The sequence below is a fragment of the Pristis pectinata genome, chromosome 3 (assembly GCF_009764475.1).
Source record: "Pristis pectinata isolate sPriPec2 chromosome 3, sPriPec2.1.pri, whole genome shotgun sequence".
Taxonomy (NCBI): domain Eukaryota; kingdom Metazoa; phylum Chordata; class Chondrichthyes; order Rhinopristiformes; family Pristidae; genus Pristis; species Pristis pectinata.
Window position 1 is genome coordinate 118,636,012 of NC_067407.1, and position 1,080,373 is coordinate 119,716,384.

At 40.4% G+C, this 1,080,373-nt stretch overlaps 7 protein-coding genes across 18 annotated transcripts; 2 read left to right on the plus strand and 5 right to left on the minus strand.

The window, feature by feature from the left end:
- Positions 1-71,238: 71,238 nt before the first annotated feature.
- On the plus strand, positions 71,239-84,255 carry six2a (SIX homeobox 2a). 2 transcript variants are annotated; one of them, XM_052013220.1, is made up of 3 exons: positions 71,239-71,360; positions 81,816-82,647; positions 83,445-84,255. In XM_052013220.1, the coding sequence occupies exons 2-3, from the start codon at positions 82,082-82,084 to the stop codon at positions 83,773-83,775; spliced, it is 897 nt and encodes a 298-aa protein (XP_051869180.1). In that variant the 5' UTR covers positions 71,239-71,360; positions 81,816-82,081; the 3' UTR covers positions 83,776-84,255. The 2 variants fall into 2 exon arrangements, with proteins under 2 accessions (XP_051869180.1, XP_051869181.1); XM_052013221.1 differs by having other exon boundaries at positions 81,816-82,641.
- A 113,605-nt stretch (positions 84,256-197,860) lies between these two features.
- On the minus strand, positions 197,861-200,463 carry six3a (SIX homeobox 3a). The gene is made up of 2 exons (XM_052013222.1): positions 199,781-200,463; positions 197,861-198,053 (listed from the first exon to the last, which is right to left on the minus strand). The coding sequence occupies exons 1-2, from the start codon at positions 200,461-200,463 to the stop codon at positions 197,861-197,863; spliced, it is 876 nt and encodes a 291-aa protein (XP_051869182.1).
- A 216,100-nt stretch (positions 200,464-416,563) lies between these two features.
- camkmt (calmodulin-lysine N-methyltransferase) lies at positions 416,564-703,577 on the minus strand. Its single transcript, XM_052013219.1, has 11 exons — positions 703,231-703,577; positions 687,905-688,080; positions 686,639-686,703; positions 493,333-493,393; positions 490,486-490,540; positions 487,290-487,353; positions 468,918-468,984; positions 443,126-443,200; positions 441,297-441,360; positions 435,531-435,662; positions 416,564-417,521 (listed from the first exon to the last, which is right to left on the minus strand). Exons 1-11 carry the CDS (start codon positions 703,348-703,350, stop codon positions 417,420-417,422), a joined length of 981 nt encoding a protein of 326 aa, XP_051869179.1. The 5' UTR covers positions 703,351-703,577; the 3' UTR covers positions 416,564-417,419.
- A 155-nt stretch (positions 703,578-703,732) lies between these two features.
- prepl (prolyl endopeptidase like) lies at positions 703,733-746,617 on the plus strand. Of its 3 annotated transcripts, none has more exons than XM_052013216.1 (14): positions 703,733-704,182; positions 711,966-712,094; positions 715,327-715,390; positions 718,375-718,578; positions 719,808-719,934; positions 720,392-720,608; positions 729,279-729,467; positions 731,669-731,803; positions 732,677-732,852; positions 733,460-733,676; positions 735,618-735,767; positions 738,610-738,730; positions 741,741-741,829; positions 744,108-746,617. In XM_052013216.1, exons 1-14 carry the CDS (start codon positions 703,988-703,990, stop codon positions 744,156-744,158), a joined length of 2,064 nt encoding a protein of 687 aa, XP_051869176.1. In that variant the 5' UTR covers positions 703,733-703,987; the 3' UTR covers positions 744,159-746,617. The 3 variants fall into 3 exon arrangements, with proteins under 3 accessions (XP_051869176.1, XP_051869175.1, XP_051869178.1); XM_052013215.1 differs by having other exon boundaries at positions 703,745-704,182; positions 731,597-731,803; XM_052013218.1 differs by lacking the exon at positions 711,966-712,094 and having other exon boundaries at positions 703,791-704,182; positions 731,597-731,803.
- Positions 746,618-748,958: 2,341 nt separating this feature from the next.
- slc3a1 (solute carrier family 3 member 1) lies at positions 748,959-779,342 on the minus strand. The gene is made up of 10 exons (XM_052013223.1): positions 779,098-779,342; positions 773,013-773,192; positions 765,199-765,353; positions 763,389-763,514; positions 761,926-762,045; positions 760,664-760,788; positions 753,518-753,719; positions 751,745-751,927; positions 749,670-749,792; positions 748,959-749,399 (listed from the first exon to the last, which is right to left on the minus strand). Exons 1-10 carry the CDS (start codon positions 779,324-779,326, stop codon positions 748,959-748,961), a joined length of 1,884 nt encoding a protein of 627 aa, XP_051869183.1. The 5' UTR covers positions 779,327-779,342.
- A 7,065-nt stretch (positions 779,343-786,407) lies between these two features.
- LOC127568517 (4F2 cell-surface antigen heavy chain-like) lies at positions 786,408-845,807 on the minus strand. 2 transcript variants are annotated; one of them, XM_052012370.1, is made up of 9 exons: positions 845,239-845,807; positions 822,236-822,409; positions 822,048-822,151; positions 821,868-821,948; positions 804,350-804,414; positions 801,922-802,108; positions 800,966-801,106; positions 800,758-800,865; positions 786,408-788,579 (listed from the first exon to the last, which is right to left on the minus strand). In XM_052012370.1, the coding sequence occupies exons 1-9, from the start codon at positions 845,759-845,761 to the stop codon at positions 788,244-788,246; spliced, it is 1,719 nt and encodes a 572-aa protein (XP_051868330.1). In that variant the 5' UTR covers positions 845,762-845,807; the 3' UTR covers positions 786,408-788,243. The 2 variants fall into 2 exon arrangements, with proteins under 2 accessions (XP_051868330.1, XP_051868331.1); XM_052012371.1 differs by lacking the exon at positions 845,239-845,807 and adding an exon at positions 822,811-822,876.
- Positions 845,808-858,160: 12,353 nt separating this feature from the next.
- Positions 858,161-967,743, minus strand: ppm1ba (protein phosphatase, Mg2+/Mn2+ dependent, 1Ba). 8 transcript variants are annotated; one of them, XM_052012120.1, is made up of 6 exons: positions 967,368-967,743; positions 911,744-912,600; positions 887,848-887,965; positions 878,473-878,584; positions 871,249-871,306; positions 858,161-860,063 (listed from the first exon to the last, which is right to left on the minus strand). In XM_052012120.1, the coding sequence occupies exons 2-6, from the start codon at positions 912,587-912,589 to the stop codon at positions 860,034-860,036; spliced, it is 1,164 nt and encodes a 387-aa protein (XP_051868080.1). In that variant the 5' UTR covers positions 912,590-912,600; positions 967,368-967,743; the 3' UTR covers positions 858,161-860,033. The 8 variants fall into 8 exon arrangements, with proteins under 8 accessions (XP_051868080.1, XP_051868081.1, XP_051868075.1 ...); XM_052012121.1 differs by lacking the exon at positions 967,368-967,743 and adding an exon at positions 919,289-919,462; XM_052012115.1 differs by lacking the exons at positions 858,161-860,063; positions 967,368-967,743 and adding exons at positions 860,907-862,487; positions 965,298-965,405.
- Positions 967,744-1,080,373: the final 112,630 nt, after the last annotated feature.

Below are 1,080,373 nucleotides of genomic sequence, written 5' to 3' on the forward strand. Positions count from 1 at the left end.
GTGCCATTCACTCTCCCTTATTCTCCAACCAATCCCAGATATGCCCTTTCTTCTCTCCAAACCTTATACATCTCTGTGACTTGAAACATTTGATTTCTAACTTTTTTCTAGCTCTGGTGAAAGGTCATCAATCTGAAGCATTAACTGTTTCCCTCTCTGCAGATGCTGCCTGACCCACTGAGCATCTCCAGCAGTTTAACTGCCATTGATATTGTTGCTTTTAAAAGGAAATTCGTGTGTTTCTATTCCTGCAGGTAGCAAAAAACCCTCTTGTCAATCATCAATAGCCTAAATCTATGGAAATACAATAAATGATAAATGGAAAGGATATTTAAAAATGAAAAGGTTGGGCTAGGTTATGATTGACTTGACCTGCCATTTCAGAAGGTTATTTGTCTTTGGAACGCTCTTCCTCTGAGAGCTATGGAAACAGACACTTTGAATATTTTTAAGGTAAAGGTAGGTAGTACTTGAAAAGCATGAAAGTGAAAGATTACAATAGACAGGAATATAAAGTTGAAGGAATAATTATATCAGCCATGATTGTATTATGTAGTAGAGCAGGCTCAAGAAACTGGGTGGACAACTCCTTCTCCTAATTTATACATTTGCATGTATGTTCATATGTTTGCATATGAGCTTTCCATGTACCTCATGGCCACACTAGCCACAGGTCTCATTGAAATGGAGGCTTCAGTTCCATGACCACCGCACAAGACAGAGTGGTCTGTGAGTGGCCTTAGTTGAAGTTCTCAGGTTACCCCGATAACCCTTTGGAATTTCTATCAAAGGCCTTTTCAGCTGTTTTAATATGTTTTTTGAAAATCAGTTGCTTTTTAAAACAGATCCAGATACTTCTTTTCAAAAAAGCATTAAAATAATGAATTCATTTACAACTAAATTATGTAAAATTAATGGAATATCAATAATTAGAAAAAAATTATCTTGACTAGACTTATCTGTGAAGTCATACATGATAGTTGAGAGGTCCAATGCAAATTTTATGCAGCTCTTTGGCTCAGCACAACTGCATTCCACTAGAGTATAGTCCAGCAGCAGAGTGGAAGGTCAGGTGCACACCATTCTTTCACTTGTGAAAGTGAAGGACTTGAAAACAATGAAGGGCAGATTGGTTGTAGTTCCCTATGGTGCATAATTTGGCCCATTCTATACATAAAATAATGCTTAACTGGAACGTTGAAGTATCACAGCAGCGTTGATAATTCATTTTCATTTTCTTTACAGAACACTGCATGTAGGGAACTCAGAAGGGGACCAACATTGTATGTGGCTAGCAAATTAAAAGCTAGTCCAATTTATTCAAAGTCAGCCTGCACCTTCCAAAGAGGAGGTGCATTGTGACTGCAGCAGCTTGTGCAAGTCAGTCTGCAACTCATTCTGATATGGAGAAAGACATAATAAAGACTCAGCAGGGGAGAATGTGGGCTCCAAAATTTTCTGGTATATCACTGGAGGCACTATTGGTGGTGGAGAGAAAGAGAGATGTAATGTAGAGAACCCGAAGACCCACCAGACAGGCTCTCAGAAACCAGATGGCTGTGGCTGTTAATACTAGGAGATAAGCCCCAGGGACCTGGAAGAGATGCTGCAACATGTTCAAAGATATTTGGCTCAGTTCAATGAGTACATCATCAATTACCATTTCCAATCAACCACTTCATACACCACACTGACATTGCTCACCTACCTCACAGCTACATCCTTCAGCTTGCACACTCCACCAACTATTTAACAACCAGGACACGTAAATGACTCAGATTATCATTTCAATGGGGTAGGCTCTAGAAGATAGGTACATCTTCTATCCCACTGATATAAGACTATTGAACGGTTCCCTTATACGATGAAATAGACTCGTGACCTCACAATCTAACTTGTTATGACCTTGCACCTTATTGTCTACCTGCAATGCACTTCCTCTGTAGCTGTGACATTTTACTCTGTATTCTGTTATTGTTTATACCCCCGTACTACCTCAATGCACTGTGCAATGAATTGATATGTATGAACGGTATTCAAGACAAGTTTTCACTGTAACCTCAGTACAAGTGACAATAATAAACCAAAACCAAAACCAAAGATACAAGAAAATGTGTTATGCATTGGCAGGGCCAACCAGAAAAAACTGTTGACAATGACAAGTGCCATAGAAAAGATGAGCACATATTTTGCACTGGGGTTTGTGAAGAGCTTGCAGGATAGAAATGATGGGTACCTCTTCACAACCTGAATTAATCATGATGTTGTATTAAACAGCTAATATCTCACCCTCCATTGCAGCCCATGCAGAAGCCATCCAAAGTCTAGATGTTGTATCAGAAGTTAGCATTTCTGTTATTAAAGTAGTCAGACTTCTCAGGCTCAAGCTCACCAAGCTGCCATGAAAACTCAGACTGAGGTCATCATGAATGCAGACAATGGGAGCTTAACAGAGCAAAGGGGGATATTACTCAGCATCACAGCATTCTCGTAATTCATCCTCCAATTGACTACTAGTACCGCTGATGCCCTGTCTTGGGGTAGTTTCATTTGCTGTCCTTACTCAGAATTACACCATTCATCCTCCCATCACCACCATTCTCCCACTACTGTGATTGTCTTCAAAATAGTGGTCTAAAAGTTGAGGTCACGTGATCCCAAGCTGGGCTTTCTATGTACAAATTTGTTTAAAGTCATCTTCCAAGGCCTTTGGCAGCCACCTCCACTGGGAACTTGCAGCGTTTCAAGTTGTTGCAACATTGAATAAGTAGAACAGTCCTGTTTCACTCCTTTTCAGGTCCCATCCCTCAACTCTTTTTCCGTTACATTGATGGCTGCATCAACATCAACATCAGCATTGATGACTGCTCAACACTGCTTCTGGAGTTGTATGGAACTCAAAAATGTCACTCCCTTTGCTGCCATATCCACCCTGCTCTCATAGTTGCATTGGCCATATCTGTCTCTCCTTCTGAACATCGCTTTCTCTACCTTGGGGATAGCTGAGCCCACCGACTCCCACAGCCATCTCAGCTATACCTCCTCCCACCCTCCTCCCTTTGAGAACTCCATTGTATTCTCCCAGTTTGTCCATCTCCAGTGCATCTGCTCTGATGATGAGACTTTTCACACCGGTGTCTCTAAGATGTCCTTCTTTTTCCTTAATTGTGACTTTACCACATTTGAAAGGCTCTTAACCATGTTTCCTCTATTTCCTGCACTCCGTTCTCAACCCCCTCTCATCCCAGCCTGAACATGGATAGGGTTCCCTTGTCTTTCCTCTTCACCCCAGCAGCCTCTGCATTTAACAGATCATCCTCTGTAACTTCTGCCACCTCCAATGGGTGGTCACCATCAGAAGTGTTCTCCCCAGACCCCTCTTTCAGCATTCCAAAAAGGCCGTTCCCTCTGTAACTCCATGCTGAACTCTATATCCACCAACCTCTCTTGTTCTGATGGCATCTCTCCATAGAACTGCAAGAGATGCAACACCAGTCCTTTCATCACTTTCCTTCCCACCCAAACAGTCTTACCAGATGAAGCAGCAATTCGTGTGTACTTCTTCCAATTTACTGTATTGCATTCAGTGCTCACAATGTGGAACTCCTCTACAACCAAACACAGATTGGGTGACCACCTTGAAGAACTTCTCCATTCAGCTCACATGGATGACCCTGAGTTTTCAGTCACTTGTCACTTTAATTCTCAACCTCATTCCCAGGCTGATCTCTCAGTATATGTCCTCCTACACCGCTCCAACAATACCCAATCTACAGCGCATCATCTTCTGACTAGGTGCATTGAAGTCCTTGGGATTCAATGTGAATTTAACAGTTTCAGTTAACTGCGCCTTTATTTATCTATCCACAGATGTGGCTACATCATCTTGTTTCAATTAGCTACTTCTTTCTTTTCTGTCTCCAACTGTAGCTTTTAAAGTGATTGTTACCAAAACACTTTGGTCTGCACTCTATCATAGACATTACCTTTGTTCTTTCCACCCTTTCCCCTCCTCAATGATCACTTTCTCACTTTTCCTTTTCTGATTAAGGGCCTTGACCCAAAATGTTGACTCTGTTTCTCTCATCACTGATATTGCATGGCCAGCTGAGAGCTTCCAGCATTTTCTGTTTTTGTAAAAGTATAGCCAGCATTGGTTTGACAGTGAAATCATCAAAATAAGTAAAAACACACTTGGGATGCTGTCTGCATTGTGATGGATGGAGAGAGATTCAAAGGTCTTTGCTATCTTTGTGCTCATTTTCAAGCTCTATCAAATTTAGCACCAATTCCCCAACCATATCTCCTGCTGACTGATAATTAGCATGTTTAATGATAATTACTCAGATAATGTAACTCTCCCAGCTAGATAAGGAGACATGGTGGTAAAATAATTCTTTAGGGATAAAAATGGGAATGTAAATGTTAATGTTGACCTTTGCAATGTTCCAGCACTTTTACAGAGTTCATTGATGACCTGGAAAGTTATGTTGAAAAAAACAGAGGTCATGTCACTCTTCTGAATTATTCAAATCTGCAAGTCAATGTAAAATCACTTGTAATTAAAGAGCATTTTAGCAGGATACAATGAAACATCCCAGAGCCAATAGACACTTCAAAAAAACTTTCTAAGGCTATATATTTTCCATGATAACTACAAGTTAACAAATAACATGTTTGAATCCCTTGCTAATTGTAGTCAAAAGCACTCAGATGTGGATTATTCATTATCAATTTGTTTGCTTAGCTGCACTAATGGGTACACTCGGACCATCCTTCATGGATGCTGACTCTATCATTGTTAATTCTTATATTTCTTGCTGCCTGCCTCATAGTTTGATGTATGTCTCAATGGAGAATGAAAGCCTAGAAATCGGACACCAGGCATTTGTACAGCATTCTTTTAAATCACTTTTTATATTTCAATGATAGCATCTAAGATGTTAACAAAACAGCTGCGCCAGGAAATTGTGTCCCAGCTAACTGAATACCAATTTCATAAAGGACTACTGCTCATATATAGAATTATCAACTGTGATTTTTAGCCATACATTTTATCAAAAGGGAAGGTGCAACCTAGTGATCGCAGAGGCAAAATATGGAATTCTACAATAAAGGCAGCAAACATTTTAAATTTAACTTTAGTGATTTAGTTACCATAAAAATGTATATTTATTTTATAAACATTCATTTATTTTCATTTACAAGCTTCAGTAATATTATTTCCACCCCTATTTCTGACCTCAGAACTGTTTGAAGCTGTCCTGGTCCTGAGGCCAAACTCCATACAGGTCCTGACCTTTCTTGCTCAATTGGCCTCAAGGCTATTTGTTTCAGAAAGACATTAAGTCATCCAGATTCATTGCAAATATGCTTTTCGGTTTGTTCAATTTATTTTCAGTTGGACTGAGAATCATTCAAATTCATCAAGCCCAGCAAATGCTTTTGAGGATATTTATTAGCATGAGCTATTCACTCTATTAGCATGGGTGATAAAGACTTCTTAATTACAGCTCATCTGCCTGAAGGAGATCCAAATATAAGGTCAATGAGAAAAGGAAATGCTAGAACTGTGAGATGCAAAACACTCCAAATGCTGGAAATCTGAAGTAAGACAAAGAATTCTGGAAATATTTAGCAGGTCAGACAGAACTGTAGGAAGAGAGAAACTAAGTTAACCTTGCAGGTTGATGAGTATTCTTCACAAATGGCCAATTCTGATGAGTGATTGGCTATCTGAAATTTCACTTGGTCTCTGCCTTGCCATAGACATTCCCTTTATTCTCTTCACACTTGCCTCTTCTCTGCAATTTAAAACATACATAAAATACAAGATATTTTTATTAGTCACATGTACATTGAAACACACAGTGAAATGCATCTTTTGCGTAAAGTGTTCTGGGGCCAGCCCACAAGTGTCACCACACTTCTGGCGCCAACATAGCATGCCCATAACTTCCTAACCTGTACGTCTTTGGAATGTGGGAGGAAACCAGAGCACCCGGAGGAAGCCCACGCAGACATGGGGAGAACATACAAACTCCTTACAGACAGCGGCCGGAACTGAACCCGGGTCACTGGCGCTGTAATAGTGTTGTGCCATCTCCTAGTTCTGATGCAAGGTCATCAACCTGAGAAGTTAATTTTGTTTTTTCTCCACAGATCTGCCTGACTTGCTGAGTATTTCTGGTATTTTCTGTTTATATTTTAGATTTCCAACATCTGGAGTTCTTTGCTTTTTGATTACTTGCATAGGTGTCCTATCATTCCTTAGGCCAAAAAAATAACTGGTGTGTGTATTGATAGAGAGATTGCAAACTATGTATTACTTTTCTTGTACAAGGACTTAGCATGGTATACTCTCTGCAGTCAATATATTACCACAAAATTGGTATAAAAATGCATTAATCAGGAATTTTTTTTAAAAATGCTCAAAAAACAAAGTCTGTCTTCATTGCCTTTTATTATGAACAAGGCAAAATGATGAAACATCTCAAATTCAGTTTTTATGCTGACCATATTATTAATTTGCACCCATTTTAACTTCTGGTAAACAATCCAACATGTTGATTACAATTACTGTGGATAAAAAGAGGAACCATATTACTCTTTGATTTATAGTTCTCATGACTGTAAAGATATACAGTACCTGTCAGTAAAAAGCAAAATTAATTTGGCAATATATCTTACACTTAGTTAAGAATTACTCCAAATGGCAAATAATTCATTACTCCAGTTAGATAATCCAGTGTAATCTTGAGTGCATTTGTGCCTCAAACCAATTGAGACCACAAGGCATTCCTAATACCAGGATCATTCCCTTCCAGTCTTTCCCTAAATGAAATCAAATTGTTTGTTGTGTGTCTTTCTTCATAGTTTATGGTAGTAAAGTATTTTATGCCAATCTTGAACTTTTTCAATTGTGATAATCTTTCAAGGACAATGGCCAAAACTGCTCCACTGTTTCTTAAATTGAAATTAGTCTCTATGTAACCAAACTGGACTGGACAGAGTAGATGTGGTTAAGCTGTTTCCCCTGGTGGGTGAGTCCAGGACTAGAAGGCACAATCTTAGAATTAGAAGGGTACTGGTTTAAAACAGAAATGAGGAGAAATTTCTTTAGCCAGAGGGTAGTGAATTTATGGAATTCTTTGCCACGTACAGCTCTGGAGGCCTGATCATTGGGGGTGTTTAAGGAGGAGATTGATAGGTATCTAATTAGTCAAAGTATCAAGGGATATGGGGATAAGACCGGAAATTGGGGCTAGATAGGAATAGTATTAGTTTAGCTCATGGAGCAGACTCGATGGTCTGAATTGCTCCTTTGTCTTGTGATCTTGTGATCTTGTGAAATTTCCTTGACAATTTATTTTGGTACTGTATTCGTACTGTTGATAATTGGCCCATAATTTGCTCAGAAAGTAATATGTACTTGTGAATATGTAAATAATCTATGAATTTATGCCAAGAAAAATTAATTGCAAATCATTTAATTTGTGGGTTAGACAAACTGCTCCCAAGTTAGGCACACTAAAACATGATCTCCCTGTCATCCTCCCAAGGAGGTTTCAAGAAACTCCTGCATTTGCATTGCTAAAATGAATTAAACTCATTGCACAAATTTTGGGTTGATGCTTAGTGATGGATGGACCCTTTTGATAATAATATATCTGCAAAGTTAATTAATGTCACCAAGATAGCAAGGGAATAATCAAAACTCCATGGTCTCAATATGTTTCTAGAATTTGAAATTCTTAATTATTGAACATGTACTTGCAATCACTTTCCATTCTGCTTTAGTCCAGTTTTTATTTCTCTCTTTATTTCTTCCTAAATCTGTTTTGACTCTAATTCACCCTTTTCGTTTCCATTGTTTACTGTTTCTTTCTCCTTCAATCTTCGAGATAATTGATGCTTCATTGACCTCCCTAAGGTCAACATTTCTATCAATTTTGTGGCACAGAATTGTTTCAGGGGACTGAATGGTGAGGAACATATAACAATACATGGGTTACACTGAAGTGTTCTGCTGCAGTAAAACCTGAGACAATAATTTCACTGACAGGAAATAAGTGTTGATTAATTATGTTGCAATATTTCTTCCTTCTCTGCTTTGTTTTACAGTCATTTTCATCTGCTAATATGTTAATACTCCTTTAAGGGTGATTACTATTCCATTTCTACATTTGTCCAGGAAACAGTAACCCTAACACACCTGGAAAATTACAGGAATTGAGGTAGGAATGTACTGCCGGTTCTTAACTAAATTAAAAGCAGTAAACCTGGAAAATTCACATTATGAACTGGCAACATAATCTGATGTGTAGTAGCACTGCTACCCAGCAAGAGCGTTCACTTAATCAAGACACATACATTAAAAAAAAGACATACATGAATGAATAAACATACGAAGAGTACACTTAATGGGTCAAACAAACTTCCAACCCTAAAACTCTAGTTGAGCAGCATTTGGAGTATTGTATTCAATTCTGATCATCCCATTATAGAAGGATGTGGAGGCTTTGGAGAGAGAGCAGAAGAGGTTTACCAGGATGCTGCCTGGGTTAGAGAGCAGGTGCTAAGAGGGGAGGTAAGACAAACTTGGGTTGTTCTCTCTGGAGCGCCAGAGGCTGAGGGGAGATCTGATAGAGGTTTATAAGATTATGAGAGGCATTGATAGAGTAGACAAGCCTGTATCTTTTCCCCAGGGTCAAAATGTCTAATTCTAGAGGGCATGCATTTAAGGTGAAAGGGGGTAAGTTCAAAGAAGATGTGTGGGACAAGTTTTTTTACAGAGAGTGGTGGGTGCCTGGAATGCACTGCCAGGGATAGTGGTGGAGACAAATACAATAGAGGCATTTAAGAGGCTCTTAGATAGTTACATGAATGTACAGAGAATGAAGGGATATGCTATTGCGTAGGCAGCAGGGATTAGTTTAGTTAGGCATTTAATTACTAGTTTAATTAGACTGGCACAACATCATGGGCTGAAGAGCCTGTTCCTGTGCTGTACTGTTCTATGTTCTATGTTCTAAACCCTCTGGACTTTATGCTGTTAAGTGCACAGAATGACCTGCCAAGGGTGAATCATTTGTGCTTGAGACTGACATACTTACTAAGTCGAACTTAGCTTCAGTGGATTTCTCTGGCACCAAATTTCCTGTGAAGTGCTAGAAGATCGTTAAAGATGAAGCATTGTACATCAGCAGAACTTAGTGCGCATAAATGATACCATGTGTTAGTGAGGGGGGCAGGCAGAACAAGATATAAAATATTTCAGAGCCCCGTTTCCCCCAACTCTGACATATTAGCCATATTCTCCATTTCTTCACCATTTACAGCTTCATCCTCGGTAGACTCTGGAACTCCCATTCCCAACCACTCCACTTCTCTACCTCCTTGCCCTTTACAACATGGCTTAAGTCCTCCATGTTGATCAAGCTTTTACTCATTCTTCCCAATGTGGTTTCTTTATCTTGGCATGGTTACTGCAGATATCTTACTGTGAGGGTGAGCTTGAAGAGTCAGATGATCATTGCCTTCATATCAATTTATATATTGAGCATTCACTTTTGGCAAAAGATCTTAGCCTATTTTGGTGAGCAAAATGTTGTTCTGTTTAATGCTGTTCCAAATTCAGTCTACCAGAAAAAAAAGCACAATATTTTTCCAGAGTAATGCACTCTTCAAAAATAATTTTTGCAGTTGCATTAGGATGGTTTACACCCAGAGAGAAACGTTAAAACAGGATCTCATGTGATTCCTAATAGGACCAGTCACCTGAGTTCAGCTGCTGATATTTTGCTGTGTAGCATTTACAGTAGGTATTAACCCATAAAGGCACACTGCACCAGCACTCATTATGGGCTGCCATGGAGGAGAGAGAAGCTATAGGGAAAGGAAGAGAACTCCCAGAAAGGGATATTGAAATCCATGATATGGGTGATTCATGCTATGAAGTCTGGGAGAAGGGAGGGTGTTAAATTATCAATTGTACAATTTGTTAAAATGAACCTCATTTAGTCCTTCACTTAGGTATTTCTCAATGATGGAGTGTGGACTTCATTAGCTTTAAGTGTTAGCCCTCAATGTATCAGCCTAAGCACTGCATGTGAAACTCATCAATAAATTTTGAGGTACAGTATTTTCAAATGAAGGACTACAGTGCAGACTGACCATAATCAATGTCCAGCAGCAGCACAAAGTGTCTGAATCCTGTTTAAATCTGCATATACCACCAGTGGTCTACCACTTTTACAAGAATTTAGCAGCAACTAATATGACAACAAATATTACTATTGCTCTAAATGCAGACACTGAATTTTATACCTTTTCCTATAGCTAGCACAATATCTTATCTGATTTAATACTTTGCCTTCAGCTCCTGTTTACTGATAATTAGCTTTAATCGCCTTCAATATTTTTTAAAATTGGAGAAAATAGGCCTGGCATGATCTGGCAATGGCATTGATTTCCGGTATGCTGAAACTTACCTTTCATAACATTTTTCACCCTTAAAGGCATATATATCAACATTTTAGTCATGGAATGATACGTTGTGAATTACATAATGGAAAAAAACAAAAAACAAATTCTCTTCATTAGCACCAATCTAGAGGGACCTATTAGTACTTATTGTCTATTTATACAAAGCTTTGGTTTTTATTATTTCTTTCTGTGTTAGTGATGAACAGTTTGACTTCTTATCTTGATGTCTGAAGGTATTAATCCTGACAATCTTACATGTCATTATTAACTCACAGCCTGTCTGTCAAGTCTCCTACATGTACTTACTGATTCCTTTTCTAACCAGGACCAAAGATTTTGATTTTATAATGAGTTTATACATTTGAGGTAAATAGTATGATTTAGACCTTCTGGAGCAGAAAGTCAAGTGATGCAACTATATTTTGGATATTTGGTACAAAGGTCAACATGCACAATTTGCGGGCTGATGGAAAATTATGTGGGCTGCAAATTGAGTATACTGACCACCGCAACCAAGTTCCTGACAGGCACTCCTATCTGCACCAAAGCACTAAATCCTAAAATTTACTTGCTAATTTATTAGATATTCTGATTTATAAACCAACTACTTGCAATCTCAGAAGACGGAGATAGGAAATTGTGGAAGACATGTTTAACAATGGGTAGAAGACAGAAAGAGTGAGACAAATAGAGATGGTCACATGAAGAGGACAAATAATTTTTTGTTTCTATGGCCCATGGGTAATATGACAAATAATCTGCTATATTTTCAGTGTTTCAATGATTTTACTTGTAACATCCTGCACTTAATGCACAAATCTAATCTGCATTGGTTGAAAGAAATTAAACATCAGTGTAATTCCCCAAAGCATGTCACAGTTGGGAGAACAGAAGAACAGCTAAGATGAGTGGCCAAAACTCAGTTGAAAAGACTGACTTTAAAAGAGGCTTTGAAGATTGGGGAAGATATAGCAAGGAAGGGGGTGAGTTCTGCAGTGCAAGAGCAAGATGACTGTCAAGTGCAGCAGGTACTGCTGCTGCTTCTCTGCTCCAGTACCCTGAGCTTCAACGTTGTCTGTGTGGAGATTGCATCTTCTCCTTGTTTCCATGGGTGCTTCAGTTTGCTCCCATACCCCAAAGATATGCTTGTGGGGAGGTTAATTGGCCACTGTAAATTCCCTCTGGTGTAGTGGGTGGTAGAAGAATCAGAAGGAAGTTAATAGGCATGTGAGGGAGAATGGGTTACAAGGAAATAAGTGGTAGACTGGGATTGATCAGATTGCTCTGAGAGCCAGCAGAGATTTGAGGGGTCAAATGGTCTCCTTTTATGTCATAGGGAAATATGAGAACCATCTGACACTGGCACTAAAGTGAATGAACAGGGAAGCAAACTGAAATTTAAAACTGTATAGGCATATGATAGAAGTAAATAGCATTTGTAAAGGAACTCACACATTCTCAGGAGGTCCCAAAATTCTTCACAAAACTATGCAGCACAATATAGAGTAGCCTTTTATATGTCGACATACAGTAACCATTTACTGAACAGCAAATAGCAATTGAATAAATGACCAGTTAATTAGTGTTGGCTGAAGGATAATTGTTAGCCAAGATGCCAAGAAGTCCCTAACCTTCTTTTGAATAGTGTAACTGGATCTTTTACATACACATAGGGCCTTGGCTTAGGCTCAAAGACAGCATTCCCTTTCTATTCTACTGAAGTGTCAGCCTAGATTATGTGCTGAACTCTCTGGGGTGGTACTTAAATGAGCCAAGCTGACATGAGGTTGTGTTGTAGCCATGGAGAAACTTGGAGATCCAAGTCCAGAATCTTAAAGTGGATGCACTGAGGAACTACTGGCAGCCAATGGAGGTCAGCAAGGAAAAGGAAGATAAATGACTTTAAGCTTAGGAGGGCTGGGGGATGGTAAACAAGGAGCTTTGTGGTCCAGTTATGGTCTTATGAGATCAATGTTGTAAAACCATAATGGAGGGTCTGCATACACTGAGGATGTTTTAAAATCATACAAATTTTATTTTGTCTATCTTGGTACTTAGTTTTCAGTCATATGATTGCATTAGTTTTCTCCTTTGGTACTAATTTGTCAATGTTATCTTCTAATAAATAGGTATGTGAACAACCTTCTTCTGGTGAAGGTACTCCCACATTGCTGATTGGGTGGGAAATGCAGGATTTTGACTCCGTGACATTGAAGGAACAGAGATACATTTCCAAGTCAGGAAGATAGGTGACGTGGGGGGGTGGGGGGGGGGGGGGGGGGAACCTGGGCAGTTTTTCCATGCATTTGCTCCCCTTTTTTTCTTGGTCATAGAAATAGCCTGGGTGAGTAATTGCAGTGCATTTGTAGATAGTGCACACAGCTGTCACAGTACACCACTTGTGAAAGGAATGAATATTTTGGGTGGTTGGTGAGGTGTTTAAACAAGTGCCTTGCTTTCTCCTGGATAGTGTCAAGCTTGTTGAGAGTTGTTGACGCTGTATTCATCCAGGCAAGTGTAGTGTATTCCACCACACTCCTGATCCGTGCTTGGAGATGGTGGAAAGGCCTTGGGGTGTCAGAAGGTGGCTATCCCTTGCCATAAGATATCAACCCCTGAACTGCTCTTGTAACCTGCTATTACAGCGCCAGCAACCCGGGTTCAATTCCAGCCACTGTCTGTAAGGAGTTTGTACGTTCTCCCTGTGTCTGCATGGTTTCCTCCGGGTGCTCCGGTTTCCTCCCACATTCCAAAGACGTACGGGTTAGGAAGTTGTGGACATGTTATGTTGGCGCCGGAAGCATGGCGACACTGTGGGCTGCCCCCAGAATACCCTGTGCAAAGATGCATTTCACTGTGTGTTCAATGTACATGTGACTAATAAAGATATCTAACCACTATAGTTATGTGGCTAGTCCACTTCAGTATATGATCAATGATGGTGAAATTTGGTATCGGTAATGTCTTTGAATGTCAAGAGTAAATGCTCAGATTCTTATGAGAGGTGGTCATTGCTTGGCACTTTTGTGGCACAAATGTCACTTGTCACTTTTCAGCCCATGTCTGACTGTTGTTACCATTTTGCTGTATGTAAGCAAGGGCCACTTCATTTGTTGACAAATTGCAAATGGAATTGAATATTGTGCAATCATCAGTGAATAACTCAGTTTCTGACTTATGATGAAGAAAAAGTCATTGATAAAGCAGATGTAGATGGTTGGCCTAGGTGGCAGCCCTGAGGAAGAACTGCAATGATGTCTCGGGCTGGGATAAAAGATCACCAACAACCACAACCATCTTCCTTGTCTGAGGTATGACTACAACCATTGGAGTGTCTTCACTTGATGCCCAGTGACTTCAGTTTTATCCAGGCTCTTTGGGTTAGGAGCTGTGGGCATCCCATGTTGGCGCCGGAAGAGTGGCAACACTTGTGAGCTGCCCCAGCACATTCTCAGTAATGCAAAAAGATGCATTTCACTATGTGTTTCAATGTACATGTGACTAATAAATAAATATCTATATCTATGCGTCACTTGGTCAAATGTTTCCTTTACATCAAGGACAGTCACTTTTGCCTCATCTCTGGAATTCAGCTGTATGGGCCATGCTTCACCAGGACCACATCACATGAGCACTGGTGAATAAGTTATTGGTGAGTTAGTGTTGCTTGAGAGCTCTGTGAACAACAACGCCACCACTTTGCTGTGTATTCAGAATAAGCTGATTGGGCAGTAATTAGTCACATTGGACGTCCTGCTTTTTGAAAACAGGAAGTACCTGGGCAACTTTCAGTATCATTGGGTAGATACCAGTACATTGTATCTGAACTGGAACAGCTTGGCTGAAGTTGTAGGCGATTCTTGAACATAGGTCCACAGTGTTACAACTGGGAAGTTACCTGGTAGCACAGCGTGTGCTATATGCAGTGTTCATGAATGTTTCTTGATGTCAGATGGATGAATTGAATTGGATGGGAACTGGATTCTGTGATGATGGGAATTTCAGCAGGAAGTGAGGATAGATACAAATGCCACAGCCTTTTCTTTAGCACAAATATGCTGGCCCCTACAATTGTTGAAGACAATGATGTTCCTGAAGCCTCCTCCTCCTGTTAAGTGTTTAATTGTCCATCACCATTCACAACTAAATGTGGTAAGCCTGCAGAGCTTTGGTCTGATCTATTGATAGAGGTCACTAACCATGGCTATAGCATGCTGCTTCTACAAAGCAACCTTAAGTAAAAATATGCTGAAGACTATCTGCAAGTAGGTTGTCGTATTAAGGCGTCAAAATTAAATTCCCTCCAGGTAAAGTCCAAAATAAATACATGAGAAAGGGTTAGGCAATAAACAGTTATGTTGCAGGAGTTTTATTTCATGAACTGAAGTTTTCTTAATGGCTTTTTAAGTGAATAAAAATATTATTAATCATCTTAAAATTGTAAAAGGTTGGGAAAATGTGGATGTATCATGCATGACAGTAATGCAGGAAACATTCGAGGTACGATGTAATGTGAAAATATTGTTTTTACTCTTTTAAAATTAAACATATATTTACATTAACATACTCTCATGTTTCCATTTGATACAAAATACTCTGAGAAATAACTGTTTTTTTTCCAATATTTATGAAAACAATCTGAAAAATGACAGTTCTAACTTTCAATCAAGGGCTTATGTTACTTTCGTCAAAACGTGTCATCATTGTTGGAATTAGTCATCTATTATTCATCAGCTTCAATTCATGTTTTTGTAACAGATGATAATAATGGATGTATCAAGAAGGGTGGTGCATAATGTATTAACAGAAACCACGGATTTGCAGTGATTGACTAAAATAAATTTTCTCTTCTGGAATGTTTATTGATGCTTTGGGAGTTATAGAATCCACTATTATATTAAACAATTCAACTAGATCACTACTCAATCCTCTAAACTCAATGCACTATAAATCAAGTTTATTACACTCATCCTTAAATTTTGAGCCTTTGAACTCCATATCAGCCTGATGAATGTGCACTGTATTTCCTTCGAGGCTAATATATCTTTCCTGAGTTATGGTGCCAAAAACTGAGTGCAAACTGGAAAAGAAAAAAAATCAGTGGGACTGCATCTAGTCTGTCCAATTCTTAGTTGAAAAAAGAGTCACTGTGGAAACTAATTAATAAATGAAGCAGCTGTGACGAGAGAGAGAAGAGGGCTTGTGCTGAGAGTTGCAGCAGAGTGGGTTTGGGTCAGAGGTCACAGAGAATGAGTAAAAATGGAACCAGGACCGAAATTTTAAAACTTAGAAGTGAGCAAGCAGTCCTTACGGGAGCAAGCATGGTTCTGCCCAGGGCTGGATCATCTACAAAAAGGAACATATGGGACAGAACAATGTGAGCCACTAGAACAAAGAATAAAATTATACAATAAATCAATAGCAAGGGTTAAAATAATGGATTGGGCAAACATGTAACAGAGTTGTTTACCACTATGGGCCTCAAAACATGGAAGCAAAATAAAACGACCTTGAACAGCACTCAAAGAGTGCTAAAAATTTTTTAAAAAACATGGTTTTGAAATGTAGATGCATTTTGTAAGCATTGAAGTATGAGCTGTGCCAGATGAATATAGAGGAATGACCTGGACGTATGAAAAAGAGTGGAAGTTTGCCAGGTTCTTTAATATGCAAACACTTCAGGAAAGAAATCCTTTACAGATAAAATCTTCATTGTAAATGTTTAAGTATGTTGCTTTGATTATAAAATTTTAACATAAAAAATTGTTACTAAAATTCTTAATCCACAATTTCAGAAATCATGATCACATTCTGAGATTGTTGGACTACAAATTAAGTTTTGGGCAGGAAGTACATGCCATTCACCAGCATTTATTCAGCTGCCAAGGCCTTGGCTCTGTAATCCCCTTCACTTACCTTTCCTATTTCCTTAAAATGTTCCTAAAGCCCCATCTCTTTAACCAAGCATTTGCTCATCTGGCCTGATATCTTTTCATGTGGCTTGGTGTTAATATTCTTTGATAAATTTCTTATAAAGTGGCTTGGGATGTTTTGTTTCGTTAACATTACGTAAGTACAACTGTGTTTTTTGTTGAGATGAGAAACAAGGTGAACTCTGATGGTACTGATTACAGCGGGATTGAGCTTTCGTTATTGCAAAACAAAACAGAAAGGGAAGGACTGTACATTTTCATTAAAATGATTCAGAAGAAATTCAGGGCAATGATTTTAAACAGTAAAACAATAAATTTTATAATATTGCCTGAAAAATTAAGAAGCTATTCCTTATTATTTGCAGGTGGATATGATAAGTAAATTTGGCTCTTCAAATGCCACCGATACAAATTAATAGGAAAGGGTAGCTCAGAGCTGAGGGAAGGAGAAAGATTGATTCAGATAAAGTGGTTATGTAATTACTGGATGTATGACACAGAAGAAAATGGTATTGTAGGAACAAGTTCATTTCCTGGAAGCAACAAAATAAAACAAACCAAAATAGTGCTCCTGAGAATGTATAAAGGAAAGTGAATGAAAGAAGTCTGCTTATGGAAAAATATTTTTTTAAAAGTCTGCTTTGATCAATGTAAATTGCTTTAATAACTTCTTGTACATAAATTTATACATCCTTCTACTCGGCTAAAATTCAGAAGTTTTGATCTTTGATGAAGGCAAAAATGTAGTTCAAAGTTTATCTTCTATTCATCATTAAATTGGAAGGAACAGGGTGGGGATTATCAGGAGTATACTTTATGCTCTGAATTTAAAAGATAATGATTCAATCATTAAAAATCAAATTGTATGTTTTATTCCATGAAAGCTCTGAAATATTAGGATCAATCAGGGAGTGAACTTTAATTGTATCTTGGAGTCAAAATGAAGCAGAAGTAATTTCAAGCATGGAGTCCAATTGGGACCTATAACAAGGTATTTGTCCCTGTCATTATTCCAGCATTAAAACTGTGTTGGCAATCTTTTTTATTGGTGTTTCTAAAGACTAAAAGAACTGCAAAATTTGTTAGCACCAGTTCCAAATAGCACTGGTGAGCCCCTTCATGTAACGCTGCTGTGCATCAAGAACACTGGGCATTAGTGGTTGAATTTCCCACATTGATAGCATCTTTCTCCAAAACTCAGATCCCAGGAGCTAGTCTTTAAAAGGTTACAACTCTATAGCAGCAAAACTCATTCATCCACTGGGAGTGTTGGCAAAGAATGAATGCAAAGTTACAATAAGGAGAGGGATGTGGAAGCATCTTCCCAGAGGGGTGGAGGAACTTAAAAGGCACAAGAAGCAGTCTTCTTCTTCAAGGATAATCAGGGCAGGAAGTTGCCTGGAAGGTGCTTGTAAACCCATGAGTACTTTCGCTAAATGCCTGTACTTTGAGGATCCTTGAACTAGGGCCAAATGACCTTTCCAGGTGTGAATGCAAAAGTCACATTTATCAAAAGTAGAAATCCACCACTTTGTAGGTAAAGTTAATTCTTGTTCTGCAAAGTGTCATATGTGCCATTTCTCAGCAAAGGCAGCAAGTGAGGTTCCTAAAGCAAGGCTTCTGAGAGTGAGAGTAACCTTGCTTTGACATTGAGAACAGTGAAGGCTCCTGTACTTGTTTGCTAGTCAAACCCCAAGCAGAGGGTTGCATTGATATCAAGTGAGGAAATGGCAACTCACTGCTGTTACGGGACTCAGTGAAAGTCCCTTTAAATAGAGAGTGTGTGTGTATGTGTGTGTGGGGCGTGCTTACGTCAATAGAAGATAAAGGACGTAATGACGTAGTTAGAAGAAGAAGAAGAGAGAGAGAGAGAGAGAGAAGGGAGAGAGACACCAGCCTGCTAGTTTTCTCTATCGATGGATGAGAAACATATAACTGTGTCTGCCACTGAAATCCATGTATGGAAGTTGGAAGTAATCCGGTGGAGTTCACTTTGTTGCTGACCTGTAGAAGGAAACAGGTATTTGTGTGTGGACGACCACGATTCGGATGCTTTTCGGGGTGAGGAAGTCACTACCGAGTAACACTGAAGTGTCGTTTGGGTTCCATTGTGGAACATTTGGATTTCGTATCTACTCTCTCTGTTTTCTACATCTACGTCTTATCTTCAGATAACGGTGGTTGTTGAAGAAGACCTTGCTCATGTTTCACCTTATGGCTTGCGGAACTGAACTTTAAGAACCATTCCGGAACTGGGAGTTTTGGACTTTGCCACACACACACACACACGAAGAGTTTAGTTTTGGGGTTAACGTTCGAAGGTTTAACATTTTTGAATTCTAACATACTAACATTTTTACTTTTATTTTACGTATTATCATAAGTAGTGATTAATAAAATAGTTTTTAACACTGAATCATGCTCAGTGTGGTTCTTTTGTTGCTGGTTCGTGACACTGCCATGGGATCTCCTCAGTTCACCAGAGAAGGCAGACTAACTTCCCATGCAATAGGGCAGTGCTCCATCAGTGATGCACTGGAATACAAGCTTAGGTCATGGTCTTAGGTTTCTGCAGTGGATTTTGCAAAGGGCAATTTGGCATTGGTGGTCGCAGGAGTGAAAAAGAAATTAAAGTAGTATTCCTAGAAAGTTATAAAAGAGAGTAACTAAGAGCAGTCTGTTTGCAAAACATCTGTTTTGATTGTTAATAATTTGTATATTTTAGTACATCAAACACTTTTGATCTTTATTAAAATAAAACATAGATAGCTTAATGGTTATGTCTGTTTCATCACTCTTTTAGAAGGAAATAATTGCTTAATGGATTTATGATATATATAAAGATTATGCTATATATTTCCATATAGATGTAAGGTTCATGATGGCTGCTCAAACAGATTTCACAATAAAAGACGTACGGGTAGGTTAATTGGGTTTAAAATGGGCGGCGTGGACTCGTTGGGCCGGAAGGGCCTATTACCACCCTGTAAATAAAACTTTAAACATTTTTTTAAAAATATAGAAATTTTTAAAAAATTTATTTGGCTGCCTGCATATTGTAACTTGACATTTTGAAGTCATAAATTTGAAAAAAAAATAAGCTATATCATCTTTCATTTTTCTGCTTCCCATTCTGAAGCAAACTGTTGTTGATTTATCTCCATTTACTTAAAATAAATCAGTGATTCATTAATTTAGTCAAAATTCATTTGTGTGATCAATGATTATTGCAGTATGAACTTTTGGCATTCGATATCTACTAAGGTTATACATTTATTTTTAATTAATATTATCTGCAGATTTTGATTACTCATTGTGCACAAAACCTAGGCCGATAGTTCAGTGCAGTACTGAAGGAGTACTGCATTGTCTCAGGTGCCAAATTTCTCATGAGCTTTAAAGAGGGGCCTAGAAAATGCTTCATACTCTTTGTTTTTGGTGCAGAAACGGTATCATGGATCAAATATCAGTGTTTGTAAACTTTGCATAAAGATCAAGAACTTGGATCCTGAGATTTACAGAACATCAGGCTTATCTGCAAAACCTTGCACTGAAACAGATATTTTCAATTTCAGCATGGTGTTCCCAATTCATATGCTGCAAGTTCTCACAAATCTCAGTATATAGCATTATAGGGTCAATCTTGGCAGCCACAATACAAACAAAACTCTGCCAACTTCTGTAGTGTCTTATAACCAACTAAGAACATGCTCCAATGAGCAAGAAAGGGAACTGTAAGGCTGGTGAAAACAGTACCTGCAGAAGGCATGTTCTTTTTGCAGGCAGAACCACAGACACCATTTAGGGCTACAACAAGACACTCAATTGGCGGGAAGTTGCCAAAGAGGCCTCAGGTCTCAGTCTCTGAATGCAGCCAAATTTTAGTTATGAGGAGAGACTAGAGCAGTAGATCTGCTTTCTCTGTAGTGGAGGAGGTTAAGAGGGTACAAGATATATAAAATTATGAGGGTTATAGGGAGGGTAGACTACAGAAAACTATTCCCAATAAAACAAGAGGGCATAGATTTACGGTAAGGTGTAGGAGATCTAGCAGGGATCACAGGAGGACTTTTTCACCCAGGAGAGTGGTGAGTACCTGGAATACACTGCTGGAGAGTGTGATGACAGAGTCGCTGACAGCATTAAAAAGCACTTGAACCACTTGAATTGCCCAGGTATAGAAGATTACTGGCCAAGTGCTAGAAGATGGGATTGATCTGGATGGGTGTGTGGACATGGTGGGCTGAATGGCTTTTTCCATACCACATGACTCTATGGCTCTATGAAATGCTCGTGCCCTACTCATCAGTGAAGGAAAATTAGATTAGGTCTCCTGCCCTTGGGTAGGGATTTTCTGATGCAACAGTGATCAGGAAACTGAGAGATGTGATGTAGATCAGTAGCAGCAGCCTGAGATGATCTTTGCCAAGGAAGCAAAGAGTGACAGTGACCCTGGCCTCTGTGAGCAAAGCAGTTAAGATACACTTGAGGTTATATTTGAGTTTGTAAGGGGTTAAAGGACACAATTCATTTTGGGAAAGCATGGTTAGTAAGAGCTGGATGTTCTATGAGTAAATATGACCATTACTTTTCCGACCAGTGAAGTAGAAAATCTCACTGCAGGTGAACTGTCCATGTTGCAATACTGTTACTTTTACCATGAAAAATAAGTGCCAGGGAGAATAGCTATCCCATTGATAAATGAAAACATGAAATTCCCAATAAGTGTTAAGGCAACTAGAAATGTATGTAAAATCGGCCTGTTCTGGTTTGACCTGAATTTAAACTTTTTCCTGAAGTTCTGTGAATGAATTTCTTGTCCCATGTGGACTGCCACAGGTGGTTGTGAACAATCCCTGAGCCTTGTTTAAAAGAACAGCAAGGGAATATCTTTGATGCTATGGTCAATATTAATTCTTCAATCAACATCACTATGATACAGATTAACTGCTCATTATCACATTGCTTTTTATGAAAGTTTCATATGTGCAAATTACCTGTCACATCACAACAGTGACTACACTTCAGAAGTATTTCATTGGCTATAAAGTGGCGTAAAACACTGAGGTCCTTGTAAGTGCTACAGGACTGCAAGATTTACCTTTAACTGAATTCTTTTAACCATCCTACGGTACAATTTTTTGTCTAAAGTCACATGGCTGGTTCTCATCCTTTTAGCAGCTGACATAATACCTAGGTCTTCAATAAAAGAAAAAATTATTTCCTCTCAGTGGAGGTCCAGATTTACTCATATTACTACAGGTTAAGATAAAATAGATCCAGGTGTTATCTATTTGGATGTGATTTTATCTAATAATGTGTGTCTCACATAACATTCAATCACTGTATGCAAGATTCATCAAAGTATTTCTATTGACAAGAGTACATATTTTAGCAGAAATAAGAATGAGATTAACTAACTTAATAACGTACATGTCCAAAAAGTTGAAAAGAAGCCAAAATGGGAAAACTCACGGGGGAAAATGTATTCATGTACTGGGTGCAACAGAAGTATGGGTAAATATTTCCAATTCAGTGCTGCACTTAACCTTGTACTGGGTTTTGTAAAGGAATTCTGTTCCTAATCAAAGGAATATGACAAAACCTGTCCAAAAGTTTATGTTGTATATTTTAATTAGTAGCAAATTGAAATCTTATGTGGAAATATCAAGATATCATTGCAAAGTTGATAGGACCTCCCAAACCCTTTCCCCAGACGTATTTGATAGAATTACTGTTTCTGCATGGATTTCTAAAAATAAACTATATACACAAGAAACCAATTTAGTCATACATTCATTTATATCATAAACACATATAATGAAGAAAGGGAGTTATTGAAGCACTCAAGCTCGCCTTGAAATATGAAACAGTGAATTTGCTAGTACAGTGGAATCTTGTTACATTTAATAGTTTGGGGCAGACAAAAATGTTGCATATAACCACACTCATATATGACAGGGCAGTGTAATGCCGAGATGGGTGGTTATTTAAGAATATTTAATCACTGAGAATTAAAACTCAGCATTGCTCAATTAAGGAGTATAAAGAGTTAATGTTTTAAGTAGTGAAGAGGGAATGGAGATTGAAACAGAATATCTATGAGCAATTGGTTGGAGACATCATGTCTGGGAGAGGTGTGAAGTTGCATAAAGAGTCTGCTTCTAAGATTTTATTATTGTTCTGATCAGAGGTTCCTGCACTCCAAAAGACTGATGAAAATTACTGTAGGTTTAAAATGCAAATAGTGGATATATATGTGTACAAGGTATGGGTTATAAGAGGTTGTGTTACGGCAACCCTTTCAGCACCTCAGTTCACTTTTGCAATTATCAAGTGAAAATCAGAAACTATTGAGTCAGCAGGAGGTGTTTTAAATCAAAAATTCACAAGTATGATATTCACAATATTTAAATACACATTCATTATTATATTTATTGAATTTCATCGTGAAATTTCGCTACATATTTAAATCGTTCAATAATGAAGATGTAGTTAACTACAACACCAATGTTAATAATAAGATATAGCATAAATGGCTTAAAAATTAAGTCAAATAGCTCATATTTTGAAGCACTCTGAGTTAGAACTGCTTCATGAAATTGATTGTGAACTGCAATCAATAGATCATGGTGTATCCCACAAACTGTAAAGATTTGCTTTTCTGTGCACATCGCATGCATATACCCAAGGCATACAGCCTATGTGGAATACACATTTAGTGCCTGTCTTATCATATTTGTTCAATTAGGTGCAGCCGTCACATATGAAAGTTCATATTTATATTGCACTTTTCATGTCCCCTTCAGGATGTTTGAAGATGCTTTACACCCTTTAGTTCTGTCATCACTACTGTTGTGCAGGAAAAGAAGCAGCCTATTTATTCGCAGAAAGTTCTTGCAAATAGCAACTTGACAAAATTCATTAATGAATGCTTGTCTAGTCTGAAACTCCAGATCACACACCATTGTGACTTGGAAATATATGTTCATGTTTCGATGAGCACAAAATGCGATAATTGTACAGGACATCAGTGAGGCTACACCTGAAGTACTATACACAGTTTAGGTCTCCTTACCCAGGAAAAAAATATAGTAGCATTGGAGGCAATCCAAAAGGGATTCACTGGGCTATTTTCTGGGATAAGAGGGTTGTCCTACTGAGACAGGCTGTGAATGTATTCTTTGGAGTTCAGAAGAATGAGGGGTGATGTTATTGAAACGTAAGATCCTAACGGAGCATGACGGGACAGACGTCAAGATGTTTTAACTGGTGGGAGGGGACATAACTACAAACTAAGAGGCCATTCATTCAAAACCAAGGTACATTGAGGGTAGTGAATCTTTGGAATTCTCTGACCCAGGGAGTTGTGGAGGCTCGCTCATTGGAAGTATTTAAAGTGGAGGTGGACACACTTTTGGAAGATCTGGGGACTGAGGTCTATGGGGAAGAAGTTGAGGTCTGGGGTGGATCAACTATGATCATATTGAATGGTGGGGCAGGCTTTAGGGCCAAATGACCTACTCCAGCTCCTTATTGCATTCTTGTGTTCACTTCATCATTTGATTTGGAGTTGCACAAATAATAGCAGTGCTGGAATTTTAACACCGAAAGTGTTGCATAAGTCAGGGAGTTGGCTCAACAGCAATTGAGGCTGATCAATAAACTCTAAGCTCTTGGTATTGTTCATCAGTAAAGAGTAATAACAAATGAAAAGAAACTCAATTCCCCATTGTGACATAAGAATTCCAAAGCTGCCAAACCTCCATCATTGAACATCCGTATGTTTCCTTCAACAAAAACCATGAAAGCCTGAACCTAGTAGGTCAATATGCCAAGCATGCTGGTATGCCTAATCAAAACCAAAACTATTCAATAGTTGACTAATTAACCTTGTGCATTTCCTTCATTCTTGTCTTCCTTGTGTTTCTGGGATTCGTGCATGAGGACAGCCAAATCTCTTTGGACACCAACATTTAATAGTTGCTCGTCATCTAAGCAATATTCTGCTTTTCTGTTCTTCTTACCAAAGTGAATGGCTTGATACTTATCCACCTGGTATTCCTTTGCCATCCTATTGTCTACCCACTTCACTTGTCTTTAACTATCTGCACCTTGCTCACAGCTATCCTTCCCCGCCCACCACACCCCTGAAGACCTAGCTGCACTCCACTCATGTTTAGTGACCCATTACATTGGCTTCTATTATTAGGTGAAAATGTTCAAAGTCTCTGTAATTCCTCTACAACATAAGTCAGACTAACAGATATGTAATTCCCTGATTTTCCTCCATCACCTATCTTAAAGAGCAAATTAACATGCTCTATTTTCCAGTCTGATAAAATAGTTGGTGAATCTACATTTCTTCCATCTTTTTTATGAGGGCATCTACATTCATCTTTACAATCTTTTTTAAACTATGGGATAGAAAGCATCTAATAGCTGGATCTTCAGTGCCATTACTATTATTTCGTTCATGTTAATTTTGATGAGGATACATCCCTGTTTTTATTTTAATTTTTTTTGGGATGTCAGCAAGTTATATTCTTTCTTGTCTATAAATACTGATACTAAGTAAGTCCCCAATATGTCAGCCATTTCTCTCTTTCCATTTGCAATGGTAAATTGGTAAATAAGTTTATTATTGTTACAGGTACTGAGGTACAGTGAAAAACTTTGTTTTGCATGCCATCCTTACAGATCACTTCATTACATCAGCGGTGGAAAGGGTGAGTAGCTTCAAGTTCCCGAGCATCAACATCTCAGAGGATCTATCCTGGGCCCAACACATTGATGCAATCATGAACAAGGTACATTTGGTATATCACCAAAGACTCTTGCAAATTTCTACAGATGTACAGTGGAAAGCATTCTGACTGGTTGCATCACCACCTGGTATCCAATGCGCTGGATTGAAAGAGGATGCAGAGGGTTTTGGACTCAGCCAGATCCATCACGGGCACAACCCTCCCTGCCATCGAGGACGTCTTCAAGAGGCGGTACCTCAAGAAGGCAGAATCCATCATTAAGGACCCTCACCACCTGGGACCTGCCCTTTTCATGCTACTACCATTGCCGAGGAAGTATAGGAGCCTGAAGATCCACACTCAGTGATTCAGGAACAGCTTTTTCCCTTTGTCATCAGATTTCTGAACGGTCCATGAATGCATGAACACTACCTCGTTATTCCTCTTTTGCACTAGTTATTTATTTTTGTAACTTATAATAAATATTATGTCTTGCACTGTACTGCTGCCGCAGAACAACAAATCTCACCACGTATGCCAGTGATTATGAACCCGAATCTGATGGTACAAGGGAAAACAATAACAGAATGCAGAATAAAGTGTTACAGTTACAGAGAAAGTGCAGTGCAGGTAGACAGTAAGGTGCAAGGTCACAATGAGGTAGATTGTAAGGTCAAGAGTCCATTTTATCATCCTGGGGGCCATTCAATAGTCTTATAACAGCGGGATAGAAGTTGTCCTTGAGCCTGGTGGTATGTGCTTTCAGGCTTTTGTATCTTCTGCCCGATGTCCAGGGTTGGTGGGGTCTTTAGTGATGTTGGCTGCTTGAAGGCAGCGAGAAGTGTAGACAGAGTTCGTGGAGGGAAGGCTGGTTGCCGATGTGCTGAGCTATGTCCACAACTCTCTGCAATTTCCTGCAGTCTTGGGCAGAGCAGTTGCCAAATCAAGCTGTGATGCATCCAGATAGGATGCTTTCTATGGTACATCAATAAAAACTGGTGAGGGTCAAAGGGAACATGCCAAATTTTTTTAGCCTCCTGAGGAAGTAGAGGCGCTGGTGAGCTTTCTTGGCTGTGGCGTCTATGTGGTTGGACTAGGACAGGCTATTGTTGATGTTCACTCCTGGGAACTTGAAGCTTTCAACCCTCTTGACCTCAGCACTGTTGATGTAGGCAGGAGCATGTGCACCGCCCCCCCTTCCTGAAGTCAATGACCAGCTCTTTTGTTTTGCTGACACTGAGGAAAAGGTTATTGTCGTGACACCATGCCACAAATTATTTTGTGTTAATTTTGTTATCCATTGCAAGCCTCTTTTCATGCTGGCTTCTTGTAGCTCTTGCTATATATTTAACCTTTATTTCTTATTCTTTGTAGTTCTCATAGTTTCCAGAATCAATGATACTTGTGGCATTTAAATGTATTCTCTACAATCTACTTTGTGCCTTACTCTTTTAGTCATTGATGGCATTATTTGGTCAAGTAGAACTTTTGTCTGTTAGGTTATAACTTTCTTACACCATAAATTCTTTTATTGAACATCTCCCACTGAACTTCTGTTATTTTAACTTTTAAAAGATTTACCCAGTTTACCATGGACAAGCTCTGTGTCATGGCATGGAAGGCAGCCTACCTAATCAAAAACCTTACTTATTCCTCCAGTTCAAACACTGTGTTGTATTTCATTGTATGTTGGCGCTGGAAACGTGGCAACACTTGCGGGCTGCCCCCAGAACACTCTACGTAAAAGATGTATTTTGCTCTGTGTTTCGATGCACATGTGACTAATAAAGAAATCTATCTATCTGTTTATCTACATGTTCACTTACAGGTAAGCAGTTAACTAAAACTTGCTCATTAATAAATCCAATAAGGCATGCCTCCTTGTTAATTCTGGAACATATTACTACTAAAATGTTTACTGATAAAGCTCAAGAAATTCCCTACTTTTCTGACTTGTGTTATTCTGCAATCCCAATCTATATAATAGTTATAATCCCCTGTTTAAAGCACACTGCCTTTGCTACCTGCCTGCTTAATCTCTGCATGAAACATTTTACAACTTCCCAACTGCCTGCACACAATGTAGTCTTTATCAATGGTTCATCTTATACCTCTCAACTGAAGATCTCCTACGGTTTCTCCTTGGCTCTCTTACATTATCTATATGCTCCCATTCAGTGACATCGTCTGAAAACTCATCAGGTTTTATATGGCTGTTGCCATCATCCAGCTTTGCCTCAGTAGCACCACCACTCTCTCTAATTTGTCACTCTGCTTTTCTGACACTGCACCAGATGACAAGAAATTTCCTCAAACCAAATATTGAAATGATTGAAGCTATTTTCTTTGGCCCACAACACAGAATCCATTCCTCTCCCAGGTGTGATAAACCTTTGAACCCAAGATGAACATTGACCACATACAGGTTCTGAAATTAAAACCATTTACTTCTACCACAGTAATATTTCCTGCCCCTACCCTTGCACTAACCCATCTGCTGCCGAAACTCTTCTGTCACTGTTATGAGAAAGGTTCTTTTGGATCTCAAAGATAGAGGTATCTGGACACAGTCTTTGTACTTTAAAAAGGAGAATTTTATTTACAAAGACAGACAAGGGAACAGAATGGGAAGGAACAAATGCACACTCACACTCAGGTGATCACGAAACGTGAGGGGAGTCGCAACAGGGGTGAACTGCGCGCACACACACACACACACACACACACACACACACACGCGCGTGCAACAAACTAGTACAAATGATCAGGGAACGGACAAATATGTTGCCTGAACCCCCTGAATCTGGACAAACAATGGCTCCACGCTACTGGGAATCTACTTAGGATGCTCCTAGACCCCTGTGGAAGTGCACCCTCTCACCTGTGGTCTTGACCCCGGCAGCAATCGGAAAAGAGAAAGAGTTGCCCACGTGTACCATCTTTTATAGTGCTGGAGAGCTGGGTGGAGCCTGCTCAGGTAATTCAAACAAGCCAATGATTCAGGGTCAAGAGCAAAGGTGTGTTACAAAGCCAATCCTTTGATGTGCTCTTGATGGGTGGGGCGGAGCCGAACCCTTGATTGACAGTGGTGTCACTTCCGACCCTATGGGCAATGCTATCATCCGACCATGGGGGTCAGTAGTGTTGTCACTGTCATCTGACAGCCATGGCCTTTCATACTACAGTCACCCCTAAACTTAACTATTCTAACACTCTGCCTGGATGGTAACTCACACTACGTTCCATTCCATGGCCTTTTTGACCTTTAACTAAACATTACTTTCCAGTTTGGCAATGGCATGATGTTAAGATTCTCATCCTTGTTTTCAAACCTCTCCAGGGCATCAGTGCTTTATGACTTTTTTACCTTTTCAACCATGATGTTCCATAATGACCACTGTGCTCCTTCAGTTCTCTTGTATTAGGAGATCGTGGGAGAGTGGGATTAGCCAGATTGCTCTTGCAAAGATCTGGCATAGGCTTGATGAGCCAAGTGGCCTTCTTCCATGATGTAAACCTGTTAAAACTCCAAATTCTAGCCTCTCCACCACCTGTGGTTGTGCCTTAGCCACCAAGGTCCTAAACTGTAGAATTTTCTCTCTGTTCTCTACTTCTCTATCTCTTTTCTCATCATTAATGCATTCCTTAAATTTATCTCTTTAACCAAGCTTTTGTATTAACCACCTCCTTATATGGCTTAATGGAACATGTTTCTTTGATTAGGCTTATGTGATATGCCTTGGGATATTTTACTTTGTTAAAGGTATATTTTAGATAAAGTCCCAAAATTCCTCATATCTAGTGTTTCCTATGCCTAGCATCTTCTTAGAGAAATACGATGTAGATGCAGTATGGTTTTAATGATCTTATATCTGTCATAAAAATGGAAATTTGGCATGATGGATTAACTCCAAGGCAAACAGTTCTCCTAACAATAATTGACCTCTAGCAAAGCTATCCCCTGATGCAAATTTCCTGTTCAAATATGTTTCCCTTCTCAATCTGCTCACAGAAGACTCACAAAATATATAGTTGTGCCTATAGAGTGATTAACTTAGCTTAGACTCTTTATGAGGTGGGAATGCTGGAAATTCTGTGTCTGTGGGTAACGTAGTGAGAACTGTGAAACTGACGTAGATCTTTTTAGAAATTGCAGCTATGGAGAAGAAAGAACTTCTATTTTCCAATATATAACCTCCAATCATTCCAAAGTGCTTTGCAGCAATGAAATACTTCTAAAGTCTATCTGCTGTTGGAAACAAGGAAAATATATAGCTAATTTGGTTCCACAAACAGCAATACAATTAATGGCCAATTTTCAGCATGATTGACCAGGTCTCATGGCACACTGAACAGTGGCAGAATTGTTCAAGCACAGAGATCATAGCATGGGGCTAGCACCACAGTAACATAACAAACACAGTCTCTCAACAAACTTACTAAGTACCTGATGCACAGATTTCAAGTCCAATCATTCCTATTATATCATGGAAAGCTACCTGTAACATTGGCATCAACGTCGAAAATATATGTGTGTGTATATATAAAACTTTGAGTGCCATATTGCATTGCTTCTAATATGCAAATACCAATACAAGTGCTTCTAAGTGTCAATGACCCATTTATATCTCGAGATTAACAGAAGTTTCCTCAATTATGAGGTACTTCAGATGTAAAGCAGGCTGAAGTCAAGTCTAATTTTGCAAGTTTGAACAAATTAACAAGACATTGATAAACTGATCAAATATAGTGAAAGAATTTTGCTATTGTATTATTGTTGTAAAACTCAGCATGGAAGCAATTTTAAAAATTGGCAGGGTAATACCACAATAACACAACTATTATAAATTCAAGCCTGTAATTGATAATCCAAAGGCACAAAAATGACATTGTCATGATTTGAACAAGGTCCTCACAGAATTTTTCAATCATGCTGAAAATGGTTCACATTAATATTAGGTAAAACAAATGAGTATTGCCTTGAATAATTAAATTCCTTTATTCCATAGAAATGTGAATTTACAGAGTAATAGTGATGATCACATTTTCTTAGTTAAATTAATGAACTCAACTCAAAACCCACAAATTCCTCCCTATTTTAACTTTTTAACCGTGAGTGTTTCCTGCCTCAAAAGCTAATATGTTACAAGCAATAGATCACTTTTGAGCATCTCTCTCTTTGGTTTTTAAAGAGCAGTCAGAAAATAATCAGAAAGCTTTCCAATAAAAAGCTGTTCAACTCCAACAACAAGCTACTGAATTGCTTTTACTAGACAATCTATGATGATATACTAACAAAGTTATCGCCTTGGTCTCTAAATCCCTCTGAGAATCATTGCCCGAGGGGTTTGCATGTTCCAGTGGCACCAAGATCAATGCCAACTGGAGCTTATGTTCCTCAGAGGGCCATCTGTGGCAGTAAGATTGAGGGAGAGGTTCCAGACAAAGAATGATCCATAGCATCCCCAATAGCGGCAGAGAAAGGCTGAGGCCCCCATGACTGCAAAGCTGAAAGAAGGATGCAATGGGAAAGTGGTCCCAGTCATTGTGGTCTGCCATGCCATTGATCCCAGCCACTGACTGCAATGAACGTGTGGACCCAAATTCTCACCAGTTCTCCACGCTGAACATGATATGTGTAAGGCTTCCATCACATCCAAAAGCACTGTGATAACTGTCGGCCACCAGCCAAAATCCTGCACACAGGCAGTAAATGTGTAATGGCCATCGGACACCTGTGTTGGGACAGGGGTGTTCTTCAACAATGGCATCCATGACTGAGCAGAGCTCTTCAGAATACTTTCTACTTACTCCAAGTGGGAGGGTGCTGGGAAAGTACCCCAAACCTGGGCTGCCCCATGATTCCTGCCTGGGAAATCACAGCCAGCTGGTTCACCATTACCATTTCATTCCAAACATGAGAAACTTCAGTAGCTGGGACGTGAGACCGCCTCATCGACAACCTAAAGAGCGATTGCCCAGAAAGACAAACAGCTATTGTGGCCCAGGTTCACACCCTTTGGGTTGTCAATGGCTCCAGACTGGCATGGCTGTACTCATTGAAACCTGGTCTGCAAGAGAACAGTGGAGACTGCGGATGCTGGAATTTGGATCAAAAAGCAAACAGATGGAGGAACTCAGCGGGTCAGGCAGTATCTGTGGAGGGAAATGGACAGTCGGCATTTCCGGTCGAGACCCTTCATCAGGACTGGAAAGAATGAGTGCAGATAACCAGTATAAAAAGGTGGTGGAAGGGGTGGAGCAAGATTTGTGGATGATAGATAGATTCAGGTGAGAGGGGTGATAGGTGAGGGAGGGGAAATGATGTAAGAATCTGGGAGGTGATAGGTAGAAGTAACAAAGGGCTGAAGAAGATGGAATCTGTTAGGTCGACTATCCATTTCCCTCCATAGATGCTGCCTGACCCACTGAGTTCCTCTAGCTCCTTTGCGTGTTGTTATAAGATTATCATCGTGGGAGCAGTTTATATTACAGCAAAGAAATTGATTAAGAGAGTGAAGATAGGATATGAGGGTAAATTTGCAAGGAACATAAAAGTGGACTGTGAAGCCTTCAACAGATAAATAAAAAGAAAAAAATGTAGGTTCCTTATAGTCAGAGACTAGAAAACTTATAACAGAGAATGAGGAAATGCAGAGTGACTAAACAAATCTTTGGTTCTATCTTTACCGAAGAGGACACAAGTAAGTTTCACAAAATGTCAGGGAATCAGGAAGTTGAAGAACTAAAGTGAACTGATATTAGTAAGAAAATAGTTCTGGAGAAATGAATGTCACTGAAAGCTGAGAAATCCCAAGGCCTGATAATTTGCATCATAGAAGACTAAGGCAGGTAGCCAAGTACATAGTAGATGTATTGGTTATCATTTACCAGAATCCTGCAGATTATTGGATTAGTTCCTGCAAATGAGAGGGTGGAAAATATAACCCCACTATTTAAAGAGGGAGGGAGAGGATACATAGATTGGTTAGCTTAATATCAGTAGTAGGGGAAATGCTCGAGGATACAATAAAGCCTGAGAAGTAGACACTTGAAAAGTATCAACAGGATTAAGCAAAGCCAACATGGATTTCTGGAAGGCAAATCATGCTTGACAAACCTGCTGGATTTTTTTTTTGCAAGTGTTACTGACGGAACATGTCAGGGAAAATTAATAGACGTGGATCCTTGATTTTCAGAAAGCTTTTGATTAAGTCCCACATAAAATGTCAGTGTGTAAAACTAAATCACATTGTGTTGGAGGTAATGTATTGGTGTGAATTGAAAATTAATTGTCAGACAGGAAGCAAAGAGGGAATAAATGGGTTTCTCTCAGGGTGGCAGGTGGTACCTGATGGGTTACTGCAGGGATCAGTGCTTGGGCCTCAGCAATTCATAACTCCGGGAATCAGGTAACAAAATGTAATTATTCAGAGTTTTCCAAGGGCACTAAACTTGGTGGGATTGTGAATTGTGAGAAGGATGCAAAGGGGCTTCAAGGAACAGAGATTGAGCAAGTGGGCAGAAACTTGGTGGTTACATTATATTGTGAACAACTGTGAAGCCCCATGAATCAAAACCCACTTCTCCCAACCAATTTCAGACCCAGGGTGCATAAGGAAGAACTCTACAATCTGATTGGTTTCCCTGATGACACAGAGTTGAGATCCACTGCAGTGAGCACATTGCTGCATCAAATATTTGATCGTAGGATGCTATACAGAAGTCCATAAAAAGGTTGTAGGCAGCTACAGGTGTACTGAATTGAGAGCACCATTGAAGATTGTGAAATATGGGCCTCTTAGGCACTTAGTAGCAAATGATCTCAGGTGATCTAGAGCCAAGTATTCATTTACTGCCCATGCTTTTTATTACACCTGGATCCTCAAGGACAGCACTGCAGGGGTTCTTCAGAGCAGCATCCTACCTCCAGCTTCTGCCCACAAGCCATGCACTATCCTGACTTGAAATAGTAACTTATTATCTCATATCATCTTTGTACCCTTCATCATCTCTGGGTCTAACTCCTCACCTAATAGCGCTGTGTGTGTATCTTGATCAGATTGATTTCAGTGGTGCAAGAAGCTAGCTTAACACCACCTTTTCACATGCAACTAGAAGTGAGAAATAACTGCTGGCTTTGCCAGCACTTCACCACAACCCGTAAATAAATATAAACAGCATTTTATACCAGTATCAAATTAACTTTCTTTTTCAGTCTCTGTGCAAAACTTTTAAAACTGTAGCCTCTAAACAGCCCAACCCCATGGATATCAATGGTGTAAGTCTTACAGAAGATTTTCTCACTTTAATCTGATTTTTTTCTCATTTTCTCACTTGAATCTGTCTGCTCCAATAAAATCGATCAGTACAAAACTCTACAAATGAACGAGGCATTTATGGTTGCTATCTATGTAAGTACAGATTTGATGCTGTACCGAGATTAGAAACACCTGCGTTACGTTCACTGTTGTCTTGCAAAGATATGTGAAATCCCATTTGCTGCTGTCTAAATAACTACTAATATTAGTTTTATTTAATTTTATTGCAGTAGTAATAGTAATGCAGTTAGTTCATTGCCAACCATAAAAACATTAAAAGATATATTTTTTAAAATTTCTTAGGCAGACCAACAAAGCACTTCAGAAGATTTTAAAGTTTGTTTTGCAGTTATGCAGCAGCTGATGCAAATGATGTTTTGAAATAGTGTGAAATTACCACCTTGAAGTGGTCTCACAATCACTTGAATCGAGTCCATTCTGGATGACTTCATTCTCAAGTTACATACATAGTTTGTACTGATGCAAAGTCAAAATTGTTTTCTGATGACACAAGCAATGCAATAAAATTGGCCTTTAAAGTAGCAATTTTTGAGAAAATCAATTTACCGAGACTGATCTCTTAATTTTCAGGAGTTCTTGTTCCCCATTGCTGATAAAATTAGGTACCCGACCAAATGAAATATATGATAATATTGTGATTGCATTAGTTTTTCCATAAGCAAAATATTTGCTGAATGAAGAATCTAAAAAAACAATATGCCCAGTTTATAAATTAAGACAATTAAGCCATTCCAATAGATCCAAAAAGTTTTCTTCTTTAAAATTTTAATGTGTACATGATACACAATCACCAACACAGAATTCTGTCAGTCACTATCTACTTTTCCCAAAAACTCAGTTGATACTCTTCTGTTCAGGTAATTTTCTGTGCCTTCCTTTTCTGAGCCGGAATGTAGAATAGAAGATGGGCATTAAAGCTGCCTTGCATCATAGCTGATGAAATTCATTGATCATTTACACTTTTCACTGGCTTACCCTTTGTTTGGGAGATAAGGATTAAGCTTTAGTCTACAACTTGGAAAGTAGATAACCATTAAAGAAATACGCAGACTCATTACTCCAAATACCTTTTGTACCTCACAACTATTATCCCAAAAATTACATCCACAGCAATTTCATGGATTTATCATCCCTTCAAGTACCAGTCAAGTGCCATGGTACATGTAAAGGTACTTGATTAATAATAATGAGTTCAGATTCCACTAAAACAATTCCTCAACTTGCAAACCTAAATATGATCAGTATGAGAATTTACTTGATGGTGGGTCCTGAAGTTAGCTTACTAAAGGGAATGGGTTTCAAAGCCCATTTTCTCAATGAAAATCACACTAATTTTTATTTTACCTTTTAAAATGCATCTAAAGTTATGAGAACAAAGCCCAACCAGCAGACACTGCAAAATGGCACTGAAGATACTACTAGCTGTATTTTGTATCTTTAAGTCATGATCAAAACAACTTAATAATTTTATATACACCATATTTAACCAAAGCATTTTTAACTCAGCTTCACAATCCAAAGGAAGCTTGTTAGTTCTAAATTATTGAATCTTGAAAGTATTCTCTGGTACTCTCAAAAATTACAAATCCTATCAATTGACATATTCCATTGTGAAAATAAAATCAATGGATAAATTGGTTGCTTATCTTGTTACTATAAAAACCTTTCACCATTTGAATATTAACAAAATATCAATATTTATCTATAAATAGAAATATCCCAATATACTCTCTACGACAAGGAATGGAGAAAATACCTCAATGGCGTGTTATCCAACAAACTGGAGAGCCATTCAATGTGGTAGTTGGTTGGTGAGACTGACGTCTATATATTATAAGAGATTTGTGATTATATAATATAATCACGGCACAGTAGCGTAGTGGTTAGCGCGACGCTACTACAGCGTCAGCGATCAGGGTTCGATTCCCGTCGCTGTCTGTAAGGAGTTTGTACGTTCTCCCATGTCTGTGTGGGTTTCCTCCGGGTGCTCTGGTTTCCTCCCACATTCCAAAGACGTACGGGTAGGTTAATATGGGTTTAAAATGGGCAGCGCGGACTCGTTGGGCCGGAAGGGCCTGTTACCATGCTGTAAATAAAATTTTAAAAAAATAATTTGGATCTCACATAGAGCACAGCTGAAGAAACTATGTATGGGACTGTGATTCTCCAACTGTGATTTTCTTGAATGAATAATAGTTGGTAAATGCAGCAACAGTTTTACACAGATTACAGTAAAGTGAACTCAGCAGTGTTTGGTAATGTGGTTGACAACTGAGCAGGATACCACGAAAATTTTCAGCTCATCTTCACAAAGTGATCAGGACTTTTAATGTCCAGACGAACCTTTGGCTTAATAACCTCAATGGAACAATAACACCTTTGATAATACAACATTTCCTCAATACCATAGTGAACTATCTACCTAGATTATGAGCTTAAATCCTGCAGTGGGATTTGAACCTATGGCCTTCTGATTCTATGCCAAGCTGACAGAGAAATAAATAACTGTAAAGGAATTGTAGGGTGTAACCTAATCTAGAGGATCCAATGCTTTAATAAAACACAACAATAAATCTTGACTGGTTTATGTTCATTGTGAAATGCCCTGATATTGGATTATTGTCATTAAATTCACTTACAGGTATCTGTTATCACAGATAATATGTACCAGATAGAGAATTTTAATTTCAAATATTTTTTTCTTACTACTATGGTGGTCAGTTTATTTGATGTGGAGGTTTTCTTATGTTGTTTAAATTTGAAAGTGCCATTTGATGTAAGACAAAGGGTATCATTTTACAACATAAGACTTGAAGGTATATTGGATTTCATGACCTGACCTGCAGTAGTGCCATTTTTTTTCCACAGTAAATTGCAGAAAAATTTACGATCTGGTATTTATTATATGTCCTTAACAGTTTATTAAGTTGTGATAATCTTGTTGCAAACCAGAACCAGTTAAACATAGGGCATCAAGCAGCTGCAGAAAGTCTGAAGAAAACAAGTGAGCTTGCAATGTTCACAAATTATGGGTATATCCACATACTATATTGTTGGCCAGAATTTAGCAGGGAAATGCCAATATTTCCTTGTAAAACCATTGGCACTTCCCTGCATGAGCCCCTCCAACTTTGGGATTCCTGTGTGTGCATGCACAGAGGTGGAATTCCCAAACTTTCTGGCCCTTCTTCACCAGAGTTTTCCCAACTGTGCTCTGACTTTGAACTCCTCCAGCACCATTGGCCAAGGTTGCAGTTACGCTGGAGAATCCTCCTACAAGGAAGCAGCAAGAGTAGGAAAGACTGTAACAGGCATGGCAATTATTATGTCATTTACATTTTTTGATGTTAATTGAATTTAGTTAAAGGTTGTAATGGTGCTTAAGTGTTCTTTAACATTTCCTTAAGTGATTCTACATTTTATTTTTATAAAACTGCTTATGGGTGCACAATTTTTAATTGCTGGATTGATTTTTAATAGCTTTTGAATGTTCCTGGATGTCAGAGACATTCAAAGGGAGCTTAGTCACTGTCAAATATTTTTTCAGCTGTTTCATGCCTGGGGGTTGGTCCAGGAAACCACACGTGATGCCTCATTTATATCATCGGGCCCCTCTTTGATTAGTGGCTATGTGCTAAGGATCTTGGTGTTTTCATCCATTGTTCAATTTGATGGATGCAAATTGGTGTGTATTTAGTCCATATGTGATGAGCGGCTCACTACTAACCTGAAAGCTAGACTATTTTCATGGTCATTCACTATACCAGTTCAGACTATACTCTTACACTTTTAACCTTGTAAATTAATATTATGGATAACAGGAAAATTAGAAAGTGTAGATTTACATTCTCAAATAACTGACCAGTGAGTGAGTGGGACTATGATCTGATCCTGCTGGTGGGAGACACAATCTATATGAAGGGCTGATTCTCTGACACAGATGGTGAACTGAACGGCAACCTACTACATTGTGCCAGCTGCATCCAATGCAATATCACGTAGCCCACAATCTTTGCAGGCTGACAGGTGCAGTGAAGCCAGTAGATTCAGAGGCCCACGTTATTCTTGCAATGGCCACAAAGGAAAGTGGAAATTATGGTTATATGTTTTACACTGTTGCTTTTGCCACACTATCTTTTCTGGGACTATTGCCTCACCATTAACCTTGTTGAAAGCCGTCAGACAGTTACTATCAGAGCTCTTGTCCTATGCTTTTGAAGATAACAATGATTTCATTGCAGTTTGCATGTCAATCACACTAAGACTTAAAATAATGTCTGTGATTTACTAACTTCAAATACATTCTGTGCTTGAATTTAAATGTGGTATCAGTGTGTTTCCAGGTAGAGACTTGTTGAAAGATGGTGGTTTTGACTATTATTGTTATAATAAAACATGTGTTATGAACTAGCAACAAAAGAAACACACTGAGTCATGATTCAGTGTTAAAAACTACTTTATTAATAACTACTTATGATGATAAGAAAAATAAAAGTAAAAGTGTTAGAACGTTAGAAGTAAAAATGTTAGATCTTAAACATCAACCCCAAAACTAAACTCAAAGTGTGTGTGTGGCAAAGTCCCAAACTCCAAGTCCAGGAATGGTTCTTAAAGTTCAGTTCAGCAAGCCGTAAGGTGAAACATGAGCAAAGGCTTCTTCAACAACCACCGTTGTCTGAAGATAAAACGTAGATGTAGAGAACATAGAGAGAGTGATTACGAAATCCAAATGTTCCACGATGGAGCCCAAATGACACCTCAGTGTTTACTCGGTAGTGACTTCCTCACCCCAAAAAGCATCCAAATCGTGGTCGTCCACACACATACCTGTTTCCCTCTGCAGGTCAGCAACAAAGTGAACTCCACTGGATTTCTCCCAATTTCCATACGTGGATTGTAGTAACAGACACAGTTATTGTTTCTCATCCATCGATAGAGAAAACTAGCAGGCTGGTGTCTCTCTCTTTTCTCTCTCTCTCTCTCTCCTTTCTCTCTCTCTCTCCTCTCCTCTGACTGACTTTGACTGACTTCTTCAAAAACGTCATTATGTCCTTTATCTTCTGTTGACATAAGCATGCCACACACACACACACACCACTATGCTCTTAAAGGGACATTCACCTAGTCCGTAACACCTCCCACCTAGAAAGAAATTTTTTCCCAAGAAAAAATTTAACCGCGCATAGAGTTAGTAATGTTAATAATTATCATTCTACACAATTACAGAATATCAGACTAGTAAAGATACATGTTTCCCATTTAACATCGAGAAAGACAATCAGCGATCACGTTATCTTTGCCTTTAATGTGAGTTATCATGAGATCAAACTCTTGCAAAATTAAACTCCAATTTAACAGCCTTCTGTTCTTGTTTTTGACTCGGCTCAGAAACACCTATGGGTTATGATCTGTATACACAGTCAATGGTTTCTGACCGGTGCAAACATATACACCGAAATGTTGCAAGGCTAAAACAAGCAATAGTAATTCTTTCTCTATGGTGGAATAATCCTTTTGATGCTCATTAAATTTCTTTGAAAAGTAAGCTACAGGATGGTCAATATCATCAAGGTCACCCTTCTACAACTACATAGCTCCTGCAGCTTCATCACTCGCATCTACTGCTAATGAAAATGGCTTTTCAAAGTCAGGTGATTTGAGCACAGGATGGTAGCATAAAATGGCTTTCAGCTTCTCAAATGCTTCTTGACAAGAATCTGTCCAAACAAACTTCACTCCCTTCTTCAGAAGATTAGTGAGGGGAAAAGCAATATCAGCAAAATTTTTACAAAATTTACAATAATATCCAACCATTCCCAAAAATCTTCTAACAGTTCTCATACCTGTGGGAACAGGGAACAGATATTGCTTGAACTTTTGCCTGAACAGGAGCTTGCTTGCCTTGACCTACAACATAACCAAGATATGTCACAGTGGCATGGCCAAATTCACTTTCAGCCAAGTTAACTGTAAGGTTAGCTTCGGAAAGTCTTTCAAACAACGTTTCTAACGCAGAGATGTGATCCTCCCATGTATCATTCCCTGTCACTAAGTCATCAATGTAGGCACCTGCATAAATCACCGAATTAATCATTCTTTGAAATGTTGCCGGAGCATTTTTCATTCCAAATGGCAAAACATTATATTCATACAATTCAGAAGGGGTTGCAAAGGCAGAAATCTCCCTTCCTCTATCTGTTAATGGAACACACCAGTACCCTTTTAATAAGTCAATCTTTGTAAGAAATTTTGCCTTTCCCCCACTCTGTCTATGCAATCATCCACCCTAGGAATAGGGTAAGCATCTGACTTTGTTACGGCATTCATTTTCCTGTAATCTGTACAAAATCTAACAGTTCCACCAGACTTAGGCACAATAACACAGGGCGAACTCCAGTTTGAAGTAGAACGTCTAATAATATCATTTTCTAACATATATTCAATTTCCTGGTCAACAAGTTTACTTTTTTCCACATTCATCTGATATGGGTGATGTTTGATTGGTTTTGCATCCCCAACATCAACATCATGAGTAATTATCGACATTCTGTTTGGAACATCTGGGAACAGATTTTTAAATTTTAAAATTAATTCTCTCATCTGTTGTTTTTGTGAAACTTGTAAATGGTCCAACTTCGTTTCAAGGTTCTCCAGGATATTTTGGTTTTTTAGTTTTGATGGAACAATATTTGATCTAAATTGACCTTCCTCAATATCAACATCAGGCATTCTAGAAACAACCTTCATATCACATGGTATTGCCTCTGGAAATCTAGAAGTTGCACACATGATAGTTAATAAGTACTGATTTCCGGCTTTAGACTTTGGTAATGGGCCAACACAGTCCACAATCACCTTCAAAAAGGGTTCACCAAAAGCAGGAATTGGCTTCAACGGAGCCACAAGGGGTCTTTGATTTGGCTTACCTACCATCTGACATGTGTGACAGGTTCGACAAAACATCACCACATCTTTTCTCAAACCAGGCCAATAGAATTGTTTCAAAATCTTCCCTACAGTTTTATTCACACCAAAATGACCACCTAAAGGCATACTATGGACCAGGTTTAAAATCTCATTCCTATAAACTTTTGGAACAACAACCTGATGAATAACTTCCCATCCTCATTAACAGGAACATGAGGAGGTCCCCATTTCCTCATTAACACTCCACTTTTGACATAATATCCAATTGGCACTTTCTCAATCTCATCATATGAGAGTGCTTTTTCTCTCAATTCAGTAAGCTCAGGGTCTTTCATGTGTTCCACCATAAAATCTCTCCTTGACAAAGACAAATCTTTAAATTCAGGCTCAATACAAGGATTTTGATCCTCCAGTGAAGACAGAAAAGTCTCAGACAAGGCATCATAATTTTCTTTCTGTTTAGGGCTGTCACAGGGAACAACATCAGGCTGCACAGGACCGTCTGCCTTGGCTAATTCTTTAGCTCTAGCTCAAGTCACCGCACAGGATGGGTAAGCATCTGGATCATTCTCAGACTCATCAATCCTTGGTTTGGCCGTTAACCGTACCACAGGGACAAATTCTCCATCTGCAAGGTCATTCCCCAATAACAAAGAAACTCCTTCCACTGGTAAATTAGGTCGTATCCCTATCTCGACAGGTCCTTCTACGAACTTTGACTTTAAAATCACCTTGTGCAAAGGGACAGACATAGTGTCACCTGTAACGCCTCGCACTACATTTACCTCACCAGTGTCAGTTTCTTCACCAAAATTTAAAACACTGTCCAGCAGGAGAGATTGGCAAGCCCCAGTATCTCTAAGGATTTTCACTGGCACCTGGGGTGACCCATCATCAGTGAAACAAAACCGTCTGATACATAAGAATGGAATTCCTTCCTCACCTCCTCCAACTTTTCAGCCTTTATCTATGGCAAGGACTGGTCTTTAACAACATCCCCTAAACCTTTTTGATTTTTAATTACCTGAAAACAAGCACTGGGCACAGCTTCCTTCCTTTTCTTCAAAAGGGCACAATTAGCTATTACATGGCCAGGTTTCTTACAGTAATAACAAGTACGCTCAACAGGTGTCTCCAGCACTGGCTTCTTTTCATCCTTCCTTTTTTGATTACTTCCCAATTTAATCTCCTGTCTACCTGGATTGTCCTTATAACTCTTTTGAAAGGTTTTAGGTTGTCCCCATTTGGATTTATGGGTTAAAGCATAATCATCTGCCAACCTAGCAGTTTCTTGTAAAGTTTCTGCCTCCTTTTCATTTAAATATGTTGTTATTTCATCTGGAACACATCTTTTAAAGTCTTCCACTAACATCAATTCTGTCAATTTATCATAATCCCCAACTACATTTTTAGCCACACACCATCGTTCAAAACATATTCTCTTTCCATTGACAAACTCCATGTACGCCTGATCTGCAGATTTCTTCACGTCTCTAAATTTTTGTCTATAAGCTTCAGGTACCAATTCGTAGGCCTTCAACACAGCTTGTTTTACCTTTGTATAATCAGCTGAATCCTCAACAGACAAAGCAGAATAAGCTTTCTGAGCTTTACCTTTAATTACACTCTGTAACATAAGAGCCCATCCTTCCTTTGGCCAGTTTGAACTCACAGCAACCTTTTCAAAATGTTGGAAATACTGATCAACCTGATCTTCCTCAAAAGGAGGGACTAATCGAACCTCCCTACTGGCGAAAAAACCATCATCAGAATCAGATTCCAAACTCTTTCGCTTCATTTTTAACTCATGCTGCCGCTGTTTTTCCTTCTCCTCCCTATCCAACTCCATCCTCCTCAATTCCATCTGGGCCTTCCTTTCCTCTGCCTCTGCCTCAAACTTTAACCTAATTATTTCCCCTTCCCGTTCAGCCTCTAACTTCAACCGAGTTGGCTCTCATTCTGCCTCTAGTTTCTTTTGTCCCAACTTGAACTTCATTCGTGTTTGTTCTAACTCCATCTTTGCTAACTGCACCTGGCTATAAGGAATCTCTGACCCACTCTCAGGAAACTCTTCTAACTCTTCCTCCTCCAAGTCCTCCAACTCCTCTGGTTGAGAAGTCACATCAGAAATCACTGGTTTAATCTCAGGAAACTCGGCTACCTCACTCACCTCAAACACTTACTTCTCTAAGTAATAGTCAACTATCATTCTATGAATAACAGCTTTTTTCATAGACCGCTTTACTGCTTTAAGGTTTAGCCTTGTAGCAATTTTTACCAAATCATCCTTTTTTGCCACCTCCAATCCCTTTAGGGTTGGTGACACCAAAAATGCCTTAATATCCATTGCTGCTGGTTTCCACACACACAATCCAATTAAGAAGAATTTATCAGACTGACCACAATCAGTCGTTCACTAAGACCCCAATTTGTTCAAACTCAAACCTCCAGTACCAGTCTTGAGTTCAACTTCAGACCACCCTTGTCAATCTTTGGATTCGATCCCGGACGACACTCGATAATCTGGGGAACGATCCCGGACGACACTGCCAATTTTGTTACGAACCAGCAACGAAAGAAACACACTGAGTCATGATTCAGTGTTAAAAATTACTTTATTAATAACTACTTATGATAATAAGAAAAATAAAAGTAAAAATGTTAGAATGTTAGAAGTAAAAATATTAAACCTTGAACATTAACCCCAAAACTAAACTCGTCGTGTGTGTGTGGCAAAGTCCCAAACTCCAAGTCCAGGAATGGTTCTTAAAGTTCAGTTCAGCAAGCCGTAAGGCGAAACATGAGCAAAGGCTTCTTCAACAACCACCGTTGTCTGAAGATAAAACGTAGATGTAGAGAACATAGAGAGAGTGATTACGAAATCCAAATGTTCCACGATGGAACCCAAACAACACCTCAGTGTTTACTTGATAGTGACTTCCTCACCCCGAAAAGCATCCGAATCATGGTCGTCCACACACATACCTGTTTCCCTCTACAGGTCAGCAACAAAGTGAACTCCACCGGATTTCTCCCAATTTGCATACGTGGATTGTAGTAACAGACACAGTTATTGTTTCTCATCCATCGATAGAGAAAACTAGCAGGTTGGTGTCTCTCTCTCTTTTCTCTCTCTCTCTCCTTTCCTCTGACTGAATTCGACTGGCTTCTTCAACAACATCATTACATCCTTTATCTTCTGTTGACATAAGCACTCCACACACACACACACACACACACACACACACACACACACACACACACACACACACACACATACACACACATGCTCTATCTTAAAGGGACATTCACCTAGTCCGTAACACATGTTATTAATTACTAATTTCTCCTTTGTATTTCAATTACATAATTTTAAGCACTATGAAGATTATTGTTCTGAACCAATTATAGAAACAGTTCCTCAAATAAGATAAGATACCTTTATGAGTCACAAGTACATCGAAACACACAGTAAAATGCATCTTTTGCGTAGAGTGTTCTGGGGGCAGCCTGCAAGTGTTGCCTTGCTTCCGGCACCAACATAGCACGCCCACAACTTCATAACCCATACGTCTTTGGAATGTGGGAGGAAACCGGAGCACCCAGAGGAAACCCACGCAGACACAGGGAGAATGTACAAACTCCTTACAGACAGTAGCGGGAATTGAGCCTGGGTCGCTAGAGCTGTAATAGTGTTACGCTAACTGCTACACTACCGTACCTGCCATCTACAAAATAGTATTAGTCTCTGGAATCATAAAGTTCATTCTTTGCTTACTCAGCATTTTTGCTCATGAAATTTCCCCAATGTGTTTCCTTTGTGTGACATTCACTGCTGAATGAATTAAGTCATTCTTTACTAATTCTTTCAGGTAAGTTAAATACAAAATCAGACAGACTTTTCAAATTACCAACAACAATTAAAAAAACAACAATAATTAAAACAATCAGTTAGGGAAGTAGGCCAAGGAATGGTGAATGGATTTCAATACAGATAAGCGTGAGGTGATGCATTTTGGAAAGTCAAACCAGCGTAGGACTTAGAATTGGAACTGGTTTATTATTGTCACATGTACCGAGGTACAGTGAAAAACCTGTCTTGCATACCATTCATACAGATCAATTCATTGCACAGTTCATTGAGGTAGTACAATGTAAAACAATACAGAATTCAGAGTTAAGTGTCACAGCTACAGAGAAAGTGCAGTGCAGGAGGGGAGGGGAGGCTGGTTTCCATGATGTGCTGAGCTGCATCCACAACTCTCTGCAGTTTCTTACAGTCCCAGACAGAGCAGTTGCCATATCAAGAAAGATAGGATGCTTTCTATGGTTCTACAATAGAAGTTGATGAGTGCCAAAGGGAACATGCCAAATATCTTTAGCCTCTTGAAGAAGTAGAGGTGTCTACATGGTTAGATCAGGACAAGTTATTGGTGAGGACTTATATTATGAATGGTAGGGCACCAGGGAGTGAAATGGAACAAAGGGACCTAGGAGTACAAGTGCATAGTTTGTTGAAAATAGGGTGGTGACAAAGGCATTTTGCACATTGGCCTTCATTGGTCAGGGCATTGAGTACAGGAGTTGGGATGTTATGTTGCAGTTGTATACGTCATTGGTGACACTGCACTGGGAGTACTGTGTACAATTTTGGTCATGCTGTTATAGGAAAGATGTGGTTAAACTGGAAAGAGTGCAGAAATAATTTACGAGGATGTTGCCAGGACTAGAGGGCCTGAGTTACATGGAGAGGTTGGCCAGGCTAGGTCTTTATTCCTTCGAACGTAGGAGGATGAGGGGTAACCTTATAGAAGTGTCTAAAATTATGAGAGGCTTGATGAAGTGGATGGTAACAGGCTTTTCCCCAGGGAAGGGGAGTCCAAAACCAGGGTCATAGGTTTAGGGTGAGTGGGAAAAGATTTAAAAGGGACCTGAGGGGCAACTTTTCCACGCAGAGGGTGGTGAGTATATGGAATGAGCTGCCAGAGGAAGTGGTTGAGGCAGGTACAATAGTATCATTTAAGAAGCACTTGGATAGGTACATGGAGGGGTGGGGCTTAGAGAGATATGGGCAAAATGCAGGAAATTGGGACAAGCTGCGTGGGCATTGTGGTCAGCATTGGCTGGTTGGGCTGAAGGGCCTGTATCCGTATTGCTCTAGGACTCCATGACTCTAATAAAAATCCTTTTGCTCTTGCTAGCATACACCTTGCCAGCGCAAAACACTGACAATGGTCTGTTACACTGAAAATGCATGATTTATATTCTTCGTGTTATATCTTAAAATAGACAATTTAATTAAAAGCTATGGAAAAGTTGATCACAAAATAATTATGTGCTGAAGCTCTATTTGCACATGCACCTATTTTACAGAATTATATTTGTACTTGAAGTAATGTGAAGCCAAAGACATCTGAATTTATGGTTGTCCCTGGCCTGAAACTTATAATCATTGGATGTAATCCAGGTCAGAGTAGTCAAGTGCAAAAAGATGCAGTTAAGAATTTTTGCCTACAAACAGAATTCTACCCATTTTTGGTGCACTAAAATGTGACTTTGGTTTGTACTAAGATCCATTAGGTTCCCCCTGCAAAAAAAACACGACATTAGCCAAAATCCAGTTAGTGTGGTTTACATACAGAAATAAGAGGTAAAACAGAATTTCTAATGGGACCTCATCCAATTTTGCGAATCTTCTAATACTTTGCTGTATAGCATTCAGGGAAGGGTATCAGACCTTAAAAGCGCACTGCCATTGTAACAGGACGAGAAAGAGGCGGCGGGAAGAGGGTAAACAGCCCACATAATCATTCAAGGGACATTCAAACCAGAGTCAACAAAATACATGGTGGGAGCAAAGTCCTCTGTGCCTTGGGGCCAGGAGACCACCAGGTCCACAATAACAAGAACTGGCATGTGACAGCTGAAGTAGTTGTCTCCAGGACTGAGAATCCACACATGGAGTAATATTAAATGAAATTTCATGTTCTCATAAGATATGTCAGTGTGATTTCACACACAGTTGCAGAATGACGATCCAAATCATTGACTTGTGTGAAGGGCGGCATTGATTAAGCATGGTGCCACTCAACAGGGAATGCAGAGATGTTATTGTGAGCCGTTAAAATAACTGGAGTGGGTATTCATTCATTCGTGTATTACATTCATTGCAGGTGGTTCATCTAAACCCCCTTGGCTTATCATTGCTGTACAATCTTGGCATCAGAGATTGGAGATTGGAGAGGGTCAGTTGGTTTGCAATGAGGAATTTTATTTCACTGATTTCTATTAGGGATATCCTGTGTGGCTAATGCCTGTCTCCTCTGCTCAGCTGAGATCTGAAGCTGTGAATATGGTCCTTGAAGACTTCTCCTTTCTTCTGCTCCTCTTACTCTCACTCTCCAGGTACCATCAAATCACCCTCTGTCTCCAGATCTCCTGGCTAATCCTCCTCTCACCTGAACTCACCTATCACCTGCCTGCATGCACTCGTCCCCCTCCCCTGACCTTCCTATTCCAGCTTCTGCCCTCTTCCTTTCCAGTCCTGATGAGGGGTCTCGACTCGAAACATCAACTGGTTATTTCTCTCCGTAGATGCTGCCTGACCTGCTGAGTTTTGTGTGTGTTGCTCCAGATTCCAGCATCTGCAGAATCTGTCTTCAGCTTGCTGCATGTTGCACAGTGAAGTCCCTGGATCTGCTTGCTGTGCATTGCAAGGTATCCCTGGATTAATGCAGGCAACAATATCTCATCTTGAGGTGATCTACTGCATTTTCCAGCTCATTGCACGGCTCTCATTGCTTCTGTGTCCAGTCACTGCAGATGGACAGCACACTAATGTGTGATGCCATGGAACTGCAGTGTAGCACCTGTCCCTCTCATCAGTACCAAGCACTGAAAATGTCAGTCAATGTGGATCCCTATAGGATGAAAGAGTCCTGTGTGTCATCCAGAGATATTGCATTCATCATGAAGATACCCCTCTCATTATCTACAATGTCCTGTTTCTGTTCATAAAAAGGTCAGGGGTGTTAACAGGAGTCCATTTGGGCATATGACTACAGTCAATGACTGGCCTGTACAAATGCCTGAAGATCTCTTACTGAAATCAAAGTGGATTAAATCATTTCCTTATGAACGTAGTTCCTGGGTGACTTGTCTAATGTAACTGTGAGCAAGAAATTGGGAGAGATGGCAAAGATCTTATAAGGCCTCTTGGAAAATTCCTGAAGAAAGAACAGTTCAGATATAAGACTGTGGCTTAAAGTCTTCCCACAAATCTCAGTGATGGCAGCTTTGGAAAATCTGAACCTGTGAATTCATTGTTCATTAGAGAGTTCCAGAGTGCTTCTGACAACTGTCTGGCTCTCTACTGCTGGGGTTGTCCTTGTCTCTTGCCCAACTCGTCCTGAACAGCAGGCCTTAGCCGTAACGAAATCTCCACTAATTCAATGAGTATCTTAGCAGCACTTCCTGTTACTTCCAGCACACTATGGAGACTTTGGAAGATGCTTGAGCAGCCTGTCATCACTTGTGAAGATACCCAATCCATATTCTTGATTTTAGCAGAGAGTTTGATCAAATTGCTTAGATATGATTATCATTAAAATCATGAAATATGATCAGGGACAAAGCAAGGGGCTCAGTTCAAGAGAGAACACTAATGAAAATTTACACTCAGAGGAGTGTATAAATGTCGATAACATGTTGCACTATACAAGATATAAATAATTCAAAGAGCAAAGAGGCAAACCATTCTACATTTAACAAACACATCTTCCTTGTGATATGCCATCATATCCAAGTGCTGAGTCTTGCTTATATTTCACTTTTGTACATGTTCAACTCCAAAAGTGATATCTCACTGAGTGGAAGACATCTTAGCATTGCAAAATGATACAGTAGGCTATCATAATGCTTTGTGTCCCAAGATTCTGTTATATAATGGTCCTTGCTTTGATCAATGCTTATTGAGAAAATAGTTTAAATTTAACCTGACGCACTCAACAGGAAACCTAACGTTTGGGTGGAAAGTTGCTTCAGCACCCCACTCAACAATATAGTTCTTAGGAGAATAAAATAGGGAAAGATTTAAGGATTGCATTCACAATCTGCATCAGAGGTTTAAATTAAAATTAGTTAAATTGCTTCAGTATGGGAAGACTTACTAAAAGAATAAGCCATAGTGGCACAGTTTAACTCTTATCATCCATAAGCCACCAGCAATCTCTATCTCTACTGAAAGCAGGAGTTCATCAAGAAATTCAGGTGTCAAATTAATTTTTGGAGAATTACAGGGAATGGGATACTTAAATCAATTTGGTCACTTTGTTCATTGTTGCATTAATATGTTATAGCTACACTTATAAATATCTTAGCAAGCATTCCAAGTTTTTAGTAGTGCAGTGGCACTTTATTAAAATTGTAACATGTGGCTTGTACTCTAGTTTCAAGTTGTTGAAACTCCAGTAACTTTCCTTGAAATCTCAAATATTTCATCATCTCCTTTGAACAGCCAGTGCAAGATATCCAGACCAATTAATTAATCTCCTTGAACTGAGGTTTGTTCCAGTACATTTGTTCAATTTCAGCTGTTAAATATCAAGTCAAGTCATAACTTGTCTACGCTGCTTGTCAACAAAGCTAAAGAATTTTGCATGACATCTTGTGAGTTTACAGAACTTTTACAAGAATTTTCAAATATCATTGTAATGTTAAAATATAAAGGTGTAATGTAAACATCCAGAACCTGAATTTGCTTACAACTTACTTTCTACAAAAGCTTACTTACTCTGTATACAAAAAATAGACAGCTTCTATCCCGCCGTTATAAGTATTGAACAGTTCCCTAGTATGATAAGACAGACTCTTGACCTCACAATCTACCTTGTTATGACCTTGCACTTTATTATCTACCTGCACTGCACTTTCTCTGTAATTGTAACACTTTATTCTGCATTCTGTATTGTTTTCCCTTGTACTTCCTCAATGCACTGTTGTAATGAATTGATCTGTGTGAACGGTATGCAAGACAAGTTTTTCACTGTTCCTTGGTACGTGTGACAATAATAAACCAATTTACCAATCTAGTTCAACATTTCCCAGCTGTGTACAACTTTCAACACTAGGAATTGATCAGACTGATCAGGAATGGAATTTCTACTGCACTGTTCAGCAGTAATACACAAAACTTCTGGGCCAGCAATGAATCAGCTCAATTACAATTTTCCAACAAATCTCAAGACATTTACTCCTAATCTATATAGAAAACTGAGTTCCACAACAAATCATAGTTTAAGTCTAACATCCCTGTACTAAACTACCAAATAGGGACAGTTTTAGTTCTGCAAATTTCTGTCTTGCCAGTTTTGGGGGTTAATACCTAAAATCTTCATGTGCAAACTTGCCACAGTTTCATAAAGATTTTCAGACTGAGGAACAGAATACCCAGGAATTAAGTGGAAAATATACTTGTTTAAAAATTTCGATACTTAAACAATAATTGGATAAAGATTTTGCATGCACATTCTTGCCAAATTGTGCATAAAATTATATTTAGTATTCTGTCTGAGACAGGACAGCAACAATCTTACATGGGTCTGTACTTCTGACCTTCTTGTACATTCAATCTCTGCACCATTAATAGCATGTTATTATTACTTCTTTGTGATTGGTGGAAACCTGTGTACACTCCAGGGTTGCAAAAAAAATATCTAAAGTTGAACCCTGCTGTTTTATGACTAGTCTTAATAAAAAGAAACAAAGGTGAAATTTGATTTAGTGTCTTATCCAGTGTATAGTATAAAGCCACAGGAGTCTAAAGGCACAGTAATATGGACTATGAGGAAAGCATAAATATTAGTAATAGTTTGCATTTCAATTTCTTCTAAAGTACTGGCATTGCCAGACCATGATTTTCTAGCTCTCAGATTTCATTAAAATTGCTGCAGCTCATTATTATCAAACAAGATTTGAATAGAAACAACCTAGAAACTGGGATTATATTTTTGGTTAAAGTGTTAAAAGTTTTTTTATGAACTGAAATGATATTTTCAGCTTCACTTGACCACACCTGAAGGCTGAGGTCTGACAGAAAAGCCATGACCTATACAACAGATGATGGGTAGAAAAAGCACAAAAGGTGCAGCAACCCACAGACAACACGACATGCACAGGTTCTTCTGTCCAGGCTGGCAATAGCACAAACACCCTCGGCTTCACCCTCCTAAGAGCCAAGAAAGGAGGTGAACTTGTCAAGGTTAGAAAAGCAGTCAGTGCCCAATGAAAAGAATACCTTGAAGATCTCCTTAAACATGACATTGTCCTCCATGTGAGTGCCATTGTCTCCATCGACACGGAGTTGAAAAAGCCATGTGCTAACTGAAGATCAACAAAACCTTGGGAGCAGAAGGTGTTCCTGCTGATGTTCTAAAACCTGGTGGATAGGACTTCAGTTAAACTTTACCATCCTATTTACCATATTTTGTACAAGGACATGGCAGGGGACCTCAGAGATGCTGTCATCATAACTGTCTTCAATAAAAAAGACAATTCTGAATGCAATAACTACAGAGGGGTCTCCCTGGTGCTGTGGAAAAACTCAATACCAGGATTCTCCTCAATCATCTCTACCCATTGGCTGAAAAGTTGTTCCCTAAATTGCAGTGTGGATTCCAGCCTTCTAGAGGCCCAAAGGAAAGGATTTTCACCGCCAGTCCATTCCAAGAGAAATGCAGAGATCACAATCAACCATTATATATGGCTTTTTTTAAATCTCACATTAGCCCTTGGCTCCATCATTTGAGAGGGACAATGGAGCACCCTTCTCAAACTCGGCTGCCTGCAGAAATTCTTCTCCATTTTACATTAGTTGCATGATGGCATGCAAATAGTGATCTTAACTACAATAGACCCAGTCTCAGTCCAGACTGTGGTCATGCAGGCTGAGTTAATACCCCAACATATTTCTTGATTTTTCTTTCTGAAAGTTGGTCCTCACCACCAACAAGTTTCCTGCTGGAAGGGAGATAATTTACAGCACAAATAGACAACTGTGCAAACTATGTCGCCTCCATTCAACCCCAGCTTTAGCCATTAAGCTGTAGTATGCAAAAGAAGGCTGTGTATGCGCACATTTGGAGGCTCAGCTCTAAGTCATCACCAATTTGTTCAATGACCTATGAAGGCAAATGTGCCAAATGTCTTCTGCACCGCCCAATCTATCTGCATTGCCACTTTCATGGAACTATGGACTTGAACCCTAAAGTCTTGCTGTTCATCAACATTCTTTAGTGCCCTACCAGTTACTATATAAGTCCTACTCCTATTTGACTTCCCAAAAGGCATCACCTCACACTTGTCAGGATTAAGTTCCACCTGCCAATGCTCCACCAAATTTTCCATCCATAGCCTTAGACAACCTTCTTTGCTATCCACAATACCACCAACTTTCATGGTATCTGCACACTTACTCATCATATCTCTTACATTCACATCCAAAACATTGAGCTATATCCCAAACAACAAGGGTGCCAGCATCAATCCCTGTGGTACACTACTAGTCACAGACTTCCAATCAGTAAAACATTCTTACACCACTACCCTCTGCCTCCTACCACCAAGCCAAGCTTGGATCCAATTAGCCAGCTTGCTTTGGATCCCATATGCTTCTGGACCAGCCTACCATACGGGACCTAGTCAATGCCTTGCTAAAGTCCATATTGACAGTGTCTACAGCTCTGCCTTCATCAGTTGTCTCAGTTGTTGTCTCAATCAAATCAGTGAGGCAGGATTTCCCCTGCACAAAGCCACGCAGACTATCCCCGAACAGCCCCTGCTTTTCCAAATGTACATCAGTCCTATCCCTTAGGATTTTCTCCAATAATTTCCCTACCACTGACATGAGGCTCACCAGCCTGCAGCTACCTTGCTTACCCCACTGCTCTTCTTAGATAAAGGAACAACATTAGCTGTCCTCCATTCTTCTGGCATTTCACCTGCCATCTTGTCAACTGATGGCATAACTACCAACAGTGGAATGATTATAATCAGGAATGAAGGTGAACATGCTGGAAATACTCACCAGGTTAATCTGCATCTGTGGAGAGTGGAACAAAAATAACACTTCAGGCTGAGGAATTTTCATCAGAACTACTTCATCAGAATTCTGATGATGTCAACAACCTGAACAGTAACTCCATTTCTCTCTCTACAGATGTTGCTTAAACTGTTGAGCATTTCCAGTATTTTCTGTTTTAATTCAGATCCCCAGCATTTGCAGTATTTTGCTTTTGGTTGTTGTTAGAGATGGTTTAGGGATCAGAAGCGCACAGATATTGGAGAGTTGTGCCTGGAGAAAAATACAGAGATGGGATGGGACCAGACCAAAGTGGGAAATGAAAACAAGATTAAGAATTTTAAGATCAAGGCTTTCCTTTACCATGAGCCAATATAGGTCAGCCAACATCAGAGTGTTATGTGAATGGGACCCTGGGCAATCTAGGGCATAGGATAACTTGAAGACATATAAAGTGGGCCACCAGCCAGGACTGAGTTGGAATTGTCAGGTCTAGAAATAACAAGAGTGTGGATGGGTTTCAGGAGCAGGTGAGAGGGAACAATGTGAATTTGACAGAGAATAAGGCATCATCGGCATGAGGTTAATGAGAAGGAGAGAGACTGGGGAGAAACTAGACTGTGAACACTAGGTATAAACAAGTGTATGAATGTCATTTGCCATTTGAGTACAACAAAATCAAACCTTCAGAAATGAGCACAATCAAAAGTTGATACTCTGGCATACATTTAGTGCTGACCACCAGAGATGAATTTCTCATCCATTGAGAGAGCATGACGATAGCAGGAGGGTGAAAAAGCATTGTCGCATTTTCAAAACAGATAATGAAACATACATCATCCGCAGATTTGTGTCATGGGATTCAGGATTCCTAACTAAAAATGTTATTGTTGATGAGAGTACAGCTTAAGCTGGGTATTTGAATAGTTATCCAGTCACTATGTGGTGCAAAGTAAATGGGGCAGCCTGCTAAGTGAAAAAGCAGGTAGGCAAAAAAGCTGATCATTAGATGATAAGATATCTTTATTAGTCACATGTACATCAAAACTGGAGAGGCTGGACAAACTTGGGCTCTTATCTCTGGAGCGGCGAAAGCTAAGGGGTGATATATTGATAGTGTATAAAATTATGAGGGGCACAGATAGGGTGGACAAGCAATATCTTTTTCCCATTATTGAGCGTCCAATACCAGAGGGCATGCATTTAAGGTGAGGGGGAGTAGGTTCAGAACAGACGTGAGGGGTACGCTTTTTACTGAGTGGTGGATGCCTGGAATGCGTTGCCTGATAGGGTAGTGGAGGCAAACTCATTGGGGGTTTTTAAGAGGGGCTCGGATGGGCACATGAATAAGAGGAAAATAAAGGTATATGGGCATTCTGTCGGTAGGAGGGAATAGCAATGTCGGCGCAACATTGTGGGCTGAAGGGCCTGTTCTATGTTGTACTGTTCTATGTTCTATTTTCTATATTCTATGTTCTATGAAACACACAGTGAAACACACCTTTTTGTGTAGCATGTTCTGGGGGCAGCCCGCAAGTGTCGCCACGCTTCCGGCGCCAACATAGCATGCCCACAACTTTCTAACCCATACGCCTTTGGAATGTGGGAGGAAACTGGAGCACGCGGAGGAAACCCACGCAGGTTCAGGGAAAACATACAAACTCCTTACAGACAGTGGCCAGAATTGAACCCAGGTCACTGGCGCTGTAATAGCATTACGCTAACCACTACACTACCGTGCCTACCTCTATTCACGTGTTAAGGACGGTCTTGAGCGCGTAGGAGATCAGAAGCTAGACATTCATTTAGACAACTCCAAAGAAAGAGTGCTGTGAGTTGAAACATCAGGTTAACCCTAAGTAAACAATTTGGCACACATTTCTGGGTGACTTATTTACTCACAGAACAGCCAACTTCTACTAACGCAACTCTCCTAACGCCACAATTTTTCAAGGGCCAGTACTCAAACTACATTCTTCGTCCATACTGAGATCAGCAACTTCCACAACTTCAAATACAACCTCTCACACCTGTCCATAGAGATTATGATTACTTGCAGCTCCCTGGCTTCAATGTCATTCAAGCTGCCGCTCACCTCTGTCACATCTCAGTTCGTAGCTCATGACTGCATTTGGGTTTGAAAATCCATTATCGAAGAGAAAAGGTTTCATTTACTTTTCCTTCAAGCCACAGGAACAGAATGGGCGTTTCCCCAAAGTTCAGGCATTCATAAACTGCACTTGTGTCCTCCTGACAACTTCCCCTCAGGAGCCCCAGGCTATGATGCTGGAGGGTCTCTGTGGCTCCCTTGCACAAAGGATACACTTCCGATGGCCACTGTTCTTCAACAGCCTGTCCAGGCTCCTCCTATCATCTGGTTGCACCTCCATCTTCTTCCCATCACTGCAGTGTCCATTCATTTTTGGCAATACTTCCCCATAGTTAGGAAACCATTGCAAGAAGTGCCATATAGCCCTTTTATAACTGATAAAAACATTGCACCTGCTGTTGAATTGTAACAGCTGCAGGAATGTGCAACACATCGACAGGAATGTGGTCAGTTTTATTATGGTGTCATAAGGCAAACCTGACCACTGCTCTCTAAACCACACAATTGAAATTCTCACTCTTTATGTGGCTTTCACTGACAGCATTAGGGTGACTCACAATGCTTTAATGACAAGAAAAAAGTGTGAAGCTATTTCAAAACTGAGATGCTTTACATCTTTTCACGGATGAACTGTTCAGCAAAACAGCTGCTCAGCCTCCCTGGACTCTGGTCTGGATTCGAACACAAAATGGTAAAATATGGATACAGTATCAATTTGGCTATTTTGGTTAGAATGATGTAAAAAGGGGCTGAAGATGCTGAGGGTAATTGCAACTAATCCTTAATGTGTTCTCACACCTGTGGTATAGTTGATCTGAGATCAGGGTCCCCAGCCTCAGGTAAGAACAGGCATCCACTACAGTCAAAGATCTCTTCCTCGTAATATTACCAGCAGTGCTACACCATCTCCTCTCATAAATTGGGCATAGGGCCAAACCTGTCAGCCATAATATGGGGCAAATCAATGGGGTGGCTCAATAGTTTAATTGTACTTCCAGTGGTATACTGGTGTCCCTGTCCTGGCCTTGCCTTTCTTTACCAAGTTTCAGCGTCAGCTTAAATTGAAGATTACTGCCCAGCAACAACTTTTCATTCTCTTGAGCCATTAGTATCCTTGCAATTCCAGTCTAATTTCTGTGGCTGTTCAATAGCCGCGTCACTCTTATTGGTATTTCTTGAGAAACAGAAGGTCTGTGAAAGTGAGCCTTAGTGGTTAATCAGTCCTGTGCCTCATGGTGAACCCTAAAGGGCTTTACTCCTTCTATTCCACACCCTGCCCACCCCAAGACAGATGTATCTGTTCTCATTCAACTCTTTAGAATTTGAATACATCTTGTCATGTGAAACTGACATCTACATTGGGATCCTAGGCAATAGTTGAAAAGAGTTTTCTTATCAATTCGTGGAAAATCTCCACAACCTCACACAGGGGAATGGCTGTATAAGTAGTGGAAGGAGCACACCACGCCTCAGACACCTGCTGCCCTTTCTGTGGGAGAGTCTATGGTTCTCATTTTGGCCTCATTAGTTACCTCAAAACCCACAAGACCAGTGTGGAAGCAAATTAAGTTCAATTCTAAAGGACTGCCTAAGGAGAGGAAGAGGACTCATCAATTATTCCTTTATTCGCCATTAAAGAACAAACGTCTTAAAAATTGGGAAGCTTATTTCAAAACTTGCCCAAAAATATTCTTGAAAGCTCATTAAAAAGAAATAATTATTTCCAAAATAGCATCACAATATTAATGACTGAGGCCTCTGGAGCAGTCAGATCATTGGGATTTACAGTATAAACACTGAGACTGACCCCTCCTATGGTTTATGCCCTAAAGACTGAAGTATGTGTGCAAATTGCACACTTCTTCTCTTGAAAATACAGTGAAATGGAAAGTTACATTCTAATTGGTGTAGGACTTCCATGAAGAAAGATATTTGGAAAGGAGTAATTGGATTTTTGAAATATCATTAATTAATGAGGCATTTAGCGATCTTGTGATTGAATCATTGGTATAATTGATGGTCAAACAATGTATACAATAGTTAGGGAAGGAATAATAAATAGAAGGTTCAAACAAATATTAACCATATTTGAGTTTTAACCACACACACACACACATGAAAACCTTAGTTTTCCAATATTATGGTTTTGCCAAATATCATGCTTTTACATTTTTAAGGTAAACCACTGCCAAGAAAAAGCTTTTTTCATCCCTAAGTACTTCAAAATCAACATTGTTTCTTTGGTGTGTTCATTATGATTTTGTGGGCAAACCCAGCAGCCAATTTGCCCACAGCAAGAACTCACAAAAAGTAAGATAAATGCCTAATAAATGCAGGAAAACAAGCTTCCTTTCCTTCAAGTAATACCAAAAGGTATTTTACATGCATGTAAATAGAAAAACGTAGCTTAACTTAGCATTTCATATAAAAGACAGCTTTCTCTTCCTCCAGAGCCCATACATTATTCTACTTAGGTCCCTGTCTAGATTATGTCCTAAAGTCCCTTGAATAAGCTTGAACCTATAACCTTCTGATTTGGAAGCAAGAGCACCACAGCTGACATTTAAATCGGAGGGTAAGAACAGCATATTTTATTCACTGTAGCTTCATGGTAGTATCACTGTGCAAAACCAGTGTCTGCTGCAATGAATGTGCCAAAATCCAATCCCACCACAGTAATTTCAGTGTCCGAAGCCACCTGAAAATAAAAGTTTGGAGAATCTCTCCGGTAACTTTAAAAGACCATCTGCTATAGGATGGTCTTTTCCCTATAGGAAAAGAAACCTGATATGCTTTCCTGGTTGGCTTGAAGGTGACCCAAACGTCTGCCAACATGGTTGACCCTTAATCATCTTCTTGTAAGTAACTCAGTTAGAAAAGAAAATACCATCAATAACTGCTGATTTTATCAATTATTCCCACATACAGAAATTAACTGCTGATTTAATACTCCAGTTATGCATTTCCTGATAAGATCATGTATGTGTTTTTTTTTTCTAGTCAGCCCAATTGGCTGCTGGAAATCCTCTGGTGAGAATATTACTCCTATTCTGAAGAGTTCCCTTAATAATGGTTTAGCTTTTAGTGTACTTTTCACATTTAGATTAATTGTGAAATATTTTAACATTCTGCTTTCAATAATTTATTCCAATATCAGCATCAATATTTTTTACATTTTTATGCATGAGAATAATTTTATGACAAAGCAATCAACATATATGTCTTTGTAACTGAAATTACTAGTCAAGAATATATCACAGTAAAATTAAAATATGGAGTTTATTTTAGAGAGACCAAAGTTAAATTCAGAGAAGTAACAACATAAAAACAGTTCACTTACCAAATTGTGTACACAGGCCATTTTAACAAATAGTTCTAATCATGTTTACTTGTTATGTTTCCATATTCTTTCACTTTGATTTCTTTCCTGTGAAGGGACTTGGGACATTTTACAACATAAAAGGTAGTGCAAAAAGCAGGCTATTGTTATCCATTTACTAATCCAATTTATCTGATATAATATAATTTTTGCTCCAAATATGCTTACTGCCTCAATCACCAAATTGGGAAGTGAATTCTACTACCTAATAAATTAGTGTTAAGATGTTGATTGTGCAATCTGTTGTAGGTGATCTTGTATTTATTCTCATTCAATCTTGATCACTTGATCTGCATTATTTGGCTCCGTTATCCCCATTGTTTAGCAGCACTTCAGCAATTCAAGTTATCTACTGGGGTCTTAATGCTGGCTACATGTGACACTCAGCAAGTCTCTTTGATTTAAAGTCATAAGTGTATCAGCTTGAGCTTCCACTGCAGCAGACAGTCCTTGAATGTTTTCCGTTTGTGCAAAGATATCAATGGTTTTTACCTACATGAAGCTTGAGTTTACAAGTGTGAACTGAGCCATCCATCACCTCTGTACTGGTAATGGTAATGGTGGGCTCCAAGATCTGGTCATCTTGGTGTCAGTTTCCATTCATCTGTCATATTGCATACCTGCCAATGCAATATTACAATGTACCAACCCTCTAGCTTTTTTGCTTCAGGCTACCCATTGAAGTTGTCATCTGATTCTCTACATAGAAGTCATGTCTCCCCCATGAGCCAAAAGCTACACTATTCTATCCCTTTGGATGCAGTGAGTTATCAGTCTTTAGAGCATGGAAAGGATCAGATTCTAGACTGGTTGCTGTAAATATTACATAAGGTTGCTTCATCTGCAAGAAGGAATGTGGCAAACCCCTACCCCAGCTTTGCAGTTTGTCATGCTATCAAGGTATGTCTAGGGCTTTAAGAAAGCAAACTAACAAAAATAACAATTAAAAGATATTTTAAGTAACTTAAAATAATTAAGTCTTGAAAGGAAACAAAAATAATTTTAAAAGTGTGCCTGCAAACAGTGGGATTTGAGTATAACACTTGAAGCAGTGCTCTGTGTGTGAGAATTTTTTTCATGTTATCTTTCTTTATGACAAAGAAAGAAGCCATTTGGCCAATCAAGCTGACAGCTCTCAAAGCAATCCATTCCCCCAGTTACTGTGGTGGAGCATATCAGGTCTGGTACGAGTTTGATTGTTGGTGACAGAGATTGATAGAAAAGTCACTGTATGGCACCTGAGGCTGGTTGTACCACTTGAGGGATGCATGGCATTTGAAAATGCATTCACTGACCTTGACCACACATAGGATTTCACTGAACTTCAAGTGGCACTGTGTCCAAGTCCTCACAACTTGCCTGCTGGCTTTTCCCACCTCAGTCAGGTCCTCCAACTACCTTAAAAGTATTTGGCTGGAGGACTTTCTGACCTCTTGGGGAAACTAATCTCTTTCCATCTCTCCAACTTGCAGCAAGAACATCAGTACTGAGTTGGAAAGCCATGGAACTACTCCCTCTCAAATTAAGCCATTCTCAAATGTCTTCCAGGTCAGCTTCAGTTGCGGGTAGAATCACTCACACCTGCTGCAGCCACCATGTATCTTCCACGACCTGGTGCAAGCTAGCTTTAAGCAATGAAAGCTAACTTTAATTAGTGCTAGTCATTCATGTAATTGCACTCCCAATCCCTGAGGTGACAAATCGTTGAAAAGTGAGGTTAGAGCTACCTGCTGATTGAATTCACTCCAATAATTTGGTTTGTTGCCTGAATCAGAAACAACAGGCTCAGGTGAAAAATGCATCACTATCCCTGCACTCATTTCAGAGACTATCCATTTAGCCTCTGGTTTCTCCTTTTATCATTCTTATGTAATTACAGATTATTTCAGACTGTAATCTCCACTAAACAATTCTAATGCAAAAAAAATCCCATTTTCTTTGGTCTGATAATTCCTCACAGCAGACAGCAACCTAATTAATTTTCATAATATCCTTCCTATTGTGTGGAGTCCAATATTGTACACAGTATTCCAAATGAAGCTTTATTAATATTTTAGAACACAAGAAATATGAACAAGAATACTACATGTGGCCCTGGAGCCTGCACCACCATTCGAAAAGATCACAGCCGATCTGGTCCAGATTTCGACACCACTTTCTTCTCTATTCCTGAGAATCCTTGATTTCCCTGCTATCCAAATATCTATTTTAGCCCTGAATAAACTCAATGACTCAGCCTACATATTACTTTGATTTTTATATTTGGTAGCCTGGAGATTCATTGGTACTGGGGGGAGGTGCACTCCAGGGTCATTGTGTGGAATGCCAATGATGAGCATGGCTGTGTTCACAACAAAACAAAATTCCACAGTACCTGAAGCAAAAGGTGTCAGGTGTTATGGAATGGCCTTCTACACACTGTACACTGCACCACCAAGAAGTGCACAGAAGAAAGTATCAGGTAAATTTGGGTCTCAGGAGCAATCACAAAGTTAGGAAGGGCCAGGGAGAGGAGGGTGCAAAAACCAAGATGTGATCAAAGTCAGGGGTCAGATTGGGAAGTTGACATTGGGGCAGAATTAGAAGCTGATTAAGAGGATTATGGTTGGTGGGTTGTGGATATAAAACACGGTGAAGGCATCAAACAAGAGGAAGGGTTAAGCAGGACATCCAACAAATGTGTGGTGCCCATTCCAAGACTGAGATCTGCTCAGTGAACAGCATTATTACAGCATGGTTGCTCTGAGAATCCTTACTGACAGGCACAATTCACAACAGCATGGCCTAATTTTTTGGTCACGTGCGAAAAGAAGGCAGTGCACAATGTTTTGTCATTCCATGTGGAATCTGACATGGAAATGGCATCAGTGGCCTATCAAATTTCTGGAGTGACATGATTCAACCCAAATGTAGTCATAATTGCCTTCTGTTACAGAAATAACCAATTTACGTATGCATTGCATTGAAAGAAACAGTGCTATGTGTATAGATTTCGAGGTCATATATTTCATTTACTGCCTTATAAACCCATGCTGCAGCCTGGATAATCCTTTGAACTTGTATCAGGAAGTGCCTCTGGTTTTCACAGAGCTGAGCCTATTTCCATTCATGGTAAATTACTTCTGTTTCTTTTCTAAAATACATCACCTCACATTTACAGACATTGAATTCCATCCAACATATTTTAATTTTAACCCATTCTGCATCATATACAATTTTTCAACCCTTCAGTTTCTTTTGGATTACTAAAAAATTGATATAAGAAAAGTTTCCATTGACATTCAAACATATTCATGAAGTATTGTCATAAACAAAATGTTCGTAATCAAGTGGAAAATTTAAAAATCGAAACCTGACTAGAAAGCATTAGGTTAGAGTAATTTAAAAGATAGTCAGGTTAAATGAAAGACAAAACATCACTTAACAATGCAGAGTATTTGAAAATTAGATGGAAAGAGTTCAAATCATAATATTCCAATGAGAAAAATGGCTCTGGATTAAAAACTACAATTTCGCAGACGAAAAGGAAAGTTAAGTTAAATATAAAACTAAAATAAGCAGCATTTTCTGCTTTCAGTGCAGTGAAAGAAGGAACTGAAAGAGAGAGAGGCAAAGAGAGAAAGAGAGACAGAGCAAAGACCAAGGAGAAAAACAGAATAGCCTGCTTTTATATTACACCTTCCATTACCTCAAAGTGTCCCAACTGTTGTATGGCTAACAAAGTACTTCTGAAGTATATATAGGTGTCAATATCTGCAAGCAAGTCTCTACAGTGAGCAATGTGATAATAGTTGAATAATCTGTTTTTAGTTATATTGACTGAGGGATAAATACTGACCTGGACAATGGAGATAAGCCCTTTACTTTGTTTCAAGATGGTGCATGGGGTCTTTCATGTTCTTCTGAAAGAAAAGACATAGCCTTGGTTTAATACTTCACCTAAAAAATAGCACCACCAACAATGCAGCACTCCCTTGGTTCTGTCCTGAAGGTTTCTGCTCAAATCTCTGAAGTGTGACAAACCAATAATTTTCAAAACAGAAAGCTGGGCAAATACAAGCAATGCTCAAATACTACAAAAAAAAGATTGTGATCATTAATAAACTGGAAATGAAGAAATTTTACAGTAATACTTACGGCAATAAGATTGTTGTATATGAACTTACCAGTAGTAAAACGATGGTTATGGTAGGGAGGAGAAGTTCTAAGAGATTAGGGACCCAAGCTTCTAGTAAAGAATGAAGAAAAGTTGGAGAAGCGGACAGAACTATTAATAAAAGTTATTATTCAGTGGCATGGTACTAATAAAACGACTCAAATTTCAGACAGACTGATCAGATTAGGTAGCTTACATTTGAGGATTCTAATGGGAAACAAGGGAAGAAATAAACAGAGACTCTGACTATAATTTTCCAGAATTCTGTGGAAATGGATATTTTGCCAGAGGATTGGGAATTGCCTATTGTGGCTTCTCTCTTCAAGAAAGGAAGCCAAGGATAAGCCAAAAAATTATGAGCCAGTTAAACTTACTTCAATGGTAGTTAAACTACTAAAGTTTATATTACGGGATGAAATTACTAAATTCTTGATGTAATATGATTTAATCAGGGCCAGTCATCATGGATTGCTGAAGGGCAGGTCATGCTTAACTAACTTTAAAGAAGTCTTTAAAAAAATAGAAAAGATAGTTGAAGAAAATCCCAACAGATACAGTTTAAATGGATTTTCAAGAATCATTTGATTAGATACCACAGAAGATACTTATGGTACATTAAATTCTGGGGAATGTGGTACAGCTCTGATGATAGGACACCATTACAAATGAGAATAACATTTTTTTAAGAAGTGGACTGCATCCTCCTGAAAGTCTTCATGGAGGAGCTGGAAGAGGGATACTAGTATTCTTGAGAGCCAGCTGAGCGTATTACTCATGAGTCTAGGAGGGTTATGTCAATAATATTGTTTGCAAACTCCCTCACACAGAAAAATGTTGAAAAATTGTGCAAGAAATTCAGTAACTTGTTCAGAGTTCCATTGGATCAGAATACATTTTGCTTGCCCATTAAACTAATCAAACTCTTAAAATGACAATGACCCACCAATTTTTCATATTTCATCCAGTGTAGATCCTCCCCACACTCAGCATAGTTTTTGAACAACTCTTTTAACAACAGATGGATAACCGTCAGATTCCAGATGAAAAACACAATGACGCTGGAGGAACTCAGCAGGCCAGGCAGCATCCATGGAGAAAAGCAGGTGGTCAATGTTTTGGGTCAGGACCCTTCTTTAGGGGTCAGGGTTCAGATTCCAACTCCTACGCTCTGCAGGGTGTATAGTGACACAGTGGGTAGCGCTGCTGCCTCACAACTCCAGGGACGTGGTTTTCGATCCTTACTTTAGATGCTGTCTGTGTGGATTTGCATGTTTTCCCACTGACCAATATGGCTAATTTAGAGATGACAACCAATGTCTGGCAATGCATGTTGTCATTGTGAAACCACAATAAAGACACTGTTTTCAGGCATTTATATTTCCTTAGAGGTATCAACGCCAACAAGTCTCCCAGAGAAAAGTAATTATTTGCTAATAACATTGAAAATTGTCACCTGTCTTTGAAATGATTTTTATGTGAAACTGGCACAGCAGAACTATTCTCAGAGCCAAGATATTTGTTTGGATGGAAAATAGAGGATAATGAAACTAATTCAAATGTTAGGAGCCGGAAAATGAAGACAGATTTCTTCCCAAATAGAAACATACACTGACATTTAAATTTAGAAAGTTTTGACTTAAGGTCTCTTTTTCACTGTACCCATCAGGAAGATCACAAAAACTTACAGAAAGAGCACAAAAATGTAACATTGCATACATACAGTAGATATAGGAGCAACAGAAGTAAAATAATGGAGCTCAGGTTAAGAAATGGATTCAACTTTTAAAAAAACCTTTTCTTATCACAGTGTTTACTTGTATATGTTTTGTTTGCTTGAAGTTGTAGCATCTCAGAATTGTAGTTGTTTAGGAGCAAGATTAAGATTCCAATTCATATAGATCAACCTTTTGTTTTGTGTGCATATACAACATGAATTCTCCAATAGGAATTAACATTCCAAGATCCTGTTCTTACCTGTCATTAAATATGGATGATGGTTGTTCACTCTAGATATATTTCTACTTGTCGATGAAAATGAAATTTCCAAATCTGGGTAAAATTTTGAAAGACGAGTCCTAGCCCCCACTCAGAAGGACAGACTTACTCTTAGAAAACTTATTGTAGTTTTCTCAAGGGCTGGAAGTATAATTTCAACATTCATGCCAATCTGAATCAGATTGGCTAGCCATTATACACAGCATCTGTTATTTCACTGAAACCTCAGACCCATGCCATTCTGGCACCCAATCTGATAATGCCAATACACAAGGCATAATTCAACCCTTTACTAATTACTTCAAGTGATACCTCTTTTCAAAATTATTGGGTTGTTCATTACAGTTATTTTCAATTATATACTTGGAGGCAAGTGAAGAAGAACATATGGCTGGATTGGGCTTTAAAATAAATGTTTGACTAATGAATTGATTTGAGGGATACTTTTGAATTGATCATTACTAATACTTTTAGCCATATTTTGATTTGTGGATAAAGGATTATCTGGACCAATCTAGATTTATTACTGATATATTACATCTTGTGTGGTGTTATATTATTTCCACAAGCTATTGGTTCTTTAAATAAAATGGACTTTGTCATATTATGTGGCTTCTTGCTTCGTCATATTGTAAAATTATGCCTGAGTGACTCACTGCAATGTGGCCATTCTCCAACTCAAGAATACCCTCTGACCTGAAAATGCTTGATGTTTTCATGAAGTGCCATTAGACCTTTTACATCTTTCCTTTTATGCACATTTAAGAATGTTCTGATTTCAATGTTCAGCGCAAACTGCAAATGTTCCAATAAATCTGAATGAATGTGCATGTATTAGTGTTCATGAGGTTAAACTACTACATAATGTAAACCACAATGCTGTCAGCTTAAAATTTTAAAACAATTTTCAATCCAACGATATTTTTGGAACATGAAATCCACCTGATGTTGCAGTAGTGCTATCCATTTTGGCTTGGTTGAACAGTGGTGTTCCTGTTCAGTGACAGAAGTTGTGGTGGAACCTGTTAGGTCATCGTCACCTTCAGGCTCCCACTCCCTCTTCTGCAGGCTTCCTCATATGACACCTGTACTTAATATGTAACATTTTCCTCAATATTTCTCAATCTTCTTATTCCTGTTGACATTTTGCACTTTAGCAACTTGGAGCTATTGGCAGTGTTTTCCTGGTTTGGTGCCTCATCAGTGTCTGGGCTGGGTATGAGGTGAACACTGGCATTGGAATATTATTGTATGCCAAGACACTGAGATGTGCATCTGTGTGTGCTTCTTTTCCCTTTCACGTAATCAGCTTGGTTGTTTTGACTACATTCTCCACCTTTCCATTGGATTGTAAATAGTATGGTGATGAAGTTGTGTGAGTGAATTTCTACTTAGTTGCAAAGTTTGCAAATTCAACTAAATAAACTATGGGCCATCAAATGTTACAACCTCATCTGAAATTATGTATCTGGCAACCTGAACCTTCCAGCTGTCAATGACAACTGAAGATGTGGTTGAACTGAAGTGAATTATTTCCAGGAAGCTGGAAAAGATAATCAATTGTCACCATGTTTTTGACTTCAACCATGAAAAGACCCACTGTTACTTTAGCCCAAGGTCTATCCAGCACCTTATGTGAAAGCAGAGACTCCTGTTACCTTGGTTTCCATAGATATGCACACCCCATGTTGTCACGTGAAGTCTGTCACTTCTACGTTCATACCTGGCCAAAGCAGTGATTCATGAGCTCTCCCCAAAAGTTGCTCTCTCCCAAATGTAATGAGTGCATTTGGTCTAACATTTCTATCCTCATAGAACTCTTCCACCTGTGTAAAACAACCCTTCAAAGTACTGAGCTCATCCAAAACACAGAAGTATGGAAACTGTATGGAACCTCTCTGCCTGTCTTCTCATAAAAGCTGCATGCAATTCTTGTAGCACTGTGTTACTTGATGTGTCTTCCTGTAGCTTCTTCATTGCTGGTGGACATTTCAAGTTCCTAAGTAAAAATATCACCAACAATTTGTCCTGGTCCAGCCACATTGGCACGAGAGCCAAGAAAGCATATCAATGCCTGCACTTCCTCAGAAGGCTAAGGAAATTTGGCATGTCTCCAATGATTCTTACCAATTTTGATAGATACACCATAGAAAGCATCTTATCCAGATGCATCACAGCTTGGTATGGCAACTGCTCTGTCCAACACTCCAAGAAATTGCAGAGAGTTATGAACACAGCCCAGTCCATCATGAAAACCAGCCTCCCTTCCATTCACAAGATCACAAGACAAGGGAGCAGAAGCAGGCCATTCGGCCCATCGAGTCTGCTCCAAGGAAAGGGAAATAGAAATGAGAAATGGGGAATGGGGGAAGAAGAAGAAGAAAAAAAAACTATTCTAATCCCAATTGCCGGCCTTATCCCCATATCCCTTGATATCCTGACTATTTAGATATCTATCTATCTCTTCCTTGAACGCCCCCACTGACCTGGCCTCCACTGCTGTACGTGGCAAGGAGTTCCACAAATTCACCACCCTCTGGCTAAAGAAATTTTTCCTCATCTCTGTTTTGAAACTGTACCCTCTAATTCTAAGATTGTCTCCTCTGGTCCTGGACTCACCCACCAAGGGAAACAGCCTAGCCACATTTACTCTGTCCTTTCCTATCAATATTTTAAATGTCGCTATGAGGTCCCCTCTCATTCTTCTGTACTCCAGCGAGTTCAGTCCAAGAGCCGACAAACGCTCCTCATACGTAAGCCCTTTCATTCCTGGAATCATCCTCGTAAATCTCCTCTGAACCCTCTCCAACATCAACACATCCTTCCTAAGATGTGGGGCCCAAAACGGCGCACAATATTCCAAATGAGGCCTCACTAGTGCCCCGTAGAGTCTCATCAACACTTCCTTACTTTTATACACTATACCTCTCGAAATGAATGCCAACATAGCATTCGCTTTCTTTACCACCGATCTGACCTGGTGGTTAACCTTTAAGGTATCCTGCACGAGTACCCCCAAGTCCCTTTGTACTTCCGTGCTTTGGATTTTCTCTCCTCCTAGATAATAATCTGCCCGCTTATTTCTGCTTCCAAAGTGTACAACTGCACATTTCCCTACATTGAATCTCATCTGCCATTTCCTTGCCCATTCTCCTAAACTGTCTAGGTCCCTCTGCAACCTTCCTATCTCTTCAATACTCCCTACTCCTCCCCCTATCTTGGTGTCATCCACAAACTTAGCCACGAAACCATTTATTCCATCATCCAAATCGTTAATGTACAAGGTAAAAAGGAGTGGTCCCAACACCGACCCCTGCAGCACACCACTAGTAACCGGTAACCAACCAGAACGAGATCCTTTTATTTCCACTCTTTGCTTCCTGTCAACCAGCCAATGCTCCACCCATTCTGTTATCCTACCCGTAATTCCATGACCTCTCATCTTATTAATCAGTCTCTTGTGAGGCACCTTATCAAAGGCCTTTTGAAAGTCTAAATACACAACATCTACCGCCTCTCCCTTATCCACCTTACCTGTGATTTCTTCAAAAAAACTCCAATAGGTTAGTCAGGCAGGATCTTCCCTTCACAAAACCATGTTGGCTAGGACCTATCCTGCCCTGCGCCTCTAGGTATTCCGTAACCCCGTCTTTGAGGATAGATTCCAATAACTTACCTCAGGAAAGCAGCTAACATAATCAAGGACCCCTCCCGCCCCATTCATTCCCTCTTCTTTCCTCTTCTGTCAGGCAGAAAATACTAAGTTTGAGAACATGTACCATCAGAGTCAAGGACAGTTTCTATCTCACTTCATTGGACTCTTGAATGGACCTCTCATATGCTAAAAGATGAACTCTTGGTCTCCCAGTCTACCTCATCATGGTTCTTGCACTTTATTTATTCTGCGTTCTGTTTTCCTTTTTACTACCTTAATGTACTTATGCTGGATGACATGCAAACAAAAGCTTTTCATTGTATTTCAGTACGTGACAATAACAAACCAATTTTCAACTTTCAGTGACAGACTGTTGCACACATTCACTTGTTCCAATTTTGTCTACAATCTCTCTTTCTTTCAGGAAGATACAGTGTGGGCAGTGAAGAGGATACAGACAGGGTAGGTGAATGACAAGGACATGGCAGATGAAGTCTAATGTGGAACAGTGTGAGGTCATTCACCTTTGTGGGGGAAATAGTGAGGCAAAGAATTTTATAAATGGTAAGAGATTGAATGGCGTTGGTGTTTAGAGGCAAGTTCAGCAACCAATTATGAAGGCAAACAGTATGTTGACTTTCAGTGTAAGAGGATTTGAGTACAAGAGTGGACAAGAGAAGCCAGACAGTCTGGGACTGTATTCCTTGAAGTTTAGAAGAATAAGGGGTGACCTGATTCAAACATATAAGATCCTAAAGGGGCTTGACAGGGTAGATGTTCAGGTATTTTCACTATTGGGAGAGTAATGAACAAGGGGCATAATTGCAAGAAAAGGGGCCAGACAATTTAAAGCTGAGGTGCATAGAAATTTCATCTCTCAGAGGGAAGTGAATCTTTGAAATTCTCTATCCCAGAGTTTGATGGAGGCCAGATCATTAGATATATTTAAGGTGAAAATAGATAAATATTTGATAGGTTGGCAAATTGAGGGATGTGGGGAACTGGCACAGTCGAGAGTTGAGGCCATCACAGATTAGTTCTGATCATATTGAAAGGCAGGGTCGGCTTGAGGGGTCTCCTGCTCCTATTTATTGTGTTCTTGCATTCCTTTGCACGAAGAGTACAAATATCCTTGGGGAGACTGCAGCTGGAATATTGTGTACAGGTCTGGTCTCCATACCAAAGGTAAGATACATTTTCAACAGAGGGAGTGCCACAAAGGTTCACCAGATTGATTCCGGGGATAGTGAGTTTGTCACATGAGGAGAGATAAAGCAGGCTAGGCCGGTACTCCCTTGAGTTCACAAGAATGGGAGGTGACCTCATTGAAATATACAATACACAACAGTATTCTATTTACTTAGTATCCAGTCACATAGCTATTGGCTTAATCTACATGCCCGTGATGCTGCTGTAAGCAAGTTTTTCATCATACCTGTACCTCACTATACTTGTGTATATAACAATAAACTCAATTTAACTTGGAATTCAGTTTAGCAGGTGAATACAAAATCCTTATCATGATACACCCTCTGTCTCCTACAGCAATCAATGTAGCATTTTTCAACAGCAATTTTGGGTTCCAAGAAAACTGCATGTAAATCTGATATACCACGATCAAAACAATTTCTGACACCAGGTTGAATGGTGCTGTCTCCTGTTGTAGCTGTGACACTTTACTCTGCATTCTGTATTGTTTTAACTTGTGCTACGTCAATGCACTGTGTAACGAATTATCTGTATGAACGGTATGCAAGACAAGTTTTTCACTGTACCTCAAAACAAGTAACAATAATAAACCAATTCCAATTTATACAGAGGACTCCTTGTCATACTCAGCACTTCCTTGTGAGTCATGTAGTATGATTATTTCTGGCCACTCACAAGCCATCATTGTGGTCACTCTCCATCTTGGCAATGCCCATTGAGCCAGAAATATTTGATACTTGCAGCTGCTGTATTATCATGAGATGGTGCTACAAGGCACAACATCTCTTTCACTTTGCTGTCTGGAAATTAGATGCATTGGGTCCTGGATTTTATGCACAAATTGACCTGGAAGTGATTTTCCTACAGTTACATGATGCCAGTGATTACTTCTGGGTGAAATTGCATACAGTGAGAAATTGGACCAAGGACCTCCATGTGCAATTCGCCTGAGTGTGTTTGATAGTTTTCCGGTATCAGTCAAACACTTCATGATGGCATTAGTCACACAGAGCATGTTTCCTCTTTGCTAGCATAGATTGTGAATTGTGAATGTAGCCCAGAACTTTTGTTGAACACTCCCAGTGCAAGTCAGAGTACAGTATACTACTTTTTCACAGGTGTGGCAGCCTCACAACTCATTACAGGCTGCTCAATCAACTTCCAAAATCAACCAAATGCACTTAAACTAATAAGGAGTGTTTCTTCAGCATTTAGTTGCCTCAGTGGTAACACCAATCGCTGTAATCCATTAGGTGCACTTATGGCCATGGCTGGCCAATTAGGGTGGGTCGGGGATCTCAAAGACCTCAGGGATCTGGGATGCTCATACTCCTGGACAGTCTTCACAGAGACTACATCCTATCTAAAGCTGTCTGATAAGCAATGTATTCTCAGGCTCGTTTTCCAAAACTGTCGTCGCTGAGATACGGGAAGACCTTTGGCCACAGTTTCATCCTGCATGAAGGTCAAGGTCACCATGGTTCTCCATGTCCCTGACCACATGATCTTTCCAAGCTGCAGCATCAGATCTCTGCAATCTCTCCCAATTCGCTGCATGCTGCCAAGGGGAATGTGCCTTTAAGAGATGGCACACTCTTCACATTGCCAGTCAGCAAGAGTTCCAGGTAGGATAAATAGTGTGGCCGCGTGGTCCCGTCTGGTGCTGTGTCGTGGTACATAATTCTCGACGGCAGCCGTTCTACCGCTGTTGCTAATGTATTGTTGAACAATATCACTATTCTTTGGGGGGGTTGGGGGTAGCGATCCTATTGTGTGTTAGGGCGATCTGCAGAGCATGCTTACCGCACCGAAACTGAGTGAAACCCAATTTCTAGGGCACGGATTATCAATAACCTGACACTATGCAACTGTGATCCTCTAAAATCACCCTTTCTTATCTGAGACCCTCCCCGCTGCCGCCCATTAGACTGGGAATTTTCAAAGCATGAATTGGTGGCCCTTTTGGCTGTTCTCAAAACTCAGACGAAAGGCAAAAGTTCATAGCACCTTGGCTTTATGCAAAAAAAAAGTATCAATTAAGTGAGCAGATTTTTTAAAACGCTGATGACACTTCCGAAAGTTGCAAAGAAGAAACTCCACCGCCCTTCTGTTTTGCATAGGGGGCGGGGGAAGGAATAACCTGCGAAGTGCTAATTCTGCTCACCGATGCTGGGCGTGGTGGTGTTGTCAGCGCCAGTTTGTGCCGGGACCTTGCTCTGTCCGCCGCTGCAGCAGCGGCCCCGGGGACACAATGGCTCGCGCGCCCTGCTCTTGCCCACACGCGCAGCCCCGGGTCGGGCCACAGTGACCGGGGGGCGTATGCCAAGCCCAACTGTTACTAAGGTAAACTTAATGTGTTTTTCATATTAAAAATCGAATGCAATGCAAGCAGTTTTTGGAGATACCAACCACCATCAAGCAATCGGCATGAGGTGCTCTTTCTGCCTCAAACTAACGCATGGTTTTGGCTGGGAATGTGGCAGTGTCTGGCGCAGACTAATACAGAGCAGTCAGGCTGAATATTGACATCCGTCGCGCTGTCAGGGCTATAAGAGCTCTCGAGCTGTGCAAACTTAACAAAAAAGTAACTTGAATTGGTCATTCCAATTGCTCGCTAATTTTCCTAAAGTGTCTGGGGGAAACCTTCATTTCAGTTTATTTTAACAGAAGTTTTGTTTGTGTAACTCACCGGAATATTGGGCGTAAGGTGAAAATGAACTTTTTATCCAGGTCTGTCATGCCCCGACTTGAGCGCCAAAGAGCATCATGATGCTTCACATGCTTAAATCAGTCTGATCGCATCGGAATCACAGTTTGATATTTTAGCAAAGGATCTACCCACATTTTGTGGCTGCCTCATGCGCGGAGAAGAAACATAATAAAAGGTGAGCCAAGAAAATAAAGGTAACTGAAAAGCTGCTAAATATGTCGCGCCCGTTCTTAAATCCTACACTTTTCTGAAAAGAAAATTTGCTGAGCAATCAGATATTCCAAAAGAATTACAACTTTGATGTGCATTAGTATTAGCATTCTGCTCAAGTTTAGTCATAGTTAAGATAATTAAATTGGTTAGGATTTAATTTTCTTCATAAAACTCATACGTTTCTGTTGATCATATAATGGACTAAATTACAGATGTGTAGGGCTGTTTGGATTTACAAGGCATTTGCGACTGAGGTTGTTTGGAAGTTTGAAGAGTAATAAAGTCAATAACAGACATAGATGGCATTATTCTACTGACTGGAGGTTTGAATTACTTAGCATAGCAGAAGCTATTCAGTTCTACATAGTTGAAACTTTAATTCCTAATTTTCATTTCCAAACTGTTGACTATTTATGTGGCATCAGGTTCAAGCCATATCATCATTGAGAAATTCAATTATTTGTAAAGCGTCGATTTGCAATATTGCAATAAGCCGTTTGTCAAGAAAATTGTAGTCCATTCATGACAAGGAAAAATAAGTAAACAATTCCGATTAAATGTCATGTAAAATTAAAGGTTCTCTGCTGGCAAGTTAATTTAGTAAAGTTGGAAAAATAGTAATTCCTGTATTTCACAGCATATATGCATCTAAGTTATGTGCGTAACCTTTATGTATTGTTAGTTAGTGTGTTCAAATTAAGTCCTGATTTTACTTACGTTGATGACATAAGTTATTTGCAGCACTGTTAAACATTAAAGGTTTAAAACTTAAAAGGTTTTTAATAAAGCATCCTTATGACAAAAATATTAGAAATCCATGAATACAAACACCTATAACTAAAACTGGATGGTAATTTGCAAAAAAAAATACACAAAATAAAACCCAGAAAATATTACAAAAGCATGCTTTAAATGATCAAAAAGAATATTGAATTTATACTTCTCCATGAGATAAATCCAGCTCTTGGCACACAATCAACCTTTCAACCTGACTTTCAACCTGGTTTGAATGGCAAACCCAATTCACATGACTCTATTAAAATGCGTAACATAGTTCTACAAGGCTTATGGATATCACTTTATATGATTTTTCCAATAACCATCCGAAAGACTTTGCATCACAAAATTAAGATCATTTCACTATTTAAACCATATGCAATATGGATGATTTCATGTACTTTGTGCATATATTTACAGTTTGTGGCATTTATGAGCAAGTACGTGTATATGCCCTCCTTGTAAAACATTCATTTTCAAGAGTTATTGACTGATGACAATCATGAAGTGAATTCACATAACGCCACGTCAAATTATGAGATTTAAAATGATAGAATGATTCACAGTTGTTTTTCGTTTTGACATAACTAAACTTTATAATTTTTTTTAAAAACTAGTTATTTTTTATTTTATCTGTAATTGTGCCTTCATTCTTCTGATCCAGTGGTTGTGTTTTCCTCCAAATCAACTGGAGCTGGGTCACCAAGGCAGCAGTTGCCTATGGTCGACACACAACATGATTTTTTTCCTGCTTAACTCGACTAATTGAGAAAGTATTTGGCAGGTCAGCAGGATTATTGTTTTGCTTAATGTTATTTCTCTTACTTATCTACTTCATAATGATAAATTGCAACTGGTAGAATTACAATGTTTTTCATTGTGCTGTGAATAAATTCAATCCAAAAATGTCATTTCCTTAGTATCACACAAGTATATATATATATATATACTTGTGTATATATATATATATGTATACTTGTATATATATATATATATATATTAACCAATATATATATATATTGGTTAAAAAGTTAGACTTTTCATTAGATTTAATGTTGCTTTCATGGTTATCATTTATTATTCAATAATGAATGTTATCATGGATTTAAGTGTAATTTTTGTTATAGTTAAGTGTAACAAAAATGATCACACCAATTATGATGTTGGATTCATACTAGCAATACCTTTAAGCACTGGCATTTGTTGTGAATGAATGGATACAGATTTTTTTCCCTGAATACTGAAAACAAGAAAAATAGATAAGTTGTTTCTCTATGATTAGTCCTCCTATTCCTCCGGCTATGTATTTTCTGCTATCAATCCTTTTGTCAAATTGTGTCTCCCTTTCCTCCAAACTCTTTTTCTACAATGACAGCAGAAAATACTGGAAATCATAAAACTGGGTATACTCAGCAGGTTAGGCAGCATTTGTGGAAAGAGTATCATTTCTGGTCCATGGCCTATCTCTACTCTTAAAGACTCATATACCACAGACAAGACAAACAGACAGGCAAACAGCACATCACATCCAGCGCTAACATTATGAAAGGACAATTTACTTTGTCATTTTCCCTGTTGTTCACCTCACTTCTTACAACATGCATTTGCAAATACTCATTTCCCTTTCAATCGCCATCAAGGTTCTATTTCTACCATTGCTTCTGGTAGCAGTTGGTGTAACAAACCACTGTCTAAAAGATCTTCTAATCTCTCATATTTTTGGAAGAATTTTAATTTGTACTTTATGGCCAGCAACTCAATGAGTAATGATTTTTTTCTTTTTTCTCAATTACAAATGAATGAAAGCCCTTACTCTCCATTGATTTCTTTATTATAATCACAATATATAACATGGAAACCTTTTTATCATGTTCTTAAACTTCCTAGAATTTCTTAAGTGGCCTCCCCGATTTTCTTTGCTTCTTTATTTTGATTTCAATCAATATTACAGATTCTTGGTTTCTCTCTGAAAGTTTACAGTAAAGAATAACCATGACATTTATATAATGGGGTATACTGTGAACAGCAGTCTGTTCAAATGCAGACTGAGGCCCCAGTATCCTACTTCCAGCACTGACAGAATTCCACCACCATGTAGCAATGTACTACTATATGACAGCCATAGAACAAAGCACCATAAATTCATATCCTCATTATTTAAACTGCATTTGAATTACAGTATATGGCATGCATCCTAAAAAATAAACTAAATGCTGAGTCGACTGGCCTAGTCTATCACCTAAGTTATAATGATTTGTGCCACTTGGTAATTTCTTTCTTTCCAATTTTATATCCTATAGATTCTGAGCCAATATCAGCAAAAATGGATTTCAGTAGTGTTAAGCAAATAAAAAAGTTGTACTTTAAATATTGGACCAATTGCACTTTGGATTGACTGGATAGTTCTGCAAAGAACAAATATTGACTTGATGGGCCAAGACATCTTCTACTGCATAATAAATGATTCTATGATTCTGTGAATTTATTTATTCAAGTACAACAAAGACTGAAGATTCAGATTTTCTCAACATACTGAGGACAACTGATTATTCCTGTTGAAAAGTAATAACCTCATTGTTGTGCTGTGATATTAATTTAGATTCAAGATCATACAGCAGAAAATACCATTCAAGTAATTGATTTCTAATCATTGTTTTTTAAAATACACTGGAAAATCAGGGTATAATCATTTCAGAATTCTTACTTTATAGAATATACTAGACAGCTGGGTGTGATTAGAGAATATCATGCACAATATGCAGAGGCCAATAACTGAATCTAAAGATGAGAATCCTGCCCTGAAACTACATCTATTATTTTACTTAATATTTACCATGATATTAGTGTTTATCTTACTTTCCTAACTATTTGTGCCTTTTTTGTTGGTGATGATATTATGATTAATATCTTTGTGTGACTAGATTTTTTTGTTTATGTGTTAGGACCTTTGCAAATAATTTGTATGTAATCACCACAGCCTCAATTTGCTCACTGATTACTATAAAATAATGTATCCATTATATCGCAATAGACACACCTACACATACTGTATTTCCACATTGAGGTTAAAAAACAAGGCTGATTGTTTGCACTTTGAGCAGATCCTTCAGTCATTTAGTCTCTTCTACCCTCCATTTCCCCCAACAGTAAACATACTGTTGCTTAAGGCTACTCAGCCACTCAATGTGATGTCTTTAATTTTTAAACCAAGGTGGCCTTTTAATTATAGACCTTTTGCTAATTATTTTCTTGGTATATTTAATATGATTTACATTAGGCTGGCTAGGACAGAACAATATTATATTTCATAAATTTAGAACCATTAATGTCCATTTTAATTATTTCCCCTCAGAAAACACTTTTATTTGTTTTACTTTGCTGAATGTCTTGTTTCTTTTTTTTCACTTTTAATTATAATTGAAAAAATCTGTGCAGGAATTAATCAAATTCGGTTAAGCATAAGCTGATAATAACCTTCAACTCATAAAGCTTGATGTGATCAGCAATATATGCATAAATTCGTATTCCAACAATGTAGGGTCAGCTGTTTTATATTAGGAAGTATGGAATCAATTGAATATAACAACCAAACCAATAATATTAATAGCATTAACAATAGGTGAATCTGCTAGCCATTTTGCATTGCGGAATGTGTCGTTTTAAATTGTATCTGAAGAATTTCATTATTTATCACAAATGTCCATTATCTTTGAAAATATAAATGTTTCACCACCTTTTTGAAGTATATTTTAAATAATGCCAAAACCTTTAGGAATTAAAGAAAAAAGGCCATTCATAAAAGATAAGTTAAAATAATATACCCTCTTCACATAGCTAGCAATTGAGCAAGAATGATTGTGGGGCATTTGTGATGAATCCTAAGATACAAGACAGAAAGGGAATGCATTCAATGCACATAATTTATATAATAGAGTATATATTTTATCAATTATCAAAGGAATCCTGCATAATTGAACAGAAATTGAAGTTTTAAGGAAAAAAATTCATTTAATAGAAGAAAGAATACTCCAGCATTTGGCAAACTATTTATTCAAGCAAATTTAAGCATAAGGGAGAAATATTTTAACTCTGAAAAATCCCAATTTATAGAAATCAACCACAGAGAAAGGTAGGGCAAGAAGTGCAACTGTAAGAATACTTCCATGCTTCACATTAAATTTGTAAAATATATCGCATCCTACTACTTTGTGACTCTTATGAATCATTCAACAAAGCATGAACATTAATCAACTGTTAGAATCTTCTTTTGATTACAAAAAGAAATGGTAGCAATATCTTTAATTACTAAGTAACTTTTTTTGCTATGTACTAAGCCATTATACAAAAGAACGCATAATCTTTGGGTTTGTGAGTACTAAAGGTTTGTGCTGAATATTCATAAACCAACAGGTCATAATAGAAGATTTCTTGGTGATACTTGACAAAAGAAAATCAACATTTAGAAAAGTATACAATAAAAACATAATTGCAACAGTAATGCCATTGAGGCATTAAATTAGCAGCACTAGTTCCAAAGTAAATATCTAAATATCAAGTAATTGTACTTTTCCAGTGCTTCAAAGATGTGAACATTAGCGGTCTGACTTTCATTCATTCTTAAATCATTCATGTGTTTCGTGTCTGTGAAAGTTTGCAATGTTCAGATGGATGAGTCATTTGATTTTCAACTCCTAACATACTGCTTCTTTTCTACATGTCCCCTCACCATCACCACTGCACGAACATATGCCCTTTGTCTTGCACTGGTCCGTCACAAACTTGTTTTACATCTTGCTTATTTTGTTATGCAACTAATCAACCGTTCTGCTACAGCGGAAAATTGAATATAGCAAATGTTAATTATTTCAAAAATGTTATCAAATAGAGAGTAATCTCTGTAGATCTTATACTTAAAACTTGAGCTCCGCGGACAAGCACCATCATTCCTATCGATCTTTTAAAGGGAGACTCGGATTGGATCTGTATGTAGTATCTTAAATAAACCAGATTTACAAATCGTTTTAATCAACAGCTTTCCATGGCGCATCTTTACCCACTTTAGCAGAAAGTTCCTAATTGTCAGGACATTCTGTTGGATTTTTAGCTCATTCCGCGTATGTCATAGTTAAAAGGGGACTGAACAGAGATCATTAAAGTGGAGTTTCACAGATCGGAGGTCGGAGCGATATGGTTCGGTCAGATCTGAAAAGCTTATCAAAACAGCTTGACTTACCCGAGATAGAATGGTATATGTGTGTTCCCAGGAGAGCTTACGTTATTTGAAGAATGATAGAATTTACTTCTTTTTGCAGAAGTATCAAAACAAGGGGATTTGAATATTCTTCATAACAAATTAAGACTTGAGTGACATGCGACGCTAGGAAGAATATTTTCGGCAAAGAACTGAATTTTTCAAAGTATCTTTCACTCCAGAATTGATAATAACAGAAAAGTTAGACAGGCAAATTCCACGTGTAGAATTCGAACTCTCCACGCCAGATTACATCTTTATACTTCACGTCTAATCCTGCCTAATAGACGGTCATATTAGTAGAAAGATACATGATGGACAAATTAAAAGGTTGAATATTCTGTTTATTTTGAGAATAATTGACAAAATATTGAACATTGCAAGGGAGATACCACGAACAGTTATAAAGCAACAGGAGGTTCTACTGTCCGCAATAACTAGGAACATTCGCAGCTACATCAATCGCATTCGTTAGTTAAAGTTTTAAAAATTAAATATGCTAAAACTGTAGGTTAGTAATTGTACTACTTTAATTAGTGATGATTTTGTTTTGAAGGCTTAAAATATATAAATATGTTTTGCTTAAATTATGAAACATCCTGAAATGAAAATATTACACTGCATAATAGGTTTGTAATTTTCCAATATCAATAGGAAGGAGCTTCTATCACTTTAGTTTTCTTCGACATCTTGGAGCAATCAAGCAAATTAAGGCCGGTCGACCTACCAGCTTCTCGGGTTAGTAGTAGGAGGTTGTCAAAATACGGGGCAGCCATTAGTAGAAACGTGATATCCATTCATCAGCAAGTCTAATCACTGGTCAGGCTGAGCCGAACCCTCCAGCCTTCCATTCTCAGATATGCAGCCCCGGCAAGAAGGAGTTTACAAATATTGTCAAATTGATTCTGGTACCGTCATTGAGTCTGTCATTCGCTGCTTGCCCCACGGAAGCCTTCCGTTCTCTCCGACTGTAGTTTGTTAGCTACAATTTTGCTACTTAGTTCACTCTCCGCTAAAAGAGCGGGATTTACTTTCAATCATAATTAAACAGTTGGAATGCCGATGAGATTTCCCATGTTTCTTTTTTACAAGTATAATTTTCTATATTTTTGATAAACAGTGCGTTGTAGCTATAATTACCATTTTAAATACCCTGTATTTTGAGATTTTTTTGGAAGTCCAGGAATCCACTTCCCAGTTGCTAATAATAGACATCTGCTATTTCTATTAAGTCTATTATTTTATTGTCAATAGTTTTTGGTTCTTCAGCGTTTCTCACTGCGCTAGTAATATGTCACTATTGGTGAAACAAGCAATCCGGCGTATGGAGTGAATTAGGGTGAATATGCCTCAGTGTTGTTGTTTTAAGATCTAAACTCGTGATAAGCAAACCTAATTGGTCTAAGTGACAGAGCTAATGCGGAAATAGCCGTATTGTTATTCTCTCGCTCTTTCCTTTTCTCCCTCTCTTCCGGATTAAAAATATGTTGACTTCCATTTATGATAGATCTCGCCACGAATAAAACATTAGCACGTCGCTAACCTTAAAAATAACCATCTAAACTCTTTAAACAATGCATTACATTATTTGCGTATGTGTAAACATTATGTATGAAAAGTATTCTGCATTTGAACTTGTGTAAAGGTGCAAGTTTTGATTCTCCCCTCAGGTTCCCTATAATATTAATAACGGAATTAATCTCCGATATTGTCCGTGCAAATTCACAACAGACCAGATACACCTCCGTGCAACAAAATTGCACACAAGTTGTAGCTTATAGTAGTTAGGGAAGGATGAATGAATATTTGAATTATAACAAAAATGCAAATTTTTGGAGATTGATAATATTATCCAGAATCGCATCAAATTAAGAGACCTGACCATTCGCGCTTTTTTTTGTGGAAAATATAGTGAAATCCTTCCGCAAAGCCTTTAAAAAAACAATTCAGTTAAACACAAACCAAAAGCAAATAATTTGGAATAAGACGAAAGGAGTTTCCTAATTTAGTGAAGATGAATGAACAGGATGTGCTGCATCAGTTGAAAGTGAGGAAACCGTGGTGGAAACATAAATGAGGCCCATTTTATACTACTCAGAAGTTAAATAAATATGGACAATTAAGCTGTAACCACAGCGTAGAATTTATTTGTTGTGCTCTCTAAATATAATATAAATGTTATTTTTTCAGTAATGGTTTACCCTTCTAAATGCTGAAAATGAAATGCTGGTCCGATAAAGCAATAACAGTTTTAACTTCTTTATTGAAACGCATTATTTCCTATATTATCAAAGATCCCAAGCTGGGGGTGTAATGAAAACTGGCAACTCGCTAGTAGCTATTAAAGGCTTTGTTTCTTAATAAACTCGTCTGTGAGACTTGCCCTATTTACTAAAGGGCGGGAAAACGGAAGGTTTCCCATCTAGTCTTCGATAAAGAGAATATTATGAACGTTATGTCGCAACAAATGACTGCCGCGTGGGAACTGTGCGGAAGCTGGAATGTGAGCTTTAGTTGCGGCTTTGAAAGTAAACCTTGTCGGAATAAGGATCCACACTTTGTTTTGTTAATTTGATAGGTACATTCTAGCCTTGTTTATGATTCAAAGTGCTGCTGACGAACACGTTGGAAGAGTTCATTACTTGTATGGAGAAGCACTTGGTCGATCCAATTTTCTGGTCTTTACTGAAGTTGTGACTGGTTACCGCAGATTTGCAACATTGCTCCCGGCAAAAAAAAGGCAGCTGTTTGCTTATTCCGGCCATCGCCCCCACCCCACCCCCCTCAAAAAACACAGACGCGCACACACCATCACCTCATCGCCATTCTTTCCTCCCCTCGATTACTAAATGTCATGAAACGAAAGCTCGTTTAAGGATAAATCAGGAGCAGGTTATAGTAATCTGCTCTGGCCTTTAATCTCCTTTCCCACACACGCAAAAAAGCCATGCAACACCTTGCGAATTTCTCAGTAAGTTTGCTGGGAAAAAAACATCGCGTTTCTATTTTGTTGAAATCTTAATACTCCGAAAAAGTAGCTCGGCCCTTAACGATTCATATAGGTTCTTGTAAATAAAATAGTATTTCCATTCTGTGAGTTGTTGGTTACACTTTAAATATATTCGCGTCCTTCCAATACTGCACCAACTAGCGATTATCATGCATGTTATTCTGGTGAAAATTTACATGTTCAAAATCTATTCGGTTTATTTAAATGTTGCCTTATGATACTTTATGTTCCTCTATGAAATAATGAGTCGAGGTCTATATTATCAATGCAATAGTTCTGCCCAACCTCAATTCAATGAAAAATAGATTCCCTCGACGCCCTCCCTGTCAGAGAAGCATTATGGGAGATGTATTTCAACTACAAAGGTCAAAGTATTGCGGAATATCAAAGATGTAACTACAGATACCAGAGCCCACCGCGATCACGTCCCCGCGTTATTTCCAGATCACTGGCGCCACCCTTGTGTTCTTCTGCATCGTTGCCACGAAAAACCGCTTTCCTGTGCGTCTTACTGCGATGTCAATCATCCAAGGGGCTCCATGAGGTCCTTGTCAAAGCAGCTGAAACAAACAAATAGGCAGCAAAAGAACAGGAAGAAAGATAAGTTTGTAATAAGACTAATAAAGCGGATCTTGTTCTCCGTGTAGCCGATTCGATTGTCAGGCCGGAATCGTATAACGCAGTGCAGTGTTACAAGGTAGGTTTTGAGTAGAGCTGGAGCTGCAATCTGTTAGCTCAGCGAGGGAGACACCTCAAAGGGGATCGGGTTACTTTGAGTGACAGCGTCTCCATGGCAAATAATTTGACTAACTATTGTCTTATCCTCACTATCCGTAGGTCAGATAACCAACCAATCAAATCCTACATAATGACTATTCATGCCAACTTAGAATAATATTATTAAAAACGAAGGGAGAGCCCTCTGGACGTCTTCAAATGCAGTATGTTGGGACTTCTGTGAAAGAAAGATTTTTATACGTCTACAACTAAAAAGTACTGGTAGAGACTATAACCTTCAAGTGAAGGAGAGGCACAGAGAATACTTTTTTCCCCCCACTGAGGACCTGGATGTGTTTTTTAGACTATCTCAAGGCGGGGGAGATATGTCGATGCTTCCAACTTTTGGTTTTACTCAAGAGCAAGTGGCGTGTGTGTGCGAAGTCCTCCAGCAAGGAGGTAACATCGAGCGGCTCGGCCGCTTCCTGTGGTCATTACCAGCCTGTGAACATCTGCATAAAAACGAGAGCGTTCTCAAAGCCAAGGCCGTGGTGGCTTTCCACAGGGGCAATTTCCGCGAACTCTACAAGATCCTGGAGAGTCACCAGTTCTCTCCGCACAACCACCCCAAGCTGCAGCAGCTGTGGTTAAAGGCTCACTACATCGAAGCCGAAAAGTTGCGGGGGCGGCCGCTGGGGGCCGTGGGCAAATACCGCGTCCGGCGCAAGTTCCCATTGCCGCGCTCGATCTGGGACGGCGAGGAGACGAGCTACTGCTTCAAAGAGAAATCGCGCAGCGTCCTGCGGGAATGGTATGCACACAACCCGTACCCTTCGCCTCGGGAAAAGAGGGAGTTGGCCGAGGCCACCGGCCTCACCACTACACAGGTCAGCAACTGGTTCAAGAACAGGAGGCAGAGGGACCGGGCCGCCGAAGCCAAAGAAAGGTACGAGTAAGTAAAGTAAAAGAAACTTTTTTACTCATCTCACTTGCTGCAAACCGCAACATTTCTTGCTTGCAGCATTCCGATCAACCCGTGTGCTTCCTCCGCGATTACTTCAGGTTTCTTTTATACCTACGTCTCTTTTATTTAAAAAAAACGAAGTACGACCGACCTGGCAGTGCATTGGAAACCAGAGCACAGCGTAAGACTCTTGCTTGTGTTCAACAGAAATCTCCGCGCTGCTCGCGAAAGGCAGATGATGCGGCTGCAAACAAAAAAAAAGTTTTGTACAACTTTTCTCGAGAACCGTTAAATGAGGACGAAAAGATTACCAAATGCACGGCGTGTTATTTTGCCGTTTCTGATACACGTATGCATTATAGATTTCTCTCGTCGCAGGTCACAATGGCACATACAGGTTTTTTAAATTGCCGTTCATTATGTGGTTGGCTGCAGAACGAAGTCTCCGTGTTTTGGCCCGGTGATTTCAGAGAATATTTTCTGAAATAAAGCAGTTTAGAAATCTGATTTCTGCGACGAGTAACTTTCTTAGCCACTCCAACGTCATTCACCCACCAACTATTGCTAATAAATCAGAAAACTGAGGAAACTGATATGTAATTTAAGATTACAACCTCTTGTTCCTGGCGCGTAGTCTATCAAGCCAGCTAATGGACATTTTGGGGTATTTTGACGTAATGGGTTCCACGTTTTAATAGATTTGATTCTTTAGCAGTTTTGCACTTTTGCGATTGGGAATAAAACAGTTTCTCTTTATTGTTTCATTTGTTTCTTTCCCCGCGCAGAGAGAACAGCGAGAACTCGAATTCCAACGTCACAGCCGGCGGCCACAACCAAATGAATCCTTCAATGAATGGGAACAAAAACATGCTAGCGAGCTCGGACGAGGAAAAGACTCCATCCCAAACGCCAGATCACACTTCGGGCAGTCCCGCACTGCTGTTGGGATCTCTGGGCCAAAGCTCCAACTCCAGCATGCAGCCACTGCACTCTTTGGCCGCGCCCCCGGGTCCTAGTGCCGTTGCGGTACCCAACTCAGATGTTATACACCATCATGCTTTACAGGACTCTATGCTCAATCCCATGTCATCCAATTTAGTTGACCTTGGCTCGTAAAAAAAATCGCAATTTCCTTTTATCTTCGAACAAGTAAAGACACTCTCAAGATTATCCTTTATATATTTTACTTGACATTTAAGCGATGTGCATAAAAAAAACTAGCGGATATTTTGTCAACCATGGGAAAGAATGATGGATATAGCAATTCGAGTTTTAAGGTACTGTATTAGATCACATAAGAGATTGGTGCAGCAAAGTCTTAAGGTTTTTATATAACAGAGGATGATTTCTTTAGACAGACACTTTTTTTTTAATTTTACTGGTCAATAATTCACGATCTCGAATTCTTGCTCCCACTTAAAATTACACTACATATCTATATATCCAAATTAACAAGAGTGAATAGGTTTGTAATCGCGTGCAAAGCGAACATTTTAAATTTTGATAAAAATAAAAAAAAACACGCTGTAGGAAGATCATTTACCTGTAGGTGAAACCTGTACAGAAAGCTGGCTTTCCTGTAGTAGAATGCGTGGAACGTGTAATCGCAGCTATATTGGACTGAAACAAATCAGTAAAAATAAGCAAGCATTATGAATTATATCGGTCTACAAGAAGGAATACTCGCGCTGGATAAGAATTGTTTTATTACTGTTTATATTACGTGACTACAATCTTGGGGGGGGGGGGGAAATCCTGCTTATTTTATAATAAAAACAAGACACATCTAACGTCTGAAACGTTTACTTTCTTCCCTCCCGCCCATCCAAATATTAAGCTGCAATTTAATTATGTATATTTTAATATCGACTTCAAAGTGGTTTTATATTTCAAGATAACTGCTAGACTGCTTATGCGATGAATGGCAACCTTTTAGCTGTCGCCTTTCCTGTAACTAAGTTTCACGCTAATAATACATGTTAGGTATAAGCTAACGTTGCCACTGCATTTGTACGAATGTTCCAGGGAATCATTTTTTAATCTAATTATGACGTTGTAATTTTAACATTCACAAAGTAGAGGGATTGGAGAAAAAAAGTCAAATGAATAATGACCCTTTAAAATATTACAACTGAAAAGTCGACATGAGCTAAATTCCATACAAAGTGCAGATCGTTATTGTAGCCGCAAATGTTTTCATGTAATTGTTTCTATGCTTCTTCACAGCAGTGTAACCCACTTAAAACTATATTTAATACTTTGTTTTTAAATTACAAAACAGAAAGATGCGCTTAATAGTTGCAACTGTGGGTTGGGCATACAGAGTGTTTCTGGGATTTTCACTTTCAGTTTAATTTAGTTTATTGCAAACACGCGTTCGCTCCGACTGGTATATGATTGTATTTAGTTTCATTTTATTCCTCGAAGTGTGAGTAATTAAAGTTACTTTCATAGCCTTTTGCAGCAACTAAAGCGATATGCATAATCGTATATGCGTGGGGCAAAGCAACATGCCAGATTTGGGATTTCTTATGCTCCAAGTGCTGGAATTATATTGTACTGGTGAATGCGCGATCGGTGATAAAGAGATGCGTGTTCCTGAAGGTAGGCGCTATGTGCATGGTGCATTTGGAGGTTTCTATTTTACGTCTAAAGTTTTCGAGCCAGCAATGTTTTCACTGCAGTAAAACCTAGTGGCGAATGAAGCTAATTGTACGTTTATATCTGCACTGGGCAAATAAAGCATACAGCGAATGTGACTCGTGGGATAACAAAAACTATAAATGTTAGCGTAAGTAACAGCAGCCATTTGTTCTCAGGTCCTTACATTGCGTTTATTGAGACTTGGTATCTTTAGGGGTTTCTGTGTCTGGTCGCAATTATAAATCTTATCGCCCAACAATATGTGTCCCTCCATCTGTCTCCCTGACTTGGAAAGGTTGTTGTGCTTCTGTGGTGTCTTGGCATTCTGTCTTCATATTGTTATAGGTTGATCTTTACTGCTTTTTATAATAAAGCATCGGAAACGTACAATACTCACTAGGCATCCCCGGTGACCAGAATTTTGTTTACATTTTGCGGTGTATCTTTTCTGATTGTTGTGGAACACTATTATTTTAGTTTCACGCAGTTACCAGTCGTCATAGGATCATTTCCCAATTGCTTCTGGGGCGATTTTGTCAATAAATAGATCACTGCAATAAAGCAAGAAAACGTGCTTTTAAAAAAAGTTACGGTGACGTAGTTATAGATAGGAATCGCGGGTGGATTGGTTACTAGCAGGCTTCAAATGAATATTACAACTTGAATATCGTCTGCACAATATATCACATAACTGTAACCCAATATACGGGATACGTTTTTTTTAAAAAAAGGTTACCTTGAAATAGCAGACAAGTGTGATGCCATTTATTGACTAACAGTCGCCGTTCATGGTAGCCTAAAGCCTAATTTGCGTCACTGGCTCATTCATGCTAGAGGTACTGCTCTTTTTAATGTTTATATACTCTTCAACTGCCGTACACTAAGACTCCCGTCCTGTATTCCAACATGGGCAATGGAGCAACAAATTCATAAATATACAATGTCCCTGTGGTTAAGTAAACATATTAAATTACCTGATCCTCGAATTCAGCGAAGTTTCCCACTTACAATTCTATTAAATTTTATTTCCTTTTATTTTTAAATCTGCATTAGTTGAGGAAGAAGGAGCGAAAAGTGGAGGAATTACTGCTTTGCGTTTAAGAACGAGTCGTGTTTAATTGTGCGTGCTCAGTCGGATGTAATTATAGTTGAAGTGGTCGTGAACTCTCGTTTGCCGTCCTCAACAGGCGTTGCGAAGTTTATTAGATCATTTCCTTAATTGCTAATGCTTGGCCTAATGCGGAATAATACTTACTCTAAAATAGTCTTGCTTAATACCACAGAAAACATGTTTTAGTGTACAGAAGAATGAAATGCAGTTTATTCTATTCCTTCCTTTTATATAAGCAATATAGTTATTCTTTATGTGAATGTACAGAAAAGATTAATGAATATTAAATATATTTAATCCCACCAGTCTGATTATATTTAAATATCCAATTGATTATGTTGTGGATGGGCAATATATCATGTGAAGTGAACGCAAGGTGCAAATTAGTTGAAATTAATTCTAGTTTGAAATTTTTAAGCAAGACATTTTCATGCGCAAATATCGCACATAAATGTACTTTAAAATCCCCAGCACTTTGACGTGAGTTTCATGTATTACCTGCTTTGGATTGAAATAAACGTAGCACATAGGCCGCCAACCAAATAGTGTCCATCAATAAATTAGTGTATAAATTAATCTATTTAACGAGATTGTCATACTATCACGGATATAAAGCATCTAAGAATATTAATTATGCATCATACGCAATTAAACCTTTTAGTTACGTTGATTACACATGAAAAGTAATTTTTCAAATTTGGATTAACAGTAGGCCAATCTGGAATTTCAATTAAAGTATTCTTCATACACTAACAAGAAAAATACGTTATTATAAATACTCAGAACCTATCTTTTCATGTTATTTAATAATGTTTTAGACTTACAATGAAATAGAAGGACAGTCCTCACATTTACATCTCAGACCAAATTAGAAGGTAATACGGATTTGAGTATGCAATATTTAATAACGATTTGGCTTCACTTCTTCTTCCCTTTCTCCTCCCCTTATTGTAGACGAAGAAAGATGTACATGCGTTGTTTACTTGACAACCGACACGCACAAGTTAAAAGCAACGATGTATTGTGTATGTGGAGGTTACAGATTTACGCAAGCAGAGTCTGGATTCAACACTACACGAAACATAAACTACTTAAATACAAGTGGGGGGATGGGTGGGGGGGGGGAAGAAAGATGCAGAAGAGCACAAAACTCTGAGGAGAACTGGACCACTAAATGTTACTACGCATTTTCCGTGCAAGAAGAAAGCAGGCCATTTATGTGGAGAAACAGAATTCTGTCCAAATTGATATGCCCCACTTTCGAAAACAGCCAGAGCCCCCTGTAGGTCTACAGTGTTATTAGTTTACACAAGTATTTGAACGATCTCCTTTTAGTTCCATTTTTATTCGTTTGATTGATTTCATTACTCACCAAAGAGTAGCTATCTGCACTACATAACTCAGATTCGCTTGATTTAAAATGGACTGCACTTTGAAAATATGTATAAACTCGATCAAGCAAAGATGTCTTCAGGTAGAGATGCGCATATGTCAGTAAAATAGCCCATGGTTTTAAGAATCAGAGATTTAAAAAATCATTTTGACAAGGTGTATTTGCAAAATTACGTCCCTGCAACAGCTTTGATACAGCTTGTACTTATTGACAAAAGTGATAGGTTTACAGGTGGGCCAAAATGTTTTTGGTAATTCCCTTGCCTTTACTAAATTGTACCAGGGGATGTCGCTCCTCTTATTCAAATACGCGCAGAGCTGCCCAAGTTTCTTTTAATGATGCGTAAGTCAGAGAGTTACTGGGTTAACAGTAGAAATACCATTCACAGGTTGTTGAATCTATTATCGTTCGAATGAATACTGCTTAAATATCAAATATAAATGTAGGCTCTTCCAAAGCCCGTCATTGTAATCCATTTCAGATAAAAAAAAGTTTCAAATAACTAGAGCATCCCCATAAATAAAGATTAAAAAATGCAATGCGATTTATGTGATCACTTAAAATGTCCGCGTGAGTTGAGCGTGGTTTGGCGCTGCGTTTAGAGTCTTACTTGGTTTTTATTTGATTTTGAGAGAGCACAAAATAAGCTGGTTCGTCATATTAAAGAAATCTTTGAGCTTGATGTAATATTATATGCTACTTCCGACCAACGTTGCATCCGATACAAAACTGTTTATCATAAATATAATTAAATAATATGCCGCCGACAGTACATAATCAAAATTATTTTTTTCTTGCAACGCCGAAATAACGTCGTTTTGACTTTATTCGAAATAAATCTTCATTTTTGGGTTTGGACCTAAACTCCATTTTAATAGGAATTAAACTGAATTTTACACGTTAAACTTGGCTTGACTTATCAACAAGAAAGCTTGATCGTGTCACAGACACCAGTTAGTAAGAAGTACCTCTGCGCTGTTCCCTCCCTGGTAAATCTCCCAATAAATTCCCGGGACTAAATCAGCACTTGCAAAGTCTTTCTACAAGGGTAATCTCATCACGCTATTAAATCTGCTCTTTCCCAAACATCTACCCAATAATTATAGCTCGGACCCATAAATTGGAAATGATTGCCTGTACACTTGTGCTACAAAAAAGAACGTGTGTTAGAGAAAAGTCAGCAATGCTTAAAATTATATCCATATTTTCTGTACGGATTCTGATGTAGGTCTCCATTAGATGGAACGAGGATTTCCATGCAATTATGCATAATTAAACCTAGGAAAAACAGTTTTTCCTTTAAAGTTGAACTTGATGTGCAAAATTGACCTGTGAATTGATTCATAGGAAGAGCTGATTCATAGCAATTTCTGCGAAAGGCCGGATCAAAATTATCTGTGCTTTCCGCACCGGAGTTGACTGTTACCTTTGTACAAATTTACCAGTTTAACTTTTCCAGGAGTCACTAATGCCAGTGCCGCCTGGTTTAAGTCGGAGTAAGGAAAGCAAATATGATTATTTAAAACAAATTTAAAGGTCAGAAATAAAATGAAGAAGCAGTGGTACATAGCAGATGAGAGGATTTTTTGGAAATCTGGGTGTTACATTAAGCACACGTGTGATTAAATGCGAATGCTGGAAACTCTCAGAAACACGGACCGTGTTTAAGTGCCTGGACTTTAGCGGGGGATTAAAGCGAATGGACAGAGGACCAAACCTAAGGGTCAGGCAGCAAGTAACTCATATGACAACTTTTACAATGGGAATTTAAAGTAGAGACTGCTATAATAGCCGCTGGTTTCAATTAGATATGAGAATATTACGAAAAATTGGTGAAGCTGTAATAAATATTGTAAATAATAATAGGGTAGAACAATGGTTTAAAATGTAATGATATAAACGGTACTTAGCAAATGGAAAGTTCGCCCCTTGCGTGGTAGCACGACTATTGAGGTTTCGGCCATTTTCAGCCATCCGTGATATATTACTGAAAACAACAACTATCATATACTCTATTTTGATGTAGTAAAACGTGCAAAGGCGCTTCGCAGGAGAGTTGATAAGCAACATTTGACACCGAGCCGCAAATAGAGATATTAAGGCAAATAATCTAATGGTTTGTCAGACATAAAGACGTGCGTAGTATTTTATTTTTGACCACTTTTGGACGGACAAGTTAACGCTTCGTGTTATATGGAAATGCTCGTTGATGATTATCAAGGAGGGCAGCGTGCTTTCTTGCACCTCCACTGCTCCCGTAGAGGGATGTGAGGCTGGAGGACATTACAGAGATAGGCAGATAAAGCCATGGAGAAAAGAAGGATGAGCATTTAAAACTTGAAGTGTTGCTTCGATGAGAACCAGCATAGGTCAGCAAACAGAGCGACGATGGTGCAGGTTAGATCAACATCAGAATTTCAGAGGATGGAAGAAGAGAGTTTGATCAGCAGTGAATCAGAATAGTAAAACTGGATGTAACACCGGGGTGACTGAGGTTTCAGCCGATCTTACTGATAATACAAATATGTAATTCTAAGCTTATCCTGGGAGGAAATATAATATTACATTATGCACAGTCCATCTCTGTTTCAGACAGATAGCAGATGAGGAGATCAGTGTATAACAAGGGAACTGAATTTGTGGTGGGATTGAAAGATAATAATTTTGGCATTTCCATTCTTTAGTTTGAGTAAGTATGGTGCTGGAGGTTGAACAAGCAACCGGGTAATGTAGAGACAGAAAGGAGAGGAAAGAGGTGGTGATGTTGTCAGATCTGTCAACAAAGGTGTGGAAACCGACGCTATGTTTTCATATGGGGCACCGCGCAGACCAGAAACAGGAGAAAGTCAAGGATTGATCTTTTACATGATTTGTTCACCTATCTGGTAATCTGTTAATAAATTATAATGCGTTTATTGAGATTTTAAAGTCCAGTTTGAAAATAGAAAACATATTATTACAATTAGGGTAGGATCATCACCTCTATTGATGAAATCTGCGAGAGAAAAAAAACAAAATCCTGATCAGATCTGGTGACTATTTATTTTCTACACAACTTTTTTTTTAGTCTAATCGTTGACTGTTCTTAATAATCTCGAGTAAAGACATGCTGGCAGGTTAATTAGCCACTATAAATGACCCTTAGTGCTGGGATTTAGCGTGGTGTTAACTGGCACGTGCAAGAGGATCTGATGTGGAGGAATGGGATTGGTGGGATTGCTCTGATATCTAGTATAGACTTGGTGGGCTAGATGGCTTCCTTCTATGTCTTAACAAAATATAATGTAATGTTTACGTAATTATGATAATTTAGTGAGTATTAATTAGTTCAATAATTGCAAGATTTTGTTTTAGGAATAGCTCTAAAATATTACGTGCTGCTGGTCAATTTTGACGAAAAAAAATTGGTGAATTCCACAGTAACTGGTAATTGATAATTGGTTCATTGTTGTCACATGCACAGTGAAAAGATTTGTTTTGCATGCCATCCACACAGATCAACACTTAACTGCGTTCGGTGTACGTAAAGTGAATGTGTATTATAAACTATTCAATGCCCCTGCTAAATAATAGTTGAAGTGTAGAAAAGCATACCTAATAATGGGCAGCGACATTTAGATCTCTGGGGAAAGTACACAGGTGGAAGGTACCGTAAAAGATTTTTAAAGCAGTTCAAAGAAGAGAAATTGGAGGATGCATTAACGCTACATAATTAATGTGGAAAGAAGTATTTTCCACTCACTTAAGCTTTCATCCAAGTATGCATTTATAGTGGTGATGTTAAAAGTAAAGCAACCAAACAAAGGGAATACAATAAGTAATCATGACAAAACCAGACTCTAATGAGAGTGGTGGATGGAGGTGAATAACTTCATTGGCCTTAGTCTGAAAGGAATACATTACCAATCTCATGGAGTGCAAACCTTACATTTTTGAGAAATAGAGCTTCTTTTGTTCATACTTTTAAAGTATTTCTGATTCTGGCGGAAAAGTAGGTAGCTGTACATAATTCCCTTCCCATTCTCTCTATCTGTAGTTTATTTTTCATTATCGGGATCTGGCGAGTCTTTATTGCTCGCCCCTAATTGCCTTTGAGAGGGAACCTCCACCTTGAATCGTTGCAGCACTTCTGTTGAATGTACTTCCACTGTGCCGTTGGGTTCCAGGATTTAGACCCAGTGACGAAGAAGGACTGGCAGTATATTTCCAAGTCAGGAAAGTATGCGATTTGAAGGTGAACCTGCAGGTGGTGGTGTTCCCGTGATGCTACCTGAAAAACAAGCAGAAATGTTAGACGTACAGAACAGAATCTAAAAGCCCTTTGTTACGTCCACCTATCACCTCCCAGCTTCTTACATCATTCCCACTGTCCCTCTCCCCTACCTGTCTATCACCCCCTCACCTGGATCCAACCATCACCCGCCAGCTCTTGCTCCACCCTTCCCCCCCCCCAACCTTTTTATACTGGCTATCTCCCCTCTTTCTTTCGATTCCTGATGACTGTTCATTTTCCTCCATGGATGCTGCCTGTTCCTCCAGCTCCTTTGTGCATTGATCCAGATTTCCAGTATCTGCAGGCTCTAATGTTCTACGAATTACTTGTAGGTTTTTTTTCTCGTCCTCACCACGCCACCCACAACCCCATATGTAACCTTCCACCAAGCGCTCAACGTACACACATAAATACAATTACACAATTGGCAAATTCTTAAATTGCATAATTTTAAAATCTAGTCTTTTCTCTCAATAAGTCCCTCATTTAGAAGAATATAATTCTAAATATCTTGTTGTATTTTATAGCACCAAGATTGGTCTAAGATCGGCTTTAATGAAATATTATTCTTTTGTTGCATATCTATTCGTTTAATATCTGTATAATTTAACAGTTATTGCTCCATGACGGATATTTGCCGCATTGCAGATCTATTTGTATGCTTCACAGAGTAAATGAAAACAGAGTGCGAGGTGGCTCTTGTGGGGTACAAACTTCCGGCTAGGTCAGTTGGGCCGAACGACATTTATTCTGTCTTCTAAATTACATGTCAGTTTGCAAGTAATGCATCCACTGGAGCACAACATTGAAACCCAACCCAATTATACAACTTCTTTATTATTTTAGTAATTATACTTCAAATTCATGTGTTTATCTGATCATTTCGCTTTTCTATCATGACGTTATTGGTAAGTATCAGAATAGTTAGTATGAACGTATTACATGGCATTCGTTGTAAATGACCTATTGTTACTCGATTCCTATTGGGTTCATTCGCCGATATTTAGTTTAGGTTCAAACCCTCCTTGACTGCTGAAAGGCCGTTATCTGAAACAGAAGAAAAATATTTCAAGTAGCCTGACATGTTCTTGGGTGCACAGCACAGGCCTGTTCACTAAATGCACTGAATGGATCGGATCAAACTTGTACTGTTGGGTGTTAAACATGGATTTACACTGCAGCCTGCAAATGAGACTGCAAGCTGCGGTTGAGATTTTAGCCATGTAGAACCCTGTTTACGTTCCTTGGATCCTGCCTGCCTGGAATATTCGCCGTCCCAGTTTGGAAAATGCTGCGGTCCAATATTTACAGAGTGGTCAGGGCAGAAGCCCTGCCTCTGAGCCTGTTCGTCAAATCCGACAGATTGAAATGTGCCGCAGGGTCTAAAACACGTCACGAATATTTCACAAATCAGGCTAGATATTACCCTGGATTAGCACACTTGGCCGGGCCCAACCAAAACAACACACTCCACGAGTTCTCACGCCGTTCCCCCACGGATTTAGATTGGGACCTGATTCCCAATTTACATCCCATGTTTAGCTTTGAGCAGAAGTCGATGGGTTTTGCAATGTAATTGCCCAATCCTGAATCCATAATTTGACCTTCCACTGACCTTCCTTGTGCTTGACTAGGGGAGCCTGCTAATACTAAGAACAGGAAAGTACTCAATTCCCAACAAAGAAATTCTTTGGTAGGCGAATTCACTAAGATCTGCAAACTATAAATTGGTATTTTGGAGCATGTGTTCACTTACCTGAATTAAGATGGTATGTTTCATAAAATAGCAGTTGCACAGTCTAAGAGATGGCCTGGCACATAGGGTCGTGCAGACTTTCTGAAGGAGCCATCGAACCTGTCCCATCAACTCGTCCTTTCCTAACCCCACATTTGTCTTCCTTATTGCTTGAAGATGTGTCTGCACTTTAACTAAATAGACATTATGTGTGAGTTTAGATCATTTGTTGTGCGCACTGCCCACATACGCTGGTATGCTCTACTGTCCCAGTTGTCCATGCCCATGCCAGCCTCTTCTCACCTTACCGCATCTATGGCAATCAGTATTACCCTGCCCCATGTACTTATCCAGATACCCCCAAGTGCATCGATGCTATTTTCCTCAATTCTAGACGTCGTGGCATGATCCAAACTCTCCTCGTTTTTGGTTAAATGTGTTTCCCTAAATTCCCTTTTGGAATTATCACTTACATTTTAATTAAAATAATAAGGACCATTTGTTTGGAGATCTTACGTCATATATGAAAAGGATCTTCTTTCACTGCAGTAATTATGAAACAGTGTTAGTCAGAATATTTTTTTATAGATCAGTGGCTGCACTACGCCGATTGGGTTCGTTTCCCCTGGGCTGCGAGGTTCGGTTTATTTCACCAAAAAAAAGCCTGTTAACGTGTAAAATAAAACGTTAGTAATAACATATGTTGATCACTCACCTAAGAATTCCAATGTCCTAAATAATCCACTGCGCCGTGTTTAATCAAAACTGGACTGTTTTCTTAAAACCCATGTTGCTGACTTTTCAACATATGCTAAGTAATATGGGTGAAAGGTGAAAGTAATCAGCATTGTTGATTCTGGATTAAAATCCATTTTATAAAAATAGTTTATATAAACGTTTTCGAGCATTCCGAAACCCAGTTATTGGAATAATGGCAACAATAACAATATAGTTGAATATATTACAAGAGAACATTCTATGTAACCTTCATTTGCTTGCTGTGTAAACAGGAATGCATTTTCAATCAGAATGGATTTATTCTGAGTTTACTTAATATAGGAAGAGACGATTAGCCATAGTTGCACATCCTTAATTTTGCAACTTATCTCTAACAATAAATAATTTAGCTAATTTACTTAGCTGAGAATAAATTAATAATTAGGATAAACCGCAGATGTAATAACTATATTCTTATAAATCCCTACAGCTAGTTGACCCCTTATTAAAACACAAATGGAGAAGCCATGTAAGTTTGACAGTACAATCGAAGTAAAAAAAAGATACAAATGTGCTGAAGCATGTAACTGGCGAATGTATTATAGTCTCATTTCAGACGATCCGCGCTTCTGTTGATCAACAAATAACAAAAAGATAAAATTCAAAGCATCAATTTCAAAATTCTATATGAGATTGTTAATTTGAGTTCTTACATCAGTATTGAAATAATTGTTAACTCTACCAATATGGACATTTGAATTATTCAACGTGTTATTTCCTGGTCCGTCATACCGTAATTACATTTGTGACTGTGGCTCCTTGTGAAACATAGAAAAGAACACCAGTGCAATTTACACTTCTCATTTATTACATCTGTGCTTTGGAAAAGTTTTACAAAACAAGGCAATGGAGGAGTTTTAATACACTGGCAAAATGTTAAAATATTTTTAAAATACGTTGAGATTCTTAGCGTCCGCAACATATGAACTGATTGATCACTTAGATCAAGGCTTCCTGTATCCAATACAGAGCAACAGAGATGAGATCGAAGATCTAATTTAGCAAGTAAATTTTAGAGATTGAAGATAGGTCCGGGCTGTAGCTTTACAAGAACCATGCGCATCCGAGGCGCCGGATATAGCCATTTTCAGACATTGTGATATTTTATATATGTATGTATATATAAATAACCTTGATCTTCTATAGGCTTCGGTAACTAAAAAATAGAAATAGATAGAAAGCTGAAACCATTTTATCTGGAGGTAGTTTTGTAACTGTTTTTGGTGGAGTCGTCTTGGTTTAGACAAAGAGAGAAGCAATGGTTCCAGGCACGAGTGGAAATGATCGGGTCTCCGTGCCCTTTTTTTTGTAATTTGAATCAGACGCGGAACTGGAGATTATTTTCAGGGTCCACAGCAAGAAAGTTGGATTTTCGAATCTCATCTGAGTTGCTCTGCATTGGATACAGGAAGCATTGATGTCAGAGATCAACCAGTTCATCTGTCGAGGACGCTGCTCCTGTTGTCAGCAGAGTAGTGAAAAAACCATACCGGTGCTCGGAGGAGTCTCGTAGTGAAGTCACAGGCCAATTGTTCACCTTCATTTACCGCAGTCTCTTACTCAAGCCAAGAGGGAATGAATTATCGTTGGGTTACTTAAATCCAATTAATTTATTAGGCACGCCATATTATTAGACTCTTGTGACTTCACAACTTACCATGTCGCACAAATCGATATCCACGGACTGTAAGAGGATGAAAATGAAAGTTGAATGGATTATTTTCTGGGCAATACTGTATATATTTTATCTCGCCTTTTCCTCGTTAAGGATCGGGTACGTTTAATTATTTGTGGAGTATGATACTGTGCCTTTTTATTCTAGTAACAGTTGTATATATCAAGCACAAGGTCTTTAATGTGCGTTTCACTTCTCGTTGTCCTTATCGATCATTTATTTCATTGACTGGAGTGTAATTAAATGACGCGGCTCGCTCTTCAGAGAGAAGTATGCAGAGTTTCTCCCTTTTTTCTGAATAAAGACCATTTCTTATAGTGTGGACGTAATGTAAGGAAGAGTCTCAAATAAAAGTGGAAGTACTAGATATTGCCATCTGCTGGCATTGCGCGAGTATAGCACGCGAAATGAAGGGAAATTGGATGTTTATGACGTGACCTCTGGTTCATCAGCAACATATTACTTGCCATTACAAATGTGATTCTGTATTTTTAAACAAGCAAAAAATATAAATACTAAAGCACTAATTCCTGCATATCAGTGATTTTAAATAAACTGAACAAAAGTAATAAAACAGATGTACAGAAAAAAAACGCTGTGGATGCTGGAAACTCGAAAGTTACAAAAATGCTGGAAATAGTCAGCGAGTCGGGCAGCATCCGAAAAGAGAGAGGGCGGGGGGGGGGGTGGTTAATGCTTCAGCTTAACCACAGCTGATCGGAACCTGTGCTGCCTGATTTAGTGAGTGTTTCCGACAATTTCTTCTTACACAAAATAAAAACACAGGGAAGGATTCCCCTCTGGTGCCAACGAGGATTGTCTCATTTGGTTTGGTACTTGCCAATTTAATGTTAATAATGTTTCGCAGGGCAGCACCTGGATCTCGGATAAGCATTTAACTCGAGGATAAGGAGGGTAGTTTTATTTTCCGTTTGTTTTTTGTTTGCTCCAAAATTTCCTAATTCAGAAATGCTAGGAATATTCAGCAGGTAACGCAATATATTTGTAGCCTTTCGTTTTTTTTATTCCAGACTCCCAGCAATAATTCGGTCGCCTTACATACAACCTCCCCTTCCTTTGACCCACGCAATAAAGGAACATTTAAAAACACAGGCAGTTCCTTCTTAATGGTCAATACCTAGACGTTCATTTGTTTGCACAGATATACCCACATGTAGTCCTTTTACGTGCGCAGTTGCTTTAACCCCTATTTACTTGGCGATTAACAATATATTTATTAAGGCACAGAGCAACCATTCCAACTGGTTAAGGTGGGAACCACTACGTACTCTTGTTTCTTTTCATCCTACTACATATCCCTCTATTCCTTCCTCGTGTGTTTGCCCAGCTTTTTCTTGAATGCAACTCTTCCATTCCCCTAAACCCATTCACCTATATGGTGGGTAAGATCAATTAAATAGAACGGGACACCTAGCTGCTTATTGTTTTAAGTATCTTGGACTGTTATTCATGAAGACGGGAATTACCAGTTTGTAACTGGCGATAGGTGTTTCCATAATTCTTCGTTTAAAATATAAATCGTTTAACATGATAGGTAAGATATCTTTTTGTAACCTGCACCATAAGTTCACTGTTCCTGGTAAAATCGCAAAAAAAGGTGAACATTAATATTTCTTCTAGAAATAAATATCAAATGTTGCTAACATAGAGACTAGATGTTACTTTTCCTAAATCTTGCCATCGTATATTTTTCACTTCGGTGCTTCAAATCACTCTTGTGGGATGCCCGACATTATCTGGCAAATGAACGAAGTCGATTCTGCAAATTGAATTTCTTTTATGCAGAAGCAGTGGGAATCGCTGTATAACCAATGGGCTTTGCTGCACATTTCATGCTGCAGCTTTACTCAAAATACTGAACTTCTAAAATGATGCAGGTCTGGTTGACAGGACTTCACGTCCCTCAACAACTGAGAACATCGCACTTTCCATTCGTTGCCCCGTTATGAGCATCATGGTCATTGTTTTTGTGACATCTCATAACAAGGACTTCACGCACCCTGGCAGTCTCCAGCAGTTTCGGTTGAAGCAAGGTTACATGACAATGCACATAACAGACACATTGACATCTACAAACATGCGCTTCCGAAAAGCAAAAACGATTTAGGCGCCGAAGAATGCAGTAGTTCTAATTTATGGATAATTGGGCGAAGAGATACACCCATCTGCTAAGGGAACTTCCCCGGAGATCGAACAAGAACTCGGGAACGCACCTTTCACCTTCGGGCTTGTGAAAACAAGCTCTGCTACCAAGCTTTTGCAAATGGTTACATGAACAGAATATAGACAATATTATGCGCCTTTCTTCATTAAACCATGACAAATAGTTTGATATTATACACCAATTTAATGCTTTCCCGAGGTATAACTGTACATTTGATTTATGACAGAGCTTGTTATACAAAAATACATAAAATCTATAGGAAATAAAATCTGTCTCTATATAACACTTCACTTGTGGAATCAGACTTTTGCATCCGAACAGGGCACTGATGTTTTACATACTGTGTGCCAGAACAATCTGTTCAATACGCCTGCCCAAACATTTGCTATTATTTGCGATCTTTCTCTTCTTTTTAAAGTCTAAGTTCTACTATCGACCACTGTACTGGTAGGGGTTTCCTCCTCTCAGCAGTATAATACACAAGTGCACAACCGGATTCTAAAAAGCTCTCTGGTCACTGCGTCGAACACAGACCCAGTGTGAGATCAAAGTGTGTAGGCCAGGCTCAGCTATGTTTTAAATGTTCGTCTGATTTTCGTTATTGCAGCGTACCAATAGAAAAAAAATGTAAATTACCCACCTTTTGGAAATGAATAAACATTTTTACTGGCATTACATTTTTAAATTTGAAATATAATTGGATCATGCCATTGATTTCATCTTATAATACCCAGTCACTTTCTTTGGGCACTGGGAGGACCATTGACTGAATAGTCGCTAATTCTTCTACAAATGCTCCTAGAGCCCTCCATGCTGGTCAAGAAACAGCTACCTGGTCCAATCCCAGCTCTCAGTGCTGGGTCCACAGCCTTGCAGGTCAAGGCTCTTCAAGTACCTGTCCAAGTACTTTATAAATGTTATATGGGCTTTTGCCTCCACCACTTTCTAGGCAGTGTGTTCCAGAACTCACCATCCTCAGGCTGAATAAAAACTCATGTCCCTTCTAATCCTTCTATCAATTACCTTAATTGAACACTGTGGTACACCACAGGTCATGGGCTTCAAGTGTAAAAACAAAATCAACTGTAATCCTTTTGAGTCCAGTTTGACACTCTTTTATCCCAAAGGGATGCAACATTTGCACAAGACTGCTGTTATTGACCTTTTCAAAAGCATTGCTAAAATACTTACTCCATATTTGACTACATGATTTTAATGTCATTCACAAAGTCAGAAAAAAAGATAGAACTCTACTGTCAGAGATTTAAGGCCCTTGCAGCTACTTCTTTGCCTGTTATTGCTTACCATTGGCTATAACCAGCTGGTTTCAAAGTCTATCTCCTTTTTAAGAGGTTCAGGCGGTGTTTAAATTCCATCTACAATGTACGTTGATGGCAGTGTTCATGAATTCTGGCTATGAACAGTATAATCACAGCTGATGTTCCATCTTCTTTATTTAAGTTAATAAAGGGGATGACCTTGGATACATAGTTACATGGGTATGATCAGAACAGTACAGCACAGGAACAGGTCCTTCAGCCCACGATGAAAGTGTGCTCTGAAAGTAGCTTTCAGCTACTGTAAACATGCTTACAATCACTTCTGCCTTTTTTTTCCGAATATGCAGCAATAATACACAAGAAATTCAAAGCAGGATCAAGTCATTTACCCTTTTAAGAACATATTCACATTATTTTCCATTTGAGCACCAATTCTGAGTTAACTATTAGTGTGCACAGCGCAGTTTGCAGAATAATCCTGTAGTGTCTAGACTAGAACTTCTAAATAATTAAAGCAATTAAATATTAATTGCAACACTCTGTTTATCAATGGCAACTCTTTATCTTCTTCTGTTCCAAAGGTTTATCCATTTTTCTCTTGAAAGATGTTATACTCCTCAATGGTTCTGATCCATTAAATCAGTCAACTGTGTGAACATTGGAAAGGTCTTTGAAAAAGTACCACACTGTAAACTCATAACAAATGTTCGGGATTGTGTAGACGGTAGAATAAAAAAGGGATAGAAAGTAAATCATTTAAAGGTTATTTATTTGTATTGGAGGAAATTGGAAAGCAATGTTCTTCAAGGATCATTACTAATTTGTGTTAATGATTTGGAGTAAGGAACAAACACTCAATATAAACATTTGCAGATGATAACGCTAAGAAAGAATGAAATATAGTAAAGAAGACACTAAAACTGCAAGCTGACCAGTTCAGTGTCAAATAAACTTCAACAGAGATAAATGTGAGATGATGCATTTTGGTTCAAAATAGAAACATTACCATACTTCAGATAATTTAAGAACTAAATGGACCACAAAGAAGAAAGGGCTCTAGTGATTATAAACCAAATGGCAAATTTACAAAGCAATTACAAATATTAACAATGTACTGGGATACTTCTGGGATAGTTCAAGATCAGTTAAAATTAATAAGTTGATGTTAAACTTGTATCAGAACCTGGATAACCTGTACCTAGAGTACTGTTAGCATTTCTGGTCTCTATGCACTATGAAGAACATAAAAGCACTGGAGAAAGTTATAAATTTATAAGAATGGTACCAGAACTGGGAGATTACAATGAACAGGAGGATTGAACAGCTTGTGGTTTCTTTCTTTAGGAAGAAGACTTGGTAGTAACCTGATGGAGGTATCTAAAATTATGAATGTGATGTAGGGTGAATATTTCCACTTGTAGGAGAATCCAAATCTAGCAGGCATGATTATGAGATATTTATGAACACAATCTAATGGGGACATATGTGAAATTCCTTGACTCAGAAAGTGGTTTGAAAGTGGAACTTCATGAAACTGTGTGTATAAAAAGGAAAACAATTATTTATGGATAAAAATCCCACCTCCTTTCTAAGCTCTGTTGAAATATATTTTACTAGCACTTTCAAACTTTTTGTGGTTGTCTTAAAACTCCTAATACAGTCTTGCTGGCCATGTGGAATGATCATTCACAATTTATCTTTAAACTCATCATAAACACCAGAGCCTATCAGATTATTTTTTAACTTTTTCAGATTGAATGAAAATATCTTAACTTCTTGTACCTTTGTAACTTTAACTACTCTTTCCTTGTGTCATCATTAATAGACATCATGCTTTTCTCTACTTCTGTATACTTCTTAGTGCTCAAAACAATACACAATACACACAAATAGCACTCTAAGGGCTCTTTTGTACTTGTACGGTTGACAGAGTGGGAGTAACTTGGAAAAAATCCTTCTTTTTGTTTAGGTATTTGAGTTTTGGCATTTGATTTTTCCATGAATAAAAATTTATACCAACATTTTTTCACCGAAGCAAATTTCATTCACATTTATATTCATGAAACAACGTATATATTTTTGTGGGAAAGGGTAATAATTATGAATCAAAATTTGTTACAATTGGCATTATGACCATTTTGGGAAATATTTTTGTCATATGTTCATTGTGGTTCATGACATCATAACATGAAAAGAGAATGACTTCAGGGGATGAAAATATCAAAGAAGTACTAAATGTAAACAGTCCGCAGATTTTATGATATTTTGCTCATATGTAGTGCACTTGTATCTAACGCCATAGCATTCCCCTAATTCTGATCATCAGGGATGCTCCTAATTGCTTCTTATTATCTAGAGAAGAAAAAGAAATATTACTTCAAATCTATTGATCAATAAAACAATAAAGAGAATGACAAAACCATTTATCCACCTCTCATGATATGACAAATGCATTGCAATCAATTAAGTACTTCCAGAAATGTAATAATTTATTTTATTTAATACGTGCAGTAATTAACATCACCCCATTGTTCCCAACCACTATCATCCCACCAGCAGCAGCAAGATCTCACAAAGAGCAATATGAAAATGTTCACTTAATCCTTGGATAATTGTAATTAAGTCATTCCCATCACATCAAAGCAATACATGGCCTTGTAATTCATCAATTTTTTTAACACTGCATTGGTTTCAATCAGCACAAATTGCTAGATCAATAATATATCTCTCTATTATCTATCTATCTGTCTGTCTTTCTGCCTATCTATCTATCTATCTATCTATCTATCTATCTATCTATCTATCTATCTATCTATCTATCTATCTATCTATCTATCTATCTATCTATCTATCTATCTATCTATCTATCTATTTACCTATATCTCTTCTCATCCCTTGGTATCTGTCACTGCATCAGCAACCATCCCCTCTACCCCCATCCCCTTCCTTTCACACATAATAACTCTGCTTTTCAATTTAATGTAAATGTTGTCAACCAAATGGCTTTTAAGGAAGGAATTTTACCATAGTTTCCCCAGGGTTTGACAATTTCACTTCGGGAAGAGGTAACAGGGACTGCTGGTGCAATAAATAGCACACTGAGGCAGATAAATGTGCACTTTAAAACTAAAACAAAGACACAGAGTGGAATGTAGCTGTAAGTGTGTATATCTATAACTGTTCTGTTGTTTATTACCTGATAAAATATAAAATGAATGCTAGGTATCTGAAGCTGGACAATATTCAATTCAATTGGGCTAACTTTCCTCACCACCATGCAGATAATATAAAAGAAAATTATATTGAAAACTCATATGGCTGCCTTAAATCTCTCCATGGCACTAACCTACAATCTCTTTCCTTATACCCTTGACTTTAGCACTTAATGTTCACTGTTTTCCCTCTCAGTAACTGATGGGTCTTCTACCTCTCACTCTGCTCTCTGGAATTACTCTTTAACTTTTCTCCTTCCTCCATCCCTAATCCCACCCATCCCCCCCCCCCCCCCCCACACACACACACCTCCCCCTCCCCACCCCCATATCCCAATTCTCTTGCTTCTGTCTTGGCCTTAAAATTGTTCTCGAAACCCATTTGCTCATTTCTCTGTGTATTTCTTTTTCTGTATTTTTTTCTGTGTTTCTTGCGTTTTAGGAAAGCGGACCAGAAATGCACAATAGGTGTAATAAATGGCACATCGTTGGAGCCCACATTTAAAGCGAAATTCCTAGCTTCAGACAACTCCTCCAATATTTCATTAGTTGCAATGATTATCTTTTATCGTATCATCCATACAGGAAAACAAGTTTGGAAAGATTGTTATCAACCTTTTGTCGCCGGAAATAATGTTGCTGTTAGCTAAAGTACATAAGGAAACAATAAATGTCAACGTAGGAGCTTTTTTTTAAATTAGGAGACTTCATTAAAAACATGTGTTTAAGTCGTATTTAAACACATAATGTGTTAATGTGTATGTTTGGGAGGTGCGCGGTAATGATTGTGCTGCGCGCCAATGATAGCAAAAACATGACCATACAGGATTCCAAGAGCTTCAAGTAATTAGACCTAGCAGGAAACAGTGAGGCCATCAATGCCGAGTGACAACAAACTTATTAACATTGGGCTTTCTTTTATGTCGACACGATGATAGCAGAAGACTGCCTGCTGCTAGCTACAATGCGAAACAAACAAGAAATATCAATATATGATGTTTCTCATTAAGACGGTTTTGTTAACAAATGGAGATTTGCTGTTGGCGAAACAACTGGAGAGTTTATTTGTGTGTTAATAGCTAACCTCCATAAACTGGCTGAATTAAATTAGCATATGTTAAAAGCAAACAGCTCGGTAATTTCCTTCCAGCAGGTCCCTTCCTTGCGGAGAAGAAGCAATGTATATGCCCCTTACGTTTTAGTCATTACGTTGAAATGATACTTGTCACGGTGCATGGTCATAATAAAATATCCCCAAGCAAACAAAGCTAAAGACTCTCTACCCTGCGCAAGATCTATTTCTATAGCGAAGACAAAGTGCTGCAGGCCACTGTTCTTACCCTTGGACATCATCAGAGCGTTGTAATCAGCAGCCTTGTTCTGAGTCCATGTAAGCAACAATATTTTTCCTCTTCCGAGCTGCAGTCTTGCGAACTTGTTTTCCTCAGACTGGCAAAAAGAACCGAGTGAAAGTCCCACCACCGCCGTTTCAGAAAGTAGTACTTGTTAGGAAAATGCACTGCCCTCTAACTACAGCGAATGCGGCGAAATCCAAACCATAGGAGAAGTGTATGTTTCTACTTCATAACTACTTTCTTTTTTACCTGCACTTTCTCTTTCTGCTGGGTCATCACCTAAAGCTTATCACGTCACATGTCCGCCACATCCAGTGACATCTGACGAAGTCACATCTTATCACAGCGAAATATCAAAAATATCTTGTATGTGGTCTCTGTGTATAATAACTGCGCCCTTGCACTGTTTTCATTTACTTCGAACGAAAAAAAATGTATACCTTATATAGGTCAAACTTAAGGTGTTCCTTTAAGGTTTCACAGATTTTGTTTCATGAATATGCATCAATATTGATCAGAAAGACCTCGGCTACATTTAACTGGGTGCAGTGCAAGTTTAAATAACACCCAGACACATCAAACTACTCAAGAATAATTAGAACTTAAATAATCTTAGACAACGTATATAATGTCCAATGACTCACAGAGAGTTGGTGACTGCTTCTTACATTCATTTCAGCAAATATTGCAATAACTCAACGCAATCCTGGTTCCGTGTTCAGAGTTGATTCTGCTGAGATGTGAGCCAGATATAAGACGGTTATGTCTGAAAAATCGAAGACCTCTTCTTTGACCTCTGGTCCCACATTGGTATTCCCCAGCTCTTCCATGCTGAAAATAAGCTACAACAGCAGTCACTGGGTCAACTTTTACTTGTTAATAGGATGCTACAATAATATGGTATGATTATATTACCAATATGATCGGTAATATTATCTTGTGTGATAAAATCGTTTTATAATACAACTACAGCAGTGTTAACCAGCATTGCCTGTATAATGGATAAACGGTGTGTCATTGCCTTTGTTATCTAATACTGTATCCGTCAACACATTCTTTTGCAACAATTTAGTGTCTGTTCTTTATCCAATAATTTTTACCTCCCCATCCACGCCCAAATAAAGTAGACTAATTTCACTGAAGTGCAGATGTCAAATGTCAGGTATCAGACTACAAACGAATCCTTTTGAAAAGAGCGAAATTTACATGGCGGAATGTATCCGTCCCCACCTGGTTTCCCGTGAATAGCTGCACAGGGTCGGTGACCCTTGAATATTTTGCTGAGAGTGACAGCAGATTTCTAAAAACACACTGCAAATCTGCCATGAAAATGCGCCTCAGCGCAGTACCTCATAAGTTCTGGGTCCCAGAATGACGTCTTACTGTTGAGAAGGAAACAGTTGGATAAACGTCCTCCCACACCATTGCGAGTCAGGAATAGCTCAAGGGATTGAGATTCATAAATTTCACCGACAATTTCAGGATCTATAAATATTCAGTTTATTAATCATTAGAACGTTACGATTTAATTAAGATAACTCTGGTCAGAATTCAACAAGTATCACTCGCTGCGGTAATTTATGAGAAAATGTATTAATATGTAATAACGACTGTGATGAAGCGAGAGTAAACAGATTGTGGGTTCATTGTTCAACTTCCGTGCGACTTATAGTTTAAAGCTTATAGCTAATTATACAACTTTATATTGAAATGAACTCGCTGGCTACATGAGAAGTGTATTTTGTTCCAATGTAACTTGAAACAATTACCATTCAAAAACAAGCAGTCATTTGACGGGAAATAAATTCCAAGTACTTATTTTCTATTCTTCATAGCACCCTATGATTAAAGAGGCAATATTTGAATAGACACCAAATTGGCTAAGAGAGAGCAAATAGTGTTGTGATGAATGGCTGCTTCGTGGATGCAGGGAAATTTCTGAGATTTTTTTAGCAGGATTTAGGCATTCTGAGTATAATTCCAAGGTTTGCATTTCACAGTGAAGGTGGTAACAACAGATCTCACGAGGACTTAGACAAATATACAGCTGAAATTTAATATAAAGAAGTGTGAACTGATTTACTTTGATAGAATAAGGAGAGGCAACATGAACTAAATAGTACAATTTTATCCATATAGCTGTCATTTCTTCATATACATTAATACCTTTGGTTAACAGAAATCAATCAGCCTCAGATTTGAAATTAACAATTCACAGAATGATATGAAGCTTTGGTAAATAAAGGTATCCATTCAATCAAAGAAGTAGCATTTTAGATGTATCAAGTTTCCCAGCCTTCTTTAGTCTTGTCAGTTTCAATTCTCCAAACATTCATCCACGTATTTTTAGATGTGTTGAAAGTTTCTGCTTCCACCACCCTTTCAGTCAGAGAACTCCAGACTCCCACCACTCTGGATGAAAAAGGTTTCCTTTAGTCTCTCCTTTTCTTTTTGCCAATACCTTTAATCTATGTCCTGTGGTTATCAACTACTCTGCTAAGGGTGACAGGTCCTTCCTATTCACCTTGTAAAGGACTCCCATAATTGTCTACACATCAGCCAAATCTTATCCTATCTCCTTTGTTCCAACTAAGACTGTCTTTGCTCATACCTAAACCTTCCAGCCCTGGCAGCAGTATAAGACAGTGTAAAACTCCTCTGCGTCTTTTGTAATGTTTTAGTATCCTTTCTGTAGTGTAGTGATCAGAACTATATACAGCATTTCAACTGTTAGTGTTTTATATAAATAGAATATGGTGGAAATATTCAGTAGGTCAGACAGCATCTGTGAAGAGCAAAACAGAATCAAGCACCTCAGGTTGACAACCTTTCATCAGAACTGAAACTTTAAATCTGTCTCCACACATGCTGCCTGACCCATTTTGTTTTTATTTCACATCTCTAGTACCTGCAGTATTTTGTTTTCAGATTAGTATTTTATGCAGTTTTGTCTCTACTATACTTTCTCATACCTGCCTGTTTTGTAACTTAAAATTGCAGATATTGGAAATCTGAAATAAAAACAGAAATTGCTGATGATGGGTCATAAACCTGAATGTTAACTCTGTTTCTCTTGCCACTGATGCTGCCTGGTCTGCCGAGTGTTTGCAGCAACTTCTATTTTTATTTCTTGTCTACATTGAAATACATTTGTTACATTATTCTCAATCACTAAATCTATTAATATAAAAACAGAAACAGCTCAGAATAAACAGGAAACACTCAGTAGATCAGGCAGCATCCACTGAATAAGAAGAGTTAATATTTCAGGTTGAAGACCTTTCATCACAGTAATTCTGACAAAGTATCTTTGACCTGACAGATTGATTCTGCTTTTCTTTCCACAGATTTGGCCTGACCTGCTGAGTATTTCCAGAATTTTCTGTTTTAATGACTTTTCAAGTTGATGAGCTTTCATCAGAGTGCTCATTAATATCTTTTTGTAATTTTGTGCTTTCATCTTCTCTCTTAACAGAGGAGCTAATATTTGTGTCATCATTAAACTTACATTACTGGCTTTCTATCCCATTATGTGAGCCTTTGATATCTCCAGCGAATACTCAAGGCCAGGACACAATCTTCTTTGGAATGCCATCTGTCACCCTGCCAAATAGTTTAGCTACCCATTATCCCTGACTCTGTCTCTCAGATAATTTCCTAATCAGATCAATAATTTCCCTCAGTTCCATGAATTGTGAATTTAGCTAACAGTTTGCTATGATGGACTTTATCACGTATCTTATGGAAGTCTATATGAATTAAATCCACAGACATTCTCCTGACAACTCCTTTATTCAACTCTCTAAAGAACTTCTAATATTCTTATTAAGTATGACCTACCCATGCTGACTCTCCCTGGTCAGCTGAATATTTTCAAGATGTTCTGTCACTCCATCCTTGATACATTTGGTGTCAGACTAACTGGTTTATAATTTTCTCACCCACTGTCTTTAAACCCCAGGGGTGCAAACCATCTGGTCCTGGGAATTTGCCACCCTTGGTTTCGTTATCTCCCTCATTACTGTTAATTTGCTTACATAGTTTATTGGATCCCTGTACCTGATTCAGTATCAGTTTCCTTCTGATGTCCAGCATGCAATCCTCCTCTTCTAGTGTGACAGCTGGTACAAAATAATTATTTAGCACATCCACTGTTTCCTTATTTCATTCCATAATATCTCCATAGCTAGTTTTAATAAAAACAAGTATCACTTCTAATCACTCTATTTTCTCCAATAGAATGGGTAATGGTTTTCGTGTAGCATTTGATGTCGTTTCTATAGTTCTTTTCATTTCCCACCTTTATAGCTTTGACTATCCACTTTCTCATCCTGCTTTTTGCAACAGCAAAAGCAGCATGAAATGGTTTTCAAGGGTAAGGCAAAAGCTACAAGTTGCTACAGGAGCAATTAATTACCTAAAAGTTGCCTTTGCTGCTTTCTGTACTCTACCATTCTCTAGGACCTGTACTATAATTTTGCATTTTTGCAAGATGAGGAACTCTAGCGACAATGCTCTCCTCACACCACACTTCAGCATTTATTTGCCATTCCATGCCTCCCTATTTTGTATGCATTTAGCCATGTTCCCCCTCTGGGCTTTTGCTCAATAAGCAGAAACCTCACATCAGTGTATTCTCTTCAACAGATATGCACTAACCTTTCTTTCTTCAGGAAAAGCCAGCACTTACCAAAAGTTCTGTTGCTGAAAGATGCAGAAGGAACACTTCTCACCAAGGTCATCCCCAATCTTCAGTTGCAGACTCTCAAGAGCAGTATTTATTTTTCACCAGCCAGGCCAGCATTTATTGCCCATCTCTAACTGCCCTTTAAGAAGGCAGTGGTGAGCTGCCTTCCTAAATTGCTGCAGTCATTCTGGTAAAAGTATTCCCACCACGCTATTTGGTCCAGAGTTCCAGTATTTAGACCCAGTGAAGATGAAGAACTGGCAATATACTTTCAAGTCAGGATAGTCCATGATTTAGGGAGGAACCTGCAGACGGTGGTGTTCTGATGTGTCTCCTGCCCTCATCCTTCTTGGTAGGGGTCATAGGTTTGGGAAGTTCTGTCATGGTAACCCACCAAGTAACAGCAGTACAGTTTGTTGATGGTTCACACTGTGGTCAGTGTGCCATTAGTGGTGGGAACGTATGTTTAGAGTGGTTGATGGATTGCCCATCAAGCAAGCTGTTTGTCCTGAGTGGTGTCAAGCTTCTTGCTGGAGCTGCACTCATCCAGGCAGGTGAAGAATATTCCATCACACTGATTTGTGCCTTGTGGATCATTTTGATGATTTTGAGATTAGGGTGTAATCTGACAATTGCTTGCATGTCCTCATGCCAATCTGTGTTTCTGTATCCTGTCAATGCCTACATTTCTCTTTCCTTTTGAACTCCTGACCATGCAGCTGTCATGGTTCTTGAAACATCCACTAATGGGAGCAACTTCTTTCTACTAATCCTATCTATACCAGACATGATCTTGCATATCGCTAGCAAGTCTTCATTCAGCCTTATTTGTTCCAAGAAGAACAACTCCAGCTTCTCCAGTATACCACACCTGAAATCCCTTATCCCTTAAGCATTTCTGCATGGTCTTAGTAGCTTCTGAGGGTGTCCAGCATCAGACAATATACTGCCATTGTGGTTTAACCAATATTTTATGCAGGTTCCAAATAACCGCTTTGCTTTGTACTCTCTACCTCTGTTGATGAATCCCAGAATCTCATGCAATTTACCATGCACTCTGAACATGCCTGCCACTCTCAAGGATTTATGCATATTTATACCTGTACATCAATCAGAACTGTCAGTTAGTCTATATTGTTTCTTCTTTTTCATTTTGCCAATATGCATCACTTCACGCTTCTGTGTGTTAAATTTCACCTACTACTTCTTTACCCATTCAACAGTCCTATCCATTTCCTTTTGAAGTCTATTTATACCCTTTTCACCATTTACCATACCTCCAAGCTTTGCATCATCTGCAATTTTTACCCTGCCCACCCATGTCTAAGTCATAAACATATATCAAATCAGAAAAGAGTAGACCAAGCACCAATCACAGGTAAATACCAGTCTACCATTCCATAATCTGATGAACAACTGTTTATCACTTCTCGTTCTCTCTCTCTCTTTAACATATTCCTATCCACGCAACAGTTTTGAAGGACAAAGTAAAAGTTAGAAGTTGCTACATGAGCAATTAATTACCTAAAATATGTGAATGATGGCATAGATTTATGGGGTTATTCAAGTAAACTTGCGGCAGTGATTAAACAGGCAATTCAGTGGATTGCCATAAATCAGCACCAATGAATGTTGATTGTTAATGATAGTGGTGACTGAACTCCAGAGATATAAATTATTGAGATTACTTTAACAACTGAGAAGTTAACAGCTTTGAATAACCCATCTATCAAGTAGCTCATACTTATAAGTGTGGCTAATTATTTTCAAACATTACACAATGTCATTGCTATGGATGAATCAATCTCCACTTCCCAGGCCTCAGGTGCTAACTTGTGGTATTTTCTAATGAATTCAAAGACAATCCTTTGGGCAATTTTAGTGGTGCCATTACTGTGCCTGATAAAAAGATGGCCATTCAGCTTTCTTTAACGATGTTAGGCCAAGCCGGTTATTCTCTTTCTCCTGCATCATTTTCAGCAATCAAGAGCCTTTGGTTGAAGAACAAGCTGGAGGAGGACAATCCTTTCAAAGAGGTAAAGTTCTGTATTCCAACCTTCTGAAGTATTAGCAAATAAAATGATACATTGGTGGATTAGAGAATGAGTTACAAATAGCTGCAAGGAGTGAATTACACAGCCTGAGTTAGCAGTATGGGAAGGAGGCAGAAGCAGCCCTGCCAGATTTGTGAAGGAAGACAGAATGTAGATTTCAGGAATCCAATGATGAAAAATGAGTTGCTCTTCTTACCCCACCAGGTGTTGGAAGGGTAGCCAAGGTGTTCAAGTACTGTGGCTGAAAGTATGGAGGAATCAAACGTTGGATGCGTTTTTGGATGGCATCACCACTCTGCAGCCTGCTGACCAGGAATAGGCCAGGGAATTATAGACCGGTGAGTCTCACGTCTGTGGTGGGTAAGCTGTTAGAAAGGATTCTAAGGGATAGGATTTATGAACACCTTGCGAATCATGGACTGATTAGGGACAGCCAGCATGGCTTTGTGAAGGGAAGATCTTGCCTCACAAGCCTGATAGAGTTCTTTGAGGAGGTGACCAGGAAGATTGATGAGGGTAGTGCGGTGGATGTGGTTTACATGGATTTTAGTAAGGCATTTGATAAGGTTCCTCATGGTAGGCTTCTTCAGAAGGTCAGAGGCCAAGGGATCCAAGGAAGCTTGGCTGTGTGGATTAGGAATTGGCAGAGGGTTGTGGTGGAAGGAGTGTCCTCGGATTGGAAGGCAGTGACTAGTGGTGTCCCGCGGGGATCGGTTCTGGGACCTCTACTTTTTGTGATATTTATAGATGACTTAGATGAGGGGGTGGAGGGCTGGGTTAGTAAGTTTGAAGACGACACTAAGATAGGCAGTGTTGTGGATAGTGTGGAGGGCTGTCGGAGCTTACAGAGGCATATTGATAGGATGCAGAGCTGGGCTGACAAGTGGCAGATGGAGTTCAATCCGGAGAAGTGTGAGGTGGTACACTTTGGAAGGACAAACTCCAGGGCAGAGTACTGGGTGAATGGCAAGGTACTTGGCAGTGTGGAGGAGCAGAGGGATCTGGGGGTTCATATTCACAGTTCATTGAAAGTTGCCTCACAGGTGGAAAGAGCAGTTAAGAAGGCCAATGGGATGTTGGCTTTCATAAGTCGCGGGATTGAGTTTAAGAGCCGCGAGGTGATGATGCAGCTTTACAAAACTCTGGTTAGGCCACACTTAGAGTACTGTGTTCAGTTCTGGTCGCCTCATTATAGAAGGATGTGGAGGCATTGGAGAGGGTGCAGAGGAGATTTACCAGGATGCTGCCTGGATTGGAGAGTATTGAATATGAGGAGAGGCTTAAGGTGCTAGGGCTTTATTCACTGGAAAGGAGGAGGATGAGAGGAGACATGATAGAGGTATATAAAATATTGAGAGGAATAGATAGAGTAGACAGTCAGCGTCTCCTTCCCAGGGCACCAATGCTCAAGACGAGAGGACATGGCTTTAAGGTTATGGGTGGGAGGTTCAGGGGAGATGTCAGAGGGAGGTTTTTCACCCAGAGAGTGGTTGGTGCATGGAATGCACTGCCTGGGGTGGTGGTGGAGGCAGATACATTGAACAGGTTCAAGAGCTTGTTGGATAGGCATATGGAGGAATGTGAGACAGAGGGATATGCGGGAGGAAGGGGTTAGGTAGTGTGAGGGTGGTCTGATGGACGGCACAACATGGTGGGCCGAAGGGCCTGTTTTGTGCTGTACGGTTCTATGGTTCTATGGTTAAATCCAAGGGTGTGTTCATCCAATCCTTCTCAACTCTTGTTTAATATCCATCTTCAGATTCTCACTAAGATGCCTTTTGCAATCTCATTGATATAAATCTCCATTTTAACTCATTATGCTCTCTTTCCATCGAGTTCTCTGCCCTCTTGTCCTCCCTACTGTCTCTCTCCAATCAAACATCTCATTTCTCAGGCATTCCGTTTACTCTGTTATCTCTGTGAGATGCTACTGGTCACATGACAATTACAGATAAAGCCATCACAGATTTATTTTATTTTCCAGTCATAATCTTCCTTTCTTTTCCTAATCTTTCATCCTTCCATAAATACACTCGAAAAAACTCTCTCGCTGTTCACTTGCAGTTTTATTATCAAGATCATAGTGGTCTCATCTTTGCCCCTTTCATTCAACTAGGGAAAGTATACAATACAGAAAAAGGTCACTTGGTCGATCATGTCTGACCCAGATCCAAAAGAATTAATCTAATTCTACCTTCCCACACTAGTCCATAGACCTCCAGGTCACAGTGCTTCAAGGTCACATCCAAGCACTTACTAACCCTGATGAGGGTTTCTGCCTTCACCATTCTTTCTAGCTCCAGATCCCTACCAACGTCTGGGTAATTGTTTTTTCTCCTAACCTCCTCTCTAACCTTTCTATCAATCACTTTAAATCCATGCTTTTGTTTTTTGACCACTCTGCTATGGAAAATGAGACCTTTCTATTTACTCTATCCAGCCCCCACCCCTCATCATTTCAAGCATCTGAATTAATTCTCCCCTCATCCTCATCATGAGGAAGCAATCCTGGCTTATCCAGTCTTTCAGATGGTTCACACTTCCCAGTCCTGACAACACCCTTGTAAATCTTGTCTGCACCCTTTCCATTTCAATCGAATCTTTCCCATAATGTGGTGACCAGAAATGCATGCAGTGCTCAAGCTGTTTTTGTTTTCAATTCTAGCATAATCTCCTTGCTTTTATATGCTGTGCTTCTCTGGTAAAGGAAGTGTGATTCACTGACACTTCTTCCAATCTAGTGTACCGTGTGCATTCTCCTCTGCAATAGAACATAGAACAGAACATTCTTTAGTCGGGGTATTGAGTTCAAGAGCCATGAGCTGATGTTGCAGCTCTATAAAACTCTGGTCAGACCACACTTGGAGTATTGTGTTCAGTTATGGTTGCCTCATTATAGGAAGGATGTGGAAGCTTTAGAGAGGGTGCAGGAGAGATTTACCAGGATGCTGCCTAGATTGGAAAGCATGTCTCATAGGTTGAGCATTCTAGGGCTTTTCTCTTTGGAGAGAAGGAGGATGAGAGGTGACTTGATAGAGGTGTACAAGATGATAAGAGGCATAGATTGAGTGGACAGTCAGAGACTTTTTCCCAGGATGAAAATGGCTAACATGAGGGTACATAATTTTAAGGTGATTGGAGGAAGGTATCAAGGGGATGTCAGAGGTAAGTTTTTTATACAGAGAGTGGAGGGTGCATGGAATCCACTGCCAGCAGAGGTTGTTGGGGCAGATACATTAGGGACATTTAAGAGACTCTTAGATAGCCACATGAATGATAGAGAAATGGAGGGCCATGTGGGAGGGAAGGGTTAGATAGATATTAGAGCAGGATAAAATTTCGGCACCACATTGTGGGCCAAAGGGCCTGTACTGTGCTGTAGGGTTCTATGTTCTATGTTCTGGAACAGTACAGCACAGGAATAGACACTTTTGCCCATGATGTCCACATCACCATAATGGCAATCTAAATTAATCCTATCTACCTGCACATGATCTGTATCCCTCAATTCCCTGCCTGTTCATGTGTCTGTCTAAATGCCTCTTAAACATTACTATCATATCTGCTTCTACCACCTCCCCTGGCAGTGCGTTCCAGGCACCTACCACTCTCTGTGTGAAAAACTTGCCTCACTAATCTTCTTTAACCTTTCTACCTCTCACTATGCTCTCTAGTATTTGGCATTTCCACCCTAGGAAGAAGACGCTCACTAACTACACTTTATATGCGTCTCATAAGTGTATATATTTCTATCAGGTCACCCTCAGCCTGCAACACTTCAGAGAAAATAATCCAGGTTTGGAGAAACCAAATGTAGGTTGGGCGACCGCTTTGTGGAGCACCTGTATTCAGTCCTCAGGGATGACCCTGAACTTCCTTCTGCCTGCCACTTTAATTCTCCATCCCCTTCCCACCCTGACCTATCAGTCTGTGGCCTCATGTACTGTTACAATGAGGTCCAATGCAAGTTTGAGGAACAGAGCCTCATCTTCCATCTGGGCAGGTTGCAGACTTCTGGACACAATATTGAATTCTACAACTTCAGGAAACTAGATTTCTCTGTCTGTACTCATCAGTCATCTGTGATATTGGCTCAGCTTGTTTGTTTTCATTTTTCCTTTTTATCTCTGGAAATGGAGGACATGCCTAGCCTGACATCCCAGGCATGTCTTCCAGCTTTGCATTTTGTGACGCCTACATTCCTTTGGCTATGTTCTCTCTCTCTCTCCCCCCCCCCTCTCTCTCTCTCTCTCACACACACACACACACACGTGCGTACCCACACACACAAACACACACACACACACACACACACACACACACACACACACACACACAATGCAGCCATTCACTGATTGGCCAGCTAACCTTGTTTCCAGCTTATCCCCTGGTTTTACCCTATCAGAGACATCCCCCTTTTCCCAATCTCCCTGTAGGTTAACAAGCTCCTTTTCCCTCCTCCCCAGTTCTGACAAAAGATATTCAACCTGAAACATTAATTCTATTACTCTTCCCATGGATGTGGCCTGATCCGCTGAGTACTTCCAGTATTTTCTGTTGTATTTCAGGTCAATGAATTTCATCAAGCTTCTGGTCAGAACTATATTGTTGAAAAGGTCATTGACCTGAAATGCTAACACTGCTTCTCTCTCCACAGTTGCTGTCTGACCTGCTGAGTCTTTCCAGCATTTTCTGTTTTTATTTCATGTCACAACATCTGCATTTTATTGCTTTTGGTTATCTATTGATGCTGAGTTATAAATAAATTTAAGGCAATTATTTTGTTTGGCATTAACTTAATCATTTTTAACACATTTGGCAATATATGCTTTTTCAGATCAGGTTAAAAGCCTGCATTTTTAGTCTGTTTTTCAAAGAAAAATTGGCTGAATTATTTTAGCATTCTTTAGTGTGGAGCTAAGGGAATGGTCTTTTAGTATAAAGAGTTATGTTTCAGCTTTCAGAGAAGGGGATTGAACTCGTCATGGAAAATGATGTTGCATTAGTTGATCTTTGTCCTTTCTGGCTACAAAGCATTGTGCTCTAATTTGTTCTGCTTCTCCATCACTTCCCTCCCCATAAGGCCTCTTCTGCCTCCAACTGTAATCTTTGCTACATTTCCATGTAGAACAATATGCAGCAGAGTTCTGTGGCCAACTTAGGCTGTGTGGGTCATTGCAACAAAGATCCAGACCTAACCAAACAGCTGAGCTCTTGTTTCAGTGACCCAAGAGTAATCCTATTGCTTGATTTGCTCCACATCCTTTGATACTTCACCTAACAAAAATTAGACTATTTTGAATATTTTATTGGCTTAACATTTCCAGATTTTGTGGGATAGACATCCATTTTTATTTATTAGACTTCCAACTTTGTAATTTCACTTCTACATGGCCTGTCCCTAATTGTCAGATTGTGCCTCTTTTGTTTTGGGTTCCCACAAAATAGAGAAATTTCTAAATTGCAAGTTCGGCTTCAACAGTGATCTCAGAAAAAGTTAGGACAGAGATGTAGAAACAGAGTGAAAAAAAATCTGGAGTGAAAATACTGATTGGTTGCTGAAGCTCAAGATACACAAAGTTCCTTTAATTCCAAGATTCTGAAGAAATTGTCTCAAGTTATTGTAAATCCTCTTATAAATGTGTTTTTGGAATTCACTGGACTCTTGTCAAATTGCAAAGGATTGGGAAATAGAAAATGTAACTCCAATCTTTAAAAAGGGTCATTAAATTATAAACATTAGCCTTACTAAAGCTACCTGGATAGTGTTTGAAAAAAAAGTGAAGGCCAAAATAAAAGAGTCAAAAAATATAACTTGCAGATGTTGGAAAACTGAAATTAAAAAAAAACAGAACATGATGAATACTTAGCCAATCAATCAGCATTTGCGGAGATAGAAACAAATGCTCCAAGTACACACAGCTGCCATATTGGGATTTGGACTCAGATTTCTGAGTTGTACCCCTGCCTTAGCTGCTGCACCACCACTGTGTAAATACAATTGGAGCAGATCAAAGATCTTTGGATTCAGTTGACTGCTCACCAAATCCACCCACACACTGATCCTAGACTGTTAAAAATGGAACAGAATGTTGAGATGCATAGGGAAAGACAAACATATGGAGGCAAAGAGTTCATTTTGAAACATTAGTTGGCCCTGACAGGACAACATCTGGAATATTGCAATTCAGTTTTGATCTTCCTTATTCAAAAAGCATATTTGGTTATTGAATGGGGTATTGAGGCATAGTTGATCCCAGAATTTAAGGGAATGATGCAAGAGGTAAGACTGACTACCCATTGGAAATGGGACTGAAGGAAAGTGAAATGGAGGGAGTGAGAAATAAGCAGATGTGTTTAAAATCATAACTGGTCTGGACAAGTTAGATCCCAAGAATTTTCTTCCGCCATATAAGCACAAATGATCATATTAACAAACTGAGGATAATGGAAGAAGATAGAAAGTTCAGGAGAATTTTTTATATATAAAAAGCAGATTCCTGCTAATTGATTAAGAAACCTTGACGGATTTCAAAAGTGTTGACAAATGAGATTCAGTAATGTCAAAAGTGAGTCATAACCACAACTTTGCCTCGCTGGTTAGATTGACTGAAGCAACTATTTTACTAATTCTTACTACTTCTGGCTTATACATCCAGTGTTACCTTATCACACATGCTTAAGTATTCCCCTACATGTACTTACGGCGCTCCAAATTCCTCGCGCAATCACCACTCTCTCACACAACCAAGCTGATTCGTTTTCATACCAGCAGTTTATTTCACGCACAGTTTTCTCTCACACGCATACATTCGGATGCATTCTCATGGATATTTCACTCTTTCAACATTCTCTCACACGTATATTTCTTAAAATACACTTTCTCGCGTTTATCTTCCACACACTCCCCTTCGCGTTCTCTCACACATAGTTCCCCTTTCTCAATCACAGGTTGTCACACTCACACACATTCTACCTCATGCAAACACACGCCGCCGCCAATGTAATCCTGCTCACATACGTGCATGTATTCTTTTTCATTTCGCTTTCGAAGATACCCTTGAGGCAAAATGATATTTTTGAATCCAGACAATGATTTCATTGCGGTGGCATGACAAATTTATAACAGCAACTGACAGAATGAGACGCTTGTTATTTTAATAAAGAAAACGGGGACTCGTCCAAAATAGCGAGCGAAGAATCCACCCTTGAAACGCACTCTGGCCATAAAGAATACAACATAAACCGCACCTTTCAGTGTTTTTTTTTGGTATGCATTCAACAGATTAACAAACCAGATGTAAAACGTTTATTCTGTAGCATCACACTCCAATCATTTCCGGAGTCTGCTTTGTGAAATTTTTGACACTTTTCACCTGCTAAAGTCCTTGCAGCCGTAACCTTAAACTGTTGCTGGCAACTCCTAAAAACACTTCTGGATATTTTAGCAGAACAGATTATGGTGAGCGGCGAGAAGTCCCGGTAATTGATAAAACATACTCGACGGATAACAAGAGTATATTTCTCTGTCGGAAATTAGCCATCGTGTAAACGATCTCCATACACACATTTGAAAAGAAGGCGAACTATAAATCCTGGCATTTCATGATGTAATAATGAAGAAGACCTAACCCCTCTCAGCACACACTCAGGTCTGCAGAAGAGCAACATATTCACTGGGCACGCTGCCTCCCTGGTCCTTGGTCGCCTCCAGAAAGTGGACTTTGTTTCAAAAGAATCAGCCCCTGTCAGGAAGTTCTTACTAAATCTCATAGCAGAAGTTCCTGAAAGTGATATTAGAAGCACTTCCTCCCCCTTCCATCCGCTTGAGTGTCTATTTTATGTAAAATGCTACTTAAACTCGCACGCCTGTGCGTTCCTCGGACCAGACGTCACTAAAGCGTGAGTTTTCGACAAAGTGACAATTAAAATAAAAGGCTCTGTAAAGGTGACCAGTAAAGTGCGCATTAAAGACAACAAAGCGATATTCTAATGGTTTGGCTGGCTTTGGACTTCTCTATTTGCATTGATGAGGCTCAGTTGCATTTTGTGGGTCCTTTTGTTGCACCTTCGAGTGCCAGAGTCAAGGCATTTTGAAGTTCTCCTTTTCCCAGAAAGATCAGGTCACCTCTTGAGTCATGCTTGGAAAAGGCAGTTACTTCTACTCTCACACAATTTAGGGCAAGAACAAAGAACTCTCCCTGTTCTCTCTGAGGGGTGGGGGAAACTTTCATTTGTTTCAATTCAAGCTAAACAGGTAGAACGAGCTCTGTAAGTGCTGTTTGGTCTCCAGGAATTCAGCTGGTTCAGAGGCAAATATCTATTACAGACAAACTCGTGTAACTCTACCTCTCCACATTGTATGCTCGCCTGAAAACAGACAAAAGAGAAGCAGCTTCTGGGCTTGCTCTGAAAGGTGCCCGTGGGAAAAGGTGTTACAAACGGGGAAGGGCGATACAATCAGCTCCTCGCTGAGCAAACCAGCCGAGAGTCGGGACCCCAGACCTCGCTCCATCAACGACAGTTTCAACTTCAAATAAATATCCCAATGCATCCGAACTCATTCTGCCACTCGTCCTTAGCTGGGAAACAAAATGTAATTTAATGCAGTGAGCCGCTGAGTGCAAGGAGCGAAAGGCGTTGTTTAACCTGTGGCTAGCTCGTACTTTGAGGATCTGAAATGAAGTTATCCATTGTAAAAAAAAACTTCACGTTACAGTATTTGGAAAGCCATCAGGCAAGCAAGTGAATATTATTAGAACGGTACACTTGTTTATTTACTGAAGACTAAAGTTGAGTAGAAAGTCATTCACGCAGGAGTGGGGAGGGGTAGGGGAGAAGTAGTCTTGCATTTTATAAAACGTCGTTCAGGCGACCAAAAGCTCCAGAGAACGATACAGCCACTGATATTATGTGCAATATAGGAAATAAAATATGAATGCGTGTGTGTTCGGGTGGGGATTCGTGCTTGCAAACTAAAAAACTTTTCAGTCAATTTAACACCTACGCATCCATTCTGAGAAATTAAAGATCGCTAAGAATTTCACCTTGTGAATCCAGAGCGGGACTAGTTAACACGCGCGCTTCCCACCAGCTGCATTTACCTCTCATTTGCAGATGTTGTATTAGTAATTATGACAAGTGTGTTTAATACGGTCCCTGTATTGAGTTTAGTTCTGTTGCAACTGAGTGCTTTCAGCAGTGGGTATGTATTCTGATGCAGAAGGATGGCTCCATTATATTAAACTACCATCTTTTTATTGTAAGGTTCAATTGACAATAAAACCGACGTAACCTTGGAGACGTCTGTATCTTGGGTGGATGTGGGTTCTGATGAAAAATAATATTTGTCGTATAATCGTAGTTTGAATCATTATGAGTCAGTGCAATTAACATCATCTCTTTATGGCCTCCAAATGCCGATTAAAATACTCGGTAGTTTCTGCTGGGGAACCATTCTGTTTTCCCAGTGTTTCCATGTTATGTTCCTGCAGAGAAAGGAAAGGGAATGTTAAAAAAAAAGACAGTAACAGATATGAAAAACTGTACTCAGAAATAGCATTGAATGAACGACCTCGCCAGCTTCTAAAACCGCACAGAGACAGAAAGTGCCGCCGTAATGTTATTTTGCAGTAACCCGTGTGAAATACCTTGCCTAAAGATAACCCGACTGACCGCGATGACAGATATTACTTCTCATATTCTAAGTCTATTTGTCCATCTTTCATGTTCAAAGGCCCCTTGGCTATATCACCAAAGTACATGTTGAAACAGCTTTCAACCATGAATTAAACCGTTGTCAAATTAAAGACGGGTGAAAGAGTTTAGCTTTTAACTCATTGGAAAGTATATATGCTTTAAATGAAAGCATTTCCTTGTGCTGAGTGCTTTGTTTTTCGTTAATAGCTGGGGTTCTGGAAAGTTATCTGGCTTTAGAAAATAGGAACATGCCTGGTGGCGCAATCCAAACCAGATTTATTGCCGTTTTCGAAACAGAAGAATCGACAGTTTCGTGTGTTGCCTCACAATTCCTGACACTTACAGCAGTGTACTGACATTTAAAATAGCTGCACCGGACCATACTTAACCTTTTTCATATTTACTAGATCAATAATAATTCATAACCGAACCACAAAATTGTGCTTTGATTATGGGACGGGAATAATTAGTATCATTATCACAACTTCCTGCCGTAATCTGGGCAACTGGTGGAGTGTGTGTGTGTTTTGGTGGGTAGGAATGGGGAATGTGTTGTCAAGAAATCCAGTGCAAGATGTAGACCTACTTTGCTTTTTATGTATCTGAACTGAAGCTGCGGTGATTTGTGACTAGATTCTCTCAAAGTACAACCCGAAAAAAAATAAATTGCCATTGTACTTCCATGTCAGGTAGATTCTTCGGGAATTTGCACCTTCAAGACGTTAGCCGTGTCAAACCTGATTTTACAGAATCGATGTCGGCATCAAGCTTGCATGATATGTAACGTCCCCAAACCCTCTTAACAATGTGATTGCAGCAAAAGCACCTCATATCTAGATACTTGGAAGCAATTCGCATTCAGATCTGTGGTACAGCGGACCGGATGCCGAACAGCCTGACGAAGTTCTGACGAAGTGTCACAGATCAGAACGTTGACTGTTTCTTCTTTCCACGGATGCTGCCTGACCTGCCGAGTGTTACAAGCATTTTCCGTTTTTGTTTCAGATTTACAACATCGGCAGTTCCGTTTTATCATTTTTCATTCGAGGCCTAATAATGCCCAGGTAATATGGGACAAAGATTCATTTTATATTGTTTTTGGGTTCATGTTCCAAAGACACCCCCCCCCCGCCCCCAATTGAATTAATAATAGGTTTTTAGTGTCCTGTGACAAACCATTGACACGTAAAATTAAAATGGAAACTGTTGGAAATACTCACCAGGCTAGGCAGCATCTGTGGAGAGCGAACAGGGTTTATTGCAGACTTCTAACACATGTAGTTTCTTTCTATTTTTCGAGCAAGAATTTAAAATTCAGTTCAAATTTTCTCAACCACATCTCTGGGCGGCTGGGTGGCTTTGAGCAGGCGTATTAGTCCTTGCTTCATTAAACAGGAAATGGATGGGATAACCTTTGAAGATGAGAGTTACCGACCAAGTAGAGCTGTATCAGGTAGGAGATTTATCTGTATGGTCAATTATCATAAGGAATGGGAACTGTTTTGAAAAATACAAACTGCAACAGTAAGCATGTCACGCCATTCACCATGCCATTTGCGATGGACTTTATCTCATCTGAGCTGAAATGCTTTCTTGTAACGAATGTGCGATGTAATAAATCAGATGTCGTATTCCTAGTTTAATAAGTGCAATATAACCTTACAACCCCACCCACCCCCAACTTCCATTGGAAGATCCTTTGCCAATAGCACTTTTGATAACATCAAGTTATCAATAGATTTTGCCATTTAGGTCAAACTTTGTGTTAATTCTTGAGTACACTCCAATGTTTCCAATTGTGCTGGTTATAATCTGATTTTTATGCACAAGAACAATATTCAGAAGATCAGATTTATAGTAATTCTATTACAAATTATGACGCAAAGCGCTTTAAAATTTATGCATGGAGTCGTTCCCAGATAACAGACATTTAAGTGTTTGTTTGTTTGTTTAACAAGGGCTCAACGACTTGCACAAATCACTGCCTGTCGATTCAAGTTGGTAAATCCATCCTTCTTCAGGGTTATCTGGAGATCACAAGAACACTCTCTACTGACATTTAAGTCCCACATTTTTGGAACATTTTCGCAAACTACGGTTGTAACATTATCGTAAGATAATCGTAAAATGTAACTTCATCTCTCCTCCCTTTTCCGATCGATACTGTATCTGGGAACATAAGATTTGGCTCTATCTTTAGATTTCACTTCATATAAGATATAAAAGGAAACTATAAGAAATACTGATCATAAATACAGCATGTAATACATCACGAAATACGAAAAGGTGCTGAAAATCTCACACTAATTGCAATCCATTATAACTTTGAATTATAATTATTCAAAGTCACAGTAACACCTTGTTCTATGAAATCAACTTTTCCCACGTGGAAGCGTATACAACTGCGCAATAAAGTACCATTTTCAAATAATGGTGCCGCCGATCCAATTTTATTTAATACGATGTCATTAATTTGACACAGGGACCACTTGGGAATAGATTAATGCTTAATTTCAATCGCAACAGAAACTACTCCGGGTGCTCCGGTTTCCTCCCACATTCCAAAGACGTACGGGTTAGGAAGTTGTGGGCATGCTGTGTTGGCGCCGGAAGCGTGGCAACACTTGCGGGCTGCCCCCAGCACGTTATCAGTAACGCAAAAAGACGCATTTTACTGTGTTTCGATGTACATGTGACTAATAAATGAATATCTTAAATCATTTCTTGATTTAAAAACACGCTTAAAATTTAGATTTAAAATATGTTTCATAATGAGATTTCAGTAGAAACTCCCTGTTAACATGGTGGCTTATTATATAGATTTTTCCTCGCCGGAAGCAGATGGCAACATTCTGAATTAGATCTGTGAATAAGCCACGGTGGGATCAGACTGTAAATAAGATGCCCATCGATATCACATGATCTGGGTACAATTAAGAAGGCCTCTGCGAGTCGGGTCTGAATGCCAATCCATTAAATGCGTGACAGCGACATGGAGAGAACATGATCGGATCCGTGCAGTAAAGGTTTTGGGCGCTTCAGGTAACACGATTGCCAGATCTGTCATTTTAAGTGCTATTAACAGCAATCGTCAAGTAAATCCAGCGTTTGCAATTGCTCAATAATTTGTGAATAGAAAGACAGAGTAGGAAATAAATGTGGAAGCTAGTTTTTCCCCCAAATAAGTTTATTTTGGAATTTCATCTACTTCTGATTAGTGCCAATAAAATCACGATCAGAAGGAAACATTGTACTTCCTTGTCTGCCAATCAATAAATTATTTTTAAAAAACTGTTTTGGAGGTCTCTTGTCAGTGTGGGGGATTTTAGTAGTTAATTGTACGAGTAAGATGAAAAGCAACTCTTTCCTACTGTGTTGCGTGGACTTGATGGGACCGGTGCTTCCGAAGCTGCAGTCAGTGTGTGTGTGTGTGTGTGTGTGTGTGTGTGTGTGTTCAAGGGCCAGAGCATATATATTATAAACAATGGCCTCACAGAAGTATATCCAGTGGTGAATAATTCGGATTGTTCGGACTTGGGACTCCGCTCAACTGCGTCAATAAAAGTGAAACGACAAAAGACACTTTGAAAAAATTAGTGTTGGTGAATGCACAGAGATTGAAACGTTTCCCACTGTGGAGCAGAGAATTCGGGAAGTTGCCCTGTTGAAGTATCACATGCGGAGATCCGCGAGAATCTGACGGTTTTTTTTGGGGGGGGGGGGGCTGGAATGGAGAGCAACTTGGTGAAACAAAGTCGATGGAGATCCAGCAATGCTAACCGAGGCGAACAGGATTAATTTTTTAAACCTATCCAGTTATTCTGAACAAGATATTATGATTCAGCGGATTTTGTCTCCACCTTCACACATTAAGATGCTCCTTAAACATCTGCCCCAATTTCTTTGTGCGTATGTGTGTGCATGCATCAGACTGCGCTCCTTTGGATACATTATTCTGCTGAAGGTGCTGTATAAATGCAGTGGTTGTTATAGGAAAGAACGCCATCCTGCAATTGTGCCATATAATACTGTTAATCTTCTTTTGACAAAGCAAAAAAGATTTGCCATGAATAATACTTTCGTTCTGTTAACTCATGTCCAATTATCATTCAGAAGTGCATCCCTATAATTTAAGCGTCTACAAATAAATGTACGGGAGTACGGGAGAATAATGGAGGTAGGGTTAAGAAATATTCGGCAATTCATCAGTGATCATCCATAGAAAATTAAGATATGTCGCACAGGGGCGATCTGAACGAGGAATCGTTTGGTAGAACCTGCTTGAGGGAATTTATTTCTCGTCCCAAAGGGAAAAAACCATTCGGTGTTGCCAAGGCGAAACCCAGTCACTGCTGGTTTTAGTTCATCCCAATTGGCAAATACCATGCATCAGAAATTTAGAACAATTGCGGAACGTTTATCACTAAAGCTGGATCACAGAAAGGTAGACATCTTTGGAACAGCTACTTCTTGACAAGATAAGGCAACTAATATATAGCGTCTAAACAACGGAGTGTTGCAGAATATTTTGCACTTTGCACGTCATTAACCTTGGTGGTATTTGCAGGGACGTAAGATAGCAGTTAAACTTCTATTCTGTCATTATTTAGTTATACGAGTTGCGTCAAAGCGGTAGAAAATTAAATTGGAAATAATGATAGCAAATAATCTGCTGGAAGAACTCAGCAGCATCTGTGGGAGGAGAGGAATTGTCGTCGTTTCGGGTTGGAATCCTTTCTCGCCATTCCCCTCCTCCTCTATATTGGTCAGCTGGCCTCTCCACTCTCAGTCCTGATGCAGGGTTTCATCCCCAAACGTCGACAATTCCTTTCCTCTCACAGTTGCTGCTTGTCCCGCTGAGTTCTTCCAGCAGATCGTTTATTGCTCCAGATTCCAGAAACTGCAGTCTCTTGTGTCTCCATTGAAAATAATGATAGCTTACACCATGGCGGTAAAATTAATTCAGTTATACCCCACAAAGAGAATAAGCCATTATTAGGAGAATGGGGGAATCATTTTAATAAGAAAATTTCAAAAATACTTTTCATTGAACTGTATTTTATCAATAAAATGTAGCTTTATCAACAAAATAGATATTTTAAATAATAAATAACGTGCATCTGCAATATTTATGATATGTATAATTTGCAGTACCTGCATGTGTTACAGATTAAAATGTGCTTTCTAGGGATTAATATTGTGCTTAAGTTTAATATTGAAGTTTACAAATGCCTGGCTAATATAACATGCGAAAGGATTAATTTGTTGTTACCAGTCAGAATTATTCCACCCCATTTATTGATCATTTTTCTGCAGTTGAGGTAGATACCAATTTACTTCAAGTTCGGGGTTTGGAGATTCAGACCTTATTTTAAATAAAAGCAGAAATTGCTGAAAACTGAATGTTTCAAGTCAATGAGCTTTTTCTCAGAAATAGAAAAACATTGGAGGTTAAACAAAATTTAAGGCACAGAGACAGTGGGTGGGATGAAAACAACACATATCAGTGATAAGGTGGAAGGGAAAAGAGATTTAATGGTCAGAGACATCTAGGTGCAAGGCAAACTGTGCTAAAGGCACAACAGAGACACAAAGAGAGAGACAATGGGTCTCAAGGAAAAGTAAATGGGAGTAGCAGAATTACTACCTCAAGCCATTGAACTCACTGTTGCATCCCAAAGGCTGCAACCCAGCTATATGCTGCTTATTCAGCATATTTCACGCTTGATTGGAGGAGAGTATGAGGCCAAGGACAGAGATCTCAGAGTAGGAGTAAGGAAAAATTATACCGCCAGGTGACCTAAGGCTTGGAGTCAAGCTGAGTTAAGTTCTTCTGCGACATATGTTGTTTCCACCAATGAACAGCAGTATTATGAGTTGAAAATATAGTACACAATGTTAAAAGCAATGCACGTAAATTTGTGTGAAGTATACTTAGGTGCTGGGCAGTGGGAAGGGATGAAGTAAAAGGGCAGGTATTATATCTTCAGTTGCATAGGAAGGGGGAAGGGTGTTAGGGAGAAGGCTGTTGAATGAGGATTCAACCAGAGTATCTCAGAGTCCCATTGGAATGCTGAAAGGTGGAGGGTTTGAAGGTTGGGGAAGATGTGCCTGACTGGGCTTCTTCCTGTAAATTCTAGAAACAGCAGATTATGATCTTTGGACATGGTGGGTGAAAGGAAAAGATGGAGAGTCCCACTAATCTCTGTAAAATTTAATCCAAACAAGTGTGATGTGATTCATCCTGGGGCTTCAAATAAGGGTAGGACATATGCAGTACATGGTAGGGCCCTAAAGAATGTTAGGGTTCAAGTCCATAGTTCCCCAAAAGAGGCAACACAGGTAGGTAGGGTGGTGAAGGTGGCATGTGGGAGGCTTGCTTTCATAGGTTAGGGCACAGAAGATAAGAGTTGGGATATGATGTTACAACTTTACAAAACACTGGTAAGGCCACACTTGGAATATTGTGTGCAGTTCTGTTCACAAACTGTGCCAAGGATAAGATAAGACAAAATATCTTTATTCGTCACACAGTGAAATGCATCTTTTGTGTAGGGTGTTCTGGGAGCAGCCCACAAGTGTTGCCACACTTCCGGCACCAACATAGCATGCCCACAACTTCCTAACCCGTACGTCTTTGGAATGTGGGAGGAAACCAGAGCACCCGGAGGAAACCCACGCAGACGCGGGGAGAATGTACAAACTCCTTACAGACAGTGGCTGGAATTGAACCTGGGTCTCTAGCACTGTAATAGCGTTACGCTAACTGCTACACTACTTTGCCTGCAAATAAGTTCTGGAAACAGCAGATTATGATCTTTGGACATGGTGGGTGAAAGGAAAAGATGGAGAGTCCCACTAATCTCTGTAAAATTTAATCCTAACAAGTGTGATGTGATTCATCCTGGGAAGTCAAATAAGGGTAGGACATATGCAGTACATGGTAGGGCCCTAAAGAACGTCCATAGTTCCCCAAAAGAGGCAACACAGGTAGGTAGGGTGGTGAAGGTGGCATGTGGTCAGGGCATAGAATATAGAGTTGGGATATGATGTTACAACTTTATAAAACACTGGTTAGGCCACACTTGGAATATTGTGTGCAGTTCTGGTCACCACACTGCGCCAAGGATGTCATTGTACTGAAGAGGCTGCAAAAGAGGTTCATGAGGATTTTGCCTGGATTGGAGGACTTTAGTTTTGGGGGAGATTGGACAGGCTGGGCTTGGTTTTCCATGGAGTGAAGGAAGCTGACGGTGACTTGACGGAGGTATATAAAATTATGAGAGGTATAGATAGAAATGATAGTCAGAATCTTTTCCCTTGGTAGTGGCATCAAAGACAAGAGGACGTGGGGGTAAGGTGAAAAGAAGGAATTTTGAAGGGAATCGGACAGAAAGTTTTTTTGACAGTGAGTGGTTGATATCAGGAACTTGGTGGCAGAGGTGGAGTCAGACACAATCACTACATTTAAGAGGCATTTGGACAAGCATTTGAACAAAACAAGGCATGGAAGCATATGGTCCTTATGTGGGCAAATGGGATTAGTGTTGATGGGCAAAATAATAGGCATGTATGTGGTGGACTGTTTCCATGCTGTGTGACTTGTGACTCTAAAATACAGCAATGGAGATTGGATATCAATGAGTCCATCCACCATAAAAGTTTAATGACATATTTGAGCAAGTAAGATTTTGTAAGGAGGAGTATGTAAAGAGGCTTCAAGGTGGGTATATAATAAACTAAGTTTATTGGTCAGATGGAATATCAGCTAGGAAATCCATTTCCATGCACAGAACAGAAAAGCAGTTTTTTTTAAAAGTTGAGAAATGTTGATGCTTAAAGACACTAGTTTTCCTTGTACACAAGTCACTGAAAGCTAACATACTGGTGCAGCAAAGTAGTATATTAGCCTTCATTATTTGAGTGAAGGAAGAAAATGTTTTATTGCAATTATGCTGGGTCTTGATCAGACTGCACCTGGAGTATTTGGTTTCCTAACTTAGAAAGGATATATTTGCCACAGGTGGAGTATAGCAAAGATTCACCAGACTGCTGTCTGAAATGGTAAGTTTAGCATATGAGAAGATATTGAGTAGACTAGGCCTGTATTCTCCAAAGTTTAAAAGAATGAGAGGTAATCTCATTGAAACTTATGTAATTCTTACAGGTTGGAAGTGGGGGGGGGGGGGGGGATATTTCCTCTGGCTGAGGAGTCTAGGACCAGGGTCACAGTCTCAGGTAGGCCATGAAGGACTGAGGTGAAGAGAAATTTATTCACCCAGAGGGTGCTGAATCTTTGGAATTCTCTCCCCTAGAGAGCTGTGGAGCTTCAGTCAATGAGGTCATTCAAAACAGAGGCTGCTGGATTCCTGGATATGGATGGAATCAAGGGATAGTGTGAGAGAATGGATGAGGTAGAAGATCAGCCATGACCTTGGTAAATGGTGAAGCAGGTTTGAACAGCTAGCTGGCCTACCCCTGCTCCTAATTCTTATGTTCTTAAGTAATCCCTACAGTACATTTTCCACTTAATATTTGTATTCAGTACCAAAATTGTACATTCAGTTAAGTCATAAGTGATATAAACTATATAGAAAGAAGTAGAGGGAGTGGATGTTTCACCTGGAAAGTACTTTGCATGCAGATACAAGAAGAGATTGTTATTTTTTATTGGTTCCTGCACAATATTAACCCATGAAGCAGTGTGCAGGATATAATTATAAAACAGAATTGTGCATAATATATAATTGGTTATATGCAACTGAAGAAAAGTGTGATTTATCCTTTCATGTGTTAATAACTCTTATTTTTGGCTCTTATTCTTAGCCATTTACAGTTTGTATATTTTTTAATGATGTGACTTCATAGCATGACAACACCATGATAACGTCCTTTCTTCACTCCTTCTGCTCTTTATTTGGATTTGTTTCATTGTTCCTCTTTCTTACACCTTTCCAGAAATAAAAACGTAGGAAAGGAGTGAAACAGCAGCTCCACCTACTGTTTGTCAGAGAGATTTCAACATCAAACAAGCACCAATTCATGTTTTTGATTTCAAATGCTTGAAAGAGGAACAGACACAAAAAATGAAAATGAATGGTTTGATGAATTAGTGTCTTGAAATACATCTTATCAGAAGCTTCCTGTGGAATCAATAAAATTAGTCTTTGCCTATCTTTATTTTATACTGAATGTTATTGAACAAGGATTAAGTTTCCTGTGGATATTACACATATGAACAATACTTCAGGAGTTTTCTCATAATTTAAAAAAAAGTTCATCACTTCTTAAAGACATTAGCACATCAAAAGGGAACACATTCCCATATTTACCACACCTACTTTTAGATAATGTACTTCCAGGTTGCCTGGAGTTAGATCAAAAGTGGAAGTGCTTGTTCCAAATTATGTTAGTTTTTAATCAATTCCTTCTTGGTGAAAAAAATGAGTCTCTTAAAAACCCCATACCTTCTGCTCTACTGAAGCAATTTTGTAAAAATTTCTTTCAAATTTTGGAATAAGGGTATAGCCAGCAAGACAAGCCTTTATTGTCTATCATTCATTGCCCTCAGAAACAATCTTCCTTTTTGTATGGTATGACTCAAATCATTGGAGTGTTGATGCCTATTAACCAGATTTAGAGTTAGTGCCATTTAACCAGAACAAGAGCTCCTAGATGCCATGCTTGCTCAAATTCCTTAATGTCAAGGGCATTCACTCTCATCTCTGGAATTCAACATAACTCTAAATTCCCAATGTACCCTCTCTCTACCCTCATTTTCATCCACTTCTGAAGAAATTTTATCAACCTGAGATGCCTTCCATGGATGCTGCTTGATCTGCCGAGTGTTTCCAACATTTTCTGTTTTTTTTATTTCTGGAATCTAGCTCTTTAGTCCATATTTGGACCCAGGGTGTAATAAGATCTGGATTGGCCCTGGTAAAAGCCAAAATTGGCATCAGTGATCAGATTATTGATGAATATGTGCCTTTTAATATCAGTGTTAACAACATCTTCTTTCTGATGATTGAGAGTAAACTGATTGGGCAGTGTTTAGTTGGACTGGATCTGTCTTGCCTTTTGACGAGAGGACTTACTTGGGCAATTTTCCACATTGTCCAGTGGATGCCAGTGTTGTAACTGCAATGGAACAGCTTGGCTAGAGGCAGAGTTAGTTCTGGAGCTCAAATCTTCAGTATTCCAGCTGGGATATTGCTTTTAGTGTATACAGTGCTGGCTGCCATTGCTCAGATCATGCAAAGTGAATTAGATTGGCTAAAAATTGACTTTTGTGTTGGTGGGGATCTCAGTTAGTACACTGTTGGGATTGAATCACACTTAAAAATGTTACTAAGTTGTCTGTGTAAGTACAGCTAGAGAACACTAAGCTCTAACATGGCTACAGGAGCAAACTCTGATCCAAATAAAACAGAGACAGGAGTGCATTTTTGGGATTAAGCACAAATGTTCATCTATGGGAAGGATCCATTCACAATGAAAATAAGTAGTTATTAATTTTTGTCCCTCACCCATTATTTTTGCATTGCAGGCAAATTAAACTCATTAACTTCCCCAGAGCATTCATATGCAGAAGAGTCTGTGGTATCATAAACAAATGTGTGTTAATGAACATCATGTCAGTCAAAGTCTCCTTTCCCTGTTTTTAAAGATTCCTAAGCCTACCATCAATATACAGACAGTTCCGCACAACCTATCACATCCCTTTCCTTTGCCTCCATCTGTGCCTTCATTCACAATCTTGAATAAATGGATACACCAAAAGCTTTGCATAATTTCTTGTCCCATGGACAGGATGTCCTCTCTCCAGCCATAATGCTCCCTGCCAAATACATTCAGTTCAGCTTTCAAGGAAATCAGAGAAGAATCATTTGGCTTAATTCCTTTTTAAAGGAGAAGGCATCTTATAACCTAGATCAGAGAACTGAAACAAGAAAGGATTTCTTCAGAACCCACTTTCTGATTGTACCTATGGAAGCCTTTGAACCGTTGACAATTTTATGGAAGATGGGTTGATGACAAGTGTATTGGTATTGGTAATGGTATTGTTATTGGTTTATTATTGTCACTTGTACCGAGGTACAGTGAAAAACCTATCTTGCATACTGATCATACAGGTCAATTCATTACACGGTGCAGTTACATTGAGTTAGTACAGAGTTCATTGAGGTAGTACAAGTAAAAGAACATTATTAGTAATAGTAAATGACATAAAATTTAAGTTTAAAAGTGTAGAACGATTATAGTAAGGGTAATGAGTAGATATGCAGAGAGCAACTTGCAACAAGTCACCATTTAATGCTCTTAATTTAATTTTAATCTTACTTACAGGGAGGTAACGGGCCCTTCCGGCCCAACGAGTCCGTGCCGCCCATTTTAAACCCAAATTAACCTACCCGTACGTCTTTGCAATGTGGGAGGAAACCAGAGCACCCGGAGGAAACCCACGCAGACACGGGGAGAACGTACAAACTCCTTACAGACAGCGACAGGAATCGAACCCCGATCGCTGGCGCTGTAATAGCGTCACACTAACCGCTACGCTACCGTGCCGCCTATTAGTTTTACCCTATTAGTTTTATGCAGCACAAATAAATTGTCATTCAAACACATAAATAAAGCTTCATATCGTTCCTTCTGGTGACAATTCAGCAGAAATTGTACTGCATGCCCATCAATGCTCACCTCTGAGCTGCCTGACCTTCCCAACTGTTTATGCAGCAAGAAACAGAGACAGGAGCCTGAAGCTTTTCTTTCACACACTGTTAGCACTTCCAGCACAGGTGTTAATCACCCTATCACCCTAAGTATCAGTCTAAAGAAACCCAGCAGCATTCTTAGATCTGACACGGGTGCTCAGATGGCAACGATTAATGCTTGGGATGGCAGATTAACAAGGACTGTCTCTAGAAGCTTTAAAGCTTTGCAGAAAATCAGCCCTCAAGCTTCAGTAATGTGATTACCACAATTTACTTTTCTCTCCTTCGGATCAGTGACGAAACTGAGCCAGGCACCAGCATTAATAGAAATACAGGGGAGTGATTGCATGATGTTGCTGCTGTCTCTCAGGCTACCAGTACTAGAGTGCCAAGCGCGTGGGGTATCCACACATAGGTCATAAAAATGGTATGGTGGGACACTCTATCTTGGATACAGATTGTGTTTGCCTCATCATAGTCATAGAGTTATATAGTTTGGAAACAGGCCCTACAACCTAACTCGTTCATGCCGACCAAGACATCTATCTGAGTTAATCCCATTTACCCGCATTAGCCCATATCCCTCTAGGCTATTTCTATCCATGTATCTGTCCAAATGTCTTTTAAACATTGTAATTGTACCTGCCTGTACAACTTCCTCTAGCAGCTCGTTCCATATAACCACCACCCTCTGTGTGAAAAGTTCCCCCCTCAGGACCCTTTTAAATCTTTTCCCTCTCGCCCTTAATCTGTGCCCTCTAGTTTTAGACTCCTGTGTCCTGGGAAAAAGATAAGGTAAAATAAGATATCTTTATTAGTCACACGTATATCAAAACACACAGTGAACTGCATCTTTTGCGTAGAGTGTTCTGGGGGCAGCCCACCAGTGTCGCCACGCTTCCGGCGCCAACATAGCATGCCCACAACTTCCTAAACCGTACGTCTTTGGAACGTGGGAGGAAACTGCACCCGGAGGAAACCCACGCAGACATGGGGAGAACGTACAAACTCCTTACAGAAAGCAGCCGGAATTGAACCTGGGTCTCTGGCGCTGTAATGGCGTTATGCTAACCGCTACACTACAGTGCCTGCCCCCTGTACCATTCACCTTATATACTCGCCTCATACTTTTATATACCTCCATAAAGTCACCCCTTAACCTCCTATCTTCCAGGGAAAAATGTCCCAGCCTATTGAGACTTTCCTTATAACTCAAGCCCTCTCGTCCCGGTAACATCCTCGTGAAGCTTTTCTGCATCCTTTCCAGTTTATAATAATTTCCTTAAAATTCTGGAAGTTCCTATCTGACAATACCACGGAAGCTGTTTTGCTGCATGAAATGGATTGGATTAAGAAGTTGACCCAAACTCTTACAGTAACTAGGAATGGGCAATAAATGTTGGGATATGGGGATTGCTAAAATGTTAAAAATATCTGCTTGAACCAGAGAAGTTGCATCTGAAAGCTTGACAGGGTTGCTAGTGGTTGCACCAGTGGAAATCAAAGTAACATTTAGCCTAACAAGCATTAATTTTAAAAAAATGTAATTTTTCAGGTGGGGGCATGAGTAGGTCACCAGAAACAATACACATCAATTGACTCCACCTCTGTCTTTACTCTCTTATTCCTTCGCTTCCTCTTTTGTTTTCTCTTCCTATTGTTCTGCCTGTTTTAATACCAATACAGTCCACCCTGCATTATGGAGGGATTGTGCACCTAGGAAACCGTACATATCATGATTTTCCATAACACAGAACCTTGACGAAATTTGTCGTTTCTTTCACATGTTGCAATTATTTCGTTATTTATTTTCTCACATAAATTTTGTAAACGTGTATTTTTATTCCCCATCTCAGTTTTTGGATTTGTGAATTCCATAAGGGCAAATTTCCATTACCCGAGCTGCCATAACACAGGAGTATACTGCATAGACTCACCATATTTTGTTGTCCAGCATGCGCTATGTTAGACAGAATGTAGGGAGTTCCCACATCTATCTCACAATCTGAAGTATTGCTCAGGAGTCTAATGGTAACTGGAATGCTGTGTTTTTTTTTAAAAGAGTGCTCAAAGATGTTCCTGATGACCACAATTGTACCCAAGCTGTTTATACATGATGAGATTGCACTGTGGTGGCATTAGCCATGCTTGATAAGTGCTGTCACGTGCCAAGCAGCCAAACTTTTCTCTTCTTTGTAGGATAAAATAGAGGAGGCACTGGATGTGGATCGCAAGTTAATGGATTTATGACAGCAGCCTGCAAAGTTGGCACAAAGATTTTGCAGTGATTGCATAACAGTCAGTAATGAAATGAGTTCCAGCCATTTATTTCTGCTAATTGTCTTCTTGTGCCTTGCTGACAACATGAGGGCCGTCAGTAATGTCCTAAACACTGGAGAATTCAGCCACTGCTGCAACTCCCAGAGATCATTGGCTCTGAGCTCTTGCCTCCCTGGGAATTGCTGGCTATGACATATTAGGATTGGCTATTGCTGCACACTGCTGACTGGGAAATGCAGCTTGATGTGCCCTGTAGCAGCAGGTAAAGAGTACTACCTCACAGAGCAGTGACATCCAATCCAGTGAGCCACAGCCTCCTCATGCAGTGCTCTTCAGTCATATCAAGGATAATAACTTGTGGTCTTCAGGCGTACAGAACCTTTGGGCTGAGCAAAGCCTTCCTAGAGTAACCACATCATCTGCTGCTCACCCTGGTTCCTGAGGGTCTACCATCTTTGATTCTGATCTTCTTGTTCCAAGGAAGCAAAGAATTGTAAAAGTAAAGAGGATGCCATGTCCATGCCTGAAGCTGACTTCTACTTTCAATGTTGCTTCTTGTCAGTCAGGGGATAACTTTAACACTTAAAACTCGGTACATTTGAGTTGGATCAAATGTAAAAGTTTAAGGTGACTCAGACCCAACCCTAACCTGCTCCAACCCATGCATCACCATGTCAAGTTAACCCAGGCCTGGGAGGTGCAGCACTACAGTTAATACCACCAGCAATCCAGAGGCCTGGACCAACAATCCAGGAACTGAGATCAAATCTCACCATGGCAGCTGTAGCCTTTCAACTCAGATTAATAAACCAGAATTTTAAGGATAAAGAGGGTGGTGGGGGGTGGGGGGGCGTTGGTGGGGAGAGAAAAAATTTAGTCATTAATTATGATGACCACAAAGCTAATGAATCATTGTAAAAAAAAATATCTGGTTCACTCTTCAAAGGAGGAAATCTGCCATCCTTACCTGGACTGTTTTATATGTGATTCCAAACCCATCGATGTGGTTGACTTTGAATTGGCCCAGCAAGCCAGTCAGTTCTACCACAACCATTATGATAAAACCGAGAAAGAACATAACCCAATGGGTCACCTGGTATCAGCATGGCAGAGTCCTCCTCACATACATCTAGTGTCTAAGTTGGAAGAGTTGTCCCATAGACTAGTCAAGTAACAGACTGACATAGTCAGACTTATGGACAATGTGACAGACTTCATTGCAATCACTGTGTACATCCTGTCCAACTGGCAGGATAGACCCACCAGAGATGGTGGCAGAGTGGTATGCAAATGAAAGAGAGTACACGCAGTCCTCAACGTGGACTCCAGATCCCATAGTGATTCCTTTCTCCTCCCTCAGCTATTGAATCAGTGCTTCCCCAAAATGAATAACACTTTAGGTAAAAGATGCGAGAGCTGCAAAGGCACAGAATATATTTTGGGTGGGAGACTTCAATGCCTATCACCATTGACTTGAGTCTTGATTGAGATGGTGAGTGAACCAGCATAAGGATAAGCATTAGGGACAGGCACAGTAGTGTAGCGGTTAGCATAACGCTATTGCAGCGCCAGCGACCCGGGTTCAATTCCGGCCACTGTCTGTAAGGAGTTTGTACGTTCTCCCCGTGTCTGCGTGGGTTTCCTCTGGGTGCTCTGGTTTCCTCCCGCATTCCAAAGATGTATGGATTAGGAGGTTGTGGGCATGCTATGTTGGCGCCGGAAGCGTGGCGACACTTGCGGGCTGCCCCCAGAACACCTTATGCAAAAAGACGCATTTCACTGTGTGTTTCGATGTACATGCGACTAATAAAGAAATCTTATCTTATCATCTTATCTTATAAACCTACTGGGTCCCTCATTCTCACCCATCTGTCCATTGGTAGAATTGCCCATTCTATTGTCCATGGAGACAAAGTGCCATCTTCACACCGAGAAAACCTTCCATCATACTGGGTGGGACTACAATTAAAATAAATGTGGTAGACTTAGAACAGATCCGGCAGTTCCAAATTAGGTAGCTAAGAGGCAGTATGAACTACCAGCAGCAGCAGTAGAAATGCAAATGACCACAATCTGTAACCTCAGGGCCCAGAACATCCCTCATTCTACCATTACTATCAAACCAGGGGATTGACGCTTGTTCAATTATCACTGAAGAAGGGCATAACAGGAGCGTCACCAGGCATACCTGAAAAGGAGCTGCCAACCTGGTGAAGCTGCAACTATTGGGACCACATACATACTAAACAACAAAAACAGAATATAACAAGCAAAGCTACGCAATCTTGCAACCAACAGATCTGCAGTCCTATCACATCCAGTCACTAATGGTGGTGGACAATAAACAGCTCACAGGAGAAGGTTCCAGGGACAACCCCACTTATGGTGTTGATGAGAGTGCTAAAGACAAGGTTAAAGCTTTTGCAAGCACATTCAGCCAGTAGTGCAAATTAAATGAACCATCTCTGCTTCCTCCTGAGATCCCCACCATCAGAAAAGTCAGCCGTCAGCCAATTTGGTACACTCCAGGTTGAGAGCACTGAATACAGCAAAGGTTTTTGGATCAGCAGCAGTAATGAAGAACTGCATTCCAGAACTAACCATGCCTCTGGACAAGCTGTTCCAGTACAATTACAATGTTGGCACCCACCAGATAATGTGGACAGTTGCCCAAGAATGTGCCACTCACAAAAAAAAAGAAGTGCAATCTGGCTAATGACTACTCCTCTCAATCATCAGCAAAGTGATGAAATGTGTCATCGATTTGCTATCAAGAGGCACTTACTCTCCAACAGTCCACTCACTGATGGTTAGTTTAGGTTTCACCGGGACACCACTTGGCTCCAGACCTCATCATAGCCTCGGACCAAAGAGCTGAGTTCCAGAGCTGGAGAGTGTCTTGTTGAGGTAGTATCTGACCAAATGTGGCATTAAGAGCACTGGTAAAACTGAAGTCAGTGAGAACTGAGGGAAAACACTGCAATAATTGGAGTCATAACTCACACAAAAGAAAATGTCGTGTTTTTTAAGAGATCAATAATCTTAACCTCAGGACATCATAGCAGGAATTCCTCAGGGCAGTGTCTGAGACTCAGTCATCTTCACCTTCATCCCCCTTCCAACATAAGGTCAGAAATGACAATATTTGCTGATGATTGAACAATGCTCAATTTCATTCGTAGCTCCTCAGAAAATGAAGCCTACATACAACAAGATCTAGACAACGAATAGGCATGGACTGACAAGTAATAAATAACATTTGCTCTACAGAAGTGCCAAGCAATAGCCATCTCCATCAAGAGAGTGTTCAACCAGCAACACCTGACCTTCAATGGCATTATCATTGCCAAGTCTCCCACCAGCAATACCCTCAGATCACCATTGACCAGAAACTCAATTAGACCAGGCACATAAATACAGTGGCTACAAAATCAGATCATAGGCTGGGTATCTTGTGATGAATGACCTTTATCCTGATATTCTAAAGCCTTTCCACCATCTACAAGGCACATCAGGAATGTGATGGAATTTTCTTCTCTTCTTCAGATGAGTGCAGCTCCAAAAACACACTTAAGAAGTTCGACACAATCCAGGACAAAGCAGCCCACTTGACTGGCATCTTGTTCATCACCCTAAACATTCAGGCACAGAGTGGCTTCAATGTGTACTATCTACAAAATGCACCACGTTTACCCACCCAGGCCTCTCCAGCTGCACTTCCCAAACCCGTGATCACTTTTCATGTGCAATTAAGCGCGGCTAATAAATTTCAGCATGGCCTGCAATGCCCAGTATCAAAACACAAATAAATGCAAGTTATTATGATAAGGCTGCATGATTCATATTTAAGCTATTTTCCAAATTTAACAATAGTAGGCAGGCCTTCTCAGCCTTCACGATAAATGCTAACTATCCTTCCAATACCACCTTTGGTACAAGAGGAGTAGGAGTGCTTTATTCCACCTGCATCCACCATCCCTCCACCACAGCCAAGCTAACATCAGCACCACATTCAACCAGCCCCTGCCAAGATCCCAATCCTGCCCAGTTGTGTTTTGCATGTATACAATGCCTAAGAACTATGGCTCTAACATCTATGCAAATACAATGGTTTCAACAGCAAGTCAGAGTCTTGGTGTACTGCAGGGAGTGACTCAACCACTGACACCCATTTCTTTTCAACCATCTACAAGTCCGAAGTCAAGAGAGTGATGGAATATTCTCCACTGTCCTGGCTGGGTGCAAGAATCTCAATTCCATCCATGGCATAGCAGCTGGCTTGGTTGGCACCCCGTCCACCACTGTAAGTATTCACCTTGTCCAACCTTGGAGCACTGTGGCTGCATTGCATACTGTCCAAAAATAACTGCACTTACCCACCTTTCTAAATTTTGGATTCTCTTCCCAATAGAATTGTGGAGGTACCTTCACCAGAAAGGCTGAGCAGCTGTTTCTTGAGGGGAATTAGGGATGGACAATAAATAATTGCCTCGGCCTCTCTGACTGCAAAAAAAACTTGCAACCTCGACTACCCAGATGGACAAGGTTAGCAGACATATGGGAATGCCACTGACAACAGTCTCCTCTGTAAATCACACACCATCCTGATTTGGAAATGTTTTGCCAGGCCTTCACTGTAGCTGGGTCCCTGGAGCTCCCTATCCAATAGCACTGTAGCTGTACCTTCACCAGGAGAATTGCAGCAAGACAAGAAGGTGGCTCACTATCACCTTCTCAAGGACAATTTGGAGTGGTGAATAAATCCTGGCCTAGTTAGTGACAGCCACATCCCATAAATGAATTTAAAAAGCTTTCTACTGGCTGTCAAGGGCAAATTGACACAATGGGTCTAATCTGTCCTGTAGAATTGGATGATTCTTTGACTGTAAATTAGAAAATCAGCGAAAATATTGCATCAGCTAAAACTCAATGCTTTACTGTAAGATTTTGTTTTGAATCACAGCATGCTGAAGAGGTTACAAGTAAAGTTCATTCTTCCCCAGAGATTAAATCCTGGCTGTAATTTTGTTACATGTCATTGCTTTTGACAGTAATACTATTTTTGCCTTGGGCAATGTCAAAGTAGTTGCTGATATCAGTTCTGCTCATATTTCAAAAGTAGTTATACAACCTGTCTCATATTACCGGAACTAAAGAGTGACCTCCATTTGACATTTTGGCCTTTGTCTTCCAGTTTGCCTCCTTCCATTCCACACCATTCTGTAAAAGAGGAGATAGCCATAGAACCCACTGCCAATCATGCACTTGCATCAGATAATAGGAGTTCATAAGGGAAACATGCATTAATTTACATGCATTTCCCTCCTGTAACACAAGACAAGCTGCTTTCTTCAGGTGCCTTATCCAGCTCGGACTGAGATCTCTTCATGAGCAGACCCTAGTACTGCCGTTCTGCCAGAAAGCATTCTAACACACCACATTGCTAGGCTGCCTCGGTATCATGTTTTCTTCACCAAGTGGAGGCTTGCCAACTAAACAAACAAGGTCATTCAAAGCTCGGTGATGCAGCAATTCAATTTCTATAAATAGGCATATCTACAAACAATATAACCTACAGAAAAGCCTACCAGCTGCAACATGAAAACTTTCAATTAAAAGGTGACTTCAGGATTCAGCCAATTTCCTGTGTTTTGCTTTTCAGTTCATTGTGAGGTGTGACAAGGGGATATAGTTTGAAGTGAGGAGGGAAGGCACAGAGGATGCTGGTCAACAAACACTGCTCTAATCTGGAAAATGAATCCCTGGAAGCTGCTATGAGCTGAGCTGTTCTGCAAGGCAATGATTAAGAGGGCAAATAGTATGTCAGCCTTTAGTACAAGAGGACTTGAAGTCTTATTGCAATAGTATAGGGCCTTGGTGAGATGAACCCAGGGCATTGTGTGCAATTTAGATCTCCCCACTAAAGAAGGATGTACTTGCCATAGAAAGAGCACAGCAAGGATTCACTGGACTGGTTACAAGGACTGTATTCTCTAGAGCTTAGAAAATGCAAAGGTATATTGTTGAAACATATACAATTCTAAGAGGACTTGACAGGCTAAATCAACACACAAAGCAATTGAGGAACTCAGCGGATCAGGCAGCATCAACGGAGGGAAATGGACAGTCATCATTTCAGGTTGAGACCCTTCATTTGGACTGAAAGAAAGAAAGGAGATAGCCAGTATAAAAAGGTGGAGAGTAGGGGTGGAGCAAGAGCTGGCTGGTGATAGGTGGATCCAGGTGAGGGATGGGCAGAAGAGGGAGGGGGAGAATGGGAATGATGTCAGAAGCTGGGAGGTGATGGAAGTGATAAAGGGCTGAAGATGATGGAATCTGATAGGAGAGGAAGGTGGAGCATGAAATGAAGGGAGGGAGGTGGGGAGGGGAACCAGTGGGAGGAGTGTGAGTGAGATGAGCAGATGGACGGGGTCAAAGCAGATAACAGGCTAGATGTTTCCATTGGCTGTGAGAGTAGGAGGGGACACAGCTTCAGAATTAAGAGTTGACTGTTTAGGATTGAGCTGAGGAGAAATTTCTTCATTGAAGAGAAACCTTTGGAATTCTTTACCTTGGAAGGCTTGGATTCATTGTGTTCATTCAAAAAACAGCTCAATAGATTTCTGGAGATTAAGGCAATCAAGAGGCTTAGGGATAATTCTAGAAAGTTAGTTCTGGATGGACTCTTGACCTCACAATCTACCTCGTCATAGCCTTACAATTCCTTTTCTGCCTTCACTGCACTTTCTCTGTAAATGTAACACTTTATTCTGCATTCTGTTATTGCTTTTCCCTTGTACTACCTCAATGTTGTGATGAAATGATCTATATGGATTGCATGCAGAACAAAGTTTTTCACTATACCTCGGTACACATGACAATAATAAACCAACTTACCGATTTACCAAAATAACACTGAGGTAGATTATCACCCATGATCTTAATGAATGATGGGGCAGGCTCGAAGGACTGGATGGCTTACTCCTATGCCAATTTCTTATGCTCTTACAATAATGCAGATCTAATATTCCAAAGATGTAAAATTATACTCATTATTGATGATTGATGTTGCATCCAAGTTTGGTGCTTTTCAGAAGAGTAGATGAACAGAGCTTTACTTCTTAAATATTTGCCAAGGCATTACAAAGTGCAAAAGAACTTCAAAAACTATAGTTTCCATAATCCCATAACTCGTTTATTGTCCTCTGTACACACTGAATGTCCCACCTGCGTAAGTCAGCATGTAATGGTAGATCTTACAACCTTTGTCAGTGTCAGAGGGATCAGGTTTCATTAACTCTGCTAATATCCTTGACAACTGGACAGTACTTTCATTTTAGTTTATTGCCAAACAAGATTATCTAATGGTAAACTGGTGTGGTGAAGCTCTGAGAATTACAGAGGTAATTGAGAGTATTTTGTGGGCCTAAAGCCAAATGACTGAGGTTCTTATTGCACACTCAAGGTTACTTTTCTAATTGTCTGCTCAGATTTTAAGAATTATAGCCAGACAAATTCAGTCAATATTTCATTATGCCTTACCCTTTGGCTATAATCACCAACCAGCATCTCAATTGTATGGCATCAGTTCAGTAAGTACTTCAGAAGCAGTCTTTGTTTTTGACATGCAAGGTCAAAGGTCATTCCCTCTAACACACAGCAAAGGGATAATTTTCAGGTTGTTAGACTCCATATTTTCTTTCCTGAAATGCTTATTGCAGGAATACATCAGTCCATTAGTAATACACGGCTACCAAATAAAATGGGGCATTAAAATGGCTGGTAACAGGAAACTTATTGGTGTTTCGAAAAGCAATCACTTAATCTATGTTTGGTTTCTCCAATGAAGAGGAGACCTAATTGTGAACACTGAATGAGGTGCCCAAACAGTCCTTCCAGGTGAATCAGCAATTCACTTGTACTTCTTCCAATCTAATGTACTTCATTCAGTGTTCACAACATGGTCTCCTCTTCACAAGAGAGACCAAACGCAAATTGGATGATCGCTTTCCTGAACACCTGCATTCAGTCTGCAGGAGCAACCCTGAGCTTTTCATTGCCTGCCACTTTAATTCCCCGTCCCACTCCAACTCTGAACCATCAGTCTGTAGCCTCCCGTACTGTGACAGTGAGGCCCAGCACAAGCTTGAGAAGCAGCACCTCATTATCCGTTTGGAGATATTGCAGCCTTCAATACTGAATTCTACAACTTCAGGTAACTTGATTTCTGGTCTGTATGAGTCATCAGTCTGTGATATCAACTTAGTTTGCTTTCTTTTTTCTCACTGGGAGTGAAGGACATACCCAGCCTGACCTGCCAGGTCTATCATACTGCTATATATTTTACAACTCCAAGATTCTTTTGTCTATATTCTTTTCTCTATGTTCTCACTCTTGAACTACTCCTTTTTGTTAAAATAATGAATGAAGAATTTAAGATCACAAATTAATTGCTAGTTTGACGGATTTGATTGGACTTGTTCCAGTTATGGACGAGCTTCTGCCCAGACTGGTTGCTTGTGTCTTTTTTGCCAGACAATCCCTTGTGTGCCCCTTGTGATCTCACCAGAACAGTGATTACTGCTGCAGGAGTCCATTCTACAAGATGTTTGACTGTGATATCTGGGATTGATTTTCTCAAGAGAACACTCAAAATGGAGGCAAATTCCTACTTCTACCACATCCAAGCGATCGGCCGTAGAATATTTCTCAAAAAGACTTCCACGAATAGCATCACAATTGCTAATTCTTCAGTGCTGATATCATCAGAAGACAGGAATTTACAAATCTTTCTCACAGAGGTATTGTTAAAACAATAAAAATTCTAAAAAGAAAGAAATTCACTCCAAAATAAATAATTTTTTTTTGAATATAACAATATAAGCAACAAAAGGCTGTTCAGAACCTCATGCCTGCCAGACCATTCATTAAGTTCATGGTTTACCCTTTACCTCAGTGCCATTTTCCCGTAAAAGTGCAACATCCCCAACAGAATCCTTGGACCATGGCCAATCAAAATGGAGAAGGAAGATTTGTGGTGGCATTGAGAAACTCATGAGCCTTCATCAGGAGCACAGAAGCCTAGTGTAATGAAGGAAGAATGCATCACCTCCCAAGTTACCCATCATGTGTCTCCTCCCCAGAGGCACTGTCTGTGGATTCCAAATTGACATCATCAGCTAACTCAGAATCCACAGAACAGAAGTTGAATTAAGTCATCCTTGATCCTGAGGCAACCGCTAACAAGGAGAACTCAGCTTTCTAGTAGTACTACTTTAATCAGGGCAGCAAATGCCATCAATTCACCACCCCTGGATGAAGACAATTCTTCTCATCTCACCTCTGGGTTCTAGAAACCCCATCCTGCAGAAACACCATCTCTGCACCTACTCAGCCATGCTCTGCTGGAACTTTTTGCCTCTCAAATAGCAGGTTTTTTTAAAAAGCAAAACTGGTATTATAATTTCCAGGTTCAGAGCATAGTTGCTATCTAGTCCTTTATGAAGCCACATGAATTAAAAGTTATCACCAGTGAAATTATTGTATAAAAGACATACATCATATTTTTCTATCCACTATTTTTATGGAATCCTTCACTGGTTGAAGATAACCAGAAAATGTTATTCACAGCACAAAGCTTTAAAGGAATTAATGTCACCAACAATCCTTTCCATTCAAGGCCCCAATTATTTATATGTATTTATAATGTGCCAACTATAAATTCCTTAGCTATTCATTTCTGATCAGTGCCCATTTTCTCATTATGTTCAATAAATAATGAATATGGATGCTCACCGTACAGATCCACTGCCATCTTGTGGAAAACAGAATATATTACAGTCTACAGCTTCCATGATTTTAAACTTCCTTCAATAAATTCAACTCTTCAAACAATTTACCTTATAACCCATATCTTGTATTAGTATCTGCCTACAATGCAATGTCAGATTCAATTTACCAAAACTGATGGCCAAAGTTTTGAATAAGTTTACTGGATGCACAATGGAATAGAAAAAGATAAAAAGGAACTGGACAAAGGTAAAGGCCAAGCAGTGTTCAATCTACACTTTTGATTAAACATATTAAAAATGCAGAAAGTGTATTTTATTTTTTTGTTCCAGGTCTGCATTTACTGGTATTACATTAATTAGTTAAAATGGATATCTAATGTAATGTCACACTAATATCTGACCCATCTGTGTACTGCAGGATCATGTCAATATCTGATATGAAAGCACAATAACATTGTATTGATCGTGCATGGATATTATGCAACACAAGTATTTGATTAACGTGTATACTATAGTACTGATCTCATGAGTATTGTGCAAATTCAGAGGTAGTAGAGCTCCTAGCTAACAACTCTGGTGAGCTGGGTTCAACCCAAACCTTTGGTGCTGTCTGTGTGGAGTTTGCACATTTTACCTGTAACCACATGTGATTCCTCCAGGTGCTCGGGTTTTCTCCCATTTTCCAAAGAAGTGTGGGTTGGTTGGTTAATTGTCCACTGTAAATCACCCCCAGTGTGTAGGTGAGTGGTACAGTGTGGGTGGAGTTAATGGGAAAGTGAGGTGAATAAAATGGGATCAGTGTAAATGGGTATCTGATGGTCAGTGTGGACTTGCTGGGCCAAAAGGCCTGTTTCCATGCTGTATGGTTCTATGATTCTAAATGTGTATTGTAAGATCACACTATCATTATGTAGCATTATGTATGTATGCAAGTACTTTAAGATTTGATGTAAGTAGGTCGAATACAAATGCAAGTGTACTGTAAAATAACACTAATTGCAGTTCTAACCTTGTTCTGCAAGATCACACAGCTATCTGATATAAATGGAACCGGACACAAAATATTATGGCTCTTCAATAATTAGATGGGCTGTAAAACCATTTGGATATTTTTTTTCTGTGTACTGTAAAATAACACTGATAGCTGACTTAACCCTGTGTATTGTAGGATTACATGGATATTTTGCAGATATATGATATGTTGAATACTGTAAGATCACACTATTAGCTGAAGTAATTGGGTGGACTGTAAGATCACATTGATATTCGTTAAAACTTCAACTGTATTGTATGAAAACATTGCTACCTTATATAATATTTACAGTAATATCGTACTTAAATTTGATATAATTGCTTGTATGGTCACAGGGTTATTCGATTGTAAATATATGTCATCTGAGAGATCAGATTGATACCTTCGGTATTCATTCAAAGATCATAATTAAATTACAGTAAGACTAAACTGATTGATGAAACAATGCAGGAATACTGTGTCATCACATGGATATCAGACAGAGCTGTACCTGGACTGTAAAGTTGTATTGATACCAAATAGAAGCAAGTGAACTAGAAAAGCACTCTAATATTCAATTGAGTAAAGATCAATGCAATTTTTTGATCATGCTTTAAACATTCATAATTATCTCTGGCCTTAGCCTAACTCCCTTTGTTAATAGTTATTAATTGTTAGCTCTCTTTATTAACTGTTGTGAATAATTTGTTATATAGAATTATAGAGTCATAGAGTTATACAGCAGGGAAACAGGCCCTTCAGCTCATCTGGTCCATGCCGACGAAGATGCCCAATCCAAGTTAGTCCTATTTGCCGGTGTTTGGCCCATAACCTTCAAAACTTTTCCAATCCATCTACCTGTCCAACTGTCTTTTACAAGTTGTTATTGTACCTGCCTCAGTCACTTCCTCTGGCAGCTGATTTCACACAGATACAACCCTTTGTGTAAAACAGTTGCGCCTCAATTTCTTACTGGAATTTTTCCCCTCTAATCATAAGCCTATGCCCTCTAGTTCTTGATTTCCCAACCCCAGGAAAAAGACTGAATGCATTCACCCTTTCTATGCCCCTCATGATTTTATACACCTCTATAAGATCACCTCCTACTCTCCAAGGAAAAATGTCCCAGCCTGTCCAGCCTCTCCCTATAACTCAGTCCCTCAAGTCCTGGCAACATCTTTATAAATCTCTTCTGCACTCTTTCTAGTTTAATAACATCCTTCCTAGAGCATGGCGACCAAAACTGAACACTATATGTCTTCACAATGATGTTTCTTGACTTTTTCTCCGCACACTACCTCAGCTTTTCTTATTCCATAGAACCTGTCAGTTTTATATTTTCTTCAATATTTTCATTATTATTCTTTTGATCGTCATGGGCTATCATCTTCAATGCCAAAAATGTCCCATCATTCCTCAGCTATATACCAATTTCCCACTTCACATCAACTTAGCCACATCACTCCTTATCTTTCCAGAATTTCACTCTGGTGTTCCAATTCTTAAGTTGACTTTTTAACCCTTTTCAATTGGATTGTTCATATCTATATGCACCTTATCCAAGATGCTCACTAACAGTTAACCCACCTACCACGTTTAAGGATTTCAGTTCCCCTTTCTAAATTCACTCATATTCTATCCCTGCCAATCAGTGGATAATTAAAATCTGCTGGAATAATAATTTTATTATTCCTACTCATCTCTCTGCAGATTGCCTCTTTGATTTCTTTCTGCAATGCAGAAACCTGATGTTCAGCCTTGTCAATGCAACAAGCCCTTCATTTTATCTTTGAATTCTAACCATATTGACTCTCTCTGTACCCATTGTTAATTATTTCACTTGCTGCTGGCTGATTTACAAAAAAAGAGACATCAAAGACTGAGTTGTCTCCTCCCATTGCTATGAAGGTCAATATGGTGTTAAGCTTCCTTGCAACAAGATCCTGTCAAATCTCAGCTAGGAACTCCTGTCAGATCAGCTCATCAGTCACTCATTCTTGTTTTAAAAAAAGGTGATTGACATTTTATTTGCTAGGGGAAACATTTTTATTCTAGCCAAAGGGAAAGAAGATACTAGATGGTGAAATCATAGAGCTTCTCCTCCCTGACAGACTGCCCTGGCATCCTCATCTTTACAGAAGGAACTCTTGTGTTTTCAGGGGTTTCATAAATCAGGACTTGAGCAGGAAGAAATACTTTCAAATCAGAGAAAAATGGGTCCCAAAAATCTAGGGCCCTTCTTTCTTGGTGTGAGTGCCAGGATACTTCTGCTGAGAAACTCAATCACTGTCCCTACCAGATTAACAGCCATGTCCCAGAGTCAGAGTTGTGGTTTGAAGGTCTGCTCCACAGAGCTCAGCACAGAAAGTGAGACACAACAGTGCTCTACTGAGGGATAATGCACTGTTAGAGGTGGATGAAACCTTACACTGAGGTATTATGGGATCCCGAGGGTGCCATATGGAGATTCTTAGTAATAATAAAGAAAGTTGCATTATCAGACACTTGTATTTCAGGTAGGGAGATAAGCCATTGCCTGCCTTCCCATTCTGGTGGGTGGAAAGGTTTCCTGTGCTACATTGAGTATTGCATGTCAAACACCTTAGAAGGCACAATGTCACAGAAGTGTTGCTGTCTCAGAGCTCCAGAGACCTGGATTCAGTTCTGACTTCTGCTGCTGTCTATGTGGAGTTTGCATGTCACTCTGTGACTGGGTGGGTTTCTCTGAGGTCGTCCGTTTTTTTCTGCTTTGCAAAAATGTGCAGGTCAGTAGTGTAAATGGCCATTGAAAATTATCCTTAGTATGGGTGGATGGTAGGAGAATTAGGGAAGAGTTGTTGGGCATGTGAAAGAGACTAGGAGGCTGTGGAGGACGAGTCATTAACATGTTCACAGCTGAGATATATGTTTGGAGTAGAGGGTGAGTCAAGGATTATGGAGAATAGACAGGAGAATGGAGCTGAGACCAAGATGAGATCAGCCAAGATAAGCTGAATGAAGCATAAAACTTTCCACCGCTCTTCTTCTTCACAGGCAGTCACTTGGGATCGAGGGATTGACTTGCTTCCATTCAGATTTATGGGTTCTGAGGTGGCTAATGAGGCCAATTTGGGAACCTCAGACTCTTCCACAGATGAGGCAGATGACAACTAACAGAGCAGACAGATGGGTTTTTTGGAGGTAGTGCACTACTTCTGCCATTTACACAGGCCTCCCATGTGCTTCCGATAAATGGAGTGATGGTTCCCAATACCATCCCAAATGCTCCTTTCCATTTGAGTGGACATGGGTCAGAGATACTCAGGAGTCAGTAAGGATGTTGCAGTTCTTCATCGAGGCTTTGAGCACAATCTTTTGCTCCATCTATCTGGTATTCTCCTCACATGACAGCACTTGGACAAGGTCTGTTTTGGAAGTCTGGTGTCAGGCATGCAAGTGAAGTGGCCAGCCCAATGTAACCAACTGAGAGCAAATAGGGCCTCAGTGCTGGGAATATTGTCTTGGGAGAGTATGCTGAAATTGGTTTGCTTATCTTTCCACTGAATTTGAAGGATTTTGCAGAGATAGATTTTGCAAGTATTTTTCCAGTGCCATCAGAATTTGATCTATCTCCCTCTTCCTCCATCAGCAAACACAATAACAGAATGGTCCTTAACCTCTTTGAGGCCAAGTTGTACCCTTTTTAAAACAACGCATTTTACACTTCCCAAACAAGTGCACTGCTGGGCAATCATTCTGTCACAGCAGCCCAATGACTTTCAGGTGAAGGACATCCCTACCCTTCTGAACGCCAGCACCACACCATGGTCCAACTCAACCCTTTTCTTCAATATCAGAGCTTTGTTCTCTTTCACATCATTGCCTGGCTAAATGATATTAAAAATGCTAATAAGTAGGATACTCATGTGTCACAGTTCCTTCTGTGCTGAAGCTTATGGCTTTATTGCCTCTGATAGCATCCATGGAAGTGGCTCTGGATGGGAAACTGGAGAAGGAAGAACGTGGTAAGAGTCTCTGCTGCCTCTATTATTTCCAGAGTACTGCCTGCAAAAATAGAAGCAATTTGCAAAAACTCTTCAACAATTGATCTGAGCCAACTGTCATTAAATCCAAGTACTGAGTTGTTAATACTTTTCATAACTTGATTTCTGAGGAAAAAGTACAAAGCTCTGCAGCAGGTTGTGTTCAAAAACTGATCATTTTCATTTTTATCACAGTCTCTTTCAGAAGAGAACTAACTGGGGTGGATTTCAGTTGGACACATAGGATGAAGGAGCAAGACTGCTGGACTGACCCATTCTGACTTCCAAAGAATCTGAAGAATATTATGTACTGTATGCAATAAATGCACGTTCAGCACCCAGAATAGCAGGGGCTAATACTTACAACCTCTCTGCTGACAAAGAGCTGAGACAAATATTATGCTCCTTTGAAAAATGTCTTTAAAAATCCAATCATACAATGTTCACTTAATCTCTCATATGGTGAGCATAATGCATGGTTGAACTGTAATCTTTTCATTCACTTAGCACTTGAGAGCTTTTTCACATACAAGTGCAAAGGAAGAAACTTAGAGCACCATCTGCCAGATAAGGAGGATTTGTCACAAAGGAGTTGAGACAAATGTCCTGCCCCAGTAAAATAATTAGTAACATCCTGATAATGATACATGGCACCTGTTATTGTTTATTCCCTATTTCACAATCCTAGCCCAGTATAATTGTCACAGTGATATGGCCTCGAGCTCTTACCTGCATAACGGTGACTGCAGTTCAGTGATATTGGCTGCAAAGTACTCTAGGACATCTTGAGATTGTCAGAACCTTTATATAAATACAAGCCTGTTTCTGCACTGAATCTGCTATTTTTTATTTGGTTATGAAGGACGCATAAGAGAATTACTGTGAAAATCCATCTCTGTCATTTATTCCTGTAATCATATGTTGCATAAAATGTATTTACTGCAATTGTGCATTTACTATTTCACATTGATCAATAAGTTGTGAAAACATGGTACGGGTCAGCTCAGTGTTATGGTCATTCAGGGAATAGAAATTCACCCTTACAAAATTCACAAATCACTACCTCTAAATTTAAGATATGGAATAAAATTTGCACTCATGGAATTTATGTGAAAAAAAGTAAATAAATGAATGTGTTTTTCTCAACTCGCATTTTTTGATGCACACACAGGTGATGCAGCCATGTGTTACGGAAAATCATAATATGGACCAGTTTCTTGGAACACAACCCATTTCCATAACACGGGGGTTGAATGTAATTCTATGTTTTGATGTAAGACTTGGATTTCTATGAGATCAAATATATTTAAAAATATTTAATTTAATCTAATAATATGCACTAACATATAAAGCTTGTTCCATTCCGACCACATGACTGTTCTGTGGCCTACCTTAAATATCATCTGTCCCTCACAGTTCATCGGATCAATGTGAGTTCAAAGCCAATTTCTTCTTACTGTACCTGAGCTCACAGTTCATCCTTTCGTTGCCCATTCCTTCATCTTCAGTATTGCTTCTTAAGTTCACACAGTAACATCACTGGAACTTCTGCAAGCACCAACACCTTTCTGGCAAAGGCTTCTCTGGAGGTCTATTTGTGTATAATAGTATCCTTGGTCACCATCTACTGTCACCATCAGCACAGTCAGGAGAACCATAAACACTCATAATGAAGAACAGAAAGCGTAATACACTTCAAGAAAGCCTTTGAATTGTTTAATCTGTAAGGGCTTTCATCCAATCTCTTGCTTTTTCATGGTCAACCTTGCCAGTACGCTGAAGGATTTACTTTTGCAACAAGCAGTACAGGCACTCCCGTGATGGCTTCAGTAAGAGTTTATCTCCAAGCATTTTCCGTAGCATTACGCTAAAGGCATACTTTCCATTAGTTTACAGACCACAGATTACTTGTATCACTTTCCCACAAAGGTTAGCTTTATATCACTCTCCACTTCTAGTAGGACCATGATTTGAAGATAGCAAAGGCAGTTCCCAAAATTTTCTTCCCTCTCATACCTTCCCTTGTTTCCTTCCTTCCCTTCCCACTTCCTGCGTTGGTTGAAGTGTTTCAATCCATGAAGTATCCGGCATGGTGTGGTCAAGTACCTTCAGTAAGTACCTCATTTAACTCCTTATGGGGCAACATTGACCAAAATTGACCAAAAACACCATCCTTGCATGCCATGAGAAATCATGGGACAACTTTTCAAAGCAATGTTTTAAAACAATAACAGGCTGCAAACTGAAGGATCCGAAAGAAAAGTTGTCTTTCTCACAAACAAGGTTGACCTAGGTCAGTGGCACAGCAGTCAGTGCTGCTGCCTCACAGTCCCCCGGGATCCAGGATCAATCCTGACCTTGACTGTGGTTTGTGTAGAGTCTGCATGGTGCTCCCATTTCCTCCCATATTCAAAAGTTGTGCTGGTAGGTTAGTTAACTACTGTCAATTGCCCCTAGGTTAATATCAAAAGGTGTGCTAAAGGGCATGTCTGGGAGAGAATGAGTGACAGAGGTAAGGGTAAATAGGGAGAAGGGGACTAATGAGATTGTTCCCTGTGGGCTGGCCTGGATCCATCTTTGTTATTATAAGTATGGTAACACAGGGACACAGATACTACACAGTAGAATTTTTTGAAGAATTTCTATAAGGTAAAGAAGCAACTTCTCCTGATACTTATAAGCTAAGAACATTTCATCATCAAAACAACTTTTCAGTTAAAATTGATGACCTTGGACTAATTGGATTAAGATGTGTGGATTTGTAAGGAACAAACTGGGCAAACAAGGGACAATCACAAAGAGAGGGTTTATGTCAACTAATTGTCATTGGCATGATTCTTGGGGTGTTTGGAGATGAATCTTTGCAATTTGCAAAGAACATGTGGACAGGTCCAATCAATCTGTACCGACAAGGTCCAACTACTTTGTTTGATCACTGGGGTAAGTTGCATCCAGAATTGGAGTAAGAGCTCATTATATGGGAGTTGTTGCAGTTACAGTTAAAAACTTTGTAAGATCATTAGAGTACAGAGGCTGTGACTGTACTTGGTGTTTATTGTTTGTCGTATTTCCTATCATATCCTGATCCCATATCATATCATTTTTTTGTAGTTTTTTGTAATACAACATAGAACAGTACAGCACAGGAACAGCTATGTAGTAATACAGTAATGAGCTATGTTATATTATTTCTGTTGTTATATTAGCTATAGTGTTATTACTGTCAATAATCTTTTAAGAAGAGTTTTGAGTTGTGCTGCTGTGTGAGTGTGAGTTTGTCCAGTTTTACCCACCAAGATGGGTTGAGGCCAAATACAGATAATAGATATTAGGGAGGACAATCCACAATGCAGATTGTCTGAGAATAATTCTTGCAGATTTAGGCAATTTGCTATAATCAACTTAATATAAAATAAAACAACAAAAGTACACTAAATCTATCAAATAGATTTAGCTTCAATGGATCTTAAGTGCTGTCCTTTAACTTTTAATATGCAGCAAATTTCCAAACACTGTTAGTGAAAGCCAGAAGGTTTCCCTAATTTCTCATGTTGTTACCTAAGGAATAGGAGTAACATAGATAGAGTCTGTAAACTGTACAAGCAAAAGAGTTCCAGAATTGAAGAACTTGGATGTACAGGAAAGTTAAATCCATTAAGATAATGACTTGATTGATTACATTATCACCACCATATTTCTGTAAACCTGTGTCACAGGTTTTAGAGAGGATTGAACCTCAATATCTTCATCCCTTTGAAAAGAAAAGTGCAGATTGATTTTCCATTTTGAAATTTAAAGAAAGAAAAGATACAGGTAATGATGTATTGATAAATACAGTGGAAGAACGGACTTCATTTAGTTAGCCAGACATGGGACACATAGCCCACAATGACAGATTAGGAGATGCCAGCCAGTGCTGATTGGTCAGAGATGCTACTTTTTCAAATGAATATTAAAGTTCCATGGCACTGTTTGAAAATGATCATGTAGTCTATTAGTTAGATAAAAATAAGGTGTGACCTGCCTTTAACATCATTCATTTCAACTTCCTATTGTTTTTTTAAAAGGATTCAGGTCTTTCTACTGCCTTTTTTTTATGTTACCTCATAAAAAACTCCTGGCTTCAATCCTGAATCTACTTTTTTCTTTGTTTGAATCTATGCCCCTTATTTTATTTAACTTTAAGCTCCATGTTAATTATTTTATACATTCTAGTAAATCACATTTCAATCATCTCCTGAAAATAAGAAAATATGAAGATGGGCCGAAGGGCCTATTACTGTGCTGTAGTGCTCTCTGACTCTCCGACTCTATGACTCTCTGACTCTATGACTCTATGCTCTACGTTTTCCTCAATTTGCAGGTCCTTAACATTCAGCATCCTCTGGATAAAACCTCTTCCATTTTAGTGTCTTGTCTGACCAGAACTGGACAGAGAACTCGAGATGCCATTTGACCAGAACCTGTAAATTTTGATTGCAACCACCTCTGGTATGCTATTGTGCTGGCATGTGACCCCATATTCCTTTGGCTTTGCTGCCATGCATTGGTTGGGTATGTTAAGTGTCAAATCTACTAAAATTCTGAGGGCACTTTCACATTCAGCTTTAACTATATCAACACCGTCCAAGGAGCACAAGTGTCAACTTCATTCTGTGTCCAGTACTATTCATTGAACTGGATTGTTTATCTGCTTATGCTCATATTTTATCCAACTCATTCTTTAATTTCTGAACTACATTGCCAGAAGCCATCACCCCTTTCAGAATGATCATCTATTTTGTCAGTTTTGTCAGCAATTTTGTCAGTTTACATTGAGTTTTTGAAGGCAGATTGTTTATGTAAATGAAAAATGTTGGTTTTCCCAACATCAAGCCCTCTAACATAACATAAATCTGAAGTGTGCTTGTTGGTTTCTACTCTTCAGACAATTTCTTCTCCTTTTCTAAGGTTTATGCTTGTTTTCTAATCTTTACCAACCGACTTTTGTGTTGAATCATGTGGAAAAAGACTTGGAAGTCCGGGTTAATGATGTTATAAGGTGTCTGATAGCCCACATGATGGAAAAAGTGCAAATGACACCTGTTTCAAATGGATGATCCAGATACCTCAAAGTGAACAGTTTTATTATAATATTTGGCGCACTTCCAGAGAAGACCATAACCCAAAGATTGTCTCCTAGATTTCATTTTAGTCCTAAAGAATGGGTGAAGCAATGTCAAATGTCATCCCCACTTCACCTGGCAAAGTACTGCACACAAGTTTGCAATACTTCATCCATTATTTCGCTGAAAGGAGTTTGGAAATGTCAGAATTAATTTATGTCCATGCAGAACCATGTTAATTGTAAAATCAGAGTTAACCATGTGATAAACCCAAGATAAGTTATAGCTCCAGTTTTACAGGATGAGCTTTTACTCGTTTCCCCTGGAAGCAAACAATGTCATGGGCTCTTGCCATCACTCCAATGGTCACCAAGAGGCTGAACTCTCAGCAACGCATTTTTGGCGCCACCACTTATTCATATGTTCTGAGGATACAGAAGGTGGCCATTCAGCCCATCAAGTCTATGCTGACTCTCGGAGGAATCCCATTCCTCCACTTGTTTCCCTGTATGCTATTCTCTTTCACACACCTGTCAATTTCCCCAGTACTCCTGCTGCTCACCTACACTAATGGTAATTTACAGTGACCAATTAACCTACCAAACCACAAGTCTTTGGGATGTGGGAGGAAACCAGAGCATGCACAGGATATCCATGCTGTCAGAGGGAGAACATGCAAACTCCACACAAACAGCACTGGAAGTTAGGATAAAACCAGGTTGCTGGACTATGAAGGAGAAGAATTATCTGTGGCTCCACTATGTTGCCATTATGTCTTATCAGCTACTGCATAGCATTCAAGACAGGTGTTCGAGACCAACCAGCTGTATAAACAAATTGTTTAGTGTGCCATGGTAACAGTTCATGCTGCAGACTGGCAAATGGAATTACTCCACAACATATAATTTGCAGCATTGCATCTTCCTAGAACCCAAATAGATTTTTTTAGATTTCATTTACAGTGTGGTAACAGGCCCTTCCGGCCCAACGAGTCCACGTTCAGATTCTGAGTATACTATTTATGAATAAATTGATTCCATTTTGCAGTAAGCTGCATTTTACATTTGACTTTAAACAGCTTTCGGTGAACCGCAAACTATAATCAAACTGTGCTTGATTGGTATGCCATCCACCACCCTGAACATTCATTCCCCACATCACCAGCACACAGTGGCTACAGTGTCTATTATCTACAAAGTGCACTGCAGCTGCTCACCGAGGCTACTCCAGCAACACCTCCCAAACCCACAGTCTTTACCGTCAGGAAAGGCAGTAGGTACTTAGGAAAACCACCAACTGCAGGTTCCTCTCCAAGTGACCATCATCCTGGCTTGAAAATCTATTGCCATTCCTTCATCACCACTCGGTCTAAATGCTGGAAATCCCTTGCAACAGCACTGCAGGAGTGTCTTCACTAGAAGGATTGCAGTGATTCAAGAAGATGGCTCACCAGCACCTTCTCAAGCGGTGGACAATAAATGCTAGTCAATATCCAGATCTTGAAAATGAATATATGAAACAACTGCTGGAAATTTGACATAACCAAAGGAAATGCTATCAGTAACAATGGTTCAGTGTTGTGTTTCTGCTCCTTCATATCATTCGTAGCCGACACTGTAGGTTCTTTAAATAAAAAGCTGTTTGGTTGTTGGGGAACAATGGGAATATTAATCAGTAAAAGTTTGTATTGGTGTAATTATGAATACCCACAAAAGACCATTATAACAGTGTGCTTTAAAAAGAAGTAAACAAGAAGAACAAACCTGGGGACCTCAAGGTGGATTTTGCGTTTTTTAATGATTTTATCACATTTCTAAGAGAATGCTATCAACAATAGAATTGACCTTAATGGGTGCACTATGATATTGATAGATTGCAGACAAAATTTCTAGAAGAACGGTAGCACTAGCATCAAAAGCCTATGGTTGTCATACAGCATGAGCTACTGTCTGCTATCAATTTTCTGGACTCATTTGGTCCTAGTGATTGGTTGCCTTGCTGGGCCTTGCTTGACACAGGGAGTCAATAGTAGTACTGTGGAAAGAGATCAGCTCATAACCAGAATCCTGAAACCAAGTCTGAGACCAATCACAGAAAATACAACAGTAGAATGTCTTTAGAGAACTAGCTAAGATTTTTGTCTCCGAGTGTAAAATTGGCAGTGTGAGCAATGGCCACCCAGGTAAACTTGTTTCAGTTTCCACATTACCCTAATTTGCTTGCCTAAGGTCAGTTGCCAGTGAATAATGCAGTTTTACAGCAGCTCACCATCTCTGAAGTGGGAGTTTGACTTTTATGCAGCCCACAGCAGCTTAAAGAAGGAGATGTATTTTTGTGATCATTTTTGGAAGCAGATCTGCAGGAAAGTGGCAGAGCATAAACCGCCAAACAAATAGCATGTAGTATAATGCAAGAAATGAATATCTGTTTCCTTGTTTTTCTTCAGTTTACCATGGCCATAATGATCATTGTTCCAACAAATTTCCTTTTTACTCTGTTTTGCATGCCATTCCTCTCCATTGTATTTTCACTGTGAAAGTGACATTGTATCCTACTCTAACTCAGTCTTTCTCAGAACTTTAAACAAATTCCTCAGGACTTACTTCCCTAAATTTCCTTTACCATATATAATGTAATGGCTTTTAAAATCCAACATGAGAAACCTGACCCTAACTTGGTGGTAGCACTCTTATCTCCTGGATCAAAATCCAAAATTTGCTGCACTAAATCTAGATTTGACCTGCAACATCACAAAACAAGACCTCCTCCTGACTCAACACTTGATCTTAATTTTGCCCATTAGTCACTGGTATTGGTATTGATTTATTTTTGAGATACAACGAAAAATATTTGTTTGCATGTCACCAGACAAACCATAAGTGTATTGAGGTAGTAAGAACAAAACAGCATGCAGAGTATAGTGTTGCAGCTACAGAGAAAGTACAGTGCAGGTAGACAAATAAAATGCAAGGGCCACAATAAGGTAGATTGAGAGATCAAGAATTCATCTTTAGCGAATGAGAGGTCTGTTCAAGAGTCTGATAACAGCAGGACAGAAGCTGTCCTTGAGTCAGATGGTATGTGCTTTCAAGCTTTTGTATCTTCTGTCCGATGGGAAAAGGGAGAAGAGAGATGACTGGGGAGGGAGGGGTCTTTGATTACGTTGGCTGCTTTCCTGAGGCAGCGGGAAGTGTAGACAGAATCAATGGACTGGACTGCGTTCACAATTCTCTGCAACTTCTTGCAGCCTTGGACAGAGCAGTTGCTATACCAAGCTATGCTACATCTAGATAGGGTGATTTCTATGGTGCCTCTGTAAAAATTGGTAAGAGTCATTAGGCACATGCCAAATTTCCTTAGCCTTCTAAGGAAGTAGAGGCATTACTGTGCTTTCTTGGTGAATGAGTCAATGTGGCTGGACCAGGACAAATTGTTGGCGATACAGTATTTACACCTTGGAACTTGATACCCTTTTAAATGGATGTCCTCTGATCCTTCAATCAGGGAGACATTGTTACCTACTTTTTCAACCTTGATGTGACTTTGCATTATGACTTTTCACCAATGTTTCTCAGCAAAGCAAACTTTAAAAACATGGAATAATTGACCTACTGAATAGCCTATGTGGGCTGTGGAGCTTTCACCTCAAGCCTGTGTGGGACAGCTGTAATTTGTTTGTATGCATAGATATTGGACTGTGGTATTTACTGCCAAGCATTTCAGCAGACTGGATAAGACAGTAAGGAGGAGATCAGATTATTTTGAGCTAACTTCAAAATGCATCTAATCCTTCTCTGTGTGATATTACACAAAAATATCAGGTGTGCATCTCCTGGGATGAGGAGCTGTTGTGAACCCACCTATGCTGTGGGTAAAGTATGTATGCTCCTGTGCTCAGGGTTGTGAGAGCACACTCCTGGCAAAATGCGGAAGTATGAATTTCCTTATGTAAAGGGCTGGGTGTGAACTCTCCTATGTTATGAGTGGAGGATGCATCCTCCTGCACCAAGTATAGGGTATGAACTCTCCAATGCAAAGGCTTGAGAAGCCCCATTGTCTGCTGAGGACCTTATATACACCATTCAGTGCTAACAATAGTCAGGATATGTAAGTCAGGATGTGTAATTCTTGTGCTAAGAGTGGGGTGGGACCGTCCTTTACAGTCATTTGCATCCCAGTGCTATTGGTATCATGTGAACAATCTAGCACAAAGTGTCTCATCACTACCTTGATTTCCTAAGGGTTTAATTTTCACGCTCCCATGTCAAGGGCTGGGTATGTGCCCACCCTGTAACAAGTGTGCACCTTCTTTGTTAAGGGCCAGTACACTCTCCCCTGTGCCAAGCACTGAGTACGTGCCCTTGGACAGCATGTCCTAAGGGTTGGTGTGCAACCCTTGTGCACACCATCCTGTGCTGAGGAAAAGGTGCACACTATCCCGTGCTGAGGAACAGGTGCACACTATCCTGTGCTGAGGGCTGAGTGAGTACCCTTTGTTCCTATAGACAGTGTGTACTCTCCTACTCTTCTGAGCCTAGGCTCTGTGATCTCCCTGCTGTGCTCATGGTGGGGCTGTGCACATCACTTTGCTGAGGGCGGACTGTACAACCTCTGTCGGTATATGGGTGCATATCCTGATTTACTAAAGGCCGTGGGCTCCCTCTTGTGCTCAACCTGAGTCTGTACACTCCTGTATTAATGTCTGTGTGTGCAGACAATGGGAGTGGAGCTAATCCACAGAATTAATGGGAAGCTATTCAATCTATGCCGACTACGCCCCCAGAACCAAAATTACCCAAACCTCAGTGGCTGAACTGCACTATGCAGAAATTGTTTATATTTTCACACACTCAGAGGCCAGGCTCCAAGCCCTCATCAACACTTTCATTGAAACGTACGATCAATATCTGCGAAACAAGTCCTCTGCCAACCTGCCTCTGTGGCACCACACTGCTCTCTAATGTACCCTGGAAAACATGCTATATCTTGGGAGCCACCTGTCGGTGAAGACAGACATTGATGATGAATTCACCACTGCCTTCAATGTTCCAGCATAGCCTTTGGTCAATTAAGGAAAAAAGTACTTGAGTATCAAGATCTCAGACCTGGCACAAAACTCGTGATCTGCTGGGCAACAGCAATCCCTGCTCTCATACGTGCTCAGAGACCTGGATGACTACAGTAGGCAACTCAAGCCAAATTCCACCAAATTCACTGGAAGGATCAACAAACCAATGTCAGGGTCCTCTTGCAAGCCACCAAACCCAGTACTGAGGCCCTAGCTCCTTTGGGCAGACCTTGGCATTCACATGTCCAACATGGTCACAGTCTTTTTCCCATGGTAGGGGCATCTAAAACTAGAGGGCACAGTTTAAAGTTGAGAGGAGAAAAATTTAAAGGAGGCTTGAGGGGTAAGTTTTCACACAGAAGGTGTGGGCACATGGAATGATCTGCCAGAGGAAGTGGTAGAAGTGAGAACAAATTTAAAAATAATTTAGACAGCTACACAGATAAAAAAGGTTTAGAGGGATAGGGGCCAAACACAGGCAAATGCGACTAGCTCAGGTAGGCAACTTGGCCGGCATGGACAAATTGGGCCGAAGGGTCTGTTTCTACGTTGTGTGACTCTATGTCTCCATGACTCAAGGACCCTAACATCAAACTCCCAAAACAGACACTCTACTCCAAGCTCAGTCATGAGAGGAGATTACCAGGGAACAGAGAGGAAAAGATTCAAGACGTGCTCAAAGCTTCCTTGAAGAAATGCAATAGTCCCACCGACTCCTTGGAACTTCTGGCCCATGATGCCTCAGAATGGAAAAGGAGCATTCAAAATGGTAAAGAGAACCTCAGGGATCATTAGGCGCACCCAGAGACCCTGCATAGGCAATGGAAGGACGGCACAACCTCACATTCCGAGGGATTGTCTGAGACATGTGCTCCCTCCTCTGCGAAGCGCTTATGTGTACTCACTCATGTAAAGCTGCACTGTGCACCCTTCTGCACCTAGTAAGGTGTTCAGCATCCTTTGCTGAGAGCCATGTGCATACCTTTTTTATCAGGCTGCACATCTTGGAGTACTAAAGCAAGGGTGGGAACCTCTTCTGCTAAGGGCTGTGAGTAGACCTTCCTGTACTAGGAGCTGGGTGTGCACCCTCCTATGTTAAAGACCCTCCATTGTAAACTCTGATTGTGCACCTTCCTCTGCTAAGATGGATCTGCTCCATAATAAAAACAGAAAATGCTGGAAATATTCAGCAGTTCAGGAAGCATCAGAGACAGAGTTAACATTTCAGGTTGGAGACCCTTCATCAGAACAGTGAAAGCGAATCTGATCCTATGATATGCTCAAGGCTGCTGTCTCCCCTCCTGTTTTTAAAGAGCGGAACCATATGTTCTAAGGACCAACGTGCACACAGTATGCAACTCCTGTGTTAAAAGCGAGTGTGCATACCACTCGTGTTAAAAGCCACTGTACATCCCCTATATTTAAAGTCAGTGTACATCCCTGTATTAAATGCCAGTGTGCACTCCCCATGTTAAAAGCCAGTGTGCACCCCTCTTGTGTTAGAAGCAATGTTTATCCTCTGAGGTAAGATCCAGTATGTACCCTTGAGCAATAAAAACGAGTTAGAAGCACTGTGTCCACCCTCCTGTGCTGTGTTCACTATGTCCTACTAAGGACCATGTGATCCTCTGTTTGCAATATTCTGAATTAAGGGTAGATTGTTCATCTTTTTATCCTAAGCACTGGGTAGGCACCTTGCTCTGCTAAGACTAAGGCTGCTCTACAATGTGTTAAAAATCATCTTCCTGTTTCTAGGGTCAGAATATAACCATCTGTGCTAAGGTCTAATGTGCATTGACCTGTGCTACATGTATGTGTGCACCCTCCTGTACTAAGGCCCAGATAGGTACCATCCTTTACTGAGGTCCAAGTCTGCACCCTCCTGTATTAAGGGCTGAATGAACACCTTCCTTTTCCAAGAGAAAATTTATCCATCCTGCTGGTTGTGAGCCTGCACCCTCTTGCAGGAAGAGCTGTGTGTACACACTCCTGTGTTGAGGGTACGTGGTGCAACCACTTGTGCTGGGGCCGAGATGCACTGTCAGGTGCAATGGGGAAGATGTGCACTCTGCATTACCAAAGGATGTGTGTCCACCTTCCAGTGCTCTGCTCAGGGTTGGGTATGTGCTATTCCAAGCTAAGGCTGGGAATGCTCTATTCTCGACCAAGCGCTGGTGTGAAAGGAGCTGTGTGTTAACCGTATTTTATTGGGGACTGTATAATCCCTCTTTTGCTAAGGCTGCATCTTCCTGTATTATAAGCTGGATGCTCACCTCTCCGTGTTAAGACCTGCATGCACTCTTCAGTGTTTAGAGTCAGTCTGCAGCCTCCTTTCCTGATGGCTTTGTATGCCTACTCCTGCCCTAAGGACCACCTGCGCACACTTCTGAGCCTTGGGCTCTGTGAGCTTCCTCCTGTGCAAAGGGCTGAGTGTGCTCCCTCTTGTGTTCAGCCTGAGTTGTGTACACCTGTATTAATGTCTGAGTGTTCACCGTTCTATACCGTGAATGTACCGCGCATCCTTCTCCGCTAATGGTTTCTGTGCACCCACACATGAAAAGGTGTGTGTATACCCTCCTCTGTCAAGTGCAGGTTGAAAACCCTCCTGTACTGGGGCTGTGTGTGCACTAATCATTAATAAGGATCATGTGCGCCCTCATGTACAAAGGCTGAGTCTGCACCTCCTGTCGGAAGGGCCAGGTGTGCACCTCCTGAGGTAAAGACTGGTTATGCACTCTACTGAACTAAGTGTCAGTGAGCATCCTATTATAATAGAGCTGATTTTGTACCTTCCTGTATTAATGATTGGATGTGCACCCTCCTGTGGTAAAAGCTGAGTCTCTCTCTGTTTTACAATGGACAACAAGATCAGTTTTGTGCTAAAGCTGTATCTGTACTGTTCTGAATAAAGGGCAGACTGTTCACCTTATTGTCCTAAGCACTGGGTTGGCACCTTGCTGTGCCTATAGCTGACAAGCTCTCTGAACTAAGGCATGAATATGCACTTTCCTGTGCCGGTTAGAGTGTGTATACCCTCCTGCTCTCTGGCCCAAGATGCACCTTCCAGTATGAAGGGTAGAGCATGCACCTTCCAGTGCACCATCTAAGGACAGGGCGTTCACCATCCTGGGTTAGGGTGTGGATTTCTACTTTGCTCTGCTGGGTGTTAAACATGCACCTCCATTGCTGAGGACCAGCACACACCCTTCTGTGCTAAAGACACGGTGTTCACCTTCCTGTATTTAGAATTGGATGTGCACCATCTGTACTAAAGGTATGAGGTGCACTGTTCTGTACTACTGCTGACATGTGCATCTTCCTATGCTATAAGTATCAAGTGCACACTCTGGTGCTAAGACCAGGTATCAACTTTTCTGTGCTAACTCTACACGTGGGTGCACACCAGCTCTGAGACCCGACCATTAATACTGAAGGGTGCAAATTCAGCCTGAGTGACCTGTGTGTCCATTCCCCTGTCCTAAGAGCCAGTTGCAAACCCTCTTGCACTAAGGGGTGTTGTGCAAAGCCCTGTCCTAATTGCGAATGTGCTAGGCCTGTGCTAAGGGCGAATGTACAGCATCCTATACTAAGAGCCAGGTGTGCACCCTTCTGTAGTAGGAGGAAGTATGTATCTTCTTGTGCCAAGGGATGAGATGCTCCCCCCTGTGCTAAAGGTAGGGTATACGCACCCAGCTGTGCAAAGTTACGGGCAGGATGTGCATCCATATGTTCTCAAGCCAGGTGTGATAAGAGTAAATAAAGTGAGCACCCTGCTGTAGTGAGGGTCATTGTATACTCTCATGTGGTAAGGGAGAGATGTGCACCTTCCAGTCCAAACAGTAGGGTCTGCGGCCTAAGGGTTATTGTACTGTCAAAATGGCTAGCTGTGCATCTCACGCTCTCAGGGACATGTGTGCTTTATCCTTTGTTCATGCGAGCATGCACCCTACTACATTAAGAGCTACTTCCTCCTGTATTAGAAGTAAGCTGCTTAGAATAAGGTGTGCACTCCCCATTGTTTAGGGTAGGTTGTACACCCTCCTCTGCTAAAGACCAGGAGCTTACCTTCTTTTGCTTGGGGCCAGGTGTGTACACTACTGTATCAGTATGCATCCTCTTATTTCTAAGGGCTGTGTATGTATTTTCCTGTGCAAGGTGTTAAGTGTGCAATATCCTGTGCTAAGCGCTGGGTGTGCACTGACACGTGCTAAGGGGACATGAGGGTGCACACTAGTTATTGATACAAGAACCCTGAGACTGAGCACACTCAGTTGTGCAGTGGTTCATGTGAAGATCCAGTGTGCACCCTCCTTTATTAAGTAGTAAATGTGCAACAGCCTGTTCTAAGGGCTATGTATGCACCCTCCTTATAGTAAGTGCCAGCTGTGCACCCTCCTGTGCTAGGTATCCCCTGCTAAGAGCCAGTGTGTACAGTCCATTGCAATGAACTATATGTTCATCCTCCTGTGCAAAGGCCCAGTGTGTACCATACTGTTGAAAAAAATAGATATGCATCCTCATAAGCTAAGAGCCAGTAAGTATTTACATGTACTTAGGGCCAGTTTGTGCCCTCTAGTACTAAGAACTTGGTGTGTTCTTTCCTATGCAAAGGATCATTGTGCATACATCTGTACTGAGGGCTGGGTATTCATCCTTCTTTACTTGGAACAGGATGCACTCTCTAATGCTTCGGCACCTTTGTGCACCTTTACTATTTTTATGGCTGAGAGCCAGCCAAGAGCGTGCTAAGAGCCTGTGCTCATGTACCAAGGCCTGGCTGTGTGCCCTCTTGTACCATGGATAGGATATTTAGCTAACTCTGCTAAGGGCCTGGTCCGCACCTTCCTGTACTAACAGCTAGGTATGCACGTCACTGTCCTGAGGGCAGGCATTGACCCACCTGTGCACAAGGTCGGGTGTGCACCTCCTGTTTTAAAGCTGCTGTGCGCCCACATATATGCAGAGTGTGCTCCATCCTGTGTCTAGGTGGGGTGTGTCTCCACCTGTACACATGTTTAGGTCTATACCCTCCTGTGCTAAGGACTGATGTGCATCCTCCTTTGCTACGTGTGAAGCCTGCTGCTGCACCCTCCTGTACTTAGCGCTGAGAATATACCCTTCCTGCTGAGGACCAGGAGACCACCCAAATTCAGACGGGAGCATGGCATATATAATAAAGTCTGTGAATCAGTCACATCTAATGTGAAGAAGATGGAGCTGCATTTTGTGACAATCTAGATTCTTGATGCACAAGACAGAGATGACAACACACAGTCAGCAAGGGAATGAAAGGCAGTGATTTTACTCACAAAAGTTGGCTCCAAAGTGCATTGCACAAACATTATATTTAATGATTCCACAGAAAGCCAAATATATCTTGTTTGGAGAAGTAGTTCAGAAGTTAGGCGAGTACTTGACCCTATAATTATTCTTTAGAAGTGACCATGCTACTGATGCTGAAGAAAGAGCACACAGCAGCAACTTGTGAACAGAAACAAAATACAAGCTGCTGGAGGAACTCAGCAGGTCAGGCAGCGCCTGTGGAGGGAAATGGATAGATGATGTTACGGGTCAAGACCCTCCATCTGCACTGCAAGCATAGAGGAGAGATATCCAGTATAAAGCGGTGAGGAGGAGGGGTAGGGCAAGAGCTGGCATGTGATAGGTGGATCCAGGTGAGGAGGGGTTGATTGGCAGATGGAGTCGGGTGGGGGAGTGAAGGGTGGAGATAGCAAACAGAGGCTAGGAATGGAGGCCACAATGAGCTGCAGGTTATGGAATCTGATAAGAAAGTAAGGTGAAGAGTGGGAACAGTGGGGGGAAAGTTCCCATCTACCCACCATCCCTCCTTTATTTGGTTCCACTCTTCACCTTCCTTCCTTATCAGAATCTTCCAGCAGTTTGTTTTTTTGCTCCAGATTCCAGCAACTGCATTGTAAATAGAAACACAAGGAACAGCTGAGAGTGTTGTTACTAATGTAATGTCACAGCGACAATCATTTGTACTTAAAAACAGGGAACCTGCACAACATCATGACCCTTGCTGATGACCACAGAATTTAGTTTTTGCATCATCTATATGCTACAGGCAATTGCAGTGTAAGACTCAGAACTTCAATGTCACCCTCATCAATGGCAAATGATTAAGGATTCAGGTTGACACGGCTGCAGTTTGTTTCATTACAGGGAAGGATATTTATAACAAACTATTCCAATACCTACCTTAACCTTGAGCACAATCATTCCTAAGAGTATTCAGGAGAAAGTATTCAGGAGACATTTGGAGATACTATTGTCCGAATTTCATTATATCTTCAAAGATGCCAACACAGAAATCACTCTATACAAAGCAGATACCTGGATTAAACCTGATGCCATGCCAGTGACTACAAAGCAAAGTCGTTTCCTTACTTCTTAAAGAACCAAGTGGAAAAAGAACTTGAGAAGTTGAAAAGAAATGGAGTTTTGGTCAAACGACCTCATAGTAATTGGGAAATTCTGATAATGGTGGGACCTAATGGAGTTAAAACAGTAAAGTCATGCAGTGGCTACAAGTTAACATCAATTGGACAGGTGACATGAGCAATATCCTTTACCATTTTCCCAAGACATGTATGCACTATTGGCAGGATCCAAGATTTTTATTAAACTTGATTAATGGCACACTTATGCACTGCTTGTTGTGGATAAGGACAGTTAGAAGGACCTCACTATCAACACACATAAAGGGCTATACCCCTGCACTGAGTACAGAGACAAATCGTTTCCAAATCTGTTAGTCCCCCATGAAAAACATTTTGAAAGATAAAGTTACAATCAGAACAATCTATTTTTTGCAACAGTTAGGGCAAAGGAAATTCTACATATTTTGTAGAATTCTGTAGAAAATCTACATAAAGGAAATACTACAGCAGGTCTAGCATTGTGATATTGTGATATAAAAGATGTGTGTGTATGTATATAGAGATATATATAAAAAGATCTACCATTTTGGTATAAGTACAGTCAAAGGTGTGTACCTCAGTCTGATGGTAGGTACTGATGGAGTGAAACCTGTTAAAGACAAGATTGATGCTATTGTGAAACCCAGGTAGCCAGGAAACATTACAGAAGTTTGTTCTTTTCTGGGAATATTTAAATATCATTCCACATGGTTGCCTGATCTTGCAATGATGCTTACATCATTGTACCAAATTATTAAGAATGAGAAATGGAATTGGACTGACGTGCAACAGAAAGCATTTGATCAATGTAAGCACATTTTGAGTAGCAAATATCTTCTGGCTCACTACACGACAATGAGAACCCTAAAGCTTGCCTGTGTTGCTTCAAGTGAGGGCGTAGGTGCTGTCATCGACTATGTAATGGATGATGGGCAGGAGCAGCCCATACATTTGCTTCACATATTCTTGACAAAAGCAAATGAAACTAAGCTCACATTGAGAAGGAAGTGGTAGCAATTATCTTCGGTGTGAATAAGTTTCATTAGTTCTTACGGGAATGACCCTTTGTCCTCATTACAGATCACAAACCATTATTAACAATCCTAAAGTAGCAATTCCAACAATCACAGCTTCCAGGATACAGGGGTGGACAGCTTCACTGTTACAGTGTGATTACAACATTTGATTTATGATTTTTCACAAAAAAAATCATTGACTCTTTGAGGTACATATGTTCAATTTACAAAGCTTTTTTCTGCTATAATGAATAGCACACAACTTTCCACCTATAGAAATACACTAAATACCCCTAACATATTTTGCCCAGCATTTTCAGTTCACAAAATTCAGCATAACAAGCTGTCTTCCAAGAACACGTCCCTTCTGTAAATCAAGGAATGGCTGTAAACAATTGAATTTCAATCAACAAAGCAAAATCTGATTTAGCTAGTAAAAGTATGGTTTTAATACAGCAACTTGTAGAAATGATTTCCTGGTTGCTGAAGTGAGATTCATCAAGTGGCTCAGCAAGATAGTCCTCTGAAGCAAACCTAAGAACACATTCAGAGAGTGGACCAGACTGCAAAAGTGTCCAAATAAAAACTTACTTCCTAATTTGGAGAGGAGAGACAAGAGGTTGCAACTGAAGCAATGGATAATGATTGGAAACAAAGATAAGAAATTTTGATTAAGTGAAAGAGCTGAAGTATGAGACTCAGCAATGGTACTGCAATGAAGCTGTCCAAGTCAATGTTCATTGATCAGATGGTAACAGCAAGAGACATGCTTGAAGGTACAGAAGTGATGTTTGATAATGAATCCTTTTCTGGCAGTGACATAGAATCACCCACTGTTGAAGAGACACTGAACAATGAAGTGATTAAGCCAAGAGGTTACATGTGTGCCAGATCAAGGAACTCAAACAATGTCAGAGGCAAGCACATAGCTGAGACAGAACCAAAAAAAAAGGAAACTAAACAGTCTGCATCCATAATGGCTGTTTACATGTGTAAAGAGTGTTCACACATTGGTTTTCAAAGAGGTGCATTTATATGAAAATCGTGAACGTAATAATAATATCATGTGCATATATGATATAAGACGCATATGTCAGTTTGTCTTGCTGTTGGAAAATAGTTAAAGGCCTGGTCCTAGCAGAGATTATTGTGACTACAGTACAACAGCATAGCCCAAGTGACACCCCCAAATATATTACATGTACCCTCCTGTAGTATGGGCCAGGTGTGCACATTCCTGTGCTAATGGGATGAGCAGGGATCCACTGTGCTAAGGCCTGCTGTGCACTTGATATTATATGTTAAGGGCATGATGACAATTCTCCTGTATTAGGTGTCAGGTGTCAAACCTCCTGTGCATAAGGTTGGGTGTGCACACTCCTGTTCCAAGGTAGGATGTAAACTCTCCTGTACAAAGGCACAGCTGTGCACTCTCCTGTATCAAGACCTGGGTGTACCCAACTGTACCATGAGTTGGGGAAATGGATTACCCACAGCACAGGAGAGTGCATACCCTACAGTTACATCTGACCTTCTCTGACTCCTCCTCCTTTGCAATTGGCACAGAATGTCTGCAAGTTCATGGCACTTAGCTCCACATTGCATGGAAAGTGAAAATCATGATTTAAGTATTTCCTTCATCTTAAAGTAATCATTTATCTGAGAGAATGAGAAATTCCACTTTAGATTTTAAGGGCAATACAAGCCCAGGTTTCCTGAAAGCTGAACCTGCCTTGGATGTTTGTGCAGTCAGTCGATCCTGTATGTGGGAAGACTCTGAGCAAATTCTCCAATGATCCAAACTTAAATCTATGTCATTACTGTCAAGATCTAATCATATATTCATTAATTTCTTATGTTAATAAAATGCTGCAACATGTAATATAAAGATGTAAAGACAGGCATGTGATTGTATTTTAGTAGCAAGTGCTATTAGACAATGATACATGTCTCAATTACCTTGATGGAGATAATTAAAGCTTGATGGATCGTTAAAGGGTAATAAAGTAAATTGTTAATCTTACCCACCCTGCTGGCATAAATGTTTCTGACACCCACACCTGAAAAACACAACTGGTAATTAACTTACAGAAAATCTTGTATCCTCGAATATTTTTATATTCATTTCTGGAATGCGAATGTTACCAACAAGATGACTTTTGTTTTCCATCCCTAATTGAGAAAGTGGCAGTAAAGTGACTTCTTGAACCACATCAGTCCGTACAATGAATGTTTAGGTGATTCGTGAGTGCCAATCAATTGGGTTGCTCACTCCTTGAAGTTCTACTCATCCAGGCAAGTGGAGATCATTCAAATATACTCCAGATATACACCTTGCAACTGGAGTAAAGGCTTTGAGATGCCATTTGCTGCAGCATATCCATCCATTGAACTGCTCTAGTAATCTCAATATTCCTGTGGCTAGTCCAGTTAACATTCTTATCTACGGTGACCTATAGATATTGATGATGGGGAACTCATTGATAGTCATGCTGTTGAACAGAAAGGGACACGATCTGGCTCACTGGTATTGGAAATGGTCATGTTACTTGCCATTTATCTGCCCAAGCCTAAATGTTATCCAGGTCTTGCTGTATGCTGGAACGGATGATTTCATTTTCTGAGAAGCTGCGAATGGAAGTGAACACTGTGTAATCATTTGCAATATCGCCACTTCCAGCATTAGGATGCAAAGAATTGATGGAAGAAGATTGGAGGGAATTATGATTGCAGGAGTTACATTTACTTGAAGTACTCGGGAAAATGTAATTAGTGCAGAACTACATAAATTCTTTTAACATGTAACAACCACAACGGTTTTATTGACATTCTTCCAGCCACGTTTATATGCCAAGAATTTATTTCTCAAACAGTATAAACCACCGAATTGCGCTTTGAGGTTTTTTATATATTTGGTTATTATTCTCAGAAATACGTAGAAAGTACTTCGAACTCTCTTTCAAACAATCTTGCTTACTTTTACTTGTGTTTGACCCCAGCAGGTAAGTGATTCAGCAAGGATGGACACCTTTGAAATGAAGACCTTTGATGTCTGGGCGCTCGGTGGCGCTGCAACACCGCCAGAGCCTCCAGAACAGAGCTTGTGACTGTTTTAAATGATTGTACCACTTCTCGCACGAAGCAGGGACAGAACAAAAGTACTTTGTGCCATTGTAGTGTCTCTTGGAAACATTAGTCAGAAGTAATGTAGAACCGTTCCCTGCTGGAGATTTTGTGTCCTAACTCCATATCTAATTATACATATAAATAGGCGCGTGTATGCAAATATGCAAATTAATTTTAGATAATTTGCGCGCGAATGCGCATTATAATTAAGTACGTTGTTTATATTATGCAGAGTTAAGAGCTATATATTAGTGTATGATACATAACCATCCATAATGCTCGAGCGTGCATATCCATGTTAGATATGTAAATACGTCTATGACATTTGTATGTATGCATCATGTGTATATGCATTAAATGTGTGAATACCATACATATATCTGCATGTACGTCAGTGTGCGTGTGTGTATTTAAATACAGATTGGTATGTTGCGTGCAAATCCCCAACTGTAAACACTCTCCGTTCAGCAGGCCGATGGATAGGCTCTTTCAGAGACGGTTTTTCCTCCATCAACCTTCCCCAAGCAAGGAGACTGAGCAAGATGTGAGAAGTGAGAAATTAAACTGCTGTAACGACAGGCGGTGATCTGCAGGGCGAGGAGAAGCACTGGGACTGTTAGTCACGGTGCAGTATCTGTGAGATCCACACGCGGCGCTGAGAAACTGACAACAGTTTAACGCGGCGTTTTTTCAATGACCTCATGGATTTGGTTTTTAACCAAGTGACCATTTTTACTGTTGAAAGTTTTAGTTACCCGATGTTGTCTTCACCCGGAGGTCCTGGCAGGCCGGTTGTAAAACATCTTCAGCGCTGACAGGCTGACGACTGTGTAACTTCCTTAAACCTGTTCGCTCTTTTTTTCGATGTGTAAAGTCTCGGCGGATTTTAGCTTTCTGCCGCCTGTGGAACTGATCGGCATGTGTTAATTCGAAGCATGTCCCCCAAGGAGCGAGACCCAGTCCCGGGGAGCCCGCTCGACACACTTTCAGACACAACAGAAATTTTCACCAAATTATAAAGAAACTCCTTCGCTTCAGTTTAGAAAACCCTTTCTCCACACCCGATTTGAGAAGTTTTGATTAGATGTTCTGTCCTTTAAATCTTCTCTGGGCATAGTCTCACGTGCATTCACGTCCATATATTAATCTATTTATTTGGGTTTCTAGAGAATACCCGCATCTGTGGAGAAACTTAATCTTCAGAAAGCTGGATTTTCTGCATCCACTGCTTAACGTAGCTTATTTCGATCTTATGGCTGAGAGCGGCTGAAGCGAGGTGAGCAGAGTCCCACAGTTAACGTTGCTCCGAGACTGTCAAAGATCTCCGCACTTATTCCGCACTTCGTTTATCCCGCATCCCACAGCCAACCCTTATCCCTTCGGGCACATCCATAACAGGGATATTTAATTCCGCAAACCACAAACTCATCTTATTTTTAAAATCTAATTATTATAATTATACGAATTTGGAATATTCACTATGCACTCCGCGCCAGATAATATGTGGTGTGGAGAAAGTACCCCGATTGTCCTGGTATTATTCTGTAATTTTTCAGTTGAATGTTGTCTTTGGGTCCAGTTTTGCATCCTCTGAATGCCCATTATTGTCTTCAATCAAAAAGATTATGGTAGATGAGCGGTGACAGATCTGTCTGTATCTATATTTTTCTACAGCAGGAAAAAAGATAAGATAATAGATCTCGAATAACATGTTCATTGCAGATGCGTTATAGATGGTTGTTAGAAACTAATGGAAGCAAACGGTAGATGGGTCGCTGCAGTAAACTCTCGTCATTGTCGGGTCACCTTTACTGGGACAAGCCTGAATAAGTGGGTTTCGGTCTAATTTTTGTTTAGGGAACTATACACCCAATAATTTAGATCCTTTCTGACAGGACGCCGTTTACCCAAATGTATTTCTCGCCGAGAATACCCGAGTGTGCATTTAACACATCAGGCGCACGCATACTATTCTTGCCTTTTTCGAGACTGTCTTCTGTTTTGTGGCCATCTAGAGTGTCGGAAGCAACATATTCACTGGTTTTATATGTAAGATGAACTCTTTACATTCACAGGTCTCCTTTCTGTAGAACTCATCACTTTTCTGTCTATTCTGACAGACCTGAGTGCCCAGTCATGTCACACAGACCGTATGGTCCGAACCAAGCCCGGCTATTCTTTCCTCCTGAGTACACAGAAATTCAACTAAAGGAGATACGTTATCGTGACCCTTCGGCCTCGAAGAGGAAATAATTAGAATGCATACTACAGAACAAAAAATATCACGGGCTTCAATCAAAGTCGATCTGGGGTTATGGCATGTGGTTAAGAAATATGATATATATGAAAATAATCATTTGATATGGGTTTGGCATGCTGGGTTAAAAATTGGAACGCCAATGTGTTTTTTTTTAAATGTCTGGCATTTATTCCGAGACTATAAATCTTCCCAGGAAAATTGCAAACAGGTGGAAAGCAATTTCCTTGAAAATTTAACAATATCTTTCCTTCTGAATATTAAATTATATCACAATATTTTCATTGTCGAATCGAACGTATCTGCAGCAAATGAAATATCAGTTACACAACCATGAATGGAAATTAATCCAAATTATCGCGATCTTGACCAAAACCCAAGCAACAAACAATCTACTGGAAGAACTCAGCGGGTCGGGCAGCGTCTGCGGGAGGAGAACAATTGTCCACGTTTCGGGTCGAAACCCTGCATCACGACCTGGATGATGCTGCCCGACCCGCTGGGTTCTTCCAGCAGATTGTTTGTTGCTCCGGATTCCAGCATCTGCAACCTCCTGTGTCTCTGTTGACTGAAACCCGTCTGCCTTCGTTTTACTGTGATCTGAGATCAGCTCTCTCTGCATTTCCCTGCATTGCTTTTCGTATTTCCTGATGATCTTAACTTCCTGTCCTGCCCATGGTCATGCAAAACGGTACAGAGTGAATTTCCTGGTTGGTTTGGTTGCGGGACATGCACATCGCAGGAATTATCCACTCCAGGACACGGCCGAACCTAACTTAATCGGAATTTCAGACAATGATTTTTTTTTCTCGCTCTAACATTGTGTAGTAACTTAGTTGCAAATGGTGCGGACTCAGAAGCAATGTGCTTTGGGATTAACAGATTATAGATTTGGTACACCCGGGTTGGTTAGGAATGCGTGCAAAGGAACTCATTCTGTTTTGTGAGCTCCCTTAAAGTTGAACAATGGGCCGGGTGTTTACTGACTGAGCACCAGACAATCGGCAATTCATTCTTGGAGATGTGTCACCAAACCCCAAAGAAAAGCTAACATGACATCTGTTTTAATGGTTTCTTGCTAATAAACTCTTATCCAATGGCGTCTTTGTTGAGACGTCAAAGATTATTTACAGAATCACTCAGTTTCTTTAATTGTTTCCTGATTGTTCCCTTCATTCCCGGTAGGTGGTGCCGAGAAACATCGCGGACATAAGGGGCGAGCGCTCCTTCACAGCGGGAGGGCAGCAGAAGGAGCGCTAATTGTGAAGCCGGAGGGCCAAATCGGGCGGATTAGAGTCTGCGGATTGGGGCTCAGTCAAAATCTGCCTCCCCCCGCCCCCCCCCCCCCGACCTCTCTTTCTTTCTCTCTCTCTCTCTCTCTCTCTCTCTCACACACACACACACATACACACACACACACACACACACAGTCAAAAATCAAACTTCAGTGCAGATTCCTGTAAAAATGTTACACTCCTAACACTCCATCTACATCCGATGCACAGCTACCCCAAACTCACAAAATCCAAATGCACTCTTGCTTAAACCTAACATGAACACATTCAGATTTGCACAGACATCAAAACAAACTCAGGTACAAACACTAATATTCATATTATCAACTGAAACAAATATTTATATGGTTTGCATACATCAAGAAGTTTATGCAAGTAATCACATTCTGGTACTTACAAATAAAGCTCACACATACCTCATGGAGGACCACAAGTTCATAAATGCAGTCCCATATTTGTCTGCAGACTCAGAAATACAATTTCATAATGACCATAAATTTGTAAACATGTTTATAAATTCATACTTACAATTTCATTATTAGTCCCAAATTTACAGATAACATTTCAGATATGATCACAGACTCACATTTGCTTTCATATATGATCTCAAACCTAGCTGTGTTGTCTTATATAGGATACAAATGTATATGTAGAAATGTAAACATACAATCCAACAAATAGTCACAAACTAAAACTCCAATAAAAATCTGTACACACATTTTTATGTTCAGATATTCCAGCAGAAACTTACTGATTGTCATTTATTAATATAATTAAAACATAAAATGGCATAATGATGCACCAAGGGATGTGCTGAAATGTACAACACAAACTCTTATAATTACACTTCTTTGTATATTGAAAATATCATACATTCAGATTCAGAAGTACAACACAAATTCAATGGCACTTGTAAGGTTGACTTCTAAATGCACCAATTCAAACCAAAAAAATTAAATCATGCACTGATAATGGACCAATGCAAACTCTTACACACCTTACTAATTTCAGAAATGATTAGATAAAAACAAATGCTTTCCCAGCCACAACATAAACTTGATAAGGTCTCCTGTACAATAGTGCAAATTCATGAACATTAGCAAATTTTTGCATTGCTCTGTATAAATGTATAGATCTAATCATACATTCATGTACACCAAGCTAAACTCATGGACGTAATCATAATCTCAAATACACCATCACAACCTCCTAGACAGAATCACACTGTCACAAATATCAATAAAAGTTCATGGAAACAATTACTTTCTTAGCTATACCAATACAGACTCATGTATGTGACAATACAAACTTGTGAGCATGATCACTCGTACATCAATGTAAACCTAGGCATAAACTCGCCGTTATAAACAGCCATACAGACGGTCAGACCACTTCACACTCTCATAAAGAGCAATACAAATTCATGGGTGCCTTCACACACTGATACAATCCAATACAATTTATGCAGTTCCGTTCCAAATGTAACCACCATAACATCGACACAATTGAATTCATCTTTTCTAGGCAGCATTATACAAAACCTACAATAAGCATTATTAACTATAACATTGACAAAATATGACATGAACAAATGACTTATTTTGATCTGATAGCATGTTAAAATATATATAAAACCTTTAAAGTATGATTCTGAGCTTTTTCCGGCAGAGATAAACAATTGATCCATCTTCTCACTGGAATCCTTCAGAATAGTCATGAAATATTGCATTTTTGATTGTGATGTGTGCAGCTTTGATTTGTTATCTCTTCTAATTTTGAGAGGATTACAGTATTTTGTTTTGGTATCATACTGTTCTCCCATTTGGTTGAGTTAATGTGAAGATACATTCAAAAATCTTCTCCGTGGATTGTCACCTTGTCATGGTGGAGAAGCTTGTGTGGTCCTGAGATCCCGAGGGCGATGCCATCTGGAGCTATGCTCCTGGTAGGGTCACCCATGGCGGTAAGGTCAATGGTGAGGTCCCTGACAAAGAACAATCCAACCGAGACCTCAACGGTGGAACAGGCAGATGAAGTTATTTCAAACTCAATGGCTGTGAAAGCGGATGAAGGCTGCAACAAATCCATCAGCTCCAATCATCGTGGTTTCTACGCCATTGGAATCAGTTGGTTGATTTGTGAAGTATCGTGTGCTTTTTGCAGTGCAACATCAAGTACACACTAAACAAACACACGCACAGGCGTCTTCGCTCTGTGGGCTACTTCTGATCAATGGAACGAAGACCATCATCCTCAACCTCGAGGGATAGCCACGACCACGATGACATTCAAAAATAGAAGGTGAAAGCTTCATGCTATAAATGCTGCCTCCAAAATGCAGTTCTTTGCTCAGTCTCATATGGTAAACACAGGGTGTAATTGAGCTATACAAATCAGAAGCTGATCTCAGCTGGAGTGTCAGCAGAGGACTACTGGCCCAGGCACCACTGCCCGCAGAAGGTGAAAATTAATATCCATGACTCTTGGTCCTGATCTGTATCCAATGCCTCCTGTAGATCATGCACATGTATGGATGTCACATGGGGACCGTTTTTGCCTCACATGTGACAAATGGACATTCATGGCAATCAAACCCCTCGAAGGATATAATGCCTTTGGGAAAGAATGAACATCTTAAAAGGAGAAAAATGGCAAGAGGACCTTTTTACAGAATAAGTATATACTGAGGCATCCACTTGGTGTACCTTTTCTGCACATTTACAAATTCCAAGTCAAGACAAACTCTTGTTTCTTCTTTGTCATGTTGTATTTTATACAACACATGTGGCATTCACCAATGCTAATTCTGAAACAGTTTACCAGGTAGGTTTTTTGGGTCAGTAAAATTTCCCATTAAAATAAATTAACTGAACTTTTAACTTCCTCCTTTCTCTTTGGACATTCTGGCTCACACGTGAATATGGCCACACAAAATCAGACATGTTTAGATGAAGAGACATAAACATCATTTATATAAAGGAAGTGACAAACTGCTGAACTGATGCATACATACTCAGTCACATAAACTGGCTGATGCAAGCATACACGATGAATTTTAGACGTACAAAGTCTCAGGCTATTGTGCACACTGGCAGAATTATTCATTGCAATAAGAATAAAAATGTAATTATAAACTAATGCTCATACAAAGACAAAAATGAGCTCAGATGGAAAGTTTCAGCTTTCATAATCCTGAACTTGGGTGCTGTCTATCTGGAGTTTGCACATTTTCCCTGTGAATGAATGTGTTTGTTTCCTCCCACATCTCAAGAACGTGTAGATTGGTGGGTTAATCGGCCACTGTAAATTGCCCCCAGTATGCAAGTGAGTCGTAGAATCTGGGGGGAATTAATGGCAATGCAGGGTGAATAAAATGGTATTAATGTAGGATTGGTGTAAAATAGGTGCTTGATGGTCAGGGGGGACTTAGTGGGCCAAAAAGCCTGTTTCCATGCTATATGATTCCAAGACTCTAATAATGTCTAGAAATTATATTGCACAATAGATTGCAGTGAAAATCTACATGCATAATCGAAAGAGGCCATTGGCCCACCCAGTCCTTTCCTGCAAACCAACACATGCCATTCAAAACTCACTAGTAATACGATTATCATTCTCACTCAAAATGTATTGATATTTAATTTAAAATGCAGTTTTTGGAAGTCAAGATGATATAAAAACAAACTGTTATGAAGGAGAAGGTATAGTCCAAGCAGATTTGAAATTGTTATTTTCAGGCATATTTGCATTTCCAAAATAATCTCATATTGTCAGAAACATACTTCAAGCTTCTGAGATTTATCTGTATCACTCACCAACACAGTCAACGATCAAGTATTTAGATGTATTCTAGCAGAGTAGTATACTGTCAGACTTGAAAATGCACCCACCGACTCTTAATCACATCCTTTCATATCTTCTCAAGCATAAACTTGGAGGCTTGGATGATTTACTGTATATCTCCAACAGAGTGGCTATTCTTGACTAGGCAGAAAACATACCATGATTTAAATCGTGGACAATATACTGTCCTGGACTCTTTAATTGTCTAGTGGGATAAGAGATGATTTCTTTTCTTTCTTTTACCACTTGCACTTCTAATAGGAGCTTCAGCTTGCCATAGAGAGGAGTCTCTGGACTTGATGCATGAGGCAATACATCAGTATGGAGGGATCTAAATGGATCAGCTAGTCTTTTCCTGTTCCATACTTCAATGGGTTCATAAACAGACATGAACTCATAACTCCATAAGGATAAACAGAAGAGTCTGCCTGATTCACATCCATGGACAAAATAATCTCCAGCCTTTGCACAGCCCCAAATGTCCTAAGTGTGCTTTCCAATATGTCTACTTAGAGTCAGAAGACACTATTTCATTTTTGAAATTAAAAGTTTGCAGCATGAGAGTGTTTAACAAAAGTTCCTTAACTTCATTGGGTTGCACTGAGCACATATACAAGAAAATTTAGAATTTATTACCAGCCATCTCCCCAAGGGGACTCTGAGAGACAGTATCCATGTGCATCTGGAAAGATAAGAACTGATAAGGGACAGTCAGCATGGCTTTGCGAGTGGGAACTCATGACTGAGTTTTTTGAAGAGGTGACCAAGAGAATTGACAAGGCCAAGGTGGTACACATTGTCTATGTGGACTTGAGGTCCCACATGGTAGACAGGTCTGGAAGGTTAGATCACATGGGAACCAGGGTGAGCAAGCCAATTGGATACAAAATTGACTTGGTGGCAAGGGTCAGAGGGTGGTGGCGGAGGCTTGTTTTTCAGATTGGAGGCCTGTGACAAGTGGTGCGCCACACAGATCAGTGCTGGGTCCTCTTTTGTTTGTCATATACTGTATATTAATGATTTGGATGAGAATGTAGGTGGCATGATTAGGAAATTTTCTGATGACACCAAAATTGGTGGTATAGTGGGAAGTGAAGAAGATTGTCTGAAGTTACATCAGAATCTAGATCAATTGAGAAAATGGGCAAAGGAATGGCAGCTGGAATTCAACTCAGGCAAGTGCGAAGTGATGTATATTTTTGAAGTTAACTCAGGCAAGGACAAACACGGTGAATGACAGAGCCCCAGGGAGTGCTGCAGAACAAAGAGACCTAGGGGTACAAGTACATAATTCCCTGAATGTGGTGACACAGGTAGACAAGGTAATGAAGAAGGGGTTTGGCACGCTTGCCTTCATCGGCCAGGGCATTGAGTACCAGAGTTGGGACATCATGTTATAGCTGTACAAGATGTTGGTGAGACCACTCTTGGAGTATTATGTGCAGTTCTGGTTACCATGCTATAGAAAGGATGTGATTAAGCTAGAGAGGGTGTGGAAAAGATTCACTCAGATGTTGCTGGGACTGAAGGTTTTGAATTATAAGGAGAGACTGGATAGGCTGGGACTGTTTTCCCTGGAGCAAAGGAGGCTGAGGGATGACCTTAGAGAGGTCTATAAAATCATGAGGGACATTGACAAGGTGGATTTTCACAGGCTTGTTCCCAGGGTAGGGGATTCTAAAACTGGAGGGCACAGGGAAAGATTTAAAGATGATCTGAGGGGCAAGTTTTAAACACAGAATGTAGTGGGTATATAGAATGAGGTGCCAGAGGAAGTGGTAGAGGTGGGTACAATTACAATGTTGAAAAGACATTTGAACAGGTGTGTGATAGGAAAGGTTTAGAGGGATATGGGCCAAACACAGGCAAATGGAACTTGCTTAGGTAGGCACCTTGGTTAGCATGGAGGAGTTGAGCCAAAGGACCTATTTCCATGACTCTATGAAATAATTTCCAATGAACTCAAGGCAGACTTAATGAAGTATTGTTCAGGAACCAGGGATTGAACATGATACTTTGTTTGCACAACTCCGTGTTCACCTTTGGGAGATATTGCACTGTTGCACAGATCATTCTCCAACAAGTTCCAAATGATAGGTGCTTTGGACAGTAATAGGAAGCCTCTTTCAAAATGTGTCCAGCTACTTCATCGAAGTTAGTGGTGGAATTAACATAACATTTTGAGACTGTCTCCATCTCATCAACAGCAGGCAGAATAAGTAGGGATTGATCACAATGCATGAAAAGAAATCAAAGCAGACACATGAGACTGCAAATGCAGGAGTCTGGCGTGAAAAAAAAAGACTGCTGGGGGAACTCAGAGGGTTGAGCAGCATCTGTGGAGGCAAAGGGATGGCCGATGTTTTGGGTTGAGACCCTGAAGTGGGACTGAGAGTGTGGAGGGAAGATAGCCAGTATAAAGAGGTGAGAGGGAGGGATGAGATGGGCTGGTAGGTGATGGATAGAACCAGGTGAGTTGGGGGATGATGGGCAGATGGAGCTAGGTGGGGAAGGGGAGGAGGGAGTTTTAAGACCAAGGCTGGTGGGCGATAGGTGGAAACAGATAAGATAGAGAAGAAACAATGGGGAGATAGAGCCAGGTGGCGGAGGGGAAGGAGGAAGGAAGAGGCAAGGGCTGGAAGGTGATAAGTGGAACCAGATAAGGGAGGAATGCTGGGCAGATGGGACCAGATAGGGGAGGGGGTAGGGAGGGCAGGCCAGGAGACAAGAAACCCTGTGAATAGGTGTGTGGGTGATGAGCAGCTGCAAATGAAAAAGATGAACAAAAGGAGAGAGAATGAGGTGGATGGGTAGGAGTGGGAAAGAAACAGGTGGAGTGGGTTACCTAAAATTGGAAAGTTCAATGTTCACACCATTGGGCTGTAGGCAACCCAGGCGGAATGTGAGATGTTGTTCTTCCAGTTTGCATTTGGCATCACCTTAGCAGTGGAGGTCATCCAGGACAGACAGGTCAGTGTGACAGTGGGATGTGGAGTTGAGGTACACGCAATCGAAAGCTCAAGATGGCTGTTGGGGACAAATCATAGGTGCTCTACAAAATGGTCACCTAGTCTACACCTGGTCTTACCAATGTAGAGGAGGACACATGGAAAGCACTGAATGCAATAGACAAGGTTGGAGGAGGTGTATGTGAACCTCTGCCTCACCTGCAAGGGCTGTTTAGGTCCCTGGATGGTGGTGAGGGAGGAAGTGTAGGAACAGATGTTGCAGGGGAAAGTACCAGGGGACGGGGAGGGGTTGGTGAGGAGGGATGAGCGGAGGAGGGAGTGGTCCCTGCGGAAAGCAGAAAGGGGGGTGGGAGTGAGAGGGAGGATGTGACTAGTGGTGGGATCGTGTTGTAGCTGGTGGAAAGGGCAAAGGATGATGTGTTGAATGTGGATGCTAGTGGAGTGAAAGGTGAGGACCAAGGGAATTCTATCTCTGTTCCTGTCTTGGGGGTATCAGCAGGGTCCCATATCATTTCAGCAAGATGTTATTGCTCTTGCATTCAATTGTGTGCGTAAATGAGCCCACTGTGTCAGTGAGCATGTGAATGAGAATGTGACAATGTGTAATGAGAGCAATGTAACGTGTGAATGAGCTCAACACAATCAGGAGAGTGCACATCATCTGTGTGACAGAGTCTGTGTTTGAGCTCAGTTTGACACTGAGTGCACAAACGATTACAATGTAACTGTGAGTGTGTAAAAATGGTTCGTGAGACAATACATGCACTGGGAAAAATCAAAGTATTGCACCTAGATTGTATCCAGGGCAAATGTTGCCTTAGTTTAACCTTATCCGCTCACCTGAGTTTTATTGGGCACCTTCCTAATACAATGTTAGACTTAGTGCTTGAATTTCTGGAATGGGTCTTCAATTTATGTCCTTCTGACCAGAGGGTTACACCTAGTCTGGCTCACTTGCACATTTGAACTCATTTGAGCACTCATTGTTTATTCATGCATTCATTATCACTGATCTTTTCTGCACACTCAATACCACACTAAGCTCATTTCTTCACGCTGTTATACTGAAGTTATTCACACGCAATGTTACACTGACCTAATTTACATAATTTCAGTTAAATTTTACTCATTCACAGGTCACACAGAATTCATTTATGTGTTGTCTGTCTCACTGGGCTCTTAATATATGTCACAATGAGCTTTTTACACACTCACAGTGTAATAATTCACACACAGTGTCAAACTGAGCTCCTTCACAGACACTGTCACACAGATCACGTGCTCTCATGATCTTGTTGAGCTCACTCTCACACAGTTACACCACTCTCGTTACATATTGTTACACTTGCATTTACATGCTCACTAACACAGTGGGCTCATTTACACACTCAACTGAATACAAGAGTAGAAACATCTTGCTGCAACTATATAGGGCCCTGCTGATACACCATCTGCAATATTGTGCACACACCTGGTCTCTCTACTAAGGAAGAATATACTTGTGATAGAAGGAGTCCAACTAAAGTTCACCAGATTGATTCCCTGGTTGGAGTGTTTGTTCTTTGAGGAGTGATTAAACAAACTGGGCCTTAACTCACTTGAGAAGAGTGAGGGAACTCACTGAAACATGCAAATTTCTTATGGAGCTTGACGAAGCAGATGGAGTCTGGGGTATCCAGAACCAGAAGTCACAGTCTCAAAGTAAGGGATCAGATATTATGGTCTGAGGTTAGAAGATGTTTCCTCACCTAGTGGAGAGTGAATTTTTGGAATTCTTTACCCAAGGGGGGGGTGTGGGGGTTCATTTACTGAGTATATTCAAGACAGACATCAATAGATGTTTGGATGTTAAGGGATGTGGGGAAAGAAGGGCTGAGGTAAAAGATTAGCCATGGTCTTATTGAATGGTGGAACAGGTACAAGGGGCTGAATAGCCTATTCCTGCTTCTGTTTTTGATGGTATATTGATAGTGACCACACCTACATGCCTGAAATCAAACAGAATCATTTGTACACAAACAGAATGAGCATATTTTCACTCCATTTTCACCACTGAGCACATTTATACATTCACTATTCCACTGTTATAATTCACACGCTCACAATCATGCTGAGCTCATCACACATTCACAGACAAATTGGTCTTATTTACACACACTGCCTTCATCCATGTACCCACTATCACATTGAGATCATTTATACGTTCAATGTCACATTGAAACCATGCGCATACTTGCTGTCACACTGAGCTCATTGGCATGCTTCCCATCACAAAGTTCTTTAACATAAACAGGCAACTAAGCTCGTTTGCACAGTCAAAATTAAGCTGATTTTATTTATACACTCACTGCCATAGTGAACTCATTGAAATGTTTACAATCACACTGAGCTCATTCACTCTTTTATACATACATCATCCTTTTGGGACCATCCATGTGCTCACTATCATGCATAATTCATGCAAATATACACAACTGCACTGAGATCTTTTACAGCTTTACTTTTACACATTTTTGCTGAGTTCATTCATTCATGCAGTCACACTGAGTTCACTCATACTCAGTCACAATGAGCTCCCTCATGGTCAAATTGAACTTCATGGACTCACTATCATGCTAAACTTATTTTTGCACTCACCATCACACTGAAGTTATCTGTGCAATCACTGTCACTCTGAGCCCATATATACACTCACTAACATTCACAGCTTATTTACACATTGTGGTTACAATGAACTCATTAACACACAGTGCAACAATGAGCAGACACATACTATCCATTCACAGTTATGTTGGATTCATTAACAGATATACAATCAACTCATTCATACACCAACTGTTACACTGATCACATTCAAAGATAATCACACTTCACTCACACACTCATTATTACTGTAAGCTTATTTGCATTACCAGTGTCATGTTGAGCTCATTCACAATCACAGTGTCTCCGACACACTTGTTGCAACACTGAACTCATTGACAGACTCATAATAACAGAGCCTATTTATATGCACTGATGTAATAAATATCTATTAGAAATAGACTGAATTAATTGTTACACTAGACTTGCTTTGTGCACTGACTGTCACACCAAGAACATTCTCATCCTTTTAGTCATTCTGTTCAGTTACACATTTGCTGTTAGACTGAGCTCATATACACTGAAGTCATTTAACCAAACAAAGTCAACATCAAGCTCATTCACACCACAATCACATTATGCACATTCTCACAATCCCAGTCAAATTGAGCTCAATTACTTGCACACTTACTATCACACTGCTTATTTATACATTCATAGACTCACTCAGCTCACTTCCCCCTACTGTCATATTGAACACCCATTTGCACTTGGCTTTTTTGCACAGCCCCAGTTATATGCTGACATGTTCTCACACTCATTGCCACACTTAATTCATTTACATGTGCTGGCACAGTGAGGTTTATTTTGCTCACTCAGTTATGCTGAGCTCATTTATACACCTTATTATAGCGAGCTCACTTATACACAATGTAACCCTGAGCTGACACCCACATTCCATTTGCATTGGGCTCAGTCACAGTTACACTAAACTAATTAACACACAGTAGCCCCTAGTTCATTCACACATCACTCCAAATTCATTCATTGACCTTGTTTACACAGTCATATACATCTGCCTATTTTCTATGGGCAAGTAAACAATAAATGGTTTTTGAGTGGAGAAGTGACCAAAATGGAAATGTATTCACAGTGACAGTTGGCATGTTTGAGGTACTAAATGATTGTATCATTCTTCACCATGTAACAGAAAGGACCAATAAGGGAACTGTAGTTGATGTGGTATATATAGTCTTCCAACAGGCACCTGATAAAGTGGCACACAATCAGCTACTCATCAATATTAAAAGCCATGGAATAAAAAGAACTGATGCAGTATGGATGGAAAATATGTGATGCAACAAGAAACAAAGGAGTAGGGAAATATTGTTTTTATATTGGGGGGAAATGTACAAGAGAGATATCCCCAGAGTTTCTCAGTGATTTGGTCATGGGTCCAACTGTGAGGAGCATAATAATTGACTACAAGGACTTAAATGTAAATCAATCTGCAGATGATGGAAATCTGAAATAAAAAATAGAAAGCTGGCAACACTGAGAAAGTCAGGCAGCATCCATGGAAAAAGAAACAGATAATGTTTCAGGTCTGGCTCCCTTCATCAGAACTGGAAAAGAAGAAAACACAAGTTAGTTTACAGTAGCAGAAACGGTGGGGTAGAGATGGTAGAAGAAACTGAATATCTCTGATGGAGTGAGTCAGAAAGGGTTAATGAGGGCAGGAACAAGCACATTTTTGCTTCTTTGTCCATGTAATATGTTGTTAACAGTGAGGCCATAGTACATGCTCAGCAGGCAGACTATACAAATCGAATAAGAAAAACTGAGCCAAAATAATAACAGGCAGAAAATGTCAGGTCTGATACAGGCTGAAAGAGTGAGTTACCTGAAGTTGGAAAATTCAATATTGGTATGTTTACATGGAAAATCAAGTGTTGCTTCTCAAGTTTGCATTGGGACTCATTGTAACAATGCAGGAAGCCATAGACTGAAATGTCAGAGTGGGATTGAGAATTAAAGTGGCAACAGGAAGCTCAGTGTCTCTCCTGTGGACTTGTTTTCTTCTCTATTCCAGTTCTGATGAAGGGTCCTAGACCTGAAACATTAACTCTTTCTTTTTCCACAGATGCTGCCTGACCTGCTGAAAGTTTCCAGCATTTTCTCTTTTTATTTAAGGAGATAAAAACAGGCTGGTGGATTGAGCTTATATGTGGCAGCTGAAATTTAATGCTGAGAAAAGTGAAGTGTCTCATTTTGGTAAGAGGATGAGAAGAGGCAGTTTGAACTAGAGGGAAAAATTCTCAAAAATTAATAAGAACAGGAAGGTTGGGGGTGGTATTTGTACACATTCTTATCCATTTTGTTCAGCAAACCTGTCATTGAAAGTGATAAGGTTGGGTTTAGAAAATGGTTAAAATATGTAAGGAATTCCAGGGTTTATAGACAGAGGCACAGAGCCCAAGTGCAAGGAAGCCATGATGACCTTGTTTCTGCCACAACTAGAGTATTGTGTCCAGTTCTAAGTACTTCACTTCAGAAAAGATGTGAAGGCTTTGGATAAGGTGCCGAGAAAACTTACCAAAATTATTCTAGGGATGGGAGTCTTCAGTTTTGTGAATAGACTGGAGAAGATGGAAATGTTCTCCATGGAGCAGAAGAGATTACAAGGATATATAATAAAGGTATCTAATATCATGAAGGGTAGAGGCAGAGAAGATAGAGAGAAAGTAAAGTCAGGTCAAGTTATTGTCAGACGCACAAGTATGGTGAGAGATACAGGTACAATGAAAAGCTTACTTGCAGCAACATCACAGGCACAAGCATCATGAAAGCTGGTTAAAAGCACAGGGATACAGAATGTAGAAAATTTGGTAAATGAACCAAAATTGACATGAGAAAAAGTTTTTTTACATAGCATGTGGTCAGAGTCTGGATTGCACTGTCAGGGGTAAGAGTAGAGGCAGATTTAATGGTAGCTTTTGAAAGAAAGTTGGATAACTATCTGAAGTGAAAGAACTTTAAGGGCTGTGGGGACAGTATGGGAACAGAACTGGCTGCATCACTCTTACATAGAGTTGGTGCAGACAGAATGAACCAAATTGCCTCCTTCACTACTGTAACTATTCTGTAATTTCTACAAAGCTCATTTAATGCTCCCTGTAACACTAAACTCATGCACACACTGTCACACTGAGGTTATTTACACAATAACTTACATGGAATTCATTTAGATTTACATCAGCCTTATCTACATACTCATGGCCACACAGAGCTTGATTTGTTAATCCACAGTAACACCAAATTTACTGTAACACAGCATTCACACAGATTCGCAGAAGTCACTTTCAGTTACACTGAACTTATTTACTCACTCAGTGTCACTCTTGTGGACTTGTTTTACTCTCTTTCCCACTTCTGATGAAGGGTCCCAGACCTAAAACATTAACTGCTTCGCTTTGACTTTAGATACCTCTGTCAGCTGGAGTTAAAACAAATTCAGTCAATACCTCACAGTTACACTCATTTACATACTCATATTTAAACACTCAAAGCCACATTGAGCTCATTTACACATAGAGTCAAACAGAAGTCTTTTGTGAATTCAGGAACATGCTGATCTCATTTACACATTCATACTCACTCTGAGCTCATTTGCACACTTGCTGTCACACTGACCTCATTCTTATACTCACAACCTACTGCCACTGACCGAATTTACATAATCATAGTTAATTCACACACTCACACACACACACAAACACACACACACGCTATATAGATAATTGAGCTCATCCACACACTTCAATCAGTGATTTAGGGCTTAATTACACACACAATCACACTGAACACATCCTCCTGCTCACAATACAATGAGTTAATTTGCACTGTTACACCAGCCTCAGCTATACAGTCACTGTTAGCCTGAGTTCAGTCATGTCCTCACAGTTGAACTGACTCATTTATACCTGCAGTTACAGTTAATTCATTTGCATATTCACTGTCACAGCAAGCTCACACAGTCTTAGAGTCATAGAGCTATACAGCCCGGAAACAGGCCCTTCAGCCCAATTCATCCATGCCAACCATTTGCACTCCCCGATTACAGTTACAGTAGGTTAACTTACACACTCACAGACCATGAACATTAACAAATTCACAGTACCATTAAGCTCATTCAGACAGTGACAATCACATTGAAATTCATAGACTTGCCATTATACCGACACATCTATAGATTCACTATCGCACTGATTTCATTCACCCACTCAGTTAAATTTTACTCATTACTATACTTGCCATTATGGCAAGTTATCTACACATTGCCACATCTCCACTCCTCTTTGACAGTTTCCAGGGGCTAATATACAAACTTCATTCACACACTCATAGTTGTACTGAATTCATTTACACACTTACACCTATACTTGGCACACTTACACTAAGCTCTTCATATTTTCTGTTACAGTGAGCTAGATTGAATATTCAATATCACTGAGCACATTCTCACCCTCAGAGCCATGCTGAGCTCATTCACATACAGCCACACAGACCTTGTTTACACAAAGTTAGATTGAGTTCACACCTTTTGCATGACAGTGATCTTATTTACATGCAGTGAGTCACAGGCATATTCCCTTTACAGTTATATTCGGCACACTTACACACTAACACAGAGATGAAAGAACTCATTCACATACCCATGGTTACAATGAACATTCATACATTGTCACACTGAGCTCTTTTTATGCACTGTTACACAGACCACATTTACACTGACCCAATGTATACACTCATAGCTACTCTGAGCTCATTTGCATCTCACGGCAACAGTAAATTCACATGTTTTGTCAGCTGAATTCATTCACACACTATTACACAGAAGTTATTTATACTCCACGATTTCTCACAGTGATACAGGCCCATTTACACACTCGCAGATACAGTAGTCATTTACACACTGTCACACTGGGCTCTATACATGCACACACTAATACCAGGTTTATTTGCATACCGATAGTCAGACTGCGCTCATTCATGCACCCACTGTCACATTCTCATCCAGACACTCTGAGCTCATTTTCACACTGCACTGTCAGACACATGGAACTCACTTGCATTTGGACTGGGCTGATTCACACACTCACAATTATAGCGAGCTAATTCAGTCATTGACACACTGAGCTCATTTATATATTTCGAATCACAGACATTTTATCGTTTCACATTAATGTTAAGATGAGCTATTTCACACTTACTTGCCTTTCCTTAACTTACATTACATTACACTTAAATCTAAGCGTAACCCCAGCTGCGGTAAAATATCTTCTCACGGTTACACCAAGCTTATTACATAGAGTTGAAGTCGGCTCATATGCGCATATTCCCACCTGAGTCGCTATTGACATTCACGGACGCACTTGGTATATTCGTTCATAAATGTAGTTGCTCACAATTACACTGCTCTCATTCTCACAAGCTTCCATGCATCATTACACGATGAGTCACACATACTCCCATATAGACTGTGATCATTGACTCACACTGAAGCAATTGAATAACGGTGCAATCTCAGTATAAATTCCGCCTTGTGGGACTGTGGCGGTTACTTCCAATGATTCAGACAAATTTTGTGTCAACGTTTAAAATTAGTTTGGATACGTGGACGGAAAGGAATTGGAAAGAGGAACATGGGAACAGGGCAGAACAATAACTAGCTGGCGCGGGGGGCGGTTGGGTAGACCGACTGTAGTCTCATTTTAACTCAGAGCTAGGCTTGGCGAGGCGGAAGATAATTGAAATTCCTTAGAGGAGATATTGACACACGGCTTCCAAAGTTAGACAACAGTTCATATCTGATTTATAGAGCACACGTTTAGTTTTGATGCAAAGCCCAAAATACTTTGAACTGAAGTTAAACTTCTTATACTCATGGTTTGGTGCAGACTGGAACTGTTTTGGTTTCTCTTGGGTTACAATGGACTCACTGACAATCCTCCCGACCTCCCTCAAACCTCCTCATTAAGTCTTGATCGTCAAAGTGGTTGAGGTGTGGATTTGTCCATAGACCTGTACTGCTGCATCGGTGCTAGTGTCTGCTTCATCGGCGTGGTTAGCAGCAGATACTTGTGGAGACTAACCTGTCTATACCGAGTCAAACATGCAGGATCTCAAACCAGGAAGTAGTTGGCACTAAATATTCCTGGTCGGAAACATGTGCGGTCAAGAGGAGATGCTGGACAGCTGACTCATTGAGTCAAAGAAGCAGGCTTTTCGGCCCATCATGTCCATTCCGACTACATTACACACTTCTATGCCTTGGCGATTCAAGTGCTTTTCTAAATACTATTTATAAGTCGTGACAGTACCTGCCTCCACCAGCTCCTCAAGCAGAGCAGTCCCGGTTCCAACCACGCTTTATGTGATTAAAAAATCCCCTTCTAACCTCCTACCTCCCACCCGCCCTTTTCTTTTAGACACCACACCAAAGGCAAACAAAACACCTTCTAACCATCTACCTTCAAGGAGGAAAGATTCTAACAATCTATCTGATCGATCCTCCTGGTATTTTTGCATTAAAGTTAACATTATCCACCAGTGACCCGGACTCGAGGACGGATGTTGCCTTTCTCTCCCCCTTCCTGTCAAGACGAGTGTGTGCAAATTTTAAGATAACAATTCGAGAACCGACGTTTCAAAAGTCTTCGTAACCCGCCTGCTGTGGCCGCCCAGCTCGAAGGCGTAAATGCTGGCTGGGTTTAACACAACGCGCAGGATTTGATGAAAATGGGGGCCAGGGAGAGGTTTTTGAACGATGTTCCCCCACCGCCCCTTCCCACCACCCCTAATAAAAATGAGACTAAGGGCCGCATGCAGGCAAGACACAGACACTTTATAAATACCTACCTAAAGGACAAAACCTATTGCCTAAAACAAAGTGCACTTACAAAACATACCTGCAGTCCCGGAGGAGCACTAATAGTGTGCATTATTTTGTATAAGTACATTAACAGGAAAAATCAATGTTACATAAAACTGACAGATGTCCAAAATGAGTACTAGGTATACAGAAAGAGCGTAATTATTCGCCCAGACAAGGGGGTCAGCAACAGGCCTTCCAATTAAGTGATTAATCAAGTGAGGGTATACTCTGGTCAAATTGTCAAGTGTGCACGGGCAGCCTAACTGAGAAGCAGGATGTAGGGACACACAAGTCACAGCATCATACGCGGTTTTTTGAAAGTGCTAATCAGTTTTACCCGCCTGCACTTTCTTGATAATTCAGCATTTTTTCGCGTGGAAAAGACGCATAAATGGCCTATATTCATCTGTTCGGCGCAGTCATTCAAATCGAGAAAAGAATGCATGGGTTTACCGATTTTCCACACACTCGCGTAAAGTGGGCATGGTCTCATATACAGCGTTCAAGCGCAAGTATACTCAATCCCACGCTTACACGGGTACATTACCATACGCACAACTGAAGGCATATTTAGTCATAGTCCAGCTAACCAGGCAGCTGCCCTGCGCCACTGAGTAAGATATAAATTTCCAGTTTGTAAAATAACAGGAAATAGGGGAAGAATAATTGGAAACTTGTCTATTGAGTGCTTCCAATTGGCTTCCCGGAGCAAGCGCTAACGCGGAAATATTGGAGTAACTTACTCTGCCCGTTTTGACCCATAAGATGGGAGGTTCACGAACTGTAGGTCATCAGACATCCACCTGCATGCTCGTGTTTACAAAGAAGCAACTAAAAACGGATTGAAGGGCAGTGTTTCGGTACACAAATGGTTAAAGCGATTTGCTAAGGGAAACCGAAGTATTGGAGTTAAGATAACGAACTCTTTTTTTCGGAAGAGTATATATCATATGAGGTTTATTCAAAGACATTCCCTGACCTAAAGGAACAGTTGAATGGGCAAAACTTGGGAGCTAAGAAGAAAAGGAATTGGTCATCCGTACATTAAGCAGAGAGAGCGAGAGTACTCAAATTGGACATTGCAGAAAAATCTAAACGATTAATGGACGCACACTTTTTGACAATGACGTGTAACTTTCTAAAAACGTGTATCACTTCCTTAGTTCTAAGGACTTATTGTATCATGCACCTATATGTCCACATTATTATTGAGTAATGCATGTTTCTATTTGCACATCCCAGCACCGATCGAAATGACATAGCTAATGTGTGCCTTAGACCTGACAAAGTAGGTAGTATTTCAAACCACAGCTAGATAAAATGGACCTATTAGAGCCCTGAACCCAATACACTAGCAACATAAGTGCTGAAATGTGCTGTAATGTTTAACACTTCAATTTGTTGATGTATTATGCATTATCTAACATGACTCCTATAACAGCGACCTCGTCGTTTCTGTACAGGCAGCTCGGAGTTCCCGTTTGATACCTGATTTAAATACGTAACTGCAAACTAATGTGAATTTGTTCTTTCCGAAACGTGATGGATTTTCGTAATTATGGTTAATTAACATTTACCGTAAAAAGGCAGCATCGTCACATTCTGAACGAATGTCACCATGTAGTTAAGACTCGCTGAGAAACGGCTTATAACTTTTAACCTTATTTGAAGAAAATAGTTTGAATGTATATTCGTAGAGACGGAATTCTAATGCGAAAAAAGCAAGGCTTATAATTTATTTTAAACATTGCATCAGATTTTTCATACGTGCAAAATAAAATTAGATCACTTCATATTTGAAATATTCAAATTTGAAACAGTAACTTTCTGTCCATTTGTTAAAACAAGCGCACGCCTTCACACACCTGCCCGTCCAAAGCTAAAGACAAACATGGGCTTGGGACTTTGAAAATCAAGAATATTTTGTGTTCGAAAGTTCAGGTATATTTACTTCATAATTTAAATACTGCGTCGATAGAACCTTGTACTGTTTCAAATTAATTTATATATTTTAGGTAACTATGCTTATAAAATTGAAATTTTATATGGAGATATAGTTCATCTATTTTAATTATCTTTCATCAGAAGCTTATAGCTTAATGCTTGTATAACTCGTATTAGGTTAATATCTGGATTCGAAGCCACAACCATCTAATCAAAACAATCAATGAACTTCGTAATTAATAATAAACCAACCTACGAATCAGTTTATGATCCTCCTGAGAGTACCAATGTAATGATGATGCTATGTCGGATATGGCGATAACTATGGGTCTGACAATAACATTTATAGCCGCCACTTGGAAATGGTCCAGAACACACAAATTAATCTTCAGCTACAAACAAACGAAATGAATTCAACGACAAATGGTCTGTCTTTGAGAAGGAATAGCAGTTACAGACATACGAATCCCACCATTTAAACTACAATCCACAAGAAAAGTGTTTAATTCCATCTAATCCACAAAAGGAATGGCAAGGTTAAAAACGTTCTGAAATTGTCTTGAAACAGATGGAATATTCTATCAAATTTCTTCGTTTAAATGAAGATAAATTAATTAAACTGTTGTTGCAGCCTTCCCATGTCTGGGCTTCACACTCAGCCTGGAAAGGCCGTGATCTCATCTGCGTATGACAACAAATCAAAGTTCAAACAGGAGGCTTATGTGGCAGTTGATCCTGTATCATATCCTTCAATTACTATTTAATAGAATTACAGTTTTAAATCCAAATAGTCTTAAAGAATTTTTTTTATCAGTAAAGAAAGAGCAGAACAGTGAAACAAGAATCGAATGCGTCGTGCAGTGGAGTGAAAGAAATCTACTGACAGGTCACACTGTTCCTGACGTACAGTGCTCAAATTCACCACCACACGTTTCACGATATTAATTACTTAGATTCAACCGAAGCAAATTATATGAAAAAAAACATTCCGCTTCTTAAGTAAAAGTAATTATTTTCGATTAAAATGTCTCAGCGATTTGCAGTGAGCCGAAACAGTGCGTGTGAACATAGAAACAAATTCTTAGATTCTTGGAGTGCGTGTGCTTAAATGGTTTTAATTTTCACTCGAAGAACTTTCCCTCAACTCTCACCACCACGCATATTCCACGCCCTCCCCTCCAAACAAAACAAAAAAAAAGTGAAATATAAATCAGACTCTGGAAATCCTGGGACAAGATCGCGTACATTAATTAACAATAATTATAAACACTGATCTGGAAGTTAGAAAAGAAAATGACTGTAAATAGAAATAAGGAAGCGACAAGTCATTCGGCAAATACAGAATAATATTTCTTATTAAATTATACATCCTATTAATTAAAATCGTTTTTTAAATGCTGATATAAAGTCGCAGAGTGTTGTGGAACCTTGAAATTTCGTTTTAAGTTTAGGTACCAACGTCTCCGCGCATGCTTTAACGTAAAAAAAATAAATGGCTCGACATCGGCAATGTAATGCAAACATAAAGTGTACAAATATGATCGATTAAAGTGACTTTCAATCTGTATTTAATGACAATTTAAAATTACATTAAATAGCTTATTCCAATAATTTGTGATAATCTATTTCTTAATTAAAACAAACTAAAAGTTAATCATAGATTTCCTTAGACATTGCCCACACTTCGATTCCTTAATGTGAGTATCTATATTTCACTAAAATACCAAATTTCTTGTGTCCGCCGGGAGGACACGACGTATATGTGCGGTTTTTATGGTGCTACGGGGCAAAAGAAAAAGACTGTGGAATTCTTTGGACTTACAGCTATCGGACTATATCTTACCTTTACGTTTCTCCCTGTTCTTCAGGACTGCAATGTCTCCGGCTGCCTGCATTTCCCGAAACCACTCCGAGTGCAGCATAGTGCTGGAGTAAGAACTGCATGACTACACACGAATAAAAAAAATCTGCTCTGCTAAACCGCCAAATCAGCGCAAGATCAGAACAGACCACGTCCACAGCTCAACTATTTTTTTCTTGCAGTCACCGCAAAGCAACCAGTCTGAATCCAAGCTGAAAACACCTCAGTAAATAAATGAATAATCGACATGATCACGCGATAGCAACATAATTTGCATGTATGTATTTGTTTGGCAATAAGACTGTTCAAATGAGTGGGTGGGTGCACTATTGTCGGGTTCAGTGCTCTAAACAGAACTGGAGACACTGCAAATAGACCCAGAGTTAGGTGCGCCTCATGTAAATGGAAAATGCCCACGTTGCTGTGAATGTGGAGTGGCCTTTCAGGTGGCATGCTATGTTTAAGGTTTCAGGGTCCAAACTCCTGCACTAAGGCGCAGAGAGGCAGCAGCTGTAGTCCCCTTGCTGCGCTACTTGAGTGACTTGGTGCATTTGGCATATAAGCGGCCGAGTGGAATATCAAAGTCAAATGCAGCCCATGCCATCTGCTTGACTTGTATCTCACGCCGAAGGCTTGAGCATAGATGAATAGAAGCTCATCGGCTTTAGATTAATTTCATCTTAATCAACAGCTCGACTCGTCATGGATAATAAACCAATGGCGGTCTGAAGAAGGCCCATCGATAATAATCGGTATTGGGCAAGCAGAAGGAAGCTGCCCTAGCTCGGCACATGCGATAGGCCATATCTTTCCGGGGCAGAAGGATTTAGCAAGTCAGAAAGCTTAAATTCGGATTTTCATTGATTTACGTCTCAATTGTCTACCCAAGAACAAACGAATCCAAAATCAGTAGACTTCCTCTACTCTTAAATAAAGCGTCCTAAGATCTCCATTGAAAAGCATTCTTTAAAGGTATATATTGCCAGCGTTACCACTTTCAAACTACAGGCCATTATTTCAAGGAGATTTCACCAATAAGTGGATGTTATCTCTCCTTGCCTGACACGATTTGTTCTGGCAGCTGAGCTCAGCGCACTTTGAAAGTAACACGGTGAGAGCGCGCATGCTCGCGGCCTCTCCGCGGAGCGGCGCGCTGCTTCCTTCCTGCAAACCCGGCTCCAGAAGGATTCCGGTTCCGTGTTTTGCTCTTTCTCTCTCCGTGCCCCCAATCAACACAACCTCCCCGACGTTGGTGCAGGATTCCAAGCAGAAGCTGCAGTCACTTTTGTGTGGCGGGCTTTCATTTGGGCTCCCTTTCTCCCCGGTGTGGTATATTCAATGGAAAAAAATAAACCCACCGCACGTTCAAATCTAAATCAATTAACAAAGAGTTTGCAACAATTTCTGAGTTGTATGTCATGAATAATCTTTACACCTCTGTATATTATCATTTCAATCTATTAAACAATAATGTTTGACCAGCCCAGTTATTACTACAGTGTAATAGTGTACACTGTAAAATGATACCCTTATCTATACTGCAGTCATTTAAATTATAGTTTCGACATGACCCAATGTTTTTAACACTGACTTTCAAATACCCAAACACTGTATTGCCTTGGTAAATTGTAGCTTGATTTCTTCAAAAATCGAAAAGAAAAGAAACAATTTAGCCGAATAGGGAAGGTGGTATAAAAATCCCACTTTAAAACCACATTTTTTAGCATTTTCATTATATCATCAAAACATTTTTTCACTTATTAAGAGTTTTTCTACTCAGATGGGTTTCAATAGCAATAGAAATCCGCGGCAGAAAGATTACGTTCTCACATAAAAACAGTTCAAAAAGATTCAATTGTCACCAACCAGCGCGTAGTGAAACACGTCGTTGCCAAGTAGTTAAAAAGACTGGCGTAAACACAAACTTTACAGGGGGAAAAAAACAAATAATCGCTCATCAGTGATAAACGTTCTTTGTTCGTGGTTATAGCTATAATGATAAAATGAATAATAATTACATTTATTGCAACATAAGGAAACAGGAATCACTTCATTCATTGCTAAAGTAACACAAAATCAATTTCTCCCTAATAAGCATTCATAACTTTGGAAAGTTTGGAAAGCTTATCCCCATGACATCCATACATTTATGTCTATGAGATTTATTACAATTCTCTCCTCCTGTTTACACAATATATATGTATGTGCATACCTTGGTGTAAGCAAGATTAATCAATGTTTATAAATCAAATTGTAAAACCGTCAGTCGTTTAGACGTGCATGCTAGTTTCTTCAGTTAACCGTTGGGCCTCATTTAAATCTCGTTTTAGTTGCCAGAAAACTCGTCACGGAAATTCTCAATCAGTTATCCAAAGCACACAGGGATAGATTTCAAAAACTTCACAAGTGAAAACAAGTTCAGGGCTCAGTTCTATTTTTAATTCACGCTTGAATTAACAGCCCGGGGCAATGAACAACATTAGTGCAAAGGTGCTGGTGGTGGACTGTTAGTCATGCAAATAAAGACTTCTTTCAACACTTCACAATGAACTTAAGATTCACGGGGAGGAGCTGTAATATGATTAGCTGATTAAATGGCGAGTCCCCGTATTTACTGTTTTCATTTGCCGCCATAAATAGGAGGAAGTTAGTGTCTCAAACCCCATTTCTTGTATAATTAGTCTATATCAATTGCTGCAAACATGTTCCTCGGATGTGGTTACTGTGTGAAACAGTCTACCTAGAGAAAAAACACGTGTAGATTTTTTCCCCCGGTATGTTCGAAATCATGTTCGTAAATGTGTGATGTTTAGCGTTCACAACTTTAAAAACTTTTTTTTCAAAACCCAGCATTAAAAGACAAAAGACATTCTTTTTCCACATTGGCAGATTCAGCGAACACCATACGTCGTTTTCTAAATTTCTATGGATAAGTATCTCGAGGCATTCAAATACTTTGAAGAGAAAGACACAACAAGCCAGCAGGTATAAGAAAACGGAATACTATATTTTGAGTTAGAAAGGTTTTTTTTACATATAGATAAACACGCAGTTGAAGAAACAGTGACTAATAAGCGCCCAACATGAACTGGAGTGATATAATATTAGTTCATTCTGACTGAAAATACCCAAAATAGCACTTTGCATAAAGTTACATCGCACTAGATATATCCAGCTGGGCATCACCCTACCCTCCCATTTTGTTTAGAACCTAGCACTTTCGTCAGACGCTTAACACAATATGCAAAAACACTGAGTCTGTGATCCAGATAGATAGAGAAAGAAGGAAAAACAAGAGCATTTCATATACAGGCATTTCTACACATATATTACAAACTGGGAGAATGATCGCGTCATTAGATATACATAATTCATATAAAATTTTGAAATAAAAATAAAAATCTGTTACAGTCATAACTATTCTTTCACATAACCAGTACCCACATAGGCAGTAACAGAAGTGTAGAAAAAGGTGCTTACGAAAAATGATTGTCTGCGGAACAGAAAAACGATTGCAGCTTGGCTTCGGGGGTCTGACCAGCACTCGGACTATAGAGAGCAACAAAGGCAACGAAAATTCTCTCATTCCCTCTTCATTGCAGTTCCTTGTAAAAAATATTAATGTAGATTATTATTTCCTCAGATATAAAATACATCATGCAAGACGGGTGCCTCCATGGAAAGCGCTGGATCAGACGTACTCGTCCTAGAACTGTTTTGTCACTTTTTTTCTTCTCGAATGTTTTTTTTCTGTCTTTTAAAAATTGTCATTATATGTCTTTTTTTAAATTTTTGTCTTACATCTCAGGTCCATATTCCTTTGTGAATGTATTACGAATTTGTCTTTTTTGTATCATACATCACATTCACTGTCGCTGGAGGTTACCGAGAGGATGGATGTGGCCGTCTCGGCTCGCTCTGTCATGCTCGACACACTGGTAGTCGGGCTGGCGGCTGTGGACGGAGATTCCGCCGCGCTGTGAGCAGTGCAGCCCGGCTCCGATAGCGTACAAACCCCACTCTGTCCTACTGCCTGATGCTGCAGCCTGTCCGGGACAAACAAAAAAAAAGTAGGAGAGTGGGAGAAAGGCAAATAGGAACATAATTAGGCAATAACACATACTTCCACAGGACAAGAAATCCAAGGGATTTAATTATTTACAAAATCACTTTGAATATGGTGTTGCTGTAAAACTAAACAGTCTAGCGTTTTAAAATTACATTCACTGGACGTTCTAAGCAATATGTTTTTCTTTACAAAAATACATTGGACTGAAATCTTATTTTGAAGTTGTTAAAAACTTACATTTGTGATCATTAAATTATTATATTACAATTTGCTTGCCAGTTTCAGCTAACATAATGCTCACAAACGAAATACACTTAGTTGTAAAGAATTGCACTCCATTGTGCTTTAAAAGTTATCCTTAATCTCATTGCCATGCTGCCTGTGAAAGTGTTTCTCGAAATCTAAATTTTAAAGTTGTTTTGTTTGTTTTCATTATGGAAAAGCACATGCTTAAATTATGTTTCAAGATATACCTAAATCCTGTGTTTAAGATGCACCCTTTCAGTAATTAATATTTATAATGTCAACTGGAAGTGCTTAGAAGGACATTGAAGGTTAGCAAGGCAACTATAATTGAGTTTATTTTGGATAAAAATATTGCTATAGTTATCAAAGCAAATAATGTCCTATGTTGATTTGAATGCCCGCCAAGTACGCATTCTTTATTGTGCCGAAAAAGTTAATATATGTTTATAATATTGAGATGAGTTCCCAATAATTGCTCAGAAGCAGAAAGTAGTATTACCCAGTCATTGGCCTATATTTCCGTGAAATTATCCAAAACAAGGGAGTCGGTTGTGCAGCTTTGGGATGACAACATATTGGTGGGATTTCGCATTTCACGTTATAAAACGCATTGTGTTTTTATCTTTCTGTATCTGTTTGCCCTTTATTTTATCTCACTTCAGTTATGTTTATCTTAGGTCCGAAATCAGCAATCGGTTGGTTTGTGTATCCGCTCATTTAAATTAGAAAGTACCGTATTCTCCCGGAAGCTACAATTCCACATTCTCTTATAGTTCCATCTCTCCTTACTCTAAATTCAATTTCTGCACAAAACCGAATGGATGAGGGGTTATTGCCTGCCCACTGCTATCAGTCGCGACTTCTGTTGTGTTTCTGAATCAAAAGAATCTAATTTATTTTTTAATCGGGTTTAGTCCAAATGCCTGTATTATATTTTACAACAGCGACATTAGTATGTTTTTTTTAAAAAAATGTTAACTCTGAATTTCATAACAAATTGCGACTGTCCTACCCTACAGCCCTTACTCAAATAAACATATTTTTTAACTAAAACCTCAAATACTTTTATTTTCATTAAAAAATACACATTTGGCTTTTGTTGATTTATTTATGTTGCCAACACCGAGGTATCAGTGTTGTGTGCCTGTTGTATAAATGCTAATTTATTATTGCTCCAAAAACATCCAGTAACTTCTTCCTAAATCAATTTGGAAGTTTCTTTATTGACTGAACTGTTTCAAAAGTTTAGCTGTGATCCCATTTTGCTTCGGCTATTACCCGAGGTGAACATATGTTATTTTGTTAATGAGGTAGCAAACTGGCTGGTACTTTAAAAATACGGTGTGTCTTATGACGTTATTTACCGTGATTTACTGACGACTTGCTGGGTCCCCGAAACATTATTTAAATGTTAATTTGACGCGCTGGAGAGGAGTAACCCAGAATGAAACAACGAACCTGTTTTTGGCGGCTGCTGCCCTGTCTCTCTGCCTACGGTTTTTAAACCAGTTCCCCACTTGCGTCGGGGTGAGGCCGGTTGCCTGGGCCAGTTCCCTTTTTTTGGAAGGGTTTGGGTACGGGTCCTGCAAGTACCACTCTCGTAACAAGCTGCGTGTCCTCTCTTTGAAACAGTGCGTTTTTTGCTCGCCGTCCCAGATGGTCCGGGGAAGGGGGAACTTCTTGCGGACGCGGTACTTATCGACCGGCCCCAGAGGGCGACCCCTCAACTTCTCGGCCTCCTGGTAGTGCGCTTCGAGCCACATCGCCTGCAGTTTGCCGTGGGATTCCTTGGTGAACTTGTGGTTCTCCAGGATGTGGTATAAGTCTCGGAAGTTGCCCGTGTGGAAGGCGACTACCGCCCGGGCTCTGAGGATCGATTCGTGTTTGTTGATCGCCTCGCATGCCCCCGGTGCTACAGGTAAAGACCAGAGAAAACGTCCCAATCTTTCGATATCGCCCGTCTCCTCCAGCGTCTCGCAAACGCTGGCCACTTGCTCCGGAGTGAAATTGATGGTCGGTAGCTGGAACATTGACAACTCTTCTCGGGGCTGGGAGCTGGCTAGGAAGAGGAAAGCGCGCTCGGTTGAGTTTGGCAGGAGAGGAAGAGAACTGCAAAGCTCTAGCTGGGACCTGAACACCATGGACTGACCTGATGATTTGAAAAAACACAAAAACGTGTCAGATGCAACGAAATCGACTAATGTCACACTCCCTCATATTATATCCCCAAAATACTGTGTGGAGCGCCGATTTTTTTTTCGCTTTTTCTATTGGTCTTGGCGGTGTCGTTGTACCGTTGCCATGGAGCCGCTGTCAATCACTGTCAAGCGTGCCAATCAACCAGCAGAACGTAGAGGCATTCACCACTCTGGGGCTGCGTGGGGGTTATCTGAAATAAATCTCAACATCGCCCACCTACCTCTCGAAAAGTTCAGATGTGAAAGCCTCGGCGCACATATTTGCTGAATGGGATGAGTAATTAGAGGGCGAAAATATTACTGCGATCTTAACGATTCTCGTTAAGTCTGGAAGATAGGGGGAAAGTAAATGGGAGAGCCTGTAATACTCGTTGGAATAGAGGGTTCCTAACTGAGACAGTTTACACATGATTTGCACGTAGTTTCATTCTGCTGGTATGAGCATTAATAGTACTGGGGAATAAAAGAAAAATGAGATCATTAGACACATCTTTATGTCATGACTATATATCTAGAAGGGGAATGTTTTAATCTGCCTTTAGCACTGCGCTTTCTTCGTGCTCGTAACTCCTCTTAATTAATAGCGTAACTGCCAACCCGAAGCCGGTTTTCTTGGATTCTGCAATAATGATACTGTACATTGTTATGGCATTGAGTATGGATCATTGAAGCTTGTGTTAAGGACTTCGCGCAGATAGGGCTATGTGGGAGTCCATGGAACGGATGTGGATAGTCCGCAGGTAGATGTTACACGCTGTATTAGAGAAAAAAAGTCTTTAATTTTAAATCATTGGCTTGAAGTTGCTGAAATCATGGTTTATGTTTTGATGCTATTATTCGATCGGTACCAACGCCAGGCGTTCTATTGGTCATCGGTGCCGTGCAACTATATTTTATGATTAGGTATGTTTGCCTTTAAGAAGGGTTTAATCAGCATCTTGAGCTGTTGGCTCTTTTGTTTGGCTTCTGTAACTATGGAAGTGTGATTTACAAAGATTTGTACGGGTCATGGATGTCTTTCCAGCCTTACTGTGTATATTTAGACAGGACTTTACTTGGTGTTAAAAAGTGTATATTTTGAATGGGTTCACACACAGTAGCGAACAATACGGACATTGTACCGGATTGTACAACGCGTATTGAAACGCAGCATCCAGACTTCAACTAATCTGCTTTCAATAAAGCTGAAATAATTATCCTAAGCCGCCTTTCTACGGGGGAAAAATCATTGAGGAATTCAAAATTTTTTTTTAGTTTTCTTCCACATTCCAATGCAGATCGGAGGAAACGAGAGGTGTACGGTAACGGCCCAATCTGCTTTCCAAACTCAGATGAAAAAAGATATTGCAATTTTAAAAAGGGAACAGAGAGCGAATTTGCCTTGCACAAAGATAATAACGCTAATGGGTGGTATGGGTTCTGTAGTGGACTGCAAACTGTTTGCGCTCCTGTCATAGCGCACTCCGCATGAAGTAATTCCAAGTGGCACATGAATAGATCCAGTTGGGAAGGTTGTTCAACTGGAAACAGCGATGCTGTATTACACATTCGCTGTGGATTTCTATTAAAAAGTATCATCAACGCCCATTTAAATACTCTAAATTGTTTCATTCAGGAACAACACAAGAGGATAGGAAGCTCCTAGCAGCATAATCTCTATTTGTATAATCATTTTAATTTTCGTTCATTGCTTCACAAAACAAAGGGTGGGGAAAGAATGTTTGGCGAAATGTTTCTAAAATGTTGAATTATTATCCCTGTAGATTAACCCTATGAGGCGCGCGGTAATCCGCATTTACTTATTTATTTATTTATTTCAGGCACATGGGAAGCCTCCGTTTTCCCGCTCGCTAAAGGAGAGCGCCTTAAAAAGGCAAAGGTTTCGTTGTACAATGTGTCGCGCAGTCTTATGAACAACCGGGAACGCATCTCAACATAAATCAGTTCAAATGGTAGGTGGCATCAATATTTATTTTCTGCTCTATGCAACGATGTGGAAAAGTAAAAATGTATATTTTTTCCTCTCTGCATATATATATTTATAATGTATACGTTTGCAGGTGTTAAGAATAAAAGCAGAGAACGACTAGGTTGTCAGAGCCTATTCGAGACACATTCATAAAGCTACAAGCACATAATTATTCGCCCAATCTTTGTGTGAAGAGTACTGGGTGTAAATGGCTTTTTAATGACGGCAGCTGGCCGCTTCTGTTTGTAGCAGCGACCGTCAATGAAACGGCTTCATTCAAAGCTCCGAGTCCTGTCCGGCTCAAGTAACTGTAACCCCTCAAATAGAAAGAAACATTAAAGTTTCACAGATATTAAGAAATTCAGCAATTAGACAAAGTGACAGACCAGCATCCGAAAGCGGTGAATATATCCAGGACTCTTTCCCCGGAGAAACCTTTCATTAATTCCCTGTAAGTTTCTGTTTCATTAGAATTGTTTCAAGTTCTCCTAACCGCGACTAGGTCCTACCGTTTTGCACTTTCACAACATGGAACATAGAACAGTAAAGCACATGATTAAAGTTGAATTGACAGTGTTCACAAACTATTAAAGCCTGGTTAACACGGACATTAAAAGTCCAGCGGAGCTTGATCAACCATAAAAGTTTACACAGCTGAAGGAGCGGAAGTGTGGGTACTTCTAAATAACGTTGAATCCATGTGTATTTAAGAACAATATTATGAACAGAATTAGTTCAGTCTGTTGGCATAACCTAGAATGTGTCGAATAATAATAACAGAATGATAAAGATTGAACTTTCTATTGTGTTTCTTTTATTAACCCAATGTACAATGCACTGCCTTGAGATTTGTTACCTATTTCATGGAGTGGGATGGGCGCATTGATTATTTAATATTTTTGGTATTGTCATGCCACCTTGTCGGTACTAATGTCGCAACTACAATTAGACCCATTAATTTGGCTTTTGTTCTGTTTTGTTTTGTGTTGCTTGTTCAATTTCCAAATTGTTTTCTATCCTCTACAAATGTTTCCTTTATTCTTTCCTCTTGCATTGACCTTGTCTCCTTAAGGTGGCTGGTTAAATATGAGCTCCACTGGGCCTGTGTCTCCTGACGCTATTTTCAATACCAAGACGGGGTGCAAACAGCTCAGATCCATGTATTGCCTGCACAGTGCGCCTTTAATCCTCGGTGCTGAAACATTTTACTTGTATGATTCATTTTCAGTTTTGAATGCATTATTAATTGCATTTTCCCTGATATGTTCGCATTGGATCGTGGATAAACTACTTAAATATGATTTCTATTCGCTATTTTTTTTTGGTATGCATGTACATGTAAAGCTACAGCGACTGCCTTTCATCTGGTTTTATCGCAGATAAAGCAGGGTAACGTTTGCACTTTAAATCATTTAAATGCAAGCGGCTACAACTCAATGAAGGACAAATGTGGAAATAAACATCTAAATAATAATGGAAAATCTAACTCCCTCCAAAAATGAATTTCAGTACGCCTGAAATATAATGCTGAAAACAATAAGACAATTTGCAGACACACTAAAGCCAACAACATAGGTTATATTGATTAATTTATTCTCTTACAAATTACATTAGTGGAATGTTTAAAGATACAATATTTCGTTTTAGATTTGCATAACCCTCAGGTGCACCATCCAATGAAATATAGTCCATAAAGTTGCTTTTCCAGTGATTTTAATTTAAGGCGGTAAATGTAAAAAAGTTAAATAGGGCAGGGTGACTCATAGGATGACAATGAACACCTTCATAAAAAAACGAGCTCTAATTCAGCAATTTATTATCAAATATAGACCATTCTCCCTTCTCAACCTGTACGCCGGTAACATTGTGATTACAGTAAGATTCAACAGATAAACAGCTTACGTTAGGACCTGAGCGTAATAAGTTTCAATTTGAAGTGGCGCTCACGGATCTGGACTGACGAGAGAGCATTTAAGTTTTAACCCTATAGCTGCAGCACGATCCAAAGCCGACTAACCAATCTTCTCTCATCAAGAACAATCATCAAACCAACCTGCTTTTATACAGCTCCTTAAACGTAACACAATGCAACCAACAAAACTTAACCTCGAGACACATAAAGGGATATTCGGACAAATGGCCCAAAGGCTGATCAAGCAGCTCCTCCGGGGAGGAAAGGGACGGAGAAGTTTTTTGGGGGGAGGTAGGGCGATTCCGGAGCTTAAGTCCTGGAAGTGGAAGAGGCACAACTTCCAGAGATGCAGCGATTAACATCGGGAATACTCAATAAACCAGAAATGCAGGAACGCAGATATGTCGAGAGTCCGAGTCAAGATAACAGAGATGGGGAGGGGTGAGCTCACGGAGTGATTTCAAAATAAGGATGAGACGTTTAATATCGAAGCGTAATCTGGAGCAGTAGCCGATGACCGATGTTTAATTTTTTTTTAAAAATCACCGACCTTTTAAAGTTTGTCATTAGGATTACAATAATTGAAACAATTATCGGGCCGCTTCAATAATCAGGCGGCCTGGGAAGGAATAGCTTTCTCTGTAAACTTTTATTTTAAAAAAGCACCGATTGCCAAGCTGAAGATTTTAATATGTTGAAATCATTTAAGAATGTAGACAATAAGATTCTCATAGATTAGAAGGAACCGTTTTGCTTTTCCAATCGTGTTTGCCATCAACCTCTCTGTTCAGCAGAAATGAATGCGCAGTTTGTGGTGATAGTGGAAACAGGTATCAAATGATACGGTTGAAAAACTTACACTCTTTTACTTGGGGCATTTGCAAATTCTTGCCCGTCACTTTTCTTGTGGCCTTCATTAAGTGTATATCCTGCAAGGGGCAGAGCGTTACACGACGTCTGTCCAATCAGGAGATTTGCACGCCTTGTTAGCGATATTTAATGAGGTCACCCTATAGACAAGAAATAAAGGCGCCTTACCGTAGATTTACCTTATGTCAACTCGTTACTTCTAATGAATTGAACAAAGATGTGAGTCCAAGCCCAGGAAATTTAGCAGCGTTTTTTTGTGGTGATGGATGGTGGGGGCGGGGATAGGGATGGTGGTGAAGTTGCTGGGAGGAGGAGAGGGTGAAGGGTGAATGCCGGGCTTCCTGCTACCGGGTTATGTGTGTATGTGTCAAAACGAATTAGTTACATGAATAAAAGCACTGAATCCAGTTCAACACAATATAATATCATATGGTGCTATCATGGCTCATTGGTCAGTCGGCTTGACATTTCAATCTGCTTTAGTCAAAAAAAGTTGACTTAACTGCCTCTACATAATCGGTCCCTCGAGCGGCCCAAAGCAGATGCCCATCTTGAGTTCTCCCGAATAAAACCGCTCGATTGCTATGAAATTCAGGTAACCTTTCGATTGCCAATTGCTTGCTTTTGGCGTATGGCATTGTGCTTTTCCCCCCACTGAGTTAGCACTTAAAAATCAATTAGTCTTTTGAAATCTTAAAGTAAATTATTCGAAACAAATGTATAGTGCTCCCCGAGGGAGAGCGGAGCGAGGATAAAAGGTTTCTTTTAATGTTGTTTTATTCCAAAAAGCCTCTGACAGATGATGAAAGAACAATTTGCCAAATCAGTTCCCGTTTCACTAGCTGAGCGCCTTCATTAATTTGTGCGTGTGAGAACTACCTCCTTACAGTAAGAAAATAATGCTGCCGGAACTTTTCACGCTGGTGATGATTACTTTATTTGGATTACGGACAGCTTGTTATAGATAAACGGGAGCTACACAATCCCGGCTCAAGAATCACCATCCCCCATGCTATCGAACACTCTACACTATAGACTAATTCTAATCCATTAGCCTAGCCTGCAGCAGATACATTGATTTCCATCGCCTGCATTGCACTCAACAGATGAGTCAGTCAAGCGCAAGGTTTTAACGTTAGAGGATTATCGTGCCACTTCACTAAATAATAATATTAATACTAATAAATGAATGAGAAAACAGGATCTTCATTTTTCGTAGGCTTTTGGCAATATACTATTCTTCTCTAAAAGATCTATGTGCTAATGTAGTAATATGTTCAAAGTCAAAGCGCATGGTTCCGCTGCAATAGCATAATATATTTTGTTTAACCAATAAGTGGTATATTCACCCCACATCTAGGGGTGACTACCTTACAGGGCTTTTACCATGTAAGAAATGAGTGTCTAAATATACGGCCATGTATATGACAATTTCCGACTACAGATAATAATCAGTCTTACCATAATTTTCCTTTACTTATGAACATCTTCAAAATTATTACCGAACCTGTATATTTCCGACTATAAAGGAAAAAGTGCACTTTACTGTAGTTATTGCACAGCTTATTCCTTTTGACAAAGTTTTCTCGCAAACTTCGAACTGTAGTGCGGCAGCGGTCTCAGTTACTCTGGGGGAAAGGAAGGGCCTCTGAATACAACTGAAGTGGTTAACTGTTATTATTTGAATATGAGCAGATCGATGCATAATGCGTTATTGTTATGGTTACAACTATTGTTTAGTTACATATGCCAGTTAGGAATCAAAAGTCTGGGTGACAGCATAGAATTAAAATCATAACAACAGTCTTTTCAATTTGTTTTCCGATGCATGGGCTGGATTTCATTCAACAGATAGAGAGGACGATTTTTGTGGCAGAAAAACGTGTGGAATGAATACCTAATTTCATCTAAAATCCAAATAAAACATATGTGAGCTTAGTCAGCTTCGGGAATCTATCCCCATGATTAGTGTTCGCCTGAACACCAGTATTAAGCAAAATTCACCGTGCTGTATGAAATTAGAAAATAGAAACGTCCTGTAAAAGTAGTGACAGAAATTGAGAAATGATAACCTATCCTCTCACTGTTTTTTCTATCTATTTAACTGTTTTTAAAACTAAACAATAGATCATTGAAACTGCATGTTTTGTTTACAATAGTTGCCAAGTATTTGTGTGATGAATTATGACAAGTATCGAGCTAATTATATTCCACTTTATACAACAACAGTATTCTGATAACAATCGTTTGTAGCATGCCATTGCATTCTTGTGTAAATTAGTGCTCTATATCGCGACGTGTTAAAAGATTTGAATGGACTGTTGATTTGTCCAACGATCACTTAATCAGTTACACGATGAGGCAGACTATTCTTTTTCTCGCTGCTGACTGATTTGACTATTAATGCCATATAGCCTTTGTTGTAATAGCCGACAATAATAAACGATGGATCTGATAATCAGTTGAATTAGCCGTTACTTTTGATTATTTGCACTATAGTTAGATTAAAGATTTGATTAAATTCAGCAGTGGTGGGTAATTTCCAGAGGGGGGAAAAGATAAAGATTATCTTTATCGGACAACTTTTGGGATGGGACCGACTTCACTTTGTGAACTCATATTCTAGTGTGTGAGCTGTCATTCATCCAGGATTCTGCGTGATTTAAGTTCATTGTGTTTTATTCAATGTACACGATATGTCAGCATCCAACGCTTTCCAAATTAGATTTTAAAAAAGCTGAGGGTCACAGGGAAGCCATGTTTAGCATCCATCAGTAATATCGCAAGGAGATGATAATGCGGGCAATATATTTTCCTCTTCCTTCATTTCCCATTTTTCATCACAAATTTTACACAATGTACTTGAAAGTAAATTGGCGCATGATCAACAAGTTGCACAGATTTTGCTTTATACTGATTTTTTTGTTTGAAATACAAATGCCTCGATTATTTAACAGCATATGATCAGTATTAAATACAAACCTGGTGCCGAGTCTCTGTCGGGCACATTAAGTGTAGCGAGTTGCTTCAGGTTTGAACTTTCAGACTGTTATATGAAGTGCGAAAATGTGCTTGTTCTAATTAGTGGATGAAAGAATCAGATTTTTTTTCTGCCCTATCACTCATCCTCACTCTTTACACAAAAGGATTCTGAGTATCAATAATCCTTTTTGCTAATTTCTTCAAAGTCTTCGCCATTTAGGACTCGAAATTGAAACGATTTAAAAATAATTTTGCACCTGTAAAAAGAGTGGACTGTACCTTAAATCACCGGGTCTCCAGTGTGCCCGTGCATTGGCAGTAGATATACAACCACATTGGGACATATATTCCACACTGCAATGCGAACAGAACAACGTGATATAGGTTCGGTAATAATTTCACTGAGCGCGCCTTCCTTTTACATAATTGTCAGCTGAAGTCAAATGGTGAAAATCGTTTACAGACGGGTTTGTTAAAAGGTTGTGTGTTTATGTGAACCACTCCGTGCACTTTAATTTGTTCTCAATTGGATAAAGTACGTTTGCTATTGTGCTCACTGACTTGTGCATCTATTTGTCTATCTTAACCATCACTCTTTCAATTATAACACCAGTTATGGAAGCATTGAAACATTGAAAAAATCACGACACTGAAGGGGGACCATTCGGTCCATCATCTTCATGTTGGTCGGAAAAGAGTTACCCAGTCTGATTGCAACTTCCAGTGCTAGGGCTTTGGGACTGCAGGTCACGGCTCCGAGTAAACTTTCAAGTTCCCTTCAAATGCAATGAGTATTTTTGCCTTTACCATCGCTTCAGGCAGCGAGTTCCAGACCCAACCACCTTCTAGGAAAATAAAAGGTTATTCGTCTCCCTGATAAATCTTCTATTAATTACTTCAAATCCATAATTTTGAAGCCTCTACTTTGGGAAATAGGTCCTTCCTATTTACTCTATCTGGGCGTCTCATGGATTTTTACAGCTCAATTAAGTTTCGCCTCAGCCTTCTCTGTTCCAAGGCAATCAATCCAAGCGTTTCTGATAATTGCATATTTTCAGTCCTCTCAAGATCCCTGTGAATATTCTCCGTACTTCCTTACTGGAATGTGGTAACCAGAACTCAGAATGTAGTCAGTTGTAGATAATTCTAGCATTACATCCCCTCCTCTATCCTATGGGTCGGCTAATAAAGAAAAACATCCTGCATGCCCCTTTAACCATCTCATGGACCTGTCCTGTTAACATCGAGCAAAGCGTAGGAAGAAAGCGACCTCGACACGTGTGGTCAATATTCTTTACTCAATATTCTGTCGTTAATTGTGTTTTCCCTTGCTATATTGCATCTCACCATTCACTACCTCACTTCTCTTGATTAAATTCTACTTGCCATTTTCTACCATCAGCTAAAGTTCTTTATAAACACGACAAAATCCCCATTAATAACCACTATGAACATTTATTACCCCACCTTTCATAGATTTATATGCAGTATACAACACTGAAATAGAAGCACAGACCTACTCGACTGCAGGGTATTTACACTTCACGAGACCCTTTCCCTGTTTGGTATAATTCATGGCAGTGTCCAACTGTTCCCCTTTCTCTCATAGACTTCCCTGGTTTTCATTTAAAACATGCAAAGTACTTCTACCAACCAATTGCTGTGACAGTGAGGTCTCTGATCAAAAATCCATTTCGGATTAGATGTAACTATCCTCTATCGACGGCCGATGCTTTGGTTTCTCCTACTGTGGGAATGTTCTCTCCTTTTATAACGCCAACGAGTTTTTTTTTTCATCAGGTTATTTCTAATTCTTCCCTTTTCTGAAGTTCTGATCACTCATCTGCTGCTTCCCTAGTATGTCCTCGAGTGCCTTTAAGTCCTTTTCTTTATGGTGACCAAAGGTGGGTGCAAATCTGGTTAGGTTCCTGCATAAGTAATTTCACTAATTTTGTATTCTCCTTATGGGAAAGAAATTCCACATCGTATTCGCATTTTACATTGCTTTGCTAATCTGCCTTGCTGTTAATTATTTTTATTCACAGGTATCCCTTTGCTCTTGTTCTCCATTTTGTTTCTTATTTTTCAAAGTTTAGGTTATGTTTCTACTTTTTATAATCACCAACGCCCTTAACTTCATTTTATCTGTTAAAGTTCATTGCCAACTTAAGTGCCTAGATTGTAAGTTTCCTAAAATCCTCTTGTTTTATCCTGCATTCTTTCTTCGTATTATCTATACCCCACTGATACAATCGACAGATGCTAGGGCACAGTGAGTGCAAATGCCATTTGGGTCGCATGATATGAAAATCAAAGACTTACCAACACAATTTGCACAAACATAAACTTTAGAAGAGAATAACCAGAGCCAATCGCTCTACTGAGCGTATTCGTTATGTTTTGGCGTCAGAACGTGCACGATAATAATTGTCCATTTCTTGCATCATTGTCGTCATTGCTCAGCTATGCAAAGCATTCCCTTAGAGTTCTGTGGGTTTTTGTGATTGGTGGATGTGTGCATTAAGTGTGATTCTCTACGCATGACTGCCTCCGCTGCCATTCGAATGTACCGTTTTGGTTTTATATACGCTTCCTGGGTAGCCTGATTTCTGTTCCATGCGTTATTCCCAATGTCCAAATTGTGCATTCCCCATTCTTTAGTTTGCAAAACAAAACGCTCACATATTTTGTAACAAAGTAGTAACACGCCAAGTCTTGGCCTCGCGGTAGAATTTCCCAAATGTTTCCTACTGTCCTGCAAACTACATATCATTCTTCATCGCAAAACATTTTTTTTAAGATATGCGGTTTATTCAACAACAAGCAACTTGGCTAATTTTTAAAAGTATTTGTCTTTATTATGAAAAAATAAAGAAGATATGCACTGCTAAATTAAACTTTCTGTCGTCAACCCTGCAGTTTCAAATGTTGAGTTTTTTTTACCGATTTATCTCCATTAGTGATACCAGAGTAAAGCACCGATAGTCTATTAAATATCTTTACCAGCTTTGAACCTGGTGCCAAATTTATGCGAAATTAATTTAGAAAAGAGTGCTCCAATTGTAACGATAGAGCAACAGAACAAGAGAACATTACAGCACAGGAACATTCCCTTTGGCCCACGATGCCTGCGTTGACCATGACGCCAATCTAAACTAATCCCATCTGCCTGCACAAGATCCATTGCTCTCTATTCCCTGCCTGTTCCTGTGTCTGTCTAAATGCTTCTAAACTGTTATTACTTTATCTGAATCCAACACTTCCCCTGGCAGCGTGTTCCAGGCACCGACGGTCTCCGTGTAAACAAATTGCTTGTAAATCCCCTTTAAACTTTCCCCCTCTTACCTTAAAGCTTTGCCCTCTAGTATTTGACATTTCTATGCTGGAAAAAACATTCCCACTATCTACCCTATCTACGACTTTCATAAATTTATGTACTTCTATCAGTCCGCCCCTCAGCCTCTGACGCTCCAGAGAAAACAATCCAGATTTGAAAAAAAAACTTCTCCTTATAGTTAATACTCTCTAATCCAGGCAGCATCCTGGTGAATCTCTTTTGCACCGTCTCCAATGCCTCCACATCCTCCCTGTAATGTGGAGACTATAATACACCAAATGTAGCCTAAGCAAAGTTTTATACAGCTGCAGCATGACTTACCAGCCTTTATACTCAAAGCCCCCACTGATGAAGGCAAGTATGCATTATGTATCTACCACCCTATCCACGTGTTGCAATGTTTATGATTTTTCAAAGTATAATTCACTGTATATTGCACTTCAACACCGATCCACTCCCCACACCAACCTCATCCCCTCCAATTTTATACACTGCACTTTCTCTGTACTGCAATACTTCTGCACTCTGATATTGTTTTACCTTGTACTACCTCAATGCATTGTTGTAATGAATTGATCTGTATGATCGGTATGCAAGACAAGTTTTTCACTGTACCTCGGTACATGTGACAATAATAAACCAATTTACCAATTACTGATTTATATGTGTGCTTCTTAAAGCACGGTCAATTTATTTAATCATAATAATTCACAATTGCACAATCTTTTAATAACAAATGGTAAGAACTTCAACATACAGTATGTAGGCAAATATACAGTCAATCTCTTTCAAGTGTGAAAAGTCAATTGCGGGAAAATGGGAAAGATCCACAAATTTGTCTGGACAGTTACAGCTGTGATTGTGTCATTGATGCCTACAACGGTTGGATGGACAGATCCGCAGGCAGATGGACAAAACATAGATAGATAGATAGATAGATAGATAGATAGATAGATAGATAGATAGATAGATAGATAGATAGATAGATAGATAGATAGATAGATAGATAGATAGATAGATAGATAGATAAACAATTATGTGAATAATTTATTCATATCGAAACAATCTTCTACTTCAGCTACAGCGTCGAGAGATTGATGTTTGTGGAAATATTGGCCTGTTTTTCACAGGCTGTTTGAAGTTACTTTGGCCAATTCACTAAAAGTAACCTCTTCTCTCCAGTTATGTCTGTGGCATTAATCCAGGACGGCCGCAATCTCCAATCTCCATGTACACACACGTATCAACGGCAATGTCTAAACCGCTTGGATTACGACCTGCGGAGAGTCACTTCACGACCAGGGTGGCGAATGAGTTGGTGCTGGGGAGGGTGGCGCTGAAGAAGTGTTGCAATTTTGCATTGGTGGCACAAAGTGTGTTCTATTTCATATTGTATCTAATAAGCCACCCAGGCCTTGTTCAGCTCAATGCACGTTGTTATCTTTGTTTTAAAAGCAATCAGGTCTTTACAATAAATGTAAGTACATGTATTTGAGGTACAACACGCTTTGTACCACCAATAAAACGATTTTTAAATATCATTCTTCAGCGCCACCTCCTCGCCACTCTTTGACCATCCTGGTCGCGAATTAACTCGTCGTAGCTGATAGTCCTCAGTGGAGCTTTAGTTCTTCAGCACTTGGGATCGCTGAAGAAAGATCACTTTCCTTCCTTTCAGAACGAGCAGTCTGAGGCAACACATAATATTTTTATATACAAATGGGATCAATGGGTATGGGGAGAGAGTGAGAATATGGTGTTGAGGTAGGGGGTCTGCCATGATCGCATTGAAAGGCAGGGCAGACTCTAAGGGGTGAATGGCTTTCTCCTGCTCCCCTTTTTATGTTCCTATGTTTCTAAAACAACTATGTTATAGTTGGAAAGATCATAACTAAAGTATTCAAGCGCCAACAGATAATTGACACATGTTGCCGTAGTTGTTGATTGAAAGGAAGCTTTTTATATTGACACTTTCTCATTCCGGTAGTTTATTCGATGCATACCTTCTGGGAATAATTAAACCAGGCCCCGTGTATTCACATAATACAACGTCAGCAAACAAAAAAGGGAAGAAAAAATGCAATTGTATTTTCATAGTGTCTTTCTTGTCCCCGGGACGTTACAATATACTTTATGATCTGGAAGTATTTTGGATATCGTTTAAAAGTAGGACCCAATAGACTAACACAATCCATCTCTACAAGTGCCCAACCACTACTGAAAATCAAAAACAAAACCGACAAGGGTAGTACCACAAAACAACTCTGGAAAAGATGTGCATCAAACAACAATAATGTACATTCATAGATTAATATTATGCGGTAAAAGGATGGAATAATTTTTCTGGAATATAGTTCAACTTCCAACTCTCCAGTTATATTTTCCATTCCTGGCCACCCCAGAAAAAAATACAGAAACAGACACGCCAACAGCAATAACAGCACACTCCAGCATCAAAACATTCACAATAGGACCATATACAAAGATCACTGAGACGAGAACAGTTTCATGCACATACGTATAGTGAAAGACGTCAATGACGTGTAAGCACAAATGTATGGTAAATATTGAAGACACATCAAAATGGACCAAGACCCTCTTTCAGTGCCACACGGTCCTGCTTAACAAAATAATGCTCACAAATAAAACATACAATTTACCAAAATATACGCCACATAGTATTTAAGTTACATTCATGCACACAATATATTTACATGCAAAGTGCAGTGACTCTGGAAGGAAGAGGTTATAAGGAATATTTATACATGGCTGACTGTAATGAGGTGAAACGCCTTATCTGAAATAGCGGGTGGAATGATAATCCAAAATATGCTTCAAAGGAAGATTAGAAAAATACGTGGAATGGCAATATGGAAAAGGTTAAACGTATAGGGACTGGGAATAACGCTTCAGAGGAGAGGCAATGACATTGGGCAGAATGGCCTCTTTAAAAAAAGCTCAGCACGAAACGAGAAATACAGCAGCGGACATAGGCAACACACAAAATGCACATTGGACAGAACGTAATTATACATATAACTAACAAATGATGTCATTCTGAACACAACAAACAACAGACATGAAATGAGAACATGGCACACGTTCGTAAACAAACACACAAACAATCATCATAACCCTCGGATGACTTGCTGTATCTCTAAACTGCTATCAGTTTTGAAGTTGACGAACCGTTATTAATAAGGTCTATTAGTCCTCCTGAAATACTGACCTTGAAATGCAACACAACTACTTATTGAATGGCACCGAACAGCACTCTCTACCATCAGTAATTGTTGGGAATACATTTAACTTTTAAGCATTACCCGTTTAATGAATCATGCTAACCACTCTTTCACTGGTCTAATAAACCTACAGTGACGTTTACTCGGGTGGTTATGCTGGAAGATTTATGTAAGAGTTTCCCTTGCTATCTGGATTAGAACTACCCGAGTACTTACTGGTAATGGTATATTAATGTTATAGTATTTCGACTAAACTAATGGTCACATGCCGCGGAGAAGCAAGCAATAAAACTGTATGCCTCAACTACACAGCACCACACATTTTATCATTGGTTTTAAATCCAATCAACTACCTGCATCTGAGAATTTATCGCAGAAGACGTTTTGGCATGAGATAGACTTTGCTCAACGGTTTTTGGAATTTAGCATACCCGTTTTAGTTTACATGCCTTCGCTCCTCTCATTTTTGAAGAAATTTGGGTGGTAATGTCGAGAGGTGAACTGTGGATGAGGGGCAAGCACTTTCGCTCATAGAAGTGTATTGTGGTATCTTAGTACGACAACGTCAGTAAAACTGATAGCTGAAATCATAAAACTTTGTTTCGCATAGCAATCGACTAGGATCTTATTTATGCTGATAGAGGAAAGCTATACCTATCCAGATAATTGCAATTTAAAGTACTAGAAGCAATGCACTGACACGGCCTATTTACGATCCAGGAACCTTGCTACTTTACTGATGATACTGTATAATTTAATTTCCTTTGGCTGGAGTTGGGTTCATCAGGAAAGATATGCCCTTAGTCCCCTGCAGAGGACGCTGTCCTTACCATGGGAGTTCTGAAGCCCAGTCTCCTCAAGGCACCAGCCCCCTGCCCGCACCCTCCCCCACCTTCCAACCCCCAGAAAATGAACACCTGTAAATCATGCTCCAGTGCGAGTCAGCCCAGGTTTCAGAGCTAATGTCCGTCAAATTTCGTATCATCAGAGGGCGACATTTATGATCAGCAAAAAGGAACAAAGGCTTCAAGTAAACTTGAATTTATGGATTTTGGACTATTTTATGAATCACATCCATCAATGAAATCACAATTTTAAACAAAACCATTCCCTGATATGTCCAACGAATGGCATTTGAAGGTTTGAAGTTTTGAAGCCTCTCTCTTCACCTTTCGACATTAATTGGCCCAAGGGCACTACGAGCACTCGGATAATCTAATACAGGCATAATTAATTAATATTCAAAACCCCAAAGCATAATCACGAACATATTACGGCACTAGACATATAGGCGCATATAAAGTAGCATAAATTACCAGCAATCTCTGTGAATATCATCGACAAAGATCTAATCCACGTTATAAGAAACAAATAGAAAAAGCTAAATTCGGAGAACGTACACAGGGCGACACGGCATTATATGATAATAAAGCTATTAACTTCATGTAGTTCCAGGTAGTCTTTCATAATTTAAGATGTTAACACTCTGTAAATTTCTGGCGACAAGTTAAAGTTCAGTTTGTACAATTTAATTTTATACTGTTATCCACTAATGATCGGTGTAGAATGTTTGATTCAGACATAATAGTCAGGTGTATAAAATGCTTAACATTTCCAAAGTTCGTAAACAAGTTAAAGAACTGAGAACAACCGAGTTGATGCAATAAGGCAACCATTCAGTAAAGAACTGGGACTATCGATGTTATCACCCTGTTAAAAATCTTCAACTGATAACTTACTTCTCACCAAAGTGAAATCAGGTTTATTGAAAATGTATCATCTTAATGTTTTTTTACTCTCAATTGTTAATTCTCTTTACGATACATAATCTGGCGGTTTGTTACACAACAGCGGGTTCAGATGAGAGTGCAGACTATTATCCGTTAAGTTAACTAATTCTTTCTCTCTCCCTTTCTGACTTCCTCGCTCTTAAACAGACAAACACATGGACAACCCCTGTCCCACTGTTCCCTTGCTTGCCCTCTTTCTTCCTTTTCCTGCTGTTTTTTTTTCTTTCACACACAAGCTCGCATTGTTTTCCGCTGACACTTTTGTTCTTCAGCTTACACACCATCTGAATTCTGTTTCACACACTCAATCATTTTCACATCCCCTCCCTTATAACACTCAACCTTACTGACACGTTGCTAACTCTCGCATGTTCATTCCTCTCGGTCCTTTTCTAAGACACAATTTTCACTCACGCTCATTCACAACGTCTGGCTTCCTCGCCTGTTGCATGGTCTCTTCTCATTTAAGAATCCTAGCGTAAAACAAAAGGATGAAAGTAAGAAAAAATGCACAACAGCGACTTTATGGGATGTGCTATTTTGAATTCACCGACTTCCACCGCCCTCAACACCGTGCGAGGATCACAACACGCTTATAAGTTCCCCTCAAAATTCGATTCCTTTCTCCAAATGTTTATCATCTTAACGTTAATAATCCACATCTCTTTATTCTTAATTACGCTGCATTGTAATGAATCTAGAATCCCTCGCCCGTCCTCACTTCATACTACGCGCATATACAATGTAATTGGTATATTTTGGTAATAACAACCGTTGATTAAATTGCATCATTGATTTTAATAGAGGGCTACATTACATTCGATTCTAAACCAGCCCTCATTACTGTTATTCACTTGTTTAAAGAATTTGTCTAAAAAACAGTTCAACGAATTCCTTTCAAATACATTTTTTTCTGCAGTTTTTAAATAAAAGATAGTCGTTACGTTTTGAAGTTTTGCAAAGTGCATCCTGATGGGTGGGCGCATGCCACGTTTACAGTTCAAGTTGTGGCCGACCTGATCTATAAACTCCATCCATCCAATAGACAAACTACCTGAGATAATCTTTTAGTTATTCATTGATATTGAATATGACACAAACCGAGCAACAGATTGCACATTACTGAACTGTTGATAGGAACTCATACACATTGAACATCATTAACGGTTATATTGGCGTTTTCTTTAAATCGAATAATCTGTCCTTTGAGAATGTTGGACTACACAACAAAGAATCAGATACAAGGAGAATAATAGGACAGAACAAGTTCTGCCTTGAATGTGTAAAATTAATTCCACATTGATAAGCAAATAGCGATGCCATTCACTCACCGGACTGATAAGTTCAGCTATTTGTTATCTTATTTCGCAAAAATAGCTCAGATGTGATGTCAAGATTATATTGTATTGTGGACAGCCCATGATGTGCTTCCCAACAGGCTGTTATTGAATGTGTTAGTGGCGTAATTCTGTTTAAAATTGATAGGTTGCTCTTCTATAATGGATTTAGTCAAGCAGGTCTAGTTGGTTGCATAACTGCAATCTTTGTGGAACGGTGTTTCCTCTGTATAACTTTATTCTTGCATCTGCGAAGTATTAGTAGTTGGGTTTAAATATACGCGTTGATAAATGGAAGAGAAATACACACTGTGTCAATCATACAGACACCAAGAAGGAGGTGGTCATAAACACACAGAGGAACACACACACACACACACACACACACACACACACACACACACACACACACACACACACACTCGGACGCATACATTCAGATACTGAGACATAAACAGATATACATGGCTCATGTACTCAAGCACTGAATTCGACACACTTTGTCACTGATGCACACACTAAAGCACATGCACATACGCGCACGCACGCACGCACACACACACACGCACACACACACACACACACACACACACACACAGACGTGCACTCAAATGCCCAAACACTGAGACGATATTGGGATACACAGATAGACAAATGCTGGCGCACAAATACAGACACACACACACGCACAGACATGCACAAACTTACATACAGATACATAAACACACGGTCACACACACACACACACACACACACACACACACACACACACACACACACACACACACACACACACACCTACAAATGAAAGGTGTCCACCGATCGAGGCTGCAAGAATTGAAGGTCAGACACACATATATAGCGGTTGTATCCTATAAATAGATTTTGATATTTAAGAAGATATATTTTACTCTATTAACTTACAGGATAATGGCACAAATACATCATTCACTGAACTTGTTATTCACGAATGAGCAACGTCTGTCGAATATCATATTCATCTTTCTCCCGGTTTGTCTGCCACAATCGATACCGATAAGGGCGTCTGAAGCCCGAGAGGAGAGACAGTCAGTAACCTGTGAACAGCAGCACCGTGACAAGAACAATATACAGTATTCCCCTGATCAGTGCCAATGGCATCTTTAAAGCAACTGCATCTCTGCCAACAACTTGTTGGCAATTACGGTGTAGAGTCGTTATTGAAAAATGTTTAGATCAAATCACAGTTATCACCAGTCTACAGTGAGGCAACGGAGGAGAGACTGCTTGTTTAAAACATGTTTAATTACTTATTTTCTCTGCGTTGGTTAAATCTCTCTTACAGTATCGCAAGGTCAACAAACTACAGCAAATATTTTTTGTCTCATGCAGAATGACATAACCAAAGTTCACAACCGCAAAAGGTCCACTCGCATTAATTTGCAGTAGCAATCCGCAAAAGAATACGGGCCACATTTTACCCAAGAAATTATGCCATTGGAGTGGTGATGGCTGGGATTTCTCTCAGTAGTTTCAAGGAAAGAAGCAATTCAGATAACCGAACTGGTCATGACGGCTGTGCTTGAATTATTAACATCAGAGAATTTTATTTCCTGCTATGTAATTACTGACAGCGAACAACTACTTTAAAATTCCCCCCCTTTTCAAAAATGGGCCCTGAAGCCTTTATATTTCACCAGAATGCTTTGCATTTGTAAAATTCATCAACTGAATGCATGCTATTTGTAAGATATTGTAAGTAAAAGTGGCGGACAATGAACATTGCACAACTATATTGTCTCAGGGAAGGTTTGAATAAATTTGTACAAGTAGAACCAGCTTTGAATTCACAACCAATGGAAAGATATAATACATTTGAAACATTGCAGCAAAGACCGCTGCTGTTATTGGATTGCTTATGCTTTCATTAAATTAATTTATTCAGATTATTTAACTTCGTGTAACTGCCTGTTAAACTAGTAATCGCACCAGTGCAGAACAACATTATGTTCAAGCCCAATTTCATGAGTGCATTGTTAATACTATTTTTCCAACAGAGTGGTCTATAATTTCTATCTTGTTCCATCCACGTGAGCTAAAATATAAGCAAAGTTTTAATGAATCCCAATTATTAATATTTTATATAACACAATTTAGACTGTTATCCATTAGAAATGCTCCCCAAATTATCCTCCTATAATATTCTACAGCTTACATTAATGCAAAATAGACATTTTCCTCTGCATTAGTATCCCACAGATAATGCCTGATGGGTTATGTTATTGTCTTGCAGGTTATGTGCCTGATTTTAACATGCGAGAGATCATGGCATACGCAATATACTAATGTGTTGCGGGCAAGTGATCCATATTTCTAAATTGTTGGGCTGGCTTAAATTGTTGACAGAAAAGAAAAACTTCGCAGAAAACTTTTAGTTACATTTGTGATTAAATATTATAAATATGCAAAGCATCCGGGAACAATGACAAAACGGACATCACAATTAACATTGTTGCTCTAGTGTAAATCGTGGAAGAGTTTCCAGGTTTTTGGAAATTAAAATACTGCAGATGCTGAAAATCTGAAATAAAAACTGAAAGTGCTGCACTCAGTCGGCTGAAACAATTGCAATGATATTAACATAATCTCATGTATCCACTGTTCCTGTTGTTATCAATCAATCTATCTATCTATCTATCTAGTTAGCTACCTTGATGAATAGATAACTAGCTAGATGAATAGATAGCTAGTTATCGATAGATCCGTCTGTTCTGACTAAAAATGGATAGAAAGGATAAATAAATAGATCACATTCACGGAGCATTATGATGTGAGTTTTGCTGAGTGACATTCCGAATAACCTATTTGACTTTTTCATATTTGCTGAACAATAGAAACTATACGCTTGTTGAATATTGAAATATTTACGTTTGTTGAGTGCTGTAGATCTGCATTTTAAAACTTCACAGCTAGATGTTCATAGCCAAAAAAAGCAAATGTAGATGTTTTTTGCTTGCTTTTACGTAGAATTGGTAAAGGCTATGAAATGTTTTTTTGACGTTGCTATGTATTTTATTGAATTGTTTCCTTCTATTTGAACATAGCGTGGTTTAATTTAGATACTCAAAGCAATAGGAAAATATATAAACAATAGCAATTGTCACAAATAAAAGCGATGCTGCTAGTTAAACCTTTCATTCATTATATTAGCGAATTCATCTTTGCACCTCGGCAGTTATCCAATTTACATCTTACCAAGTGTTTTGGGGGCAACACTTTTGAGTTAAAGGGCTTTATCTTTAAAAAAAATCCTGTATGTTTTCCTGGATGTGAAGAGTTGTTAGGCTCAGAACAAGTGGGTTGGGGTGGCTGTGTGGTAGGGCTGGGGGAGGTGTGCTAGGTAAGATTCCAGACTGCAAGTTCAACAAAAATCAGCTAAAATAGGCTCAAGTTGTTTTATTTTTTTCTTGAACTTATCAAATATGATATACACTCCGTAACTCTTTTGAACTGTACTTTCTTAAACGTTTTAAGGCTCTTATATCTTTATTCGGTTTTGTTCTTAAGAATATACATTTCAATGCATAAAGAACAGCGCAAGAAGAGGGACGAAATTGTTTGGATTTTGCTTGATGGCCGCATGAGAGAAAGTAAAATAAATTCAACAAAAACAAAGGGAATATCGATAGAATATTTTTCTCCTGAAGTTGATCAAAAGATTTTTTTCTCATTATTTTTGATTCACTAAAAGCTAATAAGACACGCAACGTCTTTTCAATTGTCGAATGTCTTTATTCCAGAAAAGGGATTACCGCCAGGAAACACAGGAACAAAAGAAAAAATGGCTGAAGTTTTGATTCCAAACTCACGAAAGCCGGAAGGTCTCGACTTTTTGACGTTATTATCGCGTTTGTGCAAGCCTGACTTTATATTGTAGACTAACCCCGGGTCTCAGGCTGATTCCTGGACTGCCACCTACACCACAAACTTCCAATGCCCATCCCATACTGCCGAGTGCTAAATAGATAGATAGATAGATAGATAGATAGATAGATAGATAGATAGATAGATAGATAGATAGATAGATAGATAGATAGATAGATAGATAGATAGATAGATAGATAGATAGATAGATAGATAGATAGATAGATAGATAGATAGATAGATAGATAGATAGATAGATATCTACACGAGTTCGTATTAAATTGCAGTGTTTGAAGGGCTTACTTGCTGGCAGAAAGCACGTCATGTTCAGTATCTGGATACATTCAGAAAGTAAAAATGCCTGGTGCGGCCTGACTTGCTGAAAATTTCCATTATGTTCTGTTTTTATTTTAGATTTCCAGCATTCGCAGTTCTTTTGTTTTATTTCCACTAGAATCATGAAGTATTATTTTAGGATTTTAAGAACACATAAATGTGCTTTTCATCGACCATATCCGATTTAAACGATATGTTGGATTCATAATTAATCTGCACGGACACCAATTAACCTCCTGCTTCTTTCACTTCAATAAGATACAATAGAAAATAGGAACAGAGTAACATAGTTTTCATAGCTTCGAGTTACTTCCAAGTTGATTTAAATTTGAATTTAAAACATGTAACTTTCTGATTAATTAATCAACTTCGGACACAATTCTAATATTTATCGTAATGTTTTAATTGATTAAAAATGAAGTCATGCAATATATCAAAATACTATGCTTTTTTAAATTAATGCTCATTTTTAAACATTGAATAAATCTGAAATGTTTCGGGTGGTTATTGCAAACATAGAACGATCAAATATGTTTATTTCTATCATTTATCCATCTACCAAGCTAAGACGTGAGCTTGTTAAATCAAATTTTATTCAAAAGCTTTGCAAAGGGGCTGTGAGAATTAAAGTCTCCAACGTTTGGTCTGTCTTCCTATTACTGCATTAATTTGTTTTAAGTTGACTTATTTGGTAACTCATTGTCTACTATGAAATATGCTCGGAGAAATAGTGTATAATTAAAATTCACTCGAATTCTATTGAAATCCAAATAATTCCTATTGTTAAATACATTGCATAGGAAATTAAAATTGTCAATAGAAACATTTACAGTACGCGTTAAACGAACATACAAAAACAACCAAGAAGCAAATTAGCATTTAAAGGGGAAACGAGATTTGAAATAAAATGTTATCAGGCATGTCATTCTGGAAGTTTAATTTTGTAATACATACATCAAAATACTGCAAGAGTAAGATTTAAGTGTTTTGCTTTCTAAACTAATGATAGTTAATCGCGTATTCTGAAATGTTTACTTTTAAATAATTAAATGGCGCATAGATGCTTTATCTGATTGCGATATAAAATATGTATAGAGAACAGCTGTTTGCAATAGCCTCTCCTTTCGTTCATCAACAAGCAGGGTTGTTTTTATCAATTTTAATGAAGTTAGTGAGTTCCTAATGCCTGATTTAAATAATTATTTATTGATGTCCCGTAGTGATGGTGTATCAGGACAAGAGTTTGGGAACAACTGCTGTCCCGTTGGGTATCTATGCCGGGCTATAACTTAGTGCATTATATAGTCAACAGTTCGTAGTTTTAAAGAATTTTTTTTCAGAAACTATCTCGTTTTGTACTATGTGATTTCGGAAACAGTTCAGGCAATTCCGTCTTTTTTAAATGTATATAGGCTCTATTGTCCTGTTGCAAATGCCACATCTTACCTCGTATCAGTGACAGTTCAATAAAATTTATCTCACATTTTGATTAAACTGATCCCATTTCCAAGCAATTTATCCTTGATTATCCTCATCTTGTTTTATACGGGCAAATGTAAACAGAACATGGTACGACCTGGTTCTGATATCCATGTTGTGTTGTATAATAAGTTTCATATAAGCATAGGCACCCATTGAGTACTTTGATAGTGCGGTGACAACTTGATCAAGTTTGATTTCTTTTGTAAACAATAAAACAAGTCGCCCAGAGGCCGCTCATGATTCGAAGCATTGTGTTAACAACTGAAGCTACTGTTTTAAATATGTGGTCCGGACAGCAGAAGCGGTTTACTTTGCTCCCCCCGCCCTGCACAAAGAACTACAAGCCTACAATGCTCATTAGTTCGCTACATTTCCAAATGTTTCACCAAACAGTGTCGCCGTGTAAAGAGCCGACTGCAATAAAACTGAAGGATTTTGCTTTACAATGTTTTGGATTTCCGTGCTCCTGCTTGCGCTGGAAATACACAGCCATCGTGGGGCTCAGGGAGGGAAAAAAAGAAGAAAGCGGCCAATGCGACTACATAACGGGTCCAATCACAAAAGATCGTCTTATTGAATGGTTGTGGGGAGCGTAGTCTTAAAAAACATTTACGCATAAGTTACATGAGAGATGAGTCTAGGTTGAATTGGTATTTATGTTTTAATTAAGTGAACAAATTGGCGTTTGCTATTGAAAGAGGAGGGTAAAGTGTCATGGAAAGGTAATGGGAAGTTGCTGGGAAGCAGCTGGTGGCGATGAGGTCTGGTTCAAGCAGCGGTCAGAGAGGCTGCCATCTTTTGTTTTCCTTCTCCAGAATCCACTTCCTTCCTGCAGGGGATGTACTCAGCGTCTTCGCTGCGGCTTTCTCCCGACTATGCCATCAGCCACCCCGAATGTTTGTTTTCCTTTTGTGAGCTCTTGCCAAACAGGAAAACAACCAATATCATTGCATCATCTGGCAAGATAGAACTTCATTCCGATGTCTTTCATCTTCTGGTAATTTCAGGCTTGATGAAACATCAGCAATACCACGTTTTAATTGGTGCTTCTCTTTTATTAAGAATGTAAGAAGTTAAAAGGAGTCCGTCTAATTACTCTAAATGTCACCCCAGCCCCACCATCTAAACTTGACTAACCCCTCCCCCCGGTAGGGGCAAATAAGCGGCTGCATTTTTTTTACCACCACAAATATCATTGGCTTCACACAAAGTGTGCCATTGTCCCACCTGAAAAAAAAGCATATCTTTAAAAAGAAGGAAGAACAACATGTCTAAACGTTGACAACTCTGCCTGGAATGACAACATCGACGTGAATGATTTTGGCCAGTGACGGGCCATCAAACTCTCGCACTTTTATGTCTTATTTACCAATATGTCACCAAGGTGAAACGTGGCAGTATGTTGCTTTCATGGTTTAGTGCATAGAGCCAAACTCAGCAAAGTAAACTGTTTTGTCATCAAGTAAAATTGCTTGGCAGTATATATTATCATGTAACATAGTGAAATACAATATCTGTGACATTTTGCTCATATTTCAACAAACGGTGCATTAAAATACAAAGGAGATGGTTAGGTAAGACAACAGAGCCTATATCTTACCACCGAGATACAGCATTCTTGAATGTGGTAGAACATACTGCTATAATGTCCAGTAATTGATCTTAATAGTGTGATAAATATACTTACCCTTTACAATGCACAGGTTCCTGACATTATTTATGAAATGTGAAATTAAAAATGAAATATATGTCTTATTCAGTTGGCAGTGTGTTATCAAAGCATAACAATGTAAAATATGCACTATAATACAAAAATCTGAAAATACATATTCTGTGAGCCAGTGATGTAGGTTGTAATACCCAGAAATGTGATGCCAAACTGTGACAGGGCATAAGTTTAATTCCCCAGCAATCTTGCCATTGTGTGATGCTGTATGTGGGTTATTATCAAGAATGTCAAAAAAGCATGACAAAGTACACCTGTTATCTCTACTAACATGCCAGCAATCTATGATAAAATATTATGCTATCATACAGTAATATGTCATTAAAGTGTGGTAAAGGATAATTTTATACCAAAAAAATCATCAAAGAAAGAAGTACTTGATACTTTTGTTTTCTAGCAATGTATTATTGCAAACTAACTGAATATGTCCATTATTACCTGGTGATATGTTAACAAGTGTGACAAGCTATAATTGTGACTATAAATTAATATACTTTATATAAGAATACTACATGAAAATATAGAAAACTGTGTGTCATCTTTCTGTAACACATGGCAGAAATTTGTATTTCTATCCAGTAATTCTTAAAAGGTAATAATTAATTGGTATTGCTAATTGGTTCATTATTGTCACATGTATCAAGATACAGTGAAAAACTTTGTTTTGCATGCTAACCATACAGATCATTCCAAAACATAAATATATCAAGGTAGTACAAAGGAAAAGGCAATATTAGAATGCAGAATTTAGTGTTACAGTTACAGAGAAAGTGCAGTGCAGGGAGACAGATAAGGTGCAAAGGCCATGATGAGGTTGATTGAGAGATCACGAGTTCATCTTTATTGTGAAAGAGGCCTGTTCAAGAGTCTTATAACAGAAGGATAGAAGCTGTCCTTGAGCGTGGTGGGCATGTTTTCAAGCTTTTGTATCTTCTGTTCAATGGAAGGAGGGAGAAGAGAGAATGACTGAGATGGGAGGGGTCTTTGATTACATTGGTCACTCTCTTGTGCCAACAGTTCAGTAGAATATTAGTCCCCAAATATTGAAATGATAAGTAGTGGGCTAATTGTATCAGTTTAAAGTCACCACTTGTCCAGTAGCGATATTCCTGACTCTGAGCCAGAAAGTAATGAGCCTGAAACTCTCTCCAGGCAACTTTGATAGTGAAGACTGGAATATGTTCTTTACATATTGGACTGGCATTACATAATCATTTGCACCTAGATGGAATAATCTCTATGTCACAGCAAGGATTTCTGCCCCAGATTCCAAAGATAAATGATATGACCCCCATTCTAGAATGTCCTGATGAGTGGATGTTGTAATATAGTCCCTAATTACTGAGCCAATAACCTGTGAGATACCTGCATCCAGAATGCATTACCAATTACTCAGTGGTGGTAATCCTGTTTCACAGTGAAAAAGAGTTTCACTCCATCCTACCCTAGGCAGCAAAAGCTGGTATACTGCCTTTAAATACTGGATCTCCACTAGGGCTACTTGCAACCATTTGATGTCTGGTCCTCACCATCGTAAAGAGGAAATATCCTTCTAACCTAGGCCACTGTCCATCGATGAGAATATAAGGCAAAGATAAAACAAAATACTGCTCTTCCTCCAGTAAATGGATTAATAATTTCATGCTCAAGATTTAAGCTGGAATGCACCAAGGAGAAAACACAATGAACAAATGAAATGCATCATGAATATAAACCAGGAATTAGACCTGGTTATGCATCAAACTGGAATATAGTACAATCGTACTTAGTAATATACAGTCAAGGTGCAGCAATGCTTTTACCATATTCAAATATGAGAAATGATTGTTTGGATTCATTAATATTTATACATATATGATCACAATAAAACAGAAACAATGGTTAAAGCAGAGAAAGTGTAGACATTTGGAACAGGAATATAGAAATAGGAGTAAGACATTCAGCCCCTCACATCTCTGGCACTGAATGAGATCATGGCTGATGTGTACCTTGTTAATCTACCTGAATTGTCTCCACATCCTTTCATTTACAAAAATAGCAATTGACTTTAGATTATAAAATTGTGGCTTTTATAGGAAAGCGTTCTACACTTCTGCCATCTTGATGGAAAATATGTTTTGTAACTTCTCTTCTGGTTGCTTGGTTCTGATCTTATAATTATGTTCATTGCTTCAATTCCACATCATGGAAAAACTTTCTGTTTATAAATTTCTTCCAAAATCTTAAAATCCCCATTCAGGTCATTCCTTGTTTTCTTATATTCTATGGAATTCAGTCCCTGTTTTTGTACCCAAGAGTATGCTTGTCAAATTGGCTCAGAGCCAAGTATTGACGGCCACCATTCCATTATCCTAACCCCAGTAAGAACCATTGTTATTGGTTCAGTCCTGCATTCTCACTCCATGTCAATAGGTTGTGAAATCAAGACCTATTTCAACAATTTGCATTAATCATCATCATTGGCAACTCTGTACAATGCAGAGGGAGTTTATACTGTGGAATGTGCCAGCTTTCTGGTGAGATATTAAACGGGTGTCCTGAAGACCTTCCCAGGTTGAAATGAAAGATCCTTAGGGCATCACCGGAAGATGAACTGGAGATTTCTCTGTTTTCCTGATGAATGTGTGAAATCCTGGGCCTCTGGTCATTTGTCTCATTGTTGTTTGGGGACCTCGCTGATAACAATTGGCTATGTTTTTCTTCATTCAAATAGTAGCTGTCCTTCAAAAGTATTTCATTGTCTGTAAAGGCTTTGGGAGGTCTGGAGATCGTGCAAGTTCCTTTCCAGTGGAAACCCATCTCCGAGCTCACTATCTAATTTTGTTTTGTTTTATTCTTTTGTGGAATAAGGATCTTGCTGGAAAAGGCCAGACGTTTCGTGAACCACTACATTCTTTCTGGTGAAGATACTCCCACAGAGCCGTTGGCTGGTAGCTTCACAATTATGAAGGAATGGCAATATACTCCCAGGTTAGTATTACGTGCGGAGTGGAACTTGCTGATTGTGATGTTTCCATGCATTTAATGTCTTGGTCCAGGGTTTGGGAGACACTGTCGAAATAGATGTAGTTATTGAGATGGCTTTACAATTCTTGGGGTGATATTTGGAATAAGTAATAATTGGTGCGATCGAAGTGCGGCAGTAATATCAAATGAAAAATATCATTGCTGCAAAATTTACTGTAATGCAGTTCACCATTCACAACGACCTTACGCTAAACGCGATCAAAGCGTGGACTACTGCCCTGGAACATGCTTTCAAAGTGGGTTGAGTACCACTCCACAGTTTCTGGAAAGAAAAAACACAAAGTTACTTTTGAATTATATCTACTACAGAATTTATGAGTATTCAAATTATCACGCAGATGGCAAGAACCAAGGGCGCTTAATTATTCTATGGGTAAAATAAAACGAAGAAAATCTCCTTTCAGTGTAAATGTGAATTTTTGCATTTCGTATTTCTATCTCAAAAATTTCACACTTACAGACGTTGGCTGCTATAAACCTTAGTTTGCAAACACAATACGCAGTCTAACGTTTGCACATGGTAATTCTTTGAAATACAGCCGTAACACATTAATGATGCGCTGATCATTATCCAGATGTCCAGATCTTCTCTTTCTAAGCTTAATGTATTTGCATTTACAGTGAATGCTTTGTCGACCAAACAGTCTTTTAATTAAATGATGAAATTATCAATACTAAAATGCGCATGGTCTTAATATAGTTACGATCCCAGTCCGTTGCGTGAGTATTCTATAACTTACGAATTCGGTGTAAATAATGTCACCATTATACAAAAGGGTAAAAGCTCTGACTAATGGGTTAATGCAGAGTATGAAGGTAAATGGTTTGCTTTGGTCTGAACCTATCATCACTTTCACAGCAAGAATCTGAATGCGCGAAAATACAGAGTCCCCTCGAAATTAAAATATCCGAATATGCGTTTCGTCCGCAGCGAACACCAAGAAATAACAATATTCGTATAACCAGAATTACTGGGAGTGCAGAAGCCATGCGACCCAACCTACCTGCGATTTATGCTCCAGTCTCCAGTCCAGCCCCCTCTAATTCTGAACGCACGTCCCCCGCTTCCTTTCTCCCTCCCGTACTTAAATAAGACAGGAATTCAGAATGGATGGACGTATGTTAAATATCTGGCGATGAAAACGAGTGCATGCAGGATCGGGATAAGTATGATGGAAGACCGAGGTGATGGGAAGGATTCCTCTGCTTCAGAAGGCCCGAGGACCTGGAATCCACTTGTCCAATAACCACTGAGAAATGGGACTTCGACCTGCTGTCACTGAGCACTGTATATGCTTATGGGTGGTTATTGAATATAGCTGCAAACGATAAAAGTGGTTAACACAATGACAGCGAGTAACAAAACTGAACCCCTCATGTTTCAACATATTTTAAATTATGCCCGAGAACCAAGCGGCACAAGGGCACGTCTCCCGCCTTTTACCATCTCACTGAAGTGCACCCATGATGATCCATGGGCCTGAGCCGCACAGAGGGATGCATTTGCAGGATAAGTCTTTCTGCCGGGGTTGTGTCAGAGCTATTCGATTGGAAGGTCCGAAAGCTCAGTGTGCAAGCAAGCTGTATAAATAAATAGGTGGTGCTGTTCAGAACGTCCATTTATACTTGGCCAGAGACAGGGGAGGGAGGGATTACGTTTACGTTATCACCTCCCTGAGCCCACCCACCCCTCCCCTCTTTTGTCCACCGATCACTGCTTTGCTTTTCCCTCCTATATATTGGGCTTCCCCTTTTCCTATCTTCAGTCCTGAGGACGGGTCTTGACCCGAAACGTTGACTGCCTGCTTTTCTCCACGGATGCTGCCTGGCCTGCTGAGTTCTTCCAGCATCATCGTGTTTTTCATCTAGATTCCAGAATCTACAGTCCTTTATTTCTCAGAGCTTAAATTGAGTCTAGCTCCCGGGGCACATGGGTCTTCCCCTCATTCGGCCGAGAGCAATGGGCGAAATCAGATTACTTTAACGCACATGAATCTGGGGATGGAAGGGGGGAGGGTGGGTCTTGCTACGTTTTTACAGTATATCTAGAGGGCAAATGTAAGATATTTTCTCTTTTGGCGAGCAGCAACGTGAGTAACCAATGCCAATGAGTTACAATTTTCACGCTATTGACGGGAACTGATAGGGTGGATGAGAGTTAGTATAGAGTCAGAGACATAGAGGATGGAAACAGGCCCTTCGACTCACCATGTCTGCAACGACTATCAAGTACCTATCTCTGCTGATTCCAATTTCCAGCATTCGGGTCACAGCCTTCCATGCCATGGTATTTAAAGTACTCATCTAAATACTTCTTACATTCAAATCAAACAAAATGCACATGTAGGAAAATGGAAATATAAACAGAAATTGCTGGTTAACTGTGTATTTCCATTGATGCTGCCTGACCCCCTGAAGGTTTTCAACATTTTCTGTTTTCATTACTTCTGGACTGTTGTGAGAGCACCTCCATCACCACCCCCAGATTTCAACCACCCTCCAACTGAAACATTTCTTCCTTATATCCCTTATAAACCTCCAACCTCTTGCCTTAAACTTCTGCCCACTGTTCAGAGATACTCAGGCTAAGAGGAAAAGCTTCTCATTATCTCCTCTGTCTATGCTCCTCATAATTTTGTCCACTTCCTCAGGTCTTGTCTCAGCTTTCTCTGCTCCAAACAAATCAATCTTATCCAGTCTCTTCTCAAAGCTGAAATGCTCCAACTCAGACCATGTCCCAGTGAGTATCCTCTGCATTGTCTCCAGTGCAATCACATTCTTTCTATTGTGCGACGATGAGATCTGCAGACACTTCTCCAGCTGTAGCCTAATGGGGGGAATAAAATTATTGGAAGCATTGATCTGGTGGATCATAAAGACTTTTTCCCCATAATGGAGACTTCGAAAACCAGAGTGTGTCTGTGTAAGGTGTGGAATACGAGGTTTAAAGTCAGAGCAGCACAGCACTTAAACAGGCCCTTCAGCCCACTACATCCATGCCAACCTCTTTGCCCATCTACACTAACCTCATTTGCCCACATTAGGTCCACAGAGGGGATCTGAGGAGAAACCTTTTCACCCAGGAAGTAGTTGTAATCTGGAAGGCACTGCTTGAGGAGGTGGTGGTGGCAGGTACGTTCACAACATTTAAAAAGTATCTGGACAAATACTTGTATCACCAAGTCATAGAAGGCTATGGACCAAGTGCTGTAAAAAGGGATTAGGTTAGATGGGTACTTAATGTTCGGCATGGACGTGGTGGAATGAAGGGACTTTTTCTGTGCTACGTGACTCTATGACTTTCAAAAATTAGCTTCTGTTGAGTCTTGCCCAGATACTTTCCCTAAGGGGAGGTCTAGCACCACTTCTCCGGTCAGACTATCTACGTTCTGGCTCAAAAGACTCTCCTGGTTGTACTTTAAAAATTCTGCCCCCCTAAGCCTTTCACGTTAAGGTGATCCCTGTTAATATTGGGGAATTTGAAATCTCCTACTATCATACCCTATCATAGGTTGTTTTGGCAGGTTGGGGAGTCTAGGAGCAGGGACCATAGCATAAGACCTTTTAACAGCAAAAATAAGGAGTTTCTGCACAGTGACAGAAACTTCAAAACTGCTATTGATATCAAGTCAATTGTTAATTTTAAACATGAGATTCATATATCTTTGTTAACCAAAGGTATTCGGAAATATTCTGCAAAATCCTTACATGGGTCGGTCAAAGATCTGCCATGAATTTACTGAAGGGCTTAGCCTCAAGTGGATAAATGGTCCATACCTGCTCCTATGAACCCTACCCATTCCAATGGTGGTTGGAAGATTCAGTATCACAGCATGTGACAGAGATAGGTGTGGAAATGCAGAAAGAAGAGACATGACTTAAAAGAAAAAGAGCACACAGGGGGAACACACAATAAATCTTTGAAAGATGCCAAAACTGAACAACAAACAGGCAAAATGGATTTAAGTTGAAAATTACACATTTGTTCAAATGAGTATTTTGAAAGGGTTCAAGTAACTTTCAAGTGTGCATAATTCCAGATTAATCCTCTGTTAGATGATATCATATGCGACTATATTCTTGGTATTGTTATCTGATTTTTACAAGAGCTGTTATAACACAGCAAAAACACACTTGATATTTTTGCCTTCAATTGCAGTGATGTATAACTGGCTAGGGAGCCATTTTCTCTAGTCATGTGTTCGAACTAAATAAGTTAAGTGTGTTATCTCTTGCATTGGATGTGCTGTAAACATATGTACATAAAAAATTCAGTTCACCTGAAGGTGTTGACACAGCAGATTTCAGCAACCTATGATGATAACTAACATATTCTTAATGGTTAAGTAGTTATTGGCAGCTATTTGATTATCCCAGTCCTGTTATTCTATCCCAGTCTGATCCTTTTCATCCTGATTCTTTAGCCTTGATAATAAAATGGGCTTAATAGAGCACTTGAGAACCAGGGAGCACACCAGCAATAGAGTTCATAGTCTTAATGTTTAGATTAGTAATGGTGAAGCATGACGGGCAAAGTAGAATAAACGTACTTCAATGAAGAAAGGCAAACTTCAATGAGATCCAGTGGATCTGATCTAAGTAAATTAGAGCTAAAGACTGGAATGAAGAAATGCATTGAAATAATGAGCAGACTTTATGGAGGAAGTGTTTCAGCTGCAGCTCAGTTACATCCCAACAAGGGGAATGGAGAGAGCAACCACAGTCAGAGCTTCTTTGATTATGACATATAAGGAGGTAGCTGGGTCACTGGATGAGATAAAAGTGGATAAGAGCCTAATAGTAGAAAGGGAGTCAGTACTTAAAGTTGGTGAGCCATTTTGTTTGGATTGGTTTTATCCTAAGTTGCTGAGGGATGTAATAGTGTGTAAATTGCAGAAATAGAGTCATAGCGCCCTACAGCACAGAAACAGGACCTTTGGCCCATCTAGTCCATGCCGACCTGATCTTCTGCCTAGTCCCATCTACCTGCATCCTCACCATATCCCTCCAAACCCCTCCCATCCATGTACCTATCCAAACCTCTCCTAAATGTTACAATTGAACCCACATCTACCACTTCCACTGGCAGCTTGTTCCACACTCACACCAGCCTTTGAGTGAAGACGTTTTTCCCTCAGATTCCCCTTATATGTTTCACCTTTCACCCTAAACCTATGTTCTCCAGTTCTAGTCTCACCCAATCTTAAGGGGGAAAGCCTGCATGCATTCACCCTACCTACACCCTTCATAACTTTGTATACCTCTATAAGATCTCCTCTCATTCTCAAGCGCTCCAGGGAATAAAGTCCTAACCTACTCAACCTATGCCTGTAACTCAGGTCCTCAAGTCCCAGCAACATCTGTATAAATTTTCTCTGCAGTCCTTCAAGCTTATTGATATCTTTCCTGTAGGTAGGTGACCAGAACTACACACAAATTCGGCCTCACCAATGTCTTGTACAACTTCAACAAAACATTCCCAACTCCTGTACTCAATGCCGTGATTTATGAAGGCCAAAGTGCCAAAAGCTCTCTTTATGACCCTATCTACCTGTGACGCCATTTTCCAGGAACTATGGATCTGTATTCCCAGGTCCCTTTGTTCTACAGCACACCTCAGAGCCCAACCATTCACTGTATAAGTCCTACCCTGGTTTGTCCTCCCAAAGTGCATCACCTCACACTTGTCTGCATTAAAGTCCAGCTGCCATTTTTCAGCCCATTTCCCTAGCTGGTCAAGATCACACTGCAAGCTTTGATAACCTTCCTCGGTGTCCACTATGCCCCCAATCTTGGTGTCACCCACAAACTTGCTGATCCAGTTTACCACATTACCATCTAAAATATTAACATAGATGATAATGTGGCAAACTGGATCAGCAAATTTGGTCACAATCTTCTAATCGTCTTTATTTCTTGGGTGATACCAAAGAACTAGAGATTTTACATCATTCAGAAAAAAGGGGGAGAAGCACAAACCTACCAATTACAGAGCATTCAGTTTAATGCTGATGGTCGGGAAGCTTCTAGAAACAATTCTTTACAACCACCTTGGTAAATGACAGACTGATAAAGAGGAGCCTGTATAGATTTGTTAAGGGTAAATCAGGTTGGGCTAACTTGATTGTGTTTTTTGGTGTGGTAACTGAGAGGGTGTATAAAGACTGGACGGTTGTTGAATTTCAAAAGGTATTTGATAAGGTACCACATATTAAGATTGTTTACAAAATTGAAGCCCATCGGGTAAAAGAAACAATAAGAGCAGGAATACAAAACTAGTTCAGGGTTAGATAGCAGCGGTTCTAGATAAAAGAGAGTTTGTGGTAAATGTTTGGATGGAAATATACAAAGGCTTCGCCAAAGTTAAATAGCAGGAACATCACTATTTTTGATATATATTGAGGACTTGGGGGAACTGGAGACTTTCTGATCATACAAAACTTCAAGGTATAATAAGTAGTGAGGAAGATGTCAATGGACTTCAAGAAGATAAAATTCAAAACTAAATTACTGCAGATGGTGGAAAGCTGAAATAAAAACAGAAAATGTTGGAATACTCAGCAAGCCAGGCAGCATACAGCATATGTTGGAAAGATATCAACCTGAAAGATGAACTCTGCTTTTCTCCCCACAAATGCTACTCCACCTGGTGAGAAATTACAAGATTTTCTATTTTTAGTTCAAGAAGACATAGAGGCCCCCAGAATAGACAGACACACGAAGTTCAATGCCAAAATTTGTTAGATGATACTTTTTATGCAGAAGAATGAGGAGGGATAACTCACGTTAAGTGGCATAATGTTAAAAGGAGTGCAAGGAGAGAGAGACCTGGGGGAATTTGTGCATGCATCTTTGAAGGTGGCATGACAGGTTAACAAAGCAGTTGATAAAATATATAGGACGCTGGGCTATATAATTATTGGTTTAGAGAACAGAAGCTGGAAATTTATGCTAAACCTATATGAAAGTCTGATTCAGTCCCAGCTGGTGTTGAACTGTCTTGGTAGAACAAGAAGCACAACATGCTAGTGTGTTGCATTTTTGCTCTTTAAAGGGATACGATGCTGACTTAGGGATACCGAAAGAGTGTCTTCAGAGCTGACTGCAGGCCTCTTATAGAACTTCCAAAGGCTACAGAATGTGCTAAGGGCAACAAGGAGCATTTTTTTCTGCTGACAGAAGTCCATTAATCATGGCATTGTTATGGCCATAACAGGATGGTTTGGGGACAGAAGACAAAGACATGGCCATCGGCAAAGAAACTGCTTCTAGAGACGCCATGCCCTTCCTGGATCTTTCTAATGAGAAATGTGTTTGCAAGCCACGCCATCCAGCAAACCATAGACAGCCACTGATGCCAGAGGAAGTGCAGTCTGCAGACCCAGAGTGTGAGGTCCATGAGGCAGGAGCAAGAGGAGCAGGAGGAAGGAGGAGATACCATGGTTTGTCCCAGTTCTATATCCACAGCCTCATCTCCTAGATGAGTGGAGGAGGCAGACTTTGGCTGCACAAGATATAAGGGACTTGCCAACATAGAGATGACTTCCATGGCAAAACTGCAAAATAAAATTTCCTAAACAAAAACCAGGCGCCCCCCCCCCCCCCACTTCACACTACAGTTTTTAACCCTAACATTATTAGTCAGCTGGGAGAAGTCAGATGAAGCATAAAATCATTCACATCCTGCTGTACAGGCCCTCCTGCACTGCACATAACATATGAATGAATGAGTCTCAGTTCCATTTACTACTTCCTGATGAGTGGCATAAGGAAGACTTCTGCATTAACATTTTTTGTGGGGGGCTGGGGGTGGGGGGGGTGCAGATTCCTACTCTGAGTTTCCAGTTCTGGTGATAAGTCTTCAATCTGAAACATTAACTCTGTTTCCCTTCTCACAAATGCTGCCTGAACTGCTGAGTTTCCAGCATTTTCTGTTTTTATTTCAGATTTCCAGCATCTGCATTTTTTTGAATGTCATCATCCTGAAGCATTAGATTAAATGTTCCTCCACTTGACATCTAACAGATATAAATTAATTGAAAGTATTAATATAAAAGAGAAAGCCATTAACCTGAAATGACCAGGTCAGAAGACCACTGATGTGTGGTGCAACCAAGGGGAGGTACAATGATTATTCAGGCCCTCAAATGAGTACAGCTGAACTCCATCCTTGGACATATTGCTGTGTCCAGTAGAAGATTAGACGTACTGGCATTTCTCAGCATGTCCCTCACTTTCATGCTGTAACACACAGAAGCAGTAGTCAGGGATGCATTGACCCACATAAAGTTGTTGGCTGGCAAATCTCGCAGAAACTGAAGAAGAATACAGCCCTGGCCATTTCCACTGTGTCTTTTTGGACTGGGGAGTACTTCCAGCATTTTCTGATTTTAGCCCACAAACAATGGGCAATATTTGTCTGATAGTGTAGGATAAGAAACAGTGCTCACCAGAACTCAAAGAGAACTTCCCATTTTTAATCAGGTAGTGCCAATGGATATTTAACCCAAATCACTGGGTTAAATTATCAATGACTTTCTTTGATATCTGAATTGATTCACAGTGATTTTAACAATGTGCAATTTTAAGATATGGTGGTTAATGTGAATTAATTGATCTTGAACTTACAACCTACTGACTTAGAGATGAATAAGCTAGAAAGTGAGAAATGCTTGGTGTGCTAAATCACCTTCCTTCACGCAATGGTTTAAAATCAAATGAAATATTCTGGTGTTTCCCAAATGCCATATAATTAATGCTTTCAATCCAGAAATATGTGAGATGAATCATGTGTGAGGGGATATCAAGTGTACAACGTAGTCTCAAGAGTTTTCCATTGTCATGTTAGATGACCCTGGTCGGCATGGACAAGTTGGGCCAAAGGGCCTGTTTCCATGCTGTAGTATTCAATGACTCTGTAACTCTATGACAATTATTACAATTGGTCAATGGATCACTCAATTCATCACCAGTCCAAAGTAATAATTTAAGAATGTGAAAGTCTGTACATCACTAAAGTAATGTGTGTGTAATCTATAAATACAAACAGTAAAGGCCTTCAGGATGGAGTTAATATTTAAGAATAGACAAATGAATTCTCTTTCTCAGAGGGCTGTGGATACCCAGTCATTGAGTATATTCATCATATTCACCAGTTACAGAATTAAGACAATAATGATGTTGTCGTGAGGTGACGTTGCAGCTTTATGGAACTCTGGTCAGACCACGCTTGGAGAATTGTGTTCAGTTCTGGTCACCTCATTATAGAAAGGATGTGGAAGCTTTAGAGAGGGTGCAGAGGAGATTTACCAGGATGTTGCCTGGATTGGAGAGCATTTCTTATGAGGATAGGTTGAGCGAGCTAGGGCTTTTCTCTTTAGAGAGAAGGAGGATGAGAGGTGACTTGATAGAGGTGTACAAGATGATAAGAGGCATAGATCGAGTGGACATTCAGAGACTTTTTCCCAGGGCAACAATGGCTAACATGAGGGGACATAATTTTAAGGTGATTGGAAGAAGATATAAGGGTAATGTCAGGGGTAACTACTTTACACAGAGCGTGGTGGGTGCATGGAACACACTGCCCGCAGAGGTTGTGAGGGCAGATACATTAGGGACATTTAAGGGACCCTTAGATAGACACATGAATGATAGAAAAATAGGGGGCTATATGGGAGGGAAGGGTTAGATAGATCTTAGAGCAGGATAAAATGTTGGCACAACATTGTGGGCCGAAAGGCCTGTACTGTGCTGTAGTGTTCTATGTTCTATGTTCTATGATTTTTCACATAAAAATACAATAAAAGACAAAAAAATGTTTTGGGTGATACATTATCTTTGAGTAACATTCCACCACATTGCTAATATTTGATCTTTAATGCAAATTGCAGTTATTCAGAGTCAATAACCATATGAGCCAATACCATATGGTCCAATACTGTCAAAACTACAGATGCTGGAATCTGGAGCAACAATATTCTGGCTATCTCCCTCCTCCACTCTTAGACCTGAAATGTTGATAATTCCTTCCCCTCATGGATGCTGTTTGACTTGTTGATTTCCTCCATCAGATTGTTTCTTGTTCTCAAAGGGAAACTTGTTGGGAAAATTACTAATTGCAACTTGACTAAATTAGTACAAAGATGAAGACACAGAAAATAATCAGAGTGACTCTACAGCATCAGTGGTCTCAGACTATTATTTGTAGGTTTATATACATTTATTAAAGTGCAGTCAAAGACATACATATGGTTTTTCCTGACCTAACTACATGGGATTGAAACTTTGCATTTGGATCACAACCACAATTTAACCTTAGTAAATGGGGGAGCTGTTTCTGTGTGTTTAATTTTCAGTCTCCTTTTAGGAATACTGTTAGGTAATGTTCCATGGAACTAGCTCCCTGATACAGACTGCAACTGGTAGTAGGATGTGCAGAGGGCAATAAAGTGCCTTATATGGTGCATAGAGCAACTGGCCAATCCAGGTTATGCTGTGAGCTGTACTCTGCACTGAATTTTAGTAACTAAAGAAAATAAGTAAGATCCAATCCCAGGTGGGCAGTTTTTAATGTTAAGAGAACACAGGCAGCAGCTTTGCTTCTCCTCTAACATTAAAATGATTCCATACTGCTTAAAAAGTCCCAGGAGATCCCATGGATTATCTGAACACTGTTAAAACATGGCTTTTACTGCACCATTTTGAAAGCAAAGTAATATGATATTATTTATCAGACGTTTTCTCACTTTAATTGCACAAGAGTGAGGGCACCAATCTGATTCCCAAATAAGCACTTTTGTTTTGATAACATTCAAAAATGGCACCTTAAGACAAAAGCTATGATGTAATGATATGGTTGGAGAATAAATGGAAAGTAAACTTGTTGAACAAATTTTAAATAATGAACTCTAATGATAAGTCATTGACCTGAAATGTTAATTCTATTTTTCTCTCCATAGATACTGTCTGATCTGCTGTATTTCCAGTATTTTCCATTTTAATTTTAAATAATTGATTGCTTCTTTCTAATTAAATGGAATTATAAACCAGCATGCAAATTATAAATATCATAACTGAAGATATTTATGATTGCTTATTTCTTGTAAACAAATGTGTACAATGCAACAATATGTTGTTCAGACACCCTAGATACAATGTGTTGGTTTTAATATTTATTCATTTTTCAAGATGTGGGCATCACCAATATGGCCAGCATTGATTATCCATCTCACATTGCCCTTGAAAATGTGGTGGTGAGTCACCTTCTTAAAGCACTGCAGTCCTTCAGGGAAAGGCAGTCTCACTAAGCTGCAGTTCTGAGCGGCATATAGTTTTGAAAAGTAAATTTATTTCTTGCTTTCATCCAAATATCACAAAACAACAACAGGTGAGAAAGGCCATTCAGGTAATCTTCCAGATGGAACAGGGAATCCAGGTGACTCCTAACAGTTTTACATCTTTCTACTCTCCTGCTCTGTTTGCAAGTCATGAGATGAATATTCTTGTTTTAACAACAAATTCTTGATGGCTTTTTCCTACATTCACATTCCCAGTGTGATTTCTGATATCATTATCATATATCAAAAGACTGAATGCATTTCAATAGGCAATCTCAAAAGACTCTAAGTACTTCTTTGTCAGGATTTGTCAAAGGGAAAACCGATTTTAGAAGTGCCAATATTCACTTGCAGTATCAGTTATGCCTGTAGGCAGTTATAGTCTTGGTCTGTCACTTTAGCTGGAAGAGCAATGTAGCATTGCAATATATTGAGAATATTTTCCTAGATGATAGAAGTAACTTGCACTTGTACTACTGTGATCCATTCCCAGTGTTTCACTTTCAACTAGGAACTCATCAGAAGCCTCTTCTTGGCACCTACCTCAACGGTATTTTTACCCAATTCACCCTCCAAGCAAATGGCTTCCAATTTTGGTCTGACTAGACAGCAGATGCTTTACCCCACGTCCAAGCCAATATCATATCCAACTACCGTTCCCACATCACTTTGACCCAATGGGCCCCTCTCAGTTCCACAGCTCCTTCATTCTTCTGCATGATATAGAAAATATCTCCACCTTCCCCAGGAGCAGATGCCTTTCCTGTCTTACTATGTCTCTCTCCCACCCTTTCCCCCATGAACTTCATTATCTTCTGTTGAATAAGGGAAGCAAAGTGTCATTGAATGGAAAGTTCTAGAGGGCAGAAGACTACAGACTGAAAGGCTTGACCCCAGTAGCTGGGCAGAAAGGATGAGAAATGAACAAGAAATTTTAGATCAGGCAAAAACAGGATATGAATTGGGATGAAGAAGCTTAGAAGACAGTATAAACAGAATCAGAAAAGAAGCTGTAATGGGACTTCAAAATAAGAGTGAGGTGTAGATCTTTCAGTCAATTCATTGAGGCACAAAGATTCTGGGAAATAATGTAAATAGGATGGTAATACTTATACAGGCATTATGCAGAAGAAACTAAACAGTCAAGCCTTGAATTCACTGAAGTTTTCAAAGTAAAAGAGTATTCGAAAGAGCAGTTACAGGTTTTGGCAGCTGATTAGTTAACAGAAGGAAACTCACTGGAGTATTCTAGAGGTTGGAGTCAGGGGCATGTCACTTGGAGGTTAAGAGCATAATTTGGGTGAGGATAGAATGGTGAGATCGTCCATAATTACTAATTGAACAAGTACCCAGATTGATGGAGTCAGCGACTGGGCACGTAGGGTCCCTGGATAATTAACGAGTTGTTAAAAGATGGAATTCTTTAGGAGCTGGATAATACAATGTTTCTGGAGTTAGTTGTGGTGACTAAGCAGTAGAGTTGAATTTTATCTGCATAAATGAAGGTAATGATTTATTAAAATATAGGCATAATGTTGTTTCCAAATTAAGCTTGGAATTACATTGATTATTTATTTAAAACAGACAATCTTAATATAGAAATTACTGAATAAATAAAGAGAAACAATTGTCATCCGCATGCAATGTTCACGTTTGCATGGAAGACTGTTTTTCCAATTGAAAGTAGTGCAAGGAGGCAGTCTATCCACCTCTGTGCATTCAGCACCCAAATTAGCCCAGATGTAGCATTGTTTGATGGCATTAAATCAGACGTTAATTATATTCTGTAGTAGTTTATGTGCTTATCCTGACGTGTGGTTGCTCATTCCACAATCTGTTGTACTACTAGGTCAATTCAAATGATAATACTGTAACAAGAGTGGGTCACAGATGTCCCTGACAAATAATGAATAGTTAACGAGAAATCGTAAGCTTTTTAGGCAAGAAACAGTCACCATTTTTTAAGGTTAAGTAACTAATATTAAACAGATTCATGTTTTATTCTGCAGCCCTCGCTAAACTACTCTGGCATTGTTAGTTCATTTTGATGTGTGCAGTTAATCCAAGAATTGTTTGTGATACACTTTGAGATGAATTGGTAATTAAAGAGACATTTTCTTCAAGTAATGGTTCTCCAATCAATTAACTAACGGGGGTGGGGGAAGGGATTAGTAGTGGCCTCATTATTATTCAAAAAGGAACAGAAGTACTGGAACCAATTCATTTGGAGGTGTTAATGTGTAAACAAAGTCAAGACTTTTTAGGCCCACTTTTATTAAATACAGTAGATTATTCCATTTTATCTTCTCAGGTTCTAGTCGTTATTTACTGTGATGCTGATGGGAGTAAAATAGGATTAGAAATAGGGAGACAGAAAGAGGTTGTTCAATGGCCGTGCTGTTTTAGTTATAGGTATTGTTGACTTGGAGTGGCCATCAATTTTTGTCATGTCAATTTGGTGTTTGAGTGTGTGTAGTTATTTGAACTAAATTTCTAATTCTAAATTTTAAAATCTTTTCCATTTCTTATTAAATAGTGACATGATTTTTTGAAGCTATGATTCTATGCTTCTTTGGAGCATTTATTGTTGTGCTCTGCTCTACATGCTTGGGAGTGTCACTGGCATCCACTGCCATGATGGGGAGTAGTGAAAGACTCTCAGGGGCAAGGCTGAGTGAGGGATTACACCAAGGATTTGGCTGAAGATGAGGGAAGTGACAAAAAATAAACCGATGCTTCCACTGGGAGCCTTGGGAGATCATAGTGTTTGAAGATTGGGGGCTGATATCTCAGCCTTGAGGAATCCTGGGTTCATGGCTTCAGGAAATTTGGACTTCAGCAATCATGATCATGATCAGCGAGGGAATGTCAATGCAATAAGGGAAGCCTCGAAGTTTGATAAATAAATTGGTGACTAATCCAATAGTCTCAGATTGCTCTGGGAGTGCTAGGACATTGTGGTCCAAATTCCCCTACAGTTCTCCAAGAGGAGCATTGCACAGGGAACAATATCTTTCCCTGCATTCCCAATGGAAAAACTGTATCAGGGACACGAGGGTGACTCATGCCCAGAAAAGCCTGGCCAAATTTCTGGAAAGATGGAAAGTGATCTGGAAATGGTCATTATTGTATTTCACTCTGGAAATAAATTAAAGTTCAAATACACAATACTGAAAAGAATGTTAGGCAATTACATCTTGAAGCAACACTCGGGCAAAAGTAGCACTGGGGGTTTATCAGAATTGATTCTAAACCTGATGAAATCTCATGACTTCAGGTTAAAGTCAAGGTAGCATTCAACTTATCACAACCAACCACTTCTCTTCAATTGATAAATCAATACTTCTCCATGTTGAACTTTTATTGTTGGAAACTCTGAGGGAAGCAACAGCTCAGAATATACTGGGACTTCAGTGTCTGCCACTAAGTTTTATTACTGAAGGTGAAGTCCATTTGTTACCAACCCTGCACTGGATGAACTGAGAAACCAACACAGGGAGGAAGCCTTCTGGCCTCATCCTACTTATCATATGCATGCCTGTATACAATAGTTTTAATGCGAGTGACCACCACTCAGTCTTTGCCAAGATAAAGTCTTGTCTTCTCATTTGGATCACCTCCATTATGTTGTGATATTGTAGTTATGTTAAAAGGGACAATCTGAGGACATATCCCATAGCTCAGCATGAGATGCTATGAAGTATCAGAAATGCATGATGCACAATAGTTTGCCTAGTTTTATATGCCTCAATCTTTAATTACCATCAAGCCTGGAAAGTAATCTGCATCTAATACAGAGCAGAAAAGGTGCAGGAAAGACATTCCCTGAAGTAATATGCAAACCTAGTGAACTGCCTGTATAAGACTACTCGTACAGGTAAAGTCCCTAGAGGACTGTTCGTCCTATGAATTAAAAATGTCACTGGAGAATTAGGAAGCTACAAAAGGAGAAGCTACAATGGTGCACACCAGATAATAGGGTGAGGGGACAGGGCAAGGAAGGGAACAAGATGAAAGGACTAGGAACTGTTAACAGTGCTCAAATTATGATCCACTAACTCTTGCTGCAAGGACTCATAGCTATTATCCGGTCAATAATTCAACTGTGTGTTATTAAGAAAAGTATGTATATGATTTGATCTTATGTGAGGGTTAATGCTTCAAACTGCTATCAATGTAAATTGAAAGCAGTTAGTATTAATTGTCTGCACAAAGTGAATACAAGTTGGTATTAACCCCATTGTTTTGCAAACTAAAATAGGGCTTCAGACTGCATTGCCTAATGCCAGAATGGGGAAGACAGTGAACTCACCAGCAATGTGTATCAGTTTGAAGTTCTAGAACAGGGTAAGCCTGACCAAGACTTGCCACTTTCCTGCAAAACCGAAAAGACAGATTTGGATCAAGTCAATATTGATTCTTCTCAAAGGGCTCGAATTGTTATCATTGATAATGACAGAAAAGCTGGCATTCAAATTTTTTTTATGCTTTCAGCATTTGCAGCCTCTCATACTTGCAATCCCACCTCTATATTAAGATTTCACCCTGTAATAAGTTGAATTGCGTGAAAATATGGTTTCCACTTGGACAGATAAGATAAAACTGATCATGTCTTCATGTCTTTTGTCTCACTGACTCTGTAAAGTATGTTGTTTGGTACAGCTGTCTGTAAAAACAGTTCCTTATCTGTTGGTTGCTAAGCAGCAGCTACATACCCACGCTCTATATTTTAGGTGGCTCAGCATTTTAAATTTAGTTTTTCTATCCTAGCTTTTCTTCCCAGTATTCCTTTTAGCTGCCTCCATTCTGGAGGGATAAAATTATAACTTGCATGTATATTTTTACATTTAAGTGCAGTGGTAGAAGCAATGGGCCACCTGCAGTGGTGAAGATTGGTCCATCAGACTAGCTGCACACTTAGCCAACTTATGCCAGTATAGTACAATACAGCAAAGTGAAGGAAGAAGTCACCAAACAATATCTATTCATCAATAATCTGGAGTCACCGTGACCAATTGCTTAAGCAGAGTAGCTTTATCAACATTTTGCATACAAGGCCAGGGCAGAGCATGTACTCAGAAATGAGTTGCTCACCTCCTGACCCCTTAATGCCTCCTCAACATCTACAAGAGTTGTCAAAATGTGAATGAAATTCTCACCTCAACAGCACTTAAGAAACTCAACACTATCTATGACACAGCTGTTCAGTTAATGACCCATTATGTAATTTGACTCATTATCCAACTCATTATCTAACCAGTGGAGATGTGCTGTGGGTGCATTATCTACAAAATTCAATGCAGCAAGTCACCCTGTTTACTTTGGCATCATTTCTCTCCCTTGCAAAATTTACCAGTGAGCACAGGAGTGGCAAATGTGCCTGACAAGCATTAACTCCCTGTTTCCTCTGAACCACTCATCATTCTTACTTAGTTTATCAAGAGGTTTTCAGGATCAAACAGTGTAAACTGCAATACACCCTTGTGCTGAACCAGCAATAAGAAATAGAACGTGCAAACTCTGGATACGTGTTACAGTTTCGACATTGTCACTGGATCAATAATCTGGAATTACTACCCACTACTATTGTGTGAGGTGCCATCAGCACAAAGACAATACTGAGGTGAGGACTCCACATCATTATGTCAGGACTATTGGATAGGCTAATGCTTGCAGCTCTGAATATTGCCCACCTGCTAAGACTAAATAAACACAGCAATTATTAGTCTAATTATGAGAAAGATTTATGATCCTTATAGTAAACCGAAGTCAAATCCCTTCTCTCTCACACTCACATAAATAGAAGTATGTGGTTCTGGAACAATAGCAGCATCGGGTTCAATAGTGGCACTGTAAATGAGGTGATTCTGTTGCCAAGATCAACCTGAAGAAGAATTATTCATGCTGAATACAAACATCAATGTCAGGTATTCCTTTCCAGCCTTGTGCATCGAACATTCCTTCTTCTTCTCAGGCAATCTTGTGGGTCAAGGATGATTTGCTTCCACTCCAGTTATGTGGGACCAGAAGTGTAAGATCTGCAGACTCCGCCACAGGTAGGTGACTGGGCTAGAGGTATAGATGCAGTCCAGTCATTAAGTTACCAGACAAGTAACCCAGAGGCCAACAATCCAAAGATGTGAGTTCAAATTCCACCATGGGAGTTGTGTAATTTAACTTCAGTTAATAATCTGAAATTAAGTTAAAACAAAACTGATCACAAAAATTCCAGATTGTCATAAATAAAGATTCTTCAGTGATGTCCTGAGGAGGAATTCTGCCTTCAATCATTGACTGAGCTGGTCAGCTTATAAAGCATAAAGCTTCCAGACTGGGCCTGCAGCAAATAGTGAGCAAATCAAACTAAGGTCAAGCATACCTGACCCCATCTTCACCAGTCTACCTGCTGCAGATGCACCAGTCCATGATAGCAGTGCCAGAAGAGGATCAATGCACACTGAACACAAAGTCCCATCCTCACACCGAGGACACCTGTGATCATGTTGTTTGCCACTATGATCTGGCTAAATGAGATAGGCTCAGAGCAGATCTGGTCGCTAAAAACTGGACATCCATGTGGAGCTGTGCAGCAGACCACAAACTTTAACCTCAATCCAAGTGGCCTCCTCCTCCTCATAGTTTCTTATGTTCATATTCATTAAAGCCAGTGTCCAGTCAATCTGATTCACCCCATGTGATGTAAGAAATGGCTGAGACCACTGGATGCAGCAAAAGAAGGGGAACTAGATAACATCCCAACTATAGAGTGGAAGACCTGTACTCCAGAACTAGCTGCACCTCCAGCCAGTATGTCCCAGGACAGTTGTAACACTGGCATCTACTTGACAATGTGGAAAATTTTACAGCTGACCACAAAAAGCAGACAAATCCAGTCAAGTTAATTATCGTCCACTCTATTCTCAGTCATCAGTAAAATGATGAATGGTGTCATTGACAGTGCTGTCAAATGGCATTTACTCTCCAATAAGCTACTCACTAATGCTCGGTTTGAGCTTTGCAGGACCACTCAGCTCAAAGCTTTTCCATGGCCTTGATCCGGAGGTGAGGCAAGAGTGCCTGTCCTTGGAACTAATGCAGCATTTGACCAAATATGGTGTCAAGGAGCCTGGGAAAACTGAAGTCACTGGGCTTCAGGTAGAAAAGAATGCAAAGGTTGGAATGATACCTTGCACAAAGGAATATGGTGTGGTATTGAAGTCAATTGTCCAGTCGTCAGGATCTCACTGCACAGTTCCTCAGTGCAGTATCCTAGGCCCAATCATCTTTAGCTGAGTCGGTCAGTTACCTTCTTTCTATCATAGAGTCAGGTATTCACTGATTTTCAACTTAATTTTCAACTCTTCAACAAATGAAGCACTCTCATCCTGCGTACAAAAACCTTAGACAACATTCAGGCATGGCTTGATCAGTAATAAATAATGTTGACTAATCTACACCCAAGAGAGAGCCTAACCACCAACCTCTGGCATTCATTGGAACTGAAACCTCCACCATCAGATCCTGGGGCTCCTGCTAACCAGCAACTCGACTGGACAAACAACATAAATAGTGTGAATACAGGAACAGGTCAGAGGCTGAGCGACCTATAGCAAAAGCCTCAACTCCTGACACAGCAAACCCTTTCTGCCACCGAGCATGATGTCATACTCTTCGCTTGCCTGAATGAATGTAGCTCCGATAACACTCAAGAGGCTTAATACCAACAGGAACAAACCACATCCACTAACCTAAGCATTTAATTCCTCCCCCAAAACACACATTATATGCAGTGTGTACCACTAATACTCCAAGGCTACTCCAATAGTACCTCCCAAACCCACAACCTCTACTGCTAAGAAAGATAGGAGCAGCAGGTTCATGGATGCCCAACCATGTACATGTTCCCCTCAAAGTCACACTCCATTCTAACTTGAAAATATATCACTATTCCTTCATCACCCCGGGTCTAAATCCTGGAACTCCCGACCCAACAACACTGTGGGAGTACCTTCACCAGAAGGATAACAGCAGTTCATCACCACCTTCTCAAGGACAATTAGGTATGACAATCAATGCTGGGGTTGCCAATGTAGGCTGTGATGAGATGGTGAGAGTGTTTTTCGGAGTTTTATATGTTTCTTTGTTTCTTTCTGTTAGTCTCCATGTGCATCCTTCGAAGATGTTCAAAGTGCTTGGTGCCTTCCCAAATGCTTCTTCACCAGTGTTGGGCCAGGGATTTCCATGACTCAGTGGGGATGTTATATTTTTTCAAGGAGACTTTGGGGACATTCTTGAAGGGAAGTACCACTACTTCCCTTGATGGTACTTGGAGTGCTTGTTTCAGGAGAATGGCATTGGATGTGTATGTAGATGGAGTAGCCTGACCATTAAAGCCCATTATGTATGACCAGAGCATCTATACTGGGGAAGTTAGTCTGGGAAAGGGCACTGATATTGCACCAATAGTCCTGCTGGTGGATTTGGATGATTATGCAGAGATGACATTGGCAATGCTTCTCCAGAGCTTTGAGATGCTCGTCACAGGTTGCCCACATCATCATCATCGACAGGAGGGAAGGGATTAATTACTGCTGCTTGGTGTATATTGAAGCGACTCAACACAGACCAATCACAGTCTCATACAGAGTTATCCCAAACATCAGCAATAATCTGGTTAACCTATGTTTAGTTTTGAATACCATTTTCAAAATTAGTGTAGAGTTCTATTTACATTTGCCCCTTCTACCATGGAACAGATCATGCAATTTTAAATGGGTTAGAATCCATAACTCCAGCTTATTATTCAATCTATTACTGAAACAATTTCATTTTCTGAAATAAATGGTGCATTGTAAAAAGCAAGTCTGTGACACCAATGACATCAATGATTTTAATTCATGCTCTGACACTTTGTCAGACACACTTATTGCTACCAGCTAATCCACCCTGACATCAAAAGCAAAAATAAATTCAAATTATTTAATTTTTAAAGGAACACTGATACTATGATTCTCTCATTAAATGTTTGCCCTGAAAATTTTCATTTTGAAGTTTAGTCTCTATGAAGATTAATTGCTGAATTACAAATTATGATTTCTGGAGATATCAAATCACATTACATTAATTTCATTGTATTTTAAATGTTTTGAATTACAGAGATCTCTCTCAAATATTAGTTCTTATCAAAGGGATCATACATTATTACACATTTTGTCATGCTTGACATGTTTAATCAGTCACAAATGTTAATTCCCTTTCCCACAAAGTGGAGCACCTTGCTCACCAAGCTATCTCCTTTAATGTGCAAGTGTCACATTAAAGAGACACACTGTCCTTTTACTCTCTGCATCAAATCAACTTCCATTAAAATGAGATGCTATCTATAATTTATTGTTGCTGCAACAAAATAATCTTTAATCTATCTCAACTGGGTGAATGCTTCTTAGAAAGAGTGGTCAAATAAAGCATGTCAGTCATTGCTTTGATTTTTCTCATTTTCTTTTCCGCCTGCTGCCAGATCCTTAGGGGTTTAATCCTGTAAAACAAGATTATTTCTCTAACTCCACTTATGCTGCCTGAACTACTGAGTATTTTCAACCTTTTCTGTGTTTGTTTTCAGAGCACCAGAAGAAATATGGGGAGAAAAGGACACTCGACTCATTGAAGCTCGCTTTTATAACATAAATCTGTTTTCAACCAATTTTTGTTGTCTTTTTTTTTAAATTGTTGTACATTATCACACTTAAAAGTTCTTCCAAGAACAAGACATTGCAGCTTAGGATTCAAAAATTGAACTAATTAATGCTGGTGGTCAGTGCTCCCCCTCTTTCTTGGTCATATTCTTGGTGAATTAAAACCATACATTAAACTGTTGAAAAGAATTCTAGGTCAAGGGGCAATCCAGCACTCAGTGGTTGTTAAAGCTTCTCAAATTAGTTCAGAAAGATTACAATGATCTTGAAGACTGCCATCCAGGTCACGCTTGAAACTTTAAAGTAACATGGTTCACAGTTTGCGGTTATCCTTGATAAAGGCAATGCAAATCTATTGAAATAACATTTAAACTCTTATTTCCCATGGTTGTTCAGTTCTGCTGCAAATTTGGAATATTATTCCTTACATTGATGAGCAAACTTTAACTCTTATGAATTCTGTTGGAGCTATATTATTTTTATTGTTTGCCACTGTGTTTGTAGTTACATCAAGTGGGTATATTTATTGCTGTTATACATTTTGAATATTACATTAACTGCATACTTGAAGGAATGCGATCAAGTTATCGAACAATTCTCATAAACATACTGTTTAGATGTCATGAATAGTGTTTCTCTTCTTCGTAGGCAGTCCCTCAAGGCTGAGGATGACTCTAGTTCTCTGGATCCTGAGGTAGATGACGACAACCAATGTGAGACCTGCAGACTTTGCCACAGGTGGGGAAGGAGGTACCCGACAGGGTGGGTGGTTCGGTACCTTGGAAGGTGGTGCACTTCTTCTGCCATTTGTTCTTGGTTTCCGCATGGTCCCGATGAATGGGCTAGAGGTTTTCAAAGCCATCCTTAATGTTTTTTTTTCCATTTTAGCATTGGTCAGGGAATCCCATGAGTTGGTATGGGTGTTATACTAATTCAAGGAGGCTTTGAGAATATCCTTCAACTGTTTCCTCTGTCCAGCTGGTAATATGTTGCCATAATGGAATTGAGAATAGATCTTTGTTTTGCAGATGATTCTCCCATTTGCTTCAGTGAACTGATGATCTCGGTCTCCAAATGATTGTCAGCAGACTGCACCTTGATGATTGAAGTTAAAGCGATCTTGGTTCTGAAGTAGAGGTGGTGTAGTCTGAACAGTTTCCCATTTGACCTGTAGACTAGCTCCACTCCAGAGCTAAGTTTATTAGAGGTGAGGTGCAGCACTGTACTGAACATGAGAGCACAAGAAAAATGAGCAGAAAATGGCTATTCCGTCCCTCAAGCCTGCTCTGTCATTCAACAAGATCATGGCTGATCTTCCATCTCTACACTAGTTTCCTGAAATTGAGAAAAGTATTAGGGAAATGATGGAGCCTTTTCTGACACCAATATGCACTGAGGTTGGTTCATTTGTGGACACACTGATTAAGGTCATGGCTTGGATGGTTCATCATGTAGCTGATATAAAATGGAGGTGAAAATGCAAACAACCAAAGACACTTAATGGTCTCTTTTGACTGATAAAGTCAAAGGCTTGTGTGAGGTTAAAAAGGCTCTGTAAAGTCAATGATACTGATCCCTGCATTTCTCTTGGACTTAACACAAGTTGTCATGTCCAATGTGCCTCTAGATGGATGAAGTTCAGAGAGCAGCTCTTCGCCCGCTGAGAAAATGCAGCTGGGACTCAGGCCATGACTTTCTCTGTGACACTCTTTCATGAGCCATACAAGCTTTGAATCCCTTTCCTTTAAAATTTCAGCTGACCCCTGCAACATTTTATCCTTCACCTGATCCCAGACTGACTGCTGTGTTTTTCATCTTCCTCCAAATAACCATTTGCCTTAGGAGTGAATTACCATTTCTCAGCCTCAGCCTCAAACGTGGGAGGGAATTGTTAGATTGACCTTACAGTAGGCTAAAAGGTCGGCACAACATCGTGGGCTGAAGGGCCTGTACTGTGTTGTAATGTTCTATGTTGTATGTATGTATGGCAGCAATGATACATACCCATTCTTCTTTCGAAGATAATTTCTTCCCCAAGTCCTGTTCTTTCTTGACTTCTATTTTTTTCTCTATCAGGGTCTCATAATTGAGAGCCTTGATATAGGTAGTTCTCCCCCTATGCTTATTATCCATGTTCAGCCCTGAATTTATGCAGGTAGGGTGAAACTAGCTAAAACTCACAGAGCAAAACAGCTCAAAACCATTTAATGATTGATTGAAATTAATAACACCACAACTGTGAAGTGTTGTACTTTGGCAGATGAAATGTAAAGAGACAGTACACTGTTAATGGAAAGACCCTTAACAGTGTTGATGTGCAGAGGGATCTTGGGGTCCAAGTCCATAGCTCCCTGAAAGTGGACACACAGGTTGATAGGGTAGTAAAGAAGGCATATGGCATGCTTGCCTTTATTAGCTGAGGAACTGAATTCAAAAGTCGGGAGGATAGGTTGCAACTTTATAAAACTCTAGTTAGGCCACATTTGGAGTATTGCATTCAATTCTGGTCACCCCATTATAGGAAGGATGTTGAGGCTTTGGAGAGGGTGCAGAAGAAGTTTACCAGTATGCTGCCTGGATTAGAAAGCATGTGCTATAAGGAGAAGTTGGACAAACTTGGGTTGTTTTCTCTGGAGTGGTGGAGACTGAGGGGAGATCTGATAGAGGTTTAAAAGATTAAGAGAGGCATAGGTAGACAGCCAGTATCTTTTGCCCAGGATTGAAATGTCTAATACCAGAGAGCATGCATTTAAGGTGAAAGGGGGTAAGTTTAAAAGGGATGTGCAGGGAAAGTTTTTTTTTACACAGAGAATGGTGGGTGCCTGGAATGCACTGCCTGGGGTGGTGGTGGAGGCAAATATGATAGAGGCATTCAAGAGGCTCTTAGATAGGTGCATGAATGTGCAGGAAATGGAAGGACATGGACATTGTGTAGGCAGCAGAGATTAGATTAGTTGGGCATTTGATTACTAATCTAATTAGTTCAGCACAACATTGTGGGCCGAAGGGCCTGTTCCTGTGCTGTACTGTTCTATGTTCTATGTAACGGATATAATGTGGAACATTACAAATAATATTACATAAGAAATTACAAGAACTGGAGAAGAATTGTATGAAATAGAATTATATGATAAGAAATGCTCAAAACTAAAATATACCATGAACTGCTGCATCCTTTGTATTTTAATTTTCCCAGCACAGCTTTCAATGGAAAAAGATCTGGGGGATTGAAGTGAGGACTTGCAGCAGGCTGAAAAGCTTGAGCATGTGGATATTAGGAAAGAGGAGGTACTGAAACTTTTGGAAAGCATCAAGTTGGATAAGTCGCCGGGAACGGATGAGATATACCTCAGGCTGCTGTGGGAGGTGAGGGAGGAGATTGCAGAGCCTCTGACGATGATCTTTGCATCATCGATGGAGACGGGAGAGATTCCAGAAGATTGGAGGTTTGCAGATGTTGTTCCCTTATTCAAGAAAGGGAGTAGAGATAGCCCAGGAAATTATAGATCAGTGAGTCTTACCTCAGTGGTTGGTAAGCTGATGGAGAAGATCCTGAGAGGCAGGATTTATGAACATTTGGAGAGGTATAATATGATTAGGAATAGTCAGCATGGCTTTGTCAAGGGCAGGTCCTGCCTTACGAGCCTGATTGAATTTTTTGAGGATGTGACTAAACACATCGATGAAGGGAGAGCAGTAGATGTAGTGTATATGGATTTCAGCAAGGCATTTGATAAGGTACCCCATGCAAGGCTTATTGAGAAAGTAAGGAGGCATGGGATCCAAGGGGACATTGCAATGTGGATCCAGAACTGGCTGGCCCACAGAAGACAAGGAGTAGTTGTTGAAGGGTCGTATTCTGCATGGAAGTCGGTGACCAGTGGTGTACGTCAGGGATTTGTTCTAGGACCCTTACTCTTTGTGATTTTTATAAATGACCTGGATGAGGAAGTGGAGGGATGGGTTAGTAAATTTGCAGATGACGCAAAGGTTGGATGTGTTGTGGATAGTATAGAGGGATGTCAGAGGTTACAGCAGGACATAGATAGGATGCAAAGTTGGGCTGAGAAGTGGCATATGCAGTTCAACCCAGATAAGTGTGAAGTGGTTCATTTTGGTAGGTTAAATATGATGGCAGAATATAGTCTTAATGGTAGGACTCTTGGCAGTGTGGAGGATCAGAGGGATCTTGGGGTCTGAGTCCATAGGACACTCAAAGCAGCTACACAGGTTGACTCTGTGGACATATGGTGTATTGTCCTTCATCAATCGTGAAATTGAATTTAGGAGCTGGGAGGTATTGTTGCAGCTATATAGGACCCTGGTCTGACCCCACTTGGAGTACTGTGATCAGTTCTGGTCACCTCACTACAGGAAGGATGTGGAAGCCATAGAAAGGGTGCAGAGGAGACTTATAAGGACGCTGCCTGGAATGCGGAGCATGCCTTATGAAAGCAGGTTGAGGGAACTTGACCTTTTCTCCTTGGAGTGACGGAGGATGAGGGGGTACCTGATAGAGGTATATAAGATGATGAGAGGCATTGATCGGGTAGACAAAGGTTTTTCCCCAGGGCTGAAATGGTGGCCACAAGAGGACATATGTTTAAGGTGCTGGGGAGTAGGTATAGAGGAGACGTCAGGGGTAAGTTTTTTACTCAGGGAGTGGTGAGTGCGTGGAAAGGGCTGCCGGCAACGGTGGTGGAAGCGGATACGATAAGGTCTTTTAAGAGACTTTTGGATAGGTACATGGAGCTGAGAACAATAGAGGGCTATAGGTAAACCTAGTAACTTCTAGGATAGGGACACGTTCGGCACAGCTTTGAGGGCCAAAGGGCCTGAATTGTGCTGTAGGTTTTCTATGTTTCTTAACTAATTATAACTTCAACTTTCATGTAATTAGTATAACTCCAATTCTGAATGAAACCCAGCACAGTGATCAAACATAGCAGTTGGCTCCTGATTGTACAGGTTGATCAGATGTGTCCACATTTTCTTTGCAAGTTACCCAGGACAACTGACCTCACACCCACTAAAAAAATAATCACAAGAATCATGATCGTGACAAATTTTTGCTGCAAAAATGTAAAATGCCCTTTAAAATTGGCCCTTCTTTGCCCAGTTTATTCATTATAAGTTCATGCATTACTTAATTCAATCTTCAAGCAATCCTTTAAACATGAAGGTTGTTTTGATGTGGAAGAGCTCTGAGCTTATCAGTATCTGGAAAGTGTTTTTTTCACTCTACAGAAACTCTACAGACAGTCAGGCTGCAGAGTCTCTGTGGAGAAAGCAGATAATGTGAATTGTGTCCTTGGGTTAATCTTGTTTGTGAAAGAATATGACTTTTCTCGCAGCTTCTTCAGCTCACAGGCTTTTATTTAAAAGTTTATTTATAACTGTCCTGTGGTTTCCCATGGCATGCTGGATAGAATTTTGGCCAATGTCTGTCAATCAGGAGTTAAGTATACATCTTCCTTAAGGTACCTGCTTACAGACAGCAGAAAGACCCCTCTGTAGTTACTGCAATTGGATTTGTCTCCATGAAGATGGTCATAATTACTGCAGTTACCTCACAACTTGAGGTCACCTGGCATGTCTTCCTCTTTCACAGAAGTGCACCTAGTGTTCTTCAGCTAAGCAAGGAATCCAATTTAAAAGTATAGATATGTAGAGGTCACACATCAATATTATTTCTCAATATTCCTCACTGCCATGTTGCATCTCACCTCCAAGAAACTTCCCAGGGGACTGGAGCCAATCTTCAGAACTAACGGGAAACTCTTCAACCAATGGCAAGTATACAACAGAATCAAAGTCACCCAAGCCTCATTAGTCAAGCTGCAGTGTGCAGACAACACATTTACTGAAGCATATAACAGGCTGGGCCTTATGCTCAACATCTGCAAGACTCATAGGCCCACACACCTCGCATTGAGGTCTTAATTACACTCAATAGGCTCCAATGGGCAGACCATGTTGTTCGCGTGCCTGACATTAGACTCCTGAATTAGATACTACATGCTGAGTTCTGTTATGGAAAGAGATTGCCAGATAAACAGAGGAGCTAGCGTAACACTATTACAATGCCAGCAATTCGGGTTCAATTCTGGCCGCTGTCTGTAAGGAGTCTGTACGTTCTCCTCGTGTCTGCATGGGTTTCCTCCAGGTGCTCCGGTTTCCTCCCACATTCCAAAGACGTACGGGTTAGGAAGTTGTGGGCATGCTGTCTTGGCGCCAGAAGAGTGGCGACACTTGCGGGCTGCCCCCAGGACACTCCACACAAAACGATGTATTTCACTGGTGTTTCAATGTACATGTGACTAATAAAGATCTTATCTTAAATTGAAAAGATTCAAGGATATGCTCAACTTCTCCTTGAAATTATGCAACATCTCCATTAGTTCTTGGGAATTCCTGGCCTATGCCAATCAAAGTGGAGAATGAGCATTTGGGATGGTACTGAGCCCATGACTTAGGAGCACATAGAAACCCTGTGTAAATGGCAGAAGGAGCACAACACTTCACATGCTACCCATTCACCCCATTCCTTCAGGAAGAGTCACCCCTGAACCCACAAAATTAGAGCTGAAGCAAGTCATCCTTGATCCGAAGGGACTACCCAAGAGGTATAATCATTCTCACATGATTTGAACTAGATGTATAATAATACTGAAGTACCTTTAACACAAAAAAACTGCATAAACCTCAGCCTGAATTTTATGACATCCAGCCAATAGTGCTGGAAGTTATGAAGCTACCTCCATATAATTATAGCTCTACCATCAATCATTGTTAACCCTCTAATTAATACCTTAATTTATTTGTGAACAATAAAAAAATACCTTATATCTTGCATATTTTCTAATGATTATGGAATGAGTTTTGTCTTTAATGTCACAAAGGTTTTACTGCTGTATTTAAATCTACTATTTAAACCATCATTAGCAATAATTACGTTGTTATATAGTTATGTTCTTTTTAATTGAATTCCTCTTGCTTGGTTGGAATTATTCCTGTAGCCTACAGCTAAGGCGTCACCACATGTTGAATGATCAAAATCAGTTGTAAGTTTAGAACCATAGAAGAACTATAGAACAATATAGTGCAATACAGGCCCTTCGGCCCACCATGTTGTGCCGCCCTCAAACCACTCCTAAGACTATCTAACCCCTTCCTCCCACATATCCCTCTATCTTAAATTCCTCCATATGTTTATCTAACAAACTCTTGAACTTGACCAATGTATCAGCCTCCACCACCACCCCAGGCAGCGCATTCCATGCACCAACCACTCTCTGGGTGAAAAACCTCCCTCTGACATCTCCCTTGAACTTCCCACCCATTACCTTAAAGCCATGTCCTCTTGGTGCCCTGGGAAAGAGGCACTGACTGTCCAATCTATTCCTCTTAATATCTTGTATACCTCTACCATGTCTCCCCTCATCCTCCTTCTCTCCAATGAGTAAAGCCCTAGCTCCTTTAGTCTCTCCTCATAATCCATACTCGCTAATCCAGGCAGCATCCTGGTAAATCTCCTCTGCACCCTTTCCAACGCGTCCACATCCTTCCTATAATGAGGCAACCTAACTGGACACAGTACTCAGTGTGGCCTAACCAGAGTTTTGTAAAACTGCATCATTACTTTGCGGCTCTTAAACCCGATCCCACGACTTATGAAAGCTAACATCCCATAAGCTTTCTTAACTACCCTACCTACCTATGAGGTGACTTTCAGTGATTACTAATGATCTAGGTAACTCAGGCACCCTAATCATTTGTTTAATTGGCATGTGGCAGCTCCTTAGCTCCCAGCCATATATGGAAAACAGCAAATCACAGAAATGCACACTCAGAATGTGAAACATATGAATTCTTCCTGTTCCTTCCTGTATCTGATAAAATCATGATATCATTTTGAAATATCTCCAAGTTGCCACTTCTCATTAGCTCCAGGTTTGACCCAGTATGAATAATGCAAAGAAAATATTTAAAAAGCTGTACTAAATGACAACCCACTGAAATGTTGTGTTTACCTCTGATTACCAAACCAGAGTTAATTACAAGAATTGGCTTCCACTTCATGAAGAGGTAATGTGTGATATCAGTGCTCTCTTCCTACTAATGCCATTCCCTGACATTATATACAGACTTCTGCAGGAGAAACACATTTTCTTAATTGATTGCACTACCCATTATACTCTGCATTGCAATTTCTCAGGAACCATAAAAGGAATGGTAGTGACAGTCGGTAAAATGGAACACAGAACGCGGATGCAAGAATTCAGTGATCCAACCTTGTATATTTTGGCTCTTCTGGAGCAAGAAGAAAATGTGAAACCCAGGTTCAATCCTGACCTCAGGTGCTGTCTGCATGGAGTCTGCACGCTCTCCAGGTGCTCCGATATCCTCCCACATCCAAAAGACACAGAGGTTACTAGGTTAATTGGCCACTGTAAATTGCCCCCAGTGAGTAGAAGATGGTAGAATTTTGGGGGAATTGATGACAATGTGACAAGAAAAAAACGACAGGGTTAACGTAGGATTAGTGTAAATGGGTGGTTGATGGTCGGCATGGACTGGGACAAAGGGCTGTATCACTCTATGACCTCAAGGAAAAAATGAATATTGGAACAAAGAGCTTCACTTAGTATTTCAGTAAGCTTTCTTGCTGCTTACCTGGCAACTCATATCACTGTACAGATCTTGTGAGACCATTGAACTTTTAACAATACTATAGGATATGGCAGCTAGGTATTGAAATACCACTCACAATTACAGTCACATCTTTCCACAAAAGAGTAATTAATTTCAACCTCAGTCAAATACTGCTTGCAACCTGAGGGTAGAAGTTTAATGGCCTCACAAGGTCTGCAGAGTAATACAAATTGTAGCAGGTAGCAAGAAAGCTGACTGAAATATTAAATTGAAATGTTTCTCTGCCAACTTTATATAACATAATTTAAAATAATTATATTAAGCAATGCAGATGAAAATGCCATTTCTGAAGCTTTTTTTAAGGTTATTTTCTCTGTCATTTGCTGAAAAGATAGACCTGAGTGACAGTAAAACAGGCAAAAGTTAGTCATAGCCTGCTTGACTGCTGTATGCTTCTGAGATCTAGCAGTATTGCAAAGATAACAGAGATTGGGTTCTACAGTATTCTGGGGTTATTGGCGTTGTCAGAAATGCAATGGTAGGTACATTGCTTGAGAACAACCACTGAGTGGCCACTTTCTCATTATCCTAATAAGGCATGAAAACAGTCAAAGAATCCTTAATTTCAATACCCACTCTTTTATCTCCCCCCCCCCCCCCCACCATTTTCAGAGAATAGAAACAAGTCCATGAATTGCTTTGAATGCACTAAAAGTGTGCTACAATGTTGTAGGTTCTGTCACAAGCCGGTTACCAAAGTGCTTTCAGTGCCCAGGAGAGGATCAGCAGTTTGCCGTACATCAGGTGATCAGTATAGGATTGGTCTGTTGTGCTTTTCACAACATACCATTCTGAAGTTTAAGTAAGGCTCTGGCTTCAGTGAATGCAGACTTATGATGTTGTGCATTCTGAGCTTTTCTTGACAAATACAATGTCGACCTGAGGACAGATTCTCCCCAAAAGTCCTTGTCTCTTGCAATGGACCTACAACAAGATAGAAAAAGATGCAAAGCCCACAGTATGATTGATATCTTGTTAGTCATTGGTCATCATTCAGTCATACTCAACTTGAGTATTAATTGCTAAAAGTTTCTGGCAAACATTGAGAGTCCAAATACATAAACAGATATTCCAAGCAATAAGACTAACAAACTACTGGAAATGTAATTGAGCCTTTAATCTATGGTTATATTTAATTCCAATAACTAATTATATATCCAGCTGGATCATTTTGATGAAAATGTTGCCTCTTTTATGTAATAAATCAAAATTGGATCACAAGAAGTATATTTGTTATGATTCTTTGGGGAAATGTGGATTGGAGTTGTGTGTCAGAACTGGTTTTGCTGATTTCTAACTAAAGTCTGCATGAAATGTATATACTGTCTCATCTTATTGATATGAATGAGAGATGATTGAAAGAAGCCACAGGAATATAATAATCGTTCCAGTTTCATGGTGTGCTCCTGCTAGGTGTGTAACTCATTTCCTACAATCCATTATGTACTCAGAAGAAGAATAAACACAGATATCCACTGTGTTACAATGACTCATTTATTTGGAAGCATGCTGTTTTATACCAACTTGGAATCAGCTTTCTTCAACAATTTGAAAAGTTTGAAGCATGATGTTTATGCTGGTTAAGGAGACAAAAGATTAATGACCAAAAAGATTAGCAGGTTTTATTTGGAATATGTGTCCAAAAGGCTGTCCACCGAGTAATAAACATCTCATTTTTTCACACAATGTATGCAAAGCATAAAAACAGGAGGAATTTTAATTGAAATGGTTTTTTCTCCCTCTTCTCTTCCTGGTGAAATTACTGCCTTCTGCTGTAGTATAGCTTCATGGATGCCAGCAAGATCTCATCATGTAAACAATAATGTCTGAAAGACGATCCACTTGGCAACATCAGGAAGGTATAAACACACTGTCAGTTTTGTCCAAGATCACAACAGTCAGCACTCTGAAAGATGCTCACGTTTAAATAAGCTAGACTTCCACATGTAATCAGGAATTTAATACTGTACCAATGGGCAGAAATAAATAGAATGTCTGCTGCAATTTATCTGCACAAGGTCAACGAAAACTTTTAGGAAAAAGTATAACTGGTCAGAATGGCTCTTTTTGCAGTGGATGCGACTGATTTTCATCATGTGTTACTTTGCAAGGCTGCAAGATATCTAGGGATATTCTCACTCAATGCTTAACCATTGTAATTGGAAAATGACATCTACCTTCACTTCACCATGAGAAGTAGTAACTGGAGAAGGCTATCAGCTTCTCAAAGCCTGCTCTGCCATTCATTAGGGTCATGGCTGATCTTACATTCCTCAAGTCCACTTTCCTCAAGTCTGTTCCTCACAACATATGATTCTCTTACTGACTAGAAATGAATCACAGCCTTAAGTATACACATAGACTCTGCCCCCCCACAAAGTCTCCATGGAAAGGAGTTCCATAGAATCGCAACCCTCTGAGAGGAGAAATTCTGCCCTATCTGAATCTCCAATGAGTGTTCCTATATTGTGGGACCAAACCCTCTAGTCCTGGATTCTCCCATTAGAGGAAACATCTTCACAGGATTTATGCAATCTTGTTCCCTAAAATTCTCATATGTTTCAATCAGCTTTCCTCTTATTCTTCTAAACTCCAATGAGTCCCAAGCTGTTTTATCTTTCCTTGTAGGACAACCCTTCTATACCTGGATGAAAATTTTTAAAAACCTGCAGAGTATGGAAATCTGAAACAAAAGCAGGAAACACTGGAATCATAGAGTCATAGAACAGTACAGCACAATACAGGCCCTTCAGCCCACAATGTTGTGCTGACCTTTAAACCTCGCCTAAGACTACCTAACCTCTACGTCCCCCATATCCCTCTATTTTAAATTCCTCCATATGCTTATCTAGCAATCTCTTGAATTTGACCAATGTACCTGCCTCCACCACCACCCCAGGCAGCACATTCCATACCCCAACCACTCTCTGGGTGAAAAACCTTCCTCTGATATCTCCCTTGAACTTCCCACCCATTACTTTAAAGCCATGCCCTCTTGTATTGAGCATTGGTGTCCTGGGAAAGAGGCGCTGGCTGTCTGTCTATTTTGTACACCTCTATCATGTCTCCCCTCATCCTCCCATCTCTCCAAAGAGTAAAGCCCTAGCTCCCTTAGTCTCTCCTCATAATCCATACTCTCCAAACCAGGCAGCACCCTGGTAAATCTCCTCTGCACCTTTTCCAATGCTTCCACATCCTTCTTATAATGAGGCGACCAGAACTGGACATGGTACTCTAAGTGTGGTCTAACCAGAGTTTTGTAGAGCTGCATCATTACCTCGCAGCTCCTAAACTCGATCCCACAACTTATGAAAGCTAACATCCCATACACTTTCTTAACTACCCTATCCACCTGTGAGGTAACTTTCAGTGATCTGTGAATATGAACCCCCAGATCCCTCTGCTCCTCCACACTAGCCAGAATCCTGCCATTAACTTTGTGCTGTGCCTTGGAGTTTGTCCTTCCAAGGTGTACCACCTCACATTTCTCCAGATTGAACTCCATCTGCCACTTGTCAGCCCAGCTCTGCATCCTATCAATGTCCCTCTGCAATCTTTGACAATCCTCCACACTATCCACAACACCACCAACCTTTGTGTCATCTGCAAACTTGCCAACACACCCTTCTACCCCCTCATCCAAGTCATTAATAAAAATCACGAAAAACAGAGGTCCCAGAACTGATCCTTGTGGGACACTACTAGTCACAGCCCTCCAATCTGAATGCACTCCCTCCTCCACAACCCTCTGCTTTCTACAGGCAAGCCAATTCTGAATCCACACAGCTAAGTCTCCCTGGATCCCATGCCCCCTGACCTGAAGAAGGAACCTTGTCGAATGCCTTACTAAAATCCATGTAGACCACATCTACTGCACTACCCTTATCAATCTGCCTGGTCACCTCCTCAAAGAACCCTATCAGGCTTGTGAGACATGATCTGCCCTTCACAAAGCCATGCTGGCTGTCCCTGATCAGACCATGATTCTCTAAGTGCCCATAGATCCTATCTTAGAATCATAGAACCATAGAACAATACGGCACAATACAGGCCCTTCAGCCCACCATGTTGTGCTGACCTTCAAACCTCACCTAAGACTACCTAACTCCTTCCTCCCACATATCCCTCTATCCTAAATTCCTCCATATGCTTATCTAACAGTCTCTTGAACTTGACCAACATATTAGCCTCCACCACCACCCCAGGCAGCGCATTCCATGCACCAACCACTCTCTGGGTGAAAAACCTCCCTCTGACATCTCCCTTGAACTTCCCACCCATTACCTTAAAGCTATGCCCTCTTGTATTGAGCATTGGTGCCCTGGGAAAGAGGCGCCGACTGTCCACTCTATCTATTCCTCTTAATACTTTGTATACCTCTATCATGTCTCCCCTCATCCTCCTTCTCTCCAATGAGTAAAGCCCTAGCTCCTTTAGTCTCTCCTCATAATCCATACTCTCTAATCCAGGCAGTATCCTCGTAAATCTCCTCTGCACCCTCTCCAACGCCTCCACATCCTTCCTATAATGAGGCGACCAGAACTAGACGCAGTACTCTAAGTGTGGCCTAACCAGAGTTTTGAAAAGCTGCATCATTACTTCACTGCTCTTAAACTTGATCCCACAATTTATGAAAGCTAACATCTCATAAGTTTTCTCAACTACCCTATCCACCTGTGAGGCAACTTTCAGTGATCTGTGGATATGAACCCCCAGATCACTCTGCTCCTCTACACTGCCCAGAATCCTGCCATTTATCTTGCACTCCACATTGGAGTTTGTCCTTCCAAAGTGTACCACCTCACACTTCTCTGGATTGAACTCCATCTGCCACTTGTCAGCCCAGCTCTGCATCCTATCAATATCCCTCTGCAAGTTTCGACAGCCCTCCACACTATCCACAACACCACCGATCTTTGTGTCATCTGCAAACTTGCTAACCCAACCTTCCACCCCCTCATATAAGTCATTAATAAATATTACAAAAAGTAGAGGTCCCAGAACCGATCCCTGTGGGACACCACTAGTCATAGCCCTCCAATCCAAATGCACTCCCTCCACCACAACCCTCTGCTTTCTACAGGCAAGCTAATTCTGAATCCACACGACCAAGCCTCCTTGGATCCCTTGGCCTCTGACCTTCTGACCTTCCTCTTACCTTGTTAAACGCCTTACTAAAATCCATGTAGACCACATCTACTGCACTACCCTCATCAATCTTCCCGGTCACATCCTCAAAGAACCCTATCAGGCTTGTGAGGCAAGATCTTCCCTTCACAAAGCCATGCTGGCTGTCCCTAATCAGTCCATGATTCTCTAAATGATCATAGATCCTATCTCTTAGAATCCTTTCTAACAGCTTACCCACCACAGATGTAAGGCTCACTGGTCTGTACTTCCCTGGACTTTCCCTACTACCTTTTTTGAATAAGGGGACAACATTTGCCACCCTTCAATCCTCCGGTACCATCCCCGTGGACAACAAGGACTCAAAAATCCTAGCCAATGGTTCAGCAATCTCCTCCCTTGCCTCACGAAGCAGCCTGGGGAATATTCTCTCAGGCCCCAGGGACTTATCTGTCCTAATATTTTCTAACAGCTCCAACATATCCTCTCTCTTGACATACTCTAGAACATTACCCTTACCAACACTGTCCTCAGCGTCATCAAGACCCCTCTCCTTGGTGAATACTGAAGAGAAGTATTCATTGAGAACCTCACCCACTTCCACAGTTTCCAGGCACAGCTTTCCACCTTTGTCTTTAATCGGACCCACCTTTACTCTAGCCATCCTTCTGCGCTTCACGTATGAGAAAAAAGCCTTGGGATTCTCCTTAACCCTCCTTGCCAAAGCCTTCCCATGTCCCCTTCTCGCTCTCCTCAGCCCCTTCTTAAGGTCCTTCCTTGCTACTCTATATTCCTCACGAGCCTTGTCTGATCCTTGCTGCTTACACCTTATGTATGCTGCCTTCTTCTTCCTAACTAGTTGTTCCACCTCTCTTGTCACCCATGGTTCCTTCACCCTACCATTCCTTCTCTGCCTCACTGGAACAAATTTATCCCTAACATCCTGCAAAAGATCCCTGAACATCGACCACATCTCCATAGTACATTTCCCTTCAAAAATGTCATCCCAATTTGCACTCTCAAGTTCTTACCTTATAGCCTCATAATTCACCTTTCCCCAATTAAATATCTTCCCGTCCTCTTTGCTCCTATCCCTGTCCATGACAATTCTAAAGGTTATGGAGCAGTGGTCGCTGTGCCCCAAATGCTCACCCACCGATAGATCTGTCACCTGACCCGGATCATTACCTAAAACTAGATCTAATATGGCATTCCTTCTAGTCGGCCTATCAACATTCTGTGACAGGAATCCATCCTGGACACACTTAACAAACTTCGCCCCGTCTAAAACTTTGGCACTAAGCAGGTGCCAATCAATATTTGGATAGTTGAAGTCTCCCATGATAATAACCCTGTTATTTTTGCATCTTTCCAAAATCTGCCTCCCAATCTGCTCATCAGTATCCCTGCTGCTACCGGGGGGCCTATAGAATACTCCCAGTAGAGTATCTGTTCCTTTCTTGTTCCTAACTTCCACCCATATTGACTCTGGAGAGGATCTTTCTACATTATCCACCCTTTCTGCAGCTGTAATAGTATCCCTGACCAATATCGCCACCCCTCCTCCTCTTCTCCCCCCACTCCCTAGCCCTTTTAAAACACTGAAAACCAGGAATATCCAATATCCATTCCTGCCCTGATGTCAGCCATGTCTCGGTAATAGCCATAATATCGTAGTCCCAAGTACTTAATCCAAGCTCTCAGTTCATCTCCCTTATTCCTGATGCTTCTTGCATTTAGGTAAATGCACTTTAGCCCATCCACCTTACTACTTTTATAGCCTGTACTCTGCTTCTCCTTCCTCAAAGCTTCTCTACCTGTTAGATCTGACTTTTCCCCATCCCCTTCTTCCTCTGACCTACTCCTCCGGTTCCCCATCCCATCCCCCTCGCAAACTAGTTTAAACCCTCCCGAACCACCCTAACAAAACTGGCTGCAAGGATATTGGCCCCCCTCAGGTTCAGGTGTAACCAGTCCTCTCTGTACAGGTCCCACCTTCCCCAAAAGAGATCCCAACGATCCAAAAATCTAAAAGCTTCCCTCCTTCATCAACTTCTCAGCCACGCATTTATTTGCCGTCTCCTCCTATTCCTACCTTCACTATCGCATGGCACTGTCAGCAATCCTGAGATTGCTACCCTTGAGGTCCTGTTCTTCAGCCTTCTGCCTAGCTCCCTAAACTCACTTTTCAGGACCTCATCCCTCTTCCTACCTATGTCGTTGGTACCAACATGAACCACGACTTCTAGCTGTTCTCCTTCCCGCTCAAGAATCCTGTGGACTCGACCAGGGACATCCCGGACCCTGGCACCTGGGAGGCAACATACCATCCGGGATTCATGCTCACTGCCACAGAACCTCTTATCTGTTTCCCTGACTATCGAGTCCCCTTTCACTACTGCCTTCCTCTTCTCCTCCCTTCCCTTCTGAGCAGCAGGACCTGTCCCAGTGCCAGAGACCTGACTACTACTGCTTGATCCCTGCAAGTCATCCCCCTCAACAGCCTCCAAAGCGGAAAACCTGTTATTGAGGGAAACAGCCTCCGGGGTCCTCTGCACTATCTGCCTGTTCGTTTTCTTTTTCCTTTTCTCTCCACTGACAGTCACCATTCTATCTACTTCCTGGACCCCAGAAGTACCTGCTCTAAGGGGGGGGTGACTGTCTCCTGATGTACAGTATCTACATAACTCTCTCCCTCCCTGTTGCTCCACAGTGTTTGAAGCTTTAATCTTTAAGAATCCTTTCCAACAGCTTGCCCACCACAGACGTAAGGCTCACTGGTCTGTAATTCCCTGGACTATCCCTACTACCTTTTTTGAATAAGGGGACAACATTTGCCACTCTCCATCCTCCGGTACCATCCCCATGGACAACGAGGACTCAAAGATCCTCCCTCCTCCCTTGCCTCGCAGAGCAGTGTGGGGAATATTCCATCAGGCCTCGGGGACTTACCTGCCCTACGATTTTCTAACAACTCCAACACATCCTCTCTCTTGATATCTACATGCTCTCGAACATTAACCATACCAACACTGTCCTCAGTGTCATCAAGGCCCCTCTCCTTGGTGAATACTGAAGAGTAGTATTTATTGAGGACCTCACTCACTTCCACAGCTTCCAGGCACATCTTCCCATATTTGTCTCTAATCGGTCCTACCTTTTCTCTCGTCACCTTTCTGCTCTTCACATAAGTGAAAAATGCCTTGGGGTTTTCCTTAACCCTACTCACCAAGGCCTTTTCATGTCCCCTTCTTGCTCTCCTCAGCCCCTTCTTAAGTTCCTTCCTTGCTACCCTATATTCCTCATGAGCCCTATCTGATCCTTGCTGCCTTCTTCCTCCTAACTAGAAACACACAGCAAGTCATTGAGTATCTGAAGAAGGAGAAATAATTATGTTTTTGGTCCAGGACCTTTTGTCAGAACTTGGAAAGAGAGGAAAAGAAGTTGGTTTTCAGTAGGAGAGAAGGTGGGGTAGTGACATATAGAAGAAAGGGACTATCCCTGATAGGGTAAAACCAAATAGATGAATGGGGGCAGTTACCAGCATATTAAGGTCCTTAGTCTATGGAATGTCTTGCAAATGGTGAGAATAAAATGCAAGAAAAACTGAGCCAACACAATGACAGGCAGAAAAGGCCAGTTCTGATCGAATCAGAAAGAAAAAGTGAGCTACCTAAGGCTGTAGAATTCGATGCTGACTCTGGAAGTTTGCAATATGTGCAGATGAAAGATGAGTGTTGTTCCTCAAGTTTGCAGTGGGCCTCATTGTAACTGTGCAGGAAGCCACAGACAGATGGGTCAAGGTGGGAGTGGGATGAAGAATTAAAGTTGCAGGCAAATGGAAGCTCAGGATCACACGTGCAGAACGAATGCAGGTACTCCGCAAAGAGATCACCCAATCTCCTTTTGGTTTCTCCAATGTAGAGAAGACCACAGTGTGAACATCAGATGCAATATGCTAGATATGAAGAAGTATTCTGGGATACTTCATACCTGGGATCATCCTGGTGAACACTGCCTCCAATGATAATAATTTTTCTTAACTAGGAGAACAAGAACGGTTTGTATTATTTCACACGTGGTCTCACTGGAGTTTAGTGTTAGTTGCAGTAAGTCTTCCCCTCTTTTATACTGCAAGCCCCTTGAGGCAAGGGCCAACATTCCATTAGTCTTCCCCATTACCTGTGAAACTCGTGTGTGCGAGTTTTCTCTATTTCATGCACAAAGATCACCGTGTCCTTTTCTATAGTTTTTCTCTATTTAAATCCTTTTTTTCATTTTTCCTTGCAAAATGAGCAACTTCACATTTTTCCACATTTATACTCCATTTCCTAACTTTGTACCCCTCACTTCACCTATTAATATCTCTCTCCTGCTCCAGCGTACCTTTTCTTGTTTTGCCTGCTGTTTCTGCTGATTCTCTCATTGATTTCTTTTTAATCTTTCTTTTCTCTTTCATCCCTCACCCTAAAAGGATCGATTCCTTCATTCACATTGCACTTATTTCCCTTTGGCAGTCTATCTTCACTTTCTTTTATTGGTATTGGTTTATTATTGTCACTTGTACTGAGGTACAGTGAAAAACTTGTCTTGCATACCGATCGTACAGGTCATGTCATTACACAGTGCAGTTACTTTGAGTTAGTACAGAGTGCATTGAGGTAGTACAGGTAAAAACAATAACAGTACAGAGTAAAGTGTCACAGCTACAGAGAAAGTGCAGTGCAATAAGGGGCAAGGTCACAATAAGGTAGATCGTGAGGCCAGAGTCCATGGGTACTTATCCATGTACAGTTTCTTTCCATTTATCAATGTTGCTTTTATCCCAATTAGAGCTTCTTACATCAGGTAAGAATAGATGAGTAGACAAACTGCAACATGGGCACAGACCATCTATTCCAACCTGTCCACCTTCATGTCTAGCTTCCACCCACGAAAATAGCTCTAATCACATTTACTGACCATATTCCCACATCTCTTCAACTTCTTTTCCTACGGTCACCTGTGCAATCTAACTTAGAATGCTGACAATATTTCTGCCTTGAGCACCAATAGTGTAAGTGAGTTCCACACCCTTACAGCTCTCTGTGTGATGAATTTCTCCCATTCTCTCTTCTAAATTTCTTACATCCGATCTTACACCTGCAGTCCCTTGTTCTTGACCCTTTCAGCCAATGCAGCACTGAAAGCAACTTTTAGAATTTCATGACCAAGCTGAGGATATGTGGTGAAAGACCATAAACCATGTGAAGGCCAAATAACCTCTCTGATCTGTGTCCTCTTTCACTGAGATCATGAGTGATCTGTAACTGAACTCCATAGACTGTCTTTTTCTCATATCCCTTAATATCTTCAGTTAAGAAAAAATGTTCAGTCTCATATTTAAAATTAATAATTGCCTCAACCTCAATTGTACTTTTGTGGAGGAGTGTTCCACCCTTTACCATCCTTTGCATGTAGAAGGGCGTTCTAACTTCACTCCTGAAACGTCTGGAAATGTCCCCTAGTCTTCTACTGGGGGGAATGGTATAAGTAATAATTGAGGGTGTTTTTCCTGCTACCAGTGCTAGTTTTCCTGCATGTGGCATAACAAATGGCATTGGCCGGATTGTCATAGGCCTGGGCAGCAGGGCCGGTGTCCGGTTTGCATGAGATTGACATCATCATCTGCCTACTTTGCATATCGGAATCAGAATCATATTTCAGTGATAATAAACCTGACTCTGAGAATCAGAATCAGGTTTATTATCACTGTCTTATATGATGTGAAATTTGTTGTTTTGCTGCAGCAGTACAGTGCAAAGACATAAAAATTACTGTAAGTTACAAAATAAATAAATAGTGCAAAAAAAAGGAATAACGAGGTAGTGTTCAGGGGTTCATGGATCATTCAGAAATTGATGGCGGAGAGGAAGAAGCTGTTCCTAAATCATGTGGATCTTCAGGCTCCTGTCCCTCCTCCCCGATGGTAGTAGTGAGAAGAGGGCATGTTCTGGATGTTAAGGGTCCTTAGTGATGGATGCCACCCTCTTGAGGCACTGCTTCTTGAAGAATTCCTCGATGGTGGGTATGGTTTTGCCCATAATGGAACTGGCTGAGACTACAACCCGCTGCAGCCTCTTGCAATCCTGTGCGTTGGAGCCTCCATACTAGACTGTGATGTAACCAGTTAGGATATTCTCCACCATGTATCTACAGAAATTTGCAAGAGTCTTTGGTGACATACCAAATCTCCTCAAACTCCTAATAAAGTAGAGCTGCAGGCATCAATGTGTTGGGCCCAAGATAGACCCTCTGAGATGTTGACGACCAGGAACTTGAAACTGCTCACCCTTTCCACTGCTGACCTCTCAATGAGGACTGGTGTGTGTTCTCCTGACTTCCCCTTCTTGAAGTTCACATCAATTCTTTGGTCTTGCTGATGCTGAGTGTGAGGTTGCTGTTGCAACACCACTCAACCAGCCAAATTATTTCACTCCTGTACACCTCCTCGGCGCCGTCTAAGATTTTACCAACAACATCTGCAAATTAATATTTGAGCTGTGCTTAGCCACACAGTCATGAGTATAGAGAGAGTAGAGCAGTGGGCTAAGCATGCATCCTTGACGTGCGCCTGTGTTGATTGTCAGTGAGAAGGAATCAAAATCAAAATCAGAATTAGAATCAGTTTTATTATCACTGACACATGACATGAAATTTGTTGTTTTGCAGCAACAGTACAGTGTAAAGACATAAAATCTATAAATTACAAAAACAAATAACTAGTGCAAAAAAAAGGAATAATGAGGTCATGTTCATGGGTTCATGGATCGTTCAGAAATCAGATGGCGATATTATTAGATCTGATGGCGATGGAGGAGATGTTATTACTGATCCGTACTGACTGTGGTCTCCTGATAAGGAAGTCGAGGATTCAGTTGCAGAGGGAGGTACAGAGGCCCAGGTTTTGAAGCTTGTTGATTAATACTGAGTGGATGATGGTGTTGAACACTGAGCTGTAATCGATAAACAGCAGCTTGACTTAGGTTTTGCTGTTGTCTAGGTGCTCCAAGCCACATTTCTCACACATCTATATTATCATGTGTTAGACTGATAGCCAATATGCCAAATTTGCCTAAAAATATACCTTTGGGATTCACAAATGAAATTACAAACAAATCAGGATTCATAACATGAAGAACAAATGCAATACATAACCTGATTTCACATCTCACATATAAAATCTGGCAAATTTATGCTATGTCACTCCAAGGTTATTATTGCCATTTTAAGTGGTACTCTTAAGTACCAACAGTACTTCAGCTGTGGTCTAACCAGGGCTTTATATTGGTGTTGAATAACTTCATCCCCCTTGAATTGTAGCCCTCTAGACATAAAGACCAACTTTTATGATTATTTTCTGTATTGGCCCATTATATTTTAATGGAGACACAAGCCACAACAGATGCTGGAACCTGGAGCAAAAAATAAACTGCTGGAAGAACTCAGTGGGTTGAGCACCATTTGTGGAGGTAAAGGGCTGGTCAATGTCTTGGGCTATGCAGGATCTCAACCCAAAACATCGACCATCTTTTTGGTTCCATAGATGCTGCTCAACCCACTGAGCTCTTCCAGTAGTTTATCATTTGCTCCATGATATTTTAATGACCAACACACATGAACTTCCATCACCTACTGCAAATTTACATCAACTGTGGTGGGATTTGAACTCATACCTTGAGCTCATCAATCTAGATATCAGCTGTGTTTCTCCCATCATCTACTGTTTACAGCTTTTCATTACTTATTAAGTAATCAGTTCTATGATTTTGAGGTCCAAATTGTGGCCTCACATTTGCCTACATTGAAAAATAGTTGCGATAGTTTGAGTCATTTGGTTAATCTTGTACATTTGCACTCCCAGCTATATTGCTTGAAATCCCATCTCTCTTTGATCATCAGAAAGCTTGGAAATGTGGCTTCCTATCACATAATCTAAATCAATTTAAAATATACCTGGCGGTGAATTTCTTTCTTTAAACAGCAGTAGTTCCTGCTATTCTAGTGTTTGTTACTGTAGAGGGCACTTGGCAATCTTCTGCATGAGATGAAGAAATAGCTATATACAGTATATGGGTGTTTGACAGTGAGTGGCGGCTAAAGGCTGGGGGTCTGACTGAATCTACCCTTACCTACTACGTTGGTCAAGTTCAAGAGATTGTTAGATAAGCATATGGAGGAATTTAAGATAGAGGGATATGTGGGAGGAAGGGGTTAGATAGTCTTAGGTATGGTTTGAAGGTCAGCACAACATGGTGGGCCGAAGGGCCTGTATTGTGCTGTACTGTTCTATGGTTCTATGGTTCTATATTGAACTTTTGTAGCACTAACATGGTTCCTCACAGGAACTAACTATTCACATCCTGTGAATTAGTGTATTTGCTCTCTGAATTCTCCCACTCAACCAGTTTTCTAACAAGGCCAATAACTTGCTGTTATATTCATGAGCTTTAGCTTCAGTTAACTATACCTTCTGATGGATTTTATCAAATGCCTTATGGAAACCCATATAAAAACATCCATGTGCATTTCCCTGTCTACTAATGACATCAAATTATTCTATCAGCTTTTTTTTAGGCAGCGCCTAATCTTCACAAAACATTTTAGTTCCCTCTGCAAAGTTGCAATTTTCAAGGCCATTCTGTCCTCAGTCACAGGATCTAGTACATTTGCAACAATATTGGTCAAGTTGGTTTATAACTCTTGGGTTCAGTACCTCAAATTTCTTAAATTGCGGGACGCTATGTATATTTTTCTAACTTAAAGGAATATTTCCCAAATCAAGAGATCTTTGGAATGTTACAGTTGGGGTATCTTCATTGTTCATGCCTACTTCCTTTAAAATCTTGGAATAGTCTTGGGGATTGTCATGACCTAGTCCCATTATTTTTTCTTTACAACAATCTCTGTTCAATATTAATTTCCTTGGGATACCTGGTATGTTAGGTGATATAACATTTCCTTGCAAGCTTCTTTTCATACTTCTCCTGTTAACCTCTTTCTGCTCATTTTTTCATCTTTTGTTCTCTGTGTCTTCTTCAATCACCAAAATCTTAACTAGTTTTTGCATGTTTGTTTGTTCCATGAAGTGAATAAGTTGCTTTGCATTGCATTCAGTTTTTTTAACATCTCTCAGTGATCATGGAGTCATTGAGTCATACAGAGCAGAAATAGGACCTACAGCCCACCATACCCACGCTAACTATCTATACTAATCCCATTTACTAGATCTTCTCTCATTTTGCTATTTATTAGATATTTGCAATTTACCATGGACAGTCTCTGTTTAATTGTGTCAATGTCAGCCATACCTGGACTTCAAATCTTAGTATAGTATCTACTTCGCATTTCATTCTAAGACTACATTGATCATTATTAGAAAAATGGTCATTCATCTTTTAGCTGTTAACTAAATCTAACTATTTACTCATTGCTAATTGATTATGCCCTACTCCCTTGGTAGTTCCAAAATATATTATTGCAGAAAACTCTCCTGAAAATACAAATTCACTATCTTTTGGACATGTGCAAATCTGTTTATCCCAAGGTATATGTATGCTAGAATTCCCAAAATAAAACACACCCTGCCTTTGCCTCAGACTTGTTGAAACTCTACATTTATAAATTCTACCACTTTACATCTGATATACATGTCCCACTATAATCCCCCTTTTCTCATTATATCCCCTCTTATTTTGAAGTTGTTTCTACTTTAATCAGTAAGGCTACACATCTTACTTTTGCTTTCTGTTGTATTTTTCAAACCAAATGTTATAGCTGAGTACTTCAAGTTTCCACTACTGCTCCCCCTTCAGCCATATCTCAGTGATGGTAGTATACCATGGCTCCTAAGTTGATTAGTTGTATACCTTTAATTTATTTAATTTGTTCCTTAGATTCTACACATTGCAATTTGGATCATGCATCTATGGTGTTTAGTTTCCACACACAATTCTTCTTCCTCAGTCCTTGCATCTTTTTGGATTAATCTTTGACTTACAGCTACTTTATACCTTTCAGTTTTTCCTTTGACTTTGTGTCCAAAGCATGCTATCTAATACCCAATGCCTTTCCCTTTGTTTCTTCTAGAACTATTATTTATACAACCCTTTTTCCTTTGCCCCATCTCCAAGATATTTACCAATTTCAAGGTACCAGGTTGACTCTGTGTTAAAGAAGGCATACAGTGTATTGTCCTTCATCAATCATGGAATTGAATTTAGGAGCCGAGAGGTATTGTTGCAGCTATATAGGTCCCTAGTCAGACCCCACTTGGAGTACTGTGCTCAGTTCTGGTCACTTCACTACAGGAAGGATGTGGAAGCCATAGAAAGGGTGCAGAAGAGATTTACAGTGATGTTGTCTGGATTGGGGAGTATGCCTTATGAAAACAGGTTGAGTGAACTCGGCCTTTTCTCCTTGGAGCGATGAAGGATGAGAGGTGACCTGATAGAGGTGTACAAGATGATGAGGGGCATTGATCGTGTGGATAGTCAGAGGCTTTTTCCCAGGGCTGAAATGGTTACTGCAAGAGGACACAGGTTTAAGGTGCTGGGGAGTAGGTACAGATGAGATGTCAGGGGTAAGTTTCTTACTCAGTGAGTGGTGAGTGCGTGGAATGGGCTGCTGCCAACGGTGATAGAGGCTGATGTGATAGGGTCTTTTAAGAGACTTTTGGATAGGTACATGGAGCTTAGAAAAATAGAGGGCTATAGGTAAGCCTAGTAATTTCTAAGGTAGGAACATGTTTGGCACAGCTTTGTGGGTTGAAGGGCCTGTACAGTGATATAGGTTTTCTATGTTTCAAATCATCATTACTGCCCTATTTACACTTTGCAGTAGAACCTTGGAATCACCCTGATTCATTTGGTATAGTTCCTTTCTGCCTTCGTACAAGTGCATATATCTCATGAATGAGATCACTCTTTCCCACACAGTCAACAGGGAGGATGGAATCTCACTTCTCCTGATATCCTTACAGTTCACTCTCTGCAAAAGTTGTGACAAGGTTGGGTGGTCCTATTTCATAATGATGAGACTAAGATCCAAATCAGTGAGGGAACTTCAAGGCATTGATCCATGACACATCACATATACAGTAGCTGGACCAGGTGGCTTGCAAAGAATCAGATTTATAAAAGTAAACTATCTCCACGTAACTTAGGTCTATGTAGTTAATTACTGTACAACAGCTTGAATCTTAACGATGATATCTAGAACATTTTGAAAAGGTATTTCTTATTTGCATTTGGCTTACCGAGGAGGATAGTTTTAGTGACCTCATTTGCACACTTACTTCAAATCTAATTGGTATAATTAATTATTACTTTATCACTAATAACATAATGGGCATGCTCTCCAAATTTAATTAGGACAGGGCTTGTATTCTTTATTTTAGGGAAAAGCCTATTTTCTGAGCTGTACAATTTGCATATGTAAATTTGTATAATTTATTAATGTGCTCGTCCATACAGTAGGCTAATTATAGGCATCAAACTTTCCCAAAAATAGGACTTAGAATATTAAAATAGAAGTGAGACATCTGTTTGCTAACATACCGTAATTTGCATAAATTTATTAGGTTAAGTAGCTTAATTTGTGAATATGAGGATCTATTGTTATCTTTCATGACATAATAATTTAGGCTCTGCTAGTTCCATTTGCATAGGAGTATAAATCTTTCAGCTATGCGAAGAATCTACTTTTTAATGTATGTCATGTACCTGTACAAACAAGACACATTATTCGTTGCAGAATCATACAAGTTTATGGCACAAAAGAGCAAAATTCAGCCCAATAATTCCAAACTATCCAACATTATCCCATCAACCAGCTCCCAGTTTGTAGTCATCCGGGTTTTAGCTTTCAAATGTAAATGAACATGAAAAAAACCTACTGATACTGGAAATCTGACATGGAAACAGAAAATGCTGGCAAACCTCAGCAGGTCTGGCAGCATCTGTGGAAAGAGAAAAAGTTAATGTCACACAGGTTTTTACAACCTACTGCCAGCTGAATTGATCATCCAACTCAGTTAAAAACAGTGCAGAGGAACAAATTGAACCCAGGGCTTTCCTGAACTGAAATTTTTAAAAATGCACACAGAAATTGCTGGAAATATTCATCAGGTCATACGGCTTCTGTCAGGAGAGAAAACAGCTCAGAATAGAAAATTGTACAGACTTAACAGGTTTTATGCAACTACACTTGGAGGGAAAGGAGGAAAGTAAGGAAAAATATTAGGAAGGTCAGTTATAGGGCAGAAAGCAAGAGAAGTTACATGACAACAGGAATGACAATGTAAAACAAATAACAGGAACACCGGGACAAGAAAGTAAACAAAAAATGTCATACAATAGACAGAGCTAAACAATCTCGGAACCAATGGATTAGTAGTCATAGAGGTCATAAAGCTGAAGTCATATGGTCATAGAGTTATAAAGCTTGGAAACAAGTCATTCACATCCACACTGACCAATGGGCACCCTTCTGTACTGATCCCATCTTCTGGCACTTGTCCCATAACCTTCTATGCAGAGGTGATTTAACTGCTTCTCTGAACATTTCTTAACTGCTGTCAGTGACTCTGCTTCCATCTCTCTCTCTCTGACAGTTCATTTCAGGTAATCACCGCCCTCTGGGTGAGAAAGGTCCCCCTCAGATTCCCTCTGAACTTTCTTACCCCTTTCGCTAAATCTACATCCTCCAGTTTTATTAACCTCCAATAAAGGGGAATACTTCCTGCACTCTCTCCTATCTGTACCCGTCACAATACTATATGCCTCAATCATGTCCCCTGTTAATCTCGATGCTCCAGGGAAAACAGACCCAGGCTCTCCAGTCTCTCCTCATAACAAAACTGCTCCATCTCTGGTGAATCTCCTATGCACCCTCTCCAGTGCTATCACATCTTTCCTATAGTGACCAGATTGACACACAGTACTCCAGCTGAGGCCTGACCAATGTTTCATAAAGTTGGAGCATAACTCTCTACTCTTGTATTCAATACCCCGTCTAGTGAAGGCCAGTATCTCATATGCTTTCTTCCTCATTATACCACATCTATTCATGTCAGACAATTAAACAGCTACTGGGAGGTAGAGGTTCCAAGTACAATTCCATCCTCAGTGATGGTGAGGCCCACCATGTAAGATAAGATATCTTTATTACTCACGTGTACATCGAAACGCACAGTGAAATACATCTTTTGTGTAGAGTTTTCTGGGGGCAGCCTGCAAGTGTCGCCATGCTTCCAGCGCCAACATAGTATGCCCACAACTTGCTAACCCGTACATCTTTGGAATGTGGGAGGAAGCCAGAGCACCCGGAGGAAACCCACGCAGACACAGAGAGAATGTACAAACTCCTTACAGACAACAGCCGGAATTGAACCTGGGTCACTGGAGCTGTAATAGCGTTACGCTAACCTCTACACTACTGTGCCTGCCCCGCGAGTGCTAAAGGCAAGGCTGACACATTCACAACGATATGCAGCCAGAGGTGTGGAATGGATGATATAGCTCTGCCTCCTCCTGTGGTTCCACCATCACAGAAACCAGTCTCCAGCCAATTCAATTCACTCCATGTGATATCAAGAAATTGCTCAGATGGGTAGTCATGGAGCCAGACAATGTCCCAATTGTAGTCCTAAAGACCTGAGCTCCAGAACTGACCATGCCTCCAATCAACATTACAAGGATCACCACTGGTCAGAATCAGAGACAGTGACTCACCTTCAGACGCCCCAAAACCTTTCCACCATTTACAAAGCGCAAGTCAGGAACAAAGCACAATCTGCTCATCCCGCTGAGTTCCTCCAGCAGTTTATGCATTGTACGAGTCAGGAATGTAATGGAATAATCTTCACTTGCCTGGATAACTGCAGCTCCTGTAACAGTTAAAAAGCTTAACGTCATCCAGAAGAAAGCAACCTATTCGACAGATATTCCTTCCACCACCCTAAGCATTCCCGTTGTCCATCATGGGCACATAGTGGCAGCAGGGTATACCATCCACAAAGTACACAGCACTCACTCACCTGAAATGTTCCAGCAGTACATCCAAAACACAGGAGTTCCACCACCAAGAAGGACAAGGGCTTCGGATGCATTGAAACACTATCATCCACCCATTCCCCTCCAAGATACACACCATCTTCCCTAGGAAACACGTTGCCGTTCTTTTGTCATCGCTGGGTCTAAATTCTGGAACTCTCCATCAGAGTTGCAGGGAGTGTCTTCACCAGAATGACAGCAGCAGTTCAAGAACGCAGCTTGTCAACCACCTTCTTGAGGGCAATTGGGGATGGGAAATAAATGCTGGTCCGAATCTGAAAATGAGTAAATAAAATAAAATGAGTCTAGGTGAAGTCTAAATGACAAGAGAAGAATTATTTCAGGCAAATTAATCGTTGCAAAAAGGATGGGTTATGAACCGAACGTGTTGCTTTGTTGACTCTTGTAGGGTATAACATGTCTAATCAAAAGATCAGGTGCTGTAGCTTGGCTGTTAGTGAGCTTAGAGCCACACAGCACACAAAGAGGCCCTTTAGCCCACCAAGTCTGCCAAGTCTACATCAATTGACAATCTTCCATTTACACTAATCCTGCATTGATTCCAATTTTCATTCTCCCCACATTCTCATCAACTCCCCCAGAATCAACACACTAGTGGCAATTTACAGTGGCCAATTGACCCATCAACTCATACAGCTTTTGAAACTGGAGGACCTGGAGGAAACCCATGCAGTCTCAGCAAGAATGTGCAAACTCCACACAGACAGCACCCAGGACTGAACCGGGGTCTCGGGCACTGTGAGGCAGCAGCTCCACTAGCTGCACCACTCTGCTGCCCCAGCTTCTGTAGGACAGGGTAGGAGGCTGTTGACTGCATGGTCAGACTGGCAGTCAGACAGAATTAAAGCAAGCAGAAAACACGGGCTTGAAACAGAAGATGCTGTGGGTACTCAGTAGGTCAGGCAGCATCAGCAGAGAGAAAAAGGGTTAGTGTTTCAGTTCTGAATCACCTTTTACCATGAGTTCTGTTGAAAAGTCATCAACATAAAACATTGCCTGTACTTCTCTCTCTACAGATGCCATCTGACCTGCTGAGTATCTCCAGTATTTTCTGTTTATATTTTAGTTATTCAGCAACTGCAGTTTTTTTTTGCTTTTAGAAATGCTAGACCTTTCTTACAGATTGAAAAAAGTTGTTCAACCGGTTAGTCAGCCTATCTGCATTTGGTCTTCTTCCATGGAGGAGGCAGCATGATCAACAGTGAATGCATGTACATTAAGTGTAGTCAAGGCTCGATTTCACCTGAAAGTGTGTTTGGTGTTCTACACAGTGGGAAAAAGATAGGTAAAACTGAGGGTGCTGTATCTCCTCCAGTTACAGAGGAAGATGCTGTAGAAAGGGGCGTAAGTATAGAGGTGATGAAAGATTGAATAAAGGTGTCACAAGGGAAAAGGCTCGTGGGAATGCTTGAAGAGGAGGGGAAAGGAAAATGCTTTTATTACCATTATTCTGGAGGAGGTGGAAATGGCAGAAGATGAGCTATTGAATGGGGGTGAGAGGTAGTTAGCACAAGGAGAACCTTATCATGGTCATATTTGCCTAGTCGGTACAATGAAGCTGCCTATCATTAGGTAAAGCCTCACTCAATGTATTTTCAGGCAGAATGCCGAGAGATGTGCCAGAGCAGCCCAGGCTAATATTTCGATTTGGTAAATTCAGAATTAAAGAAGGGTGTGTACATTTGTAAAACACAAATTGGATAGCAAAAGCTGGTGTTCTGCCTACTGCTTTCTGCAATATGCTGTTGCACCATCAGTATTTAGGATTTTCAATGAATTCTCATCTTCAGCAAATTAAACAATTTCTCCGGCCCTATCCTGATCCTGCCAGGCTTTCAACTTAATTAAAGGCAACAACTGTTTATTTGATTTATTAATTAATACATGGGGCAGATTTGTTCCAGCATAGCTCTCCCTGCCCAGCATTCAACACAAAGTGCCAGGAAATGAGAACATTGCAATCTCCCACGAACATGGGTGTTACTATGTCGTACTGAGTTACACAAACAAAGAGATTTCAAATGCTCTGTGTCTGTGTCATGTTCTCACTATAATTACAGCCAAGGAAAGTTCAGGCTAAGTAAATTTTTTTGTATTATTTGATGTCAGCTTACATGCCAAACTATCATTACTCCCTGCCTGTGTTGAAATGATGAGAACTATTCGAATGAATGTTGCAGAAATTGTTATGTTTGTTACCAGGGGTGAATCAGACTAAAGAGAACAAAGCCTATTGGTTACCTATTATATATTGTTCCAATGGTTCTTTAGATTGTTATGAATAAGTAAGATTACTCAACACGATGGTGCATTCGCAACAGGCACCACAAATAATTTAGCAGCTTGAAAATATTTTTCCATTTATTCTCATATACTGATGAACAGTCAGCAAGCTGAAGGAAGTCGTTTAGTCTACAATGCAAAGGGAGTTGAATTTGAAATGTAGACTTGTTCAGATGTTAAACTGGTTAGATTTCTTTTGCTCCTGTTTATGTAACCCTAACCCTTTTTAAACACAGGCAGCAGGGATCAGCAGGAAATGAAACAGTACAACTCTCGATCCTGGCAAAAATAGCTCAGTGAGCCATTAATAAGGTCATTATCTGCACTGCAATTACATACAATTATTTTTACATGGAATTTTCAGTACAGAAACATTCAAACCAATGCTCTATGCAAATGTATGTGCCATACAGATGATTCATCCACACTACCTCTTCAAACCCTGTAAGCACAAATTTCTATTCCTTTCAACTGCCTTATGTGCTTGGAAGTTCCACATTCTAACCATTCTCGGGGTGAAATTTCTTAAGTTATTAGTGACTATCTTATATTTATGTGTTTATTAAAGATCAGCAGAACCCACCATAACATTATAGATACAAAACCAAGTTCATTTGGTTGAAGTGTAGCAAATTGCAGATTTAGGTGTGACCATACAATCTGCCTGCTCAGATCATACTCAGCATATCCCAGCTCACTGACTGAATGATGATCAGAAGAAATAGCACCAGCTACAAATATCCCATTGACAACTGAGTGGTCTTTAAAAGCAAACTTGCTTGGAATGAGCTTTATTCAGAAAAAACTCAAGCGTATTCTGATAAACATCAGTGAAAATTACACAGAGGGAACAAATCTGGCAATGAAGCCATCATAATCAGCATTCATAAAAATATTTTATGATTTATTGCCCATTGCTAATAGCCTTTGAGAAGGTGGGGGAGGGGGAGGGTGAGCCACTTCTTGAATGGATGCAGTCAACACGATGCTGGTTAGACCTAGCAATGATGAAGGAGTGGTGATATATTTCCACATAAGCCACATGTGTTACCAAAGTACTACCAGCACATCTCCTGTCCCACCAGGGGCCTTAACACCCTTGAGCTAGACAACCATCAAAGATGCCTTCTGAGTCACCCCTCACCCTCACTTCGGTAAATTTGACCACCAGGCTGTGCTCTTCCTCCCTGCATACAAACAGAAACTGAAACGGGAGGATTCAGTACAGAGAGTCATGTAGTGCTGGTCTGAGGAAACAGATGAGCTTCTACGCCACTGCTTTGAGACAGTGAACTGGTCCATGTTCAAAGACTCAGTGGCCAGCCTAGCTATGTCACCACCATCACAAACTTCATCAGCAAGTGTGTTGAGGACTGTGTACCAAAAGGGACAATATGGGTGTTCCCAAACCAGAAACCATGGATGAACCGGGAGATCCTCCCCCTACTGAAGTTGGGGACTGCTGCATTCCGATCAGGTGACCCTGACCTTTACAAGAAATCGAGATTTGAACTCCGGAAAGCTATTAGGAATGCCAAGAGTCAATACCTGTTCAAAATCAAGTCCCAGACCAGCTGTCAGTTGTGGCAGGGCTTACATGCTATAATGGGCTACAAAATGAAGTCAGGCTGCATAGTTAACAACAGCGCATCCCTTCCTGATGAGCTTAATACATTCTATGCACACTTTGAACAGAAGGGAATTGGTTTGTCACCACCCACCCTGACAGCTGCCAATGCAACTGAATCTGTGGTCACTGTCGAGGACGTAAGATCAGTCTTCTAGATAGTGAACCCACAGAAAGCATCTGGCCTGGATGGTGTCCCTGGCTGCGTGCTCAGATTTTGTGCTGATCAGCTGGCAGGGGTATTTGCAGACATATTTAACCTCTCTCTGCTTCAATCTGAGGTTCCCACCTGTTTTAAGAAGGCCATGATCATCCCAGTACCTAACAAAAACAAGGTAACATGCCTTAATGACTACCGACCAGTGGCTCTGACATCCACCATCATGAAGTGCTTCTAGAGGTTGGTCATGGCACTCATCAACTCCGGCCTCCTGGAAAACCTTGACCCACTGCAATTCACCTATTGCTGAAACAGGTCTACAGTGGACAGAATCTCCCTGGCCCTACACCCATCTCTGGAGCATCTGGACAGCAAAGACACCTACGTTAGACTATTGTTTATTGACTACAGTTCCACCTTCAATGCTATAATTCCAAGCAAACTCATTACCAAACTCCAAGATCTGGGGCTCAACACCTCCCTCTGTAACTGGATCCTTGGCTTTCTGACCAACAGACCACAATCAGTGAGGATAGACAGCAACACTTCCAGCACGATTATTCTCAACACTGGTGCCCCACAAGGCTGCGTCCTCAGCCCTCTACTGTACTCCCTATACACTCATGACTGTGTGGCCAGATTCTGCTCTAACTCCATCTACAAGTTTGCAGACGATACCACCATAGTGGGCCGTATCTCAAATAACGATGTCAGAGTACAGGAAGGAGATAGAGAGCTTAGTGAAATGGTGTCATGATAACAACCTTACCCTCAATGTTATGAAAACAAAAGAGCTAGTCATTGACTTCAGGAAGGGGTACATCAGTGGTGCTGAGGTCAAGAGGGTTGGGAGCTTCAAGTTCCTAGGAGTGAACATCACCAATAGCCTATCCTGGTCCAACCACGTAGATGCCAAAGCCAAGAAAGCTACCCAGCACCTCAGGAGGCTAAAGAGATTTGGCATGTCCCCTTTGACACTCACCAACTTTTATCGCTGCACCATAGAAAGCATCCTATCTGGATGCATCACAGCTTGGTATGGCAACTGCTCTGCCCAGGACCACAAAAAACTGCAGAGAGTTCTGGACACAGCCCAGCGCATCACAGAAACCAACCTCCCCTCCATGGACTCTGTCCATACCTCTCACTGCCTTGGTGAAGCAGCCAGCATAAATAAAGATCCCACCCACCTGAGTCATTCCGTCTTCTCCCCTCTCCCATCAGGTAGAAGATATAGGACCCTACCACCAGGTTCAAGGACAGCTTCTATCCCACGGTATTAAGACTATTGAATGGTTCCCTTATACGATGAGATGGACTCCTGACCTCACAATCTACCTTGTTATGACCTTGCTCCTTATTGTCTACCTGCAATGCACTTCCTCTGTAGCTGTGACACTTTACTCTGTATTCTCTTATTGTCTTTACCCTGTACTACCTCAATGCACTGTGTAATGAATTAATCTGTACGAACGGTATGCAAGACAAGTTTTTCACTGTAGCTCGGTACAGGTGACAATAGTAAACCAATACCAATACCGATGCCAGAAGCAGGGGAAGTTCCAGAGGATGTTGTCCTCCTGGTGGTCAGCATTTGGGAGGGGCTCGTGGTGCAGCCTTAACAAAACCATACAGGGGTCATTGAAGAGTCAAATTCCATAGGCTGTGATCCAATATTCTACCTGATTATGGCGTTTTAGGTGAAAATTGCTGCCATTGAATTGCTGGACCAGAGTTGGACTAAAAGCTATCCATGAAGACACAGGATGATATATTACGGAACCAAATAAACATCTCACTTACAAATTTTTGCAGAGGAAATGATCACAGGTGGTTTATTACGGGATATGGGATACTGGGTAAATTATCCCTGTGGTAACTCTACCAGGCTGCCATTGAATGACAGTGGATTATATTTTGAAGAGATCACATCAGCACTGGCTGCTGTTGATTAGCAAATATTGAATCACAACACCTCCCACACAGAATCATTAAAAGGTGGAAAGGATCCACATTGCCCATACAATTTGGGTGGTTCATTGTGAGGCAGTCTGGTCAGTCCCTTTCCATCACTCTTTCCCTGTGGCCCTGGAATTCTTGTCACTCATCCCTGGAATTATGCTACTAAATCTGTTTGCACCTTCTCCCAGCCTTCACGCCCTGTGTGATAACTAGATGTGTACTAACTAGAATTTGATAAAATACTCAGCTATGGCTGGCCCAGCATTTGATAAAGGTTTATCGTAACCTTAAAAAAGCAGAAAAAACTATGGGGCCACAAAAGTCTGCAGATGCTGGAACAAAAAACAAACAGCTGTCAACAGATCATAACATCTGTGGGGACACAGGAATTGTTGACATTTCGGGCCAAGACCCTGCATCATGACTAAAGAGTGGAGAGGGAAGATAGCTAGTATAAGGAAAGGGGAGGGTGAGCGAGGGGCCAATAGGTTATAGGTGGATCGAGGATGATGGGCGAATGAAGCAAGGTGGAAGAGGGGGAGGTGGAGGAGACAGAGGCAGGTGAGTGATTGGAGGAAGCAAACAAAAAAAACTATGGGCGCTGGAAACTTAAAATAAGAAAAGAAAACGCTGGTCAGGCAGCACTTGTGGAGAGAGAAACTGAGTTAACATTTCAGTTCAATCATGATCTGCTCAGTATTTCCAGAATGTTGTACTTTTATTTCAATATAACCTTTCTGTTTTTGAATTCTGTTGCTCCATTGATGAAGATCAGAGTCCCACGCTTCATTAACCACTTCCTCAACCTGCCCTATCACTTTCAAAGATTTAGAATTCTACCATTTAACCTATACTTTCTCTCTCTGTTTTTGCTACCAAAAAACATTACTTTGTACTTCACTACATTAAGTTTTATTTGTCATGTGTCTGCCAATTCTACCAGCCCATCTGTGCCCTTTTGAAGTCTACTATTATCCTCTTCCCTGTCTACCATACTTCCAAGCTTAGTAACGTTCACAAATTTGGAAATTTTACACTGCATGGCTTAGTCTAACTCATTAGTGCATCATTAAGAAAAAAACCTGGCCTCTGTGAAACACGATTGTCCAACCTGCAAAATAATTGTTTACCATAACTTTCTGTTTTCAGTTTCCTAAGCCACTTTCTTTTCCATGCTGCCACTGACCCTCTTATTCCATGGGGTTCAATTTTGCTAACCAACCTTTAAAATAGGATTTTATCGGACATCTTCTGAAAATCTACATAATAGTATCCACCACGTTCCTTTCATCAATCTTCTACATTACCACATCAAAATATTTAATTGGGCTAGTCAACAAACCCATACTGACTCTCCTTTATTAACTCAAACTTCTTTAACTATTAAATATTTAATACTTTACTACTAAATATTCCTGCTTACATTTTGACAATGCCACACCTACATTCTGCAATAGTGAAATACCAACTACTATGTTACCATCCTCATAAAATACTTCCCAGCCCTGAAAAGTATACTTTTCTATCTATGTCTGTGAAATGTCTGCGAAGTAATCAGTGAAATACTATTACTTACAAGTTCACAAACTCAAAATCCGTGTGCTGATAAGGATAACTATCACTTAACAATATAAACAATGTCACATATCTGTTGTATATTTTTTAAATTTTGCATAAACAAGAAGCTAACAACAGCAAAAGCAAAAAAAAGCAAACATACTGACCACAATGTCAAGTGACTGGCACTGTCAGCATATGACATTAACTGCTTCTTTGGACCCAGAACCAAATGAATTAATGGGGCACATTAGCACTGAAATAATTATGATAGCAGTCCTTTAGAATTCAACAGCAACATGTGAAAAGACAAGGCAATGGTTATACGGGAGTGAACTGACAATTTACCAGGTGCAGCCCGTAAAATGGAATCATTTATCTGAAAATTAATATTAAACTCTGTATTTTTTCTACAATAAGAACAGCAAACAAAACCAATGTACTGATAACCAAATGCAGCTTTACTGTCCTCAATCCTCCATGTAACACCTAATTTTAAACGTGATACTTGCAAATTTACCTTAGGAAAAACATTATAGATTTTGAATAATTAACTTCAGAGTCTTCTGCTCACTATCACTGATTTTCTCCTATCTTCTGATTATTAAGATGGTTTGCAGGAAAACAGTGAGAGGATTTTTATTTTTCTGGAACTGGCTGTGCAATAGTTTATCACAATGGTTTTAACCAGCCCACGTTGATCTGATAACAGACTTCTATAATCTATATTGCTATAATATGAGCTGTCTCTTTTTTCCTTTTCTTTTCAATTTACTTTCCTTTTCCCTTGAAGGCAGTGGCATGGAATTTAAGGTTACTGGCAATCCTCTGGTATCTAACCATGTGGCCATTTTTCATTGTCAGCCTTGACATATCATCACAGTGACAACATTGGCTCAGTGGTAGCACTCTTATCCCTGAGTCAGGGAATTCAACTCCACTCCAGGCACTTAAGCACATAATCTGTATTGACACCCCAATGGAGCACCAAAAGAGTGCTGCAATGTTATACGTGCCATCTTTCAGCTGAGACATTAAAACATCATCTAAATTTATCTTATGTATATACAAAAAATACGGAACCACTATTTTGAAGAAGAGGAGGTGAGTTCACCCTGTCACATTGCTAACATGTATCTCTCAAACAAAAATCTACCAAAAACATTATCAGTCACATATCACCTCACAGTTCATAAGAGGTGGTGTATAAAGCTACATTTCCCTGCATTATAACAGTGACTAAATTTCAAAAGTGCTTCATTATCTGTAAAGCCATTTGGGATTGAGTAAGGTACTCTTTATACCTACGTTGTTGGGGCTGTAACTTCATTCTGTAGCACTAACTGTGATCTGCAAACTCAACACAGGTTAGAAATGGAATATACAACATTGACGTTGCCTTTATTCATGAGGCCATTAAAGAAAATTATTCAGCCATATAGAAACAAAAACTAAATATGGAAATTATCTTTCAGCAATTAAATGGGGTATTAGGTGGTGTGAACTGGTACTTTGCATGCCACAGCAGTGTCTGTGTTGCAATACTTTGATGAGAAGAAAGAGTTGACACCTCAGAAAAGGGATATAAAAACAAGAAGTGCTGGAAACACTCAGCAGGTTAGGCAGCATTTCGCGACATCTAACACATCTCTGTCAATATTTTCACACTCTAACTGCTGCTGTTAACCCATCGACCGCTAATTATCCTGAGGCAACCCTGCCCAACTCTGGCCTCGTCCTATCAAAGATATTTCCCTTTTCCTATCTGCTCCTCCCCTCCCTGCTCTGCAACTTAAAACTACCTTGTTTTTCTATAACTCGGCTGCATGAACGTTGACTTCTCCAACTTCCTGTAAGCTGCTCCCGCTCTGTCCCTTTTCTCTCTACTCCTGATCCATCCAGTTCTTCCTACACTCCTGCACTTCTGCACTTACCCTCAGCCCCCAACACCCTGTTTCTTTCCTCTCTGCCAGCCACTCCACTTGCCCATCACTCACATGCTCCCCCACTGTTCCCATCTACCCTCCCCAACTCCCTCACTTGATCCCATCCTCCACCTTCCTCTCTTATCAGATTCCATCATCCTCAGCACTTTGTTGCCTCTACCTATCACCACCCACCACCCCCCCAGCCTCTGTCGCTACTTCCACTCTCGCCTCCTCCATCTGCCGATCACCTGTCCTCACCTAGATCCACCTATCACTTGCCCACTCTTGCTCCAGCCCTTTCCTTCACCTTTTCATACTGGCTATCGCCCCTCTGTCCTTCAGTCCAGATGAATAGTCTCGACTGGAAATGTCGAATGTCTCTCCAGAGATGCTGCCAGGCCTGTTGAGTTCTTCGAGATTCCAGCATCTGCAGTCTCTAGAATCTCGACCTTGTTTTCTCCCTTTCTCAGTTCTGATGAAGAATCTTTGACCTGAAATGTTAACTCTAAGGTAAGATAAGATAAGATAAGATCTTTATTGGTCATATGTACATCGAAACACACAGTCAAATTGAAAACTCTGCTTCTCCTTCCACAGATGCTGCCTTACCTTCTGAGTGTCCCCTGCATTTTCTGTTTTTATTTCATATTTCCAGCCTCTGCAGTATTTTTTGATTACCGCCACAGGTAAAGGTTTAGAGCAATGACCTTACAGAAGGATCAGGAGTTAACATATCTGGCCAGAACCCTGGCAGATGCAGAGCCACGTTATACACAAATTGAGGAGCTACTTGCTATGATCTTTGGATGGTGATGTTTCATCAGCACAAAAATGGAAGAACACACACACACACACACACACACATATATAGATATATAGATATATATATATATATATATATATATATATACTGTATATATATGTTATCACATGCCACTTAATATCATTACTGTTAAGCCTCTCCATACTGATCACAGATGAATGAGGAGATGAGGGTATTGGTATGGGTTTATTATTGTCACTTGTACCGAGGTGCAGTGAAAATCTTGTCTTCCATACTGTTTGTACAGATCAATTCATCACACAGTGCATTGAGGTAGTACAGGGTAAAAACAATAACAGAATACAGAGTAAAGTGTCACAGCTACAGAGGAAATGCATTGCAGGTAGACAATAAAGTGCAAAGGCCAAAACAAGGAAGATTGTGAGGTCGAGAGTCCATCTCATCGTATCAGGGAACTGTTCAATAGTCTTATCACCGTGGGATAGAAGCTGTCCTTAAGTCTAGTGGTATGTGCCCTCAGGCTTCTGTATCTTCTGCCTGATGGGAGAGGGGAGAAGAGAGAATGACCCGGGTGGGTGGGGTCTTTGATATTGCTGGCTGCTTCACCATGGCAGCGAGAGGTGGAGAAATGGAAAACAAGCCAAGGGAAAGCTTCATTCTCAACAAGGTCCAGACACATCCTGGGCAAAAGTCAGATCAGATTGTATCAAATCTGGGAAAAAGTATCTGGTGACAATAGATTATTTTTCAAATTCCTAGAGATAGGCTTCTTGGAAAACGCACAATCATCGATGGTCATTTGCAAGCTCAAGGACATACGGAATCCCTGAGGTGCTGATCACAGATAATGAGCTGCACTTTGCAGCAGACATCCTTGTGAGGTTTTCAAAGGACTGACAGTTCAATCACAGGACAAAATCACCTCACTTCCCACATCATAATGGAAGTGATGAGAATGCTGTGGAAGAGGTGTGGAGAATGCTAAATCAGACCCCTACTTCTGCATTACCCAAACCTGTCAAGACAGGAGTCTTGTGCATAGCCTTAGAAACAGATGAACCAGGACTCTATTTCCAATAACAGAGTTGCTGGAATCAAAAGTGCATAGTATGGGAAGACAACTGAATGTAGACAAAAGAAGACAAACACACTACTACAATAAAGGTGCCAAACAGTTGTTATTGCTCAGAGTTGGAGACACAGTGAGGATGAAACCCACCTCCGACCAGTACTAAACAGGGCAGAAGGCATTGATTACTCGACACACCCCACATCCCAGAGGACAAAAGCCATAATGCTATTGGTATTGGTTTATTATTGTCACTTGTACCAAGGTACAGTGAAAAACTTGTCTTGCATACCATTCGTACAGATCAGTTTATTACACAGTGCATTGATGCAGAACAGGGTAAAAACAATAACAGAATACAGAGTGAAGCGTCACAGCTACAGGGAAGTGCATTGCAGGTAGACAATAAAGTGCAAGGTCATAACAAGGTAGTTTGTGAGGTCAAGAGTCCATCTCATCGTATAAGGGAACCATTCAATAATTTTATTATCATGGGATAGAAGCTGTCCTTGAGCCTGGTGGTATGTGCCCTCAGGCTCCTGTATCTTCTGCCTGATGGGAGAGGAGAGAAGAGAGAATGAGGGGTCTTTAATTATGCTGGCTGCTTCACCATGGCAGCGAGAGGTATTGACAGAGTCCATGGAGGGGAAGCTGGTTTCCGTGATGCGCTGGGCTGTGTCCACAACTCTCTGCAGTTTCTTGTGGTCCTGGGCAGAGCAGTTGCCATACCAAGCCATGATGCATCCAGATAGGATGCTTTCTATGGTCCATCGATAAAACTGGTGAGTGTCAACGGGGACATGCCAAATTTCTTCAGCCTTCTGAAGAAGTAGAGGCGCTAGTGAGCTTTCTTGACCATAGTGGCTACGTGGTTGGACCAGGACAAGCTATTGGTGATATTCACTCCTTGGAACCTGAAGCTCTCAACCTCAGCACCATTGATGTAGACAGATGCATGTACACCGCCCCCTTTCCTGAAGTCAATGACCAGCTCTTTTCTTTTGCTGACATTGAGGGAAAGGTTGTTATCATGACACCTTTCCACCAAGCTCTCTATCTCCTTCCTGTACTCCGACTCATCGTTATTTGAGATACGGCCCACTACGGTGGTATCGTCTGCAAACTTGTAGATGGAGTTAGAGCAGAATCTGGCCATGCAGTCAATAGACAATAGACAATAGACAATAGGAGCAGAAGTAGACCATTCGGCCCTTCGAGTCTGCACCGCCATTTTGAGATCATGGCTGATCCGCAACAATCAATATCCTGTTCCTGCCTTGTCCCCATATCCCTTGATTCCCCTATCTATAAGAAACTTATCTAGCTCCTTCTTGAAAGTGCCCAGAGAATTGGCCTCCACTGGCCTCTGAGGCAGTGCATTCCACAAATTCACAACCCTCTGGGAGAAGAAGTTTTTCCTCACCTCTGTCCTAAATGGCCTAGCCCTTATTCTTAAATCATGCCCCCTGGTCCTGGACTTCCCCAACATCTGGAACATATTTCCTGTCTCTATCTTGTCCAATCCCTTAATAATACTGTATGTTTCAATCAGATCCCCTCTCAATCTTCTCAATTCCAGCGTGTACAATCCCAGTCTCTCCAACCTCTCAGCATAAGACAGGCCCGACATCCCTGGAATTAACCTTGTAAACCTACGCTGCACGCCCTCTATAACCAGGATATCCTTCCTTAACCCTGGAGACCAAAACTGTACACAATACTCCAGGAGTGGTCTCACCAGGGCCCTGTACAAAGGCAAAAGAATCTCTTTGCTTTTGTACTCAATTCCCCTTGTAATACAGGCCAACATTCCATTAGCCTTCATCACTGCCTGCTGCACTTGCTCATTCACTTTCAGTGACTGATGAACAAGGACTCCTAGATCCCTTTGTATTTCCCCCTTACCTAACTCCACACCATTCAGATAATAATCCGCCTTCCTGTTCCTGCTCCCAAAGTGGATAACCTCACACTTATCCACATTAAACTTCATCTGCCAAGTATCTGCCCACTTACCCAACCTATCCAAATCACCTTGAATTCTCCTAACTTCCTCTTCACATGTCGCACTGCCACCCAACTTTGTATCATCAGCAAACTTGCTAATGTTATTCACAATGCCTTCATCTAAACCATCAACATAGATCGTAAACAGCTGAGGTCCCAGCACCGAGCCCTGTGGCACCCCACTAGTCACGGCCTGCCATTCTGAGAAACATCCATTCACCCCTACCCTTTGTTTCCTATCCGCCAACCAGTTTTCTATCCATGTTAATACCCGCCCCCCAATTCCATGAGCCCTAATTTTACCCACCAATCTCCTGTGCGGCACTTTATCAAATGCCTTCTGAAAGTCAAGGTATACAACATCCACTGAATCTCCCTCGTCTATTTTCCCGGTTAGACCCTCAAAAAACTCCAGTAGATTAGTCAAGCATGATTTGCCCTTAGTAAATCCATGTTGACTCGACCCAATCCTATCATTGCTATCCAAATACGCTGCTATTTCATCCTTAATAATGGACTCTAGCATCTTCCCCACCACAGATGTTAGGCTAACTGGACGATAGTTCCCCCTTTTCTCCCTCCCTCCTTTCTTAAAAAGTGGGATAACATTAGCCATTCTCCAATCCTCAGGAACTGACCCCGAATCTAAGGAACGTCGGAAAATGATCACCAATGCATCCACAATTTCTAGAGCCACCTCCTTTAGTACCCTGGGATGCAGACCATCTGGACCTGGGGATTTGTCAGTCTTCAGCCCCATCAGTCTACCCATCACCATTTCTTTCCTAATGTCAATCCACTTCAGTTCCTCTGTCACCCTCTGCCTTTTGTCCATCTTTACCTCTGGGAGATTTCTTACGTCTTCCCCCGTGAAGACAGATCCAAAGTACTTATTAAATTCGACTGCCATCTCCCTGTTTCCCGTAATAATTTCACCCGATTCGGTCTTCAAGAGCCCAACATTGTTCCTAACTAACTACTTTCCCTTCACATACCTAAAAAAGCTTTCGCTATCCTCCTTAATATTCCTGGCTAGTTTGCCTTCGTACCTCATTTTTTCTTCCCGAATTACCTTTTCAGTTAAATTCTGCTGCACCTTAAAAATTTCCCAATCTTCTATCTTCCCACTCAGCTTGGCTCTGCCATACTTCTTCCTTTTTAACACAATGCTATCTCTGACTTCCTTTGTCAGCCACGGTGGCCCCTTTCCCCTCTTTGAGTCTTTCCTTCTCTGGGGAATAAACTGATCCTGCACCTTGTGCATTATTCCCAAGAATACCTGCCATTGCTGTTCCACTGACAATTCTGCTAGGATGCCCGCCCAGTCAACTTTAGCCAGCTCCTCCCTCATGGCTCCATAGTCTCCTTTGTTAAACTGCAAAATTGATCCTTCTGGTTTGCCCTTTTCCCTCTCCAATTGCAGATAAAAACTTATCATGTTATGGTCACTACCTCCCAATGGCTCCTTTACTTTGAGTTCTCTTATCAAATCCTGCTCATTACACAGCACTAAATCCAGAATAGCCCTCTCCCTGGTCGGCTCTTGTACCAGCTGCTCCAAGAATGCATCCCGGACGCACTCTATAAACTCCCTTTCCTGGGGTCCAGTACCAACCTGATTTTCCCAGTCCACTTGCATATTGAAATCCCCCATAACTACTGTGACATTACCCTTGCCACATGTCAACATTAACTCACTATTCAGCTTGCACTCAATATCCATGCCACCGTTCGGAGGCCTGTAGATAACACCCATTAGGGTCTTTTTGCCCTTACAGTTCCTCAGTTCTATCCACACTGACTCTACTTCTCCTGATTCAATGTCCCCCCTTGCAAGGGAGTGAATCTCATTCCTCACCAACAGGGCCACCCCACCCCCTCTGCCCACCTTCCAGTCCTTACGATAGTATGTATACCCTTGAAAATTCATTTCCCAGGTCTGATCTCCCTGCAGCCATGTCTCTGTTATCCCAACAACATCATACTTACCCATTCATATCTGAGCTTCAAGCTCACCTACCTTATTCCTGACACTCCGTGCATTCAGATATAAGATTTTTAACCCATTTCTCCTCTCTCCAATCATATTAATGTTCCGAAATTGTGTAGTTCCTACCTGTCCTCTACCCTCCATCTCGCTATCCTCTCTCTCATTCTGGATCCCCTCCCCCTGCAAATTTAGTTTAAACCCCCCCGAGCAGCATTAGCAAACTTTCCTGCAAAAATGTCAGTACCCCTCCAGTTCAGGTGTAAACCGTCATGTGTATTTAGGGAGTAGAGTAGAGGGCAGAGGATGCAGCCTTGTGGGGCACCAGCGTTGAGAATAATTGTGCTGGAGGTGTTGCTGCCTATCCTCACTGATCGCGGTTTGTTGGTAATGGAAATGAATGTCCTGAATCGGTGGAACAACCACTGTCTTAGGGAGGCTTGTTTGAGCAAAGCAGATGTGGAACCACCAGAGGATGCACTACTGACACTACAGTTGGAGAACACACAACTCAACAGCAGGCCCCCAGACAATTGCAGACAATTGTCACCAGATCAGGAAGGGCAATCTGTATACCAAGTTTCTCAAGGAATTTGTATCAAAGCACAAAGACATTGGAAGTTATTTAGATTGTTTATTTTTCTTTCATCTTTTTTTTTATTAACAGAGGGATTAATATACATGTTAAATGTGATAACAATCCATGACAGTAATTGTTTCTTTAATGCTCTCATTCTCTAAGAATTGCAAAATGTGACCATTTTCAGGGTAGTGTTGCAACAGTATTTGAGTATTGAAGATACCAGAAGGAGGACTTGGAATGAAAGCAACTATTATCATGCATGCTGGCTCTGTAAATTGTCTTGTGAATAAAATACCACTGTTGATAGCCTAAATTACTGACAATTTCTTGTAACACAGAGCATGTACAAGGGAGATACAGTGACAATGTCCTTTCACTTTATAGACCCAGATCCAAATCAAGTGCATGGTGATGGGGACATCTCCATATCCCTAAAGTTTGTAAATTGAATGGTTTCAACTAGGTCATAGTGGGCATTTGCCCTAAATACAACATCTCCCTGAGCATTAATCAGCACTGAAGCTGAATTTTCATTCAGCTGAATCACAGGAAAGGCAGCAATGGGAAATGTGTGCAGAGTCAAGAAAAAATTAAGGCACATTATCAGGACGCAGTAAGCTGTCTATCTGTAAGGAAGTTAATGTAGATCTGCAAAGCTTAGTGTGTTCCACCACCAACTCTGGCATCTTTTGCTTTGCAAAACAATGGAATCCAATGGAATCTGATGTTATACTCTGTTAAGATGTGTGTTCCAGATCTTAATGAAAAAGGAAAGACTTGCCTTGACATAGCACTCTTCAAGGGCTGTGAACATCCCAGAACATTTTACAGCCGATGAAGTATGTTGGAAGCAAAATTTTTGTTGTAATGCAGGAAGTTAAACTGTTTTATTGATATTGCTTGAGAGGTCAATGTTGGCGAGGACAGCAGGAGAATCAGCTGTACTTTACGCAGTGCCACTTGATCTTTTTGCCCAATTTATAGGGCCAAAAAAAACCTAAGTTTAACATCTCATCTGAAAGGCTTCACCTCTGACTGCAGCACCTTTTAGTCATACAATGGAATCAGCCTAGACATTTGTTCTCAAGTTACTAGAATGGAGCTTGAGCCCACAGTTTCTGACTCAGAGACAGGAATGTTGCTAGCTGAGCCCTGACTGATCCTTCTTGTCCAACCTCCAGCAATTCCAGCAACTATAATAAATGTATTACATTTGGTGCAACAAACAACCTGCTGAAGGAGCTCAGTAGGTCGAACAGCATCTGTAGGGGGGAAAGGCAATGTTAAAGTTTCAGGTTGAAACCCTGAATCAGGATCCTGATGCAGGGTTTTGACCCGAAACGTTGACCATTCCTTTCCCCCGACAAATGCTGCTCGACCCGCTGAGGTCCTCCAGCAGATTGTCCGTTGTTTCAGGTTCCAGCATCTGTAGTCTCTTGTGTCTCCATATTACATTTGGTTACCTACCCACGCCAGAGGAAACAGTTCCTCCTTACTTGCTCTCTCAAAACTCCCCAATTCTGCATTACCTTCTCTAGCACAGAGAAGATCTGCCCTTAACCTTTCTCTGAGTTAAAGAGAACATCTTCCCCAGTCTTTGCAAATAATAGGTCTATCAAACCTGGCACTATCCTGGGGTGCCTCCTCCAAACCTTCGCCTTGATACTCTTCCCAAAGTGTTGTGCGGAGAATTATACACAAAGCTCCAGATGAGGCTTAATTGGTGATTAACCGTGCCTTCCTTGTTTTCCTATTAATTTCCTGTTCTTATTTGATTTATGTACTTATTCATAACTTTCAGAAATTTATGAACATGCTCCCAGCTGTCTGCTCACTCACTCTCCACAAAACCTTCCTTTTTAGGGGCAGGCACGGTAGTGTATCAGTTAGCATAATGCTTTGCAGCGCCTGCGACTCAGGTTCAATTCCGGCCACTGTCTGTAAGGAGTTTGTATGTTCTCCCCGTGTCTGAGTGGGTTTCCTCTGGGTGCTCTGGTTTCCTCCCACATTCCAAAGATATACAGGTTAGGAAGCAGTGGGCATGCTATGTTGGCACCGGAAGCATGGCGACTTGTGGGCTGCCCCCAGAACACTCAACGCAAAAGATGTATTCACTGTGTGACTAATAAAGATATCTTATCTATCTTAAATTACACTGCCTTTCCATACTTTCCTGTGGTTCTTTCTACACTCAGCACACCTGTCTGTCCATGTTATTCCTCCCCAAATGGATCACTCTGTTCACTACTATCTGTCCAATTCCCCAATTCATCCCTCATAAACTCTGATGCAAAGCTGCTCACTATTTGTTACTATGCCTATTTAATTCATATTCTAAACATTTTTAGTCCTTCACTCTTGGGTCCAATAAATTCAATTGGGTTTGGTGGTTTATTTTGAATTTTAAAAATGGTGTTTTTGAGGCTCTGTTAACTAAATGATGAGATCTGGGAACCTCAGTTACAAAGGAAAACATTTCAAGTCATGAGAACATTGACAGTGGTGAATAACATGGGACTGATTTACATTGAGTCTTGCTCTGATGAATGATCTTCATCTGGTTTTGTGAAAGGCAAATAACAATTTGATTATTTATTTTAATGTACCCTCTTCACAAAAGAGGACTTAAGACAATTTCCAGGAATAAAAGATTACTTTGCTGTAGTAATAAAATTAGGAACAAAAATCTCTTATATCTAGTCAAGCTCCTGTAGAATTGCACAGAGAGAAACAAAGCTGTGTGAAGCTCCCCCAGTACATGGACTTATCTTTTGAATTTCAAATGTTATATCATTGGAAAAACCAATATAATTGGAAGTTAAAATCACAAGATGTTTAAAACAGCTGCAGAGCCATGGATGTCAAACATCATGGTTGTGATGCTCTCTGGGTTTGAATAGCCAGCTGATGTTCACTGCTTGAATTCACACTTGGAGAAAGGTCACTTCAGCAAGGCATTAAAGCAGAGCCAACATCAGTGCAACTTCCATTCCTTGTTCGAAATAACATTCAGCACCTGAAAATTCACTCAGCATCTGCATAAGAACAACAGATAAAGTTCCAAGTGACACTCATTCTGCATAGATGCTGTTTGTTTCCCATATCACAAGCCTGTATTATTAGTTTTTAAAGTTTCAGGGTTTTCTGAATTGCAGTATAAATAATGCACCCTGGCATTCTCTATTTTGCATTCATCTGGTGAAAGATGTTAAAATAAAAGATAGGTCTGAAGCTTCACTCCCAAGAGCACAGCATTATGGAGTTGTGTTTGTAGTTTAAGTCCAAAAAGTCTGGAAGAATTATCAGATATGCTCACTTCTGGTTTTACAGGAGGTGTTCAAAGAGCTGTCAGACAATTGGCCCTTAGAAAGGGAGATAATTATTTGAATATTATAACAGTTCTACTGGCCTTCATTAAAATAGTGATTCAACTTTTAGCTAGGCTGCTGGGTTTCTTGGGTCTCATGGATCCTGAAAGCTGAAGGTAGCTGAGCAGTGATGAAGTTCATTGAGTTATTCACCTTCACAAGCTGTTTACATGCAGGGGAGAGCATGAGCTTTATTCCATCAGGAAACATACAAGCTATCCTCCAAGATAAACCCTACTCCTTCCATCCAGTGATCTGTCAGTTTCCCTGCCCTCAACTGGCATAAAACTGGCACTGCACACTCCCCCACAATGGAGTTACCTCCAGTGGTCAAAGACCTACTCCCCAAGTTCACTTACAATCTCTCTCATATCCCTAATGCCTCATCTGAGCAGAATTGAAGTCAAATGTTAGCCACAGTCTTTTCAAGTGAGCATATCAGATTCATGTCCCAGTCTTACCCCTATCCCTATGTTTGTCAGTTATTTTCAACCCCATCTGTTAGCCATGACCTCGTTAACGAGCTTCCCAAGTCTCAACGTCAGAAGAAAAGCCCAGGTCTCTATGCAGCAAATCCTGGAGAACATTCAGGTTGGGCTGCAACGTGGCAAGTGACATCTGTACCACACAAGGGGCAGGCTATGAACATCTCTAACACAGAGTATCTAACCCCATACTCTTGACATTCAACTGCATTACTGTTGTCAAGTCCTGTACGATCAACATCCTTGGGTTCACCATTGACTACAAGTGCAACTGGATCACACATGTAAATACAGTGACTATAAGAGCAGGCAGAATGTGGATATTCTATGGTGAGTGATTTACCTTTTGAAAATCCAAAACCTTTATTTCATCCAAAAAGCACGTGTCAGCAGTGTGATGAAATATTCCCCACTTGCCTCAAGCAACACTCAAGAAGCCCAACCACATTTAGAACAAAGCTTGATTGGCATCCATGCTCCATCTTAAACATTCAATTCTTCCACCAACAGTACATGATCATAGAGTCCGAAAGAGACACAACAGAAACAGGCCATTCAGCCCATTAAGTCCACGCTGACCATCAACCATCCATTTGCACTAAAACATTTTTTTATTCTTTCACATTTCTCATCAACTCCCCTCAGATTCATCCATTGAGGGGAACTTACAGTGGTCAATTAACCTGCCAACCCACATGTCTTTGGGATGTGGGAGGAAACCAGAGCACCCTAAGGAAACCCATGTGGTGGCAGGGAGAACATGCAAACTCCACGCTGACAGCACCAGAGGTCAGGATTGAACCTGGGTCTTTGACACAGTGAGGCAGCAGCTCTACCATCTGTACTACTGCGCTGCCCTAAACTGTGGCTGAATGTGTGCGTCGTACTCCGTGCACTGTGCTTACTTGCTGAAGCGTGTTCAACAGCATCTCACACAAACTCTAAGTACCTGGGCAGCGCATTGGAATGCCACCGACACAATTTCCCTCCAATTCACACAATATTCTGACTTAGAAATTTATTCTTGTTCTTTCATTGTCACTAGGTCTAAATTCTGGACATTCCTGACCGACATCATTGTGGGAGCAGATGTTCAGGAATTGGACTCATTCCCAGCTTCCCAAGGGCAATCAGGGATTGTTGGTAAATGTTGACCTTACCAGCAATGCCCACATTATGTAAATTAATAGAAAGAATGATAACTAGCACCATGGGGGTTAGGGCACTTGCTTGTTTCTCTCCAGCTACATCATGCAGTCTCCACAGGGGGTGAAAGTGTGAATGTGCCATGATATGTTTGTGTGATATTCCTGTCTTCCCTGAGTAGCCCACAGCTTGTGCAAGCTGAGAAATATGGGTGTGAGTCTTGAAACATGCCACTGAGGTTGAGATAAAGCATGCATCCGAACTGAAAGACATTGTGGTGCATAAAGCAGTGTCTGAGGTTGGTGAGTAGCACTTTAACATGCACTCACTGACCTGACTGCTCCTGTGTTGTCATTGAACTTCTTATGGCACTGCATTTAAGTCCTCAGGGAATGTCCCCTGGCATTGACGCCAAGGACTATCTGATCCTAATGCCCCCTGACCAGGTGTCCAGAAGGCACACGGTGCCCTGTGGGTACAGGACACCTCTCTTCCTACAGCCAAAAAATTTTGGCCCACTCAGGTGCTCTTCCAGCTGCGCCATTCCTTACATTTTCCAAAATTGGTCTCAATGACTGCCGGCATGTGTTTCAGCAACCCCTCTAAGAAGTATAGTCTAGCTTGAAGCAGTCCATACTAGCTTTAACCAGTGCTAGCTACTGGATCCTGGACGCCGGATCCTTATTGAAGCTCCCAGTCGATGAGCAGTGCCACAATCATGTAACAAGCACAGTTTAATCACACGTTGTGCCTATGGGCATCCCAGTGCCTATATACAGGGCTATTTTAATCTCTTATTAATTTCATCAAAAGCATTGTATAACTTTAACAGTTTTATAAATGTTGTAGTCAACAGCACAGCCCAGTTGATGTTGGATTTTTTTTTTGCAATGTACAGAGCATTTTAATTTCTGAAATTTCCTGAAATTAATTTTGGAGCAACTATCAGTCAAGGTAGATCAGACAGTGGTCTTAAAAAAACTGAATGAACCAATGCAAGGAGGTACTGTTTGCTACAACATTTAAGTTCATTTAAGAAATTTATTACAGAATCTAAAATGTAGTAATAGTTTGCGGCCTTTTAATTTCTGAATCCAAAATGCTACATATCTTTACTGTACATGTGAGGAAGAATAGGTTATAGGGAAATAATTAGGGGGTTGGGTTTAAAGGAGAGCCAGCATGTACTGGAAAATCAAAAAACTACGGAGGCTGGAAATCTGAAATCAAAACAGAAAATGCTGGAAACACCCAGAATCCACGGGAAGAGAAACGGTTACTGTTCCAGGTCTGGGAGCCTTCAGGTTGTTCTAATGAAGGATCTCAGACCTGAAATGGTAACCATTTTACTTTCCATGGTCACCCCCTGACCAGTTGAATATTTTCAGCATTTTCTGTTTATATACTAGTATAAACTGAATGGACCAAATGACCTCCTTCTGTGTCATAAGGAAATATGAGATAAAATGAGATAAACAAAATAGGAAAATGAGGTTTGACATATAGAATGCAGAGACGGAATTAAAAGCATAGCAGAGTCACCACTCCCTAAAATATTATATAATTAATCAGATTATTTTATGCCACTAGTAGTATGCTGTGCATCAGTGCAGCATAAACAACTCTATCTGACAATAATCAAGTTTAACAACTTTCTTGTATACTGTCTGTGTCTACAGATTGCTTATTCATGTGGAAGAGTGTACACCCAGTCTCTTTTCTCAGTTTTCTTTCTCTTTGTGGGTTAGTGGAGCTATTATGGCATCTGCAAATGGCTTCTCAAATGACATTTGCTGACATTCAAGGAACTGCATTTATCAGCAATGGATGCACCAAGCTGAGCTCACCTCCGTGAATGAAATTCATTTTTATTTTTTTTCCTTCTTCTGAACAGCCACCCTTCACAAAATTGATGCCCTACAAATGGTAAATGGCAAGGTGATGCACATTGCAGCAGCTGCATTGAAATGTCACTGTGCAAATCTTTAATGGGCTAAGTGTAGCCTTTCGGGTTGCAACTTGTCAGGATATGAGAGATTCAGACGCTCTTCTATCTGTCGCCTCCATTCCACACAAACGTATAACCTCAGGCTGTGACTTAGCTTTAAAACAACCCATCAATCCATACATTAACAAGTCAGCTTCTTCTATCACTGAATTCATTGCAGCTTCTGTCAAATGAAATGAATCAATAACTTTGCTGGCATTCAGAATGGCAGAATCCAGCTTGAAACAAACACAGGTAGATACACATATGGATCTGGATAGAGATTTATCGGCACTTAGTTGTGTCTGCACTCAAACTAATAACACTGTCAGTAACTGACTTCTGATAGTTGTATTTTTATTTGGTACCTTTCACTGAATGATGGGTTGAAAAGTGGAACATGAAATCTGATTGACACAATAAGACAAAGGAACAAATTGAGAGCACCTTCAGCAAGAAAGCAGGGGCAACATTCAGACTGGCTGAGCTGGCTGCTGGAAGCAAACCTGCCTCTCATCCATCACCAGCTCTGACCAGAGTACAACAAAAGATAAACACCTGAGCAGGGAAGAGTCTGAAAAGATGTAATGTGAAACTTTCACATCCCTTCACAATGGCACACAGATCTCTGCTGCAAATTTCCTTAATTCTAAATTACATAGACAATATCAGAAAAGATGGCTGAGTATCAGAAAAATCACAGAATTGTCAAAATCAGAGTAAATGCTGTTTTCCAGTCATTAAGCAAATTGTTTTCTACTGTATCTTTTTCGCTAATTGCTCGGAGCTTAAAGAAGAGTATCAGTAAACAAAAATACTTAACATTTGTCCAGTGCTTTTAGCAGAGCAAGACTTCAAAGAGGTTTCACAGGATTACTGCAGAGATATCAGGGTAAATGACCATGTTCAAAAGAATGTCTTAAAGAACAAAGAACTGGAGAGGTAGAGAAAGATAGAGAAGAACTCTAAAATCATAACATAAATTTCATAAAATTAATTTTTGAACAGATTGTTCTTCCAAGGTAATTAATCCTGGCGTTGCCAGTACTGAACACCAACTTCAAATGCGAGACCAAGATCTCCAAACTTTCTTGAGAAAATTTTCTGGGAAAAGGTCTGGCAACAAGTGTGCCTAAAGGGGAGAGGAGGAAAAAGCAATGATGATACATGATGTCTGACAACAAAGTATTTGGACCCTCTAAGGGAACTTCTTCACTGAGAGGTAAAATGGGAGGAGACTAGCCTGAACACACAGAGACATGTTGAAGGGTTAAAATTGTAAATTAACTGGTACTGGTAAAGGGCTGATCAAGGAGCATATCACAGAATCACAGCAAGATCATGATGGAAAATTGTTCATAAGTTTCCATGATTTCACAAAATAGCAATCCTGTGATGAAATCAAGTCATCCTCTGTGATGTTCCTTTCTGGGGGGAGTTCAGATGGCACAGTGGCACAGTGGCTGATTTTAATGACTTGACATTATAGGCATAGTACTGAAACCACATGCTTAGAGCACACACCCCAGAAAATTGAGCTTTAACAAGTCCAGTGTGAAACCGAACTATGCAATTCCAGATGGCCCAAGTTAATTATTCGTCTGTATTATTTACCTGATAGTTTTGGTCACCACACTTCAGGAAAGGTGTGATTAAGCTGAGGGGGTGTAGAAAAGATTTCCAAGCATGTTACCTGCAATGAAGAGCTTGAGCTATAAGGAGAGATTGGATAGGCTGGGTCTGTTTTCCCTGGAGCAAAGGAGGCTCAGAGGTGTCATGATCGAGGTATATGAGAAGCATGGATAGGGTAAATTTGTTTCCCATAGTAGGGATACCTAACTAGAGGGCATAGGTTTAAGGTGAGAGGGAGGGTGTTTAATGAGGATCTGAGGAGTAAATTTGTCACACAAAGAATAGTTGGCATCTGGATTGAGCTGCCAGAAGAAGTGGTGGAGGCAGGAACAGTAACAACATTTAAGAGGCATCTGGACAGGTACTTGAATGCATGGAATTAATACATGCAACTTCGATTAGTATGGATAGGTATGATAGCATAGATGTGATGGGCCAAAGGGCCTGTTTCTATGCTGTGCAATTCTATGACTCTATTCACTGATAGGTATAAGGGAGTTGGCTTCGGTAATCCTGGGTTAGGAAGGCTGTGGCAAAAAAAAAGGTTGATTACTGGTTTTAGTAACTGATCACATGGGAAAATCCATTTGTGTGGATGAGGACAGTGTTAGGACAGGCAGTGATATCCCTAATGGGGGCATAGTCCGCCATCACACTAAGGAGTTTCATGAAGTACAGAGAGCTAATAATGCTTCTGGAGCTATGCTTCATTGCAAATGAGACTTCAAGAGAGTCTGGGAGAAAACTGAAGAATAACCTGAAGTTTCCACATGAGTGAGTAATATACTCATTTTTCATAAAGCAAAATGCAGATGCTAAAAATTTGAAATATAAGCAAATAGTGGAAATAATTGGCAGGTCAGGCAGCATCTGTGAAGAGAGCAAGAGTTAACAGTTCCAGTCATGGCCTCGTATCAGAACTAGGAACAATTAGAAATCAAACATGCTTTAAGTTGCAGAGTGCAGGGAGACATAGAGAGAACAAAGGGAATGCTTGTGATTGGATGCAGGACAAGAGAGAATGACTCAGGCATGGTAGTGTAGCAGTTAGTGTAACGCTATTACAGCGCCAGTGACCCGGGTTCAATTCCGGCCACTGTCTGTAAGGAGTTTCTACGTTCTCCCCGTGCCTGCCTGAGTGCTCCGGTTTCCTCCCATATTCCAAAGACAATACGGGTTAGGATGTTGTGGGCATGCTATGTTGGCGCTGGAAGCGTGGCAACACTTGTGGGCTGCCCCCAGAACATCCTACGCAAAAGATGTATTTTACTGTGTGTTTTGATATACATGTGACTAATAAAGATATCTTGTCTCTTATCTTATAATGATGTGATATCATCTGGGAGGGTGGTAGATCTGTCAGAAGGAGATGTAAATAGAAGGAGGCAAGAAAGACAAAGAAAAGGAACGGTGCTGGAACAAAACATTGCACATGCTGGACGTATTCATCAGATGCATCAACAACTGTGCAAAGTCAATAAGACAGATTGATGACCTTTCCTCAGAATGGTCTGTCCCTGATAAAAGCTGGGAAAGACTGGATATCTGAAATTGTTAAATTCAGTGTTGAGTCCTGAGGGCTGTAATGCATCTAGTGAGAAGATGAGATGTTGTTCCTCAAATTTACATTGGACTTCATTGAAACAGTGTAGGGGGATAAAGACAGAAAGATCAGAATGGGTGTGGGATGAAAAACTAATAATGACAGGCAACAAGAAGGTGAGGGATATATTTGCAGACTGATATTCTGCATACGGTCACCCTATCTGCCTTGGTTTCTCAAAGGTAAAGACTACATCATGAGTACTAAATTGGAAGAAACAGAAGTGCTTCATCTGAAAGGAGCGTTTGGGTCTCTGGATGGTGGGGTACATGCTGCATCTCCTGCAGCTGAATGGGAAGGTGCTGTGAGAAGAGTCAGTGTCAGGGGAGACAGAAGAGTGAGTTGCAGAGGGAAAAGTGCTCACAGAAGATTGAAGGAGAAGGGAGAGAAAGATGTATCTGGTGGTAGTATAATATTGAAGGTGGCAGAAATTACGGAGGGTGATCTGTTAAATGTAAAGGATGGTGCAGTGGAAGGTGAGGACAGAGAGAATACTATTCTTGTCCTGGGTGGGAGGAGAGGGGCTGAGAGCAAAAGTGTAGGCAATGGAACAGATGTGGTTGAGAGCTGGTGGAAAGCAGAGTTAAAGATAAAGGAAGGCATTTCAGAAGTACAGGTATGGTGTCATCATTAGAACAGCTAGGATAGAGCTAGAGAAACTGGGAGAATGTAGTCCTTGTTTGTTTATTTATCCTTGGATGTTGGCAATACTGGTAAGTACGATTGCGTCAATACCCAATCCTAACTATCTTGAGAAGGTAGTATTTGGACTTCTTAACTCACTGATGGTTCTCCCAAAATGGTGATAGGTCAGGAATTGCTGGACTTTGATCCAGAAATTGAAGGAATTGTGGCACGTGTGTGACTTGATGAGAAATTTGATCCAAAGTTCTTACTGACCTTCTCAATAGCAGAGTCCACAGGAATGTAGCAAAGTCTTAGTGAGTTTCTGCACAAGGTGGCTTGAATACCACCTACAGTTTCCCCTACATGTCACACACCAGCCTGATCTGGAAATATATAAACTTTTGTCCATTGTTGCTGAATCTAAATCCCAGAAGTCTGAATTCAACAACATTGTGGGAGTTAGAGCAAAAGACAATCTGCTGGAGGAACTGAACGGGTCAGGCAGCATCTGTGGGGGAAAATAAATTGTCGACATTTCTGGTCAAAACCCTGCATCAGGACGTACCTCCAACAGAAGGACTATATCAGTTCAAGATCGTGGCTCACCCATCAGCTCCTCAATGACATACAGTGATGGATAATAAATGCTGACCTTGCCACTGATACCCATGTTCCATAAGATGCATCAATTAAAAATAAACTAATGCCAACAGTGGCACAGATTTGTGCCCTAATCCAGAGAGCTGAGTGTTAAATTTTAGGATGACATTCCAATTCAAGTACTGAGATAGTGCTATGCTACTGAAGGTGGAACATTTCAGATGAGGTCAACATTTATTCCTTGACCAATATCAATTAAAAGAAATTAACCATCATAAGAACGTAAGAGATAGGAGCAGGATTTAAGTTCATGGCTGATCTTCTCCCTCAGCCCCATTTTCCTTCACTCTTCTATATTCTTTAATTGTCTAACTATCCAGAACTCAATCAACTTCAGTTTTGAATAGACTTAATGAGTGAGTCTCCACAGCTCTGCAGGGTAGGGGATTCCAAAGATTCACCATCCTCCAAGTGAAGAAATTTCTTCTCATCACAGACCTAAATAGCCAACCCCTTATTCTCAGAGAATGACTCCCGAAGGGAAACTTCTTCCCTGTATCCAGTTTGTTCAGCCCTGTATGAACTTCTTTAAGTTTCTGTAAGATCATCTCTCTTTCTTCCAAACCGAATGCAGGCCTAGTCCAGACAATTCATCCTCCTACAGCCCAGCAATTAATTTGGTAACTCTTCGTCTTACATTTATACACTTGCCCTTCTGAAACCATTCAGGAGTGTCAGTCTTATCCGATCTTTCTGCCCCTAACATAGGATGCTGAAGCTAATTGCAGCTTAGCTGCTATCAGCAAGGATCAAATGATCAAATTGCGGGCTTTCCTGGGATAAGTGGTTGAACAGGCATGAACATAAAGTAAGAAAAAAATCATCAAATTACTCCACAGGTCAGGGAGCATCTGTGGAGAAAAATAGAGTTAATGTTTCTGGCTGAGGAAACCCTTCCAGTTTTGATGAAACAATAACTCTGTTTTCTGTCCACAGATGCTGCTGGACCCACCGCTTTCCAGCATTCTAGAACTTTCTATTTTCATTTCAGCTTTCCATGATCCACAGTAATTTGGTTTGGTAGTTGAGGAGCATAAAACATTTTAGGAGAATTCATCAACAATACAGTTCAATCTATGTCACAAAATACATCACTCAATACAAAGAAGCAAAAGTGAGATGAAATACAGCTTTATATCATCTGGAATCTAAGGACAAGCCAGGGTAGCCCCAACACAACAGAATGCTTGTTCAATTGTTTCCAACAAGATCAAGCTAAAAAAGTGCAATTGCTTCACGCGCCCATACACATTACCATGTTCACAGACTGTGGAGAAAGATCCCAAAAGGTAAACATGGAAGTGTTCAGATCAGTGCAACCACAGATATAATACCTGACAACTCAGCAGGGTGCAAGCAATGGAATGGATGATGTTGGCTCACTCTTCACGTATTCCACAATGTTATCTCCAGAGATGGTAATCCAGCATCAAAGCCAAAGATTCCCTTCACTTCCACTCCCAAAATATGCATCAATATTTGTCTGACCTTTCACATGTATTGTCTTCATCTTAATTTCATTTACCAAATGTTGCAATTTTATGGACAAGCCAAGAATTCCAGCATGAACAAAGTGCTGACATGGTTAAATTTGTAATCACATTATGAATTGTGAACCTCAAATGTATGCTTATTAATATGATTATATTATTCCTATTGTTTTTTGTGAACCTGCCATCACTAGTTATTAAATATTTACTTTTCACTCCAGCTTCAAATTAGAGAGACCCTGTTGAAATGAGATTAACAGAATCAAAAGCCCATTCACCGTAACTTATATAAAATGCAAACAAATTAGTCAGAAAAATGCTGTAATTAGGAAGGAAAATGTAAGCTTAGCACTACATAAAAGTTACGACATGAAAGAGAATTCTTATGGAACAGTTGTAAATTTAATTTTGTTAGGTAGTATTTAAAGATTAAAGTAGAATACAAAAAGGGTTTTATTTGCCTTGCCTATTCTGTGCTATGGAGGTCATGATTCCCATGTGTGTGAAGTGAGAAGATGTAATTTCTTAATAGGAAACAAAAAGATGCTGAGTGCTACCTCTGGTAAACCATTTGCCTCTGCACTGCATATTAGCATCTGAAATTTGTATGTGAAGTGGAAGCATCTCATTTCTTGCATTCTATTATCGCAATACAGACGGCATGAACAAAAAAATTCTTAAAAATCCATAAATTAAGCACAAAGTTCTGGGAAGTGCATTCTCAATTCACTTTGAGAGACTAATGCATCTCATTTACTTTGTTGTTATTCCCCCGAGTTATCTGTGTCATGCAGACTGGTCTTGTATGTCATGTTAACTGTCTATTGAAAAATTCGGAGTGTGCTGGCAACAGTGCCCTAAGGTAGGACACATAAACTAGGTAGGAAGAACATGAAAAATTCATAATTCTTACATTTTTTTGTCTCCTGGATATTTTAATTCCAGCAGGAAAGGAACCTATGTCAGGCAAAAGCTGCAGCAATAATTAAACTGATATGGTATTTGAAATCGCCTGGAACCTGCTGCAGTTGTCATATGCTTCTTTCTCCATACTTTAAACTATTTGAAAATCAATTATCTCAAGAAACCAGCTGTAAGGACCATGTGCCAGCCACTTACTCCTGAAGTGAATAAGTTATTTGAAATTCATTATTAGAGTGAACAACTCTCAAAGATTTGAAGCAATATTCAAAGGGCCCCGAGTCTATTTCTCGTACTCATTTTTGCGTGAGATTTTTTTTGACAGGCATTGCTGTCCTTCATCGTCAGTTCAAATTGCAAGTTTTTATGCAAATAGCAGAGGATCTACAGATTTTCAAGTAATTGGACCTAAAGAAAATCATCCTGCAACTGTCAGAATGCTGTGTATTAATGGTGCTTTGCATCTAATGACAAATTTGCCTTCTGATTTACCCAGAGTGACAGGCATAGGGTAAAAGCAGGGTGGGGAGGACATTCAACACTGAAAATACTGTTTGTGTGTCAAGGATGTTAGCGACCTGGAGTGGTGATAGGCACTGGTGTGTACAGGATCTGAAATTGAGTTGATGTGATGTCATTCTGACTCTGCTATAACCTGGTAATCTCTTGCCAAGACTTCATGTGTGATCAGTCAGCTTGGAGAGGACGGAAAGCCTTATCAGCCACATTTCATGTCATCCCTGTCAACTTAAGCAACATGGGGAAGGAATTTAAGATGAGGTGTCACATCTTCACATCAAATCCTATTGTGCCATCACCTGCAACTCTGAAGAGTCTTTCCAGAAAAAAATATATAGAAGGAAAAATATCAGCATTTGACATTTTCCTGTGTAATACCAGCTCCAAGCAAGGATTTTTCCGTTTAAGGATTTCCTCTAATTATGCTGCTTCTGCATTTTCCAGTCTGGCTAAATTGATAAAATTGGCAATAAAAGGCTGTCTTCTGAGTGTGTTGGCACCATCATTGAAAGAAAGTGGCTAATTTTATTTCGCTTCCAATTTTTTTTTTGCATTTTCTTCTGATGACTTACAGTTCCACAGAGACCTGCAAACCTCAGCATCTGATCCAAATGAACATTATTCACATGTGAACAACACAATAAGCAATGACTGGCTATTCAACTACAGCAGGCATCACAGCCAAGCCTAACCATGCCCTCACTACTAACACATACATTGAGTGGCATCAGAAGTTGGTTACCTGAATAAGGTTAAAGGTGAGTTGAAATATCCTCAATCTAATTTAAAGGCAGCATGCCTTAATGCCATCTGTCACCTGGACCAGTGACATGGAAACCTTACTGAAGCTGCTTTGATTGGATAAGTTCCACACTAGGCTGAGTACTTACTGAATGAGGATTCACAGGAAAATGTATCCGATGTTTTTCCATGGTTAGGAGAATTTCTAATTGAACCCTGCTTCATTTGGAAAGAGGCAAACTGATTAACAGCAACAATGAGACTGTGAATATAAATTTGCAGCATGATTTACAACATCATTTTGGCAAATACAGATAGCTGCAGTTGGTTTTCATTTTTATTTGCTAAAGAGGCTTACTGAAATATTCTAATCATTTTTTATTTGACTTTTATACCTTTGCTGATGATATTAGAAAATGTTGGTGTCAGAAATAGACAGAAAGCTCTCAACAAGACTGTCTTTGGAAAGCATTTCTAATCACTGTGTTAGAGTGAAGAGATGTTTTATTGGAAAGGAAGCCATCAGCAATACATTTTTTATCAAAGGTCACAATATACCAAGAAATGTCATAGTAATAGTGGCAAATGGCTATAATGCATGAGTTTCAGCTACTAAGGTACTTACTTAAAAATAGGCAATCCAGCAGCTAATAATATCACAGCCTTTAGTGCTATTGGTGTTATAAATTAACACTTTAGGAACTGCATCAGTGTTTACAGTTTGTCAAAACAACTCACATTAAGGAATGCTGTGTTCTTAAAATGTAGTATATGAGGAGCAATGTGCACTGGGTTTACATTCATCAGATTAAAGTTGGCTTGAAATAATATCAACTTAATTTAAAAGCCGTATACCCCAATGCAAATGTATTCCATCTGAAAATTAATCCAGTAAAATAAGATGCTAAGGTGCTTATGTTTTTCATTGGTCAAATTTATTTCACACACAAAAATAGGTTTATGCATACTTAGAACATCACTCCTATTCAGATTTCAGACTGGATATTTTCAGCAATATATTTATTCTGGACCTGCATTTATATAGTGCACTTCATAACCTCAGGACATCGTAACAAGACTCACAGGCAATAAAGTACATTTGTAGCGTTGTTACTGATGTACTGAAGGACATGAGACACATCAACCTTCCACAAATAACAATGAAATAACAATAATATCATCTGCTAAAGGTTTTGAATAAGAGATAAACATTGTCCAGGAGACCTCACCCATTCTTCTTCAAAATGAAACCACGCTGTTTTACATTCACCTAAGAAGTCAGGTAGACAGGGCTTTGACTTAATGTCTCATTTTACAGGTGGCATCTCTCATGGTGTAGCACTCCCTCAGTGTTGGATTGAAGTGTAACTGTGACTATGTGCTCAATTTACCAAAGTAGAGTTTGAACTCACAACATTCTGGACTAAATAATGAAAAAAAACATGAGCTCATTGAGATGACTTTTAAAAAGCTTTAGTTCAGTAACAAATTGGTATGATTACATTCTTAGGACCGGTATTCAGACCTTAGTTAAAAGTAAAAGTTATAAAGATTTTGGCGTAATTTTAAAACCTATATTTGCTTTTTCCAACCTAAGGTGGTGCGCAATGGCATAGTGACCTAATGTAATACCTGCTACTGTTCCATATGTACAGTTGAGGAAAATAACAAATTTGATCCTTGACCCAAAACTGCAACAACCTATCTCAGCTATGACCTAAATCAGCTGAATTCATTGAATGTTAGAATAATGGAAATGTTATGGTGCAGAAGGAGGCCATTTTCTCATCAGGTTCATGCCAGTTCTTTGCAAAGCAATTCAACCTCCCCCACGCCACCACCACCTCCTGTAGCCTATCAAACTGTTTTCCCTCATGTCCCATAAAATACGGATTTGAAAACTTTGAGTCCCTTTTTTCACCACTCTTACGAACCGTGACTTCCAGATCATAATACTTCTTGCTTAAAAAGGTTTTGCCCCATTTTCTCCCCCCCCCCATATCTTTTGCTCATCATTACTAATATGCAGTACCCTGGGCCTTGAACTATCTTATAACAAAAACAGCCTCTCAAACTTCTTTTCTCCAAGGAGATTAATTCAGCCTCCCCCTTTGGTTTTATAGTCAGAATCCCTCATCCCTGGAATCATACAAGTAAATCTTTTCCGCACCTGTTCTAGGACTTTTACCTCTGTCTAAAGTATGTTGAACAGAATGGGATACAGAAACTCAGTTCTGACCTAATCAGTGTTTTATAAAGGTTCAACACAACCTTTTTGCTTTTGTATATGTCCCTTTACTTATAAGCCAAGGATACCATGTGCTTTACCAACCATCCTTTCAACACCTCCCACCACTCTTAAAGAAACATGCCCAATATCCATCCTATCCTTCTGTCTCCCATGTCTTTTTACATATGCAGTTGATCTGCTATTTTTCTGCCAGGAGACATCAAATCTAGAATGGTGCTAAGAGGAACTTATCACTTTTTGATCATCTTTCCAAATTTTTCATTTCCCCATCTTAAATGAATTCTCTATACCTTCATGAATGTCTTCACAACTTAAGCATCTGGCAACATGATTGGAACAAATGGATAAAGGGCTACTAGCTAATTCTTGTAAGTTGATGGATTCATCCTGAAGCATTCAAAAAATCAACTTTCCCTGCTCAATAAGTGATAAAGCATTGCAGCTTCAAAATTTGTATCATCAGGCAAATTTATTAGCTAACAATGAATATGAATATTCAACACAATAGAACATGTATATATATTTGCACTGGAAATTACAGCTGCCCCCTCAAAAGGGAAAAACAAAATGTGGCGAATAATCTAAGTGAAAATCTGCACCTCTGCAAGCCACTATTTTGTCCTCCTTCTTCCTCATTGAGCTACAACAGCTGCCTGCTTCTCAAAGAAGATCTCGGTTGTTCGTTTTAATGGTACTCTGAAGACAATTGGTAGTTTGGCAGTTACTGTAACTCTTGATCTGTTGCAAAGAATCAGTTGAGGTTCACAAAATAACAGGTTGTTATCATCATAATTGTGTTAATTACGAAGTCTGTATACAAAGTCATCTTATCTTTGAAAATTGTATGCCAGACTTCCGTTAGAATCTGTTACCGGAGAGACAATAACAACAAATTTGACAACACACGTTTTGAAAAGAAGTTTGAACTGGGTGGTAATTTAAAAATAAATCTTGTGCATTGTGCTGGGTTTAAAAGGACAGCATTCAGACTAGAGAGAAGGGAATTATTTCACATTTGTTACCGGGATATTGTTTGCTTTGTCATCCTGCATTTAGAACATAGAACATTACGGCACCGTACAGACTCTACAGCCCACAATGTTGTGCCGACCTTTTAGCCTACTCTAAGATCTACCTAACCCTTCCCTCCCACATACCCCTCCATTTTTCTATCATCCATGTGCCTATCTAAGAGTCGCTTAGATGTCCCTAATGTATCTGCCTCTACCAGCACCCCTGGCAGTGCATTCCACACACCCATCACTCTCTGTGTAAAAAAAACTTTCCTCTGATATCCCCCCTGTATTTTCTTAAAATTATGCCCCCTCGTGTTAGCCATTTCCGCCCTGGGAAAAAGTCTCAGGCTGTCCACTCAGTCTATTCCTCTAATCATCTTGTACACCTCTATCAGGTCACCTCTCATCCTCCTTTGCTTAAAGAGAAAAGCCCCAGCTCACTCAACCTATCCTCATAACATATGCTCTCCAATCCAGGTAGCATCCTGGTATATCTCCTCTGCACCCTTTCTAAAGCTTCCACATCCTTCCTATAGTGAACACAATATTCTAAGTGTGGTCTAACCAGGGTCTTATAGAGATACTACATTACCTCGCGGCTCTTGAACTCAATTCCTCGACTAATGAAGGTCACGCCATATGCCTTCTTAGCCACCCTATCAACTTGCGCAGCAACTTTGAGGGATCTATGGGCTTGGACCTCAAGATCCCTTTGTTTCTCCACACTGTTAAGAATCCTGCCATTAACGCTGTGCTCTGCCTTCAAATTCAACCTTCCAAAGTGAATCACTTCACATTTTTCAGGGCTGAACTCCATCTGCCACTTCACAGTCCAGATTTGCATCCTATCAATGTCCCATTGTAACCCTTGACAAACTTCTACACTATCCACAACACCATCAATCTTCGCGTCATTTGCAAACTTACTAACACACCCTTCCACATCCTCATTCAAGTCATTTAAAAAAATCACAAAGAGCAGGGGTCCCAGAACAGATCCCTGCGGAACACCACTGGTCACCGACCTTCAGGCAGAATATGCTTCATCTACAACCACCCTCTGCCTTCTATGGGCAAGCCAATTCCCAATCCACACAGCCAAGTTTCCCTGCATCCCATGCCTCCCGACCTTCTGAATAAGCCTATCATGGGGAACCTTATCAAATGCCATACTAAGGTCTTGTAACTCTCCAGAGCCCTGTCTGATCCTTGCTTCCTGAACCTTAAGTAAGCTTCTTTCTTCCTCTTTATTGGATATTCCACATCTCTTGTCAACCATGGTTCCTTCACCCTACCATCCTTTTACTGCCTCAATCGGACAAACCTATCCAGAACCCCCTGCAGGTGATCTCTAAACAACCTCCACATTTCCATTGTGGATTTCCCTGAGAACATCTGCTCCCAATTTGCACACCCAAGTTCCTGCCTAATGGCATCATCATTCTCCCTCCCCCAATTAAATACTTTCCCATACCATCTGTTCCTATCCTCTCCAAGGCAAGAGTAAAGGTCAGGGAGTTGTGGTCACTGTCTCTGAAATGCTCACCCACCAAGAGATCTGACACCTGACCAGGTTCATTGCCTAGTACCAGATCCAGAATGGCCTCTCCTCTAGGCGGCCTGTCTACATATTGTGTCAGGAATCCTTCCTGGACACACCTAACAAATTCCACCCCATCCAAACCTTTTGCACTAAGGAGGTACCAATCATTATTAGGGAAGTTGAAATCACCCATGACAACAACCCTGTTATTTTTGCACCTCTCCAAAATCTGCCTCCCGATCTGTTCCTCAGTGTCTCTGTTGCTATGGGGGGGGGGGGGGTCTACAGAATGCTCCCAAGAGAGTGATTGCTCCCTTCCTGTTTCTGACCTCCATCCACACTGACTCAGTAGACAATCCCTCCAGAACACCTTCCCTTTCTGCAGCTGTAATACTGTCCCTGATCAGCAAAGCCACTCCCCCACCTCTTTTACATTCTCCCGTCCCTTTCGAAACATATAAACCCTAAAATATCCAGCAGCCATTCCTGCCCTTGTGAGAGCCAAGTCTCTGTACTGGCCACAACATCGTATTTCCATGAACTGACCCATGATTTAAGCTCATCACCCTTGCTCCTGATACTTCTTGCATTAAAATAAACACACTTCAACACATCCAACCGACTGCAATTTTGCCCAATCAAATGCCTATCCTTCCTCACAGTCTCTCTACACGCTGCATCAGCCTGTACACCAACTGCCCCATCCTCTAACCTATCACTCGGTTCCCATCCCCCTGCCAAACTAGTTTATTGGGAAATGGGGAGGTTGTGGTGGCAGATCAGAGGGAAATCAACTGTAATAGTGGAAAAGATTTAAGGGCCTGAATGGTTTCTTCCTGGTCCTAATATGTATGTCCATGTGGAATCGGATACTGTTTCCACTCCTAATCATGACTCAGTGACTCAAGCTGGAAGGTGCATTTGTATGCATTTAGAATAAACACATTACTTATCTTTCTCTGATCTTTCAAATCTTTCTTGCCTCTACTTCCTCAGGAGGCTAAAGAAATTTGGCATGTCACTGTTGACCCTCACCAATTTTTATTGATGCACTATAGAAAGCATCCTATCTGGATGCATCATGGCTTGGTATGGCAATTGCTCTGCCCAACACCGCAAGAAACTGCAGAGAGTTGCAGACACAGCTCAGTGCAGCATGAAAACCAGCCTCCTCTCCATTGACTCTTTCTACACCTCTTGCTACCTCGGTAAAGCAGCCAACATAATCAAAGACCCCACCCACCATGAACATTCTCACTTCTCCCACCTCCTGTCGGACAGAAGATATAAAAGCCTGAAAGCACGTACCAGCAGGCTCAAGCACAGCTTCTACCCGCTGTCATAAGACTACTGAACAGTCCCCTTGTATGATAAGATGGACTCTTGACCTCACAATCTACCTTGTCATAGCCTTTCACCTTATTGTCTGCCTACACTGCACTTTCTCTGTAACTGTAACACTTTATTCTGCATTCTGCTATTGCTTTTCTCTTGTACTACCTCAATGTACTGATGTGATGAAATGATCTGTATTTATGGCATGCAAAACAAGTTTTCACTGTACCTCGGTACATGTGACAATAATAAACCAATTTAGCAATTTTATAGCTTAGCTGTGAAACTCTACATGGCCAAACAGTTTGCTAACACAAAAAAAATTGCTGGAAATACTCAGCAGGTCAAGCAGCATCTGTGGAAAGATTTCAGGCCAATGAATTTTCATCATCTGACATCACTCAGAGTCTTGGTTCATACATTTTACAAGCTTGCAAGGTGAAAGAGGCAATTATCATCTCGAGAAATATTTCCTAGCATTAGGCGCTTAAGAGGAGAAAAGGAGAGAATTAGAAACAAATTGTGAATACTATTGACGTCTGGAGGTGGTTCAAGTTCTATCGCAATGATTGTTACAAATTATTTATAGCTGTTGATCAACCTCACTACAGTACAGGCTCAATAACTTTTCTACAGCAGTTCCCTGGTGTTATTGTCAATAGTCACTGCTTCACAAATATAATGAAGGGAAAACAGGATGAAAAAAAACAGAGACACAAAGACATCTTTTCTTCTTCATAATTTGATGTTACAATTGAATTTTCGAAAAAAAAAGTTAATCCTCCCTTTTTAAGTTATACTTCATGAATTTTTACTTAATTGGAAACTTGGGTGAAAGGTCAATCCTAATAGCATAGGCTTTGACTTAGGTTTAAAAGAGTAGGAAATACGTTCAGAAGCAGTGGCTATATGGTGCCAATTGCTGGTTTTAAAAGCACACAGATTGCAGGAGGAAAGGAAAACTGAGAGAGGTAGGAGATTTCACAGTTTCTGAGGCCCTGGAATATAATGAGTTTGAATAGGAAGCAGTCCAATGCTCTGAAGAGGTGACTCTATGAACCATTGCTCCCAGTGGGGGGCGGCACTTGCAAGAGGTGAATCTCGGGAAACAGCAGACACACAGGCTCTGATTTTCATGATACGCTCCTTGTAGTAACAGATCACAGCATCATTTTGATTTCAATACAATGAGCATGCTGGGAGAGCACAGTAAAAGGAACAGAAGAGGAAAGATCAGTGAATCACTAACCATTGTAATGTTGATAAAATAGAGGAACACCAGAAAGGCTGTGACTGCATGTAAGAGAGATCAAGATTAGATGTAAGAGGATTGCCAACTACATTAAAAAAAATGTTTCTCTTGTATTCTTTCCAAGAATTTGAGGTCAATATAAGAAGAGCATTTGCAGGGTCTAAAATGGTAAATATTAACTCCCCCAGCTAACAGAAATGGATCAGTAGGGGGTTGCATTGACAGACATACCATCCTACGCCCTGCTTAATTTTTGTCTGCCATCATTAATAACCGTACAATTTCCTTCGATACAGTTGCCAGACCAGACAAGAGCCTCAATACTACTTGGAATTCCTACCTTGTCACGGTATTAGGATACCTTTGCAATTTTAACCTACAGTGTTTTCGATTTCTGCAGGAAAGTTGACTCAGAGTTTGCTGTTTTCTATAATTATTCCAGTTTTATATTCACAACAAACTCAGAACTTCTTTTTGTTCATTCACAGAATGTGAGCAAAGCCAACATTTCCTACCCATCCTGAAATGTTGACAGTTTCTCTTCCAATGGATGCTGTCTGGCTTGCTAGGTGCCTCCTGCATTTTCTGTTTAGAATTACATAAGAAGTCAGTAAAGATATGCTTTCATTTACTGAACAAGCTGGTTTTTTACTGCATTACATTGCCTTTACCAACGCTAACTTCTAAATTATTTAATTAATTGAATTTAAATTTCGCAACAGTCAAGGTGAGATACTATCATTGATAGAAGCATCTGGATTGCTTGTTCAGTGACCACCTATTTGATATGTTATCATGTCTGTGATGCTTTGTATTTCAGCTTGGGTACATAAACAGCAGGAACGGAGGCAGCAGTAGGATTAGGAGACAACAAGGAACAGCACAAGAGCCTCTCAGGAGACCATATGCGAGAGGACACAGAGGTTCTACAGGCTAAAGAGTCCATCAGCCTCCTGCAGCAAGATCCACCTCTGAATGCTTTACCCTGGGTTAGTGAAAGTCATCTCTGCCCATAATCTCTCTGCCTCAGGTTCCACACGTTTCAACAGGTGATTTTTCAATCAATTTGTAGTCCATAAATGCACAGAATAGTTCACCATTGCCCTTTTGTGCCAGCTCATCAAGCGCATAATTGGGTTCTCGGGGCAATAGTTTTGTTTCCTGGACAGCTTAATTGTAGTTCAGCCCTCAGAAGTCTCTTGAGATTGTGCTACCATGCTGCAATTTTACATCACCTTGTTGTGCAGGGAGCTTGAACGGAGAACATAGAACACAGTACAGTACAGCACAGGAACCGGCCCCTTGGCCCATGATGCCTGTGCTGTCCACAATGCCAAATTAAACTAATCCCTTCCTCCAGCATATGTTCATGTGCCTGTCTAAGTACCTCTTAAACTCCAATATCATGTCAGCTTCCACCACCACCCCAGCACGTTCAAGGCACCTGCCACTATCTGTGTAAAAAATCTTGCCTCATAAATCTCCTTTGAACTTTCCCCCTCTCAGCTTAAGCTATGCCCTCTAGTATTTGACTTTTCTACACTGGGGAAAAGACTCTGACTATCTACCCAGTCTATGCTTCTCATAATTTTATATACGTTGACATAGCTGAGCTCCTGACTGTTATGCTCAACACCCTGACCTTCTTTACCACCCTATGTGATGGTGTTTGCCACTTCCAGGGAGCTATGGACTTGCACTCCAAGATCCTTCTGTACATTTGTGTTCCTAAGGGTCCTGCCACTTTCTAGATCCTTTCCTGTATAAAAAGAGAGTGAACTATGACATCAGTCTATATTCCATTGCCACTGCATGTACCATATACCGCCCACATAGGAACTGTTGTCAGTTTTAAATATTCATCCTATGTTCTATAGTATCAAATTTCTCAGAATTTGTGGGAGTTGCTTGTACAGTCAGCATTAATTGCCCATCCCTCATTGCACTTGAACTGAATACTAACTAGTTATTTCAGAGGACAGTTAAACATAAGTCATATTGCTGTTGGTCTAGAATCACATGAGGTCACATAAGACTCGATAGGAACAAATTTTTTCCAAAGAGGACATTAGTGAACCAGAAACCAGAATCCAATTGTTTCCATTATTGACACTAGTTTTATTTAATTAATTGAACTTAAATTCCCTCAGCTGCTCTGATGGTGTTTGAACTCATGTCTCCAGATCATTAGATTATTCTGCTTAAGATATTCCCACAAAAATCATATGAAAGGCAGATAAATTTGTCTGAAGTAAGTAATATATCAAATCAAAATAAAAATATATTTAATAAAAGCTCTCGGTTCCAGTAAGGGTTAAGATATTAATATTCTCACTTCCTGCCTTCACACCCCCACCTCCCCCCAAACATTGTAAAGAAACTATTTAGCAAACAGGCCCTGTGAGCAAAGTTGCATTTTATTTTAGGCTGACGGCACATCTGAGTAGATGAATTGCAAGAAAACATTCTAACATGAAGCATCCATCCAAGAGAGATCTCTGGCCATAATGAAATTCATTCATGGAGAAAATGAAAGCTTATAAATTAGGGGTGCTCGCCCAGAAATTGTCAGTCATCTCCCAACTGTTCACTATGGCATTGTTATAGAGCTTCATAGCTATTTTCATGAACGCATTCAGTCTTGTCACACTGTTGGAGCTACCAGCGTAATTCAATAGTATGTCTAATTAGGGTCAGAGGGCTAAACTGGGTCTACTGTGAAGCAAAGCCTAATTAAATATTCATGTTGGTTGTATGTTTTTAAGTCATATTGTTGGGGAATAAAAGATCCTTAAGTTAATATTATTTTCTTCGTTCAAAGCTTGCATTTAAATAATTATATTTTCTAACTTTCTGTGTAACCTACTGTATCGCTCTTAGCCTTTACAAGAATCAACTATTTATCATTTATGATCATAAATTTGTGATTTCTTTCAAGGCCGCAGTAGTTTTGATTACTTTTAACATTTTTGCTTCTTTCCTCCCTGTATCAATGTTTCATTGCAGTGAAAGCAAACACTTTTAACATCATACAGAATGTGCAGTATGTATAAATAATGTCTTAATTGCCTTATCTGTTAGTACTTACAAGCAGTTTCAAGTTACATTTTACTGTATGAATTAATAAAAGATTCAGATCTATAGTAAGATCAGAAACAGATGACACACCATCTAAGCTGTTCAGAGCTTTTTTTTGGTTAAGAGGGCAACAGTAATAAAGCAAGAATCATAGTTAGATTAAAAATGATTTTATGGAAAATATTCTATTAGAGTCACACAGCACAGAAACAGCCAGCAATCAATTACCCATTTATACTAATTGTTTGATGCTGATACATAAACCACCAATATTTAAACAAATCCCTCTCTTTCTATCTGTCTGTGTCTGTGCTCCCCCCCCCCCAACATACACATCGCACATGTAACTAAACTGGATCCCCATTTTTTCCAGAGTTGTGTCACAAAAGAGGATGGTGCTTTCACTAACGATGTGTTTGCATCAGAGAATGCCTAAGCTTTCCTTGTGAACTCACAAGGAACACACCTAAAAAGAAAGTGCAAAAAAAACAGTTTTATTGATTGTTTCTTTCTGGATTGGTCTGGTGGTTAACTCACTGCCACTTCTTAATCTGCATGTATTGTAAGAATTTCAAAAAAAAACCTGCTGGAGGAAGTCAATGGGTCAAGCAGCATCTCCGAAGGGGAATGAGCAGTCGATGTTTCTGGTCCTGGTGAAGGGTCTCAACCCAAAATGTCGACTGTCCATTTCCCTCCACAGATGCTGCCTGACCTGCTGAGTTCCTCCAGCAGTTTGTTTTTTGATCCAGATTCCAGCATCTGCAGTCTCTTGTGTCTCCTAGTAAGAATTTAATTTGGGTCTCAATGACATCATTGAGGCCCCAGTACCTATGTTAAGAAGGGTCCTGTTAACTTTGGATGAGTGACCTGGTAAACTAGTCTGGACAATAGTGGGAAAGTACCAGCTTCCAACAAACTCCAAGGCTGGTAATAACTTTATCGATCTTAACCACTTGCATGCCTTATTTTTGTCGAACTGTTTTGCAACCAATGGAAAACAGTTGCTGTGATCTTGTGTGGTGCACCATATGACCATGCACAAGGAATTTGTGCTGCAACCATATTAACATGATTTCAGGAACAAAGCAGAAATAATTACACTTTTTATTGCCTTCATGCCTAACATCAGGCCCCAGTTTTACCTGCAACAAGCAGCAGCACAAGTTAATCAGCAATAATTAAAGCCAGCTTGCACATCTTGAAGGGGGCCACAGTAGGAGCATCTGCGTCAAAGCCCTGGGAATCCTTCTCATTGCCGATCCTTCTATCATCATTCACTGAGTAAACCAGCACCATCGTGTCTGTCAGTGGACAGTTCCATGACTTTCATGGATGGAAATAGCTAAAAAAAAACTCTAAAAGGAGAGTTGCTTTGCGGTTGTCATTAATTTCTGGGTGTTAGAAGCTTCATGTAAGATCTTGCTTATAATTCCAAAATAATCAATCTTAATGTAAATCTGGTTAATATAATGCATTATCTGTTCTGATAACACATAATCAAATACCCTGCGTATGTTGTATTTATATTTGCAGTCAAATTAGTGGTTTTAAAGTTTAGTCAGCTGAGCATCTGATATTTCAGGATTTCCTGGCTTTCTCCTAGCAAGGCAAACTGACTCACAGCCCTAAAGAAAAGCAGAAAATATTCTGCAGGTTAAGTAGCATCTGTGGAGAGAAAGAGAGTTAACGTTATAGGTCATAACCATTCATCAGGACTAGAAATGTGAGAAAGTAGAGGGTGGGAAGTGGGTTAGGGGGAGGGGTGGGTGGAGTGAGCAAAAGGAATGGAGATACAAGAGACTGCAGATCCTGGAATCTGGAGCAACAAACAGTCTGCTGGAGGAACTCAGTGAGTCGAGCAGCATCTGTGGGGGGAGGAGAATGATGATGGGTTTCAACCCAAAACACCAACGATTCCTTCCCCCCCCCCCCCGCCCCCGCAGACTCTGCTTGACCCGCTGAGTCCCTCCAGCAGATTGTTTGTGGAACACAAGACTGTGATAGGATAGAGACCAAGGCTGTCCAAGTGACACAAATGCTGTGGGTGCCATCTGAGAGAGGGCAATGATTACTTGTTAATGACAATTGCTCTGCCTGGAGGAATGTAAAATGAGGGAGATGAATGAAGGAAGTAGAGAAAAACACAATTCTGGAACTGTGAGATGCAGCACAGTAATTGCTGGAACAAGGTTTTCAACACCCACATGTTTATTTATGGTAACTTTTGGCAGGATGAGATTGAAAGTGTGTGATGTGATATCAGTAGCAAGTATATCATCCTTATTATAAGTAATTATATTATAGGACTGAAATCTAAGTTGTAATGCTTGCTTAAGCCTTAGTCTCAATTTTGTGTCCATGTGCCTTACTATAATACGAGGCTAGTGATACTGGAAATTATTAAACTGCCATGCACCACACGTGCAATGAAGTTTTACTCATGCTAAGCTCCATAATGCAGACAGAGCATTGCAACAGTGCATATTCTAATACATCCTCCTTTCAGCTGTTCAGCTACTTGTCAGAATTAAATTAAATTTCTTATTTTCCAATCCATCACCCTTGGCCATAAAAGTTGAATAAACTGGGATCTTGGGTCCTGGCCTGCTCAAGGCTTCTTAAAGGCTCATTTCTGCCATTAGTGCAAAATCAGGACCATACAATTATTAGCATAAAGCTGTGCTCCATCTGTCTGCTCTGCCTATTACCACAGGGATGTTTCATTGTTTGTTGCCTATTGATAATAATTAAATATTATTGAGGCCCTCTGCCTGCTTTTGCCCAGCGCACCCAATACCACCTAAAACTGGGCAATTAAAATGACATTGGAAATGCTGGCATTTTAACCATCCAGTTACTCTGTTACTGCAGAGTAGGGAGGGTTAGATCATCCTTGGAGCTGGGAAAATAAAAGATGTTTCAGCTACTTCTCGAATCAATTCTTCGTTTGCAAGGATTGGACTGGTAGAGTTTCCGAACATAATTTAAACTCAGAACGGCCCACAAGATACTTGCTTGATGATGGCTATGCATTCTAAGCAGTTCATCAGCAAGGAACCAGATTTTTCTGAAGTAATTGAAAGTATATCTGTCAATAAATGTATATAATTCAGAGAAGATTTTTTTTCTTGCTGCTGTGGAACTGCAGTCTAATTGAACAGATATCCTCCATTTTTTGTGGGTTATCTTCTGAAAGAAATTGTTAGTGTTAAAAGGGATTGCATTTTTTTTCTCTTTCTATTTGGCAATGACAAACCTGTCATGAAAATATTAAATAAAAATCTCCTTTCTGATGAGTTAGAGAGATTAACAGAAATCACCCCAAGTCTGACAGAGAATGGTTTGTAAATGAGAGGTGTTATCACAGGGATCTGGCAGGCCCCTTTTGGTTGTGGTGAAAAATATCAGTATTATTTACTAAGGAGATTAGGGTTGAATTGGAGAGAGCCTAGTTGTTGTGTGCAGATGGAGATAAGATAAAGGATTTTACCTTCCAAGCAAGAGGCAAATGGAATACACACAGGCTTCTTATCTTCAATTCAGTCAGACTATATTAAGTTATATATCGTTAACTCAGTAATTACTAACTGCATGAGTAGGGTTTTTAAGTAAGGCGACTGATCATTTAAATAACAAATCAGTACTCTGGTTAAATAGGCTGTAAGAAATTAGGAATCCAATTTGTGCTCTATTTGTATGACCCTTGTCTAAAGTTAAGTTTACTTTATTTTGTTTTTACCCTGAAGAAAATACTTCAAGCTTCTGACTTTTTTCTTCTACTCTTCTTCCCTCCCATTCCAGAGCTGCCTGCACCACAGCATCTGACAAAAACCTTGTGCTTTCAGACAGGATCAGCAACTGTTCAATTACTAGAGGCATCACAAACAAAAATAACAATTGGCTGCATAATGCAGGACTCGTTGCTCTCCAGGCTATTCACAGGGACACACACTGAGTCAAATATCAGCTGCTGCTGGAGAACCATCATCAACACAGTGAAAGACATCCTCTGGTCTGCTAGAAACTCACTGATCTTCCAGTGCAAGGGGTTGTCTGTAACCAAATGCTACAAAGGTCGAGGACTTTAAGGTCTAAGGTTATGTGCTGAGGGACACTCTGAAGCTGGGCGCAACCTTGGCAAAGGTTTCATGTAGAAGAACCACAGTTTAAATCCTATGATGCTGGAGGAACTCAGCAGGCCAGGAAGCATCCATGGAGAAAGGCAGGTCATCAACATTTCAGGTCAGAACCCTTCTTCGGGACTGAAGATAGGAAAAGGGGAAGCCGTTTTCTCCACGGATGCTGTCTGGCCTGCTGAGTTCCTCCAGCATCATCGTGTTTTTCATCTAGATATCCCAGCATCTGCAGTCCTAGATCTCTCACAGTTTAAATCGCCCTGCCATTGTACAATAAATGATAAGAACCTTTGCAGAACCACCTGGCTTGGGATGGGGGTGGGGGCTAGAGTATATTATATCAAAGTTTGCTGACAGAGCAAAGTTGTGGGGATTCAAAGTGTCTGCAAAGGGACATAAATAGGAAGTGGGTGATCAAAAGAATGGCACGTGATTATATTGTGGGAAATATGATGTCATCAACCTTGGTAGAAGAAGTAGAAAATCATATTATTTGAATGATTATCTCTACATACAGAAACATTAAGTTAGCATGCAGATATAGAAAATAATTAGGAAGACAAATGGTCTGTTGGCCTTTATTGCAAAAGGGCTGCAGAATATGTCAATAAGGAAGTCTTGCTACAACCCTGCAGAGCCTTGGTTAGACTACACTTGCAATTTTGGTCTCTTTATTTAAGGAAGGATATATTTGCCTTGGAGCTATTTGCTTCCTGGGAATGAAGTGGGTGTCTTATGAGGAAAGATTGAGATTCAGTAGGTTGGACTGAAATTCTCTGGAGTTTAGAAGAATCAGAGGTGATCTCACTGAAATATAAGAATTTGAGAGGGTTGACAGGGGTAGCGACTCTGAGGACACCTCCTCTGATGGGGAAACCCAGGAGGCATCATTTCACTACCTCATTATTCCTTTTTTTTGCACTATTTATTTATTTTGTAATTTATAGTAATTTATGTCTTTGCACTGTACTGCTGCCACAAAACAACAAATTTCACCTCATAAGACAGTGATAATGAATCTGATTCTGATTCAAGGAAAAGTTCCTTCTCCCAGAAGGTTATCACTCTTTGAAAGGAGCTGTGGATACTGGAACATTATTAAAGGCTGAGACAGAATTGTGGACTTTAGGGGAATTAAAGGTTATGGTTACCAGTAGGAATGTGTTGAAGCCAACACATCAGCCATTATCTTATGAAAAGCAGAGCAAGCTCAAAGGGCTAAAAGGTCTACTTCTCCTAGTTCTTACTTTCTTATATGCTGGATATATGCAGAATGATAAGTTAGTGACATAAATCATTGTACAAAGCTGCTGTCAAATTATGGCATGTCAATGATTTACTATACTGCATAGAGCATTTAAAAGACGAATTACTTTCTATAACATTTCTATATTTCTATCTAAAGAAAAGAATACTGAGCAATAATTACTCCTGTGCATTCTGTTTATGTCTGCCTTCTGTGTGCCTCAGTCTCAAGGTATCATTCAAATCACAGGAAGTGTCTGCATCCGATCTAGTGGCTGCAGATGTTTTATTAAATAATGGTATGTTGTCTATCTGCTTGCTTTGAATAGTTCAAGAGGCTCACCTTGGTCGGGTGTGATTTCATTGGATATGTAAATGGAGAAAAGGTCACTTGGTTGATGGTGACAGAGTTGGGGGAGAAGTGCAGGATTGCATCAGCTGCATCTCGTGCAACAGGGATAATGGGATGAGAGAGTAATGGAAAATGAGCAGAACAATGAGTTATAAGCATGCTGTGTCCTTCTCTGCTATCAGAGGCTCCTGTGGCTCCTACTTCAGAGCCCAGTAAATGCAAGGGTCCCCACCGGACTACTGAGCTTGTCCCCTGCCTCACCACTCTTGTTGCCTTGAAATTTTCATTGATAGTTTGCAAGGTCATTAAACTTCTTCCTGCTCTGGACGTCAGGCCCTTAGCAGATCACTTGGTTTTGACTTCATCTGCAGCTTCTGCCAGCTGCCATTTAACCGTACACCGCGAGGGTTTCCTGGGCTCACAGGGTGAAAGGATGTCTCTCTCCTTTCCATGTTATTCCCTCCATAGATGGGGAGTTCACTCCTATCTGTGAATGGCCATCAGTTTCACAAATAATTTGCATTCTGCTCAATGACTTCCAGCATATTTTGTGACATTTCAGCACAATTGCTCTCGTAAACCCACTGCTGCTTCTATGCAATTGTGTAGGACCCACTTATTGCAGTTGGATATTGAGGGATGAGTTGATTAAGGCTATTAGATCTTTTTAAAATTAATCTCAAGCTATTTCAACATCATTCCTGGAATATGTACAATCCTGACTTTTCATCCTGTGTGTGGTATTTTATACTTCATTAAATTTCATTACAGTTTGCATTGGAGAAAGCCTGCTCACATTCACCTGTTGGCTTACTTAGTGAATATGATTACATTGTATTCAATTTCTGCATAAGTTATTGATGGAACAAAAATAATAATGACTCAAGGCTCATTTCACATGGCACCCATCTAACACTTTCTCATAGGTCATAAACTTCCTCTACTAAGATTCTCCGGTCTTTTCCTTCAGCCAATTTCTAATCCATTCCAAAGATTTACCCTCATTCCACATTACTCTAAGTTTAGCCAATGGCCTTTCACATAGCACTTTATCAAATGTCATCTGGAAATCCGGGTATATTGTATGCCAATGTCCATTACAGTCCATATGGGATAGACTTCCTCCAAGAATTAAAACGTATTCTTTGATTAAAATGGATCAGACAGGGCTCTGGAGATTTACAAGGTAGGCAGGAGGGAGATTAAGAATGGACATAGGAGAGCTAGAAGGGGGCACGAGAAGGTCTTGGTGAGAAGGATTAAGGAAAACCCCAAGGTGTTCTACATGTATGTGAAGAATAGGAGGATGACTAGAGTGAGGGTAGGACTGATCAGGGATAGAAGAGGAAACATGTGCCTAGAGTCAGAAGAGGTAGGGGAGGTCCTTAATGAATACTTTGCTTCAGTATTTACCAGTGAGAGAGACCTTGACGATTGTGAGTATGGCGTATAACAGGCTGATATGCTAGGGCACGTCAATGTGAGGAAAGAGGAGGTAATGGAACTTTTGAAAAACATTAGGAATAGATAAGTCATGCAGCCAGACAGGATATATCCAAGGTTATTACGGAAAGCGAGAGAAGTGATTGCTGCGCCTTTGGCAATGATCTTTGCCACAGGAGTAGTGCCAGATGATTGGAGGGTGGCAAATGTTGTTCCTTTATTCAAGAAAGGGAGTAAGGACAACCCTGGAAATTACAGACCAGTGAGTCTTACTTCAGAGGTGGGCAAATTACTGGAGAAGATTCTTAGAGACAGGATTTATGGGCATTTGGAGAAGCATAGGTTGATTAGGGACAGTCACCATGGCTTTGTCAGGGGCAGGTCGTGCCTCACGAGCCTGATTGAATTCTTTGAGGATTGATGAAGGTAGAGAAATGGATGTGGTGTACATGGATTGTAGTAAGGCATTTGATAAGGTTTCTAATGGAAGGCTCATTCAAAAAGTCAGGAGGCATGGGATCCAGGGGAACTTGGTTGTGTGGATTCAGAATTGGCTCGACCATAGAAGACAGAGGGTGGTTGTAGATGGGGCATACTTTGCCTGGAGGTCAGTGACCAGTGGTGTTCCGCAGGGATCTGATCTGGGACCCCTGCTCTTTGTGATTTTTATAAATGACTTGGATGAGGATGTGGAAGGGTGGGTTAGTAAGTTTTCTAATAATACAAAGGTTGGTGGTGTTGTGGATAGTAGATTACAACAGGAAATTGAAGGATGTAGACCTGGGCTGAGAAGTGGCAGATGGAGTTCAATCCCGTAAAATGTGAAGTGATTCACTTTGGAAGGTCAAATTTGAAGGTAGAATAGAAGGTTAATGGCAGGATTCTTAGCAGAGTGGAGGAATAGAGGGATCTTGGTGTCCACATCCATAGATCCCTCAAAGTTGTCGCACAGGTTGATAGGGCTATTAAGAAGGCATATGGTGTGTCGGCCTTCATTACTCCGGGTTTTGAGTTCAAGGGCCACGAGGTTATGTTGCAGCTCTATAAAACTCTAGTTAGATCACACTTTGAGTATTGTGTTCAGTTCTGATCACCTCATTATAGGAAGGATGTGGAAGCTTTAGAGAGGGTGCAGAGGAGATTTACCAGGATGCTGCCTGGATTGGAGAGCATATTTTATTGGAGAGCATTCTAGGGCTTTTCTCTTTGGAGCAAAGGAGGATGAGAGGTGACCTGATAGAGGTATACAAGATGATAAGAGGCATAGATCGAGTGGACAGTCAGAGACTTTTTCCCAGGGTGACAATGGCTAACACAAGGGGGCATGATTTTGAGGTGATTGGAGGAAGATATAGGGGGGAATATCAGAAGTAAGTTTTTTTTTACACAGAGAGTGGTGGCTGCGTGGAATGCACTGCCGGTAGAGGTGGTGGAGGCAGATACATTAGGGACATTTAAGAAACTCTTAGATAACCACATGAATGGTAGAAAAATGGAGGACTATGTGGGAGGGAAGGGTTAGATAGATCTCAGAGCAGGATAAAATGTCGGCATAACATTGTGGGCCGAAGGGCCTGTAGTGTGCTGTAATTTTCTATGTTCTAAAAATATTTTCTAAAGAATTCCTCTGTTCAAGAAGGAATATCTGCACAAGAATTTGGAAATATTATAACCAGATCAGATCAAAATAAATAATGTCCGTATTTTGTGCCTGAGTGTTTGATTGTTGCAGAGGTTCTGTTGCACATTTGTTAACAAAAACAAAATATCAAGTTTGCTTTTCTGCTGCCTCAATGTCTACATATGGAGCACTATACTCATTGTGACATTGACGTCTTTAGAAGGACACCTGTAACTCATTTATACATCTGTTTCATGCTGAAGTGTGGTTCCATGGACGTCACTAGTTCTCTTCCACCTCAGTTAAGTGGTAACCATTCATCTAAGATACTACAACAATATCAATTATTTGTATATCAACCCCTTTTAACATAATCCTAAACCACTTCACAGGATTATTGTCAAACAAATTTTGACATTGATTTATATGGGAAACTTCTACAAAAGAGGACCAAAGAATGGAAAGTAGTAGGTTTTAAGTGTGTCTTAAAGGAGGAGAGAGAATTGGCAAAATGAAAGGTTTAATGAGGGAAGAGTTGAGGACGTAGCAACTATTGATGGATAGATTAAAATGTGGATGCTAAAGATCCCTTTGTGGGCTCATGAAGATTACTGACATTGAGAATGTTGAATCCACTGAGAGATTTGAAAAGAAAGGTGAGGAATTTCAAATTAAGACTGGAAGACAATGTAGATGTTAGTGCATTAGGATACTGAGAGGCCATTCAATGGGGCAGGCATCACAACAGAATTCATTTGGTCTTTTTACATCAGTGCAGGCACCCTTTCCAGGATGAAGATCTAAATAATAAGCTATGAGAGTGGGTGCCCTGAGATGTGTACTTCCATATGAATGGTAAATGCTGGATTGCACAATTGCTCCCTAGTTGTAAGAAATGCCTTTGTGGCTATGCTTCATGAGTAATAACAGCTCAAAGTTTCCAATTCTGAACAATAACATTGAGTGGACCAATATGAGGCCTCACCTATTCCTACAGAGCAGGAAATTTATTTAAATAATTATCACTTTATTTAATAATTGCAGATGAAAACTTACACATTTTTATTGTTAAGGGATGAAAAAATACAGTGAAGCAGCAACTCTTGTAAGGTTGCGACAGGGAGAAGTTAGTCCGGAAGTGAAATCTGTGGAGGATTATAGGGGAAGGATCACTACAAGACTGGGAAACCAAGAAGTATGGTTTCCTTGACAGTACTGGAACATTTACAAATGCAGCAAAGTTTACCAGAAAATGCTATTTCACATGGCCACTTTAGATTTAAGAAGCCTGTTTGAAATGGCCAGACCCCAGCATCCTCAGAACCTTTATTGCAACGCAGGCAAGAAACTTGCTGGGACCCAGCCAATGCACAAAATGAAAACAATCTGAGCTGGAAGCTTTGTTGGGGTCAATGACCGGTCACCCAGGTGGGGTGAAGACCCACCCAACATACTTCCAGCACTGGCACTCTGGAGGAAAATCCCAGCTATTGTGTGTCCATTATTCCTGAGAATTTATTGTCCTCCAAGTAATTACCATTTTTTAAAGTTTTTGCTATGTTTTCAATTAATTTATTTCTCAGTAACCATTATTCTCCAGATACTTGTTGAATTATATCCATACATTCCACATACATATCACAATTGATATCTTATTATTCAGTTTAATCATTCCATGGCTTTCAATGTTCAGTAACAATTAACATTGCAATTCCCAGCTAAACCATGCTGATCTTCTCAAATATCCAGGTAAAGTATCTAGTTCAAAATCAAAAATCTTTTCAGTTTATCATATCGATAAAATAAGTGGGCCATTCAGGAACCAGCACCATCACAAAACCAACAGATCAAACTACTGCAAAGTTATCTAATGGTTCAAATTTCATTGTTGCACCTCTGTCAAAGAGGGCCCTTTAAGAACTGTTGTTTAGGGCATCAAAGAATCCAAAATGCAAAGAAGACTGTATGCTGCCTAATGCAGATGAATTCCTGGCATGAGTGAGCATTGAAGAAAGAGGGGGAGGGGGTGATGTTATATTAAGTGGAGTTAAGTCCTTCATGACCAAAAGCAGGAGTTCTGATATTTGCTACCAGAAATACCTAAACTTTGCTTGAAACAAAATGCCAGTAGCTCTATTTCCAATTATCTGCTGGAAATAACCTTATCACATTTGGTCTTCATCCATCATTTTGTGTCTATTGAGGCCTATTGACCCTCCCAACCCAACTCCCATCCTACTTCACACCCACTCTCCACAACAGCCTGTGCAAGTCTCAAATGGGATAGGGACACAATGTGTTATCCTGACTGTTCTCTCCAAAGATGCTAATTTCTTAATGTTCTGAGAATGTTTAGATTTTATTTCTGCCTCATTTGAACAGGACTGAGGTAAGCTTGCCTCACCATAGAAACAATAGAATAGGCACAGGAGTAAGCCACTCAGCCCTTCTTGCCTCTGCTATTCATTACTATCACAGCTGATCCTCTATTCCTACTCTCTCCCCCATACCCATTGATTCCTTTTGTCTAGGAATCTAATTATCTCCTTCTAAAATATATTCAGCAACCTTACCACCACAGTTTTCTGTGGTAGTGAATCCCACAGCTTCATCAACCTCTGGGTGAAAAAAGATCTCTCCTTATTCCAGTCTCAAACAATTTACCCTGTATCCTGAGATGGTGATACTTTGTCTTGATCCCTCAGCCAAGAGAAGCATCCACCCTGCACCCAGTCTGTTGACCCCTGTCCAAAGTCTGTAGGTTCCAATGTGATTTCCCCACATCCTTCGAATGCAGGACTAGTCAACCCAATCTCTCCTCTTGCCATCTAAGGAATTAGGTCAACTGTTGCACTCTCCCTATGGCAAGTTCATCCTTTCCTAGGTAGAGAAACCAAAACTGCACCTAGTATTCCAGGTGTGCTCTCACCAAGGCCCTGAATAACTGCATCCTTACTCCTGTACTCACAGCATCTTGCTATGAAGACCAAAATGTCATTTGTCTTCTTCATGTTTGCTTTCAGTAACCCAGTCCTCTTTATACATCAATGAAAGTAATAATTAGTGAGCCACAAGACTACATCAATTGTCTCTAATGTACTATTTATAATAACTGGCCCTTTACCTGATTAGTTTTTTTCTAAATGGTTTCCTAAACCTTTGTGAAACTATTTTATTTTAAAACATGCTTAAGTACAATTTTAACCCTAAATCCTTCCTTCTTATGAACAGCAAAAAAAAAAGAAATATCCTAAAACCTAATAAGCTGGTTAGGACAAAATAGTACAAGGTGAGAGGCAAAAGCAAGACATAAAACAAGGGAGAAAAGGCATCAGTGAGACTGCAGAGTTGCCTGATAGGTTGCATTATGATTCTCTACAATTATCACTTTGTCAGATGTCTCCTGCAAATGCAATAAAAGTCTCTACAGTGAATCAATTAGACTTTTACATTAATCTGAAACATTCAAGGTAAGCAACCCTGCCCACTCATCACCCGTGCTTGGTTCAGGTTCTGCCAGAACCACTCACAGGTTTGGTCTAATGCAGACTGCAAGAAATAAATGCCAGAGGAAAGGTGACAGCAACTTTGCAGACTTTGGCAGCAATATATCCTTCTGAAGTCACTTAGGGCCAAAGATAAAACCCTCAGATGATTGGACTCTGGAGTTGAACAAATGAAGCTGATCACATTATTGAAGGCCAGTTATCACAACAATAACATATTACTCCAAGGGTTTTTTTTGGGAAAGTAACATAAACCTTTTCAGTTGATTAAATTTTTCTCCATGATAGTGTCAGAACTGGGGCAGTTCATTGACCATTCCCACAATGTTTAGCTGCATGATCAACTCCCCAAATAATGAGCATGCCAACCTTCTGCAGGACAATAGTAGTATTAAGGCTTGGGAGCTCACTGCAAATCATTACTAGTTTTGTCTCTCTCAGTGACATACAGAACTACAATCCAATTATATTTTACTAAGCCTTATCCAAACATCTATTGTCCTTTAAAAATATTGTTTAAATGGTTGAAATGTGTTTATCTCAATGAAATGAAGTCATTAGACTCTACATTATTTAATACCATGTTTTTGCATTCATAGAATAAATCTTATTGTTGGACTTTTTTTTTAGCCAACTGTATTTTATTGTACACTGTAGTAGAATGGTGGTTAAATCTCTAGTGCGCAGAAGGAGGTGGGCTGGAGGGGTGGGGGAGGGGTGGCTTCTGATCCAGAGACAAGAGTTTGAATCCCATCCTAGCAGCTGCAGAACTTTTTAAAAATTAATTAAATAAATCTGGCATAAAACAAATACTTTGCAGCAATGATGATCGTGGAATTGTCAACATCTATCTGATTCATTAACATGCTTCAGGGAAGGAAAGTTGTCGTTCTTGACTGGCCTGGCTTAATTGTGACCCCCCCCTCCAGATCCTCCAATGTGGTTGACCCTAAGGTATTCAGTTTGAGGGACAATTAGGGATGGCCAATGAATTTTGGGATAGCCATGATGTCCATATCCTGTGAATAAATAAAAATGATTGTTCTTTAAAACTAGAGAAAATGGAAAAAGTGAATCTAGTTTTTCAGCAAACAATGCTCAGCTCATAAACGCAAAGTTTGTTAGTTGAATCGTTAGTACCTCCATGTCCTGAAGCATTGAACCTGATGTTCTGTACAGATTCCATTTTCATGACTGTTTTTTTCGTTGTTCATTCACAGGATATAGATGTCACTGGCGATGCCGGCATTTATTGTTGTACATTTGTAATTGCCCCTGAACTAATGAAGCTGTTTCAACTCATCCACATTGATTGGTCTGGAGGAACATATAGGACAGACCAGTAAGATTGGTAAATTTCCTTCCCTAAGGGACATTAGTGAATCAGATTGGTGTTTACAACAACTCAGCAGTTTCATGCTTACAGTTATTGAGAATAGCTTTTTTTTAAATCCAGATTTATTTTCTCACTTGGAGTTAATTTCTCCAGCTGCCACGGTGAATGGTCAATGTCTCTGGGCCAATGGTCTAGGACTCTGGCAGCTATTACATTAACTTAACCATTACCCTATTGTACCCTACATCAGCTGATACTTCATCAGTTGCCAGTTTGATGCTGTTATTTGTCAAAGCATTTCTAAAATTCTGCTTCCTCAAATTCTTCAGTTATCCATCACTGTTTATAAATAATATTATTGAAAATCTCAGCAATTTCAGCACTCAAACAAATATTTTTTATTGGCATTATAAATCCTCAATGCAATATTCAAGTATGATAAACAGTTGCATTGCAGCGTACTTGGCAGTAGAAACGATTTTCACCCTTAAGGTCTGTATTGCCAATCACCGCAAGCACAAGTAAACCTTTGCATTCATTCATATTTCTCCCATGCCAAATTTCATGACCTTTGCCCTAATTTCCTCTCCATAGCACAGCTCACCATTATAATGCAGGCACAGTGCTGATTCACTGATTTGTCTTTTGGATGTCATCTTCACAATGAACGGCTGGAGTTTTCAAGGTTTTAAAAACTAATATTTTTATTTTCCCATTTATTTCACAAATGCTGCCGAATTGATCTGACCATTTGCACAGCAGTAACTTTATTTTACTTCCAACATTTTACTTCCAACAAAAAAAGACTCGTATTTATAACTTCAGAATATCCAAAAGCAAGTTAGAGTCAATGATATACTTTCAAAGTACAGTTATTTGCATGCCATCCAGAAAGATCATTCCATTCATAAGTACATCAAGGTAGCAAAAAAGAAAAAAAACAGAATGCAGCATTTGGTGCTCCAGTTACAGAAAAACTGTAGTGCAGGTAGATAAATGAAGTGCAAGGGCCATGATGAGGTAGACTGAGAGATCAAGAGTTCATCTGTATTGTATAAGAGATCCATTCCAGAGTCTTATAACAGTGGGATAGAAGCTGTCCTTGAGCCTAGTGGTTCGTGTTCTCAAGCTTTTGTATCTTCTGCCTGATGGAAGGGTGGGGGTGGGGTGGGGGGAGAAGAGAGAATGACCAGGGTGGGAGGGGTCCCTTGATTATGTTGGCTGCTTTCCCAAGGCAGCCAGAAGTATAGTCAGAGTCAATGGAAGGGAGGCTGGTTTTTGTGATAGACTGGGCTGTGTTCAAAACTCTACAATTTCTTCCTGTCTTGGACAGGGCAGTTGTCATACCAAGCAGATGGGATGCTTTCTATGGTGTATCTGTAAAAATTGGTGGGGATCATTGGGAACATTCTGAATTTCCTCAGCCTTCTGAGGAAGCAGAGGCACTGATGTGCTTTCTTGGCCATTGCATCTATGTGATTGGACCAGGACAATCTATTGGTGACATTTACAACAAAGAACTTGAAGCTCTCAACCATCTCCACCTCAGCACCATTGATATAGACATGTGTACTTTGCCCTGCTTCCTGCTTTCCAGCACTTTGGTTTTGATGACATTGAGGGAAAGGTTGTTGTCTTGATACCATGCCACTAAGTTCTCTATCTCCTTCCTGTACTCCATCTCGTCTTTGTTTGACATTTGGCCCACTGAGGCAGCGTCATCTGCAAATGTGAAGATGGGGTTAGAGCAGAATCTGGCCACACAGTTGTGAGTGTATAGGGAGTAAAGTAAGGGGCTGAGGATCCAACCTTGCAAGGCACCAATGTTCAGGATAGTCGTACAAGCAACAATATGATATTGAGTTATATTAATCTGCTTTAGGAAAGTTGATTGAAGAATAATATTGGTTAAAACACCACTGAACTTTTTCAAATTATGGTCCTGGTATTTTTCTCAACCACTTGGGCCTCAATTACACCTACCCTCTAAGCGACAGCAGATTCGATGGTACAGCACTCTCTTAGTGCTGCACTGAACCTTACACTCATGTCTCTGGAGTTGGATGTAAGCTGAGTTGGCCCACCCCTGTAACGATTCAGAGGTGGGCTGCAGCTGACACTCAGTACTCAGAATGTTGGTCTGATATTTGAAAGAGGATGCAGAATTCATAAAGGGAAATAAAAAGCAAATGAAATGACACTTGAGATGTTCTGTACAAGAGCACACATTGGCAGACTCAGACAATCTTTGTGCAGACGACTGCTATCACAAAAATGGCTCTTCCAATAAAGGTGAAGGTCAGTTCTACATTAAATGTTCTGACACAGGTTTCTTCCAAATCACCATGGCGATGACTAAAAATTGAAATCGTCTCTGTCCATAGATGCATTGATTAAGTAGCAGAGGCTTTGTCTGTCAAGGACAACATGTTCATCAACTTCCCAAGTGACATGAATAAGAATACAGCAGTCAGTTACTTCTCATTTACACTTACCACTCAGGTAGCAATGAGATGAAAACTAAGATATGATCAAACCTGACCTTGATTGACCACTGTTGCCCCTGAGAAAGATGTGGTGAGCCTTCTTAAACTGCTACATAAAATCCTCAGTTTCTGCCTAGCTGCTGCTGCCAAAGTGTTCATATGGTTAGTTTAATTAGACAATGACCATAAGATCATAAGACATAGGAGCAGAATCGGGCCATTCGGCCCATCGAATCTGCTCTGCCATTCGATCATGGCTGATTTATTTTTTGCTCTCAACCCCATTCTCCTGCCTTCTCCCTGTAACCTTCGACACCTTTGTTAATTCATTTTCAGGCCAGTGCTGGCAAACCCCATAACACGTTGATGATGGGGGAAGTTCAGCAATGGTAATGCCCTTTGATGGGTATTGGTATTGGTTTATTATTGTCACTTGTACTGAGGTACAGTGGAAAAACTTGTCTTGCATACCGTTCATACAGATCAATTCATTACACAGTGCATTGAGGTAGTACAGGGTAAAAACAATAACAGAATACAAAGTAAAGTGTCACAGCTACAGGAAAGTGCATTGCAGGTAGAGAATAAGGTGCAAGGTCATAACAAGGTAGATTGTAAGGTCAAGAGTCCATCTCATCGTATAAAGGAACCGTTCAATGGTCTTATCACCGTGGGATAGAAGCTGTCCTTGAGTCTGGTAGTATGTTGCCCTCAGACTCCTGTATCTTCTGCCTGATGGGAGAGGGGAGAAGATAGAATGACGCGAGTTGGTGGGGTCTTTGATTATGCTGGCTGTTTCACCATGGCAACTGATGGGCAGGTATTAGATAGGACCTAATGCTCTGTCTCAAGTTAAAAGAAGTCCCAAAGGTAGAAGCACGGATAACACAGTACATTTCAGGTATTGCAGCTGTATAAAACTTTGGTTAGGCCACATTTGGAGTTTAGTGTGCAATTTGGTCACCACACTATAGGAAGGATGTGGAGAATTTGGAGAATGTCTGGAGGAATTTTACCAGGATGTTGCTTGGATTGGAGAATATTGGCCATAAGGAGAGGTTGGACAAAATTGGATTGTTTTCTCTGGAGTGATCTAATGGAAGTATATAAAATTATGAGAGCCATAGAAAAAGATAGTCAGACTATTTCTCCCAGGGTAGAAACATCAAATACTAGAGGTCACAGGTTTAAGATGAGAGGGGAAAAGTTTAAGGAAGATTTGCAAGAAAGTTTTATGCAGAGTGGCCAGTGCCTGGAATTGCTGCCAGCAGAGGTGGAGGAAGCAGATAAAATAGCAACATTTCAGAGGCATTTAGAAAGACGCATGAACAGGCAGGGAATAGAGAGATTCAGATCACATGCAGGCAGATTGGATTAGTTAGATTGGCATCATGGTTGGCACAGAAATCATGGGCCAAAAAGCCTGTTCCTGTGCTGTAATGTTCAATGTTTGTTGTTTGTCCTTCAAGGTTTAGGGAAATAAGTGGGGGAATGGGATTGCTCCAAAAGTTGACATTGACTTGATGGGCTAAACAGCCTCCTTCTAATTTGTAAGGAAATGTATAATATTTAATAGCATTGTATTTTTCCTGGAAAACATCAATAGGATAACATTGCACTTTCCCTCCTCTTCAATTATTCCAATCTGTGCAGGAGAATATGGTGTCTTCCTCTTTTTTTTTCCGGTCAACTTCCTTCCATTATTTTCCCACCAAAAAATGCTGATTTGTTGTTGATGGAGATCCCTGTCATTTCCCACAAGGACCTCAGCCAATTAGCCATTTTTCTTTTCTGGGCCTTCACAATGGAATGAGGGCTCATGGAATATTCTTCAGGTACTTTACAAAGAACTATCAAATTGAGCGTGGGAAAGCTAGATCAGTTGAAATATCCCTGGATTTGGGATTAAAACTCACAGTGATGTGAATGGATTCCAATGATCTAGAGTTGGCCATTTCTATTATAAACAGAATAGTCAACTTAACATTTGGCATATCCAGCTTTTTCCACTAAGAACCAGTGAAAAAAATTACTTAAACTTGGCTCAAAGAGAACATTAAATCCCATCCTCATTCCAGGCAATCAATCAGGCCATGCTATTGGATATGCACTTTATATCAATTTAACGTGCCACTTAAATTCCCCAATGGAATTTTTCAAAGAGAAAAAAATTACTTTTGATCATAAGGAGTTTGTACATTCTCCCGTGTCTGTGTGGGTTTCTGCCGGGTGGTCCGGTTTCCTCCAACATTCTAAAGACGTACGGGTAGGTTAATTTGGGGGTTTAAAATGGGCGGCATGGACTCGTTGGGCCAGAAGGGCCTGTTACCACACTGTAAATTAAATCTAAAAAAAATCTAAAATCACCATCTTTAAAATTCACAATCTGGGTTTTTAGACTCAGATTTCAAATCCCTCCACTTTTGTGGAATGAAGAAAGGAACATTTATTTTCCTTATTGACCTTTTGAAAATTAATGCCCTGGCAAGCATTAGTTTGTCCAGCTCTCATTGTGTGTGTTGCTCAAAGTGTGTAGAGCAAGGGCTTTAAGTAGTGGAAGAGACACCCAGTCATCCACCCTCCTTCTATTCTTCTGGTAAAGGATCTGGCAATTGTGGAAAGAAAAATGTTTCCCCTTAATGGATGTGTGATGTTTTAAGTGTTGTTTTTCTCATTGTCTTGAAACAAATCCAGAAAAGCCAACAGCAATAAATCTGTTTATAGAATTAAGAGGACATAAAATATTATTTGATCACTGTTACCACATTGTACCCTTTTCAAAGCAATTCCTGATACAGGAGTCTTGAGTGCTGAAGAGAAACCATGAGAAACAGGGAGGCTTAAATGTTTCTATTCTATTAGAAAAGCATTGAAAATAACTAACTTGTAAACATTCAAGCAGGTATTGAATGATAGCAAAGCAGCTTTATACAAAGAATGCCCCAGTAGTTTAGGAAAAGACTAATTGTTGATTTTTGACTACAGTAGGCTTGTTAGTCTAATCAGGATTTAAAAGTTTCTTTTGAGAGTAGTTTATTGAAATCGAAGAGATTTCCAGGGCTCTAAACCCCTGAATCCTCTTCTCTTCCTTCTATTCCTTCGTGCTTCACTGCCCCTGGTTATCAGCCTCTCTTTCCAAACCTAGTGAGCTTAACGAGTGCAGTGGCTCTGCACATTACTTTAATAATAATAATAATTTTTTTTATTAGTCACATGTACATCGCAATACACAGTGAAATGAGCCTTTTGCGTAGAATGTGCTGGGGGCAGCCCGCAAGTGTCCCCAAGCTTCTGGTACCAATGTAGCATGCCCACAACTTCCTATTCAGATCTATAACAGCTGCAGCAACAGCCAATCTGCCTGAAGTGCATGTATCTGGTACATTGTGGATGAGTTCTGGAGTAGGTACCAATATAGACTAGAGATCCAGGGGTCAGGATTAATGATTCAGAAGCAAGAGAGCAAATCCCACAACAGAAGCTGAGAAAAATTAATTCAGTTTATTAAATAAAGTTGGAAACAAAGCCTGTATTAGTAATGATGACCATAAAACACCATCAGATTTTAATGTGCTTTAGGAGAGGAGACCTACCATGCTGAACTCATTAGGCCTAAATGTGACTCCAACAAAATGGTTGATCTATAATGGCCTCTGTAACTTCCTAACAAACCACTCAGGTCATAGACAATTAGGGATGGGCAATAAATAGTGGCAATGCCCACATACCCTGAGCGATAAATTATATTACCGGGGTGGACTTTTTCAGGCAGTGGAGGACTAAAATGCCAGTGAAAAGGGGAGAGTGGGTGGCGCAGTGACACAGCTACTAAAGCCACTTACACACAGCACCAGAGACCCAGGTTCAATCCTGACCACGGATATTGTTTGTGTGGAGTTTTCTCAGTTTGAGTAAAATTGATCATGAGGGTAAATTGACAGGTAATAGAAACAGGAGGTGCTTCTATAGATATATAAAAAGTAAGAAGATAGCGAGGATATGTATGAAATCTATGGATAGTGAGACTGGGGAATTAATAAATGGGAAATAAGGAAATGACAGTTTCAAATCTGAGGGAAGACCTTGGAACAATCTCTAAAACAAGGGAGAAAGCATTGGAAAAACTGATAAAACAGAAGGCAAACAAGTGGACAGGAATCAATGACCTACACCCAAGGGTTTTAAAGGAAGTGACTGTAGAGATAGTATACCCATTGGTTGAAGTTTTTCCAAAATTCACAGTTCTGGGAGGGTGCCAGTGGATTGGAAAATGTGGTTCCTATGCTCAAGAGGGAGACAAAGTGGGTAACTGTAAGCCTGTTAACTTAACACCTGCTGTTGTAAAGATGCCGAGGTCTATGCTCAAGTAATAGTCTTTAGAAAACCTAATGCAATAATACATCGGCATGGTTTTTTTTAAAAGGGAAATAATGTCTGACAAATTTGTTGGAGTGTATTGAGGATATAGCAAGCAGGATCAATGGAGAGAAATCTATAGCTATAGTGTACTTGGATTTTCAGAAGGATAAAGAGTGACATAAAACATTGCTGCACAAGATAAGAGCTCATGGTATTAGGGTGGTCTTAACATGGACCACAGACTAGTTATCACATGGAAGATAGAGAGTTGCAAATAAATGGGTCTTTTTTGGACTAAAAGGATATACTGTAACTAATGGGATGCCTCAAGGATCAGTCCTTAGCCCTCTATTTGCTATCTATGTAAATAACTGAGAGAAAGTGGCAGAGTGTAAGATATCCAGGTTAGCTGATGACACAAAAACAGGAGGGAGGGCATGTTGTAATGAGGATATTTGGACTTTGCAACAGGATTAGATAGATTGAGTGAATGGTTAAAAATTTGGCTAAAGGAGTTTAATGTGGGAAAGTGCAAGGTCATGAACTTTGGTCAGAGGAATCAAAAGGTAGACAATTATTTAAGAGTACTGCAAATTGAATGGAATAGAGTGGCATCTATTTATCCTTTGCATGAAACATATGCAGTTACAGCAAGTAGTTTAGAGGGAAAATGATATATTGGGCATTATTGCTAGAAGGTTGGAATTTAAATATATTGTTACAATTGTACAAGGTGATGGTGAGGCCACACCTGGACCACTATGTACAATTTATACTCCTTATTTAAGAATGGAAATTTAAGGATTGGAAGCCATCTAATTCCTGGGAATGAGCATGTCATCTTATCACAAGTGACTTAAAATGTTGGACCTGTTTTCTTTTGAGTTTAGAAGAATGAGGAATGATCTAGTTGAAACATTTAAGATCCTAAGGGGGCATGATAGGGTAGATGTTGATGTGTCTCCACAAGCAGGAAGTCACAAATGAGGGGATATGTTTACAAGATAAGTGGGGCAGTCATTAAAAACTGAGGTATGCAGGAATTTCTTGTCACAAGGAGTGGCAAATGCCTGGAATTTGCTATCCCAAGGTGTTGTGGAGACTAGATCACTGGAGATATTCAAAGGAGATAGATAATTTTTTTTTTGAAAGATCAGGGAATCAAGGCTTTCTGGAACTGCTACAGAGGAGGACTTGAGGCCTGGGATAAATTAGCCATGATTATATTGAATGGCAAGACAGTCTTGAGGGAACAGGTGGCCTATTCCTGCTCCTATTTTGTCAAGTGTGTGAGGTCCTTATAGTCAGGGGAGAAGGAGCTCTTTCCATCCTTCAGTAGTGATAGATTAATTGAAGATGAATCTGCCCTGGTGATCAGTAAAAATCTGAGAGCTGGAAGTACAGAACTGTTCCAAAGCAGTTTACTTAATGCTCACCTTGTCACAATGTTGAGTGAAGAGCAAACTCAGAGAACCCAAATGCAGCACATTAGTACAAGACTGGAGCCAGGATGCTCTCTCAGAACTAAACACAGGCAGCAACTGGAAGGAATCTTGCCTCAGGGATCTGAGGTGGAGTCCCAACACAAAAACTGGATATCCTAAGAGGATAAACAGTGAAACCAGGACTGCTCTAGAGCTGACAACTCTAAACAACCAAGAGCCACAGTATACCCAAAAGCTGACCAATACTCTGGCAACTAGTGCTAGAGAAACCTGGGTACTTATGCTAGGCCCCTGATGGGGCTCAGGTGTGTGTCATTATGCAATTAGTCATGCAGGGAATCCATGTGCTGCCCAACAAGGCATCATCAATGGAGCCAAATCAAGGCCAGTACTCAGAACCATGACACACTTTCTCTTGACCTGTTTGCTGAGGCTTGGTTTCACCATCTGCAGTCTTCCTCCCTACTTTGGGGTGATCATAAATGGTGAATCTGATTCACTGTGGGAGCATCGCCATTAAATCTAGTCCCATCTTCATTCCAACTTTGTCCGCATACCTTTCAGGACTCAGTTTTTACTGTAATTGTTGGGACAAACTCACCTTCAATTAATCTACCACTGTCAGTGATAAGCAGCAGGAACTCAGTAGATTATCTGATTAAAAACCCGCAGTGCAAAGAACAAGTACGGGCCTCAGTGCCTAAGTAGGCTGACTCAACCTTCATCCTCATGACTGATGCAGAGGAACCACTATTATCTTACATTCAGGTGATCAAGGCAGATAATTGGATCAGGATTAACAGAGTCCTTCGCTTTGAGAACTTGTTATTTTTGTAAATCAGGCATTGAATTGTCATGTGCTCTTCATGACCAGTAGTCCCACTCCAGTACATTTTTGGGGATCAAGTATGTAAACTTTAGAGCTTCCAATGGATTTTGCAGAACATCTCTGTGTAGTGTCTTTCAAAAAGGCATCATGTGCCTTGTAAATTCCTTTCAGTTCTCCAATTTACATTGAGTTTAAAGTTGTATTATTGAAGGTTCAGCCTATGGGTTTTAAATATCTTGTCTGACTTCAATTAGGGATGGGCTGAGTAGCTCTTTTTTGACAGCATGGACAAAGTAGGCTGAATGGTCTCCTGTGTAGTAAGTTTTCTATTAATTCTCTGTGGAGTTGAGTGGCATTGTGGAAGTGGATGGGAGATGTTAATTTTCCTCAATCAGCAGATCTTCCTCAAGGACTGTATACCATGGCAGCCAGGTTGCTGGTGTTGATTTGAGGTTCCAATGCTGTTCCACATTGCAGTGCTCAATTGGACGTAACAAGTCGAGTATGCTGACTCTTGGTTCATGGTGGTAATTATTGACACCCAAATCACTGATGGTGATGCTATCCAAACATGTGATGCCAGTTTCTGGACTAAGTTGTCTTCATCTTGACGTCTACCTTATTCAACAAATCATAGAAGTTATTGTGGGGTCCAGCTTCATGCCATTATAGATCAGAGTGGGGTCATTTGGCAGATTATTACCACAAAAGTTCACTTTAATGGTGTAGCATAATGTTTCTGATATTAAGTGACTGCTGTCCTTTGAGGCTCGTGCTGAATTTTCATTTCCAGAAAAGTTCCTCCCTGTTGCTTCAGATCCCGTTGAAGGTGGTCCCAGTGTTGAAGGTGGCTCCTTACATGGCTAAAGTCATCCACAGATGCAATTCTGCACAACATTGAGGAATATCAGTGCAAATACTTGGCTTTGTTGGAGACTATTGCTGAGGTGTGAACTGACTTTATCCCAGATGGACAAAGTCACCTGTCGCTATACATCATCCATAGGTGAGAGATGGTGTTTTGAGGCAGTGGATAATCCTTGCAAGCTTCAACACTGGAACTTATTTAGACTGTGTTGCTGATCAGTGACAGATATATATCTTGAGTTTCTTCTGGAAGCCAGCATCTATGTTCATTGTAAGTTCCACAGCCAGGTCACCACTGTGTTTATGCTGGTAGCCCAATTGCTCTTCAGAGAGCACTACCTCAATAAGGATGTGTTTTTCTGGAGGATGATATGTGTCAGGAGTTCATAGGTTGCATGAAAGAACCTATCTCTTCCTAGATTGACAGGAGCTTACCCATTTCAATGATGGCCATGATCACCAGCTCCTGCCATGTTTTTGGGATGCAAACATGACCCTTGATGTTGATGTACAATTTCACCCATGGGAATTCTTTGGGGCTTGAAGATATTCCAAGAGGTGGGATACCATTTCCTCTTTATTACTCCTAAATCCTGATTTATTAAATTGTGTTGATGGCAGTGAGATCTTTCAGAGGGTTATGGTTATTGCCAATTTAAATGATGATAGATCTCTCACTTGTTATTTCTGCTCTTCACCCATTTAGAACAGTGGAGTTGGGCTGAACATGCCTGACATATGTCCACTTGTTTGACTCTGACTTTGTGAACTGTTCCAGGATGTTTTTTGTATTAACTGTGCTTCATAAATGCGGGTTGCTATTACATCCAAGTCTTCAGTACAGAAACAGGAGATTTGACCCAAATGGTAAATGGTAACATTTTACGATCCATACAAACTTCTTCCAGCCATGTTCCTTTAACCTTATCCACATGCCCTTCTTTCCTACCTCTATCATTGTGCCTATCTGCCTTTCTCTTAAATTTTTCAATGCTATTTACCCAATCTATTGTTATCATCTTCTGTATTCCAACCACTCTTTGGATAACTAGGGTTTCTTCTGAATTCCCTTTGGATTTTTCAATGTCCATTTTAAGATTTCAGACTATAATTTTGGCTTCATCATAGGCTGGAACATCTGTTTGAAGCCTACTCTGTTAAATCTTTGCACAATCATGAAGATCCTTGTCAAATTATCCCTTAGCCTTGACTTTTCTAGAGAAAAGGATCCCAGATTGTTCAGTCTTATTAAAAGCACAATGCTGTAAATACTCAGCAGTTCTGTCAGCATTTTAGGAAAGAGAAATTGATCAATTGAAAGAACTGCTATATTCTCTGTAATTATAGCTTCAGACTTTATTATATGACAAAATATTTCACTGCAAATTTGAAAGGAAGCAACATATTTTTTCCATTCATATTTTGTGCAGGAATTGTAGACAAGTTTATTGTAAGCATCTTGAAAAAGTAATTTAACTGAATTACCGCACAAACCTCAGCTTGATTTTGTACTGTGTGAAACTTATAGCCGGCAATAAGCTAAATACAGAACTGCTGCACTGGTTAATTCCAGGTTCCTGGAAAGCAGTTTTGGCAGGACTATTAGGTCATCAATTTTAGTAAGATCTGACACTTGTTTGTTACCTTACAGCTGGCTGTGTGTCAGTTGTGCTTTGAAAGGAGTTGAACAGCAATCTAAAATCATTTATAGTGTCTCTGAAGCCACTTTCATATTAAACTTCACACTTTCATACTGTCAAGGAGTCATTACACACAGGAGGCCATTCAGCCAATTGTGTCCACATTGGCTCTTGGTAGAGCTGTCCAGTTGATCTATTGCCATACTCAAATCTGTAATTCTGAAAGTTTATTTCCCTCAAGTACCTACCCAATTTCCTTTTGAAATCACTGATTGTCTCTGCTACGACCATACTCATGAGCAGTGAATTACAAAACTTTCCCATTTGCTGCAAAATAGTCCTGCCTCATATTTCCCTTTGTATCTCTTACCTAAAACGTAAATCTGTGATGCTTCATCCTTGTGCCATCAGCTAATGGAAATAGCATTTTTTTGTCTACTTCATCTAAATCGATCATAATTGTGTGCATCTCTAGTAAATCTCCCTTCAATCTTCTTTGCTACTTGGAGACCAATCCCAGATTCACCAACCTAACCTTGCAGCTAAAGTACCTCGTTCCTGGAACCATTCTGTAAAGCTAGACCCTTCCAAGAAGCTTCAATTCTTTCTCAAGTGTGGTGACCAGAAATGAACACAGTATTTGGGTTGGGGCCTAACCAGGGTTTGAGGAAGGTTCAACAGAACTTTCCTGCTTTCATAGTCTATGAAGCCCAAGGTCTCTTTCTTGTAATTTCTTCATGTTCTGTGATCCGGGCATCGCTGGCAAAATTAGCATTCATTCCCATTCCAATTGCCCTTGAGAAGGTGGTCCTGAGCAGTCACGCTGAACTATTGCAATCCTTTAGGTGAAAGTACTTCCACTGTGGGGTTGGCAGTTCCAGAATTTAGACCCAGAAATGAAGAAGGACCAGCAAAATATTTCCAAATTTTGCAATTGCAAGTTTTGCATTGTATTGCATTGGTTTATTATTGTCACTTGTACTGAGGTACAGTGGAAAAACTTGTCTTGCATACCATTGGTACAGATCAATTCATTACACAGTGTAGATACATTGAGATTGTACAGAGTGCATTGAGGTAGCACAGGTAAAAACAGTGACAGAGTACAGAGTAAAGTGTCACAGCTACAGGGAAGTGCATTGCAGGTACACAATAAGGTGCAAGGTCATAACAAGGTTGAGGTCAAGACTCCATCTCATTATATAAGGGAACTGCTCAATAGTCTTATCACAGTGGGATAGAAGCTGTCCTTCAGCCTGCTGGTATGTGCCTTCAGGCTCCTGTATCTTCTGCCTGATGGAAGAGGAGAGAAGAGAGAATGACCCTGGTGGGTGGGGTCTTTGATTATGCTGGCTGCTTCACCAAGGTAGCGAGAGGTATAGACAGAGTCCATGGAGGGGAGGCTGGTGTCTGTGACGCGCTGGGCTGTGTCCACAACTCTGCAGTTTCTTGCGGTCCTGGGCAGAGCAGTTGCCATACCAAGCCTTGATGCATCCAGATAGGATGCTTTCTATGGTGCATCAATAAAAGTTGGTGAGTGTCAAAGGGGACATGTCAAATTTCTTTAGCCTCCTGAGGAAGTAGAGGCGCTGGTGAGCTTTCTTGGCCGTGGTGTCTACATGGTTGGACCAGGACAGGCCATTGGTGATATTCACTCCTTGGAACTTGAAGCTCTCAACCCTCTCAACCTCAGCACCATTGATGTAGACAGGTGCATGTGCACTGCCCCCTTTTCTGAAGTCAATGACCAGCTCTTTTGTTTTGCTGACATTGAAGGAAAGGTTGTTGTCACAACACCATGTCACTAAGCTCTCTATCTCCTTCCTGTACTCCGACTCATCGTTATTTCAGATACGGTCTGAATGAACTCCCAGAAATAGTGATTGAGGCGGGCACATTAGCAACATTTAAAAGCCATCTTGATAAGCACATGGATAGGAGAGATTTAGAGAGCTATGGGCCAAACGCGGGCAGATGGGACTAGCTCGCTGGGCAACACAGTCGGCATGGACGAGTTGGGCTGAAGGGCCTGTTTCAATGCTGTATGACTCTATGACTCTAAGTCATATGCTTTCCTAACTACACTTCAATACATCCTCCCATCTTCAAATTTCTATGCGCGTGGAACACACCACGCAACCTCATGCCCCACAAACACCATCTCCCTATCTCCTCGAGTCCCTCTGTTCCCACACACTCTTTAGGACTCCCTATTGCATCTCCCCATCTCTCTGTCAAGAAGCATCATGTCATGTGGTAAATTCATCCACCACTTGCCTGTTCATCCTGCTGGCCTACCTATGATTTTTTGCAGTCAATTACTATCATCCTCATCATTTGCAACGTCCCAAAGTCAGTACCATCTGTAAATACTGAAATTTTACTTTGTGTGTCAATGTCCAAGTCATTTGTATACATTAAAGCTGATCCTAATCTTCCTACTCCACGAACTTTAGTTTTTGTAACTAGTCTTTCATGTGGTATTTTGTCAAAGGCTTTCTTAAGGTCCATATAGGTAACATCTACTGTATTTCTTTCATTAACCTTCTTTGTTACTTCACCAAAAAACTCAATTAGGTCAGTAAAACCTGCTCTCCCTTTTATAAATGTACCAGATTCTCCTTAATAAGGAGATCTCCTTCTTCCTGACAATCAACACAGGCGCACCTCTCTCTGCACTCATGACTGTGTGGTTCAGCACAGCTCATTGCCATCTATAAATTCACAGATGACACCACTGTTGGTGGTAAAATCTTTGATGGCGACGAGGAGGCGTACAGAAGTGAGACAGGTTGTCTGGTTGAGTGGTGTTGCAACAACAACCTCAAACTCAATATCAGCAAGACAAAGGGGAGGCCAGAATACACACCATTCCTCATTGAGGGGTCAACGAGGGAAAGGGTGAGCAGCTTCAAGTTCCTGGGCGTCAACATCTCAGAGGAACTATCTTAGGTCCAACACATTGATGCAATCACGAAAAAGGCACGCCAGTGGCTCTACTTCATTAGGAGTTTGAGGAGATTTGGTATGTCACCGAAGACTCTTGCAAATTTCTATAGATGTATGGTGGAGAGCATTCTGACTGGTTGCATCACAGCCTGGTATGGAGGCTTCAACGCACAGGATCACAAGAGGCAGCAGGGGATTGTAGACTCAGCCAACTCCATCATAGGCACAACCCTCCCCACCACCGAGGACATCCTCAAGAGGTGGTGCCTCAAGAAGGCGGCATCCATCACTAAGGACCCTCACCATCTGGGACATGCCCTCTTCTCATTACTACCAATGGGGAGGAGGTACAGGAGCCTGAAAACCCACACTCAATGATTTAGAAACAGCTTCTTCCCCTCAGCCATCAGATTTCTGAATGGTCTATGAACCCATAAACACTACCTTGTTATTCCTTTCTTTTCTGCACTATTTATTTTGTAATTTATAGTAATTTTATGTCTTTGCACTATACTGCTGCCGCAAAACAACGAATTTCACGTCACATAAGACAGTGATAATAAACCCAATTCTGATTCTGATAGTAAGGACAAATCACTCCATATATCTGCTAATTTTTGTAGATGATTATTGTTTAGAGACCCTTATCCATCACCGGCCTGTAATTACATGAAATATCTTTACACCACTTCTTCAACAAGAGAGTAACATCTGCCACTTTCCAAATCTCTAGCCTCTCCCCAGTATCTAGGAAAGATTAGAAGATTATGGCAAGCCCTTCCACTATTGCAATCGCAACTTTTCTTGGCAACCTGGAATGCAAGATAACCAGATCAAGTGATTTATCCACTACACCTTGCCTAATAATTTTCACCCATCCATTATGTCTTCCACTGCCACTTCTATGGATACGTTGTCAGTAGTCTCCTCTTTAGTCTCCTGTTATATCTGATCTCATGTAACAGAAGACAGGCAAACCAGGTACCTGGAGATAGGGAGGTTGGTACAAAATGGCCTGGATTCCTGCTTTTGCTCATGTTCCATAACCTCAAAGAAATCGTATGTCTGTGAATGCCTAGTGAGGAGAGGATTAAACTGGGTGGTGATACCACACCATAGCATAATATTCTGCCAACTTCTATTCTAGGAATATGGGAATGTACATGCAAAATATGAATTAGGAGCAGGTGTAGGCCACTTAGGTCTTTGAGCCTGCTCTGGCATTTAATAAGGTCATGGCTGATTGATTTGACAATCTCCTCTATCTGTAATAATTTTGTTTATCAAGAATCTATCTAACTCTGCTTTAAAAATATTCAAAAACTCAGCTTCCAACATCCTTTGAGGAAGAGAGTTCCAAAAATTCATGATTCTCTCAGAGAAAACAAAATCTCACCTCTGTCCTAATGGGTGACCCCGTATTTATAAACATCAGCCCAAGCTGTAGATTATTCTGGAAGAAGAAACATCCTCTCCGCATCTACCCTGATATGACACCTCCGGGTATTGTAACTTTTAAACAATTCCCCTTCCCAGATAACAGAACCCATCACCCAGGGTTCAGCTATGTCACAGGAAGGTCACCAGGTGGACAGAGAAGATTCCAGGATGTGCTGAAAGCCTCCTTCAAGAAGTGCAACATCACCACTGACTCCTGGGAATCCCTGGCCCAGGATCTCTCAAGGTAGAGAGGAATTTTCAGGATGGGATTGAGGACCTCAAATTCATGTATCAGGATTACACAGAAGTCCTGTGTCCAGATGAAGGGGTTCGACCCGAAGCATCAGCTGTCCATTTCCCTCCACAGATGCTGCCTGACCCACTGAGTTCCTCCAGCAGGTTTGGTTTATTTTTGCTCCAGAAATCCTGTGTGAATGGTAGAAGGAACATAACACCTCACAAACCAGCCACCTACCTAAAGAAACCTTTTGCCCTATCTGTGGCAGAGCTTGTGTTCTACATCGGCCTCATCAGCCACCTCAGTATCCATGGAGCCAGAGTAGATGAGAAAATGAGGCTTGAAATTAAATTTTCAGAAAACGAGGCAGAAAGGCACCTGGCTCAGGACATAATTAAAATAAAAGATTTAAATAAACTTAGATGTAGTTGGGCAAATATATTATGGAACATTTCCCTTACGTGCAGAGTCTTTATGGATGTTCTTTCAGAATATTTCTGTTCATGGCTTAATAACAGAGAGTGTAATGTTAAAATGGTTGCCTGTTGTTTTGTGAGATTAGTTTTGGAGCTCAGGGAAAGACTTCACAGAGCTTTGGCAGCAAACCTCAATCCTTTTGCTTCCAAGTTTTTTGCCATTGTTTTCTATGCCATTTGAAGAGAAAGGATCACATATTTGTAGCTTCTATAACTGCTTAAGGTTATTTATTTCTTAGGTCTAATTGAGCAGAGTCGCCGTTAAAGTAAGCTCAGTGAAGGCTCACTAATGGTTGGCTTTGTTATGCATGGAGAGGCAGCTCCCTGTGGTTGGACTCCACTGACTAAAATTCTAAAGGATCGGAAGTTAAGTCTTTTGCTGAAATTTAACACATTTCACAGAAACTGATGCAAAATTCAACAGGAACCAAACTGGAGAAACTGGTAATTCAGTTAATTTCTAAGCTTTATATCATGCAAGATTTTTTTATTTCTATTCAAACCATCTCTTTTGTTGGTGATTCTATATTAATTCTGTATTTTTCCACATCTTTATGTCATATTGTTTAGCCCAGGAATTTTATTGCAACATGTTTGTCTTTTAGACACAAATTACATGTAAATCAAGGTAACCCTGAGGTCCTACAGGGTTCAGTACTTGGTCCCTTGCTTTTCATGATGTAGATTAATAATTTAGACCTAAATATAGGGGGGCACATTGCTCAGAGGCGTCACAAAAATTGGCCAGTTGGTTGAGAATGAGGAGGAATGCTTTGAGCCACAGGGAAATATGTATGGTTTGGTCAGGAGGGGAGAAATGTGGCAAATGGAATGTAATCCAGAAAAGTGTGAAGTAATGCTTTCAGAGCAGGGCAACTAGACAAATGAATATACAATAAATGGGAGGATATTGAGTGGTGTAGAGAAACAAAGGGACCTAGGTGTATATGTCCTTACAGGCATAAATTGGAGTTATTGAGCACAAACTGCATCATTGTTGAATGGACACGGTGCAACCAGCAATAGATCTTGCTATTGTGTTGTTTTTATGTGATATATTTAAAGGGACACTCTGCTGACATCAGGAGACCTAACTGAGCATCTGAAGAATTGACTGGAGGGCAGTCGTTCTCCTTACAAAGTTCACAGAGTGTACTTAAACAGAAGTACTTTCTCCAGCAATTAGCTGCTGAGATGTTCTGTCCATGGATGCCTCAGTGGTTACATCCCTGGCAGAACTCCATTGCTGGAGGTGTCATTATGAAAAGGGGTCAGGCATCTTGGGCAGGAGACAAAAACATGTTCAGCAATGAAGAGGTTACTGCCAGCATTTTCAGAGACATCACATAATTTATTCAGAGGCTCAGGTATTCCAAGGTTTTTCAATGCTCGGAGATGTGAAATGCTGTGGAAAGATCTTTAGCCACACTCTTGTGCCCATTCTCTCTTCTCTCCTCTCTCATCAGGCAGAAGATACCGGAGCCTGAGGGCACATACCACCAGGCTCAAGAACAACTTCTGCCCCACTGTGATAAGACTATTGAATGGTTCCCTAACACGATGAGCTGGACTCTTGACCTCACAATCTACCTTTCTGTGACCTTGCACCTTATTGTCTACCTGTACTGCACTTCTTCTGTAGCTGTGACACTTTACTCTGTACTGTTATTGTTTTTACCTGTACTACCTCAATGCACTCTGCACTAACTCAATGTAACTGAACTGTGTAATGAATTGACCTGTATAATCGTTATGCAAGACACATTTTTCACTGTACCTCAGTACAAGTGACAATAATAAACCAATACCAATACCAATACCAATACCAATACCAATACTAGACTGCTCTCTCTATGGAGCTCAATTTCATTGCTTAAGGATCTTTCCAAGAAGTCACATCGGATATCTGCCTTGTCTTCCAATCTGCTTCTCACTGTAGCATCAGAGAGGTTATCCAAGCAAGAAACTATTTTTTCTATTTCATTCTCAATGAAGAACATATGATATCTCAGGCATTAAGACGTACCAATACTGCTGACTTCCCATTAGTACAGGCAGCCATTGATAGCACTCATGTACTAATAAGGGATCCCATTAATGACACAGATCTTTTCCTCAACAAAAAGAGTTGTCACTTACTTTATGTTCACTTTGCTGTGGATCACCAGAAGAGTGTTCTGATGGGACAGTCAGTACCATGTTTCCAGGAAGCACACCTTACGTAACTTGGAGCTAGTTTTGATGCAAGAATCTCTCTTGTGTTGGAGGCTTGACTCTTGCTAGCATGGTGTCATAACGCCATCTGTTCCAGCCCAGCTGACCGTTATAATGCAAGTCTCAACAATGTGGAGATAACAAACAAAAGGCTTTACTCATTTACACTTTCTGAGGCTTGTAAGGCTTCAGATTAAATATAAGATTGAACACAGAAAACATATGTGGCATCTCCGGTTATAGGGAACAGAGAAAAGTAATGATTAACATGGAATAAAAACACATAATTGCAGATGCTGGAAATCTGAAACTGAAAAAAAACAGAAGATTAAAGAAACACTCAACAGGTCAGGCAGGATATGTATGAACAGCTTAACTGTTAACATTAAACATTGACGTCCTAGTTCCAGAACAAGTTTCAACAAGCCATAAATATGCAATAGATTTAATAAGAATATTCTAAAATGCATTAACAAACATGACTCTAAGAAAATGAAAATAATGGCTTTACAAACACTGCAGAACGGAATTGGAGGGATGAGTTAATGAAGTGAATGTCTGCATCAGCTGTCATTCAGCTGCTATCACTGAACTTCTTGAGTAGAGGTGTCATGAAATTCAGCCTAACATTCCAGTGCAGTAATGAGGAAATGCCTCACTGTTGGAAGAGCCATCTTTCGGGTGAGAAGTTAAATAAAGGCCCTATCTCCTCTCTCAATGGGCAAAAGGATCCAATGGGACCATTATGAAGAACAGCAGGGAAGTTATCTTTGTGTTCTCGACAATATTTATCCTTCAGTTGCCATCAGCAAAAATATACTATCTGGTCATTAGCACATTGCTATTTGAGGGCTGTTGGATTGCAATGGTGATAACAATTCATTGGCTATAAAGCACTTTGGACATTCCTAATACTACAATCTGTAGTTATTATTGTATCTATTATTACCATGTATACTGTTTACTTTGCGAGCTTCACGCAAGCAAGGAATTTCATGAAAATAAACTAATCTGAAATGAAAGGTACAGAATTCCAGAGATAAGGTGAGAATGACTGTTCTTGACATCTGGCCAGCATTTGACCAAGTGTGACATCAAGAAGCACTGACAAAACAACTCAATGGACATCATGGGAAAAATACTCCATTCACAACTCCTCAGCAAATGAAGCAGCACATGGCTGCATGCAGCAAGACCTAGAAAACATTCAGACATGGGCTGACAAGTGGCAAGTAACACTCACACCATAAAAGTGCCAGGCAATGACCAACTCCATCCATGTCAACAGTAGGTTTGTCCACCTATTGTTGACATTCAATGGCATTACTGAGTCCTCCACCGTCAATATCCAGAGGCTCATCATTGACCAGAAACTAGGCTGGAGAAGCTACCTAAATACTGTGGCTACAAGAGTAGCTCCGAGGCTGGGTATCCTGCGGCAAATGATTCATCTCCTGACACCCCAAGAGATTGTGACCATCTACAAGGCACAAGTCGGAAGTGTGAAGGAATACCTTCTACTTGCCTGGATGAGCATAACACCGACTCTCAAGAAGCTCAACACCATCCAGGACAAAGCAGCCCCTGGGTCTGATACTGGGTATCAGTCCTGATGAAGGGTCTTGGCCCGAAACAGCAACTGTTCATTTCCCTTCAATAGATGCTGCCTGACCTGCTGAGTTCCTCCAGCATTTTGTGTGTGTAGCCCCTTAACTGGCATCCCATCAACCCCTTTAAACATTCATTCTCTCCACAACTGACACATATAGTGGCTGTCGTATGCACAAGCTACAAAATACACTCCAGCTATTCATCCAGGCTACTGCAATAGTACCTCCTAAACCCACAACTTCTATCAATGTTTAGTAGGTGCATGTGAACATCACCAACTGCAGATTCCCTTCTAAGTCTCGCACCACCCTGATTTGGTAAAAAGATCACTGATCTTTCATCTTCGCTGGGTGTAAGTCCTGGAACTCACAACCAAACAATACCCAGAGAACACCTTCCCCACGTATCTTATCACCTTCATCTCCAGGGCAATTAGGGATAGGTGATAAATGCTAGCCTTTCCAGTGACACCCACATCCCAAAAATGAATTTATAACGCGGTTCAATGTTATTTATGCATAAATAGTGCGCAAATTTCAACTGTGGTGCAGGTGCAGGGTTGAAGGCAATATCCAAATCTGGCATCTTAGTTGTACAGTTCAGTTGTTATCATCATGAAGATGGAACATCAACGCCTGACTCATCACTGACATTCATCTGGTGTTCTGAAATTACAAGTTTGTACTCTTGAAATTATCTAAACCCACTGCAGATATTTAAGACTAATAACTATGATTTTAAGCACCATTTTCAACACAAAATATGAGATAACAATTGCTAAACATGCTGCACAAAAGATTAACAGATGCTTGAATGGACTTTCATTCTTTCAGGTTGTGAGTTATTTTAGTAGATTTTTAAAATGTCTGTTATTTAATTTTGTTTTATTTTCTCTGCCAACCTTTTTTCGATCCACTTCTTTTCCTCTTTTCCTTTAGTTGCTTGACTGGTCATTGAATTTAGCTCAGTTAAGTTCCCTCAATATTTTCCCTGTTTGTATCCAAATCCCATTGATTGGACACTCATCTGGGACACTCGCATGGACATTCTCTTGACTATCCTGTTCACAAATCCATGATATCCCATTTCCCTCTCTCTGCGCTGTTGTTAACTTGTACATCCAATGGTTTAGTATTTATGAGATACCTGTGATGCTGAAAATGCTGACATGTACTGCCCACCCCTTCCCTTAAGAAAACAATGGTGATCTACCTCTTAAAAACTGTATATAGTGACAGCACTGGCAAAATGCTGTTGGGTAGGCTTTTCAGTATTTAGACCCAGCTACAGTGAATGACCAATAATTGAGTTCAAAACCAGAGTCAAATTGGATTTGAAAAGAAAGCTGAAAAGTGCCAGAGCAAGTCCTACCAATGTCCACTGTTAAATAACTGCAAAGGGCTTGGATTTTCAACTAAGTTATCACCCCTTCCAGGGCCAGGAATGCCGCAAACAATTGTATGTCTCCCTGCCCAGTAATTCAGCACTCATATTTCAGGTGTGGATAACATAAGGATCACTATAGGCTTATAGCTACTGAAGAAACATGAAAACACCTGAAAAAACTTACATGAGTCCTGCAAAGGAATTATGAGAAGTTCATGTAACATTATTAAATCATTGTATCTAATTGCTTTTTTTAAGCTACATTTTATGCTCAGAAAGTTGAAGGATGTTAATGCTTGAAAATATTCCCCTTCAGACACCCATTATGAGCACCAGTTGCATCTTGGTTAGATACAAAGTAAAGATTCCCGAATTCTTCCCTAACAGTGTCTTTTAATTCTAACTTCAGAAGAATATTCCCTACTGCGCCAGTGTGACACATTTCCATCTTCCACAGTGCCGTCCTCTGGCCTACCAGAGTGAGAATGGCAATTAGTATCAAACTGTGTTGCCAGCTTGTGTGAACTGGGAGCCGAATTCGGATTTTGCAAACTTATTTCATGCAGGGTCTTTTTCTCTGACAGATACAGCAATACGTCATCCCATCTTTCCATCCTGCACTTAAATCCAAACCTCTAGATAAATAGTTAGCTTCTGTTTATGTTCTCCTCTAAGCTGAAACCAGTGGTTTCATCAAGAGACTAGTGTTCAACTGTGAATCTAGACAATCGGTTGGATCATAATGGATCTGCCTGAACTTTCCACTCAAGTTGTCCACCCAGACCCAGGGGTGGTGGCCGAGCCGACCTTCCAAACTTGAGAGTCCACAAAGTAAATTGGTAAATTGGTTTATTATGGTCACATGTACCGAGGTACATTGAAAAACTTTGTTTTGCATGCCACCCATACAGATTATTTCATTACACAGTGCATTGAGGTAGTACAAGGGAAAACAATAACAGAATGCAGAATGAAGTGTTACAGATTACAGAGAAAGTGCAGTGCAGGCAGGCAATAAGGTGTAAGGCCATAAAGAAGTAGATTGTGAGGTCAAGAGTCCAGCTTGTCGTTCTGGGGACATTCAATAGTCTTATAACAGCGCGATAGAGGCTGTCGTTGAGAAGTAGAGTGAACTATGAGTGGTGACTTGACCTCAGGTGGTAGAACTTTAGGTGCTGCCTCTGGAATGTCCAGGTGGTTAATTAATTATAAACAAATTATTATGAAATCCAACAAACAATAGATTAAAAATCTTTTAGGTCCTAGAAATTGTTTTTTAATGTAAAGAAAAAATAAAGCAAATTAAAAGGATACCTTCTTACTCAATGTCAGTTAACCCATAAAACATAAGCATGGGATACTTGGAGCAGACTTTCCTGGATGCATAGTCATTACTCAGCATTGAGTCTGGTAGTAGAATGGGAGGACAAGGGTGCCGGCACTGACCTCCAGCTCATCCTTGGAAGTCAGAGACAAGCTGACGAATGCAGAGGATATAACAGACAATTCTGTACACACCTATTGGTCACAAATGGGCATAATGTGTACTGGAGGTCTATTCAGCTATGGAATTATCACAGCTGTATCGTGAAATTTTTTGAGATTAAGGCAGACTACCAGGATAGATTAGCAGCGAAGAGAAAGGAGAGAAGACTCTGGCTAATTGTCTTCCCCTCCCTTGGGTCCCACCCTTCATCTTGGCTGAGATCAGCTAACTCAGGACACACCTGTGATTTGTGCTCTGTGCCAGGCAGTGCACTTAACAAGTACATGAAGGGGAAATCTGATGATTACTACTCAATGTGGCACATTCAGCGGTATTTAAAAGCAAACTTGTCACTCACATCAATTTGAGAACAGACCCATGACAACATCACCACACACTGTGAACAGGAGCTCAGACTGGTCATCAACAGAGTACGACAACTTCAACAGAGTTTGCAAAGTGTAATTAAAATAAAATCAAACCAACAATTATAAAATATCTTTCAATCCAATCTTTGTAAAATTTGAAAACGCCTAATGATTGCTTTGAATAATCAAGATAAGGAATAGCTTTTCATCATGTTGTGAATCATTTCTTTCTGGGTTTACACTCAGTTCATCTTCCTTTATGACTTACTTGATTTGCATCTATTGAGTGTTACAATGTGATCTTATATTTTTGTATTAAAAATATATCCCAGGGATTTTCCCAGTTATATTTGTTCTTTCCATATTTTTGAATGAATGAATATAAATAAATCTTTCCTTAACAGACCTGTTGCCTGTATATGTCTGTATTGGAAGGTTCTGTACCCTCTGGTCTCTACATTCCAGGACTAAACGTGAGAGAGAGAGAGAGAGAGAGAGAGAGATAGATAGATAGATAGATAGATAGATAGATAGATAGATAGATAGATAGATAGATAGATAGATAGATAGATAGATAGATAGATAGATAGATAGATAGATAGATAGATAGATAGAGTGAGAGAGAGAGAGAGAGAGAGATTCTAAGAGATACTGGAGGTAGCAAAAGTGATAGCTAGAGACAGAGAAAGAGACAAGGAAGGCACATTTTGTAACCAAATGTCAGGATCAACTGTTAGTAATTGATGCACTTAGCATGCAATAGAATGGTAATCCTCACTCAGTGGAGCCTTCCACTCAGGCCACACGATAAGCATCAACCTGGACAAATTGCTCATTCATTGCACTCTAAAATACTCCGTTTATCTCTCATTGATGTCAGATACCTCTTTTGTTCTAAAAAGATAATAAACACTTCATACAAAGCCAATGATTTATCTCGGCCAAAGACCAGAGGACCAGAAGATGCATGTTTAAAGCTCTCACACCTTGAGAAAGTATGCAATGAGAATCTCAGGAAGGAGAATGTGGAACAAAATTGCAGAACAATATTGACTGGATATCAATTCATACTTTTATAAAGTTGGATCAACATATTGTAAGAAAAGGCAAGGAAGGTAAAGATTTTTTTAAGAAAAATAAGTTTCGATATTCTTTCTAAGAACCAAAAAACCTGGAATATTTAACCCCAAATCATGACCAGCAGACAATCATGACTCAGTAAAGACCATCATGCATTATTTTCGGTGTGGTATTTGAGCCTCTAATTCACTCAGTTTAATCCTTGGCCCTCTCCTCATCACCAGTAATATAGTGACATACTCGCCAGCAGCAACTTGGCATTAAGATTGGTACTTCTGGGTCCGGATACTTTCGCTGAAGTCATGAACTTGCTGGACTGTAGTTTGCTGCCGGCTAACCCAGCAAAATCAAGACAATTGCCATTAGCCGGTTCCCCTTCCCACCCTGTTCCACTCCTCTCTCCTTGGTCATGTAGCTCAGCCTAAATCAAACCATTCACAGCTGGGATATCCTATTGAAACCTTCATTGAATTTCCTGCCCTACATGCTCTTTATTCCTTTCAACAACTTCACCTCTTCCTTTATTCTGGCTTCTCATGCATCTCCATTCTTCTAAACCCACCTTAAGCCACTTTGGCCTCCACTCCCTGGAATTTCTTGTCACCGCACCACTTGCTCCTTTTTTAAGCTCCTCTTGAAAATGCAATTGTTTGACCGAGCTTTAGGTGGCCTTTTCTAATGTCTCTTTCTATGATACAGAGTCACTTTGGATGCTCTTCCACAAAAAAAACAAATTGATCATGTTGTTTTATTGTATATAATTTCCTCTAAAGATTTGCACACGAAAATTAAAAGGATGGAGACACAAGAGACTACAGATGCTGAAACCTAGAGCAACAAATAAACTGCTGGAGGAATTCAGCATGTTGAGCAGCATCTGTGGGGGGGGAAAGGAATTGTCGAAAGGACTGATGCAAGGTCTCAGACCAAAATGTCGACAGTTCCTTTCCCCCAACAAATGCTGCTCAACCCACTGATTTCCTCCAGCAGTTTGTTTGTTGCTCCAAAGTTAAAAGGATGTAGTTTGCTACGCTAATGTCTAGACAGAAATTTGACCCGTATCAAAGTCTAGTTTTAGACTAGTAGATCAGAGCAGAATTTGGTCTCCATAGTTTTCAAAAACTGAAGGCACTTTTATACTTCCATTTTAAGACTATGGGAAGTCAATGCATAGCCAATGAAAAAGAATACAGTAAATCTTGATTTACAAATGTTCAGTTTACAAATTTTTGCTATAACACCATTGACTCTTTGGGATACATGTCATTGATCTTCAAAACTATCTGTTGTCATAATTAATAGTGCACCATTCTCCACCCACAATGCCTTTCACACTTCCTCCCACATTTTCATGAAGATCACAGTGCTCTGCGTGTTATCATGAACTGTCGCAATTTATTCTGTGCACCCTTCAAGATGGCTTCGAAACTCCCCTGCACTTCTAGAGAATGCACTTCTGCTAAGAAATCACAATAATCTATAATCATTTATACTAAGGTGAATATGTGAAAAAGATGAGCATTTTGTAAAGATCACTATTCGTTTCACTTTGCAATGTTGACAATGGAATCAATCCTTAGCAAGAGAAAAAAAATAAAAGTTGGTGCTCTCAGTGTTACATCTGAAAGTGCATCATGAGCAATGAAGAGCAGAAATGATATTATGGGAAAAAAAACGGATTAAGAGTTGGTTAGAGGATCAGAATCAATGGCAGGTGCCCCTGAGTTTAATGTAGTCCAAGAAAAAGCAAGGTTGTGGTGGCACATCTTGAAAGATCATCAGGAGAGTAATAGATCTTTTAAACAAGTGGATACATTCAAGGCCAGCCATGGCTGGTTTGAACTTTTCAAGAAATGTGCACAAATGCATAATATTTGTATTGTGGGGGGAAGTAGCAAGTGCAGGTACCATGGTGACAGAAAATTTTCCAAAGGAGCTGAAGTAAATCATTGAGGAACATGGCCACTCTCTTGAACAAGTGTTTAACACAGATGAGACAGAGATCTTTCAGAAAAGGATGCTTTAACTCAAGGGATGAGTAAACTGCTCTAGGCTGCTAGGCAGCCAAAGATTGTCTTACTCTTCTCCCGAGAGGCTCAAAGAATCCAAAAGCTCTAACAAGGTACTAAGAGACTAAATTTCCAATGGTGGGACAATGCAAAACAAAAGTCTAGATGATGGCATTTCTCTTCAGGATTGTATCACTCCCCATCTATGGAATGATAGTGTGCAAAGAATAACCTGGACAACAGAGTCTTGTTCACATTGACAATGCCCCTGGATAACCAGCTGATGTCAAGGACAAGATTGAAAACATTCAGATAACATTTTTGCCCCTAACACCTCATTATTGTCACAACCCATGGACCAAGTTGTTATTGCTTTGTTCAAGGTTGACTACCTGCAACATGCAATGAAAATTGTCATTTTGGAGTCAGACAGCAATGACAAACCAATCCTTGCAAAAATTTGAAACAGGAACAATATCCTGAAAGCCATGGACTACATCAGTGGCTCTTGAGATATCTTAATCCATGTAACAATGAATGGAGGGAATTGTGGACAGGATGTGTGCAAGACTCCTGTCAGTCTACAAACCTGAAACATCTCCAAAATGACATTGTCCAGTTGGAAAATGAGGCTGGGGTTTAATGAAATTTACCAGGATAACATGAAAAAGTTAAGGAATTTCATGATAATGAGACTAGAAATGAGGATCTGCTGGAGTTTGAATAAATAGGAGTTACCAACTTAACACCACCAATACCAAAACAGCCACTAGAAAATACTTTTGGAGATGTTCTTCCACATTAGCAAAGGACAGCCATCTTTTGTGCCAATGATCCCCGTATAGAGAGAAGCATTAAATATGACTGCATGATAGAAAAAAGCCATGTTTTGCTGAAAGGAACTTTATCAAATGGAAAACATGAGAGAGATCTGTTCAGATTTCTATTTATACCTTCTTTGTGCATCAGTCACCCAGGAAAAGTCACATGAAGCTTCACCATCATTCTCACAAACTCTATCAAGCCCAGGTCCATCACCAATACCATCTGAACTCCAGCGGCACTTCCACCTCTGACCTGCCCATTGCACCACTTCAACATGTAAAACCCATCCAACAACTTGGCGAGCACCCTGAGTAGGTACTTCATTTATATCATATCTTTATATAAAATTTTAAAAAATTAGTTGCTAATTAACTAATATTTTGTTGTTTCAGTTCCATTTATTAATGTATATTTATGTGTTTTGCGTGTTTTAACTGCAATTCTTAAGTTCTGAAACACAACCTGTACGTTTAGCCTTAAATTAGTGTTCAATTTATGTAATTTCACTTAACAAAACATTTTGTAGGACTGCATCTCTTTCACAAATCAATGAATTTCTGTAAATTTGAAATAATGCAAGGAAACTGCCAAAATAAAACTAATATGCAGACAAGAAATAAATAGGTCTGTAATACATATGATAAAATTGTCTGTTAGTCTATTCCATGTTTACAGTTTACCTGTAGAAATGCCTCACAAAATTATGTTGGATTTTCAATATTTTCCTTAGCATGACATAGTTCAAGCTATACTGTTCAATTTGTACCTTAAGCAGGTAGGAATAGTGTACTGTCAAAAACAAAGCACTGAGACAGGACAGGAGCTTCTGTTTCTCTATAAAGGTAATTGTAAATAATCCAAAGATATTTTTCCAAAGAGCTGAGCTTCTGATCGCTTGGCCAATATTCAACCCTCATCCAACAGCACCTAGGCTGGTTATCTCATGATCATACATCACTTGTTGAATGTGAATTGATGGCTGCATTTATCGACCCCACCTGTAAGAGATTATGGAATGCCCTGAAGATAGAACAGGCACAGTGCCAATACAAGTTAATTCTTTCATCTGGATGATAAGCAATAATAAATTGAGGGAGAAATTTGTCTTTGGTTGCTGAGCTAAGATTTGTAAAGATATATTGATGTAAAGATATAAAGATACAATGGTCGATATACTGCAATTTTAAAAAATTCATTTGATGGAATGTGGGCATTGGTGGCAAGGAGATCACTTATTGCCTACCCCTGATTGCATTTGGCAAGGTGGTGATGAGTTGGCTTCTTGAGTTGCTGTAATCCTTTCGCTAAAGGAACTCCCATTATACTCTTGGGTAGGGAGTTCCAGGATTTATATCCAGTGACAGTGGAGAAACAGCAGTATATTTACAGGCTAGGAAGGTAAATGATTTGGAGTGGAACCTGCAGGTTGTAGGGTATCCATGGCTGTCTTGGTAGTAAAGTTTGCAGTCTTGGGAGGTGCTGTTAAAATAACAGCAGTGCATTTTGTATGTGGTACACACTGCAACCAAGATAAGCTGCTGATGGTGCGATTTAATATTTAGGAAAGTGGATGGGCTGACAGTGAAGCAAATAGGTTTTGACTTAGAGGCAAATGATAAAGAGATGCAAAATGATACATATGTGGTAGAATTTGATCCCTGGTCAATGTGTCATGGAATAGATAGTAGGGCAAACTTATCAAGGACAGAGGCACTTAATACCCATTGGAACCAGCACTTCAAAAATCTACTCAACCAAGAGTGTTCCCTTGACCTCAGTATCCTTGATTCCATTCCCAGCAAACTACCCAGTTCAGCTTTGCTGCCACTCCTGACCAGCAAGAAGTTGAAAACACCATATGCCAACTGCAAAACAATAAGGCCTCACTACTTGAGAGAGACCACCAACGCCAAATGCTCCAAATCCACTGGCAGGATATACAGACCAATGACTTTACCAGACTAATATCCCCAGCATTGGGGCCATAATTATGCTCTGTCAGATCCAATGGACAGGCCATGCCATTTGAATATTGGTTTATAATTGTCACATGTACTGAGGTACAGTGAAAAATTTGTCTTGCATACTGTTCATACAGATCAATTCATTACACAGTGCACCGAAGTAAAATTAAATTTTATTTACAGCGTGGTAACAGGACCTTCCAGCCCAATGAGTCTGCGCCGCCCATTTTAAACCCAAATTAACCTACCCGTACATCTTTGCAATGTGGGAGGAAACCGGAGCACCCAGAGGAAACCCACACAGACACGGGAGAACGTACAAACTCCTTACAGACATCAATGGGAATCGAATCCCGATCGCTGGCGCTGTAATAGCATCGCGCTAACCACTACGCTACCGTGCCGCCCCTAAGTACAGGGTAAAACAATACAGAATGCAGAATAAAGCACAACAGCTACAGAGAAAGTGCAGTGCAGGTAGACAATAAGGTGCAAGGTCATAACGAGGTAGATTGTGAGGTCAAGAGTCCATCTTATCGTACTAGGGATAACTGACATCAGACTCTCAAATTACACTATCTAACCCAAGCTCCATCACAGCAGGAGATTCCCAGATGGACAGAGGAAGCCATTCAAGGCTGTTCTCAGAAACAACTTGAAAAATGTTAACATCCCCACGTAATCCCTGACCCATGACCACGCAGAAAGGAGAAGGAGCATTCAAGATGGCATTGAGAACGTTGAATTCCTTTGTTGGGAGCACACAGCAGCCTAGTATGAACCACAGCAGAGGTGCACCACCTCCCAAACAACCCATCCATCTGCCATGTCAAGCACCTCCTGACCCACCTCATCAGCCACCTCCAAACTGATAGGACTTAAATGGAAGCAAGTTGTGCTCAATATCAAGGGACCGTTGAAGAGAGAGAAGAGTTCTAGTCATATCAGGGAATAGTACTTAGCTGCCAAAATTCATTCCATTGTGAAGTTAACTTTTGAGGCAGAGGGGACCATATTCCTGCTACTCCATAATATGTTCAGCATTACTGACTGGCAATGAATTTCTAGGCAGTGTTTGCAAATTAAGAAATATACTGTAAAAGATATTTTTTGTGGGGTTGTAGTCAGCTAAATGTGTTAGTCTCTCAGTATTACATAACTTTTTTATCTCCATACTAAATTCATGAATTTGTTAAAGATTACACAGAAGAAAGCAAAATAAAAAATAAGTCAAGTTTGTGTAAATGTCACTATGCAGTGACACCCCTTCAAATTGATCAATTCCAGCAATCTTAATTGCACAATAATATTTAATGCATACAGTAACAAGGCAAATCAGGGATTTAACTTGCACCAATTTGGACATTAATTATGCCATTTTAGTGGAGTACTTTGAAGTCTGAACTTTACAGGATTTCCATTGTTAAAACAGGAATTAGAAAAACCAATGAAAGGATGTGAGTGGAAAGTTCTTTCAGACTATGTCTTGCCCTCAGGCAGCTCCCCAATGCCTCACTTTTATTCCTCTCCTTATCTATTGCTTGTCAAAGTACAGATTAACACTAATAACAAAAGTGGGTCCCTTACCACGGAGGCAAATATTTAATCCAATATAAAACATGCAAGTTCAGATCTTAAGTATAACCTTTTAAAAATACAATAGCTGCTGAGATCCTTAACATTTTCTTCCTGTTAATATCAGTAATTAGCTACTGAGTCATGAATGAAATATCATACTGCCGCTTCTCTATAGTCACTGCCCTTACACCTGAATCATCAGTATAAAAAACATCCTTAACAAAACAATTTAAAACAACTGATGGCTTTTAATTACCTGCAGTAAATGGCAACCTCTATTAGGCTGCTACTTTGTTCATAAAGAATGAATAGCAATAGGAAAGTTTTTTTCACTCAACCATACCAAAACAAGCATCACTTGATCGCACCCCATCGTGGTGAAATGAGTTCTGCGGGTAGTGCATCCAGTAATTAGGTGAAAACACTCTTCACAAGTCTTATTAATTCTATTGTTTTGATCTTTTCTGAATTAACAGAAAAGAGGCCAGGTTATTATGACATTGCATGATGCTTTAATATTCCTAATATATAATGTCAGTTGGTGTCTACAGAGATTTGCACACAATTATTTTTTATAGTAATAACTTATATCACAATAAGTTTTAATAAACTATTCAGAGGGCTCTACACCATACAAAATCACAGATTTAAAATCGTACATAAACGTACTTCCACACGCGCGTGCTCACGCACACACACACACACACACACACACACACCATTGTCCCATTTATGCCAATTTTCTGGTACCAAACAACTGAAATAATCTGAGGCTGACAATGTTAGCAGACAAATGCTTAATGCATCATTCAGATGACATTTTTCCGTCTATTATTTTAACAGAAGCATTAACCCACTTAAAATGAACTGGTTAACACCTCTGTTAAATTAGTGGACAAAAGAATGTCATATAAATGCATTAAGTATTTTCCCACTAATATCAGCAAGAGTAATTTCTAGCCTTTTATTTTATAGAACTGCATCCCCCTGACCCCAAGGCATTTCACAATACGTATTCTTTCTCACAGCAGTCACAGCTGTCTGGCTCAAGCTAACATCTTAACTGGTTGACAGCAGTGGGGTGGCACTGATCCCTCTCTTGGAAAAGCACTCTACTTCTATGTGTACCACCCTAACAGAAGCATCACCGAGAAGTGATATGTGACAATATAAGAATTGGTCTTTTAATGACAAATATAGCTTCAATTTAATCTCAGTCCTCAACACGGTTATAGATTGAGACATTGTGGAATTGCGTGGAGGCAGGAATTGGTGTTTGACCTGGTTTCACCAGATCTTTGCTGCATTTCTACTGAAGGTGAAGGAAGGTAGGGAACATCTTAAAATCAGTGAGGATGACAAGGATTTGATAAAGAAGGAGAAAATAGAATATGAAAATAAGCAAGCAAAAGCATAAAAACAGACTGTTAGAGCTTCTACAGACATATAAAAGGGAAAAGACAAAAGCACAAATATGGGTCCCTTACAGACAGAGGAGGGAACCTTTATATTGAGCAAGAAGGAAATGACAGAGGGATTAAACAATTACTTTGTGCCTGTCCAGAAGAAGACGTAATAAACCTCCCAGAACCAAGGGTCCAGTGCAAATAAGGAAGAAAAACTAATTAGAATTAGCAAAAAAAAGTACTACTAGAGAAGTTAGTAAGCCTAAAAGCTAATAAATCCAAGGACCTTATGAGCTGCATCCCAGAATTTTGAAAGAGGTGGTGGCTGCAGAGATAGTGGATGCTTTGGATATCATTTTCAATTGATCCTGTAAAGATCTGGGCAGATGGGAGCCTAACAAAGGCAAATCCTCTGTTTAAGGAAAGAGTGAAAGAGAAAAGCAGAGAACTACTGACCTGTAGGTCTAACACTAGTAGTTGCAAAAATACTGGTATCTATAATAAAGAATATGATGTCAAGACACTTAGAAAATTATATGATTGAGCAGGTTTTGACTGAGTTTTTGAGGATGTATCTAGCAATATAGATGAGGGGAGACCAGTAGATCTGGTTACTTGGATTTTCAAAAGGCTTTCAATAAGGTTCCACACAGGAGCTTGATAAACAAAGTTAGAAGACATGGAGATGGGGATAATAGTCAGTTAACAAGTAGAAAGCAAAAAGTTGGAATAAACAGGTCCACTCAGGTTGGCAGGTTGTGACTAATGTGGTACTGCAGGGATCAGTGCTTGGGCTCAAACATTTCCCAATCTCTACCACTGATTTGGCTGAAGGGACAAAAGGTAATATTTCCAAGCTTGCTGACATCACAAAACCAAGTGGGAAAGTGAATAGTGAGGAGAATGCAAAGAGACTTCAAGGGGATGTAGACGAGGCACACATGGAGTAGAACATGAAAAAAATCCATGGTTGTGGATTTTGGAGGACAGAACAGAAATGTTGAATTTTTTTTAATTGGTAAGAGATCATGAATTGTTTATGTTTAAAGAGACATGGGTGTCCTTGTGCATAAGTCACTGAAAGCCAAAAACACGAGTGCAGTAAGCAATTAGGAAGGCAAGTAATACATCGACCTTTATTGCAAGAAGATTTGAGTACAAGAATAAAGATGGCTTACAACAGTTAGGGCCACTCCTGAATTAATGCCCACAATTTTGGCTTCCTTAGATATGGGGTGGTTGTTTCTCCTGGCTGATGAGTCTGGAACAAGGGATCACAGTCTTATCATAAGGAGTCAGCCATTTGGGAGTCAGATGAGGAAAAATGTCTTCATTCAGACATTAGTGAATCTTTGGAATTCTCAAACCTGGAAAGTAGTTGAGGCTCTGTGATCAAATGCATTCAAGAGAGAGAGAGAGAAATTGCTGGATATTAGAACCATGACATATGAGAATAAAGGAAAATGTGATTGAGGTACAAGATGTGGCATGACCTTGCCAAATGATGGAGCAAGCTCAGTGGGCCAGAAGGCCTACTCCTGCTACTATTTCTTATGTTCTTATGTAATGTATTTCAAGTAGGTCATGAGGAGCCTGGTTCACAGCTTGTTCTCGGCATACCCACAATGTTCAGGATTATACATTGGGACTAATTTTAAACACTCAGCCCTGCTGCAAGCATCTAAACTGACATTTATGAGTAAGGAGCATAAAACAGGTATTAACTGTCATGCAGCAAGGATACCAATTAATACCCATTTTATGCCACAGTTTCTGGTTTGGGGCTAAGATGCATTTTTTGAGATACTGTACATGGGCTGTTTTGCCTTGCAACCAACCATCCAACCTAATCTCAGCACACTTGCTACTGACACTGTGGTAGAAAATAGTCTCTAAACAAATATAAACATCCAGCTGCAAGGCGTTTATCAGTGCTTTACACCTTCCTGCTTCTCTTTAACTACAATGTGCAGCTCTTTCAAAAGAATACATGCTTAATTTTGATTTGTTATTTAAGATCATTCTGGTACTCTTCAGATTGCTGGAAGTTGATTAAAGCTGACATTCTGTTGCACCACAGTCAGAATGAATACTGTCTGTATAATGCAATGAGCATACATACAGTATTTTTTGGTACTGACCAGACTCCTCGTTCATTGGTAGAGGTGAACATTCCAAGGCTAATCTCATATGGTGAGTCCAATCGTTACAACTGAGTTGTCTTTCCTTCCCATTTCACATATCACATTGCCCTATTTGTCAGCTGCATTCTTTCATGATGTCGCTCTTTATCTCACATGACTGGGCCCAGTGAAAAGGACCACAGACAGGCCAAGCCACCAAAACAGCCTCGAACAGTGTGAGGTCATGCTGTTGGATGGCTCTGCCTGAAACTGTGGGCATCTCTTGCTCCCTTATAAATAGATGCACAACCTTGGAGTGAAAAGGCTGGTTTACTTAGGGTATTGGCACCTCCTCCTCCTCCCCTCCCCCATCATTCCTATTGCTGTGGGGTTAATAGCTATGTCATGTGGGGTCAGCAAAGACATCTGGGTCTCAGATAATATGCTTACAGTGATTACCACACATAATTGACTGACCTTACCTCATTCTTCCCCTGCCTCAGGCCACAGCTGATAGCATGAGATGCTCTAGAACAGTTCAGTTCCAGTTACTCCATTGTACTGATGAGCAAACATTTTAGTCTGCTTTGTATGAATTACATTTTACAGGCCCCAAATGTGCTGTCTAAAGCACAGAAAATGTGACCTATTTAGAAGCATTGTGTTGCATTTGAAAAGATCCACGGCTGAAGTTCTTTTAATGGCAAAACTCTACACACACACAAAGGCAGGGCTGAAGAAAAATTTACCATTGCATAAGTATATCGGATGCCATTGTTCACCCTGTGAGAACATTTTGAATAGTATCAGAAATATTGTGGAAGTGCAGTCAATGTAGTGAGTGTCAAAATATATTTCCCAGTGTTTGGTTTGCGTTTGCCCCTTTTTTTCAAATCATATCTTTTGAAAATAAATAATTACTGATCATCATACTGCAATGTGCCGCCAAACAGTCTGTGCTGCTACCAAATTGGAAAAAAAGATTTTGGGTTCGAGTTTGGAGCACTTCTCTCATTTTGAACACTACTCCAAATATTAAGAATAATACTTAACATTAGCTGTTTGAGGTGGCAAACATTACATCATCACTCTGCTACAATGGTTAAGATTTAATTGTCCCACTGTTCTCCGATCCAATAGTTTTACTTCATTCTTATAGGGAAATCAGAACGATAAAGCCAACATATGGGGAAACAATAACGCGCTTTATTACAACAAATTACACGAAACAAATCTGGTACAAAAAAAAACATGTATACATTTCCTCCTTTATTTATGTGTCACTAGTGATGTTTTCACGCTGCCTTCATTAATTCGTATGCAGACGTTATCTCTAATCCGCAGCAGATTGAGTGACACTGCCTACCGAATGTAAGACACGATATCCTATTGATTCCCGTAAATCCCAAACAATGCTGTTTGCATGCTTGTTTCTGTAATAATATAGATATGCCATTCGGAATTAAAGCGCCAGCCAGACTAGTGGTAACTAATTGTGTTGCGTGTAATGAGTGCAATTTCAAATTGTTATAACCCAGAGCTTTTCTTGCAGCATATGCTAAATGCTTTCAAGTCTTTGTGGGGGAAATAATTGATTTCTTGTGCTTTGGCCACGAGAAAATTATTATGATCTTTTTGAATAACGCCAAAGAAAGGATTGGAAATGATTTAAATTGGTATTATAAGAGGGCCGCTCTGTCAGGGATTGCATTTTTGACTGACATTCCACAAAAGATGCAGGGTTTCGATTAGGCAGCATACCTTCCAGATCTCATTTCTCAGAGGGGGAAGAAAACTGTTAATTTAGTTGGACAAAACTAAGTAGTTTATAATCCAGGAGCATAATTCTGCAGAGAATATTGGACAGTTTAGAGGTTAATCACTGTCGCCTGGTTACAACAGTAACTCAAGAATTAATTCCTCCAAATGCAAACGGCTAGCGTTTTATCAGCACTGCAGATTAGAAGTGTTAATATACAGAATAGAATGGATGCTCAAGGGCCAGTTTCCTCTTATCTACAAACTTTACAACAGAGCCCAGCTATTGCACAACCTCTGCACTTTCCATAATAAGCCCCCTCATTTTGCCTCTCGAGCAGAACTATCAAGCCTTCCCCCACCCCCTCCCTGTCCCAAAATCAGGGTATTATAGACTGCAGCTAATTGGAAGATCACTCTAATGCATTAAAAGATAAAATGCTTTGGCTGCCGGCCTAAAGTATGGATCAGAACAATGTTGGAAGCTATATCTATCTATGTCACACTCAGAAAGATTTACATGCACACGCATTAAATTGCCCAAAACACCTCTTTGTTTTGCTGCATACAAACACGTTGGGGGAAGGAAAACAAAACAAAATAAAATCTACAAAGACACAGATACTAAGCAACCTTTAAAAATGGAACGGACAAGAAAAAAAATACAACAGTTTGATTCACATTATCTTTCCCAAGCAGCCAATTATCGTCTCCCTTTCCGTCTTTTTGCAGGTTATTTGTGATGATTAAATGAGACTGCGCTAGTGGTGAAAATTATAAATTTGCGCCCAGACGGAATCATGTCCTTTCTCATTAAAAGTTGGCAAGAGTGGTTGAAGAATATTACAAGGCTGTAAATCTCCTTCAGTCGCTGTTCAGTAATACTTAACATGTTTTAAGGATTGTCATTTAAACAAATATATCAAAAGCTTTTTTTTCATCCTAGACGGACTGCAACATAATCTATATATGTTCATAAACGCAGCACGATGCAGGTTAATAAACGGAAAATTAAATACAATCTAACCGCTTGGCATCCTCCTCGCTCCCATTGCGTGTAAAATTATTTCTTCACTACTAGAAGTCGCCGCTATCTGTTTACCAACACAACATTCATTTCATCTTATTATGGTTGAGTCCTGGAGGATTTAATTTCATGCTGAATAATGGTCGGCAAAGGGTGATTTAACTATGTGTATGAAGTGCTACATAGGTTGCGGGCTAGATTGTACAGGATATGGGTGTCACAGCACCTACAAACCCAAAGGCACTAAGGCCTCTGCATGCATCTCTAAATCATCCTTACACTATCCGGCATTTCGCCTACTACAGTAAAGACAGCATTAGACCACTTGACCTCGGTGTTGAAGTAAACGGCTCTTCCACAGTGAGTTTACAACACGAGAAAGTTGTTGCTAGAACAGAATCAAAATGTTGGACGTGTGACAAGACGACAGACGTGAGATCGAAGAAGAAAAAAAACCGCAAGGAATTATGTCAGATTTTCTTTTGTAAAAACATGTAGATTCTTAAAGGACTTTTGCTGATGCGGAGAGTTGCACCGCATGCGTTCACGGCTTTTGATTAGGTTAGCTTGCTGCCTTTCCGTCCGCAGCAACTTAAAGCCACGATTTCTGCTGTTAATGCATTCATAAAAATGGAAGAAAAACTAATTGCGATTGACTGTGCGATTTAATGGAAAATAATGTTATTTGAAAGGAGATTTATGCAGCATTCCTAACTGGACCTTAATGAGCTAACACTGCAATTTAATAGTTTGTGAAAACTATATGAATTTATTTTTTATATAGTTACATCATTTTTACTGGAATGCCTAAAGTTGTTTTACAAATTTAACATAATCTAATCACATGCAATCAGTCTTATATCCCACAGGTTTGAATTGGTCAAAATAATTGGCAAAACACATCTAAAGGTCTAATTCAAAATGACATAAAATGTATTCATGTATATGTGAAATTAAAATAGCTAAAAATTAGCATGTTTGCAGAGAGCTGGAGGCAGATTATTAATTCTGAAATATGTACCACTCAGTGTATGTGTATGGCATGCTGCAAATAGATTGTTATATAAATGCAGGTTTGTTTATATATTTTCTGCTTTAAAATATCAGCTAATGGTAAGGGAAGGGTTGGTTAGTGGATTATTTGGTTCTGATAAGCAGGCAGATGGGGGTTTTTACACCGTGGTAATTACACTAGATCCAGGCGACTAATGAATTAAAACATTACATCCATTTTTAATCACTCTGCCACACTGAAGCCACACTATTCTGTTCCTTGGCCTTTTTACTACTGTATATTGAAGACAAATGAATCCCATTAATTCCTTTCAATTATTCCTCTCAAACTAATGTTGTTTATATTCAAAAGTAAATTCAATATTATTTCAATAATTTTATACAACAAATTCTTTAAGTTTGGCATATGACCTAGCTTAATTAGACTGCTAATTCAGGTTGCTGAAATAAGGACATTAAACATTTGGAAAGAAATGCTTTGGCATCAATGCTGTAAATCTACAATCAGATGAAGCAAAATATTCAGTGGATCACCATGCCAGAAATTATTATGTTACTAAAGCAAAATATATACTCAGAAAGGTATTGATAGAAATCCAGACATATGCATGTTTAACTTCACACAACAATTAAATATCTAAGTAATTTATTTTTTTAAAGTAAGATTATAAACATAACTATTTAACAAACCGTGACAGGATTCCACCAGCATCTGATATAGCAAATGCACATCCTGGGGTGTTACTGAACCACTCAGAGCAGTATGCTTGATCTGAGTTAAGTTAGCCGGTTTCACACAAGTGGAAGGCAGCAGGGTCACAATTCACCTTGGTGCCTTGGGTTTTAGAAAACAAAATGAGCCAGATTTCCAACTCCTGTTTGAGTATAAATATAGCCTGCAAAGAGTTGTGCAAGAGTAGCCCAGTTTGTACACAGTTGTCCCTCCAGCTTTTTTTCCCCTCTTTATGAGGATGCATCTGGCCTTTGCTCATCACCTGCCAACTAAAGCATGGCTGAGATTACAACCCTGCCACATGGGAAACCATAGCCACAAAACATATTAGAGGTTCTGATAACAAATCACAAACCCTGGCAGCAACACTTATCCCACCCTGGCAATGAGCCTGACTAGTGTTGTGATTTAAATTTAGGAACATCGGATGTGTTGTCTTTTTGTACACAGAGCAATTTGCAGCAATGGTAAATAGCATTCAGCATTAACATAAACAGTTTTAAATAATGTCGCTTATGCCAACATTAGGGCAAGGCCGCTGTAAGGGACTGAGAAACAATCTCATCATACAAAGCTGCACATCGTTCTATTCATTTACTAAGAAAATTGCTAAAGCTGTCAAAAGCATTACATTGCACTTAAAAATGAAGTTGTGTGGAAATATTAATATTGTCTGCATAATACTGACTGAAATGCATCACATCTAATTTTTTTCCAATGCTGTATGTCTAACTGAAATGGAAAAGATAGTATTTAAAAATGATGGCATGCAATTTAATATGCAAACACTAATTTGTCTCATTCTGTGGATGGTTGTGATTGTGCCACAGATCAGAAACATGATAATTACCTGCAGTGAGATTAAAAACAATAACTAGGCTTAATTATTACTCAACCCTCTGCACTGTGCGACATATTCTAGGATGAGCATAAAAGCTAGTTCTCAGAGTAGGCACCCATGAGTGATGGTTTATTATTACAGATAATCTTTAACTTGCACATTAAAAATAATCACAAGTCAGAGGTTTGCATTTTTCAGTTTTGAATGCTTTTGGATAAAATGTAATATTTTATATTGTGTGTCAGCTGTGACTTAGATTGTGACCCTCTTGCATCAGAATCAGGAAGGTTGCAGGTTCATTTTGGCTAATGGGTTGCAGGTTCAAATCCCACTCCAGAGCCTCAAAGAAGATGAACACTCCAGTGCTGTACTGACGGTGTTCTAGACTACTGCAGATGCCACCTTTCAGATCAGGCATTAAACCAGGGCCCCAACTATTCTCTCAGGCTGATTTAAAATATCACACAGCTCTACTATTTTGAAAAAAAGTAGGGAGTTAACACTGGTACACTGGCTGCCATCTATCCCCCAATCAACATCATTAAAAAGATACATTATCTGGTCATTATTTTCTGGGAGTCTGCTGAGCCCAATTTGACTGCCATATTTCCTACATTGCAAAATTAGCTAGAACAGAAGCAATTCAGGAGATTCTGAAAGTGGTGTGTAAAATGTTGTGGAAACACATGATTTTAATTTTATTTATCCTAATGCAGAAAAGTCTAGTTTAATGTTTCCAAGTTTTGGCCATTGGGTTCTGTCCATTTGGCAAAGCACATGTCACCTGGTTACTTTATTAACCTGTTTCAAGTATGGATTTTTGGATTAAGGAGCAAAGGTTACAGCTATACCAAATGATACAATCTTTATTGTAACTCAGATGGGAAGTTCTAATGTGGAGTCTATGATCACTAGGGAAAACCAAACTTATTTTTTTTAATATTAGTAAATGCTGATTGTTTTGTTGCTTCCTGACCAACATTAAAATATAACTGCCATAAAAACTCTGGTCAGTGACTATGTGCACATATGCGTAAGTTTGTATGTGCAAGCATTCATTTCCCTTCATTGTAACAACATCTCAGACCAATACCTGCACTATAACAATGCCTTTTTAATGTTATTATTTTATAATAATATTAGTAGCAATTTACAACAGCAAAACTACTGCGGTCACCTTCAAGACTGAAATAAACTGTTTGAGGAAGGAAACCATTGAACCCAGGAGACAGACCCTGCACGGAAATTTCGTGCTTTAAACTAGTCACGATGATGACTTTTAAAAAGTGCAAGGGTGACTGTTTAATCCAGTGAAAGGTTCTGTTTCCTGGATTTATTTTTGGTAACATTCAGCTTCCACTAGTACCTATGTCCATGTTAGCTATTGGCTGTCTAATCCAGGAGCAGACCCTATCCTATTTAATTGAATTGGACACCTGCTGGGTGTGAGAAAAACTACTTACATAATGGAAAACACAGGAAAAACAAGCCCAGCAATGTATTACTCAGGCTTAGTTACAATCCTCTCCTGCCCCAAGTTTCAATAAAAGCCTGCCAATGCTTTGGTTAGAAAATTGTTCTCCATACCAACAGGCTACTCTCAGCTTTAAGCTAGAAGTGACCATTTGTGGGAAATTACAATGTCATTTAATTAGTTGTGACATCAGTGAGCTAAATGAAACAGCAATTCCCCCTCCTCCCCCCCTCCATCACCGCTCTCTGACACATACATACACATACTTGCACATGCTGCATTCACATTGATGTGATTTTAATTTGGATTCTTGGAGCCAGGCATCTGTAAGCCAGATCCCATCTGGATCTAGTTTTTGTAGCCTAAATCTAACCTTGTAGATCCAGCCAGGATCTGAAATAAAAAGCACCAAGGTTAAAGCATTTTAGATCATAAGATATCTGTGAGGAAGTGCCGAATGTGGAGGTGCCCAAGTCCGGGGCCAGGACAGGCAACATATCCTTCTGGACAAATAGCTTATTTACATTCACTGTCTATGTCCACACATGGAGAAAGCCCCAGTGAAGGTTCATCACAGTTGAGAGGGGAGAGCAACCTAGAAGAGGAGAAAAGGCCAGTGTCTGATATCTGTATTAGTCATAGAGACACACAGCATGGAAACAGGCCCTTCAGCCCACTGAATTCATACCGATCACTTACTTACATTAATGCAATGTTATTCTCCCCAAATTACCTAGACACTAAGGGCAATTTACAATGGCTAATTAACCTGCCAACCCATGCGGTCACAGGGAAAATGTGCAAACTCCACACAGACAGCCCTGGAGGTCAGGATTGAACCTGGGTCCCCAGAGCAACACAGCAGCAGTTCTATTAGCTGTGCCATGTGCTGCCCAAATATTTTTGGTATTTAGGGAATTCTCTTTATAAAAAGAAATGTGTTTGGTGAAACTCCATCCTTTTCACAATAATTGTTTTGAGGAAATCTGGGGTCTTCAGGATTGGTCATCAAGTGAGAACCACGTAAAAGAAGTGTTAAGTGTTTTCCTATATCGATCAGTGTGGCTGGAAGGAAAGCTGTTTCTCCAATTATTCAGATGGGAACATGAGAACTAAGGGACAGAAGCAGGCCAATCAGCTCTTCAAGCCTGTTCTGCCATTTTGTAGGATCATTGCTGATCCCATCTTGGTTTCATTTCCACTTTCCTGCTCTCTCCCCAAACTCCTTGATTCCCTTGTGGTTTAAATGTCTGACAGCCTCTGCCTTGAATACATTCAATGACTCTTCCTCCGCGTCTCCACGGGATAGAGAATTCCAAAGATTCAAGACTCTCTCAGAGAATAAAAAATCCTCTACATCTCCACTATAGCTGGGCGACCTCTTATTCTGAAACAATATCCCACTAGCAGAAACATCCTGTCAGCATTCATTCTGTTAATGCTGTTTGGAATTTTACATGACTCAAAAAGATCACCTCTCATTCTTGAAAACACCAATTAGTGTACACTCAACCTGCTGAACCTTTCTTCATAAGTCAACTCCTTCATGTCAGGAATCAATATAGTTAACCTTCTCTGCAATACCTCCAACACAAGTATATTATTCCTTAAATATGGAGGCAAAACTACACACAGTACTCCAGGTGCAATCTCATCAGTACTCTCGAAAGATGAAACAAAATGTCCCTCTTTGGGTCCTCCTGTCATTCTATCACCAACTGACATGACTACAGCACACTTGGTTCTTTCAGCTATGAGATCATAAATAACTGAAGCCCCATCACTGATCCCTTTGGCACCAACTAGTGGCACTGTTTTCTGTTAGTTAGCCAATAAATCTTATCTTTGCAGCACATGGCACCTTAATGAATGTCATCTGGAAATCCAAGTACACTTCATCTGCTGGTTCCTCTCTACCCACTGTGTTAGGCAAAGAACTCCACACCATCAAAAGCTTGATTATCTTATGACACTGCTTGATTATCATATGAATCTCCAAATGTCCTGCAACAACCTCAACGAGTTATACAGCATAAAATGGGCCCTTCAGCTCACCATGTCCACAATAACCTTTTTGCTCATCCACACTAATCCCATTTGCCCTCATTAGGTTGATATGCTTTAATCCTTGCATATTTAAGTGCCTGTCTAAATGTCTCTTGAACATAGTGATTGTATCTGACTCCACCATCTCCTCTGGCAGCGAGTTCCAGATATCAAACACTCTCAGTGTGAAAAAAAGGTTTCCCCTTAAATCCCCTTTAAACCTCCTCCCTCTCATCTTAAACTTATGCCCTCTCGTTTTTGATACCCCTGCCATGGGAAAAGATTCTGAATATCTATACTACCTATGCCTCTTATAATTTTACATAACTCTATCAGGTCACCCCTCAACCTCCTTCCCTCCAGGGAAAACGAATCCGGCCCACATCATTAACAAAAGAATCCAGTATTTTCCCAATACCAGATGTAAGTCTATCTGACTTATTGTTTCCTGCTTTCGGTCTCCTTTTCTTAAATAATGCTACTTCATTTGCAGTTTTCCATTCTGGGGCCTCTCCAGAATCCAAGGATTTTTGGTAGATCACAACCAATTCATCCAGTATCTCTGTAGTGACTTCCATTATAATTGTACAATGCATGCCATCTGGTCCAGGGGATCTGTCAGCCTTTAGTATAATTAGTTTGCCTAGTGATAAAGGTTGTTAGTTTTAGGTATCAACATCAAGGGATATATTGGCTTGGATTCTATCTGTACCTTACTTGTTATTGCCAGAGGGAAACCAAATTAATGATGAGGCCTCATTTAAATCAAGTTGTCTAGCTTTCATTACCTCCTCTTAGGGAACTGGAGGTAATAACTGACTGCCCAGAGACAGCAGATGGGTGGTAAGATCAAACTGCTGTGCCTTACCTCAGGAAGCAAAATGATGGCAGAGGGAGCCTAGGCCTTCTTTGAGCCATTGAAGAAGAACTCCTGCTCATCCTGATCCCACAAGGAACCTAACAAACCATGTTCATGCCCCCTGTGTTCTTGATCCAATGTTGCTTACCTCTCAGGCCATTTAGTATAATTTGTGACGGGGTTCTGCTGACATCATGCCTCAGCATTTTGCTATATAGCTGGCACAGTAGTGTAGCGGTTAGCATGACACTATTATAGCGCCAGTGACCCGGGTTCAATTCTGGCCACTGTCTGTAAGGAATTTGTACGTCTCCCCATGTCTGCGTGGGTTTCCTCCAGGTGCTCCGGTTTCCTCCCACATTCCAAAGATGTACGGGTTAGGAAGTTGTGGACATGTTGGCGCTGGAAGCGTGGCGATACTTGCTGGCTGCCCCCAGAACACTCTACGCAAAAAAAAAGCATTTCACTGTGTGTTTCGATGTACATGTGACTAATAAAGATATTCATTCAAGGGAAGTGGTCCTCGCAGGCTGAGCTAACATTTAATTGTCCATTCCTAGTTGCCCTTGAAAAAGTGGTGGTGAGCTGCCTTCTTGAACTGCTCCAGTCCTTGAGGTGTGGGCGTTATGATTGTTGGGGAGTGAGCTCCAGGATTTTGACCCACCGATGGTGAAGGAAAAGCATGAAAATTGCCCTCCAAGTCAGGATGGTGTGTGGCTTGGAGGGCAACTTCAGGTGGTGGTGTTCCTGTACTTTTGCTGCCTTTGTCCTTCTGGCTGGTAGAGATGGTGGGTTTGGAAGGTGCTGTCTGAGGAGTCTTGGTGAGTTGCTGCAGTGCATCAGCTGGATGGTTGTTGTGCCAAACTTAAGCAGGATTGTTTGCAGATCCGATAGAAATAAGTCTTGCCCACGCAATGCTTCACACAATACACTTTATTGCTAAGTTACAACAAGTGGTACGTAACTCGGAAGCGCGCCAGAGCCCTTTTAACTGCAGCACCCCGTTCCAATCGGTCCACAGCATCAATCGCGACTAACCTGTGGTGAGCCCAAATCCAGGACCTCACCACCAGTGTGCTCACTCTCCTATACCATGGTCATTTCTCTCCGCCCCTACCTGGGTCGATCCTTTGTCCAGGTCGACCTATCATGTGACCATGGCTTTGGGCACTGCAGGCTCATGTCTGCAGAGACAATACCTTGGTTACCTAGCACCCAGGTCACCCTTACCACGCGCGCACACACACACATTTGATCGCAGTGATTGTTCCTTGTGCTCTCTGGCCCACAATTCAGGATTCTTACTACAATGGTACAGACTGCTGCTACTGTGACTCGGTGGTGGTGTTAGTGAATGGTTGTGGATGCCTATCAAGTGGGCTGTTATGTTCTGTATCGTGTCAAGCTTCTTGAGTGATGTTGAAGCTGCACTCATCCAGGCAAGTGGAGAGTTTTCTATCACACTCCTGGCTTGAACCCTGTAGATGGTGGACAGGCTTTGGGGAGTTAGGAGGTGAGTTATTTGCCACAGGATTCCTAGCCTCTAAACTTCTCTTGTTGCCACATTGTGTATATGGCTACTCCAGTTCAATTTCTTGTGTAACATAAACAGGACCCTGTCAGGTTTGGTCTTCTCCTCTGGAGAACAGTTGGAGCTGGAAGCTGTCAGTTCCCAGCAACTACACGATGGATGACCAAGGAATCTTAACTGCCTAGATACTCAGTTTCTAGCAGCGAGTAGTGTCAAAATTGTTCCATACTACTTCAATGCAAATTACAAAAGGGGATAAAGAATGATGCTTTTGTGTTAGATTAGCATAAGGGTTGATCTTCAGATAAAGATTATATCCTAATTTCTTTTTTTAGCTGACAAAGCATGAATGTCTTCTTATTTGTTTCCATTGCAATGCATCACACTGTGACTGGCAACAAAGTCTGCTACTGCAAAACTATCCATATAATCAGATTTATCCCTACCTGTCACTGAAGTTGTATTACAACAAATAGAGAAATCAGATAGATTTATTTTTCTAGGTTTCATTGCTATTAGGTTTTTGATTATATTTGTTCATATTCTTGATATCATCTGATTGCTCATTACATCTTGTCCTATATATTTGATTCACTCCATTCATTCTCTATACTTTGTGTTGAACTCAAAGACTAAATTTGCAAGGCTGTCCATAAGTCAGTGTGAGTCAGATAAAAGGCTGTAGTTAGAACCCTCTAATTTAGGCACATACCTCAAATGATCCTGCTTCAGATGTGCAGCCTTATTGAATTCTCCCTCAAGAAGCAATGTTTCATTTCTTATTCAAATTCAACCCTCCCTCGGTTTCATCTTTCCCACTACAACTGTACAAAGTTACAATCTAACACATTATTTCTTGACTTATCTTCATTTATCTTCCCTGCTCTCTTACTCTTTCTAACCTCAGTGGGGCCCTGTGGTATTGACCTTAACCCCTCAACCTCGACTCCTCAGGAATAAAGCTTACTAAAAATATCCCATTGATTGAGGTAACTTTTCAGAATTTGAATCCTGTTGTGTTGACACTAAATAACATTAATGGCACAATTAGTGATCCTGACACGGTTTAGCAGCACCAGTATAATTAATCCATTAGCAACAATATAGGATTCTGGGCCCTGCAATCATTGAGGTACAGGAAAAGTGAAGTCAGCCCAATGATAATAATTTTTCACTCATGCACTGTCCAAGAGTAACAACAAATGTCCATCTTTCTGGTCACATAATCATGGAAGTATGACATGTCTTCAAAATTTCACTCATTAGAATACAAGGACAATGTGAGCCATTCCACCAGCTACATCCTTACAGTTATCTAATAGTATATATTAATCTATCACATTCTGTATCACGCCAATTCACGGAATAAAATTCAGTATTTTTGTTAGGGTTACTCCTGACTGTAACTTATACTTTGCCTGAGATTATTGCCAAAAGAATGGAGAAAATCTGCTTCAGCTTCCTTTTTGCGAGGGCACAAAAGGCATAAATCTTGCTGTATTTTTCAGGTGTACAACCTGAAATATTAACTCTATTTTTCTCTCCAGATGCTGTCCCAACAGTATTTTCAGCATATGGATCCAGTAAAGGATCACCGATATATTTCTAAGATGACGGATATATTTCTAAGTCAACTTGCAATGGGGACCTGTAGGCAATGGTGCTCCACACGCCTATGGCACTCTTGGTGGTGATGTTGTGGATTTGGGAAGTGCTGAATGTGTAACTTGGGCAAATAACTACAGTACAATTTGTAGGTGGTGAAGTGTGCAAATGTTTAGGGTTGTGGATGGGGTGTCAATCAAGTGGACTGTTTTGACCTCAATGATGTGAAGCTTCTTGAGAGTTGCTGGAGCCCCACTCGTTCAGGCAAGTGGAGAGTATTCCATCGTACTCCTGCCTTGTGCCTTGTAGTTGGTGGAAAGGCCATGGGGCATCAGGAGAAACGGGTGCCTGACCTACTCTTGTAGCCACCATATTTACGTTGCTGGTTCAGTTGAGCTTCTGGTCAATGGTAACACCCAACATATTGATGTGGAGTACTTTGTGTTGGTAGAGCCATTGAATGTCAAGAGTAAGTGGTTATACAGTCTCTCATGTTGAAGATGACCATTGCCTGGAATTTGTGTGATAACAAGTTAAAAAAGTTTAAAACTTCATTTATACAGCACGGTAACAGGCCCTTCTGACCCAATGAGCCCGCGCCACCCAATTACACCCATGTTAACCTACTAACCTGTATGTCTTCGGAATGTGGGAGAAAACTGTAGCACCTGGAGGAAACCCATGCAGTGATGGGGAGAACGTACAAATTTCTTACAGACAACGGCGGGAATTGAACCCCGATTGTTGGTGCTGTAATAGCGTTATGCTAACCGCTATGCTACCGTGCCGCAAGTTACTTGTCGCTTATCAGCACATGCTACGCCTGAATGTTGTTTAGGCCTTGCTGCATGCAGGTATGACTGCATTTGTTGAGGAGCTGTAAGTTGAATTGAACATTGTGCAATCAACAGTGAACATTCCAATTTCTGACAGAAAAAAAGTCACTGATGAAGCAGCTGCAAATGGTTAGGTGTAAAACACTGCGCTGAAGAACTCCTACAGCAATGTCCTGGGGTTGAGGTGATTGTTCTCCAACAATCACAACCTTTTTCATTTGTGTGAGGTATGACTACAACCACTGGAGTGCTCTCACTTTGATGCCCATTGATTTCAGTCTTACCAGAACTCCAGGATCATAGTGGAAAATGCCGTAAGTCTTCTCACGAAGGGATTTTGTTGCCTGCATCAGTCCTGGGGTGCCATGCAGTACATGCTCAGCAGATGCGGAAATGTTGTCATTGCATGTTGCACACTGCAGCAAAAAATGCTGTAGCCTGGGGCCACAAGGCAGGGCATGATGTGCAGCAGGAGCTAGAGGGGCAAGAAGAAGGAGAAGACCAGTTCAGCATCCACACCCTCATCTCCCACATGAGAGAACGACGAAAGCACTGGTTGCATGGTGTGTATGTAGCTCCTGAACAAAGAGGTGACTCCCATCACAAGCCTGCAAAATGTAGTTTCTCTCAGCACATCAAGTGACTCTCTCCACAATCCAATCCCTAACAAGCAATATAATGGGCTAATGGTTAGCTGGGAGAGGCCAGGTGACACAAAAAAAAATCCCTTCACATCCAGCTGTGCAGGCTAGCTGCACTGAATATAACACACTAATGAATGAATCCCAGCTCCAGTTGCTTTTACTATTTTCTACTACATCTCTATTTCTGGATGAATAGAACCTTGCTAAAAGAACTTAAACAGTGATAGACAGATCAACTTCATGTATCTTGTGAGATCATGAAATTTCTTTCAGCTTTGTTCCATTGTGCGGATATGATCACTTTTGTAGATAACTACTGTCGACTCCTCCCATCAAGCTCTTCTCATGGTGGACCTGGTGTGTCTCCTGCACCCCCAGCACACCTTCTTTCTGCAGTGTATCTCACTGAGCAGGATTTGCACGTTCCTTTCAGTGAATGTGCTAGCTGTCTTCCTTTCCCTTGTAGCCTCTGACATTTCGGTACAAGTAAAGTGCGTGCTGCCCCCACGGCTGTCCTGGGGGTTGTGCCTTTACAGGCTGATGCCACTCCTTGAATGCTTCACAGCAAAGCTTTGAAGATGCACAAAGTTGGGTGAGGTCCAAGTGGGAATCACAAGGATCCTGTTTCAGCATTGGTACTTGGCTATAAACCACATTAATGCTGTTTCAAAATAAAATTGGCAATGTTTTCATTTTTTTTCTGTGTAGGGCCCAATGGGGCATTGATGCTATGTTTTAGCACCAACATTGGTTCCAATCAAATATTTAGGTGGTGCATTTTGTAGGTTTTATATGCAAAATGACTGGCTGATAATATAGTAATTAAGTGTAAAAATAATTCCTTTTTGTTTTATGTCTGAGAGAGCTTTACAATCTTACCAGGCAATGGGGGCAATAACATTTGATCTTATGATTTTACAATCAGACTCTGCTGTACTTCTTTGGTTCCCGCAAAATAAAAGAGAAGAGGAGTTTCATTTATGTTGCCATTTCAGACTTGGCTTGAAAAAATGTTAGACTATTAAGATCTATCTTTCCTTCTCATTACGTCACAATTATTCTACTAAATGTAAATTGTGCTTTGATTAAGTAATTTGTTAAGTAATTACATAAAGCTCCATCTTGTAAAAACAACCAAGCCTTGACTTTCAAGTAAGGAATCATAAAGTTAATAAGTGATTAGCAATATACAGAGATAAATCAATTTTTGGGTGACAACCCATTCACAATTATCCATTTAATTCATAGCTTGTGATTACTCATCAATTTACATTAATATTACAATTATATTGACATGGGAAGGCATTTCATGAAAAGAACCTGTGATACGAGAATTAAGCCTTGTATAAAATGGGAATGAAAAGTGTGTGTGATTATACATAGTATATAGTGATAATGGGGAGAGGTTTTGAATGAAGCTGAGATTTGGGCCTAAAATCTGCACTTTGGTATTTTTATGAGTTTTGGGATTGCTATTTCTTTCAAGTAATGGAAGTCTATCATATTCTAGGTCCTTCTCAAAATACCCACTGGTTATGATGAGAAACACAATAAAAATATTAAATATTAGACTCCTGGTCATTAATAATAAAGTATAAGAAGCTCATATCTTATCAACATCATTTGCAGTAGATAGGAACGCTTCAGTGGTTACTGTACTGGACCATGAGTTAAAATCCCAATGAATTCAATAAAACTGGCACCAACTTGAAATTATGAAGGGATACAATATGGTCAAAAGAGAAACTATTTCCTCTGCTTGGGGAAACCAGTCAATTGATAATAACATTTCAGATCAGAGTTAAACACTTTCTTTCACACAAGGGGCAGTGGAGATTTGGGCTTTAATTCTCCGCCATCCAGTTCAGGTTCAAGAATAAGAAGGGGCTTGTTGATGGGGCTTGTGGAGCAAAAGGTGGGTGAATAAAGTTGAGCTACAGGTCAGCATAAGTTAATTAAATAGCAATATAAATTCATGGGGACTCCTCCTTCCACTAAGTTTCTTTGTCAATCCTCTCAATTTTTAAAGAGAAAAGAATACTACTCACTGAATGTGCAGCTCGTATATAACCACTTGCAAAGAATCTTTCACATCAAGATTTGCTAGAGGTTACCACGATCATTCTTTCTCATTATACCTACCGTCTTTGAACCATTTGAATAATGTAACCAATTGCATGGATTTCTGGTAGATGGTAAGACATAGTCCTTGCTGCTATGCATTATCGTTCATTTAAGGGTGGATGAGACGAACTACAATGAAGTCAATGCCTCTACCAAAATGGTTAATAAGCAGATGAATGAGATCTTAAATGGATGCTTTTGCAGTGGGATAAGCTGGGAACGGCTCTGGGAAATCTCCAGAGGGTGTGTCCAATATAGATGTCGTTTGTTATGCCACACAGAACAGGTGAGTGGAATGAAACTTGATGAGAACCGAAGCTCAGGACTCATCGGTGTCACCTGCAACTGGAAGCAGAAAATAAGTTAAGTGAAATGTAATAGAATGATCTTGTAATTTCTCACATCTTGGGTCACCACAAGATGCATTACAGACAATAAAGTATTAAAGTATTTTCATTGTATTGCAGTGGCAAGCAGCAATCAATTTGCAGACATCAAGAACCCACAAACAGAATTGAGCTAATAACCAGACAATGTGTTTTAGTAATGCTGTCTGAAGGATAAATATTGGTAAGGATCATTTATGTTCAGCCTATAAGGAAAATAAGGACTTGGCTTAACATTGCATCCAAAGAATGGCATCCCCAACAGTAGTGCTGTAACATGTCTGCCTCACATTTACGTTCGAATGCCTGGAGTGGGATTCAGGAAGGAGAGTTACCATTGAGGAATGGATGACACTGCCTTGTTTATCACCATTGACACAAATGCTAAGACATCTCATACAAGTCCAAACGATAATGAACAGTAAGGCAAAACAAAGGTTTTTATATGTTATCCTTTTTATATATTATCTCCATGAATAAATGAGACTGCAATAAGTAATTCAAAAATATTGATGGACTGAGGTGACTTCCAAGGTGCCACATGGGTGGAGTTGTGAAAGCAAAAGCACATGTTGTTATCTTGAGAAATGGTAGCTCATGAGGTCCCCTTCAACAGTGACTGTACCACTGGACCGGGGTCGATGCATCCATAAGAGTCTAATAGCAGCTATGAGATGCTGAAAACCCCCTAAGACATCAGCCAGCTCTCATGCATTGATTTTTTTTTACTGCAACAACATTAACCACAACTTGCATTTATGAAACACTTCTAGTGTAGCAAACTTTCTAAGGAGTTTCATAAAAGACACGACACCAACCAGAGTTGAGCAAAGAGTTAGTTTAATGATGAAAAGGTTTTGAGAAGACTTTTGATGGTGGAAAGAGAAGTGGCAGGGATCAAAAAGGTTAGGAGGACAGACACAGCTCACAATGGAATGATGATCAGTGGCCCTTCCAACACCAACAGTGCAAGAGATGAATACACAGTAAACCAGAAGCACAAGAGGTGAGATATGCAAAGGCTGGGTGAATTAAGGCTATGCAGAGATTTGTAAAAGAGTACAGGATTTTCAAAATCAGTGGGTGCAGGAATTTCAAGATGACCATTTATGCATTTGTCCAACACCTTTACCCTGCCCAGTGATCTGGAGGTAAGGTGGTGGAAGTTAAAGGAAACCACAAATTACCACCGAACATGACAGCCACTGAACAATATATTTTCAGATTCTAATAATCTTTTGGTAATTTATTTTTGAGTTCCATAGAATTGTAGGAAACACACAGTAGACTAAATTTCACAAGTCTGCATTGTATTTAAATATCATTCTGAAGCAAGATGCAACTTTTTTTAATCAAGCTCTTTTGAACCCAAACCAGATGTGAACAGACTTGGAATTATGGGTTGTATTTTTGGGCTGCAAGTACTTGCTTTTTGTTCTAATTATTTCTTGAAATCATTCAGTTCCATTCGGATTTATAATACCTTCTAATCTCTTTCAGTAATCTACAAACAGAGAATCAGGCTAGTTGATTTCAAAAGCCTGAGTAATAGCATTTATGTGCAATTTATCAGGGCAGCCATAAACTGTATTCTTTGCCAATTAATTTGGCTTTTCTTTGATAATGTTAACTTTGAAGAATAAAGGGTTTGACAATAAAGCCAAATCCTAATGAATTAAATTGTTGCAAAATTATTCAGATTGGTAAAAACAATTGGCAGCCAAAGATTCAAGCCACAAACACTGCAGATATCATCCATTTTCCATCCAACAGACATTTAAATAATTTAAAGTGTCATTAAATGTTGTTATTAATTTTATCACTAGTACACTTGCATTTTTAATTCATTGCATCTGTGTGTGAATCCCATAATGTAGAAGTTCACTATAGATGGATATAAAATTCCCAGACTGATTATGTCGTCTCTTTCTTTACAAAGGCAGCAATGAGATAGCAAAAAATTGAGCCCAGAGTGAAATCACAAAGCACAAAGCGCCTTCTGCAGTTCATTGTAAAGCAATGGGACACATTTTTCTGAAGCAAGTCATCCAGAAATGTTTGCATTAGTTTGTCCAGTACTCTGAGGGACCTGTGTGCTCCAGTGCAAGATTTGCATAAGGTTGGTTTGCAAGTACAGTAATTAGGAAGGCTAACGTGGTGTCATCATTTATTTTGAGGAAAATTGAATACAAAAGCAGTGAAGTTATGCTTTACTTATCTAGGCCATTGGTCGGACCACATCTGGAGCATTGTTCACAATATTGGCCTTCTTATTTAAGGATGGTTATTAATTCATTGGAAGCAGATCAGTAAATGTTTACTGGACTGAAATACCTGGAATGGGCAGGTTGTCTTTTGAGGAAAGATTTGACAGGTTAGGCTTATATCTGCTAGGGTTTAGGAAAGGACTTAATTGAAACATGTTAGATAAGATAAGATATGTATTTATTAGTCCCATGCACATCGAAACACACAGTGAAATGCATCTTTTTGCATTACTGAGAATGTGCTTGGGGCAGCCCGCAAGTGTTGCCACTCTTCTGGCGCCAACATAGCATGACCACAGCTCCTAAGCTGTACATCTTTGGAATGTGGGAGGAAACTGGAGCACCCGGAGGAAACCTGTGCAGACACAGGGAGGACATGCAAACTCCTTAGAGACAGCAGCAGAATTGAACCCGGGTCGCTGGCGCTGTAATAGCGTTACGCTAACCACTACACTACCGTGCCACGCCTGAGGGGTCTTGACTAGGTGGGTGTGGAGTGGATGCTTTGTATGGTTGGTGAATCTAGAACACAGGGTCATTGCTTGAAAACAAGGAATCTCCCACTTATAACAGGGATGATGCTTTCTTTTCTCTCAGAGGGTTGTGAGTCTCTGGAACTCTCTTCCTCAAAGAGCAGAGGAAGAAGAATCTTTGAATATTCTTAAGACAGTGGTAGCTAAGTATTTGATAAGAGAGTGGTGAAAGGATACTGCTGTGGAAGGGGATGCAGATTTGAGGTTACGATTAGATCAGCCATGACCTTATTAAATATTGACTTTTCTAAACAGATTTAAATCTTGGAACTCAATCCAATGGCACGGTGTGACTACTTTCACGAGAAGGATTGGACTGATTCAAGGAGACGGCTCACCACCACCTTCTGAAGGCATTTAAGGATGGGCAGTAAATGCTGGCCTTTCCAGCAATGCCAGATCCCGGAAAAAAATGAATAATTAAAAGCTAAGACCAAGGCCTTGAAGTCCAATGTTCAATGTTAAATCAGGGGTGTAAAAGAGAAAAAATAATTGGAGTAAGAGAGAGAAAGAAACATCAGAAATGAAAAATAAAAGTAATTTTAAGTTACATATTATAAGATTTTTCAACCACAAATGATCACTGAAGAACTTGGAGTCCATTTGTGTATCGAATAACTTTCTGTATCAGAGAATTGGTTGGCAGCAATTTAAAGTTATTAGGTTGCTAAAATGACACAGCTTTAGTGTCTCTGGAAAGTTTAGTTTTTTTATTGACCAGACAAATACAGTGACTTCACGCTGGGGCAGTGCTACCTCACAGCTAAAGGGACTCAGGTCCAATCCCAACCTCCAGTGCTGTCTGTGTGGAGCTTGCATGTTTTCCTGTGCCTGTCCTCATTTCCTCCAGGTGCTTTAGTTTCCCCCCCCACAGGCCAAAGACACGCTGGTAGGTTAACTGGCTACTGTAAATTACCCCATAGTGTAGATTAGTAAGAACCAGAGGAGAGTTGATAGGCATGTGTGAGAGAGAATAAGTTTTGGGAATACAGGAAAAGGAGAGGGGAAATGGGACAAAAGGATCTACTCCCCTGGAAGCCAGTATGTACCTGGCGCATTGAATGGCCTCCTTCCACATGGTCTTTTTAATGATTCAATGGTGTGCCAGACAGTGAGGTGTTATTTTCATGAAACTAAAGGTAGTGCAGCTGCCACAAGAGACGACAACTGTCAGATGCAATGTTATATCGAAGATCTATTTGCATTCTAAGATATTGTGAAGGTTCCCATGACATATTTTGTTGGAGAGCAATGGATTTCACCGCAATAACATGGCTGATGTCTCTCCATCAACCAGCATCAATATAGAGAAATTATCCAGTGATTATCACATTGGCATCTTACTGGGGGGCAATGGACAGCCTTAATTCCTACATTACGGCCACATTTCTGAAGTACAGTTCCCCGGGACATCCTGAAGACTGAAGCAGACCACTGTGAGCAACTGTTTCTTAGCCAGTGGGCAGGGTATCAGGTATGAGGGTTGGGCTGCAGGCTGCGGGTTTGCAGTTGGAACTGATGCTTTTTTTTCAGTTGCTGTGCACATGGGGGCATGTTCCATTGCTAGGAAGTGAGAAGCAGCCTCAGCCCTGAGTCACTTTCTCCCCTTCTCAAGCACAGCATGAGCGTCAATTGTAGGAACTCCATCGCAACTCTGGTTGGAATAAGCTAACGTAACACAGGGCAGCAATCAAATCTGGACATACCCTGCCTGTGATGTGAATATCACACTGATGATTGTAGCCACTCCACCACTGAGAGGGTTCTGTATTTTCACTCTATCCTTTATATGCCTTTGAGTAAATAATAGTGCTGAACTGCCGCAGCTACACATGGTGATCAATCACACACCAGGATCATACTCATAGAGCAATAACACACACACATATTGATCATGAGCACACAGTGATTGTAAGGAGAGTTATTTTACACACACATGCCGTTAGCTCACGCACTCTTCAATTCCACATGGCAATAATAATTGTTGCCAAAACATTAACCAATGGTAAATGGAAATTGTGAAAGGAATCATAATACAATAAACAGCTTCATAGACTTGTTCAAGTGGTCTTGAGATAAATTACATATGGATTTTATTTGATGGAAATATTCAATTTTGTTTTAAACTTGCAAAATATTTTGAACCAGTGTGAAATAAGACAAGGTTTAAAGATTAAAATGTTACAAATAAAAAGAAATGCCACAATTGTTTGTACTTATTTCAACATTTTTTTAATCATTAGCAATGACCTACTTCCTAGCTTGTTAAATGCACATTACAAAGCAAACATAACCTCACTTTACAAAAAGCCTTTGAGCTGGATGTTGCTTCCAACAAAAAGAATGTAAGACAAAGGAGGTACTTATACTTCGATACAATGCAGATGTTCTCATGACAGGTTTTCACATTCAGTCCCATTCAGACATCTTGAATTAAAGACAGCTTGTGGGATTTATATGATGTGACTCTGTAATATCTGCTGCTCAATCTCATTGGCCTAGATTTTGCAGTGGAAAGAAGGTATTCACAGCTGACTATGAAGAAAACAGACCACAAAGATTTAGTAATCAATGTGTGGTCTTCCACTTTTCTAAACAATGGGTGCTGTCAGGATTCAGTTCTAAGGGATTCTTGAAGTCTTGTAACAGTGATACCTCCTGGCTGACTACACTTCTCAGAGGCAGCAAACCAGGAAGGAAAAAAAAACACAACTTTGACTAAAATGTTTAAATTTTACAGAGCACATGAAACAAAGATTGGAACACAAATATAACATTATGGGAGAAGTTGAAATGTCCTAAACTTATGAAAAAAAATTAAATAAAATATTTATGGGAGGGAACAAATAGCTACAAAGATATCTCTTTTAGGAACCGAGAGTTTGCTAAGCAATAAGTTACAGCTTAATATGCCCTCAAGCATTAATTTCCCTCTCATACAACAAAGTGTAGCCATTTTAGGGTGCATCAGCATTACAACTGACAAGAGTGTATGAATAGCTCATGCAAGACATTTTGTGCATGTGAATTGAGAATCTAGGTCCACCCAGTGTATGTATAAACAGGAACCAGGGTCTTTTTTGAAAAGTTGCATGAAAAACCTGAATTGGAAAGTGGACTTCCAATGTCGGGAGTTCTAAAAATTCAATTTCTCAATGAGAACTGCCAGTTCAAGTACTGGGGTGAATTATGTTTATTTTTTCTTGCAGTTCGAGGATAGGAACAGGCGCCGTGCATCATTTACGGATGATGGAACATCCAGGGAAGCAATAGGAATATATGAGCATATCCCACCAATTAAGCACTGCTGTCCCTTCCTCAAAGATTGGCCTTAACTCAACTTCACACCCTCCATTGCAGAAAGCTTCATAGATTCATTGAATCATAGAAACATTCAGTGCAGAAATGGGACCTTTCGGCCCATCTTGTCCATGCCAACTGTGATGCCTCCTTACGTTAATCCCATTTCCCCACATCAGGCCCGTCTTCCTCTACACGTTTTCAATCCAAGTACCCGTTTAAATGTCTTTAAAACTTTGTAATTGTATCTGTAATTGTATTACTTCAATAGCAACTTTGGTTTGGTGCTGCCTGCTAGTGACTGGGGGATGCAATGCTCCTTTAATTCACTCTCAAATGGGCCTTCTCCCTCCCATTAAGGCTGTTCTTCCAGTTTATGGTGTATTTGTGTATCATCATCATCAAATGTGACCAAGGCCACTGCAGTGTACCCAATGGTCTCTATGCACAGCAGATGTTGCTATTACTTTTACAGTGCAACGGCAGCAAAGGATTTTAGTTTTGTCATCATTATAACTGCAAACCCTGGGCCATATGTCTCCAGAACCACAAAAGTCTACCTCTATTATCCCTCCTTACTGCCCGATGATCAAAATACTTACTTAAACATTAACTTAGCAAATTAACCACTACTTCTGGTCTTCCTCTTACTCTTACCAATTATCATGATGTCAAGCATAATGTCCTGATGAAGGGTCTCGACCCAAAACATCGACTGTTCATTTCCCTCCATAGATGCTGCCTGACCTGCTGAGTTCCTCCAGCATTTTGTGTGTGTTGCTCCAGATTCCAGCATGTGCAGAATCTCTTGTGTCTCCTTCAAGTATAATGTACTGGGTTTTTCACATTTGAACCAATTCTCATTTAAAATGTACAAACTGCTAATTAATTGTGATGAAATAGTGAAGCAGTCCTAGGGACAGTAATGTAAAATATTGGTATTGTATTGCTATTGGTTTATTATTGTCACTTGTACCGAGGTACAGTGAAAAATTTGTTTTGCATACCGATCGTACAGGTCAATTCATTACACAGTGCAGTTACATTGAGTTAGTACAGAGTCCATTGATGTAGTACAGGTAAAAACAATAACAGTATAGAGTAAAGTGTCACAGCTACAGAGAAAATGCAGTAGGATAAGGTGCAAGGTCACAACAAGGTAGATCATGAGGTCATAGTCCATCTCATTGTATAAGGGAACTGTTCAATAGTCTTATCACAGTGAGGTAGAAGCTGTCCTTAAGTCTGGTGGTACGTGTCCTCAGGCTCCTGTATCTTCTACCCAATGGAAAAGGAGAGAAGACTGACTCAACAGGCTATAATTTGTATAGTCTGTGGAAATGTGTGCTAAAATGGTACTGTGCACTGGTACTTCACCTGTTTTTTGCAGGGCAATGCAGAATAGATTTCTTTGTGCATATGGCATGGAAGCAGTCAAGTCTGCAAGGCCTGTGAATCCCAAATCATCAGTGCAGTTATGCATTAAAACAGCTTACAATTTCAGTTCCCGACATGGCAGGAGCTCTTCAGAACATGAGAAAGCAGAAGCAGGAGTATGCCTTCCCATCCTTGCATCTACTCCGTCGTTCAATCAGATCATGGCTGATCTTTTACTTCAATGCTAACCCCACATCCCTTGATTTCCTTAATATTTAAGGATCAATCGATTCTAAATACCTTGTGTTATCTAAGTGGCTTTCCTCATTAGGAAGTGGCTTTGTCAAGTAATGGGGCTGAATTGGAATGCCTGAAGCAAGGAATGACAGGATAGAGACAGGAGCAGCCAGCCGCCTCTTCGATAGGTGATCTTGTCTCAGGGATGGAGACCCCAGAGGAAGCATTGGAGCAGCTGGGTCCACCTTCAAACAAAGAAGGCAACCTTATCTTAGCCAGTGCGTTGGTGAAGATTCAATGGCTGACTTCAGGGGCTGACTCACTGACAGGGGCTCAGGTCAGCACAGAACATTTAATCTATGTTCGCGGGAGCCACCTCATGCGCTTGGAGCTTCTTCGGCACATATTACCACTCCAATGCTGGAGCAGCAGTGAGGTTTGAATGATGCAGACAGACATCACTGGTGTGCACACAGCACTCTGTTCCACATTCTGCCATGGGAGGAGGTTACTTGCGGACAGAGGAAAAGATTCAAGGATGTGCTCAAAGCCTCCTTTGAAGAAATGCAATATCCTCACTGAGTCCTGGGAACCTCTGGCCCAGGACCTCCCAATGAGGAGATGGAGGCTTCAGGGTGGCATTAAGAACTTCACGGCTATACATCAGGAACACGCAGAGGCCTTGTGTAAGCAGTGGGAGGAGCGGATCACTTCACAAGCTACCCACTTGCCCATCCCATCAGCCACTACCTGCTTCTTCTGTGCCCAAGACATTGGTTCCCATATCACACTTTTAGCCACCTCGGAACCCACAAAATTAAAATGGAAGTAAATCATCCTCGATCAGCAGAGAGTGCCCAAGAAGAAGGAGAAGCACCCAGCAGCCTCTGTATGTATTCTCGTCACACTCACACAGACTAGTGAAGCAGCTTCACATTCTGCACGGAAATGCCCACTGGATTTTGCAATTAAAGTTGCACTTCATGCCGATCACATGGCGCCTGGAAAACATTTGCTGCCCAATTGAATTTCTAAGGGAAGGGGATCATTAATGGCTTTGCCAGTGATGCCCACATCCTAAATGAAAATAAACGTTTTTTCAAAATTATTACCATAAGTAAGAAAGCCTTAATGCCTCTTACCACCCCAGTATGTTCCAAAATACTTCATGCCCAATTAAACACTTCTAAAAGTGTCACAATGTAAGAAATGCAGCAGTTATTTTGTGCATATCAAGGTCCCACAAACAACAATAGGTTGTTGAGCAGCTCATCTCATAGAGTCGTACAGCTTGGAAATAGGCCCTTCGGCCCAACTCATCCATACCTGAACAAGTCCCATTTGCCTGCATTTGGCCCATAAACCTCTCAACCTTTCCTATCCGTGTAGCTGTCTAAATGTCTTTTAAGCGTTGTAATTGTACTCGTCTCTATCGCTTCCTCTGGCAGCTTGTTCCATTTACCCATCAACCCCTGTGTGAAAAAGTGGCCCCCTTAGGTCCCCTTTAAACCTTTCCCCACTCACAGTACACCTATGCCGTCTAGTTTTAGACTCCCGTACCCTGGGAAAAAGGGAAAATGACATCCCCTTTAAATGATGCTGGGAGAGAGATAGCTATCAGCCAAGGCATCAAGGAAGATCTGTCTTCTATTCTTTGAAGTGGTGTCTCTTGAAGGGGGGGAGGGGGTGAGAGTCTCTGAATAAGGGATTGGTCATTCAGGGCAGAGATGAGAAGAAATTTCTTCACCTGTGAGGTAGTGACTCTTTGCAGTCACTGCTGAAGTAGGCTGTGGAGGCTCAGTTGTTTCAGGTGAATGGAACTGGTGCAGGAAGTTGGCACTAAGTTAAAAAATCAGCCATGAACTTATTGAATGACAGAGGAGGAACAAGGGCCAAATGTCTGACTTCTATTTCTAATGTTCTCATGTGCAATGGGATTATTTAAATCCATCTGAAGTGTCAGCCTGGATTATGTGCTCAGATCACTGGTCTGGGACCAGGGATTCACATCCTTCAGGTGTAGGGGGTGAATGTGTGAGCAGCAAGCAACATTAATACAAGGAAAGGTTGACAAGGACTCATTGTCTGGTTGCTTGGTTCCAAGGTTGGTTGATTGGAGCTGAGGAACAAGGAGTAAATTTTGTTACATTAGGGAGTTAAGTAGTTTAAAAAAATTAAGGAAGATATTGGAAAATTAGATACTTATAGAAAAATTATATTAATTCTTTATATTCTCCAGAGAAAACCACATAGTTAAGTAACTGCTAAAAATGTGCAGGCATGGTAGTGTAGTGGTTAGCGTAATGCTTTAAAGTGCCAGTGATCTGGGTTCAATTCCCGCTGCTGTCTGTAAGGAGTTTGTACGTTCTCCCCATGACTGGATGGGTTTCCTCCGGGTGCTCCGGTTTCCTCCCACATTCCAAAGATGTACAGGTTAGGAAGGTGTGGACATGCTATGTTGGCGCCGGAAGCGTGGCAACACTTGCGGGCTGCCCCCAAAACACTCTACGCAAAAGATGCATTTCACTGTGTGTTTCAATCTCATCTCATGTAATTTTTGCTGTTGAGTCTTTCCATAAACTATTTCTTGAGATTAAATCAGTCAGAAATGTACAGGAATTAACTCATGGACGCCTCTTCGCAGCAATGGTTTTGGAAATACAATAATGCTGTGTTAGAGATAAAGTGGTCAACAGTAATAACATATGATTTTTAACCAGGAGATTGACTTAGTCGTAGGCCTGAAACTCTCCCTGATCTGTGAACATGAACTGGGTGCTCACGAGGGCTCAGGAAGGGGGGGGGTGGGAGGGGGTTGGGGGATGAATAGACAGTGGTCCAAACCGACCACCTTTCCTTCTCTGGTTAAACCAGAAGAATCAGGTTTTCCATCATCCAAACGTTAAACCTTAATCTTTGGCTCGCCTTCTATCATTTTGCTGCAATTTTTATTTTGTTGTTCTTTAAAAGCTACATAAATTGTGTGCAAATAAGGTCATTCTATGTTTAGGTGTAGATTCACATTTTATATTCCATTTTACATATTGATTTTAGAGTGGTTGTGGAAAGAGTTTATCAATATTTCCTAACATGTATGATTTTCTATACATTGTATCCTTTCATCTTTCAGATAGACATCAGACAGACCCTCCCATAGACAGGAAAGAGCACTTGGCACAATGCACAGGGGGCACCAAGGAATTGTCCAGCTGGATATTCCGCCTGATATTTATCTTTCAATCAATTTCACTAAATAGGTTCACACAGAAACTGGATCCATCTTCACATGTCCCTTACATGGAATTTGCACTTACGAACCATTTTGGTCTCATTAGATTGTGTGAACATTCTAATGTGACCCAATCTGTTCAGTTGATGGTCATTAGGATTAGCCACTTCCGCAACATGTCTTACGCATGCTCGGTATCAGACACAAACGTAATGATATCATCCTGTGCATAGCAGGATGTCCATCTTTATCAACAGATATCGACTGTTAAAGTTACAATCTACATTTTCCCATGGGAGTAAAACAGGGAGCAATCTCCACAGCAGGTCCGCAAAAAGACATTGATTAAAGGATTCCCACTCCTCTAATGATGTATTGCCTTCTGCATTTGCCTGTTTCAGTTTACATTACTCAGCATTTTGTCAGGGCGCTGCTGGGTCTCTTTTTAACTATTGCTGTCCTGTAGGATATACAGTTAAGATTAACCAGCAATGGCCTTCAGGTGGTGTGGGACCACTTGCAGCAGAGAAATCAGATCAGCGTAGGAGGTGGTGTTGGTGGAATGGCGACCAAGCAACCTGATGACACCATTGCTCCAAACCTCCCCCATTCCCCACCCCTCACTACCACCCACGCTTTCCCTAAGCTTTGTGGCAGCCTTTTCTACAGATGTTCTGTGGTTGCTATGGAGAAAATATTTTCATCATGAAAAACACTATGATGCTAGATCATCTAGATTCCAGCATCTGCAGTCCTTTGTTTCACAGGTATTTTTAACAGTCTGGCCAGCCTCCTATCATTCCTAGTGGCAAGGCTGTAAAAGCTACGATCTCTATAGGCAGGTGCCATTGGGAACCACACAAGCAGAGTTTTACTGGAGCAATCAGGGTGAAAACCACTCTGGCAGTTGTTTTTTCCTGGCTTTATCCCCAAATACCAGATTATTAGTGGGACACGTGATTGGATCTTCTCTACTTGCAGCACCAGTTTTGTGTATCAGGGAAAGGCAATTTCCAGTCAAGTATTTGGTTGTTTGCCATATTGTTGTTTGTAGGATCATGTGTCAAAAATTTGCCTTCCCGTTTGATAAAAAACAATCCCTACACTCCAAACATAATTTACTTTTAGGCAATGTAAACCTTTTGGGGGTTATGTAAGGTGATGTATAACTGTCTTTCATTATCTCAATCTCAGGATTGGTTTTTAAGCTGTATACTAAGCAATAGCCCCAGTTGATTCCCTCTGGAAAATTATCTCACATCAACTCAGTACCTCACCCTCCCTAGGCTAAAATTTCACCTGAGGCTGACCAAGTGATAGCCTGTATCCAGAGAGGGAGCAAGGAAGATGGAACTAAGGCCAACATTAGTAAACAGTAGAAATGCAGCTGGATAACCATTTATATGAAAACTTCAAACATTATTTGAAAGCTACTAAGATCGGTCAGCAATGAAAAGTTGAACATCATCCTGAAGCATCGTGGCTCCAGGTATGAAGTGATTCACTCTGGTTCAGGAATAAGTTAAACACATACCACTTCAATTCTTTCATTTTAAAATTGTATTTTTAAGTTTCAGCCTTCTTTTTAATCTCAATCAACTCCCCATTCATGCATGTTTAATACCTCATGAAACTCAACTTCCATAAAAATTGACAGGCACCTCAAATGAGCCAATTTTCCCACCAGAATCCAGATAAAATTCTGCCCATGATACTTCACAGCCTTAAAACTTACGAGCTCGATCTCCATTGCTCAGTGCATAACAGGATGTGGTACAATTTTGAGCAGTTTATTAGAAAACCTACATAATCTGATGTATATAGCAATAATTTACACAACTTGGTATGTAGATTTACAAATGCAAATCATCTTTACCTCAATTTATTTACACAGGCATTTAAAAGCACATCACGTGACCTCGAGATTATTTAGAATCTCATTAGTAATGGATATTTAAACAAGGGCACAATAACCATTAACCACACAGCACATTCTGATTTTAATTCACCAGATAAAAAGGAATTCCACTAGTGCCAATGGACACACAAGTACACCTGTATCTATGTTAGTCCAATGCCACCAAATTTCTCATAACTAATCTGTATTTCAGTTTCAGAGTTTGGGCCTGTTCTCCAAGCTGCTAACAAAAGATCTTGGCTGTTTCAGTTTATGTTAAGACATCTTTTATCCTAAAGCTCTGGAAACTGGAGTCACAAGGAGATTTTTTTTTGTGTGTCTTGTGAAACTGTCAAAGCCAATAAATGTTTTTCTTTATTTTCCATCATTAGACTCTGAGGAATGCCTCTCCTTTGTCTCCCATCATTCCCAGAGCTTGCTAGGCCAGGCTTTTATTGTCAAAAGCTGAATTCTGAAGTGTGAACAATAATGCAAAGCAATACACTTTCTTTTCCAGGGCGTAGTAGTTTGGAATGTACTGCTTCCCTAAAGACAGCTCTGCTAAAAGAGCACTTGTGCATAACGCTCCTCCTTTAGGAAGGATGCTCAAGTTAAAGCATTGTGAGGCACCATAAATAGATGCACTCGCAAGAAAATAGCTTCTTCATTTTTAATTAGGGAAGTAACTCTAGAAAGACAGAATGTCACTTGCTGACGAGCTTCATTGTTGCATTTGTGCGCGTCTCCACAATGTGAGGTAATTGGAGTTGTACCTTTTATAAAGCTGCTAATTTCACATAGGAAGTGCTAACAAGACCTTTGTGTGCCATGTTTTCCTTCTTCCTTTCTGAGGAAGTTACAGACCTCGAGTACTGGGAATGGTCAGGCCAGGGACTGGAGGGAGAAACTGCAGTAATGAACCACTTGAGCTGGCAGTTAGAAAGATCCAGCCTAATTTTTCAGAACTGCGAATATCAGGCACAACAAAGGTTCCTGTTTAAGCTTATTATGAAAGAGATTCACTGTCTATATAGGCTTGTTTGTAAGAAGCCACTCAATGGAAGTGTAACAGGAGCAAAGCTGTGAGCCAATACAAATTACTTTACCCACAATATTCCTTGTTGTGCTCTGGTGTGGCAAAAATCATTAGAAGTCTGTTTCTCTGATTTGCTAAGAGAATGCAAACCTTGCAGCAAACAGCTCAGCTGAATCTGGAGTTGTAGTACATAAACACAGTATGCCTCACAAAAATATGAATTCAGGAGTTCTGAGTCTTTGTAACCTGGAGTAATCTTTTTAATTACAGCAGCATATCACAGCTTACTTGAATGATATTCTGCAAGAAAGAAAAAGAATGCGAGAAAGCATTTTACATGGTCATGAATACAAATTTTATTTATTACAATGTTAAGAATTTGAATTTGCACTTAGCAATAATGGTTACATGACCTTCAAGTAAGATTTCTCTTTTAATCTCCAATAAAAGAAAACATGTTTGAAAAATTGAATTGCTTTACTGAATGAGACAAAGTAATGACTTCTTTTCTGTTGACTAAACAGTCAAGAAAAAAGTAATATATAAAGCAGACAACTGAGATTGCTGTTGCTCAACAAGCTTCTGGCGTTTAAAAAGTATAAGGACTGTGCCAAGGACTAAAGTGTTGGTCTGTGCACAATGCACATGGGCACGGTGAACAAACACTTCTGGCTTTTATTCAGGATAAACCATTGCATTTTCAGCACAATGTGACGGCAAAAAATTATTCAGTTTTCATGACTTTTGGAGCTGAACAATTGATCTCTTAAACAATGTGAGACAGCAATGCTATTATAGAGCTGCAATCATTGATAAAATTGCAAAGCTTTCAAAAAAAAGTTACTCCAATTTCCGTCGTTCTTTTGTCCTTTGGTTACTCCATCTGAATGGCCCGGTTAGGTTTTGTTGCAAAAAAGAAGTCTATGTGCACATTTATTCCCCCTCTAATTCATAGTCTGAATTGTGAGCCTTTGCTATTCAGGGACTGATTTGACAACAGTGCCAAGAATGGCCTGGTGATTAGACTCTCAGCATGCGTAGGGATTGTGGGTTTGAACCCAGGGATATCCTTGCATTCAACAACATGGCTCAGCTTCTTTCCAGCACCCCTGGCTCCTCATATTTTATGCATCTTTTGCTGCAGGTATGGAATTCCTTCTTACCATGGAACAGGCTCCTTGTAATTATCCTGCACAGTGGTGCACAGAAAAATCCTGTGAGTTTAAGGGCTGTGCTTCTCAAGAGATTCTTAGACCAGGATTTTATCATAAAGGACCATTTTATTACAGCAAAGACTTAATTTTTTTTATTCTGTTGTGGTTATATAGCCTAGTACAATGGTGTCCAATTTTATTATGCTTAGAGGATTAAAGCAAAGTTGAACACCACCTCTTGCAAACTGATATATGAACTTTAAAAAAATCTAGTGGAATTCTCTCTGGTTCAGGGCTTTAAAAAAGGAGAAGCTTTGTTAGTCCAGATGTCGAGTAAGCCGCAATATCATCAATGATAAAAAATTCAAGTCTGTTGAAAAGCTGATTGAGAAGCAGAAGCATTTGGATCATGCTAATACATTCCTGAATGATTTGGTTAGAAATGGACAGGGGCCCACTGGATTTTGGATGCTTCAGCATCTACAAATCATTTTTCCTGAACATTACGCGGAGAAGATTAACATGGGGAGGATAGGGCGAGGTAGGTGGGAGAGGGGGTGATGATTGTGTTGGGTGGGGAAGTATGCTTCAGTAGGGTTGGTGGGGTGGTGTGGGAGTACTCCAAAGTTGTCAATTTGACTTTCTGCTTATTATTACTAGAAATAATTTACATTTATTTCCGACAATTTTATGTCATTTTATGACAGTCTGCTGCATAATAAAATTGTAAACCTTTAATGTACCACTAATTCTGTACAATTTATTTGTCAATGCAACTATGCCTGATATGTCATACGGAGAGACAAATTTTTCTCATAAATATGTACAAGGCATTAATGTTTTTCTGTTATTTTCAGTGGCTTGGTTTGAAGAAATGATTATATGACTTCAAAACTCTCTGTAAGAATTAAATTTAAATGAAAAAAAAACTAGCATTTATATAATTTACGATGCAGCCTACCTCATCTCAATATCGCACAGACCTAACAAGCAAGACGGGGGATACTTGTTTAATCACACAGGTTTTTACAGCTCATCATCCTATAATTCTTTTTAAATATGAAGAATATGACAGGAAAGTAGAATTCTGCTCACAATTGCAAAAGAGCATGACAGCCTCGACTATACACAATCAACAGACAAAGGAAAGGGAGAGAAAAACAAATGAAGTATTTTGCTTTCTAAAAAAACAGCATCCAGGCAAAACCTGTCTTTTTTTAATTTCCCAGACAAATGAGCTTCCCTTGCCTTACAGTGACAGTGGGGTCTGGAAATTGACTGAAATCCCTCTTCTCAAGAGCTTGAGTTATCTCCTATTTGCCTGCAGGTTTGACTTAGAATGGGAGTTCATTTATTTACTGTTTTAATTAATACTCCTTTTCACCGTGGGACAGAGGAAGGGAAGTGAACTGACTTGATAAACAGGTGTAGTTGTTATGTGCTAATTTTGGGCTTGCAGGGAATTAATCAAGCTCGGCTAAGCACAAACCTCATCGTCGCAAAGGTGGATCAGCACGGCAGGATGCCCAGTAGGTGAGTATTAGTTTAACCAGTGGTTTGTGATGAGGGAACCTTAAAAGAATGCTCATCAGTGTGATTGTTTCACAGACTACATAAAGGTCATAGCCTTAACCAAAGAAGTGTCATTTTATGTCATAGTTTGTTGAATAGTTTCACAAAGAAATGTGAAATGTTTCTTGAAATTACTTGCATGAATCAATTAGTAATTAAAGCTGGTGCAAGAGTTTCTGCTGCTCCAATGCTTTTGCTTGGTATACAAACTGTGAAATATAGGAGTGATCAGTCTTGCACTCAGGTGGCTGTTCCCAGCTGGTAGAGGGGTAGGGAGATTATGGTTGGCCACATTGCTATAGGCCTGGGCTAAGGCACTCACAAGCTGACTCCACGCTGAAGACCACTAACCTGCCATATGAAATAGAAACACAAAACACCAGTAGATGAGGCAGACCCTGTGCAGAGACAAAAAGAGCTAATACTTCAGGTCGGTGATCTTTCATCACAAACCCAGTGCATTTCTCCACAGATGCTGATTGACCTGCTGAGTATTTAAATCATTTCAGATTTCCAGCATTCACAATATTTTGTTTCTGAACTCCTGGTGTGCTAGAGATTGTGTAAGATTGGTCTGTTCCCAGTGAGGTTCAGAAGAATGAGGTGATCTCAGTGGGACATACAAGATTTTGAGAGGGGTTGACAAGATAGAGGCAGAGGAGCACTTCGCCCTAGAAGGAGAGTCTAGAACTAGGGGAAGAAGGATGGCACAGTGACACAGCAAGCAGTGCTTCTGCCTCACAGCTTCAGTGACCTGGGTCCAATTCTGACTTTTGGTGCCGTCTAACTCAGCGGGTCAGGCAGCATCTATGGAGGGAAATAAACAGTCGACGTTTCAGGTCTCCAACCTGACAGCATCAACATTGATTTCTCTAACTTCTGGTAACCACTCCCCTCTGTTTTCCCTCCCCCCCCCAACCTTTATTTTCCCTCATTCCTGTGGCCCCCTCACCTCTTCTCTTTCCCCTCCCCTGCCCTCATGACCTGCCCATCACCTCCCCCTGGTTCCCTACCTCCTTCCCTTTATTCCATGGTCTACTGTCCTCTCCTATCAGATTCCTTCTTCTTCAGCCCTTTGCCTCTTCCACCTATCACCTCCCAGCTTCTCACATCACTCCCTTTCATCCCCACTCCCCCACCCACCCACCCACCTACCTTCCCCCTCTCACCCAGACTCGTCTGTCACCCACCAGCCTGTGCTCCTCCCGCTCCCCCGACCTTTTTATTTCTGGTTTTTGCCCTTTTCCTTTCCAGTCCTGATGAAGGGTCTCGGCCCAAAACGTTGACAGTTTATTTCCCTCCACAGATGCTGCCTGACCCGCTGAGTTCCTCCAGCATTTTGTGTGGGTTGCTCCAGATTCAAGCATCTGCAGAATCTCTCGTGTCTGGTGCTGTCTGTGCAGAGCTTGTGTGTACTCTCTGTGACTGCGTGGGGTTCCCTCAAGTCCCAAAGATCTGCAGCTTGGGAGGGTAATTTACACTAGTTAACCAAACTTAGTGCAAGTGGGTGAATCAGGAAATGTTGTTCGACACGTGAGAGGAAACAGCTACAGGGAAATAAGTGGGGGAATGGGATTGCAGCTATTTTGTGAGGAAATATGAGAAATAGTCTCAGAATAAAACTGAGATGAGAAACACCTTTAAGGAAACCTTTGTGAAGGTTTAGAATTTACCTGAGTGCCATAAATATTCAGTTATTGAATATATTTAAGGCTGAACAATAGATTTTTGGATGGTGAGGGAATCAGGGGGTACAAGGATCAGGTGGGAGAGTGAAATGAGACACAGGATTAGCTGTCAACTTACTGAATGGTGGAACAGGCTCAATACAACACATGGCCCATCTCTGCTTCTCTTTCTTGTGAATTTAACTGGGTTGCTCACTGTGGCCAAATTGCTCCGTGACATTCCCAGATTAGGAGGTCAAAGCACCTGTGAACCCACATTGCAGCAGCAGCCAAAATGCTCACGGCTGCAAGGGGGAAGGGTATTTGCAGTCTGTGGATGGAAGTTGGAGAGGGAGGGAGTGCCGAGGCAAGCAGGAGGAGAGAGAAAGCAAGGGAGAGGGATGAAGTCTTAGTTATAGAGTTGTACAGCATAGAAATAGGCCCTTCGGCCCAACACGTCCTCACTGACCTTTCTGCCCATCTATGCTAATCCCATTTGGCCGTATCCTTCTATGCCTTACCTATTTGGGTCCCTGTCTAGTTGCCTCTTAAACATTGTAATTGTATTTGATTCTGCCACCTCCTGTGGAAGTGCAATCCAGATATCTCTGTAAAAAAAACTTACCCATAAGATCCCCTTTAAGTCTTCTACATTTCACCTTAAAATGATGCCCTCTTGTTTTTGATACTCCTATCATAAACAAGAGGGCATATATACTTCTATCAGGTCACTGCTCATCTTCCTTTGCTGCAGGGAAAACAAATCCAGCTAACCAAGTTCTCCTCATAACTGAAGTCCTCCAATCCAGGAAACATCCTGGTGAATCTCCTCTGCACTCTCTCCAGCGTAATCACGTCCTTCCTGTAGTGTGGCAAATGGAACTGCACATGATGCTCCAAGTGCAGCCCAAACAGTGTTTTGTAAAGTTACAACATAACATCCCAACTTTTATGTTCTGTGCCCCAACCTATGCAGGCAAGCATGCCATATGCCTTCTTCACCACCATATCAACCAGTGTTGCCACTTTCAGGGAGCTAAGGACTTGGACCCCCAGGTTGAGAGAGAAGGTGAGTGAAGATCTGTGAATAGAAGAGGAATGGGGGAGTGAAGCCAACAAAAGTGTATAGTGAGGAGATGGAGGGGTAAGGAAGAGGGGTAAGAGGGGGAGGGATAATGGGGAGGAAGAATGGGTGATGGATGCAGGGATGGGGAGAGGGAAAAATGAGGAGAGAAAAAAGTCTTCTACTCCACAAATGCTGTTTGAAGTCAAAGCATTTCTAAATGATTCTTTAGAGACCATGCACTCATTTATCTGCTGATGTTTTCACTTCACCAGTCACCTCCATTATTTCTTTGTCTGAAGGCTTTGGAATTTAATTTCTTTGAGGGTTCTCCAAAGTGAAAGCCAATTCCGTGGGAATTGGTAGATTTACATCATTGCTCTGAGACTTCCATGAATCTTTCAACCAAAGTTATAGAACACACACTTGAGACAACTCCCATGGAAATTCATCATCACCTTACTGCACCCTGGGTCTTGAGTTAGCTATCCACACTGCTAATATGGTGTGGGACGTCCACTGGGGGGAAAGGCTTAATAGAGGGTCCACACTTGTTGCACAATTCATTTTGGTATCAGTGTACTTAAATCATTTTCATCAAACTCCAGCCTGTTGTGAGCTTGGTCTCACGTCAGCTTACGCTTATGTATTGAGTCACCGAGGAAGCTAAAAACCACATTTCATACCTTTTTTGTCAGCAGCCATTCCATGGGAGGCACTGTTGAGGTCTTTGAAGTGTTTCTTCTGGTATGTGTTGACTGTCCCTTAAGTGAGCATACCTGACTCCATCCTACAGTGGCTTATTCAGGCTGGCCTTGACACCACTCCTGACCGAGCTGAAGCTAAAAGACATTATTCCAACCAAAAAAAACAAGGCCTCAGGAGCAGCAAGTATCCTCACTGAAATCCTAAAATTTATCTTCAGCGTAAATTCACAATCTTGTCTGGGGGACCAGAAGGATATTCCGGCGAGCAGCAGAAATGCTGTGATCATGACCATTCTCAGGATCGAGGATGACTTGGGTTTTGTGGCTCTGAGGTGACTAATTTGGGAGCTACAGACTCTTCAGGAGTCTGACGGGGCAGGCAGGTGGTGTAATCTGTGATGTGATGTGCTCCTCCTGTCACATACACAGGGATTCTGTGCGCTCCTGATGCGTGGTCCCAAAGATCTTAGTAAAATGTCAAATTATCCTTCTAAGATATGTTATAGTGCAGTAAAATCCACTTATAAACGTGAAAAGTTACCACCTGCTTGCTAACTGCACATTAATTTTTTTTGTATATTCTTCATGATGCTTCTTCATTTTTTTCAAGTGCACAAGGAAAAGAGGAAGTGATTTTACTGCACAACTTGCTGTGCCTCTGTTCAAATTCATTTGGAATTACTAGGCCTGACTGAGTTTCCTTAGAATACCAATAGAAGCAATAGACCAGCAGTCAAACCATAAGCAAGTGATGGTTGCCAACTCTCTGGGAAAAAAGGAAATTATTTTACTGCATAGTCCCCTAGATTGAGCAGCTCTGCAGTCAGCCTGCTTTGGACCAGTTTATAGCTTTCCAATTGTTAGTCTGCACATCTTCCCTAGCCATCGGGCAGGTCCAGTAGTTGGAAAATAAAGGCACAAATCACACCTCTCAGATGAGTGCCCATGCATGTTTGCTTATCTGTTGCTGTCACTGCTGTGGAATTCACTCCCAAGATAAATGGTGTGAATTTGATATGAACAGACACCCTGCAGAACCAATTCCCCTTCTGACAAGCTCTGTAATACAAACACAACCTAAACCTCATTAGAAATGCACATCCTAATTCATCTAGGTCCAACTGCAATGGACCAGCAACAGATACTTATTTTTGGAAAAAAGGCAATAAAATTGCAACCTAGCTTTAAATTGCCATCCTTTGTGTGATAATGGAATGCAAGCTGTTATCTATTTGCTAACTGTGGATAACACAGAACAATACCTTCCTGCTCATAAGTATAGGATCCCAAGTATCTTCGTCTCAAATCACAGAGTTTTATGCCTTAGATTTTCAATATGTGATTGTAATCAGAGCACACTCAAGTTTTGTATGTCTTTTGATAAGTATCAGAATACTAAACTCTGAAATCTTATTACTTTGATGTATTGATTTTAGAAAATAAAATTGCCTCATACAAAATTAACAGGTCGAGCGTAAACAGCCCTTATCTTGATCACTGAGCTGAGTGACACACATGGTTTCAGGTTTAACATTGAACTAATATTTAGATTCCAGGGTCACATCTAAAAAAAATGGTCATTTGGGTAAGGTAACTGGGGGCTGCTGGAACGAGTAGGATCACAGCCGGGGAGAGAACAGGAGAAAGCTGACGAGACAAGTTTTACAGAAAAACTGAAAATAAGGGGGGTTCTTTGAAAAGATTCCCCTAGCCCACCCCGATACTCCTGAGATAAATAATAAACTATACAGTGTTTCTTCTTCACGCTATAGATACGATCTTCAGAGATTATTGCACAAATTTACAGAGTAAATATGGAAATTAAAGTAAGATAGATCCAGAGAGGCTAGCAGGTTGTGAAAAGCACCCTCAAATTCCCAACTATGTTACTTTAAGGGTAAACTAAGTGCTGGCCTTTAGTCTAATGATGCATTACAGATTTCTGAACTGGAATTTGACACTTGCTTTGGAGGAGCTCTGCAGTGTATAAACAGTCACCCTCTTGTTTGATTAGTTTACAGTTGTCACTTCAGATTTATTAAATTCTGAATTAACATGCATTAATGGTGGCTTGGTTTTGTTTGTTCAGCCACATGACCTGCTTTGCTGAACACTCTGTTACAAGGACAGTTAATCCATTGACCAATGGCTTAACCAGCAGGTGGGCCCAATAGACTCCTGACTGCTCCAGGCTGCGACAAGAACTCCTGAGGGGCTCTTTGTCACCTGGCTGGATTGAGGAATCTGCTTGTTTGGTAAGTGTTTCTCCTCCCACACAAGGAAAAGACTGCATTTTATTTCTCTGAATGCAATACTTTCAGAGGCCTTCCATCACATTATCAGTAGCTGGTACTTACATTATATTAAGTGTTATGCTTGAGTTTTCTAAGTAGTGAGAGGAAAAAATATTAACATTCCAAAATGGAGTAATAATTCTACCCCTGAATAACCAAACAATGGGGAAGTTGATGAGAAGCCACCCATCTTACAGTGTAACAATCTAAGATATCTTTATTAGTCACATGTACATCGAAACACACAGTGAAATGCATCTTTTTGCGTAGAGTGTTCTGGGGGCAGCCCGCAAGTGTTGCCACGCTTCCGGCGCCAACACAACATGCCCACAACTTCCTAACCCGTACGTCTTTGGAATGTGGGAGGAAACCAGAGCACCTGGAGGAAACCCACGCAGTCACGGGGAGAACATACAAACTCCTTACAGACAGCGGCCGGAATTGAACCCGGGTTGCTGGCACTGTAATAGCGTTACACTAACCTCGTACAGCAGTGACTTGGTGCTGACTACACAACAGGAATGGAAAATCTTAGGGTTAAAACCTATGGCTATCAAATTTAGATACTGAAAACACTATTAGTGTTTAGGCCTCACCAGGATGGGGGGTGGGGAGGGGTCAGAAAAAATCTGAAACTGTTCTTTTTCACCTGATTAATAAATGTTGTCAACAATGCCTCCGAAAGCATATACCATGTGCCAAAGCATGGCCTGAGGTCACATTGATTTTTTAAATAAGAAAGAGTGGTGTCATGATTTATGCTAAAGATCATTTGTACAATCAACAGTCCTTTCTCCAGTCATTTCTACCCCTGCCTGACCACTGGTGAACCCAGGTGGCCAGAAGAGCCTCCTCCTGGTTGTTAGCCACTGTCAAGAGTCCTCTACTCACAGCCACCAACTGATGCAGCTGTGGGAGACCCTCCATCCATTTATTTCTTTCAGCATCTGCCCTTCTCCTGGATACCTACATAAAATCAGGAACATGTATGAGGGGTTTAAGTGTTTCTATCTACTGTATTCCCCTCCCACTCTTGAAGAACCTTGCTCCGTGTCCACTCAGCATCCTCCAGTTGCCCTAGCAACAGATGGTAGAGTTTCATTCTACTCAGAGTCTGATGTTAGGACTGCACTTCATCCGTCTACCTGCATAGCACGTCTGTAAAAATATCAAATACCATCCATTTTCAGGAATGATTTAAGGTGAAAACTTGATTGAATGCAGTTGGTACAAAATAAATTCGGGTAGTTTTACTCACCCTTAAAGGAAGGAGTTATGCTCCAAGACGTTATAACATACTGCTGAAGAGGTACACAGTGAGATTATTTCACCACTGCAAGGAACTGTAAATTGTTACAGCACAGAAACTTTTTTTTTGGGAGGCAAAAAATTTAATTTGTACCTTCACCACATTAGGGATTTGGTCTAAAACCATTCTCCCAACCCTGCTCATCACAGGCTAAAATAATTCCTCCTTCGAAAAGCACATATTTAATTGACTTAAAAAGAGATACTGATTTATTAATTCTTTGCCAACTGTGGAAAGAACTTCTCAGTTTCACCCTTATTTCTTTGGTTATCTTTTGTTTTTGTCCTTGTAGTTTTGTTGTCCTGTGGATACAATCAACACCTATTTTTAATCATAAATCTTCAAAGTCTTGATGGTATTTTGTTATTTGCTCCAGTGAAAACCCCTAATTTCTCAAGTTCCTTTTTTAACTAGTAACCCCTTGTGTCTGATAATATCCTAATGATTCAGTGCAGTATCATTTCCCTTTCTCATATCCACACCTCTAATGGGGTGACAAAGCTCAACTCATTATCCCAACTGTGGCTTAACCAAAGTCTTGTGCAAATTTAATATTGCCTCACTTATATATTCCATTATCTATAAGTATCTACACTTTATTTAAAATCTAATCACTTAAGGTGTCTTTTATTTCCCTGTTATTTCCAAAATGTGTTTCACATTAAAACCTAAGAGAAGTAAGTCATTCAGTCCCTCAAACTTATATTTGATCTTCACTGATGTGTATCTCAGGTCTGTTTAACCACCTTTATTGCTTTCTCTTTTATAGCCTGAATTAATGAAAACCTGTTTGCCTGAGTCTTGAAAATTGACTCAGTATCCACAGCCTTTGGGGTGAGTTCCAAATTTGCAAGAGCCTTTATGGGCAAAAGTACTTCCCGATTTTGTTCCTTACTGGCCTATCCCTTAAGTTAAGATTGTAATTGATTCTCCCAATAGAGGAAAAATGTAATGGCATTAGATTGAGGAGTGCATCAAAGCATTTCCGTATGTACTGAAATTGAACTAAAGCAAGAAGTTGTTGTGATTTGACAGGTCTCTTGAAGAAGGAAAAATTAAATGGCTCAGGTTAAGCTGTGGTACAGGGTTGAAGCGTACAAGACTATAGCTGGTTTAGATATGGGAACAGTTTCCCCCTGTTCGCCTTGAGCAGATAGTTCCATGACCAGGTAACACAGGTTTCAAGCAGATAGTTCCACGACCAGGTAACACAGGTTTCAAATTTTGGGTAAAAGCCATCAGAAAAATGCAAGGTAAACCAGTTTTATTCTCAGGGTGGTTAGGGTCTGGAACTCACTGCCTCTAATGGCAGTGCAAAGAGAATTACTCAGTGCCTTCAAAAGGAAATTGGATAAGCACTGGAAGGAGAATAATTTGTAGGGCTAGGGAGGAGAGCAGGGAATGATTTTTGCTCTATCCGGAGCCAAAATAGACTTAGTACATAGAATAAAGAACAGTAGAGCACAGGAACAGGCCCTTTGGCCCACAATGTCTGTGCCCACCATGATGCCAATTGAAAGTAATCCCATCTGCCTGTACATGGTCTCCATCCTTCTATTCCCCGCCTGTTCCTGTTCCTGTCTAAATGCCTCTTAAATGTTGCTATAGTATCTGCTTCCATCACTTCCCCTGGCAGTGCATTACAGGCATCTACGACTTTCTATTTTAAAAAAAAACTTGCCTTGCAAATCTCCTTTAAATTTTCCCCTCCCCTCACCTTAAACCTATGCCCTCTAATATTTCGCATTTCCACCCTGGTGACAAAGACTCTATCTATCCTATCCATGTCTTTCATAATTTTATGTACTTGTATTAGGTTGCCCCTCAGCCTCTGATGCTCCAGAGAAAACAATCTATGCTTGTCCAACCTCTGCTTATAGTTAATACTCTCTAATCCAGGCAATATCCTGGCGAACCTCTTCTGCACTCTCTCCAAAGCTGCCACATCTTTCCTGACTTTTATACTCAATGCCCCATCCAATTAAGATAAGAGTGCAATAAGCCGCCTTTACCATCCTATTTAACTTCTGTTGCCACTTACAGGGAGCTATGGGTTTGCACCCCAAGATCCCTCTATACATCAATGCTCCCAAGGGTTCTGCCATTTACTGCATACTTTCCTTTTAAATTTGATCTCCCAAAGTGCAACACCTCACACTTGTCCAGAGCAAACTACATCTGCCATTTCTCTGCCCACATTTCCAACTGGTCTATATCCTGCTGACAACCTTCCTCACTATCCGCAACCCCACCAATTTTTGTCTTGCCTGCAAACTTACTAATCAGCCCACCTATATTTTTGTTCAAATCAGATATATATTTCACAAACTAAAGAGGTCCCAACACTGATCCCTGTGGAACACCATTAGTCACAGAGCTCTGGTCAGAATAACGCCCCTCCACCACTACCCTCTGTCTTCTATGGTTAAGCCAATTTTGAATCAAATCCATGAAGTCTCCGTGCATCCCATGTGCCTTAATCTTCTGGATCAGCCCTACCGTGAGAAACTCTGTCAAAAGCTTCACTGAAGTCCACGTATACAACATCCATTGCCCTACCCTCATCAATCTTGTTCATCACCTCCTTAAAAGCAAGTTTGTAAGAAAACATGACTCCCCCACACAAAGCCATGCTGATTATCCCTAATAAGTCTATGCTTTTCCAGATGTGAGCAGAGCTTATCCCTAAAAATCTTCTCCAATAAGTTCCCAACCATTCATGTAAGGCTCACCGGCCTTTAATTTCCTGTTTTGTCTCTATTGCTCTTACTAAACAAAGGAACAACATTGTCTACTCTCCAGTCCTCTGGGACCTCTCCTGTGGCTAAAGAGGATATATAGATCTTGGCATAGGCCTCAACAATCTTCTCACTGCCTCTCGCAATAATCTAGGGTAGGTCCCATCAGGACCTGGGGACATATCCACCTTAATGTTCTTCAAGAACCCAAACACCTCCTCCTCCTTGATATCAACATGCCCTAGAATATCAGCATATCCGTCCCTGATCTTGCTATCCACCATGTCCTTCTCCTTGGTGAATACCAAAGCAAGGTACTCATTTAGTACCCCACCCACTACTTCTGGCTCCAGGCATAAAGTCCTCCTTTGTCCTTGAGTGGTCATACCCTTTAGCTACCCTTTTGTTTATAATGTATGCATAAAATGCTTTGGGATTCTCTTTAATCCTGCTTGCCAAAGACATTTCATAGCCCCTTCAGCCCTCCTAATTCCCTGCTTAAATTCTCTCCTGCTTCCTTTATATTCCTCAAAGCCCTGTCTGATTTCAACTTCCTACACCTTACATATGCTTTCTTTCATTTTTTGATTGAATTTGCAACATCGCTTGTCATCCAAAGTCAAAGTTGGGTTTATTGTCACATGCACAAGTGCATGTATGCACAGGTGCAATGAAAAACTTACTTGCAGCAGCATCACAAGCCCATAGCATCATATAAGCAGCATTCACAAGAAAAACAAACATAAATTATACAAAATTTTTACAAGAAAATACAATTAGGACAAAAAAATAACAAAGTCCATATTAGTGCAAAGTGGACTACTTTGGTTGGATTATCTGCATACCGTGTCAAGAAATCCCTACTGGATTTGATGTGGCAATTGACTTCCCTCAGTCACACACAACAATAGCTCTATAATTGTATGTGACTAGTGGTTCAATGAATGCTTTGATTAAGGGCCCACCAGTATAAAAATTCAGTAGTGAGTGATACCTAAGCCTCGCACACTGAAAAACATTCTGGTGGAATGCGTTAAAGAAATCAACTGATTTTTTCGTCTTGGTCTGGCTCCTGGATGGGTTGTAAGAAATATTGTCCTCTAAGTTTCAGGAGAATTATCAGGGTGTTGGTTGAGATTCCAAGACCAGGAAGGCTGTGCATAGCCATCAGGTGTAGGAAGGTTTAAATTAGCTTCCTGGGATCAGATTGAAAGTTTGGATGAGGCTTGGGTTCCAGGCTTGATAACACCAGGGGAATAAATTCCCAAATTTATTCCCCATGGCTTTAACCACTGTTGGCTAAATTAAGGTGGCAGACATGTCATTCCTGTTTTTCAGTGTTTTACAGCTTGGCACCCAAGCTTCTGGACAAAAATACATCAAAATTAATATTATCAAACACATATTGTCAATGTGGTTCCTTGTACTGCACTTCAGAGCTGCTTAAAACAGATTCACTACTTGTCCTTTTTTTCACAACACCACTTTGACAGATATTGTGGAAGTTTATATTGTGGTTAGTGATTTATCTGTGTAGATGGAGGCTTTAAACATAGAAGTGCTGAGCAATCAAATGTGTTTCCCATTCCTCTGAAGCATAAATCCATGATTTCAATAATCAAGTAGATGTGGACAGTGGTCATCCCATTGGAGTTTGCAATTATCCCAGGGTTCTGAATTCCCAGCAACATGATGGCAGACTTGGAGTTCAGAGAAGTCAAGCAATGGCAAGGAATAAAGCAGGTTTACAGGAAACATCTTCAGGAAGAAACAATCAGGTTATCAGAACGGGTGGTAAAATGCAAAAGAAATTTAAAGCTTGTAAAGGTCTGTATGTCAGTCTAATGAGGATCTGAAGAAAACAATACCTTATATTGATGGACCACTTTTGGTAATAGCAGGAAATCCCATGGTGTTAAATGGTGTGCACTACACCAGAAGAAAGACCTCAGGGTTAAAACATAAGACATAGGAAAAGGCCATTTTGGTTCCTTAAGCCTGCTCAATAAGATCATAGACAATCCTCCACCATTGATTTTTTCCACTGGTTCCTTGCTAGTGTCCAGAAATCACTGATTATCCACAGTCATTTGGTGTAAAGATTTCCAAAGGTTCACAATCCCAAAAGAAACTTCTCAGTTCAGAGCCAAGAATAATCACTTATCCAATGATTTTACTGTGGTGTTCTAACACAGCCGAAGGTGCAATAGGTCAGATAAATTAATCTTTGAAAACAGGAGATCAAGTTAACAACATTGCAAAAATAATCCCTTTTTTATAAATAGACTTAATTATTACAAAAGCAAACAAGTAATGCTGAACTTGTGCTAATCATTGGTAAGGATATCGGCTGTATCAGTGTTCATTGTGATTACATCCTGAAACTGACACCAAATTGGAGATTTCTGGGCAGGCTTAATTTAATGCAGAAATCCCAAGCTGATTAATCAATTCAACTCTCCTCCACAGATTCTGCTGTTTTGATTCTCTATGACAATCAAGAGAAATCTATTGAATTGACAAATATGTCAGGTATCTACAAAATCCTCTCCTTACAGAGTACCAGAAAATTTTATGCTTAGTTAGATAATAGTTTATGTCTTCAGTGATGTGTTAAACCTAATCACTTAGCAAGTGCTTTGTCCCAAAAACAAAAGTGTAATAGATGTTAAAACATATACATTTTAATTATATGTGTATGTTTCGATCTTTTTATAGTACCCTGCATCATGTTTAAAACATTCACTAAAATTTATGCTTCTTCATTCCTGCTTTGCAATCTGTGAGAATACTCCAGTGCAATTGGCCTGTGTATGGTTGCTGGATGTTACGGATCCCTTAGAACTAACAACTGACAGTAATCAACATCAGAAAAAGGTAAATACATACCATAAAGATCACTAGAAATCTGTGGGCAGATTTCCTTGAGGTCAGCATTATGCATCTTGCTTTCAGACAGACTGCAAAATTCAGTACACAAAGTGTAGTTTTTTGCACATTTTACCTTTAAAAAGTTAACAAGGCTACAGCAATTTTGAACAGGATGGATCTTAAAGCTAGACAGTCAACTGTTAGCAGTGTGCAAAATTAAAGGTACCGATAAGATAATCGATCTGAGAGTTGCTACAAAGGCATAAACCTCATTGGATATCAGGAGAACAAGAGGCTATATTTTGTGTTTAAAATGCAAAGGATTGTCAGAAAATGGATTTCCTTATCAGAAGTTGTCAAAAGAATTCATAATAGCTTTTAAAAGGTAAATATTTGAAAAAGAAAATTGAAAAAAAGGAAGAATATGGAGAACAAGCAGGGAATGTGATGGTGGGAAAGTCTTTCAGAGAGCTAGCACAGGTTTAATGACCCAAACGATTTCCTGCAGTGGTGCAAAATAATATTGCAGGATTCATTTTACAGATGTGGAAATCTAGGTTTACTAAACACAAGTCATTATTCCTACAAAGCTTCACCAATCCACATACATTGATTTCCCAACTAGCTCTAAAATTAAAATAGAAACAAAACATGAAGGAATCTCTCACACTTAATTTGTAATTCTTGATTTTTTTCTCAGTTGTCTTTTAAATTCGGCATTCAGCATCATGGATGGTAATAATCTGATTCTGACTGTCAATCTCACAAAGCAATTGTATGCATGAATGAGAATGTTCTCACATAACTAGCGTGATGGTAAACTACCAAAATACTGCACTTCCATTGTAAACACTGCATGTATGTCCCGCTGTGTGGATGTAAATTGCCAAGCACACAAGTCAATTCCATATACCGGCCAAAGTGAAAATTTTAAAAAATGACTATTTTTTTCTATTGTATCACAAGTATAAAGCTTCATCTTAACTCAATGATTCAATGCTGTCAAATGCACAGGAAACTGGCCAAGAATAGTTTGTAGATTAAATTCTTCAGCTCCTCTAATGGGATTTTCAAGGTACCAGACATTTGCTTCTGGAGAGATGCATTGCACATGACTAAATGGGCAGTACAAAGCACCTTCCAACACACATTTTATTTTTTTTAAATAGAAACCAAGGTGAAAGAGCAAGGTCAATAGTGCAGGATGTATCATCATGGTTGAGAATATAACTAAAATAGCATAACTGCAAAGACAAAGATAATACAAATTTAATTAACTTTACATGTTTATTATCAGTGAGATAGTGGAATATAGAATAGATTCCAGTTACAGAGAAGACCTTGATAATTCAATTGTGATTGCAAGCTTTCAAGTTTTCTTCATGAATAGAATCAATTGCCTATTCCACATTTCCCTGTTGAATATCTTCTGTATGTTTATTGGATTGATACTGTGTGAAACATATTTGAATATGAAATTAATGACACTTGCTCATTTCACTGGACAATGGCATTTTATATTAGATCTATGGAAGGTTGAGCTTAACAATTCCATCCCCAAAAATAAAAATCCTGCAATATTATACAATTATATTCACAATCATTCATTTTAGGAATGTATCAAAAGGAACAACAGGCAAATAATCACCCAAGAAACAATGAAAGCCTCTTTCTATATATAACTAGGTTAGAAAATTGAAATGGAATTAATAAAAAGTGGCCACAAATCCTCTGGCATTCAGTTCTTAGAAAACTCCTCAGAGAATGCTTTGAAAAAGCAGGTCAAAGCCTAGAAAGCTCTTGAACTAAGATTGCCAGAGGAAAATCTTCCCAGATGCTGACTAATAGGCAACAATCACCCCGGGAGTGGAAAAGCCAAGTATGCTTGAAACACAGCCTCAATTCCTAATAGGGTTTGTCACACTTAAGACACTGCAATCTCCTTCTGAGCAATAGCAAAACTGCCTGGCAATTCATAAAGCCAACAGTTTAAAGTTTATTATGATGAAAGCACTTAATGACATCCATCACCGAAGGTCCTGAGTTTCTGAAGCCGCATTGAATTTCAGACATTTACCCTGCCCCCCAATTTTATACTGGAAGCACTGCCACAAAGTTGATTTCAAGGTTTGAGCTGCATGGGATGCATGATGTTTCACTCACATCAGAACAGTGCAGATTTACTTTGAGGTTTCTATGCTCACTTAATTTGCTTTAGCCCTGGAATAATGTTAAAACTTTATCAGTCCGAGGCACTCACTGCTGCTTTACTTGGCTGGATCAGGGAAAACCTGGTATGTCCAAATAATAAGTTTACAGGCATATATACGCACATCCTTCAGCATACATATATACAGATATACATAGATAAATTATAACTGTAATGGAAATTGCTGCAAAATCTTTTTTAAAAGCTATCTTGACACTCAACTGTTTCATCCATAAAGGTTTAAACTGATTTCTAGCTCTTTATGAGCTACTGCACCTCATTGCAGTTGATACTTCTTCAGTAATGTAAATTGTTACTTGAAAAACTCATCTTGGGCCGTTATCATCTGCTGTTTGTGTTTAACAACAGGAGAGGAGCTCTGACAAAACTGTTGTAATGGCTGCACAAATTACTCAGCTGAAAGCTCTTCACAAAACCAATCACTAATAATCAGCAGTTCTTACCAAGGTGCTAATTAAAAACAATTTTCCTTCTCAGTTTGCAACACTAAGCCTCCATCATTTGCTCAGCTTCTTGGATTCTGCTACTGTATACACTGCTACAACTAGATCCCAGTATTAACTGCTAAGCCCTTCTTTCAGGTCCTGCTTAACAGCAAGAAAGGAGAAAGACAAAGAAGGAAAGTGCACTGAAAAGCACAAAACAGGAATGCAAAGGCAAAAAATAATGCAATTGTACACACCTCTGAGTTTTAACTTCATTCAAAAGGTGGAATCAAAACAGCATTTGGATATATAGCAATAACTATCAAGGCATTCTTCACTGGTATTAAGACATTTGATGCCACTTTCGAAGTGAATGTGTGCAGCACAGAGATTTTCCTGAGATTTATATATGGAAATATTTCAGTATCACTTTGGGAATTTCATCAAATAGAGGCTTAACAATAATAATCCCTAAGCATAGGTTTAAAAACATTACCACAGTGAGGTGATTGAACCAAATATTGCTAAAGGTTCATTCTCTAAATAAGGTAAGAAACTCCTGGATTCCTTGCACCTCAACAGATAATCATCACTCAGCACACTCCTTCATCTTCACACAACACACTGAGACTAATCGTGCATAATTGGAAGGGAGGTGCAGAGGGTTGGACAAGTCTTGTTTCACAAAATGTTAAGTTGTCAAGTTTACGCTGATTGGTAAAGTAAACTGACCTGTAAACTACCCAGGCTTTAAACATTTTTGCTTCAAACAGAGTTATGCCAAAAGAGTGAAAAAATAGGTATTTTCAGATTCCTTATTAGTAATTGAGATTTTTTAAAAAACTTTATTGAAAAATAAATGCGTATAATGTTCTTTAGATAAGAAAACCAGCAGTAGGAAAAGAAATCTTAAAAATAAAGGACTTTGCATTTTAAACAGCAAAGCAATCAGAGAGAAAAACAATTCCATGTATACAAGCACCTTCATTGAGGCAAACTGCTTTAATTGGGGAAATGTGGAACATTACAAATTCTACTGATTTTGTAGGGTGAGCTTACATTGGTGGAATTTCTCCAACTCTTCAACAAAAAAATCTATTCTTTCATAATCCTTAATAGGAGAAAACAATAGGAACTTGTGCTTTTGTATTGATGAGTGACCTCTAGAAATACCGAAGAAAACATCAGTCCGTTCACGGTCAGCTTGAGTGAGGATAGATCGCGGTTCCCTGCTTAGTTAGAGTAATGAGCACAGGATAGTGGAGGTTCTCATCGTACCTCTCCGTTTTCTCATTCTTCATCTGAGAAAGCAAAACAGAAACATTTACATACATACATTATAATTTAAGCCCTCAGACACTTGGCCAATGACACTGTTAAAAAAAAGGCAGCCATTTTCAGAGATGGTCCCATTCATACAAAAGTATATTCCCAGTATTGCTCAAACTTCAACAAAGGCACAAACATTTAATGCTAGACTGCACCAAATAATTTTCTGCTGGCTTCTAACCTGTTTTTTTTCATAAATCTATAAAGAAAAATCAACCCTTTCCCTTCTTCTTTCTCCAACTTCTTTCCTCCTGTTCATCAACATCTCTACTTATCCCTCTTTTCTAATTTCCTATTTGATACCTTATTTTTCTTTTCCTCCTCATTCCTTTCACCATTTCCTCTTTTACGGAACTTGATAAGGTAGGTGCAGAGGTGACGTTTCCCTGGCTGGTGTGCCTAGAACCAAGGGTCGCAGTCTCCAAATAAGAAGTTGATCTTTCAAGACTGAGATAACAAACAATTTCTTCACCCAGAGGGTAGTGAACCTTTGGAATTTTCTACCCAAGAGCACTGTGGAGGCTCAGTCACTCAGTATATTCAAGGCAGAGACTGAGGAATTTTTAGATAGCAAAGGGATTTGGGATTAGTGCAGGAACATGGTGCTGAAGTAAAAGATCCGGCATTGTTTTATTAAACAGTGCAGCAGGCACAATGGGCCAAATACCCTATTTTTGATTCTATTCAAATGTTCTTATGTCACCTTTTTCTTGTCAAATCTACTGTCTTGTCTTCCATTCTGTTTGTTTCCCTCTGCTTCAACTATATTTTGTTTTATTTTCTTCCTGGATTTGCTTTTATTTCCCCTCTTGCTATACATTGAAGCAGGTTGGCATGTCTGATTCAAGGGAGTGCAGATTACAGGTGGAGACCAGGTGTACAAGTACACATTAGAACATTGGAAATTAGAACTGCAGCCCTAAAATGAGAACAGAAGTGAAGGCAGAGGGTAGCTTAAATCAAGAAGGGAACATTGTCTGATTTAAATACTGCCAACCAAGTTGGCAAGATCCACAGTAGTGCTACTCTGGTTCTGTGCAATATACACTAAACTGAATTTCAAACCAGCATTTCTTATTCTCCCAGTACCTTGTCATAATCTACTTAGATGCGATTTGTGTCCCTAGCTTGAGAAGCAGATACTACCATGTAGAACTGAATTATAGTTAAGTTCCAAGTTTGATCCACAACATGCTCTGAGGTAAATGATCTCAGGGAAGCAACAGACATTCCTTTTGGTCTCTCACATCATGTTCCCAGCCCCAGCCCAAGCTTAAGAATGGAATAAGTGGGGAGGAGGGGAGATGAAAAGTAAAACAGCCAGGGCTCCTGTTCCTGAATGCCATCCAGTAATATCAGCTTGAAGAGCGAAAATTGAACAGGAGTGAAATTGGCTGCAATTCTGATGCCCCCAGGTGGGATAAATAAAGGCAGACTTTTGTCTTTCCAGCAAAGAATGGCCATTCAGTGAGTTGCTGGAGGATAGCCAGAAGCTTGCGGAACTGTATAATTGATGCTTTCAGGAGAGAATTGCAGAGGGTGGGGAAGGAACTCAAAGGAAATTCAAGTTCTCCTGTTGATGAGTTATAAATGTTACCCTGGGCAACAGGGTGGCTAATCTAGAAAGTCTATCCAACGTATGCCAGCAAACAGTTAGAGGCCCATTCCATTGGATCTCCGACCATCTGACGAATGAGCTGAACTGGGAAGAAAGTCACCAGCGAACTTGTACACTTTCTCTAGGATGGAATGGTACAAGAATTACAGATCTAAAAGAAAAGGCTTTCAAATTATGGTCCTTGCACTTAGGAAATAAAGGGACTCTATAAGCCTGATCACACTTCTACATCAATTGACTCATGAGCACCCAGGTTCTGTTGCTCCATATATTTCCCTTAGGATAGCTTTCACTACTATTTCAAAGTTAAGAACAATCATTGAGAGTGTCAATATTTATACAGACGTCCCAGGACTTCTGGGAGCCTGTCAATATTTGAGAGGTGATACCAAGCATGAGTCAGTATGAGCAGGTGGTTTCCACACTAAAATCCTACTGGACTAAAATAAATTACAAATATGCCAGGATATCCATTCAGGTTTAACCATCAGCCCACTGGACAAACAGGCACCAGCTTTCCTTGGGGTAAAACCTTTGCTATCCCTTCAATGAACCATTATGAAATGGAAGCAAAGGATCCTACAATGGAAAAGGGTGGGAAATCAGAAGGTCACCTTGGGGGGCCCCTTGCTGATTGATCAAAAGGTATAACCATGTGAGTTTATCAGAAATGGCCCATGTTGTTTTCTATTGTTTCCTGCTGGAATCTTTACACAACAAAAGAAAGAAATTTGTTTCTGTGAATAGAAAGAATCAATGCATCAGAAGTAGAATATAGAAATGTAATATATTAATGCTATAAAGCCAAGTTCAGTCTCCATTCCTTGCAAGGCAAATTAATTGTCAAAATAGACATAACCTATTAGTCCTGGTCCTGTAGCCAGGACAAGATATTAAAATCAACAAAGGTGTGTTGGAAATTGACAGGTGAGGCCAAGGTAAAACTAGGCACCAGTCCTCCAAAGAAGGATTGACAGTGCTTGGGCACAGGCATGGACACTGAGCACTATTACCAGAAAGCAACAAAGTTCCAACCCAAACCTGAATATGAAGAATGCAAGGGAATAAAGGAAAAAAACAAGATACGGAAAAATTATCTAGAGATAGGAGGATGGTACAAGGGAAAATAGTTTTTGTTAGACAAGCGCATTGTTAGACAGAAACATCAGGACAGGCACTGTAATATCTTTTTGCCAGTTATTATGTATCAGTGCTATTGAAACCACTGCAATACAAAGGACAAAATATGTGGCATTCACGTAGAGGTGAAAAGTTTAAGAGGCAAAGCTTTTCCTCCTGATCAGTGTTAATCATCTTCATGGGTGGTTGGTAAGTCTGTTTTTCTGACATAACTGCCAAGATCATAATCAATTTTCCCCCCAAAAAGTATAAAGCTAGGATCGCCATTTCCTGTAGAGGGCAGCTGGGTGCACGACATGAAGAGCTAATGCAAAAGGGCAAAATTAAAATTCATGAATCCCTTCACAATCATTTGTGTAACAAGATTAAGATGAGACAGCAAAAAATAGCTTTGCATTATCAGCCTTCTTATAGTTCTCCAGCTGGTTATACTCTATGCTAAAACAGTGGGGATAAGAGGATAACGTGCAGCCTAAAGAAAAAATGCTTCTGCCACCCTGAAGATGTATTGGTTGAGTTGCAAAGGGAATGACTACAACATGGTAAGAAATGTTAGCAAGAGTCAAACCATGCAGAACAGACAGTGCACAAAAACAGAACAGCATATTGTGTGCTCCATAAACACAAAAAGATCACACTTGTCACAGATTCAGTAGCAGTTGATGCTACCATTAGGCATCCTTTCCACTGAAACTCAGGAATAGCCACTCCTCTCTTAAAAATCCTATGCTTGATTGCTTTATGTTTTCAAACCACTGCCCTATTTCTAAACTCCTCTTTTTCATCTTGAAGATGTGGTTGGTACACTTTACATTGTCATTTTCTAACTGAATTGCTTCAATCAAATTTCCAATATACCTACAAGACATAGATCATTCCGATCAGAACCACAAATTACCAATAAATTGCAACCATGGCTTGAGATCTCAACCCTCTGGGGGTTTTGAAATGATTTATTATTCTATTTTCTTGCCAAGGTCTATTAATTGGGACCACTGTTTCATGGATCACTCACACCTGCAGGCCTTTAAAAGAATCTCCTCCAATGCCCAAAAGGTCACCTCCAGAGTACTCAGGATTCATCTCCTATTCATTATTTAATGAAGCCCTCAACAACATTATCTGCCAAGCGGGATCTAGTTTAAGTCTTGAATAAGCCCAACGTTTCCTGCAGCTTTATAAAATGACTCCAGCCTTGTGTTATGTCTCTCCCCTTGTCATTGCATCTGACTCAATCAAATTAACCCCACTGCTCTACAGCCCATTCCTGCTGCTGGCATTATACCTCATCTCTGCCAGATCTGAACCAAGCACCAAATGCATGAACTGAGTACCACATATATAACTGAGTGCAGAAGTTTCTTCCTTTGCCACCTTCAGAACTTGTCCACTTGGAACTAACTTCACCCTCACAACTGCCAAAATCCTGACCCATGTCTTCACATTATGAGGGTTAACTACTGCATTCACTTTATCTGAATGTCTGTAGTGTTGGAAACAAGGTCAGTGAACTTGTGGCACAAATCAGTACAAAGGGGTATGATTTAGTGGCCATCACAGAAACGTGGTTGCAGGGTGGAGCTGAGTGGGAATTAAATATCCATGGGTATCACGTAATACGGAAGGATAGGCAAGAAGGTAAGGGAGGTGGGGTAATTAAGAATGAGATCAGGGTGATAGTGAGAGATGATATAAGATCTAAGGAGCAGAATGTTGAGTCCATCTGGGTAGAGATTAGGAATAGTAAAGGGGGAAAAAAAATCACTGGTGGGAGTTGTCCCTAGGCCACTGAATAATAACATTACAGTACACAGGCAATGAAACAAGAATATTTGATGCATGTAAGAATGGAATGGCAGTTGTCATGGGGGACTTTACTTGCATGTAGATAGGGTGAATCAAGTTGGTCAAGGCAATCTTGAGGAGGACTTCATAGAATGCATCCGTGATAGTTTTCTTGAACAGCATGTTAGTGAACCTACAAGGAAAATGCTATCTTAGATCTGGTCCTGTGCAATGACACAGGTAAAATGAACAATCTTGTAGTTAGGGATCCTCTTGAAAAGAATGATCATAGTATGATTGAATTTCTCATACAAAAGGAGGGGTGCATAGTTCAATCTAAAACCAGTGTACTATGCCTAAACAAGGAAGACTACAATGGGATGAGGGAGAAGTTAGATAGCATAGACTGGAAACACAGGCTATATGGTGTAATCAGTTGAGGAACAGTGGAAGACTTTCAAAGAGATTTTTCATGGTGCTCAAAAGTATATTCCAGTTAAAAGCAAGGACTGTAAGGATGGGGAGATCTAGTCTTGGATAAGTAAGGAAATAAAAGAAGGAATCAGACTAAAAAACTCATGCATACAAAGTCGCCAAGAGTAGCAGGAAACTGGAAGATTGGGAAACTTTAAAAAGCAATAAAGAACCACTGAGCAAGTAATAAGGAAAGGGAAGATGGATTATGAAAACAAACTAGCACAAAATATAAGAACAGGACAGTAAAAATTTCTATCATTATATAAAGCAGGAAAGGGTGACTAAAGTGAAAGTAGGTCCCTTGGAAGATGAGAAGGGGGAATTAATAATGGGTAATGTGGAATGGCCAAAGCCTTGAACAATTACTTTGTGTTGGTCCTTCACAGTGGAGGACAACGTCTAACATGCCAAAGAGAGATATTATGGATGTGACGGGAGGTGAGGACCTCGATACATTGCTGTCACTAAAGAGGTAGTGATGAGCAAACTAGTGGGCCTAAAGTAGACAAGCCCCCTGGTCCTTGATGGGATGGATCCCTGGGTACTGAAAGAAATGACAGAAGTTATAGTAGACACACTTGTGATAATTTACCAAAATTCTTTGGACTCTGGGCAGGTCCCAGCAGATTGGAAGACAGCGAATGGCACGCCACTGCTTAAAAAGGATGTAGGCAAAAGGCAGGTAACTATAGGCCAGTTAGCTTAACATCTGTAGTCAGGAAAATGCTTGAAGTTATCATTAAGGAAGAAATAGCGAGACATCTGGATAGAAGTAGTTCCATCAGGCAGACACAGCATGGATTCAGGAAGGGCAGGTCCTGTTTGACAAACTTTCTGGAGTTCTTTGAGGATATAATGAGGGCAGTGGATAGAGGGAAACAGGTGGATGTTGTATATTTGAATTTCCAGAAGGTGTTCGATAAGGTTGCCACATAAAAGACTTATCCATAAGATAAGGATACATGGAGTTGGGGGTAAGGTATTAGCATGGATAGAGGATTGGTTAAGCAGTAGATGGCAGAGAGTTGGGAATAAATGGGTATTTCTCTGGTTGGTAATCAGTAGTGAGTGGGGTGCTGCAAGGGTCATTGCTGGGCCCGCAAACTATTCACGATATGCATTAATGATTTGGAAGAGGGGACCCAGTGTAGTGTATCTAAGTTTACTGATGATACTAAATTGAGTGGAAAAGCAAATTGTGCAGAGGATGTGGCAAATCTGCAGAGAGATATAGATAGGTTAAGTGAGTGGGGCAAGGGTCTGGCAGATGGAGTACCATGTTGGTAAATGTGAGGTCATCCACTTTGGAAGGAAATATAGAAGATCAGATTATTATTTAAATGGTGAAAGGTTGCAGCATGCTGTTGTACAGAGGGACTTGGGAGTGCTTGTGCAGAATCGCAAAATGTTGGTTTTCAGGTGCAACAGGTTATCAAGGCAGCAAATGGAATCCTGGCCTTCATTGCCAGAGGGAACAAATTTAAGAGCAGGCAGGTTATCTTGCAACTGTACAGGGTACTGGTGAGGCTGCACCTGGAGTCCTGCGTGCAGTTCTGAAAAGATATACTGGCTTTGGAGGCAGTGCAGGGGAGGTTCACCAGGCTGATTCCGGAGATGAGGAGGTTAGCCTATAAGGAGAGAATTGAGTCGCCTGGGACTATACTTGCTGTAATTCAGAAGAAATGAGTGGGGATCTTTACAGAAACATAAAAAATTATGAAGGGATAGATAAGATAGAGGCAGGAAAGTTGTTTCCACTGGTTGGTGAGACTAGAACTAGAGGGACATAGCCTCAAGATTCGGGGAATAGATTTAGATGGAACTGCTTTTCCCAGAGAGTAGTGAATCTGTGGAATTCTCTGCCCAGGGAAGCAGTGGAGGCTACATCATTACATATATTTAAGATACAGTTAGAGAGATGTTTGCATAGTAGGGGAATTAAGGGTTATGGAGAAAAGGCAGGTAAGTGGATCTGAGTCCACGGCCAGATCAGCCATGATTTTATTGAACAGGCCTGCTCCTATTTCTTATGTAAAACTCTTCACACTCCAAGAAAGACTTCAAACATCTCACATTGATCTTCAACAATGCTACAATCATCAGGTCCCCACTATCAACATCTTGGGTCTATCAGAGACTGAACTGGACAACAGTACAAAAATACTGTTATAAACAGCAAGGCTGATGCTGGGAACTTGAGATGTTACCTCCTGGCGCTACAAACTCTACCAGTATGAAGGGATAAGAACAGTGTGATCATGAGGACCCCATCACCTCTAAAGTTGCTCTCCAAGTCACACATCCTGACTAAATACATAATGCAGTTTTTTTCCATCAGTGTTGGGGCCAAAATCCTGCAATTCCCTCCTTAATGGCATTATGGTAGACCCATCAGAAGATCTACAACATTTGAAGATAACCAGGTATGGGCATACATACAGCTTTTGCTGCATCACCTGTACTTCTGGGATGCATTTAAAATACTTCACCTTCATGTTTCACAAACATTGGACTAATCTAGAAGTTCGCCCAACCATTTCATCCACCTTCACTAAGCTTCACTGGCTCTATTTCCGAGGAAATTAACTTCAAGATCCTTGTCTCTATCACAGTTATAACAGCCTCCCCCTTACTATTTGTACTTTTCAAGAAATACTTTTGTAGCCAGGGTGAACAATTATTGTACTTTCAATCTCCCCGAAAGAAAGAAAATATTATGATTGCCTTACGTTCAAAAGAATAATCAAATTTGTTTACAATTAAATGATTTACTGAGGAAACAACATTCCAAGCAACAGAGCAAAGGGCTTCAGCAGCAAATATTGAAGGTTTAGAAATGGTAAATTACCCTGCAGGTTTGGCAGTTGTTTGAAGATAATAAAAGATTTTTGTGACTGCAAGAACTTTAAAAGAGGAAAAGTTGATTATGTGTGAAAGAAGAATGGTCCCTCATCCACTGAAACTGATACATAATGCCAAGGTCATATACGCGGGTACAGCGAGGGGAAAGTTTCAGTTTAGTTTAACAACGGATCTCAAAATTATTGCAAAAGCAAATAGAGTATTAGATAGTATTACAAGAGTAAATGCACATATAACACCATATTGTACTGTTTTCATACAAGATCTTGGTTAGGCTTTGACATACAGCGTCTTGTGATAGTCACACCCCATCATGTGTTACGTAATAATGGAGGCCTGAGAAAAGACTCAGAGGAGGACCAATAGATTAAAGGTCCCTAGTTACCACAGTAAGCTTAGAACTGTGGCTTTTATTTTGAAAAACTGGGGACTTTGTTGAGTTTACTAAGATCTTTAAAATAACAAAGAAACTCAATCAAACCATATGGATGGTAACTTCACAGGCAACAAAGATTGAGGGCAACATGAGGTCACAAAAGGTGGGACTAGATTAGGTGATCAAGATAGTGTTTTTCCAAGAGAGAGTCGTGGATTTACAGAAAGTTTCCAATCTTTAATGACTGAATTCACTGTAAATATTCCAGACAAGATCCTGATCAATATCAACATATCTATTCCATAGAGGGTAGGAGAATACTGAGGGATGCATCTCTTTCAGTATAATTTCCTGGGAACTTCTTTTGATGGACTTCAGGAGCTGGACCAATTCCCAGAAACGTGATTTCCTGAACTTCCCCTGATGCTTTTCTGAATGGGGCGTTTGTTGGCGATAGGGAGGAAAGGGGTGAACGGTCATCATAATCTATGTAAGTTTCACCACAACAGCAGGAGTTAAAACAAATTCACAGGGAAATACATTTTTTTTTAGAAGAATTGATAAATCTAAGAATCTTTGCACAAGATCAGAACTTTCTGGCAAATGAATAAGAGTTTAATGTTTCTTACTATTATATAGTGTACACATCATCTATCAATCTGTAGCAGAAAAGAGATGTTCTATAGATTTACACTCACTAGCAAATGGCTGAATGATTTGCATTGCTTCATTATTAGGTTGGTCAAAATATCATCTTCCCTTCAAGGTTTCTTGAGTTCAAGAAATTGGTTACATTTAGAGTGTTAAAATAACTACACTCAACATAAATATTAGGGCTCATAGTTAATATCATAAGGACCTTTCTCCCGATGAGATTTACATCCTGACATGACAGTCAAACTCTCTGGCTCAGAAACAGCCAAGTCTGAAATTGTTCTGAGATATTTTTTTAATTAATTTCTTACTTTCACATTGTCTCCTCTCTCTCTCTTACTCCAATTATTTTAGCTATCTTTCATCTTCTTGCATACCTGATCAATCTAATTTACCTCACAAAATTTCCTTCTCAGCCTTGTGTTTTATTACATCACAAGTGCTGTATAAATTGTTTTTGACATTCATTTTGAGTCCGTCAATTTCATTGGCTGAAATATACGCTTGGTCCTGTCATCAAGATCCCAGAAACCCCATTATCGGATCACACCTTCCAGCAATTTTCAATGCAAAAAATGTTTGAGTTGAAGGGTGATGAAGAAAGCCTAACTAAATGGCATGCTGCAGAGAAGCATGCTCCAGAGCCAATAAAATGAGGTTAATTGGAAAAAAGGTGATGCCTGTGATTATTGACCATTGAAAGTACTCAGTCAATATGAATCTTTCAACAGACAAGGTAGTCATGCAGTCATTTGCAGCTCACATTTGTCTGATTGTATGTCAAAGCATTTCATGTTACTTAAGTAGGCGAGCAAAACTCACATTTAATACACTGTAGGCAATTCTGGATATTTCACTTTCAAAAACGCACTGGAAGCATTAAGATTAGGATTTAGAATTCCACAATGGTAAGAGATATTCAAAGAAATTAACTCATTTTCATTTGACAAAAGATGGAGACGGGCCGCTGTTCCAAATCTTTAACTCAGGGAATACATGAATATATGAAAGCACAGTTTTGAATTTGAACCACGATCACAGTGGACAGGAGTACAAAATTAGCACGCCTCAGGCAAAACTACAGATTAGAATCATAAATCCCACTGAGTAATGTATAACTGGGATAAGCACCCAAATAAAAGCAGTTAGTTGTATGCCAATTGACAGCTACAAAAGTAAGAATAAAAACATTCAAGGAAAGGAATGAAATCTGTGTTAAGGATAGACATTATGGTCAAATACTCTACAGAAAGCATTGGCATTTGTACAATTGAACCCACCGTGGAATTCACTGGTCAAATTTCAATTACGGACTGTAAAATTGGATTAATATTCTGGGGTTTTATTTACAGAAAGATTTCATATATTTAGTTGGCCACATAAATTGTAACATAAATTGAATGGAAAAAAAAGGGCAAGAGAATCACAGCAAAAGCCACCTCCTCACAGCTTAGAGGTGTGGAGCATGACACTATGGGCAGAGCCCTGATGGCAAGTCACCTGCCTCCTTAACAACCTTCTCAGCCAATAAAGTATCTGAACAGCACAGGAAAGATGGATAAAGAAAATAAAATAGGTTCACATATCAAAACAATTGCACAAATAAGCTTTTTAATGCATCAGGGCTCAAAATGTTGTGATTGTAGTCTTTCTTGCTGTAATGCCACTAAGAAGATGATATATTATTAACATTTGAATACATTTCATGCAATAAAAAATCAGTTTTAAGTAAATTTGATAGCCCTACTCCTACTCTGTTGTCAGTTTCATGAATTCATCTATTAAGGCTACTCATACAACATCAGCTGAACGTGACAGCAATTCCTGAATAGTAAAAAAAACATATGTCCTTCTCTGCAAAATATTACAATATTATACACAGAGTACCCTGTTACAGTAGACAAGAGCATGCAGGAAGATGCAAACAGATTGGTGCTGATTGTAAGCTTAGTCACAGATCAAAGTGACTGTTTAGACCTCGTTAATCGAAAAGTCTAGAATTGAGTCTATGGCAATTAGCTGTCAATAATAATAAGCATCAGGAGCTTGCGGACTGATGAAGTATTTTACACAAATAAAAAGCATTGCGCAAGGAGCCATAGTGGGAAATATCATATGAAATTTATGGACTCATAACCAAAACCTTGTGGTATCTGACAAGGGCGCTTACTATAACAGCTGCAAATTACTGTTGGAGCTTTAACAATTTCGATTTTGAGATGACACAATGGCACACAATAGAGCCCTGTCATCATGGGAGTTTTCAAAAAATTATATTTTGATATATTTTATTTCTGGTAGCCAAATACAGATTCAAACCACATCTGAAGTGAAAGTGCCACATTGTGAGATTCTAGAATAATTACACGACGGGGCCAAGGCAAAATGGTAAGGTTTTTAACTCCATGTTTTACTTTCCTTTTGCTTTTAAATTAATTTCTATTCGCGAACACCACCAGCAGACCTCCAGGGCGGCATGGTAGCGTAGCAGTTAGCGCAACCCTATTACAGCGCCAGTGATCGGGGTTCAATTCCCACTGCCGTCTGTAAGGAGTTTGTACGTTCTCCCTATGACTGCGTGGGTTTCCTCCGGGTGCTCCCGTTTCCTCCCACATTCCAAAAGATGTAAGAGTTAGTAGTTTAACATGGGTGTACTTGGGTAGTGCGGGCTCGTTGGGCCGGAAGGGCCTGTTACCGTGCTGTATAAATACAAGTTTTTAAAAGTTTTAATACGTTATACAAGTGCCTTTCCTTGAGTGCCATTGTATTGTTTTACAGGTGATTCCATCCTTGCCTAACTAATTCAGCAAGGCCTAGGAATCAACTGTAGGACCCCGGTGCCCCAGAGAGCTCAAGTGGACATTAGGCAATGCCTACACCAAATGAAGTTTTGGAGCAGGCCTTAAGTGGTTCATTATATTTATTTTCTAATTTCCTTCCCACACATTAGAAAGATGTGTTTTGTGCTGGGACATGATTCCAAAGGCTTCAAGAATATTATTCCTGTATTATTCTAACTAGTTACATTTGAAGATAAAATAGCTGAAGCATTCAATGAAAATGTTCAAAGTTCTCACTTGAAGGAATGATGATTCCCTGGAGGAAAACTGCCACTCAAGGGTATTTGTAAAATTCAAGACCGAGCATCCGCAGGTTATTACATGGTCAGCCAGTCCTCATTTAACATTCACATCTAAATTAGAAACGTTATTGGTATCAAGTAATTTATTTCTTAGCGGTATGCATGTAAACTCCTGTTCCATGTTCTACGACTTAGCCTGTTACTCTGTTTAACTACACAAAAACAGACTCTAGGGTGAGGTATAAATAATATAAACAGTTATTTTAAAACAGCTGTGTATCGAGAAAGAACAGATATCTCTACATTGAATTTTCTTTGGCTTATAGTAATTGAGTTGGATACTTTCTAATACACAAGGGAGAGGAAAAAGTATTTGCACAGTTTGCTCTAGACAGTACAGAATCAGTGTATGGTTAGTGCGATTGACAGTATACAGAAAAAGGGGAAGGCAAGGGAGATATAATTATCAAGACAGACAGTTTTCTTTTGCAAGCAGAATCCAGTTGTACATGTGTACATTGCCATCCCAGTGCCAGAGTGAAATATGCTTGAAAGGATGATGGGAAGAGAGAAGGATTTATCCAATGGTTATGGTCCATGCTGGCAAAAACTAAGTAGGAAGTTGAAGGCTAAGGAACCTGTTTGGAGCATACCAGCCTTCTGGAAGCTAAATTAAGATCAGGACCTCAAGTTTTAATTTATTAGCGGATCTATATGCAAATTGGCCAAGAAATATACAGTTTAGTGAGACAAATGTATTGCTAGTGTGGGAAAGATGGACACTGCTTTTAAAGCAGAGTAAGGAAGGAGATGAACTGGACTGAGACCAGGCTTCCAGCAGAAAGAATAAAGACAGTGGTCACAAGACCATTAAATTAGTTTTCTTGAAATAATATTCTTGAAACAATTAAAGAGATTAGACGTAGTCAGAAAGATACTTTATGTACTCAGCTAAAGGTTAAACCTAAAGGATGTAATTAAACTGGGAGAGAGAAAAAGGAAACATGTAAGTAAAACATAGAGCTGGGAGTCAGGTTAGCAGTTTATGACTCGAATTAGCACTCCTTATACAGCACACACAGTAAAGGAACAAAGTATATGAATTGCAGGGTGTAAATTCAAATTGGAGGGTTTGGCATTGTAGCCATCACTGAGATATTACTGCAAGGCAATCAAGACTGCAACTAAACTATACAGGTCACAAACTTATATGAAAGATAGAGGAAAACCGTGCAGCCTTGGTGCTTTAAAGATGGGAATCGCGTCACTGTTGAATAAAGGATGCTACAGAAGTAAGGAGGCAGTGGAGACTCAATGGTAGAATTAATGAATAGGAAAAACTGTAGAGGGAATTGTATATGCTCTGCCCTGGTAGCAAGTGTGAAATGATAGAATGCACAAATGCAGAAATTAGACAAGCATGTGGCAGAATGCAGAGTGGCTTTAAGGGTATGATTTAACTTCCATATTAGATTGCAATAAGCACACAAGCTTATGCCTGAAAGGTAGAGAATTTTTGGAGTGTGTTCAGAACAGTCATGCTGCTATAATAATTCCCACAATCAACATGGGGCATGGCTATATTAGATTTAGTTTTGAGAGAAAGGTCAGATTTAACTAACACTAAGTAAACAGTTATCTAATAACATTCATAATATGATGAAGTTCATGGAAGCATTTGGAAGAAAGAAATGCAAATCAGCTATTAAGATGTTAAGTTTGGGTAAGTCTGACTTCCATATGATCAGGAGCTATGTGAGGTAAAGCTGTGCAAATCTTTTAATGGATAAAATGACAGTAGGTCTGTGGGTGATCAAAAAATATTGATGAAAATGCTAAACCAGTTTATATTGTAAACAGGTTCCAAGGATGATTCTAGATTGGAAAATTAAGCATCCCGCTGCATTGTTTTGGAGGTGAGAAGGGAAAACTGAGAATATTATTCTACTTTGACTAAAATCTACAGTCAGGAATTTACTCGAGTCTATAAGGATTGATATGTGAGCAACTTGAGACATTTTCAGCAGATCAGCTTGAGCCAGCATGGATTTGTAGAGATAGTTAATTTTTCAAATGTCAAATAGAGCACAGAGATATTCATTGGACTTTATTTATATAGACTTCCAGAAGGCAATTAATAAAGTCCCTGTAAGAGCCTATATATAAACTTGAGGTGTATATAAATGGAGATAAACTATTAACCTGGCTAGGAAATTGGGAGAGTCTGGGTTAAAGACCGTAGGGTCAATAGATAGGGACTTAAATTGGTAGTATATCAACAGTGGTGTCCTGCAGCTATGTTGGGAATATCATCACATTTGTTAATGATGTGGATGATGGAATAGAAATCTTCATATCCAAGTTCAGTATTGACACGTAGATTGACATCATTATACACAGTATAGTGGAAAATTAAATACGAAGAGTTATTGATAGATTAAGTGAAGGGTAAAACTGCGGTAAATGTACACACAGCAGAAATGAGGTTAAAACACATTGATCCTAAATTAGCATTGCTAAAATAGATCCAGCAGCACTGATAGACAGTGAAACAGAGCTAGCGTTTCAGTTCGATGACCTTTCATCAGAACTAGGCATAGTTGGAAGTCAAACATGTTTAAGTTGCAGAAGAGGAAGAGTGATGGAGATAATGAAAAGAATAATCTGTGATGGGGTGGAGGAAGGAAAAGTACGATGCAAATGATGGTAGTGCCTGCTAGGGTGGTGCCTGACCTGCTGGGTATTTCCAGCATTTTCTTTTATGTCAGATTTCTGGCCATTGCCAGGTTCTGTATCTCTCAGCTCCAGCAATTGTTTTCCTCTTTCCCCTGTCCTCATTTATTTGCCTCTACTCAGAAAAACAAAGACACAAAAAAAAATGCCAGAAACACTCAACAGATCAGGCAGCATCTGTGGAAAGGGAAATGGAGTTAACGTTTCAGGTTGGAGACCCTTTGTTTCCTGTTTCTACTTCAGATCCAGGACACCTGACATGTCCTGTTTTTATGTCAGATTTCTAGAATCAACATTTTTTTTTATTTCAATTACTAAAATTGATTATCTCTTCAGACCTGCTAAGTGTTTCCAGCAATTCCTGTTTTTATCTCATATTTCAAGCATTTGCAGTTGGTTTGCTTCTGATTTCTGAAACAGATAAATTGGATATTCAGACTGATCTTTGTGGGTGCATGCTATACGTAAATTAAACCACCTTGCCCTTCAACATTCTTGATTCACTGTAAAATACTTGGGTCATTCTGAAAGGATATGTGAAAGTCAGAATATAACTGCAAATCTTTCTTTTGTGTTAAGCTACATTGGCTCCTGGTCTGGCAATGCCTCAAGTCTTGAATTCTCATCCCTGCAACCAAATCCCTCCAAGTTCTGTGCTTATCTCTCAGACAATCCTCCAAGAACTCAGTATTGTTCTAAGTCTGACCTCTTCTGCATCCTGGCCTTCTCCAGCTGTCATGAATACCAAGCTCTAGAACTCCCTTCTAAGCACCTCCATCTCTTCGTCCTCCACTGTGGCACTCTTTAAAAGCAATTGAAAAATTCCAAACACATTTTATCTTTGAAACCATAGTCAGTAAAATATTTTGAAAGAATATCATTATTAGCCTGAGGTAGACTCGGGCTAAATCTGTTAATATCAGCTTCATTTTAAGAATGGCAGACAACCCACTTCTGCAGGCATCTTCTGCCATGTGGGAACTCGGTTCATGGCCGCACTTCTGATGTGCAAATTGTTTGGGTTACAAGCAGTTTCTCAGGAACCTTGAGTTACCCAGGAGGACTCAGGATGTGTGTCATTGGTCAGTATATTTTACGTGCTAACTTGCTGTAAGTTCTCCCTATGAAGCTATACAGGTCGATCATGAGCTTTTTTCTGCACAGCCAAGACCTACTATCAGCTACAAAATAGGTAGTGATCTTGCCTCATTTAAGGGTTAATATTGGTCAACAAACTTGGGGAATTTCCCTGCTCCTTCTAAAATAATGCCTTGAGTTGTTTTGTAACCACCAAAGATGACAGACTTGTCTCATTCAAAAGTTGGTACCCTCAACAATGAGGCACTCCCTTAGCACAACACATTTATGTTGAACCAAACTAAAAGCTCAAATGTTCAACCTATGGTTCTGACCCAAAGGCAAAACTACCACAATTGAGCCAACTCAAAGGCATTTGGCAATAATCAGAAATGGAATGATGTACCAGTACTTGATATCAATATATGTGTGAAAGTTGCTTCCGGACAACTAAAAATGTCTAATGTTCAAATCAGGAGGCCAAAGTTTAAATGTTAGAGGTGATTGCCTTTATGGTTCCATCCCCCACCCCCCCCACCCTCCATACATGTACAGAATCACATCTCTAGTGCTCCAATCAGGAATGGAACCAGCAGAGAGTCATTGAAGTACAAGTGGAAAAAGATGGTTGAGAAAGATGAATGGCCAATAATGTTGAAGGCAGTGCAGAACTTGGAAGGAATAAGGAGAGCGATGGCTGCAGCCACAGACATGAGACAGCATTGGTGACCATCATCAGTGGCATTTCAATGTTCCCTATAATATAAAATGACCACACTCCAAAGCATACCTCATTGGCTGTAAAGTGGCCATGAGCGTCCTGAGGTTGTAAAAGATGTTTTATAATGCAAGTCTTTGTTTCTTTCTTTTTTGTAGGATAGAAACCTGATTGGATAGCCTGAAGGCACATGAGCTAGGCGGGAGTGTATAATGGATGTGAATAGAATTTTTACTTTAACTACAACTGAAAAATTAATGAACAAAGATCCAGGGCAATCAAGCTTCATAAGATACAGAAACTATTCAGGTACTTTGTTTCTTCCTCATCAAATGATTAATGGGTGTCAGGAACCTTCAAAATCAAGACTCTTTCATATCTGTATTTACTTTGCTCAAACCGCATGAAACTGGTGCCCATTTTCCAGTTCCCAGCATTTTCACTGTTAAAAACACAAAACACTGCGTCAGTTCTGCCACTGACACTGGATTCCTGAAAGCTGAGCTAAACAGACTCAGACATAAAAACCACCTCGAACTCGTGTCAAATCACAGAAAAAGAAACTGGAAAGATTGTTCAGCAAGAATCGTGCTTCAGAGTTAGGGGGATAAATTCAGTTTATAGAAAACATACGGCTTGCTAATACAGGGCAGAAAAATGCCGAGGAAACATTTTGTTGAGGGTTGGTGGGGGTGGGGTGGTGATGGTTGGGAACAGCTTTCTATCCTGTGCTCTCAGCTTGTATGGCGAAAAGTCATTAGCACTGGCTTCAATACCCTCCTGGGGAAGGGAGAATATACAACAAAAAAGCGGATGTTTCTACTGCCCAATGCTGTCCATTGATTAGTCCCGGACAGTTGCAAATGTAAATGCTGGCTTGGAATCAGTCTGGACTCCGCCATAATACTCTATGTAATTGATCATGTTCCAATATTTAATCTACAAAGACTAAAATATGAAAATTTGAAGAATGCATCAGAGGATAACCAGCACCCAGCAACAATCAGGCCTTTGGAAGAAGGGAACAGATGAGGAGTATGGGCTCAGACTAAATCAAACTTCAGTATATTCTGAACTAATGATTATTGTCAGGGACACTCCAATAGCTCCTGAGGAAGAGAAAGGAGGATGCCACTGATCAGGTGGCAAACAGTTAGACTTGGCACAGGTACAAGATGACCAGTACAGTACAAATAGGAGTAAAATAAAAACAAACTGGATTGTCATCCTAAAGAGTGCATATAAAGTGTTAATAAGCACTTCCTATAATGAACAGCTTCAGGCAAGGTAGTCTGAGAGGATTTGCAGCACAAGAACATAATTAATATAATATAAGAGGAGATGCCAGGGGGTATATTGCAGTCAGAGGCATTTAAGGTATCTGCCAAAAAAACTCTTGTGATCCCTTCCTAATGCAAAATGGATTGTGATGCTTCCCTAATATTGGGAGAGCTCTGACCTTGAGGTGAAAGTTCCAAACATGGTCGTCGTAATTCACAAGCCTCTGGGCAGTTAAACAGGCTTTCTCTGCAAGACTGCAGAACTGGTTTAGAGTACTGCCTCTCTGAGGGGCAAATACAAGCACTTTTCCCTGAAAAGAAAAGATAGTAATGAACAGTTAGTAATTATTGAGACAAATATTTCAGTCCTGGCAGCTGTTCAACATAATGCTTCACAGCTAAGCACAAAAACCATGGATTAATCTGTTATATTGCAATACACACCTCACTTAAAACCAGATTAGTCTCAATGTTTGAAATGAAAGCAATTTTTATTACATGTTATATAAACTGCACACATTACTCCTGATAACTTTAATTTGTCTTTTACTTTATAATATTCAACTATCCAATAATTTGAATTAAGCAACATAAATGACCAAGCACACTGGGAATTTGAAATAAAGTTAACCAATAATCTTAATTAAATAACTCTGAAGTGAGGAGAGCATACAATTTACATGGCTTACTGTTTCCACTATTTTTTCTCCTTTTTGGATAGTGATTATGTTTACAGAATATCTGAATTATCAGGTACTTTGCTCAAATGGATGTGTTTACATGTGGGAATCTAAACAATATGATGGGCAAGATATCAGTCATCGAACGTTCACAGCCATTGGTCATCATGCAATAATTCCACATCAACAAGTAAACCTTGCCTCGCTGCTTGATTCTTACGCTCCCTTTAGTACACTGGGGCCCTGGTTTCAGCACTCCCTTTAACATACCGGCGGCCTCGGTCCTGTGATATCTTTGACACATTGAGTTCCATCCTTCATTGAAACTCACCTGCTTCTGTTTCTCACTCTTCCTTGTAACTTACTGGGGTCTTATTTCAATGTTCCCTTACAGCTATCCAGTTCACTGGAACATTCATTATTCTACGTGTAACATCTTTAAAAATAGTGAATTAAAGATGTTTAGGATCATTAATAGGAATAACACCAGACTGGCTGGAAATCTGCTGACCCAGTGCCAAAGTCCAAACTGAGTTTTATTGTATTTTCTGAACAGCGGTGATAATTTGAACTAGTGACACAGTTGTTCGATACATTAACTCAAACATATATCATCTTTATTTGAGGGAAGTATAAACTCTATATACTTTGTATAGGGATTACAAAATAAAAGAAAGAAATTTGGAGTCATGGAGTTACACAGCATTGGAAACAGGCCCTTCAATCAACTCGTCCATCCAATCAAGGTCCTGAGCTGGTCGCTTTTGCCTACATTTGGCCCATATCCCTTTAAACTTTTCCTATCCCTGAACCTGTCCATGTGTCTTTCAACATTGTAATCGTACCCTACCACCTCGTTGCACATACCCACCATCCTCCATGTGGAACAACTTGCAGTTCCCCTTTAACTAATCTTCCCCTCTCACCTTAAGCATATGTCCTTCAGTTTTAGACGCCCCTACCCTGGGAAAAGGACTGACTATCCACCTTATCTATGCTCCTTATTGTTTTATAAACCTCAAGAAGGTCACCTTGAGAATCTTTTCTGCACTCTCTTGAGCTTATTCATAGTATGGTGACCAAAACTGCACACAATATTCCAGGTGCAGTCTCACCATGTAACATGACGTCCCAACATTTGTACTCAATGCCCCGTCCAATGAATGTAAGCATGCCATACACCTTTTTCTGTCTGAGTTAAATTCCATCTTCCATTCCATGGCCCACTTTCCCAGTGGATCTAGATCCTGTTGTAACCTTAGACAACCTTCTTCACTATCCATCACACCACCAATTTTGATGCCATCAGCACACTTTCTAATCATGCCACCTACATTCCCACCCAAATCATTAATATATATGACAAACAACAGGGAACCCAGCTATGAATCCCTGCAATACACCACTGGTCACAGGTTTCCAATCTGAGAAACAGCCCACTACTACCAACCTCTGACGTCCTTCCATCAAGCAAATTTTGTATTCAACTGGCTAGCTCAAGCTGGATCCCATGTGATTGCACCTTCCGGACCAGTCTACCATACGGACCTTGTTCAATAAGCCTTGCTGAAGTTCATGAAGATGTCTACTGCCCCTGCCCTCTTGGTCACCTCTTCAAAAACTCAATCAAAGTCGTGAGGCACAATTACCCACACACAAGGCCATGCAGACTATCCTAATCAGTCCTTGCCGCTCCCCAATCAGATCCTGTCTCTCAGAATACCCTCCAGTAAATTTCCCACCACCACTGACAGACTCACTAGCCTCTGTTCCCGGATTGCCTTTGCAGCCCTTCTTAAGTAAACACACAACATTAGCCACCCTCCAGTCTTCCCATATTTCACGCCCGGCTAAGGAAGATACAAAAGTCTCTGCAAGGGCCCCAGCAATTTCTTCCTTGCTTTTCACATCCGGGTTGTATTCACCTTTATGTGCCTCAGGACCGCCAACACCTCTTCTTTCATAATATCGATATGTTCTCTTGCCTGAACTCACCAGCTTCTAAGTCCTTCTCCATGGTAAATACAGACGAGAAGTATTCATTTAAGATCTTGGCCATCTCCTGTGGCTCCGCACATAGATGACCACACTGATCCCTATGGGAACCTATTCTCTACTTAGTTAAATCCTTGCTCTTAATATACTTATAGAAATTCCTCCGATTAGACCATAAGACATAGGAGCAGAATTAGGCCATTCAGCCCATCGAGTCTGCTCTGCTATTCGATCATGGCTGATTTATTTTTCCCTCTCAACCCCATTCTCCTGCCTTCTCCCCCATAGCCTGCGACGCCCTTAATAATCAAGAGCCTATCAACCTCCACTTTAAATAACCTAATGACTTGGCCTCCACAGCCATCTGTGGCAATGAATTCCACAGATTCACTACCCTCTGGATAAAGAAATTCCTCTTCATCTCTGTTCTAAGGGATGTCCTTTTACTCTGAGGCTGTGCCCTCTGGTCCTAGACTCTCTCACTACAGGAAACATCCTCTCCATGTCCACTCTATCCAGGCCTTTCAATACTCAGTAGGTTTCAATGAGATCCCTCCACATCCTTCTAAACTCCAATGAGTACAAGCCCAGAACCATCAAATGCTCCTCCTATGTTAACCCTTTCATTCCTGGGATCATTCTTGTAAATCTTCTCTGGACCCTTCTCCAATGTCAGCATATCCTTCCTTAGATATGGGCTCAAAACTGCTTACAATACTCCAGATGTGGTCTGACCAATGCCTTATAAAGCCTCGGCATTACATCCTTGCTTTTATATTCTAGTCTCTCAAAATGAATGCTGACATTGCATTTGCCTTCCTTACCACTGACTCAACCTACAAGTTAAACCTTTAGGGAATCCTGCACTAGGACTCCAAAGTCCATTGCACCTCTGATTTCTGAATTCACTCCCCATTTTGAAAATAGTCTACGCCTTTATTCCTTCTACCAAAGTGCATGACCTACACTTCCCTAAGCTGTATTCCATCTGCCACTTAGTTGCCCATTCTCCCAACCTGTCAAGCAGACTCCGTGCTTCCTCAGGACTACCTGCCCTCCACCTACCTTTGTATCATCTGCAGACTTGGCCACAAAGCCATCAATTCCATCATTAAGATCATTAACATATAGCGTGAAAAGTAGCGGACCCAACACTGACCCCTGCAGAACACCACTAGTCACCTGCAGCCAACCAGAAAAAGACCCCGCTTTATTCCACTCTTTGCCTTCTGCCAGTCAGCCAATCTTCTATCCATGCTACTACCTTTCCTTTAATGCCATGGGCCCTATCTTGTTTAGCAGTCTCATGTGTGGCACCTTATCAAAATCTCCCTTTGTCTATCCTGCCTGTTACTTCCTCAAAGAATTCCAACAGATTTGTCAGGCAGATGTCTCCTTAAGGAAACCATGCCGACTTCAGCCTATTTTATCATGTGCTTCCAAGTACCCCGTAACCTCATCCTTAATAATGGACTCTAACATCTTATCAACCACTGAAGTCAGGCTATCTGGCCTATAATTTCCCGTCTTTTGCCTCCCTCCCTTCTTAAAGAGTGGAGTGACATTTGCGATTTCCCAGTCCTCCAGAACCATCTGACTCTAGTGATTCTGAGAGATCACTACTAATGCCTCCACAATCTCTTCAGCTACCTCTTTCAGAATCCTGGTGTGTAGTCCATCTGGTCCAGATGACTTATCTACCTTCAGACCTTTCAGTTTCTCAAGCACCTTCTCCTTGGTAATAGCGACTACACTCACTTCTGCGTCTTAACTTTCTCAAATTTCTGGCATGTTGCTGATGTCTTCCACAGTGAAGACTGACACAAAATACTTATTCAGTTCATCCACCATTTCTTTGTTTCCCCATTACTATTTCTCCAGCGTCATTTTCCAGCAGTCCAATGTCCACTCTTGCCTCTCTTTTACTTATTATATATATCTGAAAAAACTTTTGGTATCCTCTTTTGTATTACTGGTTAGCTTACCTTCATATTTCATCTTTTCTTCTTTTATTGCTTTTTTAGTTGCCTTCTGTTCATTTTAAAAAGCTTCCCAGTCCTCTAGCTTCCCACTAATTTTGAAACATGCCCTCTCTTTTGCTTTTATGCTGTCTTTGACTTCCCTTGTCAGCCATGGTTGCATCATCCTCCCTTTAGAATGCTTCTTCTTCTTTGGATGAACTGATCCTGCGTTTCCAGATTACTCCCAAAACTCCTGCCATTGCTGCCCTACAGTAATCCCTGCTTGGATCCCGTTCCAATTAACTCTGGCCAGCTTCTCTCTCATGCCTCTGCTGTTACCTTTACTCAACTGTAATACCAATACATCTGCTTTTAGCTTTTCCCTCTCAAACTGCAGGATGAATTCTATCATATTATGATCACTGCCTCCTGAGGGCTCCTTTACCTTAAACTCCCTAATCAAATCTGGTTCATTGCACAACACCTAATCCAGAATTGCCTGTCCCTAGTGGGCTCGACCACAGGCTGCTCTAAAAAGCCATCTCATAGGCATTCTACAAATTGCTTCTCTTAGGATCCAGTACCAATCTGATTTTCCCAATCTGCCTGCATATTGAAATCCCCCATGACACTGTAACATTGCACTTTTTACATGCCTTTTCTAGCTCCTGTTGTAATTTGTACTCCACATATTATCCTTTACCTTATCTGCCACATATATCTCAACTTCCCTTTTTGCCTCCTGAGTTCCTTCTGAAATGTATTTCTACATTCCTTATACTCCCCAAGGGATTCACTTGATCCCAGCTTCTTATACCTGACATATGCCTCCTTCTTTTTCCTGAGTGGAACCTCATCAGCCAGGGTTTACTAATCCTGCCAGCCTTGCCCTTCACTCTAACAGGAACACTCTAACTGAACTCTCCCTATCTCACTTTAAAGCACTTTGACAAAATCACAAGCTAATAGTAGCAAATAATTCAGTACCTAGTTTAACACTAATAAAAGAAAAAACATAATTGGTTTTGATAACTTGAAATAGACTTTGATTAAAAAATAATCTCATGCATCCTTGGAGCAATTTATTCATTTAGCTTCAAACTGTGCATCTTATCAGTCAGCTAAATACAAGAAGTTTTCTAGTTTATGTAAGAATCAAGCAGATAAGGACGACTCAATTGAAGTTGGACCTAATAAGTATTAAAGTATTACATGACATTAATCATGCCATTCCACTACAGTCCCAATCATTGTGCAGGGAACTAATTATTCCGAAGCTCATGATCGGAGAAAACTGAAACATACTTACATTGGGTTTGAGTAATCTCTTTATTGCATCAACGAGGCTGGCTCTATACTGGTCCAGAAACAAGCTGACATTGAGGGAAAAGAAATAAGAGCAGGATTTTCAAGGCATCTTGCATAAGTCTAAGATATTAACAGAAAAATATTAATTTCAATTATCCACCACTGTAATCTGTTAGAAAAAGGGTTGGTGCAAAAATTAACAAATATTTTTCTGTCTTTCTTTATGTAATCTTTACTCATCTGCAGCCAATGTTTGATAGATGGCTGGCATATACAAAATATAATTTTAAACTGAATTGATTTATGTCACACCTAATTACTTACCCTCTGATTTATTGCAAAATAAGCAAAGGTAAAAAGATTACCCAGCAGGCTGCTTCTGTTCTTGCACAAAGAAATATTTAAAATTTTAAATCTTTTGGCCAGGACCTCGCTTCACCTATTTAATCTGTGGAAAGTCCATATGTGAGCTATGCATAAGCTTCCAAGGAGACTGCAGGTCTCCTTCCCCACTTCTCCTGACTGCCTTCATTCTTAATCTGATCTAATCCTGCGGCATTATCTTTATCCTTGCAATGAAACCTGAAGTATCCACTCTAATATTAGGTGAGGATGACATTTGCTAAATTACTTGCTGAAATCATATGGTGTTGCTTAGCTCTTTGTCTGATTCAGAGGATGCACCTCTGGTTTTTATAATCGCTGCAAAGTTACTAATGCAGCTTCTCTAATTTACCTGCATTAAAGCCAAAAGGCATAGAGTTTGTGTGTGAATTATTTATTGGTTTCCTCTCTTCTAATATTATCCCCATTTTTTGCTGAAGATCCTGACCAATGTGGGGAGGACTTCATGCATCCAAGCTGCCAGCTGTTCCCTTCGTTTTGTCCGGGGTGGATGGGTGAGTGGATATTAGTCGGTTGTTTCACATAGGAGGGAGAGGGTGTTACAAGCTCAATACTGCCTGATCTGTTACATCTTAACTTGTGGACTTTGTCGCAAGAGTTACTGTCTAGCCACCAGGAATAGATTTGGTTGGACTGACTGCCCAGTGCCAGTGAGCAACTGGATTGAAATTAGCTGTCTCTGTGCTGATCTGAGATCAAAGTGTGCATTAACTTCAACTTGAAGAATCAAAGAAAACAAAAGCAAAAAGAAAAATTGCACCTGTACGATAAGCAACTGGAGAATTTCATATGGCATAATGTGTCCACCAATAACAGAATCCAATAAATCAAAATAATTTCACAAGCACCTAGTACAATAAATGGTATATTTCAGTAAATGTTGTCAAGGAAATATCTCTGCCCGATAAAGTTACAGAAGAAAAATAGAATTTTAAAGCTCTCAGTTTGTATCAAGAATTAATCCTGCAGTATTGGTCAGATATTTGTTTTTGGAAGCGATAAAAGGAGCAACTGATTCCTTTTTAATCTTCAGAAAGAGCTGTTTATGTTGATACATTTGCTTTCTCCAGACTGCTTCTCACTGAGTCATAATTATTAGCAATTTGCCTAAGTTGTCCATTTACTGGTACGTCAAGCATGAAAAAGAGGCAATTTCAGAAAATGGAATGCCTCTTAAAATCAATCTTTGGAAATAATGTGGTAGAAGTTACTGTCTGATAGACCACTACTTGATAGCTGTCACATGAAGCTGCATATTAATTTGTCACCGTTATGTTATTCCACACTTCATCCGTTTACTTTTGGATTTTTGGTAAGTAATCTTTCCTTTCAAAAAAATACAGAGCATGAAAAATTATCCCTAGAATATGTGTGTCACAAAATAATATTTATAATATTTTAACTATATAAAATGTACATACTCACCAATCAGCGCAGATAATGACATCAAAATGTCCTTCTAGAAGAGACACATCCACCTCATTATCCCATCGCATTATGCTATGGTGGAAGTAGCAAAACATAATCAGGTTGCATCACATTATTCATGTAGCCTGCATGCGTCTATTAGCAGTGTGTATTTTTTTTTATCAATTGTCTCTGTGACTCCTGCTGATGCACAGTTCCATGAGGACTGTGCACCATCCGGTGCCTGGTTTAAATGACAGCTTTTTCTCGTCTAAGTCCAAAGCAGCCTATACTTTTATGAACCTAACTAAAGCTAAGACTAATTCTGCCTCACCCGTAATGCACATTGTAGAGGTCACAAGACAATGATCAATTGATGGGATTCATGTTTAACTTTCCTATCCTGAGCACCAGTTCTGAGGCTGACTGGAATATTGCAAGTGTAACTCTGCCTGAAAGTACATAACTCAATCCAGACAACAAATAGCATCTGAGATTGTCTTAATGATACATCATGCATTCCACTTATGAATTACGACACTGGGGAATGCTGTTAAATGTTAGCAGTGAGCTGATACTTCACCCAATCCACAACAAGCTTTGAAAGTAAAAGTAAAACGCCACACATTTGTTTTCAATGGTCCTAAATTCTCTTGGTGTTGACCCTGTTCTGCTGCGCCATTTACATGTTTAAAATGCCGTTCCTTCTGCACTACAGACTGAATTCCACATAGTGGGAGCAGCTCCAAGAATTTCTGGCTACAGTCTTTATGATGGAAACAGAAAAATAATACAGAATGTGAGAGTTTTAAATGGGTATTGAATTAAGTCTGTGCTTCCTGCTCCAATTATTCACCAAGACTTACTCCCAATACAATGAAGACTTCACTTGAATGTCAATCTTTGGTGGGTATTTTTAACTTTTAGTGATAACTATAAAGTGAGTGATATTGGATTAGCTACTTACATAAAAAATTAGAAGCTAGAGTGAGCCATTCAATCCCTTGAGTCTGCTCCACCATTTCATAAGATTATGACTGATCATTTGCTTCCTGCGCTCATTCCACTTCCCTCGATTCCATTAATATTTAAAAATTCATTGACCCGAGAAGGTTATAGTCATCATGGGCCAAAGGGCCTGTTCCTGTGCTGTACTGTTGTATGCTCTACAGAATAGTACGGCATAGAAACTGGTCCTTCAGCCCACCACATCTATGCCAACCACCATGCCTATCTATACTAATCCCACTTGCCTGCATTTGTTCCATTTGCCTCTTTGTCCTGTCCATTCAAGTACCTGTCCAGATGCCTCTTAAATGTTGTTAGTGTTCTTGCCTCCACAACATCCTCTGGCAGCTCATTCCAGATACCAACTACTCTTTGTGTGAAAAATCTACCCCTTAAATTCCCATTTAAACTTCTCACCTTAAACCTATGCCCTCTGGTTTTAGACACCCTTACTGTGGGAAACAGACTCTGGCTATCTATCCTATTTATGCATCTCATAATTGTAGATACCTCTATCATGTCACCTCTCAGTCTCCTTTGCTTCATGGAAGACAGATCAGCCTATCCAATCTTTCCTGAAAGCTCAAGCCCTCCAATCCAGCAACATCCTTGTGAATCTTTTCTGCACCCTCTCTAGCTTAATCACATCCTGGTGTTGGAGGTAGGTAATTTCACAACATGCACTTGAATCACCAAGGTTTAGTAGGCTATGGACTAAGTGCTGTTAAGTGGGATTAGTGTAGCTTGGTACATGAAGGTTGAGAGCTGAAGGGCCCATTTCTGTGTTGTGTGGCTCTATAACTCTATGATCTCTGTCTTGAATGAACTCAACTACTGAGCCTCAACAGCCCTCTCAGGTGGTGAATTCCAGAGATTCACCACTGTCAAGGTGAATAAATGTTTTCTCGTCTATGTCCTGATTGGATGACTCCTTATTTTGAGACTGTGACCGCCTGCAGAACCATCAACTTGACATCTACCTGGTCAAGCCCCTTAAGAATATGTCATGTTTAAATGAAATGTCTCAACAGAGTACAGGCCTAGTCCTCAAATGGCAAATCCACCTGTTTATACTCCCTCATTGACCTTCCTTTTGAACAAAGGCAATACAGTGGATAATCATTTAACACTCATTCCACTCCAACGTTAATCATTCCACACCATTATCCAATTGAAACCATAATTTCCCCATTCCAGACAACTTTATCAAAATGTTATGCTTAAAACTTCACTTTATATTGCCATGCTTTGCTCTTGGTTATATGTCAACCTTTCTTTTATAGATTTGTGTGACCATATTTATAATTTACCCCAACTACGGCTTTCTGCTCATGCAATGTCTCAGTTTCACAGCTCAAACCCCTCATCTTGCTCTGTGGAGAAACTCCTAATCTCTTCTACTCTTCTTTCTAAAGTGTTTTGGCACATCCGTTATATAATAAAATAAAACTAGTATATATTTTTATCAAAATGGGGATAGAATAGATGATTATAAAATGGGAACATTTTAAAATTTACACATCCTCAAACCTTCACATTAAGGATACAAAATTCCAGGTAAAGTGGTTAAGTCATTTTGTCACCAAGTTCGAAAGCCAGCTTAAAACAAAGTTGTCACATTTCTGTTAGTCTGAGTATGGTGAGCATGGATATCAGAGTTCAAAATGAAAACTCTACATTCAACTTTGGCATTCCTGCTGAGTAGAAATCACATCAGTGCAAAAGTAAAGTAAATGTATACACGTGGAGTCAGGAGCTCCTGACCCAAGTGAGAGAAGCAGAATGAGATGCCCTCAAGGGGTATCAACTTACTCTGCTTAGATTCAAACACCACATGCGATGCAACTCCAGTGTAGTGTCAAAGCAGGTTTAAATAGGTGTCAGGTATTTCTGCTGCTACACTCTTTCAAGTAAGTTAACCACCAGGAGAGAAGCTCTATTCATACAGATCTACAGCTTGTGTATAAATGAAACATCAAAGTTTGTACGGTTTATTACAAAACATAACATTAGAACTGGTTGTGGAACATACGTGTAATTTTTTTCCCTTAAACTCAGATGGATGCACACTGATTAGAACAGGGCCTCAGGACTTGCTTCTGAAGCTGCCAGATTGAATCTCAAGTTTCTTTAAGACAGTTATTATTTCAAGTGACTCCAAGCTAAAATTCTCTGAACCGATACAACGATGTCCAACAGAAGGAATGACTGAATAGAATTATTACCCTTTACTTCATTATTCAAGAACATCTTTCATTTCCTAATTCAAACAAATTGTACACTAAGTGTTTTATTAATTAAGAACAAATATACAGAAATATTGACAATTCAATAAAAAAAGTTTCAGGTCTTAAGAAAGGTTGTATTGCCAATCTAAGATATAAGTTTCTGTTTGAATCTCAGACTCTTTAGCCTAGCCCTTAATCTCTTTGTTTTCCCTGTCACTACCACTGCATTTTACTCCTGATTGAACTAACATCTTAAATACAGTTCCGTAATTACTGCCCACCTCCCTAGTAATTCACTTAATTCTAACAATCTTCACTTATGAACATAGCCAGGATCCCACCTGTTGTCACATAAAATGGGATCTTTATGGTCAGAGAAACAAAGGACTGTAGATGCTGGAATCTAGATGAAAAAACACTATGATGGTGGAGGAACTCAGCAGGCCAGGCAGCGTCTGTGGAGAAGAGCAGGCGGTCAACATTTCCAGTCAGGACCCTTTCCACAGAAGAAGGTTCCCTGAAGAAGGGTCTTGACCTGAAACGTTGACTGCCTGCTCTTCTCCACGGATGCTGCCTGGCCTGCTGCGTTCCTCCTTTATGGTCAGCATGGCTGAACACCATGTTGAACAGTGCTGTTACCCCTGAGCACAGAGAGTTCAGAACCTACTCTTTGTAAACTGATAGAAAGTTGGATTTCTTCTCAAACTTCATCACTTCTTTTTAAATCAGTGATAAATGAAGGTAAATAAACAATGGCTATCACTATAAGGTCCAGTCTCTTTTGATGCTCTGATTAACAAAAAAAGAGTATCTTCAAGATTCTTTTATAAAAAAGAATTAGGCTATGTATAGGGACTCTATTGAGTAAAGATGTTGAATTTGCACCAACTGGTGTGGCTGTGTTGAAAATGATTCAATAGTGTAATAGTCTGCCTTCCCTGCATTGTTAGATTCAATATCGCATCCAACCATTTAAATCAAAATTCATAGAATCAAATGAAAATTGAAAAACTGCAGATGCCAGAAATCTGAAATAAAAACAGAAAATGTTTTGAAACAGTCAACAGGTCAGGCAGCATATGTGGAAAGAAAAAAAATGAGTTAGAAAGAGAGATAAAAAAAAGATTGCTTTAATTTTCAACTTGTAACTTGTTCTCTAAAATGGCTGGCTGAGCCCTGAAGGACATGGCTGCCAGATAAGGTCTGCAGCATGAAGTGAATCCACACAAAGGCTGACCACCTATTTGACCTCAGCCTCACCAATCTACCTGTGGCAGGTGTACCTATCAATGTAGCACTGGTGGAAGTGACCAATATACAGTCCTGGTGGAGACAAAGTCCCACATTCATTCTGAAGCACATTCGATCATGTTGATCAGCACAACAATCATGCTAAATGGTATACACTGAACATATCTGGCAGCTCAAAACCAGGTATCCATGATGTGCTGTGGATCATCAACAACAAGAGAAATGTACATCACCATAATCTATAATCGCATGGCACAACATCCTTCACTCTACCGTTACAATCATGTCAAGGAAACCAATACTGGTTCACTGAGGAGTGGGAGCAGCAGCAGGCATACCTAAAAATGAGATATCAACCTGGTGAAGCTGCAGCACAGGGCTACAAATTTGCTAAACAGCAAGAACAGCATGCAATTAACAGAGTTAAGTGATCCTGCAGTCCTGTCACATGTAGTCGTATATGATGATGGACAATTAAACTGCAACAGGGAGGAAGAACCCCCCACCACCCCCTCAATTTCCATGTCAGTGCCAAAGACAAGGCTAAAGCACTTGCACTGATGTTCAGCCAGAAGTGCGAAGTAATTGATCCAGCTTTCTTCTGAGATCCCCACCATCATACAATGGGACTTCATTCCATTTGACTCACAGTATGCAATATCAAGAAATAGCTGAGAACACTGGATACTGCAAAGTTTTGGGACTAGACAACATCCCAGATGTAGTACTGAAGATCTATGCTCCAGAGCTAGCTGTACCTCCTGTCTAGCTGATCCAGTACAGTTAAAAGTTTGGTATGTATTTGACAATGTGGAAAATTGCTCAGGTTCATACTCATAACAAAAAGCAGGACAAACACAATACAGCTAATTACGACTTAATCAGTCCATTCTCAACCATCCGGAAAGTAAGGGAAGGTGTTGTTGAAAGTGCTGTCAAGCAGAACTTAATCACCAAGTACCTGCTCATTAGAATCCCTTGGCTCCAGACCTTATGACAGCCTTGGTCCAAACATGGACCAATGAGTTGAATTCTAATGGGCATCAAGGTGAAAACACTGGTTGGAGTCAAAGATTGTACGAAGGAAGATGGTTGAGGTTGCTGGAGGTTAAATATGCCCATGTCAGGCCATCACTGCAGCAGTTCCTCAGGGTAATGTCCCAGGCCCAACTATCTTCAACTGCTTCAGTGATGCCTTCCTTTCGTCATAGGCTCAGAAGTTCACTGATGATTCAAACCCCTGGTGACTCCTACCATAAATGACACACCCCATAACCCCATCAGCAAGACTAGGACAACATTCAGGTTGATGTGGTAAGGATACTTGTATCACAAAAGTGCCAGGCAATGACTGTCCAACAAGAAATACTCTTTAACCATCTACCCTTGACATTCACCAGCATTACCGACACCACATCCTCCACCATCAACATCTTAGCAGTTACCCTATCCCATAGCAACCCATATGCCTCTGAACCTTTCTTATCCATGTATCTGTCTAAATGTCTTTTAAGTATTGTAATTATACCTGCACCTACCACTTCCTGTGGCAGCTTGTTCCATTTTCCCACCACCCTCATGTGAAAAACTTGCCCCGCAGGTCCCCTTTAAATTTTTCCCCTTTCACCTTAAATTTATGACCTCTGGTTTTAGACTCCCAGGCCCTGGGTAAAAGACTGTGACCATTGACCTTATCTATGCCCCTCATGGTTTTATATACCTCTACGAGGTCAATCCTCAGCCTCCTGCACTCCAGGGAAAAAAGCCCCAAACCACTCCTTATACTCAAAGCCCTCCAAACCCAGTAACATCCTTATGAATCTTTTCTGCAACCCTTTCCAGCTTAGTAACATCCTTCCTCTACCTAGGCAACCAGAACTGCACACCATACTCCAAGTGTGACCTCACCAATGTCTTGTACAGTTGTAGCATGACATTCCAACTTTTGTGCTCAATGCCCTGACTGATGAACATAAGCATGCCAAATGTCACCTTCAGCACCCTGTCTAACTGTTGCCACTTTCAAGGAACTATGTACTTGTACTCCTTGGTCTCTCTGTTTTACAACACTCTTCAGGGCCCTGCCATTTACTTTATAAGTCCTGCCCTGGTGACTTACAAACACTTAAATATTAAATATAGAGTTAAATTCTATCTGCCATTCCTGGTCCACATTCCCAGTTGACCTAGATCCTGTTGTAATCTTAAATAACATGCTTTTCACTGTCAATATACCACTAATTTTGGTGTCGTTCGCAAACTTATTAGCCATGCCAACTATATTCTCATCCAAATTGTTGATATAGATGACAAACAACAGTAGACCCGACACCAATCCCTGTGGCACACCACTGCTCACAGGCCTCAATCTGTAAAACAACCCTCCAATACCACCCTCTGACTCCTGCTACCAAGCCAATTTTGTATCCAATTGGCTAGCTCACCCTGGAATCCATGTGATCTAACCTTCTGGACCAGCCTACCACATGGGACCTTGTCAAAGATCTTGCTAAAGTCTATGTAGACAACATCTACTACCCTGCCCACCTCAATCCTCTTGGTCACCTCTTCAAAAAACTCAAACAAATTCATGAAACACGATTTCCTGAGCACAAAGTCATGCTGACCATCCCTAATTAGTCCTTGCCTTTCCAAATGCAGATAGATTCTGTCTCTCAAAATCCCCTCCAGTAACTTTCCCACCACTGAAGTTAGGCTCACGATCCTGTAGTTCCCCAGCCTGTCCTTGCAGCCCTCCTTAAATAAAGGCACAACATTAGCCACCCTCCAGTGTTCCACTGCCTCACCAGTGCCTATCTCTACCATTACCTCACCCGTGGCTAACAGCAAGTCTTTTTCTCCAGAGTGAAAATGTCAAATACTAGACAGCAGAAGTTTAAGGTGAGCAGGGAAAAATTTAAAGGAGATTTGCGAGGCAAGTTTATTTTTAAAACACAGGAAGTGGTGGGTGCCTGGGAATGCGCTGCCAAGCGAGGTGGTAAAAGCAGAGATAATAGCAACATTTAAGAAGCATTTAGATGAATACTTGAAAAGGCAGGGAATAGAGGGACACAGACCACGTGCAGGCAGATTGGATTAGTTTAATTTGGCATTATGGTAGACACAAACATGGTGGGCCGAAGGGCCTATTCTTGTGCTGTACTGTTCTATGTTTTCTATGGTGTATAATTATTTTAAAAAAACTATAGTTTGCATCTAAACATTTTGAGGTGATTTGGTGAGACCATATCTGAAATATTGTCTGCAGTTTTAGTCTCCTTACCTGAGAAAAGATATACTTTCCTATGGAGGGCATGCAGACTGATTAGCAGGACTGTCATGTGAACAGGGACTGACTGTATTCACTACAGTTTAGAAAATGTTAGGAGATCTCATGGAAAATTCTGAAATTTTGAAAGGCTGGATATTTCCCCTGGCTGGAAAGTTTATAACCAGGATACAGGCTAAGACACTTAGGACTGAGATGAGAAATTTCTCCACCAAGAGGGCGGTGAAGGCGTGGAATTCGAAAGCTGTGGAGCCAAGTAACAGAATGCATTAAAGAAAGCGTTGGATGCAAACGGCATCAAGGAATATGGGGAGAGAGTGGGAATGTGGTACTGAGATAAAGGATCAGTCACAATCACATTGAACAGCAGAACTGCCTCAAAGGGCTTAGCAGCCTAACATCCATTTCTCGATGTGAAGTCTTTGGTGTGCCATATATTTACCATAGACTTTTCAAACAGAAGAAGTTTTCACTGTGCTTTTAAGTTACATGCTCAAACAGTGCATGCATTCTAGTGAAGGGGATAAGAGGAGAAACCTGGAAGAAATGAAAGTATGCAGAACCAGGTAAATGCATCTGCATCGTTGTTAGAGGCCTAATTTTTGCCCAGCAGGGGTTGTCACTGCTGTCAAAGCAACAGAAGCCACAGAAAGGAGCCTCAGAACTGAGTTTGGCCAAAGGTGGACATGGAGCTGGGAGAGAATGACGTGCACCCAAGCAAAATATGGATAGACATGGCGCAAGAGTGGGAAAGGTCAGATTGGTTGAGGAACAGGATTTTCAGGAGGGGAGTGATTAGTGGCAGTTTTAAAAGGGAGAGGAGGAATATCAAATTAAAGACAGTCTTTACCAACATCATAAATGTGGAGTTCAGGGAAGAGAGTTTGGGTGGTAAGGAACTGCGTGGCAAGGGGCATCAGTAGGCTGGATTCATGGAGATGATCCGTGAAGAGCTGGAATGGTACAGTTGGAAATGTAGTGGTTATAGCAGGAGATTGAATGAACTGTGGAGACATTGCTCAGATCTGGAAGTGGACAGATGTTGAAGGGCAAGGCACGGGGGGGGGGGGGGGGGTGACCTTAAGACTGACCATGTGTTCGAAGAAAGGAAGAAATCCATGTCCTCCTCACAGGTCCATGGCAAATAAACATCAAGAGCAAAAACAATTAAAATCATTTAGTTCATCTCATGCACTTTGTCAGTAATGGAAGTTCTTTATCCTTTTAAGTGCATTCCATTATCTTTTGCCTGAATACTTTATTAATTGTATTTTTCAAAGAAGCAGCTACTTCTATTTTAAATGCTTGATTCTACATTTTTGGCCTGCATACTAAATTCTCACAGCCACTGCATGAAGGAATTCTTCCTGTTCTTACCTCTAACTGACTTTAAAGATTAAGTAACCTTGTTCTAGATTCCCTTACTAGAGGAAAGCATGTCTATGCTACTAAATCCCTTTACCACAATCGGATTAGCTCTTAAAATCATCACAACTGAAGAATATAGCCCGAGTGTACCTCTTTCTCATAACAGCTAAGTACTTTCATCTCAGATTATCATTCTGGTACATCATTGTTTTGGACCCCCTCAAGGCCTGTACACATTTTATAAGGTAGAGTACTTAAAATTGAATATGGTATCCAAGTACAGACTGACTATTCTCTGTCTAGTCCCAGTAGCCTTTCCAGCCTCTATCTAACCTTTTTTTTTATTGCTTTTTGCACTGCAAAGTTTCTTTTAAAGTTTGCTCCTCTTGCAGGATTTTGAAAATCGGGGAGACCTCCAGTCTCCCTGATGACTACACCTGTGAGAAGTGCATCCGGCTGCAGCTCCTTACAGACCATGTTAGGGAGCTGGATGAACTCCTGATCATTCGGGAAAACTGAGGAGATGATAGACAGGAATTACTGGGAGGCAGTTGAGACCTGGGTTGCAGGATGCAGGTAGCTGGGTGATGGTCAGGGGGGGGAAGGGAATAGGCAGTAAGTGAATGGTACCCATGTGGCTGCTCCCCTCAATAACAATTATATCACTTTGGATACTGTTTGGGGGTGGGGTGGGGGGGAATGACCTACCAGGGGAAAGCCACAGCGGCCAGGTCTCTGGCACTGAGTCTGACTCTGTAGTACAGAAGGAAGGGGAGAGGATTGCAGTAGTGGTAGGGAATCCATTGGTTAGAGGAACAGATAGGAGATTCTGTGGACGAGAATGAGACCTCCCGGATGGCATGTTGCCTCCCAACGTGCCAGGGTCAGGGACGTCTCAAATCAAGTCCCCAGCATTCTTAAGGGGGAGGGAGAGCAGCCAGAAGTCATGGTACACATTGGTACCAATGAAATAGATAGAAAAAGGGATGAGGTCCTGAAGAGGGAATATAGGGAGTTAGGAAGGAAGCTGAAAAGCAGGACCTCAAGGGCGGTAATCCCTGGATTGCTGCCTGTGCCACACGTCAGTGAGGGTAAGAATAGGAAGATATGGCAGACGAATGTGTGGCTGAAGAGTTGGTGCAGGGGCAGGGTTTTACATTTGTGCATCACTAGAATCTCTTCTGGGGAAGGTATAACCTGTACAAAAGGACGGGTTACACCTGAACTTGAGAAAGACCTATGTTGTTGTGGGCTGGTCTGCTAGAGCTGTTGGGGAGGGTTTAAGCTAGGTTGGCTGGCGGATGGGAATCAGAATTTTAGGTCAGATGATGGGGCATTTGGTGCAAAGGTAGATGCATTATGCGATGAGACTGTGAGGAAGGATAGGCAGTCAGTTTATGGGTTGAAAATGTCTTTAATGTGAGAACTATTAAGAATAAGGGTGATCAACTCAGAGCATGGATCAGTACGTGGAATTACGATGTTGTGGCCATTACAGAGAGTTGGCTATCACAAGGGCAGGATTGGCTGCTTGGTGTTTCCGGGGTTTAGATATTTCAAAAGGGATAGGGAGGAGGTAAAAGAGGGTGGGGGAGAGTGGCTTTGCTAATCAGGGATGGTGTCACAGCTGCAGAAAGGGAGGACATTGTGGAGGGATTGTCCACTGAGTCAGTGTGGGTGGAAGTTAGAATCAGAAAGGGAGCGATCACTCTATTGGAGTATTCTGTCGGCCCCCCAGTAGACACCAGGACACTGAGGAGCAGATAAGTAGGCAGATTTTGGAAAGGTGCAAAAATAACAGGGTTGTTGTCATGGGAGACTTCAACTTCCCTAATATTGATTGGCACCTCCAAGTGAAAAAAGGTTTGGATGGGTGGAATTTGTTAGGTGTGTCCAGGAAAGATTCCTTACAGTATGTGGACAGGCCGATTAGAGGAGAGGCCATACTGGATCTGGTACTAGGCAATGAACCTATTGGTGGGCAAGCATTTCAGAGATAGTGACCACAACTCCCTGACCTTTTGCATAGCAATGGACAGGGATAGGAGCAGACGCTATGGAAATGTTTTTAAATGGGGGAGGGATAATTACTACGGTATTAGGCAGGATCTTGAGATCATAAATTAGGAACAGATGTTCTCAGGGAAATGCACAGCAGAAATGTGGAGGCTATTTAGGGAACACTTGCATGGGATTCTGGATAGGTTTGTCCCACTGAGACAGGGAAAGGATGGCAGGGTAAAGGAAGCATGGTTGACAAGAGAGGTGAAACATTTAGTCAAGAGGAAGAAGGAAACATACTTAAGCTTTAGGAAGCAAAAATCAGGCAGGGCTCTTGAGAATTATAAGGTAGCCAGGAAGGACCTTAAGAAGGGACTTAGGAGAGCTAGAAGGGAACATGAGAGGGCCTTGGCAAGTAGAATAAAGGAAAACCCCAAGGCGTTCTACACATATGTGATGAGCAGGAGGATGACTAGAGTGAGGGTAGGACCTCTCCGGGATAAAGGGGGAAATATGTGCCTAGAGACGGAGGAGTTAGGGGAGGTCCTTAATGAATACTTTGCTTCAGTATTCACTAGGGAGAGGGACTTTGACAAATGCGAGGCCATTGAAGAGGATTCTTAGGGAGAGGATTTATGAGCATTTAGAGAAGCATAGTCTTATTAGAGATAGTCAGCACAGCTTTGTGAGGGGCAGGTTGTGTCTCACGAGCCTAATTAAGTTTTTCAAAGAGGTGACAAAACAAATAGATGAAGGTAGAGTGGTGGATGTGAGTGTATATGAACTTCAGTAAAGCATTTGATAAGGTTCCCATGGTAGGCTGATCAGAAAGTCATGAGGCATGGGATCCGTGGAGACTTGGCTGCGTGGATTCGGAATTGGCTTGCACACAGAAGGCAGAGGGTGGTAGTAGATGAAGAATATTCTGCCTGGTGTTTGGTGACAAGTGGTGTTCTGCAGGGATCTGTTCTGGGACCCCTATTCTTTGTGATTTTTATAAATGACTTGGATGAGGTGGAGGGATGGGTTGGTAAGTTTGGAGGTGTTGTGGATATTGTAGAAGGTTGTCATAGGTTACAACGGGATATAGACAGGGTGCAGAGTTGGGCGGAGAAGTGGCAGATGGAGTTCAATCTGGAAAAGTTTGAGGTGATGCACTTTGGAAGAACGAACATGAAGGCAGAGTACAAAATTAATGGCAGGATTCTGAGCAGTGTATCGGAACAGAGGGATCTTTGAGTCTGTCCATAGATACCTCAAGGTTGGCTGCGCAAGTTGATTGGGTGGTTAAGAAGGCGTATGGAGTGCCAGCCTTCATTAGTCGGGGGATTGAGTTCAAGAGCCAAGAGGTAATGTTGCAGCTCTATAAAACTCTGGTTAGACCACACTTAGAGTACTGTATTCAGTTCTGGTCACCTCATTATGGAAAGGATGTGGAAGTTTTAGAGAGGGTGCAGAGGAGATTTACCAGGATGCTGCTTGGATTAGAGAACATGTCTTATGAGGAAAGGTTGAACGAGCTAGGGCTTTTCTCTTTGGAGTGACCCAGGATGAGACGTGACTTGATAAAGGTGTATAAGATTATGAGGGGCACAGATAGAGTGGACAGACAGAACCTTTTCCCCTGGATGGTAATAGCCAATACCAGAGGACATCCGCTTAAGGTCAGAGGACAAACCTTCAGTTTTTTTTACACAGAGAGTGGCGGGTCCCTGGAACGCACTGCCAGGGTGGTTGTAGAGGCTGATACAATAGGGATATTAAAAAGGCTCTTAGATAGGCACATGGAAGTAAGAAAAATGGAGAGTTATGGGCTGTGCAGGAGGGAAGGATTAGATTGAACATGGAGGAGGAGTACATTAGTTTGGCACAACATCGTGGGCCAAAGGGCCCTTACTGTGCTGTACTGTTCAATGTTCTAAATTCCTGTCTGCACCTTAACATTTTGTTCTTCCTGATGCAATCTTCTTGTACTGAAGCGTGAAGCTGTTTCTTGAGTAAATGATATGCTCTAAACCCGAAGAGTTTCCTTTTTGTGAATGCTTATTAACTTTTCTCAAAATCCCCGATTCATAGCTGGTTTCTACACCATCTTTAGTTATAAGAGCAGGAATCTGCTGATCTTTTTTCAATGATTCTGTGGCCTACCTTGTAAAATGTCTGGAGACACAAGAGACTGCAGATGCTGGAATCTGGAACAAAAGCCTAACTGCTGGAGGGACTCAGTGGGTCAGGCAGCATCTGCGAAGGCAGAGGGATAGTCAACGTTTCGGGTAGAGACCCTGCACTAGAACTAAGAGTGTAGAGGGAAGATAGTATAAAGTAGGAGGTAGTTGCTGGCTGGCAATTGGTGGAACCAGGCGAGGAGGGGGATGATGGACAGACGGAGCCAGGTTAGTGGTGGGGGGGGGGGGGTAATGGCAGAGGTAATCAGAGACTGGAAGGTGATAAGTGAGAACAACTAAGGGCTTCAGAATCTGGAATCTGATGTGGGACCACATAAGGGAGGGCTGATGGTCACCTGGAACCTGTGGGGGAAGGGAAAGAAAGTGGATAACAGGGTGTTTGGAAAGAAGCGGGGAGCATTTGAGAGAACGTGGGTGGATCAGAAGGTGAGAGAAATGAAAACTGTTGGTGACTGTTACCTGAAATTGGAAAATTCCAATGGGTACGTCATATTCCGCTTGAGTTGTAGACTACCCAATGGTATGAACACTGAATTTTCCAGTTTCAGATAACCCACACCATCCGTGTTCATTTTTCTCTCCTGATCCACTCAGGTTCTCTCAAACCCCCCTCTTCTTTCCAATTCCCATACCCCTCCCCAGCCAACCTGTCACCCAGTTTCTTTCTCCTCTCCTACCAGGTTACATCTGCCTATCTCCCAAACACTCATCGCACCGGGCTCCACATCCTCTCCCCCACTGGTTCCACTTGTCCATCATTTCCCCCTTTTCTGGTTCCACTTATCACCTTCATTAATATCAGATTCGAGACTTTTGTTGTACTCACTTATCCCTTCCAGCCTCTGACTACCTCCACCATTACCCCTCCCCCTACCTGGCTCCATTTGACCATCATTTCCACCCCCTCCCCCAACCCCCCCACCATCTCTTGATAACTGGCTTTCTCCCCTCTACATTCTTAGTCCTGATGCAGGGTCACAACCCAAAACATCAACTATCCCTTTGTCTCCACAGATGCTGCTTGACCTGCTGAGTTCCTCCAACAGTTTGTTTTTTTGCTGTATAAGGTATACTTGCTGGATCAAGTCAGTGCACTGACAGAAAGTTTTCTTCTTCGTTTATCTCTATATTATTCGCTCATAAGGCATTAGTGTCGTCAGCAAGAACAGCACTTAATGCCCATCTTAACTAGCTTTGAGAAAAGGTTAGGGAGTCACATGGTAAAGATAATTCCAGTACTGTAAGGCAAAAAGTTTCTGAATTTGACCCAACCTCAGAACTTTTCTGAATTAGGATGGTGTGGGTTTTTAGAGAGGAAGTTGAAGATAATCATGTTATCTTTCTTGGAGATAGAGGTTGTGGATCTGGGAGGTATTGGCAAAGAAGTCTTGGAAGGAGAAGTGTACAGTTGCCACAAACAGCAGCCATGCTGCATTGATGGGAATGACACACAGTTTTCAGATTGACTGATGTCAATCAACTTCGTAACTGTGTCTTAGATGGTGTTCAGATCCTTGCATTTTGTTGGAGCTACCTTCTTTGGGACAAAGTGGAAAGAGTATGGGAAGTTAGGCGGTATCACTTATCACAGAATACCCAGCCTCTGACCTGACCATGTCGTCAAAGTATACTTGTGGCTGCTCAGTTTCTGGTCAATAGTGTGCAGCAAAACTTGTCAAATGAAGGTGAAATGATAGACTTGTCGGAGATGGTCAGCATCTAGCACATGCACAATTCAATGTTATTTGCCACTCACTATCTCCACCTATAAGTTGTGAGTCTTGCTACAAGCAGGCATGGACTGCTTCATTTTATGGGGCATGGTGAATGGAATGAAACACTAGGAAACCATTAGAGAGTATCCCCATTTCAAACTTTACAATGCAGAGAAGGTCATTGATAATATAGCCAATGCACTTGGGCCCAGAAAACTCCTGTGATAACCTACTGCAGAAAGGTCCTAGAGCCTCCAACAAACACAACCATCTCCCTTGCTGATAGGTATGACCCCAGCCAGTGGAGATTTCTCCACTTGATTCTTATCGACTTCAATTTTACTGGGGTTTCTCAATGCCACAGAAATTTAAGGACTGAAACTCTCATCTGGTCTCTGGAAGTCAGCATATCTGGAGCCCTGACGAAAACCAAAACAAGCAGCTATGAGCTGATTATTACTGATGCCAGATGTTTTTGATATCTTCCATCATTCTGATGATGATTAAGAGTTGATAGATGGGGAAATAATTCATCAGAATAGATGTCCCCTGCTTTTAATAGACAAGGAATCTGGCTCCTTAAAATAACTTCCAAATGTATTGGTGTGAAATTGGATAAAAACATATGTTTTATTACAAATAAAAGAAAATGGTCAAAGAAAGTTTTCACGAACAAATGAGGAAGTGGGGGGAAAGAATAAAAGAGAGACTGAAAGAGAAATGAAGAGACTTTTCTTAGATATTGCTTATATACATGACGTGTTAGTTGGTCCACTGTCCCAGGTGAAACAGGTTTATGGTATTTGCTAGGTTGACCAACTACTGCCAAGGTCCTTTGCACATGAATTTGGCAGAAGCAAATGTCTAGGATTCTCAATCTTGACCATATTCTGTTGGAACCTGCAGTTACACATGGCAAGTTACTTGAGAAATAGTGTTGCGCTGAGATCAATGGTATAACAGGAGCCAAGAAATAACAGAAGGTAAGTTTAAGAGCAGAAAATTAAATTATTCAAGTTTCAAAGTGAACACCATGAAAGAATATTGAATGTTACAATATTTTTCACATTTTAATGCAGTCATTACAATAGCAAAAACAAAATTTAGGTAGAAGGTACCATTTGCATTTAGAACAGTTTCAATCCTTTTTCTATTGGAGTAGGAGGCACTCCCACAAATGTAAACAAATTACACTATGATTCCTTCACTGAGACAAAGGTCCAGATTTTTACTGCCACCATGTTAAATTGCCGCCCACTGTTACCACTCACCCGAACTTACCGTAGCCAAATCAAAAAGACTGATCTTGTTTGGCCACGTGGTCCTGGAGTCACGCGATAAAGTCCTGAGTGGATGCATGGGCTCATTCGATGTAATGGAGTGTTGTGGGGGCCAGAACAAGCCCCGGTCACGAAACTCCTCTGGAAGCATTTGACAGCCAGCAAAGTCACACCACAGCCTGGTCATCTGTCAAAGCTGAAAGGATTTTTAAATGTTTCTGAAGGTCTCTCACATTCAGAAACATTTAAAGACTATTAAAAATGAGATAAATAATTAAATTCCTTTTTAATTAAGTAATATTTCAACTAAACATTATAATTAACAATGTCAAACAAACCACAAGTAGTATGAAAAAAGGAACCTTCTTCCCTGCAAGCCTTCAATCTCCATGCAAATCAATGGGATTGTAGGTCCTATGTCAGGTCTAATCAAGACATGGGAGCGCAGGGGAACATATTTGGAGGTAACATGAACATGGAAAGTGTAGTAAACATGGATCAGGGTAACAATAGCTGAAAGAGGACATAGCTAATCTGACAGAGTGGACAGACAAGTGGCAGATGAAATTTAATGCAGAGAAGTGTTTAGCAAAAAGAACAATGAGAGATAATATGGACCAAATGGTGACAGCTTTAAAGGATGCACAAGAACAGACTATGTCTAAATGTACATAAATATTTGAAAGTGGCAGGGCACAATGAGAAAGCACATGCTTGTATTCATTTTCATTGGTATGTGGACATTGCTGGCAAGGCCAGCATTTATGCCCATAATAAATTGCCCTTGAGAAAATAGTGGTGACCCACCTTCTTGACCCACTGCAGTCCTTCCATTGAAGGTACTGATGGCAAGAGACTTGTCATACAGACAGTAGGAGCTTCTAAAGGTACGTGTAAGAGAAAAGACTAGCAAGAGCAAATGTGGGTCTCTTACAGACAGAGATGGGAGAATTTGAACTGGGGGGGGGGGTGGAAATAAAGAAATGGCAGAGAAATTAAACAAATACTTTGTGCCTGTCTTCACAAAGGGCACAAAATCCTGCCAGAAAAAAAGCTATACAACCAAGCATCCAGCAAGAACAAGGAACTGAAGAAAATTATTAATATATTAAAAAAAGAGTCCGAGAGGAGTCAGTGAGACTGAAAGCTTATAAGTCCTAAGGATCTGATGATCTAAATTTCAGAGTTTTGAAAGACATAGTTATAGAGATAGTGGACGTTTATCATAGTTCAAAATTTTATAGATTGTGGAATGGATTCCACAGATTGGAGGTTACTAAATGTGACTATTTAAGAAAGGAGGGAGAGAGAAAAATAGGAACAGCAGCTTGTTAGCCTAACATGAGTAGGAAGGAAAATGCGGGAAACTATAATGAAGAATGTAATAACATAACACCTGTTAAAGAATAATAGAATTGGGCAGACTCAGCATGGACCTATGAAAGAGAAATCATATTCAACTAATTTACTGGAGTTCATTGAGGATGTGACAATTAGAATAGATAAGGGGAAACCAGTGGATGTGGTATATATTTTTATTCAAAATATTTCAATAAGGTTGCACAAAGGAAGTTGGTCAACAAGGTTACAGCACATGGCATTGGGGTAATATACTGGAGCCTACTGAGTGTTGGTTAACAGACAGAAAGCGAACAGATCTTTCTTAGGTTGACAGGCTGAGTCTAGTAGGGCAGTGCAGGGACCAGTGCTTGAGCCCCAGTTATTCAATATCTATAATCAAGTTATATTAAGAGAATCAAATGTCATATTTCCAAGTTTGCTGATGATACAAAAGTAGGTGGGCTATGAGTACGGACGGAGCATTAAAGAGGGTTTGAGAGGACATTGACATGATAAGTGAGTAGATAAGAACATAGCAGATGGAATATAATTTCAAAAAAAGTAAAGCCAACCACACTGGTACACAAAACAGAAGAGGTGAGTTTTTTTTAAATGGTGACAGACTGGGAAATGTTGATGTTCAACAGCAGGGAGATGTTGGCATAAACAAGTCACTGAAATCAACATTTAGACTCAGCAAGCCAAATGGTATGTTGGCCTTTGTTGTGAGACAGCTTGATTAAATATGTCATACTGCAATAATATAGCATCTTGGTGAGATGGCACCTAGAGTATTGTGTGTAGTTTTAGTCTCCTTACCTAAAAATGGACAAACTTGTCACAGAGAGAGTGCAACGAAGATTCACCAAATTGATTTCTGGGATGGAGGTTAGGTACATGTGGAGAGATGAAGGCCTTCATTCTTTTGAGTTTAGAAGAATAAGAAAACTTACTGAAATTAACAAAATTCTTACAGAGCTCAATAGGGTGGATGCAGAGATATATTTGGCTGAGGTAGGCCATTTAACACAGAGATGAGGGGAAATTTCTTTAGAGGGTGGGAAATCTTTGGAAATTTTTTTTTACCCCAGAGGGCTCTGAGTGATAGAGGAATCTGAAGGGGTCAAATAGCCTATCCCTGCTCCTAATTACTACAATCTTATGCCATTGAATATTAAGGGAAGGTGGCTTTTCTCTCTCTCTCTCTTGTCATTGCCTGGGACTTATATAGTGTCAATGTTGGAGAGGGAGTTTCAGGAATTATATTCAGCCATAATAAAGAAATGTTGATATACTTCCGTCAGTATGATGTGCAACTTGGAGGGAACCTGTAGGTGTATTACCATGTACCTGCTGCCCTTGCCCTTTGTGGTGGTGAAGGTCATGGATTCCAGAGGTGATGTCAGAGAAGCACAGGCCAGTAAGAAACATCGGCAAATAATATGGTAGTGGAGAGAATGAGTGTTTAGTGACGCAACATCAAGTGGTTGCCTTGTTCCGAATCATGTCGAGCTTCTTGAGTGTTGTTCAGCTGCACTTATCCCATAAGTGGAAAATATTCCATCATTTTTATCTTGCAGATGATGGAAAAAACTTAGGGATGTCAGGAAATTAATCACTTACCACAGGACAGCCCCATTTCTGACTTGCTCATGTAGCCACAGTATTCATGTGAATTCTCTAGTTGGATTTCTGGCCAATGGTGACCCCTGGGATGTTGATGGCAGAGGTCTTGACTATGATAATACCATTATCAAAGGAAGGTAGTTGAACTCCCTTGGTGAAGATGGTCATTGTCTGCCAATTTTGTGGGACAAATGTTATTTTCCACTTATCTGCTCATGCCTGAATTTAGACCTCATTGCATGCAGGCATAGACTTGCAAATATAATCAAACATTGCATAATCAGCAAGCAGCCCTGCTCTTGGTCTTATGATGCAAAGGGCCATAGATAAAGCAGCTGAAGATGGTTGGATCCAGGACACTGTCCTGAGGAACTCCTGCAGTGACATCCTGGCAATGGAATAATTGTCCTCTAACAACCACAACCACATTCTTTTGTCCAAGCTATGATTTCAACCATTGGAGTGTTTTTCGCTTGACTTTATTGGGTTCCTGGTATTCATGCAAGCACAGAGTACAAAAAGCAAGCAGGTTATGTTGTACCTATATGAAACATCAGTAAAGCCACAACTGGAGTACTCCATCCAGTTATTGTCATTTTATTTTATGATAGACTGATAGGTCCTGGAGAGGGTGCAGGAAAGATTTACTGTAAGATTTCCAGGGATAAGGGAATTGAGCCATAGGGATAGACTGAAGGAGGAGGGTGGTTCCTCTTGGAGCAAAGAAGATTCAGAGAATATTTGATAGAGGAATACAGGAACATGACTGATATATAGAGTTATGGAATGGCAGATGGTTCAAGGACTGAGGGCACAAACTTAAAATTTTGGGGAATAGATCCAAGGAGGATGTGAGGAAAAACTTCCTGATGCAAGGTGGTTCTGTTCTTGAACTTACTGCCTGGATAGGTGGTGCAACAGAGTTAATCAGGAGTTTCAAAAGAGAATCGGATAGGCACTTGAAAGAATAATTTTCAGGGCTATGAGTGGGGAATGGGCTGATGGAATTGATCTAATAAGAAGCAGCAGAAACTCAATGGGCATAATGCCACCATCCATGCCACAACAATTCCACAATCCTATATGATCCAATTCCCCAGCAAGATATAGCTTGCCACTGGACTCCATGAGAAGTGCAAGGGCTCCAAAACTTAACAGCACATATACTGAGAAATGCTGGCAGCTCCATGCAGAATTATTAGTACTCACCAGCAAAATCGAGTGAACTCTCTAGAGTGTTCTAGGTAACTTGCATACTGTTAACGTTTCCTAAAACTGACATTGGAAGAATTTCATTTTTTAAATTATGTTTATTTCATTGCCTTAAGTTCTGTTGGCTAAACAGTCACATTGTAGTAGGATGCACAATTTACTCTGAAACAGAATTAGGAAAAAATTCTCGCAAATGATTTCTGAGTGAAATGATCTAAAATGAAATTGTTGATTATGCACATTTGAATAAACTGGGAAAGTAAACATATAATTACTCTGTAGCATGCTGGTTCTTCCTTTTTTTATTAAACAGCTTTTTCCCTGACATTGATTTCCAATGTTTAAGGTTACATGAGCGTGATAGAATATTTAAATATTTGGCACTGGTGAATAATACATTTCAACCTCATACCGAGAAAAGAAAATTGTTGAGAAATAGTGCTTCCACAAGACATAATTCTGTGTACTGAGTGTTAATAATCACTGGTTATTCATCACCAACTTCACTCATTTGAAAAATGTTGCATTTCTCTGGGCAACAGAGTGCTCAGCGTTGTGCTCTAGCACTTGGGACACTTAGACTGCCTTCAGACAACAACTGTCCTATAGATGTGAAGAGAAATCACTTCCCAGATACTCTACAAAGTTTTTCTGCATGAATCCAGAGTCTGGGTTAGACACTGGAACAAACGGTGCATGTCAACTGAAACAAGGAAAATTTATACTTTTTCTTCCTTTAAATAGGAATGCACTTCTGTATTTACAAACTAACTTCTTGCGTTTGAAGTAAAGCGAACTGTATTCATGAAGTCCAAGAATAAATCAGAATACATTTTAGTATCATACCAATACAAAGAAACTGTATAATTATTTGCTGAGTGGCATGTAAAAATAATTTTCAGTAATTAATTAAATAGCTTGCCAAGATATATTTATTACATAAATCATGTAGATCTTGCTCAAATAATATTCAATGTCTTGCCTGAAAAATGCATCAGTCTTGGAGTGAAAATGAATTAGCCCATCATCCTCACATTGGGAATTAGATTACATGGCAATGTTTATTTCAGTGGTACGCAATTGAAAACAGACTTAACCACAGAGTGAAATGCAATAATGACCATTTCATTGATCAATGGTCATCACTCTGAGGGCACTTCTTGACATTGTCAAGCTTTCACATCTGAGGCAATTTCCATGTCAAACTTCTATCAAATTAGAAAATAAAAACACAAAATGCTGGCATACTCAACAGTTCCATGTTAAGTATATTCAACAGCAGCGTCTGTGTAATGCTCCTTTTAGCAAATCTGACCAAGTTGTCGTGGCAACCACCATCATTGTAGGGCGACTTGGTTTTTACAGAACAGGACTGGACTGGGTCTTCATTAAACTATGTGCCATACTTACATTTCTTCCTTCCATCCCTCCACTCCACTATAATGAGTCTCCTTCCCTGTCCACTGAACTCCCCAATTGACCCTGGTCCAGAACGTTGCTGGCTCAGGCCCAACCCCTGACCTTTTTTTGCATCCCCCAGCCCCTGCACACTCCCACCCAAGCTCTTCAGTCAACCCAATTTCCATCCCCAAGGGCTCCAAGACACCAATCAGCATCCAGAGCCTCCAGATGGCCCAAGCCACAACCCAAACCTCAGCCTTTCTGATTCCCCAAAATGGTTCAGATCATCCACCACTGAGGCCCTAGACCACTGATTTCCCATCCCGGTTTAAATGGCCCAGCAACTCCCTAATGCTCAGTTTCAATCTCCACACTCTTAGCTCATGACTCTTACCCGAATGTGACTCCCTGCTCCCAATCCCCATCACTTACATGATTACTAAAACTTACCTGATCTCTGCTTTTGCCAACACTTTCCCATCCACTTTCACATGAAAACTCCAGCCACACATCCACCATCTGCATTACCTGCTTGTTGCCCCGACAGAACTCCTCATATAACTGATCGGCACTCCAGCAAGCCCACTGTTCACGTTACCTGATTGCCTTCATCACCCCCAGCTATTTATCTGAGGTCCAGCTCTGACCTCAACTGGTTGTTGATCCAGTTCTAAATTCAGTCCCTGAATGGGCCAAGGACTGCCATTCCCCCTTTCCCCATCTCCCCACACTTCAGTCCCAGATAACACAATTTCATCCCCAAAAGCATGCATCAGCAATTCAGTCTGCAGTGACAGACCCATGCCTAATATGTCCAATAGCACACTGCCCATCTTACACTTACCCTGGAGCACACTAGGATTTCTTGTCCTAACTACCTATAGTCTCTAACCCACCCTTTTTAATGCTTGAAACTTTTGTGATATGATCTCTATCCTGTAAAAGTATTAAACAAAATCTAAAATATTCCCCATCCTCCATCTTCACTGTTCAACTCTACCCTTTAGCCTTTGTATTAAAATATTCCCCAACCTTACCTGAAGTACAGGATCATATTTTGTTGTGCCTTTTATTCATCATCTCTGCCTATAAACCTAATATCTACTCCTGACAAGAACTTACCAGCTCCTTTTTACCCTCAGCTACTTTTCTGAGAATCCGTCACACTGCAAGAAGTGTCTCCCCCAGTTTCATTTCTTTTATTTTGACTTTGAAAATGCTCACATTAATACAATACCATCAGGCCAAGTAAATACAGTAACCACCCAAAACGTGTACACCAATGAACTTAAAGAACTGATATAGTGTATATTTTCAGATTTTTCATAACATAGGAAACCATTCAGCCCACTGAGTCTATGCTGGCTCAGAGAGTCCACTCAATCTTTCTCCCCCATTTCCTAGTAACCTGTTCTCTCTCTCATGTCTGTATCTCCACCCGACTACCACCCTCAGACTAAACTGGCTGCCATATGTTGCCCCGAACTTCAGAGCAGTTAGATTTGTACTTGACTAGCTCAATGACAATGTGATTACATACTAATTTTGGTATCAAATCCATTAATCAGTTCTGTAGAAATTCAGGTGGATTTGGAAGAAAATATCCAAAGTAAGAAACATACACGATGTCAAATACCTTCACATCAGAACTGGACTGGGATTGTGCCTTTGAGATCACACTCTAGTATCTATGCGTTCGAAGACACAGGTTACATGACATGTTGTAGGGAGTTTTAAACCAGTTTCTTGTGCCTGCCACAAATGTCTCAGTGCAGACATCAAAATTCAGTGTATTGTTATTCCATGATGCTGTTCACGCAAGCATGGTGATGTTACTGCAGGTCTATTGATGAATAATCTACTGCAGATTATCTGGAAATCCTGCATTCAGTATCCGTTTTAATCGGCACAGCTTTAAGTGATACTAATCTGACTGATATGAAACTAGACAGATCATTTTATCAGGGAAAACTGTGTGGACTGGATTGCTTTTTGAAAAGAAATCTCTGATTAAATTAATGAGGCAGTAAAATTTCATAAAATGATATTTCCACAGTTCAATTCACTAACAAGGAGCTAATATGAATAAAAATTAAAACATTAAAATGGCTTTTGAATATTAAATCCTTTTTGACAGGTATTAAGCCTGTAAAAGGAGATTAAAGATATTACTTTTTATCTCTGTCAAGCATTTATCCAGTAGATTACTAACTCTATTGTATTAAAGCTATCACAGATATCAAAACCTTTTTAACTGATTAAAACATTGTAATCAGCTATTTTTTCCCTGCGTTAATACAAAAAAATGTTTATTCATTGGTACAGGAAGTTGATCAAAATAATGCTCCTGAACTTGAGCTCTGAGTTAGCTTAGATTAGCATCTTTTTTAACATCAATAATTGTTCTATTTCTTGACAGTTGTTCATGCTTTCTCCTCCTATTCTCTTCTCAGGGCACACTCTGCAGGAGGCAGCAGTGGACATTCATTTAAAGTCTAACTAGTGACCATTAGCTAACTATTCATTAATTGGACCATTACTGTGAGCTAGGTCCTGCCATTACCTGACACCATTGACATTTTCCAGCAGTCATCACTGTAAAATCAGCTTAGGGCATGATCTCAAACCATGGCAGAAACCCACTGTGGTGGATCTTCACGAGAACTGCAGCTTCAGCTAATGGGGGTGATTTGGAGCAGCTTTTCCCTTAAGTGGTGAGTCACAAGCAGGATCGGACATTATGCCTCTTCAGCAGACAATGGGATCTTGTGCTGATGGAAGTGGGCACTCAGGGCAAGAGTCAGATTGGTCGGTCTGGCTCTCCCTGCTGAGAAGGGTTGCTTACCTGCAACATTCCATCGGTGGATTCAGTGGCAAGCTTCTTGATAGCTAAAATCAGACCTTTACATTTATACATTATTACATTTTTCACCCTCCCATTCATGCTTATTCATTTAATTATTTACTTACCTGGTCTCCTTCAGCAACCCTCCCACCCCTCCGTGTTCCTGACTCAATGATCTCCTCTGAGTCCCCTCACCCGAAATGGCAACTGTAAGTCCCTCCATCTCTGATCAACAGCTTCAACCCTCACTCCAAACCACCACACCCCCGCCTGCCACCTCCCCCCCACCCCCCGCCCTTTCCAAACTTTCCACAGATCCACAATTACTCCTGGTCTCCTGGGTCCACCTCTGTACTCCATGGTTCCCTGGTCAAAAATTCATCTTTACTTTTCCTTTGAACATTCTCTGCTGGTGAGAATGAAGTGAAAGATCTAATGCTTGTGTGAGGATTATTTAGTAGCAACTGGGCCTTGACCACTACTGATCGGGAACCCTGATTGAGATCCAGGATCACAAAAGTCACTGGAACACTGCACAGCGGTGGATTGATCTGCTTTTACAAGTACTGATGAACTTCTGGCCCATTGTCTTAGCATGTTCCTCTTTAGCATTCAAGGAAGGATTTGAATTCATTATAAATTTAAGAAAAATATGATGAAATCCAGCATATTGTCCTGTTAACCTCCTGTTAAAACTTATTGGATCATTAACCACACTTTCTGCTTCCCCTCCAGAAATGACAGTAACTACCACAGACTACTATTACAAAAGAAAGCAAGTTGCTCTCCGTTTGTTCCACTTTGGCTCAATGTTCCTTCATTTTCCAATCATATCTCCTCCCATTGCTTTTGTCAGAAGTACTAATTTATTTCAGTGATTGTTTTCTCTCATTTCTCATTATTGAATTCTATTTTAAATATTACTCTATTCTCAATATTAAAAAAAGTTTTCTGCATAAATCTTAAATGTTGTCTCACACAGTTCTGTGTTCAATTTTATGGGATTAACAAAATGCAGATAATTTAATTGTAAAATAAGTAAAATAAAGTGCATCTTACCAGCTTGAAACAGAACCAGCCCTGAATAGTCCATGTTTTTTGTTTCTTTCAATTATTTCAGCAACATCTGGAATAGGTTGTTCAGTTAAGGATAAAAACAAAGTTGTAGTGGAAAGCGAACAAATGGAAAAGGTTTTGAGTTTACTAATACTTAGTTTACGGATGCCATCTCCTCACACTATTACCAAACTTTCCCCACCTGCTATTGAACATTCCCACTGACTCCTGGGAATCTCTGGTCCACAAGTGCTCAGTGGAGAAGCAGCAATTAGCATGGTATTGAGAACTTCAAGGCCAAGCACCGGAAGGATTCAGATGCCCTGTGTCACAGCAGAAGCAGCACACTACTTCACAAATTACCCGCCTGCCCACTCCACCAGGCACCTTCTGCCCCCTCTGTGGAACACTTGTCCTAAACTCTGACGATAATGTGGTATTTATCACCAAATCACACAATGGTCTCTCTGCTTTACTCTTCTGGTACTTCCTTTTTGACGTGTCAGTCTAATTCCTACTTTTTCCCTCCTGGAAAAATCTCCAGTTTATTTATATATGCACTTTAATTACCTTTATGTCCAATAGCCCACCCCCTTCACCAACTTGGTTGTCCATGTTCAAATGAAACCTTTACTCTCACCATTGGTGGCCATTTCCCCACCTTTGTTTCCTTAGATCCAAGGGTCTCAAAACTGTATTTGGCCCTAGCCAATTCACCCATCAATCAGCAGATCTGGCTGGGCCACACAGTGTTGCTGGGTCTCATACTCCATTGGGAACAATATGGCCTGGAAATTCTACTAAGTTGTGCAGGGTTTATGTGGACCAGGCCATAGGAATTCAAGGAAAACCAACCATTGTCTTACTGTCAGTTTCTGAACGATGCCAATTTTCTTCTAGAAGCTGCACATGTGACATACTCACATGCACAGGCACCTGCTCATTCGCAGTGGATGCTCTTCTGTTGCACATGTGTGGCCTGTGAATAGTGCAGGCTGTTCATACAGAAACAGACCATCACAAACAAACTGTTTCTTGCCTCCTGGAAAAATCTTCAGGTTATTTATAAATACACTTTCATTACCACAATATTCAGTAACTCCTCAAATGTCTAATACTCAAGGGCATGCATTTAAGATAAGAGGGGGAAAATTCAAAGGAGATGTGCGGGACAGGATACAATAGAGGCATTTAAGAGGCTCTTAGACAGGCACATGAATATGGAGAGAAATGGACCATGCGCAGGCACAAGGGATTAGGTCAACAAAGCATCATGGGCCAAAGGGCCTGTTCCTGTCTTGTACCATTCTATGTTCTATCTTGTTTCTTGCTTCTCCAACCTCACCTTATCCATGCTCTCTTATCCTATATGCACCAAACAGTTGACCACCAAACCACTCAAATTCCCTTCCTGAGCTTCATGCTAGTTCCATCCCCTGTAAAAACAAATCCTCAAGTAAATCCTGATTCAAGGCTTTAGAAGCAAGCACCTCAGCTCCAATTCCACACACCTCCTCTTTCTTTCCAAAGACCATTCCCATCCATGTTAACCTTAGTTCAAGCCAGACAGATCATTTGTACTTGAACAGATTCAGTTTGGCATAAAGCTGCAAACTGCATGAGAATATCTCAGTAATATATCTGGAATGTGAAATACAATACGCAATTAATGAGTTCTGGTTATTTCTCAGTTTATCTTAGTCAAAAAGATGTGTCAAAGTAGTGGACAAACATCAAACACGTGGAGGAAGCTATGTTCTACTCAAGTTCTGCACTTCTGCACTTATCTGAAATATAAGTCAGAGAAGTTTATAGAATCAAGAGTGGTGAAGTGGAAGTATTTGCAGAAGCTGCAGTGAGCTGTAATTTAGCTAACGACATTTCAACTCATCCAGGAGTAGGTAGGTGTCAGACATGCACTTGGGAGTGGCAACGGACTTAGGGGAAATGGGTATTTATTTTAGCTTTCGAAGAAGATAGGCAAGTTATGATTCTTTGTTGATGTTTAATTTCACGGGTACATACAGAGCTCGTACCGTTTGTACCATGGATCACTTTTTCTTTGCAAGTCGTAATATCTCCTTGCTATTGATAAACAGCACCCTCCACTCCTCTTTATTCAAGCATTTTCCCTGGCTGGCTTCCTGCTCCCTAGACCAGCAGTGTTCCTACCAGTGCCCAAATTCAGAAAAACTAACTAACAAAAGGTGGAATCAAACTTGGGAGACTCTTGACTTGCAGAAAATCTTACTTAATGTTAGCCTGTTATCATATTTGAAACAAAATATCTATTTCTCAGTCCACAAACCATCTTGTTAGCATGAGGAGATAATGCTTTAAACCTATTTCCACAGAAGATAGACCAAAAATAAATTATTTCTTTATGAATGCTCTTGGGTACTTGATTGTATTTCCTGAGTGGTGTTGGTAAGGATCAAGTAGTGCTTTACATTGAGATGGTGTCAGGCAACCTATTGAAATAACTGGAGCATCCTTGGAGGTGATATTTTAATAAACCAAAAAAATGAATTATGGATAGAGCCAAATCTCTCTCCACATTTATGGAGTTAGAGTCCACATATAGAAGAACCTACTAGTAAACCGAGCATTGTTTTTAATTTTAATCACTCATACACTACATATTTAATCCATCTCATTGCTTAAACTGACAAAATGCAAAGCGATTAGCCCTAGAGTGCATTAATAGGGTAGAAGGAGCTGAGGAAATTATAATGGACAGAGATTCTGCAGCAGCAGCCAAGGTTTCCCTATTTTTTTAAAAGAACAGAAGCCCCTCAGGCATTTTAACATTGAACTGGTTAGGATATAAAATCAATGAGCTCAGGATCAACAATAATTATACATAATGTAAGTACAGAAAAACACTAATTATTATCTATAATTAATCTTTAATCCTTTATCCTTTTTCTTCCAAAATGACAAGTGGCCAATGGCTAATGGGTAAAAGGGTGTCACATAGTTCTGGAAACCACACTTGGGCTGGAATGTAGCTATAGCTTTAAGGGCTTCAGTACATAATCACTATGCAGTGACCCTGTTGAGGCAGCAGCACCAGACCTTGGATTTGGTATCATCAACAAAAGTATAGCCACCTGATAGTTAAACAAAAAAATACATGGACCTGAGATAAACAATGGGCTGCTAGCACCTGTGAAACTGTAGACTAACACAAATAGATGACTTTGGCAGAACAAAGTGGGGAATTAGTAAGAAAAAGGAAAACACAACCCTGAAAAAAATGGATCTATTGTAGCACCAAAACTTGCCCTTAAGAGGTCAGAAAAAGCACATTCATTGTTGTACTGCACTGCTGATTTGGGCTGAGTGAGATCTCACAGAAAGCAAATGAAGTAATATGAAAACATTATGAATTTGGTTAGCAAAGAACATTGGGCAGGATATGAAAACAAAAGCCAAGGGAACCCTTACAGTTAGCTAAATAGGCTAATGAACAGTGGTTGAGCATCTTTGCCGAAAGACAGATTGTCACATAATATAGTAAGTTCTCAGTATTAGGCTAGATTGCGAGCAATAGACCCACAAACTGAACAAAGGTGATAACAATGCCGAACAAGTGTATTTCACTCTTTCCTATGGCACTAAACAATGGCAAGTATAGCGCTTATGCTCATTTGGGTTCCAGCAACGAGTTATGAAACCTGTCAAAAAGACATTTGAAACAGCATGAGGAATCGTGTATCACATAATGTTTCATGTGCTACACAGTTCCAGGTGGGAACACACTTATTTGACAGTAGCTTCCAACAAGTTGCTGCACGCTCTCTGAGAAGAGCATCAGCCTTTAAAAGGCACACTCTCCGTGGCAGGCAGACAGCAGCTACACATACCTTCTCTGTGATGGAAGAGAAAAGGCTGCAAGAGAGAGGGAGAGGGAGAGAGCTCCAAGATTTATGAGAGCTCCAAGAGCTCTGTTGGTGAGGCCGCATTTGGAGTACTGTGTACAGTTTTGGTGGCCCTATTATAGAAAAGATGTGGTTAAACTGGAAAGAGTGCAGAAAAGATTTACTAGGATGTTGCCAGGACTAGAAGGCCTGAGTTATAGGGAGAGGTTGGCCAGGCAAGGTCTTTATTCCTTGGAGCACAGGAGAATGAGGAGCAACATTATAGGTGTTTAAAATTATGAGAGGCATAGGTGGATAGTAACAGTCTTCTCCCCAGGGTAGGGGGCATAGTTTTAGGGTGAGAGGGGAAAGATTTAAAAGGGACCTGAGGAGCAACTTTTTCACCCAGAGAAACGACATGCCAGAGGAAGTGGTTGAGGCAGGTACAATAGTATCAGTTAAGAAGCACTTGGATAGGTACATGGAGAGTTGGGGCTTGGAAGGATTTGGGCCAAACTAGCTGGGTGGGCACTGTGGTTGGCACGGACTCATTGGGCTGAAGGGCCTGTATCCATGCTGTACTGCTTTATGACTCTATTAGGCCAGAGACACCTGGCATTCACAGTGAGATAAACGGTAGGAGATATTTTAAAGCTACTAAAATTTTAGTAAATAAGTAAATGCAAATTTGATAAACTAAAGAGAGTTAACTAAAATCACCTGAAATACATAAACTTTTACATTATTCTAAAGTGAAATAGTTAAACAAAAACCTTCTTTTCTCCTCTGAAATCTTTTTCTACAATTCCCATTGAAGTCAGTGGGTTCTTTGGATCCTGCAATAGATCAGAGCGCCAATTCCCCAGCATAATACTGACAAGGCCACAGAAATTCCAGGACTTCCAACAGTTTCAAGATCCGAGTGTCAGAACTATTGGTAAAAGGCAATGCCACTCAGCTCTCTTTGTATTTTTATAAGTAACAACTTATACCACTCTGAAGTTTTTCCAATAATGTGCTCACTGCTGGAGAGAAGCTGACTGATCTGTAATTACCAAGTTTATCCTTACCTTTTTTTAAAAAAAAGGCACCACATCCTCCAGAACCATGCCTGTAGCCAGAGAGGACTGGAAAATGAAAGTCAGGCCTTCCGCTATTTCCTCCTTTGGTTCTTTTAATAGCCTAGGATTTATTTCATTCAGACCTGGCATTTTATCTGCTTTCAAAGCTAAATCCCTTCATATTTCCGCTCTATGTTAATCTTTGCAACATTTTTCACTTGTTCTCATTATATACTGCATTAACTCCCACGTTTGTGAAAACGCACATAAAGTAGTCAGTAAGAACCATAGCCACATCTTCCAGCTCCACAGATTACTTTCCTGGAATCTAATTATTCTTTCCTTAATATCTTTTTTTTACATATTTTTAAAGTACCTTTTTGTCTCTCTTGATTTTCCTTGCTATTATTATTTCACATTCTCCCTGAGCTTCACTAATTTCCCTTTTAATTTCACCTCTGATCTTTCAATGCTTCACTAGGCTTCTGAAGTATTCAGCTCTCAGTATCCGATAAGCTTCCTTTTTTTTGCCTTATCCTATCCTGCTTGCTTCTTGTCATCCATCAGGTTTTAGATTTTGGAGTTTCATCCTCCTGCTTTGTATGAACATATTACCTCTGAACCCTCACTATCTCCTCCCACTGCTCTCAAACTGATTTACCTTTAAGTATCTGTATCTAGTCCACTTTTGCTAAATCACATCTTAGCAAGGAAATATTGGCATTTTCTCCAGTTGAGAACTTCAGTTAATTGCTTTCTCTCTTCCATCTTTTTTTAAATAATAGAATGACATTTGCAATATTCTAATCCAACCGCACAATTCCTGAAACAAGAATGCATTTGGAAGATTGTAACTGTTGTGAATAAAATTTCCTCACCTACATTTTTTAAAAAATATGCTTTTAGTCAGAATTGTAACAAAGTGGCTAGATTACCTGGCTAGTAATCCACAGGCCTGGCTAATGAACTGGAGCAGATACCCAAACCATGGCTCTCGAGCTGCATTTGGCTCATTGACGTACAGTTCCCAGTGCTTCAAGACCTTTGATCTTTGTATTATAAAATGAAATATTATTATACTAGTCTAGAGTACAGCAATACTACACTTCCCATTATATACTGCTAGCAAAACAATTAAAATTCTTTGAGCAATCACGTATATTCCTATTGTGAACGTTAATATCCCTACTAAAGGAGCAAAACTAAACATAGCAAAAGCAATGAGAAAATGAATGTATGGAGATTCATAGAGTTATACAGCACGGAAACAGGCCTTACGGCACAACTCATCCACGCTGACCAAGATGCGTATCTAAGCTAATCCCATTTGCCAGCGTTTGGCCCATATCCCTTTAAACCTCTCCTATCCATGTTGATGCCCAGATGTTTTTTAAGCTTTACAATTGGACCTGCCTCTATCACCTCCTCTGGGAATTCATTCCATATACCCACCACCCTCTAGGTGGAAAAACTTGCCCCTCAGATCCTGTTTTAATCTTTTCCCTCTCATGTTAAACCTATGCCCACAAGTTTTAGATTTCCCTACCCTGGGAAAAAGACTGTGGCTGTCTACCCTATCTATGCCCCTCATAATTTTATAAACTGCTATAAAGTCACCCCACAGCCTGCTTCGCTCCAGGGAAAACAGTCCCAGCCTATTCAGTCTCTCCTTGTAACTCAAGCCATCCAGTCCAGGCAACATCCTTGTGAATCTTTTCTGCAACCTCACTGCACACAATACTCCAAGTGCAGTCTCATCAACTTCTCGTACAGTTGTAGCAAGACATCCCAACTCTTGCACTCAGTGCCCTAAGCGATGAAGGCCAGGGTGTTAAACACCTTCTTCACCATGCTGTCTATCTGCGTCACCACTTTCAGGGAACTATGTACTTGTATCCAGAGGTCTGTCTATTCTACAACACTCTCCAGGGCCCTGTCTATGCCATGCCAGTCCTGCCATGATTTAACTTCACAAAATGCAACACTTTACACTTATCCAAGTTAAATTCCATCTGCTATTCCTTGGCCCCCCTTTCCCAGTTAATCTAGATCCTACTGTAATCTTAGATAACTTTCTTCACCATTAACTATACCACCAATTTTGGTGTCTACTTACCAACCATGTCAACTACATTCTCATCCGAATCATTAATAAAGATACCAAACAACAGTGGGCTGAACACCGATCCTTGCAGCACACCATTGGTCACAGGCCTCCAATCTGAAAAATAACCCTCCATCACCACCCTCTGACTTCTACAAACAAGCTAATTTTGTATGCAATTAGCTAGTTCACCCTGGATCCCTTGAGTTCTGACCTTCTGAACCAATCTATCATGCAGGACCTTGTCAAAGACCTTGCTAACATCCATGTAGACAGCATCTACTGATGTCCCCTCCTCAATCCCCTTGGTCGCCTCTTCAAAAATCTCAAATTCATGATTCACAATTACTCATGCACAAAGCCATGCTGACTATTCCTAATCAGTCCCTGTCTTTCCAAATGCAGGTAGATCCTGTCTCTCAGAATCCCCTCCAGTAACTTCCCCAACACTGTTGTTAGGTTCACGGGCTTGTTGTTGACTGGGTTGTACTTGCAACCCTTCTTAAATAAAGGCACAACATTAGCCACCCTCCATTCTTCCAGTACTTCACATATGGGTAAAGATGATACAAATATCTCTGCCAGGGCCCCAGTACTTTTTTCCCCCACAATGTTCTAGGATCCTAGGATTCTTTCACCTATCTGCAATTTCCCTAAATATTTGCTCCTGATGACTAATGGGAGGCCAATCAAAGTGATCACACCTTTCTTATTTCTAAGTTCTATCCATATAGCCTGCTTGGATAGAGCCCTCTAAAATCCTGTCTAAATTCTCCCTGATCATTAACAAAACTATTCCCCTACCCACTTACCTCCATCTCTTTCATGCTGGAAGCATCTATACCCAGAATATTGAGCGTCCAGTCCTGCCCACGCCTCAATCAGAACTATAATATCACAATTCCATGTGCCAATCCATGCTCTGAGTTCATCTGGCTTACATGTCAAATTTCTTACATTAAAATAAATGCAAGTTAGCCCATCAGACCTTCCACGCTCCATGTCCTGCCCTTGCCTGGCCTACCTACTGGACTTGCTCACTTTAACCTCGATATTTGCCTCAACTTTCTCATCTGATACACTACTACTTTGGGTCCATTCCCTTGCTAGACTAGTTTAAACCGTTCCAAGTAGCTCTGGCAAATCTCCCTTCCAGGATATTAGTCCCCTTCCAGTTCAGGTGGAACCTGTCCCTCTTGTACAAGTCACTTCTGCCCTGGAAGAGATCCCAATGGTCCAAGAAATGGAATCCCTCCCGCCTGCACCAGCTCTTCAGCCACACATTCATCTTCCCTAACCTCTTATTTGTACCCTCACCAGTGCATGGCACAGTGAGTAATCCAGAGATTAATGCAGATTTCTTTGAGAGAGGTAGGAATACTATTTCTTCTTTGTGCCCAGTAGTGAAGGTCTGCTTAATATGTGACAATTCAACTGCCCAATTCAAAAACAAATCAAAGATGAGGAGCAACAATCAAAATCAACCTACTCTCTAATACACTACAGAGTTCCTTCCAACTGCCATTTCAAGCATAGAACTTGTGTCTCAGAGGGATAGCAATACATCAAACTTGACAGCACATTAATTAAATATATGCAATAACTCTGTTAGCAAAATACCATTTTTATTGCACAGAGAATGTATTCAGTGAAAATTTTACAGGATTAGGGTACAACAATAGTTCTATTTTTAATCGGATTGTACAGTATGTGTGTGTTTGCTTTTTTGGCAGTTCTGTGGCTTTTTTGATCAATGGTGGCTATGAATGTGGCTCCAACATCATATAACTTTGAGTACAATCGAGCTGGAAAATTGGTGTCAAATCCCACCACAGCAGCTGGAGAATTTAACTTTAGTTCATTAAATAATCTGGAACAAATGGTGTTCATGAAACTATTGGACAGTCATCAAAAACCATTAGGTTCACCAATGTTCTTTTGGGGAGGAAATCTGACGCTGTCACCCAGTCAGACACATGCATGTGACTCCAGACCTAAGGCAAGTCTCCCAGCTCCCGTCTAAAACAGCACAGCAATCCCTGGTGGCAAATGTTACTCCACTATTCAAAAAAGGAAGAAGGGAACATACAGGGAATTACAGACCAATAAAGCCGACCATCAGTTGTGGGGAAAATGCTAGTCTATTATAAAATGTGTAACACAAAACACTTGGAATACATTAATAGGACTGGACAAAGTCAGCATGGTTTTATGAAAGAGAAACTACTCTTATCAAATTTACTGGTATTATTTTTTTTTAGGATTTAACTAGAGGAAGGATGTGATTGGCAATGGAGAGGGTGCAGAGGAAATTCACCAGGATGTTGTCTGGAATGGAATGTTTCAGCTATGAGGAGAGACCAGATGGGCTGGGTTTGTTTTCCTTGGTGCAGAGGAGGCTGAGAGAGGGGCCCGATGGAGATATCCAAAATTATGAGAGGCATAGGTAGGGTAGATAGTGAGAAACTTTTCCTCATGGCAGATTTAAGGTGAAGAGTAAGGTTCAGAAGGACCTGGGGAAGAATGTTTTTCACAGAGAGGACGGTTACGCACTGCTGAGAAAGTGGTTGAGGCAGGCAGTCTCACAATATTTACGAAGCATCTGAACAAGCACTTAAATCACCAAGGCATAGAAGGCTATGGACCAAGTGCTGGTAAATGCGATTGGCACAGATAGGTACTTAATGGTCGGCATGGCCATGGTGGGTTGAAGGGCCTGCTTCTGCAGTATACGACTCTGAACATGCAACCGATGCTGAGTCATTCAAGCTGGGGCTGCTGACCACTGAGAAAGTTCAACTATTTTGCCCATGGATTCCCCCATGGGAACTTGTGAGTAGAAACAGTCCCATCCATTGCAGCAAGACGCTGCTTATTGAAAAGATCTTCTGCGACATAATTGGCATCACATAGAGGGGTAGGATGTGGAGCCCTCAAATAGCTAAATACACAGAAATTTAAAAGAAAACCTGCAGGTAATGGAATTCCAAAACAAAAGCAGAAGATGCTGGAAACACTCAGCAGGTCAGGCATCCATGGAAAGAGAAACAAAGTCAATGTATCGGGGACTTTCACCTGTAACGCTGACTCTATTTTTCTTTTTATAGTTGCTGCCTCACCTATGAAGTCTGATAATAGATGGATGGGGCAGTGAGGATTGAACTGACTATCTTGTTTTTTTTTTGTCCCATGAAGCAATAATCTGTTTAATAATGTTCAGTTAGGGTTAAGCCGGGACCACCTTTCTAGCCTTGGACAAAAGACAGACAAAAGACTAACATAGACAAAAGAGCCAAGTCCAGAGATAGAAATGAGACTTTCACCATTTGACATTGTGATTGTTGGAGGCTAATCAATTCGATCCAAAGGCAGGAGCTCCTCAAGGCTCTGTCTTAGGCTAAGCCATCATCACCTGCTCCATCAGTGATGTTTTCTCCATTGTGCCAGAAGTGGTGATGCTTGCAACATTCAGTTCCATTTACGACTCCTCAGACAATAAATCAGACCACGCCTGAATGCCGCAAAAGCTGAACAACATTTAAGGATGGACTGACGAGTAGCAAGCAACATCACACTACTCAAGTACCAGCCAAATGCCAGGCATGACTACTGCCAGCAAAAGACATTTTAACATCTCATGATTTTGAATAATCCACCATTAGAAAACCCACAAGTGACCAGAAACAATATTCACCAGAATACTGTAGTTGCAAGAGCAGACCAGAGCTGGGTATCATGTGGCAGATGATCCACCCTCCAGCTCACTAAAGCTGTCTACCCTCACAAGATACAAGTCAAAAAGATGAGTGCCACTTGCCTGGATGAGTACCACTCTAAGAAAACTAAGGCAACTCAAAACCATTCAAGAAAAAGTAGTCTTCTTCATGTGCACCCCATCTACTCCCCTGAGCATTTACTCTCCACATCACTGACACACCATAGCTGTAGTGTATGACATGTACAAAATACCATGCAGCAACTTACCAAGCTCATTCCACAACAGTTTCCCCTCACCTCCCACACCCCCTCCCCAACCCATAACCTCCACCACCTTAAAGGACAAGAGGGGCAGGTACACAAAAAAGCTGGCATCTTCAAGTTCCCCTCCTTCCACACTTGGAAACACATTGCTGTTCCTTCACCATCACTCAGTTAAACTCTGGAACTCTCAACCTAACCTAATTGCAAGGATAGAAGCAGTTAAAGACCTTCTTAAGGTAGTTAGAGTTGGGCATTCCCATCCTGTGTGGGAATTAAAAATAAATTCTTCTTACTGATTTATTTTTATATTTTCTTATCACAGTGAACCTGTAGGATTCAGTTGGAACCACGTCATCAAATATATTCAAGAGGAAGTAAATATGTTTCTTAATGGGACCGAGAGATATGGGGAGAAGGCAGGAAAAGGGTAGATTACTAGCCAGGATCATGTTGAATGACAAGGGAGCCCCGAAGGGCTGAATGGCCTGCTCCTGCTCCTATTTTCTATCTTTATTTTATATCACTAGTATTTTGTCTTCTTCCTCAACTGTGAAGACAGACGTGTAGCATTGATCTTACACATCCTTATTGTTCATTAATGTATCATCTGTTGGTTTTTAATGGCCCCACATTTCCCTGAGCCACATGCGTTCTTTTGGTATATTAATGAAATCTGCTATTGGCAGCCTTGCTACTCTTGTCAAATATTCCTTTTCTTCTTCTGTAGATTTCAAAAGTTTACCCTGTTGAAGAATTCCCAGTTTGAAGGTTTCTGCTTTGTGTGATCCTTTTCTTTAAATTCCAGTTGAATTACCTCATTTGCTGATCACAAGTATGTCAGAAATAGAAGCCGGTGATGGCCATTCAAGCCCTCAGACCTGCTCCACTATCCAAGAAAGATCATTCCAGGTCCTGTGCCTCATCAATTTTTCTGTCTGATCCCCATTTCCTTTATTTCCTTAGTGCCCCAAAATCTATGGATTTCTGACTCGAATATACACAATAATGGAGCATCCACCACCACCAGAGATAAAGAATTCCAAAGATTAACGCACCAAATAAAGAAATCTCTTCTTACCTCCATCTTTAGTGACCAGCTTCTGGGCAACTTCGAGTAACTACCCTTGTTCTTTCTCTCCACACGCATGGCTCTTCCATTCAATTTAAATTTGTTGCTATTTTCCTCTTCTGTTTCTAACTACCAGCTGTTAAAGTAATTGTTACCTTGGCAACTTTGACCTCTACTCTGTCACAGACCTCTGTTCTCTCCACCCATCTCCTTCTCTGCACATTAACAGGCTTACTTTCTCACCTTTCCAGTTCTGATGAAGAGTCCTTGAGTTGAAATGTTGACTCTGTTTCTCTCCTGGGGTGCTCCCTGACTCACTGAATTCTGCCAGCACTTTCTGATTTGTTTCAGATTTCCAGCATTTCAAGTTATTCTGATCTAAGTATATCTTTTCCTCGGTGTGGAGACCAATGTATGCACCCTGGATTATAGATGTGATCTTAATAAAGCCACGTATAATTTCAGATGAACTTCCTTTTGTACTTCAATATCCTTGGGCCTACGTAACATTTGTCTTACAGGGGCACACACCAATAGCTTGTCCTGGTCCAACCACAACCACATCGGCCAAGAATGCACACCAGCGGCGAGTCTACTTTCTCAGAAGGCTAAGGAAATTCAGCATGTCCCCATTGACCCTCACCAGTTTTTATCGATGTACCATAGAAAGCATCCTATCCGGATGCATCACAGCTTGGTCCGGCAACAGCTCCGCCCACGACCCCAACAAATTGCAGAGTTGTGGACACAGCTCAGTCCATCACGAAAACCAGCCTTCCCTCCATAGACTCTGTCTACACTTCTTGCTGCCTCGGAAAAGCAGCCAGTATTATCAGAGACCCCTCCCATCCTGGACATTCTCTCTTCTCCCCCTTTCCATTGGGCAGAAGATACAAAAGCTTGAAAACAAGCACCACCAGACTGAGGAAAGCTTCTATCCCACTGTTCTTGAGCGGACCTCTTGTACATTAAAGATGGTCTCTTGGCCTCACAATCTATCTCGTCATGGTCCTTGCACCTTACTGTCTACCTGCACTGCACTTTCTCTGTAACTGCAACACTATATTCTACATTCTGCTACTGTTTTTCCCTTGTACTACCTCGATGTACCTTTGTTTTGAAATGATCTGTATAGATGGCTTGCAAAACTAAGTTTTTCACTGTATCTTGGTACATGTGACAATAATAAACCAATTCAATTCAATTCTTCTAAATTGCTTGCTGTACCTGAATGTTTATTTTCTGTATTTCATGAACCAAGCTTCCCACCACACAAAGATTGTGGGTTTTTTTCTGTTTATGTTGCTATAGAGAGAGAGAACTATTTTTACACATAATCTGCCACTTTTTGTCAAAAAAAATGGAGATGCAGGAAATATGAAATAAAAGGAGAAAATTTTGGAAATACCCAACAGGTCTGTCAGCATCTGTGAAGCTGAGTTAACGTAGGTCAAAGACCTTCCATCAGAAATGGAGCAGTGAGAAACAAGTGTGGTTTAAGTTGCAGAGAGGAGAAGAGGTGGGCAGAAGAGAGGGAATAGGTTATCCAAGTGACACAGCATTTTCAGAGCCATTAGGTTGACAGATGAGTGAGGGCAATTTGAGATAGGATAAAAAACAAAAGGACATGCTGGAACAGTGAGAGGCAAAACACAGCTGTGAAACAGAAGAGAATGCTGGAAATGCCCAGCAGATCTGACAGCACCTGTGGAGATAGAAAACCTGAGTTAATGTTACAGGTGGAAGACCTTACATCAGATCTGACCAGTCGTGACAAAAGAGTCTGGTACCCGAAATTATCAAGGCACCCAGCTGGAAGACTAAGTGCTGCTCCAGCTTACCGGAGAGTGGAAGCTCAGAGTCTGTGTTTGATTGCTCAGAGTCTGTGTTTGATTGCTCTCATGTAGAGGAGACCACATCATGAGCACCAAATGCAGTACACCAAGCTGGAAGGTGTACAAGTGAATCACTGCTCCACCTGATGGACTGTTCTGGTCCCTGGAGGTAAAAGGGGGAGGTAAAAGGGCAAGAATTACCCTCAGTCATTTATTAAACAGATGGCTCTGAAAGCATTGTGTCACCTCGACCACGTTGGTCCCCACCTTACCTCCTTTGTTCTCTCCACCTCTTCCTGTAGCCTGCAACTTCAAGAACACTTGTTTTTTTTTCATTTCTCCAGTTAAGTAAGTTTGCAGATGATTTTAAGATTGGTGGTGTTGTGCATAGTGTATTAGACTAGCAAAGGATATAGTGGGATATAGATCAGTTGCAGATACGGGCGGAGAAATGGCAGATGGAGTTTAACCTGGCTAAATTTGAAGTGTTGCACCTTGGGAGATAAAATGCAGAGACAGTACACTGTTAATGGCAAGACCCTTAACAGTGTTGATGAGCAGAGGGATCTTGGGGTCCAAGTCCATAGCTCGCTGAAAGTGACTACACAGGTTGATAGGGTGGTAAAGAAGGCATATGGCATGCTTGCCTTTATTAGTCGAGGCACTGAGTTCAAGAGTCAGGAAGTAATGTTGCGGCTTTATAAAACTCTGGTTAGGCCACATCTGGAGTATTGCATTCAGTTCTGGTCGCCCCATTATAGGAAGGATATGGAGACATTGGAGAGGGTGCAGAAGAGGTTTACTAGGATGCTGCCTGGATTAGAGGGTATGTGCTATAAGGAGAAGTTGGACAAACTTGAGTTGTTTTCTCTGGAGCGGCGGAGGCTGAAGGAAGATCTGATAGAGATTTATAAGATTATGAGAGGTATAGATAGACAACCAGTATCTTTTTCCCAGGGTTGTAGTGTTTAATACCAGAAGGCATGCATTAAGGTGACAGGGGGTAAATTCAAAGGAGATGTGCGGGGCAAGTTTTTTTTACATGAAGACTGGTGGGTGCCTGGAACGTGCTGTCAGGGGTGGTGGTGGAGACAAGTACAATAGAGGTGTTCAAGAGGCTCTTTGATAGTTACACAAATGCACAGGAAATGGAAGGATATGGACATTGTGTAGGCAGAAGGGATTAGTTTAGTTAGGCATTGATTACTAATTTAATCAGTTCGGCACAACATTGTGGGCTGAAGGGCCTGTTCCTGTTCTGTACTGTTCTATGTTTAGTTCTGACGAATGGTCATTGACCCGAATTGTTAACTTTGTTTCTCTCTCCATAGATGCTGCGTGACCTAGTGAGAACTTGTAGTACTTAGCTTTTATTTCTGTTTTCCCTAATCTTTGTTTTCTGTTCCTGAACCGATCCTACATCGATGCTGCCATATTACTTGAGACTCCACAGCCCTTACTTACACAAGGACATTTCGTGTCGTACCTTATTAAGCTTTTATTTCTGTTTTCCCTAACCTTTGTTTTCTGTCCCTGAACCGATCCTGCATCGATGCTGCCGTATTACTTGCGACTCCACAGCCCTTACTTACACAAGGACATTTCGTGTCGTACCTTATTAAGCTTTTATTTCTGTTTTCCCTAACCTTTGTTTTCTGTCCCTGAACGGATCCTGCATCGATGCTGCCGTATTACTTGCGACTCCACAGCCCTTACTTACGCAAGGACATTTCGTTTCGTACCTTATTAGAAGTCTTGAAAATCCAGATATGCCACATCCACTGGCTCCCTCTCATCTACTCTGCCTGTATTACCCTCAGTCAGGCTCTGAGAGCACTGTACCACACTATCACAGACGGTCCCTTTGTTATCTCCACCCCTTCCTTCATCTTGCCAGTTCAGAAAAGCTAGTTATTTGTGACAACTTTCTTTTCATAAAACCATGTTGATTCTGTCTAATTATTTTGTGATTTTCAAAATGTTCTGTTATCACTTACTTAATAGCTGACTCTAGTAGTTTGCTAACAACTGACTCTAGGTTAACTGTTCCAGAGATTTTGATTTTTTTCTTTCCTTTCTTTACTGAATACTAGTCTTGCATTTTCTACCTTCCAATCTACTGAAACAATTCCAAAATCATCTCAAAGGCGTCCAATATCTTTACAGCCAACTTTTATAGAACCCAGAAATGCACGATATCAGATCCAGGGATTGGCTTAGTTATACTTCCCTTAATTCTCCAGTACTTTTTCTTTAGGGACATTATTGATTTTGAATTCCTGTCATTAGAGCCTTGGTTCACCTGCAACATTTATTGTCTTCTAAAGTGAAGAGAGATAAAAGAAAAAATGTTTGATGCATTATCCATTTTGTTATTCCACAATATAATCTCTCTGCCTTTTCCTCTGTGGACTGGCATTTATTTTTTGCTATTCCCTTTTTAAACGAATTGCAAGAGCCCTTGAAATTGGTTTAAAAATTATTTATTTCTAATTTACTCCAATTTTCCGTCTTCTTTCCCCTTTTTCAAACCATGATTGCCTAATTACACTAATGAAGCTTTTTAGTCTCTGGTTGCCTGTGCTAAATACATCTGAGAATATTGACAACTGCATATTCAGTTCCATTATGACTTTTAAAGATATGGTGGATTATAATGCTGCCATGCATACTAAGTGAATGAATGGTAACTTTCTTGAGTGTGTGAAATGGTGAGGAAATGAAGAATAAGAAAACAATGGTCAATGGCTTGCAGATTGTCAATTCATACCTCTGATTTGGACCCACTGTTTCAGGGCTCAATGTACTGTGTACAATCTGAATTAACATGGCATGTTACTTATTAATTACATTCTATAAGGAAGATGATTAAACAAGGATAACACATTCAAGAAGTCCTGATTGTGAACTTCCTCTGGAATTGAATCATTTATCATCAAGGGAACAGGGAAATAAATGCAGACATCTCTCACATCTTCGCAGTCACACAACACATGCTTACAGGAGGAACTGCAATATCCAGGTAAGAGTCAGTTCATCCAATGAAGAGTTTAGACATTACTAAATTAATCAACAGAATCGTTTGATTATTGGATATGAGAGAAAAGCTGACATTTAGAATAATTCCTCATCAAAATATTGTGAAAAAAGTTATACCACCACAGACATTCAATTTCTCACATTAGAATTAGAAATGCTTTAAAATGAGCCCAAAGTTCCAAATTCAACAAAGAAACAAATAAAAATTAAGCCTATGCTTTCTGTACACCAAAGGGTCTTGCTGTTTACTGATCTGATTAGCTCCTCCTTTGATCACTTTCCCACTAAATAGTGCAAAAGTACATTATTTTGAATAAAAAAATCTAAACAATTAGAAGTTGGAAACCATTAATTAGGCTTATTCATAATAATTAAACATTTTTTCCTAAATATCTATTTACTTACACTAAATTTTTATCATTTTTATTTGGTCAATTTCTTTCATGTGCAAGGATATAATTCTGAGTTTGATTATACTGGAGAAGCTGTGTACAAGATGTGAAGCACAAACTTGACATCCAAATTTCAGCTACACCTTTGCCTGATTGGGTGATGCTCACTCAAAACCTTGAAGTGTTCTGTGATCACTATACCCCTATTGTTAAATGGACAATTTTTTCATAATGGCAACTTGTATTAAGATAGCATCTTTTATGTAGAAGCCCCAGAGGAGCTTTTCAGAAAGGAAGCTGATGCTGGACATGAGGAGTGGACAAGCTGAAGGGAGATGGGGGGTGATGAATGGAAGCATGACTGAAAAGATAGAGGCTTCTAAGAGAGATGTAGCATGAGGGGCTGCAAAGGAAAAATCATACTGAAGACTTGCTATGTGATGGGAAGAAGGCGAATGAATAGAAGTCACGGAATTATAGATTGTGGACAGTGATAAAGGGCTGGGGAAGTTTCCAGAGGTAGTATTAAACAAAACTTTCCAGTGAATTACATGGGTCTCTGACATTATGTAAAGTTTCCAGCATATAGAGATTAATGAAAGATTCCTGATTTCAGGTTTCTGTGTGCTTCTTCACCTTACCATCAGAAGCATTTGTGACTCAGCTTATTCGACATAAAATGAACTCTGATTTATTCTTGGCTTAATGGAAATGAATGACAAGCATTCCTGGAATAAGAACACAAACTGATGGGAGATACAGAGAAGATTAGATAACATAGGAAGGAGGAAAATGGATCACCTTTTTGGGTGTGACAAATGTCATTTGCAAGAAATTTCCTTTATATTTTAAATTTCCTGTATTTGTAGATTCTCTTTTTAACTTTGTGAGCTCTGGAAATTCATCAGGTCTTATACTGTTGATCCTATTAAGTTGAAAAGCAACACTGTACAATTCTAGTCATTTTCAAACCATATTTTTAAAACCATAAAAAACTTTTGTTTTTGAATGAGAGGCATGAATAAGGATACTTTTGATTGCTTTTTCATTCCCATCAGTTAATAGAACTTCTTTGACATCTGCAGAAATAGCAACCTGCAAAAAAATAGCATTGAACGATGAGCAAATATGCTTGTCTTGTGTAGAAGTGAAGACAGAACTGACAAGCCTTCAGTATCATGCTTCTTCACCTATTTCTTAGTAACAATCTTCAATCTTTTTTCATTTTATGTCTGCATTATTTTAATCATTCAATCAAATCAGTCAATACTTTTATCATTCCATTTGCGGGAGCCTCTATCTTGCTATCATTCTGTTCAGTAATTGGATTGTGACAGTGGATGATGGTATTCTGAGAGGCTTTCATTTGCAGCCTTCTGTTTATCTAGTACAGCCATCATACTAGGCTGTCACTCTGCCTTTCAGCCTGCCTCTGTCTGTCCGCCTGATGTCCTTCACATAACTTTGCATTTGAGGCTGATGGCTTTGTAAGGGTAGTGTGTGCATGCATGTGCACACGTGCATGTATGAGAGAGTGAGAGAATGTGAGTGAAAGTGTGAGCAAGCGTATGATTGAGAATATGAGTGAGTTCACAAGTGAGAGAGTGCATGAGTGCAAGAATGTGAGTGAATAAATGCAAGTGAGCGCACGAGAGCATGAGGGAGCGCGAGTATAGGATGGAGCGCGAGAATGGAGCGACGCAGCATGAGAATAGAGCGAAGCAGTGCAAGAACATTCTGAAGGGAGAGGGAGAACAGCCAGAGGTTGTTGGACACATTGGTACTAACAGCATAGGTAGAAAGAGGGATGAGGACCTGCAGAGAGAGTTTAGGCAGGACTTTCAGGGTTGTAAATTTGGGATTACTCCCTGTGCCACATGCTAGTGAGGGTAGAAATAATAAGATAAGACAGTTGAAGGCATTGCCAAAGGAGGGAGGGCTTTAGGTCCTTGGATCATTAGGATCACTTCTGGAACAAATGTAAACTGTACAATGAGGATCGGTAGCACCTAAACTAGAGGGGGACCAATATCCTTTGCAGGGCAGTTTGCTCACTCTACTCAGGAGGGTTTAAATTAATTTGGCAGGGGGTGGGTATCATCACAGCAGATGGGGAGATTGACCCAAGCATAGATACATCAAGTCCAGCGGGCAGAGTAGACGGAGGCAGATTAGGGAATATGTGACAGCTAGCAGGCTCAACCATGTTTAATGCAGGAACCTCACAGGTAAGACAGATGAGCATGGATCAGCACTGGATTGCAATCACGGAAACATGGTTGAGAGAAGAGGGGGACTGGCAGCTTGAAGTTGGGACATAGAATTTTCCAACTTGACAATGTAAAAGGGGTCACACTACTGATTAAGGACAACATAACAGCTGTACTTAGTGAGGATATCCTGGAGCAATCATCCAATGATGACGTGAAAGTTAGTTGTGTTGTGGATTGCAAGGAACATTGCCCAAAGATACAGCAGGATATAGATCAGTGGAAAGATGGATAGAGCATTGGTGGAAGGAATTTAATCTCGACAAGAATGAGGTGATGCATTTTGGGAAGTCAATAGGGATAGGACGTGTACAATAAATAGCAGGTTACTAGGGAATGTTGATGATCAAAAGGACATTGGGGTTAAAGTCCATATTTCCCTTAAAGTGGCAACACAGGTGAATAGGGTGGTGAAAATGGCATATGACATGCTTGTCTTCAGAGTTCAGAGTATAGAAAATATATGTTGGGACGTTATGTTGCAACTTTACAAAACACTGGTTAGACCACACGGAGTATTGTGTGCAGTTCTGGTTGCTATACTATAGGAAGGATTGATTGTGCTGAAGAGAGTGCAGAGGAGACTCACTAGCATGTCACCTGGATTGAAGGACTTTAGTTATAGGGAGAAATTGGATAGGTTGGGTTGGATTCCTTGGAGCAAAGGAGATCAAGGGGTGACCTGATAGAAGTACATAAAATTATAAGAGGCACAGATAGGGTAGATTATCAGAATCTTTTTCTTATGGTAGTGGTGGGGGGGGGGTAAGGTATCAAAATAAGACGGTGAAGGTTTAAGGTGAGAGGGAAGAGTTTTAGAGAACATTTAAAGAAAATTTTTTTTTTTTTTTTTACACAGAGTGGTTGATATATTGAACTCCCTGCCGGAGGAGGTGATGGACTCGGATACAATCCTGACATTGAGGAGACATTTAGACAGGCACTCAAATAAGCAATGCCTAGAAGGATATGGTCCTAATGTGGGCAAAGGGAATTATTGCAGATGGGCCAAAGGTCAGCATGGGCGTGGAGTGTCGGAGGGCCAAAGTGCGCATTTCTGTGACTCTGATGTGAGCGACGCAATGTGGAATTGTGAGTGAGGCAGCGCGAGGGAGACACTGAAAGGGAGTGAGGGGGTTATTGAGAAAGAGTGAGGGGATTATTGAGAAAGAGTGAGGGAGAGTATGAGGGAGTAAGGAAGTGAGAGATAGTGTGAGGGAATGTGAAAGAGTGAGGGTGAGCCAGAGGTAGAGAAATGGAACAAATGAGTGACAGACTCCCACATTTTTGGGTTACCTGGGCACATTTTACAGGAGCATGACAGGTTCATCAAATGTCAGTCAGGACAACGACATTCCTTATAATTGGAGAGAAATAAAAACCTGTTTTTTGCTGCTTGGCAATGGGACATAATATCTACTCAATAAATAACTTAGACCTTAAAAAAAGCAGGGGTGATTGCTCCCAAGTGGTTATTCTGCATTACAAGAATCTAATTAGTGGAAGTTTAATTAGCATTTTTGTTATATTTGCTGATAGAAAAATACAGCTAAACATTAACAACTGTATCATAGTTCTCCAACTGTGATTTTTTTTCTTGCTGATGCTTTTCATGTATTTGGGAAAATAGATTGTCAACTGAAATGCTTTGACTGTGGCAATGAAAGTAGTTCTTCTTGGGGCCTGCAATGTCACAACAAGGGATATTGAGTACACCAGGATGAAATGCTTCTGCTCATCTAAGGCAACTATCAAAATCAATATGATACGAAAGCAAGTCAATCTAGAAGGTCTCTCAAGACATTACAGCCTGAACTCAAGTGATGCAGTTGACGGTCCCTACGACCCTGCAGTCAGAACCTTCAGAACACATTTTTCCCCTCCTTTCTTTATTTGCTTCTGAATGGAAGGGTGGGGGGGGGGGGGGGGAAGAAAGAAGAGAATTGAGCAGACTTACCATGAGACCAGCCAAGCATGTCATTCCACCTCCCAGTTCACAAACTGCAAGGCCTCTGCAGAATAAATAACATTTAAATAAAAGGAAATTATAGAACCAGTTGCAAATTAGGTAACATGATTTTGGAAGGATATATATTACAGCACAATTCACCCTCTACAGAGACACATCAACAAGCAGGAAGTTACAAAGATATGAAAGGCAGAAGTCTTGCTGCTTCACTGGGCCACCACATGTAGCTTGCTTTTTAAAAATAATTATATAAAAAATAATTGTGTAGCATGTTAAGCAGTGGGGGTTCTCATTAGTGTTCACTGCAACACTAACACTGCTGTGCTGCAAATCTGAAAAGGTTCCTTTTTTCCCCCAAGAGGCTCTGTGTCCTGATTGTGCCTCCTGTGATGGTGCAGTGAATCAGTGAGGAAATGTCAAACAAAAGAGAGGCAGAAGGAGTCTGAATGTTTCCTTCAGCCAAATACTTGTTCAACTCAGTAAGTAACTACTGTAATTGAAGAAATCCAAGGCAAAAAGATTCAGTGGTTCAGCAAAGTGCAGAGAATCTAAACACTTTGAATTCCTTAAGAAGTCTGAAAAAAAATGATTAAGAGAAGTGTTCTTTTTATTTGTGTTAATTTGATAAATGTTTTTACTTCTATCTTTTGTGATCATCATCTTGGAAAGCTAATTGAAAGCAGTTACTTATTCCAACTGTGCAAGTTAGGATGTATTGAATTGAAGTGCATAGCTGAAATCACTAGATCTTAGCAGAATCTAAGTAAATGACTGTTGCTATTTCATCTTTGGTCTTGTTAAACAATCCCAATCTATTTCTTGGATCAGTGTAGAAATCAATGTAAATGTTTAAATACTTGCAGCATTTTAAAAGAAAAAAAATACATTAAAAAGTTATGAACTGTTTCCCTCATTCCTCTTCTTCACCCCAACATGCATTCAGACATGGTCCTACATATAATCATGTTTTCTGGACCTTACCTGAGTTGTCAGTCTTTGTATGTGATCCTTGGCATGGAATGCTGGCAAGCTTTCCTAGTGCACAAGTCAACATACCTGATCCAACTCTGCGCTCATCAACTGCCATCCATGAACATCTTCTAGCCAAGGTCTCTCAAGTCTGAACAGAGCCATAAGACCTTTTTTTCCCTCAATTGGGAACACTGAAAACCCACTGAGATCAGTTAACTGAGCATGTTACTGGGGTAAAACCAGGAACCTTCCTAGCTTAGGTCTATACTAGAAGAGATATTTCCCAACTTTGCCCTTGTAGGAGCCTTTCTCAAATAGCTATGCTGTTGAACTGGGAGTACTGACAGTGAGAAGTAAAGCTAAAATAAAACAAATGTATCAGCACAAATATTTAATGACTTTATCAGAATGAAAAATTAAAAGAGATCAATATGTAAAAAGGAAGACATACAGAATTATTGCAAGAATTTTAACAGACTACATTGGTAGATTCTCAGGCCTGAAGTGGCAGTAAGTGCCTGTAATTGTGCACACTTCTTTTTCAAGAAAACAAATTTAAAAACTGATTTGTCTGTTTTATCTAACCAAGCACTTGTCTTTTAACGACAAAAGCCCAAAAAGGATTCTCTTCTTCAACAAGGGCCAGACAACTTCTACTATTACCAGATTGCTTAAAACGTTACATTTTAATTGAAATCGGTTCAATTGTGAAAGAGAGAAAATGTCTAATGTGTGATTATTTAGCTGTCAAGTCAAAATCCAGAAAAGAGCAGCATTTAAAATGAGGGCCCGCACATTCTCTCTGCTCCATATCAGGCATGACACACAGTAACACTATCTCATCACACACAAATATCTTTTCCAAAACTATAATGTAAAAATAAGTAATTTTGTACATATCTAAGTAAACTATTCTTTGAAATATTAAAACTGAATAAGTGCCAACATTTTAATTGAAGATTAAAGTTTGCTCAATGACTTCCCTACATCTCTTTTCACTGTGTCCATGCCTGTGCGTTGCTGTGTGTGCGCGTGACAACGTTGCCATGTGTGCGTTTGTGTTACTGTATATGTATGCACACTTTGCTGTGTGTGCGTGTTGCTGTGTGTGCCCGTGCACAGTGCTGTGTGCATGTTCATTGCTGTGTGTGTGTGTGCATTGCTCTGTGTGTGTGTGCATTGCTCTGTGTGTGTGTGTGTGTGTGTGTGTGTGTGTGTGTGTGTGTGTGTGTGTGTGAGTATTGCTGTGTGTGCATGTGCATTGCTGAGTGTGTGTGCATGTGCATTGTTCTGTGTCTGTGCATTGTTTTGGGTGTGTGTGTGTGTGTTTGCACATGTATGTTGCTGTGTGCTTGCACGTGAGTTGCTATGTGTGCCTCTGTGTGCATTGCTGTGTGTCTCCATTGCTGTGTGTGCATGTGTGGGTGTTGCTGTGTGTACATGTGTGCGTGCGCATTGCTGTGTGTGCATGTGTGAGTGCTGCTATGTGTGCATGTGTGTGTGCGCATTGCTGTGTGTGCATGTGAGTGAGTGTGCCTTGCTGTGTTGCGCATATGTACATTGCTCTGTGTGCATGTGCGTTACTGTGTGTGCGTGCATTGCTGTGTACACGTGTGAACATTGCCGAGTGTGTGCATTGCTGTGTGCATGTGTGAGTATTGCTGTGTGTGTGCACACACGTCAAGTCTTTGGCATACTTTATTAAGAAAGGGACAAGTACAGTTCTGATTTTGTACCTCTAGGCAAAAACACCATGTCTATGTAAAGAAGTTGGAATTCACCTTGAACTGTGGAGATAAAGTAGCACAAAGTAAATGAAGAACTATCAACTTGGTATATTAGTAGACAAATCCTTCTACATACCTAAATATATCACTGTGTTTAATGCAGTAATAAGCCAACACCTCTTCTGAAGGCCAGATGCCTGAAACAAAATGAGAGCAAGTGTTGTTAGCTAATGGACAACAAGAGCATGAAATCACTACCTTTCTCCAGAGGGAAAACATCTTAATGCACAATACTGTAGCTTCTAATCTGCATTTCCCATAGCTTGTTGCTAATCCAGCCCATTGATTAAATTGGCAAAATAGTTCAAAGTCTTCAGATTTATATGTGGGGAAAAGCACCAATATTAATTACATAAATTGCAACAGTAGCTGGGATAAAAGAAGGAAGCTTAGGCTCAAAAGTCACAAATTATTGGTTCAGGCAGGTGCCTTATTAAAAACACAATTGTGCCATAAAGCTGCCAGAGCTCATGTGACAAAAATAAAACGTCATTTTACAGGTGCAATTTTTACTGTTGCTTCACCAAATGTAGAATTAAAGGTTGCAAAAATAACAAGTCAACCATTTCTTGCCAAAAAAATTAACCAATGAGCACCAAAGAAAACAAATAAATAAATAAATAGATGGATATTCAACAATAAACCAGCTTATCAGGCCTTGTCAGTTGTCTATTTTGAGTTGAATCACACTGTTAGGAGAAACAAAAAGCTTCCTTTGCTATTCCTTCAGAAGAAATAAATAATTTTAAAGCTTTGAAGTGGAAAACAGCAAAAACATAAAATAATTGAATGTTATGATTTGTTTGTTAAGTATGTAAATGGTTCATTATCTACTACTGGCATCTTGAAACAAACTGGGATTAATAAAAAAAATTCTTCCTGGATTCAGTTGGAATTAGATGCATTTCAAGTAATAAAGGTTGTGAATATTCTTGGACAGTAAGGCCGTGACAGAATTTAAATGAAATGCCACAATTAGTGTCTAGTTAGAAGAAGTGTTCATATCCTTGATTTTGCAGGACAGGTTACTTTTATAAAAAAAGGCTTCTTTTATAGGACAACACCTAACCTCATTTTATCAAGTTTGAATTATCCATGCTCTATTTTGGTTGCAGGTGAAAATCAGCCCTAAATACGCCAGAGCACCACCCCCTGCCTCCAACCCAAGGGTTAAAAAGCATTGAAATCACCACCCCAGGCAGATGTGAAAATCTGCAAAATGACTGCTTAACAAGACAGCATCTTCACCAACACAAATCTGCACATCATACTGCAGTTTCCAATTTTCCTTCAACCTGTATGCAGGGAATTTGATGCTAAACTAAAACACAAGCCAGAATATTAACATCATTTTGCATTAGAATCTGCACAATAATATGATTATGTAGATTCATGTGAATCATGTGGCAATATTATTCACCACCACTTTGAATTATCGTTCAAATTATTTCAGTGTTAATAGGACCACAATGTGCACAATTAAAAAGATTACCAATGCCAAAGAGCAAGGAAAATGCCATAGTTTAATCTCACTGCTCAATTAATATATATAACTGTTTCAACTTCACCCTCATAATTCTTGTGAACATCTGAACTCTTAATTAAATTGATCTTATTTGCTCCAAGCCATTCATAATCCTGTGTATGTCAAAATAAAGAGAATAAAGAGATGGAGAAAAAAGTACCATGCTGGTCAACACTACCAGGGAAATAACACAATTGAAAGTCAAGTGCCTACAATATGCCTAAAAAACCTAAAAATTGCAGCAATAGCTCTTGTATTTCATTGGAAAACATTTTTATGTCAAGTTCATAAAGTAACTCAATTTCAATGGTGAGATCTACCTAAAGATGGTGGAATATTCCATAAGATTTTAACTGAACTTATATGCAGGCAGTGATTTTAAAATGACAAAATGTGATTATTCTCCCAGTCAGATTAAGCAGACAATGAAACCAAACTGGTTATGGAAACCACCAGTTATCAGATACGCATGCCTCAAGAAATCTTGGGACTTCTGTACACACTTGTTCAAAAGCACCAATCCAAAACGTCCACTAAGTCAGAGGCTGGCACATCTGACTGTCTTCCCTGTTGCTGGACATGGCCAACATTTATTGTCCATCCTTAATCGCCTTTGAGAAGGTGGTGGAGAACTGCCTTCTTCACCTACTGCACTCCTTCTGGTGAAGGTACTCTGACTACACTGTTGGGGCAATAGGGAGCTGCAGGATTCAGAGCCACTGATGATGAAGGACTAGCAATATAGTTTCCAGTCCGGATAGTGTGTGACTTGGAGGGTATCCTGCAGGAGGTGGTGTTTCCATGCACCTGCTGCTCTTATCTTTATTGGTGGTAGAGATTGTAGCTCCTGTCAGAGTAAATTGGATGAGTAACTCCTGTGCATTTTATATACTGCAATTCATTAACGTTTAGAGTGCTTGACAGGGGTACCAGCTAAAGGGGCTAATTTGTCCTGGGTGGTGTCGTGAAATACTTTGGAGTAAATTCATCCTGGCAAGTGGAGAATATTTCAATGTAATCCTGATTTGAGCCTTGTAGATAGTGGAAAAACTTTGGGGTGTCAGGTGTGTGGTTCACTGCAGGATGCTCAGCATCTGGCCTACTCTAGCTAAAAAATGTATGCAGCTGCTCTGGCCAGAGTCGATGGTGGCTCCAGATCTTGAGGAATGAGGACTTGAAGTTGGAAAAGCCATTGAATATCAGGGTAGATGGTTAAACTCTCTTTTGTTGGAGATTGTCACTGCCTTGTACTTTTAGGACATGGACGTTACTTGATATGTATTTTTTCTAGGTCTTGCTGCATGCAAGCACGGATTATTTCATTTGCTCAAGGAGTTGCAAATAGAATTGAACACTGTGCAATCATCAATGGACATCCCCACTTCTGACCTTATGGTGGATGGGAAATTCACTGATGAAACAGTTGGAGACATTTGGGCTTAGGGCACATGCACACGCACACATACCAAGGCTCTCTGGCACACAATGAAGAATGGAAATTGAAGAGCAAAGAACAGCAAAAGTGAATCACATTTCCAGTTCTGACAAAGGATTTTCAATGTGAAACATTAACTCTGTTTCACTTTCTATGGAAGACAGAATCTCGGTCAATCCCGGATTTGACAAAAATACAATCTCTTTGCTAAACTGTTAGAGTTAAGTGTTTTTTTTTCCTACTTCAAATTTATATACTCTACAGGGAAAGAAAATTACCTTTAGTTTTGTTTTTACCACAGAATGGTTACAGTGTGGAAGGATGCGATTTGGCCTGTCAAGTCCAAGCAGTTCAGCTTGTCCCACTCTTGCTCTCTCCCTGCAGCCCTGCAAATTTTTTCCTTTCAGATACTTATCCAGCTCCCTTTTGAGCACTACCACTGAATCTGCCTCCTCTACTACCTCTGACAGTCCATTCTAGTTTATAGAGTCATGAAGCATCAAAACACGCCCTTTGGCCCACTGCGTCCATGCCAGCCAGAGTCGCTCTTGATCCTTTTGCCAATCCTCTTCATTCTATGTCCCAGAGTTCTTGACCCCTCTGCTAACTGGAAGCATCTCTCCCTATCTACCTCATGATTTTAAATACCTCTATCTGATCCCCTTGAAACCTCCTCTACTACACAGAGAACAACCCCAGTTTCTCCAGAACTAAAGTCCCCCAACCTTGGAATCATTTTGGTAAATATCTTCTGCACATTGCACTTTTTCTAGAATGGCGCCCCAGAATTGGGCATAATACTCAATATGTGCCTAAGCTAGTGGTTTATATAAGTGTTCATCGTGACTTCTTTGCTCTTATAATCTATATCTCTATAAAGCCAAGAATCCCATGTGCTTTTATAACCACTTTCACAATCTTCCCTATCATTTTCAACAAATTATGCACATAAACCCCAGATCTGTTTCTCAGCCCATTTAGAATTGAGAATTCCAGTTTATAATGAATGCATATCACTTTTCTGACTAAAATTTAACACTTCACATCGCTCAGCATTAAATTTCATCTGCCAACAAATGCCCATTCCATCAGCCTGTCTTTATCATCTTGAAGTCCATTACAATTGTCTTCATTAGTCCAATATTCCTTAACGTTTTGTATCAACTGTAAATTTGGAAACTTGGGGAACTCGAATGCATTCTTCTCTTTTACTACATGGCCTTCAACCTTGAAGACAAGCCTATTATATGGCATCTTATCAAACACCTTTTGAGAGTCCATATGTTGCATATCAACAGCATTTCCCTCATCAGCTTTATCTTTCTCCGCAAAAGAATTCTATCAAGTTAGATACAATTTGACTTTAACAAGTTCATACTGGCTTTCTGTAATCATCCACTTAATTGCTAATTTTGTACCCAATTGAACTTTCTTCCACTGGCTGGTCTGTAACTACCGGGCTTTATCCCTTCATCTATACTTGAAGAAAAGTGTAACATTTGCAATTTTCCTGTCCTCAGGCAGTGCTCCAAAATCTACAGATGTTTGGAAGATTATGGCCAGGGCCCCTGCAATTCCCTTCCTTCCCTCAGCAACCTAGAACATATCCTGTCTGGTCCAAGTAATTTATTCACTTTAACTGCAGCTTGACTTTCTAACAGCTCCTCATCATCAAGTTTTGGCCCATCCAGAATCTAACTACATCTTCTGTTGCTGAGACCTCGGCAGCAGCATCTTCTTGGTGAAGGCTGATGTAAAGTATTTACTTAGTGCCTTAGCCCTGCCCTCCGCATCCATGGTAGGTTTCCCTTCCGGTTTCTGATCAGTCCCCCTTCTCCTCCTACAACACTTACCCTGTTCACAAAATACTCTTAGGATTCCCTTTTATGATTTTCTTTGTCTCTCATTTTCCTTTTCACTTCCATTCTGAGCTTTCTGTAATCAACCTGATTTTTGCATTTGTTAACAATCTCACTCTATGATATGCATTTGTTCCCCACTCAATTTTACTCTCCATCTTTCTGTGTCATTGACCTCTGGCTTGAATTTTCCTATCATTCTCGCTTATGGATTATTACTATACTATGTCCCTTTTCCATAGCTATTCTAAACCTTATGATATTAGATATTCTCTTAGATAGACATATGAATGATAGAAAAATAGGGGGCTATGTGGGAGGGAAGGGTTAGATAGATCTTAGAGCAGGATAAAATGTTGGCGCAACATTGTGGGCCGAAGGGCCTGTACTGTGCTGTAGTGTTCTATGTTCTATATTACAAACACTTGAAAGTCACCACTTTCATTTTCAGATGTGTGATGTATAGAACGACATGCACTAAACTACCAGGTAAAAAACAAATGTTACAGATGGTTCTATACAAAACACAGATGTGTAAATATCACTGTCACTTGGTACACTGCTAGCAAAAGTATCAACAAATTCCAATAAAAATTTAAAGTGCCATGAAATTAATGGTTAAAACTTGTGGAGTCGCAGGTTTGATAGAAGTTAATCACATCTAGGCTATATTAAGATGATGCAATCATTGCACTGTGGTTATCCTAGATGGGGAGATGGAAATATGTGTACAGAATTGGCTGGATGTTGCAAACCAGAATGCCCTGCTGGATCCCCACAGATACAGAGATAGATGGAGATACAATCTTTTACTAATGCATTAAAGGTTGGCATACTACCCACATATTCCACCTAAATTCTCAGTCCCACATTCTTAATGTTCAAACATTTTTTTTATAATGCTCTAACCTTTGCAATTTTTTTGTTATAATAGCTTCTGATTAATTCTTCCCTGTTCTCAATTCCCACTCCCAACAATAAAACCTGCTATTTCTCCTCTGTACCTCCTGGCTGAAGCCAATTAGAAATCTATCCCATTTCAGAGCCTCTCCAAACATTAGTGTCCTTCCTCTGTGCCCCAATCCCCTTTGCTTCCTCTCACTGTGCCTTTCCTACTCTCTGTGGGTGCCTGTAGCACAGGAGCAGGAAGTAATTCAGAGAATCCTGGGATGTGGTAAGGAACACAGTAATGAAACCTTTGTGTAAGCAAATGTTCCCAAACAACTTTCCTGATGCACTGGGAAGCACTGTAATATGCACTTAAGTTTTAAATAATATTTATAATGTTAATGCTAAAATAACATTACATAACATGAACAATGATAATCACCACTCTTGATTACTACAACAAAGTTCCAAAATTGGTATTCAGAGCCATGGTTCTGATTTTCTCTGAATGGAATTGGTAACATAGTAATTACCACCTTCATTCTCACAATCTGGTGACAAAAGCATAATTTCATTAACTTAGAGCCCCAAGTTAGTAACTTAATGATAAAATGTATAACATAAGGCATAAAACACTTAAGAATCGCCATGAGAGCTATGTTAGAATGAAAAACATTGTATGAGAATTTGCAATGAACTTTCAGAGCAGATTTTTTACATCTCACTTAGTGATCTTATTCTATGAAATCATGTCAAGATGCCTCTAAAATTGTTTTTTTAGATTGATACTTGGGATGTAAGCATCGTTGGCAAGACCAGAATTTAGTGTTATCCTAATTGTCTGAAAAAGGCGAGGATGATCCACTTTCTGGAGCCAATGCTGCAATCAACCTGGTAAAGGTGCAATCAAGAGTTCTGTTAAGCAAAGTGGTGCATGGTTTCTCTCCAGTGACAATGAAGAAATGGCAATGCATACCCAAGTCAGTAAGGTGTGTGAAATGGAGGAGAACTTGCCATTGATGCTAATCACATCCTTCAGGATAGTAGGGATCATAGATGCTTTCCAAGGAGCTATCATGATTGCTGCCATGAATCTTGTAGACAGTAATACTACAGCCAGGGTGTGCAAGTGGTGGAGGGGCAGCCTGCTTAGGAAGTTGTATGGGCAGCTTTGTTCTGAATGTTGTTGAACTTCTGAAGTGTTGATCAAGTTGCATTCAGCCTGGCATGGAAAAATTTCTTCACATTCCCAACTTACAGTTGGTGGCAGAGATTTGAGAAGGTAAAAGGAGAGTCACTCATCACCGAATGCTGGGTCTCTGGCCAGCTCTTGTAGTCACTGTACATGCACAGTCACCAGTGAATCCCAGGATGCTGATGTTCGGTGAAGCTAGATGTACTCTCTCTTGTTGGAGATAATCATTTCCTGGCATTTGCATAATGCAGTTGATATTTGCCACTTATTGACCAAGCTTGAGTTTGTCCAGATCTTCCTTTGTGTAGGCATGGGTTATTTCATTAACTGTGAAGTTGTGTACAATTAGCAGTTGGTGGAGAGCATTCGACTAATGAAGAAGGGGAGGTCTTCAGTGAAGCAAATGAAGATGGTTATGCCTGGACACTGCCCTGACAAAATTACTTGACAAAATTACTCAACAAAGTTCTAGGGCAGGAAAAATTGACACTAACAACCACAGATTCAGTGGAGGTGAACAGAAAGACACCTGTGTAAAAAGCTTGAGTGAAAATCGAATGCAGTAATGAGGGAGTGCTACAGAGTCAGATATGTCTTCCCTTGGATTAGACTTTAAACAGAAACTCCAAATGCTGTCTCAGTGGATGCAAGATGATGCATGGCAACATTCCAAAGTAGAGCAAGGATGTTCTCCTAGTGCCCTGGCCGGTATTTATTCCCCAATCAAGATCACTAAAATGGTTATGGTTTCACTGCTGCTTCTTGGTAGATCTGCAAGAAACCTGCTTGCCGCCAATAGATACAAAGGGAGCTACCATATCAACACAGAACACAGTGAATAATGATAGCATGCTCCGCACAAGACATTAATTTCCAGGCTGCATCTGGGAACTGAATGAAAGAGCAGTAGAAATCACTGGCATTTATTTTTTATAACTGAACAATACGTCTTTCCCCATGTGCTGTTAAATGATCAAAGATGGGAGATCAGTGGGGTGCCATGTCACACAAGACTGGAAACAGGACAGAGGGGGGGGGATCTGCCAGGGTTCCTGTGGCTGCTCACTATTCAATAATTCCACTGCAGAATGTCTGCACAAGTGGATATCCAGTGATGACAATGTTTCTTTCAATTGTGATGCTTCCACAGTCACATCTATTGCTACCATTCATTTTCCACGCAGAATGGCCAAGGTACTGGACAGAAGTTAACACACACAAAACCAAACTGAACCTGACAGCATCTTCAGCAGTGGAGGAGAAAGTACTTGAAATCACAATTAGACTTAGCTCGAGACTGTAGTTTCCTCTTAACTCCAGCTTTCCAAAATCATGTCAGAAATACAGGGCCCTTGGGTAGATGCCACAAATGATATTTACTTTGACAGTACTTCAAAGGGTTAAATAAGGATATTTTTCCATGTTAACTCAGTTACTGTTTCAAATAGATGCACTGGCCAAAACATTATGAGCTAACATATCTGAAGACCCATTTCTTTAGAAGTTATAATAAAAGCTAATCAATGTTTTATTTTGTTATATTTGATGAACTTAAGAATATGCACCAAGATGATAAGGATTATAATTTCTCCTTGAAGATTATTGCCATTTTACGTCAATTTCTTATCCCTAATGCATACACAATGCAAGTTTTTGCATGAGTCAATATCAGAAAACAAAGCATATTGAACAGTGTGAAATGCCCCAACGATTTTTACTGGGAAAGAGGATGTGGACAATGGGAAGAGGAGAGAATAGAGCACCTTGCCGATGTTCCATTCATCACCTCCCATTCCTCTACAGAGCGTCTTGGAATGTTCCACCCATGTTAAGAGTACCGTAAATGGTGCAAGCCTGTTATACACAATGATACCAATTCACACAGTGGACTATCAACAGTTGGATAAAAATAACTTGATCCTTTTTTTGTTAAAGGAAGTACTTGCTCATAATGCACACGTGGACCTCAGAAAAAAAGAGGATCAGGCTTGCCAAGTATATATTTCATGGTCAAATAGCTCAACGATAATTACTGCCCATATTAAAAGAGATGAAGATTTACACTCATGGTAAGATACCCCAGCAATGTCTACAGGAGCCTAGAAAGAAAACTGGAAAAAATAGGGAGCTGAATCAACAACAAAAATGGCAGCAGAACATAGCTGAGGATGTGTATAATGATTACTGCGTTCAAATTTAAAACCAATGATAACCAACAATTGTGTCGTCAATTAGCAGTGTAATATTTTGACAGATACAGAAGTTGCTCGTACTGTACGTACCAGTCATAGCGCATCACCTCATTTCATAGCTACCTTATAATAAAAGCAAAATGATAGTTTCCGACATTAAAAATAATACATGTAACCAGCATATACACTTCTGTGGCATAAGCACAAACAATTGAAAGCTATCAAAAACACACTGAATTATATTTTTTTTAAGTAAAATCTTTATGTTCAATCTGTAAAAGCCTGGCTTGATACTGTGAACAGTAGGGCACTTGGATAGTATTTCATTGTCTTGCTCTCCAGGCTTTACCAGATTTTTTTTTAAGTTTGGTATTTATCTGGGATTGTGATAGCTCAGTTATCTGCCTCCAAATGCCGGATTGAGAGAATCTCATCATCCTGGGACCAGCTGCATGATGGGCAGTTAATAGATATATCAGACCTCAGGATATATGCTAAGCTGAAGAGATGATTGGTCGGTTGATTTTACTGATTGATTAGCATAGGCTGAATGGGTTTCTTCTTGACAACCCAAGATTACGCTTCAGCTAAGCTCAAATTGCTTACTCTCCTTCCTAGTGAGTTTTCAAATAACAGGCCTGTCACCTGGATTCTCTGGAGACTTTTATATAGAAGAGAGAGGGAAAAAAATCAAGGCAAAGATGGAAAACTGGGTAACAACAATCAGTATAGGTTTGAGAATAATAATATTATAAAAAACACACAGCAGTGACCTTTCTAACAATCCTCTGTGCTAAGCCATTATTCAGCATTACCAAACCCCCTGCCTGTGCAAACATGGATTAGGTTGTCATCTAACTTTGGCTAAGTGGTTCATTAAGGAGGTTAAAAACTGCATTAACAAACAGGGCTGGCCTCTTCAGATTTTTTTTCTCTCTCCCTATCAACTAAGAGCCAGGGGATCAGCTGCAGCTCAGTCCTTCAGTTGAACGGTCTACATACAAACCAGTGAGCAGGCTAAAATGTGCCCATTCATTGGTTCCTGATTTTATAAACAAGAATCTGCAAGGTGAACATTAACTGCAGCATATGCTTACTGTAAAATGAGATTTGTCTACAGGAATAAGACTAAAATCCAGCCTTTGGAGACCAGCTTTGCTAATGCTAGTACAATGCTACCTACATTCTCCTGCCTAGAGCACTCAGAGGATGGAAGGCACTGATGTCAGAACGCAGCAGATTTAAACAAAATAAAAAAGATTTTTTGAATTTGAATTAAGAGATAACATGAGACTGGAGGCAGCTCCCAGAAGCTATTTTATAGATTCACTATAAAAGTTAAGACAAGTTAAAAGCTTTAGGAGAGGTCAGCTGTGGCACATTGAGTTATCATTTCAGGCCACTCAGGGCGAGAGAAAGAGAGAGAGAGAGACTTTGTTTTCAGGTGGCAAGATTAGAACCACAATCTTCCCCCTCCTCTAGCTTGCTCTCCTTTCATATCTTGATGCCTTTTAAATGTCACTTATTTTACATGAAGCTCTTTGCAGAGACACGAGTCAACAGCAATCACAACCATTATCCCCCACAGCGAGCCCTGGTCCTAATGCATTATGACACCTTAGCTGGCCAGCCACTGATTTACCTTTCCACTTCTCAGGGAATTAAGTGGCATCATGTGAAATGGTTGTGATATGAACAGCATGTGCATAACTGGTATTAAATTTACCTCTTGGCCTAACTGAATTTTAGTTGCTGCAGACTTAATCAAAGTGAAAGCCGAAGATGAGGACTGCATCTGGCCACAGCCACACCACCCCTGGGTTGCAGCTATTTTGTGTGTGTGTGTTTTTTTTATCTCCTGTGCAAGCTGGCAGAAGTTTGAAGTAAAGAGATAATCCGGAGCGGATGCCTCTATGAAATAACATCCTTACATGAAGAGGCTTTTAGCTGTCTGCTGCTACGCCTATCAGAGAGAGTGTGACAATCTCATTTTCCTGAGCACCCATGAAAAGAGGAAATAATAGCCAGAACTGTAATGGCTATTACTGACCCCACAGCATCCATTATCCGCTCAACATATGGTAACTCCGTTTTACATGCATTATGGGAAATTAAAAGACAATTAAAAAACAATTACAGTTCATTTAAATTAACTGTAATACAGAGATCAATCGAAAAAGATTCCCAATAAATTAACTTAGCAACCATCAGTTTCACAAGTGAAGTTTCAACAATTTGCCTTTATATTATGAATATTAAATCAAAAAAAATTCCAAGTATGTATAATAACTAAATAAAGTTTGTTATGGAATTTATTATGTAAATATGACTAAAATTCTTACTTTTGTGAATATACTTTCCTGCGAGGTTAATGCCAATCTAACTATGGGCAGACTTTTTGGTTCAAATATTGACTAAAACCCAGAAATTATTGTTAACAGTAAGCCTCTACTGGGGAGTTTCCTTATGATGCAGTAAGCAGACACTGAAGATAAAACAGGACAAACAAAATTGGTACAGCCACTCAAAATTTGGATTCAATGTCTATCATTTCCTGTCCAATTCCAAAGTGACTGCCTTGAAGTTTCAGACCAGATCAATGCATAGTAAGTTTTCAATCACCTGAAATGTTTCTGCATAAACCAGCTCAGCACTGCTGTTTGGAAACTCAAGAGAACCCACTGGAACAAGAGCATGCTGGAACTAACTGGAGTTTAACAACTTGCATTTATGTAACACCTTAACACCATTAAATGGCCCCAAGAGACTTCATGGCAGCAGATAATAAACAAGATTTGAACCAAGCCTTAAAGTCATTTTAAGAAACTGGTGAAAAAGGCGTGCTGTAAGTACCATTGTTAAAGAGAAGTGAAGAGGTTAAGAGATGGAATGTGACAGGATTCTACAGCAAGCAAACACGTAAAGATCATAACTACTTATTTTATATTGTCTATGGCAAATGGCACATAAGCAGCTGTAATATTTCCCATGGCTTGATATGGTAATTATGTAGATTGACCATGATCTCAATGGAAAAGAGAAGATCGAGTAGTGACATGATATAATTTTTAGGATTCTAAAGGATTAGATATGTTGATCACAGTAGCTATTTTACCTTTTCCTCTGTTTACTTTTCTGTTTTGAACAAGTCCTGCACCTCAACAGAATTTATTTGTTTATTCAAAACAGTACTTCCAAGGGATACTGCTTAATTTACGGAAATAGGCTCCCTCAGGAGACAACGAAAGCAGGAATTATTGATTCATTCAAATGCAAATTAGATAGATTTATTGCAGGAAAATAAATTTCAGGGATGCAGTGATGAGCAATTTGAGACACATGCAATGGTTGTTGCATGCTGAGTAGGAACAAGTAACTTTGAATGCATGACCCTTTCATCATCAATCACTTGCACTAAATGCATTTAGTTGCAATATTCTCCCAATGCTGGACCTCCTGTCACACCTATTATAGACTAACTAATAGAGGCAGATTGCTACGATTAGTGAACACATCCCCTATCACTGTATCATGTTTCTGCCATAAAAGTTGTAGACAAACTAAATAAATTTACATTTTTATCCATTAACCAACTGGTACTAGAATATTGGATCAGTTTGACTGCAGTCTCAGAGACAGAAAGGAGCAGTGTGTGGAAAAAGCACTGCATAAGAATTGTAGGACAGGCAAAAGCAAGCAAAAGACAGGTACCAAGAGAACACACAAGGGTGATTGCTCAATGATGGTAAAGTTTTGTTCTTGATTTCATATATAAATTTAGCATAGATAGTGTGGACAGCCAGGACCTTTGTCCCAGAGCGGCAATGGCCAATACCAGAGGACATCCGTTTAAGGTGAGTGGAGAAAAGTTTAGGGGAGATGTCAGAGGTAGATTTTCTTTTATACAGAGAGTGGTGGGTACCTGGAATGCACTGCTGGGGGTGGTGGTAGAGGCTGATACAACAGGGACATTTAAGAGACTCTTAGATAGGCACATCGATGTAAGAGAAATGGAGGGTTATGGGCTGTGTATGAGGGAAGGGTTAGATTGATCGTGGAGTAGGTTTATATAGGTCAGCACAACATTGTGGGCCAAAGGGCCCGTACTGTGCCGTACTGTTCTATGTTCTATAAAATAAATCGCTTATTTCTGGCAGAAAGAGACACTGAGGTACCGGTTTTAGAAGGTTGTCAATGTGGAAACTGTATCCTTATGAGGATATAGGTTTCTCTTTATTTGTTATCACTTCCAGCAGTGAGCATCACTGGGTCAGCATTTGCTGCTCAGCCTATTGTCATTGTGGGCGGTGATGAGCTACCTTCCTGACTCACTTGCAATTGGTGTTACTGTGCACATGATGAACCTTCACACAAAGTAAACAGTAATGCGCAAGTACGTCCCGGGGTGCTGTCATGGGAGCAGTATCAACTTAATGAATGAGACAGCCCACAGCAAAGGGGAGGAGTATTTCTACGTTAGGATGATGTGTGACTTTGAATCCACACAAAAGCAATTAGAAAGCCTTATTCACCATCTGCAGGGATAAACTCAAAGGCAAATGGAGAAAATAGATTAAGGAATTTCATCCTGAAAAATGTATGATGCATTTTGGGAGAACTAATAAGACAAGAATATGCACGAGGAATAGTGGGACCTAGGAAGTACTGAGAAACAGCAGGACCTTGGTGTATATGTCCAAGGAACCCTAAAGGCAGCAGCAGAGGTAGGTAAGGTGGTTAAGAGGACAAGCAGGATACTTGCCTTCATTAACCAAGGTTTGGGACATTCCAGCTGGCACGTTATCGTACAACTATATAAAACATTAGTTAGGTCACAGCTGGAGTACTGTGTGTATTTCTGGTCATTACATAATAGGAATGCACTGGAGGGCGTGCAGAGGACATTCACCAAGATGTTGCCTGAGATGGAGCCAAGAGGAGGGATGGGATAGGCTGGGCTTGTTTTCTTAGGAGAGGAGAAGGCTGAGTGGGGCTCTGATTGAGGTAGGCAAAATTATGAGGGGCATAGATGGAGAACACGGTCAGAAACAGCTCCCTTTAGCAGAGGTGTCTATGACCAGAGGACACAGGTTTAAAGGTAAATAGTAGGAGATTTTAGAGGGGATTTGAGGAAGAATTTTTTTTGCCCAGATGGTGGGTGAAATCTGGAATGCACTACCTGAGGGAGTAGCAGAAGTAGGTGCTCTCAGAATAGTCAAGAATTATTTAGAAGAGTATCTGAAATGCCATGGCATAAAGGTTGTGACTAAAAAGCGGGAAAATCAGATTAGTATAGATAGGTACTTGATGGCTGGCACGAAGGACCTATTTTAATGCTGCATGACTCAATGGAACAGGAGGATGGCTCCTGGAGGATAAGCCCTCAGAAAAAAGCCCTATGTCCCATCTTCCATGAGTCTCCTCTGGCAAGTCAGTTCTGTCATTGTCCTTGCCAGCAGCTGTCTCACCCTATCTCACTCCATCTACCTTTTTTTTGGCTGCCTCCATCTATCATCCATCTGTATCTTGTCTCCCAACTCCACCCCTCCACCTCCCCTACCTGGCTCAAGCTGCCGGCCATCCTTCACCCTTCCTCAGTCCACCAATCACCTCAGGCTCCTGCCCTCACCACTACCCCTGTCCTCTTTATAATGGCCATTTCCGCTCTCCACTCTCAGTCCAGATGCAGGGTTTCAGCCTGAAACATTGGCAATTCCTTTCCCCCTACAGATATGCTCAACTTGCTGAGTTTCTCCAGCAGATTGTTTGTGGCCTTTGTCCTCCCTCCTTCTGGTGCTGGTCATATTGGTGACCTGGCAAGATCTCTACTAAGTTTCCCATCTATGCAGCAATAAAGGCCAGTCTTGCCTTCAACATCCACCAAATTCACAGACTTCCTGGTTCAGCCTTCAGTCCAGTTAAGTGTTCTCCTCCAAATGACTCCACAACAAACCTGCAAGTAATCGATGTCATCCTAAATAGAGCTGCTTCTCTTCAGTCTTACTTTCCTATCTTTGTTCCACACTGGATGTTACCTGCATATCCACAATTATAATTAACAGCGTATGTATTTAACAGTTATGTATTGCATGTGGATTGATGAACCCGTGCTCATTTTGTGCTTTGTGCATCGGTACAATGAGCTAAAAAGTGCTCACTTTTACAATCAAGTTTACACCTTAATTCAATCACACAGCACACAAAAATATGTGCCATATGGTTGTATTTTTGAGCTGAGGTGTCTTCACCATCCAGTAACCTAGGATCTGATCTGCATCTCAACTATTTAAGTTGATAAAACTTGTTAAATATTCGGCAGGTCAGACTGTACCTCCTCACAGTTCCTGCTCAAACTGCTGAGCTTTACCAGCACTCTCTGCATTTATTTCAGATTTCCAGCATCTGTGGTATTTTCCTTCAGCTAAGTTAAAGGTCTTAGTTCCAGTGCTACCAGTCATCGCAAGAACTGAGCTCATGCATTATTGTGCAGGCCTGTCCCTTGGATTATGCTATAGTGGGAAGAGGAGAGAGGAAGGAGGTGTACTGATCTAACATAAAGTAACAACATTGGCTAACTTCCTGTTTTAAGATGACATATGGGGAGCAAATCAGATACAGGACCATGCTCGTACACAAAGCGAGGAAAAAGGAAAGCAGAGCAAAACTGTAAAAGTAGAGAAATGCTGAGCTGAGTAGTCTGATCTCAGCTCATTGGCCATCCACTGTGTTGGTCTGTGGGCTCTGGCAGCCCTCTTCTGTTTTGACAAAGCCATCGTCCCTCAATTTATGAGCCCACACACAGCACTGGAAGGATTCCAAAGGATGCTAGGAGAGGGATTCAGATGCTCCAGAATTCTTTCCTGGTCCTGGAGGAATACTTCTGTTCTTCCTAGTTCCAAAGTAATTACAATGCCATTTACCTAGCCTTCTTTGGATACTGCCCAGCAGGGTTAGAACATGACTTTGACATTTTATAGGCAACACATTGGATGTTCGTTGAAATTACACAAGAGTGCTGATTATCAGGCCAAGTCTTTTATATTTATAGTAAACTCCTGGCTAAATGGAGCAAGGAACTTGTTTGATTTCAAAGTCAGCAAAGGTATAATCCCATCAAGTGGGAACATTGCAGCCTCAGGCTAATAAATAGGCACGGTTACTTTTAACCTCAGACACACCATTGTTGCCAAGACAGACATAACCACAGCGGAACCAATCCTATCTCACCATAACATCCCGAATTAGCAATGAAAGTGTGAAACCTAAACTTCAGAGGAGTAAAAATTATAAAGGGGTCAAAGTAAGGAAAAAAGGGGTGATCTTTGTCAGAATTAAGAAACAAAAGTTTTTACAGTAAGATTCTATTGAGAGTAGATCGTAAAGGAATTATAGAAACAGCTACTGTTGCCGCCCACAGCAAAGCTGATGATTATTCAAATATGTGACATGTCATTCTAAATAATATACATTACTGTCACACAAATATTTCCAATGTTTTTTCTAAACCGTGAACGCAACAGTTCACAGGAGCATTATTTATATGATCCCTGAAATTTTTACACTCATCTGTCCCCACTTAATCTCAAACTGTTCTCTTCCATATTCCTGTACACAATTTAAAAAAAACTCATTAAAGGCAGATGGGTTCTCCAGCGGGGAAACTATTACAAGCTCAGACAATGCTAACAAAAAAAATCATTTCAAACAGGGGGTGGAAACCGAGGAAATAAGAATGACAACCACGTTGCAGGTAATAAATGCAGAATTGGTGTCTGAATAAACAAGGTATCAGTTTGTGAATAGTACTGAAGGCTCTAAAGCATTGGTAACACAATCAGTCTAATGGAAAGAAAAGTTGCTCTGTGACTGTGAGGTCATGTGATTGTGCCAACAGCTTCTGCAGAAAAGAAGCTTGATTCCTATTCAATTACACAGGGTTCAAAATAGAAAACAGAAACCAAGAATTCCATTTCCACCAGGGTCCTATCAAACAGCATGCTTGTGTCTTGTTCACACTGAACCTACATTCTGACAAACACAAATATTTTATTTGTCAGTGGACCTCCTGTGGACCTGTATACTTCGCAAGACAGAAACCTCTCTCTCATCTGTATATTCTGCTTCTCTCACTTCCACTCAAGTTGTGCTGCTTCCTTTCCATTTTTTTTAAGTTAAAGCCTTCTCATGTTAGTCTTCTTCAGTTCCTCCTCTTTTTCTCCTCTGTGAGTTTCTGTTGGTGCTCTTTGTTGCGAGTGTCAAGGAGGAGGCTGAATACAGCCATGTGAAGGGAGCTGGGGAGTGCTGGGTGGTTGGTGATCTGGGAAGATGAATGGATCTAGCCAGAGCACATAGCCACAATAACAGCAATACCCTCAGGCAGAATGAAGGTAAGTTTTCATATTCATATTCAGGATCTGGGTGTTGTCAGCAAGGCTGGCATTTATTGCCCACCTTTTATTGCCCTAGGAAGATGGTGGTGAGCACCTTCTTGAACCATTTTTGTCCTTCTGGTGAAGGTGCTCCCATGCTCAGCAGAGAATTTCAAGATTTGGACCTTGTGACACATTTCCAAGTCAGGATGCTATGCATCTTGGAGGGGATCTGCAAGTGGTGGCATTCTCATGAGCCTGCTGCCCTTGTCCTGCTTGGTGATAGAGGTCGCTACATTGGGAAGTACTGCCACAGTCACCTGAGTGAATAGCTGCAATACATTTTGTAGATAGTACAGACTACAACCACCATGTGCCAGTGATGGGATTGAATGTTTCAGGTGGTTGACGAGATCTCAAAAGAGAGACTGCTTTGTTTTGGATGGTGTCGAGTTTCTTGAATGTTTTTGTTGCTGCTCTCATCCAGCCAAGTGGACAGTATTCCATCAGGTCAGTCGCCCACTGCAAAATACCCACCCTGGCTTGCTACTGTACATGGTCACTCTCACTTCACCTCCAGAATTCAGCTCTTCGATACATGTTTGGTAATCCTGATGAGGCTCAAACTGGGCATCAGCAAATAGGTTTATTGACAAGCAATTTCCTTTTGATAGCATTGTTTACAATGGCTTCCATCACTGTTGATGACTAAGAGGTAGACTGGTTGGGCAGTAATCAGCTGGATTGGATTGTCAACGGGCACACCAAGTCCATTTTCCACATTGTTGGGTAGGGTTGGAAAAGCTTGGCTTGAAGTGCAGTTAGTTCTGGAGCACAGGTCTTCCGTACCACACCTGGGACGTTGTTTGGTCCTGTAGCTTTTGATTCTTAGAGCACTGCTTCCGAGACCAATGCTCTCCGTCATTTTCAGTAGGGTGAACTGAATTGACTGGAGACCAGCTTCTATGACGGTGGGGATCGCAGGAGGAAACTGAGTAGGATCATCAGTTTGGCGTTTCTGACTGAACATGGTTGTGAATGCCTCAGCCTTAGATTTAGCACACACATGCTGGGCCCACCATTGTTGAGGATAAGAATGTTCTTGGAGCTTGCTGCTCCCATTAGCTGTTTAATTATCCACCGCCATTCACAACTAGATGTGGCAAAACTGTAATGTTTTGAATTTTGAAAGTAAAGTGATGGTATTGATGGTGAGCTGCAGGTAACAGTTGCAGCCCAGGGAATGAAAGACAGCCTTAGACAGCATCATTCCTTAAACCAATGCAACCAATCTAGATCAAATAGCTGCCTCAACACCAAACAGACCCCACTTACTTCCAGCAAAGTAAGTCTCAAAAAACAAAGACCACAATTTGGATATCAGAGAGGATGATGAGCAAAGATGTAAGCCCTCATGAGATGGGCAAATGGCAGCAGGACCCTTTCACAAATGACATGTGTGAGCTAGAATTACTCTCTACCCCTAATTGCTATATGGTAAGCTGCCTTCTTAAACCACTGGGGTAGGTTGATAGCTCACTTCAGGAGGCAGTTGAATCAATGGTATTGCTTTTTGTTTGGGGTCACATCCTGGTAAGGACAGATTTCCTTCAGTGAAGGAATTTAATGAACCAGATGCCTTCTTATGACTGTTCACGACTGCCATCACTGTTACTAATCTTCTACTCTGGATTAGGTTAATTAACTGAATCTAAATTCCCCAGGTCCCATCGTGGATTTGAACATTTGTCTCTAGGTCATTTGTTCAAACCTCTTGATTACTGGCCTGATGTCAAAACTACTATATTGCCACACCTAGTTTTAGCAAGGCCATGCAAGAACAGGGTGATCCTTGATTTGACTAGCATGCAGCAGGCAAGGAACGAAAACCCCACAGCAGTTCTAGCAGCGACAAGGGAAGGAAACTGAGACAGGACTAATAGTGCATTTTTTCCCCTTTCCTGCTACTATTCCACCAGATCTTAAGCAGAGCTGAAGAGGAAAATCTGTCCTTAAGTAGATCTGACAGTCACCCTATCGTAACATCCTGCTCATTACCACTCAGCCAAAAGCCTAAAAACTAAATAAGTTAAAGCAATCTTCATGAAGTTTCCCAAGACTTACCACATTCTGAGACCTTCTCTAAACCGATACAGCAAGTCCTACACATTCCACACAAGGCATGAAATCTTGTGCATCATTATGGCATTTTCATATTCCATGTCATCTCAGTGGCTTCCCCAAATATGATTGCTGATCTAAAGTCATATTTATGTAGTGGCAACTAAGAATTGGCTTGAGATTAACCAGACAGCGTCAATTTTTATCTCACTGTTTTATAACACAGGTCTAAGAGGTAAATTGACAAATTGCCAGCATATTGTGCCACTTATGTCCATTTTAACAGGTTTATGTTGAAAAACTGCATTAACCTTCATACAAGTCACCTGACTGAATGATTGTTGAATGACTATTTGAGATATGGACACCCTGTAAATTAAGTTGGTGTGTTTACAAGATGGTAATGTCCAACAAACATCCCATGGGAATGGAACTAATTTTCAGAACTAATGGGAACCATCCAACCTTCGGTGATAATGCTCCAGAACCAAGAACACCCAAGCCTCAGCAGTTGAGCTGCAGCATGCAGATGGCCCTTGTGCTTGCACATGCTTGAGGCCATGTTCCAAGATGTCATCCACTGGTTTCACTGGAGCATTTAAGAGAATGGGCCTTACACTCAACATCTGCAAGACAACAGGTCCTCTACTAACCTGCCCCTAAAGCACTACACTGCCCTCTGGCAATAAAAGTAGATGGCACAACCTTGGACAGCATAGACCACTTCCCATATCTCAGAAGCCACCCCTCAGTGAAGGCAGACATTGATGATGAAATTCATCTCTGTCTTTATTGCACCAGTACAACCTTTGGTCAATTGAGTAGAAGGGTATATGAAGATTAAGACTTCATTCCTGGCACATAACCTATGGTCTACCCAGCAGCAGCGACCTCTGCCCTCCTGTATGCTTCTGACACCTGGACTACCTACAGCAAGCACCCCAATGTGCTGGAAAAATATCACCAACAACTTCTCTGCAAAATCCTCCATATTCAAAAGAAGGATAAAGCGAACCAATGTCAGTGTCTTCTCTCAGGCCAACATTCACAACATTGATGCCCTAGTTACTCTCAGTCAGTCATATCAAGCAGCCCACCTCACTTGCATGCCAACAACAGACTCCTAAAACAGACAAGTTCTGTCATGAGAGGAGATTACCAGGTAGTTAGAGAAAATAAAAGATTTATGGACTTGATTCAAAACGTCCTACAAGTGCAAAATCCCCACTGATTTCTCAAAACCTATGGCCCATGACCACTCAAAGTGGAGAAGGACCACTCAGAATAGTGTTGAGAACCTCCAGTCCATGGGCGCACACAGAAGGCCTATGAAAGTAGCAGGAGAGCATCGTCATCAGCTCATCAGCCACCTCCTGCCCCTTACATGGAAGAGCCTGCAGTCACCACATCAGCCTCATCAGTCATCTCAGAACTCAACAAACTGGAATGGAAGCAAGACATCCTCAATGCCCAGGGACTGCCAAACAATTGGTCAACACTAGAAAGTAATGGAATCAAACTACATGTTCCAGTGGGGAATTGTAATGTATATTCCTTGCTCACAAAGTATCTTTCTAAAGAATTAATACCATATGAAACAGAAGTAAAGTTTCAAAATAATATTTTGACTATCGCAAATATTGTTGCTTGAGAGTTGAATATAATTCACTTGTGCATTATTCATTGAAATCATTGCTCCACATATAGTTATGATAAAAAGCCAGATAATAAAACTGTATTCCACCTGATGCTCAGGATACACAACAGATAACAGTGCTGAAAAGCAGAAAGGCCAGGTTTTTGCACATTTGAAGATGTAATATGATTTGTGATTCAGGTGGCATTAAGGCACCAAGTACAGCTTTGCATGCTCCACTCTTTACATACAAGGCACCTTATAAATCCTGTTACCATGGTGATAATATCCTTTAAATTTCTATTTCATTGCATTTGCTCCCTCCTTTCCCAAGCTGCAAGTATAAATGGAAAAGTTCCTTTGAATCATGAAATAATATGACATAATGCCAAAATCCTTGCTGGCTCATGAGTCATTCTGTGACTATATATGACTATGGTAATTTGGGAGGGAATAGAAAGTAGTTTTAAAGTGGTGAGGAGAATAGGGGACAAAATTAACAGATCTATGGGAGGGAAAGCAGGTTAATGCATATTATATAGGAGCAGGTTGAGGACATTCAGCTCTTCAAACTTGTTCCACATTTCAATTAGTTCAAGATCCAGATGCAAGTGATTTACCTTTCCTCATTCTGTATACTTTGATAACCTGTGAGTGCTAGCCATGGCAGTACTGCTAGCTCAGTCACCTCTGAGTAAAATCCTATTCCAGAGACATGGGCATCAACACTCCAACGCAGAACAGAGGGAGTGCTGCAGTGTGAGAGGTGGAACCTTTCAGATGGGATGTTAAACTGAAATCCTGCCTGCTCTTTCAGGCAGATGTGAAAGCTCCCTTGGCATCCATGGTACGGAATCTATGTCTGGCCGTGCAAGGTTAAGGTAAGGTGATAGGTGAAATATTGAGTTTCAATATGAAGGTGCAAGCATGCAATACACATTGCATTCTGATTGATATCATAATCTGTCTGCTCTGCTTGTTTTAGCAGGAATAAGGAGCATACACTCTGAAGTTCCAGAACAATAGTAAGACTGCAAGACTCGTGCTGTAGATATATGTGTGCACTAGGAAGTAATTCAGCACCAGCTGCACCCAGAAAATGCATTTATACTTTGACATCTACAAATTTAATTGAGAATATTAAGTGTCATTAGAACTACGCAGTTACATGCGCCCAATTGATATTTTAAACAAAATGCAATACTAGGAATAAAAACTAGCCAATCAACAAGCAAAAAGATAGACAATCTCATTTTCAACTAACAAGTTCGTGTTAGTTGAAACTAATTGGAACTACTGTAACATTGTTTAACTGGGAGTTCTTCTCTTTTAATCTGCAATGGTATTTTCATTGGAGTCCCCAGTCCCTGAACTAGTCCCTTTCAGAAATTAACAGTCACATTCATTTTGGAAGATAATAAGATTAATACAATTATCCTCTCCACAGATATTTTTGTACCAGCATTTGCTTCATCATAAATATCCTCTTTCCCACTACTGGATTGAAAAAAACAAACCCAAGACACAAAACAAGGAAGAATATAGAGCAATTAAATGTAAAGCACTGAATAATAGTGAAGTGTTGCAGGTCAAAACAGTTCAAATGTAAATTATCAATATTACATTTAAAATATTTACTTACATATCCAGTGGTAAAGCAATGCACTAAAGATATTTAATCCAAAGAGACATTGCTTCCAGTCAAGCACAGAGCTAAAGTGAGGAGATTTCAAATTAAAACTCTAGCTTTCAGCTGCAAGCTACAATATAGTGCTGCACCTGACAAATTGCAAAGTACATAAATAAGAAAATTAAAGGAGAAATGTGAATATATAACTAATGGAGAATATGTCAAGTAACCGTAATTTTTCAGCATTATCATCTACTGAACACCTTGTTTGTAACATTTCAACTAATTCAGTAAGTAATAGGAAAGTGTAGAACAGGAAGTTTAGGAACTGAAAAATCAGCTGTGGTATTTTACCCGGTAACATTTGCTCGAAATTCTGACAGGATAGGTCTGCAGTCTTCCAACACTTGTCTCCCAAAGATGGACCTGTAGATTGGTCACATATATTCAGGAGTGTGGCTGGCACTGTGAGGCCAAGCCTCAGAAAGAGCATGGTGAGGAGGGAGTGGAGTGGAGATGCTGCATTCTAGCATTTCATTCACTTTGGCAAATGATTTTCCAACAGTAGCTGCTGCAGCTTTTAATAAAAAGACTTCCATTCATACAATAATTCTGATGGCCCTTTCAAGATTTTGCAAAGCATTTTACAACCAATGTACCTTTCAAAATGAAGTATCTGATGTATTGTAAGAAATGCAGCAGCTAATTTGCATTCATCAAATGCATGATAGAAATTCATCCCTGTCCATTAAACACATCATGTAGCAGCAGTGTATTGTACTCCACTTTCAAAATTTGATTCTATTGACTTCAGAAGCACAGTACTTACCTGCAACCACTACTATATGGGCCTTTCACCTCTGCTAACTGGAGCTAAATTTCTGGGCAAATCTTTTTCAGTACTATTGAGTGAAGGACATATATTGGCCAAGATGCTATAAGTTATTACTATTCTTCTTAGAAATAGTGCCATAAAACCTTTTACATCTATCTGAAAAAGCAGACAGGGCTTCAGTTCAACACTGCATCTAAAAAACACCATTTCTAATTGTGTAGCATTACCTCAACATCAGCCTGGACTTTTAGGCTGAAGTCTGAAGTGGAACTTGTACTGACAGCTTTGTACTTCAGAGCCGTGAATGCTACCAACTGACCCAAAGGTGAGAATTTTTTTGGACAGAAGAACATTACATACATTTCCTTGGAAATATTTTCCTTTAAAAGATGCAAGCTTCTTTTCTCAACCGTGGCTTGGCAAACATTCCATGTTACAACACACAAAGCGCTGGAGGAACTTGATGGGTCAGCAGGACCTCAGTACCGGGGATATTCGCCTGGGCAAGGATGCTGACATTGTTCACTTGCTTTTCCAGTGAATTGGGAGGATTGATGGCATCAACCCAGTGCCTTGAGATGACTGCTACAGAGTGGAGCTAACCTTCAGAACTAGTGGGAAGCTGTGACAATTATACTGGAGAATCAAGGTTACGCAAACCTCACCAATTGAGTTGCAGTATGAAGACAACACTTGTATTTGTGCTCACGCAGAGGGAGAGCACTAAGCCCTTAGTGACCTTTCTCTGAAACATACAAAATGGGCCTTATGCTCAACACTCACAAGATAAAAATCTTTTATCAAAACTGCTCTTGCTACACCACTCTGCCCTATGACAATGAAGATCTTCTCATTACTACCATCAGGGAGGAGGGACAGGAGCCTGAAGACCCATACTCAATAATTCAGGAACAGCTTCTTCCCCTCTGCCATCAGATTTCTGAATGGTCCATGAACACTACCTTGTTATTTCATTTTTTTCCCACTATTTATTTATTTTTGTAACTTATAGTAATCTTATGTCTTTGTACTGTACTGTTGCCACAAAACAACAAATTTCAAGTCATATAAGTCAAAAGAGGGAAAAGAAGAGAATCGTAATCACCAATTTCCCCTGTAGCTCATTCTCCCCACATCCCCATCGGCTCCCCCCAGATTCAGCCCTTCACCTACACACTAGGGGATGCAATTGGCCCACCGACGCCGCATGTTGTTGGGATGTGGGGGGGGGGGGACCCGCGGGGTCGTGGGGGGGTGCAGACTCCGTGCGCACACGCGTGCACACACACACACACACACACACACACACAGCGCCAGAAGTCGTGATCGAACCCGGGTCTCTGGAGCTGTGAGGCAGCGGCTCTACCAGCTGTACCACCTGGGTTAATCCACACTCTTCTTACACGCTTACCCTATCGCCCTGATCCCTTCTACTCCAAACCCATGCACTCAAATCGCCAATGCATACAAGCCTCTGGGCCAAATGCGCATGGCACAGTGGTGTGTGTGTGTGTGTGTGTGTGTGTGTGTGCGTGCGTGTGTGTGCGCGCACGCACACGCGCGCATGCATGGAGTTTGCACCTTCTCTCTGTGGGCGCGTGGGTTTCCCCCAGGTGCTCCAGTTTCCTCTCACGTCCCAGCGACATGCGGGGTCGGTGGGTTGGTTCACCCCCAGTGTGTGGCTGGGGGGTGGAATCTGGGGGGAGTTGATGGGAATATGGGGAGAATAAAACGGGATTAAAGTAGGATTAGTGTAAATAGGTGTTTGATAGTCAGCACGGACTTGGTGGGCTGAAAGGCCTGATTCTGTACTGTATAACTCTATGACAGGCCTTCATCAGTCAGGGCACTGAGTATAGAAGTTGAGACGTTATGTTGAAGTTCTACAAGATGTTGGTGAGGCTGCATTTGGAGTATGGTGTTCAGTTCTGGTCGCCCTGCTGTAGGAAAGATGCCATTAAGCTGGAAAGAATACAGAGGAGATTTATGAGGATGTTGCCAGGACTTGAGGGACTGAGTTATGGAGAGAGGTTGAGCAAGTGGGACTGTTTCCATCAGAGCATAGGAGAATGAGTGGTGATTTTATAGAGGTGTATAAAATCATGAGGGGCATAGATAGGGTGAATGTGCACAGTCTTTTTCCCAGGGTTGGGGAATCAAGAACTAGAGGGCACAGGTTTAAGGTGACAGGGGAGAGATTTAATAGGAACCTGAGGAGCAACTTTTTCACCCAGAGGGTGGTCCGTATATGGAATGAGCTGCCAGAGGAAGTGGTTGAGGCAGGCACATTAACAACATTTAAAAGGTACTTGGACAGGTACATGGATAGGAAAGGTTTAGAGGGATATGGGCCAAATGTGGGCAAATGGGACTAGCTTCAATGGGAATCTTGGTCGGCATGGACCAGCTGGGCGGAAGGACCTGTTTCCATGTTGTATGACCCTGTGACTCTCTGGCAGTGTAAACTGCCCCTGGTGTAAGTGGCTGGTATCAGTGGAGTGTTAATGAGTTTGTATGAAAGAATATAGGTTACAGGAAAATAACTGGGAACTGAATGCATTGTACGGACATATGAAATAACATTCCTTTCCAGCCCAAACTCATCAATCTATAAGCTCTCTACAGTCCCGGAATTAGTTTGCTCAAATATAGAACCAAATAGCTTATCTGCAACTTAGATAATTACAGCATCCCCACTTATTACAAAACTACCATCCCACACTGATGCAGGAACCAGCTGTGGAGATATTTACCGACTTGCCTTTACTTTAATAAACCACTTTATACTAGTTTGAACTTGTAACTTAGAGACATTCTTGTATTGGTATTGGTTTATTATTGTCACTTGTACCAAGGTACAGTGAAAAACTTGTCTTGCATACCGTTCATACAGGTCAATTATGTTAACAACAAGGCTCCATTGGACATACCCAGGAGGCCACAGAGGGGCAAGCAGAGAATGCTGGAGGGGTTTTAAAGGGTTGTTAGTCAGTGTCGGGGGTGTAGGTCTCGTTCTCTCCCCGCTCAGCTCCAAGTGAGGTGGTTGGAGGTTTCGACGAGCTTGTAACCGGGAGAGATATGCTTGAGGTGGAGATGCACTGTTGGAATATTGCCGGGACTCGAGGGCCTGAGTTATAGGAAGAGAGGTTGGGCAGGCTAGGACTTTATTCCATGGAGTCTAGGAGGCTGAGGGGTGACCTGATAGAGGTGTATAAAATCACAAGGGGCACAGATGGGGTGAATGCGCACAGTCTTGTTCCCAGGGAAAGAGAATCTAAAACTAAATGGCATGGGTTTAAGGTGAGAGGGGAAAAGATTTAAAAGGGACCCGAGTCGCAACTTCTTCACACAGAGGGTAGCGGGTGTGTGAAATGAGCAGCCAGAGGAAGTGGTAGAGGTGGTACAATAACAACATTTAAAAGACATATGGACAGGTACATGGATAGGAAAGGTTTAGAGGGACATGGGCCAAACATGGGCAACCGGGACTAGCTTAGACAGGCATCCTGGTCAGCATGGACCAGTTGGGCCGAAGGGCCGGTTTCCATGCTGTATGGGAGTTGGGATTGGTTTAGTTGTAATTGGGGATAGAATAGTCAGGGGAATAGACACAATTCTCTGTTGCAAGGATCGAGAGACCCGAAGGCTGTGTTGCCTGCCTGGTGCCCTGGTTCAAGACATCTCACCTGACCTGCAGAGGAATTTGGAGTGGGAGGGGAAAGATCCAGTTGTCGTGGTCCACATGGGTACCAACGACATAGATAGAACAAGCAAAGAGGTTCGGATGAGGGAATTTGAGCAGCGAGGAACTAAATTAAAAAGCAGAACCAAACAGGTATAATTGCTACCTGAGTCACATGCAAAGTGGGATGGCTCTGTTGGTAAAAACTGCAATCAAATCCTTAGAAAGAAGTGACATAGGGTCAGAAGATGTAGAATCCTTGTGGGTAGAAACTGCAAGGGTAAAAGGACCCTGATAGGAATTATATACAGGCCTCCAAATAGTAGCCAGGATGTAGGATACAAATTACAACAGGAGATAGAAAAGGCATGTAAAAAGGGCAATGTTACAGTGGTCATGGGGATTTCAATATGCAGGTAGATTGAGAAAATTAGGTTGGTACTGGATTCCAAGAGAAGGAATTTGTAGAATGCCTATGAGATGGCTTCTTAGCGCAGTTTGTGGTCGAGTCCACTAGGGAAAAGGCAATTCTGGATTAGGTGTTGTGCAATGAACCAGATTTGATTAGGGAGCTTAAGGTAATGGAACCCTCAGGAGGCAGTGATCATAAAATGATAGAATTCATCCTGCAGTTTGAGATGGAGAGGCTAAAATAGGATGTATTGATATTACACATGAGTAAAGGTAACTACAGAGGCATGAGGGAGGAGCTGGCCAAAGTTGACTGGAAGGGGACCCTAGCAGGGATGATGGCAGAGCAGCAATGGCAGGAGTTTCTGGGAGTAATTTGGAAGATGCAGGATCAGTTCATCCCAAAGAATAAGAAGCATTCTAAACCGTAGCTGACAAGGGAAGTCAAAGACAGCATAAAAGCAGAAGAGAAGTCATACAATATTGCAAAAATTAGTGGGAAGCTCGAGGATTGGGAAGCTTTTAAAAACCAACAGGAGGCAACTAAAAAAGCAATAAGGGGAGAAAAGATGAAATATGAAGGTAAGCTAGCCAATAATATAAAACAGGATACCAGAAGTTTATTTTAGATATAATAAAGAGTAAAAGAGAGGCAAAAGTGGATATCGGACGGCTGGAAAATGTCACTGAAGAGGTAGTAATGGGGAACAAAGAAATGGCAGATAAACCAACTAAGTATTTTGCATTAGTCTTCGCCGTGGAAGACACCAGCAACATGCAAGAAATTTGAGAGAGTCAGGGGGCAGAAGTGAGTGTAGTCGCTATTACTAAGGAGAAGGTGCTTGGGAAGCTGAAAGGTCTGAAGGTGGATAAGTCACCTGGACCAGATGGCCTACACCCCAGGATTCTGAAAGAGATAGCTGAAGAGATTGTGGAGCCATTAGTAGTGATCTCTCAAGAATCACTAGAGTCAAGATGGTTCTGGAGGACTGGAAAATCGCAAAGGTCACTCCACTCTTTAGGAAGGGAGGGAGGCAAAAGACAGTTAGCCTGACTTCAGTGGTTGGTAAGATGTTAGAGTCCATTACTAAAGATGAGGTTTCAGGGTACTTGGAAGCTCAAGATAAAATAGGCCGAAGTCAGCATGGTTTCCTTAAGGGGAAATCTTGCCTGACAAATCTGTTGAAATTCGTTGAGGAAGTAACAGACAGGATAAGCAAAGGAGAGTCAGTGGATGTTGTTTACTTGGATTTTCAGAAGGCCTTTGACAAGGTGCCACACATGAGGCTGTTAAACAAGGTAGGGGCCCATGGCATTAAAGGAAAGATACTAGCATGGATAGAAAATTGGCTGACTGGCAGAGGGCAAAGAGTGTGAATAAAGGGGGCCTTTTCTGGTTGGCTGCCGGTGACCAGTGGTGTTCCACAGGGGTCTGTGTTGGGTCTGCTACTTTTCACATCATATGTTAATGATCTGGATGATGGATTTGATGGCTTTGTGGCCAAGTTTGCAGATGATACAAAGGTAGGTGGAAGGCAAGTAGCGTTGAGGAAGCAGGGAGTCTGCAGAAGGACTTGGACAGGTTGGGAGAATGGGTAAAGAAGCGGCAGGTGGAATACAGCGTAGGGAAGTGTACAGTCGTGCACTTTGGTAGAAGGAATAAAAGCATCGACTATTTTGTAAACAGGGAGCGAATTCAGAAATCAGAGGTGCAAAAGGACTTGGGAGTCCTGATGCAGGATTCCTTAAAGGTTATCTCGTACGTTGAGTCAGTAGTAAGGAAGGCAAATGCAATGTTACCATTCACTTTGAGAGGACTGAAATATAAAAGCAAGGACATAACGCTGAGGCTTTATAAGGCGTTGGTCAGACCACATTTGGAATACTGTGAGCAGTTTTGGGCCCCATATCTAGGGAAGGATGTGCTGGCATTGGAGAGGGTCAAGAGGAGGTTTACAATAATGATCCCGGAAATGAAAGGGTTAATGTATGAGGAGTGTTTGATGGTTCTGGGCTTGTACTAGCCTGAGTTTAGAAGGTTGAAGGGGGATCTCATTGAAACCTACCGAATATTGAAAGGCCTGGATAAAGTGGACATGGAGAGTATGTTTCCAGTAGTGGGAGAGTCTAGAACCAGAGGGCACAGCCTCAGAAGGACATCCCTTTAGAACAGAGATGAGGAGGAATTTCTTTAGCCAGAGGGTGGTGAATCTGTGGAATTCATTGCCACAGACAGCTGTATAGGCAAAGTTATTGGATATATTTAAAGCGGGAGGTTGATAGGTTTTTGATTAGTAAGGGCGTCAAAGGTGAGAATCAGGAGAATGGGGTTGAGAGGGAAAATTAAATCAGCCATGATTGAATGGCGGAGCAGACTCGATGGGCTGAATGACTTAATTCTGCTCCTACGTCTTATGTTCTTATGATAATAAATCTGATTCTGATATGGTAAGACCCTGCAAACTGCGAACCACTTCCCATATCTCAGGAGTCAACTCACAGTGTAAGCAGATATCGATGATGAAATGCACTACTACCTTCAAAGTGCCAGCAAAGCTTTTGGTTAATTGCAGAAAAAGGGATTTGAAGATCAAGCCTCAGTCCTGACACAAAGTCATGGTCTACCAGGAAGCAGCAATCCCTGCCATCCTATATGTTTATTTCTTGTAAATAGATGCTGACTTGCTGAGCACTTCCATCTTTCTCTTTTTGTAAATCACAGGTTTTTTGGCAACTGTCGTATTTTGCTTTTGAACTGACAAACGTTCCCTTTACGATCTGTCAAAATTTCAAAAACATCTTTTTGACAAAAATTATAATAAAGAACTATGTCTATGCCTATTACCAAGTATAATCCCACCTTACATGATTTTGTCCAGAGCACTGCAGATCATAGCTTTTCATGTAAACACCCAGGCACATTTTAAATGTATAGAGGGCTTCCGCCTCTACCAGCCTTTCAGTTAATGAATTCCAGACCCTTATCCTCTTCTACATGAAAAACTTTTTTTGCATTGCTCTTTTCATCGGTCAACCGATTACTTTAAATCCATGCCTATGGGTTTTGATCGATGAACAAAAATGACATAGATTCCATCAATGTTTCTCATAATTTCATTTACTTTTCTTTCTCTTCTGACAGCAGGTTCCCACTTGTTTCAATTCTGGCACTTTTATTAGGTCTAGTATTCTCTCCAGTGGCTTTCTGGACATCAAGAGAAAGACTGGTAGGGTCATCTTGGAAATAAAGGACAGTCTGCAATTAGATATTCCGGCTATAAGGGAAGCTGCAGCAAGTACAAGTCAGAAATAACTGGCCACACAGCCTGTGATTGTCCATCCATTAAAATTAATGGATGGAAATCACAGGCTTGGACACTGAGATTTCTGGAGCCGCACATCCTGAGAGAGTGTGCAATCATAGAGTCAGACACATAGCCTCCTGCATTGCTAGAAAAACAAATCTGACTGATGGCCCCCAAGGCCCACCAGTAGGACAGACATTTTGAAAGCATAAAAGCACAACTCAGAATGCACTGAGAAATCATCAACCAACAGAGCCCAATTCTTCCACAAATTTTGCACAGCCTCTTCTTTAGTTCCACATTAGATGCATTGATTTTACTTATTAAGGGAATATACTACATAATTCTTCTTAAAGGGAGTCATGCAGAAACCCAGAATGAAAATGAAAAATTCTGCACATGCTGTTTTTCTTTCCATAGATGCTACCTGTCCTGTTGAGAGTTTCCAACATTTTATTATTTAAAGCCCCAAAATATTCATCAGTCATTTCGAAGTTTCACTTAGTGGCATTTATACCCTTTCAATCCATGATATTTCCTCTGTTCTAGTCACTTGTCTATCAATGTACTTTGTGGTACTTGATTATTTCTGTTTGAGCTGACTCCTTTAGTCTTCAGTTTAATAACTACGATTGTGTACAGTTGTGGTCACCCTATGATAGGAAAGATGTCATTAAGCTGGAAAGAGTGCAAAGAAGATTTACAAGAATATTGCCAGGAATCAAGGGCCTGAGTTATTGGGTGAGGTTGGGCAGGTTTGGGCTTTATTCCTTGGAACATAGGAGGCTGAGGGGTGACTTTATAGAGGTGCATAAATTCATAAGGGGCATAAATAGAGTAAATGCACAGGGAAAGGGAACCTAAAACTAGAGGGCATAGGTTTAAAGTGAGAGGGGAAAGATTTAAAGGGGACATTCAAAGGGAAACAATCAAGAAAATGGAAGTCTTTGGTTAGCGTATTGCCAGGGTTAGAACGCACAATTATACTATGGGCACATAACACAAGGCCACAGCAATAGATGAAACAGAGCTAATGTGAACATTATAAAATTATAAGAACGCAAGACACGTCAGGCTACTGTTTATCAATTACAGCTCGGCATTCAACACCATCAGTCCATTAATACTAATAATCAAGCTTCAAAACCTGGACCTCTGTACCTCCCTCTGCAACTGGATCCTCGACTTCCTTATAGGGAGACCTCAGTCAGTGCGGATCAGTAGTAACATCTCCTCCTCGCTGACTGTCAACACAGGCACACCTCAAGGATGTGTGCTTAGCCCACTGCTCTACTCTCTCTGCACACATGACTGTGTGGCTAGGCACAGCTCAAATGACATCTATAAATTCACTGATTTGTTGTTGGTAGAATCTCAGGTGGCGATGAAGAGGCTAACAGGAGTGACATAGATCACAACAACGACCTCGCACTCAACGTCAGCAAGACTAAGGAATTGAATGTGGACCAGGAAAGGGAAGTCAGGAGAACACACACCAGTCCTCATTGAGGGGTCAGCAATGGAAAAGGTGAGCAGCTTCAAGTTCCTGAGCGACAACATCCTGGGCTCAACCCAATGATGCATCACGAAGAAGGCATGCCAGCAGCTCTATTTCATTAGAAGTTTGAGGAGATTTGGTATGTCACCAAACACGCTTACAAATTTCTATAGATGTACAGTGGAGAGCATCCTGACTGGTTGCATCACCACCTGGTATGGAACCTCCAATGCACAAGATCACAAGAGGCTGCAGAGGGTTGTAGACTCAGCCAGTTCCATCACGGACAGAACCCTCCCTACCATCAAGGACATCTTCAAGAGGCGGTGCCTCAAGAAGGCGGCGTCTATTATTAAGGATCCTCACTATCCGGGACATGCCCTCTTCTCATTACTACCATCAGGGTGGAGGTACAGGAGCCTGAAGACCCACATTCAATGTTTCAGGAACAGCTCCTTCCCCTTCAGGAACAGCCATCAGATTTCTGAACGGTCTGTGAACCCATGAATACTATCTCCTTATTCCTTTTTTTGCACTATTCATTTATTTTTTTAATTTATAGATTTTTATGTCTTTGCACTGCACTGCTGCCACAAAACAACAAATTTCACGTCATATGTCAGTGATAATAAATCTGACTCTGATTCAATGCTGGCAGATCTCCCTCAGCTTTGCTTACAGATAACCGGAACTGGTGATGTGGTCATGAGTTTACGAAGATCCCATTACAGCTGACATGCAACAGTAATTCACTCACTGGCGTGAAAGAGGTAAGAATATGAAATTCCTTGTCAATCCTGAAAGACACAAGCCAAACAGATATACCTGCACCGTCCTTCCCATCTGCAGCCTACTTGTTTTTGTAAAGCACAAGATGTAAGAATCTTTGTTTTCAACACCGTTTCTAAGTAATTTACATAACGTTTATTGTTCCATACCCTGAAGTAACTGCTCATTGTTTGAGATGCATATACATTACCCATTCTCTTTTCCATCATTAGCACTCCTTTACTCAGTTATCTAAATGACCATGTTCAGAACGTATCCACTTCCTTACTGTGGTTTGTAGATCCCATCTTTGTATAGTATTGACAAAGGAGTTCCATCCTCCGTATTGCTGAGTATCCCTTATCTATTCATTTAACGGGTACTTTCATAGCACGATCCAGGGCAGTGAGATGACCTACCAATTCTGGGCGCATCAAGGGTCCCATAAATAATCCAGGAAGCATCAAGGCATTTCAGAATGGATGTCATCTTAAACTCAAGCTCAGAACTACTTAATAGCTTATACCATTAAAAACAAAACAATAAGCAGATTTCTCTTGTATTCATATTTTATCCTGGCCGAAAACAGCCTCAGTTGCTATTTTGTAAATTTTCAGCCTTACTCTCACATCCTGGACATTGTAACAGAATGAAAACTGCAACTTACACCATACATCAGTCCCGGACAAAGAAAGCTGCTCCACAGTAGCTAAAATATCCAGTCTATTTCTCTCTCATTGTCATATAACGTTAGGCAGCATGATGTACTGTAGGATTTTCAGTTTTAAGGCTACAATTTGAAAATGACGTCTATGGGGATACAATAGCCTGGAACCTGCCACTGAGATACATGTAAACTTCAAAGTTACCTTTTGCGGATTGAGCAATTGAACTTGCTTAAAGTCAAATCTAGATCCAAAATGGCAAAGCCATGAGGAGCAGTAGGACCTTGCATGACAAAACACTGTCATATGGGTGGGCCAGAACAAGACCTGCCCATAAAACAGCTGAAAAACATTTAACAGCTGGCAAAGCTACAGCGCAATCTTTGCCAATGGCCAAAGCTTTCAAGTCTTTTGAATGCTTTTGAATGTTCATGATTTCAGAGGCATTCAGAAGGCAGGCACAGGGTTCAATTCCGGCCGCTGTCTATAAGGAGTTTGTACATTCTCCCTGTGACTGCGTGGGTTTCCTCCAGGTGCTCCAGTTTCCTCCCACATTCCAAAGACATACGGGTTAGGAAGTTGTGGGCATGCTATGTTGGCGCCAGAAGTGTGGCGACACTTACAGGCTGCCCCCAGAACACTCTACGGAAAAGATGCAATTCACTGTATGTTTCGATGTACATATGATTAATAAAGATATCTTAAATTATTTTAAAAAAATCAACAGTTATATATTATTAAAATTAAATACAATTAAACTAAATTAAAACTAGCTTATGATTAACATTCTCTTGAACCATCTTTCTCCACTCAAATAAAGAGGTTCACTGTCTATATTTCAGGTCTGATCTGATTAGATTCACTGGGCAGATGCCCAAATGTAAGTGCTAGAAAATTCAGCATGTTCATGCTCCCCCCATCTCAGCCCATCATCAGAGTCTAGCCAAGAAATTGACAGCAGATTCTGGCCGGCAAACCTGGCATAAGCATTCATCCTAAACTCAGATAGATGCCAGCAGTTTGTCATGGAATTGCAGGCATTACCCAGCGAGTGGCAGCAACTTTGGTCAGATATGCATGGAGTAAGTCCATAACGTCTGAAAATCCCATCAACTGGAAATCAAATCCCAGGCTCCAGCTAAAACAACACTCTGTCTTCAGGCATTGATTTGTTTCCAAGTACCACATTTAATTTCCCAAAGATACATGCATCCATATCCCCGTTCCCCATTACCCTAAACCAATTGTGTTCCAGTACTTTTCCATTTACAAGTTGTCAAAAGTGTTATTTTGTAGGATATTAAGAAATGCATTGTCATAATACATTATTGAAAAATCTATTTACACATTCTCTTAAAAACTGCCAAACAAAATATGAATCACATAATAAATGACTATGGAGAATTTCTTAATTCTTCAAAATGCTTGTGTCTGAAAGTGAATGATTGTGCTTTGCTACCACACAAAATTAGACCTTCAACATATTTCTTTTCCTGGCATTAATGAAAAGGTGTATGTAACTTCTGAGCACATCTTTACTATACAATATATTCCTTTCATACCAAGTACATTGTACTGTCTTCTTGTAAATTGAAGAAAAATTCTTCTTCAAATTTGTAACATTGCAACCTTGGCATTTGTCAAAAAAAAGCTTGTTAAGAGTACCATTATACACTCGATGACATTTTAATTTATTCCACACTACCTCCTTGAACTAACTCAAAAACACAAGCTGTTTACTATTTAGTGTAACCCCTCTTGCCTTCTGGAATCACTATCTTTTAAAGTCCTACAGTAGGTCCAACCTTCCGACACTGGTGTTGAGAGAAAAGATCAGCCATGATCTTACTGAAGGGCATAAGGAGACGAATTGCCTATTCTTGTTTTTATATCCTTTGTTCTTATGATAGGTGAAGCTATGGCATCATTATAAAGGAATACAAAAACTGACTTTACAAACAATTCTAATTGGACAAGAGGCAACTGGATAATGACTAAATTTGATATATAACAAGTAGGTTAATAAAAATTGTTTTCTGACACAAAAACAAAAATTGCCAAGAATGCACAGAGGTTTAGGTGGCATCTGTGGAGAGAAACAGAAATAACCTCAGTCCTATAACCTTTGATTCAATGTTCCCCTATCCACAGATGCTGCCTGGCTTGCTGAGTATTTCCACTATTTTTTGTTCTTATTTAAGACTCTCAGCATCCTAAGTAATGTGTTTAGTGTCATACCGTTTTATGAGGTAGCTTTGGCAGAGAAGATTAAGGAGAATCCAAACAGACTTTATGCGCATATTAAGGGAAAAAGAGTAAGTAAAGAGAGAATAGGGCCCCTCAAAGACCAAAGTGGACGTCTTTGTAATGGAGCCACAGGAGATGCCGGAGGTCCTCAATGAATATTTCTCCTCTGTTTTTACTGTGTAGAAAGACATGAAGACTTTGGAACTTGAGATAGTTAATGGGGATGTCTTGGGGATAATCCACATTACAGCAGAGGAGGTGCTAGATGTCTTAAAACATATGAAGGTAACTAAATCTTCAGGGCCAGACCAGGTGTACCCAAGAACACTGTGGGAAGCCAATGAAGAAATTGAAAGAGCCCTGGCTGAGATATATGCATCATCGTTAGCAACTGGTGAAGTGCTAGAAGACTAGAAGGTGGCTAATGTTGTGCCTTTATTTAAGAAGGGATGCAAAGAAAACCCTTGGAACTGTAGACCTGTAAACCTAACAGGTAAGTTACTAGAGGGGATTCGGAGGGATAGACAGGAGCTGATTTGGCGAAAGTCAGCATAGCTATGTGCGAGGGAGATCACGTATCATGAATTTGATTGAAGCAGTAACCAAGAAGATCAATTAGGGCAGGACGGTAGGCATAGTCTACATGGACTTCAGTAAGGCCTTTGATAAGATTCCACATGGTAGGCTGCTATGAAAAGTTAGATTGCATAGGATTCAGGGATACACAAGTGGCTTGATGGTAAGATGGTAGGGTGATGGAGAAAGGTTGTTTCTCAGACTAGTGGCGTTCCCCAGCGGTTGGTACTAAGCCCATTACTATTTGCAAGAGAATGTACAAGCCACGGTTCATAATTTTGCAGATGACACTAAAATAGGTGGTGTTGTAGACAGCAAAGATGTTTATCAGGAATTACAAAGGGATCTTGATCTGCTGGGTAAGTGGGCCAAGGAATGGCAAGTGGAGTTTAATTCAGACATGTGCGAAGTGTTGCACTTTGGGAAGACAAATCAGGGTAGGACTTTCACAGTGAATGGTAGGGTCCTGGGGAATGTTGTAGAAAAGAGGGACCTAGGAGTACATGGTTCTCTGAAAGTGGCGTCGCAGATAGAAGAAGGCTTTTGGCATGCTGGTCTTCATCAGTCAGGGCACTGAGTATAGAAGTTGGGATATTATGTTGGTGAGGCTGCATTTGAAATATTGTATTCAGTTTTGGTCACCCTGCTATAGGAAAGATGCCATTAAGCTGGAAATAGCACAGAGCAGATTTATGAGGATGTTGCCAAGATTTGATGGACTGAGTTAAGGAGAGAGATTGAGCAGGTTGGGACTTTATTTATTGAAGCATAGCAGAATGAGGGGTGATCTTATAGACGCACATAAAATCATGAGGGATGATATTTAGGAGGTGTATAAAATCATGAGGGGCATTGATAGGGTGAATGTGCACAGTCTTTTTCCCAGCATTGACAAATCAAGAACCAGAGGATATAGGTTTAGAGTGAGACAGGACAGATTTAATAGGAACCTAAGGGACAACTTTTTCATTCGGAGGGTGTCAGTATATGGAGTAGGCTGCCAAAGGAAGTTGTTGAGGCAAGTACATTAATAACAGTTAAAAGACACTTGAACAAGTACATGGATAGGAGACGTTTGAGGGATATGGGCCAAACCTGTTGGAAGGACTGGACAGAGTAGATGTGGCTAAGTTGTTTCCCTTGGTGGGTGAGTCCAGGACTAGAGGGCACAGTATTAGAGGGTACCCATTTAGAACAGAAATGAGAAGAAATTTCTTTAGCCAGAGGGTCGTGGATTTATGGAATTCGTTGCCACATACAGCTGTGGAGGCCCAATCATTGGGGGTGTTTAAGGAGGAGATTGATAGGTATCTAATTAGTCAAGGGATCAAGGGATATGGGGAAAAGGCCGGGAATTGGGGCTAGATGGGAATAGTTTAGCTCATGGTGAGGTAGCGGAGCAGACTCGATGGGCCGAATGGCCTACTTCTGCTCCTTTGTCTTGTGATCTTGTGAAATGGATTAGATTAGATGGGAATCTTGGTCAGCATTGACCAGTTGGGCCGAAGGGCCTGATTCTATGCTGTATAACTCTATAACAGCACTGTGGGCACACCTTTTCCAGAAAGACTGCAGTGTTTCAGGGTGGTAGCTCACCACCATGTTCTAAGGGCAATAAGGATGGGCAATAAATGCTGGCCTTGCCAGTGATGCCCAGACCCTGAAAAAACTAAATAACAAAGAGAATTCATCAACCTTTGTCTTGAGCATTGTCTTGAGTCATGTTTTACCTCATCGGATGGCAACATTCCATAGCTAGTAGAGCTGCTGCCCTGCAGCTCCAGTGACCCAAGTTCAATTCTGACCTCTGGTCCTGTCCATGTTGAGTTTGTGCAGCCTCTCTGTGACCGTGTGGGTTTCCTCTGGGTACTCAGATTTCCTCCCACATTTCAATGAGGTACTCATCGGCAAGTTAATTGGTCACTATAAATTATCCCTCATGTATAGGTGAATGGTACACTCTGGGGCGAATTGATAGGTACTTGGGGATAATAAAACAGAATGAGCGTAAATGGATGGTTGATAGTCAGCACAGACTCAGTGGGCTGAAGGGCCTGTATTCCTGCTATATGACTCTATGCAATTTTAGGGCCATCCACCAAACTGACACTTAGATCTACAGTCTGCTACAGAATTCTTTGAAGGCCATCCTTTGGAGTGAGGATAACTTGCTTTCACCACAGTTTTGTGGATACTGAGGGGATAGCACAGTGGCTCAGTTGGTGGAGCCACTGCTTCACGGCGCCAGAGACCTGGGCTCAATCCTGACCTCTGTCTGTGTGGAGTTTGCTCATTTTCCCTGTCACCTCTGGGTTTCATCCAGGCACTCCGGTTTCCTGCCACATCCCAAAGACATGCAGGTTGACAGGTTACTTGGTCATTGTAAATTCCCCTAGCAGTAGAATCTGGGCGGAATTGATGAGAATGTGGGGAGAATAAAATGGGATTAATGTGAGATTAGTGTAAATGGATGGTTGATGGTCGGTGTGGACGGTGGGCTAAAGAGCCTGCTTATGTGCTGTATCTGTCTACGCCTCTCTGACTGAGATCTCTGCGGCATTCACAGTAACTACCGCAAGTGGAGCTTGGTGGTGTAGGATGGTGGACTGATATATTTTTGTACTCCCCTTCTGCTGCTTATACTTGGCTTCTCACATTGATGGAGAGTCTCCAAATGCTCAGGATATCCCAGATGCTTTTTCACCACTGAGAGGTACTGGGCCAGGAATTCCTAACAGTCAGCAAGGGTGTTACATTTTTTCCTGTGACATTTTGAGGATGTCCTTGAGGCATTTTCTGCCTTGCTGAAAATCATTTGCCATGATGGAGCCTGGAGCAGAGTGCTTGGTTTAGGAATCTGATGTAAGGCGTATAAATGACGTGGCGCACTTGAGCCGGTTGTGTGTGATCAAATCCTCGATGTTGGGGATGTTGACCAAAAAGAAGCAGCTGTAGCGGCCCGGACCCACAGAACTCAAACCGCCATTGGCGGCCGTGGGCGCATGCGCAGGAGCGCGACGTAGGCTAACCGCGGGGCGGGCCTTCTGGCAGGGACCTCACGTCACGTCCACCGGAGAGGCTCTCAGGTACTTTTCCGCGGGTGCATGCACTTTGTTTCAGTCAGTAAAGTGTGCTCCAGTCCAGCCTCTGCGTCTCTGCGTTTTTTCTTTTCTGCCACGCACTACATTCGGCTACATTTGGTGACTCCGACGCTCCCAGACGGCATCTGAAACCCGCGACATGAATCCCAACGACTCGCACAACGCAATCTCGCTCAAGCTCCCGACTTTCTGGGCCACTCAGCCCCACGTTTGGTTCCAGCAGGCTGAGGCCCAGTTCAGTATCCGAGGCATTACAGCTGACGCCACGCGGTACTACTACGTGGTCAGCGCGCTCGACCAGGACATGGCAGTCCAGATCATTGACTTCCTGTACCATCTACCTACGGAGGACAGGTACATTAAGATCAAGGCACTCCTCCTCCGCACTTTCGGACTCTCCCACCGCGAACGAGCCGCGTGGCTTCTGCGCATGGATGGCCTGGGCGACCGCAAGCCATCTGAGCTGATGGACGACATGCTGGCGCTCATGGATGGCCATAAGCCCTGCCTCCTATTCGAGCAGCTGTTCCTCAAACAACTGCCAGAGGACATTCACCTCCTCCTTGCGGGTGACGATTTCAGCGACCCGCGCAGCCTCGCAGCCAGGGCAGACATTTTGTGGCAGAGTAAGCAGCAGGGAGCGGCTTCCATCTGCCTAACCACGACCATGCAGCCTAAGGCCAAGACCCCACAACCGAAACCACCAAGACCCACGAGGGACAAAGATAAGGGTTCAGACCAATGGTGCTTTTACCATCAGAGGTGGGGGTCAAACGCACGCTGCTGCCATCCACCGTGTGTCTTTCCGGGAAACGCCGGGGCCGGCCATCGCTAGTGGCTTCGACGGCTGGCCATCGCGACAGCCTCCTGTTCCTCTGGGACTGACACTCTGGGCGACATTTCCTGGTGGACACTGGGGCCGAGATCAGCATCCTTCCCCCCTCAAATATGGACACCCGTACTGTGGCCCCAGGCCCCGACCTCACCACCGTGAACGGCACCACCATCCGGACATACAGCTCGCGTACCATCCCGCTGCGTTTCGGCCCCAGCTGTTTTACCTGGACCTTCACGGTAGCAGCGGTGTCGCGGCTGTTACTAGGGGTGGATTTCCTACGGGCCAACCGTCTTCTGGTCGACCTGAAAGGCCGGTGTTTGGTCCACGCTGAGACTTTCCAAACCTTCCAGCTCAGGGAAGCCCAGTTCCCGGCCTTCCACCTGGACTCCGTCACACTCTCGGGTGATGAGTTCGCCAGGGTGCTGGTGGATTTCCCCTCCATCATCACCCCACAGTTCTCCACTACTGGTCCCAAGCACGGCGTACAGCACCACATTCCCACACAAGGACCACTGCTGCATGCCCGGGCCCATAGGCTTCCACCCGACAAGCTCCACCTCGCCAAGGAGGAGTTCCGGAAAATGGAGGAGATGGGGATCATCCACCGCTCGGAAAGCCCTTGGGCATCGCCGCTGCACATGGTGCCCAAGTCCGCAGGAGGTTGGAGGCCCTGCGGGGACTACAGGAGACTCAATTACGCCGCAACCGCCGACAGATACCCGGTGCCTCACATCCAGGATTTCACAGCCAACCTCCACAGGGCGACCATCTTTTCAAAAATCGACCTGGTCCGGGGTTACCATCAGATCCCAGTGCACCCCAACGATGTGCCCAAGACAGCCCTCATCACCCCTTTCGGGCTGTTTGAATTCCTAAGGATGCCCTTCGGCCTCAAGAACGCTGCTCAGACTTTCCAGAGGCTAATGGACTCGGTTGAGCGAGGCCTGGATTTCGTCTTCATCTATCTCGACGACATCCTGGTGGCCAGCAAGTCACGCAAGGAGCACGTGGCACATTTGCGCCAGCTCTGCCAGCACCTGAGCGACCATGGACTGGCAATCAACCCAGCGAAGTGCCAGTTCGGGCTGACAGAAATCGACTTCTTGGGCCACAGGGTCAACCAGCATGGAGCCGCCCCTCTGCCGGACAAGGTCCAGGCCATCCGCCAGTTTCCCAAACCCAGCACGGTCAAGGGCCTGCAAGAGTTCGTGGGGATGGTGAATTTCTACCATCGGTTCGTGCCGGCAGCAGTGCGCATCATGAGACCCTTGTTCGGTCTGATGGCTGGCAAGGCCAAGGAGGTGGAATGGGACGCAGAGTCCACGGAAGCCTTCGAGCAGACCAAAGAGACGTTGGCGAAGGCGGCCCTCCTAGTACACCTGAGAGTCGACGTACCCACGGCACTCACAGTCAACGCTTCCGACATGGCGGCCGGCGGAGTCCTGGAGCAGCTCGTCAAGGGCCAGTGCAACTGCTATCCTTTCTCGCCGACATCTGCGACCACCGGAGGTGAAGTACAGTGCTTTCGACAGGGAGTTGCTAGCACTTTACCTAGCTATCCGGCACTTCCGGTATTTCCTCGAAGGAAGGGATTTCACCGCGTATATGGACCACAAGCCCCCCACCTTTGCCCTTGCAAAGGTATTGGACCCATGGTCGGCTCGGCAGCAGAGGCACCTCTCGTTTATCTCGGAGTTCACCACCGACATCCGCCACATTGCGGGGAAGAACAACGTGGTCGCCGACACGCTGTCTCGTCCCCACATCCACTCAGTGACCACCTCAGCCCCAGGGATCGACTACACAGCGCTGGCGCAGGCACAACAAGCGGACACTGAGATCCCGGCCTATTGCACCGCCGTTTTGGGACTCCAGTTGGAGGACATCCCCGTCGGCCCAACAGCGGTTCAGCTGCTGCGTGACACATCGACTGGCAGACCTCGGCCCGTAGTACCAGAAGCATGGAGGCGGTGGGTGTTCGACATGCTACACGGGCTGGCCCACCCCTCCATCCGGGCGTCCATCAAATTGGTATCAGACAAATTCGTCTGGCATGGTCTGCACAAGCAGGTCGGACACTGGGCCAGGACCTGCGTACACTGCCAGACTGCCAAAGTCCAGCGGCATGTGAAGGCTCCCCTCCAGCAGTTCCAACCGACGCTCGGTAGGTTTCAGCACATCCACATGGACACCGTCAGCCCCCTGCCCATCTCCCGGGGCGCCAGGTATATCTTCACCATGGTCGACAGGTTCACCAGATAGCCGGAGGCCATGCCTCTAGCGGACACGTCCACTGAGTCCTGCACCAGGACTCTCATCGCAAACTGGATCGCCAGGTTCGGACTTCCAGCGGACATCACCTCCAACAGAGGGGCACAGTTCACGTCAGGGTTGTGGACAGCACTGGCGCAGCTCCTGGGCACCCGGTTACACCACAGCACAGTGTACCACCCACAGGCCAACGGCTTGGTCAAGCGGTTCCACAGGCACCTCAAGTCAGCCCTGATGGCGCACCTCAGAGGGCCCAACTGGACAGACTAGCTTCCCTGGGTTCTACTAGGCATCCTCAAAGCCCCCAAGGAGGACCTGGGCACCTCCTCGGCGGAGTTGGTTTACAGCATCCCCCTGACGGTCCCGGGCAAGTTCGTGCCGGAGGCCCAAGGTCCAGCAGGGACGCCAGCGGAAGTGTTGACGAAGCTGCGGGACAAGGTGGGGAGCCTGGCACCGGTTCCGACCTTCAGACACGGCACTACACCATCTTTTGTTCCTAGGGATCTCCGGGACTGTGAGTACGTTTTCATTCGCAGGGGCATGCACAAGTCACCTCTGCAGAGGCCGTACAAAGGACCCTTCAAGGTGATCCGGCACAACGGATCTACGTGTGTCGTGAAGGTGGGTGGCCGCGAGGAGACCTTCACAGTGGACCGCCTCAAACCGGCGCATTTGGATATCGGGTAGCCCGTGAAGGTGCCCTCACTGTGCCGGCGGGGCAGGCCACTCAAGAGGGACACACAGACTGGGGATCCCACGCCCCCGATGGGCGATTCTGGGGGGGGGGGGGGTGGTGTAGCAGCCCAAACCCACAGAACTCGAACCGCCATCGGCGGCCGTGGGCACATGTGCAGGAGTGTGACGTAGACTAACCGCAGGGCAGGCCTTCTGGAAGGGACCTCACGTCACGTCCGCCGGAGAGGCTCTCGGGTACTTTTCGCACACACACGCTTTGTTTCAGTCAGTAAAGTGTGCTCCAGTCCAGCCTCCACGTCTCTGCGTTTTTTCTTTTCTGCCACGCGCTACGTTCAGCTACACAGCTGACATTGGTTCAGTGGATTTGGAGGCAGCATTTCAAAGGACTGGAGTATCCTTTGAAATACCTACTGTGGGTTATCCAAATCTCCAATGGACAGAGAAGGAAGGGGATCACTGCTGTTCAGTCGATCATTAACTTCGCACTGGGTTTGAAATCTTACTGTTTTCATACCTCAAAAGTGTTGGAATGTTCTAGCTGGAACCTCAGCTAAGCACGTTTGCATTTAGGATTCCAAAGGGTGTGCCTGCGGAGCCAATGGATGCACTGGTTATGATTTTTCAACATTCTCTAGATTCTAGAGAGATGCTACCAGATTGGAGAACCACAAATACAACAACACTTCTCAAGAAAGGAGGGAGATGAAAAAGACAGGGAACTGCAGATTAAAAAATCATAACACGATTAGGTAAACCAAATTTGACAAATTGAGCACGAAAGCAGAAGGCACTGAAAATACTCAACAGGTCAGACTGCAATCTGTGGAGAGACCAGCAGTTATTATCTCAGGTCAATGACTCTTCGTCAGAATGGATGACCTTGTAACTTGGAGACTGTTCACAGGAAGTCTAATGTAAGCTCAGGAAACAGCACCTCATTCTTCAATATTGAATCCAACAGTTTCAGATAACCAGCTTTCCCAATTTATAGCCATTTCTGAGGTCATTAAAATTAACTCAGTTTTTCTTTTTGCTGCCTGATCTTCGATGCATTTCTAGCATTCTCTATTGTTCCAGATTTCCAGGAATTCTTGTGTTCTGCCTCTCACAGTTCCAGCATGTACTTTTGCTTTTTCATCCTCTTTCCAACTGCCCACATTTAGCTATTAACTAGATAATTCCAAAAACTAAACAGTCTTTGTCTTCACCCTATCACACACATTTCCTTTGTTCTCTCCTCCCCTCAGCAACTTGAAACACACTTGCTTCCTCATTTCCAGGTCACTGACTAGAAATTTTAAACAGTTCTCTGTCACAGTTGCTGCCTGACCTGTTGAATATTTCAATCACTTTCCATTCTTAATTCAGATCTCCAGCATCATGCATTTTTTGATTTTCTAATTGACAAATTGAGCAGTTTTTTTTACAGAATCTAACTGGCAGGGTAGAGCATGGTAAACTGTATTTTGATTTCCAAGAAGCACTTGATAAGATGCCATATAGAAGATTACTGCAGCATGAAATATGATATTGAAAGTAATACACCAGTGTGTACAGAGGATTGACTAATTGACAGGAAACAGCAGATGCTGCAAATCAGAAACAAAAATGTTAAATGCAGACACAAGAGACTACAGATGCTGAAATCTGGAGCAACAAAAAAAAAGCTGCAGGAGGAACTCAGCGTGTCTTCCTAAAGCTGGCTTACCCAGCAGTTTGTTTTTTTTTGCTCCAAAAACAGAAAATGTTGGAAGCACTCAGCAGATCATGCAGTATCTGTGGAAAGAATAACAGAGTTAACATTTCAGGTCAAAGTCCCTTCATCAGAACTGGGTAAGTAAGAAATCAAGTTAGTTTTAAGTTGCAGAGAGGTTGGGATAGGGATGATCACACTCAAACAACTCTAGTTGGCAGGTCACACCACTCACATATCTGAGACCAGACTCTTGAAGCAAGCACTCTACATGGAGTTCGGTTGCGTCAAGAGGTTTCTGGGAAGACAGAGAAAACAAAAACCAGGGATACACGGGTCATTTTCAGTTTGACAACCTGTACTTAGCGGGGTGTCACGCAGAACAGCAATGAGTCCTCAGCTACCTACAATTCATATTAATGATTCAGAGTAAGGATATTGTATTGAATGTGCAGAAATATAGAGAAATGTGGGAACAAAAAGTTGCAAAGAGAACACAAAGTGTCTCCAAAGGCAGGTTGAGAGAGCAGCTTAAACTACAGCAAATGGAACATAATGTGGGCGAATGTGAGGTAATCCATTTTAGAAGGAAGAATAGAAAAGATTATTTTTCTTAAATGACATGAGTCTATTGAATACTGGCACCTTGCATGTATCTCATATTTCTCCACATTATACTCCAATTACCTCTCAATTACCTGTTTATACCTTTCTGCAGACTATGTGTCATCATTGCAAATTACTTATTCACCCATCTCTGTACTGTCAGCAAACTTTGATGTAATTCACAAAGCAAGCTTCAGAGTCACGGATAATGTGCAGTACACATGTGAAAGCACTGGAGAAATACCAACCATGCTCTCTCCACAAAATTATTCAAATTAATTGGTCAGATCAACAAACCAACCTCAGCCCAACAGCCCCAGGATCAGGCCTATAATCATGCCAGAACGTAGACTCTCAAAATAAGCACTCTACATGGAAGCTCTGTGATGGAAAGACATTTCCAAGAAGAGAGAGAAAATGTTTCAAGAATATTCCTAAAGTCTCCTTAAACAGAAAGTAACATTCTCATCCACGCATGGTAATCCTTAGTCCGCAATTGATCAAAATGGATGAACAGCATCTGGGAAGTCACAGAACACTTGACTTTCTACATTGAGAGCACACAAAGGCCTTTCACAAACAGCAGATCGAGTGCGGGATTGCAGGATACCCTAAAACCCTCCCATCTGGTCTGTCAAGCACCCCCTACCCCAGCTGTGGTAGAGACCGTGGATCCCACAGAGGACTCATCAGCTGCTTCAGAACCCTTGAAATTGGGATGGAAGCAAGTTATTCTCAACCCAGAGCGACTGCCTAAGGTGTTCACAGAGATCTTGGTGTACAAGAAAACAGATAATTAGCATGTAAAATAAGAAAACATTAAACAGGAATAGCAGACCACTTGGTCTCTTGAACCTGCTCTAGATTAAGCAACATATGAGCCATCACAGCCCTCCAAGCGTATAGAATCCCAAAGATTCACCACCCTCTGAGTGAAGAAATTTCTTCTCAGTTCAGTCTTAAATGGCTTAACCACTGTTCTGAGATTGTGACCCTTAGTTCTAGACATAGAAAATACGGGTATAGGAAAATAAAAGCAGATGCATGTCCTCTGAGCCTGCTCTGCCACTCAACATGATTGCAGCTGATTACTTAATTCAATACCATTTTTTGCTCTCTCCCCACACCACATGATGCCTTTTGCATCTAGAAGCCTACCTAATTCCTTCTTAAATATATTTACTGACATGGCTACTACAGCCTTCATTGGTAGTGAATCCATATGTTCACCACCCTCTGAGTAAAGACATTTCTTCTCATTTCAGTTCTAAATGTCTTATACTATAACCTGAGGTTATGATCCTCTCCTCTAGACACCCCAACCATCCTGTCTAGTCCTGTCAGAATTTAGTAAGTTTCAAGTAAATTTAATTCATTCTTCTAAGCATTAATAGTTGACCTTCTCTCTCTTCATGCAGTAGTCACATCATCCCAGGAATCAGTCCAGCAAACCTTCACTGCACCTCCTCGGTGGGAAGTGCATTTTTTCTTGGGTAAGGAGACCAAAATTGCACACATGAAAGCCCTGCATAAGTTCTTGCTCCTGTACTCAAATCCTCTTGCTATGAAAGTGAACATACCACTTGCTGCCTTAACTGCTTGCTACACCTACATGGTTGCTTTCAGTAGGATCACCAGTCTTTTTGTACATCAACGCCACTTAAATAATATACCACCTTCCTGTTTTTCTAAGTTTTGTCCACTCACTCAATCTATCTAAGTCACCTTGAAGCCTTTTTGCATTTTCCTCAAAATTTCCAGGTTTGCAAAGTTTAGTGTCCTTTGCAAACCTGGAAATGTTACCTTTTGTTTTAAACCATTTAAATGTATTATGAATATCTGAAGCCAAAGCACTGATCCTTGCAGTACCACCAAAATGCCTGCCAGACTGAACAAGAATTCCTACTCTCTGGTTCCTCCCCATCAACCAATTTTAAATTCATGCTCACATAATACTCCCAATACCATGCACTTTACTTCTGCACACATTAAACTTTTATGTGAGACTTTATCAATAAAAATCTAAGTACAACATATCCATTGGTTTCCCTTTCTCAACTCTACCAGTTCAGAGTTTTGTGTCCCTTTATGTCCCCGCTTATCACCCTCCACCCGCTGTCTCCACCTTTACCCCTCCCTCCCTCCAACTGGTTCCATCTGCCTTTTTGTCCCCCCTTGTCTGCTTCTACCTATCACCCACCTGCTTGTCTCCCAACTCCATCCCTTCCCTTCACCCACCTGGCTACATCTGCTGATCATCCCTCACTCATCCTCAATCCACCTACCACCTACCAGCCCGTCTCACCCCTTCCCCTCTCCTCTTTATACTGGATATCTTCCTCTACACTCAGTCCTGATTCGGGGTCTCAACCCAAAACATCGCCAATTCCTCCCCCCTACAGATACTGCTCGACCCACAGTTTGTTTTTTTGCTCCAGATTCCAGTTTCTGTGACCTCTTGTGTTTCTAGGATAGGAGTTCTCTTGTTCGCTGTTCATCGCACTAGCCCAAAAAAAACCCATCCTGTACACATTCCACAATAACATTGCTGATTGGCTTTGGATAGTCTATATGTAAATTAAAGTCACCCATAATTACTGTATAGCCTTGTTGTATGCATCTTTGATTGCATCTTTGATATCATCCCCTACATTGCCACTGTTATTTGGAGCCTACAGACAACTCCCATCTTCTTCCCCTGAGCCAAGAGGAACATCCTCCCCAGGCTACTCTGTTGAGCCCTGGATAATTTTGTATGCTTTGATGAATTCACCATTCCTTCTACCAAACTCGAAAGAGGCCAAGCCTCCTCAATACCTTCCTCACTTACAGACCTGGTATCTCAGGAACAAATCTGATGAATCTCCATGCACTCCTCTACAGCAAGTACATCTGTTTCTCGGGGACGGAATAAGAACAGAAAAACATAAGAAATAGGAGCAGGAGTAGGCCATCTGGCCTGTCAAGCCTGCTCCGCCATTCAATAAGATCATGGCTGATATGGCCACGGACTCAGATCCACTTACCTGCTTTTTTCCCATAACCCTTAATTCCCCTACTATGCAAAAATCTATCTAACTGTCTTAAATATATTTAATGAGGTAGCCTCTACTGCTTCCCTGGGCAGAGAATTCCACAGATCCACTACTCTCTGGGAAAAGCAGTTTCTCCTCATCTCCATCCTAAATCTATTCCCCTGAATCTTGAGGCTATGTCCCCTAGTTCTAGTCTCACCTACCAGTGGAAACAACCTTCTTGCCTCTATCTTATCCATCGCTTTCATAATTTTATATGTTTCGATAAGATCCCTCCCATTCTTCTGAATTCCAGCGAGTATAGTCCCAGGCGACTCAATCTCTCCTCAGAGGCTAACCCCCTCATCTCCGGAATCAACCCGGTGAACCTCCTCTGCACCGCCTCCAAAGCCAGTATATCCTTCCTCAAATAAGGAGACTACAACTGCGCACAATACTCCCAGTGCGACCTCGCCAGTACCCTGTACAGTTGCAGCATAACCTTCCTGCTCTTAAATTCAATCCCTCTGGCAACGAAGGCCAACATTCCATTTGCCTTCTTGATAACCTGTTCCAAACCAACCTTCTGCGATTCATGCACAAGCACTCCCAAGTCCCTCTCCACAACAGTATGCTGCAATCTTTCACCATCCAAATAATAGCAATCTTTCACCATCCAAATAATAATCTGATATTTAATAATAATAATAAATTTACTTCCAAATTGGATGACCTCGCATTTACCAACATTATACTCCATCTGCCAACCCTTACCCACTCACTTAACCTATCTACATCTCTCTGCAGATTCTCCATATCCTCTGCATAATTTGCTTTTCCACTCAATTTAGTGTCATCAGATACGCTACACTCTGCCCCCTTCCAAATTGTTAATGTATATCATGAATGGCATAGTACATAATCCTCCAGATACAGTCTCACTAAGGTTCTAAATAAATTATAATAAGACATCTTTAATTGTTCATAGCAAGTAACTGGTAAGACATATGTTGGGCTTTATTGCAAAGGGGATAGAGTAATGAAATCTTGATACATCTGTGCAGGATTTCACAAAAAAGAACCTGCAATACTGTGTACAGGTTTGATCTCTGTATTTCAGAAAGGATATACTTGTCTTGGAGACCGTTTAGAGGCTGTTTATTTCTTTCAGGTATGAAGAGGTTACCTTATGAGGAAAAACTGAGTAGATCTGGCCTGGAGTTCAGAAGTTTGAAAGCTGATCTGAGTAAAACATACAAGATCTGAGGGGCCCTGACAGGTTGGACACAGAGGACATTTCACGTGGTGGAGGAAGCTAGAACTCGGGGCAGGGTCTCAGAGTAGAGAATCACTCACATAAGACAGAGATGAGGAAGACTTCCTTCTCTCAAAGCACCACTGATCTTTGGAATTCCCTTTCCCAGAGAGCTCAAGAGTCACTGAACTGCAGGAGGGGTTAAAATACCACAACGCTGCCTCCACAAAATCCTCCAAATTCTCTGGAAGGCTTAGCAAACGGACATCAGCACCCTCTCCCAGGCCCATATCGCTAGCATTGAGGCCTAATTACTCTCAATCGGCTACATTAGACAGACCACTTCATTAGCATGCCCAACACCAGACTCCCGAAACGGGAACTATATTCCGAGCTCTGTCACTAGAGGAGATAAACAGGTAGAAAAATAAAAAAATAAGACTCAAGGATTAAAAGACATTTGGATAAGTACATGGATAGGAAAGATTAAGAGGGACATGGGCCAAACACAGGGAAATGGGGCTAGCTTAGGTGGGCACATTGGTCGGCATGAATGAGTTGGGCCAAAGGACCTGCTTCTGTGCTGTATTACTCTAAGACAGTAAGGGTGTACTGAAAGCTTGCTTGAAGAAGAGCAACATTCTAACTGACTCCTGGCAACCTCTAGCCCACGATCACTTAAAGTGAATGAGCATTCAGGATGGTATTAAGATCCACACAAGGCCATGCACTGGAAGTACAAAGAAGCCCTGATTAAGAGGCAGAAGGAGTGGACCACTTTGCAAACTACCCACCCACCCCATTAGGCACCACCTCCACTTCAATGGAAGAACCTGCAGGTCCCATTGACCTCAATAATCACCTAAGAGCCCACAAATCCAGAGTGGAAACAAATCTTCCTTGATGCACAGGGGCTGCGAAGAAGAAGGAGATACAATGCCAAGATAGGTTTTTAATCAAGGGTCATGAGGATTGAGCAGAAATAAGGAGTTAGGGGTGAATTCATATTCTGATTCTGAAAATTAGTTCAGCCGTTACTGAATCTAGGGGTGGCATGGCCTACACTTGCTACGTTCTTTCGAACCCAATATGATTCAGTTGACATTCCCACTTTGAATACTGCCAGGCTTACAAGCACTTCCTTTTAATCTGTTTTTAACCTCAGTAATATCTGCCTCCTCCTTTACTGCAACACTTGTACAATTCTCTTCACTAGTTGAAACAGATGCAATGCGGTACAGAATTATTTGTTTTTCAGTCTTTGAATAGAGGAAAGAAAAGCAAAAAAAAGAGAAACAGACTAAGGAAAGAGAAAAAAAACAGGGACCACATTATTGGGATAAAGTTTTCCTCCAAATCTGCAGTGAACAAAATGGATGATCAGATTAGTGGAAGATAGCTAACAGTTCACAGGCAAAATGGTATTTGGCATAGGAAACAACCATTGTGACAGACAGAATATTTTGTTATGTGATACAAAACAATTCAGAATAGAATAAATTCATGGATGTTTTCAATAATTATGCAACAGCACTTTGGCTTCAAAGTCTCTCCTTCCTTTTTCTGTGAAACCAAGACTAAAGATCTGGTTGTCCAGGCAACTCTTCTATCTATACCAAAAAAAAGTTTCTTTTATTTAACTTTCCAATTGCTTTTAGAGATATGAATATTGGTGTTACCTCCCAAACAGTAGGGGTAGATTTAATTATTCATTTTCATTGATAGCTGCAGGTTTACATTAAAACCTGGAGACAGAAATAGCAACTTCCACCACAATCTCCCCCCATCCCCATTCCCCAAACAAATGCAGACTTGGATGTGGTCTGCTTTACAACTTTAAGTTGTTTTTTTTTAAACTCATGTGCTTGCTGACAATGTGTTGATCTTGTGCTTTCAGTCAGTCTCTTAAACTTAAATGCAAGGGGAAAGGGTAATCTGCTGAAAAGGTGACATATGACGAAGGTACTGGGGTAATCCTGAAGTCTCTTCAAGAATACTTCCTGTCTTTCAGTAAAGTTACACAGTTCACTGTTCTCTTCGCTGTTGTCTGACGTCCTGCTGTGACAATCCTCCATGGGGAGAGGTAGGTGGGGGTCTCCTTGGAGCTGTGGTAGTTCCAGGTGGACCTTCTTGGGATGAGAATGAGAACCAACCCCAATGTGGTTGTGATGGCAGAAAGTAACCAATGGAACATTCCACTTCCTCCGCCTCTTTTGACTGTCTTATAACAATCCTTTCTGGCAAGCTCTTTATCACATAAGTAAATATTTTTTTCTTGGATGTACCCTTCATTTATGCTGTTGTACTTTCAAGAAGAGCTTTTAAATGCCTTTCCTGTAAATATCTGGAAACATCAATTATTTAGGTAAACTTATTATTTCATCACTGGTTGAAGCAGATGCAATGCACCCCCAAAAGATTTTGTTTTATCTTTAAATGAAGGACAGAAAAGAAAAAAGAAATGAGAAAATACTTCTCTATTTGACCGACTACAGGAAAATGAAGAGAGCAGCCAGATTATTGGGATAAAGTTTTCCTCCAATTCTGCTATGAACAAAATGGATATTAGGATTTGCAGAAGGCAGCTAACAGTTCATGGGTAAGATGGTGTTTGTCATAGAAAACAATCATTGTGACAGCCCCTGGTATTGGTATTGGCTTATTATTGTCACGAGGTACTGTGAAAAACTTGTCTTGCATACCGATCATACAGGTCAATTCATTACACAGTTTAGTTACATTGGGTTAGTACAGAGTCCACTGATGTAGTACAGGTAAAAACAACAACAGTACAAAGTGTCACAGCTACAGAGAAAGTGCAGTGCAATAAGGTGCAAGGTCACAACCAGGTAGAGCGTGAGGTCAGAGTCCATCTCCTTGTATCAGGGAACCGTTCAATAGTCTTATCACAGTGGGGTAGAAGCTGTCCTTAAGTCTGGTGGTACGTGCCCTCAGGCTCCTGTATCTTCTACCCGATGGAAGAGGAGAGAAGAGAGAATGTCCTGGGTGGGTGGGGTCTTTGATTATGCTGGCTGCTTCACCAAGACAACAAGAGGTAAAGGAGGGGAGGCTGGTGTCCGTGATGCGCTAGGCTGTGTCCACAACTCTCTGCAGCTTCTTGCGGTCCTGGGCAGAGCAGTTGCCGTACCAAGCCGTGATACATCCTGATCGGATACTTTCTATGGTGCATCGGTAAAAGTTGGTGAGAGTCAAAGGGGACAAACCAAATTTCTTTAGCCTCCTGAGGAAGTAGAGGCGCTGGTGAGCTTTCTTGGCCGTGGCATCTACGTGATTTGACCAGGACAGGCTGTTGGTGATGTTCACTCCCAGGAACTTGAAGCTCTCAACCCTCTCGACCTTAGCACCGTTGATGTAGACAGGTGCATGTACACCGCCCCCTTTCCTGAAGTCAATGACCAGCTCTTTTGTTGACATTGAGGGAAAGGTTGTTGTCATGACACCATTCCACTAAGTTCTCTATCTCCTTCCTGTACTCCAACTCATCGGTTTGAGATACAGCCTACAATGGTGGTATTATCTGCAAACTTGTAGATGCCCTGTGCACTACAGCAAGTCCCATAGCTTTGCCCCTACAAACCTGTGCCTAACATGCCAAAATCTGGACACACATGATCAAAAGGTACTGCACCCTCCCAGATTAAGCAAACAGAAAGCCTGTGGGTGGATATAGATTTCTCAACAGTTACTTTTTGAGTGCTGGATATGGCAATGGGCTTTCAGACATGCTAGTGCATTTCGATCCAGCCCAGTATTGCACGTGCAACTCACCAAACAGTAATTGAGAGCAAAGGAGGAGTTATAATCAGAATGCAAATCCTATGGATACTGCATGACCCGCTGAGTTCCTCCAGCACAATGTTTGTTGCTGCAAATCCTATTTACTTGAATCATGCAAGACCTGATCCACTGCCAGGTCTCGGTGCAAGCCCGCCTGCACTTACTTTTTCTGGAAGTGGAGCATCCATCAAGCTGACCCACCGCACCTAAGGAGGTGTCCGCAAGGCAGAGTGGACTCTGAGTAGAGCAGCCTCTGTCGAAAACTACTGAACTGTTTTTAAGTGTCTTGGATAGTCAGGAATAGTTCAAGTAGATTCAGATAACTTATGAATATAACTTGAGTCAAAAGTACCATAAGATACTTACAAATAATTAAAAGCATTGGAAAAAAAGGTAAAATAAAGTGAAACAAATTAAACACTTTTCTGGACAATATTGGCCAGAAAGTGGGATCACATTTATACACCAGGCAGGCCCATCAGAGCCAAGGGCTGAATGAAGATTGTATCCGCTCTCTCTCTTCAGCAAATCAGGAGAGAAGAGGGAGATCAGGCATGCAGAGATTTGACTTCCACATCATTTTGTATTTCAGTATTTGGCCAAGTGTCGTCAACATGGCTTTATGCAGCAGAGGAACTGACTCACAAATTTGACTGAACAGCTTGAGGAAGTGACAAAGATGACTGATGAGGATAGGGGAGTGAATGTCATTTACATGGGCATTTGTAGTACCTTATCCTAGTAAAGCATTTGACAAGGTTCCTCATGGTAGGCTGGTGCAGAAGATTAAGTCACATGGGATCCACATTGAGTTGGTAAATTGGATCCAAAGTTGGCTTGGTCATTGAAGACAGAGGGTAAAGGTAGAAGGGTGTTTTTCTGACTGAAGATCTGTGAGCTGTGGTGTACCGCAAGGATCAGTGCTGGGATTTCTGTTGCTCGTAGTATATTAATGATTTGGGTGAAAGTGTAGGTGGCCTTATTAGAAAGTTTGCAAATTACATGAATCGTGAAGAGCCAGGAAGGTTGTCAAAGAATACATTAGGATATAGATCAGTTGGGAACTTGGGTGGAGAAAGCGCAGAAGGAGGTTAATCAAACAAGTGTAAGGTTATGTGCTCTGGGAGGTCAGATGTAAGAGGAAAGTGTGCAGCAAATGGCAGGACACTTAGGAGCACTGATGTACAGAGGGATCCTGGGCTGCAGGCCCACAACTCCCTGAAAGTGGCAACACAAGTGGATAGGATTGTAAAGCAGGCATACAGCATGCTCACCTTCATCAGTCAGGGCTTCTTCAGTATATAAAAATTAGTAAGCATGTTGCAGCCGTATAAAACTTTCGTTATGCCACATGTGAATTACTGTGTGCGGTTCTGGTCCCCACACTATAGGAAAGATATGGAGGCTTTGGAAAGGGTGCAGAAGAGATTCACGAGTATGTTGCCTGGATTGGAATGTATTAGCTATAAGGAGAGGCTGAACAAACTTGGATTGTTTTCTCTGGAGTGTCAGAGGCTGAGAGGTAGCCCGATAGAAGTATATAAAATTATGAGAGGCACTTTTAGGGTAGATAGTCAGAGATTTTTTTTCCCTAGGGAGGAAATGTCAAATACTAGAGGGCATAGGTTTAAGGTGAGAGGGGGAAAGCTTAAAGGAGATATGTGAGCCAATTTTTTTTTACACACATGTGCACATAAGTGCGCGCGCGCACACACACACACACACATACACACACACACACACACACACACATACACAGAGTGAGTGGTAGATCCTGGAAGGCACTGGCATGGGATCTGGCAGAAGCAGTTACAACAGCAACCTTAAGAGCCACTTAGACACGAACAGGAATAGAACAGAGGAATACAGACCATGTGCAGACAAATGGGATGGTTTAGCTTGGCATCATGGTCTGCACAGACATGGTGGGCCAAAGGGCTTGTTCTTGTGATCTGCTGTTCTATTTCTAAGTATATGAGGAAGTTCACAGCCATTGAAGCCAGGAACCACCAGTTGTCAGCAACCTTATTTGGCTCAATATTTTATTTTCTTTAGATGGAAAATCTGGGTACACAACCTTTTGTCTTTCAATATCAGATTTCAGCATTTAGAGCATCTTTTTAAAAATCAATAATATTTCCAAGCTGCAATTTTTTGCTTTGAATGTGTTCACTGCTTACATTATGCTAAATTATAAGTACTTTATTACCTGGTAACCCATTGTTCAAGAAAACCTTGGTAAAATTGCACTGTGGCATAGCAACTGAAAGTGTATGGCAGCATGTTGCATATACAATACAAGCACTCTGCATCAGTACAATTTTTAATTATCCTCTCACACCTCCGACTGCACGGCTTAGCTTACCTGCTAAGTGTAAATTCTTCTCTTCAAGTTTAGAAAAATCGAACATTAAAATATATAGTCCATATTAAAATAGCAAAAAGATTTATGTATATTAAAGGTATTAATTCGATCTAAACTCTTACTGAAATTCAAAAACATCTCTATGATTGTCAATATGCATTAATGACTATAACTTATTCCCAGATATTTGTCATATTTATTCTTTAATACATCTATTATTATTAAAATTGACAAGTGAATCACAGCACTGCATTTTAAATTGCATTGAACCCTCCATGTCAAGTAACCCTTTTAACATTTTTTTCCATTACATCTATCTTCAAAGCTTGTTATGCTGGTGTGTCATGATAAAAGTTTTCATTGTTATTTACTCATGTTAATAATGCCAAATGCTTGAAGTCCCAAGCCCTTCAAAAATGAAGACATCTTCAATAAACAGAGAGCCATCTAACAGAAGTGTTCAAAGAGGAGCACATTGGATCAGTTGATGAGTTATGCAATTTCACACAAATAAACATTTGATATCTTGTTGCTCTTGACCATAGGCATAACCTCAGAGTAACATGGTGTCAATGTTTAAAATAGGATTCATAAATCAATGCAAAGGCCTGTGTTAGGGATGGGGAGGAGATATGGCAGAGAGCAGCAGGGGCGTGGACTTCCTTCTCCCCATTCATAATTAAATGCCTATGCATATGGTGCTTATGCATATGTTTAACTTCTGTGAACCTAAACTCTTCAAATATTTCCCCATTGATACCTATTTTGTCTATTTCCTCTACACTCCTCTCTTTTCACACTTAGAGGAGTCAAGGGAGAGGAGTGAAGAAGAAACAGACAGGATCGGTATCTGCTCTTCCCCAAAATACCCCAAATTTTAAAATTCCTTCCTCATGTTTAGGCCCTTTCATTCCTCCATAATCTTTCCAGCTCCTGCCATTGAACTTAGCGCCTTCAATTATGGCTTCTTTTCAAACTACCCTTTCCCTTTGCCTTAACATTTTGGCCATGCTTTCAGCAGTTTAAACCTATGCAATGAAATTGCAACATTAAACTAGAGTCATACAGCATGGAAACAGGCCCTTCAGCCCAACTCATCCATGCTGACCAAAGGTATCTTCTTGAGCTAGTCCCATTTGCCTGCATTTGGCCCATATCCCTCTCAACGTTTCCTATCCAAGTACCTGTCCAAACATCTTTTAAATGTTTTAATTGTACCCAACCTCTACCGACATTCCTCTGTTCCATTTACTCACCATCATCTATGTGAAATACTTGACTCAGGTCCCTTTAAAATCTTTTCCCTCTCACCTTAAACCTACACCCTTTAGTTTTAGATGCCACTACCTGGAAAAACACTGTGACAATCTATGACCCTTAGATTTTATAAACTCCTAATGAGATCACCCCGCAGCCTCCTTCCGTCCAGGGAAATCAGTCCCAGCCTACCCAGGTCTCTCCTCTATAACTCAAACGTCCAATCCAGGCAACATCCTTATGAATTTTTCTGCACCCTTGCTAGCTTAATCACACCTTTCCTGTAGTGTGGTGACCAGAACTGCACACAATATTTCAGGTGCAGTCTCACCACATCTTAAACAGCTGTAACATTACATCCCAACTCTTGTACTCAGTGCCCCCTCCAAAGAAGGCAAGAGTGCCATATGCCTTCTGACACCTTGGCTACCTGTATCACCCAAGTTCTATGTAGGGAACTATGTACTTGTACCCTAGATCTTGCCATTCTGCACCACTCCTCAAGGCCCTGTCATTCGCTGTGCATGTCCTGCCCTGGTTTAACTAACCAAAATGCATCACTGCACACCATTGCCATAGTTATATTTCCATCTGCATTCCTGGCCCATTTTCCCACTTGATCTAGGTCCTGTTGTAGCCTTAGACTTACTGATCATGATACTCCACCCCTCTAACTCTCTTCCACTGCAAAATTTGAATTCCATTTGCTGGATCAATCCTGTGATCTAACCTTCCGGAGCAGCCTACCATGCAGAACCTTGTCAAAAAGCCTTACTAAAGTCCATGAAAATAACGTCTACCACCCTGGCTTCGTCAATCCTCTGGTCAATCTATGTATCCAATTGGCAGCTCACCCTGGATCCTGTGAGTTCCGACCTTATGGACCAGCCTATCAGGTGAGACCTTGTCCAAAGGCCTTGCTAAGTCTACATAGACAACATCTAATGCCCTGCCCTCCTCAATCCTCTTGTTAAACACAAATGCATGAGATATGATTTCCCGCGCACAAAGCCATACTGACCATCCCTAATCAGTCCTTGCTTTCTCAAATGATCCTGTCTCTCAGGATAATCTCCAGTAACTTTCCCACCACTGGATGTTATGCTCACTGGCCTGTAGTTCCCTGGCTTGTCCTTCCTAAATAAAAGCACAACATTTGCCCACCCTCCAGTCTTCCGGTACACTCACCTGTTGCTAAGGAAGATACAAAAAATCTTTCAGGGTCCCTGTAATTTCTTCCCTTACTTCCCCACAATGTTTCTAGGATTCACATTGGTCAGAACCTTAGGGCCATCAATGCCACCAGGCACCTCCTCTTCATAAATGTTGATATATTTCAGGACATGACTGTTCTCTTTTCCGAATTCCCTAGATTCACGACCTTCTCCATAGTAAATACAGATAAGAAAGTATTCATTTAAGACCTCACCCATTTGCTGTGGCTCCATAGACGACCAGAATCAGAATCAAAATCAGAATCAGGTTTATCATCACTGACTTATATGACGTGAAATTTGTTGTCTTGTGGCAGTAGTACCCTCCAGTAACATAAAAAATTACTATAAATTACAAAATAAATAGTGCAAAAAAAGGAATAAATAAAGTAGTGTTCATGGATTCATGGACTGTTCGAAAATCTGATGGCAGAGGGAAAGAAGCTGTTCCTGAATTATTGACATAAGATATATTTTATTAGTCAAATGTACATTGAAACACACAGTGGAAAATGCATTTTTTGCGTACAGTGTTCTGGGGGCAGCCCGCAAATGTCGCCATGCTTCTGAAGCCAACATAGCAATGCCCACAACTTCCTAACCCGACATGTCTCTGGAATGTGGGAGGAAACCAGAGCACCCGGAGGAAAACCCACACAGACATGGGGAAAAAACCATACAAATTCCTTACAGACAGCGGCCGGAATTGAACCCAGGTCACATGGCGCTGTAATAGCATTATGCGAACTGCTACACTACAGTGCCTGTCCAGGATTGACTGCGGGTCTTCAGGCTCCTGTACCTCCTCCCCGATGACAGCAATGAAAAGAGACCACACTATTGATCTTTTAGGGGACCTATTCTCCCCCTGGTTGCCCTGTTGCTCTTAATATACCTATAGGAATCTTTTGGGATTCTCCTTTACCTTATCACCAAAGCTATCTCACGTCCCCTTTCTACCCTCCTGATTTCCTTCTTAAGTGTACTCCTACGTCTCTTTTACTCCTCAAGGGATTCGCTTTATCCCAGATGCCTAAACCTGAACATATGCCTCTTTTTTTCCTGACCAGAGTCTCAATATCGCTCGTCAGCCTGGGTTCCCTAACCCTACCAGCCTTGCCCCTTCACTCTAGACAGGAACCACGTTAGCCCTGGACTCTTCCCTTGTCACTTTTAAAAGCTTCCCACTTCTCTTCTTTGATTCTCCTCCTGTATGACTCTTCTTACAAATGACATATGACTAGGTTTTAAGTTAAACCATTTGATATCTTGGTTACTGGCTCGATGGTGCATTATTGTCCAATTATTTTTTTACAAGTGCCTAGTATGTTTCAGTACTTACATGTGGCTGTATGTGTTGCACAAAGCTGTCTGAAATAAGGAATCTTTTGTATATTCTACCTTAATATTGCAATTTTATTGCACTTTTAATTGACCGCTAATTGCAGCCATATTCAGGTCCTCATGCAGATAGCTCCTTGCAAAGCCACAGATATGACGTGCCAATGGAAAATATTAACAACTTGCCCACGTCATTTGTTGCCACTTTGCCATCACTTTTATTGACAATTAGCTGTTTGAGTGTTTAACACAGACAGAAGTATCGGCAATATGAAACTTAACTTGAAACAAGATTGGCCTCTAGCATTGTCAGCAAAGATCAGTCAAATAAAATACAAGAAATGAAGCCAAGGCAAAATCTGGTTTCCTAGAAGTGCCAATACAACAGGGCGTAGTAGGTTGGGATGGAAGAGTGAACCCGGGAGTCACAAATGGGAGAGAGGAGGGGAATGTGTGTCTGATGAAGGGTCTTATGCCTGAAATGTTAACTGTTTCACTTTTCACAGATGCTGCCTGAACCCGTTGGGTTTTACCCAGCAGTTTCTGTTTTTTGCCTCAGTCTTGGGGAGTTAGCCTGGGGTAGGACACTGACTTGATTGCTAATCCTTCCTGTAGATCTGGAGGATTTGCAGAGATAGTGCTGATGATATGTTTTCTAGTGCCTTGGGGTGACTGCTGTATCCAGTCTTTTTTCAGAAGCACATAGGGGAACGTGGATCACTGAGCCGCCTGATACACCATGGATTTCTGTGACAGCTTGTGGTCTTGATCTTCAAGCACCCTTTTCCTCAGTTAGCCAAAGGTTCTGTTAGTGCACTGAGGGCGACAATGGATTATCATCATTGTCTGCCCTCACTGACAGGTGGCTCTCAAGATATGGGCAGTGATCCATAATTTCAAGACTCCCAACATGAACCTTTGTTTTCAGAGAAACAATTTGTAGAACAGGGCAGGTTGGTAGAGAACCTTTGTCTTGCAGATAGTAAAGACAAAATATGCTGGAACCATTCAGCAGGTCAGGCAGCATTTGTGGAAAGAGAAACAGTTAATTTTTCTGGTTGAAGACCTTTCATCAGAACTGAAATAAAGTGAGAAAATAAGTTAAACTTGCAGAGAAGTCATGTGTAGGCATGGATAGGAAAAAGGCAATATCTCTGATCAGGTGAGGCCAGAATTGTTGTGGTGATATACTGTTCATGAAGCCACCTCGTTGGTAAATTAATGAGAGCAGTGGGAGAGGCGAGGGAGGGAGAGAGGGAGAGGGAGAGGGAGGGAGGGAGGGAGGGAGAGGGAGAGGGAGAGGGAGGGAGGGAGGGAGGGAGAGAGAGAGAGAGAGAGAGAGAGAGAGAGAATGAGAGAAAGCTGAGAGGGGGTGATTCTGAGGGGGGAGAGAGATGGGGGGAGAGAATTGGAAGAAATATGGTTTCTTCAGCACTGTCAAGGCCATCTCTGCCCCAAATGCCCAAGGCCACACACAATAAGAACAAAGGTGAAATTGTCAAGGAGAAAGAGACAGTTGCAATCAACACCCACCAGGAGGAATCTTCAAAGATCTCCCCAAATGTGACTCTGTCCTTGATGTAAGCATCCTTGACTATCACAGGGTAGCCTACTTGGCTCCACCTTGCCATCACTCAAAAAGGCCATTTGCAACGCAAAATACAACAAGGCCAAAATTGGAAAGTTTACAGTTCAGTCTGGAACTGAGTCAAATGCGAAAATCAAAAAACCTCTGGCATGCTCTACAAAGTGTTTAATGGCTTCCCAGTATCTGTCCCTCGACTGTGCTATCTTGTCACAATTTCATTCACAAACACAAGCACTATAAGCAAAAGGATGTTGAAACTAAAGAGGATTTTGTGTCACTGGCTTCTGTAAATAAGTTCCTGAAAAGTGACGAAGCTCTATAAAACTCTGGTTAGACCGCACTTAGAGTAATGTGTCCAGTTCTGGTCGCCTCGTTATAGGAAGGGATGTGGAAGGGTTGGAAAGGGTGCAGAGGAGATTTACCAGGATGCTGCTTGGTTTAGAGAGTATGCATTATGAGGAGCGACTAAGGGAGCTGGGGCATTACTCTTTGGAGAGAAGGAGGATGAGAGGACACATGATAGAGGTGTACAAAATATTAAGAGGAATAGAGAGCGTGGACAGCCAGCACCTCTTTCCCAGGCACCAATGCTCAATACAAGAGGGGCATGGCTTTAAAGTAATGGGTGGGAAGTTCAAGGGAAATATCAGAGGAAGGTTTTTACCCAGAGAGTGGTTGAGGCATGGAATGCGCTGCCTGGGGCAGTGGTGGAGGCAGCTACATTGGTCAAATTCAAGAGACTACTAGATAAGCATATGGAGCAATTTAAAATAGAGGGCTATGTGGAAGGAAGGGGTTAGATAGTCTTACGCTAAGGTTTAAAGGTTGGCACAACATTGTGGGCCGAAGGGCCTGTATTATGCTGTACTGTTCTATGTTCTATAAAAGCACACTCAAGATTTACTTTTCCATGAAATCAGGAAAGCCATTGCTGCAGATCCTGCGTTCTGCCTGTAGAGGCCTGCTAGTTACTTATAGAGCATGAATACAGTCCTCAGGGTGGGAGATGATGGGGGAGGTTAAAAAGTGGGGAAGCAACAAAAAAGGCACAAAATCAAAACACTTGCAAAGAAACTGATCCTCTATTTTCTCAACATTTCCAAAACACCAAACATTTAACTAAAAATTTCCAAGAGACTTAGTCATTTATAGAGACAAGCTATAAAATGTGGCTTCGAACATTTTCAGATCAGGTGATACCTAATAATTTCCAACACAATTACCACACTAACTCCCTTTCAAAAGGAGTGAATTCATTTCTGTATTGCAAAATCATCTTTCCTTCTAACATGGCATTGTGATAAGCCTCATCACATCAATTAATTAAGTTCTGTGCTTAGCTTTTACTAACATCTGGAACTGGAACTGGAACTGGTATTTTCTGGCTTTGAGCATAGCAAGTGCAATATTCTGAAAATTTTCCCCTGTGGATTTTCTAACATAACTGCTTTGACCATAATACAAAATAGCAAATTGCCTTGTGCTAGTTCTGAAAAACCAGTTTATGTAACAAACCCTATATGTTTTCATTTCAGGCCCACTTTGATGATGATCTGAAATCTGTCTGCACAGATTTGAAGTAAAAGTCTCTGTCTCACTCTACTGTAAAGCTGTGTTATCCTGAAATGTAATTTAGACCAGCATCAAAGAATTACCGCTTAGGGCAGCAAAACAGCATGTAGAAGCAGTGAGAGCTTTACTGCAAAATTCAGCAAGCAGCAGCCTTCAAATGAATATTTCAAACCTTCATATGAATATTTTAAACGTGACAACCACACGTAAACACATAGGCAAAGTGCTCAAATCACTCAAGAAAGACTATTAAGTCATCAAGCTGCTTCTGACAGGATCTACTGAATATGGCAACAGTGAGAAGTCAGGAGACAGTTGGAATCATTTCAAGACTGCTAATTTAACTTGTCTTAAAAACCAACCGATGCTCAATGTGTCATCATCAATGTCATCTTACTGCAGTCAGAAAAAGCCTACGACCTAAAGCAAAAAGGTTCCCTGAGTGCCACCCTCCCTGTCCTGCTGGTTGAAAATCTAATTTGGTTCTGCTGACAGCCTTGGAATTTGCAAGAAAGGCTGCACAAGCTAATCTCCGAGGGCTAGCAAACAGCTCAGTATCCATCTCAGAGCTCTGCTCTCAGGCTGTCGGAAATGACTCTGATGCTAGTGCAAGCTCTCTTCTGCTTCAGCTGTCTTCTTACTTCTACGAGTCAAATTCAATAATATTTGTCACTCAATAATTTGTGAAGTACCCAACAAAAAACCTCTTCTGTAATCAATATCAGTTTGCCTGCTCTTACTTGTGAAGGTGACCTATGTTAAGAATAAAAAATATAGAAAATACAATTGCTCCTTCAGTTGTAATGCTTCTATACTGAAGAGAAAAAGAAATCACTAACATTAGAACCATTGCTATGTTCTATTACTGTTCTGTTTTAAAGGGAAATGCTGCAAATTGGTTCCTATAAGTCTTACTAGGAAGAGAAATGAAATTTGATTTTACCAATGTTCCCGATTCAGAATTACTGTCTATGTTCAGTACCATATATAATGCTATCTTACTCTTCTTCAGCAGTACCTTAGGGTCAGTTGACATGTTTCTACTCCTGCACTGTGGGTTCCAAGGCAGCTAAAGAGTTCTGTGCGGGATGCAGTCTTCTACCAGAGCTGGGATAGATGGTGCTTGATAGGTTGGGTTATAAGCTCCTTCTGCTGTTTGCGCTTGGCCTCCGGATGGCTCTTGTCATAGAGATTCATTGGTTCTCAATGTTTTCCGCAGTTGCTCCTTCATGATTTGGATTGTCACAGGCCAAGGATCCCCACGAATCGCTGAGGCTGTTACATTTTCTCAAGGAGTCTTTGAGAACTTCCTTGAAGCATTTTCTCTGTCTCCCCACAAATCTCTTCCTGTGACAAAGCTCAGAGCAGAGTGTTTATTCTGTAGTCTGGTGTCAGACATGTAGGACAATGACTCAGCCACCAGACTTCATTGAAAGCCATCAGAGCTTCGATGCTAGGGAGGAGGATACTGGAGTTTACTGATCCTGCCATGTGATTTGGGAGGATTTTGCAGAGGGATCCCAATTATTTTGCCAGAGATTTAATGTGATGACTGTAGGTTGTTGTCGGACTGAAGAGTACAAGATGGCAGGGATCATTGCTCTTCATAAACCATGAGTTAAGTGCCCAGTGTGAGGTTCAGTCTTGCAATCACTCTTTTCTTCATTCGGCCAAAGATTTGTACCGACTTGCGGTTATGGGGGGGTGGGGGGGGGGAGGTGCTGCAGATTGTACAATAGGTGCAGATTTGTGGAGGACCTCTGTCTTCTATTTAGCAAATGGATTATCCCTCTTGTATGCCACAGTGAAAGAGTTAACAGTGATTTGTGCCACAATGAAGGAATCAACAGTGATTTGGGGCTTGGTCTCCAAGTGTGCATAATTCAAGCACTGTTTATTGTAAATTCACGACTGCTTCTGAAATGAAGACAATGTAGGTTGCTTTTTCCTATTTGGCCTGTGGATTCACTCTGTTGAGCAGGGAGCTTTTCAGAGGTGAAGTAGAGCATCGCAGCAAGGAAGATTGAAAAGAGGATTGGTGCAACAACCTAGCCTTCCTTGACTGCAGTCTGCATTGGGAATGAGTCTGTGGTGGGTCCATTGCATTAGGTTCAAGCTTTGCATGTCGCAATGTAAAAGATGCAAACTGGAAATGAATATCAGTGACCAAACCAAATTGTAAAGGATTCTCCTCTTGCCGATGGAAACAAAGAGTTTATGAGGTTGTAAAGGACCATGGTCTGATGCTGCTCTTGGCATTATTCTCATTGTACAGTCAAGATCACATCCACTGACTTTTTAATAATTAGAATATGCACTGCAAATCTGAGAGGTGGCAATTAAAGACGACCCTTGTGATGACTGTTCCTGCAGCAACAGGGAGGCATCTGCAATTACCCAAATCAAACATCTCCTTTCTTGAAGATGATCTCAGTAACAATGTCTGGGATCCCCTGGTATAGTCCCCTTTTTCCCCCCAGATAAAAGAAATGAAACTATTAATCCATACCAGAAGTACTTCTCTGCCACGTTGTAATGTATTTGCAGAAATTTCATCACATTGCCTTTTCAACATCTTGCTTGACTGGCGTACTGCTGAGATTGTACTAGATTGTGTGCTTTAAGATGGAGTTGAGCGCACACGGTCAAAGACGGAGTTGGATGATGAGTTCTTCAGAGTCTTCCTTCTAACAAGCATTGATTGCCTCTCTGTCCTTGATAAGCTTCTTTCCATCCTTGGCTCACAGTGGGATGGGCTGAAGGTGATTGTCAACAGTTGCTGGGTTTCTTGTGTTCTTTCCACACACCACCTGTTCTTAGGATTTTAGGTATTCTGCTGGAACTCAGTCTTCAGATGCCTATAGAGCTGTTTGTTTTCCCTCAAGAAATGACAATGTTTCCAGTTCCAGAAAGTCTTGCATTTTTGATTAATTAGCTCCTGGAATCCTGGTCATTTGCATCAAAACAAACCCAGTGTTTTCTGGGTGGAGAAGTGAAGAGTCACTTCACAAGTACTAATTATAGTCGCCCTCAAGGTAGTTCGGACACTGTGGGCATTCTGTGGCTCCTGCTGGTTGGGAGTTCTCAACTTGCCTGTGAGACATTGGATGAGATCTTTCTTTGCAGAGACCTTGAATCATTTATTATTGACTTTCCTGTGGAAGTATTTCTGTTGCCATCATTGTCTTGTGACCAGGTTGATGGAGATGACAAAATGGCCTTGGTGGTGCTCAGCCCAGTGTCTGTCATGGCTTGAGTGATGCAGACATCCTGACTGAAAATGACATATTCCAACAGGTGTTAGTGCCAAGGTGTCTAGGGTGTTGCAGGTAACTTCAACCATGAGACCCTGCATTTGCCTCACTGATGAAATAGGGTGTTGATTATGACAAGATCATGTTCCAAGTATCTCATCAGAAGGAAGACTGTTGAAGTTACCTTCAACAATCATACCTTTCCAATAACTTACACCCTTTTTAGCTCGGCACTTGAGTGTTCCTTTGAGGCATAGGCCAGGAAGTGCTCAAGAGTACTCACCACAAGGACTTAGCAGTTCAAGACTCAAAACCATGGCTCACCAACATCTTGTCAGGAGCAATTAGGGATGGCCAATAATTGCTGGCCTCACCAGTGATGCCAAGATCCTGAAAAACGATTAAGTTAAATTAAAAAGAAATCAGAGCAAGATTCCTCAGTGGTCTCATCCACTGCTTCCATTGGGGTGCATGTGCTGATGACTGTGTGCTGGTCCAGTTTAAACTGAACTGAAGAGTCATAAGGCAATCACCAATCCCACAGGGAGAAGTTGCTGAGTCACCAACCTGTCCATGACATGATAGCACTATTCCTCTTCTAGTCTCTTCCTCCAGAAGGTGCACCTACCACATCCCATCTTCTTCTGCCCTCCATGTGTTGCTCAGGACAATGATGTTAATGTCCAGGCTCCTGAATTGCTGCGCTATGATCAATGGTCTATTGCTGTTGTCTCTACAGAACAAGATCTTGGCTCAATGGCAGAGGCTAAAAACAACCAGAGACCAAAAACAACCAGAGACCAGATTTTGCACCAGGACTGTGGACATAAGACTCTGATGCCTGCTTGCATTCTAACCACGTACACAACTACCCATAGCCTCCTGTCCTTGTGCACTGTTACTCCAATGCTCTTCCTTAGTTCTCCTCCTACACCACTTGCCTAATCTTCTCCCTCCCTCAGTCTTCCCCTTCTAATTCCCTCTCCCTCAGTTCTCCTCTCCCCCATTTCATGCCCTCTATTAGACTCCCTCCAAATCGTCTTCACTAACTCTTTCCCTCTCAACACCCCCACTCCCCAGTGTTTTCTCCTCGATCTCTAATTGCAGGCCACTCATCCAGGGTAAGGATATCCCCAACTGCCACTGTTCACACTCTCCAGGGCCCTCCTTGACCAATCTTCTGCCCAGCGGCCACATCACCTATAACATAGGCAGGCACGGTAGTACAGCGTGTTAGTGTAACACTACAAACAGCGCCAGCGGACCTGGGTTCAATCCTGGTCACTGTCTGTAAGGAGTTTGTATTGTTCTCCCCGTGTCTACGTGGGTTTCCTCCGGGTGCTCCGGTTTCCTCCCACATTCCAAAGATGTACAGGTTAGAAGTAGAGGAACATGCTACGTTGGCGCCAGAAGCGTGGTGACACTTTGCGGGCTGCCCCAGAACACTCTACGCAAAGGATGCATTTCACTGTGTGTTTTCGTTGTACATGTGACTAATAAGATACCTTATCTCTAATTGAATCTCTAATCTAAATGCTGTGCACCCTTGACCACCTGAACTTCATCCAGAAAATCTTGGCAAAAGATTAGCCGCGGTCACCAGTGTTCTGTGGGCAAATTCATAGGTTCCAACCAGTGCTTTGCAGCAAATGAGGATGCATTCTTCCTGTGGGACTGGCAGCATCTCACTTGGTGTCTGCCATATTTGCCCCATCAGAAATAGGTAAAAGCTTGAGAAAATAAAATTACTGAAAAATAAAACTCAGACGAATTATTCATTTTCTGGAATTTCTTTATGTTTTGGACTTGTGTAGAATATGGACAGATAAGAGTACCTTACTGGTAGTACTCAACCTTCCAGAGGTTGGAAGGACAGTGAAAATGCTGTGTGCGAGCTGCCCATCTCAGTTAACACATTCAGGTAGTCACTGCAAAATTGGTTGCATCTTTATGCACTTTCTTTTTTGTTTTTGCTCATTTTTCTTTGCTTTGAAGTTAGTACAGGAAGGTCACAATGAGGTAAAGATCAGCCCCGAATTGACTTTTAGGCACAAGGGTGCTACTCCTGCTTCTATTTTGTACGTACAGAGGTGCGACAGACAAGCAGTGCTGGAAGGAACATTATGATTGGATTTGGGCTGCCTGGCAAGAGAGAGAAAACAATTTTTTTTTAATATTGTGATCAGGCTACAATGACACTGCATTGGGGACAGCTTTGAACTCAACTTTAATGCTCCTTATCACAGCTGAGCCTATCAACATTCATCATCTGCTGCAGTGAAGAGTAACTGCTTCATTAAGATAATAGAGAGCCAGTAGAACTAATGGAGGTGATGGGCTGGATGGTTGGCAAAGTTGTGGGGGAAGAGTTTGAAACTTATGATGCTCAGGGGGAAGATCAGAAGCTTTCCCTAGAGCTGATGTTGTGGAGAAGAAAATATGATGTTTAAGCTGCACATTCAAAAATGTTGTGCTTCTAAATGCACATGGCTATTTCCTAAAATATATGACGTATATTTCATATAATGAAGCATAGTCATTGTAACACAGGAAAACAGCAACTGATTTGTGCACTACAAGCGTCCCACAAAATGAAATGAAATACTTGGTGTTTTTGGTGATGCCTGATGATTAATATCGGGAGGACACCAGGAAATCAATCCTATTCTGCTTTGAAAAGTGCCAATAGAGGCTTTTTACCACCACCAGGCACAGAGGATATAGCCTCATTTAAGTCTCATCTGAATGACAGTACCTTCCAACGATGCCAAAGTCCCTCTGTGCCTAACTGGATTAAGCATTTGATCTGGAAGACAACGCTGCCACGGAGCAGCAGCAATTGTATTTTGCGTCTCCCATTAACAGTCAAGTAATTTAATTTAAATGGCTGTAAAAAACTCAATTAGAAAAAATTCTTAGTGTTCAGTGACAATCAATCATTTGATTCAAAATAGTGGCAGAAGAGTTTATTGGGCAGCACAGTAAGCTTGAAGGAAGCATTCCTGCTCCTCCTTAATCAAGGAAATGCTATGTGGGGACTTGCCTCATGCATTCAGCTGCTGAGTTTCCAGTGACCAGGAAAACCCAGCCACCTGTGCTTAAAAATAGCATTGAAAAAAAGGCTAGGATCCTCAGACTATCAAATGACCACCAGCATACTTCCTGTAACCAGGCTGGCCACTTGTCATTCATCTCATTGCTATTGAAACCAAAAGGGTTGAGTTTTGTTTCCACTGCATACCTTTCGCATTTTATCATCTGCAGCCTGGAGTCAGCAGCATGGCCCACATTGACTGAGCCTCAACTGGCAGTGCAGAGGTGCCCTAAGCAACCCCTACCTCCACTCCTACCCAAATGGCTGGCAAAGCTCAAGACAGAGCTTTGCTAGCCATAATAAAAACAGAAATGGTTTTATTAGCAATTATAATTGATTTTTTAAAAATCATATATAATTATTTTAGAATTAATTAAAAATACATGAAACACATTGGAAATAATTGAAAAAATTAAATTAAAGCAAATGATTTGAGAAAACTAACTTTACTACACCTTTGCATCCTAATCTGTGTTTCTGAATTTCCTATTAAAGCCAATGGGGTCTGAGTTGGTGCAGGATTTGAGAAGATATTTCCCAGCCGTGGAGCAGACAGACAGGTTTGACCTTCCAAATCCACAAGTTCTCATTTCACTGTGCATAGGCTGCAGTCTGGGATTCCAGGGAAAGCCTCAGCACACAGAACTTAGCATTAACTGGCCCGTTCCCTTACACCATCTCACAAAACAATGGGAATCCCATCATTGTTAGATTCCCCTCAACTGACAAGCTGTGGTTCTTCACTCTTAATTCTGAAGGATCACAAGCTGATCAATCCTCTATAGATTAATTACAATATATGCAAGTCCTCTGGCAGGCAGCGAAAAGCAAAAAAAAAGAACTGCAGATGCTGAAAACCAGAAATATCAACAGAAAATGCATGAAATACTCACTAAAAAATTAACACTTTCTCTCTCCACAGATGCTGTCTGACTTGCTGAGTCTTTCCAACTTTTTCTGTTATTATTTCTTTCGGCAGTTAAATCATTCTGCTGGAAACCAAATGTATGTTGCCACCTTCCTCCCTTTATGAGAATTGGGTATGTTCCAGTAGGTAAAAGACTACTACTATTACAAAAGACTAATTGTAGAGAAAAAGCCTTGATTTAAAAATAATGATCCTCCAATTACATAAATGTTTAATGCATTAATGAACTCTTTCAGATCACGCAGAACAAATTTCAATACCTGGCTCAAAGCAACAGTTAAAGTATTTATTTTGGCCTCAGCATCTCTGGATTAATCAGACATAAAGCACTTAGGATTTTCAGTTCTGGTCACTATTCAATGAGCCCTTGCTTACATTATGTTGATGTTGGAGTGACAACAGGCAAGGCTCACATTATGGTGCACATACTATCTTAAAACTCAATGTTTAGATTTCTCACTGTATTGGATTTTGTTGGGGATCAGAGTTGTTTGCTACCATTTTAAAGCTTTATGTTGGCAGCACCCTTGTAGCTTTTCATCAGGTGTATGCAAAGGTAACACAAGATTTATCACGGAACTGCAATCAGTAAGTTTTGAAAGAAAGGGATGCATATAACTGACAAGAAATTATCCCACAACATCCAAAAGTGTAAGCAGTAAAGTACAAGGTATTCTAAAATGAGGAATTTCACCCATCTGTAACTGCCATATACTTATTACGTGATCAATATGCCTGGGATGAGAAAAGCCACCAATTGACCGCTACAGATCAATGCTGGCAATAAGCACTTCACAACAAAAAGTTTGATACAATTCCACAGGCTTGGTAAATGTTGTTTCTATTACAGTAGTATTCAACATGATACTGCTATGATTGCACTGTTATTATAGGTTAACGTTAGGCATCAAGCTGTAGTGGTTTAGATATCAACAAACAGCATTGGGTTGCACTTTCCTTTCATATTTGAACTATGATTTTTTTGAATATCATGGTGTTGGTTGAGGGGTGGGGGTGGTAAGAGAGGAATAACATATACAACAGAATAACCGTACAGACACCAATATATATCAAAGACATATAAAAGGGAATAACTGCAAAGAGAATAATACATATCAAGGGTGATTACAAGGCAGCAATCTCAATACAGGTTTCAAAGAACAATAATAAATACAGGACTGAATTGCTATCTTGAGTATGAGATTGAATGCAAGTGTGAATGCAATTGTGTCTAAGAAAGAATGAGTTTCCAGAAAAGAATTAGTTATCATATATAATACTGTTTACAGATTTGCTGTCTAGTTGAGTCACTTCATAATCTTGGCTTCTTAAAAATAAAGGACTGCATGCTCTGGGGTCAATGATGGCCAGGTTCCCAGGAAGTTTGATACACGATTAGTTTGGAGGACTAACAAATTTAATTAAGTGACATTTTAATTGCGATAATCCGCAACTGACTATTAAGAACCCACATAAGTATTTAAAAAATCTTTCTAGATGTCAAGAAATGGAAAGAATCCCTCTAAAAGTATATTCTACATTTTGGTGAAATGTTAGGAATGTTGATTTCATTTTATCAAGATTATATTGCTTCAGATTTTGCAGCTGGTGGCATCAAAATATTACTGTAAGCATACAAAGTCAATCTTACAACTAGTTTAGTGCAATCACCACTAATCATGTTTAAAACATTCAACTGTGATATATAAATTAACAGAACTAGCAATTGATCCATCTGAAAATGTATGCCTGAATACTGCGATGATTTATCACACACCTCTGGAGCCTGGATTCAAAATCAGCTCTTCTCTTCCTTGCACATCATAAGGAGTTCCCCCAGACTGAGCTTTGACATCAATTTAGTTCCTCATGGGCAGCCAACTATAACACAAAATAAATAAGATTTCTGTGGGACTACTTAGATAGAGCAGCCAGAATATTTTGCAAGGCTGTTCACAAAGAAGAAAAGGATAAAATGGAAAGAATATTACATGGGGAAGAAAGCATGATCCAAGAGAAAGATATTCAAGAGGAGAGCTGAGCTATGTGGGTAGAACAGTAAGGAGTTTTGAAGGGCATGCTATATCAGAGAAGGAACCAGTTATTTATTCGCTACCATGGGTATCAGGAATGTAAGTTTAATAGAAAAGCAGTTAAGGAAATAAGAGGAGGTCTCAGGCAGGTAAAAGAAACCAGAGAAAGAGACAGATTCAGGGCTGGAACAGTTGGAGGCTGGGAGGCAAGAGACAGATGAACAGATGGCCACAATCTTAGTGACATATCAAATTAGTCAAAATGTTTTTAGCAATACCACTTTAGCCATAACCAGTCAAGATCCAGTGACTGCAAAGATAAAAAAAATCTACAATAAAAAGAGAGAAATTAATTTAAAATATTTTTATGAATTTCTCTCATTTGACAAACTCAGTGGAAAAATAAAAGTTCCAGTCTAAAAATTACATATTTCATAACAACATGATCAAAACTTAACCTTTGGTTTTGCTTTATTCAGTACATGGCACTTGGAGACCTCACCCTCTCTATCAAGCTTGATTTGTTTTTGATGATTCTCCACAAAGGCTTTATCCTATCATATAAAGAGTCTGAACCTATTCTTTCAAATAATTTGAAAACCTAGTTGGAGGTGAAAACTTAGCACACTGATGAAGCAACTTATCATGGTAATCAAGGTCTCAGGCTGCAGCTTTTTACAGAAAAATTGAACTGATTCCCCAAATGGCAGCAAAAATCCAATAATTCTACATTATAAAATGGAACCAAGGCTATCCTATTGTTATAAAGCAGCATAATCTCTTCCACGCAACAGGGAAAGTAGCTAAAAAGCAATGATAAAATATTATATACATATATAGAAACAAATCAGGATGCCACCTAGGCCATTAGATAATGCTCAAGACTCATTAAGTTGATTTTACTAGGAACATTTCATTTCTAAATGCAACATGAGCATGAAAGTTTTAATGTACTTTAAGCAACGTATGTTCCTAGAAATACATTCCTGGGTGGGGTGTGGTGGACAGGAAAGGAAACAAGCCAAAAGAAAACGAGTGTAATCTTACAATACCTTACTGAAACATGCAAAATTTTGAAGAGGGATGATGTTCTCAGGAATCAGTCTCAAATAAAGGGTCGGCAATTCAGGGCAATGACAAGATGAATGTCTTTCACACAAGGGTGCTGAATCTTTGGAATTTTCTCCCCCAGAGGGTTGTGAGGCCCAGTATATTCAAGGCAGAGACCAATAGATTTTTAGATATTTGCAGAATCAGGAGATATAAGCTTAGTGCAGAAATGTGGCACTGAGATTGGCCATTATCTTGCTAAATGTCAGTTTATAAGGAATTGATTGGCCTTTTCCTGCTTCTATACCTTAGCATACACACACACACACACACACAGTGATGTGAATAATCAAAAGTCCTCTTGGAAATCGAACAAAAGCTCTCAGTCCCTTCCATTCCCTGCTGTAACCCACTAGTTCTGATAGAAGGTCATTGACCTGAAATGTTAATTCTGTTTTCTTTCCCCACAGATGCTGCTGGACCTTTTGCATATTTCCAGCATTTTTATTTTAGATTTTCAGCATCTGTCATATTTTGCTTTAGGCATACAGCATTCTTCTTTTGCCACTTCTATATAAAGACTGCTCAGAAAGTGGGATGATAAAGGTCAATGCCTGAGCGACATTTAGTTTTTTTTAGGACACCATCTGAGTTACAGGTAAGCTTGATGCTCTCAGCTAAAGGTAAGGGGAACCTAAAAACCAAAAAACTAATTTGCTTTTTCATTTAATCACTCTTTGGGATGTGGTCTTAGCTGGCAAAGCTAGCATTTATTGTTCATTCCTAACTATTGATGAATAGGCTTTGATTATAATGCAACTGAATGACTTGCTAGGCCATTTCAGAGGGCAGATAAAGGACCAGCAAGAACATCTAGAAGGTTCAAGTCACTTATAGGCCAGATCAGGAAATTGTGGCGTATTGCTTTCCCTGAAGGAGGTGACGAACAAGATGGAAACAGAATGTCCCTCTCTTCCTCTGCAAGCCCTGTAAGGGGTATTGAGCAACAGATGCAATTTTCAGATATACCGATCACATTGTGGGATTATAGACCTGATTGGTATGGGCAAATAAGGCCTTGACGTGCTACGTATACAGTTGATATGCAGGCCCCTGCACACCTACATGGCCTGTACGTAACGCAATGCGTGCAGAATGGGCCGCAGGCTTTTGCACCTGATAACAGGAGACATCGATGATTGCATTACAAGTGTTCTACATCAGAACACATTTCATCCTGATTAAAACTAAGAAGTTAATAAAGTGCAACAGGATTTTACTTTCTCAGTTTTAAGCTTTAAAATTTATTTTACCCACCAGATGTCATCTAAGTCAAAGAATTTACCTTGCCAGTATTTTCTAGTTCCTTTACTGATTGGCTTATTTGCCCATGGCCTGGGGCAATTCACCTGTCACAAGTTATTTGTAGAGATAGAGGAACTCAGGCAGGTGCAATACTAAAGAAACTGACAGGGACAAGAAGGGTAGGCCATATTAAAGCCTATTATTACCACCAACACAAGTGTCATTTTTCCTTTGCCTACCTGGGTTAAAGCTTCCCTTTCAGCATTTCTTTTCTCTTCACTCCTTCCTCTAACCCAACCTCCAATTCAAAGAATTTGATTTAAATTAAAATCCTTTCTTTTTCCCCCTCTCAAAGATGGGCTCATTTTTATTCAGTGACAATTCCAATGATTGACAAGTGATTGCTTGGTACTGAAATTGGACCTGCATAAAGCCTTTGCATTTCATTTGCTCCATTACACCATTGCATGAATTACAGAGCATTCTCTGGCATCATTCCATTTCTTTCAAAAGACCTGACATGAGCAAAAATGACTCTGCTGACATTTGTGTAACAAATTCATTCTGCAGAACATTATTATACAATATTATACATGTAGGTAACACAACCTTTTTGCCCTAATCTGGCCAGAAAATTTGAGTGCATAAATAGCAGCTCATATTGTGAACACATTGTGTGACAGCTCAAAAACCAACAATAATATTAAGACAAGTAAATACAATGCATTTTTTTACCTTCATGCCTAGCCTCCATGTCTTTCTAACTACAGCTATCTGTGCAATTTATGCATCCAATGCTGCAAATTATTATTTTTATATATGAATAATTATGCTAAATGCAACACTAATGCATTTAACAACACATTTTCTGACTACTATTCACTCACAAACTGCTTTTTTTGTGGAGTTCTTATCCTTCAGGTCTCAGACACTAAAAGCTTTGAAATAAAACAGGATTCAAGAGTAATAATTTTAAAAGAACACAAACTATCTGGGCAATCTTTCCTATTTTGCCTCATACGGCTACTTACCATCAAATATAAAAATAGACAATTTATCACTGCTGTCATTATTTCCCAGGTCAACAACACCAGTCACACCTCAACTGAGGAAAAAAGAAAGTTCTTTTTTAAAAAATGCTGTAATCACATTTATTAAGTGTAATTAAGTGTAAAAGTTTCTATCTTTTACCAGAGGTTTAGGCTTAAAATCTGACTTTTTCGTATTTTTATGCCTCCGTCTTCAACTCTGTTTTAGGCAGTGAGGCAATGCTGTACCAATCCTACAAGTACAACCTTTATCACCTCTGCTCACAACCAAGGTCACTCCAACCTAACCATTGAGATACAGCGCACAGGCAATGCTTACATAAGGATACGGTTCAGTGGCTAAGCTCCAAGTCATCATCGACATTCACTGACAATTTAAGAGAAAGGGCCTTACACTAAACATCTGGGCAACCAGGGTTGAACAACAAACTGCTGGAGGAACTCAGTGGGTCAGGCAGCGTTTGTGGAGGGAAGTGGAGAGTCAACATTTTAGTTCGAGACCCTTCATCTGGACAACATGTGGCAAGTTGCAGGTTGGTGGGTTATTGACCACTGTAATTGTCTGATACCAAACTGCTGAAACTAGAACTTTAGTCCAAGCTCCATTATGAAAATACATTACCAGGAGAGGATAATAATGTAGAACAGTACAGCACAAGAAGGGGCCCTCTGGCCCATGACACCAAGCATGACGCCAAATTAAACTAATCCCTTCTACCTGCACGCGATCCATATCCCTCCATTCCCTGCGTTGTCACGTGCCTATCTAAAAGCTTCTTGAACAACACTGTGAACCTCAGGTCTTTTCATCAGAAGTGTGCAGAAGCAGAAAAATGCTGGGTGTGCACCAACACCAAACCATACACCATCCAGTCCATCTTGTTCTTCCTGCATCACCCTTGGCGGAGTCTGTGAATTGGCCTCATCACCCAGAGAACTAAAGTGCAAGCAGGTCATCTTCAACCCTAAAAGAACATCCAAGGAGTAGAAGTACTACAAGGTACTCCTCCACCTCTTACCATCCTTTCAGGCAGTGAGTTCCATATTGCTCAATGGGTAAGAAGCACTTTCATTCTTTCATTTCTCCCCTCTCCTTCTGGCATTTACCTTCAATCTATGCCCCTTGGATACTGATATTTCTGCTGAGAGAAACAGGTCTTTCCACTATAACTAGGCCACTTATATTAAGTCTGTCCTCAGCCTCCCCACTCTAAAAAAAGACGACCCCAGCCCATCTAATCTCTCATAGCTAAATTTCTCTAGTCCTGGCAATATCTTTGCAAATCTCCCCAAGAAGATGGAGTGCCATCACTTCCTTGCCGTAACATATTTACAAAATATTTTAGCTATTGTTTAACTTCTGTATTATACAGTTCTCAGACAACCAGTGGCACAGGGGCACAGCTAGTGGAGCTGCTGCCTCATGGCTCCAGCAACCCAGGTTCAGACCTGACCTCCACTGGTGACTACATGGAGTTTGTACATTCTCCCTGTGACCCCGTGGGTTTCCGAGGGTTTTTGGTGGAGTTGATGGGAATATGGAGAGAATGGGCTGTATTGGATTAGTGTAAAAATGGGTGCTTGATGGTCAGCTTGCACTCAGCAGGCCAAAGGGCCCGTTTCCAAGCTGTATCCCTTTTTGACTCTGATTCGTTAACCTTTGCCCTTATATTCTACGCCTCAGCTAATAAGGGAAATTTTCCCAAATAATATTTGAACTGCCTTATCTACCTGTACCACTATTTCAGGAATCTGTAGGTATGCACTCCAAGACTCCTCTACTTCTGTTCTCAGTATCCAACCAGCTGTTGTCTTTTCCCTAGGAGAAAATACAGGAGCTTGAAAGCCCGGACAACCAGACTCAAGTTCTTTCCCACTTCCCCAGTGACTTCTGAACCAATCACCTCCTTCACATCCTCTTCCCAGTGGTGCTGTCATGTTCCTGAACCCTAAATTCTACATTATTGTCACTTTAGCATTTCTTTTGGCACTACCTCAGTTTACACTACGAAGTTTCTTTGCACCATTCAGTTGTTTTTGTGCTCAATAATGTATTTATTATTATTATATACACTGTTAGTGAGCTTCATGCAAGCAAGAAATTTCATTGCACCCTAGTGTATATGACAAAATAAATTGAATCTGAACCTTGGCTTCTGCATGCTGATTCACTACCCAACCCCACCAAATTTGATCAATAAAACTGCATCACTGATTCATGGCAACAATCCCTCGAGCAGAGAGAACACCATCTCTGCTGTCCCATTAATGGGGTACCCATGAGGGGAACATAAAAGTCCAAAAGGGAAAGCAAACCCATAACATTTTTGAAATAAATGTAACATCCCTGCTTCTGAAGGTGCCTGTACCAGTCTTAAGAAATACTTTTTTGTCTTTGACTCTGTACAGAGAAGCATGCCAGTAATAAATGTAAAGAATGGCTCTGGAGTGAAAGTATATTACTAGCTGCTGCAGTACTGAGCAATCAGCCTATGACCTTATAGAGGTGAATTGACCTTATAGAGGTGAATTGACCTTATACAGGTGTACTGATCTTATACAAGTGTATCGAACCATGAGGGGCACAGATGTATGCACACTTTCTTTTTCCCAGGGAGAGGGAATCAGTTATCTACATGCCACCTATATCTGCATCCAAATCACTGAGATATATGGCAAACAACAGAGGACCCAGCACTGATCCCTGCGGCATATCACTGCTCTCAGGATTCCAATCTGAAAACCACCGCACTCTCTGCCTCCTGCTGCCAAGCCAATTTTGTATCCAATTGGCTAACTCATCCTGGACCCCACGTGTTCTAAAGTTCCAGACCAGCCTACTATGAGGGACCTTGTCTAACATCTACCACCCTGCCCTCATTAATCCTCTTGGTCACCTCTTCAAAAAACTCAGTCAAATTTGTGAAATTCAAAAAACTCTCAGACAATTAAGCATAACCTCCTAACTTCAGCTCGTTATGTTAGAAGGTTAGACTTTTCCACTTAATGTTAATATGGGTAATAGTATCCATTAGTGTGGTTAAAAAAGACGGCTTGCAGTGCATAGCAACGTCACAAGCAAGCTCTTTCAATGTTATGATTTTTTAAAAAAACATATGAACATAAGACATAGGAGGATTAGGCCCGAGTCCATAGGATGCTCAAAGCAGCTGCACAGGTTGAGTCTGTGGTTAAGAAGGCATACTGTGCATTGTCCTTCATCAATCGTGGAATTGAATTTAGGAGCCGAGAGGTAATGTTGCAGCTATATAGGACCCCGGTCAGACCCCATTTGGAGTACTGTGCTCAGTTCTGGTCACCTCACTACAGGAAGGATGTGGAAGCCATAGGAAGGGTGCAGAAGAGATTTACAAGGATGTTGCCTGGATTGGGGAGCATGCCTTATGAAAATAGGTTGAGTGAACTCGGCCTTTCCTCCTTGGAGCGACAGAGGATGAGAGGTGACCTGATAGAGGTGTATAAGATGATAAGAGGCATTGATCGTGTGGATAGTCAGAGGCTTTTTCCCAGGCTGAAATGGTTACCACAAGAGGAAACAGGTTTAAGGTGCTGGGGAGTAGGTACAGAGGAGATGTCAGGGGTAACTTTTTACTCAGAGAGTGGTGAATGCATGGAATGGGCTGCCGGTAATGGTGGTGGAGGCGGATACCATAGGGTCTTTTAAGAAACTTTTGGATAGGTACATGGAGCTTAGAAAAATAGGGGGCTATGGGTAAGCCTAGTAATTTCTAAGGTAAGGACATGTTCGGCACAACTTTGTGGGCCAAAGGGCCTGTGTTGTGCTGTAGGTTTTCTATGTTTCTATGTAACACCACCAGTCACCAACCAGAAAAGGCCCCCTTTATTCCCACTCTTTGCCCTCTGCCAGTCAGCCAATCTTCTATCCATGTTAGTATCTTTCCTTTAATACCATGGGCTCCTATCTTGTTTAGCAGCCTCATGTGCGGCATCTTGTCAAAAGCCTTCTGAAAATCCAAGTAAACAACATCCACTGACTCTCCTTTGCCTATCCTGGCTGTTACTTCCTCAAAGAATTCCAACAGATTTGTCAGGCAAGAGTCCCCCATGCTGACTTTGGCCTATTTTATCTTTAGCTTCCAAGCGCCCTGAAACCTCATCCTTAATAATGGACTCTAACATCTTACCAACCACTGAAGTTGGGCTAACTGGCCTATAATTTCCTGTCTTTTGCCTCCCTCCTTTCTTAAAGAGTGGAATGACATTTGTGATTTTCCAGTCCTCTGGAACCATTCTTGAATCTAGTGATTCTTGAAAGATCACTACTAGTGCCTCCACAATCTCTTCAGCTACCTCCTTCAGAACCCTGGGGTGTAGTCCATCTGGTCCAGGTGATTTATTTACCTTCAGACCTTTCAGTTTCTCAAGCACCTTCTCCTTAGTAATAGCAACTATACTCACTTCTTGCCCCAACTCTCTCGAATTTCTGGCACTTTGCTGGTATCTTCCCCAGTGAAGACTGATGCAAAATACTCATTCTGTTCATTCGTCATTTCTTTGTTCCCCATTACTACCTCTCCAGCGTCATTTTCCAGCAGTCCGATATCCACTCTTGCCTCTCTTTTACTCTTCATATATCTAAAAAAACTTTTAGTATCCTCTTTTATATTATTGGCCAGCTTACCTTCATATTTCATCTTTTCTCCCCTTATTGCTTTTTTAGTTGCCTTCTGTTGGTTTTTAAAAGCTTCCCAATCCTCTAGCTTCCCATTAATTTTTGCAATATTGTATGCCTTCTCTTTTGCTTTTATGCTGTCTTTGACTTCCCTTGTCAACCACAGTTACCTCATCCTCCCTTTAGAATGCTTCTTCTTCTTCTTTGGGATGAACTGATCCTGCATCTTCTGAATTACTCCCAGAAACTCCTGCCATTGCCGCTCTACCATCATCCCTGCTAGGATCCCCTTCCAATCAACTTTGGCCAGCTCCTCTCTCATGCCTCTGTAGTTACCTTTACTCAATTGTAATACCAATACATCCTATTTTAGCCTCTCCCTCTCAAACTGCAGGATGAATTCTATCATATTATGATCACTGCCTTCCTGAGGGTTCCTTTACCTTAAAGCTCCCTAATCAAATCTGGTTCATTGCACAACACCTAATCCAGAATTGCCTTTTCCCTAGTGGACTCGACCACAAGCTGCTCTAAAAAGCCATCTCATAGGCATTCTACAAATTCCTTCTCTTGGAATCCAGTACCAACCTGATTTTCCCAATCTGCCTGCATATTGACCACTGTAACATTGCCCACATTATATTACTATACGTAGCAACCAGAGAAATTCTTCCTCAAAGTCACCAGGAAGCCAACAGGTCTAAAGCAGAAAAGTAGGAAGTGTTGGGCAGGTAGAGAGGGGCATCTAGTTGCAAATCGTTCAAATACTTGTTCCAGCTTTAAACACTGACTCAATCTGGTCAGGTTGGATGGTGATAGAGAACAAAGGGAATATCTGCACAAAAACCGTCAACCAACAGTACGGTGAAAGAAGAGGTCATTACACACAGCTCGCTCAATTTATTTCCAGAGATTTGTTGCTTGTTGAGAATAAATATTTCTGTTCATCTCAAAAATAAAATGGAGCTCTATTCGTTTTGAGACATTGCAAAAAAATTACAATGGTAGCATAATTCCAAGCTTGAAAAATACTGTTCAGCTTTAATGATAGAATGATTGCATACTCAACTGGAGGAAAAGTACCTTCAACAGTGTATGTACAGTATATAAAACACAATCACAATCAATTCTGCTGTGCTGATCAGTATCTTTATAGCAACAGGCAAAATATGTCCAACTGAAAAATCAGATAGTCTCAGAATAAGTAAAATAAGATCTCCAATAAAAAGCACATATCAAATTTCGGATGAATTCAAAAATGGAACACAATATTGATCAACATGTCAACTGCTAACTTCAGAATGGAGCAGTTTCTTCAATTTATTAATAAGATTGAAAAGCTCATAAATGGCAGGAATAAAACTACAGATTCCATTTAAAAATACAGTATTTTAAAACATAAGCAACACACACAAAGTGCTGGAGGAACTCAGGTCAGGCAGCATCCATGGAGGGGAATAAACAGTCAATGTTTCGGGCTAAGACCCACTGTTTTCCTGGGATGAAAAACTCAAGGTGAAGATGAATGTCATAATATTATGACTTTGAACTGAATTATCTCTATGTGAAGATGATTCATAGGCAGAAGGATGAGCGATTTGTTGTTTCACAGGATCAGCTCGAAAGATACTGTTGCTCAAGGCTGACCCAGCAATATCCAAACATACTTGTCCAACAGCACAGACCAGGTATAATGGACATCATCTCCTGAAATTTATAGAGAATAATGTCTCGAGGACAACTTATCATAACTACTGAACAAACTTGCCTGACCAGGCCTCCAGAGTTAAGTTGCATATCTTGTAATTTAGGTGTTAGCCAGTTGACTGTTAAATCAACTCTTAGATTATAGACTCATTGTCCTTAAGCATATCAGGGAGTTATAGTCTACATAAACATTGTAAAACAAAAGCTGAATGGTTTCCGCATTCCCTGATTATGGCATATCATTCAGACTAATTGGTGAGAGAGAATCACCAACAGAGACCATCACCAAAGACAATCTACCAACCATCACTGCACCGTACAAACTGCGGAGTTGGCTAATCGCCTCTGTGGAAAAGAATATGAGTGCATTGGAAAGGACATCCCGTGTGGATAAATTGAATATGGAGAAAGAGTAGGGCATTTGAAACTGCAAAACTGCACTTTAAAGTTGGAGATAAAAGACTTTTGGAATCAACCCAAATATTGGAAGGCCTTGGCATGATAAAATGGAGCTGCTTTTCAATCATGGTGTCCAATGGAAAATGATTTCTCAAACTACAACAGGTACATGATCAACGGACACACTAGTGACAAGACCAGCAAGTCTAACCTTGGTGCTGACAATCACTAGGCAACACAATGGCAGCAATATCCACTATTACACACTGATAAACAGATGCCAAGCAATCATTCAGCTGACGGAAAAAGTCAATCTTAGCCCTTTTTCCAGACAAAGTGATTTGGTCCATTTATCAAGATAATTACAACAGTTAGCACCTTTTTAAAAAGAAACATGCTGTCCCATTGTAGAAACATTGGGTCAAAAGAAAGAGATGACTAAAAGCTTGGTTGAAAGAATTTAATGTGTCTTACAGGGAACAAAGCTAATAAGAGGGAGGCATGAAGTGACCGAATTTCAGAGCTTTGTGTCTTTAAGGCTATAGGGCCCTCCAGCAATATGGCGCAGGGATTTTGTCATTTATAAGAGGCTAAATGTAGAGGAAAGTTTTAGTTTTGAAAAAAAAATTAAAGGGGAAAAGGAAAGGCAAGCATATGAAGGAAATTTATAAGGGGATGTGAATTTTACAGTTGTGTGTCGGTTCACCAGAAGTTAATATACTTCCCCAAGCACAAAGTTAGCAGGAAAGACTTGCCACTGAAAACATGGAACCATAGGAATTTCGAATGAGTTGATGTTTATTCTGGAAGATGGGAGATCAGCCAGGAGAGAATTAAAATGGCCTAGACAGGAAGTGTCAACATGATAGATGAATGCTTGGGAGGAGAAGTGAGTAAAGCACACTAAAATCAATTGCATTGTATAGCTAGAAGATTGCAGTCTTTGTCATGGAGAGGTCAAGGGGCTGCAAAGTCAGTCAGGCATCAAACAGTGGACAGAAGTTGCAAAGTCTGGTTCAGTCTGATACAGTGCAGGAATAGAAGAATGGCAAGGGTTGTAGCAGGAACTAATATGATAGCATTAACACCTACTAGTTAACTGTAATTTTATGCATACAACTCATCTAGATAACGATAAAGCAAGGAAGTGGTGGTGGCTGAAGAGGACATGTGGACACAGTTTGGGAGACAAGATTACATGAAGAAAGGCATAGAGGAAATAAAGGTTGCAAATCTGAAATGGCAATAGCAACTCAGACAGTGTCAGTGGAGAGAGAAACAATGTAAAATTCCAACTGATGATCCTCCAGTAGGTTTCAAGGACCAAGGCTTCATTAAGATGGGGAAATGATGATAATCATAATAAAAGAAGGAACAAAAATTAAGTAAAGTGAACTATACACAATTCAGCAATTGGGAAATCTGGGCAGTCAGCAGGCTAGCAGTAATGGCACCGAGATCGCATGGATTTTCTGATATTAAGGAAATCATAAGATATGGGCTAGTGCAGGACAGTAGTGATGAGGTAAAAGACCAGCCATAATCTTATTGAACAGCAGTGCAGGCACGAGGGACTAAATGGGCAACTCCTGCTTCTTTTTCTTATATTCTTTTGTTGTTAGTCACATGGATATATGAGCTCAGAAAGTCTTGGATACAGAGGAGAAATAACAACAGTTTGGGATACTGGCATTCTTGGCAATTCTTTTTTTTAAAAAATGTATAAATTATTTTTATCATTTCATGCTCATGTGGGATTTTGTGATTTTAATCCCCCTTCTGTCCTAATGCCACATTTAATTGATCATTTTCCTTATTTTCTTAGCAGACAGACACCAATCATTTATCTTGAAAGGTAATTACCATGACATTGAATCCTTCCAAGAGACTCCTAAAAATAGTATTGAGCACACTAGACACCACAATACAACAGCCTTTGTTATCTTCTTAATTCCAAGAGAAACCAATCCACCTAAAAGCATCATGTAAACATATGCAGCAAAAGAAAAGGTTTTTTTTCATATAACTGAAATTTTGACTGAGTTACAGCTCTTCATCTTTTTACTGAAGATAGCATCTTGCAGATATCTGTAGGTTTAAGAAAAATACAGCTGCTTCTAACTATAACAGAATGTTACATCCATGTACATTCCGACGAAGATTCACAACCAATTCTAAAGTGTAAACATTTAGATTCTCAACTTGAAATTAATAAGATGTGTATGCAATCCAAACTGATGAGAATACAGAAAACCTGTACATTTCATGGAAACAGGTTGAAAATAAGAAATGGATTTATAAATCAGGGAGTTGAGTGTTGGAATAAAGTGAGGCATCAGGAGTCATTGCTGGGAATAACCTGCTGTTAAAGTGATGCACAAATCACTAAGGAGTCATAGGAAGAGAAATATTTCCTCTACTGATTGCACTAGTACGATATAGTAATGCATGATAAATTATGTTCCTGAAATTCGGTCTTTTCAATTTCAGTGGCACTAAATTCTAGTAACAGAATTTGATCCTCATACATTACTATATAATGCCTTTAGCACAAACAACCGAGGATGAATTTCTACCCCACAGTCTCAATCTAAGCTACAGATCACACTAAGTAAGGTTAGAATGGCAGCCAAGATCTGACAACTGAGCTTGACATAGCTCACATCTAAGCTGATTAGTGGCAAACTGAATTGAGTACATCAGTAATTACAGTGCAAGATACAGATGCTGGAAATCTGAAGCAAAAACTGAAAACGCTGGAATACTCAGCAAGCCAAACCACATCTGTGGAGAGAGAACAAAGTTAATGATTCAGATCAATCACATTTCTTCTCCCCCACAGATGCCAGTTAACCAGCTGTGTACTTACTGCTTTTCTGTTTTTTTTAATGTCAGTGTACTCCCTAGTTCTAAACGCTCCAACCAGTGGGAATTGTCCTATTTAATCTCAGTTTCCCTCAATACCTTTCAAACTACAGCCACTTCACCACTTAATCATCTACATTCAAAGGAACACATGCAATCTCTCCTCAATTTATCTACTGAAGTCCAGGTATCATTCTGATAAATCTAAGCTGTATTATTTCCAAGGTCAATATATCCTTTCTAAGGTGTGATGCCAGAACTAGTCACAATAGTCCATGTAAAGTAGGGCCACAGCTGCAGTATAACCTCCACATCCCTTATGATCCAGTCTTCAGCATTCTATTTGCATTCTCGATTATTGTCTGCACCTGTCCACACCATTTTAACAGTTCACTTTATAAGTCTGTAGAAAGCACTCAATTCTATCATTTTTAAAATCCAAAATGGTGACAAATTTGCCTACTCTGCATTTGCATAGTATTGCCCAATTGCTTAATTAGCAATTCCTTATATTTTAATGCTTCTATTTGTATTGTTTACAATTTTACCCACCTTAATGTCATTGGAGTACTTGAATAAGTCGCCTTCAATCATCTCCTCTAAGTTTTTTTTTAATGTGGTGAACAATCGTAACTCAGCATTATTCCTTACAAGACCCCAGAAGTCACATCCTGCTTAATAAGTACCTTCCCATTACCACTACACTCTATTACCTGCCACTCAGCCAGTTTCCAAGTCAGGTCAATAATTTGCCTTCAAATCTATAAGCTTTGACTTTAGGTAACAGATTGTTCCGAGGGGCTCTATATAAATAACATTCATTGACCTTTTCCTGCCCAATGCTTTTGATAGCTCATCAAAAAATTCCATCAGCTTTGTCAGGCATGATCAACGTTTAGCAAATCCATGCTGTCTCATTCAAATTAACTTAACATTTTCAAGGTGTTTCCCTCAACATCTTTAATTATAGACTCCAGTAATTTCCTGACAACAGATTTTGGGCTGGATGGTCTATAATTTCCTCATTTCCCTCCGTCTTTCACAAAGTTGACTTTGGAATGTAGGCCAGTGGAATTAAAAGGACGACAGTGTGGATGCAAAAGTTGGTTTGCGGACAGAAACAGGGAGGATTATACACTTTCTGTGATGTTTATCTTAAAATGTTGGATGCAAACATTGCAGAGTACCTGAACTTTACAGTTAGGACAACAGAGAAATTGAAGAATTCAAGACTATTAGCTGACTTGTTGCTCATCACTACTTAGCAGTGGTAACCAAAGGAAATAGTTTGTAATACAGGTGCCTGAGGGCATGTACCACCAGACTTAAGGACAGCTTCTACCCCACTGTGATCAGACTATTGAATGGTTCCCTTATACAATGAGATGGACTATGACCTCACGATCTACCTTATTGTGACCTTGCACCTTATTGCATTGCACTTTCTCTGTAGCTGTGACACTTTACTTTGTACTGTTACTGTTTTTACCTGTACTACATCAAAGCACTTTGTACTAACTCAATGTAACTGCACTGTGTAATGAAATGACCTGTACGATCAGTTTGTAAGACAAGCTTTTCACTGTACCTCGGTACAAGTGACAATAATGAACCAATACCAATACCAATAATATAAACAGAAAATGCTGGAAACACTTAACAGGTCAGGCAGTATCTGTGAAAAGAGAAACAGAGTTAACATCTCAGATCAAAGACCCTTCATTAGTTCCGACAAACGGTCTTGGACCTGAAACATTCACTCTGTTTCTCTTTCCACAGTTGCTGCCTGTCCTGCTTGTGCTTCTAGCATTTTCTCATTTTTATTTCAGATTTCCAGAATCTGCAGTTTTTTTTTGATTTTCAAAGCTTATAGTTCACTGGGTATTGTCAATGCAATTCAATTCAGATCCCCCAAAACCACATTAAAGCTAAGTAGGGTCCTTGATTAGTGCTTACTGATCAAAATGTAATCTACAAACACAAGATCTTGTGTGTCGTGGCAAGTCTACAATGAATGGGTGTGTCAGGCTTCCCAAGCCTCAGAAGTATTGTCTCAGGAGGAATCAAAGGGTATACAATAGTTACTGGGATTGAGAAAGTAAACCCAGGAAAATAATGTATCAAAGCCACAGCACATGAAGGCATAGATTCACTATTCTGAGAGGCAAATTTAGATCAGATATTTGAATGCACTTCTTTATACTTGAGGGATGATTGAATCCAGGATACAAGATTAATTTAAGAAACAACTGGATGCTGTAATGGGAAGCGAGGACTGGCATTTTGGACAAATAGACTTTCTCCATCTATATGCATTAGATAATAAGTCACTGACTTCAAGAAAGATGGATACGAGAGAATTTTGAAAGGGCAATAATTTATTGCTTGAAAGCAGTGAATTCTCATTGACAATGCGAATGAATAAAAAACTTTTATCATTTCATACTGTGGCATATTAACTGATGGTAAACATGTGGACACATGTTGTGTCTGCTGTGATTTTCCAATAAGCTCTGTAAATTGTTTTTTATTGCTGTCATAAAAACATTCCTGTTAGACTCACTTGAAGTAGTATTTCTGCATATAATAACCCCAATTATGTAGAATGTAAAAACCATGAAGGGCCTGAATTTAGAAAGTTGTTGTATGAATGTATAATTATGGATAGATGTAAAGGTCCATATCAAAGGAGTCCTAGATTTATCTAGACAGGGTATTTTCCACCATAATCCATAGACCAACTGTTGTCTGACCTGATGAAGTCACTGAAGGATAAAAATGCATTAGATTCTCTGCAAGGTATATTCATTAGTTAATTATGCTTGTTCTTATACTCTTCAAAACGATTCACATCAGACCAGAGTATCTCACGGCATTCATCAGTAGTTAAGATCTTTACCCTCATACTTCACATGAATTTGGTGAGCAGTCAAGGACTTTCTTACCCACTATCAATTTTAGTATCAGCAAACTTCTTATTAATTTCTGCCAAAATCTTGAGTTGATATCCTAAAAAGCAGAGAACTCCTGCCAAAACCCAAGGAACCTATTTTTGTGTGCAATCTTGTTGATCTTTGCTTTCTCCCTATGTGCCAGTTTTTAATATAATTTGCCACTGTCCCTTGGAAACAAGAGGTTTTTACTCTGCTGATCAATCTATCATCAAATATATTAGACTCATCAACCCTCATTGTTACCTCCTCAAAAAATTCAAATTAGTCATTAGACACAACCATCCCTTCACAAGTCCATGCTAATTGTCCTTGATTAACCCATGCCTCTCTAAATGTTGACATGCCATTTCTCAGAAATCTTTCCAATAATTTTCCAAATGTTAGGTTGACTGATTTTGTAATTATTCAGTCTATTCTGTTCTTTTTTTTGAACAAAAGTACCACATTAGCCCTCTTCCAGTCCTTCAGCATGTTGCCTAGAGTAAGAGGGGATTGCAAAATAATAATTAAAGGGTGTGTTGTTTCTTCCTTTAGTAGCTTGAGATGCATTTTATTAGACCTGACAATTTGTCCACTTTTAAAGATATCAGACCCCTTAATACACTTCCAATGCTTCATACTCTTTCTTCTTAATGTCAATGTCTGCATTACCACTCCACCAAGAAGACAAACATACTCAGGCTGCCATTTTGGTCTTTAATAGCACCTACTCTTTCCTTTATTAGCCTCTTTCCTTCTATTTATAAAAGTTCTTAGGGTTTTCTTTGAATTTCTTTTTTTTTCCTTTATCTTCCTTCTCTGTTTTATTTCCTTTCTAAATTCACCCCTCCACCTTCTATATTCCATATGTTTTCTGCAGTTTGAGCTTTTAGTATCGATCATTACCTTCCCTTTCTTGCCATGGTCTACCTCTGAGCTCCTCGACATCCATGGGATCTAGATTTCGATTCACCCTTTTATCGGGAAGATATTTGGACTGAAGCTTCAGCACTACCTCTTTGAATGTCTCTCATTGTCCTGACACTGTTTTACATTCAAGTAGCTGTTTCAGTCTATTTTTATGAAGTCACATCCCAGACTGGTAAAACTGTTTTTCAATTTAATCCCTTTTTCTCCTTTTCCATAACTACACTGAGTCTTCCTGAATTATGATCGCTGCTTCAGAATCCTTTCCACCTGACTGGGTTCATTCCCTAAAACTAAGTCGAGTTCCAACTTCCTAGATACTGATTAAAAATATTTTCTTGAATGCTCTTCAAAAATTCTGCACCCTTTATATCCCTCTCTTTGCTCTGTCCTTGTTACTATTAGGTCAAGGTGCTCCCTGAACACCTTGGACAGATATGGGCTCTTAAGAGCTCTTGTTCCCTCCTCCTCTTTTCCAGCAGCATGTCCAGCCCTGTGTACCCATCCTCAAACTCAGTCATTCTGCTTTCACAAGGAATATCTATGCATGCTCCTATACCTGGGAGTAATGGCTTTGTATAGAAGCCTCAAATTTCAGTCAAAGTTTGTCAGTGAACTTCCACTGACTTCCACCTGCCACTGAACTTCCTGTTGATATTAGCAGGTTGTGGAGAGTACCAAACACTGGGACAAGTACTGTACCACAGTACTGTACAACACTGTACCACAGCCAGCAGAAATCAATCTGCAATTAAACTGAAAGTTTGACCTGACAGGTGAATATAAAGTTATGAGAGACATAGGAAGGGTAGTTGGAATCTTTTTCTCATGGTAAAGATATCAAAAACAAGAGGTTTAAGGTGAGAGAAAGGAGTTTTAAAGGGGATTTGAGGGGAACGATTTTTTACACAGAGAGTGGTAGATTCCTAAAACTTGCTGCCAGAGGAGTTGGCAGAATCAGATACTATCACAAAGTTTAAGGGACAATTAGACAAGGCAATACACAGAAGGATATGGACCAATATCACCCAGTGCAACACTCCTCACAAACATATGCAGATAAAGCCAAGTTTTGGAACCAAATTGGCATCATTGTTCCCAAAAATGCTTGACACAGAATCAGACTTTGAATCCATGGATTTAAAAAAACAGAATTTTACACTTTTATTCCATTTCTTCAATACAAGGCTTTCTTTCCCTTAGCATGCTTATTGCTGTTTTCTTATTCTGTCCATATCTTTCAAAGGCTTCTGTTCCAACCTCCCTTTCTCTGGCTTTCTCCTTCATTATAAACCATTTTAATCTTTTCTGCATTATTTGCTCTCCAGCATCACTTATGGAGAATTGGAGAATTGCAACAGAGAAATTCAGAAATCTCCACTGAGAATTACAATGTTAGAACACTCGGAAACAATTCATTTGCCCCATTACATTTGCCCTTGTGTTTTTGCCATTTTCCATATCCATTAACATTCCATTTCTTTCCCAAAAGAAAACAATTCATTTTTTGGGAAGAATTTACAGAATCTGCTTCAATAATGGGCTACGGCATAGAATTCTAAATTCAGGTCATCTTTTATATAACTGCTTAATTCTCTATTTGATAATTTTAAATTTATGCCAACTTAATGTGACACCAAGAGCTCAAGCTGAATGGCTCTGTTCTATGATGAGCAAGCTTGCTCAGAGCTAGAATCCCCATTCTCTTCTTAATAACACCAATGTCACAAATACAACTCTAGATCTGCAATAAAACCAGGACCAGGTAAATTATTCATCAACCATGAAACTGCAGGTCTTTTCATCTGCACAATAAACTTGTTGCACACAATTTTCAAATAAGCCTCTTAAAAATGTTAACCTCCTTAAAATTTAAGAGAATTTCTGAATATCATTTCTGTTATTAGCTTATTAGCAAGGAAAAAAAACTCCCACACTAATTACTATTTAATGATATTTGTTGTTTTGCCATTTTCCCTATCCTGATCTCAGCCAAGGTAGGAGTTGGGTTAATAGCAATGGCCCCACTATCCTGGATCAAGGAGGATTGCAATAGGCCAGTGACAATGTTGGAAAGCTCACACGACTTCCAAACAAGCACTAGGTCAGTTGTGATGTCAGTAACCTGACAACACTCACCATCAAGGCCAACCCATGAATAAGGCAAAAGTTATTAACTGAAAGACAACTAGGAAAAAGAGTGAACAACATGGTGTAGAGTGGGGATGAAAGGGGAAGACAGTGGAGAAAAATGGCAAAAGAAATTAACATTCTGAAAAATATATTTTTCAGATAATATGCATAATGTGAAGGGCATGATATCTTTTACATATTTTGAACAGCACAGATAACTTCTCTTGTTGGTCAGATTGTATCTTACCAAGATTGTGTTTGTATATGAATAGGTATTTATTTTTAATCCATCAAACAAGTACCTGAAACTGCACAACATGGTCATTCCATTAGGGGTCAAGTGACAAAGAGGGATAGAATCTCTGCAGCCACTTAAGACTTAACCTTTCATGCTCTGTTAAGCCTAAAGTCACCTGAGCCCTTTACAGTGGTAAGAGCTAAGAACTGCTGAGCCTGTTTAGGTCTAATTATTTCCAGAGAACACAAGCACCATACTAGCCTGGCTTAATTCCTTCCAGATAACCGTCTAGGAGTAATGCAGCAACAGCTTAGCCTATTATCACTTTTGTTTCAGATAGAGGTCTTTTTTTCAAAAGAAAGACTCCTGCCAATTAATAGTTAGAAATGAATTACTCAAAGCCCTCATAAAAACTCCATCCAGGGAGTTTACGTCTGAAATAAGTTCCGGAGCAAAACAGGCTTTCACTACATTTAAGATAAAAGCAAAAAATACAACATAGCACTTTGATCAGCAAATTAGAAAGAATCTTTGCTATAATAGGATTAAAATGAAGAAAATAACAGTTCAATGACATATTCCTAATGGTCGCATGGGCACATGATCAATCTCTATTCTAAGGTTTCTAACCTGTTCATGGATGTATTTGCGGCATTATATGGACGAATAAATATTGTGGTTCTAAAGTATATTAGGTTATCATTAGCTTGTGGCTACCTGCTAAAAGAACAGCATCTTGCAACATTGTCTATCATATTTGTACCTGGTTTAGTTTTAAAATGCAGTCTGGTTTGGGAATTTTTATCCAATTTCGTTGAGTCTCAATCTTTGTGTTTTTTTTAAACTTGGCTTTTGGGTTACTGTTAGGACACAACTAAACAAGGTTTGAAATACTTTTCATTAATGAATATCACTGGTTAACTCTTTTCCATACTGAATAGAATCCCAAAGATAATACAAGAAATATGACTGGCATTTTGAGAATTAAAATAAATACAAAATTAGGTCATTATAAATGAAAAAATCCAATTTATATTACATATGCCAACACAATCTCATTATACTTCTTATGTGTGAGAATTCCCATAATTATCATTTTCTCCAACAGCAGAACAAATATTATTTTGACTTCTCCGCCTTCACCAAATGCACAGTAATTAAAAACCATGTTGTGATTATTTTCCATATGTATGACATTCCACTAAAATGTAGACCACTTGTTTCCCAAGGTATGCTTTCCAGCATGTTTTTTTAATGACAATTGTATACATAGAACATTACAGCACAGTACAGACCCTTCAGCCCACAATATTGTGCCGACCTATTAGCCTACTGTAAAATCAATCTAACCCTTCCCTCACACATACCCCTCCATTTTTCTTTCATCTATGTGCCAGATGAGTTGCTTAAATGTCCCTAATGTATCTGCCTCTAACAGCACCCCTGGCTGTGTGTCCACACACCCACCACTCTGTGTGTAAAAAAGCCTACCTCTGATATCCTCCCTGTACTTTCCTCTAATCACCTTAAAATTATGCCCCCTCGTGTTGGCCACTTCTGCCCTGGGAAAAAGTCTCTGTCCACTCAATCTATGCCTCTTATCATCTTGTATACCTCTATCAGGTCACCTCTCATCCTCCTTCTCTCCAAAGAGAAAAGCCCTAGCTCGGACAACCCATCCTCAAAAGACATGCTCTCCAATCCAGGTCGCATCCTTCCTATAGTGAGGCGACCAGAACAGAACACAATATTCTAAGTGTGGTATATGGTGCACATTGCTAGAGATCCTAGGAATAAATGCTCATAAATAAAACAGTATCAAGTGCAACTGTGTGATATATATTTATGACATTAGTGCAAAAATGCTGAGTAGATGGAAAAGAGGTAATAAGCAGGACGGTAGTTCCCCATGATTTATTGGGAATTCATTATATTCCAGGCACTACATATAGTTAGAATAATATCCCACAGATACATTACAAATTGGTGAGAAGGATGTAACAAATGGACACTGTGTGAAAAATAAAGAACATATTCATTGCATCGGTGCCCATAGCAGCAAACTGAGGCACTGGAAGTGCTGTTGAGCACAGCAGTGGCTAATCCTGAGTGAGTATCAGCAAGCTTGGGAACAGCTGAGAATACCATCCAAACTCTATGCAAGACGGGAGGAGGCAGCATGGCTTTGAAAGGCTCTTGGGTAATAGCATTGTGTAAACACTGGCACAATTCTTGTGGACAAGAACTAGGCCACATAGATACAGTGCAGACATACGAGCAACTTCAGGTTTGTATGCACAAGGATAAGCCAGCCCCCAAGAGGTTCAAAAGCATTAAGAAAGGCATTGAGTTAGTTTAATGAACCAGTGGCTACACCCAACAAACTAAATAGTCAGTGAAGCTGTGAGAAAGTTGTATGTTCTGTTGTGATATCTTCAGTTTTGGCAGGAACAGCATCAGAAGACGATGACAAAAATCATTGCTCAAACTCAACCTGGGAACCATGGTTTATATGATCAGGTGCGAGAGCCTCTCATGCATAGAACATTGGAGTTTTTTCCAAGAATATAGTGGAACCTGGTACAAATGCTCTAGTATAATTTCAATCCAAAACCACAAAGAATTGTAGAGAGCTACAGATTTGGAAGTTAAATGAGACAGTCAGCAAGTAGAGTGTAACATTGAAGGACCTGTCTCTGCCCTGCGGTTTCAGTGTTTTCTTAAATTGTGTGCTGCATGACAAGTTTGTTTGTTGTATGATCAATGAGTCAATTCCATCAAACTTATGAAATACCAAGAAATTCATGTTTCATCTTGCAGGCAAAATTGCCTTGTCAATGGAAATTGTATCAAGGAATGCAAGATGCAAATGCAAAGCAATTAACAGCCATGCAATTGTTGCAAAAGCAAGAGTTTCATAGCAAAAGCATGTGGGTTTTGAGAGGACAAAGTTACAGAAAGTCTACACAGTTCCAAAGCCTGTAAGAACTCCATAAAATTGGATTGAATTAGCATTTATGCCACAGCACATGCTGAAAAGCCAAGACAAAAGTCTTCACAACAGATGAAATGTTTAGTGATTCACAACAAGCAACAAAAATAATTATTTAGCTTTTTACACTAATTGAGCAACAATGTTGGGCAAAGCAAAATACAAACTGCTGGAGGAACTCAGTGGGTCAGGCAGCATCTGTGGAGGCAAAGGGATGGTCCACATTTCGGGTTGAGATCTTGCATCAGGACTGAGAGCGTAGAGGGGAGATAGCTGGTATAAAGAGGTGAAAGGGAGGGGTAAGGCAGGGGCTGGCAGGTGACAGGTGGAAACCGGTTGAGGTGGGAGATGCTGGGCAGATGGAGCCAGGTGGGTGAGGTGGAGTGGTAGAGTTGGCAGACAGTGACTGGTGGGTGATAGGTAGAGACAGATAAGGAGAGAGAAAATAAAAGGAGTTGGAGCCGGGTGGGGTGGGGGAGTGTAGAGTCAAGAGGCTGGAAGGTGGTAAGTGGAGACACAACAGGTCGCAGAAGCCGGAATCTGGTAAGTAAGGAAGGTGATGAGTAGAGCCAGATAATGGAGGGATGATAGGAAGATGGAACCAGTGGGAGATGGGAACAAAAAGTGGGTGGTAGGGTGTGTGGGAGTTGACTGGGATAACCTCTGTGCATCAGGGGAAGAGAGGAAGTAGCCTACAATCCCTGTGCTCCTTTCTCTCTTCTTTTGATCCACACAGCTTCTCCCACCAACCCCCCACCTGTCAGACAAATGTGCAGAAGAAGACACAAGAGTGTACTGTAAACAACAATATGAATTACTAATGGAACAAAGTAGCATTAAATGAGGACATAGAGCTGTTATACTAAGTGTGTTGGAAAAACATCAAATGGACCATTCTGGTATCCTGATTATAAAGGTAACTCGAAGAACAATTACTTATTGGCTTGGGTTAGATAAAGATCTTGAACAACTAGTAGACAAGTATATTTACTGCCAAAATTGTAGAGCCTGACCAGCAGAAACACCCTTACTTAGTTGGAGATGGATTAACAGGATCTTTCCAAAGAGAGGATTATGAGAAAGCATAGGTCCACTCAAGGACAAAGGAAAAGATTTATGCATGGAGCCAGAGGAAGTGAGCGAGGTCTTCAATGAGTACTTTGCATTGATATTCACCAAGGAGAAAAAAATGGATGACTGTGAGATAAGGGACGGGTACGTTAATATTTTAGGGCATGTCAATATTGAGGAGGAGGAGGTGGTGTGGGCGTCTTGGAAGACGTTAAGATGGGCCTGATGAGATCTATCCCAAGATACTGAGGAAAGCAAGGGAGGAGATTGCTAGGGCTTTGACAGAGATCTTTGTATCCTCTTTAGCTGTGAGCAAGGTGCAAGAAGACTGGAGAATAGCCAGTGTTGTTCCTTTGTTTAAGAAGGGCAATAGGGACAAACTAGGAAATTATAGGCTGGTGAGCCTTACATCAGTGGTAGGGAGACTATTAGAGAAGATTCTTAGGGACATGATTTACTCGTATGAAAAGCATGGACTTATTAGGGATAGACAGCATGGCTTTGTGCAGGGGGGGTCCTGTCTCTCAAATTTGATTGAATTTCTTGAGGAAGTGACTGAGATGCTTGATGAGGGTAGGAAGTGAATGGTTGTCTATGTGGACTTTATTAAAGCACTTGACAAGGTCCCTCATGGTCCAGAATATTAAGTCATTTGGGATCCACAGTGAGTTGGTAAATTGGATCCAAAATTAGCTTGGTTGTAGAAAACAGAGGGTAGTGGTAGAAAGGTGTTTTTCTGACTGGAGATCTGTGACCAGTGGCGTTCCGCAAGGATCGGGGCTAAGATTGTTTATAGTATATAATTAATGATCTGGATGAAAACGTAGGTGGTCTGATTAGCAAGTTTGCAAATGACATGGCAATTGGTAGAGCTGTGGATAGCCAGTAAGGTTGTCAAAGAATAGAGCAGGATATAGATGAGTTGGGAATTTGGGTAGAGAAATGGCAAATGGAGTTCAATCTGGACAAGTGTAAGGTCATGCATCTTGGGATGTCAAATGTAAGAGGAACATACACAGTAAATGGCAGGACCCTTAGGAGCACTGACATACAGAGAGATCTTGGAGTCCAAGTTCAGGGCCACATTCTGGCTGGGTAGTCTACAACCCAATGGCATGAACATTGAGTTTTCCAATTTCAGGTAACCCTCCCTTCCAGTGCTTTTTGTTTCCTTCCCCCCCCCCCCCCCACCGCCCTTCCAATCCTCCTCCAGTCCTCCCATTATTGTCCCCCTTCCCACCCAACCCACACCCACCTCCCCCTCCCCAAATCCATCTCCATCACCCTCTCCTATCCTGGTTTCCATCCACCCACTAAACACACAGTTCACCCAAAGGCTTCCAACCAACATGCCCCCGCCCCACCCCACCTCCCTCCCCTATCTGGTTCTGGTTCCATCTGCCATTCACCTTTCCTAGAATGGTCCCCATTACCACCTTCATTATCAGATTCCAGCACTGATTGCCCTGCTTACCTACTTCCAGCAACTGTCTCCAACTTCCACACTCTCCTCCTCCCACCTTGCTCCATCTACCTCTCATTGTTTTGCTCTCTTTGTCTGCCTCTGTCTATCATTCACCTGCCACTGTCTCCCGACTCCACCCCTCCCCACCCCCCCAATCCCCTACCTGGTGCACCTGCCTGTCATCTTTCACCCCTCCTCAGTCTGCTAATCACCCCGGACTTCTGTTTTACCTTTCCCCTTCAAGTCTTTATACTGCCCATCTCTCCTGTCCACTCTCAGCCCTGGTGCAAAGGTTTCGAGCCAAAACGTCGACAATTACTTTCATCTCACAGATGCTGCTCGACCCATTGAGTTTCTCCAGCAGATTGTTTATTGCTGGAAATAGTTTAGATTGGCACCATGGTTGGTGTAGACATAGTGGGCCGAAGGGCCTGTTCCTGTACTGTACTGTTCTATGTACTAAAGTCTCCAATAATTACTTAGCATCCAAGGATAGTCACTCAAAATGGATTGAAGTGAAACATGCTGTGTCTTGTAATATGACAATGTAATGTCAAAAAACTTAAATCCATTTTAGCATGATCTGACTTACCAGAACTAATCTTGAATGATGGCCCTAGGTTTAGTTCACTTCTATTTTACGGTATTATGAAACAAAATGGTATTAAGAACTTGTTTATTCCACCATATCATTATGTCAACTGGTGCAACAAATAGAGGAGGAATTGTCAAAGAAGTACTTAAGAAACAAAATTACAAGGATGCTTGAGTTTAACAATGAGGCACTGATTAACAAATTTTTTGCTGAACTCCTGAATGAAACCCCATTCCACAAGACATTATATACCTGTTAAGTTACTACAGTGAAGAAAACTCAGAACACAAGTAAGCTGAGTTCTGCCTATTTTTAATGGGCGGATCAGTTTAGAAAGAAAAAAATATATAACTCAAGCCACAGAGAGATTCATGTTAAAAGCAGCTTTAAAAAAAACTGATATTCTAAAATGGTTTGATGGAGTGATACTTGATGACTTACTCAACTGTTGTGAGAGATATACACAAGAATATTGGAAAGCTAAATGATTACAAGTGTATTACAGAAGTTGGTCCAGAAGGGACAGTTGAAGAACATGACACCTTCCTCTTATCACAAAATGGTTGCATTGTCAATGATACAAAAAGAACTTAGAAAAGTGGTAGGAAAGTTAAATTTATAAATAATGTGAATATATATATCACTCTTTCTTTTCAGAAAAAGGAAAGCAATGAAGTTTATATAAAGATGTGACTTTTATGTGTGGCATTTGCATATTTGAGTGCAGATGGGGAGAATGGAGAAATGAAATGTATATGCTTTGGCATTACTCCATTTCTCTTACTGAATGATTATATTCCTGGCACTACGTGCCATTAGAATAAGAACCCACACATACATTACAGAAACCACATTACATTACATGATTTCATTCAGAAAGGAAGTCTTTTATTTCTTTTGAAAATAGGTTGACTTTGATTCTGATATCAAACGTTGAGGATCAGAAACCACATTACAATGAAGTGATTTATTCCTGACAAGAAACCACATGTCAGGGAGCAAAGCCAACAACTGGGCCCAACATCTTGATCAACGTACATGGTGAGCAGCTCATCCATACATATCAGTTGGTGCAAGGCTTAAAACCCAGTTTACAATTAACCTCATTACAGTGAGTTAAAAAACAGCAAGGTCCTTTCTACTTATCAGCTGATGGCCCCTGCATACAAACATGTTTGTGTAAAAACTAAGAAAGAACAAAACTGTACAGATATGATTACCCTTTTCTAGTATGTAACATTCACTCACAAACGAGTAACAGTCTTAAATTCTGATGAACTCCTACTGACGACACAAAGAGAAAAGGCTTAGTGCTACATGAAGACTTGTTTCCGCCAAACAGGAAAGTGACTTCCTTGTTCAGACACCAGTTAATTTAAATGAGCCCCAGTTAATGTAAAAGGGCCTCCATTCACATAAATGCATGAAGCTCCCATTTTTAATACCTGCCCGCGTTATCAGAAATGGCTAATATCTGAGCTGGGCAAGAAACTTGATGATTTTTAATCTGATTGGTTTCCACCAGGATTCCACCCCACAACATGTTTTTACAGAACTGGGATGGGAAAAACAACCACTCTAAACTTCCCAATCAGCCACCACACTCCAAGCTTGCCCGCAAGTAATTGAAACCATTACAATTCAGATAAATATTCCAAAACACAAAAATGAACCTCACAGAGGGACTTGCTTAGTACGTGCTAGACGTTAGGAATCATCAAGGAATCTTGCTAGTTACCCAACACTATTTTGGTAAGAAGCAGCATTAACTAACCTATAATTTCATTCATGGTGGAAGAACCAATCAATACCATGTTCAATGTCACAGCAAAGCAAGGCAGTTGTAGTGGTGGCCGCTCATATTATTGAAAGAGTACACCTGCAGGCCTACCATTCTCAGCAGAGGAAGAATAACTTTTTTTTGAAAATGTTTAACCAGATCACTTTCAATACAATTAGCAAAACCTGAATAGACACCTATAACACAATTATTAATAATAATTATTAATAACCCATTCAAGCTGATCCCTACCCTCAGGAAGATTGACAATGAGAAACGTTCACCAATCTGCCAAGTTTGACAAACAAGTGAAACAAACAATTAGAAGTGCTCCAGACTAGGCTACCAGCCAAAAGCAATTATAAATTTCAATCAAATCAGCCTAGACGCTATTTGAAACCTTCTCTCCTCTTCATATTGCCATGACAAACAGTATTGTCAATATATAGTAAAATTTGAGTGTCAGCAACAACAGAGAAGATGTTTCTCTTTTAAAATTTTTCCTCCTTCTCTCCTGTCATTGGATTATGGCTTGTTGGATATCATTACTACATCAACCCAAGTGTTACGTGTTAATGTCTATACCCACGCAGTGTCCAGAGGTGAAAGGACAACAAAAGATTCAATTTTTTGCCCCTTTCAGACATGGAGATAGAGACTAACTGTCCCATTAGTTATTGATAACTCAGAAAAGGGGATATCATACAGAGTCAAATAGTGTGTTGCATTAAATCAGAGCTCCTAGTTCCAATATTAAAATTATAGGTAATGCCAGAAAACAAAAAAAAGTTATGGGGCAGGGTGGTAGGAGGGGAATGTCTAACAGATAGAATGGACATTTGTGACTCATATCACAAGTTTCCATTATGCACCGTAGTAATGACCAGTACCAGGAATGTACAAACAATATATGGAGCATTATGGTTCACTGAGCTATAAAATTAAGGCAGTAAAGCCAATAAGCTTATTTACTTAAAGAATATAATTTATAAGACAAGTGTGGTGGAACTGTATGATGATAAGTGAATTAGATTTTCATCCACAAGGACAAATAAAGTACAGTTACCAATATAATGTAAGATAAGAGTTGGCTCCCTGCCCAGTAACAAGCAAAACCTAACATGTGTAATAGGAACTATAAAAATGGCTACAGCTTTCAGATTTATTTCACAAGTTATCCTGTTGTCAGCACTTAAGGACAATATTTCTAATACTTCTTGGCAAGTGACAGCATAAGCTTCAGCTGCATGTGAGCACTGTAATTGGTATTTCTCCACATTTATAATGTCACCAATCTGAGTTTGGGAGTTCCCACGTCATTTGGTGGATGCATATGGAGGAAACTTCTGACATATTTTCAATCTTGGACCTGCTTATTTCACCCTTTGACTTTCTAATGTAGGATCACTCACTCATGATCATTGTATGTCAATCTACAACTTCAACCATTTTCCAGCTTTCAATAATAATCTATTTACTGGGAAATGGACAAAATACTGATCTGCTAGATATAGCAATTGACATTTTTATAATTGTTGCTTTCACCTGTTGATGCGTCCTCAGCGCAGTTTTGCCTCTTTTATAAGTGGGATAAGATATTTCCTCTTCACATTGCACTGGAAGACCTCAAACTGGAATGTAACCCTAGCTGTAGTCCAATTCCAAGTTTGCTCTGCATTATTAAATTTCTGCCACAGTTAGATGATCTCAGCCAAGATGCCTGTGCGACCACTACCATTTGCCTTAGCAACCCTGAAAAGGAATGAAAGGAATTAGACAGGTTTGCTAGTCCTAATCTTATCCAGTGATTTTGGTTGGAAAATGAGTGGCTTGGAATGAGTTTAGCTGAGAGGTTACATTAAAGAAATGTATTGCTGACATTTGTTGATTAGGCTTATACGAAAATTGCTGAAATATCAGATTACTCAATGCTGGGGGCAGCCCGCAAGTGTTGCCACGCTTCCGGCGCCAACATAGCAGGCCCACAACTTCCTAACCCGTACGTCTTTGGAATGTGGGAGGAAACCAGAGCACTCGGAGGAAACCTGCGCAGTCACGGGGAGAACATACGCACTCCTTACAGACAGCAGCGGGAATTGAACCCAGGTCTCTGGTGCCGAAATAGCGTTACGCTAATCGCTACACTACCGTGCCTGCCCTGGGTGAACAGGATTAAAACATGGATGAGAGTGGAGGGCTATTAGCTGCTGAGGCTGTGTGCTAAATTTCAATTTTCAGTTCCTTTGCACTACTCAGACATTCTACTCAACTCTCACATTTGAAGACAATGGTCTAGAGGAGATTTACAGAAGGTAACAACGTAGAACGATTAGGAGATCACACTCTGCTGTGCAGCAATGAGTCCAACAGATCAGGTTTAAGCCAGGATCTGCACTGTCGAAAATCTTTTTAACCAGTTTAATGGTGGGTGCTGCTGCTATTAAAATTAATTTCACTGGCCACTGGGGAGAAAATCAGCTAGGGCTTCAAACCCAGCTTGCTTTAATTGATTGCTGTTGGAAAATGCACAGCTATGAACATCAGATAAGGGCATATATTGGTTCAGCTGTGATGCCCTCCACAGTAAAATATCAGATGTGAAGAATATGCTTTTAAGGTTAGAGGAGGGAAGTTTAAAGGCAACGTGAGGTGTAAGTTTTTTTTAAGCAGAGAGTGGTAGGTGCCTGGAATGGATTACCAGGGGTGCTATTGGAATCAGGCAGTTTGGTGGAGTTTAAGAGGCTTTCAGGTAGACACATGAATATGAAGGGAATGCAGGGATGTGGATGATAAACAGGAGGAGGACATTTAGTATAAATCGGTATCAAGATCAGCACAACATCATGGGTTGAATGGCCTGTCCAGTGCTATACTGTTCTATGTTTAATAATCACAATGGTGGGGTTGATTTTGTCCTGAATAGCCAGACTCATTTATTTCAGCTGCAGAGCACAACACAATTCTGACTGAAAAGCAATTGCCTCAGCACAGCTCCTGGGTTCAGCCTGATCAGTTTGACCTGCTGCCTCCCAACATGCTTCTCTGATGGCTCAGTGGATAAATGGCTGTTCTGCACATTTTTGTAAAATAGCACTTTATGACAAATAATGCAATATTTAACCGTTGACACTTCCGCCTGTTTAAATCCGGAGCGTTACATGAAAATGCAAAGTCAATGCAAGTGCAACTCAGCCGCAAAAGGACGAACAAACTCAGGTTGTAAGAATTAGATGATGATGTAAGACATCAGTTTTCAAGACATGCAAATTTCAGGAGAGGGGGAGTTCTACAGCTCTAAGAAAGGTGTTACAATATTAGGTTGTGTAATGTTCAATTTAAAAAGGTATGTTGTTTGATTACAGAATTATTACTTTCAAAGAAGGTAAGTCATTTTCTTCAGGTTCTGATTTGAATTGAGGACAAATTAAATGAATAGTCATTTTGTATTTTGCAGTCAACGGGTTGGTACTGTAATTGAAAAACTGGTGTTAAAAAACAGAAGGCAACTTGGGCAAACCACTTTCTATCAGGACAAACACTGACTTGCATTAGCAGTGGCAGCGATCTACATTACTATCTTTAACCTCATCACAGAATGAACATCATTTTAATGACCTAGGAAGGTAAAAAGACATACCTCATGACCATTCTGGAAGTAGTGTCACTAAGATGACCAGAACATCACACACACAAAACTAGGGAAGTCTGCTACTGCTCTATTGTAGCTTAATAAATCAAACTATATTTCTATTAATTATAACTCAAAGTTGCTACCAGTATCTGAGGAATCAAATTCTGCAACTTAACTAACATTTAAACTGTGAAAATAAAACTTAGGATCTTTCCTTTTCTAAAATATGATTAGATTACATCTTGGTCTTCCATGACTAATTAGGGTTATATAAAAAAATTATTATGCCATGTCTTCTTTTCTTTCCTCTGTACCTCTTAGAAATACCGGCTCAAGCTGAAGGACAAATGCAAAAGCATGAATTGCCCCTTGCTCTCTCACTAACTACCCAGCCTTCATGGATAGGCTTTGATACAAGTATTGGATGAATACTGTAGGACAGATGTCACAGCTAATCCAAGCCACTTGCACCAGATAATTATGCACACACACTTTGCACGGTGGGTCAGTGCATGGCAATCAGGAGCAGGAATCCTGGTTTATTAACTACTCTGATTGCAAAGTACTGAGGTTAATTCCAACAACTTTACTGCCATCCTGGTTGAGGTCACTATTGAGTGAGAAATCTCAAACTTTCTTTCTGGTTTGCATTTATAGTTAAGAACTCTTTGAATATGCAACCTGGCAAATTGGTTTTCAAAAACTGCACAAATAATTCCTTTTTATTTCCCATTTTTCTGTAAAAAAATGAATTAATGACTCTAAAAATTACTATTATATTTATCAATTTGCCTTTGGGTTTTCTAATCTAAATTTTCTTTAAACTTAAGGCCTAAGCTGATCCAGAAAGCCTGGAATTTAATTAATTATTACTGCTACATCATAATTAAGAGCCAGTTTCTATATAAGAACATGAGACATAGGAGCAGGAGTAGGTCATCTGGCCCGTCGAGCCTGCTCCGCCATTCAATGAGATCATGGGTGATCTGGCTGTGGACTCAGATCCACCTTCCTGCCTTTTCCCCATAACCCTTAATTCCCCTACTGTGCAAAAATCTAACTAATTGTGCCTTAAGTATATTTAATGAGGTAGCCTCCACTTACCTCCCTGGGCAGAGAATTCCACAGATTCACTACTCTCTGGGAAAAGCAGTTTCTCCTCATCTCTGTCCTAAATCTACTCCCCCAAATCTTGAGGCTATATCCCCTAGTTCTAGTCTCACCTACCAGAGGAAACAACCTTCCTGCCTCTATCTTATCCATCGCTTTCATAATTTTATATGTTTCCATAAGATCCCCTCTCATTCTTCTGAATTTCAGAGAGTATAGTCCCAGGCGACTCAATCTCTCCTCATAGACTAACCCCCTCATCTCCAGAATCAAACTGGTGAACCTCCTCTGCACCGCCTCCAAAGCCAGTATATCTTTCCTCAAGTAAGGAGACCAGAACTGCACACAGTACTCCAAGTGCCACCTCACCAGCACCCTGTACAGTTGCAGTTTAACTCCCTGCTCTGAAGTTCAATCCCTCTTCTTGATAACCTGTTGCACCTGCAAACCAATATTTTGCAATTCATGCACAAGAACTCCCAAGTCCCTCTGTACAACAGCATGCTGCAATCATAATAATCTGATCTTCTATTTTTCCCTCCAGAGTGGATGACCTCACGTTTACCAACATTGTACTCCATCTGCCAAACCCCTCCCCACTCACTTACCTATCTATATCTCTCTGCAGACTCTCCGCATCCTCTGCGCAATTTGCTTTTCCACTCAATTTGGTGTCATCAGCAAACTTAGATACGCTACACTCGGTCCCCTCTTCCAAATCGTTAATGTATATCGTGAACAGTTGCGGGTCCAGCACCGACCCCTGCAGCACCCCGCTCACCACTGATTGCCAACCAGAGAAACACCCATTTATCCCAACTCTCTGCCTTCTATTGGTTAACCAATCCTCTATCCATGCTAATACATTACTCCCAACTCCATGCATCCTTATCTTATGGATGTCTTTTATGTGGCACCTTATCAAACGCCTTCTGGAAATCCAAATATACAACATCCACCTGTTCCCCTCCATCCACTGGGCTCATTATATCCTCAAAGAACTCCAGTAAGTTTGTCAAGCAGGACCTGCCCTTCCTGAATCCATGCTGTGTCTGCCTGCTGGAGTCACTTCCATCCAGATGTCTCGCTATTTTTTCCTTAATGATAGCTTCAAGCATTTTCATGACTACAGACATTAAGTTAACTGGCCTATAGTTACCTGGCTTTTGCCTACATCCTTTTTTAAACAGTGGTGTGACATTCGCTATCTTTCAATCTGTCGGGACCTGCCCAGAATCCAGAGAATTTTGGTAAATTATCACAAACGCCTCTATTATAACTTCTGCCATTTCTTTCAGTACCCTGGGATGCATCCCATCAGGACCAGGGGACTTGTCTACCTTTAGGCCCACTAGCTTGCTCATCACTACCCCTTTAGTGACAGCGAATGTATCAAGGTCCTCACCTCCCATCACATCTATAACATCTCCCTTTGGCATGTTAGAAGTGACCTCCACCGTGAACACCAACACAAAACAGTTGTTCAAGACCTCAGCCATTTCCACATTACCAAATATTAATTCTCCTTTCTCATCTTCCAAGGAATCTACGTTCACTTTAGCCACCCTTTTCCGCTTTATATAATTATAAAAACTTTTACTATCTGTTTTTTCTGTGCTAGTTTACTTTCATAATCTATCTTCCCTTATTGCTTGCTTAGTGGTTCTTTGTTGCTTTTTAAAGTTTTCCCAATCTTCCAGTTTCCTACTACTCTTGGCGACTGTATATATGTATTCTGAGCAAGTACTGTTTGCAGAACTTTTCAAGTCGAAAAGCAAAACACTATACTGTGAAAACTTAAAATAAGTTTTATTTTTCAAAAGCCTTTGAAAGAAACTGGTGATTTCAATCCTATTGCCTTTGGTTTAAGCCTATGATTAATTTATATAATTACATTACACTTTCCCATTTTGAACTCCTCATAGAAAAATCAAAACAGCTGCATGTTTCCATCTGTACTGTTATTCTTTTATTGTGTAGATCATTAGAATAGAAAACTGGGTTGGTTATACAGAACAGTTTATTTTTAAAAGCCAATTATCACAATTGTAGACGTGAACATACACTTTCTTTCAGTTCTTTTTTTGAGTCAATGTTTTAAAATAAATAATTACTGAACATAATATTTTGTTTATTTTGGGGTAACTGAGTAGAACCCCGAAAAAGGAAAAATAATCAATTAAATCACCTTAAACTGATATTGGATCATGGATAAGCAGTTGAACTGCCTCAGGGGGGAGGAGGCACCAAGAGAGGAGGCAGAGCTAAAGTTCAGAAACATCAGCATAAACATGAGAGCTGATCCCACATCTGCAGATGTGATTGTCAGGTACAGTTGAAGGGATGGCGGAAGCTGTCAGAGCTTATGCCGTCATGGAAAGAAGAGAAACTTTGCTCTGGAGATTCTCTCTCCAGTCTTAGTCACAGCAACATTGCTGGTTTAAAGCAAATTAATTTTGCACATTTTATTTGTGTTTACTTTCAAATGCCTTGTTTGAGTTCCATGCCAGTCATTGAATCTGAGCATCTTACTTGTGTGGGAACTAACTCATCTGTCTCCAGCAACAATAGCATCTCCTTGTGAGCTGAACTGCAATATATGGCTTTTGTACGTTTTATTTTTAAATCTCACTGAGCCTGACTGAATTAACACTGGATGAGTTGAAATTTGATTCAAATCACAAGCTTCTTCATTCTCCTCTTGGAGTATAAAGCAATAGGGGAGATCAAACATCATAACTTGTGTTTCCATACCGAGACAAAATAATAAATATCTCACATTACCCTGACTTCTGTGGGTCAACTGTCTAAATCAAGAATATTACTGTTGCTTCCTATCCTGCACTGCAAGGCAGAACTTCTCTCCATGCACTTGTCTCTTTTCCTGTATTTTTCTGTCTGCTTCTATTCCGAAGAGCCCAAGTGGTTCCCTCGGAGCCCATTTTCCCTCATCAAAATTTTTTCAATCCGCATCAAAAATTTTGTCCCAACCACAGACTGAAAAAAATCCAATCGAGTGAAAGATGTCTTCTTTGTTTGAAGACTATCTTGTTCTAATTAATAGCCTAATAAATAAACTCTTATTAAAGTTCAATTTCCTAAAAAAATGGTAATATTGCTTTCAAAACCCCCAAATTAAAAGTAATTCATTCTGCAATTCTGTGGAAAACTGATAACAAAAAAATCCAATGAGGTTTGTTCATGATCAAAGGCAACCTGATGGATGAAAATTAAAACAAATATATGGTTCTCTTTGGTTTTAGTGTTTGGTGAAATTAAGAAGGTACATAAAATCAGACTCAGACTCTCAACAGGATACCTTGGCTACAGCTAAGTTCCCATCCATCAGCTGAGCAACAATATTGGGAATAAATGAATTCATACCACAAATGTCTGTTCCGAACTAGCTTGACTGTTTAGTCACATTTGTTAAGCTACAGGAGACCATTTGGTCTATTAAGCCCATGCCAGCTCTCAGAGAAGTCCCATGAATCCCATTCCCCCATTTATTCCCTGCAACCCATTACCTCTCACATGTCCATTAATTTCATCCTGATTCTCCCACCACCCATCTTCACTAAGGGTAACTTATAGAGGCCAATTAACCTTTCTCCCAGCACTTCATCGGGATGTGGGAGAAAAATCAAGAGCATCTGGGATAAATCCATGCAGTCACAAGGACAATGTTCTAACTTCATATGGACAGAACTGGAGGGATCAAAGCAGGGTTGCTAGAACTGTGAGACAGTAGCTCTGACCTTCTGTGCCATTGCGCTGCCCTGCTGAGCCATTATATTGTCCACTTGTAACCTTCAATGACAAATCAGAATCAGGTTTATTATCACTGACACGTCGTGAAATTTGTTGTTTTGTGGCAGCAGTACAGTGCAAGTCATAATGACACGAAAATGACAATAAGTTACAAAAATAAATAAATAGTGCAAAAGAGGAAATAACAAGGTAGTGTTCATGGACCGCCAGAAATCTGATGGCGGAGGGGAAAAAGCTGCCCCTGAAACAATGAGTGTGGGTCTTCAGGCTCCTGTACCTCCTCCCCGAAGGTAGTAACGTGAAGAGGGCATGTCCCGAGTGGTGAGGGTCCTCAGTGGTGGATGCTGCCCTCTTGAGGCACCGCCTCTTGAAGATGTCCTCGATGGCGGGGAGGGTTGTACCTGTGATGGAGCTGGCTGAGTCTATAACGCTCTGCAGCCTCTTGCGATTATGCGCATTGGAGCGTCCATAGCAGGCGGTGATACAACCAGTCAGAATGCTTTCCACCATACATCTATAGAAATCTGAAAGAGTCTTTGGTGACATATCAAATCTTCTCAAACTCCTAACGAAGTAGAGCCACTGGCACGCCTTCTTCATGATTGCATCAATGTGTTGGGCCCATGATAGATCATCTGAGATGTTGACGCCCAGGAACTTGAAGCTGCTCACCTCTTCCACTGCTGACCCCTCAATGAGGTCTGGTGTGTGTTCTCCCAACTTCCCCTTCCTGAAGTCCACAATCAATTTCTTGGTCTTGCTGACATTCAGTGCGAGGTTGTTGTTGCAGAGCGTTATAGACTCAGCCAGCTCCATCACAGGTACAACCCTCCCCTCCATCGAGGACATCTTCAACCAGCTGATCTATCTCACTCCTGTACGCCTCCTCATTGCCATCTGAGATTCTGCCAACAACAGTGGTGTCATCAGTAAATTTCCTGTATCGGTAGTGTAGTGGTTAGCGTAACGCTATTACAGCGACAGCGACCTGGGTTCAATTCTAGCCGCTATCTGTAAGGAGTTTGTACATTCTCCCCGTGTCTGCGTGGGTTTCCTCCAGGTGCTCTGGTTTGCTCCTACATTCCAAAGACGTACAGTTTAGGAAGTTGTGGGCACGCTACGTTGGTGCCGGAAGCGTGGCAACGCTTGCAGGCTGCCCCCAGAACATTCTACGCAAAGATGCATTTCATTGTGTGTTTCAATGTACATGTGACTAATAAAGAAATCTTATCTTAGCTGATGTTTGAGCTGTACCTAGCCACACGGTCATGAGTGTAGAGAGAGGGTAGAACAGTGGGCTAAGCATGTGTCCTTGAGGTGCTCCTGTGTTGATTGTCAGTGAGGAGGAGATGTTACTTCGATCTGTACTCACTGTGGTCTCCCAATATGGAAGTTGAGGATCCAGTTAGAGAGGATGCTTCTCTTCATGGGAGAAACTACGTGGTCTTATACTAAGCAATTGCCAATTTAAAACAGATATGAGGAGAAATTTCTTCTCTCAGAGGGTCTTGCATCTTGAAATTCCCTACCGTAAGAAACTGTGGTAGCCGAATCATTAAATGTATTCAAGACTGAGGTAGACAGATTTTTGGTCTACAGCATTATATGAAACAAAGGGGTGCAGCTGAGACCAGGATCGGATCAGCCAAGATCTTAATGATTTAGCTGGAGCAGAATCTGGCCACACATTCATGAGTGTATAGGGAGTAAAGAAGGTGGCTGAGGACACTGCCTTGTGGGGCACCAGTGTTGAGAATAATCGTGCTGGAGGTGTTGCTGCCTATCCTCACTGATTGCGGTCTGTTGGCCAGAAAGTCAAGGATCCAGTTGCAAAGGGAGGTGTTGTCCCTGGTCTAGGAGTTTGGAGATGAGTCGGCTTGGAATTATGGTATTAAAGGCAGAGCTGTAGTCAATAAATAGTAGTCTGATGTAGGTGCCCTTATTATCCAGATGTTCCAATAGGGCCAAGGAGATGGCATCCACCATTGACCTGTTTCGGCTGAGTCTAAATACAGGCATACCCCACCGAACAGCATTGTGGGAGTATCTTCACCAACAGACCACGGTAGCTCACCAGTCCACACCCCTCAAGCAAAATTGGGGCCTTGCCTGTGATGCCTACATCTTAAAATGAATTTAAAGAAGCAAAATCCCTCATGCACTGGGAATGCAATCTGATGAAAACTGTAATTTTTATTCCCCCAAATATTTTATATTTAACTTATTCAAATGATACACTTTCTGGGATAACAAAAGTACCTTTCCTCATCTGATGCAGCAGCTCACATCATTTGGCTTTTAGGTTGAATACTAATTAGTGCTTCATTAACCCTGACCTAGTTGGATTTAGTACTATTTAGGTTACATAGGAGTGAAACATGGCTAAGTACATGGTATAAAGTACAGGGAACAAAGGCATGCATCTAAATATGTTCCACTCTCACTAAATGCTTTGATGCACAATCAAGACTTGTATATTAGTGCACAGTTCAGCTCTGTATCAGCAACAAAAAAATTAACTAAGGTAAATACTACAGCAGCCCAGGGACACTTCTACCTAAATTTTGTGATTGCATTTTAAGTGCTCCCTGTCACAGATATCATAAACTGATTAAATCATTTCATGCCTGACCCCTACTGACTATGCTAAGTGGAGACAGAGCTATTAATAACTACCCATTTCTGACAGCTGCCCAGGGGCAATGCAGCCTTTTGCGGCAACAGCTTCCCTCTCTCTCTCACTTTCCCAATGCCGAATATTGATTCGTATTATGAATGTTGTCAAACACGGTACACAGTTCAGCAGATCCAGAGTGGCAGGTCGTCGGCAGCAGCATTAGCAGATGTCAGGTCAGGAATCAAAGGGTCTGCTGGACTCTTTGGGGATGAGATTCATCGATTCTATAAAACCATGAAACAGATCAAGCACTTGAAATGATGGAAGCACTCATGGCAGAATGAGGATGAATCTTCCTACAGGATGGTCCCAAGAGAAAAGCTTCATATGTAAGTGTTGGTTTATATCTTTTTATTTGTTATTATTGGTATTTCCAATTTTCTTCTTTCCCCCACCCCGTGCAGGCTCAATGTATTCTCAGTTTAAAAGTCCTCTGCTAATATAAATAGCAGCCTTTGGTGAGGTAGAATGCTGCTGGCAACAGATTTCCCCTCAATTACCAAGTCAAGTTCACTACCATCACTTCATGATAGTCTAAAAGACAGAAGAGAAAGACTTGCATGTATATAACATCTTTCATAACCTCAGGACATCTCAAAGTGCTTTACAGTCAAGGAAATACTTTTTGAAGTGTAGACACTATTGTGATGTAGGAAACATAGCATCCAATTTGTGCACTGAGACTCCAACAACTGGGGCTGTGATAACTAGAAAATCTGCTCTTTGATAATATATTTATTGAGAAATAAATATTTACCATGATACAGGGAATAAGCCCCCTTTAAATGGTCTGTTGGAATTTCCACATTCATCTGACAGAGCCAAAGATGCCTTGGTAGCACTCCCTCAATACAACACTGGGGTTTCAGCTGTAATTTATGTCTCTGGTCTCTTGAAGTTGTCAACTCTTGACTGAAAACTGAGAACTCACTGAAGCTGTCCACAACAGCAAAAATGTTCAAGAGGGTTACAAGTGAAGTACCAGGAGTTATTTATGCTCTCCTGAGATGGAAAACATTCTAATAAAACACAGATTACACAGTTGTTAATTTGAGAAGTGAAACTTACTTAAGTCAGTGAAAAACTGGTTATCTGTAAATATATTTTAATATAAAGGAATGAAAGAAACCAATATCAATAACAAACACCAAGTAAAATGTGTATTTGATGCTTGTATCCCAAATCAGAACAAAAATTATCTGTCCCAGGGTCATTCTAAGAGTGCCACTAATGAAGTTAATTATTTCTGGCAAGATGAGAGTTAAGACTCAACTATTTATTTCTCATAAATAATGAAACAACTCTTCCTCAGCACAGGTCAATCTCATCATTTCTGTTGTAGCACAGAGCCATTCCACAGCTTTACATTCCAAACTTACTACCTGCCCCCACTTTACTGCTCAATGTTTTATCATGTGACCTATAACAAACTAATTTACATACTTCATTAACAATAATCACATATTATTCATGCTTTCTGAATGCTTCAATCTCATAAACAATTAAGAGCCTGCTGACATTGGTATGGGGTGGATCTTCTGCCAAGATCTGCCATGGTCTGCCAGCAGATAAGCCCATTACTGGAAGGTACGGAGGCCAATATGGTTGATCTGGAGATGTAATCTGTTAACAGTTGGAAGAAAATGGCAGACAGCCACAATGAAAACAGTATTTTGCCTCTGGAAGCAACTGTGGAAGCTCACAACAAGACTGTTCTCAATACCGTTGAAGACAGCAGCCTGACTTTATTTATTTTAAAGCATTGCTGCAGATTTTTGATGGGAGAGTTGTAAATAAACTTTTTTAATCAACATTTTACTTAGAACAAAGCAAGCACAAAAAAGATGCGACTTTGTGTGCTATGCAGATAGCCCATTGGAACTTGAAGTACCTCAAATTTAACAAAATCAATTTGATGTTAATTACCTTTTTGCAAGGTCAGGTTAATTGTATAGTAACCAAAACATGATGAATGACAGTGCAACACTTAAATTCTTCCAAATAGAAAAGTTGGTAGTAAAACTTTGTAACTGCTCTATTAACCTATAATATCATTCTCAGCAAATTTTTGAATATTTCTGTCCGGCCAAGGCTGATAATATCAGTGGTATTAGCTTGGGGACATTATTGATGGTACTCTGGAATTAAGGTTACAGTAATAGAGAGATGCAGTCACAAGCCCAAAGAAAACTGGCACAAGCAGTGTATGCTAATTCAGCTCATTCACATAATCAGTTTCACCAACCACCCCAAACCATTATTCCCCAATAATTTAATCAACACACACTGTTAAATTAACTCTCCACTGACCCCACAGAGGAAAATGCCCAAGTTTGAGTCCAACTGTTAAAGCAGTGGAAAGGTATCACAATTAGCTTTTGTATCTCTGGGTTAGGCAGGGGAAGAAAAACAGCTGAAGATCTCACTCCTTGCATTTACTTCTTGTAACAGCACTTATACTGGAAAGATGAAATAATATGTTGATACTCTCTACTGTTCAGTCACAAAGCCGAGGTACTACCACTATGGAATCATAACCGATAAAAGGATCAAAACCAACAGGGCAAAAGGCATTCACATAAAATACAGTTAAAGCCATTTTATAAGAGATTTTTCTAAATCAAATATCTAAAAAAATTGCAGATTTACTCTCAAGAGGATTTTTATGATTAGCACTCCAACAAATTATTAAAAAACCTGCAATCAATGTTTAAATACTGTTGTTTATGCAGTAAATGCTGATGTTGTTGTCAGGAATTGGCTCGCGGGGTTTAGTGACAAGGTGAAGGAGCTGAATTAACATACTCAATTGAAGTGACACAATTGCTGATGTTAACTCCATTTTCTTATAATGTCAGCTTAGTAACTCACCCAACCCAGTTCCCCAAGGATATTTAAAAAAAAGACAAATGTGCAGAAAAAAATCAAAAAGGGTTATTAAAGTGAATTGTACTTGCAGCTGAGTAGTCTAAGCAATTTTAAAGTTCCAAAGTGTTTAGTGATAATAAGCTAAGAAATGGTACTTCTGTAAGGTGAGGTGGTTCATCAAAATGGAAACACAGCTCCCATGAAATATTAAAGAATTTCATTTCCAATGTAAGTTTACATTGGCTCAAATAGTTGTTTCAAAACCCTTATTTCCAAATCCTTTGAAGGTGAGTCTTTCCATTCTCTAAAATCCTTCAGACGATAACCCTCAAAGATATCTCTGAAGCATACAACACACAAAGAGGCCCTTCAGCCCATCATGTCCATGCCATCCAAGTCCTATCTATACTACTCCCACGTACCAGCACTTGGCCTGTAGTCTACTATGCCTTGGTAATTCAAGTGCTCATCCAGATGTTTCTTAGATAACTCTGTTCATCCAATTTTCACCTCTTAAATATCACCAGATTGCTTCTTTCCTTAAGCAGTCCCTTGGGATTGAGAATGATTTGCTTCCTCTCAGGTGACTGATGAGGTTAGTGTGGGACTGTAGACTCTGCCATAGGTGAGGAAAGAGGTGTTGGATGGATCAGGAAGGTTGGTGGTTTGGGAGTTGATGCTGCTTACATTTTGGGTGCTCTCGATGAAGGAATTCAAGGTCCTCAGAGCCATTCTAAATGCTCTTCCTTCTTTTTGAGCCATTATGAGCCAAGGAGGGAACAATACAATATTTCTAAGGTGGCTTTGAGAACATCCTTGCATCTTTTCTTCACTCCACCTGCTATTCTTTTACTGCAATGGAATTGGGAATAGACTGTCTGCTTCAGGAGTCTGGGATTGGGTATACAAACAACACAGACAGCCATCAAAACCAATTGTGTGCAATTAAGGGGTCAACACTGGCCTGGGGGAGCAGAATCTGACATTAGTTTCCTTATCTTGGGATGATTTTACATAGATCGGGTTGGTGCTATCTCTCCAGTACTTTGAGGTGCCTGCTACAGGCAAACCATGACTCACACCAAACTATAACACCAGGGGTCACTACTGCTCAGTGGACCATGAGCTTTGTGCCAGGATTAAATCTTGATCGTCAAACACTTTTTCCTCAGTGCCGGCACACTGACGGCAATCCTGGGACTTAACCCTCACACCACTGGCAATCACGTCTTCAACTGCCAAAATCCTGAGCTTAGGAATTCCCTTCCTGAACCTGCCAACCCGTCTTTCTGCCTCCAACCCACTGCTCAAAGCCTACCTCCTTGATTAAATTTCAAGTCATTGGCATCAGCAACTACTTATATGACAATGGCATCAAATTTTATTCAATAATACTCTTGCTTATGCTTCATTACATGTAAGCATTTCTCTTTGTTGATATTCAGTTGATCTACCTGCTGTGACTAATTGCTTAAGTTCACAATGATAAATGGCTTCTCCAATACTCCCATGACATATCAGTGAGAAGCTGGTTCAGTTGACTCTAGCTTTTTTTTGTATTAGTGCACATAGAAGTGAGCAAAGCATTTTCAATGAGGGGAAAACAAGTTCATCAAATATGTAATAAACGTAACAAGTCCTCGGTAGTTTAGTAATTGATGGAAAGATGGGTCGTGGGATCTTTCATTACTGGAGTAACTGTGCAAAAACTGGGCAACAATAAGGCAGCACTGTGTTTCCAGAGATGCCCTCTGTCGGACATGTTGAACTCATATCTCCTTGTTTTGTTGCCTTAGGGAGAAATTAAGGATTTCATAGCATTATTTAAGAAGCTGCAAAAAAATTGTTCCAGAATTCATGACAGCATTATTTCTAAAAATACCAGCAATAACACCAGTCATCGCACTAATATTTATGAAAAGTTGCTGTGCGTGTATAGCTCCCATATATGCTTACTATTTTAATAAGTACATGCTAAATATTTTGAATCATTTCTCAATCATGTGTTTTATAACATGCATTTTAAAACTCATACAGTATTAAATTGTACCAATATTTGTACAATTATATTATAATCAAGTTGTTCAGAAGTTTCAACAAAGCCAAACCAATTATATTCAATTCATACCACTCACCTATCCAATACAAATCTAGCACTAATCTGCCGGTCTCCAAAAAAAGGGGGGAGCTATCAGACTTCCATCAGCATTAAAATTAATCAGTCTTCATTTGCCTTATACAGATTGCACAATATGCAAGTGCATTCAGCCTCTCTATTTCCAGGTAGCTAATAAATTAAAGTGCACAGAGACTTGTGGTAGGGTTGATGACAGATGAGGAAAATGCCTTTACAGAACAGTACAAGGTTCTGTTCTCAATTCATTGTGGAGAGTTAGTTTGAGTGTTATTAAAGCACTCGCCACTGAATACATAAACTAGGCTGGAACTCCAATGTAGGTGGGAATCCTGTGTTGTTGGAGATAAATATAGTTTGGATGCTAACACTCAGGTAGCCGATTTTTCCAGATTGAATATGAGGACTCAAGGCAAAAATGTTAGGAAGATGCTGCTTGTGCAGTGTAGCAATTCAGATATTATTAACTGACAGTATACATATATACTCCAATTGTTCAACAAATGTGCATATGTGATGTGCCATTACATATTCAGACCACATTTATAAATATTAAAATAAAAAGAGTCAGATCTAAAGAACCACCTTTATTGCACGCAACTCATTGGCAGTTGGTCCAGGAGGATGGATTCTTTGAGCTAGGCTTGTTGACTATGTTGTTTTCTTCATTTCCCAACTTTAATCTCCTCCCTCCCTCTAAGCATCTTTATGTATACACTTCGAATCCTCAGGTGCTCTCTTCCCTCTGATCCCATTCACTCCCCCTCCAAATACCTGAACCCTCAGATCTACTGTTCTCTCACCCCTCCAAAGCCCAGTCTTTCCCCTCGCTCCCTACCCCCATCCTCCATGCACCAATCTCCCTTCCAATCTCTTTCCCACCTTCTATCCCAGCCCCCTCTCCCCACTTCCATGCCCTGATTTATTCCCCTGCTTCCAACTGGCTTTGAACATTTACTTCCAGTTCTATCCCTTCTCTAATTTTGTGATCATATCCATCCAATCCTTAGTCCTTGACCTTTCTCATCCTGTCGTCCCGAAATCAATTTCCCTATCCGTCCGCTGTAAATAACACAGTGCCACGAGGTCAATTCGAACAAATACCTTTATTAGCAGCGCACCGCTAGGAGAATTCTCTTCAGCACTCACTAAGAGTCGCTTCCCGAGTTCTCCCCGAACAAAGGGCAGACAGACATTTATACAGGAATTGTCACGCACATCCCATGCAAACGGAGCCGCGAGTTTCGGTCAAGCTATAGAGATCCCAAGACAGCTCTCACACCTTTTGTCTTAGTATAATTGAGTTATAGTCAAGGCTTTCAAAGGCAGGTATCACCCTTCATTGTTCAGACCAAGTCTTTACCTCGATGTTAATTACACTCGGTATCGCCACCGTCTGACATAACGGAATGGTTCATTACCCGAACCAAAGGCAGTTAACATACTTAACATTCCAACCTAACTAGTGGGTCAGCAGCTTGCTAGCCCTTGCTAAAGAAATATAAATGCATATATATATATATATATTTTGTTTGCCAGTTATAGGTATGGTTGCAATTCTTAACCCTTCACTTCCTCAATCCCCAGAACAGTTACCCCTGCAATCCCCAGGATCTTTCATATCCAGCTCTCTTCCTCCTCTGATTTTTGTTCCCCCTTGGTCCCCAGTTCTTCCACCCTCCAATCCCTTCAGTTCTATCACCTCTGATCCACAGTCCCCTCTCCGTCTCATTCTGCCTTCTCCCCTTCCACCAATCCACTGTCCTCTTCCCACTCCAAACTTAACCTATCTCTCATTCTATTACCCAACCCCCCCCCCCCCCAACAATTTAACACTGCCCACACACAACATCCAATGTTCTGATGATTCCTTTTCACCAACACTTCAACCTTTGTAAAATAGTTGGCGGTAAGTAATCTTCCTGCTGCGGACTTCAGCTTGGCCCATTGCAGCTGCAATGTTGAGCCGGAAATCTCAGATCTGGTGGTGGGGGTGGGAGGAATGAATGAGTGGGTACGGGAGCTGCTTAGGCACCTCAGACACACTCACAGGTGGGCTCATGCATGCACTTCGTTGTAGCAGTCACTCCAACCTAGAGAGAGATCACAAGTAGACCTACTCTGAGCTGGGCATGGTTTTGTGACTGGAGGAATCTTTCATGAACATTGCTTCCTTCAGGAAACAGCACCTCATCCTGGAAATGCTCCATGAAAACGTATGGTCATCCAAGTTAAACGACCATTTAAGATGGGTGTCATGATAATAACTGCAGAGCAGCAGGGAATCCTCCTGCCGTGACGACTGATGTTCCTCCCTCAACCAACAGAAGCAGCTCAATTGCTCGATTCACATTTATCTGACCTTACTGTGAAGAATTCACAACCTTAGAAATCCAAGATGTTACTTCAGACACTGCATAAACTTTGAAGTGAATGGTTAAAATAATCACACCATAAATGCCTCATTACAGAGGATCAAAGTGAGCATGGTACTGAACATCCACTACACAGTGCATTGCAATTTTATGCATTGATCCATCTTTTACTGTATCACTATTTACTTATCAAAACATTTCAGATAAAACAATGCATCCACCACTTCACCCAGAGGTGCTTGGGAACAGCAGTTATTCACAGGTGTAATGCATTGTCATCTAAAACTGAAGTGCAGATATTTGGGATTTATAACTCCTACACCTGTTTTACACTTAGAGGCCTTTGGTGAAATCTAAGTACATGATAACAGGTTAGACAAGGGAAACTGCAAAAGTGCTTGCTTCATGCTGTGAACTTACAAAGAAAGGAATGGTACAAATGCAGTGAACTAGCATCAATAGCATCATACCAGATCAATCCCTCAAGCTAAAGAGGAAAGAAGGGCGCAACATCGATACCAGAAATTTCTCTCTATAACCCATAAAACATAGCAAAAATCCTGCCAATAAAGGAAAAAGCAAGCTTTTCAAAGCTTTCTTTTATACAGGTGGAACATTGCCACCCTGTGCATTACGGCAGTTCAACCATCTGCAGCCCTGAGTTTGACAACAACCTAACAGCTCAGTCCAAGAACAAGGCTGGCAGTAACAGTTTGAGCCACTGCCAGCTTGCCAGTTCTTCCCTACTGCATATCCACCAGTGTATACATTAACTAAGCAATTTTCACGTTGGTGGTAAGCAAGGATCCTCCCTAACATCGAGTATATTTGCAACCAGAAAGTGGGCTTTTTGACAACTTACGTTTGCCCGTGGCCGCTGGTGTATCAAATTCAAACCCAAAGTCCTGAACAGCCTTGGAATAGTACAGGCCAACTTCAAGTAGAAATATTCACATGGAAGATACCAGAGCAAACTGGGTTTCTGCAGGTGTTTAAACTCAACATGAGCCTCTTCCTACCCAACTTCATCACACCCTATCAGTGTATTATCCCATTCCTTTTCCCTCATGTTTATCTGCACACCATTTCAATGGATCTGTACTCATCACTTTAGGTAGAAAGTAGCACATTCTAATCACCTTCTGTGAGTGACACTGGAATTAGCTGATAAAATTAGTTTCCCTCATGTTGTTTCGAGGTCACCACTGCATTTGATTTGCATCAGTCAGGTGACAGCTTTTTATGTCAATGGTTTTAAGGTGACCAGTCATCTCAAAAATAACAAGGCTGCGTTTTCAGGAGAGTTACAAGGTTATTCTTTGCATCATATATAGTATTATACTATCTATTCTTACATGTCAAAGATTATGTGGCAAGCCAGGCAGGCAAAAAAAATGCACATAATACAGAGAAATGAAAATGAATGGTGGTCTAGAAGCAAACTCAGCAGAGCCCTGTACACGTACTGCTGGCATTAATATTTCTTGTCTAGATGAGGATCCAATTAAAAGAAATTAGACTCAAAATGATATCAAGAGCAGACAATATGTAATTTTCATACACCTATTTTGTTTTCTATCCAAGGCTCCATTCTGCATTATTAAATAACAAACATAAGGTAGGCTTAACAGCATAAATGAGATTTTTTTCTTCAATTAAAACAAATATAGAGCTCGTGAGGTAGTTCAGTATTCGAGGCTAACAAAATAGTGTGGTCAGTGAGGGGTGCAGAATAGTGAATGTCATTAAGAGTGGAAAAATTTTGCATGCTCTGAAAGATTATACATATAAAAAAAATGATTAGGATTGCTAACAGATATCAGCAGCACTTGAACAGAAAACTAAACAGACCCATCTTTCATTTTCAACTGGTACACATCTTCAGAATTCATATTTCTTCCAATTGCTTCAACATTTCTCAGGTTTGATTGCTACTATTCCTAAGCTACTATTAGTAACATATCAATCATCCTTACTACAGCATGAAACACCGTTATCTGTAATAGAAGATCCTCAGTGGAATCTTCTGCCGTGGAATCCTCACCAACCTGCACTAGTCCACAAATATTCCAAAACAATCTCTCCTTATATGTAAAGGCATATGGAATTACAAGTGAAAAGAATGGACATATAACAAAAGTAACACTGGTTGTAAGATAAACAAATAGTTTTCTGTGGCAAATTTTAGCCTTTTATTTAGTGCTGCAAATCTTTAAAATTCCATTGTAGATAATGTTCAGTCTTCAGGGGCATACATCAATAAATGCTATATTTTCTTCCCATCAAGTTATCAGTGCTGAGGAACAGAGCAATTACAGCACCCAGTGTCAGGATCAAGCACTTCCAGATCACGTAAAGTGCCCCAGTATCAAAGATCAATCCCTAATGCAGAACAAGTGATGTCTTTGTATTTCCCTTAGCAGCCATCAAAACTGTGAAATTAGGATTGGATTAGAAGCAAACAACTGTTGGTTTTCTGACATTTGCAATGACAGAAAACACTAAAAACACAAGAATACAATAAATACACTAGAGTTAGTAAATTATTAGTTAAAACAAAACGTACCATTTAACATAATCATAAACATTTAAGATTTGTCCTTTCACAGTACTCATGGCTCTATGATAAAAGGACATTGTCACTGGAGCCAATGAGTGAAGTCAGCTATCACATACACACAAGAAAAAAAATCCATTGCATTGCAGGAATGATACAGCCATTTCATCCATTGATGCAAACTACAAGATTCTAGCAAAAAATTACTTTAAAAATGAAGTTGGTCAATCAATGCACAAGCAATACAGGTGCAACTAAATCAGTTCTCCATAGTTCTTGAGACTTGGCCTCATAAGCCGTCACAACCTAGAGCCTGACCCACATCATTTCTGGCATTAAAATGGCATTGTAGGCCACTCTGAATGGTGTTTATGAAAGTTGTGAGGACATCAATTGAGAGCTTCACAGTATAGCCTTGTTGGGTTTCCCTGTGCAATGTTGTGGTGAAACTGACACTGGTTTCGGCATGGTATTTCTACCGACGTGTTGCAAATTCTTGCAGTCTCAGAATTTAGCACAGCAGGTGTGATATTTTCATCCAGTTCCTAAAGGAACATATCATTATATAAGCAACACTTTTCCAACAACTCAAGAGTGTTGTTACTGACTGAATGGATGCAGCAGTGGGAGGGGATTAGCAGAGTGCTCCCAGATGTCTCAGGGGCCTGGAGAATCTTGTCATGCATTTCAAAGATTCACTGCTGGCCCCCAAATCAAGCAGCCATTTTACACATCCAATCCAAATATCACAGGAACATTGACTCAAAATGCAAGGTTTGCCTTTTGCTGCCAAAATAAGCCCATTATTAACAAGTTCAACAAATTATGCCAGGGAAGAGATGGCTAACAAATTGCAAACAGTCTCAACTGTATTTGCACTATTCTATGATTAGCCTCACAAAAACATCCCATTTTGGTAGGTCTAATGAAATTGCTGCACATATACATTCACATCTAGTATTAGGGCTTCAATTTAGCATCATCTGTATTTTTTAGTGAAAAGATTTATTTTCCCGAATTTAACCGGGCCAACTCAAGAAAGGGATCCTATTCCTAAACCAATAAATTGTTAGCTGTTTTTCCAACATTAATTCTTTATATACGACTTTTCTGTCTCTTCCACACTCAATCCAATATTTCATTCTTCTCTCTGTTTATCTCTCTGTACTTGTTATGGCTAATTCAAACTATTTCCCTCACCATGCCTCTTTCTTTCTGCTCTATCCTCAAATCTCATTGGTCGAGGTGTAAGAGCACCGGGAGCATCTTTAATCACTGACCTTACTGCAGCATCTTGGAGGGCATGAAATAAGGCAAGGGCAAAAATTAACCAAGCTCATCAAGAGACACTCCACTCAAGCAAAACCTCTGCCATTCCAAGCAAGTTGAATTGGACGGTTGTACCCTCGATCTGCTACATCAACTGCACTCACAACCAACCTCATTCAACTCCCATCTCCCTTCCACACCTACAACCACCAAGACCACTTTGATTTTTAATACTGTAATACTGGTACACCAAATCTTTTGCGGAATGTATTAATAGCACAGAATTTACATTTGCACAGACATGTAGTGCTCTGTAATTTTAAGAAAATAAAATTAATTGATAATGAAAAACTACCAACTCATTTCTTGGGTACAAAAATTCTCCCTGTTCAAAATGACAGGATTCTCCTGCCATAGTTGATTATGCTGTTCCACAGATGTCCAGAGTATGAATCACATGTATGCAAAACATTGGAGCAATTTTCATCAGAAAATTAGCAGCTCCAGCATCATCATTTGGGCAGGATTATTTTGTAAAAGCCTAATCCTTTAATACAGATTATTGTTGGATATTTCAATACAACTCAAATTGTTAGATTATCCAACAATTTACAACAGTTTTCTTGAAAAGTTCAGGAAATGGGTCTGCATGTGATTACATTTACTATTACAAACTGATGTTGTGGTGACACAGTTAATGGTCTTCTCTTAACATAATTAATATAAATTATGTGAATAATAAATAAATAATTGGCATTCAGTCAATAAAGTCCATATCCTAATACATTCCTGATGGATGATTTTTTTTTCTTACTGTTTCAGCTGGCAACACACATTGGAAGTATCAGGTACTTAGGGACCTGGAAGGGGAGAGCTAGCAGCGGAGTGTTGGACATTTGGAAGAAGAAAGCTCATCAGCATTAGCGTAAATCAAACATCAGCAATATAAAGTCTTATTTTATAAAGTTAAGTCCTATAAGAAGAATAATACAAACAAATATCTGATAAAAATATAAACCTGAATTCAGGAATATATTAATTCCTACTAGCATGCAACAAGCACAATAACCCCTTTCATAATTCCCACATTCACCCTCCAAACAACATTCCTTGATACAATGAGTAAAGAAAAAGCACAAAACTTTTATCTCACTTGCATATTTTCCAATCACATTGTATTTTACAACTAGCAATAGGAGATATTGGAGGGCTACAGACCAAGATTGGCCAAAGTCACTTCAATAAATGCCAAAGCACTTATTATCAAACATTCAAAAACTGTAACAAACTCCATTTCATCCAGAAGCAGTTCCTAAGGACATTAATAAGAGCACAATTGCTGGGAGGAGTTGATCATTTGGTATTTCATGCCTGCTCTGCCACTGATAACATCATTGGTTGATCTTTTACCTCAAATCCTCTTGTCTATACTAGTCCCACATCCCTTAATATCTAAAAATCTATCATCTCTGCCTTGAATAATGTCAACAACTGCACCGCTTGGGTGGAAAATTCTGAATTTTAGCTACCCTTGGATGAATAAATTTCTTCTCATCCAAGTCCTGAAGAACCAGTCCCTTATTTTGAGACTGTCACCCCAATTCTAGACTTCCTAGCCAGGAGAAACATCTGTCAACATAACATTTGCCTTCCTAATTGTTTGCTATACTTGTATGTTCAGTTTCAATGATTCCTAAACCTCTGAACACCAACATCTTTCAAACTTCCACCATTTAAAGCGGTTAGCGCGACGCTATTACAGCGCCAGCGATCGGGGTTCGATTCCCGTCGCTGTCTGTAAGGAGTTTGTACGTTCTCCCGTGTCTGCGTGGGTTTCCTCCGGGTGCTCCGGTTTCCTCCCACATTGCAAAGACGTACGGGTAGGTTAATTTGGGTTTAAAATGGGCGGCGCGGACTCATTGGGCCAGAGGGGCCTGTTACCACGCTGTAAATAAAATTTAAATTTAAAAAAAAATTTTTTTAAATGAATGATGTGGCATTTTTTCCACATGATGTTCCATCTGGCATTTCCATGTACATTTACTTAGACTATGTCATCCTGAAGCCTTTCTGCAATCCCTGCAGCAGCAGGCACATCAGATACTTGAAACCTGAAAATGATCCATTTATTCCTACTGTCCGCTTCCTCTCTTTACGCCATCCTCACCCTATGCTAGTATATGAATCCCAATACCAGGTTCTCTAATTTTGTTCAATAGTTTCTCATATGGCATCTTATTGAAAGATATTTGAAGGTTCAAATAAACCACATCAGCTGGTTTACCCTGATCTATTCTTTCATAAATTCACATCAACCCTGCCCAGTCCTATCATTATTTTCCTTGTGTCCCGCTACAACAACCCAACATTTTCCCTATTGGTGATATCTGGCAAATTGGTCTATAGTCCTCTGCCTTTTTCCTGCCTTTCTTACAAGGAGGAAATAGCAATTGATGATTTGGAAAAAGAGAGCTAGAACTGCAACAAATAACTCCCCCTGCATTGTTGGTTCTGCTTCAACCAGAGGGTCTAATTATTACTGTACATTGGGCGGCGTTATCAGAAAGCAAAAACTGATTCTCATTTCATACGTTAAGGGTTTCTTCTCACACAAGACTATTTTCACATTGCCCTGAAATGAGTTGCATAAATAAGGGAGCTAGATCAAAGAATTAATGGGAAATTTGAGATTTTAAAAAAATCACGTTGATGGTCATTTATATTCACTACCAAAGCCTAAATTGAGACTTCCACACAGATTAGGAAAAGTATTGGAAATGGGAACAACCAACACGGCTACAGAAAAATAAACTGTTAGATTTTTAATCCTGAAACATTATCAATTTACAGAGTAGCTTTCTCTACTCTGAAGGAAAAGATATAGGTTTCCAATGTCCAAGATGCAAATTTCCATGGCAAGTTAGAGAGTGACATGTTGGAATAAAATAGCTCTGAAACCTGCTAAGGTCACAGTTGTGTATGTGTGGATGTTTGCCAACTGAAAATAAAGCCTGAAACAAACCTAAACCTAATATCATTTGCAGAAGTGAGCAAGATGACAGTCTGAACTGCTCAGAGCTTTCTGAACGAGCCCAGATTTGACTTCTGTCTTCGACCAAATTAGCAAATCTCAGATGGTAACAGGAAGAACATGGTGAGTGGACAATGAACCATCATGAGGCTGAAGAACAGCTTCTGTCCCGCTGTTATAAGACTATTGAACAGTTCCCTAGTATGATAAGATGGACCCTTGACGTCACAATCTACCTTGTTGTGACCTTGCACCTTATTGTCTACCTACACTGCACTTTCTCTGTAGCTGTTATACTTTATTCTGCATTCTGTTATTGTTTTACCTTGTACTACCTCAATGCACTGTGTAATGAATTGATCTGTATGAACGGTATGCAAGACAAGCTTTTCATTGTACCTTGGTACATGTGACAATAATAAACCAATTCCAATTCCAGTTCCAAATCCAACATGTCACTTGGTGCAGAGGACTGAAGCATAAAAGGAATGAAGTCTTCTGTTCAGAAACTGCGGGCTCATCAGTATGGTTTAGTGCACTACTCTGCTAACGATAATTGATAAATACTTTTAAGTTTTTCTACAGTAACACAGACCACTATATTTTCTCTTCACCACCACCTCATTACAATTTGTACTCCCATTTTTTCCCATTTCATGGTAAATAAGCACTAGCTTACACTTGCAGCCTTCTCTTCCAGTTCCATCAGTTGCCAGTGGGACAACCTATCTCTTTCACTAGCACTCTCATCCTTCCTTCAATTGATTGGGCAATACACTGCAGCATCATATTAATTTCCTTTATTACTGTCTAACACTGTTTGGATATAGTGATGGATAAGAGCAGCCTCCACCCTCAAGATCACTTTCAACTTCCCTTTGGGAAATTTTATCCAGTCCATGGAGTATCTCCTGTTTTTACTTCTAATTATCTGTCCTTCCTTCAGTTGCCATTTATTGACTTAGGTGCAGATTCTGTAAAGTTCCCTTTGAGAGTTCTTTGTCATTTTCTTTTGGTCGACAGTTGAAGTGGATCAGTTTGATCTAACTTGTACTAGATCTACAGTTAGTCACTTGTGTGCACCCTGAACATCAGGGACTAACATTGGACTTTTTGACACTTCCCCAGGTTTCAATCTAACTCTCCTAGGTCAAGTCTCTGCCTCTTTTGGGATTAATCTACAGCCATATCCTACTTTTGATATCAACGATGTTAGCTCATAAAAATGCCTCTCATGCAATACTTTAGAACATAATGTTCATGTTTATTATACCTTGTTAATTTGTGATGTCACAGTCTCAAACCCAAGGTTTAGGACAAAATAAATGTAAATTTTGTCTTGTGGATTCTCTGAAGCAGAAATGGGTCATGTGAAAGTGAGCTGGTTGGGACGAGGGAAGTGGCAAAGAGCATCAGAGGTGTCACAATGTAAGTGGAACAAGACTAGTCAGCAGGAGCAATAAGTAAGTCAAGGTAGGAAGAAATAGGTTGAAATGATTGGTCTATCAGAACACTCTTTGCCGTGACTGTTGGCAGGGAGGAGGGTAACGTCGGCTTGCCTTTGGCTGCAAGACCATGAGGCTAAAGGCTGTGGATGGAAGATCTTCAGAGGAAATGAGCCAATTACCTAATGTTCTGTGGTGGGGTTATGGTCCCTCCTGGCAGCAATGGGCGATGGTATGAGGTGTTCAGCCTCTGCAGGATAGGGATCAGTTCGCCAAACAACAATAGCACCATGAACATCAGCATTAGTCCTTTGTAACCTCTGAGTGGGTATCTCAACTATATGCCTCAAGAAGGCAGCATCCACCACTAAGGACCCTCACCATCCAGGTCATGCCCTCTTCCTATTACTACCATTGAGGAGGAGGTACAGGAGCCTGAAGACCCACACTCAGCGATTTAGGAACCGCTTCTTCCCCTCTGCCATCAGATTTCTGAATGGTCCATTAACCCATGAACACTACCTCATTATTCCTTTTGCACTATTTATTTATTTTGTAATTTATAGTAATTCTGTCTTTGCACTGTACTGCTGCCCCAGAACAACAAATTTCACGACATATAAGGCAGTGATAATAAACCTGATTCTGATTCTAAACTTGATTCTGATAGAAACAACCTTACAATAACTTTCTATGTATATTAGGCAAACGAAAAAAAATCTGTAAATTTCCTTTCCTGGTAACATGTCTGTGCAATGTTCCAAGAAGACAGTTGTGTCAACATACCTTTAGTAATTGCACTGCACCTTTTTGTCCTGCACAATTACAATCACTTGGTTAGTGCACCCATTAAGTAAGCTATTCAACTCTATTCCATACCTGTGTGGTTCCAAGGCCAAGGTTCTTTATTAACAACATGAATAACATTTACAAAATAGTTCAGCTGGGAACCCTGCAACTACTAGAGCCACAGTTAGACTGTAAATAAAGGCAGTTATATAAATGTAAGCTGTTAAGGTAGTAACATGGCCCAGGGTGTTTCCACAGTGTCTTAATTAGCCAAAAATATCTGCTATAGCAATGGTCTGGATGCCAATGGCAACATCAATATTTATGACCTGATCTGGGATCCCGATTTGATATGGTCAAATTGGTCAAAATTAGACGGAGGTAAAGAACTGAAAGCTCTCTACTGAGCTTTGTGTGTGATTCTTATCACTATGATTATATGTATAATGTAGGGCATTATGTATGGATTACTACAGAAAACGGATGTTTCTGAGGTACAGAGAAATCAGTTTATGGACAGTCCTTAGGATTGGAACACATATGTAATCTGGGGACCTGCCATAAATTCTGGGACTTTCCTCTTTTCAGCTTCAAACCCAATTTGCTAGTTATTCTGTTGCCTTAGCTCCTCAATCTCGTCCACATCGAACAGCCCAAGATACAAGTTTACCTTGTGTTAACTTATCAAAGGTCTTTTGGAAATCTGAATGTATTATACTTATATTATTCTTACCTACTTTTTCTGTTCCTTTTCCAAATAATTATTGAATCCATGCTGATCAGCCAAAATTATACATTTAGCTTCTAAACATTCTCTATTATGCCTTCGGTTCAGGCTTCCATTATCTTTTCTGCCACTGGCGTCAAACTAATTGGTGAGTCGTGCAATGGACATTCTATCTCCCACTTAAGGAATCGTATTAGCTGTTCACCACCCTTTGTCACTATTCTCTTTTCTAATGAATTGTCTAATATATTATATGTTAAAGTGCTTTTGCTACCTTCTCTAAATTTTTTCAATATGTGAAAACGCAATCCTTCAGATATCAGGTGTTCAGCCTCTGCAGGTTCCATTTGTTTACTCTTCATGAACTACTGGAGTCCAAGTTCATAACGTTCCAGTATTTTCAACTAGTGATGAAGGAGGAATGACAACGTTTGCCTAGGTCAAGATAGCAACAGTCTTAACAGAAGAATGAACACTGACCTATTTAGTATATAATTAGGCATACAAATACAGCAAAGATAGCTGTAACACTTTTTGCTGCACTAGCAGTGATTCATCTTCACCTTGCACAAAATTTGGGACGAACATGTATCTATGGCTGGCAGCCAGCCTTAAAATAGGCTAATAAATTCTTGCATTAGCAGAGAGCTTCATAGTTAAACTTCCAGTGCAGCTCCTGGTTTGGATGAGAGTGGACTGTTCAATTATTTTAGTGCTGCTTTACTCTATTCAAACTTTATTTTATGAACGTGACAGATCATTTCAATGCTATGCAAGGGAAATAGATATTTTTTACTTATCTAAAATGACTTTGTGTATGTAGGCAGTCCCCAGGATGTAGGAGGGTTCCGTGCCTGAGAACTGTCTGTAAGCAGATTTCTCTGCAAGTCTGACATGTCTGTTTTCTACAGCTACCCGTGTCATATCGTTCCATGTATATTTGCTATAATTCTTTCATTTCATTGTATAATCAGCCTAACACTACTCATAATTAAACTAACGGAACACATATCTGGATTCAATTCCGGCCACTGTCTGTAAGGAGTTTGTATGTTCCCCCCGTGTCTGCATGGGATTCCTCCAGGTGCTCCGGTTTCCTCCCACATTCCAAAGACATCCGGGTTAGGAAGTTGTGGGCATGCTATATGTTGGTGCCGGAAGCGTTGCGACATTTGCGGGCTGCCCCCAGAACACTCAACGTAAAAGATGTATTTCGCTGTGTGTTTCCCCAGAACACTTGACGCAAAAGATGTATTTCACTGTGTGTTTCGATGTACATCTGACTAATAAAGATATCGTGATCTTGATTATAATCCTAACTCGCTTGAACAATGTTTTAAAAACATACAGGAGAATTTGCATAGTCAGATTTCCATAAGTCAGGTCATTCGTAACCTGGGGAGCCCCTGTATGTCTATCAATTTACTGACTGCAGACAGGTTTGAAAGCCAATGAGCCTCTAGCTCATGTTCAGTTTAGCTTTCAAGCTGCAACTATAAAAGTGAAATACAAGATTAGTAAATAACCCCAAGTAGTTAATTTGACTGCCATGGATATAGCCAAACTTGACTTTGTGCTATGCTAGCAGGTAGTATTACAGTCAGCTTCAGCAAGATTGTATTGGAATCAGTGCCAAACTGTTAGGTAAACCCCAAGACTTCAAGTGATTATTTAATGGGCGGGAGACAGCAAGATATCAGCATTCAAAAACTCAGGTTAACTTCATATTATTATTTCATGATCTCCAAAACTCTGCAACAACTTTGCTGTGGGTGTTTCTTCAGCATTTTCTTTCTTTTCCTTCATGGCATCACAACTTTGCAACTAAGTGATATCAACTAACCAGAAGCAAAAGACAAGGTCCAATTTTCTCTTCTGGCCTCCACCACCTGGACTGATTCAACTTACAGTATAAAAGGAGGAAAATGTGATACCTTCACAACGAGCCATGATCTCATAATCCGAAAATTGCCAACTTGGATACCAACAAAAGCCAAAAACTAATCTCAAGTTTCAAATATGGGCTGGGAAAGAAAAAGGTTTAGTTGGCGTCTATGGTTTGTATCAAAGTGTTGCGTCTATTGTGACAGAACTTAAATTCCAGAGAAGTCAACTGTAATAAGAGCTGTTATAGGAAAATAATTAACTTCTGAACACATCTATTCCAAATTAAGGTTGGACCCAGAGTATTGTGTTTGCATTAGGTATCCATTAAAAGGAATTCTTAAAAATTCTAATACTATTCAATCTCACCTAAAAACTGACTTTGAAGTGCTTTCCTGTGTTCAATAGAATGATTGCTTGAAAGGATCAAAATGCTCAGTTTATTTATGAACAGCAAAAAGATAGAATCTGTGCAAATGTAGATCATTTAACCATTTACTACCCAGCCCCATTTTCAGAACAGCAAATTAAAACAATAGAAGCTGAGTGAATGATTGTTGCACAGCTGTAATATAAAACAACTTATCCTGGCAACTATTTAGTTCTGGAAAAGTAAACATAAATTGTGAAAGCAATGCACGATGCTGCTCTTTGGGAAACACCACTACCTATCTTCCACAGTAAACAACAACTCGTTACCTCCAGTCTCAGCTCTCTGCCTTGAAGCCAGCTACCAATGCATTCTGCTACCAATCCACTCTCCTTCTCTGCATTCTTTAGTCCATTATTAGTAATTGAATTAGACCTAAATGAATTACATCTACTGCACTATCACTGACTATCTGTTACCTCTAAATACTGACTTTTCATTATTATACTTTTTTGTTTCTAGTTATTGTTCCAATCTCTAATAGAGATTCCATTACTTTTCCCTCACATTGATAATTTAGTTACTATATCCCTCTTTCTGCTTTAAATTTATTTATCTCAATGTTCAATGCATCTTGTCCACTAGTTCCAACCCTTTGGTCGTTACCAAAGCAAACTGCTGGGTGGCCAATGGTCCCAAAGGGAACAACCAGCTAGCTGCTGTGTGATAGTGGTGTGTAGCACATACCTGGGCTACAACTCGCACCTACATCCAACTTAGTGCCCCAACCCAGACTTGCCATTGGGTCCAACAGCATTCTGTAAATTGCTGAGCTGAGGGGATAGACAAAGTATAATCTAGTCCTTCTGCTTTAAGCCAGGTATTGCTGGCATATTTAGTTCAGCCCCGTTTATTTCAATGTATATTTATATTTTTAACCATTACAACAGTTTAATGTGGTTTGAAAAATGTTACTGAAAATATATTTTAAAAAATTCCATTGTTTCCGAGTTAAAATGCAAGTCACGTCATGCACTGCCTGTAGCAGTACTTCCGGTCTCAGTTTCTGGTCATAGTTTGGCAACAGTTGCCACAAGCTACACTATATTGGGTAGACACTAAAACTGTGTTCAGTACCTGCTGAACTTTGTTTTCAGCCCTTCCAGTATTAAATGGCTTTGATCTGTAGTTGGTGTAGAGGTCATTGTTTTTCTCTATTTTTAATAATTGGATATTATTTCAGCATTCACTTATTTTAAATACATTTTCCGTCAACTCCAGGGAATAGGATTGAGGTTGCTAAATCCTTGACAATGAAAGGCAGATGGTAGAAGTGCTAGGATCATAAAATCCTTCAGGGTATGCAGGCTCATCAGATAAATTAATAATTTGATGAAATGGAACACAGCTATTTTGTTGTGCTTCACAGCTAGTGATGAGAGGGAGGGAAAGGGTTGTGTGATGGGTTGAGAAGAAAATATGGAATAGGATTGGAGGGATAGCATGTGCCATTCATTTGGGTATCAGGAATCAAAGGAGAAGAGGAGGAAGAAAGGAAATAGCACAGTGACAAGTTGGGATGGAGCAGTAGGGGAAGGTTATGAGTGGCACTGATGGCAAGGACACCAAAAATGATGCATCAGGGGTGAGGCATAAATGGTAGGGATTACAATGCACAAAACCACAGCACTGATATACTGGGCCAGATCATCCCATCCACCATTCACTGGCTATTTAGTAGATACTCATGGGCACAATTCACTATATTCCTTCACCCTTCACCAGATGGAGGTTGTTAGGCAGTTCAGCTTGAGTCACTTTTGCAGCGTTGTGCACACATCGTCAGCATGTGACTATTCTTTGTGTGTGCCAATGACATCAGTGTGCAAGTGCATTCAGGCACTCTCATAATGCTAATTCAAGCATTGTATAATTATGAAACCTCACATACACACACATTTACAAGGAATCTTGTACAAGCATTGTTATTTAATGTGAACCCTTCCTTTAACATACATGAAATCAAAGACCAAGTGTTTGCTCTTGTTGTCCTCTCTTGATCCTCCTCTTTTTAACCTCTCCAAAAATCAGAAGTTTCCCATCTTGCTCATCTTATTTCCCTGAAAGTTGCATCAATACATGCAAATATTTTTCAGGAATAAACATGGTTTTCTTGCAAAATGACTTCATACTTCTTACTTCATACTGAGAAATTAAAGTACTGATGGTTTTTCTATCCCATTATTACAAATTCAGTAGGAATATGACAGAAAATTCATCCCATGAAGCAGACTCATTGCATGAACCACAATTTCTCTTCCTTTTCAGTTCTGATGAAAGAGCACCAACCTGAAAAGTTAACCCTGTTTCTCTCTTCATAGATGCTACTTGACCTGTGGAGTATTGCCAACATTTTCTCTTTTACTTCCCCTCCCTACATTTCCAGCGAGATAAATACTGACCACTCCATCAGTAAAATTGGCAGAGAATGTCTACAAACCTACAGGCAACATGCAAGAAACGTTAGTCATGTCGAGTTTATTCTCATATGCACAGGTATAATAAAAAACTTGTTTACAGCAGCATCACAGGCACACAGGCACAAAAACAGAAGGGATGAGAAAGAAAACTTAGTATGTGACAGTCAAAATAAAATGCAGCTCAGGGAAAAAGATACCTATTCATTCGGTGGGACCCGAGCAGAGCAGACAAGTGTTAACTTGCAACCGGGCAGATGCAGCATAAAATTCTCAGATTATTAAAACTAGCAGGTTATGACTTATGCTCTAATATTTCAATGCCCCTTATGTAAAGAGCGAACAACATTGCTTTGAACAAACTGGAGCTGGTCTGAAAATATCAGGTGGACAGCAAGGAACACACCAAAATGTGGACGATCTTTGAAGCTGAGCAATTCCAGCTGTAAGATTGACTTGGTTTCAGCTGTAAAGGAAGTACAGCATCAAAAGGACTGACAACATTAAAGAATGTGTCTTTCATGGCACCACACCCATAGTTGCTACTACTGATACTCATCTAACCTCTGGTGGACTTCCCATATTCCTTCATGAGTCAAACTTTCACCAAAGAAAAACTGTTTCTTTTCCTTTTCTACTGATAAATTTCTTTTAATTCAAAAACTCACATGCTTATAATACTCTTCCAAATAGAAAGCCTTTACAGTACCAGATTTTCAAGTCTCCTTCAAGATTGGAAACAATCATCTTCACTTCCATCTTCATGTTTCTTTTCTTAACAACCCTTCTTTGATTTTGTCCACTTCACTAATACAGCTACCTATAAGGCTCCTCTAATGCTCTTACTTGTTTCTTCCAAATATCCAATTATGTTCTCTTACATTTTTTCTCTATATTTCTCATTGTGTTGATATTGCAACCTAATATAGGAACCAATACTTGAAACTTGAGTAAGTTATTAAGCTCCCATGCCTCTTCTATTATTCATAAAGATCCTGGTTGATACTAATTTTCTCTCTGAAAAAAATCATTAACACTATTGGGCAGTATAATTAAAATGATACAGGAGGGAGTGATGGTCTGAGATTGACTTATTCATCAGGGTATCCAGGAGAGAATTGGACAATGTTTTTTCAACTTATACAGTACATGACCTGACCATACATAAAAAACTCACTTGGTACAAAATGGGAAAATGTCTTGTTCCATCAATGCTGACCTATTCTTGATGAGCAGAAATATGAAAGGAACTGTTTAAATTAAAATGCACAAAATCATTCTAAATTGACCAAATAAGGATTGCTGGAGCAGCACACATTAAAATAATTCACAAAGATGTTTAACAAAGTCAATTATATTTTTTGACCATTGCACCATAAAAGTAAGATACATATTTAATTTCATTTAGTCACTTCAGAATTTCATGCATAAACATTTCTGCACCTGCTCTTCCTATCTCTAATGCAAATCCTTTATCCATGGACAGGGATGGAAATCTTTTGTGCCTGGTACATTGTGCAGTAAGTAGCTGTCAACCTGGGTCATGTAGTCATCTTGTTAATAATGGTTAATCACAAGTCTGCCTGATATGCTGTACCATACTGTTTAACAAGCATCAGCCCCATTTCACAAGCATTCTGAATTTCACAACCTTCAAGTTTTCAGTCCCTCACATTTCACACAAAAACTTACCTTGATTATATTTTTTGCAATGCTGTCTTTAAAAAAAATGTAAAAAAAAGCATGTCAAAAATAAATATTTCTGACTTCAAAGGCATAGGTAACTCAAATGCCCTTGACTCGTTATAGATCTATTATTAGCCAAAGTACTGGAATAAAAGAATCTCCCAGAACCTAGGTAATCCAATCTGCCACATCACTGCTACTCTTTGAAAGGATACAATAAGAGTGGATAAATAATGGAAAACATGTGATTCATCTTTGAGTAAGTGTGTCAAGTGCGAAATAAATATATATATTTTGGACTGCTTTATGTACTTCATATTTTAGTTCTTAAAATATTTGTTGGAAATGGTTGTAGGATATTTATATTTTTGTGGGCAATAGCTTTTCTTTCCATGGATTTATGGTCTTGGCAGGTTTGGGTTGAGGGAAAATTGAATTCACTATGAAAATAATTGGCATTTGGCACGCCAAGGTCAGGTGCACCATGGTCAAATTCAACATGCTGCTTCTCTCATTACTATGACAACACTGGCAATGAGACAACTTCTCCCACTTTCACCTATGTGGTATTTCCATTTTGCTCATTGAATGTTCTTACAACAGCTGACAGAGATTAAATTAGTATCAATTTGAGGGCAGTTTCAAGCATTGAACATCTTTCACTGTGAACTGGACAGAGATCAACCCTTAAGTGACAATATCTATAAAATAAAAAGTAAAGCCACTACAAAAGAGAGACTATCACACATCAGGAGGCAGACTTAAAAATTAAAAATAAATCTTTCTACTCTGCATACCTTTTCTGGAAAAGGCAGACTACTTGACCTTAGCTGATAACACACACACTAGGAGCCACACCATAGCACTGCTGCTCATTTCCGGTAGTCATGCAACTCTCCCATAACTGAACTCATTCCCAAAACAGCACAGCTAGTGGTCGGGGACTTATTAGGTAAAGAATTCAGTAACACAAAGCCTAATACTAGAGCAAGTCTGAATATTAAACAGTATTATAACAGGATGCCCCATGTTATGTTTCCTTTCTCCACACCCTCATAGTGCGCATTAAGGTTTGGTCAATCTTAGGTTATAAAACTTTAATATTGTGAACAAGTGATTGCAAGTACCCAAACCTGTATATGCCACTGTTTTAATTTCAATGTGTCACTCCCTCTCTTATTGGAAAGAGCCAGCAATTTGCTACGACACTCAATGCCTGAAAGAGAAAAAAATCTGGATTGTGCACCACAGGTACCATCCATTTCCTTTGCACTAGCTTGTGCTGTCATATGGTGCAAGATGTTCCAGGTGCTGCATCCCACATTATAACTTCCTCTCCTCCCTCATCAGGATTTCCCGACCCATTCCTTCTTCCAAGAGCTAAATTCTTTTAAGTGCATATCATGTACCCAGAACAAAAAAGGAAGCATATGGCATATAGAACTACAGACAGTGGAGGCCTGTCAAGAGAATTATAGGGAGGCACTTAAAAAAGGAAATTAGGAAGGCAAAGAGGGGTCACTAAATATCACTGGTGGACAGGATTATGGTAAGTCTGTAGGCTTTTTATAAGTATATAAAGAGCAAAAGAATAATCAAGGAAAGAGTAGGCCCATTAGAGACAACAGGGGCAATCTGTGCATGGAGCCAGGAGATATACATGATGTTCTAAATGAGTACTTTTCATTCATATTCACAAATGAAACGGACTTTGTATTTGGAAGATTCAGTGAAGGGAAAGGTGAAATTCTAGTGCAGGTCTCCATAAATAAAGAGGAGGTACTCAATGTATCTGCCTCAACCAGTTCCTCTGGCAGCTCATTCCATATACTGACAACTCTCTGGGTGAAAAAGTTGTTCCTCAGGTTCCTATTAAGTCTCTCCCCTCTCACCTTAAACCTATGCCCTCTAGTTCTTGATTCCCCAACCTTGGGAAAAAGACTGTGCGCATTCACCCTATCAATGCCCCTCATGATTTTATACACCTCTATAAGATCACCCCTCAGTCTCTGATGTTCCAAGGAAAAAAGTCCTAGTCTGTCCAACCTCTCCCTATAACTCTGTCCCTCGAGCCCTGGCAACATCCTTGTAAATCTTTTCTGCACTCTCTCCTGGTTAATAACATCTTTCCTATAGCAGGGTGATCAAAATTGAATAGAATACTCCAAGTGCAGCCCCACCAACATCTCGTACAACTGCAACATAACCTAACAACTTCTCTACTTAATGCCCTGACTGATGAAGGCCAGCATGCCAAAAGCCTTCTTCACTACCCTGTCTACCTGTGTCTCCACTTCCACTACCTTGAGATCCACTACCTTGATCTCCAAGGTCCCTCTGTTCTACAACACTCCCCGGGCCCTACCATTCATTGTGAAAACCCTACTTTGATTTGATTTTCCAAAATGCAACACTTTACACTTATCTGAATTAAACTTCATTTGCCATTCCTCAGTCCACTTACCCAGCTGATCAAGATCCCACCGTTACTCTTGAAAACCGTCTTCAGTGTCTACACTACCACTTATTTCAAGGAGGACAGCAGGGGAAAGCCTGGGAAATACAGGCCAATGGGCTTAACATCGCTAGTGTGGAAATGGTAGGAGTGAAGAATATTCCGGGGGCGGGAGTAATAATCACTTGGAAAGATTGGCACTAATCAGAGACATCCAACATGGCTTTGTCAAGGGCAGGTAACGTCTGACCACCTGACGATATTTTTCAGGTAACAAAGTGTATTGATGAGGGCAGGTCTGTCTATATGATTTACATGGACTTCAGTAAGGCCTTTGACAAAGCCTTACTTGGGAGACTGATCCTTGGGATCCAGGGCAAGTTGGTAAATTTGGCTTGGTGAAAGGAGACAGCGGGTGATGGTAGAAGGTTTTTTTTGTGACTGGATGCCGATGACTAAATTGTGGTGGAGGCTGATACGTTAGGGTCTTTCAAGAGACTGTTAGATCGGTATATGGAGCTGAGTAAAATAGAGGGCTATGGGTAAGCATAGTAATTTCTAGGGTAGGGACACGTTCGGCACAGCTTTGTGGGCCGAAGGGCCCGAATTGTGCTGTAATTGTTCTATGTATTCCTCGGGGATTAGTGCTGGAATCCTTGCTGTTTGTAATGTATGTGAATGATTTGGATGTGGATGTAGGAAGCATGATCAGTAAGTTTGCAAATGACATGAAGGTGTTGTTGATAGTGTCGAGGGTAATCTTAGGCTCCAGGCTGATATTGATCTGTTGGTGAAGTGGGCTGAGAAATAGCAGATGGAGTTTAATCCAGATAATAATGAAGCTGGGACACAGACCATGAATGGTAAGGTCCTGGGGGAATTTGAGGACGAAGAGGGAATTGGTGTGCAAGTCCAAATGATCCTTGAAAGTGGTAACACAGGTAGATAATGTGGTTAAGAAGTTTATGGTATACTGGCCTTCATTAGTTGTGGCATTGAATACAAGAGCGGGGAGGTAATGCCCCGACTTTATAACACATTGGTCAGACCTCAGCTAGAGCACTGAATGCAGTTCACAAGATCACAAGATCACAAGATAAGGGAGCAGAAGCAGGCCATTCGGCCCATCGAGTCTGCTCCAAGGAAAAGGGAAAAAGAAATGGGGTGGGAAAAAAAGAGAGAGAAAAAAAAAACTATTCTAATCCCATTTGCCAGCCTTATCCCCATATCCCTTGATACCCTGACTATTTAGATATCTGTCTATCTCCTCCTTGAACACCCCCACTGATCTGGCCTCCACTGCTGTGCGTGGCAAGGAGTTCCACAATTTCACCACCCTCTGGGTAAAGAAACTTCTCCTCATCTCTGTCTTGAAACTGTACCCTCTAATTCTAAGATTGTGCCCTCTGGTCCTGGACACGCCCACCAAGGGAAACAGCCTAGCCACATCTACTCTATCCTTACCTGTCAACATTTTAAATGTCGCTACGAGGTCCCCTCTCATCCTTCTGTACTCCAGCGAGTACAGTCCAAGAGCCGACAAACGCTCATCGTACTTAAGCCCTTTCATTCCTGGAATCATTCTCGTAAATCTCCTCTGAACCCTCTCCAACGTCAGCACATCCTTCCTAAGATGCGGGGCCCAAAACTGCGCACAGTATTCCAAATGAGGCCTCACTAGCGCCCCGTAGAGCCTCATCAACACTTCCTTACTTTTATACACTATACCTCTCGAGATGAATGCCAACATAGCATTCGCTTTCTTAACCACCGATCCAACCTGGTGGTTAACTTTTAAGGTATCTTGTATAAGTACCCCCAAGTCCCTTTGTACTACCGCACTATCAATCTTCTCTCCTTCTAGATAATAATCTACCCGCTTATTTCTACTTCCAAAGTGTACAACTGCACATTTCTCAACATTGAATCTCATCTGCCATTTTCTTGCCCATTCTCCTAAACTGTCTAGGTCCCTCTGCATTCTTTCTATTTCCTCTAGGCTCCCTACTCCTCCACTTATCTTGGTGTCATCCGCAAACTTAGCCACACAACCATTTATTCCATCATCCAAATCATTGATGTACAAGGTAAAAAGGAGAGGCCCCAACACCGACCCCTGCGGCACACCACTAGTAACCGGTAACCAACCAGAACGAGATCCTTTTATTTCCACCCTTTGCTTCCTGCCAACCAGCCAATTCTCCACCCATTTTGCTACCCTGCCCATAATTCCAGTCTCTTGTGAGGCACCTTATCAAAGGCCTTTTGAAAGTCTAAATACACAACATCTACCGCCTCTCCCTTATCCACCCTACCTGTGATTTCTTCAAAAAACTCCAATAGGTTGGTCAGACAGGACCTCCCCTTCACAAAACCATGTTGACTAGGTCCTATCTTGCCTTGCGCCTCTAGGTATTCGGTAACCTCCTCCTTGAGGATAGACTCCAATAATTTTCCCACCACTGACGTCAGACTAATAGGTCTGTAATTGCCTTTGTGCTGCCTCCCACCTTTCTTATATAACGGAACTACATTCGCTACCCTCCAGTCCTCCGGAACCATGCCAGAATCTATCGATTCCTGAAAAATAATCGCCAACGCCTCCGCTATCTCCACAGCCACCTCCTTCAGAACCCGGGGATGCACCTCATCCGGTCCGGGAGACTTATCAGCCTTAAGCCCCTTTAGTTTTCCAAGCACCTTCTCCCTATTAATCTCAATTGAACTCAGCTCCAATTCGTGAGACTCCTGACTAACGGGCACATTGCTTATGTCCTCCACGGTGAAGACCGATGCAAAATATTCATTCAATTCCCTTGCCATCTCACTATCATCCATTATAATACCTCCTGCACCGTTATCAATTGGTCCTATGTCAACCCGTGTCTCTCTTTTATTCCTTATGTATTTAAAAAAACTCTTAGAATCCTTCCGAATGTTGTCCGCCAGCTTCCTTTCGTAACTCATCTTTGCTTTCCTAATGACCTTCTTAGTTTCTCTCTGCAGATTTTTAAAATCGTTCCAATCTTCTGTTTTCCCACTAATTTTTGCTACTTTGTACGCCGCCCCTTTTGCTTTTATTTTATCCTTCACCTCCCTCGTTATCCACATCTGTGCCTTTTTTCCATTCAAAACCTTCTTTTTTCTTGGAATATATCTGTCCTGCATTGTCCTTATTTCCTGTAGAAATTTCTTCCATTTTTCCTCTGCCGTCCCTCCAGCTAACTTACTCCTCCAATCAATTTGGGCCAACTCATCTCTCATACCTTTGTAATTTCCCTTATTCCACTGAAATATCGATACACCAGTTATCAGCTTCTCCTTCTCAAACTTGAAACTAAACTCAATCATATTGTGATCACTTGTTCCCAGTGGTTCCTTTACCTTTAGTTCCCTAATCACCTCGGGTTCACTACACAGCACCCAATCCAAAACAGCCGATCCCCTGGTGGGCTCCTCAATAAGTTGCTCCAGAAAAACATCCCTTAGACATTCCACAAACTCACTCTCCTGAGTACTACCGCCTTGCTGCATTTCCCAGTCCACCTTCATGTTAAAATCCCCCATAATTATCTTCACATTGTCACTTTGACATGCTTTTTCTATCTCAATCTGCAACTTATGGTCCACTTCCTGACTGCTGTTCGGGGGCCTATATATGACTGCTATTATTGTTCTTTTACCCTTGCTATTTCTCAGCTCCACCCATAAGGATTCCACCTCCTCTGACCCAATGTCCTTCCTTTCTATTGATTTTATATAGTTCTGGTCACCATATTATAGGAAAGATGTGATAGTGCCGGAGAGGGTGCAGTGGAGATTCAACAGGATGGTAAAAGGCCTGGGATGGAGCAGTACAGTTATGAGGAGAGACCGGGTCTGTTTACCCTGAAGTGGAAGAGGTTAAGAGGAGAAATGATTGAGGTATATCACATTATGAGGGGTATAGATAAGGTAGACTGCAGAAAACTTTTCCCCATATCAGAGGTAGATAAAACTAGAGGGCGTAGATCTAGGGTGAGGGGCAAGAGACTTGGAGGGAACCTGAGGAGGACCTTTTCCACCCAGCTACTAGTGTGTGTACCTGGAATACACTGCCTGAGAGAGTGGTGGAAGCAGGGTCACTGACAGTATTTAGACATGGTCTCGACAAGCACTTGAGTCACTTTGGCATAGAAGGCTATGGGGCAAGAGTTGGAAGTAGAGAATAATACAGATGGGGGTCCCAATGCATGGATGTGTGGGCCGAATAGCCTGTTACCATGGTGTATGTTGACTCTTTGACTGTGACATTGATACTATGACTCTTCCACTGTGACATTGATACTATGACTCTTCCACAGTGCATTCTTTTATTTTGGTTCAGTACAAAGGAAGGCAAAAACAATTTCATACAGAGAACTTTTCTTTGGAATATATTAGAAATGTAACTTCAGTTGTTTTTATCTGGATCATTCAAATCAAATACAATTGCTTTGCTGGATTTCTTCTCTCTGTGCTTAATTCCTAGCATGTTTATAACAAGGAGCTGGTTAGGTCCTACTTGTTTTTTTCCTGACCCTGGATGATTCAAATTAGAGTGTGCCTGAAGGTTTTGTAGAGTGATAATCAAAAACAACTAACATTAATTTTGTGCTGTTAACGTAGTAAAATGTCCCAGAGCATCTTACAAGCCCATCAACAAAAAAGAGACTTGATACCAAGTTACGCAAGGAGGTACTGCAGTCCAGGACAACTAAACACCTGGTCAAAGAGACAAACTTTAAGGGGAGTACTACAGAAGGACAGTGGTTAAAGGCAGGAAAAAAATTAAGAAAGAATTCTAGAGCTTAGAACCCTAGCAACTGAAGACATGGTTGGTAATTATGAAGCAATTAACATTGGTAAATTTCAAGAAGCAAGAATTGATGGGGCTCATTAACTTTGGAGGGTTTAGAGCTGGAGGAGGGTAGAGAAAAGGGAGCAGTCATTGATGGTTTTGTAAACATAGAAGAGAATTTTAATGTAAATGTGTCACTCAAAGCCAATATAGGTCAACTAGTGCTAGAAGGTGGGAAATCGGCGAATGGTTTGGTACAATTTAGGATACCAGCAAAGTTTTGCTTAACTTTATGAAACGCAGAAGAAGACACTAAGGTGCAGGAGTACGTTGGGATTTTTCAGGTCTACGTAAGATACGGTGACAGATGAGCCGAGTCAAGAAGGTGGGAATGGGCGTTCTTACTGTTGGTTAAAGACCCAACTCAGGATCAAATATTGTTCAGTTTCAGAGAGTGGTCAGGGCTCAGGAACTGAGTTTGTGCTGGGGCTTCTGTCTATCCACGATTTATCTGGAGTAAAAATGCCAAATATCATGCTTGCATTTGTTTAGCTTTCATTACTTCTAAGGTTACTGCCATAACATGAGCTAAGGTTTCCTTTAATACATTTATTTGGCTGTTATAATAACACTTAATAGGAACAGACTATATAGGATAGCTGATCTAGTTCCTCAAACTCTTCATAATGTAATCTAATCATTATAACATTCTTAATCCTTTCTATTCCATATATTTAACTAACTGCCATTAATACATCTATAATATTCAAAACAATAGCTATGTGTGGTAGCATTCTAACAACCCTCTTAATCTAGTACTTTCCTGCATAAACTTAATGTTCCAATACTTTCCAAGTTCAAATTAGATCACTTGACAGCACTTATTAAAACCAGAAAACCAATACAAAAATGTTTCCGATTTACTCATGGGTATGCTTGAGATACGTTTAGATATTTTGGTAGATTAAATCACTCCCTAGATTCTGGTTTGGCCAATGATACCAAAAGCACAGTCCAGAGTTAAACAAACAGTCTAACTCCCTGAACCACAACAACCTACGTGAAGCTTCCTTATTATTCTTTTTCATCACCTCAGATGTGCAGAACTCCTTAACATTTAAAAGCCGAGCCAAGAATCATCTCCCTGGTTAAGTATTGTTGGTCTAAGCAATAAATGAGGACAAGGCAATCTTCTAATAAATGTCCTTCTCCCATGTCCACACATATATACTTCCACCAGGGTTTGCTAGAAGCCAGTCCTTCCTTTTTCAAGCCCAATTATATTATTAAAAAAATTACAATCTTTCCTTTTCTCTTTTGTCAAACTGAGATTTCATCATCTCGTGCTCAAACTGTCAGCACTAAGTGAACCCCCCAAGAGAGTTGCTTTAAGTACAATATCTGCACAGCTCTTGAAATGCAAATATTAAGTGACAGAAAATAACTTTAAATTACTATGAATTGCACAGCATTTTAAAACACACAGGAAAACAACTCCCAACTTCAATGCATCACATTCACAGCGATTTAATAATAAAGCTATAAGCTTCAGGGACATTACTCAATTTTGTCCATAAAACAGATTTAGAACATCTTCCTCGTGTCAGTGTTCAGCCATTTTCTGAGGTTTATAATGGATCTTTTGTGGGAAAATCAGTGGGCTTTTCCTGCTTTATGGTAAGTGCATTTACTGACTTTATATATTGTTTATATTTATATCATAGTCAATCCCTTTGTGAATAACCAGCTTTCCGCACAATACTACTACATTAGCAGAAATTCATTCAAACATCAGTCTGCTGTATATGTAATACACGTTTTCAATTGGAATAATAGATTTTCATAAACCTTTTACTTAAAGCATGCTATACTCTGGAAGACTTAAACACATATCACATACGAAAACTCAGTTGGTAAAAGCAGTATGTAACAAAGCTTCGCTAAGCATAGGATTCCAGGTTCAATTCACTGTTTATGCATATGTAACAAATCTCAGACAATACAACAGTTAATGGTCCTTATTTATCCCTAGAATGGGAAGAGAACACTCAACCATGAATAATTGGTGGTGTTGTTGATAGTGAAGAGACTAGTCTCAGGCTACAGAATAATATTGATCACCTGATAAATTGGGCAGAGCAAAGGCAGATGGAATTTAACTGTGAAGTAATGCATTTTGGCTGGTCTAATAAGGATATGACATATACCATAAATGGTAGGGCCCTAGGGAGTATGGAGAAACAGAGGAACCTTGGTGTACCAGTCTAAGGATCCCTAAAATGGCAGCACAGGTAGATAAAATGATGAAGGCGGCAGTCAGGATGCTTGCTCCCGTCAGCTGGGAGACAGAATATAAGGGCTGGAATGTCATGTTACGGCTTCATAAAACATTGGTTAGGCCACACTTGCCGTTGTGTGTGCAGTTCAGGCTGCTATAGCATAGGAAGGAAGTGATTGCAGTGGAGAGGTTCCAGAGGATATTCACCAGGATGTTGTCCAGGGTGGGATGTTTCAGTTATGAAGAAAGACTGGAGAGGGGAAGGTTTAGAGAGGATCTGGGGAAGAATTTTCTTTTATGCAGGGGGTGGTTGCAGTCTGGAACACACTGCCTGAGAATGTGGTGCAGGCAGCTACTCTCACAACATTTAAGAAGCATCTGGCGAGCACTTGGATCACCAAGGCATAGTAGGCTACGGACCAAGTGCTGGTAAATGGGATTAGTGTAGATGGGAACGGCATGGGCTTGGGGGGGCTGTTTCGAGACTATATGACTCTAGGACATTGATAAGTAGCAGCAGGATATAAACAAGCTATTGGAATGAGCAGACATGCAGCAGTTCAGTGCAGAGAAATGTGACGCACATTTTGTAGGAAGAACGAGAAGAATAGAGAATATTGTTTTAAGAGGGGTGCAAGAGCAAAGCAAGCTTGGGGTTATTGGTGCACAAGTAATTAATAGTGGCAGGCAGGTTGATAAGGCATACACAATTCTGGGCTTTATCAACAGAGGCATAGAACATAAAAACAGGGAAGTTACACTAAACCTTTATAAAACTCTGGTCCGGCTTCAAGTAAAGTACTGTGTTCAATCGCAGGAAGGATATTAAGGCATTAGGGAGGGTTCAGAAAAGAATTATGAAAATGGTTCCTGGGATGAGGAACTACACAGTTGCAAGGTCAGATTCGAGCAGGATAATGGGTGATTTGATAGGGAGGTGATATATTAATATGATGTGGGGACTGGACAGAGTGGGTAGTGGGAGGCTGTTCCCTTTGGAGGAGGGGTTCAGGACACTGGTGTAAAATAAAGGGGAAGGAAATTAGGAGCGACACGAGGAAAAATGTGCTGGTTAAAATCTGGAATGCACTATCTGCAGATGTGGTGGAAGCAGCTTCCATTGTGGCCTTCAAGAGAGAGTCGGTTTAAATAAATGTTGAGGAAAAATTTGCAAAGCAATGGTGAAGGGACTTGGGGGGTAGGGAGGAGTAGGGGTGGGACTAGCAACTTGCTCTGATAGAACCAGCGTGAGTATGCTCGGCTAAATGACCTCCTTCTGTGATGTACTCATTCTATGACCCTAACCAGGGTTTCAGCTCCTGTCCAGAAACTACCATAGGCTATCTGGAGCCTTTCCCATAGCTGCCAACCTTCACTGTTCTGGGTTGACACATGAAAATAACATCCCAAAAAGAAACAGTAGATTTGGAATAAAAAAACAATCTGGAAAGGCTCCACTTTACAAAGATGTCCTTCAAAAGCAATTTCCCTGCAACAGTTAGCTGCTTCTCTGCAATGAAGGTGAGAAAATATTGCTCTTGCAAGTTTAGGAGTGCTCAAGTTCTTGCCCACACAGCTAATTCATCTAGCTGACTGAATCATTACTCAACAGATTCTACAGTCGTTCATTCTAGTCAAATTGGTACCCCACCCTTTTGGTTGGCCAGCAATACATGAAGTCAAAAAGATATCCTGAAAATGTGTGATTTTCAAATTTACAATGATCCTGATGGCTCTGTTGCACCCCCCTCAAGACCAAATGCTTCTCAGTTTTCTCCCAGAGTTACACAAGTGTTTATCTTAAATCTGCATCTCCCCATTATAAGCGAGTCGAGCACCTCTGAATAATTTCAGAATCTTCATTACGGGTTCACCATTGGAGAAACGGGGACTCTGATTTCTACGTTCCAAAATTGCTTTGTTGCCTTGAACCGTCACTAAATCTGATTTGAAAATGAGTGTGGTGGAATGTTGAAGCCCTCAATTTCACACAGTGCCTGCAGCAAATCCTTAATCTAGTCATGGATAGCCCATTCACTTGGATTTGGCCCATCACTTTGAAATGTTGATCACTCTGCTTTGGGCGAGTAACACACCTCAACAAAAAGAATTGTTTTCTCTTCATAAGTTTTACAGCTGTGATTTCATGAGTGAATGACTAATTATGCAGATAAAAAGCATTTTACTATTTCTCAATCATGACGGGAATTTCATTTCCTAAAATTTAAATATCAGGTTTGCTGAATTATCTCTTAAAAGATGCTACTTTAAAGGGAAGAGTTCAACAATTAATTCACATAAATTTTCAATAGGTTAGGCCATCTCTCTAACTAATGCAGCTGGAATAGTGGAAAGAAAGGTGACAACTGATGCTTACAGAAATTGATTTGTGCAAAAACTTCTTAACTGCTAGGATTACTTTGAGGTTTCCATTTGTATTTTATCATTTAGTCACTTGTGCGGCCTCATTAATCAAAAGCTTAATATTTGGATGCCAATTTCCACTAAAAACACAGAATCATGATGCAGCATTAAAATGGTGCCAGAAATTTACTCCTGTTCATGCGGCAACTAGACCACATGGTAACAACATCAGCGAAGCAAATGTGTAAATGAGCATTTGCAAGGCGAAGAACATAGTGTGGAATTAGGGCTGGTCTTCATATAAAAGAGAAGAAAATTACAATTGAAATCGTAGCTAGCACACCAGTTTCTTTTACTACCTATGTGCAATTATATAGTAGGAGATTCAGACAAGTGTAGAACAATTTTCTACTGATTCATTCATAGCTTCTGAACATTACAGACAATATTGACATTTACCGTCCATCCCTGATTGCCCATGAACTGAGGAAGCAGTGAAGGGTCAACCATATTGTTGAATCAAAAGCCAGACCAATTATGGACGGCAGATTTAGTTCTCTGAAACAGTGACTGATTGGGTTGGTTTTTTACATCAATTCATTAATTTCTTGGTCACTGTTACTGAGATTCAATTTTATTATGATTTCTGTACATTTTGGAGTTTGGACCAGCAGTGGTAAGAAAACATTTACTTGTGCCATGTCAAAGCGACAAATGTTCACTCAGGGAAAGAATGTCCAATGCTGCCACCAGAGCAATTTACATTTCATAGACCAAATACTTCCAAGTGCTTCTCAGCAGAGAACAGGCACCAATGTCTCATTATCTGCCAAACTGCTCCCAAGATCAGAGCAGCCTCCAGCATTGCAGAAGCATGCTGCCAACGCAATCAATTCTGACATTTAGTTAAAGAAAAACATCCATTTTCTTTTTAATCTTCCTCTCCTTTTGGATGTCGTTAGTTGTAACTTAAGCATGAAACAATATTACTAAATCAGACAAATTAAGGGTTTTAAAAATATTTTGTTTCCATGGGTGGTTTATATTAGTAAAATCCAGGTTAAATGTGGGCTAATTTTCATTGTAGAGGAACTGCTGCCACCTATGGCCTTCTTAGAGATAAATAATCCATTGAGCTCCCCCTGGTGGCAATCTCGGGTCCTGCTCAATCTTGTAGCTGCCTCTCTTCAACAGCAGGTGTCTCTTCACCAGTATAGATCATTTTCAAGCCCCTGATGAACAGTGATATTGGGATAAATAGCTCAAATCAACAACCTCAATTTATAGTGTCGTTGATGGCATACCAAGTTTGAAGCCCAGCCATAGAAAGGGGACAGGTGACCAAAAGCCTGGTCAAAGAGGAACATACAACTGAGCAACTCAAAGGATTAAATAAGGTAAATAAACACTTGTATTCTTTGGCACCTTAAACAACCACAGGATGCCCTAAAGTATTTTGCAGCCACTGAAGCATTCCCGAAGTGCTGTTAATGTAGGAAACACTGGAAACAAACTGCACACAGCAAGCTCTAAATGTGATGATGACTGATAATCTGTGATATTGATTGAGTGATAAACATTGGCCATGACACCAGGGACAACTGTCATGTTCTTCTTCAGAATCAAATTTATTATTGCTGATATACGTCGTGAAATTTGTTGTTTTGCTGCAGCAGTACAGTGCAAAACATAAATACATAAAAGTTACTATAAATCACAAAAATAAATAAATATTAAACAACCCTTTTGAAAAAAATGATACCTCCAATAGTGCAATACTCTCTCAGTACTGTAATGGATTTATCACAGTTTTTCGTGCTTAAGTATTTAGAGTGAAACCTGAACACACAATCTTGTGAATCAGTGAATTACTAATCATAGCTGATGCAGAGCCAGGGAGATTTAGAGAGAAAATTAACAAGCTTAGAGCCCAGAGCAATGACAGGATGAAGGAAATCCGGGATGCACAAGACACCAGATTTGGAGTATCACAAGAGTTCACACAGGTTGTTGGGCACTGGACTGTTAAATAGATTGAAAGGATGAGATGGAGGGATTGAAAATCAGGGATGAGAATCTGTGTGTATTTTGGCACATCCCACCTACAAGAAAATCTATATCCATGTGAAGGTAAAAGCCCATATTTTCACAGTACTACTTTTGTGAGATATTATCATGCCACTAACAGCTCAAAATTTACCTAGATAATCACCACTCTAAAGCTAAAAGACCCAAGTAAGCTTAAGTCCTGAAAGATATAGAAATTCTTTGAAAGAGATCTGATATTTTTTCCATTGTTATCCATTGCTCCATTCCTGGACTATGCAACAACCAAATAAGGGAGCTTAACAGTTTGGCAAATAGCACCACAAATAACATGCAAAAGCTGTGTTTCAGGGAAGTGCTCGTGCCATCGCTACCAAGTCAAGCCTCCACATGACTTTTGCTTTATGGTATGTGGCTGTATTTTATTGTGCACATATGAATAAATATAGTCTTGCCAGCATCAGCCCCATTCCAAGAGCCATTTGGCTATTGAACAGTGGTTTCTTCTACTACACTCTGAGCAGCTGCACTGAATAGCGCATTGAAATTTAGTACCTAGGATCAAGGCAAGAGCACTTGAACAAGGTACGAGGGGATGCAGATGTTTGTTAGCCCAGAAGGCCAGTGCCTCAAGTTTTGAAGTGGAGACACAAGACCTGCTGAGTTCCTCTAGCAGATTGTTTGTTCCTCAAGATTTCAATGTTGTTGAAGATTTCTATTTTCAGGAAGAGAAGGAATAAAACCCAATAAGGACAGTCAGAACCTGCAGAAAGACAATGCCACTCGCCAGCCAAAATGACAATGCCATTCACCAAGTTCGGATTGCCCTACCTTGCTCTATAAAGGAAAAAGCACAACAATCAGCAGCTAAAGTAATGAGACAATGAAAGAGACAAATTGAGGAACGTTTTTCTCATAAAGTCAGTAAATTAGGCTGCCAGCATGAGTCTATGCTTAGCATGTAACCATTCACTGTAGTCTCAGCCACATACAGAGGCATGCAAAAGTTTGGGCACCCCTGGTCAAAAGTTTCTGTTACTGTGAATAGCTAAGCGAATAAAAGATGACCTGATTTCCAAAAGGCATAAAGTTAAAGATGACACATTAATATTTTAAGCAAGATTACTTTTTTATTTCCATCTTTTACAGTTTCAAAATAACAAAAAAGGAAAAGAGCCCAAAGCAGAAGTTTGGGTACCCTGCATGGTCAGTACTTAGTAACACCCCCTTTGGCAAGTATCACAGCTTGTAAACGCTTTCTGTAGCCAGCTAAGAGTCTTTCAATTCTTGTTTGGGGGATTTTCGCCCATTCTTCCTTGCAAAAGTCTTCTAGTTCTTTGAGATTCTTGGGCTGTCTTGCATGCACTGCTCTTTTGAGGTCTATCCACAGATTTTTGATGATGTTTAGGTCGGGGGACTGTGAGGGCCATTGCAAAACCTTCAGCTTGTGCCTCTTGAGGTAGTCCATTGTGGATTTTGAGGTGTGTTTAGGATCGTTATCCTGTTGTACAAGCCATCCTCTTTTCATCTTCAGCTCTTTTACAGACGGTGTGATGTTTGCTTCCAGAATTTGTTGGTATTTAATTGAATTCATTCTTCCCTCTACCAGTGAAATGTTCCCCGTGTCACTGGCTGCAACACAAGCCCAAAGCATGATCGATCCACCCCCGTGCTTAACAGTTGGAGAGGTGTCCTTTTCATGAAATTCTGCACCCTTTTTTCTCCAAACTTTCCTGCGTCCTCACCACAAAATTCAGCGTCAGAAGTTTGCAAAGGAACACCTAAACAAGCCTGATGCATTTTGGAAACAAGTCCCTATGGACTGATGAAGTTAAAATAGAACTTCTTGGCCACAATGAGCAAAGGTATGTTTGGAGAAAAAAAGGGTGCAGAATTTCATGTAAAGAACACCTCTTCAACTGTTAAGCACGGGGGTGGATCAATCATGCTTTGGGCTTGTGTTGCAGCCAGTGGCACGGGGAACATTTCACTGGTAGAGGGAAGAATGAATTCAATTAAATACCAGCAAATTCTGGAAGCAAACATCATACCGTCTGTAAAAAAGCTGAAGATGAAAAGAGGATAGATAGCTTCTACAACAGGATAACAACCCTAAACACACCTCAAGATCCACAATGGACTACCTTAAGAGGCACAAGCTGAAGGTTTTGCCATGACCCTCATAGTCCCCTGACCTAAACATCATCAAAAATCTGTGGATAGACCTCAAAAGAGCAGTACATGCAAGATGGCCCAAGAATCTCACAGAACTAGAAGACTTTTGCAAGGAAGAATGGGCGAAAATCCCCCAAACAAGAATTGAAAGACTCTTAGCTGGCTACAGAAAGCGGTTACAAGCTGTGATATTTGCCAAAGGGGGTGTTACTAAGGGCTGACCATGCAGGGTGCCCAAACTTTTGCTTCGGGCCCTTTTCCTTTTTTGTTATTTTGAAACTGTAAAAGATGGAAATAAAAAAGTAATCTTGCTTAAAATATTAAAGGAATGTGTCATCTTTAACTCTATGCCTTTTGGAAATCAGGTCATCTTTTAGTCGCTTAGCTATTCACAGTAACAGAAATTTTGACCAGAGGTGTCCAAACTTTTGCATGCCACTGTATATTCTCCAAGTGACCCACCAGTTAAATAGCAAGGATCTGATCCCCAATTACTTTGATGTTCATGATTTTGAAACTGCAACTAAACAAAATCTCTCCCTCACCCTCTACATCCAATCATGTTCCTAAGAGAATGCCAAGAGCCACGACTGGGAATCAAGTTTAGTCCTGCTATCAAGTCAAACATCCCTGTCCTACTGCTTTTAGAGGGCATTCTAGAAATGTCACATTACATTTGAGCTGACACATGAATTAAAGCAGAAAAATTGAATGGTATAAATACATTCTGTTACTTGCAAAGTTAAGCTGAGGCATCAACTTTCTAAATTTTTGATACATCTGAAGTCAACACTTTTTCCCCCAAATAAGTTGTGAATAATTAATTGCCATTCCAGAAAAATCAATAATTGAGAAGTCAAAGTATTGAATGGGAATCAATTTGCTAGCCTGCCCTCTTCTTCCTGGTCTAATGTTCTAATCTATAGCTAATGTTTAAATAATTGTTTGATAACAATGGAGAATAACATTTCAATTCACACTCAAAGAAAAACATTTTAAAAGAAAGCAAAATAATTGTTAAACAACATTTTACTAATATTGTAATAGTAACTTGCAATATTCAATTAATCTCCTTTTCTATCTCACCAACCACATACAATAGCTGCTCAGGAATTGAACCTTATGATCCAACTAATGCTACCCACACTGAATGCTGTGGAGCAAGACCAAGCAATGGTAGTTTGCAATGTCTTCTCAATGCACTCTATCGATACTTGAGTGCACTGTTTGCCATTTCTGTCACAAAGTGCCACTGTTGCTTATGAAGAGTGATTTAGCGACATACAAGCTTTTCTCAACTTTATGATCGGTCTAGAATTACTAAATGGATTTCTTTTTCAATTCCTTCTTCAGGATCTGGGCATCATGAGCAAGGCCAGCATTTATTGCCGGTCCTTAATTGCTTGGGAAGGTGGTGGTGAATTGACCCTGAACATCTGCAGCCTATCGATAGGTTAAGTAAGTGAGCAAAAAACTGAGTAGAGTAATATGTGAAAATGGGAAATCATTCACTTTGGAAGGTGGATTGAAATGATAAATTTTATTTAAATGGAGAAAGACCGCTGGGAATTTAGCGATACTAATAGCTTTGAATGCCTTTTTGGAGATGCTCATTATGTGGTATTTTTGTGGCACAAATGTTACTTGTCACTTAACAGCCCTTACTTCTGCATGCAGGTAGGGTCTGGTTCATGTGCTGAGTTGTAAATGGAATTGAACATAGCATGGACAGAAGGTCATTAATATAGCAGCTGGAGACACGAGAGACTGCAGATGCTGGAATCTGGAGCAAAAAACAAGATGCTGGAGGAACTCAGCAGGACAGGCAGCATCTGTGGAGGGAAATGGACAGTCAACGTTTCAGGTTGAGACCTTTCATCTGGGCTCAGATATAGCAGCTGAAGCTGGCTGGCTTGGGCTACTGCCCTGAGGAATTCCTGCAGTGATGTCCTGGGGCTAGAATGGTCAACTTCCAGCAACCACAGTCATCCTGAGGCATGACTCCAACCGTAAAGGGTTAGGTGAAGATGCAGGGAGATTGCTTGTGCAGAGCAAAGATCACCACTGTGGTCAGCTGTGCCAAAAGTCCTTTTACTGTGCTGTGTGTTCTGTGCCACAATATATTAACATGGCCATTCTGCTGCCTTCTGAAGTTAACAAGATGATGCAAAGGTGCAGGATAAACCCAGTAAACCAAAATGTACCAAGGAGAAATTGGCTTTGATTCCTGCTAACATCATTGAACATTGGGCAAGGAAAAGCACTAACGGGGATGCAAACAGCAGGTGCTCACATGCAGGACTTCATGTGAATCTGGACCCAACTAATTGAAAAAGCTCCATTGCACAACCAGAAGGGCAGAGGGGGAGAAAAACTGCTTTGATATTCCACTTCCTGTTATCACTCCTATATTACTCCATGAGTGACCTGACAGGAGAACTTCAAATTATTACTATCCACAAAAGAACTGACAATTTCCAACATATGTACACAGCCATATGTTTAATTTCTACAACAATTCCACATAACATTAATTTCTGAATTTTTTTTCATGGGAGTTTCAAATTTCAAACGATAAGATAGTAATTACCCGATTAGAGAACAATCACAGTAACAAAGCCATAACTAACACGTGAAATGCTCTTTACACATTCTTACCAAAAACCACAATTTACAAGATTAAATCTTGAAAACTGGAATACCTTGCAGCCTTGTGAATATGGAAATTGTTTCTAAGTCACATATAATAGAAGAAAATCTGTCCTTTTATGGTGCTGAATACACCAGACGAGTCTGCAGAAACTGAAATGCATCCAAATGCACAACTGCATCCACAAGTTCTGTATCAAAAATAAAAGCTTTGAAAGAAATGATAGCATTAGAAATTCTCCTTGCTACTTTAAAAAATAAGATAAGCTTCTAAAATGAAAATAACTTAGTGTGGGTACCATTTTCACAAATCCGGAGATTATGAGCACAGAAAGTCTCGTTAATACACACCCAAAGACTCTGCACCTTAGAAATCTCAAACAGGGATTAAGCATTAAATTCATTGCACTGCTTCAGCTATAATTATGGCCTGAGTCAGCAATGAGTCAGAATTAACTCAAATTTTGAACTCCATGATTCATAAATAAACGTTCAAAAATGTTTAAATGCGTGTTCAAATTTACCACTGCTTGTCACATAGAAATAAAACCCACTTGAATCTACATGTTCTGACTGGCTACTCAGAGACAATATCAACAATGCTGACTCAAACTACTTCAGGAAGAGAAAAAGCTGCAAAAATTCCGAGGGAAATGATTCTTGGAAGTCAAATTGTTCGGTGCTACCTATGACCGTCAATTCCAATTTTGTACTTTATTACAAGATGTATCTTGCCAGGTTTGACCAGATTCTCTATAATATAATCAATCTTCCCATCCAAACAAAATTACATGCAATTTTAACTCCTGAGAGTAGAGGGTTTGTTTGGGGATTTTTGTAAAATGCACTAAAAGTAACAGCACATCAGAAAACCAACACCAGGTCCTCAACTTCCTCACTTAAATCGAAACTCAAAAGTGCATGCGAAAAGCCTCCATGGGAGAGGCAGATCAGCAATAGGGGATTGGTACTTTGAATGCACGTGGATTTTCTGGAACTTTCCAGTGAAAATGAGCCAAGAGCCCTAGGAACTGCAGGAGGCTGCTCTTCACATACAAGCATCTGCAGTGGAGAGAGGGTACAAGCAGAAGGGTGTAGCTTCTCATCCCCTCGTCACAAAGATTAAGATTCTCCAATTTGTCTGAGGATCAATAGCTGAAGAGGCTCAGGTTCTAACATCAAGTGGTGGCAGATATTTGCAGCCAAATGCAACAAGCCCTGCTGCCTTCTGGAACTTGTGGCCATAGTTTACCACTAGCTCTTGAAATAAGCACAGTCCACTTATGGATGGAAAGATTGATTATATTATCAGAGAATCTGGTCAAAATTGACAAGTTACGTCTTGTAATAAAGTACAAAATTAGAATTGACAGTCATAGGTAGCATTGAATCATTTGACTTCCAAGAAACATTTTCTTAGCAGTTCCCTAGAAAACCACTTACACAGCCCAAGACCCTTCCAGAGCTCAGCGCAAGACACTTCCAGAGCTCGGCCCAAGACATTCACATCACATGCAAACAAAAATGGCAGGTGAATGACAGTTTTTTTTTCCAAGTAAGGTTGATTGCCACAAGGACAGAAAACAAAAATTGAGAGGGCATTCAATCTGCAGCTCTGGAGGCCTTCCCAAAGGCACTGGGAGTCATGAGATGCACACGTAGCAATCAAATCATCCCCAGACCATTCGGTGTTTGATAAGCACAAAGGCTTTGACTTCATCAGCACAGCCAGCCTGCGACCACAAGCAGCTTGTCCTGCAGTTCCATACAACATTCACAGATAGCTGCAAGGATGCCTTTGTCCTTCAGCAGTCTGACAATCCCGATCCCTTCAAACTTCCAGAGAGTCATTGACTGGCTACTCAGAGACAAATAATGGCTTCAACAGAACCCTGCCAGAGTGCCACACTGCACACCAACAAGGATCAGACCTACAGGAGTCACAAAGAGTCAAGCACAGGGCCTCTTTGGACTCTACATGATGCCCTAACCATGTAAGGATATGTACATTCCTGCCCAAGGTGCCTCATTAATGCAAGGGGAAAGACTCTGATTTGTTGAACATTGAATGACCAAGGCTAGAATTTCATGCATTCTGCTCAAGGTAACACTCAAAGAGTGTCACAAAAAGAGCTGGAGGAACTCAACAGGTCAGGCAGCATCAATGGAGAGAAATGGACAGTCGATGTTTCAGGTCGAGACCCTTCATCTGGATTGGAAAGAAAGGGGGAGATAACCCAGTATAAAAGTATAGAGGAAAGGGGTGGAACAAGAGCTGGCAGGTGATATGTGGATGCAGGTGATAGGTGGATCCAGGTGATGGGGATGATAGACAGATGAGGGTGGGAATTATATCAGAAGCTGGGCAGTGATAGGTGGAAATGACTGAGCTGAAGATGAAGGAATCTGATAGGACAGGACGGCAGGGTATGGAAATAGAGGTGGGGAGGAGAACTGGTGGAAGGAGTGTGTGGGTGATGGGCAGATGAAGAGGGAGAGGGTGGGGTAGGGGGAAGATATAGGGTGATGGGGGCCTGCTGGATCAGCGGGAGAGAGAAAAAAGAAAAATAGGGGAACAAGGGACAGAGGGGGAGCGGTTACCAGAAGTTACCGGAAATGATACTCAAGTTTCTCCATCTTAGGGAATTGGTAAGGGACCAATACAAACCTACAGATTCCCACAGCTATTTTGACCTGACCATACCTCCACTTACTCTGTTCCTGCAAGGACTCCATTCTATTCTCTCTGTTTCTATAGCTCCATAGTATCTGTTCTGATGATGACAATTTCCACACCAGTACTTCCTTAACATTTTGCTGTTGTCAGTCTCAACAGGGCAATAGTGATATTCACTTCTTGGTTATACATGACTTGAAGCCTTAGTAGCTTTTGCAGCAACCTCTTTCATGATACAGGGGTTCCCCGGATTACGAATGACTTGACTTAATGAAATCCAACTTTACGCAAATTCCCTGAAACATTTTCGAAGCATTTTTCAAGCTTGTAGTAATAATAATACGTTTCATGGTATTCATTAATGACTGGATACAGTATACGTTCCATTAATTTAATTATGGGTAGTGTTAGGGTGTTTATTCAATGAAATGAACAAATTACAGCAAGTGTATGTGGAGCAATATGATATGGGTTACAACAGAAAATAAGCACTTCTGACTTGCGGAGAAATTGGCTTACGGACCGTTCTCAGAACAGAGAACATAACCCATGGACTATCTGTAACTCCCTTGATAACACCCCCAACCACAGTCTGTCACATGTCACAGACAGCAAAGCAATATTCAGGAAATCTCTCCAGACACTTGGCCATACTTGGAATTATGTCTCCTGTAGCTCCATCTCCTGACATTAGATTTTTTCCCCCTTTTTCCTTAACTGTGATTTTCCCACCACCATACTTAACAGGGCTCTCAGATATGTCTGTTCCATTTTCCACATTTCTGCTTTCAACTTCCTCTAGCCACACAGAAAAAGGATAGAGGTTCCCTTAACTTACCCTCCAGGCCATCACATTCAACACATAACCCCTTGGAATTTCTGCCACTTTCAACTAGATACACCGCCAGGTACATCGTACGTTTCCCTTTCAGCTTTTCAAAGGGACCATTCCTTCTGCCACACCCGGTTCACTTTTCCATCTCCATGAGCATTCACTCCCCTTCTCATGGCACCTTCCCATGCACTCGCAGGAGATGCAACATCTGCCCTTTTAGTTCTTCCCTTCCCATTCTCTAGGAACCCAAACACCCCTTCCGGGTGAAGCAACAATTCACTTGTACTTCTTCCAGTTTAGTGTACTGCAATGAATGCTCACAATGTGGTCTCCTTTACATTGAAGTAACCAAATGAAGATTGGGCGACTGTTACACAGAACACCTTCATCCAGTTCACAAAGGTGATCTTCAGCTTTCAGTTACTTGTCACTTTAACTCTTCATCCTAGTCCAACCTCTCTATCTTTGGCCTCTTATGAAGCCCAAGGCAGAACAGCATCACAACTTCTGAGTAGGCACGGTAGAGCCATTGAGACTCACCATTAAATTCAACCACTGCAGATACCAGCCTTTCCAGTTCTGACGAAAGGTCATCAACCTGTAATGTTCAGTCACTTTTTCCTCTCTCTATAGATGCTGCTCAATCTGCTAGATATTACCGACATTCTTTTTTATTTCCAATTTCCAGCATTTCATAATTTCAGCATTGTTTTTCTCTCTCCACATCAATCTCGTATTATTTACACCTTCTATAGACCCATCAGCCATGATTACAAGCCTTCATTGCCTTCCCTCACTCAGCAGCACAATCGCTTGTGTCATTCTGTTTCTCTTGGTCTCCACCCAAACACAGATATTCCCTTTGATCTCTCCTTCCCTCCAACCTCCTTTGCAACTTAAGACATGCTTGCTCTCAAGTTTTTTTTCCAATTTCTAATGAAAAGTCACTAACCTGAAATGTTAATGTTTCTCTCTCAGATGCTGCCTGACCTGCTGACTATTACCAGAAATTTCACTTTTTATGTTAGAAATCCCCCATCTGCAGTTTTATGCCATTCAGAATGTATCTGGCTTGGCGCAAGCTGGGTATGAGACTGATGATGGTTATGCTCTGTGGTTATCTTCTTAAAATGATGGTTATCCTCCGACACACTATGTGGGACGGATAAAGGGCCCGTGGGAGATTAGAGCTGTTAACTTAAAGCATTCAAGGTCATTTATTTTGAACATAGTCAATTTTAGTTTGCTGATGACTTCAAGACAACATCAGTGTCCACATTATGATTAGATGAATAAACAACCTGCTGAAGGAACTCAGTGGGTCGAGCAGCATGCATTGATGGGGGGTAAGTAATTGTCAAGGTTTCAGGTTGAAACCCTGTATCAGACTGGTCGAGATTGGACAAGAAATTTCTACCAACTTTAAGAGCAAGAACTGCTTTTCCTACAGTCTCCCAGTGTCCATCATGCCAGGTTATATCCAGATTTCTTCCTCTGCAAAAATAACTGCAGAAGTATCCCTGGTTATATTCATCTTCCTGATGTCCTCTGATCACTTCCACCGCCAAAGATCTACATGTGAGAGTATTGGCATGTGATGAGCATGTAAATGGGGAACACTTGCTAATGATGAGCATGGGGGAGAGGCATGATATTGCTTACAAACAAGGTCAAATGAAAGTGGCGGCTTGACAGATGGAGATATAAGGAAATACTGGGACAGAGCAGAATGAATGTACCCTTCTGGAAAACTGCAAGTTATGTGCTGGAGTAGACAAGAGGGCAGACTAAAGAAATGGAGTAACATGTGCATCAGAATGTAGCTGAATGTGTCTCTATCATTGCCTTGCCCAAGATCATCATTCAGGAACAAAGGATTACACACCTTCTTCATTCCTGCAACAACCCTCCTGGTGCCACTCATGAGCTTCACAACCCAATTAGTCGCAAAACACTGTCCCTGCAGACCATTACAGCCTCCATCATGATACCAATGAGGAATCAAAGTATCTTGGGGCAGTCTTGGCACGTCTCCGGTCCATTTTCTGACTTCCTTGTTTGGTGCTACTAATGCCAGAATCTATTACATTTCATGCTTGCTTTATGCCTTTAAATAGTGAAATTTAATTGCACCGTTGAATTGCACCATACTCACTTGACCTAGATTCTTGGGAAACTCATGAAAGTAGCTGGGATAAAGTAGTCGTGACAAACATGCTGCAGAGGTCCGAGCCAGCCAACTGCTGGCAGTCCCATCTCCCCCAATACCCATTCCCAGCATATCTAGTATTTAACACCTAACCCATTATTCTTCTAAAAAATCAATAAAGAGGCTGAAGTTAAAACTCTGCAGGATAGAGAAGGAAGATCAAATTGCGACATCACTTAAGCATTAAGAGGTATGTACATAACTTTGTCAGATATGGAATAAACCAGTGGAAAATAAATTTAAAACTTATCTTGAAAAAAATGTTACATTTGAACTATTCACCACGTAAGGGGTAATTAGAGATATTTAGCGAGAGCAAATTGCAACACTGATGTTGGAGAGGAAAGGGAGATTAAATAAGGGATTGTGATTGGAATGATGGGAGAGCTAAAGTGAGTATTTTGAGAATATAGGTAAAGAGGAAATTTTGCAGAATGTGATCTTGGCTGAAGCGGCCACCTGTCTCTCAGAATGACACAAGTGATTGTGCTGCTGACTGAGAGAGGGTAATGAAGGCTTGTAATCGTGGCTGATCAGTCTATAGGAGGTGTAAATAATATGAGATTGATTTGGAGAGAGAAAAACAATGCTGAAATTGTGAAATGCTGGAAATTAAAGAGAATGACGGTAATATCTAGCACCGAGTATAGTGGACTTCATGGAAACCCAGGCACCTGGAACACTCTGTGGTTCCTGCTGATTGAGATTCAACAGGTTGTTTCGAGCTGCTGTTTGAAAAGTTCTCTTTCACCTGGTCCTCGTGATCTTCAATGCTGATTTGCTTGCTGCAAAATTTCTGTAGAGAGAGAAACATTGTTAACAGATGTTGCCTGACTTGCTGAGTACTTCCAGAATTTTGTTTTTATCTGCATTTTGTTGATTTTCAGTTTTCATTGCCACTGTGTTCTGGCTAAAGGAGTCAGTGAAATGGAGATGATGGACTGGATTAGGCTGTGGTCTGTCCAATGCGCACTGGTGCCCATCACGGTATAGTGGCGCAAACACCTTGCAGTCTTTTGCTCAGACAACGATGTAATTAACTGCTGCTAGCGCCCAAATAGGGTTTTGCTGTGAAAGCTTGTATGTTGGGCTATGACTTGACCAAACTCCAAGCAGCTTGTCAGGAGGAGGTTTCTTTTGGAGTTACGTTTTCCTACTCCCTCCTTGCCAACACGGCTTTTCCAGTGGTTTGCATTCTTTCCAATCCTGGCACTGAAGTTGCCCGGGAAGATCAGTTTACCTCCCTTTGAGATGAGGGCCAGAGTATTTTCAAAGTCATAGCAGAAGTCCTCCTTGGCTTCCAAGGTTGGGACACATGCACTCGTGAGTATGATGTACTGGTTCCATATTTGACTGAGCAGCAGGGTAATTAAAGATTCACATATTGCACAGGGGCATTTTCTGAGATGTTAGACTAGTTCAATCTTGATGGTGACACCCACCCCATGAAGATGGCGTTCTTACCCAATTTTACTCACCACATTGCTCGTTAAGCTGACCATCTCATATCAATTTCAGAGCATCCACATTCCCAGACTATTAAAGTAGCGCAATGCCAGAAACCGCTGGGGCTGTCAGCAAGGATTCGGACAGTCCAGGTCCCAAAGTTCATACTGAAGAATGGAAAGAGCCTGTGTGTGATTCCTTTTAATGTGGAGTAGCCACTGCATGCCAAACACCATATGGGCTAAACAGTGGGAATCTTGATCCAGTGGCAAAGAGGTCTAAAACAACTAAACACAAGCAAATAGGAGCAGAAGTAGGTGTTTGGTTCCTTAAGCCTGCCTCATCATTCAATATGATCATGGGTGATCTGCCCAGGCATCAGCTCCTCTTCTGCGCCAGTTCCATCTAATCCTCAATCCCCATTCCTTTAAATATGTATCTACTTCTCTTTAAATACCTCTAATGTTCTAGCCTCCAAAACATACTAGGATAGAGAATTCCAGTGAGTCAACTATGCTCAGAGAGAAGAAACACCGCCACACCTCAGTTTTAAATTATTGCCTTCTGAGAAAGATCAGGTTCTGCTCCATGAGCTTTGCCAATACAAACAAATATGTCAAGCTTGCACACAATTTCACTGTACAGGACCGGGGTCACTTTGACCACAGTCACCTTGCTACAGTAATCAGAACACAGTTGCAAATGCAGACATTCGGAAGCCCTGATCCAAGTTATCACCAGCTCATTCATTGACGTTTATAAGAGAACGGGCTTGTACTAAACATCCACAAAACAAAGGCTGTCTACCAACCTGTTCTGCTGCATAACAACCTCCTTGGCCATAAAACTTCATGATGAGACACTGGAAAATATGGACCACTTTTCATATCTCAAGAGTTACCCATCATCGAAGGCAGACGTCAATTGCACCAGTGCATTTAGTGCACCAGTATTGCCTATGGCCATCTAAAATAATGTGCTTGAAGTTCATGCCCTCAAACCCGACATAAAGCTCATAGTTTACCAGGCAGATGTAATCCCCAACCTTCTGTAGACTTCTTAGATAAGATACAAGAAGAACTGCCTACAGCAGGCAGCTCACCGCACCAAAGAGGCATCACCAATGTTACCTCTGCAAAATTCTGCAAATTCAGTGGCAGGGTAGAAAACCATCATCAATGTGCACTCTCAGGCCAACATCTCCAGGATCAATAGTTTAATTATAGCCAGTGAGCTGTGACAGGCAGACCATATCATTGGCATGTTCAACAGCAGATTCTCAAAACAGGCACTATACAGCAAGCTCTGTCACAGCAAGAGATGGCAGGTGCACAGAGGATATGATTCAAGCGTGTTGCCCCCTTGAAAAAGTACATCCTCACTAAGTTGTGGAAGACCACTCAAAATGGAGAAAGAACAATCAAGATGGCACTGAGAACCTTGTGTCCCTTTAACGAGAGCACAGGGCAGTCCAGTGCAAAGAGCAGAAAGAGTGCACCATCCACCATACTAGCCACCCATCCCAACAAATGCCTCCTCTCCTGTGGCAGAGACCGTAAATCCCACATTGGCCCCCGTTACCTCAATTTGTTACAGTCCCCCACCAGGCTCCATCTGCCCATCTGCTGACACACCGATCCACCTGGGTTTCTTCTCCTTTGGCCTACCAATCCTATCCCCTTCTCCACCTAGCCCATCATCTCTCCCTTACCTGGTTCCACGTATCACCTTCCTGCCTCTCTCTACCTTCCCCTACCCCCACCTGGTAACATCTGCCCATTTCTTTCCTTTGTCCACTATCATCCATCACCCACCAGCCTCTTGTCTTAAAACTCCCCCTCTGCCATCTGCCCATCATCCCTCACCACCCGATTCTACCTTTCACCTACCAGCCTGCCTCACCCCTCCCTCCTACCACTTTATACCAGCCATTTTCCCTCCATACTATCAGTCCAGGTGCAAGTCTCAACCCAAATCATCAACCATCCCTTTGCCTCCACAGGTGCTGCTTGACCCACTATGTTCCTCCTGTATATTGGCTTTTGCTCCAGATTCCAGCACCTCCAGTCTCTTGTGTCTCTAGATGGAGTCATTCAAGGAAGCCCCATGAAAAGAGAAGGACCTAACCTTTATATTGACTCATGGGAATTCCTGGTCGACAACCACTAAAACTGGCAGGAAGCATTTGGGATGGCATGGAGCACTTTAAGTTTCTCCAATAGGAGCACATGGATACCAACCGCAAACAACAGAAACAGTGTAAAAGACTCAAAATCAATGCTTTCTCACACTGGCAAGCATTACCTGTGCCACTGGGCTCAATTAATTATCTCAGAATGGCAGTGGAAGCATGCCATCATCAACCCCAAGGAACTGGCTAAGATGATGATGATGGTCACAAAGGCTCCTACCATTCCTGCTAAAGGTCACTACTTCCTCCTCTGGGCAATAAGTGCAAGCTGTCTGCATTACTCCTGCACCAAAAATAAACATTACTTCTATTAAAACCCTATTTTTTCCCCACTTCAAAAAGCTTAAGGACAAGTACACGTTCAAACAGAAAGAAACAGCTAATTTATTTTTAACCACAGTGAAGAAGAGTTCTGATGAAATGCCATTAACCTGAAAAATTAACTATTTCTCTCTCGACAGATGCTACCAGACCCACAGTGTTCCCAGCATTTTCCATTTTTGTTTCATACTGAGCATTTTGCTTCTGAAATCTAAGCAAATTTTTCTCTCTCAATCCTTAGGTCACTGAATGCAGGTCGCGCAATGCACGAATAGCTGCCTTAGATGAAATTAAATGATTGAAACAGAAAGAAAAGAACCTGACATTTTCATACTCAGTGCGATTTAGCATTTTCATTCTACCTAACCCTTGAGTCAGTTGGCAAAGAAACTGGATTATATTTTGCCTTTAACAAATCATATCAAGTGTAAATTGTCAAGTAAAGCCTAAATATAATAGTTTGAATAAGATGTTAAACTATTTCTATATTTCCCTTTCTGATGCTGTTTGCACTGATGTCCTTATCACATTTGTTTAAATAAAATTCTTGTAGAAAACATTCCCTATCAAATCTATCATTTTATTGTTAAATATAGATTGCCAGAGGTACAACCTCATATCTTTGTATTTATACAAAGTTCTGGGGACCTTGAGGAAATTAGCAGGACAAATGGAACTCAATCACAGTACATGAAATTGAACAGAGCAATTTATGGCTATTGTGCAGATGGAACACTTTGGAAGTGTAAAGGACCAACAAGGAACATACCGATGTTGAATGGGGATTAAAGGTAAGCAGTGAGAAAACTTGGGAACCCGCCTCCCTGGGACGTTCACATATCCTTCTGGCCATGTTTAATATAGCAGGTTTAGAGGAGAGCTGGAAACAAACCTACAGGCCATCCTTTAGAGCACAGGATGCAGAAGTAAATTGTAGGGAGCAGAAAAAAAAGAAATAAATAAATGGATACAACTGACACCAGGAAGCAATTTCCAGTTTTTAGACCACTTTCTTGTTTTTTTTAAAATATTTTAGTGGAACCTCAATTAAACTACTCTATCACACACCCACGTCCTGTAAGGAATCCTCAGCAGATCTCTGCACAGATTCAAAAATTTGTAGTATAGGCCATTTGGATCATGTCATTAAAAAATGAAGTTGTTCCCAGAACAGAGGCTATTATATTGTTTCTTTTCATTTTGGAAAAAAACAGATTTTGAATTTGCATTTTTTTTTAGAAAATCTCCTCAGAAACGCACTGCTAGTGATTAAGAAAAAAATGATTATATGGTCATCTAATGTCATAAATTAAAAATATTTTTCCACACCACACATTTTCAAACATTTTACAAGAATCATGGTATTAAAATCAATCAATTAAACAGTGAAATTATCCATGAGGTGAACTCATAAATATTACCTAATACACTAAGTTTTGGACTTAACAACATACAGATACAATAAAATGCGTGCCAGAACACTCTCTGCTGGTGATTTCTGGATGCTTTGGTATAAATAATATATTCTACAATAAATACAACCTCCCTCAATTTAATAATGCACTTAGAAATGTGTCTGTCCCGTTTATTAACCTGATAATGGTTTCTCTACTTTATGCAAATCATTAAGATTGAAAACATAAAATATTTATCCTGATTCCATTTACTCTGCTTATAAGCAGAATGGATCTGCTATTATGTTAGTGCATTGTTGGTTTGTTTGCATGTTTGGTTATAGCAATACTGTAAGCAGTCACTTGGTTTGGGTCTGTCTGCTCATTTCATTTCGATCCGGACATCAGGGTTTAATGGTCCTCCAGGCCAGAAACGAAAACTGATCCATCAGTCTAACATTAACATAGAATAACACTTGATGATTATTGATGTGCACTCATTGCACCTCCAGATGTACACTCCCCAAACTCTGGCTGCCAGCTTAATCCATTATTTTCATTATTAAATCAAGTCATCTGTACAGGGCTTGTCTGCCCCAGTTACTACTATGGCAGACCTAGTATACTTAAATGAGTTTCTGATGAAAAAAGACAAATTACCTCTTAACTTGAGGCACTTTCATCCCCTCCTCTTTGTTAAATTCATTGGGAATATCAGTGATGTACACATCACATTCAATAAACAATCCATTAATTTTGTATTTGGTTGTTTTAGAAGGTTCATGAACTTGGATTTCTCAGTTAACAGATTAAGTCTACTGTATCCACAGAATAACAAAAAATTTATGCCACAAGCTGAATTTCATTTTATCATGTCAAGTGAATTTCTTCGATTTCAAAAGCAGTTCATTATATTCTATAATAGGCTGTCAAAGCACCACAATGGCAAATCCAGAACATACACATACACAATCAGGCAATAAGCATTACACAGTTAGGATACCAATATTCCTACCAGTCCTCAGGCTAATTTTTAAATGCAGGGTTTCATTGTAGTCTTGTTACATTTCATTTAACTTCTATAATCCATTTGGAAAATAAGTTATTGAATATCAGTACTGTCAAGACAAAATGAAAGTTTATTTTCTTTTGGTTGGTATTCATAAACATATAACAACTTAAAAATGTTTTTTGGGGGGTGTTACTTCTAGAGATTTTTTTTAATCTCCACTCTCTTGTTCAGTCACACAATATTCATTAAATGACGAATAAATAAAAGTCTGTTCTTGCACAATGAAAAGCACAGTAGGAAAGCTTTACTATAAATAAGTCTGAAGCTTGTTTTAACAGAAAGCCGCCTGTAATCCTGCCCGGAAATGTCTGAGTCTGAGCCATGAATATTACACCTCTTTCAATAAATGTTATGAAGCATAAAACTGGAAGGTGCAGTTAAATACCTTTTCTAATATTTGATCTTGAAGCTGTCAAACCATGCAAGATCAAGTGTATTGGCCATGCCATACAAACGCTTAGAATTTAGCAGAAGTTTTTAAAATATCCATTTAATGACAGGCCAAAAACAAGAGTTCTGATGCTTATCTCTATTTTAACATACAACGTTTAAAAGGATAAACCCTTTAAAGCTTCTAAGTCTAAATAATCAGTAACAAAAGATCACAAGACAAGGGAGCAGAAGTAGGCCATTCGGCCCATCGAGTCTGCTCCAAAGAAAAGGGGAAAAAGGAAAAAAGGGAAAAAGAAGAAGAAAAAAGAAATGAGAAATGGGGGAAAAGAAACTATTCTAACCCCAATTTCCGGCCTTATCCCCATATCCCTTGATACCTTGACTAATTAGACATCTATCTATCTCCTCCTTAAACGCCTCCAATGATCTGGCCTCCACTGCTGTACGTGGCAAGGAATTCCATAAATTCACTACCCTCTGGCTAAAGAAATTCCTCCTCATCTCTGTTTTAAACCTGTACCCTCTAATTCTAAGATTGTGCCCTCTGGTCCTGGACTCACCCACCAAGGGAAACAGCTTGGCCACATCTACTCTGTCCAGTCCTTTCAACATTTTAAATGTTTCTATGAGGTCCCCTCTCATTCTTCCATACTCCAGTGAGTACAGTCCAAGAGCCAACAAACGCTCATCATATGTAAGCCCTTTCATTCAGGGAATTATCCTCGTAAATCTCCTCTGAACCGTCTCCAACATCAGCACATCCTTCCTAAGATATGGGACCCAAAACTGTACACAGTATTCCAAATGAGGCCTCACTAGTGCCCCGTAGAGCCTCATCAACACCTCCCTACTTTTATACACTATACCTCTTGAAATGAATGCCAACATAGCATTCACTTTCCTTACCGCCAATCTGACCTGGTGGTTAACCTTTATCCTGCACGAGTACCCCCAAGTCCCTTTGTACTTCTGTACTTTGAATTTTCTCCCCTTCTAGATAATAATCTGCCCATTTATTTCTGTTTCCAAAGTGTACAACTGCAAATTTCTCAACGTTGAATCTCATCTGCCATTTCCTTGCCCATTCTCCTAAACTATCTAGGTCTCTCTGCAACCTTCCTGTCTCCTCAGTACTCCCTATTCCTCCACCTATCTTGGTGTCATCTGCAGACTTAGCCACAAAACATTTACTCCATCATCCAAATCGTTAATGTACAGAGTAAAGAGAAGCGGCCCCAACACCGACCCCTGCGGAACACCACTAGTAACCGGTAGCCAACCAGAACAGGATCCTTTTATTCCCACCCTTTGCTTTCTGCCAACCAGCCAATGTTCCACCCATTCTGTTATCCTACCTGTAATTCCATGACCTCTCATCTTATTAATCAGCCCCTTGTGCGGCCTTTTGAAAGTCTAAATACACAACATCCACAGCCTCTCCCTTATCCATCCTACCTGAGATTTCCTCAAAAAAACTCCAATAGGTTGGTCAGGCAGGATCTTCCCTTCAGGAAACCATGTTGGCTTGGACCTATCTTGCCTTGCGCCTCTAGGTATTCCATAACCTCATCCTTGAGGATCGATTCTAATAACTTTCCCACCACCAATGTCAGAGTAATAGGTCTATAATTTCCTTTATGCTGCCTCCCACCTTTCTTATACAGTGGAACTACATTTGCAACCCTTCAGTCCGCCGGAACCATGCCGGAGTCTATCGATTCCTGGAAAATTATCACCAATGCCTCCGCCATCTCTAAAGCCACCTCCTTCAGAACCTGGGGATGCACCTCATCCAGTCTGGGAGACTTATCAGTCTTTAGTCCATTTAGCTTTCCTAGCACCTTCTCTCTAGTAATCTTAACTGAACTCAGTCCCATCCCTTGAGACCCCTGACTATCCGGTATATTGCTGATGTCCTCCACAGTGAAGACCGATGCAAAATACTCATTTAGTTCCTCGCCATCTCTTTATAATCCATTATAATCTCTCCCGCACCGTTATCGATTGGTCCTATATCAACCCGTGTCTCTCTTTTACTCCTCATATATTTAAAAAAACTCTTAGTATCCTTTCGAATGTTATCTGCCAACTTCCTTTCATAATTCATCTTGTCTTTCCTAATGACCTTCTTAATTTCTTTCTGCAGGTTTTTAAAAGTTTCCCAGTCGTCTGTTTTCCCACTAATTCTTTCTTCCTTGTATGCCCTCCCTTTTGCTCTTATTTTAGCCTTAACCTCTCTCGTTATCCACATTTGTGCCTTTTTTCCATTCAAAACATTTTTTTCTTGGAATATATCTATCCTGCATTTTCCTCATTTCTTGTAGAAATTCCATCCATTTCTGCTCTGCCGTCCCTCCAGCTAGCTTACTCTTCCAATCAATTTGGGCCAGTTCCTTTCTCATGCCACAGTAATTTCCTTTGTTCCACTGAAATATCGATACACCTGCTATCAGCTTCTCCTTCTCAAATTTGAAACTGAACTCAATCATATTGTGATCACTAGTTCCTAATGGTTCCTTTACCTTTAGTTCCCTAATCACCTCCGGTTCATTACACAGCACCCAATCCAAAGCAGCTGATCCCCTAGTGGGCTCATCAACAAGTTGCTCCAAAAAGCTGTCCCGTAGACATTCCACAAACTCACTCTCCTGAGATCTAATGCCTTGCGGGATTTCCCAGTCCACCTTCATGTTAAAATCCCCCATAATTATCTTAACTTTGTCACTCTGACACGCTTTTTCTATTTCAAACTGCAACTTATAGTCCACATCCTGACTGCTATTAGGGGGCCTATATATAACTGCTACTATTGTCCTATTGTCCTATTTGTCTCTAACAAAATAGAGTTATGAAAACACAAGAGACTACAGATGCTGGAGTTAGTTGAAATACAATTAGCTGACTTAAAGTTGTTTAATATTTATAGCTTTCTTGGAGAGCTAAGAATATTTGCAAACTCAACAGCAATTTTGGCCAGTTATATATATAAAAAATAGGCCAACAAAACTGCACACCCCAAGCATTTGTGATTCATTCCCTATTGCATAAAAATACTGTAGTAGCTACACTAAAAAATAAATTTCCAGAACATTCTCCTGAAATTGAGCCTTGAGGTGTCATGTTTCAAGTAGGTTTTCAAACATTCCTACTTTTTTCAGATGAATTGGCAGTGTTTGTAACAAGGGCATAATTAACACTAAGATCTTCAAAACTCAATGACTGAAAATAATTACTTCTGTTCTTCTTTCTTCAGTCACTCTGAGTCCCAGCCAAAGATTCAGAGATGACTGGACAAACATAAAGGATGTCAGGAACACTGCCCACTGACATACCATTCAAGGCACATGGAAGAGAATTCAGGCTTGAATGCCTTAACCTGCTCACTGGTAAGATCAGCTATCAGAGAGACACAGCGTAAGTCAGCACTATTCACTGAGCCTGCTATGACCTTAAAATCATTGCTCCAGGGGCATGTTCATCCACCAATTAGTCTCTTCGCTCACTAGCAATCCTTTCTGCAATGATGCTCCGGTTGCTTCATTCCACAGTGTTGATGAACTGTATGTGATGGTTTTTTCTCTTCATGACTGACTGCAAAAAGCTGACCCATTAAGAAATTAAATCTATTCATGCCACTTGAACGCACCTTCAGATAGTGCAGATTTTGACACTTCTTTTTCTTTCTCTCCAGAATGCCGTATAAGCTGCTGGTTGATTTTAAACAAGTGGGATTTTCAAACATTGATTCATGCACAGGCTGCTGCCCAAAATCAAAGATAGCATCTGAAACCTTGCTGACAGTATTGCTCATGCATCAATCCTCTCAATTTATTTTGGGTCTAACTTACCACTTTTATGCATGGTTAAGACTATATTTTTTTCCACACCTGGAACAAACAAGAATCTTATCTATAAAGCTTTAGGTTGAAAATATTATATGCTATAGCATGAACTTGCTTCTCACTGAACTGAAAAATAAAATTTATAGTACAGTCTCCTGCCTCAAGTTCCTTGGAACTCGAAACTGTTGGACTCCTTACATCCCAACACACAATCTCCACTTCTCCTAGGAATCTACACATTTTTAGAAAGCTACATCATTCAAGCTATAATCCTTTGGTTTTGTTTTCTCTTGATTTACTTTGTTTCATTGCTTTATAGGTCAACTATGGTTGAGTCCACCTCAATAAGCAAACACACTTAACTTAGATTTCTTAATCTTTAAGTTACTAGCCTTGAGACCTCTTTTTTTTTAAATATCCATATCGATTACATCTTCCACCAAAAACATGATACAGAAGCATGGATAAAAATGAAACAATACCAAGCTTCCACAAAGGATAAAAGGTAAAATGAATGTCCTCCCAGAGGTGGCATTGTACATGGTTGTACTCTATGAAGATGTGTAGTGCTCAGGTACAAGGATGTAACCACCAACATCATTGAGCTGAAGCAACCTCTCATTTTTTTGGTAGGAGTTATTTTCCATCATAGCTCATGCCATCGATAACAGAAGTGAAATTGATGCCACTTTCGTATGAAATATTTACATGCGATTTTGATGCAGATAAAGATACAGTCAAAAGGGCACCATGGAACACCCTGCCTGTGCTCATTTACTTAATTTCAGATCAGGCAGGACCAGGAGTTCTATAATTGGCAATAGTCCCATTCAGTTGGGAGGGTATTGGAGGGAGGGAGATGAGACCAACAGGCTGATTTTCATCTATTGACCTCTGTTGGAAGGTGCAAGCATAGGAGGAGGGGGTCAGGCTCAAGTACCACGCAATCACGAAGGCACGCCAGCAGCTCTTCATTAGGGGCTTAAGAAAATTTGATATGTCACCAAAGACTCTTACAAATTTCTACAGATGTACGGTGGAGAGCATGCTGACTGGTTGCATCACAGCCTTGTATGAAGCCTCCAATGCACAGGTTCGCAAGAGGCTGCAGAGGGTTATAGACTCAGCCAGTTCCATCACAGATACAACCCTCCGCACCATCGAGGACATCTTCAAGAGGCGGTGCCTCAAGAAGGCAACATCCATCATTAAGAACCCTCACCATCTGGGACATGCCCTCTTCTCATTATTACCATCAGGGAGGAGGCACAGGAGCCTGAAGACCCAAACTCAATGATTCAGGAATAGCTTCTTCCTCTCCACCATCAGATTTCTGAACAATCCATGAACCCTACCTCATTATTCCCATTTTTTTGCACTATTTATTTTTGTAATTTATAGATTTTTACATCTTTGCACTGTACTGCTGCTGCAAAACAACGAATTTCACGTTATATGTCAGTGATAATAAATCTGATTCTGATTCCTACAAGGAGACAACAGTCATACATTGTTTAAACTCACACTGAAATATGGCAGCTTATGTAAGGTACTGAGGCTTGATCTGCAGACAGGCAATGAATATAACTTTTGCTTTAAATCTTAAGGAACGAGGTCCACATAGTATTTCTATTTGTTTTTTTCCAAAGAATTTCATTCTCCTTATGAAGGGATATACCAAACTATAAGCCTGAATTACTTTTGAAATCAGTTAAAAGCAAATAAGCCACAATAATTTGAGGATAGCACTTACATCTAAGACTTTAATCAGATCATCATGATCCATTTATTTTAGAAAGGATACACATTAAGAACTATTTGGTTGAAAAACAGCAACCAACTTCCATAAGGAACTAGCGATCAAGTGACAACCATATAAAAGTTATCAAAATTTTAAAACGACAGCATTTCATGTTATATGCTGCACACAAAGACTTGTAGTTTGGTTTCAGATAATGGGAGTTTTGATTTCAAGCCAGTAACTGCTAGTCACTGCTACAGAAACAAAGGCCATTCTGTATTCAAGCAGTGTACAAACTAAAGGTGTAATCATTTCACAGCATATCTTCCATTGGCTAACCATAGTAATCTTAAAACTTTTCAAACAACTCCTTAGGTTTGGTGAAAACAGAGTTCTGTCCTGAATTTAGCTCACAGGTTACACAATTATACATTTTCTACTACTTTATATATGTAAAGCAGCCATAGCAAACAGGTTACAACACATGGGCAATGTAACACAGCAGGAAGACAGACAGCTCATTGTGCCTGTGCTACCTCTTAGGAAAAACAATCCAATCAGTCCCACTTCCCTGTTCTGTCCCCACAGCCTTGAAAATGTGTCCAAATGTAAATTCCTTGATGTCTTTGACCTTTGATAAACATTTGAATTTAGGCGCCAACATCTGTGACCTCAGAATAGCCCGATTGACTTTGTAGTCACGAAGTAATTTTGAAGTGTAGTTTATGCAGGAATTGCAGCAACCAATCTGCCCACAGTAAATTCCCAATTTATCAATTGTTGCTGCTTGAAGAAAACACATTAGCATGGACTTACTGTTCCTTCAATAGTGCTGTGGCATCTTTTACATACATTTGAGAAGACAACTCAATTTAATGTCTCATACAAAAGATAGTACTTCCAACAGACCAGCACTTTCTCAACACTGCTTTGGTCAGTCTGGATTAAATGCTCAAATCTTGGGTCCAAAATAACCAAGGCTTCATTCTGTAGCCATTTTGAGTGGCACATGGTTAGCCCAGCTGAGCACAGAACCTACTGTTATTGTTCAGGTAAGCTTTTCTTACAATGTAAGCGGTTTAGTTTTCTAATGGAATCTTTCTCTTTACTTGTCTCACAAGATGCAATCACAAAGTTGGCCATGTGGAAAATGCTTAACCTCAGCAAAGGTGTAATTTAGTTGTAGAACTTTATATGGCCAGAGTTCAATTTTACGAAATGTCAAGATCCAGGAAGCAAGCACTTCTTGCTACCCCACAAAACAATGTCAGATTTCTGTTCATCTCACTGCCGGCACAAGAAATTTCAGGCACAACTCATTTTATTGATGTACTTCATGTTTTATATTCATTACCAACGGGATCAGTTCTGATAAAAGATCAGCAATTTCAAAATGTTAACTCCCAACAGGTGCTGCCTGACCTGCTGGGTATTTTTAAACTTTATTTTAATTTCATATTAGCATTATCTGCAGTATTTTACTCTTACAGAGAGACTCTAATCTTCTTTGGTTTTCTTGTTTGCCTCTTAATGCAATATACAAGAGATAACTTTTCAAACAAATGGCAGCAGGTGTCATCATAGATCTAGCCTGACACTCTGATGTGATAACGAGTGTACTTCCACTGCCAGCAGTCCATCTTTCACATAAGACTTTAAGCCAACATCTCACCTGCTGTCTCAGGATGAAAATTATCCCTCAGTATATGTAGAAAAGGTCAGAAGATTAAGCCTCTGCATTCTAGCCAATATTTATTTCTCAACCAATAGATTGGTCATCATCACATTTTATTTATTTATTCACAGAATGTGGATCTCATTGGCAACGCCAGCATTTATTGCCCATCCCCCATTGGACTTGTATAGATGATAGTGAGTCACCATCTTGAACCCAAGCAGACCTGGTGAAGGTACGTCTGGAGAAGTGTTGGGTCAAGAGCTCCATGACGTGAACCAAGGAGTGATGAAGAAATTGTGATACATTTCCAAATTAGGATGAAATGCACTTTCAAGGAGAACATGCAGAGTCTGCTGTTCCAGTGTGGTTGCTGCCTTTGTCCCTCGTAGTAGCAGAGGTCACAATATTGGGAGGTGCTGTTGGTGTAGCGTAAGTGAGTAAACTTAAATATATTTTGTAAATGGTATAAACTGTGTCTATGGTGCACCAGTGGTGAAGGATGGAGAACAGGGTCCCAATCAAATGAGCTGCTCTGCGGGAGCTTGACAGCCATGTTTTCCCATTACAAAAATTGGTATTGGTATTGGTTTATTATTGTCACTTGTACCGAGGTACAGCGAAAAAGTTGTCTTGCATTCTGTTCGTACAGATCAATTCATTACACAATGCATTGAGGTAGTACAGGGTAAAAACAATAACAGAATACGGAGTAAAGTGTCACAGCTACAGAGAAGTGCAGTGCAGGTAGACAATAAGGTGCAAGGTCATAACAATGTAGATTGTAAGGTCAAGAGTCCATGACCTTGCACCTTATTGTCTACCTGCAATGTACTTCCCTGTAGCTGTGACACTTTACTCTGTATTCTGTTACTGTCTTTACCCTGTACTACCTCAATGCATTGTGTAATGAATTGATCTGTACGAACGGTATGCAAGACAAGTTTTTTGCTGTACCTCGGTACAAGTGACAATATTAAACCAATACCAATAAGGGAACTGTTCGATGGTCTTATAACAGCGGGATAGAAGCTGTGCTTGAGCCTGGTGGTATGTGCCCTCAGGCTCCTGTATCTTCTGCCTGATGGGAGAGGGGAGAAGAGAGAATGACCCAGGTGGGTGGGGTCTTTGATTATGCTGGCTGCTTCACCAAGGCAGCGAGAGGTACAGACAGAGTCCATGGAGGGGAAGCTGGTCTCCGTGATGTGCTGGGCTGTGTCCACAACTCTCTGCAGTTACTCTTCAAAAGTACTTTATCGACTGCAAAGAGCTCTGGGATCACCCAAGATTTTGCAGGATACATTAGGACACATCTGTATTATTTCAAAAGGTGGAGAATTTGAGTATGTGTTGGGAGTGTAAACTGCAATAGGTAAATATCTGCTATCGGTGACATAAAGGTAGAGTTGTCATTTTAAACATACCTTTGAGAGGCATCTAAGCAATATATAAAAGGTTCCACTGATGCTTCCATGCAGTTGTTTAACAGTTTATATGGTCATCAGCTTCAAAAAAAACAAAATCAGTAGGTCTTTCCACCATTGAATTTGTGCCTCCTATGAGCAAGATCAAAAACAATAACCCTAAATTCATTTTAGTGCCTCACTTAATACAGTGCGCAGTCACAAATGAAATATCTTTACTTAAATGTTTGGTTCGAAGTCTCTTAATTATTTTCAAGTTACATGGTCAGGAAGGTGTTTACTTCCACTGGCAGTGTGTAAATAGTATCCAGGTGCCTATTATTTTTGCTTGTGTTTAGCATTTAATTTGTAGGATTTGTTTCCTTTCCTAATCTCATGTCACCTCATCCAGTTAGTTAATTCTTCCCCATATACTACAAATGCTATTTCCCCCAGCCAGCCACCCACAGCTTTCCGCACTAGTCATTTAATTTTCACAGTGTATCCAAACTTATTTAGATGAATTATCTTGCCTGCAAATCCTGCCTGGGATAAGTGTTCTTATTCGTGCTGCATCTTTGTCCCTGAATTGAAGCATTATTGATCAGGTTAAGCAATAAACAAAAACACCTCAGGGGCCTGGGAGGAGCAATATAACCAATTACATTTAATTAAATCAAAAGATGGGTCCCCTAGGGCTGAATGAGCTGTAGAATGAATTTGCATTAACACCTTCACAACCAAACAAACACTTCTAGATTTAGTCCAAGGGTGCAATTGTTGATGTCTATGCTTTACACAGGAGGAGGCTATTAACTAAATTCCTAAAGCTTTGTTTATGTACTCATGGCAGGGGGCTGGGGACAACCTTCACTTTATCTAGTGTGGAAATTACTCAGTTTAAAACAAAGAAAGCAGTAAACAAATATCATCCTCCACAATCTGCAAAACAAAGGAAACAGAACAGCAGGATACTCCTGGTAATCGATCCATTATTTAACAAGAAATGTATCCAAAATTGTTTGTATACAGGAAGAATCTTTGCCCCAGGATATAAACACCAATCATTGTTAGCATAATACACACCTGAGAATACCTATTTTACTAAAATAGTGATTAGATCCTAAAAACATTACAGGAAAAATTATATCTGTTCCTGTCAAGCGACTAATTGTACTACACACTTTGTAACATTTATGATGTCTTTTTCCAGTCAGCACAATTCAGGTGTAAGGTGACCCAAATCATACCTAGGTTCTGTATGAGTGGCGTTAGGTTAGCTCCAGTAGATAAATCTCTCACTGCTCTAATTTGATACCAGCAAGAAGTTAATGGCTGCCAATGCAATAATAAGCTTAAAGGCCGACAAATGAATTTCCAACAATGCTTGAAACTTTATTTTAAATCTTCATCACTGTAGCCAGAGCTAATAGATCAGTCTTTCAATATTTACTTGCATTTATCAGCCATATGAGTGTAGCAAATCATCCCAGGTTGTTTCCCTGGAGTGTTATTGGACACTGACTTTTCAGGATTTGACACTGAAGGAAAAGAAATTTTACCTTCCTTTTTTTTATTTTATTTATTTATTATTTATTTACAGCGTGGTAACAGGCCCTTTCGGCCCAATGAGTCTGCGCCACCCATTTTAAACCCCCAAATTAACCTACCCATACATCTTTCGAATGTGGGAGGAAACCGGAGCACCCAGAGGAAACCCACGCAGACACGGGAGAACGTACAAACTCCTTACAGACAGTGACGGGAATCGAACCCCGATTGTTGGCGCTGTAGTAGCGTCGCGCTAACCGCTACGCTACCGTGCCACCCTTAATGAAAGAAGCGAGTGATAAACCCACCAAATGTCGAACACTCAGCCCATCAGTGTTGAGCACAATAATCCGAGACAAAATAGTCATTTGGAAAATTGTTGATTAGTAAGTAAATGGGGGGGTGGGGGGGTATAAGAGTTGTTAGATAGGCAAATTGTGTTTAACTAACTGGATGGAGTTCAGGTAAAGTAATAGGGAGGATCTGTAAGGATAGACCTGCTAATGGTGGGCAGCTGGACGAAGAACAACAAATTTGACAAAATGAGCAAAACTGAAAGTGGCAGAATTAAAAAGAATCAGTGGCAGCAAGGATTCAATAACTAGTTAGGGAGATAAAACAGAGTGGGAGAAAATGTTGTTTCAGAATGGTCAGAAGAAGACATTGATATTCTTTCTGAATTAGAGAGAAATCAAGGCTTATGGGGATGAAAGGAAAATGGAGCTGAGGCTAAAGATCAGATCACCTTATTGAATGGCAGAACAAGGTCGAGCTTTATAGTTCAGTCCTGCTTATAGTTCTTCTGTTTCCCAAGGATCATAGGATCTACCTCTCTCTTTGATGTATCTGAATGAGCTGGACTTGTGTATGGGGTTTCATTTCAAAGTTTGCAGATGACACAAAAATTTGAAATGTCGTTAGCAACAAGGATGGCAATAGAAGACAGCGATGGACAATTTTCTTCTGCCACATCCCTGCTCATTTAAGATGGAGAAGTAACAGGTGACATGGTAACAGGTGGGATGACATGGAAAAACAATACAACCTAAATGGTACAATTTAAAAGGTTGATTTAAAAGAGGAATATAAAGGCCTCTTATGTGTATAGATCTTTGAAGGTGACAAAACAAATTGAGCAGGCATATGGGATTCATGACATTATTAATCAAGGCACAGAATAGAAAAGTGATGAAACGATGCTAAACCTTTATAACACAAAAGTTAGAGCTCAGCTAGTATTGTGTTCAATATTGGGCTCTGCTCCTTAGGAATGGCATTAAAGGGAGGACGATTTTCTGGAGTGCTACTCCAGAGGCGTCTCTAGAGACTTAGACAAGAGACACATTGAAAGACTGGAGAAGCTGGGACAAAGAAGATTCAGAGGAGATTTGATAGAAGCATTCAAAATCAGGAAGGGTTTCTTACAGCAAAAGGAAGGAGAAACCTGTCTCCAGCAGCAGTGGAGAGTGGCCAGTAGGCAAAGATTTATGCAGAGAGACCAAAGAACAGAGGACGCATGAGGATAAATTTCAAGAACAAGTAATGATAATAAAGACGTATTAAAATAAAATGGTGACTCTTAGAATGATACTGCACAGAAGTTCCGCTGGCCATTGTGCCTGTGGAGGTTAAACTAAATATTACAGCAATCCAGCAAGAGAGATTGTTCCCCTATACAAGTTACAAGCCTTGTCACCAGAAACAAGCTACAAATATTGAATGCTTCTTTAATCTGCCAAGCCACTATATATTTTAAAATTCCTACTCGTGCTGCCAATAGCTCTCGGTATGAGGTGAGCTGGTTGAAGATTTCAAATGACTACGCCAAATTGCATTTATGATTCCCCACAGTTAAGAGAACACTATGTTATTTCTTCTTAAAAATCACCCTCCTATGGGAGTTACAAATTCAGCATTAATAGGTATTTAAGCTCCTTGTAGGTCACCAGGTCACCAACTACTAAATTAGTAAATTCCACAATGGAAAAAGATGGCAGGCTGGCTAGATGCTTTTACTTCAGATGCTAAGCAACAACCTTCATAAATCACCTTATAATAAACAATGTTCACTATTAAGTTAGCCATTATTCAGGGCAACAATTGCAGGGGTTTAAGAATCAAGCCTTTTTCACTCACTGATATAATAGTGCAGTGTGTTGGAGTATCAATGCAGGGTGTCAAGGATTGCTATTTTGATCTTTGCTCTAACTCAGCAAAGCAGTGAAGGATCAGGCACTAGCAGTTTTCATCAAACACTCTCCAGTGCTATTAGAAGGCTACATTGGCAGTGCAGTAACTTGCTCCACCACCTCGATCTTCATTGCATCCACTATTACCCATTCCTTGCCTGAACATTTATACAAGCCCAAGTGCCACAAGTACAATAGCTCTTGAATGTCTCAAATATTTCAAAGAGTGATTTTTGTTTTATTATGGTATCATGGGTGGTGATGGTTTTGATGTGAAAGGAACATTTACATTCCAGTGGTAATGGTGACATCAATATCCAGTATAAACTTCAACACTGAACAACACCAAATTGTTGTTTCCACTCCTCTGTTGGTACCCAGGAACTAAAAATGGAAGCTGGCCAGAACAATTCCCAGGATAACAAGAATTAAACTGGAAAATAAATGCACCCTGCTTAAAAAGTACCAGCAAGTGTCAGCATGTACAAATTTCCAAACAAATACGCTCAAAGCGGCTGCGCAGGTTGACTTTGTGGTTAAGAAGGCATATGGTGTATTGTCCTTCATCAATCGGGGAATTGAATTTAGGAGCCGAGAGGTATTGTTGCAGCTATATAGGTCCCTGGTCAGACCCCACTTGGAGTACTGTGCTCAGTTCTGGTCGCCTCACTACAGGAAGGATGTGGAAGCCATAGAAAGGGTGCAGAGGAGATTTACTAGGATGCTACCTGGAATGCGGAGCATGCCTTATGAAAGCAGGTTGAGGGAACTCGGCCTTTTCTCCTTGGAGCAACAGAGGATGAGGGGGGACCTAATAGAGGTATACAAGATGATGAGAGGTATTGATTGGGTAGATAGTCAGAGGCTTTTCCCCAGGGCTGAAATGGTGGCCACAAGAGGACATAGGTTTAAGGTGCTGGGGAGTAGGTATAGAGGAGATGTCGGGTAAGTTTTTTACTCAGAGAGTGGTGAGTGTGTGGAATGGGTGGCCGGCAATGGTGGTGGAGGCGGATACGATAGGGTCTTTTAAGAGACTGTTGGATAGGCACATGGAGCTGAGAAAAATAGAGGGCTATGGGTAAGCCTAGTAATTTCTAGGGTATGGACATGTTCGGCACAGCTTTGTGGGCCGAAGGGCCTGAATTGTGCTGTAGTTTTTCTATGTTCTATGTTCTAAAAAAAAGGCAGAGATACCATACAATGTTTACAAACATCACTTCTGGCTAAGAAACAAGACCTGATTCAGAATGTTCCACTCCAGTCAAAGAGCAAATAATGGAGCCTAAGACTTCAGTGTAGAACTGAGAATGTGTTAGGCTATTGAAGATGCTGTCTTTTAGATGAAATTTAAATAAAGATTCTCTCTACCAGATTTAAATAAAATTTTTTTTAATTTTAAATTTTTAAATTTTTTTTAAAATTTTATTTACAGCGTGGTAACAGGCCCTTCCGGCCCAATGAGTCCACGCCGCCAATTTAAACCCCCAAATTAATCTACCCGTACGTCTTTAGAATGTGGGAAGAAACCAGAGCACCCGGAGGAAACCCACACAGACACGGCAGAACGCACAAACTCCTTACAGACAGTGATGGGAATCGAACCCCGATCGCTGGTGCTGTAATAGCGTCGCGCTAACCGCTACGCTATCGTGCCACCCCTTTAAGGGCATTAACAATAAATATCCAATTCCACCATTCAAAGCACAATGAGAAGCTCACCTACTTAACTTGTATTACTCCAACACATTACAAAAATAAATTATTGATTTATTTTGTTGTAATTTGTGGAACTTATGCATCGTATGCAGTGTTTGCTTACATTATTACCATAACTGTACTTGATATAAACAGCTGTTAAGCCTGTCCAATTTGCAGTACCCTCATCTCTACTAGAAGGAAGGTTGGTTGTTCAAAGTCCCATTCCAGATACTCAAGCACATAACCTCATAGTGATATTCCAGTATTGTGCCATACTTCAGGAATACTGCATTGTTGATGGTACTGTATTAAAACAAAGCTCATCTGCTTTCTCAAATGGATGTGAAAGAGCCTATGGCAATATTTTGAAGAACAGTAATGAAGTTATTTCCAGTACCCTGACCATTATTTACCCCCATGTCAGCATCATGAAAAAGCAGATTATGTGGTTATTATCATATCCCTATTCAGAAGCTATGGTTGCTACATTGCAAAATGACCATACTTCCAAAATACCGCAAAGTGCTTCAGGATGTCCAGAAAATGTAAACCTAAAATAAATGCAAGTCTTTCATTTCCTTGGCTGCAATAAAGTTTGAGACAGAGAATGTATACAAATCCTTTCTATCAAACCTACAAGGTGATATCAGTTAGCATCATAATTTGTTTGCTTATAGTTATCTTTTATTCCAAATATAAAATATATATATGAAGTGAAACAACAATTTACAAAGGAAACCAGGTTGCACATCACTTTCATTCTTATTTCTAATCTTACAACCTACCTCCAAAGTTTTCTCCCTGATATCCTGGTTTCCTGACCTGTGGCCTCCTGTATTATCTTTGGTGCCATTTTACCTTCTATCCTCTATAATGACTTATTGCTTCAATTTGAGTGCCCTCATGCCAAAGACTTTGCTCTGGAAATTTTGATTTTTAAATCCTGGCTTGGACCTTCAGGACTCTTTCTCCATTTAGCATAGAACCCACTTCCTCTACAGCTAAAGTGGCTTATTTGTGTTATTTATACGAGTTAAGTTGCTCTTTAACTTGGTGAGCAACCTTCTTGCAGGAGTTTGCTGACTGACATCTGTCTTGATTTATTATCAGCACATTCAACCTTCCACAGGGCACATACAAAACATTTAGCCATAAATCTTAAAAAGTGTGCAAAACTCTGTCATTGAAGGAACATTCAAAGATCTACGACTTTAACAGAGAGAAAAAGGAATAGTTGCCAAATCATTCTAACCCACAATTGCCCAACTATTAGGATGCTAAGATTTTAACCATTTGGTAGGCACTGTAACGTTCAACAGCAAGGTGATGAGAGCTCAGTATTTTCAAATAATACACCATTCACCAACTCTGCACGTTCAGCTCAACAAGAAAACCCAGAAGCTGCTGTGAGGCATTCTTCACCTCTCCACCTAGTGCACTAATGTCTTCCTCATCCAACTCAGCACCAAAATAACCAAAATGTCCTGAACCTGGATCATTCACCAATGGATTCTGCACTGAGAAAAGCTGATAAAGATAAGTTGGTGCATCAGGAGTGAGTTTTTAATGGAGTAAAAAGTGGTAATTACTGCGGAAGCATAACCTGGACCAGAAAAATTAACTTTACAACTGTGGAATCTCATTCCTTCAGAAGAAAATTAATTCTGGAGACTGTTTTTCAATTAACTGTTTTTAGTCTCACTTTTACCTCCCCGCCTTGGTAACCTCTGTACTTGCCAACCTTTATTTTACTTATTGTATACCTTTTGAGTATAATGTTCATTTTCTGCTTTATACTGCCTGATTGAGTTCTCTATTGCCCAGCGAGGATTCTTAAATCTGATTGTCTGAAGAGTCACATTGCATCTTTACCTGCTCATAGATGTTACAGACAGGACTACTCCTGTCAAACACTGGTCAAATTCCTGTGGGACATTATCAGCAAAGTGAATTCAGGCATTAATTAATAAACAGAAAGTCTGGACCTCATTTTGGCAGAATTAGGCAAAGTAGTTTATAAACCAATGTCTCTCCAACGTTAAACCAAGATAGTTATTAAATTTATTACACCATTCAAATGGTTTTATAAAATTTGTTCTAGAATGTGTTTACCCCTGCCACTTGACAAGTCAACCTAAGAAGATATAATTAGTGACTTCACTCTTATCTGGCCATGTGTCTCTTTGTGGGTGACTCCATGTTTTCTATATCTGTTTTAATGACCCCCTTAGCAACTTCAGTGCTATTCAAGGCATTATAATCTTGCCCGTATTTCTTCATGAGCAGTTATTGGACAATAATTGTCATCAGACAACTTGCATATTTTATCAAACTTAATTTGCACTGTTCAGCATGCTTACTCAGTTCAACTGCATTTACTAGTTTAGAATCATCTGCAAATTTGCCAAAATGTATTTTGCCAAGTGATATGCATCAGTATTGAATCAAGTCATTACTGTATTTTAGATATCATACTGTGGAAAACTTCACTTCAAATTAAACTTTTATGCAATCTAAATAGTTACAAAATTTGCTTTCTCATTGGTTCAGTGAATAGTCAAACAACATTGAAGGTAATTTTTTTATATCTGTTTCTCAGTTGTGTTGGGGTTGTGGTTCTCTTCACATCAGCATCCCAGTTAGGAAAACAAAAATAAAACAGCCCATCTTTCCACTCCTAATGTCCATATGTCCATCCAAAACACCTCATACAGTTTGTATTTTGGAAAAATCCAACTAAAAGAAATACTGGAAATCTAGAATATTACAGCAAGGCATGTTTAAAACGTTTAATAATGCATTTGCCTTGTACAGCAGCAATAATTTCCATTATTTTATGGCTCCTGTATGATCATCTTCAATAGCATAACATGTTCTAGCACAATGGAGCTCAGAAGTGTCTCTGTCAGGAGTCTTTTCTCAGGCATGTAAATGACACAGCCTGTCCATCAGAGTGAAATGAGTGCAATGAAGAGCTCAATGCTGGAATCTTGGCCTACAGGAGGATGCTAACATCAGTGCCTTAAGCGGCACTTAATGGAGTTGATGCTTTCATGAAAGGTTAGAACAAACGGAAGGAAGATAACAAGTAGACAATTTGTTGTTTGAGCAACAAATATCAAGCTTTACTTCAAAACAAAAAATTCATTATCAACACAAATACTGTTTTAAAGTTCACAATGAATAACAGTCAGCTTCAACTACCTGGTGGTTAAAACTTCAATATAGTCTTAAGAGAAGTAACTATATTTATTTTGCAGTGAGAAAAATTAGAAACATTGATGGAATCTCTCCAGCACCTTGTGTTACCTATTGCAGAGAGTCCATGACTCAGGAGGTCAGACACCACTGCTGTCCATCAGGCCATGAGTTTCTGCCAAGATGGAGGGTTTGATCTTCATATACATCTTTCCTCAGACAGCCAAAGGCAGCACTGGTACAATGAGGGCAATGGTGAGCTACATCAACGCCAGTCTTTATTGAGAGGCACAAAGGTGAAGGGATCCATACTTCCAGGGCCTTTATCGTCAGACAGTAGTGATGTGCAGTGGGGGTAGGTTGGTAGAGGACCATTGTGTTAAGAATGTTGAAAGGCCCAGCTTCTAAATTGCTGCACTGAACAAGTCCACAATGATTTGAAGCTTGGTTTCACCACTGGAAAACACTGGTTTGATGAGAATGGTCAGGAAATCCAGGAGCTACTTAACCACAAACACAAGGATTGGAAACTCCCCCATGCCTCAAGGGAAAAGCAACAGTACTACACGTACCTGAAGGCAGTCCAACAGAAAACCCATGACACAAAGAGCAGGAGAAAAGAGGAAAAGGCATAGGAAACCCAGCAACTAATTAATAACCATGATAACGACTCATTCCTTATCACAGCCAAAGCCCTCAGTGAGACCCATGAATGGAAGTGAACAATCAAGGAGTGAAAGGAAGTTAGAATCCTTAACAAGGAACAGTTAGAAGATCTCCTCAACCATGACCCTGTCCTTGGGTGACACAGTGACACAGCTAGTAGAGCTGCTGCCTCACAGCTCCCAAGTCTAGAGTTCAATTCTGACCTCCAGTGCTTTCTCTGTGTGGAGTTTGAACATTCTCTCTGTGACCGTGTGGGTTTCCTCTGGATGCTTTGTTTCCTCCCACATCCCAAAGATGTGCAGGTTGATAGGTTAATTGGCCACTGTAAATTGCCCCTAATCTGTAGGTGAGTGGCAGAATCTTGAGGAAGTTAATGAGAATGTGGGGAGAATAGAATGGATTAGTGTAGGATAAGCGTATATGGGTGTTTGATGGTTGGCACAGACATGGTGGTTCAAGGACCTATATTCACGATGTGGGCTCTGTGATTCTATTGAGATGCCTCAATTCCATTAAAAATTAAAGTATCCCAGTCTCCACGTCCAGACCTTCAATAAGTCAAAAAGGTCCCGGGAACAGTCTCCCTGCTGGCAGAGACGAACTTCAGTCACAAATTTAAAACATCCTCTCCCATGTCTGGGAAGAGGAGGACCTCAGAGATGGCATAATCATGACCATCTTCAAGAAGAGAGACAAACCTGATTCCTGTAGCTACAGTGGGGTCTCCTTGCTGTCTGCCACATAGAATGCAATCTCCAGGGTCCTTGTCAACCACCTCCTCCCAATAGCCATAGAGCTGTTCATGAAATCGCAATGTGAATTCCTCACCACATCAACTCCAAGAGAAATGCAGGGTAGAGTGTAAGCCACCATAAATGGCCTTTTTTGAGAACACACAGGCCTTTGATTCTGTCAGTGAAAAGATGCTGTGGGTCATCCTTCCCAAAGTTGGACCATTTACTAAAATGTTACATTTTGCATCAGCTAAGTGATGGCATGCAAATTGTGATCTTAACCAACAGGTCCACAACCTCAGTGCAGACTACTGTCGAGCCAGGCTGGGTCATGACCCCAATACCTTCCTCAGCCTCTCGTACCTCAATGCTGTTCCACGCCTCCATCAAGCTTCCTACTGGAGGGAAGCGCATCTACAAGAGAAGTGAGCAAACATTCAGTCCACGTCATATTCATGCCATAGACACAACTACCCCAACTTAAGTCCATAGAAGATGGACTTAAGATGGACTCAAGTCCATGAAGATGGACTTGGATAGAACATGTGCACCCCCAAAAATCAGCCAAGGCAGGTAGGGAGAGAATGGGATCCATGTGACATTTAGCAACATTGTCTACCAGGCAGGCAAGGAGAGAGAGTCCTGTCAACCTGGCTCCTGCTATACTTCATCCATGCGAGAAAACCTGCTGGTGGTGGTAAAAGCTGCCCTCTAGAGGAAGCCCAAGGATAAGCAAATCTTTACACCTTAGATAAAATAGTAAGCAGATTCTAATATTGAGACTTGCCAATGATATAAAATCCACCTCTGATAACCACTAAGGTTTGACTATATAGATTTTGATGCTAATCATTCAAGTGGCCCAGTTAAGTGGCACTACCAGAAATGTCTCAGTTTTGATCTCTAATCCAAGTTGAATTACAGTTGATGGAGGAGTTACAGCATACTCTGAGCTTGGAAAGAGAGGTAGAAATTAATAGCGTGCAAGTTTCTGAATGTTAGCCCTAAATACTGCTCCAAACATAAGTCAGCAACAAAGTATTTGCTGTTAAATTTTTTGAAGGAATAAGCAATAAAAAAAACAGGTTTGCATGCTATTAATGTACTTTTTTCCAATTATAACATAATGTATTAAAAATAACATTAACTTAATAGGCTCAAGAGTCATTCTGTCAAATTGGTTAAGGATAAGAGGGAAAAAGCAGCATAAATACCAGCACAATCAAAGATGAAGGCTGCAAGGCTCGTTAAAACAAAATATATATTCACCCAGCTGTATTGCTATTAAGTTGTAAGGCTGACTGAATGTTTACAAGAATGAACACTGCAACTCAATTACCCTTTGTATTTGCTGAAAGGCACAATGCTTAAAGATTATATTGGTGGCAACTGGCTTCATTATTGCAGGAGATGGCATTTTATGAACCAGCAGGAGCTGCTGCTTTGATGCAAGTAATGACATCAATTTGTGACATCCAGATTATTCAGTCTTCAGAAACTGCACAACAAAAAAAGGCAACAATGTGTTCGACAAATCCTGCAACACAATATATCAGATATGATCTCACATAACATTTCATACCTTAATGTACATTTTTATTCAGTAAAATTCAAATATGCTAACCTTTTCTTTAAAATTGTTATAACAATTCATTTAGCTAGCTGAGAGGTAAGGATTACTGTACCAGATAATCATACTTTGTTCATTTGACAAAAAATGTTTCATAAAATTATATAATCAGTCCCAGAAATTAATAGCATGATGATTATAACAGTGAAATAGATATTCATAGGACAATACATGCGTAGTGTTTGATCACAGGGTTATTTCAGAAATACTAAACATCCAATTCTCATGAGAGATGAAGTTGGGAGCTAATTATGTCGCACTCTACCATGAGAGATGCAACCATGTAATTAAGTGCTAACAGCATAATTAATGTTCTGTGCAATATGTTGGTGAGTCTCTAAGTGGAAAAGCTGGAAGTGTTTTTGGAGAGAGTTTTAATTGATGGATTAAGTACTTTTGCAGCTGGAGAGCACATGCAGTATAATCGGGGTTATCTGTTGGTCCGCCAATCAAAGTTTCACCTTTCAGGCTGTACTATGGTTTTTCAGCCTTGCAGCATCATCCAATTACTGAGTTGAAGTTGCTTTTGTATACACATGAGCATATACAGGGAGTGTTAAAAAACCCTATGCACGTGCATGTGCACATGCCTACTCACAATCTGCAACATGTACTCTGGATGGGTATTCCCCTCCCCAAGACCGATGATAGATACTCCTGTATTGCCAGAGGAAAACTTTGCTTTCTGGCCTTTGTTTATATGAAGCAATTCACAAATCTCCTTGCCCATTAACCTTGGAGCTAAATTACAAACAATCATTATAAAATATTAATTTAGTTACCCATGTGGATTCCAAAAAATTGTAGCGCTTATATGCAGTCCACAGCCAAAAGCATATAATGAGATATCAAGAGACTCTCAAATTAGTTTGGGTCCTAAATCATAGCTGGGAATCAGAATCAGGTTTATTATCACTGTCTTATATGACGTGAAATTTGTTGTTTTGCAGCTGCAGTATAGTGCAAAGACATAAAAATAAATTATAAAACAAATAAATAGTGCAAAGAGAAAGGAACAATGAGGTAGTGTTCACGATCTGTTCAGAAGTCTGATGGCGGAGGGGAAGAAGCTGTTCCTGAAGGGGCGAGGATGGTGTGGAGCAGCAGAGATACAAATCCCAGATCACGATCTCCCACACCTGATCTCCTGTAAATGTATCGACTGCCAAAATGAAGGGGCCTGACATCTAATTGTGCAAGACACACCAAGCCTCCTCTGGACAGTGTTCCAGTTTTGCAATTGTTCTTAATGGAAATGCAGAACTTTGGTTATAAAGATACTGACAATGTTTATATTTTTCTTTTCTGTGGATACAGAATATCTTGTCAAGAGGTAGCCTAAGGTTTGGAAAGCAAGGATCAGACAGGGCTCTGGAGAGTTACAAGGTAGCCAGGAGGGAGCTTAAGAATGGACTAAGGAGAGCTAGAAGGGGGCATGAGAAATCCTAGGCGAGTAGGATTAGGGAAAACCCTAAGGCATTCTACATGTATGTAAAGAATAGGACGATGACTAAAGTGAGGGTAGGACCAGTCAGGGATAAAAGAGGAAACATGTGCCTGGAGTCAGAAGAGGTAGGGGAGGTCCTTGATGAATACTTTGCTTCAGTATTTACCAGTCAGAGAGACCAGTCAGTGAGGATGGCGTACAACAGGCTGATACGCTGGGGCATATCGATGTGAGGAAAGAGGATGTGCTGGAACTTGTGAAAAACATTAGGATAGATAATTCACTGGGGCCGGACAGGATATATCCAAGATCATTATGGGAAGCGAGGGAAGAGATTGCTGCGCCTTTGGCGATGATCTTTGCATCCTCACTGGCCACAGGAGTAGTGCTGATTGATTGGAGGGTGGCAAATGTTGTTCCTTTGTTCAAGAAAGGGAGTAGGGACAACCCTGGGAATTATAGGCCAGTGAGTCTTACTTCAGTGGTGTGCAAATTACTGGAGAAGATTCTTAGAGACAGGATTTATGGGCATTTGGAGAAGCATGGGCTGATTAGGGACAGTCAGCATGGCTTTGTGAGGGGCAAGTCGTGCCTCACAAGCCTGATTGAATTCTTTGAGGATGTGACAAAGCACATTAATGAGGATAGAGCAGTGGATGTGATGTACATGGATTTTAGTAAGATGGAAGGCTCATTCAGAAAGTCAGGAGGCATGAGATCCATGGAAAATTAGCTTTGTGGATTCAGAATTCAGAGGGTGGTTGTAGATGGAGCATATTCTGACTGGAGGTCAGTGACCAGTGGTGTTCCGCAGGGATCTGTTCTGAGACCGCTGCTCTTTGTGATTTTTTTTAAATGACTGGGATGAGGATTTCGAAGGGTGGGTTAGTAAGTTTGCAGATGACACAAAGGTTGGTGGTGTTGTGGATAGTGTAGAAGGTTGCTGTTGGTTATAACAGGACATTGATAAGATGCAGTGCTGGGCTGAGATGTGGCATATGGAGTTCAACCCAGTTGCTGTGCAGGTCAATAGGGTTGGCCTTCATTAGTCAGGGTATTGAGTTCAAGAGCTGCGAGGTAATGTTGCAGCTCTATAAAACTCTGGTTAGACCACACTTGGAGTATTGTGTTCAGTTCTGGTTGCCTCATTATAGGAAGGATGTGGAAGCTTTAGAGAGGGTGCAGAGGAGATTTACAAGGATGCTGCCTGGAATGGAGGGCATTTCTTATGAGGATAGGTTGAATGACCCAGAGCTTTTCTCTTTGGAGCGAAGGAGGATGAGAGGTGACTTGATAGAGGTGTACAAGATGATAAGATCGAGTGAACAGTCAGAGGCTTTTTTCCAGGGCAAAAATGGTTAACATGAGGGGACATGATTTTAAGGTGATTGGAGGAAGATATGGGGGGAATGTCAGAAGTAAGTTTTTTTTTTACACACAGAGAGTGGTGGGTGCTTGGAATGCACTGCTGGCAGAGGTGGTGGAGACAGATACATTAGGGACATTTAAGTGACTCTCATATAGCCACATGAATGATAGAAAAATGGAGGGCTATATGGGAGAGAAGGGTTAGATAGATCTTAGAGCAGGATAAAATGTCGGCACAACATTGTGGGCCAAAGGCCCTGCACTGTGCTGTAGTGTTCTATTGAGAGCATGAGCATCACTCTGTGCCCCATTGAAATATCACCCAACAGAGCCTGTCCAGGCCAGCTTTTCCCCATTGCACCTTTTCCACCATCTCTGCCCAATTTACAGACCAATTTTGGCCTGGAGATGGTCAGAATTGACCATGACATGACAAGGCAGCTTTATTAAGGACCACTAATTACCATCTGCAGATCATCATTCCAATGAAATAGATGTTCACCTGCTAAGGTCTCAGGCTAATGTATCCAAGCCAGTTTGAGACTGCACCATGTATTTCATGATACAAACTGAATTTCATACCTCCTGAGTCTCTAATTTTATAATTCAAAACACAACAATAGCTAGTTTATAATGTTCATTTCAACATAAAAAGGTCCAGTACATGTATTAACTATATAAATAACTTCCAGAAGCCTATTTAAACACTAGAAGAAAGAGCAAGGCGAACTGTGCAGTCAGAATGTATAAAAGCTGCTGGCCAGTCCCACATGCAAGACCTGAGGCTGCATCATTGTTAATCCTAGGAAGTTCACCATAGGGCAGAAGAAAACGTAAGGTTCAATTAACAATGCATGCCTTATGAAAGCAGGCTGAGGGAATTTGGCCTTTTCTCCTTGGAGAGACGGAGGATGAGGGGGGACCTGATAGAGGTGTATAAGATGATGAGAGGTATTGATGGGGTAGATAGTCAGAAGCTTTTCCCCAGGGCTGAAATGGTGGCCACAAGAGGACATAGGTTTAAGCTGCTGGGGAGTAGATATAGGGGAGATGTCAGGGGCAAGTTTTTTTTAACTCAGAGAGTGGTGAGTGCGTGGAATGGGCTGCCAGCAACGGTGGTGGAGGCGGATACGATAGGGTCTTTCAAGAGACTGTTAGATAGGTACATGGAGCTGAATAAAATAGAGGGCCGTGGGTAAGCCTAGTAATTTCTAGGGTAGGGACATGTTCGGCACAGCTTTGTAGGCCAAAGGGCCTGAATTGTGCTATAGTTTTTCTATGTTTCTATGTAAGACTGACCCATTGTTTATTTTGAAATGGAGCTTGATTAATATTCACATAGTAATACAAATGGTTTAATAAAACTGCTCACCTGCATTTTGGGTTAAACGCAGATGACAATTTAATGTATTTCTTCCTACCTTGACTCAGACCTGTTTCCCCCAGTCCAGTCCCTTCCCATTTACATCCATGACATTTCTGATGCCCTCCGCCATTTAAAAAATTTCCAATTCCCTGGTCCTGACCAGCTCATCTTCACCATGGATGTTCAGTCCCTTTACACCTCCATCCCACATCAGGAAGGTCAGATGGCCCATTTCTTCCTCAAATGCAGGCCCAACCAGTTCCCCTCTGCCAACACACCCATTCAATTGGTGAAACCTGTTCATGCGCTCAACAACTTCTCCTTCAATTCCACTCACTTTCCCCAGATTAAAGGTAGAGCTATGAGAACTCATATGAACCCTAGCTACATGTGTCTTTTTGTTGGAATCGTAGAAGAGTCATATCCCAGGCTTATTTGGGACCATTCCACCAATTCAATACATTGCATTGTCTTGCACCTCACTTTGCTCTCATCTTTACATGGTCAATCTCTGATAATTCCCTTCTCTTGCTGTATCATCTTCGAGATAGACTAGCCATTAATATCTTTTACAAGCCTTCAGACTCCCACAGGTACCTTGACTATGCATCTACTCACCCTGCCTCCTGCAAGGATGACATTCCTTTTTCCCAGATTCTTAACCTCCATTACAATTGTTCTAATGATGAGGCTTTCCACTCTGATACCTGCTTCTTCCTGAAACGTGGCTTCCCCTCTGCAATAATGGATAGTCCCTCCAACCACATTTCCTCTACTTACCACACATCTGCTTTCACACCCTTCCCCGCGTCACAGAACAAAGACAGAGCTTCCCTGGTACTCATCTTCCACTCCCAGCCTTTGCATTCGATGCATTATCCTTCACAGTTCCTGCTAGTTCTAACATGAAGGCACCACCAGTCAAATCCTCTTCTCTCCTCCCTTTTCTGTATTTCACAGGGAGGGCTCATTTCATGACTCTCTGGTCCACTCTTCTATCCCCAGCAACCACTCTCCATCCCGCGGCATCTTCCCATGCAACACTTGTCCAATCATCTCTTCCCTTTCCATCGCCCAGGGGCTAAAACACAAGCTCCAGGCGAAGCAGTGATTCACTTGCACTTTTTCCAATCTATTCTGCTGCATTCAGTGTTCACAGTGTGGCTTCTTTACATTTGAGAAACCAAACCCAGATTGGGTGATCACTTTGTGGGGCAACAATACTCAGTCTGCAGGGGTGATCCTGAATTTCCTGTCGCATGCCACTTCAACTTTCAATCCCACTCCCATTTCAACTTGTCTGTCTGCGGCCTCCTCCACTGCCACCTGTCTTGCACCTCACTCCTACCCCCAAGCTCTGCTTTGAAAACCGTACACCCTCCACTCTCTCCCTGTTCTATAGAAGGCTCGCTGACCCAAAATGTTAGCTGGTTTCTCTTTCCACGGATGCTGCTTGACTGCTTGAAGAACTCAGCATTTCCGTTTTGTTTCACTTTTTAATGTGGCTTCCTTGCCCCTTTGAGCTGACGTCAACATCCCACCCAACAGTGCAACAGAGCCTAAAACTATAAATTCCACTAGGTGTACACAAAGTGCTTCATTTTACAATGACCATTTTGGTACTAACATAGTACATGTCAGACTATATTTAATTCCTATTGCTTCTTCTTGTTTCTTGTCAAACACCTCTGGTGGGAATGGTACCTTCTCCACCACATTTGGAACGTGAAATCATGATCAAACACTAGACAGCATTGTCTAGCCAACCTAGCACCACCTACAGTATTGCCATGAAATTTCTACATCTGTATCAATAATTTAACATTATGTTGACTCGTGGGCACATTTTGGCAGTCGTTCTTCCCCCATAACCTCTGAGGTTTTATTGCCAATAATTCATTTTCTAGGCAGCAAAAAGCATGCTTTCACCTCATGTGATGCCAGGACAGTAACTGACTCACATCCCAAAAAGAAAACTTGAATATTGTTCTGGGGAGGAAAATTGCATCCTGTCCTTCACAAAAGAGGCATATCATATCTACCCACATTCCCAATCTCACTGAACCCCTTACAACCTTCAAAGTCCAATCGCCCAAACAACTCAATTCACAGTTTCAAATATACACAAAATAACTCAAAAATCTGTTTAAAAAAAAAAGATGAATTAAAATATTGTTTTAGTACCTCAGGCAGATCACACGTGTTTTGGTGGACAAATTTGTGACTGTAAGATCTTTAGTCAAAATGATAGCAATCTTTACCAATAATCTGTTGTTACTCAATCATTGATTTTTGTAACACCTTAAATACTCATTCTATCCATCCTGTACCACCCAATAAAAAATAAATGCACATATTGCCTTTTAAATGTAAACTTAACAAAAATTACACACACACTACCACCAGCACAAAAAAAGGTGAAAAGAATAGTAATGTAAAAAGTTAAAATGTGCTGGACAGTTTTAAATTTCAAAGTTGCAAAGCAATCTTCTTCAACTCGTTACTTTAACCATTGTGTGAGATTGTGTTGGTGAAGTACCAGATATAAACAAGCCAAAAGATTGAACGGATTCAGGTACAGCATTAAAGAGGCACTGTTTATGTTAGAGTATTTTTGGCAAACTTGTTATTGTCTTCATTTGCCAAACTCCCAACATACTGACCTTAGCTGCATAGCACATGGCAAAGCTCTATGGAAACACCAGTGCCATGAAGTGATACAGTCACTCCTCTCTCCAGGATAAAGATAGTGCCTTTAAAAAAAAGCTGCTATGACCTTTTTTAACCCCCACCATCACATCACATTTGAACATTAAATGAAATGAACTCACAGACATTTCCGGTGTTGTCAAAACTGGTGAGAACATCTTCAACATTCAGAGGACCAACACTGTGTCTTAACAAAGCAAAGGAATGTTAAGTACAAAATCTTCCCATAATGAAAGATGTTTAAATTCCTAATACGTATTTACCAGTATTTTTATATCACAAATGATATTACAACAAATACAAATAAAAATGTGTACATTTCTAACAATACTTAACCATTGATTTTACCTGTGTTAGCAATCTCTGTCCATTCCTTTAGTTAACTAGTAAACCATCCATCTAACCCTAACAGATGCATGTCTAGCAAGGGCAGGTTCAGGAACTACTGTTTACCCTGATCAAGAGCTTCCTGACAGCTGTAATCAAAGCTTGCATATGAATGCACAAAAGAGGGTAACTGCTACATATGGAGCAACAAGGCAAGCAAATACCTTATTCACATTTATGGCTCAAATATGTCAAAAAAAAAAGTAAAGGTCTTTTACTGAAAAAATATCTTTAGACTGATTTTTATGAACTGTTTTTACTTTGGCTACTTGTTCTGGTACAGTGAAAGTCTAGAATTCTGTACCTGGATCAGGTTAATCAACTTATAAGGTGCTGGCATTGTTGGACATATAGCAGATGAATAATTTAGAATGCGAACAATGGAAAAACTCAGAGCAAAATTAGGCCAAATTTACTGACCTTATATGGAAGGGATTAAGTAGTGCAAACTAACTGATTAAAAAAATGTCAACACAATAGAAGAAAAGCCAGAAATATTGAAAACATTTTGTATTAAGATGTCTTTGCTGCAATATCTGTAAACACATAGCACATTTATCTTTTGATTTTCTATCTACCCGATAACAATAGTTAGAAAATTAATCTAAATTTAAGTGCCTGATGGGTATGATAACTTGGTGATGCACATTGCAGGAATACAGAGCAGGGTTCTGTACAAGCTAGGAGACTGTGCCCAAGTATAGCCAAGAATCTCAGTACAGTGGCTATATCACTCCAGCAGTCAGTTAAATTGTAGCATTGTCAAAACCTGGAAGCAAATCGGTGTTCTGCCTGATATCCATTATAGTCAGTAATATTTTAGACAAACGCAATGGAAAACACAGAATATATAAGATTCTAAATTGGAGATTAGGGTGGGGGCAGAAGAAAGGTGCAGTTTATGGAGCAGTTATGAACTGTTAGTAAATGTCTCTAAACTGAGATTAATATTTTTGTAGTTCAATACTGTACATCAGAAAAGATTTTTAAAAACAGTTTACCTTAAATACACCCTATACTGTGGATAGGGAATGCATGTGTACTCCACCCACATTTCATTATCAGAATCTGCCTCCAATTTCTTCACCGCATCAGCGCAAAATATGTCGAAAGTCAAAGATCTTCTGATAGAAACCTGTTGCAGGTTTCCTTTATCTATGCTCTTCTGTTTTAACACCTATTGAAAGAAAAGATAATCATTGCTACTGACAATGACATGGGTCCTGTGACTCAGTCACAGCAAAAGTTCTTGAAACATGCAGGGCACAGCTTTACTGACTTGGGTTTTAACAAATAGGATAGTATTTATCAGTTAAGAAACAAAAGCAGCAGTACATAGTGTCAGAGCGCCTGCAAACACACCTCAATGGCAGTTCACATAGGAAAATTCCCAATACAATTCCCACTTCAATTGCAAATACAATAAACAAAGTTTATCGAAAACACTGACTTGGATCTGGCTCCTGCAGGCTCCTCATGCCCGCCTGGAGCAGTTCCCTGGCACAAACCTCCCAGCTGATTGGCAAGGTCCAGCAGAGCATGGGACGTTTTCATATGTATACACTGCAGAACTGCCTTGACAGCCAATTAATTCACCACCCAAAGCTTGCCAGCTGTCAAAACTATTAAAAAGACCGAAATTACTTTTTTTTTAAAAGTTAGTTTTGTTTAATATTTTCTGAGATATTTAAACAAAACATTCCAATAGAAAAGATTAAATTATTAAATTAAAAATGCAAATAAACTCAGAAAGAAAACGTAAGTTGTACTTTACATTGTTCTTTTCCATTCAAGTAAATGGGCTCACTGGAGATGTCTATGCACCCCCACTGGACTCTGTTGCCTGGATACAGACTAAAAGCAGTACGTTTAGTGTGCACCATTTATGAAAGTAACGTTTTCATTGTTACATTCAACTATCAACATTTAGAGAAAAATTCCTGACTTTGAAATGGCAAATACTGTATCTTATGATAAATAACGCTATGAAACAACACAACCATTCTAATACTAAAGCTTTGCCGACTGTTCAAAAAATACACAAATGTCACGTTATATTCCTAAACAGGTCTGCTCCAATATCAGCAAACATGTGGTATATGTTTGACAATGCATAAATTTCTCCTCATCTCTGTCCTAAACCACTTACCCCTTTGTGTGAAACTCTGCTCCTTGACTCTAGGCTCCTTATCCAAGGGAAAACATCCAGCCTGCCTCTAGCCTGTTAAGCCCTCTAAGAACTTATTTCGGACACAACATATGCAATGACACACTGCCTGTAACTATAGCACAGGTCTTCATGGTCTCAGGAGGATTGGGATTGCTTGAATCCACAGAATGATTTCTTGTCAAGACTCCTCGTGGATGTGCCACCTGCACCACTGACACATTGTTTTCCTTCTCCTCTTCAGAGTGCTGCCCACTTGTGGCTTTTCACACTTGTTTTTGCTGCAGTGACAGATGAACAGAGGATACAGAAATCAGGATACACACCCAGATGTTCTCTGAAATCCAGGTGAAAGCAATCGTAGAACAAAGGCTTTGCATAAGGAGAGGAAGACGGCTTGTCAGTGGTGAGGGAACAATCATAACACTCGCCATGTGCTCAGGAAAAGATGGATCAGTGCCAGAAAAGTTTCATGACTTGACCATTGACTTGATGCATTAGGTGAGACCTCATGTTCAAACTACTCTGCTAATCAGGAAATTGTCTTTACTTTCTACATTCCACCTCCACATACATAACAGCAAGGGTATATTACTTTGTGAACACTAATGGATTCACAGAAGACTATGCTCCCATCCGATCTGACATGCTCACAATCCACAAGTACATACACTGTTACACTAAATCACGCATATGCATTTCATTCATGTAAACAACTACTGCAGCTCTGTTTTTCAGGAAGATTCTTTACACACTTTAATGTGCTTTTCACATCACTGCAGCAAGAACAAGTGTGAAAAGCCACAAGTGGGCAGCACTCTCACAGGAGGAGAAGGAAGACGATGTGTCAATGTTGCACGTGGAACATTCATGAGGAGTCTGACAACAAACCAGCCCGTGTCCAGAAGCAACCTCGATCCTCTCGAGATCTTCAAGACCTGTGCTATAGCTAGACAGTGGTTTATTGTGTATGTTGTGTGAAGTCAGGAACAAAGTTCTTAGAAGGCTTGACAAGCTGCTCCAGGCAGGATGTTTCCCTTGGATAAGGAACCTAGAATGAAGGAGCAGTTTTACAATAAAGGGTAAATGGTTTAGGGCCAAGACAAGGAGAAATTTCTACACTCAGGAGGTTGGTGAATGAACACTGGAGGGCTGTGGAGGCTTAGTCATTGTGTTCATTCAAGTAAGAGATCTATAGATTTATGAACATTACAGAAAACAAGAGAAATGGTGATAGTGATAGAGAACAGCACTGGGGTAGTTGATGAATGGATTACTCCTCTCCAATTCATTATGTCAGAAAACATGAAATAAAAATTGGTAAATTATTTTATTATTGTCACATGTACCGAAGTACAGTGAAAAACTTTGGTTTGTATGCCATCCATACTGATCATTTCATTACAACAGTGCATTGAGGTAGTACAAGGGAAAACAATAACAATGCAGAATTAAGTGTTACAGTTACAGAGAAAGTGCAGTACATGCAGACAATAAGGTGCAAGGCTATAACAAGGTAGATTGTGAGGTCAAGAGTCCATCTCATTGTACTAGGGGACCATTCAATAGCCTTATAACAGCGGGATGGAAGCTGTCCTTGAGCCTGGTGATACGTGCTTTCAGGCTTTTGTGTCTTCTGCCTGATGGGAGATGGGAGAGGGGAGAGGGGAGAGGGGAGAGGGGAGAAGAGAGAATGTCCGGGATGGGTGGAGTATTTGATTATGTTGGCTGCTTTACCGAGACAGCGAGAAGTGCAGACAGAGTCCATGGAGGGATGGCTGGTTTCCATGATATTCAACTAATAAATGTTTTTGTGGTAGGTTTGAAGATTTAGTTTCATGAGGGCAGGAAGAGGAAGGAGAAATGAGTAAGAGACAACACCCTGGATGTTTTTATCTGACTGACTTGAAAAAAATAAGATAAATTAGACAAAACACTGCAAAGTCACTCTAGTTCATTGTCTCATATCCATCATTCCTGCACCTGTCCAAAATTTTGCACTAAAATTCTTGACACAGTTTCTTGATGTTCCTATCATGTACTTGCTGAAATCTTAAGTATTACTAGATCATCTGCGTTTCTAGTTAAAACAAATGTCTAGTGTTGCTGTGTTTTATTTGCTTTTAGAATTACTTTGAGTGAGGCCTGCCATAACACAATAGGAAGAATCCTTTTTGCCTCATACTCATCCTCCCCCACAAAGAAAATGATATGTTGGTGGAAATTGTGGACTTTTCCCTTATTTTTACCCTAATCTCAGAGAACTACAATGGGTTTACCTATGGGAATATTCCAATAGTTTTATGTGCTTTTACTTTACCAAAAAAGAAAAAGTGGGAATGTGGGAAATATCCAGAGACATCTCTCGCCCATGGTTTCCAGTTCCAAGAAAATCAAGGGCTTTCTCCCAGTTTTTGGCAGCTTTTGTCCCTTAAGGAATATCAAGTTAAAAAAAATCTAGATTATCCAGTCATTTCTCACAAATGACTTTTTTTTAAAAAAAGGATACGCTTGTGAAAAGCAAGAGAATGTCCACAGTGCCCCATGAAACAATGTATAAAGCTACCTAATTTGCCAAGAAGTGCCTTGAGATGCCTCAAGATCATGAAAAGCATGAAGGGAATTATTTATTTTCTTTCTCCTCAGTGATGGAAGTCAGAGTTGGGATACTTGTATTGGTGGTTCTTTTCCTGCAGATAAGAAGTATGGTCAGATCACATGCACTGGAAATGCTCTGCACTTATCCACCAACACATTGCATTTTCCACTAACCAGGTCCTGAGCAAGGCATAGAATTACAGAAATCTGGGAAGCTGAGATTTCACAACTGGGCTGGGTTTTTGCTGAGGTACATGCACCAATGTGGTTGATCTTTCACATTCAAAGAAGAGCCAATAGTTGCAGAGAATGGCCCAGTTTTTCTTGGAATTGGGGTCATTTATTCTCAGTCATGGCCTAGTCAAAGTGACCATGATTCCTCCATTTCCAGATTATTTATCGGCAACATTAACTAAACGCAGCACATAATTCTAAAGGAACGGAGACATTTTTGATTGTAGAAATAATTTAATTACCTTCACTGGAATGCCAAAATCAGTGTCCAGGGACTGTTAAATTTTAGAGTCAAGGGTTGCATAGCTTACATGTTCTATAATCCACCACAGACATGAACAAAACAATTACAGGAAATAAGAGCTCCAAGGTTATTTGTGCACACTTCTTTGAAGGCGACAGGGCAGATGAATAAAAGGACCTTTTTTTTTTAAATCAGCACATAAAGCACAAAATCTTAGACAAAATTTTTAAACCCATATACAACACTCACTGGGAGTTGAGGACCAAATACTGGCCTATGCAATTTAGGAAGTGCGTGGAGGCTTTAAAAAGACTGCACAAAAGATTTACTGCATTGGTTCCAGTGAAGAGGAATTATAGTTCCGTGGGGTGGAAACTCAAAAGAAGATTGTGGAACTGGGAGGGTAGTGTGTGTGTGTAAGGGGTGAAGGGGAAGGTGGCAGGCGGGTGGGTGGTGATAGTGGTAGTAACGCAAGGAGAAAGTAACGTGCAAGAACATCTGTGCATCAGCCTGTGTATTAACAGCCAGGCAGCAGAGTTTGCTTTCCAGTGGTCCTTGTCCCCTTCCAGCTGGATCAAGGCTTCACTCTGTCAAGTCCTCATGGCAGCTGGTATGTTACACTTTAAAAGAAATCATGCAGTGGTTAAACAGAGACACCTAGGGGCTCGAGAAATAACACCTGAAACCTGTGAGAACAGACTGTTTACACCATAACACAGAATAAAAATAGTAGTATGATGGGAAATGGGCATGAGAGCAAGGAAGCAATGATGGATCTTAACAGAACACTGGCTAGGCATAAAATTGTGATTGCAGTTCAGGTAACTCTAACGTTGATAAAATATTATGACCATGCAGATTGTATGATGCTGACAGAGATGGAAAACTGCAGGAGCTGATTCAGAATCAGATTTATTATCACTGACATATGGCGTGAAATTTGTTGTTTTGTGGCAGCAGTACAGTGCAAAGACATAAAAATCTATAAATTACAAAAATAAATAATTAGTGCGCAAAAAAAAACAAATAATGAGGTAGTGTTCATGGACCATTCAGAAATCTGATGGCAGAGGGGAAGAAGCTGTTCCTGAATCATTGAGTATGGGTCTTGAGGCTCCTGTACCTCCTCTCCGATGGTAGTAACGAGAATAGGGCATGTCCCAGATGGATGCCGCCTTCTTGAGGCACCGCCTCTTGAAGGTGTCCTTGATGGTGGGGAGGGTTGTGTATGTGATGGAGCTGGCTGCAGCCTTTTGCGATCCTATGCATTGGAGGATCCATCCCAGGCTATGATGCAACAAGTCAGAATGCTCTCCACTGAACATCTATAGAAATTTGTAAGAGTCTTTGGTGACATACCAAATCTCCTCAAACTCCTAACAATCAAATATTAAAACTTCTTCCACTGCATCAGCAATAGTTAAGAGATTTTTAAAAAAAAAGTAAGAGACTACAGGCAAAAGATTCACTGGGACATCAGTGCTGAAAATATATCCATCTAAAATTCTGAAGGGTGATTTGGGTCAGGATCTGCCTGCTGACATGCAATCTCCTCATCCAAAGTCCAAGTTTATTGTCCTGAGCACAAGTACATGTATGCACAGGTGCAGTGAAAAAACTTACTTGCAGCAGTATCACAGGAAGATATCATATAAGCAGCATTCACAAGAAAAACATAAATTAAGCACAAGTTATACAAGAATTGTACAAGAAAGAACCTTGATGCAACCAGTCAGAATACATTCAACAGTGCATTTGTAGAAGTTTGTTAGAGTGTTCAGTGACAAGCCCAACCTCCTAAGAAAGTAAGGAAAGTGTGCCAGCATCTTTATGATTGCATCTATGTGCTGGGCCCAGGACAGGTCATCTGATATCTTAACACCCAGGAATTTAAAGCTGTTGATTCTACCGCTAATACCCCAATGTAGACTGACACATGTTCGCCCTCCTTCCCCTTCCTGAAGTCAACAATCAGCTCTTTAGTTTTGCTTACGTTGAGCGAGAGGTCGTTGTTGCAGCACCACTAAACCAAGTGTCCTATCTCGCTCTGGTAAGTTGACTCACCGCCACCTGTGATTCGTCCAACAACAGAAGTGTCATCAGCAAAGTTGAAGATGGTATTGGAGCTGTGCTTAGCCACAGTCAGGTGTGTATAGAGAATAGAGCAGGGGGCTAAGCACACAGCCTTGAGATGCACCTGTTGATGATCAGAGAGGAGGAGATGTCGTTACCTATCCTCACTGACTGAGGTCTGCTGATGAGGAAGTCGAGTATCCAGTTGCAGAGGGAGGTACAGAAGCTCAAGTCTTGAAGCTTGATGATGAGTTTGGATGGGATAATTGTGTTGAATGCAGAGCTGTAGTCGATGAACAGCAGCCTGACGTATGAATTCCTGTTGTCCAGATGGTCCAGAGCAGAGTGAAGAGCCAGAGAAATCACATCTGCTGTTGATCTGTTGTAGCGGCAGGCAAATTGGAACAGATCCAGATCATCTGAGGCAGGAGTTGATTTGTGCCATAATCAACCACTTGAAGCACTTCATTACGGTTGATATAAGCACTACTGGATAGTAGTCATTGAGGCAGGTCACCACACTCTTCTCAGGCACCAGTACAATAGATGCCCTTTTGACGCAGGCGGGAACCTCAGGATGCAGGAGCGAGAGGTTGAATATGTCCGTAAATACTCCAGCCAGATGGTCCACACAGATCTTTAGTACTCAGCCAGCTATGCTGTCTGGACCAGACGCCTTCATCCCTCTTGAAGGATGCCCAGACGTCAGCCTCACAAAGACTGAAATTACAGGGTCATCCAGAGATGTGGGGACTCGTGTGAGTGCGTCATAGTTCTCTCTATCAATGCGTACATAAAAGGCATTGAGCTCATCCGGTAGTGATAGGTCGTTGCCACTTATGCTACCCGATCTCACCTTGTAGGAAGTAATATTGTGCAAGCCCTGCCACAGCTGTCGAGCATCCATCTGAGATTCCAGTTTAGTCCAAAATTGCCTCTTTGTGCTTGCAATGGCCTTCTGGAGGTCGTACCTGGACTTGTGACTCTGGGTCACCAACCCTAAACACTACAGATCTAGCCCTCAGCAGATTATGAATTCCCTGGTTCGTCCAGGGCTTCTGGTTGGGGAATGTTTTTGTGGGTACACACTCGTCCACAAGTCCTTATGAAGTCGGCTTACACAATATTACTTCCTACAAGGCGGGATCAGGTAGCATAAGTGGCAATGACCCATCACTACCGGATGAGCTCAATGCCTTTTATGCAGGCATTGATAGGGAGAACTATGACACATCCACGTGAGCCTCCACATCTCTGTCATATTCATTTAGGTCAGCCGACAAATTTTTGACCATGATCCAGTCCACCAACTTGAAGCAATCCCGAATTCACTCCTCTGCTTCTGCCGTTCAGCTCTTCATAGTCCTCTTCACCGGTGCCGCACTCTTCAGTCTCAGAAGAAGCACAGCCAAGTAGTCGGATTTACCAAAGTGCGGGTGAGGGATGAAGCAGTCGGTGTTCTTGATGGTGGTATAGCAGTGGTTGAGTCCTCTAGTGTTGCAGGTTATGTGTTGATAGTAATTAGGCAGAGACTTCTTCAAGCTAGCCTGATTAAAGTCTCCCAACACGATGCGACAGGTGTCGAGGTATGCTGCTTCATTCTTGTTGAATGCAACACTTAGTTCCTCAAGTGCTAGCTTGGTGTCTGCCAGAGGTGAGACTGCAGTCAGGATGACAGAAGGTAGAACAGTTGTGTGGGTATGTTATAGTTCCCCCTGTCAAAGTGTGCATAAAAGGCATTGAGTTCATCCAGGAGTTCACTGTCATTGTAAGGCCCTTGGGCTGGAGTACTGTGTCAGGAGAGTTGGGAGTGAGCCATGTCTCTGTGAAACAGAATACACAGCAGTCCCTCAGATAAAGCAACCTTGCTCTGAGGTTTTCAATCTTGTTTTCTAATGACTGCACATTAGCCAGGATGATGCTAGGGAGGTTGGGGGGGGGGGGGGGGGGGGGGGGTGGGCTGAAGGACCCTGCTCTTCAGTCTTACTTGAAGCCCTGCGCTGCAGCCACGTTTTCTGAGACAATAGAGGTCTTCCCAGTGTTTCCAGCTATTGCTCTGTGATTCACTTGCATGCTGCAAGACCTCCTTTGTCCTGAACTGCTACTCTCAGTCTCCGGGTTTTGCTCTGTCTGCTGCTCCCCTCTCTGATGTGGCAGCCTTAGCAGCAACATCAGAAGCATTCCTACCTCTTCTGCAAGTCAATTCCCCAAAAGCTGCTTAAAGGTAATCAAAGCAGTTAAAAAGGCTGCAGCCCTCCCCACTTTGAAATTGATATACAGAACACCCAAACTCTGAGCACAAAGCATTTAAAATTTTATTGAATTTCATATGTAGTGCAGCGGTTATCGTAACGCTTTACAGCGCCAGCGACCAGGGTTCAATTCCAGCTGCTGTCTGTAAGGAGTTTGTACGTTCTCCCCGTGACCCCATGGGTTTCCTCCCACATTCCAAAGACGCATGGGTTAGGAAGTTGTGGGCATGCTATGTTGGCACCAGAAGCGTGGCGACACTTGTGGGCTACTCCCAGAACACTCTACACAAAAGATGTATTTCACTGTGTGTTTCAATGTACATGTGACTGATAAAGATATCTTATCTTTCTAGAAACTTAACACAACAGTTGACAGTCAAGTTGTTCTAAACTGGTTAATAATCAGATAAGATTATACTGTAGATGTTTTGCTTCAATATTCAGGGAACTCAGTTATAATAATCAAAAACATGAGAACCTTAAAGTCCTATTTATCAAACAACACAGAAGATTCATCTGGTTTGTCTTCTTTTAAGAAGAACTTGCAAAAAAACTATACCAATAATTTCTGGGAAATAAGGGACACTGTAAAATGCTGAGATGCAGGATCCAAACTTCAGATTGTAGACTTGATCCTCAGCAAATTTGTCATTAACCCCAGGATTGTGGGAAAAGCTAATGGCATAAGTTGCAAGGTACGAAAGGATGATCCTGACTAAAATTTACAGATTGATAAGAATGGGATCAGAACAGGTGTGAATGTAAGACTGGGTATGCAGAAACAATTGGACAGAGAATAGATGGTAGTTCCCACCCCCGAGGTAGCAACCTTCTAATGTAATCAACAAATTGTCTATCATTGTTATGAAAGCAAAGTAAATACACAAGTGAAATAATTGCTATACTACCATACTGCTATAATTGTTGAACTACTTTGAGGAGCAGACTTGCATGGAATTAAAAGGCCAGTGCCACGACTTTTTTGTATTTCTGTATGGACAGTGGTTGAGAAGTCTTTGCCCGAGGTTTGAGGGATGATGCTAAATTGGAAGAAAGATTCATACAGGCTTAAGGACTGCAAGGAAAACCGAAGGACAGACTGAAGACAAGCCACCTGCATCCTGGAGGCTCCAAAGTCCAAGAACTGTCAGCTACTCATCAACAAATGCCTCCTAAGTATTCAATTTTGTATCACTTGACAGCTATCATTGGTTGCCATTCATTTTATCTTCAAGAACCATTCCAGATTTACATCACATACCTGGGGATATCATACAATGTTAAATGGCAGTAGATAACTACAAATGATTTTTTTATGCATAGAATTTGAATTTTATTGGGTTTTATTTTCAATTTAGTTTGGGTTTTTTGCTGTCATTAGAGTTTGGTATTTTTTGTTATTAAAAAATACAATCAAGAGAAGCATTAATTTTTGGCCCCTATAAAGCATAGCTAAATTGAAATCAGTAAGAGCAATAACTTCAGTCTAGTTGAAGCTTTAACTTAATTAATTTGTCAAAATTTACATTCATGGAACCATAATATTGTTTGTTTTGGTAACATTGTCACATGTGCTTTTTATTCTTCAGCCCTCAGTTATAGCAGATACATGGGATTTTCCAGTAATCCATAAGCATTTTGCCAGTCATTAAATCAAAATGATTGAAAATGTAAATTCAGTGTGGTTGACATTTACTGCTGATCTGGAGTCTAATCAATAATAAAAACAAAATCCAGTCTTAGAAAGCCACTTGGTTAGCTTTACCACAAAGGACTGTGGCATTTCAAAGAGGGGACTCACCACCATTTTCTCCAGGGCAATTAGGGACGGAGCTAAATGACTGCCTCACCAGTGCTGCTCGCACCTTGATAAATAAAACAAAAAAGGTAGTCATTTGGGTATTCTTTCAATTTTAATCTACTTGAAACTGAAAGATCCAAGCATGCACTTGCAGATCCCTTAAAATTGTACCATTTAGTTTTCATTACCTCTACATTGCTGTCCTCCAAATGCATCAATTCACACTTATCCACATTAAATTGTCTTCCCATTTCATCAGACTAAATCTACCACCACCCCACCCACGATTTACAACACCACTCAGCTTTGTACTATCCACATATTTGCTTCAGTCTGAAAACAATTCCTTCGCCTCTTCACTCTGCTTCCCATCCCACAGCCAATTACAAACTCAGGTCATCATGTGTACCCATAGCTAGAAAAGGTTGTAATGAAATAGAGGCATTCATAAGAATTTTAAACTCAATATATTGAAGATGGCAAGCAAGTAAGCTTACAAACCAACAGCCCATAATGGCTCTAGCACTTAGTGGAGCTACAATGTTCACCCACCTGCCTGTTTCTGGCACGTCTTTGGTTCCCCAGTTGTGGCCCAAGATGTTCAGCTACACTTCCACAGCTTTTTGCCATGTTTTTTTGTTTCCAGTTGCTTTTAAAGATGTCTACCTTCTTCTGTTTTAATGAATGAATCAACTTCTATCTGAAGCATCTGGCCAATCCATACATAAAAAGCCTCCCTGTAGTGAGGGTGCTTCTTCATTTCACTGCTTAGGTAGACCTTAGTATATAGAACAGTACAGCATGGGAACAGACCCGTCGGCCCACGATGCCTGTTCTGAACATGATGCCAAATTAAACTAATCCCTTCTGCCTACACATGATCTACATCCCTCCATTCCCTTCATATCCATATACCTATCTAAAAGCCCCTGAAACACCACTATTATATGTGCTTCCACTAACACCCCTGGCAGCAAGTTAAAGGGACCTACCACTGTGTTAAAAAAAACTTGCCCAGTACATCTCCTTTAAACGTTCCCCCTCTCACCTTAAAACTATGCCCTCTGATATATGACATTTCTATCCTTGGAAAAGGATTTTGGCTGTTTATCTATGCTGCTCGTAATTTTATAGAAGTCTATCAGATCTCCCCTCAGCTTCTGACTCTCCAGAGAAAACAATCCAAGTTTGTCCAACCTGTCATACCCTCTAATCCAGGCAACATCCTGGTAAACCTCTTCTGCACCCTCTCCAAAGTCCCCACATCCTTGCTGCAATGGGGCAACCAGAAGTGCACACAATCAGGCCACACATTGCTTCAAGATCACTCTGGGCCAAAAAGGGAAGCAGGATTTTTCTGGGGCAGCTCATAGATAAATAAGTGTGATTTGGACAATTCATACTCTATTGTTCCTCAGCACCCTGTACCACAGAGATGTGTGGAGAATATGTGGTTCTGGCAAATCTTGATTTTGGTTCAATAGTGCCGTTTGATGATGATTTCCAAACTATACATAAATTCCCAAATATATTCAAGGCTTTACACATTCTGTTCTAGATATCCTGGTTAATGGTGATGCCCAAATAGTTCAAGTTTATTGTTGTTGTCATAGGCATACATACAGGGTATAAACGCCATGAAAATTAGGTTTCTGCAGCAGCAGCACAGAATGAGGATAAACATGTTAACATAAACTTATGCATAACTTACACGTGTGCAAAATAAACAACGAAATAAACAATGACACTAGTACAGTATTGAGAGAGAAAAAATATAGTTCCGAGGTGGTGTTAGGGTTTTTCAGGTTGGTTCAAGAACCTGATGGCAGTGGGGAAGAAGCTGTTGGTGAACCTTGAGGTGTGAGTCTTCAGGCTCCTGTACATCCTGCCTGATGGCAGCATCAAGAGAGGGCATGGCCTGGATGGTGGGGGTCCCCAATAATGGATACTACCTACCTCAGACATCACCTCTTATAGATGTCCTCAATGGTAGGGAGAGCAATGATGGTACCTATGATGGAACTGGCTGAGTCCACCATGCTCTGTAGCTTCTTCCATTCCTGTGTATTGGAGTCTCCATACCAGACAGCGATGCAACCAGTCAGAATTCTTTCCACTGTACATCTGTGGAAGTTTGTCAGAGTCCTCGATGACGTGCCAAATCTTCTTAAGCTTAAATACATACATGTTTCTGCATCATTAAGAACATTATCTATCTGTACTCATAAAGGCAAGACAATACTAGAAGTTAATTTTCAGTCCAACGTTTTTTGTATTGAATCCAGGTTTTAATTTGGAGGCGGTGATAAGCATATAATAAAAGAGTAAATAAAAGTCTTGGTCTTCAAGGGATGGAAGGATGTCCACTTATGCCTACTGGCATGAGTTCTGTATACTAAATTCCGCAATTGATGGCAATATTGAAGTGTATTGTATACATGGCACTCTCCTGACATACTCCTGCTTTGATTTCAAAGCTGATCTCATTGTAAGCAATACTTAAAAAGGTAGAGTAGAAGCTTTTGATGTTGATTACTTGGAGAGGAATTCCATATTCCCACAGAACCTGCCACATTCCAATATTGAGTGCTATCCAAAGCCTTCAAGTTTATTTAAGTTTCTGTTAACATTAAACGTCAAGTTTATTATCATATGCACAAGTGCAATGAAAAATTTACTCACAGCAGCACCACAGGCACATAGCATCAGATACAAAACATTCACAAGGAAAACATAAATTATACAAGAAAGAACACAATTAGAACAAAAATAAATGAAGTCCATTTTCATGCAAAGAGAGCAAAGTGGTCATAGTGTTGCTAAACACTAGTGATCTTGAGTCGGTTTGTTCAAAAATCAAATGGTTGAAGGGAAGTATCTGTTCTTGAACCTGGTGTGGGACTTCAGGCTTCTGTACCTCCTGCCAATGGTAGCTGCAAAAAGATGGCATGGCCCAGGTGGTGGGGATCTTTGATGATAGATGTTGGTTTCTTGAGGCAGTGCCTCATGTCAATACTACTGATGGTGGGGAGGAATGTGCCCGTGATGTATTGAGTATCCTGAGCATTGTTTTGTTAAGGTTTGGTCTGTAAGTCTACACTCCATCCAAGCACCAGCTTCTTTTCTGAGAAAACTATCAACTGCCTATGACGTGCTGGACTATGATCTAACACATTCCTTGCCTGACACAGAAAAAGATATCAACTACTCATTACAGCAAATTCTCCACTCATCGGCACCTTATTTATAAACATGGTAGATCCACATTTCTCAGTTTTAATTTGACAGATGCCATCAGGTGGCGGCGATTGTTACCAACCTCTGATCACCTTATTGATGTAGTCAATCTGGTTCTTACCTCTGCCTTTTGCAGAATACCATATTTGCTTGCAAATATTTGCTGATGGTGCAATCAATCATTCATACTGTAGAGATCAACAACTCATTCTGTTTTCATTTCTGTGGTACACCCATGTTTTCCTGTTAATCTGTGTTGTCTTTACTAACTCTTGCAGTCAGGTCTCCCTTGACAATAGTTTGATCATGGAGTGGTCCTCTCCAATACTGCCTGTAGCGCAAGATAGAATTTGTTCTTTGCTTCTTCACCACTACTGTTTGTTGGAGTACAACACTGAATAACGTTACTGTTCTGTGTTTTCTTTTCAATCTCTTTCTTACAAGTCAATTACTGATAGGTTTCCATTCAACCAGGTACCATTCCATTCCCTTCTTCAAAAGGATGGTAATCCCCTTACGATGTTGTCCATTATTCTGTCCAACAGAATTCCTCAGAGTACTGTTGTTAATCTTCCTAACCCCGTCTATGCATTCTTGCTGACATCCAAGATGTATAAACCATAGCAATTCATCTCTGCTTTGACCTGAGCTGGCTTTCTTGTTCTGTACGCTGTGTTTATCTTCCAAAATAAAACATGTTTACATTTTGTCTTAATGCTGCATACTTCAGTCTTTATGCCAATGACCGTCCTTCAGTTTTCACCATTGACAATCACGAATCATTAACCTTTGAAGGCCATCATACAATGGTAAGCTTCTCAAATTCTCTTCAAGTAACATTATTTTGCTTCTTTATAGGACAGGATTGTTAGTTCTTTGCTTAACCCTCAACCTCTAGAACCACTTTGGCATGGTTGAGCCAGGAGCAGTAGCTCTCATCAGCACAGACCCTGATCATTAGGGAAGGCTGTTCTGCCACAGCAAGATACAGGTTACCTGAAAGTGGAAAATTCACTGTTCGTACCGTGTTGTTGCAGACTACTCTGGGGGAACATGAGGTGTTGCTCTTCTGGTTTGCGTTTGGCTCACCCCAGAAGTGGAGAAAGGTCAGGACAGAAAGGTTGGTGTGGGAATGGGAAAAAAAGAGTAGAAATAGCTTGCAACCACTTGTGACCTTGGTTAGGGCCATTTCTGTGCTGAGAGATAGATGCAACCTGAATGAAGAGATACAGACCTGGAGTTCTGAGGATGACAAATATATATTTGGAAGGTGGCAACATGCCCAAGAAAAGAGAGAGATGTGTAAAGAACTGATCATCTGCAAAATAGATGATAAAGTGTGTATTTTTTTTGAAGAACGACCAATGACAACAGTTGTCAAGCGTGACTGAAGTAATAAATACAGTGACAAACGTCTTCTTTCTATCTTTTAGGTTTATACCCAATTCTAAAATGAAGACTTTGATATGGTTGCAAGACGTGGATCCATTATTCCTTGTTCTTCTCCAACCCTATTTCTCCGTATGCGCAATAACACGGCAAATCATCTGATTTATAGCATGCATAATTAATAATATTAAACTGCATTTTTTATAAATGACACATCATAATGTTTTGCTTCCCCCTCTTTTTTTTAAGAAAAAATGTATGCATTATTATGAAAAGATAATACGAATGATAAACGTCCGCCCTCGACAACACCCTGTTGGTTGGCTTCTTACCCGTTGCAGCAGTTTCCACCGGTCTTTGGCCAGGCCAGTGTCCGGGATCAGCCCGCACGCCCTGCCGTTGCCATGGCAGCCCCTGTCAGCGGCAGATTCGGAGCCGGGCTCGCATTCCATCGGCGCGGTCTCCCGGCAGCGGCGACAATCAACTGGTTACAAATAATTGGCAACAAGCTGCCACAAGTGTCTCTGCGTGAACTACGGGGATACTTTTTGGTTGTCTGAACAGCACATGTTGCACAGTGATCCGTGCTGATAATTGCCTCCCGCTCACAATGTCCCGGTCTTTTCAAGGCACACGAATTAAAAAGGGACGAAGGGAAGTACGGCGCAAAAAAAGTAACAGTCACAGCCGGCTCGCGTGCATTTGTTTCACTTCCGGTTAGAAGGAACTGCAGACCAAAGCGATCAAGTTTGAGTTGAAATCGACGTGAGAGGCAGCAGCGATTGGACGGTGAGTGACGGGTGGGTGATGGATTCATTGTGTCTCGGGAGTTGCATGTACGCTGCTGCGTGCACCTCAGCAGGGCACTGGGACATGAGCTGCAGCGGTGACCTGTTCGTTATTATCAGTGTTTTGTTTAATTGTTTAAATCGTAATCACAGGGTGTATAATATGTATAATTCTTACCTTTTCAGAAAAGATAGGAAAATTAAGAAAGGCTCTTGATCTTTTATAGCGTCTGTTTAATGTAGTCATTTGCCTGTTTTGCTTTGCTCTCATTGACTGACAAGCCGTGGACTGCAGATCAAAATGCCTCGCGTGGTCATTTTGCTTCAAAAGATAACATTGGGTTCCCAGCCCAGGTGCTTTATGACGGCTTTATGTGGTTTGAAAAGAAGCTCGTGTGAAACTCGGGCCAGCTGTTGGGGACTCAGGAGGTTTGCGAAAAGTTGTAAGCGTTTAGAAAAGGGAAAAAGTAACGCATGTCAAACTTTTAATTATCAGGTGAGTACCACCCCCATGCACTGAACTCGCCCCTTATAGGATATTGAAGTTGATTAACATTTATGTGGTAATTTGATAAATTTCACGATATGTGTATTATATTACACGTATGATTGTGCTAAATTAAGTTCAGCTTTCACACCTGGGGGTTTTGTGCCTCAAGTGTACTTCTAGCATAAACATCAATTGTATTTATAGTTTGAGCATGCGTGCATTTCCTGTCAACTTTCCAGTTGTATTTCACCACTTTGACTTTTCTGATGGGCTGAATTGAGGTCGCCGACATCCCACGACTCAGCTCACGTCATACTTCCGCATGTGCGTGACCAAATGTGGAAGTTCGAAATTACCTAGAGGTCAGATACCAGTCACTTGACCTCCCTACTCACTGTTGACCTTGCTGTCGAGATCAGCAGTAGAGCACTGATAAATGCTGGAGAGAGGACACACTTCACATCCAGCCATTCAGCTTTTTGTCTGGTATTCAAATAATTCTTCTTCTCATTTGCAATGGGTGCCAGCCCTATCAAGAAAGATAATTATTTTCATTTTTTGTTTGGAATGTGACTGTTGCAGGCTAGGCCACCAGCAGCTGTTGCCCTTGAGAAGGTGGTGATGAGCTACCACCTTGGAACCATTGCAGTCCTCCTGGTGAAGGTACTCCCATAGTATTGTTGGATAGGTAGCTTCACAAATTATACCCAGTGGTCATAAAGAACTGGTGATATACTTCCAAGTCAAGATGGTGTGTGATGGAGAGGAACCTGCAGGTGGTGGTGCTCACATCCACTTGAAGTTCTAGGTTTGAGAGGTGCTATCAGAGTAGACTGGATGACTAACTACAGTGCATTTTATGGATCAAATCGTCATGTGCACGTATGGTGAGGTACAGGTACAATGAAACACTTGCTTGCAGCAGCGACACAGACATGTAGGTACAGACCACACAGAATATTCATTATACACGACGGTGAAGAAAGAGAGAAAAAGAGACAGTGTCCTTTTTTTTTGCACTAAAGTTTTTTTTGCACAATCAGAGACAAGTCCACAGTGATGCAAGAGGTGGTCCATCGTGTTCCATTGCTGAGGTTGGGTTAGGGTTATGCAGGTCAGTTCAAGACCCTGATGGTTGTAGGAAAGTACCGGTTCCTGAACCTGGTGCTGTGGAGCTTCAGGCTTCTGGGTCTCCTGCCTGATGGTAGCAGTGAGAAGAGGGCATGACCTGGATAGTGGGGATCCTTGATGATGGATGCTGTCTTCCTGAGGCAGCACCTCCTGTAGATGCTATCAAAGAGCATGATGGACTGGGTTGTGTCCACTACCCTCTGCAGCCTCTTGCATTCCTGTGCATTAGAATTGCTGTACCAGGCAATGATGCAACTAGTGTGGATACTTCCAACAGTGCATCAATAGAAGTATGTTAGAGTATCCTTAATATCCCGAGTCTCCTTAACCCTCTAAGAAAGTAGAGGCACTGGTGCACCTTCTTTGTGATTACCTCTATGTGCTGGGCCCAGGACAGGTCATCCGAGATATTAACACCCAGGAATTTGAAGCTGCTGACTCTCTCCACCTCTGACCCACCAATGAAAACTGACACATGGTCTCCCAACTTCCCCTTTCTGAAGTCAACGATTAGCTCCTTGGCTTTGTTGACGTTGAGTATGAGGTTGTTGTTATGGCACCACTCAACCAAGTGTTCTATCTCACTCCTGTACGCTGACTCATCACCACCCATGATTCAGCCAGCAACAGTGATGTCATCAGTGAATTTATATGTGGTATTAGAACTGTGCTTAGCCACACAATCATGGGTGTAAAGAGAGTAGGGCAGGGGCTAAGCATGCAGCCTTGAGATGCACCAATGTTGTTGGTCAGTGAGGAGGAGATGTTGTTACCAATCCCTACTGATTGAGTCTGCCGATGAGTATGTCAAGGATCCGGTTACACAGGGAGGTACAGAGGCCCGGGTCTTGGAACTTGGAGGGGATGATATGTTGAACACATGATGTGTAGTCAAGGAACAGCAGCCTGATGTATGCATTACTGTTGTCCAGATGGTCCAGAACAGAGTGGAGAGCCAGTGAAATAGCATCTGCTGTTGACCTGTTGTGGTGATAGGATCCAGGTCATTTCTGAGGCTGGAGTTGATTTGCACCATAACCAACCTCAGTGAAGGTAATTGCTACTGGACGGTAGTCATTGAGGCAGATCATCGTGCTCTTCTTGGGCACCGGTACTACGGATGCTCTTTTGAAGCAGGTGGGAACCTCCGACTGCAGAAGTGAGAGGTTGAAGTTGTCCTTGAATACGCCAGCCAGTTGGTCTGCACAGAGCTTCAGGTACACACTGCAGCTATGGTCTGTTGGTGTTTGTGAGAATTAATGTTTAGTGTGGTGAAAGCGGTGCCAGTCATGAGGTTTCTTTGTTCTGCATGGTGTCATTCGAGAGGCACTAATCCGGATAAGTGTTTTATCGCACTCTTGGTGTGCTTTGTAGATGGTGGAAAGGAGTTGAGTTGCCCTCAGTAGGATACCCAGCCTCTGAACTGCTCTCCTAGCTACAGTATTTGTGCAGATTGTCCTGCTGAGTTTCTAGTTAACGGTGACACCCCCCACGCACCCCCCCCCCCCCCCCCCCCCCCCCCCCCGGCTGATGATAGTGGATGTGACCATGGTTAGACAAACTCGTGGTGCAGTTAGTCATTGCCTGGCACTAACCAGTGTTACTTGCTACTTATCAGTCCTTGCTGGAATGTTGCCTAGGTCTTTCCGCTTGCAGGCATCGACTACCTCATTACTGGGGAGTTATGAATGGAATAAACATTGTGCAGTGAGTATTCCTACTTCTGACCTTATGATGGAAGGAAAGTCTCTGAAGCGGCTGAAGATGCTTGAGCCTAGAACAGTGCTCAAGGAACTCCTACAATGATGTCCTGAGGCTGGGATGATTGAATTTCAATAACCACAATCATCTTCCTTTGTGCAAGGCATAATTCCAACCATTTACACCGGGGCTCTTGATGCCAAACTTAGTCAAATGTTGCCTTGATGTTGAGAGCAGTCCCTCTTGCCTCGGTCTAGAATTCAGTTCTTTGGTCCATGCTTGGACCAAGACTATGATGAGGTACTGGGCATCAGGTTATTGGTGAGTACATGCCATTTGGTAACATGGTGGATGGTGCCTTCTATCACTTTGCTGATAAATAAAAGTAGACTATTTGGGTGAAAATTAGCTGGATTAGATTTGTCCTGCTTCTTGTGAACTAGATTTACCAGGGGAGTTTTTCACAGTATCAGTAGATGCTACACTTGCAACTGTACAAGAACAGCTAGGCTGGGAACAGCTAATTCTGGAGCACAGGTCTTCAATGCTGTGTTCAGTACTACAGCTGAGATGTTGTTTGGTCCTGTAACCTTTGTATCCAGTGCTCTCAGTCATTTCGTATGAAATGAACTGAGTTGGCTGATTCTGGTTTCTCTGGGAATAGGGGTCATAGAAGGGAGCAGTAAGGGCCCATCCATTTGGCTGTCAGTGGTTTCTGGGGGTGAGGCTGACAATGCCTGAGGCCTAGTCATCTCTTAGAGCAAGGTCCTCCTCATAGGCACAACTGGGATGTGGAAGTCTGGTTTCTCAGCTCAATGCATCCAAAAGAAAGTTCCTGATAGTGGGCCAGGTCCTGTGCAATGCACTCTTACTGAGGCAAACTTGTCAATCGGTAGAGCTATGGAGTTATACAGCATGGAAATGGGCCCTTCAGCCCAACTCATCCATGCCAACCAAGTTGACTCCCTGAGCTAGTCCCATCTGCCTGTGTTTGGCCCATATCCCTCTAGACCTTTCCTATCCATGTACCTGTTCAAATGTAATTGTCCTTCCTTCCACCCACCCTCCCCTCCCCCACAGATTCCTCTGGCAGCTTGTTCCATACAAATGCCATCCTCTGTGTGGAAAATGTTGCCCCTTGGGTACCTTTTTATATCTTTCGCCTCTCTCCTTAAACCTTTGCCCTCTAGTTTTAGACTCTCCTACCCTGGGAAAGAGACTGTGACCATTCACCTTATCTATACCCGTCATGATTTTATACACCTCTATAAGGTCACCCTTCAGTCTTCCACGCAGCAGAGAAAAAAATCCCAGCCTATCCAGCCCCTCCTTGTAACGCAAGCCCTCCAATCCTTGTGAATCTTTACTGTACCCTTTCCAGCTTACTGACTTCCTTCCCATAGCTGGGTGACTAGAACGGCACACCATACTCAAAATGTGGTCTCACCAATGAATTGTACATTTGTAACAGTAGGGACCCCGGTAGCAGCAGGGATACTGAGGAGCAGATCGGGAGCCAGATTTTGGAAAGATGCAAAAAATAACAGGGTTATTATCGTGGGAGACTTCAACTTCCCAAATATTGATTGGCACCTGCTTAATGCCAAAGGTTTAGATGGGGCGGAGTTTGTTAAGTGTGTCCGGGACAGATTCCTGACACAGTATGTTGACAGGCTGACTAGAGGGAATGCCATATTAGATTTAGTTTTAGGTAATGAACCGGGTCAGGTGACAGATCTATCAGTGGGTGAGTATTTGGGGGACAGTGACCACTGCTCCATAACCTTTAGCATTATCATGGACAGGGATAGGAGCAAAGAGGACGGGAAGATATTTAATTGAAGAAAGGTGAATTATGAGGCTATAAGGCGAGAACTTGAGAGTGTAAATTGGGATGACATTTTTGAAGGGAAATGTACTATGGAGGTGTGGTCGATGTTCAGGGATCTCTTGTAGGATGATAGGGATAAATTTGTCCCAGTGAGACAGAGAAGGAATGGTAGGGTGAAGGAACCATGGGTGACAAGAGAGGTGGAACAACTAGTTAGGAAGAAGAAGGCAGCATACATAGGGTGTAAGCAGCAAGGATCAGACAGGGCTCGTGAGGAATGTAGAGTAGCAAGGAAGGAACTTAAGAAGGGGCTGAGGAGAGGGAGAAGGGGACACGAAAAGGCCTTGGTGAGTAGGGTTAAGGAGAATCTCAAGGCTTTTATTCTCGTACGTGAAGAGCAGAAGGATGGCTAGAGTAAAAGTAGGTCCAATTAAAGACAAAGGTGGGAAGCTGTACCTGGAAGCTGTGGAAGTGGGTGAGGTTCTCAATGAATACTTCTCTTCAGTATTCACCAAGGTGAGGGGTCTTGATGACGCTGAGGACAGTGTTGGTAAGGGTAATGTTCTAGAGTATGTAGATATCAAGAGAGAGGATGTGTTAGAGCTGTTAGAAAATATTAGGACAGATAAGTCCCCGGGGCCTGACGGAATATTCCCCAGGCTGCTTTGTGAGGCGAGGGAGGAGATTGCTGAACCATTGGCTAGGATCTTTGAGTCCTCGTTGTTCACAGGGATGGTACCGGAGGATTGGAGGGTGGCAAATGTTGTCCCCTTATTCAAAAAAGCTAGTAGGGATAGTCCAGGGAATTACAGACCAGTGAGCCTTGCATCTGTGGTGGGTAAGCTGTTAGAAAGGATTCTAAGAGATAGGATCTATGATCATTCAGAGAATCATGGACTGATAAGGGACAGCCAGCATGGCTTTGTGAAGGGAAGATCTTGCCTCACAAACCTGATAGGGTTCTTTGAGGAGGTGACCAGGAAGATTGACAAGGGTAGTGCAGTGGATGTGGTCTATGTGGATTTTAGTAAGGCATTTGAAAGGTTCTGCATGGTAGGCTTTTTCAGAAGGTCAGAGGCTAAGGGATCCAGGGAGGCTTGGCCAGCTGTGTGGATTCAGAATTGGCTTGCCTGTAGAAAGCAGAGGGTTGTGGTGGAGGGAGTGCATTCGGATTGGAGGGCTGTGACTAGTGGTGTCCCACAGGGATCGGTTCTGGGACCTCTACTTTTTGTGATATTTATTAATGACTTAGATGAGGGGGTGGAAGGATGGGTTAGCAAGTCTGCAGATGACACAAAGATCAGTGGTGTTGTGGATAGTGTGGAGGGCTGTCAAAGCTTACAGAGGGATATTGATAGGATGCAGAGCTGGGCTGACAAGTGGCAGATGGAGTTCAATCCAGAGAAGTGTGAGGTGGTACACTTTGGAAGGACAAACTCAAAGGTGGAGTACAAGGTAACTGGCAGGATTCTGGGCAGTGCGGAGGAGCAGAGGGATCTGGGGGTTCATATCCATGGATCACTGAAAGTTGCCTCACAGGTGGATAGGGTAGTTAAGAAAGCTTATGGGATGTTAGCTTTCATAAATCGTGGGATCGAGTTTAAAAGCCACGAAGTAATGATGCAGCTTTACAAAACTCTGGTTAGACCACACTTCCAGTTCTGGTCGCTTCATTATAGGAAGGATGTGGAGGCATTGGAAAGGGTGCAGAAGAGATTTACCAGGATGCTGCCTGGATTAGAGAGTATGGATTATGAGGAGAGACTAAAGGAGCTAGGGCTTTACTCATTGGAGAGGGGGAGGATGAGGGGACATAATAGAGGTATACAAAATATTAAGAGGAATAGATAGTGGACAGCCAGCGCCTCTTTCCCAGGGCACCAATGCTCAATACAAGAGGGCATGGCTTTAAGGTAATGGGTGGGAAGTTCAAGGGAGATGTCAGAGGGAGGTTTTTCACCCAGAGAGTGGTTGGTGCATGGAATGCGCTGCCTGGGGTGGTGGTGGAGGCTGATACGTTGGTCAAGTTCAAGAGATTGTTAGACAAGCATATGGAGGAATTTAAGATAGAGGGATATGTGGGAGGAAGGGGTTAGATAGTCTTAGGTGTGGTTTGAAGGTCAGCACAACACGGTGGGCCGAAGGGCCTGTATTGTGCTGTATTGTTCTATGGTAACATGAAGTCCCAGCTCTTGTGCTCGGTGCCCTGTCCAATGAAGGCAAGCCTTTTTCACCACCCTGTCTACCTGCGTCTCCACTTTCAGGGAACTATGTACCAGTATCCCTAGGTCTCTCTGTCTTTCAACACTCTCCAGGGCACGAACATTTATTATGCCAGTCCTGCTGTGTTAGTAGGTATTGATTGCCACTAGCAATGGGGTTAAATACAGAATGACAAGTTTATGTAGGCTTTTCTTAAAATTAGAAATGTAGATGTATGGAAAAGGAATATAATGTAGGAATGATGACTGAACACCATGATTTAAACTATTAATCACCTGAATATCGATCTCTTATCCACATGACCAGCACTGGATACAGTCTTCATGGTGTGATATTCCCAGAGTGCAATATGTCTTGGTGGACTGGTGATTATATTGATTTTTTGTTTTGTTTTATTTTAGACCACCTATATTTCTCATTTTAAAACTTTAGCATCTGATGTTAAGTTAGTACTTGCGATTCAAATGCAAGAAACTTGACTACAGGAAATAAGGAATCCTTGCCTTCTCAAGTAATGCAGTTGTGTAGATCTAGGTTACATGGAGTAGCCTAGATCACAGTCTGTGTAAATTTTGTACAGATTTATTTAAAAGGAATTGTATGGGTTAATTAGTTAAGGATTCTCATCACTTTTGTGACAGTGCGTTATGTTTAGTCAATTAAATTTTGGAAAATCATTTTGAAGTACAAAATTAATATACATTTTCATGATTCCACACCAATATTACAGACAGAAAGCTTTCTTTAAAAAAAACTTACAGCTGGTGATCAAATCTAGATAATGCAGTATTTAACTCATTAGGATCTGAGAAGGAGAATGATAAAACGGTAACATCTTTGTACATGCTAAATAATTCATGTGGCTTTCTTCCAATGAAGTGTGTGTGTGTGTTTTCTCTTAAGGAACTTGTACAAGCAGAACTAAAATATTACAAATCAAAGTCACATAAGTATCGGAAACTAGAAGATTGGTTTAAAAAGAGGTTAGAAATAATCTGGGATAAGTATGCCTCCAGTAATAACAATAGTGTGGTAAGTAAAATTCGTTTCTCCTGAAATAATAAATTTATTGTTGATCTTTGCAGCACTTTTAGAGATGGTTTTTCTGAAAGCATCATATATCAATGAAGCTGGGCACATTGGTCATATGACCACTCTTTATTTATGAGACTTGGATTATCACCCATTCGCATATCATTAAATAGTCAAACTATATATTAAAGTATGTTCTCTGACACACGATCTCTCTCCTTCAACCCCCACGCCATCAACCTAACTCCACGTTTAATGCCCTTAACAGAATTCACTGAGTTAACGACATAATATTGCTCTGTTTCTACTGAGAAATTTTAGCCCAGTTTTTTTTCTTTTTGTCTTGTTTGTTTTTTTTTGAAAATTTTTTTTGTTTAGTTTATATTGTTTACAAATTTTCTTATTGATCTGGGGTTTTTTTAAATTTATATAATGAATCTTTTTCTTTCCTTTCTTTTATATTATATTCGTTTACTAAGAGATTGTTGAATCTACAGATTTCTTTTATATTTTATTGTTCTTTATGATTATCTATGCTATGATTGTTATCCTGATCTCTTTGTATTACATTTATAAATATTGTTGCTATATATCAATCTGTATTAATTTGAAAACTAATAAAAAGACTGAAAAAGAAAAGAATTCACTGAGTTAGAATTATAAACACTAAAATCACAGAATATAGCCCATTCAACCCACTGAGTCCATATCAGCTCTAGGTAGGAATAATACTGCTTGTCTCCCTTCCCTGCCTTCTGCTCAGACTCCTGCACATCCCTTCTTCAGATACTTATCCAGCTCTCCCTTCAGCTCTTCCATTGAATCTCCCTGCACTACTACTCCCTGGCAGTGCATTGCAGGCATCTCGTGACAAAAAAGGAGGGGGAGAGAAATTTGAAAACAACAGACCTGTTAACTTGATACAGGCAACGCCAGTGTTATGGCCATCTGGGTAACAGAAATTCGCCCTTACAGAATTCACAAATAACTACCCAAAACGTTGAGATACAGAATAAAATTCGTTCTTATAGAATTTATGTGGGAAATAAACAGAAAATGCAAAAGAAACAACAAATTTTGTTAATTTTTATTTTTAGTTACTCTACTGTGGGACAATAAGGTTTGTGAATATCCAGCTATTCACAGGGTATACCAGTGATCTGGATGAAGAGTTCAAGTGTAATTCAACCTTTGCTCATACAAAGCTGGGTGGCAGTGTGGGACTTGAGCGGGATTCAAGGGGATATGGCAAGGACTTGGCAGATGAAATATGGTGCAAAAAATATTGTTGGCTAGTACACAGTGGTAGAAAAATAGGTGGAATATTTTTTTAAATGGTGAGAGATTAAGAGGTGTAAATGAAAAACACCATGGTGCTGGAGGAACTCAGCAGGCCAGGCAATGTCCATGGAGAAAAGCAGGTGGTCAACATTTTGGGTTGGGACCCTTCTTCAAGACTGAAGATAGGAAAAGGGGAAGCCCAATATATAGGTGGGAAAAGCAGAGCAGTGATAGGTGGACTAAAGAGCAGAGGTGGGGTGGGCACAAGGTGGTGATAGGTAGATGCAGGTAAGAGATTGTGATAGGCAGGTGTGGGGGAAGAGGGGAGAGCAGATCCACCAGGGGATGGGTCAAAGGTGAGGAAAAAAGGGAGGATAGAAACAAAAGAGAGGCTAGAAAAGGGAAAAGAAGAGGCGTGGGAAGGGGGGTTGTGGGGATTACTTAAAGTGGGAGAATTCAATATTCATGCCTCGTGCTTTTCTCCACGGATGCTGCCTGGCCTGCTGAGTTCCTCCAGCATCATGGTGTTTTCCATCTAGATTCTAGGTGTAAGTGTTTAGAGGAACTGGACTGTCCTTGCACATGAATCAGTGAAAGTTAGCATGTAGGTACAGCAAGCAGTTAGGCAATAGTATGTTGGCTTATATTGCAAGAGGATTTGAGTTCAAGAGCAGATTCAGCTTGTTCCAATTATATAGGACCACATCTGATCATATTCCAACGATTTCAAGCCCAACTCCTCCATTCTATCCATATATCTGTCTCCTCATCTCTGAAACCTAATAAATCTCTTCCACCCTTTCTGGAGCCTTTCCATCTTTCCTGAAGTGTGACACCAGAAAGGGACATAAATCTCTAATTGTGTCTGAACCAGTGTTTTGTAAACGTTCATCATGACTTCTTTGCTCTGGTACTCCATGCTTCTGTAGCTAAAACCATGGATCCTGTGTGCATCCTTAATCACTTTACGGTAGTGTAGCGGTTAGCATAACGCTTTACAGCAACCCGGGTTCAATTCCGGCCACTGTCTGTAAGGAGTTTGCACGTTCTCTCCGTGTGTCTGCTTGGGTTTCCTCCAGGTGTTCCGGTTTCCTCCCACGTTCCAAAGACACATGGGTTAGGAAGTTGTGGGCATGCTATGTTGGCGCCGGAAGCATGGCAACACTGTGGGCTGCCCCCAGAATACTCTACACAAAAGATGTATTTCACTGTGTGTTTTGATGTACACGTGACTAATAAAAATATCTTATCATCCTGTCCTGCAGTTTTCAAGGGATATGTAAGTGATGTGTCGTAAAGGAATGTCTTTCCCCATCAGTAAAACAAAATGAAAAACTCCTTGCAACCCGTTCTGTTCCTATATTTTAAAACAAAAAGTCTTCTGCATCTTGCAAGTTCAGCAACCCCTTCCCAGCCCCCACCATTCTAAGTAATTATCTGCTGATTCAGAATTAGATACTAGTAAGCTCATCCTAACTTGTTACAATGGCTCCACACTGGCATATTTTCCAACCTCTCCCCTAAACACACCTTTGCTATTCACCTAAAAGTGGGGAAAGAAGTTGCATCTCTTACTTTGACCCTGGAAATCATGGAGACCCTTTGCAATTCCCAAGGAATTTTGATTCCACTTATTCTCATTAATCAGCCTTCATTTATCAAACTAATATTAGAAGAATGACTTGCTCCATTGTTTATAAAATCCTTGTTGGAAATGGAATATTCACCATTAACTGTTGTATTTTTGTTTTAGAAAAAATGTGGTAGTTTGAAAAGGATATATTCTAGTCAGATCCTTGGATGACAAAAATATTTTGCTGTTTTTGTTTTCTGAAGCAGTAGAATGCTTAGTTGTCTTTTTAAATATTTTGTGTTTATGCAGATAAGGCCAATACAGTGGTGGATTATATGAATGTGATTTGTGCTAACATTGTTAATATTGTTTCCATAGATGCACGTGGATGGCACTGAGTACTTTGAAGATGATGGCTGTATTTATAGAAAGCTTAAGAATGGTACAGTCTTTCATTATAAGAAATCAACATGGAGATTGCATAACATTGGAACCCAGTCGAAACCACAAACACTGTAATGGGAGAATGGCTCTTTTGCCTCAAGGATATCGGTTCAAATCCAGCTGTAAGGTTGATCACTGAGAATTTTCCCAATGAAGACTCCAAAAGGCTAAAAATTAAATGGCTCTGTAACAGCCCCAATCTTGTAAACTTGTGTGGAGATGTGTGATATGCTGAAAATCAACAAAGAAAACTGTACATGTTGGGAATTTGAAATAAACATAAAATGCATTCTTATAAATGCATAAACATAAAATACAAAAAAAAAACATTCTCAACAAGTCAGGAAGCATCTGTGGAAAGTCATACAAATAATAACATTTTGCATTTGAGATCCTTCGCCAGAACTGGAAAAGAGAAGCAAGTTAGTTTTCAGTAGTGTGGAAGGGATGGATAGAACAAAGGGAATGTCTCTGAAGCCAAATGCACTATGCTGCTTTGTGTTGTGTTGCTAGTAGCAGGACTATGGAACGTACCCAGGGAGGCCAGGCCACAGGTGTAGAGTGAGGAAAAACTGAGCCAAAATCACGGATGGACTACAGTCAGAAATGGCCAGTCCTGAAACAGACAGAAAGAACAAGTTAACTAAAGTTGGAGAATTTTATTTTAAGTGCAGAATATATCAGTGCTTACAAGTGCAAATGTACCAAGGTGGAGGATAAGGTGTTGTTCCTCAGGCTTGTGTTGGGTTGTATTAACAGTGCAGAAGGTCACTGAAAAGTCAGAGTGAGATGGTGAATTAAAGTGGCAGACAACTGGAAGCTCGGGATCACGAACATTGGTGCTTCGCAAAATCACACAATCTGCATTTGGTTTCTCCATTGTAGAGGAGACCACATTGTGAACACAATGGAGTACAGTCATTTGGAAGAAGTGCAAGTGGAAGTGAATTGATGCTTCACCTGGAAAGACTGCTTGGGTCCCTGGATGGTAGGAAGCCTTTCTGGGTGAAGAGCATTTAGATGATCTGTTCATGCAGATCAAATTAGTCCAGATGAAGGGTCTTGACCTGAAACATCGACTGTCCGTTTCCCTCCACAGATGCTGCCTGACTTGTTGAGCTCTTCCAGCAGTTTGCTTTTTGCTCCAGATTCCAGCATCTGCAGTTTCATGTGTCTCCAGATCAGATTAATTGTTAGTTTGCAACTTGAGAGAGTGTAAGAACAGATTTTCCTCTCTAAAGATCTAAGTAAATGTGACATCAAATTTAGATTAATTTTCAGATAATTTAGAGATTTTTAAAAAATTACTTTTCCTTGGCTTCTTAAAAGCATTGCATTATGTTGAGCTAGATTTCTGGAGTTGGTGGAATTCTATCATCTTGTTGGGATACTCTTTTTAATTAGCGTTTGCAAACAAACATTGAAGAAATCTTTACCAAAGACAGTCAATGCCATTGTCACACGATATTCAGTGACCTGGGTTTGATCCTGTCCACTGGTGCTGTCTTTGTTGAGCTTGCACACTCTCCCTGTGACCACATGGTGCTCTGGTTTCCTCCCACATCCCAAAGACAGGCAGGTTGTTAGGTTAATTGGCTGCTGTAAATAGTTCCGAGGGTCAGTGGGTGATGGGAAGATACAGGTGGAGTTGATGGTCATGTGAGAGAGAGGAAGGAAATAAGTGAGGAGTGGGATGGTTCTGTGAGCTAAACCAGACTCTGGGTTGAACGGCCTCCTTCTCTGTCATTAGAAAATATATGAAAATATTTCCATGTTGGAACGTGACTGCAATGAATTCCAGGTCAAATCAGCTCTCCAGAAATTCAATCAACCAATGATTCTTTCAATCAGCCAGGAGCCTCTCTTGCACCACTGATGTAACTGCCATTTCAGAAATGATCTATCATCCTGATTTGCTGAGGTGCATCTGCTGTTGAGCACACCCTGAACAAACTTGTTTTATTGTGCTGCTCTGTTAGCCAGAGCTGGGAACCATAGTTGGGTAGATTACCTCCTTCTTGGGGCCCAACCCCACAGTTCTGAACCCTGTCCATCTTCCCAGCACTCACTGACCTTCTTTCCATTCTCCCTACTCTCCCCAACACAGGTGATCCCAGACTTGCCTGATGCTTTCCTTACCACACTCTACAAATGATGTGTGAAGGAAAGTGTGTTGGGGTCATCAGGAATGCCCTGGGTCTAAACTTCACTCAAGCAGGCAGTTGACCAAAGTAATTGTTGATGTGACATTCCAACCTCATCCAATGCCAGTAGAATCATTCCTTCCTTTATTGTGCAGAATGCTGCCCTTTAACGTCCTCCCCAGCACTAATGAATTCCTAAGCCCATGTGTTTCACTTGGCAGGTTGTCAGATTCCCAACGCAATTGGAAAAGCAACATTTTGATCACAGTCAAATGCCAAATCAGTGCTGGGCATTGAGCCCCCCATTTCGGCTTCCGCTACACTACTCCCATTTTATTCTCCCCACATTTCCCACCCCACCCCCCCCCCCCCACCCCAAGATTCTACCACTCATGTATGCACTAGAGGCAATTTACAATGGTCACTTAACCTACCAACCTGCTTGTCTGTGGAAGCATCCAGAGGAAACCCATGTGGTCAAAGGGAGAATGTGCAAACTCCACACGGATAGCACCAGGGGGTTAGGACTGAATCTTAATCACTGGAGCTGGGAAGCAGCAGCCCTACTAGTTGCATCACTTTGCCTCTAGGAGATAAGAATTGTCTAGTCCTCTAATCAAGGATGTCATGGAATTTTTCTGACATCTAGATTTTCTCTTCCAGATGAAAGATGAGTTATTAGAGCCAGTGTAGAAAAAGAGAAATGATTGTACCAAGACAGTAAATACAATGTCAGTGTAATGTATTCTTTTAATGCAGTTGCATAGTGTTTCATAACTGAAAGTGTTAACCGTTCTGTTTTTTACCCTGCACTGTGAAACATTACTCATTTCCACAGGTTCTCCTAAGGTTGTGCTGTGCCTGGATCAGCTTCAGTTTCTTCAAACAAAAGATGATCAATTTCAGCGTATCAGAGTCTCGCCAGACCAGAGGTATTTGGCTTCAAGCATACGTACGTTATCGGAAGAATCCACTTGTGTTGTGGTAAAGCTTGATCCAAAACCGGTGGTGGCACATGTTTTGCCGCAAGCATTTAGTTTTGGTAAGTCTGAGGCAGCAGGTCATGAATGATTTGTTTTGTCTGAATCAACACACTAAACTGACTCCCACGGACTGTTTGGAGCAAGGCAGATCAAGGATAAATTGCTATTCAAAGAGGGGCAAAGAGTTCTCCTAGTGCTGTTGCAATATTCCAACCTCATCAATACCAGTAGAGTCACTCCTTTCTTTATTGGTGTGGAATGCTGCCACTTTTGTCTGTAGTGCTCATTCTTGCCTTGCTCCTGCCTTGCTACTGATGTATTTTGGACCATAATTTACATGTCTGACCTACCAAGTGGACCTGATCCAATGATGTCTGCAATTTCCCCTGCCTCAGTAACTACCTCCAACTACAATCGGCGGCCTATCTGACGGCCTCATTTGATGCCACAATGGTATTGAATTTTGCTGTCAGTGTGCCTTGCACAAAATAGACATGGAGGAGCCCCCTGAACATTATCACTTTAATGCAACTTTCTAGGTGCGGAAGAATTTCCACCCTTGAGTCTCTTGGAATTGGGTCACACAGAACAGAGGCAGCATGAGGCTGAAAGAGAGGATATTTGAATGAGGAAGGTGACTGCAGGTTAAGGTTGTGCAACATAGTGATAGTCTTAAAGGAAAAAAATGGAACCAGTGATAGATCTGAGACCTGAAGAGGAGGAGCTGGTTAAGAGAGAGAGAGACCCAGAAAGGGGTCGATTGCAAAACAAAACCTCAGCAATTTGGGGACACAAGAGACTGCGGATACTGGAAATCTGGAGCAATGCACACAAAATGCCGGAGGAGCTCAGCAGGTCGGGCAGCACTATGGAGGGAAATGACTGTTCATTTCCCTACATAGATGCTGCCTGATCTGCTGAGTACCGCTAGCATTTTGCGTGCATTGCTCCTTAGCAGTTTGGCTCTGATTGTGAAGGAATGAGTATTTGGAGCTTGTAGTTCTTAAGAGAGAGATTTGGAAGACTCCCAGAAAGCTATCAGATTCAACATGTCAATGCATTCCTCCAAGCATGAATGGAGCAGGTATTTGACCACAACAAATTGCAAAGATGGTAATTGTTGCACATTTTATTTGGTGAACTTTCTCCTCTTCCAGTTACACCAGGATATGGGCCTGGATCCAGATACCATACGTCATGTGGTTTTATATGATGTACTGAATTTTGCAAGCGTACTTCTGCATGTCTTTGCTTTAAAATCAGCAAGCAACATTTTGTTTTATTACAGAATGGGCCACAGATAACTGCCTGTTCTACACCATTTTGGAGAAGCTTCGGTCCCAACAAGTTTTCAGGCTTCTGCTGGAAGACCTGAGAGCAGCGTCTGAAATGGTTTACAAAGAGAGTGACACCAGGTATTACAAAGCTGGAACATGAAATACACAGCCCAGTCAGATCAGTGTTTGAGTAAGACTGTTCATTAGATGTTGCTCAGTCAATAGCACATTTTCTGCTTATTCCAGTATGTGCAAATTTCCTTCAAAGCAGTGCCACAGATTTGGATAGTCTAGTGACTGTTATATAAGCAGAATTCTCCTCCTTCATTTTTTTTGCTCTTCCTTCATTCTTAAATTAAGTTCAAAATGGAATTGTTTCAGTACTTGAAGGGGGGGGGAAGTTGTACGGATATAGGGGGGGAGGAACATTATTAACTGCAGAATGCAAGCATGGACTTCAAAGCTTGGACTGCTGCCCCTCCACTGTTCCAGTGCTATGGTTCATTCTGTTTCTAACCTGATTTCAGGTGAATCACTAGCAAATTAGTTGTCTAAAGAGATCCTTCAAATCCTCCTCCTACCAATTTTCTTATAGATTTTTTGTGGAGCTAACCTGCACCAAGGATGGAAAATTCATCACCATCAACAGTAACAGCAAGAATAGTTCGGAGGTCTGGTTAATTGATCGAATGCATCCACTGGAGGAGCCCAAGGTTGTGCAAAGACGACTTCCTGAACTAATTTATCACGTGGAACACTGGAAAAACCAGTTATGTATTCTGACCAATTTTGGTGCCTCGAAAGAATATAGAGTAAGTTTTAATTATGTAAATGTCTTGCCAACAAATGAATATGTAGTGTAAACAGATTTTTTTTCTTCCAGGTGGGTTAAACATAGAACATTGCAGCACAGTACAGGCCCTTCGGCCCATGATGTTGTGCCGACATTTTATCCTGCCCTAATATCTATCTAACCCTTCCCTCCCACGTAGCCTTTCATTTCTCTATCATTCATATGGCTATCTAACAGTCTCTTAAATGTCCCTGTTGTATCTGCCCCCACAGCCTCTGCCAGCAGTGCGTTCCACGCACCCACCACTTTGTGCTTTTAAGAAAAACAACTTACCTCTGACATCCCACTTTGACGTTCCTCCAATCACCTTAAAATTATGTCCCCTCGTGTTAGCCATTGTCGCCCTGGGAAAAAGTCTCTGACTGTCCACTCGATCTGTGCCTCTTATCGTCTTGTACACCTTTATCAAGTCACCTCTCATTGTCCTTCTCTCTAAAGAGAAAAGCCCTAGCTCACTCAACCTATCCTCATAAGACATGCTCTCCAGGAGATTCTGGTAAATCTCCTCTGAACCCTCTCTAAAACTTCCACATCCTTCCTATAATGAGGTGACCAGAACTGAGCACAATACTCCAGGTGTGGTCTAAACAGAGTTCTATAGAGCCACAACATTACCTTGCGGCTCTTGAACTCAATACCCCGACTGATGAAGGCCAACACGCCATATGCCTTCTTAACAACCCTATCCACCTGCGCGGCAACCTTGAGGCATCTATGGATGTGGACCCCAAGATCCCTCTGTTCCTCCACACTGCTAAGAGTCCTGCCATTAACCTTGTATACTGCCTTCAAATTTGATCTTATGAAATGTATCACTTCACAATTTTCTGGGTTGAACTCCATCTGCCACTTCTCAGCCCAACTCTGCACTCTATCAATATCCTGTTGTAATCTACAGCTATCTTCTACACTATCCACAACACCACCAACCTTTGGATCATCAGCAAACTTACTAACCCACCCTTCCACATCCTCATCCAAGTCATTTATAAAAATCACAAAGAGCAGGGGTCCCAGAACAAAATGAAATACTTTCTAAACCCTAGGTAAGCTTTTTTCTTCCTCTTGACAATATATTCTACGTCTCTTGTCAACCATGGTTCCTTCACTCTACCATTCTTACCCTGCCTCAATGGGACAAACCTATCCAGAACCCCATGCAAGTACTCCCTAAACAACCTCCACATTTCCACTGTGCACTTCCCCAACAACATCTGTTCCCAATTTATGCTTCCAATTTCCTGTCTTATAGCATCATCATTCCCCTTCCCCCAATTAAATACTTTCCTATATTGTCTTCTCCTATCCCTCCCCAAGGCCATGGTAAAGGTCAAGGAGTTATGGTCTCTATCTCCAAAATGCTCTGCCACTGAGAGATCTGAAACCTGATCAGGCTCATTGTCTAGTACCAGGTCCAGAATGGCCTCTCCTCTAGTCGGCCTGTCCACATGGTCTGTCAAGAATCCTTCCTGGACACATCGAACAAACTCCGTCCCATCTATCCCCTTTACACTAAGGAGGTGCCAATCAATATTAGGGAAGTTGAAATCGCCCATGACAACAACCCTGTTATTTTTGCACCTCTCCAAAATCTGCCTCCTGATGTGTTCCTCAGTGTCTCTGCTGCTGTTGGGGGGTTTGTAGAATACTCCCAATAGAGTGATCACTCCCTTCCTGTGTCTGACTTCCACCCACACTGACTCAGTAGACAAGGGCAGAAAGGATGTCCTCCCTTTCTACAGCTGTGACACTGTCCCTGATGAGCAAAGCCACTCCCCCACCTCTTTTACCTCCGTCCCTGTCCCTTTTGAAACATCTAAACCCCGGAATATCCAGCAGCCATTCCTGCCCTTGTGACAGCCAAGTCTCTGTAATGGCCACCACATCGTAGTTCCATATACTTACCCATGCTCTAAGTTCATCACCTTAATTTAACTGGCCTACAAACGTATGTATTCATAGTGATACACTGTTGAAGAGTTGTCACTATTGTAATTTAAGGAACCCTGGCACCCCACTTCCAAGCATTGTGATCCCACACACAGCAATCAAATAAACTGTTGGTTAAGAGTTTAAATATTGGTGATGACGTTAGGAGAATGCTTCTAGTGTTTATATAATGTTTGACAAGTAAGGTCTTGCTTTAACTTTCTATCCAAAAGACAAATGGATGCCCAACAGAGCAGGACTTCCCTAGGAGTGTAGATTTTGCTTTGGAGTAAGATTTAAATCCACAATCTTCTGACTCAACTTAATGCTAGCATTGGGCCAAGCTAAATCTTTTGAATTGTAAATTTGTTATTTTATGTCATTAACAAAAAATTTAAGGGAGTATACATGCAATCATTACCAGCCAATTGTGTGAATAATCCAGTGAAAACACATCAAAATTAATTCAATGGTCAATGAACAAATTTAATAACTGTTTATTTGTCTTATTCTTCTATAATTGATTTCTTTTCTTTACCTTTCTAAGCTAATTGTTTGCCAGAACAGATGTGTTGAGACTACAGCCCACATGTCTGGTTTCAGCACCACAGGACGAATGTGGTGGAGGAGATTGTGTGGAGGAGATTTATGCGGATAAAACCAGAGCTGGAGGATTATAGTAATGAGGAGGCACAACCCAATCTGGGCTTGTTTTGTTTGGAACAAAAGAGAATGAGGGGAGATTTTGCTGAGGTGCAAAAGATTGAGAGGTCTGGGCCAGCTAAATAGAAAAGACCTGTTGCAATGAGCAGAGAGGTCAGTAACTAGGGAACGTAGATTTAAGTAGGAGATTGGGGGTGGTGGGGGGGGCGCGGGTAAGAAAAAATTATTTCACTTGGTGAGGGTCTGGATGTCACAGACTGAAAGGAGATAAAAACCCTCACCATATTTTTAAAAAGTACCTGGTTGAACACCTGAAGAGTTATAACTTCAAGGTTACGGATGAAGGGCAGGGACTAAGCTAGAACCTGTAGGGTTAGTATCAGATTTATTGCCACTGACTTAAATGACATAAATTTGTTGTTTTGTGGCAGCAGTACAGTGCAAAAACAAAATTATAGATTACAAAACAAATAATGCAAAAAGAAGGAATAATGAGGTAGTGTTCATGGACCGCTCAGAAATCTGATGGCAGAGGGGAAGAAGCTGTTTCTGAATCATTAAGTGGGTCTCTTCAGACTCCTGTCCCTCTTCCCCAATGGTAGTATTGCGAAGAGGGCATGTCCTGGATGGTGAGGGTCCTTAATGATGGATGCTGCTGCCTTGAGTCACCATCTCTTGAAGATGTCCTCGATGGCGGGGAGGGTTGTGTCCATGATGGAGCCAGCTGAGTCTACAACCCTCTGCAGCCTCTTGCGATCCTGTGCATTGGAGCCTCCATACCAGGCTGTGATGCAACCAGTCGGAATGCTCTCCACCATACATCTATAGAAATTTGCAAGAGTCTTCGGTGACGTACAGAATTTCCTAAAACTCCTAACAAAGTAGAGCTACTGGCGTGCCTTCTTCATGACCAAGGGCAGAGAAGTGGGCTTAATTTCTCAGAGAATCATAGACGTGTCTTGAGCTCAGCATCTTGGAAATATCCTGTTTTGTCACCGTAGAATCCAAGTCCAGTCTTGGACCACTTCTGGAATATTGTGTACACTTCTGGCCTCCCTACCAAAAGAAAGTTATAGTTGCTCTGGAGGGAGTTCAGTGATGAGTTACCATACTGGTTCCTCAGCCTCTATTCTCTTGAGTTTAGAAGAATTATAGGTGTTATAAGTGAAAATTATAATTTATATAAGCATAAATTATAAGTGAAAAATCATAGATAGATCTCAGAGCAGGTTAAAATGTCGGCACAACATTGTGGGCCTAAGGGCCTGTACTGTTCTGTGCTGCAGTGTTCTATGTTCGATGACCTCACTGAAATATACAAAACATTTCAAAGGCAGATGCAGGGAGGATGTTGCCCCCGGCTAAGAAGTCTAGAACTAGGGGCACGGTCTCAAAATAAGGGATAGGCCACTTAGGACTGAGATGAGGAGAAATCTATTCACTGAAGGTGGTGAGTCTTTGGAATTAAATATACTGGGGCTGGGTGGAGCCTCAGTGACTGATTGCAGTAAAAACTGAGATCAATAGATATCTGAATATCAGAGCAATCAAGAGAAAGGGGATAGGGCAGGAAAACAGTGTTGAGGTAGAAGATCAGCCATGATCTTGTTCAATGTCAAAGCAGGCTAGCGGGGCCAAGTAATGACCCCAGTAATATAAATAAGAAAACGTTTGAATAGCAGCACACAAAATCTGGTTCTTTTTTTAAAAAAGCACACATCAATTTGCACCATTAACTGGGAAAAGAACAATTGAATTAAGCATTCAGTGCTTGAATTTACTTAACCTTTTGTGACCTGGATGTTTAACTGAAAATATTGTACTAAATTACATGATATGAAACTCCCGTTTACTCTGTTTGGTAACATCATTATGATCATTGTCCAAACATTCTAGGTGGACAACCAATCATACGACAGCCAGGAAATTTTGAGGCCTCACCAGTTTTAAACTTGCACCAAGTAGAGTATAACTCCAGTCCAGAGGAAAGCCTGTTTGAGGTCCACAACCCATTTGCTGCAACATTAAGGTGACAGCAGCTAACTAGTCCTTTAGATGAAGAGCAGACCTCTTTCCAGTGATGTGAACAATTCTTTTTGATTGCTTGCCACTGAGGTTTTTTAAAATAAGTAAACAGGCAGTGAATCAAAAAATCTTGACAGTCAGATTTACAAAATCAGAGCATTAATCTGTTCCGCTTAAATGAATCCAAGACTTTAATTTTCTTGCTTCACTGTAACAGTTTCCAGATCTTAAGTTATCTACTATTTTGATAAAAATTACTATAGTATTGTATTAGCTGTTTAAGCTTGCCTCACGGAATATGAATTACCCTGATCGATACCTGAAAGTGGCACCTAGAGAAATTTTGGGGAATTGGAATGTCTGCTGTTTTATGCAGGTCAGATTTCTGCTCTGATAAGCATACTCTCAAAATTACAGAGCAGAACTTGTCTTTCTGCTATGAATTTAATGCCCATTAAACTGGCAGTTTCCATTGCACATCAATCTTGACTCCAATACATGTAAGGAAGGAGTTCTGTTTTATTCTTTGAGTTAATAATTGAGACATTAAATCCATCAAATATGATATGTCAGGTATCATGGGCCAAATGCACAACTTTATTTCCTTGCAACTATAGAGAAGATGCATAGAAAATGTACCCAATTTGTTTTTAAAGTTGGTGTAAGAAAAGTGTGGGGATTTTGTTTTTGCCTCATGGTTAATTAGTTTGGAATTGTAGTTGTTTATGAAAGTGAAAGGAATCATAGTTTATTAGGCGCAGGGGCATGTTTGATGGGTTTAATGTCTCAATTATTAACTCAAAGAATAAAACAGAACTCCTTCCTTACATGTATTCAAGGGCAGGTCCTGCCTGACGAGCCTGATTGAATTTTTTGAGGATGTGACTAAACACATCGTTGAAGAGAGAGCAGTAGATGTAGTGTATATGGATTTCAGCAAGGCATTTGATAAGATACCCCCTGCAAGGCTTATTGAGAAAGTAAGGAGTCATGGGATCCAAGGGGACATTGCAATGTGGATCCAGAACTGGCTGGCCTGCAGAAGGCAAAGAGTGGTTGTTGAAGGGTCGTATTCTGCGTGGAGGTGAGTGACCAGTGGTGTACCTCAGGGATTTGTACTGGGACCCTTACTCTTTGTGATTTTTATAAATGACCTGGATGAAGAAGTGGAGGGATGGGTTAGTAAGTTTGTGGATGACACAAAGGTTGGATGTGTCATGGATAGTATAGAAGGCTGTCAGAGGTTACAGTGGGACATAGAGAGGATGCAAAGTTGGGCTGAGAAGTGGCAGATGCAGTTCAACCCAGATAAGTGTGAAGTGGTTCATTTTGGTAGGTCAAATATGATGGCAGAGTATAGTACTAATGGTAGGACTCTTGGCAGTGTGGAGGATCAGAGGGATCTTAGGGTCCGAGTCCATTGGACACACAAAGTGGCTGCGCAGGTTGACTCTATGGTTAAGAAGGCATATGGTGTATTGTCCTTCATCAATCGGGGAATTGTTGCAGCTATATAGGACCCTGGTCAGACCCCACTTGGAGTACTGTGCTCAGTTCTGGTCGCCTCACTACAGGAAAGATGTGGAAGCCATAGAGGGTGCAGAAGAGATTTACAAGGATGCTGCCTGGATTGCAGGGCATGCCTTATGAAAGCAGGTTGAGGGAACTCGGCCTTTTCTCCTTGGAGCGGCGGAGGATGAGAGCGGGGGACCTAATAGAGGTTATAAGGTGATGAGAGGCATTGATCGGGTACATAGAGGCTTTTCCCCAGGGCTGAAATGGTTGCAACAAGAGGACACAGGTTTAAGGTGCTGGGGAGTAGGTATAGAGGAGATGTCAGGGGTAAGTTTTTTACTCAGAGAGTGGTGAGTGTGTGGAATGGGCTGCCAGCAACGGTGGTGGAAGCGAAAACGATAGGGTCTTTTAAGAAACTTTTGGATAGATACCTGAAGCTGAGAAAAATAGAGAGCTATAGGTAATTTCTGAGGTAGGGACATGCTCGGCACAGCTTTGTGGGTCGAAGGGCCTGAATTGTGCTGTTGGTTTTCTATGTTTCTAGGTGCCTTTCAGGCAATGGATGGGATTATCCATAAAACAAAGCATCCAACATTGTTTTAACTCCTAAAGATTGTGTAATCAAATTTGTTTTCTTGGCTGAGGCTTCCACTGGTTGGAAGCTAGTTGCGTGGTGCTCATTTTAAAAACAAATAGATTCTCTCGCATGGAGTCAAGTTGGGAATTGTAGAATGTAATCAATTATGTTCTGTACTAGATTTGACCTTTTCAAAGACTTCTTGTTCTGGACCTCTCAATACTCACTTCTAAAATCCTTATTATTTACTGCTTTCAATTCCCTTGTCCCACCCAGTTCTCATCAGATGTCCCCATTACCTTTTACCTCGGACCTCCCTGCCAAGAGGGGGACCTATGTTGGGCTCCTCTTGGGCCCAGCAGCCTACTCCAGCACAGTGCTGAGTTTGCTAAAAGCCTTGAAATGAATCACCTGTCTGCTCATTTACTAGATCTGTGTGTTGCTCCCCCTAATTGCCCTTAAGAAAGTGGTGGTGAGCCGCTTTATCAAAGCTAGACAACATTCAGGCATGGGCTGATAAGTGGCGGTCCTTCTAGTGAAGGAACTCCCATGTGGCTGTTGGATTTAGAGCCAATGAACATGAATGACCATATATTTCCAAGTCCTTTTGATGGTTTGTGAGGTGCTTTTGGAATAGTCTAGATCAATAACAGAAGGCATTTTGTAGATGGCACCCATTGCAACCACTCTGGGTGGAAGAATGAACATATAAGGTGATTGATGGGTGTCAGTTAAGCAGGCTGCTTTGTCCTGGGGATGATGTTAAGCTTTTTGAGCTGTTGGAGCTGCACCCATCCAGGCAAATGGAGAGTACTCCATCACAGTCCTGACCTGTGCCTTGTAGATGGTGGAAAGACCTTGGGGTGTCAGGAGGTGCAGGATACCCAGCCTCTGACAATATTGGTGTTTATGCAGTTGGTGCAATTGACTCCTTGGCCAGTGGTGACCCCTAGAATATTGATGGAGGGAACACAGTAATACCAAGTGCAGGTGCTTTAACTGTCTCTTGTTGGAGATGGTCAATGCTTTGCATTTGGTGGCACAAATATTACTTTTATCAGCCTATGCCTGAATGTTATCCAGGTCTAGCTGCATGCAGGGGTGGGCTGCTTCATTTGGTGAGAGTTATGAATGGAAGTGAACATTCCCACTTCTGATCTTATAAGGAAGAACAGGAATGGATGAAGCAGTTAAAGGTGTTTGCACTGTGGACGCTGCCCTGAGGATGTCCTGGCCTGGGATAATTCACCTTCAACAACTGCAATCATTCCTTCTGCAAGGTTTGAGATTTTTGAGTGTTTTTCCTTTGACTGTTCATTTCCATTTAACTTTGATGCTACGTTTGGTCAAATACTGTCTTGACATCATGGGAAGTCTATCTCTCTCCGCCTCTGCAATTTGCTACTTTGTCCATGATTGGACCAAAGCTAAGGTGCGATCTGGAGCCCAGGGATCCTGGCAAAACCCAAACTGGGCAGTGAGTAGGCTACTGGTGAAAAGGTGTGATTTGATTGCACACTTATTAGCTGGATTGGATTTGTCCCGATTTTTTTTGGCAACTGTATGTGTCTGGGCAATTTCCCACATTGTTGATTAATTCAGTTGAGGTCACTTGCATATAGAAAAATGGAAGGAGAATCGGTAAAATACTAAGTTTGTTGGTGGGCAAGAATGCCAGACAAAAATTAAAATATTTCTTGTAAAATGTGGATTATGCAGTTCTATAAACAATTTAATGTTATTTTCAGACTTTACCTTTCTTTCAGAGAGCCTCATTAACTGGGATGAAATATCATGAATTTGAGCATATGCTCCATATAATTCAGGTGCATTTTATTTGTTCCCTGCATGTAACATATGGGAGGGGAAAAATCCAAATGTTAGGGAACTCTTACAAATAATAATTGTTTTGTTTTTAAGCTGATGAAAGCTCCAATTTCTTCACCTGGAATGCAGAACTGGAAGACTATTTATGCAGTCAAAGAGAAACACAGGCTAATTGATATGGAGCTGTTCGATGACCACTGCGTAATGATACTGAAGTGTTATGGTTATTTATATCTGCATGTGTTTTCTCTCAAAGAAGCAGGAGCTGTTAAGTCCATCCAGGTATGTGAGGAATTCCTATTACTTTTTCTGCTCAGATTATCATGACGCACACACCACTTTTACAATAACGTTAAAAACACCTTGGTAAACAGCAAAGGCTTTAATGTTGAAAAACAAAAAAAAACTGCAAATGCTGGAAGGTTGAAATAAAAATAGAAACTGCTGGAAATAATCAGCAAGTCAGGCAGCAAACGTGGAGAACCTAACAGTTAACATTTCAGGTCTGTTTATTTTAGGACTCTAATATGGTTGATGAATATAAATATACTTGTGGCACATCCTGAAATATATTTGTCAGTGGTTTAAAAAAAACACTATAAATGGTTCTGACAGCATTAATCTCAAGGGGACTTCCTGGGAGATAAAATTCACTTTTGCATGATCAATATTCACTCTTGATTACTTGGCTTGGTGCAAAATTTTAGATTCCTACAATATTTTAGTGAGTTATTAATTCATGAAGGAAAACAGTCATCTACTTGTCTTTTCAGCTTTGCTCTTTCCCCAGCACCTGCCCTGCCCCTATTCTTTTTTCGTGGTCCCTTTACAGAAAACACCTTGAGTTTAACTGCTATTACAAACATAAAAACAAAATACAGAGGGATGCTAGTTAGAGGGGAGAAATGGGCAGAAAACTTTCTTGTGGACATCAGTTTTGGAGTGTATGTGAATTGGTAAATTTTAGTGTTTGAACCTGACATACTTTGAATGAAAGGAGGCAGTGTACTGTGAAATTGCAAAGGAACATGGGGTACAGGCAGCACACAGACCGTTGTTTAAAAATTAACAGAAACCTTTGTAGATGTGGAATACAAAATTCAAGGAGTTATGATCCACCTCCATAAAAAAAGAGAACTTAAGATCAAATATGTTACAGGAAGAATTTGGAATCTGTGGAGGACACCACAGATTCACCAGGATTCTGTGTAGGATAGAGAAATGTAACCGTGGCTCAAAAAATTGAACCTGAAATAATGAGATTGCTTTCATTATTTGTGGTATTCAGAAACATGTTGAAAAGAAAGAATAAAATGTGAGGAATTTAGAACAGAATACAAGTGTAGCCCATTTATACGGAGAATTTGTAATGTCATTGACCATTAATCTGAAGGTGAATTCAATGCTGAATCTCTGTCAGTGTTGGTATTGGTTTAACGGTAGCGTAGCGGTTGGCATGACGCTATTACAGTGCCAGCGATTGGGGTTCGATTCCCGTCGCTGTCTGTAAGGAGTTGGTACGTTCTCCCGTGTCTGCGTCAGTTTCCTCCCACATTCCAAAGACGTACGGGTAGTTTAATTTGGGTTTAAAAAAAAATGGGTGGCGTGGACTCGTTGGGTTGGAAGGGCCTGTTACCACGCTGTAAATAAAAATAAAAAAATTATTGTCACTTGTACCGAAGTACAGTGAAAAGCTTGTCTTACAAACTGATCGTATAGGTCAATTCATTACACAGTGCAGTTACATTGAGTTAGTACAGAGTGCATTGATGTAGTACAGGTAAAAACAGTAACTACAGAGTAAAGTGTCACAGCTACAGAGGAATGCAGTGCAATAAGGTGCAAGGTCACAAGGTAGATCGTGAGGTCATAGTCCATCTCATTGTCCATCTCATTCAATAGTCTTATCACAGTGGGATAGAAGCTGTCCTTAAGTCTGGTGGTACATGCCCTCAGGCTCCTGTATCTTCTACCCAATGGAAGAGGAGAGAAGAGAGAATGTCCTGGCTGGGTGGGGTCTTTGATTATGCTGGCTGCTACACCAAGACAACAAGAAGACAGAGTCCAAGGAGGGGAGGCTAGTGTCCGTGATGCACTGGGCTGTGTCCACAACTCTCTGCAGCTTCTTGTGGTCCTGGGCAGAGCAGTTGCTGTACCAAGCCGTGATACATCCAGATAAGATGCTCTCTATGGTGCATCGGTAAAAGTTGGTGAGAGTCAAAGGGGACAAACCAAATTTCTTTAGCCTCCTGAGGAAGTAGAGGCGCTGGTGAGCTTTCTTGGCCGTGGCACCTACGTGATTTGACCAGGAACTTGAAGCCAATATTAATGGTATTATCTGTTATAAAAAAAGGTTAAAATGTATTGGGGGAATGGGTGTTTGTTTAAACAATTGCCTTTTTCTCCTTCAGCTTCCATCTTGGGCTTGTGCTATTGAGTATGAAGCTTGCATAAAAAGCAAGGCAAATGTATTTTGCTTTCAGCTGTCTTCTCCAGTGCAGCCACCAGTGAGTCTTCAGTATTCGATGGATGAAGATGAACTCTATATTAAAGACGATGAAGCTTGGCTGGATATTACCAAGGACTATAAAGTGACTCGTTTAAAAGCACCAAGTATGGTAAGATATGGTTGAGTATTTGCTTTTTGAGCTAATCCCAATTACTTGAGGTGAAGTTCCATTGAAACAAAGAACTGTTCCCCTAATGTATCAAAATTGCTGCCTTAAAAGACCCACCCTTTAAAATGAACCATGATTATCCACTATACACATGCCGAAGCCTGCGAATTACTATTACACCTCCAACCTCCCCTTCTACACCTAACAAAAGTCATGCAATACTTTCTTTGTAGCTCTGATCAGGTTGCATTGCCTTTTTTTATTGTCTTGCTGATCACTTCTCGGCTATGAGTACATATAATCACAGCAGCCTTGCTCCAGCACCTCTCTTCCATCACCTAGGCCAGTCAGACCATTATCGCTTGGTTTCATTCTAATACAACCATCCACAGCCAATGCACTTACAGCTAAAGTTTCCCTTCCCTATCTACTCAGAACTATCTCTGGACTCCCCCAAAGGATCTAACTCCAGTGCTATTCTCTTCCTTACTTGTACATGGACAGTGTCATGCACGGAGCGTCAGATTCAATGTGACTGCTGGTGAAAGCTGCTCTACTGCTCAAACACCACACCCCTACCACTCCATATGAAGTAGATTGCCTGTTGTGATAAATATATTTGCTATGTGGTTATGGTTAAAGCAGTTTTCTACCATTCAGATGTGCTGTTTTTCATAGAAGGGCTTGACTACATTGTGGATGGGTGGGAGTTGTGTCAAAATGATGATGTCACCCCAACATATGGTGGAAATAGATTATACATAAAAGTTCACGTTTTATTATACACATGCAAATCAGACTGTGATGTGAGAGAAATATGTGCAAAAATACTTAGGAGTTTGCAAATTTTGCTACTGTTATTTTTGTTTTCAGGATGGTACCTTGGTACCTATCTCAGTTTTTCATAAAACAACATTGAATCAGATGAATGAAAACCCTTTGTTGGTCCATGTCTATGGAGCTTACGGCATGGACTTGAATGTTGACTTTAAACCAGAGCAGATGATGTTATTGGAAGATGGCTGGATTTTGGCATATTGCCATGTTAGGTAAAGTCTCCCAGCTTCATTGGCATTTCATCAAGTTAAGTTGTTGCTTGTCAGGTATCTGTTTTTGGATGATGTTCAATTTCCTCAAATTAAACACTTGAAAGTAAGAAGGAACTTGCCTATGCCTGACTTCATTAGATTCTGGGTTTGGATGTAGAGCTCAATATGCAACCACCACCACGTGTGTACAGTGCTGGTGAATGCAAACAAATTTCTAGGCAAGTCTCTTTCACAATCTCACAATGTCCTATAATGTTTCACAGCAATGAACAATCTGAAGTGTTTCACTCTGAGAAAAGCAATAGTGTATCTGTGTACTGCAATAAGCCACAAACAGTAGTGAGATGAATGATCCATTTTATTTATGTTGGTTGACAGAACATTGACAAAACCCTCTTCTTCCCCCACCTTGCTGCATTTCATCAAATAGTAGCATGAAGTCTCAGCACCATTCTGGTCCTTCTCTGAGCTACTGACTCAATGTCAACACCAAGATTTCTAACTCCATTACAAAGGCCTACCTCTACCCCAACCCCAGACAAATCACAGTCCTATCGATTGATTCATTTTCAGCATTTGTTTATATATATTTTGTTTTCCATTCCAGGGGTGGTGGTGAGTTAGGTTTAAGCTGGCACAAAGCAGGTCGGTTGGATAAGAAGCACATTGGTGTCGATGACTTGCGGGCTTGCTTGTGCTACTTGCACACAATGGGATATTCAAACCCAAGGCGGACAGCTCTCAAAGCAAACAGTGCGGGTGGAGTCCTAGTAGGAAGCTTGTGCAATGTATCACCTGATTTCATCAGAGCTGTTGTTTTACGAGTAAGTTGAAAATGCAAGTAATACTTTTAAGCTGTTCATTTTAAAACATATTGTGTAGTAACAACTGCATGAAATACTGATGGATCTCCTAAAGTACTGTTAAAGGTAAGTCATGATCCCTGTTGTCTTTGAGTTTCGAGCATGTTATGTTTCATTTATGAATTTTTCTTTCCTCCCCTCTCATTTTTCTTTCACACGATCTCTTGTAGTATGTCTTCTCTCTTTGGTTGATGATTTATGCTGATCAGTTAATAAGTAGTAATGATTCCAGGTGGAGGAATCCAATCAGAAATGAGGACAGATTTTGCAAACTTGAGTGATGGGTGTGGCCCAGTAAAGGATTGGCAATGAATTACAGGGAAACAGGTCATCAATAAGAAGGAAAGGGGACACTACATTTTCTGTCTTTTACTTTCTTTCCTCAGCTTGTTCATCCTTATCGTTCCTCTTATCTTTAATACTGATGATGACACAACAGCTGCAATGACCTACAGTGGTCAACCTCTCCATGGATGTAGCAACTTCTTTGAGGTTCCGCTTGCTTGTCAAAACAAGCTTTAAGCATGCAAGTAGTTCTGATCCCAGCCTGGCCTGAAACCTTCCTGTGTTCCTGACCCTGATCTCAGCTCTGATTGCACACTGACTATTGATATTTCATCAGATCCACAATAGCAAGTTGGCTGATTCTGAGGACGTTGTGTTTCGTTGTAAGTGGAAGGGTGAACTGGAATGTCCCAGAGGGAACAGTCCCTTCAGAATACTGAAAGAGGAATAGAGAAGATGTGTCTGGTGACAACATCATGCTGGAAGTGTTGGAAATGTTGAGTGATCTGTTTTGTATGAAAGATGACAGGGTGGAAAGTGAGGACAGGGACCCTATTGTGTTTCTGGGAGGGAGCGGGGGGGGCAGTTGCAGAATTTCAGATTTACAACATTAACAGTATTTTGTAACAGGTTACTGAAGCCCTTATTATTGATTGAGGGACTTTGCTGAACTTGTCCTTGTGTTAAACAACTCCTTCAATTCCTCTCTCGCTCCTGCTCTCCAGATCAAAGGTGTAGCCATGGGCACTCACAAGGACCCAAGCTACACCTGTTGTTTTGAGGGTTACATGGAACAGTCTTTGACTCAGGCCTACTCGCCCATTCTCTCAGCTCTTTTTCCAGTATGTAATGACTGCATTCCTGCACTCATTCAGAATTGGAAAATTTCATTGTTTTTGCTGCCAGTTCTCACCTTCACATGGTGAGTCCCCGTCTCCATCCCTTCCAGATCTCTCCATCTCTGTTTCAGGGAATAGGCAGGCACAAACGTTAATTACATACCCACAGACTCTCACAACTATCTTAGTTATACTTCCAACCACCCTGCTTCCTATAAAGACTCCATTCCATTCTCCGAGTTCCTCTGTTTCTAGCACATTTTCTCCGATGATGAGACTTTCTCCACATGTGCCTCTGAAATGTCTGCCTTCCAGAATGATGGCTACTGCTCTACCAAAGTTGACGGAGCCTTTGACTGTACTTCATCAATTGACCTTCAACTGGTCCCTGATATTTGCACTTCCATGTGTATTCACAAAATCAGATGAGCTGGAGAGCAAGTAGGAGATAACAACGGCAGAAAGTGAACTCAATCCAGCCCAATCACCTGACAGTTTAAAATTTGTATTGGTATATTGATAGAACAGGTCATACATTTGACCTCCCTGATGAATAAACAGTTCTATGGAGGCATTTCCTTGAACATACCATCCCTGTGAACTGTTGACTGCTGTTCATCAAAATCACTCTCTTCATCACGGGTCTTTATGACCCATTGAGATTTTTTTTTGTGTGGGGTAGAAGAGGGATTTTTAATATTGCATTCTCTTCATGTTGTTAATTGTCTGCTAATATGTCACTGAACTGCTGGCTGTATCAGATTTTTTTGTTACACAGGCTCCATTCCTTGATGTTCTTAGCACCATGCTGGACCCTTCATTACCACTCACCAAAGAAGATCAAGAAGAGTGGGGAAACCCATTGTCTGACCAAAGACTTTTCAAGTACATTCAAGCTTATTGTCCATATCAGAATATTAAGCAACAGGTAAGTTCTAATGAAGGGTCTTTGATATGAAATGTTAACTCTGTTTCTGCAGATGCTGCCTGACCGTTGAATGTTCCCAGCACTTTCTGTTTTTACTTCAGATTTCCAGCAACTGAGTTTTGATTTTTTTTTCAGTAAGTCTCAATGTTATATGTCTTACTACGTCTCAAATTTTCTCAAGGTACAGTCAAGTAACTCGGGGTAAATTTGCTTTAAATGTTTGCCTTCAAATCTCAGTCTCAACGGACTTGTGTCATTCAACTTCCCTTAACGACAAAGGCAAGTATGCAGAAATACAGTGAATACCTTTACTGGAGGATATAAAGCCCTTTAGTGATAAAGTAACCAGAGAGATGTTACTGTGGTCAAAGTTTACTTTTTACAACCATTATTGAGCTCTGACATGACCAACTCCAGTATCGTAATGTTTTTGACAGCCTGCTACAGAATGTGGCTGCACCCCAACATTGATGAGCATGCAACATTCTTACACCTTCTACTTTTCCCTTAAGAGATGGAGCTGAGTAAGTAACTCTCATGCAAATTAGTTAAAAGGTTAATGTAATCATTAACTGAATTGATTTTTTCCAGATTTAGTAATCCTTAGAACAGCAGGCACCCTGAACAATTACAAACAATTTTTAACTTCAGTTCCATAAATAATTTAAATAATGTCTTTGGAGAAAACCTGTGGACAGTGAGATGTTAGAATTTTATGGAGCCCACACTAACAGGAATAATTGAAATCTGAGAAGATCCCCTTCCTTTTAATGGCATTCTTTCTGTATTCTGTCTAATTTCCTTTTTTTATGTTACTCAGGATCCTTTGTGAAACAAATACACCTGACTTACTTTCTATTAGGCTTGGATGCATAGCACAAACTGAAGGTCTGGGGAAGTGTACGTTATGTTGCCAAATCGTGACTGACCAAAGTTAAAATTGTCTTTTGATATTCTTGGTATTGGCTTAGTAAGGCATTTGACAAGTTCCCTCATGGTAGGCTCATTCAGAAGATTAAGATGCATAGGATCCACGGTGACTTGGCTGTTTGGATTCCAAATTGGCTTTCCCATAGAAGACAGGGTGGTGGTCAATGGGTCTTATTCTGGCTGGAGGTCGGTGACTAGTAATGTTCCTCAGGGATCCGCACTGTTTGTGATTTATATGAATGACTTGGTTGAAAATATGGATGGGTGGGTTAGCAAGTTTGCTGATGATACAAAGATTGGTGGTGTTGTGGATAGTGTAGAAGATTGCCAAAGGATACAGTGGGATATAGATCAGTTGGATATAGATCAGTTACAGATATGGGTGGAGAAATGGCAGCTGGAGTTTAATCCAGGCAAGGGGAAGGTGTTGCACTTTGGGAGCTCAAATGTAAAGGGAAAGTACAGACTTAATGGTAGGACCCTCAGCAGCATTGATGTACGATCTTGGAGTCCAATTCCATAGCTCCCTGAAAGTGGCCACACAAGTTGATATGGTGGTAAAGAAGGCGTATAGCATGCTTGCCTTCATTAGTCGAGGCACTGAGTTCAAGAGTCAGGAAGTTATGTTACAGCTTTATAAAACTCTAGTTAGGGTGCATCTGGAGTATTGCATTCAGTCTGGTCACCCCACTATAGGAAGAATGTGGAGGCTTTGGAGAGCGTGCAGAAGAGGTTTACCAGGATGCTGCCTGGATTAAAGGGCATGTGCTATAAGGAGAGATGGGGTAAATGAGGGTTGTTTTCTCTGGAGCAGCAGAGGCTGAGGGGAGACCTGATAGAAGTTTATAAAATTGAGAGGCATAGATAAAATAGACAGCTGGTATCTTTTTCTCAAGGTTGAAATGGCCAATACTAGAGGGCATGCATTTAAGGTGAGAGAGGGAAAGTTCAAAGGAGATGTGCAGGGCAAGTTTGTTTTTTTGTACAGAGAGGTGGGTACCTGGAATGTGCTGCCAGGGCTGGTGGTGGAGGTAGATACGATAGAGGCATTTCAAGAGGCTCTTAGATAGGCCAAGAATGGAGGGATATGGACCATTTGCAGGCAGAAGGGATTAGTTTAATTAGGTGTCATTAGCTTAATCAGTTCAACACAACAGCCTGGGCCAAAGGGCCTGTTCCTATGCTGTACTGTTTGATGTTCTATCTGTTATGTAGAATTATTCCACTTTCAGCAGTAATATTGTTTGCCATAAGGAGCAGGAAATTAATTTGATGGAAAAAGCTTGTTAGTTTAAAAATATGCTAAGAACATTATTATCTTCAATGCCACTGGACCTGATACTGGAAAGATGTCCACTTATCAGCATAGATGCACAGTTCAGCTAAAGTGTGTACTGTATGGATATAGTTTTCTCATACTGTTGGGTTTAATGGCTGTTCCAAACAGACCCACTCCTGCTAGAATTGGAGTGTACTTATTGAAGCTTTCTGTATCTCCTGTTCAGGTTGGGAGTTAGAAATAGTAGTTTTGTATAAAAGGTGCATCCATGGTCATTATTCTTTTTACTAGCAGTGAAGGGCCTGTCGTAGCAAATTTCAGCACTATCCTTGGTGTTAATGAACAATTGTTATAACTTTTCCTTTTGTGCCCAGTTTTACTTTTGTAATAAAATTGAAGTAAATATTTTTTCAAAGCACAGTTTTAAAAATAAACTAAGTTTTTAAATTAGGTATGATGGTTAGAAACACTTAAGCGTTATTAAAATGCCTCATAACTTTCACAGCTGACAAAGGCCATCATGGTGTTTCAGGAACAAGGCTCTGCAGTGAGCTGCCTGAAGCCCAGTTGGTTGAATATAAATAACCTGAGCATTTGATTCTTAAAAAAGGTGTTTGCTTGACTCTCTTTCAGAATTATCCCTCTGTATTCATCACAGCCTACCAAGGCGATCAGCGTGTACCACTATCAGGATTGTTAAGATATACAACCAAACTTAGAAACGCTGTGGCTGCTAATAAGTGTAATACAACAGGTGAGCTTGGTACCAACATATCAGCCATTCCATTAAATCTCTTGTGCTGGTTATATAATATACACACTTGACCACTAGGTAGCTATAACAATCTACACTTTTATAGTGCTTTCCCAATAGCACACTGTGAATGGAATTGGTCATTGGTATATCACTGGTTGTGGGCTATTAGGTAACACCACTAATTGGCTTCACCCCAAATTTGGGAAAGCAACATCAGGAATCTGTGTTTGCATGTTGCAAGTTCTCTTTAATTAGTGTTGCAAATTGTAGCAATGGAAGTCCATGCAGTTTAAGAAATGAAGAAGTCATTAATGTTCACTGTGTGATAAATATCTTGCTATTCTTTACTGAGGCAATTCTGTGACAATATCTGGAGTTAGCAAAATTACATAAGCAAGCTTGGAGCCCCTCAAGCTGCTTTACTGTTCAGTAAGGTCATGGCTGATCCAACTCCGGTCGCCAAACCACTTTCCAGCTCTCTCATCATAACCATGGCCTTGCATGTAGTTCAAATATCTCTCAGTGTCCACCTTCAGTGCTCTCTGGGTAGAAAATTCCAAAGAGTCATTATCTCTGAGGAAAGAAATTCCTTCGCATCTCTGTCTAAAATGGGCAATCTTTTATACTGAAAACATGCCCCCTAATTCTAGTTTTCCCCTCAGAATATTGTGCTTCAATAAGATCACCACTCATTCTCCAGTACTCTAACGTTAGAGTTGTGTAGCACAGAAACAGGCCCTTTGGCCCACCACGTCCATGCTGACCTTTTTGTCCACCAACACGAATCCCATTTGCCTGCACTAGGTCTGTATCCTCTATTCAAATGCCTGTCTAAATGTCGTAGAGCATGGAAATGGGCTCTTCAGCCCAATTGGTACATTTCAACCAACATCACTATTTGCCTGCGTTTGTCCCATATCCCTCCATGTACCTGTCCAAGTACCTTTTTTAAGTGTTGTTAATGTACCTGCCTCAACCACTTCCTCTGGCAGCTCATTCCATATACTGACCACTCTCTGGGTGGAAAAAGTAGTGCAATGTCTCTTAAGCATTGTGATTGTATCTGACTCTACCACCTCCTCTGGCAGCAAATTCTAGATATGAACTACTCACTGTGTGTATGTATGTGTATATAAAAAAAACTTTCCCCTCAAATCTCATTTGATACTCCTTGCTTCCACAGACGCCACTTGACCTGCTGAATTCCTCCATGAGTGTTTTTTTTACCCTATCCATTCCTAATATAATTTTATATACCTCAGTCAGGTCACCCCTCAGCCTCCTATGCTCCAAGTGGTGACCAGAACTGCACACAATACTCCAAATGTAGTCTAACCAGTGTTTTGTAAAGTTGCAACATAATGTCCCAGCTTTTATATTCTATGCTCTGCAGGCAAGCATGCCATATTCCTTTTTCACCATCCTATTTACCTATGTTGCTACTTTAAGGGAACTATGGACTTGTACCCCAAGGTCCCTTTGTTCATTAACATTCCATGGTGTGCTACCATTTACTATACATGTCCCAACCCTATTTAACTTCCCATAATGCTTTACCTCATTCTTTGGATTAAATTCCATCTGCCAACACTCTGCCAAACTTTCCTTCTGATCTGTAAGCTGCTGTAGCCTTGGATGACCTTCCTTGCTGTCCACACCACCACCAACATCTGTGTCATCTGCAAACTTATTAATCATACCTCCTACATTCACATCCAAGTCATGAATTGAAATCACAAACAACAAAGGGTCCCAGCACCGATCTCTGAGGTACACCTCTGGGCACAGACTTCCCATCAGAAAAGCATCTTTCCATCACTATTCCCTGCCTCCAATCACCGAGCCAATTCTGGATCCAATAAGGCAGCTTGCTTTGGATCCCATGTCTCTTAACCTTCCAGACCAGCCTACCACGCAGGACCTTGTCAAGTGCCTTACATAGACAATGTCTATTGCCCTGCCCTCACCAATCGGTTTTGCTTTTAGACAGTGCTAAAGTTAATACTTGTTCAGGGTTCCTGGCCCCATGCAGTTGCCAGAGTCATGGTGGGACTGGCAGCTGAGATAAAGATGGGCCACAGAAAACACATTAGGAGTAAGGTCATTGAACACACGCTGCTACAAGAGGCTAATCAAATCTGGTACACAGTCAATATTTATGGTCAAGCGCAAAAGTACTTCATCTGTATTAATCATTATAAAGTGTAGCTCAGTCAGGAATTGGGAAGTTACTGAATTTGTATAACATTATTCTATTAGCATATTACAGATGAACAATGATGCTTAGATATGAATGAAGGCAAAATGGATTGTCTAGTATATTCACAATATAGCTGCACATTCCATCTGCTTGCAACAACTAATTGTTAATAAAATTGGAAGTTCTTCCACAGGATCCTTTTCATGCAACTGCTGATCTCATTACATGTCCAAGAAACGTACTCAAGTCTACTGGTCAATAAAGTTGTTAAATGGTTAACAATTCTCTATCCTGGTTACCTGGAGACCACTTGCATTTATTAAAGATTCTGTTTGTGCACGTACAGTATTTCAAACCCATTCCCGTATTCAACACTGGTCTGGGTAAGAAGCAGTACATCACATATCCCAACATACCTGTGTAATGGATTGACTTTGACATCTAACCGATACAGCAAGCAGACTTGATGCAAGTCGCTTTGACTTTGAGAACCAGAAGCCCTGTCTGATCTAATCTATTCTGAAACTGAGTGCACCTTTCAAACTTCCTAGCTTTCTATCCTCATTTTTAAGATGGCATTATATATTCAGTATATATTTTAAGAATTGACCTTTGCTAATCTATAAGATAAATTCAAATAAAGTAAACGAACCAGATAAACTTTGCTGCATAAATATAATGCAGTGGTTTAACAGAACTGTTACATGTAGTTGAAATGAAATGATTTGGTACAATCAATGATTTTATTCAGTATATTATCAAATTCAATGTTAAAGTGAGTTGTTTGTTTCTCCACATTGTTTTCAGACAAAGATGAATCACTGAGTATCATTTTGGATATCCGACCTGGAGATGATCACTTCGGTCCAACTGACTGGGAACAATCATTGCATGAAGTAAGCCTTTATTTTCTCTCCTCAACAGTGTTTCATCCTTCAGATCAATAAGACTTATTTTTGCATTTGAAAAAGAAGATGCTACAATGCAGTAATTTTAAAAACCTAATCATTGAGGTTCCTGGAGTAAAATTGTTCTGGCCTTTACTTAAAGCTTGGTGCGCCGAGAATTTTGCTGACTCTGACAATTGTTCTTGATTTATAAGGGTATTACATGCGTTATCTCACTGATCCTCTGTTAACAATGGCTTTGCTTAATGTGGAAAAATAAAAGGGCTTATTCCAAGCATAAGATGATGCACTGAAGGCCTCCAAACCATGGCAAAATTGCATTTTCTTCCATATGAGTGTAAATACATTTTTTTGTTGTTGCACATTCTAGTCAGCTGTAGTTGAACATAACATATCCTCTCTCAGAAAGCCTACACAAGGTATCAGACTATTGTACTGCATGCTTAAAACACAACAGGAGATATTAACTTTCATTTTTTGCAAGGACATAATATAATTGTAGCAAAGGATTTCGGATAGGTGCATTTGGGAGGGAAGGGTTAGATAAATCCTAGAGCAGGATAAAATGTCAGCACAACATTGTGGGCCAAAGGGCCTGTACAGTGCTGTAGTGTTCTATGTTTGTGGTGTTTACGTATGTAAAAGATAAATTTATTCTGCTCTGCACAATCCCTACCCACCTAGTTCTTCAATAATTACTACTCCAATCTTAGTTCCACATTTTTCTCCATATCCTTTTTATATTCTTCCTTTTGAAATGTCATTCCTCGCAAATGAAAGTAGTGACAACCACCACTGTGGGGTGACCATATAGAGGCTTATAAAATTATTAGGGGCATAGATAGGGTAGATGAGCACAGTTTTTATCCAAGGGTATGGGAGTCTAAATATAGAGGGCATAGGGTTAAGGTGAGAGGGGAAAGATTTAAAGGGGAATTGAGGGGCAAGTTTTTCATACCGAGTGTGGTGGGTATATGAAATGAGCTGCCAGAAGTAGTGATAGAGGCAGGTACAGTCAGTGTTTTAAAAAGCATTTGAACAGATGCACGGATAGGAAAGGTTTAGAGGGATATGGGCTAAATGCAGGCAAATGGGATTAGAGTAAATGGGCATCTGTTGGCATGGATAGGTTGGGCCGATGGGCCTGGTTCTGCACTGAACAACTCTATGACACCATGGACAATTCCAAAGGATGCAGCATTCGTACAGTTGTGAAGATAAATTGTAGCAATCTTTCATTCTTCCAGAACACTTTATCGCTGATTAGCCAAACTAGTGGGAAAAAATCTCTCAGCAATTACTTCCAAAAACTTTTCATAACTTGGGGAAAAATTATCACATTCTCCTTTTAATTTTCTATTCTAAAGGGAATGGCCCATTTGTTGAGTTTTCTTTTATAACCATAATCAACCTAAATCATGACTGACTTGAGTTGGGTGAATGGAGAAAGACTGTGTTCCTGGTAGCAGATGGTTCAACAACCAGAGGCCACATTCCATTTTTTGAGCAAAAGGTACAAGACTATGCAAGGAAAAACTTGTTTTTAGTGTTATGATCTGAAATTCATTGTCAGTAAGGGTAGAAACATTAAAGACACAAAAAGGGAATTGGACGGGCAACTGAAAATGTGATTCCAGTAATTTGGACATTTTTTAAAATCCTAAACATGCATGACAACATATTGTTCCACTCCTATAAAATTTGGAGGAACATAAAAATAATTTTAATGTCAATAAACAGAAAGCAAAGACTCAAATTTTGTATACAAGGACTTAAATCAAAAAAAAAGGTCAGTTATTTATCAGAAGGGGTTTGGTGAATCTGGATGGGAGGTTTCTTGATGTGTGCAAAAATCAAGAATAAGAAGTCATTGTAGCAAATAGACATCACATAAAAATTCAAGAAAAATGTTTTGGTGAAATGTGTATTTTCAAATGTGCCTCAACTAGTTAACTGCACAAAGACCAAGGAGCAGACCTGGAATATTTGTTTTCATAGAGAAGGCATCAAGTATAATTATTTTTTGTGTTGCTTAGTTTTTTTAAAATTTATTTTGGCAGAAAAATGTCATCCAGTGCCTATATTTAGATGATTTTAAATCCTCTTTCTATTTTGAAGAACTCTAATACATGTGCACACATGAATATGACCCCATGAGGGGGAAAAATGGAAAATTTTGTAATTGTAATTAAACGATCATATCTATGTAGTTAAAAAATATACTTAGGAAAATTATTTACCAAATGGCTATACTTTTGTTTTATAGGTTGCCAGACATTATGCATTTCTATATAAGGAGCTGGAACTTGATCCGTAGGAAAATTGTAAATTAATATTTTCTATGGAGCACCCTGTCAGAGAAGTAAACAAGACATGAGTGATTATTTTATCTGGATTTTGAGGGTTTATTTTTATATTGATATACTGTACTCTGTTTTTGATGTATTAGTAATTGTTTGATTTTAAAGTACTTCGAATTGGTACTTGTTTATGTATGAGGCAATTATGTTTTTTTATTTAACCTAATTTTCATTATATTTGTACCATAGATTAATTTTCATTTGCTTTATCTGAGATGTGAAGATAAGTAAACCATGAAGACAATATTGGTACTTTTTATTCACTCCCATTTACCATTTCTTGTCTCTTTTCATTCCAAGATGACAGTTGTTACATTTTCTTCATGAAAAAATGTTTAAATACATTTCTGTAATAATTTGAACAGCATTGTGTAAATATTGCATGAGCTCTGTGCTGCCGTCTTTGGCACTTTCTTTATCAATCTCACGTGTGATGAAAGATAACGTGCTTGCACATTTAATAAAACCCCCAAGCTAAAGTGCAAAGTCTAGCAGATTGAGTATTTATTGGAGAATTTTTATTGGCCCTGTTCTTAAGATTCCTTTAAAAGGACAAATCAATTTGATCAGATTATGCACAACCATTCAACCCTAAAAGAACTTACTTTCAGCCACCAGCCAGAAAAGCTATTTTTAAAATAAAATGTGTTCAGGATGGCAGCAGGTAGAAAGTGGGATTCTGCTAGGATCTTTGCTGGCACCACTGTTATTCGCTTTTTATTTAATAGTCTAGATTTAACAAGTTTTGAATCCAAATTTCCAGATGTCACCATATTAGAAAGACTAATCAATTCCCAGAATAGCTGCAACAAATTACAAAGGCATTTTTATTTCAAGAAATGCAAAATATTATAGGTAAATTTCAACACATGATACTCAGATTTACAATTTGTTTTGCATTTTAGTTGGAAAATTTAGAGGGAGATTTAAAAAATACAAGAATGATAACAGAAGTGCAAGATTACATATCTTTCAGGAAAGGTTGAACAGGCTGGTTTTCTACTAAAGAAGAGAATGAAAGTGCCCTGATGGGGTTCTTTATAAATCATGAAAAGCTTTTAATTGGAGTGTGCAGAGTGCTTCCATGTGGGGAGAAATAAAACTAGAGGCTAGAAATGGAAAATATTCCAAGAAATCAAATAGGGAATTCTGAAGGAACTTTAATCTCTGGAATAGCAAGAATGTCAAATTTGTTACCACAGTACAAATAGTGTGGCAACCTTTAAGGCAAGACAATGAAAGCATCTGAGGGAGTGTATGGAAGGTAATGTTAATTGGATTAAGTAAAAGGAAGGCTTGACTGGATCATGGTTGCCAGGATGCACTGTAAAAGGGGCTGAATGGCCAGTTCCCATGCTGTATATTCTAAGTAATTATCACATCACGCAACAACTAGGGTGGTAGCAAACAAACTAAATGAAATTGGATCTTTTATTATTTTGTATTCCCATGTTCATTTAAAGTGTAATATTGAACCCATATATGTATTTTGTAACTTCTGTCATAGGATAACTTCATTAGTCACATGTACATTCGAAACAGTGAAATATATCTTTGCATAGAGTGTTCTGGGGGCAGCCCGCAAGTGTTGCCACGCTTCCGGCGCCAATGTAGCATGCCCACAACTTCCTAACCCGTACACCTTTGGAATGTGGGAGGAAACCGGAGCACCCGGAGGTAACCCACTCAGACACAGGGAGAACGTACAAACTCCTTACAGACAGCAGCCAGAATTGAACCCAGGTCGCTGACTCTGTAATAGCGTTACACTAACCGCTACACTACTGTGCCTGCTCCTTGGAACACTTTTTTAAACAAATAGTTATCAAGTTATTTGGAAGCAAAAAAAAGTTCATAAGCAAATTGAACTACTTCACATCACAGGCAAAAACTTCATGTGACCCCGAAAGGACCTTTTAGATTTTATAATTGTTCAAATTTGTTGTTTAGAATAAGATCTGGAAGGATCTGTTATAAAAGCTTGATTGCTTGTTGATGAAATCAGAAGCAAGACTTAATAGTTTAAAAAGTAACTGGTAACAAAAGCATCTCATGGGCAATGCTAAGTAAATTACATTTCTGTCCACTTACAACATTTTAATATCAGTAATCACTGCAGATTATTAGTATATTGCAGGCCAAAAGGTAATGCTCAGAGGAAGGCTGACATTGCAGGTAAAACAAGATAAGATATTCTCATTTATATTTATATGATGATTATCTCTGCACTATAAACCAAGTCCTCTTATATTCAGCAATTTATGGATAACAACTACAGCTTTGACTAATAACTAACTGTGTGGGATTTGGGAAGAAAGTGCATTAAATGACTAGCTGGCAGGCTACTGACAACTTTGGAGATTAGGCAGCCCATCTGTGTACACAGCCAAAATTATGATGGGCAACCTAACTTGCATTTCTTTTCCCCCAAGGGAAGCTGCCTTTCATTGTGAATTCTACTTACTACATCTCTTCAAAAAGTGTCATCAATTTTAAAATTCAGATTTACTTTATGCGTTATCAGCAGTTGGTAAAATGAGATAAATTGAATCAAAGGTTGTTAGTTAAGTTCAAACAGTTCTTAGCAAGAAAAAATCTTGCATCTGTTCCAAAGGCCCAGTTTTTTCCTCTGTCAGCAGTGACTGTACTCATACTCAATCAAGTGTGGCTGGAGTGCTGAAAAATGAGCAACAATATATTCATACATTTGGTAAAATCTGTTAAAGTTAAGAGCAAGAAAAAAACTTGACTGGACCAGACACAAATTGGAGACCGAAGCTGGTGTACAATGGTGAATGACTCCCCAAAATCTTTCTCTCTACTGTGGCACAAGTCAACGTGTGATAGAATACTTTCCATTTGCTTAGTGAATACAACTCTAACTACACTTTGGAATCTTAACCTTTAGACTATCCAGGAAATTGCAGCCTAGTTGTTTGGCGCTATCCTGAACATTCACACCCTCCACCACTGGCACAGCTGGGCAATGCGCACTTTGTGCTATATATAAGATGCGCTACACCAGTATCTCCTTAACTCATGATCCTTATTGCCTCGAAGGACGTGCACAGAAAGAAAATGGAAATGCCATCACCACCCACTATCCTGACCTGGAAATGACGGCTGTACAAAACATTAATTAGCTGTACTTGGAGTATTGCGTACAGTTCTGGTCACCACTCTATAGGAAGGATTTTATTGAAGCTAATTAATAGCTTATTGAAGGGTGCAGAAAAGATTCACAAGGATGTTTGGATTGGAGAGCTTGCGTTATCAGGAGGGATTGCATAGGCCGGGTCTGTTTACCCTGGAGCAAAGGAGGCTGAGAGATGACATGATAGAGGTATATAAAATTATGAGAGGCATAGACAGAAAAGATAGTCAGTGCCTGTTTCCCATGGTAGAAGTGTCTAAAACTAGAAGGTATAGGTTTAAGGTGAGAGGGAGGAGGCTTGAAGGGAATCAGAGGGGTAAATTTATCTTACAAGGGGTTGGTGTCTAGAATGAGCTGCCAGAGGAGGTGGTGGAGGCAGGAACAATAACAACATTTAAGAGCCATTGTGACAGGTACTTGAACAAGCAGGGCATGAGGGATATAGAAGTAATGCAGGCATGTGGGATTAGCATAGATAGGCATGATGGTTGGCATGGATGCAGTGAGCCAAAGAGATTGTTTCAATGCTTTAACACTTCCTTGATAGTCACTGGGCATAAATCCTGGAATTCCAGGTCCAGTGTTGTGTAGTACCTTTACCAAACAAACTGTAGCTGTTCAAGGTGGCAGATCATCACCAACTTCAGGCATAATTAACATTAGCCAATAACTGCTGGCTATATCAACAATGCTCATGTTCCATAAGTAAATGTAGAAAAAAACTAATGCAGAAATTTGCATCTATGGGTACAAAGATACAAAGGTACAATGTTTTTCATGCAAATTTGAACTAATTGCTCCTATCAATGATTAGCTGGAAAAAGTGTGCTCATCAGCAATCTGATGCTCAATAAAATAGGGCAGGTCACAGTAGTTTTACGAGCCTCTCATGGTGATAGAGAGTTTGAGCTCCACCTCAGCTTCAAAAAGTATGTTTATAGTTAATATGTTACTGGGGAGTGGGGACATGTAGACAAAAAAAAGGGCAATGATGGATTCTTGGAGTACAACTATGTAGATTTTCAGGGAAGCTCTTGTAAGATGTGTGTTTAAGAAAGGAAACAAGGAAATGTCACTGAACTGCAAAAGAGATATTTTGGAGGAAATTAATCTTAACAATACTTGCAGGAAAAGAATGGAATGAACATGGATAGTGCTTCATAGTTGTAGTACCAAAGAACTACACCACAAATTTTGATTATTCTCATTTCAATGAGGAATAAAATAGACTAAAAGAACTGAAACAGAGAGCAATTTGAAACAAGTGGATAAAATTGTGTAGCAACAATATATTCATGGGTCAGAAAGATGGAAAATGAAGGTAATGACTTGAGGATGCAGGAGCTGAGCCTGGACTTATGGAAAATAATTTTATCTGTTGGAACAGGCTAGATACAAGATGTAGGGTCCAAGCATACACTTTCAGCAGCCGAGAAACTGTAGCAGAATTCAGTATGTTAAAGATAAATGTAGATCAAGTTTTAGTGTTTAATTTTTTTCACTGATCAAAGACATTTCTTATAATTTAATGCATTATTCCTTGTACCCCAAATATGTTAGTGGGGAATACCCTGCAGAACATCTATTAAACTTCAAAAAAAACTTAACAGTTCTTGTACAGTAAACCTAATGTACTCAAATAACATGCTTTCTGTGAAATATAGCACTTATCTTTGAATTCTGCCTTACTATGGACTGGATTATTTGTTCTGTATTCCAATACAAGACCTTCTCCAGCACCAGTTATTATGGATGCTGTCTGAACCGTCTTCCCTTTTTTATTAGAGTCAGTACTGAGTCTTACATTTGCTTCTTTGGGAAGATATGGAACTTTGCTCGCTAGATTAACTGCTGAAGCTTTACCAAAATTTAGCACTATCAAGAAGACAGAATCCAAACCATCCAGTTCTCTCACATATGCAAACACATCTGTATCATTCCAAATGTAACACATCCATCCCCTGTGAATTGGCAATTCACTCTGGCGAAGAAAGCTAAGCTCACGGTAGAGGGTCAAGGTGGAGTTCTGTTCTTTCTTTTCAACCTGTCAAAATAATTACATAAGAAATATTGCACTGTGGAAGTTTAGAGCAGCATAATTAAAAATCTACATGAATCACAACTCCTGAAGTCCACCAATAAAATTTAAAGTGTAGATAATTGTGTGAATGATGCTTCTCTTAATTTCTGACTATTATTCAATCCTGATTTTATATATTTAAATCCTTAAAACTCCAGGAATAAAGTTCAGTTTTTGTAATTCTTTTACATGATTGGCTTTAGTATAAATGATATGAAAAGTGGTCTCACTTACTTCAACATTTACTTTAATATGGTTTGAATGGACAGGTAGCCAAGTTTTGTTTGCTGTACTGAAGCCAGCATTGGCACTGCTGTCCCACTGCATCGGTGAGCTTTGTGGATCTCTATTTGCTGCCTGCAACAATATATGGGTGAAACTTCAGCTACTTTATTATCTTAAACCCTTTTCTATGTAAAGACATTTATAAACGTATCAATTACTTCACTTAGGATTTGTAGTTTCTCTAGTACATAGGAATTGAAAGCCAAACAATTCAGAGTACATCAAGTCCTGGACCCATTACAATTCGCCTATCGGCAAAGCAGGTCTACAGCGGATGCCATCTCCCTGGCCCTACACTCAGCTCTGGAGCATCTAGACAGTAAAGACACATATGTTAGACTATTGTTTATTGACTACAGCTCTGCCTTCAATACAATAATTCCAAGCAAGCTTGTCACCAAACTCCAAGACCTAGGACTCAACACCTCCCTCTGTAACTGGATCCTTGACTTTCTAACAAACAGACCGCAATCAGTGAGGATAGGCAGCAATACCTCTGGCACAATTATTCTCAACACTGGTGCCCCACAAGGCTGCGGCCTCAGCCCTCTACTCCCTATACACTCACGACTGTGTGGCCAGATTCTGCTCTAACTCCATCTACAAGTTTGCAGATGATACCACAGTTGTAGGCCGTATCTCAAACAGCGATGAGCCGGAGTACAGGAAGGAGATAGAGAGCTTAGTGGAATGGTGTCATGACAACAACCTTTCCCTCAATGTCAACAAAAGAGCTGGTCATTGACTTCAGGAAAGGGGGCGGTGTACATGCACCCATCTACATCAATGGTGCTGAGGTCGAGAGGGTTGACAGCTTCAAGTTCCTAAGAGTGAACATCACCAACAGCCTGTCCTGGCCAACTCACGTAGATGCCACGGCCAAGAAAGCTCACCAGCACCTCTACTTCCTCAGGAGGCTAAAGAAATTTGGTTAGTCCCCTTTGACTCTCACCAACCTTTACCGATGCACCACAGAAAGCATCCTATCTGGATGTATCACGGCTTGGTACAGCAACTGCTCTGCCCAGGACTGCAAGAAGCTGCAGAGAGTTGTGGACACAGCCCAGTGCATCACGGACACCAGCCTCCCCTCCTTGGACTCTGTCTTTACCTCTTGTTGTCTTGGTGAAGCAGCCAGCATAATCAAAGACCCCACCCACCCGGGACATTCTTTCTCCTCTCCTCTTCCATCGGGTAGAAGATACAGGTGCCTGAGGGCACGTACCACCAGGCTTAAGGACAGCTTCTACCCCACTGTGATAAGATTATTGAACGGTTCCCTTATACAATGAAATGGACTATGACCTCACGTCACTTGTTGTGACGTTGCACCTTATTGCACTGCACTTTCTCTGTAGCTGTGACACTTTACTCTGTACTGTTACTGTTTTTACCAGTACTACATCAACGCACTTTGTACTAACTCAATGTAACTGCTCTGTGTAATGAATTGACCTGTACGATCGGTTTGTAAGACAAGCTTTTCACTGTACCTCGGTACAAGTGACAATAATAAACCAATACCAATACCTAGCTAACATTGTCACCCATTTAAGGACTGGGAAGGCTTAGTGTGGTTGTCAGGTTGGATGCCAATTTCAGATTTAAATTTTGTTTGTAATTTAAAAGTATGCAGTATTGATTTATAAGACAGGCAAAACATCAAAGAACTTGAAGAGTAAAACCAAAAAAATTAGGTGCTTATCTGTGAGTAAGTGCACTCATACCACAAATTCTCAGGTGACACTATACTGGAAGAATTTTAATTGAGGATTTTGAGAGACTTCAGTGTCATCTGTATGACACTTAGTGGATTTAACTGATCTGTCTTACTTAAATGCTTATAAGGTGGCTATTTAAAACTGAATGAAGGCTGCCCAAACCTCTATAGATCTGTTGCAGTCAACAGAAAAAAGATTATATTTGCAATTTTTATTAGATTTCACTCCAGCTCCTAGATGTAAAAAGTCATTGGTCTGACTTCCTAAATGTTTAATGAAATTAAAATATAGTTTAGTACTTACATGATCAAATCTCCCAAAAGGATCTTGAATCTCATCTTCAGGTACAATGATATTCTTCATTCCCAATTCTTCCCCATAGTAAGTGGTAGGAGTTCCAGGAAGTGTCAGCAGAAGCATATTAACAACATCAGTATATTGTGCACCAATACGAGAAGCAATGCGTGAATTGTCATGATTTCCTACCTAAAAGTTCAAAACATTCTTTTAAACATTCTTTTCTAAGCGAACAACTATACATTATTTGAACACTGAATCACAACATCCAGCAAATAATAATTATCATACATCCTTGAAAGAAATTATAGGTAATCTTAAAACTATTCTATCTTGTTCTCATTATCCTGCGCACATTTGTCTTCATCTTAACCTGAGAAGCTGTCCACTATTTTCTTCAAATTGATCTTTTCATTCACCAATAAGCCGTCTCTAGAGACTAACAAATCATTGTTGAAATAGGAGATGTTTTGTACAATGGGTACACATTCCTACAAACAGAAGCCACCTTTCAAGGCGACTTAAACAAGTCAAGTAAGTGGGAAGATACGTGGTAGATGCAGTATAATATGGACAAATATAAAGTTATCCAAAATGATGGGGAAAAACAGACTGGCAGTGTTTTATTTAAATGGTGATGAGGAAATGTTGATGCACCCGAGGGTCTTTGTCCACCAGTCAATGAAAGCAAGCATGCAGGTGCAACAATCAGTTAAGGTGGCAAGTGGTGTATAGGTGACCCCTGTGCAATGGCAGTTCAGTTAAAAGAAATTTGTTCTTACAGGATTCACAACACTCTACACAAAGTCTGGGATATGGAATAAAAATTCACTCTTATGAAATATATGTGAAAAAAGTAGATAAACTTTTTTCCAACTTATTTATTGACATGCACAGATGCATTATAGAAAACTGCAATACAGACTATCTAGGAATGCAACCCTTCCCCCACCTCCCCCCCCCCCAACCACCACATAATGCAGGGGTCACCTGTATTGGCCTTCAGTACAAGAGGTTTTCAGTACAGGAGGTTTTAAGTACAAGAGCAATGAGATCTTACTACAATTAGACAGGGCCTTGGTGAGACCATATCTGAAATGTGTAGTTTTGGTCTCCTTACCTCTGAAAAGATATACTTACCTTAAAGGAAGTGCAACAAAGGTTCACTACTCTGTCATATAAGGGAGTAGGTCAACCAAGCCTGTATACACTAGCATTTAGAAGAATGAAAGGAAATCTCATTTAATCATTCAAAATTCTGTCAGGGCTCAACAAACTGGATGTGGGGAGGGCATTTCCCCTGGCCGGGAATGAGAAGAATCAGAGAGGGTCTAGAACTAGAACAAGGTTTTATAGGATAAAACCTTTAGGACTAATGAATGAGGAAAATTTTCTTCTCTTGAAATCTTTTTCCACAGAAGATAGTGAAGGCCAGGTCACTGAACATATTTAAGAAGAAAATAGATTTCTAGAAATGAAATACTTCCAGGGGACTGGTGAGATAGTAGGAATGTGGCATTGTGAGAGATGATCAGTCATGATGGTATTGAATGGTGGCACGGGTTGGAAGGGCTCAATGGCTTTTTCCTGCTCTTACTTTTCTAAGTTTCTGCAAAGAAATGGATTTCTGTTAAAATAAAGAGATAGCAATTGCTTATGGAAAGAACCTAGCAAATGAGTTAATGAAAGTAAAATACCAAGATACATTATCCTTGATGATCATGATGAAGGTCATTGGCTATTCTATATAAAACAAAGCATTTAAACTTAAAGACGTACCACCCAATTTGGCCATTTGCCTGCAGGCATGTTGCGCATCCAATAATCTACAATTTTAAATACTCCATTTCCTGACATGTCTTTATAGAGATCAATAAGGTAGAAGTTAAAGGGAAAATCAGCTTCCTTTTGGATCGGTGTTCCATAGTACATCACGGTCTTATAAAGTTCTTCATTGTCATAGGATTCAGTCAGCATAAACCTGCAGAATTGACATGGTGAAAAGAAAATTCCATATTCTGATGAGAAATCAATAAATACCATTGTAACATCATTACAGTGAACTCCTATGACATGAATTGAGTCAAGAATTTCAGCAAAAGGCTGAATCATGTTGGATCTGACCCACAACACACATTCACTGCCTGCAGAGTGCTGCAGCCACATTTACATATCGTGCCTCAATGGGCCCTCCAGGCCCTACTCCCAGTGAAGCAGATTACTCTACAAGCATGACCAGTCCCGAGGCACCAGTTAGATTAGCCCGATGGCCAATTTGTTTCTAAATATCTACGATCAGAGACATAAACAGCTCAAATGGATTTAACTGATTAAAAATCAAAAATTAAAATTTGAAAATATGTTTGTGATAGATTAAGGATAACAAACCACTTATTTTTCTAACCAATGGCAGCCACCCCATTCAGTACTGAGTGTGACAGCAGGGTGCGAGATCAAACACAGTAGCATCTGACCTCCAACTTGTTTCCAAGTTTCACAATGCACTGCACAGGCACAGAAGTCAGGAACAAGCTGACCCCAGCACTGTAACTAACACGAAGTTTGATAAGCGAGCAAATGGCACAATCCTTCCCAAAGAAATGCAAATGCATTGATGTTGGTTCATTTATTTGTTCTACAATCATCTGTGGGTGAATCAGTGAGCTGAAATGCAGTAAGGGATTTTTCAGTGATCCTTAGATCAGTACAAATGACCAAGATATCAGGCAGGTATGGCTGATTCCAGATCAAGGACTCACTTCCAGTTTCAATTACTAATCCTAGAAAATAATCTGGAGTAAAAATCTGATAGCAAAAGCACAAGAGACAGCACTGGTGCAGCACTGCAGGAAAATATTTCTGATTTTAGACATAAATTGACAGACATCATCTGCCAACCAATTAGTGGAGGCGTCACTCTAATTGCTTTTACCAAGATATGAAACACAAATTAGATCCATTTGCTACAGTTGCATCCATGAGGGTAACTTTAAATCCTGGGTTCAAGTCACTTGGCAAGTTAATTGGTTAAAAAAACTGAAGTCCAAACTACATCTATTTTCTGGAAATAGATCCCTTATTCAAATATTTTAATTTGGCCCTGTGCCTGAGAATTCCTCTCTCAGTTTTAACTCTGGCTGATTGTGTTTTCCGAATTCTGAAAATCCCAGTTGCAGATGGAAGTGACAACCGCTGGATGGATGCAGTAAGTTGCCTTTACCCAACTGCTAATAGCCATGGAGGAGCAGGAATGTTTCTCCCCAAACCACCAAGTGACCACATTAACCTCTCCTCCTATCAGAACCTCCCATTCCCTGTAATGCCACCCAATCCTAGTGCTGGGCTGCAATTTCCCTCAAGTCCCTCCTTCCTCATTGGTGTAGGTCTCCCTAATGACATCTCCTTGATCCCTGATCTCTGCATCTTCCCCTCCATCAATGTCCCACTTGACTCCTGATATCTTCAACCTCCTCATCAATGTTTCTCCCCTTTTGCTCCTTCCTCCCACTCTGCTTCTTCTTTGCTTTTCATTTCAGGCCTGCTTCAACTCCTACTACACCTAGCTGGTCTAATCTGCCTGACCGTAGCTATGAAATGGAGCCCTGCCCTACTATTAAACTTGGCAGGACCAGAGATGAACCACTATCCGGCTTAGACCCACCTGCAGCCTTGCTGCTTCCTTGCTTCCTAATCCATATTGAACCAAACCCCAGTAGTTTGCTATGTGGTTAACAAGCAAGCTGAACAAAGCCTTCTCCAGGCAGCAAGTGAATATTAAACTGTTAATGCAGTGGATTCACTTTGGAGCATCCGCGATGCTGAGAATGTTGTGGAAAGCATGTTCAGTGAGTTGGTCACACCGCAGTTTAAGAACCTAGGGAAAGGCAGGGAATGGGTCCAACAGGCAGGGCAGTAGAAGGAAGGTAGTGCAGGAGTCCCCTATGGTCATCTTTCTCCAAAAGAGATATACCGCTTTAGATACTGTTGGGGGAGATAGCTAATCAGGGGAAGGCAGCAGTAGCCAGGATAATGGCACCGTGAGTGGCTCTGCTGCACAGGAGGGCAGGAAATAGAGTGGCAGAGTTATAGTGGTAGGGGATTCCATGATAAGGGGAATAGACAGGAGCTTCTGTGGTTGCAAACGGAACTCCTGGTTGGTGTGTTGCCTCCCGGGTGCAAGGGTCAGGGATGCCTCAGAGTGGCTGCAGGGCATTCTGGAAGGGGAGGGTGAACAGCCAGTTGTCGTGGTGCATGTAGGTACCAACAATAGAGGAGAAAAGCGAGATGAGGTCCTATAAGCCGAATTTAGAGAGCTAGGATATAGATTCAAAAGTAGGACCTCGAAAGGTAATAATCTCAGGATTACTACCTGTGCCATGTGCTAGTCAGAGTAGGAATAGCAGCATAGTTACGATGAATATGAGGCTTGCAGGAGGGAGGGTTTCAGACTCCTGAGGCATTGGAACTGGTTCTGGGGGAGGTGGGACCAGTACAGACCGGACAGTCTACACCTGGGCAGCACTGGGATCAATGTCTTTGGGGGATTGTTTGCTAGTGCTGTTGGGGAGGGTTTAACTAAAATGGCAGGGGATAGGAATCCACGCAGAAAGACAGAGCAGAGACCAGAGCAAAAGTTAGAAAAGAGAAGAGCAAGAGTGGAGTACAGAAAAGTGAAACACAAAGGACACAAAGGTTAGATTCTAAAAGGATAATGGGTGTAAGGGCACTTTATCTGAATGCCCACATTATTCGAAAAGGTCAGTGAACTTGTGGCACAAATCAGTACAAAGGGGTATGATTTAGTGACCATAACAAAAATGGGGTTGCAGGGTGGAGATGAGTAGGAATTAAATATCCAAGGGTAATGGGTAATACGGAAGGATAGGCAGGAAGGTAAGGGAGGTGGGGTAGCGCTCTTAATTAAGAATGAGATCAAGGCGATAGTAAGAGACGCTATAAGATCTAAGGAGCAGAATGTTGAGTCCATCTGGGTAGAGATTAGGAATAGTAAAGGGGGAAAAAAAAATCACTGGTGGGAGTTGTCTATAGGCCACCGAATAATAACATTACAGTGGCACAGGCAATAAACCAAGAAATATTTGATGCATGTAAGAATGGAATGGCAGTTGTCATGGGGGACTTTAACTTCCAAATAGATTGGATGAATCAAGTTGGTCAAGGCAGTCTTGAGGAGGACTTCATAGAATGCATCCGTGATACCTTTCTTGAACAGCATGTTAGTGAACCTACTAGGGAAAACACTACCTTAGATCTGGTCCTGTGCAATGACACAGGTAAAATTAACAATCTTGTAGTTAGAGATCCTCTTTGAAAGAGTGACCATTGTATGATTAAATTTCTCATACAAATGGAGGGTGCAATAGTTTGATCTAAAACCAGTGTATTATGCCTAAACAAGGAAGACTACAACGGGATGAGTTGGCTAGAGTAGATTGGGAACACAGGTGGGACAGTTGAGGAACAGTGGAAGACTTTCTCAAAAAAAGTATATTCCAGGTTAAAAGCAAGGACTTTAAGGGTGGGGAGATCTAGTCTTGGATAACTAAGGAAATAAAAGAAGGCATCAGGCTAAAAGCTCATGCACACAAAGTCTCCAAGAGTAGCAGGAAACTGGAAGATTGGGAAAACTTTAAAAAGCAACAAAGAACCACTGAGCAAGTAATAAGGAAAAGGAAGATAGAATATGAAAGTAAACTAGCACAAAATATAAGAACAGAAAGTAAAAGTTTTCATAATTATATAAAGTAGAAAAGGGTGGCTAAAGTGAACGCAGATCCCTTGGAAGATGAGAAGGGGGAATTAATATTGGGTAATGTGGAAATGACCGAAGCCTTGAATAACTACTTTGTGTCAGTCTTCTTGGTGGAGGACATGTCTAACATGCCAAAGAGAGATGTTATGGATGTGACGGGAGGTGAGGACCCCAATACAATCACTGTCACTAGAGAGGTAGTGATGAGCAGACTAGTGGGCCTAAAGGTAGGCAAGTCCCCCGGTCCTGATGGGTTGCTTCCCGGGGTACAGAAAGAAGTGGTGGAAGTTATAGTAGACGCATATGTGATAATTTGATATGTGTGATAAAAGATGGACGTGTGATAATAATCTCTGGACTCTGGGCAGGTCCCAGCAGATTGGAAGACAGCGAATGTTATGACACTGTTTAAAAAAGGATGTAGGCAAAAGGCAGGTAAATATAGGCCAGTTAGCTTAACGTCTATAGTCAGAAAAATGCTTAAAGCTATCATTAAGGAAGAAATAGCAAGCCATCTGGATAGAAATGGTTCCATCAGGCAGACACAGCATGGATTCAGGAAGGGCAGGTCCCGTTTCATAAACTTACTGGAGTTCTTTGAGGATATAATGAGTGCAGTGGATAGAGGAGAAAAGGTGGATGTTGTGTACTTGGATTTCCAGAAGGTGTTCAATAAGGTGTCACATAAACGACTTATCCATAAGATAAGGATGCATGGAGTTGGGGGTAATGTATTAGCACGGATAGAGGATTGGTTAACCAATAGAAGGCAGAGAGTTGGGATAAATGCAGTTGGCAGATGCAGTTCAACCCAGATAAGTGTGAAGTGGTTCATTTTGGTAGGTCAAACATGATGGCAGAATATAGTATTAATGGTAGGACTCTTGGCAGTGTGGAGGATCAGAGGGATCTTGGGGTCTGAGTCCATAGGACGCTCAAGCAGGCTGACTCTGTGATTAAGGGGGCATATGGTGTATTGTCCTTCATCAAGCGGGGAATTGAATGTAGGAGCCGTGAGGTATTGTTGCAGCTATATAGGTCCCTGGTCAAACCCCACTTGGAGTATTGTGCTCAGTTCTGGTCGCCTCACTACAGGAAAGATGTGGAAGCCATAGAGAGGGTGCAGAGGAGATTTACAAGGAAGCTGCCTGGAATGCGGAGCATGCCTCATGAAAGCAGGTTGAGGGAACTCGGCCTTTTCTCCTTGGAGAGACGGAGGATGAGGGGGGACCTGATAGAGGTGTATAAGATGATGAGAGGTATTGATAGGGTAGCTTTTCCCCAGGGCTGAATTGGTGGCCACAAGAGGACATAGGTTTAAGGTGCTGGGGAGTAGGTATAGAGGAGATGTCAGGGGTAAGTTTTTTACTCAGAGAGTGGTGAGTGCATGGAATGGGCTGCTGGAAATGGTGGTGGAGGCTGATACGATGGGGTCTTTCAAGAGACTGTTAGATAGGTACATGGAGCTGAGAAAAATAGTGGGTTATGTGTAAGCCTAGAAATTTCTAGGGTAGGGATATGTTCAGCACAGCTTTGTGGGCCTAAGGGCCTGAATTGTGCTGTAGTTTTTCTATGTTCTAAATGGGTGTTTCTCTGGTTGGCAATCAGTAGTGAGCGGGGTGCAGCAGGGGTCGGTCCTGTGCCCCAACTGTTCATGATATACATTAACGATTTGGAAGAGGGGACCGAGTGTAGCATATCTAAGTTTGCTGATGATACTAAATTGAGTTGAAAAGCAAATTGTGCAGAGGATGCGCAGAGAGATATAGATAGGTTAAGTGAGTGGGCAAGGGTCTGGCAGATGGAGTATAATGTTGGTAAATGTGAGGTCATCCATTTTGGAAGGGAAAATAGAAGATCAGATTATTATTTAAATGGTGAAAGATTGCAGCATGCTGTTATGCAGAGGGACATGGGAGTGCTTGTGTATGAATCACAAAAGGTTGGTTTGCAGGTGCAACAGGTTATCAAGAAGGCAAATGGAATCCTGGCCTTCATTGCTAGAGGGATTGAATTTAAGAGCAGGTAGGTTATCTTGCAACTGTACTGGGTACTGGCGAGGCTGCACCTGGAGTACTGCGTGCAGTTCTGATCTCCTTACTTGAGGAAAGATATACTGGCTTTGGAGGCAGTGCAAAGGAAGTTCAACCAGGCTGATTCCGGAGATGATGGGGTTGGTCTATGAGGAGAGATTGAGTCGCCTGGGACTATCCTTGCTGGAATTCAGAAGAATGAGAGAGGACCTTATAGAAACATATAAAATTATGAAAGCGATGGATAAGATAGAGGCAAGAAGGTTGTTTCCACTGGTTGGTGAGACTAGAACTAGGGGACATAGCCTCAAGATTCAGGGGAATAGATTTAGGACAGAGATGAGAAGAAACTGCTTTTCCCAGAGAGTAGTGTATCTGTGGATTTCTCTGCCCAGGGAAGCAGTAGAGGCTACCTCATTGAATATATTTAAGACACAGTTAGATAGATTTTTGCATAGTAGGGGAATTAAGGGTTATGGGGAAAAGGCAGGTAGGTGGATCTGAGTCCACAGCCAGATCAGCCATGATCTTATTGAATAGAGGAGCAGGCTCGACGGGCCAGATGACCTACTCCTGCTCCTATGTCTTATGTTCTTAAAGTCCCAACTTTGATGTTAACCTATAACAGTGCAAGGCAATGAACACATGTTTGATGAGGATTCTTGATTGTGCTTTGATTATGAATTTGTAATATTTGCAAAAGTTGCAAGCTGTGAAGCTAGTTGACATTGCTAAGAAATTAACTAATTAATGAATTATGACCCGAATCAATGGCCTCTTGGGTTAGGTATAATAACATGCTCATCCTCAGCTCTCAACTTGACTTGACAATCAAGCCTGACTCCACAACACTGAATGTTTCACGAAGAGATGCTGTCTTTCCTGTTCCACTGGCTCCAGCAAATGTTAAGGATTTTATGCCATGATTTAACAAGGCCTAGTACCCCAACAAACATCATTATTTAATGCCACCACTACCAAGAGACTGATTACCTGCCATCGCTGTTATTGGCTCTGCTGTCTCACCTGTCTATACCAGAACATTCATTTTATGTGAGCCACCTTCATAAACCTCAAGGAGTTTCAACACATTACCATACAGGTAAAGTCATTCGTTACCTGTATCTGCCTGGTTCTGTACTGAACTCATTCAAAACATGTCGCCAGCTCCGGACAATGTCATGCATTCCCACTTGTGTGGCTGTGTAGTCATGATATAGCTCATCATATGATGTGATATTATTCTGGAAATTTAAATTTAAAAATCTCATTAATACAGTTGTCAGAGCACCATATACAAGTTATGAATAGAGCAGCCTGGAGCACATGCAGATGTTTTTTTTAAACCAGCTAATTTTTTTTTATTCATTCCTTGGGTGTGAGCATCACGGATAAGACCAACATTCAGTGCCTCCTTGACCTAAGAGTCTGTGGTGAAGGTTCTCCTGCAATGCTATTAGACTGTGATTTCCAAGATTTCCAACCATGATGAAAGAATGGTGATGTATTTCCAAAGAAGGATTGTGCACAACTGAAAGAGGAACCAGTTAACCTTGTCCTTCTAGGAGGTAGAGGTTGCAGGTTTGGGTGCTGATAGCAAAAGAATTCCTGACAAGTTGCTGAAGTGCATTTTACAGACAATGTGCAGTGCAGCCACAGTAGTCTATTGGTAGTTCTGGTTTGTTCTGAATGCTGTTGAACATCTTGATTATTGTTGGGGATGCATTTATCTTGGCAACTAAAGAGAATTCCATAACCTTCTTGCTAGCAGACCAACTAATTCTAGAGTATAAGCCCTCAGCACAACAGCCAGGATGTTGGCTGGTCTCAGTCCTTGCTCGATACAATATGGGCAAACATTTATGGATATAATATGGTGCAAATTGAATTAGCTGGGATGTGGCTTCTGGATCACAGAAATAATAGAATCAGAGAAAATTTGTGGCACAGAGGGAGGCCATTTGAAAACGACCCAACCTCATCCCATCTTCCAGTGCTCAATCCATAATGCAGCAGGTCACAGTTCCATATTACACACACACACTAATCTGTTTAAATGTGACAGACTTCTACCTCTGCCATCTGAAAGAGATTTTAATGACACTCTGGTAGTTTCATGGTCACCACTATTGACACTTCTTTTAATAGATCATTTAATTAGCCAGATTTAAATTCCTCACTTGCCATGATGGGATTGAATACATCTCTCTGTCATCATGCCTTACAATATAGTGACCATCCTTCTGATATGCCATAACTAAGCTTTCCCTTTCTACATCTCCTTCAGAAGTCCCTGAGCAAGCTACATTAATGAGCATAGTGTTCACAACATGTAAGTTACCTTCTCAAATCAGTTTAAAATAAAGTGTCAGGCAACTCACTGGATTCTGGGTTAAGTTGACTTGAGGCTCATTCCTTAGACTTTCAGCTTCCAAAAGATATTTGACTGCATCCACCTGGAAGCCATCAACTCCTTTCTTCAACCAAAATCTTAATATGTTCTAGAAATAGCAGAAAAATTGAAATATAAGAAAAAGCATATTTTTTGAAAAAAAATTAAATGAAAATTGCCTGCACCTGGGAATTTGCCATCACCACTCATTACCAATCGAATCACAAGAAAACTTGTTTGAAAGTTCCATCCTCATCTCTGTTGGCAAACTCAGTACAGATAATTTGAGGAGATTATTATGTAAGGAATTATATATATTCCATGACACTAAATGGCATCCCATTCCAGAATCCCAACACATTTTTCCTAAGTGGTTGATAAATAAATTAAAACCAAGTATTAGCATTCCAGTGTAGGCTGTGTATTACTGTTCAGTATGGGAAGAGCTAATATCAAACATCCTCTATTGAAGAAAGTCAACACTTGACTAACACCAGTGGTACAATGATGTATGAAGAGTCGTATCATATGATACACACAACTCTTAAATGGTACACTCACATTCAGATATACTGCACTGCTTCCCCTTTAAAAGTGCCAAACAAAAATTATCTATATATACCAAATCATACATTTAGCTAATTTAAAGAGATATAGTCATATATATATATATATATATAACTGAAAATAAATCCACTCACTTTTTAACTTTCAACTATAAACCCTATAAACGAAATTTAAAATCTCTACTGTAAGGTGGTCCCAGATTCAAGCACAAACAACATTTTATTAACTGGAGACACAAAAGACTGCTGATGCTGAAATCTGAGCAACAGTCTGCTGGAGGCACTCAGTGGATTGAGCAGCATCTATAGGAGGAGAGAAATTGTCAAGATGCAGGGCTTCAACCCAAAGCATCAACAATTCTTCCCCCCACCCCACCCCACCCCCATTCCCCACACCCCATAGATAGTGCCCAACCGCCGAGTTCCTCCAGCAGATTGTTGCAACATGCTATTATCACCTTACTTAAATATGTGCATGGCCAAAAATTGTTGCAGAAAATTGGAAATGCACAAGAGTAGAAATTGTGCACACTTAATTCTTGTCTTATTTTTCATTTCTGTCTCTCAGAATATGAAATGAATATTAGATAGTAAATGGAAATTCCATGTGGCCATAATCCAAACAAACCTAATATTTCAATTAGTGGAACTTTAGAATTTGTTTAGGTTTCAACAAGACACTCAGGGAAATCTGGTTAAAAGAAAATTTGTTTTGATATTTACATCATTTATTACAGAGTTTAATCCTATAATTTAATTGTTGTACATTCTAATGTACATTTTAAATATTATCTTCAATAATGTAGCAAAAGTGAATCATAATTTATCTGAATAACAAACATAATTTGACTTAAGTCATGGATATATAAAACTAATGGGTACTTACTTTCATTTCTTCTTGCACATCAATGTTTCTGTAATTCAAATCAGGTTGTTCCTTCAAGAATTGGTGTAAGTAACACTGTCCGCGAACCTCATCATACTGCCATGCAGAATGTCCGAACAAGCTAACCTGAAAGATAAAACTGACAATTGCTACTGTTCTGTCTAAAATATAAACTGCAGACTAGTGGATGATAATCCGCTGCATTACCCTTTAAGGAGCAGATGTCCTCAAAATTAGAATTTTGTTTTAAATTAAGAATTGGCCAGGAATTTTCATTATCTCTGACTGCTTTGGTTTTGACTATTTTAGAAATTTCAGAAAAAACATTTGCTGGGATTGTGATAATTGATTAACCAATTCCTGTTTGACCCTCTGCAAGTTGCACACAAAATTCACGCTGTTTCTTCATGTTACGGACTCAGTGAAAGTCCCTTTAAGATAGAGAGTGTGTGTGTATGTGTGTGTGGGGCGTGCTTACGTCAATAGAAGATAAAGGACGTAATGACGTTGTTGAAGAAGTCAGAAGAAGAAGAAGGAGAGAGAGAGAAGGGAGAGAGACACCAGCCTGCTTGTTTTCTCTATCGATGGATGAGAAATAATAACTGTGTTTGCCACTGAAATCCATGTATGGAAGTTGGAAGTAATCCGGTGGAGTTCACTTTGTTGCTGACCTGTAGAAGGAAACAGGTATTTGTGTGTGGACGACCACGGTTCGGATGCTTTTCGGGGTGAGGAAGTCACTACCGAGTAAACACTGGAGTGTCGTTTGGGTTCCATCGTGGAACATTTGGATTTCGTATGTACTCTCTCTATGTTTTTCTACATCTACATCTTATCTTCAGACAACGGTGGTTGTTGAAGAAGCCCTTGCTCATGTTTCACCTTATGGCTTGCGGAACTGAACTTTAAGAACCATTCAGGAACTGGGAGTTTTGGACTTTGTCACACACACACACGAAGAGTTTAGTTTTGGGGTTAACGTTCGAGGTTTAACATTCTTGAATTCTAACATACTAACATTTTTTTTAACTTTTATTTTACGTATTATCATAAGTAGTGATTAATAAAATAGTTTTTAACACTGAATCATGCTCAGTGTGTTTCTTTTGTTGCTGGTTTGTGACAAAATATTACATCCAGTTTTATATACTATACATTTTGGCAGAAAACCCAGCAGCTTTTCACTAGAATGCCTATAGCCATGCCCACTTCCTTCTATTACCTTGTCAGCTTGAGCTTTTCCATTTTTCCTTCCACATCATCTAGCCTTTCTCAATTCAGAGTACAAATCTTTTTTAAAAAACAAATTTCCTGAACGTGAAGACACTGGTAAAGTATTAAAATCAGAAAACCTAGACCTAAGTGTTTCCAAGACCTTTTCTGCATAATACTGAAAATTAATTTGGATACAACATTTGGTTAAACAGATCTTACAATGAACAGTCATAATGACTTGGATGATCTCAAGCTTGCTCTACAATCTATGTTAGCCAATTGGTTTTATTTAGATCCCATCAATATCCTTCAGTTAGAAAGCAGGAAGTCCACTGCTGATCATTATCTAACTAATTTTCTTTGGAACGTAGTAATAGTATTTGGATGTTCTACAAATGATGAAAAGACTGCTGCTATTCAAGTCCACACATTAATAATGGTTCTATGGGCTAAATACTAAAAGGTAACCAATGCTTGTTGGTTATATCTCATCTAAGAGTCAATAGCTACAGAAAATTTGCAATAAACACAAACTCTTGTTATAGAGATAGGAAGCAAAGATAAATTAAGTAACAGATAGGTTAGACGTTATTACCCAATTGTTGGGGCTAATGGTTTTGTTCATCTCTGATTTACAGTTCACCCAGATGTAGTAATCGGTGTATTTTCCATTTCGGTTCCGGCTAAGTTGAAACCAACGGTGTTTGTTACTCGTGTGATTTGGAATGAAGTCCATTATTAGTTTCAAACCTTTTCAGAAGTATATGAGAAAACATGTTAATAGAGTTTTCACTTACTGTGCAGAAAAACTAACACATCATAAAATTAATTCTAGAGAAACAAAGGACCGCAGATGCTGGAATCCAGATGGAAAAACAATTTGCTGGAGGAACTCAGCAGGCCAGGCAGCAACTGTGGAGAAAAGCAGACAGTTAATGTTTCAGGTGAGGACCCTTCTTCAGGACTGAAGATAGGAAAAGGGGAAGACCAATATGTAGGGGGAGAAACAGAGCAGTGATGGATGGACAAAAGAGGGGAGACGGGGTAGGCACAGGGTGGTAATAGGTAAATGCAGGTAAGAGATAGTGATAGGCAGATGCAGGGGAGGAGGGGAGAGCAGATTGGTATTGGTATTGGTTTATTATTGTCACTTGTACCAAGGTACAGTGAAAAACTTGTCTTGCATACTGATCGTACAGGTCAATTCATTACACAGTGCAGTTACATTGGGTTAGTACAGAGTGCATTGATGTAGTACACGTAAAACAGTAACAGTACAGAGTAAAGTGTCACAGCTACAGAGAAAGTGCAGTGCAATAAGGTGCAAGGTCACAACAAGGTAGATCGTGAGGTCATAGTCCATCACACTGTATAAGGGAACCATTCAATAGTCTTATCACAGTGGGGTAGAAGCTGTTCTTAAGTCTGGTGGTACATGCCCTCAGGCTCCTGTATCTTCTACCTGATGGAAGAGGAGAGAAGAGAGAATGACCCGGGTGGGTGGGGTCTTTGATTATGCTGGCTGCTTCACCAAGACAGCGAGAGGTAAGGACAGAGTTCAAGGAGGGGAGGCTGGTGTCCGTGACGCGCTGGGCTGTGTCCACAACTCTCTGCAGCTTCTTGCGGTCCTGGGCAGAGCAGTTGCCGTACCAAGCCGTGATACATCCAGATAGGATGCTTTCTATGGTGCATCGGTAAAAGTTGGTGAGTGTCAAAGGGGACAAACCAAATTTCTTTAGCCTCCTGAGGAAGAAGAAGCGCTGGTGAGCTTTCTTGGCCATGGCATCTACATGATTTGACCAGGACAGGCTATTGGTGATGTTCACTCCCAGGAACTTGAAGCTCTCAACTCTCCTGACCTCACCACCATTGATGTAAACAGGTGCATGTACACCACCCGCTTTCCTGAAGTCAATGACCAGCTCTTTTGTTTTGTTGACATTGAGGGAAAGGTTGTTGTCATGATACCATTCCACTAAGCTCTCTATCTCCTTCCTGTACTCCGACTCATCACTGTTTGAGATACGGCCTAAAATGGTGGTGTCATCTGCAAACTTGAAGATGGAGTTAGAGCAGAATCTGGCCACACAGTCATGAATGTATAGGGAGTAGAGGAGAGGGCTGAGGACAGTAAATACAGCTCCTATCACCATCTCTTATAAGGATGCTATCCTTTTTTCTCAATTTCGCCACCTCCACCGCATCTGCTCCCATGATGAGGCTTTCCACTCCAGGACTTTAGGAAAAGGAGAGGGAAAAATGGCGAGGAGAAACAGAGAGATAGGCTAGGAAAGGGAATAAAAGAAGAGGCAAGGTGAGGGGGGAGGGGTTGATTTACTTAAAGTGGGAGAATTCGATGTTCATTCCATTAGGCTGTCAGGTCCCAAGATGGTAAATGAGGTGTTGTTCCTCCAGTTTGCGTTTGGACTTCTCCTAGCAGTGGAGGAGGCCAAAGACGGACATATCAGTGATGGAGTGGGGGGGGGGGGGGTTGAAGTGACTGGAAACGAGGAAATGCAGATCGCGGTGACAGGCAGTGGAAAGTCCCCAGAGAGGGAGCGGGATGGGTGGGGAGGAAGGAGTAAACTAGGGGGTCATGGAGAGAGCGGTCTCTACGAAAGGCTGAAAGGGTTGGGGAGGGGAAGATACACGGTGGTAGGGTCCCATTGGAGATGGCGGAAGTGGCGAAGAATGATGTGTTGGATACGTAGGCTGGTGGGATGAAATGTGAGGACAAGGGGTCCCAATCCCTGTTGGGTCTGGGAGGAGTGGGGGTGAGAGGAGAGGTGCAGGAAATGGTGGAGATGTGGGTGCGAGCTCTCTCAACCACAGTAGGAGGGAAGCCATGGTTAGTAAAGAAGTTGGACATCTCTGAGTGGAAAGCCTCATCATGGGAGCAGATGCAGTGGAGGTGGCAAAATTGAGAAAAAGGGATAGCATCCTTATAAGAGGTGGTGATAGGAGCTGTAATCAAGGTGGCTATGCAGGTCAGTGGGTTTGTAGAAGATGTCGGTGGATAAAGAATCTCCTGAAATCGAGATGGAGAGATTGAGAAAGCAGAGAGGGGTATCAGAGTAGTCCGAGTGAATTGGTGAACCGGGTTAAAATTAGTGGCGAAATATACGAAACTGTTGAGTTCTGCATGGGTACAAGACATGACACCAATGCCGTCGTTGATAATAGAGGAGAAAGAGTTGAAGAGTGGGGCCAGAATAGGCTTGGAACAGAGACTGTTCAACATAGCCAATGAAAAGGCAGGCATAGCTGGGGCCCAAGCGAGTGCCCATGGCTACAACCTTGATCTGTAGAAAGTGAGAAGAATGGAAAGAGAAGTCATTTAGTGTGAGGACAAGTCCAGCCAGGTGGAGGCGAGTTAGTGGAAGGGGACTGGTTCTGTCTCTGGTCGAGAAGGAAGTGGAGGGCGGTGAGGCCATCATGATGGGGAATAGGGACTGGACGTCCATGGTGAAGACAAGGTTGTGCATGCCAGGGGACTTAAAGTTATGGAAGAGTTGGAGAACGTGTGAGGTGTCACAGATGTTGGTGGGAAAGAATTGGACCGGAGGAACAGAGTAGTGTCCAGGTATGAGGATACGAGCTCAGTGGAGCAAGAGCATGCGGAGACAATAGGTCTGCCAGGACAGTCCTCCTTGTGGATTTTGGGGAGTAGATAGAAGTGGGCAGTCCTAGGTTGTGGGACGATCATGTTGGTAGCTGTGGAAGGCAAATCTCCCGAGATGATGAGATCAGTGATGGTGCAGGAGATAATGTCCTGGTGGTCCTAGTCCAGGGGTAGGTAGGAGGAAGTGTTCATGAGTTGGCATCTGGCCTCTGCAAGGTAGAGGTCAGTGCGCCAGACTACCATGGCACAACCTTTGTCGGCTGGTTTGATGACTACGTCAGAGTTGGTGCGGAGGGCGTGGAGAGCAAATCATTCAGAAGGGGTGAGGTTAGAGTGGGCGAGGGGAGCAGAAAAGTCAAGATGGCTGACGTCATGCCAACAGTTAGCTATGAATAAGTCCAGGGAAGATACCAGGCCCGGTGGGGGAGTCCAGGTGGAAGAAGAGGGCTGGAGGCGAGAGAACGGGTCATTGGAAGGGGGAGAGGACTCCTTACCAAAAAAGAAGGCATGGAGGCAGAGGCGGCAGAAAAAGAGCTCAGCATCATTTCAGGCTCAGAATTCATTAAGGTGGGGGCATAGAGATATGAAGCTGAGGCCTTTGCTGAGAACACACCGCTCAGCCTCAGAGAGGGGGAGGTCAGGGGGGATGGTAAAGACCCAGCAGGGGTAGGAGTAGGGGCCAGAAGAGGAAGGGTGGGGGAAAAGAGAAAATTAATTCTATTGCCCTGCATACTACCCTATAATTTATATCTGAATCAAACATTTATACAACTATCGCTGAAAAGATGCAATGATTGGTTCACTCTATGAATGTCCTCCATAAATTTTGGAAAATCTTCCTAGTAAATCTCTACTCTAAAGGGGTTTTTAATATTTTAAATTGCCCCTCATGTCTATAATCTAATTTTTTTTAATCAACATGGTAATGGTATTACATATGAAGTTTATAGACACAATATTAAAGAATGTAAACGTGATTAATCCTTTACTGCAAGACACAAATCTAACAAAATAAGCTTTGCCACAGTAGTGTATTATTCTCAGCTACCATACAATAAATTACACTTTAATCTGAAAAAAGTTGCCATATTCTTTAAAGTTTTTTTTCAAATAACAATATATTCTCAGAAAATAGTGAATTATCCAAGCTCTGACAAAGGGTCTTTGATCTGAAATATTAACATTGTTACCCTTTCCACAGATACTGCCTGAGCTGCTTAGTATTTCCAGTTTTTATTTCAGATTTCCAGTATTTTTTCCATTTGTTATTCATCCAAGACTGATAAATCATTCAAAATACTTTATGCCGGTTTCAATTAAAAAAACTCATTAAAGTTTTAGTGACACAAGTTTTAGTGACAGGCTGTTTCTAAGCCATTCAGTAATGGGTGAAAATAACTAATTTTTTAATAAATTGATGCTAAAGGAAAATAATGGCGTACCTACATAACTTAGTACATACATTTTTAAATGCACAACTTCCATACCCAACTATGGGCTAACCAAAAATGGTAATTCTGAAATTATCCATAAACATGAACTCGTCTGATCTGAATAATTTCCTTTAGGTAGAATATTACACATCCCTCAATCTAACCTATATTTGGCTCCAGGCTTATAGGAATGCAGTTGATTTCTACCTGCACTTTGAAATGACCCGGCAAGCCATTCAGCTTAAGGGGCAGGTGTAATTAAGAATGACTGATAAATCTGGTCTGGAGGCAACAATTGCTGTTCCTCCAGCTCAGGAGTTCTCCTTCAGGAAGGCAACTTCACCATCACTGAAGTCAAGGTGGCAGCCACCTGCTTGCAGCGGATGTAATGTACAAAAACGCTGTGCTCTGGCTCCACATACATGCCCCTGGCCCTTCTAAAATGAACAGTTGGCCATCTTCCAGCAGCTTCCTCTGCTGCTAACACTGCACCAGCCAGATGTTTCACACAGAGAGTTTATTTACGTCATCAATGCAGCTGGACGATCCAGCGGAGCTGACAGCAAACAGAACATCACCTCCAAAGTTCTCAGCAAAGTTGTAAATAATGCCAAGCTGTACAATGTCTTCAGCAACCCTGCAGATAGCACACCATGACAATGCACCAAATGGATCAGTCCAGTCTCAGATGGACTAACTGTTATGTCCCAAACACACATGGTTTTTACATCAACCAACATCATGCCAGAGTTCTTTGATCACTGCCTCATGACTGACTTTCACCCACAAAAAGACCAGAAGGCTGGCAGGGGGGCACGGAATTTGAACACAAAACTGGTAAACCCAGAAAACACCAAGTTACATAAAAACAATCACACAGATTGGGGAATTTTGAAATTCTTCTGTCATTCCCCAGTGGGAAAGCAATTAAAGCTCTCAGCCAAGTAATCTGTCATCCTTGGAATGGTTCAGTAAGTGAGTCAAAGGGAATAGTTTCAACGCCAGGAAAAGCATGTAGAGTTTGCTCCTGCTGCAGTTGTTGGGAGTGGATGTTGAGGAGGAAGTCCAAGAGGTAGAGAGCCAACAAGCCTTGCTCTTTGCCTCAGAATTCTGAAAGATCATTGCACAATCCAGGAAACGGTGTGATCATACTTTTTTCCAAATGATTCACGTAGAGCACTCTGTAATCAGTAGCCGTAAGGAAGAGGATGTTCTCAGTAACATCCTTGCATTCAGACATATTAAGGATCTGAAAATTCTCTTACCACAGACTATACAATTGAAGGCCACCCACAGCACAACCCTCCAGAACTTCCTGTCCTCTACCTCAGAGGTTTTATGCTACATCAAGCCGGACTATTCATTTAATCTGGACAGACTGGCTAGGTCTATCATCCTTTAAGACAATAACACACCAAGAAGTGATGGCTTAATGACCAAGTTGTACTGGATTCAATCAGCCCACACTTCTAGAAGGGTACTACTGCTTCTTCTTCCTCTTTTTAGCAATCCCTTGGGATCAAGGAAGACTTACTTCCTCTCTGGTTTTATGGGTTCTGAAGTAGTCCATCAGGCTAATGTGGAAGCCACAGGCTCTTTCACAGATGGGGCTGGTGGTGGCCAATGGGGCAGGTGGGTGGGTAATTTGTGAAACAGTCCGCTCTTCCTGAAGTTTGTGCTCTCGATGCATGGTCTTGACGTTCTCAATACTATTTGAATGCTCTTTCTCCATTTTGAATGGCCATGGGCTAAATATTTCCAGAAGTCAACAGGGAAGTTGCATTTCTGAAGGAGGCTTCAAGCACATCCACTAATCAGTTCATAGATTGGTAAGAATCTACTACCAATTCGAACTGGCCTCATGAGCCAAAGTCAATTGCAGCAAAAGCAAAGGCACTTTGGCAACTGATATGATTGATTCTCTGTTCTCTTCATTGTTGAAGGTCATTGGAATAATGGGTCTTGGGAGCTAGGTCATGCACCAAAAAGTGACTGAAGCATATAGCCAGGGTGAAATAGAAACTGGGAGTGTGGGAACAGCATTCCCTCCTGATTGAAGCTGAGAATCTGCTCTTCAGGTACTCTCACTGTTGCTGTACATGGTGCAAGTGTGGCCCGTATCCCAGTCCCATTCTGCAACAATCATCCAAACCCTCTTGGTTGTTCTCTGTAGATGCAAAGTGGATTCCCTCTGCAAGTATGAAATATACAAGTCTCCAGAGAAAGGGGGAAAAAATATACCCAATGTTACAACAATGGCAACTTTTGTGTGTGGTTGCATCAAGCTATTCATAGACTCCTACCATGCAAATACCAAGTGCCACCACATGCTGAGGTTCCACCTGTCATCAATATGTAAAAAAGGGCCTGGTCAAGCTGTCACAGAAAATTCCATTCAGTTGTACAGTGCTGCACCACTTGCACCTCAAGGAAGAGATGTGCAGAAAAAGACCAGTGCCCATACTCTAATTATAGTGATCAGCAGGAAAATAGGACGGTGGATCCTTTTGGAGGAGAGTGTCAAAGTCATTTGGCAAACTGCTTCATCATCAGAGCTTTCAAACAAGAATCTCGACCTTGTTTGGCTGATGGTGAGAAAGGCCCTACCTGTCAGATAACTCACCACATGCTGCCTCAAACCAGCTGCAGTATAGGCAAGACTGTCATCCATCTCTTTCTGGAGTGTGTATTTCCAACAAGCTCTGAAAAGAGATGCAGGGGCATTTCTAAAGGTTCAGCCTTAGCCACAGCATCACACAGAACTCTGTGCACAAAGGGCTATTCCCAGAGATGTATACGGAGACAAATATCAACCATTACTGGAAGCTCAATTAAGACACACTTTGATCTGCCTGAAATTTGCTGGTCTTCCAGTGCAAGGAGTTGTTCACAATTGAATATTGCAGACTTTCACATTCCAAGGACAGGATAATGTACTAAAGGAAGCACTGAAGCTTGGTGCTGCTGCTACAAAGTCTGTGGGGAAAACCAGAGTTCAGGGCTCTCTTGCCCTGTGTACTAACCTCTGAAATATTTTGCTGACGGAATGTTAGGGAAAGAAAAATCACTGTCATGTTGATATAATGTAAATAAGTATAACTAAGAAATGTTCCATGTGGTATAATTGTGAATTTATGAATAGAGTATATCTTTGGAAAATAAAGATTAAGAGTGAGCAATAAGCATTTGTATTGCAAGTGCTACCCATGTCCCTCATCTCCTGGTAGGTGGAGTCCAGTTTGCTGTTAGTCAACAGAAATCTCACAACTGCATTTAATAACAGCCAATCAAACAAGAATTACAATATAATGGCAACCAATAAGAAATCATGATTTCTCTTTAATCTAATCTCACCTTTGTCATGTACAGCTTTTAAGAGGCTGTCAAACTCTTCCATTGTTCCAAGTATTGGATTAATATCTTCAAAATCTTCGACATCATACCCAAAATCTTTCATTGGAGACTTGTACACTGAACTTATCCAAATAGCTTTGATGTTTAAATCCACGAAATAATCCAATTTCTCTTTAATTCCTATTAACAGCAGACAAAAAATTTCAATATATATCATTTTTAAATGATTAAAGCAGATTCTAGATAGAAATTACAAATAGTAATAAAATAAAAGCCCTTGTACTCATGCAGAACTGAAAATGATAAAATGGCCTCAAAACCTTGTTTCTGCTGCACTACAAGGGCTGGATATTGACTTGCATGATGCACTACCCACTCCAACTTTGTAACCATCCAAGACATCTGGGCAGATCCAATTTGGGCCTTTTCAGCATTTCTGAATATAACTGCACCACCGTTAACAATATAACTTCCATCTCTAAACCGCGCTCTCATTCCTCTTTTAAGATGTTCATTAAAATCTTCCTTCGGCCAAGCTTTTGGTCATCTGCCCCAATACCTCCTTATGTAGCTCACTGTGAATTATCTGTTTCCTGTCAGGTGCCTTGGGGCATTTTGCTATTAAAGAAGTACTATATAAAGGGAAGTTTGTTTTGTTATTGTCATATTGACAGTTCTTGGGCTATGAAAACAAATTTCATAGTTAATAAAAGCAAGCTGCTCAAAATATTCAGCAGCTGAGGCAGCGACTCTAGGGAGAGAAACAGTCACTGCTTTAGGTTGATGGCCATTTATCAGAGCCAAAGTTACAAAGGGTCTCAGCCCGAAACCTCGACTGTTTATTTCCCTCCATAGATGTTGCCTGACCTGCTGAGTTCCTCAAGCATTTTGTGTGTGTTGCTTCAGATTTCCAGCATCTGCAATCTCTCTTGTGTCTTAATTGAAGAAAAGCCCATGTTAAGGTGGTTGAAGGATTAGTGAGGGATCTGGAATTGGGCAACCACATGGGTTTGGGTTGTAACTAGAGCAGAAAAGAAATACCTACACAAGCTGTATGAAAGTAACTTTCCATACAACTTTATTATCATTTGTCAAGTTTTCCAGCCCCCAGAAAACACCAACATACATAGAATTTTGCCTTGAGGAAATGTGAAAGAGTGCATTGGGAGTAGTCGTTAGGAAGGCTAGTTTAAGGACTAGTGTCACTTGACTATAGAACTGGTTTTATTATTCAGCAAAAAAAAATCATTGAATATTGTTACTTCTGGTCTCGAGGAGGTTAATGAAATTAAAGTAGATCATCTGAAAATACTCAGGATCTGTGTTAGAGAAAGAATTCAGGTGCATAACTTTTCATTAGAAATGGTGGGGGGGGCTGCCCAGGGTGTCTAAACAAAGAATCTGAGGGAAATGTCACCAGCAGCATTGTCTCAACAAGCAGGGTCATGCCTTTCCTTGTAATTTTCAATTTCCTACCTTATCGTTTATGAGATGGAAGGGCTGAAAATTCAATACACAAAATAATTAGTCATGAATTAGTCATGTTTTGCAGGCAAGGACTTGTCGTTTTTGAGACACAGCAAACTTAGCAGCAGAGGGGAGGAGCCGGCATTGCTTAAAAGTTGTTTTGTAGGTATAAAGGGAGGCAGGCTCAAGTGGAGGGGTCAGTTTGAGACAGCCCTCAGCCCTATTTGAATTTGGAGTGCAGTGTTTGAGGTCAAATTGCTGAGGCTTTGGTGAAGAGGCAAGAGTAAAGGTAAGCATAGGTAAGGTCTTTCCACTTTAATCTTCACACTTGGTGAGTCAGAATGGCAGTTAGGGCAGTGGTATGCTCATCCTGCAGGATGTGAGAGATCAGGGAGACTTGCAGTGTTCCTAGGAACTACACCTGTGGGAAGTGTGGCCAGCTGCAGGTCCCAGCTGACTGTGTTAGGGAGCTGGAGACACTTAAGATCAGCTGGGATGCTGAGAGCATCTTAGATAAGAGTTTCAGTGAGGTGGTCACACCTAAGGTGCAGTTTGCAGGTAGTTGGGTGACCACCAGGAGAGGTAGAGGGGGTAGGCAGATAGTGCAGGATTCCCCTGTGGTCATTCCCCTGGAAAAAAGTATACCGTTTTGGGTATTGTTGGGAGATGACCGTTCAGGAGAAAGTAGCAGCCAGGTCTGTGGCACCAGGACTAGCTCTAAGGCTCAGCAGGGAAGGGTGAAAGCAGACAGGACTATACTTGATAGTTAGAGGGGCAGACAGAGATTCTGTGGCCACAAAAGGGACACCACGATGGCATGTTGCCTCCACAGTGCCATGGTTGAGGATCTCTCTGAGTGGTTGCAGAACATTTTCAAGTGGAAGAGCAAGCAGCCAGATGTCATCGTGCATATTGACAGAAACGACATAGGTAGAAAAAGAGATAAAGTCCTGCAGAGTGAATATAGGGAGTTAGGAAAGAGGTTAAAAAGGATCTTGTGGGTAGTAATCTCTGGATTACTCCCAGTGCCATGTACTAGTGAGGGTAAGGAGGATAAGGCAGATGAATGTGTGGCTGAAGAGTTGGTGCAGGGGGCAAGGATTCAGATTTTTGGACCATTACGATCTCTTTTGGGACAGATGTGGCCTGTACAAGAGGTACAGGTTGCAACTGGATTGGAGGGGGACCAATATCTTGGTGTGCAGATTTGCTAGTGCAACTAAAGAGTTAAACTAGATTGATGTTGGTGGTGGGGGGGGGGGGGGGAGGCGGAATGCAAAGCAGAAATGAGGCAAATGGGAGGCTGGAAGTTGATACAGAGTTCAATGACAACAAGTTCAGTAGACAGGACAGGCAGCAGCATGGCAGGGAGCAAGGAAAGACTGACGGATTAAATTGCATTTATTTTGATGCAAGAGGCCTGATAGGTAAAGCAATGAACTCAGGGCAAGGATAGCTATGTTGGACTGGGATATTATAGCCATTAAGGAAATGTGGCTAAGTGAGGGACAGGACTAGAAGCTAAGTTGTTTGCAGGCAAAGGGATGTCTGGCATGTGGAAAGCTTTTAAAAGTGAGATTTCGAGATCTGCATGTTCCTGTTAGAGTGACAGGCAAGGCTGGTAGGAGTAGGGAACCCTGGACAATGAGGGATATTGAAGCTCTGGTAACAAAAAAGGAGGCATGCGTTCAGGCAGCTGAGATCAAGTGAATACCTGGAGGAGTAGAAGGGATGCAGGAGTATATAAGAAGAAAATTCGAAGGGTAGAATGGGGGCATGAGATAGCTTTGGCAGAGAAGATTAAGGAGAAAAGAGTAACTGGAGAAAGCATAGGGCCCCTCAAAGACCAAGGTGAACATCTTTGTGCAGAGCTGCAGGAGATGTGCAAGGTCCTCAATGAATATTTCTCCATGTTTTTACCATGGAGAAAGACATGAAGACTTCAGTTAATAGGGATGTCTTGGGGATAGTCCACATTACAGCAAAAGAGGTACTGGATGTCTTTAAACATATGAAGGTAGATAAATCTCCAGGGCCTGATCAGGTATATTTAAGAACACCATGGGAAGCCAGAGAAGAAATTGGGGGATCCGTGGCTGAGATATATGCATCATTGTTAAAAGACAAAGTGTTGAAGGACTGGAGGGTGGCTAATCATATGCCTTTACTTTAGAAGAGCTGCAATGGAAAATTATAGACCAGTAAGCCTAACATCTGTGGTAGGTAAGTTACTAGATATACAGTACATGTACTTGGAAAGACGGGTTGATTTGGAATAGTCAGCACAGCTTTGTACATGGGAGATCATGTCTCACGAACTTGATTGAGTTTTTTGAAGAAGTAACCAAGAAGGTCGATGAGGGCAGGGTGGTAGACCTGGTCCACAAATAAGGATAAGCCTTTGATAAGGTTCCACGTGGTAGACTGCTATTGAAAATTAAATTGCATGGAATCCAAGGAGAGCTAACTAATTGGATACACAGTTGGCTTGATGGTAGGAAGCAGAGGGTGATGATGGAAGGTTGTTTCTCAGACTGGAGGCCTGTGACTAGTGGCGTTCCCCAGGGGTCGGTGCTGGTCCCATTGCTATTTGTCATCTATATCAATGATTTGAGTGAGAATGTACAGGGCATAGTAAGTTTGCAGCTGACACTAAAACAGATGGTGTTGTGGTCAGCGAAGATGGTTATCAGGATTTACAGAGGGGTCTTGATCAGCTGGGTAAGAGAGCTGAGGAAAGGCAAATGGAATTTAATTCAAATAAGTGCAAGGTGTTGCATTTTGGGAGGTTAAATGAGGTAGGACATTCACAGTCAATGGTAAAGTCCCAGGGAGTATTGCAGAACAGAGGGACCTTGGAGTACAAATACATGGTTCCCTAAAAGTGGCATCACAGGTAGATAGGGTGGTGAAGAAGGCTTTTGGCACACTAGCCTTCATCAGTCAGAGCACTGAGTATAAAAGTTAGTCTGTTATACTGCAGTCGTGCAAGATGTTGGTGAGGCTGCACTTGGGGAACTGCACTCAATCAAGTTCGTGGTCACCCTGCTGTAGGAAAGACGCTATTAAACTGGAAAGAGTGCAGAGGAGATTACAAGGATGTTGCCAGGACTCGAGGGACTGAGTTATGCAGAGGTTGAGCAGGTTGGAACTTTATTCATTGGAGTGTAGAATGAGGGGTGATCTTATAGAGGTGTAAAAAATCATGAGGGGCATAGATAGGATGAATTCGCACAGTCATTTTCCCAAGGTTGGGGAATCAAGAACTAGAGGGCATAGGTTTAGCGTGAGAGGGGAGTGATTTAATAGGAACCTGAGGATGGTCAGTATATGGAATGAGCTGCCAGAGGAAGTTGAGGCAGGTACATTAACAACATTTAAAAGGAACTTGGACAGGAACATGAATAGGAAAGGCTTAAGGGGAAATGGGCCAAATGTGGGGAAATGAGACTCAGATGGGAATATTGGTCAGTTGGACCAGTTGAAGTGAAAGGCCTATTTCTGTGCTGTATGGGTCTATGAAAGAACCTTTCATTGGCACCGATAATAATAATGCAAAGTTAATCGTTTAGTAGATCATATAACACTTTAGCTATGAAAATGGACTTTGCACTCCAAGGATCTTTTGGCTGGAATTTTATCCACACAGCTTTTTTGCCATAGTCAGAAAAACAGTAATCAAAGGGACACTTGTACATGCAAGCATTTTTATAGACAAATCATCATGTCACTCCACGGGTAATGCCTGGAGCTGTTCAGCAGCAGCACTAACAGCTGTGCTACCATGCCATTCTTGCAAGGCTTAAAGAGGTGCCACATGTGAGAATTTGGGGGGCAGGTGGTATTTGAATGTTAGATCCTCATCTTGATAGTTTGTGGATGATGGAACATATTACAAAGAGCAGTGAAAGAGAGTAATGATGAAGATGGCAGAGAATGGCATTCCATGTGGGTATAATAGGCTTGGCGATACATGTAAGGTTATTAAAACTTGGCAGCACAGCATCCATGCCTTTGGGCTTGACATTTTGCTTTAACTTTGATTGCTTCCCCATCCTCTGTCATTTGACCACATACCTTCATGGCTTCCTATCAGCATGGACCAGTTGAGCCAAAGTGCCTGTTTCCGTGCTGTAGAACATTATGACTCTCCATGGAAAGGAGAATCTTCTCCTCCTTTCCTGCTCATCATTCAAGGTTTCTAGACTCACATTAGGCAATCACAATACCAGCCCTCACCCATGTTTTATCAAGGTCTCTGGAGTGAATTCCAACACCAACTGTAGCCACAACGATAGCCAATTTGAACTGGTACTAGCTGCCCATAACATTGGAAAGTTTGTTATGCACTGAGGTAATAAACAGAGCACTGAGGTCATGTTAACAATATTGTACAAGGTTATTGGAGACACCCAGCTTTCAAACAGGCAAAGGTTATTTGCACATTGTGACCCTTACATCATATTCCAGTACTTAACACATTTCAACACCTTTTTTGTTTAAAGGTAACTATATGCTCCAAATCAATTTCTTACTTTTTTTTACACCAAAATCAACTGTTTTGCAATATAAATGTAAGTATATATTTATCTTATGTCCTAGAATTATTGCAACTTACCATTCAAGTCCCCAACACCATCCCCATCAGAGTCTTTGAAGGATCGTGGATAGATTTGGTAGATTGGACTGCCTTGCCACCAATCCAGACACTTAGGAGACACTGCAATAATGCTGATAGTACAGGCAACCAAAACTAGTGTGGCTGCAACAACGAGCCAGAAAATAATCTCTCTGGGCAACCTGTAACGCATTTGGTTTGAATATTGCTGCAGGACTTCCTTGGGCATTCCAGCATAGGGTCCTGCTTCGTGGTCAATTTTGTCACAATTTGCAGCATAATCAGTCTCCTCTGTTTTTTCAGTGGATTCATTCAAAGTACAGTATTTTCTTTCCTGGTCTTCATCTTCTTCAAAGACTGGACTAATATTATCTTCTAACTCCTTCAGATCTATTTTTATAAGATCTGTCTTATCCATCTCTGAAGACATCTTAAAAGCTGTTTTGTGTTTGCACTTGTTAAACTGTGTAGCTGCAACCTTGAACAGTGGTGAAAGGATTGTATTTTGTAATAATGTTTTGTCCTTGGACTTTACATCCTTGGCAGGTGAAGCAAGCATGCAAATGGATCAGAAATCATTAACTATGTGCAAAAGGTATGTTTCTACCAATCATAGAGCACAGAATCAGGCCTTTCAGCCCACTGTGTCTGCGCCAGCCATTGAATACCTGAGTTTCCATAACTCAGACCATTCTATGTCATGGCACTTCAAATATTCATCTAAATACTTTTTATATGTTCTGGGAGTACCTGCCTATACCAGTTCTCCAGGCAATGCATTGCTGATTCACTGGCTGAATCTGGGTAGAAAATAAATTCTCAAATCCACTCTAAATCTCATATCTCTTACCTTAAACCCAATCCCTCTGGTTATAGACAGCTCCACAAAGGGGAAAGGTTTCTCAACATCTCCCCTATCTATGCCCCTCTTGATTTTGAATACTTCAATCATATCCTCCCTCAGCATTCTGCACTCCAAGGAAAACAAATCCAAACTACCGACTCTGTCCGCATTGCTGCAATGCTCCATCCCAGGTAACAGGCTGATGAATCTCCACACCCTCTCCAATGCAATTACATACTTCCTGTAGTGTGGCATCTAGAACTGTGCACAGTATTCTAGCTGAGGCCTAACTAATAAATTATCTAGCTATTCAATAATTTCCTTGACTTTATATTCTGAGTAACAAAAGTCCCTGTGCTCTTAAACAGGTCAAATCTGGTTTCTGTAACCAAAAAAAAATAGGCTAGAAAGTATAAACAGAAGAAAGAGATGGAGATATAATTAACCTGCTGGCTCCAAACGGGCAGCCTACTGGAATGTTTTCTTTGACATAAAAGTGCCATAGACTTGTTCCTAAAGCAATTAACATCTGTAGGAATATACAAGGAAAGGTGATAGCTTTAGAAATGTGGCGACTAGTCCTGTTGTGTACAAATGACCATTAAAAGGGATGTGGCACCAATTGATTGGTTGGATCAAATGAATGTTTTGTTACGATTGGATACTGACCAGGGACAGGGCTCTCACCTCTAATCGGTCAAAAAGTAATAGTTAAATGTCTGAAGATTGCTCAAGAAAGTACCTGTCTTTGATGTGTAACCTTAGAATTAGATGATACAGATAAAATGTAATTGTGCTTAGGATATGATATCACTTTATGAATTGTGCTTTATAAGTCATCCTGGAACTGTATCAGGGCAACATCTTTGCATATGCTTGAATAAACCAGTGAACAATGGAAATATGAGCTTTGACTGATCACTACAGTTGTAGAGAGCAAGTAACTCCCACAACAATTGGCATAGTCCACAGAAACTGCTGTGCCCATTCTGAGTATTCATTTAAAATACTCCCTAATGAACAGTTTGTATCAGACTGGTAAATTGGTTTATTATTGTCACATATACCAAGATACAGTGAAAAACTTTGTTTTGTATGCCACCCATACAGATCATTTCATGACAACAGTGCATTGAAGTAGTACAAGGGAAAACAATAACAAAATGCAGAATAAAGTGTTACAGTTACAGAGAAAGTGCAGTGCAGGCAGACAACGAGGTGCAGGGCCACAAACGAGGTAGACTGTGAGGTAAAGACTTTAAGGGTGAGTGAGAAAGAATATTTGTGTAGAATCAGGAAAACCAAAGTAGTGTAAATTCTGAGTGGTAAGAGTCCTGAAATGCTGGAATAACAAAATAAAAGTAAGGAATAATTAGAGCCAAGAATGTAGAACTAAGTTTCATAGAGAAATAGGAAGAGTGATTGATGACTCTTCACCTCGAATTAGGGTGGGAAATGTTGATCTACTACATCTTTCTAAAGCATGGTAGGAGGCACGGATAAACAATAGAACAGACGAAGCCATAATAATAATGCTCAGCAGATTAAATTCACACAAAATCATCAAAGACAAAAGGAGTCGGTTGTGACAATGATCTATTTTAAACAAGGTGATGATGATTGGGATCTAAATGATGGAGAAATTAAATGTGACCATACAGGGGATGATTGGGATAGAGAGTGTTGACTACTTCTAAGTAATAAACCTACAGCACCCTCAGGGGATCTAAAATGGTTCCATATCACACAGTGACTAAATGTAATGGAGCTAGTGTTGCAGTGGCAGTGCATTTTACAACTTCAGAGAGATATGCTACTTAAGGAATTGCATGTGGAAATGGATAGTCCCTGCCAAGATGACCTTATCTTTCCAAGGGATGAGAATCATCAACAAGTCCTTTGAACTGGTTTATTACTGGCCCAGTCTTAAAATGGCTTCATGGTCTGCACAGAGGAACTAGAAAATCAAAAGGCTAGTAGTAAACGGAAAGTAGCTGTAGCCACTATCACAATAGTAAGTCCCATGTCAGTATTTTATAAACATAAACAGTCCTGTCATTGTACCTACGACTGCCAAAAAAAAGGGGATATTCTAGAAAACCAAAATTTGTTAACTATAAAAAGAGACAATAGGATCCAACAGTTGGGTGAAAGAAGGGGATAGAGAAGGTTGGGAACCCAACAAAGGATGCAAAGTATTGGCAGGCCCCCTGGGGGCAAGCAGGTGACTAAATAAGACTTGGACTTGATGAATGGTTACAACAAAGATAGGTAGCATTGGCCCTCCGAAGACTGAAGTTAGAGGACACTGGGATGGTGATTGGCACAGTGTTAGGGGGATGGCATTGCAAAATGTTGATAGACACAGGACTATTGACCCTCACCAAAAAAGATATTCCAACTAAAAATGAGATAATGATCAAACATGAGAAGAGGAAAGATTGTTGCAAAACACACTGAGTGGGTGTAATTAGAAATAGAAGGAATAAATTTACCTATTAGATCTTGGGTATATCCCAATGGGGAAGTGACAATAATAGGAATAGACATATTTTGACTATTAGGGTTAGTCATAGTTCCCAGGAAAGCATCTTAATATGGGGAAAATAGACTAAATATGGGTAAATCAGACTAGTATAGAGAAGTACAATAGTTGGCATGGACACGGTGGGCCAAAGGGCCTAATTCTGTGCTCAATGACTCTAAAGAAAAGCCAATTTAGTAAGCTTAGTACTAAGGCCAACTGGGTAGGATTCATGGAAATAACTGAGATAGACTGGACAAAGAGGAAAATTTCAAGTGATTTGTAGATTGTTCCCAGGGATTTGGGCATGACACAAGAGAGAGTGTGTTAAAATACATGTAGAATCTATAGTCATTCCTGGCCCTCAATGTATTTTGGGATGTCAAATAAGGGTACCCTTCCGAAGCCTCTGGTTGCTTCCTGTAATGGGATGACCAGAATTGCACACAATATTCCAAGTGCAGCCAAACCAAAGTTTTATTGCATACAGCTGCAACATAACTTACTTACTCTTATACTCAGTGCCTCAACCAATGAAGACAAGCATGCCGTACACCTTCTTTACCAACTTATCTACTTCCATGGCCACTTTCAGGGAGCTATGGACTTGGTCTCCAAGATCCCTCTGTATATCAGTGCTATTAAGGGTCCTGCCATTAACTGTATACTTTCCCCTCAAATTTGATTTCCCAAATGCATTACCTCACACTTGCTTGGATTAAACTTCATCTGCCATTTCTCCTCCCATATTTGTAACTGATCTATATTCTGCTGTATCCTTTGACAGCCCTCTACACTGTCCACAATTCCACCAGTCTTTGTATCATCTGCAAACTTACTAACTAACCCATCTACATTTTCATATATCACAAACAACAGAGGCCCCAGCACTGAACTCTGTGGAACACCACTGGTCACAGACTTCCAGCCAGATCTGTCCACTTGATCTGTGATTCTTTTAGCAATGTGTAAATGCTGTGGAGGGTTGTTTGGGACAGAATCCAGGTGTCTGGAATCTTGTCTTTCCACTTGATGTGAAGTATTCTGCTCAGACAGATCATATGGAAGGGATTAAGCTTTCTGGTATGGCTGCTGTACATTGTCCAAGTCTCCCGAGCATAAAGAGGATATGACAACAGCACAATACACCTTCAGCTTGGTCTTTAGGCTGATTCCTTTTTATTCCCATACTTTATTTCTCAGTTTTCCAAAGCTGGCTTTTGTTAAAAGAATCCAAGAAAGTTTTCTCAAGCAATATGTAGATGGCCAGGCTGGAGAGGGGACAACACTTGACCTCCTCTTAGGAAATGAGGCTGGGTAAGTGGCTGATGAGTCAGCAGTGGAGCACCTTGGGACTATGATTCTATGGGTTTCAAGATAGTTATGAAAAAAGATAGGAGTGGTCCACAAATTAAAGTCATAAATTGGGACAAGGTTATTTTTTTTTAACAAAGGTTGATTGGGAGAGGCTGTTACAAGTGAGAAAGGGAGAGTTCAGGCACATCATGTTCCTGTTCGAGTGAAAACCAAGGCCGGCAGGATTAGGGAATCTTGGATGATGAGGGACATTGAGGCTCTGACCAGGAAAAAGGAGGCATATGTCAGGTATAGGCAGTGGGATCAAGCAAATCCCTTGAGTATAAGGGATGTAGGAGAACACATAAGGAGGAAATCAGGAGGACAAAAAGGGGACATGAGATATCCTTAGCATATAAGGTAAAGGAGAATCTTAGAAGATTCTATAGTAAGAGCAGAAGGGTAACCAGGGAGAGAATAGTCCCCTTTAAAAAAAAGTTTTCTATGTGTGGAGCCATGGGAGATGGGCGAGATCTTAATTGAATACTACTGGTCTGCATTTACTGTGGAGAAGGATGTGGAAACTAGTGAGTTCAAGGAAGAGAACAGTGATGTCTTGAAACATATCAACATTACCAAAGAGGAAGTGTTGGCGGTCTTGAAGCGCATAAAGGTGGACAAATTCCTGGGGTCTGACCAGGTGTATCCCAGGACACTGTGGGAATTAAGGGAAGAAATTACTGGGGCCCTGACAGAGATTTTTCTATTTTCATTAGCCATGGGTGAGGGACTGGAAAACTGGAGGATGGCAAATGTTTTGCCTTTATTTAAGGACTGCAAGGACAAGCCAAGGTACTACAGGCCAGTGAACCTTACATCAGTGGTGGGAAAGTTAATTGAAGGGATTAACCAATTAAGAGTTTCAGTCTTTTCAATGTTTAATTTGGGGAATGTTTGGCTAATCCAGTTTTGGATGTCAGAAAAACAATTTGACAACCAAGAGATACTGTGGAAGTTGAGCAAAGTGGTATTACTCTGTTTTCTGCATACTTGTAGAAGCTGATCATACATTTGATCATACCATCTAGGAGCAGCATGAACTCCAGGTCAAAACCCTGCATCAGGACTGAGAGCAGAGAGATGAGATGGCCAGGATAAAAAGGGGAAGGGGAGTGATATGACAGGAGCCCGAAGTGATTGGTGGTCTGAGGAGTGTAAATTGATGGGCACATTGTGCCAGGTAAGGGAGGAGAGCAGGGTTGAGTCGGGAGACAGTGGCAGGTGAATAATAGATGGTGGCAGACAAAGAGAGAGTAAAAAATACAGTATATTGAGAGGCAGATGGAGCAAGGTGGGGGCAAGGAGAGTGTGAATATTAGAGACAGCTGCTGGAGAGAGATAAGCAGGAACACAAAGGGCTACCATTGCTGGACTCTGATAGACAAAGGAGGTGAGAATGGGCACCATTAGGAGAGATGTGAATGGCAGTTGGAACCAGAAACAGTGGGGGGGGGGGGGGGGAAGCAAACCTGTGGGTGAACTGTGAGTGTAGTGGGTGGATGGAACCAGGAGGGGGAGTGGGTTAGTAAATTTGCAGATGACACAAAGATTGGTGGCATCATGGATAGAGTTGAAGATTGCCAAAGTATACAGTGGCATATAGATCAGTTACAGATATGGGTGGAAAAATGGCAGATGGAGTTTAATCTGGGCAAGTGTGAGGTGTTGCACTTTGCAAGATCAAATGTAAAGGGAAAATACACAGTTAATGGCAGGACCCTTAACAGCTTTAAGGTACAGAGGGATCTTGGGTCCAAGTTCATGGCTCCCTGAAAATGGCCGCACAAGCTAATAGGGTGGCAAAGGAGTATGGCACAATTGCCTTTATTAGTTGAGGCACTGAGTTCAAGAGTCAGGAAGTTATGTGGCAGCTTTACAAAACTCTGGTTGTGCTGCATCTGGAGTATTGCATTAAAATCTGATCACCCCAAGGATGTGGAGGCTTTAGAGAGGGTGCAGAAGTTGTTTACCAGAATGCTGCCTGGATTAGAGGGCATGTGCTATAAGAAGAGATTGGACAAACTAGAGTTGTTTTCTCTGGAGCAGTAGAGGCTGAGGGGAGACCTGATTGAAGTTTATAAGATTATGAGAGGCATAGATAGAGGAGACAGCTGGTATCTTTCTCTCAGGGTTGAAATGTCTAACACTAGAGGGCATGCATTTAAGGCGAGATGGGGAAAATTCAAAAGAGATGTGCGGAGAATATTTATTTTTACACCGAGAGTGGTAGGCGCCTGGAATGTGCTGCTATGGGTGGTGGTGAAGGCAGATACAATAGAGGTGTTTAAGAGGCTCTTAGATGGGCACATGAATATGCAGAGAATGGAGGAATATGGACCGTGTGCAGGCAGAAGGAATTAGTGTAATTAGGCATCAATAGCTTAATTAGTTCGGCACAACATCATGGCCCAAATGGCCTCTTCCTGTGCTATACTGTTCTATGTTCCATGTTCTATGTTTTTCACTGACATCAGTTGTCACCTAAATATTTTAAATCTCCAGTTGCAAGGGAAACAGAAACTTCTCACTAATACATCATAACCACTTTTCACAAGAAACAAGATTACAAATTTATTCATTCCCGATATGCAGTTTTGTCACTTCTAAAACTCAGAACAGTCACCTCAAAAAATTCCAAGCTTTTGCAAGAAGGAGCTGTCTTTCTTCTGTTTTTTTTACTCACTTCGGACCTGATGAGCATGAATTACCTCTTGTTTTGTAGGATTTGTTCCGGCATTTCTGGCCTATTAGTTTTGAGGGTGAAGCTGCTGAAACCACATGGGATAAGTTTACTTGAGATTTCTTTTGAAAAGAGTTAGTCAGCAATCTGACTGCAGGAGCCATATAGCCGATCCTTTCAATAACATTCAGTTTGAGCTGTCAGCATTATTAGAAGCTAGTTCTTCTTGGGGGTGAACAGCACTCATTGTGACTAAAACCACTGTGGCAAGCTGGACACCATACAAACAATGGAGACACAAGAGACAGCAGATGCTGAAAATACGGAGCAACACACAAAGCACTGGAGGAACTCTCTGGGTCAGGCAGCATCTACAGAGGGAAATGGATAGTCAACATTTTGGGTCGAGACCCTTCAACTGGACTGGGATATTACCACTCCTTGTGCAAAAAAACTGTCCCTGCACATCTCCTCTGAATTTTCACTCTCACCTTAAATGCATGCCCTCTAGTATTAGACATTCCAATCCAGATGAGCCGCCGACTCACTGAGTTCCTCCAGCACTTTGTCTGTTGCACCATACAAGCAACATGAGGATACACAAGAATTTAGCACCAAAGAGTAGCATTTTCTATCATTATCCAGGCAAACTTTAGACCACCGTAGTACTTCACAACCAATGACTTACATTGACATTACTGTAACAAAGTAACAACCCATTTCCAAATACATGCAACTCCCATGTTACGAGAGAGGGGTTGCGTTCCTAGAAAGTGGTCCGTATCACAATTTTCCATAACACAAAGCTGTGTCTTGTGTTCATGCATCAAAAAATGCAAGTTTAACAGAATGTATTTATTTACATTTTTATCATGTATATTCCATGAGAGTGAATTTTATTCCGTATCTCAAATTTTTGGGCAGTTATTTGTGAATTCTGTTAACTGAACGGCCATAATGTGGGGGGTTCCAGAAATTAACCTGACAATTTGTGTTGAGGTGAGGATTCATTTTTGGCCATAGGGCAATAGGAAACTAAGTGATATTAAAGGAATATTTAGTATTCATGACAGGGAATCACAGATAAACATTAGTAAAAGAGATGCTCAGGAATAATGATGCATATCTATATAAAAAGTGATTAATACACTGAATAGAGCCATTCATGGTGAATTTTAATGTTGTAATGTAGGAAATGATTGAATAATTGTAGCACTCCTTGGTAGAATAACCTTGGTTGAATAGTTTTCCTTATCTATCTTTGTGATAGCAAAATGACAATTGCTGTGATTAAAGTAGGCCTCTTTCAACCTGTTTGAAATGGATACAGGCAGTATAAATTTGATCTGCATGACTGAAGAGAGAATTTAGAATTGTTTTTAAAAACCATGAAAGTGGCACAGTTAGTTTGTAGGCAAGAACAGAGATCTATTCATTTTGCACACTTCTCATTGCCAGAGGAGAAAATGTACTTCATCTCAAGTTGTATTCAGTTTCTGAGATTGATCCTTTTTAAAAAATGCTAGCACCTTAAACAGAACATTTTTTACAGAAATAAAGTCAACTACTTAACTGCTTTTATTCAAATCTCTGATCAAAAAATAAATCTGCCTGATACTTCAGTCATTTTCAATTAGGGTATGAAAAGCAATTAGCATGCTTACTTTTCAAAATCATACTGTTCATATATTTCTATTCAGTTAATATTCTATTCATTTAGAAATTCTACCATAGATCAATAACTATTCTGCAATGAAGTACTTTAGTATGTATCCCATGTTTGCTTCTATTGCCATATTTTGCAAATTTATTAACCCACACTGGCTTACATCTGATGACTTTGCAAGTAGAAGAGCAGTTGAAGGTAAATATACTGCAGTAAAATCATAAGTAACTGGGCCACCAAAATTCATGATAACTAAAATTCCTGTCTGATCCCATTGTCTTATATATGCAAGGACATTTGTTGTATTTATCATAATGTAGAAGTCACCATACTGCAAGGGTGGTTCTTCAATTCTTATTTTTCCAAGTGCTCTGTAAAATGACAAAACTGATAGTGGATCTTCAGACTGTTGCTGTTAAAAACAAAGAAAATTGTTAGGTCCTAGAAAAAAAATCATAATAACACATCCCAAATAGATGCTATTCAGTCATTTTGTCTGTGCAGACGCTTGGCAGTATCCAATTCATGTCACAATCCTGTTTTACTCTCAATGGTTTTGCAAATATTTTCCCTTGATGTACTTTATCCAATCCTTTTTTAAATATTACTGTTAAAACTGCTATCACTACACTTTTAGGCAATGTATTCCACATAGCAAAATATTCTCATCTGTTCTTATTCTTTTGCTAATTATCATAAAATCTGGTACATCAGTAAATTTTATAATTTTTGAAGGGGCCAGAAAGGGGGAGTGTGTGGCTTATACACTTGTATCTCTTTTACACTGATCTGAATATCAATGGATCTTCTCAAACTGCGGGCCACATTCAGCCGTCCTCGTTGCCTGGGCACTGCTGGAATAGCTTCTACATTATAGTTTCTCCACATATTTTCACCTTTTCCTCTTGGGCTGGCCTCTTCTTCTCCTGCTGTTCAGCTGTCCACTTTCTGCACAGTGGTGTAGCTAGTAGAATCACTACCTCATAGCACCAGAAATCTGGTTTTATTCCTGACTTCAGATGCTGTCTACGTGAAGCTTGCATGTTCCTCCTGTGACCCCAAGTGCTCCAGAATCCTTCCACATCCTAAAGATGTGTGGGTTGGTAGATTAATTGTCCATTTTAAGTTGCCCTTAGTGTGTTGGTAAATGGTTAAATCTGGGGGGAGTTATGGGGAGAAGAAAAATATAGGATTAATGTAGGATTAGTGTAAATGGGTGGTTGATGGTTGGCAAGAACTCAGTGGGCCAAAGGGCCCGTTTCCATGCTGTATCTCTCTACAACTCCGTGACTGTTTTCTGCATGCTCTCAGGCTGGCCTGTCCATGAGTCTGAGTGCCTCCTGGACTCCCTTTTGGACTGGATTTACCCATGGGCCAGATTAGCCTCTGCACTCCCTCAGGTCGACTTCTCTCTACTTCCAGGTTTCAGTTCCAAACTGTTGGAAGGCCAAGGAGGGAATTAGGAGAGCCAGGAGGCAGGTAGCTGGATGACCGTCAGAAGAAGGAAAGGGAACAGGCAGCCAGTGCAGGGTACTCCTGTAGCTATTCCCCTCAATAACAGGTATATCGTTTTAGATACTTTGGGGAGGGCACCAAGTCTGGTTCTTTGGTTTAGAAGGGAAGGGGGGGGTGGGGGTGGGGGGGGGAGGAAGGAAGAGGCAAGCGGTAGTGATAGGGTATTCATTGGTTAGGGGAGCAGACAGGATGTTCTGTGGACGAGAATGAGACTCTCGGATGGTATGTTGCCTCCTAGGTGCTAGGGTCAGAGACGTCTCAGATCGAGTCCATAGCATTCTTAAGGGGGAGGGTGAGCAGTCAGAGGTCGTGGCACATGTTGGTACCAATGACATACAGTAGGCAGGAAAAGTGACGAGGTCCTGGAAAGTGAATTCAGGGACTTAGGTGCAAAGTTAAGAGACAGGACCTGAAGACAGGATGGTGATCTCAGGATTGCTACCCATGAAATAGGAAGATAATGCAGTTTAACACATGGCTAAGCAGATGGCGCAGCAGGGAGGGCTTCTGATTTTAAGATCATTAGGCTCTCTTCCAGGGCAGGTGGGACCTATATAAATGGGACGGCTTGCACCTGAACTGGAGGGGGACCAATATCCTTGCAGGAAGGTTTGCTTGTACTGCTCGGGGGGGGGGGGGGGGGGGGGAGGTTTAAACAAGAGTTGCAGGGGGTGGGAACCAGAGTGGCAGGACACAGCAAGTGGAGAGCTGTGGGGAAAGTAGATGTTAAGACTACAAGCAAAGATGGCAACTGAAAGGTTGAGCATGGTGGGACTAATGTTCTGAGTTGTGTCTATTTTAATGCAAGAGTATTGTAGTTAAGGCAGATGAACTTAGAGCGTGGATCTGTACGTGATGTTGTAGCTATTAGTGAGACTTGGTTGTAGGACCAGCAGGACTGGCAGCTTAATGTTCCGGGGTTCCATTGGTTTTAGACATGATGGGGGGAGGTATTAAAGACGGAGGAGTGGCATTACTGATCAGGGAAAACATCATGGCAGTGCTCAGAGAGGACATACTGGAGGGTGCAACCACCAAGGCAATTTGGGTGAAACTAAGGAACAAAAAAGGGACGACCACGTTAATGGGTCTATATTATAGATCTCCCAATAGGCAGCGGGATGTTGAGGAGCATATTTGTAGAGAGATAGCAGACAGTTGCACGGAATATAAGGTTGTGATAGTAGGTGATTTTAACTTTCCACATATTGATTGGGACTCCCATACTGTAAAAGACTGGATGGGATCAAGTATGTCACGTGTTCAGGAAAGTTTCCTTAATCAATATGTAGAGGTCCCAACTAGAGTGAATGCGATACTGGATCTTCTTTTAGGGAATGAGACAGGGCAGGTGACAGAAGTGAGTGTAGGGCAACACTTTGGATCTAGTGATCATAATTCCATGAGTTTCAAGATAATTATGGAAAAGGATAGGACTGGTCCTAGTGTTAAGATTCTAAACTGGAGGAAGGCCAATTTTGATGGCATCAGAAGGGATCTGGCAGGCGTGCATTGGGATACGTTGTTTTCTGGCAAAGAGATGCTTGGTAAGTGGGAGGCCTTCAAGAGTGAAATATTGAGAGTACAGAATCAGTATGTTCATGTTAGAATAAAAGGCAAAGCTAATAGGTTTAGGGAACCTTGGTTATTCAAGGGATATTGAGGCCCTGGTAAAGAAAAAGGAGGTGCATATCAGGTATAGACAGTTAGGATCAAATGAGGCACTTGAAGAGTATAAGAAATGCAAGATAACACTTAAGAGAGAAATCAGGAGGGCTAAAAGAGGACATGAGGTTGCTCTGGCAGACAAGGTGAAAGAAAATCCAAAGCGTTTCTACAGCTATATTAAGAGCAAAGAGATAGCAAGGGACAAAATTGATCCTCTTGAGATCAGCGTGGTCATCTATGCATGGAGCTGAAAGAGATGGGGGAGATTTTAAATGGATTTTTTGCATCTGTGTTTACTCGGGAGACAGACACAGAGTCTATAGAACTGAGGAAAAAGAAAAAGAGTAATGAGGTCATGGACCATATCCAGAGTATGGAAAAGGAGGTGCTTGCTGTCTTCAGGCGAATTAGGATGGATAAATGCCCAGGGCCTGACGAGGTATCCCCTCGGACCTTGTTGGAGGCTAGTGCAGAAATTGCAGGGACCCTGGCAGAGATATTTAAAACATCCTTAGCCATGGTTGAGGTGCCAGAGGACTGGAGGATACCTAATGTTGTTCTATTGTTTGAGAAAGGCTCTAAGAATAAGCAGGGAAATTATAGGCTGGTGAGCCTGACGTCAGTCGTGGATAAATTATTGGAAGGTATTCTGAGGGACAGGATGTATAAGTATTTGGATAGACAAGGCCTGATTAGGGATCGCCAGCATAGTTTTGTGCGTGGTATGTCATGTCTAACCAATCTAATAGAGTTTTTCGAGGAGGTTACCAGGAAGGTTGATGAAAGGAAGGCGGTGGAGATTGTCAAAGGCCTTGCTAAAGTCCACGTAGACAAAGTCCTACGTGGGAGGCTACTCCAGAAGGTTAAGTCATTTGGCATTCAGGATAAAGTAGTCAACTGGATTCAACATTGACTTAATGGGAGAAGCCAAAGAGTGGTAGCAGATGGTTGTCTCTCTGATTGGAGGCCTGTGACTAATGGTGTGCACCTCAGGGATCAGTGCTGGGTCCATTGTTATTTATCATCTATATTAATGATTTAAATAATAATGTGATAAACTGGATCAGCAAATTTGCAGATGACACCAAGATTGGGGGTGCAGTGAACAGCAGGGAAGGCTATCAAAGCTTGCAAAGTGATCTGGACCAGCTGGGAAAATGGGCTGAAAAATGGCAGATGAAATTATAGCAATCAAATATAAGGTGATGCACTTCGGGAAGACAAACCAGGGTAGGACTTACACAATGAATGGTAGGGTACTGAGGTGTGCGGTAGAACCAAGGGACCTGGAATACAGATCCATAATTCCTTGAAAGTGGCACTGCAGGTAAATAGGATCGTAAAGAGAGCTTCTGGCACACTGGCCTTATGATCAGGGCATTGAGTACAGGAGTTGGGATGTTATGTTGCAGTTGTATAAGACGTTGGTGAGGCCAAATTTAGAGTATTGTATGCAGTTCTGGTCATCTATCTACAGGAAAGATATCAATAAACTTGAAAGAGTGCAGAGAAAATTTACACGGTTGTTGCTGGGACCCGAGTTACAGGGATAGGCTGAATAGGTTTGAACTTTATTCCCTGGAGCACAGGAGAATGAGGGGAGATCTTATAGAAGTATACAAAATTATGAGGGGTATAGATATGGTGAATGCATGTATTCAGTTTGGGTGAGACTAGAACAAGAGGTGATAGGTTTAGGGTGAAAGGTGAAATATTTAAGAGGAACCTGAGGGGGAACTACTTCACTCAGAGGGTGGTGTGAGTGTGGAATGAGCTGCCAGCAGAAGTGATGGATGTGGGTTCAATTAAGATTTCTTCTTTATTAGTCACATGTACATTGAAACACACTGTGAAATGCATCTTTGTGTAGAAATTTCTGGGGGCAGCCCGCAAGTATTGCCAAATATTTAAGAGAAGTTTGGATAGGTACATGAATGAGAGAGGTATGGAGGGCTATGGTCCAGGTGCAGGTAGATGGGACCAGGCAGAAAACCAGGCTGGCATGGACTAGATGGGCCAAAGGGCCTGTTTCTGTGCTGTAGTGCTCTATGACTCCATGTGGTCTGACCAATGTCTTATAAAGCCTCAGCATTACATCCTTGCTTTTATATTCTAGTCCTCTTGAAATGAATGCTAACATTGTATTTGCCTTCCTTACTTCTGACTCAACCTGCAAGTTAACCTTCAGGAAATCCTGCAGTAGGACTCCCAAGTAAATAGTCTACGCCTTTATTCCTTCTACCAAAGTGCATGACCATACACTTCCCTACGCTGCATTCCATCTGCCACTTCTTTACCCATTCTCCCAACCTGTCCAAATCCTTCTGCAGACTCCCTGCTTCCTCAACACTACCTGCTCCCCCCACCCCCATCCGCAAACATGGCCACAAAGCCCTCAATTCCGTCATCCAGATCATTAACATATAACGTGAAAAGTAGCGGACTCAACACCGACCCCTGTGGATCACCACTAATCACTGGCAGCCAACCAGAAAAGGCCCCCTTTATTCCCACTCTTTGCCTTCTGCCAGTCAGCCAATCTTCTATCCATGCTAGTACCTTTCCTGTAATACCATGGGCTCCTTCCTCGTTTAGCAGCCTCATGAGTGGCATCTTGTCAAAGGCCTTCTAAAAATCCAAGTAAACAACATCCACTGACTCTCTTTTGTTTATCCTGCCTGTTACTTCCTCAAAGAATTCCAACAGATTTGTCAGGCAAGATCTCCCCTTAAGGAAACCATGCTGACTTCAGCCTATTTTATCATGTGCTTCCAAGTACCCCGTAACCTCATCCTTAATAATGGACTCTAACATCTTACCAACCACTGAAGTCAGGCTAACTAGCCTATAATTTCCTGTCTTTTGCCTCCCTCCCTTCTTAAAGAGTAGAGTGACATTTGCGATTTTCCAGTCATCTGGAACAACTCCTGAACCTAGTGATTCTTGAAAGATCACTAGTAATGCCTCCACAATCTCTTCTGCTACCTCTTTCAGAACCCTACGATGTAGTCCATTCGATCCAGGTGACTTATCTGCCTTCAGACCTTTCAGTTTCCCAAGCATCTTCTCCTTAGTAACAGCGACTACACTCACTTCTGCCCGACTTTCTCAAATTTCTAACACGTTGCTGGTGTCTTCCACAGTGAAGACTGACGCAAAATACTTATTCAGTTCATTCACCATTTCTTTGTTCCCCATTACTATCTCTTTAGCGTCATTTTCGAGTGGTCCGATGTCCACTCTTGCCTCTCTTTTACTCTTTATATATCTGAAAGAACTTTTGGTATCCTCTTTTATATTATTGGCTAGCTTACCTTCATATTTCGTCTTTTCTCCCCTTATTGCTTTTTTAGTTGCCTTCTGTTGGCTTTTAAAAGCTTCCCAATCCTCTAGCTTCCCACGAATTTTTGCAATATTGTATGCCCTTTCCTTTGCTTTTATGCTGTCTTTGACTTCCCTTGTCAGCCATGGTTGCCTCATCCTCCCTTTAGAATGCTTCTTCTTCTCTGGGATGAACTGATCCTGCGTCTTCCGAATTACTCCCAGAAACTCCTGCCATTGCTGCTCTATAGTAATCCCTGCTTGGATCCCCTTCCAATCATAGAAACATAGAAAAACTACAGCACAACTCAGGCCCTTCGGCCCACAAAGCTGTGCCAAACATATCCCTACCCTAGAAATTACTAGGCTTACCCATAGCCCTCTATTTTATTCAGCTCCATGTACCTCCAATCAACTTTGCCCAGCTCCTCTCTCATGCCTCTGTAGTTACCTTTACTCAACTGTAATACTGATACATCAGATTTCAGCTTCTCTCTCTCAAACTGCAGGGTGAATTCTATCATATTATAATCACCGTCTCCTAATGGTTCCTTTACCTTAAGCTCCCTAATCAAATCTGGTTCATTGCACAACACCTAATCGAGAACTGCCTTTTTGCTAGTGGGCTCGACCACAAGTTGCTCTAAAAAGCCATCTCGTAGGCATTCTACAAATTCCATCTCTTGGAATCCAGTACCAACCTGACTTTCCCAATCTACTGGCATATTGAAATTCCCCAAGACTACCGTAACATTGCCCTTTTTACATGCCTTTCCTATCTCCTTTTGTAATTTGTACCCCACATCCTGGCTGCTGTTCAGAGGCCTGTATATAATTCCCATCAGGGTCTTTTTACCCTTGCAGTTTCTTAACTCTACCCACAAGGATTCTACACCTTCTGACCCTATGTCACTTCTTCCTAAGGACTTGACTTCATTTTTTTACCAACATAGCCACCTCACCCCCTCTGCCCACCTGCTTCTTTATTCAATGGGATGAATATCCTTGGACGTTTAGCTCCCAGCTGTGTTCTTATTTCAACCACAACTCTGTGATGCCCACAACATCATATCTGCCAATTTCTAACTGCACTATGAGCTCATCTACCTTATTTTGTATACTGTGTGCATTCAAATATAACACCTTCAGTCCTGTATTCACCACCCTTCTTCTCAAATTTGTCTCCATGTTGCCTGGTTAAATTCTTATCCCTCTCTGAACTTTCTGTCTTATTCTTTATTCTGGAGACTTCAGTAACCTCTCCTGCACTCCCCTTCGCTTTTACTTTATACTCTTCCAATCTGTTGAGCCCATCCCCCTACTATTTAGTTTAAACCCCTATCTATAGCCTTAGTTATGCGATTCACCAGGACCCTGGTCCCAGTGTGGTTCAGGTGTAGCCCATCCCATCAGAAGAGCTTCTTCCTTCCCCAATACGGGTGTCAATGTCCCACAAATTCAAACCCACTTCTCCCACACCAATCTTTGAGCCATGCATTTAACTCTCTGATCTTATTTACCCTGTGCCAACTTGCATGTGGCTCAGGTTGCAATCCAGGGATTATTACCTTTTTGGTTCTGCTTTTTAATTTAGTCCCTCAGCAGAACCTCTTTCCTTGTTCTACCTGCGTCATTGGTATGCACATGGACCACAACAACTGGATCTTTCCCCTCCCATTCCAAATTCCTCTGCAGGTCAGATGAGATGAACTGAACCCAGGCACCAGCAGGCAACAGAGCCTTCGGGTTTCTCGTTCCTTGCGACAGAGAATTGTGTCTATTCCCCTGACTTACTATCCCCAATCACAACAATATTTCTCTTCTCTGTCCCCCTTGAATGGCTCCCCCTGAATCAAGGTGCCACGGCTCGGTTGCTCATCCTTCCTAGAGCCCCCACTCTCATCTGCTCAGGGAGCAAAAACCTCAGACCTGTTGGAGAAGCTCAAGGGCTGAGGCTCCTCCAGCACAACCTCTTGGATCCCCCTACCTGCCTCACTCGCAGTCACACCCTCTTGTTCCAGAGACCAAATTTGAAGTAGTTCATCTAATGGGTCTGACTACCTTCTGAAATTCAGCATCCAGGTGACTCTCCCCCTCCCTGATGTGTCTCAGTGTTTGAAGCTCAGATTCCAGGCCATCAACTTTGAGCCCGAGTTCCTTGAGCAACCACGCAGTGCAGATGTGGTCACCAGGAACCAAAAGAGTCCACCAGCTGCCATATCAGTGTATCTCACCCTGTGAACTCCAAGAGCTACTTTCACTCCCCAACCAACCTGATATTTTCCTCTGTATGTTCTGCTTATACATATACACAGAGGAAAGTGTATAAAGGTCATTCAGTGACACCCACTTCCTGCTGATAACTTTTACTGTGAAAGGCCCTTAGTCATTGATGCACCACATCTGGACAGCTCCACAGATGCCAAAGAATATTTAGGCCATTATGCCCATAATTTGATGAATGCCTCCATAATTCCAGGTTCTGGGGTAAATCTGGGCTGTTTGAGTCATTCTCAATATAGAAAGGACAAGAGTGACTCTACTTACCAAGAACAGAGCAAGAGTAATTACCAAGAACAGATAGAAAGAGAGACTGAACCTGGGTGTGAACAGTGCCATAGGAAGAGGATAAAAAAGCACTCTCACTTACTGCTCTTATGAGACCGCCAGTGGATCTGGGAGTGATTTCACTATATAGAAACTGAGGAGCAGCAGCTCATTGTTGAGTATAGGTCAGGTGTTTTTATTTAGTTTTGTTTCCTTTCATCTCTTAGGGTTGTAGTTTTTCTTAAAACCAGATTAAGATCACTAATGTATGAGTATTTTGGAGTTTAAACAGGGAAAAGTCACTAGCATAGTACTCTGAATTATTAATTTCTGAGTGCTGATCCAAGGGTATGGCAGGTATCCAGCCTCCCTGGTAACCATGTGTACAGGAATTATATTCAGCTGCAGCTCCTGATTATCTGCATAGCACAGTTTCAAATGACCCTCCACACTCCCCCCAACCCACCTTATCTTGAAACTCATTCCCCTCATTCAAGACTCTCTCACAAATGGAAACATCTCAATCTTTTCATGCCCCCATAGGATCTTATATGTTCCAATAAAATCATCCCCCATTCTTCTAAATTCCAAAGAATATAGGCCAACTTCTTTAACCATTCATGATAGGGCAACTCTCTCATCCCAGGAATTAGCCCACTGAATCTCTTTTGGACTTCCTCCAGTGCTAGTATATCCTTTCTTAAATAAGAGGACTAAAACTGTGCACAGTACTCCTGGTGTGACTACTCCAACACCCTGTAGAATTGAAACAGAACTTCTTCATTGCTAAACTCCGATCCCCTTGTGATTCATGCACAAGAACACCTAGACCCTTCTGTGCTTCATTCATTTGCAATCTCTTTTCGATAATGGACTGCCTTATTATTCCTATTACCGAAGTGTATGAAGTGATACTTTTCCACATTAAATTCCATTTGTCAGGTTTTGCCCACTCACTCAACCCATCTTTGTCCTGTTGCAGCACCCAAATATCCCCATTGCAACAAGCCCTCCCTCCCTTTCAGTCATTTGGGCGCAGTTCAAAGGTCTTAGACAACAGACTCTTACAGTGATGCAGAGGTAAGGTCTCAGGATCATGCGGCCTTATTGCTGCTGGCGGAAAGCTATACCTTATGGGATGGCAGCGAGGATTTCAGGAGAGTCGGATCCACTAGGCTGCACCATGTCTACTGGTGGGATTAGGGCTGGGGTTGTGCACAGGGAGCAGACTATCCAGTTCAAGAATGATTAGGTCCCAGTGAGACAGCATTTGGCGTACTGGAGTCATGGGGTTGTACAGCATGGAAACAGGCTCTTCTGCCCACCATCTCCTTAGTGGCCATCAACTATCTATCCATACTAATCCCATTTTCTAGCACTTAGCCCAAAGCATTCTATGCCATGGTGCTTCAAGTGCTCATCTAAAAACTTCTTAAATGTTGTGAGAGTACGGCCTTCACACTCCCCACCACTGCCCCACATTCTGGATATCAACCACTCAACTGGTGCTCTAGTTTCCTCTCACATTCCAAAGACGTACGGGTTAGGAAGTTGTGGGCATGCTATGTTGGCGCCGGAAATGTGGCAACACTTGCAGACTGCCCCCAGAACATTCTATGCAAAGATGCATTTCACTGTGTTTCAATGTACATGTGACTAATAAAGATATCTTAACAATAGGTGAAAAATTCTTCCTCAAATCTCCTCTATATCTCTTACCCAGCAGATACATTGAAAACCAATGCAAAAATTGGTTTAATGTGGAGGATATTGCAAATATCCTGATGATCACAGATGTGCTAGTTTCAAATAGCAAGGAAGAACTTTTAAAAATCTCAATCGTAAGGGACAAGGTACTGGAAAAACTTATGGGACTAAAGGCAACAAGTTTCCAGGACCCAATGGACTGCACCCAAGAGTTTTAAAGGAAGTGACTGCAGAAATAGTGGATCCATTGGTTGAATATTTTCAAAACTCACTGAATTCTGGGAGGGTACCAGTGGATTGGAAAACAACAAATGTGACTCCCTCGTTCAAGAAGGAAGGAAAACAAAAGGCATAGAACTATAGGCCAGTTAGTTTAACATCTATTGTTGGCAAGAGAGAGTGAATAATCAAAGAAGTAGCTAATCATTTAGGAAAGCTTAATATAATCAAACCAAGTCAACAGGGTTTCATGAAAGATAAATCACATTTGACAAATTTGCTCATGTTTTGAGGATGTACCAAACTAGAGTAGATATAGGGGAGCCTGTAGAATGTGCCATATTTGGACTTCCAAGAGGCATTTGACAAAGAGCCATATAAAAGACTGGTTCACAAGTTATGAGCTCATATTACTGGAGGATGAGCATCGCCATAAATTGAAAATTGGTTATCACAAAGAAAACAGAGACTTGGAATAAATGAGTCTTTTTCAGGTTGGAAGGATGCAACTAGTGGAGTACCCCAGGGATCAGTTCTACGCCTTCACTTATTACTATTTATATTAAGGACACAAAGAGGGAAGAATGTAAGGTAACCAAGTTTGCCAATATCACAAAAATAGGTGGAATGAAGTTGTAAGAAGATATTGTGACTATGCAATGGGAAAACAGATAGATTGAGAGTGAAAGAAAACTTGATAAATGGAGTTTAATGTGGGAAAGTGTCAGGTTATATACTTTGGTAAGAGAAATCAAAAGGCAGCCTATTATCTAAATGAAAAGAAATTGCAAATGAATGGAGCACAGAAGAGTGTGTGTTCTTGTGCATGAATCACAAATGCTAGCAGGGAAGTGCAGCAAGTAGTTAAGAGGACAAATGACATACTAGCCTTTAATGCAAAGGGAAATGGAGTTTAGAAACAGAGTTTTGTTGTAGTTGTACAGGGTGTGGGTGAGGCCACACCTGGAATACTGTGCATAGTTTTAGTCCTCTTACTCAAGAAAGGATATAGTACCATTGAAGTGAAAAAGTTTCTCACTATCTACTTTATTTATGCCTGTCATAATTTTCTCTTTCTCAGTCAGATGCACCTCAATGATCCCTGCTCCTCAGAAGACAAGCCCAATCTATCTTGTCTCTCCTCATAATTGCAATGCTCCACACCAGGCAATGTTCTGGTGAATCTCCTCCACACCTTCTCCAATGCAATCACAACCATTCGAAAGTGTGATGACCAGAACTGCACACAGTTCTAGTCATCACACTTTGCAGGCTTGATTGTTGAATATGTACAAAACATAGATCAATAGAACTTTAGATGTTAAGAGAAACAACACATATGGGGTTAGTGCAGGAAAATGGACTGAAGTGAATGATCAGCCATGTTCTTATTAAATGGTGGAGCAGGCACATGGGACCTAATGGCCTACTCGTGCTTCTATTTCCTAAATTCTTACAATCATATTCATTATCCACAATGGATACTAACATTCTTTACTTTCTGAAACCATTTTGAACATAGTTTCAAGAGTGGTTAACTATACATGTACTAACTAAATAATTTCATTACTATGTTATATTAATTACAAGAAATGCAAAATATTCATACATACACTAACAGTTGGTGTGTATACATTCAAATCTGGTGAAATCCAAGGAAGACTGTTCGTAAATCCAGCATACTTAGATTTGTCCCATCGCATTAGAGGATATTTTGATTCCTGTTACATATAGTGGAAGATTAAAACCAATCAATTATGAAATAATAATGATGTTTTAAGCATTATATTAATCTGATTACAACAGCAGATGTTTAATTACCTTGTAGTCCTTGAGAGCAATCTCATCACCGTAATGAAATAGTGGAGTCCCAGGCATTGTTAATAAAAGTATTGCAAACAATTTGATATGAGTTCCTTGTTGTCTTTGAAGGATCATCGATGCAATATGCCCTTCACCAAACTACAAGAAAGATTTATATAAAAATATCATTTGCATCTGAAATACATCTTTCTACAGAATGTAAACATTTCACTGGGTTTCCCTGTAGATACTAATTCCAGAAGTGCAATGGTGAAAAGACCCTTGTTTATTTCCAGTAAACACAAAAAAGGAACCATTTCCAATGGGCTTTATTTCATAGTGACTGAATGAGTCAGGTTCCTATTCTTTTACCAAGATTCCCAGGATTTTACCAACATTGTGGGGAGGTGGGGTGAGGGGGAGCGGGGTGTCAATGAGTTTATCTCTTCAATATTATATCCACTGCTTCACTGTGGTTGTATCAAACTTTTACTGAAAAGATGAAGCAAATTGATTTATTAAGGCTTTGCTAGTATTCTTAAAGAGGGTAGGCACATAATTTTTGGGGTAGGCAGAAGTGGGCTGAGGGTGGGAGTTGGATTGGATAGGATGTGTGTTTAGAGCTGGGAGACTAGTGTTCCATTTTTTTTGCCATTATTAAGCAGTACGCCATCATGCAGTGAGTTTAGGTCCTCATGCTGTACCTTGAAAATAAACACTTAACAAAAATTTTTGCTATGATATGAATTGATACTGTCATATATTTCTGATTTTCACTACATTCATTAGATACCCCAAATATTGAAAAATATTAATTTTTGCAAAACCATTTTAGATATTAAATTTAACCACTTTTCACATGGCCTATACAGATCCATTACATGATTAAGCAAGTGCCAATCTTTGAGCATACTATTTCAGAAATAAAGCATACTATTTTTATAGATAGAAATGTATCATTTTAGAATACTTACAATGAAGCCGCACCACTCAAACTCAAGCTTGTGATTATAATCGTCCAATGTTGAGGCCTTTTCAGTTATTTTAGAATTTGTTAACAGATCATTCAGATAATAAACAAAAATCATTACCCCAGGAACATTAATGAGGACTGAAATTAAGTAGTCATGTTCTTCCTTACTAGTAGCAATAATAAATATTCTGAAAGAAAATAGGATGTTATTGTGTTAATAGTATGTCACAAATTTCCAATTTTTACTTCATAATACTCTCATCCTTTTTATTTTCCTCGCCTGTAAAGGTACAGTTGTATGGGTAGTTAGCCCTCCAAAAATTGCATTGGATTCATTATAAGTGTAATAGGTGTGATTTACATGGATTTTCAGGAAGTTGATGAAGTCCCAACCAAAAGGGTGATCAGCAAAATTGAGGCCTTTGGAATTAAAGGGTCACCAGAAAACAGAAAATGTTGGACACATTCAGCAGGACAGGCAACATCTGTAAAAAAGCACAGAATTGATATTTCAAAATTCCCCTTTCTTCTTCCTCTGCTCTTTTGAAAGACACTGCCTGACCTGCTGAAGGTTTCCAGCAGTGTTTATTTTTGTTTCAGACTTCCGGTATCTGCAGTTTTCTTTTTGTTTTTCACCTGGGAAAAGAAATTGGCTCAAAGACAGAAAACAGACAGTAGTGGTAAATGGTTGTTTCTTTCAGATTGGAAGATGTAAGATGGTGATGTTCCATAGGGATTGGCGCTGGGACCATTGTTCAATTTTTGATCGACATACACACAGACATGGGTGTGCTGTATATAATTGATAAAACTGGAGATGACTCATGCTTTGAAGTGTAGGAAACCATGAGGATCATAATAGACTGCAAGAAGACAGACATATTGACTAAATGGGCAGACGTGGCAAGTGAAATTTAATATAGAAAAGTATAAAATGATATATTTTGGCATAAAGAACAAAAAGCGACAATACTGGTTAAATGGCATAGTTCTAATGGATGCATGTGAACAAAATGATTTGGAAGTACATGTGCATAAATCCTTGAAAGTGGAAAGGCACATTGTGAGAGTGGTATGTAAAGCACATGGGATTCTGGGATTCGTAGAGGCAATGAATACAAAAATACAAAAAAAAGGGTTATGTTTAATCTGTAACAACACTGGTCTGGCCATATCTGGCATATGGCAACCAATTCTGGTCACCACACTTCAGGAAGGATACATAGGTCCCAGAGGGTACAGAAAAGATTGACATAAAATGAGTCCAGGGATGAGAATTTTCAGCCATAAGGCTGGAATTAATAAACTGGAGTAAAACTTGAGAGGATATTTAAAAGTGATGTGCAAGATTTATGACTGGTTTAGATAGAGTAAATAGAAGGAAGCTGCCCCTATTAGCAGATAGTTCGTAGACCAAAGGACACATTTTTTAAAATGTTGGGAAAAAGGTAAAAGGGGTATGTAAGAAAACACTAATGCTCAGAGAATAATTCACTGCCTATAAGTGGGGTGGAAACCATACCGGTGCCTTCAAATGGGAATTGGATAGGCACTTGGGAAAGCATAATTTGTAGGGCTGTGGTGAAAGAATGAGAGACTGGGATTGATGGGATTGCTCCAATAGCAGCTGATGGGTCAAACAGCCTTATATATTCCATGATTCGATTGTATCCATATTTGTCCTATATAATTACACCCAGAAAACATAAACCTCCCCCAGAATTTTGATCTCTTCTTACTGAGCATAAGGTAGGAAGTCAAGGCAACATACTGTCAGCTCCTAAAAGAGTCACCGGCACAAATGCAGTCAAATCAGTATGTCATTTGAAGTGTTTTATAAACTCATTGATTTGATTAATTAGAGTACAAACATTTCAATATTTCTTTGTACCTGTATGCGTTAACAATAAGCTTTATAACTCAACTAAAGAGGTTACTCCCAGATTCAGTGAGAAGTGCAAGCTTATAAGCAGAATACAGAAAATTACATTATCATTGACCATTGAGTGAAAAAACAGTGTAAATGCATTCTATCTCATTTTGCAATTGAAAGCAGAAACGCTCCCAGAATTTTTCACAGAAAGATGGCTGTAATTAATTTGAAAGTCTGTTGCCATTCTGTGCATATAGGGTAGAAATTCTCCTGCTAGCTGTGTTTGCACTGAAAACTAAAAAGTCCAAAATGTTACAGTGCAACATTGCAACCATATAACATATAAGCAACTCCTAATTAATTAATAAAGTAATGGTCAATTATTGTACAAGAACAATCCAATGATCAAACAGCAAAATAATTTTACCAATTTATTTGTCAAAATACCTCAATACCATTTAATTGGACAAAATGTGCAATCACATACGGAATATAATTTTAAAACATTTGTAGTGTTGCACGTCATAAAAATACTAACAATTACTCTCAAACATACCTTTCTTTTGAACTTGAACTGTATCTTCTAGCTATTTTTTTCCATGTTTTCAGAAGTTCTATAATCTAAACCCAAATGGAGAGTACCATTTCTAAATGTAAGTAATTTAAGCATAATTAACCATACCATTTGCTCTTATATAAATGATTTAACTTTCAAATAAATAGGTGAGCCTAGGAATTGAAGCACTTTTTTTTGTTGAGTGCTACACAATTGAATTCTTAAGTATGTTGTTTGTAAATTGGGGAACCATCATCATTCTGCCTGAATAAAACATTCCAGAAATTTGATATAGCATTCCAGGCAGTCTTCTCTTGCCCAGAAAATATTTGGTGCATAGGAAGCACATGGAGTGATGTTATTCACCATGCTAAGTTTGAAACTGTAGAAGCTAAAATTGCACTTCTGAGCTCAATATCACATCATGAGGGAGTGTGCATTGTTACGGACTCGGTGAATGTCCCTTTAAGATAGAGTAGTTGTGTGTGTGTGTGTGTGTGTGTGTGTGTGTGGGGCGTGCTTACATCAACCAAAGATAAAGGACGTAATGACGTTGTTGAAGAGGTCAGTCAAAGTCGAAGAGGGAGAGAGAGAGAAAGGGGAGAGAGACACCAGCCTGCTAGTTTCTCTATCGATGGATGAGAAACAATAATTGTGTCTGTCACAGCAATCCACGTATGGAAATTGGAAGTAATCCGGTGGAGTTCACTTTGTTGCTGACCTGTAGAAGGAAACAGGTATTTGTGTGGACGACCACGAGTCGGATGCTTTTCGGGGTGAGGAAGTCACTACCCAGTAAACACTGAGGTGTCAATTGAGTTCCATTGCGGAACATTTGGATTTCGTAATTACACTCTCTATGTTCTCTACATCTATGTTTTATCTTCAGACAACGGTGGTTGTTGAAGAAGCCTTTGCTTATGTTTCACCTTATGGCTTGCTGAACTGAACTTTAAGAACCATTCCTGGACTTGGAGTTTGGGACTTTGCCACACACACACACACACACACACACACACACACACACACACAAAGAGTTTAGTTTTGGGGTTAATGTTCAAGGTTTAACATTTTTACTTCTAACATACTAACATTTTTACTTTTATTTTTCTTATTATCATAAGTAGTGATTAATAAAATAGTTTTTAATCATGACTCAGTGTGTTTCTTTTGTTGCTGGTTCGTAACAGCATGGCTCTTATTTTTAGGCAATTTGCATTGTCCACCATATTCCAGCTCGTGCTGCATGATTATGTTGTATCTTGTGGTACAGGGTCTATCCCATCTGCCTTGGCTTGTGATACCTGTCCATTCTAAGGTTTATACACCACAGCAATTTTACACTGACATTATAGGAAAGTGCCAACACACCCTGAAGGTAAGATTCCAGTTTTTGCAGCACTCCAATAGATACTTTAGCATGACCTGTTGCATGATCCTCAACCTTGGCAGCCGAGAGTCTCAATTTTTGCCTTAGGCCCTCAGCGGGAGGAAGAAAACTGGATGCGCAGGAGACTGGGGAGGTACAGATAGAGGACAGGAAAAGGAAGTTACTACATCACAGCAAATAGAAGCCCTTTCTGGATGTACTCTTAGGGCCAATCTTATTGCCCAGAAATTCTTCCCAAGGACGGCACGATAGCATTGCGGTTAGCACAAGGCTATTACAGCGCCAGTGACCTGGGTTCAATTCCCACTGCTGCCTGTGAGGAGTTTGCACGTTCTCCCCGTGACTGCGTGGGTTTCCTCCAGGTGTTCCAGTTTCCTCCCACATTCCAAAGACGTACAGGTTAGGAGTTGTGGGCATACTATGTTGGCGCTGGAAGAGTGGCAACGCTTGCGGGCTGCCCCCAGCATATTTTTAGCAACGCAAAAAAGACATATTTCACTGTGTGTTTCAATGTACATGTGACTAATACATAAATATCTATATCTAACATGGTTAAAAACTGAGGATGGGTTATTTTTAAACCACCTGACTTTGGTATTCAAAGGACAAAATCCTGTGGCAAGTTATTGTGTGACTTGCACTCTACACTTCAACTAACTTTTCCAAAATAGCCTTTGTAAACCATATTCAAAAAGTACTGTAAAAAGCTTCAAACAACTGAACCTAATCTGCCCATGACAGAAAAGCAGGTCCCACTAATGAGTAGATTCTAGAACAGTGAAAAAGCTATGGAGAAGGTGACATTTTCAAATTTAAATTTTATTTACAGCATGGTAACAGGCCCTTCCAGCCCAACGAGTCCGCGCCGCCCATTTTAAACCCAAATTAACCTACCTGTATGTCTTTGCAATGTGGGAGGAAACCGGAGCACCTGGAGGAAACCCACGCAAACACGGGAGAACGTACAAACTCCTTACAGACAGCGACGGGAATTGAACCCCGATCGCTGGCGCTGTAATAGCGTCGCGCTAACTGCTACACTACCGTGCCGCCCCTAACGCTACCTTATCTTATAGAAGATTCTCTACATTAAGCAGTTAAACAGTCCTGATGGCTGACTTTATAAGAGGTAAAATAGAGATTGCTTTATCATTAGTACCTCTGCTCATGAGGATTTGAGTATATCCAGAGGAACCATTAAATAAAATGAACAGGTTTCATCAATGATCCTGAGAGAAAATTGTTCTGATCAAGTCGCAACACCTACAACTGGCCTACCATCTACAGACTTGGCTCTCTCAGGACCTGTCAAAACAGGAAGACCAAATTTGTGACTCAATTCAATCACAAGTGACTCAGTAACAATGTTGAGATGTTATTTCTATTGATCTACGGGTGCTACTATAAATCTTGAAAAATCACTCATTAGAGGGGCCAAGGAAGTAAGGTAATTTGTGCTTATCTTTTACCTTAGCAAACTGCCATATTAAACACTGCAACTCAAAAAAGTGCTATATAAACCAGATGCCCAAAACACCAATCATCACTGTGCAAAGACTGAATGAGGATTACATACGACAAGACATCCCTGGAATCTTTGGTGTCTACTTTCTAAATGCAGGGTATTCTGGAGATCTGGACTGTCATTGCATCATTTGATATGGCAAGTCCACAACCAATATCAATGAAGAATCCTCTCTATTCCATTGGAAAATTACATGTCCTAGTATTAACATTATTTAAATGATTTCACCTAAGTGACCAAAATGAACAGTTTGACCTTTAACTGTGAAGATGGTAGGGAATACCTCCCCTGCACATGAAATAGCTTCCACTGTCCTGTTACGGTAACTACCTCATCATCAGGATACTTACAATGCATTACCCCATTCCCTTGCCATCCAACTATACCTCACTGACAGTGAATATCCAAGGGTACTAAAATGATTGCTCCTAAAATAGTAAAGTGCAGAGAGATAATAGTGTCTCAGAAAGGTATTAGGTAAGGTAATGGAAATATTAAAGCTCTCTATCCCCAATCTCTTATTTAACTCCTGCATCAGTTCCATCTCATTGTTAATGGAGAATTTTAAGGGCCTTCTGGCAGATACAGACCTTAAACAGAAAAGCTGCCTCAACAATGTGTCTGTCCTTACACAAATTCATTATCTAAAGGAAGATGTTACAAACATTAAGTGCATTGCATCATTAAGCACAGTTCATCTTCCTGAAGTCCTTTTCATCACTCTGTTCTAACATTTCATTCAAGTGGTTAGGCTAGAATGAATTTATGAGAGGATTTTATGAGGACAATTTTTTTTTCAATTAAAGTCAAATAAAACTTTCTAATTGGGCTGTCCAGTAATTTAAAGAAAAAAATCACAATTAGCTACGTGATTTAAAAAAAATCCTTAGCTTCCAGGTTTTGTGCAGCTGTAGTTTCAAAACTTTCTGAGCAACTACACAAATATATTTTTCCAGTAGAAAAACTAAATAGACCCATTGCACAGCGATGCAACCATTTACCTATCTTGTGAGAATCCTAAATACCTAAGTGGCATAGAGTCATACAACACTGAAGAAGGACCTTTGGCTCACCACGTGATGATAGGGTAGATTGTCAGAGGGTATTGATAGGGTAGGTAGTCAGAGGCTTTTCCCCAGGGCTGAATTGGTGGCCACAAGAGGACATAGGTTTAAGGTGCTGGGGAGTAGATATAGAGGAGATGTCAGGGATAAGTTTTTCACTCAGAGAGTGGTGAGTGCATGGAATGGGCTGCCGGAGATGGTGGTGGAGGCTGGTACGATAGGGTCTTTCAAGAGACTGTTAGATAGGTATATGGAGCTGAGTAAAATAGAGGGCTATGGGTAAGCCTAGTAATTTCTAGGGTAGGGACCTGTTCGGCACAACTTTGTGGGCCAAAAGGCCTGAATTATGCTGTAACTATTCTATGTTCTATGTCTATACCGACCATCAAGTACCCATCCATACTATTCTCATTTACCAGCACTTGGCCTGTAGCATCTGCTATGGCGGTTCAAAGTACCTGCCTCCACGATCTTCTCAGGCAGTGGGTTCCAGATCGCAACCACTTCTGAATGATTTATTTTCCTCAGATCCCCTCTAACTCCTCATCTTAAATACATGCCTTCTGGTTTTAGATATCTCTGTTAAGGGGAAAAATTCTCACTACCCACCTGATCTATGCCTCTTGTAATTCTGTACTGCTCTATCAGTTCCCCCCTCAGCCTCCTCCGCTCAGCCTATCCAGTCTGTTTTTGTAACTGAAATGTTCCATCCCAGGCAACATCCTGATAAATCTTTGCACCCTCTCCAGTGCATATTCGCTTTAGCATTTTCCCTATAGTTCTGAAACCTTTTGAATGGGCAAAGCAAAGATGAAGAACTGACAAAACAAAAGTAAATTAGGCTGCTCTTCTACTTCTGCTTCATTTAGGATCAGATAATAACTACAGACCAGGGGAGGGAGGGAAACAGAAAGAATGACAGAAACCAAAACATAGATTTTAAAAATGTGGTTTATAAATAAATAATAAATATTTTACTCTTTGTTTTCAGAAGTCATCGAACTTCTCTGTTTTATCAGATCAATAAAAGTAGTATGAGACTTGAAAGTCTAAATCAATATAAACAGTTTTAAAATCTGAAATTATACACCATATAAAGTTAGTGCAAATGCTTATTTCACATCATCTTCATTATTTAAAATGTTTCTATCCCGCTGTTATAAGACTATTGAATGGTTCCCTAGATAAGATGGACTCATGACTTCACAATCTACCTCATTATGACCTTCCAATTTATTGTCTACCTGCACTGCACTTTCTCTGTCGCTGTTACACTTTATTCTACATTGTGTTGTTTAACCTTGTACGACCTCAATGCACTGTGCAATGAATTAATCTGTATGAACGGTATGCAAGACAAGCCTTTTCACTGCACTTTGGTACAAGAGACAATAATAAACCAATTTCAATGTTTGCTTGAACAGAATTTTGGAACCATTGTTTTTATAGTTAGCAGAAATTTTCACTGAAACACTAAAAAGATCTACCACAAGATTTTTACAGAAATTTTTGAGGTGTTTGCCGCTTTTGTAATCCAAAAGCTAGTAAACATACAAGCTGGGTTAAATAATTTTGACACTCAAATGTAAGATTCTAAATTGTTAACTTCAGCAGTCATTACAAAGCAGCCAACTATTTATTTTGACAAAATAGGATCCTACAATGATTCTGTGGGTAGGTACATCAGATAAGGCAGTACAAGTTTGTCTCAGGCCAGTGGTTCCAGTCTCTACTGAATCTTGTGATATCAATTGTTGACTTGTTTATATTCTGGTTGTTACTTTGATGAAATTCCTCCATGTCTCCACCCTTCAGTCCCATCCCCAGCAAATGCCTAGCTTCTCAAGGAATGCTGTGCTCCTTCTTTTAACACATCTCCAAATTTTAATAGCTACTTCACTGGTAGCCCCCATCCTCCTCATCTTTTCAGAAGCCCAAATGCTTTAATGCAACCAAATGAAAACAGCAAGAACTGCACTCCCAATCTGTGTGCTTATTTTAAGTGCACATAAGCATTTTACATGTATAAAAAGATAATCCCCAAGGAAAAAAATTAAATAGGTAACTATGAATGAAGTGCTTTTTTGGTGTGAACCATAACTCGCAATCTGAAATTAGAATCCAATGACATCATGAGACTACTGCAGGATTCTGCATGTTCAGGATAACAAAGCAGGCAAAATTTGCTTGGTAATATTTTAATACTGCTACCACGCTCCAGGCCACATTGTATGTAATGTTATTGCTCACCTTACTAGCATAAGCATGAGAAGATACACAAATGGCACACAGTCAAATGGAGTTAACACACCTGACTGCTCAATGTTCTCTTTACAAAATTAGATTATAATGAAAACAATGGTCCCTGACATTGATGGCACAGATGATATCACGTCACAAGTGTTATCAACAACATCGTACAGCACTGAATCTAGAGTTACCAGGCAAACCCTCAGAGTAAAGCAGATGGATAGAATAAAATTTTGCAAATACAGCAGATTTCTATATAGTGAACATAGAACAGTACAGCACAGGAACATTCACTTTGGCCCAAGATATCTGTGCTAAACTCAATGCAAAATTAAACTAAGTCTCTTCTGCCTATACATGCTCCACATCCATCCAGTCATTGCATATTCACGTGTTTAACAGCCTCTTAAATGCCACTATTGTATTTGCTTCCTCCACTACCCCTGGCAGCCCATTCTAGGCACCTACCACTCTGTGTAAACAAAAGACTTGCCCTGCACATCTTCCTTAAACTTTCCCCCTCTCACCTTAAATGCATGTCCTCTAGTACTTAACATTTCTACACTGGGAAAAAGATTCTGACTGTCTACCCTATCTATGCCTCTCATAATTTTATAAATTTCTATCAGGTCTCCCCTCAGCCTCTGATGCTCCAGAGCAAACAACCCAAGTTTGTCCAACCTCTCCTTATAGCTCATACCCTCAAATCCAGGTAGCATGCTGATAAACTTCTTTTGCACCCTTTCCAAAGGGGCGAACAAGAATTGCAGACAATACTCCAAGTGCGGCCTAATCAAAGTTTTACATAGCTGCAACATGACTGACTCTTATACTCAATGCCCCGACCATGAAGGCAAGCATACCATATGCCTTCTTTATCACCCTATCTACTTGCATGACCACTTTCAGTGAGTTATGGGCTTGGACTCCAAAATTCCTCTGTATATCAATGCTGTTAAGGGTCCTTCTATTAACTGTATACTTTCCCCTTATATTAGACCTCCCAAAGTGCAACAGCTCAATTTGCTTGGATCAAACTCCATCAGCCATTTCTCTGCCCATATCTGTAGCTGATCTATATTCTGCCGTATCCTTTGACAGCCCTCTACAATGTCCACAACTCCACCAATCTTTGTGTCATCTGCAAACTTACTAAACCATTCTGTATAAACTTTGCATGCTCCTTACCACCAGTCTCATGTCATTAACAATCAAAGAACTCCATCTCTCTCAACTTGCAGCTGGGTAATGACCATAAATAACACTGTCTAATATCCAGGCAGCAATCTGCATTCCTTTATACTATTTCCCTAACCAAACCAGCAAGTTACAGACTGGCTGTAGGCAGATAGGCTATCTACAGATGTCTTATGAAAGCAGGCCTCTGAGGGTCAAGCCATTATTAGAAACTTGACAAAGAAAACAATAGGTATGCTCAAAAAACTTTTATGTGTGGAGACACTGGAGATTGTACTTGCTGGAATCTGGAGCAACATACAAAGTGCTGGAGGTACTCAGCAAATCAGGCAGCATCTATGGAAGGAAGTCAAAGTTTCCGGTTGAGACCCTTCATCTGGTCTGAAAGATAGAGGAGTGATAGCCAGTATAAAAAGGTGGAGGGAAGGGGTAGGGCAAGAGCTGGCAGGTGACAGATGAATCCAGGTGGGGGGTTGATAGGCAGATGGGGGCAGGGAGAGTGGGAATAGTGCCAGAAGCTGAGAGGTGATAGGTGGAAGTGACTAAGGGCTGAAGATGATGCATTCTTTCCAGCCTAATGGCATCTTTCCTATAGCAGGATGACCAAAAATGAACACAATGTTCCAAATGCAGCCTCACCAAAGTTGCATACAAATGCAACATAGCATCCCAATTTCTATACTCAATGCCCTGACTGATGAAGGCCAGTGTGTCAAAAACCTTCTTCACCATCCTGTCTGCCTGTGATGCCATTTTCAGGGAACCATGTACTTGTACTCCTATGTCACTCTGTTCTACAATACTCTCCAGGGCCCCACTGTTCACTGTGAAAGTCCTACTTCAATTGACTTCCCAAAATTCAACACCTTGAATTGTCTGTAAACTGAAATCTGCCATTATCTACATTGGTTCATGCAAATGTTTGATTATATGTCTGCAGGAAGGCCAACCTTCTCTTCCTACACTGGCAAAGACGAAATGAAAGAGGTAAGAGGCTTGTGATGTGGGATAAGGGCAACAAAGTATTGAAAGCATCAGCAGATTGCATGCAGTGCGGATTGCATCAGAGGTCATAAGAGAAAAACATAAGGCATGAAGGAATGCTGATCAACATTTCCAATAGCACTACTGTTTACCACAGCAGCAATATTCCTTCTTCCCGTATATGGCTGGCACATATTTGTTGTGGGAGAGATGGGATAGGAAGGGATGCCCTCTAGTATTTGACATTTCCCCCTTGAGAAAAAGACCCTATCAATGCCTCTCATAATTTTATATATTTCTATCAGGTTACCTCTTAGTCTCCAAATCTCCAGGGAAAGCAATCCTCACAATACTCCAAATGTGGCCTAAGCAAAGTTTTATACAGACAGCGGTACTCCTACCTGGATAACTCGAGTGAAGTCACTGAACATAATTTTTTTTTTAGTTTTGGTTGTTAAACTGTTAGCACTGAATGGCATTCCATTCTCCTCACTATATTTCTGTCTGCGATGTGGGCAGGGGAGATGGGCAGTGGGAGAGGTGATTAGAAAGAATCCATCTGCTTCTATCCACGGACTGTAATAAAAGCTTACTGGTAATATAAAATTATAATGCTTTGTCAGTGTTTGTGCAGCATTTTCAATACTCATGGGATGATTACAACACAGAAAGTAGACCATTTAGCTATCATATTATGTCAATTCTCCAGCTGATCAACTCACTGGTTTCAGCCCCCAGATCCTTCTGTGTAAACTTGTAAAATAGAACATAGAACAATTACAGCACAATTCAGACCCTTCGGCCCACAAAGCTGTGCCAAACATGTCCCTACCCTAGAATTTGTCCTTTCCATAAATTTATCCACCCCCCTCTTAAAGGTCAGAATAGAATCTGCCTCATCTGATAGCAATGCATTCCATCTTTCAACCAAACATTGTGCAAAAAGGGGTTTCCTCATGTCACTTTAATTCTCTTGCCCTTTGTTTTATAACTGTAACCTCTAGTTCTTGACCGCTCCACTAAATGGAGCAACTTCCCCGTATTTACTCTATCCAGACCCATCATCATTTTTTCTTACTTCTGTTAGACTTCCACTTCGCCTTCTCTTCTTTAAAAACAGCTCCAGACTCTCACTTCATTCTGCTGCTAAGTATACCTCCATTTTAAGAAATGCTAGTTCCCTTGAAGGATCATTAGAGAAGCACGATATCCTGACCTTCTATTCAGCCTGAAACTAATAGATAGTGCAGGTTTCATATCCACAAGATCATAATCAGCACACTGCATGAACATTATATCCTGCTTGAGTTAACTCTTATACCCAACTCTGTATTCACTTGTAGGCCCAGCAGAATTTCTGAGGCAATATCTTCCACGACTGCAGGAGTGAATTTCACACCCTTACAACCTTGTAAAGAACTTACCCCCCTTCTAAACACAGGGGATTCTTCTAGATGATTTCAACTACTGGAAACAGTCTGTTTCTCTCTAATCTATTTCATTTTTTCACAATTTTTGACACTTTTGTCACAATACCCCATAATCTATATCAATGTTTTTGAAAAATCATTTTTGCATTTTCTTCTTACTTGTATTTCTTATACAAGGTGGTTTCCTAATAAATCAAGTGCATTGAGCATGAGCAATTCATGATGCACTCCATAAAAGACAAATGGGAAACACAAGTTTAATGATTAGCAGAGATGACCTACTACTTTGGTTAAGTTATGATTGTGATTTTCCAAAATTCTCTGCATTTCGATTGAAACATGTAAGATTCTGAGAGGACTTTATACTGACAGGATATTTCCCCTTATGGGGAATATAGAACTAGGATGCGTAATTTCAAAAGAGGGCCTTGCCCAGTTGGGATGGAGGTAAGAAGGAACTTCTTATTTCAGAAGGTTGTAAATCTTTGTCATTCTTTCCCCAGAGAGCTGTAGAGGCTAAATCATTGAATATATTCAAGACTGAGATACGCAGAATTTTGCTCCAAAGAGGAATCAGCAGTTATGAGGAACAGGCAGAAAACTGAAATGGAATCCCAGATTAAATCAGCCATCATCTTATTCAATGGTGAGGCAGGCCAAAGGGAACTTCTGGAAAACAAGTAATACAACAGATGCTGGTATCCGAAATAAAAAAGCAGAAATACTGGAAGAACTCAGGAAATCAAACAGCATCTGTGGAAAGAGAAACCAGTTAAACATTTTGGGTCAATGACCCTTCCTCAGAACAACTCAGGAAGAGCCATTAACCTGAAACATTTTTGCTGGTGGGAACCACTGGATTATTTCTGCTTCCATTTCTTATATTCTTATATGGGTTATGAGAAGGTTTATAAATCTACAGAAGGAATTTTGGTGAAATGGACCAAGACGTCAGAGTGCTCAGCCAACAAATGAACTGAAGGGAGACATAAATGTCAAAGATGCATTAGGGTTCAAAGGAATTTGAGCTGGAGGAGGGTCACAATCGGGACAGGTCAAAGTCAGAGGGACTTCAAGATAAGGACAAGGATTTTTTAAACTGAAGCATCAAGCAGCATTGAAGCCATTGTGTGCTAGTGAAAACTGGAACCCTAGGTGAGCAGGTCTTGATTTGCAATAGGCTAAGTTCCTATAGACTATAACAAGGAGTATACAGAAGGAAAAGCAGTGTCTTTTGACCTGCAACATTAACTCTATTTCTCTTTTCACAGATGCTGCCTGACCTGGTGAATGCTTCCAGCATTTTTTGTTTCAATTCAGACTTCCAGTATCTGCAGTTTTTTCATTGATTCTCAGCATAGAGAAGTAATAAAGTTTTGAAAACAACAAAGGTACGTTTAAGAATTTAACACAGACAAAAACTGAAATAGTGAAGAGCTCGGAAATATGAAGTGATTGAAAATATGTCTTCTGCAATGAATGCAAATTCCTGCCAAATTAGTAGTGATTAGTAATGCAGAGAGTTGTGGACACAGCCCAGTGCATCACGGACACCAGCCTCCCCTCCTTGGACTCTGTCCTTACCTCTCGTTGTCTTGGCGAAGCAGCCAGCATAATCAAAGACCCCACCCACCCAGGACATTCTCTCTTCTCTCCTCTTCCATCAGGTAGAAGATACAGGAGCCTGTGGGCACGTACCACCAGACTTAAGGACAGCTTCTACCCCACTGTGATGACTATTGAATGGTTCCCTTATACAATGAGACGGACTATGACTTCACGATCTACCTTGTTGTGACCTTGCACCTTATTGCACTGCACTTTCTTTGTAGCTGTGAGACTTTACTCTGTACTGTTATTGTTTTTACCTGTACTACATCAATGCACTCTGTACTAACGCAACGTAACTGCACTGTGTAATGAATTGACCTGTACGATTGGTATGCAAGACAAGTCTTTCACTGTACCTCGGTACAAGTGACAATAATAAACCAATACCAATACCAAATCCAGCAGCTACAATACAAACGCAAGGCTTCTTCCAGTAATTCATAGATTAAGCATTTATTTGGGACATTGGCTATTTTCTGGGAAATTAAGAAACTGCATCAACATCATGATAGGAACCTGCTGTCGATTCAACCTAATTTTAACATCCTGTTTGAGCCAGCCTCTGACCAAGACTTTGTTCATCTCCACTGCATTGCACAAACCTCTTTAACATCTTAAGGTCTTTGTTCAATTTGGCTACAAGCATTGTGCAATTCTGGAAGTTTTCTGGAGAAGGCTCAGGAGGAGGGAGAGTTTGTTTTTGGCCACAAGCATGGTGCGGTGCAGTTGCTAGGACTGGAGGACGTTCAGAGAGCAGACAGCAGTTGTGCAGTGAGGATCAGAGATTGATTGGTGCTTGGGGAGTAGTTGCTGGGACCCGGAGCAAGATGGAAAAGAGTCAACTGGCAGCCAGGAAGCAATTGCTGGGATCACAAACAGGTAACTGCTCTGAAGAGGGCAAAAGGCAGGCAGCTGGAATGGAGAGTGAGGGTTACCCTCACCCTGGTAGAGATAAGTGGTTGGCAACTAGAGAATGGTGGACAGAATGCAAAGTGTGGGATGTCACAGAGAGGAGGTATGCTAAGGGGTGTGGGAGGGGTTGAAGGAAAAGTTTAGGGGAGAGAGTATTGCTTGAAGAGGAGACCAACAGAACAAATTAGGAGAGGGGACCAAGGAAGAGGCAAGATCAAATGTGTACCTCTGTGTGCTTAGTGTGTAAGTTGGTAAGATCTTCACTTTTTGGGGGGACAGTTCAATCATTCTGATCACTCTTTGAAATACTCAACTCTGATGCCACAATGTCTGCCAGATTTTATGCCAATTCCCATGTCTGTTACTTCTAGCAAAAGGTAATCAGAATTAAAACCAGTCCTTGAAATGCTGGTTCCTAGTGAGAATCTCTGACAGACTCATAAAGCACAGAAAGAGCCCTTCAGTCCATGTCTATGCCAACCATCAAGTACCTATCTACTGTTAGGGATTAGGTTACTACTGGTGAATGTTCCTTTAAGATAGAGCATAGTGGTGTATGTGTGTGTGGCGTGGTTACGACAACAGAAGATAAAGGACGTAATGACGTTTTGGAGCAGTCAGTCGGAGTCAGAGGGGAGAGGGGAGAGGGAGAAGCCTGCTAGTCTCTATCGATGGATGAAAAACAATAACTGTGCCTGTCACTATAATCCACGTATGGATTTTTGGAATAATCCGGTGGAGTCCACTTTGTCGTCAACCTGTAGCAGGAAACAGGTATTTGTGTGGACGGCCACATCTTGGATACCTTTTGGGGTAACAGATACTTCGGGACAAAGCAGTGGAGTTCACTTTGTTGTTGACCTGTAGAAGGAAACAGGTATTTGTGTGGATGGCCACGATTCGAGTGCCTTTCGGGGTGAGGAAGATGCGGTGGAGCAGTCACTGCTGAGTAGACACTGAGGTGTCGTATGGGTTCCATACGTGGAACATTTGGATTTCGTAATTACTCTCTATTTCCTCTCTATATCTTGTCTTCAGCCAATGGTGGTTGTTGAAGAAGCCTTTGCTCATGTTTCACCTTAGGGCTTGCTGAACTGAACTTTGAGAACTGTTCCTGGACTTGGAGTTTGGGAATTTGCCACACACACACTTTGAGTTTAGTTTTTGGGGTTAATGTTTAAGATTCTAATATTCTAACATTTCTACTTTTATTTTTCTTATCTTAAGTAGTTATTAATAAAGTAGTTTTAAACACTTATTCATGACTTGGAGTGTTTCTTTTGTTGCTGGGACGTAACACTACACTAATCCTATTTATACTGCCATAGAGTCATTCAGCACGGAAACAGGACCTTTGGCTCAACTCACCCATGCCAACCAAAGTGCCCACCTAAGCTAGTCCCATATCCCTCTAAACCTTTACTACCCATGTACTTATCCAAATGTCTTTTTAAATGTTATTATTGTACCTGCCTCAACTACTTTCTCTGGCAACTTGTTCCATATATGCACCACCCTCTAAATGAAGTAGCTTCAAGTACCTTTCAAATCTTTCCCCTCTCACCTTAAACCTATGCCCTCTAGTTTTTGGGTCCCTTTCCCTGGGAAAAAGATGGTGCATTCACCCTATCTATTCCCCTCATGACTTTATACACCTCTAGATCATCCCTCAGTTTCATATGCTCCAAGGAATGAAGTCCTAGTCTGCCCAACCTCTCCTCATAACTCAGGCACTTGAGTCCTGGCAAAATTCTCGTAAATCTTCTTTGCACACTTTCCAGCTTAATGATGTCACTCCTGTAGCCAGGTGACAAAACTGTACACAATACTCCAAGTGTGGCCTCACCAATGTCTTGTGCAACTGCAGCATAATGTCTGAACTCTTATACTCAATGCTTTGACTAACAGCGTGCCATATGCCTTCTTCACCACCCTCTCTATGTGTGACACCACTTCCGCAAACTATGTACTTGTACTCCTAGGTCCCTCTCTTCCATAACATTTCCCATGGCCTGACCATTCACAATGCAAGTCCCACCCTGGTTCGACTTCCCAAATGCAACACCTTGCACTTATCTGAAAGCCCATTCACCTAGCTGATTAAGATCCCCCTGTAACTAATGATAACTTTCTACATTATCATACCACCTGTTTTAGTACCATCTGCAAACTTGTATATTCTCATCCAAATCACTTAGATAAATAATGAACAACAAAGGTCCCAGCACCAATCCCTGTGGCACACCACTAGTCACACACCTCCAATCCAAGAAACAACCTTCCACCATCACCTTCTGCTTCCTACCATCAAGTCAATTATGAATCCAGTGAGCTAGCTCTCCCTGGATTCCATGTGAGCTAAACTTTCAGACAAGCCCACCATGCAGGACTTTGTCAAAGGTCTTGCTAAAGTCCATATAGACAATGTCCACCACCCTGCCCTCTTCTATCCTCTTGATTACCTCTTTGAAAAACACTAATGGATTTGTCAAACACTATTTCCCATGCACAAAGCCATGCTGACTATCCCTAATCTGACCTTGTCTATCCAAATGCTGGTGGACCCTGTCCCTCAGAATCCCTCCAGTAACTTACCCACCACTGATGTCAGGCTCACTGGCCTGTAATTCCCTGGCTTGTCTTTGTTGTACAACATTTGCCACCCTCCAGTCTTCCAGAACTTCACCTGTGGATAAAGACGAAGCAAGTACCTCTGCAAGGGCCTTCTCAATTTCTTCCCTAGCTTCCCACAAGGTCGGAAGATGCACTTGGTCAAGCCCTGGGGAGTTAATGTGATTTAAGGCTGTTGACACCTCCTCCTTGGTAATTTGTATATGGTCCAAGGCATAACAACTCATTTGCCTCAATTCCTTAGCATCTATGATCTTCCCCAAAGTAAAAGCTGTTGAAAAATACTCATTAAAAATCTTGCCTATCTCCTGTTGCTCCAAACAAAGACGGCTATGCTGATCTTTAAGGGGACCTATTCTTTCCCTAGCTTACGTCAGTGGTGGGCAAACTATTAGAGAGGATTCTTAGGGACAGGACTTACAATCATTTGGAGAAGCATAATCTTACTAGGGATAGTCAGCATGGCTTTGTGAGGGGCAGGTCGTGCCTCACGAGCCTAATTGAGTTTTGCGAGGAGGTGATAAAACAAAAAGATGAAGGTAGAGCAGTGGATGTGGTGTATATAGACTTTAGTAAATCGCTTCACAAGGTTCTCCATGGTAGGCTCATCCAGAAACTCATGAGGCATGGGATGCATGGAGACTTGGCTGTGTGGATTCAGAATTGGCTTGCCCACAGAAGGCAGAGGGTTGTAGAAGATGGGGCATATTCTGCCTGGAGGTTAGTGACTAGTGGTGTTCTTCAGGGATCTGTTCTGGGACCCCTACTCTTTGTGATTTTTATAAATGACCTGGATGAGGAAATGGAGGGATAGGTTAGTAAGTTTGCAGATGACATGAAGGTTGCAGGGGTTGTGGATAGTGTAGAATGTTGTCATAGGTTACAACAGGATATAGACAGGATGTAGAGTTGGGCAGAGAAGTGGCGGATGGAGTTCAATCTGGAAAAATGTGAAGTGATACACTTTGGAAGAATGAACATGAAGGCAAAATACAAGGTTAGTGGCAGGATTCTGAGCAGTGTGCAGGAACAGAGGGATCTTGGGGTCCAAGTACGTAGATTGCTCAAGATTGCTGCACAAGTTGATTGGGTGGTTAAGAAGGCATATGGAGTGCTGGCCTTCATTAGTTGGGGGATTGAGTTCAAGAGTCATGAGATAATACTGCAGCCCTATTAAACTCTGGTTAGACCACACTTGGAGTATTGTCTTCAGTTCTGGCCACCTTACTACAGGAAGGATGTGGAAGCTTTAGGGAGGATGCAGAGGAGATTTACCAGGATGCTGCCTGGATTAGAGAACGTCTTATGAGGAAAGGTTGAGCAAGCTAGGGCTTTTTTCTTTGGAGCCACGCAGGATGAGAGGTGACTTGATAACGGTGTATAAGATTATGAGGGGCATAGATAGAGTGGACAGCCAGCACCTTTTCCCCAAGGTGGCAATAGTCAGTACCAGAGGACATCTGTTTAAAGGTCAGAGGAGGAATGTTCAGGGGAGATGTCAAAGGTAGGTTCTTTATACAGAGAGTGGTGGGTGCCTGGAACACACTGCCTGGGGCAGTTGTAGAGGCTGATACAATAGGGACCTTAAAAGGTTCATAGATAGGCACATGGAAGTAAGAAAAATGGAGGGAAATGGGCTGAGCATGAGGGAAGGGTTAGAGTGATCATAGAGGAGGTGTTCATATAGCTTGGCACAACATCGTGGGCCAAAGGGCCTGTATCATGCTGGACTATTCTATGTTCTAAACCAGTGATCTTTCCTCTCTCTGTCATACTCATGTCTACTTAACTTGCTCTCATTGACGGCAGTATTTTCCCCCAATTTCTCATCTGCCTCATTACTGCTCAGGGTCCCACCCCCGCCAATCTAGTTTAAACCATCCCAAGTAGCATGAGCAAATCTCCCTCCCAAGACATTGATCACCCTCCAGTTCAGGTGCAATCTGTGCCTCTTGTACAGATCAGTTCTGCCCCAGAAGAGATCCCAATGATCCAAAAACCTAAATCCCCGCCCCGTGCCACACCTCCTCAGCTACACATTCATCTGGCCTATCTTTCCATTTCTGCCCTCACTAGCACACGGCATTGTGGCAGAGATCACTACCCTTGAGGTCCTGCTTTTTAATCTCTTTTCTAACTCCCTATATTCTCACCACAGTATTTAACATTTAGAGTACCTCAGTCCACCATCTTCTCAGGCAGCCTCCCTTGCTCAGAAAACAAGCTCAGCCTATCCAGCCTCTCCTGTCTCTAGAGCTCCTGCCAGTTTCTTGTGCACATTTTGAAAATATTAATATTGGGGACTCGCAACAATGATGCACACAACATCTTGCAAGTTCTGCATGTAACAAAATTCCTCCTTGAATCTTTGGCAGAAAAATGACAGGAGTCCCTGAGCAGCATGACTTTCAGTGTACTTTAGAACTTCTGGGTCGATACAACAAATTAAATATTCTGATTTTAAAACTTCAAAAGGAAAAAATGTAATTCAAGTTAAACTTAATTATTACAAAATAACTCTTACAAATGTTTTCTTCAAACTGACTGTACTCATTTTGATGAAGATTCCATCCACACCCTCTCTGAACCAGAAACGAAATTCTGTCTAGAAAAATTCCAAGAGTAATTTGGAGAAAATGTATTGTTGTACTAAATTTAGTTGATAATAAAAATTAAACTTAAAAGAATATTCTTTTTTTCTTACCATTAATTGCTGCAGAATGCCCTCATTATCACGATCAATGCTGGCCGAAATATTACTTTCAAGTAGAGCAGAAAATAGAGTAAGATCAAGGATAACCTTCATACCTTCAAGGCAACAATGAAAAAACTCAGTAAAGGCACGACAGAAATATGACATCAGTATAGAGTGTACACAAGATAAAGGCATACCATATTTTGCAGCTGCTTTCAACAAAGGTTTCAGGTCTTCGGTATCACCAAAGACGTCTTCACGTAATCTTGAAACATTTAGTGTGTGAGCAGTTTGATTTAGATTATCATAAGGTACAATGATAATAGCAACTACGTGCAGCTGAGCGATGTACTGTAACTGCCGCTGAATTCCTGGAAGGCAAATAATAATACTGATATTTTTTGTAATTGGCTCAAAAATTGCATGGGCAAAGAATTTATGAAAATTTTCAAATATTTTAAACTGTCTTAAAATCAGGTCAAATAACTGGAGAATAGTCTGATTCAATGGCAACTCTCAAACACTTGAAAATATTAAGGTACCACCTCATCTGAAAGCGCTATTAAAATTAAGTTACAAAGAGTCAATCACAAAATAAAGTTTTAATAGCAATACAACTTGCATTTCAACTTAGTGCCCTGCTATGAGTTTATAATAATCATATAGAAAAGAATATTGATGTTTCTCAGTTAATTGTAGGAAGACTTAAATGAAGTGCAAAAACTTCAAAAACTCATGTGGAAAAGCGACCTGTTACAAAGACATAGCTTACTTGCTTGCTCCAGTTTTCCACTATTCAGAAAATCAGCCATATCTATTCCATCTGTTATAGGTGACAATCTTAGAGACTTAGACGGTGTTTCCTTCTGGTAAGCTGCTGCATAATATTCAATTTGTGTAGTCAGAGTAGTCAGTAGTGTTCATTACTTTTCTGTTGTGCACTGTAGTGTTAGTGAGACTGAGTGACGTTGTTGGTGTGCCTTAATAATACTGCTTACTTACCGTGCATTTACGCTGTTAAGCGAAAAGTGCGCAAGCGATTAAATTTTAGATTAGTTTTGATAATTTTGTTTATCAGTAATAGTAATTAAACTGTCCAGCATGTATTGCTGAGTATGGAGAAATTTCTGAAGAAAAAAGCTGACCAGAAACCGGAAGATTCTGATGATGAAGAGGATAAGGGCGACCAAAAGAGAAAACAATGCAAGTACAATCCAGAATACATTTCATATGGCTTCATCGCAGTGGGGACAAATGCGGACCAACCTCTCTGTGTTGTGTATTTGCAAACACTGTCCAACGATGCAATGAAACCAGCGAAATTGAAGCGCCATTTAACAATAGTGCATCCAGATATTGCCAGTAAGCTGAAGGAATATTTTGAGCGGCAAAAGGAGCTGTACCTCAAGCAGAAAGGCAAAATGACAGCCTGCGCCACTGTAAATGAGAAGGCTCCGCGCATCATATTTGGTAGCATTACGAATAACACGTTTCAGAAAGCCTCACACAATTGGAGAAGAGCTTATACTGCCTGTGGCAGTAGACATGTGAAAAGTTATACTGGGAAAAGAATCCAGTCAAAAACTGAAAGCCATTCCACTGTCTGATAACACAGTAAGCAGAAGAATTGGCGATACGGCGGAAGATATACAGAGCCAGCTGATAGCACGTCTTCAGCAAGTCAGATTTGTGATTCAGCTCAATGAAAGCACTGATGTTGCCAGTGTTGCGCAGTTGTTGGTTTATGTTCGATATTGCTGGGAAGGAGAGGCTTTGGAAGACTTTTTGTTTTGCAAGTCGCTCCCAGGGCATACAACCGGTGAAAAACTTTTCCATGTGCTTGACACTTTTTTTTTGTACAATCAGCATTGGAGTGGTCACAGCGTATTGGAGTATGCACAAATGGTGCTGCCACAATGACGGGATGGAAGTCGGGTCTAGTCGCACGAGTGAAAGAAGTAGCTCCACATGTAGCAGCAACCCATTGCATGATTCACCATGAGGCTTTGGCTGCAAAGGATATGGATGAAAATCTTGCAGATGTGTTTTCCACGTGCATTAAAATAGTTAACTTCATCAAAGCCAGGCCGCTCAATCATCGTTTGTTTGAAAACATATGCCGTGAAATGGAAGCCGAGCATAAGCATTTGTTGCTACATATAGAAGTCAGACTGTCACGAGGCCACGTTGTGCAGCGTGTATATGAATTGCGAGATGAACTGCTCATTTTTCTAAATGAGCATAATGGATCATTGGCACAGTTCTTGACAGATGAGACCTGAGTTGCCAGATTAGCTTATCTTGCAGGTATTTTCAACATTTTGAACAGCTTAAATCTATCATTGCAAGGACCTGGCTCAAATGTTCTGAAAACGCATGACAAAATCAATGCCTTCCAGAAAAAACTCCGTATCTGAAAGGGAAGATGTGAGCAAGGCGTCTATGATATGTTTCCATTGCTGGCTGACTTTCTGACAGTGAACGAGGCTAAGGCAGAGGCCATTGCGAGCACCGTTTTGAACCATATTCAACAGCTGTCACATTATTTCCATGAGTATTTCGGCGACGACGACACGAACATGTTTGATTGGATTCGAAATCCGTTTGAATGCACGCTTACTGATTTAACTGGACGTGAACAAGAAGAATTGGCTGAACTGTCATCTGACAGGACTTTGTGCTTGCAGTTCAACCGAATGTCACTGTTGTCATTCTGGATAACATGTTCCCAGGAGTATCCACTGCTGTCCGGCAAAGCCGTCAATGTTCTGTTACCATTTGCAACCACTTACTTGTGCGAAATAGCATTTTCTGCAGTCACAGCCATGAAAACCAAATACAGATCAAGACTGAATATTGAGGATGACATACGCGTATGTTTGTTGCACATACCATCACGTTTGGACAAACTCTGCAGTGCAAAACAGGCACAACCTTCACATTGAACTGAACACTGAAAGACACCACTGGTAATTATTGGTGATTGAAATAGTCACTATTTCAATAGGGCCTATGTGCAGTAATTTAAGTGTTGTATGCATGAATTATTGATTGTTTGATTTTGTGGGCTTTGGGGGTCCGCCATCTAACAAGGACATGTTCTGGGGGGGGGGGGGGGGGCCACAGCATGAAAAAGGTTGAAAACCACTGTCTTAAACATTATATCATGTCTGCTTCCACCACTTCCCCTTGCAGTGCATTCCAGGCACCTACCAGTCTCTCTGTAAATAAACTTTCCATGTAAATCTTTAAACATTACCCCATATGACCTTATAGCTATGACCTCCAGTATATGAGATTTCCTCCCTTAGAAAAAGACCATAACTATGTCTCTCATAATTTTATATACTTCTATCAGGTCACCCTCAGTCTCCAACACTCCAGAATAAACAATCCAAGCTTGTCCAACCTCTCCTTACAGTAATACTCTCCAATCCAGGCAACAACCTTGCGAACCTCTTCTGCACCCTTTCCAAAGCTTCCACGTCCTTCCTGGAATGCGGCAACCAGAACTGCATACAATGACCCATATTTGACCTAAGCCAAGTTTTATACAGCTGCAACATGACTTTTCGACTTTTATACTCAATATCTCGACCTATGGAAGCAAGCATGCCGTACGCCTTCTTTACCACCCTAAATACCTGCATTGCCACTTTCAGGTAGTTAATGGGCTTGCACCCAATCAATGCTCCTTAGGGTCCTACCAATTACTGTACATTTAGCTCTTACATTTGACCTCCCAAAGTCAACACCTCACACTTAAGAGTCATAGAGCAATAAAGCAGATACAGGCCCTTCCGCCCAACGAGTCCATGCCAACCACAGTGCCCACCCAGCAAGTCCCAATTTCCTGCGTTTGGCCCAGATTGTCCAGATTAAATTCCATCTGCCATTTCTCTGCCCACATTTCTAACTGTTCTATATCCTCCTGAATCCTTTGACAACCTTCTTCATTGTCCACAACTCCCCAACTTTTGTGTCGTCTGCAAACATACCAATCAGCCCATCTACATTTTCAATTGAGAGATATATATATATCCAGCACCGATCTTTGTGCAACAGACCTCCAGTCAGAATGACACCCCTCCCCCACTACCCTCCATTTCTTTGGCCAAGCCAGTTTTGAATCCGATCTACCAAGTCTCCATGGATCCCGTATGCCTTAATCTTCTGGATCAGCCTGCCTTAAGGGGCCTTGTCAAAACTTTACTGACATCCATGTATACAATATCCTCTGCCCAACCCTCAATCATCTTCATTACATCCTTACTTTTGTTATCTCCTCAAAAAACTCAATCAAGTTTGTAAGACATGAACTTCCCTGAAGATAGCCATGCTGACTATCCCTGATAAATCTATGCTTTTCCAGATGTGACTAGATCCTATCTCTAAGAATCTTCTCCAAAAACTTCTCTACCACAGATGTAAGGCTTTCCGGCCTATAATTTTCTGGTTTGTTTCCATTGCCCTTCTTAAACAAAGGAACAACACTGGTTATTCTCCAGTCCTCTGGGACCTTGCCTGTGGCTAAAAAGGATACTAAGATCTCTATCAAGGCCCCAGCAATTTCCTCTCTTGACAACGTGGAATAGATCTCATCTGGCACTGGAGAATTATCCACTTTAATGCTCCTCAAGGTACCCAATAGCACCTTCTTCTTGATATCAACATGCTTGGAATATCAATATACTCCTCCCTGATCCCACTACTCTCCACGTCCTTTTCCTTGTTGAATACCGGTGCAAAGTACTTGTTTAGTACCTCACCTATTTCCTCTGGCTCCAGGCTAAATTCCATCTTTTATCCTTGCGTGGCCCTCAAGGATATTTGCCAAGGACATTTCATGGCCCCTTTTAGCCCTCCTGATTTCCTATTTAAGTTTTCTCCTTCTTCCTTTATATTCTTCAAAGGTCTCTCAGACTTCAGCTTTCTAAACCTCACATATGCTTCCTTTTTATTTTTGACTAAGTTTGCAACATCTCTCATCATCCAAAGTTCCTGAACCTCGCCATCCTTATCCTTCTTCCTCACAGGAACATGTTGGTGCTGAATTCTGACCAGTTGGCCTTTAAACGACTCCCACGTCAGATGTGGTCTTACCAAATAATAGCTGCTCCCAATTTACTCTACCCAGCTCCTGATGAATACTATTGTAATGAACTTTTCCCCAATTTAGCACTTTCCCCGAAGTCCTGTCTTGTCCTTATCCATAACCATCTGAGTTATTATCACTGTTCCCAAAATGTTCTCCAACTGAAACTCCAATCACCTGGCCAGGCTTATTTCCCAATGCAAGATCTAGAATAGCCTCATGCCTGGTTGAATTATCTACACACTGTGTCAAGAAATATGCCCAGAAGCATCTAACAAATTCTGTGCCATCTAAGCCTCTGGCACTAAGGGAGCCCCAGTCAATATCTGAGAAATCCAAGTCACTCACTACAACTACCCTGTTGCTTTTATATACCTGTTCATCTCTCTCTGGCTATTGGGAGGTTGTAGTATGACCCCATCTTAGTGATTGTACCATTCTTATTCCTGAGCACTACCATATTGCCTCACTGGATGAGCCTTCCAGAATGTCCTCTCTAAGTGCCGCTGTGACATTCTCCCTGATTAGTAGTGCAACTTCCTCACCTCTTTTACATCTACCACATCTGAAGCATTTGAATGATGGAACATTGAGCTGCCAGTCTTGCCCTTCTCTTAACCAAGTATCTGTAATGGCTACAGCATTGTAGTTCTATGTACTCATCCAGGCTCTAAGATCACATGCCTTATCTATAATACTCCTTTCACTGAAATAAAAACACTTCAACACTTAAGCTCCATCAAGCTCATTAAGCTGTCCCTGCCTGTCCTTCTTTTCAGACATACTTGACCTAACCTCTACCTTCCCCTCAATCACTCCACTTGCTGACATACTATTCTAGTTCCCATCTCCCTGCCATGCTAGTTTAAACTCTCCTGAGTGGCATGAGCAAACCTTCCTGTGAGGATATTAGTGTCTCTCCAGTTCAGGTGCAACTATCCTTCTTGTACATGTCCTTCCCTGGAACAGAACCCAATGATCCATGTACCTGAAGCCCTCCTCTCTGCATCAGCTCCTTAGCCACACAGGCTGTTGGTGATGTTCACTCCCAGGAACTTGAGGCTCCCAACCCTCTCAACCTATACAGTTGTACAATAACGTCCCTGCTCTTATATTCTATGCCCTTGTTAATGAAGGCAAGAACACCTTCTTCACCACCCTAACCACCCTAGTGCCATTTTCATGGAATCTTCATTTGATCCCTCTATACCCCCAATGGCCTTACCATTCATTATGTAGATCCTACGCATATCAGTCACCCCCAAAATGCATCACTTCACATTTATCAGGATTAAATTCCATCTGCCATTGCTCCCCCTATCTTATCAAATGATCATTATCATCCTGTAGACTATGACAATCCTCCTCACCATCAACAGCACCACAAATTTTCGTGTCTTCTGCAAACTTCCTAGTTGTACCTCCTACATTGATACCCAAATCATTAATGTACATAACGAACAGGACCCCGACACCAATTCCTATGCTAAACCACAGGTAACAGGCTTCTGATCACAAAAACAACCCTTCACCGTCACCCTCTGCCTCTTATTACCGAACAATTTTAGATTCAACTTGCCCTGGATCCCATGGGCTCGAAACTTTCAGAACAGTCTCATATGCTGGATCTTCTTGAAGGTCTTACTTAAGTCCACATAGACGATGACAACCTCAGCAGTATATTCTGTTACTGTTTTAAAAAATTCAATCTGTAAAGGTCTGTCAAACCAGTTTGATTAATCCTGTGGCTCAGATTTTTTCCAATAATTTCCCTACCACTGACCTTAGACTCAGTGGCCTATAATTGCCTAGTTTATCCCTGCTATCCTGCTTGAATAAGGGAAACATATTTGCTGTCCTCCATTGATCTGATACCTCAGCTGTGTTGAACAAAGGTTTAAAAGTCCATCAGTGCCCCAGCAGTCTCTTTCTTTGCCTCTCATTACAATTTATAATATATAATACATAATAGTAAGAATACATCTCATCAGACCTTGGGGATTTATCCACCCTTAAGCCAGCTATCTAATCTAAGTTCTCCTTTTATTAATGATAACATGTTCAAGAATTTTGTTGCCTCCCTTCCTGAATTCTCCAACTAAAATGTCCTCCTTAGCGAATACAGATGAGAAGTATTCATTCCTTCTGACCCAATGTTTTCATAATTTTATTCCTCCCCAAATTCATTCATTTCATTTCCATATTCTAGTCAATGCAGAATATGCAAAACACAGAGCACAACACTCAGTATTCCTTCACACTCCACACACATCCCAGCTGCACCCCGCCCCCCTCCACGCACCCACCAAATAACACTCTCACTGGCTCCAGAGGGCAGGCAAAGCTGAGGAAAATGGCTCCAGAGGGCAGGCAAAGCTGAGGAAAATCAAGAGGGTCTATAGATATATTAAGAGTAAAAGGGTGGCTAGGGAGAGAGAAGGTCCCCTTAGAGATCAGCAGGGGTGCCTATGTCTCAAGCCGCAGGAGGTGGGTAGGATTTTTAATTAATATTTCTCCTCGGTGTTTACAGAGGAGAAAATCATGGTTGCTCAAGAGATAAAGGAAACTAGTGGAGATGTTTTGGAGAACATACATACATATAACTACAGGCTGGTCAGCCTGACATCAGTGGTAGGGAAGTTACTGGAAGGTATACTGAGAGGCAGGATTTACCAGCATTTGGATAGACATGAGTCTGATTAGGAGGAATCAGCATGACTTTGTGTATGGGAAGTTGTGTTTGACAAATCTTGGAGTTTTTTTTTTGAAGAGGTAACCAAAAGGGTAGATGAAGGTAGGGCAATGGATGTTGTCTATGTAGACTTTAGAAGGGCTTTCGACAAGGTCCCACATGGCAGGCTGGTCTGGGAGAGCGGGTGAGGTGGATTCAAAATTCGCTCAGAGGTAGGAAGCAGAGGGTGGTGGTTAAAGATTGTTTCTTAGAATGGAGGCTTGGTGAGTAGTGGCATGCTGTTGGGATCAACGTTGGAACCCTTGTTATTCATTATTTATATAAATGATTTGGATGCGAATGCACAGATTTGCAGATGGTAACAGTCTTTTCCCCAAGGTACTGGAGTCCAAAACTAGGGGGGCATAGGTTTAGGGTGAGAGGGGCAAGAGTTAAAAGGGATCTGAAGGCAACTTTTCCCACACAAAGGGTGGTGAGCATATGAAATGAGCTGCCAGAGAAAGTGGTTGAGGCAGGTACAATAGTAACATTTAAGAAGCACTTGGACAGGTACACGTGGATGGGGCTTGGAGGGATACGGGCCGAATGCAGGAAATTGGTACTAACTGAGTGGACGTGGATGGCATGGACTGGTTGGGACAAAGAGCCTATATCTGTGTTGTATTGCTCTATGACTCTATAATCTCAAGTCTTTTAGATCTTCAAATGTCCTCCTTGAATGCATTTTACATATTTCTTGCAAATATTCATGGAAATCAGTCCCCTTCATACCTCAGCACTTAAAAATCATATCTGCTGAGTGAGATAAAAGGTTTGGAAGTACTCATATTCCTCTGTTAAAGTCCAGATAGTCCTAAAACATACATGTCAATAGCACATTCCTATTAACTTCCCATAAGCAGTATTTTCACAAGCATTACCAGTTATTTCTAGATTCTTCCCTTTCTCTTACAATAGTCCTCCCCAATCCCAACATTTTACCTACTTTCAGTTACATACCCTTTAAACTTACCTGGTGCCTTATCTTCACGAGAGTAATTACACAAAACATTGTACTTTTCTGGCAAAGTCTGTCATGTCAATTCTAACTTTTTTGGTACATTGTCAATGACATTGGTGCTGCTTCCTGCACTCATATAAAACTCATTTTGGAATTGGTTTATTATTGTCAACTTGTACTGAGATATAGTGGAAAAACTTGCTTTGCATACTGTTCATACAGATCAATACACAGTGCAGAATAAAATGTCACAGCTACAGAGAACGTGCAGTGCAGGTAGACAATAAAATGCAAGGTGATAACGAGGTAGACTGTGAGATCCAGAGTCCATCTTATCGTACTAGGGAACCGTTCAATAGTCTTATAACAGTGGGGTAGAAGCTGTCTTTGAGCCTGTTGGTATGTGCTTTAAGGCATTTGTATCCTTTTTGTATCATTTTTGTTGCCAATTTCCATGATGTCCTCAATTTCATGATGTCCTCCCTATATTCCCTCTTCAGGACCTCATCTCTTTTCCTACCTATGTCATTGGTACCAATATGTACCACAGCCTCTGGCTGTTCACCCTCCCCCTTCAGAATGCTGTGGACCCGATCCGAGACGTCCCTGACCCTGGCACCGGGGAGGCAACATACCATCCAGGAGTCTCTTTCATGTCCACAGAATTGCGTGTCTGCCCCCCTCTTACTATGGAATCCCCTTTCACTACCGCCCTCTTCTCCCCCATTCCATTCTGCACCACATAACCTGGCTCAGTGCCAGAGACCTGGTCACTGCAGCTTTCCCTCTAGTAGGTCGTTCCCCCCCAACAGTATCCAAAGCGGTATACCTGTTATTGAGGGGAATGGCCTATTCTCAGTCCTTCTTCTGACAGTCACCCAGCTACAGTACCTGCCTCCTGCAGCTTTGGAGTGACTACCTCCCTGTAGTTCTTACCTATGTACTCCTCGTTATCCCGTAGGAGCTGGAGGTCATCCAGCTGATAGGTGGAGGCAACAAAGGGCTGAAAATGATGCAATCTGATGGGAGAGAAAGGTGGAGCATTGAATCAAGTGAGGGAGGTGGGGAGGGCAGATGGAGTGGGGGAAGGAGGGGAAAAAAAGGGTGGTGAGGGCTGGGGTAAGTGTAGTAAAAGCTATGTGGATCCTTCCTACACTCAAGACAAGAGCAACAAGTTAAGTTGTTTATTTTCCCTTAATTCCACTGGATTTTTTAAAGAATGTATTAAAGGGGCAGTAATAGTAGTCAGTTGCCACACAAGTTGATAGGTTGGTTAAGAAGGTGTATAGTGTGTTGGCCTTCTTAGTCAGGGGATTGAGTTCAAGAGCCACGAGATAATATTGCAGCTCTATAAAACTCTGGTTAGACCATACTTGGAGTATCATGTTCAGTTCTGGTCACCTTATTATAGGAAGGATGTGGAAGCTTTAGAGAGGGTGCAGAGAAGATTTACCAGGATGCTGCCTAGATTAGAGAACATGTCTTATGAGGAAAGGTTGAGCGAGCTCGGGCTTTTCTCTTTGGAGTGACACAAGATAAGAGGCAACTTGATAGAGGTGTATAAGATTATGACGGAGTGGAGAGCCAGCACCTTTTCCCCAGGGCGGCAATGGCCAATACCAGAGGACATCAGTTTAAGGTCAGAGCAGGGAAGTTTAGGGGAGATGTCAGAGGTAGGTTTTTTGTTTACACAGAGTGGTAGATACCCGGAACGCACTGTTGGGGATGGTGGTAGAGGCTGATACATTAGGGAAATTTAAAAGACTCTTAGAAAGGCACATGGATGTAAGAAAAATGGAGGGTTATGGGCTGTGTAGGAGGGGAGGGTTAGATTGATCAGGGAGTAGGTGATTATATAGTTTGGCACAACATACTTGGCTGAAGGACCCATACTGTATAGTACTGTTCTATGTTCTACAGCAGTGGTATGGTCCTCCTGTCAGAGGTGGGAGATCAGAGAGCACTGAAGTGTCCCTGGCGACTATGTCTGCGGGAAGTATGTAAGTGTGTCCAGCTGCAACTCCTCTCAGACCACATGGATTGGATGGAGCGATAGTTGGACACACTGAGGAGCATACAGGAGGTAGAGATTGTTTCCAGGCTGTAGCTTCAGGGAGGTGGTCACACCAAAGGTTCAGCCAGATAGATGGGTGACTGCCAGGAGAGGTAGGCAGGTAGTGCAAACACATAGACCGTTTTGGATACTGTTGGGGGGGGGGGGGGTAGAATGGCCTCTCAGGGGAAAATAGCAGCAGCAGCCAGAACAATGGTACCACCTCTGGCTCTGCTGAACAACAGGGTAGAGCAAAGTCTAAGAAAGCACCAGTGACAGGGGATTCTATAGTCAGAGGTACAGACGGGTTTCTATGGTGAGACTCCAGACTGGTGTGCTGCCTCCCTGGTGCCAGGGTTGAGGATGTCTCTGAACAGGCAAAAGACATTCTGAGAACTATCTGCAAGTAGATCTACGACAGACAAGTGTAAGTCATTCAAAAGAGAATGAAGGCTCAGGGCCAACATGTTCCCATAAGGGTGAATTGTATGGGCAGCTTGTCCAATGAATCCTGGATGTCAAGGGATAGATAAAGGAAAAAATATATAGCAGGTAATGAGAATTCAAAACAAGGGAGACCCTTCAGGAGTATAGAATGTGCATGCAAGTGAATCTATTCAGGAAATGGAATGAACATTTAGAGTGGAAAAAGCTATAGGACCCCACAAAGAGAAAACAAAACGTGAAGCTTAATTTTTAAGTTACTTTGGGAATGTTAAAAAAATAGCAGCAGGATCATGGCATATAACCCCATGAGTACATTCTGTCGCTCATTTAGATGTCAGCTGATCTTGATCGTCAGCAGGTAAAGCGCAGGCAGTTTTAAAAAGGTTAAAAAAAACGGAGATTTCATGGGTTTCGCTTCGGCAAGCGTCAGGACTTCGGAACAGATAAGTTTTCTTTCTTTTTATATATAAGGTTTTTATCATAAGGTTTTGTTTTTAAGGTTTTTTTTAATATAAGTTTTTTTTATATAAGTTCTCATCTGGAATAGTGGGGACAGGACTGCGCAGGTGCACGATGTCACAGGTAAAGCGCGGGTAGTTTTAAAAAGCAAACCGCCATATCCAGCGGGCATCGTCAGAGCGGGCAACGGAGTGAGAGGGAAGCAGAGTGATTAGGCTTTGGCTCAAGGGCTTAGGCGTAAAGGGCGAGGAAAGGTAGGTGACTTGAGTACAAGGAGTATGAATGCAGTTTTCCTGTACTCGGTGTCAGATGTGGGAGTTCCCGGAGTCTCCTTGCCTCTGGAAGGCTACCATCTGCAACTGGTGTGTCGAGCTGCAGCTCCTGAGGGACTGTTGTTAGGGAACTGCAGATGCAGCTCGATGACCTTCATCTGGTCAGGGAGAATGAGGAGGTGACAGACAGGAGTTATAGGCAGGTTGTGGTCACACTTGGGGCCACGGGAGTCAGGCAAGGGTCACAGTCAGGAGGGGGAAGGGTAGAGTCAGGTACTAGAGAGTATTTCTGTGGCGTACCCTCTGACAATAAGCACTCCTGCTTGAGTACTGTTGGGGGAAACAGCCTACCTGGGGGAAGCACACAGTTGCAGTGTCTCTGGCACAGAGTCCGGCCCTGTGGCTCAGAAGGGTAGGGAAGGAGAGAGGAGGGCAGTAGTGATAGGGGACTCTATAGTTAGGTGGCGGAACAGGCGATTCTGTGGACGCAGCAGAGAAACTCGGAAGTAGTTTGCCTCCCAGGTGCCAGGGTCCGGGATATTTCAGATTGCATCCAAGATATCCTGCAGAGGGAGGGAGAACAGCCAGAGGTCGTGGTACATATTGGTACCAACGGACATAGGTAGGGAAAGGGATGAGGGAGTTAAGAAGGAAGTTGAGAAGCAGGACCTCAAAGGTAGTAATTTCAGGATTACTGCCTTGTGCCAAGTGACAGTGGGTATAGGAATAGAATGAGGAGGAGGTTAAATGTGTGGCTGAGGGATTGGAGTGAGGAGTGGGGATTCAGATTTCTGGATCATTGGGGGCCTCTTTTGGGGCAGGTATGACCTGTACAAAGAGGACAGGTTGCACTGAATCCCAGGGGGACCAATATCTTGGTGGGGAGGTTTGCTAAGGTTACTGGGGGGAGTTTAAACTAGATTTGTTGGGGGGTGGATCAGAACTGGAGAAACTAGGGAAGAGGTGTGTCGGCTCTCAAGTTGAGAAAGCTAATAGTAGATACGAGAGGGAGGATAGGCAGATGATAGAGAAGGGACGTGCTCAGGACCGGTTTGAGAGATGTGTCTATTTTAATGCAAGGAGTATAGTGAAAAAGGCAGATGAGCTTAGAGCTTGGATAAATACTTGGAGCTACAAATGTGGGTGGCCATTACAGAGACTTGGATGGCCCAGGGACTGGAATGGTTGCTTCAAGTGCCGCGTTTTAGATGTTTCAGAAAGGACGGGGAGGGAGGCAAAAGAGGTGGGGAGTGCACTGTTGAATCAGAGGTAGTGTCACAGCTGCAGAAAGGTGGACGTCATGGAGGGGACTGTCTACGGAGTCTCTGTGGGTGGAGGTTAGGAACAGGAAAGGGTCAATAACCTTACTGGGTGTTTTTTTTTTATATAGGCTGCCAAATAGTAACAGGGATATTGAGCAGATAGGGAAGCAGATCCTAGAAAGGTGTGATAATAACAGAGTTGTTGTGATGGGAGATCTTAATTGCCCAAACATCGATTGGCATCTCCAGACAGTGAGGAGGTTTGGATGGGGTGGAGTTTGTTAAGTGTGTTCAGGAAGGATTCTTGACACAATATGTATATAGGCCTACAAGAGGAGAGGCTGTGCTTGATTTGGTATTGGAAATGAACCTGGTCAGGTGTCAGTCCGGCTCAGTGGGTGAGCATTTTGGTGATAGTGATCATAGTTCTATCTCCTTTACGATAGCAATGGAGAGAGATAGGAACAGACAGACTAGAAAGCATTTACTTGGAGTAAAGGGAATTATGAGGCTCTCAGACAGGAAATTGGAAGATTAAAATTGGGAACAGATGTTCTCAGGGAAAAAGTACGGAAAGAAATGTGGCAAATATTCAGGGGATATTTGTGTGGAACATGCCTATGCAGAACTCCAATGAAACAGGGGAGTCACAAGAGGATACAGGAACCGTGGTGTACAAAGGCTATAATAAATCTAGTCAAAAGGAAAAGAAAAGCTTACAAAAAGTACAGAGAGCTAGGTAATGTTAGAGATCTGGAAGAGTATAAGGCTAACAGGAAGGAGCTTAAGGAGGAAATTAGGAGAGTCAGGAGGGGACATGAGAAGGCCTTGGCAGGCAGGATTAAGGAAAACCCCAAGGCATTCTACAAGTATGTGAAGAGCAAGAGGATAAGATGCGAAAGAATAGAGCCTATCAAGTGCAGCAGTGGGAAAGTGTGTATGGATCCAGAAGAAATAGCGGAGGTATTTAATGAATACTTTACATCAGTATTCACTACAGAAAAAGATCTGGGGGATTGTAGTGTGGACTTGCAGCAGGCTGAAAAGCTTGAGCATGTAGATATTAGGAAAGAGGAGGTGCTGGAACTTTTGGAAAGCATCAAGTTGGATAAGTCACCAGGGCCGGATGGGATGTACCCCAGGATGCTGTGGGAGGCGAGAGAGTAGATTGCGGAGCCTCTGACGATGATCTTTGCATCATCGATGGCGATGGGAGAGGTTCCAGAAGATTGGAGGGTTGCACATGTTATTCCCTTATTCGAGAAAGGGAATAGAGATAGCCCAGGAAATTATAGACTGGTGAGTCTTACCTCAGTGGTTGGTAAGCTGATGGAGAAGATCCTGAGAAGCAGGATTTATGAACATTTGGAGAGGTATAATATGATTAGGAATAGTCAACATGGCTGTGCCAAGGGCAGGTCCTGCCTGACGAGCCTGATTGAATTTTTTGAGGATGTGACTAAACACATCGATGAAGGGAGAGTAGTAGATGTAGTGTATATGGATTTCAGCAAGGCATTTGATAAATTACCCCATGCAAGGCTTGAGAAAGTAAGGAGGCATGGGATCCAAGGGGACATTGCAATGTGGATCCAGAACTGGCTGGTCCACAGAAGGCAAAGAGTGGTCGTTGAAGAGTCGTATTCTGCATGGAGGTCGGTGACCAGTGGTGTACCTCAGGGATCTGTTCTGGGACCCTTACTCTTTGTGATTTTTATAAACGACCTAGATGAGGAAGTGGAGGGATGGATTAGTAAGTTTGTGGATGACGCAAAGGTTGGATGTGTTGTGGATAGTATAGAGGGCTGTCAGAGGTTACAGCGGGACATAGATAGGATGCAAAGTTGGGCTGAGGAATGGCAGATGCGGTTCAACCCAGATAAGTGTGAAGTGGTTCATTTTGGTAGGTCAAATATAATGGCAGAATATAATCTTAATGGTAGGACTCTTGGCAGTGTGGAGGATCAGAGGGATCTTGGGGTCCGAGTCCATAGGACACTCAAAGCGGCTGCGCAGGTTGACTCTGTGGTTAAGAAGGCATATGGTGTATTGTCCTTCAATGGTGGAATTGAATTTAGGAGCCGGGAGGTAATTATTGCCGCCATATAGGACCCTGGTCAGACCCCACTTGGAGTACTGTGCTCAGTTCTGGTCGCCTCACTACAGGAAGGATGTGGAAGCCATAGAAAGGGTGCAAAGGAGATTTACAAGGATGCTGCCTGGAATGCGGAGCATGCCTTAGGAAAGCAGGTTGAGGGAACTCGACTTTTTCTCCTTGGAGCAACGGAGGATGAGGGGGGACCTGATAGAGGTATATAAGATGATGACACGCATTGATCGGGTGGATAGTCAGAGGCTTTTCCTCAGGGCTGAAATGGTGGTCACACGAGGACATGTTTAAGGTGCTGGGGAGTAGGTATAGGGGAGATGTCAGGGGTAAGTTTTTTTACTCAGAGAGTGGTGAGTGTGTGGAATGGGCTGCCGGCAACGGTGGTGGAGGCGGATACGATAGACTCTTTTAAGAGACTGTTGGATAGGTACATGGAGATGAGAAAAATAGAGGGCTATAGGTAAGCCTAGTAATTTCTAGGGTAGGGACATGTTCGGCACAGCTTTGTGGGCCGAAGGGCCTGAATTATGCTGTAGGTTTTTCTATGTTTCACTCCGCTTTCCGACCCTTTCCCTATATCCCATTAGACTACCACTTTGAAGACCTCAGAGCAAGACTGCAATAAGTGAGGGACACCAGGGACTATTGTGTACTCTGCTTCACAGAGACATGGCTCACCCTCAGCACTCTGGACACAGCGCTCCAGCCCAAGGGCTTCACCATCCACGCATAGATCAGACGGCAGCATCAGGTAAAGGCAGAGGCAGTGGAGTTTGCTTCATGATTAACTCTTCATGGTAGTTCGCAGAATGAGCACCACTTCTGGAAGGGGTTTGACCCTAAAGTTTTCTGCCTCAGAGCAAAGATTTCTACCACTGAGCCAAGACTCATACTTATTCATTTTCCAACATTCAAGGGAGGTGGAGGACTTTTTACAGGACTGCTTTGAAGCGGTGGACTGGACCACATTCAGGAATTCATCCTCGGGTCTGAATGAATATGCCAGAGCCGTCACTGACTTAACCAAGTCCTGTGCGGATGAGTGTGTGCCTTCAAGAACATACCAAGTTTTCCCAAACCAGAAGCCCTGGAAGAACCAAGAGATTTGCAGGCTGTTGAGGGGTAGATCTGCGGCATTCAAGACCGGAGATCTACAATCCTACAAGAAGTCCAGGTACTACCTACAGAGGTCCATTGCGAGAGTGAAAAGGCAATTCCAATTGAAGCTAGAGACAAAAATCGGATGCATGACAACTGTGGCAGGGTTTGCATGAATTACTTCCTATAAGGCAAAACCTAACAGCATAAATGGTGGTGATGCTTCGCTCCCTGATGAGCTCAACACCTTTTATGCACATTTTGAAAGGGAGAATAACACTACACCTGTGCCCACAGTATCTGACGACCCTGTGACCTCTGTCACAGAGGCCAACGTCTGAACATCCTTCAAGAAGGTGAACCCTTGCAAGGCATCAGGCACCAATGGTGTACCTGGCAGGCTACTGAAAACCTGTGCCAACCAACTGGCTAGAATATTCACGGACATCTTCAGCCTCTCACTGCTGCAGTCAGAGGTTCCCACCTGCTTCAAAAGGGCATCAATCTTTCCAGTGCCCAAGAAGAGCAGGGTGAGCTGCCTCAAGGACTATCACCCACAGCACTTACATCTACTGTGATGAAGTCCTTTGACAGGTTGGTTACGGTAAGAATTCCTGCCTGAGCAAGGACCTGGATCCACTGCAATTCGCCTACCACTACAACAGGTCTACAGCAAACACAATCTCACTGGCTCTCTACTCTGCACTGGAGCACCTAGACAACTGAAGACATACATCAAGCTACTGTTATTCGATTACAGCTCAATACCATCATTCCCTTGGTACTAACAACCTACCTGCAAAACCTGGGCCTCTGTACCTCCCTCTGCAACTGGATCCTCGACTTCCTTACAGGGAGACCACAGTCAGTGAGGATCCACAATAACATCTCTGCCTCGCTGACTGTCAGCAGAGTTTTGAATGGAAAAAAGGCACAGATGTGGATAACGAGGGAGGTGAAGGATAAAATAAAAGCAAAAGGGGCGGCGTACAAAGTAGCAAAAATTAGTGGGAAAACAGAAGATTGGAACGATTTTAAAAATCTGCAGAGAGAAACTAAGAAGGTCATTAGGAAAGCAAAGATGAGTTACGAAAGGAAGCTGGCGGACAACATTCGGAAGGATTCTAAGAGTTTTTTTAAATACATAAGGAATAAAAGAGAGACACGGGTTGACATAGGACCAATTGATAACGGTGCAGGAGGTATTATAATGGATGATAGTGAGATGGCAAGGGAATTGAATGAATATTTTGCATCGGTCTTCACCGTGGAGGACATAAGCAATGTGCCCATTAGTCAGGAGTCTCACGAATTGGAGCTGAGTTCAATTGAGATTAATAGGGAGAAGGTGCTTGGAAAACTAAAGGGGCTTAAGGCTGATAAGTCTCCCGGACCGGATGAGGTGCATCCCCGGGTTCTGAAGGAGGTGGCTGTGGAGATAGCGGAGGCGTTGGCGATTATTTTTCAGGAATCGATAGATTCTGGCATGGTTCCGGAGGACTGGAGGGTAGCGAATGTAGTTCCGTTATATAAGAAAGGTGGGAGGCAGCACAAAGGCAATTACAGACCTATTAGTCTGACGTCAGTGGTGGGAAAATTATTGGAGTCTATCCTCAAGGAGGAGGTTACCGAATACCTAGAGGCGCAAGGCAAGATAGGACCTAGTCAACATGGTTTTGTGAAGGGGAGGTCCTGTCTGACCAACCTATTGGAGTTTTTTGAAGAAATCACAGGTAGGGTGGATAAGGGAGAGGCGGTAGATGTTGTGTATTTAGACTTTCAAAAGGCCTTTGATAAGGTGCCTCACAAGAGACTGATTAATAAGATGAGAGGTCATGGAATTATGGGCAGGGTAGCAAAATGGGTGGAGAATTGGCTGGTTGGCAGGAAGCAAAGGGTGGAAATAAAAGGATCTCGTTCTGGTTGGTTACCGGTTACTAGTGGTGTGCCGCAAGGGTCGGTGTTGGGGCCTCTCCTTTTTACCTTGTACATCAATGATTTGGATGATGGAATAAATGGTTGTGTGGCTAAGTTTGCGGATGACACCAAGATAAGTGGAGGAGTAGGGAGCATAGAGGAAATAGAAAGAATGCAGAGGGACCTAGACAGTTTAGGAGAATGGGCAAGAAAATGGCAGATGAGATTCAATGTTGAGAAATGTGCAGTTGTACACTTTGGAAGTAGAAATAAGCGGGTAGATTATTATCTAGAAGGAGAGAAGATTGATAGTGCGGTAGTACAAAGGGACTTGGGGGTACTTATACAAGATACCTTAAAAGTTAACCACCAGGTTGGATCGGTGGTTAAGAAAGCGAATGCTATGTTGGCATTCATCTCGAGAGGTATAGTGTATAAAAGTAAGGAAGTGTTGATGAGGCTCTACGGGGCGCTAGTGAGGCCTCATTTGGAATACTGTGCGCAGTTTTGGGCCCCGCATCTTAGGAAGGATGTGCTGACGTTGGAGAGGGTTCAGAGGAGATTTACGAGAATGATTCCAGGAATGAAAGGGCTTAAGTACGATGAGCGTTTGTCGGCTCTTGGACTGTACTCGCTGGAGTACAGAAGGATGAGAGGGGACCTCGTAGCGACATTTAAAATGTTGACAGGTAAGGATAGAGTAGATGTGGCTAGGCTGTTTCCCTTGGTGGGCGTGTCCAGGACCAGAGGGCACAATCTTAGAATTAGAGGGTACAGTTTCAAGACAGAGATGAGGAGAAGTTTCTTTACCCAGAGGGTGGTGAAATTGTGGAACTCCTTGCCACGCACAGCAGTGGAGGCCAGATCAGTGGGGGTGTTCAAGGAGGAGATAGACAGATATCTAAATAGTCAGGGTATCAAGGGATATGGGGATAAGGCTGGCAAATGGGATTAGAATAGTTTTTTTTTTCTCTCTCTTTTTTTCCCACCCCATTTCTTTTTCCCTTTTCCTTGGAGCAGACTCGATGGGCCGAATGGCCTGCTTCTGCTCCCTTATCTTGTGATCTTGTGATCTTGTGATCTCAAGATACATGCTTAGCCCACTGCTCTACTCTCTATACAACTCATGACTGTGTGGCTCAGCACAACTCAAACACCATCTATAAATTAACCGATGACATCACTGTTGTTGGTAGAATTTCAAATGGCAATGAAGAAGCTTACAGGAGTGAGATAGATTCGCTGATTAAGTGGTGTTGCAACAACAACTTCACATTCAACATCAGCAAGACCAAGGCCTGATTGTGGACTTTAAGAAGGGAAATTGGAAGAACACACACCAGTCCTCATTGAGGGGTCAGTGGGGGGGAAGGGTGAGCAGCTTCCAGTTCCTGGGCGTCAACATCTCAGAGGATCTATCCTGGGCCCAACACATTGATGCAAGCACAAAGAAGGCACAGGGATTTGGTATGTCACCGAAGACTCTTACAAATTTCTACAGATGTACGGTGGAGAGCATCCTGACTGGTTGCATCACAGCCTGACATGGAGCCTCCAATGCACAGGATTGCAAGAAGCTGCAGAGAGTTATAGACTCAGCTGGCTCCATCACAGACACAACTCTCCCCACCACTGAGGACATCTTCAAGAGGCAGTGCCTCAAGAAGGAAACATCTATCATTAAGGAGTCTCGCTATCCAGGTCATGCCCTCTTCTCGTTACTACCATCAGGGAGGAGGAACGTGAGCCTGAAGATCCAATCTCAATGATTCAGGGACAGCTTCTTCCTCTCAGCCATCAGATTTCTGAACGATCCATGAACCCATGAATACCACTTCATTATTCCTTTTCTTTGCACTATTAATTTATTTTTGTAATTTATAGATGTTTATGTCTTTGCCCTGTACTGCTGCTGCAAAACAACAAATTTTACATCTTATGTCAGTATAATAAATAAATCTGATCTGATTCTCATTCTACAAACAGGAGCTAGAAAGATTATCACAAAAAAAGCTTAAAAATAAAAATACATTTGTTTGCATTTTCTCAGGATAAAGAGTTGAATTACTTTTCAAATGTAGCCAGTGTTGTTTAAAAGTAGTTAATTTACAAAAAGCTATTGTTATATCTGATAACTTTAAATCCTTTTTCTCTTCTACCAAAAGTCCAGATTTGACTTTTAACTATCTAAACAAGAAGTCTGTGTCTTAGTTTAGCAACTGTCATCTGAAATACCTTGAACAATTTATCACATCACTCAAAAGCTAGCTTTGATTATGAGCACCACTTCTGGAAGGGGTTTGACCCTGAATTTTTCTGCCTCAGAGCAAAGATTTCTACCACTAAGCCAAGACTCATACTTATTCGTTTTCCAACATTCAGACTCTGGATCAGTTCCTACAGATTGCAAAATTACTAATGTAACCCAGTATTTAAAAAAGGAGAGAGAAAACAGGAAAATTATTGACTGGTTAGCCTGACACTGGTGGTGGGGAAAATATTACTAAAGATGTAATGAAAGAGCATTTTGAAAACAGTGACAGGATTGGCCAAAATCACCATGGCTTTATGAAAGGGAAATCATGCTTGTGTAGCGACTCACCGTCCGGTCAGGCGAACTGGCTCGGTAGTCGGGTCGCGCGATGAGGCGGCGGGCCTCGTCTTTCCCGAGCGACGGGGAGAACCTGCGTGCGGGAAAGACTTGATGCCATAGTACTTTCGTCATTGCCGGTTGCATTGGGCGGGAACAGTCTCCCTTAAAAGGCCCGCGCAAGGCGGGAAAATAAACCAGTTCTTGTTTGACAATCCTTCGACTAGCGTCTTGTTTTATTTCGTGGTAGCAACCGCTACACTTGAAACATTTATTGGAATTTTTTGAGAATGTAACTAATAGAGTGGATGAGTGAACCAATCAACGTGGTGTATCTGGACTTTCAGAAGACTTTTGATAAGCAAAATTAAAGCACATGGGAGTAGGGGTAATGTACTGACTTGGGTAGAGAACTGGTTGGCAGACAGAAAACAGTACTTTTTTCAAAATGGCAGTCAGTGACGAGTGGAATACCACAAGGTTCAGTTTTCTAATCCCAGCTAAAACATAGTATGTATGAATGATTTATGTAACTGAATTAAATGTAATATCTGTAATTCTGTGTATAATTCAAAGCTGGATAGATGAGTGGATAAATGTGAGGCTATCTACCTTTGGTGGCAAAAACAGTAAGGTAGATTATTATCTGAATGGTTCTTGTGCACCAGTCATTGAAAGCAAGCATGCAGAACCAGCAGGCAAATGGTATGTTGGCCTTCATAGCGAGACAATGAGTACAAAAGGAGAGATGTCTTACTGCGATTGTACAGGACCTTGGTGAAACCACACTTTCTAGTTTAGGTCTCTTCAACTAAGGGTGTTCTTGCTATTGAGGGAGTGCAGCCAAGCTTCAAAAGACTGATTTCTGGGATGGCAGAACTGACAACATGAAGAGAGAATGGAACCATTAGGCCTACATTTGCTAGAGTTAAGAAGAAATGAAACTCAAAATCCCAACAAGTCTGGACAGACTAGATGCAGGATGTTATTGATGATGACAAAGTTAAAGATGGCCTGAGCATACAGGGGGTAAGCCATTCAGCATTGAGATGAGAAATTTCTTCACCGAGACTGGCCAAATTGTGGAATTCTCTACCACAGAAGGCAGTTGAGGAAAAATCATTAAATATATCCAAGGAATTAGATATAGCTCTTATAGCTCTGAATATGGGGAGAAGCAGAAACAGAATTGAATTGGGACGATCAACCATTATTGTATTTAATGGCAGAGCAGGCTCAAAGAGCCAAAAGGCCTCCTCTTTCTGTTTTCTATGTTTTATTCTCAGATTGTGGGGTTGAGAGTCCCTGAAAAAAAGAGCAGTGAGCTTTCTTGAAACCCTCTGATCATTTTGTGAAAATGTTTTCAAGAGGTTATTTGGAAGGCTCAGAATTTTCCCAGGGTAAAGGTTTAAAGGGGACCTGAGGGGCAAGTTTTTCACACTGTGGATGGTGGGTATATGGAAGGAAAGAACTGCCAGAGAAAGTTGTAGAGGCTGGTGCAATTACAATGTTTAAAAGACATTTGGACAGTTAAATGGATAGGAAAGGTTTAGAGGGATATGGACCAAACACAGGCAAATGGGACTAGCTCAGGTCTGCACCTTGGCTGGCATGGATGAGTTGGGCCAAAGGGCCTGTTTTCTGTGCTGTATAACCCTGTGACTCTACACTGAAGATTAATATTTAAACTTATCAAGCAGCCTGCTTTGTCCTAGACAGTATTGTTGCAGCTTAATTCAGTCAGCTATCACAACTTTTGACTAGGACTTCGTACTTTCAGCTGGCAGAAAATGAACTGTTCAATACATAATACAACTCCTGACAACGTCTGTTTGGCAGAATGAGCTGGTCCTGTTTCTAGTTAATTGTAATGCTATCAAATGTCAAAATATAGAGATGGTTAGGTGCCAGGCGACATTTGTGCAACATATTCACCCAAATCCCGGGTCCTAGAGTGGAGTTGCAAATGTTGCTTAAAACTGTGCAATCGTCAGGGATCAGCCTATTAAGGAGGTTGGGTTACTACCGAAGCAGCCGAAGGTGTTTGAGCAATGTCTGGGGTTTGGGAATGTTGGGATGAATCACATACAACACCCCACTCCACCCGGACCATCGTTGTAGTAATGGGTGGAGGTGCTGCACGGTTAATGTGAATACATGTTAAGACAAAGTAAAACAATAAAGACTACGTGCGTATAGTTTTACCACGTAGGTCTCCCAGTCCATCCGCAGTCGTATCGCGGAACGATTGAAGAGCAATGCGATACAATGGTCCCTTCTGCCACCATCCCAGTTTAGGAGTCGGCTTACACTCGGGGGTCTGAACGATGCTGACCAGGGCCGCCGCCACTACGCACATCACACTGCCGAAAAACAGAGCAAGGCCGAAACGCCTGACCCACATCCATTTCGGCCCGCTCGCCATCTGCAACTCCATCTTGCCCAGTATCCTATTCGATTCTGCAATGGATGGGCGCGCAGCTTGGTGTCTGACGTTCCCACTAAAACGGCCAAGCCCCTCTGTTTGACTGGAGCCCGAAGGCAGCTTGCTGCGGTCCAAGGCCTTGTCAGAGACGCTCAGACCGAAGGAGACCCCGGGCGATAGTTTGGCCGGAGCTCGGCTCTCGCTCACAAAAGAGGGTGCCGGGGATCTACCCCGCAGTGGTGATGCTATGCTAATCAGAGATTTAATTTTTTTGTTCATGTTCGCGGTGCTTGGGCCGGACATGAACGATATAACGATCACACACCTTCACGTCGCACCAACCGAAACAGCTCGCCCTCACTTTTCCCGCCCGACAACTGCGCACGCGTGAGTTGGTGCTTTGCCCAGACTGCTCACGTGGCCGTCCCTCTCAAAAGTTCATTGAAACTCAGGTTTTGCCTAATGGGCAGCCACTTATCGCAATGCTTAACAAAAAATCTCACTGACAGTCCCAACCTTTGTCTAGCGGCGTTGACCTGCTCATCCTTTCAATGCATTGTTTTCCAACAACATTCAAAATGTTGTGCAGAGACAGCCCGTGGAACATTTCCAGTGGCATACAGGAAAGCAATAATCACAAATCAGTTTTGTCCCAGTTCTGAAGTCTTGATCTTCAACTATCCCTTTTCCTCAATCGACTAAAGCGCGTGCTAGCTTATTGAAGGCATAGTGAATTTTATCATTAAATTTGCCAAGAAGTGGCTCTTGTGATACAGGAAGTAGCCCACATTTTCCAGGGTCAGATCATAAACCTTGATAGTAGAGTACAGCATGATGCAGAAGGTGCAGGTTGAAAAAGGACCTTGGTCTTCTAGATGTTGATTACAAGACCTGTCAATTCATTCATTAAAGCATGTGAGAATGTCTTGGAGCATGCAAACACAAGTGTCACCTGCATGTGTAACTTGACTACTGAAGTTCAGGTGACATTATGCCTTTGGGATTGCTAGATCAGAACTTTTTCCAAGGTCCTCTGGTTTACCCGATACCTGTTGCTGGCAAAATGCTGGAATCCACAATTCAGATTGTAATAACAAGACACTTAGAAATCCATAAAATTATTAAGCAGAAACAATACAAAAAATGGCTAATATTAACTTAAGTATTCATGCATACATTTGTGGGTTTCCTTAAGTCATAGAGTCACATAGCACAGACTTGTTGGCCACCACACTCATGCAGACTACCTCTTTATTCCTCTTTTGTACTATTTATTTTTGTAACTTATAGTAATTTTTGTGTCTTGCACTGTACTGACACAAAACAACAAATTTCATGACATACATCATTGATAATAAACCTGATTCTGAAGTACCTATATATACTAATTCCATTTTACCAGCACTTGATCCATAACCTTCTATGCCTTGGCAATTTAAATGCTCATCCAGATGCTTCTTGAATGTTGTGAGAGTACCTGCTTCCACCACAACCCAGGCAGTGTCTTCCAGATTCCAACCACCTCTGATGAGTAAGTTCTTCCTTAGATCCCCTCTAAAATTTTTACCCCTTACCCTAAACTTTTGTCCTCTAGTTTTAGACACCTCTCCTATGGAGAAAAGTTTTCTATCTATGACCCTCATAATTTTGTATACCTGTACTGGTTCCATTCTCACCCTGCTCGGCTCCAATGAAAGTAAACCCAGTTTATTCAGCCAGTCCTTCTGAAATGCTCCAATAAAGGCAACATCCTGGTGAATTTCCTCTCAAGTGCAATCATGCCTTCCCATAGTGTGGCAACCAAACCTATACATAGCCTAACCAACATCCTGAAAGATCCCCATTGCTGTTTTTCCAATTGGACTCCTCCTGTGGAGCAACAACTTCCTGCAGTTTTGCAGCTATTATGCCTGTTGCAACTGCACCAGGTAATTCACAATTTTTGGATTTGTGTTAAAATATTTTGTCCATCTGATTTTCTGTATTTTTTTTAAAAGCTGTTGAATAATTATGAATGATATTTAAGTAAAGAGTTCTGATTCTTAAGCATAAATTCTAAATGCATCAATTGGCTAAGTTAGAATAGGCACCACTAACCACTTAACAATGCTTCCCAACCTTGTTTACAAAATGTGAATAGCTGGGAAAACATACCACAAGTTCCACCTTAATTTCAGAAAACCCAATTGAAAACAACACAAAATAATGAAAGGAAGTATTTTATACATTTAAGGTATAAACTGAAGTTAAATAAATGTTATCTTTCATCATCCAGACACAATGTATATCAGAAACATTTTGTTCATGGAACCAGTTTAGACTGTTTGTATCTATGGTTCTATCTTTATTCATCAACAACTGATAGCCCTGGAAATGAGCAGATAATGGATGCAAATTCTGAAAAATATCAACATGCATAGTTTAATGTTAGCAAAAGATCCACATCATTAGTGGAAGTAGATATCTATGTACATCAAAGTGGTGCAAAAATTGTTTTATCTATTTTAACTTAGTTACCTTTATCTTTAAGCTCTGTGCTGATTCAACTGTGCTGTAACATACATAACTAACATTAATTGGATAGATTTAAATAGGCTTCAGTCATTGTTTTGGATTATTGTTCACTCAAAGTATCAAAAAATGTTGTGACCATACCAAAATAACTCCCATTTACTATTTAAATAATTGCTCTTTGTATAATGCTATTTCATATACATACAAACACATTTCAGATAAGAAGCTTGTCCAATGAAAAAACCGTAACAGCTCATAAATTACCAATCTGGCCCTGAGTGCTTATGTGTGTGGAATTTTCATGTTCTCTCCATGACTATATGGGTTTCTGCCCACAATGGCCCCTTAATGTAGGCAAGTGACAAAGTAGTTTTTTTTATGGGGGGGGGCAAGGAGAGGGTTATGGGTATACAAGAGTGAACAGGTTACAGGGCTACAGGGAAATAAGAAAGCAGAATTATTCTGATTGTTCTGCTGGGACTGTAATGGACATGATGGGCCAAATGGCCTCTTTCTGTGCTATAAGCTGGTATTGTAATATTTATTTTCAACATCATATATTAAATTTGTTTTATTAAATATGGATTGTAAATAATGATCTAAACCAAACTCCATATTACACGTTACAGGACATGAAGCTGATGAGTTCAAGAGAATAGTGATATTTTGGCACATATCAACATTATGAAGGTGGTGGTGTTGGAGATCCTGAACCGTATGTCAATGGATAAATCTCCAGGGCCTGACCAGGTGTGTTTTAGGATGTTATGGGAAGGAAGGGAGGAGTTTTCTGGGGCCCTAGCAGAGACTTTTTTTTATAACTTTGTCAGCCACAGGTGGGGTACTGAAAGGCTGGAGGATGATTAATGTTATGCCTTTATTTAAGAAGGGCAACAGGGATAAAGCCATGGAAATACAGAGCAGTGAGCCTTAACACCAATGGTGGGAAAGTTATTGGAAGGGATTCTAAAGAGACAGGATTTATTTGCATTTGGAAAAGCAAGGAATGATTAGGGATTGTCAGCATGGCTTTGTGAATGGGAAATCATGTCTCACAAATGTGATTGAGTTTTTTTTTGAAAAGGTAACCAAGAGGATTGACGAAGGTAGGGCGGTAGACATTAGCTATCTGGACTTTAGCAAGGTCCCATGTGGTAGGCTGGTCTGAAAGGTTAGAACACATGGGATCCAGGGTGACTAGTGGTGTTCTTCAGGAATCGGTGCTGGGTCCTCTGTTGTTTGTCATAGATATTGATGACTTGGAAGAGAAAGTAGGTGGCTGGAGTGGGTGATTTTGCATCTCTAGGAATGTTTAAATGTACTAGAAGCAAAGCATGTGCAGTTCTGTATCTCTGACTGTTCACATCCCTAATATTACTCTTACTATCGTGATTATTCTTGGCTTTCAGAATGCTGGCATTTCAAGGCGATATGTTTCAACATTCCAACCAGAAAGTGTATTCATTCTCATTGCAGTCCCTTGTTATTTATAACACATCAACAATTATGACAAATGTGTCATTTTCCTTCAAAAACAGAATTAATTTGAGCAAATTGAGATATAGCCCATCTCCAAACCATCAGCCTCAACTTGCTACTTTTCTGATCACATTAAGTTGTACTTTTGTTGGCATCTCATTTTTCAAATTGGCAGTTCATGATATTCCACAGTAGAAAAAGCAGCCATAAATATTTGGATAAATATTACATATATTAATTAATTTGAAGAGTTAACAGAGAAAGCAGACAGTGGTAATGTACCAGATGCAATTTATCTAGATTTTCAAAAGGCTGATTAGGTAATCCATGATAAAAAAAAGTCTGAAAATGTAGAGTCAAGCAAAAAGTAGCAAAATGGATTACAAACTGACTTCAAGACAGTGGGAATAAAAGGTAGCTATTCATAAAGGAAGTGGTATCAAGCTTTTTTTCCCACCCCCCCCCCCCAAACCAGAGGGATAGAATTGAAAAATAGGGAAGCTATGCTAAACCTGTATCAAACCTTGCTTAGATCACACAAAGTATTGCAAACAGTTTTGACCACCATATTCTAAGAATAAAACTGAAGTACTGGAAAGGAGGCAGAGGTCTGCAGGGATAGATATATCAGGAAGGAATGAACAGACCGAGTCTTTCCCTTGTGAAGAGACTGAAAGGTGACCTAACAAAGTTCTTTAAAATTATTTTTAAAAATGATGTAGATACAGAAAGGTTGCCATCACTTGTCGGGAAAGGGTTAACTAGAGGCCATCAATATAATTATCAAGAATTCCAATAGGGAAACCAGAGTAAACTTCTATACCCAAAGGGTGGTGAGATTATTTATAGGGAATGGTTGAGGGGAATAGTATAAATGCATTAAGAGAAGCTTGGACAAACAGATGAGGGTGGAGGAAATAGAGAGTTATGCTGATAGATTTAGATGAGCAAAGATAGAAGGCTCAAGTGGACCATAAATGCTATAAAGGACTTATGGGCCAGAAGGCACGTTCCTGTGCCATATATATTATATTCAATCCATGTAACTGATTGTATTACCATAGAATTACATCGATTTACAGCATTGAAATTGGTCATTGTTTTATGCTCCATGCAAGCTTTCTCCTGCTATGCTTCATCTAATCTCATCAACATCTTTCTATTCCTTTGCCCCTCATTCACTTAGCTAGCTTTTCCTTAAATAGTTCCATGCTATTTATCCTGGTTTCTCCTTCCCATAGCAAGCTCTTACACTTATCACTTTAAAAATTTCCCCTCATTGTATTTATTAGTGTTTGCCTAATATTTGTAACCCATGGTTCTAGAATCTCTAGCACAAGTATTAAGCATTTAACAATTTTTACCATGATAAAACCTAATTTTAGGGCTAATTTTGTATGCGGGTTGTCCTGATCAGCATAGAGGGAAATTAACTTGCCCACAGAGCAACAGGAACAGCAAAATGAAAAATAACAACACTCAGTCATTATAATAATGGCCAAGACCTAGTTCAAAAATGATGCAAGAACCATGAGGACTTTGGATTGTCAGAGCTACAAGTTGAACATTTTTGCACCGTTCCATGTATTTCCATTGCTGTCTTATATAGGATTTAATTCCAAGTGTTAAGTTTGCTTTCAAGAATTTCAACAACTCTTAATGACCTTTGTCACTGAGGAAGGATAAAATGATGGAAGACGTGTAATTCATCCTGTAAAGCTTATGATTGTAGCACACAGTATCAAGCAATTCTTAAAAAGTTAATATAGAGCAGTCTGCATACCTGTATGAGGCAACAACTGCATTCAAGCATCAACCAACATTTTATTCAAGCAGTAGGCTTCACTCAAAATTAACACTTCATAGACCTCCCCATGTGTGAAGTTTCTCCTACACTTACTTGCAAAGTTAGTTTGCATTTCTAAATATTCAGGTGCTATTTGGCACAGAAATAACATTATAAACATTTATGGTTTTACCTAAGCAGCCTTTATACCACCAGTGATTAGCACTTCAACCTCCAAGTCAAAGCAACATTTTGGCAAGAACGACTTGAGGGTGTGATGGGGGAAAGAGCAAATATGTCTGGTGAGACTATCGTTAACTTCTACATCCAAGCTGGATCCAGTTTGCTACCCTATATCCATCTGCAAGAAAAAAACATTGTCATTAGCTTTGGCACAATGAAAAAGTACAATAAAGAGTTGTGTATAATGCTTTAAAAGTTACCTTTGAATATGGTATGAATTTTTAAACTTAGTGTTGTGTCGTGCTTCATAATTCTCAGATACAGCATATAAAATAAATGTATTTAACTTTTTATTTCAACACTATTAAGTTTTCTTACTCGTAACCCAAATAGGGAACAAATGAAATTTAATGTGCCGATTAATAGAAACAAAAGCTACTCTGCCTCCATTGTTAGACTGTAGCCGATCTGTAGCTCAATTCCACCAATCTGCATTCTTTGATCTCCTTATCCAAACATTTCTACAGGAAGACTTGATCTTCTGCATGTGAGCACATGCATAGATGATGGTTGGGGGGGGCGGCGGGGGGGGGGGGATGTGTGCAGTTTATGATTCAACCCAATATCAATGCAGTTATCAGCAGTTAGTTTTATTTGGTCCATATAAGGTTAATATATACTATGATTAAAACAATAGTTATCAACGTAAACAGATGACAGAGTACAGATTTCATTGCTGGGTCAAGAGCATAAATATCAGCAAGGTTTATCAACATTGTTGGCCGAGCACAGCCAGAACACCTCTTTCCTACGAGACCGACAAGAGGTTACACTCCTTCCAATGATCTCTCTCAAAAGGGCCCAGGTTTTTGATCAGTCTCAACTCCAAAAGAAAAAGTTCTACTGTTGAATTAAACTAAAATTTCATTCTCAAGTTAAACAGTAAGTGAAAAATACCTCCCTCTCCCCAGCCCCTCAGTTATCAGTTTAAAGCTGACACATCATCAACAATTTCTTCCTCACTAGCACTGCAAAGATACTATTGCAGAAAATATCTTATTAAAACATTTTTATTTGTTGGCTACTGAGGATAATGAGATCTAACCACAACTTATGCTTTTAGCTGTTTCAATCAGCCCAGCACTCACAGCTTCTTGGGGAAAGTTGTCCAGATTTCCACCACTCTTCATGTAGGAAAACTGCTCCCCACACCAATTTCAAAATTGTGCTCCTGTGATATAGTTCACACAATTTTCCTGCTGGACCAATAAAAGCTTTCCTAAGGTTCTACATCAAACACTAGACAAAATATTTCAAATGAGGTCTAACTGGGGTGCTGAAGAACTCCAAATGTCACTACCTCTTTTATATTCCAAACCTTTAAGATAAAGGCCTAAATTCCATTTGTCTTTTTTAACCTACGCCCGAGCTATTAGTCATCCTTGCATACAATTTCCTCAAATCCTTTTTAAATGAGTCTGATTTCTCTTTTACATGCAGAGTTGATCATCTCACATTTCCCACATTGTACTCGATCTGGCTTTTAGCACACTGATGTCCATTTCTCTTCCTAACTTCCTGATCTCATCAGCAGAAATCAACAAGTCCCCTCAGTCTCATATGCAAACTTGGATATACACTTCCATTCATTAATACACAAATTGAAAAGTTGAGACCCCTATAGAGACCCCAGGACCTTCACTTGTCACATTCTACTAATCACATAGGTTTCTCTCCACCTCCACTTCTACCTCCTTCTTAACAAATTCTCAATGTGTGACAAAGTTACCAATTCTACATGCTCTGACAATCTTGTGAGAAAATTCAAATTATTTCTCAAAGGAATATTTACAGTTTTAACAAATCTTTTTTTTTAGGTCCATTAATCTTGCTTCGATCTATCTTTACTAGTCTTACACCCCACTACATTACACTCTTAATGTTATAAAAATATTTGCTGTTGAATTGCAACATCTTTACTGCGCATTTCCTTTTAATGCCCCATTCTGGTCTCTACCTAGTCTGGCCTATATGCAACTGAAGTTCCACGGCACTGTGTTGGACTATTAACTGCCTGTTGAAATAGCCTAGCAAGGTACTAACTTGGCTAAGGTAGCTTGGTATAAGTGCTGACCTTGCCAGTAACATTCATATCGGAAAAAATGAAAAATTACTTTGTACTTCTGCAGTCCAATTAGTTTCATACATTACCATTCAGTTTTGAATTTGAGAGCTTTCCAAACTTCATACTGTTGGTTAACTTTTTTGTGACCACAATTGTTTAACTACACCAATAAGGCCTGTGGTATTTATGGGCACATACAAGTTTTGTACAGTAACTTTTTTTTTGAATACTTCTGATTGGAATCAAATATTAATAGGAAAATCTGCAGTTTACTGGTCAAATAATTTTCAACCCTTTTGATAGTGCATTAATTTTCATACAGGGTTTGCACTGCTTGCCCAATTGATAGGCAGCTTTCCTTCATGCAGTTCGTACATGCTAGATGGCAAGCCTAAGTTTTCAGACCCATCTATCTGCACCTCATTTCAAAATAGAGATCAGTTTTGTTTGCCTCCATTATATCACAGCATGATACAGCATGGGAGGCCACCTTCATGGCTCTTCGACTGGGTTTTAAAAAAATTAATCAATCCCACTGCTCATTCCTCTCAACGCTGTAATTTTTTTTCCTCCAAGTATTTGTCCAATTCCCTTTTGGAAGTTATTTATTGAATCTGCAGCACCACACATCCATGCAGGACACCACAGTACGTAAATAAATATTTCCCCACGTCTTCCTTGGTTTATCCACTATTCACCTTAAACTGTCCATTCTAGCTTTCAAAATTTTTGGCCATGGAATCTACTTTTTCCTTACTCATTGCAAGAAACCCTTCATGAACTTTGAACTCTGCTATCAAATTTCCCCTTAACCAACTCTCTAAGGAAAGCAACCCAACTTTCCCAATTTCTCTACATGACTGAAGACCCTGATCCCTAGCATCATTCCAGTAAATCAGCTCTGCACCTCTCCAAAGATTAATCCAATAGTATTTTCAAACCTAAACTTATCCTGTTGCTTTCAGCTTATGGAATCAGATTCAAAACAATCCCTGGTGGCATCTTAGTGGGTAGAGTGGGGAGGTAAAAGTGCAACACAAAAGATAGTGAATGGAATTCAGAGCGGAGACGGAAAACATTTTTTGATGCAAGATTCTTTGAACACAGTACTTATTCAATTAGAATGCACTTCTGTTTGAGTATGATGTAATAATGTTTGAGAGCAGACGTTGAAGAATATTTCCCCAAAACTTGAGGGAATATTTAAAACTTCAATGACACAAGTTCAATCATAGCTGTCGGTAAAGTAACCAACACTTCAGTTGTCTTTTTGCCCAAATAATATTCTGCTGCTTGACCTACATTAGAATCATTGTGAGACTTTTGATCTGAGATTTATAACCAGTGACATTGAAAACCTGGCTCCTTGTCACATCAACATGACATTTCAGTCTCTCAGTATACGTTCACTCTTAGCAGATCTGGTAGCAAAGTGGTTGTTACTTAATCAGCTCGTTACTTAAGAGCTGGACCATAAATCATATCATAACAGCTGAGGAATTTAAGTTAAGTAATTAAATTAAAAATAATGCAAAAACCCATATGACAATAATGTCCTTTAGGGAAGGAAATCTGCCATCCTTACCCAGTCTGAGATGTATGCAATTCCAAATTCACCTATGTGGTTGACTGTTAACTGTTTCTTCAATTCAGGAACAATGATTGAAGGTTGCCAGTGACATCTGCATCCTGTGAACAAATAAAAACTCTTAATGCCTGATGTGACCAGGTGGCCTGTGATGCCACCTAGTTATAGCTATTGGGAGGCACTTACATGACAAGAATGAACTTTTAAAAAGTGCAAACTTTGGCAACATGACAATTGCAGGAAAAGCCCCAAGTAGTGCATCAGGATAAGGTTAAACACATCCATTATCCTCTTTAATATCCAGGGGTTGGTGCACAGATTAGAAGAGCTGTTCCAGCTACAGTCAAGAAACCATAAAAATACCAGGGATGACTCAGGCTTCAAAGTTATGCAGACTCACAAACATTGACTTGCAAGTAAATTTTGCTTTCCACATGAATGATGCAACTTTGCAACTAGCTATTTCAAAAAATAGGACTGTAGAGATGTCATCTGCAACACGCAACTTATTCCTGGCTGCTCATATATTATTCGTGCTGTCAGCTGGATGTCTGGAGCCCCAATCAAGACTCAACATCTGGAACAGAGCAGTTTCTTTGACCGTTGCCACACTCACCCAACTCAGGATCAGCAACACTGTGACTACAAATACATAAAATCTACAGATGCATTGCAACAAAAAAAACCTGATATAATTGTTACCATCAATGCCACTTTCAGATCAATGTTGATTTAAATATACAATTACCATTTCTTCAAAAGCCTGGAATTCTCCAGCTAAAACCCATTACACATACAGTATGTATTGATCCCACGTACAACTACTACAATTCAGTGCAAGACGAATAAATACAGCTGTAGCAGCATCATCCATGACAATTCAAATTTTAAAAAGTTTCTCGATCTGCTTTTGGCAGGCTGACCAAAAATAAATTACAGTTTATGATGCCATTCTCCAAATTTTCCACCCCTCCCCTTTAACAAGGACAACCCTGATTTTTATTCATCATTGGCCAGGAACCTTGAATAAAGCACTGCCTCAAGAACATTCCATTTTGTGGGACCCACAAGTTAGTACTTCATGCAGTGATATACTTAAACAAGGGTAATCCATTCCTCAAGATCACTGCTCTGCTATCCAACTGTGAATAACTGAAAATTGTGACATTAGTTCTTTCAAAATTAACAAAGTCCTCAACTGGTAGAATTTACATGCAAGTCAGATTTTTCCTTTAACTTGGACACTTTGAGGACAAAATTTGGAATGTACTGTTCGAGAAAGAAGCACAAGGTAAGTCGGTCAGTTCTACAGAAATCGAAACAGGTGTCAGTGATGCGTAGTCCAAAATACATGTATCCTAGGGTTAAATATGACACCAAGCTTATGAAGGATCAGATAGTTGCTGGGAAGAGGGTTGAAGTGGTGGCTAGGGAACAAAGTCTTTAAAGAGTTTCAAGGACAATGGTTAACACTGGAAGGAATTACCGCTTATTGAGTAAGACTGTTGGGACAAGCACACTGACAGTTTAGAGACAGCAGGGGGTCAAGAGAGTTGGTGGAGATACACTTGACATCATCTGTGCAATTGTACAAGGGAAGGACAGCCATTCTAATGAATGAAAGAGAACCACTGACACACCTTCTTCTCTAACACGGAATATTGTAAATTTCTACAACAGCAGTTCCACAAGATAGTGCGCGACACTGCTCAACTGGAGTTTTGCTCGTACTATGATAAGCAATAACATTTAAATTATTAAATCTGCACGTGCAATCCCTTTGGCTTAGAATTTCTGATCAATTTAAAGGAACAAATTTCTGTAGTCAACACTTTGAATCACGAAGTAGGCAGGGGCATGCCCCCAATAACAGAAACAAATTCAGCATTTAAATGCTATAGAAATCAATTGAGCATTTAACCCACACTTAAATCAATAAAATAATATAATCAACAGATTCTGATATACACTACATAGGAAATATTAAATGAAGGTTTGTAAGGCATTTCATAATGATTGTAGAAAGATTGGACAACAGAATTGACAACCTGTAACTTAATGCTTTAGGAATTTTTTTTCCATTTGTCCTGGACCTAAGATCCACCACAATACTGGCCAACATCCTGTAAACACTTTTCAAAGATGTTACTTTGTTCAGCAGATACAATAAATTAGTTACCTTGGGGCTAAAGTAATAGAATGTTGTATTGCTTCTGATTAGGGATTATTTCTAAAATATCATAACTTGCTCACTGGTCTACCGAGCACTCAGTGTATTCAAGTTTCCATTTCAAGGATCAATGCCTTTTCTTACTCAGTGGGCCAAATTTTTTGTTAATCTGTTTGGAACAATTTTTGAAGCCTTGTGGTTTACTTACCAAACAAATTAAGTGTGCTCTTCTGTACATGGCAGCTATATTCCAGAACTTGGACCGTATGATTGGAAATAGATCATTGAATTGAATGTAGTGGATATATAATTGAAATGAATGTAGTATCCGTGAATATTTATTGCTCAATATCTCTAAGCATGAAGGAGAATTACATACTTATATTGATGATCTGAAGCAGCAACTGCATCTTCCATTCTAAAAGGAGAGAATATTTTAAGCGCAAGATCAACTGTGTACATATAGTTAAGTAATCTGTATATAAAGTGTTATTACATTATTCCACATCATTATTGAAAAAAAATGTCAAACAAAATTGCCATGCTTTTGAAGCATGCTATGGACACAGTTCCATGTTTTAAAATAAATCCTTTGTGGTTTATGTGACCTGATCTAATAGGATGTTGAATGTACCCCAACGAGGATTTTAAAAAAACTTCTAAAATAATGAATTTGAATATCCTATTTGAAGTACTTTCTTAAACTTGTAACCGTAAAATATTGACTTGTCACATGGCAAAAAGGCTCAATGTTATTAAAGGAACCAGATTTTTCTCTATTACATACAAACCCAAAATATGACAGGATTTATTCTCAGGCAGTATATACATGATACAAATTGTAAATACAAAAGTCATAATGCATTTAGCAATCCTTTATTGAAGATAACAAGGTGGTTATGATCACTGTATTGTATGAAACATCACAAATATCATACAGGGAATATACTATAGTCAGTACAGGGAAGGACCAGAGTCAACAGTCCGTGGACAGTAAGAAACCACTTGGACACTCTTCATCCCATCCTCAAACAACCCCATAATCTCAACAAAGGGTCAAAACACCTGTTAACATCATCTTCTTCAGGACATTTTTATTGTTGTAGCTAAAATCTAGTGAATAAATAAAAACACGGGCAATAATCATACTCTCTAGGCCAAGAATCATACCTACACAATGAACTAAACAATTGGGGCAGCTGGTTGTAGGCACCAGTGTTCAAAGGGTGTATGGTAACAGGCAGCTTTCCAGCATAAGGACTTAATGAGGGGGGAAAAAAAAACAAAGTTAGAGAAATACAAATGAATTCCATTGTATACAAATCCAATCAGCAACACTCATTAGTATGTTTCAATCACAATTAAGGGCATTTCTCAACAGTACACCATCAACTGACTAGCTGAATCATTTAAATCTTACAAGGCATCCATAGCATGTGTTTTGTGTACAAGTGGATACATTCATTGCTCTCTCTGCCCTCAAATGCTGCTCAAATCCCCTTCCCCTCAACCATTAGCTTAAACCGAACTTTAGTACATGCACAGCTCAAACTTACTCAGTAAAATTGTGTTATTGCAGAAATATAAATCAAACCAAGAATCTTCAAGTACCTTAAAAGACAGCCACTCTGTACCATGCCCATTCCACAATGAATGAAAAGAAAAATCACTGAACAAAATTAAGAAACGTATTTTGTAAAGCTTAAATTCACAATAGAATATTTTAAATTGCATTTATAAATCTATGTGATCTCTAGTTTTATAATTGTTAATGCAAACAATTCTCTTTTGCAAAACTATACCCCAGTTTACACAAGGCTGTGTCTTTATTTCTGCTGCAAATCAATGATACTAATAGAAAACCACATGTAGAACAAAATCACAATTTACAATATTGTGTGAGAAAGGCAAATTTTATAGCGATATTTTCAACTTCTGCAATAATGAGTGGGATGTCTGAAGCAAATGACAATTGACATAGAAGCATAAATTAATCTATTCAGTTTTGTCCAAAGGTTCTGCTTAGCAAGAGCTTATAATCTACACATGCTTTAAAATCATAAGGGAACTTTACCATACATTTGCTCCATTTATTGCCAAATGCAATGTTATCTTCAAGCAAGCAGTAGACAACATATACTGCATATCGGACAGCTGAGAAAACTGAGTATTTGGTAGTACAGCAGAAATTGAAGTGAAGAATTACACGAAATAAATTTCTACAGCATTCTGCTTACTGCATGTTCCCTCTGGGCCTGAGATAGGTGCAGAAGCTCTCAACCTTGAACCTTGCAATCAAGTAATGCCTTATACAGCAATTTGTACATGCTCATGTCCGGCGAGTTAGATTTAAATTAACAGTACTCAGTGCATCTTCCAAATGAAACTAGAAATCCATGCACCTCAGATACTTTTATTACATCTGCTACAGCATCACCATTCCTTTAGGCAACAAGTTGGGTACAGATGCAATCAGTAAGTCTGAGGCAATCAACAAAATACTGTTTTACAGGAAGATGCGCAAGAGTGGCAATATTAGAATATGCAAAAAAAAATGAACAAATGGTGTATAATTCTAACAATTAAGTTCCTCCTGCCCTTCTGACAAAATGACTTTAAAAGAAGATCCTTTGGATTTTTAATTTCCCTTGTAGTAAATAAAAGGTGTGTGAACGAAGGTTTCTTCCATATTTCAAACCAGGAAATTCTTAGCGATTCTAGCCTATTTAACTACCAGGGGTCTTCAAGATCTGCGGAACCCTGTGAGAAACAAAACAATACTATTACACTTGCATTCTCTACCATGTGCACAAAAGTTTTGTAAATGCCTTGCAAATTTCAAATATAAAAAGGAAAGTACAGAGGTGACATGTTACTTTAAGAAGCTGGAACAGGTAAGCATAAAGCAATAGAATCTGTCTTAATACTGGATACACAGCAGTGAAAAATCTATCAGCAGGACATAATAACTTCTTGTTTGGGAAGGGGATAGTGGTCCATGGAAAGAGGGGATAAAAAGCACAAACTGACAAATTCAAAAAACAATTCATATTAACAAACAACAATTCAATTATTTTAAAAAGCTTGTAATTTGCATTATTTCAAATATTGTACATCTTTATATCAAATATAAATTTGATTGCACAAATTAACCTTTCAGTGTAATCTCATTTAGGAGAGGATGTGAAGAGATTGCTGAACAGAGAATCATATTACATTCAAAATTCAAAACCTATCTAATTTAGGACGATATGATAATGAATCTTGGAGTATCTTTGTTCTTCATCAATGTGTAATGCATTTTCACCTCTGTCTAAAACATTAACATGGGTGCAAGATAAGAAAGCTTGAAATCTGTTTAAGAAAACAGAAAATATGAAATAATCATCTAATTGCAAAATTAAACTTAGTATGAAGTTACAGTTTTGATGAAATTTCGATATTGTAATCAAGATCTTGCCTGCAGTAATAAAACTATATTAATTTACAACACAAAGAAATTTTAGGCTCTTTCTTCAAAACAATTACTGACAGATTTTAAATTTTCAATGAATACATCAGCCTTTTGGAGCAAGTGTGTTTAAGCTTGTTTATTGAATGTTTGATGAACTGCTTGCTAGTATAACAGTTCCAAGTATTGCAAATATAAAACAATATAAACAAATCTGTACTTTCATCCCAGTCTATCATACATTTTTTCTGCATATTCAATAAAATGATGAGGCCATGTAGAAAAGTAGTTGTCTTGTGTAGAGTATTTAAAACTCAGCAGTACAATTCAAGCTCAAATTTTATATTGAAACCTGTTGATCAAATTTTAAAAATAATCAGAAGTTCACAAAACACAAAGTCTAAGAACAGAAAAGAAACTATTTTCATCTCATTCTTTCTATCGTTAGCATATACTGGGATGGCAAATGCCAAACATTTTAGAAATGATGTTTCTTTTATATATACCAGATCTCTCTCTAACACCAGCAGTGCTTTCATCTTTTCTTCAGATAAATTCTGTATGTACAATCTTAAAAAAAACCAACTTAGATCTTCAGCACAACTAACCCAGTACAAGGTCAAATGTTACAAGTGTTCCTTTGGAATATGCCATAATAATTTCTTGTGGCAACCTGTACATTGTATTCTTTGATTTTGCCAGGATCCTCCAAACCAAAGATGTTTATGTTTTGAATAAAACTTTAGTTTATATTGTAAAGCAATGTGTAGAAATCATGATATGCTAAGCATTTGCTTTAAGTGTTATAAGTATATACAAAATGATGCATTTAATTAACAGTTTAGAAAAACTGTAACTGGGATGTATTAAAATATTCAAGTTTATAATAATTTTCTGTGTTAAATGCTTTTTTTCTTAAAATGCAAATGTAATGTAATGTCTAGACAAGTCACTTACCAAACGTAAAACACAACCAGCTGGTTTCACGTTTTATTTTATAATCATTTATTGTGGTGAACAAAGTAGATCCAAATTAACTTGTAATAAGCAAGTTAAACAATGGTCCAGACATACTGTAAAGCTTTATTGGACATTAAAAACAGACAAATCTCCTCTCTCACTGAATACTGCAAAAAGAACATACCACAAGGGACAGTTCACAAATAACTAACATTTATACTAAACCATGGTGGATTTATCAATGTCATAAGCATATTTTTAGAATCATGCATTTACTACATTTACAATTTTACAACCAAAATTAATGCGCTACAGATAGGTTTTGAAAATTAGCTGTCACTGTGTAGGCTATTATGGCAACCGAACAACAAAACTTGAAATTACAAACACAAAACACAATAAAACCATGCAATAGAGATCATAAACTCATGCGGTGTTATAAATTATAACAGAGTCGATACACAATGCTGAAAGCGTGAGCACTTAAGGCATTTCTCATTTATTACTACATCTTCATCAGTTCAGTTTACATCCTTAGGACGATTCTCCTCATCTGTTCGCAACCTGGTCTCTGATTCTCTAGCAGGCATAACTGCAGTAGAAACAGCTTGCTCGGTAGTGCTTGCTTCCCCCTGGATCTGAGCTAGCCTGTAATTAGCCAGCATCTCCTCCATTAGGTGACGGTAGTTCCCCCTATGATTAATTCTCAATTGTCTGAGTGTCTCGAGCAATTTGCCCGGTCTTGTTCCCCCTTCATCTGCTCCAGTAGGGTCCTTTTCAAGATTTAATACCCCAGCGTGAGTAAACAGCCTATGATAATTTTTTGGACTATCAAACACACAAAATAATCAATTCTTTAAAAGTGCTCACTGTTAATAAATATTCAATTCATATTTGTGACTCCCTTTGAAGTTACACCTGTGCAATATAAAGACAAGCTAATTCTATTATTAGAAATGCAGCAGAATAAGTAGAAATTGAGTCTTAAGGTCCTGCGTTGCTGAGCCCCTTGTATATCTGAATAACTTTAAAAAGGTACTAACCAATATCAAAAAGGGACTGACATACATAAAATGATTGTATATTAACTAATATGAAATAGTTTGAAACATTTTTAAACTTATTCAACAGTGTTGAAAATGTTTTCATGAAAAATCTGTTTTTATTATGTAATATTAGCAGTATTCAGACCAGAACTTTAAAATGAAATTTACCTTAACATGTTTCCTCAGCCATAACCTTTTTAAATTCTATCCAGTTTTAAAATGTATTTTAACTTTCATATTATGCAGGTATTTCCTAAGACAACCTAATGAATTATTGCATAAAACTAAAGTTAGCCCAAAGTACTATACTGCATACAGTTTTAGTGACCATATGAAGAATATGATGGCACAAGAGAGGGCAATGGGATTTAGAATGGTGTTGCAGGATTAGAGAATATTAGTCTTGAAAGACTGACAAGGGCGGTGGCGTTTTCCCTGCAATAGATGCAGCTGACAGGAGATTTAATTAACATATAAAATTATGGAAGACCTAGTTTGGGTGAACTGGCGTATATTACCTCAGCAGTCAATAATGGGCAGTGGGGAGGAGCATGCATACAAGGTGACAGGTAGAATGGTTACAGGGTATTTAAGGCATAAGGAATAAGGAATAAAACTTTCATCCAAAGGTAATAGCCTTCTGGGACTCAATGCATTAAAGGATGTAAATGACACAAGCCCTTAGCATATTTGGTCCTTGCATAACCTCTAATGTCAGAAAGGAAGAGCTGCATGGGAAAAGTTGGATTGCAGTTCTTCAGCTAGCAAGCATATAATGAGTTGAATGACCTTGCCTGAACTGAAAGTGGCTAAATCATCAGAACCATTGACCAGAATCTTCAGATGTGCTTTGGATGCAAGGATCAATGCCAGAGGGCAGAGATGAGCAAAAGTTCGAAAACGGGAGGAAGGTTAAGCTAAATACATCATTTAATGTCGGTGGTGAGAAAGTTTTTTGAAAACATTGATCCAATCATCTGGAGGAAAATGGATTATTTAAGGCAAGCCAGCACAGATTGTTTGAGGGCAAATCGTCTTTAACAATTTGATAGCATTTTTTAAAAAAATACAGTAACATGTAGAGTTGATGAGGGGAATGCAGTTGATGTTGTGTTTTCATAAAGGTCTACATAACAAGCTTATCAACAACACTGGAGCACATGCAAAAAAAGAACATTGATGGCATGCAGGCAAAGTTGGTTAAGTAAGAGACAACAAAGGGTCATGGTGAATGATTGCTTCTTTGGACTGAAGGAAGGTGAATTTTAGATCCAGTGATCAGTGTTATAATCATTCTTCTTTTGATCTATACTGATGACTTTGGCTTGGGGGGTCTAAGCTGCAATTTCTATATTTGTGGATAACACAAACTTAGTAGCATTGTTAACTGATGGTGATAGATTGCTGCAGATTGGTGAAATAGACAGTTGAACCTTCATGTAGAAAAATGTGAGGTAATGCATTTTGGTTGGAAGAATGACGAGAAGCAATAGAGAATGCAGTTCTAACAAGGCATGCAAGAACAAGGGTTCATGATGGTATGGGTGCACAAGTGATTGAAAATGACAAAGATAGATTGAGAAAGCAGCTAATAAGACATGCATAATTTTATCACGAGAGGTACAGAGCACAAAATCAAGGAAATTATGCTGAATCTTTATAAGACACTAGTCAAGCCTCTACTGGAGCAGGGTGTTCATTTCTGGTTGCCGTATGTAGATATGAAGACAGGAGAGATGGTCCAGAAAAGATTTACAAGAATGTTTCCTGGGATGAGGGACTGCAGTTACAAAGATCAATTAGAGAAACTGGGTCTGTTTTCTTCGGAGAAAAGGGAAGGGACACCTGACAGAAGTATATAAAGTGACAAGAGCTTTGTAGAGAGTATATAGTGGGAAGCTGTTCCCTTAGGTTGAAGGGTTGAAGAATAGAGCTCATAGGAATAAAATAATGAATTATGAGTTGCATGAGAAAAACATTTTTTTATGTGGTGTGGTTGGTATCTGGAATGCACTGCTTGACAGATGGAGTGGAAGCAGATTCAATTGGAGCTTTCAAGAGGGAACCGGATAAATATATAGTGGTGAAAAATTTGCAAGGCAACAGACAAAGGGCCAATGGGAAGAAGTAGAGAGTTCCTCTGGTAGAAAGCCATCACAGATATGACAGGTTAAATAGCTTCCTTTCATGTTGTAACCATTCTCTGACTCCTTTGCCAATAAGTCTGAATAAATGAATAATCCCGCTTCTCCAAAAAACTAAAATGCCCATTAGGTTTTAGCATTGAGTAAGTGATTAAATCTCCTGAGTACAGGTATTATTACATTTCATTACCTTTTGATAAGCAGATCTGTATTATAATGTAAGGGGGGCCTTTTAAAAATTTGAGCTGGCACCATTAGAAAAGGCACCATTGTATTTGTTTCAGTTCTATAAAGATGATTATAACAGTTTTTCATTATGTACTATAGTATTACTGGAACATATTCTCAATGTTGATCACATTAGTCTTTAGACCTATATTGTTTAGTCCATCTGCATCATGGCGGTAATACTGAACTATAGCAGCATTACGCTAAACTCGTATTACCTGCATACATAAATAAAGTGCCACATTTGCATATTTCGCTCTCGTTCCCAGTAATTACTACAGCCATAAGCAATCTGAATTTAACATTTATATAGTGTTAGTGCAACCAGGTACCAGTAACTCCAAAAACTGAGGAGAAAATAAATCAGCCAGTCAGCATTTTAGGCTAAAATATTAAATGGATATTTTTTAAGGTTTTATATCATTCCAGGAAAATATTATAAGACATAAAATATTATATCTATTTTAAAATTTAGATCCATTTACTCTAACTGCAAGTAGAATACCTCCAATTCAAATTTCCAAGTAATCTACACCGTCACATATCAGAAGCTGGCAGATAGTGCTACTTTTTATTGTTTGCTTTTGAAAGAATAGGATGCTTTCATGAAAGTTTCATCTTTATTCTTTTTAAATAAGCATTTTGACGCCAATAGTCAATTAAAATAAGTGAATATTGTCTAATACTTAAGGTCTAGGTTATTTGCAGCTTACTGGGAAGGCAGATGTGGCCTATTGCATTTTGATCAGGAAATAAAAGAGAGCAATAGCCAAACATTCTCATTGGACACAATCCCAATATACTATTTAATAATATAAATATAACATTTTTTAAGCAACTGTAGTAAAACTGTGTGTGGAAATACATTTTGATCATTGTGAGCTGTTTACTAGCTTGGTAACCATATCTTTAGATTTTAGCAAAATAAATATACATCACTAAGAAAATGTAACTGAAGTACACGTTTACCTGTAAGTAATACAAGGTGTTTCTGGTGGGCATGACTAAAACAGTATAACCCATCATAATAACAACACCTGTGGCTTCTCAGCAATCTCTACTGAATGACAATAATATATGCAAATGCTTGGAAAAAGAATCCTGGGGAATCCTAGTGAACTTTTTATATACATGTTTACATTTTCTGCCAAATTATTATGCCCATCAAAATGATGAATGTCAGGATTAGAACACGAGTTTTCACAACTGGCACTGAATCAGATACAGAATATGCGAACTAAAGTCACTCATTTGGAAAATAATATGCATCAACCAAGGCTTGGAAAGAACACTTAATGTTATCCTTTTATGAAATTCTCAGTTCCTGCAACTGCTTCTGAATAAAGTGGCATGTTCCACACAATTTGTTCTAAATTCTAGACTGCTTTGTGGTAAGGAACTACATTATTTATAAACTATCCTTTGAAAGGCCAATTTCATTTTGTATTCTTCAACTTGAATTCTACAACTTATTTAAAACACATTTCCTTTCTACAGTTGAGGATTGTAATGACTTCTCTGTGTACTTCATCCACGCAGGTGCCCTCTTTTAAACATTACCATATCTTAAGCTTTGATCATAGAAAGTTCAGGGTGAAAGTAAAAATAAAGTGGAAAAAGGGTATGCGGAGAATACTGGAGCAAATGTAGAAAGGAATCCAAAAATTCTCTAAAAGCTTGTAATCAGTAAACATGTAGTAAGAGGAGAAGTGGGCCTGATTAGGGAACAGAAAATAAATTTATTTATGGAGGCTGGGGTACTAAACAAGTATTTTATCAAATACAGTGATATTAAAGCCTCAGTAAAAAAAAAGATACCAAATGATAATCCAGAAAATTATACGCCAGTGCGCCTCACGTCAGTGGTAGGGAAGCTTTTACAGAGGATTCTTAGGGATAGGACTTACTCACATTTTAAAAAGCATGGGCTTATTAGGGATAGTCAGTATGGCTTTGTCCAGGGCAGGCAATGCCTTACAAACTTAATTGAGTTTTTTGAGGATGTGACAATGATGATTAATGAGGGTAGGGCAGTGGATGTAGTCCACATGGACTTTAGTAAGGCACTTGACAAGGTCTCTTATGGTAGGCTGATCCAGAAGAATGAGATGCGTGGGATCTATAGAAAGTTGGTAGATTGGATTCAAAATTGGCTTGGCCATAGAAGATAGAGGGTAGTAGTGGAAGGGTGTTATTCTGACTAGAGGTCTGAGACCAGTGGTGTTCTGCAAAGAGCAGTGCTGGGAAGTCTCTTATTTGCGATTTATATAAATGACTCGGGACGAAGATGTAGATGGGCTGAAGAGCAAGTTTGCAGATGACACAAAAATTGGCAGAGTTGTGCATAATGAAGAAAGTTGCCAAAGAATACAGCAGGATATAGATTAGTTGCAGATATGGATGAAGAAATGGCAGATGGGGTTTAATCCGGGCAAGTGTGAGGTGTTGCACTTTGAGGGCAAATGTAAAAGCAAAGTAACAGTAAATGGCAGGACCTTTAGGAGCATTGATGTACAGAAAGATCTTGGAGTACGAGTCCTTAGCTCTCTGAAAGTGGCAACACAAGTAGATCGGGTAGTAAAGGTGGTGTATAACGCGTTTGCTTTCATCGGTCAGGGCATCAGGAAATCATGCTGCAGCTGTATAAAACTTTGGTTAGGCCTTATTTGGAATATTGTGTGCAGTTTATCCACCTTGTGTATATCTACCTTATCAGTACCTAGTCTGGAAGCCTTCTTTGCCTTGCCAATTAAAGTGCACATCTAGAGACTATTTGACAAGGTCCCTCACGGTAGGCCGATACAGAAAATTAAAAAGCATAGGATTCATGGTGATTTGGCAGTTTTGATTCAGAATTTGCTTGCCATTGAAGACAGAGGGTAGTGGTGGAAGGGTGTTATTCTGGCTGGAGGTCTGTAACCAGTGGTGTTCCACAGGGAACAATGCTGGGGCCTATGTTCTTTGTGGTATACATAAATGACTTGGAAGAAAATGTAGATTGGTGGGTTAGTAGGTTTGCCGATGACAAAGATTAATGAAATTGTGGACAGAGTAGAGGGCTGACAAAAGATAAGGCAGAAAAGATCAGTGGGCAGAGAAATGGCAGATGGAGTTTAATCTGAGCCAAGTGTGAGGTGTTACACTTTGGGAGGTCAACTGTAAGGCAAAAGTCTACAGTTAATGGCAGGACACTTAACAGCATTGATGTCTAGAGGGATCTTGGGGTCCAAGCCCATACCTCCCTGAAAATGGCCATGCAAGTAGATAGGGTAGTAAAGGCGGCATATAGCATGGTTGCCTTCATTGGTCAGGGTACTGAATAAGTCACTCTGCAGCTACAGAAAACTTTGGTTAAGTTGCACTTGGGAGGATCATGTGTAATTCTGGTCACCCCCTGGCAGAAAGGATGTGGAGGCTTTGGAAAGGGTGCAGAAGAGGTTTACCAGGACAAACTTGGGTTCTTTTTTCTCTGGAGCATCAGAAGCTGAGGGGAAAGCTGATAGAGTTTATTAAGTTATGAGAGGCATAGATAGACAGCCAAAATCTTTTTTCCCAGGGTAGAAATGTCAAGTACTAGAGGACATGCATTAAAGGTGAGAAGGTGAAAGTTTAAAAGAGATGTGCGGGGCAGTTTTGTTTTAAAAACACAGAGAATGGTAGGTGCCTGGAACGGGCTACCAGGGGTAGTGGTGGAAGCAGTGACATTTAAGAGGGTGTTAGATAGACAAATGAATATGCAAGGAATGATGGGATATGGATCATGTTCAGGCAGAAGAGAACATAGAACACTACAGCACAGTACAGGCCCTTTGGCCCACAACGTTGTGCCGACATCCTGCTCTAAGATCTACCTAACCCTTCCCTCCCACATAGCCCCTTATTTTTCTATTATTCATGTGTCTATCTAAGAGTCTCTTAAATGTCCCTAATGTAAGAGATTTAGTTTAATTTGGCATTGTGTTTGGTGCAGACATTTTGGGTCAAAGGGCCCATTCCTGTGCTGTACCATTCTATGGTCTATACTTGTTGTGATAGTACATGCCTTCAACACCTACTCAGGCAGTGCATTCTAGATTTCGATCGCCCTCTGGGTGAAAAAAAAATGTCTCCTCAGATATCCTCTAGACCCCTTACCCTTTACCCATGCTCACTAGTTTGAGACTCCACTGCTATGAGGAAATGTTTCCTATTATCTACCCTATGTCCCTAATCACTTTGTATTCCTCTATCAGATAGCCCCTCATTCTCCTCTATTCAAAGGAGAACAAACCTAGCCTATCCAACTGAAATGCTTCATCCCAGGCAACATATCGATAAATCTCCTCTGCACCCTCTCCAGTGCAGTCACATCCATCCATCCTTCGGCAACTACAGCCGAACACAGAACTCCAGCTTTGGTTTAACTAACTTATCAAAGTTGTACCATAACCTCTCTACTCTTATATTCTGTGACACAACTAACGAAGGCAAGTATCCAAATGCCTTCTTCACATCTTATCTAACTGCGCTGCCATCTTCAGTGATCCTTGGACTTGCACACCAAGGTTCCTTTGTCCCTCAATACTCTCTATTCATTCATTGTGTATGCCTTACCCATGTTAGTTCTCCCAAAGTCACACTGATCAGTATCAGATTTCATCTGCCATTGATCTGCCCATCTTATCAAATGATCATTATCACCTTTAGCCTCAAACTACCTTCCTATCAACACCACTACTACTTTTTGTGTCCATGAACCTCAGCTCACCTCATCACACCATTATTTATTTTGATGTGCACCAATTCTGCACTACTGGAGGGCGAGGAAAAAAAATGTGAGATGCCTGGGTCTGTGTGGAACTAATGTAATATGGCATATCAACTGAACTGAGACTTGCCAATTTACACAACCAATTTCAAATGAAAGGGGTTCAAACCTTCCTACTCTGCCTGGAGAACAGCACTTAATTTTATCCAGTTCTTCATTTTTTTTATTAAATACTAGTCCAAATATGTGCTCTGGTAGTGCAAGATCAGAATGGTTCAATTACTGTTAGAAAGCAAAACACTCCAAATACTGGAAATCTGAAATAAAAAAAAACTTCCGAAGTTGTGCGGCAGATCATCGGCAGAGAAAGAAATGGAGTTATGTTTCAGGTTGACGTTTTTTCATCAAGATTGATGAAAGTTAAAAATAAAAGTTCTTTTTGGTTTGAATGATAGAAAACTCTTCAGAGAAGTTCTGATGGACCTCAGACTCTTCCACCACTTTCTAACTTCTTTCTAACTTTCATCAGTTCTCCTGAAAGAGCATCAACCTGAAATGGTAAGTCCATTTCTCTCTCCACAAATGTTGCCTGACCTGCTGAGTATCTAAAGCAGTTTTTGATATACAGTCTAATTGCTGTAGCATATTAAGATTGCTGTGCCAGATTAAGATCATTCTTTTGACATTGTTAGCCAAATTCCAATGCAATTTAGAAATGAAAGTTCGAACAGTTTTCACCCAAGTTCTTAAAGGGGAATAACAGCACTGCCAATAAGCTGATACCATTCAACAATCTAATTTATAGATTCTACAATGTGAAAAGTTTCAGGATGGCATAAGTTATAGGAGGAGATAAAGGGATATTTTTCACTGCATCTAGCCTGAGATGAGTCTACAAGAGCATAAGCATTCACAGGGTGCCAGAAATAGAAGTTACCCCTTCCTTAGATTCACTGATCTTGATGAGCATAATTCATTGAAAATATTGCAAAAAGATTGACTTTTGCACTTCATTTCTTCCATAAATTTTCCAATTTTGTTACATTCAATAACTTTCAACATTTTTATTCGAGTACAGTTTAACTAATTAAGTAGAATGTGCTTACACGTTTCAAATTCATTTTTCATAAAAAATGCATTTTTGCAAAAAATGTTTCTGTTGGCCCAAATGATCTATTTTGCTGCATAGTAGGATATGTCAACAATTTATCACAAGAAACTTTACTCCAAGCAAACCTTTTGCTTAAGAATGTAATAAAATGGGGAAAAAAAACATCACAGTCAACATTGTGTGTGCATTCTAATCAGGAGCAAAGTCCTGCATCTGTTTTGTGCAATAACATTATAAGCATAAGAAAATAAAACTCACCCCATCATCATCCCTGTGTGGATTCAGTCTATTATAAACAGCTTCAATCACACTGCGCCTAAAGGGATTACAGAAACACAAACTATTAAACTTTTTTTTCCTGTTATTTGCAAAGAAATGAAGCAACTGTATAGTGCAAGACCATCACTTCTAACAAAATGTAATTAGGTAATAAGTCAAGAAATCCAGTTTAAAGGAAATATGACAGTTGAACACAAGTTAAATTTCTCTTAGGTGCCTCATTTAACACATCTTTCACAGATACATATTTCTCCCCATTGTGAATGAATATCAGAGAAAATGGTTCAAGTATTTGAGGATTTAATAGGGTGCTTCATTTCAGTCTGAAACAGATTGGACCGGACTACCTATTACATAGAAAATGAGAAAATGATTCAGCCCTTGCGGCTTTTCAACCAGTTAGATCTGGATCTGTGAGAGGGATAAGAACAACAGATTTAATGGGGTGGGAGACGGTACTTAAGATGAAAGAACAGTTATTATCAGCTAACATCAGACAGGTGGTGAACTTGGGTGAGAAGGGGAATCAATGGAAAAAGAGGAAGACGTCATCGACGTGAGCTTGGCAAAGTCACTACAGGAGACTGGAGGAAACAAGACTAAGACATGACTTCAGAGTTAGGACAAAAGAGAACCTTAAAAATATGGCCCAGTGGACCACGAAATGGCAGAAAGTGGTAAATAGAGTTGAGTTTGTGATCTCAATCCCAGTTACAAAGTTGTGCATAAACTTCAAACATACTGCTGGAAGAGATAGGGGAGAAGTTTAAGGCGACAGCTGGAAGGAGAGAAAGAGATGAAGATAAAAGAACACATAAAATAAAAGCAAAAGTACGCTATTAGGTCCCTCATACCACCTCCATCATTCAGCAGGATTGTGGCTGATCAACACCACTTTCCAACATACAGATAACCTCATATCCCTTGATTCCTTCAATAGCTATAAATCTTATGATCTCAGTCTTGAATATACTTACCGACTATGACTACCTCTCGTGTACAGAACCCACCTCAGCTGGGTGAATAAATTGCATCTCATCTATGTCCAGAATGGCCACCTTTGAGAATATAATTTGGTAATGGACATGCCAGCTAGGGGAAATCATCAATTCCACATCTAACCTGACAATCCGCATAAGAATTTTGTATTTTTCATGAGAACATTTCTTATTCTTCCAAACACTAGAGAGTATACACCAATGTTTCTTTTACCCTCATGCACAAAGCCACCACGCCAGGAATTAATCTGATGAATTTTAACACCACTCCTCTAACCCTACTCTTTCTTATGTAGGGAGGTGAGACCTGCATATAATGTGCCACATATGGTCACACTAGCGCCCTATGTTATTGGAGCAAGATTTCTCTATTCTGACAGTAAAATCCTCTGGCAATAATAGCTAACATTCTTTCTAACTGCCTGCTGTATCTCTGTCCCTCTGAACACCAATACCTTTCAATCTCTTGCCATTTAAATCACCTTTTTATTTTCCTACCCAAGATGATGAATGTACATTTTTCTATATCGTACTCCATCTACCATATCCTTGTCCATTCATTTACCTGTCAACAACCCCATGAAGGCTCACAGCATCCTCCTCAGAACCCACTCTGCTAGTTTTATGTTAGCATCTGTGGCAGGTAAGTTACAGAAAGTAGTAAAAGTTAATGGTAGACCAGAGACTGGGAATTTTTCAGGAACCAGCAGCGGAGGACTAAAAAGCTAATAAGGAGGGAGAAAACTGATGACAAGAGTAAAATGGTAACTAATGTCAAAACAAACAGCAAGTTTCTATGGATATATATATATAAAAGAAAAAAGGCAGCTGAGGTAAGTATAGGAATCATGGAGAGTGAAACTGTAGTAATAAATGGAAACAAGGAAATGGCAGATAATTAAAACAATACTTTGCATCAAGCTTCATAGTTGTAGACATTGTAACTATCCCAAAGATAACAGATGGGCCAGTTTCAAATGAGAGAGAACAACTTTTAACAACCCCAATCACCAGAGATTAAGTACTGGAAAGACTAATAAGACTAAAGACAGATGAGTGAGCTCTGAGAGAGTACCAACAGACTGGAAAATGGCAAATGTGGTGCTGTTTTTCAAAAAGGGAGACAAAAAGCAGCAAACTGTAGATCAATTAATATCTGTTTTTACGAAGTTACTGGAGTGTATAATCAAAGGAGGAAAATCTAGCCATTTACAAAAGCTTAATGCAGTCAAAACAAGTCAACATGGATTTCTGAAACGGAAATCATGTCTGATAAGTTTACTTGAGCTCTTCAATTACAACAAGCATAGTTGATTGAGTGGAACCAATAGATGGAGTGCATTTGGAATTTGATCAGGTACCATATAAAAAGTTGCTGCATGAGATAAGAGCTCATGGTATTGTAAGGAAGGGAGGGGAGGGGAAGTGAATTGAAAACAGTCAGCCATAACCATACTGAATGATCATACAGAATCACTGCACTTATTTAAGTTTAAAATGCTAGTCTTAGACCCATTCTTCTCATCAAACTAAATGTCATTATGATCTCTGCTACATAGAGACAACTTCATGATGAGATCATTAACTAATCCCATGACATTGCAGGTCCAGTATGGTCTGTGCTCCAGAAGGTTCCAGAACAGGTTGGTCTAAGAAACCTTCCTGTAGACACTCTTATGAACTCCTGATCTGGGTTACCTTGGCCTTCTGATTTTTTTTCCAATCTATAAGTCAGAGTATGGAAACAGGCCCGTTGGCACAACTGGTCGATGCCGACCAAGATGCCCCATCCAAGCAAGTCCAATTTGCCAGCATTTGGCCCATAACCTTCTAAACCTTTCCAATCCATGTACCTGTCCAACTGTCTTTTAAAAGTTGTTATTGTACCTGCCTCAACCATTTCCTCTGGCAGCTCATTCCACATGGACACCACCCAGTATAAAGAAAGTTTTAATTATCTGCCATTTCCTTGTTTCCATTTATTACTACAGTTTCTATCTCCATGCTCCTCTTAAATCTTTTGCCTCTCACCTCAAACCTATGCTGTCTAGTTCTTGATACCCCAACTTTGGGGAAAAAGACTGAGTGCCTTCACCCTTTCTATGCCCCTCATGATTTTATACACCTCTATAAGATCACCTCTCAGTCTCTTATGCTCCAAGGAATAAAGTTCTAACCTGTCCAACCTCTCCCTATAACTCAGTCCCTCAAGTCCTGGCATCATCCTTGTTAATGTTTTCCACATTTTTTCCAGGTTAATAACATGGTGACCAAAACTTAACACAATACTCCAATTGTGGCCTCACTAGCGTCTTGTACAACTGCACCTTGACCTCCCAACTTTTATACTCAATGCCGACTTAAGACCAGCGTGCCGAAAGCCGCCTTCACCACCCTGTCTATCTGTGATTCTAGTTTCAGTGAACCATGTACTTGTACTCCAAAGTCCCTCTGTTCTACAACACTGTCCAAGGGCCCTGCCATTCACTGTGAAAGTCCTACCTGGATTTGACTTTCCAAAATGCAACACCTCACATTTAATCCAAATTAAACTCCATTTGCCATTCCTCGACCCACTTACTCAGCTGATCAAGATCCCCCTGTAATTTTTGATAACTTTCTTTATTGTCCACTATACCATCTATTTTAGTGTCATCTGCAAACTTACTAGCCATGCCCTCTACATTGCTATCGAGATTGTTGATATAGACGACAAACAACAATGGGTCCAGCACTGACCTGAGGCACACCACTAATCACGGGCCTTCAGTCCTAGAAACAACCTTCTACCATGACCCTCTGCTTTCTATAATCAAGTCAATTGGGTATTCAATCAGCCAGCTCTCCCTAGATTCCATGCCATCTAACCTTAAAGAGCAGCCTAGCATGCGTAACCTTATCAAAGGCCTTACCGAAGTCAATATAAACCACATCTACCACCTTGCCCTCATCAACTTTCTTGGTCACATCATCAAAAAACTCAATCAAGTTCCGAAGGCATGATCACCCATGCACAAAGCCATGCTGACTACCCCTAATCATTCCCATCTTTCCAGATGTACGTATATCTTAGCCCTCAGAATCCTCTCCAGTAACTTACCTACCACAGATGTTAGACTTACTGGTCTATAGTTCCCAGGTTTTTCTTTGCCATCCTTCTTAAATAAAGGCACAACAGTCGCTACCCTCCAGTCTGCCAGCACCTCACCCCTGGCTAATGATGATGCAAATATCGCAGCCAGGGACTCCACAATTTCTCCTCTAGCCTCCCAGTGTTCTTGGATAAACCTGGTCAGGCCTTGGATTTGTCTACCTTCATATTTTTAAGAGATCCAGCACCACCTCTACTGTAATGCAGACTACCCCAAGACCTCCCTATCTACTTTTCCTAGTTCCGAAGTCTTCATGTCTTTCTCTACGGTAAAAACAGAAGAGAAATATTCATCAAGGACCTTACCCATCTCCTGCAACTCCACACAAAGGTGTCCCCTTTGGATTTTGAGGGGCCCTATTTTCTCTCTCCAGTTACTCTTTTTCCCTTAATGGGTTTTCCTTAATCTTCTCTGCCAAGGTTATCTCATGTCTCCTTTTTTCCCTCTTGATTTCCTTCTTGAGTATACTCTTTCATCCTTTATACTCCTCTAGGGATTCACTTGATCCCAGCTGCCTGTACCTGACCCATGCCGCTTTCTTTTTCCTGGCCAGGGCCTCAATATCCCTCATCATCCAGGGTTCCCTACTCCTCCCAGCCTTGCCTTTCCCTCTAACAGGAATATGCAAACCTTGAGCTCTTACCATCTCACCATTAAAAGCCTCCCATTTGCCTATGGTCCCTTTGCCCAAAAGCAACCTATTCCAATCAACTTTTGCAAGCTCGTCTCATACTGAAAAAATACATCTTACCCCAATTTAGAACTTGAACATGTGGACCAGTTCTGTCCCTTTCCATAACTATTTTAAAACTAATAGAATTATGAACACTGATCCCAAAGTGCCCCCCACTCCCCCCCACTGTCACCTCAGTCACTTGCCCTGCCCTATTACGCAAGAGTAGGTCGAGCTTTACCCTCTCCCAAGTAGGGCCCTCTGTATATTACCCAAGGAAACTTTCCTGAATGCACTTAACAAATTCCACCCCATCTAAACCCTTAATAGTATGACGGTAGATTAAAATCACCCACAATTATTACCATACCTTTCTGATGAGCTGCCATTATTTCTTCTGTTATACTCTGTGAAATCTTATGGTTACAGTTAGTGGTTTGACCACCACCCTCACAAGAAATAGTAAAGGCAAGAAGTCACTTATCTCTGCCCATACCGCTTTTACATTCTGGATTTGTGAGCGTAGATCATCTCTCTCTATTAAGCTAAGATCAGCATTATTAACAGAGCCACTCCTCCAATTTTTCCAAGCTTCCTGTCCTTCCTAAATGTCATGGAGCTTCATAACAGAAGAAAAATAGGCAGATTGGTTTACAGAAGGTATTCCAGATTTCTGAGCCTTCTTAAATTACGATGATCAAAGAGGCATACAATACTTTAGCCTGGACTGAGGTAATATTTTCACAGGGTTAGCATACTGTCCTCATCTTTGTGATTTATGTTTCGATTTAGAAGGTCCAATATCTAATACATATAATTAACTAATCTTAACCTTATTTCCAACCAAAAATGTTGACTCAAGTATTAATTAGCATTATTCTTGCTCCTCATTCTTCCTATAAAAATGCCTCATTTGATTGTTCTTATTTGAACTTCACCTATGTCTGCATGATTTCTATTATTCTTGCCTTCATTAGTCGAGGCATTGAGTTCAAGAGTCATGAAGTTATACTGCAGCTTTATAAAACTTTAGTTAGGCAGCATCTGGAGTACTGCATTCAGTTCTGGTTGCTCCATTATAGGAAGGATGTCGAGGCTTCAGAGAGGGTGCAGAAGAGGTTTACCAAAATACTGCCTGGATTAGAGGGCATGTGCTATGAGGATAGGTTGGACAAATTTGGCTTGTTCTCTCTGGAGTAGCAGAGGCTGAGGGGAGACCTGATAGAGGTTTATAAGATTACGAGAGGCAGAGATAGAGTAGACAGCCAGTATTTGTACCTCAGGGTTGAAATGTCTAATACCAGAGGGCATGCATTTAAGGTGATGGGGGTAAGTTCAAAGGAGATGTGCGGGGCAAATTTTTTTTATTCATAGAGAGTGGTGAGTGCCTGGAATGTGCTGCCTGGGGTAGTGGTGGAGGCAAATACGATGGGGGCGTTCAAGAAGCTCTTAGATAGGCAGATGAATGTGACGGAAGTGATAGGATACGGACATTGTGTTGGCAGAAGGGATCAGTTTAGTTGGGCATTTTATTACTAATGTAATTGGTTTGGCACAACATTGTGGGCCGAAGGGCCCGTTCCTGTGCTGTACTGTTCTGTGTACTATAAGTATTAGTCTATAAACACCATCTCATTATTCCTTTTTTGCACTATTTATTTTGTAACTTACAGTAATTTTATGTCTTTGCACTGTACTACTGCCACAAAACAACAAATCTCACGGCATTTGAGACAGTGATAATAAGCCTGATTCTGATATACACATCATTTGCACTGTTCTATGCATTCTCTCTGACTTCAAAAAACTCAAATCACTTTAAATACAATTTTCTCTTAGAAATCTTTGCTGACTTTTCATGCTCATCTCCATGATTTTCTGAAAGCTTGCCTACCACTGATATTAAACTGGTAACCTGACAACTGCTAAGTTTATTCCTTTTCCCTTTAATGAATCCATATGACATTACAAAGTCCTCCAGTCCTTTGGCACTATCGTGTATCTGAAGAGGAATGGAAGATCTTAGCCAACGCAAATGCAATTTCTATTTTTGTCTATTGGAAAAGGATGCATCCCGCTACCTTATCAACTGCCAATATTCCGAGTACCCCTCTCTCTATTAGTTATCCCTTTGTTTAGCTTTGACTCTAATGCATTTAGGAAAATTTTCTATTCTGTAATGTGATAGGGAATATGATTACTTTAGAAACAGATAATCGATAAGAAACCATGCAGGAGGATTGAAGAGTTTTGTTCACTGTAACCAGTTGTCTTGTTCCTCATAATTTAACCAAATGGACAGTCAAAAAAATTATTATAAAAGCACCTTACATGCTAAGTTTATGACCGTCATTACAGATGCAAAATATTTTGTACTCACTTGCTTGCAAGGCCTCCTCCTGGGGGAAGATTAGGGATGTTCTCCATAGAGAGGGTACGCATCACATGAACCAAATCAGGCATCCCTTCTTCACTGGGTTTCAACATGATTTCTAGTTTCGATAATTAAAAAGACACATTTAATTAAAGGTACCTTTAAGCTACAAATTTACTCGTGCTCTGTGGGGCTATCAACAAAATTAAGAACTTATACAGGCAGTCCCCGGGTTAAGAATGTGCAACTTATGGACACGTGCACGTGAGCAGACTCCCATATTATTAAATTCAAAGGTCCTCTGTAAGTACACAGGTGTCAGTCAAGAAGTAATGTATCATTTTTGATAAAAGATGGCTTAGTTATATTAGATACAAGTGTCAGAAAGCAAAATTCTGCACTTAAGTATCAACTCTCAGAGTCAGTCCTAAGGAAGTAAAAAACCAGAGCTGCAAAGCTTTAAATGAAATTGAATGCTGAGGGTATTCCATTGTTAAGAGCTGATGGCACCAGGGTCCTGGATCACAGTACTTCCTCAATCAATACCAACAAAATAGGTTGGTCAGTCATTTGTGTTTGTGTGGGATTGCAGCTTGTATAAAGTTGATGCTCTGTCTACGCAAACTACAGAGTGCATTTCAAAATAATACAGAATGCATTTTGAATAAAGATCAAAATGTAGTAAAATACCATACAAATGCAGGGCTTTCCTTGAAACTAACACTTGTTGAACCCAAATAAAAAGAATAGCTGATTTTCAACACCAGATCTAAAACAAAAGTCACTTGAACCCCAAAAATGTTTTTCATGCATGAAGTGCAGATGAGATATACTAATTTAAATATTTTACATCTTTCAGCACATATAAGATCAAACTTTGAGGTAACTTGAAGGGATATCCTCGTCAGAAATGTGTTTGGTCTGTACACTAAAAGATTACATCTGAGGTAAATATTGGGCTGGATTGTGCTTGACCCAGCCCATTTCTCACATTGAGGTCGTGAGGTAACTGTGATCTCACTCATCTATTGCAGTTGCGCAGCTCCCAACATTCTTTGGTCTCACTTGTGTTACTGTTCCTGAAGCAGAGCAATCAGGGACTGCACTGCAGATAACAGAAACTAATGTCCTGCCCTGATGACTTACTGACAGCTGCTCTACTGATCAGAGACAAACATAAACAAATGTTTAATAAAACAAGTATTTTACAAAATAGTTCAAGTAATTAAAATTAGAAAACACTTATAAAAATTTGTTGAAAACCATCCTACTCAAGTAAATTAAATCAATAATATTAACTAAAATAAAGTTAACAAAATAAATAACTTACTTTTTAGTGACGGTCAACAACCCCTTTCCAATAAATGGAGCAGGACTAGATACCTCAGCTATGGCTGGCCCAAGGCTGAGGGGCACATACAAAACGTATCTGGCCCCACATACTCATCATGTTATGGAATGCACTTGGATGTATTGGCATCCAAGGGGATGGCGGGAAGTTCAGTGCGCAACCACTGTCTGGCTGTCAGTGAAAAGTGGCTCATTTTGCCCATAGTATACTCCATTTATGATCTTAAGGAAGCATTCTATTCACAAAGTTACTCTTTATTTTGATTATCAACTAAAATCTAGCTCACTTTCAGAAGACAGTTACAACAAAACCATTGAAACTGACACCCACATAATTTTGAAAACTATGAACATAAATTAGCATGAGGCTCTTATGAAATCTGCTAAGGTGAGTAAACAAAAATCCAGAAACGTCACTGGATTCCACCATCTTATATTTCACAATTGTCCAACAATGAGGTGAATATCCCAAGTGACTTGAAAAAAAAATTGACCTTTTCCCATCGTGCAGTTGGAATGGTGGAGAGAGGAAGCCGAGGATTCACTGTAACCAGAACTAAACTAAAATTTACATGTGCTACCCACTTAACAGCCAAATGCATTTTCAAGTCTTTTCTATCCTCTCATAACCTGCCTCCTGAATTCCAAAAGGCGCAGTCTCACAAACCCTGCATGCTTTAACAAGATTAGACACTTATTTTGAAGTACAAGCAGATTCTCCAATCTTTTGAGGAAGCAATTAACCCCACCTCAGTGGTGGAATCAAGTATCTACCAAAAGCAACAGCTCCCAGTAGGAGGAATAACTTTCATTTCTATTAAAATATGTGCATTTAAAAATATTTTGATTCTTCTATTTTCTCTTCACCTATATTTTTATGATATAGCTTTACTTTTAATTATTGCTCAAGAGGAGAAAAATATTTAATACCATACTCATTGTTCTACATTTGTAATACACTGCTGTGCATTTTTAAGCTTTGAATGATGTATAAAAAAAACTGATATAAACTGGTCTGATTGAAAACTAACTGGTTTGTGAGCTAACTGAATGTCAGACACCACCTTTTTGCAAAGTATTCCAGGACAATTCAAGCAGTTCCTGATTCCCCAGAAATCCATCCATGTTCAAAATAATGTGTTTTCTGTGGTGATTTAGAATCATATCACATTCACAATATAATGAATGAAAAATCTTGGGCAAATAAGCATTCAATGACCAAATTGTATATTGATCAGTAATATTGTAATACCAGTAATATTTGATTTGTCTTCCCTGATGTATTGATTACAATATGAATTCATGGATTACTCACTGAAAAAACATCCAAAAAAAAAGTTTATTATGTAGTTTATGATAATCTACTCTATCCAAGTTTTTAATCACACATTACATGAGATGTTCCAACAACATCTGCTTACTTCTGATGATGCTTTCTATAAAGGACAGTGTAATGAGGGAATCCCATCAGATAGGCTTTGCCAAAAGGCCTGATGCCAGCTGCGGACTTCACCTGATCAAACAGCAAAGTTAACAATTCAAAATACTACTGTTTTAATCAAACCAGGACAAGCAGCAAGACTACAGATGCAAGCAACACAGCTGACTCCACATGCTAGTTAACAATTATTTTTAGTAAACAATTCATATTTCCCATCATGAAGCCATCTGTATTATTTGAAGAGGAGAAAAAAATTAGATTCTTTGAAGACTTCCACAAAAATTATTACAAGTCTATTCAGCAAATAAACAAATAAAACAAAGTATTAAATATCATGTTGGAACCAAGAAACAAATCACAAATTACAAAAACAATGATCATTCATCTCAAATGGCTCACCTAATTTCTTCAAGACAAAGCTTTCTTTCTCAAGCCATCCAGATTGCTGCTATGTACCCAACCTCATAATACTCATTCTTCAAAAATTGCAGTAATTGACAAAAGGAAACTGAAATTTATATGCTTTGATGGACATCACTAATAAAAGTATAATTTCAAGTTGTTCCTGCAACACAATACATTCTACAGTTTCATACTAATGACATGAAACAGATTCAATGATGTTTTGTGAAATCTATCAGCATCAAGTAGAATGCTAAGTTTCAATATCTGTGGTAATGCCATGTTATGACATTGCACCTTATTGTCTACCTTCACTGCACTTTCTCTGTAGCTGTTACACTTTATTCTGCATTCTGTATCGTTTTACCTCGTACTACCTCGATGCACTGTGTAATGAATTGATCTGTATGAACAGTATGCAAGATGTTTTTTACTGTACCTCTGTACATGTGATAATAATAAACCAATTCCAATTCCAAGGTATACTGTACACTTCATTTCATTCTTTACTGATCCAACCATCTATCCCAAAGAGATCTTGTTACATCTTACCAAAAGGAGGCAAATGAATTTACCTTTCTTGTCTGTTTTTTCTACTTGCAAGCCTGCTGAGTCAGGTCATGTCACCATGTCTCAATCATAACCCCAACAAGAAACAAAATTACATCTGCCAAAATTCAGGCAGCAACAAGAATCCTCAATACACAATGACTTCCACTGGTGCAGAGGAGAACAACCAATTAGACATGACTATAGATCTTTATATCAAAAGAAATCCTGCAGCTACACCTTGGTAACGACAAATAATTTTTGCTTCAACAGCGATTAATAGCGTCTTGCTTTGATATTATTCATCACTCCTAAGCTACCACTTCACAGAGTCAGCAATGGAGGGTCTATGAATACTAATCAAACATGACCACTGCTTCCTTTTGACTCTGATGTGCTTTTCTCTTTTTTTATATATACAGTGGCAGGCAAAAGTTTGGGCACCCCTGGTCAAAACTTCTGTCACTGTGAATAGCTAAGCGAGTAAAAGATGACCTGATTTCCAAAAGGCATAAAATTAAAGATGACACATTTCTTTAATATTTTAAGCAAGATTACTTTTTTATTTCCATCTTTTACAGTTTCAAAATAACAAAAAAGGAAAAGGGCCCAAAGCAGAAGTTTGGTCACCCTGCATAGTCAGTACTTAGTAACAGCCCTTTTGGCAAGTATCACAGCTTGCAAACACTTTCTGCAGCCAGCTAAGAGTCTTTCAATTCTTGTTTGGGGGATTTTCACCCATTCTTCTTGCAAAAGGCTTCTAGTTCTTTGAGATTCTTGGGCTGTCTTGCATGCACTGCTCTTTTGAGGTCCATCCACAGATTTTCGATGAAGTTTAGGTCGGGGGACTGTGAGGGCCATGGCAAAACCTTCAGCTTGTGCCTCTTGAGGTAGTCCATTGTGGATTTTGAGGTGTGTTTAGGATCGTTATCCTGTTGTACAAGCCATCCTCTTTTCACCTTCAACTTTTTTTTAACAGACGGTGTGATGTTTGCTTCCAGAATTTGCTGGTATTTAATTGAATTCATTCTTCCCAGTGAAATGTTCCTCGTGCCACCGGCTGCTGCACAAGCCCAAAGCATGATGGATCCACCTCCATGCTTAACAGTTGGAGAGGTGTTCTTTTCATGAAATTCTGCACCCTTTTTTCTCCAAACTCTCCTGCGTCCTCACCACAAAATTCAGCGTCAGAAGTTTGCAAAGGAACATCTAAACAAGCCTGATGCATTTTGGAAACAAGTCCTTTGGACCGATGAAGTTAAAATAGAACTTTTTGGCTGCAATGAGCAAAGGTATGTTTGGAGAAAAAAGGGTGCAGAATTTCATGAAAAGAACACCTCTCCAACTGTTAAGCACGGGGGTGGATCGATCATGCTTTGGGCTTGTGTTGCAGCCGGCAGCAGGAGGAACATTTCACTGGGAAGAATGAATTCAATTAAATACCAGCAAATTCTGGAAGCAAACATCACACCGTCTGTTAAAAAAAAGTTGAAGGTGAAAAGAGGATGGCTTGTACAACAGGATAACGATCCTAAACACACCTCAAAATCCACAATGGACTACCTCAAGAGGCACAAGCTGAAGGTTTTGCCATGGCCCTCACAGTCCCCCGACCTAAACTTCATCGAAAATCTGTGGATGGACCTCAAAAGAGCAGTGCATGCAAGACAGCCCAAGAATCTCAAAGAACTAGAAGCCTTTTGCAAGAAGAATGGGTGAAAATCCCCCAAACAAGAATTGAAAGACTCTTAGCTGGCTGCAGAAAGTGTTTGCAAGCTGTGATACTTGCCAAAAGGGTTGTTACTAAGTACTGACTATGCAGGGCTTTGGGCCCTTTTCCTTTTTTGTTATTTTGAAACTGTAAAAGATGGAAATAAAAAAGTAATCTTGCTTATAATATTAAAGAAATGTGTCATCTTTAACTTTATGCCTTTTGGAAATCAGGTCATCTTTTACTCGCTTAGCTATTCACAGTGACAGAAGTTTTGACCAGGGGTGCCCAAACTGTTGCATGCCACTGTATATACAACCAGTGCTGGAAAAACTCCTGCTGCCAAACCTGCTCTATGATTTAATAATTGCTCAATTTCTCCATTACTTCTTACTTCATCCTTCCAAAAATTACAGCCTTATCAAAAATAACATCACATGGATTTGACTGACATCCCACATTTCTTTGTAATTTTTTTAGTGATCTGGTTTTTTCACTACATTGCTCTTTTCTGCTACTGCTGATCACCCGTTCATCTCTCACATTTCAATTTTAGGTGTGACTCAATGTCACACCTGGTGAAATGCTGTTTTGACAGCAAAGAAAATCACCATCACCTCACCCAGTAGTACTTTATTAATGTAGAGGCCTGGACTGATGAATGGTAAGCAAGAGTTCAAATTCCACCACAGCAATGGACAGTTAAATTCATTTAATAAGTTCTAGAAATCAACTATTTTAATTCAGTACACAAAGGAAAACTTTTCTTCAAGGCAACATTCAGAGGATGCAGATTTATTATGACTGGCAAAGGAACAACATTAAGGAAAAAATAAGAATCTCCAAATAAGAAATCTGAAATTATAACAAGTAGTACTGGAAACACTTCTGATAGTTCTGATGAAAGGCTACCATCAAGATCAACTGTTCCTCTCTGCAGATGCTGCCTGGCATGCTAAGTACTTCTAACATGTTCTGTTTTATTTCTATCAGAAAGCATCTTTCTTGTTCATGTAATGAGTTGGATTGAATTTAATGTACATCCTTAAAATCATAGACAAAAGCATATTCACTTGAAACATTTCTCAGAGTCAGATGAATACTTTACAGATAAACCAGAGTTATGGGAAAAGCAGGAGTACGGCACTAAAATGGGATAGCTCTCCCTACTAGCCGTCTTTTGTGATATATCATTCCATGATATCCCAATGAATCTCCTGTGATCCAGAAAACTTATGTGCTGGTTCAAATTTTTGCACAAATGTACTTATGATGAATTCTAAAAAAATTACCCCATCATATATCTGCATAGGGTTGAAAAGGTTGACCTACAGACCTCTGCAGCTAAAAGTAGTTTAATTGAAGCCCCGACTACACTGAGGTGCATCATTTAACGATATTGGCTTCACCAACCTTGGCTTTTTGGGAAAGTGTTTCAGATTTCTGCAATTCCACGTAGGATAAATGCTGCTTGAATTCGTCACTCAATATCCTAACTTGTGTCTGCGAACAGTCATTGTTCACCATTTGATGATTTGAGTGCATAATCTCAGTGCATCAAAACAGACTGTTGCATTATTGGAGATGCAGCCTGTTCTTCCAAGGAAACACAAGCAGCTTAGCAGTGATACAAGTAATTGTCATCAAAATGATACATCCTCTTTAGCTATTTACACTAAAATGTTACAGAAGATTAACTCCTCTCTTAAAAAGAACTGGACAGAAACAGACTGTCTGTTATTCTCAATGCTGGGAAGATAAAGCCAGCAAGTACCAAGGAAAATCAGTGGATGCTCACCCACTCAAAGATCTTAACAATTAGTCCTTGGCAGTTATACCTCAACTACTATGTCAAAAAACAGTGAAATTAATTAGAAAAGCAGAAATCCAGAAACAAACAACGAACACAAAATTCTGGAGGAACTCAGCAGGTCAGACAGCATCTTTGCAGGGAAATCAACAGTCAAGGTTTCCGTGCGAGATCCTTGATCAGCATTGGAAAGGAAGAAGGCAGAAGCCAGAATAAAAGGGTAGGGGGAGGGGAGGAGCACGAGCTGGCAGGTGATAGGCAAGTCCAGGTGAGGGGGGAAGGTAGGTAGTGGGGGGATGTAAGGTAAAAATGATATGAGAAGCTGGGAGGTGATAAGTGGAAGTGGCAAAGGGCTGAAGAAGGAGGAATCTGATGGGAGAGGACAGTGGACCGTGGAAATAAAGGGAAGGAGGTAGGCAGGGGAAGGGAAGAAGGGGTGAAGGGGCCACAGGAATGAGGGAAAACAAGGGGGGGGGGGGAAGGAAAACAGAGGGGTGTGGTTACCGGAAGTTAGAGAAATCAATGTTTATGCCATCAGGTTGGAGAGTACCAAGAAGGAATACGAGGTGTTCCTCCTCCAACCTGCGTCTGGCCTCAACATGGCAGTGGACGAGGATGTGGACAGACATGTCAGTATGGGAATGAGAAGTGGAATTAAAATGGCTGGCCGCTGGGAGATCCCGTCTGTTGCGGCAGACGAAGTGAAGGTGCTCAACGAAGTGGTCCCCCAATCTGCGTCGGGTCTCACCGATGTAGAGGAGGCCGCACCGGGAGCCCCGGATGCAATAAATAACCCCAATGGATTCACATGTGAAGGACTGCCTCACCTGGAAGGACTGCTTGGGGCCTTGAATGGCGGTGAGGGATGAGGTGTTGGGGCAGGTGTGACACTTTGCATGGCTGCAGGGAGAAGTGCCTGGAGGGTGATCGATGGGGAGGGACAAGTGGACAAGGGAGTGATGGAGAGAGCGATCCATGCAAGAGCAGAGAGGGGAGGGAAGATGTGCCTGGTGGTGGGATCTTGTTGGAGATGACGGAAGTTGCGAATCCATGATTAAAGTTATCAAAGAATGTGAATCCAGAAACAAAGTTAGCCCTCCTATCATTAAAACATTTTGACAATAGACCCTGTATTTAAAAAGCAACAAGAAATGATGTAGCAGGAAAAATGTACATAGCTTTTGGTAATTTCCACATAAAGTATTTATGAAGCACTTTAATTCTTAATAATTATTACGGGGGAGAACATCTTGAATGGAACTTGGCAAAATCCTTTGTAATCCAGACACTTTTACAACATACATTATCCAGGAAGTTGCAACCTATTGAGAATCGATACACCATCCTTTACTAAACTGTCTGCCTTCAGAAGGCACAAAGCCTGGGAACATCTTTGTAGCCTGAGGAATGGAGAATGAAATAACCAATAAAAGGGAAAATACTGGATCATTTGTAATACTGGAGGGAATTACATTCAGAGGGCGCTGGTCCTTGTTGAATGTGTTCTTAGATGGATCCAACAATGATTAGTTTAAACTTAGTTGAAATTCTCTCCAGGTTAACAAATACAGTTGTCCTAAGTACAAACACAATGTCATCATTTTCTGGAAGACATTTTAAATTTGGGAACCATCTCATGCCTCTACAAGTATATTCAACTGGACTGTTTTTATACAAGATTCAACTACTCAGGTCTTGGTGGTAAATCTAGCAAGGCAAAATAAGAGTGCTCAGCACAAAAGTTAAAAAAAATGGTAAACATATGTATGGGTGATGAACAACATATTCTGAAAATAACTGGAAAAAGCACCCACACTCTAAAAGGGAAAAAAATGATAAAGCCACGACCAACCAGCACCACTCTACTAAAGCTTTCATAGCAACACATTTAAGGACTATTTTTATTCAATTACACATTCTGGTAAAAATATAGACAAGTGGAGAAAGGTTTCTTAAACGTTCCTCGACCTTAAGATGTTTCAGTCTCTGGGGAACTAAAAGCATTAAATAGATTCTTGAAAACAGTTATTTCTTAAATGATTATGTGGTGATAAATTCATTGAATCTTTTAAAAAATATCTCAAGCTAAGAGAAACAATTAAGCCAAACCTATCCTACCTTCAACACGAGACTCCAGGTATTTATCCAGTTCAGCATCTTTTCTCACCGCCTCTTCTGAAACCTTGGGAGCATTAGGGAAGCAGACCAGTACAATGCTCATATTGTCTCTACTTCCCTACAGAAACAAATTAAGTAATATGCATTGAGAACTATTGTAAGAACATCATTTTACAGGATTATCAGACAGACCAGTCACGTTCATAGAACTGGCAAAGTTAAGCAGGGGACACATTACTAAGTTCATTCATTTTCCAAATGATGCAAGTTGTTTTTTTGGCACATTTAAATATACAGTTGAATTTTGAGGCATTATAAAATAATTCTTTTTCAATTTCTTGACAAGGTCACATAGCATTTCCTTATCGGCACATGAAATTGCAGTAACTTCCTATGGTTAATTAATATCCTTGTATTAATATGAAATATTTGTGCCACAAAGTAGAAGTTATTTGAAACCTACATGTGCCACTAGTTTCTAAATTAAGCATAACTTTGAAATTCAGCACAATTATATTTCTTGTCTTTGTTTTTTTCTCGACCATGTTAACATAAAGCAATTCTGAATTGGGAAGCCACCAAAAGACACCTTATGTTGAGAAGTAAAGACATAACAAAAATGATCATCCATAACTAATTGAATAACAATAATTCAAATTCAAAAGAAAAAGCATATTATATTGTAATGGATCAGAAGATTGGGAAAAATGTAGACATCAGCACAGGATGACAAAATAAATTAAAAAAAGAAAATAGTGAGAATAAATTAGCAAGAAATGTCGAAACAGGTTGGGCTTCTGCTAGCTTTTTTTTACATAAGGAAGTGAATAGGTAAATGGAAACGAATGCAGATGCTGGGATTTGGAGCAACCTGCTGGAAATCTGCTGGAAGAACTCAGCTGGTCAAACAGCATCCATGGTGGGGGGGGGAGGAAGTGCCGACATTTTGGGTCGATAAACTGCATCAGTGAATAGGTAAAAACTGGTCCATAAGAGGATTAGAGTGCAAAATTAATAATGTTAAATAAGGAAGAGACTTGAAACAAATATTTTGCATCTGTCTCGAGGGCAGGAGAAGAACTAGGTAAACATAGGACTAAAGACTGACAAGTCCCCAGGACCTGGAGATACAAGAGACTGCAGATGCTGGAATCTGAGGCAAAAAAAAGTCTGGAGGAACTCAGCCGGTCAAGCAGCATCTACAAAGGGAAAAGGACCCGCTGAGTTCCCCTAACAGTCCTCAGGACCTGATGGCTTGCAATCCAGGATCTTAAAAAAAAATGAAAATCAAAAGAGTACTGATGCTGGAAAGCTGAAATAAAAGCAGGAAATGCTAGAAACACTCAGCAGGTAAGACAGCATCAGTGAAAACAGAGTGAACATTTCAAGTCAAAGATTCACTCGAAATGGGACAGGACAAAATGTTTTAAGTTGCAGAGAAGGTGGGGGGAATGGACAGGACAAAAGGAATCTCTCTGATAAGGTGAGGCCTGGGTTGCCAAGGGGATAAACTGTACAGGTTCTCTGGTCAATGGGTTAACGAGGGCAGTTAAAGAGAGGTAACAAACAAAGCAGTGTAAAAACTTGTGGAATCTAGGGCTGTAGGACATGGCTAGCTGGTCAGGCTGTGCTAACAGAGACAGAAAAACTGATGAATGACTTATAGCAGTAATGACTAGTTCTGATACAGAGAGGGGAGTTACCCAAAGTCGTGGAATTCAATTCAGAGTCTGGAAAGCCACAACATGCTCAGATAGAAGATCTTCAACCTTACTTTGAACCTCGTTTTAACAGTGCAGGATGCCACATACAACTACGTCAAAGTGGGAATGGGGTGGAGAACTAAAATGGCAAGCAGCAGGAAGCTGAGGGACCCTTCCCGTGGATTGAACTGCCTCTGGTTTCTCCAATGTAGGGGAGACCATATTGTGAACATCAAATTCAGTATTCTAGTATTGAAGTGCAGGTAAATCATTGCTTCACCCAAAGGCCTGCTTAGGTTCCTGGATGGTGGAAAGTGAAAATGTGCAAGGACAGGTATAGCATCAGAAAAGGCTCATTACATTGACTGCTGAGATGAAGAGATTATTTATGAGGAACCATGAAGCAGGTTGGATTTTTTAGAAGGATGAGAGGTGATAGTATTAAAAATTTAGTATTCTGAGAGTAGATGCCAAAAGGATGTATCCCTTGTGTGTATGTGTGTGGCAGAATCTAGAACAAGGGGTGTAATTTTGGAATAGGCACTTATTGATTAAAAATTAATGATGAGGAATAAGGTCAGGGATGTGCATCTTCAGAACTCTCTCTCCCAGAGATCTGCAGAGCCAGAGTCAGAGTCATTGTGTATATTCAAAGCAATATTTTGGATAATTTTAAGAGTTATGGGGAACGGATAGAAGAGTAGAGTTGGAGCAAAATCAGATTAGTCATTATCTTTCTCATCAAATGACAGAGCAAGGTGAGAAGTTGAATGATTCTGTTTCTAATGCTCCTACATTTGAAACAGTATTTGTTTTCAGCAATAAGTAAGTGAGTTGTTATTTAGATTTTCTGAAGTGTCGAACATTCAGTTTCATGCATAGGGCAGCACGGTAGGGTAGCGGTTAGCGTAATGTTATTACAGCGCCAGTGACCTGGGATCAATTCTGGCCGCTGTCTGTAAGGAGTCTGTACGTTCTCCCCATGTCTGCGTGGGTTTCCTCCAGGTGCTCCAGTTTCCTCCCACATTCCAAAGACATACAGGTTAGGAAGTTGTGGGCATGCTACGTTGGCGCCAGAAGCGTGGCGACACTTGCAGGCTGCCCCCAGAACATTCTACGCAAAGATGCATCTCACTGTGTGTTTCGATGTACATGTGACTAATAAAGAAGTTTTATCTTACCTTGCACAGAAAATAACATTTCAGTTTTACTGTCATTCCACAACAAGAAAATACCTGAAAAATGTGGTTTCCACACAGGATGTATAGGTATCAAGATGATTCAACAATGAACAGGCAAAAGGTACTCCTACTGACAGCACACTTTAATATATAGCATCTGGAATATTATCTCCAGTGAGATGAGATTTCATTGTATAATGGATCAGGCCATGAGGGGCTGAGTGGCCTACTCCTGCTATTATTTTTTTACATGAATCCTGACGCACAATACCACCACCTCAGCCCAGACTCCACCACCTCTCCCAACACTTTGTGTGTGTGCAGCAGCATGTGAAGGAAAGATTATTCAAATTAGAACTTCAACTGATTAATGGGTTCACCAACTTTAGCTTAAAAGAAAAATGAGATGACTTATAAAGATTGAAAAAAAATGGTTGCTAGTAGGGTATGTCAAACTTCCCTGCCTGCATCAAACCAAATGAAGGCTCAGCACATGCAACAATTCGTAACAGAATTCCAGAATCCAAAATGTCTGCTGAGCTAAAAAAGCTTACAGAGAAAAATCTGTACTGCCATAAACATTATGAAGAAACAACACTGATACATGAATCTGAACCAGAGAGCCAACTACACGTACAATTCTCTGACTCATACTCCTGGTGAGGAAATCTTCCTGTCAGGAGTGCAAAATTTACTCTAAAGAAATCCAACAAAGGCTTCTTCCTTAAAAGTCATTAAGGCACATCCATTCACATTCCTCGAGATCAGAGTCTGCCACTACTTTATAAAGACTCTTGAGATTTGTTGAATTAATGATATAAACTAATTTTCAATAATGATCCACTGATAGACCCAAATTTCCTTTTGAATTCTCTGGTGGTTTTCATTTCACTTGTACCACCTCCTGTTCTTGCTTTCTTTTTCAACTAAACAGACTAAAACTATACAATCCTGGAAATGTGATGTCTAAAACACATACTCAGTAGTCATAAATTCATAACTGCCTATAGAAAATTTAAGAGCTGCACATTCAGACTTACACCACACAATGGTAATCTTAGGCAATTTCCTCCTTTGTCTTTTTCTCAGACAACACAATCACCAGAACTATGTAGACATGAGCACAGTTTAGTATCTCTTAATTACCACAATATATGATGGGTCTCCTTAATGAAGGAAACAGACTTTAAACAAAATGCCTATTCAATCTGTCCATGAGATACTGAGTTAGAAAGATTGAGGACCAGATCAAGAGCATAAATTACATACATGTTGGTTAAACATCAACTTCTTGCAGGAATAAGTTGTCGACTCATGCAGCGAGTGTGGTTTTATTGCAAAATATGCCCAACAGCAGTGCATGGAGCAAAGGGGAAATTAGGAATATGTATCCAAGCCAATGAGGTTTCCTGGAATTTTCTGGCATTGCAGAGGAAGTTCAGTGCTATTTTCTCCTAAATTAGCCAAAGGATTTTAAACTTTTTTTCCCTTCACCAATTGCCTGGTAAAGGGTCAGGTGGTTCATGGTACCCATAAGCAATGCTGATATTAGACTCAATATACTGTCTAATCGTATATGTTAGGAAGTGGAATGACATACATAAACACTTAAATTAGTTATCAGACACAGCATCCCAACAAGAGCTTTCATAACAGATCGGCTTAAATATTACCGATTGAAACAGCTAGAGAAATTCCGTCACTCAATCAAGTCCTTTGCCATAATGGCACAGTTGTGCATGAAGCAGCCAATAAAATTGTTTGTTCTTGTAAACAATGCATTCAAAAAAATCAATGGACCTGAGCAAATCTGTTTGGTTTATAATGGATATAGATAGTGGTAGCTGGAATCTCCTGTTAAAAAAATCCCTTGAGGTGAAATCGCTGTTGTTGCTCTCCTTTGTCAAACGCAAGAAAAGACCCTGTCACTTGTACTTCATCATGGAGCAATGTCTGTGTTGTAGGGATATTGGTACCATATGTCAGTGGTGTTTTGTCAACGGATGAACCTTGTAGATTTTCTTCCAAGAAGGATAAAATCCATTTAAAAACAAGATTTTCCACTATTTATAAAGGGCATCATAATTCATTTGACAATCCCTTAAAAACTTGGGAGAAAAATATGTGATAAAAGCAGAAAAAAATCAAAACCCTCAGAAACTGAATAAACTTCTCTTTTTAAACTGACAGAAATCACGGCTGAGATGGGCAAATTAGCAACATTTAAAAGTCATCTTGATAAGTACACGGAAAGGAGAGGTTTAGACAGCTATGGGACAAACATGGGCAGATGGGACTAGGTCACTGGGCAACACAATCAGCATGGATGAGTTGGGCCAAAGGGCCTGTTTCCATGCTGTATGACTCTATGACCCTCTGGAAAACATCAGGCAAATCAGGACTCATCACAACTGAAGCTGAAACTACAGGAAATAAATAATAGGATGCCACCATGCCTATTTCAGACACATTTTTCCCCCCAAAATGAACTGAAGCTTTACCTACTTTAACAAAAAAGGCAATGAAGCTTGGTTGACCATTATTTTGAACTGTGACTGAATATTAACAGCTCCATCCCCATTTCTTTACTCAATTACCCTACCATTTTTGTGACCATCTTATCAACATCAGGGAAAATGCAGCAGGAAACTAAAGCATATTGTTCATGAAACAAGTATCATATAAACAGCAGCTCAATAATGCCCAAATAATGTGCAAGAAGAACTCACCTACTCTTCCTTGAAATACTGCCATTTATGTTTTATACCCCCAATAAAGGACAGAACATCTCTCATCTCAACATGTCATCAGAAAGAGAACCTCAAAACAAGCACCCAAGTATCAGCCTAGATCTGCACTCATTTCAGGGATGGGTCTGAACACAAAATCTCCTAGCTCAGTGGAAAAAATGCTACTCCCATGCTCCAGTTGACTTCAAATGAGTGTTTCCTGATGTTTCACTGGCATTAACTTGCCAGACAGACAAGTCTCTTACAATTTTTAGACCAACAGCTCTATTTGACAGTTCCTTCAATATACTGACAAGATTGTTTTCCCAATTTGGGTTGCTTTAGCAGGTTATTCACTTCACTAAGTAGTTCTCAAGCTTGAATGTGCAGAAACATAAAATGCCCGATTTAATGTGTTACACTGTAAAGTATCGACAGAGGTCCAAACTAAATTTTGATGTAACAAATTTATTACCAGTGAAATTTATTGCTGTTCCTTGACTTTTGCTTCTGACTCTTCAAATTCCTACTTGTTTGATGGTCAGTTAAGTACTAATTTTCCCTTGGTCAGAAGGACAAAGACCTTGAAACCATCTCCCAAGCAGGAACAGGGATTAATATTTCACTCTGGCTGAGCTTTTTGCATCATGGGCTGGTCTAACAATTCAAATGCGCAGGAATGGAAGAACCTGCAGAGAGTTGTGGACTCAGCCCAATACATCATAGGCACATACCTCTCCATCATTGAGGGTATCTACACGAGGCACTGCGTCAAGAAGACACCATCTATCATCAAAGATCTTCACCATCTCGGCCATGCCATTTTCTTGCAGCTACCATCAGACAGAGGCTACAGAAGCCTGAAGTCCTACACCTCCAGGTTCAAGAACAGCTACTTCCCTTTAACCATTTAGTCCTTAAACACTTGACATTTTACAATGGGAAAGTATCAGGTGAAATTCACAAACTAATCAAATAGCTCTTTCCAAGAATTTGTACAAACACAATGGGACAAATGGTTGTCTTTTATGCTTCTACTGGAAAAATGCTCAACCTGCCACTTTACCGATTTACAATTCAGTTTCAGTACAAACTTTCATTAACACACAACCTCTCTATTAGAAATATAAATCTTAGGTTAAGAACAAGGTATAATTTTAATTTTGGATGATATTGATTACAAGTTTTCTCAATTAAGACTCTAGCATAAATGATAAACAAGTACTTGACAACACATGTCTACGAGTAGCCTTCCTAATCACTTGGGCTGTGCCCCTCATTAAATGACATTATTAATGATCTGTGGCCCAAAATACCCTCTCCTTCTGAAGTTTTGTCCCATATCTCTTTCTAACTTCAGTTAATAAAAATCAACCAACCTCAGATTTTCAATTATGAATCCCTACTTGTGGAAGTTCAAAACTTCCACTGCTCTTTTTGTGCTGAAGTGTTCCCTAATTTCATTCCTGAAAGACTTGGCTTTGCATGTGAGAGTATGTCTCAAATACATTCACACTACTAAGCCAGAAGAAACTGTATCTCTACCCTATGAGTCTCTTGCTATTATATCCCAAAAACTTCAATTAATGTTTGATGCATTTTAAAGGGCAAGCAACAGTAAGACAAACACATAGTAGGGAGTGTTGAAGAATGGAGGGATCTTGAGATACAAGTTTATAGTTCCCTAAAAGAGGCAGCACAGGTAGAGAGAGTGCTGTAAAAGGCATTGGGATACTTGCCTTCATGAACCATGGTATAGAATACAAAAGCTAGGACATTATGTTACAAATTTATCAACTTTAGGCCACACCTGGAATGTTGAGTGCAGTTCTGGTCACCGTACTATACGATGGAGGTGATTGCACTGGAAAGGGTACAGAGGAAATGTGCCAGGATGCTGCCTGGTTTGGAGCACTTTAGCCATAGGGGAGATTGGGTAGGCAGGGGTTTATTTTCCCTGGAGCGGTAGAAGGTCGAGAGACTTTTTGACAGAGGTATACAAAATTATGAGGGGGATAGATAGGGTAGATAGTGAGAATCTTTTTCCCCATGGCGGAGGTACCTAAGACAACATATGTTTAAGGTGAGAGGAAGGAGGTTCAGAGGTGATCTGGAAGGGAATTATTTTATCCCCCCACACAAAGTGCTTGAAATCTGGAATGCACTGCCTGACATTGTGATGGATGCTGGTATTCTCACATTTAAGAAGCATCTAGAAAAGCACTTGAATCGCCAAGGCATCAAAGGCTATGGACCTAATGCAGGTGAACAGGATTAGTATAGATGGGTGCGAAGGTCAGCATGGACATAGTGGGCTGAATGGCCTGTTTCTATACAGTACAACTCAGTGACTCTATGGCTGAATTTATAGCCTCATATTCTTATGATAGTGTTGTGTTAGAAAGTTGAGAATCAGAAGCAAGAGTAGGCCATAAGGTGCTCGAAGCATGCTCCGCCATTCATCAGGATCATTGACGAATTTCTAACTCAGCTACATTTTCTTGCACTACAGAAAAAGTCCAGAAATCCAAAATCAGATGACTTGAAAATCCCAATGGTTCGGCATCTGACTCATCAGGTAACATTTGGCACGCTCCCTTCCCACTTACCAGGCCCTACTTCCCTTGCTCCTTTTTAACTTACCCGATCCACTGGAAAATTATGAAAATAATAACAAAAGTTTGTTATGGTATTAATAGAAATAGCATTCAACAGTTTGGAAAATCAGTTCATCTGACACCAAGGTCCCAAAGTGTGCCAGGTATCCAGAAATCTATAGGTCTTCATTCTGAACAACCCAATGACCAAATTTCCACAGCGCTCTGGGGTAGAACATTCCAAGGATTCACCATCCTCCATGTGAAGACATTTCTTTTCATCTCTGTCCAAAGCAGCCAACTTTTAACCTGAGATTGTCATTGATTTGATAAAGTTTGGAAAGTCTCTGTCCTTAATTTGGTAGCTTCCTTGAGATATCCAGAATGTTATTTATTCTCCTACAACAGCATTTCAGAAACTTGCTGCTGTGCCCCATGTCAGAGACATTTGTTTTTTTTCCCTCAAGGATACATACCCATTACAAATTCTCCATTCTGATTTTTGAAATTGTGCCTCCTTTCCAAGCTTATCACCAACTACCCCTCACCCACATAGAGAGGCCGGTCCCAAGTTTTAAAACATAGGCTTTAGATTTGAGTGCTAAGTTCATTGCTTTATGTCAATAATTCTGATTTAAATATAGGAGTCATGACTTTCGTTAGATTAGAAAAATACCAAAATTAGCAGCATGGTTCATGGTGAGGAAGAATGTGATAGGCTGCAGGAAAAGGAACAATGGACTGATCAGCAATGCGGAAGGAGGAAAATGGCAAATGGAATTCAACTGGGGAAAATGGAAGAGTTGGAGTTGGGATTAACAAACAAGTCAATGCACAAGAAATAAAGTGATACAGAAGTCAGAGTCACACACCCATCATGCCCATGCCAACCTTTTTGCCCATCTACACTAATCCTATTTGCCCACAAGGACTGTACCCTTCTATGCTTTGCCTACTTAAGTCCCTGTCTAAATGCCTCTTAAACATAGTAATTGCATCTGCTTCCACCATCTCCTCTGGCAGCACATACCAGATATTAACCACTCTCTGACTCCTCAGATCCCTTTTAAAACTCCTTACTTTCACTATAAACCTATGCCCTTTTGTTTCTGATACTCCTACCATGGGAAAAAGATTTTGACTATCCACCCTACTAAAGGCAGAAATGTAAGCAGTGCTTACGCCTTTGCTCGATATATAGCTTTTGTCACTACACGATAGGAAGGACAGAGATTCCTGGAGAATGATGTCAGGATTGAAAATTTTTAATTATGAGCAGAGGTCTTTTTTTTCTTGAAACTGAGGATGCCCTGAGCTGATTTAGTTGAGGTGTATAAAATAGAGAGGCCCACAAAAGGTGATCAGGAGGGACCTATTTTCCAGAACAGAGGTGGTTAACAACTACGAAACAGATTTAAAATAAAGGTTAGTGAGCCTAAGAAAACTGATTTTGCACCCAAGGATTTCTGGATGTCTGGAATCCACTGCTTGCAGAAACCCATAGTACAATTAAAAAGCAGATGCATAAAAACAAATTGTCAAAACCTATAAGTCTGCAGATCAGGAGCTGCAAAGTGGAATTGAGCTATATAGCTTTTTGACCAGTACTCATTAAGTTAAATGGACTCCTCCTAAATGAATTATTCAACATAAAAAATGTTTGTGTTTCCACCATCATAAGCAAGTTTTAAAGGCTACATTGTTCCTGACCCCTCCTGCAAACAATTATAAAATGCTTCTGGGCTGATTTTGATGTATCTTCCACATTTTGAGACATTTTGAGACATTATATTTTGTCATATTTTGTATCTCTCCATTGTCAAAATCTGTGTTAGTGTCTGCTTTGGCATGCTTTTTCTTAAGGAGTTTCAAGCTGTTTAGTTATCCATGGATATAATTTGAGCAAACAGGTCTTTTGCCCCTTAGAGATAGAAACTGGTTCTATATTGTATTACTTTGTGAACATTTCCCACTCATCTTCTGTTATTTGACCCATTAGTGATTTTCTCTCTCATTATACAGTCAGCTTTACCTAAATTTTGAACTATTCGTAACCTAGGTGGAAGTTGAAATCCCCTGTTGAAACTATTCTGCCTTTGCACCGTGTTTGTGTGATCTCTTCATTAATAGTCTACAATCTCACACTTGCTATCACAGAAACTTCATGCAACTCCAATATTAAGATATTTCCCAATTTCTTAATCCCACCCATAAAAACTCTAATGCCAGCTTACCTTTAATTATATCCTATCATTGATAGTAAATTCATCCTTAATCACCAAGATGAATCTCAACTGTAATGCAACCTTTTATGCTGAGTCCTAACATCTTGCAAGAAATTTCAGAGCATAAAACCAGCTTCCCTTCCACTGACTCTGTCTATACCTCTCGCTGCCTCAGGAAAACAGCTGACATAATTAAGGACCCTGTCATTCTCTCTTCTCCCCTCTCCCATCAGGCACAAGATACAAAAGCTTGAGAGCAAATACCACCAGGCTCAACCAGACTCTTGAATGGACTTCATACGCTAAAAGCTAAACTTCATCTCCTAATCTACCTCGCTATGGCCCTTGCATTTTATTTGTCTACCTGCACTGCACTTTCTCTGTAACTATACCACTTTATTCTGCATTCTGGTTTCATTTTACTAATTTTATGTACTTATGTATGGAATGATTTGTCTGGATGGCACGCAAACAAAAGCTTTTCATTGTATTTCTGCATATGTGACAATAATAAACAAATATCAACACCGTGATAGCCACCAGATAATATTTCAAACTACACCAAACAATACAGTACTAGTTATGATACGGGAACTCCCTAACCACCGACACTTTGGGAGTGCTTTCACCAGGAAGACTAAAGCAGCTCAATACAGTTTTCTCATTGACTTTAAATTTTGGACTTGCTAGCAACAACTATATAACGTAATGAATTAATCAAATGTTAAACTTGGGCATATAATATGTTCAATTCGTTCCTCATACTCAGTTCTCACATCATTACTGGATCCAAAAACTTGAACCCCCTAACCATTGAAATGTGGGATTGCTTTCACCTGGAAGACTGCAGTAGCTTGAGAAAATGACTCAATACTGCTTTCTCATAGGCAATAAATTTATGGGCTTGCCAGCAACACCTACATCATGCAAAAGAATAAAAAAATTGAATTTGAGCCAACAATTCATGTGTAGCTCACATTCAATGCCTTTGTACAAAAATAAACATCTAAATTGGCCAAAATACCTGCCATTCTGCTTCAATGTTTTACTGACAATTTTTATTTTGCTCACTAGGCTTAATCACTTTACATTTATTAGTTTTCCCCTTGGCTACAGTGACTAAGCTCTGCCTTTTCCATTGTCACGGAATGATTTATCTTTTTTTTCTAAGCCCTTCCTTCACTTTAAACTATTATATTCTCATGGTCGCCCTTATTATCCTTTCCTCTGGTCCCAGCTTCAGTTCCAGAGTCAGTCCTAGCATCAAATGAAACAGAATCTTTTCCTTTTGACACCACTCCTACCTCACTGTTAGGTGTGTTAATAGTGGAAGCATAGACCATAATCCAACCTTTTTGAAAGCATGCTAGGTGTGCAGCACAGGTCTTGTCATCTTATAATCTTTATTCATTCACCATTTCCTTTTTGTGCTAACTGTGCTGGTCAGAACACTATACACTGGAATATTTGTATGACATTTTTTGATGTTGATACATGTAGATTTTTTATTCTAAAAAGCAAATTTGCAGTCATGAATATCCTTTTAACTCAAAGCCACAACATAACATTCTCAATTGATCAAAAGCAAGTTTTCCTTAGCTTTATCTGTTCCCTTTCTGCTTGCTTATACATCAAAATGAAGTGAAACATTAATGTGGTCAATTCCTCAGTTTCTTACATCACTGCACTTAAAAGTTTCACGAATGTATTTCCCCCAAGGTCTTCATGCAAACACATATTCTGTACACTATACACTCACGACTGTGGGGCCAAATTCTGCTCTAACTCCATCTACAAGTTTGCAGATGATACCACTGTAGTGGGTCACATCTCAAATAACGATGAGTCAGAGTACAGGAAGGAGATAGAGCGCCTAGTGACATGGCGTCATGACAACAACCTTTCCCTCAATGTCAGCAAAACACAAGAGCTGGTCATTGACTTCAGGAAGAGGGGTGGTGCACATGCTCCTGTTTACATCAACTGTGCCTAGTTCGAGATGCATCACAGATTGGTATGGCAACTGCTCTGCCCGTGAAGCAAGAAACTGGAGAGAATTGTGGACACAGCTCAGCAAATCACAGAAACCAGCCTCTCCTCCATGGATTCTGTCTACACTTCTCGCTGCCTCGGTAAAGCAGCCAACATAATCAAAGACTTCCCCGCCACACCCCAGACATTCACTTTTCTCTACCCCCCCCCCCCACCGCCCCCCCCCTCCACCGCCCCCCCCCCTCCAATTGGGCAGAAGATACAAAAGCCTGAAAGCACATACCACCAGGCTCAAGGACGGCTTCCTTCCCACCATTATAAGACTATTGAATGATCCTCTAGTACAATAAGATGGACTCTTGACCTCACAATCTACCTCGTTACGGCCATGTACCTTAATGTCTACCTGCCTCCACTACACTTTATTCCGCATTCTGTTATTGTTTTAAGATATCTTTATTAGTCACATGTACATCAAAACACACAGTGAAATGCATCTTCTTTTGTGTAGCATATTCTGGGGGCAGCCCCCAAGTGTCGGCATGCTTCCGGCGCCAACATAGCATGCCCACAACTTCCTAACCCATACATCTTTGGAATGCGGGAGGAAACCAGACCACCCAGAGGAAACCCATGCAGACACGGGGAGAACGTACAAACTCCTTACAGTGGCCAGAATTGAACCTGGGTCGCTGGCGTTGTAATAGCGTTATGCTAACTGCTACACTACCGTACTACTTCAATGCACTGTTGTAATGAAATCTGTATGGATGGCATGGAAGGCAGGATTTTCACTGTACCTCAATACATGTGACAATAATAAACCAATTTACCAATTTTACCGATCTATCAAATAAAATGGTGGCAAGCAAGGTATTTATTCCTGATTCAGTCTATTTTGTTCTTCAAAGCCAAGCTCTTGCTTTTATTTTAAGCTATACAGGTCATCAGCATGTCACTGTCAAACAATTCAGAGAGATCTAGAGCATGCATATCAGTCATACTATAGAATAACAACACAGCAGCTAACTGCCTCAATACTTCCTACACTATCTTAATATCAAATCATATGTTGGATGCAAAAGGGTTCTTGCAAATAGATGGAAAGTCTTTCATTTTCACATTTTCTCCTCTGTTTTCTAAAACCCCATCTGAATAGCAATAAAAGATAGTGTAATCATGAAGTCACTGGAAAACTGAATAAAGTAATACTTAATAGAGTAAAAGATAGAATTGTTCTGCACTAAACAAGTTTGCTCAGGAAAACCCAAGTTCCTTCCTCTGTTCTTTTGGACATTTGCATCAACAGTACAAGAAACAGTAACGTAGCACTTTACTACAAAGGCCAAAACTGCAAGAGCTATCAACTGCTCTTAAATAGGGTACCAGCAAATACTTGACATTTCTGCACTTGCAATAACTAAGGCGTCAAAGACTAATATACAGCATTGAACATAATATTGAGGAAAATGTGCATCATGGGAGAATCTTTGCAAATGTCAGTTAAGGCAAATAAATCTCTTTCTGTATAGGATATCCTTGTCAAGTGTGCAATCTTCTTGTGACTAAGAATCATGATACTTGCTGAATCAATAGTATTTCCACTATGGTTTAAGCAAGCAACAGAATTTTCCTTTGGTTGAACACTCTGGCCATGCTGGGGAGGTGACCCATCTGAATGGTCAGGATGCTTTGTAAGGTGAAAATATAGCCAATTGTTTCTCTTACCTAATCTTGACATTACAAGAACCTACTGCATCCAAGAGGCAAAGTTCATTATTGCCTTTTGAAGCCTGCAATTACAAAGGCTGGCTCCACTTATATACATGAGCCTTCTTAACTTATCCAGTGTCCATCAGAAGACGATGCTGGCTAACAACCGCAGAACAAGAATGGCATATTCTCAGAGACACAAGAGATTGCAGATGTTGGAATCTGGAGCAAACAAATCAATCTGCTGGAGGGACTCAGCAGGTCAATAAGCATTTGTGGGAGGAAAGGAACTGCCGACGCTTCAACAGTCCTGATGCAGGGTTTTGACCTGAAACATCAACAATGCCTTTCCTCCCACAGATGCTGTTCGACCTCCTGAGTTCCTCCAGCATATTGTTTGTTGCTGGCATATTCTCAGGTTAACAAAATACTCCTGACTCATCTTTTAAAAGCCTAATTTTCAAACTTCTCCAGGTTTGAGAAAGATGCATCGTCAGGAAAAACATCATGGCCATTTCCAAGAATCTTGTGGAAGACCAATGCCGTCGTGCACTTTAATTACAATTTAAATCTCAAACAATATTGCAAAGATTGCAATTTGCTTTGTAATTGATTCAATTCAGAATACTACTTAGGCAATCCCTTGGGATCAAGGATGGCTTGCTTTCACTCTGGTTTTGTGGGTTGCGAGATGGCTAATAAGGCCAACATGGGAGCTGCAGCCCCTTCCACATTTGGGGCAGGAGATGAGTTTGTGAGGTGGTGCACTCCTTCTACCACTTACACAGTGCTTCTGATGCATGGCCTTGAGGTTCTCAACACCATCGCAAATTCTCCTCCACTTTGAGTAGTATGGGCTAGAAGTGGGAACATTTCACTTCTTCAAGGAAGCTTTCAGCACATTCTTGAAACTTTGGCTCTGTCTCTCTGGTATTCTCCCTTGACAGAGCTCAGAATAGAGCATCCATTTCAGGAGTATGATATTGGGCACGTGAATGATATGCCAGACAGAGTAATTAGGGCCTCAAGGCTGGGGATCTTGGCTTGAGAGAAAGAAATATCATTGGTTCACTCATCCTTCCAGTGAAGTTGGAGCATTTTGCAGAGATGGCATTGAGTGCATTTTTCCAGTACCTTAAGAGGCATGCTGTAGGTAGCCCAGGACAGGAGGAATCACTGCTGCCTGGTGGATGAGTTTTGCACTATGTCTAGTGTCCTCTACCAACCTGCCACCACTGCCTTCCAACAATAAAAGTTTACAACAAGACCCTGGAAAAAGTGGAGTACCTCCCCATATCTGAGCAGCCACCTTAGGGCAAAGGCAATTACCAATGATTAAATTCACCACAACCTTCAACTGACCTACACAGCTTTGGGTCAATTGAGGAAAAGAGCATTTGAAGATTGCAGAATAATCCCTTCAACCACTGGCCTCTCTTGAAATTTGCATATTTTCCAAAAATATTCTTCTCATATAGATCCAATTCCCTCGCTAGTTACAGATTAATTTGCTTCCACCAACCTGTCAGTCAATGAACTCCAGAAGAAGAAAATATTGTAATCTCTTCTCTGGTTCCGCTAATTATTCTAAGCTTGACCTTTGGTTATCAACCCTCCTGGCAGTGGAAACAGTTTGTCTTTACTTTATCAAAATCTTGCATAACTAAACATTTCCATTACATCTGCTGTAAAGAATATAATACCAGCTTCTTTAGGTTCGCCCTATGAGTGAAGGCCTTCACCTCTGGTTTCACTTTAGTACATCTATCTTCCAAACCTTTAACACCCTTGCTGATGTGTGATGACCAACACCAAATTTTCAGTTAACATCCTTGTTTCTGTAAACATGCGTGATTACAAATCCCAGTATCATTTTTTTTCTTTTTTAAAAAAAACAAATTCTCACTTGGTCCTCCCACCATAAAAGATGTGTGTACATGAACATCCAAGTCATTCTGTTCCTTTCATAAATCTTAGAAACAAGTAAGGCAAAGAAGTGGAGGGAAAAACAAAGCAATTTATGCAGCATTATTTTCATACATTCATTTTTCATCTGCCACCTGGATGATCATTTCACCAGTCTATCTGGTCCTTAAGTCCACTACTTTCTTCTTATTATTATACACAACTTTATTCTGAAGACTAACTGATGACTTCAAAGATCCCAACAAGTCTGTCATTCGCAATAATAGCAAATAAAAACGCAGCTCCCAAAAGTACTTATCAAATGAACACAGAGCTATAGGATATGATTAGACAGTTCTTAAGGGGGGACAAATTGTGCCCTTCTGCCAGTTATCCAAAAATACCATTTTTCCAATGCATCACTCTCAAGAAATACTTTGTAGACTGCTATACAAACCAAACACATGAGAATTTTTTCTCTTCACACATCAGCTAAGTACCCCCCCCTTCTGCACTTGTAAAACCAAAAGTGCCTTAGACAATTGGAAGAAATTATGGAAATAAAAACTAAATTTTCAGACTAAATGTTACCTTTTTTTCTCTTTTACTGGTTTTGATGGACATACTAATGTTTTCAGCTTTTTCTATTTAACATAACCAGGGGATTTTCATACAAATTATAAAGCATTAGAGCTGGATTAGATTCTAGGAAATTAGATGCATAATGGCATCTTGATGGATAATGGCATCAAGTATCCTGATCAACTGAAACTTGATTGTCTAGAGGTGGGATAAGAATCTACCCAGCTTTTATTGAACTAGGCCAAGTTTTTTTTTCCCAATTTAAGTAGCCCATATTATGTGGGGTGTGATGGAATTATTGTATTTCTAGGTTACACCATATAAAGAATAATATTCTTGAAAGTGCTGCTATCATTTCTTTCTTACGTTTGCAGCACTCCCTATGTACAACTTAAGCGAGCACCTGCACATATTCCAACTATTCTGAACAATGACCTGACTAGTCAGATTGCTTGCTGGGGCCTGTCCTTTAGACAGAAAGGGTTTCCTAAAACAACCAAGCATATTTTCTTAACAGCTGCAAAAGGTCTTCCCTTTCGTATAGAATGAACAACCCAAATGAAATAAATATATCTTTTATAAGAACACATGACATCTGCTCCATTCCATAAAGTGTGTGAACATGAGGCAATCTAAGATTTCTTTTTAAAAGTTGCAAATGCAAGCTTGCTTTGTGGGACAGGAATCTATCCAATGACCATGTAAATTATCTCCAAAAGAACACAACAATCACAACACCTCAAAGCAAGCCCACTGTAGATACTACAGTAACTAAGCACTTACACAGTAACATGGCTTCAGAGACACTGGTTCAATCTTGACCTCAGGTAATATCCGTGCGGAGTTTTTATGTTCTATCATTTTGTGGCACAAGTATTGAAAATGCTGCAAAAGCTCCTACCCATGCCTCCTTTACTTCTGGAGTCAGACAGCACAAAAACAGCCCTTTTGGCCCAAACCCCTCCATGCCGACCAAGATGCCAATCTGTGCAAGTTCTATTTTCCTGCATTTGGCCCATATACTGTATCTTTATTCCTTTCCTATATACGTACATGCCCAAATGCTGTGATTACATCTTCCTCTACTACCTCCTATGGCAGCTTGTTCCATACACCCACCACGGTGTGAAAAACTTGCCACCCCAGGTCCCCTTTAAATGTTTACCCTTTCACTTTAAACATATGCTGTCTAGTTTTAGACACCTCCACCATGGCAAGAAAACTCTGGCTGTCTACCCTATCTATGCCTCTCATAATTTTATATAGCTCTATCATGTCACCTCTCAGCCTCCTTTACTCCAGAGAAAACAGTCCCAGTCTATCCAATCTCTCCTGATAGCTCAAGCCCTCCAATTCAGATAAAATCCTTATGAATCTTTTCCGCATGTTTCCCTGGTTAATCACATCCTTCCTATCTCGTGGTGACCACAATACTCCATGTGCAGCCTAACCTACATTTTGTGCAACTGACATCCCAACTCTTATATTTTATGCCTCGGACAATGAAGACACGCATGCCAGATACCTTCCTCACCACCCTGTCTTCTGTATTCCCATTTTCAGTGAACAATGTACTTGTACCCAAAGATCTCTCTGTTCTGCAACACTCCCCAGGGCCCTGCCATTCACTGTGCATGCCCTTCCCTGGTTCAACTTGCTAAAATGCCTCACTTTGTACTTGTCCAAGTTAAATTCCATCAGTTATTCCCTTGCCCACTTTCCCAGTTGATCTAAATTCTCATCCAAATCAGTAATACATGTTATACATAGTTCTTGACCTTTCTGTTAATGTACAGTTTCTCTGTAACTGCTCTGCCCTTATATCTATTAGATTTCCTCATAACCTCCTATGCTGCAATGAGAACAATCCCAGCATCCTGAGTATATCAGCATAACTAGAGTCCATTGTCACTGGAATCATCTTAGTAAATCTCTTCCAAAGATTAAAGGAGGCTAAAGAAATTTGTCACGTCCCCTTTGACACTCACCAACTTTTATCAATGCACTACAGAAAGCATGCTATCTGGATGCATCACAGCTTGGTATGACAACCGCTTTGCCTGGGTCCGCAAGAAACTGCAGAGAGTTGTGGACACGACTCAGCACATCATGGAAACCAACCTCACCTCCATGGGCTCTGCTATACTTCTCGCTGCCTCCATAAAGCATCCAGCATAATCAAAGACCCCACCCGTCCCAGACATTTTCTCTTCTCCCCTCTCCCATCAGGCAGAAGATACAAAAGCCTGAAAGCACATACCACCAGGCTCAAGGACAGCTTCTATCCCGCTGTTATAAGACTATTGAACAGTTCTCTAGTACAATAAGATGGACTCATCATGACCTTGAACCTTATTGTCCACCTGCACTGTACTATCTGTAGCTGTGACACTTTATTCAGCATTCTGTATTGTTTTACCTTGTACCACCTCAATGCACTGTGTAATGAATAGACCTGTACGATCGGTATGCAAGACAAGTTTTTCCACTGTACCTCGGTACAAGTGACAATAATAAACCAATTCCAATTCTTCTGTATCCTCTTTAAAGCTTTCACATCTTTCCTGAAATATGGCCCCAGAACTGGATGCAACACTTCAGTTGTGGCTGAATCAGTCATTGTGACTTGCTTGCTTTTGTATTTTGTGCCTCTATTTATAAAGCCCAGGATCACACATTCTTTTTAAAACCCTTTCCTTAACCTGCCACATTTAACAAGCAATACATATATGCCCACCAATCTCTCTGTTTTTGCATCCCTTTCTGAACTGTGTCCTCTAGTTTATACTTCCTCTTATCGTTCACCCTACCAACATGAAATTTAATAGTGAGAAATGTATGACATCTGCCAACCCTCCACCCATTTCAGCCACCTGTCCATATCTCCTTCACAGTTCATTACATTTCCAAGTTTTGTGCCATTTTCAGTTGAAATTAATACATATAAAAAGTTATCCTAGTGCTGATCCCTGGGAAGTTCCAATGCAACCACTTGTTTTTCAGTAGTCTGAAAAACAACTTTTCACTACTGCTCCATTTCCTATTTTAGCCAATTTTCTATCCATGCTGCCCCAGACCACATTATTCCATGGATTTCAATATTAATGACAGCCATAATGTGGCACCTCATCATGTGTCTTTTGGGAGTCCATACAGCAATTACATTTTTGCTCATTAATCCTCTCAGGACACCAAAAAATACTATCAAGTTTATTTGACATGATTTGTCATTAAAAAACCCATGTTTCACTATTCAATTCATACATTACTGCTAATTTGGTCCAGCATTGTGCCTGATCACACTGGTATGGAGTTGAAAACTCAACTCAAGATTAAATGTCTAGAATGCACACCATTAGATTTAGCCAAAGATGCAACCTAGAAACCGACGCAAGTTCCAGACCAGACCTGGATAAATACTGCTGGTAGGCTAATCTCATCAGAGATGTAAGGGAAACCAAGGAGAGATCCCTAGGACATGCTCAGTATAATATTACAAACATGGGAGATGATTTTGAGAAGATGGAGAAATTGCACAGGGGTAGAAAGAACTGAACTCACACAAGGGGATTGCCTTTCTCGAATGAACTTGGAGTTGATGCCTCAATGTGGATTATTCAATAGTATCAAAGAGGTACTAACCTTAGACAAATAATACAGTAAAACTCCATTAATCAGGAAGTTTGGGTCTTTGGTCATGTCAGACAAATAGCTTAAATCCAGACAATTGGATGCACAAGAAACATAGCCTCAGAGAGTTTCAAGGGAGCACGGGAACCAGCGCCAGTGAGTGTGATGCTGCAGAATTTCCAAATAGTCGCACAGTAGATAATTGGAGTTTTATTTTATTTCAGTTGGCTACAGAAGCATCGACTGTAATTTCAAGTTCCTGTATTTGGCCTTCATCTTTGCAGATACCAAGAAAATAGACTTTTTTCAAGTTTGAAGATCACTTTGCAAGTTCAAAGTTCAAATGAGTTTGCAGCACTTCTCTGCATTTTAGCATCTGCTGAATTTTACCTTTGCATCTTGAAGGTACCAAATGTTTCAGATTTATAAAATAGAATACATGTTGATATACTTTACATAATTATCACTGATGCAGTTTTGATCTAAACAATGACCAATATGTCAATTTTACATCAAAACACAAAAACAAAGATTTTGGATGAAATTCTTGTGCTCAGTGTACAGGAAGAGAGGGATCTTGGGGTCCAAGTCCATAGATCCTTCAAAGTTGCCGCGCAAGTTGATGGGTGGTTAAGAAGGCGTATTGAGTGCTGGCCTTCATTAGTCAGGGGATTGAGTTCAACAGCCATGAGGTAATGTTGCAGCTGTATTAAACTCTGGTTAGACCACACTTGGAGTATTGTGTTCAGTTCTGGTCGCCTCATTATAGGAAGAATGTGGAAGCTTTAGAGAGGGTGCAGAGAAGATTTACCAGGATGCTGCCTGGATTAGAGAACATGTCTTATGAGGAAAGGTTGAGCGAGCTCGGGCTTTTCTCTTTGGAGCAACACAGAATGAGAGGCAACTTAATAGAGGTGTATAATATTAAGACGGGCATAGACAGAGTGGACAGCCAGCACCTATTCCCCAGGGCAGCAATGGCCAATACCAGAGGACATCCGTTTAAGGTCAGAGGAGGAATGTTCAGGGGAGATGTCAGAGGTAGGTTCTTTACACAGAGACTGGTGGGTACCTGGAACACACTTCTGGGGGTGGTTGTAGAGGCTGATACAATAGGGACATTTAAAAGGCTCCTAGATAGGCACATGGAAGTAAGAAAAATGGGGGTTATGGGCTGTGCAGGAGAAATGGGTTAGATTGATCACGGAGGAGCTGTACATATAGTTCGGCACAACATTATGGGCTAAAGAGCCCATACTGTGCTGTACTGTTCTATGTTCTATAAAGTAAATGGAGATGTATGGAACATTTCTCCACTATTTACGTTTTCAGTTTCTGCAGGTAGTTTAGCGCCGCAGCTCCAGCCACGCAGGTGCAATTCTGGCACCAACTATGTGGAGTTTGCTCATTACCCTGGGTGTTCTAGTTTCCTCCCACATCCCAAAGATGTGCTGATTGTTAGGCGAATTGCCTACTGTAAAGTACTCTTAGTGCAGGGAACTAGTGGGAGAAACAGGGCGTGTTAATGGGCATGAGAGAGAGAATAGGTAATGGAGAAGTGGAGGAAATGGTATTGATGGGATTGCTCGGAGAGCCAGCAGAGACTCGATGGGCTGAATGGATTCCTATATCTTGAGTAAATACCGGAAAACAACAAAGCATAGAACAATGGGTGGGTGTCATTCTCCAGCTTCTCTGCTCAACACTGGACCAAAGAAAAACACTAAAAGCTCACCAGTGCCTCTTCTTCCTTCGCAGGATAAAGAAATTTGGCATGTCCCCTTAGACCCTCACCAATTTTTACTGATGCACCATAGAAAGCACCCTATCTGGATGTATCATGGATCAGTAAGCCAACTGCTCTGCCCATGACTGCAAGAAACTGCAAAGAGTTGTGGACACAGCTCAGCACATCATGGAAACCAGCCTCCCCTCCACAGACTCTTGTCTATACTTCTTCCTGCCTCGGTAAAGCAGCCAACGTAATCAAAGATCCCACACATCCCAGACATTCTCTCTTCTCCCCTCTCCCATTGGGCAGAAGATACAAAAGCCTGAAAGCACATACCACCAGGCTCAAGGAGAGCTTCTATCTCACTATTATAAGACTATTGAATAGTTCCCTAGTACGATAAGATGGACTCTTGACCTCACAATCTATCCTGTTGTGACCTTGCACCTTACTGTCTATCTGCACTGCACTTTCACTGTACTGTAACACTTTATTCTGCATTGTTATTGTTTTACCTTGTACTACCTCAATGCACTGTTGTAATGAATTGATCTGTAAGGATGGTATAGAAGACAAGTTTTTCACTGTACCTTGGTACATGTGACAATAATAAACCAACTTTCCAATTTATTTACCAAATTTATTTAATGTGTCAGATTGAAACATTTCCCACATCAGCCATTGTTCTTGCAACATCAAATCTGCTAATTCAGTGCTCAATTACTGATACCTTTATATAGTGAACTCATGGTCAACATTAATAGCCTTTTAATTCAAGCCTCACATACAATCTTTATTGTCACAAGAGTGGAAGCAATCTCAAATGGTGATGTTTAATCTAATGTGGATTAAATCCAGAGCTCAAAATGAACAGGAACAACAATTTGGTGAACCCAAATAAGACAAGTATTTACTACAAAACCAGTTGAACATTGACCAGATGTCAATCTTAATGATTTTAACGGTATTTAGTAGCCAAAGATAAATAAAAGGTACAAAAATGCAAAATACCACAACTACCAATTGAATTATTCGCCTATCTCTTGACATTGTAAAGTAATATTTTTCCAATTCTGATAAGGAAAAATTAAATTCCAACACTGAAAAGACATACAAAAATGCCATTTTGGAGGATCTGAACTAGTCTGAGAAGTCTTTTACTTCTGAGTTCCTACTCTGCTTATAGACATAGGATAATTATTGCTCATTGCTTTGAATTTTAGAAGCAAACTTGACATTTTCTCTCATAATTGTCCTCTCTTAAAATTCTCCCCATTTCTTTTCTAGGCACCATCATGAAGATCATCTACATATATGTGGTCCAAATGATGATTTGTCATATAGGAGACCAGACTTTAAAAGACAAATAGTACTGCTCTTATATACATTTTCAGCAGTTGTCATTGATTAGTGAATGAAGGCAAAAATACCTATTATTTTTTTCTCCTATCAAACTCAACTATTGTGCGACCCTTGCTGTGATTAACTAACTCAGGCCAGACCTCTAGTATTTTTCAAACATTAGAGAGAATCAGATAGGCTTCTTGTCAAGTGTGCAGCAAGAATTTAAGAAAACACTGTCTGCATCTATTACCAGGTACAAATGCAAGAATCTACTAAGTTATATTCTGAAATATGTGGTATTAAACTATATACACTTACTAATCATTAACAAAACTGGGAGTATGCAGAAAATCAAAAGAGGCAATAACAAGTTTAACATACTTACTTAAACATGTATGAACCAAAAGCTACGACATCATGTCCATTAATTAAAAGTGGACTTGAATGAAAAAAACGTCTAAAGTCAGATGTCAGTAATTCAAGTGCACATTACAAGCAAATTTATTTCAAACCATAACACGTTTAGATAATTTAAATAAATCGATAAAATATGTATTAACTACCTTGTGTAAGCAGGTGTCCACCACCCAGTTGCAGACTTTTTCAAGGTCATCCGTTATCTCTAGTCTAGATCTAGCGAACTCACAGAGCTCCTCATTCGACATCACATCCCAGATGCCATCACAAGCCAGTATAATAAACTCATCTTCTTCTGCTCTAAGAATCTCATACACTTCAGGTTCTGGTGATACCAGCTGCTCTGTAGGCCCTTTCCCATCGACACACTTGTAATCATAGTCCCCCAAAGCTCTCGACACAGCTAGTGACCCATTAACTCGTTGTATCATTACACTGCCCCCTGCATTCTGGATTCGTTCTTTCTCCCTTGGGTTGCAAGGCTTATGATCCTGTGTTGAAAAGCAAAGTTGTGCATTTCTGTATAGAACAGCTCTCGAGTCGCCACAGTTGATAAAGTAAGTGTGCTCCGGGGAGATCATCACCGCTACAGCTGTCGACCCACTCCTGTCCATGCCATTTCTCAGCTCTGAAAAATTACGCATGTACTCATCAATTTTCAAAAATCCAGTTCTGATACCACTCTTGACATGTTCTATGGTAGGTTCAATGGGATAACCAGACACATTTGTGCCTCTGAAGTCTTCATTACTTGTGATGTGTTCAAGTAAGTGCTTTGAACAGTAGTTTGCCACTCGAGAGCCTGCATGGCCATCATATACTGCGAAGAAGGACCACGTGTCCAAGCCTTGAGGAATGCCAACAATAGCTGTGTGAGCATCTTCCATCTCCACTCTCCAACCCTGCATGCTGCTAAGGCCATAGCGCAAATCATTTCCTGCACCATGTGCATTATGTTTCTCTGTTTTTGGTTTATCCAAAAATGCTCCCATTTTTCACTTTCCTGAAAGAAAGCAAGATACACAAATAACAGGTTACTTGCAAACACAAAATCATAAAGGAAGTTCAACTAATCAAAAAGAATTTCATTTAACTTTGCATTCTTCTCCATGCAAGTACATGTTACTACGTTGTTTCACAATGATTGATGAATAGAAAGTCAAAAGATGGAAATCCTCAACCAATGATCCTTCAATGTTTCCAATCTTTTCTATATAATTGAAACACGATTGTATTTTTTTTTCTTAAAAAGTACAAAATATATTATGGAATCCTTCAACACACAGTTTCAATGAACTTTGCAAAATCGCTAAGAGGTAAAAATTGTAGATTTTTTTTTACACGTGATACAAACACTAACAAACAGAAAGTAACAAAAAAAATGATTTGAAGCTTTGAGTGCCAAAATCAGCATGAAACTAACAAACTATGTCTGAATTCCATGTGAATAGGTTTGCAAGCCACCAACAATTGATTATTCCAGATATAGAATGTGGATTATTTATGCAATTTACACCTTTATGTCTTATATATTTCAACCTGTTTTTTTTTAAACAGATAAGTAGTGAATAACAGAAAGCTTGCACACTTTGATTTCACCAACCAAAATTAATAACAATTAGGACAAACAAAAACAAATTGAATTTACATATTTGAGTTACACGACTTCCTTTACCTTAACTCCACAGGTCAATTGCTGGTTCATGTTTTTAGCATATTTATCATCAAAAAGGCTGGGAATGTTACTTATTGCAGATCTGTACAATTTAAGTAACATTCCTAATCCTTCAGGAACATCCTATATTGTACACCATATATTGTCCACTTAATTCATGAACATATAGAGTTCTATAATATCCAATCTAAACCACCAACAAAATGGTCATTGCTGCGCAATTTGAAGATGTTTACTGTGAAGGATAACATTTATCCAATAAAATAAATTACAATTTGCCTTACAAACACCCCAGTTATCCATTCACAAGTGTTAAAACATACACCTCGTTCCTTGCTCCAAGCAGTTTGTACAATGTGATATATATCCACAAAGGGAAAAGCAATGACCTTCAGTGACAATATGCAAACAGATCTTTGCTAATGAATGACCTAGGCTTGTCTGTGGAGACTATAAATCATGAATCATAAGACTTTGTGATTCAGCTTGACTATATGGAAGACGTAATATTAAAATTGGAAAAGCATCAGTTCCCAACTACCATAAGCTTAATTCAAAAATATTAATGGAACAAAATGTACATACCTTTTGCTGGTAGTTCAAATTAGAACGACCAGAGAGAGGTCTTCTTCATGAGCCAGTCTGTCCCTAACTTCCTTGCCTTCAATCTGCTCCTAACTTCCTTGCCTGAGCACTGCATTATGAAGTTGGGAATGCACTGCAGGTCAGATGCTGATGCTCTGCCACTGCACTCGGTTGACTTGTTCCTTGCAAAAAACAAACTGTCAGAGGAACTCAGCAGGTTGAGCAGCATCTATGGATGCAAAGGGATAGCTAATGTTTCAATTTATGACCCAGTGCTAAGAGTAACTTGAACAGCACCTCATATTCCTATTGGGTAGCCTGTAACCCAATAGCATGAACTCTGAATTTTCCAATTTTAGGTAACCCAGTTCCCCGGCTTCCTTTCCCACTCTTACTGGTCCACCAAGTTCTCTCCCCCTTTGTTCACCTTTCCCATTTCCAGATGCCCATTACCCACACACCTACCCTCCTGGGCTTCTTATCTAGTTCCATTTGGCCATCATCCCTCCCTTATCTGGTTTCACATCATCTTTCAGCTTGACTCTACTTTCCCCCTCCCCTCCTCCCACCTGCCCTTTCTTTCTCATCTGTTTCCACCTATCACCCACCAGCCTGTTTCTTAACTTCCCCCTCCGCCTCATTCCCCCACCCCACCTGGTTCCACCCATCACCTACTAGCCTGTCTCACCCTTCCTCACAAACTCTTTATAATGGCCACCTTTCCTCCATACTCTCAGTTCTGATGCAGGGTCATGACCCAAAACATCAACTATTCCTTTGCCTCCACAGATGCTGCTTGACCCACCGAGATCCTTCAGCAGTTTGCTTTTGGCTCCAAATTCCAGCATCTGTAGTCTTATATCTTTGATGTTGTTCCTTGCATTGAGCCCAGTGGTGGAGCTCAGTCATCCTGAGTTGATGAGTCAGAGACACTTCCTATCTGGCCTCTTAGTTCTATGCCAGCCACTGCTGGTATTTCTAGCATAACCCCATTCATTTGAATGAAAGTTGCAAAAGTGGACATCAAAGAGACACATGGGTGGGTTTTGCTTTCTCTTTGATAACTAATATTATTTTAGAAGTCAAATACATTTCTAAATAAATGTATTCAATAATTTCATTTCAAAGTACCAAATATCTTATTTTGAGAGACACCTAGCAATAAGTGCAAGGGCCTTTGACAGCACAAACCATCAAAAGGCCACCAGAGAAGCCCAAGGATGGGTCCTCAGGATCCAGAGGCCAAGTTACCACTTCACAGAACAGGCACAGAAACAAGACCTGGAGCTCGATTTGCTCCATGGGTTCCAAAGGTTGTGTGCAAGTGTGCGGATTGCACAGTGGGGGAAATTGTAGGATGGGACGGGTCAAGCATCACCAGCCAATATAATAAATGATTCTACCAAAAGTTGAAATATTTATTAATGTTCTTTACATGACTCCTGTGCATTCAGGCAATGGAAGAGGCAAGTGTTTTGTACATCATACAGATGATCCTACCATTCAGGTTACGAAATTTGCTCTTATAGAATGTATGTGGAAAAGAAGTAAATAAATAAGCAGAACATTTTTTTAAACTGGGGTTTCTGACACGACGCGCAGATGGCTTGTCTTCGTGTCAAGAAAAATTGCGATACGGACCACTTTTCAGGAACATAACCCCCCAAGTAACATGGGGACTGCCTGTATACATAAAAATGTTTGCTAAAATATGAATATAATCCATTTATCCATTTTGAGAAAAACAGAACAATCAACTATACAACATACGCCAAATCTTAGTTATTTACGTATTTGTCACACATTGTTAACTTCTCATATTTCTACTGACAAATTTGATTAACAAGCAAAATATCAATCGGACATACAAAAGACAAGGCCAAGATTCACACAGAAGCAAATACAGGGGAGATGAGATGAGATATGGGAAAACACATCACACACTTTGAAGGTAATAACTTTTGTCATGTGCTTTTGCTTTGTGAAAACTAGAAAACAGGCAACTATTTTCCACAACTTATTCCAAACCACCACAGGACAGTGGAAATGTGGCCAGTTATTTTTATTTTCACAGAGGAAACAGAGTTGGATGACTCTTATTCGTCTGCACATTTTGACTGCGTATTTTCTTATTTAGCTGCTATTCCTCTGCATACTTCCTAACCATGGATCTGGTCGAATATTCTGTCAGCAAGTAAAGGCTAAAAGACAAATCACAAATGTACATTTATAAATACTTTTAGGCTACAATACCCTGGATTGGTAAATGCTCATCTCATTAAGATTCACTCAGAATATGACATATGTCCAGCTGGTTTAGGGCTCTCAATCTTTCCTGTTTGCACTCCTGCACCTAAATTTCTCGATGACTTTCAAGATTCTATAATCACAGAAGGATCAATGCCACATTATTTGTAATATCAAATTTATCTTTTAAAATGACATCATAAGAAACTGGCTAAATATGCGCAGCATAAGATTCTGAATTAAATGGATTTTTATTCCAAGTTCAACCAAAAGTTGTACATTTTGATTGGCATTAGCGTCCCTCAGGTCAGAGAAAGATAAATCCATGTTTTTCTTTCCAAATCATCCACCAGCCAAACACAAAGTTAGGGTTCACTATAAATGGGCTGAATAGTCAAATAACACACATAACAACACCTGTTTGTACATAGACAAGTCCTTGGGCGGGAAACAAGAGGGTTGCCATTAACTAGGTATCAGTATTTCTCATTTCTTAAACTTTGTGGCAAAGGAGGAAACAATAGATAAAAGCTGGGGGGGGGGGGGGGGGGGGGGGGGGGGTGGGGGGGGGGGGGGGGGAGAAAAAAGGAAGTTGTAAGAAAATAATCAAGACAAAAGACACATGACCAGAGAGTGGGCATGGGCTGAAGAAATGAAGAAAGGAAAGCCTCAAATAATTAGTCAGCAAGAAACAAATCGAGTGGGACAAAGGCAAGGAATAAAATGTGCAAACTACAGTAGATAACCAATTAGGGAAAACAGCACGTCAAAAACATGCATAGTGTGCAAAGCGAGTAGTACCAAGATTAGATGTCAGCAAGTTTTGACCATTCAATTTTTAGTTATACATTCTTTATAGCTTACTGGTAAATAGCAAATAGTTTCACCCTAGTGTTAAAATGTCACATTTGTTACCTTCAATATATAAAGGGGACCAAGCTGAGTATATTCTTTAGCTCCAATATAATATATAATACAGACAATAAGTATAAATCCAGTTTTGATGAAGAATCTTTGAAATGAAATGTTAATGCTTCTTCACTCTCCACAGATGCTGCCTGACCTGCTGAATGTCATCAACATTCTTGGTTTTTATTACAAGTCCTAGTATATCTGTTCACAACAATCCACTATTATATTTTCTTCATATTTTTAAATCACAACATCCAATACAAATGAGCCTCGAAATACATATGACCTGAGTAAATTGGAAATATGTCATCATTCATTCACTTGTGGTATAATGCTCCGGGTGTTGTGGACTTTAAATAGTAATTGACTGAAAACATCACATGGTTATCCTTTGTCACTTCCCACAATATTACTAAATTATGTAATCTTCAAAAGATGCAAATCATTGTGGAATTAAGTTATCTGCAGTAATGACAGATAATTTAAATATTAGAAACAAACACCAAGACAGTAAAATGAATTGGTATTTAATAGTTTTGATGGCTGAAATTTATCACCTGGATTCATTGCATACTATTTCCAAGAAGAGAAAAACTAATTTAAGAGAAATATTAGGCAACCTAGCTATTCAGTAAAGTCCACTTATTTATGAAATTTTCACTGAACTTAATCATGCTATGATCATCAAAAGACAAATGTTCATGTACCAAAAAACTTTTAACAAAATTTACCATGATCTCTCCCTTGAGGTTTCTGGGACATGGTGTTGCAGATAATAATGCTCTTCACACCAATACAAACAAGCTTGCCTGCACACACAAATCTATATTAAAGTTAAAAATCCTCCATTCATCCACCTTGCTTTTTCTTCATGCTTGTCTTATTTCTGCATTTATACATACTGCCAGTTCAAACCAAGTTTTGACAAATTCAAACTGCCATCAACAAAAAGTCCATCTAGAGGTGTAACTCCATTCATCCCTAGCAACTAAATTAATAACAAGACCTCTCTAGAAAGAATAATGAAAAATTATTTTTAAAGTCATTTGCCATTTATAATTCAAGCTACCTGATTCATCCCAGTTTTACTACATTTTAAAGAAAGAAAACCACCCTAAAGCTTCACTTATATTGTCATAATTAATTTTCTTTCTGAAATATACTTCCATACCCTTGGTCACACATTAGAGGTTGATCACAAAACCATTGGTGCTGCACATTATTTGAACCGTCACAGTGGCAACTTTTCAATACAACATTAAATCAATTTTTCATTTGTCTGTTCACGTCAACACAAAAGTGATACTATTTGAAATGGGAATTCTTCCAGAGAAAGATAAAAGCTTTCCCAGATGCAAAACAACTCAAAAAAGATATTTCTTTCAATACTTCTTGCAGACCTTACTGGAATAGTTTGGCTTCAAAGTTATTTGATGGCTATTTAACTTTTTTGACTGAGGAAAAGTTGATTTGAAGATGAAAGAATGCCTAACCCCTCAGAATTCCTCCCACCATAAGATGAATAGGATAGGATGCCACTGACGAACTTTAACAATTCATCAAAACATGATGTTCGAGGAAGAAGAGTTGCCAACCGTCTACGATATGCACGTTAAGCATTCAGTGACCACCCAACAGTACAACCAAGAGACTGAGAACATTGATGTGAGAACTATAAATTTGAAACTTCTGGCCCAGTATAATGTTCAAACATAAAATCACTTCTCATTATTGATTCTAGTTTACATTTTTATCATAATTATACTTTTGGGAGGAATGAAATGGACTTTAAAGCTCAATTTCTTCAATGGTTCCTTCCTGATTAAATTACTATAGTTTGGAAATAGTGGATCTACTGTAAATAGAAATTGAGGAATATGACTTAAGAGTGCAGATGAACAAATGTATACAACTGATTTGAGAGAACTCCAGCCAGAATTCACTAATACTATTTTTGGGACTACGTCCCTTGTGAATTATTGGGTCATTGCAAGAATATTTTTTGAGGACATTAGAAATGCCTGGTCATATCCTCACATGCACAATCTGCTTACTTTAAAATAAAAAGGCAGCACTTCTCTACTCAAACCATTCACCCCAATCTCCATTCCACTCCCCTCCCCACCAAAAAACGCTAGTATTATATTTTCTTTACTGGCCCAATTTCTCTCATTCTCTCCACCAGCACACCCGATTTTCCTTGTCCGTTCCTCCAGTTTCAGTTTTCTGACATGTTTCTTTTTGGCTTCTCCTTTTATCTCCGCCTCCCTACCTCGGGGCCTTTTAAATGATTAATTCTGGATTCCAACACGAGTTGCGTTCACCATCCCAAGAATGGAAGAAAACAAACTAAATACTGCGTTGAAGAACCCCGTACAAAATTCTGCGATCTCTTCCAATGACAGTCGCTTCGTGGTTGAACTAACGCGCTCGAACCTTAACGACTGACACAGGCGCAGGAAAGGCCCAGGCTTTAATCACGGCCTAGGTCGTCATTTCCCGCTCGGTAGCAGCGTTTCACCGCGGTCCTAGCGCCCGCCAAGTGATCGAATCGACTAGATTTTCCAACAAAATGAATGCACGCCACACACAAAAAAAGTTGCCAGATCAGCAGTTTCACGAATTGGACAACTTTAAGAGAAGAATCAGCTACTTGAACACTTACCCTCCGTCTGTCAGTTATCAAGTGCCCCCTTTCCCTTACTGCATGTTCAGCATCAAATGTTGACATCTGGTTTGGCAATATAACCGACTAACTGGATTATCCCGGGATTGAGGAGATAACTGACGTGCGGAAATGTTGTGCTTCAATTCAAAAGATGATGAATTAGAAAGCCACAAAATTGGTGGATAAAAGAGCCACAGAATATTGTATTGTTAGTACATCGAGTAAAAACGCTGGTGAAACTTCTCCAATTCGTAAATTCAATATTCAAGAGTCAACACGAACAAAGCATTCTTAACCCAAATGTGAACTCCCAAATTCCGTTCCATATAGAAGTTAATTTAACTTTAGTCCGGACGACACATATTCTCTAAAATAAAGCTAGCATATAATTCGATCATTCTTGCACTTCATGACCATACAATTCGTTTTCTCCAAAATTTCAGATGCTCTACACTCCTGTTCAGGACACGGGTGTGAGTGTTGTCCAGAATTAAGATCAATGCATTGGTGTAGAGTCAAAGGGCCTGTTGTACTTACTCTGTGCAGCATCACTGTGATACCAAATGTGCACGAATCATTTTAGACTCCTTTCGCTATTTATATTCCAGAGTCAGATTTCATTGTTTCTGGCAAAGGTCGAAGAAACGAACAGAACGTACTTTAATTATATCTTCGAATACAACTTGTAGTTTACACAATATCTTTACGTTGAGAGTTGCAGTTTGGTTCCTAAAATTATTTTAAACGCTTAACGTCCGATTTCACTTCGAAACAGCTGTATTATAAATTATATGGCTCGAATAAGTTTATCTTTCAGACTATTTTTGCTACATTACAAAAGTTAAAATATTTCCTGAAACAGTAGATTAAAATTTTTAAAAAACTGCTGACACTGGAAATCTTACTTTAAAACAGAAGATGCTGGAAACAGTCAGCAGGGCAGGCAACATCTGCGGAAGGAGAAACAGTTAACTCTTCATCACAACTGGGACAGTTAAAACTAGTTAGTTACATGTTGGAGAGCAGTGGGAGGAATGAAAAGGATAAAGGGAATCTCGCACAAGGCAAGTGAAAATAAAAAAATGCAAATGCTGGAAATCTGAAATAAAAACAGAAAATGCTGGAAAACCTCAGGTCAGGCACCCATTCTGATGAATGGTCATCGATCTGAAATGTTAACTTTTTCTCTTTCCACAGATGCACTTGACTTGGAGTTTTCCCAGCATTTCTAGCTGTTTCTAATCTCACGGGGTAAAGTCAGAGCAGCCACAGATTGGTATCGGTTTATTATTGTCACTTGTACCGAGGTACAGCGAAAAGCTTGTCTTACAAACCAATCGTTCAGGTCAATTCATTGCACAGTGCAGTTACATTGAGTTAGTACAGAGTGCATTGATGTAGTACAGGTAAAAACAGGTAGTACAGGTAATGAAGTAATCCAGTTGATGACAACAGTTATATTATAAGGAACATAAAAACCATGAAATGCAGAGCTATAAGAAATGACCAGCAAGACAGGCAATTGGTATTAGTTTATTATTGTCACTTGTACCGAGGTACAGTGAAAAGCTTGTCTTAAAAACTGATCATACAGGTCAGTTCATTACTAATGGAGAAAGAAAATCTGAGCCACTATTCAGGATTGCCACAAGGTTCCACAGAAAATACGATGTGTGTCTTTTTACCTCTTCCCACCCTCCAGGGACTGAAGCAGTCCCTCCAGTTGAAGTAGCAATTCATTCGCATTTCTTCCAATCTGAGTACTGCACTTGGTGCTCAATGCACTGCAATGAAGAAACCAAAGAGAAATGGGATGATGACTTTCCAGAATACGTGTTGTGTCTGCAGAGGCAACTTTCAGATTCCCACTGCTTGCCACTTTAATTCTTCATCCCACTGCTGCAGGCAATCCATCTGTAACACTGGTTCAATTTTTCTCCCTCCATTAGCACAGTATGACCCACTGGGCATTTTCTACAGCTCTGCATTTCATTCCTGTGTTTTCGCTCTCCCTCTCTCTTTCATAATAAACTGGATGACTTCATCTACACCTTATCCCCATGGCAATGCTGGCCTCATCCTATCACAGATATTCCCTTTCTCCCACCTGTCCCTCCTCATCCTCTCTACAACCTAAAACTAACTAGTTTTCTCTCTGTCCCAGTTCTGATGAAAGTTCTTTGATCTAAAACTAAGTTTGCTGTTCTTTCCACAGATATTGCCCATCCAGCTGAAAGTTTCCAGGATTTTCCACTGCCCTCATCCCCCTCCTTCTGGACAGGACAAAGACAGACTTTCCACCACCAGTCTCCGCATTCAAACCAGCTCCAACAAGGTTCCACCATCAGACACATATTCAAAAATGTGCCTGATGTATTCAAATATTTCTTCCAAACAATTCAAATCATAAACAAGTTGGACATGGATTAATCAAAAAGTTACAATGTCATTGAATGATATGGGTATGAGGTTTTATTTATGAATAGGAAATGTTGGTTTAGTAGGGGAAAGTTGGTTTATTATCAATAAATAACAAATTGTCCTGCAACAATTTGAAATATATTGTAAAGCATACATTTTAAGCTTTTAAAAAGACAACATATACAGATTTACCTTGATTATTTTTCTTTCAATGTAAGATATTGGCCATTCAAGTACACTTGTACTAGATATCTTGCTATTACAAAATTGTTATAATACAGTTCAGCCCTCAAATCAAATTCGCTTATTTTTTTAACTTTTGAATATTTGAAATAAGTGTAGAGTAATGAAAAAATGAACACAGTAAATTGCCTGCATGGAACATCAGCAGCAGGAAATTAGTACAGCAATTGAAAGTGAAGAGACAAAGCAGCAGACAGTTCAGGACTGGCAGTTGGTGCCACAGGTGAAAAGACACGAAAGGAAGAAGTGTGGAGTTGTTGTGTTTATCAGAAATAACTACAGCATTGATAACCAACAAAGTGAAAATACCAACCACATGGTTTGAGATAAAGAACCAAATCATATTATTTTCCACACTAATGCCTCTCAAATATCTTTCTTCCTAAACCATGGTTTCCCCTCTACCATGGTGGGCAGAGCCCTTAACCACATCTCATCTGTTTCCTGTACCATGGTCCTCATCCCTCTCCTTCTGGACAGAACAAGGACAAAGTTCCCCTGGTCTTGACTTTCCACCACCAGCCTCTGCATTCAAGCCAGCTCCAACAAGGTTCCACCATCAGACATATATTCCTCTCCCTCCTCTTTCAGCATTTCAAAGGGACTGTTCCTTGGTCAATTCTTCCATTCCCACAAACCACTTCCCGTCTTGCAGCATATCACCATGCAATCTGTCCTTTGTCTTCTTCCTTTACCCACTATCCATGGACCCAAAAAGTTCTTCCAACAATGCACTTGCACTTCTTGCAAGCTGATGTAATGCATTTGGTGTTCACAATGTGGTCTCTTCGCACAAACTGGGAGATTGTTTTGCAGAGCAGCTGTGTTCATCCTTAAGCTTCCAGTTGCCTGCCACTTTAATTCTCCATTCCACTCTCATCCTGACCCATGCTCTGTTATAACAAGATCCAATGCAAGCTTGAGAAACAACATTTCATCCTCTGGGCACAAACTTGACATCAAATTCTCTTACTTTCTCTGTCCGTATCAGAACTGTCCATTTCTGCTATTGGCTCCATCTCTTGCTATTCATCTCTATTTGCTCAGTTTTCCTCTCTCCATTAATACAACCCAACTTGCTGGGCCACAACCCTATTTTTAACAGTACATCACACTTCTTTGTCTGTATCATCACTTTCTAAATTCCCATTAACCTATTTGACCACATGATCATTACAACTCATTCCCATAGCAATCTTGGCCTGGCCCCACCAGAAATTTGCTGTCTTTTCCATCTCTCTGCAACTTATAACCACCTTCTTTTCATATTTTTCCCAGTGCTGATGAAGGGTCTTCAACATCATGTTAACTCTTTCACTTTCCACAGATGCTGCTTGACTTGCTGAGTGTTTCCTGCATTTTCTGATTGAGGCTACATTACAAGGCAAGTGCTAATGAGTTTCTTAAATTTTACTATTGCCGATGTGTTTTTTTTTCCTTTGCTCATAAAGATTATTTTTTGCCCTTAACATTTCATCCTGTGATATGTTTTCATTCTTGTAAAATAACTGCAAACCACGTACACAGACGACTAACATCTATGAAGACTAACATCTGTGAAGAACATGGGCAGGCACGGTAGTGCAGTGGTTAGCGTAACGCTTTACAGCGCCAGCGACCCGAGTTCAATTCCAGTTGCTGCCTGTAAGGAGTTTGTACGTTCTCCCCGTGTCTGCGTGGGTTTCCTCCGGGTGCTCTGGTTTCCTCCCACATTCAACGGACGTACGGGTTAGGGTGTTGTGGGCATGCTATGTTGGTGCCAGAAGCGTGGTGACACTTATGGGCTGCCCCCGGAACACTCTACGCAAAAGATGCATTTCACTGTGTTTTGATGTACATGTGACTAATAAAGATAACTTATCTTACCTTAACATACAAGGACAATAAGGTTTACAGTTCTAAAATCTGATTCTTTTCAGAAATATTTATTACTAACATTGTTGTTCATTTTGTACTTAATTTTCCCCGACATAAATTCTGTAACAGCAAATTTTATTCTATATCTTGGATTTTTGGTTAGTGATTTGTGAATTCTGTAAGGGCAAATTTCCATAACCCAAACAGTCGTAACGCAGGGATCGCTGTACTGTGCAAGCTGGAAAACTGAAGAACAGAAAACACAAGAAACAGTCAGCAAATTAGGCAGCCTCTGTAGATAGTGAAAGACTTATTCCAAATAAATACTTTTTTTTAAATAAGACATCGCTACGGCTGTTCTACAGGATTAGATCCGAGACCCAACCGTCCTTGCAGCTTAAGATCAGAGTGGGGATATTCCTCAGAATACAAGAACATAAGAAATGGAAGTAGGAATATGCCACTTGACCCTTTGAGCCTACTTCCACCTTCATCAAGCTTACCTTCTACCTCAGTCATTTTCATTCACTATGACTATAGGGAGGATGTTCCCTATGGCTGAGAGTCCAGAACCAGGAATCACAACCTGGGTAAACCATTCAGAACATGAAATATTACAGCACAGTACAAGTCTTTCGGCACATGATATTGTGCCGACATTTTACCCTGCTCTAAGATCTATCTAACCCTTCCCTCCCACATTGCCCTCCATTTTGCTATCATTCATGTGTTTAAGAGTCTCTTAAATGTCCCTAATGTATCTGCCTCCACCACCTCTACCAGCAGTGTGTTCCATGCACCCACCACTCTCTGTGTAAGAAAAACTTGCCTCTGACATCCCCCTTATACCTTCCTCCAATCACCTTAAAAGTATGCCCCCTCGTGTGAGCCATTTTCGCCCTGGGAAATCTCTCACTGTCCACTTGATCTATGTCTCTTTCATCTTGTACACCTTTATCAAGTCGTCTATCATCCTCCTTCGCTCCAAAGAGAAATTTAGAACATAGATCAGGAGAAATTTCTTCACCTAGAGGGTGATGAACCTGTGGAATCATCTATCACACAATGAAGGCCAAGTCATTAAGTATACTCAAAAAGGAGTCAGATGTATTTCTCAATGCTAAGTGGATCAAGGGATGAGGGGAAACGACAGAAACAGAATACTGAAGCGGATAATCAGCCAATACCATACTGAATAGTAAAACAGGTCTGAAGAATGAAGTGGCTTACTCCTGCTCCTATTTTCTACATTTCTTTTCCCACATCCCCGATTCCCTCAATATCCAGAAATCTATCAGTCTCTACTCTGAATGAACTCAGTGACTGAACCTCCATAAGCCTCCAGGTTATAGATTTCAAAAGATTCCACACCTTCTGCTTGAAGAAATTTCTCTTCACCTCAGTCCTAAATAGCCTATGCTTATTTTGAGACTATAACTCCTGTTTCAGGATTCCTCAGCCAGGGGAAACAGCCTCCCTGCATTTATCCTGTTGAGCCCTACAAGAAATTTGAGGTTTCAATGATAGTTCCTCTGATTCTTCCAAACTCTAGAGAATACAGCCCTGGTCTACTCACTCTCTCCTCAAAGCACAAATCCACTACCCTTACAATTAGCCTGGTGAATCTACACTGCACTCCCTCTATGGCAAGTTTATCCTTTTTTTTAAAAAAAGCCAAGGAGACCAAAAGTGCACACAATACTCCAGGTATAGTCTCACCAAGGCCCTTTTTAGTTGCAGTAGGACATCTTTACTCCAGTGCTCAAAGGTGATTGCAATGTTTATTGCCATTTGCAACACCTCAAAAAATAACAACAAATGCCTGAATATGCAAATCCTAAACAACATTCAGGATGGGTGGATAAATGCTAAGTAAAATTCACCACACAAGGTCAGACAATGACCATTTCCAACAAGAAAATCTAACCACTCTTCCTTGACAATCTATGGCACTACTTTGTTAAGTCATTGATCATCAATATCCTGTGGATTCCCACTAACCCAAAAATTAAATGGACCGACCAGGTAAATACTGGGATGAAAAGCACAAGTCAGCATATCTTGCTGTGAGTGACTGACAATCTGACTCCCAAAACCTTTACACATCTCCATATCTGTCCCCTTGCTTTTCATGCTATATAAAAAGAAATCAGAGTTGAATGGAGGTGCCACAATTAGGAAGGTGATACCAGAATTGCCAGTGTGGATAATGGTGAAGGAAAAGGTTCTAGGCTACAGGAGGATATCAATGAACTGGTTAGATGAGCACAAAAAATGGCAAATGGAATTCAATCCAGGGAATGCAAGGCAATGCATTTGGTGAAAGCAAGGAAATGGGACTAGTTCAAGTAGACAACTTGGTCAGCATGGATAAGTTGGGCCGAAGGGCATGTTTCCATGCTGTATATGCTATACTATGACTCTAAGAGAGCAAAATACTTGATAATTGGTGGAATACTAACAGAGGAATCTTGGAGAACATCTTGCAAATCCCATGAGGGTGAAGGGGTGGAAGTACAGGGATGGATAAATCAAGTGGTTAAGAAAGCATAAAAGATATTTACCTTTATTAACAAAGGCAAAGAATGCTTGAGTAAGGAGGTCATGCAGAAAAGTATTAAACATAGTTGGGCCATGGCTGAAGTATTGTGTATAGGTCTGGCCACTTTTAGAGAGGTGCAGAGGAGATTTATCAGGGTTTTCTCAGAGCAACAGAATTATATTTATGACGAGAAGCTGGGATTGTTTTCTTTGGAAAAGAGACAACCAAGGGAAATTTAACTCGAGTGCAAAAATTATGACAGAACTGGACAGGATAAACAGAAATGATGCATTTTTCCAAGCAGAGAGATAAGTAACTGGAGTGGCATAGATTTATGTTCGTTGATAGACAGATTAGAAGACAGTTGAGCAAAAAAATTTTACTCAACAAATGGAAGAGGTGGGAAACTCACTGTCTGAAAGATTGGAGACAGAAATCTTCAATACATTTATAAAACACCTGCATGAACAACTGATGAGCACTACCTGCAGTGATCTGGACTAGAAACTGGCAAGTGGGACCAGTTCTTGGGTTCATGTCATTTCAACTAGTTTCCTTTGATTCCATTGGAGAAGCTTACTTTAGTACAACTTGTGGAGGAGAACCAAATAACTGATGATAATTTCAGGATTCTGCATCAATATTGCTGTCGATTTCATGGTTTATCAGTGATAGTTTCAGTGCCTTGATGACCAGATCTTCCAGACCAATATTACAGCAGTAAAGACAAGAGAGAGCAAGTAACTCCAAAGGCATAGAGTCATTTGAACTCAGTAAGCAAAGCTATGACAACTGAAGTACCTGCCTTAAATTTAGAAGGAAGTCTGCAAAAGGTGTTCAAAGTGTTAAAAATTTTTAATAAAGATAAACTATTTCCTCTGATTAGAGAATAGAAAAACAATGGTCCTAAGAACAGAAGGATCAGGTTAATCAGTATCTCATGCCTGCTCCACTATTCTATAAGATTGTGGATGATCTTTTACCTTAGCACTACTCTGTAGCACTGACTCATGTTCCTCAATTCTATTAATATCTTAAAATTGATGGACATCCATCTTGAATATATTCAGCCACAAACCTCTGGGTGAAGATATTTAACATATCATAATTTTGAAATGGGAGCTAGGTGCAAATGAGGAAGCACTTCACCTGTGCAGCTTTATTGAGAATTAAGCCACTGCTGAAGCTTTTGAGAAAGAGATGCATTTTTGCAATATACAGGTAGCAAGGAATATGGGACCAATGCAGGTAAATTGATTTGTGCAGATTGGCCATGATCTAACTGAATATGGAACAGCCTACTTCTGTTCCTAATTAGCACTAAGTAACTCTGGCATATAATGTAAAATTCAGAATAAAAGGAAATTGAATCTTTATTAATCATATGTACATCAAAACACACAGTGAAATACATCTTTTTGCGTAGTGTGTTCTGGGGGCAGCCCGCAAGTGTCACCACACTTCCGGCGACAACATAGCACGCCCACAATTCCTAACCAGTACGTCTTTGAAATGTGCGAGGAAACTGGAGCACCCATAGGAAACCCACGTAGTCACAGGGAGAACATACAAACTCCTGACAGACAGTGGCCGAAATTGAACCTGGGTCACTGGCGCTGTAAATAGCGTTACGCTAACCGCTACACTACCATGCCTGCCCCCAGCAATGAGTGTCAAGTGAATTACTTCGAGTATTGTGAACAGTAATGGTTCCCCATTACAGGAAGGATGTGGAGGCTTTGGAAAGGGTTCAGAAGAAGTTTACCAGGATGCTGCCTGGTATTAGCTATAAGGAAGAAGTTGGACAAACTTGGATTGTTTTCTCTGGAACATCAAAGGCTGAGGGAAGACCTTATAGGAGTTATAAAATTATGAGAAACATAGACAAGGTAGACAGTTGAAGTTTTTTTTTCCCCCAGGGTCAAGATGTTGAATACCAGAGGAGAGGGGGAAAGCTTAAAAGGGGATGTGTGGGGCAAATAAAAACACAAAGATAGGCGCATGGAACGTGCTGCCAGGGGTGGTAGTGGAAGCAGGTATGATAGAGGTGTTTAAGAGGCTTTTAGATAGGCACATGAATATACAGGGAACGGAGGAATATGAATCCTGTGCAGGCAGAAGGGAATAGTTTGGCACCATGCTCAACACAGACAACGTGGGCCAAAGGGCTTGTTCCTGTGCTGTACTGTTCTATGTTCTACGTTCTACGTTCTGAGAGAGAAATAAGACATCCAACTTACTCAGTTCAAAGTCCATATTATCAATTGCAAATCATCTCTCAGGTACCAATCTAACTTCTTTCAGTTCTATCTGCCGCCATCATCTACGGCAGAACCTTCAGTTACCTCCTTCCCAATCTTCTCCAAATTGTAATTTTCCACACCTACAAGATCTCATTAACACCCACTTCTTCAACCACATCTTCAGTCATCTCAGCAAATTCTTTCCTTTTCATCATTTTGTCCGTTTTAGTTAAGTCAAAGATGAAATAAAACGCAAGTACTGCAGCAATGCAGGACTGAACACTGAAAGGGTATTCACTGGCTCCAGTGACCGCTCAGGACTCAAAGCTGGCAGTCAGGCAAAGAAAATGGTACTTTAAGACAAGTAGATGTCACTCATTTAAGTGATCTCAATAAACATGCGATATTAGTAACAGCACAATTTTCTTTGAAATAAAGAAGTCCTCTGTATAGTATAAATGTTACTTGTAAATTTGACTGCTTATAATTTAAAACCACACTCAATATACAAAAAGAAATAAGCATTGCTGTATTGCTTTTGAGGTATAGAGTCTTTTAAGCCCAATCTGAAAATGAAGCCACGTAAGACTTCCTTGCAGGTCAGGCCCTCAATGACAACAGAATGATAGCACGTGTATGATTCCAAAGTGCTTTAACTAATACCACAATTTTACTGTGAGTATATGAAAAATTTGACTTTAATACTGATTTTTTTAATATTTAGTGAAAATAATATTTTTATATTTTGCTCTATTGCCCTTTGGGATTGGGAGAAGATTTCACATTGATTCCCTTTGTTAATTTGCTGTCTGCTTTGACTTTAGAAAATGTTTTTTTCTCCTCCATACACTTTTTTTTAAACATACATTTATATGAGAGCCACTGATTCGAGCAAGTGCTAAGCCTCTTTGTTTAAATGTTTGATTAAATGACTAAGTTTTAAATTGACTATTGACAGTTTGATTCCAATTTCAGCAGCTTGAAGGACTACATTTTCAAAACTTAAAGCATTGCAAAGTTAAAAATCATTTCAATTACTTCCAAAGAGAATTTTGAATCCAAATAAGAGACTAGATGCATGGAAATCTTGCAAGTAGTCTCTCCAAGTGTATATCAATAATTTCTATCATCTCTAGTCTTACATAATTATTGCACGTATATTCTACAGGTATAATGTGGTGGAAGTGATATTGAATACAATTTTTTTTTATCACAATTGGATTTTTACAGTGAGAACAAGACTTGTTTTGTACAATGAACTGAAAATAACATTCAAAGGGGTGTATGAAATGATGTCTCAACAAATGGCAAATGCTTACTTTAAAATGTAATACATTTTAGAATCTGTCTATTTTCTTACAGTTAGTGCCATTTTCAGAATATCACCAATTAACTCCTTTCAAATTATACTGCACTCAAATACCAAGAATCTTGATTCCCTCTGAAACTCAGTGTCATTACACAAGGGGTACAGAAGCTCAATGGTAAAGTTTCTGAAGTTAGCAGTCAGAATTTAGAAACATAAATAACACCACCAGTGTTGGGAAGTTTAAATGTAAGTAATTACACAAATCTGGAATGTAAAAAAACAACTGTTCAGAGGACCCTTGAAGCCATTAGCTTATCAAAAAACTCATCTGGTTCACTAATATTCTTCATGGAAGGAAATTTGCCACCATTACCAGATGACAGATATTCGATTCCAGGCTGTTAACTTTCTCCTCTGTTCAGGGGAAATAAGGGATGCATAATAACATACATCCCATGAACAAATACATTTATTAAAAACACAAATAATTTGGCTACCTCCAAAGCAAATACAGAGGCAATAAAAAGCTGAAATTCATGGATGCTCCCAGCTTCACCTGTTAAGGTAGAATTAGCGTACCACCACATACCAATACATCACAGATATTTTGATAATATATTGAATATATCTTTCAACTATTCTCCCACCCCTTATTAACAGGGAAGCAAAAGGAAAAGCTATCTTTTCTTGGATTGCTTATTCATTTTAAGCAATAATCTTGTTGCATCTAAATAAAACAATGCAAACCGTGCAAAAAAGCTAAATCAGTGACTACAACAATAAACAGAAAGATACCCAAATAATTATCATCAGTTGTCCTCCATCCTCCAACCAAGGTAAACATAAAAGAAAATCAGTCCTGTCTATATAAAAATATTCACATAAGTGATGTCACAATATCTAAAACTCACAATTACCGTTCTATACTAACCAATACATGAATTATGAATTGTGGGCCTTAGTTTGAAAACCTCTCTTTTCAATGCATTCCCCGCTGAAAGGATAAACTAATGATGAAGACCTTTCAAGCATCTTGCCAAGCAACCCTTCTTAAATACAAATATAAATAGTCAGAATCAACACCAAGGTCTGTGTTGCACTCAAACAATGTCATTCCAACTCAACACCCAGAGAACCATACTTCCAACAGAGGGAACTGGAAAGAAATGATGAGAAAGATTATTGGATGATATTCCTTCCTTCACTGTAAACCCTATGCTACATGGCTACTTGTAGTGGCCAATGCAGCAACCAGGATAAGAATATTCAGCAAAGAGTTAAAATAGATTGCTTTGTCCTGGCCTCAAAACTTGGAAGCAAAAGGTGTGGTTGGTAGGTGATAGCTGAACCGAAGTGGGTAAAGGATGATGAAGGAGCCAGGTGGGGGAGGGGTAGAGCTGGGAGACAGATGCAAGTTGGTAATCAGTGGAAGCAGACAAATAAAAAAAAGAGGCAGATGGAGCCAGGTGGGGAGAGTGAAGGCGGAGACAGAGGCTGGAGGGTGATATGCGAGAACACAAAGGCTATATGTGCTGGAATCTGATGTACGGAAGGTGATAATGGGAACCAAACCAGAAGGGGGGGGGGGGGTCCAATTTTAGGTAATCTTTACCTCACATGATCCTCCACCCCCTGCCAATTTTCTCTTTCCAATCTACTCCCAGATCTCACATTTTTGTAGCCTTTCCCATACCACCACCCCACCCCAGCTCCCCCATCACCCATTTTTGTCTCCTCCCTCTCCTGGTTCCATCCACCTACTGTCCACACACTTCACCCACTGGATTCCCTCCCCCATCTGGTTCCATCTCCTCTTCATCTCTCCCTTACTGGTTCCCATTATCACCTTCCTTACTTATTCTAGTACGTGTAGCTTTTGTATCCCCACTTATCATCATCCAGCCACTGTCTACAACTTCATCCCCTCCCCCCCCCCAGCTCCTTCTTCCCATCACCCTTCACCTCTCCTCAGTCCACATTACCCACCAGCCAGTCACACCTCCAACTGCCCCCCCCCCCCACCTTTACACTCTCTCAAGCAGAGATAGACTATTGTGTAAATAAGGGAAACTGTTCAAGAATCAACTAAAAACTAAGACACCAAGGTTACAAAAGAAAGCAAATAAAAAGTTCTTCTTAAAAGCAACAGAGAGTCTGAACAGGTGCTCTATAGCTGCCTCACAATTTATTCTGCTCTTAACACATGCCAATAATTGTAGTGACTTCTATCAACGATATTTTTCCTCCAGAATAGTCAATACAGTTATTTACTTGCATCTTCTGATTAATATATTTCACAAGTTACTAGGATTTTGAAGGCTTAATCTTACCAATCTCTTAATTGATTTTCAAAATTAATGAAAGGTTTTTAAATAGGATCCAAATGACACAGACATATGAAATAATGAGTATTCAATTGTAACACAATGCTTTTAGTATCACGTATCACTGGAACATTAGACTCAAAGCATTGTTAGGGATGGTTCAGCCATTTGGAATCCCAATTCCAAAATGGTTATCTTGACATTAAAATAACCACTGGTGTTCAGGTGCAAACCTGGAGCTTGAGGCTTACCTAATATTGGGCCACAAGGTCTTATACACTACTCCATAAGTAGCAGGAAAGTCACTGGGTAGATGGGAAATATCAGAATCAATGCTAAATCCAACAACATTTTTGCACTTATTTTGTCTTCACATGAATGTTTCGCTTTTAGTGAACAGAGAGGATCACTTGTTCGACCTTATAGCAGAAAAATCAGAGTAGCCAACTGAACTTCAAATACACCAAACGCAAGCCATAATCCGATCATTGGAACATGCAAGCAGATTTTTTGTGTTCTAAGCAACCACCTAAATAATTCTTTATACATTCTGAATATTTTAAATATTGTTTGAATGTGGGGGAAGAAAGGCCAGTTGAAACTCTGCCGAGCTGAAATGTTGCCAAAACTGCTGCAAAATGATTCAATTTCAACTCCTTTAAGCCACTGAAAACTTTAGTCCAAATGAGAATATAACAAACTAGCACTCCAACATCTGTACCAGAACATGCAGAGACATGAGAAATGTTACACATGTATAAATGCATACCACCTAGCACAGAATTTTCAATTTTAGCCGTGGGTGTGTTCTTGCTCAATGATCCATAGAAATGTTGGCAGAATTCTGTTGACAGCACATTCCCTCCCTCAGACAGCACACCAATCGTAAACACAATATATTTGATTCAAGTTAATTTGGAAAATGCACCAATAAAGAAACACAGACATGGATTTGTTATTAAACATGAGGAACTTAATTATCTTCCTATGATGCCAGAAAGAAAGTCATATCATAGAAAATTAACATTCCATTTTGACCTGTAAAAATCTAATAAAGCAAACAACCAAAAACTTAAGGTCGAAAGAAACCATGACCAATGAAATATAATGAAATTATATATGAAGTGTTTATGTTCCATTTATCAGAGCCAACTCTCCAGAAGTGCCCATCTATAGGATATTTTCCCAAAATCAAATGAAAAGATTTGTAACAATCAAATTTAAGAAAGAAATAACTTACATTCAAAGTTCCTCCAGGCAAACAGAAGTATAATCATTGTGATGCACAGAAATATTATGGTCATTTTGCAAACAAGGATCTATTAGCTGCAAATATATTAATATCCACATAATCTGATGCTACTGGGGAAAATAATGGCCAAGCACCAGAAAGCATCACTGCTTTTATACAGATAAGCAGGATGGGATCATTTATAACCATGATCAGTAGACAGGGTCTCAATGTAATACAGGAAGTCCCCGGATTACGAACGAGTTCCATTTTTGAGTCTGGTCGTAAGGTGAATTTGTATGCAAGTCGGAACAGTTAACGTACAGTTCACATCTAGCGTCAATTAGTCCTAAATCACTACAAGCTGCAGTTATTTATTGCTATATATTAAGATCCAAATGGAATTTTGATTCCAGTTTCATTATAATTCCACACATAATGTGAAGCAATCTAAAATACAACATAACTTGTTATTGCCGGGACATGTGAAGACTGTCATCGGTCTTATGTGCGTTTGATATCATTCATTACAGTACAGTACTGTGGAGGTACAGTTACCACATCGAGTGAATTTTGTGTATTTTCCAACTGACGGACAAAAAAAACTCCTGTAGAAACGGACCTCGGTCATTACCTGGGGACGACCTGTCAGGGGAGAGTGAGTGCTGGATAGATAGATAGATATATAGAGAGGGAGATAGAGATAGAGAGAGATAGATACGGTGGGTGGGGGAAGTGGGAGAGGGGGCTGGTGACCGTTCATGGCATCTCTCATCATTCGGAACTCCTCAAACATCCCTGCCTCGAAATAGCGGTACAGACTGTAACACATGAAATCCACGATCCAGCCATTCGCCACCTCCATCACCTGGAAAAAGTCAACACTGACAGGCAAACCGTTCTGCGCCCAATTTTGCGCCTTCTTCCCACCGTTCGTAAGTACGGGCGTTCGTAAGTTGGGCGTTCGTAACCCGGGGACTTCCTGTACCTCACCTGCAGCACAACACTTTTGACAACTGAATACTGTACTAGATTACAAGCTCAAATCCCTGAAATAAGGTTAGAACCTATGACTATTTGAATTAGAAGACAAATATTACCATGGAACCAAAGCTGACAGTTACCCAGAATAAACTATTCATCTCAGAGTTTGGAGTTACAACCAGTTGTCATTTATTTGGCAGGTTGCTACTCAATCATACCAGATGTGCACCCATCAAGTTAATTCTATTTAGTATGATTATTAAAAATTTCAAATATTCAGCTAAATACCTGTTAATATTCTTCCTCATTTTCTTTGACTCAATTTCTACCTCCATAGATGTTGTGTGATCTACTGAGTATTTGAAGCATTTCTATTATTTCAGATTTCAATCATCATATTTTGCACATCAAAACCAACAGTGAATCCTAATGCATTGGATAGATAAAAATTTGTTATATACATTAAACCAAATAAAAATATCAAGTTTGAAAGATTGATTAACCCAGAATCACAAATGAAATTCTTCTATTGATCAGAACAAATATTCAAACCACAGTCCTTTCCACAGCCAAGAGAATCATGTAAGGCTTTGTCTCATTGCCTATTTAAGCATACACAGCTAAGCACTCTGAGACTGCAGTCAAAATGAGGATGACTGACCTTTTAAGAGCCATAATAAGTATCGGTTTGATTAATGTTTGCTACCTCATGTATTTAAATACTAGTTTAAGACAATAGCACAGAACATAATCTTTTACTGAAAGCATCTCCTAAATTCAAACGGTACCTCCCAAACATGCAATCTCTATCATCAAGGAAGGGACAAGGATAGCTGATGCATGAGAACACTACCCAACTCCACGTATCCCTCAGACACACACCATCAAACTTCACTGTCATTCCTTCATCACCATTAGGTTTCATTTGGGCAACTCCATCCTCAATACCACTGTGACAGTATCTTCAACAGAAGAACAGCAGCAGTTCAAGACATCAGCTCACCACAACCTGCTCTTGGGCAATATGGGATGAGAAATATATCCTGTGATGCCAGCATCCCCACAAATTAATTGTAAAAATCTCACCAGGAAGCCATATAGACGCTCATTGGAACACGTAAATAAATGTTTTGTCTCCATATAAATACTTTTACACTGATCGCACATATCCCATATTTCTCTCACCTTTTTTGATGCTGGTTGCATTGCCAGTTGATAGATGCATGTCCTTAGAAATAATATGGTAGGAAATGGAGAGTGGTGGTGGGGCAGCTAAGTGGTAAGGTGATCTGGTTTTTCTGCATTCAGTAAACCTGAATTACAGGATTAACTTCCCCTTGAGCTCCTTGCCATCAGGGGTGGCAGAATTAGAACCCTATAGATTATCAGCTATAAGATGTTGAAATTTTATAGTAAGGGCTAACCCTAGAGTTCAGCAAGTGATGGTATGGGGAACTGCTAAAGAAAAAAAGTTAATATTTTAATATTATCATGATTCTCAGCTACAGTGGTCCTGAAGTTTGTAGTAAATAAATTACAGACCTGGATAAAAGGAATTGAAATTTGACTTGGAGAGCTTCACAGACATGGCAGTATATGGTTGGGGTCACCAAAAAATTATAGCAAAGGGGAAGCGCCCATGATCTGGCAGGAATGGAATAAATTTGAGACACCCTAAGCTAAGTAGTAAGGGTATGTTGGGGCTGATTGTAAGATCAAAGTTAGCGTCGGGGCCAGTGACTGTAGAATTTCTCAGATCCAATTGTACTTGGGAGGGGTGGACAGGGTGTGAAGTTAGTGAAGAGAAACACCATTGCCTCTTCACTAAAATGGCACATCTACCTTGTAGACCACAGTAGCTAAACTTCAATTCTTCTGCAATGGATGTCCCATCCAGCTCCTCCCACAATTGTCTTTGTGGGCCAGTCACATGTATGAAAGGAGAATAAAAACTGGGTCATCTGAAGAGATGTGACTGGCAGGTAGATAGCTTATGCTGATGTATTGGGTTGTGAAGAAAATAGGGCAAAAGGTAAATTAAACAAAGAGAAGGGATTAAGCAAATTCTTACGTCTTGAAGTATTTTGAGGAAAATATCTATCATCCTTCATCCTACCCCAGTGCCACTCTTCTTCATGTATATCTTGGTTTGGACCTGCAGGAACTCAGCCAATGACAACACAAGGGCAGTGAGCATTTTGAAGATCAGTTACTTCTTGGCAGATGATAAAGTCAAATAATGGCAGTAAAAACATTGTGTGGGGTAAGCAGTTTCTCAGTGAACATCTTACTGTGAAGGAAAAATGAGATTTGGCATTTACAGGTATGATCCAAGGGGGAAAAGGGAAAATAATGGGAGAAGCAGTTCCAAGAAAAATGTATATATAAAGGAAGCAAACAAAAAAGTTAAACCTTTAAAATATAGAAAACTTAACTGGAAAACTGGCACAATGCTTGACACTTCAAAGGAATTAGACACATTTGCAGGGCTTTTAATATATGTCTAATCAACTACCAGCAGAAGCTGATCAATATAATTTCCTGCTACATACATGATGACATGAAATTAAGGAAAAAGTACAAAAACTCATACCACAGACCTAACCTACAGTCAGAATTGTCAATATTTTCTGACAACAGTAAGAAATACCAGCTATTAGGACATGCAATGTGCACATGAAATAGATTTAGAAGATTGGGATAATAAAAGAGATGAGAAAGGATGACAAAGGGGCTGTGGGTTGGGGGAGGTAAGCTATAGAACAGAGGAGCTGGGGTGGGGCAGAACAGGGTGGGTTGGGGGAGCATGTGCAAATCAAGAACTGATGGGCAAGACACACCAAAGGGGAAAAAAAACACAATTAGCAGCACTGTCTCAGTACTATGTCATACTAGCCTAGATTTTATGTTCACAGCTCAGAATTGAATCCATAGATAAATGAAAACATAAATCAAGATGAATAAAGCAGAGATCAAATTTGGGGTAATGTGCAAGTCAGGACGCTGACTGTCTGGTGCAGCTGGAACGATACATTCTTGGTGCATTTAGGCAATTGTTTTCGGTGGTGTCTTTTACAATGCATTTGTTTCTTTTTACCTTGCTTCAGCAACAGTCTGAGTCACTACCATTATTGACATCCATTTTGCTATCTCCACTTTGAAATTGTCAGTGGGAAAAAGAGGAGGTTGGCAGCTATTGCTGATCAATGATTGAAAAGCAGAGTGCTACATTTTGGATTTACCTGCCTGATGAAATACAAAGCACTTTTTTTCCTGAAATAGTACATGACAATGAAATTTTAGGCTGTTAGACAACATTATTTGCTGCTGCATTTTAATAAACAAAATTATGCACTTATAATAGATTCTGCAGGCCTAATATTTTGATTATCCTGAGTTGGACAATTTGTAATATACAATAAACGTTTCACCCTTATTTTTATCCTAACCAGGTTCCATGTCATTGCCCACGGTGAACAGTGCAACAAGAAAGAAGATATGGACAAGGAATAATTAGACCTTGACGCATAGTCATAATTCAAGCCTCATTTTAAAATAGTTTTATATCCTTACCATTGTCATATCTGAATGAACAAATATATGAACCATGTTAAATTCTTCACACTTTCTGCCAATTTTTTCTATTGTAAATTCCCATGTCAACACTTATTAAGGATACAGGTAGCACTAATGATGCAATTAAACCCTTCCACTTCCTCACATCTTATATAACTTTTGATATAGTGAACCACACAACCTTTTTCCATTCTCATCTCAATAAACCATGGATTCAAATCATCACCACATGACTAACACAGCTCTGAAATCTCTAGCATCATCATCTACTGACACATTCTGAATACAGGAAGTCACTGGGTTACGAACGCCCATACTTACGAACGGCGGGAAGAAGACACGGAATTGGGCGCAGAATGGTCTGCCTGTCAGTGTTGACTTTTTCCAGGTGATGGAGGTGGTGAATGGCTGGATCGTGGATTTCATGTGTTACAGTCTGTACCGCTATTTCGGGGCAGGGATGTTCGAGGAGTTCCAAATGATAAGGGACGCCATGAATGGTCACCAGCCCCCTCTCCCACTGCCCCCACCCACCATATCTATCTCTATCTCTCTCTATCTCTAGCTCCCTCTCTATATATCTATCTATCTATCCAGCACTCACTCTCCCCCGACAAGTCGTCCCCAGATAATGACTGAGGTCCGTTTCTACAAATTTTTTTTTTGTCCATCAGTCGGAAAATACACAAAATTCACTCGATGTGGTAACTGTACCTCCACAGTACTGTACTGTAATGAATGACCCCAAACGCACATAAGACTGATGACAGTCTTCACGTGTCCCGGCAATAACAAGTTATGCTGTATTTTAGATTGCTTCACATTATGTGTGGAATTATAATGAAACTGGAATCAAAATTCCATTTGGATCTTAATATATAGCAATAAATAACTGAAGCTTGTAGTGATTTAGGACTAATTGACGCTAGATGTGAACTGTACATAACTGTTCCGACTTACATACAAATTCACCTTACGAACAGACTCAAAAACGGAACTCGTTCATAATCCGGGGACTTCCTGTACCTCAATTTTCATAAATACATTGACAACAATCCACATTGCCAGTGCCACTCCCAACTCTCTCAGTGAAGTCAGGTTGTTTATTCAACATTAAGGTATACAAAATTAGTGCAACAATCTGCTGTTGTCTTAAGCATTTACCTGCCCAATTTCTGGGAAAGTTTAGGCTGTCAGATAATTGGATCTTATTGGGGGGGGGGAGGGAGTGTGAAGGTGGAGACAGCTAGGATGGTGATAAGCAGGAACACAAAGTCCACCAGTGCTAGAATCTAATAAGGAAAATGATAATGGGAACCATATTAAAGGGAGAGGTTGGGGGGGGGAGGAGCCAGGAAGGAATCCAGTGGGTAAAATGTGTGGGTAGTAGATGGATGGCACCAAGAGGGGGAGGGATGGAAAATGGGTGATGGGCAGCTGGGGGGCTCGAGGAGGGCAAGGGAAAGGCGACAAAACTGGGAGGACTGGAGGTGGATCAGAACGGGGGTGCGGTGGTGGGGTGGGAGAGGTGAAGAAGCACAGGAGGGAAGGATAACCTGAAACTAGAAAATTCACTGTCCATATCATTGGGTTGTAGACTACCCAGGCAGAATACAAGGTGCTGTTCCACTAATTTGCATTGGGTCTCACTCTGGCAGTGGAGAAGGCTGAGAATGGGCAGATCAGTGTGGGATTGGGGAGTTGAAATAGCATACAACTGGAAGCTCGGGAGAGCCATTGCAGACAGAGCGCAGGTGCTCTGCAAATCAGTCACCTAGATTGCATGTGGTCTCGCCAATGTAGAGGAGGCCACATCAGAAGCACCAAATGCAGTAAACAAGGTTGGAGGAGGTGCACGTGAACCTTTGCCTCACAGGGAAAGGCTATTTAGGTCCCTGGATGGTGGTGAGGGAAGAGGTGTAAGAACAAATATTGCATCTTCTGCAGTTGCAGGGGAAAGTGCTGGGGGTCAGGGAGGGGCAAGTGGTGAGGAATAAGCAGACCAGGGAGTCACGGAGGGAGCAGTCCCTGTGCAAGGCAGCAAGGGATAGGGAAGAGAAAATGTAGCTCGAGGTGGGATCTCGCTGCAGCTGGTGGAAATGGCAAAGATTGATGTGCTGGATGCAGAGGCTAAAAAGGTTATAGGTGAGGACTATGAGAACTCTATCTCTGTTTTATTTGGAGGGAGTTGTGAAAGAAATGGAGGAAATGCCAGAGGGCTCTGTCAACCACAGCAGAGGAGAAGCCACGTTTGAAAAAGGAGGACATTTCAGATGTCCTAGAATGGAAGGCCAGATCTTGAGAGAAGGTGCGAAGGAGATGGAGAAACAGGGATAAGTGGAATCAGAATCAGGTTTATTATCACTGACATATGTCATGAAATTTGTTGTTTTGTGGCAGCAGTACAGTACAAAACATAAAACCTACTATAAGTTACAAAAATAAAGAAATAGTGCCAAAAAGGAATAACAAGTTAGTGTTCATGGACCATTCAGAAATCTGATGGCAGAAGGGAAGAAGCTGTTCCTGAAACGTTGAGTCAGAGTCTTCAGGCTCCTGTACCTCCTCCCCAATGGTAATAACGTGAAGAGGGCATGTCCGGATGGTGAGGGTCCTTATTGATGGATGCTGCCCTCTTGAAGATGCCCTCGATGGCAAGGAGGGTTGTGCCCGTGATGAAGCTGGCTGAGTATACAACCCCCTGCAGCCTTGTTTGGTCCTGTGCATTGGAGCCTCCATACCAGGCAGTGATTCAACCAGTCAGAATACCCTTCACCGTATATCTGTAGAAATTTGCTGACATACCAAATCTCCTCAAACTCCTAATGAAGTAGAGCTGCTGGTGTGCCTTCTTTGTGATTGCATCAATGTGTTGGGCCCAAGATAGATGGCATCCTTACAAGAGAGGTGTACTCCAGGTAGCTGAGACAGTCATTGGGTGTATGGTAAATGTCGGTAGATACTGTATCTCTTGTGATGGAGACAGATCTGGAAATCTAGAGAAGTGCCAGAAATGGTCCAAGTGAATTTGAAAGCGGGGTGGATGTCAGGAGTGAAGGTGATAAAATTGGCGAGTCTCACACAGATGGAGGAAGCAGCACCTATGCAGTCATCAATGTAACATAGAAAGAATTGGAGAGTGGTACCAGAGAAGGTTTGGAACAAGGGCTGTTCACATAGCTATGCCTATCTTTTCATTGGCTAAGGCCCATGCAAGTGTCTATGGCTACACTTTTGACTTGCGGGTATCAAAAGAGAAGTTGTTCAGTGTAAGAACAAGTTCAGCTAAGTGGATGAGTGTTGGAGGAAGGGATCTTGGAGAAATTGTTGGAGGAATTGGATCTTAGTTACAGAAAGAAATGGAGGTCTTTAAAACCTTCCTGACAGGGCATGAAAGTGTCTAAAGACTGGACATCCATTGTGAAGCTGAGACAATGTGGGCCAGGGAATCAGAAGTTGCCAAACTAGTGGAGAGCATGGGAGGTGTCCTGAATAAAGATAGGAAGGGACTGGACAAGGAGGGACCTGATAGAGTCAAGGTGTGAGGAGACATTCAGTGGAGAAAGAGCAGACAGAATCAAATGGCCTACCAAGGCAGTCTTCTTTGTGGAACTTGGCTAAGAGACAGAAGAGAAAGTGCAGGTTTGGGTTACTCTCAGATTGAAGGCTGTGGAGGGAAGATCTGATGTGATGAGATCGGTGACAGTGCATGAGACAGTGGCCTGGTCTTCATTGGTGGGGTCACGATCCAGGGGTAGGTATAAGGAGGTATCCGAGAGCTGCCATCTGGGCTCAGCAAGGCAGAGGTCAGTCCACCAGACTACAACCACACTGCTTATGTCCTCAACCCGCTGAGTTCCTCCAGCAGATTGTTTATTGTTCCAGATTCCAGCATCTGCAGTCTCTTGTATCCCTATACAAAATTAGACGTTGCTACTGTTCCATCGCCCTCTCAGCCATTAATACAAATCAAACCATACCACAACTTTTACATTAGAAATTCCATAGCCTAATCAGCTCAAAATCAGTTTTTGTTCCATACATTTACTTCAGTCCTGTTGCCAATGAAACCTTCATTCATTCATACTCCTATCACCAACAGACACTTGTCCAAAATCTCTCACATTTGCTTCCTGCAGTTCATCCAGCCAAAGTAAGACTGATCAAAAGCTTTGGGGACCACATTCAATACCATTTTTCATATTCATCAACTCCATCAAACTACTGTCCACTGGCCATTTGTGCACTCATTCTCCATTCAATTGGATGAGAAGGAGCAAGGAAAATACAGCCCCTATGAGTTTTAAAGTAGCTCAGTAAATCGAGCTCCATTTGAGCTCTAAAAAAAATGCAGGAAACAGTGACCCAATGAGTTTAAAAGCAGCACAAGAAACAAGTACTGTTACATAAGTATTTGATTTAAACAAAGAGCTGGAGAATTAAAAGAGCTTCTTCAAGGCAAGCAAAATAATAAGTAATCTAATTGTGGTAGTATTTTGAAAATATTAAATTAACATATAGAGGCACAGCAGGGCATTTTTAACCCATAGAATGATCATGTGCAATGTGGCAACTCCAGGACAAGCACATGAATACTCATGAATATGCAGGAAATAGGGATATATGGATCAGGTACAGACAGAAGAGAATTAGTTTAATTCGGCATTGTGTTCTTTGCAGACATTGTGGGCCGAAAGGCCTGTTCCTATGCTGTACTGTTCTCTGTAAGTCTACATAATCACGTGTCAGAATTTCCATCAGTTGGAGGAGCCTGAGCTAAAGTTTGTGGAGATTAAGTGACCACTACAGTCCATTAGTCAGGCGGAACACCTTGAAGATGTGCTTTAGGGAATGGTCATCCTGGAGCACCAAGTAGAGAGAGAATGGGTGGCTGGCAGACAACCAAAAACAAAAGCCCAGGCAGGTACAAGGGACAAGGTGGTTCATTGCTTCCCCAGTGCCAAGGCTAAGGAAATCACTGAATCAGCTAGAAGAAATTCTGAAGGATGACAGTCAACAGCCAGAAGTCATGGTCCATATTGGTACCAGTAACATGGGTAGAAAAAGCCAAGAGGCTTGCAGACAGATTTCAAGAAGTGAGGAAAGATATTAAGAAACAGTACCTCAAAAGGTAATAATCTCCAGATTATCGTCCGTACCACTGGGTACAAAAGAGGATAGCATGGCTGGAGAGATTCTTCAGATGGGATGGCTTTAAATTCCTGGGTTACTGGGACTAGTTCTGAGTGGAGGTGGGACCTATAAAAGCCAGATAGACTGCACTAATATCCTCACGGAAAGGTTTGTTACTTCTACAGGGTTTGAGTTAATTAAACTAATTTGGCAGGGGGCTGGGCACAGAAAGATAGCATTAAAAAGGAGAAAACAAGAAGTATAAAAAGATTTGGACAGAAAAATAGCACCAGAACAAATAACAGCAAGTTTGTGAACAGAATCAGATTAAGACAGAATACAAGGTCTAAAATGGGCTTACAGTGCATGCATGTAAATGCAAGAAGCATACTAAACAAAATTGCTGAGCTGCAAGTACAAACAACCATGTGGGCTTACAGTGCTGTGGCAATAAGAGAGACCTGGGTATAAAAAGGTCATGAATGGGTTCTAAATATCCTTGGATACAAGAGGTTGTGGAAAGATAGGGAAAGGAGATGGAGTGGCAATAACATCAAGAAGTGCTGGAGATAATCAAGATCAGAACCTATTTATAAATATACACCACAGAGGTGTGATTACACAACTCTGTCAATCACTAACTCATGGGAAGCATAATGAGGGAAATCACAGAGATGCATAAAAGACATTTTTTTTTATAAGGGGAGACTTCAAACATCTGAATTTTGAGCTGGATAACAATAACTTGAGGGGCAAATAGAGGTGGAGTTAATCAAGTGTGTCCAGGAAAGCTTTCTTGATCAGTGTATTTCTGGCACAACATAGAAAAGCTTTATGGAGTAATAGTGACAACGGGACTGTCCTGTTCAATTCTGGGTACTGGGTTAAGAGATATGAGGGCTTCTGAGAGTTGCAGAAATTATTTACCAAATAGGATCCCTGGGATGAAGGACTGGCGCTATATAGACACCCTGGAGAAGTTAGGGTTGATCTACTAGAAGCAGATGAGGTTGCAAAGAGCTCTAATGAAAGATATTTAAGATCATGAAGTGAATAGACAGATAGAAAAAGAGAAAGAGGCAGAGGGGTCAAGAACAATGGCACAAAGAATGAACGTGACTGATGAAACTAAAAGTAGCATGAAATATTACTTGTATTATAAACACTGAGTGGTTAGGATTTGGAATGTACAAGAGGAGCTGGATAAGCATCTAGAAGTATATAATTCACATGAATGTAGTGCGAAAGGCTAGCTAGACTACTCTTGCATTGCTCAAAAGACTGAATGGCCTCTTTCCATGCTGCACTACTTTGTGATTCTGTGATTCGAGTACTAATGACTCAATCGCTTTCCAGTAACCTTCTTTAAAACAGTTTGCTCCACTTCTTCCTCCCTTTAAAATCTTTTTGATTCCATGCCCATCCATCCAACACAAATACTTCTCTTATTACAGTTAGATATCCATTCTTGATTTGGAATTTAGACACACTTCCCTCATTAAAGATATCATCTAAGTTGTCAGCTATCACTGCATCATCATCCCAAGGGATATAAAGAGTTGGCAGACCCAAAATGACCTGGAATGAAAAGTACAGGAGTTCAAGTCTTAACACTGGAAGCACTAAAGAGTGCTGAAAGGATTCCCATACGGTGGATACTAAAGCAAGTCATCTGGCACTCTATAGTCAAATTTAAAGGATTTTATGAACACACTTTGCCCAAAAACTATGTGTTAGCATCAGTTAGGTCAGCAGACAATATCTTCAGCATTCACCCTACTGAGATAAACAGAGTTCACCAAGTTGTGTCTTATTCTAATATATTTGTGGGTCAGCCATTGTCAGAACTGCAACACTGGTTCAACAGTCCCTTCATCAAGTCATCTGGGATAAGACACAAATGCTCCTCAGGAAAAAAATGTTAGCTCTATCCAATGAAATTCCTATACTGCATTCTAAGGCAATGATCATCAGATATCTGTTCAAGATTCAAGAATTATTTGTCATTGTACTGTTGCAACAACAACACAACGAGATTACAATGGCACTCCCTTGCCTAATAAAAACCAAAACAGTAAATTAATAAGGCAACTACAATCATGTTAGCACTCAAAGAAAAGGAAGAATGCTATCCAGTACCCATAATACTGACCTATATTCCTCTAGTCTCTACTGAATATTGGCCAAGATGCTGGAATCCAAAAGGAGATGCAGTCAGCTCTAGAATGATACACAAAGAGCTAGGATGCTGTCAATGCAGTGTAGCACTACAACTTCATCAATGCTTTGTGCTCTTCATGAATCCAGAAAAGACACTGGAATTGTGAAAGTCTACAAATATTCTTTATCAGATGTAGATTCAAAATTCATTCCAAAAAAACAAGTTCATGAAACAGGATTCCAATTGTTTGCTGCCAAGATTCTACTCAAGTTGATTGCAAGGATAATTTCTTGCTATCAATCCAGGTTGTCTGGTAGGCTGGAGTTGATGCGTGCCATGACCAACCTCTCAAAGCACTTCATGACGGTGGATGTCAGAGCCACTGGTCGGTAGTCAATGAGGCATGTTACCTTTTCTTTGGTACCGGGATGATAGTGGTCTTCTTAAAACAGGAGGGAACCTGAGTCTGAAGCAGGGAAAGGTTGAATATGTCCACAAATACTTCTGCCAGCTGATCAGCACAAGAGCTGAGCACGCGTCCTGGGACACCATCTGGGCCAGGTGCTTTCCTCGCGTTCACTCTCCGGAAGACTGATCTTACATCCTCCACTGTGATCACAGGTTCAGCTGCGTTGGTGGCTGTCAGGGTGGTTGGTGACAATCCACTTCCCTTTTGTTCAAAACGCACATAGAATGCGTTAAGTTCATCAGGAAGGGATGCGCTGTTGTTAGCTATGCAGCCCGACTTCGTTGTGTAGCCTGTTATGGCACGTAAGCCCTGCCATAACTGGCGGCTGGTCAGGGACTCTATTTTGAGTCGGTATTGCCTCTTGGCATCCCTGATAGCTTTCTGAAGGTCATACCTCGATTTCTTGTACAGATCAGGATCACCAGATCTGTGTACAGCAGTCCTCTCCTTCAGTAGGGAGTGGATCTCCCGGTTTCCTGTTTGGGAACACCCGTATTGTCTTCTTTGGTACACAGTCCTCCGCACACTTGCAGATAAAGTCCGTGATGGTGGTGACATACTCATCAAGGCTGGCAGCTGAGTCTTTGAACATGGACTAGTCCACTGTCTCAAAGCAGTCACGTAGGAGCTCATCTGCTTCCTCAGACCAGCACTGCACGACTCTCTGTACTGGATCCTCCCGTTTCCGTTTCTGTTTGTATGCAGGGAGAAGGAGCACAGCCTGGTGGTCCGATTTCCCAAAGTGAGGACAAGGGGTGGCTCAGAAGGCATCTTTGATGGTTGTTTAGCAGCATAATCAAAGACCCCACCCACCCAGGACGTTCTCTCTTCTCTCCTCTTCCAACGGGTAGAAGATACAGGTGCCTGAGGGCACGTACCACCAGACTGAAGGACAGCTTCTACCCCACTGTGATAAGATTATTGAACGGTTCCCTTATACAATGAAATGGACTATGACCTCACGTCACTTGTTGTGACGTTGCACCTTACTGCACTGCACTTTCTCTGTAGCTGTGACACTTTACTCTGTACTGTTACTGTTTTTACCAGTACTACATCAACTCACTTTGTACTAACTCAATGTAACTGCTCTGTGTAATGAATTGACCTGTATGATCGGTTTGTAAGACAAGCTTTTCACTGTACCTCGGTACAAGTGACAATAATAAACCAATACCAATTTTTCTTACATTTGAACATGTGCTCCTCTAGTAAGTCGTTGCAATTTTCCTTCTGCAAACTGCCCAAGTGTTTTCACATTCAGAACTTTAACACCAGGAATCATTAGCATGGCTCAGTTTTCCAGTTCTCCAACGCTAATCAAAAAAATACACTGTAACCAATTCACCATCATTTTAATGCAACTTCATCCAACTTGAACTTTATCTTTGGACCAACATTCTGTTGGCTCTTAGAAAACATAGGGAAATTAAAAAAGCAAGGGAATTAGTGATATTAAAAGATTGAGAGCAGGGATGGGCAATTAATTAACTCCTAGGAGTGATCAGATGAAGGATATACCATTGGTGAAGCTAAGGAAGAGGATCAGTGCCAGTATTTGTAATTGTTTACAGATCTGATAATCGTAAAAGCATGGGGAAGGGGAATATAAATGCAGAGAACATATGAACCTCAGAAGCCTGCCCTGCCATTTAATAACATCATGGATGATCTGACTATAACTCAATTCTGCATTGCTGTTTCGCCTTGGTAACCTTTCATTCATTTACTTATCACAAGTATACTTCTCTGCCTTAAAAATATTCCACTTCCGCCACTTTCTGAAGAATTCCAAAGATTTATAATCCTCAGAGAAATATAACACACCTCACCACCGTCTTAAATGGATAATCCCTTATTTTACAACTTTCATTTTCTCTTCCCCACATGCACCCTGTTACAATTAAATCCTCTCCCATTCTTCTGAACTCCAGCAGATACAATTCTGCTCTCTCCAAACTAAGACAAGCTGCCACAAGGCAATATGCAGCAAGAAAATTCTCAGAGCTTGATAACAGATCCATGATGGATGTTTCCATTGGCTCAGGAGTCAAGTATCAGGGAACACATCAGAATAAGAGATAAACCATTGAGGACTGAGACAAGGAGAGATATCTTCACTCTTTAAAATTATCTCCCTAGAGTGCTGTGGAGGATCAGCAATTGATAGCATGCAAAACAGAGATGGAAAGATTTCTAGATATTAAAGGAACCAAGGGATATGGGGATAGGGCAGGAAAGTGGCGTTGAGGTAGAAGATCAATCGTGACCTAGTTGAATGAAAGAACAAACTTGGAGGTGGGGACAAATGGTCCACTCCTGCTCTCATCTTTAATATGTAGCTATAACAAGCAAATTTGATTTTCCTAGACTAGAAGAGGCAGTCCAGCTCTAGTAGGAAAGTAATCCATTTTTGGAATGTATCCAGCTAGTTTTTCTTTTAGAACCATTGATTTCAGAACTTGCTCAAAATCAGCCAATGCTAAGTTTAGGGATAAATTAACTAGAATTAGTCAACAATCCAACACAAAATAACTTCTGAATAGTGAATACAAGGCAATTGAAATTAGTATTACATTTCTAAAGGTAAAGGGAGAGCCATAAATAAGGTGCAGTCAGAGCACAGAAACAGCCCTTTTGGTTTAACTTGTTCATGCCGACCAAGTTGTCTACCTGAACTAGTTCCATTTGTCAGCATTTGGCCTATACCTCTCTAAAACTTTCTTATTCATGTACCTGTCCAAATGTCTTTTAAACATTGCAATTGTAATCCACATAAAGAGAAATTTCAATGGAATGGCAAATTATTTGACCAGTGTGAGGTCATTAATTTTGGATTCAGAAAAACCAAATCAAAAGTACTTGCTTAACGTTGGAAGAATAGGAGTTGTATAGAAGCCGAGATATTTGGATTGCCATACACATAGATCATTAAAATTGACCATACAGCCATAAAAATGGCTATTAAGCTCAAAGACTGGGCTTCACCCCAAGGGAGTGAAAGATTAAAAAAATGCTGGAAATCTAAAATAAAAACAGAAAATGCTGGGAATACCCGAGCAAATCAGGCTGCATCAGTGGGAAGAGAAACAGATAATGCTTCAGGTCGAAGACCCTTCTACCAGATCGTGTATGCAGTATTGGCGAAGGATTTCAACCTGAAACATTAACCCTGTTTCCCTTCCCACAGATGCAGCCTGATTTGCCATTTCCAGCAATTTCTGTTTTTATTTCATCTCAAGGGAACTGGACTACAAAAGTAAGTAACAACAATTCAGTTGTACAAAGCATAGACTAGATCCCAGATCTTATGTTTCGACCTATCACCTACCAGCCTCAGTGACAACATCCCCCCCCCCCCTTTACATCCCCCCATTTCAGTTTCCTCTGCCCACCTTTTGCCACCCCCCCCACTCCCCCACAAACTGGTTCCACCTATCGCCTACCAGCCTCTGCCTCACCCCTCCCTCTCCCTTTGATATACTGCCCTTCTTCCCTCCACACTCTCAGTCCTGATGCAAGATCTCAGCCCAAAACATGGACCATCCCTTTGCCTCCACAGATGCTGCTTGACCTGCTGAGTTCTTCCAGTAGTTTATTTTTTTTGTTACTGACTGGATCCCACTTGGAGTATTGCAATTAAAATTGGCCACCATAATGCAAAAAAAGATGTATTTACCTTCCGCAAGGACAATACAGATGTACAAATAGTCAGGCTTAATGATTTAAATTACAAGATCAGTTTTCATAAACTTAACTGTATACCCTTGAATTAAGAACATTTATGGGTAAGCTAATCAAAATAATAAGTATTTGATTGGTTAGATGCAGCGGAACTGTTTTCTCAGATAGGGGTATGGTTTTCAATTAGAACTGAGCCAATTATTCCCTCAACCTCTCTTTCCCTACCACCCCCTACCCCACATCAAAAAGGCAGCCGATGGAGGGCAATTGCAATGACTGTGATTGGATGATGTTAGGGAACGGCATAAATAGATTTGGAGCAAACACAGATAAATAAAATTCAAAGACAGAACAAGCTCATGAAGCTGAATTATATAATCCTATTACTCTATTCCCTTCTTGATTGCTTCTTTGCACTAGACACCTTTAAGCATCAACTTCAAGACTCATTCATTTTCTAACATGAAGACATAGTTCAAAGAAGCCAAAGAGAATGTGCACTATCCATTTTATTTCTGATATGTAGTTTGTATCCGAATTAAATTTCATCTGCTCTAGATCTATCACACACATACACGTGTTAAGATCAAAAGCTGGAGAGAGCATTGGAAGTTTTTTTAGTCTTTTCCATTTTGAGAGTCCCTCCTTGAACTAGTGAGTACAACCCCAGCTTGATGCAGTAATAAGCAAGAAAGGTATCAGATTTGGATCTTTATTATCTCATCTGATTTCATCCAAGATGATAACACAGTTACCGCAATTAGAGTCTAAACTTTAGTGAAGGGGTAAGGGTGTTAATTAGCCTCGGGTTCTAGTGGATGCAGAGGTTCATACATAATTAACAGTGAATGTTGAATGAGATGGCCTTCAGTGTGGAAACACATGTATATGGCCAATGGAAGACATTACGCCCAAGCAAGTGTCAGCACTTCAGGGTAAAAGCTAATTCTGTATCTGGTAACATACTATACTCAAAAAAGTGATTATCCCTTTTAAGAGTATGCAACCCTTCAATACATAATTTCCAGGGAGAGAAAGTGCAAATGAGTTAAGTCCCAGTGTTCTTGTGCATGAAACATCAGAGGGTAGCATGAGGGTGCGCAAGTACTTAAGGCGGCAACTGCATATTGGCCTTTTTCCTAGGAGGCTGGAATTAAAAAAAATAGAGAAGTATTGCTAAAATTATACAGAGTATTGGTGAGGCCACACCTGGATTACAGTGTGCAGATTTGATCCCCTTATTTACGAAAGGTTATACTAGCAATGGAGGCAGTCCAGAAGAGATTCACTAGGATAGTTCCTGGGATGACAGGATTGTCCCATCACAAACAGCTAACAATAGGTATGACCAGTACTCTGGAGTTTAGAAGAATGAGGGGTGATCTTATGAAACACAAGATGCTAAGTGGACATGACAAGGTAGGCTTTGAGATGTTTCTACTACTAGGAGAGTCTCAAACAAGAGGACATGTTTTGGAATTTTCTAACCTAGAGGGTTAAGGAGGCAAGATCACTAGAGTCTTTAAAGAGGAAATGGATAAATTTTGGAAAGATCAGAGAATTGAGGTCTATGTGGAACTGGCACAGAAGAGGAGTTCACGCAAGACAAAGGAGCAGAAGTAGGCCATTCGGCCCATCGTGTCTGCTCCATGGGCTAAACTAAAACTACTCCTATCTAGCCCCAATTTCCGGCTTTATCCCCATATCCCCTGATACCTTGACTAATTAGATACCTATCAATCTCCTCCTTAAACACCTCCAATGATAGGGCCTCCACAGCTGTACGTGGCAAAGAATTCCATAATTTCACTACCCTCTGGCTGAAGAAATTTCTCCTCATTTCTGTTTTAAACCAGTACCCTCTAATTCTAAGATTGTGCCCTCTAGTCCTGGACTCACCCACCAAGGGAAACAGCTTAACCACATCTACTCTGTCCAGTCCTTTCAATATTCTAAACGTTTCTATGAGGTCCCTTCTCATTCTTCTGTACTCCAGTGAGTACAGTCCAAGAGCCGACAAACGCTCATCATATGTAAACCCTTTCATTCCGGGAATCATCCTCATAAATCTCCTCTGAACCCTCTCCAACATCAGTACATCCTTCCTAAGATATGGGGCCCAAACTGCACACAGTATTCCAAATGAGGCCTCACCAGTGCCCCATAGGGCCTCATCAACACTTCCCTACTTTTATACACTACACCTCTCGAAATGAGTGCCAACATAGCATTCGCTTTCCTTACCGCCGATCCGACCTGGTGGTTAACCTTTAAGGTATCCTGCATGAGTACCCCCAAGTCCCTTTGTACTTCTGTACTTTGAATTTTCTCCCCTTCTAGATAATAATCTGCACGTTTATTTCTTTTTCCAAAGTGTACAACGGCACATTTCTCAACATTGAATCTCATCTGCCATTTCTTTGCCCATTCTCCTAATCTATCTAAGTCCCTCCGCAATCTTCCTATTTCTTCAATACTCCCTACTCCTCCACCTATCTTGGTGTCGTCTGCAAACTTAGCCACAAAACCATTTACTCCATCATCCAAATCATTAATGTACAAAGTAAAAAGAAGCGGCCCCAACACCGACCCCTGCGGAACACCACTAGTAACCAGTGGCCAACCAGAAAAGGATCCTTTTATTCCCATCCTTTGCTTTCTGCCTACCAGCCAATGCTCCACCCATTCTACTATCCTACCTGTAATTCCATGACCTCTCATCTTATTAATCAGCCTCTTGTGCGGCACCTTGTCGAAGGCCTTTTGAAAGTCTAAATACACAACACCCACTGCCTCTCCCTTATCCACCCTACCTGAGATTTCCTCAAAAAAACTCCAATAGGTTGGTCAGGCAGGATCTTCCCTTCACAAAACCATGTTGGCTTGGGCCTATCTTGCCTTGCACCGCTAGGTATTCCATAACCTCATCCTTGAGGATCGATTCCTTTATCTTTCCCACCACTGATGTCAGACTAATAGGTCTGTAATTTCCTTTATGCCGCCTCCCACCTTTCTTATACAGTGGAACTACATTTGCGACCCTCCAGTCCTCCGGAAACATACCAGAGTCTATTGATTCCTGGAAAATTATCACCAATGCCTCTGCAATCTCTAAAGCCACCTCCTTCAGAACCCGGGGATGCACCTCATCTGGTCCGGAAGACTTATCAGTCTTTAGTCCATTTAGCTTTCCTAGCACCTTCTCTCTAGTAATCTTAACTGAACTCAGTCTCATCCCTTGAGACCCCTGACTATCCAGTATATTGCTGGTGTCCTCCAAAGTGAAGACCAATGCAAAATACTCATTTAGTTCCTCTGCCATCTCTTTATCATCCAATATAATCTCTCCTGCACAGTTTTCGATTGGTTCTATATCAACCCGTGTCTCTCTTTTACTCTTCATATATTTAAAAAAAACTCTTAGTATCCTTTTGAATGTTATCTACCAACTTCCTTTCATAATTCATCTTTTCTTTCCTAATGACCTTCTTAGTTTCTTTCTGCAGGTTTTTAAAAGTTTCCCAGTCGTCTGTTTTCCCACTAATTCTTGCTTCCTTGTATGCCCTCCCTTTTGCTCTTATTTTAGCCTTAACCTCTCTCGTTATCCACATTTGTGCCTTTTTTCCATTCAAAACATTTTTTCTTGGAATATATCTATCCTGCATTTTCCTTATTTCTTGTAGAAATTCCATCCGTTTCTGCTCTGCCGTCCCTCCAGCTAGCTTACTCTTCCAGTCAATTTGGGCCAGTTCCTTTCTCATGCCACAGTAATTTCCTTTGTTCCACTGAAATATCAATACACCAGCTATCAGTTTCTCCTTCTCAAATTTGAAACTGAATTCAATCATATTGTGAAGCCTGGACACATCAGCTATGATCATTTTGAATTGTGGGGGAAGCTTGAGGGGCCAGGTGACCTATTCCTGCTCCTATTTTCTAATGTTATGCTCCAAGGTAACTACACCATATCAAATAAGCATTGGTAGATTCTAAACGGCCTTCCTTTAACAGATCGTTCTAAATAACTCTCATTTTCTCAACACTATTCCACAGCAATGTTTCTTTTTTCCATCTTACCTTGCTAACTAAGTTTATCACATTTGTCCTATTAATCATAAATTATTCTTCATTCTCTGAAGGAGACAAATATCGATGTACAGCAGAGGAATTCAAAAAACAAGTGACTATTTAACACACAATTTGAAATGTGTTCTTTAATTTATGGGATTCAAGGGAAACAGGGATAATCCTAGAAATTATAGGCCAATGAGTCTCACTTTGGTAGGGTAGGGAAGCTAGTGGAGAAGATTCTTAGAGATTTATGAGCATTTGGAAAAGCCGAATTAGGGACAGTCAGCATGGCTTTGTGCTGGGCAAGTCACATCTTACTAACTTGAATGAGATTTTCGAGGAGGTGACCAATGAGAGTAGAGCAGTGGATGTTGTTTACTTGATTTTATTAAGGCATTCAACAAGGTCCCTTATGATAGGCTCATCCAGAAGATTAAGATGCATGGGAACCACAGTGACTTGGCCATTTGAATTCAGAATCTGCTTGCCTACAGCAGACAGGGATAGTGGTCAATGGGTCTTATTATGGCTGGAGTGACGAGAGGCATTCCGCAGGGATCCGTAGTGGGACCTCTGCTGTTTGTGATATACATAAATGAACTAGATGAAAATGTGGATGCGTGGGTTAGCAAGTTTGTTGATGACACAAATATTGATGGCGTTCTGGATAGTGTAGAAGACTGCCAAAGGATACAGTGGGATATAGGTCAGTTGCAGATATGGGCAGAGCAATGGCAGATGGAATTTGATCTGGACAAGTGTGAGGTGTTGCACTTTGGGAGATCAAATATAAAGGGAAAGTGCACGGTTAATGGCAGGACCCTCAACAGCATTGATGTACAAAGGGATCTTGGGGTCCAAGTCCATAGCTCCCTGAAAGTGTCTGCACAAGTTGATAGGGTGGTAAAGAAGATGTATGGCATGCCTGTCTTTACTAGTTGAGGCAATAAGTTCAAGAAGCAGGAAGTTATTTTGTAGCTTTATAAAACTCTGGTTAGGCTGCATTTGGAGTATTGCATTCAGGAAGGATGAGGAGACTATGGAGAGGGTCCAGAAGAGGTTTACCAAGATGCTGCCTGGATTAGAGGGCATGTGCTAGAAGGAAAGGTTGGACAAACTAGTGTTGTTTTCTCTGGAGCGACGGAGGCTAAGGGGAGACCTGATAGAAGTTTATAAAAGTATGAGAAGCATGGACAGCTGATATCTTTTTCCTAGGGTCGAAATGTCTAACACTAGAGGGCATGCATTTAAGGTGGGGGGGGGGGGGGGGGGGGGGAGTTCAAATAAGATATGCGAGGCAAGTTTATTTTACACAGAGAATGGTGGGTGCATGAGGTGGTGGTGGAGGCAGATATGATAGAGACGTTTAACAGGCTCTTAGATAGGCACATGAATATGCTGAGAATGGAGGGATATGGACCATGTGCAGACAGAAGGGACTAGCTGACATTAGCTTAATTAGTTCAGCACAACATCCTGTGCTGAAGGGCTATGTTTATGTTCTATCTTCTTAGGTATTCATGCTGTAGTGAAGTGATCTATGGGAAAAATAGTACTGGCCCTATAAATCAGATACTTCAAATGCAACAATATCCCAGATATATTACAAAATTGGACAATCCAAATGACATGCACAAGAGAGAAATACAACTAATTCAAAGGTACAAGGTACTGTACTCATGAAATTTCTAAAAGCTTCCAATCATATTGAGTCACATTTGTTTACCGTCTCTTTAGTACAGCATTCCCTTGATAAATCCATGCAAATTTATAACAGACCAAGTCCAATAGTAATTTCAATAAAATGCCATTGCTAAATCAGCATCAACTGAGAAATTAATTACAACATTAAATAGAATTTGTATTTGCCTCCTTAAGCTCACTGCAGTTCAAAAATAATTCAGGGTTAATGATGAAAATGACTCCATACAGCTCAGAAAAGTTGGAATCACAGAATGACAATTCAGCGGACTGGAAAGAAAGCAGATCTCAATATTTCAAGGTTTAAGTCAAATAAGAAAAAGAAAACTAACTGCTGATTACCATCCCCACCCTTAACATAAATCACATAAAACAATACTTGCAGAAAGCACAGAAGTATGCAAGGTACAAAACATGTCCCCACTGAGGGACGTCAATGTCAACCATTAAAATGTATCAGTAGCACCAAGAATAACTAAGATACTTGAATCCTGAACACAAAGCTGCCAGACCAGGCCTGCTTCAGATGGTGGAGAACCAACACAAGGGAATAACCCCGTTTACCCTGAGCTCAAAAGCATGCAGGCCAAACACATGGGTCTATAATAGTAGCACAGGAATAATCATTACACAATTTTTTTTTGAAGACAATACCTTATATAGATGTGTGATAATACCATCTATCCTGTAATGCACTATGGCCACCATGCCAAGTACAAAAGAACAATAACAAATTTAACAGCCCGAATCTGGGCATCTACAATGCACCATAGGCAATAAACACCTAGACAATTGTGTTCCAGCACAATCTGCAACCAAGCAGATAAACCCTAGCAAACTTCTAGTTAACAGAAATATGAATGGACTGAAATCATAACTGATGCATAGGAAGGCAGTCATCATTGCTCAAGGCCAATCATCATAACCCCAAGCAATAATGCTGGAATTCCTCAGGACAGTGTCATGCCTAAAATTTCTTTTGGTTTTGACATCTTTCAATAATCTCAACGTCAGAATTAGAGTTGCTTGCTGATGTTTCTTGTTCAGCTCTATTTATTTTTCCTTGATAAAAAGTGGCCCATGATAATAAATTAGCCTGTGCTTAGGTACAAAATTAAAATTAGGGCCAAAACAAATCCATCCACATTTTTTTCTATACCTGCCCCACTGCACCAGAAAACTGATACCAAGTCAAACTTCAAATAAGATCTTTATTAGTCACATGCACATCGAAACACACAGTAAAATATATCTTTTGTGTGGAGTGTTCTGGGGGGCAGCCTGCAAGTGTCATCATGCTTCCAGCGCCAACAGAGCATGCTCACAACTTCCTAACCCTTACGTCTTTGGAATCTGGGAGGAAACCAGAACACCCGGGGGAAACCCACGCAGACACGGAGAGAACTTACAAACTCATTACAGACAGTGATGGGAATTGAACCCGGGTTGCTGGCGCTGTAAAAGCATTTCACTAACTGCTACATTACCGTGATTCCAATCCAAGGTGAAGTCCTCTTCGACCTATCATGGGCAAATATTACAACGTGACTGCAGTAGCAAGATAATCTTTGAAATTGACTCCAAAGAAATAGACTCCTTACCCACCCAAAGTCTGCCATACATTCCCTTGACAGATGATACTTCCTGCCACTGACAAAGTGAAAGTGAGAAAACTGTGCCCTTCCATCACCAGTCAAGTCAACCATCTGATCTCTAACTGATTTTCTATCTTGCATTACTACCATCTATGAACACCAAGTCAAATGATCTGAAAAAAGTACTGAGTCAGGGCCACTTGGCACATCCCAACATAAACCCAGAGGTTCAGCAGAAAATACACTTGACCTACTCTTAGCAAAAATGGTTGGGTCCCATCAGGCTTGAGGCAAGTGGATGTGGTGACAGTGCAGTGGGCAATCCAGAAACCCAGACTAACAGTCTGCTGATGCAAATTCAAACCTCACTATGGTAAATGTGGAATTAAAATACATCGTTTTGAATTAAGAATCCAGCCTCAGTAAAGGAAACCATTAAAAAAAAATTCAGATCGTCTTAAAAAAAGCATACAGTTCATTAATTTCCTTCAAAAATTAATTTGCTGTGCTTATCTGGCCCAGTCTACATGCAACTCCAGACCAACAGCAACGCAGTCAACTCTGAAATGACGTAGCAAGCTATTCATCGTATTACTCAGTTCGGCTCACCACTATTTTCTCAAAAGGAAATACGAATGAGCAATAAATACTGAACTTGTCAGCAATACCCAAGTTCTGAAAAATAAATTAAACAAAAAAAAAAGCCAAGCTTTACTGCAATGGGCCCTATGGGCTGATAAGTGGCAGGCATCTCCTGCATCAATTAGATGACAGGCCTTCAACAAAAGAAATTTCAGTCACTTCCATGACCTTCAACAGCATTGTCTCTAAGACCTTTACTAATTGAATGAAATGGCACAGGAGCAGGCCACTGAGCTCTGCTCGCTCTTGAGTCAATCTAATTAACCCCTCTCTCTGCTCTTTACCTGTGGTCCTGTAATTTTTTTTCCCTTCCAACTCCTTATCCAATTCCAATATGAATGTTAGTAGAAAATATATATCCACTTTTGCCAGCAGCCCTCTCCAGATGAGACTTACTACATCAACATTTTTTTCCCTCTTACATCACCTCTGATGCTCGGCAAACACTATTAACCAGAAGCTTAACTAGACCATTCAACACTGTCGTTACACAAGTCAGACAATAAAAAATAGATATTCTGCCTGGAGCAAATTACCTGCCACCAAATGTCTCTTGCCTTATTTAAAAGTTCAAGTCAACCAGTGATGGAATTTAGAACTGGACAATCTAGCTGCAGCAACAGGAAAACCTCAACATTAACCAGGATTTAACTTCTCAAGTGTCTGAGCACTGAACCCACTTCACAAGAGCTTAACATGAACAGAATGGACGAGAACATACCAAACTTACTTCAACAATAATTCCACACCTCACAATCAAGGACACCAATATTAGCAGACCATTGCCTCCTCATACCATACTGACTTACACCTTGACCATTAATAATTACTGAAACTTAGGGAGTACCTTATCATAACAGGGACACCATCATCATACCTGCTGCAGTTGCTCAGGAAGAGTCCTGTCAACTAGTCACACAAGCTTCCTCTTTCATGCAATGCCCACTTCTTTAAATCAGATTTTTTTTCTCTCTCTCATTTCAGGATAGCAAAGGTTTGGTGTTCAGTTACATCAAAGCTGGGAGGGCAGGAAGTGATTGACTATTTTCTACATTACAACAGGGACTATACTTCACTGACAGTAAAATACTTTGGAACATCTCCGGACTATTATTGAAGATAAAAACATGTGCAGGTAATATTTCAAATAAAAATAAGAAAATGGCAGTAATATTGAACAACTGCTTTCTTGATCTTCACAAGAGAATACCTGACAGCCCAAGGAAAAAATAAAATCAAGAATTCATTAAAATTAATCAAGAAAAAAGAGAAAACAATGACAATCAAATCAGATTTTTTAAAATTAAGCTCCCAAAATAGGATTATAAAGGAAGTAGGTGAGGAAATTGATTTTGAAAAACACACCTTAGATTGCAAAATTGAAAATTGTTTAAGAAAGATGAGAAATCAAGAAGTTATTAGCTGCCGAGGGGGACTTAATTATAATCAAGGTCAGTGACCAGGCATTTAAAGAAATCTGAACTCTAAGAAGAGTTAAAATGGTGACGTAACCAGCACATCTCTTCAAATCAAACTAAAATAGTAGAAAGAAGAATAGAAAATGAATGCAATACTCAGGTCAGGCAGCATCTCTGGAGAGAGAAACATAGTCAATGACCTTTCATCAAAAATGAGAAAGCTAGAAATAAAACAAGTTTTAAAGTAAGTTTTCATCGGTTCTAATGAAAGGTCATTCACCTGAAGCATAAATTGTTTCTTTCTCCACAGATGCTGCCTGACCTGAGTATTTTCAGTGTTTGTTTCTATTTCACACTTACAGCACCTGCAGTATTTTGATTTTGGATTACAGCATTGTTTAACTTCCTGCCCACTCTTCAGAGCCTTTGTTTCTCTCTTTGATGGGATTTCCATTTGTATCCTTTTTCTTTGTTCACCTTCATTGGTTTCCATTTCATTCAATGTTTTTGGTAAAGTAATTTATCAAAATTTACCTCCATAGCTGTATCTCTTTCCTTAGTGGCTCTCAGTTATTCAATGTGCATTCCAACTAAAATTTCATTCCTCACATTTTAGATCTATCAGCATTTCTTGAACGACCACTTCCATTGCATCTTTACTTAAAACCATGCATCAGTTCCCATCCTCTCCAACATTCTCAGAGACACTTGCTCTTGCTCAAAGCTTTCCTGGTTCTACTTCAGCCTTTGCCACATCCAGTGCTTCAATTAAGAATTCTTGTTTTCCTCCTTTCATGCGTCAAGGATTACAAACCAAAAAATCTTGAATTCTAATACTCAAGATCTCCCCAGTGGGCTTACCCCTTTCTGTTTTTCACAGGCCTAACCATCTTCAGCTGCTTCGTCAATGCCCTTCCTTCCCTCAAAAGGTCAGAAGTGGGAATGTCACCGATGACTGAACAATGTTCAATTCCATTCTCAGGAAATGAAGCAGCCCATGCTTGCATGCAGCAAGACCTTGACAACATCCAGGCATGTGCTGATAGACAGCAAATAACTTCTGTGCTACAGAAGTGTCAGCACTGGCCATCGCTGACAAGAGAGAGTCTAATCACCTATCCCTTCATTCAATGGCATTATCCCCACCATCAATTTCCTGGGAGTCACCACTGACCAGAAACCCAGCTGGACCAACCCCATAAGTATGATGGCTACATGAACAGATCCAAATCATTCATGTACATGAAAAACAGTAAGGGCCCCTGCACAAATCCCTGGTCTCAGGATTCCAATCACAAAATAAACCCTCTACCATCATCCTGTCTCCTCACAGGAACCAACAAAGAAGAGTAGTCATGGTAACTGTGAGAATCAGAGGACTTGTACTGGAGTCTGCTTAATAACCTATTCTCTGAAATGGAGACTATTGATGCAATCACAATGAAAGCACACCAGCACCTCTACTTTCTGAGAAGTTTAAGGAAATCTGGCATGTCACCAAATAACTAAATTCTATAGATGTACTGTTGAAAGTATCTTGAACGGCTGCATCACAGCCTGGTACAGCAATTCCAATGCACAGGAATGAATGCAAGAGGCTGCAGAGAATTGTAAACACAAACCAGTCCATCATGGGCACAGCCCTCCCCACCACTGACAGCATCTACAGGGACTGTGTCAAGGTAGTGGCATCTATCATCAAGGATCCCCACCATCCAGGTCATGCCCTCTCACTGCTATTGTCAGGCAGGAGGGTACAGAAGCCTCAAGTCCCACACCACCAGGTTCAGGAACAACTACTTTCCTACAACCATTAGGTTCTTGAACCTACCTGCAAAATCCTAACCCCACCTCAGCAATGGAACACTATAGGCCACCCCATGCGCTACCATGGGCCTCTCTTCAATTGTGTCTGTTTTTTTTGAACCAAGGTCTCTTTTCCCCCCACTGTATGGTATAATTTTATGTATAATTTACATTCAATGCATTGTCCGTACCTATGTGCCTACGATGCTGCTGCAAGTTTTTCATGGTAGTGTACCTCACCATACGTGTGCACATGACAATAAACTCGATTTGACTTGACTTGAGATGAAGTCATCAAGAAAGGGAAGAGTTGACAGTAAACACATGAAGATGAGAGCAGAGTGGAAAATGACAGCAATGATTAACCTTTCCAGTCAGTAGGAAGTGGGACTGATATAGTCATCTGTCGTCAAACAAATTCGGGGTCTCAGAAGGCAAGGACTATGAACACAGTCTGGAAATAAATGATTTATTTACAAAAGACAAATGTGGGAAAATGGTAACGGGGATAATACAAACACACACACACTTTATAACGAGCATGGGAAAATCGCAATGGGGGTAAAATACACACACACACACACACACACGCAACGAACTAGGTACATACAATCAAGGAAAAACAATACGATACCCGCCACCCCTTGACTCAGTGCAGGCACAGCTCTATGCTACTAGGGACACTAACTAAGACGCTCCCAACCCCTTAACAGTGCACACCTCACCAATGATTTCTCCAGCGCTGCTTCACAGTGCTCGGCCTGGAGTGAATCAGGGTGATCCCTCGAAGCAGACAAAAGAGCCAAGCACATGTCGCACTCTGTATAGTGCTGGAAGGCTGGGGGGGGGGGGTCCCAGCCCAGGTAATTTACAAAGGCCAATGGTCAGGTGTGCGCTGATGGGTAGGGTGGGGCCAAACCTTGATTGGCAGTGGTGTGTCTTCCGACCAGGTAGGGGGCAGCGCTGTCACCGGACCAGGTGGGGGCAGTGCTGTCACATGACAGCCACAACCCTCCACAACACATCATCTATGCAATAGAAAAATGGGTGAGTAAGGGGAGCTAAATAGAACTGCAAAAGAGAATGTTCCACATATCCCACAAAGACAACAATATCTTGAACCCATGTGCATTTACAAAGCAACACCTTTTACCTGGAGCAAGTATGTGAGAACAAGTCCAATCACGTGGAAGTGTGCCTGATGACTGGAAACAGTTGAGACGTTCTTTAATGGGACAATATGTTTAAGACAACCTGGTTGAAGAGCTATGGAGGGAACTAGATTTGCACCATGAAAATAAGAACTTAGGGTCAGGCACCTAAAGACTTTAAGTGATGGAAGGATCAGAAGCGGAAAGAAACTGAGCAAAGAGAATAAAAAGAATCAATTTAGGAAGAAATGAGTTCCATGGGATAAGAACATGTTGATACAAATAGAAGACATGGGAATATCTGTGGAGACAGTTTTTGATTTGATCGCTTATTTGCGCACATTTTCTCAATAAATTCAATTCAGCCAAATATCTTTCACAAATCTGCACTTCGTCTGTGGAATTTTATTCTTTCTTTTGCACACAAGGGAGATGACCAGAATCACAGAACTGTTGCAGCACAGGATGCAGCCATTCATCCCATCATCCATGCAAACTCTTGATGTGCAATCCTGAGATCACGTTCCACAGCTCTTTCCCTATAGCTCTACAAATTATTTTTGATCAAGGGCCTGTTCAATTCCCTCCCTCACCATACTTGTAGTCAGCAAGTTCTCCCTCACATCTCCTTGTGGGAACGCAAGAAGTCAGGATTTGGAAGAGGCCACATGACCACTCAGCCTGCTCCACCATTCAATATGATTATGACCAATTTGCTCCAGGCCTCATCTTCTCCTTATTGCCCTCAATTCCCCGATGTTTCAAAAATTTCTCAATCTCTCTTTACATACCTCCAACGATCTAGCTTCCACAACTCTGCAGGGTAGAGAATTCCAGAAATTCACTATCCTGTGCAAGAAGAAATTCCTACGCACCTCAGTTTTAAATGACCACCCCTTCTCTTGTAACTACATCTTCGTTCGTGACTCTCCCTCTCGTGAAAACATCTCAACATCCACCTTGTCGTGGCCCCTTAGGATCTTATATGTTTCAATAAGATTACCCCTTATTTTTCTGAACTCCAAAGAATAAAGCTATTTATTTGGCCAATTGTGATCCAGGAATGAGCCTAGTGAATCTCTTTTGAAGTGCCTCCAATGCCACTGTATTCTTGCCTAAATAAAGGGATCAAAACTATCTACGGTACTCCAGATATGGCCTCACCGACACCCAGTACATATGTGACAATACTTCCTTTTATCTAAACTCCAACTGCCTTACAATAAAAGCCAATACATCATTTGCCTTCCTAATTAGTTACTGTACTTTTTGTGATTTGTGCACAAGAACTCCTGGATCCCTCTGTGTTCCCAGAGGAAGTGGTTGAGGCAGGTACATTAACAACATTTAAAAGGCACATGGATAGGAAAGGTTTAGAGGGATACGGGCCAAACATGGGCAAATGGGACTTGCTTAGATGAGTATCTTGGTCAATAGTGAGGTTAAAGGGTCTGTTTCTGTGCTGTATGACTCTATTTCACTTATTTGCAACTTCTATTCATTTCGAAATTGCCTTTTGATTGCTCTTACCCAAGTGCATGATCTCATACTTTCCCACATTAAACTTCATTTGTCAAGTTTTCACCCAATCACTCAGTCTATTTGTATCCTGCTGCACAGTCCAAATATCCTCATCACAAAGTGCCCTCCCACCTATTTTTGTATTGTCAGCAAAGTTAGGTACCTTACACTCTGCTCCCTCTTCCAGGTTTCATTAATATAAATAGCAATTAAATGGGGGCCAAGAACTGACCCTTGGGGCACACCACCAGTTAAATCCTTCCAGTTTGAAAAAGACTCATTTATTCTCAGTTTTAGTCAAAATTTTATATCTGTATCTCCTGGTACTTGAACCGTCTGCCAATGGGAACAGTATCCTTCTAATTACCCTCTCAAAATCAGTCAAGATCTTGCACATCTCCATCAATTCTTTACATTCTCTACTCAAAGGGGAAGAACGCTTTGCTTTACCAGTCTGACCATATAGCAATTTTTATTTTGGGATCTGGAGTCACTGGCAAAGCCAGCATTTATTGCCTCCCCTAATTGTCCTCAAGAAAGAGGTGATGAGCTGCTCTCTTAAAACAATGCAGTTCTTCTGGAGGAGGTACTTCCACAGTTGCTGCAAGCAATGACCCAACAATGATAAAGGTACAATTTTATATTTCCAAGTCAGTATGGTGTACAAGAAAACACGCAGGCAGTATTGTTCCCATGCAACTGAAGCTCATGCTCCTTGGTGGGATAGGTCACATGTTTCATCTCTGGACCCGTTTTTTTCTGTACTCTCTTAGACCTTATCATTCTTACTAAATTTAGGAAACCAAAATTGAACGCAATACACCAGAGAGTGTTATATACAGTTTCATCATAACTTCCCTAGTTCAGTACCCTACGTATGAATCCCAGGATCCCATGTGCTTTGCTAATTATTCTCTCAACATGCCCTGCCATGTTCAAGAATTTATATACACATACACCCATGTTCTACTGTTCCTGTTTACATTTCAGAACTGTGCCATTTGGTTTGCATCATCTCTTTATTCCTTCTGCCAAATGTATAAATTCATACTTTCATGTATTAAATATAACTTAACACTTGCCTTCCTGTTCTATCAACCTACCTATGCCCTCTAGCAACCTATTACTATATAATTAATATATTCAAGGAAAGAGATCTATTTCTTAATGCTAAAGGTATCGAGGGATATCGGGAGAAAGTGGGAACTGGGCACCTAAGTAGGTGCTCAGCCACGATCATATTGAATGGTGGAGCCGGCCAACATTTACAACACTTCCAAACTTTGTCATTCACAAATTTGGAAAATTAATTCTATTAATATATAGATATATATATATATATATATATATATATATAAAAGTAATTTATATTTATCAGGCAGTGGCCCCAACACCAAGCCCTGCTGCTATCTACCTCCCTGCAAAGTAAAAAAAACTATTTACTACCAATCTTTATTTTCTGACTTAAAGTCAATCCCTAACCATACTGCTATTGCCCTTTTGTTTCCATGTACCTCACCTGCTTGCTTACCTTTCAGTTGTTTACCGTGGTTCAGCTTGCAGCAATTTTGCCTCCGGTGCACAAGATTGTGGATTCAAGTCCCACTCCAGAAACTTCAACTTAACAATATAAACAAACTCCAGTGCAAATTTTCTGGAACACTGCATTATGGGAGATTGCTCACTTGGGTGGAAAACCAGTTCTGGTATTATAGCAAAGAAAAGCAGGGGAATTATAGCAGTGTCCTGGCTAACACATCTTTACAACATTAATATGCAAACTGATGTCATGTTGCAGGGCTTGCACTTCAAAAGTAATACATTGGCAGCAAAATACTTTGGAAAATCTTGAGAAAGTAGCCTCTACATAAAAGTAGGATTTTTCCTTTTTTCCTGAACAGCATGTAAACTTGCTACTTCTCACTTGGCAAGCATTCCACTTCAATCCTGAGCATTCAGGGATACTGCGCATCTCCACTGAGTGGATTTCTTACTTATAGCTCAATTGATTTTTTAAAAAATATAGTTCCCTTTTATGTACTTATTTATAAATGTGGCTCTTCCATACCTTCATCAGGTATGTCTACAATTCTGCTATTACTTTGTATCACAAAAGTATTACTTTGTAAAAAAAACAGATTATCACTTCCACACTCAATAACAGATCATCCCCGATGTGTTCAAGAATTAGGCAACTTTCAGTTTTTCTTAAAAGAAATGAAAATTGGACAGCGAGCCTGTTTAACATATACAAACCTATTCCCACCCACCACACACACAAACTTCTCTAAGTGCTACAGCACCAATTTGTTACAATTTCATTATATGGGAAATATTATCTGAAGGTTCTCTAAATCTCCTAAACTAGCCATTAAATAGAAGCTTGAGCTTACAAATTTGGATTTGGCAAAGCTTTTAACCCAGCTATAACTGTACATAAATGAGCTACATCAGAAGGGTCTTAAAAGTAACAGTGCAAGACTGATAGTGTACATAGCATTTTCCCATCACCTGATTCACAAACACAAGAAAGTTTATCAAAATTGGTTTATTCTACCAAGAAGAAAAACTAAAACTGAACACACATTACATTTCCTATCGAGTTTCACTACTACCTTGAAAACGCAAAAAACAAATCCTAGTTTAGTAAACAAATTTAAGTGGCAGAATTAATTAAAATAAACGCAAAACTAAAATTCAAAAGTGTTCAATCAAGAGAAAACTAATCCAACAAATGCACAAAGAAAGACAACACAAAATATTTGGGAATTGTCAAAACCAAATAATACTATTTTGTAAAATGCATCAAATGCTATCAAGTTTCTCCAGAACCCAAACCTGTCAATTTCAAGGACATGACAGGGACATATTTTATTAAAAATATGCATGGATTACATATTCATTCAAACGTTTGTATTTAAAAATAAATTACAGTTTAAACCAAATCCAGTGGAAATACAACACATTTAAAACAATAAAAATCACTAAAAAAAAGGAAAAGAGTGAAAAATAAGTATTTTGCTCCTATTTTAGCATTATTCTCATTTTATAGACTTGTTTAAAAATGCTTTAAAATACATTTAAACAGCTGTCAAATAAAAATCTGAGACTATTTCTGACACAAGAGATCGACAATGACCTTTTATCATGTCCCAGTCTACCTGCTCCTCAGTTAAAGGGGCTGATGTCATTTTAAGCAATGCCTAAATACTTATGTCAACACATTATACAGATAATTTAGACAATTATCTTCTGGAAACAGCTTTATCTTGTGTGCGTGTGTACATGTTTTGACAATTGACAAATGTATAAAGTGGGAATCTGCCAGTCTTGGCTTTATGTACGAAAATACATGATGAGACACACACTCTTGAACAAAAATAATGGTTTGGGCCTAAGCCTTTTCGCAAGCCCCGACCTCCGGTGAGAGAATCGGGCCGGGAGAGGAAGGAGTGACGGGGGGGGGGGGGGGGGGGGGGGGGAGGGGAGAGAAGCGAAGAGGGTGCCATGGTGAGGGGAGGGTGGGGACGGTGAGGGGAAGAAGAGGGTAGACACACACCGACACGGAGACTCTCCCAGTTATTTAAACACGGCTACTTACGCCTCTTTTTTTCCTGCCTCTCCCGTTGTTAAGTTCCCGATTTCAGACTTACACACGAGGTTAATAATTTTTTTAAAAAATATTTTCTTCAGAATACTAGTTTATACAGTATTGTCACTCATTAATGCCTGCAGCTCACAGCAGCGGACATTTTCAGACATTTTAATGACGTCTTAGACGGACATCAAATATGATTTTTTTAAAAAAACAAGTGAGGGTCGAAAAAGAAACAGACGCCACTGCCGCTCATTCCATGGAGATAGCGCTTGGGCGGGCGCGTCCAACAAACTATGTAATCAAAGTTGTTGTGTGATAGATGTGTTTTCGCCCTTCCCTCCCGCTCCAAAAGCCGAAAATTGATGCAGAACTTTTAGTCAACCCATTTTTATCGTCAACCATACAATTTATTTTGTCTTTTTAAATCCCGTCTCCTTTTCAAATCTCTATTTATCATTGGTGCAAATACGTCAGGCTTCCTCGCCGATTGGACCATACTACATGTCAATCAATTGTTTCACCATGTAGGTTGATCCTCGCCCGCCCGATAACTTTGAGGCAACTTGTACCCGGATGTTACTGGGATGAAATCACCAGTAGCCAATACGAGCCGATGATGTCAGTTTTGCAACAATAATTTCTTTTTCCCACCACCTCTCACCTGTTTAAGTGTGCTGTCGCATATCTAATAAAATAAACTCATTTACGTTGAAGTCCAAGCACATCTCAAACTTGTGATCGTGTATTTTAGCGAATTGCACTCTTACACTTTTGTCAGAAGCTTTTTGGTTACAGATGCGTGACGTGTTGACGTTCTATTTTTAGGTCGTGCTGAAGCAGCCAAGGCAACTGCAGCTCAGTACAGCTTTGAGTGTTTTCAACTAATGTGTTATCAACCACTTTCTAGATTGAATCACAAAAATTTTAAATATTCATCAAAATGATCTTATTATTGTTATGATGCTTTCCATTTACAAATTGCTTCATGGATGTAATATGTGCCATTTGTAACATTGCTTGTTAAATCATTGTTATTTTAAAGCTCTACCACTTTAAGGATTACATCATGTGACCGACTGCTTACTGATTTGCAACATTGTTTTGCGTGGTTTGTCACAGTTGTCCGTCTCTGTGGAAGAAACCGCAGTCTTGACATTTTATGGTTTTAATTATTCGCCACCATCTTAGAGAAATGGTATTGAGACATGGTTTCCAGAGTGCTTCTTGATGAAACCAGAAAATTTAGATGTTGTAATACTGAATGTTGGGCATGATCCTTACCAATTGAGATGATATGTGAACGTGGTTCTGAGAGTGAACTGTGTGGTTCAAGTGAAACACAGTAAAAAGTCTTGAAAAACTGGATTACGTGCCCTGTTACTTGTCTAAAAAATGAAGAGAGTGAAAAGTAGAGTACATGTTGTATATCGATCTGGTTATTGTATCTCATTGGTCTCACGAGGAAAGAATTATACCATACCATGACACTGTCAAATGAAACCCTGGGGAATACATTTTACACACATTGCAAACTGTGAAATGAAACAGTTCACTGTTGCTGGTTCATGACGTTCAATAAGAAACAGGAAATCCTTTGATACTTTCTTAGCAAAATTCAGCAGATAAATTGCAGAAATGTAAATTTGAAGGACTTGATCACCAGACATCAGATTATTTGTGGAATATAGGAATTAGTCTGAGGGAACAGCCATGACATCAGACTCAGTTAAAAGTGCTTTCAGAAATAAAAAGCTGCATAACTAACTAGAGCCAGGCCTGAAGCATTGGATGGTTAACAGCAGGAAGTACATGCGGTGAAGTGCAAGACAAAAGCCTGAGAAGAGAAAGTACTGCCAGTATTGCAAGTATTGTGGAAAGTGGCATGAGCAATTGAAAAAGAAGTGTCCTGTTTCTGGGAGAATGTGTTTTGTAGACTGGAAAATCATTTCTACGGAGTATACAACGAAGAGGGCACAAAAAAAAAGTACATGAGATGAACCATGCAGGGACAGAAGCAAGGTCAGCTTCAGACTATCATGTAAATACAATGTACCAGGTGCCATAAAGGTAAATTCTGTGAAAAGAACACAGTGGAAGTGTATGGAGACACAATAGACCGCAGATGCTGGAATCCTGGGCATAAAAGCAAATCACTGGAGGAACTCAGCTGGTTGAGCAGCATCCATGGAGGCAGGGGCACGGTTGACATTTTGGGTTGAGACCCTGCATCAGGACTGCACCTACACAGTAAATGTATCTACACAAGATATTGGTGCATGAGTAACCAGAGCCAATTCAACTTGACTTGGGAGCAACACGTAATGTCCTTCTGAGGCAAGCCAGCAATCTTGAGGCAGTGTAATTGAAACACAGTGCTGTGCTGTTTATGTACCAGCGTACAATGAAGCTGACTAGGAAATGTTCTTTGAAAGTGGCAAACCCGAAACAGCAAAAGAAATATGATGTGATTTTCGATGAAGCAGATAAAAAAAGATGTGAAACTTACACAGGAAGGTTGTATAGTGGGGCAGATGGGACTTCAACTGCACATCTCACAGCTAAGTATGCAGATGTTTTAGTAGTAAAGTAAAACTGTAAGTCCAAAAACCTGTAAGAATACAAATGGAGAAAGACAAAGAGACCAGGACAATTGCAGCAGAGTACAAAAGACCTGCCACTGTTAAGAATTGAAATGCTGACTGCCAATTTCCCCCTACAGATGCTGCCTGACCCACTGAATTCCTCTAGCAGGTTGTTTTTTTGCTGTAGACCGACACACTATGTGGCAGAAGTCAGTAGTGAATGACAACAATGGATATTTCATCATTTTATCATCACTATATAATTGCAAGATACTGGTTGCTTTCAACACTACAACCTCCATTTCCCCAAAGGTGGAGAAATCTTGCATATTGAGAAAATGGCAGTCTTGCTAAGTCACTTCAAGTTAGCAGTATATAACCCTTTACAGAGTTGTGTCTAGAAATCCAATCACTTAACAGATTTTTTTTCCAGAAGTGAAAGGTAGCAACTACCATTTTCATTATATTTCACATCATTCCATAAAACACCTTTGTGACGCTGAAGCAATCCCTGTGTCGGTCATATTCACAATGACATAATTCCTCATGCAACAATACTTTTGGATATGATTTCAGGACTTGATCTAAGTGATCCCAGAACAACCTTCATTGGATACCACAGGACAACCACATTTTAGTAGCATGGACTGGATTGGGTCCTTGTGGCTTAGGTCCCAACCTATAATCCATTAGCATTCACCACCTCCCTTCCCCCTGATCCACTGTTCCCTCCCAGCCTCAGCCTCAATCCTCAATCCTTTCGACCCTCCCAGTCCCTTCTAATTCTCCAGACCTCTTGAGACCACTGATCTTCTCCTTACACGCTGGCTTCTTACTTGATCTGCATCCCACAACCTCAGGCCTCACTCTAAATTGCTCGCTATTTCCAGGGTTTCAAACAGTTCAAATGATTCCCCTCCCTCCTCCTTTCTGATCACAGCCACTGATCAATCCAAACAACTTTTTGTGCCTCACCTCCTGACTCAACCCACCACCCCCAACCCCCCATAGGTCCTGATCCTGGGTCCAAGACAGCACATTGTTGTTCTTTGAAATGTACAATGTGCTCAAAACTGAAATTTGTAATGGGAGTTCCATGACCAAAATGATCCTCAGCATCCTGCTGCAATATGACTCCAGCACACTCATTTTGGTGCATGAGAATTTCTCGGCAGTTATCTTGAAGCATTTCATTAACAGCTTGCTAAATATAAGATGGATTTTAAAAGTGCTTTGAAATCTAGGTTTCCAAAGGACTTCCGTTATTCATGGGATCTTTGGAAAATTCAGCTGAATCTCCTTAAATGCTTCAAAAAAAAAGAACCGCTTCCAATTCTTTTCACAAAATATTCAAAATTTGCCATTAGGGTACTAAGTGCTGTTCTTACATGTGCAGAGCTCACTCCTGCCCTCAAGAATGCCTTAGCAGCTAAACCATGTAAAATAAGAGTTGACAACTAAGTACTGGGTTTACTACTATCTGACTTCATGCAGCCTTGATGACATACCCTGGTTTATTACTTCAAGATTTCTCAACACTGATCTGATTTTAACCAGCATCAAATTTCAATCAGATTAAATTTTTCAAAATAGGCTGACTTGTAACATCTGAGTTCTTTCCATTTCTTAAGTATATGATAATTTATCATGACAGAATTAAACAAATTACAGTTTATATTTCAAAAACAGCAAATTGTGCAATTGTATCCACAGTGAACAAGCAAATGATGAAAATGTCTTTTGTCTCAAGAGACTTTATATCAGGATCCTTTGAACCATTCCAGGTCTATAGCCATATCAAAACAGGAAGTTAACTAAATAGCAAGATCATGACCCTTCTGAAAACATTACCCAAACCTTAAGGTTCAGCTCTAGCTTTGTACAGTGTGCTTATAGTGGACTAGGATGGCTTCCTAGGTAACCTGCTCATTACATCATCCAGAAACCAGGTCCTTAACTTTCATTGTATTGTAATGCTGACTTTCAGCTAGTCTAAAAAGAAAATAAAGAAAGACTTCCATAGTGAGTAATTTCTATTGTTTGGAGCAAGTTCCAATCTCTAACATTTTGCAGGAAACAACTGATGCTCCTGCTTGATTGAAGATCTTCTTGCTATATCACTCCCTCTAATTCTGATGTCATGGCAGAATATGTTGGTGATTTTCAAAATTTCCCTTTCCATCAAAACCATCCCTCTCCTTGGCTCCTCATTCAGGCTAAATCAAACACTTCACATTGCTGGCCTCGCATTTAAAACTGAGCTGAGCTTCTGACTAAATGTCCCTTTCATCATAAATACTACTCTCACTACATCATTCACTTCCATCCATGCCTAGCTTAGTTGCTTCTGATACATTCCATTTGTACTTTTATTATCCTTGCAACTTGAACACTCTTTGGCTTGCCTCCCATCATCCACAAAGCACAAACTGAACTTACACAAAACTGCTGAAAATGTTCTACCCTGTATGCCCCATTCACCCTTTGCCTTGGTGGTCACTGGTCTATGTTGGCTTTCAGTTCACCAAAGCTACAAATTTATAATCCTTTTGTTCTTTCCACGCTGCCCCTTTTCTCTGCAACTTAAATCTTTCTTAACTTTTTCCAATTCTGATGAAAGGTAATCAACTTGAAATGCTGTTTCTCTCTCCGTTGATGCTGCCTGATCTGCTGAGTATTTTCAGTATTCTGTATTTTTATTTCATATTTCCAGTATCTACAGTATTTTGCTTTTAGATTATTATTCTCACCTTCCTACTCAAATTTATCTACAACCTTGTCATTCCAGAACTCTTTAGCCCAACAACTTACCAAGACTTCCTCAACTTGTTCTCTTGTGGATCCCCTTTTCTTTCACCCCACAATGTTTATTTATACAAACACACAGGGAATAAGAACAGATTGAATGAGCTACAGGTCTAAATTCAACATGGAGTGTGTAAATAGTTAACATTAGTGAGAAATGACTAGCCTAGGAACTAAAAAGATCTAGCCTAGGAACTAAATTATTCCCCATTATAAGATCTACGCTAAAGATGAAAAAGATAGTTGAAGAGAGAAATAGCCTTGACAATTAAGAGTGAAATTATTTCAATGAAGAGTCAGGAGACAATAGAGACCTTATAGGTATAATTAAAAAATAGAAAAGTACCCACACCTGTAATGGGAGTCGTTTACAGGCTCCCAGCAGCATCTGTTAAGTGGTAGATGTGAGAATAGACTAACATGTAGAATAAGGATCTTAACTTTCAAACAAGCTAGGTATAGCATCAAATTTCTAGGGTCTATTCAAGATTATTTTCCACAACAATATGTCCCAGATGTGGCAAGGAGTATTAGACTTAGCAATGAATAATGAACCAAATTTAGTTAACAGTTTAATAGTTATGAATATTTATCTCATAGCGATTATTAAGTATAATGTGATGTCTTGAAAGGGGAGAACAGAATAGCTTTTAATATTTTAGCTTTAGCAAAAGCTTACTTCTCTGTTGAGAGATGAAAACCATCATGTTAAAGTGGACAAATCCATTAATGGGTAAAGCCACATACAATCAGTGAGATTCAAATTCAATTGATGTTATAGAACCAGATCATGTCCCCAAGTAGCAAAAAAAAGAAAAAAAAGTTGAAGATTGAAAAGACAAAAGAAAAAATAAACTAAAAAGAAAAACATGCTAAAATTCCCACTGACTGGGAGAAAAACAAAGTACAACAAAAATTGGTAAATATGAAGAGAAGCTATAAAAATGGAATGGAAAAAGAAAGTTGCAAGAGATATCAAAAGCTAAGCATGATTTTTTATTGCTGTATTACAGCTATGTTAAAGGCATTAGGAACAATTGGGCTCTTTTGGAAATTGCTATAAATGAAAGTAAGAAAATGGCAGACAGATTTAATAATTACTTTTCGTCAATATTTATGGAGTAGATAGCATGCCAAACACCCCAAGGAAACCATATTGAATCAGGGCTGGGATTTACTAAAATTAATGTAAGCAGATTTACAGTAATGAGAAAATAATGGGTCTATAGAGTGAAAGGTCCCCAGAGCCAAATGGTTTCCATCACTGCACTTTATAAGAATTTGGCAAGAGCACTGCAGATGTTGTAACAACAGGCATGCACTATTAATTGATTCAGGAACTAAATCTTTAAGATTGGATATTACAACCGTCATTCCACAATGCAAAAAAGTTAAAGGATCAAAACCATAGAATTATAAATAAGTTAGCCAAATATCTGTTGTTGAGAAATTACTGTAGGCCATAATTAATAGAGTGTCTGAATATGTTCAACTAGCTAACAAGGCAAATTAAATGCTGCTTTTAAATCTAAAGGATGAGAGAGCAGGTGTTATGCCACAATTATATATAATGCAATGATTAAATCACTTCTGTGGACTGTACCTTTGAAAGGACCGACTGTCCTTAGAAGTGCAGCACAGAGTTACCAGAATGATACCCAGATTCCCAGAGTTACATTATGGTCCATTAAAAAAAACAGCACGAATTGTAAAGGGATATGCCATACCAGGTGAACCATTTGAATTTTTTCATGAGTGATTAAAGTAACAGTCAGGGAAATTAATGTCTTTGGATGTTATTTACATAGTTTCCAAGACACAAAATCCCTCATAAAAGTACTCTAAGTTAAAGTTGCAGCTCTGGAACTGAAGCTAAATTATTAACCTGTTTCAGAAACTGGCTGTGAAAATAAGGATAATAGGTAAGTATTCAGGATATGGTGGTGTCTCACCAGGATATATACAGGGTCGGAACAATTCATCGTATTTAGTGGGATAGAAAGCCATATATCTAAGCTTGCCAATGACAAAATTATAGGCAGCAAGATAAACTGTGTTTTGGATGGAAACATTAAGTTACAAGATATCTGTATATCAATAAACGAGCAAAACAGTGGCAAATTGATTTCAAAACAGGCAAATGTGTGGTCATCCACTTTGGACCTAAAGAAGGACAGACTAGAGTACTTCGTGATGAAACAATGAAATATTTCTCAGTCAGGATGGTGTGCTATTTGGAGGGAAGTTTGCAGATGGTGGCATTTTCATATGCCCATTGCTATTATCAGTCTTGGTGGTAGTGATTGCAGGTTAGAATGTGCTGTAATACTAGTCTTGGCAAGTAATTACACTGTATTTTGCTTATTATATGAACTGCAGTTATTTTGTGCTAGTGATTGAGAGAATAAATACTTAGGATGCTAGACAAAATGGTAATCAAGAACATAATAATGTAAAAAAACAGCGACAGGAGTAGGCCATTCAGACTCTTAAGCCTGTCCCGTCATTCAAAATGATCATGTCTGATCTGCCCCAGGCCATATCTCCTCTTGTGTGTCAGCTCCCCATCACCCTCATTTCCCTGATCATTTGAAAGGATTTCTTTCTCCTAGATAGCACTGAACTCATCCAGCATGTGGGTAATATCCTGACATGCCTTGCAGTCGGTGGAAAGGCTCTGGGCTGTGAGTCACTTACTACTGGATACCTAGCTTCTGCCTGCTCTTTTCTCTATGTATTAATATGACTGCTCCAATTGAATTTCTGTTCAGTGGTATCCTTAGGATGTTGATGGTGGGAAACTCCATATTAGCATGAGCATTAAACATCAAGGGTGATCTAGACTACCCTTGCTGGTTAGACTAATTCCTGTTTGAAAGGGTCATTTGCTGGCACTTTTGTAGTGTAAACATTACTTGTCACTTATCACATCAGAATATTGATGCAAAGTTAGTTATTAATTTTAAGTATGATATTAATCAATTACTACTAAGAGATATAGAGCAGAAGCAGCCAAATAGAATTAGGTCACGGATCAGCCATGATCTCATCATTCCTGTTCATATTTACTTGAGTTCTCAGATTACATAATAATTAGAGAATGACTATTTCTTTGGGTTCTCTCCCAACTCATTTATGTCCACTTTCAATCATGTAGATTGTGACCCTCCACTGTTATTGCCAAAATAGTAGCATAACATAAATTGTGAAATAGAATACATTACAGCGTTATCAAGAAACTTTCATAAGATGTTCTGGCATAGAAATAAATATGCTTCTAGTTTAACATTCTAAATTAAATCATAATCAAAACCTAATTCACAATCCTATCTTAATCATTTTGTTATTACAGTCACCCAAATGAAATATGAGTGAATAGACTTCATTACTTCTGTATACTGTACTGTTTCTACAAAGTAATTTCAAGTCAGTCACAGGATAGGTTAAATGCAGTATAACACTTTACTCTATCCCAATCATAAGCCTTGTTCCAAATTTTAGAAGAGTGCCAAACTAATACTTCCCGTTTCCCAGATCAACTACCCTCATTATCCTCTGAATGAAACAGCGACCATAATTACTCAATAGTTCTCGCTTCACAGTAATGAGATTTTTATTTATGGTCGACTTGAATCACATTATACTACCTATATGTGTGCAGTGACTGCCACTGAGGGAATACTCAAAACTGCTGCAGGATGTTGCAGTCAATGTTCTGTTTTACATTATGCTATGGACAATTCATCAGCTCCTAAATTGCACATATCTAAAAAACTGCAAATGCTAGAAATCCAAAATAAAAACAGGAAGTGCTGGAAATACTCATTATTGTAGTTTCAATTACTTGTGGTAGTAACTTTTGAACTGATAATCTTGTGCTGTTGCATATTATTGGTGAATCCACATTCTGGAGTAGCATGACTGGAGCTCCTTCCTTTAGTTGAAGATCATGTGATGGCGCACCAGGTGGTGGCAGAGAGTTTAAAAATTCAACAGGAAATTGGACAGCCTCATCAACGTCTGTCACACTAGATTTATATTGTACACAGTGTCTGGGAAGCCTCAAATGAAGGTCTTTAGTCATGGCCTGTGCTAAAATTGCTCTTTCACGCAAACATTGGTGATTCAAATAGTGGTGAATGACATTTGGGTAAACAGCTTGCATCAGATCATGAAATGCTGTAACAATTCGACCCAAGTTTTTCATAAAAATCATTCCTGTTGAGTCTTCGTATTTAATTTCCCCATTTCATAATTTGAGTAAATTCGAAGCAAACTCTCTCATAGCCTGTCAAATGTGCTCACATTTTAGTTTTAAAGTGTAATTGCTTAACATTTTCCCAAATAATGATGCTTTAATACAGGCTTTCAATTCATCTGCCTTGTGGAACTACTGGTAGCATTTGATGAAAATCTCCAGCTAGCACTAGAGTAACAGCTCCTATTAATTTATTATTGTGTCTAAGAACTTACAGTGTTCGATCTAATGCTTCAATGGCTGCTTTGTGAACTCTTGTATATTCATCCCCTACAATATGTTTACAGTCTTTTAGATTTTTTTCCTTTGCAGTTTCCTGACCAAGGCTATATGTTGGAAACTTGATATTTGTCAAATTTAAAAGGAGTTTTAAAGCCTAATGTGCAGTTTTCCCTCCATCAAAATTGTTGAAGCAATGCCTGATGATGCCAGAGCCAGGGCAATTTTCACAATATTACGTCTTTAACTCTTAACTCACATGTATTTTTTTTCCAACTCTGACTCAACTCATCCTGACTATGTGTCATAAGAGCTTGTTTCCATCTTTGTGGATGATCAAGGCTGACCAATCCCTCGCAAGTTGGTCCCAAGGTTTGCCCTTCAAACTGCTCTTCTATAATACATAAAATCACAGCTGTGACAGCTGATTTGTTTAACACATCCCTTTCAACTGTCCACATAACCCAAATATATCTAAGAATTGTTTGATTTAATTCATCCTATTCATCAATTTTCATGAATAAATCACTTTTAGGGGGAAATGCTCTGAGTTTATCAGCACCTGAAAATTCTTACTCTTGTGAACACCTGTCATTTAACTTGTAAATTCTGTGAACGGTCATGCCACAAAAACTCTATGGAGAAAGCTGGCAAGTTCATTTTTGTCCTTGTAATTGCTTTGTTTGTATCTCTGTCAGAATGACTCCTTTTAGTATATTTTTCTGTTCCCAGTCAGTTTTAAAGCTTTCTTTGAAAAAGAGACCATGGTTTCTCATATCATACTGATATGAAAAATTTAGTCACTATTGATTCACCAGAAATTAAACACAACTCTTAATGCAGCTTTGGATACAGGAGTCCATCCCCAAGAGGCTGATATCCTGAATCCCCACAGCATCAGTCACTTCTAACCAGAATCAGAATTAGGTTTATTATCACTGACTTATATAATGGGAAATTTGTTGTTTTGCAGCAAAGACATAAAAATTACTATAAATTACAAAAAACCTGTTCTTGCTGAACCAAAACTTCACGCATTAACTTTTGTTGCTTGTTCTTTTCTGCCATCATTGCTCATTCACTGATAGACATAGCAAATCATAATGACGCTGCTTAGTGAAGCAGCCAACATAATCAAATACCCCACCTACCTGGGTCATTCTCTCTTCTCCCCTCTCCCATCAGGCAGAAGATACAGGAGCCTGAGGGCACATACTACCAGGCTCAAGGACACCTGCTATCCCACTGTTATAAGACTATTGAACGGTTCCCTTATAGATGGACTCTTGACCTCACAATCTACTTTGTTGTGACCTTGCACCTTATTGTCTACCTGCACTGCACTTCCTCTGTAGCTGTGACACTTTACTCTGTATTCTGTTATTGTTTTTACCCTGTACTACCTTAATACACTGTGTAATGAATTGATCTGTACGAATGATATGAAAGACAAGTTTTTCACTGTGACAAGTGACAATAATAACCCAATACCAACTGGACCAGAACCAGCACCCAAGGCATGAGTCTTATCCAAAAATTAAATTCAGCTATTGTTTCCCACTTTGATAATTACTGCCACCACATGGAATAATTCTGATGTTTTGAATGTCTCACCCACTTTGTTTGTCTTTGTTCGTCTTTGTTTTAATTCCACAATACTAGGTGACATCCAGATTAGTCAATCACTTGGTTATTTTAGTTTGGATTACAAGTTCAAGCAAATCAATATTGTATCCAAAATTCCTGACATATTCTTCCAGATTTAAATTAGACAAATGATCAGATAAATCAATACTTGCTTCTCTTCCTTGTCATGAGGATTGCAGGATTCTACATCCTATTGACACTCCCTGAGTAGGCACTAAATGTTAGGTTTAACTAGGTACATCAGATTATTTTCACATCTCACTGTTGTGGTTATATAATTCATCCTATTCCCCATGTGTCAAATTAAGTAGACCTTATTTCCCCGATGAAAAATGCATGGCTACTCCAAATGGAAGAAATCCGTGGCGAGTTGGAGTGATAAGAGGAAATCTTAATCCTATCCCTGATATTGTATCATTTGGGAGGATTATAACATTTATGATGAACTATTCATGCATTAATTAAACTTACTACTATTTTCTGACCAAAGAAATTTCTTTTCATCTCAGTCCCAAATGGCCAATAACTTCCCTGAAACAAAGCCTTCTGGTTTAGCCTCCCCAGATGGAGAAAAGAGACTCTCAGCACTTACCCTGTCAATCTCCGAGCACAGGCCAATCTGACCCTATCTCACCACACAGAACAACACAACTCATCCCAGGTATCAATCTAGTGAACCTACAGTATAATGAAATAGTTCCAAGATTAAGATAAGATATCTTTAGTCACATGTACATCAAAACACATAGTGAAATGCATCTTTTGCATAGAGTGTTCTGGGGGCAGCCCGCAAGTGTCACCACACTTCCGGCACCAACATAGCATGCACACAACTCCTGAATATTTCTTCATATCTGGAGGTTAAAACAACACACAGTGCTCCTAGTGAGGATTCACTAAAGTCTTCTATAATCTTAGCAAGATTTCCTTACTTAATTTTATAAGCCAAAGTATCTACAGAGGTACTTTAATAAATTATTTGGTAAGAGAATTAGTGACATTACAAAAAGGGGCATACAGAAAAATAACTACTGTTTTATCATCTTTACAGATCACATATAATTACCAACACATAAAACAAAGGCAAGAACATTACAATAATGATGAAACAGAATTATTATTCAGATACCATCACGAGATGGGCATTCAGATTTCAACACTGTATATTATGATTCTATTTAGCTATGTGGAGTCTTTTTCTTGTTTAATTAGCACTTTCTGTTCCAACATTAGCTAAAAAGGAGCTCATTTTAACCCAGTGCAAATCAAAAAAGGAGAGCAGGAAGCCCATATTGCATAAGGCATGAAGCCCAGGAGATTTAACTGCTGGTCTATTTTAATTTCTTTCACAGGTTACACAATGAGCATGGCAAGAATTGGACAGCTGCCAAAATGGCACGTGCAATTTGCACTTGATTCATAGTTCTGCCATTCTTTTGATCTCATCGACGATTGGTATTAATTTATCACCCAAGACTTTGTTCAAAACAATCAGACAGAATCATTCAAACTTTACAATACAGGAAGAGGCTATTTGGCCCATCAGATATATGCCAATTGGAAAAAGAGCTTCCCCGCCTAATCCCACCTTCCAAAACTAAGTCCATAGCCCTCTAGGTCACAGCTCTTCAGTGCACGATCAATAACTTTTTAAAACATGGTGAGGGCTTCTATTTCTACCATTCCTTCAGGCACTGAGTTCCAAACTCTTACTGCCTTCTTGATGAAAAAAGTTTCCTCATTTCTCCTCTTATTCTTTCATCTATTACTGAGCTCCACTGCTCAGGGAAATGGGTCCTTCCCTTTGCTCTGTCTTTGCTCCTCATAATTTTATACACCCCCAAGTCTCCACTGAACCTGAGAGAAAATAACTCCATTCTATGCAATCTTTCCTCATATTTAAACTTTTCCAGTCTTGGCAATATCTTTGCGTATTTCCTTTGCACCTTTTCCAGTGTAATCATATCTTCCCTTTGGTGACCAAAATTGTACATGGTAATCAAGCTGTGGCCTAATTTGTGTTTTATGCGTTCCAAGCATAACCTTCCACCTCTTGTATTTTATGTCTCAGCAAATAAAGCAAAGCATTTCAAATGAAAATCAAAAAATCTGAAGAGGCTGGAAATCTGTGGTTAGCTGTTCATAAGTCAAAATTAGTATGTGAAGCAGTAAGATTTAAAGTAAAATAGTCCAGCAAACTAAGAGAAAGAGGGAACTAACTTGAGAATGTAATGAAAATAGTGTGCTAGAGCTAGTTAATTAAGATTCCCCGGGTGTGCTAGTTTACTCACACTTCTAGTCACACATGATATGTTGTTAACAATTCCTCTTGTTACTTCAGTAAAACTGCTTGGGAATTGCTTTGTTCTGTAACTTTACCTTTTATTTCTTTTCAGTTCAAATAATCCAACAATACCTCATTATTTCACGCTTAAATACACCTAGATTTTCATATTCCATCATCCAATTGAAGGTGAATTGGAACCACTCAAATAGAAGTTTAATTGAAAAAGGCAAGAGCAAGATCTCAGTTGTTTAAATCAGAAACAGGACTTGTATATGTACAGGAAAACGTACCTTGAAGAAATCACAAAAAATATAGTTAAAATAATTTATACAAGGGACAGTTTGTTAATTTCAAAGTTCAGTGGTACACTCTATTCTCTGGGTCAGAAGCTTGGGGTCCCATGCCAAGAATTTTGGTTTGTAATTCACAGTAGTACATTTGAAGGCATCATCTTTTGGATGAGACATTGCTACATTACAACAGGAAGCACACATTATAAGTGCTTAATTTTCCAGAAAACACTCTGGGACTTTTGGAGTTCTTGAAAGGAACTATAAAACAGCAGTCCCTGTTTTTTTTAAAACAAAAAAATCTGGTTCACATGCGCAGAGTGTTCTCCAATTATCCAGTGCACAATTCCTCTCACTACAAGAGCTACACTAAAAAGAGCTTAAATGATCCTTCATCTCATTGTTGACTATGTAATCTAGATAGAAGCATAAATCACTGTAAATTGCCAGCATAACCCCATTATGATGTTATTCATTCAATGTGAGGTGCTTTGAAATTTCTGTGATATACGTGCAAAGTCCCCCTTTGAATGCACCCCAATTGTCAGTTATAAAGGTCTGGAGGTAGCTCTTCTGTCCATTGACTCTCCTGTAGAATGGAAGTACATGGGATGAGGGAAGTATGAGGGGATAATTAAACTTTGAATAAAACAAACAAAAGTCCCAGTACAATTAATTTGGCAACTTAAAAGCTGGCACAAGTAGGACTGTGCTTGCACATTCATTAATGTGAGCTTGCCTCTCTCCCTTTTTTGACTGTAACTTTCTGGATGTTACAATACCCTGTATACAGGAATTTCTGCCAAATAACATGCTGCTGAATACTAATTATGGGTGTTAGTTAATGGAAGTAGAATACTCTAGTTGTCAGTCAAAGTGTTATTTGCCTGAAATGAACAATGGATTAACTGTAGTTGCTTAGTTCAGAGACAAAGAGCTGTATATGAGTATTCAAGCTACACCATAACCAAGTTCTCCTATGAGGGATTTAAAGCTGCAGTACTGTACTTGATAAATTTCAGACCTAAAAGTTGTATTTATGACAAAAAAAACCGATGGGTACATCCAGCAATATAACTGAGGATTCAGGGGTGTAATTGTTCCATCTACGGTAATATTACCAGCCATTTACAGCTTATAGTGGCACGGTTATTTTGGCACGAGCCCTACTTTTAGCATAATTACTGCAATTCCATATTTTCTGCCGTTAATTAAGCACAGCTGCAATGCATTACTGCATGATGACTAAAACACTAATTATATCAATTATTAAAGAACATAAAATAAAGCCAACCTGCAATTTTCCACATCAGATACCAATATCATCCACGTGTGCTAGAAGTCACAATTAAAATAGGGTTAAATGCCACTTGTGCATATGGACTCTTTTTTTCACACTAATGAGTAACAGGAATGTCTCATCTAAGTTAAGTGTTTATTTTGGCAGCAGCTGTCTTACAATTAAAAAAAGCAACAAGAAGAAGGAAAAAATGGGAATGAGGTAATATCCCTTCATAAGAACATACTGACAAAACAGTGGCTTCTATGATTGTTTTTTTCTCCTGTGAACACTATGCTTATTAACCTGCCCTGTAAGTTGTATTCAGAGCTGAAATAACCACCATAGCTTACCACTACGTTACCTGTAACCATTGAGCCATTGCATCATCAACTTCTATTTCACTAATTACTTTCTATAACATTCTTGGGAGCAATTACACAGAAATGCCATCATACATTATTCATGAAAGGCAGCCAGAAAACTCGTCTCAATATTATCAAACCTTATGTACCCCAGGAGATTTTAATTTCCACTTTGGAAGTTGAAGTCTCACCACACATTGTTGGAATCACCATCTGGCAAGGTCGTGGATCCTGGACTTCATGTAAGAAGCCCATCATTGAAGAACGGGAGGACTGGGAACTATACACAGTATAAATATGTGGTGAAAAGTTGGTTTGGAATGAATTGGAATTGATTGGATCAGGGGAGTAGGAATGTGAGTCTGAGATAGGGAAGCCTCAGTTTCCTTGCATTCCTATTCTTCCATCCCCCAAGGAAACTAAAAAAAATTAACTTTACCAAATTTTCTGAGACTCCTCACATTATGATCATTTGTTTGTTAAACCTGACAACAAACAAGTTTGTCTTCAGGTATAACAAACTGCCACATTTGGCAGATAAAATTATGTTGTGTTGCAAATTGCACCAATGAATTGCAACATCTGTATTCTACAGGGCCCCCATTTTTTTTTGAAGCAAACATTCCATTGGAACTGATGGGGAACTGTCAAAATGGCAGCGGGCAGGAGCACATCAAGAATGGGGGGGGGGGGGGGTGGGGGGGGGAAGCATTCAGTACTTACTTTTAATGCATCAAATCAGATAGCATCTGCAGTAAGAGAAATAGAATAAACATTTCAGAACAATAATTTTTCATCAAATCTGGCAGAACTTTAGACACAACCGATTCTAATGAAAGGTGACTTTGCCAGCAATACCCTCCTTCCAGAATAATAAAGTGAAATAATCAGCAGAGCTCACAATTTTTTAAATATATAGGGTGTAATAGTTGTTATCATTTGATTACCTGCTTGGATATTGTGTCACGGATAATCTTCAAAGAGTCTGCCACATCAAAGAGCTACTCTAAGTTAGTAGCCCATAACTTCTGGTCATTGAGAATCTTTTATGCAAAAGATTAATAGGGCCTTTTGAGAGCTTTTCATATAATTATCAATGTGCCTGGAATTCTAATAGTACACCTGGAGGAGCTTAGAAATTATATATCCTTAACTTTGCTGCATTAATAATTAATGTAATTTGATGGCTATTTGATTTTTCCCCAGTAAACATTTACAATAATTTAATTCCAAGGAGTTAAAAATAGTCCATGCCAAACAAATGAATAGGACATTGCCCCAATGATTATTTCCACCATTGTTGGTAAATAACATCAGTTGAATTTTTCCATTGAGAATGATCTGACGAATTATGTCCCAATGGAATAAATAAATGCCAATGCTGAGTAGTAATAGCTGCAATTGGGCATTAATACAGTCACTTTTTTAGAAAAGTCAGTCTGATGCATTTCAGCTTCAAGAAAGTGAAATAACAAGGATTGTTCTGACAGACATATTTGACCAAAATATGTAAACTTGGTGAATTACTAATTCCAAGCAGTTTACATTTGAAAACATGCCTTTCTTACAACCTCTGTTAAGTTTGCTAACTATATACAAAATATTGTGAAGCAACTATATTTACATACTGCATGCATAGCTAATTTGAAAAAGACTAGTGGAGTCTTTATTGTACAGTGATAGTTATTAATAAAATTACATGGGAGAAAATGGAAAAACAGTTAAAGTAAAGGCAACAATTGTTAAACTATGTCATTCTCAAATCAAATATGAATGAACAGATTCCAGGCCCTGTTTTTAATTAAGAATTTCTGGACCAAGGCATATCAAAGTAAATGACACAGACTGGATCACATTTTTTCTGTGCTACATTTTGTGGAATTGTGAATTGATAGTGGTATATCAAATTTAACAGTGAAAGAGAATTCACTGACAGTAAGAGAAAGAGGCAGAAAAAAAGTGCATTTTAATAAACTCTCTGAACAATTAACTCCATGGCTTCATTGTTTTATTTCAGGGCATCCAAAGTTGAGTGGCACAAGGACCTTACTAAATGAATTACCATCTCAAAATACCTGCAGCAAGATTAATTTGTATTTAAATTTGAAAGCTCATGGTGAGATGATTTTTTTCTTGTTTTGAAAGGCTAACGGTGAAACAAAACTGACAGTCAAACAGTTTTATAGCAAATTTACATAGAGAGTATGTCCCTTATTGTTGGGATGGACCATGGAATGTTTACATCTAAACCATGCCCTAACCTGTTTGCTGTTGATATTGGGTGAACAATTGTGTTTTGTTACAGAACACATTTCATCTTACATCCTCAGCCACAAACTCTGGGAAAGTAAATAATGGATGAAATTGAAAGGCTCTATTGAATCTTAATTGTCATCAACAGTAGGTGGATCTTAAGTACACTTTGCAGCTTGATAATGGGTACACTGGCTGATTAACCTCTATTGATAGAAGAGGGAGTCATGGTAACAAGGAAGAGGTCTCCCTCTAGCCTTGCACTAGTCAGGCTTGTTTTTGTCACATTATTGACATTTTAAAAATTAATAAAAGGGAACCCAAATGTGGTTTTGCTTTGCATTTAAAATATTGGTAAATTTTAATCTAACCCTCTTGTCGACAGACAAAAACCCAAACTACATTAATTAACTATTCATTGGAAATTTACTGTGTCATCATATTTAAGGACTCAAAATACAATTACAATGACATCTCAGCTTTTATGTAAATTGTGTGCTACTAATGTGTTGACTCTAGTCTCTTGTGCACATGCAACACAGGCTGCAATTCCTGTGGCTGAAGAGCAAGTTCTAAGGCACCTACTATTAAGCTTTGGATCAAACATCCATCAAACCAGCATCACAAGAAGTGGCAGTAGAATAAAGATCACCTGACAGTAGGGCTAGAGTAGCCAGTGGTTGGGTAAGGGGTGGCAGTCAACTTCAGGAGGTGAGACAGTGGTCAGCATTATTTAAGTTTGGGTCAGAAGGAACAATGTCACTGATGGCCTCCATGTTCAGGTGTCAGGCATGATAATCTTCAAATAGGGTGGCAGCCACCCTCCCTTGCACTTGGAAAGGGGCAAACATGCTTTTGAAAACTGGATTCAGCAGTTTCTTTTCCTTTTCTATTGAACTTGAAACCCAGGTGTTCTTTTTCCTTGCCATGTAGGGTGCTTAGTTATAACATGAAAGCTGCATGGCTGAATTTATTGACCTTTGCATCTCCTATACCTGCTAAGATACTCATTAAATCTCTAACCATTGACAGAACTTTCTGCTACACTTCTTAATGCCATCTTTGCTGGCTCAGTATCTGTTTTTGTATGTTTACATCACTTTGAGTCAGAGTCATTGAGTAATACAGCACAGAAACAGACCCTTCGGCCCAACTTGTCCATGCCAACCAAGATGCCCATCTAAGCTAGTCTCATTTCCCATGTTTGGCCCATATCCCTCTAAACCTTTCCTATCCACGCACCTGTCCAACTGTCATTAGAGGTTGTTATTGTTCCTACCTCAACTACTTCCTCTGGCAACTCGTTCCATATACGCACCACCCTCTGTGTGAAGTTTCCCCTCAGATCCCTTTTAAATTTTTCCCCTCTCATCTTAAACCTGTGCCCTCTAGTTTTAGACAAACCTACCCTGGGAAAAAGATTGTGATCATCTACTTTATCTACCTCTGTAAGATCACCCTTCATTCTCCTATGCTCCAAGGAATAAAGTCCTAGCCTGCCCAACCTCTCCCTATAACTCAGGCCCTCAAGTCCAGGCAACGTTCTCGTCAATCTTCTTTGCACATGTTCCTATAACAGAGTAACCAAAACTGTACACAATACTCCAGGTGCAGCTTCACCAGCATCTTGTACAACTGCAACATAACATCCCAAATCCTACACTCAGTGTCCTGACTGACGAAAGCCAGCGCGCCAAATGCTTTCTTCACCTCCCTGTCTACCTGTGATGCCACTTTCAGGGAACCATTTACTTGTACTCCAAGGTCGCTCTGTTCTACAACAGTCTTCAGGGTACTACCGTTCACTGTGAAAGTCCTACCTTGGTTTGACTTCCCAAAATGCAACACCTTGCACTTATCTGAATTGAACACCATTTGCCATTTCTTGGCCCACTTACCTAGCTGATCAAGATCTCCTTGTAATTCTTGATAACTTTCCTCATTGTCTATGATACCACCTATTTTAGTGACATCTGCAAACTTACTAACCATGCCTTGTACATTCTCATCCAAATAATTTACATAAATGATGAACAACAAAGGGCTCAGCACAGATCCCTGTGTCAGACCATTAGACATAGGCCTCCAGTCTGAAAAACAATCTTCTAGCATCACCCTCTGCTTCCTGCCATCAAGCCAATTATTTATTCACTTATCTAGCTCTCCCTGGATCCCATACGATCTACCCTTCCAGACTAGGCCTTCCATCTAGGATATTGTCAAAGGCCTTACTAAATTCCACATAGACAATGCCCACCACCCTACCCTCATCAATCCTCTTGGTTACCTCTTCAAAAAATTCTAACAGATTTGTGAAACACAATTTCTCATGCACAAAGCCATACTGACTATCCCTAATCAGTCCTTGTCTATCCAAATGCTGGTAGATCCTGACCCTCAGAATCCCCTCCTGTAACTTACCCACCACTGATGTCAGGCTCACCGGCCTGCAATTCCCTTGAAGGAACATTTTTTTTCTACAATGTATGTGCTATACAAAGGCAATTGACAAATGAAAATACATTCTGTATTTAAAATAAAACCAGCAAATTCTTGAATTACACAGCAGGTTCGGCAGCATCTGTAGAGAGAAAATCAATTAATGTTTCAGGTTGATGACCTTTCAACAGAACTGGGAAAATTTAGAAATGAAACAAGTTTTAAGTTGCATAAAACTATACTACTTGAGAAACAAAGGACTGCAGATGTGGAGTCTGGAGGAGAGGGGGTGGGGTGGGGTGGGAGGAGAGGGGGTGGGGTGGGGTGGGAGGGGGTAGGAAGGGAGGGGGAGGGGTAGGAAGGGAGGGGGAGGGGGAGGGGGAGGGGGTAGGAGGGGAGGGGGTTGGAGGGGAGGGAGAAAAGGAGAAAAAATTGGCAAGGAAAAAAATGAGGGAGGGTAGGAAAGGGAAGAAAAGAAGAGATATGGTGGGGGTGGGGGGGGGCTTCAGTTTACTTAAAGTGGGAGAATTTGATGTTCATGCCGTTAGGCTCTAAGGTCCCAAGACAGAAAATGAGGTGCTGTTTCTCCAGTTTGCGTTCTATTTGTTGAATGATGCAATAAGAGTAAGGGCATAACGTCACAAGAGCCCTTGGTGTAGGAAGTAATATACTGGCATGAATAGAGATTTGGCTAACCGGTAAGTGTGTCATTTCCAGGTTGGCAACCTTTGACTAGAGGTGTACCACAGTGCTGGGACTGTAACTGTTTACTATATATATTAATGACTTGGGAGGAAATGAAAGTATGGTAGCCAGATTTGTAGAAGACACAAAAGTTGGTGGGAAAGCAAGTTGCAAGGAGGATACAAACAGTTTAGAGAGATGGATAGATTGTGTGAGAAGGCAAAGGTGTTGGTAAATGGAAATATAATGTGAGAAAGCATGAAGTTGTTAATTTTCAAGGGAAGAACAAAAGAACCAAATATTATTAAAACGAAGAAAAACTGCATAAAGCTGCAGCACAAAGAGATTTAATGTCCTTTGCATGAAATACAGCAAACTAGCATACAATTAGAGCAGGTAACGGAAGACTGATGGAACTGGCCTTCCCTATTGGCTAGTGGAAAGGTTATTCCAAGGGGGTTGAACTATAAATGTACTCAAGTGTTACTGCAACTATACAAAGAACTATTGAGACTACATTTAGAGTAATGTGGACAATTTTTATCCCTCTAGTTAAGGAAAGATATTACTTCATTGGAGATGATTCGGAGTTCACCAGGATGATCCCAAATATGGAGGGATAATTCTACAAGGAAGATTAAACAGGTTGGACTCTGCTAAAAAGGTTGGTGTTCAGGGGAATGTGAGGTGATCATACTGAGACATTTAAGGTTTTTACAGGACTAGAAAAGATAAATGTTGAGAGGATGTGTTCCCTTGTGGAACAGACTGGCACTGGTCTCAGAGTAAGGGGGTGTCCATTTCAGACTGAGATGAAGAATTTTATCTTCTCAGCGGGCTGGGAATCTTTGGAACTTCTTACCACAGAGAACTCCGAGGACAGAGTCCTTGTGTATATTTAAGGTTAATCAGTAAAGGAAGCAAAGGTTACTGGGCAGGAAAGTGGATTTGAAAAATGTTGAAAAACGCTGCATAAAAATGCAGCAGGCTTGAGGGGCTGAATGGCCTATTCTGTTCCCACTTCTTATGGTTTTTGTCTTATGGCCAATGGCTTAGGTAAAGATTAATTCTCCAATGAATTGAAACTTCCACCTGAGGAATGGATGAGTAGCTACATTCTGACTACTTGAGTGACAGGAAGCAAGTATTTTCCAACACCAATCAAAGCAAATTCTCTTTGGGAGAAATTAGACAACATTCAATCTATACTTTGACTTAATTAATCAGGGATGTTCAGTTCACTGGAGAAAATTAGATACAGTTTTAGGGATCTACAATCCTGAGATGTACTCAAGTGTCAGCTATACAAAAACAGAAAATGTAGTGCCAACATTTTAGTAGGTTTGGTAGATCTAAAGCTAGTGTTGGAATGAACCTGGGAGGTTTTACTCAGGAAAATTGTACGAGACAACATTTCAGCTTCCAAGGAATTATAGAAAGTTATAAAACAGCAAAGGACCTATCAGGACATTGTTCCATGTCTTTAATTGGAATTATCTACCAATCAGGATGTACTTTTATTTCAAAACCATCCTTTCTCTTTAATTGTTTTGCTGTAAAATTTCTGACTCTATCCCATTTTAAGCTGTTTTGTATAATTACATTTTGGATAAAGGAAGACGTTTGACCCATCTCAGTTCATCTATCATAATTTTCATTCATCTTAAATTGTTATTAAACATGCTTCCAGAGACATTTCTTTTGTTCAGCAGTTATATGTATGAATCAAATTAAAGATGAAGAAGAATTTCCTGGTATCAGACACAAATTTCCCCTTTATTAATTTGAGACTTGTTCTACTCTGCCAGTTTTTTTCATTCTTTCCTAATAAATCAAACGTACCTTTCAAGTGCCTTGGTAACCAGTACCGAAATCAGTACTCTAAGTATCATAACCAGAGCATTATACAGTTTTGATCAAGACTTTCTTGTATTTTACAGTTTTGGCTCTGCAATTCCCCTTTCCTTTGGGTTCATTGATTGCTTCACTCATTGGATGGACATTCTGACTACCAAATCTTTGCTTTGATTTTGACGTGATGCTATTCATGAACAGGACGAGACCTTGATTTGGTATTTTTTGAAAACGTAAGTGGTTCAAATTGATCTTAAGTTTGTAGTTTACCATGAACTGGAAGTAAGACATTTCCCACACACTAGACCAAAATGAAAGATCAAAGAATTGAACATTACTGTTTACTTGAAGAAATGCAGCTTGACCAAAAGCCTTATGTCATCCAAAAAATAAGCACAGTAACAAAAATGGAGATATACATGACTATGCATTCGATAAGCAAAAAAAGTACTTCCAAACCTTTAAATGTTTACATGCATCAAAGGTGGGAGAATAGATTTATTTTACTTATGTGTTGGCATTTTATATGCTCAAAATCCAGAAATTCAAAGAAATAGATGTGACACAGAGCTGAATATCCTCTATTTAGAACATAGAACAATACAGCAAAGGAACAGGCCCTTCAGCCCACAATGTTGTGCTGAACCAATTACATTAGTAATAAAATGTCCAACTAAACTAATCCCTTCTGCCTGCACAATGTCCATATCCTACCATTTCCCTCACATTCATCCGCCCATCTAAGAGCTTCTTGAACACCCCTATCGTATTTGTGTCCACCACCACCCCAGGGTTCCAGGCACCCACACTCTCTGTGTAAAAAAACTTGCCCCACACATCTCCTTTGAACTTACCCCTTTTACCTTAAATACATGCCCTCTGGTATTTGACATTTCAACCCAGGGGAAAAGATACTGGCTGTCTACTCTATCAATGCCTCTCACAATCTTACAAACCTCTATCAGGTCTCCCCTCAGCCTCTGCCACTCCAGAGAGAACAACCCAAGTTTGTCCAACCTATCCTCATAGCACATGCCCTCTAATCCAGGCAGCATCTTGGTAAACCTCTTCTGCACCCTCTCCAAAGCCTCGCCATCCTTCCTATAATGGGGCGACCAGAACTGAATCCAATACTCCAGATGCGGCCTAACTAAAGTTTTATAAAGCTGCAGCAACCCTTCCAATTCTTACAAATTTCTATAGATGTACAGTGGAGAGCATTCTGACTGGTTGCATCACACCCTGGTATGGAAGCTCCAATGTACAGGATTGCAAGAGGCTGCAGAGGGTTGTAGACTCAGCCAACTCCATCACTGGCACAACCCTCCACATCATCAAGGACATCTTCAACAGGCAGCATCTCAAGAAGGTGGCATCCATCACTAAGGATCCTAACAATCTGGAAGATGCTCTCTTCTCATTACTACTATTAGGGAGGAGCCTGAAGATCCACACTCAATGATTCAGAAACAGCTTCTTCCCCTCTGCTATCAGATTTCTGAACGGTCCACGAACACTACCTCGTTATTCTTTTTTTTGCACTATTTATTTATTTTTGTCATTTATAATAATTTTATGTCTTTGCACTGTACTGCTGCTTCAAAACAAACATTTCATGTCATCTAAGTCAGTGATAATAATTCTGATTCTGAATAAACATGCCTTAATTCAAACAAAAACCTTACCTTAGGAGATGAAACTGGGCAGATGGGGTAAGTGGAGACACAAGAGACCGCAGATTTGATGACTGACAGTCCTGATGCAGGGTTTTGACCCAAGACATCGAAAGTTTCTTTCCTCCCACAGATGTTGCACGACCCACTGAGTTCCTCCAGCACATTATTGTTACTCCAGATGGGGTAAGAGTTGGTGGGGGAATAGTTTCAAGGTAGTTATGGAAAAGGATAAGGTTGGTCCTCAAGTTAAGGTCTTTAATTAGGGAGAAGGCTAATTTCAATGGCGCAAGGGAGGACCTGGCGAAAGTAGATTGGGAGCAGATGCCTGCAGGTAAAATGGCAGATGGCAAGCGGGAGTCTTTTAAAAGAGAATTAGTAAGAATTCAGGCCCAGCATGTCCCTATAAGAATGATAGGCAAAGACAGCAAGATTAGTGGACCTTGGATGTCAAAGAATATTGAAGATTTGATCAGGAAAAAGAAAGGAAACATGCCAGGTATAGGCAACTGGGATCAAGGAAATCTCTTGAGGAACATAAAGTGTTTAGGAGAGAACATAAGAAAGGAATTAGGAGGGCAAAAAGGGGTCACGAAATATCCTTGGCAGGTAAGATTAAGTAAATTCCCAAAGCCAGGAGCAAAAGGGTAGCTAGGGAAAGAGTGGGTCTCCTTAGCGACCAAAAGGGTAACCTATATGTGGAGCCAGGTGATGGCAGTGAGATCCCAAATTAATACTTCTCATCTGTATTCACCAAGGAGAAGGATATAGAAAATAGTGAGTTCAGGGAGGGAAACATGGATAATCTGGAGTATGTCAGTTTTAAGGAGGAGGAGATGTTAGCTGTCATAGGACACATAAAGGTTGATAAATCCCCAGGGCCAGATGAGATCTATCACAAGTTGCAATGTGAAGCAAGAGAGGAGGCAGCTGGGCCCTGATGGAGATTTTTGTATTTTCATTAACTGCAGATGTGTTGCCAGAAGACTGGAGGATAGCTAATGTGGTTCCCTTATTTAAGAAGATCTGCAGGGATAAGCAAGGTAACTACAGGCTGGAGAGCCTTACGTCACTGGTAGGGAAGTTATTGGAGAAAATCCAAAGGGATAGGGAATGATCAGATACAGTCAGTATAGCTTTGTGCAGGGGAAATCCTGCCTCACCAAATGGACTTTGATAAGGCATTTGACAAAGTTCTGCATGGTAGGCTGGTCCAGAAGGTTAAAGCACATGGGAGTCAAAGGTGAACTGGCTAATTGGATCCAAAATTGGCTTGGTGATAGGAGACAGAGTAGTGGTGGAAGGATGCTTTCCTGATTACAAATCTGTGACCAGTGGTGTACCATATACATCTGTGTTGACACCCATTTGTTGGTGATATATGTTATTGGATTGGATGTGAATGTAGTTGGAATGAGGAGTAGGTCTGCAGATGACACAAGTGCGAGCTGATGTTTGGGAAATCCAATAGAGGTAGGATATATACAGTAAATAGAAGGTTGCCAAGGAATGTTGATGAATAGATGGACCTTGAAGCTCAGGTTCATAGTTCCTTGGAAGTGGCAACACAGGTAGATAGGGTGGTGAAGATGGCATAATGCATGCTTGCCTTAATAGAATATAAGAGTTGGGACGTTATGTTGCAACTTTACAAAACCCTGGTTAGACTGCACTGCAGGAAGGATGTGATTGCATTGGAGAGAGTGCAGAGGATGTTCACCAAGATGTTGCCTGGATTGGAGAGACATTGAAAAGGCTGGGTTTGTTTTTCCTGGAGCGAAGGAGGCTGAGGGGTGACCTGATAGAAGTATATAAAATTATAAGAAAAATAGATAGGGTAGGTAATCAGAATCTTTTTCCCATGGTAGGGGTTGGGGTATTAAAAACAAGGTTTAAGGTGGGAGGAATAAGTTTTAAAGGGAATTTGAGGGGAATTTTTTTTTAAACAGAGAGTGGTTGATATCTGGAACTCGCTGACAGTGGAGGTGGTGGAATCGGATACAATCGCTAAGTTAAGGGGCATTTAGAAGGCACTTGAATACGCAAGGCATACATGGAAACAGACCTAAAGTGGGAAAATGGGATTAGGGTAGATGGGCAAAAGAGGTTGGCATGGATCTGGTGGACCGAAGGGCCTGTTTCTGAGCTGTACTACTCTATAATTCTATGATTCTAATGCTGATCATTTCCATGTTTCACGCCAGCTAATCTTAAGGACTCTATAAAAAATGCCATCAGCTTAGCTCAATTGCTGTCAAACTAGGGTGCTTCTTTTTCTAAGTACTCGCAAAGAAGTGAATTGAGGCTGCCCAGTTTCATTCCATTTTAATCCCATAGTATTGGTCTGAATTCAACCCTAGATCCCAAAGGCAAAAGGACAGCATGCAAATCCACTCCAGCAACCAGTCACTAGGCGTGATCATTTCAACATGCTTCTGATAAAGGTTATATTTAGAAACGTTTGCTATTTACTTGACCCGAAAACATGTGGACACAGTGTTTTTGAAATCCTGGATTAAGAACACACCAAATAAGTCAAACTGACAAATGTTTACACTTATCTCAGAGCAGCAGTGAGCAAGGAGATGCATACCAGAGAAGTTGTGTAACACAGTAATAATGTACTTAAAAAAAGACTTGTAAGAGCCGAGCACCAGTCATGCAATGTTGTATCATATTACTGCTCTGTGACAATGCCTATAACATGTTCTTGTTTGTGCTATGATACCGCATTCTCACTATGTGGCACTATTCTTGTTGGCACTGATTTTTGAGTGAGCACAAGCTTATAAATCAGTCAAAAAAGACTAAACTTGAAACAAAGTGTGCAAAACAACAACTAGCTGGTGATAGCAAAAGTGCTGGCACAGACAGATAATATTTATAAATTGCTTTAGCTTCATTCTCACTTTTTATGATGTCATCTGACCCTACCAGCTGCACTATAGCCTTCTAACTTTTTCATACTACACTATGAGAAATATGACTATTTTTCTCTATTTTCATTTGTTATAGGTCATTCAAAATCCACCTAGCCTACCCTCCCAAACTTTAGTGAGAAATTTATGTTGCTTATCTAATTTAAACATTTCCTTTTCAGGAATCAACTCAATCAATCAAACTTTGTGACTTACTAAGTGATAATTCAGAAAACATTATTACACTGTCACTGCACCATTAATTTCATATTCTGTTCTTTAACTGTTCAGTCATGTAAGGGGAGTGCACTCTGGGATATCAAAAGGTATCAGTTTCAAGCTGTATGTACTTTTCGCATGTTGAAGGATGGAATGCAAACAGTTCAGGCCCAAGATGTTTTAACCTCTGGGCCTCATTGTTTTTAGTGGTGCATTTCCCATCTGCTGTCATCAGAAATGGAAAATCTGTCCACTTTTCATGTGTGGTTTCTACTGGCTTTCACAGAGTAATTTAGAACAGGAATCCAGCACTTTTAAGGGAACATATCACTTTCCTGATATTGCTATCCTTAAGTGCAAGATAAGAAGACCATTGTAAGTAAACACAGGAGACCATTTGGCCTTTTGAGCCTGCTCACCACTCAATAACAGTATGGCTGATCCTGTACCTCATTAAATTTCCTGCCTGAATCCCATATGCTCTGATTCCCTTGTCCAAAAATCTATTGCTTGAAGATTCAGACATACTTAACAACTGAGCATTCCTTTGAGGTCGAGAAGTCCCAAAATTTGCACCAAGAAATTTCTCCTCATCCCAGTTCTCAAGGCCTGACACTTTATTTTGATATTGTACTCTTGTTCTAAATTTTCCAGCTGGGAAAAAAAACCTCTTGGCATTTCCCCTCTCCATCTCTCTTCAAACCTTATGTATTTCATTCTTCTAATATCCAGCAAGCATGAGCCAAACTTACTTTTAAATGGGCAGCTAGTGGGATTTAAACTCTTTCCTCATGGTTATCAGTCTCTGGACTGCTAGTCTAACAACTTAATCATGATCCCACTATACCCCTAGAATTAAGGGTTCAAATTCTCTGTAGCCTGTTCAGGTAAAAGAGAAGAACAGTTCTCTCTTTCTCATGACCAGAAGAAAGAAACCCAGAATGAGTACTCAGATAGCCTAGAGAAAGATGACAGGAACATAGCTCCTAGACCTGTTGTTAATATTTATTGGTACACAACTAGTCATAGACTTCCAATCAGAAAAACATCTTTCTACCACTACACTCCTCCTCCTGTCACCAAGCCAATTTTGGATCCAATTAGCCAGCTCACTTTGGATCCCATGTGCTTTAATCTTCTGGACCAGTTTATCCTGCAGGACCTCACCAAATGCCTTGCTCAGGTCCACATAGACAACAGGTACCACCCTGTTTTCACCAATTTCCTTTGTTAGAATCAACTAGTGAGACAGGATTTCTCCCTCACCAAGCAATGTTGACTCTCCCTAATCAATCACTGCCTTTCCAAATGTATATGAATCCTAGAATTTTCTCCAATTATCTCTCTACCACTGATGAAAGGCTCACTTTAACATAAACTGCTTATGTCCTTATGTCCCCGATCTTGGGGACTTCAAGGCAGAGACTTATCTGAGAGGGTGGGCTGATGAGGTACACCTTCATGCATCTCATAAAATGTTCATTTAAGCGATTTGGAAAGGTTGTCATCTGCCAATGCCAGACCAGCTCTCACCCCTCCTCAAGAGCAAAAGACCATACAGAAGGACATCTTGAGGGAAATCTTCTGAGGAGAAAACATCATCTCTTCCATCCTTACCAAGTATCAGCACAAGCATTGACTCTCCTGAACCTCTGACTACTTAAATAATTGAGATTCACCTTGAGGTCAAGAGACCGTGAACAGATAGTGAAGTAGTTTCAACCAGATCCCTCAAAGGTAAGGACCTCTCCTATCTCTGTTGAGGATTGAGACTTCAGTGGCCCAACAATGAAAAGAGAAATGTTGGCCTCACACAAGCCATTCACCTCACTCTTAAGGAATTTTACAACTTAACTATACAAATGGAGAAGTTTGCTTTGAAGTTGTGTGGTATTGTCTCATGTGGCATTAGATTTTGTAGTTTACCTTGAAGCACCTGGTCTACTCCATTTAGGCTTTCAAAGGATTCAACATTGTAGTATCTGTACCTTTGGTGAACTGTAACAAGCTACCATCAGACTTGGAACTTCAGCTTGAAGTGACTGGAAAAGAGGCTGTCAGGGCATCACTGCAATCTGCTCTCCAGCAAATAACGATGAGCCGCACCTCATAAGCATGTCAAGGGCAGGTACTTAATATCTTCTCATGATTTCAGCTTACTCCCTCAACAAACTCAGTCCCTGTGCCAGAAAACCAGCTGAGCTAAATTGCTTTGGCAGCAACTAAAGCACCACACTCTGTAGGCAGGCCCACACTGGCTCAAGTATCCAAAAAATGCTGGCCACAAGCCACAGCTATGCTCCACCTCTTTTGCTAAGACCACTGGAATAGGCAGTAAACCTTTTAATAATTATACTATTGGTTTTAATAATTAAACTATTGACTGACAATTAATTGATGAATACAAATAAATTGTTTCATTAATTACCTTTATTACATTTGGTGAGCAACAAGTTTTAAAGCAGATTTGCACAGCTAGTGGAGCTACTTCCTCACAGCTCCACCAGCCTGGGTTTGATCCTGACCTCTGGTGTTGCCTGTGTGGAGTTTGCATGTTCTCCCTGTGACCATGTGGGTTTCCTCTGGGTGCTCTGGTTTCCTTCCACATACCAAAGACATGTGTTGGTAGGTTAATTGGCCACTGAAAATTGCCCCTAGTGCATAGCTAAGCGGAATAATCAGGTACAGCTGATGGGAATGTGGTGTGAATAAAATAAGTTCTGGTAGGATTAGTGTAAAAATGCCTACTTGACAGGATCTTTGGCCCACCAAATCTGTGCAACTGTTTCCATGCTGTACCTTTCTATGACATTCTATGTTTGAATTGTCCATCCATTTCATAAGAAAAGTTGGTTAAATGCTATCAATGTTCTTTAATGCAATTTCAGGGCATAGTGAAAGGGATAACAAGGACTACAAATAAAGAGGGGCTTTGTGTCACAGGTCAGGAGCAGGATTCAGGCAGGGGTCATTACTCCTCCCTGGCTTATCTAGCTATACTAAAGTCTTCTCACCCTACTTCTACTTCTCATCACTTCAATCAATTCTTCCTCATCAGACAACTTTTCCTATTGCTTTGTTTTCTCCAGTCCTCCCTGTGTTGACGTTTGCTGCAGTTTGCACTGCACTATAATGATACAGCAAACTTTGAGTGGTTTATTGTGAGTAGTTCCGATACCCATCCAAGAACCCAAATTTTGTATCAGGTCTGTGCTCAAGACTAGTGTTGGCCACGCACAGATTATACTAGAGCTGTCCTGGAGTGGTGGTGTTATGGAGGTATTTCAGGAGCCAAAGCACCAGCAGGAAAGCCATTTCACAATCAGCTCCCCTCACCTACCTTCTAACAAGTCTACCTGAAATTGATTTTAAGACTGTGGCTCATCCTCATCCTCTTCTTCCATCCAAAGCAAAAATGATGTTCTGAGCGTTATTGAGATAAGGTTTTTAAAAAAAAGCAAAGAGCCTGCACGCTCAAAAATCATTTGGAAATCCACCAAACAAAAAGTGTGCAGATTCCCATGACCTTGTTCTTTGCAGCCCTTCTCCTTGAAGTACTGTTTCCAGTCAGTCAACAGTACCTAAGATCAATTCTCACAAAATATTGCTCAGGGGTTGATTCTGGCTGCCCAGTTCAAATCACATTGGGTTCCTAAAGAGGCAGTGCCCCTGATGATTGATGCTTACATGCATTTGCCAGACACTGCCTTTCTTTCTGCAGATGCTTCAGTTAGCTGTTAAGATACTGTCAAGCAAAATTATAGTGGGTCAGTTACTTCAATTGATTGTAGTTTAATGAGGCCATGTGGCCTACCGTTTAGAAAAATACCATATCATAGATGTGCTCTTTGGAGACTAGGGTAAAGCAGAGGAAATTTTAACATTCATAGCTGTCCTGAATTGTTTAACACCAAAACAGGTATGAAATAAAAATTTGTTTAATTTCCAAGTACTTGGAAGTCTCAGCCTGTTTATACCATAGAGTAGAAAAGAGAGATTATAGCTAATGTAACTGGAGGTCAGCATATATCAGGAGAATGTCTTGACAGACTTTTGAGGTGAATAAGAATGAGGTGTCTAAATATGGCAGAAAAAAAGATCTGAGTTGAAGGGGCAAAGCTGGGATTTTTAGACTATGTGGTAAGATTTGAATCAAGAAAGTCCAACCTCAGTAAGGGATACAAAATCATATTAAAAATCTTTACAGTCATATTGTTAAAGGAAGAGTTAAAGGCAGTGAGAGATGACAGCAAAGGTTGACTTGAACGGAAACATAAATGATAGATTAAGTTTGAAAAGAAAACTTTGAAAATTGGATGAGAAGAATAGTTTACAAATTTTTGAAAAGATTTAGGAAAATAAGTAATGATTGATAACTCAGTGCTCATAGGGAAAGTGCAAAGAAAATTTACAAGGATGTTTCCATGGGTGGAGAATTATAGTTATGAGGAACAAACACCAAAGTTGGGGTTCTTTTCTTTGGAAAGCAGAAAGTAAGGGAAGATTTAACTGAAGCAAGATTTCATTGAGATGTCTAAAATTGAGAGGCCGAGACAGGGTAAACAGAATCTCTTATTTCCCTTACAGAGAGCAGTATCTAGGGGCCATAGGTTTAAGTTAGTTGGTATGAGGATCAAAGGGGAACTGAAAGAAAAGTTATTTCTCTCAATGAGCTGTGGGGTTTGGAAGTTGTTGCCTGAAGGATGATGAGGGCACATTCTCACTATACTTCAAAATAAACCTGGATGAACACTTGAAGAGTCATAACTTGCAGGGGATCTACGGAGCAAGATCTGGGAAATGGGAACAACCTGAATGGTCCATTTTTGGTGCATGGATGTGGTATAAATTACCTCCTTCTGTACATAAATTTCTATAATTCTTTTAGGAACTTTATGAGCAAGGCAAGAATTTGGCAACATTGATTAAAGAAACAATCTGAGAAGTGATGATTGGTTAGGAGGATGAACAAATGACATTGTATGGACTGAGTTAAAGAACAAAGAAGGATATAATGGTGACACAGGAGTGGTTAAAATACCACTTTTTGTTTTGCAGTATACATTAATGATTTAGACCTAAATACAGTGCGTCTGTTAGATAAATTTATGAATGATAGAAAACTTGGCTATGAGGTAGAGAGGAGTAAAGATTTTGACTTCAGGAAGATACAGCTGTCCTGGTCAGTTCGGCTGATACTTGGCAAACATTAATTCATTCAGAGAACTGTGTGTTATGTTTCTTCTTCATCACGAGACAAACTTGGCGTGGGTTTGACATCTGAACATTTATTAAAACAACAGACTTGCAATAGACAGGCTGGCTGCTTCCCCCCGCTCCCCCCCCCCCCCCCCCCCGGCTCTTTCCAGCCACTTCCTGTTTCCCCATGTGACCCCTTGCATTGCCTACTGGGAACTGTAGTTCTTTATTATAACTACATAACAACACACTGTGAGATAATACATCTGGAGACTTACAGCAAGGAAAAGGAGGGCGTTAGTAGGTGTGGAGGAACAAAGGGATCCTGGTGTGCATTTCAAGGAGAAATGAGGAAAAACCTTTTAACCTGGATTCAGAAGGTGATAGAGTCTGGAACTCACTACCTGAATGGGTGGTAGAGGCACAAACCCACTTCACCAATATTTTGATGTGTTTTTGAATAGCAGTTAACTGCACAGCTCTGAGGGCCGGATTTAACTGGGTAGCTCTTTTTCAACCAGTACTAGCACAATGGGCTAAATGGCCTCCTTCCGTGAAATACATTTTCATTGATCCTTCCCACCCAACCAACTGGGGCTACTGCAACAGAGAGCGTCATATCACAAGGAAAGGGAGAGATTATAACGTCAATTTAAAAAGATTTTTAATTGAGAATTGGTTGGAGAGCCCAGAGAAGTTTACCTTGGTGTTAAATTGAAGCATTAGTACAGCCAAAATGATGGAATTGTCCCTCCAGTTGGCCGTAAAAAGTCCATCAATCGGCCTATTTCTGGCCCAGGCCTTTTACATAGGACCTCCGGGATATAACCAGCAGGCGGACTCCACGCCACTGCTGAGTGGCTTCCAGCAGGTTCCCCCCTCCCCCCGACCTGACATTACCTTCCACCCTCTCCTTGGCCGTGAGCGAAGAGACCGGCCGGCCCGCCTTCACCGCACCTCCTCCAGCGGTGCACAGCGGCACCTGCTGGTCGGCGGCCGCGGCTCAGCCCCAGGCCCGGCGGACAGCGGCGCGGCACTTGCCGAGGAGCCGAGAGAAACCCCAATTAAAACGAGCACCGAAGGCTCGCCGTGAAAGCCGGGGGATCTCGCCGCTCTGGGTGAGGTTATTCGTTCAACAAGTTTGTCGACTCCGAGGGGTGGGTGTACTAAAATAAACAACGCGCTTTCTGCATTTGGCACCACTCACAGGGCGAGCAGTAAAATAAAGTAGGTTTAGGGGCTGAAAACATTGTGCTTCTGTATTTCGAGACAAACTAACTTGTCCCCAACAAATAGGCGTGATTTGTGGGTACGACCTTTTGAACAAAGTCGAACTAGTTTCATAGCAGTTCCAAATATACAATTTTAATGAATTCGATGGATCTTGAATTATTTTTATTCTGTAAAACCGTAGTTAATAGTTAATCATGGATACTCAAAGGATGTTGTGGATGTACATTCACCTTGGATTCCTTGAAGATATAATTTCTTGACTCTTCAATCATATTCTGTGTTCATTCTTCAACAATTGTGAGACAGACATCAGGAGTATAGGCAAAGTCCTAATCGCCCTTACCATTTTACACTGAGATAAAGTGGTCAATGGGATCCCATGTGAATTTCTCGTTTAGGCTTAACAATGTAATTCTTGGAATCACAATCTTTGCAATCTTCCATTTTCTCATCTCTGACTTGCTTGGTGGACTTAGCACTGAACTTTTCTTCACAGCATGTGCTGCGGTCTGCCTTGTTTCAACTCCCTTTCTTCCCCCTTTCATTCCAGATTTGGCTTATCCAGACTGAGATGTGCTCTAAATTATCTGTGCATCAGCATTAATGTTGGAGTGGATCTGCTTGTGGTGTTGATTTGTGGCTTAGAAAAAGAATCTGTGAATCATTGCTTCATTTTAAGGCCCGATCTGCCTTGCATGACTTACTTCCTCAGTCCTTTCACTGTATATACTGATTTCTCAGCTTCTCTATTTGAGGTTGCATGATAAGGTGCCGTGAAGGAACATTTGATTCTGTTTTGTTTCACAGATTTTTAAAATTCAATTGATCAAAATTGCAGGCTGTTATATCATTTTAACATTATCTGAAACAATCTGCTTGGCATGTGTCACCAAAATGGACCCATGTCCCACACACTATGGGATAATCAGTTTTAAATGACTGTCCACCAAATACCAAGATGTTTCTTCTAGTAGTCTTTATGAACATGCTGGAATGGTCTTGGTACCTCTTGCACATTAGGAATGGTGCTCTTGGTGGCTGCTGTTGCTGTCTTGGCAGTCTGTAGACTTGCTGGCAAGTTCTTCCATTTGCTCTTCTTTGGCTATGCTGGATCAGGAAACAGACAAGGATCTACTCACTTCATGTTAGCGATGCCCAAAAGTCCTGAATGAAGCTCCTTCATTATTATGCTTTTGGGTATCACTGCTCTATGGCTCTATTATTGGAATCCTGGTTTGTGAACAGGTTATAAGGTCTTTGATAGAAAGGCTTTATATTCTCATCCATATATTCAAAGGTCACCAATCTGAAACAATAAATCTTTTTCTCTCTCCAAAGATACTGCTCGAAGTGCTGAATATTTCAACCACTTTTTTATCTCAGATGTCTAGCATCTATATATTGCAGAGTTTCAACTTGTACAACCTACTCCTTTTGTGGTTTTCTGTTAAAAACGTTGCTCTTGAATTTTGCAGTGAATGAGTCAATTATGACTTGGAGTTTAGCCTCCAATGTGTGCATACAAAAGTGCCCTTTAAGCTCTTGTATGTTGACAGAATTGTGCTCACCAATACTCTTCCTCAGTCTTGACTTGTATCCTCCAGCATGGTATCCCAGTGTTATATTGTTGTGAGAAAGGTTCTTTTGGATCTTAAAGATAGAGATCTGGATACACAGTCTTTGTACTTCAAAAAGGAGAATTTTTATTTACAAAGACAGATGCAGGAACAGAATGGAAAGGAACAAATGCACACTCGCACACTCTCAAGCAGGAGATCACGAATGTGGAGGGAATCGCAACAGGGGGTGAGGTACACACAAAAACACACACACACACAATAACTGGTTACAAATGATCAGGGAATAAACAATACAATGTTTGAACACCCTGATATTCTGGACAAACATTGGCTCTTTGGTCTCAGGAGTCCTTAACTAACTGCCCTGAAGTAGTGCACAGCTTACCTCAACATCCTCAGAGACAGAGAGAGAACCAAACATGCAGCACTTTTATACTGCTGGGGGGCTGGGTGGTCCAGCAAGGGCAAAGGTGTTTTAAACGGGCCAATGGTTAGGTGTGCCCAGGACAAAGGTGCTCGCACAGAGCAATCCAAGTGGTCCAGCAAGGACAAAGGTGTTTACCTAATGGGGTGGAGCCAAACCTTGATTGACAGTGGTGTTGCTTTCGGCCATGTGCTCAATGGTGTCATCCCAGCCAGAGGGGTCAGTGTTGTCATGGTCACATGAAAGCCATGACCTTTTACACTACATATATGGTGAGAGATGGTGCTCCGTACTACTCTACCCATGTTACAGTAAATGACCCATGTCCAGCAATGCAGTATACCTGCATCTAGTGCTGGAGCTAGAGCTGGAGCTGGATGTGAAGTCAGACCCAGAAGATCAGGTCCTTGGGTATTTGATCCCGGTCCTGAGCGCAGGATTGGGTAGGTCCCAGGAACCTGGTATCAGCATCAGGTGAGCACACAGCAAGGCAAATCAAGCTCTACCTTCAGGCTACCGCAGCAGCCTCCATAGTGCTCTTCATAATCCCCAAGCACTTCAGTCTGATGACATCACACGCCTTTTAACAAGTTGGGGCTATCCCTATGACTCCTGGGAACTGTCAGCAATTCTGTGGCTGAGACATCTAGCAAGGCCTTATGAGCCTGTAGGAACAACAGGCGCTGATGGGCCACATGAACCCATTCTGTGGGCTGGATGTTGTATCCATTGGTTTATCCTTGCACTCAAGAGGCTATGTGCCCTCTCTTTTAGCAGTTGTAGCAAGCTGCTGCTCTGTACTGGTGTACTTATGATGGATGATCATTACAACAAAGGCAGCTTTTTTTGCTAGTATCACCTTTTGCAGCAAACGTGCTAATATTACGTGCTTAGAATTAGAGGTATTTTGCTTACTGCCATTTGTCTATAAACCACTGTAACCACATTATGTACTAGCTGAAATTCTTCATAGATTTTAGAAGCCATTTCCTTTGATGTGGCTATTTTGCATGCTCGTATTACAGTCCCATTAAGGTCAAAGATCTTACCTGTTTAATAATTTAGATTGATTATTCGCATCTGGTAAACCACACGTAAGCTTGCCCTGCAGCATTTGATTCCAGAACTTTCCAAACTTACGGTATTGAGGCAGATTCTTCAACACAGCTGTATAATTACCAATGGACTTGTCTTTAGTTTCTGGTTCTAACCTTGCAGCTTTCTACAATCTCTAAGAATGCTGGATTGTGCAGATCTGAAATCTCTTTATCACTTCATCAAATGAACATCCTTTTGTGATACCAGGCACTCTGTATATGTCTGAGGGCATCTCCATTGGTAAGATTGCTTTCTTATCCTCTCTTATCTCTCTTATGCCTTCATTTGGAGGCATGTTTTCAGCCTCACCCTTAATTTTAACAATATAATTTTGCCTAAAAGGCAACTACATTTACTCTGCACAAAACAGGAGGGCTCACATATTTTATCATAAGAACAAACATTCCCTCTGTATAGTTGGAGTGGGTTTGAGCTGACATCTTACACCATTCCTGGTTTAACAATTGCAGTGCAATTGCACAAAAGTTTACTTCTGAACTTGATGCTGAACTTGAACCTGTTGCTTCAAATCTGCACATTAAAGTTACTATGACCAATTGTGAGTTTCAGCATCTCCCTCCCACCACAGGTATGTAGTCACTCAAGGCATTTTGATCAGATTTAATTCTTTTCCTTCCTGTGCTTTTCCCCAATGTGGCGTATGTATCCGTGTGGGTTCAGTCTGTAGTGAAATGACATGTCGAGAGGGCAGAGAATACACTTGAATGAGAGAGAACTCCCAAGGTTTGTCTGGTTTATTCAAAGGTCTTCTTAGACTACACATAAGGGTACACACTGATCATGCAGTGAGACCACACTTATTTACAGACACGACACTGCGCTTTTTATTATCATATGTCAGAAACAGATGTTAAACTGTTGGGTAAGGCAGTTTATATTTTAAAACCAATCCAAATGAATAATTTCAGTGCAAGTATTTTGTAGTTTTGACACTTAATCTACAATTTTTCATGTATTGCCAACTGATTTTAAATATGGTCCAAAATAATTCTATTGAATATAGTAAGGGAAATAAAAATTTATGAGGTAAGAATCAAATTAGCACCACAGATGTTTAGTATTACTTGTAGCCCAGCTCACCTGTTATCACCCCCCTCCCCATGCATTGCTGCTTTACGTGTCTGAGCTTCACATCACAATTGAACAATTTTGATGATAGTAGAACTGATTTTCAAGAGAAGGAAAAAGATATGGTGGTGAGGGGTGATGTGTTTTTTTAAAATCTTACTTCAGAGAAAGCAAATCTAAAGTGAGGGAGTACTGTTTTTAATGTAAATAAAAACACAAGATGGTGGAAGCACACAGCAAGTCAGGCAGTACCAGTGGAAAGAGAAACAGAGTCGAAGACCCCTCACCAAAACTGAGAAAGTGAGAAAACGGATTATTTTTAATTTGCAGAGTGGTTTGGCAAGGAATAGATAGGACAAAGGAAGTATCTCGTAGAGGTGAGGCCAGGGTTGCTGAGGTAATCCTGATGTTAATGGAACCTTTCTGTTAATCCATTAATGAGGACAGTTAGAGAATGAGAGGCCATGTTAAAGCTGTGAAATGCAGGTCAGAGCTGTTGCTGAAACCTGAAATCAAAAGGAGAATGGTGGAAATAGCCATCAGACCAGGCAGAGTTGGTGGAGTGAGAAAAACTGAATTAAAATTACTAGTGGATAACCTTGTAGCAGAACCAACTAGTTCTGATCCAAACATAAAAAGCGAATTATCTGAAATTGTCAAATTCCATATTGAGTTCCAAAGGCTGCGACGTGCCCAGACAGATGTGGTTCTGTTCCTCAACCTTGGAACAGTACAGGACATCACAAACAGAGTGTGAGAGGGTTGGAATGAAGTTCTGCTGGAAGTGTGTACACCAAGCCTGATAAAGTTCTGGTCACCACGTTATAGGAAAATTGCTATTGCACTGAAGAGGCTGCAGAAGAGATTTGCCAGGACCAAGCAAGGAAAAGTTAAACCATGAAGAAAGTTTGCACAAGTTAGGATTGTTTTCTTTTGACAGAGGAGGCTGAGAGGAGAATTAACTGAGATGTATAACATTATCAGGGCCTGAATAAGGTAACAGGGAAGAAATTATTACCACTAACAGAGGTGTCAAAAATCAGCAGAGGAAGAAATTTCATTTCACTCAGAGGGTGGAAGGAGCCTGGATTTCACTATCTGAAATTGTACAAGATGTGGAAACCTGACCAGATGTAAAAAGTGCTTGGATGTGGACTTGAAGAGCTGTGACCAGTGGGACCACAGACCTGGTACTGGAAGGTGGGACGAGATTGGGTAGTTCTTAACTGAGCTGAATGACCTCTTTCAGTGTCATAAATTGTCTTTGATTTTCTGTGAACCCTTAAAAATGAAGATTATCTTTTAAAGTTGCAGAACTCGAATAACTAAAATCTTATGCCTGATTTTTCTGAACGTCTGTTTGTAGAATTTATGCTTACGGCACAGTTGGAAAGTTTAGAATCTACCAGTGTTTGTCCATTGAAGGAAGTGAAAAAATGAATGCAATTCAAAGGGCCTTTTCGAATTGGCAGGTTGCAGTATTTTGAACAAGGGATATGCATGTATCTTTGTCTCCCCCTCTGTTCATCTGTATGTATGCCATTTTTTATGCTTTGCCTTCTACCTCTTTACAAAGTTTCAATGATTTCCAGATTCCGTATTTCCTTATGACATGGAAGGAAGTCATTTTGGCCCACTAGATCTATGCCAATTTAAAAAGCAATCCAAATCCCTAGGGCGAATTTACAATGGCCACTTAACCTATCAACCCGCATATCTTTGGGATATGGGAGGAAACTGGAATGCCCAGAGAAAGCTCATGTTACCTCAGGGAGAATATACAAACTCCACAGAGTGATATGAAGATTGAACCCAGGTCACTGGAGCTATGAGGCAGTGCCTCTACTAGTTGTGCTACTGTGATGCCCACAATTCATTAAGGAAAATACATTCAAGGCACCTCAAATAACAAAGGAGACCTTGCACCCTCACAGTATCCAAGGTATCATTCAGGCACAAGTGCCAGACATTAACCATCTTCAGAAAGAAAGAATCTAACCACACCCACCCATGACATTTAATGGCATTAATATTGCCAAGTGGCCCACCCAGAGTTTGCCAATAACCATAAATTTAACTGGACCAGCCTCATAAATGCATTGGGGTCCAAAGCAGGTCAGAGGATGGGTATTCTGTGGTAAATGAGTCCCCTCTTGACTCCCCAAAGCCCTTCTACCATAAGACATGAGTACGAAGAGATATTCTCCTCTTGCTTGGATGGGTGAAGCTTGAACCATTGAAGAAGGTTGACTGCATCCAGGACAATGCAATTCATTTAAGTAGCACCCTATCCACCACCTGAACAATCACTTTCTCTTCTGTTATTGTTGTTGTATAAACATCAACAAAATGCACTGCAACCACTTGCCAATAGCGATGGTCAGCTATGAACAGAAACTTTCAAAAATTGAAATTCTCAATTCCTTTAAACCTTCTTATTGTAGACCAGCAATTAGTTTTACACAAGATGCATAGGAGTATAAAGTTCCTGATTCTAGAGATAATTGCAGATTATACTACATGGAATCCTGAGATAACAGCTGCAAGACTCGGTTACTCAATGCAAATTATGTACATGCGGGTATGAAGGTGATGTTTTTTAATCAGCATTTGCTGAAAATGACATGGTAGCTGCTTGGTACTTTGTGCACCTAATTATTATTCTTGGTTGGACCTGGAAAATTAATATTACAGATTTATATGATACCAGTTAAAGAAGGGAAAGGCCAGGAGTTTAGCTTGGATTATAATCAATCCAGATCAATCCATTGAGATATTCTGGTGATGGACAATTACATAATAACTTAGGAACATAAGAAACAGGACCTGGAGACATAAGAGATTCTGCAGATGCTGGAATCTGGAGCAATACACACAAAATGCTGGAGGAACTCAGCAGGTCAGGCAGCATCTATGGGGGAAAATATACAGTTGACATTTCGGGTCACGAGTTCCTCCAGCATTTCATGTGTATTGAAACAGGAATTGGAATAAGTCATTTGGCCCCTTGGGGCCTGTCTCAGCAATTCAATGAAATCATGGCTAATCTGACCTTCCTGTCTGTTTCTGACAACCCTTGACTCTGTTGTTGTCCAAGTACCTGTCTTTTGAGACTTTGAACGTATTCAATGATTTGGCCTGCAACAGCTTCTTGGGATAGAGAAGGCTGAAGATTCACAACTCTCTGGAAGAGACTCTCACGCTTTTCCACTCACCTTTTCATCATCAGAAAATCTGACAACAATACATTTGATCTCTTCATCTCAGTCATTAATATAGATTGTAAACAGCCGAGGTGCAACAGTGATCTCTGTGATGACTAATCGCCACCAAAAATAGGAGTTTTGCTTGAGTCTTCTCATCTTAGTCAAAAGGGCTGAATTCAACATGGATCAAGGATGAAGCTTATTTTTCCAAAAAAAAGACTGCGTGTATATATTTGATGAGGTATAGATTTCAGACAGTTTTAGCAGAAGTGATCTGGAAAACCTTTGAAGTAAAACTCTACAAATGCTGGAAATCCAAAACAAAGACAATGCTCAGGAGGGTCAGATGGCATCTGTAGATGAAAGTAAGAGTCAGCGTTTTGGGTCAAGGGCTGCTCATCAGAACTGGAAAAGTGAGAAACATTGAATTTATCAATTTCAGGTGGCATCTTTCTCCACAAATGACTGGACCTCTCTGTTCCAGTTAGTTTATTTTTTTTCTCTTTGTTTCTAACTGCTGATACTGAAAGTAATTGTTACTTTGACGAATTTGGTCTGCATCCCTCACCGATATTCCCTCTGTTCTCTCCATTTTCTGTTCTTGACAACTTATAACAGACTTAAAGACATTCTTGTCTTCTCATTTCTCCAGTCTTTCTGAAGGATTCTTGACTACCTCTCCAGATGCAGCATTTTCTGTTTTTGTTTGGAAAAATGTTAATACTTGCTTCAGTAAGCAAAACATGACCACAGTTTCAGAGGGTTTGCAACATGCAAGCACACACGCACGTATGCATGCCTGCGTGTCAGCAGGAAACCCTGACCAAATGCACACCTCTGTTCAGAGGGGTTAAAATATGTGAAAACTTGTAACAGGATGTGCAGGTACAATTTAGTTTCTATTTTGTAGTTGTATATTCTTTCACTTTGTTTAAATATTATTTAACAGTTAAATAGGGGAGCCAGGATGTAAAGTGTTTCTTAGAGCATACAAATTCCTCTAGAAAACAAGCAGAGAATCCTGAAATGCAAAACTGAGGTGTACAGTGGCACCACTGGTCAGTGAGTATCATTACAGCTCATGAATGAGATGCAAGTACAGTATGCTCAAAGAAACCAATAATGGAACTAGTTGACTATTAATGTGCAGAGGATTATCAATTTTTGTGCATATTTTTCAAATACAGCACAGTTGTTGTGGGAAAATTATTTGCCTGTGTTGTCCTGGCCAGTGTGCAGATCCTAGCTGAGTGCACATCCCAGATCTCTGAGTGGTTTTGGAACCAGGAGATCCACAATGGGTATATTGTCTCAGTTCAGCAGTTGCCAGAGAAACACCATGACCAAAGAAGACAATTATATGTTGCCTCGTTAGGCTTTCGATTGGGTGAATAGGGGAATTTACCGGTGGAGGGTGTTTTTTTCCCCACAACAGAGTTGATAGAAAGCTGCCCACCTGAGAGTCGAGACACAAGTGCACCGTGTTGTCCTCAGGGAGTTGTTCATGCCGACAATGCTACAATGGCTTCTGACACCATGTAACCCTCCAGCAGCTGGTAGACAGACTCTCTCATACCTGCAAGCAGCTGGACTGACCATCAATGTCAGTCCAGGACTCAGCCAGCAATTTACACTAATAATGTGTAAATGAAAGTAGTTGACATCTTCATGCATCTGTTTCCATGATCACCAGCAATGTGTCGCCTGGTGTTGACATCAATGTGTACATTGCCAAAGCTGCAGCAGTATGTCCAGGCAAAACAAGGGGGTGTAGGCTTACAGGAACCTGACAGAGAAGTCTATCAGGCCTGTGACTTTGTACATCCATCGACAGTAGCCAAGGGCTATACAATGTAGTCAAGGTATCAGAAAATACTTAAATAAAAATGGAAAATGCTGGAATCACTAGGTAGGCCAGGGAGTACCTAGGGAAAGAGAAACAGAGTTAACATTTCATGTCCTACACCCTTGGTCAGAACTGGGAAATGAGAAAACACTTCACAGTTTTCACCTTCACTGTCTTAAACACATCCTTAGGATCTGGATGGGAGAAAATCAGCAACCTAAAGGTGCTGCAGCATTCTAAACTCTTCAGTATATCTGTGCTCCTAAGCCCAATGACATTTGTGGTGTATTGGCCACATTCCTTGAACTGATGATGGCTTTATTCCCAAAGACGTTCTGTGTGGTGACCTGGACACTAGATTACAATTTGCTGAATGTCTGTACTTGCCTGACAAAGACAACTAATTGAGATCCAAAGGTGACAGGCAGACAGTTGGGAAAATGGCCACCATAGGTCAGGACTTCTGGGTGTTGCCTGCTCAAGAGGACATTGGGAGAAGCAATGAGAAATTATTCAGATGGCTAAGAAGAGGCCCAGAGAAAGTAAAGGCCAGCAAATTTTATAGCTTCTCAGCACACTGCCTTCATCTGTAGCAAGTGTGGCAGAGATTGCCATACTGGAGTAGGGTCCTGACTGAGACCTGATGACATTCAACCTGAAGACGGCCACCAAAAGGCATACCATCATCCTACAGGATGAGAGGCTGCTACTAATGATACATCTTTGGTCACATTGCTCACTGCAATATACAGAGAGGTATACACACAGTTGAATATTCTAAACATTTTACAAGAAATGGAATGCTGCTTACACTTGGAACTTGGTTATGGATCAAGACATAGACAATGTCATCTGCAGAATTGTTGATATTATTGAGGAAACTGGACAGGCACTTGGCACCTCTGTAGGTCCTGTCCAACTAATAGACACCGCCTGGGTGTTCGGACATTTTACCCACACATTGATCATAATTATATTGAATTCACAGTCAATGTATGCATCTTGTGTTCAGATTGTTAAGTGATTTTTTTTTCAGCTTTATTGTGCGGTAATTCAATGTACAATAATTTGAACTAATTATACTTGGCTGGAACCAAGTTAGCTGTTCTGGACAAATATGAATGTACTGCAGTAGATACTTGGGTGAATAAAATGATACCTTATTTCATTTTAATTAAGATTATGCTCATGAACATGAAGTGTTTAGAAGTGACATCAAATATTCACTGTGTTGAATACTGCACATTTGATTCAAAATTATTCTTTGTTTTCTTACCAGTTCTCCCCTCCTGTCTGAATCCAATTCCTAAACCTGCACGTAGGAAATTAGATGACATAAATTATACAAGATTATTCTGTGAGGGTAAATTATATTTTCATTGCCCAGTGGAGTGATAATTCACACAAGTGACAAAAAAAGATCACACATGAGTGAACTATTACTTGACAGTTGTCAGCAATGCACACAACAGTCTCAAATGCCTTTAGAGGCTTCAGTGAGTTTATCTACAGAACAAACACAGAATCTGACTGGAAGTAGTCTGTTTGGGATGTTTCTTCTCCTCATACCAAAGACCTTGTATAATTCATTCATGTCTGGAGCACCTCTGGACATTTTTTTTTCACACTGGGAAACGAACACTAGCGATTCATCCATTCAGGAGCTGTTCTTTGTGCTGCAGGGAATCATCAAGAGTTAAAGATGTAGAAAGAAAAATATGTGATTACCAGGAATCCATTATAAGGTATCAGTCAGTGCCTAACATCGTGAAGGTTCATTAAATGTCACTTACGGTTATTTTCTCTTTCAAAAACTGATATTTTCTGTTTTTATTTCACATTTTAAAAAAATTGAATAGTTAAATTGGAATTGGTTTATTATTGTCACTTGTACCGAGGTACAGTGAAAAACTTGTCTTGCATACCATTCATACGGATCAATTCATTACACAGTGCATTGAGGTAGTACAAGGTAAAACAATACAGAATGCAGAGTAAACTGTCACAGCTACAGAGAAAGTGCAGTGCAGGTAGACAATAAGGTGCAAGATCATAATGAGGTAGATTGTGAGGTCTAGAGTCCATCTTATCGTGCTAGGGAACCGTTCAATAGTCTTATAACAGTGGGATAGAAGCTGTCCTTGAGCCTGGTGGTACGTGCTTTCAGGCTTTTATATCTTCTGTCTGATTGGAGAGGGGAGAAGAGAGAATGTCCGGGGTGGGTGGGGTCTTTGAATATACTGGCTGCTTTACCAAGGCAGCAAGAAGTGTAGACAGAGTCCATGGAGGGGAGGCTGGTTTCTGTGATGTGCTGAGCTGTGTCCCTGCAAGTTGTGAAACTAACACTAATGAAAATCTGATCATTTGTGTTCTAGTGCCAAATGGAAAACCAAACTAACTTCCTAATGCCTTTCACAAAAGGGACCATTACCTTAGTCTGGTCTGTGGGTGACCCCTGCCCTTCAACGTGTTGTTGAACAAATGACAAGAAATCTAAGAAAACTTAATCAACATTCTTGCCAATTTGGCAAGAACAATATAAAAAGTTATTTTAATCTTTGATATTATGTATACAGTATTATTGACTACAAATAATAACAGGCTCTGTATGCCATCATTCTGAAAGGGGAGGGACAACAGCCAGAGGCTGTAGTACATGTTGGTACTACCAACATAAATTAGAAAGAGGGATAATGTCTGGCAGAGTAAATTTAGGGATTTAGGCAGAAGATTAAAAAGCAGGACCTCTAGGGTCATAATCTCAGGTGCCATGTGCTGATGAGTGTAGATGTAGGAGGATAGGTCAGATGATTGCGTGGCTGAGGAATCAGTGCAGGAGGGAGAACTTCAGGTATTTGGATCATTGCGATTGTGCCTGTACAAGGACAGGTTACATCTAAACTGGAAGGGGATCAATATCTTTGCAGGGAGATTTGCTCACACTACTTGGGAGGGTTTAAACTAACTTGGCAGGGGTGTGTGAAAAATTCAATAGCAATGTGGCATATGGGGAGATTGGCCTGAATGTGGAGGATGAATCAAGCAAGTCCAGTGGGCGGAGCAGAAAGAGGCAGGTTAGGGAACGTAGGAGGGCTGGTGGGCTCAACTGCATTTCCTTTAGTGCAAGGGGCCTCACAGGTAAGGCAGACAGATCAGTATTTTGGAATTATGATGTTATTGCAATCATGGAAACATGAAGGGCAGGACTGGCAGCTTAATGTTCCAGGGTCTAGAGATTTCAGATGTGACAGAAGGGAATGCGAAAGAGGAGGAAAAGTTGCACTGCTGATTAGGGAGAGCATCACAGTAGTATGTAGAGAGTATATTCTGGAGAGATTGTCCAATGAGGCCATATGGGTAGAACTTAGGAATAAGAGACCGTGGCACGGTAGTGTAGTGGTTAGCATAGTGACCCTGGTTCAGTTCCGGCCTCTGTCTGTAAGGAGTTTGTACGTTCTCCCCGTGTCTGCATGGGTTTCCTCCGGGTGCTCCAGTTTCCTCCCACATTCCAAAGACGTACGGGTTAGGAGCTGTGGGCATGCTATGATGGTGCCAGAGTAGTGGCGACACTTGCGGGCTGCCCCCCAGCACATTCCCAGTAACGCAAAAAAGATGCATTTCACTGTGTGTTTCGATGTACATGTGACTAATAAATAAATATTTTATCTTATCTGATCTTAAGAGAGGGGCAATCACTTTGCTGGGGTTCAGCTATAGCCTCCCAATAGTCAGTGGGAATAAGAGGACCAGATATGTAAGCAAGTCGCAGAGAGGTGTAACTGAAATATGTTTATAGCAAAGGATTTTAACTTTTCAAATACTGACTATGATTGCCTTAGTTTAAGGGGTTCAGATGGGGCGGAATTTGTTAAGTGTGTCCAAGGTAGTTTTTTGAGACAATATGTAGCTAGTCTTACCAAAGAAGGGGCTAGACTCAACCTTATTTTAGGAAGTGAAACTGGCTAGGTGGTGGAAGTGTCAATCAGGGGACACTTTGGTAACAGTGACCACAATTCTGTAAGTTTCAAGATAAGTTATGGGAAGGGATTAGGTTGGTCCTCAAGTTAAGGTTCTGAATTAGGGGAAAGACTAATTTTGATAGCATAAGAGAGGACCTTGCAGAAGTAGATTGGGATCAGATGCTTCCAGGTAAAACAACATCTGACAAGTGGGAGTATTTTAAAAGGGAGTTAGCTAGAGTTCAGAGACAGCATGTTCTGGTAACAGTGAAAGGAAAAATTGACAGGATTAGGTGACCTTGGATGACAACGGTTATTGAAGGTTCGATCAGGGGAAAAAAATAGAAGCCTGTGACAACTGCCACCAAATTAGTCCCTTGAGGAATCCAAAGGGTGTAAGAGAGTACTTAAGAAAGAAATTAGGAGGGCACAAAGAGGTCATGAAATACCCTTGGTAGGTAAAATTAAGGAAAATCCTATGTCATTCTATAAGTATGTTAGGAGCAAGAGGGTATCTCGGGAAAGAGTGGGTCACCTTAGGGACTAAAGGGGTAATCTATGTGTGGAGGCAGGGGATGTGGGTGAGGTTCTAAAAGAATACTTCTCGTCTGTATACACTGAGAAGAAGGACATGGAGGATTGAGAGTTCAGGGCGGGGTACAATGGTTGTCTGGACATGTAGCTATTAAGAAGGTGGAGGTGTTAGATATCTTGGAACACTTAAAGGTGAATAAAACCCCAGCTCTAGATGAGATCTATCCCAGAATGCTATGGGAAATAAGGGAAGAGATTACTACAGCCCTGACAGAGATTTTTGCATCTTTTTTAGCCACAGGTGAGGTATTAGAAGACTGGAGAATAACTAATAGTTATCCTTTATTTAAGAAGGTCAATGGGGATAAGCCAGACAAGTATAGGCTGATGTGTGGACTTTAGTAAGGCATTTGACAAGGTTCCACGTGGTAGGCTGCACCAAAAGGTTAAGGGACATGGGTTCAATGTAAGCTGGTTAATTGGGTTCAAAATTGGCTTGGTGTTAAGGAGGCAGAGGTAGGCGGTGGAAGGATGGTTTTTGGATTGGAAGTCTGTGACCAATCGTGTACCACAGGGATCAGTGCAGGAACCTTTGCTGTTTGTGATAGATAATAATGATTTTGGATGTGAATGCAGGAGGAATCATCAACAAGTTTGCAGATAACAGGAAAATTAGTGGTGCTGCAGATAGCGAGAAAGGTTGTCTAAGACCACAGCTGGATATAGAATAGTTCGAAAGTTGGGTGAAACATTGGCAGATGGAATTTAATCCCAACACGTGTGATGCATTTGGGAAGTCCAACAGGGGTAGGACATATGCAGTAATGGTCAGGCACTAAAGAATGTTGATGAACAGAAGGGCCTAAGGGTCCAAGTCCATAGCTCCCTGAAAATGGCAACACAGCTGTATAGGGAGGTAAAGAAGGCATATGGCATGCTTGTCTTCAAAAGTTAGGGCACAATATAAGAGTTGGGAAGTTATGTTGCAACTTTACCAAAATACTGGTTAGGCTGCACTTAGAGTATTGTATGCAGTTCTAGTCACCACACTACAGGAAGGATGTGACTGCACTGGAGAGAGTGCAGAGGAGATCTACCAGAATGTCGCCTGGATTAGAAAACTTTAGTTATGGAGATAGATTGGATAGGCTGGACTTGTTTTCCCTGGAGTGAAAATTGAGGGGTGACCTGATAGAGGTAGATAACATTATGAGAGGCATAGATAGGGTAGACAGTCACAATCTTTTTCTCATGGTAGCGGTATCAAAAACAAGAGGGTATAGACTTCAGAGGTAGGAGATTTAACGTAGATATTAGAGGTAAGTTTTTTTTTGCAGAGAGTGGTTGATATCTGGAATGAACTACCAGAGGAGGTGGTGGAATCAGATAAAATCACTACATTTTAGACGCATTGAGATAGACATTTAATTAGCCAAAGAATAGAAGGAGACAGTCCTAATGTGGGCAAATGGGATTAGGGTAGATGGGCAAAAAGGTTGGCATGAGCATGGTGGGCTAAAGGGCCCATTTCTCTGTCTCTGAAAGGATTTTGATTTAGATGTATTTGCAGTTCAGAATTTTGGAAAATGTACTTGTGTGAACATAAGTATTGACCACAAGATAAATATGCAAGATGCTGGAAATCGGAAATAAAAACAGAATATGCTGGAAGTATCCAACATCTTTGTAGAGACAAACAAGAGATAGTGTTTCTTCAGGTTGATGACCTGAAATATGTTTTAAAATGCAGAGAAAGTTGGGAGAGGTAGAGAGAACAAAAGGGCAGGCCTGATATAGCAGGACAAACTAGGGTGGTGGTGGTACTGGGTGAAAGAGAATGGTTGGGGTATGTCTGCAGGAAATATAAATAGAAGGAGATGAATGATACTTGACATACCAGAAGGGAAGAAATAAAAAAGAAAGTGTATGCTGATAATATGAGATATCCAGACTGTAGTAGCTAATTATCTGACATCACTGAATTTGATGTTGTGTCTTGAAACCTGTAAAATGCCAAGTCAGAAGATGAGGTGCTGTTCTTCAAGCTTAGGTTGAGCTTCATTGGAACAGTGCAGGAGGGCAAGACAGAGAGTGAGATGGAGAATTAAGGTGACAGTGTTCACGTTCTAATTCAAGTTTATTATCACAGGCATACAAACCCAGGGTATAAATGCCATGAAAATTCGCTTTATGCAGCAACAGCACAGTATATTACAAACATGATAAACATAAGATAACATAAGATTTCTTTATTAGTCACATGTACATCGAAACACACAATGAAGTTCATCTTTTGCGTATAGTGTTCTGGGGGCAGCCCACAAGTGTTGCCACGCTTCCGGCGCCAACATAGCATGCCCACAACTTCCTAACCTGTACGTCTTTGGAATGTGGGAGGAAACCGGAGCACCTGGAGGAAACCCATGCAGACACGGGGAGAATGTACAAACTCCTTACAGACAGTGACCGGAATTGAACCCAGGTTGCTGGCGCTGTAATAGCGTTACTTAAATTAACACAAATTATTGTCACAAACCAGCAACAAAAGAAACACACTGAGCATGATTCAGTGTTAAAAACTATTTTATTAATCACTACTTATGATAATACGTAAAATAAAAGTTAAAAAAAAATGTTAGTATGTTAGAATTCAAGAATGTTAAACCTCGAACGTTAACCCCAAAACTAAACTCTTCGTGTGTGTGTGTGACAAAGTCCAAAACTCCCAGTTCCTGAATGGTTCTTAAAGTTCAGTTCCGCAAGCCATAAGGTGAAACATGAGCAAGGGCTTCTTCAACAACCACCGTTGTCTGAAGATAAGATGTAAATGTAGAAAAACATAGAGAGAGTACATACGAAATCCAAATGTTCCACGATGGAACCCAAATGACACTTCAGTGTTTACTCGGTAGTGACTTCCTCACCCCGAAAAGCATCCGAACCGTGGTCGTCCACACACAAATACCTGTTTCCTTCTACAGGTCAGCAACAAAGTGAACTCCACCGGATTACTTCCAACTTCCATACATGGATTTCAGTGGCAAACACAGTTATTGTTTCTCATCCATCGATAGAGAAAACAAGCAGGCTGGTGTCTCTCTCCCTTCTCTCTCTCTTTTTTTTCTTCTTCTTCTTCAACAACGTCATTACGTCCTTTATCTTCTATTGATGTAAGCACGCCCCACACACACACACTCTCTATCTTAAAGGGACTTTCACTGAGTCCGTAACACCTCCCACCTAAAAAAAATTTTCCCAAGAAAATTTTAACCGCGCATAGAGTTAGTAATGTTAATAATTATCACGCTACACAACTACAGACTATCAGATTAGTATAGATACATGTTTCCCATTTAACATCAGGAAAGACAATCAGCAATCACATTATCTTTGCCTTTAATGTGAGTTATCATGAGATCAAACTCTTGCAAAATTAAACTCCAGTTTAACAGCCTTCTGTTCTTGTTTTTGACTCGGCTCAGAAACACCAATGGGTTATGATCTGTATACACAGTCAATGGTTTCTGAGCGGTGCAAACATATACACTGAAATGTTGCAAGGCTAAAACAAGCGACAGTAATTCTTTCTCTATGGTGGAATAATTTTTTTGATGCTCATTAAATTTCTTTGAAAAGTAAGCGACAGGATGGTCAATATCATCAAGGTCACCCTTCTGCAACAACACAGCTCCTGCAGCTTCATCACTGGCATCTACTGCTAATGAAAATGGCTTTTCAAAGTCAGGTGTTCTGAGCACAGGATGGTAGCATAAAATGGCTTTCAGCTTCTCAAATGCTTCTTGACAAGAATCTGTCCAAACAAACTTTACTCCCTTCTTCAGAAGATTAGTTAGGGGAAGAGCAATATCAGCAAAGTTTTTACAAAATTTTCGATAATATCCAACCATTCCCAAAAATCTTCTAACAGTCCTCGTACCTGTGGGAATAGGGAACTCAGATATTGCTTGAACTTTTGCCTGAACAGGAGCTTGCTTGCCTTGACCTACAACATAACCAAGATACGTCACAGTGGCATGGCCAAATTCACTTTTAGCCAAGTTAACTGTAAGGTTAGCCTTGGAAAGTCTTTCAAACAACCTTTCTAACGCAGAGATGTGATCCTCCCATGTATCATTCCCAGTCACTAAGTCGTCAATGTAGGCATCTGTATGTTTTAACCCATGAATCACTGAATTAATCATTCTTTGAAATGTTGCCGGAGCATTTTTCATTCCAAATGGCAAAACATTGTATTCATACAATCCAGAAGGGGTTACGAAGGCTGAAATTTCCCTTCCTCTATCTGTTAATGGAACACACCAGTACCCTTTTAATAGGTCAATCTTTGTAAGAAATTTTGCCTTTCCCACTCTGTCTATGCAATCATCCACCCTAGGAATAGGGTAAGCATCTGACTTTGTTACAGCATTCACTTTCCTGTAATCTGTGCAAAATCTAACAGTTCCATCAGGTTTAGGTACAATAACACAGGGCGAACTCCAATTTGAACTAGAATGTCTAATAATATCATTTTCCAACATGTACTTTATTTCCTGATCAACAAGTTTACTTTTTTCCACATTCATTCGATATGGGTGTTGTTTGATTGGTTTTGCATCCCCAACATCAACATCATGGGTAATTATCGATGTTCTGTTTGGAACATCTGGGAACAGATTTTTAAATTTTAAAATTAATTCTCTCATCTGTTGTTTTTGTGAAACTTGTAAATGGTCCAACTTCGTTTCAAGGTTCTCCAGGATATTTTGGTTTTTTAGTTTCGATGGAACAATATTTGGTCTAAATTGGCCTTCCTCAACATCAACATCAGGCATTCTAGAAACAACCTTTACATCATCCACCAAGGCCACCACTGAATCCCTCTCATAATAAGGTTTTAGCATGTTTACATGACAGAGTTGTGTTTTCTTGCGTCTATCTGGTGTTTTGATTATATATGTTAGATCAGTCACTCGAGATTCAATAACATAGGGTCCAGAAAAACGAGCTTGCAAGGGATTATTTTGGCTAGGGAAAAATACCAATACCTTTTGCCCCACTGCGAATGTCCTAGGCCGAGCACGTCTATCAAAATATGTCTTCATTCTTATCTGGCTTGTTTTCAAATTCTCTCTCGCTAGCTGGCAGACTCTCTCCAACCGAGTTTTAAATTTTTGGACATGGGGAGATCTCCATTTCCTCATTAACACTCCATTTTTGACATAGTATCGAATTGGCACTTTTTCAATCTCCTCACATGAGAGTGCTTTTTCTTTCAATTCTGTCAACTCAGGGTCCTTTGTCTGTTCCACCATAAAATCCTTCCTTGACAAAGACAAATCTTTAAATTCAGGCTCACTATAAGGATGTTGATCCTCCAGTGAAGACAGAAAAGTCTCAGATAAGGCATCATAATTTTCTTCCTGTTTAGGACTGTCACAAGGAACTACATCAGACTGCACCGGACTGTCTGTCTTGGCTAATTCTCTAGCTCTAGCTCGAGTCACCGCACATGATGGGTAAACATCTGGATCATCCTCAGACTCATCAATCCTTGGCTTGGTTGTTAACCGTACCACAGGATCACTTTCTCCATTTGCAAGGTCATTTCCCAATAACAAAGAAACTCCTTCCACTGGCAAACTAGGTCTTATCCCTATCTCGACTGGTCCTTCTACGAACTTTGACTTTAAAATCACCCTGTGAAAAGGGACAGACATGGTCTCACCTGTAACGCCTCGTACTAGATTTACTTCACCAGTGTCACTTTCTTCACCAAAATTTAAAACACTGTCCAGCAAGAGAGATTGACTAGCCCCAGTATCTCTAAGAATTTTCACTGGCACCTGGGGTGACTCATCATTCAGTGAAACAAAACCCTCTGATACATACGAACGGAATTCCTTTCTCACCTCCTCCAACTTTTCCGCTTTTCCCTCTTGCAAGGACTGATCTTTAACAGCATCTCCTAAACCTTTTTGATTTTTAATTGCCTGAAAGCAAGCATTGGGCCCAGCTTCCTTCTTTTTCTTCAAAAGGGCACAATTAGATATCACGTGGCCAGGTTTCCTACAGTAATAACAAGTACGCTCAACAGGTTTCTCCAGCCCTGGCTTCTTTTCATCTTTTCCTTTTTGATTACCTCCCAATTTAATCTCTGGTTTACCTGGATTGTCTTTGTAACTCTTTTGAAAGGTTTTAGGTTGTCCCCATTTGGATTTATGGGTTAAAGCATAATCATCTGCCAACCTAGCAGTTTCTTGTAAAGTTTCCACTGCCTTTTCATTTAAATATGTTGTTAATTCAGCTGGAACACATCTTTTAAAGTCTTCCACCAGTATCAATTCTGTCAATTTATCATAATCCCCATCTACATTTTTAGCCAGGCACCATCGTTCAAAACATATTCTCTTTCCATTGGCAAATTCCATATAAGTCTGATCTGCAGATTTCCTCAAGTCTCTGAATTTTTGTCTATAAGCCTCAGGGACCAATTCATAGGCCTTCAATATAGCTTGTTTTACCTTGGTATAATCAGCTGCATCCTCAGCAGACAAAGCAGAATAAGCTTTTTGAGCTTTACCTTTTAATCACACTCTGTACCATAAGAGCCCATCCTTTCCTTGGCCAGTTTGAACTCACAGCAACCTTTTCAAAATGTTGGAAATACTGATCAACCTGATCTTCCTCAAAAGGAGGGACTAATCGAACCTCCCTGCTGGCTGAAAAACCATCTTCAGAATCAGATTCCAAACTCCTACGCTTCATTTGTAACTCATGCTGCCTCTGTTTCTCCTCCTCCTCACTATCCAGCTCCATCCTCTTCAATTCCATCTGCTTCATTGCTAGATCAGCCTCTATCTTCATCTGAGTTATCTCTTGTTCAGTCTCTAATTTCTTTTGTTCGGCCTCTAATCTCTTTTGCTCTCGTTCAGCTTCTATCTTTGCCAGCTGCACCTGTGCCTCAGAAATTGCTATTTCACTGCCAGGAAACTGTTTTAACACTTCCTTCTCAAACACCTTCTTTTCCACATAATGGCCAGCTATCAATCTCTGAATATCTGCCTTTCTCATAAACTGCTTTACTTCTGTAAGGTTTAGCCTTGTAGCAATCTTTATCAAATCATCCTTTTTCGCCACCTCCAATCCCTTTTGGGTCGGTGACTCCAAAAATGCCTTAATATCCATTGCTGCTGGTTTCCACACACACAAGCCAATTAAAAAGAATTTATCAGACCTCCCTCAAAAATCTTTGGATTGAATCTCGAACCAATCTCGTCAATTTGGGGAACGATCCCAGACGACATTCGTTAATCTTTGGATTGGATCCCAGACGAATCTCGTTAACCTTGGGAACTATCCCGGACGAACCCCCAATTTTGTCACAAACCAGCAACAAAAGAAACACACTGAGCATGATTCAGTGTTAAAAACTATTTTATTAATCACTACTTATGATAATACGTAAAATAAAAGTTAAAAAAAAATGTTAGTATGTTAGAATTCAAGAATGTTAAACCTTGAACGTTAACCCCAAAACTAAACTCTTCGTGTGTGTGTGTGACAAAGTCCAAAACTCCCAGTTCCTGAATGGTTCTTAAAGTTCAGTTCCGCAAGCCATAAGGTGAAACATGAGCAAGGGCTTCTTCAACAACCACCGTTGTCTGAAGATAAGATGTAGATGTAGAAAAACATAGAGAGAGTACATACGAAATCCAAATGTTCCACGATGGAACCCAAACGACACTTCAGTGTTTACTCGGTAGTGACTTCCTCACCCCGAAAAGCATCCGAACCGTGGTCGTCCACACACAAATACCTGTTTCCTTCTACAGGTCAGCAACAAAGTGAACTCCACCGGATTACTTCCAACTTCCATACATGGATTTCAGTGGCAAACACAGTTATTGTTTCTCATCCATCGATAGAGAAAACAAGCAGGCTGGTGTCTCTCTCCCTTCTCTCTCTCTCTTTTTTTTCTTCTTCTTCTTCAACAACGTCATTACGTCCTTTATCTTCTATTGATGTAAGCACGCCCCACACACACATACACACACACTCTCTATCTTAAAGGGACTTTCACTGAGTCCGTAACATTATACATAACTTAGATGACAAAATAAACATAACAACGTTAGTGCAAGTTGAGAGAGAGAAAAAAGAAACACAGTCCAAGGCAGTGTTAAAGTTTTTCAGATCAGTTCAAGAACCTGATGGCAGTGGGGAAGAAGCCGTTGTTAAACCTTGAGGTGTGGGTCTTCAAGCTCCTGTGTCTCCTGCCTGATGACAGCATCAAGAAGAGGGCATGGCCGGGATGGTGGGGGTTCTTAATGATGGTTGTCATCTTCCTGAAACATTGCCTCTTCTAGATCCCTCGATGGTGGGAAAGCTGTACCCATGATGGAACTGGCTGAGTCCACCATTCTTTGCAGCATCTTGAGTTCTTGTGCATTGCAGTTTCCATACTAGGCCATGATACAACCGGTCAGAATGCTTTCTACTGTACATCTGTCGAAGTTTGTCAGCCTCTTCGATGATGTGCAGAATTTCCTTAAACTTCTAAGTAGAGACGCTAGCATGCCTTCTTCATGGTTGCATCTATGTGCTGGGCCCAGGAATAGATTTGCCGAGATGTTGACCCATGATCTCTACTACCAAGAAGGACAAGGGTAGCAGGGCCACAGAAATACTGCCACCAGCAGAATCCCCCCCTCAAACTCCATAACAACTGAGTTGAATATATCGTCAGTCCTCCTTCATTGCTGTTGTTATGTACCAGCAACAATAGAAACACAATGAGCCATGTTTAAATGTTAGAATCTGTTTATTATTAATAACTACTTGTAATAATCAGAGAAATAAAAACATTAGATATTAAACATTGACCCCAAAATAAACTCGAAGTGTGTGTGTGTGGCAAGTTCCCAAACCCCCCCCAAGTCTAGGAACAGTTCTCAAAGTTCAGTTCAACAATTCATGAAGCAATACGATGAGCAAAGACTTCTGACAACCACAGTAGAATGTGGAGGGAATATAGAGAGCAGTTTACGAACTCCACAAGTTCCACAATGGAACCCATTACGACACCACAATCGCTGGAGAACTCTGTTGCTTTTAGTCAGAGATCTCTGCCACTTCGAGGGCACTCGAGACGTGGCCACCCACAGATATACCTGCTTTCCAGTACAGGGTAATGACAAAGTGGACTCCACAGATTGCTCCACAAATATCCATATATGGATTTGTATAGTGACACTCACGACAATTGTCCGTCACTCATAGACGTAGAGCCACTGGCAGTCAGTGTTTTTCTCTCTCTCTCCCCCTCTCTCTCCCCCTCCCCATCTCTTCATTTGTCTGTCTGTGCAATTGCCAGTATGCTCCAGTTATAGTTGTTTTTTTTTTCCACACGCTGTAGTCAGATAAAGCCACACACACTACTACACTACTGTCCAGGTGCCTTAAAGGGACACTCACCAAGTAGCAAGCTGGCTCGTAACACTGTGTTTAAATCCTGGAACTCTTTCCCCATCAGCACTATGGGAATGTCTTCACCAGAAAGACAGCAGTGGTTCAAGAAGATAGCTCACTGCTATCTTCTCAAAGGCAATTAGGGATGAGCAATAAATAGCAGCTTTGCAGTAGAATGCTGATCCTGAAAATTAATATAAAAGAAGAGAAAGTGCATATTAAATTTTCACACCTTTGAAGTCCCAGAAAAGACTGAATCAACTTTTGTTTAATGTGTGGGAATTCTGTGCAATTCAAACAACATCTGTGGAAAGAGAGCAACAAAATTAATTTTTCAGGTCAATGATTATATTATCAGAATGCCCTTCATCAGAATTTTTAATTTCAGATTTCCAACATCTGCATTTTTTTTGTTATTTGATTACTGACTAATTCATTACCACTTCCCTTCCAGGAGTGCCCATTTTGAAGAAGCTCACATCTCTCCAACAAGATTTCCATCACCTCTTTTACCTTGTCTGACGGACAATTTACCTGAATTCTGTTTTTCTCTCTCTGCAGATGCTGCCTGAGTTGTTGAGTATTCTCAACTTTTTTTTTGGCTTAATGTGTCTCTGCTGGGCTACCTGTAGTCTTTAAATCATGAGATTTTCAATTACAATTAGATAATTTTGGATGTTGTCGTTAAACAGTTACAAAATAATTATTTAGAGGAATGAAAAGGAACAAAATAATTTTGTATCTGAAACTGGATTGGATATGAAATGTTATGATATGTATGTTATATTGTTAGTTTTGAAACACACTTGTCAGCTAAATTACACATTATCATTAAATGGCACAGGTGATGAAAGATAGTCATTATGAATTATGTATGAAAATATTTTACAACTTTAGAAACATGCAATATAATAACAGCACCAAATAACCTTTGACTCAAAGTAATCTCACTAATGCATGACAAAATCTATCAATCCTTGGACAATGCAACTCATTTGGAAAATCATTTAACAAATAAATGCTTTACTGACAGCTAAAAGAGATGACCTTCAGTGAATTTGACATGTGTTCAGTAACTATTGATTGTATCGCCATAAAACTTCCACTTAAATTCCATTTGCTTAAGTGAGTGAAAAAGTGAAGCCTATCATTTTAGACATTAGGTGTATAAAAATACCCTGTGGAAAATAATTCAATAATGACTCAATTAATGGAAGCTCCCAAACTGCTCACAGTTTTAAAATGTGTAAAATTAATAATGCTAGAAGCAACTTTAAAGCCAGGAACAGAAGCTATTTTCTCAGTGATGTAAAACAATAGATGCTGTACAAAGAGGGGCCTCAGTTGCTGGAGGGAAGCAGAGAAACACAATGCCTACATAACTGCCATGAAGAGAGAGAGAGAGAGGGGGGGGGGGGGAAAGAGTGTGGTAAATGTAGAATAACTCACAATCTGAAGTGTTCTCAGGAAATATAGCATCAAGTGGTTTAGATGACATCATGAATTTCAAGAGTGAAGCTCAATAAATTTAGCTATATCATCCAAACTTGAAATGTGTTTCAGTATAAACCCTTGAGTGTACAATTTTTATCTAACACTAAATAATCATTTACCTTTTCTAGAATAGCTACTGTGAATTTGCAGAAGGATTTCACAGAATGGTTACAGGAGGGAAGGGACCAATTATCCCTTTGAGTCCATACAGGTTCCATGTAAGAGAAATCAACTAGTCCACTCCCCCACCCTGGAAATTCTTTCTTTGCAAGTACCCATCCAGCTCCATTTTGAGCGCTACAATTGAATCTGCCTCCACTATTACCCCTAGCCATGCATTCCAAACTTAAACCACGACTGTGTAAAAAAAAATCCCCATGACATTTTTGGTTATTTTATCAATCACCATCATTCTGTGCTCTTATGTCTTGACCTCCCTGCCAGTGGGAACAATTTCTCTCTACCCTGGCTACACTCTATGATTTTTAATGCCTCTATCAGATCCTCTTGCATCATACTAAGAAGACCAAACCCAGACTATCAGACCTTCATTCTTGGAATCATTTTGGTAAACCTTTTCTGCTTCCTCACTAAAGCCTTTACATCTTTTCTAAAGTTTGGGAGCTCGTACCAGAGAGTAGTCCTGTTGTGACTGAATCGGTCTTTAATAAAGTTTCATCTTGACTTCTTTGTTTTTGTACTCTGTGCCTTTATTTCTGTAGCCCAGGGTCCTATATGTATCAAGGGGTATGGGGTGAGAGCAGGAATTTGGTATTGAGATAAATGATCAGCCATGATCATATTGAATGGCAGAGCAGGCTTGAAGAGCTGAATGTCCTGCTCCTGCCCCTAATTTCTGTTTCTATGTTCTTGTTTCTCAACTTCCATGTGACTTTCAATATGTGACATACACATATGTCCCTACATCTCACTGTTCTTGTATCCCTTCTAAAATTTGTGCCTTCCAGTATTTTGTCTCTATCCACTTATCCTACCAAAAAGTAACACTTCACGTTTCTCAGCATTGAATTTCACTTGCCACCTATTCACCTTTTATCAGCATTTCTGTATTTTCTTGAAGTCTATTAATATTCTCATACAGTTCCTTACACTTCCAAGTTTTGTGCCATTTGCACATGTCCTGAAAACCCAAATCCACATCATTAATATATAATAAGAAAAGCAATGTTGCTAGCAAAGACGTCGAGGGAATGCCACTGCACACTTCCCTCCAGTTCAAAATGAAACAACCTTTCGCTGCTGCTCTCTGCTTCCTGTTAATCAGCCAATTTCCTATCCATACTATTCCATGGCCTTCAATCCTAATGACAAGCCCATTATGTAGCACCGAATCAAACGCTTTAACAAAGTCCATTTAAATCACATTCCTCACTGACCATTTCTGTCAATTCATCAAACAACCCTAATTAGATGCCTTTAACAATTTACTTTTAAATTGATAACAGGCTTCATCTGGAATAAAGCCCATTTGGCCAAAGACAAATATTGGGATTTATTTCACAGGGTGATGAAGGAGATCGTCCAACCATTATAGAATATTAGAGATGTTACGGCATATAGATATAAAAATAATTGATCATGTTTATGTCTATGTTGTTCTGCACAAGCTAATTTGCCTCATTTATATTACCTTCATTATTCCCCTTTTTAAAACAATTATCAAAAGTCCTTTTAAAATAATTAGTGTTTTGTTCTGTCATGGAATGATCATATGAGCTGGATTCTGATGGAAATTTAAATAGCAATAAAATGAAACACTCCAACCCAGTTGCCATGTTTGCTGAGAACAAGTATTTCTGTCAGTACCATGGAATGAACCAGGGGCCATCTTCTTTTTCCATCTAACTTCTCCGCATGATTTAATTTCTAAATCAAGAGGGAGGATTTTCTTTGTTTTTAATTAGTGTTATAATCTTTTAAAAATCCTTAACTGATTAAAATAGACCTTCCTTTTTAAATGGCAGTTTCCATTACATGACAATGAACTGGATTTTCCTTTTGTTGGATAGTGCCGATATATCATCAAATTATTGCTTGGTGTGTTTTCAATAACTATAACTTACTGGGTGACTGAAGTAGTGGACAGATCACTGCATTAGCCTTAAATCTAATAACTGAATGGGGAAAGGCTACTTACGAGATGAAGGAGGTTCTGTTTCAGAACTATTGCCCGATCCACTTCCTGGATGCCATATAAATAGATATACCATCAGGCTGCCTGCCCACAATACTTAAAAGTTCACAACTCCTCAGAGAACAAAGCAGGCTGTTCCCACATTCAGCAAGGCCTAGACTACATTAAGGCTTATGCTGAGAAATGACAAGTCACATTTGAGCCCCGTAAGTGTCAGGTTATAGCCATTTACAGCAGTAGAGAATCAAGGTACTTTCCTTGGCATTCAACAAGTAGCATTATGATCATGAAGTACATGATAAGTTTTGTCTTATGAGGATAGGATAGGTTGAGTGAGTTAGGGCTTTTCTCTTTGGAGAGAAGGAGGATGAGAGGTGACTTGATAGAGGTGTACAAGATGATAAGAGGCATAGATTGAGTGGACAGTCAGAGACATTTTCCCAGGGCAAAAATGGTTAACATGAGGAGGCATAATTTTAAGGTGGTTGGAGGAAGGTATAAGGGGGATGTCAGAGGTAAGATTTTTACATAGAGAGTGATGGGTGCGTGGAACGCACTGCCAGCAGAGGTTATGGGGGAAGATACATTAAAAGGCTCTTAGGTAGGCACATGAATGATAGAAAAATGGAGGGCTATATGGGGGGAAGGGTTAGATAGATCTTATAGCAGGATCAAATGTCAGCACAATATCGTGGGCCGAAGGGCCTAAACTGTGCTGCTATGTTCTATGTTCTATACCACCATCAACATTCTTGGTGATCACCACTGAGCAGAAACTCAGCTGGACCAGGCACATAACTATTGTGGATGCAAGAGCAGATCAGAGTCCCAAATATTTTACAGTGAGTGACTCCCCAAAGCCTTTACACCACTTATAAGGGAGAAGTCAGGAGTGCAATGGCACATTTGACTTGAAGACTGCAAACTCAATGCTAAAATGGCTAGTCGTCATCGCTCTACCTTAAAAAAATACTTTCCCTCCACCAGTGGCACATCGTGTTGTAATGTATACTATCTACAAAATGTACTGCAGCAACTCAGCAATCCTTCAATTGCACCTCCAAGCAAGTGACATATATCACCTGAAGGAAGAGACATCAGAATTCAGAACACTCACCTCCAAGACACAAACCATTCTAACTTGATCATTGAACATAGAACAGTACAGCAGTACGAGCCCTTTGGCCCACGATGTTGTGCCAAACTATATGAACACCTCCTATGTGATCAATCTAACCCTTCCCTCCTGCACAGCCCATATCCCTCCATTTTTCTTACTTCCAGGTGCCTATCTAAGAGCCTTTTAAATGTCCCTAACATATCAGCCTCTACCATCATCCCTGGTAGTGCGTTCCAGGCACCCACCATTCTTTGTGTAAAGAACCTACCTCTGACGTCTCCCCTAAACTTTCCATCTCTGACCTTAAACTGATGTCCTCTGGTATTGGCTATTGCCGCCCTGAGGAAAAGGTGCTGGCTGTCCACTCTATCTATGCCCCTCATAATCTTATACACCTCTATTAAGTCATCTCTCATCCTGCGTCACTCCAAAGAGAAAATCCCTAGCTCGCTCAACCTTTCCTCATAAAACATGTTCTCTAATCCAGGCAGCATCCTGGTAAATCTCTGCACCCTCTCTAAAGCTTCCACATGCTTCCTATAATGAGGTGACCAGAACTGAACACAATACTCTTAAGTGTGGTCAAACCAGAGTTTTATAGAGCTGCAACATTACCTCATGGCTCTTGAACTCAATCCCCTGAGTAATGAAGGCCAGCAGACCTCAGGCCTTCTTAACCACCCTATCAACTTGAGTGACAACTTTGAGGGATCTATGGACTTGGACCCCAAGGTCCTTCTGTTCCTGCGTACAAATATTGCCGGGGCATATTTCTGGAACTCTGTATCAAACAGGGCCATGGGGCACTTTCTCTGCAGGGATAGCATACCAGCAGCCTCACCACCCCTTCTCAAGGGTAGATAGGGATGATCTATAAAAATTGGCATTGCCAGCGACATCCACATTCTGTACTCAACCGAAAAGAGAACAAAATAACCCATGAATGTGAAGATCTGCTTACTATATTGTATTTTCTGGTTACACAACTTGGTCTTATGGAACTGTGCTCACTAACAGCTTAATAACTTACCAAGCAGTCTAGTCTGAGTGTGTTATTCAGGGCGTAAGGATGGAAAGAATAACTCAAGGAGAAAGCTGAATTGCTGCTTTTAAAATGTAGATATACTTGCTTTCCACTTGCATTAAAGAAGTTGATTTGCCATTAGGCATCTCTGCATTTTGTAAAATATTTAAATCATAGTAATATTACTGCCATATAAAATCATGTTTCTTGATGGAAATCATTCATTTTTTATATGATATGATGGGAGCATATCATTTCTGTCACCCATCTGAAGCACTCCTGTACAGCTTGTACATTGCTACAGTTTGTGTTGCAACTTGAACATTGAACCACTTTGGTAATATTTATATCCGATTCCAAGGTTATGGGTTTGCATTTGAATAAGTTTTACCATGAGCTTAAAAGATTATGACAAATATTTTGCAAATGAGAAACAAAGTATCTCTTCACTGTAATTCAATGCAGATAATGTCAAGGTTTCAAACTTTTGGCTAATGCAGGGTTTTTGTGCTTCAAACAGAAGTTGCTTTAACATTTAGAATGCATGCAGTCTTCAAGGATGCCGCATTTGTCCAAAGTAAAGGCTAACCATTCTCTTCTCTTTAGTATACTATCAATTAATGTTTAATTGATTCTTTAATGGTTTGCCTCCTTGCTTTTGAAATTATGCTGACAATTGTATGCTTATTCCACACAACAGATGCATGTTCACGGTCATCACTTTCTGCAGAGTAATGAAGTGCTTTGCTGACTTGAACTGGAAGTTTTCATGTGCTGGATATTGTATATTTGACAAACTTTATAATGCAGTCGATAGGTTTTAATTCAGTAGAAATGCCATTTCATTTTGTTTGGAATGAGAAAAAAAGAGGAAACAAGAAGATCCATATAAAGGGGAAGAGAAGTTCCAGTTTCATTGAGGGGAGAGATTTGCAGGCCAACTCTTTACATTCTTTCTCAGTTTTAGTGAGAATATAAAATAGAACAAAACTCCAGCAAAAGTACTTACATTCTAAGTATTTAAAATGTTTGTTGAAAACATTTTCAATGAAAGAAGGGAAGCATTTTTTGCATGAAAATAATAGTTTCTGGAATGAATGAGGAGCTCAATGAAATTAGTAAGTTAAAAGCAAAGATACTGCATGGTGCTGGAAATCCAAAATAAAAACATAATATGTTGGAAACACTCAGTAGGTCAGGTGGCATCTGCAAAAAGAGGAACAGAGTTGATGTTCCAGGCCCCAAACTCCTTTTCAGCTCTCATAAAAGGCCTTGGACCTGAAACATTAACTCTGTTCCTTATCTTTCCATTCATTTTGCCTACCTGAGTGTTTCTAGCATGTTCTGTTTTTATATCAATGAAATTAGAGTTAGTTAAAAATAGTATTTGAGAAATTAATAGGGCTGAAAGGTGATAAATTGCATTCAAGGGTTTTAAGGTTGATAGCTCTAGAGGTAATAGATGCACTGATTGTCATTTTAAGGAAATCTATAGACACTAATGGTTCCCACAGATGGGAAGGTAGCAAATATAACAGCATAATTTAAGAAAGTACAGAGAGAGAAAACATGGAGTTAGACTGACGTTGTGGTGGGAAATGTGCTGGAATCTGTCAGTAAAGAAGTGGTTCCAGGGCACTTAAAAATAATAGCGGGATTGAACAGAGTCAACATGGAAAGGGAAATCATATTTAACATATCTGTTTGACATTGTAACTAGCAAAATAGATTGGTGAACCAGTTGATGTGGTGTATTTGGAACTTAAAATGCCTTTGATAAGGAATCATACAACAGATTATTAAATAAAATTAAAGCACACTGCACAAGGAATAATAGCTGATGTGGATGAGGATTGATATATGGACAGAAAACAGCTCAGCTTCAGATCGTGGTTGAAAAGAAAAGAAATTTTCTGACCCAGGGATGGGTGAATCTTTGAAACTCCCTTCCCAAGAGGGCTGTGGAAGCTCAGTCATTCAGTACGTTCAAGACAGAGATCATTAGATGATTAGATACTAAGAAAATAGAGGGATATGGTGGCAACGCAGGGAAGTTATGCTGTGGTCAAAGATCAGCTCCAGCAAAGCAGGCACGTTGGGCCAAATTGCTTCTATTTCTTGTTTCTGGTTAGAGAGGGCCATCTTGCTGATGACCTGGATGATTTGGGTCCTAGATGTTGATGATCATAAAATTTTACATTCTCCAAACCTCTTTGTTTGTGTTTCCCTATTCAATTCTCCATTTAATCTACTGATTCTCAGATAGTATCTCTCTCTATTCATCTTCCCTCTTGTTTATTTTCTGTCCTTCTATTGCACTGTCCGTTCTCTCAACATGATTTAGAACTTGATCTTTATATTTCAGCTTCACAGTGAACATCTGAGACCAGATTGAGCAGCAGTAGTTAAATAGAGAGATGTCCATTACTTAAATCCTTAGGCTGAAATTTTCTGGGTTGGAAACCCAACAATGTAAGTCTCCAAGAAGCCATATAAAGAAGATTTACCATCATCTCCTCTTACACAGAAAAGCTTTCCAATATTTCAAAGGGAGTTACTTAAAGAGTGCAGCCGTATTACAGTCAGTTGAAAGGTATAGCAAATGCTGAAGTGTTATCATTGCATTTTGGCCACTCATGAGAGCAAATGGGTAGTGTCCCAGAGGGAAGAAGAGATTCATGACGTGTGGAGCCAAAGATATAATTGAGTGGATTGATTACTGCAGAAACAAGGCGAATGGACAATCATAGGCTCCTCATTTGAGATCTGGAAAGTAAATTGATATAAGTGAATTGGAAGAGAAGTTTTTTCGGGGACAGACACTGGATGAAGTGGAGTTTTGATGGGGGGAAGGGGATGAGTCAGGATGTGGGTAGATAGCATTACAAGAAACTGATCTGGTATGGCTCGATCAGTTTGATAATGCAAGATGGAAAGGTCAAGGGAGTGGCTGTGAATATTGTTGGGGAAATTAAGGGAGGCCAGGAGGATAGTTAAATGAGGGTAGAGTATTAAGATGGAGTTTGAAATCACCAAGGATGAAAAGCAGTTCAGTGCAGTGGCTGAGGGAAGGAGGGTGTGAAAATATTTCAGTGAGAATATTGGGCTGAATCTCACTGAGCCCAACAAGCCATCCAGAATCATTACCCATGGTCCCTACATTCCCTCACGTCATCTGGATCAGATGCAGAAAGCTAATCTGCACCTACAAAAGGCGTCAATGTATAAGCAGCGACGAGACCTTAGGCATAGTGCATGGACCTAGGCTATAGTGCAGCGGTCCTGATCCTGCAATACCTCTGACTGGCCTTGATGGTTGCCAGTAGAACTTTGCCTTGTGTCCAAGCTGTCAAGGAATTTAACATTCAGAGACAATCTAGTAAGATTGCTTTAAGTAATTGAAAGATAAAAATGTTAAAAGTAAATATTAAAAATGCACAAAATCACTTAAGATCATTAAAATAGTCAAATAGATAGAAAAACATTCACTTAATTTCTCTATTCCATAGGCCTGAATTAGGATTAGGGAGGTGGATACTTCAGGGAAATGTTGGTGAATCCCAGTAGTACCGGGCTCTGCCAATGTCCAGCCACAGACCTTTGTGACAGGTATAGTCCCATCTGTCACCCAGTAAATCAGGTACTTCTGCACGGCAGTCAACACATGGAAGGCTGACACCTGCTGAAGGTTCGATGGCTGTGAGCCGCAGTTCCAACTCCAGCCAATCAGATTTGCCTTTTTTTTAAAGCACTTGGGCAGGCAGTGGAGAATGAGAACTTTACAGAAGCACGTGGTTTGGACAAACAGGAGGAAGTGGCAAAGTAGGAGCAGGGCACACCAAGGTGAGATTTAATGATAGCGTCAACAAGGTGGACAGAGCCATCATCTAGTTTACTGTCAAGGCCAATTATCAATGCAACCTGGGCTGAAGAAGGGACGGATTCAAGGCTAAAGCAGTGGAGGAATCAGATCATGTGTGTTTTGTCTCGTGTTTGTTTGTGTGTCCACAAATGTGTGCATGCTAATTCGGTGCATTACAGTTTGATTTCCAGTTATCTTGCACTTCCTTGCACTTGGCCCAAAACCTCATTCTGTCAAACGACTCAGAGGGATTGCCAATGAAGAAGAAAGCAGACTGAGAATGTGAAACCATTACTGGAACATAGGACTAATGTATTGATAAGATAAGAAAAAAATATTGGAATGTTGGATTAAAGTATTGGAGAGACAAGGAATAGGAAATGCTGTCACTGGAGATTGGTGATCCATCTTTTTCCCAAAAATTAACAGCAATAGGTTTCTCCCTGAATAGGCTGTGTGATAGAAGCACCTTGAATGGTAGTTATTTGTATTCATTGAAGAATTTGTTGAGAATATATAGGTTTACTTATTTTACCTTCTGTAGGTTTAGGTTTGATTCTTGCAATCACAATGGTCACATGAGCCAAGTTATGAAAGGAAAGATTTTTGGCAGCTTTGATGATCTCATCCTTGTCAACCGGCCAACTAGATAGAATTAGCCTTAATTTGCAGATGTTCATGTTTCCTGGGTCATCTATTCTGCTAAGCCATTGCTTTTAGGGCTTTACATTTGTGCCATACCATAGAGCTTTTAAAAAGGATTATATTGTGTTGCATCTTCAGTGACGTTCAAACCAAATTTGAAACATTTACTCAGACTGACTAGTCAGCATAATTTAGCACTGCCCCACACAGTGATTTTGCTCACTTGGCCATTTTGTCTATCTACTACAGTTATTGAATTTAACTTGCATTATATAAAAATACCAAAGCCAATCCAAAAGTTGTCAAATCAAAAAATCTTTCAGAAATCTATTGTAATATTAAATTATTCACATTAATTGCCTCCAGAAGAATGAGAATCTCTTAGTATATCGTCCTTAACAATACCCCCCAATTACAAAAGCAAATAGAAGCAGTTGACTTTATTCATTACTCCTATATCCTGTTCTTCTTATATCCTGTTTTGTATTGAAACGTAAATCAAAATGTGAAACAGTTCTATGCCCAAACTCTGGCATATTAAAGGGATTTTCTGTGTAATGCTTGTTCATCCTCTTGGGTAGGGCCATTATCCATAATACTAAAGGGGTGTCTCATTTGCAGGAAGGTTGATAAGGATCAAGGGGGTTGTTTTCTGCTTTTTGAAACCATGATGTTAATTTAGTAATTTTCTTTTTCTTTTAACAGCATTTTAATGCTAATTACTACCATTTTCCATTGGGTGAGTTTGATCAATGGGCTCGCCATCAGAAAGCAAGCCAATTAGAGTCATCTGCAGTAATGATCCTTTGGCACTTCTCAAGTGGCTTAACAGTCACTTAACTGGTCAAGTAATGGTCCATGACATCAATTCAGTTTGAGAGGTTGGGAAACTGTAGGAAATTAAGCACAGCAGTTAAATTATACAGTCCATTTCTCTGATGCGCAGCTGTTTTTGGTTTTTGATAGATTAATTTTTAGCAATATGGCATAAGAACTAATGAACTAAATGTTCTTTTATATGCGTAAGTACCTTCTAAGTTGTGAAATGAGAAATTGTTAAACTTTAAAAATTGTGTGCATGGTCTTCCTCTGTTGTTTGTATTGAAGTTTAAGGAAGATCAGAACCATGAAATTAATGACCTAATTGGTAACCAAGCCTGGAGATTTCCCATGATGGAAACTGAATTATACAGCTGTGGAATATGCCATGACTTTTATCTAGTTTTATCTTCATCTGTTAGTAGATGGAGTGTTAATTGAATTGACAGGATTGATTAAAAGTGACTATTTCATTTGATGAGATCCATGGAAGTTGGCATTTCCCAAACTATTTAGCGATAAATACCATTCTGCTTCTAAAATACCACTTATTGCACCAACATACATCATGTCCCCACTCTTCCTGTTATCAAATACAGAGGCATGAGGTTCATCACATACTTGGTGCATTCGTTGCTCCCAAAGCAGCTATTTAGCATTCAGAGAGATGGTAGCTTGCACATAAGGGGGGTTTAAACGAGAGTTGCAGGGGGTGGGAACCAGAGTGGCAGGGCAGCAAGTGGAGAAGCAGTGGGCAAAGTAGATGTTAAGACTACAAGCAAAGATGGAAACCGAAAGGTTGAGCATGGTAGGACTAATGTTCTGAATTGCATCTATTTCGATGCAAGGAGTATTGTAGGTAAGGCAGATGAACTTCGAGCATAGATCCGTACCTGGAATTATGATGTTGTAGCTATTAGTGAGACTTAGTTGCAGGAGGGGCAGGACTGGCAGCTCAATGCTCCTGTTGGTTTTAGACATGATAGAGGGGGAGGTATTAAAGGGGGAGGGGGTGGCATTACTCATTAGGAAAATGTCACAGCAGTGCTCAAAGAGGACATACTGGAGGGCTCAACTACCAGGCAATTTGGGTGGAAATGAGGAATAAAAAAGGGATGACAACGTTAATGGGACCATATTATAGATCTCCCAATAGTCAGCAGGACTTAGAGGAGCAAATTTGTAGACAGATAACTGACAGTTGTAGGAAATATAAAGTTGTGATAGTAGGTGATTTTAACTTTCCACATATTGACTGGGACTCCCATACTGTAAAAGGACCGAATAGGGTAGAGTTTGTCAGTTGTGTTCAAGAAGGTTTCCTAAATCAATATGTAGAAGTCCCAACTAGAGAGAATGCGATACTGGATCTCCTCTGAGGGAATGAGACAGGGCAGGTGACAGAAGTGAGTGCAGGGCAACACTTTGGATCTAGTGATCATAATTCCGTTAGTTTCAAAATAATTATGGAGAAGGATAGAACTGGTCCTAGGGTTAAGATTCTAAACTGGAGGAAGGCCAATTTTGATGACATCAGAAGGGATCTGGCAGGCCTGGATTGGGATAGGTTGTTTTCCGGCAAAGAGATGCTTGGTAAGTGGGAGGCTTTCAAGAGTGAAATATTGAGAGTACAGAATCAGTATGTTCATGTTAGAATAAAAGGCAAGGCTAACAGGTTTAGGGAACCTTGGTTAATGAGAGATATTGAGGCCCTGGTAAAGAAAAAGGAGGCACATATCAGGTATAAGCAGTTAGAATCAAATGAGGCACTTGAAGAGTATAAGAAATACAAGAGAACACTTAAGAGAGAAATCAGGAGGGCTAAAAGAGGACATGAGGTTGCTCTGGCAGACAAGGTGAAAGAGAATCCCAAGGGTTTCTATAACTATATTAAGAGCAAAAGGATAGTATGGGACAAAATTGGTCCTCTTGAAAATCAGTGTGGTCATCTATGCGTGGAGCTGAAAGAGATGGGGGAAGTCTTAAATGAATTTTTCGCATTTGTATTTACTTGAGAGACAGACACAGAGTCTATAGAACTGAGGAAAAAAAATAGTGAGGTCATGGACTATATCCAGATTACAGAAGAGGAGGTGCTTGCTGTCTTGAGCCAAATTAGGGTGGATAAATCCCCAGTGCCTGACGAGGTGTCCCCTCAGACCTTGTGGGAGGCTAGTGCAGAAATTGCAGGGGCCCTGGCAGAGATATTTAAATTGTCCTTAGCCACGGGTAAGGTGCCAGAGGACTGGAGGATAGCTAATGTTGTTCTGTTGTTTCAGAAAGGCTCTAAGAATAAGCTGGGAAATTATAGGCCGGTGAGCCTGATGTCAGTCATGGGTAAATGATTGGAAGGTATTCTGAGAGACAGGATATATATGTATTTGGACAGACAGGCCCTGATTACGGATAGTCAATGTGGCTTTGTGTGTGGCAGGTCACGTCTAACCAATCTAATAGTGTTTTTTGAGGAGGTTACCAGGATGGTTGATGAAGGGAAGGCAGTGGATGTTGTCTACATAGACTTTAGCAAGGCCTTTGATAAAGTCCCACATGGGAGGCAGCTCCAGAAGGTTAAGTTGCTTGACATTCAGGATGAAGTAGTCAATTGGATTCAACATTGGCTTAGCGGGAGAAGCCAGAGAGTGGTAGTAAATGGTTGTCACTCTGATTGGAGGCCTGTGACTAGTGGTGTGCCGCAGGGATTGTGCTGGGCTCGTTGTTGTTTATCATCTATATTAATGATTTAGATGATAATGTGGTAAACTGGATCAGCAAATTTGCAGATGACACCAAGATTGGGGGCGTAGTGGACAGTGAGGAAGGCTATCAAACCTTGCAAAGTGATATGGACCAGCTGGGAAAATGGGGTGAAAAATAGCAGATGGAATTTAATGCAGGCAAGTGTGAGGTGATGCACTTTGGGAGGACAAACCAGGTAAGGCTTGCAGAGTGAATGGTAGGGTTCTGAGGTGTGTGGTAGAACAAAGGGACCTGGGAGTACGGATCCATAATTCCTTGAAAGTGGCGTCACGGATAAATATAGTCGTAAAGATTATTGAATGGTCCCCTAGTATGATAAGATGGACTCTTGACCTCACACTCTACCATTTATTGTGTACCTGCACTGCATTTTCTCTGTAAATGTAACACTTTATTCTGCACTCTGTTATTGTTTTCCCTTGTACTACCTCCATGCATTGTTCTAATGAAACGATCTGAATGGTTGGCATGCAAAACAAGTTTTTCACTGTACCTCAGTACATGTGAAAATCATAAATTAGCAAAGAGAGCTTTTGGCGCATTGGCCTTCATAAATCAGGGCATTGAGCACAGGAGTTGGGATGTTATGTTGAAGTTGTACGAGACATTGGTGAGGCCAAATTTAGAGTATTGTGTGCAGTTCTGGTCACCTACCTACAGGAAAGATATCAAAAAGCTTGAAAGAGTGCAGGGAAAATTTACACAGATGTTGCTGGGACTTGAGGACTTGAGTTATAGGGAAAGGATGAATAGGTTAGGACTTTACTTCCTGGAGTGCATGAGAATGAGGGGAGATCTTATAGAGGTATACAAAATTATGAGGGGTATAGATGGGGTGAATACATGCAGGCTTTTTCCCCTCAGGTTGAGAGATACTAGAACTAGAGGTCATAGGTTTAGGGTGAAAGGTGAAATATTTAAGGGGAATCTGAGGGGGGACTACTTCACAGAGGGTGGTGCAAGTGTGGAATGAGCTGCCAGCAGAAGTGGTGGATGCAGGTTCAATTGTAACATTTAAGAGAAGTTTGGATAGTTACATGGATGGGAGGAGTTTGGAGGGATATGGTCTGGGTGCAGGTAGGTGGGACCAGGCAGGAAACCAGGCTGGCATGGACTAGATGGGCCGAAGGGCCTGTTTCTGTGCTGTAATGCTTTATGACTATGACAAAACTTGTAATTCGAAGTCAATTTTAACATATTTTAGTTTTCTATCAGCTTTAATGTTCATCTCCGACACCATTTAAAAAAACAAATGAAATAACTCTTAAAATAGTTTTGATGGGGACAGTTTGAAAGAACTTGGGTTGCTCCTTTGCTACTCAACCAGGTCTTTCTTCCCGCTGCCAGGTCCTGTGAATCTTTAAGGTTTTGAAACAAACTGTGGAGTGTTTCAACTGGTTGCTTCTGAACCAGAGCCAAAGGAAGGAACTCTTCAGGTAGTACCTTGACCTGTAGACAAGTGGCTGGTATAATATGGGAAGTGTGCCTGCCATGACATTGTATAAATCTGGAACATCTAATTATTGGTTTTGTCTCAACTGGCATCTTAGGAACCATTTTGGAAGGTTCTGTTGTTGGAGTAGAGCCTTGGTTTGCTCCAAATTCTGATTGGAAGACATGTTTCCCTGATTCAATGGAAATAAAAATCATGAGATGTGAACCAAGCTGTCTTTTGCTTTCACTGTTTGCACTGTCCAAAACCAAAATTTCTCCTCTCAGTTGCTGAAAGCAACCAGCATCCTCGATAAGGACACATGATTTGAATCTAATTGACAATGTTTATTCCTCAGAGGATGATTGTCAAAGAAAAATATTTTGTAAAATATTATTCAAGCTTTGTTAGTGGTGCACCAAGACCAGGAACTGGCAATGGGATCAAGAGTGGAATAGCAACATCATCGCATTACAATTACCATATGTTCATGAGGAATGTATCAGTGGGAGCTACAACCTGCCACTGTCTGGGTCTGCCTGAAATTGAATTGTGTGCTCATGGTGCTGTGTGATGGTATTTGTTCTTCTGGTTAATCAATGGAAGTCCATTAACTTACAGTTCTGGTGCACCACAGTTCTTCATATAATGCCCCATTTCAAAGAAGGCAAGAAGTGAGTCGCTATATAAACTTTGCCAGTACTGACCATCCCCGGGTAACAAATGGGTTCCATTTTTACAGATGTCCATAAGTCGATTTTGTCCATAAGTCGGAAAAATTACTCAATATCGAAAATAGAACAGTACAGCACAGGAACAGGCCCTTCGGCTCATAATGTTGTGCCAAACTAAACTAGTAATTAAATGCCTGACTAAACTAATTCCTCCTGCCTACACAATGTCCATATCCCTCCATTCTCTGCACGTTCATGTACCTATCTAAGAGCCTCTTGAATGCCTTTACCATATTTGCCTCCACCACCACCCTTGGCAGCGCATTCCAGGCACCCACCACTCTCTGTGTAAAAAAAAAACTTGCCCCACACATCGCATCTGAACTTACCCCTCCCATCTTAAATATATTAGACATTTTGAACCTGGGAAAAAGATACCAGCTGTCTATCTATGCCTCTCATAATCTTATCTCATCATCCTCTGTCAGATCTCCCCTCAGCCTCCATCGCTCCAGAGAAAATAACCCAAGTTTGTCCAACGTCTCCTTATAGCACGTGCCCGCCAATCTAGGCAGCATCCTGGTAACCATATCTCCACAGTTTTGAAATGAATGGCACCAAAAGCACTTAAGACTGATAAGAAAGAACAAATACTAAAAGTGTTGGGAGAGAGGTAACTAATTATGCCATTCATAGGAATGAATGTATGTACATACATATGACCCTCCAAAGCTCAAATTGCTCGAACTCCAACTCCTCCATAATAAATACTAAAAATCCTTACAGTACTTAAGACTTAATAATAATGTTTGCATTAAATTTACTCCATTTCATGAGAAATATTTTTCAGTGAATGAATATGAAGAATATAGAGTGGTAACAACAAATTTACTTCCATTACAGCAACATCTCATGGGTTTTTTTCTGGTATTGATGAACCAAACACACAGCAGAATACCACCAGAGCAAACAGAACAAAAAAGGTGAAGTTACTTTCGATAGGATATTTTTATTAGTCACATGTACATTGAAACGCACAGTGAAATGCATCTTTTTGCATAGACTGTTCTGGGGGCAGCCCGCAAGTGTCGCCACGCTTCCGACGCCAACATAGCATGCCCACAACTTCCTAACCTGAACGTCTTTGGAATGTGGGAGGAAACCGGAGCACCCGGAGGAATGAAAGGCTGGAGTTTTGAAGTGAGGAGTACTACAGTTTTTAGTTCTCGTAAAAGAATTTCTCAGAATAAAAGATTGTGCAACGAAAGTTGACATTGGAATACAAATGAGTCTCAGGTAAAAAAAGAGTAAATTCAAGAAACATAAATTATCACAGCTTTGATAAAATTCTGGTGGTGATAAAACTTGCCAGATAAAGTTTTGTTGGTAACTAGACATAGAAAGTAAATTCTGTATCAGACTGTGAGCATTTTCTTCTTTCCTATCCAGATCAATGGGAGGTATTAGGGTCAAGTCATGGATAGATTTGATCTTCATAATCTTGTGGAAGTTGTATGCAGCCATTGTTACAAAATAACCTTCTTTGAAGATATATGCAATTCTGTTTGATGTCAGGAAAATAGTGAAAATAACAGTGTTAATGGATGAATAACTTCTGGTGAATGAACACAAGTGTAGATCTACAGGTTCTTTTGTGTTGTTAACCACGTAAGCAAGAAACAGACAGAGCTAATAAAAAACATTCATTATTCAAGATTGGTTGGTACAACAGTGTACCTTAAGTCATGCCAGTCATACAACATGGAAACATCCCTTCTGCCAAATGCATCCATCCCGACCACTTTCTCTAATCTACACTTTCCCCATTTGATCCTCTTCATGTTCCCCTCAGACACCCCTCTCATTTTTACCACTAACCTGCACACTACGGGCAATTTACTGCGGCCAATTAACCTATCACCCGTGTGACTTTGGTGTGTGAGAGAAATCCAGAGCACCCAGAGAAAACCCATGTGGTCACAGAGAGAACGTGGAAACTCCACACAGAGAGCATGGGAGATCAACACTGAAACCGGGTCACTGTAGCTGTGAGGCAGCAACTTACTGGCTGAGCCACATGGTGTGCACAATTCTTAAAGGTGCACTCACATCATATATACTAGAAAAATAAACAGGATCTCATTACATATACTTAACAAGGGCGAATTTCAGTGATATAAGGGAGCAACTGGAAAAAAAGACCTGGTGAGGATGTTCAACTACACCTCAAAAGAATACCTTTCATACTGAACACACAGGATAATTACCTTCCCAAATCCAATGATCTCAAACTAAATAAATATGATTATAAATCGATTAACAAATAAATGAAAAAGAATTGTCTATACACATCCTGCGGAGTATAAATGAAAAGGGTTCAACCACAACATGAATGAGAAAATGTAGAAACAAATTATAAAGAGGCATTAAAAATAATTTCAAGTATGTTTAAACACACCATGAAGACATTCAGGAAAGAAGTGAATACTATATTCACATTAAGAAACATTGGAGAGAATATTTCCAAAATAATACCACAATTCTTGTAATTTCAGCTCACTCCACCATATATAAACCTAGATTCAGTAGAACAAGGCTGGAGGCAAGATTTCCAATTCCAATTGTTGCTTTTCACAGAGGAAAGACATATTTTGGCATTTGCATTGAGTTGACTGCCAACCAATGAATGATCAAATGAATGATGCAAGAAGCACTGCCATTGCAACGTCAAAGGCCACTTACCAGAATTAGAATATTTACATCTTGACTGCAAAAACAGAAGAGAAAATGCAGACTTTAGACAGCAATGGATTTTTCAGTGGTGTTGGGAGTGGTAAAACAATCCACGGTAGGAAGGCCACAACCAGTACACCTCAAAGGTTTAAGACTGTGTAAAAATGGATAGTGCTAAGCAACAATCTGTTTTATCTCTGCCAATATTTATTACCTTTAAAGTCAAATCAAGACTGGATGTTGGTCAAACACTTAGCCCTCTTCATTTCTTCCCAATAGTTATTTTTTTTACAAAATAAACTTTATTCATAATAAAAGACAAACTATATACGATTACAAAACAGTGCAAACCTTTACATTCTTGTACAAATCATTCATTAGTGTTACCTTTTTATATAGAAAAACAGCACCGATGCCACATGTGTGGCTCCCTGGAAGCTACCCGGTCCCGTATTTACAATATTTAGGGGCTTTCTCCCTGACCCCGCCCCTCCCCCTCCAGTGGCAGAGGAACCATAAACTGTAGTCCTTCCTCACCGAGCCTTTGCGTTGGCTGCACCCAGCTTCAGTGTGTCCCTCAGCATGTACTCCTGCAGCCTGGAATGTGCCAGCTGGCAGCATTCCCCTACGGACATCTCACAGTGCTGGGAGACCAACAAGTTTCGGGCAGACCAAAGAGCGTCTTTCACTGAGTTGATGACCTTGCAGCAGCAGTTGATGTCCGTCTCTGTGTGTGTCCCCGGGAACAGCCCGTAGATCAGACAATCCTCTGTTACGCTGCTGCTGGGGATGAACCGTGACAAGGACCCTTGCACCTTTCACCACACCCTCCTCGCAAACCTACAGCCCGCAAAGAGGTGGGCGACTGTCTCATCCCCAGCGCAGCCCTCCCGGGGGCAACGCACGCTGGGAGTGAGGTCCCAACCATACAGGAAGGATACAATAGTTAATGTTTACACTAAGGAGAAGCAGACTCAGGTCAGTAAGAATGAAAAAGTCTTTTAAGTTTCTTCTACTTGCTGTGAGGTTCACTGTAACACTGTGGTGGCCTTTCAAGAACTGACTCACAATGATTTCCCTTTATAACTGAAATGCTAAAATATTTGTTATTTTTATTTATTTTTAAACCAGAACAGTTTTTCTTGAATTGTTTTTGAAAATCTAAGATTCTAACATGTAATAACTGCTTAACTCCCTGCCAAGTAAAAGAACAGTAAATAATAAGCAAAGGGATTGAACCGAAGTACACCAACCTTTGGATTTTACAACTTGGCTAGATAGAACAGGTGACAGGTAATTGTGATAGTAAATCCTAAATCAATTTAATGGCTAATGGTGAAAAGATGGGCACTGAAGTATTTAGAAGATTTTACATTATTTTGGGAAAAAAATTTAAAGACTAAAGCTCTCAATTTTTTTTAAAATCACAGTCGAGAAACAAAACCAATTTAGAAGCAAAAGGTTCTTGACAAGCGAACATTTAACCTCCAGTAAAATATAAGTAAATGGCGTTTTAATACAGAAAATGGAGGCATAGCTAGCGGGAAAGAGGAGTACAAGATTATGCACTTTGCATTAGAAGCGTCCAATCTAAAATGATACCAGAGTATGTGTGTACACAAAGGTGGAGTAGTGGACCATTGGAGAACCTTTCACCAAAATAATCGACAGAACAAATGGATTCGTCTCAATCACTTAAATTTTATTTATTTTCATACATTAAACCCTGTAGTTATTGGATAGGTAATGCATACTTCATCAATGCCAGGCTCGGAAATAATGACCACATCCAACATTCCTCAGAGGGTGAGTTTTAGATCATTATTTCTGCTGACACAATGCAGCTGTTGCAGAGCTTCTTCTAGGAGCAGCTTCAATTTTTTTTCTACCATAGAAGTCTTGAGCGGGAACAGGAAAGCATGCCTTGTTTGAGCTGTGATCTAACTCCAGCTGACAGGCAAGTTTCAGGCAAATCTCTGGGGCTGTAGCCTCTTGAGTGGCTTTACCACTCCAGAACTCAATTACAGCAGAGTTTTACGCTCCACAGCGAAGCTGCAGCCTTTTTTTTTCGATGCAAAATCCTATCACATGGAAAAGTAAATAAGTCATGACGATGATATGGTTCACCATCTAATATTCATTGCAATACATATGTTAAGAAATTGGAAGCCAGAATGAACCTTTGCTCTTCATTTGTACCTACTCACAGCTGTGACTACAAAAAAAGGACAGAAAAATTTGCTTGTTTACTTTCCATGTTAATAGCCATTCAGTTCTAAAAGTAGCCATTCACTCTTGATGGAAGAAATGTTAATTAGCTAATATAAATGGCATCTAATTACTGTCTGCTATACATTAGCATGTGCTTTGTGATATAACGTCTTGGCTGGTGACATCTGCTTTAATAATGCAATGCACAGCTTCCTAAGGGGGACAGGGCTTGATTTGAAACTGAATATGGTGCACTTGAAATTCTCTCCCCTTAGGAACACTGACTAACTGATAAGTGCCATGAGCCAGAGTGGGGACTGATTCTGTCAAATCAGGCTCAGACAAAAGGCATAATGTGGAATCTTCTCAACTCTCTGTGAAGTAATGTGAGCAGACACTTTTGACATTAGACAGTGCATCAGTCGCGGAACACTGTAAAGTTCAACCTCCTACCAGAAGGATTAGCTTGAATGACCGAATGAAGACAAAAGGAATTTATGTTAATTTTAATTGTGCCACATTAAGTATAAACAGAACGTGATTCATAAGTAAGTTTGTTCCCTGGAAAACTATAAGATAAGCAGCCTGGAAGCTTGAGTCTTTCAATACTCAACTCCGGGAAGGTTAGGTGCAACAACAAAAAGGCTGTACCTTTGAGTTTATCACCTTGGGTGAATTCTGGTCAGAGAATGATGTGTAAGTCAGCAGTTCTACTTTGGTGGAAAGAGAGGAAAGAACTTGGTATGACTGGCACACATATCAGTTTGCAAAACAGATTTCTACACAATGGCAGTACAGGTCTGGGCCTCAATAATTTTTGTAATGGGAAATTAAGGTGAGCCCTGTGGTGCAAGATACCATTCAAAGTGAAGACAATCAGAAAGTCGATGAGCTAAGAGCTCAGATACAGGGGTTCCAGTGGCCCTTTTCTGTGCTCTAAGCATCCGGTTCCAGTTACATGAAGAAATAATATTGTTTTTTCTTCATTTCGGGGCGTTGGCAGGCAGTGCCAGCATCTACATTTAGTGAAGGCACTTGCATTGTGCTCTGAGGAAATTCCAGGATTTCAACCTGGATGACGAAGGAAAGGCAGTATCTTTCAGGTCAGCACGCACTGCGGCTCGCAGGGGAACCTGCTAATGGGTGCACTTCCATCTGCCTACTGCCCTGGTCTTATTAGGTGGTGGAGGTCATGGGTTTGAAGAAGCATTGGTGAGTTACCACTGTGCATTTTGTAGGTGGCACAAACAGCAACCACTGTTGAATGAGTGAACATTTCGGTTTGTGCATGGAAAGCAGGTAAAGTGAGCTGCATTGTCTTGGATGATAGCAAGCTCCTTGAGCATCAGAGCTGTAGTCATCCAGCCAAGCAGAGACTATTTCATCACACTCCTGATTTGTGCCTTGTGGATGTTAGAAAATCTTTAGGGAGTCAAGAGTTGTGTCACTTACTGCAGGATACAATCTCTCGTGCTCTTAGTCTAGTTAAGTTTCTGGTCAGTGGTGACCCTGTGGATGTTGTTGGTTGAGGACATTTAATAATAACACTGTTGAATGTCAAGGTGGGGAGACCGCAAATGTTAGTTTCCACTAATTAGCTCATGTCTGGATGGTTGCTAGGTCTTGCTGCATGCAGGCAAAGGCTGTTATATTATCTGAGGAGCAGTGAATGCAATTGAATTGCAGTCATCGGCAAGCATTAGGTCATTAATGTTGCAATGGAGAAAGCTGGTCCCAGGACACTGCACTGACAGTCATCTTCCTCTGTGGAAGGTATGACTTCAGCCATTGGAGTGTTTCCCCTTGATTCCCATTGACTTCAGTGTAATTAAGACTTCCTTTAACCACATTCAGTCAAGGACATTCATTCTCACCTCACCTCTAGAATTCAAGAGCATCAAGGCTGAAAAGAGCTGAGTGGTCCTGGTGAAACTCAAAATGAACATCAGTGAGCAGATTATTGTTGAATAAGTGCCACCCAATAGCACTTAATAATACTGCTGTCCATAACACCTCCTATCACTTTGTTGATGATTGACAGCAGACTGACAGGACAGTAGTTAACAAAATTAGATTTGTCCTGGTTTTGTGACAAGTCATACCTGGGCAATACTGTAATTATGAATACTGATTTGATGTTAACCTTGGATTTGTCTGAGTTGAATCTTAAATTAAGTGGATAATTCCATATATTTGAGGAAATACAAAAGAAAGAGAGTTGCAAGCAGTGTAATTTTTTTTTGTTTCTGTTTTTTTTATGCAGGAGAAGATCTTGTAAAGCTGCTTGCACCTTATCTGATTAAAGGGTGATGAATCTTTGGAATTCACCCCCAAGATTGCTGTGAAGACTCAGACACTGAGTATATTCAAGACATGGACCAATGGATTTTTATATATTAAGTGAATCCTACATGGAATTGGTGCAAGAAAATGGTGTTGAAATAAAAGATCAGACAGTCTTATTGAATGGGGAGGAGGCATAAGGGTATGAATGGCCAACTCATGCTTCAGTTTCTTTATGTGCTTATTTCCCCGGGTTAAAGAAGAAGTGTGGAGCTCATGCTGTGCACAAACTTCAGTGCAGGCCAGTTGTGACCAAAGACTTGTTGTTAGAATGAACATCCTATGTAATTCCATCTAATATATTTGATTGTTATTTTCTATATTTTGCTCTTTATAAGCTTGAGGTGACGGCATAGATTTCTCAGAAAACAAAACATTCTGGTCTCTATGAAGTTCTCTCTAAATGAGTTCAGCATTGGGCTTTAATTTATTTTGACTGAGTTTGATCAATTCTAAGAGAGAAACTGCCAATTTTCTTTAAATATACTGAGCCAATCGCATAAGTTCAATTTCCTTACAATGTACACAATTGGGAGGAAAGTAAAAGACACTACTTTGATTTTAAAAAATTGATTGGACACAAAAATTAGTTTATGGTCTGCTATGGACTGGAAAGGTTAGAACAAAACCAAAATGCTGTACATGTTGGGAATCCTAAATATAATAAAAAATGCAGGAAACATTTAGCAGGTTCAGCAGCATTGACATCTGAGGAATAAAAAAACACTTCAAAAAAAAAGGTTATTTAGCTAAAACATTAACTCTGTATATGCCACACACATACTGCCTGTCCTGCTGAATGCAAATTTTTCTGTTTTTATTTTGGCAGAGAAGTAACACGGATAAAATATGTACCTTAAAAGAAGGAAACAGAAGAGGCAACAGTTTTGTACATAAAAAGCTTTTGTAAATACAACAAGTGCATGTTTGTAAGCTTATAAGTGTATTCCCATTGATATAGAATTGAAATTAATTTTACGTTCAAATATTTATTACCTCTTTTTCTCGCTGGTAACATTTTCTTGCAGTAATTTTCATAATACACTTTGTACCATAAAACTCAATTTCAATGTTCGTGCTTATCCACAGTTTTAAACATTTATTTGTTTAAATATTAAAGTGGGATAAGTTAAATGTACTGGAAAGCTTATGTGCTGAGAGCCTATGGTGCCAGTATAATGAGAACAACTGGACTGATAGAGGTTGCTAATGTGTTTAACCAATGAGGGAGGAAAGTCATTCCAAACTTTATGGCTCAAATAGTTAAATATAGATTGTTAGATCACAGTCAGATCAATGTCATCACTGAGATTGGTTAACAAAACGTTGCTAAAGGCTTAAAATACTCACTGAGAATTCTACATTTAGTCTTAAATTTGCTGTGCTAATGGACGGCTAAATTTATTTATTTTTCACAACTACTTTTTTTCATTTAAGGATTTCTTTCCTGTTCAAAATCATCTTTTGTCTCATAGTGTCTGTGTTCAAGATCCAGGCAGTTTAATCCCAGGCCTCAGTGAATGTAAATGCGGAGTGCTTATTAAACAGAAATATTACATTAATAAAGCTCATTTTATGTCCCTTTCAGGATGTCCCAAAGCACCTTACAGTCAGTGAAGTACTTTTGAAGCATAGTCACTGTAGTGATGATAGAAATTTGAAGACTACCTCACATCTTACGATTTTCCTCTGGTTCTTCTTGGCCAGTACTCCCCTAAAGCAATGTGCATAAGATCAAGAGCTCAACATGTAGGAGGTAATGGGTCACAACCGTATCACAGCATGGTTTGCTGGTATTTCCATTATTACTGACAATTATCACTTGACCTCAAAAAGCTCATCAAATGATCCAGCACATGGATTACTGGACATATATTCTTTCCCTCCTTAAATAGTATTGAATAAACACTTCTATTTCATTTGTGCCATGTTAGAGACCTGATGATAGCCTCTGGCCATTGGCATCTGTGTCAGTGACTGAATAGAAAGCAAAAAATTGGTTATTACACAAGGAAAACAAATATGCGTCTCAGTCCAACCTTCCCCTTTCCCCACAACGTGAACAGAATGTGAATTGAAAAAGAGACAACAGAACAATTGATTATCTTTTAAAAAAAAAGAAAAATCAGATCATTGCTGAATCAATACCAAAGCTCTAATTTTACCCTTATGACCTTATAAAGCCCTGGTGCACATATTCAGAACATTGATTTTAGAACCCTTTATTACATCCTCCCAGTCCTTCTGCTTAAGGATTCAATCTCTTGCTGCTACAACTATCACTATAAATCTAAACTCTTTAAAAATCATTTAGATCTGTGCTCATGGCAAAACAACCACTGGGATTATAAACCACTCCCTATCATTGACTGAGATGTGACTGTCTCTACATTTGTTATTGCCTAAGCGCATTATTGACACAACGCATAATCCTATTTTTTCAATCTTATTCCCTGTATGATGATGTTCTGCAAATCAATTGTGCTCTTTACAAGGTGCCTTTTGAGTTTCATCACCCATATATTCATTTTTTGTTGAGCTTCTTGTATTTTTGTGCCCTTTTCTCCCTGGATCTCATTGAGCCATAGAGTCATACAGCACGGAAACAGGCCCTTTGGCCTGGCTTGTCAATCCTCTGGAATCTCTCTAAAATCTAGAGACTTCATTAACTCTTTCACTACTTGCTTTAGGATCCTAGGATGTAGAACATGAAGCCCAGGGGACCTGGCTCAATTAGTTTGCCTCATATTTTTCCTCTATAGCTAGAGATTGCTTTTAATTCCTCACTCCCTAAAGCCCCTAATTATCTATTATTAATGGGATTTTTAGAGTCTTCTACCATGAAGAATAAGGCAAAATAATTATTCAGCATTTCTGCCATTTCTCTATTTCACTATTAATTCCCAAGCTGCACTTTTCCTTTTTATATACTTGTAGAAGCTCCTACTTTTATTTTTCTATTACTTGCTAGTTTAATCTCATAGTCTACCTTCTTCATTATAATTTGGCCAACAAGTCTACACTGGTATTTGTGTTCCATTTAAGCTTCCTCTCACTTTATTTCATCTCTGATAACATCAGAGTCAAACATGGTACTGCCATTTTGTTCAAGTACTTGACTCCAGAGGTCATTTACAGTAAAGGAGAAAGAACTACAGAAATTAGACAACTTTTCCCAAATTGTGCTATCCCAGATGCTGTCCTGGCTTGGTCACACACTACTCCATAAGTTTGCCTATTGAATTTACTCATTGCAGCCAAAAATACTCAGCGACGAGTTCACTAATTCAAGACTCTGAGGAAATACCTTATCTTCTTTTTTATATTTGAGCCAACAACTTAATGCAGTCTGTTTTTATATATGATGTTTGACTTAAGAAATCGCAGTGGTGAGAAGATAACACAGATAAAACAGATAGCATGATAGTCACATCAAACTCTTAGATATTCAGTGCCAAAGAGATTCCAAAAGTTATTAGCATCAACTGGGGTAGATCAACTCTCATTTAAGTTCTCATCTTGTGAAAGTGATGTGCACCACACAACCATGCCACTGAAAATACTGTATCCAACTCCTCAAAGTCTGCACCTCAGAGACTGGAAGTGGTACAATAACGTCCTTGAAGTAGGAGCAGAGCAACAAAACCTTTAGCACAATAAAAACTTCAAGCAAGTAGATGACCCTAACACTGTTCATTATATTCAATAAAAAGTGCTAGAGGAACTCAGCAGGTCAGGCAGCATCCATGGAGGGAAAAAAACAGTTGACATTTCGGGCCGAGATCCGAAATATCAGGTGTTTATTTCTCTCCATAGATGCTGCCTGACCTGCTGAGTTCCTCTAGCACTTTTTGTGCATTGCTCCAGATTCCAGCATCTGTAGAATTTTTTGTATCTTCATTATATTTCACGGTAGGTACTCAAATGGACAACCTTGCATTTGGAAGGCTGGATTGGATTCACTCCTCAACTGGTTTGTTCAAATGACTCAGGCCATTTAAAATAGCCCTGCTTCATAGTAGGTTGATCTTGTAAACACTTTGAACACCAGATGCTCTTTGTAGTTTTCAAAATATGCAAACAGTTAATGTTGGGTGCTCTTGTGACCAAAAATAATTTGGAAACGTTTATTAACATTGAATGTTGTAAAATGCTTAAACAAAAAAAAGTTATCTATTGATCATTTCAAAAAAAGATCTATACAATTGAATAAAACAAATTACTGCAATCTAATTTATGAACTTCAATGTACAAATGTTGCATCAGTCACAAAGGTTTACATTGCCAATTAATATTGTACCATATCTGCTTTCCAAGAAATCCAACAATTTGCTTTGGAGTAAACACATGAAATTATATCTGGTTGTCCCATCCTTCACCAAAACTTGTTCCAACATTGTCACTTCTCTTTAGGAAGCAGCCAAAGTATTCTGACTTTGGAGTGGCACAGTTAATAGAGGTGCTGCCTCCCATCTCTTATGACCCGGGTTCGGTCCTGACCTCTGGTGCTAACTCTGCGTACTTGACACATTTCTCCCCGTGACTGTGTGGATTTCTTCAGGTGCTCTGGTTTCCTCCCACATCCCAAAGATACACAGGCTGGTAGTTTGACTAGCCACTCTAAATCAGCTCTCGTCTACAGGGAAAGATGTAGAATCTGTGAGTTGATGAGAATGTAAGGAGAATAGGCTATAATGAAAATTAGCAGGGGAATGGGATTGCTCTGTGAGCTGGCATAGACTTAATGGGCTGAATGGCCTTTTTTTAATCATAAAGAAATGTGGATTGCTAAATTTATATACAGACGCCATTAACCATAGAAGCAGGATACTGGGTATTTGTGGTGGCTTGCAAACCCCTTTTCACATTGTTTGTGCCAACATAACTGAATCCCATTCACATTATACCTCAGAGCAGATTAATTGTTGAACCAAATCTTTTTACACTGCTGGATATTCATAATGACTAAATGTATGTAATTCAGCAGTTGCATTCCCTACTAATCATCAGCAGAGTGCTCCTTGCCCAGTGCCATAGTGTACAAAAGTAGGGAGGTTATAGTGAAACTCCATAACACACAGGTTAATGCATGACTGGAATGTTGAATCCAGTTCTGACTGCCACAATTTAGGAAAGATCTGAAAATCTTACAAAGGGTGCTGAAAAGATTAGCAAGAATGTTCCAGTAGGAAGGATTTCAGGAACAAGTTTAGATTGGAGAAGCTGGGTTGTTCTCTTTGAAGCTTGTTGTGAAGAGATTTGCTAGAGATGTACAAGATTATAACTGGTTTAGATAGGATAAACTGAAGGAAGCTTCATCCATTAGCAGATAGGAATGACAGAAAGGACCTAGGAATGCAGGTTTAAAATTTTAAGCAAAAGTTATAAATGGGATGTGAGGAGATTTTTTTGTACAGGGAGTGGTTAGGACCTGGAGTTCACTGCCTTTAAAGGTGGGGAAATCAAAATCAGTCAAGGCCTTCAAAAGGGACTTGGATTATCAGGAGAGAGAATCATTTGCTTGTGAGATCTTGAAAATTGCCAGTTTGCATTTAGGTATTCATCTGACTCCATTGGGTGTTGAGGCAAGAATGCATTGAACTTCAGGATCTGAGATTTAAAGGAAGGAAGTGTTTTGCAGTGGATAATATTGATGAAATAGGTCATGAATATGTACATGAAAATTCAACATGTTCTTGAAGAGAAAATGGACAGTGTAGAAGTGTGCAAGGCATTTCAGACGTATTAAAAGCAGTAAGTAAAGGCTTCTCACTTGTTCCTAAGAATGTTTTTGTAGCTGCTTGATTTCCCTTAATTTGATGAGGTATGGTTATTTAAAAAATAAACATCAAGAAGAAGAAAGGTTTATTTCAAGCAGTCCTTACCTGGATTAGCATCATTTCTTAACAAAGATAAATGTATCACAAGACAACCACTTCTGGACTGAAGAAAAACTGTTGTGATGCTGTCATACTTACTCAGCTAGACCTCTGGTGAAGCTAATGTTAATTTATTTCCTTAGAAAGCTGGCTTGTAACTTTAGGTGACATGTTTTGCTATGGTTATAATGAGCTTTACATTGTGCCGAAGAAGGAAGTGGAGAGCAAATTAGATGAGAACAAATTCTACAATTAGAATACTTTGCTGCAAAGTCTCCATCCATTTCCCTCAGCTTCTCTGACTGCCCTAATCTGTCCTTTCCAACCGCTGCTTCATATCTAACCTTCCTTTTTTATAAGGCCCTTGACCATGTTATTACTTTTCAGATCCATGCTTATCTGAACCAAAACTCTTTCTCTTCAAAACAGCCACAGTTTATTTTCCATTTGGCCCCGGGCACTGAGACGTTCGTTGTCAAATCATCAACTGCATCTTTTGTGATAATAATCCCCCTGAGCACCTCAACTTCCTCAGCCTCTCTGTGTCGCTCAACGTGACTGACCTCTCCAACATGCTCCATCATCTCCTCCCAGGAGAACATCTATTCCTGGCTCCACACCAGCCACTAAAGTCAGCATATTTCAAGAAGATAGTTCCTCCACCTGTACCCACAAGGTTACCTCTAGAGTATTCAAACGTTCCTACTGTATGTTCCTCCAGTCATTAAATACCAATACTGTGGAATTCCCCTCCAAAGCCTCTTCATCTTGTTATTTCCTTCCTTATGCATAACAATCTAAATATATCATTTTACAATGCATTCAGCAAACTCTCCAAGTTCTTCTTGTACTGCTTGGCTGGTTAACCAATATATGAAACACCATTAAGCATCTTATTCTTCAAAAAATTAATTATTGTTGGCGATAGTGCAGTTTTCCGTACCAGAACCTTTATTTGGTTTGCTAAAATTAGAAAATACTGAATCGCATTAGCCGAATTTCTCTACTCTCAACCCTCATAACAGGGTCTTCTTTCCTCAGAATTAATTCCAGCAAAACTAAAAGCCACTTTTTGATCATTTTAATAGAAATGGAAGCACCAAGCCTCCAGTGAGCCAAGCTGGTTGGCTCAATGCTGGGGATGACTGCATCACACAAAGTTGCATTATTGCTGTCTGCCTTAGGCAAGGGTTAGCAGAGTGCAGAATCTGAAATGTTTTTCACTAAGTCTGATCATACTTTGATCCCTGAAGGCTCTCCAATATGTTGAGAGATGAAAAGAACCATGGCAAATTCAGCCAGTAATACAGGAGACAAGCTTGCAGCATGAGTGGCAAACATTCCGATGGTGGTCAGTGATCCACTTGCTAGATAGAGCTCAGAGCACATTCTGCTTCCTGGCTCATGATCACATCTAAGCTTTGGGCTCTCTGGTAGATTTTTGCTGCTCTCTCCAGACTGAGCAGTTCTCCTAGTCATCCATAGGAATGCTTGTTGAGACCTTGTTTAACCTTGTCATTGCATGGGAGCCTTGGTCTTTCATAACTCTGTGGGCACTTCTTGAGTTGTCCATTGACAGACGATCTTGAGGCATGTGCTCCACACGTCCCAGCAAGTAAAGCCCACGAGAATGCAATATAAGCATAGAATGTAAGTTGCTTCTCCCAAGGAACTTGTTGTTGATGATCCCAAAGATTTTTCTAAGACATTGAAGTGGAAGCTGGTCAATCTCTGCTGCTGCTCGAGGTATAGAAACCGGATTCAAAAGAAGAATATCAAGAACACTTGACAGAAATACATATTTGCCGAAGGTAAAAGTGGCTTTGCTGATTCTCACATCAAGCTGGTATATTAGAAATCCACCTTGCCCATACATTAAATAATAGCATAGATTTTGGATGGAATATTGGTCTCCCGTTATATGACAACTTGCCATGCCAAATCTGATGGTAATTGTTACATTCAGTTCTGTCCTCTTTGGTTTTGCATAAATTATCTTTGCACCATTGAGACCCTTGTATATGTGGCTTCCTTAGTGATACAGAGAGGCACTGGGATGTCATTCACAAGGCTCCTCTCCTTTACAGAGATCAAAACATATCTCACCATTATCTGCTGCTGTTCCAGGTGCAATCTCTTTGGCAGTTGTTTCTATATCTTTGCGAGTTGGTGTTTGGTTTAGTTCCTGTCTTGTTGGAAGCTGGGAAATGTGAGCAAAGGCAGTATCATGGATAACGGAATTCTTTGAGTAGATTTCTTTGTAATGGTCAGTCCATCAGATGCGTGATCTTGTCTGTCAGTCAAAGCCTTTTGCCTTCAAGTTTGCAGCCTTTTCACAAATTGGAATGGACACCTCTTTGATCCCCTCTTGGGTACTACAGAAGTCCTCGCTTCCCATTGTAAAATTTTGAATTAGTGCCACAGTCCTTCATGTTAGGTATGTTCATACAAGGTTTCAATTTCAATTTGGCATGATGGATTTTCTTAAGATGCAAGTGGACCTTTGAACTGCAAGGGTCGAGTCTGTTTTGCAATCAGTGCCGTTCCTGCAATTCTGCACAGGAATTTTAAACCTAGGCCACTGTGAACTGCCCCAGTGTAACATTTAAATCATTAGAGCCTACACAAGAGCTCAGTTATCTGATGAAGTACTGACCAAAAATGTACAAATAACCTAATGTGTGTTATACATCAAATAGTCCACAAATTCAAATGGTTAATTTTGTAATTTGATTCTCTTCCTTGGTTCTGAATTATAAAAATTAGAGCTCAGAAGTTGATGCAAAATAGTAAAGCTCACCTTGAAGCTTCACTCTTGCGCTTTAGAGCACCTTGGTTTTCTTGTTATATTCCTGGGAATTTATTATTATTTACCCCATTACTTTTTGACTATACCTTGCTGTGTAGGCTTAACAACCAAATACATTCTTCTCACAATCAATATGCTGCTTATCTTTCCCTTTTTGTGCATGAAAATGTCCATGTTTTTGACATAGATTATGTGTGTTAAAATATATTGCTTACACAAAGTGTGGACCTTTTTAGATTCAGTGGTAAGAGCTTTAGGCTGCTCACAGCCAAGCAGGCAATGGAGAGCTGTGAGGTTACTGACAATTCCACTTATATCAGTCAGTTTATCAGGTCAAGTGCACACAGAGATAGTACCTTATGGTTTGGTTTTTATAAATGCAGCTGTCTTCTCACTATTTTCAAATATGGAATAACTTGATTTTTTTTTAAATCCTTCAGGAAGTGATCAATAGAGAGCTTTAATAGAGAGTTTTGATGGTTGAGTGACCTAAGCAGATTATAGATAGCATTCATTTGGCAGCTGGCCATCAGGTACTGAAGGTGAGTGAAAAATGTAAATGACATGTACAGAAATAATTTGAAGTACACACCAAATGGACGAAAGGATTCTACAGTAACTTGTTTTCAACCAAAATTTCCATTCTGGTAATTATGGGTTTGATTGCAACTTGGGGCATGAGTACAGCATGCAAGGGCCACCATACGTAGAAGGCTCACTTATTGGTGCCATGTGAGATTTAAAATCCCTGGCCTATTCCAGTTTTGGATTTGAGACGGTGAGACTCCTGACTGAAGCCAATAAGATCCACCATCAGGTGAGAGGAGCAGGTAACCATGACAATGACTGTCTGCCCTTGGGTAAGTGTCAAGGATTGAGAGAGGGAGTTGACGGAGAAGAGATTCTGTTAATTTCAAGATTGGTAGTCCAGGACAGAGGAAACCCAAGATGCTACTGTACCTCCAGGCAAACAGGGAAAAATAAAACCAATAATTCTGAAAGTTTACTTTCCCTGAAACAATACATCTGTTGCAAAGGATCCCATCAAACTATCATGGCTGTTCTTGCCTCCAACTCAGAAAAGCAGGTGAAGAAACAAGCTGATTAGCCCTGAGAGTTAATGGGACACCATTCACTGATTTGGATTTTACTGGGCATGTAAAGCCCTTCAAAAAACTGCAAAAGAAACACACAACTTAATAAACTACCCACTCACCTGCCATGTCAGGTACCTCTTGCCCTTTACATGGAAGAGTCTGCAGTTCCCACATTGGTCTCAGTCACTTCGGAACCTACAAAGCCAGGATGGAAGTAAGTCATCCTTGATCCCGAGGGATCATGGAAGAAGAAGGTGAGAAGACGAAGAAGATGATAAAGACCTGGATCCAGGTAATGAATCAAATACTTGCCCTAAGATAGACAAATGCTAAAGAACTAGTGATCTCACTGTAACTTTGCTCTCTATAAGAAGAGCAAAAGAAAAATTAAATATAAGGGCAGTTAAAGGGGAAATAAGGCATGTATATGGCAAGATAAAATAAGGGACCTACCATAGGTTAAATGGTAGGAAACCTTGTAAGTAAGTGGGAAATATTTAAACAGAAGATAGAAAGGATTGAGGTTGGAGTTTCATTGGTGAAAAGGAAGATTGGTTTAGACCTGAAACTGAAAGAAGCAATATATACAGAAAAGGAAGACAATAAAAGTTAGAATAAATATAAAGGGAATATGGACAGTTATAAAATATGAAGCATACCAGGGAATATTGAAGTGACAGTTAAGAGGAAAGCTTACATTTGGGAATGAAGGGATGGTAGAGATGGCGAACAAGCATTTTGTTGGAGATTATACTGAAAAAGTGAACAATGGGATTGGAGACCCCAATCCTGTCGAATAATTTAGGTTGGTATTAAAGAAGTTGGTCAAACATAAGTTGTTGAAACACCTAGAATTTGATAGTTGAAGACCTAACTTTTTGATTAGTGGCTCCAGGTGGGGAACTGTGTGCTGGAAGAACGGGAAGAGGCAAATGGACTACTGATCTACAAAGCAGGAGACAGGGTAAGGCAGAGTATTTCAAAGTCAAAACTTGCAGATAACTTACAAATGTACATTGGAAAGTTAAGAAGAATATGGTCATTTGAATGGTGAGGCAGAAATCAAGGAGGAAATATTAAAGTAAATTCCTTTGGAATGGAACTGCACCAGGGCTGCTCATACGATTATGAACTGAATTGTAATGGTACAGGAGGCAAACATTCAGCCCAACTACACGTCAGCTCTCTGTAAATGACTCCATTCAGTCATGGTATGAAGAGAGCAATATTGAAAATTGTGACCAGGATTATAAAAAGAGTGTGGAAGCAAAAGATCAGCCAGCTAGGGAGGAAAATTGAAGTTCTGTGAAAAAATGTGATATTCTGGAATTACTATGTTTTCGAAGTTGGAGTACAAAAATATTGTACGATTTAAATAGTTACATTTTAAAGGGAGGAGGGTCAGGTAGACCTAGGAATACAGAAGGATGTCAATCCAAGTGGCCTTGCAAGTAATTTAGAACAGAAAAGGATCCTTGTTTTTTCTTTTGAATGCCAAGGAATACAAATGCAAGAAGGGAATATCACCACAGCTATAAAATTGTGAGCTGCTTGCTTTTTGGTGAAAATATAAAAATGAAAGAAAAGTGCATCATAGATTCAATGGCATCACCAGGAATGAGGAATAACACAATGAAAAAAGTTAGACCTTCTTTAATCACACTGAGAAAATCTAATGATAAACTCACAGTATCTTCAAGATTAATGAAAGCCTTGAGTCCATCCTTTTTCCCTTGGTCCGCTCCCTTTCCACTTATAACCATGACACCTCCGATGCCATCTGCCACTTCAAGTTTCCAATTCCATGGTCCCAATTGGCTCACGCTTTCCACGGATCTAAAATCCCTCTGGTCCTCCATCGTACATTCAGGATGATCTGATGGTCCCTCGCTTCCTCCTTCAGCACAGGCCCAACCAGTTCCCCTCCACCAACACACTCAGTTGCCTGACTTAGCTTGTTCCCACATTTAACAACAATTCCTTGGTAATCCTGGCCTCACCCTGTCACAGAGATTCCCCATCTTCTCTGCTATTTAAAACAAACTTGTTTCTCTATTTCCCTGTTCTGGTGAAGGATCTTCAATCTGAAACATTAACTTTGTTTGTCTTTCCAGAAAGGCTGCCCGACCTGCATTTTCTGTTTTTATTCGAGATTATAAAGATGAGCTATCATTCCATGAGATGCGACCTTCTTGAGTTGCTGGAGCTACACTCATCCATGAGTATTCCATTACACTCCTGACTTGTGCCTCGTCGATGTGGGAAAGAATTTGGAGTGTCAGGAGATAAGTCAGTCACTGTATGATACCCAAACCCTAACCTAAAAAGGAAAAGGGCAATGGATCAAATAGCTGAATTCTGTGTTGTAAAATTTAATACTGCTAGTTATTTTTTTAAAACTGCACTTCTATGCCATGAAACAAAAACCTTTCATTCTCCTGGCAGCATACAGAAAAGCAAGCTAATTATGCCAGCCATTTAAATCTCATTGCAGTAAATGTATATGACCCAGGGGTACTGTAATTAGTCACTATGACTGCTGGCACCTTCAAAATAAAGTGAAAATATGGCTCCTAGGTGCAATAAACTGAGTTCATAATGAATTGTTTTTCAAGTGGAAACAGCTCTGCAATAAAATGAAAATGCTGGTATTCCAAATTCTATTTAACTTGTTTATGTTGCAGGGCATATTTGGAGCACCATCAATAATAATGAAACAACTCCACATGCCACTTACCTTTACCATTGGTGAACCTGGAGGGATGGAATGAAACCATCTCTTAAGGTCACATGCTTATGCTCCATAAAGCTGCTTCTAAAGAGTGAGGTGGGCTATTTCATTAAGTCATGAAAATCTTAAGTGCAAATGTTTTCATTTTTCAGTAGTTCCAACTCAGAGAGACCTTAAAAGAATTTGGATTTGTTCAGCAGAACTATCAAATAATGGGTTTATTGGAAAAAGCCACTAGTGGAGGCACCTTTCATAATTATAATTGGACTGACAATGACTCCAAATCAATTTATTAACAGGGAAGAAACCAGTCAAAATGGATCCGAATCTAAGCATCTTCCTGGGATAGCCCCAGGCACTTCAAGGTAATCAACAGAAAATCATTGGACAGTTTACCATAAGAGGTCTCATCGTAGACAAACATACTTCTCAAGAAGATGCTTGTCTTATCCAGATATCAACAAACACAAAGCAATATGTTGATTTACTGTAAAGGAGCCACACAATAAACACGATTCCATGCATTCCATAACAATGGTGTGCATTTATGCAATATCATTAAAGCAGGAAAATTTCCTCAGCCACTTGACTAAAGCCAAGACAAAGAAATAGATTTTGGAAAAGCAAAAAATCTGCAGATGCTGGTAATCTGAAATGAAAACAGAAAATGCTGGAACTACTAAGCAAGTCAGGCAGCCCTTGGCAAGGGAGAAACAGACTTACATGGAAGGGACAGAGAGAACAAAGGGAAAGACTGTGATCGACCAAGAGAGACTGAATACTGCAGAGAAACAGAACACAGAAACTCTTGGAAATCTGAAATATAAGTAATGCTGGAAGTAGACTGCAGGTTAGGATGTGTCTGTAGAATGAGAAAAAAGAGTTAATATTTTCAGATTGATGACCTTTAGGTTGGGAGACCAGACTTATAGACAATACTCAAGATATGGTCTATATAGTTTCAATAAGATGTCATTACTCTTACAATTAAATCCTCTTGCAATATAAATCACATACCATTTGCCTTCCTAATTTCTTACTTAACTGCTTGCTAACCTTCACCAATTTGTGTTTAATGACACTGAGGTTCCTCTGAAGACCAACACCTTTAAAAGATGCTCCATCTTGCCAAGTACATGGATGAACTTTGGTCACTTTGTAATCATGTCTCTGCAATCTCATACCCATCTATTTCCATTTGTGCCATCAATTCATTTGCTTTGCACATTCAGGTAAAGAGCTTGCAATTTTGTCTTTTTAATTTTTTTCCTTACTTTGACTCTAGTTGGGTGTATACTCTTAAATTTGTATGCACTCTCCCCCTTGGTCCATTGTTATCATTACCCTTTTTACCATCACCTTGTCCTTCCCTTTAATTTTCGAAATTTCCGTTCACCAGAACCCTGCAATTCCACTACCTGGTTGAAAGCCTTAATTAAGGCTCTAGTTTTATGATACACTTGGACATTGCTCTAAGCACTATTTAAATTCATCCCAATGGAGCAGCTACCTCTTTCCCCACTGTGGTGTGAATGCCCCATGAATTGAAGCCTACTTCTCCCACACCAGTCTGAAATCCATTTCCCCACACCAGTCTTTGGTGTCACTGTAGATAAGAAAGGGAATATTGATTCAAGAGACAAGAACATGTTCAAGGACTCAAGAACTTTGAAGCTGGAACTAAGTTGATAATTTGCAAGGGTGGAGAGCTTTTAAAGGTTGGGGGAAATAATTGATTTGCAAGAGAGGAGGAATTGGGGTCACAAAGAGAGGAACGAGGGCCTAAAGGGAAATCAGCGTCAGTAGTTCAACAAGAATAGGATTGAGAATGCAGGAGCTGTGTTTTGTTGACAAGATTGGCTCCTGAGAAAATATGAAAAGTGAAACTAGAACACAGGATGCTATTGCTTTCTTTGTCTGTTGTAGAATGGGCCATTTTTGCTGAAAGTCATTTATTTGTGATATTGGCTCAAATTTTCTCTCTCCATTTGCACAGCCTGATCTGCTGGATATGTCTGCATTTTGCAACATTTTAATCCCCTTTGTGTTCTCACTCTATAATTGCCCCATTAACCCTTTAACAAGGTGACTCCGATAACTTCTCCCCATGGCAACCCTGCCCTCACTCATTAGAAACATTCCCTTAATCCTATCCATGCCTCCATCCCCTTCTCTGCAAGTTAAAACTAACTTATTTTCTTTTTCTCCCAATTCTGACTGAAACATTGACTCTAGTTCTCTTTCCACAAATGCTGCCTGACCTGCTGAGTGCTTCCAGGACAAAAGAAACCCATTTGTGACTAATGCAGGATGAGCTGTGGAGAAAGTTACACCTTGTGAGTGAGGAGAGGGATGTGATGTATTATAGACTTCTGCGTAATAGATTCAGTCTCAGAATCAAAGAAGTCCATAAGCTCCTTGCAGTTGTGGTTGGAAGCAAGGATGGGGGTGGCAAGGAAGAGAGGTGTTAGAAGGTGGTGGAGAAAAGAAGCCAGATGATTATGAAGTAAACACTTTTGGTAGAGGAGAGCTGCACTTAAATGCATGATGTGGATGTGGTCAAGTAAGATAGGACAATGAATGCCTAAAACAGTTCTGACCACATAAATTCAAGCCCAAACCTTTGGACTTAAAGGACCAAAGATGGAAGACATGTCAACGTAGTGATCAAGGTCGAAGTAGCCCAGCAGCAGACAAGGTTCTGTTTCAACCCCTTATATAAGCATCACTTTAACTCCATCAATGTAATACCATACGACCTTTAGAAGAGTGAAAGTGAAATGTATGGACAATGATCCTTTTTTCATCTAGCAATTCCCATTTCTGAATTCACTATGGAGAGACCACTTAGGTGAGAAAGGAGCATTTGGCATTAAATGGAATTTTTTTTAAATCACATTTAACAGATAGTGTGGTTTAGCACTCTGCATTGTCAGTATGCCACATTCGAAATTTGTGCATGGTTTGAATATTCTTCATTGAACAATGAAGGGGATGGTGAAGGATTTTCTTTAGTCTCCCAGCTAATATAGTGGGCTTCAAACTCATTTTTCCAGATTAATAGTCCAGGCCTCTGGATATAACAAGGTCCATTGCACAAAAGGGATCGGTATGGTTTCCCAGGTTACTGGAATCACTAAGCAACTAATTGTTCTTTCACTTATCTAGCAGCAAGATGTTAAGGTAGTCCTTCTTCCTTGGCTGCGTCTTGACTCTCCCCCTTGTCTTCCTTGTTTATGACTGCCGCTGTACATCGTCCAAAATGGAGCCACTTCATGACACGGTTACGTGATAGTGCACCACCATGGTACATTCTGAAACTAGAGATTTGCCTTCCAATGGCAGTCTGTGAGCAATGTTTACACATTTAAAAAATATTCATGTTTCATGTGTACATTCACAGATTCTGCATTTATTGCCCCTTATTACTTCTCCTCATGGCATTAGGAGTCAACTCCAGATCTGAAGCAGAGCTGGCTGATGGAGCTGAATCCTGAATCGCAAGTGGTTGGTCTCTGCTGCCTTCACTTTCCAAACTGGAGTCAGTCTTTGCACAGTTTGACCAGAGCTGTGCTCACGATCATTGGAGGGATAGGCCTGTCACTGCTGCTTTTATTCATTCATGGGATGTGGGCTTCGCAGACTGAGCCAGCATTTAATTGCCCATCCCTAATTGCCCTGGAGAAACTGCAGAAGAGAACCAAGTTCCCAAGTGCTATCTCTCTGCTTCTGTCGGAGAGCAATCTGCTCACATGCAGCATCTCTCTGTTCATGCAGAACAACTTGCTGCTGGCCTGCGGCATCCTGTGCTCCTGGAGGACTGCAAGCTAATAGAGGCTGGCATCCCTGTGTCCACTGAAAGCGGCAACATGGTCATGAATGACACCTCCCTATCCAATGAGAACAGTGATCTGCTCATGAATCTGCATGATCGATTAAGTTTCTAGGATACCGTGTCTAGGAGAGGAAAGGTAAAAGTTGGAAAAAAATAAATAAAAGATGTTAAATGTTAAATATTATGACATTTATCTTTTCTAAATGCTGTGAAAGTAAAACTCACTGATTAAGTCTAAACTTTCTTTCAAATCCCTTTCACCAGCAAAAATTCTTGTACACATATGTGAAATAAAACAATGTGACCTAAATGTGATTTATTTATCTTGGCAGCTCAACGTGTCTCCTGTGCACAGCAGCAGCAGCAACCCATTAAACTGGTGAACAGATTCGAAGTGCTCATTTTCTGGGAGGAAAAAGTCTCAAGTTAACATCCATTAAGACTTACTGCCTGTTCGTGGGAGTAAAATTGCCTCAGATGCTTTGTAATAATTAAACTGTTGGTTGGATCATGATGAGTATGGTGAGCACAAGGTGTACCAAGCCTCACAGTCTCAAGGGTCTTTAATCACCTATTCATAAAGAGTGAAAGCAAATAATGCTGCAAGCAAGTTTTTCAGTTAACTTGGTACTGTATATGTATTCTGATAATAACCCAGGAAGAAGTTTGAGACATGTTCTTTAACAAATCTCCCCCAGTCTTTTGTGTAGGTTTGTGCTGATATTTTCAGCAACTATCGATGTGTTTTGTTGCCTGAAGACTAATTTGGAAAAGAAAAGTTAAGGGGCTTGAGAACTGAAAAGATGGGTAGAATCGAGGGGAGTAGGTTTGTATGGGGGAGATGGGGAAAGGTGAAGCAGAGGGAAAGTTTATTATTCACAATCTCATGTTTCTCCCTAACTTTACCATATCTCAGTATGGTATATTGTATTGCACTGTTGTATTGCACTATTCCATGGGATATCAATATCACTCTAACATAGAACATAGAACCTTACAGCACAGTACAGGCCCTTCAGCCCACGATGTTGTGCCGACATTTTATCCTGCTCCAATATCTATCTAACTCTTCCCTCCCACATAGCCCTCCATTTCTCTATCATTCATGTGTCTATCTAAGAGTTTCTTAAATGTCCCTAATGTATCTGCCCCCACAACCTCTGCTGGCAGTGCGTTCCATGCACCCACCACTCTGTGTAAAAAACTTACCCCTAACATCCCCACTATACCTTCCTCCAGTCATCTTCAAATTATGCCCCCTTGTGTTAGCATGATTATTCTTAATGCCTAAACTCAGAAAATGAATGTTAATAGGATTTTTAATCTTGGATGCCGAAAAAAATAGTGGAGATGCTCTCAGCCAGGTCAGATCCTGATGTTAGTCCATGTGCATTTCTGTGTCAGTTCATGCTCAGTTGTTGATGGCCTGATGTTCTCAAGCACACTCACTACAACCCAGGCTGTTAACCAGAATATTTCATACAGGGCAACTTGGGCTTTCAAAGAAGAAAACTAACACCCCAAAAATACAGTTTAGACGCAAAGAGATTTTTCATTTGGCCTTAAGAAAAATTGACTTAGACACAGAGGCAGAAGCATGCAGCACAGAAGTAGGCTGTATGGCTTACTGAGTCCATCAAGCACCCAGTGACACTAAATCTACATTCATCATATTTGCTGTTCTCCCCACATTCCCATCAACGTATGTAAGATTCCACTACTCATCTGCATTCTGCGGGCGGTAATTCACAATGGCCAATTAAACCACCAACCAACCCACATCTCTTTGGAATGATGGTAGAAATTGGAGCTCCTGGGAGTGACCCCCATGATCACAAGGAGAATGTGCAAACTCCACACAGACAGCACTGGAGGTCAGGATTGAACCTAATTCACTGGAGCTGTGAGGCAGCAGCTCTGCTAGTTGTGCCACTGTGCTGGCTGATTTCTTCTATAGCCTACTTTTTTTTTATAATTGAAGTTTTGGTGGGAGAATAATTTCCTTTTGTGCTATGAAGTTAAGAACTGAGAGTGGCACAGACTATTACAGCTTCATCATCCACACTTGGTAATCAGAAACCTTGCTGGGGTATCACAGCACAATGGTCACAATTCAGATGTAAGGTAGATGGATAAGTTGACTGAAGAGTGTTTTAAAGGATATAATACAGCCAATTCCTGCACACATTTATACATTTGAGCATTGGTCATGCAAATGTACAGTGGAAAAATTATATACTTACCATTTTTCCACCCAAGGTATGAGAATGACAACAAATGTAGTCAGGTTCCACACCCTTGATGAGGTAGACAACTTGGTAAAGCCCGTGGATTGAACTGTGGTGCCCTGATCCATACCCAAGCCGTAGGAGCTGCTGGCCGATTCTTCAGCAACTCTTAATTGAGTGAAGGCACAAAGTTATCAGCCGACTGGAATCACAGGACCACTGCCACTCTAACACTAACTGAAAGAAAATTGTTGGAAAATGTACAATCCAAGTTACTAGATAACTTCAATTCCATGAGTAATGATTTAGATCTTTCACGGTGAGGATGTGATCAAAAACAATATTGAGAACATTTCACAAGCAGGCATCATTTCCATAAAAAAAGCATTACCTTTGTATCAGAAGAAATGAGCAAAAAATCAAAGATCAGCTGACATTCAATTCCCAGATGATTAATTTTACCTCAAAAAGTACTTAACTAGTTTCTAGAGGTTTTTCACCTCTAATCATCCTGTAATCTTTTTCAAAGCATTGTTCGAGCAGCTGCTAAGATTCAGTTATATGACTAAATACCCCAATGAAAAAGGATAAACTGTATGCATCATCCTGGCATCCAACCTATTTTCCAGCTGGTGAAAAGGCACAGCAGGGTCATAAAAAATGAAATGCTTCAGTGTCCCCATTGCTCCACAATATTGGTGCACATGAATAATGTCATCCTTCACTTTAATGGACATTAGAAAAAGTAATTTTCCCAATTATTTTTTTCTCTTCTTGAGTACTGAGTGCAGTAGGATCAACAGTGGTGCTTTGTGTTCAGTTAAATGTGCCTAATTAAATGAACCTATTGGTTCTATCAAATGCAACAAAAGACCACACAAAAAAAAATTCTCAGACAGGATCAGCTAGAAGAATAGGCTGTTATTTAGCTCACTTCAAACCTTGGACATGACCTGCGTTTTTAAAAGCCTGCAAACTGCTTATTCCAGTTTCCTTTTTTAAATATATAAAAATGCCAGCTGGAATGTTTGTTGCCAAACAAATTCTTTCTCATCCAATTAGAAGTCAAATTAAGTTCCAAAAGGCAGTGTGCAAAGTTCCAAGAGATTTATGAGAACAAGACTGAGAGCAACTATCACTACTTGCATGTGAAGTCCATGATGAATCTTGATGGCACTGCAAAGCGGTTCCCTTTATCCACAAAGCATGTGAGATGCACTTACATGACAGAGATTGTTGTGGCAGGAGTAACTGGAGAGTGTCTAGAGACTGAGCACTCCAGTATTAACATCATCCCTGTGGATCCTACTGAGTTGATCTTTAAAATGTCAGCAGCTCGTAACTTCTAGCTAAAATAGGTAAAGAACACAATACGTACACAGTGCTTCCACATCTTTAGTCTCCGAAGACTTCAGATTTTTTGAAACTCTCAAGCCAACTCACACATAATGCATTTTTGATGTACAGCAGAGGAATTCACAGGAGCCACCAGAGGAATCATTGCCTGAGTTTGCTGCAGGCAGTGCAGTCAAATAAAATAGCACTTGAAAACCATAAAGAGGTTAAACTGGTAATGATACATTCTCAAAAGGAATGTGATAAAAGATGAACAATTTTAAGAGAATATGTCTAACCTTGGTACATCAGGGAGAGCAATATTTACAATCCTGCCTTTATGAAGCACAATCTACAGCTGCTTGAAGACAGCATATTTTAAACCTTGCACTCTGCTCCTTAAAAAACTAGAGGGGGCAAGCAGTGATAGTTGCAACATTTGACATGAAAGAGCTGAGTTTTGCTTGTCAGCTCTCTAAACAATAAAGAATAGCCAAACAAAAAAAATGTCAGGAATGGTTTCTTTTTTGTTCCTTTATGAACTACAGCTTTCCAATCTGGACGTTGACTTCAACAAGACTTTAGTTGTCTACCTGATGTTCTTCTTGTATGCTAACAATTTTCATTGTGGATTCCATGGCTGGCCGTATATTCGGGAGAAAAAGAAAACAATGAGTATTAAAGAAAATCAGAGGCCAGGTTCCACTCCTACTAACACAGCACATCAACTGCAAGCAACAGAACTGGAGCAATGAAAAACACGATGATGCTGGAGGAACTCAGCAGGCCAGGCAGCATCCGTGGAGAAAAGCAGCTGGTCAACGTTTTGGGTCAGGACCCTTCTTCAGGACTGAAGATAGGAAAAGCGGAAGCCCAATATATAGGAGGGAAAAGCAGAGCAGTGAAAGGTGGACAAAAGAGGGGAGGTGGGGTTGGCACAAGGTAGTGATGCAGGTAAGAGACAGTGATAGGCAGGTGCGGGGGAGGAGGGGAGAGCAGATCCACCGGGGGATGAGTCAAAGGTAAGGAGGAAAAAAGTGGGGGTAGAAAAAAGAGAGATAGGCTAGGAAAGGGAAGAAGCATGGTGGGTGTGGAGGGGGTAGGGGTTACTTAAAGTGGGAGAATTCAATGTTCACGCCATTTGGCTGCAAGGTTCCAAGACGGAAAATGAGGTGCTGTTCCTCCACTTTGCGCTTGGAATTCTCCTTGCAGTGAAGAAGGCCCAGGACTGAGCAGAGGAGATCACAGAGGGGGAGCAGTGAGAGAGGCACTCATGAAACTCCCATCGAAGAGAGGAAGAAAACTTCTTCAAAGTGGGCATCCTTGAAGAGCCTTCGCAGTGGAGCAGTAATACTAGAGAAACAAAGGACTGCAGATGCTGGAATCTAGATGAAAGTGATTCTTTCTCTAGAACTGGAGCAATAGTGATTTTATAAAAAAATATTTACAATGTCTGAAAGTATGTCTTGATTGAGATGGTACTTGCATTGGCTATTACATTGCTCCTTTTTCCATCTAGCTGGTCCACATGAAATGATACTGTAATATCCTTCTCCTGGAACCCCTTTTCCTTTTTAAAAAGCACCCACCCCTTTAGAAGATTCATCACTTCTGATGAAAGGATTTCCAAAGAGTTTCCATTTCAGATGCTGACAGTATATGACTGTTCAATAGCAGTATTTTTCACCCCATAATTTTGCAGGAGTAATAAATCACAAGCAGTTGTATGGCTTTTCACTGATTATAACTGAGTCTCTTGCAGTTAATGAGTATATTTGTCCTGTGAATCTCTGGGTGACATTCCTGGTAATAATGGTGGGTCTGCATATGCTACAGGAGCCTACTGATGACCCCACCAAGCGTCACAGGCCTGAACTCCACAGCCTCTGCTAAAGGGCTTACAACTGCCAGGATTAAGACATCCACTGTACACTTCTAACCTTTTAAAATTAATGTTTGCCAGGCAAACACTAAATCAGTAGTGTACGGACATGAAGTAGAGTCATCAAAAGTCTACTGCAGAACTGAGAAAAAGAGATATTCAAGAATATTTCTTATGTATTTTTTACAACATAGGAAGCCAACAATTTAACAATTTTCAGTTTGGGCTTATGACAGGGCATTTTAGGAGGTAAAAGACAGCAATGAGTATTAAAGGAAATTAGGGGCCAAGTTCTATTCCCTTTAAAACAGCAAGTCATCTGCAAGTAACAGAACTACCTCGCTCTTCAGGTGGCAATGAAGAAAGCAAAGATGAATTATGCCACCTCTTGGAATTACACCTGAAATGAATGAGACTTAACATGTTGCCAGTGGCAGTAAAAGCATGACACAGGCTTCTTCTCGACTATTATAGAAGACTTAGCAAAGATGAGTCAGTTTCAAGTTCAGAACTGTATTAATCCTGGTGTAGTCCACATGCAGGGCTTTGACCCATAATGTTGACAATTCCTTTCCCCCAACAGATGCTGCTCGACCTGCTGATAGTTTGTTCCTTCAGAACTGTATTATCCAGGCCACCAATGTTCTGGTTCAATATGCTGTTGATCTTTTAGGACCAGTGTTAGCTTGTGGCAACAACAACAGGGAAGTGTGACGTGGATACTTCTAAAATTGCCAAGCTAACGCCAAGTTAGGTTTTGTGATGAGGACTCATCCCCAGAATTGCACATATGTTGTTCTGGGTCTGTGAATCGTTGGGAAGTTATGTACTCTTGTGAGTACACTTCCTTCTGTCAGCTCTTCCTCCAGGTGCAACTCTGTTTGATTTTTCACCCCAGAATGGCAATTTGAACATCATCCTCGTTAAGAAATGACTGCAATTCTAAGAGCTCCTTATCTGCAACTAATTTCAAACCCTTTAAGGTAAAGAAAAATCTAATGCAAACAACAGCATCATATGTTTCTTTTTAAATTTGAAAACAAGCAAGGATTCATTTAAAAAGCATTTGAAATGTCTGTCCTGGGACCTGCAGTGCCGCTGATCGGGTGCAGGAAGTGGTGTTAGTCAGGGAGCAAGGTGAGAAAACAGTGCCAGGATTGCCAATGACATCACTTGACCCCAATTGCAATTTGTTCACAGAGCTCTCAGAATGCCAGTCTTGTCACTGGGAGAAAGGTGACACTGACAGTGCTCTCAACTTCAGGATTTTAAACCACTGCTGTAGGTTTAAAGACCTCAGCAAATATTGGTATGATAACAACACTGGACATTATTCTCTTTTTTAAGCACTATGGGCACCATCAAAGTCTTTACCTTCTTAAATTACTGCTTGTAAAAACAGATCTTCACAAAACACTGCAGTTAAATGAGGCTCTGACATGGTATTTTCCACTATGTCTACTGTCTCCCCTTGGTACGATGTCCTCAGCTACTAACTTTCCTCTTACTTACACTACCTTCTTGTGGGTGAAAATCATGGACAATTTCAGATTACCTTGTTACCACTTGAAAAGGGTAACTAGTCACTGCTTTAATAGTTTGTTCTATAAATTGAAGGTTATAGAAAATAAAACCCCACCCAACTCACAGCCTGAAAAGAAAACCTCTATTCTCATTAGTATTTAAATTAAAAATTGAGTCATCATTGATGCAAGACTGGAATAATGACTAATTTATTAACATGTAATCTCTACATACTTTTCTGTGTTTATTTTCTCCATGCGGTGTAGATTTATACTTTGTTGGCATTTTCCCTTGCTTTGTCTTGTATTCACATACCATAATTAAGCACACCAGCCCTCATTATGCCTATTTACATGAGATTGTCCAAAATCAGTTCAAATGTCAATATGTTTTAAAAGTCAGATTACTCACCAGTTCCACCTACATGAATTACTTTGGCTCAGTAGTACTAATAGCATAGCCCAGAAACCTTCTGAGGCTCCATTTGCTAATGGGTTTCTATTCATAGTCCTCCCTGACTCTGAGATTTTGACCAGGCAAGGGTTCAATAGAGTTGTTCACTGGCAAAAGGAATCAGAGGAATGCATTTAGGAGGAAAGATTACTCCAACTCGGATATATCGAATGAAAGGGCCCCATTAAAATATGAATATACTGTAAAGTTATTAGTTTATACTTTCTTCCCCATTTTCCTTCGAAGAGCAACTGCCTATTGCAGCATGAGTAAATTTAGGATTATAAGAACATCAGAAACAGGAGGATTGGGCCGTACAGTCCCTTGAGCCAACTTCACCATTAATTACGATCATGGCTGATCTGATTTTTGACCTCGTCTTGGTGGTAAAAGTAAAGTAATATGGGCCAGCACAGTGTTCCATTAAGAAAGTAGCCACATAATCAGTACAAATGGGATAAAGCAGCAATGCTAGTGATGTGACTGTACCAGTAAGAAATTTAAGTTATTTTAACCCTTGCCTGAAAACTTCACCTTTCTGCTCAACTCCCTTTACTCTTGATTCAGCACTGATTTTGAGTCTATCTCATCTAGCTTTCTGGGATATAGAATTCTTAAGATTTACAATCCTGAGGGGAAAAAAATTTCTCCTCATCTGAATCTTAGCAGTTGACTCCTCATCCTGAGAGACTGCTTCTTTGTTCCCCTTTACCACCAGGGGAAGTGCCCTCAGAACATTTGCCCTGTTTATCCCATTCAGTATCTTAAGTTTTTCATACTCCCTTATGGCACGGAATAAGGCCATTCAGTCCTTCACGTCCAAGCCAACTCACAGAGAAATCCTATCAATCCCATTCCTCTACGTATTTTTCCGTGACCATTTTTTTTTCTCAACTGCCCATTAACTCCTGATTCTCCTGCCATCCACCTACACCAGAGGTATTTTACAGCAACTAATTTACCAATCAGTGTGTCATTGGTTTGTGGGAGAAAAACAGAGCACTCGCAGAAACGTATACAGTCACAGGCAGAAAACTGGCAAACTCCAGACGACACTTGAAGTCAGGATTGAACTCAGGCCGGTGGAACTGTGAGTAGCAATTCTAACCACTACTGTACCACCCAATGAGGATGTTACTTTAATGACAATAGAAAGAAGTGAACAACATCCCTTTATTTGGAGATTCAATGATTACACATTATAGAATAAGAATAATAAAGATCATCTGGAGAAGTACATGAATCACCAAGGCTACAGACCTTATGTGGGTTGATGAAATTAGTGTAGATTGGTACAATGGGTGGCATGGAAAAGATGGGCCAAAGGGCCTGTTACTGTGCTGTACGACCCCATGACTCTACAGCTCCAATAAAAAAATCTATGCACAAGTGAAAGTAATATTTAGCAATATACACAAAATGCTGGAGGAACTCAGCAGGTCAGGCAGCATCTATGGAGGGAAATGAACAGTCGACATTTTGGGCCAAGACCCTTCATCAGGACTGGAAAGAAAGAGGGCAGAAGCCAGAATAAAATGGTGGGGGGAGGAGCACGAGCTGGCGGGTGATGGGTGAATTCAGGTGAGAGGGGGAAGGTAGGTAGGTGGGGGAGGGAGTGGGAATGATGTGAGAAGCTGGGAGTTGATAGGTGGAAGAGACAAAGGGCTGAACAAGATGGAATCTGATAGGAGAGGACAGAGGACCATGGAATAAAGAGAAGGAGGTGGGGAACCAGAGGGAGGAAGGTGTGCGTGACGGGCAGGTCGTGAGGGTGAGGGAGGGGAAAGAGAAGGGTAATGAGGCCAGAGGGATAAGGGAAATCCAAAGGGGAGGAGTGGGGGGAGTGGTTGTGGTTACCAGAAGTTAGAGAAATTGACGTTGATGCCATCAGGTTGGAGACTACCAAGACGGAATATAAGATGTTGTTCCTCTAATTTGTGTTACGCCTCAACTTGGCAGTAGAGGAGGCCGTGGTCAGACATGTCAGTGTGGGAATGGGAAATGGAATTAAAATATCTGGCCACCGGGAGATCCTGGCTGATCCGGCAGATGGAGCGAAGGTGCTCGACAAAGTGATCCCCCAATCTGCGTCGGGTCTCACCGATGTAGAGGAGGCTGCGTGGGATCATGGGATGCAATAAGTGACAATTATATAAATGACGACAATAACTTCCGGTAACCACTCTCCCCACCCCCCTCTTTGGATTTCCCTTATCACTCTGACCCCTTTTCCCCTTCTCTTTCCCCTCCCCCACCCTCACGACCTGCCCGTCACGCACACCTTCCTCCCTTTGGTTTCCCCACTCCCTTCCCCTTATTCCATGGTCCTCTGTCCTCTCCTATCAGATTCCATCTTGTTCAGCCCTTTACCTCTTCCACCTATCACCTCCCAGCTTCTCACATCATTCCCACTTCCCCCACCCCTCACCTACCTACCTACCTTCCCCCTCTCACCTGAATTCACCCATCACCCGCCAGCTCGTGCTCCTCCCCCTACCATTTTATTCTGGCTTCTGCCCTCTTTCTTTCCAGTCCTGGTGAAGGATCTCGGCCCGAAACGTCGACTGTTTATTTCCCTCCTTAGATGCTGCCTGACCTGCTGAGTTCCTCCAGCATTTTGTGTGTGTTGCTCCAGATCTCCAGCATCTGCAGTCTTTTTAGTGTCTTTTTATGTAGCAATATTTTTAATTTAAATATTTTCAGCAAGATCTACATGATTAGACAGTGCATCCACTGGGATGAAAAGATTGTCCTACCAAGAGAGGCTATTGACAGTTTGGGTCTGTATTCCTTGGAGTTTAGAAAAATGAGGGGTGTCCTTATTCAAACATATAAGATCCTAAAGGTGCTTGACTGGGTAGTGTTGAGGTGTTTTCACTTGTGGGAGAGTCACGAACAAGGGGACATAGCTGCAAAATAAGCAGCTGGTCATTTAAGACTGTTGAAATTTCTTCTCTCAGAAGACAGTGAATCTCTGGAATTCTCTGCCCTCAGGGTGTGGAGGCCAGATTATTAGATATATTTAAGGTGAGATAGATAACTATTTCAACGATCGAGGAACTAAGGGCTATGGGGAACAGGCACCAAAAAGGAGTTGAGGCCAGCATAGATCAGCCATGATCATATTATTCAATGAGGCAGGCTTGAGGAGCCTGGTGGCCGACTCCTCCTATTTTGTTGTGTTCTTGTGTATCCAGTACCCGACGATTCTACATGTCACTTGCCCTCTGGCCCTCACACCTCTGACTCACACATGTGCTAGAGCTTGTTCTTCATCACCACCATGCGTAAAAGAAATGAACACAAATTGGTCGCCACAATTTATCATGTAATAAGAGTGTCTACAATTTTGAAGAAGGGAAAAGAAGACAAAATTCAAGAGAATAAGCCAGAGAGAGTAGGGAGAGTTAAAACTGGACAAGCAGGCATATTACAAGGCGGGAATGATAGAGTTCGATACTCTATGCAATACTGAGACACTGCTGAATAATCCTGAGGTGTGTCCTTTTGGATTTTAACATAAACAGAGGCCCCATCAACTCTCTCCAATGTATGTAAAAGATCCCTGCAGCACTATTTTGAAAAGCAGGAGTGTTCTCCCCAGTGTCCTGACCAATGCTTATCCTCAAATAATCCCTATAAATAAATTTATTGGACCATTTTCACATTGCTGTTTGTGGGAGCTAAATCTGCACAAATTGGCCACCGGGTAACTACACAGTGAAAACTACTCAATTTGCATATTCTGAGGTTATGAAAGATGCCATACAAACTGCAAGAATTTCAAATTATAAAGCTATTACAATGATAATAATGTAATTATGGTGTATAAATTCTATTTTCTTTCTGATGTCATGTTATTACTCTTATACCCATGCACAAAGGAACAATTATTTCAAAAAGAACTGTTGGAGCAATGATTAAATTGGTTTGTAAGACACATTTCATAGACAATCACAAATTACAGCTCCAATGACAGACCGCTGGTTAAGGCAAAGTTAAAGTCATAGCACCACCCTCAGCATGCTGGAAGGTAGTGCAGTTTTCAATCAAAGGAGAGGGGCAGCAGTCACAACAATTATTGGAAGAGCAATAGAATTTCAACAATCCTTCCTCACTTGCTGTCCTTTGCAGGGTAAACACATGCATTTTATGGTGAAGTAACCAATAATTGCAGGCATGGTAGTTTAGCAGTTAGTGTAACGCTATTACAGTGCCAGCGACCCAGGTTCAATTCCGGCTGCTGTCTGTAAGGAGTGTGTATGTTCTCTCCATGTCTGCGTGGGTTTCCTCTGGGTGCTCCGGTTTCCTCCCACATTCCAAAGGCATACGGATTAGGAAGTTGTGGGCATGCTATGTTGGCGCCGTAAGCATGGCGACACTTGTGGGCTGCCCCCAGAACACTCTATGCAAAAGATGCATTTCACTGTGTGTTTCGATGTACATGTGGCTAATAAAGATATCTTATCTTATCTTAGATTAAGCTGAAGGAACAGTAATGGAATAAGTCAGACAGGTTTACACTTAGACTTGCTGAATTTTACCTGCTTTAGGGAGAGAAAAAAGTCTGAAAGTACTTTAACTGTTCTGATCTGATTTTCTTCTCGAGGTTTGGGTCATCAGCTGTTGCCTACAAAAAATAAACAGGGAGAGTAAACAACCATGATAGTCACCAGCAGGAAAGAAAGAGGCACAATTGGAAAGAAGAATGAAGAATCACCCAACCAGCCCTTCCAGACATGCCTGCAGCAATCTCGGTCATGATAAGATTAAGATTTCTTTATTAGTCACATGTACATCGAAACACACAGTGAAATGCATCTTTTGCGTAGAGTGTTCTGGGGGCAGCCCGCAAGTGTCGCCATGCTTCCGGTGCCAACATAGCATGCCCACAACTTCCTAACCCGTATGTCTTTGGGATGTGGGAGGAAACCGGAGGAAACCCACACAGACATGGGGAGAATGTACAAACTCCTTACAGGCAGTGGTGGGAATTAGACCCAGGTCGCTGTCGCTGTGATAGTGCTACGCTAACTGCTACACTACTGTGCCTTCCATTGCGAGGAGTAAACATGAGTATTCTCACTTCTCCTGAAGTTACTTATTTGCAATTCTGAAAAACGAGGATAACTTGCACACAACCTTGACAAAGTTCTTGCAGGGTCCTAAAACAACAAGGAAATGTAAACGTAGCACTCTTAAAATGGTAAAACATCTCAAGGATCTTAAACAGAAACAGAAAATGCTGGGAGAACTCAGCCAGTCAGGCAGCATCGGTATGACACCTCAGGTCAGGGCCCCTTCTTCATTCCCTTATTTATTTTCCATCTCAAGGATCTTCATAGGAGCACAAAGAAATAGGAGCAGGCACAGTAGTGTAGCGGTTAGTGTAACACTATTACAGCGCTAGCAACCCGGGTTCAATTCCCGCTGCTGTCTGTAAGGAGTTTGTACGTTCTCCCCGTGTTTGCATGGGTTTCCTCAGTACGGGTTAGGAAGTTGTGGGCATGCTACGTTGGCGCCGGAAGCATGGCAACACTTGCGGGCTGCCCCCAGAACACTCGACGCAAAAGATGCACTTCACTGTGTTTCGACATACATAAGATTAAGATATCTTTATTAGTCACAATATTGAATCAGAAATAAAGACAGAAGCTTGGTCAGAGAGGAAAGTTCTAAAAAAGGATTTATTTGAGAGAGAAATGCAAACATTTCATGATAAAATTTCAAGGCTATTGGTCCAGACGTCAAATACTTTACCTAAACTGGAAATAAACTGACAAGAAGTCAGAATTGGAGGAACTCTGATTTCTTGGAGGATTGTAGACTGCAGGAAGTTATGGAGCTGGGTGATGCAAGACCATTGAAAAATTTGTACACAAGCACGAAAATTTAAAAATAGAGGAGTTGAAAGATCAGGGAAGCCTGAGGTGATAGATAATTAGGGTTTACTTTGAATTAGGATTGGTGATGTTACGCTTATGCATTACAAATGAGAAATCGACCACAAGGCCATTGAACTGCAGATTATGGAGCGTAAGAACCTCAGAAATGGAAGAGTAGGCCACTCATCCCTTGCACCATTTCCACCAGTCAATTACATCATGTGGATCTTTTATTTTGGTGTCACTTTCCTGTATTAACCACATAGCCATTGATACCCACAATTTTGATTTCTGTTTTACATATACTCAACCACTGGTCTCCACAGCCCCCCGAGTACAGAATTCCAAAGATTCACTACACTCTTGGTGAAGCAATTTCTTTTCAACTCTGTCCAGAATGGGAGACCCCTGGTTTTAGATAGCTCAGCCAGGGGAAACACCATACCTGCATCTACTCTGTCAAGATTTGTGAAAACTTTGTATGTTTCTATGTGAACACCTTTCATTCTAAACTTTAGAGAGTACAGATCTGCTCTGCTTAATCTCTTCTCATATGACAATACTCCTACCTTCCAGGAATCTGTCTGGTGAACCTTCATTGCACTTCTTTTATCACAAGTACATTGGTATTGATATTGGTATTGGTTTATTATTGTCACTTGTACCAAGGTACAGTGAAAAGCTTGTCTTACAAACTGATTGTACAGGTCAATTCATTACACGGTGCAGTTACTTTGAGTCAGTACAAAGTGCATTGATGTAGTACAGGTGAAAACAGTAACAGTACAAAGTGTCACAGCTACAGAGAAAGTGCAGTGCAATAAGGTGCAAGGTCACAACAAGGTAGATCATGAGGTCATAGTCCATCTCATTGTATAAAGGAACCATTCAAGGGTCTTATCACAGTGGGGTTGAAGCTGTCCTTAAGTCTGGTGGTACGTCCCCTCAGGCACCTGTATCTTCTACCTGATGGAAGAGGAGAGCAGAGAAGAGAGAATGTCCCTGGTGGGTGGGGTCTTTGATTATGCTGGCTGCTTCACCAAGATGAGAGGTAAAGACAGAGTCTAAGGAGGGGAGGCTGGTGTCTGTGATGTGCTGGGCTGTGTCCACAATTCTCTGCAGTTTCTTGCGGTCCTGGGCAGAGCAGTTGCTGTACCAGGCTGTGATACATCCAGATAGGATGCTTTCTATGGTGCATCGGTGAAAGTTGGTGAGAGTCAAGGGGACAAACAAATTTCTTTAGCCTCCTGAGGAAGTAGAGGCGCTGGTGAGCTTTCTTTGCCGTGGCATCTATGTGATTTGAACAGGACAGGCTGTTGGTGGTGTTCACTCCCAGGAACTTGAAGCTCTCAACCCTCTTGACCTCAACACCATAGATGTAGACGGGTGCATGTACACCACCTCCTTTCCTGAAGTTAATGACCAGCTCTTTTGTTTTGTTGACATTGAGGGAAAGGTTGTTGTTATGACACCATTCCACTGAGCTCTCTATCTCCTTCCTGTACTCTGACTCATTGCTGTTTGAGATACGGCCTACAACGGTGGTATCATCTGCAAACTTGTAGATGAAGTTAGAGCAGAATCTGGCCACACAGTCATGAGTGTCACAGTCACACATCCTTTCTTATGTTGGGAGAGAGAATCTATCACAACATTCCAGGTGTGGTCTCACTAGATTACCATATATTTGCAGTAAAATATCTCTATTCTTTCTCTCAAATCCTTTTGCCCTCAAGGTCAACATACCATTTGCTTTCTTAATTACTTGCTGTGTCAGTATGTTAAACTTCAGTAATTTGTGTACAAGGACACCCAAGTCTCTCTTAACCTGGAATGGGATGGAATCAGAATTAAATGTGGTCATTCTAGCATTACATATGGAGGGGTGCATTACTGACAGCACTGCTATGCTATGAACCTGGTGTGGACCTCTACCCTCCCCACTGCTGGCCCTGGAATGTGGTTGAGGGATCAGCCTTCTGTTGACCCTCCCACAGCAATGAAATAGTTAAAGTTATCTCATCTCAAATGGCTTGATGTGAAGCCACCAAAACGATGTGCGACAGTTACTTGTTCGGGTAGGTGTTGGATGGGCTGGGATGAGAAAGTGGCTTCTCAGCACTGAGATGCAGGGCTCAGGGGTGCTTCCTGGCTGGTACAGAGAGTGTGGGTTTAGCTGGGGGCTGGTAGTACCTGGTCATTGGTTGGAAACTGCTGGTGCCCCCTCCCCTGTCCCCTACCCAAGTCCCAGGATCTGCACAGTCTTCTCTGTGGTAACAAGGTAAATGGGCCAGGCTGCACCTTTGAGCCAGCCCGCACCTTTGAGCCAGCCCTGTGTCTCAGTGCCGAGTGACTGCACTGCTCACCCCGGCCTACCCATCACCAGGCCTCACAGGCAGCCTCTGCCCATTGCCTGACATGTTAACACCAGATTGAGCCTGGCGGCAATGAGGTCACTGTTTCATTGTGTATTCTACTTTTTTTTGCAGCTACCATCGGGCAGGTGGTACAGAAGCCTGAAGTCCAACACCACCAGGTTAAAGGACAGCTAGTTCCCTTCAACCACTCGGTTCTTGAATCAACTGGTAAAACTCTAATCACCTCTACAGTTTAGCAAATCTATGACCACTCTGATCGCTTTGCACTAAAATGGACTTTGTTTTTTTTT

Excerpts from the sequence above, each read along its gene's own strand:
- six2a (XM_052013220.1), top strand. The coding sequence starts at position 82,082 with ATGTCGATGCTTCCAACTTTTGGTTTTACTCAAGAGCAAGTGGCGTGT. Across the intron at positions 82,648-83,444 it reads GAAGCCAAAGAAAGGTACGA|AGAGAACAGCGAGAACTCGA; the intron begins GTAAGTAAAGTA and ends TTCCCCGCGCAG.
- six3a (XM_052013222.1), bottom strand. The coding sequence starts at position 200,463 with ATGGTGTTCAGGTCCCAGCTAGAGCTTTGCAGTTCTCTTCCTCTCCTG. Across the intron at positions 198,054-199,780 it reads GCAGCAGCCGCCAAAAACAG|GCTGCAGCATCAGGCAGTAG; the intron begins GTTCGTTGTTTC and ends TGTCCCGGACAG.
- camkmt (XM_052013219.1), bottom strand. The coding sequence starts at position 703,350 with ATGGAATGCGAGCCCGGCTCCGAATCTGCCGCTGACAGGGGCTGCCAT. Across the intron at positions 490,541-493,332 it reads AAACACAGTGATATATTTAG|AGGCCTTGCAGTTTGTGAAC; the intron begins GTATGTAGAAGG and ends TTTATTCTGCAG. Across the intron at positions 435,663-441,296 it reads AGAGATTACTCAAACCCAAT|GGAAAAGTGCTTGTATTTGC; the intron begins GTAAGTATGTTT and ends TTTTCTTTTCAG.
- prepl (XM_052013215.1), top strand. The coding sequence starts at position 703,988 with ATGCCTCGCGTGGTCATTTTGCTTCAAAAGATAACATTGGGTTCCCAG. Across the intron at positions 704,183-711,965 it reads GTCAAACTTTTAATTATCAG|GAACTTGTACAAGCAGAACT; the intron begins GTGAGTACCACC and ends TTTTCTCTTAAG. Across the intron at positions 732,853-733,459 it reads TTGGCATATTGCCATGTTAG|GGGTGGTGGTGAGTTAGGTT; the intron begins GTAAAGTCTCCC and ends TTTCCATTCCAG.
- slc3a1 (XM_052013223.1), bottom strand. The coding sequence starts at position 779,326 with ATGCCCAAGGAAGTCCTGCAGCAATATTCAAACCAAATGCGTTACAGG. Across the intron at positions 773,193-779,097 it reads TGGTGTTGGGGACTTGAATG|GAATTAAAGAGAAATTGGAT; the intron begins GTAAGTTGCAAT and ends TGCTGTTAATAG. Across the intron at positions 763,515-765,198 it reads CCATTAGCCCCAACAATTGG|GTTAGCTTGTTCGGACATTC; the intron begins GTAATAACGTCT and ends TTTATCTTTCAG.
- LOC127568517 (XM_052012370.1), bottom strand. The coding sequence starts at position 845,761 with ATGTCCGGCCCAAGCACCGCGAACATGAACAAAAAAATTAAATCTCTG. Across the intron at positions 821,949-822,047 it reads GCATTCTGCAGCAATTAATG|ACAGAATTTCGTTTCTGGTT; the intron begins GTAAGAAAAAAA and ends GAATTTTTCTAG. Across the intron at positions 800,866-800,965 it reads TTGCTCTCAAGGACTACAAG|GAATCAAAATATCCTCTAAT; the intron begins GTAATTAAACAT and ends TATATGTAACAG.
- ppm1ba (XM_052012115.1), bottom strand. The coding sequence starts at position 912,589 with ATGGGAGCATTTTTGGATAAACCAAAAACAGAGAAACATAATGCACAT. Across the intron at positions 887,966-911,743 it reads TGGACACCTGCTTACACAAG|GGAAGTAGAGACAATATGAG; the intron begins GTAGTTAATACA and ends TTGTTTCTGTAG. Across the intron at positions 871,307-878,472 it reads GGAGGAGGCCTTGCAAGCAA|GCGCAGTGTGATTGAAGCTG; the intron begins GTGAGTACAAAA and ends TAATCCCTTTAG.